Genomic DNA, 1,031,841 nt, shown 5'->3' on the forward strand with positions numbered 1-1,031,841 from the left:
GTCCTGCAGAAAGGCATCTGTCGCCTTCGCCAATGGATCCGGCCTCCGGCTGAAGAACTGGGGAATTTGATAAGCGAGTCTGGAGGCAAAGAGAACCGTCTGGAATGCACCCCAAATCTTCTGAAGCCATTGAAAGACTTCGGGATGCACCTTCCAGTTGCTGGTATCCCTGAGGTGTCTGGAATTCCAATCCGCCACCTGATTGGATCGGCCCAGGATGTATTCTGCCATCACCGAGATCTGATTCGTGAGACAATAATGCCAAAAATCTGTGGCTATCTGCCGCCAAACTTGTTGATGTACCTCACCGCTGACACATTGTCCATGCGGAGGAGGATGCAACATGAGGTCTCCTTCGGGGATAGTGTCCGAATTGCGAACGACCCTGCGAGCAGTTCTAAGCAATTTATGTGCAATGAAAGTTCTTGCGGAGACCACCTGCCGCCCGTGGAGATGTCCCCGCAGCGTGCGCCCCAGCCCCATCGGCTGGCGTCTGACTCTATTATCACCTCTGGCTGATATCCGAAAATTGCTCTGCCGTTCCAGGCATCCACATGGCCTAGCCACCACTGTAGCTCTGACCTGACTTCCTGAGACAGTGGAATGATGTCCCTTCTGAAGGTGTCCTATCTTTAGGCGTTGAAGGGCCCTGTAATGAAGAGGGCCCGGGAATATCGCTTGTATGGATGAGCATATCCCCACTACTCTTGCAATCGCCCTGTGTGTGACTGTTTGACTGCTCAATAACTTTAGGATCTCCCTCTTGAGGTCCTTTAATTTCGTCTTTGGAAGGCATAGTTGGGCCGACTGTGAGTCTATCGTGAATCCGAGGAAGTCTATCACTTGAGTCGGAATAATCACTGATTTCTTCGGATTGATAACAAAACCTAGGTTCTGAAGCAGCATTGTCGTAAGGACGAGGTGCTGCCTGAGTTGTTCCTGAGTTTGCGCCATGATCAAGATGTCGCCGAGGTATATTATGAGCCTTATACCCCTTTCTCTGAGGTGGGCCACCACTGGTTTCATCACCTTGGTGAAGCACCAAGGAGCTGAGGAGAGACCGAAAGGAAGAGCCAAATATTCGTAGTATCGGCCGTTCCAGCTGAACTGGAGGAACCTGCGATGCGGCGGGAAGATTGGAATGGATAGGTATGCGTCTTTGAGGTCTAACCTGACCATCCAATCTCCTTCCTGCAGCAAATCCGCTAGAAGATGGATACCCTCCATCTTGAAATGGTTGTACGTTAGGAACTGATTGAAATCTTTGAGATTCAGAACTAGCCTGTTCCCACCTCCTTTCTTCTGTACAATAAAGATTTTGCTGCAGAAGCCGTGAGGCCCCCTGGAAGGTGCTATCACGTGCTTCTGTAGCAACTCTGCAATCTCCTCGTCTATAACATTGTGATCTTGTCAGGAAAAATGGAGATTTGCTGGAGGACCTGACTGTAAAGGCGAGAGTAAAACTCTAACTGAAAACCCTGCACGGTTTGCAACACCCTAGGAGTCTGGAGTTAGCTCTTGCCTCTGACGAAGACAGTGTTGAGTGCGACCCCTCAAAGGAAGAAAGGAAAGGTCTACAACGCTCACCTGTGGGCTGCTGGGCCTTGAAGTTCGCCCTGTTGTTGCCGGACTGGAAACGCCCTCGGTTGAACCTCCTGTGGGATGGGTAAAAGGTACCGCGAGTGGAATCATAGTCGTTTCTTCCGCTACCAAAGTCGCCTCTCTGGGAACCTTGATATCCTCCACGGCCTGACGAGCGGCCCCCGCCTAGTCTGGCCCGATTAAAAACACCCTGGTTGAACACTCTTTTTATCCCCAACTGCGCTTTGTCCAGTGTAGTAAACGTACCAACATACTTTGCCACGTCCTTAACGAAGCGCTCCCCAAAGAGCTGCCCCGCCGCAAGGGGACCGGGTTCTGCATCTGCCAGCTCCGTAACATTGCTGTCCATCCTTATCAGGAGTGACTTCCGCTTTTCTGAAGAAATAGCGCAATTCGTGTTGCCAATGAGGCATATGGCCCGTTGGGTCCAACCTGCCAAAATATCAGGGTCAACCGGGATGGAGGACTCCTAGGCCTCCAAGGCCATTTCCAGGATTTTGGCCAACGGACCCACAGCATCCAGCATTTTATCCTGGCATCCCCGTCAGGCGCGGTCGATGCTGCGTTTGGGGTCCTTCGAGAACTTCCGCAGGAATGTTAACAGGCTTGCGTCGATTTCGTGCGTCTCCGCCACCTTGTCCGGCAGCTCGGGGCGCGGACATTCAGATTTCAGGCGATTGCGTTAGAAGAGCCCTGGTCGGATGTGGAAGCATCTGACTTATTCTTCTGCGGCTTTTTGTCGTAGCCGTGCCTCTTGGCGAAGCCCTCAAGCTGTTTCCTGATAGGGCGCAGCCTGTTGAACAGTCTGGGGGACCGTCATCTCCATAGCCCTGTTCACAGAGGACTGGACCGAGGCGCCCAATGCATTCACTAGGTTGTCCTCCAAAACAGCTTCCTGCTTTTGGTCATAAGTCTCCTCCTCAGCATATTCTTCAGGATATTGCTCCCACTCAGCCATTTGTAGGGTGGCGTGAAGCTAACAATTGATATATCCCTACAATGCAATTGAAAGTCTATGAGTCCTTCACAGCCACAAGGAGGGTAATGGGGGGGGGGTCAGCCCACCAGCACACAAAATATCACACTTCACGACCCCCTCAGCAAAGCTGTAGTCAGAAGGGTCAGAGACCCAGGCCAATATTACAATCAACAGAGCGTGTGCTCACTCTCTTGGCCAGGATTTTACTACCTGCAACAGGCGATAACTAAGGCAGAGCGATGATCGTTCTGAAAACACGTTTAAATTCTGGGGATTTTCGCGCTGCTAGCGCGCCACCCAAACGCGATCAAAAATAGCCCAAAACAAGCCCAATTCAGCGCGTTGAGGAGCGCGTTGCCGCCGAGAGCCACCCGGTGCCTACAGCATCATAGGGCAATAAGGGTAGTCCTTGCGCATGCGCGAGGAGCGCGCTCGTAACGGGGAATGTATACAACCGGGAACCAGGCTCATTAAACGAAAGAAGCGGTATCGGTCTGCTCCGGTCAACGACCGTCACATCTACATGCCCGAAACCGGCGTGAATCTAGCCACAAGGAATGCGATTGACAGCGGGTGAAAGCGACGCGCTAGCAATAACGCGCTCGCCCACTAAGGCACAAATTCCCTCAAATGTATTCAAAAACACACCAGGCATATATCGGATTAACCTGACATTATCAAATAATTGTAATCATCATTTTAAACAGAAATTTCGCAATATATACACAACATGCAAAACAGCAGATGGAGGGAACAAAGTGCACTTATCTCGCTGTGAGCAGAAAAGAAAGAGGAAGATGGCAGCACGCTAAGGGTTCTTATGGACTGTGGGGGCGTGCCTATACATATGTGCACCATGGGAAATGTAGTTTTGTTATACTGTTATTATGAAAATATGCATTTTCATTGGCTGCTGTGTTTTTGCCGTAAAGATTGAGAAGCATAATCTGAAGCCTCCGGTCCTGTAATAGAATTGGTGCTCTGTGTCGGCGCTCTACATGGGCGCCATGTTGTTTGTCGGCCTTATAGGCCAGCGAGAGGGACTACAGACTCCAGTAGTGAGCGCATCTCATCTAAGCTATGTAATTGAAAGCGCCATATGGGAGGATATGGCAGTTTCTGAAATCACACCTGTAACGTAAATTACTATAACTAATGTTCAATTGTAACTCAAAGTGTAATCCTAATGTTAGTTGGGGACTGCTGTGGTGATGTATCGTCTAAGCAGAACATTCAAAACATCATATTTGAGGTTTAACTCTTATAGAAAATACAGTGTCTGAATACACACCCCAAAGAGCAATTGCTAAGAATAGTATTAAATTACGACAAATTATGTTGTCCTGATAATAATAGAACAGATACGAGGCCCGCTCAGTATACTCTGTCAATGTTACGTAACGTGTCCACACCCTTTATTAAAGTGTCATAGTATCAGCATTGAGTCGACTACCGTTCACTAATGGTAAAAACGAGGGAGTCTATATGTTAGAGGTTGCCAAAGTGAAAAGGTCCTCTATAGCTTCGTAATGTCCCGTGGCTATCTAAATCAAATTTAAATCCAAATCAATGAGTGTTTAACAAATTTACAAATGTGTGTAAATATACACCCTTATCTAACTTTTTTTTGTATTTACATTTTTTATTTATAGATTTGCATCATACAGTAACATGAACATGTACAGGGCATCACATAATTGCAGTGAAACAGGAGCATGTGAACAGGCTGGTACATTCACTTTTCAGCAGCAGGCATTTATGCATGACAATAAAACACATTGTAAAATTGTAGGCAGTATAATCCTGATCCAAATTCTTAATCCTAGCATACATGTAATGAATTTACCCAAGGGAGCGTGTGCATTTCCATATGTCGGGTCACCTACGGGGCTCAATCCCAGTGTCTGGGTGTGGTAAAGTTCTTTAGATGTGTTACCCTGCTCTCCATGGGCTCAGAGGTACAGTCAAGGTCTGGAGAGAGGCGACAAAGACTGTGAGGTTGCTGTTGTCGCTGTGCGGGTCCCAGCCCATATCACAAACGGGGCGCATATGTACTTGAGTCGTGACGCCATGGGCATTAGGTCCCAATTTGCTGTCAGCATCTCCTGACAATATGTGATATTATGTACCCAGGTGTCGGCTTTGGGTGCCCTGGATGATCTCCAAAGTATCGCAATGCGACGTTTGGCGAGGAGTAACATCATGGCCGATAGTCGTCTCACTTCCAGAGGTGCTTCGGCTACATGCCCAAAGAGGCCATTAAGGAATTGCGATCCAAGCGAAATCCCATCACTTCATCAATAATATCAAATACCTTGTCCCGGAATTGTGATCTGATTGGGAAGGTCCACGCTAGGTGAAGAAAGGAGGACTGTGTGTCCGCGCATTTCCAGCATTTGGTGTCAGGTCGCAGCCCCATTTTGTGGAGTTGTATTGGCATACAATATAACTTGTGAATGCACTTAAAATTAATAAGCCTCAGCTTGTAGTTGGGGGAGAGGTGCAGAAGCTGTGCTCAGCAGAAAGCCCATTGTTTTGCAGTGGGGAGGGTCAAGGTCATTGCACCACTGCTCAAGTGCTTTGGGTGTTGTAACTGGCGCGGTAAGCTGCATGGAGTTATATATGCCTGTGATTAGGCTCCTGTGCGACGGGTTTGCCAATATATTCTCCAATACAGCCAGCTACGGCGGTGCAGTGGGAAAGTATGTGAGGATCTTTTTGCAGCCCGCCTTTAGCTGGTAGTAGAGAAACAGTTCAAGAATAGGTGTCTGGTCGTTGTCAGAGCTTAGTGGACTGGCAAGGAACACATTTCCTGGGTAGAGGTCAACAAAGGTAACTAGCCCCATCCGATTCGCACATTGAATGGAGCCAGCATCATGCATAGAAGGGAATCTGTGGTGATACGCAATTTGCATTGATGGTGCAAACAGTAATGGAGCATTTGCGTGCCTTTGGAGGCCCTCCCATGCCCAGCGCAGGGCCTCTACAGTATTTATTTCTTAATTTGTTCTTTTATATGCGTGAAAGATAGTGGCCGGTAGTGGGGCGGGGAAGGAAACCTCCTTTTCCACCGCAACATGGGGTTGGAAGGGAATGGGATAGGTCCAATAGTAAAGATATTGGGCCTATGCACTTAACACATAGAGCTCTAAGTCTGGTGCTCCAAGTCCACCTTGCGCAAGTGGCAATGTCAGCACATCCCAAGCAATGCATGGCTGTCTACCCGCCCAGACATGGAATATTAAATGAAGCGTAGCTGCTCGAAGAATGCCTGCGTGAGAGGGTGGGGAATATTGACAAAAAGGTACAGGAACTTAGGCAGGATCTCCATTTTCACAACGGCTATTCTGCCAGCCAGAGATAATGGCAGTTTGGTCCCAATAGCTATTTTACTCTCCTACCAAGTGACTAGCCGGCCTTAGTTCATACGCCAAATCTCCTGTGTTTCTCTGCTGAGCCATATCTCCAGGTATTTAACCGCACCATGGGCCCAGGTCAGTGGGAAGTCCTAGTCTAACGCTATTGGGGCCGGTGTCATGGCTAGAAGCATCGATTTAGTCCAGTACCTGTATGCCAGATATGCCTCCAAACAGGAGGACCTCCCGTAACACAGGGTTAGGTTTGTCTCGGGTTCGCGTATGTACAAAGTGATATCGTCAGCATACATGGATATTATCAGCCCTCTATCCGATAGGCCAAGCCCTCAGGCCGTATGATGCTGCCTCAATCTAGCTGCCAGTGGTTCCATCGCTATTGCAAATAACAAGGGCGAGAGGGGGCAACCCTGTCTGGTGCCACGCAATATGTGAAACATTCCGATATCAGCTCATTAACCCAAAGCCTAGCGGATATATGACGTTACATCGCATACATTCATAAAGCATACCATTACAACGAAAGTTTTACAACGCAGAATCCATTACAACGCATGCCATTACAACGCATGCCATTACAACGTAAGTATGGGTAAGTATTTTTTAGTGTAAGTATTGGATAGTGTAGGGGTTAAAATTACTATTCTAACTCCAGGGGGGCGTAACAGTAGAGAAAGTGTTGGATGGTATAAGGGTTAAAATTTAATTAAATACTTACCCATACTTACCTAATCTTGTGCCTGATTAGGTAGGCGAGAACCAGTTTCGCCTTCCTATGATCGTTTATACCACATATATATATTCCACGTTAAGAATTTAACTGACATCATTTGCAGTGGTCAGAGTCATCATGTGTAAGCCAATACAGCGCTGCTGCTGTGTGTCAATCTTCAGCAAGGGAATGTCGCAACAGCGGCAGCAATGACCTGTCAACCTATGTGCCCTAACATTCTGCGTGCATACTAGGATAGTTAGTTTAAACTTCTGAACAATAGCCCCCACCCCTTTTCTAACTCTGTAGTCACCCTACCCTTCCCGCCACCCAACCAATCCCCCAATTAGGTTGTGTTAGCCCTACCCACCCTCCCCCAAAGAAACCAATGAGAAAAACAAGATTTGAGCCCAAGGGAGAGCTCCCTTTAGTCCATGAGTAGCCGGCGAACTGTCCTGCTCAGGTAGCAAGATGGCCGGGTTGTTAAGTGTAACGGGGTGTTTAAACCAGTAAAAGTGCAAGCACCATTTGACAAAGATAGCATGAGCGGATCTGCAGCCGGTAGACAGCCAAGGTCAAACTACGGTTGTGCCGGCAGGGCATCTCAACGAGCAGCAGCAGCACGCCTCCGGTTTTGCTAATCATTGTCACTGAGTCCTTGTTCTGATTTGGCCTGCTCGGAAGAGCGGGACAGATGTTTTTTGGGACAGATGTGCTTGGCAAACTTGAGAGCTGATTTGGTGTTGGTGAAGAAGTGTGTCTGGCCCTCCTGTGGAATTTTCAGTTTCACCGGGTAAAGCATTGCATATTGAATTTTGGTTCGCTGAAGGAGGTGTTTAGTGGGGAGAAATTCTTTCCTTGCAGCTTGGACCAGGGGGGGTAAAGTCCGGAAATATGGAAATGGTATTACCCTGATGATTAAATGGACTGTGTTCTCTAGCTGCTTTTAATATGGAGTACCTGTCACAGTAGTTTAGGAGACGTGCAATAATGAGTCGAGGAGTGCCGCCAACGGGCGGTTTCGGTCCCAGGGATCTGTGGTCATGCCCCACCATACACACCGCAGAGAGAGCTATTGGGAACAGTTCACGTTGCAGATATTCGACATACGGTTCCATCTTGGAAAAAGCAGTGGTTTCCAGTATTCTGGCGATGGATAGGTTGTTGCACTGGGAGCTCGCCTCCATATTTTCATTCTTTGCCTTGATGACCCTTTAGTCTCTTTCCATGTTTAGGAGGTGCGCTTTGGATTCCACTTGGTATTCATGCGCTTCTGAAGCACGGTTTTCTAAAGCGTTGAGCCTGGTTTCATGGGTACCAACCTGACGTTTCACTGAACCCAATTAGGTAGTTAGTGCATCTAATTTGGTATCCATGGATTTAAGATTTGAGCGGACCTCCAACATGATTGTACACAGATCTTCTTCCTGCTTGTCTCCATAGGGATTAGGCTCTGTTGCATGTTCCGAGCCGGGATCCCTATTACGAGTGTGCCGCTTGTTTTCAAAAGGAACCTTAGTTTGCTTAGGATCGTTCTTCCCCATGGTGCCAGTGAAAGGGTATGCTCGTGTTCGAGGACTGCGGGTGTCATGCAGTGCTTGGCGTCCGTTAATTGCTGATAGAAGCGGGAGTGACTGTGCACCAGCCCACAGGAGCACACAGGGCTGCTCGGGGGGGGGCAGGGACTGACACCAGATGCCAAACAAGAGGGAAGCTCAGCCGCGCTACAGCCCCAGCACCCGCAGCAATGCAGGTTTACTGGGAGCTGTGAGCCCCACGCCAACCCCACCCAGAGTCCGTGCCTGCCCCCACGTAGCAACCTGCAGCCCACAGGACAACCAACCCTGCACTTAGCAGGCAGGGAAAGGCCAAATAGCCTAGGCCTAGAGAAAGTGGCAGCCCCCCTGCCCTCGCGCAGATCAGCTGCACCCCAGGGCCCAAGGTCTACTCACGTGGTTGATGGCAGACCATCCTAGGCTCCCCCTTTTACGGTCAGCCGAGCTGTGCAGGCGCAGCCAGCCAGGCCTCTCTCCACGCTGTCAGGCACTTCAGTACTCATATACTGGCATATACACATTCTAAGCCTCGTCTTCGGGCCCCGCTGCCACAGGTTTTTATTGCTACTTGCCTTGGGGACCTCTAGGCGACCACAACCGGGCCTCCCGTCACCTATGAGCAGGAGGGTCCGCCGTGGGCAGGTGCAAGCCCGTCACCTCTCGGCCTGAGCGGCTTCCCACCTCACCACCGCAGTTCTTTCTGGATCAACAAGTGTCCTCACGACACCCACCGCCCAACGGGGCAGATATGTCTGTGGCCGGCAGCACGACAGGCGGCGGGCTCGGGCTCCTCCTCGCGCACACTACGGATGTTGCAGTCTCAAACAGACCCCGCTGCATGCTGCCTCAGGGGGTCCAGCGGCCGCTGCAGTCCTCACAGCTAGTGTCGCGCCTCAAAGAAGGTTCCGCTCGAGTTGTAGCCAACGCAGAATGCATTAATTGGAGGCACAATCACCCTGTATTAGGCAGGATATTGCAGGATAATGGGCCCGGCTGGCAGAGCCTCCCTAGCAGGCGGCCATCTTGCTGCTCGGGTCAGCCACGCCCCCCCTCCACCGTTATCTAACCTTCAAAGGACCAGTGACCTCGCAATAAATTGCTGAATCCTTATACTCTCAGATACATTATATACAGTCATCTGTTAGGTATTTTGCATCTGTAGCAGATGTTAACATCAAGTAAGTTGAACATTTTCTTTGGAGTTTGGGAAGAGGGGAGGGGAGGGAAAGCGGGCGGTGGGTGGTGTAATAATATCATAAATCATTGGAGGTAGGATCACTTGTCCTGCATAACCGGGGTATACAGGAGACGTTTATGTCAGTCCCAATAAAAAACCCTCATGCACGTGTGAAGTGGATCGGAGTAGTGGTATATATTGGTTCTCCGCTGTTCATACACGTTACTGCATAATCATAGGGTTAGTTGTTATGCAACCTCCACCTGGAGGTATATACCCTTGGTTAAAAGCAGTAGTGAGCAGTGATAAGTGAAAAGTGTCTAAAAAGCTTGGACAGCCAGATTTCTATTTTATTTTTCCAGATTTGAGCAAGTTATCTAAAATTGTTAAGCAGTGCATAAGTTGAATTTCAAGGATTCATATGCACTCGATTTTCGTGAAAAAGAAGATCAAAATGTTTCAGCCCTTGGTTGTCAATTCGATCAGGTGGGCTTTCTTCAGGACCGGGTGACGTGTATTAAAATACCATCAACAAGATTTGCTTATTATGGTAAAGGGGTGTTGTAAAGTGACGTATTAGCCCTCTACTTCAGAGAGGTCTTGTAGTACCTGTAAAGTAACATATCACAATTAACTAAGGGGAGGGGGTTGTGGAATATGGGACAGTGATAACACTATGGTTACCACAATTTTAATATCACAACTGGAAAATGGCAATACTTTATCGAACACACACTTAATCGGTAAACGTCACCCACTCATTTCTGGCCTCAACCTTATGGTGACTGATTGATGGTACCTATAGTTGGCAAGTTTTCCCTGCTCATTTGTATTTATAGGAGAGCAATATGTAGGTTACATAATATTTTGTTCGTTAAAATTGTAAAATGCTCTTTTGATTCATGAGGTGTCTAAACGCCAAATTATATTGCGCTATTGCATTAGGATCTTGTCAGATATTAATTCGAAACTCCTGACTAGTTGTAGCATACCGCTGAATGTTAGTGCCTCGTGGTATAACTTGCAACATTCGACTAATTAGGTAATCATTTCTTAAGATAGCATTGTTCACAGCATATTTGATTAAATGCATGAAGCCTCATTCACACTTGTCAAAATTCGGGTCTGTTTTTTTATATTATAAAGCCATGCATTTGCGGGTTTAAGACATTATTTCTCTCTGGTTATTGTTATCTGGCATAGCGTCTCGACGTTGCATGCTTTGAGGGGATTGTGAGAAGAATTCTTAGTGGGTATCTCTATACGTACCTTGAGTACACATACCTCTGTAGCGTTTGCTTCACGCTTCAACGGGTGCCAGGGGGTCAGGGAGCCTACTGTGGAAAATAACAATATGTAAAGCATTGTAAAAGGATTTATACGTTACGGTTTTGTTGTGCTCTGTAATCGCGTCCATGCTACCTGCGGCGTATTTCTCCGGCACTACTTGTGCTGACACTGCCACCTTAGGACCTGGATGTGGAAACTCTTTCCGGGTCGCGTTCTTATGGCAATTTTTTTCTTTTTTGTGCCGTGAAACATAAAGAAAGACTACTATATGAGTATTCTTTCTGTGAAGGCAGATTTCCCCAATTAATCCGAAAGTTCAATAAATTACAGTGTATTCATCAATACTCGATCTTCTGTCATTTTTAAATTAAGGTGAAATTAATTGGATACTCATTGTCTCATCAATTAATTTTAGATTGATGACGATATTTCACTGCAAATAGTGGATAAAATGATGGATGAGGAATGAAAAAAGAGAGGTTGCGGGGTGAATCCAAGAATGGTGATCTATCACATAAAGATTAGTTCTGGTTTTAAGTTTTCACAATTGTGCCGGATTCATATACCTGGCAACCCTCTTACGCAATTCACGATTATGCTGGATTCATATACCTGGTAACCCTCTTACACTGTTCATAATGATAGGTCCAGATTATCTATTCAGGCTTACCCACGGAATGTTATCGTTCAATCCTGTTTGGTCTGTCTTTAGTCTGTGTACCCATCTTTGTTCTTTTTCGAACAAGGTGCGTTCTGCATTGTGATCTTTGTGAAGCAGTGTTTCCAGGACAATCCATTTGAGGTTGTCTACTGTGTGGCCTGCCTCCAAGTAGTGATTGGACATTTTTGTAGTGATTTTTTTACATTTAACATTGATTCAATGCTCGCAGATTCTCTGTTTTACCTTTCTGCAAGTCATGCCTATGTAATGCATGTTACATGGGCAGGTTATCATGTAAATTACATGGCTGGTATTGCAGTTAGTGTGGCTTTTGATTGACCATTTTAGGTTTGGTAAGAGTTGTATCTCTTTTGTTGTCTTTGTTAGTTTGCAAACTGATCATGTGCCGCAAGGGAAGTGTCCTGTCACTGGTGGGTGATGCCATAATCCAACATTTTGTTTTTGCTTTGCTGGTGGAGGTCTGGTGTGAACAAGTAAGTCTTTCAGGTTGCGACTTCTCTTATTCGCAAATCTGGGTTTAGGCCAGGTGATTGAAGCAGACGTTAGGATCCACCAGTTTTTATTCACAATTTTCTTTATGTTGTTTGATGCAGCGTTGTAGGTAGTCACACAAGTTACCAGGTCTTCCTCAGGTGCTCTTATCGTTGCCTCTAGAAGGCTTTCTTGATTCTGATTCCTGGCTCTTTTTTTGCATTTACTAATCACTTTCTTTTGGTAATCGCGATCTTTCCGTTTTTTGCACAGTTCATCGGCCTGGGTCTTATATTCAGCTGTTTTACTGCAATTTCTTCGCAGTCTTAAAAACTGGCTGTATGGAAGATTTTCCCGAAGTGGGCGAGAATGGAAGCTGTTGAAGGATAGTAAGCTGTTTTAGCAGTAGGTTTAAAGAATGTCCTGGTGTGTAAGGTATTATCCTCCACATAGATGGTTATATCTAAAATATCAAGACTTTGTTTGCTGGCTGTATATGTAAACTTGAGCCAGTCGTCCCTGGTATTGATCCATTTGTGGAAATCCATCAGATTTTCCAAATCTCCTTCCCGTACGAGGAGAATGTCATCTATGTAGCGTTTCCAAAAGTATATTTGATGTTGGAAAGGGTTGCTTATGTTGTTAATATGGGTCTCTTCAAAGCTACTGACGTAAAGACCTGCCACGCTCGGGGCAAATGTACTACCCATAGATGTTCCGTGGCATTGTTTATATAGAGTATCATTGTACAGAAAAAAAATTTCAGTGAGGGCAAGTCTGCAGCATTCAAGAACAAAATGTCTTAGGGTTTTATGGTTCCAATTTATACTAAAGATCAGGGTCTCTAGAGTGTCCAAAGTTTTTTGTTGTGGCAAACTGGTGTAGAGGCTCTCTACATCTAATCCCACCAGAATCATATTTTGTTCTAAGTAGACCACTTTTTGTAGATGGTTAAGGAGATCTCTCGTGTCTTTTAGGTAGGTAGGAGTTTGCATTGTCAGTGGTTTCAGATATTGGTCAGCGAATTGTAAGAGGGGTTCCAGGACTGACCCAATGCCAGAGACAATTGGTCTTCCTGGTGGTGGAGTTCGTGCTTTATGAGTATTAGGCAAAGAGTAAAAATATGGTATCCTTGGTGTTTTAGTCTCTAAAAATTCTGCCTCTTTTTTGGACATCCAATTATTGGTTTCCGCTTCTTATACCATGAAAGCAATTGTTCTTTGTAATCTAGGTGTGGGATCCGTTGTTATAATTTTGTAGAATTTCTGATCTGACAAGAGGTCCATACATTGGTTATGATCTCCTTCTTTGCTCAGAAGGACTATCCTCCCACCTTTGTCAGCCGGTTTGATGACAATTTGTTCATCATTTTTCAGTTCGGACTGTTGTTCTTACTTGTTCTTTTTTTATTTCAGTTAATTCGTCCCATTCATTGGTGTTAGGCAGAGTTTGAGTGAGGTCATTGTCCAAAAGGAGCGGAAGCTAAAACTCAAAGCTTTCTTCAAAAATCAGGAAACTCCAATGGAAGAAGGAGACACTTGCTCCCCAAACACTGCTGCAGCTACAGGAATAGAACAAAGTGAGGTCTATGCTACAAACAACAACATCTGTCCAATAAATATCCATTTTCATCATAGTGAAATTATTAAAGCAATCAAGACATCGAAATCAGGCAAGGCTCTGGGTCCTGACGGAGTGCCAATGGACATCTTCCTCCACAATGTTGAGTTATGGTCACCGATAATCACCCAGGTCCTGGCAGCAGTAACATCGGCTGGGCTTTTTCAATCTTGGTCAACGTCAATCTTACTTCCCATTTTTAAAAAAGGCGACCGTAATGACCCAGCCTGCTACAGGCCAATTTCCCTTCTGGACTCCATGGGTAAAATTGCAGGCCGAGTGCTCCTGGACCGTTTACAATCTTGTGCCCAGGAAAATAACATCATGACCGACCTGCAATACGGTTTCCAGAAGGGGCTTGGGACCGTGGAGCAGGCCCTGAACCTTGCCCTCTTGACTGGGAAATATGTTGGCGCCAAAGGAGGTAACATCTTCCTCGTCTACGTCGACCTCAGTGCGGCATTTGACTGCGTCCAGCATGAAAAACTCTGGAAAATACTTAGTGACCTCGGAGTGGACCCCCCTTTAATAGTTTTCCTCCGTGAACTATATTCCAATGCTTCAGGGCGAGTCAGATTCGGCATAAATGGTGAGCTGTCTCGCTCCTTCCCAATAACAAAAGGAGTAAGACAGGGCTGCGTACTGGCTCCCTTCCTGTTTAATCTCTACACCAACGGCTTAGAGCAGGCAATGCTGGAAGGGAGCCAGGATCTACCTCAGATAAACCATCGCTCAATACCGACACTGCTTTACGCAGATGACTCAGTCATCTTGGCCCTCACACTAAACCAACTTCAAAAACAAATCAATAAATATAGCAACTTTATGGACTCACTTGGCCTGAAAATTAACATAAAAAAGACTTTTACTATGCACATCGGCCCTAGGGTCAAAAACCCTAAACCAATACTCGTGGATAATACAAAGCTGGAAAAAACCTCTGTCTATCCATATCTGGGAATCCTCGTGGATGACGCGCTGAACTGGCGTCAAGCCACGGCCACCAGAAACCTCCTTTTCCGACGTGCAACATCGGCCTTGACCTCTTTTTCGAGAAAATTGGGAAAACCTGCGGCATCTGAACTCCTGAAAGTCTACTATGCCAAATGCCACAGTGTGGCCACCTATGGAGCAGGCGTTTGGGGGCATGGCCATATAGATTACCTACAGGTAACAGAGAACACCTTCATCAAATATGTGCTAGCCCTCCCACAGAGCGCCCCAATCTTCGCTTCCCACAGTGAGCTTGGCATGGAATATATCACAGACACCATTCGCTCACAACCAATCTTACTGTGGCAACGTGTATGGTCCAAACCTGAGTGTCACTTAACACGATCTTTGATTACGGACTGTCTAACCTTAACTAATTGGCATAAGATCCCATGGTTGGTCTACATACGGAACTTTTTTAATGACCTTGGACATAAATCCTATTTTGATGATCCACCCAGTATTGAATATATATCTAGAAAACAGCTAAAGATGATGTGCTTGGCTCATCTGAGAGAGCTGCGAAACCAGACAGAGATTACAAAACCATTGAATAGTCAAATTTGTGCAATACAACCTGTCAAAGGTATCCAACTGTACCTGTCCTACTTTTTATCAAACCAGGAGAAATACCTACTAACAAGATTTCCCTTTAGTACCTTTTTTCGTTTAGTCTCATTTCCTGAAACTCACAATTGGTCCCGCATGCTCATGAACTGTCCGTGCGATGGAACATCCTTACAATCAACGATTCACATTATCTTTTTTTGTAAATATTACATAACTCCTCGTAAATCATGGATTCTCCCACTTCTTCGATCAAATGGTCATAGACAATGTTACTCTGCATTTTCCTTTCTGCAATGTCTGGATTCGCCACATGTAGCGAAATCTATAGCGACTTTTCTAAAAGCCATCATCAAAATACGTCAAAATTTACAAACTGAATAGAACCTTTTAAATCAGAGTTTTCTTCAAAGTATGACTTTTCCTATGTATCTTTTTAATTTTTCTTTTTCTTATTTTTTAATTAATTTTTTAATATGTTAATGATGAACTGATTTGTTTTTCTATGTACTTTTTATGATTACATAAGTGGCAATCGAATAAAAGTTATTGAAACTTGTCTACGGAACAAATCTAAATTTTGCACTATGAATTCACAGGTACCAGTAGAAATACTAACCTTCGAACAAGCCATTATGAAAGAGCTGGATGATCTAAATGAAAGGACCATTAAACCTTTTCACAATGTAACAAAAGCTGAACAACAAGCATTGAACGAACTGAAAAAAGATGGGCAAATTGTCATCAAACCGGCTGACAAAGGTGGGGGGATAGTCCTTCTGAGCAAAGAAGGATATCATAACCAATGTATGGAACTCTTGTCAGAACAGAAATTCTACAAAATTATAACAACGGATCCCACAACTAGATTTCAAAGAACAATTGCTCTCATTTTAGAAGAAACGGAAACCAATAATTGGATTTCCAAAAAAGAGGCTGAATTTTTAGAGACTAAAACACCAAGGATACCATATTTTTACTCTTTGCCTAAGACTCATAAAGCACAAACTCCACCACCAGGAAGACCAATTGTCTCAGGCATTGGGCCAGTCCTGGAACCCCTCTCACAATTTACTGACCAATATCGGAAACCACTGACACAGCAAACTCCTACCTACCTAAAAGACACAAGAGATCTCCTTAACCATCTACAAAAAGTGGTCTACTCAGAACAAAATATGAGCCTCTACACCAGCTTGCCACAACAAAAAACTTTGGACACTCTAGAGACACTGATCTTTAGTATAAATTGGAAACATAAAACCCCAAGACATTTTGTTATAGAATGCTGCAGACTTGCCCTCACTGAATTTTTTTTTCAGTACAATGATACCCTATATAACAGTGCCACAGAACATCTATGGGTAGTACATTTTCCCAGAGCGTGGCAGGTCTTTACTGTCAGTAGCTTTGAAGAGACCCATATTAACAACGTAAGCAACTCTTTCCAATATCAAATATACTTATGGAAACGCTACATAGACTACATTCTCCTCATATGGGAAGGAGATTTGGAAAGTCTGATGGATTTCCACAAATGGATCAATACCAGGGACGACTGGCTCAAGTTTACATATACCTCCAGAAAACAAAGCCTTGATTTTTAGATATAACCATCTATGTGGAGGATAATACCTTACACACCAGGACATTCTTTAAACCTACTGCTAAAAACAGCTTACTATCCTTCAACAGCTTCCTCGCGTCTTCGTCAATTCAGGACGAAGACGCAAGGATTCTTAGAATAGTGACCACAACCTTCTCCCTCTAAGAGGTGCCGGACGGTGCACATAGAGAAGTAAAACCTCAAGCGTCGTCCCCCAGGTCCACCATTGGAATTAGCGAGCCTGATACATACAGACAACTAACAAAGCCCTGATGAGGGTTCGAAAACTCGTTACTCGAACCTGAAACGCGTCGGCATATCTACAAGAGCCAATCATATCATTAAGTGACTTTGTCAAAAAGAATACACAGTTTGTGCTCTTGTCTTTCACGTTGCTTTGGTTGTCTTAAAACCGTAATTGATTTGTTAACATTGATAAAATGAATATTTTAATGTGTAATGTTCTGTGTTGATCCGATGTTTCTTTTTTGATTAATTTGCAGTCATTATTGTTCAGTTATTGTGATAGTATAAAAGTATATCTATTTCTGTCTTAAAAAGTAATCCTAACAAAAAGTATAAAATATGAGTGATGGGTATAAATAAAAGTACCTCACCAGGTTTCATTAATTTGCACTTGGTCTTTTTCAAATAATTGCCATTTCAAGAATTGAGGGTTCGGGCACTCCTTCTTTGTCTGAATAGTACTACGGTCCAGCCCCTCCCTCAGTCCCGCCAAGGACCTAACTCCTTTTGTTTTTCCAGGTATATGAATCCGGCACAATTGTGAAAACTTAAAACCAGAACTAATCCTTATGTGATAGATCACCATTCTTGGATTCACCCCACAACCTCTCTTTTTTCATTCCTCTTTTTTCATTCCTCATCCATCATTTTATCCACTATTTGCAGTGAAATATCGTCATCAATCTAAAATTAATTGACGAGACAATGAGTATCCACTTAATTTCACCTTAATTTAAAAATGACAGAAGATCGAGTATTGATGAATACACTGTAATTTTTTGAACTTTCGGATTAATTGGGGAAATCTGCCTTCACAGAAAGAAAACTCATATAGTAGTCTTTCTTTATGTTTCACGGCACGAAAAAGAACAAGCATTTACAATGCAATGGTTTTGCCTTTGTTAAAGTTAGAGCTATTGGCATTGCTCTTGACATTATTTTTATTTATGTTTTTTTTAACATAAATGGCATTGTCATTTACAATAGCAAATTCAACCACTCATCTAACCCATCTGAACACCCAGACACTGATCCACCCGCTCATCTATCTACGCATGCGCTTGCCAATCTCTTCATTCACCCACCCAGCTGCCCACTTGTCCATTCCGGTACCCACTCATCTATCAAAGCAGGCGCCCGCCGACCTCATCATACATCCGCTCCCTCGTCCCTCCCTCCAGCTGCCCACCTACTCATCCATCCACTCATCCTTCCACCTATTCATTCATCCGCTCACACATCCATCCGCCCACTCATCACCTACTCATCCATCCACTCATCCTTCCACCCACCCATCCGCCCGCTCATCCTCCCACCTACTCATCCATCCACTCATCCTTCCACCTACTCATCCATCCATCCACCCACTCATCCATCCGCTCATCCTTCCACCTACTCATCCATCCGCCCACACAGATCACCGCAGCAGGTGCATTAGCCAGCAGCATGTTCACCTACAAAGAGCCTCTTGTTGGGGAAGCGGCTAAGTGTGAGGTGTTGGCCCTAGCCGGGGGCGCTAGCCTAGTAAGAGGCACCTTCCGGGACTCTGGTTTCCAGGAGGGGACAGCCAGGTATTGTCCGTGGAACACAATACCTTTGTTTTCCTGGAGAGGGAACCTCCTGTAGGGCGGGTTCTTTCTATGCACTGGAGCTGAGGGGGGTGTGTTTGTTGGTGTGGGGTAGGGGGGTCGTTGGAGGGGGTCTGAGGCAACGGTAACCACTGTCATGTCACCCAGGGAGGGGCTGACCCTCATCCTCGCCTCCTTTCTGATTTTTTTATCGATCGCTTTTCACTTTCTTTATTGTGTCTCTATCTCTCTGGCGTCTTGACTCGCTTTCGCTAATACTGCTCTCTTCTCTGCCCAGCAGTCCTTCTCTCTGCCCCCACTTTTCGTTTTCCTCAATCTCTCCTTAGGCTAGCTACCTCCTTGCTTCATTCCACTCATGTTTCATCTTCTGCCCGCTTCTCATTCTTCCTCCCCCACCTCCAGTCCCTCTTTCCTCCCTCATTCCCTCTTCCGCCATCCCTTCCCGCCGCCCCTCGTTCCTGTCTTCTGCCCCTCACAAATCCCCCCAGTTCTTGTTTATGCGTGAGGTGAGGACCCCTTTAGAGGTGGTGAGCACGGCCGGACTGACTCACTGAGGGAAGGGGGAAGGGGGCAGTGCCACAAGATGACTTTTTCATACACCCCTCTAGGGGCGTGGCCTATGCAGAGTTGCCCAGGTGAGGCTGGTCAGGTACTACCTGATTGGGCATGTGCTGGTTGCAGGTGTACCCTGGCACGCCCCGAGGATCCAGGGAGGGCCCCCTCTCTTATAACGCCCCCCTCTCTTATAACGCCAGGCCAGCATCAGGAAACAAGCGGGAGGGGGCGGGAGGGGGCGGGAGGGGGCGGGAAAGGGGGAGGAGAGACGCAGAGCAGTAAAATACGCCACCAGCACGTCACAAAAAGTGATGTACGTGTGGCGCAGGGAGCTAGTACATCCGCCCCTGTTGTGTCTAAATATACCTACATTACCCCACGATGGGAAATCGCCGTGTTCACTGTTAAAGCTTTCTAAACCTTTAAAACAAGGAGACAGCTTTACTCTGTAGTACCGTGTTGTCCAGTATGGTCTGCACTAGGACGCTGCCTGCTCTGTCCTTGGTGCTGAATTTTTTTTCTTTTTCGCGAGGCAAAACCTAAAAAGGGAGTAAGAACCCCCTTGTGAAGACTCCAAGATGGGAAATAAACAAGCCTGGAAGGGAGCTTGGGGTAGGGGGTTGAGTGAGGGGGGCCAAAGGCAGAGCTCCTACATGGTGTGCGGGGAACACATGGACTCAAATGTAAGGCAGTTTGCAGCCAGAGCTTTCAAGTTACCCTGTGACATGCATGAAACCTGGAAACAAACCAACAGTTCTTGCTGTTGGTTTACAGAGTTACACCACACAAGAGAAAAATAAGGCTCACAGGCTAGCTGGCATAAAATTCTTAAAATGCAAAGGTTATTGTACAAAACGGATTCATCAACACTCTGTGAGAAACATATTTAAATCATACGGCAAAGTTATTTTCCCCAGCGATGGGTGTGTTTCAGGCCGGCAGTGCAGTTTTCCTGGATATTATGGGAGTGTTCAGTAAAAAAAAGCCTACACAGCATCCCCACTGTGCCTTTGCAGTCTATCAAACAATCATGTAGTTGTCTTTCCCCAGTTGTCAATACCCACTTCAAATTACTTCATATTTTGTTGGCTTAAAGGTCTGGGTGGTGGAAGGTACAATACGTTATCAGTGTGCCTCTCATCAACCAGGCCCAGCAAATGGGGCATTCTCAGCTGGAACGTGAGAAGACATGATTAACCCACCGGGCCCACACACTGTCGGAAGAAAGGACGATTTGTGTGTGTGTGTGGGGGGGCGGGGGGATGTTAATATTTGGTCGAGGGCACTAACTTTTCAAATGGGTCTGAGATTTCCTTCACAGAGTGGCGAGTGAATAAGTGGCGTTAAACGAGTCATATTGGTTACTTACTTCTGAGACCAGCCCTTCCACTTCACCAGGTACTCCATCCGCCCCTAGAAAAGGATAACAAATGTACAGGATGCATAACGTGCAACACATAATCCCTCAGAGCATCCACGCAAGCTGGTTCCTTAATGCAATGACCCACCCAGAAAACCCCAGCACACACAACCAACCTCAAGGCATGCATTAAAGTTCGGTTCTCTGGTGTTTGTATATACGACGTAACAATGTATACAGTATAGCCTCCTATTTAAGTTTTCCAGGCCATACCGCCAATATCTCCTCTTCAGTAAATGCATCCTCTCGACACATCCAAGGGCTGGATCAATCTTTTCCCACACAGTATAGCTGTATATAATATCAATGTTCACCATAACACCTCCAGACCACTGCACAATTACCAGTGCACGAAATCAATTTCGCTCTTATAGAGAAATTCAGTAAATGCACGCAGTCTCGCGCTCCGTTTGCGTGTGCCAACCCTGTCACCTTGCTGTTTGCTCTCTGCCTTGTTCTCACCTCCCAACGTTGGCCCCTCGGTAAATAGAACCATTTTCGCCTCTTCATTACGCTTCTTGCTAATCCAAGTTCACTGATCTTAACTTTCCCAGTTCATTGCTACCCATCCTTCAACCTGCATACTAGAACCTTCTTCAATAGGCACATGACCCAAACAGTCCCAATTCGCAGTCCTGTGGTTTGACCGGACCAGCCCTTACCACTGCATGCATGTTCGACTCAATACACTAACCCTAAAAGCCTCATCTCAGAGACCCCTTCTGAATGCATCACCATGACACCGCCAGTGCATGCGAAGGAACCAGAAATAAACCTGACAAAAATGCTCAAACTATCACCACTCCATTCTTCTCCTCAAGCTATCGATTTCGCCCAACCATCTTCTTTCTCTGGTCTCTTATTCTCTCTCCCTTGAACTCTATGTGGCTCTTGAGAATTATATCGGGGATTTGGGGAAAGTGGCAGTGGCACAACCAGCGCCTCTGTCCACCGGCGAAATGCTCCGTGGGATTAAAGGCCAGTTCCTGTGCATGCACAAGTCCATTCCATTCATCTCAGCGACACCTTTGGTCCATAATCCTCACGACACTTAAAGATCGTGAACCTCAAGAACTTCATGCGAACAGCATTCTTTGCGTGTACCAAATACCTCGTACCACCGCCCCTACGTCGTCCGTACCTTCAGCGCATGCATCCAATAAGTTCCGTCTGAAGACCGTGAAGCCCATACCCTCCGTACACGCACAGGCACCCCAATATCTCAATACATCGCATGTGTGTGCAACCACCATCGCTCATAAATGCACACGCGTCTGACAGTTCTGCAGCATGTCCCTCCCCCAGAACCACCTCTTACTGACAACTTCGATATTAAGACTACCTTGTACTGACAGACCTTTAGTATACACTGGCCCTACCTTACTGGTCCTCTCCTATTACCCATATACCTTTCGCTCACCTTCCGCATCCGACGCTTGAGCAGTGCCTCCGCTGCAAACACTCGCTCCCCAACAGCCGAGAGCTCCATGTCCGTCCCGTTCCCTACACCCGTCAGTGGCCCAGGCAGCCCATAATACTCTCGTGACGTAACTGTCGTTGCCAGCGCCGTTGCTAAGGACTGAGCTCCGTGGAATATTCCGCTGCACCTCCATTGGCTGCAACGCCAGTACCGCCCCTCCCCTGTCCCAGAGTGTTGCTACGTGACCTGCACAGGAGAAACGGCACTGCGGGAACAGGGCGGCCCAGGCAGCGGTAGGGGGGCGGGAACGGGAGCCGAGGCAGCGGTAGGGGGCGGGAACAGGGCCGGGGAGACACGGAGAGCGGGAGAGGGGGTGGGAACCGGCAAACATTTCGCTCACCTTCCGCACCCGACGCTTGAGCAGTGCCTCCGCTGCAAACACTCGCTCCCCAACAGCCGAGAGCTCCATGTCCGTCCCGTTCCCTACAGTGCCGGCAATGCCGGACCAGACTCGGGGGCGTTCCCGGCGTCGCGTGACGTCGGCAAAAGCCAAAGAATGTCGGGAACGCCCCCGTGTCTGGTCCGGCATTGACGGACAGGCCCCTCGTCCAATGGCAAGGCTCCATTTACGGAGCCAGCCAATGAATGACGAGGGCCGACCCAAAGCACACTACAGTTCTCATCAGGTTTTCGCCTGCGCGAAAAAGCTGCGCAGAGCGCAGCTTTCGCCAGGCAAAACCTAAAAAAATTGCCATAAGAACGCGACCCGGAAAGAGTTTCCACATCCGGGTCCTAAGGAGGCAGTGTCAGCACAAGTAGTGCCGGAGAAATACGCCGCAGGTAGCATGGACGCGATTACAGAGCACAACAAAACCGTAAAGTATAAATCCTTTTACCATGTTTTACATATCGTTATTTTCCACAGTAGGCTCCCTGACCCCCTGGCACACGTTGAAGCATGAAGCAAACGCTACAGAGGTATGTGTACTCAATGTACGTATAGAGATACCCACTAAGAATTCTTCTCACAATCCCCTCAAAGCATGCAATGTTGAGACGCTATGCCATATAACAATAACCAAAGAGAAATAATGTCTTAAACCCGCAAATGCATGGCTTTATAATATAATAAAACCGACCTAGCCAATGGGAGGTTTGACGCTGAGAAAGGAAGGAGGACCTTACCAAAAGAGTGGCGAGGGGACACCTGTACTGGACTTTAATTGAATTGCTTGATCATTTGTTGTGCCCTCCGGGCTGTTTCTTCCCATGATGTCACGTTGAAAAATCAATAAAAATCTGTTTACAGAAAAGAAATTAAGTAATTTGAAATTACATGAGTAATGGTGATTACCATATGTACACTTATCCTCCAGCTAACACAGGTAAAGTAAACAAAAGGAGATGATGGACGGAGCGCTGAACTTTTCAGACACTCACCCCCAGTCACAGATCTGGGTTGTGAATCCATCATCATTCTTTGGCTCACTTTGCCACCTCAGTTCAGACCCAGCTATATGCAAATCAGTCTTGACCCTGTCTCTCATGGGAACAGTCCAGCCCGAACTGCTAAGCAAGGCCTTTCCTGTACCAGAAAAAGGTGTCCTGAGACCGGTTTCTAGGTAACACCCTTCATCAGCCAGGCTAGTTTGAATCCAGTGGCAAAGTGAGCAGGGAACCCACGTCTGGGCATACCCTGCCAACTTAGGGCGAAGAAAGCAAACAAAAGCAGATGATGGACGGAGCGCTGAACTTTTCAGAGACTCATCCCCAGTCAAAGATCGGAGTTGAATCCATAATCATTCTTTACCTCACTTTGCCACCTCAATTCAGACTCAGCTATATGCAATTCAGTCTTGACCCTGTGCCTCATGGGAACAGTCCAGCCTAAACTGCCAAGCCAGATCTTCCCTCAACCAGAAACAAGCATCCCGGGACTGCTTTCTGGGTAACATCCTTCATCAGTCAGGATAGCTTGAATCCAGTGGCAGAATGAGCAAGGGACCTACATCTGGGCATACCCTGCCATTTTAGGGCGAACAAAGCAAACTAAAGGAGATGATGGACGGAGTGCTGAACTTTTCAGACACTCATAGATCTGGGTTGAATCCATCATCATTCTTTAGCTCACTTTGCCATCTCAGTTCAGACCCAGCTGTATGCAAATCAGTTTTGACCCTGTGCCTCATGGGAACAGTCCAGCTCGAAATGCCAAGTAACAGGAGGTAAAGTTACACATCACTCGCCCAAAAAATAATGTAGTTCATGATCGATACTAAGCCCATTTTCCACGGACCATAATTGTAATATCCACATAGCCTCTCTACGTCTCAGGTGAAGTTCTCTATTTCCCCATCGGGGATCTCTAATCACATGTTCTATGCCACAGAGTCTAAAACTCTTATGTTCCTTCTGTGCTGGGCATTCCATGGCGTGGGTTGCAATGGCGTATTTTGCATCATTAGATTTAACAGCTCTCATGTGCTCACTCACCCTATCTTTGAGGCACCTGATAGTGCTACCGACATATGTCTGGTCACACTTTCAAAAAATTATGTACACAACATATTTGGTATTACACGTTATGTTCTGTAATATATCAAAGGTCCCCACATCTTTGACATCAAATTGCTTGGTATCATTCATTGTCTATCTGCACATTCCACAGTGCCCACATTTGTAGGAACCTGGCATATGTCTTATCAGACAATTCTCTTTCTATTTGTTCTTGGGGTAACAAGGACTAAGAAGATTCCTAAGTTTCCGCCCCTTATGAAAAGTAATGTCTGGTCTCTCTGAGATGTGGCTTCTACGAAGCTGGTCAGTAGTTAATAAGTGCCAGTGTTTCTGTAGATACTTTCTAAAGGTAATGGGGCAATATGCCACACATTAGCCTACTCCTGCATGTGGTTGTAAGTTATTACTCTGTATCCCGCAATTAGGATGTTACCTTTAATTACTGTGACCTCGCGACTTGCACTTTACTTTTACTTAACTCTATGCATATGCTATATTGACTATACGTATTGTATCTAATCGCTGGCTACATGTTGCGGTAAACAGCATAAGGCAATTTTCCCTCTGTTCCTGTCCGTATTGATGCAACTTACTGGATACATATTATTATTTACTTAGACAAAAAAGAGTGATGTTCTAGTTTAAAATTTTGTTTGCATGCATGCTCATTTATACCATTGCATGTCTCCTATTATGTATGGAGGACGCATGTAAAACATGCAAGCTAACGACTGCTGGTGGGGCATAGCCTAAAGTATGGCATAACGTTACGTTGGGAATGTCAACCCATTTATTTCTTATTAATCAGTGTAGCCCTGATGAAGTCGATACAGTCAACGAAACACGTGTTGGCTACTGGGAAGAATTTGATGTTTTGAACATTGAAAATGATCTACAATAAATGATCTCTGGAGTCCAAAATTTGGAACATCAAACCTTTGTGTGAAGGTGGAATTACTCAACAGTGCATTTTTGACTAACATAAAATGCTGGAAACTTCAACATATTATCTGTACAAAGTGTGTACCAAAGGGTTTTGTATTGCTTTCTATTCCAGCTTAGCTGATATTACTGCTCCCTACATTTTGGAAGCTTCCTACTTTATCCTGCTGGGTGACCTCAGTCACTATCTTGATAATTCAGGAGGTCCTCTCTTTTTAAAGAGTTGACTCTTTTAGGTCGGTCCCCTGTAAAACTCAGCCAAAACATAATGCAACCCTCCTATGAGACCTTATCTTCCCCAACCCTCACATCCTTTGCAACACCTATCCCACTGACTTGGACAGACCATTATGTGGTACCTTTCAAACTCATTCTCTACAACTCTTGCTCTGTCATTTTGACTCAGGTGTAGCCTGTAACTGGTTTAAACTCACAACAGAAGTGATGAAAACATAGCTTATCACTACAGCCTCTGCTACTTCTGAAGACATCTCCATCTCTGAATACAATTTTAAGAACTGGATAAAGGACAGCCATAATCACATCAACTCTGTGGATAAATTGCATGGATTCAGGAAGTACCCCATCCACTCCATGGATACACAAAAATACTGTGGCAACGTATCTTCCTTCTTTGCTGAACAAATTAACAATATGTATAGTCATTACGAGGATCACTTTCTGATCATCTTTATTAAGTTCGACAGCAAGACTTTAAGTACTGATAATGTGGCTTCACTGATTTCATTACCCAACAGAATCTGAGACTTTTTCTGCCTATCAAATCTGGATTGCTAGAAGATCCCTGTTATCCCAGTATCCACACACAGCCATGTAAATGTATGTTTACTTGTAAAGCGCACTGTTACCTCATCACTCGTGGCATCCTGGCGCTGTATACCGCTGGGGAACCTGTCCTGGCTTTCCCTGTGAGAGGGCACCCCAAAGGTGAAGCCAGGCATTCCTGGCGCTGCTAGGGCCGTTGTGGAGATTAAGCAAGCTATTGCCCAGAGTTGCAGAGTGGGACCCATGGTTAGCGTAGGCACCTAGGCGAGAATTATCGAGTCCGCGGACATTGACCCAAGACCCTGCCACGTTGGGAATTGAACCCTGGTCCCGGGCCGACCTCTGCTTCAGGGTCTGCCGCTTCTAACCAGTGAGCCACACTTCTCCACAATCCTATTCATGTCCTATTCATGCCTCATCTTGCAGCCCTTCTATAATGTCAGACAGGGGCCAGGACTGTCGGAAACGTGCAGATGTTCTTCTCTTACTAGAGAAATATCCAGCGGATCCCCAGATTCATGCTAGTTACAGACCTATTTCCCTCCTCTGCATGCTGGCTAAAATCTTAGAGAAACATATCAATAATTTCTCAAGTATGCACAATACTGGCATGCCTGCAAAGCAGGCAGGTTGGGGGGCCTGGACCTGCCCAAACGTGACCCTTTGGAGGGAAGGTTGCTACTTGATGAGCTGGTGCAGATGCCCATCTCTCTCACCTATAAGACGCTAAACAACAGTATGCCAGACACACTGACTAAGTTGAGGGCCAGATGGGAGGTGGACATGGGCAAATTAGAAGTTGTGAACTGTGAGGCGGCCCTGATGCACTCAAGAGAAGTGGCTATAAAGTCACAGTCGAGCCTGATCCAGCTTAAGTTATTGCATTGGGTTTATTATGACTGGGATCGCCTATATCGCATGGGGGGGGGGGTGGCATCTCTGGACTGCTTCCGCTGTGGATATGCTACAGGTACCTTTATACAGATGATTTGAGATTGCTCAGTGATTCAGGTCTATTTTCACGGGTGGTGCAGGAGCTTAGTCAGGTGTTGGGCACAGCCATCCCACTTGACCCTAAATACACCTTGCTGGGGTTTCCGAGAGATTTGGATGTTCCTCAAATGCAGCTTCTTTTCTGCAACCTGGAGCTGGTGGTGGCTAAACGAGGTGAAACGTGCCGCTGGGGTACACGAGAGGCCCCTAACATGACCAACTGGAAATCAAGGATGGATCTCTATATGGCTGCTGAAAAAATCCTATACAAAGTAGGGGTTGCCCTCGTAAATTCTTCAAGTTTTGAGGAGGGTGAATTAAGACCTACAATTTGTGCCCTCTGGACTATGCGCCAGCTAACTCACTATGATCCTGCTTCTTGGTGCACACTGTGATGTCGGTCTCACTTCATAGTGTGGGTTATTCGTCTTGACACTCTTGTTTCCAGATACTTGCTATATGACCTTACTTCCTCTGTTTATTTTACTATCTTTTGAGTGTGGGCTCGTGCCCTTAATTGTTGTTTATTGCCATATACAGCCCTGCCAAGTACTACGCATCAGCTTGAGACTAACACATTTTAGTGTGGTGTCCCGCTTCATGGCACTGAAATGACAATTCATGCATAATAGCGCCACCTTAGCTATCAAGCAGTAGCACTAGTAATCATGCACCATAAGCACTAAAACTAGAGAGTTCAAATGGCAGCACCCTGTGTGCACTGCCCCCAGTGGGGGGCCTGGCTCAGAATATGCAGCTCTAGTAGCTACTGGTATACATTAACAATTAACAATGTAACAATTTGGATTAACATAACATAACTTGTATTTGTAAAGCGCACGTTCACCACTACGGGTATCTTGGCGCTGAATAACAGATTTCCGGGATTCACCCAACACCACCGGCCACGCGGCTTGTTTGATACATTCATGACTGACGTGAAAGTCAGTATCTAATGAGAGACCTAGGGTCAGGTCAGGATGAGTTTTATGACACACACTAGGTGGGATGTCCTGCTGCCACCTCACGGACCACGCACACAACCTCGGAATCATCCTGGACTCTGAACTCAAAATGGACTGCCAAATCAACAATGTCACCTCCTCCTGCTATTACACACTCCGTCTCCTATGACAGACCTTCAACCGTATTCCCCTTGAATACAGGAAAACCGTCACCCACGCCCTCAACAGCAGCAGACTAGACTACGGCAATGCAAACTACACCGGGATCAACAAGAACCTTACCCGCAAACTCCAGAACTGCCAGACTAGTACTAGTACTCAACCGACTGCGCCACTGCCACATCAGCCAACACGTACGGACACTACACTGGCTCCCTGTCGAAAAGAGAATCACCTTCAAGCTTCTCACCCACGCCCACAAGCCGTCCACAACACCGGACCCGCCTACATGAACCACCGCCTCTTGCTCCACGCACCCCAATGATCCCTCCGCTCAGCCCAGCTCTCCTTTGTGACGGTGCTGTGCATCAAGAAGGCAAAAACATGAGGTCGCTACTTCTCCTTCCTCTCGGCCAAGGCATGGAACACCCTCCCTCTCCATCTCCGGCAGACACCTTCTTTAAGGATCTCAAGACAAATCACCGTAAATAACCAGGATCTGGACCCCCCCCCCCAGCGCTTTGAGACCCATTCGGGTGAGTAGTTGCTCTTAATCAAACCCTGATTGATTGATGAAGTTTTGGCAGGCTGCAGTGCGAATGGCAGCACTGCTCGCACTACGTTGTGCTGCGGTAAAAAATTATCTAAAAATTATTGATCCATCCGCAACCGGAGCCATCCCACACCACCACCGGTGCCTGAGTGCACCCCACGGTGCAGTGGCACCACTAGATTGGTTCAGCAGCCCAGGGCTGCACACCAGTCAGCACTGTGTAGCCTGCTGAGCCTCAGATTCATGAGTGCCACTGTTTGCTGTGGGTGTCGTTGCGGCCATGAGGACGAGGCTGCCCCTACAAATTGCTGCTTGCCTCCAGCAAAGTAGGTGAGTTCCTAGAGTGAACTCTCACTTTACTTGTTGACCTTCAAATATTTGCTTAAATTATTTGCACCAGCTGCAGCGCGTGGTCACACCTGAGTGGACTGGTGGAGCTGGTCCAACAAATTACTTTCAGCCCGTACAGCGGCATCACTTAACAGCAGAGCCTGGTGCAGTAGTTCTGTGACAGCCTGCTGCTGTGATCTAGTGCTACTGTCTGCAGATCTTGGCAGGGGTAGTGGCATAGCCCCGCACTGAATGGGCAGACACCGCTTATCTGAGCTGCTCGGTAAATAATCTTTATTAGAGTTTGGAGCAGTTACAAGTAGTTCCAAATCTTTGAAACAAATACATTGTCCTAGCTGACTGTATGTGTGCAACTTCTTCTCTTGAGGCTTGCCAATACCTACGCTCACTGCTGTCTGCGGCTCACGAGTCAGCTGACTGCTCTACTAAATTATAGTTAGGCAGCAGAGAAGATCTGTGTTGTTGGTGTCATGTAGTTCCTATAAAACCTATATAGGATCTGCACGTTCAGACAACATAGACTGTGGGATTGGTGTCCAGACTGATTCCAGATACCCCCACCGGATATGTTTGCCTGCATATCTGCTACCTCACAGTGCCACTGTAAACTCCTCTTACCAAGAAGAGAATTGTTCTTGGCAACTATCGAACATGACAACCCTGTTCCATCAGTGATCATGGAAACAGTACAATACTTTTTGTTCAGTTACTCGTGCTAACTTTGACTCGGAGAGATACACAGAATAAAGGGTGGGAACGTATTCAATAAGTATTTATTGAACCACCGTCATTCTAGTGTAAAATAGGTGTGCTGAAACAACCATGAGACAGAAACAGATATAAATGATTATAATCACCAATAGAATAAAAGGATGGTAGATTCCTAACATAGTGCCAAAACATAGAATACAGGCAAGTATAGAACCACATGACAGTAATAAATGCGTACTCCTACAATGCAACCCTAACTAGATGTACTTATGTGTACCTAGCATGTATGTAGGTGTAGAGCCAAGAATCCCCCTAGGCTGAAGCCAACCCCATTACCTTAAGTAAGAGACTGTGGGACCCCGTCTTGGTCTCAAGATGGACACCCCGTGAGGGATGTCAGATCACTGGGAGCTGCAGTCTCTGTTTGCAGGAACCTCGGCGTCTTGCATCAGTGTGTCTTTCTTCTCTCCCTGCCCGGGCAAAGATGTGGTGTATATATACCCAAAAGGTACCCTCTGGGGCTTCTACCTTGCTGTGTCATGTCGGCTGAGGTTGACGGAAGGGAAGCATTTCTAGAGCGCATGGTAACCTGTAGGTATCTCAGCACCGATGCAGAAGATGGTAATCCTGCTGTGATTCTGAGAATCTTCATACATAATTAATGAGGCTAGTTTTCAGGAAAAACGACACAACATTTTATGCAGCGATTAACTAGGTAAAAGGTCAATGCCAAAAACCTGTTATGTAGTGTAATGGTACGGCAAATGTAGGTGAGAGGTTAGAAGAATGCTCGGGTCTAAATTGGTGTACCCTATGAAAAATAACATTGGGGCCTCACAACTGAGGCACAGGATCAAGACTGCTTTGCATATAGCTGGGTCTGAACTGAGGTGGCAAAGTGAACTAAAGAACGATGATGGATTCCACCCAGATCTGTGACTCGGGTGAGTGTCGGAAACGTTTTAGTGCTCCGTCCATCATCTCTTTGTATTTGCATTGTTTGCCCTTAATTGGCAGGGCATGCCAATACGTGTGTCCCGTGCTCACTTTGCCACTGGATTCAAGCTAGCCTGGCTGATGAGGGGTGTTACTCGAAAACCGGTCCGAAGATGCTTGTCTCCGGTTCAGGGAAGACCTGGCTTGGCAGTTCGGGCTGGACTGTTCCCATTAGGCACAGGGTCATATAGCTGGGTCTGACCTGAGGTGGAGAAGTGAGCTAAAGAACGATGTTGGACACAACCCAGATCTGTGATTGGGGGTGAGTGTCTGAAAAGTTTCAGTACTCCATCTATTATCTCTTTATGTTTCTCTCACATCCTGGCACAAACTCTGGCCTCTTCCCATTTGGGACATAGAGAGCGGCCTGAAGCCTAATGCTTGATTGATTACCAGGGTCCCAGTAAGTCGGCAAAGGCTGGCTATGCCATAATCTGTTCATTGTTTTTCTGCCGGCAACAGAGGTGTCTTGCGGCACGGAGTTTGGCTGCACTCCAACAATGTCAAGTTAGCACGGGGATCGACGGCTAATGTTTAATATCATCAATAATACTTCAGTATTTTTCCTAAAATCCATTCTTTCACTGTGGCAACAACAGTTGTTTACAAGAGTGGGGGTGACAGGGGCCACAGAAACACACGAAGTCTTCCTAAATGATAAATGGGTTTTTGAAGACCTGCAATATGTTTCGAATGAGGCTGAGTCTGAGGCATCAACCCCTGCCTGGCCCCAGCCCATGACAGCTCATGAACTGCTTGTCTTCCTTAAAGCTTAAGCTGCACAGAAAGGGCTAAGGCACTTGAGGAGAGGTGGACTAAATATTTTTCAGCCCAGTGGGCATTGAGCCTCTGGCAGCATCACATTACAAAGCAGGGGTCATTAGTGTGTCTGCTTTTCACACTTAATAATAAAATCGCAGCTTTGTGGAAATTGCCTGCAGGGGAGCCCACCTATGTTACATTTGTAAAACAGGGTGATCAGGTCACAAGGGCACTACTAGCTTGAATTTTATTTTTAAGTTAAATGTTTTTATTTCTTTTTAAATATAACATTTCTAAAAAAAATTTAAATTCATGATTGTTGATTTTGTGTATGATTTTTTTTATTGTTTAAAAATGGTAGTAAATATCTTGAAATATATATTACTTTTTAATAGTAATTAAAATAGCAATGTTATTTTAAATATGTATATACAGGTTTGTAGTTTGGATTGGTGTCGTTACAACGCAGGCTATTACAACGCCTGCTGTTACAACGCGGTTTTTACATCGCATACCATTACAACGCATAGTGCTTTTAAGCGCTGGATAGTGAATTATTTAATTTACTATTCCAACTCCAGTCCCCGTGGATAGTAGGGAAGGTGTTGGATAGTAAATTAAATATATTACCTATCCTAGAGCGCCCCCCAGCGCAATGCGTTGTAATGGTTTGCGTTGTAATGGTTGCGTTGTAATGGTAGTGCGTTGTTATAAATGCATTGTAAGTGATGTTTCCCTTGTAGTTTAGATAAGAGTGTTTTTAAAGAACATTTTAGTAAATGTTATATTACAAAAATGATGTAAGAATATGGAGCATTGATTGTGTTTGTAATATTTTTATTTTGCAATAAGTTATGTAAAATGTTTTATTTTGAAGTGGATAGTGTACATTTCAACTCTTTAGTGTCCAACACATTCCCCAGAATGGTAGATTGGAGTGGGAAAAGCAAATGTCACCCCTTTAGTATCCAATACCTTCCCCAAATTGTTATAGATTGGATTGGAAATAGTAAATGTCCCATTTTAGTGCCACCTTCCCTCTACTATGGTTGGATTAGAGTAGGAATAGTAAATGTCATGGCTCTAGGGCTCAACACCTTCCTCTAATTGGGGTAGCTGGGATTGGGAAAAGTAAATGTCAACCCTTTATTGTCCAACACCTTCTCTGAATTGGCTTAGATTGGAGTGGTAATAGTAAATTTCACCCTTTTTCTGTTCAACGGCTTCCTCGAATTGGTTTAGATTGGAGTGGGAATAGTAAAGGTCGCCCCTTTAGTGTCCAACACCTTCACCCCCTATGATTAGATTGGAGAGGGAATAGTAAATGATAACTCTTTAGTATCCAACACTTTCATCAGATCGGTTTAGATTAGAGTGGGAATAGTAAATGTCACCCCTTTAGTGTCTAAAATCATCACATTTTATATAATAAAGACATGCCACACATTTTTCTATTTTTATTTATTTGCAATTTCTAATTTATAAATTAATTGCAATTTCCTTGAGATTCTAGATTGCTTCCTGCCAATCTTTGTCCTCTATCAAGCTCAGGTCAGTCTCCCAATCTGCCCTCAGGGAGGCGAAAGGGTCTGGACGGGTTATTCATAATTTTCTTATACGCTAGAGATGTTACCTTGTCTACCATAGGATAAAGTAGAAGTCGGTCCTCAAGGGGGGGAGTATTCCGGTACAGATTCTCCTTCCGCTATGTGATGACGTATGGCGTGTCGCAGCTGTATTTAGTGGAAGTGTTCTGTGTCGGACAGTTGATAGTTGTGTTTAAGTTCTGTGAAGTTCAGCATTTTCCCACCCTGCCACACATCCCAAAGAGTGTCCAGACCTATCATGCTCCATTTACAGAATCCCTGCAGGTGACCCACATCTTCCAACCCATTGCTGCTCCAAAGTTGTGTCTGCTGGGTTAGCCTTGAGTTCCACCCCAGTAGCCTGTTCGTGGTCAGCCATGCTCTAACAACCTTGTATGTGTGTGGTGGCAATTGATTCCCTCGCTGTTTCCGATAGAGGGCCACTTAGTGTCCAACGCTTCCCATCATATATCTGTCAATCCTGTATGCAGGCTCTGTCTGTGGCTCAAAGACCCACCCATTAATGTTTATCAATTGAGAAGCTAGGTAATAGCTCTGAATGTCCTGGACCGCTAAGCTACTGTTGTATACTCTGTGCTGTAATTTGCGCAGTGCTATTTGGGGTCTGCCACCCTCCTTTAGGAGAGTGCGCTGTTCCCTAAAAGGAATGTGGAACTTTGTACGGGGTGTTTTGTAGAACATAGAGCCATCATCTTGAATAATGTTGCTCTTCTCATTAGGGAAATCGGTAAGTTACGCCAGTGTTTTATGTCACAGCGCAGCTTTGTTAGCTGTGGATACAGGTTTAAGTTTAGGAAGTCTTCAGCCATTTTTGTGATCCACATACCCAGGTATTTAAATTGGTCTTGAATCGTTAGAGCTCCACACTCTGTCATGAGTGGTGGGAGAGCACCCGCAAGCCCGAAGATGAGGGACTTATCCCAATTTATCCGATACCCCGAGTAGGTACCAAAGGTGCGGAGTATATTTATTATTCTGTGGAACGTTTGTCTGAGATCATGTGCATAGAGCAGTACATCGTCAGCATACAGTGATATGCTCTCTTCCCATCCCCCTCCAACATCTATGCCCCTGATCACGGGGTCTTGCCGGAATCATGCTGCCAGTGGCCCAGCGCCAGGGCAAAAAGCGTTGGAGAGAGCGGACAGCCTTGATGCATGTCCCGGTGGAGTGCAAATATTCACGATACCGAGCCATTAATGCATACCTGAGCTTTTAGGAACTGGTATATCAATCGAACCCAGGCACAGAAGCGTGGTCCACGGCCCAGTTTAAGGAGCACTGCGTTCAGGTACGTCCATTCGATACTATCGAACGCTGTGTGTGCATCCAATGACATAAGAGCGGCTGGTATATCCGAGCGTGCCATCGTGGCGTAGATAACCCCCTATAATCGCCTAAGATTGAGTCAGGTACTTCTATAGGGCATGATTCCAGACTGATCCAGGTGTATTAACGTGGAAAATATAGGTAGGAGTCGGCTGGCCAGTACTTTTACGAGTACCTTGGTTCCATAATTAAGAAGGGATATGGGTCGATGCGAGCCGCATGCATCCGCAGGTTTGCCTTTTTTAGGGATGACTACGATTGTAGCCAGATGCAAGTCTTCAGGCAGACATCCCTCCTGCCTCTCCGTCTGGAACATGTCAAGCATCGGCTTTGCCACCTTTGTGGCTATGCATTTAAAGAATTCTGCGGGTATTCTGTTTGGTCCAGCCCCCTTTCTGGATTGTATATCTTTTATGGCCCATTCCACCTCCTCCTTTTTAGGGTCAACAGAGATTGACGCCCTATCTTCTGCAGCAATCAAAGGGAGAGAAATGTCTTTAAGAGACTCTCTGCCCTCATCTTTGGATGCGTCTGTCCTGGATTGAAAGAGTGATTAGTTTTTTTTTTAAAAAAAAGACATTTATTCAACACTTTTACAATATTTACAATATTTCCTATTCATTTCTATGGGGAGATAGTATTTTTAGTTTAATTTAGCAGCCATTGTGTTTTACTGTTACCTTCTATTTTGTAATCTATTTGTATTATTTTTAGTCTATTTTCCTAGAACCAAGTTGCGGTAAGGTGAGACTGCCTTCTATTTTTTAATCTTTTTGTGTTATTTTTTGTCTATTTTCCAGAACCTGACCGTGGTAAGGTGCTGCTGTTCGTCGGAACAGGTCAGTCCGTTTTTTAAAGAGTTTTAAGGATTTTGAGGGTAGAAGGATTTATGAGGGAGGTTTAAAAGTTAGTTATAGTGTTTGTGGGTGTTTGATATATTTAGATCTATTGCTGTTAGTGTTTTACACTAGTTTGTAATTTTGCATTTTTCTACACTGATTTCATAATGTATTATTATGCTATGTTAAGTTGTGTGATGTTAGTTATATTATGATGATAAACTGTTATGTATATGCATTCTTGGGAATACCATGTGTTTTGCAGGTGGGTTTTTAAAGTTTTCTTTACAGATTTTTGTCTATGAATATGTTCTATGGGTATTTGGAGTTTACATTTTTTTTCTTTAATGGAAATCAGTTTTGGTTTATGATAAACCAATGGTTTTTATTATGATTTCCTTCTTTTTTCCGGGATTCATTTATCTTCGTGTTGGTGGATTACTAATTTTTATTATGTGGAGACAGAGAAAAATCTGCAGCTAATAAACACTATGTTTTATTTATTTAATGAAACAGTAACAGTAATTTTATATTTTTTTATTTATTTTTGCTGAAAAATGTGATATTATATGGTTTATATCAGATATATGTGAAGTTATGTGGAATTATTTGGATTATGTGTTTAAAATAATGATTGAGTTTTAATTTATCTATTTTGGTTGTTGTAAGTATATATTTTTTAGTATTATCTATATATTTTTTATTATATCTGTCTTTATTAACATTGTGATCTTAAATAATTGTTTGACTGACCTCATAAAATAGTCTAGTTATTCTTGAAACAAAAGTAGACTTGAGGTGTTGGTTTTGAGTTGTCTTATGTTTTTTTTTGTTTGTCTTTTTTTCTGAGGACTTTGGTAGGTTAACATTTATTTTATAATCTGCCTTTGGGTATCGGTCAAACAGGCAGTCAAAACCACTTTATTTGGTTAATAAAAACCACAAAAGTACATTACATACAACATATAACACAGCAATAATAATTCATTTTAAAATAGATTTCATCAACAAACTTGGGCGGTATAAAACCTTTCGAGACCAAATTTCATAGATATACAAATAAGACAAGTTATCAACAATTTATATAGAGCAACATGCAGCCAAAATATAGCTTATTTGACAGAAACTCAGATAAGAGGACAGACATTAGGGCAATATTCATTTGATCATTCAAGAACAGTCAAATTACATGTCAAAGAATACAGTTTTCTCCTATGCCTCACAGCAGCGACTAAATAGCTCGCAATATTAAAGATCTCTCAGGTATCATTCAGCATTTGTAAGTATAGTAAAGCCGGTCTAACCTGTATAAAGCCTTATCCCCTTAAAATAGGGATTAAAAACCTGCTACGAATGCCGCTATAATGATCACAAAACATTATAAAGTGCAAGATATCCTGGGTTGAAAAATTGTCGCATGTGCATGGGCCTAAATCGCTCACCCTGCTCCAACCTTGTGAACCGGCTAGTAAACAGTGAATAAGATTTAAACAAAATCTAGTTAAAAGAAGGCGAGGGAAAGGATTAGTAACAATTGTCAAATAGGGTTCTATCTGTGCTGAGGTTTTTGGCAGAAGGTATGCTTTTACTGTAGGTTTCATTATCTCAGTCTCATCTCTCTCTAAAAACAGTTAAAAAAATTAGTTTTAACCCACGCCAGGTCCTCTTTTCTTATTTTTTCTGGGGAGTCAAAGAGTTCTGGGTGCCCTGGTTCGTTTAAAACTGACTTATCATATTGTAGCCATGGAATACTACTTGCTCTCTTCATTGAGATGCAATCCATGGCAATCTCTTGGTACAGCGCTAATTCTGGGTTAGTCCGGGTCGTTTGCCAACATACCCCCGGGGCCAGCCTTATCAAATCAGAAACATAGCCAATGCCTAATACTTGGTGTATGACATAGGTGGGGGATAGATTGAGGGACCGACAAGAGGAACCTTAAAACATGTTTTCAGCTATCTGAAACCCCTCCACCGGTTTGTATCCCCAGATTGCAGACCCATACCTCACATTGGCTATGCTTTTGGACCTATAAATATTAAGCATGCTGCGATTTGCTTGGCCCCAAGTCGCTGAGAAAAACTGTGGACAGGGGCTGTAGATCTTTTGATGGCATATGTTTTTGCTTTCAGTTGGGGGACCCACAAACCCCTCTCATCGAACAATACCCCCAAGTGAGTTTTGAAATTTTTTGGTCTCTGTCCAGTGGTCATCATGTGTGATTTAGCTATATTAACAATTACATTCAGTGATTGCATAAAGGCCCCAAATGAATCCAGAAGTTCTGGAGCCCTACAGCTGTACGAACCAACAATACCGTGTCATCTGCGTATCGGACGGCTGGGATTGCTCTATCCCCTACATGTGGAATATCTAGACTAGCAGAGCATAGAGAGTTGCCTAAGTTATTAATATATAAGGTAAAAAGCAGGGGAGGTAAAATGCAGCCCTGATGGACTCCACTACTGTTGCTAAAGTGCTTTGTGCATTTGCCATCTTGGCAAACTCTCACCTTCGCAAAAAAATCCCTATGTCGGTTGGCCAGGAAATGAACTAAACAGTGATCCACTCTCATATCAATCAATATGGACCATAGCTTCGATCTATTTACCAGATCGAATGCTGAGGATAGATCCATAAAGGCCAACTGTAATGTCCCAGCCTTAGCCACTGTATATTTCTTTGCTAATAAGTGCAGATTTAAACACTGGTCTAGTGTGCTCCTTCCTTTTCTGGAGCCATATTGGAGATTTAATTTCTGAGTAATCTACTCCTTTATAATTTATGAAGAGTTTTAGCTTGTTTGCTAAGCTTAGGGCCAATTTGCCATCAGATTGCTCCATTCGTAGTTGTTGGTAGCTTTGCTCTTTTTTAATGCTTCTATAAATTTGTATAGTGTAGGTTTTCTGCCTAGTGTGGATTGGAAGCCGTTGTGCCATCGCCCCACAGCGCTGTTTGTTTTGGCTTCCTGTGCCAAGGTGCTGTTATAGACATTCCACCATGGTATTTGGAATTTGGTTTGAAGTCTGTGAGCGGAGCGATGCAGTCTGCCAACCCAAGTGTCTATGAGATAGTCCAATAGGGGACTACATTTGTCTTCATTTTGTTGGTAGAAAGGGGTTGCAATTAGTTAATTGTAGTGATTGGTTGCCTCTGTGAAAAGGGCAAAGGCTAGTGCTATCATTTATTTAATTTCAAAGGCTAATTGGCTGTTTGTGGAGTATTCTACACTGAGGGCCTAATTACAAGTAATCTTGCATGCATACCCAGGATGAGGGAGCATAGGGGGCCCTCCCCAGCAGTTCCCTGGTAGAGCCGGGGATCCAATTATGGGTCGACCACCCATGTCCTAATAGAGCGGGTGGACCGCAGGGTCAGCGGTGGCTGGACCACCACCACCACGCCACCAATATATCAATATAGCAGAGAACCAATGGGCCACAAGGGTCGCCTCTCAGTTCAATCCTCTTCCACATCTACATGACACCATTAGTAGATATCGTCAGAACCCACAACATCAAATCATCTGTGTGATAACACCCAGCTCGTCCTCTCGTCTCTCAGCTGATGCCACCACCACGAAGTCCAACTTCCACAACTGCATGAAGAACGTCTCAACCTGGATAAAGGACAACTGCCTGAAGCTCAACACTGACAAAACGGAAGCTACCGCCTGGCCCCGGCGGTTTGTCACCAGCACCACCCCTTACACAAGTGCGGTAGTCATTGGCATGGAGACATGGGAAGATGGAGGTGGGCATGCTCTGCCACCCTACTCGCAGTAGCTACCGCCTGCCCCCAGAGGTGTGTCACCAGCACCACCCCTTACACAAGTGCGGTAGTCATTGGCATGGAGACATGGGCCAAATGGCGGTGGGCATACTCTGCCACCCTACTCGTGGTAGCTACCGCCTGGCCCCGGCGGTGTGTCACCAGCACCACTCTTTACACAAGTGTGGCAGTCATTGGCATGGAGACATGCCCAAATGGCGGTGGGCATGCTCTGCCACCCTACTCGCGGTATCTACCGCCTGGCCCCGGGTGTCACCAGCACCACCCCTTACACAAGTGCGGTAGTCATTGGCATGGAGACATGGGAAGATGGCGGTGGGCATGCTCCACCACCCTACTCACTGTAGCGCACTCCGGGCCCCCACGGTGCATTACCGCCAAGGAGCATTGCCTACAGCCAATGGGAGCGACGATTGCGGTGGCATGATGCAGTTTTGAAAATCGCGGAAGGCATGCTCCACCACCGTGGAGGCGGTCATTGGATGCTTTTGAAAGATGCACCATTGCGGTAGCGCACCCGGGCCCCTGCGGTGCATCACTGCCATGGAGCATTGCCTGCAGCCAATGGGAGCGATGATTGCAGTGGCATGATGCAGTTTTGAAAATCGCAGAAGGCGTGCTCCGCGGAGGCGGTCATTGGATGCTTTTGAAAGAGGCAGACCTGGACAACCAATTGTTGCAGCTTAGCACCTAAGAAACGACCCCAGGGGGCTATAAATCTGTGGGAGTGAGCCTCACATTTACACTGCTCACAGAGCCTGCTGCCTGGTACCCTCATCTGCTGCTGCCTCCAGAGCCTGCTGTCAGAGATCCTCATCTGCTGCTGCCTCCAGAGCCTGCTGCCAGAGACCCTCATCTGCTGCTGCCTAAAGAGCCTTATCTGCTGCTGCCTAAAGAGCCTTGCCTAAAGAGCCTGCTGCTGCCTCTAGAGCCTGCTGCCTGGGACCCTCATATGCTGCTTCCTCCAGAGCCTGCTGCCTGGGACCCCTCACCACCCACTTCCACCACAGGTGTTCCATGTGCACAGGGATGGCAAGGACAGAGAAGATCCGTGCCAGTCCATTCACAAGCGAGGAGCTGGAGGTCCTGGTGGACGAGATGCTTGCACAGTACCCAAGGCTGTATGGTGCCTCCAATGTTGTGGTAAGTCATCTTAAAGGGAGGTGTAGGGCAGGGGGTTAGACATGTAGTTGTAATGCTGCAGTATATGCCCGAGGGTGTGGGGTTGTGTCATACACTGACAAACATGCTGTCTCCAGGGGGAAGGAGTGTGTGTGTGTCCCAATGTCACGGTTTTCCCTGCCTGCAGTTGTATGTCTGAGTGGAGTGTGTTACATTGTCAGCCATACAGAGCCACAGGATGTTGGACATGAAGGTGCCAGGACAGTAATTGCTCGGCTGATTGTCTCAGTGTGCCCCTGTTGTCCGACTCAGTGTGAACACAGAGGCTATGCCCAGTGCCCGCACACCAAAACGAGATCACATCACTGCACTTACTGTGCCCTTACTCTTGTTCATTCACACTGATATAAAAATATGCACCATCTCAGCCCTGTATATTTGCACACGACCACTTGTGTAGATGGATATTTTGTTGGTGAGTCCATGTACCCTGATACCACACACATTACATACAGATATGTTCACAGGACATGCTCATTGAATGCTGCCCAGTCATGCACACAGTGATTCTACGCACAGACACAGGTCGACATGTGATGTATGTAGTGGCCAGACATGCATAGGACTGGAGATGTGTGCAAGCCACAGATGGGGTTCAGTACAGTCATCCTGCATGTGTGTGAGATTATCAGGTACCTTGTACGCCCTCATAAATGCATGCAATCACATCTGCTTGGCCCATGCAGAGTGCCCTCTTGTGAGGTGTACCCCAGTTTGGGATGGAGGGAGTTTACATTTGGTAATGATCTGTGTCTTGCTACTGTACAGATAGATGTTGGTACATGACACTGTGTCACTGATCATTTCCCCTTCTTTTCTCCCATGCCTGCAGCTCAAGGTACACCAGTGTAAGGCATGTGGAGGGCCATTGCAGCAAAGGTGCGAGCCCTGGGGGTATCTAACCGACGACGCACCCACTGCCACAAGAGGTGGGACGACATCAGCCGGCTGGCAAAGAACGTGGCATAGATGACCTTGGGGCTGCTACCATGCACTGGGCGTTTGGCACGGCGCAGCATGACACCACTGATGGGCCGCATATTGGCAGTGACTCATCCTGAGCTGGATGCATATCTGAAGGAGCATCAGCAGCAATGCAGGGGTGAGTATTTGGGGAGGGTGACTTTGGCTGGGAGCGGATGCATGTATACAGGACTTGTGGCAGTGGTGGCCCATGTGATGTTCGTGAGGTGGTCCTGTGCTGTAAATGTGAGTGGCTGCTGGGATGGGTGCCCAAGTCATGCATTGGCCCAAACTGGCATTACAAAATTGATCCACCATGCTGTGGTTTCCCATAGCCAGATGTGTTAGTATCTACATGGTCATTCAGCATTGGGATAGTGTGGGGAATCTATTCGGGGGGGAACAGCAGTGTCCACAATCTGAGTGTGACTTCATGTATGCCTACTTTCCATGCACCTTGTTCGTCGAGGCCCACACATCTGACAACAATGTGCCCCAGAGTACCACATGGTGTTTGGTATGGGCTACTTGCCATTGTGGACTGTCATGTCCTAATAGGTGTGTGTGTTGTCCCCTCCTGTTCCCTCAAGGTCTGTCAGTGGTAATAAGTGGTGTCCCCACATCATGACCCTAGGTGTGGGTAGAGCAAGTTGTGTGTCTGCTACACTTCATCCACGGGCAGGGTGTTGTACTGTGTGGCCTTAACATGGCTCAGTCATGGTAAATATTCAGGGTTACAGGCACTGTTGAGGTTTATGTAGTGCGTTGCAGCAATGTGATTGCAGGGTGTGGTGCTCACCATGTTGATTTGGGCATCTCCTGCACTGCATTGATTGAATTGCTTTGTCCTGCTGATGACACTAACACAACTCTGCATCTCTCTCTCATGCAGAATCACCAGTGGACAAGGAGGAACAGGAGCCTGAAACCAGTGGTAGCGAGAGTAGCACTACAGCTGCACCGGAGCCCAGTGACACAGCTCACCAGCGCATCTGAGGGAGACCGTAGTATGCAGGAGGAATCCCCACCTGAGACACAAAGTACTACATCATCTGATGCCAGTAGTGATGCATCCATGTTGGCAGGCACAGGGAATGGGGACTCTGCATCATCTTCTACCACACAGCGGCCAGTGGCCAGCCTCCCATCCACTTCCTCTGGTGCTGCTTCCTGTCCGTGTCAGTAAGAGGGGACGAGTTAGATTCACACCTGGCACCGCTGAGCCTGCACCTGTCCCCCCTGCTGCCCTCAGTGATGAGTCTGTAGAGCTCCTGCACCAGCTTTGCGTGGGCCAGACAGCCCTGCTCAATGCCTACAGTGACCATGACAAAAAATTAGGCCAAGTGGTTGCCTACATGGAGTGCATACACTCTGACATGGGTGGGCTACACCGTACAGTCCAGGCTTTGTCGCCACAGTGACGTCTGCCCTTCAACATGCACATACTACCATTACTGCTCCAGTGCCTTTGTCCACCCCCCAGTCAGTTGCCACATCGGATGATAGTAACCATGGTTCCCATGCGTCATAGTCACGATACAGCACAAGAAGCGCCCAGCAGAAACAACCCAAGCGGGCCCACCCACAGACACCATCCCCACAGAAGAGTAGAGCCATCCCAGAATGCAAAGACAAGAGCCCGTCAGGGAAGAGCAAGGCCGAAAAAAGCAATGAAGCAGACATCAAGCTCAGATGCCTCAGAGGCATCACCAGCGAAGGACTCTCCTGTCCCTAAAACTTAATGCAGAGCTAGGCGTGCAGTGTCTATGCCCACTGAGGAGGTGTTGTATGGCAAGGAAGGGCTCAGGGCCACATTCCCCCACCACATCAACTCCAATTCCAAGCCCAGTGAAGCAGGTGAAGTAGGGCACTGTAGGGACTACCCCTGGCAAACAGGCAATGGAGGGCACTGTAGGGGGGACACCTGGCAAACAGGCAAAGGAGGGCACTGTAGGGGGGACACCTGACAAACAGGCAAAGGAAGGCACTGTAGGGCGGACACCTGGCAAACAGGGGAAGGTGGTCCAGAGGCGTAGCCAGACAAAGCGTTCCGCAGCATCCAGCACATCACCAGAGGGAGTGCCAGTGTCTTCACCTGATGCAGGTCTGTTGGTGTGTGTGCCTGTTGTGTCATCACCAGTTCCCATTGACCACAGTACAGGGAAGACATTTTGAATTCCCAAGAAGTGGAAAGGCATCCCTCAAACCTCTCCCACCCACACTGTGTCACAAGTCTGCATGACTCCACCTCCACGTGCCACTAGACCACCTGGTCCAAACAGCCCTCCCTCTTGCCAAGCCACTGATAGCCCTACATCACCTGGGCCTATCTCTCCCCAGTCAAGTGGTCCAGCTGTCCCCGACACACAGATAGCTCTAAGTCAGCCTGCCAGCCAAGAGTGAGTGGTAGTCCCCCTCATACACCTGTCTCTCATACAGGTGTGCTAGTCCTGCCCATTGTTTACCACCTGGGTGTGTTGCTGGCCATGAAAGGGTACAGTCAAACACACTCACTGTGCAGCTTCTCATGTACTCACTCTGCACTTTGCCATGTCCACTGGCCTTGTCATTCCCTGCTGTTCTGCCCTTGCCTGTGCAGCTTCTCATGTCCTGACTCTGCACTTTGCCATGCCCACTGACCTTGTCATTCCCTGCTGTTCTGCCCTTGCCTGTGCAGCTTCTCATGTATTCACTCTTCACTTTGCCATGCCCACTGGCCTTGTCATTCCACGCTGTTCTGCCCTTGCCTGTGCAGCTTCTCATGTATTGACTCTGCACTTTGCCATGCCCACAGGCCTTGCCATTCACTGCTGCTCTGCCCTTGCCTGTGCAGTGTCTCGTGTCCTGACTCTGCACTTTGCCATGCCCACTGGCCTTGTCATTCACTGCTGCTCTGCCCTTGCCTGTGCAGCTTCTCATATACTGACTCTGCACTTTGCTATGCCCACAGGCCTTGCCATTCACTGCTGCTCTGCCCTTGTCTGTGCAGCTTCTCATGTTCTGACTCTGCACTTTGCCATGCCCACTGGCCTTGTCATTCACTGCTGCTCTGCCCTTGCCTGTGCAGCTTCTCATGTACTCACTCTGCACTTTGCCATACCCACTGGCCTTGTCATTCCCTGCTGTTCTGCCCTTGCCTGTGCAGATTCTCATGTCCTGACTCTGCACTTTGCTATGCCCACTGGCCTTGTCATTCACTGCTGTTCTGCCCTTGCCTGTGCCGCTTCTCATGTCCTGACTCTGCACTTTGCCATGCCCACTGGCCTTATCATTTACTGCTTTTCTGCCCTTGCCTGTGCAGCTTTTCATGTCCTGACTCTGCACTTGCCATACCCACTGGCCCTGTTGCTCTGCTGTGTTGTACTCTCACCTGTTTTTTAGGGAGACAAGGGGGACCCAAAAGGTAGCTAAGGACCAAGGGCATAAGTCAGTTTTAAGGAAACAAAGGTCCTAAGCACATTCAGAAATATAAGCAAAAGACATATAGACCACAATAGGCTGCTATATATTATTCCATGTCCAGCCGGACAAGGAATTTATTTTTAAATGGATTAAAAAATTATTAAGACTGAATACAAAAGCAACAATTCTTAAAGTAGGGCACAGTCCTATACCGTACTAGTGAAGGAAACACAGTGGGAGGAAAGAGATAGTACAGTAAGAGAAAGGAATTTTTACAGGCAAAGAAAGTGAGCAGTCTGGACACTTTTTAAATCAGTGTTGGAAGTGTTCGCCAGAGTAGTACATACAAAATAATACACAATGGTTGAATGTATGTCTACTTAAAAGAGTCGACGTTTCGATCACGTGCTCTAATTACAAAGGGATCATTATCAGGACTAAACAGCGTTATTTTGCCTGGCGATAGGCGATTAACAGCGTTTCCTTGGTGAGGCGTTTGGCAACCCGGTATGGTAATACTCAGTGCTGCGGGCGGTCTTTAAAATGGAGGATCCGCAAGGCTATGAACGATGTCAGAGATTGCAGGCTGGAAGGAGCGTGGATTCGCTGCTGTTCTCTTGCTGCAAGATTAGCCTCGCGGATCCTCCATTTTAAAGACCGCCCGCAGCACTGAGTATTACCATACCGGGTTGCCAAATGCCTCACCAAGGAAACGCTGTTAATCGCCTATCGCCATGCGCAATTCTCCATAAAGCGCACTGTGACTCCTAACATTGAGTCCCCCTAATCGAGGCTAGCATTGCACGCTCCCACAAGCGTTGCTTATCCTACTCCTCACAGGGAACCCTCCGAGCCGAGGCGTATTATTATTTATACCAGGCAAAATAACGCTGTGTAGTCCTGATGATGATCCCTTTGTAATTTGAGCACGGGATCGAAACGTCGACTCTTTTAAGTAGACATACATTCAACCATTGTGTATTATTTTGTATGTACTACTCTGGCGAACACTTCCAACACTGATTTAAAAAGTGTCCAGACTGCTCACTTTCTTTGCCTGTAAAAATTCCTTTCTCTTACTGTACTATCTCTTTCCTCCCACTGTGTTTCCTTCACTAGTATGGTACAGGACTGTGCCCTACTTTGAGAATTGTTGCTTTTGTATTCAGTCTTAATAATTTTTGATTCCATTTAAAAATAAATTCTTTGTCCGAGTGGACATGGAAAATTATATAGCAGCCTATTGTGGCCTATATGTCATTTACTTATATTTCTGAATGTGCTTTGGACCTTTGTTTCCTTAAAACATACTCTCACCCGTGCAATGGACACTGGCCCTGTTGCTCTGCTGTGTTAGAGTCTCCCCTGTGCAGCCTCTCATGAACTTGCTGTGCCACCTGCCATGGACACTGGCCCTGTTGCTCTGCTGTGTTGGACTCTAGCCTGTGCAGCCTCTCACGTACTTGCTGTGCCACCTGCCATGGACACTGGCCCTTTTGCTCTGCTGTGTTGTACTCTCACCTGTGAAGGGGGCAGTATGTTGCCCCAACCGACCGCACTATTGCATGGCCCCTGTCTGGCAAACTTTTTCTTCGTTTTAAGTGTTTCAATCCAATATTTTTCTTCTTTAACCATTTTTAGTCTGTTTATCTAAAGTTTTCATCCTATGTATTCATCCACGAACGGGATATTCATGCCATTTTTCAAGTTTCTAGTGAGAATGCTATGCCCATCCGGGCCTTTTGCATAAACATGACAGATGCGAGGGTTCTTCCAAAACAGCGTTTATTTAAAACCAATGCATTTCGAGCATCTAGTGCTCTTCGTCAGGGTACGCTGTTCTAGGCGTTTCAGTCGTTCTTAGTCAGCCAGATTCATATCACTGTCATGTTTATGCAAAAGGCCCGGATGGGCATAGCATTCTCACTAGAAACTTGAAAAATGGCATGAATATCCCGTTCGTGGATGAATACATAGGATGAAAACTTTAGATAAACAGACTAAAAATGGTTAAAGAAGAAAAATATTGGATTGAAACACTTAAAACGAAGAAAAAGTTTGCCAGACAGGGGCCATGCAATAGTGCGGTCGGTTGGGGCAACATACTGCCCCCTTCACGGACTTATTCACAGGTGCCATAGGGTTTTGGCACTAATCCTACCAGCACGCAAATGAGAAATTAAGTAAAATGGATGGAACTATTTGAGCATGTTAAGTATTGGAGTGCTCCCCACACCCCCTAATTTTCGGTACTCTCACCTGTACCATGGCCACTGGCCCTGTTGCTCTGCTGTGTTGGAGTCTCCCCTGTGCAGCCTCTCACGTACTTGCTGTGCCACCTGCCATGGACACTGGCCCGGTTGCTCTGCTGTGTCGGAGTCCCTCCTCTGCAATGGACACTGGCCCTGTTGCTCCGCTGTGTTGTACTCTCACCTGTGCCATGGACACTGGCCCTGTTGCTCTGCTGTGTTGTACTCTCACCTGTGCCATGGACACTGGCACTGTTGCTCTGCTGTGTTGGAGTCTCCCCTGTGCTGCCTCTCATGTACTTGCTGTGCCACCTGCCATGGATACTGGCCTTCCTGTTTGGAGTTTGCCTGTGCAGATTATCTTGCAGATGAACAGCATTTTGTGCCTTGCTCTTGTCTACTGTTATTCTAGTATCACATCCATGCAATATGTGAATAAAGACAGTTACTCCTGTTGTCTTTTTTGTCAGTGTCCTTGCTGATTAAAGTTCTTTTGGTGTGTGCATTTGGTTGCCTGTGCCTCATGCTCTATGTGTCACTTAAACATTGCCAAGCTCTTTGGCCGCATCACATTTTTAAACAAGGGTGACAGGGTCTTCAGTCCATTCAGACACTGATAATGGTGTTATCTGTGATGGCTATTTTACCTGTCATGCAGTTCTCTTTTTAGTGGTTTGCTATTGTTGGATACATTGTTCTCATGTCAGGTTGAGGGACCCTGCCAGCAGAGGGTGCGATGCTCTGCACAGGTTTGCATGCAGACTGGGCAATGTCATGATATATGGGTGTCATCCTTTATGTGTGCCCAGCTATGTATGTGTATGGTCATCTTGTGTTGGCCCTTAGTCCTGGTCCCATGGCCTTCAGGCGATGTGTGCTCTTGGGTAGTCAAGAGTTGTGCAGTGTGAAGGGTGTGACTTTGTAGGGGGTGTGGATGTGTGTGTGCCCCTGGATTGTCAAACACACACATGTGTCACCCAGGAGTTGTGTGCCTGTTGTTTGGATTGTTCTGCCCTGGGGATATGGTTGTATGCACATGTGTGAGTTGTCTGTTGTGCACTGTGCAGCGTGTTGGTGTGTCCCTAGTGTTCTGTCTGACTCCTCCTTGTTGTTTTAGTCACTTATGTGTGTGACTTGCACATCACTGTTGTGTTTGTTTGATCATCCATGTGTCTTGAGTATGTTTGTGTAGACTGTGTAGCCCTGCTGCTCCACACTGCCATTGTGGTTGTGTTTCTCATGCATTGCAGGTACATGGTGCCTTTTATCCTCCTTTATGGCATGGTGTGTGTGGTGTTATGCCATCCCCTATCTGTGCCACTTATGCCTACCCATTGTGGGTCTGCACTCCCTCTATTTGTGTATGGTACACCCCTTACATGTCTACTACTGACATGCAAGTCAGTTCATTTTGATGTCAGCTGTCCCTTTGGTTTACATGTGTGCATGCCTCCCCATCACTTCATTTGTGACACTGTGCTTTGTGGTGCAGTTCTTGGGCCAACAGTGATGTTCCACTCTGGACATTACCCCAATGGTTTATGTGTGGTGTTCTTGTGCTATCAACCAGTGAGGATTGCTCATGTGCACTTCAGCTGTGTGTGCTGCCCAGTGCTCTGGTCAAGACGGTTCTGCTCTTGTATCCCAAAGTGGTGCATCTTTTGTTATTGTGTTGGATGTATTTGTGTTGGCTGTGGTATTGCTTCACTTCCTGGGTGTGCTGTTGTGTGTGTGCTGTGCTGATTTGTGTTGTGTGTGTTGATGTTGTGTTAGTCATGTCTGTGTGTGACTGTTCTGCTTGGTGTGCACACACTGCTTGTTGTGCATACAGTGCTGTGTGTATGTGGCCTTGGCATTGCCTGATGTGCACCTCCTGATGTCCTTCAGTGTTTGTTCAGTTTTGTTTTCATGTGCATCTGTGGTTGGTTTCATGTGGCAGTGTTGTTCTGTGATGGTGCACTTCATGTGTGATTTGTGGTATGTTGTTTGTGTTTTGTTCCTGAGTGATGGGGTTGTGCACTTCTGTTGTGTCTATGCTCCCATTGCCTTTCCACAGTTTGGCTGACAGGGTATGTCTGTTCCTGATGGGGTTCTGTGTGTGTTTATGTAGTGTGCGTGTGTTTCTTTTGGGCAGTCATCTGTTCAGGCATCCCTGTGTGTGTGTGTGTGTGTTTTATGTTTGTGGCTACACCCAGGGTGTGTGTTTGTTTGTGTGTGTATGTACTGGCAAGTATTGGCAGCCTTCAGTATGTGTGGCACTGGTGTTGTGTGTTCCTTGTCAGCCACTCCTGAAGTGACTGTCTCCCTGGTTGTTTATTGTGTGGTGCAGGGTGTGGATTGTGCTTGCTTGTTGCTGTGCTTGTTGCTTGTTGGTGTGCATGGGGGTGCACAGGATGGGCACCTGGCCTGTGACTTGATGGGGTGTGTTGATGTGTGGTTGGAGGGGGTGTGTCCTTGTGGTCTCTGTGCCCTGCCCATGCCTTGGATTGGCCCAGCCTTCTGCATTGTGCGCATGTGTTGACGGCTGGGGTGACGTGACTGGGACGTTGCTGCAAGTTCGCGGTTGATGTGTGTCCAGCATGCAGTGGGGTGAATTGGTGGCAGGTGGGTCATGTGTGGGTGCCCTTGTGGAGGTGTTGTTGCCCCCGGCAGGGTGTCTGTTGTGGATTTGGACCCTGTGTCAGCCCGTGTGTTGTATTTGTGTAGTTGCGTACCTGCGGCGTCGTCCGAGGCGGCCCATTAGATGATAGTGCTGTAGCAGGTACAGCACCGGATACACATATAGAACTGAGTCCATGGTGGTCGTGACCGGGTGGTGTGGACCGGGTCTCTGCTGTCAAGCTCGGCTGTCGAGTTTCCGCAGTCTCTGGTTGGGCGGTGTCTCCGCTGCAGTGCGTCTGCCTGTTTGGGCCATCCTAATTTGTGGAGCAGGGTGGTCGTCATTCCGCACGGCGGAGAGTCTCCATTGGCTCCCACCGCCGCGGTAGGGGGTGCACTTTGATGGCGGTGCCCGTCGCTCCGCGGCGGACAGGATTTGACCTATGTTTTGCTATACTAAAATGGCGGATGTGTTTCCCACTGCTCGCGGGTGGAAAAAGGCATTTTTCCGCCCCGCCAGCACCGTGGTGGTGCCACCGCCCACCATTCTAATGGACCCCTAGGTGTTACCTAACAACTTGCAGTCAGCCTCGAGGCATCGGCACCAGGTGTTTCTTGGTCCTCCTCCACAGTGGGCTTCAGCAGTTCTACAATACTGTCACCGAACAGATTTCTGTCGCCAGACTGCCTGCTGGCCAAGACATTGGCACGCAGAGACCTTCTATCAAAACAATCCTGCTTTGAAAAAAAGACGGACATTCCTAAAAGTGATGTTTACTCAATGCTTCAAATGAGCACAAATGACAAGTAACCCATCAGTACCTATCATCAACCAATCTGACAAGAAATGAAACTGTAAATGAATATTTATTGCATGGTTAATTAAAACTGGTGCAAAAGGTGAATGTGATAGTTCATATGCACTACAATGTGCAAAACAATGATAAGTTTAAAAAGATTAAAATGTGCAAATATATTAATTTACCAATTTACCATATAAATAGATGTTAGTTCGTGACTCTGTTAAGATAGTCGTGTGCAAGGCTTAGTTTATAGAGGCCACTTTTGCTAACATGGCTAGAACTCCATTAACAAAAACAAAAACAATGGTCAATTAGATGTCTGTCGAGTTAAAACACTCCTTTAGTAAAAGTGAGCAAGTTTAACTTCTGAAATATAGAATTAAAAATCTAAACTGCTCAGTTAAAAAAAGTCACAACAGCTTAAGTGGGTCAGAGATTCCTTCCAACAGGGACAAAAGTGGGCGCTCGTGGAGTAATGAGTGTATTTCCATTTTCGCATTGTTAACATAACACCTTTTTTTTCCTTGTACAGCCATGGTGCCATAATGATATTTTTTGTGAATTCAAAATGGTCACTGAGTGGTCTCCATTTCTCTATTTGTAGCATTGGCGCTGCAGACATCTTGTGGGATTCTGCTGCTGGGGTCTTGCCTCTTGGGTTTGGGCCAAAAAGGGAGGTACCGAGTCCAAGACCATGCGCAGCACATGGTGCCAATTCCAAAAGGCAAGTTGTAGACTTCTGTAGGATCCTGGACATCATCAGAATTGCCCCCGAGCTCCTCTTTCCATGCCACAATCCCTCGCTCCTTCTGTGTACCTGGAGAAGAGCAAAGAAGCAGGAACAGATTAATGCCAATCAAATCTAGGATGAGTTTTGCCACTTGCTAAGAGATGTTCACAGCTGACCACAGTAAGAAAGCTGCAAGGTACCAAGGACATTTGTCCCATTTAACTTTATTTAGCTATATCATGTCACCCATGCTATTTCTTTCATTCTTAATTCATCGTAGCTGCTGGTAACAGAAATGACTTTCTGCTTTTAAACAACGGAGGCCCTGATTATGAGTTAGGCATAGTGGTAATTTTTGCAGCCATGGTAAAATAGCACGATACTTTAACAAATCACCTGATCACAAGTTAAAAACTGCATGTGATATTTAGGACATGTGATATTTCCTACATAAATAACACCCAATCAAAGTATGAGAGCTCATTAAAAACTGGTGGAAAATAGCACTTTAAAATACCTACATACAAACAAATTACGATCAGCACAATACGCAAAAAACTAAATTTAGTGCACAGATTGAGCTAAAAACAATAAAATCTCACACAGTCCTACACACAGGACCAGGCCTTCATAAGCAGGGTGCAGAGACAGAATGAAAGTACAAAATATCAAGTTGCACAAATATTGAGTCATTAATATTGTGGGTTCGAAATATCGACAGCAAGAACATTGTGGTCAAGAATATCGATTTAAGGTAAGTAATATTGATTTTAAAAATATCAAAATGTTTAATATCGTTTGCAAAAATATAGTTGTTAAGAATGTCATTTTTTTATTATGTACGTGAGTATATATTTTAAATGTATGTGATGTTTGTTTTCATGTATAAGAATTGTTTGTATTTTTAATTAGTCTGTTAAATTTTTTGTATTTTTTTTTATTTGAATATTGCACTTTTAGTTCCATTGCCGGTTGTGGGTTTATAGGGGAATAGGGTGGGATGTAATTAAATTATATTAAATATTTTTTTATTTAAAACTTGCGTTTTTAGTTCTGTAGCGGGTTGTGGCTTTATAGGGGAAGAGGGTGGGAAGTAATTTAATTATATTAAATTTATTGATTTATTTTTATGTATTACTATTTGTTTAATTGATATGTTATAGTATTAAATGTGTAATGTAATTTATTATTAATTAATTAATATTTATTTATTTATTATTTTTAATTAATTCATTGGTAAATTATAATGGCAATTGTGTAATTATTTTAGGTGTGTGTTATGGTGTTTATAGGTTTGGGAAGTAATTTATTTTTAACTTATGAATTAATAATTGGTTTTTAATTCATTTTAATTAATTCATTGGTTATACATTTTTAAGTAAAATTGTAATTAATGTTAGATGTATGTTGTGTTTATAGGTGTAAAGGGTGGGAAGTAATTTATTTTTAATTGATGAATTAACAATTTGTTGTTAATTGATTTTAATAAATTAATTGGTAATTCATTATGGTAATTGTGTAATTAATTTTAGGTGTGTGTTGTGGTTTTTATAGGAGTGAAGGGTGGGAAGTAATTTGTGTTTAATGAATTATATTTAGTTGTTCATTAATGTTAATTATTTGATATTTATTTTGAGTAATTATTTTCTGTGTGTTATATTTAGTTGTAAAGGGGTAAAGGGTGAGTATTAAATTAATTTTAATGATTTAATTATTTATTAGTTGCTAATAGTAATAGTTTTTCTTTTAAAATTATATTTATTTGTGTTTTATTATTGTATAGTTTTATTTAGATGTGTGTTGTGGATATTATAGTGTTAAAGCATGTGTACTCAGTGAATATTTATTAATTGTCTTTATTAATAAGATTTTTTAAATTGATTATTAATTAAGGAAATACAATTATAAAAACGTCGAAGTGTTTTGTTATTGGTGTGGTGTTATAGGGTAGGAACTAAAATGAATATATTTATGTTTAAATATTTCTTTTGTTTGTTAATATTTGCTACTTTTAAATAATTATTGTTTATAAATGTATTTATTCATTCATTTGATACATTATTTGTAGGTTTTTGTTACATGCAATTAACAATATATTATGGGGTCGATTTCGATTCGGGAAACGAATCCATACAATGATTCGTATTCGTAGCCCTTTCCGTACGAATCGTATGAATCCGTCGGAATCGCATAGTACAATTCGTTGCAAGAAAATACGTCTGAATCATTGCGAACCGTACGAAAATGAAGGGTAAGTCCGTACGACATCGACCAGCACAGTGAACAGTACGATTCGTAAAAATGCCAAGTATGATCTAGACCGGGGAATCAGTACGCGATTCGTACGGTAAACGTCATGAACAATTCGTATGGAGGGCAACACTATCACATACGCACCATACCCCTAAAATTTAGGGGTGTACACATGGGGTGTACGTACCGTACACCTATGAACTTGGGGTGTACGAACCATACCCCTACGGTCTGTACACCTACGATCATGGGGTGTACGCATGGGGATATACGCACCGTACCCCTGAAATCCAGGGGTGAACGCACCTTACCCCGATGCACTGTATCCCTGCAGTCATGGGGTGTACGCACCGTACCCGGGGGGGTCCGTTTCGTACGCATTTCTAGGTGAAATCTGCTTTTACAGACGTTTTAAGCTCCCGTAGAAAAAGAGTTGTACGGAGTGTTGTCAATATGATTCGTACTTGCTGGGTCGCAAAATGCAGCTTCGATCCATACGGACATCGCGTACTGCGTGTTCTGAATGCGATTCGTATGGATGAGTTGTACGGTCTTCGGTACGAATCATACGGACAACTGTTTTGGGTACACATCGTACTACATCGTACGTATGGGTACGGTTCTGCATACAATTCGGATGGAAAAAAATTATCTGTATGGCTATTCAGAGGGCATTTCACCGAATCGGAATCGGCCCCTATGTGTCCTTTTTATATGCTTAATATATTTAATTTATTTTTACAATATTCTTTCTTTATTTCTATGATTTTAAAATTTGTGGAATATTTTTTGTTTTTTTTCAAGTTTTTGTGTTCTTAGTAATTTTTGTTTCTCTGCTATCCAGCACTTTCCCTACTGTTGCACTCACTGGAGTGGGTATAGTATTTTTTACCCCTCTGCTATCCAACACTATTCCTACTGTTGCACTTACTGGAGCGGGAAAAGTAATTTTTACCCCTCCACTATCCAACATTTTCCCTACTGTTGCTCTCACTGTAGTTGGAATAGTAGATTTAATTCGTCCATTATCCAACACTTACCCTACTTTTGCAGTCACTGCTTGGGGAATAGTAATTCTTACCCTTGTGCTATCCCACACTTTCCCTACTGTTGCACTCTTTGGAGTGGGAATAATAATTAGTGCCCCTCTGCTATCAAGCACTTTCCCTACTGTTGCACTCACTCGAATGGGAATAGTAATTTTTACACCTCCGCTATCGAACACTTTCCCTATTGTTGCACTCACTGGAGTGGGAAGAGTAATATTTGCCCGTCCAATATTCAACACTTTCCCTACTGTTGCACTCACTGGAGTAGGTATAGTAATTTTTATCCCTCCACTATCCAACATTTTCTCTACTGTTGCATTCACTGGAGTTGGAATAATAAATGTAATTACTCCGCTATCCAACACTTACCCTAGTTTTGCACTCACTACAGAGGGATTAGTAATTTTTACCCCTCCGCTAAACAACACTGTTCCTATTGTTGCACTCACTGGAGTGGGAATAGTAATTTTTGCCTCTCCGCTATCCAACACTTACCCTTCTGTTGCACTCACTACAGTGGGAATAGTAATTTTTACCCCTCCTCTATCCAACACTTTCCCTACTGTTGCACTCACTGGAGTTGGAATAGTAAATTTAATTATTCCGCTATCCAACACTTTCCCTACTGTTGTACTTTTTGTATTGGGAAATGAAGGTTTAATTCATCTGAATTGTTTAATGTTTTATTTTATTATAGAACAATTGTTTTTATTTTAAATTATTGATATATATATATATATATCTATTATAATTTTCAAGTTTAAAAAATAAATAAAGATAATAGGTAAATTATTTTTAAGTAAATATATGTATATGTATAAACTATTATGTTTGTGTGTTTATATTTTTTATTATCTTTATCTGTTATATTTAGTTACAATGTATATTAAATGTAATTTATTTTGTTTACAATATATTAATATTTAATATATTTACTATATATTATTTTATTTTATATATTTTTTTATCAATATTTTTTACATCTAGATTTTTACCTCAATATTTTAATTCAATATTTTTGTACTTTCCTTTTAAGGTATTGAAGTTGATATTTTTGCAGTCAACATTTTTGCAGTCACTATTTAGAACATCAATGTTTGTTACATCGATATTCTACCAGTGAACCCATAAGCAGCAACAGACAGGTGAACCCCTCACAGGTAGATTGCCGTAGCTCACTCTTCCATTCTGCAGCTCAGCACCATGGATGCAGCACTGCTAGGTCTCTATATAATGCTATGCCAGAACCATGGTCTGCTATAACAAACCATGCAGCATGAGTATGGTAACCAGGCCACCAACAAATGACCTCAAATGGCGCATCAACACAGGATGAGAGTCAGGATTGATAGAATAAGGCTGTAACCCATAAATATAAAATGGGGGACCTGTACAGGGACAAACGAGTTACTGTCGTTCGAAGAGTTCAGAACAGAGTTTGATCTACCTCAGGGACATTTCTTGTTACACAGCGCTGTCACAGCGGCCATCCGTAGGCACTGGAGAACGGGATCCGTAGAGCCTCCGCCGCACAGGACCTGTTATTACATGGCCATATTGGCGGGAGTCATTAAGGCAATATCCTGCCTACACACTGCACATTACATCACTGCACTCTACTATCCACCACTCTATGGCACTGCACTCTACCCCACTGCACTCTACCCCACTGCACTCTACCCTACACCACTGCACTCTACGCCACTCTGTGCCACAGCACTCTACATTACTCTAAGAGACTGCACTCTACACCACTGCAATCTTCTCCGCAACAATCTGAGCCACTCCATTGTTCTCTGTACCACTGTACTCTACACCACTGTACTTTAAGCCACTGCACTCAATGCCACTGCACTCTACTCTGCACCACTCTAATCTACACTACTGAAGTCTTCACATGTACCCTCTACTCACCGCCATTCCACGGTACACTATGCCACTCCACTCTATGGCACTCTACTCTACGCTACTCTACTGTGTGCCACCACACTCCATTTAGTGCCACTCCACACCACTCTACCCCACTCCATTCAACTACATGCCTTTCTATGCCATTCAAGTCTATGCCACTCTACTATCTACCACTCTACTCTGCCCCACACTGCTCTACCCCACTTCACTCTGCCCCACTTTACTCTACGTCACTGCACATTACATCACTGCACTCTACTATACATCGATCTATGCCACTGCACTCTACCCTACACAACTGAACTCTACGCCACTCTACTGTGTGCCATTACCCTCTAAGCCACTCTCCTCTGTGCTACTGCACTCTACACCACAGCAATCTACTACGTAACACTCTACACCACTCCACTGTACCCTGCACCACTGTCCTCTAGGCCACTGCACTCTCTGACACTACACTCTACTTTGCACCACTCTACTCTATGCCAATGCATTCCACTTTTCACCACTGCACTCTACTCTGTACAACTGCATCTATACCACTGCACTCTATGCCAATCTACTCTGCACCACTGTACTCTGTGCCACTGCCATGTACATTGTTGCACCACTCTATGCAATGCCACTGCACTCTACACCACTCTACTCCTCTCTGCACCAGTCCACTGTATGCCACTCTACTCTGAACAACTGCACTTTACACCACTCTTCTCTACACCACTCTGTACCACTGCACTTCACTCTGCAACACTCTAAGCCACTGCACGCTATGCCACCTTTTTGTACTTTGCACTAATGTACACTATGACACTACTCTGTACACCACTCTGCTCTGTGCTACTGCAGCGTTTGCCACGCTAATCTACTCTGCACCACTGCACTCTGTGCCACTGCACTCCATGCCAGTGCACTCTAAGCCTCTGAACTCTACTCTGCACCACTGTATTTTGTACCACAGCATTCTACTCTGCACCACTCTACTCTATACCACTGTACTCTACTCTGCACTACTCTACTCGCTGCCACTGAACTCTAAGCCACTGCTCTCTACTCTGCACCACTGCATGCTATGTCACTCTACTCTGCACCACTGCACTCTAAGCCACTGCAGTCTATGCCATAACAATCTACACCACTGCATTCTACACCACTCTACTCTACGTCACTTTACTCTACGACACTGCACTCTATGCCACTGTACTCTTCTCTATGCAACTGCACTCCACTCTGCACCTCTGCACTCTACGCCCCTCTAAACCACTGCACTCTATGCCACTGCAGTATATTCCACTCTAATCTACACTGCACCACTTTACGCGACTGTACTTTGCGGCACTGTACTCTATGCTACTACACTTTATCCCACTCTAATCTACTCTGCATCACTCTACACCACTCTGCTCTTCTCTACACTACTCTGCAGCACTGCTCCATAGGCCACTCTAATCTACTCCACTCTATGCCACTGCAGTCTACGTCACTGTACTCCATGCCACTGCTTTCTGCTCTGCAACACACACTCTGTGCCACTGCACTTTACTCTACACCACTGCACCCTATTCCACACCACTGAACTATGCACCACTCTAATCTACACCACTGCACTCTATGCCACTACACTATGCATCACTTCAATGTATGCCTGTGGGGAGGAGGAGCGGCAGCAGCACCCTTCTGCCGACGAGGAGGAGGAGCGGCAGGGGCACCCTTTCGCCGACGAGGAGGAGCGGCAGGGGCAGCCTTTCACCGACGAGGAGGAGGAACAGCACCCCACTTCCTGGTTGCCAAAAATCCTGAACCAGGAAGACTGCAGCAGCGCTCTAGAGGTTGAGCGGCGAAAAGGGGAGGTGTCGCGTCATCGAGCGGAAGCAGGAAGAATAAGAGGCGCGGGATTAGAACGGACGGTGTGCAAGGACGGAGAGGAGTTAGCGGAGCACCTGGTAGCAGAGGACTGAAGAGAGGAGAACGTGAGAGTAGCAGAGGACCGAAGAGAGGAGAGAGTGCTAAGAGCAGCCGAGGACTGAAGAGAGGAGAGCGTGCTAAGAGCAGCGGAGGACCGAAGAGAGGAGAGCGTGTTGGGAGCAGCAGAGACCAACGATCCAGACACTGTTTCCAAACCCGGCGGGCTGAAGGGAGAAGAAGCCACGGGTCCTGCTGCTGTGGTCCGAGAGACGGGCCGGAGCCCAAGGCAAGTGTTGTTGAAAGGGGCATTCTGGTGGGGTGTGTGGGGAGAAGGGAGATAGTACGTTTGGGGTGGCGGGAGGTAGGGCACGTCCGGAGATGAGCCTTGCATAGAAAACCCCCCCTTGGTAACGGTAGCACGACCACTTAAAGCTAAGCAGAACAATAATCCCCGGTTGTTTTCTTTTCCCTGAGGCTCCAAGAACCGGGATATACATTCAGACAAAACCCCTGAGGCTCCAAGAACCGAGAAAACCCCAAAGTAGAAAAAAATGAAGACCGGAACAATCCTGACCTGTATTGTGGTGCTAAAAACAATTGGGCTTCATATTAAAAGTGAAACTTAGAACAAAGTCACTACTCTGGTCTCGTGCTCTGTACACCACTAGCTCCTGGCAATGCCACTCTATTCTGCGCCGCTGCACTGTATGCCACAGCACTCTATGCCACTATACTCTGCAGCACTCTACACTATTCCACTGCACTCTTTGCCACTCTGCTCTACTCTGCACCACTATAATCTACACCATTGCATTCTGTGTCACTCCACTCTACTCCGCACCACTCCACTCTAAGCCACTCTACTCTGCACCACTGTACTCTTTCTCACTGCATTCTACGCAACTCCACGCCACTCCGCACCACTGTAGGTCATGCCACTCCAGTCTACGCCACTCCACAAGAAATTATCAGTAAAGAACTGTGGTACTAATGAAATGTAAATCTATAAATCAATTAATACCAAAATAAAGAGCATTATGTGATTACACACCAACTTTTAAAAAAAACATAAACACTGAATAAAATAAACAAAGGTTGAGGATAAATTATAAATAGGAAAACTTAAGTTATTATTTGTATACCAAACCAACATAAACTACTACACAAACCGTAGAAATTCAACATTTCTAGTTATAACTAAAATTATAATTTGTGCCCTCCCAAGGGTACAGAGTTAGAATATCGATGTATAAATATACATATACAGAAATATCGAGGTAGAAATATTGTAGGATAGAAATATTGATGAAAAAATATCGTGGTCAGGAATATTGATTGTTAGGTAAGTAATATCAATTGCAAAAATATCGAAGTGTTATATATCGTTTACAAAAATATAGTTGCTAAAAATATCGAATTATTATTAATGTTATGTATATTAGTATTTTGTATGAGAATTGTTGGCCATTTTAATATATATGTTAAAATTTTAGTAGTTAATATATTTTTTTTTTAAATACAATTTTGCATTTTTAGTTCGTAGCAGGTTTTGGGTATATAGGGGAATAGGGTGGGAAGAAATTACATTTTATAGATTTTATCTATTACTTATAGAAGTTAATAAAAAATAAAATAAATTAATTTTGCGTTTTTAGTTCTGTAGTGGGATGTGGGTTTATAGGGGAATTGGGTGGAAAGTAATTTATTTATATGAAATGTATTTAGTAATTTATAATAATTCAGAATTGTATAGTTGTGATGTTATTGAGTTCAATGTGTACATGAATGTATTAATTATTGTTTTATATTCGTTGTTAATTAATTTAAAATAATTAATTATTAATTCATTATGGTAATTGTTTAATTAATTTTAGGTGTGTGTTGTGGTGTTTATAGGTGTACATGGTGGGAAGGGTGGGAAGTTATTTTTTTCATTGATGAATTCTTAATTATTTGTAGTAATTATTAATTGTAATTGTGTAATTAATTTTAGGTGTGTGTTGTGAAAATTATAGTGTTAAACAATGTGTAATTAATTAATGTTTATTATCTTTTTTAATAATAATATTTTAATTTAAATATTATTTATGTTAATAATGGAAATTAAATTTAATAAAACTCTTGGGGGGTCACATCCTCCTGTGGAATGGGACCGCCCACCATAGGTGCGGGGGACCCCATGCTGACATTAGGATGCGTCCTTCATTCCTGACATTGCGGTGGGCATGTCGTGCACTTCCATGCACAGCACCCCCACCTCCCAGTGGGAGGGGTTGGGGGAGGCCACAACCCTTTTCCACCACTCTGCACACGTGCATCTCGCTGCACTGCTGGTGGGGTGATGAGGTCCCCTTGCCTCCTGAGGACCTCAGGACTAAAATGGACTTTATCCCCCAAGCAGCAGTGTGCCAGGAGTTGTTTTTGCAGAGTGGTGGAGAAAGGGGGCATGGGCTCCGACCACCTCTCTGCAATCCCACAGTGTGGGGTGTACTGGAGGTAACAGGTGGGCAACATGGCCCCTAAGGACCCTTAGCAGCAAAGATCCCGAACCTGTCCCCGAACCAAGAGTGCGCCAGGAGGCGCATTTGCAGAGTGGTGGAGAAAGGGGCGTGGCCTGCTATCTGAACTCAGCAATCCTGCTGTATGGGACTTACTGGAGGTTAATAGGAGGGGTAGTTGACCCCAAGCACGCCCTTGGGGGCCAACTACCCCTCCTGTTACCTTCAGTAAGTCCCACACAGCAGGATTGCTGAGAAGTTGTCAGAGGCCAAGACCCCTTTCTCCACCACTCTGCAAACGTGCCTCCTGGCACACTACTAGTTGGGGGATAAAGTCCCCTTGGTTCAAGAGGGACCTTGCTGGCCAAGAAGCCCTCCTGGTACCTCCTGTTAGTCATACGCAGTGGAATTTCTGGTCAGAGGCCCAGTCCCCTTTCTCCACCACTATACAAACTCGACTGCTAGTTAAACAAACTGAAGACGTTTATTTAAAAAACAAGGGTTACAAGGACATTATAGTTAGGGTCTGATTTGACTTCTACTAAACTGGAGAAATTCAGCCATTTAGTTACCTGAGTTAACTATAACTCGTGCCCCGCAATGCACTGCTTATGGCCTCACATATTACATCACTTATGACATGGTCAAAGACATCACTGATGACATATCAAAGGACATCACTAATGGCATCATCCACATCATCTCTGATTCACCCACTCACACCCCTAAAGAATGTTTTATACAGCCACTGCCACTCCCACACAAGCATTCACAAAAACAGTCACAGAGCCATACCAGTAGTTACACACCCATTCACTGATTCATAGATCTACACACACATCCACTCGCTCACCCATACATCCACTTATACACCCACTCACTAATATAGCCATTGACATATCCACTCATATATCCATACAAATACTCATACATTGAGTGAGTCACCTACAGAACTACTCACACACCTAGACAGTCGCGGCTGGTGACATTTGAAAGTGGTGGGGCGATTGTGTGAACGTGCGTACTGTGATGGCTGGCGAGGCTAAATGGTGGACAGCGAAACTGGCAGTGTGTGCTGGCTTTGTTGTATAGAGACAACAAAATAGAAGTATAAGGGGTTTATATGAAGACATAACGGGGCTCTATTAATCCAACAACATGGTGTGAGCGCGTGTGCCTCCATCTCTCTCTCTCCTGTACTGCAATTGAGAGATATGCTATTGTCCGCTCCAAAACATTCCCGCTTCGTTGGGGAAAAAGGGCAGCTGGTCCATTTTCTTTCAACCCGTGGCTTTTGACACCATTATTATTTAACGACCACCATGAAGTATGTTTCCATTCACAAATAATTGGATTCCTTGTGTTACAACAGTCAGGGTGTCCACATTGATAGCCCGAGCCGAGAACTTTATCTGTCTCCGGCAGCCAGGCTCTTTGCTTGGCCCCACATAGAACAGTCAAACCCCGGTTTGAACATCAGCAGTCTCGGACACTAAGCACCGATATCCGCCCCATGGAAATCACCCGTCATTCAGACCTAGTGCTTCGAGTATTATAAAACGCACAATTGAAATATAAAGACTGACTGCCTCATAATAATAAAAATACATGTAAAAAAAACTTACCTTGGCTTGGCTTGGCTTCCCGCTCTGGCTCTCGAGTCGAGTCCTGTCCCGAGGGCCGAGACTGCAGACTCCCGCGCCATCCTGGATTTTTTTGAATCCCTCGTCACCAGTGTCATCACTGAAGGCTGCAGGCAGCCTCCCTCCCCTCCATGGCAGCCGGCGCTGATTGGTTCGGCCGGCTGCCCTAAATACGTCATGTCTCCTGGTCTGCATGCTGCAGAACGGAGAGTGGGAGGAGGCTTGGGGGAGCGGCTTGCCCACTGTTGCTAATACTGTCTGTTTGGACAGCCTCTCAGGCTGTCCAAACAGTCCATATTCACAACAGTGGGCAAGCCACTTCCCCAAGCCACTCCCCCCGGCCCTGAGGCTCGACTCGTAAACAGGAAGTAAGTTTGCTGACTGCGTTCTCGCCGTGCGAGAAGGGCAGGCAGAAACAAATGGTAGTTATAAATAAATAACTACCATTTGTTTCTGCCTTCTTCTCGCACGGCGAGAAAACAGGGGGGGCGGCGCCCAAACGCCCTCATGGTAAAACCGCCACTGCACCTAGACACTCACCCATATAGTCAATCACACAGCCACTTACTGCCCTGAACAGTTACACACACACAGCCTCTTACTTACTCATGCAAATAGTAATACGTAGTCACTCACTTATACAGTCACTGACAGAAGCATGCACTCATTCATATAGCCACCCTCACATTCACTCACTCCCAGAAACAGTCACTCATATACCCAGTAACACACCTATACTGCCTTTCACATACCCAGTTACTCACCCATACTGACACAAGCACTCAATCAGCGACACAGCTAAACAGACACTCACTCGCCCATACAGCTTCTTTCACATGCACTCACTACCCCATGCAGCCACTGACTCACCCACTCACTTATCCATACAGGCTGCCACACCCCTTCTCACCCACACACACAGACACCCAGACAATCATAGAGATATTCCGACAACCAACCAATCACCCATGTAGCCATTCATGTACCCACTAACATACTCATACACCCACTCGGACATCAACTGACAGACAGATACACACATTTACACAAGCAGTCACTCACTCATACATTCATTGAGACACATATTCACTCACTTATACAATCAGTCACACACCCACTCAGTCATTCATACAGTCACTCATACACCCACTAATTCACCAGTACACCTAGGTATTTATATTTAACACTCAAACTTTTTGAAAACACTCACATTCACTGGATGATTTCATCAGTGATGTCATTTGAGATGTCATCAGTGATGTCATGAATGATGTCACTTACGATGTCATGAGTGATGTAATATGTGAGGTCAGAAGCAGTGCATTGCGCAGGCGCGAGTTATAGGTAATTCAGGTAACTATATCAGCTGAATTTCTCTGGTTTTGTATGAGTGAAACCTGACCCTAACTTTAACGTCCCTGTAACCTTTGGTTTAAATGAATTTTTTAATGTTTTTTTTAATTTATTTGACTAATTATAACATCCTTGTAACCTTTGTTTTTTTCAGTGAATTTCTAAGGTTTTTTAAATGCTAATTCCTAACTATAACGTCTCTGTAACCTTTGTTATTTTTTGTGAATATATATATATATATATATATATATATATATATATATATATATATATATATATATATAATATCAAAACAATACCCTTTCAGGCATAGAGTGATGCATGCATTATGCAAAAAGAAGCAGTGAACTCTGAGTAGTTCTCAGGTTTAGGTGGAAAGCAGCTCTTGTCAAGATTTCTAGATCATTTTCTATTTGAATCGATTTTAAAGTTGACATCATACATAAAAGACACAGTTGGTAACTGAGGTGCGCGCAGAGGGAACCTTTCTCATCATAACCTCCACAGCTGCTATTAACATTTTAGTTTTAAGTATTTGCACTAGTGTTTGTGATTAAAAAAAAAAAACAAGCCCAATTTAAGTGTGCGGCCTTTAGAATTCCATTATTGTCTTCTACTGCATTTCCGCCGTAAGCCTTATCTGCCCCCTACTCTTTGGTCCGCCCCGGGTGATCCCATTTGTGCGGAGGGAGATTTGGGCTAAAAAAACTCTGATATCGGCGTGGACGCTATTTTGGGAGTGAAGGGTTAGCGGTATAGTCGCTCGCTCCACTTAGGGAAACAGCATAAAAGCAATGATGGCCCGGACGCGCTGCAGTTGGTAACTGCGGTGCGCACAGAGGGAACCTTGCTCATCGTAACTTGCACAGCTGCTAGTAGCATTTTAGTTTGAAGTATTTGCACTACTGTTTGCGATTTTTTATTTTTGCGCAATTTAACTGTGCGGCCTTTAGAATTCCATTACTGTCATCTACTGCATTTCTGCCATAAGCCTTACCTGTCCCCTATTCCCTGGTCCGCCGTGGGTGATCCGATTTTTGCGGAGGGAGATTCAGGCTAAAAAACTCTGATATCGGCGTGGACGCCATTTTGGGAGGGAAGGGTTAGCGGTAGAGTCGCCGCTCCACTTAGGGAAACAGCATAAAAGCAATGATGGCTCGGACGCACTGCAGTTAGTAACTGAGGTGCGCGCAGAGGGAACCTTGCTCATCGTAACTTGCACAGCTGCTATTAGCATTCTAGTTTTAAGTATTTGCACTACTGTTTGTGATTTTTTTTTAAAAAGCGCAATTTAACTGTGCCGTCTTTAGAATTCCATTATTGTCATCTACTGCATTTCCGCCATAAGCCTTACCTACCCCCTACTCCCTGGTCTGCCACGGGTGATCCCATTTGTGCGGAGGGAGAGTCGGGCTAAAAAACTCTGATATCGGCGTGGACGCCATTTTGGGAGTGAAGTGTTAGCGGTATAGTCGCTCGCTCCACTTAGGAAAACAGCATAAAAGCAATGATGGCTCGGACGCGCTGCAGTTGGTAACTGAGGTGCGCGCAGAGGGAACCTTGCTCATCGTAACTTGCACAGCTGATAATAGCATTTTAGTTTTAAGTATTTGCACTACTGTTTGTGTTTTCTTTTTTTAAAGCGCAATTTAACTGTGCGGCCTTTAAGAATTCCATTACTGTCATCTACTGCATTTCTGCCATAAGCCTTACTTGCCCCCCACTCCCTGGTCCGCCGTGGGTGATCCCGTTTGTGCGGAGAGAGATTCAGGCTAAAAAACTGATATCGGCGTGGACGCCATTTTGGGAGTGAAGGGTTAGCGGCATAGTTGCTCGCTCAACTTAGGGAAACAGCATAAAAACAATGATGGCCCGGACGCGCTGCAGTTGTAAACTGAGTTGCGCGCAGAGGGAACCTTGCTCATCGTAACTTGCACAGATGCTATTAGCATTCTAGTTTTAAGTATTTGCACTACTGTTTGTGAATTTAGACTTTAGAATTCCATTATTGTCATCTGCTGCATTTCCGCTGTAAGCCTTACCTGCCCCCTACTCCCAGGTCCGCCGCGGGGATCCCGTTTGTGCAGAGGGAGATTCGGGCAAAAAAACTCTGATATCGGCGTGGACGCTATTTTGGGAGTGAAGGGTTAGTGGTATAGCCGCTCGCTCCACTTAGGGAAGCAGCATAAAAGCAAAGAAGGCCCGGACGTTCAGCGGGGCTCGCCCCTTTGGCACGCCAAAAGGCAAACCCGTCTGTGCCCGTCCGCGACCGGCTGGGGCCAGGGGCCACAGACCCTGCCCCTCGCACTAGCCAGCGGATACAGTACAGCTCGGACGAACTACGCTGCCTAGCAGGTGCAATGAGGGGTACATGCAAACAGTCCATTTCACTCTCGAATGATCCACTTAAATGCTCACACTGCAGTTTCCACCTAACTTTAGACCATCAACCCCCTTTAATTAACCCACAGAGAAACAAAATGTTTTTATTGAACTGTAGATCACTGCCTAGATATACAGTTGAAATCTCCATTCTTCTAGAAGAAGAATCGCCTGAGGTTTTGTTTCTTACAGAGACATGGCTTACCCCTAGCTCCGATCCTGATCTCGTCCAGGCCCTGCCCAGCGGCTACTCCATCACTAGGCTGGAACATCCTGTATCTACAAACACGGTCTAACCTGCCGAATGATGGTCAGCCCTGTCCCAGATTGTGAGAACGCCGCTTTCTCTATTGAGTTCTCCCCAGACCTCACTTTCTTGGGTATTCTATTATACCGAACCACAGGTCCCTCAGTGGATTTCTGTAAATCACTGCCAGACCTGGCCACAAACTTAGCTAGCTCTTCAGCTAACTTCTCCATATTGGGGGATTTTAACCTGCATTTCGATGACCCCCTACAGACATCGGCAACTGAACTCACCAAGGACTTAGCTGTCTTCCAACTTCTACAAAAAATCTGTGAACCCACCCATGCAAAGGGTCATTTATTAGACCCTATCTTTTCAAATTTGGATCCCCTAGTAGGGTGGAAACCTATACGTGTTCCATGTTCAGACCATTTTCTAATACCTTTCACATGGTCACCACCCCTCAGTACAACTTGTAAAACCCCCTCCTATTCTAAAACAAGGCCCTGGTCCAATATCTCAATGGAACAGTGGACCACAGTTTTGGAAGAAACTAAACCGGCCTCTTCCGTAGATGTGGTCACGGCCAATGACAACTTTAATAATTGGCTTAAAAAATCGTTAGATGCTCTTGTCCCCATAAAATGTATGACAATTAAAACAGGAAACACTTAAAAACCTTGGTACTCAGCGGTGCTACGAGGCCTGAAGGAGAACTGCAAAAAAATGTAGAGAATCTGGAGGAAGAGTTTATAGAGAAAGTATCCACCTCTACAAAGCTGATATCAGAGCACGACAGGCAGCCTATTATGAAAATAAAATCCTAGCTGCACCTAATTCCACTTGTGAGATCTTCAGCATTGTTAAAACTCTCTCAAAAATACCCCCCTCCCACCCGTCACTCTTGATACCTCAGGAGCACAGTGTGACAAATTAGAAGAATTCTTCTCAACTAAAATTGAAACTATCTTCTCCTCATTTCCCTCTGATAAATGACTCCCCAGCCCCTCCACTTGGTAAAAATCATCCCATCTTGGATACAATTCCGGCAATGGAAATGCCAGTATTAGAAAGTCTCTTTTCCAAGGTAAAAAGTGGATCACCCAAAGTCCCTGCCCCGCTATAGATACTGAGACAGGTGGTAGGAGTGGTTTCCCCTGTGAGTTTAGATAAATCAACACCTCACTCTCCTCAGGGGTGGTTCCCCCCGCATGGAAGGAAGCCATGGTAAAGGCTCGGCTGAAGAAACCCAGCCTTGATCCTTCCACTCTAATTACTGCCCTATCTCCCTGCTTCCAGGGGTAAGCAAAATAACAGAAAAATATTTTAACTCAATACTATCCTCATTTTTAGAAAGCCATAATCTCCCCCATCAGACACAGACAGGTTTCCACCCACTACAGGGTACATAAACAGCCCTGCTCTCAGTATTGGAAGAATCAAGGAAACGTTCGACACCGTAAACCACCGGATCTTAATCCATAGGCTCAATAAATTAGGTATCACTGGAACTGCCCTGGCCTGGCTCCATTCTTTCCTAGATAATAGATCCTTACAAGTGTTTAAAAATGAGGTGATTTCCAAAATGACACCCCTTTGCTGTGGAGTGCCTCAGGGATCGTCCCTGAGTTCTACTTTATTTAATGTGTACACCTGCACTCTTGCAGAGGCAGTTCTTCCCTTTGGAATACACATAGTCACCTATGCGGATGACACGCAGTTGGTGATTGGGCTCAATAGAGCAGAAAGCTCCTCTCCCTGTCTGCGTTCCTGCTTGGAAGATATTGCGACTTGGATGAGCAACTCCTTTCTTAAACTAAACGGGGAAAAGAGTGAAATCATGATCCTGGATAAACGCTCTCCACTTGACCTAAAAGAAATATAGCCCACCTCCTTAGGCCTGGCTCCCACTCCCAAGACCCAGCTAAGGAGTCTGGGTGTTTGGATAGACCAAGACCTTTAATTCAAAACCCAGGCAGGGAAGTCGGCTGCCTCGTGCTATGGTGTCCTGCAAATGATTCGTAAAATTCTTCCTGTCCTGCAGTTTCAGGCTAGGAAAATCATGGTCCAGGCCCTCGTCCTGTCCTGGCTGGACTACGCGAATGCGCTCTATCTGGGGGCCCCTGTCGCCACCCTTTCTATGCTACAAACCATCCAGAATCGGGCCGCAAGATTTTTACTGGGCACCCCCAAACATCAGTCGACCAAACCTGCTCTGAAGTCGCTCCACTGGCTTCCTGTCCAAGAGAGAGTCAAGTTCAAATCCTTATGTATCGCCCATAAATCTCTATTCAAAACAGGCCCCCCCTTCTTCACAACATTATCCAGTCCTTGGAACCCAACAGAGGTCTTTAATCTAAAACCCTGAACCTGGCCACTGTCCCTAGGATCAGGAAGGTGAGAAGTGGAGGTCGACAATTCTCGCTCAATGCCGCCAGACTCTGGAATTCCCTTCCTCACCATCTGCGAGCAGAACCCAATCATCTCTACTTTCGCAGATCCCTAAAAACACTACTGTTTCCCTAATCTGGCTTGACACCTCATTGCTGTTACTTCAAGCGCTGGGATGCCTCCGGGTAGCTATGCGCTATATAAATGTTACTCAATTTCAATTTCAACCGATTTTATCCAACACATTGAGATGATCAAGTGGGATCCATCTTACTGCTTGATTATGCTGGACATAACAAGTCTTTATACTTGTATAAACCACTCGCAAGGACTCAGGGCGGTAGAATTAATAGAATTGCGTTTGTTCAACAACATTTTTCTCTTCCAGGGAGACCGCTACAGGCAGGTATCAGGGACTGCGATGGGCACCTGCTTCGCCCCCAGTTACTCGTGGGCTGGTGGGAGGAGCAGGTGGCCTGGTCCGCGGCCAATGCCGAATAGACAAGGGAGATAGTGTCATGTCATCGATACATCAATGATCTCTTTTAATATGGAAGGGTTCAGTCAACAAAGCTGAAGAATATATTAAACATCTGAACAGGAACGAGGTTAACTTACATTTCTCGGGGGAGAATAGTTTAGTGGCAGTAAACTATCTTGACCTCAGAGTGGAAGTTAAAGAAGGCGAATTAACTACAGATCTTTATAGGAAGTCGACGGCGGGCAACAGCACACTGCACGCCTCCATTAGCCACCCGGAGAGGTTAAAAACAGTATGCCTTAGACTAAAACAAAATTGTTCGAGACAATGTGATTTCGATCATGCAGCAAAGGAAAGCCTGAGTCGGTTTTTAGCAAGAGGTTATGATAATGATCTTTTAGTGAATACTCTGAGAAGAGTAAAACAGCTACCTAGAAAGGAGATTTTGAAGCAAAAACAGATAAATACATCAAATGAGGGCCAATTCCAGATGATAACCTTCTCCGAAGATGCCTCTAGCCTAAGAAAAATAATTTCTTTTAAATGGCATGTATTGAAAACAGATCCAGTCATTGGATATGATATTCCACTGGTCCCCATGATCACATTAAGGCAAGCATGTTTGCTGAAAGATAGCCTGGTCCATAGTCATCTAGACCCAATTCCATCCAAGAAGGGCACCTTGAAAGAGATGAAAGGATTCTATCCTTGTGGCAAATGCAAGGCCTGTGCTTTTAGTAAAAGGATACTAACCTATAATGTGAAAGGTTTAAAAAGAGGGAAGACCAATAATAAATTCTTGACCTGCCACACTTCCCATGCTGTCTACTGTTTGAAATGTCCATGTGGACTCATGTATGTGGGCAGCTGGATTCATAATGTCAAGATCAGAATTCTAGAATACATGCGTGCTATAGCTAAAAAAGATTTCAACTATCCAGTGGCACGTCATTTTGACATTAAGCACAAAAGTGACAGAGATCTTTTACACTTTTTTGCTATTGACTGTGTTCCAGTACATGTCAGAGGGTGGGATAGAGTGTCAAGACTTAGACAACTGGAATATAATCGACCTCCAGACAAAACCCCCAAATGGGCTAAATTCTGCTTTAGAGTTAACAGTACACATAGGGATCTAGAAGAGTACAAAACACATTACAGTAACCATTTTTGCATGAAAATGAAATTTATATTTTTGTAAATGTAATGCAACATTGCCTTTTTAGGGAAAAGACTATCTGCTAATTTATATTTCTTCTCTTTTTTAAACATGATCTGCTTCTGAGTAAGAGGGCCGATACACGGCCGAAAAACACATTGAAACATATGAGGAGGGGCTAGCAACCTCCATATAGAGGTTGCCAAATGCCGATCCACGGCGTGATTTTAGTTAAGCAGAATGGGTCACTGTATTTAATGTGAGGGAACGTATTGATTACAATTTCCCGTTGTCGAAACCCATGGTGCTATGTATTGTATATAACATTGATAAAATGCGATGAATTTCTCATTTAAAGATGGCGCTAGCTGTCATCCCTCCTTTGTTTCTAATGCTTTGCAGCGATCATGTGTATAAAAAATGACTCCTTGCAATGCAATATGTGAACAACAACGAGGAAGAACTAGCTCCGAAACGCGTCTGTTGTACCTGCCAAAATAAATCAGACTGATAAACTACCCCCACGAGTGCTGTGGATTCTTTGTAAGCAACTAAGAGGAATTTGGGAGCGAGAATTTATATTGCGGGGCACCGCCGCATTTAAAGCACCCGCCTTAAGGGGGTGCTGCATGCTTCCTAAACGCCGGTGGTGCCGGAAATTAAACGTCCGCCACGTTTCCAAATATCAAAATACGATTACTGCGGTTCCACAGAAATCATCCAGCACTCCAAGAGGATAAAATCACTCAATTTTTATTATGATGATGATTAAATCGACGTGTTTCAGCTGCCTTGTTCACGATGAACAAGGCAGCGTGAGGCTGTTGAAACACGTTGATGTGATCATCACCATAATAAAATTGAGTGATCTTATCCTCTTGGAGTGCTGGATGATTTCTGTGGCAATCGTATATATATATACACACATGTATCTTTGCTCATCTGAAAATGATGTCAAAAGTAACAATAGTAATGTTTGCAAATTCATAAAAATCTGGGATCTGCACCAGTGCAATGCACATTTCTGTTTTAGAAATCTTGTTGTTCTCGTTTGTCCTTTAATCTGACATTCATCAATTTAGATACAATTTATATAATCATAGTTGTATCAAGACTATCTATGGTTAACATGTGGCTAAAACATGGCTAATGAATAATGTCCATGATTGATCTTTGTTTTGGCATGCACTTGACTCGGTAATTTTCCCCGCCATTTTATCAGTTCCAGATCAGCCTTTTGTATCTGGAATTAACCAAAGTGCTGCGACAACAATAGTTACCTGGAATGGTGTTGTCTAGAACAAAACCGAGGACTCCTCCCACTAACATGCCAGAAGACAGTAGCACCTGGATCACTTGGTCGAGCTGGGATATCCCTGCAAAGCACAGAAAGGGAAGAGCATCAATTGAGCATCATGTCTTTATGATTTGAATTCTTCATATAGATCTTCTATTGCACTCTTAGGGCCCGATTCACAGAACTAACTTAAGACAAAATCCTAAACTTACTTCTTTTGGTATTTACAGAAGTTAGGATTTTGTCTTAACTTTGTCTTAAAACAGACTTAAAATAGACTTAAGTAAGGATTTCATCTTAAATCTGTCTTAAGTCTGTCTTAAGACAAACTTAATACAAAATCCTAACTTTTGTGAACACTAAAAGTAGTAAGTTAGGATTTTGTCTTAAGTTAGTTCTGTGAATCGGCCCCATAGCTTTCGCTTCAAATCGTATAGTTGTACAGTGTGGCTTTGCCCTTAAAGAATGTAAATGTAACAAAGGGACCAAGGATAAAATCACAGAAATGCAGTTAGCATGAGCGCCTATTGTGTCCCCCTCCCTGGGGGTACTTACATATTGCAGAAAATGCTTAATCCAGAATACCTCTGTCTAACGTGTATAAAATGTCTTTCAATTTCACCAACCTATGATCTAGAATCAATTTCTAAAATGTAGGCATATTATTTCCTGAAAAGTTCTTGACATATTGTGTGGAGGTTCCTTGCAATTCACATTTGCAAGGTAATTTACACTGCTATTGTGCATATGCACCCCGTTTCTTTGCATTTAGAATTTTCAATTACCAGTTGGTAAAAACTGCGATTGAATGTCTGTTAAAATGGGAACTAACACAATTGGCACTCTACTCTTACTAAGCCACCCTTCACAACATGGGGAGGGGCATGTAACAGCAGCCCAACACCAGCCCGAATACCAGACCCTCTCCAGACTCCCCCTCTCCCATAGCGACCACCAGTGGCATAACCCCAAATGGGGCCCCACTCCAGAGGCGCAACTAGAGACAAATTTCGGGGGAGTGGGACTATAAAAATTTCGACGGAGGGGGCTAATTCTTCCAGCAATAGGCAGAGTAGAGATATAGGGGCTCTAAGAAGGGCTGAAAAAACAACAAAGCCTGTTAACAAGTAAATTGTCTACAAATCTCCAGGAGAACACGGTTTTCCTGCAGAATTTTATAAATGGACTGGGACAGAAACTGTTGATACTTTATTTACTGCCTTACAACAAATCTCCAGGAGAAGACAGTTTTCCTAAGGAATTTTAGAAATGGACTGGGACAGAGATTGTTGATATTTTATTTATTGCCTTTCAATAGGTGGTTCAAACACAGTCACTTGGTCCTATTTCTAGCAGAGCGTTGATTGCGGTTATTCCCAAGCCCAGTAAAGACCCACTTGTCTATAGCAGTTACTGACCTATCTCCCTCATAAACAGTGATGTAAAGATTTTAGCTACCGGTAGTATTTTTGCGGCACATTTAAGTAAAGTCATTCCCTCACTCATACACCAGTCACAGGTTGGTTTTGTCCCATGCCGTTCTTCCAGGAACCATCTCCGTGCCCTGGCTTATACTTTATGGTCTGCAAATAAGATGACGGAGATTCTGCATCCAATGATAGAGCTTTGGCTCTCTCATTGGATGCAGAAAAAGCATTCAACCGCATTGACTGGAAATATATTTTTGCAACCATGAAACGTTTTGGCCTAGGTGACCAATTTATCTCTAAAGTTCGTCTCTTATAGCCCAAGTCAACTGTGGTGGATTTTTATCAATCCCTTTCCCATTAAGCGAGGTACCCGACAAGGTTGCCCTCTTTCCCCCCTTTTATTCTTACTAGCAATTGAACCAATTGTTTCCCTCGTTCGGCATTCACCTCATGTGCAAGGTATACATATAGCAGGAGGCACTTCTAAATTATACTTGTATGCTGAAGATATTCTGCTCCTGTTAAAAGATCTCCCTCACTCTCTGCCAGCTTTATTTAAGATCATTGATGGTTTTGCAACTCATTCTGGTTACAAAGTGAACTGGGATAAAAGTGAGGCTCTGCCGATTTGTCCTGATACCACTAATGCATCAATTAATGGTTTCCCCTTTTGTTGGAAATCCTCCCAATTAAAATATTTGGAAACTGACTTTGCAAAATGGTCTCTTATGGGTCTCTCTATGTGGGGAAGGGTACAAGCAGTGAGGATAGTTACCTTACCGCGCTTTAGCTATATACTTGGTATGCTCACACTTCTTGTTCCCTTGTCTACACTACGCAGAGTGTATGCCGAATTCGATCTTTTGTTTGGGTATCTACAAAGCCTCGTCTAGCTGCTTCTAATTTATTGGCTCATTTGGGATTACCATCCTTAGAACATTATTCTTTAGCTTTTTAGCTTTACATCTTTCACAGCTAGTTTACTTACTTCTGGCTGCAACAGATCCTTCATAGTGGATCACAACAGAACATTCTATACTTGATCGAAGTAATGGTCTAGATTTCCTTAACCCCTTCGATGCTCATGACGAGCTCAGCTCGTCATGAGGCACGGTTGAGCTGTGCTGATGATGAGCTGAGCTCGTCATGAACACACCCATAATCATTGACCCTCAGCACAGGAGGGAAAAACCATTAGCAGCGATAGTGTTAATGGACTAAATTGATACTTGTATAGCGCACTACTCACCCGCAAGGGTCTCAAGGCGCTTGTACGAATACCGCTGTGGAACCCGTCCTGGCTTTCCCTGTGAGGCGTCCACTCCTGGGCACCCACAGGGTGAAGGCCAGGCATCCTTAGCGTTGTGGGGGCCGTTGTGGAGATTAAGCAAGCTATTGCCCAGAGTTGCAGAGTGGGACTCCATGATTAGAATAGGCACAGAGGCGAGAATTATCAGGTCCGTGGAATTTTTGAGCCCAAGACCCGCTGAGGCGGGGAATTGAACCTTGGTCCCGGGCTAGACCTCTGCATCAGGGTCTGCCGCTCTAACCATTGAGCCACACTTCTCCACTATGTCTTCCACGTTCCTATCCCCCGCATCCAATAATGCAAGCTACTTATCAAACATGGCAACATGCACATTGTATCCTCCTAGTTGGTCACCGATTACACCTCAAAGCCCCACCCTAGGGTAATGAAAGTATTTGTATAAGTGGTTGTGCACTCCAATGGTCAAGTTGGAAATCAAGAGTAATACACACAATTGATCAAGTTATCCTAAATGGAGAACTAAAATCTTTTGTTTCACTTAGTGAAGAGTTTGATCTCCCGCCGCATCAGCTCACACGTTACTTATAACTGCAGTGCTGTCTTAAAGGATATCTTCGTTCTTCTCCCTGGTCTCTGAATTCTTCACCCATCTTAGACTACATTCTTACTTGGGGTCGACATAAAGGGGTATTTTCAGCACTGTATGGTGTCTTGATTCACCACCTATATTCACAACCACTTCTTAAAGCTCTTCAAGAGAAATGGCAAGACCGTCTACAAATTATTATTGAAGACGGTGACTAGTCAGATATGATAGAAGCCCTAGAAAAGGGTACCCGAGAGGCTCATTTGAAGTTCTGCCTTTTTAAGATCCTACATGATTGGCATTGGACACCTCTTAAATTACAAATAGCAGGACTTCTACCTCACTCTAAATGTTGGAGGTGTACTGGAGTTAACTGTGAATTTCCCAATATACTTTGTGACTGCCCTTCATGCAGAATTTTTGGGCATATATTGGGAAAACACTAAAGGATTTGGGTCCATATGTAGCAAGGCTTTTTCTCGTTTGCAAATGGGCGGATTCTCAGAATCGTCCAGTTTGCGAATTGGAAAAAGCCTTTTGAGCTTTGCAAAATTGAATTGCAAAGCTCAGAATTGAAAAATTTGCGATTCTCTATTTTGCGAATGCAATTATGGAATTGCAAATTACGATTCCTTAAATGTAATTCTGAAAGCACCAGAAATTTGCTATTTGGCCTTAAGGAATGGCAAATTACCACCAACTTCAAGTTGGCGGTAATTTGCGATTTTCTTTAAAAAATCACGTTTTTAAAAAAAATTTAAAGAGCTATATGTCGCACATACATGCCCTTAGGGCATTTATGTGCGCAAAATGTGCACACATACATATTTCAGGGGTGCAACAGGGTGCCCTTTTGGCACCCTTGCAACCTTGAAATTGCATTCTTAATTTGCGATTCTCTAATTGGTAATTGCAAATTGCGAATGTCTTCCCATTCATTCCTATGGGCCTCCTAGCTCATAGGAATGAATGGCAAGGTATTCCATATTTGCGAATCTCAATTTACGATTCGCAAATAAGGAATATGTAGGATTTGCACATTTTTTAGCAAATCCTACATACATTGCATTATGCGATTCTCTAATTGCGATTCGCTAAAAATCGCAATTTGAGAATCGCAAAACTCTTTTTTATACATATGGCCCATGATCCCTTCTCTTCACACTCCTCTTATCTCTTGTATTATTTTATTACATGATTTTAGAAGTCTGTCTTGACAGGCTTTTTGGCCCTAGTTGGCAGTGATATAGACTTTAATCTTGCTCACATCTAGGATATGTATTCCTAGCTTGTGTTGGCCCTTTTAGGCCCTTTCTTTCAGACATAGAAGAGGCCATCTATTGCCTATTGGCTTTGGCCTGTCATTTTTGCTTATAGTAGAGGTTGGATCCTGTGGTCCTGACTTTATATTACACATTGGTATGGTTTATGTAGGTACTCTGACAGAGCTAAGGGTTATTTCATTCTTCTTAGGCCTACAAGGTCCAGAACTAGACAGACTCCATTTTGATGGAGCTGAGAGGCTTCAGGGGAAAAGGTAATATTTTGGTTTTGAGCTGTTGTTTGCCCTAAGCGAACCGGAGAGAACCGGCCAGAGCTGAATCTAATCAGGAAGTGTCTCTGGGCTCAGGTCTCTAGACGAAACAAGCAGCTGGTCACTGTGGGAGCGTCTAGCGCAAGGAGCCTGGTGCATGGGATCGGTGGGAGGAAGCTGCTGGCTGGAACTTTCCATGAGGAGACAGCATTCTATATTAGTGAAGTGCAGAGGCGGAGTCAGTGAGTTGAATTGGAGGAGCAGAGACTATTGGTGGAGTTGGAGGAATGGAATTGCAGGAGGAGAAGAGACAGAAAATGCTTGGAACAGAGAGAAGACAAACAGACAGTCAGTGAGCTGGAACTGAAGGAAGCAGTCAGAAGCAGTTACTTATCAGGAGGAGTTGTGAATAGCTGGAGTCTGAAGTAATGCCTTTTAGAAGAGACTGAAGTTATATCGTGGATTAACCTGTGGGAGCAGCTGGAGTTAATTGGACATTGGCACAGAAACATTGAAACAGAGTGAACAAGCTAGTGGAATGAACAGTTATCAGAGCGGCAGAAACCATTAGATTGAAGTTGGAAGGTGGAGAGAGTCCGTGGGGGAGAGAAATCCAGTGCAAAGTGATCAGCGCAGATGTTTATCCAAGAGTGCAGGAGAGAGAGAGTCTGAGATGAGCCAAGACACAGACGAGAGAGGAGCCCAGATGACAGCTAGAGCAAGACTTCATTCTCCCAAGGTGACCTCGTTCTTTTACACTTACCCCTTAATCTTGTCCTTATTCCCTAGGCTATTGTATGTCTAATCCTTTTCTTTCAGCGGTGTGTTAAAGTTCCTGCTAGTTATAGAGACCCCGCTGATCTGTGTATGTGTATTTTATCATTGTTAAAACAAAAGAGACTCCAGTTCTTAGTGAACTAGTGTGGTGTATATCTTTTGTCCCCATACAGTGGAGGTAACCTTGTCTCCTAGTCAGGTATTACTGTTTGAACAGATGTTACCCCTGATCAGGTAAGTGATAGTTGAATAATTAGGGAGATAGGAGACCTGCAACTAAGGGATAAAGTTTATGCCAAATAATTTGGCCATCCCATAATATTATTGTAGTAGCGAACCCTTAGTGAATAGTGAGAGAGACTTCCCAACATAGAGAGACAGAGAGCTGAAGGTATTCATAGGAAAGTGGTCGTCATTGGTAAGTGGCGTTAATGAGAACACTGGGAAGGAGACCAGTGTCTAGATCTGCCGGATTGTAGATCGTGTGTAAATGAGAGCACTGGGAAGGAGACCAGTGTCTAGATCTGCCGGATTGCAGATCGGATTGTAAGTGAGTGAGCACCAGGTAGGAGACTGGTGTGTAAGTCCCGCTGGATTGGGGACATAATAGAAAGAGAGTGAGCACTGAGGCTGCAGCTCAGTGTGTATGACACGCCAGATTGCGTGTCGAGTGAGCACTGAGGAGAATCAGTGTGTAATGGTAGATAATCAGAACTGCCCCAGGGTAGATTAGTCTGGACCCATGTGGTCGCGAGACTATGAGGTATGAGTGTGGTGTAGGGCATGGATGTCCTTAGTAATCAGTGAGTATTCTTAGTATCCCTATAGATTTAGTGGTGTTTCTGATGATATGAGCTTGTATATTGCGAGTTCCCCATCCTCAGGTAGGTACCCAGGTGCCTGGATAGATGGTCCTGAGGAGGGAGGTGATTACGTTCCGGCTGGGTTAGAGAGGCTCTCAGGAGCTGATCCCACCTGGTCCGAAAATCCAGTCGCTACAAAGTCTTATTACTATTACACTTTTGCAACATCGTCTTTTACATACTGCACTCTCCACAGCTAAAAACGGTATCCTGCAGGGCACATAATATTACTCCTTTGATCACAAGTCTAAATATTGAAACGACAATATGGTCTTATTACTATTACACTTTTGCAACATCGTCTTTTACATACTGCACTCTCCACAGCTAAAAACGGTATCCTGCAGGGCACATAATATTACTCCTTTGATCACAAGTCTAAATATTGAAACGACAATATGGTCTTCCACTGTCACTGTCTGGGCAATCGAGCATTTTTAAGATGGTGTCTCTGCCTGAATTCTATACAGACTACAAAATTTCCCCTATGCCATCCCACGATCCTGGTTTGCGCAAGTAAATGCCATACAAAATAAATTTCTTTGGATCGGAGGAGCGATAAGGGTCACACTCCACACCTGCGCACACTCTATGTATTGTGGGGGTATTGCTGCAGTGGATATATATTCCTATTATGTGAACTCCCACACAACCCCCGACTCTTCCTCCTACACAGTACAGAAGACATTGGGGGAAATAAATACAACCAACATTTATTGTTCTTAGCCCTCACTATTGCCAAGCGCGATATTGCCCAGCGTGGAAGGGGACTTCTCTCCCAACTATAGGCAAATGGAAGACCGAACTAGACAGATGTATGGGGGCAGAAATTGCTGTGTTTTTAGCTCGTGACTGCCCCCAAAAACATAGGAAACTCTGGACCCAATGGGCGATGTATCGAGGGATAGATCTCCCACCCCCCCTGCCATCCTCGGACCCCTGATAAGAGCAATTAGCTATGCATAGTTTCACTGATCGGACCACTCCCTATTATATATTTGATAGCCCATCACACTATTGACGTATCATATGTACAATTACCGAAATCCCGTACAGTCTGCATTTTGTTTATGTTATGAAACCTGCATGTTTCACAGGCCTTGCAATCGTTCAAAAAGTTGGCTACTCCTGCTGTATCTTATTTCCTACAGGTCTTTGTAGGGCTGCAGCCCAAACTGCAATGGAACAACCAAATAAAATGTGTTATCCTGCAACATTGAAAATCATCTAGTCCCCCTACGCAGGAAGAATGGATGGTAGCAATGATTCAAACTGCTTCTCATGAACGTTTTATTTATAAATTACAGGATCAAGAGGACATTTTTCAGCAAGTTTAGGCTCACTTTCTTCACAAACCTTGAATTATTTTCTTTCCACTCTTATCATACGATATAGCCTTATATTCTAATACTTATTTAATTTATATATATTTTCATATATTTATACTTTATTATTTATCAAATGTTTGTGTATTCATTTAGGTTCTCTTTGTTACCTTTTCCTTTTTCTACTCTACAAAACTTATATTATTTATTTTCTAATATATATACTAAAATTATTTTCTTCCTTTGCTCTATAATTTTATATAACTTATCTATTACTTATTGTTAATTATTATATATGGTTTATTGTTACTTTCAATCAAAACATTTGTAGAGCGCGCTACTCACCCGTGAGGGTCTCAAGGCTCTGTAGGGAAAGGGGGGGGGGTGCCGCTATTGCTCGAATAACCAGGTCTTGAGGTGTTTCCTGAAGGTGAGCTGGTCCTGGGTCAGTCGTAGGTGTACGGGGAGGGAGTTCCATGTCTTGGCTGCCAGGTAGGAGAACGATCTTCCTCCGGTGGTGGTTCTGCGAATCCGTGGGACGGTGGCGAGGGTGAGGCTGGTGGAGCGGAGCTGGCGAGTGGGGGTGTAGAACAAGAGGCGGTTGATGAGGTATTCGGAGACCATGTTGTGGAGCGCTTTGTGTGCATGGGTGAGCAGCCTGAAAGTGATCCTCTTGCTGACGGGGAGCCAGGGCAGGTTTCTCAGGTGGGCGGATATATGGCTTTGGTGAGGGATGTCGAAGATGAGTCGTGCAGAGGCGTTCTGTATGCGCTGAAGGCGCTTCTGAAGTTTGGCTGTGGTTCCTGCATATAGGGCGTTCCTGTAGTACAGTCGGCTAGTGACGAGGGCCTGGGTGACCGTCTTTCTGGTTTCTGTGGGGATCCACCGGAAGATCTTTCGGAGCATGCGCAGGGTGTTGAAACATGAGGACGAGACTGCGTTGACTTGCTTGGTCATTGTGAGGGAGGAGTCCAGGATGAATCCAAGGTTGTGTGAGTGGTCCGTGGGTGTCGGTGCGGGCCACCAGGAGTCGTCCCAGGCGGATGGGGATTGTCCGAGGATGAGAACCTCTGTCTTGTCCGAGATGAGCATCAGACGGCTGTGAATCATCCATTCTGCGACCTCTTTCATTCCATCCTGGAAGTTGGTTTGGCGGTGAATGGGTCTTTGGTGAGGGAGAGTATCAGTTGGGTGTCGTCGGCGTAGGAGATGATGTTGATGTTGTGTTTGTGTGCGATGGTGGCGAGGGGGCTCTTACGTCGATATTGAAGAGGGTTGGGCTGAGTGAGGAGCCTTGGGGTACGCTGCAGATGATCTTGGTGGCCTCGGAGCGGAAGGGAGGGAGGCAGACTCTCTGGGTTCTGTCCGAGAGGAATGATGTGATCCAGTCTAGGGCCTTTCCTTGGATCCCGGTGTTGTAGAGGCGGGTTATTAGGGTGCGATGGCAGACGGTATCAAAGGCTGCCAAGAGGTCCAGGAAGATGAGAGCGTCTGTCTCTCCGTTGTCCATCAGGGTCCTGATGTCATCGGTGGCTGCGATGAGGGCGGTCTCAGTGCTGTGGTTGTCTCGAAATCCGGACTGGGATGGGTCGAGCGAGTTGTTTGCTTCGAGGAATGCAGTCAGCTGTTTATTGACGGTCTTCTCGATGACTTTAGCCGGGAAGGGGGGAAGAGAGATGGGGCGGAAGTTCTTGAGGTCTTTAGGGTCCGCTGTTGGTTTCTTCAGAAGGGCATTGATTTCTGCGTGTTTCCAGCTTTCAGGGAAGGTGGCTGACGTGAAGAAGCAGTTGATGACGTTCCGGAGGTGGGGTGCGATGATGGTGTCAGCTTTGTTGAAGATATGATAAGGGCATGGGTCGGAGGGGGAGCCAGAGTGATGGTGTTCATGACGTGGGTGGTGTCTTCAGTGCTGATGGGGGTCCATGCGCTGAGGCTGGTGGTGGGGGTCGTTGGTTTGGTGGTTGGAGGCCGAGTCTGGGGTCCGAAGCTGTCTTGCATATCTGCGATCTTGCGGTGGAAGAATGTGGCGAGGGAGTTGCAGAGGTCTTGCGACGGTGTGAAGTCGTTGTTGCTGGCGCTGGGGTTGGAGAGCTCTTTGACTATGCTGAAGAGTTCCTTGCTGTTGTGGGTGTTGTTGTCCAGCCGCTCGATGTCCTTTTGGTGGTGCGGATCATCTGGTTGTATTCACGGGTGGCGCTCTTGAGGGCTGTCATGTTTTCTGATGTCCTATTGTGGCGCCAAGCTTTTTCGAGGGTTAGGCATGATTTCTTTGCGATTTTGAGAGCGTCTGTGAACCATGAGGTTTTTCTGTTGCTAGTCTTGCCTGGGGGTTTCTTCAGTGTAGGGAGGTTGTCGGCGCAGTTGGTAATCCACTGTGCGAGATTGTGTGCTGCGTCGTTGGTGTCAGGGGTGTCGACAGGTGGTTTCTGGCTCAGCGATGTGGTCAGCTGGTCTGTGGTGACTTTGCTCCAGCATCTGCGGGGGATCTGTAGCGTGTGGTCGTGGGATGTGCTTTTCTTGAAGGTGAGTGGATGCAGCTGTGGTCGGTCCAGTGTAGTTCGGTGGAGTGGCTGAAGGTTGCTGGCGTAGAAGACGGGGTCGAGCGTGTGGCCAGCGAGGTGGGTGGGCGTGTCCACCAGTTGCTTGAGCCCGAGGTTGTCGAGGTTGTCGAGCAGGGTGGAGGTGTTGGTGTCGCTGTTTTTCTCCAGGTGCCCTAGGAGGATGTACTCTGGTGAGGCTAGGGAATGCGGGCTGATGAAGTCAGCGATGGTTTCCCTGAATTGTGTCCATGGGCCCGGGGGTCTATAGATGAGCGTTCCTCTGTGGGTGGTCTGGGGGTCGGAGTGGATCTGGAAGTGTAGGTTTTCGGCGGCAGTGAGTGTGTCTTCGGCGTTGGTCGTGACACTGATGGTGTTCCTGTAGATGATGGCGATTCCTCCTCCAGTTTTGTTGACGCGGTCCTACCGGGTGATTTTGTAGCCATCTGGGATGGCTTTGATGATGTCGGGGGCCGAGGAGGTGTTCATCCAGGTTTCCGTGAGGAAGGCGACGTCTGGTGCTGTTGTATTAAGGAGTTCCCAGAGTTCGATGGCGTGTTTGTGGATGGAGCGGATGTTGAGACGATGCACTTGAGGTGGTTGTTGTTATTGTTGCTGTGTTCTGTGGGCGGGGTGCAGGTTCGGAGGCAGGTGAATTTGCAGGCATGGCAGGTGAAGGGTCCGTGGTTGTGCCTCGGGGTGGCTCGGTGGCAGGCGGCGGGTCGTCCGGTGTTGAGTGCGATGAGGGTGGTGGTCTTGTATCTCAGTCGGGAGCCCTGGCATCGGCTGGGGCCAGGGTTCTAGCGCTGGGTGTGGTCCAGGCGCGGAGGGGCGCAGGTGGGCTTGCCTTTGGCGTGCCTTTGGCACACCAGCGGCGCGCCCGCTTTGAGCGTCCGCTGCGCAGCCTCCATAAGAGGCGAAATGGGAGGGAGGGGGGCAGCTGAGAGGCGGGATCGGGAGGCCAATGGTTGGGCAGGGGTACAGAAGGAAAAAGGGGGCGGGGCTGCGGGGGAGCAGAGGCAGGAAGCGGGGAGTGGGGGGGGGCCCAGAGGGGCAGGGGCGCACAGGGAGCGCCAAGACTCCAAAAAATAAGAAACAGTAAAGATAGACAAATACAGGGGCAACAACAAGTTACTGAGAGGAATGCGAAACTCGGGGCACACCAGCGGCGAACCTCATCAGCCCTCGGGTCCCAGAGGAGTTGAGCGGCGTGGGGAGTGACCTGGGGTCAGGTCACGCTCACCTGCGCCGCGCGACCTCCATGAGAGGCCAAGTGGGAGGGAGGGGCAGCTGGGAGGCGGGAGCGGGGCGGCCAATGGGCGGGGTAAAGAAGGAAAAAGGGGGCAGGCCGCGGGGGAGCAGCGGCGGGAAGCGGGGAGCGGGGGGCACAGAGGGGCAGGGGCGCACAGGGAGCACCAAGACTCCAAAAAATAAGATCAGTAAAGATAGACAAATACAGGGGCAACAACAAGTTACTGAGAGGAATGTGAAACCCGGGGCACACCAGCGGCGAACCTCGTCAGCCCTCCGGTCCCAGAGGGGTCGAGCGGCGTGGGGAGTGACCTGGGGTCATATATGGGGAATATTGTATACATATTCTTGTTTCTATGTATTGTTAAGTTCTTTTTCTCAATAAATAAATATGAAAAAAACAAGTAAATGGTCTTTTAAAGACCTGTGAAATACTCGGATGCGTCTGCAATAAGACGGACGCCAGACCAGCCAGCCCCCAGCAGCTCAAAAACTGTCTGTGTGTGCACCCCGGAATCTGTTTCTGCCCGGGCTGACACACATGACAGGGGGTTGAGGGGTAGGGGACCTGAAGCCCTTTGAGCCCTATGGGCATTGCGCGCCTACCTCACCCCCGCAATATGCGACTAGGGGCTGATGAGTCTTCTATATCTTACAGACATAATACCTGCCAACTCAGACAATGCCACTGTGTGACACACAATATCGGCTCCCATTACACTGTCTTAGGGGCGGCTCCTTCATTAGGGCAGAGGAGCGTCGCCGCACCGCATTATCGTAGTGCGAGAAGCAGAAAGAAACATAAAATTGTATTTTAAATACCATTTTATTGTTTTGCTTCTCGCTATGCGAGAAAGCGGAAGGCAGAGTATGCCTGGTTGGGGGCTGGCAGGAGGGTATGCCTGGTTGATGCGGGAGAAGTGGCTTGCCCACTGTTGTGGGTCCTGACTGCTTGGTTGGCCCTCTGGGGCCGTCCAAAACATTCTTGAGCACCCTACATTTTCTCTATTTAGGCTGCATGCATCATACATAGAGGAAGTTTCCTCCCTACAAGCGCCCAGCTGGGCGCTGTATGCACCAATCACGACGCTGCCATTGCAGCAATATGATTGGCTTAGGGGAGGGTAAGGAGGATGCATGCTTCCTGTTCCAGGAAAATGCGTGCGCGGAACCCGGAACGGAGGCAGCGCGGGACCCGGTAAGGTAAGTTTTTCGTATTTATTATTCTCATGTTGTGATGCAAATCCCAGTTAGTTCCTTACAAAGTGTTCCTCCGGGGTATAATTGTGAGGTACTGTTTTTAGATTGCGCACTGCGCAGGTACTACAAAGAAGTCAAGGGAACCTTTACTTTGGATGTGTGGATACACAATGAAACCTGTAAGATTCAATTAAACACGAATAAAAAAGCCGAAGATGCAGCAGAAATCAAACGGGATCGGCTGAGTATCTGCCCAAAAATGTATACCCGCCAGCTGATGAATAGTAAAGATAGTAATGCTGTTAATTTTAACTAGTGCTTCATGCTAGAGCCTGCCAGCTTCCAGGCAATACAGGTGATACTATTTCCCCACACAATAATGCTGAGTTTAAAAATAACAGAATATTGTCATTATTTTTATTATTAATTTAATTTTCACTATGACTATTTTATACTCACCAGTCTCCATGACCCGCGCGTTTTCATTCACCCAGTTGGGGACAGTAAGTCCAGAGAAAATGGCAAATCCAACTATAAATATATTTCTCGAGGAATTCATATCTGCAAACTGGGACAGAGAAACAATGAGCATGAAAACCTCAAAACAATGCTTGCAGCACAGGAACAGGCACATGCATCTGTCTACAATCATCCATCTATCAATAAATTGACAGAAATGCTCCTGCATCTGTACACATATACAGAGACAGGAGTATGAACATACAAAAAAAAATTGATTGAGTTACTCCGACAGAGAGTATTATGTTACACACATGCAAATAAATAGGCACTCCCTAATATATCTAAACGTACGTTGAGAGCATTGGGACAAAAAAGCCCACACAACTCAAATGTTAACAATTCTTCCATTCGTTGATTGCTCATTAAATACTTATGCACTGAGGGCTGGTGGTGTGTGTGCCTGGTGAAAGAGTGCACTGGCGGCTGGTGGTGTGTGTGCCTGGTGGAAGCGTGCACTGACGGCTGGTGGTGTGTGTGCCTGGTAAAAGCGTGCACTGACGGCTGGTGGTGTGTGTGCCTGGTGGAAGTGTGCACTGACGGTTGGTGGTGTGTGTGCCTGGTGGAAGCGTGCATTCATTGATTGCTCATTAAATACTTATGTACTGATGGCTGGTGGTGTGTGTGCCTGGTTAAAGCATGCACTGACGGCTGGTGGTGTGTGTGCCTGTTAGAAGCGTGCACTGACAGCTGGTGGTGTGTGTGCCTGGTGAAAGCGTGCGATGACAGCTGGTGGTGCGTGTGCCCGGTGAAAGAGAGCACTGACGGCTGGTGGTGTGGGCCTGGTGGAAACGTGCACCGAAGGCTGGTAGTGTGTGACGGTTGGTAGGGTGTGTGCCTGGTGAAAGTGTGCACTGACGGCTGGTGGTGTGTGTGCCTGATGGAAGCGTGCACTGATGTCTGATTGTGCGTGTGCCAGGTGGAAGCGTGCACTGATGTCTGATTGTGTGTGTGCCTGGTGGAAGCGTGCACTGACACCTGGTAGTGTGTGTGCCTGGTGGAAGCGTGCACCGAAGGCTGGTGGTGTGTGCCTGGTAGAAGCATGCACTGACGGCTGGTGGTGTGTGTGCCTGGTAGAAGCGTGCACTGTTGGCTGATGGTGTGTGGGCCTGGTGAAAGCGTGCACTGACGGCTGGTGGTGTGTGTGCCTGGTGGAAGCGTGCACTGACGGCTGGTAGTGTGTGTGCCTGGTGAAAGCGTGCACTGATGGCTGGTGGTGTGTGTGCCTGGTGGAAGCGTGCACTGACGGCTGGTAGTGTGTGTGCCTAGTGGAAGCGTGCACTGACAGCTGGTGGTGTGTATGCCCAGTGAAAGCATGCACCAACGGCTGGTGGTGTGTGTGCCTGGTGGAAGCGTGCACTGACGGCTGGTAGTGTGTGTGCCTGGTGAAAGTGTGCACTGACGGCTGGTAATGTGTGTGCCTGATGGAAGCCTGCACTGATGGCTGGTTGTGTGTGTGCCTGGTGGGAGGATGTACCGACGGCTGGTGGTGTGTGCCTGATGGAAGCATGCACTGACGGCTGATGGTGTGTGTGCCTGGTGGAAGCGTGTACTGATGGCTGGTGGTGTGTGTGCCTGGTGGAAGTGTGCACTGACGGCTGGTGGTGTGTGTGCCCGGTGGAAGCGCACACTGACGGCTGGTGGTGTGTATGCCCGGTGGAAGCGTGCACTGACGGCTAGTGATGTGTGTGCCTGGTGGAAGCGTGCACTGACAGCTGGTGGTGTGTTTGCCTGGTGGAAGCGTGGACTGACGGCTGGTGGTGTGAGTGCCTGGTGAAAGCGTGCGATGACAGCTGTTAGTGCGTGTGCCCGGAGAAAGCGTGCACTGACTGCTGGTGGTGTGTGTATGCTTGGTGGAAGCGTGCACTGACGGCTGGTGGTGTGTGTGCCTGGTGGAAGTGTGCACTGACGGTTGGTGGTGTGTGTGCCTGGTGGAAGCGTGCATTCATTGATTGCTCATTAAATACTTATGTACTGATGGCTGGTGGTGTGTGTGCCTGGTTAAAGCATGCACTGACGGCTGGTGGTGTGTGTGCCTGTTAGAAGCGTGCACTGACAGCTGGTGGTGTGTGTGCCTGGTGAAAGCGTGCGATGACAGCTGGTGGTGCATGTGCCCGGTGAAAGAGAGCACTGACGGCTGGTGGTGTGGGCCTGGTGGAAACGTGCACCGAAGGCTGGTAGTGTGTGACGGTTGGTAGGGTGTGTGCCTGGTGAAAGTGTGCACTGACGGCTGGTGGTGTGTGTGCCTGATGGAAGCGTGCACTGATGTCTGATTGTGCGTGTGCCAGGTGGAAGCGTGCACTGATGTCTGATTGTGTGTGTGCCTGGTGGAAGCGTGCACTGACACCTGGTAGTGTGTGTGCCTGGTGGAAGCGTGCACCGAAGGCTGGTGGTGTGTGCCTGGTAGAAGCATGCACTGACGGCTGGTGGTGTGTGTGCCTGGTAGAAGCGTGCACTGTTGGCTGATGGTGTGTGGGCCTGGTGAAAGCGTGCACTGACGGCTGGTGGTGTGTGTGCCTGGTGGAAGCGTGCACTGACGGCTGGTAGTGTGTGTGCCTGGTGAAAGCGTGCACTGATGGCTGGTGGTGTGTGTGCCTGGTGGAAGCGTGCACTGACGGCTGGTAGTGTGTGTGCCTAGTGGAAGCGTGCACTGACAGCTGGTGGTGTGTATGCCCAGTGAAAGCATGCACCGACGGCTGGTGGTGTGTGTGCCTGATGGAAGCCTGCACTGATGGCTGGTTGTGTGTGTGCCTGGTGGAAGGATGTACCGACGGCTGGTGGTGTGTGCCTGATGGAAGCATGCACTGACGGCTGATGGTGTGTGTGCCTGGTGGAAGCGTGTACTGATGGCTGGTGGTGTGTGTGCCTGGTGGAAGTGTGCACTGACGGCTGGTGGTGTGTGTGCCCGGTGGAAGCGCACACTGACGGCTGGTGGTGTGTATGCCCGGTGGAAGCGTGCACTGACGGCTAGTGATGTGTGTGCCAGGTGGAAGCGTGCACTGACAGCTGGTGGTGTGTTTGCCTGGTGGAAGCGTGGACTGACGGCTGGTGGTGTGAGTGCCTGGTGAAAGCGTGCAATGACAGCTGTTAGTGCGTGTGCCCGGAGAAAGCGTGCACTGACTGCTGGTGGTGTGTGTATGCTTGGTGGAAGCATGCACTGACGGCTGGTGGTGTGTGTGCCTGGTGGAAGCAGGAGCATTCACAGTGATAGAAGACACAAATGAAACTGATGAGGAGGAGGGGAGAAGGGAGGGGGAGTGCGAGCAGAGGAGCATGATTCAAAGCTAGAAGACACAAATGTAGCTGAATAGGAGGGAGGGGGAAAAGGGAGGTGAGCAGTGCAAGCAGAGGAGTCTGATTACAGCAATAAAAACACAGATGGCAGCTGTGCACGTGCACAAGCTCGCTAACGCAAGCTGTAGGCCAGCAAAAGCCTCTGGTGGCACTTTTAAAAACCACTTACTACATGTCTCGAAGAGACAGTGCCTGCGCTGTCTCAGGTAAGACCTAAAAAGGTGAATCACTGGAAAAACAGGGTATCATTTGCAAGCATGAATGCTAATACTTCCCTGACTGAAACACCAGTCCTCGATGCCCGTGCTGTTCTCTTAGCCAGTAGGCCAGGAGCTCAATGGCTACCACACACAACAGAGCGGGCATCCCTGCCTACTCTCATTGGAACTGGGAAGAGGGTCCGATATAAAAGAGGACTGTGGTTCTGGCTAAAGGATCCTTAAGTTACAGGTAAATCAATCTCAGCAATCTCAGCATGTGTGCCCCCACATTAACATGCCGAAGGACCACTATAAAATAAGGCCACTCCAAGGAATCAAAGGCTTTCTTGGCATATAAAAAGACCTGGGCTCTGCTTTGGCTTCCATCTGCATCATGATCTCTTTTTCAATTATCTTAGCTAGCATTTTTCTATTGATGTTTATTAGATGAAGAGGCCTGTAGGACTGGTATCTCGCAGCATCCTAGCCAGGCTTGGGCAATGTTTTCATATTTGTTTCCCTAAGCAGTGGTGGAAGTATCCCCTTTTCAGTGGTGCTTCACTGTAGGGCAGAACGCTAGAATATTACAAAAAGATCTATAAAACTCTATCATTAGGCTGTCTGTTCCTGGGGCTTTGCTGTCAGCCAGATTATTGAAGGTGGCAATAATCCCCGCTCTGATCGTGTACTAGCTCTCCATGATGATCTTCTAATGAAGCAATAACAATCCCCTCAAGGTGTTATTGTAGTTGTATGCAAGCGTGGTCCCGCTTAAGGCATAAAAATGTACATACAATGCTGTGAAAACACCCAGTACATCACAACTGTCTATAGCCAGGCCTTCATTTCCCTAGCCTGTAATGCACTTATTTCAGCTAAACATCATAGGCCTTTCATTTAGCCTGTTGCTCTTCTTATTGCTTAACTTCAATTCCTTCTAGGTCTGTCTGTAGGTCCTCAAGTATCCTCCCCAGCTTGGATATTGTCACTTCTTTAATATAAGTTTTAAATGGTTCCCAAAGCTTTAGAAATTTAGAGATTTATGCTGGGGCCAGAATGCTTGCAGTTTTTGGCTAGAAGTAACGATCCAAATTACTTCAAAAGGGTGAGGTTTAAGACTGCAAAGGACATAATTAGCATCTGGAGGATACTTATGAATCAGAACAAGCTAACCTTCTATCACCCACTCTTAAGTCTTTGGAACAACCCAGGCTTACCTAGTATTTTTCTGATTCTGGGTGTAAAATATGGGAGAGACTAGGAATATCGAAACTTGGGGATCTTTACGGTTCCTCAGGCTTTTTGGAGTTTGAAACATTAAGGTTATTGTACAAACTACCAGAGCATACTTACTTTAAATATACACAAATTCGTGATTTTTTTGTAAGAAAATTAAAAATGAAAGGGATTTTGGATTCGGATTTTTGGCAATGTTTGTACAAAGGAGATGAAAATCAAACAGTAACCATTAGTGAGGGATACAAATGTCTTACTGAAAATAAACCAGACGAGTGTCCAAAAATAGCAGAGAAATGGGCCCTTTGCTTTCCAACAGGTATTACTTCGAATTAAATATCTTACTCCTTAAAGAAAATTGATACGCTGGTTCATTCTTCAAGCTTAAAACTGCAAGCATATAAAACAATCTGCCAACTTTACTACACTCCTCTGCAAATAAGTAAATGGTCCTTGAATAATGCTTCTAACGATCGAACCAAATGCCCCAAATGTCATTTACAAGCGGCAGATCTAGAACACATGTTGGTTCTATGCCCTGCGCTAGCTTCCTTTTGGAATAGTATAGGGAAGATATTGAGATTGAAATTGCTAATTGATGCACCTTTAACATCCAAAATGATACTGCTAGGTATACAGACTAACCCTACACGTTTTCAAGATTTAATTTTTATTGTGCTGGCATGTGCAAGGTTAGTTTTGGCCAGAGCTTGGATAGCTGATCAAGCACCTAATGTGAATGAATGGTGGTGCTTGGTTAAAGAGATACATCATATGGAGCTATCTTTAGCTAGGAAAAGAGGATTGAAAGCAATGATTAAAGTAAAGAGAATATGGGGAGGCATGTTTTATATACCCGACACTAACTAACCTGTTTTGAAGTCGTGCTTAATTCAAATTCAGATAAGATTGTATTTATTTTTGTAAACCCTTTTTTCTTTTTTTTTTTACAAATATTTTTCATTTGTCTGTCGGAGAATTGACTATTACTTATTAGCTATGGTAAACTGCCTTTTGTAATAATCTTTAAAGACATTGGAAATTATGTACAATAAAAATTTGATTGTTCTGTTTAATTCTGCCTGTGATATCCATTAATAAAAAGGATTTAAAAAAAAAAAGAAATTTAGAGACTGAAGCAAAGCAATCTAGGATAGCCTTTCACATCTCAGCACAAGACACCAGTCGAGTAGGGCATCCAAAGGGATGGGAATATCCAATATCATTTTCACTGGGGAATAGTCAGAAAGTGTATGTCACAGCACTGCTTGTGATACCAGCCAGTAGTTTCTGTGTGAGAGGGAATCATGGACAATAGAATAAAAGGAATACCCTCTATCTTCATCATGTTTTAGCAGTCAGACAGCCTCTAGTTTCAGCAGTTTCAGTGCCTGCCCTATTCCTACCTCATACCTCTTTATTCGGTCACTCCCTGGCTTTGCCGGTCTCATACTAGTTCCTGTGTCCATCTACCTTCTCAGGGAGTGTGTATGGTTAGTCTGTTGTGTCAGTACTGGGTGGGGCCTTACATATCAATCAGGGTGACTGGGTTTCTAGGAGGTGCCTGAAATCACTAAATAACTACCCTCTGGGTCAGCATATTTCTCAGTAAATATGATGCCAAGCATTTTGCAGATTAGCATTAACACCCCTCTGGAATAGGAGCTAAAAGATACAAATAACCTGTCCAATCCCCATTTTGCATCAAAGGTCGTCTGTTTCTTGGGTCTAGCTGCACAGTCTGTAGCATCACCAGGTCTATACAAGGCTTATCTACTTATGTTAGCCCCTTTCTGGCCTTTTGTGAATTAGAGAACACGAGGACTTTGTGTCAAAATTGAGCTCCTCCTCTTAACCATTAACGACTATACAGTCACTCTTTCACCATACAAAACATCCAGCCATTTGTAAAGTTTTTTATTAGCATTTCCAAGTGCAAATTACTATCAACATAAACCAGACGGTGGTCTCCACTGTCCGTACATAAGTTACATTAATAAAACATATTTAGAATACTGCACCTTGTAGCATAACTTTGAGCCCCTTCCGACAACCGATCAAGGTCATGCATCTCCCACTTACCCAGCCCCCAACTTATCCCCACAGATGCTACTCTCAAGGAGCTTGTAAACGGTCCATACAACCTATTAGTTCCACGTCATTCACTTACAAACAAAACAGCCAGACATGATATCAGATACCAGTATGTCTGATGAATGTCTAGGTGGGATGTATGCATTGCCTTGAACAAAAACATAGCAACAAATCACTCCCATTCGCACCCACACTGATATCCCCAACTTACTGGGAAACTAACTCCAAGAACTTGTAACAGAAACCACATCTCAAAATGAATTGTGTGTGATGTACACATGTGGGCTTACAGTGCTGGCCACCACTATCTCTATAAATTTGTTTTACTCACGTAAATGCATAATGTTTAAAGAAAGTGACTAACTAATTCAGCTAGGCAAGACATATGGTTCATCCAGGCCATCAACGTCTGAGGACACCGCCACAAGGAAAGGATCAAAACAATTCCACCTTAGATGGAGGCGAGCATCTTTGTAACCTCCTACCGGGCCACTCGGGTATCCTTTACTCCAGCATCACTCCACATCACTGGTGTTAAGTGTCGGCTTGTCTGCATGTTGACCCTTCATGGGCGTACCAGAGGGTGTTGTGCTGCTCTGCAGTTCGTCTTGTTTCTTGATGAATTTGGGAGCTTCCTTCACATCTGTGATTGTGTGTGTCTTATCATACCATTTAAAATGTTGTTCGGTTGGGTAGAATATGAAGTGTTTCACTTTCTTAGTTCTCCAAAATCTTTACACATCCAGGATTTTACCTCAGGCCTCTTGGACCACTGTAGAAAAGTACAGATGTATATTTATCATGGATCCTTGAAATTGGAGGGGATCCTTCTTCCTGGCATGTTGGAGAACAGTATCTCTATCACAATAATTTAATAGGGGTGCTAATATTGGCCCTGGAGGGGCTACCGGTGGCAGCCTCATTGGCTATGAGAAATGTGCTCTTTCAACCAGGCTTTGTGAGGGGGTAAGAAGCGAGGTGGATGGCATCTAAGAGATGAAGGATAGAGCAGGTGACAGGCTTTTGAGTGCTGCGCTCTGAACAGAGACTGTGCACTGATTAGATTCTATGGGATTTGACAGTCATTGTTTTTGTGCCAGTGACTGTTTTTGTGCCAGTGACCTCCTTGGTTGTGCCCCCGATCTCGTCTGCCATTATTTTGTTGTGCCCGTCTCTCCACCCCGCTCCCCGCTCCCTGCACTGCTCCCCCGCGGCCCCACCCCCGTTCCCTCCAGCATCTCCGGACCAATCCCCTCCCCACTCGCCATTCCGCTCCCGCCTCCCAGCTGCTCCTCCCTCCCACTAACAACATAAGGCAAGACCCGAGAGGAGCTGTGACCGACCTGACCTGGTCAGAACCGGTCGCTCCACCCCCGCGCGGCCCTCCTTAGTATGCCTTGTGGTGCCTGGTATCGTATCTGCTTTGCATCTCCTGCATTTCATTGTTTTTGTGCCAGTGACCTCCTCCGTTGTGCACCCGATCTCGTCTGTGCCAGCAATAATTGAAATTCATTGTTTTTGTGCCAGTAACTGTTTTTGTGTCAGTGACCTCCTCCGTTGTGCCCCCGATCTCGTCTGTGCCAGCAGTAATTGAATTTCATTGTTTTTGTGCCAGTGACTGTTTTTGTGCCAGTGACCTCCTTGGTTGTGCCCCCGATCCCGTCTGCCATTATTTTGTTGTGCCCGTCTCTCCACCTCGCTCCCCGCTCCCTGCCGCTGCTCCCCTGTGGCCCCACCCCCGTTCCCTCCAGCATCTCCAGACCGATCCCCTCCCCACTCGCCACCCCGCTCCCGCCTCCCAGCTGTTCCTCCCTCCCACTAACAACATAAGGCAAGACCCGCGAGGCGAGGAGCTGTGACCGACCTGACCTGGTCAGAACCGGTCGCTCCACCCGCCACACGGCCCTCCTTAGTGTGCCTTGTGGTGCCTGGTATCGTATCTGCTTTGCATTGCCTGCATTTCATTGTTTTTGTGCCAGTGACCTCCTCCGTTGTGCCCCCGATCTCGTCTGTGCCAGCAATAATTGAATTTCATTGTTTTTGTGCCAGTGACTGTTTTTGTGCCAGTGACCTCCTTGGTTGTGCCCCCGATCCCGTCTGCCATTATTTTGTTGTGCCCGTCTCTCCACCTCGCTCCCCGCTCCCTGCCGCTGCTCCCCTGTGGCCCCACCCCCGTTCCCTCCAGCATCTCCAGACCGATCCCCTCCCCACTCGCCACCCCGCTCCCGCCTCCCAGCTGTTCCTCCCTCCCACTAACAACATAAGGCAAGACCCGCGAGGCGAGGAGCTGTGACCGACCTGACCTGGTCAGAACCGGTCGCTCCACCCGCCACACGGCCCTCCTTAGTGTGCCTTGTGGTGCCTGGTATCGTATCTGCTTTGCATTGCCTGCATTTCATTGTTTTTGTGCCAGTGACCTCCTCCGTTGTGCCCCCGATCTCGTCTGTGCCAGCAATAATTGAATTTCATTGTTTTTGTGCCAGTGACTGTTTTTGTGCCAGTGACCTCCTTGGTTGTGCCCCCGATCTCGTCTGCCATTATTTTGTTGTGCCCGTCTCTCCACCCCGCTCCCCGCTCCCTGCCGCTGCTCCCCCGCGGCCCCACCCCCGTTCCCTCCAGCATCTCCGGACCGATCCCCTCCCCACTCGCCACCCCGCTCCCGCCTCCCAGCTGCTCCTCCCTCCCACTAACAACATAAGGCAAGACCCGCGAGGCGAGGAGCTGTGACCGACCTGACCTGGTCAGAACCGGTCGCTCCACCCGCCACGCAGCCCTCCTTAGTGGGCCTTGTGGTGCCTGGTATTGTATCTGCTTTGCATCGCCTGCATTTCATTGTTTTTGTGCCAGTGACCTCCTCCGTTGTTCCCCCCGATCTCGTCTGTGCCAGCATTAATTGAAATTCATTGTTTTTGTGCCAGTGACTGTTTTTGTGCCAGTGACCTCCTCCGTTGTGCCCCGATCTCGTCTGTGCCAGCAATAATTGAATTTCATTGTTTTTGTGCCAGTGACCTCCTTGGTTGTGCCCCCGATCTCGTCTGCCATTATTTAGTTGTGCCCATCTCTCCACCCCGCTCCCTGCCGCTGCTCCCATGCGGCACCACCCCCGTTCCCTCCAGCATCTCCGGACCAATCCCCTCCCCACTCGCCACCCTGCTCCCGCCTCCCAGCTGCTCCTCCCTCGCTCTGCCCCCCTCCACTCCACACCTATGGCAGAGTCGCGTACGCGCAAAGGTAAGCCCGTCTGTGCCCGTTCGCGCCTGGACGGCGCCCAGCGTCAGACCCCCTGGACCCCGCAGAAACCATCCCACCCGCCAAACATACGACGCCGCCACCCTCACTGCCCTCAACACCGGCCGACTCCCCGACTGCAACCGAGCCGTCCCAGGATGCACCCACGGACCCTTCACCTGCCAATCCTGCAAGTTCTGCTGCATCAGGACCTACACCGCATCCACACATGCCAAGCAGAGCTCCAACAACAACCACCTGAAGTGCATCCTGCTCAACACCTGCTCGGTCCACAGACACGCCATTGAACTATGGAACCTACTCGACACCACAACTCCGGACGTCGCCTTCCACGCGGAAATATCGCCATAGCCATCCCGGACGGATACAAGATCATCCGAAGGGACCGCATCAACCAAACAGGAGGAGGCATCGCCATCGTCCACAAGAACACCATCCGCATCACGACCAGCCCCGATGACACCCTCACAGCCGCCGAACACCTTCACTTCCAGATACACACCGACCCCAAGCCCACACTCAGAGGCACCCTCATTTACAGACCCCTTGGACCCCGCACACAATTCAGCGAAGACATCGCTGACTTTGTCAGCCCACACGCTCTCCCCTCCGATGATTATATTCTCCTAGAGGACCTCAACTTCCACCTGGAGAATAACAACGACAACAACACCACCACCCTGCTGGACAACCTCGCCAATCTCGGACTCAAACAACTGGTGAACACCCCCACCCACTACGCCGGACACACGTGCGACCCAATCTTCTCCTCCAGCAAGCACATCTCCTTCAACCACTCCACGGCACTCCAATGGACAGACCACAGCTGCGTCCAATTCAGCTTCAGAAAGACCATGACCCACCACCACCCACAACAGGTCCCCGCAGATGCTGGAACAAAATTACCACCGACCAGATCACCACATCACTGAACCAGAACCCCCTGCCAGATCAACGAACCTTAATCAAGCAGCCAACAACCTCGCACAGTGGATCACCAACTTTGCTGACGACCTAGCACCCCTGAAAAACCGTACCAACAAGCCAGGTAGCAAAAAAGCCTCCTGGTTCAACGACGACCTCAAGAACTCCAAGAAGAACTGCCAAACCCTCGAGAAAGCCTGGCGAAGAAACCCAACCACAGACAACATGACTGCTCTCAAGCACGCCACCCGCAAACACCACCAACTGATCCGCACCACCAAGAAATCAGCATTCAAGGATCGACTAGACAACAATGCCCACAACAGCAAGGAACTCTTCAGCATCGTCAAAGAGCTCACCAACCCCAGCGCCGGCAACAACGACATCACTCCCTCACAAGACCTCTGCGACTCCCTCGCCTCGTTCTTCCACAGCAAGATCGCAGACATACACAACAGCTTTGGCGATCAGACCACTCCCCCAACCACAGAACCGAAACCTCCCACCACCACCCTCCGTGCCTGGACCCCGATCAGCACCGAAGACACCATCCGCACGATGAACACCATCCACTCTGGATCGCCAACGGACCCATACTCCCACCACATCTTCAACAAGGCCGACTCTGTCATCGCACCCCAACTCCGGGACATCATCAACTGCTCCTTCAACACCGCTACCTTCCCGGAAAGCTGGAAGCATGCCGAGCTCAGCGCCCTTCTGAAGAAACCTTCAGCAGACCCCACCGAACTTAAGAACTATCGCCCCATTTCGCTCCTCCCATTCCCCGCAAAAGTCATAGAGAAGACCGTCAACAGTCAGCCCGCCGCCTTCCTCGAGTCTAGCGGTTCCCTCGACCCCCTCACAGTCCGGCTTCCGAGCCAACCACAGCACCGAAACCGCCCTCATCCCAGCCACAGACGACATCCGAACCCTGCTCGACAATGGGGAAACAGCGGCCCTCATCCTCCTGGACCTCTCCACAGCGTTCGACACAGTCTGCCACCGCACCCTAGTACAACGCCTCAACAACGTCTGGATACAAGATAAAGCATTGGAGTGGATCATCTCGTTCCTCGCCGGAAGAACACAGAGAGTCCACCTCCCCCGTTCAGATCAGAGGCCACCGAAGTCATCAGCGGCGTACCACAAGGATCATCGCTCAGCCCCACCCTCTTCAACGTCTACATGAGCCCCCTCACATCCATCGCACGCCAACACAACCTCAACATCATCTTCTACGCCGACGACACCCAGTTGATCCTCTCCCTCACCAAAGACCCAACCACCGCCAGAACCAACCTACACGAAGGGATGAAAGTAGTAGCCGAGTGGATGAAGAACAGCCGCCTAAAACTGAACTCAGACAAGATGGAAGTCCTCATCCTGGGATCATCCCCCTCTGCCTGGGAAGACTTTTGGTGGCCCCCGGACCATGCACGCAACATGGGCTTCATCCTAGACTCCTCCCTCTCGATGTCCAAACAAGTCAACGCCGTCTCGTCATCTTGTTTTAACATCCTACGCATGCTCCGGAAGATCTTCAGATGGATCGACCATTGAAACAAGGAAGACGGTCATCCAAGCACTTGTCACCAGCTGACTGGACTACGGAAACACCCTCCCACACCGGAACCACAGCCAAACTGCATTCAGAACGCCTCCGCACGACTCATCCTGGACATACCTCGACACAACCACATAACCGGACACCTGAGAGACCTGCACTGGCTACCCCATCAGCAAGAGAATCACGTTCCGTCTCCTCACTCACGCACACAAGGCCCTCCACAACCTAGGGCCCAGATACCTTAACAGCCGCCTGACCTTCTACACCCCCACCCGCCAACTGGGATCTTCCACCCAAGCCATAGCCGCGATTCCACGCATCCGAAGAGCCACCATGGGGGGAAGATCCTTCTCCTACCTGGCAACCTGGAATTCCCTCCCCACCCACCTCTGTCGTACCCAGAACCACCTCACCTTCAGGAAGCAACTCAAGACCTGGTTATTCGATCAGTAGCGAACTCCTCTCCCCTAAGCGCATTGAGACCCTCTGGGTGAGTAGCGCGCTATACAAATTTCTGATTGGATTGGATTGGATTGGAAGAGAGGAAAGACATTCATGAGATGTGACTGTAATTGGACCTTCATGAATTTGCAATTGGAAATTAGTCACACCGTTCCTGGCCAGGAACTCTGCAGCTGTAATGAAGAAAATAGTGTGCACAACATGAACAGCAATTTTAAATGAAAGAGTTAGGGATGTAACATAGGCCCCTGCAGCCTCTGTGATGTGGGGGGGCCCTAACCTGTAGTGTAGTTCCTATATTCCCAATAGGCTCTGCGCATTGGAATAACATATACTATAGTTTAGACATAGGACGGAGGTCGACTAGGTCTCTATCGTATATATTAGACTTAATAGTGAGTGGCAGCTAGCTCAGAGGTCACTAGAAACTTTCTCGAATTCACAAGAAGGTATTAGTTTCTGACAACCACATAAACATGACAACTTTGTTTCCAAAGAATCATGCATGCTTCGTTTCACCAGAGGTGCTGAGAAAATAGAGAGACAGGCGTTTTCAATAAAAAGCATATATTGAACAGTCTTATTTCTCAAGCATAAGAAATGTACTGCTACAATCGTAATACTGGTTATAAAGTACAAGGTATATAATACGAAAAGTATTATAAAGTAGTACTGTAAAAGCATGATATGGTCGATGGGCAGCACCTTTGCGCCGTCGTTGGCATGTCTATATATGGCCGATTTTGAGGACAAACATATCCACCACGAATCCAACCCATTTTCAGCAAACATCATTTTGTGGAAGCGTTTCATTGACGATATCCTGATCCTTTGGTCGGGTCGTCCCAACTCACACGAGGCATTCTTCGTATGGGTTAACTCACTGAATCCATATCTTCGGTTCACAATGTCTTCCTCGTCTGAAGATATTGCTTTTCTCGACCTCACTATACAAATGAGAGAGGGTGGACTCCAGACAACAATGTTTAGGAAACCAACAGACCGTAACAGCCTCCTACATTTTGAGAGCCACCACCCAAGAGCCTTGAGGAACAAACTACCCTTTGGGCAATTCCTGCGTATCAGGCGGAATTGTAGTAACATTGCTGATTACAAGAAGGAATCAACCATCCTCTCTAGAAACCTACTAGACAGAGGTTACCCCAGAGGAGAGGTCACAAGAGCACAAAAGCGAGCAAGAAACAACAACAGAGAGGCAATCCTTGAGAGAAGGGAAAAACCACCCGTTGAAAATCAACCTATCACTTGTGTGACGACATTTACCCCGTTATCAACCAAGATAAAAAACACCATAAAACGTCACTGGGGAATCCTTAATACCGGGGATATACCCTTTGAACAACCTAGGTTTGCTTTCAAGAGGACACAGAATGTGAAGGACATATTGATCCACACGAGACCGAAGATTACTAATAAAAAAAGTTCCCAGCAGACATTGTGGAACATGCCACCTGTCACCGGTCACTACCCATGCGGTAATTGTGGGGTTTGCAAATACACCACTCCCCAAAAGACAATACAGCTCACCGACACTTTCAAGTGGGTTATCCAGGGGCACACAAACTGCAATACCACTCACTGCATCTATATGCTAACTTGCCCGTGTGGTCTTAAGTATATCGGGATGACCACACGCACAATTAAAACAAGGATCACCGAACACCGCAGTAACTTTCGGTGCAAAAAGTCACACACCAAGATGTGCAAACACTTCCTTGAGAAACAACATAGCGCCGACTGCATACAATGGGTGATCCTTGAGGCGAGTCCAAATTGCCCTAAAAACGCCCTGTTCCGTAAAGAACAAAGGTGGGTACACCGCCTTTCAACAGACAGACAGGGTCTGAACGAGGATATCCCCTGGCATTCATTGTGAACATACCATGCTTTACCAATGGATTTAACCCATACCTGCTTAAACACTGAGTACACCACTCCATCATGGCCGCTTTTACCCTGGTTACCACGTGACCTACACCTAGGGCGTGACCTGACGCCTACTCATGACGAGTCTACCTATAAATAACTCACACCCTGTTTGTTCATTACCTATTCGAGCTCGGTGGTGATGGGTAGGTGACTCAGTACGGACACGGATAACCAGAGGTAAGTTTTGACAATCCCAGAGTTGCCGAACATGGTAGAACTTGACACCCTGAACTTCCCTAACCTTAGTTCTCCCTCTCTAGCCTGATCTAGAGGCAACCTCTGTTGTTCCGACCCGCCGAGTACTCAGGTGGTTAATAATCCAAGACCTTTAGGTGAGTCTGATATCCATCACGTCAATAATTGCCTTCCCTGATTAGAGTTCTCTCTTAGAGATAGCAGTTGTGTTTTTAACCACTGGTTTTTACCATTGTTTTAAACATCACGGACATAGGCATGAGAGTGTTCACTACACTACACACTCTCACTACACCACAGGCATGATCGTATGTGTAACTTCACACACACCACCTTCACTTCACTGCACTGAGATGCTTAGATTGGCTGTTACCGTTTATAAAAGTTGTTGACATTTGTAACGATACCTGCATTAATGTCTCTTTTTATATTTCCATACTTCAGGCACAGGATTCCCCTGAGGTAACACACTAGGTTCATGACACTAGCATGTCCTCGTTTTAAAACTCTCACTCACACTTTCACTAGGTCCTGAAGAATCGCGGGAAGAACCCAAGCGAGAAACATGTTGACCGACCATCACAGCAGTTTAGTTTGAAACGCGGCACGTAACTCTCCGTGACCTTACAAACTAAACTTCACCTTCTTAATGATAGTAGGAGGACCTCCAGAATAAAGTTGTTTCCGGGACCCTCTACTATCTTTTAAACTTACTTTTTTAGGATACTATTGCCCTAGCCCACATACCCACACTTCATCAACAGGCAAGTGGACAAAAAGATCTCCGCTAAAGAGCCCCTCTTTGAGGTGAGCCCGTCGGGGATTGCACCGCCTCCCCGACGAGGAGCAACCGCCGATGATGAAGCATGACATCCTTCGGGGTGTGTGAGGCAAACATGTCCAACCTAATGGATGCCCAAGGGTGATATTATACCCCTATGGTACAGCCCATTCTCCTTCCCTCTCCTCTTTTTAGGAACGGTTCAGCAACCCCGCTTGTTGTTTGAGTACACTACACACGGGCACACGCTGTAACTGGACCTTCCACCTCCCTTTTGAGGTGGTAATCGGTGCCCGGTTGATCCATTGATCACACTCCCTCTTTGTTGACGACGATTCCTGCACGGTGCAAACCGTGGGAGCTATACAACGGTGGGTGAGATTGTTCATATCCCCCAACTAGTAACTCACACAACGGTGTTTTACTCGGTTTACCCATCCAGGGTAACCTTTTCTTTCTTTGTTTCTCTTTACCGGCTCCACCTGACTAGTACATAATGGAAGGTCAGGGGCTCAGCTTTGGTGAAGAAGACGCAGCTGCTATTATGAGAACTCCATCACTTTTTGGCATAGACGTCGAAACCGCTTCTGGGAGTAACACCACCGAGTGGCAAACTTTATCAGACCTGAAACGAGAATGGATCAGGATCACAATACACGGAGCTATGATGGCACAATACTTTAAAGCCAAAATAGCCCCAAATGGCCTAATAGTGAAGAACTTCCCAAGAATATTCTGGGAGGATGGACAGTTCAAGATTGAGTGGTCCCAGGTAGCATGGAAATGCACCCACGATCTCTTGATTCTGATTGTCAACACATCCAAAAGACTGGCAGATGCACTACTAGTCCGTATTCAGGAAGCTGAGGCCGCACTTAAGACCGCGGGCCAGAACACAGGCTTCAAAACTAAATTGGCCGAATTAAATAAGGAAATGGCAGAACACAAGGAGTACTTGATGAATCAGAAAGTGGCTAAGCTCCAGAAGGATATTAAAAGATTTTCCAAGGAGAAAGTCTACCCGTACCTAAAGGACGATTACGTCCCGCCGGGAACCAACTATAACTCGGACTCCAGCACGACCTCATCCAGACGAGGTTCGAACAGTGGTTCCGAAAGTGGTGATGACAATGATACTACCAATATTCCACCAAGGGCTAAAAGAGGTAGAGGACGGGGACAACAGAACCCCCATAATTACCAGAACTATCCAAACCAAGGGCAACCAATGGGTCCCCCGTTTTGGCAATACCCTCACTTCCAGCCGTTTCAGCCACCATTTGCACCACAACATCCCCCTTTCTTTGCGCCCCAAGGGTCAGCACGCCCCCCTTTTTTAGGCAGAGGCTGGGGCAGAGGGCGCGGACGAAAGCGAGGCAACACCACCGAGAAGAAAGTGCAGTGGGAGGACACACGCCCCCACGGAATGGACACCCGGAACACGAACAGGTCAGGGCCTAAATGAGCCTGGTGGTCAATCTCTCGGATCGCATACTGACCAAGAACGAGGAACAGGTTCTTCAAAAAGGACTGGGCTTTGTCCCAACACCGAAAATCGACCTGTTCAATCAGACCAGGGAATTGCAATCCTTCTTCAGAAAGGTCAGACTCAAGGCCTTTTTCGAAGGTAAACCCCAAGAACCTGCACAAGACTCAGGTTTACATAACCCGTCGACATTCACACCCCACAATGGGATGGTTCCTAATGAAGTCCTGACCTTTGAACAGGCGGTATTGAAAGACATCGAGACCCTTGACAGGAAAAAGACCTACTCCAACATTTCTCGGAAAGACATGGAGGTACTAAAAACATTGGCAGACGATCCTCTCATCACTATAAAACAAGCTGATAAGGGCGGGGCCACTGTTTTAATGAACACCAAAGACTACGAGCTCGAGTGCCTTAGGCAACTTAACGACAATCGGTACTACACCCCCATTCCTTGTGATCCGACCCCTCGCCTGCAAACAACCATCGCAGGCCTGGTGGAAACCGCTGAATGTGAACTTTGGATCAGCAAGAAGGAGGCAGAATTTCTGAAACAGAAGAACCCGAGGGTTCCCTACTTCTATGCCCTTCCAAAGATTCATAAAGGGACAAGACCAGTCCCGGGGAGACCGATAGTTTCTGGTATCGATTCGGTATTAGAACCATTGTCGAAGTTTTGTGACCATTTTCTCCAGCCGATGGTTAAACACATCCCCTCCGACATTCAGGACACTGCCGACACCCTACGGCATCTCAACTCAATCGGCAACGTCAACCGAGTTGATCTTTTGATTACCCTAGATGTTGAAGCCCTCTATACCAACATCCCACAGAGGGCTACTCTAGAGGTAATCGAATCACGCCTGAGGATGGAGGAATGGGATTCTGTTACACCAGTGTCATTTATTATGGAATGTGCAACCCTTGCACTCACTGAGAACTTCTTTGAGTTCAAGGGTCAATTCTTCCACCAGACCCAAGGCACTTCGATGGGCAGCACCTTTGCGCCGTCGTTGGCATGTCTATATATGGCCGATTTTGAGGACAAACATATCCACCACGAATCCAACCCATTTTCAGCAAACATCATTTTGTGGACGCGTTTCATTGACGATATCCTGATCCTTTGGTCGGGTCGTCCCAACTCACACGAGGCATTCTTCGTATGGGTTAACTCACTGAATCCATATCTTCGGTTCACAATGTCTTCCTCGTCTGAAGATATTGCTTTTCTCGACCTCACTATACAAATGAGAGAGGGTGGACTCCAGACAACAATGTTTAGGAAACCAACAGACCGTAACAGCCTCCTACATTTTGAGAGCCACCACCCAAGAGCCTTGAGGAACAATCTACCCTTTGGGCAATTCCTGCGTATCAGGCGGAATTGTAGTAACATTGCTGATTACAAGAAGGAATCAACCATCCTCTCTAGAAACCTACTAGACAGAGGTTACCCCAGAGGAGAGGTCACAAGAGCACAAAAGCGAGCAAGAAACAACAACAGAGAGGCAATCCTTGAGAGAAGGGAAAAACCACCCGTTGAAAATCAACCTATCACTTGTGTGACGACATTTACCCCGTTATCAACCAAGATAAAAAACACCATAAAACGTCACTGGGGAATCCTTAATACCGGGGATATACCCTTTGAACAACCTAGGTTTGCTTTCAAGAGGACACAGAATGTGAAGGACATATTGATCCACACGAGACCGAAGATTACTAATAAAAAAAGTTCCCAGCAGACATTGTGGAACATGCCACCTGTCACCGGTCACTACCCATGCGGTAATTGTGGGGTTTGCAAATACACCACTCCCCAAAAGACAATACAGCTCACCGACACTTTCAAGTGGGTTATCCAGGGGCACACAAACTGCAATACCACTCACTGCATCTATATGCTAACTTGCCCGTGTGGTCTTAAGTATATCGGGATGACCACACGCACAATTAAAACAAGGATCACCGAACACCGCAGTAACTTTCGGTGCAAAAAGTCACACACCAAGATGTGCAAACACTTCCTTGAGAAACAACATAGCGCCGACTGCATACAATGGGTGATCCTTGAGGCGAGTCCAAATTGCCCTAAAAACGCCCTGTTCCGTAAAGAACAAAGGTGGGTACACCGCCTTTCAACAGACAGACAGGGTCTGAACGAGGATATCCCCTGGCATTCATTGTGAACATACCATGCTTTACCAATGGATTTAACCCATACCTGCTTAAACACTGAGTACACCACTCCATCATGGCCGCTTTTACCCTGGTTACCACGTGACCTACACCTAGGGCGTGACCTGACGCCTACTCATGACGAGTCTACCTATAAATAACTCACACCCTGTTTGTTCATTACCTATTCGAGCTCGGTGGTGATGGGTAGGTGACTCAGTACGGACACGGATAACCAGAGGTAAGTTTTGACAATCCCAGAGTTGCCGAACATGGTAGAACTTGACACCCTGAACTTCCCTAACCTTAGTTCTCCCTCTCTAGCCTGATCTAGAGGCAACCTCTGTTGTTCCGACCCGCCGAGTACTCAGGTGGTTAATAATCCAAGACCTTTAGGTGAGTCTGATATCCATCACGTCAATAATTGCCTTCCCTGATTAGAGTTCTCTCTTAGAGATAGCAGTTGTGTTTTTAACCACTGGTTTTTACCATTGTTTTAAACACCACGGACATAGGCATGAGAGTGTTCACTACACTACACACTCTCACTACACCACAGGCATGATCGTATGTGTAACTTCACACACACCACCTTCACTTCACTGCACTGAGATGCTTAGATTGGCTGTTACCGTTTATAAAAGTTGTTGACATTTGTAACGATACCTGCATTAATGTCTCTTTTTATATTTCCATACTTCAGGCACAGGATTCCCCTGAGGTAACACACTAGGTTCATGACACTAGCATGTCCTCGTTTTAAAACTCTCACTCACACTTTCACTAGGTCCTGAAGAATCGCGGGAAGAACCCAAGCGAGAAACATGTTGACCGACCATCACAACAGTTTAGTTTGAAACGCGGCACGTAACTCTCCGTGACCTTACAAACTAAACTTCACCTTCTTAATGATAGTAGGAGGACCTCCAGAATAAAGTTGTTTCCGGGACCCTCTACTATCTTTTAAACTTACTTTTTTAGGATACTATTGCCCTAGCCCACATACCCACACTTCATCAACAGGCAAGTGGACAAAAAGATCTCCGCTAAAGAGCCCCTCTTTGAGGTGAGCCCGTCGGGGATTGCACCGCCTCCCCGACGAGGAGCAACCGCCGATGATGAAGCATGACATCCTTCGGGGTGTGTGAGGCAAACATGTCCAACCTAATGGATGCCCAAGGGTGATATTATACCCCTATGGTACAGCCCATTCTCCTTCCCTCTCCTCTTTTTAGGAACGGTTCAGCAACCCCGCTTGTTGTTTGAGTACACTTAATAGTGAGTGGCAGCTAGCTCAGAGGTCACTAGAAACTTTCTCGAATTCACAAGAAGGTATTAGTTTCTGACAACCACATAAACATGACAACTTTGTTTCCAAAGAATCATGCATGCTTCGTTTCACCAGAGGTGCTGAGAAAATAGAGAGACAGGCGTTTTCAATAAAAAGCATATATTGAACAGTCTTATTTCTCAAGCATAAGAAATGTACTGCTACAATCGTAATACTGGTTATAAAGTACAAGGTATATAATACGAAAAGTATTATAAAGTAGTACTGTAAAAGCATGATATGGTTTCTAAGCCATAAATTGCCTTAAAACATATCAAATACATACAGTGATAAAATAATGACTAAAAGTACTCAACTGGTGCTTCTAACATATGCCTATCCCGGTGTACCTAACCTAAGCACACGGGAAGAAGTAAGTGAGGAGTAGCTTAAGTTTAGTATTGCCAAGTCTCTGCCAAGAATCTATCCAAGATTTCTCTAAGGGTCTAATCAGCTCCGTACCTTGGTTTAGAATGAAGGCGGTCTTATATCTCTCTCTCAGGACTCGATTTCCCAGCAACCCACAAGGGTAGCCTGGAAACACTGGACCTGGATTTCTCGGCTGGAGAAAAGACAGAGTCTCTCAGTGCGTCTGCTGGAGAGTCGAATTCCTTCGGCACTTGCTGTTGCAAGGCACGTCGGGCAAGTAGATAGTTGAACTGCTCCAAACCACTGTGTGTTTGTCTGGGCAAATGTAGGCATATTTATACGTTGAAGGTGTCGAGTTTGACGTATGAATGGACTTTATAACGTCATCAAAGACTCAGTTCTTCGAAAACTCCATGATTTCCTTGATAAATTAGTATTCGGGTAAGGGGATGTCCGTAGCTTCTGACGGCGGGTTTTTCTAAGAAATTGTTGTTTATTCTCGGAACTTAGTGGAAGTAGCCATGCCGTATTTGGGCTGCATAGGCTCGGTCTAAATATGGTAATGATTTCTATGCCTATTTAAGGATCTGGGAATTTATACCTATATAAGGGCATGAATCAGGAAATTTACACTAGGGTCCTAGATTCATTTACAACAAACCCTCCAGGGGACCACCAATCATTGAAGAGAGGACCTACTCAGTCCAAGGTCAATGTATATATGTGAGATATGGGTGACTCGGGTGCCCCTCAATATATTCTGAATTGGGGGACCACCATTTTGTGTTGCACCACTTGCTACGCCCATATAACATGACACCCTCGTCTACTGCTTTGTGGAGCCCCACTCCAATATTCGTCTTGTCCCTATGGAGGGGATAAGGAAGACAAAGGAGACTGTGGATATCCAGAACTCTGGTGATTGAGATAAATGATGCGCAGATCGCTGAAAGGAGAACCTGGTAACAGTGTTAAAAAGAGGTGACAGTAGCAATAACGTAATTAGTTTTCAGGGTTGAACAGAGGAATAAGTATAGGAGAATAACATTTTTCTGTAAATGATGTCTGAATAGAGCTTTTTATTAGATGTGTTAAGGTGTGTTTTTTGCATGGAAGTACAAAAGTTTGAATATTTGACAGTCATTTTGATCCGAGATAGCATATACGGTTAGGCATCAAAAGTCACAGGAACAGTTTTCATTCAGTAATGCAACAGATGAGAGTGTTTTTGCAATATCATTTATATTTTAAATTGTTAATATATACTCCAAGTAATTTTTGTTTCTGTTGGTTGAGTGTTATAGTTTATAATAGTCTTGTCTGTGTACTTAGTATTCATTATCATATTTTATGTTCTGTATGTATATGCTTATTGGCTGTGCAGGTTTAAAACACATTTTGTTGAGATACATGGGATAAATATGCATACTACATTCCCTTGTAGATGGGGCAGAACTATGTATTTAAGCAAGAATTTTTTAATGCACTCTTGTTTTTTAATTGCTTTTGCATTTAGGTTTTCATTTTTGTAGGTGCAAGGTACACCTTGGCATACACCCAAGACTTTTGCTGAAGTATAATTTTGTTCTCCTCCTTTTTCTTTTTAGTTCGAGCTTCAAGACCTGTTGTATTTACTTTGTGGGGTTACAGCCCACCCATTAGTTTTCATGTGTTTATTTATGTGTACTTTAAAAATCCTTGATTCCAAATTGTTAATCTTTCCTATTTATCCCACCTTTTGTAAGTTGCTCACTCCCAAAAAAGCACCACCCCTTTACTTATAACTGTCCATGTGTGTGTGCATTTAGGCTTCTTTCTGGCACTATTTATTTATTTTGTTTCTGCCCGGTGACATGGGAAAGTTCTCCGTTTGCACTGTTGCTACCCCTGCCTTTTGATTTTGAGCGCGATTGAAAACAGGTCGGTAAATCTTGTCACCCTTATTCAGCATGGCACCCACTTTCATGTTAATTTATCAGCATGGGCCCCCACAGCTGGTCATTGACACTTCAAAGACTCCAGTATGTAAAGCATTTAGACACCTCGACATTGAACTGCAAGTGCGTGTCTTTTTCCAGGCTGAAGTTCTTTGAGTGAAAAAGTGAAGGCAGCTTGTTTATGCATTCTTGCCTAGCCAATCTGTTTTCAGCATTTGCTGTTAATTTTTCTGAAACTTTACTGAATCAGAAAATGCAGCTTAAAAGGTCCAACTTTATACCCTTGTTGAAATGTTCCTAACTAGGCTTTTTAAAACGCTCTTCAAAGAGAGAGGCAGTTTTATTTATTTATCACAAGGAGTGTCTGGGCTTTGTTACTGCTACTGACGATCCTAAAGTTTAAACAGCCTTCCCTGTTGTAGCCAACAGACCTCCAGACTCTTTTGCCTGCTTCCCTGCTCAATAGATTAATTTAGGTATTTCACGCTACGCACCCTAGTTGTGTCTTGTGTGTGCTCTTGGGCCAAATGCAAAGTAATTTAAAGCGGACACACTGTTACTTGTGGCTTATGTGAGTTGCTACATAATCTTGTGTCATGCTAGCCACATCGTTATGTTGAGCCCCTGCTTCCATAGCTACAGTAACCTAAGATTTTAACAACCTACCGTAGGTTTTTTCCTACGTTTCTTATGATCAAATCACGGCACATTCAACTCCGAATAATGTTTGATTTACGTACCTTAATGTCTGTGTTACCCAGTACTTCCGCGCTTGCAGCACATGAGAACTGCTACCGTATTTTTGGTTTGGAAGGTTCTAAGGAAATTCTTCACTGCTGTTTTGTTGTGGGAGCAGTGACACATGACTCCCCCTTCCTGCTTGTGCCCTTAGGCCATTCAATTTAATTTACAGACTCATGGGTTGTGGAAAGGAAGTATAATTAAAAAGCCTTTACTGCTCTTTTATGGCAGCTCCCCATCTGTCAATATGTAGTAACCGTGTGCGCGGAGGCAATCACCTCAAAGCTTGTTTTTCTTCAAAGGCAATGTGCTATCTTTTGTATGTATGTGACTTTGTATCTTGTTGGTTTGAGCATTCCACGGAGTGCTTGTGTTTTTGCTTTCAGTCCCTCCACCCTCCGTCGCCACTTTCCTCCCTCCCAATCAACCCGTCAGATCACCATCACATACAAACATGCGTTGTTTAAACACTCTACAGAGTGCATCTTTTCACTCCCCCACCTCACAAACCTACATGCACTTCTCCTTTCAGTCCCTTTTATTTTTGCATTTCTATATAGTGCAAAGGAAGGTATCAAAGCATTTTACATGAGTATTAGTTCTTTCTCAGAAACTTGTCCAGAAAAACCGGATTTAAAGCTTCCACTGAAACTCGAAACCAGATCCCGAGGTGTAAAGTCATGGCACTAGCTGTTACTCCACATCCTCTCTCCTGTCTTTTGTTTTTGCCATTCTGTCGGTCACTCTTTTATGCTGGCAACTTCGAGAGACATGAACAGTGGATTCAGGGCCTATACCTTCATTCCAACTACATAAAAATGCAAAAATAAGAAGGAATGATCTGGTGAAGGTACATCGGCCTACTTAAAGTATCTACTGCCTAAAAGCTTCTATCTAGGCGCATTCTAAGCTAAGCCGGTCACAAATAGGGATATGTTCTCCCCTGAGAAGATTTCAGTCACACATTTACACACTCCTGCATGTTTCAGGAAGGCGACAAGGGTTGCAGTTGCAGAAAATACGTATTTGGGAGCATTGGGATGACATCACTAAGTACATTAATTTGAGCAAGCTTTTAAACGAGCAACAGTGAAGGAAACCAAAGAGATTCCCCAACAGCTTTTTAGCCACCATTAGCTTATTTGTGGTAAATAATGTTTTTAGTGGCAACGCCATGTCGTGTAGTTCCTATAAGCCTATATAGGATCTGCGCATTTAGACAACATAGATGGTGGGATTGGTTTTTAGTCTTATTCCAGACACCCCCTCCGAGTATGTTCGCCTGTATACCAGATAGCTCACTTTACCATTAGAAACCCCTCTTACTATGTTAACCCAAATCAATACTACATTACATCGTCTCGATCATCTACACCTATCATTATATGGTAGGCTCAACATTTTGAAAATGCTGATCCTACCAAAGGTGCTGTATCTATATCGCACTATACCTTTGGAATTTCATTCTTCCTGTTTTAAAAATTTAGAAAGGGCTACTTCTAGGTTCCTTTGGGGCTATAAACGGCATCGCAAAGCCCTCAAAAAAATGATTCTGAGTAAAGAGTGTGGGGGATGGAATGTCCCTTATTTTCTGTTTTACTATCTGGCGGGAGCACTCCAGTATATTAGCCCTCTTATAATTGGAGACAGAGTAAATATCCCTGTTTGTCAAACTCCATTGATTTTTGAAATGACTATGGGAGAGAGAGTGAAAGCTAGCTTCCTTAAGGTAGTTGAGCCCAGCTACCATAAAAAAACAAAGTACAAGACGTTGAAGGCAGCTTTTATAGTCTGGCAAAAAGTACGGAAGCTTTTGGGCTTGTCTAAACTGAATGTCTATACTCCCTTAGCTTCGCCTGGTCTCTTGCCATCTGTGATTTTTTGTGATTTAACCACTCGCAAGTGGGAGCAGAAAGGAATACGATATTTGGGTGACTTATTTATGAATGGTGAAATGGTTTCATTTCAGGAATTAGAAAATAATTTTTCCTTGGCAAGAAGTGATTTTTTCAAATTTCTTCAGATCCGTAGTTTCTTACAGAGCTCTTCGGCTATTAAATCAGCCAGCATGATTAGAATTTATTTGTTTGAACTTTTACAGAAAAAAGCCCCTATTGGCTTGTTGTATTTAAGTTTGGTTCAAGAATGTGGGGATGATATGGATCAGTGCCAATTGAAATGGGCTAACAAACTGGGGGTGTCGGGAGTTGATGTCTTGTCTTCTGTTAAATTAGCAGCTGATTGTTTAATCACAGGGATGATGAAATCACAGCATTTTATGTGTCTACATGACCTTTATTACACTCCCAGCAAGGTCGTTAAGTGGAGCACGACTACTGGAACGAATTGTAGTCGGTGTGGGCTATATGCAGCTAACGATGTCCATATGTTTTTTCAATGCCCTAAACTCCGGGATTTCTTTCAAAAAATTGAAAACTTTTTGACGGTTGTTCTAAGCTGTGAAATTATAATAACTGCAGAGTTGGTGCTTTTGGGCTTAGAGTCCGCCATCTCAAGAACTAAACCAATAAGGTGCTTTTTATTTATATGTATGGCAGTACCCAGGGCATGCATTACTGGGGAATGGATTAATCCAGATACCCCTTCTTTCTTTACTTGGCGCGAGAAGTTACTTTTTATGTATAATTTAGAGTCCGCTATTTATAAGCTAAGAGGGGTCAAAAGAAGAGCTCTGGGGGAGAAGATCTGGGCACCCATTGCTGACTGGATTTAATGATTTTGCTTACATTTGCAAATGTTTTTGTTCTTATTATGTATACAGTCGGAATTCTGTTACTATCTACTGCTGTATTTCCTTGCAAGAAAACAATTAAAAAATAATTTAAAAAAAATAAAAAGAAACCCCTCTTACTAAGGATAGAATAGTTTTTGGCAACTATCGAACATGACAACTCTGCCCCATCAGGGATCGTGAAAATAGTACAGTACTTTTTGCTCAGTCACTCGTGCTCACTTTGTCTCAGAGAGATACACAGAATAAACGGTGGAGATGTTTTCAATAAGCATTTATTGAACCAGCGTCATTCTAGTGTAAAATAGGTGTGCTGCAACAACCATTAAACAGAAACAGATATAAATGACTAAAAGCACCCACAGAGTAAAAGGATGGTAGATGTCTACCATAATGCTAAAACAATGAATACAGGTAGGTATAAAAACATGACAATAAAATGTGTACTCCTACAATGCGACCCTAACTACAAGTACCTAAGTGAACCTAGCATGTATGTAGGTGTAAAGCCAAAAATCCCTCTAGGAAAGTCAACCCCATTATCTTAAGTGAGAGACTCTGGGACCCTGTCTTGGTCTTGAGATGGACACCCCACAAGGGATGTCAGACCACTGCGAGCTGAAGTGTCTGGGTGCAGGAACCTCAGCGCCTTGAGTCAGTGTGTCAGCATGGAAGTCTCTTTTCTCCTCTTCCTGCCTCAGTCAAAGATATGCCCCCACATGCATCATTGTTGGTATTTGCGATTCCTAAATTGCGAAAATGAAGGAATCGCAATTTAGAAATCGCAAATACCTATGCATTAAAAATTCGCATTTATTTTTGCGATTTCTTATTTTTCCTTATTTGCGATTCCCAATTTTGCGAATCGCAAATAAGGAATCCCTTTACATTGATTCCTATGGGCCTGGAGGCCCATAGGAATCAATGGGAAGGCATTCTCATTTTGCGATTCGCAATTAAGGAATCGCAAAATGAGAATGCAATTCCTAGGGTGCAGGGGGGGGTCCTGAAATGTAACATACAGTCCATTTTATTTTTCACACATACATGCCCAAGGGCATGTGTGAGTGTAAAATGAAAGTGTCACAAATGCACTTTTGTGCATTTTTGACACTTTTCTAAAATTACCATGAACGTTGACTTCATGCTAAATTAACACTTCTAATCTGCGAATTCACAATTTTTTTAAGATGATGCATTGCATTTAAGAAATGCAATTGCAATTTAAGAATTCGCAAATAAATAGCGATTTCTTAAATTGCGAAAAAGCCAAAAAGGTTAATGCATCCCAAAACAATGAATTGCATTCGTAAACGGCCGAATTTTGCGATTCGCACCGTTTGCGAATGCAATTCAGTTTGATGCATGTGGGCAATGGTGTATATATACCCAAAGTGGTACCCTCAGGGGTTCTACCTTGCTGTGTCATGTCAGACTTAGGATGACGGAAGGAATGACACTTATACATAGTTATTATGCAGGATATGGTAGTCCTGCTGAGTTTCCAAGAATCCTCATACATAATGGATGAGGGTAGTTTTCAGGGAAAACCCCACTTCCTGTAAGCAGCACTGTAACTAGGTAAAATGTAAGTCCCAAGAACCGTTATGTAGTGTAATGGTAGGGGAGAATATTTGTGAAAGGTTTGGTGACTACCAGAGCCTATATTGGGGTACCTGTATGAAACATATCAAATATCCACACCCTTTTTTAAGAGATGCCTCATGTTCACACTCTGCTCAGCAAAATTCCTTACAAATTTCGAGTAGTATTTGGGGCTCTCCGGGTACCCCGGAGTGCTTGAGCTATCAACTAAGTCAGCCTTTGGGGTATTTGTTATTGGACAGACCTTGAGGTGGGCATACATTTGATGAGTTGGGAAGCATTGTGTACTTGCACTAATGGTTTGTTCACAAGGTTTAAATGCTATCTACTGAGTTCCTGGTAGGTAACACAAGACTGGGCGGAGGAGGAGGAATCCAAATTTGATCAAGTTATGAGTACCGGTCAATATAAAAAGGAAACATCTATTTTGGTATGGGTTTTCTTGGAGATGAGTGTGATGATCGAGACAGAAATTAAAAAAATGTGGGGTGAAGAGTTCATTGATGAGGATTTGACGCAAATGTGGAGTGACTCTTATAGTATATTACGACAAGTAGTAAAACCGGCACCACTTGAACGGAACCACCTATTTACCACCTGTAGAGTTTATTGGTCTTCTGCAAAGCTCTTCAAAATCACTGGTAATACCTATATCTGTCCTAGGTGTATGTTAGTAGCAGCTGACGATATGCATTTGTGTATGTCAAGTCAAAAAATAGTACCATTTTGGAACTCGATATGTGACTTTGTGGGAGAAATAATTGGGATACAAATTAAAGTGAGCCCTAGGTAATTTTCTTTGGATTAATTTCAGATCATGAAGTGCAAATCACAACGGTTGAATCAAAGTTCTTGTTTTATGTAGTGCTGCTGGTGAGGCGTGAGATTTGCAGGTTATGGAAATCTGAAAATCCTCTGTCCTTTTCTGAGTGTCTTAGGAATATTATTTATACATCTGAATTGGACATGGCATGCGATTTAAGAAGTAGAGAGAAAATGTGGGCTCCATTGGTCAGGTGGAGAGAGAATGAAACGCGAGTCCTATGATTATGCCACCTACATTGTCGGCCATGTTATCTCATATCCTTGGGCAGTATTGTAAAGGAGATGGAATTGGAAACAGTAGTATACTTGTGGGCCACTACTCTTTCTTTTCCTCTTATGGTCTACAGTCTGGTTTACTCTTGTAAGACATAGAGGGACTACAGTATAACCCAGCAAGAAATTTGGCAAAATGAGGACAACATTTTTTGATAATTTTGAGTAGTATTCTACTATTCCAAAAACGTAATCAATTCCTCCTTGGATGAAGGAGGGCTCATCACCTGAATGGTGGATACAAGATCAAGCTTAGGTTTGTTGTGACCAAGGTAGTTGAATGAGTAAGAACGAAATTTACATTGTTTAACCTTGATCATGAGGTTACATGCATACAATGTCCCGAGAACATCTCTCAGACGTGCACTATGTTCAGACTCATCCTTACTAAAGATTAGGATGTCATACTGATAAACACATACTCCTCCTAAGCCTTTCAGCATCTTCTGCTTGGCATGCTGAGCGCAGCAAAATGAGCATGCACATCACCAATAACGGCCCACAATGGAAGTGGGCACCAGTAAGGATGAGCTTTAACCCAAATTATTCAAGCCCCTGGGACTCCAAAGTAAGGGGCCGATCAGGATGGAGGATTTTCCGCCTCCTCCGGGCCGGCGGAAGCCACCTCCGGCCCGGAGGAGGCGGAAAATCCTCTGCGGAGTCACCAAAGACCCACCGCCAAATTAGGATGGCTGGTGGGTCTGGAATTCCGTCCGCCGCTTTTCCGCCGCGGTCGGCTTCCGACCGCGGCGGAAAAGCTATAACATGGCAGGCGGTGTCTATGAGACACCGTCCGCCATATTATGATGTTTGTGTAAAACTGCTTTTCCACGGCGGCTTTTCCGCCATGGAAAAGCATACGGACATTCACTTTGGGCGCCCTTGCGAGCCCCCTGGGTGAATGTGGGGTGGGGGGTGCACATGGGGGGTACCTATGGTACCCCCCTGCATTTGCGTGCACAAAGCGGCAGGCACCGTGCGGTCCCTGCCGCTTTGTGCATGTAAATGTAACACATGCTATTTTAACATTGCGACGGGTGCAGCTTGAAGCTGCACCCGCCGCAATGTTAAATATTGAGGATGTGACCGCCACCCTGGCGGTCACATCCTAATCAGGACGGAGGGAACGCCGCAGCCCCTGCGGACGTTCCCTCCTCCTCAAGGGTGGCGGACGGACGCAAGTCCGTCCGCCATCCTGATCGGCCCCTAAATGTGCACATCAGTGAACAAACATGCAACAATGGATTGCAGAAATAGCTTTGTGGGAACTGAGAGTCACATGAAATTTTCACTTAAAGAAAGTGTGCATACCACTGTACAACAAGTATGACTCACACCCAAAAAAGTGTGCGAGTCACTGGATAGACATACAACTGGAGAAGAAAATGAAATGATGGTCCTTTAAATGCTTGTTGGCCTTTAAATTATTATTAAAGTAACAGTGTGTGCATCACTGACAGACAAGCACACGTTGAGAGAGAAAGACACTGAGCCAACCAGGACTCAGTTACACCAACCAATCACCAAGCAGATCCACGGACCAATAAAATCAACAGTCCGTGTAGGATACGCCAGAACACCAGCGCGAACAATATGAAGAAAGCACTAAGGGGACTTGAATGCAGAGGGCTGAATATGGAGGGTAAATCCGCCTGTACGCTCCCGCTACGCTCAAACAGCCTCGCCAGTGGGCACACGAGTGCGAGAACGCAGCAACTCAATACCATGGAATGTAACACGTCTAGTATCCGGCTGGATACGTTCTAGTGTTTCAGCATGTTGTAACACACACTGAACACTCACCCACCACAGGCGTCATCAGTCAGATAACCCTGACAATAAAAGGGGCCAGTTATCTACCCCAAGTACTGTGTCTGTGTATTCCTTATCAGAGTATGTGGGCCTAGCGCCCACCAAACTTTCCATTGGCAACGAGAGGGCTGTGCCTGTGTGAGCAGCAGCCCAGCAGATGGAGGAAAAGGGGGAGAGAGCTGCCGGGTGAAAGGTACCCCCTCCCGCCCCCCAGGAAGTGCGCCGCCTGCCGAAAGGCCCGCGGGGCGTGTGAAGAGCCCCGGGCCTGCATGAAGGTGATCGGGAGCCCACCCCGCACCTAGCATGCCTACACCCCTGGGAGAAGGAGTCCAACGCACACGATAGCCCACGGGGCGGGAGAAAGCCGCGTGGGAGCCCACCCCAAGTTGGAAGAACCGCAGAGTGCAGTGGCAAGCAGGAGTGCCCCGAATAGCAGAAGGTCTGCGGGAGTCCACTCCTCATCTGAGGTCTGAAGGTGAGCCCGCTGCGAAGCCGACGGAGAGTGGAGTACCTGCCCACTCCTCCACCCCCCTGCGAGCAAGAGTGACTGTGCAGGGTGTTGAAACAGGATGACGAGTCGGCGTTGACTTGCTTGGTCATTGTGAGGGAGGAGTCCAGGATGAAACCCAGGTTGCGTGCGTGGTCAGTTGGCTTGAGGGCAGTGCCCAGGGCCGAGGGCCACCAGGAGTCGTCCCAGGCAGAGGGGGATGGTCCTAGGATGAGGACTCCCGTCTTGTCCAAGTTCAGTTTCAAACAGCTGAGCTTCATCCATTCCGCGACGTCTTTCATTACTTCGAGAAGGCTTGTTCTGGCAGTGGCGGGGTCATTGGAGAGGCAGAGGATTAGCTGAGTGTCGTCGCGTATGAGATGATGTTTAGGTTGTGTTGGCATGCGATGGCTGCAAGGGGGCTCATGTAGACGTTGAAGAGGGTGGGGCTGAGCGAGGATCCTTGCGGCACGCCGCAGATGACTTTTGTGGCCGTGGATCGATAGGGGGGGGAGGCGGGATCTCTGGGTTCTTCCGGCGAGGAACGAGATGATCCACTCAAGGGCCTTCCCTTGGATTCCAGTGTTGCTGAGGCGCTGTATTAGTGTGCAGTGGCATACGGTGTTGAATGCTGCTGAGAGGTCCAGGAGGTCCAGGAGGATGAGGGCAGCTGTTTCCCCTTTGTCGAGCAGGGACCTGATGTCGTCGGTGGCTGCGATGAGGGCGGTCTCGGTGCTGTGGTTTGCTCGGAAGCCGGACTGCGAGGGGTCGAGGGATCCGTTAGACTCGAGGAAGGTGGAGAGTTGTTTGTTGACGGTCTTCTCGATGACTTTGGCAGGAAAAGGGAGGAGCGAGATGGGGCGGAAGTTCTTGTGGTCCGTGCCTGCGCTGGGTTTCTTCAGGAGGGCGCTGAGCTCGGCATGTTTCCAACTCTCCGGGAAGGTGGCGGATGCGAAGGAGTTGTTGATTATGTCCCGGAGTTGGGTTGCGATGATGGAGTCGGCTTTGTTGAAGATGTGGTGTGGGCAGGGGTCGGTTGGGGAGCCGGAGTGATGGTGTTCATCATGCGGGTGGTGTCTTCGGTGCTGACCGGGTCCAGGTGCACAGGGTGGCTGTGGGGGGCGCTGGTTCGGTGGTCTGGTGCGTGGTCTGTGCGCGGAAGCTGTTCTGTATGTCGGCAACAAAGACACTGCAAGTTATTTTAGTGACTATATCTAGCTCGACTGGTGAACACATTGTCATTTCTGACATCCGCAACACAAATAGGTATGTGTTACATTCTTCATTGAGTTTGTCGGACGGAGGGAGAAATTGTGTGTTACAATATAGGCAGCCGGGCAGTATTTACCATTTACGATTTCCCGTTTTGTTTATATCTATAGCGTTTTTTATCAAAGAGACCACGAGTTTCGTTATCAGCAACATCGAGTTCGATTTTTTGAAACCCTGTTATTTTCGATATCTAAAACACAAATAGGTATGTAATACCCACTATATTATGTTCTCACTACAATACTAAGGATAACTGTGCATAAACTTTTTAGGTACTAAGTCACGATGGTGAAGATGATCTACACGTATTTTAATTCCTTTTAGCTTTGCCTTGACTGCCATTGAAGTCTCGTTTAGAGACAGAGTACCGGTTTGCCTCAATAATCACCGCTATCTATAGGTGAACAACATTCCCATACATGTATAAGGTTTTCTGCATTAAGGTATAGTTTTTTATAAAATAGCAGTTAGGTATCAAGTTATAGTATATTTTTCCTGCGATCCATCATTACATTATATTATTCTGTCAGCCTCGTGCTGAGATAAAGTCAACCATTATGTCTTAAAGAGAGCTATGTTTGGATTTAATATTCGGAACATGGCCATTAAACATAGTTTGTACCTATCAGGACGATGACAATATGAAATTACGATAAAATGGAATTGTAGCTGACTATGTCAGTCAAACAGTTTTATTATTTTTAAATAAATTCCATGTTTGCAGATAAAGAGGAGGCTTCTAAGAGGAGAACTTAATAAGTATTGGGAAAATCCATTGAGTCCACAATCCCATATCATTACAGAGGGATTTTTTAGTAAGTGCTGCTTATTCAGTATCACGGGTGAAATGTATAGTTATTGTGTGACAATAAATAACAATATTACCCTGATATAAATGTCCACATGTTTCTACATTACAGGAATAACTCTTTTATCAAATATAGAAACCAAGAAATAGAATCAAAGACATTTTAAATATTCCACGAGTTACGAAGTAAGTAGCTCTACTTTCCTTATTTCATATACATAACATAGAATATACCCATTGCTTCAATATCATGAATCTAAAGCTTGGGCTTTCCCCTTCATACCATCATTTTTTCTTTGCAAGTAATAAAAATGTGAGTGCTCTAAAATGAGACAAAGCCATGAACATAAATATAAGCATTGTCTTTTTTTTGATTAATGGAATGGTATCAGAATAGTACTTTTTATAGGTTGACATATTGATCAATACACATGGTGTTTAGTGTACATTTTATTTGTGCTGTAAAATGTATGGAGTCGTACAGTGGATTATCATAGACTAAGATAATCAATTGCTAAGAGGATTTACATTATGTTTTTTTGTAAGTGTTTTTAATATTTTATAAACAAATTTTCTTGTAGGTATTGTGGTAATTTCCTGTAGAAGTCGTTTGATACGCCGAAACACGCGTCGAAAAAATTACTACTTGAATGACAATTTGCCTATTATTATACTAATTATAATTGTGTATTGAGAAACATTTTTATGTATGTAACCTTTATCGTTATTGTAATGAGAATTGCAAATAATATGAGTGCTGTAGTTATGAAATGACTTCATGTAATCGTTTTTAATTAGCCATGTACTTTTATTATTGAATAAAAAACACAACAATTGTTTTAGATACTTTATTGCAGTATTTTTGTTATACCCTCCGCATATTTACATATGTATTCATTTATGATTGCCTAGGAATTGTTTTCCACATACAGAGCAAAGTGAAGACAGTGTCCTAGTGCTTGGACAAGACCAGGGGGAAACGTGTGTAGTGTACGCTACACGGAGAAGCCTGGTTAGAGCGAACAGGCATGAGAGAAGATCCGAACGCATCGCGAAAGAAATCGAAGACAGAACTTGAGGGGCAAGACGCCATGGCGAAAGATGAAAAGGAGAGAAGAGCAGAGAGGTGTTTGTGACAGATCAACACACACACCAGAAGGGGAACACCTGAAGAAGAAAGTGCAAAGGTGCAAGAACATCGGAACACAGTGCCTGGAAAACATCCATATCACTGAAAGTACACATCTACTTCTACTTGCGAATCCCAAGATCACCCGTTGATGACAGAGGCGAGCAAGCCGGTCCATTGATAACAACCACCTCTGGGATGGAATGGACACAGTACCGCGGAAATCCAAGGGGCAGAGACCTGGGAGAACAAAGGTAGCATGCAAAGGAACAAGTGTTAACAACACCCTTTTCAGGTGGAGCTTCGGACATGGAGAGAGGACCCGTAGTGACTCCTCCAACGCGGTTGGAGCGACAAGGCATCAGCCCACCGGTCCAGTGGAAGCCTGGCAGCAAAGGGCCTCCGGGTCCTCCAGTGAGAGGGGACACCCATGACGTCCTGCAACTGCAAATCCCGTTGGATGATGTGAATCACCAGATGGAGAAAGTACTTCATCCAGGACTGTACAGTGGAAATAACACATACGTGATACACCATCATTCCATCTGCACTTTCACTGGATGTGGAACAGGAAGAGAGAGACTGTAGATTACACCTCCAGGTTACAAGTCCAAGAAAAAACTACATCCACAGAGCACCCTGACATCGTGCCAAGAAGAACTAGTGGTCCTGGTGGCAAGGACACCATCGTCAGTGGTTGACCAGCAGCAAAAGAGACTATGTGGGAGTCGTCATTATTGTGTTATGGTTTTGTTTGCAAATTGTATTCTCTCCCACAGGTTCAACCTTCATTTGTCTGGACCTTCATTAAAGTTTGGGAGGGATGTAGTATCCGTATGGATACGTTCTAGTGTTTCAGCATGTTGTAACACACACTGAACACCCGCCCACTACAGGCGGCATCAGTTAGACGACCCTGACAATAAAATGGGACCGAGCGCACGTGCTCTGGGCCAGTTATCTACCCAAAGCACTGTGTCTGTGTATTCCTTATCAGAGTATGGGGGCCTAGCGCCTGCCAGACTCTACAACGCGGTGAATCGATTCATGTGAACGCCTCACAAGGGCTATTCATAGCGTCGCACGGCTCCTCCCACTTCCAACAGCTCACAAGCTCAACAGTTCCGAAAGCTACCCACACCTCGCACAACAGTTTTATGTGCTCGAACCAGGTTTTGTAAGTGCCTAAATACACTGACACTTCGCCACAACTTTAAATGCATTTCAAGGCCCGTATTAATGATCTCTCAGGCTCTCAGCCAGTCCCTGCACCTCTTAAACTCCCGACCAAACAGCTTCATGCGCTTACATAGGCGTGATCTGCTCTTCCTGAGGACACAGTCAAACTTATGAATTAACATGAGAGGCCCATAATAACTGAAACTGTAACAATGAAGTTAGAAAGTCAAATTCCTTAAGAACGGATATTTCCCACCAGGAAATTGCCCCACCTAGCAGTTAACTTCAGTGAAGGCACCTTGTGTTGAGATATTCTGCAGCTGCTGACTACGCCAGTGTCGCATTTCAAGGAATGAATCCTCCTCAGCCAAATTAGATTAAAGATATAGGTTTATTTCCAGCAGAAGACCTCAACCATCATAGCCAGTAAAGAAATCAACTGTTATCCATCCACAACCCTCAATACATCACAATGTAACATCACCTGCTTCCAATTACATATACAACATTCCACATGCCAGTGGAAAGGAGATGACATCCCACAACCACTATAAACAAGCAGAGGCAAGTGTCCAGCTGGTGACATGCTTGTTAGCATACCACACCCTATCTACTATTTACAATTATTTTTAGATGGTGTTAAAAAGAAGAAATGTTTTCATTTCTCTCAACTTTTGTAACTTTGTATGTGTGTTGCACTGTACAGATATTTAAATTGGGAAAAGTTTTAAAGTTTAGCTAAGCTTAGTGTTTTTTACTGGAAGGGTACACTTCCAATATAAAACCAATGCAGGACATCATGCAGACACCTTTGCTATGATGCAAAGATGTCTGTATGGCCCTATGCAGTGCTGATTTTGTGCCAGAGCTAGCGAAGAGAACAGGACCACCATATATTAGTAGATATGGCGATGTCCTGCTCTGCCCCTCGCACGCAATGCTAAGTGCCGCATCGCGTGACAATTTCGTAATAGTTGAGCATAGGATGTAGCATTCACCTTCTCATTAAGGATGCTTGTTGAAATGTGAGAATGGGCATTTCAACTGCTGCCAGAACTTTCTCCAGACTGCTCTTTTCCCCAGCATTTCTTTGGCCAACAGTCGTTTTGGAGGATGCCACTGGATTGACTTTTGCCCGTATCTCATACCACGGTGCCGCTTTCTTCTTACATGCAATTCTTGAATTGACAAAGTTTCTCCTTGTGTTTGTTTATCTCATGGATGAGGATTTTCAACTTCTGATCAGTGAGCCCCCTTTTCATATTCTTCCATATTAATGTCTTCTGCTTAATTAGTACTGTGGTGCTCTTGACTCTCCCAGATCCCAGACTGAGGGCCCGATTCACAGAATTAACTTAAGACTCAATCCTAAACTTACTACTATTTTGGTATTCATAGAATGCACTTGCTACTTTTGGCATTCACAGAATGAACTTACTACTTTTGGTATTCACAGAAGTTAGGATTTTGTCTTAAGTTTGTTTTAAGACAGTCTTAAGACAGACTTAAAATAGACTTAAGACAAAATCCTAACTTCTGTGAATACCAAAAGTATTAAGTACATTCTGTGAATACCAAAATAGTAGTAAGTTTAGGATTGAGTCTTAAGTTCATTCTGTGAATCGGGCCCTATGATCTTATCTGGGCACTGTCCCTCTAACAGGTCATCTTCCAGTAGATTTCTACATTTAACTTCCACTTTTGAAGTTTTCACTGCGAAACAACACTATGGGCCCGATTCACAGAACCAACTTAAGACAAAATCCTAAACTTACTACTTTTGGTATTCACAGAAGTTAGGATTTTGTCTTAAGTTTGTCTTAAGACAGACTTAAGACAGACTTAAGTTAGGATTTTGTTTTAAGTCAGTCTTAAGTCTGTCTTAAGACAAACTTAAGACAAAATCCTAACTTCTGTGAATAGCATAAGTAGTAAGTTTAGGATTTTGTCTTAAGTTAGTTCTGTGAATCGGGCCCTATCTGGAGTGCATCATTTTAGCGCTGCATGCTGGGGGCCTTGCAGCCCACCAGTCAGGCACACACTCTTAGAGCTCTGTGTAATTGCTTACATCGTAATCTCCATAATCGTACACTAGCGACTACACTCCAATCCAACAACTCAGATCACCTAATTTCAGACCGACTCTGACACCCAGGTGCTATGCGCCGCCTCTATGCCTTGAAGGAGGAAATGCCCAGGAGTGACTGGTGGCCTGGTACGGTGTCTACTATCAATCGAAGGCATGGTTGTAGACCCAACTATTGGAGTGAAGGTTAGGGCCCCGCAGAAGACACGTGACAGTGTGGAGTCGGTGCAGGAGAGGACATTGTAGCTGCTTGGAGCCCCTGGAGAACTCGGCGAGGAGACTCCCTAGTGGAGAGGCTGCAGTGAGCTGTGCTGGATCTGTAAGGGCCGAGGCAGCAATAGATTGCCAGTGAACCTGCTGGAAGCACCAAGGCCTGTCTGCATGACCTGCCTGCGCTAGGCTAGAGTGCGCTGGAGCCGTCGCGACCCTGCCGCCTCTGGGCTTTTCCATTTCCCGTTTTGCCTGCCGAGACCAACTGGGACCTAATCCTTGTGGCAATACCTAAATACGTTTCACGTTTAATTTATTAAGTTTGATTTAAAAAATACAAAAATCTAATTTACAATATTTGCACATTCATCCATTTAAATGAAAAACAGAAATAACAATACTTCTTTGACTTTTCTCCATATCCTGCTCAACACATACTGCTAACAATCCACCTCAAATATTCCAATTTCATGGCAACTTAAAAGTAATTTTTTTTCTTTACATTCTTACCTAAAACACTGTAACCCCTCTACCATAATTATAAAACTGGTAATGATTTGAATGTGTAGGCCTTTTGGTCACCAAAGGAAAGATTAATACACAGAAAGGATTCCCTTTTGATAAAAACCCCTCCAAGAGATACATAAGTTAACTGACAAAAATCAAATAAATTAAGGTATATTCTAGCACCATACCAGAACGATTCTAAACTCCAAGTATTCCAAACGATATATTGTGTGCACAAGGGAGCAAACCAAAAGGCTCCTAGCTCCAAAGTGCATCAGTGGTCCATAAACATGACATAGCAAATCCAAACTTTGAGTGCATTAATGGTACCTCTTAGCATCGATTCATACCACCATCATTTCGGTCCACAGCTATAAGCCTTTATATTATTTTATCTAAAAATTGACCTAGTCTGCAACACAGCTTTATATTTTCTCATTTCATTACTATGCTATGCAAAAAGGCTGGGGCCTAACCCTCAGAGCTTTAAAAACTAGTAGTGATATATTCCTTCTCTGTTCAAAGAATCTATAATGGTTTTTAAAATTGAGGTTCCAGCTGAAAGGCATGCCTAAATATTGATACTCTTGCATAAACTCAACATTTCGGCCATTTAACAACAATTTATGCTTTAGGTTTTTGAACCGTTTAGACACAAAAGACAATGTTTTAGTTTTTGTCAAATTAATTACCAGATTATTTATAAAACAGTAGTCTGCAAAACCCCAGCAACCTCTGAAATCCCACTATTATTAGGTCCATAATAATCGCATCATGCGCATAGAAACGATACAGTATTTCTGCCTGTTTCAAGTTTGGCGGGAAAGACCTCAATTTCGTCAAGTAGTCAGGTATATCCTTACTGTAACCCACTTGGAGTTTCAGTTTTCCAAGAGACGGCTCCATTACTACCCAACTCTATTTGTGTCCGTGAGCTCTCATACAACGTCATTATTAGAGCAAGTTAGCCCTCTGGGATCCCCCAATCTGCCATCTTTTTCCACAACCTTTGCCAGTTTATGGTATCAAAGGCAGATGGCATTGATAGATCAATGAATGCCACATTTAACCCCTGGTGCTTAAATCAAGAATATTTCTCTGCTACCAGCTTTCAACTAAGACATCAATTGATTGTAGACTGAAACTACCTAAACCCAATATGCATAATAGACAGGATATTCTTCTCCTCAACCCAATCCTCTAAATGCCTCAACAGCAATTTAGCATAGCTCTTGGTATATCCAGCAACAAGATAATTCTATAATTTTGTGGGAGATCTCGTAGGCCCTTTTTATGTATTGGTACTCTGATACTTCCACACTAGGACTCTTGGATTCTATTTTCTTTTATTACAACCATATATATATTGAGCCCATAACCATCACATCAGTAAGACTGTTTGATGTGGGCAGTGAGGGATTTGTTTTTTGTGCTATAACTGGGACTGTTGAAAGATCTAGTTTACATGTTGCTCTTGAAAGCCTTGCTCCTACTATGCGAATTGATGGGCCACCTGGTCACCTGGATTTACTCTGGGGCCCGCTGTATCTGATTGCCTGCCAGAAGCAATTTTGCATGCTAACGACCTGGTTCCTAGGGCGACCCAGGTGGAGTTGCCCAGTCGAGGCAGGGGCCATGTTGCAGCGGTTCAACAGAAATGGTCTTCTAGGACCTACTGTGAACCTCAAATCTTTACTCCGATATGGGAAAGGACAAGGGACAAGGAGACCCAGTGCAGGGCAAGTTTGATAAGTACACTAGGACATCTGTCACCTTGTTGGTCCACTGATTGAATGTTTTGGTGCCTCCAATGGGTGACCTTAACAGAGAAGTATCTTTGTTAATGATCCTACAAGCCACCCAGGAACCTAGGTAGGTGCTGGAACTTCAGATATCAGGAGTGGGAACAGAGTCTCGCTCCTCAGACAAGATCTCTGGAACCTGGTGGATTGTACCACTGAGGCAGACATGTGCATCTCTAATGGTTGAGGATGAAGTCCAGTCATTCTTAAAAGAGGTGTGACACCTTCATGGGGTTCTGGCTAATCTTGAGAGAAGAGTCAAGGATGCGAAAGGCTGCTGTTGGTGCAACAACTCGAGACTGAGTGGGGTACTTAAGTAGGCTGAGGGCACTAAACTGGAATGATTTTTCCTGGACTGGTTCAAATCTTGGGTCCCTAATTCCACTCTTTCCCTCATTTATCCTGGAGAGGGCTGACTCCGAGGCCTCCTCCGGTGGCTCCTCTGCAGCCAGTAATTATGCGAATACTGAATTAGGTGGACAGGGATGTTATCCGAAGATCGGCGAGTCGGACCCTAGAGCTCCAGACTAAATGGCACGAGTGCAACAGCTGCGCAATTTCTTTGCCAGGGTCAAGCAGAAACAAAGGGCCATGCAGGTTAAATATGTGCTACTGTTCCTAGCTAAATTCAAAGTCCTAAATGCTATGAAATCATTCTCTTTTGAAACCCAAAGAGTGCCTGGGAATGAGTGGAAGAACATAAAGTCAGCCAACGATTAGTGTCCCTGGTCAAAGATGGGGGAGGTATCAGCACACCAAATCCAGAAAGTAAGGCATAATCCCAGATGAAGAGGCAACATCCCCAAGCACCAGTGAAGAAGATACTCTATGTATCCGGACCACGTGACGACTCGGATCCCTAATAACAAACGTCCGGTTTATGGGCGAATCAAGGTAATGGGGGAGGTTACGGGACGATGATGATGACAATGGTACCACTGAAGAGTGCTGCGTGATGCATTATTGGTGTGTGCGGCTGATGACGCCATCGACACATGACGCAAAGTAAAAATCATGCTGTGGAAGGTTTTTGTGTTGAAACAACACAATACAGCTGCAATATGCATTACACATTGCCAATCTTGATACATTTCTCTCTTTATTTGAAACCTATTAATAGCGTCTTTAGGTTTTTTTTTTAGAAAGCAGAATCTATCCTGTGGTCATTTCTTTTCTTAATACCTCTCCTGTTTGCAGTCTGTTTTCTGTTTTTGTTCTCTATGTTATGACTCGTCTTGCCTTGTCAGTGAATTATCTAGCATAAAGGGGATTCATTAAATTTGAAGTTTTGCTATGGCGGCGCTATGTGCTGCACAACTACACATTACCTCAGACCTGTTATTCCCCAGTACAGATCCAAGGGCATAAAAGCATATTTACACATACTAGTTAAAATCTACTTACACATAGAAATATCCGACCAAATACAGATGATATATTCACATAGAACCCATCACTAAGAGGTACACCTAACATTGAGCAAAGAAATTTCCTGTGGTTAATACCTTTACCCTATGGTAGTAGTTTTTCCCACAGATATTTTTGTGCCCAAGTTTCCGAGGTAAGTAGCAGGAAAATCAGTGAAAGGTGCAGTATCTGCCTCTGTGACTGGTAAACCACATAGTTTTCCACTTTGCATACTGTGTTGGCCATACAAATTAACGTCCAACATTACCACAAAACTCACATTGAGCTGTCAAACTGGAAGTATGAAGTCCCAAACTAGAGTAGCGTCTGTGAGACAAAGACGTATATACACACTTAAACAAATAACAACAAAGAAGCAAACATATTCAAACTGCAGTCACAGCCTAACAAACACAAAAAGGTTCAAGGCGATACACATTCTCAACAGAACAAACAAGCAGAGACATACCCAAAAATTACAAAGGTAAAGACTTATTCAGAAGGAGACAAGGTAAATTGACAACAGCAGAAAGGGGACATCTAACACCCATACGTGAACTACTCACACGTGCAAAGGAACAGGTAACAAGCCACTGTCATTAGGTTGGTCTTAAAAAGGTAAACACATTACCTGCAAGTTGGAAATTCCGACTGCAGTGAGGATCCCGAACATCACCATGAAAAGTCCTCCAATCACAGGTGTTGGGATGGTGGCAAACACAGCTCCCACCTTGCTAAATACGCCCACCAGAACCAAGAGTATTCCTGCAGCAATAATGACCATTCGACTTCCCACCTGTTCAGTAATAGGGAAATTAAAAAGGAGAACAGGAGTTAACAAGACAAGAAGAAATTCTAGGGAGGCATGACATCAAGGGCATTATCGCCGCTTTAGCGGCACTTTTTGCTGCTAACGCAGCGATAATTTTAACGCCGTATGAACAAGGCGGCGCTAGCGCATGTTAGTTGCCGAATTCCCAAAGCTGAATATAAAAATGGCAATGCCTGTTATACAGTTCTTGAAAAATATAACTTAATTTATAGAAAAGACACCACTGATTGTCCTTTCCCGACCTAGAATTATGGTCAAGAGTTAAATCACAATTGAATTGAAAAACTTTGTTCCTATATAAGAAAAATACCAAATTAATCACTCTGAAAGAAGTTATCAAAGCTATTTATTTTTTGTTGTTAAGCTTATTCTTTTTTCTCTTATTTTTTTAAAACACTTATTTTTGAACACACATATATATATACACAATTGTACACAATTACACACAGGCTATACAATACAATCTAAGGTAATTTTAAAAAAAAAGAACCAATTTGCTGGTCCAAAAAGCCCACAAATACTTCAATAGACGGACGTTGACTTATAATTATGTCACAACATTCCCTATATAGGGTCACCAACAATAAGTATGAAGGAGCTACAAAGGGTCCAATCCTTTCTGCCTCCAAATTATACCATGCTCCTTATTTTTAATGTTATATACTGTATCACGATTGTCTTATGTTGATGCCTTTATACATGCAGTCGACACGTTTTCAGCCTTTCTTTTAATTCAGGCCTCTTCAGGACTTTGGGGCAATTCAACCAATTCAATCCTAGGATCCATCTCTCCTGGCATATAATTTATCAATATCCATAAATTGTCAAGTCTTCACAACACTCAAGACGTTAGGGGGGATCCTCAACCCAACCTGTATCCACCTCTCCTTTTTAAGGGGTCAAGGCTCCCATTTCTTAAAGGGCGGCTACAGCATAGTCTTCAAGCCACAATCAGTGTGCGTGATAAGGGACCAAATCACCATCAACTCCTGCGACCGAGAAAACGCCCAGCGTTCTCGATGGGCAACATTTATAGCTGGTCCTTTTGTTTTGAAGATACGCTGTGTGTTGTCCACATAGGAGTAAAAAGTCGAGAACCATTCATATATTGTACCTGTAATGTCAGAATGCTTTACATTCTTTATCAGCAAGTCCATTGCGTCAGAAGCTGCTGATAAATCTAAATGTATCAAGACCAAAGTAGAAGTGATATCAGCCGCTTTCAACAAAGCATCTTGAACTATAAAAGCAGAATCTTTGCCTATATGTGTGCAGAAGCCCACATGTGTGTCATGCAAGATGCAGTGGTTCTCTTCCCTATTTTAGCAAGGGCTGTCAACAAGGTACATGGGCAGTAATTAGCTACATCATATGTGCTGGACTTGGCTCTGTAGGGCCGAAACTTTTTGCCTTCACCCTCTTGTTTTCTGAACACATTTATGTTGGCTTTCAGAAACTCCACACAATTTACCACTGCTCACCGGTGCTAAAATGCTTGTGCTCTTCCCTTTAAACATGGTAAAATTGGCTTACACCCATTTAACACATTTAATTTACTTGTAAGTCCCTAGTAAAGCGGCACTACATGTAACCAGGGCCTGTAAATCAAATACTAAAAGTCGGGCTGCAACACTGTTTTTCCCACCCACTTAAGTAGCCCTTTAAAACAAGTCTCAGGCTTTCGCATGCAGCTTGTGTGGGCAACCTAAACTGTCATTTAGACTTGGAAAAATTAAATCATTGCCAGGCCTAGACCTTCCTTTTTAATACATATAAGTCACCCCAACAGTAGGCCCTAAGCAGCCCATACTTCAGGGTGAAGTGTATTTAAAAAGTTATATATGTCCTTTAACTTTTAAATATCCTGGTAGTGAAAATCACATACACTTGTTTTTCACTACTGCAAGGACTACCTTTGCAATAGTTTAACATTGGGTAAACTTGTTACATCTAATAAGTAGTAATTTTCAATTGGAAGCAGGTAGGATTGACAAGTTTGGTGTCTAAAGAATTTGAATTTAAAGCCATTTTTAAAGGTAAAACCGGATTTTAAGTCATAATTGTGAAAATGCCACTTTTAGAAAGATATATCAAAGGAACAGTGGTTCTTATTAAAATACATATGGATACACAATGTAGAGAAAATCTCAATGGCAGAATACGTTTGTACTATTCGATGCAGGAAGAAAAAAGAAGTAGTCATATATGTCGACGACGTTTCAACCCACATTTTTAATGTGCCGTATCATCAGTACCAACAGATTGTGGGGACACCTTGGAAATAGAAACATGGAATGACCACTCCATGCTGGGAAAATAAAGATAGTGTGTCAAATTGAGTACTCTTTGGCACCATACCTGATAGAATCTTTTTTTTTTAAATTCAAATCATTTTTATTTCAAATCAGAAACAAAACAAGTACAAGACAATACAGTACAATAAGCGAATGAAGCGAATGAAGCGATACCGGCCCTACTCACGACGATTGATGAATTCTCTAAAGTATCCGGCTACAAACTAAACAAAGACAAGACAGAAGTCAAGTCGCTCAATAATCTGGGAACTAAGGACATGATAGGAGATTCGGGACTCACATGGCAGCCGGGCTGCTTTAAATACCTGGGGTTAGACTTTGAGAGCGATCTAATCTCTACAGTCCGCACTAATGAGAAATCCGTGCTAAACAAAATAAACAAGCTCTTAGATGGCTGGTCCCCTAAATATTTATCCTGGTGGGGCAGGGCTGAAACCCTGAAGATGATGGTAACCCCCTTAGTTAATTACATAGCATGTATGCTCCCAATGACTTTCTCTGATGACTTTATCCACAGGGTAGAGAAGCTGTTTGGTACGTTTCTGTGGCAAGGGAAGAAACCAAGGATATCAATGAAAAAGCTACAATTAGCTAAAGATAAAGGCGGCCTGGGTCTCCCGACCTTCAGACACTACCAAACAGCGTTCTTATGTAAACAAGGAGCTTTATGGTTAATCAAAGATTCAGACTATACTCCGCTGTGGATAGACATTGAAAAAGCGATATTGGGCAGTATCCCACTTGTGGCCCTACTCACCATGGACCTTACACATATACACCACTCCAAATATATTTTTTTGAACACAAGAAGGGCTCTCCTGAAACTTGACCAAGTAAACCACAAAGGCCTAAAGATCAAAAAATCCACATCAATTGCTCTCTGGTACAACCCATTACTGAAAATCAACGGAACACCGCTACAGTGGGCTCACTGGTCCGCGAAGGGTATTAACTTAGCAAGTGATCTTTTCAAGGGAACTGACCCCCTCCCATTCTCGTCCCTACACGCCACACATGCCCTCACACCATTAGATTTTTATGACTTCCTGAAGCTAAAGGCAATACTCTCTGCACGCTCCTTGTCCTCATCTGTTCCATGGCTGTGGGACTCTGTTCCACGCATCTATAAAACTGGGCATTTCGTTTCGAAGGTCTATAAAATGCTCCTCCCACTTCCGCAGAAGCTAACAGGAAGAATGAGACGAGATGGGAAACAGAATCGAACACGACGGGTATGAGCTTTGATTGGGAGATAATACACACTACTGCATTTAGAAACAAGATTTCGCCTATTCTGTCACAGACTAAATTCATGTTAATTAACAGAACGTATTGGACACCTGAAAGACTCTTTAAGACAAACCTAAGGGAATCCCCAACTTGCTGGAACTGTGATGCAGGAGTGGGGGACTTGGCTCACATGTTATTTAATTGCCCTTTACTGAAGGACTACTGGAACAGAATATTTGACTGTATTACGCACATCTTTGGTTTCAATCCACCTAGAGAGTTTGCATATGTTCTACTGGGGGTTCAAGAGCCACATCTGGTAAATCCGGTGGATCGTCAACTCCTTGATCTCCTCCTCACCTTGGCATGCAAGGTTGTTCTGTGTAAGTGGAAGAACCCTTCAGAGGTGACATTCAAAATGTGGCAAGATTAGCTGTCCTTCCTAAGAGGTGCAGATAACCCTGCATTACACTCTTCAACGAGCCGCATCTCCCATAAAAAACTCTGGAAGGCCCTGGATGCTTCCTCCTTTTCGTTTGATCCCCCTTAGAGTATTGATCTAGCCTCTAGTCATCCTGTTCTAACCAGCAACCCTCCGAGTAAAGGCTTGTCCCTAAAACGCGCCATCGGATGGTTTCGCAACTGAGATTGTATTCATGTATGTATAATTTGTATGTCACAACATGACCACTGCTGATGTCTCTTTTTGTTTATTTAGGTTTGTCCATGTCACTAATGAGTAAATGATACCTGATAGAATCTCAATGGTGCAGCACTACATGAACCAACTTTGGTGAAATACTACTACTGATATCCAAAGAAGCACTATTTGTGAACAGCATTCACCATAATGCAAAGGGGTGAACTCTGCTGGTATGTAAGGCAGTGTGCTCTCATCCCGCTTCTGATTAATATCACTCATTTTGACTACTTTCAACTGATGTGACAGTACAGATATAGTTACATTCAAAGTGATGACAAGCTTATAAATAAATCAGCCTATATACAACAGGCGAGAAGAACCGGAAAACTGTTGCAAGTGTAAGGCATACTTCTAATGGAATTCTTTGAGGACAGCATGCCACACAAAGCATTTCAAAAGTGCATCTTTTTGTTACATGCATTGAAAGGAAAAATGAAAGCCCTTATCATGGCTGTGATGAAATCGAAGATGAGGTCAGACTCAATTTGGTCCAAGTTTGGCCATGCACAGGAAAATACAGTTTGCAGGGAGCAGTGTTTTTTTGTTTTAAGGGCAAACTGTTCACAGTGTTAAAAACACATTTCTAAATGATCAGAAAACATCAAAATATCTCTTTTATCATTGTGAAAGATTTCACATCTCCAGCAGCAAGCTTCACCTCTGCACCAACAAGATCACCAGCATCTATGACAACTTCAAATCCCAGCAAGACCCCTAAGGCTCACAGCGTTTCTACCAGTCACCTCCAACACCAAAATACCCACTCTGACAGCCTGGCCCTAAATCACCCCAGAGGAAACCACAACCACCATACAGCCTATCCTTTCCAGAGTTCCCTCTAACCCATGCCCCACCACATCTTCAGCAAAGGGCTAGACCCCATCAGCCCAATCTTGAATACCTTTAACTACACGGCCATCGACCCAGATGCATGGAAATATGCCATACTGCTTCCTCTCTTCAAAAAAACCCTCAGCAGACCCGATGACAGCAACCAACTAAAGGCCCATCTCCCTGCTATTCTACCCAGCATAAATCCTAGAAAAAAAAGATGATTAACACACTCCTAGCCACCTACCTCAACACTCAATCCAGTTTCAGACCCAACCATAAAAACCAAAACAGCCCTCATTACCACCAAAGACGCCATCCAAATTAATATGGACAGATGAGATAGGGCAGTTCTGATCCTCATATACCTCTCCTCAGTCTTCAACACTGTCTCCCATACTATCCTTACCCATTGACTACACAAATTCTTCATCCAAGGGCCCTCACTTTGATGGATCTGCTCCTACCTGACAGGCTGCACCCAGTTGGTCAACTTTCCTCCTTTCTGCTCAGATGCCCTCAAACTCATCTGTGGAGATACCCAAGGATTGTCGTGCCAAGGCCCTCTTCAAGAGGCCAGTGAAGCCTATAACACCCATTGCCCCTGCTAGTGCTATCAATGACAGTACCAAACCTGCATCTAACCATCACACACCTCAAAGCGTGACAATTAAAACTATTCCAGGCCCCCAAAGCCAACAGGTAGTAGTCATTTTTAATGTATATTTAATTAGTAAACAACTGTTGCTGTGCTCACTGTAAATCAGACAGACAGTGCCAATATGTGTCAGACTGTCATAAGTGCTAGTGCTGCCAATTAAGTGTCAGTGCTGAGTACCGGAAACCACTGGCTCAAATTAAGCACTGCATAGAGACCGTGGTCTTATTCAATGAACCAAATAATCCAAAGTCTGTGAGTGTGTATTAACACTTTTAATCTTCAACTAGTGAATATTCAAGCATATTCAGCTATATATCAACCACTGCAAAGTCTGTCATTCAAGCATGGTAATCCATTAACACAAAATCCCCGATGCATTTCGGGCATAAGCCCTTTTTCAAGGGAATGCTCTACAAGAAAAACAAACATAACCAAAATGAATAAAGTGTAATCTGAGTCAAAACACGATCGAATTCAGTGAAACATCAGCCGTCTTTTAAGTGGCTAAACAGAAGGTGACGCAAATGCAAACTTAAATCCGAGTGATAAATAGTAACAAATAGCGGTGTCTAAAGGAATGAAACCCGGGGTCCCAAAAGAGGTAACCATGTGACTTGAAGAAATGGTGAGGGGGATATAGCGTCTAGAACCCTCGTGAACTTAAATTAAAGTCAAAAGACACGCGAGCGTGCCACAGTGCCAAGGAAGGTGCTCCCGAAATAACTCACGTGAAACGGTTTCCCGGGTGCCTCACGGCGTGCCAGAGTGTTGATACAATGAAAGAGGAGGTCTGACATAGATATACAAACAAGTCACCAAGACAAACGAAGGACTCAGTGTGGAAGAATAGTAAAAAGTGTAGAAGGACTACGATGTGAAAAACGAACTAGAGGAAAATCAGTGAAAAAGGTCGCCATATTGAAGTTAGTAGTACCTTTGGCTCTTAGCACATACGTATCCTGCGATGATGCATGGTCGGGGGGGCACAGTAATTGAAGTAATGTCTTTTGTCGATTGAATTCTGCATGAATTCCATTTAAAAGTGATAGTATGCCTGATTGCTGACATAAAACTGTTCACTCTTCTTTGCGATGATTTATGGTGTACTGAGTTAGTAGTATCTTTGGCGCTGAGCTTGTATGTGCCCTGTAATAATGAGTGGTCAGGGGGGGGCCTCATTCAGACCAATGTCTTTTTTCTATTTAATTCTGCCTGAATACGGACATATGGCGATGAATTATGGTGCAGTGAGTTACTGGTACCTTTGGCACTGAGCGTGTACGTAACCTGCGTGGTTCGGGCAGGCCGCACCAGGAGCAATGTTTTTTGCCTAGTGAATTCTGCCTTAACAAGGCCACGTGGAGATGACTTATGGTGCAGTGAGTTAGTGGTACCTGAAGAACTCAGCGTGTGCGCACCCTGCAATATTTCGTAGTTCGGGTGGTTTCGCACTGGTTTCAATTTCTCGTGTCTATTGGAATGCGACATGTGCAATCGACATTCTACCTGAATCGCGAGCCCTCACAATGTAGATCGAAGGCAATTGTCAGCACAGATATCGGCGAATGATTTTTGTCACTTATGTAAAAAAAATCTGAACACATACAGTAGAATTGTCTCTGCATTGCATAAATCAAGGGGTAATTCCCTACTGTCCGTAGTGTAGATGGAAAGCTGAATTCAAGTTGTGAACCTTGCTGTCCACAGAGTACATTCATGGCAGTTGTCCATAGAAACATGGACGAATGCTTTTTTGTCACATACGTTAACAAAATCTGACGACACAGTAGAATTGTCTCTGCCTTAAATAAATCGAGAATGAATTAATATTGTCTGTGGAGCTGATGCGCTTCTGGTATCAAAAAGTGAACTCTCTTGATCGCAGTGTACAGTTGAAGGCAGTACTTTGTACAGACATTGAGGAATGTTTTTTGTGGCATCCATTAACAAAAATGTCTCTGCCTTACATAAATCAAGCCTAACTTGAATGCTGTCCATAGTGTAGATGGAAAGCTGAATTAAAGTTGTGAACTCTGTTGTACACAGTGTAGATTGCAGTCAGTTGTTGACACAGACATGGACGAATGCTTTTTGTCACTTACGTAAACAAAATCTGAAGACATATAGTACAATTGTCACTGCATTAAATAAATGAAGGCTGAATTTCCTACTGTTCAAACTTTAACAAAATCTGAGGACATAGTATAATTGTCTTTGCTTAAAATAAATCGAGACTGAATTCAATTTTTTCTGTAGTGCTGAAGCACAACTGGTATCAAGTTGTCAATTCTACTGACCGTAGTGTAGATTGAAGGCAGTACTCAGCACAGATACCAACGAAAAATTTAGATCCAAAGTTGAATTCAAGTGGTAAACTCTGATGTGCGCAGTGTGGTTTGAAGACAGTAGTCGATACAGACATAAGTCTGAAGTGCTGTGGCGCTGAGTTCACAATGGGCCTGTATCAAGAAGAAACGTGGTCATGGCGGCAGCCACGTGGCAGGGTGCGGACCTTCGCTGCGGCGCAGTCTCTTCTCTTTACAGAAGTGAACCACACCCAAGGCATAGCTGAATTATTTCTAGTCTTACATTGACATTGTGTACGTTGGACTAGCCCACTCCGCTTCTGTTTCAAAGGGGGGGTGAACACAGCTACATGACAGAAATATTCCCCAGTGTCCGAGATAATATGGTTGCGTCCACTATTCAGTACACTACATGTATCAATGGTATATCTACACACAGAAAAGTTTTGGGTTTGTATAGTGAATTGTGTATAGTATTTTACCGGTAGTCTTAGCGTTTTGTACATTATTGTTGATGTTCGAGTTCTTTCCTTATACATACTTGGTTGCCACATTTCTGTACATTGAGCTAGTGTGCTGTTGAGGGGATATATTATTTTGGAAAGGTCCGTTGTCCTGTTTTGCGCTGCCTCTGAGGTAGTAGGGGTCCGGGTGGGTGGTTATGGTGGTGTGGCACTGGGTATTGTGATTTTGTTTGGTGTCGGAAGTGTATAATTAGAGCCTCTATCAGATATTGCTCTTTAAATATGGGTGTGAGTTGGATGCAGTACATAGCCGATGTTTTTACATTAGTTAAATGTTGATGCTAATTTGTTAGTGGTAAGTGGAACTATTGCCTGATTTTTAGGTGGCTTTACAGATTTGGTTTCTTGTTGAAAATATGGGGAAGTGTTAAACATTATAAAAAACATTTAAAAAACCTTTGAAATTCACTGAAAAAACATCGGTTTCAGGTAGGTTTATAGTTAATAATTATCATTTAAAAAACCTTTGAAATTCAGAAAAAAAAATAGGTTTCAAGCAGGATTTTGTTAGGGAATTATAACTTTAAAAACCTTAGAAATTAATTGAAAAAACCATAGGTGTCAGTTGAGATGCCATCAGTGCTGTTATCAGTGATGTCACTGACCATGTCATGAATGATTTAATATGTGACCTCATCCACCAGTGGATTGCGGGAGCGAGAGTTACAGTTAGTACAACTAACTATAACAGAGGAATTTCAATGGTTTTGTATGAGTGAAATGTCCAGCTAACTATAACACCCCTGAAACCTATGGTTTTTTCAATGAATATATATATATCAGTGAGCAAGGACGCATGTCCGAAACGCGTCTGATGACTGGCACCACCACCTCCATTTCATGGAATAAATAATTTTCAATTTGAAGACTGGCTTGCGGTGATTATTGCTTGGAGTCTGTGTACCTGTACGCTGGCTGACGGTTGCTGCCAGCGACTCGTTGGAGTTTTATATATATATATATATATATATATATATATATATATATATATATATATATATATATATATATATATATATATATATATATATATATCTGCCCTTCAACTTTCCAATATAAGTTATTCAAACAGAACAGACATTTAGTACATCACCACAATAGGGAGCACAAGAACAAGGATATTGGATATCAACGGCATAAAGGCTATTTCCTCAGACTCCATCAGAGAGTACAAAGTCACAAGGCAAACATCTCAAAGAAATTTAACGTCTTTGATGTCAAAATGAGTCGCATTTTTGGTTCCTTCCACACATTTATGCTCAGGACTGAGCGAGGGTCGGTATTTGTTTAAACAGGTATTTGGTCAAATCAATATTGCTTAAGTCCAAAGAGGAAATCTTCCTTGTATAACTGTTGGTCGTTTTTGAAAAACAGCTGCTATTCCTTGCATATTCCAGCATTTGTAGTGGAAAAGTAACATGTAGCTTCATAGAACAAATGGCGTTTTACTCCAAACTCGTCTCCTGGGTATCTAAAAAACAAATAGGTACATGGGGCACGCTGCACCACATTTTTCCTAGACATGCAATCCTGCAGAAGGGTTTGCAGGCTGTTTCCCTCTCTCTCAGACATGCTTCCAGATGCTACAGAGCATGTACATAGTTCATGCTCTGCTCTTGCAGAAATTAATGGGATTCCGGTGATGTCCCCTCCCTCAGGGAATTCGGCTATCAACCAGATACCAGTTTTGGTCAAACAGCAGTTCTGTGAGTACTCTGTGGACCAATTCCTTCCTTGGCCAAAAAGAACCTGGGACTGGAACAAGTGGGGCCATGGGGTACACTTGTTGCTGTACACCAAGATCAAATAGGAGATGTGTACCCACAGGCAGCAGCTTCAGAACCTTTTTGTGGTAGTCCTGTTTTCAAGTTTCCTTTCCAGACTGCTCTCCAGACACAGACTTGGTGGTACAGTGATGCTTCTCACAGCAGGATAATCTCCTGCCTTGAGCACCTATAAGAAAGGCTTGATGTTATGTGAGGTTTCTGCACATAGCTGTCAGCCAACTGAAAGTGTAATCAGGGAGGAACAAAATAGGAAGCCTCACCTAAAGGTTCCCCTCATCTTTCACAATGAAGGCTGCAGTCCCAACCTTCACTCCTGTTATCTACAAAAAATAGCAGTCTTCATGAACACTAATTAGCAGCTCCTTGTTAAGCAAAAGCCTTATCAAATTGTTAAAGGATCCCTTACCTCGCTGTCCTCCCTTCAAGAGTGTCAGGAATACAATTTCACTATCTAGGAAAACAACCTCACTTCCACTTTATACAAAAGGCAGGGATGGGGTATCCAAAATAGATCCACAGGCATCATTCTGGTTCTCCCGAACACCTTGCATGTACCAACACAAACATACGCTTACACTTGGAATGGTAGCTCTAGGAGTCAGGTTATAAGATAAAAAAGGAACTTTACACAAGTGGGCGAGTAGGCCTCCACTCCAGTGACACAGACAAAAAAACCCAGGGGCATATTACCAAGCAATATCGATAATTATCGCTATTGCTTGGTTAGAGACAAAAATTTACCGCTGAGCTTCGGCGATTTTTACTGCAAATAAACCTTGGTATTACCAAGGTTTATGGTAAATGCGATAAAAATCGCCGCAATGCATGAATATTGCTGAAAAGTCAGCGATATTCATGCATTACCGAGCTAATGCTCTTAGCCATGTTATCCACCTCCCATTGGATAACATGGCTAAGAACTGCTCAGGGCAGGTGTTAGCTTTTGGAGATATTCGCGCTTAGCGCGAATATCTCCAAAAGTTGGTAATAGGAGATAGCGATGTTAGCGACTGTTTTCAGTCTCTAACATCTTGGCACGCCCACTTTGCATGTCATTAGTGATAAATATCACTGAAATGCAAAGTGGGGCCCAAGATGGTCGCTATCTCCTACTAGCTGTCGCTAACTGGTGCTAGCGACAGCTAGGTAATAGAGAGATAATTTTATCTCCGCTTTCTTGGCTTTTAAAGCCAAAAAAGCGGAGATAAACCCCCTTGATAATATGCCCTAAAAGTCTTTACTACGGAGTCACATGAAAACAGTGATTTTCCACCACCACTCTATGTGCTAAACCTATGGAGTCAATAGTCCACTGTCAGTAAATGAGGTGCACTCGCTATTGTAGCTAGACTCTGGACATCGAGAAAACCTTGATGGTCGCATCATGCCAGAGGATATCGCCCAGGTCAATCCGAGCCCACGAGGCGACAGGGCCCCTGACTTACAAGGGATAATGCCAGCATTCTATAAGGATTACACTCCAATACTCATCCAGCACATAATAGAGATGTACTACAATTCCCTGACCTTGGGACGGCTCCCTGCATCTCCCAAAGAGGCAGTTGTACTGACCATATTAATACCAGACAAACCAGATGAGCTCTGGGATTCTTACCACGCGTTGTCCCTAATAAATATTTATAATAGGATACACCCAAAAATATTGGGAAGAGGTGTGGTGCAGTGGCCAGTGTGCCTGACTCCGGACAACAGGGTTCACGGTTCGATCCCCGGTGCCGGCGGCAGGTCAGCCCAGCACCATGTGACTCTGGGCAAAAGCTCGCTTAATCTTCCAGAGGGCCCCCAGCGCCGGGAAACCACTTCGAAGGTAGCTGTGCGCTTTACAAATTCAAGGTTATTATTATTATTCACGAATTGCTTGTTGTCCCTTATGTCACTGATCTTAAGACCGGACCAGTCAGGCTTTAAACCCGGACGTACCACATCACACACTCTCCGCACCAATTTTACTGGGATTCCTCACATACACCCTTCAATGCCAGCAGTGGCCGTTCTGCCAGAAGTCAGCAAGCGTTTCATTCTCTTGAGTGGACATTTATTTTTCCATTGCTTTGATACCTGGGGCTTATCCCCAACTTTATTCATAAAATAAAAAAATTATATTCCCTCCCCATGTGTTGTGTCAGGTAGAACGGACACATTTCGGAACTAACAGCAATCATGTGGGGCACCAGACAGGGATGCTCTTTGTCCTCGCTCCTATTTGCCATTGCTATGGAGCCAATGGCGGCTAGATTGCGTCATCACCATGCTGAGTGTGGCATTGATTTCACTACACGTGGACTAGTCGTGTCCATGTATGCTGGCTATATTACTCTTTACATACTTGTGCCGCGGGTATATCTAGAGCCAATGATGTGGGAGGTTGTCCGCTACGGGAGACATTCAGGAATTTAGATAAATTAGAACAAACAATCCTGTTTTTGCTAATGGAGTTTTCTGCAGTTAATCTGCAGGTTGCACAGGAGGTTTTTATTAATTCTTTTGAGGACGTTCCTCAGTCAAAAATTAATTTGATCTGAGAAAATGTAAACGTGCAGGAAGATAAACAAACCAGCCTGTTAGAATTAGCGATCGCTGGTTGCAGTTATGAATCAGACATGTCAGTGAATGACAAACCTTGCTTCATATGGAGAGATGCTACTTTGAAAAAAGAAAGGAGGCAATGTGCTTTTGAATTTGCACAACAGACCGTGCAGTGTGTTTTAAACGTGTGGTCAATACAGGCAGCTGACATTACATGTTGCGTGCCAGTTCAGGGGCAGTGTGCTACTTTTAATAATTGTGAGAAACAAAGAAAGAAGATTATGCTTTTAGAGTTGTGGACTGAACATTTTCAAATGCTGGAGAATATTTTGCTTGCACTGTGGCAGACACTGGGCAGATGACAATAAGACATAATGTGATTTTGACTTTAGAATTTTCTCAAATGCAATGGGAAGAAGCAAATGAGATTAAGTGGCACATAAAGACAGAAACTGCAGTTTTGCATGGGCAGTTGGTGCAGGTCCCAAAAGAAAGTTCAGGGGTGGTGCTTGAGGTGTCTGAGACACAAGATTCTCCAGAGAAGTGGCAAATGTTACTGCAAAGCGCAGTTAAAGTGTATGCTCATTGTCCTATACATTCAATAGACAGAACCTTTAATTCCCTTACAGATGAAAGTGCTAAAATGTTGGAGAAAGAGGAGGTGAAACACGATTCTGATTTGGTGTGCATGACTAAGTGCGAGCACATACGAGAGAAAGACCATTCAAACAGGTGGGCAGATAATGTAGGGATGCATATTTCCCTAGACTTACTTAGAACTGTGATTGCTATGTGTCAATATGCACAGCGCAGACCAGTACCACAGAAGGTGAGGGACGAGTTGAAGAAATGAAAATTACCAGAGCAGACAGAGCAGATGGATTGCCTTGGGCTTATGCCAAATCATACAGGGTACACCTATTCTGCAGTGAGTGGAGAAATAGTCAGAAAGGAGACTACCCCAGATATTCTTACTGTGCAGGGAAAAGGAGAGTTTCACTCCAATACCAAGAATTCAGAGGCCATAGTGTGGGTAGACTTCTCAGATAATTTCCCAGAGCCAGTAGAGGACTGTGCAGACAGAATTGATAATATTGTGCCTTCAGACTGAAAACAGAGAAAGGAAAATATGTGCTTTTTGAAAAATATTTTTTACAAGAAGAGTGATGCTTGTTTCTTTTCCAGGTCAAACTGCGACAAGTTGGTGTACCTGATTTCCCTGTCCTGCGAGTGGGTGCCCATGTCTGAGTGTGCCCCCAACCTTGGAGTGATCACTGGACGGTGAAAGCTGACATCCTTTGGCTGAACAAACCAGATGAACTAACCAAATGACTGACCATCAACTGATATCGTAAACCCACACGGTTCTAATTTTAAAAGCAAGAAGGCATTCAGGCACATGCATCAATGTTGGCTTTTGCGATTCCTTAATTGCGATTTTTAAGGAATTGCAAAAGCCTAAGCATGTATAAATAGCTTAAAAAATAGCGATGTCTAAACATTCCTTAATTGCGACTCGCAAATTGCGAATCGCAATTGAGGAATACCTCCCCTATAGGCCCATAGGAATGAATGGGAAGATATTCTAAATTTGTGATTCTCAATTAGAGAATCGCAAATTGAGAATGCAATGTCAAGGGTGCCAGGGTGTCAAAAGGACACCCTGTTGCACCCCTGAAATTGATCTGTGCACATATGTTTTGCACATACATGCCCTAAGGGCATGTGTGCGCGCAACATGAAACTTTGAAAAATGCACAAAAGTGCATTTTTCAAAGTTTTTGCAAATTTCCATGAAGTTCAACTTCATGGTAATTTTCTACTCCTATTAGCGAAATCGCTAATTTTTTTACTTTGATGCATTGCATTTAAGGATTCTCAATTTGGGATTCCTGAAATGCAATTGCAATTTAAGGAATCTAAATTTAGAAATTCCTTAGATTGCGATTTTTGCATTTGGGATGATGCAGCCAAAATGCAAAAATACTGGTCGTAAAGGGGCAGATTCTGAGTATCTGCCTGTTTGCGACCAGTTTGTATTTTGATGCATGTGGCTGTATGTGTCTTTCACACAGAAGGACATTATTTGTTCTGCAAATGCTGGTCAAATTGAAGAGAAAAAAACCCCAAAATATTGAAGATGTTTTTCAGTTTAAAGAGATGATGTTGCCTTAATTTTTCAAGCACAACATATATAAGTTTGACTGCTTCAACAGTGGAAGTTCCAATATCAGCTATTTTTGATGTTAGGAGCATTTCTGAGTTCATATGCTTGATTCCTTTTGTGCATTCGTTTTGTGTATCCATCAAGCCTTTACTCTTGTTGATTATTCAGATATGCATGAGCTATTTTACATGCTTTAAAAAGATTATTACATGCTTTTATGATTTCACTGTTTTAATGTGTGTTTCAATTATATTTGTGCTTTCAGTTTAGCACATGAGTCTATAATGTCACTGTTTCAACATGTGCTTCATTTATAGTTGAAATTTTAGTTAAGAAACTCAGTTTTGTGGTAAATGATAGTCAAAGGTCATGGGGTGGAATGTAGTGCTAGAGGCACTCTTGTGGTCTGACACCTTGTGATGACCTTTGACTATCATTATTTTAATTGACTTTGGTGTGTTATTTTATCTTAGCCTGAATGTACAACATCCTGCATATGCCTTGCTTCTCTTAAACGTTTCTTTCTTGTAATTTTGCAGTCTTTCGGTGGGAGCTTTCACGGAGTAGAACAGCGTTGCCAAGAACAGAACGTGCAGGATGTGCATTTGAAAGCATGAGTGAGAGAGAGGTGTGCAATATACTTTTTGGTCTCGAAGTGCAGTGTTATGAGCACTGGTGCACAAATGTGCACTGTGTTGTACATTGAGAGATGAAGTATGTGATGCTATAAGCAGTGGTGCACAAATGTGCATTGTGCTGTACATTGTTAAGTATTATGAAGTTCTTGCCATTAGGGTTGACATGGCTGCATGTCATCCTGTATTCTAACTCTGCCTGGCTTGAGCTTTATCTGCTTGCACAGCCACGCTTGCAAGTTGTTTGGGTAAATGACGTTCAAGGATTGTTTTGTGAGGGATTGTTTAACCTGTTCCATGCTCATGCCGAGCTCAGCTCGTCATGCTGTAGACTGCTCGTGTGCTCATGACGAGCTGAGCTCGTCATAAACAATGGAATTCAAGGAAGTTCAGCATGCAGGGAGGATTGCAGCAGCACTGATGGTGTTAATGTACCCTGGAAGGCTCTCGTGAGCTTCTTCAAAATAAAGACTGGAACATGCTAGACTGTAGAGGAAACGTGGAAACTCATTCCTGTCATGGCCAGTCCTGGTAAGATTCCTTTGGCGCAGGGGGAAGGTTTCTCATACATTCTAGTATGTATTTTGAGATTATAAAGCTGAGGGTTGTTGACTTAGAAACCAAGGTTTTGGAATCTGAATGGGGACAGACACGTCTACTTCGGTACTGCAGAACCCTGGTTGCTGAGGCTCTTAACCCCGGCTGTTTAATCCCCCGGGGAGGAGTGGGCTAAGATGCAGTGTTTGCACCAGGTGAAGTGTTGAGTTTTGAATATTGCCATTGTGATGTGTGGTCAGTGGCTTTGATCATTTGAAGTGTTTGAGTTTTGATTATTGCCATTGTGAAGTGTGGCCAGTAGCTTTGGTCATTTGAGGTGTTTTCTGTGTGATGTGTGACTGAGTGAGGTGCACATCCAAAGTAATTATTTGATATATCCAGTGTATATATATATATATATATATTCACTGAAAAAACCATAGGTTTCAGCCACGTTATAGTTAGGAATTAGCATTTAAAAAACCTTGCAAATTCACTGAAAAAACCATAGGTTTCACACATGTTATAGTTAGCTGGACATTTCACTCATACAAAAACCATTGAAATTCCCCCGTTATAGTTAGTTCAGCTAACTATAACTTGCGCGCCCGCAATGCACTGCTGATGACATCACATATTACATCACTCATGACATGATCATCACACCTATTACACCTACTGGTGTAATTTCTGACAGGACATCTCATTATATTTGCTTGTGTCTTATCTCATATTATTTGCTGCTTGTTTATTCATTGTATTATTCATGCATTCAACTGTTGCATTTACTTAGTGTGTTAATATTGCTTGCATATAAATATATATATGCTTAGAGAGCTTTGTGTAAAATAAAACCCCAAGCCTTATTCTAAAAAGAGAGTATTTGCATTTTGTAAAATAAATACCCTTTTCTAAAAGTGTTGTTTGTTTTGTGTTATGTCTCCTGCTTTGCCGCATGTGTGTTGTATTATCTGAAAGGTGAAGTAAGATAGGCACGAAATAGGTCTATTGCTGCAACCAATCTGTGAGACTGTCCTGCAACTACAGGCTAAGACTAATTACACGCAACACATCGCACCCCATCACAACTCCACAGAATGGGACTGGTTATTGACTCACGCTGTGTCTATGCTGTTGTGAGCCACAGACTACATTCTTACACTTGTCCTGGACATGCCCGGGGGTTGCGGGTATCTGGGCTGAGGTCTGTATAGTACGTGCCATTGTAGAGGCCCCATTTCCACTTGATCCCATGGTGTGTTTACTTGGGTGTGTCACGGATTCTCCAGACAGATACCCATGCCTCATTGCGATGCTACTCCTGCTGGCTAAACGCAGAATGGCGATACACTGGGGGAGGAAGCTGAGTCCTGCGAGCTGAGCCTGGCTGAATGACCTCTCCTAGTGCCAGGAGCAATTCAAGCATACTGGGACCTAATGCCGGTTACAACCTGCTCAAAAAAGATCTGGTACCCCTTTGTCACTTATCGACCCCTCTTTGTGCACACACTGTTTCTCCATGACAGACCACTGCTGAATCGGGATACTTTGCAATTGAGATTGAAATACACCACTTTGTATTGCTCAGCAGGATGCTAGCTGTCATACTAGATTCACATTGAAGATATATGTGCTTTGTGAGAGTGGCATTTACTGTGCTATGATCTACTGTGTATTGGAACACTGTGTTGCAGATCCGTGTATGGGGAGTTCTTTTTCCGATTTGTACCTCTTGTTAAAATCAGAAAACGACAATTAAATGTTTAGTGTTTTTGTAAATGAGATGCACTCTTCCAGGTCACAGGACGGGTCCAGAACCTTACCCATGTCTAGGAACATGTCTAGGACACGGTAGATTAGCTTGACTCTAACACCAAAAATCAGTGTGTGAGATACATGAAGAAGGGCACAGGATATGTTAACACTTCTGTCCAAACAGTCAATAATACTCATTCATATCTGCCCAAACCCTTACAATGCCCCACATACAGATACAGTCCCATTATAGAATTGATTATTTTCCCCAATCCACATGAAGGAAGACTCTGTAAACTTGCACCAACATCTAAGAGAAATCAACAATGAGATTGGGGCTGTCCGGCTGCTACTTTGGCCGGTTCTTCGTCTGAATGACTAAATCACAAAAAGAAAGTACGACCAGAACTGAACATGAGGAGTGAGCCCAAACCTATGAACGTACTGTCTTGGAATGTGGCTGGCCTTGAAAATATCTTAACTGATCCAGATGCAAAGTCTTTTTTATTATCACATGATATTATGTGCATCCGGGAATCTTGGTGTGAAGAAAAGACTCCTGTTGAAGGCTACCATGAGCTCTTCACTCCAGCCACTCGACAATCTACAATGGGCAGCTTATCCACTTATCTATCCCTCCGCTGAACCTTTGATGCCTCTCTTCAACTCAACAGTAATCACAACTGTTCATGCGTTGTAATCAAAAACTGAGGTCGGGACCCGCCGCATTCAGTCTAATAATAATAAACATACATATACATCCAACAGCTTGCGAAAAGAAGGCCAATATCAAGGCTCTGGAGTTTCTAATTGCAGATATCAAACTAACGTATTCAAATGATCATTTACTGCTGACTGGAGAGTTTAATTCAAATTTAATATATAACCTGTACCGTAATTCCTCCCCAGCTTTAGTTGACTCACTGTAGGTAATAGACTCTCAGATCCATCCACCTCAAAGGTCTCATTCTTTAGGTCAAGTTCTGCTAGCCGCACTAGAGGGCTTGAATTTGTGCATGTTAAACGGACGCTATCTGTACAATCAGCCAGCACATTATTCACACCTTAGATGAAACAGCCAGTTTATCCTGGATTATATGTTTTGCTCCATTCCATTGATAAACCACATCAAAACCTTAGCAATTATAACACGCTACAAAAGTGTTCACATGCCCCAGTGGCTGTCCATAGATCATCTGATCAGGGCACTGGAGAAATTAGAGATATTTGGTTTGAGGAATCCACATCAAAACTGGAAACGTCTCAAATGGTCTGCGGTCATTGTTACGAAATATTCATTATGGAAAACTGCACTTCACAGTCAGATTATTGTACAAGTCCACACAACCAAAGCTTGGGAAACATTCTTGTATGAACTTCTCCAAACTCTTACTTACACTGAGCGGTCCGGGCGGCCCTGTAAGATCTATTGCAACACAGCCATGGTTCACAAAAGACCTTAAAATCCAGAAGAGTATCTTACAAACGAAGATCATGCGGATAAAAATTTAATCAAATACTCACTTCTCAGATGAAATTAACACCTTGTTTGGGATATACAAACGATCTCTTTGGCATGCAAAAAAAGAGTCATAAAGAAGCAATACAACTAGAGTTGTTGGGGCCTGTCGAACAAAAAACTATGAAGCTTTTTGCATCAATATTAATCGACTAAACAATGAAAAGGCTTCTTCCTGACAAAACGGTAACAAACTTAGGGAAGAGGATGTAGCTTTACGGCTAGAGCGGTAACCCTCGAAGCTGGGGAACTGGGTTCAAGTCTCGGCAGTGACGCTCACCATCCTGTGATTCTGGGCAAATCACTTATTCTTCCCGTGCCCAACAAAAACAAGCATTTGCAATGCAATAGGTCTCGCAGCATTCAAGTTTGAGTTATTGCTATTGTATATGTGTTGCATGAATTTTTTACAATCTCTGTATTGGCGCATGAAGATGATTTGCAAGTGCCTATTTTGTTGTTTGTAAATAAATATGTAAACTTTGTATATTTGTTTAGTCAAAGTTTAATGTTATGATGGTCATGTAAGGGCCTGGATAGGATTGTTATAGTGTTATAGTGAACAAGAACAATTATAGCACGTTATTGGCGAGAGAGAGAATGTATGCTGTCTCATTGTTAACACCAGGCAGCACATAGTGAGATCACCAGACTGGAAGAGAGTGCGCATTTTTTATAAATACGTGTTTGTGCCTGAAAGGTAGTAAGAAATGTGCAGTGGCCTCAGTGCCCAATGGGGAGCCAGTGGCATTGAATCAGGATTTACATTTCATGGAGTTACTTGCCCAATAATGTACCTTGAATTACTTAACCATAATGGGCAAATCCCCTCTCGCCCCCATCAGCTCATCAGCTTATGACGAGAGAATACCTAGCCTCCTTTCACCTTAGAGGCACCAGAACCACCTTCGAGGGAGAAGAGTCACCACCCCCCTCAGATTTTTCTCCAATGAGGATTAAGCATCCTACTCCTCTGATCTTACCACTGAGGAAAAACCCCTCCTAGATTTTCATCTGTGAGGAAGAGGGAAATCCCTTACCGCCTCAATTCTGCAACTTTGAGGTTCCTCATACCCAGTGACTGACATACAGTGGGCTGCGGTCCACACATACACGATCCGTGCCCAGGCGACCCCTCTCGGAGTCCATCATCCCGCCCGAGTCCCTTCAGCCCCCATGTCACTCGTCCAACACTCACCCCAGCTCTGCGCCTCCTATTCACCTCCTCTCCGCCTGCAGCACCCAGCTTATTACTCCCGGCACGCAGCAATTCTCTTGCCCATCCCCGAATTACCATAATCCTTCACCCTATACATTTTCCCAAATCCCCACTTTAGCCACCAAACTTGGACATTCAATTCCTCTTCAGCACACTCACTCACCCCTGTACCTTCCAGCACTCAACCCCTTTCCGCTGCCCCATCCTTTCAAACTTCCCCCTCCCAGTCCCCAACCGCTGCCTCTCATCACCTTCACAGATCCCATCCCATACACTCACTCCGCGGCCCCCGGTGTCGGACACTCACTCCGTGCTTGGCCTCCTCCTCCGCCTTCTTCCTCTGCAGGCCCCGGTCCGCCAGGGTCATCAGGTAGGCCCACACCTCGCTCCTCAGCCAGGGGGACCCGAACGGGCCCTGAGGGGCATGGAGCGGCCCGGGAGAGGTCCAGTCGGAGGCGCTGTGTCCCGGCCACCTCCATGGGGCGGTGTCCAGGCTCATCCTCGGCCGGCCCTCGCAGGCGACAGCTGTGCCCCCTCCTCCTCGGGGTTGGGGGAGGAGCAAAAGAGCTTTGATCACGCTCGCCAGCTGACTAGGGGGAAGGTAGGGCCCTCGGGGGCAAGGAATGCCCCCTAGGAATGAGGGATCCGACTCCGGGAGCAGCCCGGGGCCAGTGTCTAGCTGGTGGCATAGTTCAGTCGGTTGACACGTCAGCTGCAGAGATATCTATGTGTGTGACCTGCACGTCGTAGGTTTCAGTCTGACCAACATAGCTTAGCGGGTTGATCGTCCCGATCCGGAGTTCTGTGTGAACCTTGAGCGCTCCCGCCCCAGTAGGTAGTCACACGATCCGCACTTCCCTGAGGTACGGGCCCGCTCACCACCAGTCACCCTCCCAGCCACTCTCGTCACCGTCCATATGCCACACACCCACACCTGCTGGTGACCGGGCTATAAAATGTGTTCTCCACTTTGAACCCTGTGGTGTTACCGCTCAAACAGGGGGCCACATCATAGGAGCCAGCACCAGGGAGGCCGTCTGTCATTCCCAGCTGAACCTCGAATACTGCGAGAACTAAAAGTAGACAAAACTAGGAAGGGAAACTGAAAGTGCGCGGCACACTGAGCATGCGTGCTGCCACCTTGCCTGGGACATGGGCGGGGATGGAGTGCGTGGCAGTCCGGGTCAGTCTGGGTCTCCTGTGAGCTGAGGGAGCCCCACGTGGAGCGCACCCTGCAGAGGAGGCTGAAGAAGTCCGGAGTGGCGGTGAGTGGGGCTTAGTTGTAGAGGGAGGGGGGTGGCGGGGGGGTCTCAGTGCGCTCGTGTGTGTCTGTGCGCGCGTGTGTGTATGTGTGCGGCGGCGGAGGGGTGTCTCTGTGCGTGTATGTGCGCTTGTGTGTGTGTCTCTGTGTGTGTGCATGTGTGAGCAGGGGGAGGTGTGGCTGTGTGCGTTAGAGTTTCCCAGGAGACAAGAGATGTGCACACGTGTGCGCGGCCCGCTCCGATCCGATTATGCGCGTGGCCTTTCCTTGTCTCCTGGGAAGCTGAGCCGGTGACAATAGGTCTCTGGCGAGACCGCGCTTTCGCGCGGTAATCGCCACGAGACCTAAAAAATGTGTCTATCTGTAACAAAACTCTAATACTCGATGTCTCTGGTCTAGTTTGCGATATATAAAAATCTATTAAAAAAAAGAGAAAGCAGGTTACTGCAAATTGCTGGTCTCAATACATTGGCACTTTGTACCAAACAAATTCCAATCATCCAAATTGGCAAGTTCCATACCGTACAATGGTCTAAATTTCTAAAACCAAATAGGACGTCAATGAACAAACACACCTCCTTGCAACAACCATCACAGCTAAAAGGACAGCTGTTTTAATTTAAAAAAAGAAGAGCGGACGGCACCCCCGGCCCAAATGGGATCCCTACCTCGTTCTATAAACATGATACTGAATTTTGGTCACAACTGCTTGAAAGGCTTTTCAGAACCAGCCTTACCATAAACACCATCCCGTCCTCTTGGCAGGGCTCAGTCTTGCAACCAATTTACAAAAAGGCTAACTGGTGAACCCGGAAAGCTACTGACTCAATGCCCTCTTAGATTTTGCAACTAAATACTTTGCTTCCTTACTACAGGAGGACCTAGAAGAATGGGCAAGCTCAATTTATTTGCTCTCACTAAATCAAATAGGTTTTAGGCTCATGCTGGCTACCACGGATAATCTAGTGGTAATTAGGATGCTAGACTCTAAACAGATACGGAAAAATCAACTCCTTTTCAGCTGTTTTGTAGACCTTAGTAAGGTTTTGACCACGGATCACTGACACAACATCGGCAGTCAAAATATCGAGAGGACAAAATATCGAAGTAAAAATATCGACTGCAAAAATATCGACTTCCTATCTTCAAACAGGTAAGTACAAAAACATCGACTCCAAAATATCGAGTGTGAAAAATATAGACTGTCAAAATATCGATTTTTTTAAATGTCTTAAAAGTAAATTAAACGTAATATAATAATAAATTAAATAAATGTAAACATATTTAAAATACTTAAATAAACGTAAAATTCAGAAATAATTAATGTAACTAAAAAAATATATATATTTTAAATACATATTACCTACTGGCTATCGCCAGTAGGTATATATAGTTAGGATTAATTCCCTATGGGATTTCTGAAAATTCTATGTCTAATAACTTTTGCGTTTGTGGACGGATTCGGCTGAAATTTTCAGGAAAATGGCACATTTTGTTTCTGAGCAGCCCCTGAAAATTTGGTGGGGTTTCGTCAAGGGGGGGCTGAGAAAAAAGGGGGGTCCCAAAACGCGTTTTTTGCATTGAGTTTTCCATAGGGCGGTTGGACTCACTTTTAGCTCGAACGGCTGAATGGATTTGCACGAAACTTGGCAAAATTGTAGGGACTGTTAGCCCGATGTGCCTTTGCTAGGTCTCAATATATGTGCTTCAGTGGATTTTGAGAAATTAACGTTTAAATCAAGATATATATCTGTAACAGCGCTCCGGGCAGCGATCCGGTCCGCTTACTTTTCGCTTATCGGAACTTTGCGCGCAGAAAGCTGATTGGCTCTCCGGTGTCTGTCAACATTCTAAACAGTCCGGAGCGGCCGCCATCTTGTCTCTCGGTAGGATCGAGAGAGAAGAAGAGGTGAAAAACGAAAGGGGAATTTAATGAAAGGGGGCAAGGTATCCCCCTCTTGACCCCCTAGGAATGTTGTTGGGGTTATTAAAGGGTCCCGTGGGGAAAATAAAAAAAAAATGATTTTTCACGGTAGAAGCGCTTCACGGGCCGCGAACTGGGCCGCAAACTGGTAGCGAAACGGGAATTCGCCATTTTGTGCTTCGTTAATTAAATTATTAGGTATAAGGGGGTGCGGGAGACGTATCCTAATCCCCTATGTTTCCTGAGGGTGGCTGAGGAGGCTGATATATGTTGATACATCTCTTCCAGCGGCTGTGCGTGAGCTTTTTTTTTTTTTGCTGCGTGACAGTCCGGAGCGGCCGCCATCTTGTCTCTCGGTAGGATCGAGAGAGAAGAGGTAAAAAACGAAAGGGGAATTTAATGAAAGGGGGCAAGGTATCCCCCTCTTGACCCCCTAGGAATGTTGTTGGGGTTATTAAAGGGTCCCGTGGGGAAAATAAAAAAAAAATGATTTTTCACGGTAGAAGCGCTTCACGGGCCGCGAACTGGGCCGCAAACTGGTAGCGAAACGGGAATTCGCCATTTTGTGCTTCGTTAATTAAATTACTAGGTATAAGTGGGTGCGGGAGACGTATCCTAATCCCCTATGTTTCCTGAGGGTGGCTGAGGAGGCTGATATATGTTGATACATCTCTTCCAGCGGCTGCGCCATCTTGCCTTTTTTCCAATGCCACAATTTTGTCGTGCACGGCAGCCATTTTAGATGCCAGGCTGGTCCCAGGCTATCACCTACCCCTGCGGATGTAGTTTATGGCCCCAGCTGTAGAGAATTCAGACATGCCAACCCTCCCGATTCAGGCGTGTGACTACTGATTTCAGTGCTAGTCTCCCGCCTCCCGATTTCTGCAAGCAAAAACACGGGGGCATATTACGAACAACTAGCGATAATTTTTGTCTCTAACTTGTTTAGAGACAAAAATTATCGCCGCACATCGGCGATTTTTATCGCAGATAAACCTTGCTATTATTGCAGAAAAGTCAGCGATATTCATGTATTATCGAGCAAATGCTCTTAGCCATGTTATCCACCTCCCATTGGATAACATGGCTAAGAACTGCTCAGGGCAGGTGTTAGATTTTGGAGATATTCGCGCTTAGCGCGAATATCTCCAAAAGTTGGTAATAGAAGGTAGCGATGTTAGGGACTGTTTCCAGTCGCTAACATCTTGGCATGCCACTTAGCATGTCATTAGTGATAAGTATCACTGACATGCAAAGCGGGGCCCAAGATGGTCGCTATCTCCTTTTAGCTGTCACTAACTGGTGTTAGCGACAGCTTGGTAATAGGGAGATAATTTTATCTCTGCTTTGAAGGCTTTTAAAGCCAAAAAAGCGGAGATAAACCCCCTTGATAATATGCCCCACGATTCCTTGGGGGTTTCAGCTGACAGGGCTTGGTATTGTGTTACATGGTAATTTTTCCAGGAAACGTCAGAGGGTCGATGCAGGGGTTCTAGAAGAGGTGATAAACCATTTAAGCCTCATGAACAAGCGCATGGTCTTTTAAAGATTTGTGAAGTACTCGGAGCGGCGGTGTGTGTGTGTGCCCTCTTTCAGGAGCGGGCGGGGGGGCACTGCCAGCAACTTGCCAGGTCAGGTAGTGTTCAACACGTGCATCACCCTTTCTCTGCTTGCTATTGCGCTCCATGCTTCGGAAAGGTAAGAAAAAGAACGTGCATTTGAGTTTGAAATGTCCGATCCTGCAGCAGCACACTTCCAAAGCCCACACATGACAATAACCCGATTCAAGGCCCCATTCACCCGTTTTAAAAAAAATAGATAACACTCCAACAAAGTAAGGTTATAAAACTTTATTAACTATTAACTTTAACGAACGGAACAAAAACTAAAAACATTTAAACATTTCTCAACACAAAAAGCAACAATGGTTAGAAGCTGTCTTTTGTGCGAATAGTCCCAAGGCAGCACAACGTGCAGAGTTCTGGACGGCACCCAGGTGATGTCGCCTGGGTGCCGCACTGGTTTAGGGATCCTACAATGCAGCACAGAAAAACAGCGTGGGGCGTCCCGGGTGGTGCGGGGGGAGGCCTCGTCAGTAGCGGTCTGTGTCCAGTGTCACATGGCTGACACAACATGTACGACAGGCACCCAGGTGATGTCCAGTAAACTGCCGCACTGGTTTTGGTATCCTACAATGCTGCTCCGAAAATTGGCGTGCGGCGGCCCGGGGGGGGGGCGTGGGGGAGGCGGCGTGAACGGGCCTCCCCAGGTGGCGGCCATCTAGCTGAGTTGCGCCCGCTCTTGCGGCTACAGCGTCTCGCTCACCATGTTGTTGAGTTGCTCCCACTCTTGCAGTGCAGCGATAGGCGGCTGCCACATGGCTCTTAAAATGGCGGACGGCTCCTCGGTTTTAGGCCTGGTCCACTGAAATGGCCCTGGGACACTTTGGAACTCGGACGCTTGCCTGCTAGGGCTTGGGCTCCATTCTCGAAAAGCGTCCCCTCAGCCGTGAAGATTGTACAAAAGTCTTGGGGGCCCCCGACTCCCGCAGGCTTCCGGTGGGGAGCGGCTGCCATGATTGCTCGCGAAATGACCACGACGGAGCCACGAGATGGTGGTGCTCTCATGCTGACGCCAGCTTCAGTCTGAATGATCCAGAAACAAGGTGGGGCTTTCATCGTTTGGGAAAAAAAAATGTTCTAAACCAATGAAAAGTGTTATTTTTAGGTCATATGACCAAGCCTTCCATCTTTAGGAAACCAAAAGTAAAATGAACCAATGAAAAGTTTTATAAACAAGTCACATGACCTGTTATGCGGCATAGGGCTACAAAAAGTGTAGAAAATCCGTTGGCACGTGAGGCGGCGTCAGTAGCGGACCGATGTGCGAATAGGCCGAAGGCACCATAACGGGCCGAGATCCGGATGGTACCGAGGTGGTGTCCAGCAAATTGCCGCACTGGTGTGGCCATCCTACAATGCTGCGCCGAAAGACGGCGTGTCCAGCTGAGTTGCGGTCACTGTTGCGGTACAGTGACTCGAACGCGCCGAGATCCGGATGGCACCGAGGTGGTGTCCAGCAAATTGCCGCACTGGTGTGGCCATCCTACAATGCTGCGCCGAAAGACGGCGTGTCCAGCTGAGTTGCGGTCACTGTTGCGGTACAGTGACTCGAACGCGCCGAGATCCGGATGGCACCGAGGTGGTGTCCAGCAAATTGCCGCACTGGTGTGGCCATCCTACAATGCTGCGCCGAAAGACGGCGTGTCCAGCTGAATTGCGGTCACTGTTGCGGTACAGTGACTCGAACGCGCCGAGATCCGGATGGCACCGAGGTGGTGTCCAGCAAATTGCCGCACTGGTGTGGCCATCCTACAATGCTGCGCCGAAAGACGGCGTGTCCAGCTGAGTTGCGGTCACTGTTGCGGTACAGTGAGTCGAACGCGCCGAGATCTGGATGGCCCCGATGTTGTGTCCAGCAAGTTGCCGCACTGGTGTGGCCATCCTACAATGCTGCGCCGAAAGTCGGCGTGGGGTGCCCCGTTGGCTTATGAGGTGATGTCAGTAGTGGACCGATGTGTGAATAGGTCGGAACCAGCACAAGGCGCCAAGATCCGAATGGCAAGTCCTGGATATTGAGTGCCTCAGTTGAGAGTTCTGAGCAGTGCTTGCAAGACTGTCTGAAGCTTATTTGCACCTGCTGCAGCTTCACTAGGTCCGGCGGAACTTTTTGCCTTTTCCTTTCTGCTTCTTTTCCTACAATGCGTTTCATCTGAAGACACGACCAGGTCCCTGAATGTGTGCAGGGGGACGCTATTGATTGAATGAAAATGGCGGCTTGACACAAAGCTGACTCAAGCGTTACTGTTGGTGCTATACAGACAAAAATTGGTTTTCAGTTTGTACATTCTTCAGGTTTTTTTTTTCCATCCAAGTCTGATTGAGAGTTTGTAGAAAAATGGCTTCAGATTTTCCACATACTACTCTTCAACATTCTTCCTAAATGTAACAATGTGAAACTCACTAGGAGAACGGCTGTTTCTGTTTCCTTTCAAAATGCTGCCAACAATATTTTCTGAATGGAAGACACCATCTTGTAGCATAAAGGGCCGAAAGGGGTTCTGGTCTGGCCGATGGTTGGTGGAGACATTTTGACTATATCTTGGACCTGCCCGGCCTCGCCCAAAATGGCGCCGGTATAAATGGGACTCGTAACTCCTTGCCCGCAAATGTATATCTAGAAAATGTTATTGTAAGTGGCCCTGTTCTATTTTAATTACAAAATGTATGTCCACCGATTCCGCAACTGTTAGACACCTTAGTTCTTGCAACCTAATGGCCCGCTCGTTACGTTCCTCTACAGTGTAAATGTCTCCTCATCATATACGATTTCAGTTTGCTCCGTGGCCGGCCCACGTGGTTATAGGCCCGTATTTGTATACTGACATTTTCACAATAAAGGTTTTTAAAACAAAACACGGTAGTAGTATTTACATTGGTAAAGTTTTTACTTTTAGTCACTGTTTTCGAATCAGTAAAAGGCAAGTGAAATAAAGCAGTCCAATTACATGACGGATAAAAGGTATAATATGTAGGAACGCAGTAAAGATAAATGGTCAAGGGCAGTTGTGTTTTTCATGTCTGCAACATAAAGTGATCGATAAGAATCTGATAATCAGGCGTATCGGCGACTAAGACAGCAGGCCGAATCTCTTTTACTCAACGGCTCCGTCATGGAAGGAAGAAACGCCCTTTTTCTCGAAAAAGGAATATATTTTACTTGCAAGACAGTTGTAAATTTTCCGGGAAAGTACATTAGCCTGGAATATTATAACATATGTTTGAAAAAAAAATATTGTTCGAAAACAATAAAAAGCGTAATTTTTAGGTCATATGACCAAGCTTTTCATCATTAAATTAACAAAAGTAAAATGAACCAATGAAAAGTTTTATTAACAAGTCACATGACCTGTTATGCTTACGTTACGCGCTGCGCGCCGCGCCTCGGATCACTTCCGGGTGCGCTAACGCGGCGTGTCATAAAACGCATTACGCGACAACGTAGGTCAAGAATATAGTCTAAATGTCTCCACCAACCAGCGTTCAGAACACAACCCCTTTCAGCAGTCCAAAAAGTTCTGTTAAATGACAACAGAAGGGACAGGCAACAAGAACCATCAGTCAAAGAGGGGAGGGCAAGTTCTTCTCTTCCGGGTCATGTTGGGGCGCTACCGGAACTGATCGAATTGGTAGTCTATAGTGTTTCTGGATGTTTCAGACTAAAGCTGGCGTCAGCATGAGACCACTACCATCTCGTAGCTCCGTCGTGGCCATTCCACGAGCAATCATGGCAGTCGCTCCCCACCAGAAGCCTGCGGGAGTCGGAGGTCCCCAAGACTTTTGTAGAATCTTCACGGCTGAGGGGACGCTTTTCGAGAATGGGACCCAAGCCCTATCAGGGAAGCGTCCGAGTTCCAAGGTGTCCCAGGGCCATTTTAGTGGGCCAGGCCCAAAACCGAAGAGCCGGCCGCCATTTTGAGAGTCGTGTGGCAGCCGCCTATCGCTGCACCGCAAGAGCGGGCGCAACTCAACTACATGGTGAGCGAGACGCTGTAGTCGCAAGAGCGGGCGGTAAACAGCTGAATGGCGGAAGAGGCACAGTGTAGCAAAAGCGGGCGGAATGGCAACTAAAATGATAAAGGGGCGCCCCACTACAGCTTGTCTTCAGGTCAAACGGATTGTGGGACAAGGTCCAGAATTGAAGAGTCATCAAAAGGCAAAAAGTTCCGCCGGACCCCGGGAGCCGGCCGCCTATGTCGGGGGCGATCTCAGGCTACACCAGTGCTATAAGACTTGGGGAGGGTGTCGGAGCCAAGCGTCTTCTCCGAGTCCATGGCCATCACACCGCCCCTCAGGGGCCTCCGTCAAGCTGTTTAGGAAGGTAACATATCACATTGTTTTCTAATGCAGTCAGGTCCACAAACGACACTAACTTACTTTGAGAATAGTGAAGCTGCAGTAGGTGGAAATAAGCTTCAGACAGTGTTACAAGCACTGCTCAGAACTCTTAACTATGGCACCCAACATCCAGAACTTATGCTATTTGAGAATGGCAGTGACATCGAAGCATCTCAGGGACCAAAACCATTAACGTACTTTCACGTATGAAAATCTTACTTGGGGAGGGGGCAGGAGCGAAGCGCCCCCTCCCAGTCAGCGCCACCACACCGTATGTTGAAAATCTGAAGCCATCGTTCTACAAAGTCAACCAAACTTGGATTGAAAAATCTAGAAAAATGTACAAACTGAAAACCAGTTTTGGTCTGCATAGCATCAGTAGCAACGCTTGAGTCAGCTTTGTGTCAAGCCGCCATTTTGATTCAACAAAGCACAGGCATTGAAAAAGGCTGAAATTCAGAACTCTAAACTATGGCACCCAACATCCAGGAGCTTGCCATCCGGATCTTGGAGCCTTGTGCTGTTTTCGATCTATTCACACATCGGTCCACTACTGACATCATCTTATAAACCAACGTTATGTAAATAGTTTTTTAATAAAATGTTTTACCCTGTTTCTTTGCTGGTGTGTTGTCTATATTTTTAATATTTGCATAGGGTTTGTCGTTATTTTGGGCGGGATGGGTGACGGAGCCGAGCTGTCTTGCAGCCCTCATGGTGTGGAGCTCAGTTCATCTCACTATTTTCGTATTTCTCATGAAGGGTTGTTCCTAATATTTCTATTTTAGCGAGGTCAAAAAGAGATCCAATTAGTGGCCTACTGATTTTGCTCGATTACTTTTATTTTTTTTACACGATTTTTCACTATCTGCAAAGACTAAACAGAGTATTGCGACTTTGTGCTTGTTTGTAAATAGAGAATGATCCAAAGAGAACCAATTCTAAAACAGTAAATGCTTGGACAACAATCAATCAAATGGAGAGACAAGCAGGCACGACGGATTACAACGGGGGCAAAGGCTTGCGTTAACTACCGTTCACTATCTGCAAAGAGAGAGTACTACTAAGACAAAAGAGGGGAGGGGGGGGTGCAGCGTTCAAAGCACATCAGCGTGCATAAATACGAAAATGTTTTTATCTATCACGTACTTGACATTTTAAAGCTTTTCATATTTGCTATTAAAAAACCAATGAAATTCACAGAAAAAACCATAGGTTATAGTGGATATATAGTTAGGAATTTGCATTTACAAAACCTTGAAAATTCAATGAAAAAACCATTGGTTTTAGGCCATATATAGTTAGGGATTTGCATTTACAAAACCTTATTTTACTCGCATAAAACCATTGAAATTCCATATATAGTTATAAGCGCTAACTATATATCGCGCACCCGCAATCCACTGCTGATGATGTCACATATTACATCATTCATGACATGGTTAGTGACATCACTGATGACATCACTGATGACATCTCAAATGACATCACTGATGACATCACTGAAAACATCTCATTTGACATGACTGATAACATCACTGATGATATCATTCATGTGATAATACGATGAACCTCTTCAGACTCTAATATAACCTTAGATACAATCAGTGTAAACAGACACTCACAGACTGTCACTCATCCATGGAGTTACTCACACACCTAGTCAGTCATGCAAAGAATCAATCACACCTCCATTTCCTCAACTATACAGTTATACAAACTTTACTTATTCAAACATATACTAACACATATTTACTCTATTATACAATCCCTGATACAAGTTCACAATGATCCATACAGCCACTCACACATTCACTGGCTCTTATGCACAGTTATTTATATATGTCAACTCTCACATGTACTGTGTTTTACATATGTACTTACTTTGACATGTAGCACTGAGATATCCATTCACTCACCAATACACTCATGCACACAGTCAACCGCCCATACAGCTGTTTGCACATGCACTTTTGAATCTATACATATAGTGAATTAACTACTCACACATCTATGTACAGAGTCACACACCTCCCAGCCACCCATACACACACACTCAGTCTCCCATACAAATACTTGGACAACCAATCAATAACCCATACAGTTACTCATATAGCTACGAATCAACATATGCAGCAGTTTGTAGAACAACAGATATAATGATGCACAAATTAAAACAGTTTAGTCACTAACCCATGCACTCAGTGAGACACATTTAATCACTCACTCAATCAGTCAGTCATGCACCTAGTAAATCCTTCATCCAGACACTTATACATCCACTCATTCTTCAATATGTAAAACATATTTTAACTTTACAGAAACATACAGTCACTGGATGTTGTCATCAGTGATGTCATCAGTGATGTCATTTGAGATGTCATCAGTGATGTCATCAGTGATGTCACTAACCATGTCATGAATGATGTAATATGTGACATCATCAGCAGTGGATTGCGGGTGCGCGATATATAGTTAGCGCTTATAACTATATATGGAATTTCAATGGTTTTATGCGAGTAAAATAAGGTTTTGTAAATGCAAATCCCTAACTATATATGGCCTAAAACCAATGGTTTTTTCATTGAATATATATATACATATTATTTACAAAACATATACAATATTTTTACCGTAGGATAGCAAAAGGGTTAAATTTACTGTAACGACTCCAGTGAGTGCAACAGTAGGGAAAGCGTTGGATAGCGTAGGGGTAAAAATTACTATTCCCACTCCAGAGAGTGCAACTGTAGGGAAAGCGTTGGATAGCGTAGGGGTAACAATTACTATTCCCACTCCAGAGAGTGCAACAGTAGGTAAAGTGTTGGATAGCGTAGGGGTAAAAATTACTATTCCCACTCCAGAGAGTGCAACAGTAGCTAAAGTGTTGGATAGCGTAGTTGTAAAAATTACTATTCCCACTCCAGGAGTGCAACAGTAGGGAAAGCATTGGATAGCGTAGGGGTAAAAATGACTATTCCTACTCCGAAGAGTGCAACAGTAGGGAAAGCGTTGGATAGCGTAGGAATAAAAATTACTATTCCCACTCCAGTGAGTGCAACAGTAGGGAATGCTTTGGATATCGTAGGGGTTAAAATTACTATTCCAACTACAGTGAGTGCAACAGTAGGGAAAGCGTTGGATAGCGTAGGGGTAAAAATTACTATTCCAACTCCAGAGAGTGCAACAGTAGGGAAAACGTTGGATAGCGTAGGGGTAAAAATCACTATTCTCACTCCAGAGAGTGCAACAGTAGGGAAAGCGTTAGATAGCGTAGAGGTAAAAATTACTATTCCCACTCCAGAGAGTACAAAAGTAGGGAAAACGTTGGATAGCGTAGGGGTAAAAATTACTATTCCCACTCCAGCGAGTGCAACAGTAGGGAAAACATTGGATAGCGTGGGGGTAAAAATAACTATTACCACTCCAGAGAGTGCAACAGTAGAGAAAGCGTTGGATAGCGTAGGGGTAAAAATTACTATTCCCACTCCAGCGAGTGCAACAGTAGGGAAAACATCGGATAGCGTAGGGGTAAACATTACTATTACCACTCCAGAGAGTGCAACAGTAGGGAAAGCGATGGATAGCGTAGTGGTAAAAATTACTATTCCCACTCCAGAGAGTGCAACTGTAGGGAAAGCGTTGGATAGCGTAGGGGTAACAATTACTATTCCCACTCCAGAGAGTGCAACAGTAGGTAAAGTGTTGGATAGCGTAGGGGTAAAAATTACTATTCCCACTCCAGAGAGTGCAACAGTAGCTAAAGTGTTGGATAGCGTAGTTGTAAAAATTACTATTCCCACTCCAGGAGTGCAACAGTAGGGAAAGCATTGGATAGCGTAGGGGTAAAAATGACTATTCCTACTCCGAAGAGTGCAACAGTAGGGAAAGCGTTGGATAGCGTAGGAATAAAAATTACTATTCCCACTCCAGTGAGTGCAACAGTAGGGAATGCTTTGGATATCGTAGGGGTTAAAATTACTATTCCAACTACAGTGAGTGCAACAGTAGGGAAAGCGTTGGATAGCGTAGGGGTAAAAATTACTATTCCAACTCCAGAGAGTGCAACAGTAGGGAAAACGTTGGATAGCGTAGGGGTAAAAATCACTATTCTCACTCCAGAGAGTGCAACAGTAGGGAAAGCGTTAGATAGCGTAGAGGTAAAAATTACTATTCCCACTCCAGAGAGTACAAAAGTAGGGAAAACGTTGGATAGCGTAGGGGTAAAAATTACTATTCCCACTCCAGCGAGTGCAACAGTAGGGAAAACATTGGATAGCGTGGGGGTAAAAATAACTATTACCACTCCAGAGAGTGCAACAGTAGAGAAAGCGTTGGATAGCGTAGGGGTAAAAATTACTATTCCCACTCCAGCGAGTGCAACAGTAGGGAAAACATCGGATAGCGTAGGGGTAAACATTACTATTACCACTCCAGAGAGTGCAACAGTAGGGAAAGCGATGGATAGCGTAGTGGTAAAAATGACTAATCCCACTCCAGTGAGTGCAACAGTAGGGAAAGCGTTGGATACCGTAGGGGTTTAAATTACTATTCCATCTCCAGTGAGTGAACAGTAGGGTAAATGTTGGATAGCGTAGGGATAAAAATTACTATTCCACCTCCAGAGAGTGCAACAGTAGGGAAAACATTCAATAGTGTAGGGGTAAAAATTACTATTACTACTCCAGAGAGTGCAACAGTAGGGAAAGCGTTGGATAGCGTAGGGGTAAAAATTACTATTCCCACTCCAGTGAGTGCAACAGTAGGGAAAGTGTTGGATAGCGTAGGGGTTTAAATTACTATTCCAACTACAGTGAGTGTAACAGTAGGGTAAGCGTTGGATAGCGTAGGGGTAAAAATTACTATTCCCACTCCAGAGAGTGGAACAGTAGGGAAAGCGTTGGATAGCGTAGGGGTAAAAATTACTATTCCCACTCTAGTGAGTGCAACAGTAGGGAAAGCGTTGGATAGTGTAGGGGTAAAAATTACTATTCCAACTCCAGTGAGTGCAACAATAGGGAAAGCGTTGGATAGCGTAGGGGTAAAATTACTATTCCAACTACAGTGAGTGCAATAGTAGGGCAAGTAAATACTTCTTATTTAAATATAAATAATATAAATAGTAACACCAATTACAAATTAATTAAAATATACAATTGTGTTAAATATATTAAATAATCAATTTAAAATAAAATAAAAATTATTTAATAATAAAGATTACCTACTAATACTAATTATTTACCTATTAATAATAGCATAATTAACAATTTAAAAGTATTTTGAAAAATTAACTCAATACATTTTTTATTCAAAAATGTAATTACTTACAATTAAATTACTTCACAAGCTATTCCCCTAAAAACACACAACCCACTACAGAAATTAATTTAATAAAAGTAACATAATTATCAATGAATCAATTACAATAAATTACAAAATATATTTTAATTAATTACAAATTAATAATTAATTTACAAATAATTCTAAGTAAATACCAATAATTAAAATAACATATTTAATTAATTATAATGAAATTACTTCCCACCCTATTCCCCTATAAACCCACAACCCGCTACAGAAAAGAAATTACTAAAATTAAAATATTTATCAATTATTCAATTACATTTAATTACCAATTATATTTTAATTAATTGCCAATCAATTATTAATCATCAATTAAGTCTAAATAAATAGCCACAAATTCATTTACATATTTAATTAATTATATAAAAATTACTTCCCACCCTATTACCCTACAAACCCACAACCCTCTACACAAAAAAATTAATAACATTAACATATTTATCAATTAATCAATAAAAATTAATTACCAATTATATTTTAATTATTTGCCAATTTTTAATTAATTAACAAATAATTCTAAATAAATACCAATAACTAAAATAATGTATTTAATTTATTATAATTAAATTACTTCTCACTCTATTCCCCTATAAACCCACAACCCGCTACAAAAAATAACTTACTAAAAATAAAATATTTATCAATTAATCAATTAAAATTAATTAGCAATTATATTTTAATTAATTACCAATTAATAATAATTTAACAATTAATTGTAAATAAATACCAATAAATAAAATAACATATTTAATTAATTATAATTAAATTACTTTCCACCCTATTCTCCTATAAACCCAAAACCCGCTACAATAAATAAATTAATAAAAATAAAACATTTATCAATTAATCAATTTAAATTAATTAGCAATTATATTTTAATGAATTACCAATTAATAATAATTTAACAATTAATACTAAATAAATACCAATAAATAAAATAACATATTAAATTAATTATAATTAAATTACTTCCCACCCTATTGCCCTATAAACCCACAACCCGCTACAGAATTATATTACACAAAATTAAATATTAATATTAACTTACCTTAAATTCAATATTTTTGTTGTCTATATTCTGTCTAGTCGATATTATTTCCATTCTATATTTTTGATTCGATATTATAGCTATTCTAGTCGATATTAATTTTTTCTAGTCGATATGTTTGTAGTCTTTATTATGTCTAGTCGATATTATGTCTATTCTATATTTTTAACTCAATATTATGTCTAGTCGAAATTAAAAACTCGATATTTTGACTAATTGCCTTTGACCACATCCGGTGGGAATTTCTCTGGCAAAAACTAAAACACTCCAGTATCCAGGAGCCTTTACACCGAGGCATTTACTTGCTCTATTCTGAAACATGGGCTAGAGTCAAACTAGATAATAACTCAACAGTTTAAAACAAGATCAGGATTGAACAAGCAGTCAAACAAGGTTGTTTTCTGGCACCAGACATCATCAACATCTTTTTGAGTTTTCTGGTCCCGGCTCTTGTCAGCGAATCACCAAAGCTGGAGCATAAACACATTACTTGCTTACTTTACACGGACAATGTTGTTCTTCTGAGCCAGACAGCAAGGGGACTGCAAAGGCTGCTCGATGCCTTATCTGCACACACCACTACAAACGGCTTGACAGTAAATCTCGAGAAGAGCAATGTTGTGATATTTAGTCAGAAAAGGAAAAAACCCAGAACGTGGTACCTTAAGAACCACAGACTGTCAAGAGCCCCCAGCTATAAGTACTTGGATGTTGGTTCGACGACAAGGTTGGGAATTAACCCATGAGACTGCCCTTAACCCAAAGGTTGCAGCGCTACAATTTGCTTTTCAACCCATCTTTAATCACATGAAGAATCCCACTGTAGAACCATTGCTGAAGATAGTAAAAAACAAATCAATCCCCTAACTCGCTTATGGCTCGGAAGCCTTCCCCTGCAAGCTGGCTTCCTTTCTGCTCAAATCCCAGAGACAAGTTTTAGGACATTGCTATACTGTCAAATTACTCTGCAGCCCAACGAATTCGACTAGAATTCAAGTTACACGATCAAGTTCTGGCACAAAAGGCCTGTATTCCTAAATATTCACATGCCACGGGCGCTGCCAAAGATAGAACCTTGAAAATTTTAATCTGGCAAGAGATATCCAGTCTTCCAAATCCTTTGGTCTGTTGCCTTGCATGAAGCACGAAAACTGAAAACAGCCTCTGCACTACGGACTAAAAATCTTTTACACCAAAAGGAGTTAAACGGAGCAATTGTAAAAGCCTCATTTCTGCAAGACCACTGGTCCCTGATGACTAGAAAGCATTTCTGTCTTATTCAGAGAAGTTATAACAAAAACAAGATGCACAAATACCTCACTGACACTTTCGTAGGGCATTTCAAAATCAAGTACTGCCACATCTGGATGGAAATCTTCTCATCTCGGGACCTTTTACCATCCTGGTTCCTGCGTCCAGCGTCAGATGAGTATCGGCTATGTGGCAAATTACGAGAAAGTTTAGGTCATCTACTCTGCATCTGCCCAGTTTTAACTGGCGATCGCCGGAAACTTCTCCAACAAGTATGGATCAAACAAGGGATCCGCACAATTCACATAGCTGTAGACTTTTTTCCTCCTGGTTAAACTTTTGAGCGGTTAACGAAATTTTAAGAGCCACCACTCCACCAGACATCTCAGAACTTAAAATTTCTTTATTAGATCCCTGTATATGATAAGGTATTAGAACATTGGAATGTTGGGAGCTCCATTGCAGACAATGGAGTGCTCCATGCTTCTACGGGCCGGTAAAGGCCCGCAGAGCAACATTCCAATGTTCTACAAAGGCTTCTCGAAGCTCGAGGGGATTTATATCCCCTCGAGCTTCGAGAACCCTTTGTTTAATTTGTTAGAACATTCTGCCCTCTAGTGGTAGAATGTTCTAATAGCCTTATAGCCCTTCGTAGCAGGGCTATACCGGCAATTAAAGTCCCGCTGTCTCCGTGCTTTAACGATTCAGCGGGCCTTTAATAGCCGGTATAGCCCGCTATGGTGGGCTAAAAGGCTATATTAATGCCCGAAGCATTGCCCTATTCGTAATACCATTGTGTGCCCACTAAAAGTGCGATTTATCATCTGAAGGCTCAAAATGTGTCCTCACCTAGGGTAAAACTGTTTCTGTACGGAATGACCTTAAGGGTCAATGCACCTGCACTTAAAACTGTCCAAATAATGGAAGAAATGGTTAAAAGTGTTTTAAAAAGCACGAAATAATTACTAGCAGCCCATCTTACTACAGTGACTGAAAACGTTTGGGGTAACACATTGACCAAAGTCTGTCTGAACTATTTTTAATAATGAAGAAGTTGTCATGCCGATAGACTCATAAGTATGCCATGGAAGCATTTACTACCTTTTTATTTATTAATCACTGCCTTGTAACTAGTATTTTATAATTCAACTGAATATTCTTTAACCGCCTGGCTACTAGACCTAAGTTGTTTGCTTCCGCTCCCACTTTGAATGTTTTTATAATTATTTTTTTTTTTGCAACGGTTTTTAGCACAAACTTGCAATGGCTTTTATTAGCTGTTCATGAATAAAATAAACTTGAAACTTGAGTTCCCAACAGCCAGTTCCCGCCCACACACCCTTATCACAATAATGTGGTGATGGTGTGTCATAGGCCTTAGGCTGGCCAAATTGTCGCCCAGTCGCGTGCGCAGGGGACAGGGCGCGCAGCAGGCAGCGACTCAGGCTCACACCTCGGGTCAGTCGGAAGTGACGTGCACGAGCGCACGCCCCCCATTTATTCAACCCCGCAGGCCACGCCTGGCCTGCGGATGTGTGGGTGCGTGTACGTGCAACAACTAGAATGTGTACAGCACTACATCCCTATCCAACTATATAAATTTTTGCACAGAGTCCAAACGTTCAGCACAACAGTGTTTAGTTCACAATATGTCACTCTGTACTTGCGTGTCCCTTGGTGGTTGCTTCAGGGTCTCAGCTGACAGGCATAGTCTTTTAATTTCTGACTTGGAGGTGGATTTGGTCGCAGGTTGTATCTCGGGCCGTAGCCTCGACCGCGTTCCATTGTGCGAGACAGGTCCCTGATGGGGGTTGACGTGGCTGCCAATCCGCACCCTGGCTCAGGCTCCATCTCCCGGGTGCCTACGGATGAGTCGCTCTCAATCTCGGGTGGTGTGGCTCTAGGCAACTCACTGTCGCCCTCGGTGGCTTCTAGATTTTGTCTCGGTCCCGGGGAAACCACCTTGAACCAGGATGTGTTCCTTGATACTTCCTCTCCCTCTTTTCTTGCAGTCACCATAGTGCCTTTCGTGGCAGTCACGGTCCATGGGCCTGGTTCGTAGTAGGTCTGGAACTTCCCTCCAGGGCGTCGGTTTCGTATGACCACCTGAGCTCCTGGCCGCAGCCTCCTTGGTGTGGCCCTCCTGCGCCGGCTCGCTCGTTGATTGTTTTGTCGCCTCCGTTCCTGGGCATCATCCATGTTGCTCGCCTCCGGCACCATTCCTGGCGCGGCGGGAAGGAGGTCTCGGCGTTGGCCTTGGAACATGAGGGCCCACGGGCTCCGCTGGGTGGTGCAGTGGGGGGTCCCGCGATACTCCCGTAGGAACTCATGTAGTCTCTGTTCAGGGTCGGCTTGCTCGACCACTGCTATCCGGAACATCTTATTGAGGGTTCGCATAAACCGTTCTGCCTCCCCATTGGCTTGTGGCCATTGGGGTGTGATGCGACGGTGCGTGATGCCTCGGGTCTTTAGGAATGTGGCGAACTCCGCGCCTTGGAACGGTGGTCCGTTGTCGCTCCGTAGCTCCTCGGGGTATCCGAACATGGAGAACATCTTTTCTAGCGCCGGCCCCACGTGCATGAAGGCCGTGGAGGTGACTCTCTCGACCAGCGGATATTTGGAGTATGAATCGATGGCCACCAGAGTGTGTCCTTCCCCCGGGAAGCTCCCGAAGTCTACGCTGACTTTTGTCCATGGGGCCATGCACGCTTCTTTTGTGATTATCGGGGCCGGTCGCTCGGGATCACTCGTTAATTGGCAGGACATGCAGTTCTTCACGTACTCTTCCACCATTGTCTCTAGTTCAGGAAACCACACCTTCTCCCGCATGCGCGCTTTCATCTTCGTGGCGCCTTGGTGGCCACCATGAGCAAGTTGAGTGGCCCGGTGTTTGAGGCTCTGCGGTATCACCAGGCGTGACCCCCTCAACAGCACACCATCCTCGGTGGCACTAAGTTCATGCCGGACATGCCAGATCTTCGTGAGGGCCTCTTTATCCGCTGCATTCCAGGTGTTGGGGGGTGTAAGTAGTTGGCCCAGGATCCTTCCTGGACAGCCTGCAGTGACCTCATGTAGATGTTGTCCTCCGCGGCTGCTTCCTTGATCTCGTCGATCGTCATGCATTGCGGACAGGAGGTCACCGCCACCCATCGGGCGAACTCCTCACAGTCGTCATCCGAGGACACCCGTTCGGGGGGTAACGGGTGTCGCGACAAATAGTCGGCAGAGTTTTTGGCCCCTGGTCGTTATACCACCTCCATTCCATACGACTGGAGTTGTATCACCCATCTCTCAATACGTGGTGGCGGATGCGGGGCAGTTCCTTTGAAGAGGGGTACCAACGGCTGGTGGTCTGTGACCATAACAAATGAATGCCCTTGTAGATATAGGTGGAAGTGGCTGCATGCCCACTTGATTGCCAGAGCCTCCCGCTCAATTTGGGCGTACCTGGTCTCTGTTGGGGTCAGGGCTTTGCTGGCAAAAGCCAGGGCTGTCCATTGTCCGGGCTCGTGCTCTTGAGTCAAAACGGCTCCCAGACCCACCGGGCTGGCGTCCACGATCACTTCGGTGCGTTTGGCAGGGTCAAAGTAGGATAGTGTCGCATTCTCCAGCAGAGCATCCTTAATTCCCTGGAATGCTTCATTTTCCTTCGGGCCCCATTGCCACGTGGCGTCCGTTTTGGTTAGTGCCCGTAGAGGTTCACTTCGGGTGGCCAGGCCCGGTATGAACCGGCCACAGTAGGTTGCCATCCCGAGGAAGCTTCTCACCTCCGTTGGTGATCGTGGTGCTGGGGCGTCCTTTATGGACCTAGACTTTCTCGGGTAGATCTGGATTCCTTCCTGGTTAAACACATACCCAAAGAATTCAATAGATGATTGAAAGAATTGACATTTGTCTTTGTGGAGTGTCGCTCCATATGTGCTTAGTCTTTTCAGGACGTCCCTGAGATGTTTGTAGTGCTCAGACGCGGTGGCGGAGTGAAGTAGAATGTCGTAGCTGACATTTATCACCCCCGGCAGACCAGACAGGAGTTCTCTGATCGTATTTTGGAACACCTCTGCCGCTGAGGAGATACCAAAATTAAGGCGTTTGTAGCGCCGCAGTCCCAGATGAGTGCTGAATGTCGTAATGAAACGGCTTTCCTCTGCAAGGGGTAGTTGATGATATCCAGCGTTGAGATCAATTTTTGAGAACCATTTCGATCCGTTTACGTCAGCCACTATATCATCCATTGTGGGTGTTAAATGTCTTTCCCTCCTGATGGCCGTGTTTGGCAATCGCATGTCAATACATAGGCGAATTTCGCCCGGTTGCTTGGGCTTTTCTACGATGACCATGGGCGAGACCCACGGTGTGGGTCCCGTCACCTTTTCGATAACCCCAAGGTTCTCTAGTTTTTCAAGTTCCTTCTCCACCAGCGGGCGGAGGTGGAAGGGTATCCTGCGGTGGCGCAGTGCTGTGGGGGAGACAGACTTATCAATGTGGAGTTTGATAGGTTCGCATTTTATGCACCCTAGTCCTTTGAACAGTTCAGGAAACCTCTCCAGCAGTTCATCCACTTGGTGGGCACGGATGCGATTAGCGAATGCTATCAATTTTAAGTCTTCCGCTGTGTGGCTGCTTAGTAGGGTGTCGGCTTCCCGGTCGATTATGTGTACTGTTGCCATGATTTCCGACTCATCCGCCCTGATAGGTATTATTATTTTCCCTTTTAGGGGTAGCGGAGTATCTGCCCCACAGGCAAAGATTCTTGTTTTGGAGCTTAGGACCTCCGGCTGTGGGCGCAGTTTATTGAACTGTTGTAGTCCCATGACGTTGACGGTGGCGCCCGTGTCAATGATAGCCTTCACTTCATTCTGCCCCATCTTTACCACACACGTTGGTTGTGGCCGTCGTCTTTGCTTAAGTTCTCTGGCGAATGATATGACATATGCTTCCTCATCTTCCGAGTCCGAATCATCGTAGATCGTGGGTAAGTGCCTTTCCGTCTTCTCCGGGAGTGGATCAGTTAGTGACAACTGGCGGACAGCTTTGGTAGGTGTCCACACCTTTTTGGTGTTCTTGGGTTGACTTCTCCTGCGGCAAACCGATGCGAAGTGGTTTGGGATCCCACAATTCGCTCATGTCTGTCCCTGGGCCGGGCAGTCCTTGGCCGCATGGGGTTAATGGCCTCAGTACCCACAGCGGGCTTGAGGTGAGCTTCTCCGGTATCCCTTCTGTGCCTGGCCACGTGGCCGGGGTCGCACGGCGTCTGCGCGTTCCACTTTGACGGTTTCCGTCTTCACGGGGGCTTTATGTAAAGCCTATTCCATGGCCGGAGGTCTGACGTTTGAGAGTTCGTGGGATGTGGCCAGGATAAGGATGTCTTCAAGAGAGATCCCTGGTTTGCGTAGGATGTGTCCTCTTAGCGTCTTATCCCTGTAGGAGTTGTTTCCTTATGGCCCTCGGTTGGTCTTCATCCGTGGAACTGGCCAACTCCCTGACGCGGGTGTGGAACTGGTCCATTGACTCTCCGTCGCGCTGACGTGCTTGCCCCAACTTGAATACCTCAAAGTCTACATTTAACTGGGGATCAAAATGTCCGTTGAGGGCGGCAACGGCCGCCGTGTAGCTACCGGCCGCTCCCGTGTTAGGAAGGTGTTTGAAAAGTCTGAAGATCTCATCCCCTGCATAGTGAAGTAGTAATGACCTTTTCACAGCTTCATCCATTTCCCGCGTAACCAAAAAATAGTTCTCCAGTCTTTCAAGCTAGATCTTCAAACGTGGCGAGGCCGTGGACGGGTCTATGGCTTCGCTAAAGGGCGGCAACACCCCGGCTGCAGCATGTTGGAATGGGATATTGATGACAGGCGTAGGTGCGTCGGCGTCCCCCATGGCGAGAACCTTCTAGAAGTGGAGGGTCTTTAGTTGGACTAGTCCCCTCCCAGGCAGCAGCAGCGCGTGTACCTTGGTCAATAGGATATCTTCCTTCTTCCTTCCTTTTGCGGCACCCCCGTGGCTGCAGCGCGGTATTGTGCACCTGCTCCAGTGGAATTCGGCCAGTCAGCGATGGGGAGGAGTGTGGCCTTTCCTTGATCACCTGCCAGCTCACTTGTGCTTCAGTAGATGCCCCTCCAGCAGAGGGAGGGAGCCTCCAGGCCTCAGCAGGCCGAGAAAACGCGTTGCACGCGAGATGCGTGAGACTTGGCAGGGCCTTTCCCCTTCCGCGCACGCGAGATGCATGTAAAACGGCAAGGCGTCGCAGCTGCGTGCGCCCGCGGGATGCGGGACAAACGGCACTTCGTCGCTGTAGCCGGTGAAAAGGAGGCGGCGGTGCAGGCAAACCCCCGCAGGTCAGCAGTGGGGGAAGACCCAGGCCCCAGCCGGGGTCCAACGATGCGGAGCACACCGGCCCCGATAGCACAGGAGCAGCACCCAGGGCACACGCGGTATGCACCGCAGAGGAGAGCAGGCAGCTCCCTTGATTCACTGGTGTGCGGGCGAGGGTTGGGCCCCCTCCGCTCGTCGCCAATGTGGTGATGGTGTGTCACAGGCCTTAGGCTGGCCAAATTGTCGCCCAGTCGCGTGCGCAGGGGACAGGGCGCGCAGCAGGCAGCGACTCAGGCTCACACCTCGGGTCAGTCGGAAGTGACGTGCACGAGCGCACGCCCCCCATTTATTCAACCCCGCAGGCCACGCCTGGCCTGCGGATGTGTGGGTGCGTGTACGTGCAACAACTAGAATGTGTACAGCACTACAAATAACATGGTTGCATAAACAATAAAATTACAAAACAAACTAAAAAACTGGAATAAACTCGACATTTCCCCCCAAAATAGTATACAGTTTTACTTACGCAACAACTTACCCATGAAAAGTGGGTGCGGTGTGAAGATATCACCACAACTACATTACAGGTAAACGACGGTGGAGCAAAAACGCACAAAATACAACCACTAGTATATTGGACAATCCTTGGAGCAGAATAAGCGCAAAATACAACTCCTGGTATATTGTATAATCCTTAAACCTTGCAGGGCTCCTTTTTTGTTCTACACAAAAACCTTCAATGAAAATGTTCCTTCCTAATTCAGCGTTTTCCTTATTGCTGGTTTACACTCCCATCTTCACACGTACATACTCAGACTTCGACTCGGGTACAATTGATACAAAGTACTTGTTTCACACCTTCCCATTCTCCAGCACAACCACATATTCATTTAACTCTTTCACTTGAATAGGTACTGAAAAACATGTAAAATCATTTACGGATGTGACCAAGTTTCTTGATCCTAACCTGATCCCCAAACCGGACATCCACTCCCTATTCAACTGGGACCCAGCAACTCTGCCTCTAGATAGAGTGAATAGTGCTAATGTGAGGGTTTGTCCTCATAGCACATGTTTTAGCATAGTGAAGAACTACCCCTTATCATTAAAGCTATTGACATTCCAGGATATCACTTTGATATCAGTGCTAGACAGTACATTAGTCATTGTAGAAGTAGCGGTTATTATAGAGGTTATTATAGGTTAACGCTTTTGCTGGTAAACTCCTGCAAATAAAACAACAAACAAGATGTCCCCACCCTGTGACTACCCTTACCCATACTTCCCACATAAAGCATCTGTTGCCCTGAACTTTCAACATTTAAGCTTCCAGTGTGGGAGCACCCTTCCGACCATAAATCAACACCACAAGCACGTTCCTATATGTCCCGGTTGTATGTAATGATGGGGTTCCCCTCCCAGGTCCTGGCTCATGAATGCATTGCCACCGGTGACAGGTACTTGAGGCTGTAGAGGGGTCGACTGCCCAGCCCTGGGACAAACCGGCCATCAGGGCCTCCTCTTTGCTCGACACACTGGAGGCTGGGGTGTCTCTCCAGCCCCTCCCTCTGCATGAGTTTTGCAGAGTGTGTCCCTTGCTCTAAGGCTTAGCTGTTCAATGGGCATGTGTCTTGTCTTCCACCCACTGAGACATTTCTGCGACGAATTGTGGGGCCCGAGGTGCACCTATACCTCCATCTATTCTCAGGCTTGTTCCGGGGCATCAAAAAAGAATGCATTCTCTTGGTACAATACTGTAAGTCCAGCAGGGTACAGCAGCAGATATCATAGTTCCATGGCCCTGAACTTTTGCTTAACGCCTTGAAAGGATTTCCTGGACTGCTGACCTCTCATGGTGTAGTCTGGGAAGATTGACACTTTGAAAGATTTGCATCTTAGTTTTTCCTTTTCTCGTTCTGAACGAAGGATAAAGTTCCGATCGGCACAGACCAGTATTTTAATTATCAGTGGTCAAGGAGGGCCCCCAAGATAGAGCCTGAGGATGAGTGATCTGTGTACTCGTTCTAGAAAATACCAGGGTGACAACTGTCCTTCTAACACCCATGACTTGAACCCTGCCTGTAGAAAAAGTGCCAGGTTGGACCTTTCTTTTCCCTAAGGGACTTCCACCAGGCGTAAATTGTTGCGGCGAGATCTCCACTCACATCCTCATTTTTTTGGGAGTTGTTTTGATGTCTCCACAAGAGCTCGTCCACAGCTGCAGAAATACAAGTTTCTGCTTCTCTCGTGCATCCGGCCAGATTTATCACATCTTGATGGAGTAACAAGAGTTTGGCCCCAGTTCCTCCAATCTTCTTCTCCATTGTCTTTTGGGAGGTCTGGATGGCCTGTAAGAACCTTTCCGGAATGACGATTGAGGTGTGGGGATTGGGGCAGGGTTGATCCGTTTGTCGGCCGAGAGTCCAAAACTGCTCAAGGGCCTTCACCTGGCATCAGCTGCCTTCTGCAGCTCTGAGACTTCTCTGCCGAGTGAACCAATCCGTGTGCATTTCATGGTGATGCTGCAGTCCCTCCGATCCGTAGTCCATATGGCAGACCCTGCTGTGCAGTCATGTGCAATGTCCTCCTCGCGGCATCTACACTCAATTTCACAAGGGGGCCTCTGATGCCGAGTTGCTCAAGGCCTCATGTTCACCACTGCTATTTCTAAGCCTTCACTGCAGTATTCACAGATTGAGCGAGGTTTTTGGCCCTGGACCCACCTTGCCAGGGCCTCGAACCCTAGAGCACTATCCTGCCCCCCGGAGTCTAGGCACTCTCGCTCCAGTGTGTGCTGTGAGATCCGCCCTGGGATGCGCCTTGTCCTCCGCCCGCGAGCCAGCAGTAGATTCCGGTGGGCCCTTCTCAGCAGCCCGCCTAAAGCGACTCCAGATGGGCTCTAGGGAAATCAAACCGCCCATCCAAGTGCAGAGAGGTAATATTGATATGCAGGGACATCCTATTGGATAGTACTGGGCAGGATGACGCAGGATTTTCAGTGTCCGGTGAAATTGGATCGGAAGATCTACCCCGTGGTCGCCATCTTGTGATGATGAAGTCTGGAATTGAGGATGCGATGGGGTACCCTAGATTATGAATGTGATTGAGGTCTAATCTCTAGGGGCATACCAGGAGGAGGCTTAGTATCATCTTTCTCAAGCATGCATTTTCCTATTTACAAATCAGCAATGATGTGGGTGTGTGTCTTAGATGCTCCACTTAGATAGTCTTGATCTTGATAACCAGAAATGGTGTGGTGTTGGAACTGCCTGCCTTACAGATGAAATGATGCAGCAGGTTTTGATAAAATCTGCAGGATCCAGCAGACTTCTCTGAGTAATTTAGTGATTCTATCACATTTGCAGAGGCTTCTGAAGAGATGGGCCGCTGCATGCAGTATGCTCATCAATGGTGTCAAGTCATTCTCCAGAATGCTGGCCATTACAACAATACCCCCATAAATGGGAAACAGTCACAGCACCTGGACAAAAATTATGACTTCTGCTTCTGAATGATAGGATGTCACTCTGATGTGGCCCTGAGTTTATATTGTGCTCTATGTGGAAGCCCAGCAGTTTGGCAGTATTGACAAGTTGTGGAAGGAAGCTGTGCGGGGTCATCCTTGGGAGACATTTTTCAATTTTTTGTGTTAACAGCCATCATGATAAGAAAAAAACATGGTGCAGTGGTGCGCAGGTTAAGGTGGGCTTTGATCATCCACTGCTGCATGCCTATTACTGTTGAATACTCTCAACAGGGGTCGACATTGTCAGACATCTTAAAAGCCACTGACCAGTCACCTGCTTCATTGTGGTCTGCATTGAGGTTGGCACTACCACAGTAGAACTGACCAACAATTTTTTTCATGGCTAACTACATAATTGAAAGGTAAGTTTAAAAAACCTACAAAACTGGGCAGTCTGCAAGAGAACTGGGTAGACTCAGAGCCTGATCTCACCTCCACAGCAAACGACCGCCCAACATTTTACGAGACCACCCTCTGCTTGGTGGGACTCATTGTGACGAAAGGGCTGCCACCAGTACAGCAGAGGCACCAGCCACTCACCATATTGTTAAAGCCCAGTCACCATTTTGTTTCTCATTCAGAAATAACCCCCAAGGCTGAGGTTTGTTTCTAAGACAGACAAACAGGCAATGGCCCTGATACACAGTCTGCCAGTGTTGATTTTCCCTACTCAGGTCCTCCAGGTAGGCCAGGAGGACCTGCTTTGAAAGAATCTCCCTAAATATGGCAGATATCCTGATGTGCTGGAGACGTGGCAGACGGATGCCACCAAGAACAGACACAGCAAACACTCCACCAGTGTATAATCAACTCTAAATTGGGTGGGGTAACAGCGAGTTTCGCAAGGCGGTAACCCCACTGGTTTACATTAGGGCAAAATCTCTGTCAAACTGTAAATAAACCATTTATGACATCCACTATTATTGTCATAATATTATTGACAGAATACAAAGAGCGTTGAGCCCCAACCGAGATCCATAAGGACGAGCTGCCACTTTGTTCCTGGCACTGATATTCCCACGCCTGAAGCCAGAGGTAGCAAGGGGGCTAGCCAGGGGTCGCAGCTGCGACCCTTAAATGATGTCAATGATACAACTGTAGCCTCATTTTAGGAGTACTCTCAAAAAAAAGCTTACCCTTTTCAGAATTTTGAGGGAAACAAATGGAAATTTGGTTCGAAAAATCACTGCTAAAGTGAAATAGGAGGGAACTGGCAGTCACCTTGCATGCTTGCAGCACGCTTCTAAATATTTTATCTTGTTTGTCCTTCTACTAACGTTGATAAATCACTTTCGGTTTAAAATAAGGAAACATATATGAGGCCTGGTTTACATCATAATGTGGGTTAGGTCTCGCCTAACATGCTATATTATTTGCACTAAGGGACACTGTAAATTTACAGTTCATGTATCTACAACCTTATAAAATACTCAGGAAATTAAGAGGAAATTTAGCAACACTCTTTGCCGGGTTTGCAAGGATGTCTGCATTGGCGCATGGCAGCCAAAAGTGTGAGAGAAAAACAGTGCTATATCCTTGTAGATTTGGTATTGTATTTTGTCTTTTCCAATCATGCAACACAAAACAGCAACTTTGACTGCTGGGCTACACAAATTTAGTAAATCTGCCCCTTCTGTTTGAAGCATTAAAGGAAGTGTGGTAGAGGCCATAAACTGACAGGCAAGGACAGGAAGCAAAAGAAGAAAGGACTGGGGGCCTCATTTATGAGGCTGTGCGTCACTGTTATGCCGCCGGTGCGTCACTTTTTGTGACGCACCAGTGGTGTAAAAAATGCGCCTTGTTGCACCATATTTACAAAGTGATGCATCTAGGTAGATGCGTCACTTTGTAAACCCCTGCGCCACATTATACCTGCGCCAGGTATAATGTATTCAAGGGAAGCGTATTGACGCAAGGAAGGGTCGTAGAAGTGACGCAGTGAAATCTATGAGATTTCACTGTGTCACTTTTAGGACGCTGTTGCGTCAAAATCTTGCGCCTGCCTCACAGCAGGCGTAAGACTGACGCAGGCCCTTTCACATGGGGCTTGCCCCATGTGAAAGGAAGCATTGCTGGAGTTGCGTCACTTTTGTGACACACTCCAGCAATGCGTCACTTTTGCGCTTACGGATACGTCAGAAAAACTGACGTATCTGTAACTTCTTGCGACATGATGCGTCATACATTAAATATGACGCATCAGGAATGTCGCAAGGAGTGCGTCATTTATCATAAATGAGGCCCTGGATGTACTAATCCCTATTTGCACATATGAATGTGCAGATGGCACCCAGTCTGGTTTGCGAATAGGAATGCAGTTTTCAATACATTACAAATTGTGCACTTGTAAGGGGTTGTTAAATGACCCGCCAAATGAATATTTATTAGAGATACTGCAATTTGTAACACCCTGTCATTGGATACAAATGCAGGGATGGATGGCTACAAAGCAGATTTCCATACTTGCATTTGCATTTCCAAATAGGAATCACTTTTTTTCAAAGCAGCCTACACCCTTTGAAGGGGCAGGTGCTTTTTGAACATGAGAATGCCTTTGTGAAGATATCAGTGGCATGTCTGAAACCCCCGAGGCTGCTCTATAAGATTTAAAAGGAAAAGCTGTCACGCATTTCCTTTGCGAATCAGACTCAACCTTGCACTCTGGTGTCAATTTCAATTTCAGATCAATAGTTTGCAACCACAAAATTGCAGCTGCAAACTGATACATTCCATTGTGCTGACTATTAGGAGGTGACGCCCCTTTCATGCCCCTCCTAATAAGGATTGCGAATGGGTTGCAGAATCCTTTTTGTGAATCAGAAAGGCTTTACCGAAACACAATTAGTTTAGAACATTTGTAAACAAACGCTTTTTCAGTTGCAAACCTATTGGTTTTTGCGAATTGTACGGTTTGCGACTCCAATAGAGCTTCCTACCAGTGGCGGCTAGTGACATTTGAAAGTGGTGGGCGTAAGATTATTGGTGGACCACACTGCGCGAGCGAGCACAGCGAGCGAGCCCGAACCACCTAGGGAGGGTTCTGGGGGGTTTCCCCCCCCGAGAAAATTTTGAAAATTTAGTAGGCAAATGGTGGATTTTCATGACTTTCGGAAGCCACAGTGCTTAACAGAAACAGGCCACTGCCTCCCATCAAACTATCATCAGTTCCAAGGCCTCATGAATAAATCATTCTAAATTGCAATAAACCACAATTATTTTAACAATGTTGCTTAAATAGGTTGGATCTGTCTACTGAGCCAGTGCCTATGTGAGATAAAGTGTCATTCAAGATGGCCCATTAGAGTAAAATGCCTACCTTTTCCACATAGAATTGAAAATCATATTGGCTAGTGTTCATAACCTTACAGAGATAAAATATATACATGCAACAGATAAAATGTTTTCCCTACCTGTGCTTGTCTGGTTACTTTATGAATCATTTGTTCAAAGCCAAGTACACAGGAGGTGAATGAAATCTTCATATGATATAATTGGCTACAGATAGAAATATTCATTTGAAGAAAAAAATAATTCAATCTTATAGACTGTCAACCAAACTTTGAGCCGGATAGCTTTACAGTTGAAATACGAAACGTAAACGTAAAAATCCATCACCCCAAAGCCAATTGTTCAAACAGTAATGTAAAATGCTTTATATAGATTTAAATTAAAACAATCAAGTATGGTAAAATCCTTTCAAAAATTATTACTTAGGAGCAGGAAGATGACCTAATTATTTGTGTAGAGAAGGTTTAATAGTACAAGAAGTATGTTTAATATACTTTAAATTTAAATACTTTGTACATCACTGCTAAAATGTCTGGTTAACCAGTACTTTAGAAAACTTGTATAAATAATTACATGAAATATGTATTGGTGCATAGAAGAAACATAACTTTGCAGTGGTTTGCCTACCCCTTACTTGTCCATCTATCCAATTTGGAGTGGTGATTAATTTAATCGTGTGTTGTGACTTGAACTACGTTTATAGCACTGACTACATTTCAGTATTTTCAAGCCAGAGAACGAGAGGTTAGTGTGTGGGGAGGAGCTGAAGTGATAACCAACTCTGCCTGGTGTCAATAACATTGAAATGACTCTACACAACATTTCATAGCAGTTAATCTGATCTCCAGTTAAGTATTTATAATTGTAATTGCATTTATATAGTGCTTACTACCCCTAAATGTCTCACAGGAAGAATGACTTAGATTGCTTTCAAGTACATAAAGACACTAAAGAAAACCCTTTCTTATGCAGAAGATGCATCTTTAACTCTGGATCAATATCTGCTCACTACCTCATTGCTAATTTTTAAAATAAACAATTTAATTGTGCTTTAGTGTTACACGCCCCTGAAGAATAGGTTAGAGTTGCTCGTGCATTTGTGTTGATTGAGTTACATTAGGTTTTAAGTAACTCATCCCCTAGACTAGATAGCTCAAGATATGACTGATTGATTGCTTTATAAATAAATGTTTATTTCCATTATTTAAAGTTGTGTTTTATATTTGCTGACGGGTACTTTGTTAAGTGATATGAGCTTTACTACTACACTGCTAAAGGAAAGGTCTGGCCAGAATGTACATCCTACCTAATTACACTTTTGCATGCATGACTGGGTAGTAAAAAAATAATTAGGCCAACAGGTCCCACGTGTAATGAGGCAAACATTCCACCATACAAGATAACTTCCAAAGCTGAAGGGAAGTGATCATTGCCCCATTCCTTGTTGTCCTTTTAGCTGCTCCAAATTGTGAATTACACGTCAAGTAAGCACTGGATGGAGGAGGTATGCCACTGACAAGTGGAGGTATTGGAGGAGTTTTTGCAGACAAAGGAAAGGGTGTGCCTGAAATAAAACTTCTATCAGAGAATGGGGTAACTATTAACCACCCTCTTGTATTGAATGGCCAAATCAAATTAATTTTCTCTACTACCTTATTCTTGTTTGCAGCTCAAATGTGAGCACTTCTATATTTACGATTGACAGGTCGCTCACAGTGTATACAGGAGGATAAAAGATTTTTTTTTCCGCCAGGCATTTAGCAGAGGAGCCAACAACACCACGCTCGAGTGCAACATGCGTAGGAGGGAACATCAATTAATTTCAAAAGATAGTCTATTTTAAAACACATTTCTATGTTAAACATTACATGCCAACGTCTCTGCATCTTTAATGTGGACTGATTTGTCAAGTTCTTAATGATTTTGATTTGAAAATAAACTTTTAAATGCAACTCAGCTCCCAAGTATTCATAAGGCAACGTGTAGCACGACACAAACGTTACAACTAGATAAATAAATAATTAAAGGTACAAATGTTCTACGAAGTCAAATGTGGTGGAATCTTTCAAAAGAAGGCAGTAGAACAGAAGCAATGTAAAACTGATTTAGAACGTTTGCATCCTATGAATAAATTATGCTTTACACGTCACAACAATAACTTCTAACCTTTGCTCTGGAGTGTTACATCAAACCTCACAAGCTGATCGACGCTAATAATAATATTTTACTGCAAGGTGAATTATGCCTCCGAAGTACACAGGGTTATCCACCACATCAGAGAATAAATAAAAGTAACACACTAAAAGACACTGCATAAGTAAGACATGCTGCTCCACAACAACAGCCAGTGCAACATATTTTGTAGTCAGGCGAACACGTTTTTAAGGAAGCTAGCAGGGTCTAGTCACTAGTGCAATCAAGTCCTGTCTTTCACATCTCTCAAGACTCAACCACATCTCTCTGAAATCGAAGGAGGTTCTGTGGCTCCCGCCTAAGGCACATGTCATCTTCAAGACAATCTGTATCCCTTATAACCTCCAAGCAAACCTTTGTGAGAAACTTGCCTCCTCCAGTCACCAACACCACTCAAGGAGCCACTAGCAGTATGCACCCACCCAGTGGCTTCGCTTCAACTCGAGAACTACAGAGAGAGATGTGGGTAGTACACCATCAAAGAACCGAAACTGGCAGCAACCAGGTATTTCATTTAACATAACACATAACCTTTACAGCAGAAATATACTAAAAGACACAGGAGGCTACATCCCCTGGCCGCAAGCCCACGGCAAACTGGAGAATTTGAAAGGGAGGGAGAAAGGGTATACAAACATGCTCACTTCACCTTGATGCTGCCACCCCGTGTTTTATAAAAGGGTAAAAATGTTCAGTCTTTTCGGGAAGTTGTGAGTGACAGCAGTCATGGGCAGGCGGAGGGAAAGAGATGAAAGGTGTGACTGTTGGTACTGTAGCACTCCTGCAAGAGAGATTCACAGGGAGGCAGTAATGGCACAGTCATGCCGGTGCCTTCTCTCAGTCCGGGAGAGGGAGAGGACCACCCAACCCCATGAAAGGGAAGAGGTGGCTGGCTGTGAAACCCTCTGCAGAGCGGGGGACTCTCGACGATACCAGGAGAGTCACCACCCCTCTGATGCAAACATTTGGCATTACAGCGCTTAATCTGACCATTCCCTGCATCCCACCCAATGCAGTCCCTCCATCTTGAGGTTCTCACAGGAAGCTCGAGGCTCCGCAGCCCCGCGTAGCGGTGTTCCCCAGTCAGCAGATTTGCATCTTTATCAAATTATCAGGACATTTGCAGACTGACTGGCTGCCCCAAACACAGCTCGTTTCATTTATGGGGCCAAAAGAAGCGACCACATCACACCGATGTTATCCACCCTCTGCTGGCTTCCCGTCGAGGCTAAAGCTAGCTACAAGACTGCCTGTATCACCCACAAAGCATTGAACTACTCCTCTCCTCGCTACCTGGCGAATAGACTGAAACTCTCTGGAGGCTCTAGACCATCACGTAATGCGGAAAATCTACTGCTTGAACCTCCCACTTTCAAGAAGGAAAGATCGATGGCCCAATCCTTTTCAGGCAACGCGGTGAGAATCTGGAACTCCCTTCCGCCTCAGCTCCGGACCACCACCTCCTCCCAGGCCTTCAAAACGGACCTCAAAGTTCTCCTCCTCCAAAGACACCTCCAAAAGTAATTCACGCCCTCTCTATTATCTAAAGGAAGACCTCCAATTATTGAAAATCCTATTCTCCATGACTATGAAAGTGCCTTCCCAGTGTGTTCTTGTATGTATGTATGTATGTATGTATAGGCATTTATATAGCGCACTACTTACCCGGAGGGTCCCAAGGCGCTTCGACCGCTGCAACACCCTTCCTGGCTTCCCTGAGAGATAATTAATGGATATCTCCAGGGTGAGACCAGGCATCCCCGGCGGTCTGGTGGGGCCGTTAGTGAGGATGAGGCAAGCTAATGCCCAGAGTTGCCGAGTGTGATCGCTGATCAGAGTGGGCACCGAGGCGAGAGAATTATCGAGTCCGCTGACCCTGGTTACAGAAACCTGCCCCGCCGGGAATTGAACCCTGGTCCCGGGCCGTCCTCTACTCTCGGGTCTCTACCTGTGTTTGGTACTCTTCTGTAACATGCACATGCCAGTTTTCTCTTGTAACACACTGTTTGCTACCTCTCACATTTTGTTGGCTTTTGATACTTGCACAAGTGCCACCATTGTCTACGTAACGTTTGTTCTTGTGCCTGAGTGTCAGGCATATATTGCAGTATTATACCTCTAATTGTACTTTGTTTTCTCTTGTAACCTGCACACTTCTCACTTTTTCCTCCTGTAATGCACTGTTTGCTACCTCATGTATTTTGTTTGCTCACAATTGTCACTTTTACCTCATGTAACTTAACGTCTGCTTTTGTAATATGCCCACTTGTAATTCTCTCCTCATGTATCATTACTGTTCCTATTGTGAAGCGCTCTGACACCTTCGGGTAAAGTCCGCGCAATATAAAAACGCATAAATAAATATGCGCCCGTGCCCCAGGGCTGCAAAAGCGCAGAGTCATGAATTCCTGGAAAGCAGGGCAAGGATTGTGAGAGCTTAGATTTTCGGAATTTTGTCGTAAAGTCTTTCCTTTAGGACACTTTAACAACCTACCCTGAGCATGTGTTTATCCCATAGGTTGCGCAGGGCAGCAGCGACTTGGCCAGGAAATCATTCTAATCTTCAGGTCTCGGCTCTGCACACTGGGATGGATGGGTTATTATGAGCAGGCAGGCAGCAGGCAGACAAAGGACTTCACTGAGGACTCTCTAGGCCACGAAGCAAAGAATGAATTATAGGGAGGATATGGCCTAGCAGCTCGAGCTGTTGCACTTGCAATGTGGGGACTCGGGAGCCAGGTTCAAGTCCCAGCCCCAGCGCTAGACTCAACATTGTGTGAGGGGGATTCTTGAGAGCTCTGCTCATCAGAGACAGCTCCTCTGAGTTGCAAAGACAGACTCGGCAGGTATGCTTCACCTTACCTGTCTAACCGGCCACATTTTCCTCTTTCCCTTTTCCTTTCCTCGTTTACACATCAATATAGCTCTTTCTCCCCATCCTTTCTGTCTCACCTGGGACAGCTAATGGTACATTGACATTTTTGCGGTTTTGTTCATTTAGAGAATGTGGGTGGGTGAAGAGAAGAGTTTCCTTGAACTCCCTTTAAGTTCCCAGCAGGAGGTACTTATCATGTTTATGAGATGGTGCCAGTAAGATACTTCAACACATGCAGTGAGTTTAGGCACATGTCTGGCTCTCAGTGCGTACTGGTTTCACTCTTGGCTACTGTATTTAATGTAATTCACGGTTTTTAGAGTTGTCAGACTGGCAGCTAGGGAGTTACTGTGAGAGAAGGATCAGGGCAGGGTCAGTTAGAAGCTCCTTCTTTCTCTAATGTGAATGTATTAATTTACATGCACCGCACACACTACAGCAAACTATTCCACAGATCCATAAAGTGATTTGGCAAAGATCACACCGTTAGACTAACTTGGGAATAATGGATTCAAACCCGGAGATTTTTAGTGTCTGAAGGCCTCATTAATAGTGTGGTCGATCCGGGAAACATGTAAAAAAATACAAATATCATCTGTGCTAACTTTCACCATATAGAAGAAAAGGAGTTGCGGGATTTTACTTGTCAAGAGCAAAGCTTCCTGTCCGGTGGAAACTCTTAAAATGATGGTCCATCCGCTAATGAGCTACCAAGTCACAGTGATTATCGGCCCGTCCTTATTCATAGTGGTAAGACTGTCACTTGATTTCCCAGGGAAAACAAACAATGGTTCTGTGTGGCCATTGCGGTCAATCCAGCTGATAGACTGATGCCAATTATAAGGTGAAAGGAAGGGGTCGAAGACCAACACAAATAAATCAAAATAAATTGTGATTTATATACAATAAACTCAGAAAGCAAAGCTATTGGATGCAAATGAATTTAATTCGGATTTGCATGCACATCATTTTCAATGATTGTAACTCATAATACATTTTGTTATAAACATCACAGGATTAAATGTACGTGCCCACATACACAACAGGAGGGAAAAGAGGGGGATTGAGTGAGGGAAGTGTCAAGAAAAGGGTAGGGGTAATCTGTGTCATTCAGTGACAAGTCATCATTCTTAATTCACAAGACTGTGTACAAGTGGTCCTTATTGATAGAAGGCCACATACGAGGCTCAAAAGAGTCCTAAAGTATTATTCATGAACAAAGGCCTGACTCCGCTAGAGCTGTTAGTGTCTTGTTTGGGATCGGAGTAGGTCAAGGGTAACGTGGTCAACGTTTCGACCCGGAATAGCCGTAGGAAAATGTTCCTTACAAGTCTGGTCTTCTTCAGGACGGAGAAGGTTGTGGGTGGGCGCCTCCAAGGGAATAGTTAAGGAACAAAATTCGAACAAACCCAACCTGTCATTTAATTACAAGGAGGGTGGATAAATGAAGAGCATTTCATCAATTAAAAAACGTGTTGTCAAGTCGTGCCTAAAGCACATACTTAGACGTTAAAGATTTAACAGAGTCCAAACTTAGGCTCACCTATCGCAAGAGATGAGAGAGGTAGAAAGTTGATAAGTCGTCAGATCAAAGATGAGCCTCTCAAGCAATCCAGTAGTAAATTGATAGAAGTGGTGGAAAGATTACCTAAATTAATCAGACAAGGTATTAACCTATGATTAAGGTATTGTTTACATGATGATTCTGATAAACATAAGTAGTTTTTATCCGAAGCCTCACCACTTGTGCTCTATAGAATTCAAGTCGGTCGGACTGGAGGAGTTCATTAGTTGGTTCTTAAAAACTGGTTGAATGCTGTCACCTTAATTAAGGAGACAAGATATTATCATTCTAGGTATTACATGTTAGTTCTGGGTGTCAAAAAACATAATCTAGGTCTGTGAACTCACCATTAATACTATTATTAGAAAAACAATGGAGAGTGGATTCTTCACATATAGCACAAAAATTGTGCTGTAACCATAGGGTTCTTGATAAGTTCTAGCAAAAAATGCCTGCACATGAAGGACAAAAAACAGAAACAAATTGAAATAGGATTGGACAGATTTCTATATATTGTCCGTAATTAGTAAAGTCAAAGACAGCTTACCAGTCAACCTTTTACTTGATTACCTCTCAAAAAAGGAGTGGGCTATTTGTAGAGGAGGTTTGAAAGTTCAGCCTAAAAAAAAAAAATATATATATATATATGTATATATATATATATATATATATATATATATATATATATATATATATATATATATATATATATATAAGGGAGGCAAGTAACCAAGTCGTGTTTTAATCAAAAGAAAAGAGGTTAATGTTAAAAACATCTTACCAGTCAACATTTTACTCGATTATCTTAGCACAAAAGGAGTTTTATCAGCAGTAGGCGTTGTAGAGGAAGTAATGCGAAAAATAGCCTACAAAAAGTAAGGGAGGCATTTGTCAGCATCCGTGTCGTGTTACCTACAAAATAAGGGGGATAAGACCGACTGTGTCGGGTGCTTACCTTCATAAGCAGACATTCTTACAACGTTCCTATGCGGGTACGACTGCCTCCTGTAAAACAGTCAGGCGACCGAAAATTAGATTCAGGCGCCACAATCGTGCCGCGCTCCGTGCGATTTGACCAGGGTTAATGGAAATATTGTCTTAGTTTACCTTGATGAGTACAACCGTCGCGGAATCAATCCAAAAGGTTCACGGTGCAGAGAGTGTTGACGCCGACCACATCAAACTCTGTAACTTCCTGGTTTGTATTTAAGGGTGGGCGGGGCTGAGTGACCGAAGCATCGAACTAGAAAAAAGACTAGTTTGTCTTTGTAAGACGATAATGCGGATTATCAAATCTGCGAGTAATCGAAACAGCGCAATTGAATGGTGACTAGCTAAATTAACAGGGACATTATTTTATAGGTGCAGAACTATCGTGGTATTTTATAAATCCATATCGGTAATTCAAATTGGTTTGTATTATCACACTTCTCAACGAAGTGTAGTGAGATCTAAACATTTTTTTTTAAAAAACATACCAAGTCATGTGAACAGAGTGCACTTATCTCGTAGGATAGTGTAAACTCTAACAGTTAATTTTCAATACCATCGGAAATTATGTAAAGATACTTTAAGGTCATTGTATATTTCAGAAGAATAAGAGTGCACTTGTCTCGTAGGATAGTGTAGACTCAAACATTTGATTTCCAATCTGGTTGTGAAATAAGAGACAATATCATGTCAGATTTCATAATGCAAAAGGTTCATCATTTTGTATTAGAATTGAGATCACAGATTGGCTAGTTGCTCAAAGCTATTCTCGGATTCATTTAGGCCATCGACTGTAGAATTAAAGATGTGAATCCATTTTAGCTCTCTGATATTCAGAATGTTGGGTAGATCCCCACCCCTAGCACCAAGTGTTACATGTTCCAAGACAACCCATCTTAGGGATTCAGGCAAATGATTATGTCTGTCACAGTGTTCAACAAGGGGTGCCCCAGATACCTTGCATCTGATGCGGCTGCAATGTGATAGAAAACGAGCTTTGACACGTTGTTGGGTCTGACCTACATAAATGAGGTCGCATGGGCAGATTATACCATAAATTACATTCTTAGTATTACAATTGGTGTGACTTTTATATGTGTGTCTGTGGTTTTTGAACACAAAGTCTTTGCATTGTATGGTTGAAGGACAAGCTTTACAGTTTCCACATTTAAAATGTTCTGTTATTGGTGGTTGGTTCCAGCATGAGGCAAGGGTTGGTTCTGGTGGGCATTCCAGAAAGGAAGAGACTACGTAGTCTTTCACATTTCTCGCCTTTTTGAAAGCGTGCATGGGTACCTGTGTGATTCCTAGATCGTTTGCAATAAGATCCCAATGTTTAATTATTGCTTTTTTGATCAGATGGCTCTTCCTTGAAAAAGTGGTTACGCAGATCATGCGTTCGTCTGATTGACGTTGTCGTGTAGAAGGTTCCAAGAGTATTTCGCGGTGGCAGAACCACGCCCTCTTCCTCGAGCGTTTGATCAGTCGTTTGGGGTAGCCTCTTGCTATTAGACGTGTCATCAAGATATCCGATTGTGACATGTAATCGTCTTTTTTGCTACAGTTCCTTCGGACTCGAAGGAACTGGCCAAACGGTAAGTTGTCACGAAGGCTTCGTGGGTGGTGGCTCGAGTACTGTAATAACGAGTTACGTTCCGCAGGTTTTCGGAAGAGGTTGGTGTATAGTGTACCCTCCTCTGCTATTATGGAAATGTCAAGAAAATCAATCTTTTTATTACTGGCTTATATAGTAAATTGGATGTCCGCTGAACGTTGATTAAGCCAAATATGGAAATCCTGTAGTTCATTATCATTGCCCTTCCAGATTGCCAACACGTCATCTATATAGCGGACCCAAAGTTGTATTCAGTGTCGAAAAGGGTTCTGATCACAGATGACAAAAGTCTTTTCAAAGAAGGCCATAAATAATATTGCCAAGTCCGGGGCAAAGGCTGCCCCCATTGCCACGCCCTTCGTTTGTAAATAGAAGACATTTTGGAACATGAAAAAGTTCCTCATCATGGCGATCTTCAATAGGAGGATTATGAATGAGGTGGGTACCTGTACCGGAGCTTCGCGACTGTCCAGGGCTACCGTAGCCACCATCAGGGCCTCATCTTGAGGGATGCTGGTATAGAGCGGCACAATGTCGCAAGTCACTAGTAGTTCCTCATCGGGATTGAAGAGTTTACCATCTATCAGAGTAATGGTGTGTGTCGTATCTCAGATATGTAGGGGTTGCTTCCGCTAAAGGTTTTAAAAAGAAGTCCACATATCTGCATAGAGGCTCAAGAATGGATCCACAACCAGACACGATGGGTCGTCCTGGGGGATTACGTAGATCTTTGTGGACCTTGGGTAACATGTATATGGTAGGTATGCAAGGGTGGCTTTGATTGAGGTACTGGTATTCATGATCCGTGAGGAAACCTTGTTGAACACCATCCTGAGTCACCCTCTGGATTTCAGCAGCCAGGTCTTTAGTAGGGTCCGATGTTAGTCTTTTGTAACTCACTCCATCATTTAATTGACGCCAGATCTCTTTCTTGTATTTTGATGTATCTTGGATTATGATCGCTCCACCTTTATCGGCTGGCTTCACTACCACATCGTGATTGGATTTGAGAGTGTCATGGGCTGTTCTCTCGGTCTTTTGGTTGTTGTATTTTACATAGGTCTTCTCACTCAAAATTTGATTGACCTCTTCAGAAATGATGCTTTCGTATGCCAGAATTCGGTGGCTCATTTCATTGGATGGAGGTACAAATCTTGAAGGGGCCCTGAATCCGGTTACAGATGTGTTTTTAGGAGGTGGTCTGTTCTTGAAAAAGAATCGTAATCTTATCTTACGGAAGAATTTGGAAAGTTCCATAAGTGTATTGAAGCGATTCGGAGGAGTTGTTGGCACAAATGATAAACCTTTGCTCAGAACCCTAAGTTCATCCGCGTTAAGCTTGTGTGATGACAAGTTAATGATTGGTGTATTAGTTGTTTTTACCACCTGTAGTTCTTGCGTCTTGTCAAGCGTTCGCCGTGTTCTTCCGGTTGGAACCGAACCTGTTTCGTCCCACGGCCTCTCCCACCTTCGTTGTCCCACTGCATCGGGGGGCCTTGCTGACCGCGCCCAGTCCCTCGGTTCCAGTTGTTGCCTCGTCCACGGGGCGGTCTCCATGATCCCTGTTCTAAAAAAGAGTTGGATTTGTATTGTGGGCGATATGTGTCTTGGTAACCGTAAGAGTTGCTGGCGCCTGCTTGTTCAGAATCTTCTCCCGAACTGTAAGATGAATCAGAGAATGTGGTGAAGCGTCCTCTCGATCTGCCCCCTCTGTAGCCTCGATTGGTAAATCTTCCCTGTTGGTCCTGTCGAAAGTAGTCGTCAGACAGGTAGGGATATGTCTTCTTTTTGTCGTAAAACTTGAGGTCCCTGGCTAGTTTGTCAAGCTTTTTCTTGATGGTCGTAGTTTCGAAGTCTTGAAGGGTTGCAACAAGTTTGGATAATGCCTCTTTGGAGTTAGTGAGGGTATTGTCGCCTGTGATGCTCGCCTTTAATTCAGCTATTTGTTTATTAAGGATCACAACTTGTTCTGCAGCTGTCTCGATTCCCAACACCATCCAGTGTCGGGAACAGTAATTTGCAACAAAGCTGAATCCCTCTCGGAATTTGGGAATATCCACAAACATGGCTGGTTCGACTCTGACTTGTAGCCTTGATGGTATTATATTGTTTTGAAGACACTGTGCGAGAAAGTGACCGTGTAATTTAGTGCGAATCAGTTTTTATCCGAAGCCTCACCACTTGTGCTCTATAGAATTCAAGTCGGTCGGACTGGAGGAGTTCATTAGTTGGTTCTTAAAAACTGGTTGAATGCTGTCACCTTAATTAAGGAGACAGGATATTATCATTCTAGGTATTACATGTTAGTTCTGGGTGTCAAAAAACATAATCTAGGTCTTGGATAAAAACTACTTATGTTTATCAGAATCATCATGTAAACAATACCTTAATCATAGGTTAATACCTTGTCTGATTAATTTAGGTAATCTTTCCACCACTTCTATCAATTTACTACTGGATTGCTTGAGAAGCTCATCTTTGATCTGACGACTTATCAACTTTCTACCTCTCTCATCCCTTGCGATAGGTGAGCCTAAGTTTGGACTCTGTTAAATCTTTAACGTCTAAGTATGTGCTTTAGGCACGACTTGACAACACGTTTTTTAATTGATGAAATGCTCTTCATTTATCCACCCTCCTTGTAATTAAATGACAGGTTGGGTTTGTTCTAATTTGGTTCCTTAACTATTCCCTAGGAGGCGCCCACCCACAACCTTCTTCGTCCTGAAGAAGACCCGACTTGTAAGGAACATTTTCCTACGGCTATTCCGGGTCGAAAAGTTGACCACGTTACCCTTGACCTACTCCGATCCCAAACAAGAAACTAACAGCTCTAGCGGAGTCAGGCCTTTGTTCATGAATAATACTTTAGGACTCTTTTGAGCCTCGTATGTGGCCTTCTATCAATAAGGACCACTTGTACACAGTCTTGTGAATTAAGAATGATGACTTGTCACTGAATGACACAGATTACCCCTACCCTTTTCTTGACACTTCCCTCACTCAATCCCCCTCTTTTCCCTCCTGTTGTGTATGTGGGCACGTACATTTAATCCTGTGATGTTTATAACAAAATGTATTATGAGTTACAATCATTGAAAATGGTGTGCATGCAAATTCGAATTAAATTCATTTGCATCCAATAGCTTTGCTTTCTGAGTTTATTGTATATAAATCACAATTTATTTTGATTTATTTGTGTTGGTCTTGGACCCCTTCCTTTCATACCAATAAATTACCCAGGTCCTATTGACTATAGTGGGTTGAACCCTGTTTTTCTTTAACGCCAATTATAATGTGTCATGGGGAACGGCCGTGCCCAGCTATGCACAACTGTGCAAACAAAGGTGCGGGGGGCCACCTGGGCCGCTGCAGCCGGGGGCCAACCTATGGCCATCCATCAGTCTCTGGAGCCTTCCGGGCACGACGACCTGAGCTGCACCAGGCGCCAGTGCCCGCAGCTGACAGATCCGACCACCAGGAACAGGCACCTTTATCAAAGGCCGGCCGGGGACTTCAAAAGTCAAAAACAATAGTTTGCACCCAAAACTCAGCAGACAACAGATGCGAACAACAGATGCAGCAGCACCGTGTCTGTGTTTACAATGCCACATGCCGTACCCCAAAGACTTCTCTCGCCCTGAGCTCGCACTAAAAGTGCTGTATTGAAGCGAAGCTTAGCTAGCCAACTCGCAGCGGGACCGAAAATTAAGTTAAAAAGAGCCCGCCTGGGCCTTACCTGGCTGGTGATGGTGAACTGATCGAGTGGAGTTCACAGTCCTTCCTCCGAGTCCTTCTACTGATTCTTCGGGACAGTCAACAGTAGTCCTGCCTCCTTGGCTCACCGACGGTAATGCAGTCTGCCTGGAGTGTAATGGCTGCCACAAATGCTGTTACACGCGCACGGGAAGCAGTCACATCTGCGCCATGGAGCCTGACCCTGAGTCTGCGCAGACGGTCACGACTCGACTCCCCTTCGCTGACACACCCATTCCCACACGTCACAGGGTGGGTCCCTGGGTCCCTCCCACCACGCCCTGTGAGAGGAGTGGGAAAGGGGTGTGGTGACACAGTGACGAGCATTCCTCCACTCTCTGATGGACGTGGAGAGTTAGCGATCCCGGGCTTGCATTTTAAACGCCCTGGGCTAACTTAAGCTCCACGCCATCAGGGGGTGGAGACTGGGCCTTCCAGCTATGTCTTTGACGTGCCGATGACGTCACAGCCTTCAGGGCTGTGAGGTCTCGGCCCGGCAAACACATAGCAGGTTTTTTTGGGCCCGGCTGACAGGCAGCAAAGGAGCAATTAGTCACGTGACGTGACAGCGGACCGGAGTGCTGAAGTAATGGTTGGTGAGAGTGGGGGTAGACTGCTGCTGACCCAGGCAGTGCCCCGTGTTCGTTTTTGGGGAATATTTGATGCTTCTTTATTAAAATAAATGTTTTCTCTAATCCCTTCTGAAATGTAAAAAATGTAGCCCCGACGCCCCAATAGAGAAACCGCCACTGCTTACTACAACATCAGACCCTATGATTCCTGTTTCGATGCTCCAGAAGGAGTTAAGGAAGACTGTATTTTTACACAAGAGACTTGCCAGGTTGGTGAAAAGTTAGCAGAATACCAACTTGCATATACATGAAATCAGTCATTATCTTTATTTATTTCTCCATAATACTTTTGAAATCTAAAGTGATACTTCCTTCTAATGCACAGTAATAAAAAGAGCCATAGGATGTAAGCCCAAAGATTTTCATCACATGATTTGCAAACCTGAAAATCATTAAAAAAACAAATTGCATTAGAGAACCCTCATAGAATACCTGCATATTCTTCATGTACTGCCTCCCAAGCTTCCTTATTTAAAAAATGTTTTTGTAGTGTAGTTCCTATATTCCGAATAGGTTCTGAGCATTGGAATAATATATCATATAGATGTGACGTAGGACTTATATCTACTAGGTCTCTATCGAATATATTATACTTAATAGTGAGTGCCAGCTAGCTCAGAGATCACTAGAAACTTTTTTGAATAAACAAGAAGGGATTAGTTTCTGACAACCGCATAAACATGACAACTTTGTTTCCCCAAGATAAAACGTATCTTCAGAGTCGTGGAAACAATAGATAGATATTTTACTCAGTCAATCGTGCATGCTTCGTTTCATCAGAGGTGCAGAGAAATAGAGAGACAGGCGTTTTCAATAAAAGATATTTATTGAACAGTCTTCTTTCTCATGCAGAAGAAATTAACTGCTACAATCGTAAGACGGGCTGTAAAGTATAATGCGTACAGCAAGAAGAGTATTATAAAATAATAATGTAACAGCATGGTATGGTTTCTAAGCCATAAAATACATACATTAATAAATAAAGACTAAAAGTACTCAACTGGTGCTTCTAAAATACGCCTACCCCGATATACCTAACCTAGGTCTAGTACGAGGGAAGAAGTAAGTGTGGTGTAGCATAAGTTTAGTTTCTTTTTGCCAAGAATCTATCCAAGATTTCTCTTAGGGTCTAATCAGCTCGGAACCTTGGTTTAGAATGAAGGAGGTCTGGTATCTCTCTGTCTCAGGACTCATTTTCCCAACACCCAGCAAGGGGAGCTTGGAAACACTGGAGCAGGATTTCTCTGTAAGAGAAAAGACAGCGTCTCTCTCAGTGTGTCTGCTGGAGGGTCGGCTTCCTTCAGCACTTGCTGCAGCAGGATGCATTGGGCAAGTAGATAGTCAAACTACTCCAAACCACCGTGTGTTCGCTAGGGTAAGTGTCGGCATATTTATACCTTGAAGGTGCCGAGTTTGACGTACAGTTGGACATAATAACATCAAAGATTCTCAGTTCTTTGAAAACTCCATGAGTTCTTGGATAAATCAATATTCAAGCAAGGGGACGTCCCTAACTGCTGAAGCCGAGTTTTCCAAGAAATCGTTGTGGATTTTCGGAACTAGTGGAAGTAGCCATGCCATATTTGGACTGCATGAGCTATGTCAAAATATGGTTATGATTTCTATGCCTATATAAGGATAGGGTGATTTATACCTATATAAGTGCATGAATCGGGAAAATTACTCTAGGGTCCTAAAATGCTATACAACAGTTTTAAATATATTACTACTGGAGGGAAAATATAAACCAACTCATTAAAATGCTTTGCAGGATTTATTGATAAGGTTCACAGAGCTAAAGGATCCTCTGCTCCCTAGAAATAACCATTCGAAGTCCTAAACTCTATCAATACAGACAGGCATTTCAGAAGGTTTCTTGTGGCCTGGGTCAGCAAATTGAAGTATTGGGTGAGGATCTGTTTTAAAGTTTACAAAAAAAATATCTTGCAGGGAAAGTGAAACCAGGCCCACTCTAATGTCTGAGAAGAACCAATTGCAGTAACTGGGTGCGCAATCTTGTAGGAGTGAGACGTCAATTCCAGAAGCTGATTCCCTTAGCCACCTAGAGCCCGGCAACCACGAGAACATTTAGGAAAGAACTCCAAGTGATAACAGCACCCAGGAGAAAGGGGAAGCAGAGAAAACACGAGAATGGCCCTCCAGGTTCCCTTCAAGGTAACTGCATCCTTCCATGACACAAGAGAATACATATGTTTAGGGTCTGCACCTCTAAATGCATGAATAACTCCCAGTAACGTGATGACTGAGAGTGTGTGTCTCTTACCTAAAACCTCCCTCTCCCCACTTGTATCTATTAGCAGGAACCCAATAAATGAAGTGCAATCCTGACAGAGGGAAGTAATACCGGATACTAAATTAATATGAATTCCAAATGATCAAAATCTACTACCCCCAATATTATACGTAAAAGATGGGACTTTTGAGAGGGCGACAGAGGACCGAAATTACTTAATTCCTTCAAAGTCTCTCAAAACGAATCCTCAATCCTTCAGTGCTTAAAGTACCCAGAAATTGCTCAAACGAAAGTCTTAAAAAACAAGGGCCCGATTCACAAAAGTAATCTGAGACAAAACCCTAACTTTACGACTTTCGGAATTCACAAAAGTCATTTAGGAGTAATAAAGTTAGGATTTCTAATTTTACTACTCCTGTATGCCTTTTGTGAATACCGAAATTTGTAAATTTAGGATTTTGTCTCAGTTTAGGAGTAGTAAATAAAGTTAGGAATCCTAACTCTAGTGCTCCTAAATGCCTTTTGTGAATACCGAAAGTCGTAAAGTTAGGATTTTGTCTCAGGTTTCTTTTGTGAATCGAGCCCTAAATAATTAACTTTCATTCTTAATCATTGTATTCAGCAGAAAAAATATCCATTAATAGTATTTTCTGTTTTTTGTAGAATCAAAATGTCTACTTCCATTAAACTCAGGGGATCCGAATGCAAGATGGTGAGTAAATATGCAAAATTATTTGTGTACATGCATCTCATCAAATTATATCAGTCAGCTATTGGTAAATGCTTTGGTGTCTTTGTTTCCACATGCCTATGAAGAATGAAAAAACCTCTCCAAACAGCAGAGGCACCCAGTACCACAGAACAGCACAGGAGCAGGCAGCGAAGATGTTTAGGGAAACCCTCCATTGGTCGCAGGACAGACAGCAGAGTGACCAGAGCAGAAGGGAAGTCAACAACAGGAATGTAAGTGCGTGTCCGAAAAACAATTACGGACACCAACAGGTTCCCGAGTGCGGCTTTTAAGCTGCCGCACTCAGAACCCAAACACAACCAATGTGGCTTCTGGAAGGTGGGCTGACGCAGAGGAGCTCAAGAAGACTAGCTCCTTATTTCTGGGTTGACTGTTGCACCGCACACCCGAAACAGGGACACACAGCTGCAATCATGACACCATCCATCATCTCATGCCTCCTACTAGTATTAGACAAGTTAGCCTCATAATTGATAGATAGAGCACCTTTGTTGTATAATCTATCATTCAAGATGGCAGCACAAAGGCATGGTCGTGATAACTACATCAGGGAAAAAACACATTTCACAATAATGGTCTTTCCAAGGGCAGAACCCATGAAAAATACATCCATAGTTTGGTACTAGTGCAGCATTTATTTCATCTGTTAAAACAAAATGCAGGGACATCAAAATGATTTTTATGTTAGTCTAAAAGGTTTTGCAAAGGTGCAGATGTTACAGTGACTGTTTTGTTCATCTACAGCCATGTAAGCTTATTCACTTATCTTTTTTGTAACAAACTAACCCTACATGCACCCTTCCCCAACTCGGACACATCTGCAATCTGCAAACTCACAGAGCAAGCATTCCCTGAAAATGCCCTGACAACTTAGAAAATATACTGTCTGCACCTTTCACCTCATCTCAGAAAGCATGAAGAAAAGGATCAGGACAGATTTGCACATGGCTGGGTCTGAACTGAGGTGGCGAAGTGAGCTAAAGAACGATGATGGATTCAATCCAGATCTAATATTGACTGGGGATGAGTGTCTGAAAACTTTCAGCGCTCAGTCCATCTTATCTTTGTGTTTGCTTTGTTCGCCCTAAGTTGGCAGGGTAGGCCTAGACGTGGGTTCCTTGCTCTCTTTGCCACTGGATTCAAGCTAGCCATGCTGATGAGGGGCATTGCCACGAAACCGGTCCCAGTGTGCTTGTTTCTGGTTCCGGGAATACCTGACTTGGCAGTTTGGGCTGGACTGTTGCCGTGAGGAAAGGGGTAAAAACTGGGGTGGCAAAGTGAGCTTAATAACAGTAATGGATTCAATCCAGATCTAATAGTGACTGGGGGTTAGTGTCTGAAAAGTTTTAGCGCTCTGTCCATTATCTCTTTTACCTTCTGGTCCTGGACCCAAATAGTAGAACAGGATAACACTGCCTACAAAGTCATCTCCTGACACTGCATCATGGCAACTTTGCTTTATACATACTTTAGAAAAGGATCTCCTTTTGTAAGATCCCACCCCCCACAAATGTTTGGACTGATGCTGCGTTTTTTTGACGCTGTAGTGCACTGGGCCCTGCTGTCCAGGCCTGAGTGCATGTGCTCTGACCCCCAAAGTACATGTACAGTTGGCTAATACCCGACTGGCTTATTTAACTTACTTATAAGTGCCTAGTATATTGTAAAAGAGGTAGCCAGGGCTAGTTAAAAAAATGTCACAAGTGAAGTACAGCACTTAGTTGCGCCCCAACTACAATGACAAGGGAAAATGTGAATCTAGGACTTGCCTTTTAAGCGTAGTCGGAGAGATTTAAACCTGCCATAGCAACATGACAAAATAAACTTTTTTGCCAGGTTAAATCCTTCCTTTGTAATCTTAATAAAACACCCCTGGGGAAGGCCTTGGTAGCCAACCAGGCAGAATGGGGTTTGGGAGCACACTGCCTCACAGGCCCAGCACAGTTCGCCCTTTTGCATCCTGGTAAATGCAGTACACAGTTCAAACGTACTTCAAAATTAGATGGAGTTTTTCACCAAAGTTGGTGCAGATATATCTCTAGACACATGTTTCTGGGTTGAGCCCATCTTCAATAGAGAGCAGCAGTATTAGAAAGCAAAACAAAATCATCTGGGGTTGCTGGAAATGATGCCAAGTTTCTCTCAGGTCACAGTACCACTCACAGGCACACAGGTGCATCTCCAAAGCTCGTCAGCTTGCTGGCTCAAGGGAGCCTTTTAAACGGAATGGGGGTTGGGAGCACACTGCTTTACAGTCCCAGCACAGTTCGCTCCTTTGCATCCTGGTAAATGCAGTACACAGTTCAAACTTACTTCAAAATTAGCTGGAGTTTTTCACCAAAGTTGGTGCATACAATGCTGTATATCTCTAGACATGTGTTTCTGGGTTGAGCCCGTCTTCAGTAGAGAGCAGCAGTGTCAGGGGTATCTACATGGCCTACTGGGAAGAGGGAGTGCTGTATAGTGAGACAATGAACCTGAGTACTGGGCAACTAACCCATGACAGCACTCTGGCTGGACATCTGGGGCAGACTAAAACCTGAGACAGGTTAGTTTACCATCTCTATTGGCCTCTGATGTCAGATAAAGTCAAGGAGTTCTGTTGCTTCTATGTCTTCTGTCAAGTCAGTGGCAAGGACAACCAAGGGGTCCCTTAATGCATATACCTGTAGATGGGACCCCTTTTGAGAGGGTCGAGATTTGGCATTGTTGGTGCTCTAGACTCTCCAACTGCCTCTGGAAACAAATGTTTCTCGTTGGTAGTAGACTATCCCACCAGATACCAGCTATCAGGAAACCATTTCCCCTAGGATAGTCACTACCTCTGCAGTTGCTAGAGCCATACTTAACATCTTCTCTATGCTATGGTTCCCTACGAGGGTCAATTCTGATAGGGCTGCCAATTTAACGTCTGCATATCTAAACGCTATGTGGAACGACTGTGGTGTTACTTACAAGTTCACCACCCCATCACTCCCAGTTAAATGATTTACTTGAGAGATTCACCAAAACCATGAAAGGCATTATCATGGGTTTGCCTGACAAACTCAGGAGGAGATGGCATGTTCTCCTTTCATGGTTATTACTTCCCTACAGGGAGGTTCCACAAAAGGGAGTGGGCTTCAGTACCTTTGAGCTTTTCTATGTACACCCTGTGGTCGGTCCCTTGAACTTGGTTAGAGAGGGTTGAGAGAAACCCCTCAAAGACCTCAAGTAATATGTAGTGGACTATATACTAGGCTTGTGGTCCTGCATGGCACAGTACATGAAGAAGACAAATAAAAGTCTAGAGGCAAGCCGGGAGCTTCTGAAACAGTGGTATGATCAGACGTCCTCCATGGATGAGTACCAACCAGGTCAGAAGGTGTAGGTGTTATAGCCTGAGCCTTTTAGGGCCATCCAGGGCAAGTGAACTGGGCCTTACCCCGTAGTGGAAAAGAAATGGGAGGTCACCTAACTATTGGACCTAGGCACCCCCAGAAACCACACATGGTGATTCATGTTAACCAGTTAAGACAACACCATGAAAGACCATCATGGTGACCAATGGGGTAGAGTAAATTGAGCCTTCTGTCAAAGAATGCCAAAGATGGTTCAGTGGATGGAGTTATACTCTCCTCCACCCCGACTGAACGGCAGTTGAAGGACTTTTGCAAGCTGCTGGGACAGTTTGCTGGACTGTGTTTTTCTCACACCAACTCAGACCAAGTAGTGTGTCCATGATATAGACACAGGTGACAGTTTACTTATCAAAAGTAAAATGCATAGTTTGTCTGACCAAGTAACGACTAGCATTAAAGCTGAGGTTGCAAAAATGATGCTAGATTTGAGGGTGATTGAGCCCTCCAAATGTCATTGGGCTAATTTAATGGTGCTGGTACCATACTCAACCCAATAGGAGGGAAGTATAGATGATATTCTGTGTGGACTACAGTGGATTTAATCCAGTACCAAGACTGACGCTTACCACATCTCAAAAGCTGATGAGCTTATTGACAGGTTGGGGGCTGCTAAATACCTAGTCACTTTTGATCTGACTTCAGGTTACTGGAAGATAACTTTCACCCAGGGAGCAAAGGAGAGGTCTGCTTTTTTAACACCAGAGAGCCACTTTCAGTTTAAAGTGCTGCCCTTTGGCCTGAAATACGCACTTGCCACCATCCAAAGTTCGGTGAACAGTATTCTGTATGGGTTGGAAGCTTTCAGTGCAGCATATCTGGGTGATATGGCTGTATTCAGCTCCACCTGAGAAGACTACCTTTCCTATCTGAAGGAAGTGCTTCAGGCCCTGTAACAGGCAGGCCTGACTATTAGATCAAGTAAATACCAAATAGAGCAGGGGTCCGTCATGTACGTAGGCCACCATGTAGAAGGCGGCAATGTACAGCCTCACCAGCCCAAGATCCAGACAATTCTGGCTTGGGATCATCACAAGACTCAAACCCAGGAAAGAACCTTTTTGGGTCTGAGTGAGTGTTACAGGAGGTTTGTGAAGGGGTATGGCACTAGTGTTCCCCCTCTGAAAAAGTTAACCTCTAAGGAGCAGGCAAAGAAAGTCATTTGGTCTGCAGAGAGTAAGAAGGTCTTTAACACCCTAAAGGAAGCAATATGCACTGCACCTGTTCCACAAGCACCCGGCTACAGCAGAGAGTTTATTGTCCAGACATATGCTTCAGAACATGGGATTTGGTAAGAAGTACTGTCAGAGGTAAATGATGAGAGGCAGGAAAAAACAGTTGCCTTTATTAATAGGTGACTCCTCCCCAGATCGCAATGTTGAAGTGCCATTGAAAAGGAAGCCTTTGCAGTGGTCTAATCCCTAATTAAGGCCATACTTGTAAGACACTTACGTCAAAGTTCAAACCAACCACAGGTTCTCAGGCGCCTCATGCAGCTGAGAAGAGACAATCCCAAACTGTTGAGGTGTTCCATTTCCCTACAGGGAATGAACTATACAGTGGCACCCCGACCATGCCAATGCCAATGCAGATGGCCTTTACAGGCAAGGGTTAGTTGCTTATCACCTCTCATCTAGAGGAGGGCCATGTAGGAAAGGACGTTTTGAGCCTGGCCGTCTCTGCAGTCACCAGCAAATGTTTCTGAATTCATTTTGTTGACCTTAGGTCTCTGTGCACTTTACCACTGCTAACTGGTTCAAAAGTGCTTTTGCTCACTCCGTAAAACATGCTAAGATTGGATTACATCTAATAGGCATATTTAATTTAGTTATAAGTCCCTAGTACAGTGGTATACCATATACCCAGTGCCTGTAAATTCAATGTTACTAGTGGACCTGCAATACTCCTTGTGCCACCCCCTTAAATGGCCCTCTCAAACATGTCTCAGGGCTGCCATTGCAGCCTGCAGGAAGTTTAAACTGCCACTTGGATTGGCAATATAATCTCCTTGCCAAGTTTAAAACTCCCTTTTTATTACATATAAGTCTCCCGTAAGGTAGGCCCTAAATAGTCTGTTGGGCAGAGTGCATTGTATTTAAAAAGTTGGACATGTACTTTTAAGTTTTACATGTCTTGGCAGTGAAAAGCTCACAACTGTTTTTTCTCTACTTTGAGTCCTACCTCTTCTATAGGATTACATTGGGTCAACATACTATATTTAATAAGTGCAAACCATGGACTGGGGCAGGTAGGAAATTCAAGTTTGGTGTCTGAGGAATTGTGATTTAAAATCCTCTTTAATGGTAAAGTCGGATTTTATGTCACAATTCATAAATGCCACTCTTAGAAAGTTGGCATTTTCTTGTCCTAACCATTTAGGCCTGCAGCCCGTTCGAGTGACACATGACTAGGTGAAGTTGGCATATGGCCTTTGTGTATTCCTTCCAGAGAGCATCACATTAGAGTGTCTGGGTGTTGGCAGGATGGGCCCTTAATGGGGGAAGAGTTGTCACCTACCACACTTACACTTCAAAGACACTGGCTCAGCTCACATACAAAGGATGTTACACTGGCCTATTCTGCCCCCAGACAGATGGGGCAAAAACAACAGTTCATGGACATAATGCAGAACAATGTCATACATTCATCCCAGTACAGAGATTTGGGCCTAAATCCATCATTTTTTTGCACTCCACACCACCCCAGTTCAGACATGGCCATATGCAAATCAGCCTTGACCCTATGCCTCATGGGAACAGTTGAGCCCAAACTGCCAAGCCATGTCTTCCTTGGACCGGAATCAAGCATCCTAGGACCGGTTTCTGGCTATAAGCCGTCATCAGCCAGGATAGCTTGACTCCAGTTGTGTGGAGAGCACGGGACTCACGTCTGAGCATGCCCGTCCCACTCGGGGTGACAAATGCAAAAACAACAGTTGATGGACAGAATGCAGAACAATGTCATACATTAACCCCAGTACAGAGATCTGGGCCTGAATCCATCGTTTGTTTGCACTCCACACCATCCCAGTTCAGACATGGCCATATGCAAATCAGCCTTGACCCTGTGCCTCATGGGAACAGTCCAGCCCGAACTGCCAAGCCATGTCTTCCCTGGACCGGAATCAAGCATCCTAGGACCGGTTTCTGGCTATCAGCCGTCATCAGGCAGGATAGCTTGACTCCAGTGGTGTGGAGAGCACGGGACTCACGTCTGAGCATACCCGTCCCACTCGGGGTGACAAATGCAAAAACAACAGTTGATGGACAGAATGTAGAACAATGTCATACATTCACCCAAGTAGAGAGATCTGGGCCTAAATCCATCCTTTTTTTTGCACTCCACATCACCCCAGTTCAGACATGACCATATGCAAATCAGCCTTGACCCTGTGCCTCATGGGAACAGTCCAGCTCGAACTGCCAAGCCATGTTTTCCCTGGACCGGAATCAAGCATCCTAGGACCGGTTTCTGGCTATCAGCCGTCATCAGCCAGGATAGCTTGACTCCAGTGGTGTGGAGAGCACAGGACTCACGTCTGAGCATACCAGTCCCACTGGGGGTGACAAATGCAAAAACAACAGTTGATGGACAGAATGCAGAACAATGTGATACATTCACCCCGGTAAAGAGATCGGGGCCTAAATCCATCATTTTTTTGCACTCTACACCACCCCAGTTCAGACATGGCCATATGCAAATCAGCCAGGACAGGGAGTCTGTAAATTCCAGACACCTCTGTAGGGGGAAACTTCACAAGCTTCTTCCACTTTAATGTGGGCACCAGGTATACATATTTGGCTGTAGACTCACTCTTCAGATCAATTCTAGACCTGTAGAAGACTCCTGCAAGGACTGCTCTGCTTCCCTGCTGCCTGAGCAAGGCGGACTAGGCCTGCACCTTGAACCCGGGACCACCAGAGTGGCTTCAAGGGCTAGTTGGCTAGCCCCCCGATCAGAGCCTCAGGGACAGAAAAGGCTCCAACCATCTTGGACCTGCAACTTGACTCTGTCTGTTGTGAGTCCTAACTCTCCAAGTGGTGCGACTCCACTCCTGAAAGTGGGGATAAAGGTGCTCTGTCAGCCCAGCTGCAGTCCCCATCAGAACCAATGCAGTGCAATGCAACCTGACGCAGCCATCACAGCTCCTCATTAGAACTGATGCAGGAGGCACAACTCGACCCAGGACTCCACATCGCTCCTCGGAGCGGCCTCTGCGCAACGCAATGCCCTGCATCAAGCACATAAGGTACAATTCTCAGCGGGCCTAACCATGTCCATGTATCAGGCCCAATCTCCATCACAGTCAGCCTGAACTTGTATCTCTGTACCGGTCCTGCACGCCCAGATAAGCACAGTTGGCGCTGTGTGCTTTTAAGCACTATTTTTACCTTAATCTTTAAAATTGCATATCTCCAGTTGTACTGATTGGATTTTTAAAATAATTTATTAAAATATATTCTATTTTTCTAACATGGTGTGGTATTTTTCTTAAGTTGTGTTTTCACTTCATTACTTTTTTGTGCTGCATAAATATTTTACATATTGCCTATAAGTTAGGCCTGACTGCTTTTGTGCCAAGCTGCCAGAGGGTTAAGCATAGAATAATTTAGTCACTTTTTTGTACTTCACCCTGACAAGGAATGTGACACTTTGCCTAAGCAGGGTTACAGTCCACTCAACCAATAATCAATTGTCTCACAGAACCTCTTTTCTTACAAATATTTGGACTGCAGCTGCTGGTTTTCCAACTCTGCTGTGCTCTTTGTCCTGATGTCCAGACCCCAGTGCAGGTGCTTGGATCCCAAAGTATGTGTGAAATTGGCTAATAACCAATCAAATGTGTACAAGAGTTTCCAGGGCTAGTGAATTAAACGTCACTACTTAAGTGCAGCACTCAGTTGTGCCACCATTACAATGACAAGGGAAAACTTGACGCTAAGCCTGCACATAACGTATTCTTTCTACAGTTTTGGATGCAAACTCGAAAACCCTCCACAATAATCCAAAATCTAATGCATGAAAACTGACTTTGAATTACAACTTCCGAATGCCAACACTATTTTCCCTTTCAAATGACTTAGACACATTCCATCATCTGCATGCCTCCTTTGTCTGAGCACTACTCTAGGTCTCATGTCGGTTTGCCTTAATCATTATTATTGTACCTGTGCAAATTGCCCACACCTAATTCCAAAGATCACAATCTCTTATTTGAAAGTCAGACCCCTTTATGTAAACAATACCTAATCTCCTGTACTTCATCTATTGAAAATGCCGACCAGTGCATAAATTCACATACCCGTACCTACACTAAATATCTCAGAAAAGGCTTAATAATTTAATCTACCTCGTAGAATCTGGGGTAAATGCAGGGTATGGCTCCACATCTGGAGATCCAAAATAGCTATATATTATGATACATTCTTGACACCTCACAATGACAATTAGATATGAGATGATTGTAACAAAGTCCATCCCAGCAGATCTCTCTGCCACTTCTCCCTTTAACTTATGCCTCCTCTGGACCATAAACTTTAAATAAAATAACCAGCGAAGTGAACTATGATCATAAGACCATCAGGGGCAGAGCTTCTCAAAGCTGCCAGCTTACTGAAAGCCATAAACTGTGTGCCTGTCTCTCACACCTTTTCATTCGTTACACTGTGAAGCGACGCGTCCTATTACATGATCGTCCATCACCACCTCCTTTTGTACCGCTTTTGGCCGCCATAAGTGTGGCAGTGTATGCTCAGACGTGAGTCCCTTGCTCACTTTGCCACTGAATTCAAGCAAGCCGGGCTGAAGGCGGCTGGAATGCCAGAAACCGGTCCTCGGAAGCTTGTTTCCGGTCCAGGGAAGACATGGCTTGGCAGTTCGGGCTGGACTGTTCCCATGAGGCACAGGATCAGACTGATTTGCATATAGCCATGTCTGAACTGGGGTGGCAGAGTGGGCTAAAGAACGGTGATGGATTAAACCCAGATCTTTTGACTGGGTGTGAGTGTTTGATTGATTCAGATGCTCCGTCCACCACCACCCCCTTTTGTACCGCTTTTGGCTGCCATAAGTGTGGCAGGGTATGCTCAGACGTGAGTCCCTTGCTCACTTTGCCACTGGATTTAAGCAAGCCGGGCTGAAGACGGCTGGAATGCCAGAAGCTTGTTTCCGGTCCAGGGAAGACATGGTTTGCAGTTCGGGCTGGACTGTTCCCATGAGGCACAGGGTCAGACTGATTTGCATATAGCCATGTCTGAACTGGGGTGGCAGAGTGGGCTAAAGAACGGTGATGGATTAAACCCAGATCTTTTGACTGGGTGTGAGTGTTTGATTGATTCAGATGCTCCGTCCATCACCACCCCCTTTTGTACCGCTTTTGGCTGCCATAAGTGTGGCAGGATATGCTCAGACGTGAGAAACTTGCTCACTTTGCCACTGGATTCAAGCAAGCCGGTCTGAAGACGGCTGGAATGCCAGAAACCGGTCCTCGGAAGCTTGTTTCCGGTCCAGGGAAGACATGGCTTGGCAGTTCGGGCTGGACTGTTCCCATGAGGCACAGGGTCAGACTGATTTGCATATAGCCATATCTGAACTGGGGTGGCAGAGTGGGCTAAAGAACGGTGATGGATTAAACCCAGATCTTTTGACTGGGTGTGAGTGTTTGATTGATTCAGATGCTCCGTCCATCACCACCCCCTTTTGTACCGCTTTTGGCCGCCATAAGTATGGCAGGGTATGCTCAGACGTGAGTCCCTTGCTCACTTTGCCACTGGATTCAAGCAAGCCGGGCTGAAGATGGCTGGAATGCCAGAAACCAGTCTTCGGAAGCTTGTTTCGGGTCCAGGGAAGACATTGCTTGGCAGTTCGGGCTGGACTGTTCCCATGAGGCACAGGGTCAGACTGATTTGCATATAGCCATGTCTGAACTGGGGTGGCAGAGTGGGCTAAAGAACGGTGATGGATTAAACCCAGATCTTTTGACTAGGTGTGAGTGTTTGATTGATTCAGATGCTCCGTCCATCACCACCCCTTTTGTACCGCTTTTGGCCGCCATAAGTGTGGCAGGGTATGCTCAGACGTGAGTCCCTTGCTCACTTTGCCACTGAATTCAAGCAAGCCGGGCTGAGGACGGCTGGAATGCCAGAAACCGGCCCTCGGAAGCTTGTTTCCGGTCCAGGGAAGACATGGCTTGGCAGTTCGGGCTGGACTGTTCCCATGAGGCACAGGGTCAGACTGACTTGCATATAGCCATGTCTGAACTGGGGTGGCAGAGTGGGCTAAAGAACGGTGATGGATTAAATCAAGATCTTTTGACTGGGTGTGATGAAAGCATAGACAACACACTTCCAACCACACACCCTACAAGGTATAGCTTGCTACCCATGTAGGCAAGCATTTACACACCTCACATAGGGATAGTAAGCTCTATTTACATATTCAATGTATTACAATATCTGCCACACATCCCCTGGTATTGGCACCTACCATACAGCAACCAACACAGAGGACCAGATGCTGCCCACCAAAGAGCACAAAAGGTTTCACACATCATATCACAGTACACCACCCAAACAACCGCTGCTAATCAGCCTACCAGTCACACCAAGAACGATCCATAATGATCCACTTAAAATCATGGAGGGTGAATGGGAGAGGAACAAAAAACACATAAACACCAGCATAAAATGTTGAACCAATAAGACCAAACCACAGCACCACCAAACAAAACCATAGAACCAAACTCCAGCTTCATTAAAATTTCACGCAAAACTGCACTCGCTTGCCATTTCCAAACCAGGGCCCTTATTTATGAGGCCTTGCGTCAGTTTTGCGCCGCCGGTGTGTCACTTTTTGTGATGCACCAGCGGCGTAAAATATGCGCCTTGTTGCGCCATATTTAAAAAGTGACGCATCTAGGTAGATGCGTCACTTTTTAAACCCCTGCGCCACATTATACCTGCGTCAGGTACAATGTATGCAGAGGGGGCGTTCCCCCGCAAAAAGCCTTGTAATAGTGACGCAGTGAAATCTATGAGATTTCACTGCGTCACTTTTAGGATGCTGTTGCGTCAAAATCTTACGCCTGCGTCACAGCAGGCGTAAGACTGACGCAAGCCCTTTCACATGGGGCTTTTCCCATGTGAAAGGACGCATTGCTGGAGTTGCGTCACTTTTGTGACACACTCCAGCAATGCGTCACTTTTGCGCTTACAGATACGTCAGAAATACTGACGTATCTGTAAGTCCTTGCGACATGATGCGTCATACATTAAATATGACGCATCATTGGTGTCGCAAGGAGTGCGCAGTGAAAAGTGACGCATCGCTGTTTTCACGCAGCGATGTGTCATTTCTCACAAATGAGGCCCCAGAAATTACCCTGTGCCAAGGTCCTTAACAATTTCTCTCACTGCCTCCCAGTTCCATATTTAACAGAAAAACCTCCATCGCACCCTCTTCTGTGCCCGAACATGGGCTCCAGAGACCAGGCAAGACTCCTTTATAGCTCCTCCTTTTTCTGGATGGCAAGGACGTATGAAAATGTCTGTCTGCCCAGGTGGTGACCCTGGTCCAATTGCACCCTTAAGCCCCATTTCAGATACATAATCTTTCTTACACAGTCACTTGCCTGTAATCAGTGGCTTCCATGAGCTTATGAGCCTCATCTGCTTCAATGGCTTAATCTGTTCTATAAGGAGTTTTGAACCCAATGCAATTCAATTAATTCAATGTATTTATTATGATTTGGAACTCCCAAGTGTTCCACATAAAAATACATTTTCAGATCAACATTACACTCCATAAAAATTGACAGCGAAGTACTAAATTCATCATAACGTATCATATAAAAACACAAATAAACATATTAGTAGAAGCCATTTTATAAACTTTCAAGTGCCAAGAGGAGTGAACCATAAAAAACTAGATTACCATAGATGGACTGATGCGAAGTTTGTAATCTGATACTATCATAAAACTTTAAAAATTAAAAACTTATTATAAAATGCGGGAATTTGACAATTTGCTATACAGTACTGCATAATAAGCGGCATAATCAAGTAGTGAAAAACTGTAATTTGTCTATTCACTATACAGTACAATATAACCAGCAGCATAATAACAGTGCAAGAGTATTTAAAAACTTTACAGAGCCATTTTCGGCATGAAACACACGATAATTAGCAGCAAAACAAGGACTGGTAAGGTGCAAGTGTTCAATGAGTACAAAGTACTTCCGCATACAGGACACGTAAACTAGCAGCAAAAAAGGTTGTAAAAGTGTATGTGCTCATTTGCGTACATAGTAAATCAGCCTCTTTTGTTCCTTATACTTAGGGATGAAAAGTCGAAAAAGTGCAAGTGCTCAGAACATACATAATATTTCGATCAGTACTGCTCTAATATATATTTAAAAATTGTTTAAAAAAGTTAAACATTTTAAAACACCGAAGTTCAGATGGGGATGCCAGCAGACAGATCCGGGCCTCTTCTGCTGTGTCAATATTATACTTTAAAAAAACAATTCCTTAGGTATCTGCAACGTACTGTTTGTAATGTGGGACAAAGAAATAGGACATGACTTAGGTCTTGTATACAGGAATTACATAAATGACAAAGTCTTTAATATCTAGCGATCCCTCCCAAACTCCTGTTGCAATTCTTAGAGGAAGTAAATTCAGTCTAAGCAACAGAATCAACCTACGCACTCCATGTTTAAGATTCAATAGAAAATAAGGTTGTGTTTTTTTGCAAATACTACTCCCCACAATACAGTCATTATTGCTATTTTCTGTGCACATTTTAATGTCTCGTTCACAAGAAACCCCATAGATTGTTTTCTTAATTCTGATTTTCAAAGCCCTTTTACAGAGTTCTGTCGCACCATCCTAAGCGCTGCAATAAGTGCAACGCCATTTAAATTACATAATTGGTGCCAGATCTGCCCTTCCACTTTCTCAAATTTATCCCACTCTTGTGCGTTTATTGTTTCGGTGGCATAGCTCAGTGTGGGTGGAGTCTTTATTTTATAGACTGATATGATATGTGAGAAGTGCCTTTTCCCGCAGTGTGTGTACAAATGGTTAATTACAAAGGCTTGTGAAATTGCTTTGCCTTTACAGTGGTCCATATGATTGCTAGCTGAGCACCTGTTTGTAAATATTTTTCCTAGATATGGGTCCAACTTTACTACTTCCAGTTTCTCTTTTCCCAAAACCAATGCATGTTTTTTCTGACCTTACATCCTTGATAACTAAAAATCATGACTTTGCTCTTTAAAATATTCATTTTTAAATAATACTCTTCTGTATACCTGATCAACTCTGCAATTCGTCTTTGTAGTCCGATTGGGGTTAAATCCATTATTATGGCGTCATCTGCATATAGCTGACAGCTCAGCTTTAAATGTCCTAATTTCCCTTTACTGAGCCCCACTCTTCTTGGCAGATCTTTGATATAAATAGAAAAAAGTAAAGGGGCCAAAAGGCACCCCTGCTTCAACCCGTTATTAGTTACTATTTTTCTTGAGAGGCCTTGTGTTCCCCCTGATAAAACCTGAGTCTAAGTGGAGGTGTGAAGAGCAATAACTAAGCATAAAAGATTCCCTGGTATCCCCATGGGGACCAATTTTCTCCACATCCTCCCCCTATGTACCCTGTCGAATGCTGTAGAGAAATCTATAAAAGCCGCTTATAATGGCATTCCTCGACTCACCGGTTATTTTTCGGGAAAGGTTTGCACGACAGTGATATTATCCAAGGTGCCACTATTTTTGCGAAATCCTGTTCGTTCTAAAGGAATAAAATATTTCCGAATGCCCAATCTTGCAGATGAGTGAGAATGCTCTTTGCCAATAATTTCCCAGTTGCATCCAGGAGAGAGATCTGTCTAAAGCTAGCAGGTGAATTATTTGGACCCTTTTTGTATAGTGGAACAATTATACTTCCCTTTCAGGATTGTGGGATCTCACCATGGGTATACCAATGGACAAATAACGGATGCAGAAATTTCGCCCTTTGTAGTCTGGTAGAGTTAGCCTCATCTCAATTAAGCCTATATTATCAGATGGGTTTGTCACACACCCTCAGTCCTGTTGAATCACTGATAAACAAATCCGCTCCAGCTTTGCCTATGTTTCTTAACCAGAGCCCCAGATTCCTGTGAATAAGAGGCCGATACCCTCCACGGCAATCCTTCTGTTTCTCATCCTAATCCAACTCATAGCTCTGCCAATGCAGCTCTTGTATCTGCAGCACTCCTGCTATTCATGTGCCCCACACACAGCTCTCCCATGGTACATCTGTTGAACCACCTATCATTCTGATACCCGAATCTGAAAAACTCTTGCCCATTAAATGTCAACCCTCACCCTGCTATGCCATCACAAGAAATCAGACTGCTCTGTCTGTGTACTTCACCACCCATGATACTGTATTTAGACAATCCATAAGAAATTAGGTTTTAAGTTGTGCAGGAAGTGAGGCCTGTGCAAATAATAAGTCCACAGTCTCCCCTTACAGGGAACCAAACACCCCATTGTAGCGCTTGACTCTCTCAGGGCAGCAAAGCAGAGTAGTCCAACGCCTTCTTAGGGGAGGTGGTAGGGGCTTGTAATCACCATTTACTGCCACACAATAATAACAGTCAATAATGATTGTCCAGTCGAACAAGTTACTTACCTCCAGTAATGATATATCTGTAAGAAACATTAGTTAGTATTACATTCCTTACCTTAGAATATCCCCAGGCGTCAGTCTGGATCCGGAAACTTTTGCGTAGCAGTACCCCTGCGCGTCGGTAGGCGTCGTCTGCAGGCGTCCCCTGCGGCTCCGCGTCCGTCGTTGGCGTCGTGCGCCGTGATGACGTCGCTGGAGTATATAGACGCCGCCTCCGCGCGCTGACGTCAGTTCTTTGCACACAGCTTTTCCGCGCCAGAACACGCAGAGCCATGTGAGAACCAACACTGGTGCCATTTGAAACTAGGGCCCTGAAAGGGATGTCCTTAACCCTAGGTATCAGTTCGCAGAACGGGGAGGATGGGTGGGGCGGTAAGGAATCTAATACTAACTAATGTTTCTTACAGATATATCATTACCGAAGGTAAGTAACTTGTTCATCTGAAAGAAACACGTTAGTATTAGATTCCTTACCTTAGAATAGATACCCCAGCAATACCAACCCCCGTGGTGGGTCTGCGAACCAATACAATCCTACACCAGAAAGTCCTGGAGGACAGAACGGCCAAAGAAGCCATCCCTCCGGACTTGACAGTCCAGGCAGAAGTGCTTCGCAAAGGTGTGCAGCGAGGCCCACGTAGCCGCCTGGCAAATGTCCTGCAAGGGGACTCTCCGGCCCAGGGCAGTAGTAACCTCCGTGGCCCGAGTGGAATGGGCCCTCAGCCCAACAGGAGGCTCCTTCCGAGCCAAAGAGTAGCACGCTTTGATACACAGAACGACCCACCGAGAGATGGTCCGTTTATGTACCGCCCGTCCCTTCTTCGCACCCACGTAGCCAACAAACAGTTGGTCATCCACCCGGAACTGGCGTGCGCGATCCATATAAAATGAAAGCGCACGTTTTGGGTCCAGACGATGGAGCCGCTCTTCATCCTTTGAAGGATGCGGAGGCGGGAAGAAGGAAGGGAGGGTGATGGACTGCCCGATGTGAAAAGCAGAGACAACCTTGGGCAGGAAAGAAGGTCTAGTTCTCAGAACCACCTTATCTGGATGAATGGACATGAAAGGAGGTTTGACAGAAAGAGCCTGGAGCTCACTCACCCTCCTGGCAGAGGTGATGGCAACCAGGAAGGCCGTCTTTAAAGTCAGGAGACGGAGAGGACAAGAATGAAGTGGCTCAAAGGGAGCACACATCAAGAAGGTCAGAACCAGGTTCAAGTCCCACTGAGGCATCACAAACGGAACAGGTGGATACATGTGTGTGATGCCCTTCAAGAATCTTGTTACAATGGGGGACTTGAAGAAAGAAGGTTGATCAGGCAGCCTCAGAAAGGCTGAAAGGGCAGAAAGGTAGCCCTTGATAGTGCCCAGAGCAGAGCCCTGCTGGGCAAGAGAAAGAAGGAAGAGAAGAACCTCAAAAAGAGGGGGAGAAAGAGGATCCACAGCCTTTGCTGTGCACCATGCCACAAACTTGTTCCACCGACAGGCGTATACCGATTTCGTGGAGGAACGCCTGGCTGCCAGAATTACATCACAGACTTCAGGAGGCAAGTCAAATGGCCTCAACTGCCGCCGCTCAATCTCCACGCATGGAGGTGGAGGCTGGACAGGTTTGGGTGGAGGACCGTCCCCTGCTGCTGCGACAGAAGGTCCTCCTGAAGGGGCAGGCGGATCGGGGGACCGACTGACATGCTGAGTAGCTCGGGATACCAGTACCTTCGAGCCCAGTCCGGAGCCATAAGGATGACTTGGGCCCGGTCGCGCCTGATCTTCTTCAGCACTCTGGGCAGAAGTGGTATAGGCGGAAAGGCGTATAACAGACCGCAACTCCACTCGTGCCGAAAGGCGTCGCCGTGCGAGTGCCTTCTTGGAAACTCCAACGTGCAGAACTGATGACATTGCGCGTTCTCTTCTGTGGCGAATAGATCTAACCAAGGCTCTCCCCATTGCCGAAAGAGGCCTTGCGCCACGTCCGAGTTCAGACGCCATTCGTGATCCATCGAGCACCGACGGCTGAGTTTGTCTGCCCTGGCGTTCAGAGAACCTGCCAGGTGTTGAACCGTCAGAGTCACACCCTGACGTTCCAGCCATTGCCAGAGGCGCAGAGCCTCCTGGCAAAGGGTCCACGACCTCACCCCGCCCTGCTTGTTGCAGTACCACATGGCGGTGGTGGTGTCCGTGAACACCTGCACTACACTCCCGTTGACAAAGGGGAGGAATGCTTTCAGTGCCAAACGAATCACCCGGAGCTCCAACAAGTTTATATGGAGCCGGGACTCCGCCGGAGACCAGATGCCTCTGATCTCTGCCTCTCCCAGGTGGCCTCCCCAGCCCTGGAGGGACGCGTCCGTCACAACAACATGCTCCGGTTGGGGAAGGGAGAGGGATCTGCCTCTGACCCAATCGCGGTCCGTAAGCCACCACTGCAGTTGTCTTGCAGTGCCCTCCGAGATCAAGACATGGTCGGACAGATTGCCCTGATGCTGGGCCCACTGAAACTTCAGGTCCCATTGCAAAGCCCGCATCCGCCACCGGGCGTGATGCACCAGAAGGATGCAGGAAGCCATCAGCCCCAGCAGCCGCAGCGTCAACCTGACCGAAACCCGGGATAACGGCTGAAAGATCTGAATCAAAGCCTGTATATCCTGGACTCGCCGTTCCGGAGGATAGACCCGAAACTGCGCCGAGTCGAGAACCGCTCCGATGAAAAGGAGCTTCTGAGAGGGACACAGGTGTGATTTCGGCACGTTGATGGAGAACCCCAGCCCGTGCAGGAGGTCTGCCGTCATCTGAAGGTGGCGGACGACTGTCTGGGGCGAGCCCGCCTTCAACAACCAGTCGTCTAGATAGGGGAAGACTGAGACCCCCAATCTGCGCAGATGAGCTGCGACCACCGCCATCACCTTGGTGAACACCCGTGGGGCGCTGGTAAGGCCGAAGGGGAGCACGATAAACTGAAAATGCTCCAGGCCTACCGTGAACCGCAGGTAACGCCGGTGGGCCGGCAGGACGGGGATGTGAAAATATGCATCCTGCAAGTCCAACGCTACCATCCAGTCTTGCGGGTCGAGAGCAGCCAAGACGTGAGCTAAAGTCAACATCTTGAACTTCTCCTTCCGGAGGAAGCTGTTGACGTTCCTTAGATCCAAGATAGGACGTAGGCCCCCTTTGTTCTTCTTGGGTACCAGAAGGTAGTGGGAATAGCAACCATGTCCTACTTCTGGCCCAGGAACGCGCTCGATGACCCCCTTGGCCAAGAGGGCCGTAACTTCCTCCCTCAGAAGTGCCAAGTGGTCCCCCGACACACGGTGGTTCTGCGGTGGCATGGCTGGAGGAGTTGTCTCGAAGGGGAGGGAGTAGCCCCTTCGGACGAGCTGCAGCACCCACCTGTCCGATGTTATTGTGCGCCAGTGGGAGAGGTGATGGCGAACCCTGCCTCCCACCGGTGTCACATGGGCCTGAAAGCTCGGACTAGGAGGATTTAGTGGCAGATGCTGCGGGGGGAGGTGTGGCCTGACCTCACCGCTGTCCCCGACCGCCGCCACAGCGGTTTCCACGGCCGCCACCGCGTTGATAAGTCTGTTGAGGTGCGTGGCTGGCAGCACGTGTGGGACCGCCCCTTCCTTGGCCACGAAAGGAGCGAAACGAACCCGTTTGCTGGCGCTGGGTCGAAAGACCTAAGGACTTGGCCGTGACCCTGGAGTCCTTGAAGCGCTCCAGCGCGTGGTCCGCTTTGTCGCCAAACAGGCGACTGCCATCAAACGGCATGTCCATTAACGCATTCTGGACATCAGCCGAGAAGTTGGCGGATCTCAGCCAGGCGTGGCGACGAATCGCCACCATCGTGGACATCGCTCTGCCCAGCGAGTCGGTCGTATCAAGACCACACCTGATGGAGTATCTTGCTGCGTCTCGGCCTTCAATCATAGCCTTGCCGAGCTTAGCCCGTACCTCCGGCGGGCATTCAGGCAGCAGGTCCGCGACCGTATCCCACAGAGAGTGGGTGTAGCGGCCCAAGAGGCACGCGGTGTTGCAAGACCGCAGTCCCAGACTCAGGGACGAGAAGACCTTTTTGCCATACTGGTCGTACCTCTTTGATTCCCTGTTGGGCGGGGCCGACGGGAATGCGGTCTGGGAGGTGGAGGCCCGGATCACCAGACTCTCAGGGGTGGGGTTGGTGGACAGAAACTTGGGGTCGTCCGAACACGGACGGTGGCGTCTGGCCACGTTCCTATCAACAGGCGAAACTGAATTGGGCCTGGACCACGTGCCCAAAAGAACGTCCGTTAAGGCCTCGTTGAACGGCAGCAGTGGCTCCTGTGGGCATGACTGCGGTTTGAGTACCTCAGTGAGGATGTTAGTCCTCACGGCCGCGACGGGGAGCACAAGGTTTAAGGCCTTCGCAGCCCTCATCAACACCACTGAATAGGCAGCCCCCTTCTCCGTAGCCACGGTAGGAGGCGAGACAAAGCCAGGGTTGGGGGAGTCATCCAGACAACTGGCGTCACCCAAGTCACCTGTCCAGTCCATGTCGTACTGACACTCGCGTGTCAGAGGGTCCTCAGACCCCTCCCACCCCTCTCCGTATTCTACATCCTCACCATACTCGGAATCAACAATGTAGACCGGCTCCTCGGGGTTCACAGGCCCCATCGGCGTCGAGCCCGGTGTCGATCGACGCCGGTCGGACTCCGCGTCCGGATTCGGAGAGGGAATGGGGACGGCGCCGCCCGGAGCCGGCGCCGGAGCACCGGCGCCGGCTGGAGCCGGCGCGGGGGCGGCGCCAGGGGTTGCCCCGATGGAATCGGCGCCGGAGAGGCCGGTTGACCAGCCGGCGTCAACCCCGAGGGCCCCTGCGGCGCCGGGATCGGAGCCGTCGGCGGCGCCAGGGCCGGAGCACCCGACGGCGTCGAGGCAGGGTCACCCGAGCTGCTAGGGCCACCGGACACGTTCACAGGGCCCGAAGGCGCAGCAGAACCCGCCGGAGGAGAAAGAGCCCTCATGGCCACGAGGAACGCCTCTATCTCCTCGGGCGACGCGCCTTGCCCAGGGACCGCAGGGTATGGAGCAGGCCGCGTCGGCAACTCACGCGGAGCCGCGGGGGTGGGGCCACCCGAACCCCCGGCCGCATCGCGGGAGCGTCGGGGGGAGTCGGGGGTACGATGACGACGCCCTGACCTTTTGTGCTTCCTACCTGAGGAACCAGATGAATGGTGACGACTCCCGGAGCGCCCGTGACGGCTCCGCGACCGCTCCCTCGATCGCTCCCTTGACCTCCGGCCGGACCGGGACCGCTCTCGACGCGGGGCCGACACCCGGAGCTCGAGCAGCTTGCGGGACCGCTCCCGCCTAGCTTTATTCGTCAAGGCCCGGCAATCGACGCAGGCGTCCACGTCGTGGTCGGGGCCCAGGCACCGGAGGCAGAGTCGGTGATGATCCGTGACCGACATCGTCCGTTCACAGTCGTCACAGTTCTTAAAACCGGGCATCCTACCGGCACTGTAGAAAATTCAGAGATCAAAAAAGATCAAAAAACTTGGTCAAAAGACCAGAGTACTGCTCTTCGGATCTGCGCTAACTGGCGCGGAAAAAAGAAGAACTGACCTCAGTGCGCGGAGGCGGCGTCTATATACTCCAGCGACGTCATCACGGCGCACGACGCCAACGACGGACGCGGAGCCGCAGTGGACGCCTGCAGACGACGCCTACCGACGCGCAGGGGTACTGCTACGCAAAAGTTTCCGGATCCCGACTGACGCCTGGGGATATTCTAAGGTAAGGAATCTAATACTAACGTGTTTCTTTCAGATAGTGCATTTTCTTTCAAAAAGGAAAAGTATGTTTGTTACTGAATACTATGCATTAATCAGCAAATAAGCAACATTGGGGGGTGGTACATGCCCTGGAAAATGGTTTAACTAAGGTAGGCTTAGTCAGTTAGATTCACAGACCTGTCACTGACCCAAAGTATGCTGAAGAAGAATTTCGAGAGCAGGGTGCTAGTCGAACACTCTGACAGAAGAATTGGGAGTTTTACTGAGGGAGAAGAATCGATATACCCAGTCGGGGTCCGAGAGTCGCCATAGAGAGGGGTGCAACGCTGGCGTTGCACTTAGGGGAGTTTGCCTGTCCTGTCATGCACCTGTCCTATCCTGTTGGCACCTGATTAGTCGGGAGCCCTTTCCTTGTCCCAGCCCGTGGCCAGGGTTGGTCCTCGCACCATTCTAGGTAAATATAATCTGTGCGGAATGTCCTTGTACTGTTTCCCTTTTCCATCCTTCCCAGGTACCAATGTCTAAAAGCACTTTCTTAAAATTCAGCACAAATTATGTTTTAATAATTGTTTTCTTACTTGCAAAGTCCTCAATTTCACTACTGTGGCACCTGACTCATAACATATTGCATATATAAAGTGTTTAAAACTTTTCCGATTCTGTGGTTATTTTATAAAGGTAAATGTTATTTCTCTACCTATTATTTGAATCTATGACAGAATTTCGACAGACAGAATTTCGACCTACACAAATATCGGCGTACTTATATCGATAGCAAAAATATGGACGCCCTATGTACAACATGGTAAGTACCAAAATATCGAAAAAATAATATCGATGTCAAAAATATCGTTGTCAAATATATCGATTTTTTGGGGATTTAAAATTACATAAAAAATACTGTAAATAATACTTATTAATTACTTAAACATATTTAAATATATGTAATAATGTTAAAAAAAATAATAATACATATTTAATAAAAAAAATAATATTTAAAAATCATATATAATATATACTTACTTAACAATAATTACTATTCCCACTCCAGTGGGTGCAACAGTAGGGAAAACTGGCCCTGAACCCTAAAAATACCCCTTTACCCAAAAACCTAAAACTGACCCTGAACCCTAAAAATACCCCTTTACCCAAAAACTGAAAACTGACCCTGAACCCAAAAAATACCCCTTTACCCAAGAACTGAAAACTGACCCTGAACGCTAAAAATACCCCTTTACCCAAAAACTGAAAACTGACCCTGAACCCTAAAAATACCCCTTTACCCAAAAACTGAAAACTGACCCTGAACCCTAAAAATACCCCTTTACCCAAAAACTGAAAACTGACCCTGAACCCTAAAAATACCCCTTTACCCAAAAACTGAAAACTGACCCTGAACCCTAAAAATACCCCTTTACCCAAAAACTGAAAACTGACCCTGAACCCAAAAAATACCCCTTTACCCAAAAACTGAAAACTGACCCTGAACCCTAAAAACACCCCTTTACCCAAAAACTGAAAACTGACCCTGAACCCTAAAAATACCCCTTTACCCAAAAACTGAAAACTGACCCTGAATCCTAAAAATACCCCTTTACCCCAAAAACCAAAACTGACCCAGAACCCTAAAAAAAACCCTTTACCCAAAAACCCAAAACTGACCCTGAACCCTAAAAATACTCCTTTACCCAAAATTAATTAATATTACAATTAAATTACTTCCCACCCTATTCCCCTATAAACCCACAACCCGCTCCAGTAGTAAAACATATAATATAGTTAAAAATATACATAAATTATCAATTAATTATTCAATTAATCAATTAAAATAATTCATTGCCAATTAATATTTAATAGCAAAATAAATTAATCATTAAAATAATTATTTAATTACAAATAAATTACTTCCCACCCTATTCCCCTATAAACCCACAACCCGCTCCAGTAGTAAAACATATAATTTACTTAAAAATATACATAAATTATCAATTAATTAATCAATTAATCAATTAAAATAATCCATTGCCAATTAATATTTAATTTCAAAATAAATTAATCAATAAAAAATAATTATTTAATTACAAATAAATTACTTCCCACCCTATTCCCCTAAAAACCCGCAACCCGCTCTGGTAGTATAACATATTATTTACTTTTATATATTTTTTATTTATAAAAACATATTAAACACATATTATAACAATTAATTTAAATACTTAACAAAAATTTCTAACACATATTAGTAAATCGAAATTACTTACATCGATATATATGCTATCGATATAAGTAATTTCGATATTACTTACCTTAGGGTCGATATTCTGGCCATCGATATTCTGGACATCGATATTCTGTCCCATCGATATTAGCAACTCGATATAAGTGTAAGTCGAAATTAAAAATTCGATATTTTGACTGTGTACCCTATTATTCTAACTCTCTGATCTTTAGATTTAGGCCTCAGAGTACAAGTCACAAGGATTTGGTAAGTCATGGTGAACAGGTATAAGTCCTAAAGTGAAATAAAATTCTGATAGGCAGGAATTTAAGTTGAATTACTGGTTCAAAGTGTGAATGTTTATGGGCCCAGGTGAGTATGATAAATTGTCCTGGCAATCCCGCGCCATCAGTATCCTCACAAGTGGCAGGTATGTACTTACTGCTTTTGATGCAGCCTTAAGAACACTCGTTGGTGTTCAAACGGTCAGGTCCCCGAGTAATAAAGTGCAAACCAGGGGTTGCAGCTGCAACCCCTGCTGACCCCCAAATGACGTACAGGTGTAACATGTAAGTTATGCCATACATCAGGGCCATCAGTGCCACCCTCGCTCAGGACACTTTCTCAGTTTCTCAGTCCCCATAAAAACTAGCCAAATCCTCAAGCTTTTAAAACAACCTCACCTCAAAGCAGACGTACTCGTAAGTACCAGTGTTTCCATCCTCTGAAATGTAAGATAGAGATGGATTTCAAACTCTGAACATGTCTAGACAAATACCACCTCCATCAAGCCTACATTTTCGAACTGACGTTATTGCGCAACAAAGAGACAGTCACAAATCAAGCAAAGGATGATTTAACACGCGTGCATGTATCAAGTATACCCCTATGTGCTCATCCTGCCTAACCTCTTCATCGTCTTCGCCACAGTGGGGGCTAAGGGAAGTGTGCTAGCCTAGTTATGTTCCTTCCTGCCTCAAGGACGACCACAAGGGCATCCCAGTGGGCATATTCAGATCCTGCTCCCTCCTAGTCATGTAGAGGCCATGAAAGTAGCCATCCTTCTAGATGGCAGACAGTCTGGGCCCGATTCACAAAGGTAAACCTAGATTTAAGTGTAAGCTTACTAATTTTTGGTATTCAGAAAGTTTATCTATGTGAATTCAGCACTCAATGACTGTATCATGCAGAATTAATCTGGTATTAGTTATACAGGATGCCTTTCTTCCATGGAGGCAAGTAGCAGGCTGACCTTTCTGGTCCCTGTTCCTTTTCATCTAGTTATGTCATTTACCTATGCTGTTTAATCAATATGATACATGTACGAATAACAAGCAGAGACAAATTCATAAAAACAATGAAATGATCTGATTGTTATAACTGTTCTTCCCCATACTGTTCTTCTTGCATTAATATTTAGCTTCATGCTCTTTTTAAACTAGTTACTCTTGATTTGTAAGTTAGACGTAACGCCTCCTGATACCTCTATGGACTGCTGCAAAATATAAAAAAGGCAAATTAACCTAAATAAAAAGTAAAGAAAAACTTTACTTTTCTGTAGTTAAGTGCGCAGGAGTAACAATGGATCCTTTCCTGGTAAGTGAAGACCTGGAGAAAGCCAGTGCAGGTTCGACATCAGCTACATGGGTGATTGCCTGAGCCTCCTGTCCTGAAAACATGCTACCATGACACTACACGTTTTAACTAGGTAACCACTAGAATGTGTGCTAGAATATTGATTGCATTATGTGCTTTAATGCATTGTAAATGTTCTTTAAGTGATATGCAAGAACCTTTTCTGTAGTGAGAGCTTCTTCTGATCAGTGAAATGATTGGGAGCTCTTGAAGACTTAGCAGCTCGTGCATTGTTACCAGACACCTTATTTATTTATTTATTTTGGAATTTTGTAAAGCGCTTGGTTACGCGCTCCGGCGTGTCCCCGCGCTGAGAGAAAACCTGTGTGAGGGTCAGAAAGTTACAGCAGTGCTAGGCGGAAAAGATGGGTTTTGAGGGCTTTGCGAAATTTGGTCTCAGAAGGTTCGAGGCGCAATTCAGTGGGGAGCAGATTCCAATTCTTGGCTGCAAGGAGCCTGAAAGATCTGCCCCCCATCCGAGCTTTACGGATTTTGGGGACAACAGCCAGACCCATGCCAGAGGATCTAAGCATCCGCTCTGGTCTATAGGGGGTGATGAGGCTGTTCAGAGGGCCGGGTGCTCTACCTCCAAAGATGCGATGGCACATGCATAAAGCTTTGAAGGTAATCCTTTCACGGAACGGAAGCCAGTGAAGGGACCTCAAGGTGGCTTTAGAGGGTGCTCTCCTAGGAAGCCTCAGCACCAGCCGGGCTGTGGCGTTTTGCAATACTTGGAGACGGTTGAGACTTTTGGCCGTAATAGCCAGATATAATAGGTTGGTGTAATCGAGTCTCGATGTAACCAAGGCATGCACAAGAGTTTGTCTGGCACCAACAGGCAGCAGGTCAAGGACCTTTCGTAGGCTCTTAAGTATCCCGAAGCACATTCCAACCACCCGATTTACCTGCGGAGCAAAAGACAAATCAGAGTCGAATAGAACCCCAAGATTTTTCGCCTGTTGACACGGCACGGGGGTTGAGCCCAGACAGTCAGGCCACCATGCCGAAGACCACACAGACGGGCCCCCCCCCCATCACGAGCACTTCCATTTTGGACCCATTCAACTTCAGGCAGTTGTTAGACATCCAGGAGGCAAGCTCCTGCATGCAAGCACTGAAGTTGAATGCCGCGGTTTCGGGTGCCCATGACAGAGAGATCCCCAGCTGTGTGTCGTCAGCGTACGATACCAGTTGAATGCCATACCTTTCCACAATGGTGGCAACGGGGGAGGCGTAAAGGTTAAACAGGGTGGGGCTGAGGGCAGAGCCCTGGGGAACCCCTTGATCGAGATTGAACACACGAGAATAGTGTTCTCCCTGTCTAACCTGAAAGCCCCTCTCAGTCAGAAATGGACTGCATCCAACTGAGTGCCACCCCATTTACTCCACCATTGTTAAGACACTGTAGCAGGGTGGAGTGTGCTACAGTGTCAAATGCGGCACTTAAGTCGAGTAAGATGAGAGCCATGGTATGCCCCTCATCTACCCCTTGCCTAATGGTCTCGGTGGCCAGGAGCATCGCAGACTCCGTAGAGTGACGTGCGCGAAATCCAAACTGGGTAGGATGGAGAAGGTTGGCTTCCTCTACAAAAGTCATAAGTTGGAGATTGACCACCTTCTCTTCCACTTTTGCCATATAGGGAAGAAGGGAAATAGGCCGAAGATTGTCTAGCCTATCCCAACTGAGATGAGGTTTTTTTTGGAGCGGGAGCACAATCACTTGCTTCCACTTTTTGGGTACGGTGCCGGTCTTGAAAGAAAGATCCAGAACATCTCTGATGTAAGGCTCAAGAGCTTCCATACTCCCTCCAAGAAGTTTTGGTGAGGCCGGATCATGGGGGGAACCTGACTTAATCGAGCCGCAGATTTGCTGAAGCTCATTAGATGGTGGAGTGATAAATTTGCCTAGCCTATTTACGCCCTCATCTAATGGTGAGTTTTCACTGAACTCTATTGCCTTCTCCTTTCCCCCTGTGAAGGCGAAATAGATAGTGGCCACTTTATCAAAGAAGTAGGTGGCAATGCGGTTACAAGATTCCACTGAAACCAAGGAAGGATCAACAGATGAGCTGCACAGAGAAATTTCTTTATAGATTTTAAATAGCTCCTTAGTGGAGTTATGAGCTTCTCCAATACTACCTGAGAAATAGTTAGTTTTGGCGCGCCTAATTAGATTGGGATATTCCCTGCGTTTGCCTATGTATCTCAATTTAGCTTGATCGAGGTAGGCCACCCTCCATTGACTTTCTAATTGCTTACATTCAGTTTTGGCTAGGCGATGTTCAGCATTAAACCAAGGGGCAGATTTGAGAGGTCTACTCCCGGGTATCTTATGGCAGAGAGGGGCTATGCTGTCCAAGGCATTGGTAATGCGCTCATCAAGTCTATCAGATGCTGTGGCAGCATCCGCCCTTCCTGGGCTGCCACCGTTGGTGAGGGCGGAATCGAACCCAGCCTTAGAGAACGCAGTCCATTTGTGACTCAGGTATTTAGTGTTGGAAAACTTTTGGGCATTGCCGGCAGGAATAGTTATTATAAAAGGTACTAAAAAGTGGTCGGACCAGGGGAGAGGAACTGGAGCCTGGACTTCTACACCTGCCCAGTTGGCAAAGATGGGATCCAGCAAATGACCCTTGAGATGGGTAGGAGCTTTTGATCCAATAGATAATTGGAGGGATTGAAGTTGCTGGTAGAAATCAGTAATACCTTTGCCTGCTAGATTGTCCAGATGGATGTTAAGATCACCCAAAAGCAGAAACTTATCCCTACGCAGGGCTGTCTCCGTAATGCCTTCAGTCAGGCTGGTGATAAACTGGGTGGAGGGGCCAGGTGGGCGATATATCAATAAGCCATTCACCGTATTCTCCGTGTTACCCTTAATGGAGAAAGCTCCTATCTCGCTGTCAGCAATAGCGAGAGGTTCTATTTGACAGCTCAATGGCTGTTTAGATATTATCCCTATCTCCCCACCTCTACCTAAAGGTCTGTTCAGATGAACCAGAGTGTAGTCAGCAGGAAGAGAGGCAACTATGTCTGGCTCTGAATTGGAATCAAGCCACGTCTCCGTGAGAAACAGTAGATCGAGTTTCATGTCAGCAAGCAGATCATAAATATCAAGACTATGTTTCCTCATGGATCTGGTGTTAAGTAGCCCACACGTAAGCCTAGTATGTTCAGCCCTGGCAGGAGGTCTAATCTGCCAGTTGTACTGACACACCTTACAGCTGATGGTATCTTCAACGTTCAGACTGTGGAGACAGGCTTGGGCATAATCGGGACATAGGTCATGGAGTTGTTGAGCGCTCCAACATATCAAAGTCCCATTTTGGCCAGGGGTTATGGCCCCTGGTCCCGTGCGGTCGCGGACGGTCGCAGACGGGCTTGCCTTTGGCGCGCCTTCGGCACACCACCGGCGCGCCCGCTGCGCCCGTCTGCTGCGCCTCCGGTGTAAAAGCTCCATTTTGTACAGGCGAGGGCGTGAGGTGGGGAGGGGCTTAGCACTAATCTGCTAGCCCTCACCTTGCTCCTCACCCAAGATGGCGGGACCCTCACCAGCGCTTACTCGGCTGGAAGGGGGAGGTCCTGGCAAGACTCACGATCAAGTGGGTGGGCCTGAGTCTGCAGCAAGGGAGGAGACACGCTATGTCTAGCGACCGGCAGCAAGTGAATTAAAAGGTTTTTAAAAGCGATTTCAGCGCTGCATAAGATACAATTATAATGAAGTTAACTCAAGATACACAGTTACAAATAAAAAGATCTCGCACAGTAAGTCCCGGCTTTTCGCCTCAGGACGTGAACAAACACATACCTCTCACAATAGTACTCATTGGGGGGGCATGCGCTGTAGGGTTTTTGTACAGGCCAGGGCGTGAGGTGGGGAGGGGCTTAGCACTAATCTGCTAGCCCTCACCTTGCTCCTCACCCAAGATGGCAGGACCCTAACCAGCGCTTACTCGGCTGGAAGGGGGAGGTCCTGGCAAGACTCACGATCAAGTGGGCGGGCCTGAGTCTGCAGCAAGGGAGGAGACACGCTATGTCTAGCGACCGGCAGCAAGTGAATTAAAAGGTTTTTAAAAGCGATTTCAGCGCTGCATAAGATACAATTATAATGAAGTTAACTCAAGATACACAGTTACAAATAAAAAGATCTCGCACAGCAAGTCCCGGCTTTTCACCTCAGGACGTGAACAAACACATACCTCTCACAATAGTACTCCACACCCAGCTCCATTGTTTGAAGCCTAATGTCAATAGAACTATATACTATAGTTTGAACAAGGTACTTTGATTAGGGGGTCTATGACAGGACTGCCATGTGTATCAGCCAGAGTGTGGTATTAGGGGATGTATGAACATGTGTGTGTATGAATGGGATAAATGTGTATGGGTGACTGAGAGCCTATGTCATATGTACTTAGGCACTGCAATAACTTTCATCATATGTTACAAGTATAATGCAACATATAACCATTTTTTTATATTGGGAACATTTTAAAGTGCAGAAAACGTTCTGCAAAAATGTTCATTATTAGGAACATTTTTCGGCACTTTGAATTTCTCCATCTTAAAAAAATGGATGCATTTTTCAGTTATAAATATGGCACCTTGTCTGCCAGCCACTGGGAGCAAGATGCCTTCTGTGTGTAAAAGCAAAACACTATGAAATGGGAGAAAATTAAAATGAAGCATTATCTTTATATGGATATCACAAAACCCATCATTTAAATGTAATCCCCTTTCCAAGTGTCACATTTACAAACACCAGGCATCCTGTTCCCAGTGGCCTGTAGTAAGATCCTATTTTTATAACAGAAAAATACAGTAATTTGCTTAATTGGGAAGAATTTAAAGTGAACAAACCTGCTTCATAAAACTTTAAGGTGTAATTGGCTTAATTGAAATTTGAGAAAAACATTGACTTAATGTTTCATAAAAATGTTTTTCTTCAGTTTAAATTTCCCCCATTCAAAAACTAGGACTGTATTTTTCAGTTAAATATGGCACATTGCCTACTGGGAGAAGGACGCCTGCTGTTAGTAAATGTGACACTTTGAAATGGGAGAAAATTACAAAGAAGAGTTGACTTAATCATTAAGGTCACTTCTCATTTAAATTTTCTATCATTTAAAAGCATTCAGAAAGATTACATTGTTCTCACACTCCCATATCCAGCTGACAATGATCTGTATTTAAAAGTTAAATACCTCAGTACTTCAGTTCTTCACCTCTGTACCCTGGATTATAAATCTGACTGAGTACTGCTCATTATCAGGCCCTGATGAAAATAAAGTAAAATAAACACAGACTTCCCTTAACCTTAAAAGAAAAATGTGACCCTGTGCTTTAAAAATCAACTTAAGGCTGTGAGATACTCTGAAGGTGTCATGGAACAATTGGGAGCTCAACTGGTTGGAGATACTTGTAGGATTCACAGACAGATCATACATTTCTCACCTTGGTAATGCCCAAAGCACCAATATTTGCCCCTAATGAGGCGGTGCCGTTTCCAGAGCCCCAGATTCCTGTGAATAAGAGGCCGATACCCTCCACGGCAATCCCTCGGTTAACGGCCTGCCTTGGAGGGGGTGGAGCCCCAGCCAGCCGCGCACAGGAGTGATAGTCGCCTATGGAATCCACAGTGGATGCAATCACTCCAGCCAACATGCCAAATATTCCACCCACGTTGATGGTGGGTCTTCCCCACTGGCCTAGAAAAGAAGATTGTAAAATATAGATCAAAGATTTGCAAAGCAACAGGTTCTCTTGCCCAGTGCTACCAGCTTAAATAATGGATACACAGAGTGCACAGACTCGGAAAACTTTACAAAAGTTTAATGTTTAGCATTGCTTCATAAAAATGCAGTTTTAAATAATTTTACAGCGCACAGTACAGCTTCAAACATATGAGAACAGAATCACTTGACGGTAAGTGATGCATACTACTTTAAATCTTAATAGGTTGTCCTTAAGAAGATGTATGAGACAGCCTTGTACCTCCTGGAAAACGAGAGCAGGCAAGTTTTGTTCTGTATCTGGAGAGTGCGTCTAGTCGCATACTCTCATGTTAGGATAAACTGGATTGTGAGGCTTTATCACATGTACAGGGATTAGATCAAATCTGGACATTCCAGGCCTTGAGCAAGTTTGATTGAATCAGGTTAGGCTAAGAAAGCTAGCAACAGAAAAGAGCTTCGGTTTAATAGTGGAAAAGGTACTGTGAGGTCTCTTTAGTAATATCGAATGGCAAGCTGCTAAAACAGTGGCATCCATTTTAAATAGGCAATACCCTGCTTTACATGGAAACATGTTCTTTACCAAGCTTCTGCTTGACCTGCTGCATGGCCCTCCTATGGAGCAAAGGCTGGGCCAGTCTATTGCTCAAGGGAAGACATTAATACAGACCTACAACATACACTTCATTCTATCCCGTAGGAGGTCCTATGGATTCTCTCTGGTGCTGAGAAACCCTTGCCATGCTAGAGAGTCCTCAGGCACAGAACCAAACAATTGGAGCAAGAACACTTATAAGACTTTACTAAGTTGACCTCTCCACGCATCCATTGTTGGGGACCCATGAAGACTGATGCAGTCAGGGTATGCTCTGGTACTCAGGGGTAACCTCAGCCACCTCCCAAAAATTGCAGAGGCACACCTTCAGGCACTAAAAGAGCATCAGGGGGCATAAGCACTCAACGTGTTCGGTACAATTTAGATAATCTTGTGTAGCATGGCCAACTGGGGCAGGAGCCTGAGATGTAGCTCCTGCTGCATGCAGTACAGATTTTTGCAACATGGTTTTGGATTGGAAAAATGATTTAGTACAGTTGACAATATTTCAATGCCAATGTGTTCTGGATGTTCTAGCACGATCAGATTTTTAGAAAAACAAGAATGATGCTGCAGGATGACAGCACAACATTCTGTGTCAATTGAATGAGAAGGTTCACAAGACAAACTGTTGCTGCAAATAGTTCAGAGACAACACTTGTAAAAGGGCATCATCAGGAGTACCTACCTGAACAAAATATACGAGTGCCTAATTTTCAGCGGATATAAAATGCACAATTGGCAAGTCTGATTTTTTTGCAGTTTCATAATTAGATTTTTTGTTTCTCCTCAATGAAAATATTTACTCTCTGTATAAACTTTTTCTCCTACACCTCATCTACAATTTGTGGTGTTTCCTCCCCACTTCCACTACGAAACTAGCTTATTCCTGCCCTTGTGAGGAGTATATTTACAAGCTTTTCCATTGTGGTAAAGCAGCTGCAAACCATAAGTGAAAATCTACATTGTATCAATATGCACCCACTTTTGCTGGAAGCACCTCCCTGGAGCACCTAGGAAATACCCAACCTTAAAATTATGATTGTGTACATTACACAATACTGGCGGAATTTTCATACTTTAGATGGCATTTCCAAAGCTGAAGTACCCACAATCCTCCTTTTGTGATTCATGATGGCATTTTGCCCTCACCAATAGAATCGGAGTGTCCCAATGGCTTTAGAAATCGTCCCTTCAATGTTTTCTACTAAGCTCTATTGGAAAACGTTTTCCAATATATCAATTTGGCACTATAGAGATTCACCATTTGCATTATATAATATACTATTGTTTTTTTTCTTCCGGAGTTTTATATAGCGCAAAGTTGACCCAAAGGCATCGGGTATCAATCAATCAATTAGTACATTTGTAAAGCGCACTACTCACCAATGAGAGTCTCAAGGTGCTGGGGGGGCAGGGGGGAGTGCTGCTACTGCTTGAACTGCCAGGTCTTGAGAAAGCCTCCTGAAGGTTAATAGGTCCTGGGTCTGCCGTAGGAGGATGGGGAGGGCGTTCCATGTCTTGGTGGCGAGGTGGGAGAACGATCTACCGCCGGTGGTCGCTCCTCGGATGGGGGCGAGGTTGAGGTCGGCGGAGCGGAGCTGTTGGTTAGGGGTGTAGACGGTGAGTCGTCTGTTGAGGTATGCCGGTCCGGGTTGTGGAGAGCCTTGTGTGCGTGGGTGAGGAACTTGAAGGTGATCCTCTAGTTGTCGGGAAGCCAGTGAAGGTCTCTCAGGTGTGGTGTGATGTGGCTGTGGCACGGGATGTTGAGGATCAGGTGAGCAGAGGCGTTCTGTATGCGTTGCAGTCGTTTCAGGAATTTGGCCGCGGCTCCTGCATAGAGGGCGTTTCCGTAGTCCAGCCTGCTGCTGACGAGGGCCTGGGTGACCGTTTATCTTGTTTTGGTGGGGATCATCTGTAGATCTTGCGGAGCATGCAAAGGGTGTTGAAGCAGGAGGACGAGACAGCGTTGACTTGCTTGGTCATGGAGAGTGTAGAATCGAGTATAAACCCAAGGTTGTGTGCGTGGTTGGTCGGTGTTGATGCTGCTCCCAGTGCGGACGGCCACCAGGAGTTGTCCCAGGCTGAGGGGGTGGAGCCGAGGATGAGGACCTCTGTCTTGTCCGAGTTCAGCCTCAGACGGCTGTTCTTCATCCATTTGGCGACGGCTTTCATTCCTTCCTGGAGGTTGGTTTTGGTGATGAGGGGGTCCTTGGTGAGGGAGAAGATCAGCTAGGTGTCGTCGGTGTAGGAGATGATGTTGAGCTAATGCAGTCCGGCAACGTGAGTGAGCCATGCCATGTAGATGTTGAACAATGTTGGGCTGGGGGATGATCCTTGGGGTACGCCACATATGATCTTGGATGCTTCGGAGCGGAAAGGGGGGAGGCGGATGCTCTGGGTTCTGCCAGAAAGGAAGGAGGTGGTCCATTCCAGAGCCTTGTCTTGGATCCCTGAGTTGTGGAGGCCTGTGTGTAGGGTGCGGTTGCAGACAGTGTCGAAGGTGGCTGATAGGGCCAGGAAGATGAGGGCTGCGGTTTCACCGTAGTCCAGCAGGGCTCTGATGTCATCGGTGGTGGCGATGAGGGCAGTCTCGGTACTGTGGTTGCTGCGGAACCCTGACTGGGATGGGTCCAGGATGTTTTTCTCCTCAAGGTAGCGGGTCAGTTGTCTGTTAATGGTCTTCTAGATGACCTTTGCTGGGAACGGGAGCAGGGAGATGGGCCTAAAGTTCTTGAGGTCCCTCCGATCCGACTTGGATTTCTTCAGTAAGGCATTGATTTCGGAGTGCTTCCAGCTCTCTGGGAAGGTCGCGGTCTTGAACGAGATGTTGATGGCCTTGCGGAGTTGGGGTGCAATGGTGGCGCTAGCTTTGTTGAAGATGTGGTGTGGGAATGGGTCTGACGGAGAGCCAGAGTGGATGGTGTTCATGATTTTGATGGTGTCGTCGTCATTTATGTTGGTTCAGGTGAGTAGGGGATCGATGTGGGTGGTGGCCCCGGGGTCTGAGATGTCAGTGGTTGTTGGGGTAGTCAGGTTGTTGAAGCTGTCGCGGATGTCTGCGATCTTGGATGGAAGAAGGTGGTGAGGGAGTCACACAGGTCTTGTGATGGTGGGATGTAGTTGGTGTTGGAGCTGGGGTTGGAGAGTTCCTTCACGGTATTGAAACGCTCTTTGCTATTGCACACGTTGTTGTCGAGTCGGTCCTTAAAGGAGGCCCTGTTGGCGGACCTGATAAGGTGATGGTGTCAGCGGATGGCGTTTTTGTGGGCTGCATAGCTGTCTTGTGTCTGTTCGCGGTGCCATTTCATCTCTGGTGTATGGCAGGTTTGCTTGGAGGCCTGGAGGTCTGCTGTGAACCAGCTGGCTTTCTTGTTAGTGTGTCTGTTACAGGGTTTCTTGATCAGAGCGAGAGTGTTGGCACAGTTGTCGATCCAATGTCGAAGGTTGTGGGCGGCGGTGTAGGCGTCGGTGGGGTCGGCGGGTGGGCTTAGGGCGAGGGTGTTGTTTAGCTGGTCTTCGGTGATTTTACTCCAGCTGCAGCGGGGGATCTGTTGTTTGCGGTGGTGCGTGGTGGGTTTCCGGAAGGTGAAGTGGATGCAGCGATGGTCGGTCCAGTGGAGTTCGGTGGTGTGGCTGAAGGTGACGTTCAGCGTCAGAAGATGGGATCCAGTGTGTGGCCGGTGGAGTGGGTGGGCGTTGTGACAAGCTGTCTGAGTTCAAGATTGGCGAGATTGTCAATCAGGGTGGTGGAGTTGGTGTCGTTGTTGTTCTTGAGGTGGAAGTTCAGGTCTCCGTGGAGGATGTACTCTGAGGAGGCAAGGCGTGCGTGCTGACGAAGTTGGTGATGGAGTAGCTGAACTGAGGCTGGGGGTCTGTAGACGAGAGTTCCTCTGCGGGTGGTGTTGGGATAGGTGTGGATCTGGAAGTGCAGGTGTTCGTGGTGCTGATCGAGACCCTGAGGGTGTTGTTGTGGATGATGGCGATTACACCGCCTACTATGTTGGTGTGATCCCTGCGGGTGATTTTGTAGCCGTCCGGGATGGCTATGGCGATGTTGGGTACCAAGGAGGCATTCATCCAGGTCTCTGTCAGGAAGGCGACCTCCGGGGAGGCTGTGTCGAGCAGATCCCAGAGTTCGATGGCGTGTTTACGTGCGGAGCGGGTGTTCAGTAGTATGCATCTGAGGTGGTTTCGTCCTGTCACGGTGGGTGGTTTGGCGGCACAGAGGCTGGTGAAGCTGCAGCTCCGGCAGGAGAAGGGTCCTTTGGGGTGCTTCGGGGCGGCCAGGAAGCAGGTGTGTGGTCGTCCGGTGTTGAGTGCGTGGAGGGTGTTGGCGTCGTAGTGGCATGGGAAGTCGTGGCATTCGCGGGGGCCAGGGGGTCTGGCGCTGGGCGAGTTCCAGGTGCGGATAGCCGCAGACGGGCTTGCCAGCGGTGCGGCCGCCATAAAAGAGGAGGTGGGAGGCAGGAGCAGCTTGGAGGCGGGAGCGGGGCCGCAGGGGGCTGAGCAGCGGGAAAAACTGGAGGTTAGAACGGGCATAAAAACAGAAGGGCACAGTCCCTCTTACTCAGGTCTACCCTCCCAAACTCTCCAAAGCTTCCTCAAAGACCTTCAAGCACTCCACCCTGAAGAGTCACCCTGAGACATTGGTTTTGGACCTACTTTACCGCACAGACAATGGCACAGTCATCAATGACCTAATCTTCTACTCCAGAAGAACCCCCTACTGGCGTAAAACCTTTGTGCACCTCCTCAAAATACGTGCAACCAGGAACATTCCACATGGCACTAAGCTCACAATAGCACCCTCCGCAACCCTGCAAGCTGACCTCACAATCACTTTCTACAAAAGCAGCATTGTCTTGATCCAAGCCTCATCCAGGAACCTTGACAAATTTGCAAGAATTTTCTCAAACCTCAGCAACCATGTGAGCGAAACTAACAGAGTATCTACCACTTGCCCCGACGACTTTCTGACCAGCCTGACTAGTGCACCTAGACACCCTCCAACCAGCCCTCCTTGGGCTCCCAACACAAATCATCCCATCCCCTCTTGCACGGCTCCTGACCGTACCAGGAGAATCATCCCTGCACTTTTGATCTCCTCCCCTTCATATCCCCACCCTAACTGTGAGCCTGATACACCTCCAAAAACCTGCGACACAGATCGAACCTGCCCGCCCAGCCCACAAACCACCTCTCCAAGAGTCTCTACCACCGCTCTCCCCAACATTGCTAACTCATCTCCTGCCTTGCCAATAGACTTCTCTCCAGACCTTTGGTCTACTCCCTGCCAGTCCCACACGCCGACCATGACACAGGTCAGTCGCTGGAAACCCACAATACACCCAATACTAGGGCTCTAGATCTACTACCTTCCTGCCCTCTAACTCCTCCCCTTTACAGTGAGTTCAATAGTACTGTCCCAGAGCCAATACCACTCTGCCCGCTAACGTCTCCCTCCTATAGGGATTTCGAAACACTGCACTCCAGAGCTGCCAAACTAACTCAGAGTATCCACATCTCCATACTAGATCTAATGACCCTCCTTCACCTCGCTGAACTCTCCCTCGCCAACATCAAAACCCAGTGGAACTCTACCCCCACACCACAGAGTTCCCCAAACACCCTCTACCACTACCTTTGACACACCTTCGCCCTCGCAAGCAACCATGCCACCTCTCAGAGGAAGAAACCCTAGCTCTTGCCCTCTCCTACAACTCTACATAAGCCACCTCTAATCCGCTAGACCTCACTGAAGAGGAAAACCTTGCCATCCTCAGCGACTACAACTAAGCCCCAACTACCCTCTGCCCGCTAGGCATGAGAGCCAAACATGCCATCTGCACAGTCTCTATCAACACCAACATGTCGGCTACTAGCCGCAACGGAAATGTGGTCCAGAGCAACCTAGCACCTGAACACTTATCCACCCTGACTCCCGACACCCCCGCTGATTCCTCTCTGTCTGGCCTTTTAATCAACTGCCGATCGGCCTTTAAGCATGCCGTTGACATTGCTGCACTCATCCTGAACAAAAACTTCGACTTAGCTATTCTAACAGAATCATGGCTCAATGATTCCTCATCTCCTTGCCTGGACCTCTTAGTCCCTCCCGGCTATAACATTGCCAGGCAATCTAGCAAGAAAGGAGGGGGCATCGCCTGCATCTACTGTTCTAACCTCAGTGTCACAGAACCTTTGGCTGATTCCACCGACTCTTGCGAATACCTCGCACTCTCCATTTGTAGCAGCTCCACCCTATTGTGCAACTTACACATCATCTATCATCCCCCTGGCATGAACAACTCCTTCACTGACCACCTCATGGAACTTATTACTGCTAAGTTCTCCTCCAATTCCAAAGATATCTTCCTGGGTGATTTCAACCTGCATTGGAATGACCCCAAGGACCCTCATATTAACGCCATCAAAGACCTCCTGTCCGATCAAGCCCTGACCCAAGCCTGCTCTCTCCCAACACACTCAAAAGGGGCCATCCTTGACTGGATCATCTCCAAGGAATCAATAGTCAAACTTATCTCCATAGACCCGTGTGACTGGTCTGACCACCTAGCCATTGCATTCCTGCTACCTGGCACCCACAAGATAAGGGCTCCTTAACCAGTGATTCCCAAACGCTGGATTAGCGACACTAGAAACATGGACCACAATGAACTGGAGGCTCGCTGCAAGTCTGACCTCCCCCCCTTGCATTGCTCAACGTTCAATGAACTCAATAACCACTACCCTGCAACTATCTCGAACATTATGGATGACCTAGCCCCACTAAAGATAAAAAGAACCCAAACCAAAAACAGGAACCCCTGATTCACTGGACCGCTCAACAATGAGAGGAGATGCCTCTGGCAATCCGAAAGAATCTTGAGACAGGACCCCTCCGCCACACATCTAAATCTTCTCCGCCAGGCCAGAAATGCCTACAACAAGAACATCCTGAACTCAAAAAAAAAATTTTTCAGATCCAAACTTGAGAACGCCAGGAACAGACCTCTTAAGCTCTCTGATCTGGTCAAACACCAATCCAAGAAACCCCCAAGGCTTTAATATCATCTGAGGAATTCTCCACCTTTTTCGCGGACAAAGTCGCAGCCTTAGAAAATGAACTTGGTGCCACCACATACTCTCTATCCCTTCCTGGCTTGCCCCCTCCTCCTGTGATGCCCCCACAGACTTCACCAAAAAATCAAGCACTTTGGACTGACTTCAACCTCTATGATGAAGACTCTGCATCTAAAATCTTATCGTCCCTACCCGAATAACCATTTCAACGACCCCCTCCCCTCCAACTGCCTAGCGGCTGTAGTCCATCCATTATTCCTAGCTGGACTGCAATAATTAATGCCTCACTCCAGCAGGGTTCCGTCCCCGACTCTCTGAAAGCCCACCAAGTCCTCCCCATTTTGAAGAAACCGTCGCTGGGTGCAGCCATCCCCGACAATTTCAGACCGATCTCCAACATCCCCCTCTTAGCCAAAGTGTTAGAGAAGTGTGTACAACAGCAACTAAGTCAACACATCAAAAACTTCCACCTTCTCGATGACTTCCAATCTGTATTCAGACCTGGGCACAGCACTAAAACAACCATGCTCCACATTGTTGACGATACCCTCCAAGCCCTGGACCAAGGGAAAACTTGCCTTCTAATCCTCTTAGATCTATCCTCGGCCTTCGACACGGTCAACCACGAAAAGCTAATCGAACGCCTCAAACTCAGGATGGGTTTTGACGGCTCTGTTCTAGAATGGTTTAGATCCTTCCTCCAAAACCGATCGCAGCGATTCCTAATCACCGGCAACCTATCTGCTCCCTCTCCGGTCAAGGTCAGAGTCCCTCAAGGATCAACCCTGTCCCCTACACTTCAACCTTTACCTTGAACCACTTGCCGAAGTACTACGCACAGTGAATTTCTCTTACCATATGTATGCTGACGACACTCAGCTCTACATAAAAGCCTCCTCTCTGGAGGATATTCTCTCCCTGAATGAGGCCCTGAAATCAGCGGTCCATTGGCTCACCTCCAATCAACTTAAACTTAACACCAAGAAAACAGAATTTCTCCTAATTTCCCCTCCAAACAGCAATCCCGAGAAAAAGATATGGATCAAGGCTATCACAGCCTTAGATTGCCCACCGACCATCGTGGACTCAGCAAAATCTCTGGGAATAACCCTTGACTGCAATTTGAACATGCAAGACCACATCAACTTGATGGCCAAATCAGCCAGATTCCACCTGAGCTACCTCTGGAAACTGAAACCCTTCCTTGACACTACCAACCTAAAAAGTGCAGTCCAAGCGCTAGTAATCTCTAGGCTGGAATATGGCTGTTCTACTCTCTCAGGCTTACTCAAGATCTCCCTGGCACCCCTAAAAGCCTGCCTTAATTCCTCCTCCAGACTTCTTACAATCTCAACAAAATTTGACCATATCTCTCCACACCTGATAGTTTTGAACTGGCTTCCTTTCGAGGCCAGAATACAACTCAAACTGGCTTGCATCACACACAAAGCTTTATACTCAAACTCTCCTGCTTACCTTGCACAGAAACTTGTGGTATCCGGCGGAAGCAGAAACTCCCGTTCCGCCAGTGACCTTTTACCTCAACCTGCAGGGTTCTGGAAAAAAAACCTTATAACCGGGCTTTCTCTGGATCCGCTCCAAGAATATGAAACTCTCTCCCGCCCGCCATCAGAAGAATCCCTTCTTTGGCACATTTCAAAAAGGAGGCCAAAACCTTCCTTATGTGTAAATTCCTCTCCTAAATGCTGCCTCCTACCAATACACAGACCTTGACCAATACATAGACCTTGACCAAATATGGACTAGCGCCTCCCTTCGGAATACCGAGCTACCTCTTCAAGAAATCTTGGCCTTATCTGGAGTTACTTATATGTAAACTGTTCATACGTGTCCACTACCCTATTGTGAATCCTAGCCCATTGTACACTGCTATGTTCCCCTGTAAAGCACTCTGATACCCGACGGGTCAAGTTCGCGCTCTATAAAACAATAAAATAAATAAATAAAAATACAATACAAGGGAAATAAAGGGGGAAAAATAGAATAAAATAGAATACAACACAATAACAGAATCAAAACAGAATACAACATAGTAACAGAAAGCAAAATGACATCAAGGCAGACAGGCAAGAAGGGGGCAGAGTGAGCGCACAGAACCTACTGCCTACCACTGGCCACCAGGGATGAGGCGCAGGTGGTAGCCTAAGGGTAGAGGTGGGCCTCGAACTTCTAGCAAGCAGCAGCAGCGGGCTCAGGGGCACAGGCACACAGGTACTGCGGTGCGGCGTGGGGAGCTACCTGCTTGAAGAACAGGGTCAAGGGTCGCACTCCTCACCACGCAGCAGCTGCCATATAAGGGGAGGTGGGAGGGAGGAGTAGCTGGGAGGCGGGAGAGAGGCTACGAACGGGCGAGCAGGTGGGCAGACCGCAGGGGATGCAGCGGTGGGAAAAACGAGAGGTAAGAACGGGCGGAAAAACAGAAGGGCACAGTACATTGCAAGAGGAATAAAGGGGGAAAAACAGAATAAAATAGAATACAACACAATAACAGAATCAAAACAGAATACAACACAGTAACAGAAAGCAAAATCACATCAAGGCAGACAGGCAAAAAGGGGTCAGAGCGAGCGCACAGTATCTACTGCCTACCACTGGCCACCAGGAATGAGGCGCAGATGGTAGCCTGGAGGCGGGCTTTGAACTTCTAGCAAGCGGCAGCAGCGGGCTCAGGGGCACGGGCACACAGGTGGTGCTGTCCGGCGTGGGGAGCGACCTGCCTGAAGAACAGGGTCATGGGTCGCTCTCCTCACCGCGAAGCGGCCGCCATATAAGGGGAGGTGAGAGGGAGGAGCACCTGGGAGGCGGGAGTGGGCGGGGAATGGGCGAGCAGTGGGGCGGGGTGGCAGGGGACACAGCAGCTGGAAAAACGTGAGTTTAAAATGGGCATAAAAACAGAAGGGCACAGTACAATGCAAGAGGAATAAAGAGGGAAAACTGAAAAAAATAGAGCACAACACAATAACAGAATCAAAACAGAATACAACACAGTAACAGAAAGCAAAATCACATCAAGGCAGAAAGGCAAGAAGGGGGTAGAGTGAGCGCACAGAACCTAAGGCCTACCACTGGCCACCAGGGATGAGGCGCAGGTGGTAGCCTGCGGGTGGAGGCGGTCCTCGAACTTCTAGCAAACGGCAGCCGCAGGCTCAGGGGGACGGACACACAAGTGGTGCTGTGCGGCGTGGGGTGCGACCTGCTTGGAGAACAGGGTCAAGGGTAGCTCTCCTCACCGCGCAGCGGCCGCCATATAAGGGGAGGTGGGAGGGAGGAGCAGCTGGGAGGGAGGATCAGTTGAGAGGCGGGAGCAGGGTGGCAAATGGGCGAGCAGGGGGGTGGGCTACAGGAGATGCAGCGGCGGGGAAAACGGGAGGTTAAAACGGGCAAAAAAACAGAAGGGCACAGTACAATGCAAGAGGTACAAAGGGGGAAAAAACAGAAAAAAATAGAATGCAACACAATAACAGTATCAAAACAGAATACAACACAGTAACAAAAAGCAAAATCGCATCAAGACAGACAGGCAAAAAGGGGACAGAGCAAGCGCACAGAACCTACGGCCTACCACTGAACACCAGGGATGAGGCGCAAGTGGTAGCCTGCAGGTGGAGGCGGGCCTCGAACTTCTAGCAAGCGGCAGCAGCGAGCTCAGGGGCACAAACACACAGGTGGTGGTGTGCAGCGTGGGGAGTGACCTGCCTGAAGAACAGGGTCAATGGTCGCTCCCTCTCAGAGCGATTTACTGAGCACCAGTTGCTTATACAAGGACACATTCATTTTTGCTAGGCACGGGGAGATTAAGTGAGGTGCCCATAATCACAGGATGTTGATGGTCATTGCAAGACTCAAACCCTGTTCCCCAGATTTGAGATCGACTGCCCCAGCTGTTAGGCTACATCCCCAGCCAAGCATCTTTTAGAGCAATTTTGTGCCAACTCGAGTAGTGGGAATCCCTATAGGAGCCATATGTTTTTCCAAACATCTTAAAACATGTTCCATCCCATGACAGACTTCCAGTTAGCTGACATGCAATCTTTAAAAAATAAGACATTTTAATATTTAGACCTGGAGGATCTGCGACAGCAGACTGTACCTGGGTAAGGGAAGCGGAACCATGGCGCCTCAGAGACAGCTTTCCCCTTCACATCCGTCCGAGCCAAGTAGCCATAGCTCTTGGGGTCTGAAGGAAACACATTGGTCACTGTCAAGATGTAGCACACGAGCCAAGAGATGCAGATCCCCAAAAGCATCTGTCCAATCAGAAATAAGAAACATATGAGTACAACCACTCAAGCTCTGAGCACTAGTCTAATAACGTCTAGGCTGATTGATTGCATCCAAGAAAGATCTTTTCCAAAGACAAGAAGGGGTTGGGGACGGATATCTCTCCCTCATCACTTCTAGAGAGTGGCCATCAAGACTGATTAATTAATCAATTAATTAATGTGTTTCTTTTACAGAGCACAAACCTCACACCTAAGGGAGTTTAAAAGATTAAATGTGAGACAGTATAAGTGGAGAACACCCATGAAGAGGACCATTGATTCTGCACAAAAGAAGCTTTAAAACATACTTTACAGATGTTTGCAAAGTTTTATGGTATCAAAATAAATGCACAAATATCTTACAGTTAGTATGAATTCAGAACATATTTGGAAAGTTGCACTAGTGTGTACGATTCCAACAGTGTTGTTGGTGAATGAAGAGGAGAGAGGGGACCATTCGCCCACATCATCAGGCACTGTCATGAAAAGAGGAAGGACATGGGGGGCTTCTTAGGCTACCTTCAGACAGAGAGAAAGAGAAAGAAAGAGCGAGAGCCTGTGTGAGTGAGTAAGTGGAATAAGGAGACAGAGAGAGGAAAAAAGAGAGATGGGAGAAATAGAGAATGGATGGAAAGTGAAACAGAGAGAGAAAACTGAGGATGAGAGACAACGTAGCCAACAGATCAGACCGTGTACCACCCCATCCCAACACACTTATTACAATATACCACATTACACTTCTGAGCATCACACTGCACCATAGAAAACTCTCATCATACCACATACTACTACAGTTCACCATACCCTGCAACATCATTGTTCCATAAAACATTGTTTCCATACACCATGCACCATGCACTCTATCATCACACCAAACATAGCCACCACATCATCCAACACATCACATCAGAAGACCACATGAGCACATTTTCCTTGGAGTATAGGTAGGACCACCAGTCATGAACCATGAAGGAAGACATACCAATCACTTTCAACACCACACCTGATAAGTGAGAGCACTCGTAAGAAAAAACAAAGTCATTGACACAAACATTCCATCCTTTGGCACAACATTCATTCCACAGCCAAACACAAAAGTGCAAACTAGAGCCAGCGGTAACAAGCTTAGGATTTGTATCTGAGGCAGGTCTTTTAAAATAAATTCATAGGTGCAGAGAACAGCAGGAGAGTCAAACATATATGATGTGTGCATTTTGGGTACAGAACTCATGTTACACATAGGTATATCAGGTGATCTGCTTGAACTATTGCTTGTAAAGTCCATGAGGCCAGATGTCATCTTGAGCAGGCTGAGCTTCCATTTTCTTTATTTTTGAAGAATCATCATCATGTCTACCTTTGACGTAGATGTTGTCTGTCCTTATCTTTCCAAGAAACTGTGAAATTATCAAATCCCTCAGACAATGACAGCAATAGGAACACCTGACGTGACATCAGCCTGGGACAAGTGCCTTGTTATCTCTATCTCAAAGTCAGACAAGAACAATGACAAACACAGTGTAGTACCTTTTTTGTTTATAAGAATGCGTCTAAGACTCCCATCTTGATGCACATAGGATATGTCAGACATTCCTATGGTTATGTCAGAAAGTACCATCTTGGATAAAATACACTATAAAAGAGCTGCCACTCGACCACTTGTCAGAAGAGATTCTTCACCCCGGATTATTGTGCAAGATACTGACAAAGAAGAGCTTGACCTCCAGAATGCAGAGAAGCTGCTGCATCACGCTTTATGCTGAAAGCTATTTCCGAGAAAGCTACCATTAAGGAGTGGAAGACTGCATCACATGAAATGGCTGTCTTATTAGCGTTTAATTGTAACATTAATCAAAGTGCCTAATTTAAGCAACCAAGAAAACATGTGTCTGCTGGGTAAGAAGGGTATATTAACTTGCACCAGAATTGTTGGGAAACTAGTGTTGCAGATTTTGCCATAAGTGACTCCTTACACTACTGTTTTAAAGGGAGTTCCAAAGTTGCGACCAGGTTAAGGGAAGGAGAAGGACATGATCAACTTGTTAATAAGGTCGCACATTGGTTTAAAAACAGACTTGTAGATTAGAAGACCTTAAATGCGTATATTAATATGCTTAGGAGAATGGTATGCGTTGGTAATGACCACAAGTGTGACACCCAATGGCTGGGTTGTTCGTTTTCGGCATGAGATGACTTTTAGATCCCTTTTCTTGAGGCTCAATCATATTCGGTGAGAGTTTTGAAGGATAGAAGCTGTCCCATTGGGCTTTTTGTTTACAATCTAAGACTAAAAGAAAGACAGCATTATCATTATGGAAGTGCCTCAGAATTTCTCCATCCCAACCTCAAATAAAACTGCAGCCCTGGCCCAATATGATGTAACAAACTGAAAATCGCATTCCTCATCCTCATGGCCTGATTCAGAAACTATGGTAACAGGTGTGGAGCTATCTTCATGTTGTAGTGGGCATGTATTTAATTCTGACACTCCACGTGTTTCCACCAGCTCCCCAAGACATGAAGCAATTGATACTAGTGCCACAACGGTAAGTACATGCAAACGCAGTTTACTTAAATTTCTTGGACAAATTGATAAGTGGAACCTAAACTGATAATGTAGAATGGCTTTAGTTTTTATACATGCATGACATTATCTGTAGCCAGGAAACGTGGGCTTTATAGCTATATTATGTGAAGGGTTATGCAACTTTTTTCACTCCTGCTGTCTAGGCCAAGTCTGGAAGAGTTCAAGGAGTTTTGATAACTTTTGTGTCAGCATTGTGTTCCATGGGGAAAAAAAATACACGGATTTTTATAATAACAATTTTAATGCTAACACACTTTATAGGTAGCTTAAGAGTTATGATAGTAAATGTAATAACCATGGTTCCATCGTTTGGATGGAGGACTTCAACACTCGACTGGAACCATTCAGGTAGTGTTGTATGTGGTTTAACTAATCATAGTAAGGAGGCATTCATGCATTTTGTACATACCTTTTATGGGGCGATACTTAGTCAATTAATCTTAAAATATGATTTCCAGTTTGCGCCTAATTAATTTTCTTTTTTTTAAATAATCTTTTTATTTAACATAAAACAAGTCGACACTTCAGAGTGCTCAGAGGGAGCCATACATTTCAATTCTGCTGCTGTACTGGACACAAGTTACACATTTATCTCATATTCGTTTACGACAGGTAGGGTGTGGGCGGATCATCTGTTGTGGAAACAGCTGGCGGGATACAGATATGGCCCTGGTAGGCATTTCATTTATTCCATATGGAGGACCACTTACGGGACATCCCCGCAAGATATAAACGGTCTTCTCCCTGAACATGCACCAGTCCATGTCTTTCTTCCATGATCCAATTTTGGGTGGCTCTCCCACTCCCCACAACTGTGTGATGTTTCTTTTTGCCACCATTACCCCAGTGTGACCCAGATCTTATTTTTACTGTTGAGGTCTCTAGGCTCCCATGCATTCAATAGACACCTCTTAGATTCTGGCTGTTAAGTGACCCCGAGCACCCATCTCATACACTTGTGTATTTTCAACCAGTAGGACTGTACAAGCAAACATTCCCATATTATATGCAGAAAGGATCCCAGCAGGCCACATCCCTGTTTACAATTACCCTCTTCCACTTTTCCCATTTTGACAAGAGCAGGTCCAGTGATATACACTCTATGGAAGATTTTCAACTGAACCAGACGCAACCTAGAAGAGATCGCCACCTCCCGCGGAGACACAATTGCCTCCTGCCTCCTGCCAATCCTCATCGTCTAGCTCAAGCTCATCTCCCTCCCAGCGCTGCCTCAAGAGTGTCAGGGGGTCTGAGGTGTTGTTGATCAACTTTTTGTAAGTCAGTGAGATTGCTTTATCCGGCAGATAACCATCAAGTAGCCTGTCCTCTATCGGCAAGGAGTCAGGAAAGGAGGTGCCCCTGGCCAGAGTAGACTGGAAAGCGTGTCTGATTTGTAGATATCGAAAATCTTCCTTGTCAGCGAGTTTGTGGCTCTGGCGTAATGAAACCACTTCTCCTCTGTTAAGTAGAGTCGAAGACACCATAGAAGAAATTTAGTTTATTCTTCAAATAAACAGCATCACGAACAACCATCCGTCAGCGCAGCCACAGGTTTGTAACTGACCAGAGAACAGACATGGCACGGACTCGGACTCTAGAACATCAGGAAAGAACCGAGGTCCGTGCCATGACCACATTGAAAGTAAACAACTACATCCATGACAATACTAGTGAATACCAACATAACATCCTCCCCTCCAGAAGTCCCCGATTGTCGAGATCCCGATTAGGCCCCACTTATCAAACCCCCTTGTGTTGCCCAGGGTGCCCAGCTGTTCTGCATCCCAGAGTGGGGTGGCCCTCATGAGCTTCCTATCCCATCCCAAACTTTTATTTGCTGTGTGCCAGATCTGCACTGAGTGTCTGGTAGGGCCCGTCAAAGGGAACCTATGTGGTCTTGAGTACAAGGCCCTGCTTAAAGTGTCCCCCCCACAGCAGCCATTTATCCATTCTATAGGCAGGGTCATCGTGTTGGCGGTCGGTGCAGTGATTGATTGACGCTAGATGTGAGGCCCAGTAGTACCTCCTGATAGCAGGCAGTGCGAAGCCCCGTCATACCAACTCAGGCTTAATTTCCCGCCCACCCTCCACATATGCACTCTGGTGAAGTATACCCTGTGTAAATATTTGAACTGCTCCAGCCGGAGGCACATCGCTATTGCCGAACCCCGCGGGGTTGCTAGGGTCTCAGTCCAATCCTCCTCCTCCAATGCACCCACGTCTTCCTCCCAAGCACTCCGAAGCCTCTGTAGCATGGGAGAGAAATGAGTGACCAGCGATTGTTATATTCAGGAAATTTTGCGATCAGGGAGATCCCCATGAAGACCATCGCCTCTATGGGACCAAATTCAGGTAGTGACTCTAGACCCTCCAAGCTAGGGGATAGGGCGTGCCGAATTTGCAGGTAGCGGTAAAACTGGGAACGGGGCATTGAATATTCCTTCTTCAGGTCCTGAAAGGATTTAAGCATCTGGTCCCTCATGACATCTCCAAGAACTGAGATGCCTATTGCATCCCATCCCCGAAAGACCTGTAAGGCTGCTAGTTGAGGTAGATGCCCGTTTTCCCAAAGGGGAGTCTCACGGGTCAAAGTGTTCCACCACCCCATCCGGCGCAGAGCTTGCCTCCAGATCAGAAACACCACCCATGTGACTGTTGGCAGCGACTTCCGCAGTGGCACTGAATATAATATTGTATGTAAGGAATGGCATTCCATAAGCTGTTGCTCAACTGCATATGCCGGGTCTCCCCTGTCGCCATACCACCACTCATTGAGGACTAGTAAGTGTGAAGCTTGATAGTACGAGAGGACATCTGAGGAAGCAAGCCCCCCACAATAGGTGGACAGGAAACATGTGCGTAGGGCCCCCCTCACATTTTCCCGCCACACAGGAACTGACCCAGTGCTGCGTTCACTTGCCTAAACCATCGGGGTGAGATCTGGTACGGATGATCCTGCAATTGGTAGAGGATTCGGGGAAGCGCCACCATCTTAAAAATCGCCGATCTGCCATATAGGGACAGAGGCATGCGGGCCCTGACTTAAAATCTTCCCAGGTGCGTTCCCACACCGGGCCAGATTGCGTTCCCAAGACACCGCCGGTATATCTGACAGGAAGACACCCAGGTATTTCAACCCCCCCCCACCGCCAGCTAAACCGAAGACACCCATGCTCCCACTCCTGCTCTAACCACCAGGGCCCACAATGTAGATTTACGTGACTTCATATATAGTCTCGACATTTCCCTAAAGATCTGTAGGATACGCATCAGCCGCGGTCACGTCCTGTCTACAGCTGTGAGAAAGAAAAGGACATCATCTGCATGTAGGGCAATCCTATCAGACAATGATTTACAAAAAGGGGGGTGGTGATGAACAGAGTGTCTGAGTTAAACAGACCACTCTTACCCAGTCCAAAGATCAGGGCTTGATCCATCACCGTTATTTATCTCACTGCCCCATCCCAGCTCAGAACCTGGCTATATGCAAATCAGTCTGTCCCTGGCCCAGTGCATCATGGGAACAGGGCAGACTAAACTACCAAGCCAATTCTTCACCAGAAAGGAGACAAGCTACCGGGGACCGGTTTCTGGCATTTCAGCCTTCTTCGGCCCGGCTTGCTTGAATCCTGATGGAGCAGTGAGAAAGGGACTCATGTCTGAGTATACCCTGCCACACCTATAGTGGCCAAAAACGATTTACAAAAAGGGGGTGGTGATGAACAGAGTGTCTGAGTTAAACAGACCACTCTTACCCAGTCCAAAGATCAGGGCTTGATCCATCACCGTTATTTATCTCACTGCCCCATCCCAGCTCAGAACCTGGCTATATGCAAATCAGTCTGTCCCTGGCCCAGTGCATCATGGGAACAGGGCAGACTAAACTACCAAGCCAATTCTTCACCAGAAAGGAGACAAGCTACCGGGGACCGGTTTCTGGCATTTCAGCCTTCTTCGGCCCGGCTTGCTTGAATCCTGATGGAGCAGTGAGAAAGGGACTCATGTCTGAGTATACCCTGCCACACCTATAGTGGCCAAAAACGATTTACAAAAAGGGGGTGGTGATGAACAGAGTGTCTGAGTTAAACAGACCACTCTTACCCAGTCCAAAGATCAGGGCTTGATCCATCACCGTTATTTATCTCACTGCCCCATCCCAGCTCAGAACCTGGCTATATGCAAATCAGTCTGTCCCTGGCCCAGTGCATCATGGGAACAGGGCAGACTAAACTACCAAGCCAATTCTTCACCAGAAAGGAGACAAGCTACCGGGGACCGGTTTCTGGCATTTCAGCCTTCTTCGGCCCGGCTTGCTTGAATCCTGATGGAGCAGTGAGAAAGGGACTCATGTCTGAGTATACCCTGCCACACCTATAGTGGCCAAAAACGATTTACAAAAAGGGGGTGGTGATGAACAGAGTGTCTGAGTTAAACAGACCACTCTTACCCAGTCCAAAGATCAGGGCTTGATCCATCACCGTTATTTATCTCACTGCCCCATCCCAGCTCAGAACCTGGCTATATGCAAATCAGTCTGTCCCTGGCCCAGTGCATCATGGGAACAGGGCAGACTAAACTACCAAGCCAATTCTTCACCAGAAAGGAGACAAGCTACCGGGGACCGGTTTCTGGCATTTCAGCCTTCTTCGGCCCGGCTTGCTTGAATCCTGATGGAGCAGTGAGAAAGGGACTCATGTCTGAGTATACCCTGCCACACCTATAGTGGCCAAAAACGATTTACACAAAGGGGGTGGTGATGAACAGAGTGTCTGAGTTAAACAGACCACTCTTACCCAGTCCAAAGATCAGGGCTTGATCTTTGCATACAGCCAGGTTCTGAAACTGGGATGGTGCAGTGAGCTAAAAAACGGTGTTGGATCTAGCCCTGATCTCTTGACTGGGTGAGAGCTTTCTGCTTATTTCAGAGACTCTGTCCCTCACCACCCCTTGTTGTAAATATTTTTGTCCACCCTAAGCGTGGAAGGGTATTCTCAGATGTGAGACCCTTGCTCATTGCACCATCAGGATTCAAGCAAACCGGGCCGAAGACGGCTGTAATGCCAGAAACCGGTCCCCGGGAGCTTGTTTCCTTCCCAGTGTAAGAATTGGCTTTTGTAGTTTGGTTTGCCCTGTTCCCATCATGCACTGGGACAGGAACAGACTAATTTGCATACAGCCAGGTTCTGAAACTGGGATGGTGCAGTGAGCTAAAAAACGGTGTTGGATCTAGCCCTGATCTCTTGACTGGGTGAGAGCTTTCTGCTTATTTCAGAGACTCTGTCCCTCACCACCCCTTGTTGTAAATATTTTTGTCCACCCTAAGCGTGGAAGGGTATTCTCAGATGTGAGACCCTTGCTCATTGCACCATCAGGATTCAAGCAAACCGGGCCGAAGACGGCTGTAATGCTAGAAACCGGTCCCCGGGAGCTTGTTTCCTTCCCAGTGTAAGAATTGGCTTTTGTAGTTTGGTTTGCCCTGTTCCCATCATGCACTGGGACAGGAACAGACTAATTTGCATACAGCCAGGTTCTGAAACTGGGATGGTGCAGTGAGCTAAAAAACGGTGTTGGATCTAGCCCTGATCTCTTGACTGGGTGAGAGCTTTCTGCTTATTTCAGAGACTCTGTCCCTCACCACCCCTTGTTGTAAATATTTTTGTCCACCCTAAGCGTGGAAGGGTATTCTCAGATGTGAGACCCTTGCTCATTGCACCATCAGGATTCAAGCAAACCGGGCCGAAGACGGCTGTAATGCCAGAAACCGGTCCCCGGGAGCTTGTTTCCTTCCCAGTGTAAGAATTGGCTTTTGTAGTTTGGTTTGCCCTGTTCCCATCATGCACTGGGACAGGAACAGACTAATTTGCATACAGCCAGGTTCTGAAACTGGGATGGTGCAGTGAGCTAAAAAACGGTGTTGGATCTAGCCCTGATCTCTTGACTGGGTGAGAGCTTTCTGCTTATTTCAGAGACTCTGTCCCTCACCACCCCTTGTTGTAAATATTTTTGTCCACCCTAAGCGTGGAAGGGTATTCTCAGATGTGAGACCCTTGCTCATTGCACCATCAGGATTCAAGCAAACCGGGCCGAAGACGGCTGTAATGCCAGAAACCGGTCCCCGGGAGCTTGTTTCCTTCCCAGTGTAAGAATTGGCTTTTGTAGTTTGGTTTGCCCTGTTCCCATCATGCACTGGGACAGGAACAGACTAATTTGCATACAGCCAGGTTCTGAAACTGGGATGGTGCAGTGAGCTAAAAAACGGTGTTGGATCTAGCCCTGATCTCTTGACTGGGTGAGAGCTTTCTGCTTATTTCAGAGACTCTGTCCCTCACCACCCCTTGTTGTAAATATTTTTGTCCACCCTAAGCGTGGAAGGGTATTCTCAGATGTGAGACCCTTGCTCATTGCACCATCAGGATTCAAGCAAACCGGGCCGAAGACGGCTGTAATGCCAGAAACCGGTCCCCGGGAGCTTGTTTCCTTCCCAGTGTAAGAATTGGCTTTTGTAGTTTGGTTTGCCCTGTTCCCATCATGCACTGGGACAGGAACAGACTAATTTGCATACAGCCAGGTTCTGAAACTGGGATGGTGCAGTGAGCTAAAAAACGGTGTTGGATCTAGCCCTGATCTCTTGACTGGGTGAGAGCTTTCTGCTTATTTCAGAGACTCTGTCCCTCACCACCCCTTGTTGTAAATAATCCTATCAGACAGGCCCGGTACCCACTCAAATCCCCGGATCTGAGCATCAATGCGCACCCAGGCCGCCAGCGGGTCCATAGCGAGTGCAAATAAATATGGGGAAAGGGAGCAACCCTGCAGCGTTCCGCGCTGAATAGAGTAGGGCTTAGAGAGCGCCCCTGCCTCCCACACTGACGGCGTCAGGTCTGTGTATAGTAGCATTAGGTAGGAAAGAAAGCGTGGGCTGAAGTTGAGCCTCCACAGCAAGGCAAAAAGGTACACCCAGCTCAGGAAGTCGAACGCCTTGTCCATGTTGGCCAACAGTAGCGCCACCGGCTCCCCCAATTGCCCGCTGGCCGCTTCCGCCACATGTGCCTGCCTGATATTATGTCTGGTCACCCTCTGGGGAATAAAGCTAACCTTGTTGGGGTGCACCAGAGTGGAAATGTGTGGTAGAAGCCGGTTGGCCAACGCCTTGGCCAAGACCTTCGCCTCCACATTCAAGAGGGAGATGGGACAGTACAACGCGTGCTGCTCCGGAGGCCTGCCTGGTTTGGGGAATATTATCACCTCCACGTGCCTCCAGTCCGGGGGCAGTGAGCCGCGTTCCCATGCCTCGTCCATCACCAGCCTAAAGTACGGGGTCAGCTCTACAACAATTTTTTGAAAAAAATTAACTGGGTAATCCGCTTGGTCCTGGAGCCTTCCCAGGATTCAGTTCACCCAGTGCAGTGCCCAACTCCCCATCCGTCAGCAGCCGCTCCAGCTGGTCCCGCACCTCATCAGACACCACCTTAGGCGGTAAATGATCAATGAATTTATAGATGACGGCGGCTGCGAGGCATTCTTTTGGAGAGTATATGTCTGCATAGTATACAGCAAAGATTTCTGCAATAGCCGAGGGTTCGGTAAGCGGTGCCCCCGCCGGGCCCAGAACTCTCAGTAGGGCCTGGGAAGGAAAGGTACCCTGGCATAGTCGATGCAGCATCTTGCTGGATTTGTACCCCCATTGATACACCCTGCTACGCATTGCCAGCCATGCTTGGCAGGCTTCATCCATTAAAAGGGGCGCATACTTTTGTTGTGCCAATATTAATTGCCGTCTGACAGGGCCTCCACTTCCGCCTCTGCTCGCAATAGTTCCTTCATAGGGGAGCTTAAGGTCTCGCAGGCGGGCCTTCACCACAAGAAATGATTGTCGCTGCTGCTGCACCTGTTGTGTGTAATCCAGGAATATAAGGATGCGTGCATTGTTATAGATAAGAGGTTCCTTGGCTCGGGCCTTCTTCAAGATAGTGTTGCGGTCTAAGTAGTTTAAGAGTTTTGCTATAATTGGCCACGGCCGAGCCTCCTGTGGAGGCTTCTGCATGAGTGCCCTGTGGGCCCGCTCCACAACAAAGCAGCGGGAGACTACAACCGGGGGAAGCCTTCCCTCCAGCCACTGTGTCAAGAAACGTTCCACGTTGTCCCCCTCGCATCCCTCCGGAAACCCAACGAAGCGGAGGTTGTTGCGCCGGGCTCGCTCTTCAGCATCCTCTACCCCTATGGCCAGTCCCTTCTGAACTGTTTCAATGGCAGCGACCTTTTCTTCAGTATAGTTACATCGTCCTCTACTCCAGACAAGCGGGTTTCGGTCTCCGTAATGCGCGCCACTGCATTACGCAGATCTTGTCTCAGCAGCATGACATCCGAGCCGACCGCACCGATTTTGGTGTCGAGCATATCCCTCGACTGGGTGATGGCCACCAGGAGTGATGCATTGTCCGGTCTCGTCCCCTGCTGTCCCGATGACCCAGCCGCCACTCCTGCACCAGTGAATTTATCAATAGGACCCTACTTGGTTTGTCCTCCACCGCCCTTATCTCGCGTCATGTCTGCCAACAGGGCTCTACAATCAGGCACCAGAGGGCATCAGATGAGATGCACACCAGCAGGCAATTGCGGTCAGATCTCGCCACCACGCAGCTCACCCCCAGGAGGAGGCGGTAATATGTGGAATGCGCTTGAGCGCCCCACACCTGCATGCACACACTGACCCCACGTCTGCTACAAGAACCTGCAGAGCTCCCAGCACCACAGGGAGTCTCACTCGTGACCAGGACTGTAGTGTAGTTCCTATATTCCCAATAGGCTCTGCGCATTGGAATAACATATCCTATAGATTTGACGTAGGACTTAGGTCGAATAGGTCTCTATCGAATATATTAGACTTAATTGTGAGTGCCAGCTAGCTCAGCGGTCACTAGAAACTTTCTCGAATAACAAGAAGGGATTCGTTTCTGACAACCGCATAAACATGACAACTTTAATTCCCAAGAATAAGAAGTATCTCTAGAGTCCTGGAAACAATAGATAGATATTTCACTCAGTCAATCGTGCATGCTTCGTTTCAACAGAGGTGCAGAGAAATAGAGAGACAGACGTTTTCAATAAATATATTTATTGAACAGTCTTCTTTATCATGCAGAAGAAATGAACTGCTACAATCGTAATACTGGCTGTAAAGTATAATGCGTACAATAAGAAGAGTATTATAAAATAATACTGTAAAAGCATGGTATGGTTTCTAAGCTATACAATACATACATAAATAACAAAGACTACCCCAATGTACTAAGTCTAGTACGAGGGAAGAAGTAAGTATGGTGTAGCATAGGTTTAGTATTCTTTGCCAAGAATCTATCCAAGTTTCCTCTTAGGGTCTAATCAGCTCCGTACCTTGGTTTTAGAATGAAGGAGGTCAGGTATCTCTGTCTCGGAACTTGATTTCCCAACACCCCGCAAGAGCAGCTTGGAAACACTGGAGATGGATTCTCAGCGAGAGAAAGGCAGCCTCTCTGTCAGTTCACCAGCTGGAGGGTCGGCTTCCTTCGGCACTTGCTGTAGCGAGCTGCGTCGGGCAAGTAGATAGTTGAACTGCTTCAGACCACAGTGTGTTTTCTAGGGTAAGTGTGGACATATTTATACCTTGAAGGTGCCTGGTTTGACGAAAAGTCGGACATAATAACGTCACCAAAGAACCCCAAGGGAATGGTAGTTCTTTGAAAATGCAGTGATTTCTAGGACAATCAATATTCAAGAAAGGGGATATCCCTGACTGCTGAAGCCGAGTTTTCCAAGAAATCGTTGTGGCTTTTCGGAACTAATGGAAGTATCCATGCCAATATTTGGACTGCATGGGCTATGTCCAAATATGGCTATGATTTATATGCCTACATAAGGGTAGTGTGAATTATACCTATATAAGGTCATGAATCGGGAAAATTACTGTTAGAACTGGGATTTCTGGTTGGCTAAGGCTTGCGCCAAAGCCAGGCAGAAACCCCCACTCTAGTCAGGGCAAGGGAGTTACACGCCAAAGATAACCCATGCTCACCCCCTTGGTAGCTTGGCACGAGCAGAGAGGTTTATCCCACAGGCAATGTGTAAAGCATTTGCGCACGCACACAGCAACAACATCCCAGGCACACCACAAAAGGAACTCCACACAAGGTTATATAAAAATAACTTTTGTATTCTCAAAACACATCAGATAGTAATCACACAATATACATTGTGCCAACTGGCACGGGCAACATTCACAAGGGATTATTTACACAGGGCAGGGCCACATGGGCCACTGTCACGGTCAACACTTAGCATAAATTGGTACAAGTAAAAATAGATCCTAAACCTACAACCAGTAACTACTGGTAGTCACTATACTCCACCTCAACCTGTAACATAAACTACATTATGTACAGTCACATCAGGCGCGAATTACACCCTGTGCTAATCTCACTAGTCTAAACACATTAGACCTACCTAAGTATAACTCATATTAGGGGCGTAAATTACAGTGAAGTACAATCTCACTAACACAAACCTCCATAGATAAAACCATCTCTAGAGGTATCAAACACAGGGGGTGTAAAACATACTAAATGCATTACATTTCCTAGCACCACATTTACTTCAGCACATAAATCACATTAGGGCCTTGCACCCTATCCATATACCAGCCCCCTGGCCAACTGGCCATCCAAGAAGGGGCTCAAATGCCCTGTGTCCAGAATGTCAGGGCGTGCTGCCAATGCAGTGTAAATGTAAATGTAAATGTATTTGAGCTTGTAAAGCGCACTGCTACCCGTAGGTTTCCTGGCGCTGTATAACGCTGGGGAACACGTCCTGGCTTTCCCTGTAAGATGGTCCCTACTGGGCACCCCCAAGGTGAAGCCAGGCATCCCCGATGTTGATGGGGCCGTTTGTGGAGATTAAGCAAGCTATTGCCCAGAGTTGCTGAGTGGGACCCATGGTTAGAGTGGCACCGAAGGCAAGAATTATCGAGCCCGCTGACATTGGCCCAACACCCTGTCGCGTCGGAAATTGAACCCTGGTCCCGGGCCGACCTCTGCTTCTGGGTCTGCCGCCTCTAACCAGTGAGCCACACTACTCCACGCAGTGCCAGTCAAGGATGTGCCGTCTGCGGAAACCTAAACGTTGCAGCTGCCCACTACTTGCTGGGCAGCTGAGAACAAGAACAGGGCCTAAAAGCTGCAGCTGGCACTAAGTGCTGCGCAGCTGTGAAAGGCCTGGCACCTCTGTGCCACATCTGTCCCTCTCAAGGACTCTCACTGGAACTGCGCCTAAACGGTGCAGCTGCCCACTACTAGCTGGGCAGCTGTGAAAGTCATAAGTATGGCATTGGCTCTCAGTAGCCCTTTAGAACAAAACTGCACCCAAACGGGCCTTTTAAACAACATTGCCCCCTCGTTGGAGCCACGGAGGCTCTCGAGATAATCTAAATGTTGGGGCGGCCCACTGCCATCCGGGGCCACCCTAAATGCCCCCCTAGCACAATCAAGCACCCATGGGGTGCTTTGGGGGCCTCTTCCCCACAAAGAAGGAAGCCCTCACTCCGGCACTACAACACACGCCCGGAGCTTCCCCCCAGCACATTAACACTCACCGGGCTGTTGTGTGGGCGGGGGCTCCTCTGGACTCCTCCTCGCTGGGGGACTACGACAGCACCACTCCTCATATGCGGGGGCAGGCACCGGCAATGTGCCTCGGGCCCTCTCCGCTGCCGTAACCATACCTGCAGGGCTCTCTCTGGCTCACCGGATCCCCGCACCACCACCTCCTCACTTCTGGGCAGAACAGGGCATTGGACAGCTTCCCCGGGTATGGGAAAGCGGAAGTGACACACTCCAGGCCCCGCCCCAGTCAGGCTGCGCGGGCCTGGCTTCCAGTTTTGCCGCGTCAGTGGGGGCGGTATCTCTTTTTGGGGGCAAAAACGAGGGGTAGGCTCCCTTGAGGTCAAAAGTAAATGTAGGAGCGGGGTGGGCACCCGTGCTGGACGCTAATAAGCGGGTTGGGCACCCACATAAAAATATCACTTAAAGAGGCAAATAAGCGGGGTGGGCACCCGCGCAGCAATAATAAATGCAGTAATGAGGGGTAGGCTCCCTCAATACCAGGGCAATTTAAAATAAAGTGCTTACGAGGCACTGGGGGCACAGCAACCACAAAGCCCCCAAAGAAGGACCCCCTAGAGCAAAGGGTCCCAGCAACAAGCAGGGAAACGCAGGAAAAGGTTTCCAGGGCCAGGAGAAAGTCTTCCAGCCTCAGGCCAGGCAGAAGGGGCCCCAGAAAGAAGTTCTCCAGCATCCAGGGGCTGGGCAGGGCCCAGGGAGGCAAGCCTTCCCCTGGGCCCCAGCAGCAGCATGCCCCTGGTAGATTCTAGTCAAAGAACAAGAACATTTTACATGAGGTCACAGCCCCTTTCTATAGACACAAATCCTTTGTTTCCAAAGGTGCAGGCAAAGGGGCGAACCAGATGCAACTGGTTCTGGAGCACTTTGTTTTGCTCAGCCCCTCTGCCTATTCACAGGATGGAAGCTATAAATAGGGGGGTTGTACCCAGAAAGAGTTACGGGGACCTGGGTTATCAATTGAAGTATGGGAAGGGGTCCCAGTAAACATGAAAAATAATAACAAGGAAAGTATAAACAATCAAAGAGACCAATCATATTCAAATGGAGTTACATATTAATGTACCCAGAAAAAGCCGTTCACTGCTCCCTTTGCGAGCAGTGAACGGCTTCGGATTGATTCCCTATACCGTCCTGCCACGGACTCGATGCCACAGCGCGAGTGCCTGCTACCCCACGCCGAATGTCGATGAAATACGGCTGTCGGAGCTATTGCCCTTTTTGATGCCTTATCGGACCCCTGACCATTAATTCGCAAGGCGTTTCCGAGTGATACCTCGATCTACTGTCGATATCTACCCTCTACCCAACGGGTCCAGTTGCACACCACCCTTGTGGTCACGTGCCCCCATCTCCCCAGTCCTGAGGAAGACCCCACGGCAAGATCAAAACACACATCTGCGAACGAGGGTCGAAACGTCGACAACACTTTGTTTTTTGCTGTCAACTCCACACCCTATTGTTCTCATTAGCTGTACATTTGGAGTATGATTTTTGCAAAACAATTTATATGAACCTATTGGTCTTTTTCTGGGTACATTAATATGTAACTCCATTGAATTTGTCCTATTCGCCGATTTTACTGTCACTGCAAACCCTTTTTCCTTCACCTATTACCTACACGTATCACAAACCCCCCCCTCCTTTCCCAACCTTTGGGGCACTGTAAAATAGTCACTGATCAATGTATGTTTAAAAGTGACGTATATACATGATACTAGCACATTGTGAATAAAACAATGTGTCTTTATGATTGGTCTCTTTGATTGTTTATACTTTCCTTGTTATTATTTTTCATGTTTACTGGGACCCCTTCCCATACTTCTATTCACAGGATGGGTCAGGGACATCAGACACACCACAGGGAGTGGAGCCAGCATTGTGGAGGGAAGGCCCAGCCCTATTCAGGTCCCAGGTGCACTCCTCCCTCCCATCAACATGCAGATCTCTCTATTCACCACCGGGGCAGACCCATCTGACTCCTGGAGCCAGGCACACCAGCCAGCTCCATCCAATCACAAGCCAGACAGTCAATTCGCATTCACTGTACACATGCCAACTTCTAGAAGTGGCACTTCCACACTAGACACATTAAATCCGCGCACATCATCGTGCAGCATTTAATCTCACAAGTTCGCACATACCAAACTCGAACCTGCACTCCCCACACATCAGGAACTACCATGGACACACATATTCCCCATGCATTCCTATGGGAGGGCAGGTCAGTCTCACCCCACATACACATAGAGTGCACGCACGTTACACTGGACCACAGTGAAAAAGTGTGCAGAGGCCTAAAATCACCAACACCAGGTTACAGAAACAGGCTAGGAAAATGCAAAAAGTTTCAGGGTAAACCTGCCAAAAGGGCCAAGTCCAACAATTACACTAGGGTCCTAAAACGCTATACAACAGGACCAGCAGGCACTCCTCCAATGCCGCAGCAGCGACCCAATATGGCGGCCCTTACCCCCAGCAATGTTCCACCTTCAGGTCCTGCAGGTGCTCACCGGCCAAAGCCACACAAGGGGAATGGCGCTGGAGCTGGGCCCAGCACCAGGACAGGCCTCAGGCACTGTGTTGCCCTCTCCAACAAACTCTAGGGACCTCGTCCCTATCAAGCGGTCCCACACTCCAGGTCACCTCCCCTTCCCCCGGCGGCACGACACGGCTGCCGAGTATCACCGCCTGTATGGCGCTCAGTATATCGAATGATGGGGGGGAGTTATAGCCACAGCGGGCTCACATTCATCAACGTACGGGACCCCAGGCATCACAGCGGGCTTCTCTCACCCTCGAGAGCCAGCGGGCCACCTCCGGGCCGCACAGTATGGCCGCCGGCTCGTTGCTTCGCCCACTGCAGCAGTCTCCTACCTCTGTGGCCCGAGCCGGCCACCGATGCGCACCACAGCCTCTCCAGTCCCCCTCCGTGCACAGGACTCTTGGCCTCCACACGCGGGCTCCACTCTGCTGAACAGCCGCAGAAGTCGGAGAGGGCCCCTCAGCCAGCCCGCCAGCCGCTCCACCACCAGAGCCACGCTTCTTTTATTTAACAACAAGGGGTGGTGATGGACAGAGTTTCTGAATTAAGCAGAATACTCTCACCCAGTCAAAAGATCAGGGCTGGATCCAACACCGTTATTTAGTTCACTGCACCATCCCAGCTCAGAACCTGGCTATATGCAAATTAGTCTGTTCCTGTCCCAGTGCATGATGGGAACAGGGCAAACCAAACTACCAAGCCAATTCTTACACTGGGAAGGAAACAAGCTACCGGGGACCGGTTTCTGGCATTTCAGCCGTCGTCGGCCCGGCTTGCTTGAATCCTGATGGTGCAATGAGCAAGGGACTCACATCTGAGTATACCCTTCCACGCTTAGGGTGGACAAAATATTTAACAACAAGGGGTGGTGATGGACAAAGTTTCTGAATTAAGCAGAATACTCTCACCCAGTCAAAAGATCAGGGCTAGATCCAACACTGTTTTTTAGCTCACTGCACCATCCCAGCTCAGAACCTGGATATATGCAAATTAGTCTGTTCCTGTCCCAGTGCATGATGGGAACAGGGCAAACCAAACTACCAAGCCAATTCTTACACTGGGAAGGAAACAAGCTACCGGGGACCGGTTTTCTGGCATTTCAGCCGTCGTCGGCCCGGCTTGCTTGAATCCTGATGGTGCAATGAGCAAGCCACGCTTCTGGCGCCAAGCCAATGGCAGGAGATTCCCGGATTCGCTCAGGGCACCTCCCCTACAGGCCACAGCTTCCTTCGGCGATTGTATCTCCGCCGCCGCACCTTCCACAACTTCAAGACTTGCCCGCGGGGATGTCGCCGCATCTCTGACTGCGGTACAGCTTTTTTAATACCGACACCGAGTCGGATAGGCAGGATCAGTGTACAGGATTATGCGGGGTCGGCCAAGCCACGCCCGCACTAATTGCATTTTAATGCGGAAAAATATTTATAAAAGTGAAATACTGTTTTATTTAATTTTATCTGTTTTTAAATTTGATTGTGGTTGTCTTTTATAATAACTTTTATGACCTACATGTGGCCGAATAAAGTTCCTTTGACTGACCGACTATGCAATTTGCAATAAATTTGGCTTGAATGCGAATACCTCTGTTTATTTCGGAAACTTCAATTATGTCACAACAACTTACAACACAAAACGTCAAGGAATATTTTATAAAAATTGGGAGCACCAGTGAATCATCTAATTAAAAAATAAATAATTAATATATAACACGGGATTCTGCAAACCCTGTATGAAATACCTGCACCCAGCCATCTATTATAAAGAAATTACATGGCCCCTTACGTTTAACAACTTATACAGTTGAGTTTTGATGTCAAAATCCCTGCTACCAGAGCCAGCAGCCGAGAGGAAAGATAGGTCAGGGCACAGAGCATAATTAAAGCCACTGTTTAAATAACATGAAACGAAACACAGCTTTTCTTTCTTCTGCTCTGTTTTTCTTGCTATACAGTAACAAGCAGGAAGGAGATAATTATGGCAAAATCTTGATTTTGTGCACTTTGTAGGTAATTATAACAAAAATTATTTTCTTAAAACAAACTTGTATCAATCCAATTCTAATATCTTTTGCAACAAATGTTTAACATAATTTTGCAAAAGAGATTCTATTTTTATTTTTCATGTTTACAAACATGTTCTTGCTTTCATATGACAGAGCTGCACACCAAGGATATAAATGGCTTATGGGAAAGGTGATGGTGTGATCAGGAATTACAAGGAATAAAGTGCCCCCTGTGGTACATGATAAGGATATTGCAAGTCATCTCAGAGTCCATATCCTTATAAAGGAAGTAGGCCTTAGGCGGTGTTCCTCTCTATGGGCATGGAAGTCCTCAGTAACTTGTAATATCCTTATATTGTATGAGGAGGCACTTTATCCCATATATAATTATTTATATAATTATTTTATATAGAAAGGTTCTGTAGAAAATACAAAGCAGTCAAGATATTCAGCATTTTGAATTCATAAATGTCATAAGCATGTGATCTAACATGCCATAGAATTTTCTTCTTTTACTAATTTATGAACGATGAATTGCAAGAAAAGTAGAACATGCCATAGCCATGCTCGTATAGTCCCTCTCGCCACCCATGAACCTAATTGAGACTCAGTTGCATCGTGGAAATAAAAGAATAATCTGATGAGATATCCGATATTAAAGCATACAATAAAATAATTAAATGTTCAGCAAAAAAGGGCTGAAGTGCGAGAAAGGATTGTATGTGTTCTAGAGGGGTCTGAATTTATAGTGATGCCTACTTGTGAGACTGTCACCGGAGAAAAATGTCTCAATTTGTTAAAAATCTTTGTTGGAGCTGAGAGACATATGCTTCAAGCATTTATAAGTACACAAAACAGTGGTTCACTGTAGACTTATTTGTAACAATACACTTCCTCGAACATGCCTTGCAAATTTTCCTAATTACATTTTCCTTATTTTCATGAGCAGTATCCTGATTAAGTTATCTGATTTCCCTTTACAAAAATAAATTGTATTACATACTTTTTTCTTTTTGGTTGATTTTTGCAATTATGTTGATTTCTATTTTCTTTGCAACAGTAAGTTTAATATGTTTCGTAGTAGAAGCAATTTGCCTCCCATGATATAAATACGCCTACAGTGAACCACTTTTGTGTTATTTACTTCCTTCCTTCCTGCCTGGTTTAAGCCTGAAGTCTGACCCTGGTCCAGCTTGAGGTCCCATTAGGACCTGTAGCTCATGAAGGGAAAGCTTCCATGTGGGTTTTGCCTGCCGCCCTCGCTCTACCTTAATGCACAAAGAGGTAAAAACAAAGCACTAACATTCAAGGTAAAAAGAAAAGACAAAAAGGTACTCGTATAGGGGCTGGTTTGCCTGGATTACTTGCTGCTTCCTGGCTTAACCAAATTGTGTGATCGTAGGCAAATATATTCTTTAACCAATCCTCCTTTTTCTTCATTATCGACTGCGAAAGCACTTTAAAAAAATGCCTTCAAACTACTAACTGTACTAAAACCAATTGCGTTTGATTTAATACACTATACTGTTGCTCTATCTATAGGAATTAGGCCCAGTGCAGGGTTCACAAGACAACTGTCTTGCCTCTTAGTTCATTAATGGCACTTTCACCCTGGTGGCGGTGGGGGCAGGAATCGCTCTAAATTCATGCTTACAATCTATCACTTTTAATAATTTCCTCTCAGTGGCGTGCTGTACTGTGACGTTTTAACGTCAAATATTCTACATGTTAAAGAAATAAACGTAATCATATTTTACGTGATGTTTGTTGAATGAATTACATGGCAAACATTTTCAGGGGTCGGCTTTGCGCAGGCTGCTAGAGCTCAGCCAGACCCTTGGCTCGTTAATTTGTTGGCTCGCCCACCTCGACTGTAAGGTAGTGTATTTAGAATTTAGCACTTCAGAATAATACACCCAAATTTACGAAGCGAAGAACACATATAGGCAGGTTGTGTGAAGTTCTGCGCTAGCAGGAGACAATATGAAACATGTATCCAGTAATGTGTTTTAATTAGAGATAACACAAATACAAGACTGACAAACAGCAGTCGATTGTAGGATGGGTTTTTAAAACAAGGGCATTAGGTATGAAAAAATGAGAATTATATGTACAAGACATTGGTAAACGTGCATGAAATCTGCAGTGTATAGGTCAAATATATATGCATGTAAAATACAAAAGAAGTCACTTCTTCATATTCTACATGCATACATATTTGAAGTGCCTGTCCTAAGATTACCCATTTAAAGTGCATTTTATTACATAAGGGAGAAATAAGCCGGAGTCTCTGATTACAGATTCAGCAGTTTGTACAGTGATGGGGCAAAATATTTAGGCCAAAATATTGGAACACATAAATATCGGAAAACAATACTGTGATGAAAAAAATATTGTGGTATAGAATATCATTGTGGGGTGGAGCAACCCCTAGTTGTCCAGTTGCGCAGGCTACACTGTAATACTATGGTGGAAATACGTTATGGCAACAATGGTGAGAGAACAGAACCGATTGTTCCGAGGACGGGGGTTCGCCACGGCTGTATATTGGCCCCTTTTTTTTTATTTCTTGTTTATACTAACAGCTTGGAGGCCTATCTATCGAAAAAGGGAAAAGGGTCTAGACTTCCCAAAAATTATCCAAAACTTTGTCTCAACATTACTTTATGCCGACGGCGCTGTCCGTCTTGCAAGGGCAGCCAAGACCCTGGAGAGACCATAGATGTGTTTGTAAACTTTGTCTTTATGTCTTCTCTAGACATAAAGTGAAACACAAAAAGTTGTTTGTTATGGTGTGTGGCCCCAAGTCGACAAAGTCGAGATCCTTCACTGTACAAGGCAATCGGGTCAAGAAAGTTCAGAATTTTCATTTCCTAGGGACTCTTTTTAACACCCAGTTCTAATGGGACTCCTTGCCGGACCTTAGGGTGCAGCAATCAACTGGAGGCACTGTTTCATTTTGCCGCCAAAGTAGGTCACAAGCCTATTAAAGAAATGATCACTCTCTATAAAACTAAATGCCTCTTAATTGCTACTTATGGGGCTGGAGTTGGGATTTCAGCAATTATGTTTTACTGGTAGTTTTGTTAGAAATCTTTTGATGGTCCATGAGAGTGCATCAATTATTTTTGCGACTCAGAACTGGGCAATGAGTACATCATGGAGCACAATGGACTTGCCCATTTGTTATTATGGGTGAAAATCTGGTGAACTCCGGAACTGGATTCTTCAAGATCCATTATCATGGACTGCCTTTTCTTGGCTCGGTTATCTGAAATGGGCATTCAGCAAATTTGGTGCAATAGAATTTTTCAATAAACTGATAATATCCCAACTCATGCTAAGTCTATTATAAAGTCTTTATATGGTTTTAGGTAGGTTACATGCCATAACCAGCAAATAAACCTGCAAAGAATCCCGAGGAGGGGCATGATAGCTTTTCCACTATAAAGATGCAACCCTACATATATCCTTTTCTGAAACCTCAACACAGATTTTATCTAACCAGATTCCTCTTAAGCACTTTGCACTTTTTTGGTAGCCTTTTCTAAGCAAGGTGTTTGGCACGACTACCTTCCGCCCTGCCCATGTAATAACGTGGCAAAACAATTTACCCGTCACTTAGTTTTGTTCTGTGTATTGTACAGACATTTTAGATACACATTTTTGCTTACTATACTGAGGCTGTGCCGCTCTTGTTCTTATAGAGAAGGTTTTAGTCACTTATAGTCGCTCTACTCCGTTGATATCTGCATTGCGATCTTACATTTTATAAGAGAAGCCCTCATAATACCAAAACGATAAGGATAACTGAGTGCATCAATTCATAGTGTATGCTATAGCGCTTTTTCTTCCTTCCTTTTGCATATGCACCTCATCTTTCTCGTAGGAGGGAAATGGGATTCTGTTGAGGTTATGCCAGATTTGCCAAGAAATGTACATTTGAATAATCCTATTGAGTTGCCATTTTGCTTTTTATCTTATTTGTTTTTAATCTCCATGGTTTTGTAGAATTTAGTAACCGTTTAATGACTTTGAGTATTTCACCTATATTGTGAATTTTTTACTTCAAGACATGTTTTATATTGGATGTACTGTCATTTATGTGCTTTTATGATTTGCTTGCCAACTTGAATAAAGTTTATGATTGATTGATTGATTGAATGTCACTGTCAAGCATATGGGTTTTTTGGTAAGTAATATCATTTTGATTCCCACAGCTGTTGGAGATGTACCAATAAGTCTGGTCTATTGTTCATTAATTTACGGTAGGTGAGCGATGTGGCTTTGCGGGTTAGGGGGTCTGTTAAAAGTCTGTCTTCCAGTGGGGAGGCCTCAGGTAGAGCCTCACAACTCGCCACAACAGTAGTTAGGGCATGGCGAATTAGTAAGTAGAAGAACATTTCAGACCCTGCCAGCTGGTACTCTGCCTGTAGGTCATGAAATGAGATCCTCTCATTCTGTTTCCATAGGTCCCCCACTGAGGAGATGCCAATTAAGTACCATTTATCGAAACCCAGGCACCTACTCAAGGTACCGAGCTGCTCCTATTTCCACGAGGAAGTGATCAATGTAAGTTTCTTTTGCCACCCCAATGTTTTTGTCACGTGGTGCCAAAGTGCAACAGTTTGTCCCGTGGCGCCGGTGAGTTGCTGTAATTTGGGGTTGGAATAGAGTGTACGCCATTATCTATTTGTCCGTGCGGTATGCTGGTTCAGACGATAAGCCAAAAACCCATTGATTGACCACTGCAAGCTGGGAGGCCCAGTAGTATTGTTTTAGATCAGGCAACACAAATCCTCTGTCATTCCATCCCCTGGTCAGTTTGTGCATTGCAATGCATGGGTTTTTCCCATCCCATAGAAGAATTCTGACCTTGCTCTCTACACTGGTAGACAAAATAGGCGTCTAGAACACTATTGTGGGTGTTTTACAGCATATATAAAAAAAATCAAGGCAACACGAGCATTTTGAACAGTGCTGCCCTATCGAGCAGAGCGAGGGGTAGAGACCGCCAGTGGAGCACGTCGTTGTGCAGCCTGGTCAGTGGGGCCTTGAGATTAATGTCACAACATCGGGCCGGGTGTGGGGTGACATAGATAGCAAGGTAGCGGAAATCCCTCAGTGGCCACTGTAAAATTGGTGCCCTTAGCCATCCGTGGCACAGATCCCTTAAGCATAAACAGAACAGATTTTGTCCAGTTAATAGTATTACCCGTGTGGGCACTAAATATTGCAAAAATGTGGAGGATCCGGTGGATCGAGGCAAGACGAGCCCCTACAAATAAAGGACGTCATCAGCATAAAGGGAGATTCTGTCCTTGTGTTGATCTGTCCATTTCAGCCACCTGATCATGGGGTCACCAATGACCCAGGTCACCAAAGGCTCCAGTATCAGGGCAAACATGAGGGGCAACAGGGGGCAGCCTTCTCTGGTCCCCCTCTCGTGACCGAATTGTTGAGAAGGGTGTTGATTAACTACTTCATGGGCCGTTGGTGCTATATACAACAATTTCACCTATTTCATAAAGTTTGGCCCGAATATCATACGTCCGAGGAGGGCAAATAGGTAAGGCCATTTGATAGTTTCGAATGCCATTTTTGCGTCCAGCTGCAACAATGCTGCATCCCCTTGAATAGTGCGGATTCTCCCCATCACCCCATGTAATCTTCAGAGATTGAGGGCCGTGTTATGGCCAGGCATGAAGCCTGACTGGTCTGGGTGGATACGTTTATATATGACGGGGAATAAGCAATTGGCCAATACCTTGGCAAGAATTTTGACTTCGGCAGTTAAGGGGATTGTGTTATTGGTTATGAGTGTCGTAATACTCCTTTGAATGCATAGAGTTAGAAATAAAATACTTAATTTTAATATAAAAATAAGTATTTGATTGGACATTGATTTATTGATATTGCTGTGCACTCTTTGACCTATGGGTCGTGTTCACTAACATCTATATACACTTCCTCCATGAGGGAGTCTTGGATAGCTTGGCTAAAGCTACTACTAAGAATCAAGTGTGGAATGGATACTTTTTTATGTTATTTTTCTATTGAGTTTTTTACAGTATCATACAGAATAGACACATTCCAATAAAACAATGCAGTGACACTCTTGGTGTAGAAAACAGCATAACAATAAAAAACAAGAAGCAAACAATAACAGGTACCTTCTAGTGATCAACATATAGCATACATGCACATGTCTTTTACTGGCCTTACCACATAGATGTATAGTCTGGGTATTTTGAGTCTTTAGGAAGCACCCTTCACAGTAGTGATTTATTCAGAATCCACTTCGCTTTGCGTCAAAAAATATTCTCTCAGGGGATTCCAGATATCTGTGCGTCTAGAGGTTGCCGGCAGTTCCTCAGCATATAATTCCAGCTGTTCATGGCAGTATACCATAACCTTGACCCACATATCAACTTTTGGACTTAGCTCACATTTTTCCACGTAAAAAAGACTCGCCTCTTTACCAATAGCAGAGCCACTCTCACAAACTTTCCCAATGTGACCTTTCTTTGGGGGACATATCCTAGGAGGCACTCCAGTGGCGTGCATTGTAACACCTGACCTGTCATAGTTTGTAGAAGAGTAATGACATTTTCCCAATATTTGAACACCGGCTTACACTGCCAGGCTAGATGTAAGAAGTCCGCCCGCCCTGACCACATCTCTTGCAAGTGTCTGAATCTCTAAGACCCAGTTTATATAACTTATTTACACTTGATGCAAAACCTAAAATAAATAATTCTCAAATTACTGTTCGATGTCAAGCGCCCTGTCAGCGTGCAAATCTGTTCCCACTCACTGTCAGTGATTGGGGGAGCCAGCAGAGCATTCCATTGTGCCAGACTCCTATCCGGTCTAGGGAGGTTTCCCCTGAACCGCTTTGTATAGCTTAGTGACCAGCTTTTTCCTAGTTGGGGCTACTATCAAGAATTGCAATGACTTAAGTGATTCCGGCTCCTCAGGAAAGGTACTGCAATGGTCTTGTACTGCCCGCTTCAATCTGGAATAACGGGGTGGGATTTTGTATGTAATTTAAATCATCGTCTGTGAGGTACTGTCCCTCTGGGTACAGATCACACATATGCGTGATTCTGGCCTCCCTGAGAGCAGCTATAGGCCCATGTTCTCGTGTAACAGATAGTGCTGTGTGCCCAGCGAGTGGCAGTGCTGGTGCGTATAAGGGTAGTTTGTGCGCCCATCTTCCGATCGCCTGCCAAGCCGCAACAGTGGCATCTATGGTGTTGATCTCAATCTTGGGCATCTGCCTATTGGTGTGCGTGAAAACACTTAACAAAGGCACAGGATGAGTGTCTCAGTCTTCTACAGCCACATGTGGAATAAATTCATGGGGCTTAAACCAGAAATACCCGAACTGGGCCTGCCGCCTGGGCGCATAGATGGTATACATAAAAGTCCGGAGCAGTGAACCCCCTCTCTCGTACGACAGTGTAAGCTAGCTAATTCTCGGTTGTTCATTTCTCCATACTAACCTCAGTAGCTGGGTTTGGACTGTTTTAAAAAAATGTTTTGTCAACAGGATTGGGATATTGGAAAATAGATATAAAAACTTAGGGAGTATGACCATTTTTATTACAGCTATACGATCTGCCAAGGACAATGGTAAGCGAGACCACCAGTCAATCTGCTGTACTAAGGTGGTATATGCCCGACCGTAATTTTCTTTAGTCACGACATCAGGGTCTCGATGCACACCCCTAAAAACTTGACTGGAGCGACAGACCATACCAATAGAAATTCCACTTGGGGTGCAGCAGTGGCTAGCGTTAAGGGAATGACAACAGATTTTTCCCAATTGATGTGAAGTCCTGAAAATAGGCCGAATTTAATATATTCTTGTATAATCGGGGATAAGTGATGCTGCGGCTCGCGTACAAATAGGACCATGTCATCCATGTATAGGGAGATCCCGACCGGCCTGTTATTAAAATTGAGCGCAGCAGCCCTATGACATTGCCGGATTTTGCACGCTAGAGGCTCCAAAACAAGGGCCAAAAGAAGAGGGGACAGTCTTGCCTGGTGCCACGTTCTATAGGAAATGGTTCTGACGTGAGTCCACCCACCCGAACTCTTGCTGAGGCATCAGTGTAGAGGACCTGCATCCAGCGAGTCAAGATAGAGGGGAATCCCATTCTATGTAAAATATGCATCATGTATCTCCACTTTATGGAGTCGAACACTTTTGCAGCGTCCAATAGGACTGCGACAGCCGGCAAGTCAGGGTTAAGCACATGGAACAAGGTGAAAATAGTGCACAAATTGTGGGAGGTAGAACGTTCAGGAAAAAACCGGGATTGGTCTGGAAGTACCAAAAGTGAGATTAGGGGCTGTATTTTAGTGGCCAAAATTTTTGCTAAGATTTTTGCATCCAAATTAATCAATGAAAGTGGGCGATACGAGTCGCATCATGCAGGAAGTTTATCTTTCTTAAGGAGGGTAACAATTAGAGCTTGACGCAGAGAAGGAGGGAGAGTCCCCCACTCATGAGCCTCTGCATACATCTCTAGCAAATGTGGTATATGAAGGTCTGCATAAGCTTCATAAAACTCCATTGTAAGGCCATCCGGCCCGGGGGCTTTGTTGTTTGGAAGAGATAGAATAGCTTCCCTGAAAACGTCTTCATCTATGGGCTGGCTTAAATATTTTCTGTGCACGTCTGAGAACCATGCACAGTCCGTGTCCTCCAGGTATTCGTTCATCACTGCCTAAATGATACCACAGTGCAGGGTATAATGTGCCGTCCCATCTGAATCAATGAGGTGATCTATTGGGGGGCTGTCGATCCTAGCGCGCAGTCTGTCAGCTAAATTTCTGCCCGGCCTTCCCCCTTCCCCATAGGCCCTGCCAACATGGCTTTTAGATAAATACTTCACTTCTGTATCTGCTAGGGTCTTGTATTCCTCTACTTACTCATGCATTTGGGCTAATATGTTCTTATTTGGTGCATCCTGGTATTGCTTCTCTATGGTCTCCAAGGTTTTCTCAATCTTGTTTAATTGACTCCTATAATTGTCACCCTAAAGGCTTTCCATAGGGTCACCTGGCTTTCCACAGAGCCCACATTAAATTCAAACCATTGTATGAGAGCATTTCTAATAACCTCTTTGTAGATCGGATCTAGCAGTGCGTCTGCCCTGAATCTCCACGTGAAGGGGTGGTGTGGATTAGTAGGAATGGAAATATCGAGGACAACAGGGTTGTGGTCAGATAATGTCAGCGGGAGCGTGTGAACTCCCTCTACCCACCCATTGGCCTCATCATTTATCAGCCAGTAGCCAAACGAGACCAGCATTTAAACGCTGGGGTTATGTGTGTACCTTCCAGTATCCCCTCATTTTGCATGCGCCAGACGTCTAGCAGACCCATTTCTAGCATGATATCTCTTATACACTGTGCAACTTTAATCATGCCTGCACCCGCCGGGTTACATTTATCTACTTGTGGGTTGAGATAGGTATTGATGTCGCCAACCCAAATGATCGCAGCCTCTAACCATGAGCATAATACATTAAACATTCATAAAAAAAAGGCGTTGTTTCATCCACCACAGGACCATATATATTTATCATTGTCACCAGCGCCATCCCCAGCTTGCCCTGCACCATAGCCCAACGACCCTCAGTGTCTACACAGGTCTGAAAAGGCTGGAACGGCACTCCCTTTTTAATGAGAATTAGGACCCACCTCGCGTAGGTAGAGTATGATGAGGCCAGCCGGTAGGCCGCCAATCTGCACGCCACCTTGCCCTCTGTGTGTTTACTCAAGTGGGACTCCTGCAAGAGAGCAATCTTCACATCATGTCTATCCAACTGTGCTAGCACTTGCCTAGTCTTTTTAGGTGTATTCAGACCATGGACATTCCAGGTTATACATTTATACGTTTCTCCCTTTATCTACAACAGTATTCGAGGCAGCAGATACAGCTTGACAATCCATATAGCAGGCACATATATCCACATAAATCACAAGTATCACTGTAGTTCTAATAGGGTTACCTCCAACGTGTGCAATTAAAACATCTCCCCCATCCCCCACCCACTTCAGCAACCCCAATTTGCCAAAGACCAGACCCTCATGTAACTTCCACCCCAGCAAAAAAAAACAAGAAACATGTCAAATGGGGAATGCCCATTGGGTGTTGTAGCGGCGAGGTCCACTCCCTGATCTAGTAGAGAGGGGGCCGCCGATGAACTATTGTGCTCTACTACCTGTAGCCAAATCTCTATACACGTGTTAGAAGGCAGAATGGAGAACACAGCATGTAGCTCTCGTGTCAATACCTCAAACGTGATAAGGCATAGCTCAGCCAATCTATATCGAGACTCACCAAGCCACCAACGCCTCTTCACCCAGCAATGATACGTATACAGTCCTAAGTACAACAATCATACAGTTATCAGAATAGGCGCCTCTCCTCAAATATGCTGTGTGTAAGCAACACTGTTCACAACTTTGGTAATTGATACATACAAAATGACACCAAGCTTTATCTTAACTCACATAGGTGCAGGCCTGTATATGTACATACACAGAACCTAGGGCTCCTTACTGCTCAGTCGTCAATGTCCGATGAGTGGGCTGAAGAACTCCGCTTCTGCCGTAAGGTTCTGGCATACTCCATTGCCAGTTTGGGATTTGTAAAGATCTTGGCATTATCTGACTCTCCTATTCACAACCGCGCTGGATAAAGCATAGCATAAGTGACCTGCTCTTTTATCAGCACCTTCTTCACATTTTGAAACTCCTTCCGGACCGCCTGCACCGCTGCTGTAAATTCTGGGTAAAATGATAAAACATTGTCCTGATGATTTATGGTGCCCTTATGAAGTGTGATACGCAGCATTGTATCTCGGTCTCTGAAATTCAGCAGCCAGGCAAAGATCGGTTTCGGGGGAGTGCCAGGCGGGGGCGCGCTGCCAAGGATCTATGTGCCTGCTCCACAGCAAACATAGGTGAGAGATTGTTAGTGCCACATAAATCATGCAGCAGCGTCTCCATATAGTCCTCCAGGCGCCCCACATTGGTTGATTCTGGAAGGCCCAAAACGCGTATGTTGTTGCGCCTGGACCACGTTTCAATGTCCTGATTTTTCGCTTGGGTGACAGCTAAGAGTTTCGTTATGTCAGACATTTTCGCAGCAACCTGTTGTAGTCCATCTTCAGCATCCGAGATGTGCTGTTCTGCCTCCCCTATCCGCGCTACCTGTTTATCCAGTTTTGCAGAAAAATGTTCCATCCTACCGTTACGGGCTTCGATTTTGCCATCTATGGCTTGAAGACTTGCTTGAATGGCCGCAAGCCATTTCTCGAGTGCTGTAGGGGCCTGGGACGATGAATCCAGCTCCTAGTCTCAGGCCGCATTTTGCACGGACTTGCCGCCCTTACGCAGTTAGAATGTAAGTCATGGCGGTTTCTCTGGTTTACCCATATTGCACGCTACAGCTCGGGGGCACTGTAAAGGCAGAACACCACGTTGCATGTTGCGTAGCGAGGTATGCACCACCACCTAATCAACGCACAATGACAATCTCTGAGCATACTCCTGAACTCCATCCTGACAGCGGAGTCCGAGTCCCATGTCCGAACCCCGGGGGAGCTGCTCTGTTCAGTGATTGAGGAGATCGGCCTTGGTTCATCCTTTGACCGTCACCTACCCAGACGGAATTTGGGCACAGTTTATCTCCCTGTCTCCCTGTCTCGCCCACCCCCATCATATTTCTGTTACTCTGCTTTTTCCTTGTCTCCTATCTATCTATCTGTTCCCATTCAGCACTCTTTCGTTCTTTGTCTACTTCCTTTGCTCCTATCCCCTCTCACCTGAAACTTATCCTTGCCTGCTACACCGCCTAGCCCCCTGTCATTTTGTATCATTTGACTTAGCACTCCTTCTCCCCTTGTTGGGGAAAGATCCAAGATATATACGCTTGAGTCTCAGCGAACCCGCTGAGAAAGTCCACAGCACCAAGGGAGCCACTCACAATTGAGGTATGGTATGGCACCCCTTGCCAAAGCACTCCCACTCCCCTTTTTGGGGAAGGATCCAGTAAGTAGGCCTTGGAGTCTCAAAGATCCCTCTGAGAGAGTCCACTGCGCTTAGGAAGCCTCTCGCAACAGAGATGGGAAATGATGCCACTCCCCCTGGGATCACAACTTACTGGACTTTGGGCGCAGCTTTGACTCGTCTACCGGTTTGTGTCTCCGTCACCTTCCCCGCTTGCCATGCTGTGTCTCTAACCCTCCCCTCCTTGTTCCATCGTCCATTCTCTGTCTACTTCCCCTGCTCCTACCCCCCTCCCCGGAATATCTCCCCTTGCCTGCTTTTTCCCTTACCTAAAAGTTCCTTTTTGTTTGTCTCAACCTTACTTGTCATTACGTTGCCATGCTCTAATACCTGTGTAACCTTTGTAAAGATGTAACCTGCAACTATTGTCTGATACTCATGTAAAACGCTCTGATACCTCCCGGTCTAGCAAGCGCTATATAAAACCTTTAAAATAAAAATCTAAACTGTTGATGATTCAATAGGAACTCAGCGCACAGTTTTATCCTATTATGTCTCTCGGTGGCATATTCTCCAATTGGCCAGTAGTGGCTATGCCCAATAGAAAGTTTGGAGGTAGTCCGGGCTCTTAAGCCTCAATGCGCAGCAATGGAGCCAACTCGTCGTGCAAGTGTCTCCCAGTAGCACAGACCAAGAAAGTATCGTACCAGTGGCATCCACAGCTACAACGGGGTCTCAACAATGGTGGGGGCGTGCAACCGGGCAGCCACGCAAGGTGCAGGAATGTAGGTACTCCTAGCTCTGTTGCATTGTGATTCTGGGCCCAAACGAGACGCAGCAGCAGCACAACAGAGCGTCCCTCAACCACGCAGCAGCACTTTGTACCGTAAGCCCACCCGGGCCTCCAGCGGTGTCTTCTCCGCGCAGCGCGCTGTAAATAGGTCACTCGCTCACGGCGCATGCAACTCCGTAGGGCCTTGAGGTTGTCTGCAGGGGGAATCCCAGCGGTGTTGGTCTTCCTCTCGGGTTGGCCCCGCTATGATCCTTCCTCAGCTTCTCGGGCTATGGCCGGCCCACCCGCCGGGCCAGGAGCGGCCGCTCACATAGTGGGGGGTCCCGGTCGCACTTTGTGGGCCCCCGCTAACTTACTGTATCGACTGGTGCGGGTTCCCCCTGTCTTCAGGTCTCGCTTGGTGTTGCCGCCGTGCAAAGCGCCACGCAAGCCGCTCTCCGGTCTGCCGCAGACGCCTCCGCTCAGCTGGTCTCTCCTGCACCGTTCGGGAGCTCGGGAGTCGACTGCTCCGAGCTCACGCGGCTGCTATCACCGCAAGGCCAGAGTGCGCCGATGGCTTTCCGCTACCTTCTGGAGGAGCTACGCTGGGAAGAAGCACATCACCAGTGCACCCATGAAGTCAGTAGTGAGCCTCCCGCGGGTATTGCTGTTAATAGCTCGGTAGAGGCAGGATTGTCAAAAGATATTATTTGGCTGCCGGCAGAACAACACTACTGTGCGGCCATCTTGCCAAACGCCAGGCCACAGCCCCCAAGTGTGGAGTGGATACTTGGCCCATTTCCTCAGGGTCCATTGTAGGTCGGGCCCAAGTGCCGAAGCAGTAAAAAGCCTCAATCTCCACTGTTGGGTCCAGTAACCCCTGTGCGGCCCATGGCCTTCTAAAAGGAGTTCTGGCAATATGCAAACGAGTACCAGGCGAGAACAATTGAGCACTCTGTGATATAGCACATATATGCCCTCTTTATCTATAAAAGAGGCTAGTAGCTTACGCGGAACACCAGCTCTGATCCAAATAAGGAAGTGGGACTAAAGTGACTCTAATTAATTGGAACCTCATGTCTCTCACAGCACCAGCCTGCCCACCTGTAGGAGATGTTGGAATATCCATCCCTTCCTGAAAAACTAGGAAGATGAAACTGCGAAGGACAGAGAGCAACCGGCTCTCTGTCCGAACTGGGAGCCCTGGAAGGAGAACCTTCCATCAAGGCGGGGTGTTCCTAATTTCTCCAGCAATGCAGCACTGTGTAGAGCCTTAAGAAGTCAAAGCACAGTGGCAACCACCTAGTTAAAAATATGAACCCGTAAATGTAATTAAAAGCCAGTGTGTAAATGAGAACAAGCGGGTTTGAGGTGGGCTCCCTCAGCACACCGAGCTACAAATAAAAGTGAAGGGAGGGATTGCCTAACAGAAGGGCAGCACCACGTGGCATGTCTGGGCCCAGGAGGCATATGATGAGAGTGTGTGTCAAATGCGCCAAGTCACAGCAGAGGGGGGCGAAGCAACACCAGCACAGCAGAGGTGCAGTCAAGGAGCAGCAACAGTGGTAAACAATTCAAAGCAGTTTGTTTACTGTCTGAGGTGTGATATTTAGAAGCTGCCCCCCTGCCCTTACCCTCAGCTATCATCAGCACCCTAAGGGAGATAGAGTCTGCTTCACTGAGGGGATCATGTGATCCACGTCCAGTGCCCCGGAGCTGGTGCAAAATGTTGCCACACTTTCTAGTGCCGAGCGGGGTCTTCCCCCTCTATGAGAAAATATCGAAGGGGCTCTGGTGATATTGAACTCATCTTACTACCAAACAACGGTCAGAGAACATATAGAGGACCAACAACTATACATGGAGATAGAACATAATCCAACTGAGGATATTCAGATATCCCTACAAGTGATCATTCAAAGAGCAGAGGAAAGAGGAATCATCACTGAAAAGACCCAAAAATACCTCACACAAGAAAGTCCCATGAGTCCAACGTTATACATGGTACTTAAGGTACATAAGGACTTGCATAAACCTCCATGCCGCCCAATTGTGTCCACCAAACGAAGCCTCCACGAACCAGTAGGAAAATTCCTTGATAAGTACTTACAACCTTTGGTACTAAAATCATTATCTTACATTAAAGATACCACAGACTTTTTGAACAAACTTCGTCATTTACACACCGAAGAAAACATTGTGATGGCAACTATTGATGTTAAGGCATTTTATAAGTCGATACCCCACCAAGAGGGATTGGAAGCGATAGAACAAGCCCTATTGAACAGCACATACTCACAAGACTTACACATTTTTCTGATGGAGTTAATGGAATTTACCCTCATGAACAGTTACTTCACATACAACAACAGATGGTTCATTCAACTGAGTGGAACTTCTATGGGCAATTGCGCTGCCCCAGCGTATGCTAACCTGTACATTACATCATTCGAAGAGCAATATATTTACAATAACTAAGAATGGGCATCACAACTCCTCATGTATGTAAGATTCATTGATGACATTTTCATTGTATGGAAAGGTGAGACTGAATCTTTGACTAATCAGTTGGAAGTACGTAACCAGAGAAATGACCGCATAAGCTTCACATGGCAAATCAGTCAGAAGAACATTCAATTCCTAGATGTGGAAATAACCAGGATGGGTTATACATTCCATACGAACCTGTACCGAAAGACAACAGATAGGAACAACCTGTTGTAATTTGATAGTCATCACCCCCAATCACTCAAAACTCTTCTGCGTAACTCCCAGTTTCTCAGGGTCAGGAGAGTGATCTCGGACAAACAAGAATGACACAAACAATTGGAATACATGGAACGTAGATTCCTGGCTAGGGGATACCCCAGCACCACGGTCAAGACAGCGCTAATAAGAGCCTCACAGAAACCACGAGAAGAATTACTAACAGGCAAACCTAAACAAACAGAAAACAGAATCACGTGCGTAAGCAAATTCTCTAATGTGAGCTTTCTTTTCAAAAAATTCATAAAGAGACATTGGCAGATGTCAAAACTGGATATTGATCTCAAAGGAATATTTGATAAGAAACCATTGTTTGCCCATACAAGAGGCCGCAACTTGGGAGAAATGCTGAAACACACGAAAAAAGCAGCGGTATTGAACTCCTACAGAGGAACTATCCCATGCATGAATTGCAGCAATTGCCACAATATAATAAAGGGAAACACAATCCCTCATCCCATGAACGGACATAAAATTCCACTAAAAGTCAATGCCACATGTGACACAATGAATATTATCTACATATTGAAGTGCCCATGTGGGTCAGTGTACGTGGGCCAAACAGAGAGAAAGCTCAAAATTAGACTAAATGAGCACAAGAGCAATATAAGGACTGGTTCCCTCAAATCTACAGTGGCGACACACTTCATGGAAAAACGACACCATATCAGCCAATTACAAGCTTGCATTCTAGAAGTGGTTCCAAAAACGGAGGGTTCATTAAATCGAAAGAACTTGCTCAAGCGAGAAAACTATTGGATATACCATCTGAACAGCTACAAGCCCAATGGGCTCAATGACCGTGTTGAACTTACATGTTATTTATAATGTTTAAATGCAGTATATCGACATATCCTAATCATTATTAATGTTTGATAATATCACTGAAATATTTCACACAGGTACTGACTATAGCACTTATACGAAAGGTCCCGATGCTTGCAATGCACATAGCAGTCAATCAATAAAGTTAGAACGGAGAAAAAAATTTGCCACTCCCAGAACCCAAGTGCGTAACGCGTGTAACGTAAATACCCGACCTGAGCGGACGGCTGTAAACCGCATTAACACGGAGATGGAATGATAGAACACGAACTTCACCCGTGAGGTAAGAGCGACCACGGTCGAGATAAGCGTACACATAGTACCAATTCGCAAGCACACACGGCAGCGTATTTAGCTATCTAACAACTTAAGCAATAAACCCGCTCACGCAACGCTCACACGCAACCCGTTTTTTAGTATTGAGGCATTACATGAGAGCAGTTTATACTTATACGAACCACGGGTTCAACCATCAAGCGCAAGCTTTCACAGCAAAACAAAGAGCTAAATCAGGGAATCACAGAGCATGGGTACGAGTGTAATATGATTGCAACATTGTAAAATTGAAAATGGCCACGATTGTTTTTCCTTTCATACTGAGTTTGTTTATTTGTGTGTTCTAGATTTTGCCCTGATGAAGGTGCTGGATGCACCGAAATGCATTGGATTATTTGAAATTGGAATTGTTTAAATAAGGAATAGAAAGTGTGATGAAAATGCACATGGATTAAAATCATGAAACTGAAATATGAAATAAAAATGTGAATTGGACTAAGGAAATTTCTCACATGAATTTTTGCTGAATGTGATTCAGCCACCACAGCAGTGCCGCGGGTGAGAGACCTATGACGCAATAGGTCTGCCACACTTAGGCATCTTCACTGTAAAATTTGCCATTACACTCATTCACCACACAGCTACATCCACACTTCTTAACACCACATCTACTAAAGGTGTTGCGACGGCAGCTCAACAGCAGCAACTGTCAGAACACTTCTAGGAAAAGAAGCTTCACATCCCACACAACAGAGCAGAGTCCTCAAAGTAAGGTGAAAACTGAAGACGGCCAACTTCACAACTTCAGTTGTTAACAACATAGCTCTGCTTGTGGTATCCTTTGACTCAGTCACATTGGGGCATATTTACATGTTCTGGCACATCTGTGCAAATCAGCAGGAATGCGCCAGAACAGATGCGTCATGCAATCTCCTCCTTCCGCCACCACAGATGCGCCATCTTGTGGCGTATGGGCGGCACATTGCTGGAGTCACGTCGCAAGCGCAACGCAACTCCTGCAATGCACAGGGGCCACCCATACTCAACGTGGTGCGTCACTCCCTACGCCTGCTTCAAGCAGGCTTAAGGATTTGACGCAGCAGCGTCGGAAAACTGACTCAGTGAAATCTTGTAGATTTCACTGCGTCAGTTTTACGGGGCTGGAGGAGGGAAGTCCGGGAGGACGCCGGAGGAGCCTGTGGGTTCGGATACGTTCGGCACTCGCGCAGCTGCAGCTCCGGGGCCCGATTTGTGAGAGAGTCTGCCATGTTTCCTCGTTTGATGCGGTATTAGAGCAAACACAGGTGGTAAGGTGCTGTGGAGAGGGGTCAGCGCTGAAGCACGATTATATGGAGCTTGATCTAGGAATTGATGCCCCGGTTGAACCCACAAGCGAGCAATACCGAGAGCAGCGCCAAGAGCGCGTTACGAGGCAGAGGCCAATTGAGAACCCCCCCTCCCCTCCCCCCAGCTGGTTCTGATTCTGATTTGGCTTCTATACCAGCTGCTGCACTGGTTACCAAAGGACTAAGTTGGAAGCAAGGCCAGCATCTGGTTACATCCCTTTTCCCGCCTGGGAGACAAAGGAACAGATACCAGCTCAGATCACAGTAGGCGGAGTGTTAGACCCTGTAGAAAGAGAGCGGCCTATGCCATTAACCCCCTGTAAGGGGAGGAAAAAGGCAGGTAGTATCAAAAGAGCTAAGGGGTCTAAAACTGTGCAATTGCCCCTTAAAAAAAATCTCCTTCCCTTAAGACTTATTTTAAAATAATGGAGCAGGCTGCTGGTCTAGATATACAGACAGAGACCAACCTTACTACACAGGGCACTGAGGCTCCCGTCCTCCCTTTAGAGAACCATTTTGCCCCCTTGGCGGGTTTGTCTGATGCTGGGAGTGGGATACAGCCGGAACTGACGGAGGTCGAGGTGGTCGAGGTGGTGGTCGGAGGTACAGGTTTAGAGCCCCGGGCTGACCAGTTAGTATTAAGTTCCTCTCCCCCTCTTTCCCCTCCTCCCTCTCATAGTTGTCAAGTCCTGGAAGCCTCATATGGGTCCCAGGTCCCTCTAATAATGGCAGTCCCCCCGCCAAAATGTGTGGTTATAACTCAGGGAAAGAATTTGGCTCAGGGTCAGGGTCTGGGTTTGGTTCAGGCACAGGGGGGTTGGAGGGAATCAGAGAGTTTGGATGGGGACAGGTTGGGTTCCCTTTTTCAGTCCTTAAGGGGGGACTTGATGACTAAATTTGAGATCTCGGAGGGTAATCAAAAGGCGATCCCTGACAGGTTTGATCTACTGGAGTCTAAATTAGACGACGTTATTACCCGGACCAGGAAACTGGAAGTGGAAGTTGTAGCCCTAACTAAATCAGTCCAAGGGAATTCAAAGGATATTGGCTCTTTGAAAGTACAGAATAGATCTTTGGCTACAGACTTGGAGAGGCTGGAAACCCAAGCTCGAAGAAACAACCTGAGAATTCTAAAGATACCAGAGGGAGAGGAGCTGGACGACATTAAGGGATTTGTCTGTAATCTTTTAAGGGACGGGGTCCTAAAAGAACGCCCTGATATTGACTTAGAGGCTGAAATACAACGAGTGCATAGGGACCCCATCAAGTTACATGCAGACAGGAAGGCGCCAAGGAAGATCTTGGTGAATTTTCAGTCCTTCAGTATCAAAGAGTTAATCTTGGGGAGATGTCTCTCTAAGTCGGACCTCCACTATCGGGCAATTCCATATCTTATTAGATCTGATATAGGAGGGAGAACAGCCCAGAGGCAGTGGGAGTTGGGCACCAGAATGCCAGAATTAAGATCGTTTGGAGCCTAAGTACAAATGAAGTTCTCCGCCCTTTTAAAGATTATGTGGAAGAATACAATGTATAATTGTAGTCAGCCTGCGGATGTGGATGACCTTCTAGCTTTGATGAGACAGAAATGAGATGAAAAAAAAAAACTTTGGTCAAGAAGGAAAATCAGATAGAGGGAGAGGGAGGCTTGGAATGAGGAAGGTATGAAATATTGGAGGTAGATTAGGACACATAGGGATATATAGGGACACATAGGGACACATGGGGTCCACGTAAAGCAATAGGAAAAATGGGGAAAAGAAAGGAGTAGTAAAAAAAAACCAATAATAAAAAAACAAACAAAAAAAACGATAATAGAAATTTATTCACTTAAGCGCTATTTTTTCTTATAGTTGGTGACATAATAAACATTTAGGGGTCCTAAAGGCGGTTTCCTCGTCAGGTATGTCGGGGGGTTCCTCAGGGGTGGGGGTAAAAAAAAGTTAAAAAGTCCGCATATGTAGAAAAAAGATTTCATAAGCTCAGGATGGGAGGAAAGGTAGAGTTTGGCTATGAGTAGGTCAATAAGTATTAAAACCCTCTCCTGGAATGTGAATGGTATGGGTGAAGGGTGAAAGCAATCTCGGGTCTGCGAAATTTTAAGAAACACAGATGCCCATCTTATGTTATTACAAGAAACACACCTTGAGCTGAACGCATGTAAGGCTCTTTTTGAGAAACTGGGGTGGGTGCAGGAAATCGTGTGTTCCAGACAGAGGAGAGCAACTAGGGGGGTTGCGATAATTGTCAGGGTAAATAGGAGGATAAGGCAGATAAGGTGTGAAACGGACCAGACAGGCAGATGGATTATGGCGGCCCGCTCCATTTACAGTATTCGCTATACTTGTGCAGTGTATTATGGCCCCAATGATGACAATCCTGGTCCTCTTTTGAAATTAGCGGCAGGTCTACTTGAGACCTCGGGTCCTGTGATCTTGGGGGGCAATTTTAATTTGGTTTTTAATTATACCTTGAATAGGCCCTCTAAGGCTAAGTACCATGCTCCTACTAAATCACTTTCTGCCCTGGGATCTGGGATGAAATATTTTAACTTGTTGGATGTTTGGAGAGTTAAATATGGCTCTACTAGGGGGTGTACATTTTATAGTAAGAAATATAAACACTATTCGTGAATAGACTACTTCCTGGTGGATCAACATCTGCTTGCAGACATTACATCCCTTTCCCATATTCCGGTGGGAATATCAGATCATGCTGTTGCCGAATTGTTTTTTTCATTAAGCTCCAGACCCTTAGATATCAGATGGACACTAGAGAGGACATTGCTTCTAGATGACCGGGTAAAAGCAGAAGTGAGAGAAAAAGCCATTGAATTTCTCACTATCAACATCGGCTCCTCCACTGTCCAGATTGTGTGGGAATCCTATAAGACTTTTCTACGAGGTGTGCTGAGCTCTTTAATGGCCCATAAGAGGAAGACTATTAAAAAAAAGCTTGATGATTTGAAAGCAATTATTGAAAAAGATTCCGAACTACAGGTGGCTATTGTTTCAGACAGAGAGAGGATTCCGGAATTGGAGAAGGAGCTCTTTGATCTACAACTCTCTCTTAAAGTCAGTGATGAAAAGATCATTAGAGAAAAGTGGGAGACCAGTAAATTGAAAAATTTCGAGTATGGGGAAAATTGTGGGGCCCTTCTCGCTTGGAAATCTAGAGAAGAAAGATCCAGGAATAATATCAAAGTCCTAACGCAAAGAGAGACAGGCATATCAATCATGGAGGATGGGGGGATTAGGGAGGAAGCTGGGGGGTTTATGCAAGGCTTATATACGGAAGATAAGAGTTTCGGGATGGAGGAGGCCCAGACTTGGCTGAGTCAGAGAAATCTGCCCCAAATTTCAGAAACAGATACGAGGTATTTGGAGAGTGAGATCATGGAAGGGGAAGTAACAGATCAACTCAAGAAAATGAAGCGGGGTAAAGCTGCTGGCCCGGATGGGCTACCAAGTGAGGTTTATATTGATTATTCAGAGTCATTGGTACCCGTGCTCACCACACTTTTTAATCATCTACTGATTCATAGCCACAGCATCCCCTCCACATGGGCTGAAGCCACGATCACTCTCATCGCGAAGCCTAACAAAGACCCCCAAAAAATCGAATCCTACAGGCCTATCTCTCTCCTGGATTCAGCTCTGAAGCTTTACTCGGGGATTTTGGCAACTAGACTTGCCAAAATTATAAAATCTATAATTCACCCGGACCAAAGAGGGTTTGTCCCTGGGAGGCAGCTGAATGAGCTAACTTTTCAGGTGATTGGAGCCATAGACTATGCAGTGGATAGAGGGCTGCCGCTAGCTTTAATTGCGATAGATGCGGCCAAAGCTTTTGACCAGGTAAACTGGAATTACTTGTGGGCCACTATGGCTGGGTTTGGGTTCCCCCCAATCTTTATAGAGGGCATTAAATCTTTGTATCAGAATCCACGAGCAAAAGTCCTGGTTAATGGTGGCCTGTCTGACTGGTTTAAAATCTCCCGTGGCACAAGGCAGGGCTGCCCCTTATCCCCCCTTCTGTTCGCTATTTATATTGAACCTTTTGTTTGTTGTATCAGGGCGGATTATGTAATTCAACCTTTTAGAATAGCAGATATAGAGCTTAAGGCCGCATTGTATGCAGATGACCTTCTCCTATACACCTCCAATCATGTGGATGCCATACCTAGGTTATTTTATCTAGCCGAGGAATTTGGAAGGCTTTCGGGATATCAAATAAATAGGGAGAAGACAGAAATAATGGGGCCCATTCAGGGTGCAAAACATAAAATGAGGCACTTGGGAATTTATTTGACTCAAGAACTAAAGAATATACCGAAAATTAGTTGGCAGATAGTAGTGAAAGAAAATATCAAAACATTAACAAGATGGGGTAGTATGCCATTAAATATATACGGATGAGTTAATCTCCTTAAAATGTCTATACTCCCTAAACTAACGTTTCTTTATAACTCCATCCCTTTATCTTTCCCACAGAAAGAGATTATGAGCCTTCAAGGCAAGATTGGTTCCTTTATCTGGGCTTGTAAATCTCCCAGGAAAGCCTGGAAAAAGTTAAGGAGGGGGGTAAAAATCGGGGGGTTGGCCCTACCAGACTTACTCATATATTGCCATGCCTTTCATCTTAAAAACTTTAGGTTATTGGCTAACAAATTGGACTCAACTTCGCAGGGCCGCTTATTCCAGGCATTTGCTGTATGATCTACCACAGGGCCAGGAGTTTTTTTTTTTTTTTTTGAAAACCTTTATTAAGCTCTTTGTACAGTACAAATACGGGCCCACAACCATCCGGCCGGCCACAACACTTCTGGAGCTTGGTAGCAAAGTATACGTCCGCTCGGTGGCACGGCAGCACAGAAAAGCATACGACCCATGGTACAACAAATCTACATGCACCGAGTGGCAGGAGACATTAAGGTTAATTTTAAAATAATTTTGTATATAAGGAGATACAGAAGCAGTACGGATCAGTGTACAGTACAGACGATCATATGATAAATGGGTAACAGCCAACAGGAGAGTCCATTAACAGTAAACACATCTAAAATGGCGGCACGATACTGTAACATCAGGATATAAATACGCAGCGAGATGTGCCTCCCAACCACTACCCTACTAACACCAGTCCCCACCACTGACCCTGGAAAGACATAAGAAAAAGGACGGAGAAAGAAAAAGAAGGCCCATAGAAATAAAAACTTACTGAAGAAGACCCCCCACCCTACACGCATGCCGAGGCTATGGCCTACCCCCCCCCCCTAGCTACGTGTCTGTCGCCCCAGAAGAACCCGAAATGTAGAAGTAAGAAAAGAGAAAGGAAAAAGGACCATAAGATCACGATTGAACCCAGGGAGAAAGAAAGAGTGCACTACCCTACTACTCCCAGGAAAAAGAAAAGCGGGGAGGAGCCCACCCAACAATCGAACTCCCGGACTCCCACGCCGCCCATACATCCTGCGCCAAGCACAATACAGTATCAAAGGACCCCCGTGAACCCGGTGGTCCCGATTCAATACCACCCAACACCTCAGCACTTCACAAGTCCTCGACCCAACAGAAAAAGGAAACAGGAGATGAGATCACAGCGACATGTAGCAAAACACAGGATATCAAAAAACTACTCAGCCAATATTGCAAAACGTGTGTCAGTCCAAGTCCCCGCCAGCCAGTCCAATCAAAGCGACAACGATCATGCCATCACCCCTGTCCGGACCGGCAGATGTGGTTCAGGCCCGTCCATTGCTGCGAGTCTCCTTCAGCCAGGACAAAGAGGCAAGATGGCCGCTCTCGAGGAAAGGGGACAATGAAAACGTTTCGCTCCGCGGGGCCCCAAACACAACAGTAACATACCACAGAAGTTCCACCAGTAGGTGCAGCTAAGGTAACATCGGGCAAGTGACGTGGAAAGTCAGGTCTCGACAGGTAGCTCAGAGGCAAAATCACAGCATTCAAAACGAAGGGTGTCTCCGCAACTGTATCCGTGTCGATGGGTTGACGCGATACAATGTAGCCAAGAGGACTCCGCACCACCATCCCTCCGCTCTGCAACAGTGTTTCACCTCCAGAAGAATGCATGGGCGGCGGGGGATCCTCCAGCTGGGGACGTCCCGTTGCAGACAGTGCCTCATCGAGTCTCCGGGTCAGCGCCCGGCCAGTACTCTGCATCTCCACTTTTAAAGCCACGAGGGCGGCCAACACATCCCCACAGGTCGGGTCTCTCAGTGCCGAGCTACGATCCGCACGTTCCCTCTGCTCCCTCGATGCGGCAATCAGCTCCGAGGCACAAGGGCGCGCAGGCACTGCGAAACCAGGGACAGTCCGCGTCTCAGCATGATGAGCAGGCGCCATTGTCATCTCCGATGCGGGCGAAGAATGGCGAGTGAAGAAACCATGTATTCCGGAGACACTAGAACGCAGTCCCCAAAAAAGCTCCGTGCGCCACTCGGAAAATGCACAGGGCGAGAGCGCCCCACGGTTACATGAAAGCCAGCAGTTCACCGCAAAGGACACCTCAAAATGGAGTCCGCTCGATTCTCGTCAGGGTGGCGGAGGAGAGCTATTGTTAGAGGGCTCCAGCGTCGTCTATGCCACCGTCAGCACGAGGGGGGTCCGACCCGGGTGGAAGGGTACGATAACAGTCGCACAGCCAGCGCTTTCACCCCGGCGATCACCCACAGTACTTCAGCCCAGCGCACCGTCCACAGCCCTCGGCATCCGGTGGCGACCATCTACGCGGGGACCAGGGGAAGCGTCGGAGGTCGAGGTGAACACCGAGTCTGCTACCAATCCAGCCGACAAAGGTGTCAGGAGAACGCCGGTCGCTTCAGTGCCGGAAATCCGCGGTAATAGAGCGGCGCAGGACAGGAGAATTGTTCAGGATTGTCGAAGAAAGCCGGACGGTCCACGGAGCCGGGAGCTCAAACGTCCGTCCCGGCCGCCATCTTGGCTCCTCCCCGCCAGGAGTTTTTTTAATTCAAATTTGGTGACCAGAAATTTTTATAAAAAAGTCTGTCTTAAGATCCTGCAGACGGCACTTAGGAACTGGGTATATGTCCGGAGAGCTCTGGGAATTCCATATTACCACACTAATGCCCCAGTTTGGGACTCCCCGGGCACTCCGGAGTGCCTTCAGGACCAGTTGCCCCAGCCTTTAAAAGCAGCAGGTGTGAGGAGATGGGGAATCTCTGGGTCAACTCTGGTCTTATGGACTGGGACTCTTTAGTGTCACTGACAAATGGGTCTTTAACGAGATTCAAGTTTTACCAACTCTCCGCCTGGTGGTCAAGGCAGTCGTTGCAGCGGGAAAGGGATGCTGGGATCCTTGATTCCGTCTGCAGGGGAGGAGGGTGGAAACGAGAGGTCTCGTTTTGGTACAGGGCACTAACGGGGGTAACAGAAATGTTAAACTGTGAGCTGGCGAGTCTTTGGGGTAATGTGATATCAGATAACCCCGAAGAAACCAGGAATATCTGGACAGATTCTTTCTCCATGTCCCAGAGTTTAATAAAACCAGCTAATTTGAGGAGAAATCATTTGTTCACGGTCTATCGGGTGTATTGGACCCCGGCTAAACTGTCCAGGGTTACACTGGAGAATTATTGTTGCCCCCGCTGTAAATTCCCGGCAGCTGATGATATACATATATTTCTAGAATGTCCAGAGATTCTTGAATACTGGAAGGCGATTGCGGATTTCCTGGGGAAGGTTTTAACAACCACTATTATATGCTCTCCGAGGTTAGTTTTCTTTGGTTTACCACCTGGTTACAATATTAACAACTATTCCTCACAATTTATATTCTATGTGAAGGTTATAGCAAGGAGAGAGATTTGTAAAGAATGGAAATCAGTGGCCCCTCCCAGGTTCACGGACTGTTTACGAAATATTATGGAAGTCAGTAAGATGGACATAGCGTGCCGAGCAGAGAGCTCAGAGAATGTGTGGTCGGAACTGGTGGCCTGGTCAAAGAGGTAACGGTCCTATAATTATGCCAGAGGTTTGTGTCGGTCCTGTCCTCCCTAGGTCCGAGGTATTCCATCAGAGGACAGGGGAGTCGGACAAGGAAACAGCCTACCTCTGGGTGACCCCTGATTGCCGCACATTGAGTCCATGGCGGTATCAAGTTTGACAGTGTGAAAGGCTTTAGGGGTTCCCATCTAGAGCATTTACTGGTGGCATATATGAGGACAAAAAAAAAAGCCCCAATGATGCAACAAAACATGGCTAACCAAGGGAACAATTCTAATCCATACATAAGGTTCAGCAGAACCCTTTCATGACTACCGATAATCTACGTTGAACAAAGGAGAGTGCTGAACTGTTCCTAAAGAAAATGAAACAGACTGGCGTGACCGTAGGTGTGTGTGTTACACCTTTGGGCATCCATTTTGTTGGACGTCCAACAAAATGGATGCCCAAAGGTGTAACACACACACCTACGGTCACGCCAGTCTGTTTCATTTTCTTTAGGAACAGTTCAGCACTCTCCTTTGTTCAACGTGTAATTCACACGGGCACAAGCTGACACTGGACCTTCCCCCTCCTTGGGTGGTAATTGGTGCCCGTCTGATCGATTGATCACTCTCCCTCCTCCTTGACGACTACCGATAGTCTACAACAGTTCCGGTTTTTGACAGCTGCATTGGATTGGACCTTGATCAATGACTGTGCCTGAGGGATAAATGGATTGCATAATTGGCACAGTTCTAAACGTATACCAGAATGGGCCACATGTAAATGGAGAGGTAAATGACCACCCCATATCATGTGTGAATGATACTGCAGCTCCCCGCACTACTTTGAGACCGGTGGAAGTCCCAAACCTACCATTTCAGAAAAACAAGACTACATTATAGGCATTTCAATCAGCAGGGTACGGACACTATTTTTGCTAAAGCCACTGTAAAATGGGGTCTCTTGAAGGACAATCAATTTGTAATACGTGGTTTAATTCTTGCCAGTCTATTGGGCAGGGATTTACTTCACAAGTTAAACTGTGTGAACTATTGCATACCGGATGGTGTGGAAACCCTGATACACAATAAGGATGTCATATTTTAGTTCACATCATGAGAGACAGCAGTTTGGTTGTTCCTTGTACTAACAAGAGAAGACTTACCTCCCAATTTAAGATGTACGATAAAAGAGGAAGTCTGGGACTTTACAGGCAAAGACATCCATTGGATTACAAATGTTGAACCAGTGAGAATCACAGTGAAGCCTAATGCAGAATTTCACTGAGCATCTCAAGATAACCTCACAACTGAGGCAGTGGCTAGAATTACACCTGTCATTGAATCCATGTTAGAACAGGACATCCTAAAATAAATGTTAGGGAGCTCCTGCAACTCCCCTGTGGTGGGTTTGCAGAGCACCAAATAAAAAATGAAGAATAGTTATAGACCTGAGAAAAGTGAATCAACTTATAATCCCTTGTTGTTCTGTGATACCGTATCCTGTTGTGAGACTTTTCCAAATTCCATGTGATGCTGAGTGGCTCTCTGCCATTAATCTGTGTCAGTCATACTTTGCAAAATTCGAACTGCAGCAGCAGCAAAGGGGGCTTGCTGTTACTGGAAACAGCTGACCAATGGGCCCAACAAGCACAAATGGAGTCAAGCTATCCTGGCTGATGAGGGGTGAAACCCCGAAACCGGTCCTTGGGTGCTTGTTTTGCAGTCCATAGAGGACCTGGCCTGGCAGTTCGGGCCGGACTGTTCCCATTAGGCACAGGGTCAAGAGAGATTTGCATATGGCTGGTTTCAAACTGAAATGGCATGGTGAGCAAAACAACTATGGATTAAGGCCCAAATCTCTGTACTGGGGTGAACGTATGACATTTTTCTGCATTCTGTCCATCAATTGTTCTTTTTGAATTTGTCACGCAGAGTGGGATGGGTGTGCCCAGATTTCGGACCTGTGCTCTCCATGCCACTGGGGTCAAGCTATCCTGGCTGATATGGGGTGAAACCCCGAAACCGTTCCTAGGATGCTTGTTTCCCGTCCAGGGAGAGCCTGGCCTGGCAGTTCGGGCTGGACTGTTTCCATTGGCACAGGGTCAAGACTGATTTGCATATGGCTGGTTCCAAACTGGAATGGTATGGTGAGCAAAAAAGGATGGATTTAGTACCAGGCCTCTGTACTGGGGTGAATGTATGACATTGTTCTGCATTCTGTCCATCAATTGTTGTTTTTGCATTTGTCAACCCTAGTGGGACGGGTATGCCCAGAAGTGGGTCCCGTGCTCTCCATGCTATTGGAGTCAAGCTATCCTGGCTGATGTGGGGTGAAACCCCGAAACCGGTCCTAGGATACTTGTTTCCAGTCAAGGGAGGACCTCGCATGGCAGTTAGGGCTGGACTGTTCCTATTGGGCACAGGGTCAACACTTATTTGCATATGGCTTGGTTCAAACTGAAATGGCATGGTGAGCAAAAAAACGATGGATTTAGGCCCAGATCTCTGTACTGGGTGAATGTATGACATTGCTCTGCATTCTGTCCCTCAATTGTTTTTACAAAGAAATTTAAACACACTAAATTACTATGCAAAAGAAAACTTTCTAGTCCTAAATACATCAAAACACAAAATGTACCTTTTGGGGAAAAAGCGATCTTACTCCTCCAATTTGTCATTGGTAGTCTCTTAAAGAATATACCTATCTGGGGTGAATCTTCTCCCAAACAGTTCAAAATTCCTCCCACTTACAACACATAGGGCGAAAGGCAGATGCCCATGTAGGGGCATTGCTGAGGCTATACTCTTCTTCCGGGAACAGGCATTTCCAACCTTTGCTTTGGTTTATCGTATGAAAATCCCTCCCATTTTAGCATATGCCCTCAAATATATACACATTAAAACTTGGCAATTTGTAAAACTGAGAGAAGGGAATCTATTACGCAAATTGCTATATGGCCGAGATACCCGCCACCCCCTCTCAACACAATCCCCAAGAATTGGGAAACCGGAAACAGTTCTTGAGCTTTTGGAAGGCGGGAAGGGAGTCACCCTTCCCGGCCGTATTTATTAAAATATGAAACAAAAGAAAACATTAAAATAACAGTTTCATATAATGTACAATTTCATTTCCACATTACGATGTTTGGCTAACCTTAACAGATCTCTAATACAAAGGTTCTCCTAGCCGAACTAACATCCTACAAAACATTTGACTTGAAATTGTACATCCTAACGTTAAGGGCCAACGGCAAGGTCGTAACCGGTGTCAGATCCCTAAACCAGAAATACCCCCCTCACTTGTGAGAGGAGCGACCGCACAGAGGCGTACCTCAAGTGCATCTACCAATTTCCCTTTGTACTTGACGGGGGCCCCAATAAACTCGACGCCATTTAACGGTCGTTCGAGGACTCGTGTGAGGTGTCTAAAAAGGTAGCGTAAACCCCCTCCCGCACCCCACACAACTTACCCATCTGCCGTCGCAGATGTCCTGGCCCCGGGAAATTCCCCAGGAGGGGCCGTAGCCCCTCCTATCCAGGAAGGGGCCTTGACCACCTTTCCTTTCCTTCCGGCGGCCTCTCCTTAGACAGGACCGCCTCCCCGTTGAGGGGCCAATTGGCCACCTCCCCCGCGCGCTCCCATCCGTAATGGGTGACGCCCCCTCATAGGGATCTTCGAATTACTGCTCACCGATCATGACCTTACCGCCCGACCAAAATAAATACGACAGTTCTACCTACGTTACTAAGATTTACAAAGCAAAACAATATTTATTATCAAGCGTAAATACTGATCAATCCTTGTTCAAAATTACTTTTATTTGCAAAACATACTGAAAAATAACCAATCTTTATTGCATCTTTAAGAAATTTCACGACAATCATCACAACCTGTAAGAAAACAGAGAAAACAAAAAGATACTATATCAACTGTATTCACAACGAATCGCTGTCCTCAGGGGCTGGTGGGTGGGTCAAAATTGCTCTTCGTTCCGTCTCGAGCTCACGTGCAGCGGGGAGGTGCAGCTTCAGAGCACAGGAACAAGAGGATGCTTTCTTGGCTTCCGCTCCTTTTATCCGTCTTCAGGGTGGGCGTGAACCCGCCCCCGCCTGCCTCCGAGGGCGTGGCCGGCCGCGTTGGTGTCTAGGCCAGCCCACTCTAGGGCGGGAAAAAGGCGCGCCCCGGCTACGCCACTTCGGGCATACCAGCCGAGACTCGCCCCCCGCCCAAGATGGCTTCCCGGGGGGATCGTGGTACTCCACCATACGTTCGGGGGGACCGATTGGTCGCCCCTTTCCATATGGCCGAGATACCCGCCACCCCCTCTCAACACAATCCCCAAGAATTGGGAAACCGGAAACAGTTCTTGAGCTTTTGGAAGGCGGGAAGGGAGTCACCCTTCCCGGCCGTATTTATTAAAATATGAAACAAAAGAAAACATTAAAATAACAGTTTCATATAATGTACAATTTCATTTCCACATTACGATGTTTGGCTAACCTTAACAGATCTCTAATACAAAGGTTCTCCTAGCCGAACTAACATCCTACAAAACATTTGACTTGAAATTGTACATCCTAACGTTAAGGGCCAACGGCAAGGTCGTAACCGGTGTCAGATCCCTAAACCAGAAATACCCCCCTCACTTGTGAGAGGAGCGACCGCACAGAGGCGTACCTCAAGTGCATCTACCAATTTCCCTTTGTACTTGACGGGGGCCCCAATAAACTCGACGCCATTTAACGGTCGTTCGAGGACTCGTGTGAGGTGTCTAAAAAGGCAGCGTAAACCCCCTCCCGCACCCCACACAACTTACCCATCTGCCGTCGCAGATGTCCTGGCCCCGGGAAATTCCCCAGGAGGGGCCGTAGCCCCTCCTATCCAGGAAGGGGCCTTGACCACCTTTCCTTTCCTTCCGGCGGCCTCTCCTTAGACAGGACCGCCTCCCCGTTGAGGGGCCAATTGGCCACCTCCCCCGCGCGCTCCCATCCGTAATGGGTGACGCCCCCTCATAGGGATCTTCGAATTACTGCTCACCGATCATGACCTTACCGCCACAGGCCGGATAGTTGACCGGCTATCCGGACCCCCCACAACACTCCTGCCTAAAGGTCATTTCATAAAGTCTTTAGCCAGGCTATCAGGTCTCCTATGAGTAACTCGTTCCCCATCCAGGACAAATGAACACCATCCCCCGAATACATACTGTCCCCTTTAATACAACCATGCGAAATAGAATGCAGTGTACTTGAACGGAACAGTCTACTCACTTTATTATTAATTTTCCTTACTGAATGATTCAAAGCAGAAACAGAAATAGCCCCCCGCCACACTTTCCGTGGGATCATATGGGACCATGCAATTGTGCACCCTGGAACTCTTCTCGCCAACCAACTCACCGTGGAAAGCATCGCCTCAAGAAGAAGTCATCTACCAGTGGTCACCAAATCATTGCCCCCAAGATGTACTATGACTACAGACGGCGGTGACCTTGTCCGCCCTAACAAACCCTCAATAAATGATTGAAACTGGTCAATACAGAGCCCGCCCTTTCCGTAGAAGGACACCCTGTACCCGTATTCCCCAGCCACGTGAATCATGTCACCTGCTTTGAATACGTCCGCGGCACGCCTCACGTATGAGTGGCCCACGACCCACACCTCCTTTTTCACAGCCGGTAATGTCTGACCGCTGGCCCCCCGGTGTCGGGTCGACTGGACAGTCCGCCCCGCCTCGTAGGCTTGCGCAACTGAAAACCAAACAAAAACAAGAAGCGTGAGTACATCGTTACAGCTTCACAACATGTGCAACCGCACATACCTCTTATAACAGTTCGAGGACCAACGCCCCACACGTTTTACTTGTTCAACATTCAGACCCCTGGGTGTAGCTTCCGTAGCAGCCCCTATCCGAAAGGAATGGGTCCCAAAGTCGCCGGGGTTCAAGCCCGCGGCAGAAATCGACATCGCAAGCACCCGCTGAAACTGAAACCTCGTCAGTGGGGTGGCGTCAGCGTGTCTTAACAAGGTCCCCCCCCATGCTGCCACCCTCTGCGCTAAATATGCTTCTACGCACCCGACAGGGCACATGGCAGACCCGGGGATCCTCTGGATGATTACGCAGTCCCCGATTGCATCCTGATCGGATTTGGACTTGACAAACGAGACCGTCATCGTCTCCTCCCTCACCTGAATGTGCTCCCGGCACAGTCCCCCCATCGTATCCTGCTTGTTCTTTGCCACCAATTCGCTTACCCGCATAGCCCCATGGAATGCTAATGCAAATGCGGCTCGGAACAACACTGCTTCGTACTGGGATGAACATGTTACCGGTAGCACGGATAATAACAGGGCCAACCTATCCAGACCTATCGGGTGCCTATCGTCTACTCTGCGACCCTCAAGGCGTTGCCACCCACGTAGCGCTTTCTGCACAACGAAAGACGCTGTCGGGTCCTGGATCCCATGAGCCCTTGCCATGAAGGAAATGGCGGCCCGATGCCTCTGGGCCGTAGCTACTGACTTGCCTGCGTGACGTAAAGAGAGCAGGAATCTCACTACACACTCTTCCAGACCCCAAAGCTCCCTCCCGGCAGTACCCAAAAATGCCCAATAGGAACGTAACGCCCCTTCATATGCCTTCCTCGTCCTGGGTGCTAAACTCTCTCCCACGAGGTCTTGTAGTTCGGGGCACCGAGAGACCAGAGAGCTTCGGGAAAGGGTGCCGCCACCGGGTCCGCTGTGGGCAGAAAACCCCAGAAGGCCTGCATACGGAAACGAGAGAGCGCATCAGCCGCTTGGTTCATCACCCCCGGCACGTGTCGCGCCCTAAACAGTACATTTAGTTGCATGCACAACAACACAATTTCCTTGAGCAGTCTCAGAATCAATTTGCAACGTGCTGCCTGACTATTGATACACTCAACCACGGTCATGTTATCAGACCAGAACACCACAGAGTGACCCCTAAACCCTTCTGGCCATGTTTTCAAGGCCACCAGAATAGGGAACAGTTCGAGAAAAGCAATGTTACTCGTCAACCCGCACTCATGCCACCATGACGGCCATTTTTGAGCCGACCATTGTGTACCCAATATGGCGCCAAAACCCACACTCCCCGCCGAGTCTGTCCATAGCCCCAACTCCTCGGAAGACACTGCTGGTTTATTCCAGACAATTCGACCATTGAAATCCGCCAGGAATGCAATCCAAATGCGCATGTCCTGGCGAACCTCTGCTGAGAGTCTCGTACGATGATGTCCTTCCTTCAAGCCGACCATGGACTGTGCAATCGAGCGGGAAAAGGGGCGTGCCATCGGAATTACTCTTAGGGCAAAATTCAACTGACCAACCACCTGTTGCAATTGATGCAAGTTCACTTTCGTTGCACGAATACATGTCTCAAGGGATAACCTGAATTTTAACACTTTTTCTTTAGGTAAACGAAAACAACCTTCCACCGAGTCGAGCTCGATCCCCAGAAACTCGATCAAGGTCGAGGGACCCACCGTCTTACCTGGCGCCAATGGCACACCGAATTGATTCATTAGGACACAAAATTCATGTAAGGCCTGTCCACACTCAGAATCCCCGGCTGCCCCCAGAAACAGAAAGTCATCGAGATAGTGCATAACATGTTGAAAACCTGTCTTCCTCGTGAATACCCACTGCAGAAAACAACTGAATTTCTCGAAATAGGCACATGAAATCGAGCATCCCATTGGCATACATTTATCCATGTAATAGCGACCCTGAAACTGAAAACCAAGGAGACGCTGATCGTCTGGGTGTACCGGGAGCAACCGGAACGCTGACTCGATGTCCGATTTGGCCATCAGCGTCCCGGGCCCCAGGCGATTCAACATGGCAACGGCCTCATCGAAAGATGCGTACCGCACCGAACATACTTCCGGGTCTATCGCGTCATTCACGGAAAGACCATGTGGGGCTGACAAATTGTGTATCAGCCGAAACTCACCCGGGTCCTTCTTGGGGACCACCCCTAGAGGAGAACACACAAAATTAGCAACTGGTGGCAAATCGAATGGACCGGCGACACGACCTCGAGTCACCTCTTTCCCAATCTTTACCTGTACCACTGCCGTGTGCTGTAAGACCGACATTTGATTCTTACAGTCCGGTACCCCCTGAAAATCCCCCACTGGGATGCGGAAACCATATGAAAACCCGTTCCGTAACACCCCAGCGGAAGCATGATCTGGGTATTCGCTGAGCCAAGGAATCATTGCCATGGTATCAATCGGGGTCGGTAAAGGCGCCCCTCGGACTATATTAGACCTGTTTGGCGCCTCCCTTACCACCGTTATCACCCGTTTTGGCTCTGCACATGGACTCAGGATGGGATGGCTGCCCGCACCCCCCACACTCATGTCTGAATTTGCATGACCCCTGGGGCCTGGTACATTTGCCCCTGTTAAAATTCCAACAGATCCCCCTTTTACCTGTGTTGCCACTCGGCTTCGTGTGGAACTCGTTACCTGTACCCGTCCGAAAGGGCGTCCTAGAGTTTTGGCGGGAGGATTCCCCCCGTTACTCCCTACTAATGGCACCTTCAACATCCCTGTACTCTCCATTTTTTGCCAAGACACAGAGTCGTAACAATCCCAAGACAACAACGGGTTGTGTTCTTTAGCTTTTCTAAACAGATTATCATAGCAGAACCACTGATTGCCCCCATATGCCACAGAATACTCCATAATACGTGACTGATAAATGGGTAACTCGGTCAACAACTCAGGTCTGCGCTCCCCCATGATGGAAGTAAAAATTCCCCACGCTCTGCCCCAAGTACCAATGGTCTCGTCGACCTTAAAGGCGGCCATTTTTGCGCGCCAAACACTCGGATGCATGAGCTCCTTTTGACTCTTTACATGCTCGATCTCGTAATGGTCGGTAAGCAATGAAAACATGTTTACATATTTATCCGCCCAAATCAATTCCTTGACTTCTAGTGGGACGTGCTGGGCAATCTTCTCCTTTCGAGAAGGTGCAGACTCCCCCCCCGCAATCGGCAATGGCCGCTTACCTGAAGTAGACCCCACGCTTGTCGCCGAACTTGGGCCTGCTGTACTTCCAACCGCCGGGACCTGTGGGGGAACAGAAGATGGCGTCTTCGCAGCCTCCCTAGATTCCCGCAGTTGCCTCATCACTGCCCGGGCGTCGTCAGCCGTGGCGCCCTCGCTATCGTTTCCCAACCACGCTGCCAATTGCGCCGCTAACTCGGGGGGCATATCCTCCCTGTTCGTAGGGGTGACCACCACAGGGATTGGATTCCCCTCCTTTGGCGCCGGGGTTGGCTCCTCTCGTGGCGCTTCGGGAACCGGGGTCTCCCCCCCAAGTGCTCCCCTTCTGGGCCTCTTGCTCTTTCCACCGGGAATTGTTCCCTGTAAAGGCCGTTTCGGTCCTCCCTCCCCGCCCTTAGCCTCAACCTTTCTCTTTAGATCGGCTATCTCCTTCATGATTATGCGGAGCATCTCCTCGGTACCGACCCGCCTTCCGACCTTCTTGGGCATTCTTAGACGGGATATCTGTAAGACAAAAAGAGGGATTACAACGCTCAAAATTGCTCTTCGTTCCGTCTCGAGCTCACGTGCAGCGGGGAGGTGCAGCTTCAGAGCACAGGAACAAGAGGATGCTTTCTTGGCTTCCGCTCCTATTATCCGTCTTCAGGGTGGGCGTGAACCCGCCCCCGCCTGCCTCCGAGGGCGTGGCCGGCCGCGTTGGTGTCTAGGCCAGCCCACTCTAGGGCGGGAAAAAGGCGCGCCCCGGCTACGCCGCTTCGGGCATACCAGCTGAGACTCGCCCCCCGCCCAAGATGGCTTCCCGGGGGGATCGTGGTACTCCACCATACGTTCGGGGGGACCGATTGGTCGCCCCTTTCCAAAAGTTGATCAAGCTGTCCCGGTCCAAGAGCTTTGCCTCGAGCTTTTCCTGGCTAGTATATACGCTAGGGTATTTCCAACATAATAAGATGGGCATATCACCTTTTACATGCTGATCCTGGCTCTCTAAGGACATTTTAAAATTGGAGACTTTTAGAGATGAGTTGTCGCAATATACTTTTAACAAGAATCTTAATATAGGTCTTAACCTGTCTCACTGCACAGTAGCACTTTTACAAACTTGAAGCTCTTTTTGAAGAACTTGACACCAAGAATATTCGAACTGGAAGTAGAACATTGTTCCCAATTAAAACACTGCGTACAATATTTAAAAAGCATAGAATATAAGTCCCCAGAGCAATACACATATAGTTCATTTGAACATAGGGTACGGTGCGGTATTCTTTTACTACGGTTGGAAATCCCCCATTTGAAAGTATACACATAACCAAATGGGATAACTCAGAAAAGTAATCAGGATTTTGTTATTTGTGTACTGGAGGAATCGAAGATCTACCTCACGTATTGACAGTCAGCCGAAATCCGATCTTGGTAGAAGCACCGCGCTGGTATTTAAAGCCCATTTGTCTTAGATATAATGGGGCCCATTAGCAAGGCGGGCGGATGGCCACCACCCGACCGGCGGTGGCGATGCACGCGGAAAAAAACACCCTGCTGGACGGCCATTAACCCCCACCACATTAGCATGGCGGGGTTACCACAGCGGACGGAAAGACCGTCTGCCGCTTTTCTGCTTGTAGACAATCGTCACAATTGCCTGCCGGGCGGAAAAGGCCCATAATATGGTGGCAGTGCCTTGCAGGCACCACCATCCATATTATGATATGTGCGAAGAAATGCCTTTCCATGGCGGAGACTCCACCATGGAAAGGCATGCAGTGTTTACTTTGGGGACCCGTTGTAGGCCCCCGGGGAGGTTGACGGTGGGGGGCTGCACTTGGGGGGTACCCATGGTACCCCCCTACATGGGCATTCACAAGGTGGCAGGCACCGCGCCGTGCCTGTCACGTTGTGCATGCCAATGCACAACATGCATTTTCAACATTGTGGTGGGTGCGGCTTACAGCATCGCCCGCCACAATGTTGAATATGCGGGATGCAACCGCGAGGGTGGCGGTCGCATAATAATTGGTAGTGCGGGAATGCCGCACCACTGTTGGCCGGTCCCAGCACCGCTAGGGTGGCGTGCAGACTTACCCGCCATCCTAAATGGGGCCAATGTCTTTTCTACACAAAGTCTACTTAAGTTATGTAAATCACCACCTGATGAATGGTGCACAGTCAGAATATCGAGTTTTAAATATCAACATACACAAATATGGAGTTTGAAATATTGTGATACAGAAAGATCGACAACAAGAACATTGTGGTCAAGAATATCGACTTTAAGGTAAGAAATATAGTTTTAGAAAATATCAAAGTTAGTAATAGCTTATGCAAAAATATATTTGTTTAAAATATCGATTTTTAAATTATTGTTATGTGCTTTAGTTAGTGATCTATTTTTTAGGGATAAGTATTGCTTTTGTTTTTTAATATATGTGTTAACATTTGTAGTAGTTATTAATTGTATGTTAATTAAATTTAGTGTTTTTTTCAGTTCTGTAGCTGATTGTGGGTTTATAGGGGAATAGGGTGGGACGTAATGTAATTATGATAAATTAATTAATATTTGGTATTTATTAGTATTTATTTAATTTAGATTTTATTATTAATTAATTATTAATGGGTTGTTAATTTTTATTAATTAACTAATTGGTAATTATGTTAATTGCGTTATTGTTTTAGGAGAGGGTTGTGGGTTTATAGGGGAATAGGGTGGGAAGTTATTTAATTATAACGAAATTATTAATATTTTAGATTTATTAATATTTATTTAATGTATATTTTATAATGATAATTGTGGAAATTAAATAATTAATAAATAATTGGTTGTTAATTATCAGTTAGTTGGTAATTATGTTAATTATATCATTTTTGTAGGAGCGTGTTGTGAGTTTATAGGGGAATAGAGTGGGAAGTAATTTAATTTTAATACATGTATTAATATTTTTATATATTAATATTTATTCAATTTATAATTTATAGTGTAAATTGTCGGAATTAATTTATGAACAACCATTTATCAATGGCTAGTGAATTATTATTAATTGATTATTCAATTGACAGTTCTTTTTGTTAATTGTGCCATGTTTTAGAAATGGGTAATTGGGTTTATAGGGGAATAAGTTGGAAGTAATTTATTTTTAATTAATTAATAATTAATTGTTAAATAATTAATTAAACATTAAATATGGCAATTGTGTAATTGTTGTGAGGTTTATAGTGGTAAAGGGTGGAAAGTATTTTAGGTGTCATTAATTAATAATTAGTTGCTCGTTACTATTCATTCCATAATTGTTTAACATTTATTGTAATTGTTTATTTTTATTTTGTGTGTGTATTTTACTTTTATAGGAGTAACGTTTAGTGAGTAAATTTATTGTTATCTCTTTTAATTCTTTTTTTAATTTATGTTTGTTTATGTGATGATTAATTATGTTAGTTATGGAGGTACACTTTAGAAAAAAATGTAAATGTGTGTTGTGAATTGTGCGGTGTTATTGGGAAGGAAATAAAAAATATTAAATTTATGTAGCAATGTTTTTGATTATAATTAATTTCTATTAAAATATAGTTAAACTTATTTGTAAAATATTTTTTACATTTTTATAAAACAATCGTTGTAGGTAATTTTTAGATTATTTTAACATTATAATATGTTTCTATCTTTAGTAATTTTTTATATTTTTATATATGTTTTCTTTTTTGTTTTTTAACACCTTTTGTATTGTTGATATTTTGTTTATTTTTAATTTTGAATTGACTTCAGTTGGAATAGTTATTTTTCCCACTTTGCTATCCAGCACTTTCCCGACTATTGCACTCACTGCAGTGGGAATAGTAATTTTTACCTCTCCACAATCCAACGCTTTCCCTTCTGTTGCCCTCATTGGAGGGGGAATAGTAATTTCCACCCCTTTGCTATCCAACACTTTCCCTACTGTTGCACTCATTGGAGCAGGAATAGTAATTTGTACCCCTCCGCTATCTAAAACTTACCCTACTATAGCACTCACTGGAGTGGGACTTGTAATGTTTACCTCTTTGCTAGCCAACACGTTCCCTGCTGTAGCACTCACTGGAGTGGGAATAGTTATTTTTCCCATCCGCTATCCAACACTTTCCCTACTGTTGCATTCACTGGAGTGGGAATAGTCATTTTTTCCCCTCCGCTATCACACACTTTCCCTACCGTTGCACTCACTGGAGTGGGAATAGTATGTTTTTACCCCTCCGCTATCCAATACTTTCCCTACTGCTGCACTGAAGGGAGTGCAAAATGTAAATTAAAAAATTATTTAATATTTTAATGTTTTAATTTATAATATATGTATTTTATTAGATGTTATATTATAGGTGTGTATATATATATATATTAATTAAAAAAACAGTTTGCTGGTCTCTCTGCCGCTTTGTCAGTGACGAGCTCAAGCGAGGTAGCGATCCTCTATCAAATTGAAAAAAGTACTTTTCATGTATTCAAAAATGCAGTCTTGAGCCCAACTCCATAAGCGTGAGTTATTTAGTTACAAATTAGCAAACGAACGCCCAACGCGTTTTGCTGCAGCCGCCGCACCTTGGTCACGGGTAGCTAGCAGTTTGTAAACAGTGCAAACACATAGTGCTTGTTTATAACAAGAAAGGTAGGACTACCTGCCCCAACACAATATCGAAGATAACAAAAACATGGCATCCATTTTGAAACGATCTTATGTACAATTTTTAGTGGTTATATGACTCCTTGTCAAAGATATAACCATGTCTTCTCTTTCAGAGAATTATACAAAACTCTTCCATTGAGTGTTATTTTCTCTAAACACAATACATTGTGTTTTTGCCAAAAAAGATAATGTTGCAATATGTATAATATATACAATAAATTTACATCCATTATTCCGCTCCAGTGGGCATAATTCCTGCAACTATCATTCCCTATTCAAGAAAATTCTTCCCTAGCGGGCCTTTGAATTCCAGACAATTAATGGAAATTCACTCTAAATATTCATTCCTTCTCTGAAAGTATAACATATTCATACAAATCGATCAGAATAACACTGTGCCCTTGTTTGTAGTTCTTCCTCATCGTACGCTGACAGTTTTGTCTCCTACAAAAAATACAAAAAGTGCCATCACTATATTACATGTGAATTTTAAACAAATATTGGTTTATTTCTTTAGCACACTTGATCTAGTGTCTGCACCGATTCTTGGATGCCTTAAGGTAGTAGCTGGAATGGGTGCTAGTATCCAACATAGGGTCCCACCCGCCACCCTAGCGGTGCTGGGACCCGCCGCCAGTGGAGCGGCGGTCTCGCACCGGTGATTAGGATGCCAATGCGACATCCTCCATTCCCAGCATTGTGACTGGCCAATGTTTGAGTGTCTTCTGAGTTTTCCAACCGATGGGAAGCCCTGCCATGAGCAAGTACGCTGGCAGTCTGTGTTGGCTTCTGGCGTGTACCTGGTTCCGGATCCCATTGTGTGAAAAGGAATAAGTTTGCCTCCCAATACAGCACAGGCAAGCCACAATCCAACCACGATTTATGTTGGATGTTGAAGTATCAATAATGTAATCTTTTGGAAAACTCAGAATAAATATAGAACAACAAGAAACCTATTCATGGAACTTTATTGAGAGTCTTATTTGAAACACTTGAACTCTCATGGACTAATCATAAGCATGTGCATAGGATCTTTTGTTTACAGTTTTGTGCAGGATTCGTTCCTCCACACATTTAGGGGTCTTAGGGTATTTCCCCTACCTTTTGCACCACACGAAGCAGAACTCCACCCAATTATACACAAATCAGATAGGTGCCACCACTTCCTATACCCACAACACCCCACCCCAAAGTATCTATTGATTGTCTCACCAAGCTTGGTGGATTTCCAGTAGTTTTAATGCTATCATTTACATTGACAGTCAAAATGGTTTTGATGTGGTCCACGATTTTGGTCAGCTGTGATCATAGAGGGGTTTCTTGACTTCCTCTGGTTTCTCTATAGGAAACAGGAAATATGTCATGAATTTGATAGAAGTGTTGCAAGTCCTTAGTGAAGTATCTGTTGTAAAATGTGCAGCACACAGGAGCAGGTGGGATTTTGTCCCAGCTGGAAACCTCAATGTGAACAAAATGGCAAAGTATTGCACTCTTGAATCTTGCACATTCGGTCTAGAAGGACCATGTGAATCTGACACTGGCTCTGTTTCAAATATGTTGTTGAGTACAATAAACACTGGGGAAGAACCAGTGACCGAGAAGGAAATATGGGTAAGGTCTGGATGTGGAAGGAATCAGGATAAGGTTTGAGTTTCTATAGATAGAAGACCTGTTTTACCTGATGTTAAAGTTTCACATATGGCTAGGCCTTTCTGAGGTGCTGTCAAATGGACACATTCGGATCGAGTGAGAACACCATCATTTTGCATGTTCACGTTAAATTGACATCCTTTCTTGAATACTGTACATGGACATCTGACACACATTTCCTTGCTTTCCTGAGCAGGATAATATTCTCTGACACTGCTTTTACTTACATTTCCACTTCAAAGGCATACCGTCACACCACCTTGAACATTGTGTACAGAGGCCAGGTACACTACACCTAGTCCACTTGGCGATAGAGCAATCAGAATAGAATAAACAATAGTAGCCTGAACGGGGCTTCAGCATGGCAGCCAGCATGTGTGTTGTTTGTTATATTAGCATCATTACTTCCTTATTCAGCGGAGCATTTCACTGACACTGTGAGGTCACTGCATGCTGGAATTCCAGCCCAGCCGATTCCTTTTTACCTCTACGACGGATGCGCAGATCTCCACCAAGACGGGCAGCCTGATGACACTTACCAGCAGGTAATGGGAATTTAGATCATCCTGCAGGGATTTGGCAGATCACTCACCTTAGTCATACTAGGTTAATTAGCGGTAGGTAGGAGAATAACATATTACAGTACTTATATGCCAGCATAAATTCACTGTTATAGCACAATGGTGGAGTTATTAATTTTCTTCACTATTCTCATAATGCTAATTATGCTATTCTGTTCCTTCTATTGATTATTACAGGGAATGTCTTCTATACAAGAACCACAATGCTTCAATAAATACTGAAACGCTTTGCTGAGTATTTCTTAGGTATCTCTTTTGGTGTGCATGAGCAACCAAACAAAAAAGTTCTAGATCTGTTACCAAAGCGGTACAAAAGGGGGTGGTGATGGACGGAGCATCTGAACCAATCAAACACTCACACCGTCAACAGATCTGGGATTAATCCATCACCGTTCTTTAGCCCACTCTGCCACCCCAGTTCAGACATGGCTGTATGCAAATCAGTATGACCCTGTGTCTCATGGAAACAGTCCAGCCCGAACTGCCAAGCCATGCCTTCCCTGGACCGGAAACAAGCTTCCGAGGACCGGTTTCTGGCATTCTAGCCGTCTTCAGCCTGGCTTGCTTGAATCCTGTGGCAAAGTGAGCAAGGGACTCACGTCTGAGCATACCCTGCCAACTTATGGCGAACAAAGCAGTACAAAAGGGGGTGGTGATGGACAGAGCATCTGAACCAATCAAACACTCACACCCAGTCAACAGATCTGGGTTTAATCCATCACCGTTCTTTAGCCCACTCTGCCACTCCAGTTCAGACATGGCCGTATGAAAATCAGTCAGACCCTGTGCCTCATGGGAACAGTCCAGCCCCTGGATTGGGCGCAGGGGACCGGCTCTTCAGTCGGGGTGGCCCTGTTGGACGCCGAAAAAGCGTTCAACAGGGTTACCTGGGCTTTTTTGTGGGCGGCGGTGGAGAAGATGGGGATTCCCGGGGAGTTTAATAAGGCAATAAGAACACTTTATTCTCAACCGACTGCGGTCATTCGGATTTCAGGTTCTCTGTCGGGGTTGGTGCGGATAGCAAGGGGGACGAGACAGGGTTGCCCCTGCTCCCCCTTGCTGTTCGCTTTATATATTGATCCTTTTATCGGAAATCTGGAAAGGAATCCCGCAATTAAACCAGTACAGCTAAATGGTTGGGAATTAAAAGTCTGCGCTTACGCCGACGATATTGCCGTGGTAACAGCGCAACTTAATACGGCTTTACCTAATATTGTAAAATTAGCGGAGGAATTTGGTTGCTTTTCTGGTTATACGTTGAATATTGATAAAACCCAGCTTATACACTCTGTGGTAGGACGTCCAGAGAATATGAAGATAGATAAAGAGGCCATATACCTTGGGATTAAAATCACCGCCAACATTGAGGATATTATTCCTATTAATTTAGATCCTGTAATAGCATCCTCCAATAGAATTTTTGAAAGGGTTAATAATTTGAAACTTTCGCTACTAGGTTGAAGCAATCTGATAAAAATGCTCATCTTCCCAAAATGTTTATATATATTTCGAGCCATACCGTTGTTAATACCGTCAGGATATTTTGCCCGTTTAGAGAGAATGTGCTCTAGATTTTTATGGGGGTACCGCCGGGCCAGGAGAGTGCTGAAAAGCTGTGAGTTATCTCGAGATAGAGGGGGATGGGGTATTCCAAACTTTCAATGGTATCATTGGATGGCAATAATGCAATACATGGGTGTACTTTTATTGCCGGAAAATTATATAGAGGATTTTTTGACCCCATCGATCTATGAAATGCTCCTGGGTACGGAGGCGAAACAGTGCTTAAACTGGATTATAGAGCCGAGCTATTATAAAAAGACTACATTTAAGATATTTGATACAGCCTTTTTTATTTGGCGATCTATTAAAAGAAAATTTCGGCTTAGCATTAACTTAACAAAGTATACTCCTTTGCAGAATTGTTCTTTTTTGCCAGCGATATTCCAGGATGGGGTAATGCATAGGTGGAATAATTTAGGCGTTAAGAATTTGGGGGATCTATTTATAGAGAAGGATTTTGTACCATTTGATTATTTAATGAACACTTATCATATACCTCGCTCTGATTTTTTAAAATACCTTCAGGTACGTAGCTTTTGTTTACAGAAGATGTCACAATATTTAATCTTTCTGGGGAACATTGAAATTTTAGAAGCGATTAAGCAGCGGCGAAGAATTGGGCCTCTGTATCAGCTAATCTTGGAAAAGAGGGAGGATGATCTAGAGGCTGTAGCGATCAAATGGCAGAATAAATTGAATATTCAATGTGTAAATATAGAGAGAAGTTTAGCAATTGCTAGAAATGTTTTGATGAATGGATCACTCATTAGTCAGCATTTTATGTCTGTCTTCGGGCTTTACTATACACCAGGGAAGATAGCTAAATGGAGTGCAGGGCGTGGGACAAGTTGTAGCCGTTGTAATCTATATGGGGTCGATGCTGTAAACATGTTTTTTGACTATCCGAAACTGGCAAGATTTATTGTTGATGGAGAGCATTTTTTTATAGCTGAGCTGTCCATCTCAGTCAAATTAACAGCATCTCTGGTTTTGTTCGGTTGCGAAGAAAATGCGGTTAAGTTGACCTCGGACACAGATATTGGATTTGTGTTTATATGCATGTCTGCTTTTCGCTTTTGCAGAACATCAGGCTGGCTTGATGAAGAACCACCGAATTTCATTTTGTGGCAAAATAAGCTTTTATCCATGTACTATCTTGAAACCGCATGATATAAACTGAAGGGTATAAGTAAGAGGACATTTGGTCGCAACTTATGGTCTCCAATTGCTAATTGAATAGGAAATTGAGATGTATTTTGCTTTTAGCTTTCATCTGTGTTGTGCTCTTTTCTTCTCTTCTTTTTTTCTTTTTCATGGTTTACATCAATTGATCTACTGTTCTGTCAACTTTGTGATATTATGGATCTGAAATGTATTACTGCTATTTTTTTTGTCTCTTAATGCTGTTCTGTTTTTTTTCCGCTACTGCTCGAACAACCAGGTCTTGAGTTGATTCCTGAAGGCGAGGTGGTCCTGGGTCAGGCGGAGGTGGGTGGGGAGGGAGTTCCATGTCTTGGCGGCGAGGTAGGAGAAGGACCGTCCCCCTGTGGTGGCTCTGCGGATGCGGGGGACGGCGGCGAGGGCGTGGCTGGTCGAACGGAGCTGGTGTTTGGGAGCGTAGAAGTTGAGGCGGCTGTTGAGGTATCCTGGGCCTTGGCTGTGTAGGGCTTTGTGTGCGTGGGTGAGGATACGGAAGGTGATTTTCTTGTTGACCGGGAGCCAATGCAGATCTCTCAGGTGTCCGGAGATGTGGCTGCGACGGGGGATGTCCAGGATGAGTCGTGCTGAGGCGTTCTGGATCCGCTGGAGTCTCTTCTGGAGTTTGGCGGTGGTTCCGGCGTAGAGGGTGTTGCCATAGTCCAGACGGCTGGTGACGAGGGCCTGGGTGACCGTCTTCCTGGTCTCGGTGGGGATCCACCGGAAGATCTTACGTAGCATGCGCAGGATATTGAAGCATGACGAGGAGACGGCGTTGACTTGTCTGGTCATGGAGAGGGAGGAGTCCAGGATGAAGCCCAGGTTGCGTGCGTGGTCTGTTGGTTTGGGTGCGCTGCCTAGGGCGGGGGGCCACCAGGAGTCGTCCCAGACGGAGGGTGAGGATCCCATGATGAGGACTTCCGTCTTGTCCGAGTTCAATTTCAGGCGGCTGTTCTTCATCCATTCGGCTACCTCTTTCATCCCTTCGTGAAGGTTGGCTCTGGCGGTGGCGGGGTCGTTGGTAAGGGAGAGGATCAGCTGGGTGTCGGCGTAGGAGATGATGTTGAGGTTGTGCTGGCATGCGATGTCTGCGAGGGGGCTCATGTAGATGTTGAAGAGGGTTGGGCTGAGTGAGGAGCCTTGTGGGACGCCGCAGATGACTTCGGTGGCTTCAGATCTGAACGGGGGGAGGCGGACTCTCTGTGTTCTTCCGGCGAGGAAGGAGATGATCCACTCCAGTGCCTTCTCCTGGACTCCCACGTTGCTGAGGCGTTGTGCTAGGGTGCGATGGCAAACAATGTCGAAGGCCGCAGAGAGGTCGAAGAGGATGAGTGCCGCTGTTTCTCCGTTGTCGAGCAGCGCTCGGATGTCATCTGTGACTGCGATCAGGGCGGTCTCGGTGCTGTGGTTGGCCCGGAACCCAGACTTTGAGGGGTCGAGGGATTAGTTCGTCTCGAGGAAGGCGGCCAGCTGCTTGTTGACGGTCTTCTCGATGACTTTTGCAGGAAATGGGAGCAGTGAGATGGGGCGGTAGTTCTTGTTGGTCGGTGGGGTCAGCCGATGGCTTCTTTAGTAGAGCGCTGAGTTCGGCGTGCTTCCAGCTCTCCGGGAAGGTAGCGGTGTCGAAGGAGGTGTTGATGATGTCCCGCAGGTGGGGTGCGATGATAGCGTCGGCCTTGTTGAAGACGTGGTGGGGGCAAGGGTCGGTCGGAGATCCGGAGTGGATGGAGTTTATTGTGCGGATGGTGTCTTCGGTGCTGATCGGAGTCCAGGCGCGGAGGGTGGTGGTGGGGGGCGGTGGTTCGGTCGTGGTGCTCGTCGGTTGAGTGCTGAAGCTGTTGTGTATGTCCGCGATCTTGTTGTGGAAGTAGGAGGCGAGGGAGTTGCAGAGGTCTTGCGAAGGGGTGATGTCGTTGTTTCCGGCGTTGGGGTTGGAGAACTCTTTGACGATGTTGAAGAGTTCTTTACTGTTGTGTGCGTTGTTGTCCAGTCGTTCCTGGAATGCAGTTTTCTTGGTGGCGCGGATGAGTTGGTGGTGTTTCCGGGTGGCGAGCTTAAGGGCAGTCATGTTGTCCGGTGTTGGGTCTCTGCGCCAGGTTCTCTCGAGGGCTCTGCAGTTCTTCTTGGAGCTCTTGAGTTCGTCGGTGAACCATGGGGCTTTCTTGCTGCCGGGTCTGCGGGGCGGGGTCCTCATGGGGGCGAGCTCATCTGCGCAGTCGTTGATCCACTTCATGAGGTTGGTGGCCGCCTGGCTGGGGTTTGTTGTGCTGGTGGGAGGGTTCGTGCTCAGGGAGGACGCCAGCTGGTCGGCTGTGATGTTATTCCAGTTCCTGCGTGCCGCCTGTTGCTGGTGGTGGTGGTGGATCGTGGTCCTTGCGAAGCTGAAGTGGACGCAGCTGTGGTCCGTCCAGTGGAGTCCGGTGGCGTGGCTGAAGGCGATGTCCTTGCTGCATGAGAAGACGGGGTCGAGTGTGTGTCCGGCGTAGTGGGTGGGGGTGGTCACCAGTTGCTTGAGTCCCAGGTTGGCGAGGTTGTCCAGCAGGGTGGTGGTGTTTCGGTCGTTGTTGTTCTCCAGGTGGAAGTTGAGGTCCCCTAGGAGGATGTAGTCCGCGGAGCAGAGGGCGTGCGGGCTGATGAAGTCGGCGATGTCTTCGCTGAATTGTGTGCGTTGTCCCGGGGGTCTGTAGATGAGGGTGCCTCTGAGGGTGGTCTTGGGGTTGATGTGGACTTGGAAGTGCAGGTGCTCAGCTGTAGAGAGGGTGTCATCGGTGTCGGTCGTGATGCGGATGGTGTTCCTGTGGATGATGGCGATGCCTCCCCCGGTGTGATTGATGCTGTCCCTACGGATGATCTTGTAGCCGTCTGGGATGGCGATGGCGATGTCAGGCGCGGAGGAGGCGTTCATCCAGGTTTCCGTGAAGAAGGCGACGTCTGGGGCTGTGGTGTCGAGCAGGTTCCAGATCCCGATGGCGTGCCTGTGGACGGAGCGGGTGTTCAGCAGGATGCATCTCAGGTGGCTGCTGCTGTTGCTCGTCAAGGTCTTGGGTACTGCTGGAGTGGTGCAGGTCCGGATGCAGGTAAACTTGCAGGCGTTGCAGCAGAAGGGTCCGTGGGTGCGTCTCAGGGTGGCTCAGTAGCATCCCGGGAATCGGCCGGCGTTGAGTGCGTTGAGGGTGGCGGCGTCGTATGTCCGGTGGGTGGTTCAGGGGTCTGCGGGGGCCAGGGGTTCCGGCACTGGGCGTGGTCCAGGCGCGGACAGGTGTAGACGGGCTTACCTTTGGTGCACAATCGGCGCTCCCGCTGCGCGTGACTGCTGCGCGTTCGCACGGTCGCCATATATGGCGAAGTGCGAGGGAGGGCGGAGCAGCTGGGAGGCGGGAGCGGGGAGGGCACAGAAAGAAAAGAGGGCGTGGTTATCTACAGAGGCGGGAAGCGGGGAGCGGGGCGGGAGGAAACCGGGGAGCGAGAGCAGGGGGACAGGCGATAAAAATACAAGGAAAACAAAAGATAAACACAGCAGCAGCAAAGGGGCACAGAGCAAGGACAAACGGGGCACAGGAGCCTACAAACTCAGTGAACACAGCACTAGACCGCAGGAGACCACGCCGCTCAGTGGCAGGGGGCGTGGTCAGACGGCGGCAGGGTCAGCGAGGCAGGCGGGTGGCGGGAGGCGGGAGGCACTCGCAGCAGCTGGTGGCCGTGCGGCGCGGGGGTGTCCTAAACTAGGTCACACTCAACTGCGTTGCACGGTCGCCATATATGGCCAAGTGCGAGGGAGGGCGGAGCAGCTGGGAGCAGTGGCAAAGTGAGCAAGGGACTCATGTCTGAGCATACCCTGCCAACTTATGGCGAACAAAGCGGTACAAAAGAGGGTGGTGATGGACAGAGCATCTGAACCAATCAAACACTCACACCCAGTCAACAGATCTGGGTTTAATCCATCACCGTTCTTTCGCCCACTCTGCCACCCCAGTTCAGACATAGCCATTGCAAATCAGTCTGACCCTGTGCCTCATGGTAACAGTCCAGCCCGAACTGCCAAGCCTTCCCTGGACCGGAAACAAGCTTCCGAGGACCGGTTTCTGGCATTTCAGCCGTCTTCAGTCCGGCTTGCTTGAATCCAGTGGCAAAGTGAGCAAGGGGCTCACGTCTGAGCATACCCTGCCTACTTATGGAGAACAAAGCGGTACAAAAGGGGGTGGTGATGGACGGAGCATCTGAACAAATCAAACACTCACACCCAGTCAACAGCTCTGGGTTTAATCCATCACTGTTCTTTAGCTCACTCTGCCACCCCATTTCAGACATGGCCATATGCAAATCAGTCTGACCCTGTGTCTCATGGGAACAGTCCTGCCCGAACTGCCAAGCCATGCCTTCCCTGGACCGGAAACCAGCTTCCGAGGATTGGTTTCTGGCATTTCAGCCGTCTTCAGCCCGGCTTGCTTGAATCCAGTGGCAAAGTGAGCAGGGGACTCACGTCTGAGCATACCCTGCCAACTAGATCTGTTACCACCATTCTTTGGAGAGTCAGGGTTGGCATGTTCTGTGGTTTCATAATTCATTTGTTACCTTTCCAGATTAAGGGTACAGATGCTGCACTGTGAGATAGCAGAACTTAGGCCAACATATCCTTAAGGTGTGCTCAGAATCAGTCTCACACAATCCTGACTTTGTGTCATCTGACAAACACACAGCTTTACTTGGGAACGTATAAGCCATATGACAGTCCTACCCATATAGGGTGAAATGCTAGGATCCGTCTTTTGAGCAATTTTTTTAATACTCCCCATTTCTGTGTCATTGCTAAGAGTCTGTGTTTTGTGTGCTACTTGCCAGCAGTTGAATGCTGGCAGAAGGACAGTTGTGGTCATGAGTCACATAGGAAGATCTGGCCATCTGCAATTGACTTGGCTATATCCTTGTGGTAGTCTGTTTATTCTGTTGCTGGGAAGAAGTATACCTAATCAAAAGGAGTGACAGCCTTACTGTGGTCAAACTATTCCTGAGAGAAATGATTCCCTGGTTCGTCCTACTGTTACTCTTGAGTCAGATCATGGGACATACTTCAGAAATTAAGTGATAATGTTAATGTGTTTAGCACTACTGATGGATTAGAGATTTCACTGCAGTTACAAGGCCGATGATTTTGGTATTGTGGAACAGATCAACAGCACTCTAAAATCCTGAATGGCCAATGTGTGTGCATCTGCTTCTCAGAAATCACCTGATGTTCTTTCTCTGGTCTTGATGAGCCTTCAAAGCACTCTAGATCAGAGGACGGGGCTCTACCTCCTTTAAATCTTGATGGGGAGAGCTATGAGAGTCTCATCAGTGCCTGCCACTGTGCTTGTGAATATAACAGATGAATTGGTTCTTCGATATTGTAAAAGATTGGCTGCTGTGTTTCATTCTATCTCTCATCAAGTTGACTTGGTGACATCGCTTCCAAGACAAGAACTATGTCATGATTTAGGTCCAGGAAACGGAATCATAGTAAGGAAAAACATCAGAAAGACTTGCCTGGAGCCCCGTTGATGAGGACCTTTCTAAGTCATTCTAATGACTAACACTATTGTGAAGTGCGTAGGTCTGCCAAACTGGATTGATGCCTCTCAAACTCAAGACAGTGAGATAAACTGATGAAGTAGTGGTAACAACAGTCACTGATTCGTAGAGTCAATCTCTAGCACAGAATAAACGTTCAGGGGGAGAAAAAGACGGCACACGGGTCTCAATATCAAGTCTGAGTGAATGAGCAAACAGTAACAACAAGAAATCATGCAGCTGAAAATGTGAGTGTAAGCACTTTGGCTTGGTAGAGTGCAGAGGAAAGAGAAATGTCTGAAAAAAGATGAGAGACTGAGAACTGTTGTATCAAAATAATGCATCCCAGAAATGATTAGAGAAGAAATACAGCCAATTGAACTAAGTCCTAGTGACAGCGAACAATCTGGTGTAAACATTTAACATTTAATAAACTTTTATGGTTTGAACACTTAACCACCCTCTGTCTTCCTTGTAGAGCCTAATGTGCTTTAGGTTATTTAAATGTATTGTTTTGTTGAACAGTCTCAGTTTCGAATTTCGATTTATCAAGTGGCACTTTATGGGCTTCGAAATGTGTACAAGGCAAAGCGCTAACACAGGTTTTCATATTAATATAAGGACATTTGTGCACTTTTTAAGTTGTTGAGAGAAAAAAATGATCATAAACATCTATCCAGTTTTAAAGTAATGAGTAAAATGCTTTGCTGGTGGTTAATGCGTTGGACTATTAACTCTGTATAAGACTTATTGGTTATTCTATCCTGTACATTGTTGACTTTTTAGTCTTATAAGTTTAGAGTACATGACTGACTCTTTGTTTTTCTTTGTTTAGACCTCCAGGTTTCTTTGTAGTTTCAGTATGTCAATTAGGGGATGATAGCCTGGGTAGGTCTTAAAACTCCCTTAGACCCTCCACCCCTCGTTTATGTAAGTATAAAATGGAGTTAACCCACAGGAAAAAGGGACATCAACTTAAAGCACATTCACTCGACGGAATATAGGTATACAGACAAATTATCGAGTACAAAATATCGAATTACACAAATATCGACTTCAAAACATAGAATGGACAAAATATCGAATAGACAGAATATAGTCATCAAAAATATCGTTTTTAAGGTAAGTAATGTAATATCGAATTTTATAAATATAGAAAGTCAAAATATCGAAGTATATAATATAGGTTATTAAAATTATCGAATGTTTCATAATATCGAATTTTTTATAGTGTTTTGTATGTTAGTATGTGTGTGAAAAGTGTATATTTATGTTATAATTTATTTTAAGTAATGAATTTTATGTTATTTAATTTTTGCGTAATTTAATTCTGTAGCGGGTTGTGGGTTTATAGGGGAATAGGGTGGGAAGTAATTTAATTATATTTAATAAAATATTAAAATGTATTTATTGATATTTATTTTTAATTAATTGTTAATCAATGTTTATTTGGTAATTATTTAAATTTTAATTGGCAATTAATTTTACTTAATTGATTAGTTGATAAATATGTTAATTTTACTAATGTATTTTCCGTAGTGGGTTGTGGGTTTATAGGGGAATAGTGTGGGAAGTTATTTAATTATAACTAATTAAATAATTTAATTTATTTATGGATACTTATATTTAATCAATTGTTAATTAATTTTTAATTGCTAATTAATTAATTGCTAATTTGTAATACATTTGTGCTAATAGGTAATTAATTGTAAGAATTAATTTTTATTTGTATTTTTAATTGATTAATTATTATATTATATTAAATTGGTAATTACTTTTAATTAATTTATTATAGATATCAATATATATATATTTTTAAATAATATATGAAGTATTTACTTTCCCTACTGTTGCACTCACTGGAGAGGGAATAGTAATTTTTATCCCTACGCTATCCAACGCTTTCCCTACTGTTGCACTCACTGGAGTGGGAATAGTAATTTTTACCCCTATGCTATCCATTGCTTTCCCTACTGTTGCACTCTCTGGAGTAGGAATAGTAATTTTTACCCCTACGCTATCCAACGCTTTCCCTACTGTTGCACTCACTGGAGTGGGAATAGTAATTTTTACCCCTACGCTATCCAACGCTTTCCCTACTGTTGCACTCACTGGAGTTTGAATAGTAATTTTTACCCCTACGCTATCCAAAGCTTTCCCTACTGTTGCACTCACTGGAGTGGGAATAGTAATTTTTACCTCTACGCTATCCAACGCTTTCCCTACTGTTGCACTCACTGGAGTGGGAATAGTTTTTATTACCTCTACGCTATAAAACGCTATCCCTACTGTTGCACTCACTGGAGTGGGAATAGTAATTTTTACCCCTACACTATCCAATGCTTCCCTACTGTTGCACTCACTGGATTGGGAATAGTAATTTTTACCCCTACGCTATCCAACGCTTTCCCTACTGTTGCACTCACTGGAGTGGGAATAATAATTATTACCTCTACGCTATCCAACGCTTTCCCTACTGTTGCACTCATTGGAGTGGGAATAGTCATTTTTACCCCTACGCTATCCAACGCTTTCCCTACTGTTGCACTTACTGGAGTGGGAATAGTAATTTTTACCCCTACGCTATCCAACGCTTCCCTACTGTTGCACTCACTGGAGTGGGAATAGTAATTCTTCCCCCTACGCTATCCAACGCTTTCCCTACTGTTGCACTCACTGGAGTGGGAATAGTAATTATCACCTCTACGCTATCCAACGCTTTCCCTACTGTTGCACTCACTGGAGTGGGAATAGTAATTTTTACCCCTACGCTATCCAAAGCTTTCCCTACTGTTGCCCTTCCTGGAGTGGGAATAGTAATTTTGACCCCTACTCTGTCCAACGCTTTCCCTACTGTTGCACTCACTGGAGTGGGAATAGTAATTATTACCTCTACGCTATCCAACACTTTCCCTACTGTTGCACTTACTGGAGTGGGAATAGTAATTTTTACCCCTACGCTATCCAACGCTTTCCCTACGTTTGCCCTTCCTGGAGTGGGAATAGTAATTTTGACCCCTACGCTATCCAACGCTTTCCCTACTGTTGCACTCTTTGGAGTGGGAATAGTAATTCTTACCCCTACGCTATCCAACGCTTTCCGTACTGTTGCACTCTCTAGAGTGGGAATAGTAATTTTTACCCCTATGCTATCCAACGCTTTACCTACTGTTGGACTCATTGGAGTGGGATTAGTAATTTTTACCCCTACGCTATCCAACGCTTTCCCTACTGTTGCACTCAATGGAGTGGGAATAGTCATTTTCACCCCTACGCTATCCAACACTTTCCCTACTGTTGCACTCACTGGAGTGTGAATAGTAATGTTTACCCCTACGCTATCCTACAGTAAAAATATTGTGTTTTTTTAATTAATATCATGTGAATATATCTATTTATGTTTTAAAAAGTATCATTGTTTTTTTTAACTTAAATTAATTATTTTATAATTTTAAGGTTATTTAAGTATTTTTAAGTATGTTTTAGTTAAATATTTTTAATATTTAATTTATTTTAAATTACTTTTAAGACATTAACAAAAATTCGATATTTTCACTAACTATATTATTTTTAAACGATATTTTTGATTCAATATTTTTGTACTTACCTGTTTGTAGATAGGATTTCGATATTTTGGTAGTCGATATTTTAAACTCGATATTTTTAATGCCTATATTTTTGTACTCAATATTATGTCAGTAATCCCGAAATATCACCAGCTTGCAAATAAAAGCTATGCAGGTACACAGACGTATGAAAAGAGAGGAACTTTGCACACTACAGGTAAGCAAATAATTAGGAACTCCAAACGACTTTGCTTGCACGTGAATGTCTTTACAAACCCTTAGCTACCAGCCAACCTAGACACCTGTAGAGGTTGGAGCAATTGATGTTTTAGTGAACAACATGCCCTTGCATGTGTCTTGCATATGATGACGTAGTGGCAGCATGCAGGAGAACTATGCGCATTGCCATTGCACTTCTATTGGGAACTGGAATGCTGCTCCTGGAGTTCCAGACTCAAGTAGTGGGCGCTACTTGCCAAACTGAACACACCCACACACTACAGCTGCAGTACTCAAGAGTCAGGGATAGAGCATCAAAAAATATTAGCAAATAGACCTTTCCTCCTGTGACCCACAGGGAAGAACGAATTAAACTGAGATGTCCTTGTTCCTCACATACCAAGGCTCAGCTTAGCCTAATTGTAGGAGGTGATTTGGACCGCTATGCACTTGTTTAACCTGGTCCATAATCATCACCTCACAAACACAACTTAGGAGAGAATCTGCAAAAAGACCACTGAAAAACAATATTTAAATTGAGCTTAACGTTTCAAACGTAAAACAAACCTCCCACCTATTGCCAGTCAGGTCACTGGTGATGTCAGTTTATCATTTCGAGGCTGATCAGGGACTCACCGAGAAAAGCTGGAAGAAGTTGATCCTGGAGACATGGCATTTCCTGGCTTTACTGTACTTTGGAAATGGCACTGGCACCTTGCGGAGGTACTGGGAGAAAAGGATGATGAGACAAAAGGTCCTGCAACAGAGAACAATGCATCAAAACAAAGACGGGTGCAAGTTTAGCACTCATCATCTCCACACTGGAACTGGAAGTAGGCCACACTGGAAATGGGTGCTTCATCACCTGCTAAATCACGTTTTAAACCTTCTCACCCACCCCACCAATAATGGGATACCTTGGGAGTGGGTGAGGAATTCTATCTTTAACGTTACACTCCCCTAAACAACCTTCTTCAGAAGAGTTCCCTGAAATATGGTCATGCCCAACCTGACCTTTAGGAGTCAGTGTGAACAAAATGGTGCTGCATGCCACTACCAGAGTTGGTGAGGGTTCCATAAAGAAAAGGGTATTTTCCCTTTCCTACTCTAATACGAGTTTTGTATAGGTGTGTCACATCACAGATCCCACACAGTCAGCTATGGAGGTGTTGCCTCTCCAAAAGGGGTACCCTTAGGTTTGCAGTATTTGACAGGCGGGTGTATCCCTTCATCCTCACTCCAGAGGACCTTACTACCCTCTACCTTCTTTCGGACCTTCAACCTCTTTTGTTTTTGCATGTTACATCACCTGACCTGAGTGGCTGTATGACACAGTAATGACTATGGGCCAGATGTAGGAGCCAAAATACCGGTCGGTAACGACCGACCGGTATTAAGTATTTGGCATGTAGGGGCCCTATTTTACCGATTCGGTAAATTTACCGAATCGGTAAAATACCGAATCGGTATTTTTACCGATTCGGTAATTTGCAGATGTAGGTGGGACTCTTCTGAGTCCCACAGGCCTTACCGAATCGGTATTTTACCACCCAATCTAATTGGGTGGTAAAATACCGATTCCAGGTGTGCATGCACATGTGTGCATGCACACCTATGCCATGTGACAGACAGACATGCCCTTAGGGCATGTCTGTGTGCCACATGTCACACGTGCCTGAATTCGGGGTGCTAGAGGGTGTTAAAGTGACACCCCCTGCACCCTTGCAACATTCGGTATTTACAGAATCGGTAAATACCGATTCGGTAATGCTAATTGATTCCTATGGGCTTCAATGCCCATAGGAATCAACGGGCATTACCGAATCCGTATTTACCGAATCGGTAATTCAATTACCGATTCTACCTAGATCTCCCCCCTTCTATTTTACCGATTCATAAATACCGAATCGGTAAAATTCAGTATTTATGAATCGGTAAAATATACTTACCTACATCTGGCCCTATAAGTGTACACAGTTGTGAAGTCCAAAAGAACAGTTTCAAGACCTTTTGTTTCAATAAAAATGTATGTACTATAAATACTAACTGGGGATTTCAGTCAACCCTCTTCCTTCATTGATCCGCTGTACTGGAATTCATATTTTGCTTCCGCCCACCACAGTATACAGCAAGGGAGACCCAGTAAGCCCATTTCACCACCTGTTTACTTGACAGTGAGTTATGGCATTCTGTTCTTGTATGATGTGCATATCTGCACAATAAGTCGTCTCCTTCAGCTCCAGGAACTACTGGGGCACTGTGTGCTTTTATTTATAAAAAAATATGCAGTTTAGCTTTTAGACAATGCTTATTTTACTGAGACAATAGGCGGACTGCTCCCCCAGCATTGCTACCAGGCTCCTCCTGTGCCACTTGCCATCATGAAAAAACTAGTCAGAATAAAATAGGCATTTGCAAAGCTGAAAGGTCAGAAGCTAATGTCGAGCATATTGCCTTTGCCAATGATTGTTAAGTATGCTGGTATTTTTTATTTTTAAAAGGGAGTGAAAAAGAAGCTGTGCCAAAGAAACAGGGATGTTTTCCCACTCATGGGTTGACTTGTGAGTTTGGAGAATGGATGGTACAAAGATTTATAGGAAAGGAGCCATTATCCAACCATATTTAAAGGAGGTAGGAGAGCCAATCCCAAAAATTATAAGATGATAGCTCTCCTGGACGTCGAATCCAAACATTACGCCAGTCTGTTGCTTGAAGAGCTGTTGTCCTGGGCACATGAAAACCATTGTCTACCTTTTAATCAGACCGGATTTGTGGCCATATCAAGAAACAACCAGTGATCTGCTCGCTTTATCTGTTTTGACGGAGAAAGCAACAGTTCTAAGAATGCTACTCCATTGTGGCTACGTCAACTGCAAAGCAGCCTTGCACCGGGTGCCCAGGGGTCTGCTACGGCATAAACTGCAGAAATGGGGAATCCCTCTTGCCCTCTTAAATGCAGTAATCCAACTCCACTCAAATACTTGGCTTCGTATAAAGCTGGGAGAGTGAGCTCATGTCTCAAGAAAAATACAAGCCTGCTGCGGTGTTAAAGAAGGATGTGTACTGGCTCCCCTCTTTTTTAACCTTTTTGTTTCTGAGTTATCACAGCTACTGGAGAATGTCAACTCACGCTCTCCTCAACTAGGCGGATCCTGCATAATCTGCTATATGCAGACTACCTTATTTCACTCAGCCACACAAGGGTCGGTCTACAGAGGCTTCTCGATCAGCTGCTTCCCTACACAAAAGGTAATTAAACTTATCGAAAACAAAGACAATTTTTTTTACGGGAAACAGAAGCAGCAGAGTGGTGGGTGGCTTTTTAATGGCAAAAGCATTGAAACTGTGACATTCTATCAATATTCGGGGGTCTATATGACTTGAGTTCGGCCTATTAGATCATCAAGGGGTTGGGGCTGGCACCTTCATCAAGAATGGAACAAACTCGGGGTCAGATCGTGCCGAAAATCCATCATAACAGCTATGAATACAGAAAACACGATGCTTAACATCTAGTTCACCAAATTCGTTACAAGAGCAGCCAAAAATGTTACTGCAAGTAAGTCCGCTCCAGCCTGTACATTCTTGACAATACCCGAGACTACATTGAATTTTCGAATCTCTAGAGACAATCGCCAAGTTTACCTTCCTTTTTCTTCTTTTTTGGTCTGTTTGGCCTGTTCCCCCTTTTTAACAATGAAGTTTTAGTCCATGCTGGATCACACCCTTCATTAGATAAATTACGAGGCTGGAAAATTGTGCACATTTAACTTCCTGGATACTATTCCTCAACGAAACTTAGGAACATTATTGCTTTTTAACTTTTGTATAAAAGGTTCACCTTTTTAAAGTTCTTTTCATACAAAGGAAGTATTTTCTAATTGTAATGGTCCTAAATAATCAAAAAATAAAGTTGAATTCTAATTCTAAATTCTAATTCAGATTTATAGCTTTTGTAGGTCTGTCCATGCTGCAATCCAGGGCTAAGGGCAGTCCTGCGTGGTATAGAAAAAAACTCCTCCCACTAAGCAGATTCCGACTGATGTAGCGCAAGTTTTTTTTTCATTTGTAGGGGTGCATCATAATCACAGATAATCCACATATATTCTTTCGTGGTATTATCATGCAATCTTAGAAGGTGTACCTAAATAATGTGAACTGTGATGTGTTTAGGACAATTCAATGTAAATGTGAAGAAATCAACGTAGAAAACAGATGTAACTAGCTGGAACCATTAACATGTAGATTTTGTGTATACAGCTGACAATCATTCATGTATTCAATGTGTTTATAGAACGTGTTGATTTAAATTTACGTAGCAGTATTAAGTGAATGTATTCATAATATATGTATTATCGTAAATTCTACGTGCCATCTTTCTTACATTAGCTGAATTTCTGTAGGACTGAAATGTATTCTCCTTGGGAGTTAATAATTGAATTTAATGTACACGTTAAGTATTCTATTTCTCGCGCTTGTGTTGCAGGTGGAAGAATCATCCTTGTTAGTTGAAATAATGCCTTTGTTTTAGAAGTTAGGCAAGGAAGGGAGAGGAGAGGATACATTGACCTATAAAGAGAACTGTTGTACTTTCTCACCGGAGAACGCTTGGGAATCAAGGTCATCTAGCCACCGCTCGGTGAGCATTGCTGCCCAATGGAAATGTAACTAGGAGGATGTGGCCTGGTCAGATGCCGTAACCGTTTGGGCATCATGTGACGCCACCTGGGCTATTGATGTATCATAGCTAGGGAAAGAGCACCAGGACTTCTACTTTGCCTTTGAAGAGAGAGCATCTTATCAGCTTCATTCTGCATGACCCAACTGAAGTGGGGAGACTTCTAAGGAAGACACCTCACGATGACACCTTAACCGATCCTGCCCCGCAATATGCTTAATTAGGGATGTCAGTTTAGTAGTAGTGTAGTGATAGATTGATCTTCATTCTGCAGAATTTTCAATGCAGGGTAATATGGATTCCTGCGCCTTGCTTTTCTGTATCCTGATTCTCAAATGTTATCATTTTGTGCATGCTGCACTGACTTAACTTCACCTGTAGGTTTGGCTTTGTATTAGTTCCGATGCATTTCTGCACTCTCATCTTGAGGTGTCTGTATGTTCAGTTATTCTTGGCTTTGTAATAAACTGACTAACTTCATTTAGTAGTCTGCGATTCTTACTGACCTTAGTGAATTGCGTCTGAACTGATTGACCTGCTAATGATTTCTCTCCCCCCATGCTCTCATGCTGAGAAAAAGTACCATTGACTCGAGGGTCTAGAGCAGATCAAGAAAATGAGATCTTAGCTCCTTCACCATAAGAGGCGGAACCCCCAGTTGCAGGGAATCAGGTCTGGTGATACTAATCATCACCAAGCTATTTTCAAAGGGCCAAGGTTTTAACTTTGCTTACCACCCGAATAATAAATAATAAGGCCATATTGAGTTATCACTTTTAAAATGAGCCTTTATTTTCAGCTGCAACCTCTAAAAAAGAACAAGCAGCACAAACATAAAACAAAAGTTCCATCAACTGCTGGGGATGAGGTGGGACGGCAATCTGTTTTATGGTGAGTGCAGTTAGATATTACAATTCAAATAACCCTTTCTTTGAAGGACAATGTTATGGTTTGGGGGAAAGATCTGTGACTATGGGAGTTGTAGGCTATCACTGAAAACCTATGGGTCTCAGCTTTTTAACAATAATTTTGTTTTTGTTCCTGGTCAGTGAAATAAAAGTGCCAGAGTTCTACAATGTTTCCAGAATACTTGCAAACATCCGCCTTTTGCCCATTATTCTCCTCTGCTCTAGAAGAAAGCTGGGGGGCAAGTCAATAGATATCGACCCAGGTACCTGAGAATCTGACAAATTGTCTCAAACCCAAAAAAGGTTTTAAACATTCAGAAAAACTAAGCCGTAAAACATTTAATGGAATTCTCACCCACAGGAAAGTTCAAAAGTATGGAGATGGCCTGGTTAGAAAGCTGTTTAATGGAAGTGCTAGATGGGGGCAAGGTGATAGTGGTGATTTGGCTAACCTCTTCCCTTTCTTTGAAACCTTAGACCATGGGGTTGCCCAGGTACAGTATCTGCACTATGACGAGGGTATTAAATGAAGCTCTGAAGAGGTTTGCCTCCTACTCGAAGCGAGAAACGCAATGGGCTTTTTTGGTCTGGTTTATTGTGATGTGGAGTTCTGCCATAAATATTGTGATCTAAATATCTTTTACAAAAATATCGTCCCAATGGTGCAAATGACAGAGAATTGGACAAGAATTTTTTCAACAATTTTCCGCCATAGTTTTTCTTTCAGGCAATATTTCTGAGCATGCTATTCTGACATACAACCACTATCAGGGCAGATGTTTCTATTGGCAATGCCAGCTGAGGCTATGCTGCAAGAGATGTAGCAATTCCTCCACCATTGAAAGAGGCTGGGGATCCACCAATTTGACAGTGCAGCAACTCCACTGATTTACAAACAGTCTCCAACTCTCCAAAAGTCTTAATGACCTGTATGTTGGGTACTCATGATAGGTCTGAGACCCTAAATATTAACAGCTCACTGTGCTAATGCTGATATGTTTCTGGAATAGTGCTAAAAAGCAAATATAAAAAATAAAATGTTTAAACTTACAGGGCGGATATTCCCCAGTGTGAGCCTGCGTCCTTGCCCGCTGATTTGAATAGCGGCAGAGAGATGAGACAAATAGTTGGGGCAATCGTCAATGGTCCAATAAAGCGCATGAGGAATCCAATCAGACCAGAGAAGCCCATCAGAATTTGGAAACAGGAAGCAATTATTATAGCTCCTTGAATCTGTGAAGAGAGTAGAGACAGGAGTGGTGTGGAGTAGTACATGAAAAAGGGGGGTGGAATTTGAAATCAGCAAACAAAAAATACCTTGGAGTTAAAAATGAGATTAAAGACAGAAAATAAAAAAGTTAATTTTCAAGATACAGAGGGTGAAAATATAGGGTAGAATAAACATCAAGGAAAGAAAATGTCACAAAAGGAGTGATTTAATGTGAAATAAAGCTAAACAAAGCAGTAGAGGGAAATAAATAAGAAAGGTGTGGGAAAATGTGGCTGAGATGGCAGGATAAGAAAGAGTAATGTGAAAGAAAGGAGAATATAATTTGAGCACTGTGATCAAGTAGTGCTTAGGGAAAGGATAGTATAAACACGCTAGGAAGATGAAATGCAGTAAGATAAAGTTAATTTAGTTGGAGGGTAAGAAGGAAGCAATGATTAATGGTCACAGGGGATATATAGAAACTAGAAATGGAGGTGACAATAAAATAGAAGTAGGATTGCGGCATTAGAAAGAAAGAAGAGAGAGAATACAGGTACTATAGTGACCAAGTGAAGGTCAAGGAAGAGCGAAATAAAATAGGAGCAAAAGAAAACTGCAAATTATTAAATATAAAAGAGAAGGTATAAGAAGAATGAGTTAATTAGGGTAGGATTTGATGACAAACAAATTAAAGTAGAAGAAAGTGACAGAGAAAAGTTTATTGTTACAGGGAAAGGGGAGTAGATAATACTAGACATAAAAAGATGAATGGGAGTAGATGAGAGAACAAGGAGAGAAAGAGAAGGTATGTATGCAAGTGAGAGAGAACATGATGTAATAGAAAACATAAATATTTAGATAACATCAGTAAGTAATGCATAATATATTATTGTTCTTGACAGTTTAAAATATAGTAAAGTCATGAGTGACTTGAGAGGATGCCTGTCAAGTCTAGTCAAAAACAAATGTGATAAGGCTATTCATATTGACTCGAGAGGGAGATCAGGTTTCGGAAGGAGACCAAACTAAGGGGCCTATTATGATGTTGACGTTAGCTGGATGGAATCCGTCCTTCTATTAGATTGGCTGCGACAGCCCCATGGGTGGTAGGAAACAGACATTTTTCCATTGCAGCTTGTGCAGCGGGCGAAAATGGGGCCGCAGCACAAGCTGCAATAGGGACATTGAGGGTTTTTCAAACAAATAACAATAGTACACATTTATTGTTTGATAATTAAATATTTAATCATTACTTAGTATTACTAAACATCAATTCAATCAATCAGTAGATTTGTGGAGTGCTTCTTGTCACCCTTGAGGGTATCCAGGTGCTGGCAGGGTCCAGTTGATTAGCCGAATAGCCAGGTCTTCAAGGACTTTTGGAACTATATAACTACAGGGAGGTCAGGAGATGAAAGGGTATGGGTTGATGGAAGTTAACCCTTTCGATGCTCATGACGAGCTCAGCTCGTCATGAGGCACGGTTGAGCTGTGCTGATGACGAGCTGAGCTCGTCATGAACAATGGTAAATCTGAGAACCCAGCACAGGAGGAAAATATCGCTAGCAGCCAAGGTGTTAAGGCAGTGGTTTAAGTAGGCAGGTCCTGAATTTTTAGGGCATTGTATGGATGGGTCAGAAGCTTGAAATTGCATCTTTTCTGTACATCGAGCCAGTGGAGTTCCCTTAGGTAGGGGGTGAGGTGGGTTCATCTAGTGATGTCCATTACGAGTCTGGCTGCATCCTTCTGTATGGTCTGTAATCGTAGGAGTAGGTGAGCTGTGATCTCTGCGTAGAGAACGTTGCAGTCGTCCAGTTGGCTGGAGATGAGGGCCTGGGTGATGGTGCGTCTTGAGCTTTGGAGTAGCCATTTGAATATCTTACGAGGCATGCTGAGGATAAAGGAGCATAAGAAGGAGGCGGAGTTATCCTGAATCATCATAGTTAGCTTGTTGTCCAGAATGTTGCCTAGGTTCAGTGTGGTCAGTGGGGATAGGAGTAGGTCTGACTTCTGAGGGCCACAAGATTGTGTCGCATGGGGAGCATTTGTGTCTGAAGATCAGTACTTCTGTCTTGTCCATGCTGAGCTTCAGGCAGTTGTCCTTCATCCAGTTGGTGATGTCTGTCATGCAGTTGTGGAAGTTGGTATTGGTGGTATCTTTGGTGAGCGAGAGGACGAGTTGTGTGTTGACAGTGTACAAAATGACATTGAGTCATTGGGTTTTTATGACCAGAGGTGTCATATAAAGTTTGAAGGGGCTTAGCGAGGATCCTTGGGGTACTCCAAAGATGATTTCCTAGGGTTTGGAGGTGAAGGGAGAAGGTAGACTTTTTGAGTTCTTCCGTTGAGGAAGGAGGCGATCCATCTGAGAGCAGCTCCTCGATGCCTGTGTTGTGCAGCCTTGCGATCAGTTTGTGGTGGAAGAACGTATCAAAAGCTGCTGAGAGATCTAGGAGGATCAAAGCTGCAGTCTCTCCTTGGTTGAGTAGGGCTTGAATGCCATCCGTAGCTGCTATAAGGACTGTCTCGATGCAGTTGAGTATGAGGTTCCGTTCCAGGTGTGAAGAGAGGTGTTGGTTGCTGTATTTTTCTGATACTTTGGTCAGGAATGGGTGCAGAGAGATAGGTCATTAGTTGTTGAGTTTGCTGGGGTCTGCCAATGGTTTCTTTAATAAGGCGTTGACTTCTGTGTGTTTCCAGTCCTTGGGGAAGGTGGCTGTGGCAATTGAGGTGTTGAACAAGGTGGTGAGTACATGGCTAATTCTGGCTTTGTTGAAGATGTGGTAAGGTCATAGGCCAGTTGGGGCCTGTGAGTGGACCGACCTCATGATAGAGAAGGGGTCCTGTGGGGCGAGCTGAGGCCATTCGGTTAGTCATGTGTCTGTAATGGTAGCAGGGCTGGTCTGATGCGTGAAGAAGTCAGGGACCTTGGGCTGGGGTTCGACATTTCTGTAGATGTTTGCAATCTTGTTGAAAAAGTTTCCAAGGAAGAATTTACCAGCTAGCTTGCTTGGTGGACCTTCTGTTGGTGTTGTTGCAGATGGGAGCTAGGCGGCTGGCCGAGTTGGTGATCCAATTGTTGAAGTTTCTGACATTCAAGTCTAGATTGTTGGAGGAGATGGGGTGGGAGATTTTGAGGGCACTGATCCATGTGACCTTTGAGACTTTGCTACAGCTGCGTTTGGGGGGGTGGGCAGACTGGGGGCAGAGGTCTGTGAGCTGGTGATGCTTAAGTGCATGATGGAGTGGTCATTCCAGGAGAGATCCATGGTGTGGCTGTTCCTGATGAAATCACTGGAGGTAAAGATGGGGGTCGAACCTGTGGCCTGCGGTGTGCTCGGAGTTGTGATGAGTTGGGTGAGTTGTTCATGCTGTTGAGGAGGTTAGTAGTGTTGATGTCACTACGGTGGTCGAGAAGGTAGTTGAGGTCACCGTGGAAAATTTCGTTGTTGGAGTCCATGGCGAGGTGGGCAAAGAAGTCAGCGATAAGGCTGAAGAAGGCTGGATGTGCTCCAGGAGAACAGTAAGGAAGGGTGCTCCTGATGGGGGTTTTGATGTCTGTTTGGAGTCTGAAGTTGAGGTGCTCCATGGCTGGGGTAATGTCGTCATTTGTGGTGGTGCATGGGATGGATTCCTTTTGTATGATGGCGATCCCTCCGCCAGGCTTGTTGATGTGGTCATAGTGGGTGATTTTGTATCCTTTGGGTTTTGCAGTGGCGATGTTGGGTGCGGAAGTGGGGTTTGTTCTAGGTCTGAGTGTGGATGAGGACGTTGGGTGTGGGCAGAGAAGAGGTCTCATATCTTGATGGTGTGTTAGCATACTGAACTTGTGTTGAGAAAGGCGCGTGGTGCTGGTGTTTTTGTTCAGGTGGTGTCTGTGGTGTGTTCGGGGTGGGCTGGTACGTGGGCTGGTGTGTGTGCTGTGGCACATGAAGTGGCAGTTGGTGCAGGCGAAAGGTCCTATATGGAGCGTGGCACAGAGCTGTGGCAGTGTTTGATGCCGCCTTTGGGGTCGAGGAGATGTTGTATCAGTGAGAGGCTCTCTAATAAAAGAGAGAGGGACCCCAAAACCAAAGGGATAGGGTTCCACAATTGACGTTAGTCAGAAAGAAATTCCCTTTGGGCAGATTTACAATAGTACATAAGTACTCACGGACATACAAAAAAACTACCAAACACCCCACATATCACACGGAAGCAATGTAAACAGGTGAAACTTACAGTATATGTGAAAACACTCTGAAAGTAATTCAAATTATTAAAACAATTTATTAAAGTTACATTACATCAAATAAAAACTGAAGATTGGGAAACACATAAGGACGGTACAATAATCAATAAAAACAACATTCAAGTAAAAAAGGAGTTTACAGGGAGAAAGGATTAAACTCAAACGGAAACCATTGATTTTGAATTTCTCCTTAATTTGTATTCCCAGATTTGCTCCTTAGTCGTCGACGCGTTTCGGCGGTGCAATCAATTTAATCCGCCTTCATCAGGACAGTATATAAATAATGTTTCCCAAATAATTTCTCAGACAGGAGATAAGTCTAGAAATGTATCATAAGGGGTGTTCAGCCTCCTTATCATCAAGTAGAAATATTCGTCCAGCGAATACTTTTCTCTATGTATTCAAACACTATTTAAAAGTTAATGGCATAAGGCGTAAATACGTCTTTCAAAGTCATGATGATCTCCAGCAAACTGACTGGAAGAAAAAGTTAAAAAGCTAGTACGTAAGCACGCAGTAACAATAGGTTCCGACTTCCGCTTCTTAATCAAGCATTTTCATGAATTGGTCATATTATAGGTTCAGGGTTTAGAGTTCTGGTCCAAGGATACTCGCTGTACGAGGTAATTTCCTCTTAGTCAGCCCTTAAGCGTGTAGATCACGGATGTCCTGCTAGCCGGGAAGACGAAGAGAAGCACGCAGGACGTCCGTGATCTACACGCTTAAGGGCTGACTAAGAGGAAATTACCTCGTACAGCGAGTATCCTTGGACCAGAACTCTAAACCCTGAACCTATAATATGACCAATTCATGAAAATGCTTGATTAAGAAGCGGAAGTCGGAACCTATTGTTACTGCGTGCTTACGTACTAGCTTTTTAACTTTTTCTTCCAGTCAGTTTGCTGGAGATCATCATGACTTTTAAAGACGCATTTACGCCTTATGCCATTAACTTTTAAATAGTGTTTGAATACATAGAGAAAAGTATTCGCTGGACGAATATTTCTACTTGATGATAAGGAGGCTGAACACCCCTTATGATACATTTCTAGACTTATCTCCTGTCTGAGAAATTATTTGGGAAACATTATTTATATACTGTCCTGATGAAGGCGGATTAAATTGATTGCACCGCCGAAACACGTCGACGCCTAAGGAGCAAATCTGGGAATACAAATTAAGGAGAAATTCAAAATCAATGGTTTCCGTTTGAGTTTAATTCTTTCTCCCTGTAAACTCCTTTTTTACTTGAATGTTGTTTTTATTGATTATTGTACCATCCTTATGTGTTTCCCAATCTTCAGTTTTTATTTGATGTAATGTAACTTTAATAAATTGTTTTAATAATTTGAATTACTTTCAGAGTGTTTTCACATATACTGTAAGTTTCACCTGTTTACATTGCTTCCGTGTGATATGTGGGGTGTTTGGTAGTTTTTTTGTATGTCCGTGAGTACTTATGTACTATTGTAAATCTGCCCAAAGGGAATTTCTTTCTGACTAGTATCAGTGAGAGGGCCAGGGCTTGTGATACTAAGTATGGACCATGCACTGATGGTCACAGATGGGTTTGCGATTGGCACACCTCTGGCACACCAGTGGGCCCAACAACGCGGTCGCACTGTGGCCTGCATTATGTAGGTTCTAGGGTGGGCAGGGCTTCTGTTGGCAGGAAGAACAGTGAGTGGGAAACCTAGGTGGGAAAACACAGGCAGCAGGGGTGTCACTCGGTCAAAAAGAGACAACTAGATCAGGCTGGAACAAGCAGAACCTGGAGGCCACAGGCAAGTGGCAGGCTAAGTGCCCAGATGCCTATAAGTGTGATTGTGCTGCTGCCTGCATTAAGTAGGTCCCGGGGTTGGCGGGGCTTCTGTTGGTGGGAAAAATGATGAGCGGGAAACCCCAGGTGGGAAAACCCAGGCAGCAGCAGTGACACTTGATCAAACAGAAGCAATTGGAGCGGTTGGAACATCAGGGACTGGCGGGCACTTGTTTGGTTGCAGTAATTGATAATAAATAAATCCAAGAAGGGAGATATATTCACGCTCTCAAAAGAATTGCATGTTCATCATCACTTAGATTCCCCGCAACTCCATTTGTTACTGATGTTTCACTTTTTTTAGTGATTTTATTTTGTAAGCTTTATTTGCTCATGGTTACAGCATGCTATTTTGAGCTTTTACATAGATGACATTGATATTAATATTCATATTGATATCATTATTCATTATTGTTTTATTCAGGATTATTTTACCCTCTTGCAATAACCTAATGAGTGGTTCATGCATGTCATTTACAGTTTCTCTGTATAACAAGTACATTCAAAGTAAGAGTTTCCCCCTGGTCATGTATTTTATAGTAAAAGTACAATGGACAATGACTTACAGCAAGCATCCCTTTGTCTTACTTGTTTGTTAAACGGTTCCTACTATCATAATTGGACTGTGTATTAGGATGACATAACTTCAGAATCTGGGGGGCTGAGTCCTTTCACACCATCAGAAACCACTGGCCCAATTCCTGGCTAGCTCACAGTGCCTCTACTAAACTCCCAACCCTGACGTGATGAAAGGTGACCGTGGCAACCTGAACATGACACACTGACTCCTCAGGGACGTCGTGGAAACAGATCTCACCGTTTCGTTGGATTACTCATGCATGCCCAAGCAAAACACAAGAGAAGTACAAAGTACGTTTTCCATACATTTTTTGTAATAATCTTAATCTTGCATAGAGAGAATGAGCTGCAATAATTAGGCAGATGAAACAAAGCAACGTTATCAGCATTATAAACGGTAAAGATAATGAACAGTCCAACCATGATAAATGAGTTCTAGAGGCTCTCGAGGTTCGCACATGGCCCTAAGACTATACTGAGAGCATAGCCGGTGTACCCTTCTGCCTACCCAATTTATAGGGTTAGCCTTAGCCCCATACCTGGAACAGAGCCAGGAATCAGCCTGTAGTGTGAATGGCAATCCTTTCATTTCAGCACATGTAGAGCTGGGAGATGGAGTAACTAGATCGTTCTTATTTTACTTCACATTTCACAGTGTTTAACTTACAATTTTATATTTTTTACCCTTTTCAAACGAAGAGGTTATTTGACTAACTGTGCCTTTTGTCCTGATAAAACCAATGGACCTTTGGCAATAGGACTTCAAAATCAAATTGTACCCGAATGAACAGATTACTCATAAATCTGACAGTGTGCCCATTGATTAATAGTATACCCAAAGCAGGTGCAACACTCAAATATGTTTCAAAAAAGGACAAGAAAGAACAGAGATATCAACACCCCCAAGCGGCTTACCTCTCGTATCCTCGACTGCCACACCTCTTTGAACTCTAGTGACGTAGTATTTACCAGGCTAGAATTTTGTGTCCAGGCAGGGCATTTCCACTTGGGGAGGGACATCATGGTAAGGGCAGGAGTGAGAAATGAAGCGCTTGAACCTTGTACGATGGGGAGTCTAGTATCATAAATGGAAATATTTATGAGTTTTTTGCAAATTGGTGAATAAACGCTTGCGTACATCCCATGCATGAAAATACGTAAATGTAATACATGGTACAGCAATCTCTGCATGCTTTCCATGTAAATAAGGATACAGTGCACATTTATTAAATTACATTGAATTGACAGAAACAGCTAAAAACTAAACTTTAATTCATCTATATATATAAAATGCAGCTGTGTTTATACAGAGAGATGTGCTTCTTAGTGTCCCTACTGAACAACTGATTGAGAACTGTGCTACAATCCAGCCCCGATCAAAAATTGGTCTTTAAAACAAATCTAACCCTTTTTATTAAATATGAACAAGGTCCTCAGGATGATGAGTCTCTCCATATATCAGGCACTGACCATTGTGTGTGTCTCCTCACAGCTGCATTCCTTCAGCAAATCTGTACAGCATGGATATGCAGTGGAGGATAGTAAGCTGGGTGTTGTACCGGGGAGAGAATGAACGAAGAACACCTCCATTAGCATAAAGGTCACATTCTATAACGTGTTATTACAGTGGTTGTATTTCAATATACTATCAATTTGCACCGACTCCAGAATAACGACTACCAGCATATCGTTACCATAAGAATAGAGTATTCATTTGCTATTCTTATATTCCACATCTTCTTATCTAGATGAATGTTGGTAGTCAATGTGGTGGAGTTGATGTAATGTCTTTCGGTAGAACATAATTACTGCTCTTTATACTTTCCAGCGGTTAACACAATGAACACACTTAGAGAATGGCAATCCTTCAGTTACTATGCAGAGAGAATGTTGATTTTATTAACCCCTTCCGTGCTCATGACGGCTCCACGCTATCATGAGTCACGGTAGGTGTGTGCTCATGACGGTGTGGAGCCGTCATGCCGTTGCCGCTCCTTCCACGCGGCACTAATTCCCCGCCAGTGCGGGTGAATTATTGAGTGGCCGGGGTTGTGACGGAACCACGCCGCCATGAGTACACGCCGCTCAAGAGGCATGACGGCGTGGAGCCGTCATGAGCGCCGAAGCGCTGCACCAACGCCCTAGCCCCCCCTGCGCCGCGGTGGAATTTGTGGCGCAGGGAAGGGGTTAAAGACACAAAGGCTAGCATTATGCATGCATAAGCCAAAAGTGCATGGTGTCTCCTAAAACAATCAATCACTGTGCCAGGACACTCCAGAGCATTAGTGTGCGATACAAATTCTTAATAACATATAACATAACATAACTGTGGCCTGCTCCTTAGTGCTCACCAGGCGCGCTACGTGTGTTGTTATAGAAACCTCATATACATGCTAATCATGTGGCATGCTTCATCATCAGGTTTTCGCCTGGTGAGGTACTCACCACCGAGTGGGTTAAATTTTAGAGTTGGAGGGAGTACTTTGATAGTCTCTATGTTCTTAATGTGATCTTAGGACAGAAAACACAAAAAATATCTTCAGAGAACCCAAACCTAATTCTTTAATAAGAGGAGCTCTGTGATATGTTAAAAAATATATCATGACACAAAGAGGGATTTGCTGAGACAGTGAGTCTGTTCTAGGTAGACATGTTTCATCTGCTTCACAAGATGCACAGATTTCATCAGGTCCCCTAAGACCCTTGTGCTTTGAACCTATTCTGAGCTGGAGTTATGCATCCACAGGCATTCCATCCAACTCTTCGACACAGGGTGAGTTGATTGAAAACTGGATATATTATCCAGTTCAACAATCTATACTACTATAATAAAGGAATAACTTTGCACCTTTGAGGCGGGTAAACTCGGGAACCACAGCGCCAATCCACAGACCCGATACATCATTGTAATCGTCAGGGTGTGTAGATGGACATAGGCTATATAAATTTAAAAAAATATGCGTTTTTTAAAAAATTGACGATAAAAAAAAAGTAGTCCCTTGCAAGTAGCGCCGGCCGCGACCTGCGTGGTGACATCAGGAGCGCAGGGAGGAGCGGCGCGCAGGAGCGGAAGAGGAGTGGCGGACATTGTGCGGGGGAGGAGCAGTGACGAACGGCGGAATGGAGGTGAGGACCGGAGGACAGGCGGGAGGAGCGGTAAGCGGCGTGGAGCGGTAAAATGAGGAGCGCGGGGGAGGAGCGGCGGCTGAGGTAAGGCTCCGGGCAGGCGGGGGTTGGGGCAGGTGGGGGACGGGGCGGGCAGGGGCCGAGCTGCTTGACAATGTCAGGGCGGGTGGGGGGCCGTGCTGCTGCACAATGTCGGGGCGGGCGGGGGTCCGGGAAGCTTGATTGCTCGCAGGGGACGGGAGGGGCAGGGGGCCGAACTGCTTAACAATGTCAGGGCGGGTGGGGGGCCGGGCTGCTGCACAATGTCGGGGCGGACGGTCGTCTGGGAAGCCTGATTGCTCCCAGACAAGGTCGGGATGGGCTGCTAGTCCTAAAATAGAAGAAGGAACATAGAAACCAAAATATAATGTGTATTACAATATCAGTAGTTTGCATTGCACTACACACTTTAAAATAGTGAGATCTCCAACCTTAGAGATATCAAAATCTAAAAGCCAGAATAAGTCACCTGAAGTGACTTAAGGTACCTATTAAAAATAGTGTTCAAAAGACCATACATTCTCAATATACAAGTGTATTCGCACAGTCCATCACATATCCATATACAAAAAGTAGAGTGAATAAATGAATGTAAGACCGTCAGGCTCCTATGGGCCAGATTCACAGAATTAACTTAAGACTCAATCCTAAACTTACTACTATTTTGGTATTCACAGAATGCATTTACTACTTTTGGCATTCACAGAATGAACTTACTACTTTTGGTATTCACAGAAGTTAGGATTTTGTCTTAAGTTTGTCTTAAGACAAACTTAAGACAGACTTAAGCAGACTTAAGACAGACATAAGACAAAATCCTAACTTCTGTGAATACCAAAAGTAGTAAGTTCATTCTGTGAATGCCAAAAGTAGTAAATGCATTCTGTGAATACCAAAATAGTAGTAAGTTTAGGATTGAGTCTTAAGTTCATTCTGTGAATCGGGCCCGAGTGTTTTAGGTGGGAGATTACGTGGCAACGGAAACTATCCAGGAGTCATGGGAGTAAATACAGGGGCTTGTTGGGATCAAAAGTCACATTCTTGTCATCGAAAATAGATGGGAATAGGCTAATAAGGGGGATGCCAACTCAATGTGTCCCTAGGACCATTATTGATAGGTAAGGGTTCACACTGTATACACACAGAGGACCAGGGGGACATATCAGAGACACATGGACATTCCATTGGCACAGGGGCTCACATTCCTAATTGTATTTTTTAACTTTTTCCCGGGGGGACACTGTCTGCATACACAAAGGAGTGGGCACGCGTAGGTGTGCGCCATTTGCTTCACTAAGGCAGTAGCCTCTTTGAAGCTGGGCCATCTGTGGCCACTGCCTGGTAGTCATCCTGCTCGAGGGGGTCACACCTCTTCTCTTCAGCAAATGCCTTTGTTATCCGTTTCTAGGAGTGCTTCATACTTCCTGGGGGGGCAGCATATTGTCTTGTGTATCAAATACTGCAGATCGACAGGTGTTGAAAGTGAGCCCATAATTCTATCGATGCCCAGGCTGCTGGCGCAAACCGCCTCTTAGTTTCCATTCTGAATAATTTACCAAATAAAGAGACGGGCGCTGGGAGCAGGAATCAAGAACAGAGTTTATTTCTCATGAGGAGAGCCAGTCATTTCGGACACGAAACACAGTGTCTTTCGGGAGGTGCTCTAACAAGTGAGCGCGAGACTCCGGCTTTTATACATTTGCAGAACATTTGATGATACAATCAGGTCAGTGTGTCGCAAAAGGAAAACATTCCTATAATCCTCGTGATGATCCTACTCCAAATACATTCACAATGGGGACCCTTGACCTGCTGATAAGAGGGAAGGGCGATCGTGCAACTGAGTGTGTCGTAGGATGTGTGCGCCTGATCATGGCCCAGGGGGTGGGGTGGCTAGGCATACAATAAGGGCAGTAAATGGTATCTCCTGGCTTAGGCGACGGCCTCGGACATGTGTGGTCAGCCGAACTCGGGGGAAGGGGTCATCAAAGGAGTGGTATTCATGCCTGCGTGGACAATCGAGCGCGGAGGGAGGGCTCGTCAATAGAGGGGCATTCATGGAAGGGAATGAGGTGCTGGTCAGGCGCGGCCGTGACTCTCAAGGACAGGGCTTTGCGAAAGGAGAGGGTTTATGACTTGCTCATATGAGGAGAAGGAGGGGGGGGGGGGTCAGGGTGCATGCAGGGCCAGAGTCGCGCAGAGAGAGAGAGAGAGAGAGAGAGATCTTATGACCTGTATATGAGAGAACAGGGGCAGTCAGATACAACTGGGGGGCTATGTCAGCTGAGGCGAAGGATGCCTCTTCAAGAGGGAAATGGGGGGGGGGGTGCCTGGGTCAAGCAGGAGGGTTGCCTTTCATAGCAGGGTCGCGCAGAGTGCTGGGTTTCATGGTCTAAGTATGTGAGAGTGGGAGAGGAGGGGGTGCTCAAATGCGCGCAGGAGGGAAGCCAGTGATTCTAATGAGTGGGCAAGAGGCCAAGGTGCCTAAAATGGCTGTCATGTACACATGGGTACAGGCCTTTGCGGGCTGAGGGATGCAGTCAATGCTTTACAATATTCATGGTGCGTGCAGGGAGGGGAGTGGGAAAAGGGAAATGAACGTTGCCTATGTACATCAATACTTCTTATTTTCTACAGTCGCCCCTTTTTACATAGCAAAGTTCATTTTTTGCAGTCGATGAAGGTACATATAAACAGGTGCGATCGAAGAATTTGCATTTGTCAATACTAACATATGTCATATAATCATGGACAGTTGATGTATTTGGCAGAACGCAGCACATAGGGGATGGCATTTGTCGAGTTCCTATCATTTCAAATCACTACATAGCATAAATGCTTCTGACTTAAAAAATGTGACCAATGAACATTTTGACCAAGTAGTCAAAGGAGGAATTCAGTTCAATACGCAAGATCTCTTCGTCACAGTGTCTTTTATCAGTGAGCCATCACTGGTAGGCTCTAGTCCGTGTCCTTTCGTTGGCGCTGTTGAGCACCCGCGGTGGAGCTATAGGTCCAGCTCGGTTCTATCCTTACGCGTTGCAGGGTGCGGTCAGTCCTCTGCTGTTAGACCACAGTCTAGATGCTGTTCTTCCTTTCAGCAGAGAGTCGCATGGAAAAGAGGGTGTGCGGTTTCGTTAGTCGATGGGAGTGAGAGGGCGGAGTGGGGGCACATTTTCCCGGGACACACCAAAGGGACCAAGGGAGCAATGGGTAACAAGCAAGCAGGCCCATCAATCGGGCTTGAAAAGAGGGACGGAGGCTCCAGGCACACGTGGGTTGGCGGACAGAGAGCTTCAGGACAGCCCTTCATTCTTTCTTTTACCACCTTTGAGAGTGCTGCCTCGTCCCGTTTCTTGTTGTCCTGCGGCTCCACCTTTGGTTGAGGTCGCATGTGTCTCATGATCTGCAGCCACGCTGTGCGTCACGTCCGGCCCTTCTCCTCCGGTGATTGAGTATCTTTAAATGGGTAAAAACAAGTTTTAGAGAACTGGCAGGAGAAGAGATTTTTACATATGAATTCCATTCGCAATCCTAGCACCTGGCGTTATGCTCATTGGTCATAGTCAGAAGTCTATTACCATGAAGTAAGTAGGTGGGTATTTCTACTGCGTTCGCACCTGTTCTAATCGGCGTTCGTTCATGACATATATGGACAGAGGTCGGACTCTTATCACCTGCGTATTTCAACAAAAACCCCAAGATTGACAACATTCAGGAGAGACTCGTCCTTCTAATTCGAGCCTTAACAGTCTTACATTTCCCTTTAGAGCTGGCTAACTCTTTAAAAACAAGCGGGGGTGCAATCATTGAAAGACAGAGTCAAACATTTTTTTCTCGAGGGGCGGCAGTTACTCATGGTCATCACATATATATATCGGGGACAGTAGCTGGGGTCGATCAAGTGGGGCGGGGACGTTTCGGGCATTCGTGCTTGGGTGCAAAGGGGTGGGGCAATCTGGGCATTGGGGGTCAATCTGGACCTTGGCGCTTGTCTCTTAACAATAAAAATTAGGATGCCATTGGCATATAGTTCCCCTATAAAAGGCCAAATTGGGGGACCTTAGCCGTCTTACCTGTCCTTTCCTTCTCAGCCAATTCAAGTTCATTCATTTTGCAGAAAGGAGAGGCAGTAACATGGCGAGATACAGTCATTTTAGTTTCGGTCAATTTCGCTGAACACCTTCGTGTTCAATATGTATCAAATCAGACTGGTGCCGGTGGGGCACAATTTTACCAAAAAGAGGGAGAGAGAATAGAGAGACTCTCATAGAGAGTGAGAGTCGTCCGCAATCTAAACGAGCCATTCGGTACACGTATGACATGTAGATAGAGAGAAAAAGGGTGGAGAGAGAGAGAGACGTGTACGAAAATAGGTCATTTAGTGCGCTCACAACACAGAACAGCAAAGGTCGGGTATCATGCAGATATAGACAGAGGGGAGACGTATATTCGTACGTTACACACACACAAACTCAGACAGGGAAGACGGCACATGTATTACACATATACAAGACATTCACAACAAGACAGGAAACAATTGTTAGTCTACAACATCTGTTTTTATATATATCCTACGTATCTTTACTATCCTATTTATCTATGTGCTTAGCTCTTTCTGCCCTTCCCCCCTTTCTCGTTTGTCACGCCTGCGAGCGTTCCCAATTACCAATACTCACACCTCGGTTGGTTGATCGGAAATTAACCTGGTCGCGCTAGTTACCCATGGTTGGATCTTAAACCATTTTTCTGTTCCCTCCTTTGGTGGGAAGTTCTCCAGGCTGAGGCAACGGCAAGTATTGATCGGGAAAACAGTCGGACAGCTTGGCTATATCTGTAAGAGTGTGAGAAAGGGGGCAGTGCATTTTGAACATCGGCAACATTTCTAGCTTCCTAGGCGGGTGGTGCCGTGGCAACCCTTACCCGTACAATTTTTCTTTGTCCTTTCCCTACCTAGTCAAAACGTCCAGTTACATTATTTAACGCGTCGTTTCTAGTCAATTTTTTGTCATTCAGTACTTGTCCAGTCTCTATGTCAGTCCATCCTTCCGTTGCTATGTTCTAAGGAGGAACAGTCATGTTTAAGTCTACGTCTTTTTAAAAACTTTTATTTGTCCTAAGGACCATGCTCACATTCCCCTTTTTCCCCTCTCATCGGCGGTTCGGTCGTCGTCCATCCATACATCAGCCAGTGTTCCGACGTGACCTGCAGAAGGGAGGAAAAAGAAGGGGTGGGGGGCAACATTCAAAACCCTCATCAACGTGCAGTAATCTGGAAATGCTTTACCTACCACATACTCGACCTATTTTCACGTAGTGCATTTCCCTACCATCACGGCGTTTAAGCCCAGATGGACCAGAAAGGTCAGACAGATAGTCATTGACGATCTGTGCGACATGAGCTACTTGGTCGTAACCCCTTTTGATCGGGTACAAGGGTGGCGGTCAGGTGGCATTTCTGTGGTGTCGTTTTAGGGCTTCTAAAGCACCTTTCCGGCTGCCTGTCACACATAGTGTGGCTGCTAAATATCGGGTCCTTTTTAACCTTTAGCCTTCATCATACTTTCTCGTTGCTCATAGTAGTAATACATTCAAAACTCATTAATGCAATCCGCTACAACTATGCTTTCGTTTCCAAAATACCTTTAATAAAGAGGGTTGACACATAAATACAGGCCTACAACCCGGTGGGCTAGCCACGGAGCAGATTGGAACTGTACATGGGAAGAACGAAGCTGGTGGCAGTTCATTGCATAAAGTGCGGCAGTGCAATAAAATCATATTAAACTCCCCTACAGAGCAAGCATGATGCATGTCAGTAATTCATCTTTAATACATTCATAAATACATCATCCAATAATCATTCATTACCTTAAATTACACCAATTCATTTTCCAACTCATAATCAGTACCCACCCTAAGTCAATTCATTGTCCAAGCACATGCTCAATATCCTTCATATCTACTTTCATTATCCAAACGTTATATATATCTCGGGGCAAAAAGCTTGCGCAATCAGGGTGCAACAAAGTTCATTAAAAACATCTCATTTTGTGTCGGCGCCATTTTGGGTGGGGTCAGGCAAGTTCCAGCACAGTCAGAGTGTCTCTAGTCTCACATGGTTGGCTCAGACTTTCCGTTGGCAGTTCAAAAAGTCTCGTGCTATGTGGTTAACAGTCTAACAATATGGACCATGAGTCAAAGAGTGGGAAGGGCGGCAACAATTTTCCTACCGGGTCATTCTGGTGTTCCTCCGGAACTGAACAAGCCTGTGCCGTGGCGGCATCTTAGCCATTTCCGATCCGAGTCTGGTGCCGGCAGGAGTAGCACCGATGTCGTGGTTCCCAGTGAAGGGGGCGGGGGCACCCATGCAGAGGGTCGGGGGCCCCCCGGCTCTTATAGAATCTTCAAGGTCGAGGAGAGGCGATATGGAGCGTGTGCCCGTCCTGGGCAGAAGACCTCTTTTTGATGTTGACCCTCTTTAAGCGAAGAGTGTTGGGGTGTCGCTGGAAGCCTCCACCTGAAGGGAGGTGGGGGAGGGTCGTTCGCGGCACCTCCCCCTTCCAGCGACTCCGCGCCGTTCCCCGGCTCCATCGTTTTCGACATTGGCTGTGCCAGCCATTGATGATGGGGGGGGGGTGGTCGGCGGCTGAGGCAAGACAGCCCCCCCCTCCCTTGGCGACATGTGGCGGGACTACCTTCAACTCTCCAGGGAGCGTGGAATGTGGCGGGACTGCCTGCACCTATGCAGGCAGGCGGCGAATTTGGCATCTGGCGGGACTATTTGATTTGCCGCCGTTCTTGCCTTGGCTTCGGTTCTGGACCAGCAGGCGATGGCATGCGGCGAATTTGAAATGTGGCGGGACTACTTGATTCGCCGCCGTTCTCGCCTTGGCGTCGGCCTTTGGCAAAAGCCGGATCGGGTGAGAGAGAGGGGTGGTCGGTGGCCAAGGCAAGACAGCCCCCTCTCTCCCCGCGGCCTGCAGGGCGGCAGAAGGGAGAAGACGGAGAGGTCCTTTGTCATCCTTTGGACCGCCTGCCCAACGTCATCTCCTCCTGACCGTGGCCAGGCGAGTCCCTCGTGCCTCCAGGCCTCGCCTTCCGGATGGGCGTAACCGCGGACCTGTTGCACTTCGGGAGCTTCCGGAATGGGGGTAGGTACCTATTGAGTTGTTTCTATTTCATGTGACCGTTATTTGGGCGGGGCGGGCAATGAGGCAGACATGTTGGGAACAGGAACAGGCAGTGAAGCCTAGCTACCTCGTGGCTATGTTCTGATATCGAATCTTTTCGCCATTTTACATTTCTTATTACGAATTATTTCTAATGTTTCTTATTTTTGGTGAAGTCAAAAGCTCATCAGGGGGTTACTGACTTAGCCTGATTTCTTTTTATTTTTCTTTCTCTTCCTTAGCGTGTTTCGAGCTAAAGCTTTCTGTTAGTAGGGAACGGTGATCACTTCATATTTTTATGTGTCCTTTTCACTAGGGGGGGGTACATCTGGACGGACCAGACGAGTCCCCTCCAATAAATGGTCCGGGGTGGAACGAGATTATCGATCAAAAGGGGAACATATATTCCTTCATTAGCGTATCATCCTGGACAGACCGAGCGATGTACTTCCACTTACTAGGGTAGCCTCCTGGACGGACCAGTCGGTCTATTTCTATTAAATGGCCCATGAGTAGAGAGCATATGTCCTCCATAAGAGTAGTCTCCTGGGCGGACCATGCGAGCTACCCCACAATAACCAACCAGTGGGGAGTGGGTAGGACTGACGAATTCACAAAGGGGCATAACCTACCCTTTTCTACTTGCAAAGACTAGACAGAGTGTTTCTATTTCACGTTGTTTGCAAATAGAAAATACCTCAAACGAAACAATTCCTGGAACAACAATGTCCAGGCAACCAACCAATCAGTGGGGAGAAAAACAGGCATGACGGATTACAACGGGGACAAATGTCTGCATTACCTGCCCTTCGCTATCCAAAAAGGAAGACAGAATATTTCTACTCGTCTCAGTTTGTAGACAGGGAAGATCTCAAAGAGCAACAATCGATTATTAATCGACTTCAAACAATCAGTGGGGAGAAAAGTAGGCATGACGGATTACAACGGGGACAAAAGTCTGCATTACCTACCCTTCTCTATCTGCAAAGAGGGACGACGTTCCTATTCGCCGCTGTTTGCAAACAGAGAATGTCTCGTTCTCAAAAGAGAACCAATATGTCAAGTAGCCCTCAAAGCTAAATGAACCAATACCAACCAATACAATATCAGTATACAAATACCGATTTCAATACAATCAATTCAATCAATCAGGTGGATAGAACCACCCTACCAATCAGGCGTAAAAACACCCTACTTAATCTTACCCGGACCGGACCATACGGACAGTTCTTCGACTCCCTCCTCCAGCGCCCGATCGTTCTCTTACTCCATGTAGCATTCCTGTGGGATTCCAGTCAGGACAAAAGGTCACTCAAGAGAGGTCCGTTCAGAATTGGTGAAGTTCTGTCGATCGGCAGCCGGGCTAGGGCCCTCTCAAGGCAGGTATACTCCGATCATTTTAGACGTTCACTTCTTCGTCTGGATCTCTCTTACCGAACCCTATGTCACTGATGGACCCCGCGTTGGGACGCCAATTGTTGAAAGTGAGCCCATAATTCTATCGATGCCCAGGCTGCTGGCGCAAACCGCCTCTTAGTTTCCATTCTGAATAATTTACCAAATAAAGAGACGGGCGCTGGGAGCAGGAATCAAGAACAGAGTTTATTTCTCATGAGGAGAGCCAGTCATTTCGGACACGAAACACAGTGTCTTTCGGGAGGTGCTCTAACAAGTGAGCGTGAGACTCCGGCTTTTATACATTTGCAGAACATTTGATGATACAATCAGGTCAGTGTGTCGCAAAAGGAAAACATTCCTATAATCCTCGTGATGATCCTACTCCAAATACATTCACAATGGGGACCCTTGACCTGCTGATAAGAGGGAAGGGCGATCGTGCAACTGAGTGTGTCGTAGGATGTGTGCGCCTGATCATGGCCCAGGGGGTGGGGTGGCTAGGCATACAATAAGGGCAGTAAATGGTATCTCCTGGCTTAGGCGACGGCCTCGGACATGTGTGGTCAGCCGAACTCGGGGGAAGGGGTCATCAAAGGAGTGGTATTCATGCCTGCGTGGACAATCGAGCGCGGAGGGAGGGCTCGTCAATAGAGGGGCATTCATGGAAGGGAATGAGGTGCTGGTCAGGCGCGGCCGTGACTCTCAAGGACAGGGCTTTGCGAAAGGAGAGGGTTTATGACTTGCTCATATGAGGAGAAGGAGGGGGGGGGTCAGGGTGCATGCAGGGCCAGAGTCGCGCATAGAGAGAGAGAGAGAGAGAGAGATCTTATGACCTGTATATGAGAGAACAGGGGCAGTCAGATACAACTGGGGGGCTATGTCAGCTGAGGCGAAGGATGCCTCTTCAAGGGGGAAATGGGGGGGGGGGGTGCCTGGGTCAAGCAGGAGGGTTGCCTTTCATAGCAGGGTCGCGCAGAGTGCTGGGTTTCATGGTCTAAGTATGTGAGAGTGGGAGAGGAGGGGGTGCTCAAATGCGCGCAGGAGGGAAGCCAGTGATTCTAATGAGTGGGCAAGAGGCCAAAGTGCCTAAAATGGCTGTCATGTACACATGGGTACAGGCCTTTGCGGGCTGAGGGATGCAGTCAATGCTTTACAATATTCATGGTGCGTGCAGGGAGGGGAGTGGGAAAAGGGAAATGAACGTTGCCTATGTACATCAATACTTCTTATTTTCTACACAGGAAAGACTTTCTAACTGTCCTATATATTAAAAGGTACCTTAAATTTAAACTGAGCAAGGCGGTTTAATTTAAAACTTCATATGATACCTTGAAGAAGTAAAGTGGCATTAAATAGAAGTTAACACTTAGCGTTGTGGCAAGGAAACGCCATGTTAGTTAATGGGACCTCTAGCCTTGCTACAGTGAAAATTACATATTTGTGTTGTCACTGTATGGGCATTCTTAGCACAAAAGGAACATGCCCTTCTCTTTAAAATTAAGCACGCGGCCTGGTTGATTACCAAGGCCTTCCCTAGAGGGGGCTTATTCATATTACAGAAGGATTTCAACTGCAAAAAGGGTTTATGTTGCCACATTGAGTCTACAAGTTTAGAGCCGCTTGACCAGGCTGCAGTGGAAGGCCTCGAGTCACTTTTCCACCTTGTCACTGTAGTATTGGCATAATTAAGTGCTGCAGGCCACTAGTTACATTTAACTTGCTAGCCCTGGATACCTCTTGTATTATATACCAGAGACTTATAAGTTAAATGAGTCAATCTTGTACTTGCCAATTGTTTTTGGGGTCAGAGCAAATTCACTGGGGCCTGAACAGCAGAGACCAGTGCACTGCAGAGCAGGGACAGCTCCTCCCCTAAGGCGGAGGAGCATCGCCCCACTGCCTGAACTGCAAGCTGAACACAAAAAATAAAATGATAATAACGTTCATTATTAATTTGTTTTCTTTGTTCAGCTAGCAGCTGAAGCCAGGGCAGAGGGGCATGGTTTCCCAAAATACAGGGAGAGGTGTTGTGGCGGCACCTAAAGTGTGCATGATGGTTTGGCCGGCCGTCTTGGCCCTGCCAAAGCGTCATGCGCACTCTGCAAGTTCTCCACCCAAGCTGTAATACAGCCTCCGTAGAGAACATGCACTGCCTGCAAGCGCATGTCTGAGCGCCAAACCATGGTGCTCAGACCAATCACAATAATGCTAAGGCAGCGTTGTGATTGGCCAGGGGATTCTGGGAGGCTTAGTGCTTCCTTGGAAGGAGGACGGAAAAAGAAGAGGCAGCGGTCGGCAGTACAGTTAAGTGCTTTTTTAAAAACATTTATTGCCCCCTCCCTCTAATACCCCCCTCATTACCACCCCTGTTTGGTAGCAGCCGCTACTGCTGCAGAGTTGAAAAAAGCAGCAGCATCAGTTCAAAAACATGGGTGGGGGTGATGATCATAGAAAAAGAGGTCCTTTCCACACTTGTTTATTGTCATTGTCCTTGGCAAATAACAGGAACTGGTGAGGTTGAGCTTCAGGCTCTATTCATATATTCATGATTTTTGTATATAGTTGTAAGCACTTTAGATCCAAATTACATAAGTATAGTCTTTACTTCTGTTGGGTATTATTCTTCAAAACGTTGGAATTTCTTTTCAAAATATTCTTTATCATTATCCAGTTATCAATCATTTTTTGACAAACCGAGCCAATGCATTTCATCCCTTGTAGAGACTTATCAGGACGAAAAAGCTTTTTTACAACTCATTTTAGAAATTTCAATTCAGTTCTCAGCAATTTCAATCCGTTACAAACACCTCAGCAAGTTCACATGTCAGGCAAACGCACGTTTCTGCTTCTGAGTCAATCAGTGGATGATGTCTGAAGCAGAGAATCTCAGGTAGAGACGTGTATCATCTACATATTGTAGAATCATGATGCTGTTATTTGTGAGTAGTGTTCCATGTTTCTTTACTTTTGGCACCTTGTTCCGATAATCCCCTATTCTCTGTTTTACCTTGCAGGTCAAATGCATAAGCACTGTAACTCTTAATTGAGACCCTGCATGCAACGTGTCCGTACACCATTCTCTGCATCCATGGCTGTCTATTAACACGCTACACGTTAAGTCCAGCCTCCATACTGGCTAGGCAGACTCATCTTCGAAAGCTTACCAAGAGTAAGACAACTTTCACATTGCCTCAATTTCTTTAATTTTCAGCTTGGCATGTTGCCACTCAACCTAATATCTGCCAGTTTATGCTCCACATTTCTCAATTGAGACCTTGCATGCGTCGCATATGTCTCTTTCCATTGGTAATTGTTGCCATTCTACATTATGGTTAGCCCAGCCTTGTCTCAGTGTGTTTTGATCGCACACATGGCTTTCCTTGGAATCTTGATGCCCTGGACATTGCCTTTTGCTTTATTTTAGATTGGCATTACCAGTAATGTATCTAATTGCAGCCAGATTATCATTCACTTCAAGTCAACTTGATACTCACCTCTTTTTAGGTGCGAGCACCTCCCCTTTTCATACACTGATCTCCCTGATTAAATAGAGAACTATAATATATTCAATTTTCAGTTTGATCCACTGTGCCACCATAGATAGGGCTCCCCTCCTTTCTTGGAATCAAACTACCCAGTTGGGTGTTCTTCCACTTCCTTGGGCTCTTAAGGGTGAGCTGCCGGCTGGGGCTGATCGTGTCTTTCGCGGGCTCCCAGCGGCAGCGGGCGCCATCTTGGCTTGGTCTTCGCTTTCCACAACAGCCCTGCCCCTCCCCCGCCTCTCCGCCCCTACTTAAACAGGCACTATGAGGCAGCGCAGCGGACGAGCGCAGCGGGCGCGACGGAGGCGCGCCGGAGTTGCGCCTGAGTTAAGCCCGTCTGCGCCCGTCCGCGGCTGGCTGGGGCTAGGGGCACGGGACGCTGCTGGTTATTTCTCCTACACCCCGTCCCAGTTATGCCTCTTATGGTCCCCCGGCAGTATCAACTCCTCTCTCACTACCGATCTTCAACACCTTGGCCTATATAGTTCCCCTTCATCCTCCCCCCTGGGTTAGTATCACTTCTTGCTTCACCTGCCCTTACATCTTCCCCTGTTCCCCCCTCACCCCCAGCCCCCTCTGCCCAGTTGTTCTCTACGTCGGCTACCCTTCTAAATACCAGGTCCGCCGTAAACCACCAATACGAGCTATTTGACTATCTCGACTCTAATGAACCAGATCTCCTGTTTTTAACCGAGACCTGGTTCAAGACCGACTCCCTACCCAACGTGCTTGCCGCCTTACCATCAACATATTCCGCCATTCGTGCGGATCGCCCTGAAGGCAAGCGGGGTGGTGGAGTGGCCTTAATAGCTCGCACTGATTTCAATTTTCAAATCCTTCCTTCCCCACCTATCACCAATGTCGATCTCCTCGTAGCCCGTTCTATCTCCCACCAAGTCCCCCTCACTTTTGTTCTTATCTACCGCCCTCCCCAGTCCACCCCTTCATTTCTCCCCGATATTCAGACTCTTCTGGCCACTTTGGTAGTTAATAATTCCTCTGTATTAGTGTTAGGGGACCTTAATTTCTGGCCCAATGACCCTGCCGAAAGCCCCCAATCCAAGGAATTCACCAGCCTTATGAAAAATTTGAATTTTGTACCGCTCATCCACAGTCCTACCCACCTACATGGCCACATGCTAGATCAAATTTGGACACTGAATGTTCCATCCACTTCTCCTATTATTTTCCCTTGCCCATGGTCAGATCACTCCACCATCACGTTCTCCCTTGCCCTAGCACCCCCGGTTAAACCCCCCCTTCCCAAAAACACCTGGGTTCGGAAATGGGGTAAGGTAAACATGCCCTCCTTCTGTTCGGCCCTGGCCAAGACCTATCCGGATCTTACCGGTCTGACAGCCGCCCCTCAGCTGGCCTCAATTAACAATTGGCTCACGGTGGCAGGTGACGAATTCGCCCCCCTCAAGCGTCTTTCAGTCAAACGGGCCCATGCAGCCAATCGTTGGTTTACCTCCGACCTTAAAGAGAAAAAACTTGCTGCAAGAAGGGCTGAACGAGTCTGGAGAAGAACTTACGACCCAGCCCAAAAAACAATCTACCTGGCCGCTCTGCAAATCTATAAAAAGAGCATCCTGGAAGCAAAAGCTGAATACTACACCCACAGGATAATGGTCGCTGAGTCACAATCGAAAGAAATCTTCTCCACCGTCCATGAGCTTGCCTCATCCACCAGAGCCACAGCAACCATTCCCCCGTCCCAATCCCTCTGTGACTCGCTCAACGAGTTCTTTATAGACAAAGTCGTAAAAATTAAACACAACATTCCTCTGCCTTCCTCCACCTTTGTTGACCCCTCCCCCCTCTACTGTTAAACTGACCAACTTCCCACTCCTAACCATTGACACTATCCGTCCTCTGCTTCAACGGGTCAAATCAGGCTCACCCCAGGACTTCGCCCCTGCCTGCATACTCAGGGAAGTCTACTCAGCCTGCCCCACCCCCCCTTTGACCCTCCTTAACGACTCACTTACTCATGGTCATGTTCCCATGTCACACAAATCGGCGACTGTCATCCCAATCTTAAAAAAATTGGACGCCGATCCCTCCTCCCCTTCCAATTACCGCCCAATTTCACTCCTCCCCTACCTTGCTAAGGTTCTGGAAACCCACATCACTTCCACTTTGAGCACTCACATTGAGGCAAACCATTGCCTCTCCCCTTGCCAAGCCGGTTTCCGTCCCCTGCATTCTACTGAAAAAGTGGTCATCTCAGTCATGGACAAGCTGCGTGAAGGCATCGACATCAACCTTCCGCAAGACCTGATTCTCCTTGACTTATCCGCCGCTTTTGACACGGTGGACCATACCATCCTCCTCAACCGTGTCAAGGCGGCGGGTGTAGAGGGCCTAGCCTTTTCTTGGCTGGAGTCCTTTCTTTTTGGGAGAACACAAGGAGTCCATTTGGCTGGCTTTGCGGCGGCCTCTCGTAAGGTAGAATGCGGGGTCCCTCAGGGTTCTTCACTTTCCCCTCTTTTGTTCAACCTTTATATTTTCCCCCTTATTTTTATGTTACAGCAACTGGAGGTCACCGTGTTCAATTACGCGGATGACCTCCAGTTAATCTTCAATCTATCCCACTCACCTTCATCTGCCCTGAACGTCAAAACCACCATGACCCTCATTCAAGATTGGATGAACTGCAGCCACCTCAAACTCAATCCGGACAAGACCGAGCTGGTCCTGACCGGAGGTGGCTGCAGCCCCTGGTCCCCTTCCTTCTGGCCCCCCTCCCTTGGTGCCCCTCCACTCCCGGTGTCCAAAGTGAAAACTCTGGGAATCTTTCTTAATCCCCAGCTCACTGTTCACCCACAAGTCAACTCCGTGGTTTCTTCATGTTTCTTTTCCCTCAGAGTAATTAGGAAAGTTTCTCGTTTTTTTTCCCCTTCAGCCTTAAAAATCATCATGTTGGCCATGGTACTGTCCCGTATAGACTACGGTAATATAGTCTATAATGGAGCCCCTGCATACATGATCCATCGACTACAACTGGTGCAGAATCAGGCGGCCCGCCTGATCCATGGCCTCCCTAGATATCACCGGGTCACCCCACTACTCAAAACACTGCATTGGCTCCCTGTAAGAGAGCGTGCCCTGTTTAAACTCGGCTGCCTTACATATCAAGCCAGAGCGGGCACTGCTCCCGAGTTCATTTGCTCTCTCATCAAACCTTACTGCCCAGGCAGAGAACTTCGCTCGGCCCATTTGGCTCTCCTTACCATCCCTCGCTTTAAAAAGCAGAGGTCGGGCGGAGCGAGATTCGCTGTCCTGGCTCCAACTTTTTGGAGCTCCCTCCCGGTTACTCTGCGCACCTCACTTTCCTACCCCTTGTTCCGGAAAAACCTCAAAACTTTTCTGTTCACACAAGCCTACCCTTAATCTTTCTGCTGCTGCCATCCACTGATCACCACTAGCGCCATGAAACCGCTGGGTATGCGAGCGCTGTACAAATGTTTTTAAATTCAAATTCAAATTCAAATTCCATAGGTTAGTCACTCTCTTTATTTTGTAATTAATGTCTAAACTAGTCCCGTTATTAGGAATCACATCACCCTCCCTAGCATGTTTCTTCATTGCTAGTGCGAATTTGATCATCAGCGTGTTGCACTTTTGGTTGATACCTGGTTATGTATGTGCATGTATTGACTGAGTGTCCTCATGGCTTGACATAATCATTAACAACCAACTTTGTCTTCCTTTTTTTGTTGGTTGCTCGACCCTTCTCCTATCTTCTTCTCTTTTTTAATATCCCCTACAGGCATTTTCATCTCAGGCATAATCCATTATGTCCTGATGATAGTCCCATATTTTATGGTGGGATGACAAAGTCGTTGACAAACAGTACCATGACTACCTAAATTGTTATGTGAATGATGTGAGCATAGGTACTTCAGATTATATGTGAAATAATGTGCTTAATATTTTTACTACAAAAACAACAGTTGATGGACAGAATGCAGAACAATCTAATACATTCACCCCAGTAGAGATCTGGGCCTAAATCCATAGTTTTTTTTGCACTCCACACACCCCAGTTCAGACATGGCCATGTGCAAATCAGCCTTGACCCTGTGCCTCATGGGAACAGTCCAGCCCAAACTGCCAAGCCATGTCTTTCCTAGACCGGAATCAAGCATCCTAGGACCGGTTTCTGGCGATCAGCCGTCTTCAGCCAGGATAGCTTGACTGCAGTGGTGTGGAGAGCATGGTACTCACGTCTGAGCATACCCATCCAACGCGGGGTGACAAATGCAAAAGCAACAGTTGATGGACAGAATGCAGAGCAATGTAATACATTCACCCCAGTACAGAGAGCTGGGCCTAAATGCATTGTTTTTTTGCACTCCACACTACTCCAGTTCAGACATGGCCATAGCAAATCAGCCTTGATCCTGTGCCTCATGGGAACAGTCCAGCCCGAACTGCCAAGCCATGTCTTTGCTGGACGGAATGTATGACATTGTTCTGCATTCTGTCCATCAATTGTTGTTTTTGCATTAATATTCCTACAACAACAACTAAATGTCTGAGCCTTGAACTTCTTTCCTTTTTGCTGTTGCTCCCCACTTCATTTTAAGGGTTATATGTTTAAATAAATACTTTTAATCAATTAAGACTTTGGACATAGTATAATATTTCTATGTGTTATGTTTTGTGGTCTCCTACAGTAAGGGACCCAGTGTTCCTTTGTAATAAGCGTTATTTGTGAGCAGAGCAGCAAGTTGCTCTGTGTATAGGTTGAACAGGAGAGAATTTGGAGCCCTGGGGAGACTACACAGTTGATAGAAATCTAAAGTGACCTGGACGTGCCGATGTGAACAAACTAGTGTGAATTGATAAGGTGGGAGGTGTCAATCGGCTTGTACCTCACTGGTAAAACTGTGGGTTTGGCGGACAACATAAACTCCAGGATTGTGCCAGACTGATTCCAATCACACCCTTAGGCCTGTAGTCCTGCTAGCACACAGTGCACTATCAACATCCATAACCTTACAGAATGTAAAATGTGTGTCCAACCCTAGAACATGACAACCCTGATCCTCCAAGCAAATTGTAGTAACAGATCTAGAGCCTTTTTGTTTGAACTCTAATGCATACCCAAGGCAATGCACAACAAATGCTCTGGAAGGCAGCTCAATACTTATTGAAGCATTATGATTCTTGTATAAAATACGTGTGCTGTAATAATTAGTTGGATGAAACAGATCAGCATAATTAGCAATAATAAGAGCAGTGAAGAGGATGAACAATTCCTCGATTGTGCTAAGATAGTGAATATATGCAGCATATAAGTGCTGTTTATAGTGTGCTAGTACCTAGTACTCCCTTACCTAGTCTTGCCTAGGGTGAGTATCTGCTAAATCCCTGTCATACTAGTACTCCCTTACCTAGTCTTGCCTAGGGTGAGTATCTGTTAAATCCCTGTCGGGTGGACTAACTTCCCATTACCTGCGGGTAAGTGTCATCAGGCTCCCGTCTTGGTGTAGAGCGGGACATTCCTCATGTTGGTAAACAGGAATCAGCTGAGCGGGAATTCCCATATGCAGTGATGTCGCAGTGTCAGCTGAAGGCTCCTTTCCTTAAACAAGGAAGTGGTTCTGTTTATATAATAAGCAGCACCCATGTGGCCATATCGCAACACTTGTCACGCTGCAATTGTTTATTCTAGTTGGATAGCCTTTTCTCCTACCGTTCAATAACAATAACAACATTTGTGCAGTGAACTTTCTCCTTTGTACTGAATGTTTAAGGTGTTGTTATAGTGTGACTACGTAGCAGAAATGTAAGCAATGCCGATTCAGAGAATGTCATTCTACATTGTCACACACGCAAATGTATGTCAAAAGTCATTGTGTGTAAAGAGAAGGCAATTTAAGAAACATGGGCATGTAAATGGTGGAGTTTCTTACCCGGCCTATCCTGACCACATGACACATACTCTTGGGACGTGAGTCAACAAAAGCTATCCCTAGACTAATTCTAACAAATGAGGGTCAATGACTAGAAAACCCCCACTAAATTCTAAAACAAAGCATCACACATTTTTAATTACAAAGAGGATAGTGAAAGCCACTTCATAATAAAAAAAAGTATACACTGAATTAAACCAAATTTAAAAAGCAATTTAGTATAAAAAGAAAATAGAATTCAAAACAGTTCCATGGCTAAAAACTGCCAGATTCTTCATGTGTTCAGAGAGGTAGACAAAATACTGCTGTCTCAGCAACCGCAGACGATGGTCCCACAGGCACCCATTGGATCCGATCCATGGAGCAAACATTTTCCCATCCATTCCCCTAAGCGGGTGCCAAAGGAGGAGAAGCAAGTGTGAGATCCGCCAAAGCGGAGCCAAGATCCAGATCATTAGGACCTCAAACATTCCAGTAGGGCTCATAAAATGCATTCAGAAGAAACAGCAAGCACAAAGGACAACATACAAGTAGATCGTTAATGGGCTCACCAGAAAGTCAATGTCCAGAGACCAAAACAGCATTCCTAGGCACACTCACAAATGCACAGAAGACAGTGGAATATGGGCTGCAAGCAGTGTAGTTACACAGGCCGACAGGACAAGAATCAGTGTTCATTTAGTTCCTGAAGCAAGAGTGCGCCAAACCACAGCCTCATGCCTCATGCGTTCATGACACAGGAGCACATGTGGAAGTAGCAGATCCATTTGGCCTCTTGATGGGACATCCAGTGCAGAGCAGAAAAAGTAAAACAAAGTCTAGGCAATCGGGAACAGGACCAGCAGGAGACCTCCAAAAATGCTTCCTAGCACCGAGTGTATGAATGATGGAATAACTCAGAAGACTGTCTAGAATGCATTACCCAAGCCAGAGCCTATTTTCTTTAAAAAGTGCGGTACTTCAGCAGTATTATACATGTTAAAAATGCGATGCACAAGTTCGCCAAAATGTAACTTGAAATCAGTGCGAAATAGCAACTGTATTTCAGAAGAAGACCTTGCAACTTGAAGATCAAACATCTCATAGACCAATGAAGGACATTGCCAGTGACTCACTGGATGAAAACCCTTTTCTATCTTCTTCACTAGAAAAAGGAAATTACAACACCTCTGAGATTGTTTTCTGCCCAAACAATTTAAGCCTTCTTCAACATCTGCTTGACTTCCAAATCCACAAGAATCATGCACTCCAATCAATACTAAGTCAGTTGGTTCCAGTTCTTGTACAGGAACATCTATAAGCTCTATTTTATAGCCCTTTACCATCTCCAAAACCCAAAGTTCTTGTGAGGATCTGCTATCTCAAAGAAGTGCTTCAATCTAGTCCCCATCTTACCTTGGGAAAAACTAGTGAACAACTCCATATATACCCTGGATTCCACTGTTAACTTGGCCTCCTCCTCTATCATTTCTGTTTCTTCCTTTACTGGGCAATAACATGATTGTTACTTTGGATCCTTTTCCAATGCCTCATTACTAATGCCTCGCCCAGTCCCCTTCTATGATCCCTTCCAAACCTGCAATTACCAAAAACACACCATATTATTTTGATCCTATTCCAATGCAGTAAAGGTTAAAACATATATGTTAATGCTATTTACTAAATCAACTCCAAATACTGAACCTTTGGCCGCTTCAATTGCTTCCTCGGAAGCCACACTACCCAATTTGAATTAATCTTCATTAATATTGCCTTTCTTCTCTCTGCAGTTAATCCTGCATTCACAGTTCCTATTCGCTCCAACTAGTAGACCAAACACGTACATCAACTCCTTCCAAATGCACCTCCTCCGCATTAAATAAAATGCAGGTCAGAAGCGGCAAAACGTCCAATAGCCTGTCTTGGCACTTTGTTACAGAATACCAGAATACTTGAGACCCTTTCTCAGGTATTCACCCAATTTAATTACATAACAAAAATCAATTCTAAGTCAAAATTTGGATTTGCATACATCATCTCCTCTATGACAGGCATTGAGCAGACTTTGGACCTCGCGTTTTAAAGGGTTTCTTACACATTATTTCATAAAACATGCCATTCATTGGCAACCAGGAGTTACTTCACACATGCCTCAGATTTTAAGAGCTAAATATCTCCTAACCTTGAGGATCTTTCAAACCACTCTTACTTGAAGGACCCTGTAAGTCTTCGCACAAAATATCTGGAACTCCTGACTCATCTTGGAGGTCAAAACATACTCAATATTCTCCATGGCATCATAATGTTTCACCCTCTTCAAAATTATGCCCCCTCTAGTTACCATCCTTACTTCAAATTCCCTTGATAAAGATCAATATTCTCCTCCGAATGATCTTCTTTTCCCTTCTTACCCCCACACTGCCTGAGAAGTCTCATAATACTCGTTTTGAATATATAAAATATCTTTACCAAGGCATGTGTCTTATCCAATACAGACCCTTCTCTCTCAACCTTTGGTCTTCATAAGAAAACAATCCTTTTTACTTTCTAAATTGTATTATTCCCTTATTCAAATGTACAGCAATTTCCCAGAAAAAAAGCAAAATGATCTCTGTATTGTCTTGTAATAAAGAGCTCTGGAACTGTTTTGGTTCCCATGTACACCATGGGCTTGTGAAAAAAGCTTTGGAGGAATGAGTTGAAGGCAAACTTAGAATGTTGAGTTCTGACTTACACACAGTGGAATAAAGACATGTAAAATCACTCTCAGTATGTGGCATAATTACTGGCGAGTACTTGGGCTGGTAGGACACTTCAACTGGTGACAACGATGGGATACAAAGCCTGTACAATGAAAGCTCTCTTCCATTCATTTTGCCATGATACAGCAAACTGCTTATGCTTTCAACGTTTACCACATTAGAAGCGCAGAATTGAGGCTGGCACCGGTGGGGTATCAGCACATCGCCAGCATGTGTAAAACGCAAAAAGATAAAGAAAGCGACATTGAAAGTCTACATGTTGGTGGCCAGGAACTGAATGAATTGGCCGTCAATAAATGGTACGGCACCATTATACAAATGAATGCCATACACTATACGAAATAAAAACACCAAAGGAGTGTAGCTCACAGCAATAGCTCAGTACAGATTAAACTGAAATTCATGTGCTATGAAACAGAGATTAACCCAGTGATTGTGAAGAAACATTTAAGCGCAAAGCCGACAGAATATGGACCTCTCCAAATGAACCCACATCGCCCCCCACCTTACTGACCTCCACAGGCCCCCTATTTAGAAAAGATGCCAGTTTAAGATCCTTACACAAGGCTACAATGCCGTTCACTAATTAGGACCTGCTTACCTCAGCCATCAACTGACATTCCACCAAGACACTAGACACCTATGCTCCTTTTCACTCGCCCTCGCACATTCCCCTTGTATCCGCCATACCCACAGCGGCGGCTGCTCCTTCTCCTACATTGCAGCCAAGATGTGGAACGACCTTCCCTTCCAGCTCTGTATGGTCCCCTTGTTCGCAGACTTCAGAAAGAAACTCAAGACCTGGTTCTTTGACGGAGACACAGTGCCCAGATATTTGCGTTTACAAATGGGGATTGATTGAAATATCATAGCGTATTCTGCTTTCACAGACTAATAGTATACAAGGTTTATCTACTTACCGAAACCATCAACGAATCGTCATGCCACAACGTGCTGTAAAGCAGCCGCAGAAGGAGGGTCAGGGGGTTGTGCTGGCAGAGTTGTCCCCGAACAAAGCGACCTACCACAACAGGTGCTGTGCAAAGGCTCAGAACAACTTCCTCGACTGCCATCAAACAAAGAGCTCCGGTGTAGAGTCAGGGCAAGGCCCAAGCACCTCAAGTTACTAAGGCTGGCCCTGAAGCCAGCACGTCACAAGGCCACTAAAGAAGCTATGTTTAAACAAGTTTCACAAGAAGCGCCTGAGAGAGCATTACTGTCCACCAAAGCATATACGGATGCTGCATTTTTAAAACCGTCATCAGCATTTGATACTGCCACAAAAATCCAATATTAGCCATGGATGGACTGCATGGATAGAGACTTTTGAAGATTTCATAAATGCAATAGATGAAAAGGAGGGTAAAAAGATTATAAAGTATCTGAGGAACATGGCTGGTGAAGGAGTGAAGGAAGCCATAAAACAGATACCACAAGAAGGTGATGCAACGTACGATCATATCAAAATTGCCTTGAATGTCAAGCTTAATTCAGTCCCAAATATAGATTACGAAAGATAGATATTCAGTCAAAAACGCCTGAGAGCAGGTGAAACTATCGATGAATTTGTAGAGAGGCTGAATGGTCAGGTAAAGCACTGTAGACTCAATGAATTTAATAATGAGGCATTTACCTGCCTATCAATGGATGTCTGTCAGGTTCCTTTCAACAACAAATGCTGAAGGAAACTCTGAGCTTAGAACAAGTCCTCAAAGCTGCTTGCACTGTAGAGCGTGCTGACTGTCAAGTGACTGACATGGAGGCTGGAGGTGCCCAAAGCGCGTCAGTCATGAGCATGAAAAGTAAGCCAAAGTACAAGGCTTGGGGGTACAAAGTGATGTGTCCATAAAAAAAGAAAATGTGTAACAGATGTGGACTGCCATTTCTACATGAAGGTAAATGTCCTGTCATTGGACAGATACGCATTGGCTGTGGTAAAGCAAACCATTTTGTGAAGACTTGCAAGGCAAAGAGAAAAGTAAGTGCGTCACAGTGTGAATACAAAATGGTAGACCGAACGCTACCTCAGCGGCATTCTTTGCGCTCCCATAAGGCCAAGTAGTCAAATCAACACCAAACAAAGTCGACCATCATCTAAATCATCGACAAAGAGTTCCTCAGTATTAGTTTCCAGTGAAAGTGACAATGACAATTGTGTAATGTCAATGTTTACTTCAGAAAGACATGCACCTGCAGGACTAGTCGAATGTGAGGAACACTTCAAAGGGACAAAAATTCTGAATGAAAAAGCACCAAAGACATTCAAACATTGTCCAAAGATCAGCCTAAAGGTAAATGGGTGTTCGATACCATTCATAATTCACGGCGGTGTGTCAATAAATATCATGTCTGTGGAGAAGTATCAAGAATTGTCTCCATTACCACAACTCGCTAAGTCAAAAACTAAAGTATATACATGGGCTGCCTCAACATCCCTAAAAAGTGAAGGTTAGTTTGTAGCCATGATGAAACACATGAAACTACAATATGAATGCTCATCATTACATTTTACGTACATTTCCTTCATTATCTCAGGGGTTAGGAAAACTCAAAACAATGAAAGTAAAATTGCATTTTAATGAGGATGTTTGTCCTGTTCCTCAAAGACACAGTAGTGTCTAATAGAGACAGTGAAGGAGCTGTATTCATATGCGTTCGTTGACTTGCATTAGGCCAACAAGGCGATTTGCGAGACAGAAATCCTGGCCCACACATTGCTGATATGATAGCTCAATTGAAAGGTGCAAAGTTTTCACTTAACTAGACTTAAATAAAGGATATCAACAATTTGAACTTGAAGAAAAATCCAAGTACATTACAACCTTTTCTACTCATATTGGTCTTTTTCGCTATAAGCGATCGAGATTTGGTGTATCCTCTGCTGCAGAATGTTTCCAAGATGTCATTCTACGTATCCTACAGCCTTTAGTAAATGCATTTAAATATAGAGATGACATATCAGCTTCCGAAGCCACTCTGAAAGAGCAATACAGAGCTCTCATGCAAGTATGTATTTTACCCAGTGGTGCAGGTTTAACTCTGAATGCTGACAAATGAGTATTCCACAAGAAAAGCTTGAAATTCTTTGGCCGTGTCTTTTCTGACGGGGTATGGAACCTGATCAACTAAAGTGCAAGTGTTATCTACTGCAAATCAGCCACAGGACATTTCTTAGTTAGGATCATTCTTTGGAATGGTCAATTACTGTTCTAGATACATATGAGACTTTGCTATGTTACAAGAACTAATTAAAAATAATGTGCCATTTCGTTGGTCACATGAATGTGAGAAGAGCTTCCAGAAAATAAGCAAGCCATCATAAATGCCACTGAAATGGCCAACTTTGATCCCAAACTCCACACAGAGGTGGCAGTGATGTTAGCCCTGTTGGGTTAGGAACAGTACTTATGCAGCACAACAGACAGCCAAATGCTCTGTGGTATATCATGGAATATGCCAGTAAAAGCATCTCCCAAATGGAACTTGCTTACTTGCAACCTGAGGGAGAAAGATTAGAAGTGGTCTGGGCTAGTGAATATTTCCATGTATTCATATATAGAAAGCTGTTCACAGTAGTGAGTAATCATCAAGCACTGTTGACGATATTTGGCTATCCCAAAGTCAAAATGCCTCCACAAATTGAAAGTTGGGGTTTGAGGTTACAAGAATACAATTATACAATTCATCATTGATCAGAATCCTGCTGATTATTTTTCAAGAGTACCAATGCAGTGCCCTGGTATCCCATCTAAGACAGCAGAGGCCTACATACATTATATTGTAAAATCAAACACACCAGCTACCATGTCTTTAAAATACATTGTCACTGCCACGTGCCAAAATAGTGACATGTTGGAGTTAAAAGACATTATTGTTCATCAATCGTGGAACCAGTACTAGACCTCTCACTAATGAGAATGAGTATTTAAAGTTAAAAAAAATGGATGAGATGAACTTTCAGTGACCCAAGAAGTCCTCATCCTGCGAGGTACACAATTGTTATTCCAGAGAGTCTATGACAGTGATCAACTTCACCCATGAGGGACTTCGAGGAATAGTTGCCACAAAGAGAGCTCTCTGTGACCGACTTTGGTCTACTTATCTTGACGAAAGGGTTGACAAAGAGTTAAAGGCCTGCCATGTATGCAACTGGCTTTCATCTAAAGTTATTCAGCATGCATTAAACAAGTCAGAATTGTTACATCACGCCTGGGAGAGAATTGCTTTTGATTACGTTGGTCTTAATGGGAATGGGCATTATCTTTTAGTCATTGTTGATAAATAAGCCTGTTTTCCATTGGTAGACCTTTCATTTACTACCAATGAAAAGTTTATTCAAAGATGGCTTCTTTGTCTCCAGGCCAATGGCCTGGTAGAATGGTTTATGAGTACTTTAAAGACAGCTGTTCAGCAAGGGGCATTGAAGAAACTTAAACTTAAAGTTCTTTTGAACACTACTCTTCGATCTTACTGTTCGACCTCTCACTCAGCGACAGGGGAAAGCGCTGCAAATCTAATGTTTAGAAGAGCCATGACGACTAAGCTCTCCTAATGGACCAACCTCAGATCCAAGACTGAGGAAGACAGTCATACTATGGACTTTGGTTGCAAACGAAAGATGAAATGATATGCTGACAAACAACATCAAATAAAAGATGTCACCTTTATAAGAGGCGATCGAATGCTTATCAGACAATCCAGAAAAAGAAAGTCTGATGCTCCTTTTGAGGCTCAGTCATTTACTGTAACTAACACAAAAGGACACAGTGACTTCCCAGCGTCCTGGGAAGCCCCTCACTTTCCACGCACCAAAAACCACTGCCTATGTAGAGACTGGGTCCAGACAGACTGGTAATCCCTCTGTGTCTGCTGATGATTTCACCTCACCTGTGCAGATCACTGACCCTTCGACTGTCATCTCCTGGTGCCCAATGACCCAATCAAGATGTGTGAATCGAGGCGATGACAATTAATTGAAGAATTATTGTTGTATATATATCTGGGATCATCTGTGTATTTAGTCACGTGTACATTTGTGTAGTTATTAATATATTTTGAAAAGTTGTAACTTTTAATTTAATAAAGCAGGAGATGTAGGGTCTTGTAAATTAAGAATGCTGGAACTGTTTTAGTTCACATTGTACACCATAGGTCTGTGACATACGCATTGGAGGGATGAGTTGAAGGCAGGCTTAGAATGTTGAGTTCTGTCTTCCACTAAAGACGTGAAAAATTGCTCTCTGCATGTGGCATAGTTACTGGCGAGTGCCTGGGCTGGTAGGACGCTACAATTATTTTTCTCTGATTCAAATGTACAGTAACGTCCTAGAAAAACAAACAATATGATCTCAATCATCGCAATCGTGTACTTTCGAAAATCACCTTAGCCAATTTCAAAGAGCAGTGGGTGTGCCCCGAGCAAACTGATCTACAACAACACGCCTGATGCTATATTGCAATGGCATGTGTCCTTTCCAATATGGCAGCAAAATCTTGAAGGAGATGAACATACACATCTGCCTCCTTGCGAACCAGTGGCAACTGAAATGTCACGTGGTCACTGTGGACTCCCACAGATGCAGCTCTGCTTGCACTACAGCGGGAGCCAACCACCCGTGCCTGGCGGAAAAACCAGTGGCCATCTAAATTAAAAGTAAACTAAAACTGTTTTTAATTAATGAATTAACAACTCCTCTGACCGTAACGTTTTTCACTTCTCCCCTTGCTTTTTTAATTACCTGACAACAGCAATCGAATTTAACCTAACAGACTTAAACACACTTTACATTCTACTTGCTTCCATAAATTAGAAGCACAGACCCACACACAAAATCCCAGAAACTAATGTACTTATAAATGCTCATTCCCAAACAAGCATAGTAAACAACTGAATATGTATCACTCAGGAAGCAGCATGTAAATAGGAAGACCATGTTGGCTCACAGGTTGAAGTCATTTTTGGCTAGTGAAACCTTTTTTTGTTTTAAAGTTCTTTATCTTTGTGAGGCAGTTGTATTCTTTAAAGAGGCAGCAGTAGTGGCAATAAAAGGTTGTTATGCATAATCTTCAGATTTATAATAACATCTGAATTGCACTAACTATATTCAGGCAAAGACACAGAGATGTTATCCTGTCTTTGAACGAACTGCATATTCTATGTGCAAGATTCAGATTTTATTGTCAGCTAAACTGCTTTTTTCTCAGATACATTTCAGTGCTAATTTGAATCATCGCCAATAGACATCGTCATGCGCAATGTATTATTATATTTGGCCAGTAGGACTCCCTTTACTATTTGCTCGAATATAGCTGCAATGGGTTTTCCTAAAATGGCAATGATCTGACTGAACCAAAAAGAGACCGCACTTTGATGAACTAATGGCTCTCTCATATTTGCCTTAACGCAGGTGGACTAGAGGACTAATCCGGTAGAAGGACTCATAATCAAGACTGGATAAATAGAGCGGGGTCTTAAAAACATGCCCATAAGGACCAAAGGAAAGTGATATAGCTTTGCCTCATTCAAGGTTACTGTTGGATATGTGCCTTTTCTGCAGGATTTGTTTTTGCCTTTTTGCTTAACCCTATTTTTGCTGGCTATAGAACTATGCACTATACCCCTTTTAATCAGAGGTAAAGTGCTTGTGCTCCACCTTTCTACATGGGAAAATTGATATACACCTGGTTGGCTTATTTGCCAATATGACCCTAGTACATGGAACCAAGTGTACCTAGGAACTTCAAATTAAATGCTACCAGTGCACTGCGACACTCATTGTGCCACCCACCGCAGCAGCACTGTAAAGCATGCCTTCTTCAGTCCTATCATTGTAGCCTGGCTGTGTAGTTTTATACTGCAAATTCAACCCTTCACAATAACCCCCTTTGACAGGCATAAACCTTCCATTGAAATATTAATAGGTCACCCCTATGTGGGCCTTATTGCCCATGGTATTTAAAAGGGGAGCGTACATGTTTAATGCTTAACATGTCCCTGCAATGCCTCAAAGCACCTCAAAGCTTATTTTCACTGTAGTAAAGCTGACTGTTTCATAGGAAAACACAATGATGCACTATTAAATACTAATGCTGTATATTAGGAATGGGAGTAGCTAGAAAAACAACAATTTTAATAGCTATTTAAAATCGAATGTATTGGTGAATTTAGATTCTTTCTAACTATTTTGGAAAGGGGACCATTAAAACATTACCTTTGCCTTACCTGAAGTTCCCTAGAAGCTAAACATGCATTTTGCTCTCCCACTACTACCATCCAGTAATTCGTTATATAAGTAGGCAGAAATGAGGTCTATATTTGCTCCCCGGAAAAATCAATAGACTGGTTTGAATGGGCAGAGATTACCTATTTGAACCTGACAGTATTTGCATAGTGGGAATGGGAAAATCCTTATTTACATTAAGGTGCCAAGTCCTGCTTGAATGACACATCTTTCTTGGCAGGTCATCTGGGATGTTTGTTACACTTGGCCAGGGTCCTTTTCTTGTCCTCCAGCCAGATATGCCCTATCACAGTGGATGTTTTTTTTTTACATTAAAGTGTTAAAGTCTGTTTTATGGGTCTTCTGGGTTTACATATAATAGTTGGGGCACACTTTAAATGAGAGAAACAGGATTACGAAAAATGCATGTGCATCTACATTCTGGATTCTGAAAACTCAGCCTTTATTCTACTAGACATCTGTCTCTGAGGTTGTTGTGGGTACAGGACCTGCTTCAAACTGGGCTTTAGTGTTAGATGTGGGAGGATCCTAGGATTACTATAGTACACTCCCCACAAAACCAAATCCAAAAAACCCAAGTTTAGTGTGGCAAAAGACTTCGACAATCTTGGAGATGTCAAAGTGGGTACATGTAGACCAACGAACCTTTAACCCATTGGTTAGGGCATCCCCAAGGCTCATTCCTGCCCACTAGCTCATACCAGCCATTAATGTGGCATCCCCAGGCACCCACTTCTGAAGACTCCTAGACCTGAGGAAGATCAGAAGATGACTGAACCCGGTGTCTGCAACCTGAGAAGGACTGGACCTGCACCCCATCCTGTACCAAGAACAAAGGAGTGGACTCCAATGACCATAAGAACGACATTTGTCAAGCATTATCATTAGAGATGTCACCTCTGTCACTTACCTGACTCCAAAAATGACTTGTATTATGGTACAGATCCCTGAGACGAAGAAGGTAGTACTGATGAGGTGGCTTTGAGTCACAGGGTCATGCATCAGGCAAAGCTCTTTGGATAGGATCAATGGGATGGACAAATTGCTTCCTAGTGCTGTAAGATAGTGCTGGAAATATAAATCAGAAGTACAGGTATGAGATAGGAACAACCTTTATTACAAAATTAATGTCACACATGTTCTATTCTTGAACAATTCACTTGGAAATCAACAGCTAAGACATGTGTATGTCCCGTAGTATTAACATCCAAAGCAAGTATATTTTGGTGTACAGAGTACAGGTAGTAGACCACACCTTAAGATAGTTTAAGCCTAAGCAGACAATATGTTCAACACTCCCATTAGAATGTGTCTTGCATGTAAATAACCACAAATGGTACAGCATATATGAACAGTCACACACTATATATTCCATCACATTTAGTACATAATATATGTGCATCATTGCACAAAAACTCAAATCAGCACGCCTATGGTTCTACTGCTGCATATGAATCCACAATCGTTTTCCATCAAAACACAGACTTCTTCCCAGAATTCAGTTTCAGTCATATATAAGACACTAAGAAATTTCTAAATGAAGTTTTTTTCAAATAGGTCAAAACCCACCCATTACCTAAAGCCGACCCTCCCCAATTTAATAAGAGTCGCATACGATGTCACAAGTGCTGTAGACAACTGGCAAATGAAAACAATAGAGTATCTTACAGACAACACATTCACTGGCATTTGCACACACAAAACCAACTGGCACACTGACAGCATGCACAAATGTGCTACCTGTGGAGTGCATATAAGCAGTTGTCTGAGTCTCTACCGCATGCACAACAAGAAATTGGCACACCGTATTGGCTGCGTTTATGTTCTCTGTGCATCCATAACTGATGACTTTTGTAATGGTTGTTATACCAATCTTTACCTTCACATATGCTCTCCATTATATTTTTTACATTTTAGTTTGATCTTGGAAAGGAGAATTCTTCAGTTGAATATGCCTTCTAGCTGATTGCGATGGTATCTTGTTTCTCTATAACCCACTTCCTTACTGTGGTTGCAGGAAAGCCTTCCTTGTGGCATCACTGAGCCATATTATCTTTGAAATAAAGGTTTGGAAAAGAGCAGGAGGTCGCGTCAATGAGGCTCAACTTGTTGTGTAGCTCACATTTAGTTCCCATTTTAGTTTTTGTCTTAGCTTCTTTTTCCAATGGTGGTTTGCGCATGTTTTCCCAAATGCAAGAATGTGCTATGTATGCATTTGTTTCTGATCGACAATGTCGCCCTGTAGTCTATGCATTTAGTACCAGGGTTGCACAACTTAGAACACGATGCCCTGTTTTATTTTAGATTACTTTTGCTCCTATGAGAGAGTTTCTCCCAGACTAATTAAAGACGCTGTTTTGCATCTCTGGCACAGAGTGATAAGCTTGATTTTGTTTTATTAAACAGCATCTATGCTGAAGTCAGTGAGAGGTTCACTTACTGCCAGTCATCATGCAAAGCTGCTGTGACTGAGCTCCATGCTGTAATTAAAGGTAGCCGTGTAAGGGGAGTGCATGCACACACCGACAGGAGTGCATGTGCACGTGGTATATGGGTAACTGGGTATGTGAAAGGCAGCATACATGAGTGATGAGGCATGTGTGTAAATTTATGGGTGAGTTAGTGAATGTGAGAGTGGCTGTATGGTTGAGTGAGTGCTTGTGTCAGTGACTGTATAGATAAGTGAATATGTGTTAGTATCTGTATGAGTAAGTGTGTGTGTAACTGTTTGGGTGAGTAAGTGGCTGTGTGATTGACAGTATGGGTTAGTGAGTAGGTGTGTGAGTAGTTCTATAGGTGACTGACTCAGTGAATGAGTGGTTATATGGGCATATGAGTGGACATGTCAGTTGCTGTATTAGTGAGTGAGTGTGTGAGTGGCTGTATAGGTGAGTGAGTGGATGTATGTGTGTTAATATATGAATCAGTGTGTGGCTGTGTAAATACTGGTATGGGTATGTGAATGGGTTTTGAGAATGGCTAATGTGGAAATTGGAGGTGGGTGTATGAAAGGTTATATGGGGAGTGAGTGGATGCGTCAGAGTTTCTGTGAATGATGTCATCAGTGATGTCAGTTGAGATGTCATCAGTAATATCACTGACCATGTCATCAATGATGTAATATGTGTGGTCATAAGCAGTGCATTGCAGGGACGCGAGTTATAGTTAGCTCAACTAGCCATAACAGACAAATTTCACTGGTTTTGAACAACTGAAATGTCCAACTAACTATAACGTCCCTAAAACCTGTGTTTTTTTCAGTGAATTTCAAAGGTTTTTCAAATGCTAATTTCTAACTATAACGTCCCTGAAACCAATGTTTTTTCTGTGAATTCCAAAGGTTTTTTAAATGCTCATTTCTAAAAATAACATCCCTGAAACCTGAGTTTTTTTCTGTGAATTTCTAGGGTTTTTTCAAATACTAATTACTAACTATAACGTTCCTGAAACCTATGATTTTTTCAGTGAATATCAAAGGATTTTTAAATGCTAATTTCTAACTATGCCTACGGAGGTAGGACATGTGCAGAAAGAGGAAAAAGGCACAGAAAGAAGTAAGAGAAATGCAGCAAGATGCAACAAAGGTCCAGAAAGATGAAGAACTGTGCAAAAAGAAGCAAAAGATATACAGAAAGAACCAACAGTAAGAGGCCTTGATGCAAAGTCATCCGGTGCACCCAACATTTTGCTGACTGGTACTGGTGGTAACTGACTCTGACTTACCAGGCCCGGAGCCAGTGCTATACTGAAAGACACTTAGAATACAGTGAAAACACCTACATACATTAGGGTACACTATGGGTTGGGGTACGACTGTGATTGCCATGACCTCCCCTGTAAGGCTCTAGTACATTATAGTGCAGGGGGATTAAAACTATCTCTAAGTCAGAGGTGCAGTCAGCGGTGCAGAAAGAGGCATGCGAAGTACAGAATGACGCAAGAGAGGTGCAGAAACAAGCAAGAAAAGTGCAGAAAGAGGCAAGAGAATTGCTGACAGAAGCAACAGAGGTATAGAAAGAAGCAAGAGAAGTGCAGAAAGGGTCAAGAGAATTGCTGAAAGAAGCAACAGAGGTATAGAAAGAAGCAAGAGAAGTGCAGAAAGAACCAACAGAGGTCCAAAAAGAGGCAAGAGGGGTACAGAAAGAGGTAGGAGAGTTATACAAAGAGGGAAGAGAGTTATAGAAAGAGCCAGGAGGGGTGCAGAAAGAAGGAAGAGAAGTGTAGAAAGAGGTAAGAGAATTGCTTTAGGAAGCAACAGAGGTTTAGAAAGAAAGAAGAGAGTTTCAGAAAGAGGCAAGGGGTGCAGAAAGAAACAAGAGCAGTGCAGAAAGAACCAAGAGAGGTGCAAAAAGAGGCAAGACGGGTGCAGAAAGAGGTAGGAGAGGAGCACAAAGAGGCAAGAGAGGTACAGAAAGAGGCAGGAGTGGTACAGAAAGAAGAAGGAGAAGTACTGACAGAGGCAAGAGAATTGCTTAAAGAAGCAACAGAGGGGTAGAAAAGAAGCAAGAGAAGTACAGAAAGAGGCAAGTGAGGTGCAGAAAGAAGCAAGAACAGTGCAGAAAGAACCAACAGAGGTACAAAAAGAGGCAAAAGGGGTAGAAAAAGGTAGGAGAGGTGCACAAAGAGGCAATAGAGGTACAGAAAGAGACAGGAGGGATGAAGAAAGAAGCAAGAGAAATGCAGAAAGGGACAAGTGAGGTGCAGAAAGATGCAAGAGAGATCCAGAAAATGGCAAAAGAACTGCAGGAAGAGGCAAGAGGGATGCAAGAAAGGGAAGAAGGGTGCAAGAGAGGTACAGAAAGAGGCAAGTGAAGTGTAGAAAGTAGCAAGAGAGGTACAGATTGAGGCAAGAGATGTGCAGAAAAAGGAAGTAGGGTGCAGAAAGAAATAAGAGAAGTACAGAAAGAGGCAAGTGAGGTACAGAAGGAGGCAAGAGAACTGCAGAAAAAGGCAAGAGAGTTGCAGAAACAGGCAAAAGGGATACAGAAAGAGGGAACAGGTGTGCCAACAAAGGCAAGAGAGGTGCAGAAAGAGGGAAGAGGGGTAAAGAAAGAGGCAAAAGGGATGCAGAAAGTTGCAACAGAGGTGCAAAAAGAAGCAAGAGCATTGCAGAAAGAATCAACAGAGGTGCAGAAAGAGGCAAGCAGGGTACAGAAAGAACCAACAGAGGTGCAAAAAGAGGCAAGACGGGTGCTGAAAGAGGTAGGAGAGGAGCACAAAGAGGCAAGAGAGGTACAGAAAGAGGCAGGAGTGGTGCAGAAAGAAGAAGGAGAAGTACTGACAGAGGCAAGAGAATTGCTGAAAGAAGCAACAGAGGGGTAGAAAAGAAGCAAGAGAAGTACAGAAAGAGGCAAGTGAGGTACAGAAAGAAGCAAGAACAGTGCAGAAAGAACCAACAGAGGTACAAAAAGAGGCAAAAGGGGGTAGAAAAAGGTAGGAGAGGTGCACAAAGAGGCAAGAGAGGTGCAGAAAGAGGCAGGAGGGATGCAGAAAGAAGCAAGAGAAATGCAGAAAGGGACAAGTGAGGTGCAGAAAGATGCAAGAGAGATCCAGAAAATGGCAAAAGAACTGCAGGAAGAGGCAAGAGGGATGCAAGAAAGGGAAGAAGGGTGCAAGAGAGGTGCAGAAAGAGGCAAGTGAAGTGTAGAAAGTAGCAAGAGAGGTACAGATTGAGGCAAGAGATGTGCAGAAAAAGGAAGTAGGGTGCAGAAAGAAATAAGAGAAGTACAGAAAGAGGCAAGTGAGGTACAGAAGGAGGCAAGAGAACTGCAGAAAAAGGCAAGAGAGTTGCAGAAACAGGCAAAAGGGATACAGAAAGAGGGAACAGGTGTGTCAACAAAGGCAAGAGAGGTGCAGAAAGAGGGAAGAGGGGTAAAGAAAGAGGCAAAAGGGATGCAGAAAGTTGTAACAGAGGTGCAAAAAGAAGCAAGAGCATTGCAGAAAGAATCAACAGAGGTGCAGAAAGAGGCAAGCAGGGTACAGAAAGAAGCAAGAAAAGTGCAGTAAGAAGAAAAGGAGGTGCAGAAAGAGGCAAGAGTACTACACAAAAAGGCAAGAGAGGTGCAGAAAGAATCAGGAGATGTGCACAAAGAGGCAACGGTGATAAAGAAAAAGGCAAGAGGGGTGTAGAAAGAAGCAAGCGAAGTACAGAAAGAAGGAACAGAGATGCCTAAAAGGGGTAAGAGGGGTACAGAAAGAGGCAAGAGAGAGGTGCAGAAACAGGCAATAAAGGTACAGAAAGATTGAACAGGGGAGCAGGAAGAAGTAAGAGGGTTAAAGAAAGAGAGGTACAAAAACAGGCAGGAAAGGTGCAGGAAGAGGGAACAGGGGTGCAAATAAAGGCAACAGAGGTGCAGAAAGAGGGGAGAGGCGTGCAGAAAGAGGCAAGAGGGGTGCAGAAACAAGCAAGTGAGGTACAGAAAGAAGCAACAGAGGTGCAGAAACAGGCAGGAAAAGTGCAGAAAGAGGGAACAGGGGTGCAGAAAGAGACAAGAGGGATACAGAAATTTGCAAATGAGGTACAAAAAGAAGCAAGAGCAGTGCAGAAAGAAGCAAGAGGGGTACAGAAAGAGGCAAGAGAAGTGCAGAAGAGGCAAAAGAGGTGCAGAAAGAGGCAAGATAACTGCAGAAAAAGGCAAGAGAGCTGCAGAAACAAGCAAGCGGTGTGCAGAAAGAGGCAACAGAGGTGCTGAAAGACACAAGAGAGGTGCAGAAACAAGCAGGAGAAGTGCAGAAAGAGGCAAGAGAATTGCTGAAAGAAGCAACAGAGGTACAGAACAAGGCAAGAGAGGTACAGAAACAGGCAGGAAAAGTGCAGAAAGAGGGAACAGGGGTACAGAAAGAGGCACGAGGGGTACAGAAATAGGCAATAAAAGTACAGAAATAAGCAAGGGAATTGCAGAAAGAGGCAAGAGTACTGCAGAAAAAGGCAAGAGAGGTACAGAAAGAACCAACAGAGGTGCAGAAAGAGGCAAGAGGGGTACAGAAAGAGGCAATAAAAGTACAGAAACTAGCAAAGGAGGTGCTGAAAGAGGCAAGAGTCCTGCAGAAAAAGGCAAGAGAGGTACAGAAACAAGCAAAGGAGGTGCTGAAAGAGGCAACAGAACTGCAGTAAAAGGCAAGAGAGATACAGAAAGAGGAAGGAGAGGTGCACAAAGAGTCAAGAGTGGTACAGAAAGAGGCAACAGGGGTGCAGGAGAAGTGCAGAAAGTAGCAACAAAGGTGCTGAAAGAGGCAAAGAGGTGCAGAAACAGGCAAGAAAGGTGCAGAAAGAAGAAACGGGTGCAGAAAGAGGCTAGAGTGATACAGATCTTTGCAAAAGTGGTGCAGAAAGAGGCAAGAGGGGTGCAGAAAGAGGTAGGAGAGTTGCATAAAGAAGCAAGAGGGGTGCAGAAAGAGGCAAGAGGCATTCAGAAAGAAGCAACAGAGTTGCAAAAAGAGGCAATAGAGGTGTGGAAAGAAGCAAGAGAGATGCAGAAAGAAGCAAGTGCGGTGTAGAAAGAGGCAAGAGAGGCACAGAAAGAGGCAAGAGAGGTGCAGAAAGAAGACAGTGAGGTTCAGAAAGAGGGAAGAGAAGAGCAGAAAGTGATACGTTGGGTGCTGAAAGAGGCAAGAGAGGTATAGAAAGAGGCAAGATAAGTGTAGAAATAGGCAAGAGAAGTGCAGAAAGAGGGACTTGAGGTTCAGAAAATTGCAAGAGAGGTGCAGAAACAAGCAAGAAAAGTGCAGAAAGAGGCAAGAGAGTTGCTGAAAGAGGCAACAGAGGTGAAGAAAGAGGCAAGAGAAGTACAGAAACAGACAGGAAAGGTGCAGAAAGAGGGAACTGGAGTGCAGAAAGAGGCAAAAGGTATAAAGAAATTTGCAAATGAGGCGCAGAAAGAAGCAAGAGCACTGTAGAAAGAACCAACAAAGGTGCAGAAAGAGGCAAGATGGGTACAGAAAGAGGCAACCGAAGTACAGAAAGAAGCAAAAGAGGTGCGGAAAGAGGCAAGAGAACTGCAGAAAAAGGCAAGAGAGGTGCAGATAGAGGAAGGTAAATTTACATTTACAATGCCAAAATCTCTAACTCTTGCAAATGCAAAACCTATTGCATTGCAAACACGTTTAACTAGTAGACGCATTTGCAGAGTGGTGGAGAAAGGGTGCTGGGCCTCCGACCAGCGCTCAGGAATTCCGCTGGTAGGACTTACAGGGGGTACCAGGAGGGCTTCTTGGCCCCTAAAGTCACTCAGGAGTAAAGTGGACTTCATCCCCATCCCATTGTCTGTTAGGAGATGCACTTACAGAGTGGTGGAGAAAGGGGAGTGTGGCCTCCAAAGACGTCTTAGCACTTCCACTGTGTGGGGGTTATTGGAGGTAACAGGAGGGGTAGTTGGCCCCCAAGCACAACCTTGGGGGAAACTACCCCCCCCTATTACCTCCAGTAAGTCCCACACAGCAGGACTGCTAAGTTATCATAGGAGGCCTTGCCCCCGTTGCCAACCACTCTGCGAACGCGCTCCCTGGTGTGCTCTTAGATGGGGACTGAAGTCCCCTTTGCTGCTGGGGGTCCTTTAGAGGCCAACTACCCTACCGCTTACCACCGGTAAGCCACACATAGTGGGGTTGCTGAGAGGCGGACACAGGTCACCCCCCCTTTCTCCACCAATCTGCAAACGCACCTCCTGGTGCGTTCTAAATTGGGGTATTATGCCCCTTCATTCCTGAGGGTCTCTAGGGCCCAAATAGCACACCAGGTACTTTGAGTAAGCAAAACACACCTGATTTGCTCAGAGTGGTCAGAGACCACACTCCCTTTTTACACCACTCTACAAATGCAGCTCCTGATGCACTGCTGTTTGGGGGATGAAGTCCAATTGTGTCCTGAGCTGTGTGGTACTTACTGTAGGTACCTGGTGGGCTAGTTGGCCCACAGGGGCCCTCAGTGTTCAAGTGGACTTATTACCCCAACTTCGAATGCACCAGGGGGCGCGTTTGCAGAGTGGTGCAGGGATGGGTTGGGCCTCGGCGAGATGTTGGCTTTTCTTTAAATATCTTTTTTAGAAGGGGTCTGAACCCCTTTTTTTTTTAAACGGGAAGGGGGCCACGCTGCCACCCTCCCAAAGCTAATTTCGGCCCGGGGTCCCCATCCCCCAGGGACATGGCCTCCTTTTTTAAATGTATTTATTGGGAAGGGAGGGCGCATGGCCCCTCTTCCTTAGGCCACTATTGTCCCCGGAGACCTCATCACCAGGGCCACCCTTCTGTTTAAAAAAATGTTTTTTTAATCAAATGGGAGGGGGCCGAGTAGCCCTACTCCAGCGCCACTAGAGGTCCCAGGGACCCCATGCCCCAGGCCTTGGCCATACATTGGGGACCATGGGCGTTGCCCCAATGCCCCCACGGTAGCTGCTGGCTCCCCTCCTCCTGCCAGCCAGCATTGCTTTTGGGCATGGGGAGCTGCTGAAATGCAGTGTGGGGGGAGCAGGAGCCCCCCACACATGTTTATTTTTATTTAAGCCCCGGGGAGGTGGCGGTCTCCGGCCTGCTATATAATTCTGCATTGCCCCCGGAATCAGGCCACCCAGGGACTTATACAAAACGAAGCGAGGGAGCCCGCGCGTAAGTTTTTTTGTTTGTTTTTCTCTGCCGGATTTGCTCAGCCGGCGCGAATTTGGCTGAATTTTATTTTCTTTTAATTCATTTTTTTGGCCCTAACGTCCCTGTGGGACCCCCTGAGCATGGCCAGGGGGTCATGGTGTTTTTACCTGCACCCTTTTCTTGTTTTTAAACCTTTTTACCACTGTTTTCGTGTGACTCGGTTATCGAGTCACAAGATGGCTGCCAACACATTCTGGTTTGGAGTGTTGGAAGTCAATTAGAATTGAGCTTGTGCTCTGGAGGGTTTGCAAACCCTCTTCGGTGCTCAGAAATCAATATTTAAATTTTTTAAATTTTTCAGCAACTACTATGCGGATGTACACCATTTAAAAAAGGTCGCTGTCTGGACCAAGACCTACATTTTTGCCAAATTTGGTGTAATTCCGTTCAGCAGTTTGGGCTGTAGCCCAAAAGTTTCCTATGGAAATTTACATGGGGAAAGCGTTTTTTGATTTGCCAATATCTTTGGCGCCGTTTGAAAAATCTTCTTGAAATGTTCAAAACTTATGGGGTGCTCCAGTCAGCTCCTGTCTTGAAGGTTTTGGGGTGATTTATCAAGCGCCCCCTTTTCCTCGGCGGGGGACGAGAAAAAGGGGGGCCCCAAAATGCGTTTTCACCATGTTAATTTCTATAGGAAACTTTAGACAAAGCTACAGCCCGAAATACTGAATGGAATTACACCACATTTGGCAAAAGGGTAGTTCTTAGTTAAGAAAGTGTGGTTTTATTAAATGGTGTAAATCCGTCCAGTGGTTCCTGAGAAATTCAAAAATAAAAAATATCAGTACCTGGTGGCCGTGGAGGATTCGGGAACCCTCCCGAGCACGAACTGCATTTTAATTGGCTGTCAACACTCCAAACCAAGAAGTGTTGGCAGCAATCTTGTGACTCTGTAAAACCGGATTACAAGAAAAAAGGAGAAAAACCAAGAAAATAGGGCATGGTAGAAACACCCTGACCCCCACGTCTACTTAGTATGGGAGTATGTGTTATGGAGAGTAATTATGTGGTATGGTAGTCTGTGTTGTGGAGTGGTAACCTCAGGTTTAGTCTTCCTTGTTTCCATAGAAGGCAAACTATGAACTCAATGAGACAAAACAAAGAAGGAGTCAGATGTATGAGCATGGCCACTGGAATTATGCGACTGTTTGGCTGCACTGACTGTCGCACAATTATGCATTTTCCGCATTAGCCACATAATCCATCATCTTCTGCCTAATCTACATATTTGAACAAAAAAAGCCTTGTTTCTAGATCAAAAGGCTCAAACATTACCAAAAATGCAGCAACAAGTTTTACAGCACGGTGGAAGGTCCTTTGCAAACCTAGAATGGTCACCTGTTACTTATTGCTAAATATGGGTGTTAAATTGGTACCAAAGGTGTACAAGTCAGTCTTGCTTCTTTCTGCGCCTCTCTTGCATCTTTCTGCATTTCTGTTGCTTCTTTCTGTACCTTTCTTTCTTTTTCTGCACCTCTCTTGCTTCTTTCTGTAACCATCTTGCCTTTCTCCACCCCTCTTCCCCCTTTTATCATCTCTTTTATTTATTTCTGCATGTTGCTTGCCCCTTTATCTGCCCCTCATCTGTATTTCTGCACCTCTATTTTTTCTTTCTGCACTTCTCTTGCTTATTTCTGTACCTCTATTGTTTCTTTCTGCACCCCTCATGCCTCTTTCTGCACCCCTCTTCCCTCTTTCTGCACACCTCATACCTCTGTCTGCACCCCTGTTCCTTCTTTATGTGCTTCTTTTGTTTCTTTCTGCACCTCTCATGCTTCTTTTTGCACCCCTTTTATCTCTTTCTGTACCCCTCCTGCTTCTTTTTGCACCCCTCGTGCCTCTTTCTGCACATCTGTTCCTTCTTTCTTCACTTCTTTTTTTTCTCTCTGTAGCTCTCATGCTTCTTTCTGCAGCCCCTTGACTCTTTCTCCACCCCACTTCCCTCTTTCTGTGCCCCTTTTAACTCCTTATTCACCTCTGTTCCTTCTTTCTGTACTTCTTTTGTTTCTTTCTGCACCCCTGTTCTTTCTTTTTGTACCCCTCCTACCTCTTTCTGCACCGTTCCTTCTGTCTGAACTTATTTTGTTTTGTTTCTGCACATCTCTTGCTGCTTTCTGTACTACTCATGCTTCTTTCTGCACCCCTCTACCCTCTTCCTCTACCCCTCTTGCCTCTTCCTGCCCCTCTGTTCTTTTGTTTCTTTCTGCACCTCCCTTTTCTTCTTTCTGCACCCCTCTTGCCACTTTGCCCATCCCTGTTCCCTGTTTTTTGCATCTCTGTTGCTTCTTTCTGTACTTCTTTTGCCTCTTTCTCACCCCTCATCCCTCTTTCTGCACCTCCGTTGATTCTTTCTGCACTTCTCTTCCTTCTCTCTGCACTTCTGTCCCTTCTTTCTGCACCTCTCTTCTCTTTCTGTACCCCTCTTGCCTCTTTCTGCACCTCTGTTACTTTTTCTGCATTTTGTTTGTTTCTTTCTGCAACTCTCTCGCTTCTTTCTGCATCCCTCTTGCTTCTGTCTGGACCTCTCGTGCCTCTTTCACACCCCTCTTCCCTCTTTCGGCATCCCTCTTGTCTCTCTTTTCACCTCTGTTGCTTCTTTCTGCACTTCTTTTGTTTCTTTCTGCACCTCTTGTGCTTCTTTTCTGCACCTCTTGTGCTTCTTTCTGCACCCCTATTGCCTCTTTCTCCACCCCACTCCCACCTTTTTCGTCTCTGTTGCTTCTTTCTGCATTTCACTTGCCTCTTTCTCCACCCTCGTCCATTTTTCTCTTCTCTTTCTTATTTCTGCACCTCTCTTGCTTCTTTCTGCACCCCTCCTCCTGCTTGCTGCATTCCTCATGCCTCTTTCTACACCTCTGTTGCTTCTGTCTGTACTTCTTTTGTTTCTTCCTGCATCCCTCTTACCTCTCTCTTCATCTCGGTTCCTTCTTTCTGTACTTCTTTTGTTTCTTTCTGCACCTCTTCCTCCTTTCTGCACCCCTTATGAGGCAGAGAGTGGCTTTTAAGGCGCTATGCATTGCGCACCGGGCCTTCTGGAAAACAGGACCAGCAATCTTTGACAACTTTGTCATCCCCTACCATCCAAACAGGAACCTCCGGTCCACGGAGGCTTTCCTAGCAGTTGTTCCTAGAGTAAAGCGAGCCAGGACCGGGGGTAGGCTATTCTCCTGGAACACTGCTAAGCTTTGGAACGCTCTCCCCCTTCCACTTCGGTCCAACCCAGATCTGCTCTCGTTCCGAAAAAAGCTGAAAACGTTACTGTTTGCCAAATCCTTTGAGTGCTAACTCTTCTGCTCCGTCTCTTCTCTGCTTGAACTCAGCGCTTGGACGCCCGTGGGCAGCAACCGCGCTTAATAAATCTATTTACATTACATTACATTACATTACATTACATTATGCCTCTTTCTGCATCCTTCTTGCCTAATTCTTTACCACTGTTACTTCTTTCTGCACTTCTTTTGTTTCTTGCTGCACATCTCTTGCTTCTTCCTTCTCCTCCTGTGCCTCTTTCTGCACCCCTATTTTTGCAACCCTCTTGCTTCTTTCTGCACCTCTGTTGCTTCTTTTTACACTACTCTTCTTTCTGCACCTCTTTTGCTTCTTTTTGCACCACTCATGCTTCTTTCCGCATCCCTATTGCCTCTTTCTGCACTTTTGTTCCTTCTTTCAGCTCTTCTTTTGTTTCTTTCTGCACCTGCCTTGCTTCTTTCTGCACCCCTCATGCCACTTTCTCCACCCCTGTTCCCCATTTTTGCATCTCTGTTGCTTCTTTCTGCACTTCTCTTTCTTATTTCTGCACTTCTCTTGCTTCTTTCTGCACCCCTCGTGCCTTTGTCTGCACTCCTCTTCCCACCTTCTGCACCCCTCATCCCGCTTTCTTCACTTCTCTTGCCTCTTTCTGCCCCTCTGTTGCTTCTTTCTGCACTTCTTTTGTTTCTTTCTGCATTCCTTTTACCTCTTTCCACCTCTCTATTCCTTCTATCTGTACTTCTTTTGTTTCTTTCTGCACCTTTCGCTCCTATCTGCACCCCTTATGCCTCTTTCTGTACTCCTCTTGCCTCTTTCTACACCTCTGTTCCTTCTTTCTGCACTTATTTTGTTTCTTGCTGCACATCTCTTGCTTCTTTCTGCACCTCCTGTCTCTTTTTGCACCCCTTACCTCTTTCTGCACCTCTCTTACTTCTTTCTACACTACTTTTGCTTCTTTCTGCACCTCTCTTGCTTCTTTCTGCACCAATCATGCTTCTTTCTGCACCCCTCTTCCCTCTTTCCGCACCCCTCTTGCCACTTTCTGCACTTTTGTTCCTTCTTTTGGCTCTTCTTTTGTTTCTTTCTGCACCCCTCTTCCCTCTTTTTGCACCACTCTTGACTCTTTCTTCACCTCTGTTGCTTCTTTCTACACTACTCTTACTTATTTTATGTACCTCTCATGCTTCTTTCCGCACCCCCTTGCCTCTTTCTCCACTTTCATTCCTTCTTTCGGCTCTTCTTTTCTTTCTTTCTGCACCTCTCTTGCTTCTTTCTGCACCCCTCATGCCACTTTCTCTACCCCTGTTTCCCATGTTTTCATCTATGTTGCTTATTTCTTTACTTCTCTTGTCTCTTTCTGAACCCCTCATCCCTCTTTCTGCACCTCTGTCCCTTCTTTCTGCAACCCTTGTGCCTCTTTCTGCACCTCTTTCCCCTCTTTATGCTCCCATCCTGCATCTTTCTGCACCTCTGTTGCTTCTCCCTGCACTTCTTTTGTTTCTTTCTGCAATTCTCTTGCTTCTTTCTGTATTTATTTATTTATTTGAGTATTTTGTAAAGCGCGCAGCGGCCCCAACGGGGCGTCCCGGCGCTGAGAACTCTGAAAAATAGAGGACAGGGGTCAGAATTCCACTGTTTAAGAGGAGAATAGATGTGTTTTCAGGGATTTACGGAAGGCTGATTCTGACTGACAAGTGCGTAAGGCTAGTGGGAGCTTGTTCCAGCGCTGAGAGGTACAGACCTCAAAGGTTTTTCCACCTGCCCGAGAGCGTTTAAATCGGGGAGTTTCCAAGAAGTGGAGGGTATTGGATCGTAAAGTCCTGGAGTTGGCATAGGGTCGCAGAGTGTTTTTCAGGTGTGCCGATCCACTGCCTTTTGATGCTCGGTAGGCCAATGTCATGGCCTTGAACACACATCTTTTGGCTATGGGCAGCCAATGGAGTTTGCGGAGGTGTGGAGTGATATGGTGTCTAGCAGGAATGCTCTCCACCAGCCGGGCGGCGGCATTTTGGACCGTCTGAAGTTTATGGCAGAGGCCTGCTGTGATACCAAGGTAGAGGGCATTGGCATAATCGAGGTGTGATATGATCAATGCCTGGATCACAGTTTTACGGCAGTCCGCCGGCAAGAAATTAATGAGGCGTTTTATGGTGCGGATCTTAGCAAAGCAGGAGGATGCAACTGTTTGCACCTGATTGTTAAAGCTAAGTTGATTGTCCCAGCGAACTCCGAGATTTCTCACCGAATCTTTGGGGGTGGGGCCTAGGCTCAGGTCTTCTGGCCACCATATACTGGAGTCCAGAGGGGATGGTGTGTTGAAAAAGAGGATCTCTGTTTTTCCAGCATTGAGTCGGAGGGAATTAGCATCCATCCAGCTCGAAATGTCCCTAAGGCAGGATTTAAGTGGATCAAAAGCTGAGGCGGAGGGGGAGTCAAAGGTGAAAAGAAGCTGGATGTCATCAGCGTAGGAGGTAGATTTAATCCCCGTCTGTGCAATCAGCTTGGCCAGGGGGGTGAAATACACATTAAAAAGGAGCGGGCTTAGGGAAGAACCCTGAGGGACTCCCCATTTGAGTGGTCTGTCAGAAGAGGTGAATGGAGGAGTGAAGACCTGCTGTGTGCGGTCTGAAAGGTAAGATGAGAGCCATTTCAGAACAGCGCCACCCAGCCCAAGGTCCTCCAGTCTTTCCAGCAGGATTTTATGAGAGACGGTGTCGAATGCTGCCGAGAGATCCAGCAGCACCAACACCGCCCTCGATCCTTGGTCAAGCGTCCATCTCACCGAGTCAGCCATTTCAATTAGGGCCGACTCGGTGCTGTGGCCCGACCTGAAACCGTGCTGGGAGTCATGGAGAAGCCCATTGGTTTCAATGTAATTCGACAACTGCGAGTGTACCAGTTTTTCCAGGATCTTGGCTGGAGCAGGCAGGAGAGAAATAGGCCTGTAGTTACTGGGGTTGTCTGGATCCAAGTTGGGTTTTTTAAGGATGGGGACTAAGGAGGCATGTTTCCATTTGGCAGGGAAACAGCCCGTTCTGAGGGAGTTATTCCAGATAGAGTTGAGGTGGGGGTTGAGGAGGGATGCAAGATTTTTATATTGCTTGGCAGGCCAAGGGTCTTTGGGTGAGCCTGATTTGCATTTGATAAGTTCAGCCATGGAATCTGTTTCTGATATGGATGCAAATTCGAGTAGGATAGGCTGCGGAAGCGGGGAAGTCACGAGTTCCTGTTGTCGCCCTTCTGTGTTAGGGATAGGGAAGGAAGAGTAGATGGCTTGGATTTTATCCTCAAAAAATTGTGAAAGTTTGTCGCAAAGCGACAGAGAGGCGGGCTGAGTACGAGTCAGCGCATTGGGGTTTGTAAAGGATCTTACTATATTAAAAATTTCCCTAGCGCCATTGCTGGCAAGTTTGATTCTGGAGGCTAGAAAATCTTGTTTGTGTTTTTCGATCATTCTCCGGTATTCTTTAAGGGCAGATTTATAAATGGTTTTGCTGTTCAAGGAGTAGTTTTGTCTCCAGAGGCGTTCAAGGGATTTACAGGAGGCCTTTTTCTGCCGGAGCTCATCTGAGTACCATGGTGCGGAGGGTGCCGCCCTGTAGGTTTTAGTGGGTTTAATGGGAGCCAGGGCGTCTATGGCCTGGCTAATCCATGCTAATCCATGTATCCCTCTTGCCTCTTTCTCCACCCCATTCTTCCCTTTCTGCATCTCTGTTGCTTCTTTATAAACCTATCTTGCTTCTTTCTGCACCCCTCATGCCTCTTCCTGCACCCCTCTTCCTTCATTCTGCATTCCTCTTGCCTCCTTCTGCCCCTCTGTTGCTTCATTCTGCACTTCCTTAGTTTCTTTCTGCCTCTATCTTTCTTCTTTTTGCACCCCTCTTGCCTCTTTCGTCACCCCTTCCACTTTTTTCATCTCTGTTGCTGCTTTCTGCACTTTGCTTGCCTCTTTCTCCACCTCTCATCTGTCTTTCTGCACCTCGGTTGCTTTTTCTGTACTTCTCTTGTTTATTTCTGCACCTCCCTTTCTCCTTTCTGCACCCCTTGTGCCTCTTTCTTTAGTCCTTTTCGCTCTTTTTGTACCCCTAATGCCTCATTATGGACCTCTGTTCCTTCTTTCTGTACTTCTTTTGTTTCTTTCTGTACCACTCTTACCTCTTTCTGCACCTCTGTTCCTTCTTTATGCACTTTGTTTGTTTCTTTCTGCACCTCTTGCTACTTTCTGCACCCTATATGCCTCTTTCTCCATCCCTCTTCCCTCTTTCTCCACCCCTGTTGCCTCTTTCTGCACTTCTGTTCCTTCTTTCTAGACTTCGTTTGTATCGGACTGCACATTACTTGCTTGTTTTGGTACCCCTCTTCCTTCTTTTTTTACCCCTCTTGCCTCTTTCTGCACCTCTGTTGCTTCTTTCTCCACTACTCGTGCTTCTTTCTGCAACTCTCTTGATTCTTTCTGCACCACTTGTGCTTCTTCCTGCACCCTTCTTCCCTCTTTCTGCATCTATGTTGCTTCTTTCTGCACTTCTCTTGCTTCTTTTTGCACCTCTCGTGCTTCTTTCTGCACTTCTTTTGTTTCTTTCTGCAACTCTCTTGCTTCTTTCTGCACCCCTCTTGCCACTTTCTCCATCCATTTTCCCCATTTCTGTTGCTTCTTTGTGTACTTCTCTTGCCTCTTTCTCCAACCCTCAACCCTCTTTCTGCACCTCTGTTGATTCTTTCTGCACTTCTCTTGCTTCTTTCTGCACATCTGTCCCTTCTTTCTGTACCCCTCTTCAGTCTTTCTGCACCTGTTACTTTTTCTGAAATTCTTTTGTTTCTTTCTACAACTATCTTGTATCTTTCTGCACCCCTCTTGCTTCTTTATGTACCCTTCTTCCCTCTTTCTGCATCTCTGTTGTTTCTTTCAGAACCCCTCTTCCTTCTTTCTGTACTACTTGTGCCTCTTTCGGCAACCCCTGTTGCTTTTTTTCTGCACTATTCTTACTTCTTTCTGCATCTCCCATGCTTCTTTCTGCACCACTCCTGCTTCTTTCTGCACCCTTCTTCCCTCTTTCTGCATCTCTGTTGCTTCTTTCTCCACTACTCTTACTTCTTTCTGTACCTCTCTTGCTTCTTTCTGCACCCCTCTTGCCTCTTTCTCTACTTTCATTCCTTCTTTCGGCTCTTCCTTTGTTTCTTTCTGCATCTCTCTTGCTTGTTTCTGCACCCCTAATGCCACTTTCTCCACCCCTGTTTCCCATTTTATCATCTATGTTTCTTATTTCTCTTGCCTCTTTCTGTACCCCTCATCCCTCTTTCTGCACCTCTGTCCCTTCTTTCTGCAATCCCTGTGCCTCTTTCTACACCCTTTTTCCCTCTTTATGCTCCCATACTGTCTCTTTCTGCACCTCCATTGCTGTCCCTGCACTTCTTTTGTTTCTTTCTGCATCTCTGTGGTTTCTTTCTGCACCCCTCTTCCTTCTTTTTGCTCCCCTATTGCCTCTTTCTGCACCTTTGTTCCTTCTTTGTGGTACTTTTCTTTTTTTTCTGCAGCTCTCTTGCTTGCTTCTTTCTGCAGCCTCTAACCTCTTTCTCCACCACTCGCGCCTTTTTCTGCACATCTGTTGCTTCTTTCTGCACTTCCCGTGCCTCTTTCTGCACCCCTCTTGCATATGAGCATATCTGTTTCTTCTTTCTGTACTTATCTTGTTTCTTTTTACACTCCTCTTGCCTGTTTCTGCACTCTTCTTCCCTCTTTCTGCAACTCCCTTGTCTCTTTCTGCACCCCGTTTTCCTTTTTCTGCACCTCTCTTGCCTGTTTCTGCAACTCTCTTAACACTTTCTGCCGTTCTCTTATCTCCTTCTGCACTTCTGTTGCTTCTTTCTGCACTTCTCTTGCCTCTTTATGTACCCCTCTTGCCTCCTACTGCACCTCTGTTGTCTCTTTCTGCACAGCTCTTGCTTCTTTCTGCACCTCTTTTACAAATGTCTGCACCCCTCTTGCCTCCTCCTGTACCTCTCTTCCCTCTTTCTGCACCTCTCTTGCCTCTGTCTGCACCCTGTTCCCTCTTTCTGCACGTCTTTTTCCTATTTCTGAAACTTTCCTGCTTCTTTCTGAACTTCTCTAACCTCTTTCTGTACCCAAATGGGAAATGCAAGCGTTCAGGTTTAATGGTCCCTGTGCTTTCGTGTCTGATGTATGTCTACTTATATCTGTATTCTTACATGTGATATGCATCTGAAGATGGTAGCTTAAAAAGCGGGTAACTTCTACTATAGGTGACCAAATCTTCTCAGTTTTGCTCTGTCATTCGCTTGCACAGGCAGACATGTCTTATGTATATATGTGTTAGATAACCCCTTAAATGTACTATTTGTAGGAAGAAAGGATCTGACTGCATGGTTACCCCCACTTTTTGCCTAGTGTTTTGCTAGTTTTAGACTAGTCTGACTGGGATCCTGCTAATCAGGACCCCAGTCTATCTGCTTTCTCCCTAAAATGTTACGCCATGTACTTAGGTACACTACAGATTAGTTACTGTGGTACCCTTTTCAGTCCCTAGTTTATGGTATACATGTACCCAGGACATATGTACCCCAGAGGCCTCCCATGGACAGAAACATGTATTATGCCACTCACGAGAGGCCATGCAAAATGGAACTACAGGCCTGCCATTGCAGCCTGTGTAGGACGGTGCATGCACCACTTACTGTAGATATAGGTTTACTATATCTATAGGTCACTACACTTAAAACCTATAAGTCACCCCTATAGCAGGCCTTGACAATCCTGAATGCAGGGTGCTGGGTTTAATGTTAGTGGGTGCCCTGCATGAGCAGAGCACCTCTGCAGCCTTCGGAAACCATTCTCCCGGGTTGTCGATGACACAGCCAGACATACAGTTAGAGGTGCATTATATACTTGCGTAAAATGCTATCTCGAAAACGGCTGCAACAAATCATGTTGTGTTTGGTACAAACACCTTGGAATCATACCTCCACACCAGTTACTGGTATGAGGGAGGTATAATTCCAACCTTCAGAAGCAAGCTTCGTGGTGCCCCTGGTCTTCCCGGTACCAGCCTTCTCGACCCATTCAGAACAAAACGGTTGCTGCCGACCAGAGACACATTTCTGTTCTCCTGCTGCTGAGCCAAGCTCTAGCCAAGGAAGGCAGTACAATAGGCCTCCTGTCACAGGGAGATGTGACCACCTCCCAGACAAGATTCAATGTATTGGGACTTCCAAAGAGCCTGAAAGACTTCACCAGGGGTACATTTAGTGTTCCTGTGCATAGTCCAGTTCAAACTAGTCCTGGGAGCTGTTGGCTCATGCTCTGGTGCGAAACTGGACAAAGGATATTGGAGTAACCTACCCACTGTCCTGACCCTCCCCTTGGAGGGTACCCTAAATCTGTCCAACCCTCTCCCGTAGGTACAAAAAGGCTTACCTGGATGTAGGACCCTAGGTTCAACATGGACAAGATTCTGATCAAGAAACTACTGACCTTCGACCGCCTGGACACTCTGGACTTTGCTGGACTTCGACTGGGCCTGACTTTGTCTCCCTCTCCGTTCAAAGCATCGTCTGTGCCCATGCACTATACAGGCTCCATGTAGGACATGTGGAGCATCAAGGACAACTGAAGTATCTCCCTTGGGGTGAAGGAGTCACTCACCTGCATTTGCAGGCACCGTAACACAACTGACCGGTCTGCTGATCCTGAGCTCCTGCGGTCTCTAAAGGCTCCAGCAACATAGGAGGTGGGTTCTTACATTCCTTGAGGTCGAGGTGCCCTCACTCTGAGTTTAAGGCCAGTATTCATCGTGGAGACCACGTAACCCAAACTCCTGTGCACCTTGTATTTTTGCAAGTGCACGTGCTTGTTGGCATTCCCCAACTAAGTGCATTGGGCTATTGATTAACCGTGGGCGGAGCCCTCCACTCCGCCGGCGGAGTTTTTCCTACTCTGCGCTCCGCAAAGTAGGAGGAGTAGGCAAAGCTCTGCACACTCCACAATGAATCGGAATTGGCCAACCCCCACCTCCATCCCGCCCTATTAACAGGTAAGCTGTTTTCCTTACTTTTTAAATGTTTTTAAATCTTGTAATTTAATTGTTAATAGGGCGGGAGGGAGGCGGGTGGCGCATAGTGAGGTTACGGGAAGTGTGCAGAGTTTGTTTTTCACTCTGTGGCACTCCGCGTCGCCCTACTATGCACACTACACCCACCCTTACTATTGCTAACCTTGAGAAACGATGCTGCCGCATGCTGCATGCCCTATTTCTTATTGAAACTGTGATTTGCACACAGTGCTTGTTTTGCACATAGATTTGGTTTTGAATATGATTGGGCTTTTAAAATTTTAACCCGTTCCTGTTGTTCTCCAGTCCATCGCTGAGTGTGCAGTTTGTGTGGAGGGAACGCTGCAGGGTTACCGAGCTTTGGGAAGGGGATAGCACAAAGCTGTTCCATTTTAATGTCTAGATGCTCCAAGGAGGTTGAAGGGGAGGGTATTTAAGGAAACACGAGAGCGGACGCGTGCGCGCGCGCCTAAGACAAGCCCGTCTGCGCCCGTCCGTATATAGATAAATATGCCCAGGACCTAAACTTGGGGGTCAACTGGTTAAGGGGGCCCAACGATGCCCGAACTGTTGTCTGACATTGACAAATCTAAAATGCTGTATTAGCTCTCAGGTCTGGCCACCTGCACCCCAAAGAAGGACTCCCCAGTCTCTTGATTCGTGAGACCTATTGTCTGGTGGAGTCCTACATGGTTATAGCTCCCCACCGGAACTAGCCTGTGTCTTATTAAATGCCAGATCGATGATTAAACACAAGTTTGAGCTAAATTAATTAATTTGCTCATTTGCCTCTGATGTGATTTTTGTCATTGAAACCTGGGCGGACGATGCTTCCGGCCCAGATATGGCAATTGCTGTCCCTCCAGGCTATGGGATTGCCAGGAGAGATAGAATGGGCAAAAAAGGAGGGGGACTAGCGATCATCAATAAACAACATCTTAGAGCTTCCTTTAAGGACTCCTCCTGTGATTCAGAGGCCAAGGCCCTTGCCTTTAAAATCACCATCAACCACACTTACTCCTTCAATGGGTTACTAATTTATAGAGCTCCGGGATCGCGATCTAAATTTCTTAACACACTTGGACATTTTCTTGAAGCTAAGGTTTTAGCTCAAGGTTTTACCATCCTAGGAGACTTTACTTATCACTGATATATCTCGAAAGAAAAAGACTCACTGGCCCTATTAGACCTGTTGTCAGGGGCAGGTGTGGAATAAAAAGTACAGGGATCCACTCATTTAGCTGGTCATTTATTAGACGCAGTTTTTACTGATTCCCCCCGGCTTGAATTCAGGAAACTATTGTATCTTCACTGGTCTGATCATCGGGCAGTATCCTTTGGCCTATCACGACCCCCGAGCCCAGGAAACACAATAAGGTGTATGCTTCCAGCTGTTATTCCTGGCACCAAGTGGACAGGGAGTTATTTCTTTCCCATTTATTGACCACCACTCCCTGTTGGGCTAGCGACCCTGGAACTGCCTCATCTCAATACCAAGTTTGGCTAACAAATGCTGTACAGCTGGCAGTTCCCCACCTACTGAACCTTGGTTCTCGGTAGAACTCAGAGCCTCTAGAAGGCACTGCCGTATAGCGGAAAGGTGCTGGCATAAATTTTATAAACACAGCTATAGAGAATCCTACAAAAATGTCTGGCCGAGTATAAAGACCTGATCAAAAGCACTAAATCTGAGTACTTCATGGAAAGGATATATCAGACAAAAAATGATTCAAAAGAATTATTTGCTACTGTGCTCAAATTAAGTAATACCCCGAATATTGAGGATAATTCAATAGATCAGTCCTTCTGTAACCAACTGGCCTCGGCCTTCCGCATGAAAGTGTCTGATATCTTTAATACCTTCTCCAGCCAAGGATTATCTGACCCTCAAAAATTAAGCATAGCTTCCTCCACCACACAGCCTTCTCTTATTCAATGTTTTAATCACATTAATTGTGACCCTATTTTTAACGAACTCCCGGCACCTATAATTTGTTAACCACCATCAAATCTGGCTCCCCTCTGGATCCCTGTCCCCCCCCTAAGGTGACAGGCCTAGTTGCCGATTTAGTATGACAGCAATTGACACCTGTTGTTAATATGGCTTTGGAGCAAGGCGTGTTTCCCTTAGCCTGGGAACAGACCTCAGTCTTGCCTCTACTAAAAAAGTCTAATCTGGACAAATCAGACGTAAGTAACTACCGCCCAATTGCTCGGCTTCCTCTAGCTGCCAAGGAACTTAAAAAATGTATGAACTCTCATTTATCTTTATATCTTGAGAGATACCAGAAACTGGACACCACTCAATTTGGTTTTAGAGCATCTCGCAGTACCGAGTTGGTTCTTATTACTGCCACTGAGGATGTTAGGAAGGCGGTCGACTCAGGAGGGACAGCTGTTCTGATCCTTCTCGATTTGTCAGCCGCCTTCGACACGGTGGAACATAATCTCTTGATCTACCGCCTCCAAGCAGTAGGAGTAGGAGGAACTGCCCTTGCTCTGCTGACGTCCTTTTTAACCACAGGATTCAGTTTGTGGAAGTAGGAGGGTTCAAGTCTGAAGAATTTAGGCTTCCCTGTGGGGTTCCTCAAGGCTCCTCCTTGAGCCCCACTCTTTTTAATGCCTATGTAGCTCCTCTGGCTAATCTTATAAGAAGCTATGGTTTTAATCGAGTTTCTTATGCTGACGACACACAGATTATTGTGTCTATTTCTAGTAATATCCCTGACACAGCCTCCAATTTTCAAAACTGTATGAGTGACGTCAGCAAGTGGATGGATATGAACTGTCTAAAGTTAAATTCCACTAAAACCGAGGTATTAGTGTTCAGTAGGGCTGTTTCATTGTGGTCCGCTAATTGGTGGCCCACTGAGCTTGGACCCATCCCCCTTCCTGTAGTAAAGGCCAAAAACCTTGGCGTCATTATTGACACCTCTCTCGGCTATTCTCAACATATAATTATGCTGACATCTTCCACCTATTACACTCTTCGCATTCTCCGCAAAATCTTTCCATATATTCCAGTCGACCAACAAAGAACAGTCATGGCAGCTTTGGTTATGTTCAAATTGGACTATTGTAACGGGTTGCTGGTGGGTTCAAGAAAGTTCGTTATAGCCAAGCTGCAGGTTCTTCAAAATTCTGCGGCACGCCTGTTGTTTGGGCTAACCAGTTTTTCTTCGGCAAAACATGCCCTAAATGAACTACATTGGCTGCCTATTGTAAAGCAAATTCGCTTTAAAGCTTTATGTATTACCTTTAAAGCTTTACACAGGAGCGGCCCGAAGGACCTGCAGAATCTTTTCCAATGGTTTATACCCTCCCGGACGTTACGTTCCTCTTCAGCCAACAACGTAAAGGTTCCCACCTTCCGCCTACAGAGATGGGGGGGGGGAAAGCTTCCACTACACCACAGCAAGGTGGTGGAATGCACTCCCCACCCACCTGAAATCAGTCCATGACCTTCTAGTGATTAGAAAGGATTTAAAAACCTGGCTTTATACCATCTAACTGTTTCGTTTTCTCAGTGGGGGAGGTAGCTGGTGACTCGTTTTTCTCTGTTAGCGCCTAGGTCATAGTGCTCTATATAAATAAATAAATAAATAAAAAATAACCCCAACCTATACACACATTTTGCATAAAGGACTTCAGCCTACTCACATTCTGTGCCCTGCAAGCTGTGACTTTGTGAAACTGCTAGAGGTACCCTCTCAACTCCTGTGCCTTGTGCCTGTGGGTCCACTTTTGAATCAAAACTGCACATGCGCAGGCCCGTGCATGCGCAGTTTTGATGAAGAAGTCGCGATGAAGGAAGAAGAGGGAATCCCAGGATGCTGCAGCCAAGGTAAACCGTTTTCCTTACTTTTAAATTGTTTTTAAAGCTTGTAATTGAATTGTTAATAGGGCGGAAGGGAGGTGGGTGGCGTGTAGTGGGGCTACGCGGAGTGTGCAGAGTTTGTTTTCCACTCCATGGCACTCCGTGTAGCCCCACTATGCACACTATGCCCACCCTTACTATTGCTAAACCTACGCACAATTTGTACAAAGGACTCCAGCCTACTCACACTCTGTTCCCTGAAAGCTGTGGCTTTGTGAAACGGCTAGAGGTCCCCTCTCGACTCCTGTGCCTTCGGCCTGTGGGTCCACTTGAGGGACAACACTGCTTTTCTTGGGCTCTTCTAGTTGCTCCAGGCCTGCCCTGAGTCCCCTTGCTGTATTGAGTCCCCTGGTTCTTGCTGGGCCAGACCTTAATGTTCTTTGACCTTCTTCCTGGGTTGCCACTGCCAAGGCTTGTTGGTGCTCCCACCAGACATCGACCCCTCAGCACTTGACATCCTTTGTGGGACAAGTCATATGCAGCTCCTTGTTGTCCTCAACATCTTCTGGTCCCTGCAGCTGTAGAGTCAAGATCTCCATCTTCACACCTGAAGCACCCATCAGTGGGCATTTCTTATACATAGCCCCTGAGTCACTTCTGAGTGACTCAGACTCTATCCCCTCTGCTTTCAGGTTCCTTCCATCAAGAATCCACCTGTGGTTTCCACTGGACACTTTTCTTATTTGCAGCAGTGGCATTTCTTTGAAGACTCCCATTGAGAACGACAGCGGTTTCCGACGCTACTTCAACCCTATGCACCCAGCTTCCCTGGGATAGGTAACTCTAGTACTTCAGTATCCACGGGTGGGGTGGCTCTCCAACCTTGTATGTTCCAAAGGGTTTTCTCGTAATCTACTGGCAAGGGTCCATAAAATTTAAAACTGCGACTCTCCTATTGAATTGTATGTAGCACATGGTCGTGTCCTAACAATGTACCTGTCCTCAGTGGGGTCCCGACTTACTCACCTTGGGTGGTTCCTTGGGCTCCTAGCAATTCTACACCCACTAAACACTGTCTTGACTCGAGTCATGGTTCTTATATAGGCATGGGTGGATTTTGCGGATTGGCAATCCGCAAATTTGCGGATTTGCGAATTTGCGGATTGCCAAAATCCGCAAAATCCGCGACTCCTCGCGGATTTTTTTTTTGTGTTCGCACGGGTTTTTGCAAGTTCGTGAGGGTTTTGTACAATTTCGCAAATTGCGAAATTGTACAAAACGCTCGCGAACTTGCAGAAACCTGTGCGTACACAATGTGCCTGCTAGCTGCCAGCGCCGTTGTAAAATAGTTACAAAGTTAGTTTGCACAGGAAGCACTTAGATAAAATAAAGCAGCACCTGCTTCGTTTTATCTAGTGGTTCCTGTGCAAGCTAACTTTGTAACTATTTTACAACGGCGCTGGCAGCTTGCTGGCGCCATTGTAAAATAGTTACATGAGTGGGGGTTCAACTTTTGAACCCGTTACGTCCGCGGATTTTTTTTTGCGGATTTTGCGGGAAATCCGCAAAATTCGCGGATTGCGGATTTCCCAAAAATCCGCAAAATCCGCGGGCATAACGGATTTCCCGCTCATGCCTATTCTTATACCACTATTTCAGTATATGGTTTGGTCTCCCCCTGGAGCCCACTGCATATTAGTGTTACTTACGATTGTTTCTGTGCCACAATATTGTGTGTGTTGTGTTTATCTGTGTGTAGCAGATACTGGGCCCGATTCACAGAACTAACTTAAGACAAAATCCTAAACTTACTACCATTTTGGTATTCACAGAAGGCACTTACTCATTTTGGTATTCACAGAAGACACTTACACATTTCGGTATTCACAGAAGTTAGGACTCCTAAATGCCTTCTGTGAATACCAAAAGTCTTAAAATTAGGATTTTTCTCAGTTTAGTAGTAGTAAAGTTAGGAGTCCTAACTTTACTACTACTAAATAGAGAAAAATCCTAATTTTAAGACTTTCGGTATTCACAGAAGGCATTTAGGAGTTCTAAAGTTAGGAGTCCTAACTTTACTACAACTAAACTGAGAATAATCCTAATTTTAAGACTTTCGGTATTCACAGAAGGCATTTAGGAGTCCGAAAGTTAGGGGTCCTAACTTTACTACTACTAAATTTAGAAAAATCCTAATTTTAAGACTTTTGGTATTCACAGAAGGCATTTAGGAGTCCTAATGTTAGGAGTCTTAACTTTACTACTACTAAATTGAGAAAAATCCTAACTTTAAGACTTTCGGTATTCACAGAAGGCATTTAGGAGTCCTAAAGTTAGGACTCCTAACTTCTGTGAATACCGAAATGAGTAAGTGCCTTCTGTGAATACCAAAATGAGTAAGTGCTTTCTGTGAATACCAAAATGGTAGTAAGTTTAGGATTTTGTCTTAAGTTAGTTCTGTGAATCCGGCCCACTGTGAGGTATTTAAGGTGTGTTATAACAATAAATGTTACAACAAACAAATGATGGATGGAATGATGACAATGCAAACATTCTCTCCCAGTTAAAAGATCAGGGTTAAATCCCTCGTTCTTTTGCCCACTACGCCACCCCAGTTTGGACCCAGCCCTATGCAAATCAGTCTTGACCCTGTGCCCCATGGGAACAGTCCAGATCGAACTGCCAGGCCAGGTCCTCCCTGGACCAGAAACAAGCATTCTGGGACCGGTTTCAGGGTATGTCACCCTTCTTCAGCCAGGCTAGCTTGAATCCAGTGGCACAGTGAGCAAGGGACCCACGTCTGCGCATACCCATCCCCCTTAGGGCGAAAAGTGTTACAACAGAATGCTGACAATGCAAACATTCTTCCCCAGTCATAAGGTCTGGGTTAAATCCATTGTTCTTTTGTCCACTACGCCACCCCTGTTTGGACCCAGCCATATGCAAATCAGTTATGACCCTGTGCCCCATGGGAAAAGTCCAGACCGAACTTCCAGGCCAGGTCCTCCCTGGACCAGAAACAAGCCTCCTGGGACCGGTTTCAGGGTATAACAATAAATACATATTTTTATAACTGCTGTGTGGTTCTCCTTTCATTTAACTAATACTATAAGGTTGCGTTCTGGTAAAACAAACTGCTTAACATTCCTTCAAGACTATGCCTGAAGGCTGCACTCCACAGCTACCACTTGGATAGCTTTCTAAGGTTATCTTTGAACTCTTAAATCATCATAAGGTATGTTTGGACTGGTGCAAGATGCCCACTTTAATTAGTGGACATCATTTACCAGGCCAACTTCTCACACTATGGAATCCCCATGTGCCCTTTATTGTGGCCAGAAAGAAATGCATACATCTTTTTTTTTACAGAAATGTACAGAGTGTGCTGTTTGAAACAACAGTTTTCAAGCGTTTGTATGTTTATTTTCATTTAACATGTCACTCCGTAAAAGCATAGACAGGCATCTATACCTTCACAAACTTGGTCAGACTTACAACAGTTATATGTTTAGGATTGCTATTTTATATTTGTTAGGCCTAACATTCTGAGCAGTCGATTAATAGTGAACTTTCCAGAGAACAGTGAGGCATAAGACATCTTCGGAGAAGGATTAGTGATTAGGATACTTTGTATGAGTCTGTTGTAAGGTAAAGTCAAAGTAGGCCTCTTTCTGCATCTCTCTTGCCTCTTTCTGCACTTCTCTTGCTTCTTTCTGCACTTCTCTTGCTTCTTTCTGCGTCTTTCTTCCTCTTTCTGCACATGTCCTACCTATGTAGGCATAGTTAGAAATTAGCATTTAAAAAACTTTAGAAATTCACTGAAAATAACCACAGGTTTCAGATACATTATAGTTGGGGATTAGAATTTCAAAAACCTTAGAAATTCACTGATAAACCACAGGTTTCAGGGACATTATAGTTGGGATTTAGCATTTAAAAACTTTAGACATTCACTGAAAAAACCACAGGTTTCAGGGACGTTATAGTTAGTTGAACATTTTACTCATATAAAACCAGAGAAATTTGGCTGTTATAATAATTAGTAGAGCTAACCATAACTCGGGCCCTCGCAATGCACTGCTGATGAAGTCACAAATTACATCACTCATGCCATGGTCAGTGACATCACTGATGACATCACTGATGACATCTCAAATGACATCACTGATGGCATCTTCCAGTGACTGAGTGTTTCTAAAAAGTTCAACAATCTTATATATATATATATATATATATATATATATATATATATATCTGGAACACTCCAAACTTTCTCATCCAAGTAAGGCACTGACTCCGTGAAATTTAGTTGATTCCAAATAAGTTTATTCTCTCATCTAGGCTGCTTTATATATATATATATATATATATATATATATATATATATATATATATATATATATATATATATATATATATATATATATATATATATATATATATATATATATATATATATATATATATATATATATATATATATATATATATATATATATATATATATTACCTACTGGCAGTCGCCAGTAGGTAGTTATAGTTAGGATTTTTTTCAATGTTAAATCTCAAAATTCTATTTGGAATAACTTTTGCGCCGGTTGACGAATCTGCCTGAAAATTTTCTGAAAATGGCCTCGCGGCGTTTCGGTCCTTCCCTGAAAGTTTCGGGGGGATTCGTCAAGCGGGGGCCGAGATAAAAGGGGGGTCCCAAAATGTGTTTTCCCCATGTTAATTTCCATAGGGCGGTCGATTTCACTTTTAGCTCGAACGGCTGAATGGATTTCCACCAAACTTGGCAAAATTGTAGGGACTGGTAGCCCGATGTGCCTTTGCTATGTCTCAAGATATGTGCTCCAGTGGATTTTGAGTAATTTAGGTTCAAAAAAATATATATATCTGTAGCCGCGCTCCGGTACGCGCACCGGGGAGCGCACCGGGCGCGCCACGCGACTTGCGCGCAGAAAGCTGATTGGCTCTCAGTTGTCTGTAAACATTCTAAACAGTCCGGAGCGGCCGCCATCTTGTGTCTCGGTAGGATTGAGACATGAGAGGTGGCCAAAACAAAGGGGTAAAAGACCATAAGGGGGCAGAGTAGACACCCCCTGTACCCATAGGTTTGATGTGGGGGCCATTAAAGGACCCTGCGGGGTCTCAACATTTTTTTTTTTTTCGATTTTTTGCGGGGGAAGCGCCCGGTACGCGCACCGGGGAGCGCACCGGGGAGCGCACCGGGGAGCGCTCCAAGGAGGGTACTATGGAAAAATAATCACTTTAAAAAATTGTATGTTTATTAATTGTTTTTTTTATTTTATGTAAGTACCTACATGTAGGTACCAATGCAGAGACTTTAATTTAATGTACACCATCTCCTCTGTAGATATCTTGCATGTTGTTATTGTATTTCTTGTGGTATATGGAAATCATAACATAGTCTGTCTGGAAAGCAGAAACAGATCTTTTAAGCACTCCCTGAGAATTTCTAGGGGATCATGAGTAGTCTATCCTGCTCCCTTATGAAAAAGAGGTATAAAATATACATAGGAGATAATATAGTGGGAGAAAGGTAGTAACTATGAGTAAACTTACTATGTAACAGAAAAATAATTGAACAGTATACTATAAGTCTCACTTTATATTTTAAACATTTTTGGTAATACTTTATGAATTACATATAAAAATGAATATTGTCTCAAACAATTTGAAATTATTAAATATAAATTTATTCCTCTGATTCTTTTTCATAATTTAATAAAATTTCTAACATAATATTGTCCGGAATTTCCTCATAATTATAAGTACATGATTCCATTTGTTCCAAACATTCTATTAACTGTTCATCCAAAGAGTCATCCATGAAATCTACTTCATCTTTTTGCTCTTCTGGTTTTTCCACCTTTATTTTGATAGAAGTATCATTTGCTTGATTTTCTCCTTCCATTTTCTTTCTGAAAATTGCATACAAATTAACTATATTAGTAGAGTTAGGGTACTGTATACCAGAGAAGCCTAACTCAATCCATAACTATTACAGAGAAGTCTATCTCTATCTATAACTATTACAGAGGGATAGCATATAACTAACAGAATATTTTTTCAGAAATTAACTTAAAGTGTACAATATACTTCCATAATAACAACTTACCTTGGAGAAATCAGTTGAAGTTGTCAGTGTTATTTGTTTTCAAATGTACTTCTGGAAGCAGTAGTCAAAATGGCTGTGTTTCCCTCTCTTCTTTATATATATTCTTGTACTTAACCAATCAAACGTCAGGAAATAATCGTAGAAAATGAAAGAAACTTTTTAATTGGTTGTAAATTCTAACATTTCATATGTGTTTTTGTCATGTAATTTACCTCAGGATATTTAGACAGGCCTGTAGCCTAAATGTCTCAATGGAATTTCACCAAATTTGGGCAAATGGTAGGGACTGCTATGTAGTAGGGCTTATTCTATATTTGAAGAAAGTGTCTCCATTGGGTTTTCCGTAAATTACTTTCCCACCTTTTTTTATTGTGCGCTTACCGGTGCGCGCTCCGGTACGTGCACCGGCTGCGTAACGGGAGGCTTCCATTTTGTGTTTCGGAACAATCGAGACACAAGATGGAGGGCAACCAATGTTCGGTATGGCTAGAAGGGGGCACAGTAGAGACTTCTTGACCCTCTAGGTTTTCTGAGGGGGTCTTAGGAGGCTCATAAAGGTAAAAACAAAAAAAAATTGTAATATTTTCCGCAGGGGGAGCGCCCGGTACGCGCACCGGTAAGCGTCCCGGGAAGCGTACTTTGGTGAAAAATAGTGAAAAAAGTTAGAAAAAAATAAACTTTTGATTGATCAGAGGTAGGGTAGCTCTGAAAAGAGCTTTTGGGTTCTGTGGTTGATTTAGGTACCTACAAGTAGGTTCCAATACACATTCTTAAATTCAGGAGGAATATTCTTTTTCCCTCATCTGAGAAGTGCACACCATCTCCTCTGTAGATGTCTTGCATGTTGTAACGCAAGTTATTATTGTATATTGAACCCATTCCATAGTCTCTCATGTAAGCAGAAACAGATTTAATCACATGTTTCCGTGCTTATGGTTACTCCTTCATTATTTTTTTTGTTAGTGCGCTGGGAGCGCACTAGAGTCAAATATAAAAAAAAAATACTATTTTAAAATATACATTATAGTGTTCATTTTTAGAAAAACATTCCTTTTTCAGCTAAAGACATTTGTGAAAAAATAAGCTGAGAAATTTACTAAAAAGTACATAGGTATAAAGCCCTACAAAAAGTTAAAAATTAGCATTAAAAAAACCTATGAAATTCACTGAAAAAACCATAGGTTTCACACCAGTTATAGTTAGGAATTAGCATTTAAAAAACCTATTAAATTCACTGAAAAAACCATAGGTTTCACACCAGTTATAGTTAGCTGGAAATTTTACTGTCATAAAACCATTGAAATTCCCACGTTATAGTTAGTCGGACTCACTATAACTTGCGCGTACAATGCACTGCTGATGACATCACATATTACATCACTCATGACATGGTCAGTGACATCACTCATGACATCACTGATGACACCATCCTTGTGACACAGTGACAGACCTCCTTTCAGTGTAATGTAACCCTTGAAACACATATTCAAAAATAGAAACTAATATTTTCAAAAAAGTGGATATACCCATACCAGTTACAACAACCAATTCAGTAATTTCACCATCTATATACAAATTCACACATTCACCAACAGTTTTATGTATTCACTCATACATATACTCACTCATCATATGTAGTGATACCCCTATTCATCCTGTTACACACCGACAGTCATCAAAAAGTTACTCACACACATACTCACACATGCAAATAAACTAATAAACATCCATTTATTTGCATATACAGATTTACACACACTACCACCTTACTTCTAAGGAAACTTACACATATTTACCCTCTTAAACAATCACTTATAGAAACACAGACTTATTTAAACAGGAATTCTTTCAATCTCTCACTGGAGAAGTGTGGCTCACTGGTTAGAGCAGGCAGACCCTGAAGCAGAGGTCAGACCCGGGACCAGGGTTCAATTCCCGACATTGCAGGGTCTTGAACTCAAAATGTCCATGGACTCGATAATTCTCGCTTCGGTGCCTGACCTAATCATGGGTTCACACTCTGCAACTCTGGGCATTAAGCTTGCTTAATCTCCACAACGGCCCCCGCGGCGGGATGCCTGGCTTTCACCTTGGGGATGCCCTGTAGGGGCTATCTCACAGGGAAAAGCCAGGACGGGTTCCCAAGGCAAGCGCGGAGATACCCCTTCGGGGGTCGATTCAGGCGCTATATAAGAAACATAATAATAATAATAATAATAATAACATATACTTACTTATATACATTAATGCTCATATATACAAGTTTAAAACATATGTAGTTACTCATAAAGACACTAGTGAGACAGGCATTCACTCACTAACACACACATATACACACTCATCCACCCATACAGTCCTGCACATATGCTGTCTTCAAAACACATACAAACAGTAAGTCAGTCATCAACCCATGCAGCCACTTATACACAAAGTGAAACACTGATACATATATTACAAAATTAAAAAATTACTCGTTAATATATGTATTCACTAAGATACAGTTAATAAGGCAGTTAACAAATCAATTCTTTTAAAAAAACATCCATTTACACACTTATTTAACCATTTATTCTTCCATCGTCCTTTACAAATACATATATAAAACATATTTATTTTTCAAAAAGACACACATTCACTGGATGGTGTCATCAGTGATGTCATGAGTGATGTCACTGACCATGTCATGAGTGATGTAATATGTGATGTCATCAGCAGTGCATTGTACGCGCAAGTTATAGTGAGTCCGACTAACTATAACGTGGGAATTTCAATGGTTTTATGACAGTAAAATTTCCAGCTAACTATAACTGGTGTGAAACCTATGGTTTTTTCAGTGAATTTAATAGGTTTTTTAAATGCTAATTCCTAACTATAACTGGTGTGAAACCTATGGTTTTTTCAGTGAATATATATATATATATGTATGTCAAGGTGCATTGAAGAATGAGTGGGTGTATGAGTGTCTGAATGGATGATTTAGTGGGGCGAGACTGACTGTATAAGTGAGTGATTAAACATGTCTTAGTGAATATCTTTCCTTGTGCTTCATTCACAGCAAGGAAAAAGTGGCACAACAAATTGCAGGTTTTTACCATATCTACGCCCGTCCGCGCCTGGACTGCGCCCAGCGCCAGACCCCCTGGCCCTCGCAGACCCCAGCCCACACGCCGGACGTAGGACGCCACCACCCTCAACGCACTCAACACCGGCCGACTCCCGGAATGCCACCAATCCACCCCGAGATGCACCTACGGACCCTTCAGCTGCCGCTCATGCGAGTTCACCTGCATCCGGAGCTGCCCTACACCCGCACCCACCAAGACCAAGACGAGCAACAACAGCAGCCACCTGAAGTGCATCCTGCTCAACACCCGCTCCGTCCACAGACACGCCGTCGAGCTCTTGAACCTGCTCGACACCACTTCACCAGACGTCGCCTTCCTCACAGAAACCTGGATGAACGCCTCCTCAGCGCCCGACATCGCCATCGCCATCCCAGACGGCCAAAAGATCATCCGAAGGGACCGCATCAACCAGACCGGAGGAGGCATCGCCATCTTCCACAGGAACACCATCCGCATCACGACCAACGCCGACGACACCCTGACAACCGCCGAACACCTGCACTTCCAGGTCCACATCAACCCCAAGACCACCCTCAGAGGCACCCTCATCTACAGACCCCCGGGACCACGCACACAATTCAGCGAAGACATCGCCGACTTCATCAGCCCGCACGCCCTCCTCTCCGCAGACTACATCCTCCTCGGGGACCTCAACTTCCACCTGGAGAACAACAACGACCGCAACACCACCACCCTGCTGGACAACCTCGCTAACCTCGGACTCAAGCAGCTGGTGACCACCCCCACCCACTACGCCGGACACACACTCGACCCCGTCTTCTCATCCAGCAAGGACATCACCTTCAGCCACGCCACCGGACTCCACTGGACGGACCACAGCTGCGTCCACTTCAGCTTCAGAAGGACCACGATCCACCACTACCAGCAACAGGCTGCACGCAGAAGCTGGAACAAGATCACAGCCGACCAGCTCGCGACTTCCCTGAGCAAGAACCCACCCACCAGCGCAACGAACCCTAGCCAAGCGGCCACCAACCTCACGAAGTGGATCAGCGACTGCGCTGACGACCTCGCCCCCCTGAGGACCCCGCACAGCAGACCCGGCAGCAAGAAAGCCCCATGGTTCACCGAAGAACTCAAGAGCTCCAAGAAGAACTGCAGAGCCCTCGAGAGAACTTGGAGCAGAGACCCAACACCGGACAACATGACTGCCCTCAAGCTCGCCACCCGAAAACACCACCAACTCATCCACGCAACCAAGAAAACCGCATTCAAGGAACGACTCGACATCAACGCACACAACAGCAAGGAACTCTTTAAAATCGTTAAAGAGCTCTCCAACCCCAAGGCCGGAAACAACGACATCACCCCTTCGCAAGACCTCTGCAACTCCCTCGCCTCCTACTTCCACAACAAGATCGCGGACATACACAACAGCTTCAGCACTCAACCGACGCACGCCACGACCGAACCAGCGCCCCTCACCACCACCCTCCGCGCCTGGACCCAGATCAGCACCGAAGACACCGTCCGCACAATGAACTCCATCCACTCCTGATCTCCGAACGACCCATGCCTTTACCACGTCTTTAACAAGACCGATGCTGTCATCACACCCCACCTGCGGGACATCATCAACACCTCCTTCAACACCGCTGCCTTCCCGGAAAGCTGGAAGCACGCCGAACTCAGCGCTCTACTAAAGAAGCCATCAGCCGACCCCACCGACCTCAAGAACCACCGCCCCATCTCGCTACTCCCGTTCCCTGCAAAAGTCATCGAGAAGACCGTCAACAAGCAGCTGGCCGCCTTCCTCGAGACGAACGGATCCCTAGACCTCTCGCAGTCCGGCTTCCGGGCCAACCACAGCACCGAGACCGCCCTGATCGCAGCCACCGAGCCCTTCTCGACAACGGAGAAACAGCGGCCCTCATCCTCCTGGACCTCTCGCGGCCTTCGACACTGTCTGCCACCGTACCTTAGTGCAGCGCCTCAGCAATGTCGGAATCAAGGAAAAGGCACTGGAGTGGATCATCTCCTTCCTCGCCGGAAGGACACAGAGAGTCCGCCTCCCCCCGTTCAGATCGGAGGCCACCAAAGTCATCTGCGGCGTTCCTCAAGGCTCCTCGCTCAGCCCAACACTCTTCAACGTCTACATGAGCCCCCTCGCCGCCATCGCACGCCAGCACAATCTCAACATCATCTCCTACGCCGACGACACCCAGCTGATCCTCTCCCTCACCAACGACCCCGCCACCGCCAGAGCCAACCTCCACGAAGGGATGAAAGAGGTAGCCGAATGGATGAAGAACAGTCACCTGAAACTGAAGTCTGACAAGACGGAAGTCCTCATCCTGGGATCCTCACCCTCCGCCTGGGACGACTCATGGTGGCCCCCCGCCCTAGGCAGCGCACCCAAACCAACAGACCAAGCACGCAACCTAGGCTTCATTCTGGACTCCTCCCTCTCCATGACCAGACAAGTCAACTCCGTCTCCTCGTCGTGCTTCAACATCCTGCGCATGCTACGCAAGATCTTCCGGTGGATCCCCACCGAGACCAGGAAGATGGTCACCCAGGCCCTCGTCACCAGCCGTCTGGACTACGGCAACTCCCTCTACGCAGGAACCACCACCAAACTCCAGAAGAGACTTCAGCGGATCCAGAACGCCTCAGCACGACTCATCCTGGACATCCCCCGCCGCAGCCACATCTCCGAACACCTGAGAGACCTGCACTGGCTCCCGGTCAACAAGAGAATCACCTTCCGTCTCCTCACCCACGCCCACAAAGCCCTACACAACCAAGGACCAGGATACCTCAACAGCCGCCTCAACTTCTACGCTCCTAAACGCCAGCTTCGATCGACCGCCCACGCCCTCGCCGCCATCCCCCGAATCCGAAGAGCCACCACAGGAGGACGGTCCTTCTCCTACCTCGCCGCCAAGACTTGGAACTCCCACCTGACCCTCCTCCGCCTGACCCAGGACCACCTGGCCTTCAGGAAGCAGCTCAAGACCTGGCTGTTTGAGCAGTAGCGGACCCCCCTCCCCAGCGCCTTGAGACCCTCTGGGTGTGTAGTGCGCTATATAAATGCTTGATTGATTGATTGATTAATCTTTATTTCAAAGCTCACCAGTGCCAAAACTGGAGAAAAAGATGAGTGACGCGTTTCGGCTTGTTGCCTTTGACTGGACCATAGAGTCCCACGCCTAAACAGTCTATTTAAAGTGCCAGCACCAAAAATGTTCCTACATCACTGTTTAGTTAACAAAGCAACAAGAATGTGTATAGTAATGCAACGTGAAGCACAGTCAAGTAAACATAACCATTTTACCTTTTGACTTTAGAATATTTACATTCCTGTAAAATACACAAAGTATACAACTTGTTAATTAAATAGTCATCATTATCACAGAAACAAGTTCAGACATGGATTTCACTATAGGCAGACAGATTAATTTTCAAAAAGAAAAACATTTATCAGAGGAGTCGTGGCAGGGTTCCCACATTACTTCTTATGTGGGGACATGAGGTGTATAGTATTATTTGTGGGTAATGAGAGTGGCTGTTACGCAGAATGAGGAAGAAGCACAAGGTGGTTTGACCTGTAAAGGTTTGTAGGGGAATTAAAGTGCTAATACTTTTCTTGTTTTGGCAAGAGTGGGATCAGAGCTAAGTGAATTATTTACCATCTTCATCCAATGACACGATTCAATTACATATCTTGTCACCTATACAGTATGTGCCCACTAAGTGCTATTAGTTTATAAGTAGAAGCCTTTAAAGATGTCTAATTCATATGGGGAAGTTTATGTATTTCTAATGCTGTTGATCAATTAAAGTGCTCATGCTGGCAAGATAATTCATAAAAGTATTTATGCAAGTAAAATAATTCCAATATAGCATCATGTATTCCAGTTTACAGTGCAAGTGCATCTATAAACCTTTATGGTATGATTCTAAAGTAACAAGGCGTACATGCTGGGGAACCTAAAGTGCAATTCATTTAGTACTTTATGTCGTTCAAGTATTCAATTCGTATATGGAGGATCTTAAAGTGCTTGCAGTTTTTGGATGGTCTATGAAGTGCTTTATGTTTATAAACACCGGACCCTGATGGGCTTCCTGTCCTTTTCTACCAACTATTTCTACCTTACCTGCTTAGCAAGTTTAACTCCTTCACACAGACTACGGCCTCACGACAACTATGGCCGCCGTAGAAATATACCTTATACCGAAGCCAGGTAAATTCCCCACTCTTTGTTGCGCTAATCGCCCCATAGCCCTCCTCAAAACTGCGATCTCCCAGAACTCATTGACCATGACCAGGTGGGGTTTATTCGAAATCAGCAGGGGGTGGATAATGTGCCCTGAGTAGCCCACCTTGATGAAAAGTCCCACTGCATCAATATCCTTGCATGCCTTCTCTCGCTAGATGCAGAGAAGGCCTTTGATAGAATTAATTGGTCTTTTCTCAGAGCGATTTTGGGGTAAGGTGGGCGTAGGACCAGGGATGATAAATAAGATTAAGGCCTCTCATCATGCGCCAATGACTACCATCGGGATCATTGGGTGACCTACGGCACCTATTCCTCCGTAGGGGTACACGACAGGGCTGTCTACTATCGCCCCTGTTGTTTGCTTTCATAGTGAAACCTCTAGCCATTACCATTCGTCGTAATGAGGTCATTGTAGGCATCCTGTTTGGGTGCCAGGAGCATAAGCATAGCCTGTTTGCAATGACCTCTTGCTCTTTGTTTCTCAGCCTGCCACCTCCTTGCTAGCCATTGTTCCCCGATCTTGCTGCATTTGAGGAAGTATCAGGCTTCAAAATTAATATGTCTAAATCCTGAGTGCTAAATCTATCTATACCACAGTCAGATCTTCCCACTCTGTGTGGATTAGCTCTATTTCAGTGGTCCTCTGAGGCAATCAGATACCTGGGACTCAATCTGACATCTAATCTGTTATCCTGGACACAGGCTGATTTGCTGCAGCTGTGCAGGAGCACTTTGGCGGATCTCCAGAGATGGAAGCCCCTCCCATATCTTGGATGGGCCATATTAATGTTGTGGAAATTAATGTCCTCCCACTGGCCCTTTACCTCTTCTGAATCCTACCTACTACTACACCTAGGATGATATCCTTCCTCTGCAATGGGCGTCCGTTCCTATATTCAGAATGGGCACAGATTCCAAACTCCCTACTGATATTACTGTGGAATTGGGGAGGCCTAGCCTGCCTTAACCTCCTCCAACATTATTGGGCAGCTCACATTCTCTATATCTCAGAATCTGTGGTTTTGGTGAGTGAGAAACACTGGTTCTAAATGGACCGGGTGGTGGCCTGCTGACCTCTCGGGACTTAGCCTGGTTGCATAGACATGATGCACAGCGCCTGCTTAGTTACCCCCATCAAAACCGCGCTTGAAATAACATAACATAACATGTGTATTTGTAAAGCACACATTCACCCTGAGGCATCTTGGCGCTGAATAACTGATGTTTATTGTTACCCAACTCAATGGGACTCATTTTATTGACCTCAGATGCTTGAAACGCTGAGTGGACCCGCCGAGATTTGACCCTGTGACCATGAGGTCGAACACAGCCCCCTGCAGTGGACGCATTAGTCCACTGAGCCACCAGACCCAGCTCAGGACAGGGTGGCGACTCGGAGGGAACTCATTACATTCCCGTCCCCAAAACGCCTATTGTGAGTAATCCTGACATTACCCCAGTTCTCCTACCTCACTCCTTTCCTAGCTGGAAGGCGGGGGAGTGTTGGACGTTGCGAGAACTTTTTTCAGGTCTAACCATCAAATCCTTTGAACAATGCAAGGCTGATCACCACCTCCCTGAAACAGCTAGGCTGCAATACTGTTAATTGTAGCATTGGGGACTAGATGCTTCCATTTATCCCGGTGCAATTAGGCTCTACACCCCCTTTGAAAAGTGGGTGAGGGCATACAATGACTCCCGGGGCTTATATCTAACACATACTGCATGCTGCAGCATTATACACCCCCTTGTACACACCCATAGCAAACGATGTGGCAATCTGCCACCAAATGATGGCATTTCCCCTAAACAATGGGAAACTCTTTGGCGAGACATACCGGAAACTTAACAAAGTCTGTCTCTCTTTGGGAGACAATTTCAAAAACAACAATTGATGGACAGAATGCTGAACAATGTCAAACTTTCACTCCTGTGGGGCCTAAATCCATCGTTTTTTTGCTCCCTATTCCAGTTTCGACACAGCAATATGCAAATCAGTCTTGGCCCTACTCCCCATGGGAAGTGTCCAGCCAAAACGGCCGGTCCATGTCCTCCCTGGACCAGAAACAAGCATCCTTGGACCGGTTTAGGGGTATCACCCCTCATTAGCCAGGCTAGCTTGACTCCAGTGGCATGGTGTGCACGGGATCCACGTCTGGCCATAACTGTCCCACTAATGGTGACAAATGCAAAAACAACAATTAATGGACAGAATCCTGAACAATACCAAACATTTGCCTCCAGTACAGATATGAGCCTAAATCCATTGTTTTTTTCCCACCATGCCATTCCAAATTGGACCCAGCCATATGCAAATCAGATCCTCATGGGAACAGTACAGCCTGAATTGTCAGGCCAGGACCTCCCTGCCCCGGAAACAAGCATCTTGGGACCGGTTTCGGGGTATCACCCATAATCAACCAGGTGAGCACCGGACCCATGTCTGGGCATACCCGTCCCACTCGGGGTGACAAATGCAAACACAGTAATTGATAGACCAAATGCTAAACAAGTATCTGCTCTGTTGTGTGACGTTGTCAAACTTTTCCAACTGCGTCATGAAGACTTCGACCAGGAGTTGTTATATTTTTTGTTACTGTTTCTCTTCTGTACTTTGTGACCTGACATATTGGGGACAACCACGTCGCGCTATTATCTAATGCATGCACTATTCTTTGTTTCCTTGCAATCCAATATTGCTCGTATGCTATGCAATATTGCTGTATATCTAATGGTCTCCTGATACACTATGCTGGTTTATGGCGATCAAGTCGTCTTATGTCATACTAGTTTTGAAAAATATTTAGTAAAAAGATTATGAGCAAAAAAATTAATCAAGGAAGCTTACTTTCTCCGCCTACAGGAAACATGGGCCCTGTTCCCGGTTATGATAGCAGGCCTTTATGGTCAACATAAACTGGTTACTAAAATGCATTATTTTAGGTGGGAGGTTGGAGAACCGTAGCCTTAAGGCCCGGCGGCGCAGGGTACGCCTGAAATCCCTGGAATTCACCTGCCTTGTCAAATAAAGAGACACGGACTCTTCGTCTGGCGTAGAAGATTGTATTTATTAGCTGCAGCTAGTACAGTTGTCTTAGAAGTCGTTGATATAACGAGGTTCAAAAGAGACTGCCACTTAACTCCGTGGCGCACAGGTTTATATACGGTACAATACAATGCAAAATACAAACACACAAGAGCATGAGGCATAGGCAAATGTTACCGACAATGCTTTAAGTCTTAAATAACCCAAATTCCCGTGGTTATATTTGTCACTCGACCCCTTAAGTAAATTACAAGCGAATCCACACAATTCAGTTTACGAGTAGAGAAAACACAGTCGTATGCGCTAGAAGGACAGTTGTGAAACAGGCGAATGCATGAGACATGTAGCGAAGGACAGCAGATAAGATAACCTACAGGAAAGAATGGTGCGAACCAACAAATAGTTCGGACGGGGATTAATCAGCTCAGACAGGAATTAGTGTACTCGGCCAGACCCTGACACTAGTTAGTAAACAAGGGCGAAGAAGCCACTTGGCACGTAAATGCAGAAACGACAAGAACATCGCCCTCGCCATGCTGCCTAAGTGAGGGCAACACAAAATTGCGGCGGTCACAAAATGGAGGCTGAGCACGAACGAATTCGCAATTTACAGAACCTCAGACCCTCCTTTTGCCATTACTCAGGCAAAGACAAACCAACTCATGCTAATCTGAGTCGGAATCAACGTCAATATTCATAAAATCCTCAAGCTGTTGCTGCACCATCATCCTAATATTCTCTGTCTTTGGAGTTACTGACTGTGGAACACATAAAGTAGCCAGTAGGCCACAAACTGCAGGACCACATTGAATACACAAACAACAAAAGAATATGATGGCCAAAATTGCTCCAAGGAAGGTTAGGATCTTCTATCCCCAAGTTGACAATATTCCCCAAAATCATTCCATAAGAGACCAATCTCCTTCGTCCTGATGAATCGACTCGGAGACGGTATGCAATCTGGAAATGTCCTGGTATATTGTCGGAGCATCATCTGGAATATAAATGCAGCACTAGATCCGATCAATCTACAGGCACCTCCTCGGTCTGCTAAGATCACGTCTAGTGCAATTCGATTCTGCAACGTCATAAGACGGTCAGCCTGAAGCTCTGCCGTAATATTACTCAGCGCACCTGCAGTAACATTGATGGTGGTCTCAACCACGCGAACCAATTGCCTGATGTGTCTGCTGTTGGCCATTGGACCCCAAAAGGGGAGGAATCCTTTAAGAAAGTCTCCTCTCTCTTGTTCTGCCTTGTCTTTGGCATCAAATATACCTAGGTTATATCTAATTCTGTGATGGTCTGACCGAGCCGTATATGTAGGGGGAAGGAGAAAAGCTATATAACAAATTCCAGAAAAGTTTGAAGACAGCCACATATAAGCTCTGTCATTACAGACAAAATATGTTCCTTGAGATGGAACCAACGGAGGGAAATCAGGAGACGAGAAAATGTAAGTATAGAGACAACTCTGTTTGCTGTCAGTCTTTTTGCCATTAACTTGGAGACAAAAATTACCTTGATGTGGTAGGGTCCATACTGAAGAAGACCCACCCTGTCTATTTTTGTCGCCAATTCTAGAAACATAATGGGTAACATTCCATCCCTCATAAGCTCTCTTCTCATCTAATGGAATTTTGTTCTTCTCTACGATCTTAACCATCACCACTATACCCTTAATCAAAGAGCTGTGGCTAAAATCCAATCCATTCCCAAAAGTTTTAACAGAACTTCTAAGTCTGTTGTGGTATGCGGCCGAAAACATAGCCAGGTAGGCCCAAGCTGAACCCTCATATTATGTGTATTGTGTGGCATAAGTCCGCACACCCAACAATCAATCATATTAACAGCCAACTGAAGCTGGTGTAACAGTTGGACAAACATATTGTTCATATATTCGGCTCTCCTTATCTGCTCATCCGGAGGTAGAGTATGCATTTTATGCAAAAGGACAGAAAGATGAGTAGCCAAAGAAGTCGTAGAATTAACAACTTTTTTCTGCTGCAGAACATGTACGATCCAACCTGTGCTAGCTAATAAAATACATAAAACCATAAAAACACACAAAGTTACGCCAAAACGACTATGCAATAATTTACAATACTTCGATCTCATTTCATACTTTCTATTTTCCCTACCTACAATTATTGTACCATCCATCTTTATCTAAACAAAATGTTGCTCACGGCAATCTTCCTCAATCACTCAGCTACTAACTTCTGTATATCCTGAGGCACTAGCCACTTACTAAAAGAACAAAAACCGGGTTACAGTCTGAGTCTCCTACCGTGACCCTGCGACGGAGACGGATGGCATATCTAATACTAAATATCACATAAGAAACACAGGGAAAAAAGATCAAAAAGAAATGTCTTTGGAAAAAGGGAAGAAAGAAAATGTCAAAAAGTGTTCAATTCTTCTGGCCAACTTTCGACATCAGATTGTAGCGTGTTTTGCTCGGCACAGTCCACAAACAAGGTATCTGGATTGGTAGTGTCTATTCGAAGATGCGCAGGCACAGCAGCTTGAAGAATGTCGTCGTCAACTTTCTCAGACTGGGTTCCATAAATTTGAGCGTCACTGAAAGGAAAAAAGCAAGGAATCGCTGAAGATTCAGATTCTCTTATGCCACTGCGGATCCACTGATCAAAGGGTAATGGCAGAGGCACCTTCTTACAGTGCATGCCATGAACCCAATTTTTCTTGCCGACCACTTTCACAGCTGTGCGAGTGACGAGCAGAACTTGTCTAGGCGTTGACCAGCGAGGCTCCAAATTCTTAGTCCGCTAAAAATTCTTGACGCAGACCCAGTCGCTGGGCAAGATGGTGTGACCTGGGTCTGTGGAAGCCTCTGGCAAAGCACTTTGCACCTGTTGGCGAATAACACTCAGTTTAGCAGTCAAGTCATGCAAGTAGTCAATTAACAAAGGATATGGTACGTCCGAGTATTTCCTGGGACCAGGGACACCCCAAACATTAGCTGGGCGTCCGAATACCACTTCATATGGGCTAAGTCCCATGCGAGAGTGCACAGTAGTTCTGGTTGACAAAAGAGCTAGGGGCAAGGCATCAGGCCAGGCAAGACCTGTGCTAGCTTGAATCTTAGCTAGTTTAAGCTTGAGTGTAAACCAAAACCGCTGACTGTGGATGGTTGCCGCATGAAACTTCTGTCTGATACCAAGACCAGTACACACTTTCTGCATAATGTGACCCACAAATTCACTTCCATTGTCACTCCAGACAATTCGCGGCAAACCAAATCTAGGAAAGAACTCTTTAAGGTAGCACCTTAGCAGTAGACAAAGCAGTGTTATCTTTCAAGGAGTAGGCCTCTATCCAACGGGAAAAGGCACATACCACCATCAGAACATACTTAAGGTTGTTGCATCGATCCATATGAATGTAATCGATCTGCAATACCTCAAAAGGATTTGACGGGGAGCAAAATGACCTGCCGGAGTTGGGGTACCCTATCCTGGGTTATGCATTAAACAAACAATGCAATGCTTAACCACATTCTCCGCACATTTCGGAATTCCTTCATTCTGCCACACCGGAGCCAAAAGCTTACATATGTCTTTCGCACTAATGTGAGCTGGACCATGAGCCATAGTCACAACCGGCAAAACGTAAGCGTCCGGCAATAACCATCGCTGATGTTCCGACAACTCCGTCCAACAACCCATCGAATCTAACATTCCCGTACTTTCTTTCCACGTATTCAATTCCTTCTCAGTAGCCTCTCCCTGAATCGTTTTCACACTCTCAATCGTGTCTTCACACATTCCAATTTCCCTAACCCAATTCGCAGGACCTGCACATACATTCGACTAGTAGTGTCTCTATCTGTAGTTTTTGCTACCTCATCTGCAAACGCATTTCCACGACCAACGTCATCTATAACTTTCTTATGTGCACTGCACTTTATGATCGCTATCTGTGTAGGTAAAGTGAGTGACTCAAGAAGATCAGTCACCAATTGACCATGCTGAACCTTTGTCCCGTGAGAGGTAAAGAATCCTCTCTCCCTCCATAATCTACCGAAACTATGGGCAACGCCAAAAGCATATTGGCTATCTATGTATACATTCACTCTCTTTCCCTTTGACAACACACACGCTCTAGTCAAGGCTATTAATTCAGCTGCTTCGGCTGAATTATGTCCGACACGTGCCGTTTCAACAATTGTGCATAATGTACTGATAGCATAGGCAGAAGCAGTTTCCCCATTTGGAAGCTTGAAACAAGAACCGTCCACCCATAGGATTCCATCTGGGTCCTTGAGCGGAGTATCCTTCAAATCAATCCTACCCTGTGTTTCTTCTTCCGTACGAAGAAAACAATCATGCTTTTCCTGAACGTCTTTCTCATCTGGGAGTGGCAACAGTGTGGCCAGATTTAATGTATTACATCTTTTGATATATACATGACTCGCTAAAAGTGTCAGCTCGTATCCAGACAAACGAGCACTCGTGAGATGCTGTGTTTTTCTTCTATTCAACAGAGTATCCACTGAATGTGGGCCCATAACAATGAGTGTGTTATCTAACACTAATCCAGCAGACTGTCTGATAGAAACCGCCGCAGCTGCTGTAGCTCTGAGACAACTGGGCAAAGCTTTAGCTACTGGATCTAATGTAGCGGAGAAATAGGCGCATGGCCTCTGCTTATCTCCAAATTGCTGTGTCAAGACTGACAATGCGCAACCCTCTCTCTCGTGAACGTACAGTGTAAAGGACTTACTATAATCTGGGGTACCCAACACCAGAGCAGAACACAAAGCAGTACGTAGGTCAACAAACCTTTTCTGACATTCATCCGTCCAAGGGAGCGGATGGGGCGTATCTTTCAACGTAAGAGCCAACAATGGTTTGGCCAAAAGTGAAAAGTTAGGAATCCATTGTCTACAGTAGGAAGTGATACCCAAAAAGGCACGTACTTCTCTTTGTGTAGTAGGTACAGACATCTGAGAAATAGTCTGAATACGTTCTGGGGTCAATCGCCTTCCCTCCTTCGACAAGAGATGACCTAAATAGGTAACCTCTTGGCAGGCATATTGCAACTTAGAGGGCGACACCTTATGATTTAAAGGAGACAAATGATGCAACAATGCAACAGTAACACTCTTACAGACGTCTTCCGTATCAGCAGCCACCAACAAATCATCCACATACTGAATGAGCGTAGCGCCTGGAGGCAAGGAAAAAGCATCAAGTTGTGACTTAAGAGCCTTGCTATAGATGGAGGGACTTTCAGAATAACCTTGAGGTGCTCTTTTGAATCGAAAACTTCGACCACCTAGTGAAAAACCAAAAATATCCCTACTTTCTTCAGCAATAGGAATACTAAAGAAAGCAATTTTGAGGTCTATCACCGAAAACCAAGCTGCCGAAGAAGGAATCATCGTCAATAATGCTGTAATGTCTGGAACAACAGGAAACTGTGGCACAACAATTTTATTGACTTCTCTATCAATAACAAATCGATAAACAGGGGGCTGAGAAGGATCAGTTCTCTTAAGAATTGGGAGAACAGGACTATTACAAACATTGCCTCTTGTTTCTTCGACCACGCCCTTCTTAATAAAGTCATCAACAATAGCCAAAAGCGCTCTCTCACCATCGCTAGAAATACGGTACTGGGGAATGCGTGGCATTCTAACGTTTTCTTTAACTGTGACAACATACGGTGGGATCGCAAGACGACCCACATCATTCGGACCCATAGCCCAAAGACTTTCAGGATGAGAGAGCAACTCAGGTGGAAACTGATCTCAGGATAAATACATAGAATATGTCAATTTCTTTCCTAACGTAAGATGCACACCAGAAGGAGAACAATACAATGTTGCATGTAGCCTTTTCAACAAATCCAGACCCAATAAATTCTCACCACAACCAGTCATCAGAATAAGGGAAGCATCCAATTCATAGGGACCAATCGAAACAGGCAAGGGACAAGAAACTGGATTACGAACTAGGGCGCCAGACAATCCTACAGAAGTATTTATTAAGCCGGACAAAGGTGCCCCAGGGAGTTTAGAATGAATAATAGAACTTCTCATCGCACCAGTATCCAAAAGAAATGGCTCTGAAACACCCATAGCATTGACAGTAACATACGGTCCTTTTTGATCTACTGGAATCAACACAACTTCCTTACTTCATCTTTGGCTGTCCTATTCAGTATGGAAATCTTCAATCCTATCTTCGACACGATAATCATCATTATAATACTGCGCAGACTGGACTCTCTGCTGATCAAAGAAATTCGTAGCAGATGGAGGGAAAGAACGCTGCTCCTGAGAGGACACACCTCGTCCTCTACCTCTAGACCCTGACTGAAAATTACCACGACCTCGTGGATCAGATATCCCATTATTACGCTGCAATAAAACCGGACAATTACTTTTAAAATGTCCTTCTTCCTTACAATACGCACATTGATTAGGACCTACCAAAGATCGCGGTACAAAAGACTCAGGCTTCTGGAACACCTTCTGAAACTGTGGAGGTTGAGAAAACTGAGACTGTGCAGGACGTGGAGGATAAGCCTGCTGCAAAAGAACCTTCGTTTTCAGATCTTTATTTTTCTTCTCTTGTTTATCTTTCTCCTCCTTATCTCTATTCTCATAATACTGTGCGGTAGTCAATATTTTGGCGGGGGAAGAAACAGCCCATGCACTTTCAGAACTTTTTAATTTATTTGATAATTCGGGAAGCAAGTTATATACAAACTTATCCACAAACAATCGCTGACCACCCTCTACACTCAGATCCTGACCACTATGGTCAATAAACGTCTCTTCAAAACGAGTGAAGAAATCCGAAACGCTTTCATCTTTCTTCTGCTTGCAGGCGGCCAGCTTATCCCAATTTACTCGCACCGCAGGCATCATTGTCTTCATCAATTCAATTATTCTGCCAGGTTAGGCAGTAATCAGGTCATCGGGCTTCGCACCACCCACTTGACCTGCATCGGCGGCTCTTATAGCAGCCCAATCACCACCTAATTCAGCAACATGATTTTCTCTACGAATTCGTGCCCATAATGCTTGCGGAACAACATTCCCAAATAACATATCAATATCAGACAAATTCATAATACAAGCCTCAACTGTTTGAGACAATTCTTTATAATACCCAGCAGGATTTTTATGGGGGTCCGGAAGAGTCTGTTTAAGTGCCAATATTTCAGACCTTTCCCAGGGTTCGTGGACCCATATACGCTGGAAATGGGCAGGTATCTGTGGTGGACCAGCTACCTCTTCTCTCAATACAGAAGGAACTTCAGGCATCGGATAATTCTCAATACCCTGTCTATTAACAGAATCAGTCTCAGAGTCAGGGGCAGAAACATGGCCCGAAACGCAACGAGTTTATTCACTGCGTCTGCAACGTGCGGTCCCACAATAAAACCTTTATCAAAATCAGCTTGTAACTTCAGTAGCTCCGAAGGAACTGAATCTAGCTCCATATCTTCCTATCCTTTAATAAGAGTTTGACACATTACGTTAAAAACATATCTCTGAGTGTGATCCACCCACTGATGAAAAGAACTCATAATGTCCTCTGTACTATATTCTAGTCCATTCTCAATCCATTTACGAGCAAGAGATCCCAAAACTACTTTCTCGTCCGTAAGAGGAAGTTGACAACGAGATTGTCGTCTAGAGAAAGCTGGAGACAGATTCAAAGACCCAAGAAGAGGAGAAAAGACATTCCAGATAGCATCTGCTATTCTCCTCTGTGATGTAGGAGAATCCCTTAAGAGAATTGGAGGCATTACAGATGAAGAAGACAACGGAGACTGAAACGTAGCCGAATGAGGAACAGGAGCAGGGGATTGTAGAGAAGGTTGGGGCTGAATTACAGAATTTGAAGACGGAGCAGAGGCAGGCAAAAAAGCATTAGTAGGTTGAGCCAGTTGCTGAACAACCGTAAATAGAGCAACCACTTGTTGAGCAACAGGAGGCGGTAATGGAGGTGCATTAGGAGTTTGGGCATAGGGCGGAGGTGAATTTAATAAACAAGACATTAAGGAATCTTCTTTCAATTCCTTACTTTTATCTGGGGAGGAAATAGGCAACATCGGATAGCATCTATCTATCGCCATACGATGTTGTCTCTCCAATATTTTATTCGCACCATCTACTTCATTATTTTTAAACTGCTTGCCTGTATAATTGACATGTCTTGTGCTTTCTTATCTTTTTTCGCTTGCTTAATTTCTTTCAGTTTGGCTTCCTTACGCCAAAGGCGAAAAGAGCCAAACATTGCCGGCCGGGCTTTCCTTCTAAACAGAATCGCTTCCAAATTATCTAATATGGCGGGGTCAAAACTACCATTTTGGGGCCATCTTAAAACTCCACTATTTTTCGTGTATTGGACCCATGTCTCGTTAAAGGTAATGGGACTAATACCATGTTTCAAATAGAGCTCATAAGTGGGAGTTCCAACTGGAGGAATCGGACATGAATCCTCTAACTGGGAATCCCTAGTACAACCTAAACAACAAATTCTTTTAAACTTACTCAGTCCAGGCATCGTTACTTCTCTAGACTGCTCACAAACAACAAGGGGTATGAATTAATAAAACAGCACAAACGTACTCACCCCTTGGCTTCAGGTATTGCAACAACTGAATAAAAAACAAAAAACAAAACAAAACAAAGTTTGTGGGAGCGACCCACCAAATACTTAACTAAGAATCGTCCTACACCAGCGAAGGTCCGTCTATCGTTTCGCTTTACCAAACATCATCAAAGGGTCCAAGGCAGGGCGACAGTCAGGGCAGCAGTCGTCGGCAGCCGTCAGAAAGGAGTAGCCGCCATCTAAAAGACCTTCGGTCCACTTTCGACATACAGGGGTCGATCACGTGGTGAGCTTCCTCCGGAATTTTCTTGCGGGGCTGCACACGACCCTCGGGTTCAACTGCTACCACTGAAGTCGCCCCACATTGGGTGCCAGTTGGAGAACCGTACCCTTAAGGCCCGGTGGCGCAGGGTACGCCTGAAATCCCCGGAATTTACCTGCCTTGTCAAATACAGAGACACAGACTCTTCGTCTGGCGTAGAAGATTGTATTTATTAGCTGCAGCTAGTACAGTGGTCTTAGAAGTCGTTGATATAACGAGGTTCAAAAGAGACTGCCACTTAACTCCGTGGCCAACAGGTTTATATACGGTACAATATAATGCAAAATACAAACACACAAGAGCATGAGGCATAGGCAAATGTTACAGACAATGCTTTAAGTCTTAAATAACCCAAGTTCCCGTGGTTATGTTTGTCACTCGACCCCTTAAGTAAATTACAAACAAATCCACACAATTCAGTTTACGAGTAGAGAAAATACAGTCGTATGCTCTAGTAGGACAGTCGTGAAACAGGAGAATGCATGAGACATGTTGCGAAGGACAGCAGATAAGATAACCTTCAGGAAAGAATGGTGCGAACCAACAAGTAGTCCGGACGGGGAATAATCAGCTCAGACAGGAATTAGTGTACTCGGCCAGACCCTGAAACTCGTTAGTAAACAAGGGTGAAGAAGCCACCTGACACGTAAATGCAGAAACGACAAGAACATCGCGCTCGCCGTGCTGCCTGAGTGAGGGCAACACAAAATGGCGGCGGTTACAAAATGGAGGCTGAGCACAAATGAATTAGCAATTTACAGTACCTCATAGTGGCCTCGCAACTTAAATAGCCACAACTGTTAACCCCCACGCAACTGCAGCTAAAACAGATTGTCCATCAATCTTAGCAGCCACCCTCAAAGGATGGAATTTCAATTTCGAGGACGGTCTTAATTCTGTTAATCAATGTGTATTTAAACCTTCATAAAAGTAGCAGAAATGCAAAGACTTCATCCCTCAACTTGGAACCTTCCGACTTACAGCCCGATTCTGATGCAGTTTGGAAAGCTTCCCAACCGAATGGGTTTGGGAATATTTTCCAATCGAATCGGATCGGGAGAGTCCAACCAACCGAGTACAATGCATCCGGATGCTTCCAGATATGCTTTGGTTGGGCTCCCATTGACTTTAATGGGAGTCTTTGTTCCTACTGAATGCATAGGCTCCCATTGAAGAAAGGGGTGGCTCGGGACAACCGGGCCCCCGGTAACAGGCACCCCCTAGTGCCTACCACACTGTGCATGGCTGGTAAGGGAAGGTCCATGGGTACCCCCATGGGCCCGATTGGGAAGGCTCCATGTGCAGGGGGCTCACTAAGGGTCCCCAAAGTGTGATTCCGACTGCCGATTCAACGTCGGATGGCATGATTCAGAAAGGCTGTCCAAATCCAGCCTTGTACTCAGTCGCTTGGAGGTGTGGGCTGAGAGACGTACAATTCTGCTCCGTACGGCTTGGTCATTCCAAATGCTGCCAGGTTTGGATTGGGATATTCCTAACGCCTAACTCGCATCATACTCGGTCAGTTGGAAACCTTTCTGAGTTGGTTGGAAAGACACATTCCCGATTCGATTTGGACGGAACAAATGCCGTTAGGAGGGCCTTCCTAACCGCATCAGAATCAGGCCCTTAGTCTGCAGATTTCCCACATATGAGATTAAAATAACAGGTGATTTCAGCATTCACAATCTAGACAGCACCACAGAACTGCACAACACTACTAGCTCTTCCTCATTAATAGACTTTTCAGCCTGGCTAGAATCTTATCTCATGAGCTGATGTTTTTATGTCATAAACAAGTCGGCAAACAACTATTAACAGACCTGTATATTCCTTTAGAAGCATGTCCATGCTAGATGCGAGTGCATGGTTGCTGGCTGAATGCAAATCTTACACCGGAATGGAACACAATGAAAGTGATCACTACCCAGCGATTATACAGTCCAACCTGGAACTCCCAACCTGCCAATCATTAAATATATTAGGCAAGCCCATAGGTTTGGAAATAACCTCACTGTTCATATGATTACAGTGGGGAAAGATGCAGCTGGATACATTCAATAGGTGATGAAAGTGCCAACCATGTTTGACAGCTCGGGGAATTTACAACACGATTGGGACCTAATCACTGACTCAGGATCAGATAATGGTGATTACCCTCTGCATCATGAAAGAGATCTGGAAATACGGGTAGATGGACTAAAAGATCCCAAGAAAGTTCCGGAAGAACTGGATGCCAGACATGCGATCTCCAGACTGGGGTCACTACCACCAGGTCCGCCTGTTGTCTCCGCACCTGGATGGAAAGATGCTTGATCATGGTGAATGGGGGAAACTCGTACCCCATCTCGTGATGCCAATCCGGAAGAAAAGCATTGACCGCTGTCCCACCGGGGTCTGGTCTTCAGCAGAAGTATCTGGGTAAGTGGTGATTCAGGCGGTACGCGAAAAGGTCTATAGAGAATGAGCCCCATCTGGACTGAAGTTCCTGGAAGACTGCTGAGTTCAGTTTCCAAAGGCTTCCGTCCTGACGAGGAAGGGAGTACCAATTGGCTACTTGGTCTAATTTCCCCTGGAGGTATCTGCTGTTACAGAAACTTGGTGCTCGAGGCAATAGTCCTAGAAAGTCCTTGCCATGTCCAAGAGAGCTTTCAATCTCATGCCCCTCAAATGGTTGCTATAGTGCACTACTGCAATGCTGTCGATTTTCAGAAGGACGCAGCCTCCCCGGCATCTAACCAGTGGGCGACATTGAGATAGGCGTGGGACGCCAAGGGCGAGAGCCTATATCAGGATCTCCATTGGAGCCAGAGTGGGAAGTTAATCCTGTCTAGGGTAGTAGGTGGTCTAGGAGGAGGTCGGTATCAGTAGGTTGAGGTTTTGAGGGGCCGGATGAGGGCAGCAGTATAGGGTAAGCAGGCAGAGGCTGGAAATAATCTTTAAATGTGCATTTTAATCATGTAAATACGTCCAGGTCAATGCTGGGAGTCTGGTCCCGTTCGCTCTTCTTATCCAGTGTCGGCCCAAGAGGTAACAGGAGCAAGGTCCCCAAAGTGTCTTCCCTCGAAAGTAGGGGTTTAAAGTAGTGGTCCACCGTACTCAATAGTTTCCGCTCATGGGGTGCTACCGCCTGCAACACCGCATGGAGAATAGAGGCATCCATCACCTCACAAAAGTGATCATCGTTGGGGCGGTAGGTCATTCTGTACTCATCCATATATGAATTCTCAACGTCACTCATGTTGCTTACTGAGTACTAAGGGGAATATCTTATTGGGGGCCACCCAATGAAAGTAAAGGGCTCTGGGTTAACCAACCTATATGCGAGGGCAATTGCATTTTGGGGATCTCCCAATTGGATTGTAAAGCATGTGAGGCCAGTGAGGCACAGAGTTATGCCTTTTGGAACTCCACATACACCCAATAATCTGAAGGGTAGAGGGGGTGCCTGGGCCTATGTCCGAGAGAACAAGTGGATGTTTTCCTTTACGTAACGCTCTGTAATGGAGTTCTGAGCATGCTGGTGGTCGGTAGAAGCAATGAGCGAGACGTGCGCCTGCTGATCATGTGGCACCCTCTTGTGGCCGGGGACTACAGGTGTATGTCCCTCACAACCCAGCACCAATTAAATGAGAAAAGAGACAGCAGAGGAGTGACAAGCATTCCCGCGGCACGCTAGAATGAAACTAGCAAGTTAAAAGCAGAAATACTTCACAATGCTGACAATATAGAGTAGAAACACACAATAATGTGGCACAGAGGCTGAAGGTACTTATCTTGGCTGCTGGAGCGGCGAGGAAAGAGGAGGCAGTGAAAGGAACATTGGACTATAATTGGGTCCTTGGTTATTGATTGGACAGTTTATTGTTTGACATTTCCCAAGGTTTCATGATAAATGAAGCCTTGTTATATGGTTCAAAAAATGGCAGTTGAATAATAAAGTGAAGAAAGTTAAGGCATAATCCTCGCCTCTGGTCCTGACATAGAATTGGAATGTACTCATTTATTCTCCCTATTGTCTAGTAAAAAACAGGAAAATCTTTGGCTCTACATTAACACATTAAATACCAAATCTGTTATCAGTTAAATGGTGTTCCAGCAACAAAATGGGTCAAATTTGTACGGAACCTGAATGTAGACCATTCATCCACAGTTTATCATAGTGTACTTGATACGAGGAAGAGATTAGACCTGGAAAGAGGTGTAAACTGGGTTCATGATATTAAATTGTGACTCTGTGTCCAAAGACATTAAGGCCATGAGAACCAGTGGGGCCCCGGGTTCTAACGGGCTCCCTTGTGCATTCTTTAAGTCCGACATAGATTTCTGGCCAGACCCCCCTCACTTCCCTGTACGTAGATTGTTTTCAAAGTGCAAAAGTCTCCCAATCTTGGAAAGGGTCCCATCCTTAATCCAAGTCAGGTGCAATGCCAATCCAGGGAACTAGAGGCTAATTGCGCCAAAGGTAAGCCCGTCTGCGCCCGTCCGCGCCTGGACCGTGCCCAGCGCCAGGACCCCTGGCCCTCGCAGACCCCTGCCCACCCGCCGGACGTACGACGCCGCCACCCTCAACGCACTCAACTCCGGCCGAACCCCTGGATGCTACCGAGCCACCCCGAGACGCACCCACGGACCCTTCACCTGCCAGTCCTGCAAGTTCTCCTGCATCCGGACCTGCACTGCACCAGCGCCCACCAAGCCGAACACCAGCAGCAACCTCCTGAAGTGCATCCTGCTCAACACCCGCTCTGTCCACAGACACGCCGTCCAGCTCTGGAACCTCCTCGACACCACAGCTCCTGACGTTGCCTTCCTCACGGAAACCTGGATGAATGCCTCCTCAGCGCCCGACATCGCCATCGCCATCCCAGAGGGCTACAAGATCATCCGGAGAGACCGCGACAAGCAGACTGGAGGAGGCATCGCCATCATCCACAGGAACAGCATCCGCATCTCGACCAACACCGACGACACCCTGACAACCGCCGAACACCTGCACTTCCAGATCCACACCGACCCCAAGACCACCCTCAGGGGCACCCTGATCTACCGACCCCCGGGACCACGCACTCAATTCAGCGAAGACATCGCTGACTTCATCAGCCCGCACGCCCTCCCCTCCGCTGACTACATCCTCCTCGGGGACATCAACTTCCACCTGGAGAACAACAACGACCGCAACACCACCACCCTGCTTGACAACCTCGCCACCCTCGGACTCAAGCAGCTGGTGACCACCCCCACCCACCTCGCCGGACACACACTCAACGCCGTCTTCTCGTCCAGCAAAGACATCGCCTTCAGCCACGCCACTGGACTCCACTGGACGGACCACAGCTGCATCCACTTCACCTTCAGAAGGACCACGGTCCACCACCACCAGCAACAGGCTGCACGAAGAAGCTGGAACAAGATCACAGCCGACCAACTCACCGCATCCCTAAGCCAGCACCCTCCCGCCAGCTCAGCGAACCCCAGCCAAGCCGCCGACAACCTCACGAAATGGATCTGCACCTGCGCGGACGAACTCGCCCCTCTGAGGACCCCGCCCAGCAGACCCGGAAGCAAGAAGGCCACGAGGTTCACAGACGAACTCAAGAGCTCCAAGAAGAACTGCCGTGCCCTCGAGAAAGCCTGGAGAAAAGACCCTACACCGGACAACATGACTACCCTCAAGCACGCCACCCGAAAGCACCACCAACTGATCCACGCCACCAAGAAAACAGCATTCAAGGACCGGCTGGACAACAACGCACACAACAGCAAGGAACTCTTCAACATCGTGAGAGAGCTCTCAAACCCCAACGCCGGAACCAACGACATCACCCCATCGCAAGACCTCTGCAACTCCCTCGCCTCATACTTCCACAACAAGATCGCTGACATACACAACAGCTTCAGCACACAAACAACGCTCCCCACGACCACACCAACGCCCCCCACCACCACCCTCAACGCCTGGACACCGATCAACCTCGAAGACACCATCAGCACGATGAACTCCATCCACTCCGGATCTCCAACCGACCCCTGCCCTCAACACGTCTTCAACAAGGCCGACGCTGTCATCGCACCCCACCTGCGGGACATCATCAACACCTCCTTCGACACCGCCACCTTCCCTGAGAGCTGGAAGCACGCCGAACCAACGGCGGACCCCACCGAACTCAAGAACTACCGCCCCATCTCGCTCCTCCCGTTTCCAGCCAAAGTCATCGAGAAGACCGTCAACAAGCAACTGGCAGCCTTCCTCGAGATGACTGGATCCCTCGACCCATCTCAGTCAGGCATCCGGGCCAACCACAGCACCGAGACCGCCCTCATCGCTGCCACTGACGACATCCGAACCCTGCTGGACAACGGAGAAACAGCGGCCCTCATCCTCCTGGACCTCTCCGCGGCATTCGACACTGTCTGCCACCGCACCCTAGTGCAGCGCCTCAGCAACGTCGGAATCAAGGAGAAGGCACTGGAATGGATCATCTCCTTCCTCGCCGGAAGGACACAGAGAGTCCGCCTCCCCCCGTTCAGATCAGAAGCCACGGAAGTCATCTGCGGCGTCCCTCAGGGCTCCTCGCTCAGCCCCACCCTCTTCAATGTCTACATGAGCCCCCTTGCGGCCATCGCACGCCAACACAACCTGAACATCATCTCCTACGCCGATGACACCCAGCTGATCCTCTCCCTGACCAACGACCCCGCCACCGCCAGAGCCAACCTACACGAAGGGATGAAAGACGTGGCCGAGTGGATGACGACCAGCCGCCTGAAACTGAACACAGACAAGACGGAAGTCCTCATCCTGGGATCCTCACCCTCCGCCTGGGACGACTCCTGGTGGCCCCCCGCCCTGGGCAATGCACCCAAACCGACAGACCACGCACGCAACCTGGGCTTCATCCTGGACTCCTCCCTCTCCATGACCAGACAAGTCAACGCCGTCTTCTCGTCCTGTTTCAACATCCTGCGCATGCTACGTAAGATCTTCCGGTGGATCCCCACCGAGACCAGGAAGACGGTCACCCAGGCCCTCGTCACCAGCCGTCTGGACTACGGCAACGCCCTCTACGCCGGAACCACCGCCAAGCTCCAGAAGAGACTCCAGCGTATCCAGAACGCCTCGGCGAGACTCATCCTCGACGTCCCCAGACGAAGCCACATCTCCAGACACCTGAGAGACCTGCACTGGCTCCCGATCAACAAAAGAATCACCTTCCGGCTCCTCACCCACGCACACAAAGCCCTACACAACCAAGGCCCGACTTACCTCAACAGCCGCCTCAACTTCTACGCTCCCAAACGCCATCTCCGCTCGACCAGTCACGCCCTCGCCGCCGTCCCCCGCATCCGCAGAGCGACAACAGGAGGAAGGTCCTTCTCCCACCTGGCCGCCACGACTTGGAACTCCCTCCCTCCCGACATACGCCTGACCCAAGACCACCTCTCCTTCAGGAAGAAGCTCAAGACCTGGCTGTTCGAGCAGTGCGGACCCCCCCCCCCCCAAGCGCCTTGAGACCCTCCGGGTGAGTAGTGCGCGGTATAAATGCCTATGATTGATTGATTGATTGATTGATTGCATTACTGGATGTAGAGGCTAAAACATACACTAACATTTGACTCTGTAAACTTGAGACATGAGTGCTCAAAACTAACATCATACCCTTCTACCAAACTAGTTTCAATCAGCATACTTCAAACCATTGAAGACATATTCGCCCTGTCATATCTGGCATACAGTTCTTTCATTCCATCACGGCAGCTGCTGTTTGCATGCTTTGTGAATTATTCCGCTATTTCCGACAGTGTTGACCTCAATCTTCTTTGGGTAGAGCTGTCAGACTGACGCATACCTGCCAGACTGCTTAGAGCTATTATTGCATTGCACTCAGACACATCACTCCGTATCAAGTCTGGCACAGACAACTCAGGGACTCAGTAAATTTTGACCCACAGGGCCTAAAGCAAGGGTGCATTCTGGCTCCTATGTTGTTTAACCTAGGCACCACAGACATAGGTCGCAATGGCAAGCTCAGTCCCATCAAAGATCGGCTCCTTTAGGCTCCCAATGATTCAATTTGTGACCAATCTGCTTATACTAGGTCAAACAAAAATTGGTCTGCACTCTGCAGCATGCTTTCAACAAGCTTAATTTCTACAAACCAGTGAACAAACTGATGGCGAACCCAGATAAAACAAAGGTGATGATTTTCGGCAGGTATAAGAATAAGAGAAACCTAAGATGAAGGCTTGGCAACCAATGGATTACTCAATACAACTACCTTGATGTCTGGTCATGGATACAGGCAAACCGACTCTGCACCTCAAACATATTAGAACTCAGACACATATGCCTTATGCTTATTATATCACCAGCTATGCTCCCAACAGCAGAGGCTATTCTAATGGCCATTCAGGGTTTAGATGGCTCTAACAGGAGAAATGGGCTGGTGCAAGCTGCCTCCTGATGAGAGCCCCGGTGCTTAATTTTTTTTAAATAAATTAACCACTGGGTGCAAGTTCCTGGCCTACTGCTGTAGCTAAGGGGAGTCAAGAGTATTTCTACGGTACGCCAAACCCCTACGTATCTGTACAACTGCATGTTATATCCTTGCAGACAATGGCCAATGATGCGTGCACACATGCAGATAATTATTGCATCATGCCCTTCACAAGGGAGGAGAGACTTTCTCAGGTATACTTCACTGTAAACTACAGGATCTCCTTCAAATGCTGCTGGCAACTGTACGCAAATGAAATTTGCTGGAGATGAGCCATATTGTCCTAGGTGCTGTAGACAGAGAGGGTTTTTCTTCTGGGATGGTCTACCAGTTAGCTTGTTAGCAGTGAAAAGACTCAGATACACAGTGCGTCCTTAAGGCAGTCTTTATTTGAGTATCTTTGTTCATGTAGGCTCTCCAGGATAGATGCAACCAATGCTTAAATTAAGGGGTGACAGAGGTGCACCCATTTTGGGGGGACCAGCACTTATTTTTCCCTCAACAGATTTTGATCCTGAGCAATAGAGAGCAAAAACAAACAGGGTAAAGGAGGATGAAGAGAAATACAGAAAAATAGGGACAAATGGAGAAAGCAGAGATGAAGATGTACCTGCAAGGTAAACTACTGAAGAGGGTCTGGTGGTGGATCAAAGAGGTATGAGGTAGAATCAAGACTATGCAGCCTCGGTATTCAGCAAACCAACCCTTGATACCACTTTCTGCGAGCTTCTGAGTGAGGCTTTGGACCCCTGCTGTTATTCATTTACAAATTAAAACATATTACCACATCTGATAGCATAACATTCCACATTCCTTGATCGACTTGACAAAAACCCAACACACTTATATATCAGAAAATGCAGTTCTTTGAAGTAAATGGAGTGACAGACAGGGACCTGGTTTTCCAGTGGGGAGCAACACAGAACTTAGTCAGTAGGTCCATACAGAATTTCAGCAATGACCAGATATAAACTTTGGGTTATATAACTGAGACCAACATGGCAGGGGAAATCATGACTAGATGCAAACCATTTAAACGCCTCATGCCCAAACTGTTTTCACAAGAACACGCCTGAGATGTACAAGCACCATAGTGACCCATTAGAAACTGAAGGTTCATATTGAAGTTGCACTTCTTGCATATGCAATATGTTTGCCAAGCCACCTTCTATCTCTTATCTTCCCTTAAAACACTGGCACACCTGCAAATACTAAGCTGAAATACATGTCTCATTTTCTTCTGGAACTGGCCCACGTCCTATCATACCCTCTTCCCCACCTTACCTGAATGCCAAGGAAGATGCACAGGTACCATGGTGGTATTTCAGTCACTGTGTATATCATCTTGTTCCCATCAGTGTCATGGTGTGATTCTTTCTCGTCAGTTTCAGCCTCCTCGTTGCAAGCACCACTGTATTCTGTGACTACAAAGTTGTACTCTCCATCTTCAACCTGTGATGTAAAAAAAGGTGAATCAGGGAGGGATGAAACTTGGTAGACTTAATGGATTCCTGAGACCCATTGTTTCTGTAAGAGGAGCAACCAATATAGTAGGGAGTAGGGGTACAAGCCTAGTATTGACAGCATATGAGTACACCTAATATGAGTTCAGAGGGTACCGGGTATATTCAGTCTATAATTCTAGGAAACCTAAGCCCTCTATAGAGAGAACACATTTACTGCAGTTCCAGAAGGCATATAGATCAGACTTCATACATATCCAAACGAATCTTCCACCAAGACTTAATATATTACATCAATGTTTCAAGCATTTGAACTCCCCTGGACTACAAAAGCCACCACAGACACTCCACCATTGATCAACCGTGTTCCTGTGTTACATCCCTGCAGCCAGAGACCACAGAGTCTGACTCTTTCTTTGCCAATAGTACCATAGCCTCTCCAGGTACTGTGGACTGGGGATGAAGCTGTCTGTCAAGTCTCTGAGGCAGTCAAATTAAGTCACTCCTAAGAGTCATTGATACATATATACTTAACGCTATAATGTCTCATATAAGATTGTCTAACATTGTGCTGCAGCTCTACGATAGACCTTTAAACTGCAGCATACCATGGTTTGGATCCTTCTATGTGATAACCCCCTATAATCATAAAGACTCTTACAGCTACCTACCCCGGATGCAAATTAAAAGAATCATTTAATTTAAAGCCTTCTGTTTAATCCACAACTTGTTCTGTGCAATGGTCCAGCATTTCTGACATAAAATGAATCCATAAATAGTTTGCTTGAAGTGTAGGGACAGAAATTCTCGTCTTTTCCTAGATCAGCTCCAGCAGGTTGAAGTACATGCCTTTGTGATGCTTGGTATGCAGCACAACATCTTATATTGTTACATGACGTAACACAATATGACATAAAATAACACAGTACGGCCAGTATCCATATGCCATGCCAGTGAAAAATGAATGTTGCCAATAAAACATGTTATTTGGAATTCATACAAAGGCCAAATTCCATGCAACCCTGGCACAAGCTACACATGTGGATGCTCTAACAGCATCCATTTTAGGGCATCCTCGCTCCTCATCCCTACTTCTCAACCATCATCCCTACTTCTCTTCCAGCATCCATAAATTTCATCCTCACCCAGGGCTTCTCCTCCCTACTTCTCATCCGTCATCACTACTTCTCATCTGTCATCCCTGCTTCTCTTACATCATCTCAACTTCTCTTCTCATCCCTATTTCTCATCCATCATCCTTACTTCTCATCCTTAATCCTTACTTGTCATCCATCATCCTTGCTTCTTATTACTACTTCTAATCAATTGTGCCTACTTGTCATCCCCGCTAATCATCCATCATCCCTACTTCTCATCCCTGCTTCCCATTCATTACCCCTACTTCTCATCCATCTTCTCTAGTTTTCATCCATCATTTTTGCTACACATCTCTTCTTCTCATCCTTCATCTCTACTTCTCATCCATCATCCCTACTTCTCTTCAATCACCCCTACTTCTCTTGCATAAACCCTACTTCACATGCCTCATCCCTACTTCTAATCCATAATCCCTACTTCTCATCCATCACACATCATCCCAACTTCTCATCCATCATCCCTATGTCTCATCCCTACTTCTCATCGTCTTTCTTCTCATGCATAATCTGTGATTCCTACTTCTCACATATCATTCATCATACCTACTTCTCATCTATCATTCCTATTTCTCATCCATCTTCCTCAATACTCATCCATCATCCATACATCTCATGCCTACTACGCATACATCATCCCTATTTCTTATCCCTACTTCTCATGAATCATCCATCATCCCTACTTCACATCCCTACTTGTAATACTTCATCCCAACTTCTCATTCTTCAGTCATACCAACACACTTTCAGTGTTGAGAATACACCTTCACACTGATTGAGTGGCAACTGCTAATCAGTGTTATGGGCGATGGCTGCATTCACTTTGTCTAGCCACTGATAAAACAGCATTCTAACTGCAAACTGTGCAGTTTGCTTTCAGTGAATCAAAGGCTGTACATCATTTCATTTTATTTGAGTGCTTTCTTTTTACACAGACCAAATCAGAGAGCTCTGATGGTTTGATAGAGTCAAATGTCCTCAGGATGGTCGATAAATCAACACCTGGGTACAGGGGTATATACAGGTCATCAGAAACATTGTCTGGTTCCGGTTTAATATTGTAACAAAGTGTTTAAAATAAAATAATGGATACAGGGTAATATGGTTCAACATAAATCTTTTCTGGTTTCAGTTGTATTTGTAACAAAGAAAATGTGTCAGTCTGAGGCTGCCTTTAGCTCTGAAAGCTTTGTGTTTTTTTCTTTCCTTGCAATTTGCAGATTTTAGGGCCTGGGCATCAGTTGTGTAGGATTCTAGGAAGAGCAAGGCCTTGACAGAGCTGTTAGTATCAAACTGAAACCAGAAAATGTTTTTGAATTGCATCACCCTCTCCAACTGTTAATTTAAGGCTCTGTGTATGTGTCACCGTATTATTGTCGGCAAAGCACCGAGGCCGCTACAGAGCCTTATTACCCAGTACAGGCCAGCCCGATCACTTAGATCCTCTGGTTGTAGCCTATTAGCGATCCCCAAAATTAAAAAGGCCCGTATGGGGGGCAGGTCCTTCTGGCTCCTTGCAGCAAGGAGTTGGAATAAACTCCCGCTGGAGCTCCGCCTGGAGCCATCAGAGACAAGGTTCAGGGGAAAGCTCAAGACCCATCTGTTTGTGCAGTAGCTAAGTTGCAGTGAGCAGAGTTGAGGGCATGCTGTTTCCACTTACTACAGCGTGGTAACACGCTGGTGTGCGTAACCAGGCCCTTTATAAGCTTCCCTATTATTATTATTATTTGGCTCAGGTAGGAGGCCCTTTGTCTTTCCCCAAACTATCAGTGCTTTCCACAGAGGCCTGTGTAAACAGAAAATCACTCACTTAAAAAAAATGAAATACTGCGCAGACTTAGATCTACTAGAAGCAAACACTACTTGTATTTCCCCTTGTCTGTCAACAACCAGCATGTGCAAGGAGAAGGGTATTTTTTTCACTGGCTAGACAAATAAAATACAGCCCTCTTTCTTAACTGTGATTGGCTGTTGCCAATCAATGAGTATGAAGGCCTGTTTCTCCACATTGAAAGTGTGTTGTTATGATTGAGGAACGAGAAATGTAAAGTAGGGATGATGAATGAGGAGTAGAAATAAGAAGTAGGGATGATGATAAGAAGTAAGGATGATGGATGAGAAGGAGGGGTGATGGATGCGAAGTGGGAAGTAGGGCTGCTGATGTTGGGTGAGAAATAGGGATGAGAATTAGGGATGATGGATGAGAAGTAGAGATGATGAATACAAAGATAGGATGATGTATGAGAAGTAGGAATGAGAAGCACGGATGATGGATGAGAAGCTTGGATGAGAAGTAGGGATGACGGATGAGAATTCGAAGTGTGAAGTAACGATAATGGATGAAAGTAGGGATGAGAAGCAGGGCTGCGGGATGAGAATTAGGGATGATGGAAGAGAAGCAGGCATTCTGGATGAGAAGTAAGGATGATGGATGAGAAGTAGGGATGAGAAGTAAAAATTATGGATGAGAAGTAGGGATGAGAAATAGGGCTGATGGATAAGAAGTCAGAACAGTGGATGAGAAGTAGGGATGAGAAACAGGGATGAGGGATGGGAAGTAGGGATGATGGAAGAAAAGTAAGGGTGATGGATAGAAGTTAGGGATGAAAAGTAGCAATGCTGGATGAGTAGTAGGGATGAGAAGCAGAGGTGAGGAATGAGAAGTAGGGATAATGGAAGAGATGTAAGGACAATGGATGAGAAGTTGGGATGAGCAACAGGATGATGGATGAGAGGTAAAGATAATGGAAGGGAAGTAGGGAGGGTGGATGAGATGTAGGGATGATGGATACAAATTAGGGATGATGAAAAAGGAGGATTGATTGATTAGCAGTAGCAATGAGTAGTAGAGATGTTGGAAGAAAAGTAGGGAGGATGGATGAGAAGTAGGGATGAGGGATGGGAAGTAGCGATGATGGAAAAGAAGAAGGGATGATGGAATACCAGTAGGGATGAGTACTAGAGATGATGGAAGAGAAGTAGGGATGACGGATGAGAATATCCTAAAATGGGTGCTGTATAGGACCTTGTTTAGAGTTTGGCAGGTATGGTTAATCCACCCAAAAGTGGAGAATTTCCTGTCCGCTGTATTAGGTATGCATTTATATCAGGGGGACTTTCAATAGAGAGGACCGATCATCTGCCACTTTATGGCGGATTTCCTGATGTGCCACGCTCTAAATAAGGCCCCACACTTTATAACTAATACATGTGAAAGAGCTGCATGGCATACAAAAGGGCATACAAATGGCAATACAGTCCCATACAAATAGCTGCAAACATAGCATATAGGCAGGACCGAAAGAGTTAGTTTTACCTCGGGCTTTGCATCGCTCAAGTCAGGACCCCTAACCACACTCCACAATAGTAATAAATAGCCTATGACACCCTTCACATCTGCATATTTATTATAAATCGATGGATACATACATCATTTTTTAAAAGTTAGAGGGGTGCTCAGAGGGACCTGTGTGTCAATAGAAGCTATAGCAGAAAAACTATAAAGGCAAAAGGTAGTCACTTAAACTTCTCCACAAGCCCTCCATACTCCTGTAACCTTAACTTGCATCCACCGTTTCTTGTGGATGCCGGGTCTGGTGACTTAGTGGATTAATGTGTCCACTGTAGAGGCCTGTGTTTGCCTCATGGGCACAAGTTTAACTCAAAGTGGGTTCATTCAGCCTTTCATCCTTCTGAGGTCGATAAAATAAGTACCATTGAATTGGATAGCAATAAACATCTTGGTGAATGTGCGCTCTACAAAAAAACACGTTCTGTTAGGTGAGGTATGGATGAGAAGCAGATTGAGTATATTGATAATTATGTGATTACTTGATTGATTATGTGGCTGAAATAATTGGTTTATTACTTGAGAGGGGAGAGAGCGCAATCAAATAATATACACAATCTTTTTCAGGGCGAATCACAAACATCACTAAATAAACATGTGATTAACCCCCTGCTAGCTTGGTACAAAATTAGTCAGGCTTATTTTAGAGGCCATAGGTAAAGTATTTATGCAGTACTCAAACAGTAATAAAGTCAAAACAACATAAGAAAAATCCCAAATTAATTTAATAAAATACAGTACATATTTATAAGTAAAATTATGCCTAAATGATAAAAATATAATGAGTAGAACCTGGATTTATGAATTTTTAAAGCTTCAGGTGAAAATAGCGCCATCAGCAAAAATCGCCAATCACACTTATCTGGTTGTGCTGGACAAGGTCAAAGTCATGAGTTCAAGCTGACAGCGATACAGCGTGGGTCAGATACAGGGCCCAAGTTCTTCCAGGTGAAGAGTTTACCTTCTACTTAGTCCAGTTGTATGCAAGGGGCTTCAGCTAGAGCTTCGCATTGGTGAGGACCACAAGAAGATGGCATGAAGAGAAGGTCACCTTGTGAGCTTCGCACTGACAAGAGACACAGGTGGTTGCAGTTGATGCGAAGAGAAGGTTGCAGTCAGAGCTTTACCTTGATGGGAGATGTGGGCTGTGGTTACTGACTTGAAGAGTCCCCTTGCAGTCATGAAGAGCTCAAAATATCTGGATTTTCACCTGTAGTTCAGTGTTTGCAGGTTTTGAGGAGTACACGCGGAAGCCAGCCAAGAGTCCATGGCACCTCTTGGGGATCAGGACTCACTCCAGCAGAGGCCAGCAGCAGGGCTCAGGCAGGTCCAGTTGGTGCCCCTTTGCTGATGTTTATGACTCTGAAAGTGCACTGGAGCCTGCTAAGCCGGCCCCTGTGCCAGTGCTTTCTCCCTAAAACTAGTATTCAGACAGAATATTGAGTTGGGAATGTCGACTTACACAAAAATTGAGTTGTAAATATAATTTTTAATCATTTTTAACCCAGTGAGGTGTGAGGACTCGGGTCCTGCTCATTTCAAATAAACCCCCCAACTTCTAGCACACCGTACATACACTGGTTATATACAACATCATAACAAGTCAGGTATCTGCACCATCTGGATCAGATCCATCCTGTGTGGGCTCCTCAAGTTCCAGTCCCTCTCTATATTTACACCATGGTGACCATATTTTCTCCCACTTTTTAACACACCCCCTGCTTCTATATATCATTTTTCGGCTCTTTGGCACCAATCAAGGTCGCGTTCCCACTCTTGCAGAGATGGAGGCGAGGGTGTCCCCCATCTCCTTGCATTGTTCAATTTGGCAATCCCTGCTGCAAGAGCGAGCCATATTCCCGTACACCTAGGCCAATCCAGATCACCTGTAACCATCAATAGAAGCCATTTGGCATTCATAGGGACTGTCACTCCAGAGACTCTAGACATTATGTTGTTGACTCCTTGCCAATATCTTGCTATCACCAACATTCCCATAAAATGTGAAAAAGTTACTCTCCTTCTGGCATCCTCTGACACAAAGTGCTATGTGCACCCTGCCCCAGGTATGTAAAAGCATGCGCGGGTAGTAGGTACTATGTAGTATTTTAAGTTGTACCAATCTGAACCTCATCCGAACTGCAATTTCTCTAGGGCTCTTTATTGCCTCCTGCCAGTCTGCATCATCCAGGTTTCCTAGATCGTCTATCCATATTGATCGCAAGGTCACCAATGGGTCTGGAATGTTATTAATTAGCTTAAGGCATATTGTGGAGAATGTTTTTTTGGGAGTAGGGTTGAGGAGCAGTCTGTTCTCAAGAGGTGAATAGTATGGTAAGGCCCTGTTGGACGTAGCCCCGCAGGGCATGCGCCAGTCTGAGATGGTGATATCTTTGCGTGTCGTGTAAGGCATAGTCCTGCAGCAAGCCTTCAAATGCAAGTGGAGCCTCCCCTCTCCAGATATCACCCAGATGTTCGATGCCTATCAATTTCCAGTGTCCAAAGCCCTTAAAGGTCACCGTATCTCTCAGGAGATTCCCCTCCCACAGTGGGGCCCAACTGGTTAACTTCCCAGCCCAGCCCAGCATTGGCCTCTCTCCAGCACTCCACATCCACTCATGTGTGCTCTGGGCACTCCAGACGCCTCCTTCCTGAGTACAAGAGTTGCACCCATTGGCCCTTGGGCATCGTAGCTCTATCTACTCTATACGCAGGTTCATTGTGTTCAGCATACGCACAATCATTTATGACCAGCAGCTGCGAGGCCCAATAGTACAGCCTAATATCTGGGACTTCCAATCCCCCAACGTACACCCCCTGTTGCAGTTTGTGTAACGCTATCCTTGGGTGCCTCCCTGCCACAGCAGTATTCAGACCTCATGAGATATTCTTTTAAAGATTGTTGGGGCACTCGGTAGGGGGTGTTTTGGAGAGCGTAAAGGAGACGCTGCAGGGCCATCATTGTGAACAGGGCCCCTCTGCCCATTAGAGACAGCGGGAGGGTGCGCCAATGCTGTATGTCAGCACAGAGGCGTTCCATCTGGGGCTCAAGGTTGCTCCGCATAAAAGCCTCGGAATTCTGTGCAATGTGTATGTCTGAATATTTAAACCCCTCTCTCACCACTGGGGCCTCACATCCCGCCGCTACCCTGCGGGGTGGGGCCCCAAAAGCAGAAACACCATCGATTTAGACCAATTAATGTTGTAGCCGGAGTAGCTTCCGAAGAGCTAAAAGATTTGCTCATATTACTCGATGGCGAGAGTGGGGCACTCTCGACATCGAGTAATATTGCCTTGCCAGGTAGAGGAGGATATCGTCTACATAGAGCGAAATATTCTCCTCTCATCCTCCCGGGGTCCCTATTCCCCAATTCATCTGATTTCTTCAGACCCAATGCACCAATGGCTAGAGTGCGAGGGCAAATAGCAATATGGATAGAGGGCAGCCCTGTCTGGTACCTCTTTACAGCTGGAACGATCTGGACGTCATCTCATTGACTCACACCTGGGCCCTAAGACTAGTACAATAGCCTCACCCACACACAGAACTTGGGGCCAAAACCCATTTTTCAAAGTACCATTAATAAATAAGGCCATTCTATATTGTCAAACGCATTGGCATCAAATGACACGAGGTGACATAATTAACATGAAAGGGTATTACATTCACCAAAAGGAGAAATCCTACGGAATGCATGACAGACAAGAGAAATTTGTGAAATACAACAATGAATGTGTTGTATTAAAAATAGCAATCTCGTAAGAACGGAACGCATACCTGACATACATGAGGCTGTGTGGCCACAGAAGGAGAGACCATCATGGGTTTTCACGGTGGTGACTCGTGATGCCAGATGTGCTGTGTGGGCCAGTGCCCGGTGCAGATCATGTAAATACAAAGGTCTGGCACAACCTTTTTGAAGCCCAAGAATGTAATCCAAGCTCGAAAAATGTGAAAATAACAGGCAAGTGCCCATGTGGTCCTGTGTGGGTAAAGTGACCGTGGTCTGCCATGACTAAAATAACCCAGTTAACGGGCTTGCGTCCAAATGTCTCACGCAACTCATGCTCTCAGTGCCCATCAGTCAGCAGTGATTGGTGAATGTAATACCATTTCATGTTAATAATGTCACCTTGTGTCATTTGATGCCAATCATTTGTACTCGTCTGAGAACACATGGAGGCACAGCCACTCATGGTTACTCTTCGAACATGTCTGCCACATTTGCACTTTATGTTCTGACTGTTACGTCTGCTACCGATGTCCCTCTTCCATGTTCACAGCTGGATGCTTTAACAGTCATATATTTGTGCATAATATTTCACGTGAACAAGGCTTCGCAGTAAGCCGAAACGCGTAGTGAATAAACACCCTTGAAACCTTGAATTATCGCGGAGTCTGTTTTACTGAGAGCGCACGTTATAGACAGTGTTTGTTGGATTAATTAACCGTCGCACTCCGCCGGCGTGCGTGCCACTTCCCTTAGCAGTCAGAAGGAGCATTTTCCTGCAAAAACACACACACACATATATATATATATATATATATATATATATATATATATATATATATATATATATATATATATATATATATATATATATATATTCACTGAAAAAACCGCAGGTTTCAGGGCTGTTATGGTTAGCTGGATATTTCACTCATACAAAACCATTGAAATTCCACAGTTATAGTTAGTTGTACTAACTGTAACTCTCGCACCCGCAATCCACTGGTGATGATGTCACATATTACATCATTCATGACATGGTCAGTGACATCACTGATGACATCTCAAATGACATCAGTGAATGTGGTTTGGTTTGTTATTTAAATATGTATTATATATACACCAATCTGCAATAAAGAATCAGTGGATATATAAATATCTGGATAGAGGATTTCATAGCAGTGTGATTGATTGTTTGCTTGAGTAATTTATAACGTCTCACTAAATATATTGGATAGTGACTAAACTGTGTGAATATCTGTTTTACTTGGTCAGTTATTGTGTAAACTGCTGCACCAGTTGGTTACTAGCTATGAGAAATTCTATATTAGCTATTGATTAGTTAACTGATTATTTGTATGGCAGAGTGAATGTGTGTGTGGTTCGGTGGGGGGGGGCTGACTGCCCAAAGATGTGTGAATAGTTGATTCAGTAGGTATATAAAGTTAAGACTACATGTTATAACAGTTGTTTGGATGACTAAATATCTTTTTGGATATGGTGATCAGCAAATATATCTTTCAATGGTACATGTCCAACAAACTAGAAAAATAAAATGCAGTGTATGTGACATTTGTTGTATATAAATAAGTAGTTCAACAAAAAATGGTTCTGTTGGGTAAGACAGGTTATTTGTACAATGCTCATAAATGCAAGTAAGCACAAATCAGCTCTCTGATACAAGGAATAGTGTTTAGTGAGATATCAATTGCTCAAAACACGGAGGAACGCAGTTATCTGTTCAAAAGTCTTATATTATACACATTAATACATGTTAGCTTCTTTACAAAACTGAATTACTTCATTCGTAAATTAATTCATCAATACATAGCAAGACCGTGATAAACAATTTTGTGACTTTTTGTGAATGAGTGCTCAGTGAACAGAATAATATGTACAGTGCGGTAAATAAATCTATACAGATGTATATACAGGTAGGATTGGGGCTTGGTCAGATGATGGTTTGTTCTCAACCAAGGATTCCTTTAGTTACTGTGGGAATCCTGGTGATTCTGAACCTATGGATTCGTCGACGTTCCCCTCTGTCTTGAGAAAGACCCGCCGTGACCACCTACAGGGTCGAAACGTCGACGAATCCATAGGTTCAGAATCACTAGGATTCCCACAGTAACTAAAGGACCCATTATTCCGCAACTTTCTTTCCGCATACCATCACTCCGTCTACTTTCATTACGAATGTACCATGACTCCGCAATGCCATTATAACGCATGGCATTACATTTGATATGCTTTTACCATGCATACATTTACAACAAAATTCGTTGTAAATGCATGAATGGTAAAAACATGTTTTTTTTTAATGTTTGGATAAGGTAAGTATGGGTATAGGGGTATATCTTTTGGGGGGTACTGAGGTATATGTTTTGGGGTGTTTGGGTATTTTCAGGGTTCAGATATAGTTTTGGGTTATGGGGTACAGGGGTAGTTTTAGGGTTTAGGGTTAGGTATGGGTTTTGGGGTACAGGGGTATTTTTAGGGTTCAGGGCTAGGTTTGGTTTTTTGGGGTATAGGGATATTTTTAGGGTTTAGGGATAGGTTTGGGTTTTGGGGAACAGGGTATATTTATAGGGTTAAGATGGGTTAGTGTTCAAGGGTGAAAGGGTATTTTATGAAGTAAGGGTGGGTTATGATTATGGGGTGCAGGGGTATTTAAAGGGAGCAGGGTGGACACCCGGAGCTGGAATGTACAGAACCTGGGAAGAAAAAACAATGAAATATTGGGCACAACGCTCGCTTATTTTTCCCGTAATTCAGCGCCCCACACACGCCCACACCCCCAGCACATGCCCACAGCTCTCAATATGAGACATGGCATGAAGGGCGGAACGTACCACACGCCCCCAGCGTTTGTCACGCCCCAGCACACGCCCACAGCACAACACAGACACGCCCACAAGGGACTACTTTACTGGTGCGGTTTTTTACCTTTTAAATGTATATGGTGGGCGTCTGCATAGCCCATGTCCTTCTGCTGCAACTGCCCTTTCCAACGCTGTATTGGGTGTTGTGATTGGTGCTGTGGTTCCTGAGATTACCCGCCTCAAAGGTTTGGACTCTCTCTTTATTATATTAGTATGGATAAGTACATTTGATAGTTTTATATTGAATATTGACAACATGTATGAGTGAATCTATAGGTAAGTGATTAGATGTGTGTGTGTAGATCTAGGAATCACTGAGTGGGTTTTTAGAAACTTGTATTGCTGTGTCAATGGATTCAGTGAGTGATGAAAGGTTATACTAGTGTATGATGAGGTGTATTTGATTGTCACGCGGATGATGTCATCAGTGATGTCATTTGAGATGTTATCATTGATGTCACTGACCATATTATGTGACATCATCACCAATGGATTGCGGGCGCGAGAGTTATAGTTAGTTGTACTGAGGAATTTCAATGGTTTTGTATGAGTGAAATATTCAGCTAACTATAACACCCCTGAAATCTATGTTTTCTTCTGTGAATTTCTAAGGTTTTTTAAATGATAATTCCTAACTATAACTTGCTTGAAACCTATGGTCTTTTCAGTGAATTCCAAAGGTTTTTTAAATGATAGTTCCTAACTATAACCTACCTGAAACCTATGGTTTTTTCAGTGAATTGCAAAGGTTTTTTAAATGACAATTCCTAATTATAGTTCCACTTACCACTAACAAATTAACATTAACATTTAACTAGTGTAAGGACGTCAACTATGTACTGCGTGAATTACATCCAACTCACACCCATATTTAAAGAGCAATATGTGATAGAGGTACTCATTTTACACTTTCGACACCCAACAAAATCACAATACCCAGCGCCACTACCACTACAACCACCCCTCCTGACCCCTCCCTCTCTACTCCCTCAGAGGCAGCGCAAAACAGGTCAACGGACCTTCCCAAAATAAAAAATCCCCTCAACAGCACACTAGCTCAATGATCAGAGATGTGGCAACAAACTATGTATAAGGGAAGGAACTCGCACATCAATAATAATTTACACATTGCCAAGACTACCGGTGAAATGCTATACACATCTCACTATAGAAACCCAAAACTTTTCTGTGTGTAGATATACCATTGATACATGTGTACTGCACAGTGGATGCAACCATATTATCTCAGACTCTGGGGAATATCTCGGTCAGGTTGCTGTGTTGTCTCCCCCCCTTGAAGCAGAACTGAAGTGGGCTGATCCAACGTATGCAAGGTAAGTGTATTAATAATTAGCCTACGCCTTGGGCGTGGTTTACTTCTGCAAAGAGAAAAGACTCACAGTGAAAGTCCTCACCCTGCCATGTCGCTGCCACCATGACCACGTGCCTCCTCGATACAGGCCGATTGTGAACTCAGCGCCACAGCACCGCAGACTTATGTCTGTATCGACTACTGCCTTCGATCTACACTGAGGACAGCAGGGTTCACAACTTGAATTCAGCTTTGGATCTACACTACGCACAGCATTGAAGCTATCCTTCATTTATGTAAGGCAGAGACAATTCTAGTCTATGTCCTCAGACTTTGTTAAAATAAGTGATACAACTTTGTTGTCTGTGCCTGTGCTGAGTACTTCCTTCGACCTACAGTGCGGTCAGTAGAGTTCACAACTTGATACCAGTAGTTCTTAAGCACTACAGAAAACATTGAATTCAGACTCGATTTATTTAAAGCAAAGACCATTGTACTATGTCTTCAGATTTTGTTAACTCCATGGCTGCAAAGGGTTTTCCCCCCCCGGTGCTGGGATCCCACATTTACCATTGTTCATGACGAGCTCAGCTCGTTATGAGTGTATGGAGGTGTACATCATGACGAGCTGAGCTCGTCATGAGCGTCCAAGGGGTTAAAGTATGAACATCAGGAAATTCAGCCTTAATTTATTTAATGCAGAGACAATTCTAGTGTATGTCTTCAGATTTTGTTTAAATAATTGACAAAGAATTCCTCCATGTCTGTGTCTACTACTGCCTTCGATCTACACTGCGGACAGCAAGGTTCACAACTTGAATTCAGCTTTTTATGTACACTAAGGACAGCATTGAAGTTAGCCTTGATTTATATAAGGCAGAGACAATTTTGTTAAATGATGCAACAAAAAATATTTTTCAATGTCTGTACTGAGTACTGCCTTCAAATGTACACTGCGTTCAACAGAGTTCACTACTTGATACCAGAAGCGCATCAGCACTACAGACAACATTAAATTCATTCTCGATTTATTTAAGGCAGAGACAATTGTACTGTGTCCTCAGATTTTGTTAACTGTGACAAAATAGCATTCATCGATGTTTGTGTTGACTACTGCCTTCGATCTACACTGGGGACAGCAGGGTTCACAACTTCAATTCAGCTTTCCATCTACACTACGGACAGCATTCAAGTTATCCTTGATTTATGTAAGGCAAAGACTATTTTGTTAAAGGATTCCACAAAAACCATTCCTCAATGACTGTACTGAGTTCTGTTTTCAAATGTACACTACAATCAAACAAGTTTACCACTTGATACCAGGGATGCAAAAGCACTACAGACAACATAAAATGTAGTCTTGATTTATTTAAGGCAGAAAAATAATACTGTGTCCTCAGATTTTCTTAAAGTATGTGACAAAAAAAGCATTCCACGATGTCTGTGTCAACTTCTGCCTTCGATGTACTCTGCGGACAGCAGGGTTCACAACATGAAGTCAACTTTGCATGTATACTACGGACAGTAAGGAATTCAACCTTGATTAACTTAATGCAGAGACAATTGTACTGTATGTGTTCTGATTTTGTTATAATAAGTGACAAAAATCATTCGTTGATATCTCTGATGACTACTGCCTTCGATTTACAGTGCGGACAGCAGGGTTCACATCTTGAATTCAGCTTTGAATCTATACTACGAACAGCATGACATTTAACCTTGTTTTTTTTAAAGGTAGAGTTAATTGTACTTTATGTCCTCAGATTTTGTTAAAAGATAAGACAAAAAAGAATTCTTGATGTCAGTGATGACTACTGCCTTCGATCTACATTGTGAGGACTCACCATTCAGATATAATGACGATTGTACATGAGCATTCCAGTAGACAAGAGACATTATACCACTGCCACCCCCCAAACCACGAATCATCACAAGGTACGCACCCACTGAGTTCTTTCGGTACCCTAACTCACTGCACCACAAGTCATTTCCCCGTAGCCTTATTAAAGCAGAATTCACTAGGTAAAAAATATTGCTCCCAATACAGTCCCCCTGTATTATGCATTATCGCAGGATACATACAAACTCAGCGCTAAAGATACTACTAACTCAGTGCACCATAAATCATCAGAAAGAGGAGTGAACAGTTTTATGTCAGAAATGGCGCATACTATCACTTTTAAGTGGAATTCATGCAGAATCCAATCGACAAAAGACATTAGTCAAATTACTGTGCCCCTCTCCCCCCAGACCACACATCATCGCAGGATATGTACACGCTAAGGACCAAAGGTACTAGTAACTCAGTGCACCAAAAATGATTATCACATGGCCTTACTAAAGCAGCATTCACAACACAAAAAAGCATTACTATCAGTACGGCCTGCCTGGACCACGCATCATCGAAGGCTCCACAGAACCTTGTTGTTTTTGATACCACTAACTCGGTGCAAACCAAAATAAGTATAACACCTATCAAACCTACACAAAATCCCTTTATTATGCTTCCTTCAAAAACTTCTTTTATATCACTTATAGATTTAGTTGAATAATAAGATTTACGCTACATACATGTTATATCTTTCATTTCAATCATGATTGCAGATAATGCCGTCCACCCTAAGATCTACTCTGCGGACAGCAGGGTTTACAACTTGAATTCAGCTTTGGATCTACTCTACAGACAGTAGAGAAGTTAGCCTTGATTTATTTAAGGGACAGACAAAAATACTCCTGTGACACTGCTAGTATGCGCAAGCCCCTTTAATCCCTACATCGTGTGAACTATGTTTACAAAAAATGTAGGATACAGCGCCAAAATGTACCGCCAGCACCAGAAATACCAAGTACCTTTAGGGTATCACCGTCAACATCGCCACCAGACATACGTCCCCATTTTGAGAAAGATAGAATGCACTGCGTGAAATGCAATTGTTTAATTTATTATGGGGAGCAGTCAGTAGATCTAGTTTGCAGAGCAATTGATAACCATTGATGGTAGTTTTTTTTTAACCTCAAAGTTCATGCAGACCAGTATGCAACACTCAATATTTTGAGTGCAGACCACTAGAACCACGCATTATCACAGGGTAAGCACACGCTGAGCACCACACGAACCACTAACTCAGTGCTCTATAAATAATTGCCAGATGGCCTTAATAAGACAAAATTCAGTTGCCAAAAGACATTTTTACCAGTGCGTTCTGCTTGGACCACACATCATCTCAGGCTCTAGACAAACCACCCCTACCTCAGCGTACCACAACTCATAACCCCTTTACAATAGAATCTTCAGTGTATTATTTCACATATAATGCTCCTACCTTCGTACGGCAGAATTTATAAACCGTTTATGATTGAATATCTGTGTATGATATCATGATTACTATTCTATTTCTTACCAACAGAAACGTATTAAAATGGAGCAGAGTACACGAGCCCGTACCCACATTAACTATATATCTGTGTCAGTGTATTTATTATGTTTGTAAAATGATGCTCCTGTGCCCTACCACATGATATTGTGCTGTAAACAGCGTATGCAACTATCTTACCTCTGCCAATAACAAAAACTTAGATTTTAAAACTTTCTCTTGATCATTCTACAAATACGAACATACAAAATGGGTCATTACAATATTGCAAAGAAACTGTATAGTCAATTTATAAATGTGTTCTATTTATTTATTTATTTTTTTAAGCATATTTATATAGTGCAAAGTCAACCCAAAACAATATCAACACTTTACATGACCACCGTATTTACAGTACATTTTCAGGCATGCGTAGATTAAGTCATTACTCTACAATAACAGGATGCTGACGCAACTCCGAGCCTCGAACACTGATTTCCAGCACCAAGTTCAACAGTATATCTGAATGACCACATACATATATATAATATCTGCCTTTCATGTGACAAAAACTGCAACTTAAACCTTTCACAGCCCTGTATCACTACAGCTACAACGCTCCACTGAATGTACAACAGACATTCATAATGGCAGAAATGCGTCATGTCCACCATCTTTTATATGCAACTATGAATGAATATAGAGTCAGTGATACCCTGTACCTTTGATGTTGGCCATGTTGTGGAACTTTACAGATATTATGACACATTTGCGTTTAAGACCCGGGTGACATCAGCACTACAAGACAGACACCAAAATCACTTGATTTCTCATATAGCTCACGACGGAACCACACCCATAGCTCTGGAATCATGGTTCAGAGCCTTGCGCAGCACTGGCATACGTCAGTGAAGCCCACTCCGCTTATGCTTCCAGGAAAAAACAAAACGCAAAATTGCCCAGATTTCCATTGTGCTGATTTCTTAGTTCCAGGTCTAGTTGTCAGAACGGCACACACACACACTCCTCATGGCTGGTATAAACCCACACCACACCAATCCAGCACACGCGTCACTACACACGTGACCCTACCAATAAAAAAGACGCGGCACCCGTGCTCTAAGCCATTTTAGAGTTGCTCCCATCACAAGCGCTGTGATGGCCCGTCCAAGTGGTTCAGACGTCTCATGTAGGTCCAAACCATCGAGTACAACGGTCCACCACTACGTGTGTTGCCTCTTATGTCACTGAGTTAGTGGTACAGCAAGGACTGAGCGGGTGAGGAACCTGCGATGAAGATAGGTGCACGAGTATGTCCTTTCCCATAACGATATCAAGACTCAGCACCATATGTCAGACTTCTTGGTGGCAGAGAGAGACTGCATGATGTAGAAGGTGTCCTGTCCACGAAAAGGTGGGCAATGAGGCCTGGGTGCGCATCGAAGGGAGTCGATGGGGTGCAGCAGACTGGATACAAAAAGGCGATGCATCGATTTAGGCGTACGTAGTCCTATATACCTTATCTTATTGCATTTATATATTTTTTTCCAATAGCAGGAACGTTTTTATAATCGGTCAAATGTCCGACGCTCATGATGATCAAAACCACGTGTATCACTTCGCACCACTTGTTTTCACAACCGAATAAAAAGATTACTACTATAGAAATTTTTCAAATATCGAAGCCTATTTAACAAGTTGGAACTGTACAAATAGTTGTTTTTAAATGCGGGAGGGAAGGTGTGTGAAAGGGCGATGTAATTCTACTCCACATTAAGATAGTAACAATTACCAATCATCAACACATACAAGATGATGGACGGAATGTTGCACAATGGCAAAACATTCACCCCCAGTCACAGATCTGGGTTTACTCCATCGTTAATTTGCTCACCAAGACACCCCAGTTAGCCTAGGAAGCTTGTACCCGGTCCAGGGAAGGCATGGCTTGGCAGTTCCAGCTGGACTGTTCCTATGAGGCACAGGGTCAGACTGATTTGATTTTGGCCTTGTCTTAACTGGGGTGGCAGAGTGGGCTAAAGAACGGTGATGGATTAAACCCAGATCTGTTGACTGGGTGTGAGTGTTTGGTTGGTTCAGATGCTCCGTCCATCACCACCCCATTTTGTACCACAATTACCAATCATAACATCTTTCTTTTACTATCTTTTACTATCTTTTAGATGTAGAGTTTCAGGGTGCATTATTTCCCGGCACGTGGTGAAAAATACACAGTTGACGGAAAGGTGAGCTGTGAATATTCTTTTCAGTCACTCTCTAACTTGCTCTCTCCTTTGATAAAGAAATGACGCACAATGTTAACTTCCTCTTTATCTTACAGGTTGTGTTTCACAAATTGGCGTCCCCCATCAATGTTTGTGCATTCTGCGATGATGCGTGGTCATCGTAACAACATCTGAGAAGGCTGCTTTGACACGTGCTTCGACACGTGGTGCACCCTCTTTGAATCACGCCAATGGCACAAGGTGAGCAAAAAAGCTTGTTTCTGAAACAACAACAAATCATCTGTGGACGGAAAGAGTGGGTAGTGTGCAGCAGCTTGACTGCGTAGGAATGTACAATTACCTCCGAGCAGTGAGAATAGTTAGGTTACAACAGTCTCAGGGGCAGATTTACAAGCCCCTTGTGCCACTTTTGTGCCACTTTTAACATGGGAAAAGTGGCCCAAGGAGCTTGTAAATCTGCCCCTGAGTGCGCAAGAAAAAGCACTCACCTCCGGACTCTGGGAGTCAATGGGGTTCAACAGTCTGGGTACGCAGTACTGAAAATTCACCGCTATGCAGTGGGAGTGCATGGGATTTAGTACTTTGGAAGAAAAACAGCGCACAGACACCTCCTTACAGCGGAAGTTGATAAAATACAGTATCCTGAGTGTACACAGAAATAAAACAAAAATATACTTGTGCAGTTGTATGTACTATGTTATTACTAACTCTATACACTATCTTTCAGATCACTTAGTTAGAGGGTGCACTATGAACCGGCACGTGCTTGGACACACAAAGGAGGCAAAAAGGTGAGCTACGAAGATTTTCTCCAGTAACTTTCCATCTATAACTTTCTTTCTCTCACAGTTTTAACGTTGTTTTTTCTCTCTTTCTCTCTCTCTCACTCTCTCTCCCACGTTGTTTCTCTTTCTCTTTTAAAGTTATGGATGCTGCTGTCCTCGCTGCCGAGGCTGAATGTAAGACAGTCTGCAGTGTACAACCAAAGCTGAGTTCAAGTTGTGAGCTCTGTAGGCCACAGTGTTTACAGAAGGTAAGCAGAGCGGCCTAGAGACACAGTTCCTCCGATTAAATACGTTAGAAATAAAGGGACTTATTTACAAGCCCCTTGCACCACTTTTGCGTCACTTTTAACATGGGAAAAGTAACTTAAAAGTGACGCAAGAGGCTTGTAAATAAGCCCCAAAGAATATTGTCCTGCATAATGACTTCATCTCTCACCTAATTCTATCTCATCTCTGAATCACTTTAAAGACCAGTTAGTCCATACTGTAAATCTGACACAGTATGTACTTCCGTACAGACACCTCTTGAACGCGGCCTATAAGAGAGGTGGAATGTATCAGGCACACTGCAGACCTGCAAATTAAGAAATATTGCCAAGTATTACCTTAACTTGTTATCCTTGACCACCTTCAGTCACATCGATCTAATTTTAAACACTTATTTTAATTTTTGTTTTGCAGATTACCTATCCTACTTCTATTGAAGTCCATATCACATTTTGTTCATTATATTGTTATGTTAAAGTTATGTTTCTAGTTATTTATTATATTGTTATCTTAAAGTTACGTTTCTGGTTCTTTATTGTTATTTTAATAAAAGTTAATTTTAAAAAAGTATATACGTCTTCTTTTTCTGACAACATTTCACTATTATTTACTGTGATATTCATATAGTTAGAAAACATTTAAAAATAGAACTTATATTTATAACTAGAAGTATAATACTGAGGCTAACTCTTTACCAGCTCTTTACCATAGTCTATAGCTATGACTAACGGTTCCTATGGAAAACGTATACAAATCCAGCACAGTAACTGTTTCGATTAGCAACATTCTGTGGTGAACTTCTAACCTCTGTGCTCACGTAAATGTTCCATGAACTGTTACTATGGTAACAGGCAGCAAGCTGTTTGTGGGTAGGGTTGAAAGGTACTGGCTGTACAGAAACCGTTATATTTACCCAGGATCTTCTACATGACAGAAAGGAAAGCAAAGTAAGACAGCACTGTGTAGCAGATTTACAAGCCCCTTGGGCCACTTCCGCATCACTTTTCCCATCTTAAAAGTGGTGCAATAGTAACGCAATGAACTTTTAAATCTGACCCTATGCACATTACAAGCAAAAGAAGTACACAACTCTTTCAATCCTTTATCAATCACAATTAGACAGTGTTGCTACACGATTCACAATGTTCTTTAATAACTATTTTGTGCCTATTTAAATGGGAGACGGGATTGTCGACATTACAAAACTTAGGGGCTTATTTACAAAGACAGTGTTAAAATTGTCGCCGCATTAGCGGCAGCAAACTACAACAAAAACAGTGAAAATGGACTTCAAAATCCTTTGTTATCTCACCGGAAGATTTTTTAAACAGTGCTGTTTGCTATGCAAGAGTGAGAGCCACCCCCCGGGGCTATAAAATAAATGGTTAGGGTGGGGCTCCAAGGCCCCCCCTCCGCCAAATTAGAGGTGGGGGGCTTGAACGACCTCCCCCAAGCCCCAGGGACCACCACCCCTGGGGCTTTCTTTATTGTGGAAAAGAGGCTGTGTGGCCCCCGCCTAGAGCCCTTGAGCGCCCTGGAGACCGCAACCCCCCCAGGTCCAGCTCCTGCAGTGTTCCGAAGTACCCACCCCCAGGACACTGCTGTTTGCTATGAGAGGATGTGAGTCTCGCGGCTCCCTCCCTCCCATAGCAAACTTGGTTTGGATTTTGAAAGAGAGAGCAGAGGGGGTGGGGCCCCCCATACATTTTTAAAATTTGCCCAGTGGGCTATTTATCAAAGAAGCCCCATTGGAAAACACCTGCCAAGTTTAAAAAAAAACAAAAAACAATTTTGAGCCCTTGGGGTCCCCTAAACAGATCTAGGGGATCAGGATATTTCTATCCTGCTCCCTTTCTACGTTTTCAACACTTGTTCCACTAACGTCTTCAGCCTCGCCTCTACCGAGGCACAAAATGGCTGCCAACAGTTCCTCGTTTCGAATGTTGACAACCACTTGACAGCCAATTAGCTTTCAGATCGTGATCGGAAGGGTGCGCTCACAGTCCTCGGATCCACCACACCCATAGATATATATATGCTTTTAACTGTAATTTTCTTAGGAACTACTGAACAGATTGACACCATTTAAGAAAAAAGCACAAGTCTGAGCTGAGGTCTACATCTCTGCCAAATTTGGCGTAATTCCGTTATTTCGGGCTGTAGCTGCGGCTAAAGGTCCTATGGAAAATTGCATGGGAAAACATGTTTTGAGAACCCCTTTTTTCTAGGCCCCCGCTTGACAAATCACCCCCAACCTTTAAGGAAAGGAGCAGGACAGAGCTGGCAATTAATTTTGAAAATTTCGCAAAGTTTCATCAACCAGCGCCAAAGTTATTTCCAAATAGAATGTTGCAAATTTCCTATGGAAAATAGGTCCTAACTATAACAACCTACTGGCGACCGCCAGTGGGTAATATATTTTTTTCCGATATTTTTGTACTCACTTGTTTAAGTATAGGGAGTCGATTTTTTTGCATTCTAAATTTTTTCATCTATATTTTTTACTTCTATATTTTTTACATCAATATTCTGTCATTGAACCCCTAAAACTGATGCATGTTAATTGGTAACCTCGACTGGCAATGATTTTAACCTGTAATAAATCCCTGTTAAAGGGAAACGGTGGTACCCTGGGCATGGGAGTTAAAAGGGTCACCAGGGTCTGAAACACTGTTTCTGCCACCCCAATTGACCCAGGTAAGCAGATGACAGAATCCTGCAATTGCAGACTGCATCAGCAGTGCAAACTGCTTGAACTCGACTTTGTCCTCACCATGTGTGGCAAGGTCAAAGCATTATTTTTAATATATACCAATAACACCCTAAGGTAGGCCTCCGAAGCCCAGGGAGGCAGAGTGCATTATATTATAGGTGTGGGCATATTTTTATTATATACGTGGACATATAAGTGCAAGCTTATATGTCCCTATTGTAGCCTCTTTCCATAAACGCCTACCTTAAGTTATCAGGGAGCCATAGGAGCACATGAGCTGAAACCCGGGCACCACCGCGGTTTCTAGCTTCATTATGGTCCCACTGAAATATGTCATGTTTGCTGTCAATCAACTTGTCTCATCACCCCGGACATGATTCCAGTGCCAGGTTTGACGTGGCATGCACCCAGGTGGTTACCTTAGATGTTTCCCACCTGGTTGCCTACATCTGCTGCCGTCAAGACAGGAATCCGACCCCCTGCCAGGAGGTGTGAACACGCCAGCGTCAGAAATCAAGGACATGAGGGGGCAGGAGGGGGTCTGGTGGGAGTGGGTCAGTTAGGCCGATACCTGCATAGGGAGGATTTCACGATGAATTTGCTGTTATGATTTCTTTTACCTCTCTTGTCTATTGGTACTGTATGTATTAAGTCTTCAGCAATTGGTTGTTTTCAGTACCTCTAACTTTCCTTATGGATGTAATTGATTGTTCTCAGCTTCGAATAGGCTGGGGGACGGGGATGGGAGTTTTGGATTGTATGTTAAAATCTGCAATAAAGAAATTAAAAAAAATAAAGATAAAAAAACCAAGGCCTGGCCAGGAAGTGGTGACAACTCCCTCACTGACAGGGTGAAACAGACATCCACCTACTGCCAGGCACATTTTGCACCCAGGCAGGTGGGAAATTAATGTAGTCAGGTGGTATACACCGCCGGATGGCTAGCCACACCACTAGGGTGTGATACCTGGTCTGTACAGGAGACGAAGGGTCCTGTCATTTTTAAAAGTGTCACAATAGAGGGTTATGGGTAGCAAACGTTGCACACTCCACCTGATGTGGTCACCTCTGGGCTAGTAGTCCATTGACTACATGCACCCATACCCCGAACACCACTAAATCTAGGATTTATGGGGTGCCCTGGCATCAAAACTTCAATCCTGCTTCGAACTACAACACAGGAGAAAGAAGAGACCTGAGTCTGCAACCTCTGTACCTGCACAAAACAAAGGCATGATGCTCTCCACCTGTGGCAACCACCCTGCAACTGCACAACTGCGACTCATCCTGGACCAAAGTACTGGCTCCCCCAAACAAAAGGACCCCTTTGAGAGCCAAAGGCAGCTCCAGCCTCCCTTGGACTAGTGGCACTAGTCACCTGCAGCCCACAAGTGAAAGCACCCTCCTGGAGATAAAGAATTGCTGGTCATCGGGCCCTCCCAGGAATCACCCAAAAGTAGAGTGTCCAGTGCATTGTGGAAATGTAGTCCTGACCTCCAGCCCAGCAAGTTTCAAGTGGCTACCTTTTTCCCTGGACCTCCGGACATCGAAATATCCCCATGCTGACCTTACTGCTGCCAACACATAATGATGACCAGTTGGACTTCCACTACCTTCTGTTGACGCTGCAACACAAGGGAACTTAGCAGCAGCTTCAACCTATCACCTCAGTGGCCCCATTGTCGACTTTTTACATCTGTTTCCTCATCACCATCTAAGGAGTAAAGCCAGCTCCCCATGGCTCCCATTCAGTATTAGGGATAGCCAGAGCAACTCCACACCTATGAGTCTTGTAAAATTCAACTGACTGTTGTGGCCTGATCCTGAGACCCGTATCACCGTACCCCCCAGTTGGTTCAACGTGATTTGACCTGCAAGTGACCGATTGTCACTAGTACTTTTTACCATTGACGACAATGTGAAAGTTTTGCAGTATTGATTTGCACTGATTTATTTTTCCTTCTGAAATCCATAACGCCAGACATATTTATCCAATTGACTTCGTTTTGGAGTCAACATTTATATAAAAAGCTGCTTTATTTTTGTAAATTGGTGTCGGAACTCTTTCGAGTCATGTCAACTACTCATCGTCCATGTTGGTACTCTGAAAAGCTCAACACATGTTCCTCTAGTAAAGTTTGACTGCTCTGTGCCATACTACCTGTACTGAGCTAGGGATTTATTAGTGTGAATCCAAAGGACCTATTTTGGAGCATTGCGTGAGTATTTCATAGTGAAGCCTAACCAGCCTCATTGCATAACCACTTACCTACATTGGTGTTAGAGCTGTGGGATCCTGAACTTGTGTTTCGCTGTACCACTTAGTCATAAGTGATTTTTCTACACAAAATCCTCTATTAACTTTAGACTCAAAAATAATTTTTTGTAAATGTTTTCAACATTTTTTAAATTGGAATTTCAGGGCACCCTTGTATACTGCCATTCCAACCATAGAGTAAAAGACTTGTTAAGAAAGGTTTGTAAAGTTTGAAAAAGTTCTCAAATTTCAGGTAGTTAGTCACAATAGAGGCAGACAAGAACAACTTGTCTTTCATCCCAGCTCTGAAGATCAGTAATCTAGCAGTTCTGTACAAAGCTAGTGGTATTACCTACAGAGTAACAGCTAAACGGGAGGACCTAGAGAAGGCCACCAGCTCCTATGAGAAAAAGAAACTAGAAAGGGAAGGCTGTTGCTCAGAAGGGAACCCTGAAAACTCTCCATCCTTTCCCAGACCATCTTCACCAGCAGGAAGTGACAGAAGTCACTTCACCGCACTTCCTACTGATAAGGTGGTAGTAAACCTTGAGGAAGAGCTCGATCTCCTCTCAATAGAGGAGGAAAAGATTGAACATGAGGGAAGGCGAATAACCCTTGGAGAAAGAAGGGTCAAGTTAGGATTAAAGCCAAAAGATAATGGTGGCAGCAATTTTAAAGAAGAAACTGTTGACCCTAGGATCCCCAAAGGGATTGTCCCAAAGTGTAATTTGGGGATGATATTGACAAATGGTTTGCAGCCTTTGAGATGCCTGAAAAATGAGGAGATTTGGTCACCAGCACCCGGGCTCTCTATTGTGGAGGTTATTGTTATATTCCATATAGGTACCCTTTATAGGCGTAGGTATCATTACAACCTTTCACCTATATCCTTCCCAACATTACATACATAACAGTTCTCGACTGACCTTTTACCCAGATATGACACTGCATTCAGAACGCGGGTTTTCCCTAGTTCCATTCTCATGCAGTATGCATGAAGCTTCTTGGCAGCACAGCAGGACTAACAGCAGGATTACCATCTCCTGTATCATATCTCTTTATAAATGTCAGGCCCAACGTCATCCTTTAGGCCGACACAGTAACACAAGGGTAGGACCCCTGGGGAGACCTATGGGTATAGATACATCACATCTTGCTTCGGAAGCTAGAGGAGACCGTGACTTCCCAGCTGACACACTGACCAGAGACGCTGAGGTTCCTGCATGCAGACGCTCCAGGTAGCAGTTGTCTAACATCCCTCGCGGGGTGTCCAACTCGAGACCAGCACGGGGTCCCATATTCTCTCATTCTCAGGTAATGGAGTTGACTAAATCATAGAGGGATTCTTGGCATTTATTTATTTATTTATTTATTTATTTATAATTACATTTGTACAGCGCGACAGCTACCCGAAGGTTTCCAGGCGCTAAGAACGCAGAGGGTGAGAAGACAGATGTATCAATCTAGAAGATGGGTCTATTGATTAAAAAGCTAAGTTTTTAGATTTTTGCAACATTTATGATAATGTAGTTGAGTACATAAATGAATAGGCAAAGAGTTCCAGAGTGTTGGAGCCAAATAAGAAGAGGAGCGTCCACCCATTCTGGCTCTGTTGATCCTAGGAATTTGTAATTTATGCTGATTAGAAGATCGGAGAAGGCGAGACGGGCAATATTGATGTACTAAGGTCTTTAAATATTGGGGTGCTACCCCAGAGTAGATCCTATGCATGTAACACAGGGCTTTAAATTTAACACGGTTTTCAATCTTGAACCAGTGAAGGTCACGTAATGAGGCTGAGATGGACGTTTTATTTGGAAGATTACAGAGCAGTCTTGCGGCAGAGTTTTGTACCATCTGTAACCTGTGCAGCACTTCCGTCCCTGATCCTAAATACAATACATTTCCATAATCCAGTCTGGATGTTACGAGAGCTTGGATTACAGTTCTTTGGGTAGGCGGTGGAAGCATACACAGGATTTTTTTCAGCCACTTCAAGATGACAAAACAGGTAGATGCTACCTTACCAGCTTGTTGCCTCATGGTTAGTTGATCACCGACCATGAAGCCGAGATTCCGGGGGGATTGCGCAGGAGACGGAGGGGGTCCCATCTGTGTGGGCAAGTGTTGAGGGCCCCAGAGGGTTTTGTTGTTACCGAAAAGAAGAAGCTCGGTTTCCCCCCTTAAGTTTTAGTTTGTTGGTGTGCATCCAATCTGCGATGTTTGTCAACCCAGATCTAAGCAATGAGGCGTTATTGTTGGATTTGGTCGAGAGTGAAAAGATAAGCTGGGTGTCATCGGCATAAGAGTATACCGTGATCCCGGCTTGTTCAGCAATAGTGGCTAAAGGGCTAACATAAATATTAAAGAACAGAGGGCTCAATATGGAACCCTGAGGAACTCCATATTGAGACGGATGAACTTCAGATTTAGAAATAGAGGAAAAGACCTGAAAGGTCCTGTTCGTCAAAAAGCTAGATAACCACTCAAGTGCCGAACCCGTGATGCCACATGATTGAAGGGTGTTCCAGAGAATAGAGTGAGAGACAGTATCGAACGCAGCACTTACGTCAAGGAGAATAAGTGCCACTGCTTCACCTCTATCCACTTGAAGACGGATGTTATCAGTGACACCTAGTAATGTGGACTCCGTAGAGAAACCCGTTCTAAAGCCAGATTGGGAGGTGTGAAGAAGATTATGTGTCTCAATGAAGTTAGCAAGCTGGATATAAATATGCTTCTCCAGGATTTTAGAAAAAATTGGGAGAAGGTAGATGGGACGGAAATTAGATGGTACTTCTGGGTACGAATTTGGTTTCTTCAAGAGAGGCACAATCATGGCATGTTTCCAGACTGCAGGAACTTTAGCTTCCAGTAAGGAAGTATTAAGTAATTCCATGATTAGGTTAAGTGTGGAGAAATTTAAGGTTTGGAAGACTGAGGGCGGAAAAGGATCATTGGGGGAACCAGATTTAATACTACTCAAGATGTTTCGGCATAACACCTACACATATGTCAGGTAAATTTAGGTACATCTAGTTAGGGAGACATCGTAGGAGTATGCAATTTTTACCAGGTTCTTTATATTATGGTAGAGCTATACCATCCATATACTTTCTTAGTGCTTCTCATCATATATCATATATCTCAGCTACTGTCTGATGGGTGTTGCAGCTCCTCTATTCTACACTAGAATACCACTGTTCAATAAATACCTATTGAAACGCTCGGTATGTTTATTCGTGAGCACGGGTGACTGAGCGAAAAGTAGTACATTGTAGCTGATACAAAACAGGCTAACATATAAGGTGGGGGTGTACAGAATCAGTCTGCCACCAATCCCACAGTTTATGTTATCCAAACACGCAGATCCTGTATAGGGTATATAGGAACTACACAGCATTATTCTCAGTGAAGGGCACAGATAGACTTCTGATCTTAATGAGAATGCTGCTGAGTCCTATCAACATATGAAGGAGACCTTGATAGAAGGATTTGGACTCACCACAGAAGAGTACAGAGTGCAGTTTAGGGACACCCATAAACATCAAAACTAGACATGGGCAGAATTTGCAGACTCCATAGTCAACATCAGAAGGGTGAATAAAAGGCAATGAGGTGGACACTTATAATGGGCTATATATTTTGATTATGAAAGAGCATATTTTGACTAAGTGTAACACGGAGAAATTGTATCAGCATTTGGTGACAAATGGGTCAGAAACAGGGTGTCCAGAAAGACCGATGGTGGGAGTGACCAGAAAAAAGGTGCTCATACTTCCGGCAGGGGAAAGATGTGAGTAATAACAAAGATAAAAAGGAGTTCTCAAAAGATCCCCAAAGTTCTTGTCAGGAGGGTGGGCCCAAGACTCTTACCAGCCCAAAGGTAGGGGCTATTAAGGTAAGAATTGGGACCCTGTAAAGACTCCTGGGATATGTCATGACTGTCATCAGCCTGGACATAATAAAGGAGATACAGCATGCCCCAAAATGTCCCTCAAGGGATTGGCTAGCATAGTGGGGATGGCAGTATACTTTGGATAGGCCAGAGGTTGCATTAAGGCTACTTTAGTTTCCCTGGGTGGGATAAATATTGAAGCCCTGGCTGCTTTACCTCTGAGTATGAAGAGGTATAGACAAAGCTGCGGCATTTGTCTATTCCTCTTCAAACTCAATGGGGCTAAAGTAGAGGCTCTGAGGGATACATGTACCAGTGTAACTGTGGTAGCAGCTAGACTGGTTTCCCCAGATCAAATGAGTCACCAGGTAACCAATGCAGACAATAAGACTAAGCTCCAACAAATGGCCTTGGTAAGCTTAGAGTGGGGTGAGGTTTCTGGCTCAAAGAAGATGGTTGTGTCCCCTGTCATCCTAGTGGACTGTTTGTTGAGAAGTGATCTGAAAACCAAACCTCTGCTTGGGCAGAAGTGGAAAGGAAGGCTGATGCAGAAATTTTTGGTCTCCCTGAGCGTATCTGTGTGACAAGAGAATAAGCAGCACAACTGGGACATAATGGGAGCTTGAAGCCTGAAATAATGGACCAAGCTCTGAACACAAGAGAAAGGGCTAAAAATATGTTAAGACAGCTTAAAGAGGTCACAGGAACAGGTGGAGAGTTCTCGTGAGGGGGAAATCTTGGTGCCTAAGGAGGGACCTGCAGCTGAAGGAGCCTGGCTTGGCCTGACCTGGCAGAGATCCTAAGTGCAGGGAGACCCTCCAGGGAGGACCTATGTCAAGGGTAAATGTCATGCACAACTCTTGAAGGCCTTAGGCAGCAAGCTGCAAGGCAAGAAGAGGGAGATGTCAGTGGTACCCACAGGGCCTACTGTGAAGAAAGGCTTTGGTAAACTGAGGCCAGGGACTCCAAACCAGGGTCAGCTAAGAGAGTGGTGGCCCCCCACGTCCATGGAGAGTTAATTTTGACCTTAGCACATGACATCCCTTAGCTGGACATCTGAGATAAACCAGAATCTGGGACAGATTGGTTACCCATTTTTACTGGCCCCAGATGTGTGAAAAAGTGAAGGAGTTTTGTTGCTCCTGTGTCACCTACCAGTCCATTGGCAAGACACAAGGACAACCAAAGGCTCCCTTAATGTTACTTCCAGTGAATGGGACTCCCTTTCAGAGGGTAGGGATTGACATTGTTGGTCCCCTTGACCCTCAAACTGCGTCCGGGACCAGATTCATTCCAGTGGTAGTAAACCATGCCACTAGGTACCCAGAGGCAATTTCCCTCAGGACTGTTACTGCCCCTGCAATAACAAAGGCCATTCTTGGTATCTTTACTAGAATGGAGTTACCTAACGAGATGGACACATTTCATGTCTGCATTCCTAACAGCTATGTAGGATGAATGTGGTGTGAGCTACAAGCCCCTGTCATGCCCAGACAGTTGAGAGATTCGACAAAACCATGACAGGCATGATTATGGGCCTTCCTGAAAGGCTTAGAAGTAGATCGGGTGTCCTGTTACCTTGCCTTTTGTTTGCATACTTAGAGATGCCACAAAAGGGGGTTGGCTTCAGCCCCTTTGAACTTCTTTTTGGCAATCGCATAAGGGGTCCCCTAAGTTTGAGAAGTTTCTCCTAGCCTTCCTTCACCAAAGAGCCAAAACTGCACACAGTGGACTATGAACTGGGCCTGCATTCACGCATGGATGAGTACATGAAAAGGGCAAATAAGCATAGGGAGGCCAGCCAGGAGCTTTCAAGCACTGGTATGACCAAACGGCAGCACTGGTTGAATACCAACCAGGTCAGTTGGTGTGGGTGTGGGTGTTGGAGCCTGTAGGTCCTGTGGCCCTCCAGGACAAGTGGAATGGCCCCTATGCCATTTTGGAGAAGAAAGGGGAAGTCACCTACTTAGTAGACTTAGGCATCCCTAAGAGTCCCCACAGCGTTCTCCATGTAAATCGCCTAAAGCCACACTAGATCAGAGCTAACATGACCATGCTCATGGTCACTGATGTAGTTCAAGAGGAGGAAAGTGAACCCTTTCCCTGACCCACTGTCAAACAACCCAAAAGATGAGGGTGTGGCCAAGCCGCCGATCGTGAAGGCCGCATAGGCTTAGAGCTCCGCCAGCAGACTCCCCCTGTAGAAGTCGTCATGGCGGCATTGCTATCAATCGGATGCTCAGAGGCACCGTTTACGGTGTAGGAGACTTGGTGCGGCACAAATTGTGGGCAAATGGCTGGATGGCGGCTTGTGGAAGGGATCGGCGCCAACTTATGGGTGCGGGAGTGGTGAGGCCTAACCCCAGGAGTGAAAACGGGGCCTCAAGAGGCGGACCTGGCTGGAGTGAGGAATTGCGTGACTGGAGGAGCCTGTGACCGGAAGACTGCTGCGACAAGGTGAGTATTTGTGGGGGGCGGATTGGGGGGCTTGCTCAGTAGATAGCGGGACACAGACATTCCCGGAAGACCCACGATGACAGGGGCCATAGGCGGGCTTGGGGATCGGCCATGCGCTGTGCTCTTGCTGATATCCGCATGTATGCCCCCATCTGCTTGGCTCCGGTCTCGATCCTGCACGGAGGCGGGGGAGTCCGCCTCCCCTCCCCTCTTCCCCCGCTGGATATGCCACGCCATTGGGGCCGCATTTTGGCGATTGAACAGTGTGGGCTGAGGATGCAATGGCCCATCCTCACTTTATGGGGCACTTTGTACATGCTGGCCACACTCTAATTTGAAGCTGACCTCGCTCTCAGTGCTGGGCTGCATGATCGAGGTGCCGATGGGGATAGCAGCCACACAATGGGCCGCTGGTTGGATCTGGCTGCCTGCGGCAGCACATTTGATGAGAAACGGGTTGTTGTGATTGGGGCCGGCTGCTGAATCAGAAGAGATTTGTGTGTTCAGTGGCCACACCTGTTGGAGTTACTGAACCGGCACCTGCTTTACATCATGTTGCAGCATACCTACTTTGCGTAAGGGGCCTATTCGCTTTCATTCCCTGGGCCTACCGCTAAGGGGTGCAGGTGAGACAGGGACTGTGATAAGTTTAATCCTTGGGGGATGGGGCGCAAGGACCCCAAACAAAGTACTCTGCCTTTGAAGCCCTCAGGCACCAGCACTTCCACACAGTAATCTAACATGGCAGAGTGTGGTGACACGTCAGCAGCTGTGGGGCCCAGACCCGATGATTTATTGTCAGAACTGCAAGCTGGATTCAAGGCCTTAGATACCTGTTTCAATGCAATCAATAGAAGATTGGATTCCATGGGGGCACGGCTGGACTCACATGAAGGGCGTCTAACGGAGCGAAGGGTATCTGATTTGGAGGATGCACATTTGATGAGAAGCAGGTTGTTGTGATTGGGGCCGGCAGCTAAATCAGAAGAGATTTGTGTGTTCAGTGGCCACACCTGTTGGAGTTACTAAACCGGCACCTGCTTTACATCATGTTGCAGCATACCTACTTTGCGTAAGGGGCCTATTCGCTTTCGTTCCCTGGGCCTACCGCTAAGGGGTGCAGGTGAGACAGGGACCGCGATAAGTTTAATCCTTGGGGGATGGGGCGCAAGGACCCCAAACAAAGTATTCTGCCTTTCAAGCCCTCAGGCACCAGCACTTTCGCACAGCAATCTATCATGGCAGAGTGTGGTGACACGTCGGCAGTTGTGGGGCCCAGACCCGATGATTTATTGGCAGAACTGCAAGCTGGATTCAAGGCCTTAGATACCTGTTTCAATGCAATCAATAGAAGATTGGATTCCATGGGGGCACGGCTGGACTCACATGAAGGGCGTCTAACGGAGCGGAGGGTAGAATATCTGATTTGGAGGATGGCTCATACGGCAAAGAGATATGGGAGGATGGAATAAACCCTTAAGTCTGTGGTCATAAAGATTGAAGAATTGGAAGCTCTGGTGGAGGAACAATATTCGTATAATCGCTGTGCCCGACTCCACCAACATGGGACGACTGGAACGCTTTGTGGAGACGCTCCTAACGGATATGCTTGGCTGTGAGTCCTTTACTACCACCTTTGTCATTGAGTGGGCGCAACGCTTTTTAGGTCCATGACCCAACCCAGGGTGCCCACCGAGACCGATCATAGCCCGTCTCTTAAATTTTAGGGATTTTAGGGATAGGGATACAGCTCTACGACTGGCATGTGAATAAGGCCAACTAGTATGGCAGGGCTCGAATATATCCCTGTGTAGTGTAGTTCCTAGTTTCCCACTAGGCCCTGCGCATTGGAATAACATAAACAGTAGTATCGACGTGGAACTGGCTATATTCCAGGCCTCCACTGACTATGCTAAACTTAATTGGGTTGTGTTACCAACTAGCTCAGAGGTCACTGGAAACTTTCTTCTCTGCATAGGAAGTGATCAGCTTCCCTGGCACAGACAAGAAGGGATTCAGTTTTCCAACAACCGTGCAACATGACAACTTTGCTCCTCAGATCAAGAGTCGATCTCTAGGGTCGTGTGAAACAATAGACATAGATTTCAGTCAGTCTGGTGCAGTTTACTTTCACAATATGTAGAGAATAGAGAGACGGGCGTTTATCAATAAAGGTTAACATTTATTGAACAGTCTTTCTTCTCGTACAAGAGAAATGTATTGCCACAATTGCAATAACTGTTATTATAAAAAGTACGTACAGTAAGATAAGAATTGCGAAATAGAACTGTAAAAGCATTGATATGGTTTCTTAGCCATACAATGGTTTAAAAGTAATAAAACATATATACAGTCATATATACATTAGGCTAACATACTCAACTGGTGCTTCTAACTAAGCCTACCCCAGTGTGCCTGACCTAAGCCTAACACGTGAGAAGGGGGAGTAAGTAAGTAGCTTAAGTTAAGTTGGTTTTGCCAAGGTTTGTTTCAAGAATTCTCTTCTAAGGGTTTAGTCAACACCATACCTCTGAATAGAATGATGGAGGATTGGTATCTCCTTCAGGGGTCTCTCTCGATATCCCAGTCACCTGCGAGGGTAAACCGGAAGCGCCGGGACTGGATTTCTCTGCACGAGAAAGGCAGCGGCTTCTTCAGCGCGTCGAGGAAGGAGGGGTGACAGCGTCCGCGGGCAGCTGGGCTGGATGTCTTCGCAGAGGACGGCTGCACGGCTCCTCAAGCGTACTGAACCACAGTTCGCGCTGTAGCGGCGATAATGGTAATCAGTAGCTTCACCACCACAGGATAGCAGGCTGCAGCGACAGAGTGCTAGTTTTTACCAACACTGGTCATGCAGGCAGCTGGCATTAGCAACAGGCAACGCTCATTGCTTGAGGCAACGTTGGTAATATTTATACCTGACAGGTGCCGGGTTTGACGCAAGTTTGCTGGACATAAGACGTCAATTAAAGATGTCACTAGGAAGTGGCAGTTATCAGTTGCTCATTAGAGTTCTATTACTAATCAAAACATAGCAAGCGGGGATTTCCAGGTTTGCTAAGTTTTTATCTTGTTGAAGAACTCGGAGTGTTATCTAGGAATATCAGATAGTGACTGCTGCTCTGTCATTGCACTAATTGGTCGCAAAGGAAGTAGCAGAGAGTCATGCTGGAATGTGGCTCTGTGGCTCTGCTCGTGTGAGGCCAGAGATGACTTTTCAGAAAAATCGCACTTGAACGGTTATGCCAATATAGGGAATAAAGGGCTTTATAGCCGAATAGGGGCATAAGGTCACAGTATCGATCAGGAACCTAGATAAGCACATGACACCCACTCCACGTATTCATGTCCATCAAAATTACTAAAACTAAGCAATTAGATGCATGTGTAACATTGTGTAACATAGCCCACCCCAAAATACATAAATGCATTCGAAATAGGCGTACTTGTAATACATGGAATTCAGGTACTGTACGTTTTTTTAAAAGCATAGTAATCATTCAAAAATTATTGCACATAAGATCAATGAACGATTATGCAAAAAGATTTACACATGAAGTATCTCTGACAGAAGAAATGCGAGATAAATCATCACATAAAAATGCATTGTAATAACATGTGTGCTAGAGGCTGGTGTAATGTTGTTATGTCTCTAGATGTGTTTAGAAATAGAAGTGTGAAGCGTCTGTTCTCTAAGAATAGTTTTTACGTTAAGCAAAGAATTGTTCGTGCCAAAAAGAAGAAAAAGGTCAATATTTTAAAAATTGTCCAATTCAAAGAAAAATCAGTTTACCAAAGCTCCTGGCAGTTTTTTGTTGATCAAAACTGAAGGCCGAATCCAGAGTTCATAGGAACGCTGTGTGTCGGAAAGCTTTTCAAAAGTTATTGTTTCTCTATGGGTGAGAACATCGTATCAGACAGGCTCGCAAAGAATTGGTCTACAAAATCAGGTGATAGTTCAACCAAATTAGATAGCGCTGTAACTTGGCAGGTGTGAGAATGATTGCTGTCATCATAGTCGGGACCAGCAATGCTCACAGCACGTTGTACCTGGATGATGTTGCTTTTGTCACTCGCTCCACTGTTACCACTTGGCTGTAGTACAGGAGTCTCCACAAATGCCGTCATCAGGATTGGTAGCCGCTGGGGACAACACAATGCGTGAGCCGTTATTGGACTTAGCAAAGTATCGACGTCCATTGGTACTGCTGATGGAAGTGAAAGACAGATGTCCAACACGCATTCCTCGCCGCAAAGCATACACCGTAACACAGGTAAAATGCAATTTTGCCATATTGGTCTGAATGAAAGGAACCAGGTCATGTTTAGATCTCTCAGCCTGGCCAATCCGAGGACGTTAGTTATCCTGTCCCTGTAGCGCATTGCTAGGATTGTCTCTTCCATTCCCATGGGAGCTATGTCTGAGCCGAGGCTTGCCATAACGTAGCAGGATGGTCAAAAATAGAATCCCTGCGATGAGTCCCAAAAATAGTGGAATACCACCAAAAATGGAGTGCACAAAATTAGGAAAGATTCCCAAAATTGCCTGGAAGGGTGTTAGCAGTCCCGTAAAGACTGTCTTAAATATGCCTGGGATGCTTGTAGCACTAGACATGTTAAGGAGTTGGTCGAGCATTTGTACGAAATGCACGGGGCAATTTGTTGAAAAAAGGTCATGGACCTCAGTAGCCGTCCTTGCGACTAGAAGATCATACGTCTCTTTAGATGACGTTATAGGCACTGTTGTCTGTAAAAGCACAGATTTCATTTTGCTTAATGTATCAATTCGTATAGAATAGAGATTCAGACGAGGCCAGATGGGAGTCACTATGTCTGGAGGCCCGCTCGGGAACAATGCTTGCATACAGCATTTGACCATGGACGTTACTTCTACTAGATAACTTAGTCCGGGCGCGAGGCCACAGCACCTGTGATCCGTTCTAAGAATGTAACTCCCGTTCGAAAGTTGCATAAAGAAGGGCTCTATCTGAGTTGCAGGTGTGACTAGCTGGTGGCATGAAAGGTTGTTTGAATTTCCATCACATGCTCCGTGTAAATTAATACCCTGACACAAAAGTATACCGCTTAGTGAGTGTTTACAGTTGTCACCACTAAGAAATACATTTTTGTCGCTGTCACTATAGCAAGAATGAGTGTATGGTAATTTCCATTCGGATTTAATATATCCCTTACCCAATTGTTCATATTGGCCAGCAGGTATGTACTCAAGGCATTTATGAAATCGGAAAGTTGTTATCGGAATTGTGATAATTCCGTGTATTATCCATTCAATGACAGGGCTCTCTGACATTGTCAATAGTAATCTCTCGAGTTTCTCGATGCTCAAGATTGTATAGTCTGCTCCTTTCTGTGCCAAACTGATCTGTTTATCAGTAAGGTTAAAAATGGAAAACAATGACGTTGTGTTGATTAAACGCCAAGGCACATAGCCTGAACGAAGGTTTTGCAGCGTCCAGCCTAATTCTATAATAGAGCGTAATTGAGACTGGCCATGTTGTAACATTAGCAAATCTCTGTCTATCACATCAAAGGCAGAGGATACAATATTGTCCAAAGAATATATTCTGGAAGACAGAGTCATTAACCCATTGTCTACCACAGAAAGTGATTTCTCCAAATTAATACGATCAATTTCTCGTATTTTTTCAGCAGTTTCAATTTGCTTTACTTTCCAAGCCTCGTTGTAAGCAGCATAGATACTGGTCGCTATGAAACGCTTTTGACGCTGTTTGCGTGGTCCAAGAATGAAATCGCGCAAATCAGCACCATCTTTTAATAAAGACAAGTGTTGCTTAATTTCAGCCAGTGTGGATGTAGTTAGCCATTCTAGGCAGAGTTTCCCTACACTGTATGTTGTTATTATTCCTGGATGTTGTCTCTGGGAATATCTTGAGTCTAATCTGGTCATTTTTAAACCCTGTGTTTTATTCAGGAACCTATCTTGACAGCTATTTGTGTCTGTAGGCCAGATTAACCACTTTTTCCAATCAGGATGTGTTCTGTTGAAATGTAAAATGTGTGACACGTCTAACTCATTATCTGCAGTTGCATTCTCAGCTATTGGCTTTGGTATAGACGGTGTTTTCATTTCTTTGTTCTTAGCTAGGCCAAGACAGGATGTTTGGTGTACAGTGTCATTTAAAAATAACATTTGTTCTGGTATCATGCAGGTTCTAAATAGTGCTTCTATGCCTTGCACCTGCCAATCTTTTGTACCCCAAATTGTTTTCGTTTCAATATTATTTTTCCAATAATCAAAACCAAATGTCATCATTTTGTCATAAAATGCTTCTGAATATATCAATTTAGAATTTGTCAGCATTGTTTTCATTCCTGTTTTATCTAACAGTTTATAATAAAACGTTTCTGCATCACTTGTGTTAAACCCTGAGAAGTATTTGAATCTCTCAAAGAATGCTTTAGAACTGCTTTTAGGTGGTGTAGAACAATGTTCCCATTGATTATACATAAAAACATTTCTAGGCTGTGCAGATTTATGCAAGTAATGATCTCCATAGTGGGTGTAACAGAATAACTGCTCATAACTAGATGAACCTTGTAAATAATCATGATCTGTGAATCTAGCTGACATTACTAAATCAGACATCATGTCATTAATACTGTTAAAGTCCCAATCATCAGAGAATGTACTTGGTGTAACAAAGTCACTTAAGGAAACCTTTAGTTGATGAGGATACTTCAGGATTTCGACCGGACCATAGATCTCATAGTCTGTTTTCTCCCATACTACCCCACCAGGTATTGGAATTGCTGTGACATTTACTGTTGACAGTTCTCTTTTCTTCACGTGGGATGATCTGTGTGGTTTCAGGACTAAGTTGATGTTCTGACTTGCTGTGTCCATTCAATTGTAATAAACTTTCCTAAAATTAAAACTAAAATTAGGCATAGTAGGAGTATGAATACCCCTGAAATAATCCAATGCTCAATCAACGGTGAATCCAGATATAATTCTTTGATTTGTTGAAGGAGTCTTGTTGTATTTTCTTTAGAATACTTTTTTATTTCTGGCATCACTTCGGGGTCATTTAAATCTTCAGAGAAGTTGTCGAAGTTGATGAAATAACCAGAGGCAGTTCTGTCAATTGAAGGGATTGTTCTTTCAATCTGTCTTTCGGTAGCACTTTCTGATGCCACATTAGTGTAGACTGGTGTTTCTTGACGAACTTTTTCAATTTGTGTTTCAAGAGGCACGAGTTCCATGGCATTATTGCATAGTCCTTCATTGTGCACTGCAGGCTGATCGAATGTGATGAGTCTTTCAGTTTGAACCTCTTGGATTGTTGCAAGTTTTGGGTATTCTGTTGTTTCTTGGGAGTCCACTGGGCCTACTGTTGATTATAGGCCACATGCTTGTGGTTTTACCAGATCGATGGACACGATTCTGTTCTCCTTTTTACCAGCAAGGGGCGGTAGCACAACTGATCTTGTTCCGGTGACTGCCAAGACAGGTACTGCTTTTCTGTAAGAAGGCCCAAATTCCTTCTTCACCGCGATCTTTTCTCTGACTAGATCCCCAATCTTTGGAATCCAGACAGGCCTTGCTGGGGCTGTTGCGGGTGGTGCCTCGTCAGTGGTACTTGGCTGTTGCTTTAATTTTATGTTGCTTAATGATTTTCTTGTTTTATTCAGTTCCTGTAAAACAGCCAAACGGTCTTTTACTTCAAACTGCTTTGTTTCTTTTTGTACCACTGACATCTGACTATCGAGGTCCTGAACATTCATTCTAATTCCGAGCAATAGTTCGTATGGGCTGAAACCTTTTTAGAGAATTTCTTGGCATGTTGTTAAGACTAGTCTGGACACTTATTAAATGTTTGACCCACCCAGCGCCTGAACCTAATACCTTCGCTGTTATAGATTGCTTTATGTCCCGGTTTTTTCTTTCTACCACACTTGTGCGACGGACAAGAATACCGCAACCCAATTCCCATGCTAGCCATGGTCCCCCCATAAGCTCGAGAGCTGAAAGCAAGACCCTGGTCAGAATAGAATGTGGCAATCGCGTATATGCCGATATGGACTCGCTAATCTTTTATAACCGTTCTAGCGTCAGCCGAGTGCTGGGGGCCTCATTTTTTTTTAAGTGCTTTTCGTCTTAATGGTGTACACTGGGACGCGCTTCTCTTCTTTGATTGCGCAGATAGACCGCCTTATGCTGTCTAGAAGGGATCCTGAAACTACACTGGCCTGTTCATTACTGCGATCTCTGTTGCAGTTTTCACAATTTTGAGCAAAACATTGAATATCTATACTCATTCCTGGCCACCAGTACTCTGATTGTAATTCTTTCAGAGAGGCTTTGATTGTTTGGTGTTTCAGACCCAACCCCATGTGTGCTTCCAGTAGGAGGAAGCCCCTCCTGCTCCTGTTTGGAATTACTCTATCCCCCACTCCAGGGATTCGAGCAAAAGGAACGGAGTTTGCATCGATTATGTATGCATAATTGAGTGGATAGTTTACGGGTAGTGTTGCGCAGTCGCCTTTTACGGTCGTTTTTACTGCTAGCATGGTTTCCCCGTCTATGTACTTATCTGTACGCTTTTTTGTGGCTACGGAAGCCGGTTTAGTTGCTTCCGCTTTGGCTGTATTAGCCAATGAATTCCCTGCAACGTGAACGCCATCACGTTGAAGACTCTGTGCGTGAATCACGTGAGTCTTTTGTAGTTCTTTGTGTAAAAGAGCTACTTGTTCCCAAAGCAATTTATGCTTTATTGTGGCACCTGTGTCATCTTTGTAGTCGTTTTCGATCCAAGTCTGCAGCTTATTGTTGTAAGAGTTGACGCAAAAATGAGAATCGCACACTATAAGTGTGGGGAATTCGCGTTCTGCATTTTCGAGCGCCATCTTTAAAGATCTGATTTCAGTTCTTTGAACCGAACAGTACTTTACTGATTCAGTTTTTGTTACTTTCGGTCTGAATTTACCGCACAGCCAACGACCTTTAATGATCGCACATGCTGCATCGTAGGATTTTCTCTCTACGTTGAAATGCTGTACAAAGCTATCTGTGTAGATTATACAGGCGTATTGTGGGAGAGGCAGGATTTCGATTGGCAGAGGATATTCTTCTTCATATTCTAAATCATTCAGTTCTGCGTATTGCGGGGCGAAATAGTATTTCACATCTTCCGCTCCTAGAGAATCTATGCACTGTATCCATTTTGGATCCAGTGACACTGTAGGCAGGTTTACTGGGCTGAATAGCGCTTCGAAGGCGGATTCCGCTGTAAGGATATTAATCCGTTTGCCGTGTGCTAGTTCTCTTTCATTTGCTAATGCGATTTGTACTGCGTTCACAGTTCTTTCTGTCTGACTGAATGTTTTTTCTGCTTGTGTGTACAAGTGAGATTTAATTGAAATTGGTACCTTTTCTCCCTCATTAGAGGTTAGGTACGTAAATCCGCATCTTCCTGGGATGACTCGGATTACCAGATCGCGTGTGTTGTCACGTGTATCTAATTTTGTTTTTGCTAACATGTCTGTTTGCAGTGATCTCAAAATTTCTGTGTGTTTTTGAGTCCAATTGATTTGTTTTAAATCAGGTTTAATTAGTTCGTAGAGAGGTTTAACCCTCTCTGCGTAATTTAGGATGTAAGTTCTTCCGAAATTCAGAAAACCTAGTATTGATTGTAAATTCTTCAGCGTTTTTGGAGCTTGGAGTACAGCGCACTTCTCTAAGAAGTTGTCCGCTAGGCTTTTCCCTTCACTTGATAATTCGTACCCTAAAAATAGTACTGTCAGATGGGCAATTCGGGACTTTTTAAAGTTGAATTTGTAACCCTCTGCTGCGAACACAAGTATAATGGTGTTCACTCTTTTCAAGTGAGTATCCAAGTCGTCGTCTGTGAGATAAATATCATCTACGTAAGATAATGCTTCATCATCATAGATTTGTAGTAACTCTGTTACCCTAGCTGAGAATAGTCCTGGGCTGTTCTTGAACCCCTGTGGGAGTCGACAGAATTTTTTCTGCGACCCAAATGCGGAGAAAGCTGTCAAGTATCTGCTTTCTGATGCAATGTTTTGACAAAAGAAACCATTAGAAATGTCTAATGTCGTTTTATATTTTTTCCTAACTATATTATTCATTAGGGCTGCACTATGCGAGTTTTGTACTGCAAAAGTTTTGCAACACGTATTTAAGGTGTCTGTAGTCCAAAACTAGACGATATGAATTGTCTGGCTTGGAGACAGGAAACAAAGGATTGTTCATTTGAGAGGTGCATGTTTCAATCACCCCCTGGTATTCAAGTTGATCTAAGATCTCCCTGACTTGTTTTTTAGCTTCTTGCTTTATGGGATACTGCCGTTGGGCAGTTGGTTCACTTTTTAGCTGGATTTTGTGAGGTGGTGAATCCTCATCCCATCCTACATGATTTTTATACAATGCAGGTGCCTGGGCTACTGCCCATTTCCTTGCATATGTATATTTTTTGTGAATCGGAATGTGATTCGAGAAGGCTGGCATAATCACTTCTTCGCCACGAGGGCACTCCCTGACAAACTCCGGGGGCCAATCTTTTTCAGCTAACAGAATATCATAGCCTTTTGAGAGCTTATCCCAAAATAGACCCTTAATTTTCCTAGTCTTATCACCCTCCATACGCAATGTTATTTCGTATATTTTATGGGGCTCGCTAAGTCTGGCGTCGGCAGTTTCAACCTGAATGTATTCATTCGTGTCCACTGTCTCCAGATGACTCATCAAGTTCTTGCGCGCTATACTGATCTCTGCTGCACTGTCCAACATTGTCAATGCCCACTCCCCGTTTTTCAACTGTGTCCTCAGTATTCTCGGCATGATTGATTACTCTAATACTGGCTACCTTCTTTTTCTGAAATTGAGATTTCTTATTTTGAGCAGGTTCCTTGTCTTTGGACTTGGTGTGCTCTCCTGGGTCTGACCGTCCTCTTCTTTCCGAATTCTGTGGAAAAGATCGAGAGGGACGTGTATCAATACTTTGATATCTATCAGGTTTTTTTATATTATCCCTATTTCTAAGGTTATATCTTTTCTCAGAGGGCTCCCTCTGGGGAGACTGGCGTTCTCGAGTCGGAGTTCTTTCCCTCCGTCGAGGAGACCTTCCTCTGGACTGGAAAACATTTTCCTTGGGAGTGGATTGTTTATTTCCATCCCAGCTCTTTTTAGGAGTATTTAAATTATTTTTAATAAATAATTTTTCAGGATTTTCGAGCAGTTGGGGTTTAACTGGTTTTCCACCCAAGCTGTCTCTACCTAATTCTTCATAGCATTTTTCTATGATTTTTGCAAGCTCAACAGGATCTTTTATATCTGTTTCCCTCAACTTCTGGCGAATCGCCACAGATGCTGCTTCTCCCTTTACATTGGCTAATAATATAGCCGTAACCTGCTTGAAGTCTTTCAGTAATTTCATACCTAGATTTAAAGCGGGCTCTGGACCGAATTCATTTTGAATCTGTTTTAGCACGTCTGGTATTACCGCCATAGACGGAACACCGTGTGTTTTTGTGTAAATGGAAGCAAAGACTGTACCCCAAGTGTCGCAGTCCTCCACGTGTGGTGCGATTCCCATAGGAAGGCAGATGGTCAAGATTCTGTGTTTCTCAATAGGGGTAGTATCAGGAAATACTGCCTCTATTTGAGTGATTTTCTGGGCTAACCAGAAAGGAATTTGTTCCCGTTTTACGGGTGTTTTACCAAGACATGACTGTATGTTCTGTGGTGTAATTTTATTTGTGTTCCCCTGATGAGGGGTCAGCTGTGGAGTATTAACAGCTGGCTGGACTGTTGCAGTCCGTATTACATATTGGACTAATTGCCTATGTATTTTTATTAATGTGTTTAGCTGTGCTAACAGCTCTTCCTTAGACATTTTATGATGTCAGGATGTGGTGTGTAGCTGGCTAGAACCGGCCACGTGGCTCCTGGTCTGCCTAGAGGACCGAGCCTAGTTATGTGATTATTGTGTTTTAGGGCGCCATTAAACCAGAGCAGGTGCTCTTGAAATTTAAGTGGAATTTCAACCTCCTCGAAAGGGGCGTACTCATCCGGAGGTTCCTCTATTTTGTAATAGTGAAACTCTTGTGTTATAGCGTTTACCGCTGGAAAGTTTATCCATGAATAGAATACCTCTGTCTGCCGATACTCGTGAGCCTCTATCACGAAAATTACTGTACCACCTTGAGGTGGCAGTCCGTTTTCTATAAGTTTTAAAGTTATAGATCTTCTTAACTGGACCGGGATGATGATAGCACCCGGGTCTGTTTCTTCGGGACCTTGCTGAGTCGCATCTACTGCGGCCCCAGAGGTTCCGTTTTCTACTGACATTTCAAAAAATGCAGGTTTGCAGAGTAGGTCTCCAAGGAGACAAAGATTAGATGCACAATATTTTGGAACACTGTATCCTTCAACGTTGAATAAACCAGAGCTTTACATAGGAATCTCTTCCTACTAAGGTCGGGCGGATTTTAACCTTTCACCCACTCCAGACGTCTATTGGAGTATTTACGGGTGAAAGGGGTGTGAAATATGCACGACTGAGTTACTCTACAAGTCTTACGTTAGTTTATCGCCTTACCAAACGTTAGGGCGCCATGTAGTGTAGTTCCTAGTTTCCCACTAGGCCCTGCGCATTGGAATAACATAAACAGTAGTATCGACGTGGAACTGGCTATATTCCAGGCCTCCACTGACTATGCTAAACTTAATTGGGTTGTGTTACCAACTAGCTCAGAGGTCACTGGAAACTTTCTTCTCTGCATAGGAAGTGATCAGCTTCCCTGGCACAGACAAGAAGGGATTCAGTTTTCCAACAACCGTGCAACATGACAACTTTGCTCCTCAGATCAAGAGTCGATCTCTAGGGTCGTGTGAAACAATAGACATAGATTTCACTCAGTCAGTCTGGTGCAGTTTACTTTCACAATATGTAGAGAATAGAGAGACGGGCGTTTATCAATAAAGGTTAACATTTATTGAACAGTCTTTCTTCTCGTACAAGAGAAATGTATTGCCACAATTGCAATAACTGTTATTATAAAAAGTACGTACAGTAAGATAAGAATTGCGAAATAGAACTGTAAAAGCATTGATATGGTTTCTTAGCCATACAATGGTTTAAAAGTAATAAAACATATATACAGTCATATATACATTAGGCTAACATACTCAACTGGTGCTTCTAACTAAGCCTACCCCAGTGTGCCTGACCTAAGCCTAACACGTGAGAAGGGGGAGTAAGTAAGTAGCTTAAGTTAAGTTGGTTTTGCCAAGGTTTGTTTCAAGAATTCTCTTCTAAGGGTTTAGTCAACACCATACCTCTGAATAGAATGATGGAGGATTGGTATCTCCTTCAGGGGTCTCTCTCGATATCCCAGTCACCTGCGAGGGTAAACCGGAAGCGCCGGGACTGGATTTCTCTGCACGAGAAAGGCAGCGGCTTCTTCAGCGCGTCGAGGAAGGAGGGGTGACAGCGTCCGCGGGCAGCTGGGCTGGATGTCTTCGCAGAGGACGGCTGCACGGCTCCTCAAGCGTACTGAACCACAGTTCGCGCTGTAGCGGCGATAATGGTAATCAGTAGCTTCACCACCACAGGATAGCAGGCTGCAGCGACAGAGTGCTAGTTTTTACCAACACTGGTCATGCAGGCAGCTGGCATCAGCAACAGGCAACGCTCATTGCTTAAGGCAACGTTGGTAATATTTATACCTGACAGGTGCCGGGTTTGACGCAAGTTTGCTGGACATAAGACGTCAATTAAAGATGTCACTAGGAAGTGGCAGTTATCAGTTGCTCATTAGAGTTCTATTACTAATCAAAACATAGCAAGCGGGGATTTCCAGGTTTGCTAAGTTTTTATCTTGTTGAAGAACTCGGAGTGTTATCTAGGAATATCAGATAGTGACTGCTGCTCTGTCATTGCACTAATTGGTCGCAAAGGAAGTAGCAGAGAGTCATGCTGGAATGTGGCTCTGTGGCTCTGCTCGTGTGAGGCCAGAGATGACTTTTCAGAAAAATCGCACTTGAACGGTTATGCCAATATAGGGAATAAAGGGCTTTATAGCCGAATAGGGGCATAAGGTCACAGTATCGATCAGGAACCTAGATAAGCACATGACACCTGTACCCGGATTTCGCCGCCAGGAGGCCCGCAGAAAATACGCAGGAGTGAAAGCGGCCTTACGTAAGTTGGGCCTATGATACAGGAAGTTGTATCCAGCACGGCTGAAGGTTGACATTGACGGTCGGTCCTGTGTGTTTGATTCCCCTCTCGATGCTCAAGAGTTCTGCCAGAAGTACTCTAACGCTGCTAAGAAGAAAGGCAGGTCATTACCGCAGCACACGCAGGATATGCCAGACTGTGCAAGTGCGAACCTCTTTTCTACCTCCTAGTCTAGCCACATTTGCTTCAATGTAGTAATCCTGGATTGCAGCAGAGTGGTGGCTCGCGGCCTCCTCCGGGTCAACAGTGACAGCGCCAGCATTGGGCACATCTTTGGAGCTGCAGCTGTTGAAGCTGGGCAAAAAGACAGTGCTGAGGATTCGCCGCAGAACCCAGCCTCCCTCACAGTCTCCCACATAGTTTCCTACACTGCTTCTCATAGTTTGGAGTCCTTTTCCTCACTTGGAAAGGCCGACGCTCAAGTGGATCAGAGCCTTCAGGTCCTTTCACACAGTCAAGATGGTCAAGACGGTGAGGTTGGTGAGCGTAGGCTTCCAGGGAAACAAGGTAACTTTATTGCTAAACTAAATGAGAGGCAAGGTGAGAAAGAGTGTGACTGGAAAAAAAGGGCACCTAAAGGAAAGGGAGAAGTGAGGCGGGAGCCCCAGGATCAGTTAGTGGGGGAGCGAGGTTTTGGAACCATTACCACAGCAACTAGCCCTGGTATATCTAATACTTCCAGCCTCTCTTGTGATAATTCAGCTTTTCAAAAGTACCAGGTTAAAGGCAGGAGTATAAAAAGAGGGAAAATAAGTCTGTATCCAATATAGTGAGGGCAACCCCCTCATTAGGGTCGTTTTTTAGGCTGCAACCAGAGGTTTTAGTCATTACAAAGCAGGGAGCAGAACATAAAGACAGCGACGTTATTGGCTCATCGGAGTTTCGGAGCACTACAGACTCGATGCAGGCTGGGATTGAATCTATAGGATCGTCAGGGGCTGAGTCTGAGCTACCTATTATTGCTATTGTCCCTGTCACTCACACGGATAGAACCACTGAAATCACCACTACCCCGCCATTTTAACTGATGCTGCCACCACTGTCGCTGGGTCGGTAACAGGATTAGGTTCGGGCTCTTTAGAGCAGATTGCCCCCCCCCCATTTTCACTCCCACTTTCAATGGAAGCCCTATTTACATCCTTAAAAGATTATATTAAGCAAGGATTGGCCGTATCAGCTGTCAATCAAGGGGAGTTTAGGGGTATTGTACGAGATCCTAGAAAGGAAAGTAGACCTCCTAAACGCTAGAACAGAATCTATTGAGCATTCGGTAGAGGAGTTAAAGTCTATTTTAGGCCTGTCCGGAAAGGAGGTGACACATCCATCCCTGACAGGATGGCTAGTGAAGTGGCACATCAAATCAGTGAGCTTTAATGCTTACACCACTTCTGATATGCATCCAGGCTGAATCCCAAAGGAGGAAACAGACACTCACCTGCCCCCAGGCACATTTGCACCTGGTCAGATGGGAAAATGATGTAGTCTGGAGGTGTCTACTCCCAGAAGGCTACCCACTAGGGTGGGCTGCAAGGTCTGTACAGCCAAAGGAAGTTTCTCCCATGAAACATGGCCATGGCTACCAATAAACCACCTTCTAACAGTGAACAAAACCAAAGTTGTGGTCTTTGGAAAGTACCCAAAGAAGAGGCTCACTAAATGGTGGCTGGGGCAGCTAAGGTTGGACTGAATGCAATACTGCAATTATCTTGGTGCCTGAAAAAGTGAAACTGGGGCATCGACCCTGCACTTAAACTAAATGAAAAATAAGACAAGAATGGTCACATACTTTCTGTGTAAAGTAAAGGTCATCCTTGACAGTCCAATGACCACAGCCATACAGAGGGTAGTGTCCACCAAGCTGCTCCCCACACTTAATTATGCACAGCAAGCATTTCCAGGTAAGTTGGCAACTGCTTTAAAAAAGATCCAGTGCACAGCCTACAAAAAAAGTATTCCATCTCCCAAAGTACACAGGAAACACCTTGATCATGCTAGAATTCAGGCTAGTGCAGCAAAACCTAGAAAACCTGGCAGCCCTGGTAAAGTATTACTTCCAGGAAACAGCTGATAACTCCATGAAATCATCAATAAAACCAATTTTCATAAGCGCCAACAATCCTTGGTCTACGAATTTAGCACCAGCAATGGAATGCTTGCAAACTGAAGTGGAAAATTGGGACACAAACATGATCAGCTACTCCTTCATCAAAACTGTAATAAGGAAACAAGTGTACCAACACTCCTGCAAACTGGACATGGTACCCCTGGTAAGTACAACCCCTTATGAGCCTCTAACAGCTCCCAAACTGAATACCCCAGGCAAACTCCTTCTACACCCTGCTGTGGATAAACACGCACTAAGTTTAATTTTTTCAGGAAGAATAGTACCGCTCCCATTCAGGGGATTGAATCCAACCTGGAAAGCACTTGAGAACTCTATCGGCTGCTGATTGTGCAACTATAGAAGAGAATCCTTAGGGCACTTATTGCTTGTAAATTGTAGGTTGGCCCATGCTTTGGCAACAAATGACTCATTCAGCTAAATAGGCTGTTCTACTTCTATACTCTTTGGAATCTGTGACTGAGGTGGCCAAATTTGTGAAATTCATCTCACTTGCACTCAACCAGCTAAGGAACAGGACTAACCAACTGCCATAGCAGCCAAGCCGTCTACCAGCACAAGCAGGGTCCGACAGAGCGGCCTGTCTCACTGGAATCATTGTATTTCCAAAATCTGTAGTTCCGAACAATTGCACACCTCGCACAAGAGCGCCATATTAGTCGCTTTTTGCACACCAGTAGACTATCTGCACCTTAAGCACCACACTTTATCTAGGACTGTAGCTCGCAATTGATTTATTTATTTATTTATTTATAGTGTTTTGTATAGCGCGAACAAGACCTGTGGGTATCAGAGCGCTTAACATAGAGGGTAGATTACAGATTGACAATATAATAGCAATTATAAAAACACACAGATATGAGGTAGAAGGAGATATGGCTGTGAGGGGGTGAATAAATATATATATTCCTAACGCCTGTGCAATTAGCATTAAGAGGTGAATAAGGCTTAGCTTATGTCATGGTCCATATAGACAAACAAAGGTGAGGTAGAGGTTATATAGTTTTGGCTGTGAGATACAGTTATAAGATCACATAGACATGAGGTAGCGATAAGGGTACAGCCGAGGCTTGTACGTGGAGTCAGTCATTAGTCAGTTAATATTCTTCATAATATTCATGACGAGGACCATCATTCTACTGACGTAAATGTTCATACCAGCGATCAGTAGGCTTCCCTATGCAGGGTATTTACTCATCATGTGGCTCCTCAATTCCCGTTTGAATGTTACAATATTTTGAATCTTCCTAATGCTTGGAGGGAGTGAGTTCCAGACTCTGGGGGCGGCTCCAGAGAACGCTCGGTCATAGGTCTTTTTCTTTCGGAAAAAAGGCTGGCCGCAATAGCAGCTCCTTGGCGCTTCTAGTTGGTCTGTTACCTCCCGATAGCTTAATTTTCTTGACTAGGTATCTAGGCGTGTTATAGTGAACCGCTTTGTGGGTAATACATGCCATCTTCATTTGAATTCTGGCCTCGTAAGGTAGCCAGTTTAGTGCTTTCAGGTGAGGAGATATGTGATCAAATTTCTTCGATCCAGTGATAAGTCTTGCCGCTGCGTTGAGACAAGCTTTTAGTGGTGCTGTGGATGTTTTAGGTAGGCCAGCTAACGTGGTGCAACCATATATATTCGATCCTAGAGATAACTAAGGATTGGATAGCCAGTTTTAGATCCGCCTCTGAGATGAATGGCTTCAGTTTTCTTAAGTAGTTCAGGTGGAAACGGGCGCTCTTAGCCATTGACTTAATGTGGGCCTTCATGTCGAGGTTCTAATCTAAAGTGATTCCTAGTGATTTAGCTGAGTTGACTAGGGTTGGGGTGCAATTTAGCGCAGTCACCAATTTGGTCCATTCCTTTACTTCGGAATGGCTCCTTGGAGGTGAAATAAGCAGGAATTCTGTTTTATGGGCATTTAGTTTCAGATGATTAGTCATTAACCATTGCAAAGCCCTCTTTCGTGTCTCATTCATTAGATCAATGTCATCAAGGGAGGCGATCAGTGGGCCCGATTCACAGAACTAACTTAAGACAAAATCCTAAAGTTACAACTTTTGGTATTCAAATAAGTTAGGATTTTGTTTTAAGTTTGTATTAAGACAGACTTAAGACAGACTTAAAACAGACTTAAGTTAGGATTTTGTCTTAAGTCTGTCTTAAGTCAGTCTTAAGACAAACTTAAGACAAAATCCTAACTTCTGTGAATACCAAAAGTCGTAAGTTTAGGATTTTGTCTTAAGTTAGTTCTGTGAATCGGGCCCTTTATGTATATTTGCGTGTCGTCTGCATACATGTGATAGGATATCTGTGATTTTCGAAGAATATCAGTGAAAGGTTCTACATACAAGTTAAATAGATCTGGGGATAACGTTGAACCTTGCGGGACCCCGATTGCGTTAGGGCAAGTGGGTGAGATTGTTTGGTTGACCAGGAATCGTTGAGTTCTGTTCTGTAGGAAAGAATTGAACCATTTCAGAACGTTTCCGGACAATCCCAACCTGTCTTGTAGCCTGGTCAATAGTGCTTTGTGATTTACCGTGTCAAATGCCGATGACAGGTTTAACCATTTAATTGTGCGATCATGAGCCACCCTATTAATCCCAGAGCAGCACTTATATCAATGACAATCACTGCGGCATCATGGGCACTCTGCTTAGTGCCTCCACTTTAACATCCTTATACATGGCCGGTAATTGCACCTTTCACCTTAACTGCATGTACCAGCATGGCCAGGTGGTACCAACCCTAGGCTCAAAGTTCAGTGCGCACCTCTACCATTTTTCTTTCAGCATCTTCATTTAATTCCCTTTGCACCTCCTTATTACCTCCTAGGTCCCCTCCTCCTTTTTGTCATGGGCAACACGTGTATATGTTTGTAATATATTGGATACACATTTTTTATGTCCATTTTAAAGTATAAGGCATTTGTGCTGACAGCCTTATACTTGTTTGTGTTTTACAATGATTTTAAGTAACACACAATAAACATTATACTGCTGTCCCCCTGCCCCAAGAGGGCAATAAATATGCAAAAGGCCTGTGATGGGCTCTCTCTGTCAAAGGCTGCTGCAGCCCCGGCTCTGAACATCTCTTGTGTGGATGTGAAAACAAGAATAATTGGAACCTACAGATATTTGTTTTGCTCATATGTGCCCTCACTCCGGTGCTGCGTCTCTTAAAATATGTGGCTTGTGTTTACACCTCTGGCATGTGGGCACATTCATGAGTCTATGACTGTGCTCAGTCAGCATTAGGTATGCGTGCTTGCAACAAGTGTAATAAGTGCACATTTAGTAAGAATGTTATGTTATGTTAACTGGGATTTGTAGAGCGCATAATCACCGTAAGGTCTCTTAGCGCTTCGAGAGAGTGGCTAAATCCCACCGCAGTCAACAGATACAATACTCGGAGGGGCTTTATGCTGTGTACAGAGCCTCCTTAAATGTATGTGTATTTGTGCACCCCCTGATATGTGGCCATTTCTGTGGAAGTTGTATGCAGGTATAACTGCAGAGAGCAGGCATTGGGTGAAGGTGTGTGTCTGTAACATTTTGTTTTTGTGGTCTTCAGGGAACCCAACAAATCAGAGCACAAAGGCTACTGGTTACGCATGTCTTTCTTTAGGGTGAAGCAACAATAAGTCCCGTTAGGTTTCCTTCTGTCTTTGCCTGTCCTGTGCTGCTGCTTTCACTGTCAAGAGGAGGTGCGTCCATTAAGGCGCTGGGGCGTTGACCCACAAGTCGCGCCTGTCCAAGGCAGTCATTTAGCAGAGGCTCAGCTTTCTCAGCGGCTCTGTCTGAAGGGGTGGGCGGGGCAGCCAGCAGGTTGACTCCCACCCGGCGTCATGCTGACTGACTTCTCATTGTCAGACTCAGCAGGCGCACACTCAGGTGGCGCGGAGTGCACAGCAGGCAGCAGTGCACATGTTGGGTTTGGGTCGAAGAACTTTTATGACCAGCCCAGTCATGTGCACTAGTGTTTGCTGTGGCTGGTGGCTGCGCATTAGGAGAGCGAGGGTTGATCAATGCCGCAGCCCTCGGTCTCCTAATGGGCGGTGAGTATCCCTGATAAGCCAATCCTGGCGCTGCCGGAGCTGCGTCTGTATTGGCTGAGGGAGGTTGCCATACTCACGCCAGCGCCAGCAGCATCAGGATTGGTGTATGGTTGCCACCGGCAGGCGAAACAAGTACACATCACTGGGCCGGGACCGCAGCATGCATTAAGGTGGCAGGCAGCGCTGGTGCATAAATATCAAGGCTGGTTGACATGGAGCCTTTGGGTCAAAAGAAAGGACTTGGTTCCCCATAAATTCCTTTATCGTTGTGAGCCCGAGTGTCTCGACGGGGGTTTGGAGTTTCTGACGGACCTGATTCCAAGGTGATGGGGCATTTCTATATAAACGCTGTCAGCTGCGACCATTATGCTAACACCCTTGTCAGGCAGGCAGCAGGGTGAGTCCAGGAGCTTCAGGTACCCTGCTGACAAAAGCGACTTAAAAGCTTGGTTCTGCATATCCCTGCTACATGGGGGGAGGCGCAGTCTGTGCACCTCTCTCGTTAGGTGCGTTTATACTTGCTCTGAGGTCATTAAGCACCTTGAAACCAGACCCTTCGCAAGGAAACAAGCATTATTTGAATAAATGCGGCTAAAACCTCTTGTAAATTTCTTTTGTGAGTGAAAAATGCTAAATTCTAGAGAATCTAACATTACAGGACATGCGCGGAGCTGTCAAATAAATGAGGCCTTTGAATATCTAATCAAGTCCACTGCTTCTGGCAGGCCAGCAGCTCTTTTCAATCCCGACCGCCACTCACTGACCTCTCCTCGAATCCAGGGAACAGAGTGATATGGTGCGGCCTTCTGAAGCCCGTTGTGACCCACAAAGCCCCAAATCTGTTTTCCTTTCTATCTTTTCTGCCCTTTCGGTTATTTTAGCTGTCTGTAATGTCAGCCTCGTCGACAGGTGCTGATGGCGTGGCTTTCTTTTTTTTTCTTTTAGTTCAAAATATTTTTTGGAAATTATTTCATAATAAATAAACAAGCAAGACATACAAACAAGAGTAATAATCCGAAACAATCTATTAAAATTACCTAAAATACATTAGAACATTGGAATGTTGGGAGCTCCATTGAAAACAATGGAGTGCTCTGGGCTTATAGGGCTGGTATAAGCCTGGAGCTCCAACATTCCAATGTTTCTTTGTTCACAGCTCTGGCTGTGAACAAAGGCTTCAGGGAACCTGAGGGGATTCCAATCCCCTCGCGCTCCCAAAAGGTTTTTTTTTTTTGTTAGAACATTCTGTCCACTAGTGACGGAATGTTCTAATAGCCTTATAGCCCTTCGTAGATGGGCTATACCGCTATTAAAGTCCCTCTCCCTTGTTAAAGGCCCTCGCCTTCGGCTCGGGGCCTTTAACGCTGGAGAGGGCCTTTAATAGTCGGTATAGCCCTCTACGGTGGGCTATAAGGCTATAATATTTGCTTCAACATTTTAATAGCTATAATGAAAAACGTATTCACAGAAAAACTAAAAAGGAAGAGGGAGGGAGAGAAACATTAAAATAGCAAATTGATAATAAAATACAAATAAAGTTACTAATCAATATCAATGAATACAATAAAAGACTAACAAATGGGGAACAAGCAATAAATATATTAATAATTTGATAGATAAATATCAACAGGAATCCAGAATGAATTTTAAGCAATAGAATTATGACAAACCCCAGACATAGATAACTGAGCACCTCTTCTTGTAAAAATAACCCATGACCACCAAGCATGAACTGATAACTTTGAAACATCTTTCCAACAAAATGTAATGGATTTTAACGCAGCTGAGATTAAGAAATTAAAGAGTTTACATTCAAGAGCACTTAAATCCAGCAATAAAATGACAGCTTTTCATATCAACATTTTATATGAAATATCTTCCTGAATATTTAGAATCTTTTTAATAATAACCCAAACTTCATCCCAGAATTTGTAGATTAAAGGACAAGAAAAAAGCATATGTTGAAGCGAGCCAGATTGTAAATTACAATGTCAACAAGTATCAGATTGAAGAAGTTTAGCCTTAAATAAACGCAATGGGGTCCATAAACAATTAAGTAGAATATAAGAATTAGTTTGGAAAAGCGAAACAGGTAACCATCCAGATATATTACTAAGCCAAATCTTTTCCCATGTATTATCAGATAAGGAAAGCGATAGCTCATCATTCCAGAACGTAGCAATCATATTTATATTTCTTCCTAGATTATTAGACAATTTCATATATAGAATAGAGACACCATGATGATTCGTTGACACAGTTTGGATTTATATGGATAAATCAGCTTGAGTATTAGAAGGAATAGTTTGCTCAAAAGAATCTAAGTTCGAATTACATAAATAGTCATATTTTATAAGATCAGAATTAGCCAAACCAAATTTAGGGCCCGATTCACAGAATGAACTTAAGACTCAATCCTAAACTTACTACTATTTTGGTATTCACTACTATTTTGGTATTCACAGAATGCACTTACTACTTTTGGCATTCACAGAATGAAGGTACTACTTTTGGTATTCACAGAAGTTAGGATTTTGACAAACTTAAGACAGACTTAAGACCGACTTAAGACAGACTTAAGAAAAAATCCTAACTTCTATGAATACCAAAAGTAGTAAGTGCATTCTGTGAATACCAAAATAGTAGTAAGTTTAGGATTGAGTCTTAAGTTCATTCTGTGAATCAGGCACTTAGTTTGCAAATCCTCAAATGGTATAAAAGTGGTGTTAAAATAAGGTAAGAAATTCAAGCTTTCATTCAAGAAAACCAAAAATTAATGCTTATATTTAATTTAATAACATTGCTATACCATAAAAATAATTCATCAGTACTACACATGGGATATTGAATAATTGAATCCAATTCATTGAAAATCATTTTAGTGGATTTAAGGATAAGAGATTTATGAAAAAGTGAAGATTTGTTAGACATTGTTAACAGATTTGGAAGTGGAAAGGGTTTCAAATAGATTTTTCAATGTGGAACCATGCAGATGGATTAAGTAAAAAGGATTGATTAAACCATATGGCACTTTGTTTTAAAATAAACGCTTTATGATAAAATCTGGGAGACCAAATCCAGCATTACCTTTAGACATTTTAAATTTTTTATAGCTAATACGTGTGCTTTGTTATTCCAGAGAAATTTGGAAAGAAGTTTATCAACATCTTTATAAAGATTTTATGGGAATTGAATGGGGATCATAGCAAGGGTGTAAAAGATTTTAGGAGCAATATTCGTTTTAATAGATTCCAATCTACCCCACCATGACAAATGTAATGAACACCATTTAGAAGTTTTACTTTAATATAATCTAACACAAAGTTACTGTTTAAAGTTAATGTTGATTTTATAGAGGAAGATAAAAAAATACCCAGATATTTTAATGTATTCTTTTGCCAAATAATTTCATTCATAGAAATCATATCAGGAGTACAGTAAACATTTAAAGGAAAAAATTATGTTTTGTTAGTATTTATTTATATCCAGAAACCATAGAATACTTTGTTATTATTTCAATTAAGGAAGGAAATTAGGACAGAGGATCACTGATAAATAAAAGTACAACATTGGCATATGCTAGGGTTTTAATAATAACATCTTTAACATTGATTCCTTTAGTTTTTCACATTTCCTTATAATTGCAAGAAGGGTTCAATACCAATTAAAAACAACAGTGGGGAAAGAGGACACCCCGAACGAGTACCCCTAAAAAGGGAAAATTGATTAGAAATGTGGCCATTAATAAATAAACATGCAGTAGGTGCAAAATATAAAGGGGGCAAAATGTGGATAAAAGTATTACCAAAATTAAAAGATGATAAGGTACGAAATAGAAATTGCCAATGACTTTTATCAAAGGCTTTTTCAGCATCCAAGCCATGATTTCTGAAGGACTAGCCCACAAATGACCTTGTTCAATGACATGTAACAAAGTTCTTGTATTATTAGCTGAATATCTATTCTTCATAAACCCAGATTGATCTGAATGTATGATAGAATCCAATATAGGGAATAAACGTGTGGCCAATATTATAGCATATAATTTACAATCTTGATTAATTAAAGAAATTGGGCAGTAATTAGAAACTAGAGTGGGGTCTTTATCCGGTTTAGGAAGAACAATAATTAAAGCCTCAGTAAAAGACTGTGAGAAGGTGACCTGCGGGAGACAGCCAAGCACGAGACTACCACAACCAGAGTTCCCCGCGCTGAGAGGACGGGACTATGTGGGCAGGAACACACACCCACAATGAGAAATTCAAACACCTATCTTTCCTTTCTCTCTGCAGCACGACCCAGTCGAAGAGGGAGGAGCTAACCCCAGAAGCACTCCCGTTGAGCCAATGAAAACGGGACCCAACAAGGAAGGGACGTCTTGGACCAGCGAGAGGAAGGAGGGAGGGGCTGAAGACGAGAAGCGTGGAGCCGGACAGCATGAGTAAGGATCACGACAAGGAACAGCGAGACGAGAAGAGAGACAAAGGTCGGCGCAACGAGGAGGAGTAAGAAACCAACAACCACTGGACAGAAGAGTGGTGGTGCCCACCGGAGGTTGCTGTGGAGCGGCCGTAACTCAGGAGAGTTACGGCGGGGCCATGTGAGTACACCGGGTTCTGGGGAAAGCGGGCTGGTAATACAGTGGGAGGAGGGAGGAGAAGGAACACGGGTGCATGGGCAAGCGGGAGCACAAAGCACTGAATGTGAATCGTACTCCATGAAAGTCTCACCAGATTGCAACTAGTCACAGACCTGTGATATCCTGACCCCTCTTTAAGTTTTCTCCTGCGTATTTCAAACCCCTCCCTAGTTTCTTTTGCTCATGACAATTTCCTATCCAACCTACCTATTTTCCTATTCCCTCACAGTCAGACTATTTACTAAGCACTACCGAGTGTAGGTGAAGGGTAAAACCTGTGTCTCAGTACACTGACAGGCTCCCTTTTTCTCTCCCTTTGGCGAGCCTCCGGGTGAAGTTGACACCACAGACGAATTAGACTTCCATTCCCTCTATCTCCAATCGGAAGAGGAAGGTCCAGCAGTGACTCATACGACCATCCACCCTGTGAGTGAAAAGACCCAACGAGAGGAAGAGTCTTTTGATACTGGTGCCAAACCCAAAATTGTGATAACTGAGAATAAAGTACCATCCATTCGACAATATATTTAGCCTCCGCGTCTGTATATCCGCCCTGCACTCCCACAAAGACCCAGATGAACTTCCTGATGAACTAAACACTGTGAAGAGTTGAAGTAATAAAGGTGAGAGATGGGCTTGAAATTCTTTATAAAATTCTGCAGGTATACCATCAGGACTGGGAGATTGATTTAATTTGAGAGATTTTATTGCATATAGAATTTCATCCTTAGTAATGGGTAAATCAAGTCCGAGTTTATCTGATTGTGAAATCTTAGGTACAGCACATGAGGAAAGGAAAGAATCTACCAAAGATCAGGTTTATTATATAATTATATAATTATTATATAATTTTGAGTCAAATTCCAAAAATTCATTAACGATATCTTTATGAGATAAAGCAATTTTACCATTAGGGCCATGAATAGAAATGATTTGAGTTTTATCTTTTTTAATAGAGAGATAGTTTGCTAAAAGTTTTACGTATTTATTTGCATTGATACTAAATTTAGCTTTGGCATTAGAAATCTGAATACCAGCGCTCTTACCAAGAATTGTATTGAAATCATAACAGAACTTTTGTAACTTATCCCTATATTGTGGATCATTGGACGTAATAAAGAGATGTTCATACTTTGCAATATTAGCATTGAAAGTCTTATTTTCGTGAGCCATAATATAGATGGTAGCTCCTCGAACATAAGCCTTAAAAGCATCCCATCTATTTACCATAGAAGTAGAACCTTCAGGATTCAGTTGAAAATATTCAGTAATGGCAGATAAAGGTTTTGGCTTGTTACGGTCATTGAGGGCTCTGCCAGAATTTATTCTCCATCTAGGTTGTCTGGTGAAGGATGTATTTAGATTTAAAATACAAGAAATCATAGCATGATCAGAAACCTCAATATAACCAATCGTAGGGGTCTTGATAGAATTAATAAGTTGTCTTGTGACTAAGATATAATCAATTCTAGAATGGGAATTGTGTAGATTAGAAAAGAATGTAAACATTTTTTCTGTAGGAAAACGGAGACGCCAGATATCAACCAATTTAGTCTTAAAAGCAAAATAAACTTTAGGGGATAAAGATAGTCTATCTAATAAAGGATCATAAATAACATGAAAATCATCAGCAACAATTAAAGGGACATTCCAAATTTTTAACACCTCTGTTGCAAGATTATTCCAAAACCAGATTCATCCGCCATGGGTCCATACTTATTTAATAAAAATATAATAGAGTCATGAACTTTAACTTTAACAATTAAATATCTCCCATCTGTATCTGTAATTTTACTCAAAATTTGGCACTGAGATTTCTTTGAAAAACGTATAGCTACCCCATTTTTCTACCCATTAGCAGGAGAAGAAACAGTACTGTCAACCCATGTTCTATTCATATAATTTAAGACTTTATCATCAACATGAGTTTCTTGCAGAAAACAAAAATCCGCTTTGGAACTGCCTAAATAATCTAAAATTTTAGGATGCTTAACTGGATGGTGCAAACCTTTAACATTTAAAGAAATGATTTTAATATTAGCCATACTAGAAGAAGAAGAGAAAAAAAGGAAAGAAGAGGGTAGTCAGAAAAAGCAAATATAATAAGAAGTAAAAAAGAGAAATGAGTAACTCCAGAATAAGTAAAGGGACAGGAAAAGGTGAAACAAGGAAAAAACTACGAACAATATACACAAATATCAAGAAAGAAACGCACACACGCCTTACAAGCATGACCTGAACAGTTGGAGCCCTACAGAATAATAAAAGTTAAGTAATTCAGAACAAATGCAGCCAGATGTATTCAACTATTAGAGTCATGAGTATCCATGGAATGCTGTGAATGACGATCCAAAAACTGCTGCAGCTCATCCGGACGGTGAAAAGATTTTGAAAGATTGTCTTTCCAGATAAGCATTGTTGACGAATCAAAAAGGCCATATTTGAATCCAAGACCACGTAGTTGAGGACGAATAGCAGTGAATTCTTTCCGAATTGCGACTGTCTCTTTAGCAAAATCCTGGTGAATAAAGATTTTATTCCCATTGACCATCAAAGAAGGGATTTCTTGAGCAGCTTTTCTTATCAGAACTAGGTGATGATGACGAAAAACTTTGAATATAATTTGTCAGGGTTTAGTATGTTGAGGATTTCGATGAGAAGGTATCCTGTGTGCCTTATCAATCTCTAATGTTTCTGGAAATTTGCAGAAGGCCAGGAAGAAGATTTTCCAAATATAATTTGCAATTGCCACCCTCAACATCCTCTGGTAAATTAAAAATGCATAAATTGTATTGCCTGTTGCGATTTTCCATATCTAAAAGCTGCGCAGACATAGGTGATATTTTTGCAACAAGCGGTGTAAAAGATTCAAGCTTTGTCTTATTAGCCTGTATTTTAATGGCATTATCAGATATCTTCATTGATAAACTTGCCATTTCCTTTCGCACATTTTTAATCTCTGAGGCAATAGAATCAGTATTGAGACGAAGTGCTTGAATTTCTTCTAAAATTAAGGCTAGGGAGGGTTCTGGTGACTCAACCGCTTTTGATTTGATAGGTGGAGGTGAAACTTGCTGCCTCCTTTTTGAGTGAAGATTATTTTTATTCTCCATTTTAGTAGATATGAGTGTCAATAAAACATAAAAAGCAGAAGGAATGGCAAAAAATACAGATAGCAGTGAAAAAAGCTTTATAAGAGCAGGTGCAGCAGCTAAAATGGGCTATGGGAGTGGCTAGGCCCAAGCCAGGCCCTTTCCTAGAAGATTGCTCCGCCCACCTGACTAACAAGGCTGGCTGTGAAGGCAGAGCTGGGGCAGAGGCTGCAGGGCTAAAAACGCTGCTTTCCTTGAAGAAATTCACCCAGAATCACAGCAAAACACAGGTAAAGGCTGCAACAATACAGCAACCTTATTTGCACCGCATATGTGTCCAAAAATCGGTGTCTGTGAAGAAAAAAGGGTGAGAAAACATCGGAGCTCACTCAGGAGCGCCCATCTTGTTTCACGCGCTCACGCGAATCCCTGATGGCGCGGCTTTCATTCCAGGGCAAAGTCTGCTGGTTATTGAGCGCGCGCGTTGGCGGGGGAAGTTAATTTTTGACATATTAATTGAAGGATCTGTCTGTTTTGCTCTTTCTCACCAAGTTATGTGCGCCTTTCTGTCAATGCATTATGCTTGACTGTATTCCATAACGCTTTCACAAACATAGTGCCTAGAAGGGCCCATATATTGCGTTGTATGCCTCCGTCAAAATGCTTGTGTGCCTAGCATGATACTTTTCTATGGCCAGGGTCACTTAATTGTTCTACAGAAGTGCTATACATTGGTGTTAATTAGTTTAGGCCAACCCTCACCTCGTTTTTGACTGTGAAGAGTAAAGTGCATGTGTTCTCAAATTTTCTTGAAATGCACCATATGCCCACCCATTTTTCAAAATTTTCTCTGGGGGAAATCCCCCCTAAACCCTCCTAGACCGTTCAGGGTTGCACGCTACACTCGCTTGTTGTGGTATGCTTCCCCCACAAATTGTACGCTCACCACTTTCAAATCTCACCAGCCGCCACTGATGTAGTGTGTGTGCTGGTGTTTGAGTGTGTACTCATAGCCAGTGTATTTCGTGTTAAAAAAAAAAACCAAAAAAGTAGTAAATTAGTAGAGAGAAATATTTGCTATCTAGTGGCTGAATTGCATAATGTGAAACCAAGAAACCTGTTCTCAATCCAACTTCCCAGCGTGAACAATCTATATGACCATAGGTGATTACTTTTTAAGCATGCCTTATTTTTGTTTATCACATTTAAGATCACCTTAAAATACATCATTTCAGAATGGGCCGGGTCTTATATTGCCATTTTAATTTATCCCAAGTGAGACATGACATCAAGAGATGATTGCGGTCAGAGTTCATGTTAAAAACAGCCCTCAGCAGACATGCTTTGCAAAAGAGAGACCAAACTGCTTATAGAAAGGAAAGCTTCATGCTTTCATTTAGCGGCTGCACAAAGAATAAAATAAAGCACACTGCCTAAAATCTGTGGGGCATACTTACAAGCCCCTATCGTCACAGGAACGTCACTTTTTACGACGTTCCCGTGGCATTATACCCTTGCCTTTTTTACAAGGTGGCATTAAGCCACTTAATGTGGCTTAATGCCGCCTTGTAAATAGGATCCCCTTTCACGCTCCACTTAGCATGAAGGGGGAATGCAATGGATGTTGAAGTGGGCATTGCACCGCAACACTGATTGATTTTGATGCTGCCCCCTATTTATTTTTTTATTTATTTATTTTTTTAAGTAGTTTGTACAGCGCGCAGCTACCCCCGGAGGGGTGTCCCGGCACTAGAAACGGAACCTCAGAGAAGGAGGAGTGGAACAAGCTTACAAGGGTGGAGTAAGCAGGAGGCAGCGCCAAAATTAAGACCAGGGAAAACCTGGGTTCAACATGGCGAGACATGGAGAAATGCTTAATTTCTAATCGTTTTTGCGGTTTCTATGTCTGTTGCATTGTGCAGCACACATACACACAGCAGATCGCCATGAATGATTGTTCATATGCAGGAAGGTGTCCCTTTCTGCACGTAAACAATCATTCATTTCATAAGATGGATGTGCAGCAGAGTGAGGTGTGGATTACCTTGTTCTGTGGAAGCCTGCAGATTCTAGAGGGACCCTGAGCACTGGGGAAAGGTAGGTTGCGCATGCACGCCCAATTCTGGGACCTTAAGTTGCATTCTTTCTGTTGTTATTATTAATGTTCTATTCTATCTCATGCTGAAATATCTGCTTCTTCACTTTTCCAATTTGTTAAAATAATACTTACAGCCTGACTACTTAATGATTAGTGACTTTAACCTGACTACATAGTATTAATAAACCCTTTTAAACTTATTACTATTCTCTTAGCTGTGGAGTCCCATTGGTCTGCACTGTTTATGGGGATGTACGCAATGATTGCTTCTCACTCTCCATAAAAAAGGATCACTTGGCCAGTGGCAGGGTGTTTATGATGATTACACACGATGTTTAAGATTCAAGAATCTCTGCTGCAGCACATACCAACAGTTTTGATACTGACTATGAGCCCCAAGTGTCATATCAAATAAGTGAAAACTTCTTCTTTTGGAGCCAGATGTACGAAATCACATGTTTGCGATTTCTTAATATCTAATTTTAGCGATTCACTATCAGAAAATTGTAAACTGTGGCGTACAACATTGTGTTTTAGCGATCCGCAGAGGGTCGCAAATGGACCTGTACATTTTCAATTTTAAGAGAAGTCAGTGGTCTGTGGGACTACAGCCTACTCTTGAAAAATGTCGGCGCCCATACTCACAAAGGGGCCCCTTGTGGACCCTTTCCCGTTTGCGAATGGGTTACTAACATCTTGAAGTTGGTGGTAAATGCGAATGCTTTGCAACTGCATTCCTGGTTGCAAAACCTTCCTACATACCAATATGAACCGCTGTTAGGAAGGGAAGCCTTTAAAACGCCCCTTCATAATAGTGACTCGCAAACCCTATTTTGTGAGTCAGTAATAGGTTACCAACTCTCAAAATATGGTTGGTACATGCAAAAAAAATTTGAACTGGTCACAAAAGGCCATATGGGCCTTCTGCGAGCAGTAAACTGCTTCAAACATCTGGCCCTAAGAGTGGAAAAGACGAGAAGCACTTCTTAAAATGTGAAAGGGTTATCTGGGCACAGTGTAAACAATAATTGTGCTGTGAGTGATTATCTATTTCACAATGGAAATACGAAATAGCCCCCGACGAGCCCAACTCAAGAGTCCTGAGAGCCAACTATCAACTGTACAACGTATATGTAAGTGGTATGTGCCACCCTAAACCCCTGTAAAGCAACACCTCTGATTGAAACTGTTACGTACCAGTCTCAATGAATGATAATTAAGTTGCTGTGACCACCCCCAAAAGAGGGTAAAAACATGCTGTGACTGTTAGGGTTGCCTGAAAACCCTGTGCGATGTTCCATTCTTGGCATTTAACACATCAAATAATTCTGGGAATTGTAGTCCATGTTCACCTTGATTGGACTAAGATTCTAGACTACAAAGTTGCGTTGAAAAATGTATTAGAACTTACAAAGGTGTCTCTTGAGTTGTGCAGAATTGGGGATTGCTGCACATTTGTTAGAGCTGTTGATTTTTCCTGCTTAGATTTTAAGCTGCCCCATGTCAGATGCCAAGCTGGAAACTGGCCTTTATAAAGGGTGGCTTTTTCCTGCACCTCTTGTTTCAATGGACAGCTCTTCACTTGTAGGGACCTACAGTTTCCCATTTCAGATTAGAAGAAATGGCATGTGGGACCCCTCCTGACTGAAGTTGTTGGCTAAGCTACCTAGGATAGCAGTCGGTTAACTGCATGATGTGCCCAATTGACGACAATGCCTCTGTCTCTTGGGGTTTATAGTTTTGCTATACGTCAAATTAATGTAGCAAACCAGGGGGCATATTTACTTGGGAAGTGGCAGAGCGTGGCATTTGCCTCCTTGGCTTAACGTCACGCTCCACCACGTCTGAAACACAGGGCTGCACCATATTTACATCAATATGGTGCAGCCCTGTGTTTCCCCTTGAACTGGAGCTAAATTTAGCAACCTATCGCCAATGCAGGCCCCTTGCACCACAGTGAAAGGGGGTCTGCGTTGAGGGGAAGATTGTTTATGTGCAGGAAGGGCTCTCTTTATGCACATATACAATCTTTAAATGGTGTTTGGTCACTTCTATGTGTGCTGCTTAATGCAGCACACATAGAAGTCACAAAAGCCATTTTTTTATTGTTTAGGTGCAGGAAGGGTCACCCTCCTGAACATGAAAAATGAATGGCCTTTTTGCTGTTTTCCAGCACACATGGAAAAATCTAAAATGAGAAGAAATAAACCATGTCTCCTAGTCTCGCCTGTTTAAGGCCAGGTTTTCCCAGGTCTTAATTTTGGTGATACTTCCTATTTACGCTGCACTTGTAAATAGGGGGCAGCATCAAAATCAATGAGTGTTGTGATGGAACGCCCACCGCAACACCCATTGCCCTCCCCTTTCATGATAAGTACAGCATGAAAGGGTGCCTAATTTACAAGGCAGCTTTAAGCCACGTTAAGTGGCTTAATACTGCCTTGTAAATAAGGCAAAGAACATATCGCCACAGGAACGTCACTAAAAGTGATGTTCCTGTGGCGATAGGGGTTTGTAAATATGCCCCCAGGTGTCTCAAACCAATCCATCACGAGCTACCAGGAGCTCCTAGACATCTTCAAAGTAACTCACAGCCTTGAGTTCATTTTTAAATAAGCACAGGTTCACATTTGTTAAGGGAAGGCTGTATTTAATGTACATTATTGTCATCAGGCTGCAGATAGTGGGGCCTGATAATGAGCAGTGCTCACTCACATTTATAGGACTGGCTGGGTAACAGAACTGAAGCACCTAAGTATTTAACTCTTACATAAAAGTCCTTGTCGACTCAATATTAGAGTGTGCGAACCAAATAATGTTTCTGAATGTTGTTAAATAGAAAAAAATTAAAATAAAGTTACCTTAATGATTAACTCTTTGTTTAAATGTTCTCCCATTTCAAAGTGTTGCATTTACAAGCAGCAGGCCTTTTGCTCTCAGTGACCAGTAGACAGGTGACATCTTTATATTTGAAAAATAGCAATTTTTCCAAATTGGAGAAATTTAAAGTGAAGAAAACGTTTTCAAAGAAACATTAAGTATTAACATCTTTCTCCACTTTCAATTAAGCCAAATACCTCTTAATGTCTTATAAACCATGTAAATTACCAAAAAATCGTCCCATTTAAACAAATGTATTTTTCTGTTATACATCTGGCACCATGTCTAAAGGACATTTGGAGGAAGATGCTTGGTGTTTGTACATGTGACAGTTGGAAAAGAGAGAAATTCACAAAAACAAAGTTAACTCCTCAGTTACAGTTTCTTGGTACAGTGCCATATTTATAAGAGAAAAATACAGCCATTATTTTAAGTTGGAGAAATTTTAAGTGCAGAAAAATAATCCATACTCTGAACATTATTGCAGAACATTTTCCTGAACTTTAAATTTCTACCATTTGTGTTATACTTGTATCCCACACTTAAGATAGGACATACTTGTAATGGTGCCACATATGCCGAAAGGTATGTCCTGTGCCACAAGTACATACGACAGTCTCTCAGTCACCCATCCACACACATATCCCATTCATATGCGCACATGTTCATATATCCTTGGCTATCACTGAAACATGTGGCAGTCCTGTCATAGTGCCCCTAAGTCAATGTATTTTGATCAAACAATAGCATTTGGCTCTGTGAATATTTGGTTTAAAGCCAATTAAGCTAGGTGTGGGGGTATCTGGTAACAATGCACCTGTTGCTTATCCTTTAGTAGCTCACAATGATTTTCACTTATCAGAAGAAGCTCTTACTACAGTTAAAAGTTGGAGATCCCTTTAGTAAACAAACCAGTTCTGAGCAGGCTATGGTAAAACTTACCACACTCTTCCTGAGAACTTATGTTACAGTGTATTTAGAGGTACGTTGGTGCTCCCAAAATGCTCCATGTATTCCAAATGCTGTATTTTCAGTCATGGACTTTTATTTGACAGCTTGGTGTGTTCTGGGATTTATAGTCTTGGTTTGCTTCCATTCAACCAAGTGAACTGCTAAAAGGTGAAGCCAATGATTTGTAAAGGGACAGCCCAGTTTCTGCCAGTTTCAGAAGTGAAACGTATCTAGCAAAGAGCTGTAAGTGGCTGTGTGAACAGTGGCTTTTCATGGAGAATATATATTTTTGAGCACAGTACTGTAGTGTAGTTCCTATTTTCTCAATAGGCTCTGCGCATTGGAATAACATAAACGATAGTTTAGAAGTAGGCCTGAGGTCAACTAGGTCTCTATTGAATATGTTAGACTTAATTTAGGTTTGCCAGCTAGCTCAGAGGTCGCTAGAAAGTTTATTGAATGAACAGGGAGGAGTGAACTTCCCTGATTAGACAAGAAGGGATTCAGCTTCTGACAACCGCATAAACATGACAACTTTGCTCCCCCAGAATAAGGAGTGAATCTCCAGAGTCGTGTGAAAATAATAGATAGCTATTTCACTCAGTCAGTTGTGCATACTTAGTTTCACCAGAGTGCAGAGAAATAGAGAGACGGGCGTTTTCAATAAAAGGTGTTATTTATTGAGCAGTCTTCTTTCTCATGCAAGAGAAAAGAATTGCCACAATTGCAATACTTGTAATGAAGTAAATTGCGTACAGTAAAAGGAGTATTATGAAATAATACTGTAAAAGCATTGATATGGTTTCTGAGCCATATGATACTTAAAAGGTATAAAATATATACAGTTACATACAATGATAAAAGTTTGACTAAACGTACTCAACTGGTGCTTCTAAGAAACGCCTACCCCTGTGTACCTAACCTAAGCCTAGTACTTGGGAAGGGGTAAATGAGCTGCAGTTTAAGTTAGGTTAGTTTTGGCCAAGATTCTCACTCAAGAATTCTCAGCGGGTCTAATCAGCTCCGTACCTTGGCTTTGGAATGAAGGAGGTCTTGTATCTCGCTCTCAGGACTCGATCTCCCAGTACCCCGAAAGGGAAACTGGAAACACCGGAGCTGGATTTTCTCGGCAGGAGAAAAAGACAGCGTCTTTCTCAGTGCGTCAAGTGGGAGGGACGTCTTCCTTCGACACTCGCATCAGCTGGGCTTCGGATAAGTAGATAGCCGCTCTGCTCCACACCACTGTGTGTTGCTTAAGGCAAACACTGGTATATTTATACCTGGAAGGTGCCGTGTTTGACGTAAGGTTGGACATAAGACGTCAATTAAAAGATGTCACTAAGGACTGACCGTTCTTTCAGTGCTCGCAGCAGTTCTAGGACAAATCAAAACAAAAGCACGGGGAATTCCCAGGTTGCTGGAGGTTTGGTATGTTGTAAGAACTTGTTGTGCTTTCTAGGAGTCTAAGGAAGCAGCCTTGCCACATTTGATTTGCATTGGCTATTGCTAAATATGAAATATTTAATTAGGGTCCTAGATAAAATCACAACACCCACTCCACGTATAATGTCCAATATTACTAAACACTAAGCAATATATAAACATATAGGTAAGCATGTGTTTTTCCATCCCACCCCAAAATACATTAAATGCATTTGAAACGGTATATATGCACGAAAATGAGTATTATACTGTACGCATTCAAGCAGTGGTATCATTCAGAAAGTGCGAATGTGACAGCTGAATGAATAGCAGAATTACATTTATGAAATGGCTCTTAATACAGAAGAGAAGGTCAAGACCATTTCATCACATATTTATACAAGATTGTAAGTGTGCTCGAGGCTGATTCAAAATATTGTCTCTAGAGTCTCTAGGAATAGAAGCTCTGTTCTCTAAGAATAGTTATACTCTAAGCAGAGTACCTTGTGCTGAAAAAAGGTAAATATTTTTGGAAGCTGGGAAAAAATAATTTTCTTTCAAGGAGAAACGAGAGAGAAAAAAAATATAGTTCAAAATCTTCTGTTTATAAAATTTGAAGGCCGAATTCAGAGTTCAGGGAACGCTGTGTGCCCGCTATTTCAATTGTTATTCTCGTTGTTAGGAGAGAACATTACCTCAGCTAGACCAGCAAAAAATTTGTCTACAACAGTAGGTGAAAGTTGGGCCAACGCTGAAAAATCAGAAATAGTGCATACATGCGATGCATTGCCATCATCGGTGTTCGGATCAGCAATGTTCACAGAGGGTTGTACCTGTGTGGTGCCGCTTTCATCTCGTACTTCACCGCCACCTACTCGTAATGGTGAAGTCTCAACGAATGCCGTCATCAGAATCGGTAGCCACTGGGGACAACACGTTGCATGAGTCATTACCGGACAAAGCAAAGCGTCGATATCCATTGGTACTGTTGATGGTAGTGTAAGACATACATCCAACACGCATTCTTCTCCGCAAAGCAGACATCGAAGCACAGATAAGATGCAATTTTGCCAGATCGGTCTGAATGAAAGAAACCATGTTGTATTCAGATCTCTTAGCCGGGACAATCCGAGGACCTTAGTGATACGGTCTCGGTATCCTATTGCTAGGATCGTTTCTTTCATCGAAGCCTGAGTTTTGTTTGCGACTTGGCTTGCCATATCGGAGCAGAAGGAACAAAAATAAAATTCCTGCTGCGAGTCCCAAAATAAGAGGTAGGCCACCAAAAAAGAGAGTGCACAAAGTTCGGGAAGATACCCAGGACTGTCTCAAAGGGTGCTAACAGTCCCGAAAAAATTATCTTAAATACATATGTGATGCCACTGATATCTGACATGTTTAAAATTTGGCTTACTATTTTTCTGAAATGCACGGGGCAATTTGTCGATAAAAGGGTATGTATCTCTGCCGCTGTCCTTGCAGCTTGCAGGTCATATGTCTCTTTGGACGAGGTTAAAGGCACAGTTGTCTGTAAAAGAATAGACTTCATTCTGCTTAAAGTATCAATTCGTATAGAAGAGATATTCACAGAAGGCCATAATGCCGCCTCCATGTCTGGATTGCTACTAGGATACAATACTTGCATACAACAAATGACCCTGGAAGTAACGCTTACGAGATAGGGTTTTCCTGGCATCATGCCACAACAGCTGTGGTCACTCAATATAACGTAGCTACCGTTGGAAAGATGTCTGAAAAATGGCTCTATCTTTGTAGCTGGGGTACCGTGCAGATGGCATGAAAGGTTGTTTGATGAACCTTTGCACGAACCATGCAGGTTTATACCTTCGCATAGAAGTGTACCGCTCAGTGATGTTTTACAATTAGTACCACTAAGAAAAACCTCTTTCCTGCCCCCACTCCAACATCTATGTGTAAAAGGTAGATTCCAGGTTGATATGATGTATCCTTTACCCAACCTTTCATACAGGCCTGCTGATATATACTTTTGGCAGTATTGAAACTGGAAAGTCGTTATCGGGATTGTAATGGTGCCATGTATTATCCATTCAATGACAGGTCTTTCTGACATTGTCAATGGTAATCTCTCAAGTTTTTCAATGCTTAGCACCGTATAGTCTGCTCCTTTCTGTGCCAACGAGATTTGTCTATCAGTAAGGTTGAAGATAGAAAATAGTGACGTTATGTTGATTAGACGCCATGGCACGTGGCCTGAACGGATGTTTTGTAACGTACAGCCTAGCTGTACAATAGAACGCAATTGGGACTGACCATGTTGTAACATTATCATATCCTGTTCTATTATATCAATAGCAGATGATACAATGCTATCCAGTGAATAGATTCTGGAGGACAGAGTCGTTAACCCATTGTCCACTACAGAAAGTGTTTTTTGCAAATTAATACGATCAATTTCTCGTATCTTTTCAGCAGTTTCAATTTGATTTAATTTCCAAGCTTCATTGTATGCTGCGTATATACCGGCATATAAGAAACGTTTTTGACGCTGTTTGCGAGGTCCCAGTATGAAATCTCGCAAGTCAGCACCTTCTTAAAACATCGGGGTTGCGGTAGGAATTTCAGCGATGTGCTGAACATTCCAATTGCGGTTGTGGTCATGACGGAACGGTTCCGTCATCAACACAGCTCGACCGAGGCTCATGACGGAACCGTTCCGTCATGAGCATCGAAGGGTTTAAGTAAAGTTAAGTGTTGCTTAATTTCGGGAAGTGTGGATCTCTGTAGCCACTCGAGGCATAGTTTTCCTACACTGTATGTTGTAACTATCCCTGGATGTTGTCTTTGGGAATATCTTGGGTCTGGCCTGTTCTGTTTGAACCCCTGTATTTTGTTCAGAAATCTATCATGACAGGTATTAGTGTCTGTGGGCCAGATCAACCATTTTTTCCAATCAGGAAGTGTTCTGTTTTGTTTTAAAATATAGGTCACGTCTAACCCCTCCTCTGTAGTGGTGTTTCTATCAGGCATTGGCTTTGGTATAGTCGGGTTGTTTAAATCTTTTATCTTGGCTAGACCAAGACAGGTTGTTTGCTGAATTGTGTCATTCAGGAACATTATTTGTTCTGGGATCATGCAGGCTCTGAACAATGCTTCTAAACCTTGTACCTGCCATTCTTTTGTTCCCCAAATGGTTTTTGTCTCAATGTTCTTTTTCCAAAATTCAAAACCAAATGTAGACATTTTCTCATAAAATGTTTCAGAATAAATCAGTTTAGTATTTGACAACATGTTTTTTACCCATGTCTTATTTAACATTTTAAAATAGAATGTTTCAGGATCAGTGATATTAAACCCTGAAAAGTATGGGAATTTCCCAAGAAATGTCTTTGAGCTGCCTTTCGGCGGGGTTGGACAATGTTCCCATTGATTATAACTGAGAGTATTTCTAGGATTTGCAGATTTATGCAGATAATGATGCCCAAAGTGGTTGTAAGAGTACATTTCCTCATAACTCGACGAACCCTGTAAATAATCATGTGCAGTAAATTTTGCTGACATTTCTAAATCTGACATCATATTATTAATATTTTCAAAGTCGCAATCATCAGAGAAACTACTAAGTGATACAAAGTCACTTAACAAAATTTTAAATTGGTGTGGAAATTTCAAGAGCTCAACCGGGCCATAGATTTCATAGTCCGTTTTGTCCCATGCTATACCACCAGGTATATGGATGGCTGTGATGTTCACTGATGATAGTTCTCGTTTTTCAATGTATGATAATCTGTGTGGCTTCAGGACCAAGTTGATGTTCTGACTTGCTGTGTCCATTGCACTATATTTTCCATCAATAAATCTACCCAAACTTTGAACCAAGATGAGCCAAAGAAGGAGGAAAAGTACACCTAACACAATCCATAGTTTAATCCATTGAGAAGTTAGATATGTTTCTTTGAGCTTGAAAAAGAGTTCTGTGAATTTTTCTTTGAATGTTTTTGTTGCTGGCTGTTCTCAATGTTCACTTGGATCATCGGAAAAGTCATCAAAGTTGATAAAGTAGCCAGATGCAGTTCTGTCAATTGGTCGGATTGCTTCCGGATTTCCATTGATCTTTGCATTTTCTTTTGTTACATTTGTATAGTCCAAGGCTACATCGTTGTAGACTGGTGTTTCTTGTTGAATTGTTGCAATTTGTTTTTCAAGAGGCACAAGTTCCATGGTTTTGTTGCATAGTCCTTTTTTAATCACTGCTTGTTTGTCAAATGTGATTAGTCTCTCAGTTTGAACCTCTTGGATTGTAGGAAGATTCGGTCTTCTGCTATTTCTCGGGAGTCCACTAGGCCTACTACTTATTATTGGCCACATGGTTGTGGTTTCACCAGGTCGATTGATACAACTCTGTTCTCTTTTTTACCAGCAAGAGGCGGTAGTACAACTGATCTTGTTCCGCTGACAGCTAAGACAGGTATGGCTTTTCTGTAAGAAGGCCCGAATTCCTTCTTTACCGCGTTCTTTTCTCTGACCAGATCCCCAATCTTTGGGATCCAGACTGGTCTTGCTGGGACTGGTGGTTTTTCTTCTGTGGTAGTTGGCTTTAATTTTTCGTTACTCAGACTTTTTCTTTTTTCATTTAAGTCCTATAAAACAGCCAAACGATCTTTGATATCAAAGGCTTTTTGTTGCACCACTGAAGTTTGACTATCTAAATCCTGAATAATGATTCTAGTACCAAATAAAAGTTCATACGGGCTGATTCCTCCCAGAGAATTTCTTGGCATATTATTAAGACTACGTTTGACACTTATTAGATGTTTGACCCACCCATCACCCGAACCTAATACCCTCGCTGTTATAGATTGCTTTATGTCCCGGTTTTTTCTCTCCACTACCACATTTCCCTTGGGATGAAATGGACTAGAATACCGCAATGCAATGCCCATGCTGGTCATGGCCTCCTTGTAAGCCCGAGAGCTAAACGCAGGACCCTGGTCAGAATGTAGCATGCCAATTGCGTATGTGCCGATAAAGACTCGCAAATCTTTTATAACAGTTCTGGCGTCAGACGAGCGCTGGGGCCACATCCAAATGAGTCTCGTCTTGATATTTATGGGACAGCATTTGTTCGGTCGGACTTCTGCGCATAAATAGCCTAATGTTGTCTAATAGTGGTGTCTGGGCTAGTGTCTGGTCCGGTTCACAACTGCGATCTCTGTTGCAGTCCTCACAATTCATTGCAAGTTTATAAAGGTCTACGCTCATCCCCGGCCACCAGTATTGAGATTGTAATTCTATTAGAGATTTTAGGATCTCTTGGTGCCTCAGACCCAATCCCATGTGTGCTTCTTGTATCAAGAAGACTCTCCGGCTCGTGTTTGGAATTACTCTATCCCCCACTCCAGAGATTTGAGCGAACGGAACGGAGTTTGCATCAATTATGTATGTAATATCGAGTGGATAGTTTAGAGGTAACGCCGCATAATTGCCTTCCATTGAAGCTTTTACTGCAAGCAGCGTTTCGCCATCTATATGTTTTTTTGTATGCTTTATTGTAGCTACGGAAGCCGAGGGATCAGCTGCCGTTGTGGCTTTGTCAGCCAATGAATTCCCTGCAACGTGAACGCCATCACGTTGAAGACTCTGCGTATGTATCACGTGAGTCTTTTGTAGTTCTTTCTGTAAAAGAACTACTCGTTCCCATAGCGTTGTATGCTTTATTGTGGCACCTGTCTCATCTTTGTAGCCGTTTTTTATCCAGGTCTGCATGGAATTATTGTAAGATCGGACGCAGTAATGCGAATCTCACACTATTAGTGTCGGGAATTCGCGATCGGCATTTTCAAGCGCCATCTTTAGAGATCTTATTTCAGCTCTCTGAGCTGTACAGTTTCTGAGAGATTCAGTTTTAGTGACCATTGGTCTGAATTTACCTAAGCGCCAGCGACCTTTAACAATCGCGCAGCTGCATTGTAAATCTGTTCTTCCACAACGTAGTGTTGTGCAAATCTGTCCGTGTAGATTACACAGGTGTACTGTTCGAGAGGCAGAATTTTGATCGGCAGAGGATATTCATTTTCATATTCCAGATATTCCAATTTTTTCATTTTTGGATCGAATGCGTGTGTCACGCCTCCTGTAGGAAGAGAAGTTTCCCTTTTTATCCATTTGGGATCTAAAACTTTAGCATTGGTATTGCCTTAAGGGCCGATACAGCCGTTAGGACAGTTATCCTCTTTCCTTGGGCTTGGGCTCTTTCTTTTGCTACAGCAGTTTGAACCGCAGTTAGAATTTTTTCAGTTGATCTGAATTTCATCTCAGCTTGTCTGTACAAATGTGATTTGTAAGCTATTGGTACCGTTTCTCCCTCATTAGAGGTCAGGTATGTGAATCTGCATCTTCCTGGGATGACTCGGATAACAAGGTTGGGTTCGTTTGCGCGTGTTTGCAGTTTTGTTTTGGATAACATGTCTGTCTGTAATGATCTTAAAATCTCTGTGTGTTTTTGAGTCCAATTAATTTGTTTAAAATCAGGTTTTATTAGTTCGTAGAGAGGTGTAACCCTCTCTGCATAATTCAGAATATATGTTCTTCCGAAATTCAGGCAGCCTAGTATTGATTGTAAGTTTTTCAGCGTTTTTGGAGCTTGGAGTACAGCACACTTCTCTAAAAAGTTGTCTGCTAGGCTTTTGCCTTCACTTGATAATTCATACCCTAAGAATAGGACAGTTAGATGGGTAATTCTTGATTTTTTAAAGTTGAATTTGTACCCTTCAGCTGCGAACTCAAGTATTATGGTGTTCACTCTTTTCAAGTGAGTCTCCAGGTCATCATCTGTAAGATAGATGCCATCGACATAGGATAATGCCTCATCATCATAAATCTGTAGTAACTCTGTTACCCTTGCTGAAAATAATCCTGGGCTGTTCTTGAATCCCTGTGGGAGACGACAAAATTGTTTTTTGGGCCCCATACTGGAGACAGTGGTCAAATATCTGCTTTCAGGTGCAATGTTTTGACAGAAGAAACCATTTGAAATATCTAATGTCGTTTTATATTTCTTGTGCATGATGTTATTCATTAGTGCTGCACTGTGTGAATTTTGTACTGCAAATGTTTTACAGCAGGAGTTTAGATGTCTGTAGTACAAAACTAGACGATATGAATTGTCTGGTTTGGAGACAGGAAACAAAGGATTGTTCATTTGTGAGGTGCATGTTTCAATCACCCCCTGATATTCAAGTTGATCTAGAGTTTCTTTTACTTGTTTTTTAGCTTCTTGCTTCACCGGATACTGCCTCTGTGCAGTAGGTTGATTTTTTAACTGGATTTTATGGTGAGGAGAACCCTCATCCCATCCTACATGATTTTTATATAATGCAGGGGCTTGGGCCACTGCCCATTTCCTAGCAAGTGTGTATTTTTTATGTATTGGAATGTGATTCGAGAAGGCAGGCATAATCATTTCTTCGCCATGTGGGCACTCCCTGACAAACTCTGATGGCCAGTCTTTTTCTGCTAGAAGGATGTCATAGCCTTTAGATAGATTCTCTCAAAAGAGACCTTTTATTTTCCTAGTTTTATCTCCCGAAATACGCAATGTTATTTCATATAGTTTATGGGGCACGCTCACTCGGGTGTCTGCAGTTTCCACTTGAATGTATTCATTCGTGTCCACTGTCTCCAGAAGATTCATCAGGATGTTGCGAACTATGCTCACTTCTGCTGCGCTGTCTAGCATTGTCTGGGCCCACTCTCCGTTTTTCAGTTGTGTCCCAGGATTCTCTGCATGTTTTATTTTAATACTCGCTACCTTCTTTTTTGGAAATTGTAATTTTTTACTCTGATGAGCAGGTTCCTTGTCTTTAGACTTGACGTGCTCTTCTCTATGTTCTGACCGTCCTCTTCTTTCCGATTTCTTTGAGGAAGTCTGAAAAGATCGAGAGGAACGTGTATCAATATCTTGATATCTGTCAGGTTTTCTCAAATTGTCCCTATTTCTAAGGTTGTATCTTTTTTCAGAGGGTTCCCTTTGGGGAGACTTGCCCTCCCCATCTGGAGATCTATTTCTCCGTTGGGGGACCTTCCTCTGGACTGGAATTGTTTTTCCCTGGGAGTAGTTTGTTTGTTACCCTCCCACTTCTTTTTTTGAGAATTTAGATTATTTTTAATATAAGTTTTTTCAGGATTTTCAATTAGTTGGGGTTTTACTCGGTATGTTGTACCGTCTAATGTTAATTGAACTAAATCCCTATATGCTCTTGTTAACTCTTTTATTTTAACTAAGAGTTATTCATTTGACATTTTATCAATGTCCGGATGTGGTGTGTAGCTGGCTAGAACCGGCCACGTGGCTCCTGGTCTACCTAGTGGACCAAGCCTGGTAATGTGATTTTAATGTTTTAGGGCACCATTAAACCAGAGCAGATGCTCTTGGTATGTTAGTGGAATTTCAACTTCCTCGAAAGGAGAGTATTCCTCTGGAGCTTCCGCTATTTTGTAGTAGTGGAACTCATGTGTTACAGCGTGTGCTGCTGGAAAATGTATCCAGGAATGGAATACCTCTGTCTGACGAAATTCATGTGCCTCTACCACAAATATGACTGTACCACCTCTCGATGTTACTCCATTTTCTATAAGTTTTATAGTTATGGTTTTTCTTATATTGACCGGGATAAGTATTGCATCCGGGTCGTTATCTTGGACAAGTGTGTCGTCCGCTACGAGTTGAGCTGCCAAAGTAGCTCTCTCCCTTTCGTCATCACTCTGTGCCATTTTATTGACTGAAAGTTGGTGGATCAAGTTTCAAGGGAACAAAGATTAGGTGCACAATATTTTGGAACAATGTATCCTTCAACGTTGACTATACCGTAAACTAATACATAGGATTCTCATCTTACTAAGTTTCGGCGGATATTTTAACCTTTCACCCACTCCAGACGTCTATTGGAGTTTTTACTGGAAAAAAAGGGGTCTGTATGAAAAAGCACGACTGAGTTACTCTAGTATCTTGCGTTAGATTATCGCCTTAACAAACGTTGGGCGCCATGTAGTGTAGTTCCTATTTTCCCAATAGGTTCTGCGCATTGGAATAACATAAACGATAGTTTAGACGTAGGACTGAGGTCAATTAGGTCTCTATTGAATATGTTAGACTTAATTTAGGTTTGCCAGCTAGCTCAGAGGTCGCTAAAAACTTTCTCGAATGAACAGGGAGGAGTGAACTTCCCTGATTAGACAAGAAGGGATTCAGCTTCTGACACCCGCATAAACATGACAACTTTGCTCCCCCAGAATAAGGAGTGAATCTCCAGAGTCGTGTGAAAACAATAGATAGCTATTTCACTCAGTCAGTTGTGCATACTTAGTTTCACCAGAGTGAAGCGAAATAGAGAGACAGGCGTTTTCAATAGAAGGTGTTATTTATTGAGCAGTCTTCTTTCTCATGCAAGATAAATGAATTGCCACAATTGCAATACTTGTTATGAAGTAAAGTGTGTACAGTAAAAGGAGTATTATGAAATAATACTGTAAAAGCATTGATATGGTTTCTGAGCCATTTGATACTTAAAAGGTATAAAATATATACAGTTACATACAATGATAAAAGTTTGACTAAACGTACTCAACTAGTGCTTCTAAGATTCGCCTACCCCGGTGTACCTAACCTAAGCCTAGTACTTGGGAAGGGGTAAATGAGCTGCAGTTTAATTTAAGTTAGTTTTGGCCAAGATTCTGACTCAAGAATTGTCTGCGGGTCTATCTAATCAGCTCCGTACCTTGGTTTTAGAATGGAGGAGGTCTTGTATCTCGCTCTCAGGACTCGATCTCCCAGTACCCTGCAAGGGAAACTGGAAACACCGGAGCTGGATTTTCTCGGCAGGAGAAAAAGACAGCGTCTTTCTCAGTGCGTCAAGTGGGAGGGACGGCTTCCTTCGGCACTCGCATCAGCTGGTCTTCGGATAAGTAGATAGCCGCTCTGCTCCACACCACCGTGTGTTGCTTAAGGCAAACTCTGGTATATTTATACCTGGAAGGTGCCGTGTTTGACGTAAGGTTGGACATAGGACGTCAATTAAAAGATGTGACTAAGGACTGACCGTTCTTTCAGTGCTCGCAGGAGTTCTAGGACAAATCAAAACAAAAGCACAGGGAATTCCCACGTTGCTGGAGGTTTGGTATATTGTAAGAACTCGTTGTGCTTTCTAGGAGTCTAAGGAAGTAGCCTTGCCGCATTTGGTTTGCATTGGCTATTGCTAAATATGAAATATTTAATTAGGGTCCTAGATAAAATCACAACAGTACAGCGGATAGGCCCTGCGCATATTGTTTGGTGTGTACTTATTTAATGCCTGTCACGCCGACTAACATGTAGGGCAGTGTTTGGTGTGTAGCTGTCTGAAATGTAGGTATGAAATATAGCATAAATTACCTATAGTCACTAAACGGAAGCCATGATGGCCCATTGAGACTGGTGTGCACAGAGACGTTATAAGGTATGGGCAAAGTGGGCTATTGCCCAGGGACCCCACCTTCCAAGGGGCCCCTTAGGAAAGTACATTTTCTCTCTAACTAGCTCACCTCTATTTCCATATTCTCCCTGCCTATATGTACCTCTACCTCTGAGTCGGTTTCTCTTTGCCCATTGGCATATATAGGATTTTTGGGGGACCTGGAAAGACATATCTTTTGTGTGGAGACTGTTTCTGAAAGGATGTTTGGCATCATGTGGGCTTCAATTAGCAGAAACTTCCAAATTGTTATGAACATGGGGCTCCTAAATATGTCTTGCCCAGAGCTCCAAAATTCCTTAAAACCAACAGTGGGAATGCATCCACCTTGATGTGGCTAAATATGACGTTCTCTGTGCACTGCCCATGTGCTGTATATTGAGCGTACCCCTCTCCCCCACAGGCATAACAAACTGAGCTTTGCATTGGAATTGTACCACCCTTTTCTGAAGCTGCATATGGAATGTAACATATCTAATCATCCATTCTGACTTGAATGCATAGGAACTATGTATTCTTATTACCAATGCATATGGCATTACATAGGTGTTATATAGGGTGAAACTGGCTATATAGAGAGCTCCACACCACAGTTCATAGTGCTCATGCATCACATAAGGGTGTCTGCCATCCTGTCCTTGCAGCGCCCACTCCATTGCTTGGAACATGTGCACTGCATTGTACATACGAGATACTTCCATACAGACGGCTGCAGACAATGCACTGGACATGTGCCCTTCGTAGGGTTGTCGGTCATGCGTAGGGTGGTCCGAATTTTCTCATCCCCATCACCTGCAGCGCAAGGCATGGTACATATGCACTTCAAGGTGTGTTTGGCATACTTCCAAAGAGAAAGCTATCACATTTGTTTTTTATCATCAGTTCAGGCAGCAGGGATATCAGAGTGTGGCGTTCTTTCCAGTTGCATTTTTTAAGCTATATCTAAAAACCCCTTAATTGTCTTGTGGAGTGTACAACTTCACTTCAAAGAGAGAGGAACAAAACATCATCTTCCTTCATCCATTGGTTGTTACAAAAGTCATTCACATTCTGATCAGCTCACACCACAATCACTGGTGTTGTAATGTGTTCCTTATGCCACGTGGAACATTGCCTCCTCTCTGGCCATTTCATTTGCACACTAGGTGTACGGGTTTGCAAAGAGAGAGGCACATTCTTTCATTCCTCACTAAATTGAAATCATCGAGAGGGCTGTTCGGAGAAAAAGTAAAAGACACACAATTGATGGACGGAATGCAGAACAAATCAAAACATTCACCCCAGTCAAGAGATCTTCAAAACTGTGACATTTCAAAACTTATACACCTAATGTCCCAATTCAATCTCCATATTACAGTGATAAGGGAATAATCCAAATGCCATGAATGACAGCCATGCCCAACAATGATGCAACATGAGCACTTGTATGTGTGAATGACACCTACATTACCCAGTGGCTGAAAAAGCTTCGCCTATTAGCATTGCATTGTGTCATAAGGGAAGTTGGTGATAGTTACCAAATGCTGGAGCTTGACTCTGGTGTCGGAACCCTGGCTTCTGGTCAGAAAATCATTGTACACTGACTGGAAGTTTCTACTTCATCTTTACACCCAAATTGCAGACAGTCCTTGTGTTTCAAGCAATTCAGTCTGTGACAGGTTCTGGGCACTTCTGCTTTTGTGTTACTTCCATGCACACTGATCCAAGTATGGTCTTTGTCACAAGTGTGATCAGGAGGTAGTTGGGAGCCTCCTTTCAGGAGCATCCCAAAACAAGAGCACAAAACCAAAGGAGGCTGCCCACTCAGGTACCTGCCCTACACCTCACAAAACGCCTACGGGGTAGTGCTTAAAGAGGACAGTGGGCCATGAAAGAGCAGGGGGAAACCCACTAGGTTCAAATAGGGTTCTCTGTCTCTTTTCCTTAACACTCCACCATTTGCCTTGAAATTGGGGCACTGCCAGGCTCATACCCTTAAAGTACCAATGAAACAGCCACATGCTGGTGGCCCCACAACTCAATCTCGAAGTTCATAGCTTCAAGATAAGGGGAAATCTAATATGAGGGGACAACATAGCAGGAGATACCACCCATTCAATAATTGAAAAATGTTAGACTAAGGGAGGCAATAGGCAATCAGCTCAATCTTTTCTCCAAAGCCTCTCAATTGTTGGACTACAGTAACGCCGTTTACCTCGGTGCACCTGAATTTACCCTGGCCAAACTCCAACGGACCCAAAACGCTGCGGCGAGGCTCATTATGAACCTCCCCCCCAGAGCCTCTGCCAAGCCTGCCCTTAGAGCCCTGCATTGGCTCCCTGTCCGCCAGCGTGTAGAGTTCAAAGCCCTGTGCACCACCCATAAACTTATCAACGGTGTCGGTCCAGCAGCCTTGAAAGACATGGTCATCCCCTACAAGCCACCCAGACCCCTCCGCTCTGACAGCGAACATCTGGCCACAGTTCCTAGGTTCAAGAAGGCTCGCTCCGGCGGCCGATGTTTCTCTGTCAAAGCCTCTGCAGGATGGAATTCTCTTCCTCGCAATCTGCGCCTGGAACCTTGTCACGCCCTTTTCCGTAAAAAATTAAAAACCTTCTTGTTCCCCAATTAGTTCCCTCGGTCGCCCTCTCTTGGTTCTCACAAATCTATAGCGCGGGAAGGCCTACGGGTCACCAGGCGCTTTATAAATCGCAAAATAAATAAATAAATAAAATTGTTCAGTCTCAAATGATAGTCGAATGAGGAGAGGGACAATCTCAAACTGAAGAGCTGTAAAATATTTACTATGTCCTACATACTTTGAGCATCTGCAGGACCATATCTGAATTAAACCCTTATCCCCAAAAGGTAGAGTCATATGGGTTGAGGGCATGTAAACAGAATTTACAAAGGGGCAATGCTTACATTTGAAACTGAATTTGTTAAAAATTTGTCCATAAATGAAAGATTAAATGTGATCTAATTTAACTGATTTTACAGTTTGGTGATTCTGCCCTTTCTATGTGGTAGTATTTGGTGTCTTTTATTTTATAATGCTTACATTTAGATTTTTTGACCATTGTAATCTGTAATTTCTTTTTTAGAACAAATTATATTAATTTTCTGCATGTTAGCCAATAGTACAATTATTCAGCAGGAGTATACAAGTAATCATACAAGCGAAAGAAAGTGGTAATTACATTACAACATATCTGTAATATACTATTCAGTCTGTATTACTCAGTATAATGCTCGTCCGTACACTACCCGTAATAACAGTTATTGTTGGTCCTGCTGATTCAGCGACAGGCTTACAGTGCATAAAAGTTTACTGATACTTTCAACCTTTCACCCCACCCTCCCCGCTGACGGCTCCATGATTGTGAATAGAAGAGAGGTAAGCCACCATAGGAAGGGGATAAATTGACATGATTGCTACTGAGATATTCAATACTATATATTGATTCTTGTTGCGGGTTACTATATAGATTCATATGGGATTCTCGGATGCCTATACTTTCCAAAAGTGTTAAGTACTAGGATCTAGTAGGCCTATTAATTTACAGAGGTGAGGGCATCATTTTAATCTGTAATTTGATGGTGCATTTAATGGAACTATGCTAATTGATTTGCATTATTATGTGACTAATTTGTTAATAAAACGGCTAAGGTTGAAATCTGATTCTCTATGTTATTTCTGTGGATACACAGTAATTGGAAATGTATTCAAATGCTAGCTCCAAATATTCTCTTCATGTCAACTAAAAGAAAGGTCCATACGACCAGTGGGGGAGTCTATTAGATGAATATGCCGGGAGATTGAGAATCAAACACCCCAGCTCCACCAGAAGACAAGAAAAATAAGATAGATAGCACAATTAAAGACATAGAAAACCTAGAAAAATCTTGCACTAAACCATATTGTGTAGTGAAAACCTAGCTATGAAAATAAACCGACATGTGACAACACCACCAACAAACAGGTTACAATGATGATACCAGTAACAATAACACGTTTAACCCCTTGAGTGAGGCCATTGGCCAATGGCCGATGGAGGCACTCCCTCCCCAGATTGTCTGACGGCCATTGGGTGACACTGGGGAGTATTATCAAAGCCCCTTGTCATTCATATATTTTTTTTCAACAGGCTGCTGGTAAAGAGCTTCCCAAGCAGCCTGAGTGTTGTTTTTTGTTTTATTTAATGTAATGATGATCAGCTTGCAGGGCATGCTGACGTAACTGCAGTAAAAGTGAAAGTAAAACGAGCCTATGGGCTTATTTTACTTGGGCATATCTCAACCGCCCGAGTACTGATTCTCCTAAGAGAGGTATCGTTCGAAAGGGGCAAAACTCCCCTTTCCAATGGTAACTCTGCTAAGTACATCCCTGCTTGGGGATTGCCACAGGAGAGCAATCCTCAAGCATGGATGTACCGACTAGTCACCAAGGACAGGGGAAACAGCACTTTGGGCAAGGCCTTGTGCTCTGCCCAGACAAATGTATTATTTCGGACTTTATGTCCTTCAGGGGGGCAGATCGGGGAAATTACCCCCAATCTTTCCCACATTTCTGTGAGGAAAACTTCTGGAATCTACAGGGAATAACAAATTACCTACCACAGAGCATTCCCCCAAGTCTCCTGATAAATATTGTACCTCACTTTTTTGGTTGGCTAATAGACTTTGACCCAAAAGGCCCTAGTACCCCATGAAGAGATCAGCAATAGGGGTAGCTGTTGGATTTGGGGCCATGTTGCAATAAACCTAGAAACTTGATTACCCTGGGCCCGATTCACAGAATTATTTTAAGACTCAATCCGAAACCTACTACAATTTTGTATTCACAGAATGCACTTAGTACTTTTGGCATTCACAGAATGAACTTACTACTTTTGGTATTCACAGAAGTTAGGATTTTGTCTTAAGTCTGTCTTAAGTCTGTCTTAAGTTTGTCTTAAGACAACATCCTAACTTCTGTGAATACCAAAAGTAGTAAGTGCATTCTGTGAATACCAAAATAGTAGTAAGTTTAGGATTAAGTCTTAAGTTCATTCTGTGAATTGGGCCCACAGTTTGGAAACACAACAGACTCTTTATCGAAAAGTACAACACCCAAATGAATAACCTACTATAAATAACAGAACTGGATAGTATAAATGAGTGCAGTGCACAAGGAACTGTTCCAGGTCATTCTTAACTTGAATACACCTACTCCAAGTCAACTATACTGAACACACCGAACAGCAATGAACGGCCTAGGATAAGTCTCTGCTCTTGAACTATGGACACAATTTCACAGGGTCACCATCAAAGAAGAAAGTATGCATAACATTAGAGCTGACTCTTAGTTGATGTTTAAAGACTACAATGACTACATGATTTCTTGGTGGACATACTACACAAGGCACCCACTTTGATGCGATAATTATTATGCTTAGTGGCCGCCACCAAGAAGGTCTGATTGCTAATGGCCGTACCTGGTAATGTTCTATTTATTCTCATAACAGGGAGAAAATTGAATCCATTGTATCCAGCAAGAGTATTTGACACCTTTCCTCGCACCAAATTGGGTCAAGGTTAGTAAGTAAACTCGGGTTAATTTTAGGCTCACATATTTGTGTATCTTTCACACATTGACACCCAGCAAATTAGGTAGTTTCACTGGGGGTTAGGTTGACCACCCGTCCATATATTTTACAAGCCAGCTCGAACTTCTTTGGACTGAAAAGGCTTCAGCAAGCAAAAACCGTGACCTCACAAAGACTGTCAACTGGTCCATTGCCATTCTGCGGCCCATTCTAAAATATAGTCTAATTTATGAACAGTGTTTCATCCCTGCGGGAACCAGCAATCCAACACTTTTCAGTGAGCCCTCCTTGCGACACCTTGGATGGGCCATATATACTGTACAGCGCACCATGTCGCAAAGATTGACAGATACTTCAGGAATCCTGACGTATCTGTAGGAACAAAAATGACGCATTGAGGGTGTGTGTCTGAAAACAGCCGCAACTCCAGCAATGTGTGCTGTCACATGGGGCAAGCCTTACCCTTACGCTTGTTGTGAGGAAGGCGTTAGGCTTTGACGCACGGTCGTCCTAGAACTGACGCATTAAAATCTGATAGATTTCACTATGCCACTTCTACAAGGTTTTCTTGTGGGGGAACGCCCACACTGCACTCATTATATCTGACGCAGGTATAATGTAGCGCAGGGATTTAAAAAGTAACACATATGCCTAGATGTGACACTTTGTAAATATGGCGCAATGTGACACATTATTTACGCCGCCTGTGAGTGAACATAGTGACAGACCGGCGGCTTGAAAGTGCTGCAAGGGGCTCATAAATAAGCCCCAGAGTGACAATGTGTCATACAGCAGCTACAGCATGAGTGCATCTACTCCAGCATCGGCCTAGGAAACGGCATTCTGTTTTTGTTGAGGGGGCCAGTACCACTGAAACAGGCGCCATGCTTGGGGGATTTGTATTGGGGAAGTGGATCCGGGTTTGCTGCATTTTGAAACAACTGAGAGGGCTAAAGGCAAAGACGTCTGAGTTCTTTGCATGTCTGCAGTTTTCAAGCCATCATAAAATGTCAATTTATTTCTGGTGATTAATGTAGCTCTTGGAGAGATATCTGAGTTTTGCTTGACCACAGTTTTGACTCATGATAAAGTTGAGCAAAGGGATAATGAGCCTCTTGCAAAGGACAATGTGTAACATGCCAATCAAAGAATAGTTTTTATGTATATAGTTCAGTGCGTTCCTTTGGGTATTAATAAATATCTATTGGAAAGGACAACCCCAACCTCTGTTGTGTTTCAATTAATCTCTGAGTTTGTATTTCTCCCCTACAAGCACTCTTATTTAGGGCCACTCGAATTATACTCTTTTTCGGCCACAGTTTTTTCTGCATGATTATTATTTTGCGCAATTTGACACATAGTTTGTCATCTGTTGCGTAATCTGTAGAATTTAACAAAAAATGATTTTGTTTCTAGCTCAAATGGATCAAAAGTTACTAAAAAACAGGTAATGTGCTCACGCGCAGTGGATGGCATTTCACAAAGATCAACTGGTCATCTTTCAGTTGCTTATTTTTGTATTCTGTTAAACTGGTAGTAAGGTGACATATTTGCCCAGACTGTATTACTATGTATTAAAATAAAAAAACAATGAAGTTATACTATTAGAAAATGTGCTGCATTATGCCACATAATTTGCCTTTTCTTTCGCCATGATTTAGTCAACCCCTCCGTATAGGTTGGTGCTCCCCTGCGGCAGAATTCCAGCTTCACAAATATCATGCCTACCAGTTTGGATAACATGTAATTCCTACTCCTTGCAGCCCGCATTATCTTAAGTAACATTTTCTATATATTGACTTGCACACTTATATGCGGCATAGTCTCTGAATATATGTGTGATGTAAAGCTCTTGTGACACATTGGGATGAGTAGCACTATAAAAGAAATTAAATACATATGGGAGAGGGTCTATGGAGAGATGAGGGGCACTGTTGAATGGTGGTCCTGAGGGAATCAGGTCTTTGTGGGAGAGGTGTCAACAAAGATTGTCACACCAGATGGAACCAGTATTAAATCCAGCCCTGCTATGGGTGTAGCTATCATTCCTGCAGTCTATGCAGTGCCCCAGACCCTAAGGCAATAGCATTTAATGAGCTCTTTGTGGGATGGACTGGTAGGAAAGCATAGCCAATGAATGGAGGGGTTACATGTTATTGTAACCCTGTTTTTGTAAAGTTTTTATTTCTATTGTTATAGTTGATGTAGAACGAAGACCAAAATTAGAAATGTCTACCATAGCAAGAACTGTGTGCACTAATCCCAAAATCTTGTAGTGCCACACTATCACCTGCCAGACAAATGCGTGAGCTTAAGCCTGCATTGGATTTTCCCTCATTCGTTAAAAAATACCCTTTTCTTAATGAACAGTCTCTATGTATGAATATGTTATGCTATAGAATGAACCTAGTCAAAAGGCAGCAAAGTGCTGTACGAGGTCCAAGACAAAATCTGGAAATATGTGGCAAACTATTGAGGGGAATATTTACTAACACTTCATGCAACACAGTGTAGTACGTGAAGTTGCTGTGCTGCGTTGCATTGCGTGAAATGGAAAGAACACAGCAGAATTATATATTCAAAGTTATGGTGCTGTTCTGCTCTCTCCAATACTGGCAGGCTTATGGCTACCTAGTGCACAAACACTGTGGTCAGGTAAGGTTTTTTTTTTATTTTTTTAAAACAAATTTTATTATGTTAAAAGTCATATACAGAGCAGTGCTCCTTAACCCAGGAAACATCTGCCACATCTAGCATTGCAGGTCATTGTCTTTGACAGTTAATTTATACATTATTATCATCAAAATGAAAAAGTACAATATAACAGAAACATTTTAACCCCCCCCCCCCAAGTTGCACTAGCACAGCGCAGCATTTCAGTTGTCACCATATCTCCCATCTCAGCGAAACCATCCCTCCACTACCTTCCCAGTGCCTTACCCTAGTGGCCCACAGATCAAGCCAGATACAGATGCATCTACCGGGGGCACTGGGTCTAATTCCAAGCCTCGGTAGTCTGCCCATCGTTTCCAGATTTTTGGGTGTTTTTGCGGGCAGCCCCAGGCCTTAAATATTGGGATCTCTAACCTCATGCTAAAATCCAACCCATTCTTCCATGCCAAGAGAGAGGGCGGGCCATCGCCTTCCACAGCCTTGCTATATCTCTCTTGGCCAGGGTCAACCCCAGTAGCAGTAGGTGCCTCTTGTATATGTTACCTCCTATACCGTCCATGATATGCAGAATTGTCAATCTCTGTGAGGAGGGGAGCTTCCATTCTAACACCTCCGCCAAGCAGGCCAACACCCTTCTCTCTAAAATTTCGTAAGTGCTGTACAGTGCCAAATGGTATGAAGTAGGGACCCCTCTTCTCGTCCGCATCGCAGGCACGTCGGGGATGCCACTAGACCTGCCCTCCACAGCCTGACCCTAGTGAAATAAACCCTGTGGAGAATTTGAATTTAATGAAATGCAGTCTCATCGATATCGCTGCTCTTCTAGGGGAGGCCAGAGCGTCCATCCAGTCATCTCCATCCAGTTTGCCCACATCCCCGGCCCAAGCTCTCTGAGTTTATCTAGCATATTGGAGCTATAGGTCACCAAGGATTGATAAATCTTTGATATCTTATGATCTTGTAAATCTCCCATGAAAATCTTGCCCCCAATTGGACTGAATTCAGGGAGATCCTCTAATCCTGAGATTCTCGGATAGATAGCATGCCGATACTCGAGGTATTTAGAGAACTGAGTTTTTGGCATGAGGTACTTTTGCTGAAGATCTTGAAAAGATTTGAGCCCCACGCCTCGTATTACATCCCCTAATGTGGAGATTACTATGTTATCCCATCCTTTGAATCCATCTAGCACCTCCAGCTGTGGTAGACAGCCATTATGTCACAGTGGGGTCTCCCTAGTTAGCTTACTCCACCAACCCATCCTATGGAGGGACTGTTTCCACACTCGAAACTCCAACTGAGTGGCAGACGGTAAACAATTGCGTAGCGACACAGAGTACAGAATGGTATGCAAGGTGGATTCACTCAAACACCGCCGCTCCACCGCGTATGCGGGGTCCTCTTGGTTACCATACCTCCATTCATTTGGTACCAGGAGATGTGAGGCCACGTAGTACGATTGCATATCTGAAGTGGCCAGCCCCCCCAATATGTTGACTGAAAGCAGGCCCACAGCGCCAACCTGGAAGCCCTCCCTGCTCACTGGAACTGCCTCAACACCGCATTAACCTGACGAAACCCAGAAGGGGGCACTGGGTAGGGATGGTTCTGCAATTGATAGAGCAGGCGCGGCAAGGACACCATTTTAAAAATTGACAATCTACCATATATGGAAAGGGGCATGTGGGACCAGGTTTTCATTTCCTCCCTTATTCATGTCCAAATTGGAACTATATTTCTGTTCCACACAACTCTCTGCAAATCTAATAGAAAGACTCCCAGATATTTCACAACCTCTGTTGATGCCAGCACTGCCGTGGCCCAGGACCCCAATTCTATTGTTCCCCCTAGCACCCACAATGTGGATTTACTCGGGTTCATATACAGTCTCGATGATTCACCAAAAATTGGCATAATGCGGAGTAGCCTTAGCCCCATCCTATTTATGTTTGTTAAAAAAAAGGAAATTGTCCGCATACAAAGCAATCCGAGAGCCCATGATCCCACTCAAACCCCGCTACCTGCGCGTCCATTCGCACCCACGACGCAAATGGCTCCATTGCTAGCGCAAAGAGATACCGCGACAGAGGACACCCCTGACGAGTGCCCCTGCCTACGAAAAACGTAGAAGATACGGATCCCGCCAACTGCACCGACGCCGTTAGGTCCGTATATAGCAGATTTAGGTATGCCAGGAATTTAGGACCTATATTAAGACGATCAAGGAGAGCAAATAGGTATACCCAACTGAGGGAATCAAACGCCCTATCCATGTCCGCAGCAGAAGGGCAGCAGGCACTCCTCTTCCCTGGATGGCAGCTATTGGCTTATGAGCCCGCTGGATGCTGTGGCGCTTGGCCCGCTGAGACATGAAACCCACCTGATCTGGATGAATCATTGTAGTTATGTGGGATTGCAGACGACTGGGCAATATTTGGCCAGAATTTACGCCTCAACATTTAAAAGTGAAATGGGGTGATAGGAGGCGTGTTGTTCCAGAGGTCGGCCTGGCTTGTTAAATACCTCTACTTCTGTATGCCTCCAGTCACGTGGCAGACATCCTCAGTCTCTAGCTTCTTCGATAACTTGGAGGCAGTGCTATCCTATCAGGGAGATGTTTTTCTTAAACAATTCGCATGGGAACCCATTCGGGCCCAGCCCTTTTCCTGAATTCAATTCTCCCCATGCTGTGCAAATCTCCTCCTCAGTAAACGGTACTTCCAAATCTGCTTGCATGTCATCAGGAAGGGTGTGGGAGGTAGATCATCTATAAAGTGATGGATCACATCTTCCTGCAGGAGCTCTCTAGGGGTTAGAGTTCTGCAAAATACAGTGAAAAACTCTCAGCTATAAGGGAGGGGTCGCTCAGAACCCGCCCTTCAGGACCTGGTATACTAGGTAGAACCTGGGGCTGCAAGGTCCCTTGGCATAGTCTATGCAGTGATTTAATGGACTTATCACCCGATTGATAAATTCTGCTTCAGGACGACGCAGAGGCGGGCCTCATCCATTAGGGTATTTGAATAGGTTTGTCGCGCCAGCACCAGCTGTCGGTGCACCAAATTCCCCCCCTCCCCCTCCTACTCTGCTCTAGTTGCATGGGCCTTTGAACGCAGCAGAGCATCACACCAGTTGCATTGTGCTGCCGCGCAGAAGATGTCCACTCCCAACAGAGTGGGTTTTATGGCCTCCCCGACCGTCCCCACAATTGTATCTAGATATTGTCAATTGCCTGTCCCATTTGTTCCCGCTATTTCTCATCCTGGAGGTGGCCATCGAAAGGGGGGGTCTCTCAGGACCCAGCTGCACCATCAGAACCACTGGGGAATGGTTGGATAGCCCCTTGGGAGCATCTCCACTGCCCTCACCCTCCTGACTGCTCTTAAAGGCACAGAGAAATAATCAAGATGGGAGTGCGAGTCATGGGAGGTCGAAACATATGTGGAGCCTAGTTCCATTTCATGCAACCGCCGCCAAACATCCACCCATCCCAGTCCCGTCGCTAAGGAGCTCAGTTTAGTACTGTGGTGGACGGCAGCATATCTCCCTGATCTCCATCTGTCTGCAGCCGAGTCCATTACATCATTCCAATCTCTCTCTATTATTGCTAACTCCTCTGGCGTGTCAGCCCAAGGAGTTGTGAGACGCTCAACCAAAGCCTATTGTAGAGGCGGGGGGTCATACACACAACCCAAAACCACCTGTTCCTCGTATATGGTACCCTCCAGAAATACGTAGCTCCCCTGTGGATCCATCTGTGTCTTAAAATGTTTTTACGGGACTCTAGTATGCAACAAATTTAGAAACATTCAAGCCCATGACCACATAAATATTCTGCATTGACAAGTAAGTGAGTGCTCTCTGTTACTGAGGACCTTTGATGTTTTGGTCTATTTTTGACTACCCTTAGCCCCTAATGTTAGATGAGCATATATTTACCTATATGTTTTTTCAGCCACATTTCAACGACCTCTCCTGACATCGGAGCCTGAGGGCCGATCTACTTTCTACTTACCACTATATGACCCATACCTCAAACTGTAATTCTTTCATTTAATGTTTCACCACCTGTACCTGTAATGGAGGTCCCTTAACTATTCTTAGGTGTCCGATGGGTGGTCCTGATGAAGACTCTTCCGTAAGAACTCCAGTTGTCTACCTTCATCCCCCAGGGTAGAAACGTCGATGACTATACATTGTATTTACCATTGTGGACAACAGTGATAGGTCCTTCATGTGTCCATACTCTAAGGTGTTGTAAATATATTGGCCATATATTATAGGCCAGATTGTAATTTTGCACGATTTGAATGCAAATATTGCTCACTGCCCTCCCAACCCCACTTACCCTCACTTTTGCACAACGCTGCACTTAGCTTTCCTTTCCCATTGGGGCACCTTTTTTGAATTTTTTTAATGTGTACCTTTGTTGTATTTTCAGTGGCCATGAGAATCTGTGTTCCATATGAATAAATGTACTGAATTTATTGCAAAATTGTTTTGAATTAATTCCACAGGTGATGTTAAAATATTTGTTTTAAACATTATGTCCTCTAGGGCCATTTGTTTAATGTACCCTACTTTACCCAGGTCCTAGTGATTTGTCTGGGGTTACGCCCTTGCTTTATAACTCAGGTATAGGGTAAGACACTTATAGTTATATATTTCGATACTGTACGAAATCTGGTTATTACTTGAAAAGGGTAAGAGGCGAACTCAGGTAATAAACACAATCCTTGTCAGGGTGAACCACAAAAACACAAAATAAAGCTGTGCTTAACCTCTGGTAGATTGGCTCAAATGCAGTCAAGTCTAACTTAGAGGCAATATGTAAAGTATTTATGCATCAATAAACAGTAATCAAGTGAAAACACAAGAAAAATCCCAAACCAATTTAGAAAAAAGAAAATACTTTACTGAATTAAATGACACCAAAATGACAACAATCAAATCGTTTAAACTAGAGTTATGACTTTTTTAATGTTTCATGAGAAAATAGCGCCAAAAAGCACAAAGTGCAGGCGCAATTTTGTATTCGTTCTGGACTGTGGTAAAGTCACAAGTTCAGGCTGACCCCGATAGAGCACAGGTCAGATACAGGGACCAGGTTAATCCCACTGAAAAGTTTACTTTCTCATATCGAAGTCCACGTGAGGGGTTGCAGATGGAGGTTAGGTTTGGTGGTGGCTGCAAGGAGGTCATTGTCAGCGTGAGGCATAAATCGTGTGTCGCAGGCGGTTGCTGTTCTCGTAAGAAGAGGCATCGTCACGGGAGCTTTGTGTTGGCAGTTGACACAGACTGCTGCTGTTGACACAGAATGTTGTGGCTGACGCGAAGAGCAGTCGTTGCTGGAGATTCTTGTTGGCGGGTGTCACAGACGATCGCAGTTTGGTGTGAAGGGTCTGCTTTGTATTCTTTTGGATTTTCACCTTTCATTATGGAGGAGTACCCTCTGATACCAGCCAATGTTACAGGACATGGGGGCACCTTTTGGGGAGCAGAACTAACTCCAGCAGAGGCAGCAGCAGGACTTGGGCAGGTGATGCTGGTGCTGGTCAGCTGCAGGGAGGCCTCTGGCAGCTTATGTGCACATCTTACCATACATTAGGGGTGCCTTAAAAGTATTAAAAGGGAAGGTTTAGACCTGGCAAAAGGTTTATATTGCAGGTTGAAATTGCTTTTTAAAACTGCACTATAGGGTGAGGTGGCAGGACTCAACACGTTTTACAAACTACTTTAGTGGGTGGCACAATGAGCTCTGCAGCCCACTTGTACCATTTAATTTACAGGCCCTGGGTATATGTAGAACCATTAACTAGGGACTTGTAAAGTAAATGTACCATTAAAGTAGGCCAACTTTACCATGTTTTCAAGGGAAAGCAAACTGGTTTTATCACTAATTTTAAGAAGTAAAGTGCACAGATTCCTAAAAGCCAACAAAAAGGGTTCAGCAAGGAAAGGAAAATTCCGGGCTGATCCTGCAGAAAGGGCTTGGTCAAACATGTACATGCATGTGCAAAAAGGTTTTAAATTAATAAAGATAGAATGCTTTATACAGGGATAGATCATCATGCACTGTGTTTCTTGTAACTGAGTCTAGCGATGTTGATGTAGAACTATTAGATCACTCTATAAATTATGCACATGGTAAATGCAGGTTATGGAAGTTCTTAGAAAGTGGTATAGAGGCACTAAGGGAGATATTTACAAGGAATTGGTAGAGAGAGGCCTTAGCCTTCCTGGCTTAACGCCTCTCTACGCAACTTCTGAAACACAAGGCTGCACCATGTTTACAACAATATGGTTCCGGCTTGCATTTCCCCCTGCGATGGTGCTACATTTAGCAGTGTAGCACCAACCCAGGCACGCCTGCACCATAGTGCGAGCTGGGGAGGATTGTTTATGTGTAGGATGGTGTCCCTTCCTACAAATAAACAATCCTGAAATGCCATTTTGTCACTTCTACGCAGCACACATGAAAGTCACAAAATGGCATTTTTTAAAAGACTGTTTATGTACAGGAAGGGGGACCTTTCTGTACATAAACAGTCCATGGCATTTTGCTTTTTCCATGTGTGCTGCACAAGGCAGCACACATGGAAAAGCAAAAACGAGGAGAAATAATTGCATTTATCCCTGTTTCACCAACTTAAGTCCAGGTTTTCCCTGCCTCCTTTGCTATGTACGCCACCCTAGAACATAGGGGGCAGCATCAAAATCAATGGGTGTTGCAGTGGAACGCCCTCCGCAACACCCACTGCCCACCCCTTTCACACTAACCATAGCATGAAAAGGGGCCTTATTTACAAGGCAGCATTAAGCCACGTAAAGAGGCTTAATGCTCTCTTGTAAATAAGGCTAAGCCCCTTATCACCACCAAATCGTGATGTTGTGGCAGCTTTAGGGGCTTGTACATATTCCCCTAAGTTTGTTGACAATGTAACCAACTGAGAAAAGAATGGTATTATATACCTGGTTGTCAGTAAACAGCGCATCACATTTGGTTTCTCTAAGGTAAACAGATTTGCAAAGACTTAGAGCCTGAATTAGATCTTGGCAGAGGGGACTTCTCCGTCACAAACGAGACGGATATCCTGTCCACCTCATTACAATCTCCATAGGATAGACTGTAATCATAAAACGGCAGATGGGATATCCGTCATGTTTCTGACAGAGTATTCCCCTCCACCACTGTCTAAATCAGGCCCTTGGTCTGAAGACATCAAAGAATGAATCTCCCTCTCCTGTTACAATTAGACTACACTAGGAATAGGTAGATATTAACCACTCTTGCACAGGGACAAATTATATTGTTTTCATTCATATACAGAGGGGATGGAGATGGGCCTTAGAAATATTAGGATTTGCTACACAGGTGGAGTCTGCAAGGAGATGAAGCACACTCTGGTCGTACAGGAGCGACCTAAGGTCTCGTGCATGCAAGGCAGTGGGCAACAAGGAGCATTCTACAAGTGTTCTTAAACATAGGCTCACTATGGGACAAAAAAAATAAAAATAACATTTGAGTACTAGCCTGTATCTTTCTTTAAGCTGTTCGATCGGGTAGGATCAAGATGCGATCCAAGAAGGGAATTCTCCATGGCACCCAAACACTGTCACCACCCGAATCCTGTCTAAAGATTCAAGCTGTGCCAGTCGTCAGGGGAACAGGGTAGTGTTTTTTTGGGGGGAGTTTTATATAGCGTGAGCTCGACCTGAAAGTATCGGAGTGCTTTACATGAGCATCAGTTGCGTTACGGACGGACACGTTCATTTTTTTTTTTTGTTAGGCGCATAGAGATTAAGTGATTTGCCTAGAATTACAGGATGTTGAGCATCCCTGCCGAGACTCAAACCCGGCTCCTCAGCTCCGAGGTTGGTAACATCCTCTCCTCGATCCTCTCCTCCAACATCCTCCATTCAGCTTGGTCCCTCCCAGCACAGGTACTTCATACTGTTTCATTCTTAGGACACTAATGGAAATGTGTATACATGTGAGTAACAAAACATGAGATTGTATAATCTATAGGATATTTCTAACACAAAATCCTTTTTGAATAACATCAACTCCCAATCTTCAATTTACCTAAATCTCCTCCCTTTCCCAACTAAGGTTCTGGCTAGGGGAAATCAACTTGGGGCTTCAGTAACTTCTAGAGGAAAAAACAAATAATGCAACCATGTGAGACTTTCTAGCGTCAGACTAGTCTGTCTATAAGTAATCACTCTTTAAGAACCCCCCTGATTTATCACCCAGGGAGGTTATAAACAATAATCTAGGCTGAGAATTACATAACCATTCTCATGAACACTTTTGGCATTTGAGGCCAAAAACAGACTAGGTCAAAGGAAACCTAAATTAAAGTCTTAAAAATCCAAGTAGTAACTTAAAGCAATAGTCTCTGGATAATGCACTTTTTCCATCAATTAAGACTGTAACGTATTGTATTGATGTGTATCGTCAAGAACCATGGACTCAACATCGGCACCCAGATGAACCTTTTCCTCAACAACGAACCCACAGCCGCCAGAAACAACTTCCACATCGGGGTGAAGTTTGTTGCCAAGTGGATGAAAGCCAATTACCTCAAATTCAACTCGGACAAGACCGAAGTCCTCATCCTGGGACCCATCTCCTCAGCTTGGGATGAATCCAGGTGGCCCGCTGATTGGCCCTCCCCCCGACAGACCATGCACTACACCTCAGCATCATACTGGACTCCTTTCAAGGAGCTGCAGACCAAACACAACCTAGCATCGGGGGAAATCTTTCGATACTTGCAGATCAGGCACTCACTCCAGACCAATATCCCTGACATGTCCTCCATACCAGACTCTTCTCCTCTAGAGGACTGTCTACTCTCCTAACAAAAGCTGTATCTTGTACATATCGCAAGCTCTGTTTTAACTTACCGGATTTCTTCCAGACCCTCCGGGACCAATGGCAAAGGGACATAGGGCCCATAGACGATGAGGACTGGCAAACCGTACTGATGTTCCCTAGGTAGACTGCGATAAATCATCGCTTTCGTCTTATCCAACGAAAGTCGTACATCGCTCATACCTCTCAGGGGTACTTCTAGCCGGGGAACATCCATTACCAGGCGGTTTTTACACTGCACTACCATTACAACGCGGGCTTTACAATGCAAGTCGTTACCACGACTTGCCCTGGAGGGCGCTCTAGGCTAAGGAATAGTAGATTTACTATTCAACACCTTCCCTACTGTAGGTAGGCTGGTGTTGGAATAGTAAATCTTACTATTCCTAAGTCCAGTACCCTACAACGCAAGACGTGGTAACCACTTGCGTTGTAAAGGCAGCGTTGTAATGGCACGCGGGGGTAAAAGCCCGCGTTGTGTTGACATACACCCTTCTAGCCAAGATAGGTAGCAGGGCAACCGCACTATGTCTTAGAAATTGTGGTCAAGATAGCACCTTTTACCATATTCTCTGGGACTGCCCCGAAATACGCCCCTTATGGAATAATGCGACCAAAAAAAATGAGAGACACGTTAGGTAAACAAGTCAATCTGACACCTTGCTTGGGAATCCTGAGCGTATGGGAGGACACTGATTTGACAGAAATAGAACAACAATGGGTGGCACTGGGATACCTATTAGTAAAGAGAGCTATTGCTCAACTCTGGGGTTCCAATACACAGCATTTGACAGTGGGATGGGTGGCAGAAATGGACCGATGCATGATAGCAGAGAATGAGGTCTACAAAATGCGTTGCTGCCCTAAGAAATGGGATCAGAAATGGGGGGGATAGAGCGTCTTTAGGGCAATATTTGTACATCACCAACAGATGATATGGCAATGCACAGGAGAACCGTACAGTAACACCACTGATTGCTTAGAATGTGTAACATGCAAATGTGTATGCACTGTAACTCTTTATTGACATGTACTATGATTTATAATGATGATTCTCTGACTTGATTTAATAAAAAGGTTTTTTTTTAAATACTGGACTCCTTGATCACAATGAACCGCTAGATCAATGATGTATCCTCATCATTCTCCCACAGAATCCAGAAAGACAGTCACCCATGCACTCGTCAGCAGCAAACTCGACTATGGCAATGCACTCTATGCTGGAGTCACCCGGAAATTCCTCAGGAAACAACAAAACGTTCAAAATGCCGCAGCCAGACTGGTCCTCAACATCCCCCGCTGCAGGTACATCACTGGACACCTTTGAGATCTCCACTGGGCCCCAGTCAACAAAAGAATCACCTTGCAGCTCCTCACACACACCTACATAGCCCTCCACAACGCAAGACCAGCATATCTGAACCACTGCCTCTCATTCCCCACCAGGTAGCTCCGCTCTGCCCAGCTGGCCCTGGCCACCATTCCACAGATCACAACACTAGAACCAGAGGAAGATCCTTCTTATACCTCACAGCCAAGACTTGGAATTCCTTGCCTCTCCACCTCAAGCAATCCCAGTCACTGACCCAATTCAAGAGGGATCGCAAGACCTGGCTTTTAGACTGAACCCGAGCGCCAAGACAAATCAGCACCCCCCCCCCCCCCCTTCCCCTCAGCGCCTTGCGACTCTCACGGGTGAGTAGATGCGCTATACAGACCCCTGATAGATTGATATTCATTGTTCGCTCCACATACCCCAACACCCTGGACGACACTGCATTGACTTTTGTGGCAATCGCAGCACGCCACGCTTTAGCTTTAAACATCTAAAGCCTGGCATGCTGCCTTTGCTACAAAAGTAAATATATAACAAAACAAAGGCTGGCAGACGCCGCATTTTTTTTCCTTTAATTTCCTTTTATAGCAATGGCGGCATGCCGCACTTTAGCTTTAAACATCTAAAACTGTAGAGCGAAGTGCCGCGATTGCTACAATAGTAAATAAATGAAAACATACAGCGGGCACACACATTTTTATTTATTTATTTGTGGCAACGGCGGCTCGCCGTGCTCTATCTTTAAACATCTAAAGCTAAACCGTGGCATGCGGCCATTGGTACAAAAGTCAATAAATAAAAAAACAAAGGCTGGCATATGCCGCATTTCTTTTCCATTTATTTACTTTCATAGCAATGGCAGCACGCCCCACTTTAGCTTTAAACTTCTAAAGTTAAAGTGTGGCGTGACGTGGTTGCTACAATGGTAAATAAACAGAGAAAAAAAACTGCAGCCGCACAATTTTCTTTTCCTATTTATTCACTTTTGTAGCAATGGCGGCGCACAGTGCTTTAGCTTTCAACATCTAAAGCTAAAGCACGGCGTGCTGCCATTGCTACAAAAGTCAAAAAATTAAAAAACAAAGGCAGGCGACGCAGCATTTCTTTTCCATTGGCACAGTCAATAGCTTGACATTTAACTAATGAGAGACCTATTGCATTGCAAATGCTTGGTTTATTTTACAGTCTTGGGCGTCTTCCTAAAGGGCAGAAATGCAGCTGAAAAAGCAGTCATCGGTGGAATTTCGCAGACACCAAGACTCCAGGATGCGTCAAGAAGAAGAACTGGAGCCAGGAAATCAGTTATTTGAAAGTAGGTCCACAGGTAGTTTTTATTATCAAACACAAGATGATGGACAGAGTGCTGAAACGTTTCAACCACTCACCCCCAGTCAAGAGATCTCTGTTAAATATACTGTTCTTTTGCTCACCATGCCACCTCAGTTTAGACCCAGCCGTATGCAAATCTGTCTTGAAACTGCCAGGCGAGCTCCTCCCTGGACTGTAAACAAGCATCCTTGGACTGGTTTCAGGGCATCACCCCTCATCGGCCAGGCTATCTTGAAACCAGTGGCACAGCAAGCAAGGGACCTATGTCTGGGCATATTATTGGCCACTTTGGGCGTATATAGCAAACACAACAAGATTATGGATGGAGTGTAGAAACTTTTCAATTACTCACCCCCAGTCAATAGATCTAGGTTCAATCTATTGTTCTTTTGCTCACCATGCCATCCAAGTTTAGACCCAGCCATGTGCAAATCAGTGGGAAGGGTATGCACAGAAGTGGGCCCAGTGCTCGCTACATCACCAGAGTCAAGCTATCCTGGCTGATGATGGGTAAAACCCCAAAACTAGTCCTAAGATGCTGGTCCAGGGAGGACCTGGTCTGGCTGTTCCGGCTGGAATGTTCCCCTGGGCAAGAGGGTGAAGACTGATTTGCATATGGCTGGGTCTAAACTGGAATGGTGTGGCGTGTGAAAAAATGATGGATTTAACCCAGATCTGTCACTGGGGATGAATGTTCGATTGATTCAGCATTCTGTCCATCATCTGTTCTTTTTGCAAGGGGATGCCCAGACGTGGGTCCTTTGCTTGCAACAGCACCAGATTCAATGTATCGTGGCTGATGTGGGGTGAATCCACAAAACCAGTCCTAGGATGCTTGTTTTTGGTACAGGAAAGACCTGGCTGGCAGTTCAAGCTGGACTGTTCCCATGGGGAACAGGGTTAAAACTGATTTGCATATGGCAGGGTCTAAAATGGATAGGTGTGGCGTCCAAAATAATGATGGATTTAACGCAGATCTTATGACTGTGGGGGAAAATGTTCGATTGATTCAGCATTCCGTCCATCATCTGTTTGTTTTGTATTAAACCTTGGTAGGCCAGCATGCTGGGAGGGGTAGGAACATGGGGAGAATAATAATTTAAGTGAACTTACCTGTCACTCCGGGATGCCTCCTCGATGTTTCTCTTCTGCAGCTGCCTTGATGCTCCTCTGCTCCCCTCCACACCAAATCCAGATAATGCTCTCATGCATGAGATAAGCGCTGGAATTGGTGTGAACTGGCTAAAATGCCGCTCAGTTAGGGACAAGGAGCCTGTGCCTTTTCTTCCACCCTGCTCTGCAAGACAGGTGGGTTGGAAGAATTTAAGTGCGCATGTCAGTTTGTCCATCGTAAGACGGTTGGCCAAACTAACATCACACTTACAACGAACCTACCACTCCTCCTCCCTGGGCCTGGCTGCCACCGAAGCAGATCAAGGCACGTCCCTTCCTAAACTCGGGGACTTGGCCGAGTCGGAGTAAGTGAAAAATAAAAATGATAATAAAATAGTTTTATTATCATTTTATTTTTCATTTGCTGCCTTTCAGCAGTGGTGCAGCGCTCCGTAAGGGAGGAGCCGCCCCCGATACAAATGCCTCTGTCACTAGTTTGCTATGAGACTGTGGCCTTGGTTCAGTTGCTCAAGGAAATGTCTTCTCTTCGGTCACCCTGCTTGTAGTGGAATGAAAGTCTCCCTCCCTCCCTGAGAGGACTGTGAACAAACTATTTACATCATTCAACCTGTTTATTTTGGAATTAATAAACCTTGTGAGCCATGATTTGAGCAGGGATAAGGTAAGTGAGAATTGGCTTGCAAATTCATGTTAGAGCCTTAAACTAATATACCTTTTCCTAAGCATTAACTATTTAAATAAATATAGGAACTGGGAACATACTAGCAAAATGTGCAATAAGTGTAACACACATTGGTACATGTTAATGACCGTAAATACGGCAACTATTGCATGCAAATAATGATATATATGGCCAGAGATATAAGCAATTCACGTGCTAGGGTCCTGCCTTTCCCTTTCAAGGTACAGGAGGGTGGGTCATATCACATTGTTGTGAAATCACAGGGAATGCCACATTACACAGCTGGAAGGCTTGTGCTTTGGAGCTGTTTCAGCAAGCACTAAGAATAAACTTTGAACCAACTTAAAGACCTTCCTCTACTGCTCACAAATGCATGGCGACTTGATGCGCAAGGCAAACACACCCCATTCAATCGAGGGTTGTCTGGGAAGGTTGTCTGGGAGGAAGCGGAGAGTGGTGCACTTCCATGGGAGAAGACTAGCGGCTTGAGAAAGCACCTCCTCTCACATGGATAAGAAGCATTGCTCTCTGCCTTCCAGGCTCGCCCCACAAACAACATCCACCCACCCTGAGCACGTTACTCCACATAGAACTTCACTGGCCTTTCTGGCTGTCTTCGACTATGGGGACTCTTCAGAGACGCATGTGACCTGTGCACTGCATAAATGCCCCAGGATTTATGGATCACAGAACAGGTGGTCAGTGACCATAATAGCATTTCCCTAGCCCTGCTATGCTGGGGAAATAAACAGGTAAATACATCCAGTTGTATAACCGATATTTTCCCCATAAACGGTATGAATGGGCATTGTTGACCCAAATAAAATACAAAAGGAAGTTATTATCCACTGTAAAAAAGAAATAGATTATTGTTTAGGCGAGGAGGTGGACCCTAGCTCCCTGATTTTTCACTTCCAAAGGATTAATGAATTCATAGAACAACTTCTCACCCAAAAATATAAAGCCAGAAAACAGGAACATATAGGATGGTTTAACAAAAGCTGCACTGATGCCCTGCATGCTTTAAAGCTTGAATTGGGCATAAAACCCCATAATAAGGAGAATATTAGAGCGCTACACCTTAACTATAAACACATCATCGGGGCCCGTAAAAAAGAATTACAACACGAGGCATGGGACAATTTTAGTTTGGCGGCAGCAACCAAAAATAGTAAGCAATTTTGGGAGACGGTCAACTGTCCCTTTTTAAAAGATGATAGCCGACCGGAATTAACTTCATATATAAATAGTGACAATTGGATCGAACATTTTACATCAATTTTTAACCCAGATAATGCTGACACAAATCAAATAACTATTTCTACCTGGCCTATACTACCTTTAATGATAAAAATAGACGAAGTCCATGAAGGACTATTCAACAGTAAAGGGGAGAAGGCACCAGGGCCCGATGGCGTGCCCATTGACCTATATAAAAGCGAGGAGGACCTATGGGCACCTATTTTAACTGTAATTTTTAACGCAGCAGTTGATGGCCAAATCCCCATCACATGGGTTCAATCATTAATTATCCCCCTTTTCTAAAAAGGTTCCAAATCTGTGCCCAGCAACTATAGTCCGATATCGTTGCTGGACTCGTCACTCAAAGTAATGAGTAGGGTCATGCTGAAAAGACTAGACACATGGGCTGAGGACAATAACATTCTTTCACCAGCCTAATATGGGTTTAGAAAAGGCATTGGCACACTGTAACAGTGCGTTAATTTGGGCCTTCTCATAAATAAATACACTATGGCAAAAGGAGGTAAATTATTTTTATGTTTCGCGGACCTAAGCAGCGCTTTCGATCTGGTGGATCACCTAATATTGTGGCACATACTTCTGGATACCAGCGCTCCCAAGGAAATTGTTTATTTTTTAGCAAGGGTGTACGAGAAGTTGTCCAACAAAGTGCGCTATGGTCCTGCAGGAGAGTGTATCCACCTGTTTAGTGTGAAAAGGGGCATCCGCCAGGGATGTGTACTTGCGCCATTTTTGTTTTCACTGCTTATCAATCATGTGGACAGTACACTAAAACAAATCCCTGCTGATGCACCCTCTATTGAGGGTAAGGCTGTCCCTACTTTACTATATGCAGACGATGCAGTTTTAATTTCACGTACCCTGATTGGCCTTCAACGTCTTATAGATAATTTTACCCTTTTTATCAAAGGCAGGAAACTCCAAATTAATAAAACAAAGACTTTTGTTATGTCATGTGGGACATCTATGAATAAACCGGGAAAGGCCTTTTTTCTAGAAGGAATAAAAATGCAATCTGTTAAATCCTTCTGTTACCTTGGGGTTACTTTTTCGGGAAACGGGAAGTGGTTACAAGAATATGCTAACATCCGCCTGAAAATGAGCAGGAATGTGAATGGCATTTTCCGTTTCTGCGCAAAAGTTGGTACATGAAGAATCAAAGACATGGTAACTATATACAATGCCAAATGTGTTTCATCTGCGCTTTATGGTGCCGGAATTTGGGACCACCACTCTGAACAGTCTTTACAGCAGGATGAAAACACATTTATTAAACGCCTGCTGTGCGCCCCACCTTCAGCCTCAACAGTATACACCAGGAAGTGGGTCTAAAACATATTTCAGATTTGGCCGGCCTTCGTCCCCTTTTATTATGGCGCTCCATTTGGGCTAAACCTGAAACAGCTTTTACTCAAAGTATAATAAGAGATTGTATTAAACTCGACCACAATTCTCACATTCCGTGGCTGAGATATATTTGTCACTGGTACAGTCTCTTATTTAAACGTGACATCTTCATTGATCCTGAGTATGCAGCTTCCATTTCCCAAAAAGATCTCAAAGAAGCGTTTTCAGCCCACAAAAATGAGAATAGGGGAAACTTAACCAGGTCTCAGCCCACTGTTGTATTTTATAAAGATCTTAACCTTACACTTGGCTTTCAGACATATTTGAATGAAGTAACCATTCCTTCCCACCGATTCGTCTTAACACGTTTGCGGTTAGGGATTGCACATCATTTGGTGGCCTTCCCGGAAATGAAGAAAAGTACGAGCTTAGTATGCCCATGCGACAATACATGTATACAAAGTTCCTGCCACTTTTTATTGTTCTGTAAATTTTACCATTTCTTAAGGAAATTTTATTTGAAACCATTGTTTTTAAAACATAACGTTCGATCCACCAAAAATGCTATGAGGCTGTTATCCCTGCTTGAAAGCCCCGATATCTTTTTTTTTACTTCGTCCTATATTTTAAAATGTATCTCTGCTAGGAAATCAATTGTACTGTAAATATATATATTTGGGAAGGACTTGTTTTAATGAACATGCATTTTATTTTGCACCAAATGTAACTAAGAATATAGACGGCGATTAGTGGCGCTTTCTGGAACATTTATATATAAGACCAATAGTCGCAAATGTAATTATGCACTGTTTGCAGTACTCACCTTATACTTGACACTTTAGCGTATTTCGCACATGTTTTATATACTCAATAACCACTATGCTGCTACTGTTAGGTTGATTACTTAAAATTGACTTTCTTGCCATACTAAAACTCTGATAAAGAAGAATCATATGTACAAACGTATTGACTAAGCATATTGCATGCTATAAGCACAAGTCGCTTTTTGTATATATTGTACTGCAACTGCACTTTGATATCTTAATCGTTCTGGCTTCGTTGTTCAGCCCATTATGCAGTATGTAATAGAAAATGTAATTCATGTTTTATGTATGCTTATATGGATGTTTTATACTCCGAATAAACCTTTGAAATGATTGCCCCTGTATTATAGGTTGTCACATGCACACGCACATTTCAAATGCATGATGCAAGCTGTCCTCCCTGTCCCCTACTGAACTAACCAACCATTGACAATAGTCCACCACCACCCACTGTTCCTTGTTAACCTTTCACACGTTTTGTTTTGTGTATTCCTCACCCTCTGTTAAATGGTGCCCGACTTGTCAGATCTCTGCAGGCAAACATTTATAACGAACAGAACTCTATTGGGGTACCTGCGACCAGGTTAACAGGCTAGACACACGTTTATGTACTCATCATAAAAGATGATGCATGTGTTATGTGTTGCTTACATTATACATCACTGAAGGGTTTATTTCCACCCACAGTGTGTTGCTGAAAAGTCACTTTTTTGATCTTCAAGCGCTGCACAATGCAGACCCATATCTTTGAGGCCATGGAAAACCAATGTGCGTGGCTATTCATGGTTTCGAATATATGGTGTAAGGCAACGCAGCGCAAGTAACTGCGTGCCTCATACTGCCTCGGGGAGGCGTGCCATGGGTGTTGCGGTGGGTGTTCCCACTCTACACCCATGGTTTTTGACACATTCCCAGATGTACAATAAAGGGCTTAATTACGATGTAGGGTGGAAACTTTCTGCCCGACACGTCTCGGATTCAGGAACCCACCAACTTGTGGTCTGAGGTTCCGACGATCAATTACGATACGACTGAATACTGTTTGGACGGAGTCCTATTTTTCCCTATGTGAGCCCGTGTTCTGCCTGACCACACAGGCTCCGCTGGGGAAATGGTGGTGTATGCACAACCATGCACCCTGTTGCAGCACCCCTCACTGCCAGCCACACAGTGCAGGGTTTTACAGGGGGGTCTCTTAGTTACCCCCTCGGCCACAAACCGGTTTTCTTCACATGACGTTTAATTGTCCGAAGTTGGATGAATACTGCGTTAGGGTGCTATGCGCACTCTGTGAGGTCCGCTATTGCCTGCTCTGACTTTTGTCACTCCCCAAAGAATGAAGAAAAATGGGATATCGATACGCATTGCTGCAGCTAGTATTGGCCCGGAGACGCATAGCAATACATTGGATAGCTGCTACTACAGTGGTGAGTTTTGTTAATGGGATGGGGCACCAACCTCTTGGTGTGGGCTCTGCGGGACATCTCATGTTGAGTAGAAGCTGGCCAACTCCTTGTGTTTAGATTTGCTGCAATGTTTTGCTGTATTGGCAATTTATGTCTTATGTGTAGGAAATACTATTAAAGACGAGTTTATAAAACAACTTGATTGCATACAGTGGGGATATTATACGTTCAGTCTTTTTGTTACCATTAAATTAGTTGCCAATTGAGCCATGTGTGAATACATCAGTTCACAAAATAAGGATTCGGAATGGGGTGCAATCTGACTTACCTCAATAATATTCATGGTAATTTGGAAATTGCAATTCATTCCATTCACAAACCCCTTCCTAATAGCAAGTGGGTTAACACCCCAATTCAGCAGTCAGTATTGTCTCAATGTTTTGCAACCAGATTACGGATTACATTGATGCCCAGCTTTCAGTTATTATCATGTTATGTTTCCTTTGCAGGGCAGGGGCAGAGTGTTTTGCCCACTCAAGTGCATAATGGTGGTTTGGTCAGCCCTCTCGGGCTTCCCAAAGCAGTCATGCCCACTTCTCTGTTCTGGTCTCCATGCAGGCTGCAATACAGCCTGCATGGAGCACATGCCCACCCCAACAGCCCCGGGTTGAATAACGTGCCACGGTGCTCAGACCAATCACAACACTCCAGCGTTGTGATTGGCTTAGGGGAGGGAGCATGGCTTCCTGTTCCTGTAAGTGGACTCAGGAGAGCAGGATCACAGAAGACGCGGGACAAGGCTTTTTTATTGTTAAACCCTGCTCCCCCTTCCGTGCGAAACCCCCTGCAACCTCCCCTGCGACACCCCAGTGGCCCCTGCAGCCCCTGCACCCACCCCAACCCGCAAGCCATTCCGGCTGCCCCTGTGACCCAACTCATGCCATGTTGATAATTAGATCTTCTCTATAGAGACACTTGTTGAGTTAAACCAGTACTTTCCTTTTTGTCGGTGGTAGTGTTCACAGTGCCTAGACATGCTTGTGAAACAGTGCACCACACAGCATCATCCACATTGTCAACTCAAAACATTTATTGCTACAGGTAATTCAAATGTACAAGCATTACTCTTTATAAGCTGGGTCAGGTGGCTTAGTAGACTAATGTGTCTATCCACTGTAGGGGCCTGTGTTCAACCTCGTGATCACAGGTTCAAATTACAGCGGGTCCTTCATCCTTTCATCCTTTTGAGGTCGATAAAATGAGTACCATTGTGTTGGGTAACAATAAAAATCTGATCTGTTATTCAGCGCCATTTCTGCACTGAAGACATCCTTCACATTTCTGATAGAACTGCTTACAAAAGATTATCTTGTCAAATCCGTATGCTCCCGAAAGAACATATTTATCAGGGTCCAAATCACAATTTCATTTTCCACGATTTGCTTTAGTTACGTCTATTAACACACATTTATCATCTTTATGCTTGTTTGTATACATGCAAATAGGAGTCACACATATGTTTGTACTGCCAACAATATGTGTATATGTATAAGGGATTCACATTCTTTGCAGACAGTTCCCTATCTTACCATTTGCATACTGAAGGTTATGAATGCAATATGTGTGCATATAGGTTTAGATCGTACTGCCAAATTGATTTGATTTCTCACATCTTCCCTCGAACAATATCACCCTTTCCAGTTGGACGCCCCACTTTCAGCACAATTTACGGCAGATCCATTTGTGTGCAAATCAGATGCCATGAAATGACTTATGTAAACTTGTGTAATTACACACGAGAGTGTTAAATTGGGCGTGTTCACAAATTTACATTGCATTTATACTCACATAAAATATAATTAATTAGAAGGTTAATTTTCAGATTAGTTGCGTGACTCATTAGTTGAGCACGCATGCTTAGTTTGCAACCTTTCACGGGCATATATTGAAATTATACCTTTAAACATCAGTGATTTCAGAAGAAGTGTTTTCACTGGATATTGCATGCATGAAATAAAAAAAAGGGTACGTAACAAAAATAATGACTTTTCATATCGCGCGTCATGCTACACTTTTGCCTTTTCTAAGCACTATAAATAACAGGTGTTACTGTTACCCGTTTCAACCATGCTCATTAATGTTTTGCAATGTGTGCATATTGCTGGAAGGTAGGAGGATCCTGACTGTTCCCAGTTCCAGTACCTATATGTGTCCCCGACTAGAATCTGATCAACCCAGGAAAATATGCTGAACTTGTCGTGATATCATTTTCTGACACCGGGACATAATGCAGCAGCACCCGTAGGTTTTCTGCATTCATTCAGAGAAGCAACCTGCAGGCAGTGAGAGGGCTTTCTTATTTTCACTTCCAACTGGGCCCAAAACAAAGGCCTGATTTAAAGGGTCATCAGCCCTCCGTTGAGTTTTGCCCTAGCTGGGAGCTTATCTGAAACCCATTGCCTATATGCCAATGTGATTGAAGGAAAAAAAAGCACAAGCTTATCACTTCACAAGTACTTCATAGAAACTCTAGCTTGGAGATAGGTTTATTACTTTGTTCAACCCCCTATGTAAAAGATGTGAATGCACTGTAGGAATGCAATATTTTTCTGTGTGTGAGTAAACACACAATCAATCAAAATGAGCTTTATTTGATTTCAAGTAATAAAATCATAAAAGCATACATGGAAGAAAAATAATTCATCAATTAATAGCACATAAAATGCAACTATATACGACGATCCAGTTAATTATACTAACAGGTTCATAAAAGTAGTTATAGACATATAATGCTTCCTTTAAAAGTTTCTAATAGGCTCCTCCCCGGATTCACTGATTAGTAACTTTTCTAGTCCTTATTACACTCTTTAAGAATCCGACCATGGAACCAATGCAATAAAAACCATCCAATATCTGTAAATATGTAAAAGCAGGGCGACATTGCCTCCAACCTCCCTGTTTGAGTAGCGGCTTTAACCATCTGATCCTTTCAGTGGAGTAGAACTTGCAAAATAAAACCACATGTATCATGCTTTGTTGTGATGCACCGTCGCAAGGGCATCGAGATAATAATCTCAACCAGTCATTGATATTTGGGTACGAAATTAGATGATGGAAAGTCCCAAATCTAAATCTGGTCAGGAGGAATCTATCATATCTGCTCAAAACGTATTGCAGGTATGGTTGGATGTTACATGTGGTTATTATTAGTTGGTGATGGATCACCGTAGGTTTATTCATAACAAGTGCTAATCTGTTTTCTTCTAAGTGGGCCATGATGACTCCTTTAAACTCTTTGTGTTTGTTTGCATTCAGGCTATTGGGGAGGTTAAAGTATTCAGGATGGCCAATGTCCTGCATAAAATTCTCCACATATTTCAGCCATTGGATTTTGCGGGTGTTATCTAATTTCATGGCATCCCTCATTATATCCCTATTAAGTGCGGCACTCTCTGTGTTCCAAATTCTGTGCCATAAAAGAACTGGTTGGGCCCTGATCAGGTCAGAAATATGCATAACTCCCAGCTCTGAATGGCAATAAAAAAACGATGTGCTGTTCGGAACACTTAAGAGGGACCTTAAAAAAGTGTTTTCCGCATGCTGGATTAGCGTACAATCTTGGAATCCCCAGACTCCCGCCCCATAAAGATCTATGCTTACGCATTTTGCTCGATATATCTTTAGCATGATTTCTAAAGGCCTTTTACCCAGTTTTTTAGAAAAATTAAAAAGAGCCGCTATAGATTTAAAAAAAAGCAAATACCTGGCCTTGACCGCCGGTGCCCAGGAACCTGTCCTGTCGAAGAGCACATCCAAATAGCTAAATGAGTCAGTGGTTTCACCCGTTGCTTCCCCTCGCCTGAAATTTTCCTATCTTGTTTTTAGTTGACTCACAAGACATCACAAAACTTTTTTAGCATGCAATCTCAGGCCAAGCCTACCCATGAAAATAGAATAGAAAGAAAGGGCCTCTGTAAACCGACTTGGGTACGGGCCATAAGAACAGCATCATCGGAGTAAACACACAAATAATGATTTAAATGGCACCTAATATTGTTTTATTTAAATTTTGTACAGTGCTACTCATCCCAGTATAGAGTGTCTGAGTGCTTTTGTTACACACAGAGCTACAATAAATCATACAAGTGTGTAAATCAAAGTACAGGAAAAGTTATGTAAGACAATGAGGGTTATAAGGGGTAGGAATCACATATTGGCCATACTTGTAGACATTATGGGCCAGATATATCAAGGCTTTTACGACTCGCAAAGGCCGAAATTTGCAGAATTTCGGCCTTTGCGACTCGCAAACGGCCTTTTAGCATTATTTGGAATGTAACAAAAAATCGCAATTTAAGGAATCGCAAAAGTGCGATTCCTTATTTTGCCATAGCATTTAAGGAATCGCAATTTTTGCAATTCCTTAAATGATATGTATGTAACTTTTAGAAATTGCGAATTTGTGTTAAGAAATCGCACATTACCACCAACTTGTAGTTGGTGGTAATTTGCGATTTCTTTTAAAAATGCCCTATTTGGCATTTGTGAGGGTGGCATGTGACACACATACATGCCCATAGGGCATGTATGTGTGCCACATGCACACACATGTAAATGTCAGGGGTGCAAAAGGGTGTCTTTGAGACACCCCTGCACCCTTGAAATAATTCTCAAATTGCGATTAGCAAATTGCGAATTCGCAATTTGAGAATTATTGCACTATCATTCCTATGGGCCTCCTGACCCATAGGAATGCATTGGAAATTATTCCTTATTTGCGAATTCGCAAAAAGCGAATTCGCAAATAAAGAATATTAAGGAATCGCTAAAAAATAGCGATTTTGTACATACATTCCTTTTTGCGAATTCTAAATAGCGATTCGTAAAAAATCGCTATTTAGAATTCGCAAATCGGAATCTTGATACATCTGCCCCTGAATGTTTAGCTCAATGGTCGGGAGAAACAAATAGTCATGATATAAAATGTAACTCAGTGAGTGTGGTTGTCTGTGCTAACAGGCCTTTATTAGTTCACAAAGGATCCATTCTTTGCAACCTTACAATGACAACAGGTTTGGGAAAAAATAGTTATCTAAACCCATACTACAATTTGCATGCAGCTCCGTGATGCAGGTAAATAGATCACTGTGCTATGTTAGAAGGACTCTAACTTATTCACTGGAAGTAACAAAATGATATCAGTGTCAAAAGCAGTAGCCCACTTACCGATCAATATAAAATACAAATCTGTGATCTACATGTTCCATGATGTGCTTTGCAGCAAGCATGTTAACCTTCTATGTAACTTTATGAGTCAAAAGTGTGACTGGCCAAAGCACAGAACTCTCTAAGGACTGTGTTAACCACTAGAGTTATCAGATCACTTTTATATCCCTCTTACAATTGCTGTGCACACAAATATCTCTGTAGCAGGTGTCTCAACCCTGTAAGATATGCAGGCTATGTGTGGCCAATTCAGTAAGTTGGAACAGATTTGCTGTCACATGTCTCCTTGCCAATTTCTTTACAGTAGATTTTAAATGTGCAAGTTGACTTCAAGGCTCTGCTTTTCAAGCTCCGCCCGCGGGACTCCACCCCTTTTTCTCTGCCAAACCTTGGGGGTGTAAAGTGAATTAATTTTACTTGTGACACCTCTGAGTTAGCGCTCAGAACCAGTGAGCAAGCTTTACCTCTTTCTGTTTCTGAGCTGTGCTGCCTGAAAATAAAGCAATAAAGCACCTACGAAGTCAAATATTGTGTCCATTGAATTCACTTTACTCACTGCATAAAATGCGCCTCCAAGATTCGGATAGAATGATGCACTATGCTCGTAGTAGGTGATCTCTTGCTTCCTAAATCTGTTGAACAGCTGTCCTTCAAAATGGATGCCTGTATTTTACGTGTACTCCTCTTATTGGAGCAGTGATGAAAGGTGGGTCCACTCGGATTCTTGTTCATGGGGACTTGGAGCTCTAAAAGCCACTAGCTATTCCAGTTGCAATTATTTCAATGATATTTCCTAAGCGACTCTGAAACAGGGGTCTCTAAACGCGGTCCTGGAAGGCCGGATCCATACCAGATTTTTAAGATAACTACATTTATCTAAATAGGGATGTTCTATTGGATCAGGACCGACTTTGGAGACCCCTGCTCTAATATTGGCCCTCAGTAGAAGTACTGCAGCTTGACCGCTGTACGGTGGGTCAGCAGAGAGACAAAGCTTCTGACAGCGCAGCTTGCGACTGGCCCATGGCTATGGTTGTCTGCCATACAGGCAGGCTTTTCTTCTTCCACGCAGGTCCTAAGCTACGTCAGCCTCCATGGGTAAAAAGTCACGTCAATAAGTGCACCATATTATAGCGGCATAATAGACAGTCTCTTAAACAGGCGTCCATCTTGGTAAAAACAAAAAACAGTGCACCAGGCATGGGGTTTTTTGTACAGCTTTCGTATTCAGAGCAGTCATAGTATACATGGCGTACCCAGAAAGGAAAAAAAGATGATATAAGACCCTTCCCATCTTTTTTATAATGATACAAGCCACTGAGGATTCTACCATCGGAGAACTAACATCCCCGTCAATAGAAAGGCGGTGGAGGATGCAAGAAGTGGGACGATGGGACAGCTGCTATTTTTGCCATTGTCCATTACTGTCCACCTATAAATGGGGCTCATTGCCCTAAAACTGACTATGTAACCCGTGAACTCATATCCATTGCATTCGAAGCAATACTCAAAGTTTTTTTGCAAAATATAATATCACTCAATGCAGAAAACTGATGTAATCAATAAGAAGCTGGATCTTCCTTGTTGATTAAGCAAGTTACTTTATTGAATTAAGATGATAAGTAATAAGATATAATGTTAACCCCATCAGGAGCAGCTGTTACCCCATCAGGAGTAGCTGTCCTGCTGCTCAGCCCTCACCCAACTGACATTCATAACAAACTAACATTCCATACATCCAGCATTCCACATCTCATGCATACAAGCTGAGCAGCAGGAAGATACAAGATACAACAAAAACCTATTAGACCGCCACTCTCACCCTCCATCTTACTGAAGATATGGCTCATTTGAATTCGTTCTCCTGCAGTTTTGTCTCTGGGCCTAAAATGATTTGCACTTCAAGTGCATGAATATTCATTTGCGGTATTCGAAAGTTGTGCTTGCCACTAACCAAGGCTTGGCTTTTGGCACCACTGCTTTGCTAATCATATTTTATGGGGTCATGAAATTAGTGAAAGGAACAGAAAGTAATGTGGTCTATAACAGCCTCCTCTGCATTTCATAATTTACTCATCCTGAGCGTCAAGCCCCTCAGAAACAAGTAGGAGACTTTTAGAGGCTGGAGCGTTGAACAAGAGGCCATCTCAAGGTCATCAGGGGGTCACTTCCGGTACCCATGGTCATGATGAATCAGGAGCCATGATTAAATGGAGCACAGGTCAGAATCCAACAGGCACTCACCGTAAAAGTAGGGTTCTCCAGGCCGTTGCAGCCCTGGTCCTTGCTTGGAGACGGCATGGCTTCGATAGGACTCATCGCCTCGGGATCAAAACTAAGAAATATCTCGAGCTAAACTCAGCCTTCCGCCGCCCCTTCTGTGTGGGAACGGGAAATGTAATTTTGCAGAGACGTCACTTATATAAGGCACCGGTTATTCCAGTATTTATAATCCTATCTCGTTGAATGATGTGACGAACATGAAGAAAAACGTTGCATGAAATTGAGCTGCTGCTGACCAACCACTGGGCAAGGGTCCTCCGGGGCGAGAATAGTGCCCGTCACCCCGCGCGCAGACATGAATCAGGAGCCGCGATCTGAGGATGGAGCCCTGACCTCGGACGCCGGAGCCCCAGCGCTGCTGCTTTGTCTGGGCGAAAGTTGTTTATTGGTGCCCAGCCAGGCGTGAGAGGAGTGCACCTGAAGTTGGCTTATAATTAGGTGATGTAACTGTTTAAACACTACGTTATAGCAATAATTACCCACTTATGTGCTAAAAGCCTCACCTACCTACTATTTTCTGACCATATTTTTTGCATAAAATATAACATAGAGGGTGGATTTTGTTCCAAGAAAATATCGTTTTATAAATTTTTAACACGACAGTCGCATCTCAAACATAACGTTCTGCACAAAAACAGTCTGGAATGTGTTAACTGGATGAGATCAGACCGCTAAGAAGACTTGAAGAGGCAGAGACGCCAGAATGTGTAATTAGCACTGCATAAGACAGACACTTCTCTGTTTTTACATATTTACAAGTTGAGACACAGGGAGATAACAACAATAATCAGTTGACAAAGAGAAAAGTAAAACTACGTCATGGGGGTCCATGGTGGACAGCTGGGCAGCTAAACAACGTCAAATGTTATCTGAATGCCATAATTACAGAGAGAAATAATGTGCTGGGCATCTGCATGTATTCCTGTCTCCGTTTTCTACTTAAATAAAAAAATATTTATTCCTTTTACACATAAGAGAAATAAAAACGCTACAGTATACAGTGAAACAATTGTATTGTAGCATTTCTATAGCGATCTACCCCTATTTTGGGGCCTCAAAGTGCATTACAGCGGTCAGGTAAATAGTCGCTATTTCTGTAGTAAATTGGAAAAATAGTGTATGTTGGGGTGCCAATTTTTAGATCTGGCATCAGCCTAGACCCTTTCATGAAAAAAAAATGAAAAAATATTATATATATATATATATATATATATATATATATATATATATATATATATATATATATATATATATATATATATATATATATATATATATATATATTTATATATATATATATATATATATATATTCACTGAAAAAACCATAGGTTTCAGACCAGTTATAGTTAGGAATTAGCATTTAAAAAACCTATTAAATTCACTGAAAAAAACATAGGTTTCACACCAGTTATAGTTAGCTGGACATTTTACTGACATAAAACCATTGAAATTCCCACGTTATAGTTAGTTGGACTCACTATAACTTGCGCGCCTGCAATGCACTGCAGATGACGTCACATATTACATCACTCATAACATGGTCAGTGACATCACTCATGACATCACTCATGACACCATCCAGTGAATGTGTCTTTCTGAAAAATAAATATGTTTTATATATGTATATGTAAAGGTCGATGGAAAAATAAATGTTTAAATAAGTGTCTTAATGGATGCTTTAAAAAAAAAAAATTGATTAGTTAACTGGCTTATTAAGTGTATCTTAGTGAATACATATATTAGCGAGTATTGTTTAAATATTTAAATGTTTGTATCAGTGTTTCACTTTTTTTTTTTTTTTGTCCTCATATTCGCCCTTGGTGACCATATGGTAACGAGAAGATATGGGAGAGGATAGAAACACTGACACAGATTTACTGGTAGGGGATTATACTGGTATAAGCCGGAATATCCCGCAGTGCACTACATCAACCCTTTAATCGTCACTTGGTACCATCTAGGCTAACGTTCTGCAGTATAATACCCACTTTCGTAGCCGAAGCCGCCCTTGTAGGGTATGTATAGCAAAAAGGGGCCAAACAGAGATGCCCCTCCAAGCAGCGTAATCATAGGACATGGGGGAAAAAAAAAAAAAACTAAAAAAAAAAAAACCCCATGATGGTCTGATCCATGATTACCAATTCAATAGTAGCCAAAATCTTCTCTTGTTTTGGTTCCCAGCCCTAATCATGTCCAATTTTGACGTCTGTAGCATCGAAGCACGCCACTCTGTAAAGAGAGGAGGTGTCTTATCTTTCCAACGTTTGCAAATTTCTCTTCTAGCCAGCAAACAACCATAGAAGACCAATTTTTTTTTCCTATGCCACATAATTCTGGTAGAATACCAAAAAATACTAGCACAGGGCATGGGTTGATTTGGGATCCTACCGCTAGAGAAAGGGAGACGCAGACCTCATTCCAAAATGATGTTAAAGATGAACATTCAAAAAACATATGAACATCTGATGCAGCTATCAAACCACATCTGGGACAGGCAGCCAGAGCGTTATAGGGAATTTAGATAAACGTAATGGGGAATAGTAAGCCCTGTGCAATGTGAACAGATGGTTACGGCGAAGCCACGAAGGTTTCACAGTGTCCCCCAAAATTTTAAATGATTCTAGCCACAAACTTTCCACATCCATGTTGTTAATATACGTTTCCCAGAGCGAGTGGGGGAGCAAAAATTCACCATCAGTCTCGTCTATCATAAGGTTGTACCAAAAGGTGATCTCTTTTTTGAAAGGTGGTTTATCTATCAGGTGGGTTACCAGAATACTCTCCCCTCCTATTTTGAATCTGCCCCTAACCTGACTATAAGCCTGCGCCCAACTTTGAATTTGAAGGTATTTAAATCTTGAGAAACGGGTTCCTATTGTTGAACTCAGAGCCTCCCATGTAAATGTAAATGTAAATGTAGTGTATCTTGTATAGCGCACAGCTGCCCCAACGGGGCGTCCCGGCGCTTGATTAGGGAACCCGTCCTGGTATTCCCCTGTGAGATACCCAGCAGGGCATCCGCAAGGTGAAAGCCAGGCATCCCGCCGCGAGGGGCCGTTGTGGAGATTAAGCAAGCTATTGCCCAGAGTCGCAGAGTGTGAACCCGTGGTTCGAGTAGGCACCGGAGTGAGAATTGTCGAGTCCGTGGACATTTTTGGACTCAAGACCCAGCCGAGCCGGGAATTGAACCCTGGTCCCGGGCTGACCTCTGCTTCCAGACACCCTCAGCAAACAGGTCACCCCAAGATAAGAGTCCGGCCTCTCTTACTGATAGAGCTAAACAATCTAAGAGCCAGGATGGGGATCCTGGAGAGTCCCAAAGTGGAGCCCTGCTATGATAATAGTCCATTTTGAGTCCACGTCTAAAATTACCCCATGTTCTAGCTAGGTCCTTCAGTATCTTTAACTTGACCTTCTTGAAGTATTTAGGGTCACTAAACTTTAATAAGAAATTCGCCGGTCTAACTTTTTCCCCCTTAAGAAGTGCTGAGAATAGTTTCCCACAGCCCGTACCATTAGGGGTCTTTAAAAGCATCCTAACGTGGGAAAATTGAAAGGCCCAACCGTAATATTGGAGATCTGGTGCTGCTAGGCCCCCTTTTTCTCGGCGACGTCTTATCTTCTTCCAGGCCAGTCTGGGTGTATGACTATTCCATATAAATGTGTTTATTTCAGCTTGAAATTTTGCAATCATGTGTGAATCAAAGAAAAGAGGAATAGTATTAAATAAACACATAAACTTGGGTAAAATAGTCATTTTAACCAAGTTGGACCTACCTATCAAGGAAATTGGGAGAGCTGACCATGTTCTCATCAATCTGCGAGCCTCTTTGGCCACATGGGCAAAGTTTAAAGGGGCAATCTTATTGATATCCGTGTAGATATTTAAACCCAGGTATCTCAAAATAGAGCTAGGTTGTGCCTCTGCCACTGGCACCGCATGATTCCAAACCATGATATCGGTCTTAGAAGCATTAACTTCATAACCGGATATTGACCCAAACTCTTCTGCAATGGCTATTACAGTGGGAAATGCCGAGCTCAACTCGGACGAATAGATGAGAACATCATCGGCATATAATGCGACTTTTCGCTCCCACCCTTCAAAAATAAAAGGTTTAATATTAGGGTTGTCACGAATTAATTGGGCAAAAGGTTCAATATATAAATCAAACAAAAGGGGGGAGAGGGGACAGCCTTGGCGGGTTCCACGGGTAATGCTAAATGGCTCAGTAAGTTCGCCATTAATCAATAATGAGGCGGAAGGGTCTTTGTATAATAATTTTACAGCCCGCCTAAAGTTATCACCTAAGTTAAACTTTTTCAAAACCTCCCCTAGGTAAACCCAATTAACCCTATCAAAGGCCTTTGTGGCATCAAGCGTGAGAACTGCTAAGGGAAGAGATGCGAACGTGGCCATGTCTACTGCACCAATGAGATCATAGGTCAGCTCGTAGAGCTGCCGGTTTTTTACGAATCCCTTCTGATCAAGATGCAGGATGTTATTGGCCACCCCTCCCAATCTATTCGCAAGAACTGACGCGAACATTTTGTAATCTGTGTTGAGGATTGAAATCGGCCTATATGACCCACAGTTAGTTGCCGATTTGCCCGGTTTTAAGATCAGGGTTATAGAGGCCCTATCCCATGAGGTGGGGGGCGAAGCACCTTCCAGTAGAATGGTATTAAACAGGTTTGTTAAATAGGGAAGAGTTGATAAACAGATTACTTTATATATTTCAGATGGTAACCCGTCAGGTCCTGCAGCCCTGCCTTTTTTGCTTTTGAAAATAGCAGAGCGTACTTCATCCTCTGTGACAGGGCCCTCCAGAGCATTCCTTTGTTCCAATTGTAAGGTCGGAAGAGAAATCCCCGATAGCCATTCCATTGCTTGAATGGGTTGTATATTCTTATCCTCACGATATATTTCGCTGAAGAAGCACTTAAAAGCTCCACTAATTCCCTCATCTGTAGAGTGGGTCATTCCATCCTTGTCAATAGAACTAATATTATTTCTGACCCTGTCTGTCTTCGCCTTCCAGGCCAAAAGCTTACCCGCTCCTTCTCCGTATTCAAAATGGGCCAGTTTGCTAGACTCCCATCTCTCCAGGACCCGTGCATTCAGGACTGAGGAAAGATTTCCTTTTATAGCTGTCAACTTGTCCTGTAAGTCCTCTAATGAGGCCCCTGATGTTGCTGGGTACCTATCAATCTCTGCTTGGATATCCACAATCTCCAATTCGAGCGAGGCTACAGATTCCCTGTGCATCTTGTTTTTATATGCAGTTTTGTTAGTTAGATAACCTATCTTAGTGAATACATATATTAGCGAGTATTGTTTAAATATTTAAATGTTTGTATCAGTGTTTCACTTTGTGTATAAGTGGCTGCATGGGTTGGTGAGTAGCTACATGTGTGTGTATATGGGTTATTAGATTTTTTTTTAGTATCAGTATGAGTGTCTGCATGGTTTGGTGGGGGTGTTACTTAGCACATAGATGCATCAATGACTGACTCACTGTTTGTATGTGTTTTGAAGACAGCATATGTGCAGGACTGTATGGGTGTATGAGTGTGTATATGTGTGTGTTAGTGAGTGAATGACTGTCTCACTAGTGTCTTTATCAGTAATGACATACGTTTTAATCTAGTATATGTGAGTATTGATGTATATTAGTGAGTATATGTGAGAATGAGAGATTGAAAGAGTTCTTGTTTAAATAAGTATGTTTTCTATAAGTGATTGTTTAAGAGAGTAATTATGTGTAAGTTTCCTTAGAAGTAAGGTGGTAGTGTGTGTATAGTTGTATATGCAAATAAATGGATGTTCAATAGTTTATTTGCATGTGTGAGTATGTGTGTGAGTAACTTTTGGATGACTGTCGGTGTGTAACAGGATGTATAGGTGTATCACTAGATATGATGAGTGAGTATATGTATGAGTGACTATATAGAACTGTTGGTGAATGAGTGGATGTGTATATAGATGGTGGAATTACTGATTTGGTTGTTGTAACTGGTATGGGTATGTCCATTTTTTTTAAAATGTTTGTTTCTCTTTTTGAATATGTGTTTCAAGGGTTACATTACACTGAAAGGATGTCTGTCACTTTCTCACAAGGATGGTGTCATCAGTGATGTCATGAGTGATGTCACTGACCATGTCATGAGTGATGTAATATGTGACGTCATCTGCAGTGCATTGCAGGCGCGCAAGTTATAGTGAGTCCAACTAACTATAACGTGGGAATTTCAATGGTTTTATGTCAGTAAAATTTCCAGCTAACTATAACTGGTGTGAAACCTATGGTCTTTTCAGTGAATTTAATAGGTTTTTTAAATGCTAATTCCTAACTATAACTGGTCAGAAACCTATGGTTTTTTCAGTGAATTTCATAGGTTTTTTTAAATGCTAATTTCTAACTAAAACTGGTGTGAAACTTATGGTTTTTTCAGTGTATTTCATAGGTTTTTTAAATGCTAATTCCTAACTATATATAAGGCCCCAAACCTATGTTTTTTTCAGTGAATTTCAAAGTTTTTTTAATAGCAAATGTCTATAGCTATGAAATGTAATATTTTTGAAAATGAATCCTATATTATATATTTATGTTAAAAATTTTTTTTTTGTATATTGGTTTTTTTTTGCCCTGGATCGCTCCCGGTGCGCGCCCCGGTGAGCGGCCCAGAAAGCGTAGTCTTTTGAAGCGCCCCGGTGCACGCATCGGGGAGCGTCCCGTTAGTGCCAATGCCGCGGCCGAAAACATCATTGTGACATACCGCGTAGCCGCGTCCGCGTGATACGCACGGCGTAAACGCACCCGGAAGCACTCAAGCGCATACGATCGCGCTACGTAAGCATCCGACGCGCTTACGCGACGCGCCCCTGGGCGCGCCCCAGGGCGCGTAGCGTAAGCGCGTTGGGTCATGTGACCTGAAAATAACACTTTTCATTGGTTCATAACAGTTTTGGTTTCATAATGATGAAACCCCTGGTCTTGTGACCTGAAAATAACACTTTTCATTGGTTCAGGACATTTTTTTTTCCAAATGATGAAAGACCCCACCTTTTTTCCTTATTCTGACTTTGTCCTTTGGCTGAGGAAGACCTGTTTTGAGATCTTTGTGGTATATTTTGTACTTTAAAATGGCTACAGTAGCAGCAGCAGCTGGAGCATCTGCACCACCACCACCACCACCACCACCAAGAGGACCACCACAACATCACATTGGTGGTCAAGAAGAAGAGGAGGAGGAGGAGGAAGAGGAGGAGGGGAGGAGGGGAGGAGGAGGAGGTGGCTGGCAGAAGACAATACCCCATACAAACCCAAGCAGCACATTGTATGGGAGTTTTTTTCCATCCCTGAGGGAAAGAAGAAAGTGAATGCGCCACAGGTGACTTGCCTTATCTGTGAAATGGAACTTTCAAGGGGGAACCCTAATAAAAAATATTCTTTCGGTAATAATACCATGCAGCGCAAGCATCCGAACAACTATGCTGCCGCAGAGATGAGAGAACTGGCCAGCAACCTTCCCCAATCTACACCCAGCACCTCCAAACAAAAACAACCCACTCCATCGGGACCAGAGACAAGGGAGACAATCCCTTGCATACAACCACGGTTCGGTGAATTCCGGATCACATGTATTTTTTGTGGTAAGACCATCTCCTATGGTGAGCAGAGCATAAAGCTCATCCTCCTTGCTGGTGACAACCACAATTGCCCCAAAAAACCCTAATTTTTTCCTGGTTTTTTTTGCTCCAGTTGAGCCATTTTTAATTCCCTGTTTTTTGTTTCTCCCCATAAAAACAAAAAAAATATATAAAATAGTTCATAAAAGCCAAAAAAAGTACAAAGGGCCAGATGTAGGTAATTCATATTTACCGACTCTTAAATACCGAATTTTACCGATTTGGTATTTAAGAGTCTGTAAATATGAAGGGGGGAGATGTAGGTATTACAGATTCTGTAAATACCGAATCGTTAAGATTCGGTATTTACCGAATCTGTAAATACCGAATCGGTATTGCCCATTGATTCCTATGGGCCTTAAAGCCCATAGGAATCAATGGGCAATACCGATTCTGTAATTACAGAATCGGTAAATACCGAATTTTGCAAGGGTGCAGGGGGTGTCACTTTGACACCCTCTGGCATCCCAAAAATAGGCATGTGCACCATGTGGCACACAGACATGCCCTAAGGGCATGTCTGTCTGTCACATGGCTAGGTGTGCATGCACACATGTGCATGCACACCTGAATTCGGTATTTTAACACCCAATTGGATTGGGTGGTAAAATACCGAATTTGTAGGGCCTTTGGGACTCAGAAGAGTCCCACCTAGATCTGGGAATTACCGAATCGGTAAAAATACCGATTCAGTATTTTACAGATTCTGTAAATTTACCGATTCGGTAAATTTACAGAATCTGTAAAATCTGGCCCCCTACATCTCAAGATGCCAAATACCGGTCGGAAACGGCCGAATTCGGCCGTTTGCGACCGGTATTTGCCACCTACATCGGGCCCAAAATGTTCTAAAAAACAATAAAAAAAATATAAAACAACAAAAAGAATAAAAAAAACAGATCTTTTTAGAACTACCTCCAATTTATAAAAGAAGGCTAAATTTTTTGAAAACTCTATCATTCTTTTTTCCCCATGGTACGCTCCCCGGTCCGCTCCCCGCGTACTGGGCGCTCCCCCCGCGCAAATAGAAAAAAAAATGTTTTTTCCCCCGCGGGGCCCTTTTATGGCCCTAACATCAAACCTAGGGGGTCAGGGGGGTCTACCCTGCCCCCTTTTGGTCATTTTCCCCTATGTTTTTGCCACCTCTTGTGTCTCAATCCTACCGAGACACAAGATGGCGGCCGCTCCGGACTGTTTCGAATGTTTACAGACACCCGAGAGCCAATCAGCTTTCCGTGCGCAGATCACGTGGCGCGCCCGGTGCGCTCCCCGGTGCGCTTTCCGGGGCGCGGCCATAGATATATATATTTTTTTGAACCTAAATTACTCAAAATCCACTGGAGCACATATCTTGAGACATAGCAAAGGCAAATCCGGCTACCATTCCCTACAATTTTGCCAAGTTTGGTGGAAATCCATTCAGCCGTTCGGGCTAAAAGTGATTAAATATAATTTGTTTTTCACTGGAAAAAACAAAGGTTACAGGGACGTTATAGTTAGGCTTACATTTCACTCGTACAAAATTCAGCAGTTATAGTTAGCTGAGCTAACTATAACTTACGCTCCCACAATGCACTGCTTAAATCCTTACATTTTACATCCCTCATGACATGGTCATTGACATCACTAATGAGATCTCTAATGACATCACTGAGGACATCTCAAATGACATTGTTTTCTAAAAGGAAATGAGTGCTAAACATATATACTAAGGTAAGTGACTGTGGAAGTGCCTGTATGGGTGAGTGGGTGTTTAAGCAGTGAATAGAAGAGTGAGTGGGTATGTGAGAGACTGTATACATGAAAGAGTGGGTGTGTGAGCTTTTTTTGGGAGGAGCGAGTGGGTATGTCAGCGAGTTTAGGAGTGAGTGGCTGTGTGCGTATCTGTATAGGTGAGTGAGTGTGTTAGTGGCTGTAAATGGTGAATGAGAGGGTGCTTGAGTGACTGGGTGACTGTCAGTGTTTGTATGAGTTAATAAGAGAGTACATGAATGATTGTATGGGTATATAAGTGGCTCTATGGGTGAGTGAATGGGTGTGTGAGAGACTGTATGGGTGAGTAAGTGAGTGTGAAGGATGTTGTATGGGCGAGTGTATGCTTGTCTCGGTGACTGAATAGATGAGTGATACATGAGCTAGCTTATCTATGAAGAAGTGAGTGGATGTCTGAGTGACGATATGGGTTATAATACTGTTGAGCTTCTCCTTTAGTGTTAGTGTCATTTTGCACCATCGATCCCCAATAAGAATTGACAGACCTGCTGCTGGCGATTGATCAAGTCTGGACGCGCTGTGACGTCTCTCCAAGCTCCCGCTGCATTTGCGTGGAGCCGCGGGTGTGGCGGTGGAGATAAGCAGAGGCAAGCGGTGGAGGCAAGCGCCGGTGGCAGGCAGAGAAAAGACAGGAAGGGGTCGGAGACGATGAGACGCTGGAACCGACCGCGACCAAGAGCCTTCCGGGAGCACTAGAAGACCATCACTTGGCTACACGGCCCCAATCTTTCATCTCACATCTACACAGGGCATACTCTAGCAGCCTCAGCAATGGAGGTGTGTCGCTTGCACTTAAGACAGTGAGCTGTTGTGCCTGGTATGCCTGGTGCCTGGAGGTGGTGTAAGACTAAAAATAAGGGGTGATCCTGGTGCCCGACAGATCATACCCCTCACCTTATTTTCTTACTGTTGTCTGGCACAGGATAGTTCAAGCTTAAAGGTCAACCCATCGGCAGCACTTGGGGCAACGGCAAAGTTTCGGAGATTTTCAGCAATATGCAGTGAGAGACTAAGTGGGAGACTGTGTAGGAATGTACCCATAGCCTAAGCGCTGCAGCTTTTAGCAGCTGTCGCCGAGTGGGAGCCTAGTACCCTTCACATGCGGCCCAGCTAGGTTTGGGTGCGGTTTGTGTGGGCTCTGGCGAGCTCCAGCTTGGGTGGTAGCTTGCTCCTCCCCAGCTCCTGAAGCTCCTCAACTCTCCCTACCCACGTGATTCTGCTCCCGTTACAACTTCACGACTCCCAGGCCTCGGGAAGGTACGCGGGGGAATACCTGGCAGTAGGTTTGCAGCCTAGCTTGTAGCCTGCCAGTCACTTATTTCCCCAACCCTATGAACCTATATCAACTTTACCAATTCGGTCAGGTGAGGAAAGCATAAACAATCCTGCAGGCTAGCAGGCGGTGCTACCAGGCTAGGGAGTCAACTTGCAACTGTAGCTGTCCAGAAGAAAGCTGCATTACTTCTCGAGGTTAAGTAATCACGAGAAAAGGGTGCTAATTTATTGGAAAAGGCACCTGAGTATATTTCTTGGAGCATCTATTTGTGAAGTCAACATAGCTAGGCAACAGCCACGATTTGTTTTGACACCGCTAGCCCGAAACCAACAAGAAGTCTAACAAGGATTAGACCGGTTAAGGTGTGATGTAAGTTACAAGTCCCAATTAAAAGGAAGTGAAAAAGAGACACCACTTTGGGAAACCTTACTGCAAAAAGGAAACCACAAATCCAATTGAGGGGGTCTGTTGTCAATGATCCCCTTGTTCTGAGGAAATTTAGTGCCACTTATGACTCGGCCCCAGACTCAGACCTGGACTTGGAGCTACATTTAGTAGGTAACCCCAAGGTTTCAACCACTTTAGACTGTAGTGCAGGCTTGAGATCAGGCCAGTTCACTGAAAAAGACAAAGAAGACATAAAATCGTTGGATCAGCATAACCTGTCAAAAATAACAGATCACTTCCGGCCATCAAGCAAACATGATGCTATTCAACAACTTAATATGAATGATACATTTCAACCAGAAAAAATGATAGACGCTATAAGCCATGTTTATACCTCCCCACTTCCTAACTCAGTATCTCTACTAAGCGGGTCACTCGTGTATGTCCCTGAAGATGTGATGTTTACGGATACAGCAACAGCAACAGCAGAGGGGTGGGCACCCAAAAGGAGCACCTTAATTTTTCGTATGTCCTGAATTTAAATTAAACAATAACGAGGATCCTCCTCTGCTAGTCCCCGAGGAGGGGGCTAATACAATCATCCAGGGAGCAACCATAGAGGAGGATTAACCAAAAGAGCACGGACGGTGATACCCGGAGAAAATTGCACTAATCTGTGGTCTGCTATATTAAACTCAATGCAAGCAACAGTACTGGCCCTAACTCACCACTCTAACAAAATTGATATCCAGGTGGACTTACTTAATACCATGGCAATTTTTGTGTCTGGAATCAACGAGAAACTTGAAAAACTAAACACATTAGTCACAAGGGCCCAATTAAACCATTTAAATGACTTTAAGGTTTGCTCCTGCAAGGAAGTAGTTGATAAATTAGTGCAACTCCTGGCAATCATGCAAGCAATACTGGGTGAAGTAATAAACAACACAGGCCAGAGTCTCGGCCCGGTACAACATTGAAAGAGGAAATATGCAGTCCAAAGATGGCAACTCTATGGAGTCAATTAGTCCCTAATAATAGACCGGCAGAGGAAGACTCTGTGGAAATAGTGGATGATAACCTCAAAACTCCTTCCAGGGTCCACTATGAATCTCCTGCTGATGGGAGCACAATACCTAACGCACCTGTGCTACCCCAACAAACCAAAAGGGAAAGGAAATGAGCCAGGAAAAGAAGGAATTAAACCCACCTGGGTAACTTGGAGATCATTTACCCCGTCTAATTTCTCAACAGGAAGGCCAGGATTGTCCAGGGATGGCTCAAATGGACCCGCACGCACATGTTCCACTGTGACTCCATTTCACGACATTGCCCACAACAAGATAGTATCCTAAAAGACTGGGGCATTGAAGTAATTACCTACCACTGGGATAGATATCCTCATGTGCTCCTAGTAGAACCACCAATAGATGAATCACGGGTTTCCAACCGGTCTGCACTAAGAGGAGCCAGCGGAAGGTCTCCTCCTGCCGCCCATCACAAATCTGATTCAGATCTCACTGAGATGCAAATAAAAAGTAACCAACGAAACAGTCCCCGGCCAGCCACGAAGACTGGTAACAACTAATGAGCAACAAACCACCTGGGGCTGATTACCACAAGCCCTGTCTCGAATTAGGAGCATTCAAGATTGACGCAAGGGAAGGCAACCAGAAAAGGTTCCGGGTGGCCTGTGGAACCTCCTGGAACATCAATGGTCTACAGATAAAATGCTCGGATCCAGAATTCATAGGATTTCTGAGATACTTTGACATCCGAATGTTCCAGGAAACCTGGGCAGACTAGTATCCCTCTCATTGGCTGCAAAGAATACACGAAACAGGCCGAAAGAAAGATCGCCTATGGAAGGGCGAAAGGGGGCTTGGCAATTTACATAAATACCAATATAACAAATGAAACCGTGGAAGTGTTTGTGGACGACCCAAACATGCTGGTATTAAAAGTCGATGGTTGGGCTAATAATTCAAAAGATCAAATTATCGTCATCAACCTATAAATTAATCCAAGGCAAAAAGCGGCATCATTCAGAAGAATGGCAAGTCACTTATCTCAGTTGAAAGACAGCTATAATAAGTCACATTGGCTAGTTTCCGGATACTTCAACCTCAACCGTTTTCACTGTTCCTCGGAGGATCACACACACGCAGTTGGGCTCCTCTCTGATCAAGCAATGCCAATGAAAACACGGAGGGACAAATTAGGAGAAGAGCTCATAAAGGCCTGCAAACTGTTGGGCTGGTGCACTAAATGGTCAAAAAACATCTGATATTCCACCTGCCTGATCAATGGTCGGGGTAACGCGGTTTCAATCATAGATTACACAATAGTATATGCCATTTTGTGGAGAGCGACCACAATCCTCAGGTCATATTGGTGAACGCATCCCTGTGCAAACCTGTGGCCTTTTGTACATTGTCGGAAAAAACGCACAAAGCAAATCTGAAACGTCTGAAGTGGACTTCCAGCTCCATTAACTTAATAGCAGAGGATGCAGTTTCTAGTTTACAGGTCTTGTTCAAATAGATCCCACTCCAATAGTGACATTGGAGACTCTCGCCAATAATATGATTAAAAAAAGGGATCTCGACTTGACCATTCCAAACCATCAATTATGCCCGCCCACATTTGGAACATAAAAATTGAAACAGGCAAACGTTTTTGGCAAACACGTCAACACCCAGGAGATCCGGATCTACTACAACAACTCCACAATGAGAGACGTCGGGTAAAAAAAGAGATCTAGATATATAAACAATCCAAACAAGAAACCCTGTGGGCCCAGTTACTATAGGACTCTAAAAAACACAAGTCAAAAAGATTCTGGCAGATAATCAACAGGAATGAGAAAGGTCCAGCAGCTGCAAATAACGCAAATATTAGCGAGACAGAAAGGGTACATTATATAAAGTCACACTTCAAAAGCGGTTTGACACTTACAACTAGCTCTTACTGTCCTAATAAAACCTCAGTGGCACAGTGGATAATCACAGCAACCAAGGCAGAGAAGGTCATCGAAAAGTCCCAGGCAGACTGCGCCACCGGCCCAAATGGGCTGCCACAGGCATTATTTAAATACCTCCCTCCACAATGAGCGGGCTTTCTAGCGTCAATATTTAACTTTGTACTGGAAAACAAAGTTATTTCTTACACCTGAGGGGCTCAATACACCACACCATATTTAAAAAAGGCTTGGCATGCTACCCCAGCATCTATATATTGATAGTACTGATGGATGTTGAGTTAAAATATTTTTCAACATTATTATTGCATGCTTTGGATCCTGGTTGTGCGACAAAGGAAGACCCCTTAAATCAAACTGGCTTTTTAAGGGGCCAAGGCACTTTAACTCTGAGCCTAATTAGGAAGAGAGCAAAAGCAACTGGGACACCTCTTTATATGTGCTTTGTTGACTTTAAGGCAGCTTTTGATGGTGTCCCTCAGGACGAACTATGGGCCAAACTCCAGTGATGGGGTATCCCACCCAATATCTTATCAGCAAGTAAGCTGAAATACTCAGATACTTGGGTCAAGATCAAAATTGGAAATGGCTCGTGCATATCAAAGAAGGTGCAAATAACATCTGGTGTAAAACAGGGCTGTGTCCTAGCCCCATTCTTTTTAATTTATTTTTGGCAGATCTCTCTACAGAGCTCGACGAGCAGAAGGCTCATGAACTGAGCGTTGGAGGACAACAAATGTTGCATATCCTCTATGCTGAGGACCTGGTACTGTTTAGCAACACTCAAATAGGCCTTCAAAGGCTGCTTAATACTCTTGGAGCTTATACCGAAAAGAACAGCCTAGAAATAAATCTTTCGTAAACAAATGAGATGGTATCTATTCGTTCTTCTAAGAAAAATCAACAAGCATTTGCAATGCAATAGGTCTCGCATTTGCAAGAGTTTAAGCTATTGGCATTGTAAATGACAATGTCTTTTATTTATATGTTTTGATATTTAACCCATAAATAAATGGCATTGTCTTTTGCAATCCCAATAGCACAAACTCTTGTAAATGCAAGACCTATTTCATTTCAAAGAAGCAGCCGTCATTGTCCCGGGCTGCTTGGAAAGTGAAAGCGTGCATGCCGCACTGAATGTTGCAGGAAAGCATGTTGTGCCTGCAGTAGGAGAAACTCATTAAAGAAAAGAGTGCTTAAAACATACCGTGTAACAACAGAAGTAAAAGTTCCAGCAAGGTTACAAATGAAAACAAGGCAGTACTAAGGAGGGACAAACAAGTCTATTAATGATTCAAAAGCCAGCATTTACAAAGGACAATTACAAGAACCAATGAAAAATATTGGGGGAGCTTCTAGTCTATACTCGAATACAGCATGCCTCGCAGAGCATGAGCTGCCCTGGCTCGACCTCAAATGGATTAATAACTGTGCATACAACATTAACGCTAAAGACTCCCAAAAATATATGATCAATGGTATACAACGTATATTGCAACACTCATCAGTGCAGTTTTTCTCACACTCGCATGTGATCAAACTTTTTGCAAGTATTACATTTCAGGATTTAATACTTTGTACCATGTAAAACACTTGTAGGATATCTGGGAAGCAGGTGTGTGGTTAGTAAAAATCCCATCAATAACAATCTTAAATATCTGGATCCCATCCTCTTCCATCAAGCATGACTCTCCTACTAATTGGGGGAAAAATCACTCTAAACCTTTCTAGATGGCAGGGTGGGAAACAGCAGTCCACAACCTGTCAGTCATTTAGATTAAGACTAAACCAGGAAATCGTGCAGAAATGATATGAAAATGAAAGGTTCGGGGTATTTCATTTACCTTAAAGTTTATTTAACCTCAAAGCTCGTCAGCTGCATAGCAATGGTGCAGCTGAAAGTAATAATCTAAGATTCATCAACTTTTATGAAAGAGGTCAGTCTTCAGTTAAAGTCATGTTCGAATACACACGAGCTTCGGACTAAATGTGGAAAAAGATCTGTAGAGCATAACACCACAAACTGATAATGGACCTCTTCTGTACAACTATAGTGCTACACTGCATTTTCTACAGCCATTTTTAGGTCTCGCCTGGCGATAGCAGCGCATGCGCTGCTATTGCCATGCGAGGGCTTTTTGCAATCGATTCTCTGAAAGCCTTACATGCACGCGTAGGGATGGAAAAAGATGGCTGCTCTCGCTATTTGTCCGAACCTAACAGCATGCGCATTTACGTACGGACAGTGGACAGTCCGACGCTATCTTGTGCTAAGCTTTCCATTGTCATTGCAACTAAGCTGCCGCTTTGCGTATGCAGCTTGCCGGAGTTCACTGTACCACCTTGAGGCAATTCAACATGTGCACGCATAGAGAGGGACAAAAAATGCATGTGCATGTGGACAGCCCAACGCCATCTTTGTTTACTTTAATTAGCATAGGGATGTCCACACGCGCACACATGAAAGCGTGCTTTCGCTTTCTTTCCCTCCCTCCTGTAAGTTTACTTTAATTAGTGATGGGATGTCTATAGGCGCGTGTGTGTGGCGTGCTATCGCTTTCCCCCACTCCCCCGTATGCCTCCAGACAAGTAAGGGACAGAAGCACGGTGCACCCATGCCCAGCAGCTAGCACTGCCACTGGTTCTGACTCCCTCTCAGCTGTAGGCCTATCGGGGGTCCCTGCGCTCCCGGTCTGACCTGCTACTGTTACTTCCTACTCCGCTCTGTTGTCACTCTGGGTGTGCTACCCCTCTCCGGGGGTCGCGGAGCCCACTGCACGTGTGAGAGTCTCCGGGGCTGCTGTTGTTTTTCGAGGTGCGGCTGCAGGGGCAGTGGCACGGTGTCTTCTCGGTTAGTGCAGAGCAGCTTCATGGAATTTTGGCCCAAAGACTAGTAAACAAAAAGTGAGAATGATGTGAGTGAGAGATTATGGTTTGGATTAAGTTGGACCTGCTGCAATTCTATTTCTTGTTGTCTCTTTGAAAGCTAAAAGAATGTCTGTAAAACAGACATACTAGTTTTGGCATTGCATTTATTTGATCTCTTAACTATTCTAAACTGTTATCCGTAGGTAGCCCTACTTCCTGCTTGGTCACGCCTTACCAGCTCACCAAACTACATCAAGGGTGATGGCGCTCTTAGGAGAAATGTTCTCACATTTGTCAATAGCTGGATTTAAGTGTTGCAGAATGTTAGGTTCCCTGCAGAGAAGCCCCGCTTGTTATTCCACCAACTTCTGGCCAGTGACTTCCTCTGACAGATTGCCTTTTAAAGAGCCTTCATATGGGAATGCGGTTCATTATGTACCATTCGGAGCAATTAAAAAGTACATCTTGGGGTTTAACTTATTGGATACCAATTGCTTCTGGCACTATTTATAATACATGTTTACAGACGAGCCTCAACTCTTATTAGAGACGAGGGAGAAACATTTCCCTCTAGGACCTCAGGGATACTGCACTCAAATCGTTCTCCATCGGTCTTATTCCAGCTCGTTTCACTCTAGAATTAGGTTTACTTTTCTGTGCGCATTTCCAATTAATCAAATGTTCTTTTTAGAGTACTTAATCTCCACGTGAATTGTTTGTATTGGGTCAAAGCTGTATTGACTAAGCTTCAGCGCATTTCCCTCGGCAAAAATCCCCATGGTGAAGTGAGGCGGGAGCAGGCAATGTACTCATTTCAAACACTTGTATGTGCCGATCCTCTGTGCTGCTCTGGAAGAAACCCGCAGGCATTGAAAGGTGAAGACAGTCTGTGCAAGATACACAAACACGCGCTCACTGCATGCCGGAACACAGATTAGACGCTTCACTGGTGACGATGGATTGAATGAATGTACTTCTGATTTCACTCGCGGCTCGTCACATCCCTGCTTCCCATCTGTGACACTGACATCCACCCACCTGCCTGACTTCCTGGTCTGGCTACTCCCTCATTAGCTTCACCCTCCCTACAACTCCCAAACTCTACTGCCACAGGCGCCACCGTTGAAAATACAGCCTAGCACCCGTAGGCCGCTGAAATCTCGATGTTGGTGACATTCCAAAATGAGAAAACCCTTACCCTCTAAAGAATGGATTAAAACAAACTGGACAATGCAACTCGGGGTGACAACACAAGAAAAGAAGTAAGGAGAAAAGAGGGAGGAAGTAATGGCAAGAGGAAGGGAAATAGGAACAGTACCATAGGTGCTGGTATATGGAAGTGGTACTGTGGTATAGGTAGGTTTAGAGGTTCTATGGAATAGATAGGGTGAAGGTACTGGGTAGAGAGAGGGTAGTAGTAGAGGAACTAGGGCACATGTAAGCAGGGTTAAAGATACGTGGGTCTGGGGAAGGGGACGTGGTATGAAGGTATAGGAACCAAGATCTTGCTACAGGCAGAGATACTAGTGTCTATGTATAACACGGTTTGGTAGAGGTATTAGTATAAAGGCCCTATGCTAAAGGTAGAGGTAAAAGGTTAGTGGTAGGAGTAGAAAACAAGCATTAAAAATGCAATTGATCTCGCCTTTCATTAAGTTAAAGCCATTTCATTAAGTTAGCCCCATGCGCGCTACGCGTTTTCCCGCTGTGCGCTGAGTTTTTAAAAAACCCGCGTTCATGACGACTTACACTCGGTCAGGGCATGAGCACCAGGACACAGCTTGTGCCATACTGCAAAGACCGCGGAAGCCTGTCCCTTGCAGCAGAAGGGCTGCCTGACTGAAGGGCCTTCAGCCTTTCCCCCCTGTGAGGTTGATAAGATCGAATGCCAGTTTCAATAGGTAATAATTACTGCACCTACATAATGAGCGTGGAGGTCTCAGTAACAGGGCCACGAAACAATGAATACATTAAAAGCCAATAAACAGGTAGCCTGTGGATGAATGATAGTAATATTTATATAGCATAAGACTGTTATACAGTTGTTTTTTGTTTATGCCCACTTCCTTTAAAGACAAATCTACACTAGTGAGAGCATAAACAAGTTTTATAGCCGGCGTAATAAAAATTTTTAAATGGGAATTATGGTCCAGTTTTGGGCACCCGTGAATGCGGCACATTTAATCTCTAATGAACTAATGTGTTGGGTGCCCCTTTACAAGGGAGAGTGTAGTAGGGCACTGCTGGTTCTCATATGCCCTCTGCAAGCGTTTACTGCTCAATTGTTCATGGGTGAAAGAGTTGCAGTGCTGGCGATTATACATTTCAAGCACCCTTACTAGTGTAAGTCTGAAAAGGGACAGACCCTTGGCCACCTGTAGCAGCGGGATCGGCTTGAGTGGGCTGGGTGAAGGACCTATGACCGTGTCTACATGCTATACGCACTTACGGTGATTGTTGTTTGGCACCTTTTTATTGGGCACAGCAGATGTCAGCAGCGAGCCGTCAACTCGTCCGAGCATTCGAGCCCGTGAAAGTGACTTTAATTTCTGAAGTTTTATGTCAAGCAGGGGCACTATTGTTTCTAGTGACAACGAAACGAGACAGGCCATCTCCTTCAAGTTGTCTTACACATCTGCTTTCAGCCGTTTTCATTTCAATAACGCTTGTACCTTACCGTATGCAATGTACGTTCTAGCAGGCAATAATATTCAGCGCCTGTAAGTGGCATTTGAGCGCTATAAAAACAACTTCTTCAATGTATGAATGAACCAGAGTATTTACAGTTGGAGGTGGGTCAGCTAAAATTGTGCTCAGATGAGTATATTCATCTTTTTTTAATAATTACATGATCTTAAAAATGGCAAAACGTGTACAGCGTTCCTCGCATTCCAGCTAGATTTCTTCCAGGGGAATACTATTAAGTACATGATACGTACATTACTGGTGATACCTAAAGTCCTTAGAAGCCTCCACCAGCATGTGAAACACTATATTAGTGAATGCACTAAAGTTCCTGGACACCAGATCTCTGCTGTAGGTAAGGGTGAAAGGGGTTAAGGCTAAGCCAAGGGCAGGGTTCCCACCCACTCAAGTACCAGAGTCGTGTTGTTAATGGGGTAAAAGCATGACAGAGATGAGACTGGCACATCACTTTTTAAAGGTTGATTCACTTCAGTGATGTGATGGTCTTGATTCACTCCACAATGAAAAATCTGAATTTGGTTCACTTCTAATTTGATTACTCACCTGAGTGTCTCTCCCAACTTCTATCAAGTATTCTATATTAGCTGCTTTTCCAAGAGCGGTTACTGTAGCATAAACCATACCTTGGTTTTGTCATAATACACTTTTTGTGTCATGACGGGTAAAATAACAAGCATTGGCATAGCCAATAGGTCTCGCCTTTGGGACCTCATAAGTGTTTCGCCATGCAACAGTTGATGTTGTTAAACCAAGGATATTGTGCTGGATAACCAAACACTTATAAGGTCCCAAATGCTTGTTATGTCCAGTGTGTCTCGAGACACTATTTTGAAATCTCTCTCCGAATACTGCAGGCTGGCTATGGCTACGCAATACGTAAATCATAGGCAGGCCCACTGGAATAATAAGATTCTATGGCCACGCTTTTTCCCTCATAATTATGTTTCTGCCACATAATCCATTTCCTGCTTAACTAGTCAGGTTCAACAAAGAAAACCTAGTTGTAGCGCAAGCAGATCGAAGTTACTTAAAAAGAGAAAAAAAAAACACATGTGGTGATGCACCATAGCAAACACTTTGCCAGGGGTACCTTGTCCCCTTTTAATTGATGGCTGTGGTGTTAAACTGGTATTTATACTATGAAATTGAGGCCCAAATAGAATGAAGGCATCTTCTTAAATTGACAAAATAGTGAACTAATATTGTCAGAGTGCCTCATAAGTATTCTTTTCTTGCACTGTAAATCAGTCAACTCGGCAACATAACTTGGACTTTCATTGCCACGTAATTTCAGTGGTCCTCAGCGAAAAGTTGTATGTAATTTCTCGCATACCACACATGCGCTTTAAGGGGAGGGCGGGTGCATGTCCAATGAAGAGGTTTAGTATAGTTCCTGCTGCTGCCGTACTTCGGATTTCTTAACGCATACCATCCCGGAAGAGCTGACTGTTGACACAAAGCATGTCAACACCTTTCTACCTGGAATAGCAGGCAAGCTACCTGTGTTACCAGCAAAAGAGCTTTACGAAATGTGGGGTGGTCCTGCGTGCCAAGCCTTTATTACCCGTGCCAAAGTCACAGTTTACAGAAGGGACAGGAAATGGTGGAGAACAAAGAGGCAAGTGTAAGATTCATTCATAAGTTAAGGTCAAGCGCAGCTCAGCCAATGAAAACACCGTCACATAGAATTCTCCTCAAAATTAAACATTCCAGGCCAGTGGCCCGAGGACAGCACCAAAGTAAGAACATAAAAACCGATAACATGACTGCCATCCAATAGACACACTATACAAAGATGACAAAACGGATAATAAGGCAAGCCCCCCATTCCCTTTAATCACAGAGAGACAACAAGGAATGCAAATGGATACATAGCTAAACCATTTGCATCAAAAACAAATAACCAGTTTTCCTCTAAATTAAAAGCACTGTAAACTGAGTGGTCCGCGGACTCATGTTGAATAACCAAGGCTAATGGAAATATGAGAGTTGAAGGCGGATTTCCAAATAATTATGGTTTTGCCACATGATCTGTCATCTTCTAGGTTTTATTCTAATTAAAACAAATTATTAATGTCTTTAAATGCTGCTACCAGTGTTGCTGCTCAGTGTCACATTTCAGTTGCTCATTGCTGTATTTAGATGTTAACCCTGTTAACTTAATGCTAATGAGGTGAAACATTTGCCCAGGAAGTGTCAACATTGTGAAAAATCACAAAACAGTGATACCACCACAAAATGTGCAGCATACATTTCGCTCTTCTTGCAGCATAATTCTGCCTTCCCCTACCATATTATTCCAGTGATTCTGTGCATTATCTACGACCAACACACCAGTTACAACTAGCTCTACAAAGTAACTCTGGGCTCCAGAGAGTTGCAAGTAGTCTGTTAGCACAGCACTTGAATGCCTTGTCTGGGGTAGTGTTATGTAAATCTGCAACTGATTACCATAACGAAAACGATCAAGGTGAACGGGCAGCAAATGCTGGGCTCTTCGTTTATGAGGCATAGGTCAGATATGTGGAAACCTGGCACCACACAATGTCAACTGACAGATTTAATAGTAGCCCTTCTGGAGGAAAGAAAGGAATGCTCACACGTCGTTCAGACAACTTCCACCAGTCCATCGCCCCTCATCTACCAACTCCCTGGATCCCGCAGACTGTTCGCCAACTCCTTCATGAATATCATCTCCGCACATGCCATCGCATCCACCAACTACACCCTGCTGGGAGACCTCAACTTCCACCTCGACAACCAACTGGACCCCAACACCACATCCCTCCTGGACAACCTTCACAACATTTGACTCCACCAAATTGTGACCGAACCCACGCACTCAGCAGGACACACCCTCAACCCCCTGTTCACAACAGGAAACGCTATCACCTTCAGCCACACCACCGAACTCCCATGGACTGACCACCGATGCACCCACTTCACCATCAGAACACCCACCATCCACAGGCACCAGCACCTGCTCCAACGATGAAGAAACTGAACCAGAATCCCAGACGGCCAGCTCACTTCCTCACTCAGCAACTCCACCCCAATCATCGTGGAAAAGGACGAACCCATCCCCGCAGCCCAAACCCTGCACAGACGGATCTCTGACAGCTCCAACACCATAGCCCCCTTCAAGAAAAACAACATCACCCACGCCAAGAATGCCAGATGGTTTACCACCGAACTTCGAGAGTTTAGACCCACTTGCCACCGCCATAAAAGGCCTGGAGGAACTCCAAATCCACAGAAGCACACAACAACTTCAGAGCCGCTACCAACGCCCACCACCAACTCATCAGAAAAAAGAGGAAAAAAGCGATTGAAGACAGAATCTTCACACATGCACACAACAGCAAAGAACTCTTCAACATCATCAAGGAGTTCACCCAACCCACCAGTGAGTCGACTGACATCCCGCCCTCACAAGACCTCTGCGACAAACTCAGCACCTTCTTTCACCACAAAATCAAGAGCATCTACGACAACTTTGAAGATTACAACCAACACACTGAACCCCCACCAACCACCTGACACCTTGAAGCTAGCAATTGACAACTGGACAGCCCTCACCACCGAAGACACACTGAAGACAATAAAGTCAATCCACTCCGGGGCCCCCACGTACCCCTGCCCCCACCACATCTTCAACAGAGCCGCCAACACCATCGCACCCATGCCCCGCCACAGCATCAACTGCTCCCTGGCGACCGCCTCATTCCCCGTTGACTGGAAACACGCTGATGTCAACCCCTTACTGAAGAAACCCTCGGCGGACCCCTCCAACCTAAAAAACTATAGACCCATCTCCCTGCTCCCATTCCCAGCAAAAGTAATTGAGAAAGCCATCAACAGACAACTCGCCACCTTCATCGAAGAGCACAACATCCTCGACTCCTCCCAATAGGGCTTCAGAAAAAATCACAGTACGGAACCAGTCCTCCTCACCGCTTCGGACGACATCCGCAACCTACTGGACAAAGGAGAAACAGTAGTCCTCTCAGCGGCGTTCGACACAGTCTCTCACTGCACCCTAAGACTCCACAACGCAGGGATCCAGGACAAGGCCCTTGACTGGATCCGCTCCTTCCTCTCCGGTAGAACGCAGTGGGTCAGACTCCCCCCTTTCCTCTCGGACACTACACCAACCATCTGCGGAGTCCCCCAGGGGTCCTCCCTCAGCCCTACGCTCTTCAATGTCTACATGGCTCCTCTCGCCCCCATCGTCAGAACCTACAGACTCAACATTGTATCATACGCAGACGACACCCAACGCATCCTCTCCCTTTCCAACGAACCCAACACCGGCAGACACAACTTTCGAGAAGGCATGGAAGCTGTCACCAAATGGATGAAAAACAGCTGCCTACAACTAAACACCAACAAGACAGAAGTACTCATCATTGGCCCAAACTCCGATGCCTGGAATAACACCTGGCAGCCCCCGCCCTCGGAAACCCGCCCACCCCCACAGACCACGCACGCAACCTGGCAATCATCCAAGCTTAAAATGGACCGCCAGATCAACTCTGTCTAATCCACCTGCTTCCACACCCCAGGCTTCTACGTAAGACCTTCAAATTGATCCCCCTCGAACACAGAAAGACTGTCACTCACGCCCTGGTCACCAGCAGACTCGACTACGGCAACGCACTATACACCGGAATAAACAAAAACCTCACCCATAAGCTACAGAACATCCAGAACGCCGCCGCAAGACTGGTCCTCAACCTGCCAAGACACTGCCACATCTCCCAGCACCTGCGCACACTCTACTGGCTCCCCATTGAGGCTAGAGTCACCTTCAAAATGCTCACCATGCACACAAGGCCCTCCATGACACCGGATCAGCATACCTGAACAGCCGACTCAAATTCCATGCAGCCCAAAGTGCCCTACGATCAGCCCAGCTCTCCTACGCCGTGGTCCCCCGCACCAGAAAGACCAGATCGGGAGGGCGTTCTTTCTCCTTCCCTGTTGCCAGAGCCTGGAACGCCCGTCCGCTCCACCTCAGACAGACAACATCGCTCCCCATCTTCGCGAGAAACCTCAAAAGCTGGCCCTTCGACAGACCCCATCCTTGATTGACTGGTACCTGCGCCCACCCCACCTCCAGCATCGTCCTGAGACTTTACTTGGTTCAATCCGGGTTATTCAATTTATAGAAGACACCACATTAATTTGGCGACGGAGGTGGGATCAGTTCCACTCACCTCAACATCAAGTTCGAGCTGCCTGTTTCTCTTAGTGTCGTCCTGCAGAGAAGTTGAGTTGTGGCACTTCTCCAGCGACTGTCTATTGGTGCAGATGAGTGGTGGAGCAACGATTCTCCATCGGCAGTTTTGCTCATGGACATCTTTGCCGTTGTAATAAAATGTGTTGTTAGCCAGTGAGAAGCTTTGCGGGAGGGGCAGGCGGTGAAAGGGCAGGCATTCAAGCCTCATTTTCAGCTCAGTGAAAAGACCTTTGCATTCCACAGTGACGCTTCTTTCGCCAGACGTGCGCGGCGAAAGGCGGGAGATATTCAAGCCTCAGTCACATCTCTGGCAAAGGTTATTTGCATTCCACGGTGACGCTTGTTTCATCGGACATGCATAGGCACGCATGGGCGCCATCTTGAGTTGGGCAAAAAAATAGTATTCGCGAAGAAACTAACGGAGCTTAGTGGAGCTCATTGCCAAGTTTCAAGACATACATGCCATCAACAAGTTTCTTGTACATGAGCATATGAGGCAACATTAAGCTCTGTTTTTTAAGGAAAGGAGAACTGATATTTCTTTTCAGTTTTCCAGTTTAATGAGTTGCCGATCTACTGTGATTGGCACACCTATGTCATAATTCCTGCATTTTGTTTTGGTGTGCTATGTGTTTATTGAAAATGGTCATTAGCACATCTGGGTTATACCACAAAATAAAAAATAATATATAGGATAGGAGGTAATATATTTTGTGTAACTAGATGTAAATACTCATTTATTTTTTCAATAATGAAACTTTATTAGAAAGGAAAAAGTAAGTTAGTCATATAACAGTTCAACTTACTAGAAGGTAATAACATACAGTTATAAGGTGATATGTTTTGTTATATATTGTTACTGGTAGTTATGCAGAACGTAACTGCACCGCCATTTTTCTTGAGCAGCCCTGATGAACCAGTAATAATGTGGCAAAAATGGAAAAAGATCTTTGCGAACTACGCTAGAGTGTGTGGAACAAATTTAAGTGCAGAACACAAAAATTCTTTGTTATTACATTGCCTGGGAGGAGAAGGTCAGGAAGTACTGGAGAACTTACCTGAACTAAGTGTGGCGGATCAGAGAAGATTGAATGAGTATGAAATATGCATCTTACAGTTAGATCGTCATTATCTTCCACGTGTCAGCACTATAATTCGAGATATTATTTTGGGTTACGTGAACAGAAGAAAGCCGAGTCAATTGAAGAATTTGTCACCGGATTAAGGAAACTAGCTGCAAGCTGTAAATTTGGTGGAGCGGTAGAGGAAAGAATAAGAGATCAATTTGTACTTAAGTGTACACATGATAAAATTAGAGAAGAGCTATGGTTAAAAGATGAACCTCCATTGGATGAGGTTTTAGAAATTGCCAAACGGGTTGAACACATGATGAAATGTGTAGAGGAGTTAAGTAATGCAAAAAACAAATCTAATGCTTCTTCTAATGTTGAGGAGGTAGTCTGTCAAGTTAAGAATAAAACGTCAGTGGAAGTAGATAATGTAAAATTGTTTTGTGGTGCTGTAAGTACCAGCACGCATGATAATAAGTCTGTCTGTTTTAGATGTGGCCGGACAGGTCATAGGGCGAAAGCCTCATTTTGTCCAGCTTTACAAGTTATTTGCAGTGCATGTGGTAGGAAAGGTCATTTTGCCAAATATTGTAAGAGCAAGGTTAAAAGAACAGAGCAACCACAAGTTAAAGAAATTATGCATCAAATTAATGATGGCTAAGCAAAACATCCTTCTCATGTTGTCATAGTGGAAAGTGTTGAACTTCAAATGAAGTTTGATTCATGTTCGCATCTCACCATTATTAACAAGAAGATATTTGATAGTCATTTCAGAGATCGTGTTTCTCTTAAAAAAAACAGATGTTTCTCCTGTTGGTTATGGAGTATTGCGGATAAACTTGCTGGGTTATTTTATGACTTGTATTGAGCTGAGTGGTAGAATGACTGAAGGCAAAGTATATGGTTCTAAGAGATGGGATGCATTGTTAGGTTGATCTCATCAACGACTTCTTGGAATACTACTTAATCCCAATGCTGATCCGCAAGTTAATTTAGTTGACAATCCTGTAGCTGTTCTAAGTGAACAGTTTGCTGATGTTTTTCAAGACAAGCTGGGTTGTCTCAAGGGGTATAGACATCACATAAAACTTAAAGAGGGTGTTGTCTCAGTTGTTGCCAAAGTTAGAAGGGTACCTTTGAATGAGCAAGTCAGTGTACAAAAGGAGATTGAACGTTTGGTGTATATGGGTGTCATTGAGTCAGTTGAGGCTACTGAGTGGTTGGCCCCCATTGTTGTTGCGAAGAAAGCCAATGGCGAAATTCGTCTTTGCATAGATTTACGCTCTCTCAATAAAGAAGTGGTGGTTGATAGATTTCCATTACCCAACATTGATTAGATAATTGGCACTTTAGCGGGTGCCAAGTTTTGCACCACACTTGATTTAGCATCTGCCTACCATCAGGTGCCATTAGATAAAATGTCGCAAGGGAATTCCACAGTTGCGCCGCCTTGACCTTAAACGAATGGCCACCCGCTCTGGCTCTTTGGAAGCGAGGAGTACAGACTGAGCCAGAGTTGGCAGAACACAAAGGGCGATTTGACACATATCGGACCAGAAGATCCGCTAGGATCGGTGGACCTTTATGTGTCAAGATTTTATGGGCTACGCACAGTGTCTTAAAATGAACTCTTTTAGCTATCGGCAGCCAGTGGAGTGGAGGCAGGAGGTTTGTGACTGAGCAAGATTTGGGCAATGCAAACAGAGCACGAGCTGCTGCATTTTGGATTCTTTGGAGACGAGAGATGCAGGATTTGTTAGCACCTAAATAGAGCACGTTCCCATAATCCAGTCTCGATAGTATTGTCGCTTGAAGAATAGTTTGACGCACCTTAGGGGAGAAGTAATCAAGAAGCGGTTTCAGCCTTCTCAAGAGACCGAAACATGAACCGGCTAAGGCTTTAGACTGCACGTCAAATGAGAGATCGCTATCGATCCAGGATCCCAGGTTCTTTACTGCCTTCTTTAACAAGAGTGCAGGTTGTAATTTATCAGGCCACCACTTTTCTGACCAGAGGGCCCAGTCTCTGACCATCACCACAATTTCCGACTTGGCGGCATTCAGCTGTAAGCAGGTTACCTAGAAGAATGTCATGGGAGACCGTGTCGAAGGCGGCACTTAAATCTAACAGAATCAAGGCCGCCGAGTTCCCAACATCTTGGCAGGTACGAATATACTCCGTCACTGCCAACAATGCTGATTCCGTACTATGACGTGGCCGGAACCCATTTTGCGAAGGGTCCAGCGTATTATTATGCTCCAACAATTCCGCCAACACTGTGTTGACATATCGCTCAGTAACCTTCGCTAAGAAAGGGAGCTGGGAAAACGGCCGAAAATTGCTCGGGTCCGATGGCTCCAGAGATGGCTTCTTTAAAAGAGGTACCACTTTTGCGTGCTTCCAGGCTGCCGGAAGTAACGCAGAGGACAGAGACAAATTCACCAATTCCCTTATAGCTGGTGAGATTGAGTTGAAAACTTGACAAAGCTGATCTGGTCTCAGGGGGTCAGCTGGCGAGCCTGATTTAATTTTGAAGCACAGAGCTTCAATCTCAGGAAGCGAAAGTGGGGGAAAGTAGCACAGAGTTGTTATAGGGACGTTTGGCCTGTCCTCCAGCTCAACAGGGTGATTGATAGACGAGCCGATTACTGGAGGAGAGACAGTTGTAAGTTGTTATAAATGATCTCAACCTTCCGCACAAAAAAATCAGCTAGTTCATCACACTGAGTGTTGGAAGAAATCGGGGAATCAGCTTTTTCGTGCGAGTGTTGCATCTTTTTTAGTAGGGAAAAAATCATTTTGGGAGGATTATTACTCTCCAAGATTTTAGCCGCAATATAATCTGCTCTGGTTTTCCGGATCAACCTATGATATGATTTAATAGAAGCCCGATATTTGTTTTTGGTCTCAGTGTCATAGGTATGCCTCCACAATTGCTCTAATTGTCTACAAGCCTTTCTAGCCTTAGCCAGGGTTTTGTTAAACCATGGGTTCGAAGGGCCCAATTTCTTCCTAGACCAGCATTTTTTGGGGATACATGTGTCTAGGGCTTGTAACATCCAATCCCAGAAAAGGGAGTCTGATGCTTCTAAATTCAACGAAAATTGTGGCTTAGATTTTAACAACATATCGGAGAATAGACTGGCATCCCATCTATGCCATGGACGTTTTTTCATCGTTCGTGCAGGGATTGAGACAATTTTCCCTGGCCAACAAAGGGAGAAGGAGACCAGAAAATGGTCTGTCCAAACCAAAGGGACCGATGGAGACACAGTTATAGTATTTTAATTCTAAAATATAGGGTCAATATGTTTGCTATCTACCACCCGTTGTGTCAATTGACAGGCCTCCAGATCAGCCAGAAACCAGGCAATATCAGATTTATCACTGTCTTCTAAATGGAGGTTTAGTAAAGTTTGCTTTTTTACACACAAGTATAGAAACCTTATTCAGTAGGGGTTCTCTCCATGTTTTAGATGGCCCTGGAGGGCGGGAGATGAGCAACCCAGAAATTGTAAAATTACAGCTCAAGGTGATTTGAAAACAGGCACTTTCACAATCTGGAATCTCCTCCCTCCTGAAGCAACATGTAAACAGCTCTTTAAGAATTATAGCAAAACCGCCACCTTGCTTTATCTGGTGGCTAAATTGATACATAGTGTAGCCCGCTGGGAGTGCCAACCAGGACACTGCGCCTGAGTCCTGAGTTAACCGTGTCTCAGTTAGAAATAAGCCGTCCGGTCATTCCTCCATTAAAAGGTCACATATTTCGGCATGATGTTTAACAAGGGACCAGCAATTTAGGCTAAAAAATCTAACCCTGGTTGTCTCAAGAGAAGAGATCCCACTACTGATCATTTTATACAATTGAATCGCCATAATACCCCCTGAAGCACTCAGCGGTGCATACGCTGTAGCGCTACCTAGCACAACAAAGCGGCCGCCATTAGAGCAGGCGCGCTCGCCGGACACGCCCACCAGAGGCCACGCCCCCTTGATTATAAAACGCTGCTCCACAGCGCAACGACAGACCAGCTGACCCAGTCCTGAGGCGGAAGCCGGGGCTGGAGGTACGAAAACGAAGAACACTTGGCTAATCCAAGATTTTAAACCTGTGTGGTGTCACCTGTAAATCTGTGATTTTAAAAACAATTGAATCGCCATAATACCCCCTGAAGCACTCAGCGGTGCATACGCTGTAGCGCTACCTAGCACAACAAAGCGGCCGCCATTAGAGCAGGCGCGCTCGCCGGACACGCCCACCAGAGGCCACGCCCCCTTGATTATAAAACGCTGCTCCACAGCGCAACGACAGACCAGCTGACCCAGTCCTGAGGCGGAAGCCGGGGCTGGAGGTACGAAAACGAAGAACACTTGGCTAATCCAAGATTTTAAACCTGTGTGGTGTCACCTGTAAATCTGTGATTTTAAAAACAATTGAATCGCCATAATACCCCCTGAAGCACTCAGCGGTGCATACGCTGTAGCGCTACCTAGCACAACAAAGCGGCCGCCATTAGAGCAGGCGCGCTCGCCGGACACGCCCACCAGAGGCCACACCCCATCGCTCTACAAATGTGCATCTACAGGAAGCTCAGCGGACGAGCGCAGCGGGAGCGCCGTTTGCGCGCCGAAGGCGCGCCTAAGGCAAGCCCGTCTGCGCCCGTCCGCGACCAGCCGGGACCCAGGGCCATAACCCCTGGCCCCTTCCTTACTCAGAGCAGGACTTACAGCTCGGCGACCCTACACAAAATAGGTAGGAATTGTACTCCCCATTGCCCTCATATATATACCCCCACCGAACTACCCGGCTCATGTCAGGGTTGCAAGCACCCCTTCCGCAATACTCCGTCGGCAAAGGCACAAGTATTCCATATGCTTGCACTAAATTGCCGTTCGCTACCGAAACACCACACGGAGATAGCCATATTGCTCGAGGAGAAAAAACCTGATGCAATCTTCCTGACAGAAACATGGCTCACTGCACACTCCGACCCAGACGTGGTGCGAGCACTTCCTACAGGCTACCACATTCTTAGAGTGGATAGACCGGTCGGCAGAGGCGGAGGTCTGGCGATAATCCTGAAAAACCAGTACCAATGCCGTTTTTCAGCAGACAACATCCCTGACTGTGAAAGCGCAGCTTTCTGCTTAGAGTTCGATGCAAACAACTCCTTCTCAGGTACCCTGATCTATCGCCCCCCGGAACCTATAAAACTGTTCCACAGGTCCCTGCCAGAAATCATTGCACAAAGAATCCTCACATCAGCCAACCACACGATTTTGGGGGACCTCAATCTTCATTTTAATTCCTCTGCTGATCACATCGCTCGGGACCTACTAGAAGATCTGGAGGCCCTCCAACTCACCCAGCTAGTGGCGGCCCCGACCCACGAAAAAGGCAATTTGCTAGACCCCATTTTTAGTAATTGCCTGGACCTAACTGTTGATCATCCTTCTCCCCTTCCGTGGTCAGACCACTTTCTGATCCCCTTCTCGTGGGCCATTCATAAAAATACCCAAGCACCCCCCCAAGTGACCATCAAGAGGAACTGGTCAAAACTCCCGCTGGAATCCTGGCTGTCCCAACTAGACTCAACCCGCCCCACACCCTGCCCGGATCCCAATGTGGGAAATGACATCTACAGAGACTGGATCACCCGCTCACTAGACTCCACTCTACCGATGCGTAAATCCTCCTCCAAGAGACTTCACGGATCTGCCCCCTGGTTTTCTGACTCTCTAAAACAACTTAAACGCACTTGCAGACAAAGAGAGAGAGCCTGGCGCCTAGATTTCCTCCCAGAAAAGAAGACCTCTTACAAAGAGGCCATTAAGATATATAAAGAAGGGATTAGAGCAGCCCAGGCCACCTATTTCTCTGAGAAAATAATGGAAGCGAAGTCAAAACCCAGGGAAATCTTCCAAATCATAAAACAATGCTCCAACGCCACCACGGCCCCCCCCCTATCAAATCCCAGGAGCAATGCAATGAGCTTGCAGACTTTTTCTATAACAAAGTTTTAAAAATCTATTCCACCTTCCCTTCTGTAGCCACTCCCCCGGAAGCGTGCAAACCCAGTGGCGGCTGGTGGATTTTGAAAGTGGTGGGACGAAAATGTTTTATCCTAATGTAATAAGTGAACGAGCGAAGCGAGCGAGCCTGAACTGCAAAAGCAGGGTGCGGGGGATTCACCCCGCAAGAAAATTGAGAAAATGGATTCAAATGGTGGGTTTTACACCACATATTTACTGCAAATTGTTGAGAAAATGGGGATCCAATATAGCATTTTGAAGCACAAGTGTGAAGAAAACATTATAATCAAATCAGAAATGTGCCCAATCCTCAAACTAGTCTGCTTGCAAAAGGACCCCCAAGCCAGGCACATACAACCAACGGAAACAGGCCCTCTAAGTGTTTCCCACCTGTAACACATCTCTGAACCACCTGTTTTCATTGTATATAATAATGAAAATGCTGCAGTTTATTCTTATTTATCTTATGCAACTTACAACCATTGACAAAGCCTGTCGCCCTGGTTGGTTGTGGGCTTAATGTCACTTGTATTATATATCTGGAGGCAATGACAGAAGAAGCACAATACCAGTGAGGCGCAAACTATGCTAATTACAGATTTTTAGCTTGACAGTTTTAAGCCATGCTCATAATTACATTTGCTTCCCCTACGAGCAACCCCCCCCTCCCAGTTTTTTCATCCAACTTAAAGCCCTGCACACAAAGAAGTGTGAGTGTGTTTCTTTTGTATATGGAGGGAGGCATGGTGGAAACAAAACGAAAGGCCGTGCATGGTTTGAGGTGGGCAGGGTTCAGTGATTAGTCGTCATTTGTTCTTCATCATGGCAACTAAGTGAATATCTGCTACAGCTACTAGGGCTTCATTGAAATAATGACGTTTGGCATGGCGCTTGCATGGCCGGTGGGGTAGGAGGCAGCCAAATGTAAATTGCGTAATGGCTTTGAGCAAGCAGTGGATTAGAGCAATGCTGCAGGGGTGTATGAATGTTATTCGGAAGCATGACTGCAGAGACAAATGTATCGAGGGATGAAAAAGATAACTGGATTCATCTGTGAATTAAAGGGCTGGTTGAGGAAGCATGAAGATGTAAAATGCCATGATTACATTAAATATCCAGCTGATGTGCATTGAGAAAAATTAACATTGAAGTTGTTTCATCTACATTGCTGTGCAATACGCTGACATGAATTAAACAAAATCAAAATACTGGCAGTTCTTAGTAGAAGAATGATCATACGTCACACCTAGTGATGTAAACCCACATAGTGCTCAATATAAGCGTAGTAACCACTCAAGCAGTCGCAAGTTCCACCTAAACTATCAACGAAGCCCTGTGCAACTCTGTGGTACCCAGAGGGGCCCCCACCATGTCTGTTTGCAGGAACAGCAGTGCACACAGACCTAATATATCGCCCTCTCTGCAGCCATCCTCCTGGATCACGGCAATCTCTGACTCCTTAAGGCAGATTCAGCTATGCATCCAGAAAAAAAGAAATCAATAAGTACCAAAATCTGAGTCCAAAAATAGGAATATCTGCCCCCTTCATCCAGTCGGCCTCTGCGCACCAAAATAGACTCATTTGTGTAATGCCAACAATGCTGCAGGCACTTTCATGCCCAAACAGGGTGTGGGTAACTGTAAACAAGGGCTCACCCCCTCAAACACTCCCCCAGCTCCTATTATTACTTCTGACACTTTTTCTCCACGGGGCTCCTACTAAAGCGCAGAAATTCTGCCTCAGTGCCTTCTCAGCGCTTCAGATTTATTGGGGGCCTCAAGAGGTCGTAGACAGAGGGACACGCGATGGAGCAGGGAATCTGTAGGCTAAACTTGCCAGGGGTTTGGGTCTGTGGACATGTGAATTGCAGAAGAAGAGACCATGTCACATAAAAAACACGATTAAAAAGAGCTGGATTAGAACAATTAGAGCTTCTGGGATCGAGGGTACAAAAGTCACGAAGGAAAAGAAAAAGTACAAATAAAAACTGTGCTTTTCCTATTTCTAATCCTTTTTTTAAACAAAAAAGATGTCAATAAATATCAATCCAAATCACTCTTATAGTGTCAACACATTTACTTGCAGCAGCTTCAGGGCACTCTGAGACGATCAGAGAGAACTGCAACAATTTCAGGATTATTAAGACATTTCTGAGACCACTACTAAACATGGCCCGTGGGCCCTTTAAAATATTTTACGGTTTTCTTTGTTATTTTAGATGAGGCGTTTGAACATTTTTCCGGACCTGAAGAATCAGGGGCCATGTGGCTTTCTTTCCGGCTCTGCATGAAACCGGCACCTGCCTTGACAGCCTTCTACGAGAGTGTACTGTTAAAACACATTCGTGAGGCAGGGAAAATGGAAGGCTGAGCTGATCTGGCCCTCCTAATGTTGGGAGCTGTTTTTGAAGCACAGCGCAAAGACAATAAAATGCCACCTGTTTGCTATAAATGCAACGAAGGCACTTATGAAAAGCTACTAGTTAACTCTCCTAATAACTATACCAGCTGCCCGACAGCACAAAATTAAGGCTGACAATGAAAGAATGCAAGGCCTCTTTTTTGCGAATGATAGCGAGGCAGGGGTGGGTAAATCCCGGCGTACCAAGGGTGCCATGGGTCCCAGTGGAAACAAGCAAAAAATGAGACCTCATGTCACCAATTAAACAGTAAAGCGCAGCTACGATTGGTGTCAGAGAGCACCGCATAGGCGCATGCTGTCGCACACATACAAAGACCTACTGGATCTGGGAGCGTGCTAAGCCATGATAAATATACACAGTTAGTTTCCTCCTCCACCTGCACTCAAGGCGAACATTCAAACAAACTCATGCAGAACTGCATTGTAAAATAAGCACTTGTTTTTCGAGGCTGCTTTCCTTCCAGGGTCCCTGTTGCCTTTGTCTGTGCCTGCTCAAGGTTCATAAGCATGCTCTTGACACCTATGATCCTAGCACTGATACCACTTCAGAGGCCTACGGCAAGCACGGTTTGCATATAATTAAATACCCTCTACGATCATGGCACACGCACATGGGTTCAAGCAGTCACCATCTCACCAACATACACATATGTGAATGAAAGGGTACCCCGCCCCCGATCTTCCTGCGGTAGGTACAAGCACATGGAAGAGAGTGGGCACTAGTGCACATGACACCATGCTTGTGGACTCGTTCTTTAAGTGCCAGTCCTGACCGCAGGGATTTGAGCATCTGTGTAAGTGTACCCAGCTGTTATTTGCGCACATGAAAGTGCGCACCCGCCCTGTGCTCCTAGAATCAGATTCTAAACACAATGGTTGGTGTGGACTTCTGTGCTAGTTCTTCCAGTGCCACGCCAAACCAGAAATGTGCCGTGCGGTGCCTCTGCACCAGTGAGGCCCGCTCTAAGTACAAACCACAAGAAAGACCGTTTTAATTATAACGAAGCATATGTTCCCTTGCACAAGTACTCCCCGCAGCAGCCGCACGTTTAAGAAAAAGTGCATTTGCATTAGTGCAAGTTCTGACCGCAAGGAAATGTGCTACTGTACTAGTGCTCAGGTCATGCATTGCAATCACACGCATATGTAGAGAAAGACCCCACGCACACCGACGCACTTCTGTAGTGAATAATAGTGATTGTTGTACACAAAAAACTTACGTTTTATGTGGAATTGTGTGACTCACTCGACTGACTGCAGACACGATGAAGAGACACTCACTGACTGCTGCAGGCACGCACGAGTCACGAGGGTCTACTACACACTCTCCTCGTGACTCTCTCTGACTGTTGATGTAAGGGCACGCCAGGCGCGGTGACGTGCACATACAGCATGGGGAAATGGCCAATCACCACTCAATGGCTTAACATAAGCCACATGTGATTGGCCACACTTAGAAAACATCCACCACCCAAGCGCGACACCAGTGCTGAAGTCTCCGCGGTGTCTCAGCCAATCCTGGTGCAGCGCTACCAGCACCACTGCGCCAGGATTGGCTAAAGTGCAGGCTTAATACTGCCCATTGTGAGACCCGGGGGACCCGGGTCCCTGCCTGTTTAAGTGCTGTAGGGAGAAGGAGGAGGAAAGGTACTACTGGGTGTGCGCATGCGTGGGCCAGTCGTGAAAATGACTAGTTCGAAATGCGCACACACAAGTGCCTGCTGCGCGCAGCGCTACCTATTTCTGCTCAGATGGCCACACTCACTGTCACTCATTGCCGAAGCCCCGCCCCCACACCTTCCGCGATTCCGATGCTGTCGGGCTTGTCCCAGCACAGCTGGCTCTCTCTGCCGCAAACTGCAAGTGCGCTCAGGATAATTTATTTTTTAAGCTATTTTACTTCCTAATTGCAGCGTGTTGTCCATGGCTAAGTGGGGCAACGCCCCAACGCCCCTAATGGACGCACCGCCACTGTGCAAACCGTCTCTCCTCAGACCACCTCCCCGTCCAGGCCAACCGTCGCTCGAGCACTTTCTCCCTCTCGACCTCGACACCTTAAGCAAAGTGGCCCGTACGGTCAAATCAGGATCTCCCCGTGACCCCGCCCCTCCAGACATCCTGATGCAGGCAAGCAAAGCCACCTTGCCTGTAATCTTGGACCTCTTGAACTCGTCCATCTCTGCATGCTCGGTCCCCACAGCTTGGAAGCAGGCCATGGTACGGGCACTGCTAAAGAAACCTAGCCTAGACCCAAACGACCTGTCAAGTTACCGTCCCATCTCACTCCTTCCCTGGACGAGCAAGGTGCTAGAGAAGCACATAAATGCACAGCTGGTACAGTTCCTGGAGGATCACTCGCTGTTGCACACATCCCAGACTGGTTTTAGACCACAACATGGGACTGAAACCGCCTTATTAGCAGTCACCGAAGACACGAGAAAGATTCTGGACCAAGGAGGATCAGTGGCAGTGATCCTCCTTGATCTAAGTGCCGCATTCGATACGGTCAGCTACGCCACCTTGCTAGACCGTCTCCATAACATCGGAGTTTCAGGTGACGCTTTAAGGTGGTTTGGATCCTTCCTGTCTGGGAGGTCGTTCCAGATCTTCGACGGTGCAACAGTATCCTCCAGCAAACCCCTGAGCTGCGGAGTTCCACAGGGCTCCTCCCTGAGCCCTGTGCTGTTTAACGTCTACATGAGGCCGCTGGCAAGTGTCGTCGAACCGTATGGCATTAAAATCGTGTCATACGCCGACGACACTCAGTTGGTGGTCTCGCTGGCCACCGAGAACAGCAAGTGCTCCCCAGCCGATCTGTTACACTGCCTAGAGGACATAAAGGGATGGATGACCAACTCCTCCCTCAAATTAAATGGAGACAAAACGGAGCTCATGCTCCTAGGCCCACCCTCTCCAATACCATTCACCTCTCTGTGGCCCAATGCACTGGGTCCCCCCCCCTACCCCAAAGGAAAGCGTGAAGAGCCTGGGAGTGTGGTTGGATAACAAACTCTCCTTTTCCATCCAGGCTACTAAACTATCTGCCACATGCTTCGGCCTTCTAAGAACCTTGAGGAAGGTTCTTCCGCTGCTGCCGCTAGAAGCCAAAAAAGTTGCGGTCCAAGGGCTAATTCAGTCTCGCCTTGATTCGAACAACGCCCTGTACATGGGGGCACCTGAGTTTACACTTCGAAAACTTCAGGTTGTCCAAAACTGTGCAGCGCGTGCCTTGCTAGAAATTCCGCGCACTCAGTCTGCTAAACCTGCCCTAAAAACTCTCCACTGGTTGCCAGTGAGGCAGAGGATAGCTTTCAAGGCACTATGCCTAGCGCACCGCACCTTTTGGAACACAAGCCCAGCGATCAACAGAAACCTTGTCACCCCCTACCATCCCAACAGGAACCTACGATCTAAGGAGGCCTTCCTTGCCGTCATTCCGAGAATAAAGCGAGCCAGAGCAGGGGGAAGAATGTTCTCGCTGAATACCGCCAGACTCTGGAACGACCTTCCCCTTTCTCTCCGGTCCAACTCAAATCTCCTTTCATTCCGTAAAAACTTAAAAACATGGTTGTTTGACAAACCCACTGTACCATAGCACCTCTTCCGTCACTTTCTGGTCAGCTCAGCGCTTGGACGCCCACGGGCAGCAATCGCGCTCTACAAATACCGTTACAATACAATACAATACAATATACGCTAAGCCACAAGAATCACACTGAAAGGATTCCACAGGCAAGACCCAGGCATGTTTTGAACAACTCGAACACACAGTATCAACAGATAGCAGCTCCGAGCGCGTTTAGAGAAACCTTTCGTCTTGACTCTGGGCAGAGTGACTGGCAGCTGGCTGCGGCCCTACGGGTGCAGGCGGGCTTGCCATTGGTGCGCCTGCTGAGCGCGCCCGCTGCGCGTGTCCGCTGCGTGGACACATTAGATGGAATTTAAATAGCTAGTAGGCAACGTCCTGTCACGTCTTATTGGCCCTTGGCCAGCCAATCATCGCAAAACGCCGCCGAGATGCGAAAGCACAGGATTCACACAAAAATACAAATAAAACTCTTAAAGAGAGTATTAAATTAGCTAGAGCGAGTAATCTTTGTTGGAAAACTGTCCTACAGAACAGAATCACTGCATATCGTATGTCTCCTCATTCGACCACTGGAAGAACTTCCTTTGAGTTTTTCAAGGGGAGGGCTTCAAATTCTATGTTGTGTCCAGGTTGGATGGTTTTGAATGAAGGTCAGAGGAACAATGATATTGGTGAATAGAGATGTAGAGAGCTTGATAAACAGAGGGCAGGGAAAATGTGTTTTGATGAAAAGAAATGTGCACAAACCTGTGATGTGTCTGTGGGTGACTTTGTAAAAATAAAGGCACCTGTTGGTTGTCAACCGTGGTCTAAGTATACCAAAGTAAGGAACGTTGTTAAAATGTCCATGAATGCTGTGAAAACTGAAGATGGTAGGATCTGGAATAAAAAGCAGGGTTGTTGTTGTCAGAACTAATGCAAATCCAGTTTTTATGGAAGAGGGTTTGGGACACAAATTGTCATCCTCAAAAGGTGTATTGTTTTCTAATACGAATTTTAGTTCTCTTCCTGTCAATAGTAGAACTACGAGTCAGAGGATGCGCAAACAACCTTTGTTTTTAAGAGACTATGGGCCAGATGTAGGTAGCTAAATACTGGTCGTAACGGCCGAAAATCTGTGATTTTCCCGTTACCAACCGGTATTTAGCCCTTTCAAATGTAGGAGGCTGGTTTTAAGGATTAGGTAATTTACAGATTCCTTATTTTAAGGAATCAGTAAAATACTGATTCCTTATTTTAAGGAATCTGTTAATTACCGAATCCTTAACCCCTATGTAGGTCGCACTCAAATAAGTGCATTTTTGCTTTAAGGATTCGTTATTTACCACCAACTACAAGTTGGTGGTAAATACGGAATACCTTTAAAAAAGCAATAATTTGCTTTTTTCAAGGTGCCATGTGGCAGACACACATGCTCCCACTATTACAGTTTATCTTATATATTGTATGCAACTGTGTCTATGTGGGTAGGCCGGATTTTTTCCTAAGGGAGACCATTACAACCTATGTAGGTTCCCTATCTTTGTAAATATTTTAAAAATCTCCAATGCTACTACAATTCCTTTTTCTTTTCCGTTTATTCTTGCACCTGAGCACCAACTTTTCACATATCTCCTTCTCTCTGATGATAACCGTGTGGATATAACATTGTACATCAAAATAACCAAAGTGTGTTTCTTCAAAATAACTGAATGGTTGAATGAATAAATTCAAGTGATCAGCCATTTTTGGAAGTGGCGTTTCTCTTTTTCTATGTGTGCCTATGATCCTATGTGCCAAAACGCTTATACTCATGATGATGTCTTGAATTTCAAGTTATAATAGTCTAGGACCACTGTTTTTCTGTACAGACTGTGGACAGGCCCATTGTCATTCTGACTGTGGCTGATTTTTTACATTTAGAATGACAATGGGTCAAAGGTGTATAAAGCACCTGCTAGGTGGGGGTGTGACAGGGTCAGATAAAAGTGTTTCATGGCACTTCCTAACTTTGATCTGTGGCTCGCAGGTCAGGACAAGACAGGCGAAGAACCTAATAAACAAAACGAGAATAATCACCATGATGAAGCTTTGGGGAGGGGGCCAAAGTAGGCAAAAGCGGTGACAGAAATATAAATGACTACAATGGTAATTCAAAAAGAAGTATGACACAAATAGAATGGAAATATGGAATATGGAACTAAGAAATGAATATGAAATATGAATTTAAAGAATAGAGAGAAAAGAATGATACATAAATAAATTATGATCAAAATGAAATATCGCAAAAAGGCCTGCACAGTTGCCCAAAGCTGCGTGCAGACTGTAAAACCTTATACTTATGTTGATTGCCAATTTACTTACGCATATACTATTGCGCAACCTCCTCTGGTGTGTCTGTAAAACATACCATTTGCCCAAATGTTTGTCCTGAATTTTGACATTCTAACATGAATTTTTGTCCTGAATTTTGACCCTTTGTCCTGAATTTTCACACCCAACATCCTGAATTTGCACCCATGCCAGTTGGTCACCCTAGTAGGTATCCCTTACGCATGCATGTGCTTTCCACTTCTTATTTGAGTGACTAGGTGTTGTAGGTATGGGAACTGAGGGCCTGATTCACAGAATGAACTTAAGACTCAATCCTAAACTTACTACTATTTTGGTATTCACAGAAAGCACTTACTACTTTTGGCATTCACAGAAGGAACTAAATACTTTTGGTATTCACAGAAGTTAGGATTTTGTCTTAAATCTGTCTTAAGTCTGTCTTAAGTTTGGTGACGTAGGACCAAAAGCAGACCTCTGGGGGCACGTCCAAACACCCTTCATTCAAACGACCGCAACAGGGCTTCGCCCATAGACAGTATTCCAACCCATCGTCGTTATGTTCAGTTTCAGGCTAAGCAACACTTTACACGCGGCTGGCCCGTTTCCACCTGTGCCAAAAGCAGATTTAAAAACAGGAACGGAGGCCCTGAGTCCAGCCTCGGCAATGCCAGGTGAGCGAGCTCCAGCAAGGCACCAAACACCACAAACACAGAAATGTACCCAGTCTCCTGTCCACCCTGTATGCCCGAACCCAACCCCGAGCACAGACAGCAGAACAAACACGACTCTTTCACTGGCGGAGTATAAACACCACTTTTCATACATTTGCACACAGCATAGGTAGGCGGATTTGCTAAACAAATTGCTAAATAATGACACCAGGCAAAGCAAACACTTAAAATAAATCTCAGGGCTGATTCCTACCAGAAAAAAACAAGCATTTGCAATGGCGGGAGGGGGGCACAGAAGAAATAGTGATCACAATCTAAATAAAACATACTGTGCAGCACTCGAAGTAAAGGGGCCAGAAGCCATGGAAGGATACAACCAACGACATGGTCATCATAAGAAGGGACTAACAAGCCTAAAACCAATCGGAAGGCAGCATTTAGGAACGACAAAGACACAAGTCAATGAAAAAGATGGGCGGAGAGTGGGCAGAGCTTCCACAGAGCTACCACTCTGCACTGAATACTGCATTCCTCGTAAAAAGAGCAGCGTATACGCACTTCCGCTATAGGCTCGACCTAAAAAGAAGTTCCAGCTCATAAAACTCCCCAACACTCCAGACTCTTTTGCTTTTGTTTGCTGCTTTTGAGCAGATAAGTATGTAAATTGTGTAAATGGTTGGTATAACCCCTTCACAGCGGGCAAATTCCCCTGCTGTGCTGGGGGGGCGCGCACAGCGCCCCGTGCTCATGACAAGCTCAGATCGTCATGAGCCACGGTGGTCGTGTGCTCATGATGAGCTGAGCTCATCATGACCACACCCGTTTCTTTAGAACGCTCGCACAGCAGCGGAATTAGCCCAGCTCAGCTCGTCATGAGCACACGAGCACCGTGGCTCAGACTCGAAGGTGTTAAGTAGGTTGTTGAAATGAATAGATGTTTATTTATTTTAAGAAAGGATATGCAGGGAGAACCCAATTATGTTTCCAATTACGTAAACTTTGGTTACAGAGAGTTTAATATTTCTCAAGTCATTCAGATGTAGATTTGTATGGTTAACAAACAAACTACTTTTTTCTGCTTGTAAGTGGTGAATAAAATGATTTATGCTTTATGCTAGCCTCCTTGTCTTTAATAAAATCACAATTTTCTAATCACTAAACTCATGAGAATTGGCATTCTCTGTCAGTCAGATGAAATTCCCACTATACATCTGGAGCATATTCACAATGAATTGACAGAGCGCTGCGTTAGCCTTGTGTTCTTTCCTGCACATAAACAATTAATGGCATTTTCCTGTTTCTATGTGTGTTGCACAATCCAGCACACATAAAAACAACAAAAACTAGGAGAAATAAAGCATTTCTCTCCGTTTCACCAGGGGAAGACCAGTGTTTTTTTGGTCATAATATTGGTGCGGCCCCATATTTACGCCACCCTTGTAAATATAGGGCAGCTTCAAAATCAATGGGTGTTGCAGTGGAACGCCCACTGCAGCAGCCATTGCCCACCCCTTTCACGCTAAGTATAGCATGATAGGGTGCCTTATTTACAAGGCAGCGTTAAGCCACGTTAAGTGGCTATACGCTGCCTTGTAAATAAGGCGAAGCCCTATCACCGCCACAACATCACTTAAAGTGGTAATAGGGGCTTATAATCACTATTGATCACTACTTTAACAAGAACCCTTCCAATTTCTGGCTTATTGTGCATCTTAGGTCGGTGCCTATCTTTGGTACCACTCAGGATGGAATGGAATTAAAATCCCTTGCCCAAATTATCAGTGTGTCTACATAAGTTTTTATTTCTTCCAAAAGGACCCAATAAACGTTTTTGTGCATTTTCCTTAATAAGACAAATGTATAGCCTATATACTAAGACATATTTCTCTTCCACATCTGCTTTTAAGGAACAGTGCTTAAGTGGAACCCCTGGATCATCCATATTACCACTTCCATGTGTAAGTAGGTTATGTACAGGAGTATATAATTGACCTCTCTGTTTTTTCCTGAATTTACCCTCCTCGGATTCAGTCAAATGTGTCTCCTGTAGGAAAGCAATATTCACAGCATGTCGCTTCAGGTATGTGACGGCCCTTTATCTTTCCACATAATGATTCATGCCTCTCACATTCCAATTTGTTTCTCCTATAGTTCTAACCATTCTTGTTATGTTTTCTTTCTGGTGGGCATTTGTCTGCTAACCAAAATCATCTCCCTGGTTCCCATCACGTGTGGGTCATGCTGCCATACTGTAAAGCAGATAACAATTTGTTTATAGTACTCTTCTCCCAACTCTCCTTAATAACTCATGTCATAGCATGTTCATAACAAGAGCTCAGCCGTCACTCACCCAGGTTAAACACTCTGAATTCAACAACTGGTGTGTTCTTATTTTGGCAGTTTGCGAACGTGCATTACTCGGTCACTTCAAACCCTCATATCCCACTCCCAAGCTGATTTCAAATTTCAATTCAAAGTAGTTCTAGTAACTGAATGCAGAGGTTGCATCTCCCCACTTCTGGCCTGCACCTGAAAGGGTCTTCTGACCACCATCAATTGAGAGTCCTAATTTACCTCATGTACATCCTAGCCTTGGAGGGCATATCTACTGTTGTATAACAGTGTTGTGTCACGTTACTGGAGTACAATTGTTTTGACTTCTCAAATCCCTCAACTAAGTACCATTCTTCAAAGGGACTTCAGTTCCCCCTCACTCCCAAATAACCAATGAAGGGCACCCCCCCTCATTTTATTTACAAACCCACATTCCAGATTAATTCTCTTTAGACAGTGCTACTCATAGTCCAATAGTGTCTCTTATCGGTTATGTTGTAAAAAATCTTAAGGTCATGGGAGTTTCTACACTGCACCTGTGGTCAACTTTTGGTTGACTCGGAGAGACTAGCTACCCCCTATTGCTTCCCTATGATTCAACTGGACCCTCCGTTCTTGCATAATCCATTTGTTCTGTTCTGCAGGCATTTCCAGTCTGATCATGCTATCCTATTGGACTAATATTTTGGTGCCATTCTGAATGTACCTATCAGACTATGAACATCTCTCCAAAGTCTTCTGACGAGATTGATATTTTCAGCATATTTTTACCTCTTTCCCATGCACTGCTGCCAAGTCCGTTTTAACCCTCACTTTCCCTCATTCTCATGCTTCTTTGGGTTTAATAAAGAAGTCAGATTAGCCATTATGCATGATCCCCAGCTTAGCAACGAATAGCAATGTGTAGTTTAGACTCACTGTCCTCAGTTTAAGCTTGACTGTGTTGAAGCTTCTGATGTTTTTGTGTGTATTCCAGAAAAATACAGATTATCCGGTCCTCATATATTTTACCACCTCTCTCCTAACAAGTGAAAAGATAAGTTATTTATCTTTGAAATTTGAAATCCTGGCAATCATAGCTCTGCTGTATTCTGGGAAGCGTCTAAGGGACCAGTGCCATGCAGGCCATTTCTACCACACATCTTTCTAAAAGACCTGCAAGTTGTAATGTCTCCTGTATCCAACACTCAAACAATTGCCCCGGGGGTGTTATCCTCTGCTCTCTCTGGGAACCAAACAAATCACACATTGTTAAAGCGGATCTAGACTTCACATCTCCTTGTCATTTGACAAGGAGTTGTGTTAATTCTGAGAGGGTCCAGACTGTAGACTTAAGGCTGCCCACCTCTGCCCTGAAAGATTTAACTGTTTTGTCTATCTCCAATGTCCACTTTGCGAAGATCTACCCACAGAAGGTTCACTTTACTTGACAACGAGTCTATTTTGCTTTCAATGGTTTATCTGGATTGCTCAATGGATGCCAGAATCTGAGCACCTTTTGGATCTGATGTCATTAATTTATCTCCAGAAAAAACAAAGAAAGTTTGCCTGTATGTCAAGAAATGACTATCCTTCCAGTAGTTGCTTCTTGTTTGTCAAGTAAAACAATGAGTTTTCTTAAAATCACCCTTAGTGGAATGCTTCATCATTGTGTTCTTCCCATCCCGCTGCGGGACGGGACATGCTACGACCAACAGAAACATGAGAACACTTTTGTGAAGTGATTACTATGTAATATTGTGAGAGTGGAAGGGTCAAGGAAAGTTGTCAGTTAAAAAATACCTGGCTACGTGGAACCTGGACTTTATTACTTCCTGTGGCTGGAATTATTAAAAAAAGGGGAGAGGAGAATTGTACACTATAATGAGTGGTTGTCTCCCTGGTCTACATGTTCCAAGCCTTCCCCAAGGTTTTTCTTCAGGACCAAAGTGATTGATCCCTTTCACCACTCATTAATAACATATTTGGTCTTCCTGATAGCTATCAAGGTAGAATGTGTATATAGACATACATAAATACAATAACTAATCAGTATATTCCTTCTAAGAAATATGCTGGGTCCCTAACAAAGGTCCCATGAGCTTTTTATGGGAGTAGAGGGGAGCTTATAGTCACGCAGTTGTCAAAGCTGCACCCTCACACTTACATGCTGACCCGTGGCTCCGAGGAGTATATTTTGCTTTCAATGGTTTATGTGGATTGTTCTATGGCTGCCAGAATCTGAGTCCCTTTTGGGTCAGATGTCAATAATTATCCCCCTCTGCGTCTTCTGTTCCTTTTCCATTAAGACCCCCCTCTGACATTTTGCGATGTTTTAGGCGCTCTGTCATTCCCCATTGTCTGCTACCCCGGGATTAATTAATTTTTAGGTCTCGCCTAGCAGCGCATATATTAGGCTGTTATATCCCTCCCTGTCCTGATGAAGACCCACAACAGATGCTTATGAGGGATGGAGAGAGGAGGGGGGGGGAGGTTGTGAGTGCCTTTGAAGCTATTTGTGCCAGAGTAGAAAAAGAGCTCAGAGCTAAACCAAGGAGGGGTTCTGCCCCAGTGTTTAGGTGGTTTGACCACACTTGCTCGCAGGCACACTCGGCTTTGCTGAAAGCCCTTAAACAATCTCCTAGAGATAGGTCTTTGGTGGCACAGTTGAGAAGAAAATATGTTTTGGCCGTTAAATTACGGAAAAAAGCCATTAAAGATGAAGCATGGGATTCTTTAATGGATCCTACAACCCTTAAACATAGCTCCAAATTTTGGGCCATAATAAATAATCCTTTGTTTTCCCATACTAACAACATGGATCTTGAAATAAATATCCCTGAAGCAGACTGGATTAACCATGTTTCCAATATATATGGCTCAAATGTAATAGTCGAGGCGTTTGCAATACCCCACTCCCCACCCTCCCCACTAAGTTAAATTTCAGCAAATCAGAAGTAGAGCTGGCAATTTTAGGCTCTGCTGCAAATAAAGCCCCGGGACCAGATGGGGTACCCCTGGACCTCTACAAACTTAATTCTGAGATGTGGGCTGAGATTTTAGCTAATGTTTTTAATTGTGTGTATGAGGGGGGTTTGCCAAAAACTTGGGCATGTTCTATTATAGTACCCATTTTTAAAAAGGGCCAAAGAAGTGACCCTAAGTGTTTTCGACCAATTTCGTTATTGGATTCTTCTATGAAGATTTTGGGCAAAGTCTTGCTAGCTAGAATTAACAACTGGTCCCTAGACAATGATATTCCAGTAGATGCCCAGTATGGGTTCTGTGCTGGTAGAGGGACTGAGGACCAATGCTTAAATCTTCATTTGTTAATTTCGAAATACACTACTGCCAAAAAAGGGTCAATTTTTGTTGCTTTTATGGACCTGTCCACGGCCTTTGATTTGGTTAATAGAGCCCGGCTGTGGACCATGCTGTTAAAATTGGGTCTTGATCCTCCCCTTGTATATTTTTTGGCAGAACTACATAAGGACTTAAAAGCCTCAATTAGAATGGACCAAGACGGTAATCGTACTGCTTGGTTCAAATCAAGTAGGGGCGTGCGGCAGGGCTGCATCCTTGCTCCCATGCTGTTCACTTTGTATATAAATTCACTTGAGGAGACTCTTTTAACTGCTACCTTGGACACTCCGCGTGCAGGGGACACTCGTATTCCTGTTCTCCTGTACGCGGATGACGCAGCTTTGATAGCTCGGACCCCCATAGGTTTGCAAAAACTCTTGAACGCTTTTAATGATTTCATGTCATCACTTGACTTAGTGATAAACAACTCCAAATCTCACGTCATGGCTTTTGGGGCTGTCAAAAATAATTCTAAACAGTTCTATTGCAATGGTGACGTGATCACTAATGTCAAAATTTGTACTTACCTGGGTGTAATCTTTGACACCAAGGGGAGCTGGGCTCCTCAAATTGTAGCTAAAACTAAAGCGGTTAGGAGCTCGGCCAATGCTATTTTAAGTTTTTCCAGGAGACTGGGCGGGAAGCCAACTGGTGCTTTACTAAATTTGTACAGGGCGAAATCTGTAGCAATAGCCAGGTATGGCTCAGGTTTGTGGGGCTATGTAAATAGTGAACCGGTTCAAAGTGAAGAAAATAAGTTCCTCCGTTCCAATTTAGGGCTCCCCCAATCTACAGCCACGTTCTCAGTTCACCAGGAACTTGGTCTTGGGTACATATCTGACATCCTTCTAATGGCTCCCATCTTGCTATGGATAAGGATCTGGACCAATAACAATCTAGGTCTGAATCATAAAATATTGGTGGACTGTTTAAAACTGGACAATTTCAAAAATATTGCTTGGCTATCATACATACAAAAGTGTTCTTTGGACCTGGGACGTCCTGATATTTTTTCGGTCCCTCAGGGTCTAAAGAAATCTGATTTAGATTGGGTGAAGGTCAACTTTATTAAATTGAAAAATGTGGAGAGGGAGGAACGCCAATTGCTTAAGCCCACGGTCAGAGCCCACTACTTGACCATTACCCGCCTTACTATACAACCGTACCTTACCATCGTCAACATCCCCTTTCATAGGTGGCTTCTGGTTAAACTTCGGTTTAATCAGATATACACAGTCCTTTGTGATAGTCAAGGCTGGTATAAGGAGGAGGACGCCCCTGTCTGTAATTGCGATAACTTTTCAACGCAAGATAATATGCACTTTATGTTGTTTTGTAATTTTTTTACTGCGCCCAGACAGAAATACCTGGTTCCATTACTGAAGGACAAAGCCTTCCACGAGGCAAAACCTGCCCTCCTGTATCTCCAATTACTGGACTCTGCTTTGGCTATGTTTAGCGTGGCCAATTATCTTGTTGCTGCTGTTAGGATCAGGAGGAGAAGACTTAAAAATGTAACATAAGGGTTTTGTACAGAAGGTTGAAATGGAAATGTTGTTTATATTCAAAAAAATTTTTTACTGAGTATTTACTCTTTTTTAAGCTGTATTTTTATACTGTAAATTTATTAATTACTATTGATGTTTTTTAATCATCTTTTTATACTGTGAATATGTAAATATTATTGATCGATTGATCTCTGTAATTCCCCATGAATTTGTATTGCCCTTTCTTTTTGTGATTGTAGAATGCTTTTATGATTTTTAACTAAATCGAATAAAGTGGTTTTGACTTGACTTGACTTATGAATAAGCACTACATCTTAGGGTTGAAACGTCGACGTTGGTAGTTCAAATTGTCCACGCAACTCCTCAACTAGAATAAGGAAATATTATATCCTGTTGTGGCTTATGCATTTAAATGGTGGACACTTGTGTAAAATTCCGTCCATATGTGATATGTATTATCTATGTTATTTTTGTACAGCACCATGTCACTAATCACGACCAACCACTAATTGTTTCACAGTCCATGTGCTCTATTGTAGTGTACAGCCAGATATTTACTTATTTATCTAAAGAGTAAAAAAGAACTCATCCTCTGAACCTAGTTGAGTGTTGTGTGTTTGTGTTCCCTTAATTTGATGTTCAATATAATATCCATGAAATGTATTAAGTACAGTGAAACAAAGTATACGTGACTCCCAACAGAACCATTGTTTTTGTTTTGTTGCTTTCAATGGCAATGCATGCACGTTTGGCGATTTCCTTGCGGGAGAGAGCTTTGACACCATATGTTTGTAATTAACTTGCAAACATATGTTGCCCCTAGCTCGCTCCCGCAAGGGAAGCGCTTTGTGTGCTCTGAGCCACACTCCCCCCCCACCCCTCCCACTTTTAGTGCAAGCCTTGTTTATATAAAAAATTTATGAAAGCCTTAATTAAAAGCATTGCCCTGCAGGCACAAGCGGCTATGCTCCATTTGCCTACTAGATGACGTTCCTGAGCTGAAGTAGCTCTGCCAGAAAACAACAGATAAAGTATTTGCGGCTTATACTTGTCTACATATGGGATGTTTGATATTATTTTCTGTTTTAGTGTTGCTTTTAAACTAAGAGCCTGTCTGTCTTATTTCAATATATAGACCATGTTCATCCCCAGAGGCCTCCTACTACTCAAAACGTTCTTTTAATCAGATTATTGGTATTTGTAGCGCTCTGCCTGCCGTTGATGTTACCTCATACCTCTATTCAGTCATTAAGCCATTTCCAAGTAAAATGAGTGCAATTTTAGCACCGTAAAAAGTTAACTGGAAGCTGGCATTCGGGAGAGAGGCCAGGGTTTTATCATTATCGGTCCCGCTTGTCCCCGGATGTACACCCATTGTCCCCCTCATGTGAGGTCTTCCTAGAATGACTCTCAGTTCTGGTCACTCTGTGGTGACCATGCGTCCCGGGTTCACCGGGACTGACCCAGTTTCCCGCCACCTGTCCTGGCCAATTCCACAGAGGGTCGACTGATCACGGGGCGGGGGCCGGGATACCTTTTTTATGTACTCAGGGGCACAATTCGTTAACAGCCACTAGGAGAAAGCAATTTAGTTAACTGGGCTGAAACACTGGATGTAAAAGATGCAGTGAATCCACCATAGGGCGTTGTTGCCTGTGCTTTATATGTTGGCGAGCGCTACCAACCATGTCATTGTGTGATCTGCAGCTGATGCAGGATTGTAGTTCTATGTCTCTTTTTTAACCATGTGCTAGTTTTTGTTTTTCAAAATCCGTTGACCCTAGATATATCAGGTACCAATGCGGTCAATTGCCTACTCACCCTTTGCTGATCATTTGTTTTTGCTAGCACCACCACCACCATCACACACCCTCCGCGGAACAGCCCCAAAACCATACCTTTCATGTGGGCAGTAAAAGAAACTGAAAACACTCAAAAGCATGGCACCTCGCTCCGCCCAACACCGCTTGTGAACAAGAGGAGGAGGCGTCCCCTTTAAAACATTGGCAGACAACCCGACCCCCCCCGCTGCTCCATTGTTACTGGTTGACTGTGGCAGACAATAAGATGAGTTTGCTATCTGCACCCCACCGAGATAAAACTCAATCATGTGATACCCGCTTCTTTGGCCTCACTGTATGCAAAGGACAAGAAGAGCTGAAGGCAAACACCCCAAGAGAATGAGTCAGAGGGGCCGAGTCAGAGTCAACACCACAGGCCAAGCCAACCCTGACCCTGGCATGGATGGGCAGAGGGCTGAGCAGCACTCGTGCCCCGTGCTCAGCCCACAGAAGTCTACAGGGGTATGCCCACCACCCAGACCCACTGCTGCGCACCATGTTGGCACAGGCCTAGTCTCAGGCTAGCGATGTCTGTGACCTCTTGACCTTCACACACCAGTACTGTGGTTGCCTCCTGCTTTACCATGGACATCCACTACTCCCTGGACCGCTGTCGCTGCTGAGAACTGCTCGGTTCCTTCTAATCTGAAGCCACATCTGTAATGCAAAGCTCAGCGTGTTGGGAGGCGCCATCTCCCAGAATTGCGAGAGTGAAGTGTTTTGAGTGACACTTCTCTCAGGGTCTCAACCATAAACAAATGTTAAAGACATCTGTTCATTGGTTTATATTTATTTCTGCATTTTTATCCTGTAGAGGGACGGACCTGCTCTCAATGCTGCTGCCTGTTCCGGGGAGCTGGACAGGAATGATGGGGTTGGGAAAACGTCAACACTGTGACTCTCTCATGCCAGGTATTCCACTGATGACAGGTACCTAGAGGGATCCTCCTTTGTCCATCTTTTTAAAACAGCGCTTTGTGTTTTCTGGGAGGGGTTATGGAAGGGGCCCATAACTGACCACAACTTCTCTCAAATCTGGTATATACCCAACTTTCTGCACGCTGTATCCAAGTACCTGAACTGCATCAAGAGGGGAGGGTGACCTTGTAATTCCTGCTTCTATGCTCCTTCTTAAGTTATAATATGAGGCCCGGATACCTAGGTCAACATTGGGCCTCCCACCCCATCCTACCCACTGACCACTTTTCGGTCTTTATTCCTGTCCTCTCCGATTGACAACATAAATGCATATATAGTTTCTGGGCCTGAGGTAAACATCTGGCACGGAGCTCTTACTCAACCTTTGTGGACATTCTCAAGACCTTCAAATGCAAGTTTCAGGCTGCAGACCTCATCCTAACTCTCAGAGGGGAGTCATCCTCACAGGAGGCAAAGTTCCCTCAATCCTTTCATCAAGTACTTTATAACAAGAACACACTTGTTCTTAAGAAAGAGCAAAGAACCTGTAGGTGGTCTAGTTCACAGTGTAGATTTCGCTAACATATTTCATTGTGCATTCAATTTTTTACTTCTCCATACAATGGAAGCACCAAAGAGAAGGTCAAATACGACTTGTGGGAGCAATCCCTGTTAGACACGATACAGGATGACCACGTGGACAATACTGTCAAAGTCTCATGCTCTGCTGTGACAAGAACACTGACACGACCCAGAATAAACTCTCTCAAGAGAGTAGTTCATTTCAGTGTCTCCTCACTTCTCTCAACCGGTTTTCGACAAGTTTTGGAGTTAGCATACTCACAATGAGATTGTTTAAACTCTCTTTAATGGAGACATGTTCTTGTTGGCCCTGCCATAGACACAACCTTCAAAGCTGACAAAGCCATGAGCAAGCACTGGAACTTTAAAAGAATTTTAACTTGCTAGACCAAACTACCCCACAACACTAGCAAAGAATCAAGGAAACCTGAAGATCCTTCAGAAAGAAACTCTTGGGAATTACTCCTTCGGCACAGTTTTGATTATTCTTTTGACATTTGGTTTCACAGCTCTTGTGTTTAGGCAAGGCAGGTATAAACCTGTCCACGCAACGTGCCTCGCACTGTCCCCTTGGTGCGTGCCCTCACCCAGAGTACTATGACGTCCTCCTGTTCTTTTGTAGAACCTTGGTCGAGGTTGGCGGTTGGAGGACAGTTGGAGTAGGATTTCTGTTAGGACTAGATGCCTATTGGTGTCAGGGTATTAATCTTAATAACGACAGCTTCGCTTACCTCTGCTTCATCGTGTTGTCTTTACAAATTTGGTGACGAGGCGCCCTGGCACCATGACGAACCTGCGGGTGTGTTCCTGAGCACCTTTGTCTTCCTTCGGATATTCATTGTCAGGATCGGAGTTCTTCTGGAGTCAACTGCTCCAACTTCACAGCTGCTGTTATTACATCCTGTTGTTCCGGATAGTGTGAAGTGCAATCTCCAATGCACGGCGAGATCTACGCTGTGTGGCTGCTTTGCCTGCTTAGCTTTGTCCTGTGAGGAACTTTTGCCTTCAATGCTGTTTTCTCATTGGGAGCGTCGAGAGCTTTTGTGTTCCTTAACACACTATTTCATGGTATTTGGGCTATGCGTGGAAGTGTTGCTCCTTGGTCATTGCCACTTGGTCTTGGGGGCGCGTCCGATTGCTGCTGCACTTCCGCTTTGCCTCAGACTGCATTGGGGCACACCAGTAGGTGGGGGGGGGAAGCACTCACAAGGACACCAACTTAGTGTGATAAAGGCCGCTTTATTTGGAATCAGGTGCACCTACATAAACCCACCTGGCCTGTGCCGAACAAAACTAAAACTCGCTAAATAGCAACTGCCTAATGCCCCCCCACCCCTAACTGTATCCCCAACATTGCAACAAAGTGTCCACATCCTCTCAGCAACCTACCCCCAACTGCAATGACCTCATTGACCATCCTGACCTCCGCTTCCCCATCTGCCCATACAGCCGCAGGCCTCCTGTGACTTCCCCCCTTTCTTTAGGAAAACACGCCACCCATCCCAGCACCTGTTCCAGCGACAACACGACTCCAGACCCTCACCTCAGATGCACCATCGACCAAGAAAGCCCCTCAAGCCCCTGGACCTCCCAGACTCGAGATGGCCAACCCCTAAACCCCCCACCAACCCACGGGTAAACAGGGAGGGAGGGCGGGACAACGAGCTAGGTCACCACTCCGGCTGCCGTCTCACTGCACATGAAATGGTGCCTTCCCTACAAAATGTCCGGTTTTAAGCAAAACAGCCCAAGGGGACCAAAAAGGAGCCCAACCAGCCCAAAACCGCCCAACGCTACCAAACTATGGGAGCCCTCAGTGCTCACCTTTCCCCCCCCCCACCCCTGCTGCCCCAAATTTCCCCGGGTGGGCAAGCCTCCCGCTAGTCGGCTGCCCCCCCAAATCCCCATTGGAGCACACCAGTAGGTGGTGGGGGGGAAGCATTGACAAGGAAACCAACTTAGTGTGATAAAGGCCGCTTTATTTGGAATCAGGTGCACCTACATAAACCCACCTGGCCTGTGCCGAACAAAACTAAAACTCGCTAAATAGCAACTGCCTAACGCCCCCCCCCACCCCCACCCCTAACTGTATCCCCAACATTGCAACAAAGTGTCCACATCCGCTCAGCAACCTACCCCCAACTGCAATGACGTCATTGACCTTCCTGACCTCCGCTTCCCCATCTGCCCATACAGCCCCAGGCCTCCTGTGACTACCCCCCAAACGCCACACGGAAGCCGATTACAACTTCCGACCCCCCCCTTAGGACTCCTGCCTCCTGGGATACCTGAGCACCCCCAAAGCCCCGTCCAGCGCCTCCTTCAACTGCACTATGTACAGTTCCATGCCATACCTGGAGAGATGGACCCCATCCTCCCTGAAAAAATACACCGCCCCATAGCGTAACTCCGGGTGAACCACTCTCCCTACCCCTTCTCTTGCACAGAAATCCCCCATCTCTCGGTTAATCTTGCCCCGTGCCCTGTCAATCGCCCCCGGGCGCTCAGCTCCTCTCCACACCCGCCTGGGAATCAGCTCGGACCAGATCACATGACACCCCGCCCATTGCTTCTTGACCTCCCTCAGGTCCCTCTTCATTTGTTTGACCAAAGCCAACCCTTTGCACTGCACCAGGTCGTTTTCACCTAAATGAATCACCACCACATCCGGACACACATCCCCCCCTGACTACTGTATTCAACAACGGCAACAATTCATGCCAACGCATGCCCCCTTTGCCCCTCCAATGACAACGATATAATTCTCCATCCAATCCCAAATTGAGTGCACGATGCTTTTCCCACTCCGCCTGTTCGGCCCGCTTGACAAATGAGTGTCCCACCAAATACAAATTCAACACAGCCACCTCTGGCCCCGCCACAGCACCTGGAAAGAGACACATATCAGAATTCGAAATTACAGTAACGACACCCCCTCAACCTCTCGCAGCCTCACATACGTCCGGTAGCAGTCCGACTTCTACCGTCCCAGCCTCTGTATCTCCTCTTTCCCCCAACCTCTACGCGCCGCCTCTGTCGCTGCCCCAATCCTGAACGAGTCATTCCCGAAAGCTAAGGGGTCCTCACCCAAGCCCCGCAGGGTGCGCCGCAGCACCCACAAAGCCTGTGCCGCCGTCACCCCACCCCCACCGCCCCGGCCAAACACCTCCCCTACTCCCTCCAGCCGGACAGCCATCATCCTCCTACCCCACGCCGTGGGACACACTCCCTCCCGCACCGCCGGGCCCAGGACCACCCAGGTTCCGACCCCCCTCTGATCAGTCTTCGAGCGCCGCAGCCGCACCGCCACTTCACGTGACCGCAAGTCCACATCCTCCCACAACACGCCTGGTGCCCCGTTCGTGCCCAAAAGCTCAGACACTCAAAACGCTCCATAAAACAGCCAAGACATCAAGGTCGCGAATCGCACCGTCTCACCTTCATCCCTGCACACCGCTGCCAGCGCGCCAATGATGTCCTCCAACAGAGCCACTGAGATCGGATGCCGCAAGCGAGCCGCCGCGCCCCTCTCCCTTGCCCACCCCTCCAGCAGCCGGGACCCCAACTCCCCCGCCGACGGTGAGAAACCCCACCACAACTTCCCCATGAACGCCACCGCCGACAACTTGCCCGCAATAGTGACCCGTGACAATCCCTTGTCCATGAGTGCCAGCATAAACTGCACCACCTGCTCCTCGCGCTGCCACCGGTCCCCTCGCCTTACCACGCCTGCTCGTAGGACTTCCACGTGGATACTGCAACGGACGTCTTCACCAGCTGAAGGACCCGGGCTCGCCCACCGACCACATCTCTACCGGCTCCTGCGTCCTGACCTCGTCCGCCGCCGTGGCTAGCCCATGGAACCTCTCCCACTGGGAACGAGACAAAGCATCCGCAATGTCATTGTCCACCCCCGGAACGTGGCGCGCCTGAAACAGGATGTCGTTCTCTAAGCAGTGCAGCACAAAAACCCTCATCAACTTCAACACCTGCGGGTCCCTGGCTGACTGCCTATTCACCACCTGCACCACCGCCATGTTGTCCACCCGGAACAACACGCGCTTGTGAGCCAGCTCCCCGGCCCATATCGTGACCGCCACCACCAACGGGAGCAATTCCAAAAACGCTATGCTCCGGCCCCCCGCCTGCCAATGCGCCGGCCACTGTTCTGCACACCATCTGCCATCCCAGTACAAACCGAAGCCGCCTACGCCCGCCGCATCCGAATACATGGTGACATCCCACTCCCAATCCTCCGCCGGCGCCATGGGCACTCCGTTGAACCGCTCCAAGAACGCCCGCCACATGCGTAGATCCTCCTTCATTCCCACCGACAGCCGCACATGGTGGTGAGGCAACGACAACCCGGACAACGACACTCTCAGCCGCCGGCAGAAAGTCCGACCCGCCCGCACCACTCTACAAGCAAAGTTCAGGTGCCCCAACAACACCTGCACCTCCCGCACCATCACTTTCCTTTTAGCCCGCATGTCCGCCACCAGCCCCAGCATCGCTGATTTCTTATCGTCCGGTAGGCGTGCTTCCATGGCGACCGAGTCGAGCTCAATACCGAGAAAGGACAACACCGGACTGGGACCGTACGTCTTCTCTGGCGCGAGGGGAACACCAAACTCCCCCATCAACCCGGCCAAACCGTCCAGCTGCCGCTGGCAGTCCGCCGTACCGGGCCGCCCCACCAGGAAAAAGTCATCCAGGTAGTGCGTCACTGACTCCGAGCCTGTGCGCCTGGAAAAGACCCACTGCAGGAAGGAACTGAAATGCTCAAAGAGCGAGCACGAGATGGAACACCCCATCGGCAGTGCCTTGTCCACAAAGATGAGGCCCTCAAATTGAATCCCCAGCAGCTGGTGATCCGCCGGGTGTACCGGAAGGAGCCGGAAAGCCGACTTGACATCGCATTTCGCCATCAAAGCACCCCTCCCTGCCGCCGTAACTAGCCTTCGCGCCACGTCCACCGACGAGTAGGTTACCGACGCCAGGTCCGCCGCAATGTAGGCATCGACCGACTCCCCCTCCGGCCATGACAGATGTTGTATCAACCGGAACTGCCCCTCCTCCTTCTTGGGCACCACCCCAATGGGGCCCGCCATCCTCCCTTCACTGACCTCTTTGAACAACTTCTCCCGCACGATACCTTTGTGCGTGTTCACCGACTTCAGATTGTCCGCCAAGCGAGCAATCCGGGGGCCCTCATAGCCCAGTCGAAACCCCTCCCGAAAACCGCGACGCAGCACCTCAGCATCCTCCGCCCGCGGATACGCCGCCAACCAGGGCTCCATCTGGTCCAACCTAACCGGCGTACGAGCCTTTGCCCAGAGCGCCTGCTCCCCCCCCCTCTGACACCGCCCCTCCCTCCCCCCTGTCCCCCCCCTCCCTGGGGACCTCCATGCCCGGACTGCTGGCCCGGCGGGCCCCCGGGTCCCCAGCACTGCAGCGCTGGGTGCCGCCTTCCGCACGTCGAGCACTCATGCCTAAAACGGCACGCCGCCCGTCCCCACGAACCTCTATTGAAGTCCCAACAGGCCCCGACCGTGGCTTGGCTGTTGGACTCTCCCCACCCCACCCCCCCTCGGGTGGGGCGCGCGGCAAAGGGGGGCGGCCCAAGCGGCAAACCGCTGGCCGTATAGATGGTGTGGCCAAACTTGGCCCCGCCCATCGTCTGCTGGTACAAGTCCGCATCCAGCTCACCCCACACCGCCTCCGGGTCAGCCGCCATGCGTGCCCGGAACTCCTCGTCCTAGTGTGACCACGCGAAACAGCAGTATGTCACCTGCGCCCTCCGCACCACATCCATGTATTTGAAGAGCGCTACGGAACCGTCAGGGAACTTCTCGCAGTACACACTCGCGTATATAAGAAAGGCCGCTGACCAGTTGTCCAGCGTCAATGGCACTTTCGGGCGCCTGGCCAACTCCTGCTCTTCCTCCTTTGACCCTTCTTTGGACGTCAACTCCCTGTGGAGAAGCTTCAATATGTCTATATACTCCCCCTTCCATATCTTTTCTTTCGTCGCCAACGACAGGTGCGCGCCCAGCGGCTTTGACAGCCCCATGTATGGTAACTTACGCACCAGCACCACGCAGCTCTCCTTCCCCCCACCGGCCGCGCTTTTACCGGCGATCGCCTCCGACCCCGCCTGCGCGCCCGCCGCAGCATCCGCCGTGCCGTCCGTGCCCACTCCCGCGTCCTGCACGTACCACCCAGGCACCAGCCGCCAGCCGTCTCCCCGTCGCCCCCCGTCCCCACCGAGACCTGCACACAGCGCCGTTTGCCACTCCCCGCTCCGTCACCCGCCTTACCTGGCGTCAAGGTTGGCGTCCTTGCTGGATCCCGCCGCCTAACCAGTGAAGCTGGGGGGGGCGTCACTCTAGGCACATCCTGCCTCGCCGGCACCTGAAAAACACTGCCAGCAACAAGACCCTGCCTCCCGTCCTCCCGAATCTCCCCCTCCTCCGCAGACTCTCCATCCGCCCCCTCCACACAATCCCGTACCCCTCCTGGGGATCCATCCGGCTCAAACCCGCACTGTCCCGACACCTCCTCATCAATTCACCCAAATCCACACTCCCACGCCTTCCACCTGCACACGCATCCGACTCATAAGTATGTGCATCCATCCTCGTTCCCCTGCCCCTGGCGGCCGTGTCAACCCTTCGGGGAGGGGTCGGCGGAGATGACTCCTGCCGCCAGCTGCCGCGCTCCAGTGCTAGGTCCCTCATGGGAGCTCGACCGCCCGTACAAGACAGAGCCGGCCCATCCTCTCGGTGGTGTGGAGCCGCATGCTGCTCACCGGAGCGCCTTGCAAACAGCTCCTGCCAAGGAAAAAAGGTGGAATCCAGCATACCGGGGTGAAAAATTCCGCCATCTCCTCCCCACTGACCCCCCCAACCCCTCGCCCCCCCACTCCCCCACCCCACTGGCGCCCCCGCCCCACCCCGCCGAGTGACCGCCACGACGCGAGGGGACCCCTCCGCCCCCCCATGCTCCAACCACCCTCCAAGTCCCATCCCCCCGGTCCCCCCCACCCGCTCGACCCCCAACCAGGCCCCGCCCCTCCTCTGTGCCCCCCCCCAGACCCCCGCCGCGCCAAACCCGCCACTGTCACCCCCGCCTCTGCCCACTGCCCCCCCGCCCCCCCCCCCACCCCGAAGCCCCACCGTGCCCTTTCTCGCCCCCACCCCTCCCGCCCGCCACGCCACCCCTGTCCGTGGCACCCTGCCCCCCCCCCCGTCTCACACGCCCACACGGCTGCCGCGGCGCCATTGGCAGCGCGCCGCGGCGGCCTCACCTGAATTTCCGGCCGAAGGATATCCAGACGGCCTGCCTCCCCTAGAAGCCGCAACGCTTCCGCCACTCTGGGGTCCCGCTCCGCAGCCATCCCGACGCTCACAGTAAGCCTCGCTAACGTCCTCCGCTCGCGCCGCCAGACACCTTCCGCCACAACACGAAAGCCTATCGGAATAACCCCCACACTCCCGACACGACAACGAGCTACGTCACCACTCCGGCTGCCGTGTCACTGCACCTGAAATGGTGCCTTCCCTACAAAATGTCCGGTTTTAAGCAAAACCGCCCAAGGGGACCAAAAAGGAGCCCAACCAGCCCAAAACCGCCCAACGCTACCAAACTACGGGAGCCCTCAGTGCTCACCTTTACCCCCCCCCCTCTCCCCCCCTCTGCTGCCCCAAATTTCCCTGGGTGGGCAATGGGTAAGCCTCCCGCTGGTCGGCTGCCCCCCCAAATCCCCATTGTGAAGCTCCACTGCGCACTTATTACATCACTGGAACACATAGAAGCAGCAGCTATTTTACATTTGGCTACACGTTCTACATACAGCGGCCATTTTAGCAGTGAAGCGCACACGTCCATCACTTAGCACAGTGTGTTCAAGTTACAACAGCAATTTTGCCCTACAATGATGCCCACACTTTCTTCTATTTTACAAAGTGCGTTTCAAATAAGACAGCGTTTGTAATAGCTGTTCTACTGTGATGCGCACACATTCGTCTGATTTATACTCTATACCCCAAATTCGGCACAGCAAGCATTACGTGATTGTACTTCAGTGATGCACACACTGCTTTGTGCATCTTTCAAATACTTATTCTGACATTATATCCTTCATATTAGCTTCAGTGATGCACACACTTTCTTCTATTTCATAAAGTGTGTTTCAAATACGACAGCGATTGAAACTCTGTCACTTATCGCTGTTCTTTCTTCAATTTTCACTTTTTCTCTTACTCTACTTTCTCTTCCTTATTTTGTCACTCCGTCTATATTCACTATTTATCCTTCATTCCTTTCCCTTTCTTTTCTAACCATGGCATCAGGTAACGTTTGGAACCTCTCACCTCCCTAACCTTTCATCCCTGCGCCTGGTGATTCATCTATTAAATGGGAAGACTGGCGCAAGTACTTCGAAAACTACATCTCGACTTTTAAGAGAAAGAAGAAAATGTAACTAAACTGCTTAGGGGCACAAACTATGAAAATGTATGAGCGCATCAATCAAAAACCCAGACCTGCAGATCAAGATCATGTTTACGCTAATGTCCTAGAGGGCCTGACGAATTATTTTAAACCCACTGTCTGCGTGTCAGTCCATAGATACAAATTCTTCCATCGCAAACAGAATTCAGGAGAACCCATTGAAGACTTTGTCTCTGCACTTAAAAACTTAGCATTGTCCTGTACATTTGGTGAGTTACATGACAAATTTATTTGCGACCAGATAGTTATGCGATCTGCCAATCGCGAAATACAAGAAAATCTATGGGCTAAAAGTGAGGCTCCCATCCAACAAATCATTGACATTGTCAAAAGGGCAGAACTGACTGGTCGGTGTGCTAAGGCTCTCCTTTCTGAAGACAAACACAAGCCAGTGGGAGCAGTACAACCCATTGTAGCCAGAGTAAAAAACTTTAGAAGCACAACTCAAAAATCTTCTCATGATTCTAGTCCAAGAAAGGAGTTTTCTCCCAAAGCCATGTTAACTGGAAACAGGAAATGTTTTAGATGCGGAAGCAGATTAAGTTTATCTAACGAGAAAACTTGCCCTGCCCTCAAGCAGAAATGCACCAAATGTGGAATTATTGGCCATTTTGTTAAACAATGTCTTAGCAGACAAAGAAAGTACTCTAACATAAAAATGGTTGTGCATGAAGAATATGATGAATTGGATTCCTCAGATGATGAAGACTTGAACCTCTTCGTACTACTTGTTGATGATGACGTCCCCCAAAACGTTTACAAGGAAACCCATTGATGTTTTAGGCTACAAAAAACTGGATTTTCTGTTTAAATACCGTCAGACAATAACCAAGTTGTATGTATCTGCCATCGGTCGGTCCTTCAGTACTAGGGTGGATGTACCAGGGAAAGCTTGGAATCATCCTAGATCCTAACAGCCCGGACCCTGTATTATATTTGCAATCTGAGGATGAGTATAACAGAATTATTAAAAACAAATTTCCCCAGGTATTTTCTGAAAAAATAGGGAAATTAAAGGGATTCCATCATAAAATTGAACTAAAAAAGGATGCGATCCCTTGCATACACCAATCCAGAAATATCCCTTTCTCTATCAGAGAAGAAGTTAAGTCAGAACTCATTAAACTACAGAAAGCTGGTATCATTGAACACATGGAGTCTGCGAAATGGGTCGCACCTTTGGGTTGCGCCCAAAAATCCAATGGAAAACTCCGCTTGTGTGTGGACCTCCGGGACCTTAACAAAAATATTCTCATTGACTAGTACCCTTCGACAAAAATCAGCGAGATGTTGTATCATACAAATGGCATAAATGGTTTTCTACCATCGACTTAACTGCAGCGTACCATCAGGTTGCATTACACCCCGACAGCAGAAACCTCACACTACATTTGTGACACCCTTTGGGTGTTTTAGGTTTAAAAGAGTTCCTTTTGGTCTGGCCTCAGCTGTTTCAAAGATTTGATCAAATACATTTTTAAAGAGGAGCCCAAACTGTTGATTTTTCAAGATGACATTATGATCATGTGAGTCAGCAGGGAAGAGCATGATGCCAATCTAAACAGAGTTCTACGGACTTTGGAAAACTACAGTCTCACCGCTGATATTCAAAAGTGTAAATTTGCTGAGATGCTGAGACCAGCATCACCTACTTAGGACATGAGGTTTGTGGAGAAGGCATCAAACCCAAAAATGAGTTGTTATCTGCTATAAGAGAAGCACTTTCCCCCAAAAAATAAAGAAGAAGTAAAGGCTTTTCTGGGGTTATCGGAATTTCACGCAAAAATTGTTCAAGGCTTCTCTTCCAAAACGTCGCCTCTCAGACAGCTTGTGAAGCAGGGGTGCAAATTCTTGTGGTCTGACGAATGTGAGAAACCATTTACTAACATAAAAGATGACATTTGCAAAGCCCCACCCTTGCAAGGTTTAAATCCCTCTCTACACAGTATAATCACTACTGATGCTAGCGGTAGGGCGTTGGGAGCTGTTTTGAGCCAGATTGACAATTTGGGCAATGAAAAGACTGTCGCCTTAGCCTCACGCTCTATTACACCTACAGAGGAGAGATACTCTGTTATAGAGCGTGAGGCTTTGGCATGTGCATGGGGCTTAGAGCACTTTAGGCAGCATATATGGGGATTTAACATTACCTTAAGAAGTTACCACAAACCCCTGGTTAAAGTTCTAACCACTAAAGGTTTGCAGAGTGCCACTGCCATCTCTTCCGCCTTGCACGAATTTCAGTAAGGATGTTATATTACAATTACAATTAATTAATATATGTTCCTGGGTCCAAGAATGTTGTTGCAGACTGTTTAAGTTGATTGCCCTTACTGTGTGCCAGTGATTCCATTGTAGACATTGAATCCTTCGGTGTGGCTAACATTTTGGATGAAATATCTTGCATTTCACAACGTGATTGGTTGTCAGCCCAAGAAATAGATACCACTTTGTGCGAGGTTGGAAAGTATATTGTAGATGGTTGGACAATTAAAAAGACTTACCTCACCATTTACGCACTTTCTTGGAATTAAAGCACGAATTATCCTCAGAATGTGGTCTTATCCTCAGAAATGGCAAAGTTATAACCCCCACTTCGTTCCGAACCAAACTGCTTGACATTTGCCATGAAGGGCATCTTGAAATCAGAAAAACAAAAAGTAGAGTTAAAAACTCATACTGGTGGCCAGGGTTGGACCTAGAAATAGAAAGGAAGGTGAGGAACTGCCTAGCTTGCGAGAACTCAGACAAGTCCCAGCGGACTTTAAGACCACCACTTCAACCACTAACTAATACATGTATGCCATGGACTAGATTGGGAATAGACATTTGTGGCCCCATTTGGGAAAATGGTGAGCAGGTTTACCTTATTGCTCTAGTAGACCATTTCTCCAAATGGCCAGAGGTTGAAATTGTACACAGTGCTGATGCTAAGGCTATCATCAAGTTCTTAAAAATGTGGGGCATATTAGCAACAAATAGCGATATTTATCACTAAATGCACTTAGCGCATTTTATTTTATCGCTGTCTATCACCGAATATTATCTTTATTTTTTTTTTTTTTGTCCTCATTTTCGCCCTTGGTGATCAACTAGTAGCATGTGGAAACGATCTTACTGTCTCAGATATACTGGAAGGAGCTCCAGGGAGTGCAGCTCTAATTGCTCCACAGTAAGTAGTATCGTAGTCCAAAAAAGCCACATTGAAATAACCATATGGGACACATGCTGCGTTCATATACCCATCGTGTTGGAATATATTGGGTATAGTCAAGCGGAAAAAAAAGAGGATGCCAAGCAGCGTAATCATTGGACCTTGGGGGGGGAAAAAAAACCCCAAGATCAACCATAGCTCTTTACCAATTTAGCAGACTCCAGAATTTTCTCTTGCTTTGATTTCCTGATCTTAAAAGGTCCATCTTTGATGTTTGTAGAACTGACCTTTGCCAATCCAGCAAGATTGGAGGTGATGGATCTTTCCATTTTTTACATATTTCCCTCCTTGCCAACAATATACAGAAGAAAAGTACATTTTTTGCTGGACCATGAAACTCTGGAGAAATTCCAAAAATAACAAGAGCAGGTGTCAAAGTTAGTAGAGATCCCAAAGAGGTGGATATTGAACTCGAGACAGAGTCCCAGAATGGTGTTAGCAGTGGGCATTCCAAGAACATGTGTAAGTCCGAGGCCTCTGCCAGACCACATTTAGGGCATAAAACCTGCGTGTTGTCTGTAAACTTTGACAGGCGTTGGGGCGGATAGTAGGCCCTATGTAATGTGAACAGATGATTTTGGCATAACCACTATGGTTTTACTATGTTCCACATGATTTTAAATGATTCATGCCACATATTCTCAACACTAATACCAGTCATATGTATAGACCATAACTGATCTGGTAATAGGAACTCACCCTCTGCTTCATCTAGTAACATGTTATACCATAATGAGACTTCTTTCTGAAATGGGAGTCTATCCGTTAGTAGTGACACTAATGTGCTATCCCCTCCTATCTGAAATCTACCTTTAACACGGGACCTTGCATTTGCCCAACCTTGGATTTGGAGATATTTGAACCTAGAAAACCTAGGCCCCACTTTTGAACTTAATATCTCCCATGGTAGTAAACTTCCTTCAACAAAGATGTCCCCCCAAATTATCATGCCCGCCTCACGTAATGGTGTTGCAAGACTATCCAGAAGCCAGCTTGGAGAGCCAGGAGAGTTCCAAAGTGGGGCTTTAGCAGAATAGTAGTCAATTTTAAGGGTACACCTAAGTTTAGTCCATGTTCTACATGCATCCCTAAGCACCTTTAGTTTTATTTTCTTAAAAAACTTAGGGTCCCCAAATTTAAACAAAAATTCATGGTCTGCCACTTTTTCTCCTCTAAGTAATGCAGCAAACATGTGTCCACAGGCCAAGTTTATAGGGGATTTTAACAGCAGTCTGACATGGGACATTTGAAAAGCCCACCCATAAAGTTGTAAATCAGGAGCAGCCAAACCTCCCTTCTCTCTACGATGCCTGATCTTCTTCCACGAGATTCTTGGGCTATGGTTATTCCAAATAAAAGAACATATATCACTTTGTAGTTTGGTTATCATTTTGGAATCAAAAAAAAGGGGAATTGTATTAAATAAAAATGTGATCTTAGGTAAGATCGTCATTTTCACTAGATTAGATCTACCCAATAAAGATAGCGGTAGGGTGGACCATGATTTCATTTGCCTACGACATTCTTTAGATATAAGCGAAAAATTAGCTAGAGCAATCTCGTCTATGTTCTTGTATATATTCAAACCCAAGTATCGAAGGACTGAACTTATCTGGGCTCCCGCTACAGGCACAGGGTCATTCCAGACCATAATGTCTGTCTTGGCTGCATTAACCTCATATCCTGATGCTGCTCCAAACTCTTTAGCCAACGTAATTAGTGTTGTAAATTCTGATCTTAACTCGGGTGTGAAAATGAGAAGGTCATCCGCATATAAAGCGACCTTCCTCTCCCACCCTTCAAACACAAAAGACTTGATATTACTATTGTCTCGAAATTTTTGTGCAAAAGGCTCTCTATAAAGATCAAATAGGAGGGGGGAGCGGGGGCATCCTTGTCGGGTTCCCCGAGTGATATTAAAAGGGTCCGATAGTTCACCATTAACAAGTAAAGATGCTGATGGGCTCTTATATAAGAATTTGATTGTGCGTCTAAATTTGCTACCTAAATTGAATTTTTCCAGTACCTCTGATAGATAAACCTAATTAACTCTATCAAATGCCTTAGTGGCATCCAAGGTCATTACAGCTAGAGGAAGTGATGTCACCGTCGCCATATCAATAGCACCTATAAGGTCATATGTCAGTTCATATAACTGACGCCCCCTTACAAATCCCTTTTGATCTGTGTGCAAGATGTTTGTTGCAGCTGCACCCGACCTATTCGCAAATACAGAAGTAAAGATTTTATAGTCTGTATTTAGAATGGAAATTGGTCTATAAGACCCACAGTTCAGCGCTGATTTGCCTGGTTTTAATATCAATGTAATTGATGCACTATCCCATGATTTAGGGGGGCATCCCTTCAAGGAGGATTTTATTGAAAAGCTCAGTCAAAAAAGGAATAATGACTGAAGATAGGGCTTTATAAATTTCAGATGGCAAACCATCAGGGCCTGATGCTTTACCCTTTTTACTACTGGCCACAACTCGCTTAACTTCCTCTTGTGAGATCGGGTCATCTAGTTTATTGCTTTGTTCTGATGTCAGAGCAGGGAGAGAAACTTCCGCTAGCCAATCTTCAACCTGCTTTGGCTCCACCTGAATATCCTCACAATAGATGTTACTAAAAAAGTCACGGAGCGTTCTCCTAATATCCACATCAGTAGAAACTGTGATGCCGTCAGTCATGATAGAGTTAATGTTATTACGGAGTAGCTCGGTCTTTGATTTCCATGCGAGCAATTTACTGGCACCTTCGCCATATTCGAAGTGTGCCAGTTTACTGGCTTCCCATCTCTCTTGAACCCTAGTGTTTAATATTGAGCTTAATTCTCCTTTCAAGATGGTCCTTTTATTCTGCTTTTCCTGAGCCATAGGAGAGCTGGGATAAGAGTGTCTTGTTATATCTGCTTGAAGATTAGCTAACTCTGATTCCAATGAGTTTACTGCTTCTCTATAGATTTTGTTCTTATAGGATACTTTGTTCTTTATCTGGCCCCTTAAGAACGCCTTAAGTGCATCCCATATAACGTCTGGAGAGGCTGATCTTATATTATCATCCAGAAAAAACTGGACCTCAATCTTAAGGGCGTCAATGATATTAGATGATGACAGCAGTGAGCGGTCAAACGACCAATTGCTTGATCGCTTCTTTGGAAATCCTTCCAGGTCTAAGAGAATTGCTGCATGATCTGAAAGATGAAAGGGTAAATGGGATACTGATTTAACCTGGTGCACTAAAGACTGACTGATCAGGATAAAATCGATACGAGATTGGTGATGAAACCTATAATTCCGAAAAGTGACTCCTCTTTGTAGACCATGCATGGTTCTCCAGATATCATTATAACCTAGCTGCTTCATATTGTCCTGCAAGTATGCCCTTGTTTTGGACAAGACTTTGGCTCTGTTGGATGGAGATTTATCCATTACAGGATCTAGAACTATATTAAAGTCTCCTGCTAGGATAACTGGATCAGGGTAGGAATATAGATGTGAAAAAAGAACTTTCAGTGCCATCCTGGGTCATCCTGATTAGGACCATAGAATCCTGTAATAGTTATTGGAGCACCATATATTATGGCTGACACTATTGCCCATCGTCCTCCTGGGTCTACAAGTTTCGAGATCAGTCTTGCTTTAATAGATTTTCTAAATAGGATTGCTACACCTCTAGTGTGTGTTGTTTGTGTAGTGTTTATACAGGCATCAATCCATCTATTTCTCTTAACCATTATCTGTATTTCTGGATCGGTCAAATGTGTCTCCTGAAGTACCATGATCTGTGCGGTTGAATCTCGAAGATATTGCATGATGTTATTTTTCCTGGGGCAAGTCCGTAAACCATTGGTATTCCAGGAGAGAATAGATAGTTTACTCATAATTACTCATTAATATAATGATTCCATTTCTTCAATCTTACCGCTCCCCCCCAAAAAGAAGGCTCTGTAGTCCATATACCCCTACTAGAGACCGTTATAGCTAAGACAGCTCTTACCAGTGACCATGTTAAACAAAAAACCAAAATACCGCGAAAAAAAGGACTCTTTTTTGATTTTCTCCCCTGCAATCCCTCCACCCCCCCCGGGGCACCTGACTACCTCCCCCCACCCCCTGGGAAACCCTTGTTTTATGTATCTGGAAAACCAGAAGACAGCACTCTGTTGTGAACTCCCTGTCTAGTGATGGTCGAAGGAAAAAAAAAAAAAACAATAAGATGGATAGAATGGATAGAATAGTCACCCCTAAGGAATATGTTAAAACTAACATATGTGCTCTTTACCTAAACCTTTCGTTATATTCATATGTGTAGTGCATTACTTTATTATGTGTTTTGGTAACTAACCTTGATTTTTTTTTCATATACTCCTTATAATAGCTTATAAACATTTAAAAAAAAGAAAATTTGGGGGGGAATGATTTCTTTATTTGTGTGTATAGACATTTTTTTTTTACCTCCCTCTTTTCTTGACTTTTTCATGTCTAGTTGAGATTTCTTTTTTCTGTTATCCTACCTCTAATTTCTTGCTCCCCTTTCTCCTTTTTCTCTACCTATAGTGAGCAGTAGCTCATCCGCTGCTTGCACTGATCTTATATTGTGCATAGTATTATTATACATTACTCTCAGTGCAGCGGGAAAAACCAATGGAGCAGTTGCACCATAGCTTCTGAAAGCCTCCAGCCTTTTTCCAAACTCCCATTGTTTGTCTAATGTGGTTCTAGACAGGTCAGATCTTACTTGAAAATTGAACCCTTTTGCCGTGACAGTTTTCTGTTTTAAGGCCAGATTAAGAATAGTTTCTTTAAGGGAGTATGTAAGGAAATTGACCAGAATTTTTCAGGGCTTGGTTCTTTGAGGGTTTTTCTTAAAAGTATGTATGCGCTGAATATCTAACGTTAATTCTTCTTCAGATTGATCAAGTCTTAGCGCCTCCTTCAGTAGCGAGATAACATACTGCTTGATGTCTGAGCCTTCTTTATCCTCTGGAATATTCATTAGACGAAGGTTATTTCTGCAAGCATTATTCTCAAGCGTCTCCATCCGCTCTGAAAGAATTTGATCTTCTTTTCTAAGCGTGACGATATTGGATTTAGCTTCATCTAAATGTATGGACAGGCCTGTCACCCTGTCCTCCAATGTCTCTGTTCTCATTGATAGGTCGCTTAATTTCTTGTCTAAGCTTTCACAAAAACACCTAATGTCTGCTTGGTTAGCTGCTGAGGCTTCAAATCCCTTTTTAATATCCACTGATAGAGAGGTAAACATCTCCTGAAAAGACGCCTGCAAAGTAGTGATCAACTCTGCATTAGTAGCTGTAATTCCTTGTGTGGAATCCTGTAGACCTGTGGAATCCTGTAGACTTAAGCCAGCTAATGAGGTCAGCGCAAGAGGAGGAGCCAATGGGGGTGCCAAAACCAAAGCCAGAGGTGGCAATTGTCTTGATGAATTCTCTAAATTACTGCCATCTACCACACCTGCTCCAGGGTTCGTAGACATATCAGACCCCCCCGTCGCCATCTCTAATGGAGAGTCGTTTCTATTAACTCCATGGCTGCTAGGCGTTTTCCCCTCCTGTGCTGGGAATTGCTGTTTTACTTTATTTCATGACGAGCTGGGCTCGTCATCAGTGTACGAGGAGGCTACACCATGACGAGCCCAGCTCGTCATGAGTGTCGAAGGGGTTAATCAATTCCTCGGAATTTATTGGACCCTTAAATTCCATCTTGCCTTCCGGGATCTTTTCTGACCTGTCTGACAATAGTACTACTTGTGGTACTACTTTAAAATAAGACCTCAATGATGGTGTAATTCTAGAAACTGAGGTAGCGTTCTGACTCTTAGATGCTTTCGACCCTTTGGCTGATTTGCGCGTGTATACATGTTTTGCTTTAACCTGCCCGGTTAGATATGAGGAGGGCTCTTTTTTGTCACTAGGAAAATGACCTACAGTAAAACTGTCCTTTCTCTCAGGTTCCACTGTTTTAATTACCGGTTCACCATCCCATCCTAAACCGGCTACAAGATCCACTGTAGGTAAGCTCGAGTCATCACTCGATGGAGCAATGGTATCCCGCGACCGAGTTATTTTATTTTTATTTTTGCTTTTACATTTAATTAATGCTCCCTTGCTGACCTTGCTGACCTTGTTTTTGCACAGATCGCCTCTCGAGTGATCAGCTGTTATCCTCTCGGCATCGCTATCACTGCCTCCGCCTTCCCTCTGCTCCCTCTGCTCCTGGAGCAACAATGATTCCCCTACCTTCGTCGTCTCCTCATCCGGTAATATGGCCGTCTCCACTTCTGTGACTGCAACTATCCCCCGGCGTCCGGGAAGCAAGCCACAAATTCGGCGCCCCCGTCTAAGCTCCAGGGCGGCCAAGCTCCACAGCAGGTCGCTTCTCGCGGTAGGGTACGCCCACAGCATGCGGAGACTAGCTTCTTGTTACAAACCAGGTGAGCCGGGTGAGCGTTCTACACCGCCACAGCACTCGCACTCGCATTTGCGAAAGAACACGCCCTCTCAATTCCCATCGGGCAAGTAATATGTATAACGCCGATTCCACTCACAAATTTTCACCATTCAGCTACCGCACCATTATAGTGCAGGGGTGTCGGGGGTCCGTAGTTTAGGTGTACCACCTAAAAAACCGCATCAAAAGCCGACCAGAATCAGTGCAAAACGCATCAAACCGGGAGAGCACACACAGAGCGCTGCAGCTGCTCAAGCAGGCGCCACCATGTTTCTATCACCGAATATTATCACAGAGATAACATGCTATTAGCAACGTTTATCTCGAATGCGATAAAATATCCGGCGATAGAAGCTCAATGCATGAATATCGCTGGAAATCCAGCGATATTCAGGCATTAACGCTAATGGGGACTAAACCTGAACATCCACCTCCGATTGGATATACAGGTTAAGTCATGGTCTGAGCAGACGTTAGGTTCTGGCGATAATTGCGCTTAGAGCAACTTTTTTAATCGCACAGCCAGCCTTGCTAATAGGCGATAGCTGTATTAGCAACAGTGTTCAGTCGCTAACAGGTTGGGTACGCCCACTTTGCATGTCATTAGCGATAAATATCGCTGACATGCAAAGTGGGCCCCAAACCGGTCGCTATCGCCTAAAAGCTGTCACTAACTGCTTTTAGCGACAGCTTGCTAATAGGGCGATAAAATTATCGCTGCTTTAGCGGGAAAAAGTCCAGCTAAAGCGGCGATAGTGCCCTTGCTAATATACCCCTGTGTTCTTAAGGAAAAGTTTGCCCAAATGTATTGTTACTGACAACGGCCCACAATTCATTTCCGATACTTAAAAAAAAATTATCAACGACAATGGCATTTCCCACAAAACTACCTCCCTGTACCACTCAGCTGGTAATGGTGCAGTAGAGAGATTTAATTGCGTTGTGGAAGGAATTGTACAACTAGCTAATCATAACAACCTCTCTTGTAGAAAGGAAATAACTCACAACTTATGTGCTTTCCATGTCACACCCTATGAATCTACTGGTTCTAGTCCATTTGTATTTTTAAGAGGCAGACACCTATCACCAAAGGCACCATTGGGTGGTTAACTCCTAAGAAGGTGGACTGGTCCATTGAAACAGTCAATAGCAAGATTTCACATGCTCAACAAACATGTAAAAATTATTATGACTCCAAACACTCCTGCAAACATGTCAACATTCACGTAGGCGAGTGGGTTAGAGTCGAAAGTAGTGGCTTTGTTAGAAAAGGACTGAGCCCTTATTCCCAACCCCTTATGGTAAAGGAAATCTTTTGCAATTCCACACTTTTAAGTGACGGAAAGGTATGGCACCTTTCGTCCTTATCATTGTGCTGGGGAGATGGCATCTCGCCCTCGCAGCACTCTGGTCAAGAGCGCAGGAGTACCTTCTCCTCCTCTAAATTGGATTCTTGATGATGACACCAATCAGGGCTCTTACCCTTAAGCAGGTGAGGCCACTCCCTCAAATGATCTGGTGGAGGGCACTAGTGGTATCCCCAACCTGGAAGAGAGTTTCACCAGACTCAGTTACCCTAATGTATTTCCCAAAGACGACCTCACTCCTGATGGGGAAACTATTGTTAGCACTCCACGTGACTCCATCACTTGTAGTGCTGATGATACTCTCAAAGCTTGAATCTCTGACATTACACAAGATGGTTCACCTCCTCAGGGTTTCCATGTTGGCGGAACTATGATCAAGGAACCCACCACGAGTATACATGGCAGAGAAATAATTCTACCAAAATAAATTACAAGATTTGTATGTGATTAACTTGTTTTTCTCCTCTAGCATATTCGGCATATACAGTTATAGATTTTCTTTACTCGTGATTAACTTGTTTCCCCCTTGCTCCTTCACCTTTCCCCTCCTCCCTTTCTATTGCATATTTTACAAATTTCTGTAAATGAGGAATGTGTTGTGTTTATTATTATACCTGTTCACGCGACTTGCCTCGCACTGTGCCCTTGCCGCGCACCCTCGCCCAGGGTACTATGATGTCCTCCTGTTCTATTGTAGAACCTTGGGCGAGGGTGGCGATTGGAGGACAGTTGGAGTAGGATTTCTGTTAGGACTAGATGCCTATTGGTGTCAGGATATTATTCTTAATAAAGACTGCTTCGCTTACCTCTTCTTCATCATGTCGTCTTTACAACAGTCACGCACGGACATCCCGAGTTTGGGTTATTTACACCCATAGCTCGTCAACATGTACCATCACCTTTTCAACACCACAGAGGTCTACCCCATGCTTGCTAATAACTGCATTCCCCTTGGTCATCACTTTTCCCACAGCCTTAGGAACTGAAGTCATTCTCCAGACAGATCTTCAGTGCAGTGTCTCTTCATGAGTCAGTCTCTCTGAGACGGACAACCCATGTGTTGCAGCAACAAGGATCGGTTTTAATCAAGCAGAGGAGGCTATTGATTTTGTAGCCTTTATTCCAGATCAACAGCATCTGCTGAGATCTTCCTCTGTATCACTATTTAGACACTTTACTTTAATAGTCACTCTGATCCACAGCCAACTGTCCCACGACAGTTTAATATAATCTTATTCCCTCCTCTGAAGCTTGGGAGAAATGCTTATAAAGGAGATGCTTCTCAGCAATGGGCTTTTTCTCTTCCTATTTCAAAGGGCAAAGACACCAACTTACTTCAAGGTATTCTGGATGATTTCTTTATACCCAAATATACTCTAAGGGAGCATTGTCAGATTCTCCTTAAAGGAAAGGGAAATGATCAGCTTTTCCTGGTTCAATGGGACACCAGGTGATGTATAGTCAAATGGATGTCCTCGCAATCATCCCTTGATCCAGCGCTCCTACTAAAATTCTGCATAAATGATGTCACTATCTACCACCAAACTTACCAATCAATACCAGGCCCATAAAATAACAGAGCAGCTGAATCATGAGGCGAATGGATCTGATATGTTGTTTAAACTATCTACAATAAACAAGACCAGCTTGTCATTTTAAAAGTTTATTCAAACATATTCAGGAAAACTTTTTTGGAACTTTATTAAGCAAGCATTTTAAAAAGTCATAAAGAAAGTTTATTCAGCATTTATGAAGAGAGCTTAATTCAAGAAAATATTATTCATTAGCAGAAATAAGTGAAAAAGAGCATTTCCAAATCCTAACTAATTCTCTGTCTCTACCCTCATCGCCTGAAAACAAAGTCTTTTAAAAGTCACCTTTCCTTACGTGTAATCGTCGGTCAGCAGAACACGTCCCTCTGGAATCAAGAAGCGTAAGCCAAAAATCTGCTCCTAGAGCCTATTCGTATACCCTAAAACTATGGCTAAACTAACTAATATCACATACCATCAGCTGAATTCTGGCTCCCCATTGGCTGAACAACCTCACGCCACAGTAAATTGTGACATATTCCACCTCAAGTCCAGGCTTTTATACAAAGCCATTGTTCATGCACAGAGTCCTGGCAGCACTTCCTTAGGCTGCTACATTTTGTAGCAAAGATTGTTCATGTAGTGCACAAAAATGCCGCGACTCACATCCTGGCCTTGAGCCTGTCCGTTCTGAGCTTCTCGTGGCACATTAGCAAACCTCTCCACAGAGTGCCTTTTGCAGTTCTTTTCAAAAACTTTTCACAATAAAAGTTCATAGGCTTCTCATCCTTTTCAAAATAAGTTTTTCTCATGTGGCTTTTCATCAGCAGGCCTCTTTTCAGAAAGCGTCAATTTTCTGCGCCACTTTTGCTTGCGTCACTGCGCCACTTTTAGCTTGCGTCACTTTTTCAGAAAACTATTATTTAAACAAATACAAAACAAAAATGAATTCAGGTAATGAAAGTCATTCTGTTTCCAACCTACATAGCTAATGTTAACCCATTAGTATAAGTCACCTAGCAGGAGCACACAAATAAAGCAGCACATTTAATATCTACCATTCTTCATAGAGTCCAGCTGGATTCTTCATATATCTGAAAGAGTAAAAAGATAGACAAACACAACATGGATAAACAGACACAACATAGACAAACACATAAGCACACATAATAAAAGCACATGCCATTAATTAATCAGCCGCATTAATGCAGACTGCGCAGTGGTACACAGAAGAGCTAAAAATACAGAAACAATTAACGAGAAACAGGGAAAGGTACTGGCGACGAACTTATGACAGTTTAAGTAAGAATAAATATAAAGAAGCTCTAGCCGCCTATAAAATTATGATCACGGCAGCAAAGAAGCGCTTTTTCTCTCTGCACATAGAACAAGCTAAAAATTCCAGCAAACAGCTGTATAACATAGCTAAAACCCTATCGGGTAACACACCAGACTTAAACCCCCCCCCCCATCACAATCACTATGCGATGCCCTGTCTGAGTTCTTCTTCACGAAGGTGAATAATATATACCAAGCTTTCACCTTGGAACCTAATACTAACGTTGCCCTCCCCTCTCAGACAGTCCTGAGTAATACCATGACGAGTTTCAAACCTTTAACGACCGATCAAACAAAAACCATACTGAGGTACATTAAATCAGGCTCTGCCTTGGACCCTTGCCCCACATCGGTGTTAGCCATGGTTTCAGACATAATTATTCCCATTATCACTCACGTCTGCAATATAATATTGAGCTCTGGGACTTATCCAGACTCCTTAAAAAACACGTTGATTAAGCCTTTGCTTAAAAAACCAAATCTTGACAGAAAAGATCTGAAAAACTACCGGCCTATAGCAAGTCTCCCTTTTTTAGCCAAAGTGACAGAGAAAACCATGAACCAGCAGCTGTCGGAACACATAGAGAGAAACAATCTGCTTGATGATACCCAGTTTGGGTTCCGTAAATACCACGGAACCGAAACTGCTCTCATCAAAGCAGCGGATGATATTAGACTCATCCGAGATCAAGGAGGGACAGCCTTGCTGGTACTCTTAGACCTCTCTGCAGCATTCGACGCGGTTGACCATAAGACCTTGGTCGACCGTGTCGAAAAAATGGGTATCCAGTCCACTGCGAGAAACCTGCTTGCCTCCTTCTTGGCTAATAGAACTCAGGCGGTCACTCTTGGACCATTCCAATCTGCCAAATTGTCGTTACCGTGTGGGGTTCCTCAAGGCTCATCCCTTAGTCCGACACTATTTAACATCTATGTGTCGGACCTTGCTAGTGTCATCAAAGTACATGGGATGAGCCTAACCTCATACGCAGATGACACACAGTTGGTGTTGGCCATTAAGGGTGACGGACAGGAGGTGGCAGAACGGTTCCAAAGAGGCATGACAGCTATCGGTGAGTGGATGGCAGGAAACTGCCTGAAGCTCAATTCCGAGAAAACGGAGGTTGTCATTTTTGGCAATCTCTCGCCATCCTGGCCGACAACTTGGTGGCCATCAGTATTTGGCACTCCACCTTGTCCTACCCCCAAGGTGAGAAATCTAGGAGTTACCTTTGACAACCAGCTCAACTTTATGGCTCATGCCAATAAGGTAGCGTCCACGGCCCATTTTAAACTCAGAATGATAAGGAAAATCCTGCCTTTTCTGCCTGACACGGCCGCTAAGACCCTGGTCACGTCATTGGTTTTAAGTTCACTAGATTACTGCAACGGACTCTTCCTGAATGCACAATCCAGAGTCACAAAAAAGTTGCAGACGGTACAGAATGCGGCCGCACGCCTGCTGTCTAAAAAACCAAAATTCGCACCCATCTCAGATACTCTGAGGACCTACCACTGGCTGTCTATCTAAAACAGGATAAAGTTTAAAGCTATGTGTATAGTCTATAAGGTAATGCAGGATCAGGGGCCTCGTTTCCTTAAAGATCATCTAATACCTTACAGTCCAGCAAGAAAGCTACGATCCTCATCACTTAATCAATTAGTGGTCCCACGTAGCAGAACAGTCACATGGGGTGACCGCCGCTTCCTAGTTGCGGCCCCCAAAATCTGGAATACCCTACCATACCACGTCAAAGCCAGCCCATCACTCTTACAGTTTAGAAAAAACTTGAAGACGTGGTTATTCAACCAATAATACAGTACACCCACCTTATACCTCACCTCTAAGGATGACATTACTGCAGTCTAGCGCCGAGACACCCAAGGGTAATCATTCGCGCTCTATAAGTGTCAGTAAATAAATAAATAAATAAATGTTGACAAAGTCAATAGGACAGACAAAACAACATTAGTTATTTATTATAAAACATACTTGCAAATGCAACATAAAGCACATTAATCCTGTATAATGATGAGGAATTTTACTCTAAATTGGTTTAATACAACAAACCATGCAATAACTCATTAATATGTTAATTCAAGTTATGAGAGTTTTATATCACGAGCCAGAATAAAATAATTTCTGAAGCTCGCTCCATCAACTCCCTAATCTGGTGATTTCAAAATCACCAAACAAAATCCAAACATTTTTCTTAAAATTTTTATCTATTAAACATGTTTCAGGCTTACCCAGGATTAGTATTTAAACTCTAATTTCATCTATATTTCTGCAACTCTCATAATGAGTATTAAGTCTTACAGCCTACTAATTCTATATCCTTTACCCTTTCTTTATTCAGCTAAGTTGGATCCTTTCCACCTTTGAATCCCCAACCCCCAATGAATTCATAGGTAACTAAGTTTTAAATTGCATAACTACTTTTTGAATTGCACCAACAAAACAAATATCAATCTGAGTATTATAAAACAAAACAAAAAACAAAAAGTAAATTTTTGAAAATGTTTTGAAAAATTAGTATATAGTTTAGTATACAGTATACACCCCCTCTTTTTTTTTTTCAAATTCTAAAACATGTTTTCTTCGACCTTGCGTCTTACATAAAAGTGTTTCCAGCTAACACAATTTCTTCGACCTTGTGTCACCCTAACACAATTTCTTCAGCCTTATGCCAAAAATAAACCTCAACTTAAAAAAAACTAAACCTAGTCATTGTCACCATTTTCTTCCAAGTCCGCCTGACTGCTACTGCGCTCCTCAACTACTGGAGCAATATTTATGTAGGCCCATTCTGGAGACTTGTATTTTTCATTTGCTCTCAATGGTCTTTTGCTTTTCCTGGTAATCATTTCAATTTTCTCTCCAGCTTGCTCTTTTTTGTCTGAATCACTCTTCTGACTTGACACTTAATTGACTTGTTCTTTCAATTTATTCATGAATTTGAACTTCAAATCTTCTTTAGGCCAGACATCACCTTTTCTCAAGAGTTTCTTCTTAGGCTTGATTTCAATATATTTAGCTTTCCAAGTTCTTTTTCTGAATTTTCTTATTTCAGATTCTTCATCACTTTCATCATAGTCAGTTTCAGAGATTTCAATACTGTATCTAGGTACTTCTTTTCTCGGCAGCTTCACTCCGTTAGGAACAACATCTCTGTAGCTGGTACTTGGCAATTTGTCCTTCTCTTCCGGACTTGCTACTAGCTTCCCAGTTCCAGAATTTCTGTTCCTGATTTCAGAGCTTTCAATCTGCTTTTCAATACTCTCCTGATCTTGAATCTCCTCAGTCTCGGACTCTTTTTCTGCTTCTTTTTCTAGCAGATCTTCATGATTTTCTGAATCTAGAATCACAATCTCTAGATCTTTTTCATTCAATGTTTCATTCACATTGACATCATCATCCAGATGTCGACCACCTTGTCGATCTTCAAGATCTGGATTTTCTTTAGAACTTTCTTCTTCAGAGTCTGAATCAGTTGCAGTGTCTTCACTATCTTCATCAGGGTTATCAGGTGCAGGTACACAAAAGGTATTATTTGCATGCACCCACCTTTTCAGACCCCTGCACTTTACAGAATTTGTTGTGACTGAAATCACTTGCCTTGCTTTCTGCCACCTGGGTACCAACGCAGCGCGCAACTCGCCACAGGTATCAGCTGTAACACGCTTCGCTTTTACACATTAGCGCAGCTAGAAAGAATTGAAAACAACTCGGCAGCTCCAGCCAATCACAGCGTGATTTTGCTGTGACGCTCCGGACGCCCCAGCCAATCGGAGCGCGGCGGCTATGACGCACACAGCCGCTGCGGCTCCTAGCTCTCTCCTCGCGCTCCAAGCAGAAGCAGCCCCTCCTTTACAATATGTGCTCTTAATACAGCGTGCTCGCCACATGCATCAGCCTTAACAAGCTTCTTCTTTTTAAACAACAGCGCGATTGTAGCGAGGGAAATCAAACCTGGGACTTATTTGCATATTCGAGTGTGTTTGTTCTGAATCACTTTATGCAAACAGCAAATCTATTGCTCTTTAATAAGGAATAAACTCGAGGACACTTGGTAAATATAAAAATCTCGGCAGTCAGTGGTGACGCGCATCGGCCAATCACGCGCAACCACTTCCTAACACTGAAATGCCTTTCAGCGAATCACAGTGCTGCTTAAACACGACGCCTCAGCCAATCAGAGCGCGGCTTTGCCGAGACACTCCGAACTCCTGAACCAATCAGAGCGCGGCCCTGCTATGACGCTGCGGCACCCTGACCAATGAGAGCGCGACGGCTGTGACGTAGACAGCCGCTGCAGCTGGCAGCTCTCCCCTTACGCTCCTCACTCGGTAAAACAGCCCCTCCCTTCCCAAATACGATCGGAAGGCTTTTAACTATTCGCAAACTACGGGGAACAATTTATAATGTATTTAAATAGCTGAAAGCACTTTTCAATGCTTTTACTTTACCCTGAAGGCTTTAAAACGCTTTACAATCACCTTTTTAAACACAATTAGTAACTACATAAAACAAACCATTTGCCTGCTTCTCTAAACAAAGAGATAGTTTTATACATTCGTTCAAGTATTCTCAGCGTGGAGTAGACGACGCTATTCTCACAGAATAGTCTCAATCGCCCATGGAGCAATTCTTACCCTACCCTTCTAACAGATAATAACCAATTGTGTTTCTAATTGAATGCAGGTACATTTAGCAATTCAAAGTTTAACTCAATTGATATTACAAATGATTCACGCACTTTCAAACGGAAAACCCTGATCTTGCACACACAAATTCTTGGCAGGACATGAACCAACCACAGAAATCGTCAAACGTTAATAAGAATAGATGACGCTATCTTACCCTTCACTCAAGCTTGGATAAATCCTATTACTCTCTTCACAAAAAGTTTTAAAACAGGCTCACCAGGTCCCTATGCTTAATGCTACAATTTCATAGGCAATCCTCACTGTTACATTCAACCAGTCACATCTAAGGTCCCTAAACTTGTGCTGTACGTCCACAACATGTGATATGCGGCGATATCACATTTTGAAGCAGAACAAATGCACTGTGTAACTTTTCTAGTCACACTACTCTTGCCATGGCAAACCAGGAATTTTTCCCACTGCTGGAAAAACCCTTAAAACTACATATAACAATCTGACAAAATCAAAAACTCAACATTAATCCTATGTATATACCAACATATATGTATCATGTATGTAGCATGTATGTCAAAAACAACATATAACCGTACGAATGCTACCAAAAACTGATCCAGCGCTCCTACTAAAATTCTGCATAAATGATGTCACTATCTACCACCAAACTTACCAATCAATACCAGGCCCATAAAATAACAGAGCAGCTGAATCATGAGGCGAATGGATCTGATATGTTGTTTAAACTATCTACAATAAATAAGACCAGCTTGTCATTTTAAAAGTTTATTCAAACATATTCAGGAAAACTTAGGTTTTGGAACTTTATTAAGCAAGCATTTTAAAAAGTCTTAAAGAAAGTTTATTCAGCATTTATAAAGAGAGCTTAATTCAAGAAAATATTATTCATTAGCAGAAATAAGTGAAAAAGAGCATTTCCAATCCTAACTAATTCTCTGTCTCTACCCTCATCGCCTGAAAACAAAGTCTTTTAAAAGTCACCTTTCCTTACGTGTAATCGTCGGTCAGCAGAACACGTCCCTCTGGAATCAAGAAGCGTAAGCCAAAAATCTGCTCCTAGAGCCTATTCTTATACCCTAAAACTATGGCTAAACTAACTAATTTCACATACCATCAGCTGAATTCTGGCTCCCCATTGGCTGAACAACCTCACGCCACAGTAAATTGTGACATCTTCCACCTCAAGTCCAGGCTTTTACACAAAGCCATTGTTCATGCACAGAGTCCTGGCAGCACTTCCTTAGGCTGCTACATTTTGTAGCAAAGATTGTTCATGTAGTGCACAAAAATGCCGCGACTCACATCCTGGCCTTGAGCCTGTCCGTTCTGAGCTTCTCGTGGCACATTAGCAAACCTCTCCACAGAGTGCCTTGCAGTTCTTTTCAAAAACTTTTCACAATAAAAGTTCATAGGCTTCTCATCCTTTTCAAAATAAGTTTTTCTCATGTGGCTTTTCATCAGCAGGCCTCTTTTCAGAAAGCGTCAATTTTCTGCGCCACTTTTGCTTGCGTCACTTCGCCACTTTTAGCTTGCGCCACTTTTTCAGAAAACTATTATTTAAACAAACACAAAACAATAATTAATTCAGGTAATGAAAGTCATTCTGTTTCCAACCTACATAGCTAATGTTAACCCATTAGTATAAGTCACCTAGCAGAAGCACACAAATAAAGCAGCACATTTAATATCTACCATTCTTCATAGAGTCCAGCTGGATTCTTCATATATCTGAAAGAGTAAAAAGATAGACAAACACAACATGGATAAACAGATACAACATAGTCAAACACATAAGCACACATAATAAAAGCACATGCCATTAATTAATCAGCCGCAATAATGTTGACAAAGTCAATAGGACAGACAAAACAACATTAGTTATTTATTATAAAACATACTTGCAAATGCAACATAAAGCACATTAATCCTGTATAATGATGAGGAATTTTACTATAAATTGGTTTAATACAACAAACCATGCAATAACTCATTAATATGTTAATTCAAGTTATGAGAGTTTTATATCACGAGCCAGAATACAATCATTTCTGAAGCTCGCTCCATCACCCTCAACAGGGGACTGCAAGACATTTACTGAAACAGAGTACAAGATATAGTCACCTACTGGCTAATTTGTTCTGGTCTCTTGCTGGAATCTTTCCAGGGCCCTTTATTCAAGTACCAGATTAGAGTAATTCAACGTTAATATTAGATGCATTTAGTGATTTCACACTGACCAAGTAGTGGAGTGTGTGACACGTTTATGGGACATGCTGCAGGTAGGTATGCCTCTTGCATTCATTGTCATTGTACTGTGTCCTCTTCTCTTGCTTTAGCGAGCAGGAGGGCTTTACCTCTGAAAGGGAGTAATGCCTATGCTTCAGGGTACAGACAGATTATGTGCTCTTCCAGTCACTCATTACCCTTCTGAGATATGGTATGACAACCTCAGTGTGCGTCAGGCATGCATTGATAGATCTTGTTTAGCAGCATGGCACCTGATGCAATTCATTTCATGGTTCTTTGGTATGTCTCACTATATTTTCTCTAAAACAATGTATCTTTATTTGGGTAGGCAACCCTGAAAAGTTATGAATGTGTAATTATCCCCTGTGCTCTCTACCTGGTAAGGATTGCAAATTTTTGGGAACGGAAGGTGGTTGGGCAAAAAAGTAAGTACAATTTAGTGACCCCACAGCAACTAATACACTTCAGTCCATTATGACCTCTTGCCTTTGGTGCTGCCCGTCTACCTTGCCTGACCTAGCTGGGGCTATTAGTAACTTGCTTACATCATATTCCCAGTATATCGAGCCAGCAGATAGAATCTAAAGACAGAGATGTGAAACAGTGTGTTGTTTTTCCTGAAATGCATAGGCCAATTATTTATCTGACTATCTTTCCTCTGTAGGCTTCTGTTGCTGTTTTTGCCCCAATACAGCAGGGGTCTCTTAGAAATCACCAATCTCCTAGTACTAGGCATAACTTAAAAATCCAGACCACAGTAACGTGCAAGAACTCCACTTCAAAGAACTTCCAGCAGAATCAAGCTAGAACCCCGCAAGTTGAATTATCATCACCAAGGGAGATTCCAAAGTTTGTGTCTCATAGGTTTTATGGGCAGAATTCAGGGGGGGGGGAGTAGAAACTGACACCCACAGGTTTACAACCTTGCACTGGTGCAGATTTTCGAATTTCTGGAATTTACTAAGGTTTCCCAGAGTACACCAGAAAAGCTGCAACAGTCTCAGGATTCAATGCACAATCCTGGAAACCGCAGTGAATTCTGGAATATGAGCATGCAGATGCGTTTGTAAGTGAATAACTGTAAATAGTGTACAATGGCATATGGTGAAATGCCTCCTGTGCGCGAAGCCGCACCTTTTCAACTCCTCCTCTACATGGGAAATATTTTTTCACTTAGAGAAGCCCATTCGCACCCACCAGTTTTTACGGTGTTCTTTTCCACATGAACGAATCGTGAAACTGTTTTACTCCTACCCTTGAGAGAAGGAAGTTTTATAAGTCAGGTTCATATAATGGAGGTTTTGACTGTTGCCTGAGAAGTCAAGAGATCTGAAACAGGCAGTTACATAGAGGGAAGAAACCTTAACTTTCCCTTTAACCATTATTGGTAGAATTGAAAAAAGTGGCTACGGTGAGCAAATTCCCCAGTGAGGGTGTTTCTACTCCAAACCCTTTTTCTCATCACACCTCCAAATCTCACTTTCAAAGTCTATAACGATGAAGACTAAGAAGATACCACATGCAGGTTGAAGTAGTTCCAAAACCTGAAACGAACGCTTGGAACAACACCTGGGGTACTGTAATCTGGGGTGCAGGTGGTAAAACGCATCCAGTGCAGGTCAATCAAAATGGTAACATTTACATGTCTTAAATCCAGTTACCAACTTAGGCAGCACTTCAAGGACCATGTTCAGGTTTTAAAGGAGTGATGAGGGTTTCCCCAGAATGTCCCATGATAGACCTTTAGATGACCCCATGTTTAGTGTGTGTTGGTGAGCACATATCAACACTCAGCAGCAATTAAAATATTCTTAGAAAACATTACTTTCTCTGGTGGCATAACCAAAATGTATCTCTGTCTGTCCCTAAGTTACACAAAACGGGGAGTTAAACAATACTGCACCTGCATAATACAAAGTTCAACTGGCCCTAGAATATTGGTGCAATACACAGCCAGGAAGGAAAGAAGCCTTACCTACCAGGTTGGTAAATGCACCAATCCCATATGAAGATGCTCCTACGGAGGAGGCCTCTATTAACTCCTTTAGAAGTGATAATTAAAATACTAGGGCACCTGAATAGTTTGTTATGTTGGGAATTGGAGAAATCAGCCATCCAGACTGAGGGGCTCATTTGCAATATTTTGCGGAAGGGCAGCGCCAAAAGCCTTCCTGCTACGCTTCTTAGGGCAAAAGAAAAGGGCAGCAATGACCACAGAAGAACAGTACCAGAAAATAGCTTATTCTTCCTAAACAATACTACAAGACTCCAGTGACTCAAAGTTAACCAGTACCAGAAAATGACAGACCCTTCCAAAACAAAACTTTAATACTCCAGTACCAGAACATCAGGCACTATTCCAAAACAAGACTGCAAGACTCCAGTACCAGAAAATAACACACTCTTACAAAACAAGACTGCAAGAACAAAACTACAAAACTCCAGTACCAGAAAATACCACACTCTTCCAATACAAGACTGCAAGAACAAGGCTGCAATACTCTAGTACCAGCAAATAGCAAATTCTTCCAAAACAAGAATGTAAGAACAAGACTGCAAGACTCGAGTACCAGAAAATACCACACTCTTCCAAAACAAGACTGCTAGACTCCAGTACCAGAAAAAAGCACACTCTTCCAAAACAAGACTGCAAGAACAAGACTACACTACTCCAGTACCAGAAATTACCACACTCTTCCAAAACAAGACTGTAAGAACAAGACTGCAAGACTTGAGTACCAGAAAATACCACACTCTTCCAAAACAAGACGCAAGACTCCAGAACCAGAAAATAGCACACTCTTCCAAAACAAGACTGCTAGAACAAGAAAACAAGACTCCAGTACCAGAAAATACCACACTCTTCCAAAACAAGACTGTAAGAACAAGACTGCAAGACTCAAGTACCAGAAAATACCACACTCTTCCAAAACAAGATTGCAAGACTCCAGTACCAGAAAATAGCACACTCTTCCAAAACAAGATTGCTAGAAGAAGACTATAAGACTCCAGTACCAGAAAATACCACACTCTTCCAAAACAAGATTGCAAGAACAAGACTACAAGACTCAAGTACCAGAAATTACCACACTCTTCCAAAACAAAACTGTAAGAACAAGACTGCACGACTCGAGTACCAGAAAATACCACACTCTTTCAAAACAAGACTGCTAGACTCCAGTACCAGATAAAAGCACACTCTTCCAAAACAAGACTGCTAGAACAAGAAAACAAGACTCCAGTACCAGAAAATACCACACTCTTCCAAAACAAGACTTTAAGAACAAGACTGCCAGACTCAAGTACCAGAAAATACCACACTCTTCCAAAACAAGATTGCTAGAACAAGACTATAACACTCCAGTACCAGAAAATACCACACTCTTCCAAAACAAGACTGTAAGAACAAGACTACAAGAATACAGTACCAGAAATTACCACACTCTTCCAAAACAAGACTGTAAGAACAAGACTGCAAGACTCGAGTACCAGAAAATACCACACTCTTCCAAAACAAGACTGTAAGAACAAGACTGCAAGACTCAAGTACCAGAAAATACCACACTCTTCCAAAACAAGATTGCAAGACTCCAGTACCAGAAAATAGCACACTCTTCCAAAACAAGATTGCTAGAAGAAGACTATAAGACTCCAGTACCAGAAAATACCACACTCTTCCAAAACAAGATTGCAAGAACAAGACTACAAGACTCAAGTACCAGAAATTACCACACTCTTCCAAAACAAAACTGTAAGAACAAGACTGCACGACTCGAGTACCAGAAAATACCACACTCTTTCAAAACAAGACTGCTAGACTCCAGTACCAGATAAAAGCACACTCTTCCAAAACAAGACTGCTAGAACAAGAAAACAAGACTCCAGTACCAGAAAATACCACACTCTTCCAAAACAAGACTTTAAGAACAAGACTGCCAGACTCAAGTACCAGAAAATACCACACTCTTCCAAAACAAGATTGCTAGAACAAGACTATAACACTCCAGTACCAGAAAATACCACACTCTTCCAAAACAAGACTGTAAGAACAAGACTACAAGAATACAGTACCAGAAATTACCACACTCTTCCAAAACAAGACTGTAAGAACAAGACTGCAAGACTCGAGTACCAGAAAATACCACACTCTTCCAAAACAAGACTGTAAGAACAAGACTACAAGAATACAGTACCAGAAATTACCACACTCTTCCAAAACAAGACTGTAAGAACAAGACTGCAAGACTCGAGTACCAGAAAATACCACACTCTTCCAAAACAAGACTGTAAGAACAAGACTGCAAGACTCAAATACCAGAAAATACCACACTCTTCCAAAACAAGATTGCAAGACTCCAGTACCAGAAAATAGCACACTCTTCCAAAACAAGATTGCTAGAAGAAGACTATAAGACTCCAGTACCAGAAAATACCACACTCTTCCAAAACAAGATTGCAAGAACAAGACTACAAGACTCAAGTACCAGAAATTACCACACTCTTCCAAAACAAAACTGTAAGAACAAGAATGCACGACTCGAGTACCAGAAAATACCACACTCTTTCAAAACAAGACTGCTAGACTCCAGTACCAGATAAAAGCACGCTCTTCCAAAACAAGACTGCTAGAACAAGAAAACAATACTCCAGTACCAGAAAATACCACACTCTTCCAAAACAAGACTTTAAGAACAAGACTGCCAGACTCAAGTACCAGAAAATACCACACTCTTCCAAAACAAGATTGCTAGAACAAGACTATAACACTCCAGTACCAGAAAATACCACACTCTTCCAAAACAAGACTGTAAGAACAAGACTACAAGAATACAGTACCAGAAATTACCACACTCTTCCAAAACAAGACTGTAAGAACAAGACTGCAAGACTCGAGTACCAGAAAATACCACCTCTTCCAAAACAAGACTGCTAGAACAAGAAAACAAGACTCCGTTACCAGAAAATAGCATACTCTTCCAATACAAGACTGCAAGACTAAGACTGTAAGACTCCAGTACCAGGAAATAGCACATTCTTCTAAAACAAGACTCTAAAAACAAGACTCCAAGACTTCTGTACCAGAAAATACCACACTCGTCCAAAACAAGACTGCAAGACTCCAGTACCAGATAATAGAACACTCTTCCAAAACAAGAGTACAAGACTCCAGTACCAGAAAATACCACTCTCTTCCAAAACAAGACTGTAAGAACAAGACTGCAAGACTCGAGTACAAGAAAATAGCACACTCTTCCAAAACAAGACAGCAAGAACAAGATTACAAATCTCCAGTACCAGAAAATGACCGACCCTTCCAAAACAAAACTTTAATACTCCAGTACCAGAACATAAGGGACTATTCCAAAACAAGACTGCAAGACTCTAGTACCAGAAAATGCCATACTCTTCCAAAACAAGACTGCAAGACTCCAGTACCAGAAAATAGCACCCTCTTCAAAAACAAGACTGCAAGAACAAGACTACAAAAAACTCCAGTACCAGAAAATACCACACTCTTCTAATACAAGACTGCAAGACTCCAGTGCCAGGAAAAAGCACACTCTTTCAAAACAAGACTGTAAGAACAAGACTGCAAGACTCCAGAATCAGAAAATGGCATACCCTTCCGAAACAAGACTGCTAGACTCGAGAACCAGAAAATAACACATTCTTCCAAAACAAGACTGCACGACTTGAGTAACAGAAAATAGCACACTCTTCCAAAATAAAACTGCAAGAACAAGACTACAAGTCTCCAGTACCAGAAAATAGCACACTCTTCCAAAACAGGACTGCAAGACTCCAGTGCCTCAAAGGGAACCAGTAGCAGAAAATGACTGACTCTGCGAAGGCAACATTACAATACTCCAGTAACAGAAAGTAAGGCAGTCTTCCAAAACAAGACTCCAAGACTGCATTATCAGAAACTGTATCAGAAAAAGACAAACTCGTCCAAAATGAGTTGCAACCGTGAGCATCTAGCTGAAACAATAAAGCCAGAGGAGATCAAGTAGGTCAGAATCCATAGCATTTTTTAGATTTTTTTTTAAAGAAAATTAGACATTTGATGGTTCCAGCCTTGTCACTTATTATTTTAATTTTATTTGATAAGTAACACGAGTGAGCGAGTCAGTAGATGGCCTTAGGTGCAGTAAACATGGGGAGTTCACGGACATGATTGTCAGAGCACCGTGATTCTTTTCACAATGATGCTATCTTTGTTTATTAGGTTAGCTCCAGAGAGGAAAGCAATAATTGTGCCTATTTTTAGATTGAAGCTGGTTTGTTTCAGTTTGATCTTGAGACCCACTCAGATCACTGGACTCATTCAGATCACGGGACATTCTCAAAAAAAGATCCAGACATTTCAAATGATGTACAATACTGCTCAGCAAGGTGAAAATAGGAAACAGGAGATTCAATTTCTAGAACCATCGGCTGCTTGTGTTTCTTATTTGGTGCTCCATTTTGCATGTAAAGGTCTCCCCGTTATCAGTCTTCGGGGTAGCGCTTGTATTTTACTACCAAATTTGCGATAGATTACCAAACAGATATCAGGGGCCATAATATCAATCAGCGCACTTTCCCTGTTTGCGCCACGGTGTAGCTTTCAAAAGATGTGCCAAGTGCAAACATGGACAGTGCACCGTATTACAAAGAATGTGCTGCCCCCCGGGCAGCAGCAAACTGGTGCTGCCTGGAGGCAGTGCATTCTAGTGAAATACAGAGCCGCTGCTTCAAAGCCCCTTTGTGTTCTACAGTGCAGACAGCATGTTGCCTGCACTTTGAAGAGGGGGGAGAGACCCTCTTACAGGCAGGTGCACTTAGTGACTTCACCCGCCTGAATTAGGGATGTCTGGGTGTCCAGGCGTCTCACTTTCTCGCCTCCAATGGGCTGCCTTTAGGTGGCGCCCTGAAAGTGTGCCACCTTTTTGAGGTGCACTTTCAATGTGCCTCCTAAGGACATGTTTGTCTCGGGGGCCCTCGTCCATAAAACAGCGTGGGTGCCGAGACAAAGTAATTCCCTCATTTGCATGGGGCCATGCTCCCATGCAAATGAAGGGGTGCCCTCTCGTGATAGAGCTGGCACTACATGTGCACCAGCGATATCAGTATTACAGAAGGGGGAGCACAAGTGTCTATGTCCCCTTCTTTAATACCATTGTGCCCTGGTGCATATGTCATCAAGGCACTGTGTAAGTTAAAACGTATGAATACAAAACTGAAGACACTACATTGGCTCCATTGTATGCTCACATGATCTTCAAGATAATTAGGTGCATCACATAAAAGGTAACCAGAGCACACACCCCTCCCTACCTGGAAGAGAAATTAACTATCTTAGTTGGGCAGCACCACACTTTTCCAGACTGGAAATAAAAAACAAGCATTTGCAATGCAATCTGTCTCGTCTTTGGGACCTTATAAGAATTTAGCTATGCTCCACATTTTTTCACCTTACTGCAAAAAGGCTGCTTTTGTTCGTGCTTGCTGACTGCTAATAAGGATTATTAATGAAGGCATCTCCAGCTGTGACAACGCTACATGTTGGCCTGGTACCTATATATTAATAATCTCTAAAGTCAGGTATGTTCATGTGATATCAATTTCGGGGAAGTCATAATTAATTTGCTAGCCTGCATGAACAAACCTCTTTTGGGGCACAAATGTTGCAACTATGTGTATTTAAGCAACAAACCATTAGAAGGACTACCATCGTAATAGAAATTGCATTTTAACCCTAATGGTTTTTTTCACTTCCAGAATAATTATTTTTGCTGCATGGTTGAGAAGACACCACGTATCGGGGTTCTCATTATTCTTAGTACCCTATGTAAAAAATATTGCTGTTACCGAAGCAAACCTACAACATTCAGGTTACCTGGCCAAGTATAATGGGATTTCAGCAGTATGCCGGAATCCTAAGTATCCGGGCCTCAAGCGTCCAATTTTCGGTCTGTAGATGACAACGTACTTAAAAAGAGGCCAAGCACACCCTCACATAAACAAACACTTAAATCAGGGTGAACAAACAAACCAACCAGCAAATCAGCAAAACACACAGCTCTACATACACATACTTGCAAACACTTTCAGCAAAGCAGACACACAGAGGCAGACAAATAGACACATACAGCAGAAAATAGGGAGGTAAACAAACACAATCAGAAAACCAGTGAAACGCAAATAACAAATGTAGAAACATCAACAAACGGAAGAACACATACACACAACAGTTTCTCACTCTCTCTCTCAAACACACCCAGATACACAGGCTAGCGCACGTAAGTAGACCCACGGCAACTTTGTGTTTCCCACACACACACACACACACACACGCACACACACACACACAGACAGAAGGCCACAAACAGGAAGAAATACAAACAGTTACAAAAGTACAGATCAGCATAGAAAATGATTCAAACACTGCCACCTGTAGATGAGTAGCGACAAACAAGGATACGCACATACACTAACTCAAACACACTAACACATCAAACATGCAATTTGCGCACCAACAAAACCCAACAAATAGACAGCAGAACACACACACCAACGCTATAGGCAGCAAATAAATGCTGACAAATGCAGATGTTGCCACAACTAACTACACACACACACCAAGAGAAACATGGACACCACCATACTTCGAGGAAAATGAAAATCTGTGTAATAAAATTAGAAACACCCAAACACACACAGAAATGTACAAACGCACTTCACACAGAAAGCTCACCACATAAGTTGATGGACACTTAGTTAACAATGTATCAATTAATTCATCCCCATAATCATTATTTATGTGAAGCTTTTTGTCATCATTAATTCCTTTCTCCTGTATCTGGTGCTTTACCTTTTTATCCTCACTTGCTTTGTCTCTTGCTGCTTTTTCCAACATGCTTAAAGCTTCAAATTGTGCAGCTCTAGATGGTATCTGTATTTCACATAATACCTACCTTAATTTGTCAATGATTTGCAATTCATGAGTTCCATCTTTTGGAAACCTCAAAAGACCCTCTCTTTCAGTAGTCTTGCACCATTGGTGAACACTCATACATGAATTTTGTCCAAAATTGGTAGACATAAAATGCACGGGTGTTCCTTCAGGAGCATCACCAATTAAAAAATATTTTTTCACTTTACCTCCCAATAGTTTCTTTAAACCTTCAAAAAATTTAATTTCTGCAATAGTTCAATGCAATTTCTTTTCTATAATGCTGTCAATTTCAGTCAGTTTAACTCATACTACTGACCCTCTCAACTGCAATATGTTTATGAGTTTTTCTTAATCAAAATTTTGTTAGTAACAACATAAAAACAGCGCTACTCAGTCTGCTCCACTATAAAAGGATCGATTTTCAACTTATTCCAGAATAAGAATTACCTCTTTTTGCTATGAGTAAAAACCCCTGTTTACCCTTCTTTCAAGCTCGGGGAGTAGCCGTTTCTACTTCAGCGATACCCCTTTTTGGAAATAAGGCCTAAGTCCCTCTGGTAACACCCTCTGCTATCATTCGCACTCTACTTTTACACAATTTAGGGCTAGATGTAGGCAATCCAAAAATACCGATTCTAAAATACCGGATTTTACCGATTCGGTATTTTTAGAATCGGTATTTGGGATGTAGCTCAAAATTCGGTAATTTTTACCAATTCGGCAAAATTCGGTATCTGTCATTCGGAATTTACCGAATCGGTATTTACCGATTCGGTATTTCCCATTCATTCCTATGGGCCTTTTGGCCCATAGGAATGAATGGGAAATACTAAATCGGTAAATACCGAATTGGTAAATACCGAATCTCAAAGGGAAGAAAGTGAAACCTATGAGTCAGCCAATCAGGTGCTACCACCCACCTCTTCCCAACCAGGAAGTGGCCAAATCCAGGCAGCTGGAAGCAATTAGAAGCTTCTGGAGAGGGAGAGCAAGCAGAGCTGAGTCACTGAGCCACAGGAAAACTTTGTTTGTGCTTTCAAACTTTGAAAATGGGAAGCAGCAGTGAAAAGGAACATCCAGCGAGGAAGAGAAAAATTTAATTTAGCACCATGGAGCTGCAGGTCCTTGTGGAGGAGGTGGTGAAAGAACACCAGAAATTGTTTGGAAAGCAGTCCCTGACTGTGGCGGAATCTGCAAAAAGAGAGATTTGGCTGGAAATACAGACAAAGGTGAATGCTGTAGGAGTGACTGCAAGGGACATAGACGACCTGAAAAAGAGGTGGTATGACCTCAGGAGCATAACCAAGAAGACAATAGCAGAGCTCCACAAAGAGGCAAATAAAGTTGGAGGAGGGAAGAACCGTGCACCTACCCTGACTGAGCTGGAGGAGTTGGTGGGATCCACCATTGAACCAGAGAGCGTCTGTGGACTGGGAGATGCAGACAGCTCAGCCAGAGCTGCTGCCAGAAAAGGTAAGGCGCATGCACAGCAATCACCCCCACCCCATTACCTTCCCTTTTCCCTATGTGGCAAAGTTTACCCCACTGCAGTAGTATTAGACGGGAGCAATGCATTATGGGACATGTAGTATTTGAAAGACCTACCATGTCATACAGCACAGCAATGAAGATGTTAGGCTAAACATATCAGTCAGAATGAGGCTGAGGCAATATGTACAGTGTTTGAGTGAAATTTATTAATTGTAGAATTGTAGAATCAGTGAGACAGGAGCACAGAACTAATGTACGCTTTTTTGTCCACAGGCGAGACATCTCACAGGCGAACCAGGGAAAAGGAAGGCACAGCATCACAGAGGGATGACAGCCAGGAGGCAGGCACAAGTGCAGAGAATGTCACAGAGGACACTGGTGCACAAACACCACTGCCACCATCCCAAGACCTTGAAATGTCTCCACATCTGCAGGCGTCCCCAGAATGTTCAGGATCCCCTCTGCTACTGTCCTCACCATCACTGCCGCAAACAACACCTGCACCTCAAAAGAGCAGAAGGCATGCACTGGCTTCACTGGTAGAAATGGAGACTTCAGCAGGTGAAATGGAGGGTGAAGACACTCAGGGCCCGAATCACAGAATTTGTTTTTCACAGAAGTTAGGATTTTGTCTTAAGTCTGTCTTAAGTTTGTCTTAAGACAAACTTAAGACAAAATCCTAACTTCTGCAAATACCAAAAGTAGTAAGTGCATTCTGTGAATACCAAAATAGTAGTAAGTTTAGGATTGAGTCTTAAGTTCATTCTGTGAATCGGGCCCTCAAACCTTGGCTGGGGAAGGAAGCACTGCCACACAGCAGCCCAGTGCAGAGGTTGGTCGTATAGGTATCAGACGCTGCAGGCCCAGAGATAGCAGTGCTGCATAACATGTGGAGGGTCCCAGTGTCTTCCGTGGGCTGGAGGGTAGCATGGTTAAGATCCAAAGAATGCAGGGGAAGGCCATCCAGTCTGTGCAACGCCAGGTGAGGACCCTAAATACACATATGGAAAACATGGGGAAGGGCATCAGTGCACTGATAGATGAGAATAAAGACATGGCATCAGGTATGAGGGAGATGGCTGCAGGGATGCGGGAAATGACATAATCAGTGTAGCTCCTGTGCAGTAAACTGGACCAGTACAGGTTGGCAAAGCGCAAGGACAGACAACATGCGCAGCAACAAACTAAGGCTATGAACCACCTGGCCACAGCCACTTCCCTTCTATGCAGACGATGCATCAACATGTAAGAGGGACTAACACACAGCAGCAATGAGGTGTCTAGGGGCCTTGCAAGGGTGACCAGTGCTGTAGAGGTGCTGCTCAATGCCCAGACAACACAAACTGCTGCTCTGGATGTACCGGAAAGTGAGGAAAGCACCAGTAGGAGCAGCATGACAAGCCCCTCTGTAGTTGAGACACGGAGGAGCAGCAGGCGCCATGGTGAGCCAACACCCCAAACACCCAGTGAGGACAGCCAGCCACTGTCATCTGGCACTGGTAGGCATGGCCGTAAATTACTCATACAGCCCACTCTCCATGAACTTAAATGGGGAAGTGAAACAGGACTACCATTATTGAATGGATGAAATTTTTGTTGCACATTTGTGCTTTTCAGTACCTGCGTAGTGCCAAATATTAAACTACGTTGGGTGCATACTCCACCGGTCTGTGTGTATTTACTTACTCAAAAAAAGTTCTGTGTGATTTCTGCCCATCTCTGTCTGCCATCGGTTGGTGGCGCAACTCCTGCTGTGTTTGGTTCAGGCAGCGCATGTTCATCATCGCTGTCTTCAAAGTTGCTCAAATCCACCTCTGTGCCCCTCTTTGTAGCAAGGTTGTGTAACATTGCACAAGTTGCAATCATCTTACAGCTGATTACTGCCGTGCCCCTCCACTCTTGTGGAGGCAGCTAAACCTGCTTTTTAACAAGCCAAAGGTGCGCTCCAGAACGTTCCTGGTGGATTTGTGTGCCACGTTGTATCGCCTCTGGCTGCGGGATGAAGGGTTGAGGTAGGGTGTCAGGATGAATGAGCGAACAGCATATGCTCTATCCCCTATATGTAAATGAGAAAACCATTACTCATATGCACACTTACACATACATCTGCTATATCTATCAGGGTGTGTTACAGTGTTTTACCTAGCAGGTATCCTTCGCCAAATACCCCTGCTGTCAGGCGTGTGTAGATCGCACTGTTCTGAAAGATGTTGGAGTCATGGGAACTTCCTGGGAACTTGGCCACATTGTCTGTGATGATGTTGGCAACACAGATTACTTGTACATTGATGGAGTGGGTTGACTTCCTGTTTCTGTATATGTACTCTGTGGCAGCAGGTGGGCATATAAGGATGTGGGTGCCATCAACACAGCTGATGACGTGTGGGAAATGTGCAATTTGATAAAAATCAGTCTTGGTCTTCAGCAGTTCTGCATGTGTGTCAGGGAAGCAGATGTAATGATACCTCCTCTGCATTATGGCCTCTAGAAACTTCCTGATGAAACGTGAAAAGGCAGCTCTGAGAAACCCCGCCTGCCACAGCAATGACCCCCGGGTAACTTCCATATGCAAGCAGGTGTAGGCTACAGAGCACCTGCAATTGGGGTGGAATGGCATGCGCCCTTGGGGTTGGGTGCTCCAATAGTGGGTGCAGGTCCCTGATCAAGTTCAGGATGGTTTCGGGTGTAATCTGTACCTTTGTAATATCTCTGGTTCTGTTAGCTGGAACAGCATAATCCTCTGCCTGTAGACTTGCTCCTCCCTCATCCAGACCCTCTCTCCTGCTGCCTGTAGCCTTAACCGCCTTGCTATCACGTAGAATGCCGCCATTCTGGTCACAATGTTGCCTTTTGGGTCCTTTTTTATAGCCTGCACCTGGTTACCACCTGCTTTCAATCCATAGTAAATGCCGACTCTTAAATACCGAATTTCATGAAATTCGGTATTTTAGAAGTTTGCTACATCTCAAAACTCATTTTTTTCCATTTCTTATTTACCGATTCGGTAAATAAGAATTCGGTAAATACCTAATTGGTAGATTCCGATTCGGTAAATACCAATTCGGTAAATTCCGATTCTGTAAATTACCGACTCGTATTTACAGAATCAGACTTTTTGGGGCCTCTACATCTCAATATCCAAATACCGGTCGGTAACGGACGAAATCCGGTATTTTCGGCCGTTACCGACCGGTATTTGGCAACCTACATCTGGCTCATAGTCCCTAATATAATACTGCCAGCCCTCGTAGCTTCTCAGTATTATGATAACAGATGAGTAACCTTCTGAAGTATGACTTCACTTGTCACTCTCTATTCAGTTTTCCAGGGATTTCCAGGTATCCTCTGTACCTGTACTTCCAAGACTACATAAAAACGTGACACTGACTCACTTTACATGAAGAGTTAAAACAGAAATCAATAATCAATAATTCTGTCCTAAGAAATTACCAATATATTTAATAAAAACACCACGTCAAAATGATCAAAAATTCACCAACAGTCAAAACCCTTACTATTTTTTCAACACTTAAAAAAAAAACAACATACCTTCTAGGACATTAACAACATTTCACAACCCTATTGATACTCACACCACTCCAGCAATTGCCTTCTTGCATTACCTTCCAGTACTGTTTTGCCAGTCTTCAGGTTCTGAGCATTGGAATCAGGAATCAGGACTTTTGGAGAATCTGGACATTTATCTAACTTGGGCAATTATTTTCTAGCACTATTTAGGCATTAGACGACTAAACTATGCTACTTTTGGTGATGGGGTTAACCATTCTCTGCTACCAAAACGTATCCAGCTGTAATTTCACTGCAATTTCTCAATGTAAAACATCATTTACTTCTAGTTTACTGCTTTAAAGGTGATGGACCCTGGCCACTGTTTCTCACCCTCAGGAGACTTTACATAAACATGACAAACCAAATACAATTAAAATGTAAGGCAATAATGAGAGTAGTTTTAATAGGTCTTTAGTTTGTAGTCAAAAGTTAAGAGTCTCTAATTCTTTATTCATTAATCGATTTTCAATCAGGTGACAGAATTGAAAAAGAGGAAAAATAGAATTAATACAGAACATATTATAGATTGCATACAAAGCACTTCATAAAGGAAAGGAATAAAGCATTAAATGTCAGTCAGAACTCTTTAAAGAGTTTCAGGAAAAATATAATTCAAAAGTGAGTTTTGCAAGGCTAATCAATCATTAATAATTGACACAAATCTCCCATAAAGATAAAATAAATGCATAATGCATATAAATCATTTCAAAGCCAGTTAGTCAAAAGCATAAAACTAAAAGTTTTAGCATCAAAATCTGTCCTGATCTCTCAGCTGCTCTTTCTCTGCGCTCGTCTGCTCATCTCTGCTCCTCTGTGTCTGACACAAGCTGCTCCTTGGATGGCGCTCCCTTCCCAAGACCACAGAAGCTGTAATCTGCAAAAAAGCAAGGCCAGCCTACACCTCCCTAAAAAATGTGAACAAAGCCCCCTCCTCCCTCTGTGTCTCCTCTGACACAATCTCCACTCAGTTTGCACCCGCGACGTTCACGTACCTAACCTGAATGATGTCTGGTCAGAGCTGCTTCTTACACGCCCCTTAAGAGGTCATTATTTATACCCTAATTCTTGGCTGATTATACTAACAATATTGCAGTTTTGTAGAAACTCGCACTGGGATTGGTGGGCACAGGTGACATAGGGATCTTAGCATCCTGTTCTCATCACAAGTCCAACACATACTGGTTCTGACAATAGGGGCTTAATGCTAAGAACAATGTACATAACATGTTTCAATAAGAACATCTCCTGCAACATCTTGAGTGACAAAGTATCAATGAATTTCCGTCTTGCTTTCACATCGCACACAGGAATGACACTCTCCCACAAACACTGGTACGTTGGCACAGTGACAGGAGTGTGCAGATCATTGTGGCCTCAACCTATGTGTTTTCACTTGAGCCACTTGGCAGTTTGTGGAGCTGGTTCTGCGCTTACGTCTCCCATACAGCACACTGCCACAATTCTCAGCCATGCTGGATTCCTAGGCAGCCATTTTATTGTGGGCCCAATGTATACTGAAACAAAACAAACACAAAAGAATAATCATTTATGAAGTAAAACCCATTATGTTCACCTTCCACCATTCTAATACCCTGTATTAATGATTACCTAGCGAAAGCTTTTTATTTAAAGCAGCTTTTCTATTATTTGTACACAACATGCAAAATGTGCAATGTACAACATAGCATAACCATACACTAGTGCAGATTTTCAAAGCACAAACAGTTCATACATGCTCATAGCAACATGCTCTAATGTTTTAGATAGCTTTTCATGCAAAGTGCATTTGCCCCACGTTAGTGTTGGTGCATAGTTGATTAGTTAATACATATTATAAGAAAGATGTGTTATGAACTGAATATGCATTGTCTAAATATGCAACAAAGCCAAGGTCCCTTGAGATGGGAACAGAGGAACAAAGGTCTTTCATGGAGAGGAGACAGGAGTAAACATTACATTCCTTATCTCAAGGGTAGAGAGGCCACAGTGAGACTTCCAAAGGAAACTGAAATCACAAGTTTTTTCTACACTGCAAAATGCCTGTTATTTCAGCACAATTATGTGCTCTTTGAAAGTTCATATCACATTTTCTAAATTAGATGTACATTCTATAGTGAGGTTAAATGAAAAAAAATAAACACAATTAAACATCCATGATGAATTAATTGAACATGGTTTTACATGATTTCATTTGCAGGCCTCTTTCATGTTTTTCACTTTGCATGTACCAAACGTGCCACTTTTAAAAAGCATTTGACCAGGCCTCATTTCAAATTTTTCACTTCGCATGCACCAAAAGTGCCACTTTTAAAAAACATTTGACTCTGCCTCATGTCATGTTTTTCACTTTCCATGTGTTTTCACTTGCACCAAAATCTGCGTGCCATTTTTAAAATGCAGTCTATCTGAAACACAAAAACCAAGCATTGCCTGAGTGTAGGTGAAATCTGAGCTACATCACAGCCACACACTTAAGGACACAATATACGTAAACTCGGACAAGTCTGCAGCCGCAATAGCAAATACCTGTATGTGCAAACATTTACTGAGATCCACACGGAAGGAAACAAAAATAACTTTGGCCCTCCCTCCCATGTAAACACAAACACCTACACATAAGTCATCCTGAGTGCAACGGAGGAACCTTACAAAATGAGAGCGAGAATGGGACTAAGAGTAAGGGAGAGCCAGACTAAACATGGGCTAGAACAGGGACTGGAGAAAGGGCGAGGGAGAGAAAGGATGACCAACAGAGTATAACATGGCCCAAGAAGAGGGAGAAGAAAAGGGGGAACTGAGCAGTGAGAGCAAAACGAGAGAACAGAATGTATGTATGTATGTATAACACACTTGTAAAGCGCTTCTGTCCCCCAACGGGCATCCTGGCGCTGAGATCAAACAGATCCTGAAGCGCGGTCAATGAGGAGTCAACAAAAAGAAACTACCCTGACCTAGGGAACAGGTGAGTTTTTAATTCTTTTTTAAAAGAAAGAAGGTCTCCTGAACATCTGAGCGACAGTGGCAGATCATTCCACAACTTAGATGCCGTGAAGCCAAAAGAGCGGCCACCCATTCGCTTTATGCGAATCTTAGGAACAACAGCCAAATAGGCAGAGGCAGATCGGAGAGATCTAGTGGGGGTGTACCAGGAGAACATCTCCTGTAAGGGCAGCGGTCCCGATCCATGCAAAGCCCGGAAAACCAGGCATAAAGCCTTGAACTCGATCCGCTGAGGGATGGGAAGCCAATGTAAGTCTCTAAGAGCTGAGGAAGACGAGTCAAAACGACGATGGGAAAGTGCTAACTTAGCCGCGAAATTCTGCACTCGTTGTAGCTTGCCTATCGCCGTGACAGGTGCCCCCAGAAGCAGTGCATTGCAGTAATCGAGTCTGCTTAAAATGATACTGCGCACTACTTCTGGTCTAGCATGGGCGGGGAGCAGAGGGAGAATCTTCCGTAGGGAACGCAGCAAACCCATACAGGTAGACACTGTTTTGTCAATGAAACCGTCCAGTTGAAGATTAGGTTCCATTGTCTCTCCCAGGTTCCGAACCGAGGTAGCTGCTGCTGCCGTGCCCTGAAAGGAGGGGGGCCAGAAGTCCTGTGGTAGAGGGCGAGGGACCCTGTCCACTGAGTAATGCAACACCTCAGTCTTGGAGCTGTTAAATTGCAGCGAGTTGTTACTCAGCCATGTTGCCGTGGTGACCATACAGTGGTGAAAGGTCTCCTGAGACACTGCATTCTCCCCTTCGAAGGAGAAAATGAGCTGGGTGTCATCAGCGTAGTTGGTGACTGAAATGCCAAAAGATTTAATCTAGCTTGACCAGGGGGTGGAGGTAGAGATTAAAAAGAATGGGGCTGATGGCCAAGCCCTGGGGTACTCCCTGACCGACCCTTTTGATGGTAGACTTAAAGGGGGGCAGGGCAACCACCTGATGTCTGTTGGCCAAGTATGATACAAGCCAATCCCGGGCCAGGCCTGTCACACCAGCCTCCTCCAGTCTCCTGGTCAGGATGGCATGACTGACCGTATCGAACGCTGCCGACATGTCGAGCAGCTCTAGAAAGGCTGTTCGTCCATAGTCGGCACGCGAACAAAGGTCACTCAAGACAGTCACCAAAGCTGATTCGGTTCCATGCGCTGGTCTGAAACCAAACTGTGCCGCATCCAGACAGTCATTAACTTCCAAAAAACTGGACAGATGTTTCGTGACCAGTTTTTCCAGAATCTTAATCGGAAAGGGAAGTAATGAAATGGGTCTGTAGTTAGCGGGCATAAGGGGTCCAGTGATTCTTTCTTTAGCAATGGAGAAACAACCGCTAGTTTCCAACTGTCCGGGACCTGGGCAGAGCCAAGAGATTGGCAGCAAATTGCGTGGAGAGGAGGGAACAGCTCAGAGGGGACTGAGGAGAGGATGAGTGAAAATAGGGCAACTGAGAAGGCATGGGGAGGGGGGATGAGAGAGATGAAAGGAGAGAATGAGAGTAAAAGGAATGTGGGAGTAAAACATAAAGGGAGAAAAAAAGTGTAATAGACAAGAAGACAAAGAAGATGAGAAAAAAGATGAAGAGCGATTGAAGAGAGGTTGAGAAAAGAAAAAAGAGGAAGGTGGAGTGGGGGAAAATGAAATACGGAGCAATAACGGAGAGAAGACAGACTAAGGAGAGAGATAGGGTTGTGGGGTGAAAGTGACAAGGGATAAAGACAACCTGAAACATGTGAGGGAGGGTATAGAGAGGGGGAAAGAGAGAGGGGGCGGAATAAAAGATAAAGAAAATTAGCATAACATTGCAGCAGAGAGAGGATAGACAGAGTACTAGAAACAATCACCCTGACTGCGATGGGAGGCAGGACAAACCAAGTATGCGTCAGAGATGAAGAGAGTTGGAGAAACTGACTAAAAAAGATCAGGCATGTTAGGACAGATGAAAAAGCATGGGAGTAGAAAGAGGGTTACACGTGGAGGGAAAACTGTAACGCTGTGACGCAATAGCGAGAAATAAACTGAGGTGGCCCTGGAAAGGGTGCGATGAATTGAGCGGTGGTAGTGAACCCATCAGGTGCCACTGTGCTCACTTTCCAGACTGCAGCGATCTCACTGCTCGACTCTCACATGCATCCCTCCAATTTCTCTTCCCCGACCCTATCTCCTTCATGTTTATCCTCCAGCGCAGCTCTGGCTTGCACAGGCTATAGTCTCTCACAAGTGCCGCTTCTTTCTCTGGTGGCTGCTCCTCCAAGAGACTACCGGAAGCTGCCCCTCCTTTACCTGCAGCTTAGCGCAGGTCCACAGGCCTCTTGGCTGAGAGTGCCTGCAGAAGGTGGCAAGCCGGATTCCCTCTCAGAAGCACTACTGAGCAGAGCCGTGTGGTGTGTGAGGGCTCGGCCTCACACGTGGACACTCAGCACGCTAAAGGATGACAAAGCACACTCAGTGAAGGTGAGCCGGAAAGACCCCGAGCGATCTTCCGCTTGTTTATTATATACCCAGGAGCGAGCCTGCCCCGGGGGTGTGTGGATGCGTGCCCAAGTGGATACAAAGTATGTGTGAGGCCGGGTGGTTCTCTACATCCCTCCTTCAATTTAGTTAGTCCTTAGGGTTACTCTCTCACTATGGTGAGGTCCAGGCAAAGTCTCTTAGTCTCTGGCTCGGACCTGGATTGGGCCTCAGATGGTATCGGTGGCTTAGTTTAAAACCATATTGCCTGCATCTGTGAAAACATCGACCTAAATTGCGTTTTGTATATGTCTTTCTATGTATTTTTTCTTTGTCTCTGTAATATTTATGTATGTCGATAAAAGTTTTTATTAAAAAAAATTCTTTTATGAAATAAGAAAAGAAAAAGAAGGAAAACATTTCTATTAATTAAATAATAACTTTTCTACTCTATAACAATCAATAAAAATAAACAATATATCAATAATCCTTGCTATCTATTATGTGGTTTATTTTGAAAGTTAATCACTTCAAGTGCAAATGATATGTAGATTATATTAGGGCAGTATGTATTCCTTGTTTGCTAATCTAGTTCTTTTCATACTTGTCCGGTATCGGTGGCTTCTGCATGCAGGGGAGCCGGCAACCCCAGCCTGGGTCACCCCGCCACTCCGCGCTGGAGACGGGGGTCCTGTCAGGGTGTTCTAGGACGTGTCAGCTTGGCTGGCACCTTTGTCAGGCCCTCCTCGGCTCGGTCGCGGGGCTGAGGCCTCAGCCCAGGGCCCGTCTTCGTCTTGATTGTCAGCCTCCTCAGATGATCCTTCGATGATGTTTTCGGGATCGCCAGCCGGCTCCCCCGCCTTCTTAAAGCAGGATTTGTTCCGGGTGACTACCTGACTGCCTCTGCGTGCCGTCACCATGGTCCCTTGAATTCTCTCCACTGTCCATCTCTCTGGTTCATAAGGGGCCCTGAATTGCCACCCCGGATGACGTTCCTGGACCACCACGGTGTCTCCTTCTCTTATGCCCGGTTGTTGGGCACGCCGAGGCACTCTTGCCTTCCGGTTGGTTGTTAGCCTCCGTGATTGAATGGCTTCACTGTCTATTGTCTCGGGTGTCCAGGTAGGTGCAGTCGGTATATTGCCTTGGGGTGCCTTTTTGAATAGCACGTGCGCTGGCGCACATTTCGCTGTGCTATGTGGGGTCTGTCTGTAAGCACTTAGAAATTGTTCCAGCGCAGCTTCCGGATCATTTCTGCTGTCTACAGCAATCCTGAGGGCTCTGTTGAGAGTTCTCATGAGTCTCTCTACTTCCCCATTGGCTTGGGACCATAGCGGTGTAATCTTTCTGTGTCGTATTCAGAGGTTTTCCAGGTAAGTTTGAAATTCTCTGCCTTGAAATGGTGGCCCGTTGTCAGATTTTATCTCTTCAGGGAGTCCCATTGTTGCAAAAACATGATCAAGGGCTTTTCTGACTTGAGGGAATGCCACCAACGGGATGACCTCCACCACAGGTAATTTCAAAAACGAGTCTACCAACATGAGCGTGTGTCTGCCATCAGGGAAGCTTCCGAAGTCGATGCTAAGGTTAGTCCAGGGGGTTCGAGGTGCGTCTTCCGTGATGATCGGAGCTGGCGCCGGGTCTCCTCCTGTTATTGTGCAGGCGTGGCAGGATCGCGCCATTTCATCCACCATGCTGTCCATGGCTGGGAACCAGACCTTGTTTCTTAGCCTGACTTTGGTCTTGGCCATTCCTTGGTGGCCCACGTGGGCGATGGTTAGCATGTGTCGCCGGAGGCTCTCGGGCACTACGATGAGATGACCTGTGAGCACAACCCCCTCATCACCTACGCTCAATTCAATTTGGATTTGCCAGATTTGCTGTCGGGCATGGCTCACTTCCAGCCTTAGGCTCTAAAACCCGTCGAGGAATCGCGTCCATCGATTTTCTTCGAGGGCATGCTTTACTCGAATTAGAGTCTCATCGGTGGCGGTGGCCTCACCTATCTCCTGTAATGTCAAGGTGTCCGGGCAGGCGGCTTGGTACACCATGTGGACGAACTCTTCCACCACTTGTCCATCAGCGAGTGGGAGCGCCTTCTTCATCACATCTGGATGCCGGGACAGATAGTCAGCCGGGTTGTGTGCCCCCGGTCGGAATACCAAGTTGAAATTGTAGCCTTGCAGTTGGACAGCGCAGCGCTCAATTCGGGGAGGTGCAAGCCTAGATGATCCTGTGAAGAGGGGCAGTAGTGGTTTATGATCCGTCACTATGGTAAACTCCTGCCCGCACAGATACAAATGAAAGTGTTGGCACGCCCACTTTATGGCAAGGGTCTCCCGCTCAATCTGAGCATATCGAGTTTCAGTGTCTGTTAGAGCCTTGCTCGCATATGCAATGGGTTTCCACTCGTCTCCGCCATACTCTTGCAGCAGCACGGCTCCAAGGCTTACGGGGCTGGCGTCCACAATTAGTTCTGTCTTCCGGCATGGTTGAAAATAGGCCATTACTGCCTTGTCAAGAAGGCTCGCTTTGATGTCCTGTAAGGCCTGATTTGCTGAGCATGTCCATTCCCATTCTTGATCTTGACGTGTGAGTGCTCTCAGGGGTTCTGCAAGGGCTGCAAGAATGGGGATGAATCGGCCACAGTAGGTGGCCATTCTGAGGAAACTTTGCACCTCGGAGGGATACCGTGGGGTGCTCGCAGTCCGAATCGCTTCCGCCTTCTTCGGGTCCACTTTGAGTCCTTCTCTTGTAAATGTGTATCCAAAGAAGTTGACAGCTTCTTGGTAGAATGAGCATTTCGACCTATGCAGGGTCAGTCCGTGCTCCACCAGCCTTTGCAGCGTGGCTCTCAAATGGGTGTAGTGTTCCTCCAGAGTGTTAGAGTAGATGAGTATATCGTCGCTCAGGTTTATTACTCCATTCAACCCCGACAATACCTCCCTTATCGCGTTCTAGAACACTTCTGCGGCGGACGATACGCCGAAGCTCAGCCTCTTGTATCGACGGAGCCCAACGTGAGTCGAAAAAGTTGTTATATATCGACTTTCGGGTTCTAACTCCAGTTGGTGATACCCCGCGTTGAGGTTTAGCTTGGAGAACCATTTCGCTCCATTTAGGTCAGCGACGATATCGTCCATCGTCGGGGTGATATGGCGCTCTCTCTTCACGGCGGCATTGGGGAGCCTCATGTCAACGCACAGTCTGATGGCGCCAGGCTGTTTGGGTTTGGGCGCCACGATCAGCGCTGACACCCAAGGAGTCAGTCCTGACACCTTCTCAATGATTGCGAGATCTTCCAGTCTCTTGAGCTCGACTTCCACTTGTGGTCGGAGGTTGAACGGTACTCTCCGGTGCCTGAGGGCGACCGGGCACACGGAGGTGTCGATGTGTAGCCGCACTTTCTTTCCTTTGAGTTTCCCCAAGCCCCTGAATAGTGCTGGGAACTCCTGTAGCATGTTGTCCGCATGTGATTGATGGACTTGGTTTGCGAAGAACACTAGCCCCAGATCTTCGGCTGTATGACAGCTTAGGAGTGTGCCCTTCTTTCCTTCTGTAATGTGGAATCGAGCTTCCGGCGAGTATTCGCCATTTATGATAGTGGTGCTGATGACTCCTCGCAGTGGCAGCGGGTCAGTGCCTCTATACGTGTTGATACGTGCGCTCGATGGTGCCAGTGTAGGCTTGGGTGACATTTGCTCGTATTGTTCGGAGTCCATAACGTTCACAGACATTCCTGTGTCTATGAGTGCTCGCATTTCGGTACCTTCGACGGAGACAGTGCACATGGGTGGTGGTCTTCTCTTTGTGGACACACTGCTGACGTATGATATCACGTACACTTCGTCATCATCGTCGTCTTCATAGCGCGGTCTTCTTTCTTGGGCTTGACTATCCGGGGGCGGGAGTTCAGGCTCCAGTGAGAGTCATCTGACTCGTTGTGTTAACGATTTGGGTCCATACCCTCCACGGGGTCTCGGGGCGTTGGGCCTGTATCTCCCTCCTTGACATACCGCTGCAAAGTGGTTCAGCTTACCGCACTTTAAGCAGGTTGCTGTGGATATATGACGGTACAACGCGTACCGTCACAACGCATACCTTTACAACGCGGCCGTGACAACGCAAGTCGTTACCACGACTTGCGTTGGGGGGGCGCGGATTTCGAATAGTTTAATTTACTATTCTAACACCAGTCCCCGTGGACCCTAGGGAAGGTGTTAGGATAGTAAATTAACTATTTTTAGACCTTGAGCGCCCTACAGCGCAAGTCGTGGTAACGACTTGCGTTGTCACAGCTGCGGTGTAAAGGTACCGCGTTGTGAAAACATCGTTGTAAACGATGTTCACCGGTTGCTGTCGTCGGGTGATCTTCACCGCAGTAGGCGCACTGGGTGCCTCGGGATTGCCATTGTCGCAGACGGTTGGCCTGTGGTCTTCTCTGCAACGCGTCCACCCGTTCTTCCTTGATTGGTGCCATTTTGGATACTGCCGGCAGTGCCATTGGTGAGCGCAGCGCCATTTCCATTTCATCGGCCCGTGCGTCCGACAGTTCGTGGGACAGGGCGAGGACGAGTATCTCATCTAGGGTGATCCCAGGCTGTCTGAGGATGAGTTTTCTTAACAACTTTGAACGACACCCCACGATTATTTGGTCTCTGATCTCTTCTAGTGGATTAGCGAATGGGCAGCTACTGGCCAATCGGCGTAGTCTGGCGTAATACATGTCCATCGATTCCACTTCTGTTTGCCATGCCCTTTTGAACTTAAACTTCTCAAAATCATTGTTCAGTTGGGGGTCGAAATGAGCGTTGAGGGCGTCATAGTCGTCTTCTCCTCCAGTGTCGGGAAGAGTCTCAAACAGGTCATATATTTCAGGGCCTCCATATAGAATGAGGAGGGACCTTTTGACTGTCCCGTCTGTTTCGCGAGTTCCTTTAAAGTATAGATTGAGGCGACCTAGACACGCTTTCCATCGCGGCGCTGCTGTCGCGGGGTCCGTTGCTTCGCTGAATGGGGGAAGAGGTGCGACTCCTGTATGCGCGTGGCTGACCATCTGGGGTCTTGTGGCAAGGTTCTGCACCGGCCCTGCGGGGCCGGGTGGAGCTGGTCCTGTCGCTGCTGCCTCTTGCGCAGCGTCGGTCATCGTGTTCCCCTAGGTGAGAGGTGCTGCGGCTCCCCGGGAAGTTATAGGCCAGGTACTGTTTCCTCCCACCGTTGAGTCCACCCCACACTCCTATGATTGGCGGTCTGCGGGCGTATGTGGCACCAGGGGAAGAGCAGGCATTGGGAAAGAGGCTATTCCCTTCCACAACGTGGTGACCGAGCTGTCCAGTGGACACTAGTGAGTGCTGTTCAACAACTTGTTGCAGTGGCCAATGCTTGTTGGGCTGTGTTCCAAGCACACGATAAATGTGTGGTTTGCCAATGCTTGAAGGCACTCTTGGGTGAGGCAGGCAGGGCTGCGGAAGGTCTTCCCACGCTGAGCGAGGATGGAGGGCAGAGCCGACGTGCAGCGTCGCTCTTCTTCACCCCTTCCCCTACAGGGCTGCGTGCGTGATAAGTGTGCCGGGGGGGGGGGGGGGGGGGGGGCTATTGATCCCAAGGGAGGATTGCCGTGTGACAGGCCGTGCAGGCCGTGTGTGCGCAGCGTGGGCGGGGCCGCAGGCAGAACACTCACCCCCGGTAGCTCGTGCGCGGCGAGTCCCGCCTGCTGAAGGCGCTCCTGCGAAGGAGGCGCGTGGGCGGGTCTCGAGCCGTCGCGCTGGCAGGTCGACGGTCAAAGCGGGTGGGCTCCGCGTAACTCTCCAGCAGGCCAGGCTGCGCACCGACAAGCAGGTTGACACACGAGGCGGATGGCAGGGCACACGCAGGTTCGGAACCGGCCTCGTCGCCAATGTGGTGTGTGAGGGCTGGGCCTCACACGTGGACACTCGGCACGCTAAAGGACGACAAAGCACACTCAGTGAAGGTGAGCCGGAAAGACCCAGAGCGGTCTTCCGCTTGTTTATTATATACCCAGGAGCGAGCCCGTCCCGGGGGTGTGTGGATGCGTGTCCAAGTGGATACAAAGTATGTGTGAGGCCGGGTGGCTCTCTACATCCGGACTGCAAGCTGAAAGCTGCCCTGGCAAATTTTGCCAGACCAGCCTCTGTCTGGCAGGTAGCGAGCGTAGCGGTGAGGCCGACCACTACTAGAGGGCTTTGGAGGGTAGGGGTTCTCCCCAAGACATTTTTGAGAAAAGACAGACCAAAATGGTGCATTTTACAGCACATTTTTCAATACATATTGGCTGAACTGGCTTTGCCAAGATTCGTTCCTCAGATATAAGCCTTGTGGGCTTTTCTAGCCGAGACACATTGTGGCTTCTCGCTTCTCCTTCCTCAGTCATTCATTCTCTTACTGCCATCTTTCCCTTGTTCTTCTCTTCCGTTGTTGTTCCCTCCCTTTCTCACTGGTTTCCTCCACTTGTGTCAGTCTTCATTCCCTAGCAAACTCCCTTTCTTTCGTCTGTCCTAAGCAGTTTTCTAGCTCTTCTCTCAGTGCCTATTCTTCCTTTCTTCTCTCCCATCCCCTACTCCTGTCATCCCTCCGGACAATCCCTTGCCCTTCACTCTCATGCTTCATTTATCTTTCTCTTCTAGAAGTCTTTCCCCGTGTTCTCTCTCCCTCCTTCTTTACTTATCCCTTTCTTCCACCTTCATCTCTTCATCCATTCCATCTTTCCCTCCCTCCCTGCAATTATTGCTGGTGTCTCCACTGCCCCTTTGCCTTAACACGACTACGGCGGTGAGGAGATGATTGCCAGCACCCAATCAGAGTTTGACCCGGGGGCGGTGGGGTGCTGGCAATCATCTCCTCACGGTTGTCCCACTGTGCAGCGCAGATGTAGAACTTGGCCCGGGCCGGGGGGCGGGAAACGTTGAAACTGAGTTCAGCAGTCTGTTTGCCTCAACATTCCATTAATGTTGTCCTCCAAACATGGCGGTGGCTTCGATGAAACAAAAAAACAATTTACAGTATAATAAATATTTCCTTTAACCAGCCGACCGTACGTAAGAAATAAACTAAACACAATTAAGCATCCCAGCCACAGGTAATAAATTACAAGGAACGCCTGCCAAAACCTCGCGTTCTGCAGGAAAAATATAGATGACGGCCACACCTTATGAAGGGGAAATTATCTTCCCTAAAATGCCATCTGACTCAGAAAAAGTAACACATTTTTATATTATTTGCAGTTCACACCACAGGCAGCCAACTGCGCCATGTTCAATTTAAAGTGACACATGGTTTGGTTCTGGTTAAACGTTAGTGTTCCAAGCCACAATAAGCAATCTGCTTTAAAATATACGTTATCGGTCACATGTGTATTGTTGTCCAATAATGACATATTTTTACATATACGAACGGTAAGGCCGAAATTAAGACACTTCTTTGGCTTTACACTGTATGTAGGTTTATATTGCAGCTATAGAAGCACTGCCGGATGTGCAATACCAATAGATGCAAACATGTGATGCCTACACACACGCACGTAAGGCCTGCAGGCCGAAGCACAGATCGGCAGATACTCAGACACAGAGGTTCCCCAGACTCGGTTAACGCCGCGCAGAGCCCTGTGTAGATGGAACACATTTTTCAGAAAAATACGTTTTGGGTCCCCCAAATGTGACCGGATTATGGCGCTGCCGCACGCAGTGGGACTGTAGACAGTGGGAAGTCCTAAGTATCTTGCTACAACAAATAACTGGCTTTGCAGTCCTCTGGGGCTCTGTGTCACCGTCACTCAGCACACTGAGGCTGTCCGTGGCACAAAGACGCAGACAGTTTCTATGCAGGGAGCTCCTGCTCGCCACCCCCTGTCTGGACAGACAGACACTCACCTGCGCCCGCGCGGTGCCTCCAGGCCTTCTTGGGTGCAGAGAGTGGACTTGAAGACGTCTGCGCGCTGAGCACCAGCACTATTAGCCTGCCGTTTTATATCATCATTACCCATACCCGCCTTCCTCTGCCTGCTCCGGGTGCACAGTGCTCTGTCCTGACCCCAATGGCAGATGTGCTTTTTCCCCACATGGAGCGGAGCGTAGCGTAGGTCAGACAGACAGGCTACTGACTCATGGACCAAAAATCGGCCCCAGCTAAACCGGCCCTCTCTAAAAAAAACGTCCCCCACCCCATCTGGTCTCCCGGGGAATTGCCCGGTGTCCAGAGTCACCAGCAGTGGCGTAACAAAACTTGAGGGGGCCCCCCTGCAAACTACATGTAGGGCCCCTCCATTCTGCGTGCCATTCCAGAGCTCTCAGGCCAGCAACCCGCCATACTGCAGGGGATGCGGGGCTATTGTTACGCCACTGTCACCAATACAGCCGTTATAAGTAACACTGGATGGTGGAGTTAAAGGTTGGGCTTAGTCTGCCAGCAGGCTATCATAGGTGGTCGTCCATTCATTACAGGGTCCCTGCCATCAGTAGGCCAGGGAAGTTTGCCCAATTTTAGGTGGGTTTCCTGATGCAGACTCCTGTCATGATATACAACATGGGGCCCACTCATCATTCAGTTTTGACAAAAGTGCATCAACTGCTCCTTCTCGTTTTCGTTTTAAAACATTAGACAATGCGACAATGCAGTATTTCAAAAGCAGATGTAACTACAAAGAGCACATTTTGCTAATACATTTTTATACGTAGACAACAGCAATCTTAAGAGGCATTGCAAAGCTTCATACACACTTTGACCCCAATTCCATCACCGTCTCTCTCTCTCTCTCTCTCTCTCTCTCTCTCTCTCTCTCTCTCAGTCCGCCTGTCTCTCTCTCTCTCTGTTAGTCAGTCTATCTCTCTCTGTCATTCAGTCTCTCTCAGTCAGTCAGTCTCTCAGTCAGTCTGTCAGTCAGTCAGTCAGTCTCTCTCTCTCTCTCTCTGTCAGTCTGTCGGTCTCTCTTTGTCAGTCTTTCTCAGTCAGTCCCTCTCTCTGTCAGTCTCTCTGTCAGTCTCTCTCTCTCAGTTAGTCTCTCTCCCTGTCAGTCCCTCTGTCTGTCAGTCTCTCTCTTAGTCTCTCTCTCTGTCAGTCTGTTAGTCAGTTGGTCTCTCTCTCTCTGTCAGTCTCTCTATCTCTCTCTTTCTGTCAGTCTCTCTCAGTCAGTCAGTCTCTCTCTCAGTCAGTCTCTCTTTCTGTCAGTCAGTCTCTCCCTTTCTGTCAGTCAGTCTCTCACATTCTCTCTCTGTTAGTTTCTCTCAGTCAGTCAGTCTCTGTCTCTCAGTCAGCCAGTCTCTCTCTTTCAGTCAGTCTCTCTCTCTCTCTCTCTCTCTGTCAGTCAGACTCTCTCTGTCAGTCTCTTTCTCTTTCTGTCAGTCTGTCAGTCAGTCGGTCTCTCTCTGTCATTCTCTCTCTGTCAATCCCTCTCTCTGTCAGTCTCTCTCTCAGTCTATTCTCTCTGTCAGTCTCTCTCCCTGTCAGTCCCTCTGTCTGTCAGTCTCTCTCTCAGTCTCTCTCTCTCTGTCAGTCTGTTAGTCAGTCGGTCTCTCTCTCTCTCTCAGTCTTTCTATCTCTCTCTTTCTGTCAGTCTCTCTCAGTCAGTCAATCACTCTCTCAGTCAGTCTCTCTTTCTGTCAGTCAGTCTCTCCCTTTCTGTCAGTCAGTCTCTCACAGTCTCTCTCTGTCAGTTTTGTCTCAGTCAGTCAGTCTCTCTCTCTCAGTCAGCCAGTCTCTCTCTCTCTCTCTGTCAGTCTCTCTCTCTCTCTCTCTCTCTGTCAGTCAGTCTCTCTCTGTCAGTCAGTCTCTCTCTGTCAGTCTCTCTCTCTTATTCTCTCTCTCTCTTAGTCAGTCTCTCTCTCTATCAGTCAGCCTCTCTGTCAGAGTCCCAGTCTCTCTCTCTCTCAGTCAGTCTCTCTCTCAATCAGTCTCTCTCTCAATCAGTCTCTCTCAGTCAGTCAGTCTCTCTCTCTCTTAGTCAGTCATTCTCTCTCTTAGTCAGTCTCTCTCCCTGTCAATCCCTTTCTCTGTCAGTCTCTCTCTCAGTCTCTCTCTCAGTCAGTCTCTCTCCCTGTCAGTCCCTCTCTCTGTCCGTCTCTCTGTCAGTCTCTCTCTGTCAGCCACTCTCTCTCAGTCAGTCAGACTTCCAGACAGTCCGTCTCTCCCTTTCTGTCAGTCAGTCTCTCACAGTCTCTCTCTGTCAGTTTCTCTTAGTCAGTCAGTCTCCTCTCTCTCAGTCAGCCAGTCTCTCACTATCAGTCTCTCTCTCTCTCTCTCTCTCTCTCTCTGTCAATCAGTCTCTCTCTTATTCTCTCTCTCTTTGTCAGTCTCTCTCTCTTTAAGAGTTTCAGTCTCTCTCTCTCCCTCTCTTTGTCAGTCTCTCTCTGTCAGTCAGTCTCCCGCTCAGTCAGTGTCTCTCTGTCAGTCTCTCTCTCAATCAGTCTCTCTCTCAATCAGTCTCTCTCAGTCAGTCAGTCAGTCTCTCTCTCTTAGTCAGTCAGTCTGTCTCTCAGTCAGTCTCTCTCTCAGTCAGTCTCTCTCCCTGTCAGTCTCTCTCCCTGTCAGTCCCTCTCTCTGTCAGTCTCTCTCAAACTCTCTCTCAGTCTCTCTCTCTCAGTCAGTCAGTCTTCCAGACAGTCTCTCTCTCCCTCTGTCAGTCTCTCTCAGTCAGTCATTCTCTCTCTCAGTCAGTGACTCTCTCTGTCAGTCTCTCTCTCTGCCAGTCAGTCTCTCTCTGTGAGTCTCTCTCTCTCAGTCAGTCTCTCTCTGTCAGACAGTCTCTCTGTCAGTCAGTCTCTCTTTCTCTGTCAGTCTCTCAGTCTCTCTCTGTCAGTCTCTGTTAATCAGTCTCTCTCTCAGTCAGTCGCTCTCTCTGTGTCAGTCTTTCTCTCAGCCAGTCAGTCTCTCAGTCTCTCTCTCTCTCTTACTCTCTCTCTCTCTCTCAGTCAGTCTCTCCCTCTCCCAATCAGTCTCTCTCTCTCCCAGTCTCTCTCAGTCAGTCATTCTCTCTCTACCTTAGTCAATCTCTCTCTCTGTCTCTCTCTCTCTGTCAGTCAGTCTTTCTCTCAGTCCGTCTTTCTCAGTTGGTCAGTCTCTCGCGCAGTCAGTCAGTATCTCTCTACCCCAGTCAGTCAGTCTCTGCCAGTCAGCCAGTCTCTCTCTCTGTCAGTCAGTCTCACCCTCAATCAGTCTCTCTCTGTCAGTCAGTCACTCTCTCAGTCAGCCAGTCTCTCTCTCTCTCTCTTAGTCAGTTTCTCAGTAAGTCAGTCTCTAGGTCAGTCATTATTCAGTCTCTGAGTCAGTCAGTCAATCTCTACTTTCTCACCACTCTCTCTCTCTCTCTCCATTCTCTCTCTCAACTCTGTACACTCTATCCCTCTCCACTTTCTCTCTCTCTTCTCTCTCTCCACTCTCTCATTCTCTCTCTCCACTCTCTCTCCACTGTCTCCCTCCACTCTCTCTCTACTCTCTCTCCACTCTCTCTCTGCACTCTCTCTCTCCACCCTCTCTCCCTTCTCTCTCTCTCTAATCTCTCTCTCCACTGTCTCTCTCCACTCTCTCTCTCTCCACTCTCTCTCCCCTCTCTCACTCTCTCTCCACTCTCTCTCTACCCTCTCTCCACTCTCTCTCCACCCTCTCTCTACTCTCTCTCCACCCTCTCTCTCCACTCTCTCCCTCTCCACTCTCTCTCCATTCTCTCGCCACTTTCTCCACTCTCCATCTCCACTGTCTCCCTCCACTCTCTCTCTACTCTTTCTCCACTCTCTCTCCACTCTCTCACCACTCTCTCTCTTTCCACTCTCTCTCTCTTCTCTCTCTCTCTCTACTTTCTCTCCACTCTCTCTCTCCAATCTCTCCACTCTCTCCACTCTCTCTCTCTCCACTCTCTCTCTCTACTCTCTCTCCACTCTCTCTCTCTACTCTCTCTCCACTCTGTCTCTCTACTGTCTCTCTCCACTCTCTCTCTATCTCCACTCTCTCTGTCAGTCTCTCTCAGTCAGCCAGTCTCTCGTGCAGTCAGTCACTATCTCTCTACCCCAGACAGTCAGTCTCTGTCAGTCAGCCAGTCTCTCTCTCTGTCAGTCAGTCTCACTGTCAATCAGTCTCTCTCTCTCTGTCAGTCAGTCACTCTCTCAGTCAGCCAGTCTCTCTCTCTCTCTCAGTCAGTTTCTCAGCAAGTCAGTCTCTAGGCCAGTCAGTATTCAGTCTCTGAGTCAGTCAGTCAGTCTCTACTCTCTCACCACTCTCTCTCTCTCTCTCTCTCTCTCTCTCTCTCTCTCTCTCTCTCTCTCTCCATTCTCTCTCTCAACTCTGTCCACTCTATCTCCACTGTCTCTCTCTCCACTGTCTCTCTCTCTCCACTTTCTCTCTCTCTACTCTCTCTCCACTCTCTCACTCTCTCTCCACTCTCTCTCCACTGTCGCCCCACTGTCTCCCTCCTCTCTCTCTCTACTCCACTCTCTCTCTCCACTCTCTCTCTCTCCACCCTCTCTCCCTTCTCTCTCTCACTACTCTCTCTCTCTCTACTGTCTCTCTCCACTCTCTCTCTCTCCACTCTCTCTCCACTCTCTCACTCTCTCTCTACCCTCTCTCCACTCTCTCTCCACCCTCTCTCTACTCTCTCTCCACCCTCTCTCTCCACTCTCTCCCAATTCTCTCTCCACTCTCTCCACTCTCTATCTCTACTGTCTCCCTCCACTCTTTCTCTACTCTTTCTACTCTCTCTCTCTCTCATTCCATTCTCTCTCTCTTCACTCTCTCTCTATTTTCTCTCCACTATCTCTCTCCAATCTCTCCACTCTCTCCACTCTCTCTCTCTCCACTCTTTCTCCACTCTCTCCACTCTCTCTCTCTCTCCACTCTCTCTCTGTCCACTCTCTCTTGCTCACTCTCTCCACTGTCTCTCCACGCTCTCTCCTCTCTCTCTCTCTCTCTCCACTGTCTATCTCCACTCTCTCTCTCTACTGTCTCTCTCCACTCTCTCCACTCTCTCTCTCTCGCCACTCTCTCTCTCTCCACTCTCTCCACTCCCTCTCTCCACTCTCTCCCCACTCTCTCTCTCCACTCTCTCTCTACTCTCTTTCCACTCTCTCTCCACTCTCTCCACTGTCTCTCTCTCCACTCTCACTCTACTCTCTCTCCACTCTCTCTCCACTGTCTCTCTCTCCACTCTCTCTCTACTCTCTCTCTCTCCCAACTCTCTCCACACTCTCTCTCCACTGTCTCCCTCCACACTCTCTCTCCACTCTCTCTCCACTGTCTCTCTCTCCACACTCTCTCTCTCCACCCTTTCTCTCTACTCTCTCTCTCTCTCCACTCTCCCTCCACTCTCTCCCACTCTCTCACACAAAGTAGCGAGCGTTCCATGGGCGTCCGCAGAAATGTTTCCAGAAGGGGGCACATTTTTAACTTCATCACCAACCCCCTTGCACCCTTCTCCCCTCTGCCTTGCACCCTTCGCGCCTTCCCCCTTGCACCCTTCTCCCCTTCCCCCTTGAATCCTTCTTCCCCTCCCCCTTGTACCCTACTGCACCTCCGCCTTGCACCCTGTTCTACCTTGCACCATTCTCCCCTCTGCCTTGCATCATTCTCCCCTCTGCCTTCCACCATTGTCCCCTCTGCCTTGCACCCTTCTCCCCTCTGCCTTGCACCCTTCTGCTCTCTGCCTTGCACCTTTCTCCCCACTCTCTCCACCCTCTCTCTCCACTTTCTCCCTCCACTCTCTCTCTCCACTCTCTCTCCACTGTCTCTCTCTCCACTCTCTCTCTCTCTCTCTCCACCCTTTCTCTCTACTTTCTCTCTCTCTCCACTGTCTCTCTCCACTGTCTCTCTCCACTCTCTCTCTCTCCACTCTCCACTCTCTCTCTCTCTCTCTCTCTCTCTCTCTCCACTCTCTCCCTCACAAAGTAGCAAGCGTTTCATGGGCATCCGCAGAAATGTTTCCAGGGGGGCACATTTTCAACTTGTTCACCATCCCCCTTGCACCCTTCTCCCCTCTGCCTTGCACCCTTCGCGCCTTGCCCCTTGCACCTTGCACCCTTCTCCCCTTCCCCCTTGCACCCTTCTCCCCCTCCCCCTTGTACCCTACAGCACCTCCGCCTTGCACCCTGTTCTACCTTGCACCATTCTCCCCTCTGCCTTGCATCATTCTCCCCTCTGCCTTGAACCCTTGTCCCCCCTGCCTTGCACCCTTCTCCCTTCTGCCATGCACCCTTCTCCCCTCTGTCTTGCACCCTTCTCCCTTCCGCCTTGCATCCTTCTCCCCTCCCATTGCGCCATTCTCCCCTCTGCCTTGCACCCTCCTCCTCTCCTCCTTGCACCCTTCTCCCCTCCACCTTGCACCCTTCTTGCCCTCCCCGTTGCACCATTCTCCCCTCTGCCTTGCACCCTTCTCCCCTATGCTTTGCACCCTTCCCCCCCTGACTTGCACCCTTCTCCCCTCTGCTTTGCACCCTTCTTCCCCCTGCCTTACACCCTTCTACTCTCTGGCTTGCACCCTTCTCCCCTCTGCCTTGCACCCTTCTCCCCTCTGCCTTGCACACTTCTCCCCTCTGCCTTGCACCCTTCTCTCACTCCCCGTTGCACCCTTCTCCCCTCCACCTTGCACCCTTTTCTACCTTGCACCCTTCTCCTCTCTGCCTTGCGCCCTTCTCCCTCTGCCTTGCACCCTTCTCCCCTCCACCTTCCACCCTTCTCTACTTTGCACCCTTCTCCTCCCTGCCTTGCGCCCTTCTCCTCTCTGCCTTGCATCCTTCTCCAATCTGCCTTGCACCCTTCTCCCCCTCCCAGTTGCACCCTTCTTCCCTCTACCTTGCACCCTTCTCCCCTCCGCCTTGCACCCTTCTCTACCTTGCACCCTTCTCCTCTCTGCCTTGGACCCTTCTCCTCTCTGCCTTGCACCCTTCTCCTGTCTGCCTTGCACCCTTCTCCTCTCTGCCTTGCACCCTTCTCCCCTCTGCCTTGCACCCTTCTCCCCTCCCCTTTGCACCCTTCTCCCCTCTGCCTTGCACCTTTCTCCCCTCCGCCTTGCACCCTTCTCCCCTCTGCCTTGCACCCTTCTCCCCTCCCCAGTGCAACCTTCTCCCCTCTGCCTTGCACCTTTCTCCCCTCCGCCTTGCACCCTTCTCCCCTCCCCGTTGCACCCTTCTCCCCTCTGCCTTGCACCCTCCTCCTCTCCTCCTTGCACCCTTCTCCCCTCCACCTTGCACCTTTCTCCCCCTCCCCGTTGCACCATTCTACCCTCTGCCTTGCACCCTTCTCCCCTTTGCTTTGCACCCTTCTCCCCTCTGCTTTGCATCCTTCTCCCCTCTGCCTTTCACCCTTCTCCCCTCTGCCTTGCACACTTCTCCCCTCTGCCTTGCACCCTTCTCCCCTCTGCCTTGCACCCTTCTCTCACTCCCCGTTGCACCCTTCTCCCCTCTGCCTTGCACCCTTCTCCCCTCCGCCTTGCACCCTTCTCCCCTCCGCCTTGCACCCTTCTCTACCTTGCACCCTTCTCCCCTCTGCCTTACACCCTTCTTCCCTCCGCCTTGCACCCTTCTCTACCCTGCACCCTTCTCCTCTCTGCCTTGCGCACTTCTCCCCTCTGCCTTGCACCCTTCTCCCCTCCGCCTTGCACCCTTCTCTATCTTGCACCCTTCTCCTCTCTGCCTTGCGCCCTTCTCCTCTCTGCCTTGCACCCTTCTCCAATCTGCCTTGCACCCTTCTCCCGTCTGCCTTGCACCCTTCTCCCCCTCCCCGTTGCACCCTTCTTCCCTCTGCCTTGCACCCTTCTCCCCTCCGCCTTGCACCCTTCTCTACCTTGCACCCTTCTCCCCTCTGCCATGCACCATTCTCCCCTCTGCCTTACACCCTTCTCCCCTCATCCTTGCACCCTTCTCCCCTCCGCCTTGCACCCTTCGTTTCTCTGCCTTGCATCCTTCTCCTCTCTAACTTGCACCCTTCTCCGCTCTGCCTTGCACCCTTCTCGGACACCCCCTTGCACCCTTCCCACCCAATGGAGGGGGCTGCCACCTGGAACAATGACACCATTTCAAAAGCATGATGGACTAGGGCCGGCCCTGACTGGGCCCACACCAGAAGCACTGGTGATCCAAGGGGGGCAAGTGCCCCCCCTTGCTCCCTCTGCAGACACCCATGGTGTGTTCTAACAAGAGTGCTTACCTAAGGGCACCCTTTTGCTGCCTCATCCCTTCTCATATGAGCATTGCCCTGGAGAATGCTGTCTCTGTGGGGCCCCCACCTCATTCGTGTCCTTGTTGTGAGGCCCTAGGGGCCGAGCTAGGCCTGCAGCGCTGCGCCGCGTGTTGAGCGCAATAACTTGACACACACACACCGTTACTGCTCTGGTGTGGACCGGAAGTGCCGTGCCATTTCGGTCCCTTTATTTAAAGCTTTCTGGCCACGCCTGGCCAGAAAGTGATACATTGTGCGGAGTGCTTCCGGGGGCTCAACCTGAGACCCTCGGAGCACTAGAGCGCTACATCCCTTCCCAACTTGGATTTTTCAAAACAACTATAACAGTCAGTTCAACATGCGAAATCTGCCAGTCTGTGATTGGGCCGTGGTTGGATCTAAGATTATATTGCCACTTGCCTCTCGGAGGGATCTGGTCTCGAGGAGGTCCCGGTGATGGCAGGGATGGTTGTTCTGCAGTGTCCGGGGGCAGGCACGAATTATCGTTCGTGGCTGTACTCTCTCCCTCTTCCCTCGTTACAGGTATGCCACCACTTGAGCTCTGTCCTTTCGGGGCGGGTATCTGCTTGAACCACGATACGTTGCGAGTCACCTCTTCTCCGTTTCGGCTGACTGTGACTGCTGTTCCGTGGGTTTCCTTGATGATCCAGGGTTCCGGTTCGAATGGAGTCTTGAATTTTCCTCCTGGCCTCCGTGTTCGGATTAGTACAGTCTCTCCCGGATTCAGGGTTTTTGTTCGGGCCCTCCTCTTGCAACTTGCCTTCTCGTTTGTCCTTCTTCTCCTTTCCTGGGTGTCTGCTGGTGAGTACGGTGCGGGAGTCCAACTGTCAGCCATGGGTAATAAGTCTCTCCAAGGTCCGGCTAGCATCAACGCCCATGGCGACTGCATGGTGGTGCTGTGTGGTGTGCTGCGGTACTCCCTTAAGAATGCTTGCAGTGCTTCTTCCGGGTCACTCCCTTCCGCGGAAGATATCCGCAGTACTTTGTTTATTGTCCTCATAAAGCGTTCAACCTCACAGTTGGCTTGTGGCCATTGCGGGGTGATTCGGTGATGTTTTATTCCAAGGTTGTTCAGAAACTCTTTGAACTCACTCCCCTGGAACGGGGGCCCATTGTCCGTCTTGATGATCATCGGGATGCCGAACAAAGCAAAGGTTTTGCTGAGGATGGGGCGAACGTTCGCGAAGCTGGTTGATGCTGCCGTTTCCACTATGGGGTATTTAGAGTAGTTGTCCACTAGTACTACCGTGACTCTCCTGTCTGGGAAGCTGCCAAAGTCCAGGCTTAGCCATGCCCATGGCGATGGGGCGTGTTCCTCCGTGATTATTGGGGCTGGTACTTCGGGGCTGCTTGTGATTTGGCATGCCCGACACTCTCGCACACAGGCTTCGATGTCCTCCTCCATGTTGGGGAACCATATCTTCTCTCGCATCCTCGCTTTCATTCTGCGGGTGCCTTGGTGTCCTTCGTGTGCCAGGGTGGTTGCTCTCTCTTGCAACGCTTTGGGGATGACCACGCGGGTTCCTCTCAGTAGGAGGCCATTGTCAGCGCAGCTGAGGTCATCGTGAACCTTCCAGTACTGTTGCAGGCGTGTCCTGTCTGCTTCGTTCCACCCATTGGTATCCTTCAGGAAGTTTACCCACGTTCCGGATTGTATTGCTTCCTTTACTCTCTTGACGACTGCATCGCTGTCATAGTGGGAGATGATGACGTTGGCGGTCAGCGCGCAGGGGCATGCGCCTTTTGCTAGCATGTTGATGAACTCTTCGGTCTGGACTTCCGGATCTGCATTGCTGGACTCTCCCACGGGGGGATGGCGAGACAGGAAGTCCGCCGGGTTTTTCGCCCCCGGTCGGTACACTAGGTCCATTTGGTACTGTTGAACTTGGATCGCCCAGCGTTCAATCCTTGGCGGTGGGTGTGGAGCGGTACCACGGAATAAGGGAATTAGCGGTTGGTGGTCTGTCACCATTCTGAATGGGTGACCAGATATGTAGAGATGAAAATGGGCGCACGCCCATTTTACTGCCAGCGCCTCTCTCTCAATTTGCGAGTACCGCGACTCTGTCGCTGTCAGGGCCTTGCTTGCGAATGCCAATGGGGCCCACACCCCTGGTTCAGATTCTTGCGACAGGAGAGCTCCTAGGCCCACTGGGCTGGCATCCACTAGTACTTCGGTGGGTCTTGCAGTGTTGAAGTATGCCATTGTTGTGCTGTCCAGTAGTGCCTCTTTGATTCGGTGGAATGCTTTGTCCTCTGTTGCCGTCCATTTCCACGAGCTGTCTTTCTTCGTCAGGTTTCTTAGAGGTTCTGCGATTGTGGCGAGATTGGGTATGAATCTGGCACAGTATTGTGCCATTCCTAAGAAACTCCTTACTTCGGATGCGGTTGACGGTGCTGGAGCGTTCTTGATGGCGTGTGATTTGCGGGGGTCTACCTTCACTCCGTCTGAGTCAAATACGTATCCGAAGAACTCTATTGATTTCCTGAAGAACTGGCATTTGTCTTTGTGGAGAGTGACGCCATACTGTGCGAGTCTCTGTAGGGTGGCCTTCAGTCTTCGGTGGTGTTCTTCACTTGTTTTGGAGTGAATTAAGATATCATCTCTGACATTCAGCACTCCGTCTAGTCCTGTTAAGATCTCTTTAATTGTATTTTGGAAGATTTCGGCTGCGGATGAGATGCCAAAATTTAGTCGCTTGTATCGCCTCAGCCCCAGGTGTGTTGAGAATGTTGTGATGTAGCGGCTCTCCTCCGCTAGCCTGAGCTGGTGATATCCTGCATTAGGGTCCAACTTAGAGAACCATTGGGCCCCGTTCAGGTCCGTCAGGATGTCATCTACTGTTGGGGTGAGGTGCCGCTCCCGACGAATGGCTTTGTTGGGGACCCTCATGTCTATGCAGATGCGGATTTTGCCTGGCTGGCGCGGTTTCTCGGCTATCACCATTGGGGATACCCACGGTGTCGGCCCGATACTTTCTCAATTACCCCTTGTTCTTCAAGTTGGTTCAGTTCCTTTTCCACGGCTGCGCGCAAGTGAAAGGGTATCCTTCTGTGCCTCAGGGCTATTGGCTGGATGGCGGGGTCGATGTGCAGTTTGATCGGTGGTCGTTTGATTGTGCCGAGGCCCTCGAATAGTGTGGGGAACATTTCCAGGATGTCTTCTGTTTGTAGCGCTTTGACGGCGTTTGCAAACGCAATGAGGTGGAGGTCTTCCGCTGTGTTGCTGCCTACAAGCAGGTCTGCTTCCTTGTTTATTACGTGGAATGTTGTCGTCACCTCATTGTCTTCTGCCTTTACCTGGACCGTCATTTTCCCTCGTAGTGGGAGAGGTTCCTGGCTGCCGTATGTTAGTATGCGCGCCTTCGAGGGGACTAGCTTGGGTCTTGGCTTCAGTGCTTTATAGTGCTGGATTCCCATGACGTTCACGGTGGCTCCCGTATCGATGACGCCAGTCGCTGGGGATCCGTCGATGTGTATTTGGCATTTTGGCTGTGGTCTCCGCCGCTTCTTTAGTTCACTTACGAATGACACATAGAAGCATTCGTCTTCATCCTCTGTGGAGGACTCGTCGAATTGAGATTGCCTCGGCGATTTGTGGGAGCGGGACGACGTTGCGTCGTCTAGCGATAGCTGTTTCACCGCTCCTGTGATTGGTTTTCTCCCGGACGCCCCTCTTCCACGGGAGCCACCCCTGCACACGCTTGCGAAATGGTTGGGTATTCCGCATTTTGAGCATGTCTTGCCACGTGCTGGGCAGCCATCTTGGTTGTGTTCGTCTCGGCCACAGTATCCGCATGATGCTCGGCGCGGCGTCCTGGTCGGCCATCTTCCTCTACTTCCCCGACTGGTGTTACGGATTGCATCCACCCTTTCCGTCTTCACCACGGTTCCTGCCTCTGCCCGCGGGTTCAGGGCTGCTTCCATTGCTGTTGCACGTGCATCTGATAGTTCGTGGGATCTGGCCAGGATCAATATTTCTTCAAGTGTGATGCGCGGTTGCCTTAGAATGAGCGTTCTTAGGTGTTTGTTGCGGCAACCTTGAATGAGCTGTGCGGTCACTTCTTTCTTTTCGTCATCATCCGCGCACGTGCTTATGAGATCCCTCAATCGCGCATGGAATGCATCCATGGTTTCTCCTTCCCTCTGTCTAGATTGGCGAAACTTGAATCGCTCATAGTGCGGGTTCAGCTGGGGGTGGAAATGTGCGTTCAGCGCATTGACTGCAGCGTTATAGTCATCGTCATCTCCTGTGTCTGGGAGATGCTTGAATAGCTTGTATAGTTCTGTGCCCCCAAAGTGTAACAGCAGGGATCTCTTTACTTCGTTATCTTTCTCCCTGGTGGCAGTGAAGTAGTTGTTGAGTTGTCCTAACCACACAGCCCATCTGGGGGCTGCTGTCCCGGGGTCTATCAGTTCGCTGAAAGGTGGTAGTGCCTGGATCTGTGAGTGGGCTGACGGCATTGGTGGCTGTGTTCCGAGATTTACTGCTGGCGCTGGTGGCGCTACTTGCTGAGCTTGGCCGGCTCCCCCAGATGCTCCTCCTGGGTTTGTGGTCATCTTGGTGCTGGGCGGTGGCTGGGCGCTTGCCTTTTGGGCGTCTTTTTAGTGTATCCCTGGTTGCACTTGCTCGTGCTTGTTGGTGCCTGTTCAGTAACGGTGTGCAACAGATGGCTGTTTGTCTTTGCTTGTGCTTGTTTTTTTGTGATGGTGCGCTGCCTGCGCTCGCTTGGGTGTGGCTGTGTCGCCTCGTGGTGTGGTTGGCCTCGCCGGGTCTTCCTCGTGTCTACGGGGCCTCGCGCTCGATTTGTCCGAGGCGCCTTCCCGGCCTCGCGCTCTCCCCGGGTTCTTTCCTCTGGTGACGGCGCCTCGCCTTCTGCGCATGCGCGCACCGCTGGGCCTGCCGCCGGGTCGCTTCCTTCGGCGCGCGTCTCTGTCTTGGGCCTTCCTGCTGTCGCTGCCGCCGGTGCCACACGCAGCTCCTCGCTCACGCTGCTTACCGGTGTGTGTAGCTTCTGGGATGTAGCTTCCGCTTTCGGTGGTGGCCGCCGTCGCTGATGTTCTTCTCCGGTGCCGCAGCTGGGCGATCGGATCAGCTGGTGATTAGGCAGGTAAATGCCGCTGGCTGGCGCCGTTTAACTTACGGGCATCCCACCCTCGACGCCAGTGTGAGGCCCTAGGGGCTGAGCTAGGCCTGCAGCGCTGCGCCGCGTGTTGAGCGCAATAACTTGACACACACACACCGTTACTGCTCTGGTGTGGACCGGAAGTGCCGTGCCACTTCGGTCCCTTTATTTAAAGCTTTCTGGCCACGCCTGGCCAGAAAGTGATACATTGTGCGGAGTGCTTCCGGGGGCTCAACCTGAGATCCTCGGAGCACTAGAGCGCTACACTTGTCTCTTCTCAGAGGAGCAGAACCCTGTGGGGAATGCTGTCTCTGTGCCCCCATCCCATCCTTCTTCCGGCCCCGGCCGGTCTCTGACTGAAGAGAAACAATGTAAGTTGTTACATTGTTTCTCTTCAGTCAGGGGAGGGGCTCAGAGCAGGCTGCAGACAGCCTGCAACTGCTTTAGAGGGAGAGAGGCTTGCTTTAGCGCAAGCCTCTCTCACAGCTCTCACTGAAGAGCTGACCGAGGCCCCCTTCATTTACTGAAGAGAGTGGGGCCCCGCACTGCGGGGGCTGCAGGGGCGTTTGCCCACCAGTCCGGCCCTGCTGCTGAGACAGCCGTGCTTCTGAAAGTTGCTATGTAGTTTTTTTTTACCTTATCCCCACCCCACCTCCCAAAACGAACTGCACTGTATACTGTGATCTGCTTTTTGGAAATGCCCTTGGGATAGGTATGTTGTACAAAGATCTTTATGACAAGGACACTAGCCTATTGAGCGCTTTTCATGTGCTTGCAACTGTGACCCGAGGATTAAAAACATATGTCAGTAGCAGGCACACCGACCGTTTGAGCTACCTTCCAGTGTCGGAACTGTTGGCCTGTGTTACCTCCACACATACATACAGCTCAGTCTTAAGCACTTAAACCCGCTGTGCTATGTTCTAGTGATTGGAACTTGAGGCCCAAGGGTTACACATACATTCTAACTACCCGAGATTTAGACACATACCTCAGCAGCAGGCACATGGACCTCCTAGACTATCGTGATGGGAAAAATGCCAGGGGTCCATCATGGACTTCATCAACATCCAAAACCATACAGCTGAACAGTCTCGCATGTGGAGGGTCGGACCCTCGATGTCACTCGGATGTCCCCTGCTTGTAAGTGACAACCTTTCAATTGTGACCTTCGGTGTACTCAAACAGATTCGAGGTAAGACTGGGTCAGTATGTTTATGTCCAAGAATACCTCAGCATAGATCGGGGGCTCCACAGCCCAAGACTAACGTGGACTCCGAGAGTGTAAGGGGTGGTGACCTGGTCTAACGGCTACAGCTACCCCCGTTAGGACTGCTCCAATCTCTGCTCTGCACTTGGGCTAAAACGATGTGATTTGTGGCAAATCCTTCAGGTTCTGCATGTCTAAATAGTTAATGTAATGAAGCTCCGCATATTAGTTGTGATTGTCTAATTCAAATGAGATGATGGACATCACTCGGTATGCCCTCAGAACTCCTTCTTAATTTGAAAGGCAGACAATGAGCCAGAGTTCTAATCCTGACTTTCTACACTTGGTAAAAATGGGTGGTCATCATGTGACCATGTTTAAACAGGCAATAGGGGCGTTGTCAAAGTTTTTGGAGACATTTTGCACTGTGGAAGTACATGTAGCGGGCACTGCCACGGGGGTGGGGGAGAGACTGTGACACAAGGACCCGCGGAGCTGGCAGTGCATGCGGCAGCCACGGCGCCGTCTCTTATCTCCTCATCCAGCGTTGCCCAGGGCTCCTCGGGGATCGCTGCTTTTATGGTGCTCCTGTGTAGCGGCATAACACAAGCTCCCGCATCTCCCACGGTGCGGAGGGGCCCAGCTGCAGGAGGCCCCCTCTGCACGGTAATCAAGCCTGAGAGTTCCAGATTCAATTCGGGGTGGGGACCCCTCCATGTACCTTGCAGGGGGCCCCCTTCAGCTTTTGTTATGCCAGTGCTCCGGTGATCATAAATGCAGGGAGCGGGCAGCTCCCCTGGCAGGCTCATAGCAACCCTGTGTCCCGACATGGCCGCCATTGTCTGTGGAAGCGGACGTGGCCCGCCAAATGTAAGCAAAGCACGTCCTGTCTAACTAGAAAAATCTCAATAAATAAATAGAACACGTACGTGTAACAACCAATTAAAGGGGCTGCAGCCATGGGAGGATACAAATTACGACATGGCCGTACTAAGGAGGGACTAACAAGCCTTATAATGAATCAGTGGCCAGCATTTACGAAGGACAAACACACAAGCCAATGAAAAGTATGGGCGGGGCTTCTCTCCCGAACTGAACTACCCCAGATCTTCCCTAGAAGAGCCCTTTTGCGCTGACTCTAGGCTCGACCTAAAAATGAGAAAATATTGAAGTAATACTATCAGAGCATGTGCCTTATTACATCACATAATTTGCCTTTTCTTGTTGCATTATTTAGTCAACCGCGCCACATATTCAGGTCCTTCCAAGCTGCATAATTCCCACGTCCCTGATGTTTGAATACAGTTTTTGAGCTTTATTACTTTTAGTGGCTGGTTGTTTTTGCCTTTTGCCAATCACTTTTCATCAACAGACTGCAACCTGGATTTTTTAACAGAGGATTTAAAAATTACAATAGCTGCTCAAAGTGGACCAAAGATCATGTTCTGTCATTACTGTGACGCTATTACAAGCTTTCAAATGGTGTAGGGGTGTTACTTCTGGTAACCCACCATTTATGGGAAGAACACAACATGCAACAAGTGATCTTTAAAGATACATTCTGCTCAGGCTTGTTAAAAATGATTTCCAACACAGTCTTGGTACAAAACCCATACCTCCGTTTGTTCATAAGTTACTCAGCTCAGAATGTACTTCTCAACTTAATGTCAACATTTTATATTATTTCTGGTATTTTATTTTAACCAATATGATAAGGTGCAGAAAACAAAAAAATGAAAAAAAACAGCTACGTAGAGTCTGCCTGTATTTCATACATGTTTAAGCAGGGAAATATAGAAACATGAAACATGTATTCACTGAGTTGTAAAAATGGGCAGAGTCTTCCTTGTTATCTGACGCTCCTGCACAAATAAAGCTGTCACAGATACTGTAAGCGTGCTTTTTGTGATTCGACGGAGTCACGAGCCGCCGTGATCTGATAATATTGGTCTCTGCAGACATCCTGAGAGCTCGTGACGGGGGCTGCCCCGAGGGCTCTGCAACATCTGGGCTCCGTGTCAGACGGGTTCTTGGCACGGTTACACAGCATTGCTTCCGTTAGAGGGCCTCTGCTCGGAGTGCAGCACACACATAGATGTGTCAGGGGCTCCTGCTGGGAGTGCCCTTATGTGCTTCCAAGCAAGGGATCCTGCTCACGGTGCAGTGCACGCATGTATGTGCTAGAAACCAGAGACTCCTGCTGGGAGTGCAGAACAGCATGCACATGTATGTGCTTCCATGCGAGGGATACTGCTCGGATTGCAGCACACACATGTATGTGCCAGCACCTGGTTAGGGGGCAGATCACACATGTATGTGCCTTTAGGCATGGGTTCCAGTGAGGAGTGTAGCACACACATGTATGTGCCTCCAGGCATAGGGTTCAGTCCAGAGTATATTGTAATTGCCTTTATATAGCGCTTACTACCCCTGACGAGGTGTCAACACGCTTTTTCGGTGATTAGCATGCTACTCCGGGACCCATAGTGTAGGTTACATATGTATGTGCCTCCAGACATATGATCCTAATATGAGTGTAATACACACGTGTATGCACATTCAGGCATGGGCTTCTATCCGGAGTGCAATGAACACATGTATGCGCCTCCAGGCATGGGCTCCTGTCCAGAGTGCAGTGCACACATGTATGTGCCTCCAGGCATGGGCTCCTGTCAGGAGTGCAGTGCACACATGTATGTGCCTCCAGGAGTAGGGTCTGGTCAGAAGCGTAGTGCACACTTGTATGTGCCTCCATGCATAGGATCTTGTCAGAAGTGTTGTGTACACATGTATGTTCCTCCAGGCAAGGGCTCATGTCCGAAGTGTAGTACTCACATGTATGTGCCTCTGGGCATGTGCTCCAGTCCGGAGTGCAGTGCACACATGTATGTGCCTCCAGGCATGGGCTTCTGAGGCAGTACACACGTGCCTGCAGGCAAGGGTTCCTTTTGGCTCCAGTGCACATATGCATGTGGCTCTGGCTTGGGTTTGGTGCTAGTAGCACCACATGCCTGTGTCAAGGGGATCTGCTAGCACGATATGTGTACGCCTCCAGTCAATGGCTCGTGTAATGTGTTCAGCACACACACCTGAGGGCTCCTGCTGCTAGTGGAGATCAGCCTACAACCAGGGTCTGCTGGGAGTGCAGCTCACATATGTATGTCGCTCTAGCGAGGGCCCCTAGCTATGACCTTGTCATCTATGTGCCACCAGCCGATGGCCGCTGCCAGGTGTGCAGCACATGTGTGCATAGCTGGGAGTGCAGTGCAGAGATGTTGGCAGTGAAGCTCACTGGTGTATGCACCTCCAGCTGATGGCTCATGGTGGGGTGCAGCACACTCATGCATGTGCCTCCTGCGTAGGCCTCCAGCTAAAAAGTGACGCATGCTCCAGCTACCTGCATCAGCTTCATTCGCTCTCCTATGAGTAAAAGGATTATTATAATGTAGCTTGTCCTTCACAAAAAGGTGCTTTGAAATTGGACCTAAATTTCTCGTAAAGAATTTCAAGAAATAAATGCCTTAGAGGAATCAGATTACAAACTAAAGCCAGGTGTATAATCCCTTCAGAAAAATAAGACGGCAGGAGAGGGGGGCGAAAGCGTTGGGGGTACAAAGCGCTCAATTGTGGAATTATCTGTCTCTTGAAATGCACCTATAACCTTCTTCATATAAATTTGGAAAGGCTATTAAAACATGGCTCTACTCTAAGGTAGTGTGGCTCACTGGTTAGAGGCGGCAGACCCGAGAGCAGCGGACGGCCCGGGACCAGGGTTCGATTCCCGGCACGGCAGGTTTCTGGACCAGGGTCAGCGGACTCGATAATTCTCTCGCCTCGGTGCCCACTCTGATCAGCGATCACACTCGGCAACTCTGGGCATTAGCTTGCCTCATCTTCACTAACGGCCCCACCAGACCGCCGGGGATGCCTGGTCTCACCCTGGAGATACCCATTAACACCTTAGCTGCGTGTAAACATTTCTCCCCAGTGCTGCGCTGTCCATTAGAACTAGTGCTGAATGGACGTTCAATGGTCGTGCGCAGCACTGGGGAGGTAGCGCTGCTGACGACCATTGGCCGTCAGCAGCACTTAAGGGGTTAAGGGACCATCTCTCAGGGAAGCCAGGAAGGGTTTCGCAGCGGTCGAAGCGCCTTGGGACCCTCCGGGTAAGTAGTGCGCTATATAAATGCCTATACATTAACAAGGGGAATATTCACAAGAACGTGTGATAACTACCGCAAGAGTGGCGTAACGCAACTTTCAACATTGCAGCCTATCGCTGGAAAATAACCCAGTGTCAACGTGGAATTGACAACGCGGCGGTAGAATGCAATAGTCTGCCGAAACCGCGGACAATGTCCGCGATACAACCACCTCGATGGAGACAAAAACACAAACCACAACACCAAAAAAACAGCGATGGGCCAAAGCGTGATGAGGAAATCAGCGATAAGCAGCGCCAGGCCTGCAACACACACCTGGCAGGTGGGAAAAATCACCATAAAAGTAGAAAAACACCCAAACACAAACTGACCAACACCCAAGCACCATGGAGGCAGCCGGATCAGGCGCAGTGGACGAGCGCAAACCTACAAGCACCCCGAATGACCAGCCCGGGACCTCGGGGACAGGGAAGGGCAAGGACAAGAAGAAGAGGAAGACGAAGTTCAGTCCGCAGGTGAACAGGTTTATAGTCACATAGGTGATGGAACACCATCAACAACTGTTCGTCACCTCCAACGTGTCATTGGGCACCAAAAATGGAATATGGCGGGAGATCATGAACAAGGCGAATGTCGCCGGGAAGCACAAGAGGACAATGGACACGGTCAAGAGGCGATGGAATGACATCAAGTGGAGGACCAAGGAAAAACACTCCGCCAACCAGAAGGCAGCAACGCAGACTGGAGGTGGGGGCCCAGCACCACAGCCCGAGCAGGATGACATGGAGGAGCTGGTGTCGACAGTCATCAGTGTGGAGACTGTGGCCGGAGTCGGGGGATCGGACACTGCTCAACAGGACACAACACAACCACAACAGGGTAAGTGACCACCAGGTACTGGGGGGATGGGTGGAGATGGGCACAATGGCACACATGCACAATCAAGCAGAGCACAGTGCACACCCACAATGACTCTGGGTCCTCGCCCAGATCTACAGACTGTCACAATGTACAATGCCATGCTGTCTGAATGTCAACATGTACCATGTGGCTACATACATGTGGACACGTCGCAGGGGCACCGTCAACACCTCCTGCAGAGCATTCCCAACCACTCTTCACTGATGACGAGGAGGACAACACTAGCATCGACACCCAAACCATCTAAGACATCATTGACCTCATCTGCTACTCACCTCCAGGATCAGGGCAGCCCAGCTACACCGAGGAGACCCCACCCACTACCCAAAGCACCCAGCAGGAAGCCCCCACAGCCCCGGCACTCCCCCAAGACCCCCAGGAACAGCTCATGGCCTTCCAATGCCATGTGTGCTGGAGTGCCAGAGGGAGACCGCAGAGCATGCCCTTTGGGCTTCGCCATCATTACATCCAAACTTGACGCCATCCTTGGGTGTGTAGGCCCGCTCCATGGTCTCCTACTAGCCCTGACTGACATCGCTGGAGTCATGACTCAGAGAGAAGAACAACTGTCCACTCAGAGTGGCTCCAGCGCTACCAGCCGTGAGCTGGCACATATGCGGAGGCTCATGGAGGACATGGTGCGGATGGAGGCGAAAAGGATGGCAGCCACCACTGCACATCAGCAGAATGTAGCTGGGATCTACCATGCCCGCAGATCCTCATCATGGCATTGCTGCCACAAGGTTTGGCAATGATGAATGCTGCTATGGCTGGCTCTCCACTCGCCCATATTGTGTAGTGTGCTCGGCATTGCCCTGTACCGCTCCAGATGCAGAATTGCACTGGATTTGCAATAAACATCTAGTAATGCACTGCTATGTCATGTCTTTCATCATTCATGTATGTCTGTATGGATGAATGTAGGGTCATTGATTTCCCTTGCGTCAATGATGCTCATCCTGTGGGATACCAGTCAGAGAGTGCTACATAGCAATTTGTGTAATGGGTCCCGTGTACACTACAACAGGGACACACGCATCAGCCACTTTCTTGTTCGGACATTGACTGAACCACGCACAGTGCCCATGCGTCAATTTTGCAAGCCCTGCGCTGTTCCGGTGTACGGCAGGCCAGACCACTCCACTAACACTCCGAGGGGGGTGCCTCATTGCTACCCATCTCAGGCATACTCGCTGGTGGTGTGCAGGTCACTGGTCTAGTTGTCAGCATGTCACAGCCACTCCCTAAGGGCAGGTTTGCACGGACACCACATCCATCCGGCATAGGCGTCACAGGCTATGTGACCCCACAAATATAAGGGGCCGATGACGTCACATACCCCTCTGCCTATGGTGACTGGTTGAAGGACCCAAACACTTGAGGCCGGCAAGGGCCTACCGCCATGTGGCACTGACTGGGATTGAATAGGGTTTGTGGCACATGGTGCATTATGGCCGGCACAGGCACCCCGCCATGGGACGGTGACTGGGGTTTAACAGGGTTTGTGGCACACGGTGCATTGCGGCCAGCACAGGCACCCCGCCACAGGACGGTCACTGGAGTTGAACAGGGTTTGTGGCACACAGTGCATTGCGGCCAGCACACGCACCCCACCACGGGACGGTGATTTTGGGTGCACTGAGTCATTGGCACCTTAATCTGCTGAGCGGGTGTGCAGCCTGCAATGATGCCCCGTCCCTGCGGGCCAGACTGCTCAGGATGTGCGCCCAGCTGGACCGCAGTGTAGGCCGAGCCAGCGGGCAGCGCAGGCCTACTGCCACGTGCCCTCGCTTCCAGGATCACAGAGTTAGTGGCACCCATTGGGCTGAGCGGGTCTGCAGCCTGCGATGGTGCCTGATGCACTGGTATGTCTAATGCCATGGAGTAATCAAGACCCAGCACCAGACGTGAAACCTGGTGGCCTGCGTAGAAAGGCTGCATGGTGTTGAGGGTTCCTAGTTCGCTGACCCCTGGCTTGTGGCTTGCAGCATCACGTGGTGGGACCTCCGGTCTACACGCTGGTGGCGGAAGGTGAGCAGTTAGGCCCGGCTGTGCATGGGCAGGCATGCTCCGATGGGCAGCGGGAGGGGCTGGGGTGCCTCTACCTGGGTATGCATGGGCCGGCGGGCGATGTTGTCTTGTGCAAGTATGTGCATGTATCTGGACTCTGTTTCAGATGACGGCTCTGACTCTGATGTGTGACCTGGTGTACTGCTATACATACCGGCAAGTGGTTGGAGACACACCGGTGGCAGCAGGTGGGCAGTGTGGCCTGGGTGCGCAGGGGTGGCACTCTCTCTCTCTCTCCCCCCTCTCTTCTTCTCTCTCTCTCTCCTCATCTATTCTTCTCTCTCTCCCCCCTCTCTTCTTCTCTCTCTCTGTCACCCTCTCTTCTACTCTCTCTCTCCTTAGCTCTCTCTCTCTGTCCTTTGATGTGTGCAGGACACACCTTCTAATCCTGTTTTTTGTCTTGCAGGCTGTGACCTACGGATTGTCCCGAGAAGAGCCGCCATGTGTCTTCATTTGATTTCAGTGTTCTTTCAATAAAGTTTCATTGGTTGCTTCGAAAGTAAATGTGTGATGCTCATTTCTGTGACGACACATGCAAGTCACCGGTTTTGATTGTGCGACATCAGGTGGATTATTTCGTACATGTTTAGGTGTAACTGATGTGGCATGTCTTTGGTCGTGGGGGTGCCATGGAGGGGTGGCCCTGAGTGTGGTGTTGGTGGGCGTTGTGGCCCTCTTGGGTGTCCATGCTGCTTGTTCAGTTGCTCCAGGGCAACTGTTTGTCTTCAGGTGTGGCTCTGGGCTGTGCTCCCTTTTGTGGTGCAGGCTATGGTCCGCCTTTACAGCAGGTCAAGCAGGTGTTCATTTTCTGCTGCTAATGCATCTTATTGCGTGTTTTGTGTTTTTATCGCCGATCTGGATGGTCGTTGAGAATGTTGAGGTGTCATGTTGTCGCAGCTTTTTGCACGGGAACGCCTACTCTGCATCTCATTAGCTATAGTTGTGGGGGTCCACTGTGGCAATGTTTTTTTGCAGCTGCTAATGTGGGTAAACCGGTGCCGTGGGCTTTTAACACCAGCTTGTGAACGGGAAAATGTATCACAACTTTGGCTGTGTTAAAGTGCCGTTAATTCAGTGATAGCTCCTTGTGAATCTGCCCCTAAATACCATAACAGCACAGAGACCCTTCTTAAAGTGACAGTTGTGCTTTAAAATTCCCTTTAAATAAACAGGAGGAGACTGCCTGTAGTGGGAGAATTATGGGCAGTATTAGCCCACTCCTTATAGAGGGAGACATGAGAAATGGTGTTATGGTAGTAGGGAAGGCATACGTCTTGTGTGCGAGAAGCAGGTACGCTTTGCTAAGGGCAGTAAGACAAGTAGCAGAAGCTGTAGTGCCATCTCTTATCTGCTCATGCAGCGTCGCCCAGGGCTGCTCGGGGGCTCGCTGCTTTTATGGTTTTTATGCCTTTATGGTGCTCCTGCGGTCATAAATGCAGGGAGCAGGCAGCTCCCCCATGAGGCTCCCTGTAGCCCTGTGTCACGCCACAGCCGTCATTGTCCAGGCCGCTTCCTGCTTTGAAAGTGGAAGCGGGAATGGCCCACCAAATGTAAATAAGCACCTCCTACCTAACTAGAAAAAAACTTAATAAATATATAGTGCAGGTACTGTAACAACCAAGTAAAGGGGGCAGTAGCCTTGGGAGGAATCAAATGACCACATGGCCGAACCTAGGAGGGACTAACAAGCCTCATAATGAATCAGAGGCCAGCATTTACGAAGAATAAACACACAAGCCAATGAAAAGTATGGGCAGGGTAGTGGGAGGGGCTTCCCTCCCGTACTGAAGTACCAAAGATCTTCCCTAGAGCAGCGCTTGTGCACCTACTCTAGGCTCTACCTAAAAAACTGCAGAAAAGAAAAAAACAAAACACATCCCTGTTCGCAATTCTAAAGATACCTTCAATTTTTTCATGCATTTTCCCCCTACATAGCACGTCAAGATACTATACTCGACTTCAACCCCATAGACGCTAAGATCTTTATGGGAAAAATGTGTGAACTCAAAATGTCAACAATATATCGCACTTTAGTGACCAATGGTTCCACCACACTTAACAAAACATGGCATGCCTGGCAGGAGGATCTTGGACCTATTGATGAAGATGACTGGGTTGAGGCACTAGAGTCGCCACGCGGTGCAGCCTTAGCAGCACGCCTCCGCCTTGTACAATTCAAATATCTCCACCTGGTATACTTCACCTTTCATAGGCTCTGGTTGGCGGGAATGATTGATTTCCCTCTTTGCCTGCCCTGCAAAGCCACGGAGGGCACTCTCCTACATACGGTTTGGCAATGCATGGCACTGTTGAGGTTTTGACTTGGGGTGATAACCTGCCTCTCAGAGGTTTGGGGTTGGGACATTCCACAATCACCACGCTTCGCTATGCTTCATATCACAGAGGGGATTGGGAGCAATAGGTATAAATTCCATTTGTTATTCCTTGGACTTACGTTGGCAAAGCAAGACATTGCCAGGACATGGAAGGATGCCTCTCTGCCATCTGTGGGGGCTTGGAAACGGGGTCTCGACTTCTGGGGCTGGAAATACCAATCTTCAAGGCTAGGGGTGCCTCCAGAAACACCCAAACATATGGAAGAGGTGGACAGACTATCAAGGTCTTTACTATAGCCCATTTCCCCCCTGCATTACATAACGAGGACCTGACATGTTGATCAGATGAAGAGCGACAATCCAGATTATAACTATGCTAGTATTCAACTGGGGTGGCTGGAGGCTTTTTATGTCGGTCTACATATTAGAACTATGGCACTGGTGTTTATTGTTTTCGTTTTAATCCAGATATCCTTACATTCCAAGTTGCCATATTTGGCTACTGTAAATATTGACATCACTATTACTACTATGTCTGTTGTGCTATCGGTAACCCCAGTTTCTCCAGGGCTGTTGTGTCTGCCGACAATAATATTTTGTTGTGAAAAAAAAACACAGGTACTTGAACAACATGTACATCAGCAAAAGGACTGCCCCGCCCCTTCTGCATTTCAGTAAGGAAATTAAGTCACACCTCTTCAGAAAAAACATGCATCTTACACAATAGGAGTCACCACCCACAAAAAGTGGACTCATTGTAAACTATTGTGAATCCTAATTCAGGGCCGCCAGACTCATTCAGCAGTTAGTTGCTCTTTAGTTAGGTTGGTGCTGCCAAAGAAGCAGATAAAGGCGGTTATATTCATAGTGTGTACTAAGCAAATGTTCAACTACTATATAAACAAAACCCTAAGGTGTTCCAGCCTGGATATCTTGGTAACAGGAGACAACACAACATTCCTTTAGAATGCACAGTATTGTGTGAAAAACAGAGACGTTAGAGATATTATTGACTCTATACTGGCAGTATTAAGAAGAAAACCAATCTTGTTCGGTCCTTCCAATGCCACAAAATGCTTTTTCCTTGGACGAATATATTTATTACATTAGTCTCCCAATACCCTTTTCCTGTGCTCTATGGCGGTTCACACGTTCCAGAATGTTTGGTCCCAAACTGTAGAACCCCTTGTTTTCTGAAGTTCTTCTGTCCCCAACTTCTTTGCCAGTCTTTAATTTGTATGGTGTCTACCAGTGTGACAAAGGGATTCTTTTAAAAAATGATGCTCCAACGTGGTTTTGAGTATTAATGCTAAGAATCATATGAAGCCTTTTGGGTAAAGGTGCTTTAAACATTTTAACACATGACATGCCTGTTGGAATACTGCCATAGGTAAATCATTGTCCATAAGTTTGCATAATCAAGTCATAGAGAATTTGCACCAAGTGCTGAGAAAAGACTAAGGGGTCAATATTAATTCATGTCTAGTCCAATATGTTAAGAAGTAAAGTTCAACAAAAGCATTAAAAAGGGAAGCAATAGTAACCCCGCCCCCTCCTACAACCAGAGAGGAAACCTCCCCTATAATAGTAGACACCACCTATTAGGGACAAGAAAACCAAAATCCATGGAAATGTCCCCGGAAAAGGACAGTTAAAGGGACATGGTGGGTGCATCATACACAGCAGCGGCAGGGCCCGCAGGGGGAAGAGGGGCAAGTAAAGAGACAGTGAAGTCACCTCCCTCTAGCCTCCACAGCAATTTTGGCATCTCTGACTGTGAGAGAGACCAATGCACTCTGGGTGTTGGAGTCTCACGTGCTTCCATTGAACTGATTTGGGGAAGGAAGAGCCAGGGGAAGAGTTGAAGAAGGAAGAAAAGAGTGAAGGAAGCATGAGGCGCGTGAAGAAAGGGCGGGCAAAAGGTGTTAGAAATAAGGGAGAGGAAAGAGAACAGGCATTAAAAATGCAATAGGTCTCGCCTTTTATTAAGTTAAAGCCAATTGCTTTGCTATACAATACCATTAGCAAAGCAAAGAGCTTTAACTTAGTTAAAGGCGAGACCTATTGCATTTTCAATACTTGTTTTAGAAAGGAAGTGCTGGAGATGGATCGATAGTTGGGATGAAGACTTAGGAGTCCATTAAGATGGCGGGCGGATGGCCGCCGCCGGGCTGGCGGAAGCACCCACCGGACCGGTGGCAGACATCTGCCCGCGATCGAAACACTGAAAACCACCGGTCTGATTAGCATTGCGGTCATGACTGCAGCGGTGTGATTTTCCGCCTGCCACTTTTCCACCGATTGCAATCCGCCCGTTTGCCTGGCATGCGGAGCTGGACCGCTACAATTGTGGCGGATCAGGGCCAAAGCTCTGCCGGCACGATTATGATGCCGGCGGTAGCCAGCCTTCTGCGGCGCTGGGACCGCCATGGAAAGGCATGCGGAGATTGTCTCCGGGGGTCCATAGCGGACCCCCAATGTGTTGGGGAGGGTGTGGGTGCACTGGGGGGGTACCATGCACTGTGCAGTGCCTGCCACACAGTGCAGGGGCATGCAGGACATGCTTTTTTGGACATTGCGGCGGTGCTTCTGGCAGCAGCAATCGCCGCAATGTTAACTGCCAGATTCTGACCGCTGCGGTCGGTTTTCGACTGCGGAGCATACTAATTGGACCAGCGGTTTTCCCGCGGTCCTTGCGGCGGTGTTTTCCGGCTACCATGGCGGTCGGAGTGATTTTCTGACCGCCATCCTAATAGACCCCTAGGTTTCCTATTTTGTTGTTCGATCACCAAAGATTGCAAATCAGGTGGGTCTTAGCCAGTGCCAGGAGAGATTGACAAAATAGATTCTTGTGTTTTTTAGATTTCTATGGCTGTGTTGTATCTTTTGAGTCAGGCCTATTTGTTAAAACCCTTGGTTTATATCAGAGGAAATGAAATTCTCTATTTTCATGAGATTACCTGATGAGATATCTTTCTCATATCTTATATTAACATCCTGTAATGCTTGACCTTAAAAGATATTTAACAGAGAAAACACTAAGGAAGGCAACATACTGCATTATTTGTGTATACAAAACGCAATTTAATCCTCCTCTGATCCATTGTCATTTATAAAACCATCTTCACCTGGCTATGGGTCATTCACAACTTTCCAGTTTCTTTGGACACAGTATGCAAGAACCCATTTTAACAGCAAACCCAGATGAACTTCTGTTGAAAAGGAGCTATTCGGAGGTCTGGTTATCAGCCTAGCTCATTTCTTTTCAAAAGCTCATCATACAAATATTTCAGGATCTGTTTAGTCAGTGCTAGATATCAGTGCAGTCTACTTCATTATTGACATTAGGAGAATAACTGAGCCATCGCACACATGGAGTCGGTAACCTCAATCCTGGATAGAATCCAGTTTTGTGTTTGGTCAACTGTTGTGTCGGATGCATTCAATACAGCATCTCAGAGATAAATTCTGTCTGTTGGGTTGATGGTCATTGTTGATGCCCTGTGAGTCAGTTCTTGGTCTCTATTTCTTTGTCTTTTGATTTGTCTTGGCTGTACTCATGCTGAATGCTGCTACTGGGGTCTTGCTTCTTGGGTTTGTGACAAAATGGGAGGTACCGAGTCCAAGATCCTGTGCAGAACCTGGTGCCAATGCCAAAGGGAAGGTTGTAGATTTCCTCAGTAGCTAGGATATCAGTCGACTCATCCTCCTGGGCCTGCTTCCACGCCAGAATCCCTCGCTCCTCTTGTGTGCCTAATAGAGGGCAAACATAAATGAGCATATTAATATCAAAGTACTAGCTGAATGAAATTGCATAAAAGTCACCTTTGGTTTCCCATTTGTGCCAGTTAACAATCATAAAGGCAGCGTCAATGTAGGCTTCAATTAATTAAGTCACCATACCATGGTACATCTTTGCAAGAGTCAAAATAGTTAGATATAGTTCTGTTAAAGGCTTCATTACATCATGACACCCTAGAGCAAGTACATCAGAAATCCGCTGAGAAGAGACACTTCTTGCCACACCATTTTAAGAAACAATACTGAGCGAAAACTCTCTTCCACCTCCACCCTTAAAGGGTTTCTTACAGTTTAAAGTGTGTGTCAAATTAATATAAATAATCACATATTGTGGGTGGATAATGTGTATTGTATTACACACACAGAAGAGCTTATCATATTTCCTCATATCACTAACATGCGCTATGTATATTTCCTTCATGTAAGGAGAAAACACCTCCAAAGTTCCTCTTATCTTAGGTTGGAGATGTCATGTTTTATATTATGGAAGGGCTCCTATTCTGTTATGGTCCACCTAATATCAATCATAATTCTACCATGCACAAGGCAGCATCATAATTGGTAAGACCAGGACCTGTGGGCTGTGGACCAAAACATACATATCAACCCCCTTCATCTACCATTGTTGAGAATATGAACTTCATACATGAGAATTTCACCTCCTCTCAAACTATACATCCTGAGTTATGGAATGCATGTCTAAAATGTATTATGACAAGTTCAAGTTCAAAACAACTTTATTTCGATTAATAACAAATCATAAAAAGCACACAGACACAAATACATAATCAAGGGAATACAGATACGTTGAATTGATGTCACTATTAAAATTGAGCAATTAAAAAATTTACAAATTTTAAAAAGTAAAACAGTTTTTCAGTAATTTCATAGGTTATCGCTAGTGATGTTATGTTGTCTGTTTCCGGTACGTTTTTTAAGGCGAAAAGCAGCCACCAAAAAATTTGCGACACTAAACATTATTAGAGGGGAGTCTAGCCTTTTTAAATAAAGGAGAGCTGGTTTGGCTTGGACAAACCCCTTATTTTTAAGCAACGGAATAATATATTTTTTCGTAGGCAAGGCATAAATACTACAAAAAAACATGAAATGTAAAGTATCCTGCAAGGAATAACTATCACAATTGCAGACGGGTAAATCCTCAGGCTTAGCCCACACCGTAGAATCATTTAACAGGAGATGAATCTGGTTAAGTCTTAGTTTGGTTAGTAACCAGCGGTGTAACGGGATTGACACAACCGTTAAATAATGTTCAATGGCCATGGTTGTCTTGGAAATGTAGTGCTCCCTCACTGTGGGTTTCACGAGCTCGCTGCTCTCCCGCTCTAATTCTCTTTATTTGGTAAAAGTCGTTTTGAACCATTTCAGGTCAGCTCTAACGATACATTCCGGTTTGCAGAATAAATCAGGGTGGCCCAGGGAGCTTAGGGTATTTTTAATGTATGCAAGCCACGGGATATTTTTCATGCTGTCCATGCGTAAGCAGTCCCTTAAGATTGTATGATTCAAGGTTAAGTTAGGGTTTAACCACGTTCTTAGCCACATCAGAATTGGGGACTGTTTAATAATGTCACTTATGTACCCCTGGCCTAGTTCCGTATGAACGGAGAAGGTAGCCGTGGATTGTGGCAAACCTAAAAGCATACGTAGAAATCTGTTTTCTTCTACCTGGATCGCTTCTGCGTTGTTGGTGTAGCCCCAAATGGACGCCCCGTACCTTGCTACTGCAACAGATTTAGCTCTGTAGAGTGCTAGCATTGCTTCTGTAGGTTTGCCGCCCAGTCGTTTCGCAAAACCGGCGATAGCAGCTGCAGATCTTTTCATGGCATTAACTTTTACCGTTATTTGGGGTACCCAGGTGCCATTGTCGTCGTAAACCACCCCCAAATAGGTAAAAGTTTTTACACTGGAAATTGGTGTATTGGCACAAAAAAAAGGACTTCAGGTTTTTGTTCTTTCTCCCGCCCACTGACATAACGTGTGACTTGTCTGTATTAATTTTTAGATCAAGGGAGGTCATAAAGGCGTCAAAGGCCGCCAATAATCTTTGTAGCCCAAGGGGAGTACGTGCCACAAGCACGGCGTCATTCGCGTAAAGGAGGACCGGGGTGGACAGTCCTCCAAAACGCGGGACGTCTAATGTCGCCAGATCCAGTGTGGATTCAAGATGGTTTATATATAGTGTAAATAACACTGGGGCGAGGATGCACCCCTGTCGCACCCCTCTGGTGGACTTGAAACCAGCAGTGCAAGCTCCCCCCTGTGTCATCCTAATAGAGGCTTCCAGGTCCCGGTGTGCTTCAGCCAGAAAATGTACCAAGGAATGGTCCATCCCCAGGTCCAGGAGAATTTCCCACAGCCTGGACCTGTTGACCAGGTCGAAGGCTGTGGACAAATCCATGAACCCTAAGTAGATTGATCCACTGGATGCCACTGTATATTTACCTAGGATCAGGTGTAGGTTGAGGCACTGATCCTCAGTCCCTCTTCCCCTTCGAAACCCATATTGGGCGTTGGATAAAATATTGTTGTTAGCAGCCCACTCATCAATTCGTGCCAATATCACTTTCCCCAGAATTTTAAAGGAAGAGTCGATGAGTGAAATGGGGCGGTAACACCTCGGGTCTCCCCGTTGGCCTTTCTTAAAAATAGGTATAATGGTAGCGTGTGACCAGGAAGCAGGCAAACTGTGATTGGTGGCAGCGTTAAAAACATTAGTCAAGATGTTGGCCCAAAAGGAGGTGTTGGCCTTGTACATGTCAGCTCGGACGCCATCCGGGCCTGGGGCTTTTTTCCCTTCGGTGTTAATTATGGCCTTTTCTACTTCTTCCACGGAGAATGAGAGTGCCGACTTGGGGAAGTTAGTTGTGAGAAGAGTGGGAGTATCACATACGTGATCGCTCCCATAGATGATTTTAAAGTGTGCTAACCAGTCTTCCTCACTAATATTAGCCTCCAAGTTGTCATTAGCCTCACCGGAAAAAAGTGCCAGAGAAGGAAACCTAATAAAAAGAATTTCCTAACAGCGCAAATGGCCATTTTATAAGTACAGTGTAAATTTTCATGGCTGGAATGTTAACAAAGTCAAATGCCTATATTTTCAAGGAAAGTGGGAATTTACTATGAAACAAATGAATTCTACTAATTACCACTGCTCTTTGGAGATTATAAATTGTTCCATTCATTGAATGCCATAAGGATGTATTGGTCTCCATGCGACATGAGTATTTTGGGATCTGCTAGTCCACCATTCCTTTTAGACAAAATGACGTTTCCTCATGTACTCTAAAGTCTGTTTGCCCTCCAAAAAATATACACTACATGAGCTTATTTATTAGCCAATGAATTTTGTATATTGCTGCGTGTTGCCTCTCACCAAATTCAAGGCCCTGCTGGTAATCAAATTCTGCTTGAAGTTAGTATATGTCCGGCTGGGATCAGTGGCCATTTCTGATTTTCTTCATAAATACCTTTGCATGTTGATTTTAATCAAAGACAAGTCTGAAAACTTTCATTTCAGGGGCCTCAAATACCTCATATGGTACATTTGATTATTTTTCTTGGAATCCTGGCTAAAAGGGATTCACAGGAAGGACATAATGTAGAATGTGGTTTCGATAAATTTAATAAAAACTCTACTCATTTCATAAATCCATGTGTCAAGCAGACTCCAAAATATGTTTTTCAAGGTAGTTTACCAATGAGAACTAATGAGCATTGAGTCAATATTATTCTTGAAATCTAATAAATATGTACAGATTACTTTCTAATTTTTACTTCGACATTACTAGTTCATTAAAGGCCTCATTATTCCTAAAACAGGATGCAAGGCACTTAATTCATTCAAATTGAAACCTAACCTTGAACGGCCATTTCTTAACATATCTTAATTTGGCTAGGAGACAAGCAATGTCCTAGGATTCAAACTTTTAATTAGGCAGTATAAAAACAGCATAATTAATTAGGAAAATAGAACCAATTTTCCCGAATTAGTTTCCCAATTCTGAAAAATATCTCAGATCCTTTGTTGGCCATCTTGGCTTATGGTTACATTGCCATATTGTGAGCAGGCTTGGCATCATGGTCACTATCCCTCATTTAAGCGTGAACCAAGCGTTTTGCAATCATATCTGGCATGCAGTGGCCATCCCAGGTATAGCCATGACTTTTCCTGGTAGAATGATAGCTAGCCTTAGCTAAATTATGCCTATGAATTTATTGGCCAACTCTACATATTGTGTCAAATTTGGCTTGAGATGGCGCCCTTCACATAAGGAAGGCAAACCTACATTGCCTACATTGACACATTGGTATGTGTTGGTGATAATTGGACATTTGAAGCAGAATCTCGCGATGAGTGGCTGTAGTACATGTCAGTATAGAAAATACAACCTGATGTGTGCAGACCAATAAAGTATCTACTAAAAATGAAAGCTGCTATTTGGTGGTAAAATCTTTATTTACAAGCAATGCTAAGCGCAAAGTTACAAGAAGCTGTTTACAAACATATAAACTAATAAAATTCTTTATATTATTGGTTTGTTTTATACAGATAGAATTTAGCTATTTGTTTCCTTTTTATTTATTTTATTTTCTTGTAAGTCATCCCCCCCAAAAAAATATTAGATTGGTCTAGTATTAGAATGTTAATTTTGAACAAAATGTTAGAGTTAAAGGGAATGTGTCTGGCTGGATGCTGCAACATTATACAATAATCGCTGTCTGTTGTACGTGGCCCTTTCTGCAGGGTTCCCCCCAGTCTTTTGCCATTTGTTGCTGAACCCATTTGTGTTGGTACTAGGACTCTGTGACCTGCTAACCAGTGCTAAAACAGTGCTAAAGTGCTTGTGCTCTCTCCTTAAAACATGGTACAATTCGCATCTAGCTGATAGGTACATTTAATTTACCTGTAAATCCCAAGTACATGGCACTACCAGTATTCAGGGCCTGTAAATCAAATGATACTAGTGGGCAGCAGCACTCATTATGCCACTGACTAAAAGTAGCACTGTAAAACATGACTGAGACCTTCCTGCAGCCAGTGTGGGCAGGTTTAAACTGCCATTTCGACCTTGCAAAACCAACGTTCTCCCAGGCCTAAACGTTCCTTGCTAATACCTATATGTCACTCCTCAGGTAGGCCTTAAGGCTCCTAGGGCAGGCTGCATTGTATTTAAAAATAGGACATGGGGACTTACTTTTTACATGACTTAGCAGAGGAAAACTCGTAAAGTAATTTTTCCCTGTTGTAAAGCCTATCTCGTATTGGCTAAAAAGGCACAAAGGTATCCCCCTGATGCTTTCAGGCCCAAGAGGAGGGGGGAAAAAGAATCAATATATTCCAAAGAACCTCTTATCTGGCCTGTCTAATTTACAACTCGGTAGTGACTCTAATAAAATATTTTCACACAGCAATAGAATCTTAGCACACAAATGACTTTTCTTTCTTATGTTTGTTTATTTATCAAAGATTTTGTACAGTTATTTTTATTTTCAAACATATTTATGATTCAATTGTATAAGCATCACAGTTATTACATCAAGTGAAATCATTATATTATTCAAGCAAAAAAAGAACGAAACATTTTTTCACAACAATGACACCCAAAATAAACTCATCACACTTCAATTCACTCCTATCACTCTACTCATAGATACCAACTACCATACCACACAAATAAATACATAACAAAAAGACATCTGAGAAAAAATCCTGTTTGCTAATGCAAGAATATTGTAATACTCATTTCCACTTTTTGAACAAACAGCATAAGTCGACCAGTTTTGATTTAGGTTATTTCTTCTGTTTTGGTTTGATCTTGGATAAGGGTCTCGGGTGCTTGTCATGGCCTACGTACGTTTCGGTGAAACCAAAGAGTCTGTCACCTTCATCAGGACCAAGAAAAACATATGTTTCCTTCTATCAGAGAGGTCAGGGGGTCTATAGGGTGCAAGAGGTATTTTAAATTCCCGGCCCCTATGGCCCCCACCCTACGCTACATCACTGGTTTAAGTGCAAACTTAGGTAACTATTGTGACCATGTTTTGTATTCACTGTTTGTCTGACACTAAACCAGACCTTTGCACAATACCTCATTTACTTTGAATTATGTTCACCAACCAGGTTGCTTATGGCTTTAGATGTATTTGTAAAGGGTATGTTTGTCCCTCAGGGCACCTTAGCAGTGAATGGATGTTTTGTGCCCCACTCAAAAGAAAGAAAGGTGTTGGAGTGCTTTATTAGTGTTTATAGCTCGTATCATTTGTAACTCTCACTTCACACTTTGTGTCTGTGTCATTTACAAAACTTACACATCTTCTTCACTGCACTATTTATCACTACTTTGAATATGTCACAGGCCAGTCTCTTCCTCTGATATTGACAATCTAACAAGCAGTCGAGAAGGCCCTTTATTGCAATGCAATAGATATCGCATTTGCGAGAGTTGAAGCTAATAGTATTGTAAATGAGAATGCCTTTTATTTATGATTTCAAACATAAATAAAAGGCATTATCATTTACAATGCCAATAGCTCAAACTCATGTGAATGCGAGACCACAGCATTGCAAATGCTTATTTTTTATTTAAGTGATGCACTGCACCCCATGAATGCATGTCACAGATGTGAAACTTAAAGCAGCTGGAGACCAAAAAGTCCAGGTGCTTTAAGTTTGATTGGTATTCACGGGAACTGCTCAGTTCCCCAAACACAGAGCTCAGTGGGAAAGATATACATGGAAAAGTGATATTCTTCCCTATCTGCAGGATGGCGAACCCTCAGCAGTTTTTCAGATATGCCTAAGGTGGGGAGTTCTCTTGGAGTGATTTTCACGCCCCTCCAATGCATATTTAACTGTTTTTCCTTCCTGCACCAAGGACCCCAAAAGCCTTTCTGCCTCACCTTGGGATGAGTAGATGGGTGGATTTAGCTCCACCACAGGGGCATACACAGTATCTCTGAATCCCTTGTGGTAAGGACATTTTGGGTTTTACCCATGTTTTCTTCCAGCATGCCCCGCCAATGTCAACGATTCATTAGAGATGACAGTAATTTTTGGGTCTGGAGTCAGCCAACACCCATGAAACCCATCCAAATGTGAGCATTTCTGTACACCAGTAAACCAAGGAAAACCAGACTGCTGTGGCTTGCATGGATTCCATGATATTTTCATAAGCAGAATTCCTTGCAAAAGCCAGGTTCAAATTATGGAATTGTTCCATATGTATGTGACAGAAATCTCAGAACCATCCTGCATTCCCACAAATTCTGTGGTGAAAAACAGTACCTCAAATGTGTAGGTGGGCCTAATGCACGTGACGGATGGAGGAAAACATTTTATCAGGAGAAGTGTGGTACAATTGATGGTAGGTCTTTTAGCGATCTCTGCACATATTGGAACTTTCTCTCTCAGAAATGTGAGAAAAATCAATTTATTTTTCTCTAAAGGTTGATATTTGCAGGGATCCATATAATCTACACCAATATTGACTCCCCTCTTTAGTTATCAGACCTGTCTGAGGTCGGTACGCAGCTTTGGGTACCGGCTCATCTCAGGCACAAATACCACTACAACCCTCAGTTAAAGAAATACCGTAGTTCAAAGAAAAAATCTTCTGTTTCCATGTTTCATTATTCCTGTAATCTCCGGTGTAACAAGCCCTCTCATAATTATGGGTTACAATTTTTATTGGCAGAAGTGTGGACATGTTTTATTTATTTATTTTTTATTTTTTTTTTAAAACCTTTATTTATGAATGCACAATACACAGCGTCTGCCTACAACCCCGCAGGGCCGGCCGCTATGACATAAACAGGATGATTAAAAAGTAAATTAGGAGACAGTACGTTGTTAAGGCAATCTCTCTTTAGTCTACATTATCGGATAGAACATAGCGCCATATAAATAGGATAAGAAAGGTTTAATTTTATGTTTTTGTCGAAAAGAACAACAACACACAAACACATGGTATCATAGTGGCAAGGGTCGCTGGAGGGGGGGGAAGGGGGGAAGAAGGTTAATAAATAAAGAAACACTTATGGCGAGGGGGGGGCGAGCACGAGAAAGAAAACAAAGCGTGTGATGGAAATTGGAAAAGGAACGTAAATCATGGAGAAGAGGGGAGAGGAACCTCACAGTCCAGCGGAGGAGAGCAAATGTCTCCGCGGTACGAATTCCACTGAGCCCAGACCCTGGACCATTTCTTAGGACGCCCACGCGCCTCATACACAGTTTTTTCTCGGAACATGCACCAGTCCATGTTCTCTTTCCAGGCACTGAGCAATGGTAATCTAGGGGAGCCCCAGAGCTGCGCTATATCTCTCTTTGCGACCATGTTGCCCAGAGTGACCCAAAGTGTCTGGGCAGCATTACAATCAGACGGTTCCCACACATTGAGCAGACAACGTCGTGCTTCGGGAAGGAGTGGGATCCCGGTGACACGACCCATAACATCATGCACTCTGGACCAGAAAGCTGCAATCATCGGGCATTCCCACAGAACATGAAGGAAGGTACCATCCATACCACACCCATGCCTGCATCGTCCATCCGAAACCAAACCCATTCGCACCAGACCCATTCCAGTCAGATACACACGGTGGAGGATTTTCAACTGGACAAAGCGAAGCCGAGCCGGAATAGCCACCTCCTTAGGGGAGGATACAGCTGATTGCCAGTCCTCGTCGTCGAGTTCGAGCCCGTCAGCCGTCCAGGAAGCACGAAGCTTCTCAAGTTGGTCAGCCCTGTTGTTGACAAGCTTTTTGTATATCAAGGAAATAGTGCTATCGGGGACGTGGCCGTCTAGAACACGATCCTCCAAAGGGGAGGACTGCGGGATATCGGTACCAGATGGAAAGACGGAGGACAAGGCATGTCGAACCTGCATATACCGGAAGTGCTCTCTATCATCGAGCCGGTATTCCAGTTTCAATACCTCGAAGGATTTAACAGCGCCCCGTGCCCATAGATCCTCCACCGTACTGATCCCAATCATGTCCCACTTCTCAAATCCTTTCGTCTTCCACAGATTGCCCAACCGATCCGAGTCATACAATGGCGTCCTATGTGTTAGCCTACCACCCCAGCCCGTGGCCACAGTAGCATCTCTCCATGCCCGCACTGCACATTTCGTCGGGCCCGTAAGGAGTCGAAAGGGTGCTTTTGAGTACAGAGCCCTATTAAAGTTGCCACCGGGTAATAATAGTTTATCCAAAGCAAAGGCGGGAGCGGGTTCCGGTGCGAGGCCCAGTAATAGCGTCTAATATCCGGCAGCGCAATACCACCATCATACCATGAGAGGGTGAGCTTGGACAAGGCAATACGAGCACGGCCATCCCAAATCAGTTGTGGCTGTAAACTCTCAACCTCACGGAAGTAGCGAGCAGGGACAGGATCGAAAAAATTCTGCAGGGCGTAAAGAAATCGGGGGAGCGACATAATTTTAAAGAGTGCCGCTCGGCCCAATGGGGATAAGGGCAATTCACGCCACCGTCGGACGTCTTGCTTGAGTCTACGGAGCGGAGCATACAAGTTCCGCTCATAGCGGACCGAAGAGACCATAGAGACATAGATCCCCAAATACTTGAAGCCGTCGGTCGCTACCAGTATGGGAAACCTGCGAGGCAGAGGCGGCAGAGCCCCGGCTATGACGTAAACACAGGACTTAGTCCAGTTGATGACTAGTCCCGAGTTCTTACCAAAGGATGTGAGAACGTCGAAGAGGACGTTAAGCGACTTTTGAGGGGAAGTAAGATAAAGAAGGATATCATCCGCGTACAAGGAGACGCGATCCTCAAGATCTGGAGACCATCTGATCCCCTTAATAGAGGGTTCCCACCGAAGCCACGCAGCAAGGGGCTCAAGCGCTAATACGAATAGAAGCGGGAAGAGCGGACAGCACTGACGAGTGCCACGGCCTAAAGGGAAGGGGTCAGAGCATCTACCATTTACCACAACCTGAGCCAATGGCCGTTCGTAAAGGAGCCTGACCCATGCGATGAAATTAGGGCCAAAGCCAAACTTAGCGAGAGTCGCCCAGAGGTAGGGCCATTCGATAGTGTCGAAAGCCATAGTGGCGTCTAAGGAGGCGACCACTGCCGGCTCGGCGAGAATTGGAGCTCTCGCGAGAACACTGTGGAGTCTACGCAGATTAAGGGCCGTGTTCCTGTGCGGGATGAAACGGGATTGATCCGGATGGATCAGGTCGCAAATCACCTTAAGCAACCGATTGGCCAGAACCTTGGCCAGGATTTTGGGTTCCGCGTTTAGGAGAGAGATGGGGCGGTATGAAGCGCAGCGGTCACGAGGCTTGCCATCCTTATAAATGACCACTATGGTGGCAAGGCGCTGCTCGAGGGGGAGGCTCCCAGCCTCAACCGCCTCGAGAAACATGTTGCGCAGATGGGCGGCCATCTTGTCCGGACAAAGTTTGTAAAGTTCAATGGGCAGTCCATTTGGGCCCATCGCCTTTCCCGAGCGCAAAGATCGGATAGCAAGGGCAATCTCATCAACAGTGAAAGGGGCCTCTAAGACAAGACCATCATCATCTGAAACAGTAGGCAGGGCAATATCTCGCAATAGCAGCCTGGAATCAGCCTCATCTCGATCACTAACAGGCGTATAAACCTTCCGGAAGTGGTCCACAAAGCAATCAACAATTTCACCAGGATCGGAGACACTCTCACCGGATTCGCGAACGATGACAGGCACAACACGACTCGCTCGTTCAGCCTTATCCAGCCATGCCAGGAGCTTACTAGCCTTGTCACCCACATCATACAGTCGGCCCAGTTGATTCGCTCGCATCAATTTAGCAGCATCAGTGACACAAGCTTTATAATCAGCTTGTTTTAGTTCCAGAGTGTGCAGCAATGCAGGCGTGTCATCCCCACCCAACTCACTTTCAAGCGCAGTGATCTCAGTTTCAAGAGCCAGAACAGCCTCCCTCTTTACCCTACACTCTGCAGCAATGAGTGATAGGGCGGAACCCCTGATAACCGTCTTGAAGGCCTCCCAAAGAACAGTAGGGGAGGTGACCGAGCCCACATTCTCATCAAAGTAGCAATCAATTGCCTTAACCAAATCTGAGCGGAGCCGGGGGCTTCGGAAATGCCAGGGAGGGACCGGGGGGACCCTGTTACCAAGGAGACCACCCACAGAAATCCTAATCAGCAAAGGGGAATGGTCCGAGATACCCCGGGGAAGATATCGTACCTCCCGGACGGTGGACAGAGTGGAAGCTAACAGAAAGAAATAATCGATACGGGAGAGGCTGCCATGCGCACCAGAGTGAAAAGTATACTGCTGGAGTGTGGGGTGTAATGAGCGCCAAACATCCACTAGGCCAAAAGTATCAGCCATCTCATTGAGCCACATCTGGGACGGCAGCAAGACTCTAGGGGGAAGTCGATCACATTCACCAGACATAACAGAATTGAAGTCCCCGCCCAAGATTAACAATCCATCAGGAAGGCCAAGGAGAGTCCTGCCAAGGTCGGCATAGGTGGTAGCCTGCAGCCCCGGGGGAATATAGACAACAACCAACACAATCTGTTTACCCTCCCACCTCCCAGAGACAGCAGCATACCACCCACGGTCGTCAAGGATAACCTCGTCAATAGCGAGAGCAAGGGAAGACTTCACCATGATACCCACACCCCGGGACCCAGAAGTGAAACCAGCGTGTGCGACCAGGCGATAACCCCGGCGGTCGAGGGCTTTACAAGCATTTCCAATTAAGTGGGTCTCCTGAAGGAACACAACATCGGGGGCATGGCGCCTCAAAAATTGTAGCACAATGCCCCGCTTGATCCTGTCACCCAACCCGTTTACGTTCCAAGAAAGAACCCGCATTTCACCCCCCACCCATTGCGACAAAGGCATTCCACCCCAGTCCCCCTCCACAACCCCAAGTTCGGAATAATTGCAATCTGTGAAATACCATGAAAAAAGAGACATAACAAACTAAACGAAACACAACCAGTCCCCAGGAACCAACCCCCAAACAGAAACCCGTTACAACACCCCCCTCCCTGCACCCCTGCTGACTAAAAAGCCACCCCCAACTGCAGTGTGCCCGTCGCCCCATCTTATCTACACAAAGAACCCCCCGAGGAGGAAGGGAGAAATCACCTGGTCCCGCACCGCCACGGGCAGAATCATAGAGCACACAGTTGATTCACTCAGTTCAATACGTAGTCTCAATCTGGACCTCCGGGGCCCCATGTTACTCCTGGGCCGTTGCACCACCTTCCGCACCACCAGGGCCTCCACTCCCAGAGTCATCTGTCGGCAACGAGTCCAACCAGTCGGCAGCACGCTCCGGCTGATCAAAAAAGTAGGCACGTTCTCTAAATTCAATCCGCAGTCGGGCTGGAAACAACATGGGGTACTTCAGTCCCCGATCTCTCAGGCGACGCTTCACTCCGAGGAACCCAGATCGTTGTCGCTGCACTTGGGGAGTGAAATCAGGATAGATGGAGATAGAGTTATTGTCATAGTTCAACGGGCCGTGTTTACGGGCGGCCTGGAGGATAGCGTCTCTATCTCGATAGTGAAATAGTCTTGCAATGATAGGCCTCGGCGGGCCTCCTGGTTGCACTTGTCCTCCTGGAAAACGATAGGCGCGCTCTACGGCAAAGAACTTACTGAGTCCAACCGGAGCAAGTTTAGCAACAATAAGTTCCTCGACCAATAAGTCGATCGAGGCAGCACCATCACTTTCCGGCACTCCAACTAGGCGTATGTTATTCCGCCTGGCCCTGTTGTCGTAGTCCTCCATGCGCTTGAGCAGCAGATCATGTGAGGCACGCAGATTTCCAATCTCAGACTGCGCCTCCGCCATGTCCGTTACCAGGCTTGACGCCTTAAGATCTAGTGCCTTCACCCTCTCATTCGTTTTGGCAAGATCGGCCCGAATAAGAGTAACATCCACAGCCACCGTGTCTATCTTGGACACGATGGCTTCGTATTGCTGACTCATATCGGCCTTAAGTCCAGAAATGGCAGCCAACAGGTCTTGGAGCGATACTTCCGAAGAAGACGGCATATCCGTTTGAGGTCCTTCAGCGCCCACGCTTGTGACACCGGGGGAGCCTCTCGGCTGGGTGTAGCGTTCGATCATATTGGACTGGATCGACCCCCCCCCCGGGTTACAGTCTTCCTGTGTTTTTCGGCCTCAGGTTTTGTCGCCATATTGCATTCAATGGCGGCCGAGTACCCAGGGGAAGCAGTGAGACGGAGAAAAATCCAGAAACTCCGAAGTGCAGTTCGAAGAGGGAGTACCGCAGGCCTCCTTGCCAGTCCAATGATGGAAAGTGTGCACCGTGAGGGCAGCAGGTGAAGACAGATAGGAGGAGACAGAGACAATGAGGCAGGAAACCGAAAGTGAAAGTGGTGCACCTCCGGTGGGCCAGATGCCAGGCAGCCGTTGTTGTTGAATTACAGGTCGGCCACAGTAGGCAGCCGAGTCCCCGGTCGCGTCCGTGGGCAGGCCAAAAGGTTGAAGACGACAGAAAAATGGTCCCCAGGGTCCGATTTCGACCAAAAAAGGATCGTCAGCATCAGTGAGAGTAGTACTTCAAAAGCCAGTCGAAATGATCAGGATAAGTGCAGGATAGTAAAAGAAGGGCGGCGCGGGTCTCGGGAGCTCTCTGCTCACGCGACCATCTTGGATGCCCGCGTAGCTCCTCCTCGTGGACATGTTTTTATCTATCAATTTTCTGTGCCTTTCTGACTTTCAACTATAAGTCAGAGAACACATTTGGTAAAATAAACTCAACTTGTTTTTCCTTTATTTGATTTCACCTTATTAAGTGATTCATGGGAGACCCACAATTAATTTGTCATGGTTTTTGGTTTTTGTGCATAATCTCCTGTACTGCTTGGCCCTTGCCGTATACCAATTCTCGCTCTTTTTAATATTCTGCTGGTTCTCTCTGCTGGTTTTCTCTTTTAGCACTGACCTGTCGCTCTGCTGATCATGTACTGTACTGATTATTGTATATAACTCTGCCTTTTTGTCCTAATGTAGTCAATTTCCTAATACCCATCCTTGTGTTTTGCCTGTGCCTAACCTGTACGTAACATGTTATCCCTGTAAAGAACTTTGATAGACTAACGGGTCACGTTCGTGCTCTATAAAACCTCAAATAAATAAATAAATAAAATTAAAAATTATAATTCGTAGCTCTGTTGATGGCTCTGGGCATCATATGTTTTAGGACAACCAACACAAACTATATATTTCTGCAACTGGAAGAGTTTGCCCATTACCATTAGTGCTTGATTTGTAAAAGTGGCAGGGCCCTTGTCAGGAGACCACTGAAGCTTGCACCACCCAAAGCCACATCTAGCGCTGCAGTTGACAGTACGAACACACTAACTAACCATCACACTCTTACAAGTGTGACACTTCAGACTATTCCAGGTCCTCAAAGATGTAAGAACGGCTTGGGGGACAGGTATTAATCATTTTTAATGTATATTGAATTCATAAAAAACTGTTGTGCTAATCTCTACATGAAACAAACAGCGCCACCATGTGGCAGAGTGTCTTAAGTGCTGGTGTTAGCAATTAAGTGCTGGTGACCAGCACCAGAAACCACTGGCACTGATTAAGCACTGACTACCACTTATTTAGATTTTTTTCCTACTTAAGTTAATTGTTTTTATTTCAGTAATTGGTTTATTTCGTAAAACCATGTGCAATCTACACAAATGACCTCTTGCTGAATTCAGAATTGTGCCTAGTTTTTAGAAATATGCACCTTTCCAGCTCATCTCATTCACAACACATTGACATTACAGTTATCAGATTTCTAAAATAATTAGAAAGCAGCACACAGTTTTCAAAAGGCCAGCTAGCATATAAGCAAATACCTCCTGACTTGGAATTCAGTTTCAGGCGCAAATAGAATTTCTCTTTTAAAATGAAATTAGCCCCCTAGCTGTCATCTAAACCTAACTGTGAGACTGTTCAAAGAATCATTTCCAAACACGAGGAAATCATCCTTATCTGTAAATACAGCTTCTCCTGCACAGATACATTTATTAGTTCATCCAAAACCCCTTTCCTTCCCTTTGTCTGATCAGTCGCTGGTACTGCAGTTTCAACATAAAAATTGATGAGGTTGTTTCTAGACTTTATGATCCAGAGCGGCAAATGGATCTGGCATTTGCCAGCCAATGCAGCAAGAATATTTCACAGAAAGAGCCATTGTTTTCAGATAATTCTACAAGTGCAAATGGTGGAGAAAGCCTTTGGAATTTTTAAATTAAGAATGATGATGCACTAAATTACCTGGAATGGTGTTGTCCAGAATAAAGCCGAGGAGCCCGCCTACAAACATTCCAGTAGTGAGTAGCACGAGGATCACTTGGTCAAGCTGGACAATACCTATTAAACATGTAAATGAAAAGTAGTTAAATAGCTCATGAGATGTCCCATTGCTAAATCTAACGAACATCTATATTGTCATTGTTATTCATATCAGTAAATAACGTTTAGGAGTAATCATCACTCAGATTTTGTACTTCTTGTTGTGGACCTGTACTGCAGACATTTAGAGGTCTATTGGTAAATGTAAATTTACACGTGAGCAAATCCATACTTGTAAATGTACTCTTACAGTTTGTTGTGAATTTACTATTATTGGCTATTCATCATTTCTGTGTGTAAATATACTGCAAAGTGTAGACTTACGTGTCTCCACCCCCTGGAACAGGGAGTGAAGCCAAATTTATGAGTATTAAGTTACTACACCTAAAAAGCACACTGGAGATCAAATAATGGTAAAATAAATTCATGTAGTTCAACTTTGTAAAAATGTCTTTACATTTAATTTAATGTTAAGCAAATTATATATTGGTCAAAAATAAATATTTGATGGTAAATTTCAATAACTTTTTTAAATGCAAAACTGAATGTAACTTTGAGTTAAAAAAATAGTGTAACTAATTCTATACATAACGTTTTGTAATTCTTTATTCATAGGTCATATAATAGGTCAATAGAAACATTTTACTTCGGGTGGGACAGTTTTTAATACTTCTCTAAAACTTTGATTTAATATATTTAGATAGTTAAATATTAGGTTAAGTTAACAGTGTAAAGGTAGTATCAGTAACTTTTCAGATGTAGACAGAACCCTCCCCCACTGGGGCAGAAATTTCTTTATGGTAAAGCATAGGGGGAATTTAAATAGGTTATTAATTTAATTAACATTATTTTTGTGCCAAATATTAATGTAAATTAGTTCTATTTATTCAAATGTAATAATTTACAACATCCCACTTACCATAGTGATCAAAGTAGAAAAGAGCAGGGTTGATGGTTTAGAAAATGAGCAGGACTAGTTATATGATGTTTGTTATCTGGTATTAACTAATAGAACCTTTGTTTAATGTTAAACTTGTTTTATGTGTACCTCTGGCTAGATGTTCATTCCATAAATATAGCATTAAGAATATTTGTACTCACCAGTTTCTATGCGTTGTGTATTCTTGTTCACCCAATTAGGAATAGTAAGTCCAGAAAAAATGGAAAATCCAATAATAAATATGTTTCTTGAGGAATTCATATCTGCAAACTGGGGATGGAAAACAGATTGTTTCCAAAATAAGCATGCCTTTAAAAACACAAAGACATTCTGACAATCATCCACAATTAAAGTTAAAGACAGACCGCCTAGGTAATATGTAGGTGATGTCAGAAAGTTGTCCTACTGCACTATTCTGCCTCATTGTGTCCTTATTTTTCTTTTTTGTCGCACTCTCCACCGCCCATGTCTCTCGAAATGGTGGTAGCCGATTTGGCTTTGCCAATGCCAGAGGATTTTTAAATCTCGTAGCATTGAGCAGAGTACAGCTATATTAAAAATATATTTTTAAAAATCTATACTTTCATAGGGCCAACACTTTGCGTGTTTGAATGTGATTGTATCTGTTGTTCCACCACACTAAGAAGCAGAAGTGGACGTACCACCAACCTCTCCACAGTGAGTTTCGGCATGATAATGGTGGGAAATGAGATGTCGGGCACGGTGCTTTAAATGGAAAAAAATAAGTGCAGGTATTCACCAAAAGGAGCGGTGGACTGGGGAGTGGGGTGTGGGGTGGGACTAAGGGCAGAGCCAGGGGCGGGGATAGGTTTTCAACCTTTCCAAACTTTATATGCAATAAATCCAACTGCAAAGTAAAACAATCGGAAGTATCTGTCCTATGGTTATGGCCCTAATAATAATAAGGGTATGTTCAAAACCATCTCTGAATTTTGCAATCAAAGCTTTGCATGCTGGACATTTTAGAAACCCCTACTTATAATGAGAAAGGAGAACTACGAGTCCCAGTAATGCAAAAGCATTACCAGCTAAAATCTATAACTTTCAGAAAGTCTAAAGCATTCAATGGAGCTGCCTGTCGCATTTGGGTCAAACATGGTTTCCCATATGAATCAAGCGGTTAAAATGCATCAAACCCAAAAAAATAGTGTTGCCTTTAAAGTGTTTTTTTGTTTGAGGGTAATCGTAAAATTGGTGGCAAGGGCAGGGATTTACATTCAAGTAAATGTTTTTAATTTAGATTGCTTATGAACTAACATTTACAGTCATTTAAAACAATGGCATGCTAAAAAGCTGTTCTGCGCCCCAAGCCCTCGTCCATTAGTTTTATAGTGGATGTCAACTCGTACTGTGCAGGATCAAAGGGTAAACAAACCACTGCCGCTACACCCCTGCAGGAAGAGTTGCAGAGAAGCACAAGACTGCTGTGTCCTGGTGACAAGAGCTGCTGTTCCGGCGCTCCCGTGGGATCTCACATCAGGATTGCAGAATCAGGGCGTGTCGTGTAAAAAGTGCTGCAGAGGCACGAGAAAATGAGGAGCGCCACCTTTGTCTAGGCCAGGTCCCCATGAGTACCGGTACTCTCCTTGTCTTAGGAGAAGTTCCGGTACTCAAGGGGCGAAAAATAAAAAGTGCTGGTGAGTACCGGCCCATTTAAAGCACTGGTTGGGCAGACAAAAAAGTGTCCTGACTATTCCGCTGGCAATACACTGAAGCTACAACAAATCACCTGTGCATCACTTCTAGAGTTACACCAACCACACCGTAAGTAATGTATAAACTGGTGTCTATTTTCAATTACTTCCGGTGTACCCACAGAATTTGTCAGATACTGTGTATTAGTGCAGTGAAAATTGTTTTCCACACAGCTAAGTATCACTCATAGTTTTTGTGGGTCAGAGCTGTTAAAACAGAGTTTGTTACATGGTTATGGAGATTAACATAATATACTTTACCCGGCCAAAAGCAAATTAAGAGTTAATCTCTTCTTTTGACTCAAGGGAGAACTAATTAAGTTATGCTAATGGGCCTGCCAGTGTCAGTCTACCCCTCTCAGCTTCAAACATTTCCTGAACAACAGAGGGATTAAGGTGATAGCTCCTCTGACTTGCCAGATACTTCTGTCAGTATTACATTACATTGCTGACAGCTTGAGAAGGACTCAAGGGACAGCTTGGAATTACTATTGACATACTAACTGGCACCATTGAAAAACCTAGGCAGAGCACCCTACTCCTTCAATGTTGCCTAGAAAGGAAGAGAAGATGATGGAGAAAATGCCTGCTTGCAGAGAACATGAAGAATAACTTTTTTTCTGGAGTAGGAAAGACCGGAGGAGTTGAATTTTTTCTCAGCCTGAATCTGTGCCTGATCAGGTCTTTTCACAGGACTGTGAAAACAGTTTCCTGGTCGGAGGCCTGTAGTCTGCTGTGGAGTGGCCCATCATCTGAAGTCCCTGGTGTTCAGTGGCCATACAGAAGAGAATGTTTGGTGCCAAATAATTGGTACAGGAATGGGAACACCTTTTAAAATGTCAATTTTGGGGATAAGACTGTACAACTTTCTGAAGTGGATTTGATTTACTGGAACTCCTCCGGAAGAAACCAGGAGTCAAAAATGTCGGTGACTTTTATTCTGTGAAAGTTTTCCTTGCTGCTCAGACCAAGTTATCAAATGTCAGTCTTTTTGTAGGAGAAAAACTAGTTTTTACTTGAGGATTCTTCTATTTAGGCAGTGTGTTTGTTTTGTTGTTTTGTTTGACCAAGTTATCAAATGTCAGTCTTTTTGTAGGAGAAAAACTAGTTTCCCCTTGAGGATTCTTCTATTTAGGCAGTGTGGGAGGTCAGTCACAGCTCACATCAACAATGTGTCACTTCACCCACATGGCCTGCGAGTTGGAATACATTGAGATGAGACAGGAGAGTTATTTCTCTGCATCAGTCATGTAATTGGATACTGGAAGCTTTAGGGGCTGGATAGCTTGTGGATACAGCAGCCTACTTAGCCTATAAAGCAGTTCACTTTCCTGTAGCCTACTGGCATGTTTCCATTTTTCTCTCTGTGGACATCCAAGCTAGGTACTTGCCTCAAGATGTATTATATTTCCGAAAGAAGCAAAGGCATCAGGGTTAATGAGCTACATTACACGTATAAATACCTTCACACAATTCATTGAAGGGCACAATGCATCCATTGTAGTAATAATCAGTGAGTAAGCTGTGGATAATCCAGGACAATAGTATGTCTATGATGATCTCTTGGTAAACACTGCTGCAAAGCATATTTCTCCATCTTCAAAGGTTTAACAAATTAATTTTTGCATACATAGGACTTTAAGACGAATATTATATAAACCTCTGTCAATTGCTGTATTAATTAGAGCTTTGTATGCTTAGTTCGGTTAGTAATGTTATCTCCTAAAACCCAGAATGCAGCAGGTACCAATGAAATAAATAAAATCTTACAAGAGATCCATAGCCTCACTGGCTGGTTTAGGAGCTCCACAGAAACTTTAAATAGTAGGCTTGATATACAATTGCGTTTTATAAAACTTTCCTTTGTGCCGGTGTTCAAAACAAAACCAATTCATGTTGAAAAACGTTCTCAAATGATAACTAATCATCTGGATACAAATTCTGCTTCAGTTCATATGTTTTTCCATTGTCAAAGGCTGAAGACGAATTCATTGCATACACAGAAATCATAGTAGATTTTCTGTCAGTGAGTTACACTATGAAAGACTTGTTGCCCATCAGCCAGTATCTTGTCAGAGAGGGTATTTAGTACAGCTGTACCCATTGCCAATGATAAACAGACACTCTTGTAACCCACAAATATAGAGAAATTGGCAATCATTAAAGTTGATTTATACTCATAACAACACCCCAATTCAGCTACCAATGGTTTACACTGATTTAAATTAGGAATACGCTTAAGTAGAAAAGACACTATAGATTCGAACCAGGATTAGGAAGGTGCATTGCCAACTTGGAAAAACTAATGTACTTTATTGGTGTCAGCTCACTGCAGACTGCTTTGAATTGTAGATTCATGCTGGTTCCTGCCTGTGGTCTGGTGATAAGCAAGGGCAACTACCAATGCTCTGACCTTGATAAGGGTTCTTCACTTTCTCTCCATCTTTGTTTCTGTTCAGGGAATGATTGCTCCCCTCAAACCTTGAAATGGTGTAATATGGTGGTTTACTTCAGAGGTAGCAAGACAGGTAAGTGGCCAAGGACGTCCAGCACTGATTCAGTTTAAGGTAAGCTTTTCTGAATAAAGTGGCCCTATTTCCAGAAAAACAACGATTTAACTATCTCGACTTTGCTTGAATAAAAACATAACAGCTAGCATTGACTGTCAGAGTGTTCCGGTTTTATTCTGTCTTGAGGCTGGAAATGGGACACAGCAAAGCTTTGTGGGACACAGAAAGAAAGATTGTTTCATAGTTTGCCTTTGGATTACTAACTTCAGGACCTTCTTTACTTTAGTTGTATGGTAAAGTATGAGATGAAGGAAAGAGAAATGTGACTTACACTCTGCCTTAACACCCTCAACACTTTATGGGAAGGGTGGGGTTACTTTTTAAAATAATGCCAGAATCCACAAGCGGCTACTGAGTTATCTTATGGACACGTCATAGACTATGTCCTTGTTTGCAAGATAATCCTGTGCTAATTATATCTTTTTTGAAAGTACATACATCCAAGCGTATGCTTCCACAAGGGCTATGTAAGGTTTCAAATGCACCCTTTTGTTTTTATTTATTTGAAATTGGGGAGCTATTGAAGTATACTCATATTTCCAAATATATCCATTCACTCACTTTGTCATCTGCCACAGACAGATACTGGCCTACAATATAATATTCCTATAAGCTGGTAAGCATAGGCACAGCACAGTAATACAAGAGATGCCACTGTTCACACAAAGAAATGTGAACCCCCACATGGTAGCCACAGGTTAAACACAAGTCAATCAGAGGGGAAAATATGTCACTCACACTTGTACACATAACAGGGTTCAGTGAGCTGGTAGGAAGATGTGGTTATAACATGAGAGAACTACCTGGATTAATTGGGTTAGTGTGCCTGGACGAGTGAGGCAGTGGTAATAGGAACAAGTGGAAAGAACAGGCATGACCATAAGTGATTTTCACCTCAGGACTCACACCTCTGTGAGGGCACCAACAGTTCTAAATGGATTGTTTAATCATTATCATGGCAGCTCTTACGATGGTGATGGCTTGGCGCTGTTGTAGAGAGCAGCGGACCTCGGAGCTTCTCCATGGCCTCCCTTCATGAATACTTTCTTATTTTGGATACCGGAAAAATTATTTACCCAACTTAATAGTATTATTACGGGACTCTTATGGGGCTCTGGGAGGCAGAGGGTTGCGCTCACCACCATGTTGAGACCTAGGAGGGAGGGGGGATTAGCAGTGCCCGACTTCGAGGCCTATTACCATGATGCCGTCCAGCTACAGTGATTTACAAAATGGATGTTGGGGAGACTTCGTAATGGGGAAGCCCACGGGGCCATGGAGCCGGACCTAAGACAGCTCTCTCGAGTACTACTCAGGCTCCCCTTGAGTGAAAGAGAGGCTCCGAGGGATCTGTGGATGATGCGTCAATGTTGGAACTGAGCTAGTAAAAGGGCAAAACAGGGGCCCGTATATGCACCCGAGATTCTGTTGCTGGTTTGCGAGGTATTGCCGCATGGGGGAGACGGGCAGGGACAACGGGACTAGGAAGAGGCAGGAATATCCACTATTGGGGACTTATATGAGGACAATAGCCTACTACCCTTTAATGATCTGCTAGAGAGATATGAACTTCCTAGGCGGGACTTCCTCTTACATGCCGCACTGACGGCAGCCATCCGTAAGCATTGGAAGAAAGGGATAGCAGAACCACCAACTTCTTTACCATGCCAATATGTAGTATAAGCGGCCGGGATGATCAAGTCAGTCACCTGCTTATACAGGCGGCTCACCCAAGAGATCAGGCGCCCCTTGGAGAGCCTACATGTCAAATGGGAATCCAACCTTGGGATACCTGTGGATGAAAAGCCGTGGAAAATTATGGTAGAAAGGGCATGGAAGTGTTCCAGAAATGCAAGATTCAAGCAAATCCAATTCTTTGTCCTCCACAGAGCATATCTCACTCCACACAAAATGTACTAATATTTTGGGACCCGTACAGCCTGCCTGCGATTTTTTGCATATGTACTGAGAGTGTCCACTTTTGCAGGGGTTCTGGAGAGCAGCAACAACTAAACTAGGAGAAATAACGGATAGAGACAGCTCACTGACCCCGGATTATTGCTTATTACATTGATTTCCTCATACTGCCAGCAATAAAGTTACCAGCAAATGTATTGACCTTGGCTTAGTCCTGGCTAAGCAAGAAATTACCAGTCACTGGAAGGCGGCCAGCGCACCTAATATCTCACAGTGGCAGCAAGAATTCACAAAATGGGATGACTGTGAGAGGATTTTTAGATTACAGAGGGTAATGAAAAAATAATGAAAAAATGCTAGCGATGGCGAGAGTATGGGTGGCGTTGGTGGACCTACTCAAGCACCCAAATGATGATACCGACCCACCCCTAGAGTGAGGACAATTGTGTGTGGGGATTGAAACATGGCATTACCTAAGCAGGTAGCTTGAAGGTTGGCACGCATCTACTATATAGTGGCTCCCTCTTTGCGGACACCCCCCTTCTTGAATTATGGAGCTAGATATCTAACATGGCTAGATACTATGGTACACTGGGAACTAAATGATGGAGCGACATACATGACGGGGGTGGGGGCAGGGGATGGGGGGGGAGAGTTTTGTTATTCTACTGGTTATTGAGATAGTTATGAGTGAGGATTGGAACGGACAACTGAGATGCTGATCCCCCGGCATAGGGAAATAGAACGCAGCTCTACTGTGGACTCTGATAGGAACGATGAACACAGTTGCCCTTTGAGGCGACAACCACATGTGGCGAGAAGCCATGAGCAGTAATAAATTACTATAAATATGATTGTAGATAACTGCTGTCTGTAACATGATGGAAACTCATTTATCCCTTTGTATTGATTCTACTTGGTATGCCGAAATTGAATAAAAATCTGTTTACAAAAAAACATGGCAGCTTTTACAATTTGAGGTGGGAACTACAGTGTAAGGTTTTTATCCCATAAATAATACTTATTTTGTAGCTTAGCGCTATTAATTGTTTAGTTATAACAAACACTATTATTCACTTATTTTGTGGACAAGACCTGGTTAATCCAAGCATATAGAAAATAACTCTATACACATTGAACATAGTATGTTCTAGTCTATGGGGCCCTCTTACCCAGAATATTCAGAATATTCAGGTTTATGGAATTGCAGATGGGGCCTTTGTGGGAGGAAAAGTGTTTTGGCAGCTTGACATTTTTAATGGAACACTACACAGGGGTTTTGGGTGAAGATGAAGCCGCCCATTGGTAGGCGACCATCTTTAGGTTGGTTTGGGTGGTAGAGATGGAAAGGAGAGGCAGGTAGGCAACCACAAACTGATGGAGAAAAGCTGCAACCACAGTTCTGGCATCAGGAGGAAATCTGAAGTTGAAGGAAATTCATACTTACAGTTTAAATGACTAGCAAGTCTTTTAACACATTTCTAGGTTAAAATCACTATTCAGGAGTCAGTGGGTCTATTGAGAGAGAGGTAAATCAGTCCCTGTCTATAGCAAGCAGAAGAAATTAGGGAATGTTATCAAGTCTCTTACCCAGGACCAAACCTGCAGCACATGCTGTATAGAGAAATTCAGCTGACTCAATGTTTCCTGGTTAAGGATGCAGTAGTACTGCAATCCCCGGGTGGTCAATCCTCTTAAGCAAATCTTCAAGATTTTGGAGTAACAGTACAAGGTAAGAAAAGAGTCACATGGAATTAAAAGGTCCACACACTTCCTATTCACTTGGTGGCTTCCAATGGTGAGAGCCAGCCTCCAAGAAAACAAGTGAAACTTTGCCCAGTGAAGATGGCCCTCATTTCAGGAAGCACTATCTTGGTACCAAGGGTGTTCTACTGAAGTGTGAGAGACATCCCAACAACAGGGACAATTAGAAAAGGGTGCTTTATTTCCATGTACATTTTTGGATGGCTATCCAGATGTGCCAGACAGTTAATTCTCTTACCAAACCCTCACATCAACACAGGCATTCAACTTTAATTTTCTGATTGCGGCAACTGGAACAAAGAGTGTCCCTCTTCTGGTGCGTGGGTTGACATTAGGAAAGCACTTAGCCGTTGCCAGTGTCATAGAGGAATAAAGATAATGGTGGTTCATCTCCCGCCAGCCCCACTGGTTAGGGACACAATTTAGTCTGGATGGTGAAAAATCAGTATGGAACCATCAGCGGCACACTATAATTTGTGCCTGTGTACGCGTGCACACACACACCCACACCCACACCCCTACACCCACACACTCCTCTACAAGCCAGAAAAACTCTTTACATTTTTATTGATTGCTTTTGAAATCCTAAACCCAATGATGTACCTGCAGATTAGAAATTCCAACAGCAGCAATGACGCCGAACATCACCAGAAACATTCCTCCAATCACAGGTGTTGGAATTGTGGCAAATACTGCGCCAATCTTACTGAAGACGCCCATTAGAATCATCAGTAGCCCTCCAGCGATTATTACCATCCGACTTCCCACCTGTTTGAATGGGTGGAAAAACATAAATTGAGAACAGTTTGTGTTAATGTTTTAAACAAAGCCCACTCTTAATCTATATTGGGTAGAATAGGTCTGTTTTCCAACAGACAAGTGAAGCTATCTGTAGGCAAAACCTAAAAATGAGAAGCAGACAACTAAAATTGGGGGTTGGGAGGAATCAGTATGTCCTCCTATGCATATACAAATAATGACTGCAATACACACAGTGCAGTTAGTCTTTTTCATTCATTTATGAATTTGTAGACAATAACATCCCTTTATAGTTTGTTATCTTGTGCTCTTCATATACGGTCCAGATGTATATAATTTGGCAAACAGAACACAAAACATAAACTTTAACACATCAATCAGACACCTATGTCTATATCAAAGTTTCAGTTTTTCCTGCATGAGCAGAGCAAGAAAAGGGAATAGCTCCTTCAGTACTATGTACTCATGCTTTTAGGTACCACTTTTCTCCAAACACATGAATCTGCTCAACAAAGACAAACACAAATGTGGATTTTATTAATAAAAAATCATTTATTTATTTATAGATATATAAGGAGTTATATATTCCGTGGACATTTACAGTCATACATAGATGGGAAAAGAGAAAAACAAATGACAATCAAAGAGGGAAAATCATGGATTTACACATATACATTACATCATTAGGCACATCATTTCCAAGATCCACAGGAGTCCACCCAATGCTAGCCAAGCTGAAGAAGGATCTAGGGCTAGATGTAGGTAAATTAGATTTACTGATTCATAAATACCGAATTTTACCGATTCGGTATTTATGAATCCGTAAATCTAATGTAGGTAATTATTCGGTAATAAATACCGCATCGGTAGGATTCGGTATTTACCGATTCGGTAATTACCGAATCGGTATTTGCCATTGATTCCTATGGGACTTGAAGCCCATAGGAATCAATGGCAAATGCTGATTCGGTAATTACCGAATCGGTAAAATTACCGAATTGCCAAGGGGGACAGGGTGTCACTTTGACACCCTGTTGCACCCCTGTTTCTGGCTTGTGTGCCATGTGGCACACATACATGCCCTAAGGGCATGTATATGCCCTTAGGGCATCTATGTGTGTCACATGGCACAGGTGTAAATGCACAGATGTGCATGTACACAGGAATTCGTTATTTACCACCAAATAGTATTAGGTGGTAAATAACAAATTCTAAAGGGCCTGTGGCGCTGTTTTCAGTGCCATCTACATCTGGATTTACAGAATCAGTAAATTTACCGATTCGGTATGTTACCGATTCGGTAAATTTACCGATTCTGTAATTTTAAGGCCCCCTACATGTCAAAACCCATCATCTGGCCCCTAGTCTCTTAGAGAAGGAATATATGCGTCAACAGCTTTTTAGCTTCTTTTTTTTAATGAGGAAATTGAGGGATGTGTCCTGATTTCAGGTGGTAAGATGTTTCAAATTCTTGGCATAAGCCCAGAGAAGGAGCAGTTGTAGGTTTTCAATTTTTTTTAACTTCTTTGGTTTCAACAATAGCGAGTCAGTGCTTCTTAAGGAGCAACTACCAGCTGATAACTCAGCTTTTTCTGCCAAGTGGACAGGAGTAATATGGTGGAGTGCCTTGCTCAAAATGCATGCAGTCTTCAATTGGAATGTAGCTTTATAAGGGAGCCGTTTTAGATGTTTTCTTTCTGGAGTACTGTGGTTGATTCTCCTGGAACCTGTTATGAGTGTGGCAGCTGATTTCAGTGTGGCCTTTAAAGAAGATATTTATGGTAACTGAAAATCCATAGGGAGCAAGAAGTGTTTGACTTTCTTTAGGATATTAATTTGGAGATTGGCTCCAGTGACGGTTGCACTAATATCATCTTGCAAATAAAGATGTTTGTCCAAAGTTATGCCTAGAGATCCAGTGGAGTCAATAATGTGGGTGGAGCAGTTGAGAGCTGAGAGCTGTTTGATGCAATCCTCTGTAGGGGTTGAAAGATGATGAGGGGCTGAGAGATGGTGAGGGGTGACCAAAATGGATGCAGTTTTGAGTATTTTGAGAATTAGGTGATTCTGGGTTGTTGGGTTTTCAACATAGTGCAATTGAGAATTTTGATAACTTCAGGTGAGGAGATTTTCAAATACAATTGTGCATCGTCAGCGTATATGTGGTAATGATTGTCTGAGATCTTCAAAATGTCAGGAAAAGGTTCCATCAACAAATTGAATAACGTAGGTGCGGGTGTGGAACCTTGAGGTACTCTAATAGTTACTGGGGTAATGTGTGATAGGGATTGGTTTATTTCTATTCTCTGACTTCTGTTGTGAAGGAATGAAGCAAACCAGTTTCAAACAGGACCAAATAATCCCTTTCTATTTTCGAGGAGCTCAATCAAGTTCTTATGTTTGACAGTATCAAACGCCGAGGAGAGATCAAGAAGTTAGATTCATTCTGATCAAGCAATCTCAGGGCATCATCAACAATATGAGTCAAAGCCATTTCAGTGATATAACCAGTTCTAAAGCCAGACTGGTACTGATCCAGAACTTGAAATTGTGGTTGGAGAGTTGTAGGTGTACACAATTCTCCAGATGTTTTGATAGAGTCAGAATGTTGGAGGTTGGGCAAAAATTGTTGGGGTCGGACTGGTCAGCATTAGGTTTTTTTTTAATTGGGGTAACCTGTCTTACCTTTAGGCTATCAGGAAACATGCCCTGAGAGGGAAACATTTTGATAAACTTTGTCAACAAAGTGAGTGTGGAAGCTCTAGGCTCTTTGACAAGCTTAGCAGGCAGAGGATCATTAAAATGGTTAGAGGGTTTGATTAATGCCTATTTTGTCAGGGATTTAGGACTATTTGGCCTTATTTTTGTTGTATATTGACTTCGAGAAGAACTGTCCAGAAGCTGCACTGGCAAGAGACAAGGTTGGCCCAGGCTGAGCAGACACTGAGAGGTGAGTTGCATTTCAAGTTCGACCTTCCTTGTCTTATCGACGAAATGTACGGAGAACTGCTCACAATTATGTAGCCATTATGTAGTGTCCAACATATGTCCTTGTCTGCCGGGTATTGTTTAAAATGGCAAGTTGCTTGTTGTTTGATGATTTCAAAAAGTTTTTGGGATCTGTTTTTGGCATTATCTAGTAGCAACCTCAACTATTCTGCTTTTGACCATCGTTTGTGTTTCCTGTAGGAGCTTCTTAGTGCCCTCAGGTGCTCGAATTGAGAGGCAGATGGAGAGATTCCGCCTGATTTTTCAGCAAGCCTTAGAATGTGCCTTTCCCCATTCAAATGGCCATCAAACCCAGGTTTGGACTGTCTGCTAGGTATTCTTTTAAGCTGCTTTGGAGCAATCGTGTTCAATATGTCTGTCATGAATTGGGTATAATGATTGGCAAGGTCATTCGCATTTATCATGTTTGTGGGAGGAGGTAGAATTTTGTTGCTAATAGCAATTAGCTTAGTGGGATTAATATTTCTTAGGTCTCTAGACTATTTTCTGGGTTTACGTAATTGACCCTTTCTAGATACCTTTTCCAGGATATGGAAGAAGATTAAGTAATGATCAGACCAGTCGCAGGGTGTTATTGATTCAAGTTGCATTAAGTTATCCTAGGCAATGATTAAATCAAGTGTGGAGCCTCTATCTTGTGTTTGGCCATTGCAAGATTGGGTGAGGTTGAGGTCCGTAAGGAAGGATTTGAAGGTGTTAAGAATTAGGTCATTTAAGTAAATCCAATGGATGTTGAAATCCCCAAGGAAAATCTGATTAGTGTGTTGGTCTGCGTTAGAGGAGATGGTCTCTATCATTTGTTCAATAAAAGGTAAGTTCTTACCCAGGGGTGGTAAATTGTGTGTAGTTTACAGGCAAGTAAGGTATTGCTCCATATTTCTATACCTTGGTATTCACACAATGTCATTGTAACTGTTTGTGATTGCTTTAGGGTGAGCATAGAGCAGTAAATGCAGGCTATGCCAACCCCAGAGCTTCCGGATCTCTCCATTCTGATGATGTCGTAGTTTGGTGGTACTAGAATGTCAAAAGTGGGAAGGGATGAATATTTGAACACCGTTTCAGTTTCAGTTAAGATAAGGAGGTCATGGTCTTGAGCAAGAATGAGATCAGTGATGTCAGTTGGGTGATTTAGCGCTGATCTGCAATTAAGGAGCAAAGATTTGAGATGAGATTTGGTAACTAATGTATCATTGTGTTTTGTGCGGAGTTGTAGCAGATTATGCTTGTTCATTTATCTATTGTTGAGACTGGGATCTCTATGTGGGTAGGAGGGAATAGCCTGGCTGGTGCTCTGCAGGGTGTTGAATCTGTATGTGTATTGGTATATGACAGCAGAAGTGAGTGTATGTCAGCATCAGATAGGTGTTTTGCAACCCTCTGGGTCTGGAGGTAGGATTGGAGTTGGGTCGATATTTCATGAGCAAGTTCCTTGAATTCTCCTTAATCATTCAAACAGGATGCAAGAAGTTAGGTCACAGAATAGAGAGTGGAGCGAATAGATTAATTAGTGTAAGAGATTCCATTATCCCAAGAGGTCAAGTTCAGATTTAAGTGCTTATTGAGCATTGAAGTATGGTATATAAGGTTCTGGAGGTTGGCTTTAACTAACTGAAGGCGTTGACTAAGGTCCAAAAGTGTGTCCTCAAAGTAAGAGGGTTCATCACTGTGGAGCCGAATGTAGTATGGCCTGGGGGCGGGGGAATGTGTGCTCACTGGGGTGTAGGGGGAGGTACGCAACCCAGAAGGAACATCACTGGTGGGGTAAGGCAAGGCTGGCAGTGGAGGGCTAGGAGAGGGACTGCCGAGTATAATGGAAAGATGAGGAAAAGGAAGAGAACTAATAGATGTGACATCAACGGACATAATCTACTCTCCGGAGTACCATTCTAGTGATTCAGAGGTCAGAGTGCTCAATAAGATCTTTGCAAACTCCGGGTTGAGGCTATTGACCAATGTCAGGCAATGGCTAAGGGCCTTCACCTCTCCAATAAGTGGATAATGGAGGAAGAGCAGGAATCATCCTTAGGAGAAAGAGATCTTGAATCCATCAGTGATGGTTCCTGTCTTACAAAGACAGAAGGGGGCAGGAGGTAGCATAGGAGATAAGATAGAGGAGAGTTGGGATGATGTCTGTGTTTCAGTCCCTGAGTGGGAGGAGGGACCTTGACTTTGAGAGAAGATGGGGGTAAAGTTAGGTGTTGTGTTTTGATCTTCATGAAAAGGTTGTGAAACCTCTCTAGACTACAATCAAAAGAGTGGATAAGAACGTTTCCATTTATGCAAAGGGTGATGGTTGCCGCAGCATTAAAAACCACAGAAGGTGTTATGGTGATATGAAACCCATGTGGTGTTTTCTTTGATGCATTGATCTGGATCATTTCAGCAATAGCTCTCCTCCATTTTGCTCTTCTATAGGTAAGAGAGATTATGTCTGTAACCACAGCTCCTTTATTAGCACAATAATAGGCAATTTATCACAATGTCCAGGACTCTACAGAAATGTGAAAATGATCTATTCCTATATGGTATGATAACCAAGAAAAAAACAATAGTCTTTATGGATGGACACCATATAGTCGCAGCATTCCATTCATTCAATCCAGGTAAGTTAAGAATCTTCAATGGATGAGTAGTAAGATCTTTATTTGGTTCAAAAAAGCATGGATTCTATCTTCATAAAAACAATGTTGTAGCCGGTGCCTACGCGTTTTGTCCAAAAGGACTTCTTCAGGGCAGGTAAGTCACTGTCTTTATTTAAGTAGGATTTATCTGTTTCTTCATCTAAGGAGTTGTTTGCGAGTTACTTCCTCAGTATGTTTTCACAAGCATTGTGGTAAATATCTTGTAATTGGTAAATATTGTTTTGTCGTTGGGGGTCCCGTGTCTGTGAAAGGTGTCTCGTACTGTCTTTAGTGAAGGTCTCTACTAAGCCGGATTCTCATAGATCCAACTCATTGTTTAAGATGTAAATCTCGGACTTCATGGCATTGTAACCGCATCAGCTTAGCGGTTACGATGCCATGAAGTCCGAGATTTACATCTTACATGTTTGCCAATGCGGGGAGATCTGAGACGTCTGTGCTGATAATCGAGGATCTACTGAGGATTCCGGGGATTGAACTGAATGCTCTTCTCTTGTTGGCTGTTACCTACCCAACAAGGTTGAGCGGCCTGCGAACTCTGATACTATAAGACATTGTTTTTCAAAATGTTGTTGAAGAGTCATCTCCGACAGAAATTGCTGCATTCAGAGCTTATTTGTTGCAACGCATAATAGATGAACTTGGCACAGAACGTATTAGGGATTTTACATGAACTTTCATGAACTGTGTCAAAAGTATTTAAGGAAGATTTCCTAGGCCCGAGTGGGCAATAAATACATTTGGGGTTACACGTAGAAGAAGATAAGCAGGGCTAAGGAAGCTTTATGAACTGTGCAAATAATTGTAGAAAAATAAAGGGAAGAGAACACTGCTTGAAGCTGCTTAAGAGACTTTTTATATTTCCTGCTTTGCACAAGTGGAGACTAACAAAGAAAAGAGACTCTGTGGCTGCTATTTATCTACTCAAAATCTGGTCTGAATTAAATTCAGAATGGTCTGGAAATCTAAAAAATAGAAGTAAGTGTATTATAGTGACACTTATAACCATTGTAGTGATAGTAATGATAGTTTTAAGTGTAGAATACATTTTTATAGATCCTAGGATGCGAAGACACATAAGGTTAGCACACCCGAAGTATTTACACCTATGTATGTGTTTTCAAAGACAGAGATTCTTGAATCTGAGAAGGCATTAGTTGCTCAAGGGGAACAACATCTCAATGTAGATTTGTCCAAAGGGGACTACACATTAAATGCCTATGCTAGGCTTTTATGTGAGTATGTAGACACCATGGAAGCTAGAAATTGCTATGTTTGCATGCAGTTACCTGCACCACTGGGGAAGGTACTACATACTACTGCTTACCTGTGGCATATGGCATTAGTTGTAGTTTTCTTCTTAGTATGTTTTATAAGAAGAATCATTATAAGTATTATTTTTATAACTATGGTGTAGTACTTTCTGAAGTACCAATATACAAACACCTGAATAAATACAACATAAAGAAAACAGTTGAATGATAGGGAATTATTTTGCACCTACTGCAACACTAGATACTGCCTGCGCAAATAGATACAATTTAATATGTACACTGACTAACATCGAGAAGACTTTCATAGATCAGGTAGAGGATAGATTTAGAGGTATACTTAGTGAGGGAAATAAACTATATAAATCCCCTGATTGGACGACCGAATAACTAGGTCATCATGCTTCAGGAAGTTCAGGACCATTAGCTTTGGATTGGCAACACAAGGAGAGACTATGTATTCGCCAAACTGAGAGTGGATATAGCTATGTGTTTGTGAGAAAGAGCGAGTGTGATCATACATTCTTGGTCCAAGGACCGTGGAAGATATTTTTAGATTACACTGCACATATTATACCAGGAGATTACTGTGAGTAGAAAGAAGGCATATTTGAGGCTGCCTACCAAATGCTATGGTGCATGTTACATAGTAGTGGGGTTTCCTAAAATATACACATGGAGAATTGGGAAGACCATGGAGAGGAAGTGAATGTCAGGGAGAAACGTGGATTGAGGGCTGGAGAAGTTGTAGGGGATGTTTGTGGAGCAATGATACCATGTCTAGGAGTAGTCCTGAATGACATCAAGATCAGAAAGTTGTCTACCATAGTTGATACGCTGCCTACAAATAGTTATAGATCTCTGTTGCTTATAGATGGTGAAATGGTATTTATTAGGGCTATGGTCATTGAGAATAGACTTGCTTTCGGTGTTTTGCTTGCAAAAGAAGGTGGAATCTGTCAGATGCTGAAGTTACAACCGTGTTATACTTCTATTCCTGACAGGAGTAAAGATGTACAGAAGTATATTAGCAACATTACGGAGTTACACCATGAATTGAGAGAGCTGTCTACTGATGGTTTGTGGGATAAAATTGGACAAGGATTTGGTACAGTTGAAAAGTGGTTTGCCAACTTAGGGAGTGGATTGTTTGGTTATTTTGTGAAACTGATATTGATAGTTGTCATCCATATCATTGTTTTGATTGGAATGGTGAGGGTATATAAATGCTATAAAGCAAGACAGAGGGAATGAGTTCAGAGGGAAAAGGACAGGAAGATAGAAAAGTTTCAAGACAATTACTGCAACAATCTGAAGAATATGGAGGTGTTTAGAGAAAGAAAATTGGTAGCAAAAGTAGTTCAGAACAGTCCATCTGATTTAGATTACCTAAATGATCATCCGATAGGCTTATCTGATGAGATAGAGTGATTATTGTGATGATGTAACGTCATCAGAGGGGGGACTGATAGTGTGGAATATTTTTACCCTGTTACGGGTGATACATAATCACTTTAGTACGCACCCACATTTTTCTCATTGTTTCTGGTGAATTAGATGTTAAAAAAATGTGTACAAATTATTCGTGCTATTGTGAAAATTAGCACAATACGCTTAATGAGTGATTCATAGATTTGTATTGGAAACATATAATGGATATGACACATTTGTATGGAGCTCCTTAGTGATGTGAAGCACTGACACATTAATCGTATTTTGGATGTTAGGCAATTATGCAATTGAAATAGATGTATTAATGTAGTCTAGAGAAAGTGTGCATTGCAAATATTAATGATTCATGAAAACACTATAATAAGTAACCTGATGCATTTATTATTTTAGCTTACATTGTAAGCCAGAATACACAGCACATTTTGAATGTTCTTGTCTCTGAAGTTATTACTTGGATTCCCATGAAAATTTTGAGAACGTTGTTTGTTTTCACGTTTTTGTATTGTATGTGACGTACATTTGCTAGGGAATAGCGAGGTTACTGTTTCTTTACCTAGTTGAGGAATAAATAAGTTACAGTTAGTTTGGCCTGTTGAAGATAAGGAAGAAGGAGGTGTGTACACACAGGAGAAGAGGGGACCAAGGACGAATTGTTGCACTGGGGGTATATGGGGAAGACTGTGAAGGGAATCAACGTCATGGAAAAATCTGCGGCTGAACATACTATGGAGTATGTGTGAGAAAAGCATTATGTGACATTTGTTCAATATGATGTTGAATATATGATTCGTTGAAGAGAGGGACAGAGGCCCCACTTTGATCTTGCCTTGCGAGGGACAACACCTGAGCGCGAGCTTGCTATCTTCTTGCATGTGGCTTTATGCTATTTGACCCATCCAATGGTGGAATATCTTCTTTGGAAGACTCCAACCACCGACAGCTTTCTTCTTTTGAACTTTAGCTTAAAATTTAATTAGGGATGCCATATCTAGAGTTAGAGTAGGGAAAGATAGAATCTAGGGGCAGATTTATGTCGGACTTGCGCCGCCGTTGCGTCACGCAACGGCGGCGTAAACGTGGCTCATCCCTGCGACCCATTTACAACGTGACGCATCTAGACAGATGCGTCACGTTGTAAAGCCCTGCGCCACACGTGGGCGTTCCGGCGCAGGGTGGGCGTTCCGATGCAGGTGCGCCTCGCAAAAGTGGCTGTGTGAAATCTACAAGATTTCACTCAGTCACGTTTAGGCCAATGCTGCGTCAAAACCCTGCACCTGCTTGAAGCAGGCGTAAGGCTTGACGCAGCATTGGACAGATGGGGCAACCCGAGCCTTGCTGGAGCTGCGTCGTGCTTGCGATGCAACTCCAGCAATGCGTCACCTTTACGGCACAGATGCGTCACGCATCTGTGCCGTTTTTTGCCCCATGGTGCGCTGGATTGTAAATGCGGCGCACCATGGGGGGCGGAGCTGCAGCGCACAATAACTGGCGCATCCTTGTGGATGCCCCAGTTATTGTAAATCTGCCCCTAAATGTTTTTCTCCAACGATGCGCACATGCAAGGAAACTTGGACTCTTACCTTCTGATTTCCTGCATAATAATCTTAGAACTTATAGTTCTCTTTTTGCTGCAATAAGTGAACCTCTTTAGGAGATTCTTATTTCTTCTGTTTCCTTTTTATTTCTATACTCTGATGCTGAGATGTGTATATGTTCAACTATTTCTGAGTTTTTAATAACTTTGACTAACCTTCAATTGGTTGAGTTATTGAGTAACAATAATGAGTTATACTATATACTAAATTGATTAACAAAACTTTTGCTCCCCTTTACACTTTCATGCTGCTAAAAAGAACCATTGAAGAATTTACTGCTGAGGAATACTGAATAAATGGGCCCGGGACCCTTCACTGTGTAATTTTGTAACGTGTTTTATTATTTTGAGTCATGCTGTGTTTTTTAATTCGTTTGTTTTGGTATTCCATGCCTTGTAGTCCTGTGATGTGTATGTTAGGGTATGTTATGCTAGGTCATTCATTGCTTAGGTTGTTAGATGTTGTATGCACTCTTCTATGCTGTGGATAGTTGGATATGTTACCTTTTGTTGTAATATGCTGTGTTATGTTATTGGTGTTGTGTCTTAGATTATATAATTGCGAAGTAAATCTCAAAGAACAAACAGTGGCTCTCCATTACAAGTTTCACATCATGTTGTTTCTGCATTGTACCCAAAACACTACTTGAGAACCCCTTCCTCAGAACTTAATGGGAAGCCAAATTAGACAATGAAACAATCCTGAAACTGCCATGGGTTTGATGGACATCCCATCCAAGCTATGGCAAAGCCTGAAAGCCACAAGTAAGCCAAGTCTGACATGAAGTCCCCCTCTTGGTCAAAACGTCTTCTTATTGTACTGTAAAAAAAATAGGATATAAGGCCTTCCCAATACAAAAATATGGCTTAGCTACAACTATACATGGCAATTCCAGGAAGGCACCAGAACCTCTGCACAAGCCATTGCTGAAGCTGCATGGTGAACCCAGCAGGCAGATATTTGCCCCACAAATCCTTGCTGTGCTCGTATACAAGCATAACAACACCAAGATGCATTTGATAATCCGCTTTAGTGATGGTGGTCTCATGTTTCTCAGTGAAGAGGTAAAAATAGCATAGAGTTGGAGTTTTAAAGCAGTGGTCAAAGTGTCTCTCTAGCAGATTGAGTGAGTGATTTGAATAGGTTTGTGTTGCTGCAATTTCATTTTTTCCAATAGTGGCATTAGAAAAAAGCAAACATTAATTGTGCTGCTCACTTTATGAATTTCAGGACTTTGTATTATTTGAGCATTTAAATATTCGGTTGGTAGTATAGAAGACTACCCAGATACTATGACAGATAATTGTTCTCTTACCTTGGTGATGCCAAGAGCGCCAATGTTCTCGCTGTAAGAGCCAGTCCCGTTTCCAGTGCCCCAGGCTCCAGCTATAAGGCACCCAATACCTTCTATACCTATTCCTCGGTTAATTGCTTGCTTCGGAGGGGGCGGAGCCCCAGAAAGCCTGGCACAGGCATGATAATCCCCCACAGATTCCACCATGGATGAAATCACTCCAGCCAAAATGCCAAAGACACCAGCAAGGCTGATGGTGGGTACCCCCCACTGGCCTAGAAACAGAAAAAAGGAAAGGATTTTTGTTAGGTGGCTGACTGCACCCATTGCAAGGGCATGGACATCACATTATAGGAAGCAGATCAGGAAAGGGTCAAAATCAGGACTTCCAATGCAGTAGATGAATGTGTACTTTTGTTGTGATTTTCCTTTCCAGGTATTGTCGATTCCACACATTGGGAAGATGGTGCCCAGAGATCTAAATACACATTAGTGAAAGCTTTAATGTTGGCCATGTCATACAGATACACATTTCCAGCGCCTTGAGACCCTCGCGGGTAAGTAGTGCCCTTACAATCCCTTGATTGATTTATTAAAACAAGCAAGGTGTGTCTATAACTGCATCTTCTCTCACTGGTGAATTTAAAGAGTTTAAATGTACTCGGAGTCTCATCATTGCACTCATGCATATTTGCATTCACCCACGGATTCATTCTTGCATTCACCCACTTATTCAACCACAACAAAACATGCACAAAGGTTAAAAAAACATATGCAAGTTAAATTAGAAAAATAGTGCAGAAAAAAGAAAACTTACTGCCACCTAATTGGTATGCTTGCAATAAAAACATAAAATCAATTTAGCAGCAGGCGGTCTCCATTCAAAGTCAAAGTCAAAAACTTTATTCGGAAACATGTAAATCATGTCCATAAAAGTACATACATACAATACATGGTAAAAGAAAAAGTACATTTGACAATCGCAATCCGCTAAAAATACAGTAAGATACATACAACATGTCAGATAGCACACTTTTGTTTAAAAAAGATTTCAATAAATAAATTACTTAAAAATTGTTAGCTTAAAAAATCATGCTTTTCCTAGAGCTGATGGCCCTGAGTATATAACTAGCCGTATAAAAACAGATGTCAGGGTGATGCAAATTAAAAAGTAACTTCATTGCCGCTTTGATGGTTCTCGCTCCAAATTTGATAAATAGAGGTTTTAAAAAGAATTTACGATATTCACTGTACAGGTTACATACAAGTAGAAAGTGCTCTGTGCTTTGTTCTGAAAAGTTGTCGCACCGACATGGACCTATAGGGCGCATCTTAATCTCAGGGAATGCAACCAATAGGGGGACCGTACCCATCCTCATCCTGGTGAGGACAAACCGATGTTGCCCTTTAGTCACCTGGGTGAGGTAGGGATGTATGCCCACGAATTCGTTCAATTGATTATAACGTATACAGGTGGAAAGTTTGAGATCATCCGTAGCTCGTCTTTCTGCACAATGATTTAAAAAGATTGATTTTAAACTCTCTTTAGAGAGATCCGAGGCAGAACAGTGATCTAGTATAACGTTTAACCCAAACACACTAGAAAAGGATTCAATTGTGTATTTGATCCATGGGATTTTGAGAAAAAAGTCTAGACGTAGACAATCCTCAATGATAGCCCTGTTAAATGAGGTTTCGTCTTTCATCCAGACCGAGCGCCATAACATCAGAGGTCTCAACAATAATAGATCATTTAGATGTTGTAGTCCTAATTCTTTGTGGACCAGACTATTAGCAGTGGATGTCGGGAGACACAATAATGTTTTCAAAAAGCTATTCTCTTCTACCTGTAAAGGTTCTACCCTGGATACCCCCCAAACCCCTGCTCCGTAGAGAGCAGCCGAGAGACACCTGGCTTCAAAGATCTTAAGCATTACCTTAGGCCTTCTGCTTCCTAATTTACTTGCGAAAGCAAATATTCCATTGGCACTCCTGATCATTTTATCTCGCACCACCTTGTGCTCGACATCCCAGCGCCCATTCTTGGAAAAGGTAACCCCCAGGTAACAGAAATTTTCCACACACTGCACCACTTGCCCATCAATGTGATACCTATAGGGCCTTTTAGTTTTAACATTACTAGCTCCACACTCCATCACATATGTTTTGCTCTTGTTAATGACCAGCTTTCTTTTTTCTATAAAGGCCACAAATTTATCCATCAAGAGCTGTAGACCCCGGGGGGTCCTGGAGAGCAACACAGCGTCATCCGCATAGAGTAACACAGGTATAGTACTTGAGTTTACTCTAGGGGCGTCCGCTGGTGCATTCTTAAGGATCGAGTCTACTTCATTAATGAAAAGAGTGAAAAGCAAGGGTGCCAAAACGCACCCTTGTCTAATACCTCTCCTGACCCTGAATTTATCTGTACATTCGCCCGAAGGCCCATACCGGACACTCGAACTGAGTCTCTCGTACAGGCGGGCCAGGAAATATATAATTTCCCTAGGTGCTCCCATTTCTAACAAGGTAGTCCATAGTATGGCGTGGTCCACCAGGTCGAAAGCGCTGCTCAAATCAGCGAAACAAAGGTAAAGTGACCCATTTTTTGCACGGGTGTATTTCCCTATCAGGAGTTCCAGGTTTAAACATTGTTCAATGCAACCTCTTCCTTTCCTGAACCCGTATTGGCAGTCTGTCATTATCTGATTAGACTCTGCCCACTCTTCTAGTCGGGCGAGGAGTACACGGCTCATAATCTTGACAGACGAGTCCAACAATGAGATTGGCCGGTAGTTTTTAACATTTCCTCGGTCCCCTTTCTTATGAATCGGAACTATTATTGATTCAGACCAAGTGCAAGGAATGGTACAGTGAACAGCAGCGTTAAAAACTTTGACTAGTACTGGCCCCCAAGTCTCAGGTGCAAATTTGTATACATCAACTGGGACACCGTCGGGTCCCTGGGCCTTTCCGCCCTTACTAGCCTGGATACTACTAAGGACCTCCTGTAAGGTGATATCTATATTAAGTACTGGCCAAGAGCAACTTATCGGCAACACAGTTTTAGAATTAAAAATGCCAGAAAAATGCTGTACCCATGATTCCTTACCAACGTTTGAGGTCAACACGGGGAGTTTGTCATCTTTTAAGAAGGGGCTGTTAACTGCTGCCCAAAAAAGAGTACAGTTATTTGAAACAGCCGCTTGGTCAAAACGCTCCCATGCTTCCTCACGTAATTCAGCTTTCCTTTGCTTAAGTGCTGAATTATAGTCAAGTCTAAGCTTGGCTACAACTGTTTTATCTCTAGGTTTAATGGATAATGCCTTTTTTAGAGTCTTCAGTGCCACAGTACAGGCATTATTGAACCATCCCCTAGCTTTGTTTGTAGAATTTCCAGCAGCCCTGGTAAACTTATCACTAATAAAAACATTGATTTTTGTAAAGTGAAAAATACAGGCCTTCATATTTGAATTCTCGTCAGTGATTGATAAAATGTCGTTTAAACAGCCAGAGATAATACAATTTGAATTTACTTCAGCCTTATCCCCAGCCCACCTTATTCTGAATCCATTCGGCCTATGTACCTCAATGTTTGTAATAGGGCTACTATCTGGGGTTATACAAGCATCCCAAAACCTAGTTTCAATAACAAGACAGTTATGATCGCTAACCATGTGGTCTACAACCTTGACACCAGAACTAAAAATAGCTAGTTCGGAAGACATGCAGATAAAATCAATTACAGTGTTCGCCCCTCTCCCTACAAAAGTTGGCAGGCTATCACCCTTCTCGTCCTGCTCAATCTCTATGATCTCCATGTCGTGGGCCAGTAGGAAAGAGTTCAGGGTTTCTCCATATATATTGTGTTGGAAATGTATGGTTGGCTCTCCAACACGGTTCAATGTGCCACACAACTTTTGATTAGAGAGTGGACAAACAGAAATGTTAAAATCTCCAACATATATGAACTCAAAAACTGTATTAGAAGCTTTCATCAATTGTTTGATTGCGACGTCTAATTCTAAAATGACTGTATATCTACTAGCATCAAAAACATTATTATACATATTTATCAACAGAATGTTTTTGTCTGCCACATCCACTAGCCACAGCAGTTGAGAGTTATTGCCCACGGTGATATGCTCCTTCACCTTAATTCGCATTTTCACTGAAATCAAAGTCAGCAAACCACCTTTGGCCCTCCCTGAAGTTGTTGCTACTGCTGGTAGCTCATATGCTACAAAACCATCAAGTCCCTTGAAATTTAAACACCAGGTCTCTTGTAAACAAAGAATGTCGAATGTTCTAATTAATTCTAACCATCCTAGTACTTCAAATTTAGAAACCAATCCTGCTATATTCCAACTAGCAATGTGGCAAGATATTGATGCCCCCTTTACAGTATTACAGATAGCACCCACAGATTTAGGCAATGTACCACCTATAGAATTTGGGGGCTGATATAAGTCTACTCCTGCGAACTCTTCGGCAATCTCGTGACTAACCTCTTGTCAATCGCAGTTATTAAGACCAGACAGGGCATCAAATCTGTTATGTAATAGCAGGCTTGGTACTAGGGGAGAAGCCCAGCGGTTATGTATATTTAAGTTGTTGTCCCATCCTAGTGCTGGCGTTTTAGGCAGGGTTACATTATGATGTTCCCCGTAAAAGAATTTTAATGTTAGGGGAACAACCGAACCTCTTCTACGCTGAGGTGGTAGAATATGTGTTAAGACATTCGGAAGTACATCGGGGTGTGCAAATGTTACCACCACACAATCCCCTTTAAATCTTTTGGGACGATTCCCTATCCAAGGGACACGTTTAACTGTTTTAATATCATGCGACAGTTGCTGTGACCCTCCAGGTGCTAACCTCATATTGCCTGAGAGCCAATAGAGGGCCTTACTACTCAAGGAGCTAGATGACTCGGTGATGCCGTCATCCAAAGGAGGTACATTGGCCAGCACCAGTACAACGGGTGAGGCTTCCTCAATAAACTGCAGTGGGTCTGTACCGTGAACTTGTGCTTGTGGTAAATTTACTGTTAACGGACGCCCTTCTGCTGTTGTTACAGGTTGATTAACTTTCGGGGCCGGCATGTGTACTGGATTACTCAGCACACCAGATGACCCTTCTCCCACTAGGTTAATCCCTTCGGTACTGCTTCTCGTTGTTAATAAAGTATTAAGGTTGCCTATTTCCTCCGTCAGTTTAATTTGCACACCACCAAGTCTTTTCACCTCAGCCTGTAATTTGTCGATTTTAGAGATCAGAGGTTTAACAATTTCAATAAGTTTGCCCTCTACAACCTCAAGCAATTTACTCAACATTTCATCATCTCCTCTGTTTCTTAAAGACCCTTCCCCAACAATCTTTTGGGGAACTCTCGAAGGACCTGGGGATAATGTTCTTTTCCTTTTCACTCTTGGCCTTGGGCCGCCCTGCTTCCGCTGATTCTTCACACAGGTGCGCACAGGCCGGGGTGTGTGCTCAATCGATGGTAAATCAACCTCCACAAGACCAGTTTCGATTTCTGGGTCTGAATCTAAAACATTTTCTGAGTCACCGTCCAGGATGACAGGGGATGGTAACATGGTCGATGGCTGGCTGCTAGACTCAGTTATTAGTGGAGCAATTGGTGAGACCCTGGTTTCCACCAACACAAAAGGGCTATCATCAGTAGACAGAGGTAAGTTAGGGCTTAGTCTACACAAGTCTGGTGACTGGCTTAGCCCAAGTGATTCCCTCCTCTGTTCATTAATTTTCTTGACTGTTTGTACAACATAGTTGTCCATGGTATTTGTGGCCAAAGCAGCAGGTTTCTTTTTGGACATGATCTATGTATAAAATGCTATAGACGATTAACACAGGGACAACAACAGAGTCTTACTTGTTGGCGCGTCTCTGATGGAACAGGGGGTCGAGCCCTGCCCCTGCCTCCTCCTGCCGATGAGGGCCGTAGAGGGCCCGCCCTTTACCCGGGCTTAGCCCCGGGCGCTCCCGCGCGCGACTCGCGAGGGCGAGGGGGGGGGGTCAGCCTTTTACCAGCGCCTCCGGGCGCTCCTAGCGCGTCACGGGCGCGCTGGTGTCCCAGGGGCTGCTGGGGATTGTGGTCCGGGCGTCCGGTGCCTCCCGCGTTGTTCCTGCCGTTTCCCTCACGGCTCTGCACTGCCCGTTGGCGGTTTCGGTAATGGCAAGATAAGGTAGGTTCTGGTGTCCCCCCTGGTCTCGTGGGGGTCAGCCTTTTACCAGCGCCTCCGGGCGCTCCTAGCGCGTCACGGGCGCGCTGGTGTCCCAGGGGCTGCTGGGGATTGTGGTCCGGGCGTCCGGTGCCTCCCGCGTTGTTCCTGCCGTTTCCCTCACGGCTCTGCACTGCCCGTTGGCGGTTTCGGTAATGGCAAGATAAGGTAGGTTCTGGTGTCCATTCAATGCGAGTGTGTCATTGATTTGTATGTCCAAAATGGCCATCACATTTAAGAGCAACAGAGTGGCCATCTTAGAACGTTAAACACTGGTATACTATGGACAATTCCATCCCAAGATGGCTGCTGGCTTTAGTAGCAGAGGCTGTGCGCCCTGTGATGCATTGCAGACTAAATTTAGTAGCTTGCGAGGGGGGACAAGAGCACTGTCTAGCTGTGGCCTGCTAATGAGCCTCCACTTTCCTACTTGGAAACATCAGGGCACATATCGGAGCCTAAGATGGACTCTAACAGTGCAGATCTTCTACCACAGGGTTTGTCAAGGAGGGTAACCCACACCAGGATCTTTGCATAGTAAAGTGATCTATGAGTTCCATGTTACAAAATACTTGCCTCTTTAATAGAGAGCAATACTAACCCACTGTTAAACAGGCTTTAACAAATATTTTTCACAATAAATTAGTTAGTCCTACAGCCTTTTTAATAACTTTTCATTTCATAATGTACATATCAGACATAACTTTTATCAGTGAACCAACTCCGCTATTAGCCTTGTCAATGGCTCGTCACATAAGTAGCTCAGGCCTACTATATTGTGTATAAACGCTCTCACAAGGCAACCAGCAGACATACTGTCACAAAATTAAGCATTTTGGAATTTGCCATGGACAAAATATCATACACCCCTTCTAAGAGGGGTTAGTAAGGGTTATCAAAGTGAAAATCATCTATTTCCATGTTTTGTCAGTGGGGTTTGTCAATAACAAAACACTCAGGTACCATGGTAATCTTAGATACCATGTTACCAAATACATATCTATGGCAGTTAACGCCCCCTTATAGACCTATTAGCTGTAACAAGTACTTTTTACAATAGATTAGCTAGGCCTACTTAGTCATTACTTTTTATATTATTGCAGAGCTTTTCATAATATTGAGAAATTTAGGATCAAGCTTGTGGCATTTAACATAACTTTCTCATTGAGAAATCTGAGGTCTTGGCTTGTCACCATAACCATATCAAGCCAATTGTATTGGGCACAAACTTTCAAAAGGCAACCATTAGGCCTCCTATGGGACCTTAACATGTACACAAACTGAGTAAATCTTCAAGCCGCAGGGTTTGCCAAAGGGAGAAACCAGCACAGTATCCTTGCCTAGTAGGGTGACTTGTTAACTTTCTTATCTCCAAATGCCCGTCCATGGTCTTTAGCACAATGCAGTAGTGATTGGCTTTAACAAATGGCTTTCACATTAAAAAAGTCAGTCCTACTGCCCTTGTCATAAGGTTTCATAAAATACATATCAGACTTGTGGCATATGACAGCTTTTCTCAGTGAACCAATTAAACTGTTAGTCTTTATCATTGGCTTATCATTTTAAACTGCTCGGGCCTACTGTAAATTCCATAAACTGGCAACCATCAGGCATACAGTCTTTTTATGTACAAAATTACTGTGGGTAAAACAATATGCAGCCCTCTCAAATTAACCGAACAAGGATTATCACAATATCAAAATGCAAGTCTGTCAGAGTGGGTGACCAACACCGAAACCTTTGTCTAGAAGGGGGATCTGTTAGATTACATGCAGCAAAATATCTGTTTACAGCCTTTAACACAGTGAAACAACAACCCACCCTTAAAACTGCTTTGCTTTAACATTTGTTTTTTGTTCTTTTTTTCTATTCTCTTGTCATTATGTCGTGATGTTCAAAGTAAAACAATTAGGTTATCGTAGTATGAAATATAACATGCATTATTCAAGTCCTGTGTCAAAGAAATCACACTATAGAGAATCAGCAGAGTCTCTATGATATATTATAGTTCTGTGTCACGTTCAAGAAACATACGCTTTGCAGAGGGAAGAAAGGAAATCTAAATAGAACGTAGGTACATAATAAGTGAACCATCAAAGATTAATAGTATGGATGTAGGCCTAAATATTTCAACAGAATGTAGTCACCCTAGGTGAAAGACTTTAATGAGCAAACAGCAAAGCAGAGTCTATTGTTGAAGGAGTCCTCTGTACCCTTTCAGGGACTAACATATATTTTTCAAAATAAACAGGCCAATCCTAGTGCATTTGTCGTAACATTTCATAGTAAACAGATCGGACCTGTGGCTTCTGACATAGCTTTTCCCAATATGGCTGAGATACCCGCCACCCCCTCTCAACACACTCCCCAAGGATGGGAAACCGGAAACCGTTCTTGAACTTTTGGAAGTCGGGAAGGGAGTTACCCTTCCCGGCCGTATTTATTAAAATATGAAACAAAATTAAAACATTAAATTAACAGTTTCATAATATGTACAATTTCATTACCACATTGCGATGTTTGGCTAACCTTAACATATCCTCTAATACAAAGGTTCTCCTAGCCGAACTAACATCCTACAAAACATTTACTTGAAATTTTGAAATTGTACATCCTAACGTTTAAGGGCCAACGGCAAGGTCGTAACCGGTGTCAAGATCCCTAACCCAGACATATCCCCCTCCCTTGTGAGGGGCGGCACGGAGGCATACCTCCAGTGCAAATACCAATTTCCCTTGTCTTGACGGGGGCCCCAGTAAAACTCGACGCCACTTAAAGGTCGTACGAGGCTCGTGTGAGGTATCTAGAAGGTAGCGTAGACCCCCCCCCACACCCCACACAACTTACCACATCTGCCGTCGCAGACGTCCTGGCCCCGGGAAATTCCCCAGGAGGGGGCTGTAACCCCTCCTACCCATGAAGGGGCCTTGACCGCCTTCCCTTTCCTTTCGGCGACCCATCCTTAGAAGGGACCGCCTCCCCGTTGAGGGGCCAATGGCCACCTCCCCCGAGCGCCCCCATCCGTAATGGGTAACGCCCACTCATAGGGATCTTCCAATTAGTGCTCACCGATCATGACCTTACCGCCCGACCAAAATAAATACGACAATGCTAACTAAATACTAAATGACTATATCTAACCAACAGTAGTAACAACAACTTTATTAAAACACATGCGTACTGATGAACTCTAAAGCAGAATCACTTTATTTGCAAAACATAACACAAATCGACCATTCTTTATTGCATACTCAAAATCTTCACGATAATACCACAACCTGTAAACTAAATTCACAGTTATCCATCAAACTTTATTAAAACCACTCGCTGTCTTCAGGGGCTGGTGGGTGGGTCAAAATTGGCTCTTCGTTCCGTCTCGAGCTCACGTGCAGCGAGGAGGTGCAGCTTCAGAGCACAGGAACAAGAGGATGCCTTCTGGTCTTGTTTCTCCTTTTATCCGTCTTCAGGGCGGGCGTAAACCCGCCCCTGCCTGCCCCAAGGGCGTGGCCAGCCGCGTTAGTGTCTAGGCCAACCCACTCGAGGGCGGGAAAAGGCGCGCCCCGGCTACGCCGCTTCGGGCATACCAGCCGAGACTCGCCTCCCGCCCAAGATGGCTTCCCGGGGGGATCGTGGTACTCTGCCATACGTTCGGGGGGACCGATTGGTCGCCCCTTTCCATATGGCTGAGATACCCGCCACCCCCTCTCAACACACTCCCCAAGGATGGGAAACCGGAAACCGTTCTTGAACTTTTGGAAGTCGGGAAGGGAGTTACCCTTCCCGGCCGTATTTATTAAAATATGAAACAAAATTAAAACATTAAATTAACAGTTTCATAATATGTACAATTTCATTACCACATTGCGATGTTTGGCTAACCTTAACATATCCTCTAATACAAAGGTTCTCCTAGCCGAACTAACATCCTACAAAACATTTACTTGAAATTTTGAAATTGTACATCCTAACGTTTAAGGGCCAACGGCAAGGTCGTAACCGGTGTCAAGATCCCTAACCCAGACATATCCCCCTCCCTTGTGAGGGGCGGCACGGAGGCATACCTCCAGTGCAAATACCAATTTCCCTTGTCTTGACGGGGGCCCCAGTAAAACTCGACGCCACTTAAAGGTCGTACGAGGCTCGTGTGAGGTATCTAGAAGGTAGCGTAGACCCCCCCCCACACCCCACACAACTTACCACATCTGCCGTCGCAGACGTCCTGGCCCCGGGAAATTCCCCAGGAGGGGGCTGTAACCCCTCCTACCCATGAAGGGGCCTTGACCGCCTTCCCTTTCCTTTCGGCGACCCATCCTTAGAAGGGACCGCCTCCCCGTTGAGGGGCCAATGGCCACCTCCCCCGAGCGCCCCCATCCGTAATGGGTAACGCCCACTCATAGGGATCTTCCAATTAGTGCTCACCGATCATGACCTTACCGCCACAGGTCCGGATAGTTGACCGGCTATCCGGACCCCCCACCAAACTCCTATCTAAAGGTCATGTTTCAACATCTTTAGCCAAGCTATGAAGTCTCCTATGAGTAACTCATTCCCCACCCGAGACAAATGAACACCGTCCCCCAAATACATACTGTCATTATTAATACACCCATGCGAAATAGAATGCAGTGCATTGGACCGGAACAACCTACTCACTTTGTTATTAATTTTTCTCACCGAGTGATTTAAAGCAGAAACAGAAATAGCCCCCCGCCACACTTTTCGTGGGATCATATGGGACCACGCAATTGTGCACCCCGGAACTCTCCTCGCTAACCAACTTACAGTGGAAAGCATCGCCTCCAGGAGAAGTCGTCTACCAGTGGTGACCAAATCATTGCCCCCAAGATGTACTATGACTACAGACGGCGGTGACCTCGTCCGCCCTAGCAAACCCTCGAAAAATGATTTAAACTGGTCAATACAGAGACCGCCCTTTCCGTAGAAGGACACACTGTACCCGTATTCCCCAGCCATGTGCACCATGTCACCTGCTTTGAATACGTCCGCGGCACGCCTCACGTATGAGTGGCCCACGACCCACACCTCCTTTTTCACAGCCGGTGATGTCTGACCGCTGTCCCGGTGTTGGGTCGACTGCATAGTCCGCCCCGCCTCGTAGGCTTGCGTAACTGAAAACCAAACAAAAACAAGAAGCGTGAGTACATCATTACAGCTTCACAACATGTGCAAACGCACATACCTTCTATAACAATTGGAGGACCAACGCCCCACACGTTTGACTTGTTCTACATTCAGACCCCTGGCTGTAGCCTCTGTAGCAGCCCCTATCCGAAAGGAATGGGTCCCAAACTCGCCCGGGTTCAAGCCCGCAGCTGTAATTGACATCGCAAGCACCCGCTGAAACTGAAACCTTGTCAGTGGGGTGGCGTCCGCGTGTCTCAACAAGGTCCCCCCCCATGATGCCACCCTTCGTGTCAAATAATCCTCTAAACACTTCACTGGGCACATGGACGACCCGGGAATCCTGTGTATAATTATGCAGTCGCCCATCCCGCTTTGATCGGTCTTGGACCTTACAAACGAGACAGTCATCGTCTCCCCTCTGATTTGAACGTGCTCTGCGCACAACCCTCCAGTAACATCCTGCTTGTTCCTTGCCACTAATTCGCTTACCCGCATAGCTCCATGAAATGCCAGCGTAAAAGCGGCTCGGAATAACACTGTCTCAAAGTGAGATGAACATGTTGTAGGGAGTCTGGATAATAACTGGGCCAACCTGTCCAAACCTATCGGGCGCCTCTCGTCTACTCTGCGACCCTCAAGGCGTTGCCACCCTCGTAGCGCTTTTTGCACAGTGAAAGACGCTGTCGGGTCCTGTATCCCATGAGCCCTAGCAACAAAGGAAATGGCAGCCCGATGCCTCTGGGCCGTGGCCACCGATTTTCCCGCCCGATGTAAAGACATCAGAAAGTTCACTACCCATTCCTCTTGCCCCCAAAGCTCATTCCTAGCAGTCCCCAAAAAGGCTAAATAGGAAAGGAACTCCCCTTCATATGCCTTCCTCGTCCTGGGTGCTAAACTCTCTCCCACGAGGTTACGAAGTTCGGGGCACCGAGAGACCAGAGAGCTTCGGGAAAGGGTGCTGGCTCCGGGTCCGCTGTGGGAAGAAAACCCCAGAAAGCCTGCATACGAAGACGAGAAAGGGCATCAGCCGCCTGGTTCATTATCCCCGGGACGTGTCTTGCTTTGAAAAGCACATTCAATTGCATACATAATAATACAATTTCCTTGAGCAGTCTCAAAATCCATTTGCATCGTGCTGCCTGGCTATTGATACACTCAACCACGGTCATATTGTCAGACCAGAATACTACAGAGTGATCTCTGAACCCTTCAGGCCACGTTCTCAGGGCCACCAAAATGGGGAAGAGTTCCAGGAAGGCAATGTTACTTGTCAGCCCACTGTCTTGCCACCATGCCGGCCATTTTTGTGCAGACCATCGAGTACCGAAAATGGCACCAAAACCTATACTCCCTGCCGAATCTGTCCATAGCCCCAGTTCCTCAGAGGACACGGCCGGTTTGTTCCAGACGACTCGACCATTGAAATCCGCCAGAAATGCCAACCAAATGCGCATGTCCTGGCGGACCTCGGCCGAGAGCCTTGTGCGATGATGGCCCTCCTTCAGTCCGACCATGGCTTGAGCGATCGAACGGGAAAAGGGGCGGGCCATTGGTATAACTCTTAGGGCAAAATTCAACTGCCCCACTAACTGCTGTAATTGATGCAGCTTAACCTTAGCTTCACTCATACACATTTGCAGGGATGCCCTGAACTTTAACACTTTATCACCTGGTAAACGGAAACAACCTTCTCCGGAGTCTAACTCGATCCCCAGAAACTCGAGGCAAGTCGAAGGACCCACCGTCTTACCTGGTGCCAATGGCACGCCAAACTGATTCATTAAAACACAAAATGCAGCCAAAGCTTGCCCACATTCCGGATCCCCGGCTGCCCCCAGGAACAAAAAATCATCGAGATAATGCATCACATGTTGGAAACCCGTCTTCTTAGTAAAGACCCATTGTAGGAAACTACTGAATTTCTCGAAATAGGCACAAGAAATAGAGCATCCCATCGGCATACACCTATCCATGTAAAACTGACCCTGAAACATGAAACCCAGTAGACGCTGATCGTCTGGATGTACCGGGAGCAACCGGAACGCTGACTCGATATCAGATTTTGCCATCAGCGCCCCGGGCCCCAGGCGATTCAAAATGGCCACGGCCTCATCGAAAGATGCGTACCGTACCGAACACATTTCCGGGTCTATCGCTTCGTTTACAGAAAGACCACGTGGGGCTGACAAATTATGTATCAGCCGAAACTCACCCGGGTCCTTCTTGGGGACCACTCCTAACGGCGAACAAACAAAGTTAGCCACCGGGGGTACACTAAACGGACCGGCGACTCGACCTCGAGTAACCTCCTTCCGGATCTTTTCCTGTACCACGGTCGTATGCTGCAAGACCGATATCTGATTTTTGCATTTTTCCACACCCTGAAAGTCCCCTACTGGGATGCGGAAACCATATGAAAACCCGTTCCGCAACACCCCAGCAGAAGTACGATCCGGGTATTCACTGAGCCAGGGAATCATTGCCAAGGTATCAATCGGGGTAGGTAAAGGCGCCCCTCGGACTATGTTAGACCTGTTTGGCACCTCCTCTACCCCCGTTATCACCCGTTTTGGCTCTGCACGTGGACTCAGGATGGGATGATTGCCCACACCCACTACATTTGTGTCTAAATTTGCACGATCCCTGGGGCCTAGTACATTTACCCCTGTTAAAGTTCCAACAAACCCCTTTTTTACCTGCATTACCGGTAGGCCTCGAGTGATTGTCGGTACCCGTACTTGATCGAAAGGGCGTCCCCGCATACTGACGGGAGGATTCGCCCACGTTACTCCCTACTAATGGCACTTTCAACATACCAGTATCCTTCATTTTGGACCAGGACACAGAATCATAACAATCCCACGTTAAGTTTTTATCATGTTCTTTCGCTTTTCTGAAAAGATTATCATAGCAAAACCAATGATTACCCTCATGTGATACCGAATACCCCATGATCCGTGACTGATAACTCGGCAATTCGGGTAGCAATTCGGGCCTCCGTTCTCCCAAGATTGATGTGAAAATCCCCCACGCCTTGCCCCAATTGCCAATATTTTCATTAACCTTAAAGGCGGCCATCTTTGCGCGCCAAACACTCGGATGCATGAGGTCCTTCTGACTTTTAACATGCTCCATCTCATAATGATCAGTAAGCAACGAGAAGATGTTTACATATTCCCCTGCCCATATCTTTTCTTTAATAGCTAAAGGAACATGCTGACCCAACCTCTCCCTTCGAGAGGGTGCCGACTCTTCCCTCGCAATCGGCAATGGCCGCTTACCTGAACCGGACGCGGTCTCTGCGACTAAAACCGTCCCCTGTGGCTTCTCTACGGCCGCAGCCGGCGTGGATACCTTCGCTGCTTCCCGTGTTTCACGCAGTCGCTTCATCAACACCTGCGCGTCGCCAGCCGTGGCGCCCTCGCTACCTTTACCCAACCACGCTGCTAATTGTGCTGCCAGCTCGGGCGGCATATCTTCCCCGGACACGGGGGTGACCACAACGGGAATCGGATTCCCTTCCTCCGGCACAGGAGTGGGTGCTTCGAGCGGGACACTGGGACCCGGGGTATCTCCCCCAGCTGCTCCCCTCCTGGGCCTCTTGCCTTTTCCTCCCGCGGCCGTTCCCTCCAAAGGACGTTTCGGGCCCCCTTCCTCATTTTTATCCATTCGCTTCTTCAGGTCGGTCACCTCCTTCATGAGAACACGCAGCATCTGGTCGGTAGTCATTCGCTTTCCCGCCTTCTTCGGCATTCTCCAACAGATTATCTAGAAAACAAACAAGAGAATTACAACGCTCAAAATTGGCTCTTCGTTCCGTCTCGAGCTCACGTGCAGCGAGGAGGTGCAGCTTCAGAGCACAGGAACAAGAGGATGCCTTCTGGTCTTGTTTCTCCTTTTATCCGTCTTCAGGGCGGGCGTAAACCCGCCCCTGCCTGCCCCAAGGGCGTGGCCAGCCGCGTTAGTGTCTAGGCCAACCCACTCGAGGGCGGGAAAAGGCGTGCCCCGGCTACGCCGCTTCGGGCATACCAGCCGAGACTCGCCTCCCGCCCAAGATGGCTTCCCGGGGGGATCGTGGTACTCTGCCATACGTTCGGGGGGACCGATTGGTCGCCCCTTTCCATGAACCCTTTAACATTAGCTATTCACATAAGCTGCTCAGGCCTACAGTATTGAGCAAAACCTGGAAACCATCAGATTGAGTGAAAACATAAAAAATACAACATTGTAGCTGACAAAACAAAATATACTTAGTCTAAAATGAGTTAACAAGGAGTATTGCAGTGAAAGACTTCTAGCCCAGTATTTGTCAGTGGGGGTTGCCAGCAGCAAAACCCGTCTCCACCTCACTAATCTGTGAGATTCTTTGAACAAAATACCTGTCTAATGCCTCTAACACAGTGGTATCATAACAGCCCACCCTTACAGATCCTATTGACTCATCTTTTGGAATAAAAGTATATTTACAAAAGTGGTAGGCTTCTTACACAAGGGCTTTTAAGGTCATCAAGGAAAAAATCCATTGCATCAAGCATTGCTTCTGAAAATAAACAGGAGGAATTCTGCTGTGATTTACAGTGCACATGACTTCATGCTCTGGTTCTTTATTTTTAAAGAGTTACATGTTTTTCATGATTTCTAACGGAGATGCCTGGTCACATCTCAATGTTGTTTTCACAGAACGCATGTCAAAATATCTTTTCTCACCATGTCAAAGGAATTCACCTTACATGAAATACTCAGTTTTGATCATTTTTGTGGTATACTTCACTGAATGTTGTGACCACCATTCCTCAGACTTCAAAGTTAAATCTGGACGTTTCTGTTGTTATCAGCGGTAGCCCATGCTACATAAAGAAATAACATTTAAGAGGCTTGACCTAATGTAATGTGTTGTGACTTGCTGTGGCTTCATGGTGTAGTTCATTAAAGCAGTATGTGGAAAACCTTTTTTTCTTTTTGAGCTGTACCAAGTGAATTTTAGGTCATCAGACGCTCTGTGCTACATAATCTGCATGTGTATGTGAATATGTTTTTTTTGTGTATATGTGAATATGTTTTGGCTGCAACACAGAAGGAAGTTATTTGATTGAAATACTTTTCTGAGCCTGCTGATGTACACATGTATAGAAAAGTAACAATGGTACTGTTGGGTGAGAAAATTCCTTAAACATTTGCACAGGAATTGTTCAATTGCAATTGTTTAAGGAATTTTCTCACCCGACAGAACCATTGTTACTTTTGTATACTATTGCCCAGGTTCTGAGGGATACTGGGTTACCCCATTGTTACTAAGCTGATGTACTCATGTACTGAGGTGCTTTCTTTAATTTGGTTTTAGCTAGTAGCTCACTCAGATCATTATTTCCTATGCCATTCCTGAAGTAAATGTTCTTCTTTTTATTTTGGAAGGCTTGTGTCCTCTCTAGCAAAACCTACCTACCTTAAACATTTTGCCATTATATACATGGTTGATTATGTCTTTGCGTGCATAGTAGATCTCTCTAAGATTGATATTTATCTATATGAACAAAATGCTTACTCATATATAGTATAAAGTCATAAAAGCTTTCCTTAAATCTAATCATATCAAGTTAAATGTATAAATATGATGCGATGCATGCATGTTTTTTATGAATTGCACTTGGGGGTTCTAAATACAAATTTTAACTGGGGAATTTTACAGGCACACTGACACCTCTCTCTCACGCTGAATTTTCTTCTCCCTGCCTCGCCCAGCCGTCTTTTGTAAATTGCTGTTGGCGGCGGCGGGCGCCATCTTAGGTAGGGCTGGGGGTGCGCTCTAGTCGCGCCGCCCTCCCGCCCTCCCAGGCTATTTAGAGCTGCTATTGGAAACCCTCGCTGCCCGTTTTAGAGCTCTCCCTAGCGAGAGGCAATAGGGCTGCGAGCGCTTTTATCTGGATTCAACTGCTGGCATATTCAACTGGTGAAATCGTGTTTTTAAGCTGCTAATATAGCGTTTTTTATGAATTGCACTTGGGGGTTCTAAATACAAATTTTAACTGGGGAATTTTACAGGCACACTGACACCTCTCTCTCACGCTGAATTTTCTTCTCCCTGACTCGCCCAGCCGTCTTTTGTAAATTGCTGTTGGCGGCGGCGGGCGCCATCTTAGGTAGGGCTGGGGGTCTGCTCTAGTCGCGCCGCCCTCCCACCCTCCTCACACCCTATAAAATGTGCATCCCGGCCAGACGGCGCAGCGGGCTGGCGCAGCGGGCGCGCCTGATGCGCGCCGAAGCCGCGCCTAAGTCAAGCCCGTCTGCGCCCGTCCGCGACCGGACACGGCCCAGGGCCCCAACCCCTGGCCCGGCTTGTAGACTCACCTGGAGCAGGAGTGAACTAGTAAGTTGTGCTACAAATGTGTGCACCCCTGGGCTCCACAGCGTAAGAGTAGGGGAGAACGAAGGGTGTCGTCACTGCCAATTCCGCTTCAGCATAGCGAAAGTTGACAACAAGATTAGCAACCTTTCACTGTCTTGTGGCCTCATCAATGTTAGATCGCTGAGCTGTCACAAACACGATGTATATGACCTTCTCACTGATAAACACCCTGATCTGCTGTTCATTACAGAAACTTGGCTTGATACCAACTCTGAGCCCGATATCATACAGGCCTTACCAGATGACTATCAGATGGTGCGCCTGGACAGAACGTCAGGCAGAGGAGGCGGAATCGCGATCGCCTTTAAACAACAATGGGCTTGCAAACTAGAACCAATTAGTTTGACAAATTGTGAGGCGGGCTTTTTCACCATAACAATTGACGGAAGCATGACTATAAAAGGTTTGCTTGTTTATCGCCAACCTGGACCCATGTCCAGATTTAAAGGCAACCTTCTAGAGTGCGTCACTGAAACAGCGATAAGAAGAGACAAGTTTCTGTTGCTGGGAGACTTAAACGCACATCTGGAAGATTCACTAGACAAAGGAGCGATGGAGTTCCGGGAAGAACTTCACACCCTACAGCTAGAGCTCAAGGGCCAGCTCCCAACACACAACCGTGGGCATCTGTTAGATCCCATATTTGCCAATTGGGAGGATGTTTTGGTTGCTTCCCCAGAGCAACAAGAAACACTACGGTGGGGGAGGACCTAGGGGGAATTTATAGACCAAGCTCTGATACGATCCCCAACAAACCTATAACCAACAAAAATGTATCGGAGGGTCTCAAAACAAGTAATGCCCAGAGGTGTACAGAAGTTGTCCAGACACCCACCACTCAACAAATGATTCGGCACCAAAAGCTCTCAAAAGGTGAGGAGAATACCCATCAGTCACCATTCGGATCCGCCCTTCATCATTTGGGATTTTATCCGGACCACCCGTCTGAGAAAATCAATGCCACAATCAAAGGTCGACCCGGTGGTAGGGGGTCCCTTAAGTGGTGTTTACGATAACAGTATGGTCTACCACTCGATGTTAATGAGTGGACAAAAGGATGGGACTGGGGTGTGCAGTGCAAGAAAAAGTGAGTGAGAAGAAACCAAGACAAAATCGTGTGTTAAAATTGGTTAGGAAAAGCACTGAGAGTAGTTTATTCTATGTGTGCTTCAAATACCAAGATTAAAATAGGTGGGACCTTCGGTAGTCTGATTATGTAGACTGCCTGAGGTAGGGGTGGTCAACATGTTTCTGCATTATAGGGACTATTGCGTCCTTGCTTTCATCAGGACCAAAAACTGAACAAGTAGGAGCTACTGCACAGCGTGAAATAAGTAATAAGTGAAATGGGAAAGTGACATAAGGAGATAAAAAAACAAGTGCGTAAGGTCACCTGAGTAATCCTAATGCCCTTACAGTCTGTGTCGATCACTGTAAAAAGAAGAGAGATGTAGGTGTCAGGTAGAAACTATTAGTTACCTCTGGGCTATGGAAAACACAATTACACTCAAAGAGTCGATCTACAAGCCCTTATTAATGATAGAGCCTGTTTTCTTTTAATTAGAAAGAGATATCGTAAGCCAAATTTCATCCAGATCTTACCTGGATCTGTAAGGTGACTGGCCTCACCCCACCTGGCAGCGGCTCAGGGGAAGATGAAGCACCGCTCTAAGGAAACATGTGAAACACATGTCAATCACAGCGTGCACAAATAAATACAGAACACTGTCCAATTCTCGATGGCCGAATGAGAATGGAACTTGCATCTCTAGTTAAAAAAGACGTTCTCAAGAGAAGCTGAGAAAAGGCTCCGCCGAGTCATATAGACTCGTGCGGGAATCGGGCAGCAAAGCGAGGGAAGACGGGGAGCGTCCTACCTTTCCGTCGGTACTTCCGGGCCGGCATCCGAGCCGACTGGGGAGGTACCGGAAAGCAAACGCGAAGCTGTTCTTAACCGCGCTGCCATTGGAGCAACTGATCACGTGGGGCGCGCACTCGCGCGTTGTCATAGGTTGTGACCGTCTCCCTAATGTAACAAGCTCATACATTGGCTCGCCAGCCTAAGACTGGGGCAGGTATTGGACGCTTGTTGAGCTTGTAGTAGGAGGACCCACGTGGGTGAAAGTAAACATGGAAAGTGACGAATACATCACGAGCGAGGCCGAATAAGGGGCTTAGTGTTTGGGAAATTATCGGAAAGCATTGCCAATATTACCCGATTAATGCCACACAATTAATGAATAGAGAGCGCCACCGTCCTGATTTAATTAAGAATCCTTTCAAGATAAGACTTCTTACACAGTGCGCTCATAAATCACTGTAAGCATGCAAAAGGGCAGATTTGAAACATAATCATCAAGGTGTAGCAATAGATGTCACTAAATTACATGAAGTCTATCTATGTTGATGGACAGCACCAAATTTACACTTCGTATAGGTGCAAGCGATAGACCCGAAAAAGTGTGTCATGTAGGGCCAGTATGTTAGTGTAAAACATGAACGGATATAAATAACCTGCTGCTAGATTGGCATGTCAGCGACAGTAGATTATTATAATCACCAGACCTCAAAAATAGTGACCGATGATATCACAAACGACACTATAGTGTTGACCAAGGGATATCATCATTCAAACCCTCTTTATGTGTCTTAAGTTTTAGTACCCATCTTTGTTCTTTATTCATAAGGTACTTGGTCACATCCGTTGTGTGTGTTGGAATGTATGGTTGTTCTAAGACAGTCCACTGAAAATCAGTAGGTAGATGTTTAGCCTCCAAGAAGTGAGAGGTCAATTTGGTGGCCTGCCTAGAACAGCGGATGGTGCTCTTGTGTTCAGATATGCGTATGCGGACCTTACGTGTAGTCATGCCCACATACTTATACCCGCAGGGGCAGGTAATCAAGTAGATCACATGATCGCTGTTGCAGTTGGTAAATCTTGTCTGCTTCCAGGGTCTTGAGGTTCCGATATCAATTTCCATTGATTTAGTTGTCTGTGCACATACCTGACAATTGCCACAAGGGTGGTGTCCCTGGACAGGGGGGAGGTTCCACAGTGAACCTATGGCTCTTGGTGGGTCTTGACGTGGTCTCGTATGCACCAGTCTATCTCTGAGGTTCGGACCCCTCTTGAATGAGACTAGGGGCCGGGGGAGAGTTAAACGCCCGAGTTGAGAATTGGCCAATGCTTCCTCACCATGCTTTGGATACTGTTAGAAAGGTTACCGAAAGTGTGTACAAAGGTAAGGCGATCTAAAGGGGCCTTGGGAGGCCTGGGTTCAAGCAGGGCCTCTCGAATATTGTTCATCGCCCTCTTCATGGACCGTTGGACTAGTCTAGGTGGATATTTACGGGCGATCAACTGTGTACTCAACACACTGAAGTGTCTCTTGAAGGCTGCTTTAGTTGAGCAGTTCCTCTGAACACGTAAGAATTGGCTGAAGGGAAGACTCTCCTTCAGGGATTTCGGGTGGTTGCTGTTGAAAAGTAACAGAGAGTTCCTAGCAGTCGGCTTCTTATAGAGCTCAGTTTGTAGGCCCTCTGGACTAGCGGTGATTAATAGGTCCAGGAAGGCCAGTTTATGCAGACCTATTTCGATGGTAAACTAAAGGTGATTATTTCTGCTGTTTAGCCAACCCAAAAATTCCAAACATCTTTATCTAGACCCTCTCCACACTACAAAAATATCATCGATATACCTTTTCCAGGTCTTAAGGTTATCGATGAAACGATTTTGGTCATTCAATACGTGGTTTTGTTCAAATGAATGGACGTACAGATTTGCTAAGCTGGGAGCGTAAACGCTCCCCATGCTGGTACCAGATGTTTGTAAATAAACCTGCTCTTCAAATTGAAAAAAATTATGTTTCATGGCCAATGTAGCGCAGGCCATTATGAATTGGACAGGAGTGATGCTGTTAATTTCTCTAGAATCCAATAATTGGTGCACAACGTCCAATGTCTCATCCTGGGGGATGGAGGTGTAAAGTGCCTCCATGTCAAAAGAGACTAAGAGGTCAGTATCCATATTAAATTCAATATCAGGTATTAATCTCAGCAAATCCGATGTATCTTTAAGGTAAGTGGGCATCTCCTGCACCATCGGTCTTAAAAAATGATCCACGAAGGTGGAGAGGGGTTCCAAGGCTGATCCTATCCCTGAGATTATAGGGCGTCCTGGGGGCGGACGTTGCTCTTTGTGAACCTTTGGTAAGGTATAGAAGTATGGCATTTTCGGGTATTCTGTGCGCAAGTATTTAGCCTCGGCTGGTGTAATCCATCCCTCAGAGGAGGCTTCTTCCACCAATATCTTGATGTTACGTTTTAGTTCTTCAGTTGGGTCATGGCTCAACGGAGAGTAAGCATTTCTCATGTTTAGTTGTCTGAGACACTCGGTACGATAGATATCTGTATCTAGTATTACAATCGAACCGCCCTTGTCAGCTGGTTTTATTGTTAAGTCCTTGTTCTCAGTAAGGGATTTGAGTGCCAGATGGTGTGATTTCGGCAAGTTGTAAAAAACCTTATGTTCAGCAGCAAAGAGGTCATCCATCTCTTTCTCAAGTGCCTGTTCATAGGCCAAGACCTGAGGAGGCATTAAATGGGTAGGCGGAGTGAAGGTCGACTTGCATTTCAATCCTGTGTTGACGTCGTCTTCGCTTTGCAGGGGGGCTTCTTTGTCAGCGAAGAAGAAATGTAGTCTTATCTTTCTCAGGAACCTCGCAAGTTCCAAGCGGGTCTCAAACTCATCATTACGGTGGGTGGGTACAAAGCCCAGCCCTTTACTTAGGGCTTCTTCTTCAATGGGAGTCAAAGTATATTTGCTCAAGTTCATCACTATACTGGGGCAGCACTGCTCTGTCCGGCTTCCTTGTTCTTGGACGTGTTGCTTCTCAGTACTCTCCCTTCCGCTGAAGTTGATGGGGGGCTGAAGTGAACCTGAGGTTGTGTCTTCCCTCTTCTTCTCCCACGTGATCTGCCCGGCCAAACCCTAAAAAAGGCTGCCCATTAAAGTTGTTTGTTGGAAAATTTCCAGGGAAGTGGTCATGTTGGGTCCCATTGGCTGTTGAAAGGGACCTGGTTGTTGTTGTGGAAAGAAAGGATGCATACCACCAAACTGCCAAGGGTTGGGTGACCACCATTGTTGTGACTGGTTGCCCCTCCAGTTGTTTCTGAAGTTTCTTTTGCCCCGTCCACGGCCTCGTGAGTTGGAATACTCACTGCTGGTGTCACTCCCTGTGGAGTTATCATCGGAACTCGATGTGCCATACGATGAGCCCATCCTGCGGCCGGTGGTACTAAAGTCTGGAGGGGTGTAGGTATCACTCGAGTATGGATACACTTTATCAAATTTGAACTTTTCAAGGTCTTTCCTAAATTTGTCCATTTTAACCGATAGTGTATGCTCTCTAAAGTCCCTGTTGTTTTTGTTGGAGTCATCTAAGTTTTTATTGAAGACTTTGGGAGCTATAGTGGTCTTTATTTTAGATTCAAGAACTTGTATCTCTATAAGCATGGTGTCAGCTATGCGTTTGGAGGTTTGGATGATGAGAATCAACCAATCTCTGGTGCACCTCCAGGCTATAAGAGCCCAATTTTTCAAAAACTCCTTGTCATTTAGAAACAACCTGGGTGCATTAGTCACTATTAATCCAGTTGGAGCACAATCATTGCGCAAATATTGGGCCATGATCGTGCCGTGTAGGGCTGTCCTAGTTTAGGATTTCTTCAAACCCAACAGTTTACCCCATTCGTCCTCGTTCATGGTGACGACAGAAACAGAGGATTCTGTCAAATCGGGATGTTCAGCAAGAGCTGCCAAAAGGTCTTCGTCGGAAAACGATAGTCCATGATTTTCGGCCATGATAACAGGGAGTGTCCTGAAAGGAGTGCACACTGTAGAAAAAGTAACGTGAAAGTTCAAATCACTATTGCGTGATGAACTATTCCTACAAAATACTCAATTTGTAGGGAGGAAAGGTCCGCAGTTGAAAAACTGCACTTAAACAACAAGAAACACTACGGTGGGGGAGGACCTAGGGGGAATTTATAGACCAAGCTCTGATACGATCCCCAACGAACCTATAACCAACAAAAATGTATCAGAGGGTCTCAAAACAAGTAATGCCCAGAGGGAGTGACACTAGCAGTGAGTATTCCAACTCACGAGGCCGTGGACGGGGCAAAAGAAACTTCAGAAACAATTGGAGGGGCAACCAGTCACAACAATGGTGGTCACCCAACCCTTGGCAGTTTGGTGGTATGCATCCTTTCTTTCCACAACAACAACCAGGTCCCTTTCAACAGCCAATGGGACCCAACATGACCAACTTCCCTGGAAATTTTCCAATAAACAACTTTAATGGGCAGCCTTTTTTAGGGTTTGGCCGGGGCAGATCACGTGGGAGAAGAAGAGGGAAGACACAACCTCAGGTTCACTTCAGCCCCCCATCAACTTCAGCGGAAGGGAGAGTACTGAGAAGCAACACGTCCAAGAACAAGGAAGCCGGACAGAGCAGTGCTGCCCCAGTATAGTGATGAACTTGAGCAAATATACTTTGACTCCCATTGAAGAAGAAGCCCTAAGTAAAGGGCTGGGCTTTGTACCCACCCACCGTAATGATGAGTTTGAGACCCGCTTGGAACTTGCGAGGTTCCTGAGAAAGGTAAGACTACATTTCTTCTTCGCTGACAAAGAAGCCCCCCTGCAAAGCGCCCCCCCTGCAAAGCGAAGACGACGTCAACACAGGATTGAAATGCAAGTCGACCTTTACTCCGCCTACCCATTTAATGCCTCCTCAGGTCTTGGCCTATGAACAGGCACTTGAGAAAGAGATGGATGACCTCTTTGCTGCTGAACATAAGGTTTTTTACAACTTGCCGAAATCACACCATCTGGCACTCAAATCCCTTACTGAGAACAAGGACTTAACAATAAAACCAGCTGACAAGGGCGGTTCGATTGTAATACTAGATACAGATATCTATCGTACCGAGTGTCTCAGACAACTAAACATGAGAAATGCTTACTCTCCGTTGAGCCATGACCCAACTGAAGAACTAAAACGTAACATCAAGATATTGGTGGAAGAAGCCTCCTCTGAGGGATGGATTACACCAGCCGAGGCTAAATACTTGTGCACAGAATACCCGAAAATGCCATACTTCTATACCTTACCAAAGGTTCACAAAGAGCAACGTCCGCCCCCAGGACGCCCTATAATCTCAGGGATAGGATCAGCCTTGGAACCCCTCTTCACCTTCGTGGATCATTTTTTAAGACCGATGGTGCAGGAGATGCCCACTTACCTTAAAGATACATCGGATTTGCTGAGATTAATACCTGATATTGAATTTAATATGGATACTGACCTCTTAGTCTCTTTTGACGTGGAGGCACTTTACACCTCCATCCCCCAGGATGAGACATTGGACGTTGTGCACCAATTATTGGATTCTAGAGAAATTAACAGCATCACTCCTGTCCAATTCATAATGGCCTGCGCTACATTGGCCATGAAACATAATTTTTTTCAATTTGAAGAGCAGGTTTATTTACAAACATCTGGTACCAGCATGGGGAGCGTTTACGCTCCCAGCTTAGCAAATCTGTACGTCCATTCATTTGAACAAAACCACGTATTGAATGACCAAAATCCTTTCATCAATAACCTTAAGACCTGGAAAAGGTATATCGATGATATTTTTGTAGTGTGGAGAGGGTCTAGCGAAAGATGTTTGGAATTTTTGGGTTGGCTAAACAGCAGAAATAATCACCTTAAGTTTACCATCGAAATAGGTCTGCATAAACTGGCCTTCCTGGACCTTTTAATCACCGCTAGTCCAGAGGGCCTACAAACTGAGCTCTATAAGAAGCCGACTGCTAGGAACTCTCTGTTACTTTTCAACAGCAACCACCCGAAATCCCTGAAGGAGAGTCTTCCCTTCAGCCAATTCTTACGTGTTCAGAGGAACTGCTCAACTAAAGCAGCCTTCAAGAGACACTCCAGTGTGTTGAGTACACAGTTGATCACCCGTAAATATCCACCTAGACTAGTCCAACGGTCCATGAAGAGGGCGATGAACAATAATCGAGAGGCCCTGCTTGAACCCAGGCCTCCCAAGGCCCCTTTAGATCGCCTTACCTTTGTACACACTTTTGGTAACCTTTCTAACAGTATCCAAAGCATGGTGAGGAAGCATTGGCCAATTCTCAACTCGGGGCGTTTAACTCTCCCCCGCCCCCTAGTCTCATTCAAGAGGGGTCCGAACCTCAGAGATAGACTGGTGCATACGAGACCACGTCAAGACCCACCAAGAGCCATAGGTTCACTGTGGAACCTCCCCCCTGTCCAGGGACACCACCCTTGTGGCAATTGTCAGGTATGTGCACAGACAACTAAATCAATGGAAATTGATATCGGAACCTCAAGACCCTGGAAGCAGACAAGATTTACCAACTGCAACAGCGATCATGTGATCTACTTGATTACCTGCCCCCGCGGGTATAAGTATGTGGGCATGACTACACGTAAGGTCCGCATACGCATATCTGAACACAAGAGCACCATCCGCTGTTCTAGGCAGGCCACCAAATTGACCTCTCACTTCTTGGAGGCTAAACATCTAGCTACTGATTTTCAGTGGACTGTCTTAGAACAACCATACATTCCAACACACACAACGGATGTGACCAAGTACCTTATGAATAAAGAACAAAGATGGGTACTAAAACATAAGACACATAAAGAGGGTTTGAATGATGATATCCCTTGGTCAACACTATAGTGTCGTTTGTGATATCATCGGTCACTATTTTTGAGGTCTGGTGATTATAATAATCTACTGTCGCTGACATGCCAATCTAGCAGCAGGTTATTTATATCCGTTCATGTTTTACACTAACATACTGGCCCTACATGACACACTTTTTCGGGTCTATCGCTTGCACCTATACGAAGTGTAAATTTGGTGCTGTCCATCAACATAGATAGACTTCATGTAATTTAGTGACATCTATTGCTACACCTTGATGATTATGTTTCAAATCTGCCCTTTTGCATGCTTACACTGATTTATGAGCGCACTGTGTAAGAAGTCTTATCTTGAAAAGATTCTTAATTAAATCAGGACGGTGGCGCTCTCTATTCATTAATTGTGTGGCATTAATCGGGTAATATTGGCAATGCTTTCCGATAATTTCCCAAACACTAAGCCCCTTATTCGGCCTCGCTCGTGATGTATTCGTCACTTTCCATGTTTACTTTCACCCACGTGGGTCCTCCTACTACAAGCTCGACAAGCGTCCAATACCTGCCCCAGTCTTAGGCTGGCGAGCCAATGTATGAGCTTGTTACATTAGTGACACGGTCACAACCTATGACAACGCGCGTGTGCGCGCCCCACGTGATCAGTTGCTCCAATGGCAGCGCGGTTAAGAACAGCTTCGCGTTTGCTTTCCGGTACCTCCCCAGTCGGCTCGGATGCCGGCCCGGAAGTACCGACGGAAAGGTAGGACGCTCCCCGTCTTCCCTCGCTTTGCTGCCCGATTCCCGCACGAGTCTATATGACTCGGCGGAGCCGTTTCTCAGCTTCTCTTGAGAACGTCTTTTTTAACTAGAGATGCAAGTTCCATTCTCATTCGGCCATCGAGAATTGGACAGTGTTCTGTATTTATTTGTGCACGCTGGGATTGACATGTGTTTCACATGTTTCCTTAGAGCGGTGCTTCATCTTCCCCTGAGCCGCTGCCAGGTGGGGTGAGGCCAGTCACCTTACAGATCCAGGTAAGATCTGGATGAAATTTGGCTTGCGATATCTCTTTCTAATTAAAAGAAAACAGGCTCTATCATTAATAAGGGCTTGTAGATCGACTCTTTGAGTGTAATTGTGTTTTCCATAGCCCAGAGGTAAATAATAGTTTCTACCTGACACCTACATCTCTCTTCTTTTTACAGTGATCGACACAGACTGTAAGGGCATTAGGATTACTCAGGTGACCTTACGCACTTGTTTTTTATCTCCTTATGTCACTTTCCCATTTCACTTATTACTTTTTATACGCTGTGCAGTAGCTCCTACTTGTTCAGTTTTTGGTCCTGATGAAAGCAAGGACGCAATAGTCCCTATAATGCAGAAACATGTTGACCACCCCTACCTCAGGCAGTCTACATAATCAGACTACCTAAGGTCCCACCTATTTTAATCTTGGTATTTGAAGCACACATAGAATAAACTACTCTCAGTGCTTTTCCTAACCAATTTTAACACACTATTTTGTCTTGGTTTATTCTCACTCACTTTTTCTTGCACTGCACACCCCAGTCCCATCCTTTTGTCCACTCATTAACATCGAGTGGTAGACCATACTGTTATCGTAAACACCACTTAAGGGACCCCCTTCCACCGGGTCGACCTTTGATTGTGGCATTGATTTTCTCAGACGGGTGGTCCGGATAAAATCCCAAATGATGAAGGGCGGATCCGAATGGTGACTGATGGGTATTCTCCTCACCTTTTGAGAGCTTTTGGTGCCGAATCATTTGTTGAGTGGTGGGTGTCTGGACAACTTCTGTACACCTCTGGGCATTACTTGTTTTGAGACCCTCTGATACATTTTTGTTGGTTATTGCTTCCCCAGAGCCCCTACCCTGGACAGATCACTTTTTTGTCCCATTCGTTATACACCTGCCTAAGCATAAAGTTATTGCTCCCGCCCCTCTCAACTACCCCCGTCGCAGGTGGGCAAGATTCTCCTTGCCAGAGTTTAACAAGGCTCTCATCGTGGATGGGCCCCCAGGAGGCAATGATGTGGCAACGGCAAATAAATTACTTAATGACCGCATCACCGCTGCTCTGGACTGCACAGCCCCATTAGGCCGGCCAACAAAAGGTGTCCACAGACAAAGAACTGCTCCCTGGTTCAGCGAGGCGCTGCGCTGCGCCAAAAGGGAATGCAAACGAGCAGAGAGACAATGGAGAGTGGCATATGACGACCGGATGAAAGAGGCCTATCTCATTAAGAGACGCACCTATCATAATAAAATCCGGATAGAGAAAGCCACATATTATGCAGACAGAATTCAGGGGGCAGAGAACTCTGCCAGGGAACTGTTCAGCATATATAAATCCCTAGCCACCCCTAAAACCTCTACTCAAGATGAAGATTACTCAGTAGCAGCATGCAACCGCATTGCTAACTACTTTGGAGATAAAGTGTCCAAAATTTACTCTGCTTTTCCCGAAATCCCTCCTGCAGCGGAAGAGCCTGCAGACCTAGTAGCTAAGGAAGATGATCAAAATCTGCTACTCAATTTTACCATCCCCTCACCGGAAGAGCTAGTCAAAATCTGCAGATCTGTTAAATCTGGCTCCCCCCGAGATCCTGCATCCCCAAAAAGGTTGAGTGACAGTCTGGAGACCCTTGAACCCTATATCAGGCACGTGCTAGATGTCTCCTTTCGATCCAGCTCTATACCTGAGGATTGGAAACAGGCTGTGGTGCTTCCCCTCCGCAAAAAGCCCAACATTAGCTTTGAGAAGTTGGACAACCTACGCCCCATCTCTCTGCTGCCTTATTTTTCTAAGGTAGCGGAGAAGGTGGTAAACAAACAGCTAATGAAGTATGTGGAGGAGGGCAACATTCTTCACCCTACACAATTCGGGTTTCGGCCCCGTCATTCTACGGAGTCTGCCCTTCTTAGGGCCACCGAATCCCTCAGGCAGGGTGCAGACGAGGGACAAACCATGGCTCTAATCCTATTGGACCTCAGCGCTGCGTTCGACACTGTAGCACATTCCATCTTGCTACAGTGTCTGAACGAAGGAGGGGTGAGAGGGGCAGCGTTGAAATGGATTTATTCATTTCTTACTGGCCGAGGCTTCCAAGTGAGGCAGGGTGACCACTACTCTGAGCGAATTTCTTTGGACCAGGGGGTGCCGCAGGGCTCGTCCCTGAGTCCAACACTTTTCAACCTTTATGTCGCTCCTATTGCCACCTTAGTAGAGAGTCACGGCCTCCGTTTGGTGTCGTATGCTGACGACACGCAGTTGGTTATCTCCCTGTCGCGTGCACCCAGTCTCTCGGCGGACATCTTCAGAGCTTGCATGCAAGATCTAGCTGCCTGGATGTCCGCCAACTGCCTCAAGCTCAACGGAGGCAAGACCGAGGTGCTGGTCGTGGGGGGCTGCCAATCAGCGTGGACGTCGGCATGGCGGCCATCCTGTCTAGGTCCAACACCCACTCCGTGCCAGAAAGCCAAGAACTTGGGCATCTGGTTTGATACTGACCTTACCTTCGGCCCCCAGATCAATCAGGTTGTCGGATCATGTTTTGGGACCCTCAAAAGTCTCAGGAAGACTTTGAAGTTTTTACCTGTGAGAGCCCGACAAACCTTGGTGCATGCACTAGTCACATCAAAGATGGACTATGGCAATCTTCTCTATTTAGGGACCTTGGAGAAGAATCTCAACCGCCTACAGGTCCTACAGAATGCCGCTGCCCGACTAGTGCTTAGACTACCCAGAAGAGCCGCATCTGCAGCGGCCCTCCGGTCTCTGCATTGGCTCCCGGTCAGAAGCAGGGTAGAATTCAAAGCTCTATGCACGTGCCATCGGATCATCAATGGGAGATCTCCTCTCCCTCTGCAAGGACTTCTGACGTCTTACGAGCCATCCCGCTCGTTGAGATCCTCCGGCTCTGGACTCCTGGCTGTTCCCAAGGTGTCTCGAGCATGGATGGGCGGAAGATCCTTCAGGTACCTTGCAGCCTCAAGATGGAACAAACTACCCATGGCATTGAGATTAGAGCAATCAGAATCAATTTTTAGAGCCAAACTTAAAACTGCACTATTCGCTCAATAAGGTATGCCGCTTCTATAGGTTCCAGTAAGAGTCGCTCCTCAGCGCGGGGACACGCTGTTGTGCGTCACCATGCGCTTTACAAAACCCCCTAAATAGAAATAGAAATGCTACTTTGTGCTCATTTGTATCTCTACCTCCATATGGTAATACACTCATATTTGGTCAACTTTAGATACATCCATACTAATATTTTGTCTGCTTTTAGTAATTCTTTAATTTTGAATGTGATATTATATCAGAAGACATAGCTTCTTTAATGCAAGCACAACTTTGTGTACTACCAAGCTAGCTATGATGTTAAGTCTGGACTGTCCACTTATATTTTACTATAACTAATATTGATTGTCTAGTTTATGCATTGTAGTATATTTCTTATAGACCCAAATATTCTGAAACAATATGTTTTATATGTTTTAAGCTTGTGTGCAGATCCAAGAGCATCACTTCAAAACAAAGGAAGAAAAGGAGGAACAGCAATGCTTCACCCGCAAGGCCATCTAAGCATATGGAATGGTCCTGACACTCAGGTGCAAAGTAAAAAAAAAAGTCAAAAATAATCCTTTGTCAAAAACGTCACAGGTCTTCAACCTTTAAGGAGCACCTCCAATTAAAAGCTGCAACAGATTGAAGATAAGTGGGTGGATATGGATAAACCTATTGTGGATGTTGAACAAAAGATTAGTGATGTACATGATGTACCCAATATGAAAAACAAAAAAACAGGATGTATCCAATATAATCACTAATCTTGAATCTGATGCTGCTACATTGGAAAAGCAGGTAGAACGAATATAAGATAGAAAGTGATGCAATAATCTATGGCTTTAGGGTCTCCCAAAGTCCCTTTGATCTTTATTAAATAACTTTTCCAAGCTCTAATACCTTGTGCATTTTATATATATATTGGGTATTTTTCATTTATATATTTCCATAGGCAGTACTCGGTGCTGTCATCATGTATATAAATGTATTCCTCTATTGCTACTATGTTTAAGGTAGTGATTTGGAATGTAAGAGGTTTAGATAACCCTATAATAAGAGAAAAGGTTTTAACATATTTATCCAAACTAAATGCACCAATAGCACTCTTGCAAGAGTCGTGTTGTAATATTATTCAATCTCTTAAACTAAAGAAGCTATGGGAACACAACGGTCTTAATCATCAACGATTAGTCACAATGATGGTTTGTAATTGTTTGTCACAAATCCATTCAGTAATATCGTAATATCACATGAACCTGACGATGGTTGTAGATGGTTCCCTGAAGATTCCCTTCTTAAAAAAGGGTTATTTAACCATTTTAAATCTATATGTACAAGTATAAAAGGATCCCAGTTTCTGTAATAATAAAATTAAAAGTGGCCTTTGTTGACAATGAACATTTTGTATCGCTGGTGATTGCAATCACATTGTTGACCCTTTATTGATAAGAAATGCTATACATTTCTCACAGACACACACAGTGTTTACAAATGCCACTATCTTTTGAGCTTTGATCCCTACATGTTTTTTTGGACAGATTGATTAAATCTATATTTTTTATATGAATAAACCTAAAAACATATCCTTATCTATTAATAGGAATGCAAATAAAGCTGAATTAAAAGTGTTTTTTGTTTAATCTAAAATATTGGTCTATTTCAAATGCCTTTTACATATCCTTGTTAAATGAAGCTACATTTTATAGCATTTGTATTTTATATCAAAATCCTCTAAGATGATGTCCAACCTATTTACTATAAAGTTTAAATTAACCATAATCACTACATTAGGCATCAGTGATATTCATTTTGTCGAAGCTAAATATTTTGGGGGCAAAATCAGTTTGGTTTACAAATAATTTGAAAATTAAAAAAGAATGCAAGCCCATCAAAAGTGCATTAAATAAAATTGATAAAACTGTTTCTGTCTCTGATAAGCACATCTGTAAAGTATATGAGCAATATTATAAAATCCTTGCATATGGAAGATACTCATCCATTCCAACATGTATTTGAAAATTACTTTTCAAACATTTATAACTAAACAAATGTAAACTTAATTATATAATCCTTAGAGGCCAACATTACTTTACAGGACATCAAAATCACCATCTCCTCCCTAAACAAAACGAAAGCACCTGGGGCCACATGTGCAAATTATAGGAACAGTGATGACCTAATTGCAATTTTCTGCTAATCGCAATTTGGAAATTCCTATTCCTAATTGATGTGGGTAGCAAATCGACCTACCGTATGAATGTTAATTAGGTAAGTTGCAGTTTGCCACTCATTAAGAATGATGGCAATCACAGGGATGGTGGCCTGCTGGAATCAGCAGATCAACATGTCTGTGATTGCTTTTTAATCAAGCACTTTAAAAACAAATGTAGCCCGTTTTCCTAAAAAAAACCTAAATGAGTTTAAATAGAAAGCATTGAACGTTTAAGTTTCATTTTTCAAGAGTAGACAGTGATCTGACCACTGTCCGCTCTCTAAAAATATGTGTATCAACATTCACAAAGGTGAAGGGGATCCCCTGGGGACCCTTCCCATTTGCGAATAGTTACCACCTCCTCTGAGGTGTTGGTAAAAAATTAATATTTTGTAACCGTAATTTGGTCGAAAAACATTCATACAAATCACTGTAAATTGATATTAGGAAGGGACGCCATAAACGTGCCCCTTTGAAATACCGATTGGCAAACCCAATTTGGCTTTTATACATTTAAAAAATCTTTTTTGCGTTTGGGACATTTGCCACCTTAAAAAAGGTTTTGGATATATGCCCTCTTGTTCTAATATACTTTCCAGAGATTTCATTTCAAATTTTCTAATAGGTCAGTTAGCCTTATAGCCCATAAAGCAAGGAGCATGGTATTTAAAAGTAGGATAAGTAGAAAGTTAATGTTAAACATGTCCTTTAAGTGACTGACACCTAAACATTGTTTTCACTGTGATAGGGCTGGGTGTTCCTTAGAGAAACACGGGGATGCACTATTACATTTAATAATGCTATTTTTGGATAGAAACACGTAGAAACAGCATTCAATAGCTCATTGTAATTTTTATTGAAGGCACAATTCACAGGTGTAGTTGTAGTTTTAGAAAGTTTCCATTTTTCCTGCCTAAAGCCTCTGGGGATAATTTGCATTAGCAGTCCTCTGAGTGCTCAAGCCCTGAATTGGGTGTGAAAACTGCTCCTAGAGCAGCCACACAGCCCAGGGTTCTTTGTTCCTCTGGAAGGATGATTGTTTGGGCTGTGCTCAGGAACCTAATTTACTTCAATATGGATGCCTTTGTCACAGGCTGATGGTAGATGACAACTGGACAGCATCCTTCTTTTGTTCCCCCAGTCAGCTAGGCTGTAATCCCATTGGGGAAGGAGCTGCTTCGAGAAATTATTTGGAGGGATCAAAAAAGGTTTGCTAATTTTCCTGGCCACTCCTCTTGCGTATGCACACTGGCTTTGAATGAGGGGAGAAGGGTTTCACCAACTTAGATTTAGGTAGAGAGAGGTATTTGCAGTGGATGTATGTCAGTACAATGCGATCTTTTAGATCGCAGTACTTGACATCGCAGGTTTTACAACGCAAGTCGTTATAACGACTTGCGTTGGAGGGCGCGGATTTCGGAATTTTTAAATTTTATATTCCAACACCAGTCCCCGTAACAGTAGGGAAGGTGTTGGACTATAAAATTAAAACATTCCTTATCCCACAGCGCCATCCAGCGCAAGTCATAATAACGACTTGCGTTGTAACAGCTGCAGGGAAAAGGTCGTGCGGTGTAAACACCGCGTTGTAAACGACGTTCCCCATTTGCAGTAGGGCACACAGGAATTGCTGCAGAAGTGATTAAAGTAAACCCTGTGAATATTTACCCCATTGCTAAGGGAGGAACCAGGAGCCACCCCCTCATCCCACCCACAAGCTAGTGCCAGGCATAAATGTGGCATCCCCAGTACCCTCCTCAGATAACTACTGGACCTGAAGAAGACCAGAAGCGGACTGAACGACTGGAATTGCTCTCTCTCATGTACCCAGGACAAAGGAATGGACTGACTCCAAGTGTCATTCGGCAGGCCTCCTCCATAAGCTACAGGCAGACACCAAGCAACAAGAGGACTTTCCTGCAACTGCTCAGCTGACCAGTTCCAAATGGATCTGCCCTGCAGTTCTCCTCTGCTAGAGTTAGTCTTGACTCCCTAGTGCTGTCCTTGAGGTCATGGAAACCTTGGCTGTGTCTGGCTGGACATCTCCTACCACCAATGAAAACCTGGGACTTGGTCACTCTTTGGCTACCGAGTCCTCTGGAAGACCAGGACAAGCTGACCTGACAAAGGTGCGTTGCAGCTGTGTTGAAGATTCAGGTTTCCCCTGCTTGGAGCTTTTTTTGCAATGGCAAATCCTGTTCAGTGGCACCTTGCAAACTCAGTATGCAGCTGCATGGAGTGCTCTTTGGCAGCAGCCTGCAGCCTTGCCTGCTGGAAAAATCTAAGCTCTAAACAAATGACTAGGTGACATCAAAGAAATCTTGGCAGGACGAAGGCCCTAAATGTATCTGGTCAGCGAAGGGACCTTTCCTGGGCATGGAATTAGAATTTCTCCTACTTTGAGCTTTCCTGACACAAACCAACATTTTCACAGGGAACTCATTCCATGGCTATCTGGCCTCTTGGAGTCCTCTTCAGCTACAGCCTGCTTCCTTGCACCAGTGAAGATGTTTGATATCCATGTTTGTTGAGTCCCAAGGTAAAACCTTTGACTGGGTTAAACCTGGCAGATGTATCTAACCTGCGCTCCATCGCTGTCAGCCTCAAATTGCACCTAAGTTCCAGTATACTGTGAACAGCTGACTGTGGCATGATGCTTAACGCTTTTTGAAGCTATTTTTAATTCTACATTGGTTTAGGATTTTCCTTGCGCTGTGTTTGACGATATTACTGTTTTAGAATTGCATGAATGCTTCCTATTTTGTCTCTAAGTTAAGTTGTCTGCTCTGTGCCATAGCTATCAAGGGGTTGAGCTCAGGGTAATTTAGTGGCTTTAGTGGTTTACTCTGACAAGGATTGAGTTTATTTCCTTCAGGTGGGTAGGCATCCACCTTAACTAATGAGCCACTTTCTGAGAACCATAACATATACACATGTGACTACCCCGCAAAACCTCATCAAAAGAGATCTCTTTAAGATGGCATTGAGCAATTCTTTTCAAGAAAATCTATCTGTATTTACTCCTCTTTTTCTACAGAAGACGTTTTTGAAGCTCCATTAAATACTACATTGTACTGTCATTTTTCTACTAACATTTCGTATAATTGTTTTATTCTTTTTTTCATTCTTTCCCAAATAAATATGTATAAAAAACTCTTTATATTTGATACTGCTTCCTCTTTTTTCTTTTTTCCAGCCTTTCTCTTTTTTCCACTTTTATTATGTTTTCTTCCACAGCATCTTTTTCCATTAATGTTATAAACTTTTCATGTTGCATATTTGAATTATTTAAGTTACAAAAACCTTGCAAATATTTTTGATATACATATTTAATATTCATTTATATGTGAAAACTAGAACTGCCAACTGAATTTTTTGTATTATCATTATTATCTTTTAATTGTATTAACCTCATTCATGCTGTAAATCATTTGAAACCCTTAATAAAATTGATAAACAAAATAAGAAGTGGAAAGTTAAATCATGTATGCATACATTTTTCCAGGATTCCAGGGACAATTCAGAGTATTTATGGCTGGGACTGCAGAGGACTTTGAGAAAGTGCTTGCCTTTTCAGTTACTTAGGCCGGCAAGGACTAAACTTTAATTTTGTATTGGGCACCACGGTAATTGAATGACTCCTTATAGACAAGGGGTAGAGGGCAAGAGAAAATTGAGCTGCAGAATGTGAGGACACTGGTCCAGGATTGGGTTATTAGGAAGATGAATGAATTTCTAAATTAAAACCGTAAAGCTTTGTCTTGCCCTCAATGGAAGAAAAAGGCTGTGCTCTGCTTTGGACCAAGCACTCTGGAGAGCAGGCTACAGAAACAAACTTGAATATGTCTCTTTGGTTTTTCTTCTCCTCAGCCAGGCAGCATTTCCAAAGGATATGTGAGAAACTCTGTAAAAAGCATCCCAATCTCTGAATGATTCAATCCCTATATTTAACTACAATACATTTTCTGGCATTATTCAGTACCGAAATTGTAAAAAAAAAAGGTCCAGGGCTTGCATCAGAAGGCTACTGCAGCTTCCACCACAAATTGGCCCTGCCATGCTGCCAATGAAAGTAACAACACAACTACTAACCATAACACTCCTACAAGTGTGACAATTTGGACTAGTCCAGCCCCCCAGAGCTATTAGAATGGCTTGTGTGGCAGGTAACAGTCATTTTAGTGCATATTGAGTTAATAATTGATTGTTCATGTTGGCATCTCTAAATTAACCTGACAGCGCCACCTTATGGCAGACTGTCCAAGCACCGGTGTTGACAATTAAGGGCCGGTACTGAGCACCGGAAACCACTGGCACAAATTAAGCACTGGTATTATTCAATGTCTCGAAAATCTCTCCTATTGCTCATATGAACTCCACTATCCAATGAATATGAAGACGCTAATTGAGTACAAAATGTGAAAGGCTGCACAGGCAATCATTTAGAGAATAGACCCAAATAACACATTTAGACAGACTGATTCTGTACCTGGGTATGGAAAACGAAACCAGGGAGCTTCAGACAGGACATTTCCCTTTGCATCTGTTCGAGCCAAGTACCCATAACTTTGTGGGTTTGAAGGAAGAGCATTGGTAACAGTCAGGATAAAGCATACCAGCCAAGAGATGCCGATGCCGAAAAGGACCTGTTCAATCAGAAGAAAAAATCAATGGGCGCAGTATATTCCATACCTTGATAAGTAATTCAGCATACAGGTAAATATGTTTGTTCACATCTTATTGACTCAGCAACAGCCATCAGCAATTGTCATAGTTTTGTATTGTGGCAAATTGTAATAGTTCTTTGAAAATTCGGACTGAACAGGGACAATCTCACAGCAATGCAAGCAGAATCTGGCCTAACCGCAGAAAGCAGTATCTTTAGATGACAACGCTGGGCACAGACATAGAAATCTTGATAGAGGATGTATGACGGAACCATGCATGCCTTTACCGTGCATGACTTTAAAACACAGGTAATGTTTCAAATGTGTTGTTACCACACGTTCTTTTAGTAAACAACTTGTTACAATTACGTGCCTTAGGGAAGCGCTGGACTTTGGAGTAGTATCATTTACTATTCTTAATCCAGTCTGTGACATAGTAGGGAAGGTGTTGGACTTAAAATCCAACACCTTTCCAACAATGTGTTCCCTAAAGCAAGTTGTTGTACCAACGTGTGTGCTTAAGGAACGCCTAGTAATGACGCGTTTATTGTAGTGCCGATGTTGTAAAGGCACTACGTGGTTCCAACTGCATGGTAAAGGGTGCTTCCCCTTGCAAGGCAGTCAGACCTTGAAAGAGGTAAGGGACTCTACTGGCATAAATGCTACAGTCTCTCTCATTTACTATGTATTTATGTATTTATGTATGTATGTATCTATGTATGTAGGTGGTATTTCTGTAGCGCAGGTTTAACCAAAAGGAAACGGAATGCTCATACATACAATTCAAGAATGTTTTATGCAAATGGTTTGGTAAAATTTACGGAATAGTCATACATATTTAAGATGAAGGAACATAACAATTATACACACAATTCTCATATAAAAAACAGCAACAACTATACCAGCCAATTAAATTCACACTTAGGCAGTATCTCACTAATCCTTTATCAGCTGTGTCCTCTCTAAAGAGATGCCAAGTATAAATGTGAACAAAGATTAAGAGGCATATTTATGCCATTAATGGCGCAGTGCCACGCAGTGCAGTAAGTTACCTTGCTGCAATGCCCTGCTCCACAGGGAAAGGGCAAAATTGAGCCAAATTGTATCCAATACAGCCCCTTCCTGTCCTTCCCATTGCACTGGTGCCATTTGGGCAACCTAAAGCCAATGCAGGGACCCTTGTACACAATGCTTCGACATCCCAACATACATGCGAGTGAAAGCCTGATGTGTTGACTGCCGGGGGATGTATGACATTACAACGCAGGCTATTACAAGGCCTGCCTCTACAACGCGGTTTTTGCATCGCAATCCATTACAACGCATAGCGGTTTGGGGTGCTGGATAGTGGAAAGTTTAATTTACTATTCCAACACCAGTCCCCGTGGACACTAGGGAAGGTGTTGGATAGTAAATTAAACGTATTCCCTATCCTAGAGAGCCCCCCAGCGCAATGCGTTGTAATGGTTTGCGTTGTAATGACCGCGTTGTAATGGTAGTGCTTTGTAAAAGTTTTGTTCTAAAGGTTGTTCACCACTGCCGGGTACTGTTAATGCCTGGAATTTGTACACTATTAGGTAGTTCCAGCCCATCGCAGGTATACTGACACATTAGATTTGACTTCATTGTGTTACTATTGAACCAATTCGAAATAAGAATATGTATCCTGTGACACAAGATGCATTCCATTCATGCACTCCTTTCCAAACTTTCATAAATTTTCATACAATTTTTGAATGTTCATTAATTCATTTATTCATAGCGAAGTTCTTTGCAACAGTTCATTATTTTCATGAATGTTCAAAACATTTCATATTCGTTTTTTAGAATGCCGCAAATTGCATTTCTAATGGTGCAAGGAACCTGATAGCTCAGAGAATTTAAGATACAATCTGTTTATTGTAGGTTCCGCACTCCTGGTAAGTAATTTTAACCTAGGTTGATTTAGAATAGTAATACTGTCGTTGGTGCACTGAATGGTAATCTTGCTGGGCTTCCAAGATTAGAGTATTTCGAAATAAGAATATGTATCCTGTGACACAAGATGCATTCCATTCATGCACTCCTTTCCAAACTTTCATAAATTTTCATTCAATTTTTGAATGTTCATTAATTCATTTATTCATAGCGAAGTTCTTTGCAACAGTTCATTATTTTCATGAATGTTCAAAACATTTGATATTCGTTTTTTAGAATGCCGCAAATTGCATTTCTAATGGTGCAAGGAACCTGATAGTTCAGAGAATTTAAGATACAATCTGTTTATTGTAGGTTCCGCACTCCTGGTAAGTAATTTTAACCTAGGTTGATTTAGAATAGTAATACTGTCGTTGGTGCACTGAATGGTAATCTTGCTGGGCTTCCAAGATTAGAGTATTTCGAAATACGAATATGTATCCTGTGACACAAGATGCATTCCATTCATGCACTCCTTTCCAAACTTTCATAAATTTTCATACAAATTATACAAATTACTTACCAGGAGTGCGGAACCTACAATAAACAGATTGTATCTTAAATTCTCTGAGCTATCAGGTTCCTTGCACCATTAGAAATGCAATTTGCGGCATTCTAAAAAACGAATATCAAATGTTTTGAACATTCATGAAAATAATGAACTGTTGCAAAGAACTTCGCTATGAATAAATGAATTAATGAACATTCAAAAATTGTATGAAAATGTATGAAAGTTTGGAAAGGAGTGCATGAATGGAATGCATCTTGTGTCACAGGATACATATTCTTATTTCGAAATACTCTAATCTTGGAAGCCCAGCAAGATTACCATTCAGTGCACCAACGACAGTATTACTATTCTAAATCAACCTAGGTTAAAATTACTTACCAGGAGTGCGGAACCTACAATAAACAGATTGTATCTTAAATTCTCTGAGCTATCAGGTTCATTGCACCATTAGAAATGCAATTTGCGGCATTCTAAAAAACGAATATCAAATGTTTTGAACATTCATGAAAATAATGAACTGTTGCAAAGAACTTCGCTATGAATAAATGAATTAATGAACATTCAAAAATTGTATGAAAATTTATGAAAGTTTGGAAAGGAGTGCATGAATGGAATGCATCTTGTGTCACAGGATACATATTCTTATTTCAAAATACTCTAATCTTGGAAGCCCAGCAAGATTACCATTCAGTGCACCAACGACAGTATTACTATTCTAAATCAACCTAGGTTAAAATTACTTACCAGGAGTGCGGAACCTACAATAAACAGATTGTATCTTAAATTCTCTGAGCTATCAGGTTCCTTGCACCATTAGAAATGCAATTTGCGGCATTCTAAAAAACTAATATCAAATGTTTTGAACATTCATGAAAATAATGAACTGTTGCAAAGAACTTCGCTATGAATAAATGAATTAATGAACATTCAAAAATTGTATGAAAATTTATGAAAGTTTGGAAAGGAGTGCATGAATGGAATGCATCTTGTGTCACAGTATACCTATTCTTATTTCGAAATACTCTAATCTTGGAAGCCCAGCAAGATTACCATTCAGTGCACCAACGACAGTATTACTATTCTAAATCAACCTAGGTTAAAATTACTTACCAGGAGTGCGGAACCTACAATAAACAGATTGTATCTTAAATTCTCTGAGCTATCAGGTTCCTTGCACCATTAGAAATGCAATTTGCGGCATTCTAAAAAACGAATATCAAATGTTTTGAACATTCATGAAAATAATGAACTGTTGCAAAGAACTTCGCTATGAATAAATGAATTAATGAACATTCAAAAATTGTATGAAAATTTATGAAAGTTTGGAAAGGAGTGCATGAATGGGATGCATCTTGTGTCACAGGATACATATTCTTATTTCGAAATACTCTAATCTTGGAAGCCCAGCAAGATTACCATTCAGTGCACCAACGACAGTATTACTATTCTAAATCAACCTAGGTTAAAATTACTTACCAGGAGTGCGGAACCTACAATAAACAGATTGTATCTTAAATTCTCTGAGCTATCAGGTTCCTTGCACCATTAGAAATGCAATTTGCGGCATTCTAAAAAACGAATATCAAATGTTTTGAACATTCATGAAAATAATGAACTGTTGCAAAGAACTTCGCTATGAATAAATGAATTAATGAACATTCAAAAATTGTATGAAAATTTATGAAAGTTTGGAAAGGAGTGCATGAATGGAATGCATCTTGTGTCACAGGATACATATTCTTATTTCGAAATACTCTAATCTTGGAAGCCCAGCAAGATTACCATTCAGTGCACCAACGACAGTATTACTATTCTAAATCAACCTAGGTTAAAATTACTTACCAGGAGTGCGGAACCTACAATAAACAGATTGTAACTATTGAACCAATTGACATATAAACTATTCGCTCAGTGTAGATAGTTCCTTTCCGTATGGTCCTGAAGAATTGCGAGTTCACTGACATTCACGCGAGAAACATGTTGACTGTTACTACTAGTTTTCACTAACTGACACATAAATAAGAGACATTATACTTTAACTAGTGTCGGTTTCATTGCTTTTAATTGAGGCAGGAGACCCCCAGAATAAAGACAATTTCAAGTACTCCCAGACCCATTTTATATTCACCACCACGTCTACACTATCTCGGCCTCAGACCCGCACTTCACAATACGGCTGTTGGATAAAAGATCTCTGATAAAGTGCCCCTCTTTGAGGGGAGCCCGTTGGGCATTGCACTACCGACCCAACGATGAGCAGCCCAGATGATGAAGCATGACACCTGAAAGGGTGTTTGAGGGCATTAAAATCCAACAAATGGATTTCCCTCTGTAGATCTTTGTGAGACAGTGGGCTCCAGCGTCCGTGTGACTTTCTACCAATCCTCCCTGAGGAACAGCACAGCATTTCTACTTTGACGTCTTACTGGGGCACAATTTGTGCTGGACCTCCCACTCCTGATGAGTGGAAATAGCCCCCCACTTCCCATCCCCCCTTTTTGAATAGACTACAGTGGATACTGCCTTAGGCTTTAATGACAATGATTTATTATGAACAGCTTTTGAACAGTAAGCCCTGCGTCGTGTGTCACAGTTCAGAAGGTTGATTTACTGCCTGGCTTCCAGCTTGTGCTTCAGAGTGAGGTGGAGCAGGCAGCTCGGGACACACAGCCCAGACTTAAATACATTGATTTGTTTAGAGATATGATATTATGTCTAAATAAATCGATCTATTTAATATTTGTACCAGAAGGTGAAGGAAATATTTTCAGGGGGGTGCAGTCCCAAAGCCCTAATGGAGAATCCACCCCTACCAGTGAGATCAATGGAAGGGATGAGGATAGGTAGAGGAGATTATGTTCAATTTGGAATATTTAAGGTGATATTGCCTTTAGGAAGGAGAACAATGCCAATGTATATTGAAGAGACATTGAAAATCAAGTATGGATCAATTCTTGAGTATGACCAATGCAGTTTATTGTTTTCCAATTTCAATACTTGGGACACAGATTGAGATAGATGAAGCACAAAGACTTTGCATAGATTGAATAACCTGAAACATTTTGCTCCACAAGAGGATTACTGAAACTATTTTTAGTATGTAATTGGCAATTACAATTTTCAGAAAAAAAATGAAATCTAAAAGATGAACGATAGTAGGTAAAATAAATAATCAGCTTAATTAATGTACATACTTAAACCTACTCATGCCCATCACTGCTATAGTAACAAACATCAGCTTACATATTCCACATTTGTACTTTACTATTATTTTATGCTTCATGCCACCATGATGCTATTCTTAATCCTTAAACCAGATCACAGATTTAGCAGGTTTGTATCTCTTTCAATTGCCTCAGCCACTCTCTAACTCCTCCCTGTTCAATATTCCCACAAATGGTGTAGGCTGGAAGCACTGAATCCTGAACATCGATGGGACAGAATATTGTTACAACAATATCGAGAGACAAAATATTGAAAGGTAAGTTTCTATATATTTTCTATATCTTACTCCATATATATATATCTTGGTGATATATATCTTTAAGGTACAAAGATGTGAAGTTAAGACGAGTAAATCCTTACCTAACTCTGTGCACTAACATTTGGATATTTTGCCCTTGATATTGTTGTAACGATATTCTGTCTCACTAATATTCAAGATACAATATTCCTTACTATAATCTGCTCAGCTTTAAATATGGCTCAAAGTCTTTAAAGTTGCCTGGAACTATTTACACTTTTTTTCAAATTCAGCATGCTGATTCTAACTAACACACTCAGCTGTAGTAGTATGTCCTTATAACATATTAGAAATACTGACATGACCTGCAAAATTATTGCATTCAGTATACTGCCTAACACTACATTGCCAATTTAAGTATGTAAGTGCTATTCTTAACATCTACTAGACTTACCTTGAACAGGGAGTGTACATGAACATCATTGGTCCTTATTTAGAGTTTGGTGGAGGGGACACTGTCATTATTGTGGCGGACATCCCATCCACTGTATTACAAGCCTTGTCATATATAATGAGCTTGCAATACAGAGGACTGGATATCTGTGACATTTTTTGATGGAGTATCCAATCCTCCAAACTCTAAATCGAGTCCATATGCTTTGGTCCTTAAACCTATTTGGTTATATAGGGATATAAACAAACATTTTAATAACATATTGTAAGCTATGTAGCTGTTGTCCCAACAATGGTGTATGTTAACTCAAAGTGCACTCACAGGGAATATCTGAAAGAGGTTGATCATCGAGAAGTGGAATTTCTTAGTTTTGCCATATGTCGGAATGGGCACTGGAACATTGCGTAAATACTGAGAGAACAAGATGATTAGAAAGGTGGTCCTGAAAGAGAAAAACAACACAGATGGAAGCAGTGCAGAGACACCCAGTATTAAGGGCTAAACAGGTTGAACTGTTTCATTCTGTTTGAATTTACTAGTTCATTCATTTTCAGTAACATCTAGGTAACATTAAATTGGACATGAATAGCTTTGATCAATTAGTAGTCTCTGAGATGAGTTTCCAGGCATATTCAGACCAGCATAATGTAAATCTAGCTTTTTACAGTGTTCTTTCATTTCTTCATTTCATTGCTGTGTACATCTGATATTTCTTTTTCTTGTGCAGAGATTGTGTCCTGCTAAACATGCCTCAGATGTTTTGTTTGAATGGTTAACCCTATTTATTTCTCAGTTGCCTGTGACTCTGAAAAGTCAACAATCAGTGTGCAGGTCATCTACATTATTGTACAAAGTAAAGCTGCAGTGTGTAGGAGAGAAGGGCATGTTTCTCCCACCTTTACCTAGAATATATAGTTTTTTCATAACATCCAAAGGACACGATTCCTGTGTGCTAAGTTTTAAACATTAAATATGAAACAAGACCCCTTTTCTGTAAAATATGTGTCCTTAGTAGCTTTCTCTTTGAGGTGTTTTGCACTTTAAAGCTTTTGGGTAGAAGGTTTGAGGCTACAGTACCTGAGCATGCAGAGTTCTGTCCAACAACAGTTTCCAATCTAAGTTTCTATGCCTCAAAAAATTTAAACATCTGAAGGGAAAAAATCAGTGGGACCAACTGGCTAGCAATGAGTAGCCAGGAAATCCTCACAAAAAGTGTTTGTTGGAGTTTGTGGGAGATCATGTAATAGCTCACATTGAGATGGTGGTCTCTCCCACCTAGTTTAACAATCCTCACAATTGGTATCACAGATAGGATGCATACCATGGCAAGATAATTAGGAAATATGCAATGGCAATTGCATGCAAGTATTCTTATACCAAATAGCAGTTCATCTTGATATATTTAATCAGAGAGTTCAATCATGTTGATTTTCTAGTGTGGTGTTGCATGTCTAACAACCAACATGCTCCAAAGGCTACATCATAAACCTTGTCTTCTCAACACCACCAACAATTCCCTGCAAACTACCTACACTTTCAGACTGAACCAACTACTTAACCTTGCCACCCTTATTTTACTGCTCAATGTCCTATCCACAAACCAAGATCAACATAAAAGACAAGGCCAAACCTTTAGATCCTTTCAAGACTTGTCTATAGACAAAATTGGAGCCTAACCTCATCTCTCACCCTATCAACTCCACTTCTGATGCCAACACCATTCTAATCTACTTCCACATATTATGAAAAACTATGTGAACAACCACACCCCATTGAAAAAATTGAGATTTTAGACAAAGCCTTCAACACTCAAAGGCCTTGCTGACAATAAACAGTCCATCCACAGACAGAAAAGAGAATGGAAGAAAAACAAAAGGATCATTTGACTGCATGATACTGAAGTCCCTCCATGCTACACGCAGAGAGCTCATCGCATTATCCTAAGTACTATACCAACATCATCAACTAAGCCACTTAAAGAAGCAAAGCATTTTTAAGACAGTCAAGCACTGCATCAACCCATTGCCTGACCCACCTATTCCTCACTCAAAATTAAAGGGCAATGTATCTTATGAAGATAATGTCTTACCCTTGACCTCTCACACACCTATTCATCATTGTCAATGCCTTTACCATTCAAGGCATCTGACCTGAAGTTCTCAAGGGAAGCCAGATTGTCACACTCTTAAAGCAACCTGCACCAGACACTGATGACCTCACCCTATACCAGCCCATCACTCACCTACCATTCATAGGCAAGATCTTTGAAAAAGCAGTCAATCTTCAATTCCACAATCGCATTAATGCTAACCATACACTGCACGACTACCAGTCTGACTTCAGATTATACTGTATAACAGAGATTACTACAATGATCATGCCCTCCTAACCACAGTGGAAGACGGCCCCTGCTTCCTGATATTGCTGGACCTCTCAACTGTCTTTAGCACTGTCGACCATTCCCCCGTGATATGCACCCTGGAGCCTCAAATGGAATTCCCCCGCAACATCCATCAATGGTTCTCTTGCTACTTTTCTAGTTGACACCAGTTCGTTCACATGGGCACTGCAAGGTCCCAAAAGATCCATCTCACTGCAGAGTCCCCCAGGGTTCTATGCTGTCTCCTGTCATCTTCAACAACTACATGGAGCCACTTGGTGCTCTGTTCACAAATAACAGCATTAAGGTTCATCATTATGCAGATGATAACAACTCTACTGATAATCTTCTCTGCTTAAGACATCAAATGTTTTAAACACTCCCTGCACATTTGAGCCCATGGTTTACGGTGCACGGCACCCGCATTTAACTGTCAACATGGGTGCTTGTGAAAGTCTACAACAAGGTGGTGCGCTCCAGCTAATTTGGAGATGATCACAACAACAGTTAATTATTCATTTAGTATATATTAAACATTACTATTACCTGCCACCCACGCCATTCTTATAGCTTTGGGGGCCTGAAATAAGCTGAATTGCCACACTTGCAGGAGTTGGAAGGTTAGTAGTTGTATTGTTACGATCATCGGTAACATTGCAAGGGCAATGTGTGGTGGAAGCTGCAGTGCCCTCCTGATGAGAGCCCTGGCACTTATTTACAAATTAGGCACTGCTGTACATCATCCAAACATGAGTGTTCAGCATCTACCTGAAGCTCATCCCAAACAAGACAGCATTCCTGTAACTTACCAAGACTAACAAACAGTGCAAACCAGGCCCAATGCCATGAACCCGGCAGCTAGGAATGGCAACTTTCAGTGAATGCCAAATCACTTGGCTTCACCCTAGACTCCATCCTCACCTCACCTGCTCTTAGAACATATTTCTAAGAAAAAAGACTGCCTTGTAGTAGATCTCGCTTCTAAAGACAGTGAAATCACTTCTTCCAGAAAGCAACTACAGAACTGCTGTACAAGTCCTCATACTCTCACATCTGGAGGGTGGTAATGTCCTGCTCCATGGTCGTCCAAAATCCGCACTGACATCCGTTTAGGACATCCTACACACCGCAAAATGTTACATCCAGTGCCTGTAGAAATAGTATCACATCACTCCAATTCTAATGGAACGCCTTTGACTTCTCTTGCCGGCCCACACCATCTTCAAAACCATCCACATCATTTACAAAACCATTACAGCAAGCACCTCAACTTGTCTTGCAGACAAGCTCACCATCTCTAGTAGTTCTCAGCACAACAGCAAGCCAGAACACCATCAGACTAGACTGTAGAAGTGTAAAGAACAAAGCGGTAGGCCTTCTCCATCTTTGCACTCAATTTCGAGCTATTGAGATAGTAGGATGGCTACCTTCTGTAATTCTTTTAAAAAACATACACATTACTGCCTTTTGCAATGAAAGAAATGGCCACCTCATTTAGTGTCACTTGTGGCAGTATGACAGTGGAAACTGAGTTCAGGCCCTTGCCCATTGATTTCACTCAGAACCTCTTGGTAAAAAATATCCCACATATTCAATGTTACCCAACTCTATTTCAATACATTATTACAAGCACAAATGAACCCTTATTATGGTAACCTTGTTAGACTTTGATTCGATCTACCTCTTTTATATTCCCGGCATAGGCCCATGTAGCGAAGCAGCTCATTTCTTACACTGTTCTATTTTTCAGCAGTAACTTTTTGCACATAATGCATGCTCAACAATGTTAGATTAGTTTCTCCGAAAATAAACTTGTTTACACATCTAGCTTCGCACAACATTATCACAATGCCCTACACATCATGTACAAGGTCTCTTTTTGCACTATGTACAAATGTGGTCTCTATCTTCATCCAGAGGCGATAGGGCTATCTACATTTCCAAAACATCACTAATCTATATGCACATTGCAAGGCTGCTTTCTATTATAAAAAGATGAGCATCCCAATAGATTAGTAGAGGAGGCACTTCAGCTGACACTGACGGTCCCTGCATGCTGAGTCAGTGGTCTGACAGCTCCTGAGTGGTGTCCAGTTTGTGACCAAGACGGGGTCCTTCATTCACTTCCATCAGGTAATGGGTTAGATTGTCCCTTAGGGGTATTCTTGGCTCCACACCTACACACACTCGAGGTACACTCTGAGTAGGGTTTGCATAGTAGGAGTACGTGTGATTACTGCCTTGTTTTAAATGCCTGCATATATACACTGTTTTACCACCAATGAAGCACTATATATACTATTTACACTTTTGGTGCTTGTAACCAATTTTACCTGCTTGCTTCTGTATATTAATCATTGCAGCACACATATTTTATACAAAAATAACGTTGGTTCAATAAACATATTGAAAACGTCCTACTGCGTATTCTCTGTATACTTCCCTGAGAATAAGTGAGCCTGACAGACTGAACGAAAAGTTATGTACTGTTTCCACAAGTCCTTAGGGGTCAGGGTTGTCATGTTCAGTGGTTGCCAGAAACCATTCTCTCCCTGATAAGGTTAGGGGGGCTTACAGTGGCAGTGTTAGCTAGCTGGTCTCTAGGCTAACATATCTTGCAGGAGTGTCCTGAATCAGTCTAGACACCAAGCCCTTAGTTTATGTTGTCCAACAAAAGCGCATATTCTACTGATTATTATGAACTGCACAACATGGCGCCACCAACGTTGGTTGGGTTCCTATTAAATGGTCAGTCCGAGTAGTTCAGTCGTGCTTCCTCAGAGACTCCTACTCACATTTAAAATGGAGATGTATCAAATGGTAAGGGAAATAAATCTGCGTCAGCTGAGTAGGTATACCCTGTGTGTTGGCTGTAGATTATTCAAGCTTGGAGCATTAATAGCTTCCAGCGTTGTGCATACCATATCTCCATAAATTCATTTGATTAATTACCTTTTTCTTTAACAATGACCGATCAAGTTGAGGACATTGAGGAGCAGGAAGTTGCTCTAAACATTACAAAATTGCAGACAGGCTGTTACTATGAAATTATTACAACATGGACTCCGAGTAATGGGTGGAGATGTTTTGTGGTTGAGGAACACAAAGCATTCAGAACAGAGGCATTCTACTCATGGGTTAACTTCCTGCCTGCAGATGCACACACAGTTCTTTCACACTTACATTGAAGATGAACCTCCTGAGGAATACTTTCCATATGTGGACATATAAATTATGTTAACTTACCAAGAACATATTTATTGGTTTAAAGGCCACCCACCCCATACCACAGAAAATATGAGATTCAATGTCAGCAATGCGTATACTGTATAGAAATTTAGTAAAAATGTATGGAAATCTTAGACAGTTCATAATGCGAACACTGACCGTTCATACCTACAAGGGATGCTCAGGCTGCACGACCTCAGTTGGCTTCTGCGGGTATCAGCCCCCAAATGCTGAATGCTGTTATGGGAAAGATTCCCACCAACCGGGAGCAAATCCCGTACTGGATAGCACAGTAAACATCTCAGCTTGAAGCAGTTGTTCCCTATATGGGCCCGCAGCAAAAACACAGAATACTAACAATTTGCTTGATAATGGGGATGACTCCCCCCAATAGAAGATTGTGCCACTCAGGGTACAGTCTTCGCTGCTGTTGATACCAGAACTCAGTTTTACCCGATGTACTAAAACAAATACAGAATCAGTTCGGGGCAGAGCCTGCCCTGGACCTGGGAATGAAATTAATAGGCAATTTTGCCTGAGTATCTGCCATTATGTTAAGTAACATAAAAGGGAAGGCAGCCACAGTGGCTAGACACCAACACCTGAGGGAATTTACTCTTGCACAACAGGAGCAAGAATTTCCTAGGAGTATTGAGGAAATGGGCATCACTGGATACAGATAATATGGGAGCCAGACCTGTGAAACCAATAGTTAAGAGCACGTCTGAAAAGGATAACTCTAAGCAAGCACCTGATTCTTCCAAAAAGAAATGGGATAACAAAAAAACAAAAAAAAAGAAAAACGGTCACAGATTGGGTCTCCTCAACAGGAACACACCAATTACAATTTGAGGAACCATGATAATATTACAAAGCCTGGCAGGTATCAATATACTGATACAAGTTCCTCTTGTTCCTTTCAGGAGTCGTTCAGAGATACAGACGGTCAGAGCACAGATCGGAGGAGCGAGTCAAGCTGAAAAGGGAGACACATCACACTTCAGACTACATCATTAAACAGAAAGACAAACAAAAGACTCCTATCCCTCAATTTAAAAAGAGGAAGGTAGCCGGGATCAAAATAAAAAAATGTCCAGGCTACTGAGAACTCTGCTTCTGAATGGGTAATAAACAGTGACGATGCTGGATAGCGGGGCAGAAGTCACAAAAGCTTGCTGGAACCTGATGGATTATCAGGCATCAGTAGCACTGAGTGAGCATATCATGGTGGAAACACTTGATACAAGGGGTAAGTGCCCCACATCGTTTATACAAAATAATGCTCCAAATGCAGGGGAACATACCCAGGCAAGTGAAGGTCTATTTTGGGAGAACCTGACATAGGGTTACGATATTCTTTTGGCTGATAAGGATTGGCCACCTGAGTTCATAATGGAGTGCCCAATGGGGGGAGATGTAATTTACCTTCCTTCTCCAACCTCGTACCAGAATCAGTTGAAAATTCATATGCGTAGGAGTAGGCATTAGCTCTAGCTCCTGCACTTTATCACAATCATGTTGTTTATGACAATGAGTCACCTCATCACGAAATCCCATTAAAAATCATTTCCTCAACTACAGAGACAATACCCAATAAAACATTAAGTAAGTCAGGAAGATCTTACATCAACTTAAGTACCAGGGTGTAATAGAGAATTGCCCCTCATACATGAATTGTTTCCCATAATGAAACCCGATAATTTAGCACTGCTCTAATGAATAACATTGTGCAGAAAAAAATACAAAACAACCATAGATATCTCAAATGGATTTTTCTGCCAAAATAAAGCGCCTGGGAGCTCTCACTCTCTCAGGCTCCCCATCATATGTAAATGTAAAAATATAAATGTACAGGAATTTATATCGCGCAAATCACCAAGCGGTTTCTAAGCACTTGCTTAGGGAACCCGTCCTGGTATTCCCCTGTGAGATAACCCCGGCAGGGGTTATACACAAGGTGAAAGCCAGGCATCCCGCCTCGAGGGGCCGTAGTGGAGATTAACCAAGCTATTGCCCAGAGTCACAGAGTGTGAACCCGTGAATCGAGTAGGCACCGGAGCGAGAATTGTCGAGTCCATGGACATTTTAGGACTCAAGACCCCGCCAAAACAGGAATTGAACCCTGGTCCCGGGCTGATCTCTGCTTCCAGGTCTGCCTCCTCTAACCAGTGAGCCACACTTCTACACATATGTGAGAAGGAGTTCAGTATCATATGCATAAGAAAGTATCTTTATATTACAGGATTCCACCAAATAAGCAAAGGGAGAGATGTAAATATAAAAGAGTGTAGGACTAAGGAAGGAGCCTTATGGCACCCTCCATTACAACTCATTACCTTCCAAGGCGTATGATTTCATCCAACCCACCTAATCACACCCATCAAGGAAAGAGCCCAATCGACTCAGCGCGGGGCCCACTACTCGCAGCTGTTTTAATCTGTGTGATGATCAACCCTATCAAAAGCTGCAGCAGGTCCAACAGCACCAGCGCCACGTTGCAGCCAGAGCCCAGATTGAACTTCATGTGGACCCAGACCTCCAGCAGTGTGGTCTCGATTAGGCCTAGGCGGAGCTTGCAGAGTGCAGAAAACTCCACTCCGCGTCGTGCAGCAGTTTTTTCCCTGCTCGTGAATGGTAAGTTTGCAAGTGCGAGCTACCGCTCAGGTAGAATTTCAACCCGAGTAGCAGGAAGACCAGTGCAAACGGCAGTTCGCACTGAACTCCAACACTTGCAGAACTTCACTGAGATTTTATGTCACTTCGCAGAGTTGCGCGAAGAGAAACTCAGCAAACTACGCCCAGGCCTGGTCTCGATGCTGTGGATGGCTCTGAACCCTGATTGTGAGGGGTGGAGCAAGTTATTTTCACCTAAGAAGGTGGTAAGTTGCCGATTTACCACCTTCTTTAACACCTTAGAAGCTGCTTGCAGCAGCGAGACTGGGCTGAAATTTTCTAAGCAATCAGGGTTAGCATTGGCCTTTTTTAAAAAACAGAATCACCCTGGCCTTTTTCCAGTCATTGGGCACTAAGTCTGAGTCAAGGGAACGAGCAAATAGCATCTGATGCACAGAGGCAATAATGTCCAAAATTGACTTACAAATGTGGGGGGTATCGTATCCACTGGGGACCATTTGCATTAACGGAACATCAGAGATCCGGACGACACATACTGGCATCTTAAAACTTTGCTTTATCCTGGCCCTTGGGCCCCTCAACCTTCGGCGGTTGGACTATAGCATTCCAGGAGAGCTCTATCTGTGATATTTCATTAAACCATGAGCCCTTCATTCTTTGGCTGCTGAAATATAGCAATATAGGACAGCTTTTAAAGCTTAGTGTCTCCTCTCTTTATGAAAATATTTACAGCATTACCATGAAGGTCAGATTCCACTTTTCGCGTTTCATATCTGTATTGTGCTACCTTCTCCATTGAGTCCATAGTTGCCTGCTCTTGAGGACCCCTGGACCACCTATGTGTCTAACTTATTGTAGTGTAGTTCCTATATTCCCAATAGGCTCTGCGCATTGGAATAATATATACTATAGATTTGACGTAGGACTGAGGTCTACTAGGTCTCTATCGAATATATTAGACTTAATTGTGAGTGCCAGCTAGCTCAGAGGTCACTAGAAACTTTCTCGAATAAACAAGAAGGGATTCGTTTCTGACACCCGCATAAACATGACAACTTTGTTTCCCAAGAATAAGAAATGTATCCCTACAGTCGCGGAAACAAATGATAGTTATTTTACTCAGTCAATCGTGCATGCTTCGTTTCACCAGAGGTGCAGAGAAATAGAGAGATGGGCGTTTTCAATAAAAGGTATTTATTGAACAGTATTCTTTCTCATGCAGAAGAAATTAACTGCTACAATCGTAATACTGGTTGTAAAGTACAATGCGTACAATACGAATAGTATTATAAAATAATACTGTAAAAGCATGATATGGTTTCTAAGCCATAAAATACATATAATACATACATTAATAAAGACTAAAAGTACTCAACTGGTGCTTCTAAAATATGCATACCCCGGTGTACCTAACCTAGATCTAGTACAAGGGAAGAAGTAAGTGAGGTGTAGCTTAGTTTCAGTATTCTTGTGCCAAGAATCTATCCAAGAATTCTCTAAGGGTCTAATCAGCTCCGTACCTTGGTTTAGAATGAAGGAGGTCTGGTATCTCTCTCTCAGGACTCGATTTCCCAATAACCCGAAAGGGTAGCTTGAAAACACTGGAGCTGGATTTCTCGGCAAGAGAAAAGACAGCGCCTCTCTCAGTGCGTCTGCTGGAGGGAAGGCTTCCTTCGGTACTTGCTTCGGCGAGCTGTGTCGTGTAGGTAGATAGTCGTACTGCTCCAAACCACTGTGTGTTTGCCTGGGCAAGTGTGGGTATATTTATACCTTGAAGGTGCCGAGTTTGACGTAAGGTTGGACATAATAACGTCATCAAAGACTCAGTTCTTTGAAAACTCCATGATTTCTTGGTTAAATTAATATTCAAGCAAGGGGAAGTCCCTGACTGCTGAAGGCAGGTGTTTCCAAGAAATAGTTGTGGATTTTCAGAACTAGTGGAAGTAGCATGCCGTATTTGGACTGCATAGGCTAAGTCTAAATATGGTTCTGATTCCTATGCCTATATAAGGATAGGGTGATTTATACCTATATATGGGCATGAATTGGGAAAATTACACTAAGGTCCTAAAATCATATACAACATTATGACTATATGAAAATCAGTCTTTGCAGCCTAGCGACATCCGTTGGCTTTCTGGGTTGACTAGTGATACAGCTCCTGTGCTCCGGGACTCTCTATCTTCTTTATAGGCCGTGCTGTGCAGATTTGGAAGCTTTGGACAACTTGTACTTTACATTGTTCAGAACCCTGGTGTACTAAGATATATGGATACAGCATAAGAATCACAGATGGCCTTTTGACCACTGCATAATCTATGAATTTGGCGCCCTGATGAAGGAGTGTTTAAGTAACTGGTACTTCCGAAACACGCGTCGGCGCATTTCTCTTGTGTCTTTTGTACAATGTATGAAAAGTTGTTTATATGTTCACTGTAGCCCGGTGAATTATTGTATTGTTTTTTCACTATATGTCTCTGTTTGTGTTTGGTATTTTGAAGATATGTACAATTATTGTATGATTTATTATCATGTGTTTGGGGCTCCTTCTTTATTTATATACAATGTTGTTGATTGTTCAGTATATGCAGTATGTCTGAATATGTAACTTTTATAAAAGTTTTGTAAAATCTTAACAAAAAGAATGATATATATTTTTTGATAGTAAATTATTTAAATTACATGTTTTGTGGGACATATTATTCTGGATATATTACCGAATATTAAGAATATCTAGTGGGGGAAATGTTTGTGCTGATTATCCTTTGGGGGCCTTGAACTGCAGTTCAATAATGCAGCTGTGATATATTCTACTGAGGGCCCCAAGAAGGTAACCAGTGGGGGATGTTGTAGTTGCTCCACTGGTTCTTCTAACGTCGGACCGGTCAGAATGTTAATATCCTCTGCCATAATCCTATGATTTTCTCCTAAAGAAATTACTCATATGGGAGCAAAGGGACTGACTGGGTTCCAATGGTGGGGAGGTAACTTTAGAATCAGTCAAATTAGATTACATTTTGAAGCTCTCCCTCCATCGTTATCGTCCTTTATAATGCAATGGGAGTAGAAAAGGCTATAAGTTCTCTTGATATTTTTATGATAGGATTTAAGGGCCAGTTTATAAGTGGCCTTATCAGAGTCCAAATAGGCATGCAGCCACAATCTTTCTAGTTTCTTACAAGCTGCTCTTTCCAGAGCTAGTTGCTTTGTGAACCAGCGAGCTGAAAGCATCATTGTATTCTTTCTAGAGTTACATGAGTACTCCTTCACTCATCAAGGGCACTCATCAAGGGCAACCCTGCTCAAGCATCTATTTTCATAATGCTCAATGCAGGGCGGGGATTTTTTTACCTTTTCCAGTTTCCAAGAGAAAGGCAAAAGGAAGTGGTGTGACCAAGGCACTGGTCGGGAGGATCCCCTTTTAGATTTGTGCTAGAGAATATACCATTAATCGTATGACCAGCACTATGGGTAGGCCCAGTAGTCGTTTTCAATAAATTAAAAAGGGGCTAGAGATTCCACTAAATGCTTAGCTAATAGTTCCTCTGCCAACTCTAAGTGGATGTTAAAATCCAAATTCAAATGAAATTGGGGAATGGAATGCATTTAGGGGCTAGTACTTGATCCATGGAAGAGATAACGTCTACTGCATATTCTGGGTGACAATAGACTAAAATCTAAGATAGGCAGTGCTGCCCATCAATGGAAAAGCTAAAGCCCAAGGATTCTGCTTCTGTTATCCCCTCAGGCTTAAAACTCTTACATTCATATATTCTTTTAAAAACTATCGCCATTCCGCCTCCTCTAACTCCCACCCTGTCTGAATGCACACAGACATTGTATATTATACAATCCCTGAGAGGTCAGGGTTGTCATGTTCAGTTGCCAGAAAGCATTCGCTCTCTGATGAGGATAGGGAGGCTTACGGTGGCACTGTGAGCTAGCTGGTCTCTAGGCCAACATATCCTGCGAGAGTGTCCAGAATCAGTCCAGACACCAAGCACTTAGTATATGTTGTCCAACAAATGCACAGATCCTACAGATTAGAACTACATGAGACCTCTTGATAATAACATTTAAAATTTGAAAATTCTTCCCCCTATTTGGTAGCATCCTACATTAGAACTCCTTAGCCTCTGGAGTCGTCATGCTGGGGGGATTAAATAGTCAGTGGCACTGATTTTACTTCTCTTTAGTCAATGACATGCTTAACATGTTTGATGTTGGATTGAAGGAATAGCCACTGTTTAGGGTTTGGACAGGAGGAATCGGTTTGAAAAAAAAAGATTTATTGAGCAATATTTTCCACCATAACACACACTTTTAAAGCATTTCTAGAAGGTAAAATTTAGAAACAGGATTCAACTCTTGAATCTCGAAAGAATTGATAAGTAGGAAGAGATCAAACTTACATGGCTGATATCCCCCAGTGTGAACCAGCATCATTGCCTGCAGACTCGAAGAGAGGCAAAGCAATGAGACAGATGGTTGGGGTGATTGTCAATGGTCCAATGAAGCGCATGAGGAGTCCAACCAGACCAGTGAATCCCACGAAGATTTGGAAACAGGAAGCAACCATGACGGCACCTTGAATCTGGAAAAGATGCGCAAGTGGGAAGAATGCAAGAGAGGAAATGGTGAGAGAGGGATTGAAGGGAACAAGACAAAGGAATAGAGAAAAAAACAAAGCGGAGAGGAAGAGAAAGAAAAACATGAGGCATAAGAAGGAATAAACAAACAATGTACATACGGTAAAGTTAGCATGATGGAGGGCCCCATTCATTGAAAGTCAGGAGGAGTACATAAATGAAGATTAGTTTTCAGAATGGTGTGGGGAAGTATATTATTGAATAAAGAAGAAGAGAGAAAAAGGAGGGAAGAGGAAAGGGAGGGTTGGCTCACATGAAAGGGAAGAGGAAAAGAAAAAGAATTGATTGATTAAGTAGGAAGATAATTTTAGGAAAAGGAATAGAGCCAATGGGAGCGGTTATGAGATTATGAAGTGGTATAAGTGGTATAAGTGGGGCATAATAAAAAAAGTTGGAAAAGGTACAAAGATTTCAAATTACAAATCAAAACAATTTCATCACATTTATGCTCTCTGTTAATACAGAAGGTAAATTTTAGTCCGACCATTGTGACTCCTGAAAACCCTTGCACTACATGTAGCTCTAATTGTTAACATGCAGTCTCTGGCCTTTCTGTTAACTCATTCCCCAACTGAAGCCCCTGGTTATCCTCTACCTAGACCATATGTCATTGAGTTCTAATTAACACTCAATTTGTTTAATTCTTCCCATTCAATTCAGTCCTCTCCTGCAGATTCTGGTGATTTATATAATCAACCCATTTTAATATTCACTTCATACTCTACATGTACTTTAGAAGTGTCACCTTTCTATTCTTTCTTCACCTTTCTATTCTTTTCTCATCATTCTATACTTTTGCTCTTGTATTCTTGTGTCACAATAAGATGTGCAAACTATAGCCACCTGTCACTTCTAATTTGTATTTACTTTCCATCTATGCTTCAGTCATTTGAGAAAATAAATATGTTTATTGATTTATGTTGTTCTAATTACATTATGCAACACAAAACTGCAGTGAAACCGAGATAAAATGTAGTGAAGTTCACACAGAAGAATAGTCACACTACATTTCTGAAGAGTGAGATCAGCAGTTATGGACATAACCTTTCCACTTATTGCAACTATAGCAACACAAAAAGATGATGGATGGGATGCTGAACACTGTCAAACATTCACCCCAGTCAGTGGGTTAAATCCATCGATTTTTGGTTCACCATGCAACCCCGGTTTTAGGCCCTGCTATACGCAAATCAATCTTGACCCTACTCCCCATGGGAACAGTCCAACCTGAACTGCCAAGCAGGGTCCTCCCTGGACTGGAAACAAGCATCCTGAGACCGGTTCTGGGGTATCACCCATCACCAGCCAGGCTAGCTTTAATCTAGTGGCACAATGAACATAGAACTTATGTCTCGGCATACCCTCACCAGTGAGGGAGACTATAGCAACACAAAAAAAGACCGAAGGAATGCTGAAAATTGTAGAACATTCACCCCAATCACAGATAAATCTGACTTTTTCTTTGCTCACCATGCCATGGAATATAAAAATGTGTCTAAAATGTATACATATGCAAAATTTTATTTAAAATGTAAAACATGGGGGGCGTGGCCAAGATGGCAGCGGAGTAGGACGTGCTTTCTAGTCCCTCCGGCGCCGTGAATCTCATAGCTTTGTATTTTTGCCCTGAAAGGTGCCTTCCTTGGCCAAACGATGGTGTCCTGTGCCCTGGAGTTGGTCAGCGGTGGTTTGTAACCCTGACTTTCGACTGGGGGCCGGCAGCGGAGCTGAGATGCGGTGCGGCCTAGGAGAGTGGGGCACCCTGGAAGCCTCGTGGTCGGCCGGGAGCGGAATCCAGTGAGCCCCTGCTCAGAGCGGGCTGTCCTGCGGCAGTGGAGTGACCGAAAGAGGCGTTCAAGGTGCTCCAGGTACTCTGGGTGCGGCGGTTGGGTGTCCCGTGCCCGGAGCAGAGGGGGCAACACTAGCACCTGCGAGCAGCGGGGAGGCCCCGCTAGGCACCCGCGGCAGGAGCGGAGGTGATCGGAGGTCCTGGAAATCGAGCCCGGCCGCCGGAGCTGGCTGCCGCCCGTCAGAGACGCTGCATACCTCGTGACAGGAGGTGAGGTGCGAGACGGAGACTGCCGGGGCGGCCAGTAGATCGGTCCGTAGACCGGCGGACAACACCAGAGGTTGGTGGGCGGCCGGCACTGTGGAGTGGAGCGGTGAGCCTGGCCTAGAGGGGAGCAGTGCAGCCTGAGCTGGCGTGTGCACCCGTGCCTGCAGTCTGGGGGCCTCAGTAGGCCTACGTCCTAAGGAGCATTGAGGAGGCCTGGTGGGCACGGCAAGGCCCCATTCCCCAGTTCTAGCACTAAGCGCGGCGGAGTAGAGAGCCCGGAGGGAGGACAGCAGACCCTCGCATCACCTTCCTTACAACCCGTGCTGCAAGAGGTGAGGTGGTGGCAGGAGACTGCCTGAGCAGCCAGTAGATCGGTTCGCAGATCGGCGGACAACACCAGAGGTTGGTGGTCGACAGGCGCTGTGGAGTGGGGCGGTGAGCCTGGCCCGGAGGAGAGAAGTGCGGCCTGGTTTGGCGTGTGCGCCCGTGACTGCAGCCTGAGGGCCTCAGTAGGCCTACATCCCGGGGAGCATTGCGGAGGCCTGGTGGTCCTGGCAAGGCCCTATTTCCCGCATTGGCGCCGAACGCAGAGGAGCGGAGCATGGAGCCTGGAGGGGGGGGGTGGCAGGCCCTCGATACCTCCTTCCTTGCAACCCTCATTACTGCCTCCCGCCTTGATCCTCGGCTTTCCTCCCGGAGGGTGCAAGGACGATTGTGCTGGTCTTCCCGTGCTGGGGGTCGGTTGAAGTGATTGAGGAGAGAGTGTTGGGCAGGCCGCTGCTGCCGTGGTGGTCCATTTACGAGACGGTAGGGCGACGACCGGAGTGGGCCGTCTGTACCTGTTGAGACCTGCGAGGTGGGGGCCGCAAAAGCGCAGAGATCCCTGGCTGGTCCCTTGCACCAGAAGAATCCGATTGACCGGGTGTGGCACGAATACGCTGGCCGCTGTGTGTGGACTGAAGTAGTGCGCCATCCACGACGACGGACTTGACAGGGGTGCTTGGACATTGGCTGGAGCTCCCTCCATTGTTGCTCTACCTGTGAGCTCCCTCTGGCGTCAAAATGGCGGCGAACAGGATCAAGAAGGACAAACTGCCGAAGGAGAGCGTTCAGAAAGCTGCTCTACAGCCTGCCTCGCGGACCGCCGACAAGTACCCACAGCAGGATGACACCGAAGTGCCTGCAACTAAAGCTTTCGTGTTAGAATTATTTGCCGCTATTAAGGAAGACATTACTGAACTGCGCTCCCAGCTGGCGTCTGATCTGAGAGAGATGCGGCGAGATGTGGATGACGTGGGGGAGCGAGTCGCAACATTGGAGGAGCATGATCTGGGGACGGCGGACGACATACATCGGCTTCAGCAGGACGTAATGCGGCTTACGGAGCAGAACCTGGACCTGCAGGACCGTACAGAGGACTTAGAGAATTGATCTAGGCGCAATAACATCCGGATCAGGGCGGTCCTATGGAAAGGAGAGGGAGCGGACCTGCGGGAATATGTAGAAGCTCTCTTTCGGCACATCTTGGGCGAGGAGGACCTGCAGGAGCTTTGAATGGACCGAGTGCACCGTGTTGGCCAGCCACGGGGACCCAAGGCCCCTCCACCTGATATATTGGTGTGTGTGCACGATTTTCAGCTCAAAGAACAAATTCTCCAAAAGGCACGCGACCACGCTCCCTTCAATTTCGAGATCACCACTCCATGCTGTTTCAGGACCTTGCAGCCTCTACTCCGGTCAAACTGAGAAATTTCAAACCTGTCACTATCTAAGGGAGCAGGGTGTCCTCTGCTCGTGGGGGCATCCATTCAGGCTTATCTTCAAATGGAAGGCCAAGCTGATCCAAGTCCGGTCTCTGGAGGCGGCCCTCGACATTTTGGGTATGGATCGGCCCACTACCCCGACTGAGCCCAGCGGCTCACCCAACAGACGACAGTGGGGTTCCATGGAGTGGCAGAGAGTTGGCAAGCCGGCATCATCGACAAAACCTGACCTGTCAGTAAGCCTGTGGGAGATAGGAGCGGCGGTGGCTTCTGTGGCGTTGGTGACGGACGCTCCGGGGGGCACATGAAAATCGGACCCTTCGCTCGGCCCTTACAGGGCCTACAGCTGGCGCTGGAGGAGACTGCTTACAGATGAGTAATATTTTCGTTTCTTTATGTGGGGAGGTGTCCTGTATCAGGAACTGGGTGGAAGGTGGGTTGGAGCCCTGTTCCCCTGCAGTTGGGCCCTGTTTAACAGACTTTTGTTCATTCCTCTTGCTTACACTGTTGGGTCCTGTGTTTCTGGGGTTTTCTTTGTTTTGGGGTAAGGGGGTGTTGTGGGCGGGGGAGTCTGAGGTGGGTTGGGGGGCTCCACATCAGCTAAGGGGTATTCTGAGTAGGCCCTGGAGGGTCCCACGTCCAGATGCAGGGGGCCTGAGGGGGGTTCTTTGGAGGATTGTAATGTTTTGGCTATGCAGTGCTGGTCTAGGCGCAGTACTAGGGGTTAGCGCTGCTCCTCTGATGAATGTAGAATGACCATGACTTTGAAAGTGGTGAGTCTCAATGTTCTGGGACTCAATAGCCCAGTGAAGCGGGCTGCGATCCTATCCCTTTTAGAGGGTGCAGATAGTGATGTGTGCCTCTTACTAAGGATGTCCGGCGCATGCGAGATAAGCGCTTCCCTCTGCAGCTTTGGTCCTCTGGCCCGAATAAGAAACATGGGGTTGCGTTACCGTTTAGTGCCGGTATGCATTGTAAAGTGCTTTCCCAGATAGTTGACATCAGAGGGAGGTTCCTGGCTGTGCGGGTGCACTGGGGACGAACGATCTTTACAATAGGGTCTATTTATGCCCCTAATGTCCAACAAGAATCCTTTCTGCGTTCAGCCCTCGCCCAGGTACTGGCGTCCCCAGATGCATTGATTTTGGTGGGTGGTGACCTCAACCTTGTGATGGAGGGGGGAATAGATAGGTCGGGCAGCGGTCATGCCAAACAGGCGCTTGGTCGCAGGACGGGAAGCAGTGGCTTTCAGAGGGGGGACTGCATGATGTGTCGCGCGCCCAGCATCCCCAAGAGCGCGATTACACCTACTACTCTGCTGCTCACCAGACCTATGCGTACCTGGATCACTTCTTAGCTTCATCCCCCTTCTTGCCTCACTTGTCCGCTGCAGATATCACACCACGCTCCGTCTCCAATTATGCGCTCATATCCGTAGAGGTAGCGTTTAATGGCCCCGGCCGCCTTCGGCTGGCTGGCGCTTTCGAGACTCCATGCTACACTCCGACTCTGTGGTGACGAAGATTCGTGACACTATTACTCACTATCTGGCAGAAAATAGGGTGGAGGACACTCCGCTGGCCTCGATCTGGGAAGCGCTGAAATTAGTGGTAAGGGGAGATTTTATAGCGCTTTCAGCAACATACGCTAGGCTGTGCAGGCGCAGGGAGAAGCGAGCGGAGCTAGAGGGGGATGTGCATGGCCTGGAGGCAATACACAAGAGAACCGGGGTGCCTCGGGTATGGAGAGAGATCGAGACGAAAAGACGTATGCTCAAACACCTGGATCTTGACGGGGCGGCACATGCACTACTGCGCTTGCTGCACAAGTTTTTCCTCTGCGGGGATAAGGGGGGTAAGATGCTTGCACTTAGGCTCCGGGCGCAGGCGCACACAATTCAAGCAATCAGAGATCATCAAGTGTGGACCCACACCACTGACGCTGATATTGTTAACACCTTTCGCCACTTTTACCAAGCGCTCTACCAGAAGGAGGGAACGGCACCTGAGACCATACAGGAGTATCTTGCATCCTCGGGTATTACGCCTTTGTATTGAGACTCGGCTGAGGCGCTGGACGCTGAGATACGAGTGGAGGAGGTTATCTCGGCCATTGCGCGGCTGAAGCTGGCCAAATCGCCCAGGCCAGACGGGTTCTCAGCTATCTTTTACAAAATGTATTGTAAAGAGCTGGCTCCTATCCTGACTCGCCTCTTCAATTCTTTCCTCGACACCGGGGTGGTCACTCCCTCCATGACTGAAACGGCCATAACGGTCATTCCCAAACCAGGGAAGGATCCTACGGAATGCGGCTCTTATAGGCCGATCTCACTCCTCAACATTGACGCTAAATTATTTGCGGGTGTGTTGGCTGCGAGGCTTAGCCCTTTGATGAATGGAGTGATCGACCCTGATCAAGCCGGGTTTATACCAACTAGACAGGGGGGTGATAACACTAAGAGGTTGCTCCACCTACTAGACCTGATACACCGCTCCATGTCGCAAGCCTTCTTCCTTTCTATCGATGCGGAGAAAGCATTCGACCTACACGTTCGAGGTACCACGGGCTTTTGGGATGCGGCTCCTGCAGCGGTGGTGCAGGTGAATAGGTGTCGGTCTGCCGCCTTCTCTATCACTAGGGGAGCGCGACAGGGGTGCCCCCTATCCCCGCTGCTCTTTGCACTCTATATGGAGCCTTTCGCCCAGCGCGTGCGCTCCCACGCTGATATTTTGGGGATCCGTTTCGGGGCTGATGTTCACAAAGTCAGTCTGTATGTGGACGACGCCATCTTAGCCCTAACTAACCCCCACCCTTCCCTGCCATGCCTATCCACGGAACTTCTGGCCTTCCAAAACGCAGCAGGATTTAAAGTCAATTTTTCTAAATCACAAATTCTCAATGTCTCGGTTCCAGACGCTGATGTGGTAGACCTGCAGAGAGACTCCCCCTTCCAATGGCTTCAATCGGACATCACGTACTTGGGTATACGGCTGGCCCTACACTTCCCAAGGCCCTCTCCTTGAATTATTCTATATTGGCTGAACAGGTCACCAAGACCCTGGCCGAATGGTCCCGCCTTAAGTTGGCCTGGTTCGGGAGGTTGGCTGCTATCAAAATGACGGTGCTGCCCGCATTCTTTATCTTTTTCAGATGTTGCCTCTGAGCCCACCGCCGGGCATGCTGCGGAGAATTCAGGGCCACAAGAGGCTTCGCTTTGCGTTTGCTGTGACAACTGCTCCGAAGGCCACTGGTGGGCTGGGTTTTCCGCTGCTTGCTGCATACTTCCAGGCATCCTGTCTAAGGTACATAGTCGAATGGAATAGGCCTTTGTCCAGTAAGCACTGGAACTTTATGGACCAGTCGGTAGCTGGATGTAACATTTGGCGGGAGCTATGGCTACCGAGCAAGCGTAGGGCATGGGGTTTGTATTCCTCACCGGTGACTTTGCCAACACTCAAAGCCTGGGATCAGCTGGCACTGCATAAGGGATGGACATCCTTCCCCTCCCCAATGACACGCAGAGTAGATAACCCTGACTTTCCGCCGGGTTGTGCATCACCGGTCTTCCATCGCTGGCGAGAGGAGGGCTGCAAACGGGTGGGTTCGCTCTTCGATCTCTACGGGCTGATTCCGTTTCCCACATTGCGCTCGGAATATTTTCAGTTGCACAAGGAGGACGCGTTCTACCACGCATAAGTGGCACATTGGGTGACCCAACCGGCCAATGTAGCACTCATGTCGCGGCCACTCACAACCTTTGAAAGTTGGCTGTAATGCAAAAAAGATGACTGGAGTCTTATCTCAGAGCTTTATGCAATGATACTACTCTGCCCGCAGAAGCAACGTACCAAAGCGCAGGTCTGCTGGGAGGTGGAGTTAGGGCGTCCTCTGTCAACCAAAGAATGGGAGCACGTGTTCTACAGAGTGCACCACACGACATCTAACACTGCTGGGACTGAATCGGTCTACAAAACAGCAACCTACTAGTACTACACGCCTTCGCGCATTAAGATGTGGGACAAAGCAAAGTCAGGCTTTTGCTGGAGGGGTTGTGGGATGTTCAGGACCTTGACCCATTATGGCGATGCCCGAAGCTGAAACGCTATTGGGTTACAGTCCTTGACGAGCTAGATTCTGCTTTTCAGATTACACTTCCTCGGCTACCTGAACATACGCTGCTGGGGTTACCCCATTCTTAATTTTTCCCTTTACGCTCTCTTAGGGGCAGACAGATTGCATTGCTAGCTCCGCGACAGGTCCTTTTGGCTCAGTGGGGTTCTTCGGCGATACCTGATTCTCGGGATTGGATCCAACGATTGTGGCACACCCTTGCAATGGAACGACTCTCCTTGGGTATAGATGGGAAGGGCTCGGAGTATGCCAGGCTCTCGGGGCCTTTTCTACAACTCCTGTCCAAAGACCTGCGGGACGTGACATGCCCGAAGTACTTGCAAATCTTACAACTTATACCCCTGGAACCCGTGGGGGCCACACCGGGCACTTGAAAGGTCATTGCATGCAGTCAGACTGAGTGGATGGATCCGCGGGGATAGTTACGGTGTAGAGAAGCTGATGCGGAGTGGGTCTGGGAGGTGGGGGGATGGGGGAGGGGAAGAGGGAGGTTTCAGGCGAGTTCAGGGTTAGGGAGGGGGTAGGGCTTTGTTTTTCCTGTTTCCTTCTGTTTGTTCCTTATAAAATGGTGGCTATGAATCAGGTGGGGCGGTGGAATTTCTCCATTTACGCGGGGTCGACCTCCGGGGTGTAGACCCAGACGCTGTGTCTTTCATCTGTGTTTCCACCCTGCCGGCAGGTTGATGTAGGCAGCTGGGCTGTGTCCTGAGATAATAAAAATGATTGATTCTAAAATGTAAAACATGTTATCAAAAGTATGTACCATATATGTAAACTGTAAAATAAATAATACTATCAAAAACAATAGTATTATTTAAAAAGTTTTTAAAAAGTGTTAAAATGCATCTCTAAAAATGTATGCGAAACAACTTTGTTAACGTAAAAATAAAAAAATTAAAATTAAAAAGAATGTTAAACAATCTACTAGTCTACAACACTATTTATATATTATTTACATTTTTTGTTATTCAAAAAGTAATGATTTATTATTAAAAAAATACTTAAAAGTTTGTACTAAAGGTAAAAATGTGTATGCAATAAAAAATGTATTCATAGACGCAAAATAAAAAAGTTAAAAATGCTTGTTACATACCTTTTTTTTAATAATAACAGGTATAAACTGTAACCATTTATATAAAAAATAAAATGCAACTCCAATCTACAGCACTTTGGGAAAGGTGTTGCACACTTAAGGGGTTACATTTACTACTCCCACACCTATCAGCAACATTTTGTAGAAGGTGTTTACCAGTGAAACTCTTCAAATTATTATACTTATTGTCAAGAAATAAATATATATTGCTGGGTGCAACAAGAAACCTGTTGTCTTAGAACAACTAAACGCCCACTTAGTCCTGTTGCCAACTAATGCCATGAAAATTATGGGGGTGATTTCAATTGCCAATTCAAACTGTTGAGCTCAGAGTTTTCGTTTCTCTAAACAGATGAAGATGACTTATGTTCAGTCCCAGCTCTTGAGATTCCCTTCATTAAGAAATGGACACCTACTGTAATACAAATTAACACACTTACTCTAAACCAAGGTTCACAAGACCTTAAAGGCAGAACCAACTTTTAGGACAGGGTCTCACACGTTTACCCACATCAACTCCACTATCCTAATTGATTATATTTCAAGTTATAGCCATACCTGGAGGACAAGACAGTTATTCCACACCAAAATAGCGATCACAACACTTTGGCTCTCAAGCTCAACTTAAAATATTAAAGGGCAATCTTATATCTCAAGAGAGCTGCTAGATAAGGCAGAGTAACAAGCAATAGATGCAGCGTTAAATGGACCAGTATAGGGAACTCATAGAAGATCAAAAGCCATACCAATAGCTTGGTAGCTGTTGTAATGGAGGAAGTAGCGACTCTGACTCCAAAAGGGGCTCCTGGAGTACGGCAGGGGCTATTCTCTGTCATCCTGGCACAACAAACACTGTAGGGAACGCCAAGATCAATTTGGTAGCAGTGATAAAAAAACAAGACAGGGCCCTCATTCAGGTAACAATAGGCACCCATAAAAAGGGTTTCTCAGTTGCTAAAAAGGAGTGGGAGCGGGGAAGGTGGGAGAGTATCCTAGAAGCTGCTAAGTGAAAAGACCACCATGCCTTTTGGAATTTGGTGTTCCCAGGCACCAGGGAAGGGCTCAGTTCTATTGAAACCAATATTACAGCCAGTGACTGGGTAGCCCACTTCTCCAGCCAATATGTGCAGGCTGGCGAACTGACCACTGTTCTTAGCGATCCAATGGCCCTGGGACTATTAACTAAGAATGTTAGGGAGGTGGAAGAAACATCGAGGAGGCCTTGACTGAAACCCCTGCTCCTGGGCACGGTCCCATAGGTCATGATATTTCAGCCCAGGAAATACCTAGCCATTAAGAGTAAGAGTATAAGAGTTGAGACTGGACAAAATTCCAAGGGATTTATTCCAGAGCGAGATTGATATATGTACCACTTATTTTTCACCCTTGTGTACTGCTTTATTAAATGGGGCGCCATTGCCCTTGATGTGGACCAAACTGAAATCATATACATATATGCCATATAAGAGCCTCAAGGCTCCTCCCTAAGCCCCACCCTCTTCAGCACATCCATGATCCCCCTGGCCAAAATCATCAAAAGCCATGGACTCCACATCATCTCCTATGCCGACGACACCTAACTCATCCTCTCTCTGACTAACAATTCAAGAACCATCAAAGACACGTTCCAAAAATGCATGAAAGAGGTTGCCCATGGGATGAAAAACAACTGCCTTAAACTCAATAGCAACAAGACAGAAGTGCTCCTCTTTGGGAAAGTCAGGACACACACTGAAATAACAAACCATGGCTCCCAGAGGTGGGCCCAATCATGAAACCCACTGATCACGCCCCAAACCTTGGCATCATCCTCAACAGGCAGCTATCCATGAGGAAGCAAATCTGCGTCGCCTCCACTGCCTGCTTCCTTACTCTCCAAATGGCTGCTGACCAACACCTAGCAAGCTATCACGTAGGTTCTTGTCACCAACAGACTCGACTAACACAAACACCCCTGCGTAGAAATATCAGCCCAACTCATGAAGAAACTCCAGACAATCAAGAACACAGCGGCCAGGCTCATACTTGAGCTCCCAGATAGATGCCTAGAACCCCTCATTTTAGAAGGAAACTCCACTGGCTACCAGGCATGAAAGATATCAGTACAAGGTACTCACCCATGCAAATGCAAATGTAAATGTACAGGAATTTATATAGCGCAAATCACAGAGCGGCTTCTAAGCGCTTGCTTAGGGAACCCGTCCTGGTATTCCCCTGTGAGATAACCCCGGCAGGGTATCCGCAAGGTGAAAGCCAGGCATTCCGCCACAAGGGGCTGTTGTGGAGATTAAGCAAGCTATTGCCCAGAGTCACAGAGTGTGAACCCGTGAATCGAGTAGGCACCGGAGCGAGAATTGTCGAGTCCATGGACATTTTAGGACTCAAGACCCCGCCGAGCCGGGAATTGAACCTTGGTCTCGGGCTGACCTCTGCTTCCAGGTCTACCTCCTCTAACCAGTGAGCCACACTTCTCCACATGCATACAAGGCAATGCACAATAAAGGACCTGCATACGTCAACAAATGCATGATTTTTTACCAGGAAACTCAGATCAGGAATCCTCAGCCTAGCTGCCACCCGTTGCATCAGCCGCTCCTTCACCCACCTGATGACCAAGACCTGGAACAACCTCCCCCTATACCTCATACCCTCACCATTGCTCCAGCAATTCAGGAAGAACCGCAAGACCTGGATGTTCAACCAATAGGAGAACAAGCAGCATGATCCAACAGCACCAAGAGATCCTCACGGGTGAGCAGCCGCGCTCTCTAAGTCCAGATTGATTGATATATAAAAAGGGCTCCCGTGAAATGCCAGTTAATTATATACCTATTAGTCTAATCGATAGCTCATGAAGCTTTTTAGCAAGTTATACTTGGCAGATTACAGGAATAGCTGGCTGAAAATGATATTATGTCTCTGTTACAGGCAGGATTTATGGGAAGCCACAGCCTGAATGACCAGGTGTTCGGGCTCTTGATGTTACATTGGAAAGTGGTCACTCTGGGGGGTGGTCGCCTGCATGTCGTATTTGTGGGCATTTGCTCCACCTTTGATTTAATACCTATGCGGACCCTCTGGTGGGTTCTGTAAGAGATGGGGGTACCCAACTATTTACAAGATATTATTGAGAGGTTGCATGATAACAACTAACTAATAACAACAGGTGTGGCCAGGCTTGCGACTTGACAGAGCTATTACCTGTGAGCAAAGGAGGTAGGGCAGGGGTGTGTACTTGCTCCTACATTATTCTCACACTTTATCAACAATCTTATTACTTTTTAGAACAGAGTGATAATAATGCCTCTAAGTTGACAAAGATTTGGATGCCAGCCCTCATGTTTGCCAATGACACTCTCCTCCTCTCTAAGTCTCCCATAGGCCTCCAACATTTCTTGAATCTGTATGGTGTGGGCCTAGATATAAATTTGGGCAAGGCTAAATACATGATACTGAATACAGGGCACTTGATTAGGGCCTACCTGATATTAGCAGGGACTCCTCTTGAGAGAGTGCACACTTTTACATGTCTGGGCATCGCATTAACTGAACACCTGGGTGGCAGGTACACATTGCGCAGTGCAGGCGAAAACTAGAGCAAGTCGAAGGAGGTATAATCAAGCTGACACATAGCTCACAGTTTCGCCGCACAGCCCGCACTGCAGGTATATCAACATCAAGCCTTGTGGACAGTTTCCTATAGAGCAGAGCTGTGGGGTCATTGTCGATGTATCTGCATAACAATTAAGGTGTCTACTTGTAGGCATTCCCATTAGCACTCCCCTATTACCTCATAGACTCAATCTTGGGTTAAGAGCACTATCAGATAAAACAGGTCTATGCCCAATGGTGCCTGGCACACGCTGCATGGATGTGCACAAGGTGCTTTTTTCTAGTGCAGCTGCTGTGGACCTTTTCCTAGGCCGCAGCACAAGCTGCACTACAAAAAAGCACTTTTCAACTGTCACCATGGTGTTTTTATTATAATAGTGTGGGTAGAACCACTGACTCATTGTCGGACTGTCTCCTGCCCGATACGATGGCGGTCGGCGGTCTGACCATCCACCAGCGTAATGACGCCCTTAGTTTTGTGGTCTCCTGTAATATACCCTGGTTCAAGTATATGAAAGCCATATTGCGAGAGATTGGGTTCACAACTTTGTGGAGTGCCCATGAAGGGGCAAATATGATATCCAAGACTAACATAAAACTAGTCTACTGGCAGTACAGCTTTTCCTTAATACACTCCTAGGTAATCCGAGGCTCTTTGACTGACGTCTTTCTCACAGTCCTAGACTACTTTATCAGAGATGAAGTCCTGGATGAAATAGAGCCTACCCTCACTAGGAGGCTGTATTTGCTCTACCAATATGGGATCTTACCTCTCCACTAGTCACCCACAAAGTGGGCCAAAGACCCTAGGGCAGAAGATTGAATTTGCCGAACTGTAGAGTACTTTCTGAGACCTTAGAACACATAATGTTTTTTTGACCAGCCAATATGATCAGTAGGCATTGCTAGTTTCTCCCTGCAATGGGTTGAGTCCGATGTCATTCAGGAAGCATTCCTACCGAATCGGTTCCTGAATGCTTTCCGGACTACTCAGATTGGGGCAGTCAGACCAAGCGATTTGGTTGTATCCGGATGCTTCCGGATAAGATTCTATCGGACTCCCTTTGACTTCATTGGGAGCCTGTCTTCCGAAGGAGAACACAGGCTTCCACTGAAGAAATCGGTGGTTGGGGGAAACCTTGCACCCTGTGGAGCTCTCCCCATGGTGCCTGCTATAATGTGCATGGTTAGAAAGCCCGTTGGGGTCCCTTGGGTACCCCAACGGGCTTAATTGGGAAGGCCCCTCATGAAGAGGGGCCTGCTATGGCCCCCAAAGACAGATTCCAGCAGCCGATTTGTTTCAGAGAAACTAATTCTGAAGGCTGTCAGAATTGAATATCATACTCGCTAGCTCCGAAACCGATTTGGCTCTGAAAGACGCATCCTGTCCCAGTGCCCTTCAGAACCGATTCAGACAGCCCTACAGGTTTCCAGGCATTGTACTCGGTAATTGGAAAGTGTGTACGATTCGGTCGGAAACAAGGGTTCCAGATCGTATTAGTCAAACACGAATCCAATTCGGAGCCCTTCCAAAGGACATCGAAATCGATCCCTAGGTCGGAATTTTAGCATCATGGAGTATAAAGTTAACCTACAGATATTAAAAAACGATTCCGGCAAGCCACCGATTTATGCATTTACCCGATTTTTGCAGGCCATGTGGAGAGCTAGGGCAAACATGTGTGACTTCCCTGAGAAGCAAACCGGTGCTGCTGTTCTCAGATGTGATACATAATTAAATTATTATGTGTAATCATATCCAGCTCGATTATAGGTGCGTTAGAATCTGGTTGAATTTTTCCATCTTTCTTTGTGAGTTCCCCAATTTTACTGACTAAATGCAATCATATTTTTGAAGTTTTAATAGCAACATTGCACATAATTCTGTCTTTTTCAAGGTCTGTTTCAATTATGTGTTTTGGTACCATGGTTTTACTATTACATATACAATGTGTTTCATCTACATTTTATTGTTTTCTATGTGCTTTTATGGACTTTGTGCCAAAATAAAAGTCTATCAACTAAACTGAAAATCTTGCTCTACAAAATATATTTTTATTAATAAATTAAATATTTAAAACATCTAATAGATTAATTATTTATATTTACCCCTAAAAAGTCTCTATAAATACTATGCGTTTGCAAAATAACAACTTAAAAGTATAATTTCAAAAACCTTAAATATTAATATAAGTTATCAACTATATACTTATTTAATAACAAATAATATATTTGTATATTACCAAATCAACCTACACATATTATAATACATAAAACAATTACAATATATAATTGAATAATTTATAGAAATAGCTGTAAACAATGTATTTCTATATTAAAAATAGTTATTATAAAACAGTAATACATTGGACATGTGTATGAATATATACAAATGTATAAAAGTTTAAAATATCAAAAGTCAAAAATAATTAATACTAACAATATGTATACTTTTTTTAATTAATGTTGAGGTTATTTATTTAAAAAAGTACATACTATGATATATAAACACAATTAAACAATTATTTTAAATTAAATTAAATACATGGCATATACATTAAAAAATTATATTACAAAATATTAAAAGAAATTATGCAATATTTCAACAAATAAAACTTATTAAATGTATAAACAATTATTAAACAAATACAACTTCATTTATAAATAATATTTTAAATCAAAACATAAACATATTTTAAAATGTACATATTTAAAAATAATCTGCCTGCCCCTTTCCCCTAAAACCCAAAGACCCTGCTCCTAGATTTTAAATAGATATATTATTATCGAAATTTATTTCAAATTTCAAATGAAATATTAAAATTTTTTACTAATTCACTATACAAATTCACTAAACACAACCCAAAAATTAACAGAAAAATTAAATAGAACAGTTTAAAAGAAATATCAATTAATACCTAAAAATGATATTTTCTACAAGGCTAGTTAAATGAACAATATTTTTAACAACAATATAAACAAGCATTGGCATAGCCAATAGGTCTCGCCTTTGGGACCTTATGTGTTTAGCCAGAACTTTTGGCTATGTTGTAGAGCATTGTGGCTGCTGTGCATTATGTTGAAAACTTATAATAAAAAGTGTTAAGCATTTTTGTTACCTTTATACAAACAAAGGCAACATTATATGCAACTTAAAACCTGATTACATTTTAACATAAAAATTGTCTTCTACTTTTTTTGTGCCTGCACTGCTGCCAACTACTTCCTGCCTGTTCTCATGCTTGTTTGTTATGGGGGAGCGGGACATAAATAACGGGGGAGTGGATGTTTGAAAACAGTAATTTAATTAGAACACGAGCAGTGGACAGACATTAGGGGAGAATCAACAGATGCCAGATTCCAAGGGCAGGCTGACGTGATGCTTTGGTGGTGCGTTGATGCAAAATGGTGGTGGTGAATGATGTTTGGTGCTCAGATGGTGACACTATATAGTATGGATTGGAGAAACATTGTGGATTGTGGAGTTTTGGTGTTGAAATATGTTGTCTGGTGTGTAATTATGCGGTGTGCATTGGAAATGTGTGGAGTTAAATTGTGTGGCCTGTAACTGTGGTGTTCTGTGAAATTATGCTTAGTGAAATTGTGTCATGGTGTGAAGTGCATTTTGCACTAAGTGCAGTGTAATTGTGTAGCATATAATTATGTGCCACTGAGTGGTATTGTGTGGAGTGTATGTTGCATTCAATAGAGTGTAATTATGTGGTGTGTAATTATGTGGCTCTGGGTGGTACTTGGAGCGTATCTTACATTGAGTGCAGTGTAATTATGTAGCATATAAGTATGTGGCACTGTATGGTATTATGTGGAATGTATTTATGTTGCATTGAGTAGAGTGTAAGTATGAGGTGTGTAATTATGTGGCACAGAGTGGTATTATGCGGAGTGTAATTATGTTGCATTGAGTAGAGTATAATTATGTGGCATGTAATTATGTAGTACTGAGTGGTATTGTATGGAGTGTATGTTGCATTCAGTAGAGTGTAATGATATGGCTCCAAATGGAACTTGGAGTGTATCTTACATTGAGTGCAGTGTAATTATGTAGCATATAAGTATGTGGTACTGTGTGGTATTATGTGGAATGTATTTATGTTGCATTGACTAGAGAGTAAGTATGAGGTGTGTAATTATATGGCACTGAGTGGTATTATGAGGAGTGTATTTATTTTGCATTGAGTAGAGTATAATTATGTGGCATGTAATTATGTGCACTGAGTGGTATTATGGGGAGTGTATGTTGTATTCAGTAGAGTGTAATTATGTGGCGTATAATTATGTGGCACTGAGTGGTATTACTTGGAGTGTATGTTGCATTAAGAGCAGTGTAATTATGTAGCATATAATTATGTGACACTTTGTGGTATTTGGAGTGTATATTGCATTGAGTGCAGTGTAATTATGTGGCGTGTAATTATTTGGCACTGAGTGGTATTTGGAGTGCATGTTGCATTGTGCGCAGTGTAATTGTGTGGCATGTAATTATGTGGCACTGAGTTGTCTTGTTTGGAATGTATGTTGCATTGAGTGCAGTGTAAATATGTAGCATATAATTATGTAGCACTGAGTGGTATTGTGTGGAGTGTGTGTTGCATTGAGTAGAGTGTAATTATGTGGCATGTAATTATGTGGCACTGAGTGGTTTTTGGAGTGTATTGTGCATTTAGTGCAGTGTGATTATGCGGCATGTAATTATGTGGCACTGAGTGGTATTTGGAGTATATGTTGCATTGAGGGCTGTGAAATTATGTGGCGTGTAACTTTGTGGCGCTGAGTGGGATTTGGAGTGTATGTTGCATTGAGTGCAGTGTCATTATATGGCGGGTAATTATGTGGCACTGAGGGTATTTGGAGTGTATAATGCATTGAATGCAGTGTAATTATGTGGCATTTAATTATGTGGCACTAATTGGTATTGTGTGGAGTGTATGTTGTATTCAGTAGAGTGTAATTGTGTGGCTTGTATTTAAGTGGCACCGAGTGGTATTGTTTGGAGTGTATGTTGCATTGAGTGCAGTGTAATTATGTAGCATATAATTATGTGGCACTGAGTGGTATTGTGTGGAGTGTTTGTTGCATTCAGTAGAGTGTTAGTATGTGGCGTGTAATTATGTGGCACTGAGTGGTATTTGGAGTGTATGTTTCATTGAGTGCAGTGTAATTATCTGGCGTATAATTATGTGGCACTGAGTGGTATTTGGAGTGTATGTTGCATTGAGTGCAGTGTAATTATGTTGCGTGTAACTATGTGGCACTGAGTGGTATTTGGAGTGTATGTTGCATTGAGTGCAGTGTAATTATGTGGCGTGTAATTGTGTGGCCCTGGGTGGCATTGTTTGGAGTGTATGTTGCATTGAGAGAATTGTAATTATGTTGCATATCATTATGTGGCACTGAGTGGTATTGTGTGGAATGTGTGTTTCATTCAGTAGATTGTAATTATGTGGCGTATAATTATGTGGCACTGAGTGGTATTTGGACTGTATGTTGCATTGAGTGCAGTGTAATTAAGAGGCGTGTAATTATGTGGCACTGAGTGGTATTTGGAGTGTATGTTGCAGTGAGTGCAGTGTAATGATGTGGCATGTAACAATGTGGCACTGAGTGGTATTTGGAGTGTGTGTTGCATTGAGCGCAGTGTAATTATGTGGCGTGTAATTATGTGACACTGAGTGACATTTTTAGTGTATGTTGCGTTGAGCGCTGTGTAATTATGTAGAATATAATTATGTGGCACTAAGTGGTATTGTGTGGAATGTATGTTGTATTGAGTAGAGTTTAATTAAGTGGCGTGTAATCATGTGGCACTGAGTGGTATTTGGAGTGTATGTTGCATTGAGCGCAGTGTAATTATGTAGCATAGAATTATGTGGCTCTGAGTGGTATTGTATGGAAGTATGTTGTATTCAGTAGAGTTTATTTATGTGGCATGTCATTATGTGGCACTGAGTGGTATTCATTGGATTGTATGTTGCATGAAGTGCAGTGTAATTATGTAGCACATACTTATGTGGCACTGTGTGGTATTCGGAATGTATGTTGCATTGAGTGCAGTGTAAATATGTGGCATATAATTATGTGGCACTGAGTGGTATTCAGAGTGTATGTTGCGTTGTGCGCATTATAATTATGTAGCATATAATTATGTGGCACTGAGTGGTATTGTGTGGAGTGTATGTTGTGTTCAGTAGAGTGCAATTGTGTGGTGTGTATGTTGTATTCAGTAGAGTGTAATTGTGTGGCGTGTAATTATGTGGCACTGAGTGGTATTGTTTTTAGTGTATGTTGCATTGAGTGCAGTGTAATTATGTAACATATAATTATGTAGCACTGAGTGGTATTGTGTGGAGTGTGTTGCATTCAGTAGAGTGTAATTATGTGGCATGTAATTATGTGGCACTGAGTGGTATTTGTAGAGTATATTATATTGAGTGCAGTGTAATTATGTTACATGTAATTATGTGGAACTAAGTGGTATTTGCAGAGTATGTTATCTTGAGTGCAGTGTAATTATGTGGCATGTAACTATGTTGCACTGAGTGGTATTTGGAGTGTATGTTGCATTGAGTGCAGTGTAATTATGTGGGGTGTAACTGTGTGGCACTGAGTGGTATTTGGAGTGTATGTTGCATTGAGTGCAGTGTAATTATGTGGCGTGTAATTAAGTGGCACTGAGTGGTATTTGGAGTGTAAATTGCATTGAGTGCAGTGTAATTATGTGGCATGTAATTATGTGGCACTGAGTGACATTTGGAGTGTATGTTGCGTTGAGCCCTGTGTAATTATGTAGAACATAATTATGTGGCACTGAGTGGTATTGTGTGGAATGTATGTTGTATTGAGTAGAGTGTAATTATGTGGCATGTAATTATGTAGCACTGAGTGGTATTATTTGGCGTCTATGTTGCATGAAGTGCTGTGTAATTATGTAGCATATAATTATGTGGCACTGTGTGGTATTTGGAATGTAGGTTGCATTGAGCGCAGTGTAATTATGTAGCATATAATTATGTGGCACTGAGTGGCATTGTGTGGAGTGTATGTTGTATTCAGTAGAGTGTAATTGTGTGGCGTGTAATTATGTGGTACTGAGTGGTATTGTTTTTAGTGTATGTTGCATTGAGTGCAGTGTAATTATGAAACATATAATTATGTAGCACTGAGTGGTATTGTGTGGAGTGTGTTGCATTCAGTAGAGTGTAATTATGTGGCATGTAATTATGTGGCACTGAGTGGTATTTGTAGAGTATGTTATATTGAGTGCAGTGTAATTATGTTACGTGTAATTATGTGGAACTAAGTGGTATTTGCAGAGTATGTTATCTTGAGTGCAGTGTAATTATGTGGCATGTAACTATGTTGCACTGAGTGGTATTTGGAGTGTATGTTGCATTGAGTGCAGTGTAATTATGTGGGGTGTAACTGTGTGGCACTGAGTGGTATTTGGAGTGTATGTTGCATTGAGTGCAGTGTAATTATGTGGTGTGTAATTACATGGCACTGAGTGGTATTTGGAGTGTAAATTGCATTGAGTGCAGTGTAATCATATGGCGTGTAATTATGTGGCACTGAGTGACATTTGGAGTGTATGTTGCGTTGAGCCCTGTGTAATTATGTAGAACATAATTATGTGGCACTGAGTGGTATTGTGTGGAATGTATGTTGTATTGAGTAGAGTGTAATTATGTGGCATGTAATTATGTAGCACTGAGGGGTATTTGGAGTATATGTTGCATTGAACACAGTGTAATTATGTAGCATATAATTATGTGGCACTGAGTGGTATTGTGTGGAGTGTATGTTGTATTCAGTAGAGTTTAATTATGTGGCGTATAATTATGTGGCACGGAGTGGTAATATTTGGGGTGTATGTTGAATGAACTGCAGTGTAATTATGTAGCATATAATTATGTGGCACTGTGTGGTATTTGGAATGTATGTTGCATTGAGTGCAGTGTAATTATGTGGCGTATAATTATGTGGCACTGAGTGGTATTTGGAGTGTATGTTGCGTTGTGCGCAGTATAATTATGTAGCATATAATTATGTGGCACTAAGTGGTATTGTGTGGAGTGTATGTTGTGTTCAGTAGAGTGTAATTGTGTGGCGTGTAATTATGTGGCACTGAAAGGTATTGTTTAGAATGTATGTTGCATGGAGTGCAGTGTAATTATGTAGCATATAATTATGTGCCACTGTGTGGTATTTGGAGTGTATCTTGCATTGAGTGCAGTGTAATTATGTGGCGTGTAATTATGTGGCACGGAGTGGTATTTGGAGAGTATGTTGCATTGTGCGCAGTGTAATCAGGTAGCATATAATTATGTGGCACTGAGTAGTATTGTGTGGAGTGAATGTTGTGTTCAGTAGCGTGTAATTGTGTGGTGTGTAATTATGTGGCACTGAGTTGTATTTGGAGTGTATGCTGCATTGAGTGCAGTTTAATTATGTGGCATGTAATTATGTGGCACTTGGTGGTATTTGGAGTGTATGTTGCATTGTGGGCTGTGAAATTATGTGGCGTGTAACTTTGACACACTGAGAGGGATTTGGAGTGTATGTTGCATTGAGTGCAGTGTAATTATCTGGCGTGTAATTATGTGGCACTGTGTGGTATTTGGAGTGTATGTTGCATTGAGTGCAGTGTAATTATGTGGCGTGTAATTATGTGGCACTGAGTGGTATTTGGAGTGTATGTTGCATTGAGTGCAGTGTAATTATGTGGTGTGTAATTATGTGGCACTGAGTGGTGTTTGGAGTGGATGTTGCATTGAGTGCAGTGTAATTATGTGGCACATAACTATGTGCCACTGAGTGGTATTTGGAGTGTATGTTGCTTGAGTGCAGTGTAATTATGTAGCATATAATTATGTGGCACTAATTGGTATTGTGTGGAGTGTATGTTGTATTAAGTAGAGTATAATTGTGTGGCATATAATTAAGTGGCACAGAGTGGTATTGTTTGGAGTGTATGTTGAATAGAGTGCAGTGTAATTATGTAGCATATATTTATGTGGCACTGAGTGGTATTGTGTGGAGTGTGTGTTGCATTCAGTAGAGTGTAATTATGTGGCGTGTAATTATGTGGCACTGAGTGGTATTTGGAGTGGATGTTATATGGGTGCAATTTAAATATCTGGCGTGTAAGTATGTGGCACTGAGTGGTATTTGGAGTGTATGTTGCACTGAGTGCAGTGTAATTATGTCGCATTTAATTATGTGACACTGAGTGGTATTTGGAGTATATGTTGCATTGAGTGCAGTGTAAGTATGTGGCACTGAGTGGTATTTGGAGTGGATGTTGCATTGAGTGCAGTGGGATTATGTGGCATGTAACTATGTGGCACTGAGTGGTATTTGGAGTGTATATTGCATTGAGAGCAGTGTAATTATGTGACCTGTAACTATGTGGCACTTAGTGGTATATGGTGTGTATGTTGCATTGAGTGCAGTGTAATTATGTGCATGTAAATATGTGACACTGAGTGGTATTTGGAGTGTATGTTGCATTGAGTGCAGTGTGATTATGCGGCATGTAATTATGTGGCACTGAGTGGTATTTGGAGTATATGTTGCATTGAGGGCTGTGAAATTATGTGGCGTGTAACTTTGTGGCGCTGAGTGGGATTTGGAGTGTATGTTGCATTGAGTGCAGTGTCATTATATGGCGGGTAATTATGTGGCACTGAGGGTATTTGGAGTGTATAATGCATTGAATGCAGTGTAATTATGTGGCATTTAATTATGTGGCACTAATTGGTATTGTGTGGAGTGTATGTTGTATTCAGTAGAGTGTAATTGTGTGGCTTGTATTTAAGTGGCACCGAGTGGTATTGTTTGGAGTGTATGTTGCATTGAGTGCAGTGTAATTATGTAGCATATAATTATGTGGCACTGAGTGGTATTGTGTGGAGTGTTTGTTGCATTCAGTAGAGTGTTAGTATGTGGCGTGTAATTATGTGGCACTGAGTGGTTTTTGGAGTGTATTGTTCATTTAGTGCAGTGTGATTATGCGGCATGTAATTATGTGGCACTGAGTGGTATTTGGAGTATATGTTGCATTGAGGGCTGTGAAATTATGTGGCATGTAACTTTGTGGCGCTGAGTGGGATTTGGAGTGTATGTTGCATTGAGTGCAGTGTCATTATATGGCGGGTAATTATGTGGCACTGAGGGTATTTGGAGTGTATAATACATTGAATGCAGTGTAATTATGTGGCATTTAATTATGTGGCACTAATTGGTATTGTGTGGAGTGTATGTTGTATTCAGTAGAGTGTAATTGTGTGGCTTGTATTTAAGTGGCACCGAGTGGTATTGTTTGGAGTGTATGTTGCATTGAGTGCAGTGTAATTATGTAGCATATAAGTATGTGGCACTGTATGGTATTATGTGGAATGTATTTATGTTGCATTGAGTAGAGTGTAAGTATGAGGTGTGTAATTATGTGGCACAGAGTGGTATTATGCGGAGTGTAATTATGTTGCATTGAGTAGAGTATAATTATGTGGCATGTAATTATGTAGTACTGAGTGGTATTGTATGGAGTGTATGTTGCATTCAGTAGAGTGTAATGATATGGCTCCAAATGGAACTTGGAGTGTATCTTACATTGAGTGCAGTGTAATTATGTAGCATATAAGTATGTGGTACTGTGTGGTATTATGTGGAATGTATTTATGTTGCATTGACTAGAGAGTAAGTATGAGGTGTGTAATTATATGGCACTGAGTGGTATTATGAGGAGTGTATTTATTTTGCATTGAGTAGAGTATAATTATGTGGCATGTAATTATGTGCACTGAGTGGTATTATGGGGAGTGTATGTTGTATTCAGTAGAGTGTAATTATGTGGCGTATAATTATGTGGCACTGAGTGGTATTACTTGGAGTGTATGTTGCATTAAGAGCAGTGTAATTATGTAGCATATAATTATGTGACACTTTGTGGTATTTGGAGTGTATATTGCATTGAGTGCAGTGTAATTATGTGGCGTGTAATTATTTGGCTCTGAGTGGTATTTGGAGTGCATGTTGCATTGTGCGCAGTGTAATTGTGTGGCATGTAATTATGTGGCACTGAGTTGTCTTGTTTGGAATGTATGTTGCATTGAGTGCAGTGTAAATATGTAGCATATAATTATGTAGCACTGAGTGGTATTGTGTGGAGTGTGTGTTGCATTGAGTAGAGTGTAATTATGTGGCATGTAATTATGTGGCACTGAGTGGTTTTTGGAGTGTATTGTGCATTTAGTGCAGTGTGATTATGCGGCATGTAATTATGTGGCACTGAGTGGTATTTGGAGTATATGTTGCATTGAGGGCTGTGAAATTATGTGGCGTGTAACTTTGTGGCGCTGAGTGGGATTTGGAGTGTATGTTGCATTGAGTGCAGTGTCATTATATGGCGGGTAATTATGTGGCACTGAGGGTATTTGGAGTGTATAATGCATTGAATGCAGTGTAATTATGTGGCATTTAATTATGTGGCACTAATTGGTATTGTGTGGAGTGTATGTTGTATTCAGTAGAGTGTAATTGTGTGGCTTGTATTTAAGTGGCACCGAGTGGTATTGTTTGGAGTGTATGTTGCATTGAGTGCAGTGTAATTATGTAGCATATAATTATGTGGCACTGAGTGGTATTGTGTGGAGTGTTTGTTGCATTCAGTAGAGTGTTAGTATGTGGCGTGTAATTATGTGGCACTGAGTGGTATTTGGAGTGTATGTTTCATTGAGTGCAGTGTAATTATCTGGCGTATAATTATGTGGCACTGAGTGGTATTTGGAGTGTATGTTGCATTGAGTGCAGTGTAATTATGTTGCGTGTAACTATGTGGCACTGAGTGGTATTTGGAGTGTATGTTGCATTGAGTGCAGTGTAATTATGTGGCGTGTAATTGTGTGGCCCTGGGTGGCATTGTTTGGAGTGTATGTTGCATTGAGAGAATTGTAATTATGTTGCATATCATTATGTGGCACTGAGTGGTATTGTGTGGAATGTGTGTTTCATTCAGTAGATTGTAATTATGTGGCGTATAATTATGTGGCACTGAGTGGTATTTGGACTGTATGTTGCATTGAGTGCAGTGTAATTAAGAGGCGTGTAATTATGTGGCACTGAGTGGTATTTGGAGTGTATGTTGCAGTGAGTGCAGTGTAATGATGTGGCATGTAACAATGTGGCACTGAGTGGTATTTGGAGTGTGTGTTGCATTGAGCGCAGTGTAATTATGTGGCGTGTAATTATGTGACACTGAGTGACATTTTTAGTGTATGTTGCGTTGAGCGCTGTGTAATTATGTAGAATATAATTATGTGGCACTAAGTGGTATTGTGTGGAATGTATGTTGTATTGAGTAGAGTTTAATTAAGTGGCGTGTAATCATGTGGCACTGAGTGGTATTTGGAGTGTATGTTGCATTGAGCGCAGTGTAATTATGTAGCATAGAATTATGTGGCTCTGAGTGGTATTGTATGGAAGTATGTTGTATTCAGTAGAGTTTATTTATGTGGCATGTCATTATGTGGCACTGAGTGGTATTCATTGGATTGTATGTTGCATGAAGTGCAGTGTAATTATGTAGCACATACTTATGTGGCACTGTGTGGTATTCGGAATGTATGTTGCATTGAGTGCAGTGTAAATATGTGGCATATAATTATGTGGCACTGAGTGGTATTCAGAGTGTATGTTGCGTTGTGCGCATTATAATTATGTAGCATATAATTATGTGGCACTGAGTGGTATTGTGTGGAGTGTATGTTGTGTTCAGTAGAGTGCAATTGTGTGGTGTGTATGTTGTATTCAGTAGAGTGTAATTGTGTGGCGTGTAATTATGTGGCACTGAGTGGTATTGTTTTTAGTGTATGTTGCATTGAGTGCAGTGTAATTATGTAACATATAATTATGTAGCACTGAGTGGTATTGTGTGGAGTGTGTTGCATTCAGTAGAGTGTAATTATGTGGCATGTAATTATGTGGCACTGAGTGGTATTTGTAGAGTATATTATATTGAGTGCAGTGTAATTATGTTACGTGTAATTATGTGGAACTAAGTGGTATTTGCAGAGTATGTTATCTTGAGTGCAGTGTAATTATGTGGCATGTAACTATGTTGCACTGAGTGGTATTTGGAGTGTATGTTGCATTGAGTGCAGTGTAATTATGTGGGGTGTAACTGTGTGGCACTGAGTGGTATTTGGAGTGTATGTTGCATTGAGTGCAGTGTAATTATGTGGCGTGTAATTAAGTGGCACTGAGTGGTATTTGGAGTGTAAATTGCATTGAGTGCAGTGTAATTATGTGGCATGTAATTATGTGGCACTGAGTGACATTTGGAGTGTATGTTGCGTTGAGCCCTGTGTAATTATGTAGAACATAATTATGTGGCACTGAGTGGTATTGTGTGGAATGTATGTTGTATTGAGTAGAGTGTAATTATGTGGCATTTAATTATGTAGCACTGAGGGGTATTTGGAGTATATGTTGCATTGAGCACAGTGTAATTATGTAGCATATAATTATGTGGCACTGAGTGGTATTGTGTGGAGTGTATGTTGTATTCAGTAGAGTTTAATTATGTGGCGTGTAATTATGTGGCACGGAGTGGTATTATTTGGCGTCTATGTTGCATGAAGTGCTGTGTAATTATGTAGCATATAATTATGTGGCACTGTGTGGTATTTGGAATGTAGGTTGCATTGAGCGCAGTGTAATTATGTAGCATATAATTATGTGGCACTGAGTGGCATTGTGTGGAGTGTATGTTGTATTCAGTAGAGTGTAATTGTGTGGCGTGTAATTATGTGGTACTGAGTGGTATTGTTTTTAGTGTATGTTGCATTGAGTGCAGTGTAATTATGAAACATATAATTATGTAGCACTGAGTGGTATTGTGTGGAGTGTGTTGCATTCAGTAGAGTGTAATTATGTGGCATGTAATTATGTGGCACTGAGTGGTATTTGTAGAGTATGTTATATTGAGTGCAGTGTAATTATGTTACGTGTAATTATGTGGAACTAAGTGGTATTTGCAGAGTATGTTATCTTGAGTGCAGTGTAATTATGTGGCATGTAACTATGTTGCACTGAGTGGTATTTGGAGTGTATGTTGCATTGAGTGCAGTGTAATTATGTGGGGTGTAACTGTGTGGCACTGAGTGGTATTTGGAGTGTATGTTGCATTGAGTGCAGTGTAATTATGTGGTGTGTAATTACATGGCACTGAGTGGTATTTGGAGTGTAAATTGCATTGAGTGCAGTGTAATCATATGGCGTGTAATTATGTGGCACTGAGTGACATTTGGAGTGTATGTTGCGTTGAGCCCTGTGTAATTATGTAGAACATAATTATGTGGCACTGAGTGGTATTGTGTGGAATGTATGTTGTATTGAGTAGAGTGTAATTATGTGGCATGTAATTATGTAGCACTGAGGGGTATTTGGAGTATATGTTGCATTGAACACAGTGTAATTATGTAGCATATAATTATGTGGCACTGAGTGGTATTGTGTGGAGTGTATGTTGTATTCAGTAGAGTTTAATTATGTGGCGTATAATTATGTGGCACGGAGTGGTAATATTTGGGGTGTATGTTGAATGAACTGCAGTGTAATTATGTAGCATATAATTATGTGGCACTGTGTGGTATTTGGAATGTATGTTGCATTGAGTGCAGTGTAATTATGTGGCGTATAATTATGTGGCACTGAGTGGTATTTGGAGTGTATGTTGCGTTGTGCGCAGTATAATTATGTAGCATATAATTATGTGGCACTAAGTGGTATTGTGTGGAGTGTATGTTGTGTTCAGTAGAGTGTAATTGTGTGGCGTGTAATTATGTGGCACTGAAAGGTATTGTTTAGAATGTATGTTGCATGGAGTGCAGTGTAATTATGTAGCATATAATTATGTGCCACTGTGTGGTATTTGGAGTGTATCTTGCATTGAGTGCAGTGTAATTATGTGGCGTGTAATTATGTGGCACGGAGTGGTATTTGGAGAGTATGTTGCATTGTGCGCAGTGTAATCAGGTAGCATATAATTATGTGGCACTGAGTAGTATTGTGTGGAGTGAATGTTGTGTTCAGTAGCGTGTAATTTTGTGGTGTGTAATTATGTGGCACTGAGTTGTATTTGGAGTGTATGCTGCATTGAGTGCAGTTTAATTATGTGGCATGTAATTATGTGGCACTGGGTGGTATTTGGAGTGTATGTTGCATTGTGGGCTGTGAAATTATGTGGCGTGTAACTTTGACACACTGAGAGGGATTTGGAGTGTATGTTGCATTGAGTGCAGTGTAATTATCTGGCGTGTAATTATGTGGCACTGTGTGGTATTTGGAGTGTATGTTGCATTGAGTGCAGTGTAATTATGTGGCGTGTAATTATGTGGCACTGAGTGGTATTTGGAGTGTATGTTGCATTGAGTGCAGTGTAATTATGTGGTGTGTAATTATGTGGCACTGAGTGGTGTTTGGAGTGGATGTTGCATTGAGTGCAGTGTAATTATGTGGCACATAACTATGTGCCACTGAGTGGTATTTGGAGTGTATGTTGCTTGAGTGCAGTGTAATTATGTAGCATATAATTATGTGGCACTAATTGGTATTGTGTGGAGTGTATGTTGTATTAAGTAGAGTATAATTGTGTGGCATATAATTAAGTGGCACAGAGTGGTATTGTTTGGAGTGTATGTTGAATAGAGTGCAGTGTAATTATGTAGCATATATTTATGTGGCACTGAGTGGTATTGTGTGGAGTGTGTGTTGCATTCAGTAGAGTGTAATTATGTGGCGTGTAATTATGTGGCACTGAGTGGTATTTGGAGTGGATGTTATATGGGTGCAATTTAAATATCTGGCGTGTAAGTATGTGGCACTGAGTGGTATTTGGAGTGTATGTTGCACTGAGTGCAGTGTAATTATGTCGCATTTAATTATGTGACACTGAGTGGTATTAGGAGTATATGTTGCATTGAGTGCAGTGTAAGTATGTGGCACTGAGTGGTATTTGGAGTGGATGTTGCATTGAGTGCAGTGGGATTATGTGGCATGTAACTATGTGGCACTGAGTGGTATTTGGAGTGTATATTGCATTGAGAGCAGTGTAATTATGTGACCTGTAACTATGTGGCACTTAGTGGTATATGGTGTGTATGTTGCATTGAGTGCAGTGTAATTATGTGCATGTAAATATGTGACACTGAGTGGTATTTGGAGTGTATGTTGCATTGAGTGCAGTGTGATTATGCGGCATGTAATTATGTGGCACTGAGTGGTATTTGGAGTATATGTTGCATTGAGGGCTGTGAAATTATGTGGCGTGTAACTTTGTGGCGCTGAGTGGGATTTGGAGTGTATGTTGCATTGAGTGCAGTGTCATTATATGGCGGGTAATTATGTGGCACTGAGGGTATTTGGAGTGTATAATGCATTGAATGCAGTGTAATTATGTGGCATTTAATTATGTGGCACTAATTGGTATTGTGTGGAGTGTATGTTGTATTCAGTAGAGTGTAATTGTGTGGCTTGTATTTAAGTGGCACCGAGTGGTATTGTTTGGAGTGTATGTTGCATTGAGTGCAGTGTAATTATGTAGCATATAATTATGTGGCACTGAGTGGTATTGTGTGGAGTGTTTGTTGCATTCAGTAGAGTGTTAGTATGTGGCGTGTAATTATGTGGCACTGAGTGGTTTTTGGAGTGTATTGTTCATTTAGTGCAGTGTGATTATGCGGCATGTAATTATGTGGCACTGAGTGGTATTTGGAGTATATGTTGCATTGAGGGCTGTGAAATTATGTGGCATGTAACTTTGTGGCGCTGAGTGGGATTTGGAGTGTATGTTGCATTGAGTGCAGTGTCATTATATGGCGGGTAATTATGTGGCACTGAGGGTATTTGGAGTGTATAATACATTGAATGCAGTGTAATTATGTGGCATTTAATTATGTGGCACTAATTGGTATTGTGTGGAGTGTATGTTGTATTCAGTAGAGTGTAATTGTGTGGCTTGTATTTAAGTGGCACCGAGTGGTATTGTTTGGAGTGTATGTTGCATTGAGTGCAGTGTAATTATGTAGCATATAATTATGTGGCACTGAGTGGTATTGTGTGGAGTGTTTGTTGCATTCAGTAGAGTGTTAGTATGTGGTGTGTAATTATGTGGCACTGAGTGGTATTTGGAGTGTATGTTTCATTGAGTGCAGTGTAATTATCTGGCGTATAATTATGTGGCACTGAGTGGTATTTGGAGTGTATGTTGCATTGAGTGCAGTGTAATTATGTGGCATGTAACTATGTGGCACTGAGTGGTATTTGGAGTGTATGTTGCATTGAGTGCAGTGTAATTATGTGGCGTGTAATTGTGTGGCCCTGGGTGGCATTGTTTGGAGTGTATGTTGCATTGAGAGAATTGTAATTATGTTGCATATCATTATGTAGCACTGAGTGGTATTGTGTGGAATGTGTGTTTCATTCAGTAGATTGTAATTATGTGGCGTATAATTATGTGGCACTGAGTGGTATTAGGACTGTATGTTGCATTTAGTGCAGTGTAATTATGTGGCATGTAACCATGTGGCACTGAGTGGTATTTGGAGTGTATGTTGCAGTGAGTGCAGTGTAATGATGTGGCATTTAACAATGTGGCACTGAGTGGTATTTGGAGTGTGTGTTGCATTGAGCGCAGTGTAATTATGTGGCGTGTAATTATGTGACACTGAGTGACATTTTTAGTGTATGTTGCGTTGAGCGCTGTGTAATTATGTAGAATATAATTATGTGGCACTAAGTGGTATTGTGTGGAATGTATGTTGTATTGAGTAGAGTTTAATTAAGTGGCGTGTAATCATGTGGCACTGAGTGGTATTTGGAGTGTATGTTGCATTGAGCGCAGTGTAATTATGTAGCATAGAATTATGTGGCTCTGAGTGGTATTGTATGGAAGTATGTTGTATTCAGTAGAGTTTATTTATGTGGCATGTCATTATGTGGCACTGAGTGGTATTAATTGGATTGTATGTTGCATGAAGTGCAGTGTAATTATGTAGCACATACTTATGTGGCACTGTGTGGTATTCGGAATGTATGTTGCATTGAGTGCAGTGTAAATATGTGGCATATAATTATGTGGCACTGAGTGGTATTCAGAGTGTATGTTGCGTTGTGCGCATTATAATTATGTAGCATATAATTATGTGGCACTGAGTGGTATTGTGTGGAGTGTATGTTGTGTTCAGTAGAGTGCAATTGTGTGGTGTGTATGTTGTATTCAGTAGAGTGTAATTGTGTGGCGTGTAATTATGTGGCACTGAGTGGTATTGTTTTTAGTGTATGTTGCATTGAGTGCAGTGTAATTATGTAACATATAATTATGTAGCACTGAGTGGTATTGTGTGGAGTGTGTTGCATTCAGTAGAGTGTAATTATGTGGCATGTAATTATGTGGCACTGAGTGGTATTTGTAGAGTATATTATATTGAGTGCAGTGTAATTATGTTACGTGTACTTATGTGGAACTAAGTGGTATTTGCAGAGTATGTTATCTTGAGTGCAGTGTAATTATGTGGCATGTAACTATGTTGCACTGAGTGGTATTTGGAGTGTATGTTGCATTGAGTGCAGTGTAATTATGTGGGGTGTAACTGTGTGGCACTGAGTGGTATTTGGAGTGTATGTTGCATTGAGTGCAGTGTAATTATGTGGCGTGTAATTAAGTGGCACTGAGTGGTATTTGGAGTGTAAATTGCATTGAGTGCAGTGTAATTATGTGGCATGTAATTATGTGGCACTGAGTGACATTTGGAGTGTATGTTGCGTTGAGCCCTGTGTAACTATGTAGAACATAATTATGTGGCACTGAGTGGTATTGTGTGGAATGTATGTTGTATTGAGTAGAGTGTAATTATGTGGCATGTAATTATGTAGCACTGAGGGGTATTTGGAGTATAGGTTGCATTGAGCACAGTGTAATTATGTAGCATATAATTATGTGGCACTGAGTGGTATTGTGTGGAGTGTATGTTGTATTCAGTAGAGTTTAATTATGTGGCGTGTAATTATGTGGCACGGAGTGGTATTATTTGGGGTCTATGTTGCATGAAGTGCTGTGTAATTATGTAGCATATAATTATGTGGCACTGTGTGGTATTTGGAATGTAGGTTGCATTGAGCGCAGTGTAATTATGTAGCATATAATTATGTGGCACTGAGTGGCATTGTGTGGAGTGTATGTTGTATTCAGTAGAGTGTAATTGTGTGGCGTGTAATTATGTGGTACTGAGTGGTATTGTTTTTAGTGTATGTTGCATTGAGTGCAGTGTAATTATGAAACATATAATTATGTAGCACTGAGTGGTATTGTGTGGAGTGTGTTGCATTCAGTAGAGTGTAATTATGTGGCATGTAATTATGTGGCACTGAGTGGTATTTGTAGAGTATGTTATATTGAGTGCAGTGTAATTATGTTACGTGTAATTATGTGGAACTAAGTGGTATTTGCAGAGTATGTTATCTTGAGTGCAGTGTAATTATGTGGCATGTAACTATGTTGCACTGAGTGGTATTTGGAGTGTATGTTGCATTGAGTGCAGTGTAATTATGTGGGGTGTAACTGTGTGGCACTGAGTGGTATTTGGAGTGTATGTTGCATTGAGTGCAGTGTAATTATGTGGTGTGTAATTACATGGCACTGAGTGGTATTTGGAGTGTAAATTGCATTGAGTGCAGTGCAATTATATGGCGTGTAATTATGTGGCACTGAGTGACATTTGGAGTGTATGTTGCGTTGAGCCCTGTGTAATTATGTAGAACATAATTATGTGGCACTGAGTGGTATTGTGTGGAATGTATGTTGTATTGAGTAGAGTGTAATTATGTGGCATGTAATTATGTAGCACTGAGGGGTATTTGGAGTATATGTTGCATTGAGCACAGTGTAATTATGTAGCATATAATTATGTGGCACTGAGTGGTATTGTGTGGAGTGTATGTTGTATTCAGTAGAGTTTAATTATGTGGCGTGTAATTATGTGGCACGGAGTGGAAATATTTGGGGTGTATGTTGAATGAACTGCAGTGTAATTATGTAGCATATAATTATGTGGCACTGTGTGGTATTTGGAATGTATGTTGCATTGAGTGCAGTGTAATTATGTGGCGTATAATTATGTGGCACTGAGTGGTATTTGGAGTGTATGTTGCGTTGTGCGCAGTATAATTATGTAGCATATAATTATGTGGCACTAAGTGGTATTGTGTGGAGTGTATGTTGTGTTCAGTAGAGTGTAATTGTGTGGCGTGTAATTATGTGGCACTGAAAGGTATTGTTTAGAATGTATGTTGCATGGAGTGCAGTGTAATTATGTAGCATATAATTATGTGCCACTGTGTGGTATTTGGAGTGTATCTTGCATTGAGTGCAGTGTAATTATGTGGCGTGTAATTATGTGGCACGGAGTGGTATTTGGAGAGTATGTTGCGTTGTGCGCAGTGTAATCAGGTAGCATATAATTATGTGGCACTGAGTAGTATTGTGTGGAGTGAATGTTGTGTTCAGTAGCGTGTAATTGTGTGGTGTGTAATTATGTGGCACTGAGTTGTATTTGGAGTGTATGCTGCATTGAGTGCAGTTTAATTATGTGGCATGTAATTATGTGGCACTGGGTGGTATTTGGAGTGTATGTTGCATTGTGGGCTGTGAAATTATGTGGCGTGTAACTTTGACACACTGAGAGGGATTTGGAGTGTATGTTGCATTGAGTGCAGTGTAATTATCTGGCGTGTAATTATGTGGCACTGTGTGGTATTTGGAGTGTATGTTGCATTGAGTGCAGTGTAATTATGTGGCGTGTAATTATGTGGCACTGAGTGGTATTTGGAGTGTATGTTGCATTGAGTGCAGTGTAATTATGTGGTGTGTAATTATGTGGCACTGAGTGGTGTTTGGAGTGGATGTTGCATTGAGTGCAGTGTAATTATGTGGCACATAACTATGTGCCACTGAGTGGTATTTGGAGTGTATGTTGCTTGAGTGCAGTGTAATTATGTAGCATATAATTATGTGGCACTAATTGGTATTGTGTGGAGTGTATGTTGTATTAAGTAGAGTATAATTGTGTGGCATGTAATTAAGTGGCACAGAGTGGTATTGTTTGGAGTGTATGTTGAATACAGTGCAGTGTAATTATGTAGCATATATTTATGTGGCACTGAGTGGTATTGTGTGGAGTGTGTGTTGCATTCAGTCGAGTGTAATTATGTGGCGTGTAATTATGTGGCACTGAGTGGTATTTGGAGTGGATGTTATATGGGTGCAATTTAAATATCTGGCGTGTAAGTATGTGGCACTGAGTGGTATTTGGAGTGTATGTTGCACTGAGTGCAGTGTAATTATGTCGCATTTAATTATGTGACACTGAGTGGTATTTGGAGTATATGTTGCATTGAGTGCAGTGTAAGTATGTGGCACTGAGTGGTATTTGGAGTGGATGTTGCATTGAGTGCAGTGGGATTATGTGGCATGTAACTATGTGGCACTGAGTGGTATTTGGAGTGTATATTGCATTGAGAGCAGTGTAATTATGTGACCTGTAACTATGTGGCACTTAGTGGTATATGGCGTGTATGTTGCATTGAGTGCAGTGTAATTATGTGCATGTAAATATGTGACACTGAGTGGTATTTGGAGTGTATTTTGCGTTGAGCGCAGTGTAATTATGTAGCATATTATTATGTGGCACTGAGTGGTATTGTGTGGAGTGTGTGTTGCATTCAGTAGAGTGTAATTATGTGGCATGTAGTTATGTGGCACTGAGTGGTATTTTGAGTGTATGTTGCATTGAGTTCAGTGTAATTATGTGGTGTGTAATTATGTGGCACTGAGTGGTATTTGGAGTGTATGTTGCATTGAGTGCAGTGCAATTATGTAGCATATAATTATGTGGCACTGAGTGGTATTGTGTGGAGTGTATGTTGTATTCAGTAGAGTGTAATTGTGTGGTGTGTATTTATGTGGCACTGAGTGGTATTGTTTGGAGTGTATGTTGCATTGAGTGCAGTGTAATTAGCATATAATTATGTGGCACTGAGTGGTATTGTGTGGAGTGTGTGTTGTATTCAGTAGAGTTTAATTATGTGGCGTGTAATTATGTGGCACGGAGTGGTAATATTTGGAGTGTATGTTGCATGAAGTGCAGTGTAATTATGTAGCATATAATTATGTGGCACTGTGTGGTATTTGGAATGTATGTTGCATTGAGTGCAGTGTAATTATATGGCGTATAATTATGTGGCACTGAGTGGTATTTGGAGTGTATGTTGCGTTGTGCGCAGTATAAATATGTAGCATATAATTATGTGGCGCTGAGTGGTATTGTGTGGAGTGTATGTTGTGTTCAGTAGAGTGTAATTGTGTAATTATGTTGGCACTGAGTGGTATTGTTTAGAATGTATGTTGCATGGAGTGCAGTGTAATTATGTAGCATATAATTATGTGCCACTGTGTGGTATTTGGAGTGTATGTTGCATTGAGTGCAGTGTAATTATGTGGCGTGTAATTATGTGGCACTGAGTGGTATTTGAAGTGTATGTTGCGTTGTGCGCAGTGTAATCAGGTAGCATATAATTATGTGGCACTGAGTGGTATTGTGTGGAGTGAATGTTTTGTTCAGTAGAGTGTAATTGTGTGGTGTGTAATTATGTGGCACTGAGTGGTATTTGGAGTGTATGTTGCATTGAGTTCAGTGTAATTATGTGGCATGTAATTATGTGGCACTGAGAGGTATTTGGAGTGTATGTTGCATTGTGGGCTGTGAAATTATGTGGCGTGTAACTTTGTGGCACTGAGTGGGATTTGGAGTGCATGTTGCATTGAGTGCAGTGTAATTATGTGGCATGTAATTATGTACGTGCTGCCAATAACTTAACTGCCTTATTTTTGGCTAAACATCAGAGTTGAAACAAATGTTTATATTGACCACAGGGTGTCGTGTATTTATTTAATTTCAAACTGGGTTTATTTATTCATTTTTATCTCAAAGACATCAGATTTTTTAAGTTCATTATTTAAGACCTTATGTACAACATAAACAACAAAATGGCATATATTCAAAATAAACAATTTTTTACAAATAAAGAGATTAGAACACTTTGGACAACACAGATCACACACTATCAGTCATACAACTTTCACACCACACTATTTACACTATATATACAAACACATCAACAAGAAACAATATGAATTATTTCAACAATGTAATCACTTAGATTACAATAAAGCCAAAAACATTCGTATTTTGTCAGAACCGTTTGTCAATTTTTTCACAGTTTTGATTTTTCAGTTTAGGCTTATAAAGTCTACGCATTTCGAACTCAAAAAGTGATGAGTTCTCATCAGGACTGAGGTCTGTAAAAGAGAAAGGGGAGAAACTTATTGGTGTGCTATTCAACTATACTGCTACACTGCCTTTTTCTACTACCAGCTAAAGCCTCTTACCTCTCAGTGAATCGGAAACCAGAAAAGACTGTGGGCTTGTCCGGGAAATCAACCATCTATCATAAGAAACATATCACACCATTACCTACTAAACCATGTCTATTTTTCAAAACACATGCAGGCAAACACCTCTCAATTATGCTTACATGGTTAAAGAGAGTCTAAATCCACGACTATTTGTCGAGTCCGCCTGGTGGGTGCTGTCAATCTGTTGAGAAAAAGGGCAGTCGGTAAGCTTACGCAGCGGTGGTGGAGCGTGAGCAAACAAGTGAGCTGGGCGGGTGTGTCTCACCTTGGAAACGGAGAATCAATCTATGTGTCCAGGGTTAACAATCAGCGCCTGTATTTCTGAAAAATAGATGGGAAAGTACTGTCAAAGCTGGGACCGCGATGTTTCTGTCGTTAGATTTCCCAGTGTGTGCTAAAGTTTGCAGTGTAGCGATTCTTACCTCAAGTCAGTCGCGTCAGCGCGGAGCAGAATTTCGTTGCCTCTGCCGGGCGGCCTCGCTGTGCAATACTTCCGGGTCCGCGAGGATCCTGGGAGTCGTAGTAGCAACATAATATTCCACGCTTTAAATATCTTAACTTTGAATGCTCCCGATGAGTGAATTCACTCGATAGAATCACCATTTATTTGACAATTAAGTTGGACATCGTATCTCCGGAGTATTTTAGGGCAGCTCTCTGGATTTTTGGCACCTATATGCAGAGAATTTTCGGGAGCTCGATAAAAAATGCTCACTTTAATATATGGTGGATTGTGGGAATTGTGGTGTACCCATGTTTGATGCGGCGTCATGTGATGACAGACGTATTTTAATGCTCTTTATAGTTGTGTAATGACGGGGGTTCGATGGAAAAGACTTGATTTAATCTGCAGTAATTGGTGGTGTGCATGCTTGATGAGACAACAGTTTGTGGCTCGCAGAACCAATGATGTATACAACGAGCAGGTCACAATCGTTGTACGGTATCGTTCAGCTTATTTGCATTGGCCAGGGGAGGACCACCTGGTATCAGTGTGTGCGTTCCCTTAAATTAGATGTGCGACAGAAATGATCAGAGGAAGGACCAAGTATCCTTTATTATGTTCAATGATGTAAATTCAGAGTTTGAACATTTCTGACATTTCATTTAATCCGGAAAATGCTGTATTGAATTTGACAATTAACATCGCTTCCATTTTTGGTAATTTCGCATCTAAGTTTCCAACTCTGGCTTCATTTTCAACCTTTGCAATGACTGTCCAGATTAAATCCGTGTCTTTGTGTTGTTTTTCATTCCAGTGATTAACTAGAGGTGCTGTGGCCACATTATTCCAAATTCTTGATTTGTGTTGCTGTATTCGGAGTCGGACTTTTTGGATTGTTTTTCCAATATATGCCAGGTTGCAGGGGCATAAAATTCCGTATACCACATAACGCGATTTGCAGTTGGAAAATTTGTCATGTTTCCAACTAATTTGATTGTATGTGAAAACTGTTCCTTCTACCGTGGTATCACAACATGTGCATGTCCCACATTTGTGGTGTCCCTGGATTGGTGGTAAGTTTAACATAGTCCGTAAATCTGGGTTTATCTTTTTGGGCAAAGCAGCTCTGATCAATTGGTTGGCGACACTGTGATTCTTTTTGAAGGCGAAAAGGGGTTCTTTTTTGAAGGTTTGATCCAAATTGCGTAGCAGATGCCAGTTTTGTTTTACTACTTTTTTCAAAGCATTTGAGTTGGGACAAAACGTGGATACAAAGACTAACCTGTCTGTTTCTTTTTTTGCTCTTCTTTCCAAGAGGGTATCACGTGGAGTCCACCATGCTCTTTTTGCCGACTTCCTTAGTAGTTTTTTCGGGTAACCACGTATGAGTAAATTAGCTGTAAGATTGTTTGCATGTTTCCATTATTCTTCCTTGCATTGGCAATTTCGTCTTATCCGTAGATATTGCCCATATGGGAGGTTGTCTTTTAGGCTACGCGGATGATTGCTATGGAAATGGAGCGCCCTGTTGCGATCAGTAGATTTTTTATGCAGTGTTGTTATCAACTCACCTTCACAGGGGTACACTTCTACGTCAAGAAACGGCATTTTTTCTGTTGAATGTTCCATGCTGAATTTAATTGTTGGTACCCTATTGTTGATCCAATCATGGAATCTTTGGAGTTCCTCTTTTGATTCAGACCAGATGAAAAAAATGTCGTCTATATAACGATACCAATGGGATATACATTGTACGTAGGGATTATTGTTATAGACGAATGCCTCCTCATATTTTGCCATAAATAAAACAGCTAATTCAGGGGCAAATGGGCATCCCAATGCCACGCCACCGACTTGGAAGTAGAATTCTCCATCAAAGTTGAAATAATTCTTTTTCAACGCGAATTCTGCAAGTTTTAAAATGAATTCGGTTGGTATTGGGTGTGGTCTAGGTCTTTCCTCTAAAAATGCTTCAAGGACATAAATGCCTTCATCTTGTGGGATTTGAGTATAAAGTGAAGTTATGTCCATTGTAACCATTAGTTGGGAATTTTTATCAAAGTTGATTGTCATGAGCTTGTTGATGAAGTCCGTGGTATCTTGGATGTGAGATTTGACTTCCGATAGGAATGGTTTGAGAAAGAAATCTACAAACTTGGAGATAGGCTCCAGTAAGGATTCACTACCAGACACTATTTGGCGTCCTGGGGGTGTTTTTTCATTTTTATGTATTTTAGGCAATATGTAAAATAAGGGTGTCCTGGGATGTTTTATTTTTAAATACTCGTACTCTTTTTGCCTAAAAAACCTTGTTCGAAGCAGTCATCGATGATTTTATGTAATTCGTTTTTCAATTCCAGAGTAGAATCTTTATTGACCTTCAGATAGCATGTTTCTTCATTTAGTTGTCTTTTGACTTCCTTCATATACAATTCTTTGTCCCAAATGACAATAGAACCACCTTTGTCGGCCTGCTTTATAATAACCGAGGTGTCTGTTTTTAAGTTGTTTAAGGCCTGTGACTCTGCTTTTGATAAATTGAATTTAATGTGTTTATTCTTTTTCTCCATTTCCATGACTGCTGATAGAATAGTCCGTTCAAAGGTCACTACTTCCTTTGGTATTTTACTTGTTGGTGGGCAGAACGATGATTTGTTCCGTAGTCCTGTTATTTCGAGCCTAGGTTGATAGGGCTGTTCTGTGAAGAATGTTTTGAGTCTTATCTTTCTACAGAATTCAATGACCTCGGTCTTGAGTTTCACGAAATCTGTATGTTTAGTTGGGACAAATGTTAAGCCTTTTGTTAGAATCCTCTCTTCTTCACATGTCAAGGTTTTGTTTGACAGGTTGAATATTGGTGACGGGACTAATTTTTGTAATTGTGTCGTCTTGTTGACATCTCCCATGGTTGGGGGGCAAAACGAGTTTTTCCACGCGGTTTGGTTTGACCCCTGCCTAAAAAAGCTCCTTGTTGCTGCTGTTGGAATCCTTGATTTTGTTGGAATCCTCCTCTCCTGTTGTTGTTTCTCCTTGGTGTGGGATCGTCACCTTCACTCCCACTTCCAGAAAGGAAAAACTCGTTTTGACCCCCAACCATGGGAGATGTCAACAAGACGACACAATTACAAAAATTAGTCCTGTCACCAATATTCAACCTGTCAAACAAAACCTTGACATGTGAAGAAGAGAGGATTCTAACAAAAGGCTTAACATTTGTCCCAACTAAACATACAGATTTCGTGAAACTCAAGACCGAGGTAATTGAATTCTGTAGAAAGATAAGACTCAAAACATACTTCACAGAACAGCCCTACCAACCTAGGCTCGAAATAACAGGACTACGGAACAAATCATCATTCTGCCCACCAACAAGTAAAATACCAAAGGAAGTAGTGACCTTTGAACGGACTATTCTATCAGCAGTCATGGAAATGGAGAAAAAGAATAAACACATTAAATTCAATTTATCAAAAGCAGAGTCACAGGCCTTAAACAACTTAAAAACAGACACCTCAGTTATTATAAAGCAGGCCGACAAAGGTGGTTCTATTGTCATTTGGGACAAAGAATTGCATATGAAGGAAGTCAAAAGACAACTAAATGAAGAAACAAAAACAAAGACAACTAAATGAAGAAGGTCAATAAAGATCCTACTCTGGAATTGAAAAACGAATTACATAAAATCATCGATGACGGCTTCGAACAAGGTTTTTTAGGCAAAAAAGAGTACGAGTATTTAAAAATAAAACATCCCAGGACACCCTTATTTTACGTATTGCCTAAAATACATAAAAATGAAAAAACACCCCCAGGACGCCGAATAGTATCCGGTTGTGAATCCTTATTGGAGCCTATCTCCAAGTTTGTAGATTTCTATCTCAAACCATTCCTATCGGAAGTCAAATCCCACATCCAAGATACCACGGACTTCATCAACAAGCTCATGACAATCAAGTTTGATAAAAATTCCCAGCTAATGGTTACAATGGACATAACTTCACTTTATACTCAAATCCCACCAGATGAAGGCATTTATGTCCTTGAAGCATTTTTAGAGGAAAGACCAAGACCACACCCAATACCAACCGAATTCATTTTAAAACTTGCAGAATTCGCGTTGAAAAAGAATTATTTCAACTTTGATTGAGAATTCTACTTCCAAGTCGGTGGCGTGGCAATGGGATGCCCATTTGCCCCTGAATTAGCTGTTTTATTTATGGCAAAATATGAGGAGGCATTCGTCTATAACAATAATCCCTACGTACAATGGATATCCCATTAGTATCGTTATATAGACAACATTTTTTTCATCTGGTCTGGATCAAAAGAGGAACTCCAAAGATTCCATGATTGGATCAACAATAGGGTACCAACAATTAAATTCAGCACGGAACATTCGACGGAAAAAATGCCGTTTCTTGACGTAGAAGTGTACCCCTGTGAAGGTGAGTTGATAACAACACTCCATAAAAAATCTATTGATCGCAACAGGGCGCTCCATTTCCATAGCAATCATCCACGTAGCCTAAAAGACAACCTCCCATATGGGCAATATCTACGGATAAGACGAAATTGCCAATGCAAGGAGGAATACTGGAAACATGCAAACAATCTTAAAGCTAATTTACTCATACGTGGTTACCTGAAAAAACTACTAAGGAAGTCAGCAAAAAGAGCATGGTGGACTCCACGTGATACCCTCTTGGAAAGAAGAGCAAAAAAAGAAACAGACAGGTTAGTCTTTGTATCCACGTTTTGTCCCAACTCAAATGCTTTGAAAAAAGTAGTAAAACAAAACTGGCATCTGCTACGCAATTCGGATCAAACCTTCAAAAAATAACCCCTTTTTGCCTTCAAAAAGAATCACAGTGTCGCCAACCAATTGATCAGAGCTGCTTTGCCCAAAAAGATAAACCCAGATTTACGGACTTTGTTAAACTTACCACCAATCCAGGCACACAACAAATGTGGGACATGCACATGTTGTGATACCACGGTAGAAGGAACAGTTTTCACATACAATCAAATTAGTTGGAAACATGACAAATTTTCCAACTGCAAATCGCGTTATGTGGTATACGGAATTTTATGCCCCTGCAACCTGGCATATATTGGAAAAACAAACCAAGAAGTCCGCCTCCGAATACAGCAACACAAATCAAGAATTCGGAATAATGTGGCCACAGCACCTCTAGTTAATCATTGGAATGAAAAACAACACAAAGACACGGATTTAATCTGGACAGTCATTGCAAAGGTTGAAAATGATGCCAGAGGTGGAAACTTAGACGCGAAATTAACAAAAATGGAAGCGATGTTAATTGTCAAATTCAATACAGCATTTTCCAGATTAAATGAAATGTCAGAAATGTTCAAACTCTGAATTTACATCATTGAACATAATAAAGGATACTTGGTCCTTCCTCTGATCATTTCTGTCGCACATCTAATTTAAGGGAACGCACACACTGATACTAGGTGGTCCTCCCCTGGCCAATGCAAATAAGCTGAACGATACCGTACAACGATTGTGACCTGCTCGTTGTATACATCATTGGTTTTGCGAGCCACAAACTGTTGTCTCATCAAGCATGCACACCACCAATTACTGCAGATTAAATCAAGTCTTTTCCATCGAACCCCCGTCATTACACAACTATAAAGAGCATTAAAATACGTCTGTCATCACATGACGCCGCATCAAACATGGATACACCACAACTCCCACAATCCACCATATATTAAAGTGAGCATTTTTTAACGAGCCCCGAAAATTCTCTGCATATAGGTGCCAAAAATCCAGAGCGCTGCCCTAAAATACTCCGGAGATACGATGTCCAACTTAATTGTCAAATAAATGGTGATTCTATCGAGCGAATTCACTCATCGGGGAGCATTCAAAGTTAAGATATTTAAAGCGTGGAATATTATGTTGCTACTACGACTCCCAGGATCCTCGCGGACCCGGAAGTATTGCACAGCGAGGCCGCCCGGCAGAGGCAACGAAATTCTGCTCCGCGCTGACGCGACTGACTTGAGGTAAGAATCGCTACACCGCAAACTTTAGCACACACTGGGAAATCTAACGACGGAGACATCGCGGTTCCAGCTTTGACAGTACTTTCCCATCTATTTTTCAGAAATACCGGCGCTGATTGTTAACCCGGACACATAGATTGATTCTCCGTTTCCAAGGTGAGACACACCCGCCCAGCTCACTTGTTTGCTCACGCTCCACCACCGCCGCGTAAGCTTACCGGCTCCCCTTTTTCTCAACAGATTGACAGCACCCACCAGGCGGACTCGACAAATAGTCGTGGATTTAGACTCTCTTTAACCATGTAAGCATAATTGAGAGGTGTTTGCCTGCATGTGTTTTGAAAAATAGACATGGTTTAGTAGGTAATGGTGTGATATGTTTCTTATGATAGATGGTTGATTTCCTGGACAAGCCCACAGTCTTTTCTGGTTTCCGATTCACTGAGAGGTAAGAGGCTTTAGCTGGTAGTAGAAAAAGGCAGTGTAGCAGTATAGTTGAATAGCACACCAATACGTTTCTCCCCTTTCTCTTTTACAGACCTCAGTCCTGATGAGAACTCATCACTTTTTGAGTTCGAAACGCGTAGACTTTATAAACCTAAACTGAAAAATCAAAACTGAAAAAATTGACAAACGGTTCTGACAAAATACGAATGTTTTTGGCTTTATTGTAATCTAAGTGATTACATTGTTGAAATAATTCATATTGTTTCTTGTTGATGTGTTTGTATATATAGTGTAAATAGTGTGGTGTGAAAGTTGTATGACTGATAGTGTGTGATCCGTCCAAAGTGTTCTAATCTCTTTATTTGTAAAAAATTGTTCATTTTGAATATATGCCATTTTGTTGTTTATGTTGTACATAAGGTCTTAAATAATGAACTTAAAAAATCTGATGTCTTTGAGATAAAAATGAATAAATAAATCCAATTTGAAATTAAATAAATACACGACACCCTGTGGTCAATATAAACATTTGTTTCAACTCTGATGTTTAGCCAAAAATAAGGCAGTCAAGTTATTGGCAGCACGTGCATCTTCTGTTGTTTGGTATTAGCTTGTGGCAAGCGGTGCTGTTGGGAGCCCAAACCCAGTAGTTTTTGTTTAAGGTGTAATTATGTGGCACTGAGTGGTATTTGGAGTGTATGTTGCATTGAGTGCAGTTTAATTATGTGGCGTGTAATAAGTATGGGCGGAAAATCCGTTCCGCTTGCGGATTTTGCGGATTTTTGGTAAATTCGCAATCCGCGAGATTCGTGAATTTCCCGCAAAATCCGCAAATCCGCGAGCAGCGGATTTTATGGCTTGCTCGCACTGTTCGCGTGAGTTCGCGGCTTCCCAGTTCAACTTCGCGCACCGCGAATAAGCGCTAAATTGCAGAAATACGATCTTAGCAAAACTGAAACTACTTACCAGGTTCAAAAGTTCAAGCTCATCATTAGTAGCCATTTCCTGTAGTGCTTCCTGAGGGGCCCCTCCAGAGTTCAGTTGCCTACTTGCAACTATTATGTGACCCTCAGAATAGTTACACATATGCCACAAAGGTTCTGAATTACAGCTAAGGGAGACAAGCAGGAGCCAGGCTGGAAGTTCAAATCCAGTGACACATTAATCAGCCCCTAATTCATTATTGTCAGTTGGGGCAGGGCAGGTGTTGTAACTAATTTTGCAACAATGAAAGCACTTAGCAAGTGCAAAAGATCACTAATCAGGAAGCACTAAGGAAGCAGGTGCCAGCTAAAAAAATATTCTGTGACACATTAATCAGCCCCAAATTAATTCAGGTCACTTGAGGCAGGGAAGGTGTGCTTTGCTTTGCCACAATAATGTACACTGGACAACCAGAGGGTGCTGTGATGAAACAGAGGGTGGCATGTGTGGGCCAGAGGGTGGCATGAGTAGTCAGAGAGTGGCAGTGGTGACAGAGAGTGGCAGTGATGAAGAAGAGTGTCCCAAACAGGCTGGACACGTAGAAACAACAAGTTCGCAAAACTTGCGACCCGACAGGTAAGTTCGCGTTTGCAAAATTGTACAAAACCCTCGCGAACTGGCAGAAACTCGCGCGAACACACAAAAAAAAATCTGCAAATTCGCGAGAATTCGCGGATTTTGCGGATTGCGAGTTCGCAAATCCGCAAAATTCGCGAACGCGAGATTCGCAAAATTCACCCATGCTTAGCGTGTAATTATGTGGCACTGAGTGGTATTTGGAGTGGATGTTGCATTGAGTGCAGTGTAATTATGTGGTGTGTATTTATGTGGCACTGATTGGTATTTGGAGTGGATGTTGCATTGAGTGCAATGTAATTATGTGGCACGTAACTATGTGTCACTGAGTGATATTTGGAGTGTATGTTGCTTGAGTGCAGTGTAATTATGTAGCATATAATTATGTGGCACTAATTGGTATTGTGTGGACTGTATGTTGTATTAGGTAGAGTATATTGTGAGGAATGTAATTAAGTGGCACTGAGTGGTATTGTTTGGAGCGCATGTTGAATTGAGTGCAGTGTAATTATGTAGCATATAATAATGTGGCACTGAGTGGTATTGTGTGGAGTGTGTGTTGCATTCTGTAGAGTGTAATTATGTGGTGTGTAATTATGTGGCACTGAGTGGTATTTGGAGTGGATGTTGTATGGGTGCAGTGTAAATATCTGGTGTGTAATTATGTGGCATTGAGTGGTATTTGGAGTGTATGTTGCATTGAGTGCAGTGTAATTATGTGGCACTGAGTGGTATGTGGAGTGGATGTTGCATTGAGTGCAGTGTGATTATGTGGCATGTAACTATATGGCACTGAGTGGTATTTGGAGTGTATATTGCATTGAGAGCAGTGTAATTATGTGACGTGTAACTATGTGGCACTAAGTGGTATATGGCGTGTATGTTGCATTGAGTGCAGTGCAAATATGTCGCGTGTAATTATGTGGCACTGAGTGGTATTAGGAGTGTATGTCGCATTGAGTGCAGTGTAATTATGTGCGTGTAATTATGTGGCACTGAGTGGTATTTGGAGTGTATGTTGCGTTGAGCGCAGTGTAATTATGTAGCATATTAATATGTGGCACTGAGTGGTATTGTGTGGAGTGTGTGTTGCATTCAGTAGAGTGTAATTATGTGGCGTGTAGTTATGTGGCACTGAGTGGAATTTTGAGTGTATGTTGCATTGAGTTCAGTGTAATTATGTGATGTGTAATTCTGTGGCACTGAGTGGTATTTGGAGTGTATGTTGCATTTAGTGCAGTGTAATTATGTAGCATATAATTATGTGGCACTGAGTGGTATTGTGTGGAGTGTATGTTGTATTCAGTAGAGTGTAATTGTGTGGCGTGTAATTATGTGGCACCGAGTGGTATTGTTTGAAGTGTATGTTGCATTGAGTGCAGTGTAATTATGTAGCACATAATTATATGGCACTGAGTGGAATTGTATGGAGTGTGTGTTGCATTCAGTATAGTGTAATTATGTGGCGTGTAAATATGTGGCACTGAGTTGTATTTGGAGTGTATGTTGCATTAAGTTCAGTGTAATTATGTGGTGTGTAATTATGTGGCACTGAGTGGTATTGTGTTGAGTGTATGTGGTATTCAGTAGAGTGTAATTGTGTGGCGTGTAATTATGTGGCACCGAGTGGTATTGTTTGAAGTGTATGTTGCATTGAGTGCAGTGTAATTATGTAGCACATAATTATGTGGCACTGAGTGGAATTGTATGGAGTGTGTGTTGCATTCAGTATAGTGTAATTATGTGGCGTGTAAATATGTGGCACTGAGTTGTATTTGGAGTGCATGTTGCATTAAGTGCAGTGTAATTATGTAGAATATAATTATGTGGCACTGAGTGGTATTGTGTGGAGTGTATGTTGTGTTCAGTAGAATGTAATTGTGTGGTGTGTAATTATGTGGCACTGAGTGGTATTTGTAGTGTATGTTGCATTGAGTGGAGTGTAATTATGTGGCATGTGATTATGTGGCACTGAGTGGTATTTGGAGTGTATGTTGCATTGTGGGCTGTGAAATTATGTGGTGTGTAACGTTGTGGCACTGAGTGGGATTTGGAGTGTGTGTTGCATTGAGTGCAGTGTAATTATGTGGCGTGTAATTATGTGGCACTGAGTGGTATTTGGAGGGTATGTTGCATTGAGTGCAGTGTAATTATATGGCGTGTAATTATGTGGCACTGACTGGTATTCGGAGTGTATGTTGCATTGAGTGCAGTATAATTATGTGGTATGTAATTATGTGGCACTGAGTGTTATTTGGAGTGCATAATGCATTGAGTGCAGTGTAATTATGTGGCATGTTACTATGTGCCACTGAGTGGTATTTGGAGTGTATGTTGCTTGAGTGCAGTGTAATTATGTAGCATATAATTATGTGGCACTAATTGGTATTGTGTGGAGTGTATGTTGTATTAGGTAGAGTGTAATTGTGTGGCATGTAATTAAGTGGCACTGTGTGGTTTTGTTTGGAGTGTATGTTGCATTGAGTGCAGTGTAATTATGTAGCATATAATTATGTGGCACTTAGTGGTATTGTGTGGAGTGTATGTTGTATTAAGTAGAGTGTTATTGTGTGGCATGTAATTAAGTGGCACTGAGTGGTATTGTTTGGAGTGTATGTTGCATTGAGTGCAGTGTAATTATGTAGCATATAATTATGTGTTACTGAGTGGTATTGTGTGTAGTGTTTGTTGCATTCAGTAGAGTGTAATTATGTGGCGTGTAATTATGTGGCACTGAGTGGTATTTGGAGTGGATGTTGTATGGGTGCAGTGTACATTTCTGGCGTGAAATTACGAAGCACTGAGTGGTATTTGGAGTGTATGTTGCGTTGAGTGCAGATTTATTATGTGGCATGTAATTATCTGGCACTGAGTGGTATTTGGAGTGTATGTTGCATTGAGTGCTGTGTAATTATGTGGCATGTAACTATAGGGCACTTAGTGGGATTTGGAGTATATGTTGCATTAACTGCAGTGTAATTATGTGGTGTGTAACTATTTGGCACTGAGTGGCATTTGGAGTGTATGTTGCATTGAGTGCAGTGCAAGTTTGTGGTGTGTAATTATGTGGCACTGAGTGGTATTTGGAGTGTATGTTGCTTTGATTGCAGTGTATTTATGTGGCGTGTAATTATGTGGCGCTGAGTGGTATTTGGAGTGTATGTTGCATTGAGTGCAGTGTAATTATGTGGAGTGTAATTATGTGGCACTAAGTGGTATTTGGAGTGTATGTTGCATTGAGCGCAGTTTAATTATGTAGCATATAATTATGTGGCACTGAGTGGTATTGTGTGGAGTGTGTGTTGCATTCAGTAGAGTGTAATTATGTGGCATGTAATTATGTGGCACTGAGTGGTATTTGGAGAGTATGTTGCATTGAGTGTACTGTAATTATGTTACGTGTAATTATATGGAACTGAGTGGTATTTGCAGAGTATGTTACCTTGAGTGCAGTGTAATTATGTGGCATGTAACTATGTTGCATTGAGTGGTATTTGGAGTGTATGTTGCATTGACTGCAGTCTAATTATGTAGCGTGTAACTGTGTGGCACTGAGTGGTATTTGAAGTGTATGTTGCATTGAGTGCAGTGTAATAATGTGGCATGTAATTATGTGGCACTGAGTGGTATTTGGAGTGTAAATTGCATTGAGTGCAGTGTAATTATGTGGTGTGTAATTATGTGGCACTGAGTGGTATTTCGAGTGTATGTTGCGTTGAGTGCAGTGTAATTATGTAGCATATAAATATGTGGCACTGAGTGGTATTGTCTGGAGTGTATGTTGTATTCAGTAGAGTGTAATTGTGTGGCGTGTAATTATGTGGCACTGAGTGGTATTGTGTGGAGTGAGTGTGGCATTCAGTAGAGTTTAATTATGTGGCGTGTAATTATGTGGCACTGAGTGGTATTTGGAGTGTATGTTGCATTGAGTGCAGTGTAATTATGTGGCATGTAATTATGTGACACTGAGTGGTATTTAGAGTGTGTGTTGCATTGAGTGCATTGTAATTATGTGCTGTGTAATTATGTGGCACTGAGTGGTATTTGGAGTGTATGCTGCATTGAGTGCAGTGTAATTTTTAGCGTGTAATTATGTGGCACTGAGTGGTATTCAGAGTGTATATTGCATTGAGCACAGTGTAATCATGTAGCATATAATTATGTGGCACTGAGTGGTATTGTGTGGAGTGTATGTTGCATTCAGTAGAGTGTAATTGTGTGGCGTGTAATTATGTGGCACTAAGTGGTATTGTTTGGAGTGTATGTTGCATTGAGTGCAGTGTAATTATGTAGCATAAAATTATTTAGCACTGAGTGGTATTGTGTGGAGTGTGTGTTGCATTCAGTAGAGTGTAATTATGTGGCGTGTAATTATGTGGCACTGAGCGGTATTTGGAGTGTATGTTGCATTGAGTGCAGTGTAATTATGTGGCATGTAACTATGTGGCAATGAGTGGTATTTGGAGTGTATGTTGCATTGATTGCAGTGTAAGCAATAGTTTACTTTCTTTCATCTGTTTGTCTCCCGAAGAAGGCAGGCTTCCTCTTTGCACCCGGTTCTGGCCACATCCTGGCTCAAGGGTTTTAAGTACCTTGAACTCATAAAGGCAACTGCAACAAAAATAGCACATTCAGTCTTCACTCAAAAGTAAAATGTCACAAACTACCTTTTAGAGATGACGAAATAAAAGTGTAAACGCTACTTTCCTCTCTGTAAAGGCTGTTACCAGTTTGTCCAGCGACGTGTTAACACTCAATCTATGACAACAATGAGCAACTGCCCAAGTCCATATTACACATGTTGTCGAAGGTCTCTGTCAAAGTAAAGTCACCCAAAGGTTAATGTTGGCACCACTTTATCCAAAGTAGGGATATAACAAGGTGGCGCGGCAGCAGGTACGCACCTCGCAGCAGGAGTAGGGGAGAGAGTAGGGGGCCTGCGTGATTCACTCGCGGAAGGGAGGGAGCGGCTGGCGTGGCGATAATTTCTGCCATATGCCAGCCGCTGGCTCCCGCGAGGAAATTGCCAAACATGCGCGAGTTGCAATAGAAAACAATGCAACGCGTGCATGTTTTTGGGGAGAAAAGCTCATCGACGACAGGAGGTCCTATTCTATGCAACGCATGCGCGCTGCGTAGGCGAGACCTAAAAACAACATTTGAAACGATATTCTTACCTTCCATATTTCTTTCGATTATATTTTTACAACACCATATTTATGTTACACAATATTTTTCTATTGTATATTAAGTCAAAACACTATGGACCAGATTCTGATGCGGTTAGGAAAGCATTCCCACCTAGGGCCTGATTCTGATGCGGTTAGGAAGGCCTCCTAATGGAATATGCTTCTTCCAAATCGGATCGGGAACGTGTCTTCCCGACCCAGGGCCCAAGTATGATGCGATTAGGAACATATGCCCCCATTGAAGTCAATGGGAGTCCAACTAAATCGTATCTGGAAGCATCCGGATGCATTGTAGTCCGGCTGTCGGACTCTCCCGATCCGAGTGGGTCGGAAACCATTTCCAAACCGATTTGGTCGGGAAGCTTTCCAACCCGCATCAGAATCAGGCCCCAAGTAGCGTTATTGCTACGGATGTCTGAGCCCTCAGTCTTTAAAACTAGTGGAACCTGGTTGCATCTATCAATCCACACACTCATCGACTTGCCCAACCATTTGTCCATGCAATCACTTATTCAACTATTTTCACATGAATTCATTTTAAATGCATACTACCACTAATCTATCCATGCAATCACTCATCTATCCATTCATAGATGCATTCTCACATTCACCAATCTTTATCCCCATAATTGCCAATTAATAAATAATCCCTTTCACTTATAGAACAACCACACCTATTACTTTTGCCAGTTCATATTGTAATTGCTTGCAAGGGTTTTCTTAATTTTCTCATAAATTCTTTGCTAATGTTTCCTGTTTCTAACTTATTTCTGTTTAATATGTATTTAAATTAATATCTGATTTACCCTCAAGACGACTGAGGTACTATTATACATTTTTAAACAATCTGTACAATAAGCAGTGCCAGCTTCCCAGGCCACCTTTGACACAGTAACTAACAACGGAGCATTTGGCTGAGTGAAAATTGGACTAAAACTGAGTGCTTGTGTTTTAGGTGTTTGATATCAATGGCATAGAGGTTGCTGATGTCATGGCCGAACTTTAAGAAATATGGTGCAAATACAGCTTTAGATGGATCAGCTGGGTGTACATGTGTAAACACTCTATCTATATGTCTAAACCTAAGCTACAGTGTCCGTCCAATATCGCGCTAGCTCAGAACCATATCTTGAGACTTAAAGGGTGGATGTAGACGTTCTCTAATCCCTTTCTTAAGAAAATGTTAGAAAGGGATAAGTGTGGAAGTTTAGCAGAGATCACTTTTAGCATGAGCTGAGCCATTTTGTTTTTGGGCAGCCATTTTGGTTGACCATGTGCTCGCCATGTGTTTTTTCCGTCTTCGCTGTTGCCTACCCTTGTGCTTTACTAGAATGACTGTCTATACTTAGCTCCTGTAAGACTGAGCATGCTCAGAAAAGTCTGTAGCTGCTCATGCACCTGTCTTAGTCTGTAAACGTCAGACTGTTCTAACATATCAGCAACTTCATTACTCCTCCTACTTTGTTGACTGAGCATTTTCTGTATGTCTATATATGTGAATAGCTAGTCTTGTGTGTACTTGTACCGCTTCCTTTTGAGCTCTTGAGTGGGTATAAAAGACCCACAGTTTCTGTACTCCTTGTGCTACCTCATACCCTGCCTGATGGTTTTGTATAGAAGTAGTTCCACTCATGAGGTTTAATAAATTGTTTTTTTTCTTATTCCAGCTTCCATGCCAATCTCTATTTGTTGGTCTGAGGACTAGTGCGCAAAGAAGGGCGAACCCCTAGCACCAGTAGGCCTTGGTGAGGTCTACTTCTACAAAAGCAATCACTGACATTAACAATGAGCTTTAATGTAACTGGGTACTGTAGCTGTGTATATTTGATTTCTGCTTGTGCCCCTTCTCAGATAATGCTGAAATAGTGTACTTAGTCTTAGGGAGTGTGGAATTTTTAACTCTGCATATGAAGCTTGATCATTTGGGAGGTGGTCTTTCAGGGAATCCTATTGTACAGTATTGACAACATCCTTAAAAACCCGAATTCATTTCAAAGGCTCACTAAAATCAATAAAGACAAAAAAATCATGACACATATTACCTCTCGTATTCTTGACTGCCACTCTTCAACAAACTCTGGTGATGAGGCGTTTACAAGGCTAGCATTTTTTGTCCATTCCGGGCATTGCCACTTCGGGAGGGAGAGCATGGCAAGGGTGGGAGTCAAGAAGGCAAAGGTGCCACCTTGGAGAATAGGGAGTCTGAAAAACATTAAGGCGAATAGTTATGGACCAGGGCCAGCTGCAGTAGTAGGTGAATGAATGTTGGTAACAAAGCAATTCCTTGTCAGGAATCACCAAATGCTGGACAGATCATTACAATCAATCAGTCTTCACTCTTGGCCCCATTAGGATGGTGGGCGGACTTCAGTCCGCCCGCCATCCTAGCGGTGCTGGGACAAGCCGCCAGGGGTGCGTCAGTTCCGCACCGCCAATTAGGATGCGAATGCCTCCCTGAAGGTCCCATCCTGCATCTTTGACGTTGCGGCAGGTGCTGCTGTAAGCAGCACTCGCAGCAATGTCAAAGAGACATGTTGTGCATTGCCATGCACAATGTGACAGGCATTGCGTGGTGCCTGCTACCTTGAGCATGGCAATGTAGGGGAGTAACATCGGTACCCCCCAAGTGCAGCCCCCCATCGCGCGGGGCCCGCAATGGGCCCCCAAAGCATTTACCACCAGCCTTTCCATTATGGCATCGCCGCCACGGAAAGGCCTTTGTGTAAACCCATGCTAATATGGATGGCGGTGCCTGGTAGGCACCGCCACCATATTCGTGCCTCAGTCCGCCCGGCCGGCAATCGTAACGATTGCCAACCGTCGGAAAAGCGGCAGACGCATTTTGCGTCTACCGAGAAACCCCCTCCATTGTAATATGGAGAGGGGTTTCAATCATTACAATGTCGTGCTGGTGGCCACCGCCAGCTCGGCGGTGGGGAACGTCATGACATCCTAATAAGCCCCTAAATGTTTTTTCCCAATGTATGTTTTTAACAGTTTTTATTGGCATTTCTGATATATTTGCTCAATACAAAACGAAATCATGTGTATTATATCATATTTCACTGACTAAAATGCCAAAAGGACTTCAAATATATACCGCAATTAACACCTTTTAGTCTAAAGACATACATATTAGTATGCCTGTCTTTCCATGGCGGATACTCCGCCATGGAAAGGCATGCGGAAATGGGCATTGGGGTCCCGTTGTGAGGCCCCAGAAGGGGTGGGGTTGATTGCACTAGGGGTACCTATGGTACCCCCAACATTGACATGGACAAGGTGGCAGGCACCACGCAGTGCCTGTCACGTTGTGCATGCCAATGCACAACATGCATATATTGCATTGTGGCGGGTGCTGCTTACAGCACTGCCCGCCACAATGTAATGTATGCGGGATGCCACCACCACGTGGCAGTGGCATCTCAATTGCCATTGCGGGACCACCGCACCTCTTGCGGGCTGTCCCATTTGCCGTTGCGGTGGCATCGTAATGATGCCCTTGGTGTGGGATCCTTTTTGTGTTGTGTCTTTACTTTGTAGGAAACACAGGTAAATGGATGGAGTGCTGACACTTTTCAGAAACTCTACCCCAGTCACAGATCTGGCTTGAACCCATCATTGTTCTCGGCACCCGAGTTCAGACCCAACTATATGCAATTCAGTCTTGATCCTATTCCTCATGCGGAAAGTCTAGCTCGAACTGCCCTGTCATGTCTTTCTTGTACTGGAAACAAGCATTCTGGGAAAAGTTTTGGGGTAATACCCCTCATCAGCCAGGCTAGGTTGAATCCAGTGGCAAAGTGAGCAAAGGACCCATATTTGGGCATTCCCTGCCAACTTAAAGCAAACAAAGCAAACACACATTTTTACTCTGATACTGTTTGAAGTGTTTCACAAATATTTTACACATTGCTTCTAAGTTAAGCCTGATGGTTCTGTGCCAAGTTACCATAGGCAGTGGAGTAATGAAATTTGGAGTCCCCTCAGCAAAGTACATAGATGGACCCCTCTCTGAATTCACTCAGGATCTCTCAGCGCAGGGTACTGTGCAGAGAGGGCCGCCTTGAGCACAGGCCCCCATGCACTGCAGGGGCTGTAGTGGCCTTTGTTACACGAGTGACCGGTCTTTGTGTGACCTGTATTTTAAATGCCAAAGTGTCTGTGGTTCAGAACTAGATCATTAAAAAACATGACTACAAGATTGGGATCTATCCAGAAGAAGGTCCAATTTTAAAGAATGGGTATAGGTGAGAGGATTAAGACTGTCAAGTAAATGGTCTATATGTTGGCAGTCTAGATTAAAACAAGCATCTTAATTCCAACAGTTCAAAGCTTCACTAACCTGACTCCGAAAATGACTTGAAGCAGGGTACAGATTCCGGAGACGAAGAAGATGGTGCTGATGAGGTGGCTTTGAGTCAGTGGGTCATGTGTCAGGCACAGCCCTTTGGACAGGATCAATGGGATGGCCACAATACCACCCAAGGCAGTCAGGTAATGCTGGTGATCAGAGATAAAACACACAGTATGAGACGGGACAATCCCCACTTTTAAAAGATCATTAAAACAGTTTACAATTCAGTTCTCTGGTGACCCAAGTACACCCTCCTACAAACCCTCAATGCTTGCAGTGAAAAAGCTTGATGGTGGGCAGGCATGGTTGCCTATCTCCCAATTTGCTGAAGACAAGGCCAGAGGAAGAACTGGTGTCTCAGAGTGTATGCTAGCCAGGTGAATGAGTGTCTGAAGGCTATGGGAAGGCTCTTAGAAGCACTGAAGGCTGGCTGAGATTTCAACAAGGGTCTTTTGAGTGGGTACCAGAGGTGATTGAGTGCAGGTCGAGGGTCTGCAAGGATGGCTGTTGGGGGGCGAGTACTGCTAGGACATGACTGAAGACAGGCTAAGGATATCTTGAGGCCATGCTGGCTGTATCCGAGAGCATACCATGGGTCTCTGTGGACCGCCTGTGAGTGTTTTAAGTACCATTTGAGATGAGGCCAGCCTGGGGTTCTTTGACAGCACATTGCAGAATTCTCAAACAATGATAGAAAGGTCTGAGGGCACACCCAGGTTACTATAAAGCAGCTTGAGGTTATACACAACCTTGCTGTACAGTCTGAAGGTAAAGGGAGAGGCAGGTGGATGTGCCAAACAAGGGTCAAGTGGAAATGTCAAAGGAGTAAGCCGAGATACTGATGAAGGTCCTTGTGGGTCAGTCTTGGGTGACTAAGAATGGGCGGGGGTCTCTGGAAGTAGAGGGAGGGTTCTGGAATCAGGTTAAGGGACACTAGGGGTCTGCATGGGATGTCTCGAGGCAGGCTAAGTACCCCCAATGGCTCTTTCTAATACACCATTACCATGGAGACAATCCATGCTTGTGTTGGCCAGACTTTGCATGCCCCATTTTCTGCCTCATGTCCGTCACAAAGAGAGGGAAAGGAGAGAGAATTATAACCCAGGATGCACATTTTTCAGGGCCCCTTCTCTTCTACAGCAAAATTAATGTATGAATTTTAATTCAAAGTAAGTATGCCATTGTTCATAAGAATAGGGTAGTTTTCTTTGCCATACTACTAAATGGTGCCAGATGCTATAACCTTCAGTGTTCTCTTTCCCTGGAGGAATAGTTTCTATACCCATAGTAAAATGGAAAAGAGAACCCACATCACGTTTTGACCCATGCCTCCGACAAATAATCCAGATAATAATACGTCTGTCCCGTTGATTGTCTATTTACACCGACCCTCACCTCCTGCCTCATACCCTTCTTACCTGGATACCAAGAAGAAGGCACAAGTACCACGGTGGTACGTCAGTGACACAGTAGGCAAGTTTGTTTGAATAATTGCTTTTGGGAGAGGGTATGTTGCCATTTTTGATTGTCTTATCATTTTTTGTCTTGCTGTCTGTGACTACAGCGAAAAGGCTTCCATTATCAATCTGTTAGGAAAAAAGGAAAAGTCCTGTCAGGTATTGGAGAATTGAATAGTAAAATACTTTATTTAGAAAACCAAGTCTATAAAAGTGCCAAGTACAAGAAACAAGGAGTTGTACAAACATAAATAGGTTGAAATGACAATTGTGCAAATAAGCAGCTTCTTATGGTGTACTATGTTTAAAATTCAACTTCTGGGATAAAAGATAATGGCATTTCATTACAATTAATGCACCTACATGAAAAACAGATAAGTCAAGACCCTAGGGCTGTAGCTAAAAGGCAACATTGTAAAGTGCTAGTATCTAAAGATATAAAAGTACTGAGTGTCCTTTAGAGATGTAGTGTAGACTATGTCACAAGTTGTCTCTGAGACATATGTTTCAGATTTGACAGGAGGAGTACTGGTTTGAGCTAGAGTCGACTTATACAATAGTGTGCCTATATAATTAGAAGCCTGCCGTTTCATTCTGATTATTTCTAGGGATTTACAGTGGCAGCCCCCGGTATTGGTCTGACCTCGCGTAGGAGCCGGACGGCTTCCGAAAAGAACTTGCCAAACTGAGCTAATTCCTTGGCTATCACTGGTGTGCAGATTAGCTTTAGTGTCTCTGTGCATGCACTTGTCCTGTTCTACAAGAGGATTGGCCTTACATACGTTCACCTCAGTTGTAACAGGCCTGCACAGCAACATGCAATGTGAGCAGCTGATTCAGGGGGGATTGACACAGCCTACATTGCCTCAAGTTCTTCCAGTGCACCCAGTATTCCCATATGGGCATTGTTGAGAGCTTAAATGCTAGTATGTTCTTGAAGGCTTGTTTTCCAATGGCTGATCTCAAGTGTGATTGAAACTGTATGGCGTTGTGTGATGCTGAGAACCCCTCTGCTCCTCTAATGTTTCTGACCAGTTTTAAGGAATCGATTGTTACTGTATGGCAACAGATGAAAGCGATGCATTCATTGTACACCTCAATTCCAGCAACTGGCTGCTTAGACTTGGAACATTCTTTTTAACATCCTGAAGAAACCATGTGGACAGCCAAATAAGGCAATATTACACTAGTATAACACTTCAAAAATATTATTTCTAAAATAAGTACTTTGAAAAAGAAACACTGCCCTCGGTGCTTGCTTCCAAGATATATTGAAGTAAGGCTGTGTCAAACGGTGGAAGGGACTACAAGTTAGAGGTGAATGGTATAAGGTTTAAGATATAGGGATTTAGGGCCAAAAGTATAAGCTAAGATCTGCATTTATAGGAATAAAAGTTTGGGTTAGGGTAAAGGCTTTAGTATGTGGGGTGAGGTGCGTAGGGTAAGATTGGGGTTAAGGGTTTGGGTTATAACGCTTGTGGTATCGGTTTGAGGGGTAAAACATTAGGGCTATGGAGCTCAGGGGTTAAGTGTTAGAGGTAATGGGTTTAGGGTTAAGGGTATGTGTAGGAAAGTCAGTTATTAGTAGGTTCAGGTATGTCTACCTGCAGCTAGTAATAATACTGCAATCACTAATAAGGTCCAGTCAAGTCTAAAAAAATGAAACCTTGTTCAACCCTTAGTAGCTTGGCAGATGAGCAGTCAGGTTTATCTTATGAGACAGGTGTATAAAGCATTTATTTTCAACAAAACAGTAATTAAGTAAAAGACACCACACAACTACAATCCAACACCAATTTATACACATATAATTGTACATGTAAAATGACACCAAGACAACAAAATTCCATGTAGAGAACCGAAGATATGAATTTTTAAACTTTCAATTAAAAAATGTACTTTATAACTCCAAAAAGTGTAACACAACAACCGTGGCTATCTGGTCACACTGGCCCGTGACAAATTCAATGTTTTAGGCTGACCCCAATGGAGCACGCGTCAGATATGATGAACGGTTGGACCTGTCAAGTTTTTAACTTGTGAATTATTCACTTTTTTGTAGCTTTCGTCTCAACGTCAAGGAATCAGGTCTTTGGGACTGGAGTTTGGGTCCACTGTGACGGCCTACTGCAGCACAATGCCTTGGTGAGCCCTGGTGGTCTTTGTCTTCGTTGTTGACGTCAAGGAGCTCAGTAGCTTTCAGCAGGGCAAACCAGCTTGGTCAGACCCATTCATGGTCGACCGACGTCACAGGCTTGACTCTTGTCACTGATGTAGGTCTTTCTCTGGAGCTTTTTCACAAAACTTGGCAAAAAAGATCCCAAAGTTTAAAATCTTCTTCTGAAATGTTCCTTGAGGATCAGGAATGGTTCAACAGCACCAGCCAATGGCTCAGAAGCTCCAGTTTGCCTTTTGGGGTCTGGGACTCCAACTCCCACAGTGCACTTGGTCAGTCCAGGGAAATCCAGGTGAAGCTGGACAGCCGGAGTTGTCCTTTCAATGGATGCTGCAGGTGACTTCTTCCAGCACTTCTCTACTTGTTGCTGCTCAGAGAGTCTACTCCATATCCTTTAAGACTGTCACAGTTCTTCTTATGTGGAGCCTTTAGAGTGCAGCAGGTGTAGTCCTTTTAATTGCATCCCTCTGTGGCACAGTCCAAGTATCCAGCAAGGCAGTCCTTCTTCTTCAGATTTTTCAGGCAGGGCTTTGAGGGGCTCCTGCAAAATAACGATGGATTAAATCCAGATCTGTGACTGGGGGTGAATGTTTTGCCCTTGTGCAACATTCCGTCCATCATCTTGTGTGTTTTGCTGTTCGCCCTATGTAGGAAGGGTATGCCCAGACGTGGCTCCTGTGCTCACTATGCCACTGGAGTCAAGCTATCCTGGCTGAAGGCGGCTGATAGCCAGAAACCGGGCCTAGGATGGTTGGTTTTGGTCCAGGGAAGAAATGGCTTAGCAGTTCGGTCTGGACTGTTCCCTTGAGGCACTGGGGCAAGACTGATTTGCATATGGCCATGTCTGAACTGGGCTGGCTTGGTGAGCAAAATAACAACGGATTAAACCCAGATCTGTGACTGGGGTGAATGTTTTGCCACTGTGCAACATTCCGTCCATCATCTTGTGTGTTTTGCTGTTCACCCTATGTGGGAAGGGAATGCTCAGACGTGGGTCCCATGCTCACTACGCCACTGGAGTCAAGCTATCCTGGCTGAAGACGGCTGATAGCCAGAAACCGGGCCTAGGATGCTTGATTTCGGTCCAGGGAAGACGTGGCTTGGCAGTTTGGTCTGGACTGTTTCCTTGAGGCACAGGGTCAAGACTGATTTGCATATGGCCATGTCTGAACTGAGGTGGCTTGGTGAGCAAAATAACGATGGATTAAACCCAGATCTGTGACTGGGGGTGAATGTTTTGCCATTGTGCAACATTCCGTCCATCATCTTGTGTGTTTTGCTCCTGCAGATCTCCCATATTTATTCCCCATTCTGGGCTGGTAAGAGGCGGGGAGGGGGCACCTCAATGAATGGGCTAAAGGTTGCCACCCGCTGCTATGATTACTTCCTGGGAAGTGTGGCATATGTTTGCCCCAGAATGCACATTTCACCAAAAATCAAAATGGAAAAATTATCTTCTTGGAATGTAGGTCTGGCTAACCCAACTCACAGGTGAGAATAACCTTTCCCTACACCCCTATTCCAGCACTTTCCTATCTAATTAATGGGGGGTGGGTGTGGGTCCCATCTGGATGGTATCAAGGAAATGGGTGCCGGCCTGGGTCCTGTCACTACTGTGTTTCCACCTTTGATGTTCACTTTATCTCCCCAACCCCCTTCCTGCCCCTGGCTTCTCCAGAAAGAAAATCTCCTCCCACCCAGTGGCTGTATTGTTTCAACCCCAGGCCTCTTCACTCCTACTCAGGGAGCAGCATGGCTCAGGCTGCCAGAGGTTGGCCAATCTGAAGAGGCTGCTATAGGGCTGTATTGGTAACTTCAAGAGACTAAGTTCTAAAAGAACTTTCCTGCAATAGTTATAACACTTTTGACCATGGCAAGTTGTTGGATTTAATGGAACTATTATTTTGATACTTTGAATCATGTTGCTGGCTTACTCCAATCAAAGGTTAGATTTTATTAAAGTTTAATATTACCTTCCCATGTTAGCCTATGGAGCTAGCAACACTGCAATGGGGGAAAACGACTTTGTCCATTTTTTCCTCACCAGGCCGTATAAAACATATTTTATAATGTCCCTGCTATTCATAACAAGGCACCCTACTCTTTGTACACCTAGGACAGTCCTTAGTGGTGAGTTATATGTAGTAAAAAAGTCGTTTGGGGCTTTGGAGGTACTTTTAGTTCCAAAATCGAATTTGTACACAGTTTTATTTTACAACCACCAAGCAAGGCAGAGCTGGCTTTAAAATGAGACCATACACCACAGCAATGCGTACTTAAGTGCATCAATTCCACTACGGTCTCTAAGCCTACATGCCCTACCATGTACCAGGAACCTACAGGTAGGCTGTGTTAGCCGATTGTAACTACACCAATCACCTTATACCTTTTAAGGACAGAGAACGGGCCATGGTCTAGTTAGCAGAGCCCATGGCACTTTCAGCAAAGTCAGTAACCACCAGCATCAGTCAAAATAATCAGGGAAATCAGGCCATAATGGTTTTAGGGGTATAGAGAGGAGTTAGGGCATAGTGTTAAAGGTATTGCTTTAAGTGTGTAGGACATAGGGTATATAGGCTTAGGATATGGGGGAATGGGTTTGGTTGGGATTGGGTATATGGGTAAGGCGATAGCGTTAAAGTTTAATGTACAGGGTTAAGGGTTTGGAACACAGGAGTTAAGGGTATATGGTTAAGGGTGTACTGATAAGTTGTAAGGTTATGGTTAAGGTTAAGGAATGTTGCATACATCCAGTTAAGGGACTGGGGGAATATGGTAAAGGGGTTGGAGTTATTGGTACTGGATTCACTTCTTTAATTGCATTTGTGTACTGTTACCCTTGGAAATGTGTTTAATTCATGTTGATTAATGTTATTCTTATGTGTTAGTTAAGCTGTTAGAAATTAACAAACAAAAATCATTGTTGTGTTGCTTTTCAGTAACATTTCACATATTTCTTTTTGGGGAGGGATGGAACACAGTGCAATTTCTATGTGATGCAATGATGGTGGTAAAAACGAGCTTATGCTAGTTCTCAACACCAAAATCAAATAAATAAGACACAACACAGGCGCACATTACCAGGTTACATTGATAAACACCTATGTGCAGCATGATTTATGGCAGAATTCAATGTAAGTGACTAAGAATGTATTTGTTTTGTGGAATTTTAATTGTTCTGGTCACATCTACTTAACCCCTTCGAATCTCATGACGAGCTCAGCTCGTCATGAGCCACGGTGCTCGTGTGCTCATGAAGAGCTGAGCTCGTCATGACCTTTAGAACGCTCGCATGCTGGGCTAATTCCCCTGCTGTGCGAACGTTCTAAAGAAACAGGTGTGGTCATGACGAGCTCAGCTCGTCATGAGCACACGACCAGCCTGGCTCATGACGAGCTGACCTCGTCATGAGCACTGGGCGCTGTGCGCGCCCCCCTCCCGCCCCCCAGCACAGCATGGGAATTTGCCCAGCTGCGAAGGTTAAAAACCTTGAGTTGTTAGGAAATGTATGTTGCACTCATCCCTAGTGAAACTGTAAAAATGGTTCAGCATAAAGTATTCCTCAGAGATAGGTTTTGGCTCCAGTTTCACAAGGGGTGCAAATTGTGCACCTGGTAAATTCGTACTGAAAATACTTTGGTACTAATCACTGTGCAATATACGATCCATTCGGCTTTACTTGCTAGGGGATGGGGTGTAACATGCTAGTAGCATATGTTGTTTCCCATTCAGATGCTTGCAAACAGCACACCTGTTGCATTTGCCAGCCTGATTAGCGTCCCTGTTAGACCCTAGCAAAAAGCAGTGGGTACAAAAATGTATCAAACACAAATAGCACCTGGATTTAATACAAATTTCAAGTGCAAACAGAAGTGTGTCCCAGAACCTGAATTTGCACCCTGCTTGAAATAGGGGCATGATTTTTTGATTCCACAATTATTTAATGTATAGAAATGATCAGCGATAGGTAAACTTGCAAAGAAAAAAATCTGCACATGGGCAGATATAAACGACTTTAAAGGGATTCGAGATTTTACATCTAAGGCAGTGAGAGTTAATGAGTTGCATCGGGTAGCCAAAGTGACATCACCAGCCCTATGACCTCCTTTTTCACACCCATATTTACACATACACACAAATTCACACATACACACTCTTTCACACATAAACACACTCTCACCCGCAAGCATGCACACAACATACATTTAAAAGCATTTTGTACTTACCTCAGCTGCCATGGAAGGGCATATTCCAGTTTATTGTTCTCCATTTTTATTACACTGTTAGTGAATAATATATTGTATTTATTCACTATTCGTGTAATAAAAAAATGACAGAAAATAAAGAGAGTGGAGCCCCAGCTGTCCCTGTGTTCCTAGCACTGAATTTACCACATCTGAGCCCAGGCGTCACAAAGGCAGTGCTAGGGGTAGCAAAGGGCAAGCGAGGGGGTCACAGCAAAGAACCCTAAATGACGTCCATGGCTAATTACTCCCTCACATGCCTATAACTAGAACAGGGTGAAATAGTGTCATGTTATGCCCTTCCCTCACTGTAGCTTCACCTGTACTTCTCTACTCGAAAGATCACAGTGGTCTAACACAGGCACTATGATCAGCTCCACACAACAACCGCTGGCGAGAGAAAAGGATATGGAGGCTTACACCAAAGAGTTCACATTTTTTCATCTTAACTGTAGATCCCTCACTATGCATAAGAAAGATATCTCGGACCTTTTACAAAACTCATATGGCCGAGATACCCGCCACCCCCTCTCAACACAATCCCCAAAGGAGGAAAACCGGAAACAGTTCTTGAAGTTTTTGGAAGTGGGATGGAGTGACCATCCCGGCCGTATTTATTAAAACAAAATTAAAACATTAAACGTTTCATGTTATGTACAATTTCATTACCATATTGCGATGTTTGGCTAACTTTAACAGATTCTCTAATACAGAGGTTCTCCTAGCCGAACTAGCATCCTACAAAACATTTCTTGACATATTGAAATTGTACAACCTAACGTTTAAGGGCCAACGGCAAGGTCATAACCGGTGTCAAGATCCCTAACCAGACTTACCCCTCCCACTTGGGCTGGGCGACAGCACGGAGGCGTACCTCAAGTGCAACTATTACCAATTTCCCTTGACTTGACGGGGGCACCTAAAGACTCGACGCCAGTTAAAGGTCGTTCGAATACTCGTGTGAGGTATCTAGAAGGTACCGTAGACCTTATCCCAACCCCACACAACTTACCGCATCTGCCGTCGCAGATGTCACTGGCCCCGGGAAATTCCCCAGGAGGGGGCTGTAACCCCTCCTACAAAGGAAGGGGCCTTGACCGCCTTTCCTTTACTTCCGGCGACCCATCCTTAGAAGGGACCGCCTCCCCATTGAGGGGCCAATGGCCACCTCTCCCGAGCGCTCCCATCCGTGTTGGGTGACGCCCACTCATAGGGATCTACTAATTAGTGCTCACCGATCATGACCTTACCGCCTACCAAAATAAATACGACAGTGCAAATTAACGAATACATTGGCCACTATGACCGGAAGAGCATGCATAAAAATTCAACACTAAACTGAATATCTTTAATGGCAAACATACTCAAAACGACCATTCTTTATTAACTCATCAACATGGCACTACGACCTGTATACGAAAACCGAAGCAAAATTAATCAACTTTATTATACACAACTGGCTGTCTTCAGGGGCTGGTGGGTGGGTCAAAATTGGCTCTTCGTTCTGTCCCGAGCTCACGTGCAGCGAGGAGGTGCAGCTTCAGAGCACAAGAACAAGAGGATGTCTTCTGGTCTTGCGTCCCTTTTTATCCGTCTTCAGGGCGGGCGTATACCCGCCCCTGCCTGCCCCGAGGGCGTGGCTGGCTGCGTCGGTGTCTAGGCCAGCCCACTCTAGGGCGGGAACGAGCGCGCCCCAGCTACGCCGCTTCGGGCATACCAGCTGAGACGCGCCTCCCGCCCAAAAAATGGCTTCCCGGGGGGATCGAGGCACTCGGCCATACGTTCGGGGGGACCGAGTTGGTCGCCCCTTTCCATATGGCCGAGATACCCGCCACCCCCTCTCAACACAATCCCCAAAGGAGGAAAACCGGAAACAGTTCTTGAAGTTTTTGGAAGTGGGATGGAGTGACCATCCCGGCCGTATTTATTAAAACAAAATTAAAACATTAAACGTTTCATGTTATGTACAATTTCATTACCATATTGCGATGTTTGGCTAACTTTAACAGATTCTCTAATACAGAGGTTCTCCTAGCCGAACTAGCATCCTACAAAACATTTCTTGACATATTGAAATTGTACAACCTAACGTTTAAGGGCCAACGGCAAGGTCATAACCGGTGTCAAGATCCCTAACCAGACTTACCCCTCCCACTTGGGCTGGGCGACAGCACGGAGGCGTACCTCAAGTGCAACTATTACCAATTTCCCTTGACTTGACGGGGGCACCTAAAGACTCGACGCCAGTTAAAGGTCGTTCGAATACTCGTGTGAGGTATCTAGAAGGTACCGTAGACCTTATCCCAACCCCACACAACTTACCGCATCTGCCGTCGCAGATGTCACTGGCCCCGGGAAATTCCCCAGGAGGGGGCTGTAACCCCTCCTACAAAGGAAGGGGCCTTGACCGCCTTTCCTTTACTTCCGGCGACCCATCCTTAGAAGGGACCGCCTCCCCATTGAGGGGCCAATGGCCACCTCTCCCGAGCGCTCCCATCCGTGTTGGGTGACGCCCACTCATAGGGATCTACTAATTAGTGCTCACCGATCATGACCTTACCGCCACAGGCCCGGATAGTTGACCGGCTATCCGGGCCCCCCACAAAACTCCTAGCTAAAGGTCATGTTTCAACGTCTTTAACCATGCTAAGAAGTCTCCTATGAGTAACTCATTTCCCACCCGAGACAAATGCACACCATCCCCTAGATACATACTGTCATCATTAATACAACCGTGCGAGATAGAATGCAATGTCCTGGAACGAAACAACCTACTCACTTTGTTATTAAGTTTTCTAACAGAATGGTTCAAAGCAGGGATCGAAACAGCGCCCCGCCACACTTTTCGTGGGATCATATGAGACCACGCAATTATGCACCCCGGAACTTTCCTCGCCAACCAACTTACAGTGGAAAGCATTGCCTCCAGGAGAAGTCGTCTACCGGTGGTGACCAAATCATTGCCCCCTAAATGTACTATGACTATAGACGGCGGTGACCTCGTCCGCCCTAACAAACCCTCAAAGAATGCCTGAAACTGGTCAATACAGAGACCGCCCCTTCCGTAGAAGGACATTCTGTACCCGTATTCCCCAGCTACGTGAATCATGTCACCTGCTTCGAATACGTCCGCGGCACGCCTCACGTATGAGTGGCCCACGACCCACACCTCCTTTCTCACAGCCGGTGATGTCTGACCGCTGGCCTGGTGTTGGGTCGACTGCATAGTCCGCCCCGCCTCGAAGGCTTGCGTAACTGAAAACCAAACAAAAGACAAGAAGCGTGAGTACATTATGACAGCTTCACAACTTGTGCAACCGCACATACCTCTTATAACAATTGGAGGACCAACGCCCCACTCGTTTTACTTGTTCCACATTAAGACCCCTGGCTGTAGCTTCAGTGGCAGCCCCTATCCGAAAGGAATGGGTCCCAAACTCACCCGGGTCCAAGCCCGCTGCGGTAATTGACATCGCGAGCACCCGCTGAAACTGAAACTTCGTCAGTGGGGTGGCGTCCGCGTGTCTCAACAATGTCCCCCCCCATGATGCCACCCTTCGTGCTAGGTAATCTTCTAAACACTTCACCGGACACATGGAAGACCCTGAAATCCTGCGAATGACTATGCAGTCTCCCACCCCGCCTTGATCGGTTTTTGACTTGACAAAGGATACAGTCATCGTCTCACCCCTGATCTGCACGTGTTCCCGGCACAAACCCCCCACCACATCCCGCTTGTTCCTTGCTACCAGCTCACTTATCCTCATTGCCCCGTGAAATGCAAGCGTAAAAGCAGCTCGGAACAAACAGGCCTCGAACTGAGACGAGCATGTGGCGGGGAGTGTGGCCAGCAACTGGGACAACCTATCCAGCCCAATCGGGCGCCTCTCATCTACTTTGCGACCCTCAAGCCGTTGCCACCCACGCAGCGCTTTCTGTACCACAAAAGACGCTGTCGGGTCCTGGATATTATGTGCCCTGGCAACAAAGGAAATGGCAGCACGATGCCTCTGGGCTGTAGCCACCGACTTCCCAGCCTTACGCAAGGACATCAGAAAATGTACTACCCAATCCTCCTGCCCCCAAAGCCCCTCTCCCTCAGTCCCCAAAAAGGCTAAATAAGCCCGAAACGCCCCTTCGTATGCCTTCCTCGTCCTTGGTGCTAGACTCTCTCCCACGAGGTAACGAAGTTCGGGGCACCGAGAGACCAGAGAGCTTCGGGAAAGGGTGCTGGCTCTGGGTCCGCTGAGGGAAGGAAACCCAAGAAAGCCTGCATTTGAAAACGAGACAGTGCATCAGCAGCTTGATTCATCACCCCTGGGACATGTTTTGCTCTGAATACCACATTCAGTTGCATACACAGTAAGACAATTTCCTTAAGCAGCCTTAAAATCATTTTACAACGTGCTGCCTGATTATTGATGCATTCTACAACGGTCATATTGTCAGACCAAAATATGACAGAGTGATTTTTGAATCCGTCGGGCCATGTTCTGAGGGCCACCAAAATGGGAAAGAGTTCAAGGAAAGCAATATTACTCGTCAGCCCCCCTTCATGCCACCATGTTGGCCACCTTTGTGCCGACCATTTTGTGCCGAAGATGGCGCCGAAACCCATGCTTCCCGCTGAATCCGTCCATAGACCCAGCTCTTCCGAGGACAAGGCCGGTTTGTTCCAGACGACTCGACCATTGAAATCCGCCAAAAATGCTAACCAAATGCGCATGTCTTGGCGGACCTCGGCCGATAATCTCGTGCGATGATGACCCTCTTTTAGGCCGACCATCGCCTGGGCAATTGAACGTGAGAAGGGGCGGGCCATCGGGATCACCCTTAGTGCAAAATTCAACTTCCCAACCAATTGCTGCAATTGATGCAGCGTAACTTTAGATGCAATAATACACATTTGCAGGGCTGCCCTGAATTTCAACACTTTGGCAGCTGGTAAACGAAAACAACCCTCACTAGAGTCCAACTCGATCCCGAGAAACTCGAGGCAAGTCGTGGGACCCACAGTTTTACCTGGTGCCAATGGCACGCCAAATTGATTCATTAAAACACAAAATTCAGTCAAGGCCCGAGCACATTCATCATCCCCCGCGGCCCCAAGGAACAGAAAGTCATCGAGGTAATGCATCACATTTCGAAAACCCGTTTTCTTCGTGTAAACCCATTGTAGAAAACTACTGAATTTCTCGAAATATGCACAAGATATAGAGCACCCCATCGGCATACACCTATCCATGTAATACGAACCTTGGAACATGAATCCCAAAAGACGTTGGTCTTCCGGGTATACCGGGAGCAAACGGAACGCTGACTCAATATCTGATTTCGCCATCAGCGTCCCGGGCCCCAGGCGATTCAAAATGGCTACGGCCTCATCGAATGATGCGTACCGCACCGAACATATCTCTGGATCAATTGCGTCGTTTACGGAAAGGCCATGAGGCGCTGATAAATTGTGAATCAATCGAAACTCACCTGGGTCCTTCTTGGGGACCACCCCTAAAGGTGAACAAACAAAATTCTTTACCGGGGGAACACTAAACGGGCCGGCAACCCGACCTCGGGTAATCTCTTTCTGGATCTTATCCTGCACTACAGTGGTATGCTGCAAGACGGAAAGTTGGTTTTTGCACGTCCCGACACCCTGAAAGTTCCCCACCGGGATGCGGAAACCATATGAAAAACCGTTTCGTAGCACCCCAGCAGAAGTACGATCCGGGTATTCGCTGAGCCAAGGAATCATTGCCAGGGTATCAATCGGGGTTGGTAAAGGCGCCCCTCGGACTATATTAGACCTGTTTGGCGCCCCCTCTACCCCCATTTTCACCCGATTTGGCTCTGCACGAGGACTCAGGATGGGATGCTCCACAACCACTACATTCGTGTTTGAATTTACAAGATCCCGGGGGCCTAGTACATTTACTTTTGTTGAAATTGAAACAGAAACCCCTCTTCCCTGTATTGCCGGCGGGTCTCGGGTAATCGTCTGTACCCGTGCCCGACCGAAAGGGGGTCCCCCCATTTTGGCGGGAGGACTCACCAACAGTACTCCCCACCAACGGCACTTTCAACATCCCCGACTCTTTCATTTTATTCCATGTCAAAGAATCGTAACAGTCCCAGGTTAAACTTTTGTTATGCTCCATCGCTTTCCTGAAAAGGTTGTCATAACAGAACCATTGGTTACCTTGGTGCGATGTCGAGTACCCCATAATTCGTGACTGATATACTGGAAATTCAGGGAGCAATTCAGGCCTACGTTCCCCCAAAATTGACGTAAAAATTCCCCAAGCATTACCCCAGTTGCCAATATTCTCATTCACTTTAAAGGCGGCCATTTTTGCGCGCCAAACACTTGGATGCATCAGATCCTTTTGGCCTTTAACAGTTTCAACCTCATAATGATCAACGAGCAAGGAGAAAATGTTTACGTATTCCCCCGCCCAAATCTTTTCCTTTATTGCCAAAGGAACATGTTGCCCCAACCTTTCTCTACGAGAGGGTGTTGACTCATCCCTTGCAATCGGCAATGGCCGCTTACCTGCACCGGACGCTGCCTCCGCCACTCGTGGCTTGTCTATCACCGCATCCGACGCGGGCACCTTGGCTGCATCACGTTTCTCGCGCAACTGTTTAATGAGTGCTTGCGCCTCGGCAGCCGTGGCGCCCTCGCTACTGTCCCCCAACCACGCCGCTAACTGTGCCGCCAACTCGGGAGGCATATCTTCAGCGGATGTCGGGGTGACTACTACGGGGATCGGATTCCCCTCCTTTGGTACCGGGGCCGGTACCGGGGCTGGCGCCTCGAGCGGGGAACAGGGAACCGGGACGTCTCCCCCGACCGGCCCCCTTCTCGGCCTCTTTGGCTTCCCTCCGGCCGGTGGACGCCCCGATCCCTCCTCGCCATCTCGCTCCGCCAACCGTTTCTTAATTTCGGACATGTCCTTCATGAGGGCCCGAACCAACTGCTCAGTCGACATTCTCTTCGCGCCTTTCTTGGGCATCTTTTCAGACGAAGTATCTAGAAGACAAAAAGAGAGATTAAAACGCTCAAAATTGGCTCTTCGTTCTGTCCCGAGCTCACGTGCAGCGAGGAGGTGCAGCTTCAGAGCACAAGAACAAGAGGATGTCTTCTGGTCTTGCGTCCCTTTTTATCCGTCTTCAGGGCGGGCGTATACCCGCCCCTGCCTGCCCCGAGGGCGTGGCTGGCTGCGTCGGTGTCTAGGCCAGCCCACTCTAGGGCGGGAACGAGCGCGCCCCAGCTACGCCGCTTCAGGCATACCAGCTGAGACGCGCCTCCCGCCCAAAAAATGGCTTCCCGGGGGGATCGAGGCACTCGGCCATACGTTCGGGGGGACCGAGTTGGTCGCCCCTTTCCACAAACCGACGCGATTTTCCTTATGGAAACTTGGCTACATGAGGGTTCGGGCCCGATATTGCAGTGGCCCTACTTCCTAATTATACAATTGTTAAAAGGGACAGTGAAGGAAAAATTGGGGGTGGCATCGCAATCATTTTTTTAAAAGACTTCTTGCGCAATTGGGTAAATCTACCCTGTGAAGGTTGTGAAGTCGGCTTTTTAGGCTCCTCTTAGCTCTCCAAATCAGGTTTTCAGGTTTATTGGTGTACCGTCCACCTGGCCCTGCGGGACCATGGGCAGTTAGATTTCCTACAATTATTGCTCCGTTTGCACTGGATACTGCAAATTGTTCTATTATGGGGGACCTTAACATTCATCTCAATGATCCTGTATGTAAGGTTGGCGCCACTTTGGTCACTGATCTAGAAGCCTTGAATATGTCACTCTGTAATTCTGGTCCCACTCATAGGGCCGGCCATCTGTTGGATCCTATCTTCTCCAACCTGCCTAACATTTCTTGTCAAATGGCCCTCCCCTTACTCTGGTCTGCCCATTTCCTGGTCAGCTTTAAAGTGGTAATTGATTTGCGGCTGAACAGTCCTCTTTCCTCCATATCCGATCTTAAGCACAGAGACTGGAAGAAGTTAGATGTTGATTTTCTCAACTTCCATCTTGCTAGAAATATTCCGGAGATTTCTTCCATAAGAATCTCAGATGTATATACTATCATCACTTGGATCACGATATCAGTGGATGCCTGTCTCCCAATATCTTGAAAGAAATTAAATAATCATCATCCTCCTGCTCCTTGGTTTACAGAAAAGCTGAAAGTCGAAAAAACCAAGTGCAAGGCCTTGGAAAGATATTGGCAGAGAGATTACGCTCCTTATTCCAAGCAGAGTTATAAACTTGCGAAGAGAGAATACAGATGCTTGTGCTGAACACGTGAGCAATACTATTGTATTGGCACATAATAAATCTAAAGTATTGTTCAAAATAGTTAAGGAGCTCTCTGGAGCATCCTCTCAAACGACGCCCCCGTTATTAAATGAAACACACTGTGAAAATGTGGCGAAGTTCTTTACTGAGAAAGTTGAGAACTTTTATGCTGACTTAAGTACAACTACAGGTAACATCGAACAGCTATTAACCAACTCCTTGTCCTCGTCTGGCTGTATCACGCCACACAAGTCTCCTGATTCTGCGTATAGTCTCAGTATCACTAATTGGCAGCCATTAGACCCTCTGTCTTTTAATTCCATTCTAAATAATCTTAAATCAGGCTCCCCCCAATGGCCCGCATCCTGTCCATATTTTTAAAAAATTAGAACCCACTTTTTTGGAACTTATTATGGATTTTCTTAATGCATCACTGAGAGAGGCCACCTACCACCTGAATGGAAACACGCAATGGTTCTTCCACTACTGAAAAAACCGAATGCCAACTCGGCTGAACTGTATAAATTCTGTCCGATTTTCTTGCTACCCGTTTTTTCTAAAATTGTGGAAAAACATGTGAATCAACAGCTTTCGCAGTATGTGGAAACCCATAACATCTTACATGTGTCACAATCAGGCTTTAGGGCTGAGTATTCCACAGAGTCAACACTCCTAGGAGTTACAGAAAAACTTCGGCAGCATGTGGACAAAAGGGCAACAATGGCACTCATTTTATTGGATTTGAGTGGCGCTTTTTATACGGTGTCCCACCTAGTTCATTTAAAGTCACTCCAGTCCATTGGGATAAGTGGCCCAGCTTTATAATGGATTAAAAATGTTCTAATTGGAAGAACATTTCAGTTTTTTTTGCTGATGGCCAGATCCAAGACTTATACGTCTTTGTATGGAGTACCACAGGGCTAAATCCTTAGCCGTTATTCAATCTTTTTGTCAGTTCTCTAGCTAGTATTGGGGAAGAAGCTGGACTGTCTATCTTCTCTAATGCAGATGATACCCAGCTTCTCTTTTCGCTTTCTTCCAACAAACCCTCCACTGTGTCATCTTTACAGATAGGGCTGCAAAAAGTAGCTAGTTGGATGCATACAAACTGGCTTAAGTTGAATGCTGAAAAGACTAAGGTTCCGATCCTGGGGAAAAATAAAAAGCTCTGGGGCACAGTTCGTTGGCCGCAAGAAATGGGCAAACTACCCCAACCAAGCAATTTAGGCGTGATGCTCGACGATCAGCTGTCTATGAGACAGCAAGTAATCAAGACGGCATCTACTTGCTTTACCATCTTAAAATAGCTCCGTAAAATACTCTGGATGTTGCCTGGTCCCACCCAAAAAAACATAATTGAAGCCTTGATTATGTCTAGGCTGGACTATGGTAACGTCCTGTAGGAGCCAACAAAGAGACAGCTTTCGGAAGAAGTTAAAAACTGTGCTCTTCCAACAAGCTTGGGTGGGGCTGTAAATTCTCGAATGGCCCTCTGAATGTCTGCTGTGCGTACCTGAAAAAGCGCTTAGAGACCCCTGGGTTATAACTCGCTATACAAATCGAAATAAATAAATAATCTACAAGTGATACAGAACGTGGCGGCTAGAATGCTTTCCCATGTGCCTAAATTATCGCCCACTTCAGGTGCTTTCCGGGATCTTCACTGGTTTAGGATTGAGAACCGGACCAAATTTAAGGCCCTATGCTATATGCATAAAATTAAACAAGGCACAGCACCCCTGTATCTATGCTCCCTAGCCCAGTCTTATCTTCCGACTTGTGCGCTTTGCTCCTCATCACAAGCCACATTTCAAGTCCCAGGGTTCAAACTATCACGCATGGGCGGATGTTCCTTCTCATATTTGGCACCAGTATTGTGGAACTCGCTACCCTCATTTCTTGGGCATGAAACCAGCCACAAAGATCTTTTGTAAAGGCCTAAAAACCTGGCTATTTAATCAGTAGACGTGGCTCCTTCTGTTGCGTGTGGTCCTTTGGCGCCGGGAAACCTCCGGGTGGCTGTGCGCCTTGTACATTTAATATAATAATAATAATAATCTGGTATTTAAACTTGTTAAGTGCACAAATATCTTGAGTTGTCTTGGCGCTGAAAAACACAACTGGATCACGGCCTAATTCTGTTCAAACCAGGTTTTAATACTTGTTTTAAAAGATGATAAAGAATTTGCACATCTGATACGCATCAGGAGAGAATTCCAACGTTTCGCGGTTCCATAACTCAGGCTTGTACCACTTGAAAATATTTTTTAAGAAGGTAGTTCCTGTGTTGTTCAATGCTTTGTAAGCCAAGCACAAGGTCTTGAACTTAAAGCGGCTCGCTACCGGAAGCCAATTAAGTTTCCGAATTTCTTTAGTGATAGATTGGAATTCGGGCAGATTCAGTAGGATTCTTGCGGCTGCCTTTTGTATCATCTGAAACTTTTTTAGGTGTTGCCTTTGCATGTTTTTATACAAACCGTTAGTAATCCAATTTAGATAATATTAGTGCAGTCACAACTGTCCTCCTAGAGTTAATTGAGATATAAGGAAGAATTTTCTTTAATTTCTTAATTGAATAGAAGGAGGCAGAAACAATAGCATTTATTTGATGAGAATAGGACAATTTGTTATCAAGGACAACTCAAAAGTTTTTAGCTGTGGATACCGGTTTAGGCAATTCTCCTAACTCTGCAGGCCACCAGGAGGCATCCCAAGTAGGTTGGAGATTGCCAAAGATCACTATCTTGGTTTTGTCAGAGGTAAGCTTCAAACAATGCTTGCTCATCCAGCTGTTAATTTCTAGTATACAGTGTTGACACCGACATGAGGAGGAGGGTTCATTGTTATAGGCAGCCACCACAATCTGTGTGTTGTCTGCGTAGGATGCCAAACTAAACCCACGTTGTTGGATCAAGGGAGCTTACTCCCACACATAAATGTTGTTGGAACTGGCCCTTCTTGCAGGATCATCCCCAAACTTGTTGCTTCTTCCTCCCTCATTTTTCCTGACCTGTGGCTGTTGGCAATAGGACGTTGCGCACTTTACCACTGCTGATCAGTGCTAAAGTGCATATGCTCTCTGTGTACATTGTTATTCTGATTGGATATACATGATTGGCATATTTGTATTACCAAGAAGTCCCTAGTAAAGTGCACTGAGTGTGCCAGGGCTGGTGAAGACAAATGCTACTAGTGGGCCTGCAGCACTGATTGCGCCACCCACAGGAGTAGCCCCAAAATGGTGTCTCAGGCCTGCCACTGTAGTGCCTGTGTGCAGTCTGTGAACTGCCATGTCTTCCAGGTCAGTGTCCCCACTGACCAGGCCTAACCCTTCCCTTTTTGTGCACATTGGTCACCCCTATGGAAGGCCCAAGGTACCCCCTTGGGCAGGGTGCAGTGTATGTGAAAGGTAGAGCATGTACTTGTGCAGATGACATGCTCTGGTAGTAAATTACAGCCATTTTCGTTTTTCACTGCTGCACGGCTATCTTGCTCCATAGGCTAACATGGGGGCTGCTGGCTACAGTGGTTACGAGCATTTCTTCCCATAGGAACAAGATAGGACATAAGAGTCTAGTATCCCTGGACTCAGAATTTAATAACACATCTTTTAGGAAAGGTTGTTTTTAAATCCTGTGTTTGAGAACAGCACTTTTAGAAAGTTGCTGTTCTCTTGTCTGACCCTTCTGTGTGCCTTGGCCTGTTTGTTTATTAACTGTCTAGTTTGAGAGTGACAGGGGTTGGGGATTCCCCAGGAGGCTGGCTGAGTCAGCCCTAGGCTGAATGACTGCATTTGCAACTGGAGTGGTGGGAGGAGATAGCACCTGGGCCTGAATAGGGCTGTGCCTGCCTTCCACAATGCTGGCTCCACCTCCTGCTGGGCGGCTGACGACCCTGCCCCTCACTCTGAAAGGAAAGGAGAAGCCAGGACAACAAAGTGCTCAAGAAACACCCAGAACTGGTTCAGACCGGGCTCAGGGCCTACTTGCACAAAGAGAATAAAGACTTTTAGGGGTATAAGTACAGGACCCCTGACAACAGAAAATTAGATCATCCTGGAACCAAGAAGGAAACTCTGCCAAGGAGAAAGCTGAAACTGAAGAAGGAAGATTGTCCAGCTGTTGCTCTGCTGGATTGCCCTGCTGTTGCTTTGCTGCCAAGGAGAGGGGAAGGACTTTGCTTTGTGCTGTGTCCCCTTGCTTGAAGGAGTCTCCAGGGGCCTGAGAAGAGCTGGATCCCTGTTCTGAAGTCCCAGGAACAAAAGGATTTCACCCCCAGCTTCCCCTGAGCTCTACTGAGAGAGTTCTGTCCTTCCTGGAGTGAGTGGCTCATGTGTGGTGCCTCTGGAAGTTGTACATGTGCTGGGAAGCTAGAAATCAAGATTTAAAGAACTTTTCTACAGAAAAGTTATCGCATCGCTCGCTGCGGAGCACATCCCCGACAGTGCGAGGAAATCCCCGCTGCTACGAAGGTCAAGATCATCGCAGCGCCTGTTGCCGCTGTCAGAGCCGTCGCATCCTTCCTTTGCGGGACGCACCCGATCGGTGCGGGAAGTCTAACATCGCTGCGAGTGTTGTCGCAGAGCCTGTCGTCGCTGGGTGAGATCGCCGCACCGCCTGCTTGCGGACCGCATCACGTCGCTGCGAGAGTCATCGCCGAAGCCAACGCATCGAGGAGCTGCGAGAGAGAAGATCACCACTGGTCCGCACATCGTCGCCCCGGAGATCGTCGCAACTCCAAAGATCGTCGCATCGTGCATTTGCGAGAACAAACTTCCTATGGAACCTACGCACCAGAATCCATACAAGTGGCCTTCCTCGCCATACAGACCGGATTCGTCGCAACACGCCCGCTGCTGCAGCAGGGCTGTCGCAAACGCCTCCCCAGGGTCTCAGGAGCAAAGCATCGCTTGTTTTCCACCGCACCTGCTTCTGCTTTTGGAACTTTCTCGCAACTAAAGGTACTGTGAGCTAAACGTGTCACAACTGTAAACTTTTCACGCAACTGTGGATTATTTTATCGCAACCTAAAGAACTTTTATCGCAACCTTAAGAACTCTTTTGAAACCATATTCTTGAACTGTGTATGTTGGATTTTTGTGGTTTTCGTCTTGTGTAGTTTAGATTAAATACCTTGATTTTTCTAAACTGTTGTGGAGTCAGTTTGTGGTGTTTTCACTGTGTTACTGTGAGTGTTGGTACAAATACTTTACATATTGCCTTCTGATTAGCCTTGACTGCTCGTGCCAAGCTACCTAGAGGGTGAGCAGGGGTTATCTCAGAGGGTTTCCTCCTTACCTTGACTAGAAGCAAGGGTCTCTATTTGGACAGTGGTACCTACCTCTGCCAACAAGAGACCCCCATTTCTAACATTGTTGGTCAGCGGTTGGATTTGAGCTTGTATTTGTACTAGCCCCACAGTGATTGGTGTACATCACTAGTGAGTGCAGACCACTACGCCACCACATATTGTTTGTTTTTCCCGGTGTCCTCCTGGAAGCATTTTTTGGATATTGAGACTCTGGCTAGTGTAGCACCTGTAAATTCCTGCCAAAATGGAAGTCAACGTTTTCCACCTGTGCATCTACACAGAAGAGGAGATAAAAGCCTTTTGCAAGGAGAGGGGGCTGCCCGTGGAGAAAGGTTTCACTAGGAGGGATCTTGAGGCTTGCCTGTATTCCCATGAGGCCAGAATTTGGGAAGCAACATTAGCAGATGATTCTGAGGAGGAGGACTTCTCTGACAGTGAGGAAGAGAAAGATGAGTGGCTTCTTGCTGCTGAGCAAAGGTGCAGAGAATTAGACCGGCTAAGCAAGGAAGGTATGATCCGGTGGGCCTTAGCCCAGAAAGAAAAATGGGACGCTCAAGGAAGACGCTTTGCTGAGTTGGAGGTGGAGTCCAGCTCAGATAGTGGCAGCATGATTAATGATATCTATTGCGGAGAGAGAGGTACAAACACCCAGAGATGTGGCGCCTGACTTGAGGGAGGCGGTCGACATACACCAGGGGATTCAGGTTTATGATGTAGTTCCAGTGGAGTGCAGTGTCCCTGAAGTAGATTGGGGGACTGGCACAGGGGACCATATTCTTAGTGATGGGAGGGACACTCTACTGGCTCTAGATGAAAGGTACAGGGAGAGGGGTTCCCCCATGGGAGAAACTTTAGCGTGTGTGTGTGAAGACCAGCCAGAAGAGTGTGGGTTGTGTGACCGAGACAGTCAGATACTGTCTTGCCAGTCTCAGGAGAGTGGTGTGGGGTACTTGTGTGAGGCACTGTAGGGTGAGGCAAAGGGTAGCTTGGTTAACAACTGTGGGGGGCTATGTGATTAATTTGTTGGAGAGCATATTTTAAGTCCTTGTTTTCCAGAGCTATGCCAACACCCGGTGGAGTATGAGTTTTCTGATCCCAGAGAGCTAGCATTGGATGCAGACCTCTTAGTGAATTCCAGAGAGTCTGAGGAGGCATTGGGGAGTGATCCAAAAAGGAGTGGCTTAGATATCTTCCAGACCTGTGAGGTGGAAGAGGTTCAGTGTAGCCCGGTTAGGCCCCAGTGTAGTGGGAGGGGTGTAGGGGCTCATGTCTGGTCTCAGTGGAGAAGGAATGAGTGTGGGACGGTGTGTCTCATGGTGCCCGAAATCCAGTCTCAGGGCCTGGAGGGTTCCTTAAGGGAATACCAGGTTGAAGACCTATACTATACTTGTAGGCCATTTGAGGAGGATCCCCTAGTGTCTGTTGAACGGGGAGTGCCTGTAACCAGGCCTCCATCAGTTCTGGTGTCTGGCAATGCCACTCCAGTTGGGAGGGTGCAGAAGTCCAGACTGAGGGGTGAGAGGGGGAAGGAGTCCCCAGTGGGAGAACCAGTGGGTCAGGGACCAGTCAGAAGGGCTGAGTCTCCCAGGAGTGACCATGGTGACACCACTTCTGTCCTGGGGGATCTTCGCGCACTGTCAGGTGGACAGGAGTCGGGAGATCTGCGCCAGGCAGACTCTCACAGGACACATGAGTTGATTGTCACCCTCAAGGGGATACTATGTGAGTCCCCAGAAGTCCTGGCGTGCCAGGCAAATGCACAACCGCCGGTTTTGGTCCCTGGGTTGGGAGACCAGGTTCAGGATCTGCCTGACCTGAAAGGAAGGACGTCTGTAACCAGTGTCCTGACCAATATGGTTCCCAGGGGTACCCCGGTGCAACCTGAGGGCTTAAACCCTAGGTTGGAAGACCAGTTGCTGGAGGGAGGTCCTGCACTGGTAGGAGAGTTGTGCTCTTGGTTGTCTTGGTGGACAGGGTTGCCCCTGGAAGGGGGGCAGGAGTTTCACCCTGGGGGTGGACTTGGCCATACCGTTGTGTTGGCCAGGTGGGTACTGTCTACCAGTATGGGCACATCAGTGAGTGAAGACCTGGTGCGCAAGGCAAGAGTTCCACCGCAGGGGTTGGTCCCTGGGTGGGGAAGCCAGGTTCTGGTGTTGTCTGACCTGGAGGCTTTGAAGCCTAGGTTTGAGGGCCAGGTCCGGGGTGTCCCCCCTGACCTGGAATACCAGTTGCAGGATAGAACCCCTGAACTGGTGGATGAATGGTGGATGAATGGTGCAGGATACCTGCCACAGGTGCCCTGACTATTCTAGAAGGGAGTACCGCTCCCGGTGGGAGGGTACAGATCCCCCAAGGAAGAGGAGGACCGGGTGTGGAGAAGCCCACCTCAGCCTCCTGTCCAGCCCCCGGATACAGGTCCGGGACTGGTGGATCAGTGCCAGGATGTTAGACCTGACCTTACAGGTGGGAGAGTGGACAAAGGGTGTCAAGCACCTGGGGCTACTGCCCCCCACCCTCTGATGCCACAGGGCTTGAGAGCCATGAGAGACATGAGGCCTGGGTCTCATCCCTGATCACTGTTGGTGGTCACTGTGGCTTGCTGTCTGTCTGTTGGGACACACCTGTGAGTACATTAGAGTTAGGTGCTGCACAGGTGGTGTCCACAGGTAAGGAGAAGGGTTCCACATGGATAGGCATGGTGGACCCTGAGAGTATGGATAGAGTGATCCAACTAGGTTCAGGTCGGCGTAGAACAGGAATTGAGCCCTGCTCTTTGGGTCAGTTTCCGTGTTCTATTGCCTTAAGCGGGGAATCCTATCGAGGTATCGTTTGGTCTACCCTGGCTTTAGGCTGGAAGGGGGTTGTGTTGGAACTGGCCCTTCTTGCAGGGTCATCCCCAAACTTTTTGCTTATTCCTCCCTCATTTTTCCTGACCTGTGGCTGTTGGCAATAGGTCTCTGCGCACTTTACCACTGCTGATCAGTGCTAAAGTGCATATGCTCTCAGTGTAAATTGTTATTGTGATTGGATATACTGGCATATTTGTATTACCAAGAAGTCCCTAGTAAAGTGCACTGAGTGTGCCAGGGCTGGTGAAGACAAATGCTACTAGTGGGCCTGCAGCACTGATTGTGCCACCCACAGGAGTAGCCCCAAAATGTTGTCTCAGGCCTGCCACTGCAGTGCCTGTGTGTAGTCTGTGAACTGCCATGTCCTCCTGGTCAGTGTCCCCACTGACCAGGCCTAATCCTTCCCTTTTTGTGCACATTGGTCACCTCTATGGAAGGACCAAGGTACCCCCTTGGTCAGGGTGCAGTGTATGTGAAAGGTAGAGCATGTACTTGTGCAGGTGACATGCTCTGGTAGTGAATTACAACCATTTTCGTTTTTCACTGCTGCAAGGCTATCTTGCTCCATAGGCTAACTTGGGTGATGCTGGCTACAGTGGCCACCAGCATTTCTTCCCATAGGAACAAGATAGGACATAAGAGTCTAGTATCTCTGAACTCAGAATTTAATAACACATCTTTTAGGAAAGGGTGTTTTTAAATCCTGTGTTTGGGAACAGCACTTTTAGAAAGTTGCTGTTCTCTTGTCTGACCCTTCTGTGTGCCTTGGCCTGTTTGTGTATTGACTGTCTGGTTTGAGAGTGACAGGGGATGGGGATTCCCCAGGAGGCTGTCTGAGTCAGCCCTAGGCTAAATGACTGCATTTGCAACTTGAGTGGTGGGAAGACTTAGCACCTGGGCCTGAATAGGGCTGTGCCTGCCTTCCACAATGCTGGCTCCACCTCCTGCTGGGCGGCTGACGACCCTGCCCTTCACTCTGAAAGGAAAGGAGAAGCCAGGAAAACAAAGTGCTCAAGAAACACCCAGAACTGGTTCAGACCGGGCTCAGGGCCCACTTGCACAAAGAGAACAAAGACTTTTAGGGGTATAAGTACAGGACCCCTGACAACAGAAAATTAGATCATCCTGGAACCAAGAAGGAACCTCTGCCAAGGAGAAAGCTGAAACTATAGAAAGGAAGATTGTCCAGCTGTTGCTCTGCTGGATTGAACTGCTGTTGCTTTGCTGCCAAGGAGAGGGGAAGGACTTTGCTTTATGCTGTGTCCCCTTGCTTGAATGAGTCTCCAAGGGCCTGAGAAGAGCTGGCTCCCTGTTCTGAAGTCCCAGGAAGAAAAGGACTTCACCCCAGCTTCCCCTGAGCTCTACTGAGAGAGTTCTGTCCTTCCTGGAGTGCGTGGCCCATGTGTGGTGCCTCTGGAAGTTGTACCCGTCCTGGGAAGCTGGAAATCAAGATTTAAAGAATTTTGCTACAGAAAAGTTATCGCATCGCTCGCTGAGGAGCGCATTCCCGACAGTGGGAGGAAATTCCCGCTGCTACGAAGGTCGAGATTGTCACAGCGCCTGTTGCCGCTGTCAGAGCCGTCGCATCCTTCGTTTGCGGGACTTACCCGATCAGTGCGGGAAGTCTAACATCGCTGCGAGTGTCGTCGCAGAGCCTGTCGTCGCTGGGTGAGATCGCCGCACCGCCTGCTTGCGGACCGCATCACGCCGCTGCGAGGAGCTGCGAGAGAGAAGATCACCGCTGGTCCGTGCATCGTAGCCCTGGAGATCGTCGCAACTCCAAAGATCGTCGCATCGTGCATTTGCGAGAACAATCTTCCTATGGAACCTACGCACCAGAATCCATGCAAGTGTCCTTCCTCCCCATACAGACCGGATTCGTCGCAACACGGCCGCTGCTGCAGCGGGGCTGTCGCAAACGCCTCCCCAGGGTCTCAGCAGCAACGCATCGCTTGTTTTCCACCACACCAGCTCCTGCTTTTGGAACTTTGTCGCAACTAAAGGTACTGTGAGCTAAACGTGTCACAACTGTGATCTTTTCACGCAACTGTGGATTATTTTATCGCAACCTAAAGAACTTTTATCTCAACCTTAAGAACTCTTTTGAAACCATATTCTTGAACTGTGTATGTTGGATTTTTGTGGTTTTGTTCTTGTGTAGTTTAGATTAAATACCTTTATTTTTCTAAACTGTTGTGGAGTCAGTTTGTGGTGTTTTCACTGTGTTACTGTGAGTGTTGGTACAAATACTTTACACATTGCCTTCTGATTAGCCTTGACTGCTCGTGCCAAGCTACCTAGAGGGTGAGCAGGGGTTATCTCAGAGGGTTTCCTCCTTACCCTGACTAGAAGCAAGGGTCTCTATTTGGACAGTGGTACCTACCTCTGCCAACTAGAGACCCCCATTTCTAACAAATGTTAAAAAGTGATGGGTTTAAAGATGAACCTTGTGGAACTCCACAAGGCGACACATAAGGTGCCAATTTAAAATGGCCTAGTGTAATTGTCTTGTGTCCGTCAAAAAGGAAGATAGCAGGGAGAGTGCAGAATATTTTACACCCAGTTTTATTAGGCATAGTTTCAACAAGTTATGATCTACAGTATCAACTGCTGCTAATAAATTGAGGAGAAAAAGGGCAGCAGCTCCACCTTTGCCCATCACTTCCCTAATCTCCTCTGTAGCTTTGATTAAATGCAATCTCTGTGCTGTGTTCCGGGCGGAATCCAAATTGAGAGAAACCAAGCAAGTCATTGTCATGGATGAATTGAGCTAGCTGGAAGTTCATAACTTTCTCAACTATTTTGGCAGGCAGAGGCAGCATGGAGACGGGACGATAGTTGCTTGTATTGGACTAGTCCAAATTAGGTTTTTTATTTAATTAAAGGGAGGACAGATGCGTCCTTCTATAAAGTGGGAAAAACTCCAGATTTAAACATGGCGTTTAAAATGTCTGCAAGAATGGAAAATACATTACTGGCTATGCTTCTCAGCACTGAGGGGGGAGGGGGGAGGGATCCAATGGGGATCCTGATCTAGCTACCAAAATGAGCTTTTCTACTTGCTCACTTGATACCGATGTAAAACCTGAAAACACATTTTGACCTGAGCTGATATTAGATAGTTTCTCACTCAGCTCGTAACAAGTGCTGGCCTAAAATTAATCTGTGTTAAGCTGCGTTAAGCCACTCTGTATATTCTCTAACTGCCAACTCTGGGTTTGTGTTGATAGTAGGTTGGGAGTTGTTAAGCTGGATCAAGAAGTTCCCAAAATCAATTTTATTCCAATCTAAATAGACTATCTGATGTGACCTAGAGTGTACCACTACGGGTACTTTAGGTGATTTAAGGTAAAACTAAATAATAGAGTGGTCTGTCCTAGATAAAGGATGGGCCTATTTTACTGTAAATGTTGGTTCAGAGGTGACAATACCATCTAGCATATGCCCTGCTTCATGAGTGGGTTTGTGCACCATCTGTGCTAGTCTTAAAGTCCCTAGTGTATCTAAAAGGGCTACTGTGTCATTATCTGACTCATCTTCTAAATTAAAATTAAAATCACCCAAAATAGTGAACTTATTTGAGCTTAGCACGGATTCTAAAAGTGAGTGGATATTACTACTGAAGCTACTTTGTGACCCCAGGGAGCAATATAAAAGAATGCCATTAAAAATGTTTTCGAATTGATTTCTAAAGCAAAATAAACCGCTTCACAGTGAGGTTTCAAGGCTGATATGAATTTAGCTCCGAGTTTTTCTCTGTAAATGATGGCCAGGCCTACTACCCTCTTGAGGGGTCTATCAAGCCTAAATGATAGAAATCCAGGAGGTGCTGCTGTCATGAAGCCTGTGTCGGGCGCTGCGTCAGCCTAAGTTTCAGTGCGGAATAACACGTCCAATTTATAATTTGAAATAAGTTCTGCTATTTCATATTTATGTTTAGCAAGGGATCTAATATTAATGAGACCACGGTTATAGCATTTTATGTTTTCCACTGCTGTTTGTGTTGCTCACAATGCTTAGCATAGTCATCCCCTTTCTGCCGGTAGCAGCTCTTAAGGAGGCGGCCCAGGTGCCTATCTGACTATCTGAACTCTCTTTTTGTTCAAATATCTGCTCAGCTCCTTCAGTGAGAAAAAATCATGAAAAACAATGTCAACCGGCTCATACTCATTCTAAACCGTTGTGCCTCTATCAAAAGCCACTTAAAAGAGTTTCACTCGTTTCCCATTTGAAAACATGTCTCTTCTACGTAAATTGTTTTTATTGGGTCATTACAAACAATCAACAGTATTACAGAAATAATCAGCAAAACAAAAATTAATGTTTTAAGAATAAAAGCTCATCTTTAAATATGAATACACTGCACCAAATGGTTCTTAATAGATCCTTAGCATTTAATACTCGCTACCAGAGAGACAAAACTATTTTCCGGATCATCCCAGGCTATCCGCTTGGCCCCAGATTATTTTCCAATCGACCTGATCCCTGGACATGTTTTGGGACCCTGGAGTTCTAACACTCTGGTGTTGCTATTAAATTCCCCTTACACAACCTGTATGTCGACCAGTGCCAATCATGAAGACGTTTTAGAAATCTGAATTTTAGTTGGGCCTCAAGAAGGCATTTCTTCATAGGTAGCTAAAATGTGAAGAAAGCCAACCATCCCTCTTTTAATGTGGAGCTGCCATTAACCTCAAAGGTATATAGCAGTTGGCTTGGAAGAGAGGTCCTTGATCAGTATGCCATTGAGGCCAGAGACCAGTTTTTTGTGGTTGCCCCATTTCTCCCAATGAGAGGGAAGAATACAGCTTGAAATAGCTGCTAAGTTAATGCCTACCACTTTGTTAAGGCAATGTTTTTTCATTGAAGGTAGTGTAGGATTTGCTTGAAGTTCAGAAGGAATTCCTCACAATGGTTCTTAAACAATTTAAAATAACTTGGGGGCATATAGAAGCCCAGGTTCTGGTGTGAACATGGGCTTCTATGGGAATACTCAAGAGCATATTATCAAGCCCATTATCGCCGCTTTAGCAGCAGTTTTCTGCCGCTTAAGCAGCAAAAATGTTAATGCCGTTCTTGGTAATATGCCCCCCGGTTCACTACTATTATGCCTTTGGGAATCCAGGATGGTCAGTTTAAGGGCTGCCCCTCCCGACAAATTATAGCGATGTTAAACAAAGGTGCCTGCATATTAAGAGAGCTCTTTTGTCGAAGGAGCTTTTGGGCAGTATTCTATCTCTATAAGTTTCACAATGGGATTGTCTTTGTCTGTTGATAGTAACTGCTGCAGGTGTATGCAGATATATTGTTACCCTGAAGTTTATACCTGGCCAATCTCGGCATGTCGGTTTGCCAAATATATTGTTTGATGAGAGTGTCTGAGTTGATCTCATGATCTTTGAATTGGTAACATGCTGAAAACATAATTGTAAAGAGGGGCTATTACCATCGACATTGTTTGAATACAGCCCCATAAGGACAGGTGTAGTTTACTACAGTTTCTAAAGTCTCTGTGTGTTTGTTCCATGGGTACTGCCAAATTCTCTTTGATCTTGAAAATTGTTGCTATTCCATATCCTCAAGTACCTCAGGATGTTAGATAGGCATCCATCTAATGGGTGGGCACTGATTGAGGGAACCTCCAGATGAGGTGCCATGGGTAGAGCTCCACTTTTCACCAGTCTACTTTGTAACAAGCAAACTGTAGAAAGTCATATATAAGAGAAGGTTGCACTGGTATTGAATGTTCTGGAAAGGCCAGTGTGATGAGGATGGCATCAGCATATGGCATGATTTATGATTTTCTACAGGGCTGACAATGCCCAAAATGTCACCAGATTGGAGTATACAACTGCCAGTGTTTTAAGAAAGGTAAAGGCAGCGGTTAGCACTCTTTGTCTGGTATAACTATTTAGACATAACTATAAAGTTTGGACCAATGCCCATTCTAGTCATTGTGTCACCTGCTCAAAACCTTTTTCTATGTCAAGGGAGAGGGCCACTCTTCCATCATCTGCATTGCTAGAAGTCCATAATAAATGTGAAAGAGTCAGCATATAGTTCTGGGAAGAATGGCCATGAATAAACCCGAAATGTGATTTGTGAACTAGTAGGGGAATAACTTTTTTCAATCTTTGACCCAAGACCATGGACAGTATTTTGACAGTTCATTTCATTAACCCCTCCCTTGCTCATGACGGAGCTGCTCCGTCATGAGCATCGGCTGAGCTGTGCTCATGACGGAGCGGTTCCGTCATGGCCCTGCCGCCGCGCCTGCGCGGCGCGTTCTATTGAGCTGGCGGGGCCATGACGGAACCGCTCCATCACGAGCACAGTTCAACCGCGGCTCGTGACGGAGCGGCTCCGTCACGAGCATGCGAGCGCCGCTCGCCCCCCGTAGCGCTGCAGCGGAATTGCCGCCGCAGCGAAGAGGTTAAAGAGGTTGGTAAGTCATTGCCACAATATAATGTGTCTTTTACCATTTTGGGAATGAGGGAAAATTTTATTATGTGTGTAGACTTTCCAGGTGCATTTTCCCAAGAAGTGGAATTGAGTATTTGACTTTTATCTGATAGTATTCCAATAGGAAGTCATCTTAACCTGGCACCTTCCTGGTGCACATCAACATTATCGCTTCTGCGATTTCCTCATCCAACATGTCACCAGCAGCCAGTTCTACCTGTACACCTGGGGTGTGCCAGAAATTGGGAACCCGTTCACTTCCGTGGCATCTAATGCCAGGGCTTCCAACGTGCATAATGAGGTGTAGAAGATAGCAAATGCCACTACAGGCATGGCTCCGGAGTTTGGCATTTTGCAACGTAAATTGTGAAGAATACTCCACTCTGATCCCTAGCTCGTCACGACCAATAGACATTTGGGGCCCGTATAGGGATTACATAGCCAAGATACAACCACATCAAAACTCACAGATTGCAAGCGGTATTGATCCCGAGGGGGTTGGCTAGCCGCGAGTTTTGGGGTAAACTGTTTGTATGGTCGATCAACCTGTGCTGGCTGCTGATTTCAGTGTGATGTTATCTGTGTGGCTTTTTTTACTATGGAGAATATTCATGTCTACATGTACTGAGAATCACTTTATTGATTGCTTTGGGGGTATTTCCTTGTCTTCTCGCCCATACTGCACCGTCCATTCACATCAATATTCGTAAACATCTTGCATTTAAACTGATATGTATGTTATTTATTGCTGCCTATGCTACACTCTGCAATGTAATGATTATTTTATTCCTGTATGCTAAAAAATTGAAAAATAAAGTAAAAAAATAAATTAAGAAAATAAAAAAAAGAAGATGGCAAATGCTTTGGTAATATCTTGAGGATAGGTGTGCAAAGTAGCATACTTATCCTTGATTGCTGATTTACCCTCTCCTTGCTTCAGCTGCAGTTTTAAGGGGAGCCAATTTTTCACCTTGCTCATAATGGCTCACAAAGTACAAAGTTCAACTCATATTTCTTCCTTGTCAGCATTTTCAAATTCCCATCCATCGAGCCAGAGTGGTACAGCCTATAAAGTCTGGGAATTTCTAGCTCCAATGACAATTTATTTTCTAACTGTTTTTAGGCTCATCAATAGGCCTTGCACAGACAATCTTCCTGCTGCCCAGATAGTTTTGCAGAGATGATACTGATTTTGTATTAAAATCTAGAAAAACCTTAATTTATAGGAAATAATCTGTGCCATGCATGCAAGACAAGAAATTATAATCTGTAGAATGAAGAAATCGTAATGGATCAAAGACAGCATGACCTGACATTAGGTCCTGGAATAGTCTTCTGTCTGTATTGTTTTGAAAGTCTAGTTGCACTGACCGATCTCTTATTGGGTCCATTGTTGAGTTCCAGTCACTTCCGATCACAACTTGCCCATGGCCCATTACTGTTAGGACCCTTTTCAAGCGGTTCAAGCGATGAAGGCGTCTTTACAACGCGTGCATTTACGCTGCAAGTCATTACAACAACTTGCCTTAAGGGGAAGCATTGTTGTATTGATATTGGACTTTAAGTCCATCACTTTCCCTACTGTTGCACAGACTGGAGTTGGAATAGTAAATGATATTGTCCAAACTCTAATGCTGTCCCTACGGCAAGTAGTCAAATGACTTGCGGCGAAATGGAACGCATTGTAAAGACGCGTTCGGGGTTTTGGACCATGTTGTAAAGGCACGCAGAAAAATGCCTGCGTGGTTCCGACATACATCTGTAATGAAAACCATTGGCACAGCAGAGGAATAACATATCTGGCAATATCTTGTGGTGGATTGGCAGGAAATCGGATATCAATTCTTCAGCGGGATCTGGATTTTTCTCTATTCTGAGAGTGGGCATCTTCTTGAAGAAATTCTCTGTGAATGTGTCTTAGCTGGAATGAGGTTGGTGCTGACTTGGAAACTTCCAGAGTATGTTGGAGCAGAGCCATCAAGGAATCACTCCCTCTGTGTGTGGATGGCGAACTTCCATCGAATGTTGGTCCATCATTTCCAGAAAGGCATCGAGCTCCTAAGGGTTGAAAAATTTCTGTGTTCTTTGGTCTACTTTCACTTGTATTACTGTGGGATCTAGAAGGCCAGAGTTAATTCCTTGTTGACTTATCGATGGTGATAGGGCTAGGAATTTTCTCTGGAGTACACTGGTACCATAGGAACACTCAGCAGCAAAGGAACACACAACTTCCTGTGCGCCTTGAGGAAAGGCACCTAAATCAAACACCACTCTAAAAGATTCAGCCCATAAATAGCCCATATATGCCCCCACCCAAAACAAATACAATCTCCCAATACAATCTCCCTGAAAAGAAACTGAAAACAAATGCACTGATGTTTGCTGACGACACTCTTCTTCTATCAAAAACACTGATGGGCATCCATAGTTTGTTGGACAGCTTTGCCACATTTTGTAGTACTAGGGGTTTGGCGATCAACACCACAAAAACCAAATTTATGATTGTCAACCCTCCCACGTCCCAACCCACAACTGAATGGTTCATGTCTGGGAAGGGTGTCTGTCTTTGAATATCTTGGTGTAACCCTGTCAGAAGATATGCAGTGGGTGCCTCAAATAGCCAAGGCCAAGCTCAAGCTATCACAGATTGCCGGGAGTATAGACAAATTAGCTAGGGAATCACCCTTTAAACCCATTGGTCCCGCGCTAGAAATGTATAGGGCTCAAGCGCATGGAGCCTCTCTTTATGGGGCAGAACTATGGGAGCACTGTTCGTCTTCTACCTTAGCTGTAGTTGAGAACAGACTCCTAAGACAAATAACGGGTTTAACAATGGGCACCCCTCTAATACCTCTAAGATTAGATTTGGGTATCCCGCCAATCGAAGATGAGATTGCCCTGAAAACATTAACCTTCTGACGACGACTCTGGGCAACTCCTGAATTAGCAGCATATCAGGTAGAGACCAAAGAGCTTTTATCCTATCCGGGTTTGCTGAAAAGGGTCCCCTGGTTAGTTCATGTGAAACATGAGTGCGAAAAGCTTGGCCAACCTTCCCTGTGGAGTACTCCAGACATTACTAGTACCCTAGCCCCCCGAGCCCTAATACCTAAGACTTACCGCACCCTAAAGCTCGAAACTATACAGACAAACCCGAAATTGGGTTCCCTCACGACACAGTTCCTTAAAGTTAAGGACAACTATGAGCTAGAAATCTTCCTGGATGATATCCTGCCTCTGGTTGCAAAAAAAATATAACTACAGTTTAGATATAGTACATTGCCAGTACGTGTGGTCACCAACAAATGGGCCGGGCAGAAAGTGCAGGGGTGCCATGTATGCATTACACAAGATGAAACAGAAATGCATATTTTATTTTTCTGCCTTGGTCACCAGCAAGTGAGGCGATACTGGCTTTGCCGTAATTTGGGTTTTAACCACTGTAGAGAGGCTTTTCCGGTTTTAAAATATGATACATCCAAACCCATTGTGTTTGCTGTCTTAAGATATTTAAACACTATTTGGCGAAGGAGATGGGCTTTTATTCAAAAGGAAATAAAGCCATAAAACGTGCATCTGTAGAACAATTGTGTATTTGATTTCTAGAGTGCCGTTCAAGATATTGGTTTTTAGTTCTATATTACTTTGTACATAGATTTACCTTTGATGAATTGGATTTTATTCTAAATAGTGTAAATTTTCTTTTAAATCATGTATATAAATATTGCTGCTATTTCTCTAGATATCCGCCGATTGCACACGTTAACTGATACATTCCATCACCGTTTTTCTAACTCCTTGCCTCCTTAATCACCTCCAAATTGTTAGGCAAACTTCCTGTATACGATTTAAAATTTGTATCCGCTTTTTCTGTGGAGTGTTTTTCCTGTTTTAATGATGCATTTATCGATTCAATATGTATGTTGTTTTATTATCTTGTCTACTTTTTATGGTCCTAGTGACCGAAATACAAGTTCTTGAAACAACAAAGAAAACAAAAGAGGCCAGAATTAGTGAGGCACCCTCTGTAAAAAAAAGAATAATCGGGGACCCGGATCTTAAATTTCAAGATGGCTATGCAAAAAACTAGCATTGCCAACTCAGACTTATTTTAGCTCTGCTTGCACATTAGTGTAAAGAATGTAGGGGCTGGAACATAAAAAGAAAGGAGAGAGTAATGATTACTCTTGTAAACATAAAAAGAGGATTCAAAATGTTCATGATCACTGAAACTTAAATTGGAGACAAATTCTGCATCAGAAACGCTTGCATGAAGTATGATCTGGTAAATATGTAAATACACAATAATACTTTGCATGTATTGTAATAATGTCATATTTTGTATTTTTCATTTAGCACCCCTGAGCACCAAAATATGATTTTGTTGAAAAAAAAGACCCAGCAAACATAATTATGTATGCTGCTGTTAGTGTGGAGAGGCTTGCAATTTCCCCGCCACCCAACAGCATGATATTTAGATGGAAATACTTGTAATATGTCAGATGTCACATGAATGACACAGTTGTAAGGCAATAACTGAAGGATGCTGACCCAAAGTCTACTCCCCTTATTTGTTCAAAACAAAGGTATTGGCTATCATAGGGCTGTCCCAGGTATAAAGTTAGTAATTCTTTGCACATTTTGAACACCAATTGTTTGAAAGTACTGATTCTACTGTAATGCTTGCCCAGACATAGGGTGATAATTCTTGGCATTAAGGCAGCAATTCTATGGAAATTGTGGAACACTCATGGTTTTATGGTGTCCGCATTTGGCATAAGCGTGACGTGGCATAACAGTGCTAGTTGTAAGCATATTCTGTTCATCTACAGCATGATGATACCATTTCCTATCATAATAGTAGACCTAACATAATGCTGGCTATTCTTGGTAGGCCTGGGCGGTGAACTCCACTCCGTTCTCGAAATTTGTGTAGATTGTCACACTATGCGGTACTCGCAGAGTTCCAAAAAACTCAGTGGAGCGGAGTAGAGTTTTTTCCTTGCTCGCGCTCTCCAATGGTAAATTGACAAGCACGAGTGAAGAAAATCCAACACTAGACCACTTCCCAGCGTGATTTCTGAAAACGGGCAGTCACGGATGGTTTGCATTGAGGAAGCTTCCGCTCGAGTAGAACTTCTACTCGAGCAGCAAAAAGAAGCAGCGCCCTTTCGCACTGTGTGAAATGCAGTTCACACTGATTTTACAGCTCAGGACTAACCTTCCACATAGCTTAGCTGAGTGTTTTTTGTCACTTAGTGGAATTCCGCATAGCAGAACTCCGCGAACTCCACCCAGGCTTAATTCTTGGCATTTAGTGAATAAATATGGCTTGAGAGTACCCATTTCTGATATAATGCAGGCCTTCAGTTTGTCGTGGTAGGAGCTTGGCATAAAGGTGATCCTTTATTGAATGTTGTGTAGATCAGCACATTAGATGAAGGCAAATGCTATCTATTCATTCTGCTTGGCCCGTTAGCTGCGTTTGAATGATCTATCGTTCTTAACTTCAAAGAAATTGATGGGAATCAGCAGCATTATACAAGGATGTTTTGAATCTTATTTGAGTTACCCCCCTCTTAGTTCTTAGTCTCCCTTCAATTCACACAATAGTGGTCTCCGCGGCAAACAAGGACAATATTACGAGTGCTCAGCTTCACAGCTGCATAAAAGAAATTTGTACCTGAATGGACAGGCATTACCTCAAGATGAATTCAGAGAAGACTGAAGTGATGTTCTTCTGAAATGACCCTTGCTTTTGGACTCCCGACTGCTGACCACCAGAGAAGGGCCCACTTACTACTCCATCTACCAAGGTTAAAAGCCTGGAAGTGATTCTGGACGACAAACTTAATCTCAGTAACCAAGTTAATTCTATCATATTCACCTCCTATAAAATCTTTAGAATCGTAAGATAGATTCTTCCTTATATTCCAGTTAGGGTGAGAAAAACTGTTATGACCTATCTCATTTTATCGAAAATTGACCATTGTAATGGCCATATTAGATCGTCCTCTCTGCTGACTTTGAGAAGGCTTCTCAAAACCTGCCTTTTTAACTTGTAAATTATCCTTCACATCATGCTCCCGGACTATGCTTAGCTATTAGCGCCAAGACACCCTCGGGTTGACGTAGCGATATGTACGTTTATTTAACATAACAAATTGCTCCCTGGAGCACCTCAGGTCTCTAATGAGACACTCTAACAAGTCTTTCCACTTCTGTACTAATGATACTCAGCCCTAATTATAATTATAATTAAAGGGCTAAAATCTGATCCCTTTCCAAGCAAGTATTTATGTGATAATAATTATCACACCCTCGCAGATTTCCTATGATAAATTCCAGCAGGTCAAACCTGTTGATGTTTATTAGAAGAAATGCCCAGAAAAAAAAGATTAAACATGCAGAATGTAGTGGGTGAAAAGCAATTCTGCATTTTGTGCCCCAATTTTAAGTCAAAAACTACTAAAAGCAGGTATTTACTCCTCAAGGCAAATGCCTCATGCTGAGTTGATGCTGCTTACCACGTGTGGTAAATACCAAACCCTCTTCTGTCCAACTTGTAATGAGGTTGTAGGAAATTTGGCTTTTTGTGTAGCCCCCCACAATTTTCACCTTTTGCTTGTTCCTATATTTGTGTTGGCTTTAGCTTCTGGGCTCTTTACGCCTGCTAACCAGTGGTAAAGTGCCTGTGCTGCCCTTTTAACACAGTCGAATTGGCATACTCCTAATTGGCATATTCAACTTGCCTATAGGTCCCTTACATACAGTGAAAATGTACCCGGTGCCTGGAAATTAAATGCCACTAGTGGACCGCAGCACCTACTGTGCCATCCAGTATAGTGGCAGAGTAAACATGACTTCTGGTGTAACATTGCAACCTGACTGTAAGAGTGCAAAACGTGCACCACAACCATACAAAATGAACCCTTTTGACAAGTAGAAACTTTCCTTTAAAATATTCAAAAGTCCTCTGTGTGTATGCCTTACACCCCACAAGGCTGGGTACATGGTAAAAGTGTGACATGTAGAAAAAGTAATGCTACTTTTTCCCAACAGTGATGATATTTTCATTGTGGCAGGCTTGGCTGACCTATCTGAAAAACCATAGTGTATATTAAAATACTAAAACTGTATTTCAGGAATGTAACCACCTAGAAAAAAAGTTAAAGATCTATTTTATTAGTTATTAAACATAAAATTCAATGGTGAAGTTCCTGTTGGCCAATTTGCATTGGCTCTCCAGCTTCTCCCAACCAGTGAATAGGCGTGAGTAATATGGAGCAAACATTAGATTGACTTGAATAGGCAGAGATGACTCCTGTGAACTACACAAAAGTTGCAGGGTGGGGTCTGTGGGCATCATTTTGGAGACTAAAGTGCCGAAACCTGCTTGATTGTCAAATCCTGTTTGACAGGTCTGCTAGGTTCACATATAAAATTTGAGGCACACTTGTAAGGGAGAGAACGGGGTGCCTAGACAATCTTTGTGTATTCACTGTCTGTTTGCTTAAGGACCCTTCTTTCTCCCTACTAGACTTTGGTATCTTGATTTGTTGAGAGTACAGTATCTGCTTAAAACTTTATTTTAGGGTTAGATGCAGGAGAACACTAATATTGCTATAGCACACTCGCTACACACAACCTCAACCTTCACAGCCCAGGTGTGTGGCCATGGCTTTGTCACCTTGAAAATGCCCCGGCACATTACATTTTGGGCCTGTTTGCAGTAAAGTGCACAAGAATTACTAGAGAGGAAGGTAGGCTTTTTCCCATGGATTTTTACCCTGTGCTAAGGAAGTGGCCAGGAATCATCCCACCTGCTAGCTTGTTCCAGGAATAACTGTGGCACATCCAGGCGCCCACGGCAGAACATTTTTGGACCTGCAGAAGATGAGCAGAAAACTGGACCCGCTGTCTGTGACATAGAGGAGCTCTGAAGCCCGGGACACGCTCCTTCTTGTACCCAGGACAGAGAAGTGAGCTCCAAGGATCAGTTAGCTGACCTCCTGTGTAGATGCAAGGAGAAATAAAGGCAGGGGCAGCTCCTCCGTAACGGTGACGGAGCATAGCCCCACTCATCAGTCAGTCTCAGAAAAAAAAAGATAATAAAACAATATAATTTTATTTTTCTGTGACTGGCTCTTGCTTAGGCATGTGTATAGGGCGGGGCCGGGCCATGAAAAATAGACATGCACACTTCTATACCAGAGACTGCAGGGAGAGCACTAAAGCAGGTGTCAGGGGCAGCACCAGCGAAAGGTAAATTTTTTAAATTATTAATTTTTCCTAAATTCCTCATCCCTCCCCTGACTTTCGTTTGTGGCAGACACCACTGCATCAAGCTGCAATAGTGCTACAAACCTCCTTTTCCTGGAAGTACCCAACTGACCAGTGGTAACCTACCTGAACTGGGCCCTGCGGTTGGCCTCTGTCTGACACACATTGAGCCTCTAAGTGCCTCCCTTGAAGTCATGGGTGCTTTAGAAGTATAAGCCTGTGTTGGATTGGAACTTAAAGGACTTAAGTCAGAAGGTAAAAGATTTTGACCCGGAAAAACTTAATGAGGTTTGTGTACTTTTTCAAATCTTTTAATCCAGAGTTAGCACAAAAAGTATCTGACTGGCAAACAGTGCTGAATTGATTTTCAGGCCTGTTCCACAAGGACGAGAGATTTTTTTCTTCAGAAAAATGACAGGGTCTGTTTGTAGATTGAAAGTTAGAAACTGTGTACAAACTTCCCTAATTTCAGGCCCTAGTGGGTCTAACCAACTTATTGTATCTGGCCCACACTTCATCGCTGTCAGCCTCAAATTGTGCCTGGGTTCCTCATTTACCACAACCATTAACTATCGTCTCTGTGTTTTTAGGCGCTCCTTCTACTTAAAGCTTTCAAATTTTGTTTACTATATTTAGTGTGGCTCTGTGTTTTGTCTTTTCTGCCCTGAAGCATCTCTGTTAGAACTGAACAAAATACAATCTAGCTCACCCGTCCATCCATGTCCGGCCAGGATTTTCAAGCTGCTGGCCCCTTGGCTCAATCATCTATTAAACTATATCTGGAATTCTTCTGTGCAAACTGGCATGGAAAATTGCATATGTCCTGCCGATCCTCAAGAAAGAGGATGCAGACCCGGCTGAGCGCAAGAATTTTAGGCCTATGTCTCTCCTGCCAGTACCGGCCAAAATTCTTGAGAAGGAAGTTCGGAAACAACTATCGGATTTCCTGGAGTCCAACAACTATCTCCATGACTCCCAATCAGGCTTTATATCAGGTTACAGCACAGAAACAGCCCTGCTTGAAGTGGCGGAAACTATCAGGAATCTCTAGACCAGGGTAGCTGTGCAATACTACTGCTGCGGGGCAGCTTTCGACAATTTTAAGCACTGACTGATTAACATCACGACTTGGATGACGGACAACTGTTTGAAACTGAATACTGATAAGACGGAGGATCTGTTCTTTAATCAAACTTCTCCACCATGATCCGAACTCTGGTGGCCGTCGGAGCTTAACCCTTCTCTTTTCCCAGTTACTTCTGCTAGGAATCTTGGGTTTAAATTTGTTTCTAACCTCTCCGGCAGGGCCCAAATTTGCCACGTTTCCTCGTCTTCTTCCGGAAACGGAAAGCCTTGCGGAGATTCCTTCATCTCTTGCCATTAGATTGCAGGAAAACTGTGGTCCACGCATTAGTTATCTCTCAACTTGACTATGCCAATAGCTTGTACTTGGATCAGGAAACTACAAACTATTCAAAATGCGGCATTTGGGATTATTAGAAACGTGCAACTCTGCCACCACATCTCCCCCCATCTGCGTAGGCTACATTGGTTGCCTGTCAAAAGGAGGATAGAGTTCAAGGCCCTGACCTTGGCTTATAGAGCAACTAGAGACATTGGCCCACAATACCTGAAGCAGAGACTTCAGAAATACCTCCAGTCCAGGGCTTTGAGATCTAATCAACAGGAATTACTTAGGGTTCCTCGTTTTGTGAAAGCCAGGATTGGCGGTCGAGCTTTCTCAGTGAGAACTGCTTCTCTCTGGAACTCCCTGCCTGATCACATAAGGAAGGCCAAGTCTGAACCCATATTTAGGAAGGATCTGAAAAACCTATCTTTTTCGGCCTACCTTAGTGCCCCACCTAGCCCCTTTCTGCTGTACCCGCTTCTAGCGCTGGGACACCTCTGTTGGAAGTAGCTGTGCGCTGTATAAATTGCAATAATAATAATAATAATAATAATTTGACTCTATTGACCTAAATCAGTTTGGGTTTGTTATTGTTTTGTATTTTTCAATCATCACTATTTTGGTTCAGGCAGAAAAGCTTTACACATTGTCCAACATTAATCCTGCCTACTATGTGCCATTGCTACCGGAGGGTTGAGTTCAGGCAAGTTTTGTGACTTTCAGGGTTCATCTTGACAAGTGTTGTTATTATTCCTTAAGGTAGGTATTCATCCACCCCAAATAGCAATGCAATTTCTTACAAAGGTCTACATGTCTTATTGTTTGCCGCTGTGTGTTTCTGGCATTTCTTCTGTGCATTACAAATAATAAATATGAACATTCAAATATTCATCAACGTATTGATTGATGTGTGCATGCTAGCTTTCATCCAGCAATCCACACACTTGCCCATTCAAGCCTCCACAACTCTATGCTGCATCTACCCATGCACTTTCATACATGCATCACTGCATCCATCCACACACTCATCAAACCATTAATTCTTCCACCTAGCCGGGGCATTAATTTAATATAATGCGGAGGGCTGCACTACCTCCTGCAGCTCTGGGGACCACTACCTCTAGAAGTCAAATTTGAAGAAAGTAGGTGGACATTAAGGCCCCCTCTTAGAACCATAGATGGCCCTGGGGCCCACTCCCCAGTGCTGGCTCCCACTATATCCCAAGGTGCCCATCCCCAGACATAGCTGTTTGCTATGGTTTGACTAGAGCTTTCCCCCTCCCGTCAAGCCATAGCAAACTGTGCACTGCTTCTAGCAAGCGAGAGCACAAAAAATGTGCTGTCTTCCTAGAAACGGAGCACAATTGCTTTTACACACAGGGAGCTGCATGTTTAGCAGCTCCCTATGTAAAAGCAATCCCTGAGAAGTCTTCTGATGAAATGTTTGTTGATTCCGGCATAGTGATAGTTCCGTAGTCTAGCCTGCTGGTGATGAGGGTGTGGCTGATGCTTTTTCTGGCGCTATTCGGGAGCCATTTGAAGATCTTCAGCAGGGTGTGAAAGCAGAATGCGGAGTTGACATTGATCTGGGCAGTCATGCCTAGCTTGTAGACACTAATGATCCCTGCTGGGGTTGCTGGCTTGTGTGCTGGGGTGGGAGTTCTGATACCAGCAGCCCACCTGGTAGAGTCCCAAGAAAAAGTGTTCTTCAGAAGATCACTACTTCTATGGACCTCAAAGTCTATATTTCATTAAAAAGCGCAGGTCCTGCCACCTGGGATTGGGAGTATTTTCATGAAATATCATTAGTCAAATATAAACTTCCCCTCAACGCATGAGCTGCGGGCACAAAGCAACCTCCGCCGCTCACTCTTACTGAGATTTTCTGTCTAAAAAATGTACTGATGAGGTGAAAGTTTGATATATACACTCTGAACAGTGCAGTTGTATAAAATAAAGCGTACAGCTGTGCACGTAGCGCCCATATCCATGCCTGCCATGCTCTATGGGTCCTTGCCAGGGGATAGCAGGCTATCTCTCTTGCCCGCTCCCTTCTCGATGGAACAATATTTAGTTGCAGCGCAAAACAGCCCCATCCCCCCCCCCCCCCCCCCCCCCCCCCCCACCTGCAAAATCAGACCGACAACCTCGTGCGCGGATCCGCCCTGAGTCCTGACAGCCGTATCCACTGTGGTATCACTGCGGAGGAGGAAACGGGCAGGCGTAATTATATTACAGAATTAGGACACGTGCTGCATGTGCAGCAAGGGTGGACTTCCGGACGCCTCGCGGGATCTCGCGCTGGTTCATTTTCGGTCGTAGAGGGAAGAATGCACCCACTGTCCTGACGGTGCTAGAGCTGCCCGTCGCCCCATGCTTCCGTTGACCTCACTTAACCTTAGTTCTGCCCGGTATTTTGCATTGGAATAACAGCCGTTTTCACAGTGGGGAATGCATAACGTTAATATGTTTTTGGTGCAGTTTTTCTATGGCGCGAACTTGACCCGTTGGTATTGGTGAGAGGCAGGTACATTACACAACATAGGATTCAATTATTTGGGCACAGGTAGATTAAGGGACTTGCCCATAATCACAGGATGTTGAACTGACGCAGAGAATAGAACCCCACACCCTAAACCATTTTTGGATGTTTTGTATTTCCAGTGGAGCAGCTATAAATCGTACAGCAGGTGCTGTGATACCGGGCACATCAAACCCTTGTTATTCCAATGCCAGTGGCCAGACAGGAACACCGTTCCAGTGATGGCACAGGGTAAAAATATTCCAGTTTGCAAAGATGGCTAAACTAGCCTTTTGCCAATGAACATCATATTAGCAATCATTGACAAATCAGTGCTTTTTCATTGGTTGTTGAGTGAGTGAGACAGAAAGTGTGTGCGTCTTATTTTTCTGTGGACCTGTTCTAACAGACTTAGCAAGCCTATGAGCAAGAGAAGCTGGGGAGCACTCCGTCGCCTGACATTCTTAAACCAGGTTGCCTGCATTAGCCACATTCCATCCATTTACCAAGGGTTCTTAACGTATGCTTGAAAATTGACGCTGACGCTTGGCTTGTAAATGTTTTATACTTTTTCAAGACTAGCTTGACTATCTCACTAAATGTTGGTTTCTGGTCTACTGTTTGTTACATCCTCATACTGAGGGCAGGTAGCAACGTGGAAGCTTGGTGTCCCATAAATTCTCAAAAGATGGCGTCTTCCTTGGTATTCAATGTATGGGGCTCATCCATCCGTCATGAAGGGGCTGCAAAAAATCCTATGGATGCTGCCCTTTGCCAGCCAAAAGACCGTAGTCAACGCACTGATTACATCGCGTCTTGACTACGGCAACATTCTTTATCTCAGCTCAAACCAGGCAGTCATCAAACGATTACAGCTTGTGCAAAATTCAGCTGCGAGACTCCTGTGCAGAATTCCAAAAACGGCCAGGGTGTCAAAACATCTGAACGACCTGCATTGGCTCAGGGTGGAGAACCGCATCAGTTTTAAAGCCCTGAGCTACATGTTCAGGATCAAAGCAGGAACGGCACTGGAATACCTGCAACCACTAGTCACTCCCTACCTACCAGCAAGAAATCTGCGCTCCCAAACAGCAGCAAACTTCGCGGTCCCCAGGTTCAGACTGACAAGAATGGGAGGAAGATCCTTCTCTGTCAGAGGGCCTATTCTTTGGAACACACTTCCACCCTACATCCGTAAAGAAGAAAACTACGCCAGGTTCAGAAAGAACATAAAGACTTGGCTCTTCCAGAAACAATTATGCAAAATCATGCTCATCTTATACTTCAGCTCAACCACATGCCATCGGCGCCGGGAAACCCTTCTTGAGTAGCTGCGCGCCATACAAGTGTAAAAAATAAATAAAATAAATCCTTGCTTCGCTTGCTTGCAAGGAGACAGTGTTGGACTGATCCATAGGGCAAGCAGGCAGGGCCTGATGGGCTGGTCTAACAGGTCAGTGGTGGGCCGGTGTGTTAGCTGTTTGTGGGCTTGTTTTATGGTCCGCTGCCGATCCTGTTTTTACGGTTAATGTATCTGATAGTGAAACAAACATTGCCAGCAGCAAGCTGAAATCATGCAGTCTTCCAAACATTGCACTACACTTACACAGCATGTCTTTAGAAGTGCACAACATCCCCATTTTGCAAACATGGGCCTCCTTTTTAGCTATTTAATTCTCTAATGGTGGCAGCTTTTATTTTGTTCCCCCACATATTCCAGGATGCTCCAGTATCTTTTACCTGGAATATTTTGGGGAAAGTTATACATTCCTCAAGTATTTTTAGGAATGGTTTAAAAATAGTAATTTTAGATCAGCAGAAAGTGCTGCCCTGAGGGTACTGCTAAGGACAAAAACTAGGAATACCATTTTATTTTGTGTTGCAGTCCGACTCCGCTGGGAGGGTTCGGATAGGAACCCGTAAGTCCCCTAAAGGTGTCCAGAAGTGAATCCTTTCCCTGTGACCTCCTAATTAACTGCACTTCACTGTCTGACCCCAAAGCTCCGAAGCACACAGAGAGCTCTCAGACCCTGGACACATGACTACCAGGACTATAGCAAAACCCTGCTACCATCTTTAGAACGCGGTCCTTCTTTAAATAGATAATAGAGCGCTAATCATGTAATGGACAGGACCATCAGAAATAGACTCTGCTATATAGGTCCTCCTAACCGCTAGGGATGCATGAATGCTTCATTGTACAAAACTGATAGATTCATTTCACATGCTCCAGTAGTAACAGCCAAACTCCTGTAGCACATGAGGTTACTCAGCTCACACAGAGGCAACACGAGATGTAAGAAATTAAGAAGCACACGGACGCATGTGCTTGCTGTTTAAGGACTTTTCATGGGTAATTCCATTCTAAATTGCTTGTGTCTTTAAAAAAAAGCAACATTCAGACATTGAAGTCCTCATCATAAACTAGCCTTCGCCCCAAAGCGTAGGCCCCCCACACACTCTGCTTATTTTGTGGGTGCTTGTGGAGCATGCTGCTATAGGGTCAGAATTCACGTGGAAAGTGAGGTGGCTTTGTGAGGCATTAGTGGCCAGTAGGAATAATTATAGGCTTTTCTATACGACTTATTCCACATCAGGCTAGACTATAAAAGGGTTTCCCCTTCTGACCACTGTTATTAATGCTAGCTCCTGAGCTCTCAGCAGCGATCCTTCAGAATGGTGAAATAAAAGGGATCAGGACAGCAGCTAGCCAACAGAAACTGTTCCTATATGCAGATGATATTCTAGCCATGGTAGGGTGGATACTCACTCAAGATAACCCCTGCACAACCCCTTGGTAGCTTGGCACGAGCAGACAGGCTTATCCCAAAGGCAATGTGTAAAGTATTTGTACTAGAATAAAGTGAAAACACCGCAAATGAACACCACACCAGTTTAGGTATCTTTATCTAAACCAAACAAGACCATAACGACAAAAATCCAGCATACATGTAGTAAAATAGCACTTCAAAACAGTTATTTCCAAAACAGAGCTTGCAGAAAACAAATAGCTCCACCTGGGGCTATTACGATGTTGTAACAGCCATAATTCCAAATTATGGCACTAACGGCGAGGTGCATGGCGTCAGGCATGGAGTCACACGGACACCCAAACAAACACTACCTTTGAAAACAAAGTCTATGGCGCTGCACAGCTTAGTGGAGGTGAGGCGTCGGTACCGAGGTCGAGGCCGGCTCCCTGGCTGACATCTAACAGCCCCTCACCATCAATTCGAGAGAGTAATCGTTAGAATGAAATCCTTTCCTCTGGGTTCCAAAGAACTCGAAATATCTCTATATATTGGTTAAATAGGGATTGAAAGGCTTACGTCATGATAACATAAAACCTCTACTGAAAAAACAACTGCTTTCTTTCTGCGATGAGAACTCCTGGGGCTGTCACTCCTTTAATTCCACCATCCTGACGCATGGCTGCTTTCAGAAGCTCAAGTGATCGCAGGAATGCTTTAGGACATTGGACTTGGATTATTCATTGTTTTGGGGCAATGACTTGCACTATAGATAGTTTTACACCGCTCCCTGCCACCAACACTTCATATTAAATTGTGTGTGAAAAGAAGGTGGATAAAAGCACGGCCAAAGGTCCAGGTAACCTCTATGACATCTTTGAATGCACAGGAAGAACCACGTACAGTTTTATAAAGATCTCCTGATAGTGCTCTGCCGGCTCTCTATGTGTGCTTGGAAGACAAGGACCATACTGCTGTTTGTATCTCCTCATGACTGTGTCCTTTACTTTAGAATATTTGGGAAGTAGCAGGACACTGTGAGCATGCTGTAGCTCCCTAGACTCTACACACCTCTTTACTGATATCCCTGCTCTGAATCAAAGATGTTGCAGGGAATGTGTTTGTTCTCTGGTCCCTCTTTGATCTGGTTTTCCTTTGCCCCAGTTCTTCACCACTTTAGTAGCTTCACCTGCTTGCCCACTTTACTTCCTTTTCCGTAAACAAGCCCAGCCCTGAACCTCCAATTATTCTCTCTGCTTCCATTGGGTGAGGCACTTATTGTGGAGAAGGGTTGCACAAGATGAGAGAGGCAACCCTCTTGATCACTTCCAGCAATCTTCTGATGCGCCTAAGAGTGCCCCTGGTAGAAGGGTGATACCTGATCTGGCAACACAACACTCTGTGGCTCCTGGTCAGACACAGATCCCATTAGAAAGCCAGTATGTACACCCTGTCTTCAATGTGAAGGATGGGGGGCCGCTAAGCAGGCTTACCCTGACACAGGATCTTCGTTGAATCCTTATGCAGCGTTCACGGTGTCTTCTCAGCGGTTTAAGCTAGAATTTTTGTTGTTGGAATCTATAGATTATGCCGAAGATGGTTATTGTGTGGCACATGTGTAACTAATTGAACACTACAGCAGCATTTCATAATTTCCGTGACCCTTCCTTTAACTGATAAAGTTATATATCATGATGACCCTGTTGCATGCTCGCCAATTTCAACAAACCTAGGATGGCCACCTTAAGACAATTGCTGCTTTTATCCAAAAGAACTAAGAACCATCCTCATATGAGATCAACTTGATGGCCATGTGTCGGATGCATTCTATAACATACAAAGTATGGATGTGCATCTGTAATGAACAAAACTGTGGCTAATGTGGTAGAACAATAAAATAATGATAAGAGCTCCTGGACCATCGCAGCATCCCCATGAGTGATTCCTTTCCTGAAGGCAGAATGTTAGATTTGGGGGTCTCTGGTTGGCACAGGTAAGGGCTTGCGACAAGCAGGGACCCTCTCCTCTAGTCAGGATAAGGGGATTAGCCTCTAAAATAACCCCTGCTCACCCTCTAGGCAGTGTGGCCCGAGCAGACAAGGCTTATCTCAGAGCGTTATAGGTTAAGCATTTGTGAACACATACAGTAACTCAGTGACACCACACATGGACACCACACCAGGGTTTGTATAAAAATAAGTATTCTTTACATAAGGGCTTAGCACAAGACCAAATAACGTAAAGATAGGCCACAATACTGTTAAGAATGCAGTTCTTGTTTAAAAATGCGTAGTTTTCAGTTCTGTGCACTTCGCGCTGTCTATGCGGCTCTTACGGGGATGAAACGTACTTAGGTAGAGTCAAGTAGGCGCCGCGGACACAGCCACAGTGCGAGGTATACAGTTACCTTGGATCGATGCGGACGATGCGCTGTAGAAGTGGAGGTGAACCAGGAGCGTTGTCTGCCTTGCTGCGGTGCAAACCCCGGCTCTCTTTAGGTGTCTCTGTGCGAGGCGTTGAGCGGGGCCATGGGGAGCGAGGCAGACGGTCTTGATCTTCCGGCGTCCACGTACAGTGCGGCGTGCGAGTCGCACCTGCAGAGCGAGGATGCCATTTAGTTCCCAGCAGTGCGGTACAAGGCGGCCGGTACTCAGCCTTGCGGTGCGCTTGGACTCAAAGGCCAGAGGCAGGGATGCGGCGAGCAATGCGGCTCGAAGGGGGAGGGTGAAGTGGTGTGTGGGTGGCCCTTCTTCTTACGGTGCTAGCTACGGCTCGTAGAGAGAGCGGAGTCACACAATGCGGGGCGGCCACGGGCACGGGTTTCAAGGCGGTCAGGTCTTCGAGGCGCAGTTCGATCGCAGCTCCAGCGGCACGGGAATTTGGCAATTTCCAGCAGCTCTTGTGAAGGCGTTGGGAGTCCAATAGTCCTGAGACTCCGTTCAGGGGGCAAGCTCACCCAGAAGCCCTTGGAGATCTTTTTAAAAGCACAAGTTGAACAAAGTCTTTCCAGTCTTTTCCTCTCCTCTCGCAGCAAGGCAGCCACTGCAGGCCAATCCCCCAGGTCAGGGACAGTACTCCTCCTTGCAGCTTTCCTAGTTCCTTCTCGTCGGGCAGAGGTTCTTCTTGCTTCAGCGGGATCTGATTTCTTGGGAGCAGAGGCCCAATATTTATACCACAATTTTTGTGTTCTTTGAGGCTAGGGGGCCTTTGCCTAGTTCAGTCCAGTTCTTGAGCACTTTGTTGATATGACTCTGGCTTGTCTTTTCAGTGTGCAGGGAGAGACATCAGATGCTCCACAGGAGGTGGAGCCAGCATTGTGGTGGCATAGCACAGCCCTATTCAGAGTTCAGGTGCACTCCTCCCACCCAGCTGGCTGTAATCTTCCTATTCACCACCTGGCTGCCCCAGCCTGTCTCCTGGAATTCCCCAGCCCTGTCACTCACAGAAACCAGACAGCAGATACACATCCTAGCAGAGGCGGGCTGAAAAGGTTAGGCAATCAAATACCAACTTTCTGAAAGTGGTATTTGCAAACCCAGAATATTAAAACAACCTTTACTAAAATATGTATTTTATTATTCTGAGTACAGGCATACCAAATTCAAATTTCCACCATGTTCCCCGAGTCTGTTAGAAATGTAGATTGTAACAATTCTAACAGCCCATTCTGGCCTATGAGAACAGGTAGCCTTGCAATAGTGAAAAACGAAAATGGTTGTAACTCACTATCAGGACATGCTACACACATCAGGGCTTGTCCTACCTTATACTTACAATGCACCCTGCCCTTGGGCCTACCATAGGGGTGACTAATATGAATTTATGGGAAGGTTTGGAGACTGGCAAGTAGGTGTACTTGCCCAGTCAGCATGACAGTACCAGACTGCACGCAGGTTCTGCAATGGCAGACCGTAGACACATTTTGCCAGGCTTCTTCTGTGGGTGGCACAGCCGGTGCTGCAAGCCCACTAGCAGCATTTGGATTTACAAGCCCTGGGCACTCCTGGTGCATTTTACTGGGGTCTAACAGTAAACCAAATAAGCCAATCATGGAAGCCAATCAATGTATACATTTTATACAGGGAGCACTTGCACTGTGGCACTGAATGGCAGTGGCACAGTGCTCTGAGCAGCGAACACCAGCAAAACACATGAGGCACAGTAACCAAAAGCTCGTCTCAAATTCGCAATATCTGAATGTATGATTATTAGGTCAAAAACCCTCTGGCAGTATATGTGATAGCATTTTTATTAATTTACAAACCCCTTACAAATCTGTTTGTTCCCTTAGGTTCTCGTGCCTTTCCGCAGTTCCTCGCTCCTAAAATGAGGATAACCCAAAAGGAGGCAAGGAGGAAAGTTGGGAGTGTGATTGTTACATTACACAGATGAAAAAATGAGAATCAAGTGGCCTTGACAAAGGTCTCAAAAGCCATCGTTTTTACGCAAGTTCAATCGTGTATTCTCACAAAAGATGTGATTTGCGATGTCATAACCATTATTGTGAGTACTATCATTGTAGTCTGGCTACCGAGTTGATTACACTGTGCATGATTTATGATAATTTGAAGGCATTAGGCAAATTATAAATTAAAGGTATAAGGGTACAATTTTTTATTTTTGTGTACTTTAAGTTTGATTTGCAGTTAAAAATAAATTTTTTGAAAGGTGGTGCTTAATCTATATAATTGAAGGTATAACTATAACTTTAGAATTGGTAATGCTTGTGTATTTTAAGTATGGATTGTATAGAAAGAATAGGTAACGTTTTACCTAACTTCAACAAATCAATCAATCAGGGGTTTGTAAAGCGCGCTACTCACCTGCGAGAGTCTCAAAGCGCAGGGGGCAGCTCTGGATTAGTTGAAGAGCCAACTCTTGAGGTCCTTCCTGAATGTATGCAGGATAGGGGAGCGTCTGATGTTCACAGGTAGCTCGTTCCAGGTCTTGGCTGCGATGTGGGAGAAGGCTCTCTCGCCTGTTCTGTTTCTGCGGATACGGGGGACCTCAGCCAGGGCGAGGTCGGCGGAGCGTAGGTTCCTCTTGGGTACGTGGTATGAAACTCTCTCGTTGAGGTATTTGGATCCAATGTTGTAAAGGGATTTGTAGGCATGGGGGAGAAGTTTGAACGTGACCCTTTTCTCGATGGGGAGCCAGTGGAAGTTTCGCAGTTGTTGGGTCATGTGTTCGTGGCGAGGTGTTCCGAGGATCAGTCTGGCCGCGGCGTTCTGGATGGTTTGAAGTCTGTGTAGTAGAGTTCTGTTGATTCCGGCATATAGGGTGTTGCGATAGTCCAGTCTGCTGGTTATGAGTGCGTGGGTGACGGTCTTTCTGCAGTCGGGGGGATCCACTTGAAGGTCTTGCGGAGGATGCGCAGGCAGTTGAAGCTGGTGGAGGCGACGGCGTTGATCTGGCGGTTCATTGAGAAGGAGGAGTCGAGGATGATGCTGAGGTTTCATGCGTGGTCTGTCGGAGTGGGTGGTTTCCGAGGGTGGGGGGCCACCAGGTGTCGTCCTAGGTGGAGGTGTGGGGTTTGAGGATGATGACCTTGGTCTTCTCTGAGTAGAGCTTCAAGCAGCTGTCCTTCATCCAGGCTGCCACATCCTACTTCCTTCCTGGAAAAAGAGTCTGGTGTCTTTGGGGATCTTTGTGAGTGGGAGGATGAGCTGGGTGTCATCGGCGTAGGATACATTGCTGGGTCCATGCTGTCTGACGATGGAGGCGAGGGGGGCCATGTAGATGTTGAAGAACATGGGGCTGAGTGATGATACCTGGGGTACTCCGCAGTTGAGGTTGGTGGGTGTGGAGAGGAAAGGAGTAAGTCTGATCTTCTGGGTTCTACCGGAGAGAAAGGATTGGATCCAATCCAGGCGGCTCCTTGTATGCCCGAGTTGTGAAGTCTGGCTGCGAGAGTGCTATGTGAAATGGTGTCGAGGCTGCGGAGAGGTCTAGAAGGATGAGGGCTGCAGTGTGTCCCAGGTCTAGTAGCCTGCGGATGTCATCCGTTGTGGCGAGGAGGGCGGTGTAACCTTCGTTTTTTCTTTGAATTTTTACATTTTTTTTATTTAATAAAAATGTGTTCCAAATCATCGAGTTTAGTCGTGTCGAGTGGAGTGTCATTAATTGGAATGTGGTACAGTAGAGCGAAGGAGAGTGATATACAGTATACTGTCGTAGAGTGTACTTTTGTAAAGTGGAGTAGAGTGGATTGTGTTACAGTGGTGTGGTGTGTAGTGGAATAGCGTATAGTGGAGTTGCCTAGAGTGGAGCAGCATAGAGTGAAGTGTTGTCAAATTGTTTGGGGTACACTGGAGTGGGTTCAAGTTAAGTAGAGGGAAGTGCCACACAGTAGAGCGGGATAGAGTGGAGTGGAGAAGTGTACACTGGAGTAAATTGTCATATAGTGCAGTGGTATGTTGTATATTACAGTGGCATGGAGTGCACTAGACTGGACAGGTCTAGTGTAGAGTTGAGAAAAGTGTTATGAATTGGAATGGCGTTTTGTACAGTATAGTGGAGTGGTTATTGTAGAGTGTTGAAAGTGTTGAAGAGTAGAGAAGAACGTTGCAGCACCCATCCCCAGGCCAATTTTGGCCCTAGTGGGGCCAACCCCTAGGCCCTGGCCAATAAATGGTGGGTGCCCTAGAGCCCACCTAGGGCACCCACTGCGTGTTTGTTGCAGGTCGCAGGGGGAGCCCCAATGCCCCAGTGGCCCCAATCAGATCCCCGGCTCGAGTGGGAGATAATAAAAACAACAATTCCCTTGAGCAAGGTCATATGCATAAACACCATGAATGGAAAAAGCAATAACTATTACAAAAAGATAATACAAAGTAAAAGGCTGGCAAAATTTATTGTGTACAGAAAAGTTAAAAAAGCAGAAACAAGGTAAACTGCTTAACACATGTTAAAATAATTGTAAAAATATAATAACAATCATACATTCAATATTGACCAGCAATATCGCTAAGAACAGACAGAAAAACAGTAAGACATACAGTTTGTACAATACAAGGTGTGTGTTCTGATATTCTTTTTAAGGCACCGGTGTTATGCACTCTAAGACCATAATGTGTCAGCATCGGTGTCTGAACCATGAATCACACTGTACTAAGGCGTCGACGCGTTTCGGTGGTTTGTTGAGATTCTATCCACCTTTATCAAGACAAAGAATCACTTTCTGTCGTAGTATAGATACATACGTTCCTCTTAAGTGCAAAGGAACGATTTATAGTGGTTGTGCGGTCGTTCTCTATAGTAGCGATTTATGTTCAACCCGAGTGTTTACTAATCGTCAATTTTCGGACTTGGCCTGTGTTAATGGTCCTTATCCATAGATTGTTGGAAGTTCTCAACTGAATGAGTCGAGTTAGGTATCACATTTGGTTCCTTCTGTTGCTTCTGTCGTGGCTTCTATTTATGCCTTGCCAAAAAATGTACCTGTTAGGTTAATTATATTCGGGTGGCAATATGGTGCCAAACTGTCTGAGTCCACAGCGCTTTTCTTTCAGTCGCGTTGTGTGGGACCGGAGGCGCCTAAGTCATGCCCCATAAACGTGAGTCTCCGTTCCCTCTACGTTTGCCGGTGGCTGCCTGCTTCTCCGGTCACCAAGATTCAATGCAAAAAAGTGGGAGCTGCCATTGCTCCTGCCTGCAGGAAACAGCTCAAAATGCTGCTCATTGTAGGTGGGATCAGTTTTTTCATCTGTTTTCCTGCCCTCTTCACAATGGGCAGGGAAACATGAAAATTCTTCTCCCAGTGGAAAGGAGCATTTTTCGTGCTTTCTGCTGCTGAGAGTAGACTTACTGTTTGCTTTCACTTGGCGGGAACTTTAAAATTGCTCCCACCAAGCGAGAGGTTCACCTGCCCGCACCAGTGCTGGCAAGGTAACTGCTACGTCCCGGGGGTGGGCACCCTGGGACATAGCGGAGCTGGCCCTGGGGATCCCCCAGGGCCATTTGAACAGCGGAGTCTTTCTTTTGGGTAGTGATGTGTAGAAGTATTTAAACTGCACTTAATGGCCGGGCGTTATGTGAACAAGGTCACTGTGTTGACCGAAACACATAACGGCAGAGTGGTAAAATAAAGTTCCTTTTGGAAGAATCGTGGTATGTGACTGGTGGATTTATATATATATATATATATATATATATATATATATATATATATATATATATATATATATATATATATATATATATATATATATAATGTTATGTTATGTTAAAAGGATTTTTACCGCCAGACGGTTTCATGGCGCTCATAGACAAAGCAGGGAGGATAGGCAGTGAGGTTATTCATAGGCTAGCTGGAAGAGATTAAACATAAACACACAACACTGAATTGCAGCATCTTCCTGTCCTGAGTCTTGGCAAATCTCTGGATGGACGTTCTCATCAGGTAGCTTGGGGGCGTAATGCAAGCCCCTCCGACCCAAGATAAATGAATATCTCTGACATATGGGAGACTCTGGGCCCATCTTAACATTCTGGTGGGAGTACCCATCATTTTGCATTACGGAGCCTAAGTAGCACCTTTTTATGCATACCTCTTCAGCCAATTCTAACTTTTTAGCACTTTCCATTCTGGGAACTGTAGTTCTCTAGTGTTACTTCCCCCCCTCCCCTCCTCTTCCACTGTAAGTGCCTTGGCAAAAAAGGCAGGACAGAATGACTGTATCAAACATAGCATAGGACAATTTTTGTATCTATGCCTGGGGCTGGGGCTGGTACAAGGTCCCTCCTAGTATCCATTCATGGACCTCGTGCATCCGGCCACGGTAATAACCATAAGTAAATAACTGAGGAGACGCATTAACAACACTCGTGCCTTGTACATCTCTGCTCCCAAAATAGTCAGGTGCTGCAGTTCAACAGGACTCTCATTCTGTAACTAATATTTGTCCCAAATACATCTGAGAGAGCCTTTAGAGATTCAAGGCTTCGCGCAGCGTCGAAATAAACAAAAAAAGAGTCCACTTGAAGCCTAAAGACATGTTTGTTTTGCATGCTCCTTTACGTTTACATTCTTGCGTCTGAGGTAACGTCATCGCCTCTGCGCAGGGCTCTCGAATGACCCCATTCAGCCTTTTCACACAACTGCACTTTTTACGCAACGTCACCTGTTTTTTTAACCTATTTAAAATCCCTGTGCGCCAAGTGGTGTTGGCTAAAAGGCTACTCTGGCAGCACGTGTCACTCCTGGAACGGCGCCACTCGTTAGCCAATGAGCAGAGCTGAGGCACCGGCGCGCGCCAAAGAGCTGTGGTGGCACCTCGAAGCACAGGCGTGGAACAGCCTTCATGTACACTTTCAAAGGAGGGACGCCATCTCGTATCATGCTTATTCATCGCCACACCCTCAGCACAGGCGTTAATTAAAGTAATGAATGGCTTCATGTGGTCATTAACATACCATTCACACCAAAGTGTCTGGCAGATCAAGCGTCTCGTATTCTTATGCTGTCATTGTACAAATTAAAGTCGTTCCTTTTTACAACACTTATTAGATAATTAAAACATGTTTCCTTAGTGAATATGTTTTGCGGTCCTTGCAATTAAATTTCTGTTGCAATATATTCCGCTTAACTGAAAAAAAAGGAAAGATCAAAAACAAGCTATGGCAATGCCAATAAGTCTGGCTTTAAAGGAATTTTACATAGTAATGTGAAGCATTTCAAGTAAATAGCAGGTTAATGGATATGTATTTGTGTGGAAGCAAAGAACTGTAGGCAGGTGACTAGGATCAGCCCCCTACCCACTTACCTGTGCAGCGGCGGCTCCTCTGGCAGAAGAGCATCATCCCCCCCCCCCCCAGCTCCCAACTCCCCCCCCCAGCTCCCAACTCCCCACCCACTCCCCGACAGCAACCAAAAAAATGAAGGAAAAAAAACAAATAATTAACAAGTGTTTATTATCATTTTATTTTTTTGGCTGTTGGAGGTGAGGCTTGGGGGCGGGGCCAGAGATGACAGGCTGACGGAAGAGTGTTTTGTACTGTAATGGGTGCGCATGACAGTTTGGCTGGTCATCTCAGGACAGCCAAACTCTCATGCGCACTGAAGCTCTTTCCAACCCTAGCTGCGTTGCTGGGTTGGAGAGAGCAGGCACAGGCTCCCAGTCTATGTGAGAGCGCAAATCCACTGTACTGAGGCCAATCCTGACGCTGCTTTTGTGCAGCATTAGGATTGGCTGCAGGGGATTCAGGGAGCCTGTGCCTGCAGTGCACGGAGCCAGATCAGAGTGTCAGAGCCAGATCAGAGCATGGATTCAAGTGAGTTATTTTCTATTTTTATTTTGTTGGCTGGCCCTGGTTCAACCCTCTCCCGCCCCTCCTTTTTGCCCAGATACCGGCCCCAACTGTACCTGTGACTGGTCTCTCCCACTTTTAGCTTCTGCCAAGCTGTTTTTCCTTCAGCTCCTCCTCTCTCTTTTGTCTCACTTGTGACTGCTCTCATCTCACTACTCCTTTCACTTTTTGCCTCTCAACCTCTTTTTCCTCCAGTTTTCTCTGCCCCCTCCGGGACTCTTTTGACTTTTTCCACCCCTGCCTTTTATCTGCCATTCACCCTGTGAAATTACTCCTTCACCAGCATATCTAGCCTCAGCTGAGGCACATCCCAGAAACAGACTGACTCAACGTACCCAAGCATGGATCAGGCAAACCTAATAACGTAACTAAACTTAAGGGGAATCACCCTGCAAAGTTCATAGAGGGGGGACCCCCCACACTCCGTACGCAGTCATGGACTATAAGGCAGGGGTGCCACCGCCTGTGCACAGTGCCAGAGGGGTCTACCTGGAGCTCCGGGACCCCTGCACCATGGGGGCTATTGTTACGCCACTGACCAAACCCCACAGAAACCCTACAAGGAAATCACCAATGTAAAAGACTGGATGAAGAACTGCCTGGACTCACTCTCACCTGTCAAACACTACAAGCAAAGAAGATCCAACAAGTAGACCTGTCGATACACAGAGCACATGTGAGACACCAAACGGCACAGTAAACAGCTAGGGTTCGATTCACAGAATGAACTTAAGACTCAATCCTAAACTTACTACTATTTTGGTATTCACAGAATGCACTTATTACTTTTGGCATTCACAGAATGAACTTACTACTTTTGGTATTCACAGAATGAACTTACTACTTTTGGTATTCACAGAAGTTAGGATTTTGTCTTAAGTCTGTCTTAAGTCTGTCTTAAGTTTGTCCTAAGACAAACGTAAGACACAATCCTAACTTCTGTGAATACCAAAAGTAGTAAATTCATTCTGTGAATACCAAAAGTAGTAAGTGCATTCTGTGAATATCAAAATACTAGTAAGTTTAGGATTGAGTCTTAAGTTCATTCTGTGAATCGAGCCCCTAGAAAGGAAATAGAGAGCCAGCCACAAAACGATTGATAGAACCACCTACAAGGACTCACTGTCATAAATGAAGATTCTGTATTGGTTGTTTTAAGGAATGTTTTGCAAAAAGCTTCCTAAGACTCATCTATTGTTTTAGTTAAGATAATTTCCTCAATGAAACTTTTCAGCAAAAAAACGAATTCTTAAATACCAGTTCAGGGATTGCTTTTGGAGAAGTAGTCAACACGTAATTAAAAACAATTGCAGCACTGTACTGCGGAACAGTTTCAAGTGCCATATTGAAGTTCTTTTAGAAATTGTGGTCTGGTCTTTGATAATACAATGATGCTGTAAATAGGATGCACTTCCACACTAGTTAGCAAATCATTTTTTGTTTAATAAGATAATACATACATCCAGTACATCAGACTCCATCCATCAGCGGTCAGGGTTACATTGCTTCTAAGCTACACCCTTCCACTCACTTAAAAACGTAGTATTCCTACCTGGAGCATTGCCTACAGTCTAAACCTAAGCACATAGCAACATAACAACTAGTACAGCATACCACATAGCTCCTCCCTAATACAACAAACATGTTACCCACATTGATTAACTACAGCTCGAAAGTTAAGCCACACTAGTAACATCAATTATATACAGATTTATACATATTGAAAGAGAACATGTGATCACACAAAGTCCTTAAGTCTGGCAGGTATGTAGTTTACACACAACTCTTCCTTTTCATATTCTGAATTTCATCACCAACCCCAGATCCATCAGCACAGGTCTTTTGATCTTCTTGCCTATTCTTGGTAACAGAAACATGATGTTCAGGCGCATGATATTCACCTCAGAATTCACTTGATGAGTACGCTTCCACGAGTCAACCCAACATAAATTCCAAACTCGTCTAAATCGCATTTTTGAAAAGTTTAATAACTCTCAGGGGTTGAGAAAACCTATCCATCAGCACTTCTTTTTTGGAGTTAATCTTTACCCAATCCTTAACACTGACCTTGGTGTTCTTCACAACCATTAGCCTATCAACATTTTTTTTTAACTTTTCTTATGATTTTCCCTTCCTTATCTAATCTAAACTCTTCACTCTCAGAACCCCTTTTTGTGTCACTCAACCTCATTTTATTCACCCATGCAGGACCGACCATGTCATTGGGAGATCTCTTGCTAAACAAATGAAAAGGTGTGACACCAGTTGATGAATGAGAAGTTAATCTATACATACAAAACTTCCTCCTAAGTTCCTCCATTTAATTCAAGTCATCCGGCACCGCAGGCTGTTTACACTCTTTGACCACGCATTGAAGTGGTCATTCATTCCAGTGGCCGCTAGATAATGCAAAGATGTTTTTATATGCTTGATATCCCTTTCAACCAAAAACTTCTCCATCAATTTAGAAGTTAGTTGCACCCAATTACCCTTCAACAAATAGACAGGAAAACCTTCACGTCCAAATATTCCCTCCAGAAATAAAACCGCATCATGAGTTTCCACTGTATTTACTACCTTTAATTCAGACCAGCGAGAAAACATGTCTATACAAGTGGTATTGATAACTTCTTCATCACTAGTATAGACCTGTTTTCTCGCAGGTTCGAATTGAAGACAGTAAATACAGTGGAAATTGGTGATGTGATTTTATTAAACGCAACTTCAATCCAAGGACCGGGTATGCTTTCCCTAATCATCATAGGTTGAGTTTGCATGTTAATATTTTGCAGCTATTTCTACATTCAATGCAATCCCGCATTTTCATCTCTATTAAAATGTCCATGCCTGGCCACTAGTAACTCATCCTTACTCTCTCCTTATTTTTGGATATCTGAGGAAGACTCTTGTGTGCATTATCCACCAATCTCATCCTCAATTTAACAGGCGGAACCAATCTTCCACCTCTCATTATTAACCCATACTCTAATGAGGGTTCATCATTCACCTGCCAAAATCCTTTCACATCCTCATGAGTCTCATCCTCAACAGACCACCTCTCCTTCACTGTACACCCTACCTCCTGTAGCTGCACATCATTCTCCTGTTCCTTCCTCCATTCATCCTCCTGAACTCTGACACTGCACAAATCATAACACCCTTGTCTCCAAATGTATCTTCCAAGGCTTCATTTTCATCCTCACTTGTGCTGTGCCCAACACACATAACCTAGAACAACAATCCGCAACAAGCCTCAGTCTTCACAGCCACCGTGCAGCAGGATGTAGAACTCAACACAGGACAATGGACTCTAAGACCACCCCAGGACAATGGGCACACAGCTCCTACGCACTCAAAGACTCAAGGGGAAGAGCTGTTAAAACCCTGAGGTAAGATGCGCGTTATATGATGCGTTCGAGCCCCCAAATCCCTAAAACATGGCAATGGCCCCGCACAAGTGTAAGAGCATCACTCCTACCACATCACACTGACAAAACAGCAGGGAAGCGCTGAGCAGCGCATCAACATTTCTTACTGTTAAGAAGACGTCCGGAAGCAGTGAGTATTAACATATACCTTTTTATTCAGGTTCTATGAACAACACACCATATACAGGAGTAGCAGTGTGGAAGGCTATAAGCAATATGACATGTGACAGTTGTAATACTCAAGTACTGAAAGACAGAGAAATCCAAGAAACTCGAAACGTCATTGATGTTTGGGTCCATAGCGTAGGTTGACGTTTACCCTTGTCGCCAATGTAGAAAGGATGCACTTCCACACAAGTTAACAAATCCTTCTTCATTTCTTAAGATAATACGTTCAGTACATCAGACCTCATCCATCAGTGGACAGGGCTACATTGTTTCTAAGCTCCAACATCCCACTCACTTCAAAACATTGTATTCCTATCTGGAGCATTGCCTGCATTCTGAGCACTAAGGGCCATATGTATCAACATCCAGATTTGCGAATCTCAAATAGCGCTTTTTTAGAAATCGCTATTTGAGATTTGCAAATTGGTATGTATGTAGAAAATCACATTTTTTTTGCGATTTCTTAAAATTCCTTAATTGCGATTTGCAAATTGCGAATCGCAATTAAGGAATAATTTCCCATTCATTACTATGGGCCAGGAGGCCCATAGGAATGAATAGGAAGGTATTCTCAATTTGTGATTCGCTATTTGAGAATCGCAAATTGAGAATAATTTCAAGGGTGCAGGGGTGTCCAAAGGACAACCTGTTGCCCCACTGAAATTAGCATGGGTGCGTATGTGGCGCACATACATGCCCCAAGGGCACGTATGTGCTTCACATTGCACTTTGAACAATGCAAAAAAGTGCATTTTTCAAGGAATTCGCAAATTACCACCAACTTGAAGTTGGTGGTATTTTGCGATTCCTTAAGGCCTATTTGCTTTTTTTTTTTAAATGCTTCTTACATTGCATTTAAGGAATCGCAAAATTTGCGATTCCTCAAATTCAATCGCAAAATATGTTAATTTTGTGATTCCTTATTTTGCACTCAATTTTGCTACATACATACCATTTAGCGAAAATTAGTTTGCAAACGCCGAAATTCTGCGAACCCATTTGAGCTTCATATATAAGGCCCATTGCAGCATAAGCGCAGTTCAACATAACCACAAGTACAGCATCCCGCTGACGCATCACGTTAAATGCTCGTCTCCAAAGAGTTTGTTGGGATTTATGAGTTTCTGCTGCTTGACTTGAGGAGTTCACAAAGGTCTAGTTTGAAGACTTTCAACTGTGTTATTCAGGAGCTGGTAATGTGACATGGAAAAATAACTTTGAAAGTTTTGTTTTCTTCTTCATCAAATGGAAACTATTCTAGAACATATACTTTACTTTTGAGATTATTAAAAAGCATGGCTCCATTAGTTTGAAAGTGACTACAACCTGGGATGGGTTTGATTTCCTGTATCTATATTTTGTGAATGCCTGGCAAGTCACTGAACTATATTACTGTTGGACTTCTAAATCCATCTCCCATCTGTGCTGCTGTGAGAGAGAAACACCAAAGATGTTCTAGCCATCTAAGACAGTTCAATAGCTTTAGAATGTCATGTGTCCTGTGTGCTTCATTAAATTTCAAGCTCTGGCAGCTGGATAAATGAACAAAATGATAAGACCTCTGTGTAGGGCAAGTACTTTTTTTGTGGAAGCACTGTACATCTTCACAATCAGGTACTCTTGGCCCCCACATGTGTGCGGAGTCAAAGCCCCTCTCTAGTTTTCCTCACACATTTGTCTGGTGACAGCTGTGCTGTCAAGACAGACCATAAAAAGGAAATCAAAGACAGTTTCCTCTATCATCTAGGGGCATGGTTGAGGCTAACATGATCACCCCTCTATAGCTGCTTGCAGTCCATGTGATATATTCAATCTGATTACAGTGCATTTTAATAGTAGAAATAATACAGTTTCCCTAGTTTAAGCAGATGTTTGTGCTTGACTTGTACGCAGTTAATGTAAAGAAAAGAGAAAAAACAAGCACTTGCAAAGTTTAAAGGTCAGCCTTGCATTTTCAGTTATAGCCCAGACCTATTTGGTTTACTCTGTTTCGTGTACACGTGTTTCAATTATGAAGAAAAAGGTGTTTAAAGGAACTGCCAAAGTGTTTGTGAATAATATTTTTGAGAGATGAAGTAGATTACAAGCCTACAGATAAACGATATTGTTGATTATGTTTTATCTTTTTTGGTCTGGCACCAGCCAAGACCTTTTCTTTTTGCTAATAAAATATGTATAAGGCTATATATGTTAAGGCTTTCAGCCGGCTCTCTTTAACCATTGACCTGTTGGTGTGTGATTCATTCACATTTTTCTTGCATCCTCTATATCATACAGCACGGGCAATGGGTCAGCCCACCTCAGCCATTGGCTAATTTGCCTGTGAGTGAAGGCATTCTGCTCTCTCTCGAGGAGCACACCCACCCACCAATCAATTCCCTTCTGTGCCAAATGAAAATATGTGCTTTTTTGAGACAATAAAATATTATGTTTTTAGTCAATCTTTTTATTTTCTTTGGCAAAGGTCAGGAATCTCCCCAAATAATAAAGTTTTACAAAAATCATGAGAAAAACAAACAAGCATTGACAAATCCAAAACGCTGACAGTCAACGCCAGCTGTTTAGGCTTCCCCAATACATGCTTCATTTGTCATCTGCATTATCTTCTACAAAGATTTGTGTCACCATGGTATATTATTTAATCATGCCAATGACCGAATGTGCACTTCTAAACACTGCTAGGCAATCAATACATATAACTTTGAGGAAAGTCTTTCCAGTGTATGTAATAATATGTGGAGCAATAAAAAGTGAACCAGTTTTATTTTATTTTTTTAGTCAGACACCTTTATTTAATTAGCCCGAAATGTGGCTTTGACAGTCTTACCGGGTTGCAGAATTTGAACCTGTGTGATTTGTATGTGTTATCCGGGTGTGTGCCAGTATGCATGAATGTGTGTCAGGATGTGAGGTATGTGCTGCATCTGTGTCCGGCTGAGAGATGTTTTGGGATGCAAGGTGTGTGAGAGGTCAGGCAGAGGTGTCTGTCTGGGTGTGAGGCTTGTCTCTTGCTCTGAGGTTGATGTCTCTATGCAGGGTCTACGGCTGGGTCTGAGAGGGTCTGTTCCATTGTACAAGGATGTACCCCAGGGTTTAGGGGACATGCATGTGTGCTGGGCTATGTCTTAAAATGAGATCTGTGTGCAGATGCAAGGTCTATGCCTTGTTTCAGGGTCTGGGCATGGTTCTGGGTTCAAAGGGTGCAGTAAGAGTGTATGTTCATATGTGTTTTGTGGTGTGTTCTGCTGTGACATGCTAAAGCAAATGCTGTCTGTAGCCGGACATAAAAGTGACTCACTCATTCTCTACTTGCCTAAGGATGTCGATGGATGAATAAAGTGCTTTGCAAGTGATCTTTTTATGGGAAACCTCTGAAGCAAAGGGTCCAAAACACCAATTAACTCTACAGTTTCAAATACCACTGTGAATACCGATACAGCTCTAATGCCTGGGCGTGAGCAGTGTAAGAATGAACTTGCGTCCCATTTCCCTACTTCCAGCTTTCTGCAAACTTACTGAGAAAGCTGTTAATAAACAACTCACTGCTTTCTTGGAAGCCAACAACAACTGGCATCCCAACCAAACAGGTTTCAGATCCCAACATTCTACAGAATCAGCCCTAATCTTCTCCTCCGAAACCCTCCGTGCAGCACTAGATCAGGGAAAGAAAGCAGTCCTGGTTTTGTTAGACCTGTCCTCGGCGTTTGACACGGTGTCCCATACCATTCTGTTGGACCGTCTAGCCGTGGCAGGAATTGTCAGAACCGCACTGAGCTGGATAAAAAGCTTCCTTGTAAATAGGAGACAAGTGGTGGTTTTAGGATAGTTCAGGTCAGAAGAAAAGTTAGTAGGCTCCGGAGTCCCTCAAGGCTCTTGCCGGAGCCCCACACTTTTCAATATATATATAGCCCCACTAATCACCCTCATCTCATCTTTTGGTATAGATACCATTGCATACGCAGACGACACGCAGCTCATTCTGGTGCTGGAGAATGACACCTGTGAAGCCGAGACAAAGCTCCAAAACTGCCTTACCGCCACGTTCAGATGGATGAACCTAAATCATCTCAAGTGCAATACTGGAAAAACTGAAATTCTACCTTTCGGCAAAGGAAATACCTTCAACCCCTCATCGTGGTGGCCTGAGGACGCCATTGCCTCCCCAAGTACTGCCTCCTCAGTCCGTAACCTAGGGATCAAATTTGACCCCTCCCTGAGCTTCAAACAGCAAGCCACAGCTGTAACAGGGACCTGCTTCGGAATTATTAAAGGGCTCAGGAAATTTTACGACCTAATTCCCATCTCCGCAAGGAAAACGGTCGAAGTAGCCCTCATCTCCTCCCGCATCGACTACTGTAATAGTCTATATGCAGGGACCAACAGAGAAGTCTGCCACAAATTACAAATGGTACAGCATGCTGCAGCCAGACTAGTGTTAGGATGGAAAAAGAGAACCTCAGCTACAGCAGCAATGAACATCCTACACTGGCTGCCCATCTACAAAAGGGTGCTCTTTAAAATTCTACTGATGACTTTCAGGGCTTTCAATGGAAAGGGACCCAACTACATACTGAAAATGTTCAAGCACTACAGCCCCACGCGATGCCTCAGGTCTCAAGGGGCCAATCTTCTCACCATTCCCAAATTCAGACTCAAGACTAAAGGAGGAAAATCCCTGGCGGGTCTAGGCTCCAAGGCCTGGAACCTTCTTCCCTCTCATCTCCGTCAAATCCCTACAGAAGCAATTTTCAGAAAGGCCCTCAAAACTTGGATCTTCACTCTCTCCGAACAGCAATGTAAAAACCTAGTCTAGATACCTCCCCCCTTCCCCTCCAGATCTACTAGGGTTCTTAAATCTCTTCTACAGCGCAAAGATGCTCCTTGGAGTGCAACCTGCACTTTATAAAAAACCCCATCACATCACAATGAAGTCACACAGGCTGCTAATTAGTGCCGTGTGGGCTACAGCTCACCTTTTGCGACTACTAAGTAGAGGTTCTGTCAAGAGATACAAATACATTCCTTAGCTTGCCTAAAAACAAACAGCACGTAGGAGGCACTATGTAAAACTGTGTTTTTGGGGATTAAAATGGAACTACAGCACTCCTTTCAATCTTGCCTTGTGGGAGTGGCTAACTGGATGAAGTGCAGGTGTCTAAAACGTGGCTCGGCTAAAACTGATGCAAAAACAACAGTTGATGGACAGAATGCAGAACAATGTCATACATTCACCCAGGACAGAGATCTGGGCCTAAATCCATTGTTTTTTGCACTCCACACCACCCCAGTTCAGGCATGGCCATATGCAAATCAGCCTTGACCCTGTGCCTCATGGGAACAGTCCAGCCCGAACTGCCAAGCCATGTCTCCCCTGGACGGGAATCAAGCATCCTAGCACTGGTTTCTGGCTATCAGCAAGGATAGCTTGACCCCAGTGGTGTGGAGAGCACGGGACTCACGCCGGAGCATACCCGTCCCACTCGGGGTGACAAATGCAAAAACAACAGTTGATGGAAAGAATGCAGAACAATGTCATACATTCACCCCAGTACAGAGATCTGGGCCTAAATCCATCGTTTTTTGCACCCCACACCACCCCAGTTCAGACATGGCCATATGCAAATCAGCCTTGACCCTGTGCCTCATGGGAACAGTCCTTCCCGAACTGCCAAGCCATGTCTTCCCTGGACTGGAATCAAGCATCTTAGGACCGGTTTCTGGCTATCAGCCGTCATCAGTCAGGATAGCTTGACTCCAGTGGTGTGGAGAGCACAGGACTCACGTCTGAGCATACTCGTCCCACTCGTGGTGACAAATGCAAAAACAACAGTTGATGGACAGAATGCAGAACAATGTCATACATTCACCCTAGTACAGAGATCTGGGCCTAAATCCATCGTTTTTTGCACTCCACGCAACCCCAGTTCAGACATGGCCATATGCAAATCAGCCTTGACCCTGTGCCTCATGGGAACAGTCCAGCCCGAACTGCCAAGCCATGTCTTTTCTGGACCAGAATCAAGCATCCTAGGACCGGTTTCTGGCTATCATCCGTCATCAGCTAGGATAGCTTGACTCCATTGGTGTGGAGAGCACGGGACTCACGTCTGAGCATTACCGTCCCACTCGGGGTGACAAATGCAAAAACAACAGTTGATGGACCATCTCGAAATAGCTAAGAACTTTACACTGGCTTCCATTGGAACTACATAGTCACCCTAAATGTCTTCTTATTACGTTCAGGGCAGTTCTCTACAGAGGCCTACTCTGGAAGTTGTCCCTTCCTGCACATAAAAAATTGCCCCTGCAGTGCAGTCACCCTAGACAAATGGTGTTAGGCTACCTGTGCTGGCACTAGGCAACATTTTTTAGCACCAGCGCTAGGGGAAATGCAGGGGTACACCGAATTCTTTTGAATAAAGCACATCCCTGCGTTTTGAAACTGTTGGACCACAGCATTAGCAATTGTGGCGTAACACCACGATCCACCTGTTTCTTGTATATATGCCCCCGATGTTGAACTTACTTCCTGAATGTTTGTGAATACCCTTAAAGTTACTACTTCTGGGCTGTTCCAATAATAGACTTTTCAAGTCCTTGGCTACTCCTCTCATACTTTCATGGGTGTACCCACTTCCCACACATATGTAGAAGCCCTGTGTGTGCAATGTACGCCTGCCGTGCTGCATGTTAAGCTATATTACTCCATCTGTTTACAACTAGCAGTTTTCAAAGCAGAGCTGCATCTGACATTCATTGGGCCACAAGAGGGAATACTTTTCTCTCCTAAAGAATTTACAGGCGTAAACCTACGTTCACGGCCAAAAATATCTTTGTGAATAGGGCCTGCAAGCCAGACGAATTCACGCTCCATATATTTGAGGGCTGGGTTAATTCCCAATTCTCACTCCGGTCTCAGATTGTTTGTACAGTGAGTATCTCCACATGCTACCCTTACTACAATGAGACCACTTTTTGCAGCGGGCATGTTGTCTGAGAGTAGGGTACCAGAGGCCTCCAAGTGAGTGGGTTCACCGGCCAGAACATCTGCCAAACCAGCGCTGAAACTGCTGCACTGGCTCCCAATAAGAGAAAGGATAACATTTAAATCCCTTTGTTTGTCACATAAATTTCTACAGGACAAGGGCCCCCCATCCTCAAAAACGTAGTCACGCCCTACAGAGCCAAAAGGCCCCTCCGCTCGGATCATGAACACCTTATCACAGTGCACAGAGTAGAAAAGGCACGCACAGGAGGTCGGCGATTCTCGGTGAACACGGCTAGACTGTGGAACGCCCTACCTCTCAAACTCAGGAGCGAACCCTGTCATCTCCGCTTCAGAAAACTCTTGAAAACCCACCTCTTCCCCTGAACCCCTTTTCTCTTGGTCACCACCTCTGAATCTGCTGTCTTGGTCTTAGCGCTGGGATGCTTCCGGGTTACTACGCGCTCTATAAAACCCACATTCATTCATTCATTCATTCATTCAATCATTCATTCTGACCCTGTGCTTTCCTTTTACCACACATTGTAATCTGTAATGCCAGTCAAACTGAAGCAAACCAAGACTACAAGTCCCATAAAGCTTTGGGTGAGTAATTAAATAAAGCACAGTGTAAAGAATAATGTAGACGCTGCTGGTTTTGAAGATATTATCGTTAAAATCCCCTGCCACAGCACGCAGTAAAATACATACATTTACAAGCTGCCCCTGCCATCAACAGCTCTGCGTGGAATCCACAAGCACAACGTTCCACATAACAACTCTCTAAAGTTTTGTAATAAGTACAGCGTGTCTACAGAACAATTTAGCTAACTGAGCAACACAGCACCCAGGAAAGGAAACGTTGTGGCCACTGCTGACTGCTGCATCTCAAAGCCACTGTAAAGGTCAAAATCCTGAAGGAGTAAAGTTATGAAGTTTTTCTCTCAGGAACTTTGGTTAATTTTCCCAAATACAAAAATGACTACCCATAGTTTGTAAAATTTTCAGTATATGAATTTTCAAGCGCAAAAAATTTGCATTTTCACGCTCCTTTAAGTTAAGGGGGGAAAAGCTGAGGGACAACAATATAGTTTTGAAGTCATGAGGAAGAGTATTTTGAAGTTAATTAATGATAAAACTGCAATTCCATTTTCAGCAGTAATTAAGTGATCATACAGCCGTCTGAAATATTGCAGATTGTCCTTTTAAGGACGAAAGCTTCACCCATTAGTCTGGTTGCTTCTTCATCATCAGGCTCCTCGTTGCGCCCAACAGCGTGAGCTACAACTCTGCTGAACAGTTTTTGGGTATATTTTTATATGTTTGTGAGACTTGTACCCCTCTGTGGTACTCAATAGCCCCCCTTGAAACTGTACATCAATTTTCAACACCAACTAGAAGTCACAACTAAATATTGCCAGTTTTGTAGGGGAGATCTACACCAGAGCGTACATTTGTAAAGCAGGAAAGTCCTCAAACTACGCATAGTCTTACATCAGGCACTAATAAAAACTTTGCACACCCCTTTTTAGGTCGAGCAGTCGAGACCTCTTGTATATACTTTAGTATATACTTTTATACTTTAGTATATACTTATATGTGTATGTACTTTGTGGGCTCAGGAGATCACCCCTAGGACTTGTCTGCTTTCTCTTAAGGACTTTCTGTTCACCTGTGTCTATTTAACTGTCTTGATAGAAAACGACCAGCAGAGGTCAGTAAAATACCAGAAATGCTTTTTGCTGAGGGACTTTCTTTGTTTAATTTTTCTAGCAACTGCCTAGATTTAGCTTTTTTGATTGAAAACGACCAGCAGAGGTCAGAAAAATACCTGAATCACTTTAGCATTCTCTAGATCCCAGTCCAAAGAAATTGTCTTCCATTAACACCTGTAGACAATATTTTTTTCAAATCTTGTATTTCCAGTAATATGACCACCGAAGGCCCTGATTTTATATTAAAAACAACTTTGAACTATACTGTTTCCCGCTGAAAGGCAATATTTCTCTCCATGTGTTCCCATACCTGGCGTGTCACGCAGTTTGGTGCTTACTTTCCCTCCATGCTAAAGAACAGTAGATGTTTCAGCACCAAGGCTAATGTGCAGCATAGCTAAATACATATAAGGTCCCAAAGGCAAGACCGATTGCATTACAAATGCTTGTTCTATCTCCCACCTCTTGCTTCTGCTTCTTTCAGTGCAACACTGCTGCAGGTCCCTGGATATGGTGACTCTGTCTCTTGTTCTCCACTGCCAACAACCAACCCCTGATTTCCTCAATCTTCATCCACTGTTAATTTTTAGCTCATTTGGCAGTCCTGTTTTGCTCGTAAACCTGTTATCTAATTGTGTTGAGAGAGTGTTTATGTGGACCCAAATTATATAGAGTTAATTGGCTGCTTTGCCTCTTTTCTCCCAAAATCTCAAGGTGTCTGTGATGCATTTCTGTCCACCTTATGGGCCCATGTCACGAGGGTCAATATTGGGATCGAATCCCATGAATTACGGGTTGTGCTCTCTTGAGTAGTCCCCTTGAAGTTCTCCGAACTCATAACCACTTTGCATTCTGGTACCTGTAGTTTATTTTGCCATTATAAAAGCTTGGCTTACTACCTTAGCTCTCGAGTTCCATGCTTCTATGGCCGGATAGCTCATCCAGTCCAGGTTGTTTCTCCTTAGGATTCACAAGTTGTGTTCCTGAACTTATAATGGAGACACTGGACTGCATATACCAGCATTCCAAGAAAAATTAACCTGCCTGAGGAGCTGTTCATACATGGAATTTGGAAATTCAAGAGATCTGGCATGTATTTGTAAAGTATCAAGCGATAAAGAGCCAAAGCTGTAGGGACAGATGTTTGACACTTTCAGATAGTCCTGCATGTATAGCTTTACAGCCAAGAGCACTTTAAATGCTTGGATTTTTGAGTCCCTCTTTACAATGCAGAAATTGATACTACAAGTCCCAGCATGCAATGTGCTGTTGGCTAAAAGCCCAGGACTGGCTCACAGTGTCATATGAGACATGATATTAAGGAGCATCTTTGATGCGGGCAACATCTCACAGCCGACATTAGACAACATGCGGCCTCTACGTGCATTCTGGAAGTGTCCCTAACCTTCAAATAACAATATGCCATCCACTCTTTACAGTAATATTATAGTATTTTAATGCCTGCCTTTCAATATACTATTTACAGTAATATTATAATCCTTGCATTTCAAATCATTCCCAGTGCTTTCTGGCAAATGTAGTTGGTGATCCCCTGGTCTCTTCAACACCCAAAAACCTGAATACATGCGTCCTCACCTTTCATTCAGTGCACCACTCTCAGAAACATCACTTTGTATGCCGGGATTTGTAGTTTTGCTGTTCCCACTATGTGGGTCTGCAAGTCTTAGGATGCAAAGCCATAGCTGCCAAGTTTCCCAGACCCCTGAGTGGCTAATTAGGACAGTCACCGTAGAATTCTGGGACTTGCAATCTTATTTAACCCAGTATAAACCAGGGTTATAAATCCTACAATCTAAGCAAACACGGGGAATGGCCAATCCACTCACAGTATTGATCAGGGAAACTCGGCAAATATGCAACGTGCTGCTGACTAAAAAAGACAGGAGCTGGTAAAGATGCTACGAACTGATGTCACGTGATCAATTTACATTGTACCATGGAAGTGCCCCCCTCACTCCCCCCCCCCCCCCCCCTTCCTCTTTGTGCGGCTCCCTGAAGCCCTCGCAAGGCAGATGCCAGCAGACCACTCACCGTAAACGTGGGGTTGTCCATCCCGTTGCAGCGGTGGTCCTTGCTTGGAAGGGGTATGCCCTCCTCTGTGCCCCTCATGGCAGAGTGGCAGGTGGCTGAGGTGGTGCCGTCTCAAAGGGGGTAACAGCGTCTTCGCTCGGTGCCCGGCACTGCCGTGCTCTGCCTCCTCCTGCTGCCGGGACCTCTTTCTGGCGGTGGCGAGCGAGAGGCCACCTCTCTCATAGACCCAAATCTAATCAGTTGCCTCATGTGAAACGCATTACTGGAGACTTCCTTTCATTTAGTGGTTGAAGAAGTTGTTGTCTCTGATTAAGCCTCTCTGAAGAGCTTAACAGGGGAAACAAATCATGGCAGCGTAAAGAAATAAACGTAGATAGCTAACCCGGGGAGGCGGAGGCTGGCACTGCCCCTTTAAATATTGTACCCTGCCCAGGTTTGGACTTTGGGTGAGTGACACAATGGGGTTTTGTCAGAGAGATCCTCCGCGCTTTGGCCCCCAGTCACAGGTATGCACTTGAAGGGGTAAATCCTGGTTGTTCTGGGCATTGCACGGGTAGGGAAGCAAATTCTAGGCAGTGCCTGTAAAAACCCAGGGCAAAGGGTCAAAATTCAGGACAGAAATTCAGGGTAAAAAGTCAGTTATAGGGACACATCTTCGTATTTCAAGCAGTGAAATGAAAGTAAGTAGATGTACGGCTGAATGAAATACAGGTCAAATGAGGCTTTTGTTCTTATTGTACAAACATCCATATGTTACTGAACTTGTTTAAAGCTTATAAGAATTAGCAAACATATTGGCACTTAGTTGAAAATAGGGACATTGTCACACACAACTCTGTCCCTTTACCATGAATGGGAGTACCAAAAGCAGTGCTCTGTTGATGAGCGTGGACATGAGACAGAGAGAGTGTTATTATCTTTCTGATTCTGCAGGTTGTACCAATAGAGCCCCAACAGGGTGTGAAACCATCATCCTGTCATTGTGTTCCCCTGCAAGCATGCTAATCCAGCCTGTGAGCTGTGGCCTGAGCCTGTCCAGGGAAATGCTAAGGTTCAGAAACAGGTCTGTGAGCTAGAGCGGTGCACCCATTGGGTTATGCATCAGCCACGGCCCGTGCAGGTAACAGCGGTGGGGCGGTGGAGCCAGGTTGGTGGAGGGGATTTCGACAAACGATGACAAGAGAAAATTAATTATTTCTTTTCCCCTCGACATCGTCTGTCGAAAAACCCCCCTCCCACTTTGCCCCTCTGCTCCTATCTGCAAGGGCCGTGGCTGGTTATGCTCTCGACTCCACAGAGGACTATTGTGAAGTGTGCCGGGTTAATCACACAAAGCAGGGGAGGCAGAGTACTGAGCATTCCCCGTCAAGCTCACATTTCCGGTCACCTGAAAGACCTCCACTGGCTCCCAGTCAACAGCAGAATAACGTTCCGTCTCCTCACCCATGCACACAAGGCCCTCTACGACCTAGGACCCGAATGCCTCAACACAAGACTGTCATTCTACACACCCACCCGCCAACTACGATCATCCAATCAAGCCCTCGTCGCAATTCCGCGCATCCACAGATCCACCATGGGAGGAAGATCCTTCTCCTACTTAGCGGCCAAAACCTGGAATTCTCTCCCCACTCACCTCCGCCTTACACAGAACCACCTCTCCTTCAGAAAGCAGCTAAAAACCTGGCTTTTCGATAAGTAATTCACCCTCCCTCCCTCAAGCGCCTTGAGACCCTCTGGGTGAGTAGTGCGCTATATAAATTCTTGAACTTGAACTTGAACTTGAACTTGTAAATTAGTAGCCCTTATCAGACCTTTTTCCCTGTGTCTACAGACCAAATTTCCACTTTTTTGACCCGTAGACCCTCGCACTGACATTCCATATACTTGTTGAGTGCTTGTGTATTTAGTGTATGTGTGGCTCATAGACGATGTGTCTGTGTGCATTGTGAGTATGAGTGCTGAGGCCAATAAATGCATGTTGGATGACCCTGGCTTCGGAGGGCACAAGATGGAAGTGGGTACAGCTTCCTCCCACGGTGGAAGTTCATTGACTGTATTCTACTAGATGGAAGGTGGAGACCCAGACACTGAAGTGAGGGAGGATGAAAACAGGGCTACCCTTAGAAATTCAATAAACTCCTTTAAGCAAGGGGCTGCTGATTATATTTTCATGAGCAGTGCCATTTGGTGGATGGCAGGGGAGCGAGACGAGTCCGCATATTCTGTTGTTAAAGGTGAGGAAGTTCCTAGTCAGGGCCTGTGTTTTGCCTTCCCTTGACTGACGATAACCAGGTGTGTAGTCTTCACATTTCATTGTGCCCATGTTTCATCAGTATCTGCTGTAAGAGCCATCACTTTGCACAAATATGTATCTTTACAACATACAAAAAATACACTATAAAGGGAACCACACTAAACTGGTTCCAGGGCCTTAGACAGTGGATGTACACCAGTTGCATGGAAAATGAGACTGAGAGTCCAAATCACCCCATATTTTTCCAGTTCCAAGTTCTCTTTGATCAAGGAACGAGTGCTCCACTGAGCTAACCAAGGCTCTCCCCACCGCTGAAACAGACCTTGCACCGCCTCTGAGTGGAGACACGATTCGTGATCTACCAGGCACCGACGGCTGAGTTTGTGGCATTCAGAGAGCCTGGCAAGTGTTGAACCACCAGGGTCATGCCCTGATGTGCCAGCCATGTACAGAGGCGAAGAGCCTCTTGACACAGGATCCTCGACCCCAACCTGCCCTGTTTGTTGCAGTACCCCATGGCAGTGGCATTGTCTGTGAACACCTTCACCAGCTTCCCTTTGGGAGAGGGAATGAATGCTTTCAGTGCCAGGCAGATCGCCTGGATCTCCAGCAGGTTGATATAGAGCCCAAACTCCCCTTGGGACCAGACGCCTCTGTTCTCTGCCTCTCTCAGATGGCCTCCCCACCCCAGGATTGACCACCCCTGTTAGGTCTGGTTGGGGAAGGGAGGGGTATATGCCTCTGACCCAAGCTTGGTTTGTTAGCCACCACTGCAATTGCTGTGCAGTTCCCTCAGAGACCTGGATGTAGACAGAAACATTCCACTGGAACTTCAGGTCCCACTGCAGAGCCCGCATATGCCATCTGGAATGATCCACCAGCAGTATGCAGGAAGCCAAAAGCCCAGGCAGCCTCAGGGTCATTCTCACCAAAATCAAGGATAGAGGCTGAAACATGGGTATCATAGCCCGAATATCCCAGACAAGCTACTCGGGAGGATATGCCTGAAACTACACTGTGTCCAGAACAGCTCAGATAATGGAGAGCATCTGAGAGGGAATCAGATGTGACTTTGGCATGATGATAGTAAACCCCAACGAGTGCCGAAGGTCCGCTGTAGTCTGGAGGTGGGAGACGACAGCCTGGGGCGAGCTCGACTTTAACAGCCAGTCGTCGAGATAGCAGAAGACTGGAACCCCTGATCTGCACAGAAGAGCTGCAACCACTGCCATCACTTTTGTGAACATGCGAGGGGCACTGGTAAGGCCAAGGGGTAGCATGGTGAACTAAAAATGCTTGTGGCCTATCGTGAACCAAAGGTAACATCTGTGGGCTCCACCCCCAGCTCCGTCGGAGCACGAGGCAACGACGGATAGAGCGGGCCCTATTGACCTGAGTTAGTGCCAGGCGAGGTGAGGTCCAGTCCTCGTACCAGACGGATGTCCTATACATCTCGCTGATACGAAGGATCAGTATTTGACTATCAGAGGTTGTATCGATTTCCAACCGGTATGTAAAAATCTTGATTCTTATTTTCTTATCACTTTTGTACACAACTTGGTTCTTTGCAGTAGCAATTAAACTCATAAACAGGTCCTGAAGAAAGCCGTGGACTGATTGTCCAGTAGGCTGAAACATGACAACCTCTTTTTGAAAGCAGTAATTTTTTGAAACTGCTTTTTTTGCACTGTTTTTAACTGAGATTGCAATAGATATCCTAATAAATACAGTTTTTCTCTCTTGCAACTCCTATTTTAATCACACACACTCTCTTTTTGCACTGCACTTCGTTATTCCCATACATATTTTTGGGATTTTCCTTCTAGTTGGATGAAATCCAAATTTCTGTCTGTCCTTCTGTCTGCTCTGTATGACCCTTTGGAGGACACAACCCACCTATTACCCCTCTATGATCAAGAGGTTAAGTGGTAGGTTGGCCGGAAATCCAAATGATGATAAGTGAGTGATGGGAATCCAATCAATAAGGGCCTTTTCACTCTTTAATTCTCTGTTTTCATTTTGGCCTTACTCTTTTTGACATGGGTGTCCATTTTCTTCTTCTCCTTTATTAGGCAGCTGGCATAACAGACCCCGGATTATATGTTTTTTTGAATATCTGTGGGCAGGCAGGATGGGAATATGAAAATAGGCGTCCTGCAAGTCCAGTGCCACCACCAGTCTCCAGGGTCGAGGGCAGACAGGACCTGACTTTGACATTCTCCTTTTGTAGGAAGTTTTTGAGGGTCCGGAGGTTCCTTTGTCCTTCTTTCGCACCAGAAAGTAGCGGAAATAGCAACAACTAACTATTTCAGGAGCAGGGACCCTCTCGATAGCCCCCTTGGCCAGGAGAGCTGAGACTTCCTGGTGGAGAAGTGCAAAAAGATCCTCCGACATGCGATCGAAAGGGAGAGGTAGCCTTGAAGGGGAGCGAGTAGGCCCTTTGGACTATTTGCAAAACCCATCTGTCCCAAGTGATGGATTGCCATTGGAGGAGGTGATGGCGAATCCTACCGCCCATTGGCCATTGATGGCCCTGACAGGTCGGACTACGAGGGTTTGGAGGCTGTGGCAGGGAGGAGAAAGTGAGGACTGGTCCACACGCTGGCTCCAGGACCCGCAAGGTCTCTGGGTACTAGGCCCAAGTCCATGCAGAGGCTGGGCAGCTTGCATGAACCGGTGGCTAGGCAAGGCCAATGTGGCTGGACACCCAAGAGAGGAGGTCAAAGAGAGCACAATCCTGAGACACATGTACAAGAGAGACTAGTGGGTCAAATAGTATCAACAATATTTAAGCTGTGTATATTCTGTAATTTCAATTTTAGGACAAGACAAAGGAGCAGATAAAGTTCATGTTCATATTATCATTTTCTTTATTTGAAGATCCATGAAATTTAGAGTTGATAAAAAACAGCCGACACGTGTTTCGTCAGTACTATCAATCAATACTCAGACTTTTTCAAGGCTATAGAAACAGAATATCCTGGCGCATGTAACCTCTTGTCATATGCATATGACAATAACAGTAAGACTCAGGAAGGGTCCATAACATCCACTAAGATCATCCGCAATATAATAGTGTAGAATATGGCAGATCAGAGTACCAACTTGAGTTCAGCGAATGATAAACAGTCACCTCATATGTTTAGAGGTATTTTCAATAAAAGTGAACAATTCAGGCTCCCTGTAAAAAGTGTACGAGTAAAATTCCACAGTTGGTCGAATGGCCAAGTCCTGAATCGGGATATTTCTAGCAAATGAAGCACAGCACAAGCGTGATAGTAGACTGCTGTAGTGTGGGCTCGAAAAGGTTAGAGAGGATAATTTTACAGTTGGCACCACCTGATAATGACGCCTAGAAAGCCTGGTGGCTGGACACCCCTTCAGTAGCCACAAAAGGGGCACTAGCAGACTGGAGTGGTCAGGAAGGCGCAGCGAGGCCCAAAGATCTGGCTGTAGCCCAAGAATCTTTAAAGCACTCCAGGGCTGAGTCTTTGTTGTCACCAAACAGACAACGGCCATCAAATAGCTTGTCCAGCAAAGTTGACTGGACATCCCCTGAAAAGCCGGATCTCCTCAACGAATATGTGATGTTACAACGCGATAAAAATGATCGCGGTATGTAACATCGCAGTTTTTACATGCTGGAGGGCGCTGGACTTAGGAGTAGTAAGATTTACTATTCCAACATCAGTATATGTACAGTAGGGAAGGTGTTGGAATAGTACTATTCCTTAGGTTAGAGCACCCTCCAGTGCAAGTCGATGTAATGCTTGCGTTGTAATGGCAACGTTCTAAATGCACCGCAGTGCAATCACTGCGATGTAAAGGATGTTTCCCGTCCTCAACCAGGCATAGCACGAAAATAAGTTAGAGGTGGCAGACATACCACATGATCTGCCGCTAGCAGGACACGATACAGCGCTTCCACTTACGGGTTACTGGTGCGACACGTAAGGCTGATGACGGAAGTCTGACACAGAGGCGGGGCGACACAGATAAGAGGCGGGGCAAAATTGATCCGTTTTGTTTGCTGGACAGTGAGGACATTGAGAATGGCCCCTCTACTCCATTAAAAAAATAGACCTGTGGCCCGTCTTTTTGATTTTTTTTCCTGCAGATGTTTCAGGACTTTTGTGACTTCCCTTCCCCTTGAGATATTGGTGATAAGCAGGTCAGCGGAGGGCCAGACCTGAGTGAGTACTGCTTGCTGGAATACCATTTGCTCATCATTTTGTTGATTTTTCTCATTCTTTTCCCTCTCTGAGAATGCTGCAAATACAAAGCTGGTTAGCATCTCCTATAATCTCCTGGGATATACTTATCGGTACAGCTACTGCTATCCAGCTGTTACTTGATGCGCTTAGGCTGACAAAAGGTGATTGACTCGAGGGAGCTCCTGGGAAAGGGCTTCTCGCTGTATATTTAAAATTGTCTTGCAATGCGCATATGAGCTATCCCCAAAAGCAGGAAACCAATCAAAGAATAGGAATCAGCTCAACATGGCACTGCTGAACTGCAGATCCATGCCAATTCACGCCACTGAAATCTCATTAATGTTACAGGACACTGCACTCGATGTACTATTCCTTACGGAAACATGGCTAGGACCCAACTCCGACCCTGATGTGGTCCAAGCACTACCCCCGGGATATCTAATCCAGCGCATTGACAGAACAGGCAGGAAAGGGGGAGGGATCGCTATTCTCTATAAAGACCACCTTGTTTGCCGCATCCTGGGTAGCCCCCTCTCAGACTGTGAAAATGCCCATTTTTCCATTACCCTCACCCCCTCAACTACATTTGCTGGCATTCTCTTATATCGCCCCCTAGGAGCCCTGGGACAATTTTGCAACTCACTGCTTGAAGCGGTAGTAAACTTAGCAAGAACCACATCCAATTTTAATCTTCTGGGTGACTTCAATTTGCACTTTGACAACCCCCAGGACACAACAGCCAATGATCTTGCCCACGACCTTGCAGCATGTGAAATGCTCTCAAAGATCCATCAAGCGACTCACACCAAAGGGCACCTCCTCGACCCTATCTTTTCAAACATTGCAGAACTTAAAGGAAAGGAACCTATCCCCCTCCCCTGGTCGGACCATCTTCAAATCCCTTTTGCATGGCAGTTATCCTCTCCTGCTCGACTGCGTCAACCTCACGCACTAAAGCCTGCCACTGGCCAAAATTAAATATAGAGGAATAGACAAAGGAACTCAACTCTACCACACCTCTATATCATCCTAATACTGTAATAGCCAGTATCAAGTTCCACTCATGGATCGAGAACTCATTAGACACAGTAATCCCCAGAAGATCCATTATTCAAAAAGCCGGCTCAAACAACACTTCATGGTTCACACCTGAACTCCGCAAACATAAACGGAGGTGCAAGAGACTCAAAAGAGGAAAGACTTTTCAGCTGATAAAAAATCCAACTACAGGGCATCCATCAACTCCTACAAAAGCTCACTCAAATCAGCGCAGGAAGCTTATTATGAGGAAAAAATATAATACTCCTCCAAGGCACCCAAAGAAATATTTAGGATAGTCAAAAAACTTATGAAAGTCCCAAACCCCCCCATGACCCCAGATTCTACGGGCCAGTGTTGTGAGGAGCTAGCAGCTTTCTTCTCCACCACAACTCAGCGCATACTCAACCTCCTTCCATTGGTTAACAATGATTACCTCCCCACGCATCCTGAAACGCAATCCCAGAATAACCTCCCAAAGCTTGAATCCTTTATCCCACTTAATGAGGAACTTCTTCCCCATATCCTCAATACCATGAAGAGTGGTTCTCCCCTGGACCCGGCTCCCTTTAACATCCTAAAATCCTCCCTGCCTATCATTATCGCTCCTTTCGTCAATCTGGTTAATGCCTCCCTAGAATCTGGCTCAGTCCCCCAGGACTGGAAGATTGCTATGGTAAAAGCATTACTGAAAAAACCCCATCTGGATCCCAGAGAGTTGTCCAATTTCCGCCCTATCTCTCTTCTCCCGGGCATTAGTAAAGTTGCCGAAAAATATGTAAACCGCCAACTCTCCACACACCTTGAAACCTTCAAACTACTTCACTTCTCCCAGACAGGCTTTTGCCCAGGTCAGGGCACGGAGACTGCACTAGTGGCAGTGGTGGAAGAGTCCAGAAAGATCTTGGACTCTGGAGGATCCGTAGCCATCATCCTCCTAGACCTTAGTGCAGCCTTCGATACGGTGAATCACCGTACCCTCATACACTGGCTAAAAAACTGGGAGTGACAGGTAGGGCCCTCTCCTGGCCGGAGTCATTCCTTGAAGGAAGATACTTCCAGATATTTGAAGGTAACACCCACTCGCGTCCTCTACCTCTGCAGTGCGGGGTCCCTCAGGGCTCCTGCCTGAGCCCCACACTTTTTAATGTGTATATGTCCCCTGTGGCAGAGATAGTTGCACCCTTTGGAATTCAACTTATCAGCTATGCGGACGATACACAGCTCATAGTGGCAATGAACCAGGTAGAGCAGGCCCCCACAAACCTTAGCTCCTGTCTTAAAGAAGTCGCCAGCTGGATGAATCAGTCCCATCTCAAACTCAATAGTGACAAGACGGAGCTCATGCTGCTGGGTAATCAATCAACTTTTAACCCACACACACTGTGGACATCATGTATGGGACCAGCCCCCACTCCTAAAAAGGAAATAAAGACTCTGGGCCTCTGGCTTGATCACGAGCTCACTTTTAAAGCCCAAGCCAGAAAGACAGTGGCTACTTGTTTTGGCCTGTTGAGATCCACACGAATAATACTGCCCCTCCTACCCAAGAACTCAAAAAAAATTCTAATTCAAGCCTTCATTCTATCGAGGCTGGACTACGGCAACGCCCTTTACTTAGGAGCCCCAACTTCTGTTATCCACAAACTCCAGGTAGCCCAGAACTCAGCAGCAAGACTCCTCATGGGCACTAATAACCGTTTCTCACCTAAACCGTCCCTAAAAACTCTCCACTGGCTCCCGAAATAAGAGCGAATACATTTCAAAGCTCTCTGCATCGCTCACAAAAATCTGCAGGGCAAAGGACCCCCTATCTTCACCAAACTTATCAAACCCTACAAAGCAAGCAGGAACATTCGCTCAAATAACCTACTTCTAGCTGAGGACCCAAGAATCAGGAAGTTCCGCACTGGTGGGCGCCTTTTTTCGTACAATGCATCTAGACTATGGAACTCCCTGCCCTTCCCCATTCGTCAGGAAACCAACCACCTAGTGTTCCGTAGACAATTGAAGACTTGGCTTTTTCCTTTAAAAAATTCCATCTGCTCCGTAATGCACGTCCGCAGCGCTGGGATACTTTCGGTTAGCCATTTGCTATACAAGAGCATATTCTATTCTATTCTATTCTACTTGATTCGCTATTTAAAAACTGCCTCTAATTTTTTTTTACTGCCAGCAGGATTTTGCCCAATGAAGTGCAAAAGGGGCTAACAGGGGGTACAGTGAGAAAGAAGGGGGTCCTCCAGGTTTCATGCCATTGGTAGATGCCTAAAGAGTTTGGGGAGGGTGCTGGTAGTAGGGTCGCTGGGTTAGTCCCCCCATTTCAACTCTAGTAAGGAGTCTCAGGGAGGTGAAGAGAAAAGGAAAGAGAGAGGAGAGACATAATAAAACAAAGCATAACGGAAGCCTGATATGATTGGGAAGCACTTAACATTTTTCAACATGATAGCTCATGTTGACACTACTGTTGGACTCAAAACCAAAACACAAACAGCTCACATGAAGGCAGTGTCAGCTGAGCGCTCCCTGAAATCACGTCCAGGGTCGCTGCAATCTCATGCCCCATGAGCTCAGAAGAGGATATAGTGGGACATGGATTAGAGGTTAGAGCAGGGGGTACAGTCATGGAAAGTATTCCGCAAGGATGGTCGGAAGAAGATGCTGGCCCTGAGGGGGAGTCTGCTACTCAAACGGGAGAACTGAAAATGTTTAACGAAGGCAGCTAGCCAATAAAAAACAAAGACGAGGGGCTGAACGGAGGAAAACTCAAGGGAGGGGAAAAAAATCATCCCCCCCAAGAGGAAATAAATGAAGGCGCTATCAGTCCAACCCAAGAAAAATCTAAGGAGTATCCACTATTTACAAAAATATGAACAACATGAACTACAGCAACTACAGCATAAGGGACTGTCGTGCATATGCAATCTGGACTGCCACGAAGCGACCAGTCTCCCACTTTACCTCAGATTTTATCAGAAGAAGAAAAGGGGGGGGGTCATTGATCTTTAGTAAAACAGAGTAGTGCCTCCACCTTCCATCACAGGTGAAGCTTCAGATGCAGGCAGCAAGAACAGGCAGGGAAGTATCAAAAGGATCTTTAGAAAACCAGGCGCTAGAAAAGCTGCAAGAAAGAGGGGGTGTCACCCAATGTGATATTAAAAAGATGCTAAATCTCATTTTGGACAAAATATGAGCGCTTAAGGTAAAAGAAGCAAGTGAGACAGCGTCCTTACATCACTGTCTATCGAAAATCAAAGAAGCAGTCTGTAGTTTCCCGGCCAGAATGCAAGAGACCGAATCTCGGATTTCCCAGCTCGAAGACCAGATAAATGGGATGCAGCAGCAGGCTACTTTGGCAAGAAAGCAGAAAACCTCATTAGGAAGCAAACTTGAACTGGAAAATCATTCACGACGCTCCAACCTGCGGATGGTTGGGGTTCCAGAAGGATGCAAAGCCTCTTAAGTACTTCAATGGGTCAAGAAAGGTATTAAAAATAATTTACTACTGGAGTTTTCTCACAATCACAAGAGTACTTAGGGTGCCAGTGCAGCCAGACCCGAATTCAAAGATGCCTCGAACAATCCCAGTCAACTTTGCAGATTTTCGATGTCAAAGAACAGAAACTTACTAGAGCCTTTCAGTAGAAACTATTTTCTACTAATGTAGTAGCCAGCTGCCGTATTTTCTCCAACATGTCAGTAGTTGCTTCATGTCGTCGAAAGGAATTAGTTAAACCTTTGTAATTGTTCAAGGCACAGGGTGTACAAGCAGCACTTGCTCAGTAATCCAAGTTACAGGTTTTGGTGAAAGGGAAGTTTCATATGTTCGCAAATCTTGATGAAGCCCAGGAGCTGCTACAAAATATTACCACCGTGAAGTAGATAAGGAGTGGTAAAATGGAGGCAGGTTTTTCAGTAATGTTTTTGAATAATAATGTGGCTCCCTTTAACATCCTAAAATCCTCCCTGCCTATCATTATCGCTCCTTTCGTCAATCTGGTTAATGCCTCCCTAGAATCTGGCTCAGTCCCCCAGGACTGGAAGATTGCTATGGTAAAAGCATTACTGAAAAAACCCCATCTGGATCCCAGAGAGTTGTCCAATTTCCGCCCTATCTCTCTTCTCCCGGGCATTAGTAAAGTTGCCGAAAAATATGTAAACCGCCAACTCTCCACACACCTTGAAACCTTCAAACTACTTCACTTCTCCCAGACAGGCTTTTGCCCAGGTCAGGGCACGGAGACTGCACTAGTGGCAGTGGTGGAAGAGTCCAGAAAGATCTTGGACTCTGGAGGATCCGTAGCCATCATCCTCCTAGACCTTAGTGCAGCCTTCGATACGGTGAATCACCGTACCCTCATACACTGGCTAAAAAACTGGGAGTGACAGGTAGGGCCCTCTCCTGGCCGGAGTCATTCCTTGAAGGAAGATACTTCCAGATATTTGAAGGTAACACCCACTCACGTCCTCTACCTCTGCAGTGCGGGGTCCCTCAGGGCTCCTGCCTGAGCCCCACACTTTTTAATGTGTATATGTCCCCTGTGGCAGAGATAGTTGCACCCTTTGGAATTCAACTTATCAGCTATGCGGACGATACACAGCTCATAGTGGCAATGAACCAGGTAGAGCAGGCCCCCACAAACCTTAGCTCCTGTCTTAAAGAAGTCGCCAGCTGGATGAATCAGTCCCATCTCAAACTCAATAGTGACAAGACGGAGCTCATGCTGCTGGGTAATCAATCAACTTTTAACCCACACACACTGTGGACATCATGTATGGGACCAGCCCCCACTCCTAAAAAGGAAATAAAGACTCTGGGCCTCTGGCTTGATCACGAGCTCACTTTTAAAGCCCAAGCCAGAAAGACAGTGGCTACTTGTTTTGGCCTGTTGAGATCCACACGAATAATACTGCCCCTCCTACCCAAGAACTCAAAAAAAATTCTAATTCAAGCCTTCATTCTATCGAGGCTGGACTACGGCAACGCCCTTTACTTAGGAGCCCCAACTTCTGTTATCCACAAACTCCAGGTAGCCCAGAACTCAGCAGCAAGACTCCTCATGGGCACTAATAACCGTTTCTCACCTAAACCGTCCCTAAAAACTCTCCACTGGCTCCCGAAATAAGAGCGAATACATTTCAAAGCTCTCTGCATCGCTCACAAAAATCTGCAGGGCAAAGGACCCCCTATCTTCACCAAACTTATCAAACCCTACAAAGCAAGCAGGAACATTCGCTCAAATAACCTACTTCTAGCTGAGGACCCAAGAATCAGGAAGTTCCGCACTGGTGGGCGCCTTTTTTCGTACAATGCATCTAGACTATGGAACTCCCTGCCCTTCCCCATTCGTCAGGAAACCAACCACCTAGTGTTCCGTAGACAATTGAAGACTTGGCTTTTTCCTTTAAAAAATTCCATCTGCTCCGTAATGCACGTCCGCAGCGCTGGGATACTTTCGGTTAGCCATTTGCTATACAAGAGCATATTCTATTCTATTCTATTCTACTTGATTCGCTATTTAAAAACTGCCTCTAATTTTTTTTTACTGCCAGCAGGATTTTGCCCAATGAAGTGCAAAAGGGGCTAACAGGGGGTACAGTGAGAAAGAAGGGGGTCCTCCAGGTTTCATGCCATTGGTAGATGCCTAAAGAGTTTGGGGAGGGTGCTGGTAGTAGGGTCGCTGGGTTAGTCCCCCCATTTCAACTCTAGTAAGGAGTCTCAGGGAGGTGAAGAGAAAAGGAAAGAGAGAGGAGAGACATAATAAAACAAAGCATAACGGAAGCCTGATATGATTGGGAAGCACTTAACATTTTTCAACATGATAGCTCATGTTGACACTACTGTTGGACTCAAAACCAAAACACAAACAGCTCACATGAAGGCAGTGTCAGCTGAGCGCTCCCTGAAATCACGTCCAGGGTCGCTGCAATCTCATGCCCCATGAGCTCAGAAGAGGATATAGTGGGACATGGATTAGAGGTTAGAGCAGGGGGTACAGTCATGGAAAGTATTCCGCAAGGATGGTCGGAAGAAGATGCTGGCCCTGAGGGGGAGTCTGCTACTCAAACGGGAGAACTGAAAATGTTTAACGAAGGCAGCTAGCCAATAAAAAACAAAGACGAGGGGCTGAACGGAGGAAAACTCAAGGGAGGGGAAAAAAATCATCCCCCCCAAGAGGAAATAAATGAAGGCGCTATCAGTCCAACCCAAGAAAAATCTAAGGAGTATCCACTATTTACAAAAATATGAACAACATGAACTACAGCAACTACAGCATAAGGGACTGTCGTGCATATGCAATCTGGACTGCCACGAAGCGACCAGTCTCCCACTTTACCTCAGATTTTATCAGAAGAAGAAAAGGGGGGGGGTCATTGATCTTTAGTAAAACAGAGTAGTGCCTCCACCTTCCATCACAGGTGAAGCTTCAGATGCAGGCAGCAAGAACAGGCAGGGAAGTATCAAAAGGATCTTTAGAAAACCAGGCGCTAGAAAAGCTGCAAGAAAGAGGGGGTGTCACCCAATGTGATATTAAAAAGATGCTAAATCTCATTTTGGACAAAATATGAGCGCTTAAGGTAAAAGAAGCAAGTGAGACAGCGTCCTTACATCACTGTCTATCGAAAATCAAAGAAGCAGTCTGTAGTTTCCCGGCCAGAATGCAAGAGACCGAATCTCGGATTTCCCAGCTCGAAGACCAGATAAATGGGATGCAGCAGCAGGCTACTTTGGCAAGAAAGCAGAAAACCTCATTAGGAAGCAAACTTGAACTGGAAAATCATTCACGACGCTCCAACCTGCGGATGGTTGGGGTTCCAGAAGGATGCAAAGCCTCTTAAGTACTTCAATGGGTCAAGAAAGGTATTAAAAATAATTTACTACTGGAGTTTTCTCACAATCACAAGAGTACTTAGGGTGCCAGTGCAGCCAGACCCGAATTCAAAGATGCCTCGAACAATCCCAGTCAACTTTGCAGATTTTCGATGTCAAAGAACAGAAACTTACTAGAGCCTTTCAGTAGAAACTATTTTCTACTAATGTAGTAGCCAGCTGCCGTATTTTCTCCAACATGTCAGTAGTTGCTTCATGTCGTCGAAAGGAATTAGTTAAACCTTTGTAATTGTTCAAGGCACAGGGTGTACAAGCAGCACTTGCTCAGTAATCCAAGTTACAGGTTTTGGTGAAAGGGAAGTTTCATATGTTCGCAAATCTTGATGAAGCCCAGGAGCTGCTACAAAATATTACCACCGTGAAGTAGATAAGGAGTGGTAAAATGGAGGCAGGTTTTTCAGTAATGTTTTTGAATAATAATGTGACAAGGGGGATGGGGCAGTTCACCCAGGGTGCAACACCATGTCACCCAGCTTGGGCATATACCAGAGGAGGGAGGCAATGGGTGCAGTGGGCAATTCCCTAACGGCCAGGATTTGGGAGGATGAGGGGAACCACGGTGGGAGGCATGGGGTAGTGCCGGCAATCCCTCTTCTCCTAGAGATTGGGGGGTTGAGGGAGAGCACAGGGTGGGGGCACAAATAGAAAACAAAAAAAAGCAGAATCATAGAGGGAAAGGATGTCTTTTGAATGGAATAGGGTCAATGCAGAAAAGAATTTTGGGGAGAATGGGAGTGCAAGTACGTCAAATATTGGTTAATGTTAATGGAGTGTCCAATAGCAAAAAATATGGTGGTCTAAGAAGATGGTTGACCTCCTTCTCTCCTCAAATATTGTTTCTTCAGGAAACTCATTCAAAAACAAAAGCGCCTAACCTCCTTATTCCTCAATCCTATTCTAAGGTTTGCTTTGCCTCCGCCAGGATAGCACTAAGGGTGGTAGCCATCTATCTCGGGCAAGGGATCGATTGGGAGATTACTCTAGTCAGGAGGGACCCACACGGCAGATGGATATGGGTCACAGTGGTGATAAATGGTAATTATGTTTAGTTTTGTGACTTACTATGCACCAATTATAGATGACCCCAAAGCTATTATGAAGATCAATGATTTACCAGGAGGAACTGTGAGTCCCATAATTTTAAGGGGGCTTTAATTATATCCAAGACTTGGCAAGGGATACTTTGTGTAGGACAATAAAACAATTGAAGCCTAAAATAAAAAAATCATTGGATGTAATGAAACAAGACTACAAATTAATTGATCCATGGAGCAGGGCCCATTTGGAAGTCACCCAGTATACTTGTTATTCTCGTCAATTTTTGTCTCCATCTCGTATTGATTTCTTGCTAATCTCCTGCTCTCTTAAGTGTCTTAATTCAGAAGTTAGGGCCAATTCATTCTCTGATCATACGCTAGTGAAAATCTAAATTGAAATAGATGCGAAAAGACAGGAAAAGTCCGGGTGACAGATGGATCGTCTCCTTCTTTCTAATCAACAAAGGATACCTAGAATAAAAAAATGGATAAGAGTTTTTTCAGGCAAATAAGGGCACTGCAACACTCTTCTATGGTTGGGGGACCTTTAAGGCTATAATACAGGGACACATGGTGGCTTACTGAGTTACAGATATTAGGGTCATTGCACTTATAGAGCATCACACTGTTTTTATCCCAGCTAAATAACCTTAATAATAAACAAGAATTAGGATCCTGAAGGCTTTTTTAACTTGCACTTAGGTTTTATTAGGAGCTCTGCTTACAAACTGCATTGAGCCCACTCACTCATTCTAGGTGCAGTGGGTGAGGATCCAATGATGAAGCATGCCACTGGTGGTACTAGTGGGTGAGGATTCTACTAATTTATCCATGTGATGCAAGGGTCGCACCAATTCACATGGGTGCAGATTCCTTTCCACTTAGATATATATTGAGACCAGTTAATTTGACCTCTAAAAACGTTCGGAGTTCATCAGTGGTGAGGCTTTCCCTCTCTTGTGTATCGCTTATATGGACGAACAATCCAAAATTCGGTGGACATGTACAGCCGAACTACAGCTGGCAGTGGACACAGCTCTATTGCAATAGAATAAGTATTTAGGGGTGGACGCTTTAGCAAAGGAGCAATTAACCAAAGCTAAACAGGAGTTAAGGGAATTGTTCATCATAGGGGAAATAAATAGGTCACAGATGTTCAACCAGCACGTATATGAGGAAAGTCAGATGGTAGGCAAACTGCTAGCATGGTCGACAAGGGTAAAGCAGGTAGCATCAATAATTATAGAACTGCAGATACCAGGGACTAGGGCCCCGGTTATCTAAAAGGATAAGATCACTAAAATCTTTTTGGATCTTTATTGCAAGTTGTAAGGAACCAAATATATGGTTTCAAAGGATGTAATTTATCAACATTTTCAGAATATCAAGCTTTTGCAGCTATCAAGTACAGAGGGATTGGTAGCTGATATTACAATAGTAAAGAACCAGTAGGCCCGTGCCTCAATGTCCAGCAGGAAGGCTTGCAGCTGCGATGGCATTCCGAATCAACCATCATTAGTTTTGTTAAGAAGGGTAAGAATCTTCGAGATATTAATCCATATAGGCTGATCACTCTTTTAAAATCTGACTATAAAATGTTATGAAAATATGGGTAAATTGATTCACCACAGTTGTACATAAGGATCAGACAGGGTTTGTGGCTGGAAGGTCAATGTCATCCAATACTGAATTTCTAGTACAAGCACTTGACTTTTTAATCAAACATCTGCACTTATGATGATGATCGACGCTGAGAAAGCTTTGGATCTCGTTAACTGGGAGGATCATTTTTACGGCCTTAGAAGGGTGGGGTTCACTTCTCAAATTATTAACATGCTATGGAATATTTATCAAGGGGCACATGCTCAGGTCTTCATAAGCTCCAATTTAACAGGGACAATTGACATAAATCAGGGAACCCGACAGGGCTGTCTCCCATCCCCCGTGTTGTTCACTTTCTTTATTGAACCATGGATTAGGGCAAATTCGGGGATAGAAGCACCAATAGTGGGGATGTCCAAACTGAAATTGTTTGCAGACAATGTAATCCTTTATCTTAGACCTGAAAAGCAGAATACTGAGACATCGTTAACAGAATTTGCGCAGTGTGAATGAATTGGGGTATATAAAATGAATCACAATAAGAGAGAAATTCTGTTGTTTAATGCCGCTTGTGATGTTCTCCTGTGTAATCTTCCACTGCAAGGTCTCTCCCCAGCCCAATTTGATATCTGGGGATATATGTTACTAAAAGGTATGTGGAAATATATAAATTAAATTACAAGGTAATGTTGAAAAGAAATAAAGACCTGCTAGATAGATGGACACTTCTTCCTCTTATATTGATTGGCCGTGTAGCTCTCATAAAAATGTCTATTTTACCTTTATTGATTTTTCTTTTTACGAATGTTCCAATTAAAATGAACACAATACATTTTGAAGAACTGGAAGTCATTTTTAGAAAGATCATTTGGAATAAGAAAGCTTCCAGGGTAAAATGTCCAGTGCTTCAACTGTATATTGAAAAAGGGGGATTGGCACTCCATCAGGTTCGTGCGTATTATGAAGACTCTTTTTAAGATATTATAGCAGGACCGGCTCCAGGAATTTTTATTTAGGTGGGCCAAGGGTGCATTTGGGTGGGCCACTGCGGGCTCGATTTGTCGGATATATGTCTAGGCAGACCTGCTTCAGGGCCCTCCTTTATCTCTTCTTAGTCTTACAAGGCCCAGTAAAACGCACTCTTTTCCAAATCTCTTTCTAAATATTATCACTCTCAAAAGTGTTTTTTCCATGTAATGTTCCTTTAATGGGAAGAGGTGGTTTCTGAGGTGGGAGTATCAGGCAAGTGACACTTCACAGACTTCCTCTGTGGGAGCCTTCGGGGAGAATCCCTCTTCATACCTACCTCTACCTGACCCTGGACTCTGCAACGCACTCCCTTACAGGCTTGATTATACCCACTCCTCACCAATGCACCTTATCTCACAGCTGACCTTGGGCCCCAACCCTATATCAGGCACCATCGGGCTCCACTTTTATTTTTCTCGGTAAAAACATTAGTAAAATCACCTTCAAACTTAAAACATTGAATATAGCAGTAAATATAATTAGCACGCACTTTAAAGTATGTTCCACAGTATTTATTTATGCGATTTTCTATAGCGCGAACTTTACCCGACGGTGTCAGAGCGCTTTACATAAGCACCAGTTGAGAAACATAAGGACTTAGGATTACATGTGTTACAAAAAGGATACACACGGAAAAAAATTGCAAATGTACAAGATGTAAAGTCACACAAGGAGGCAATACACGTGGATATACTCTAAGATGGTATAAAGGTCTACTGCATATACTAGTGATTACTCTATATACATAGGGAAGGGATAGACATGGATATACTCTAGGAGTCGCATAGAAATGGAAGAGAGCACAGCGGTCTACTGCATATACTAGTGATTAGAGTTATCTCTATATACATAGGGAAGGGATATGACTGGATATACTCAAGGGTCACATAGGAACGGTAGATGGTACAAAGATCTACTGCAAATACCAGTGATAAGAGTTATCCCTATAAACAAAAATAAGCACACATAGTAGAAATACTCAGGCAGAGTTCCCCTAAGTGGGGTTGTAGGGGGGCGAAGTCACAACACCAAGGGAGGGTGGGAGGGAATCAAGGGTAGGGAGAGAAGGCAATGCATAAAAGGGAGGAAACATTTGAGGAACATCAAGGGGGAAACAAGGGAAAAGGGTAAAAGACGAAGGAATGGGCAAGAGGACAAGCCGGGGACAAGAGAAAAACGGCCGAGAGCAGCAGCAAAATGGCAAGCAGGAAAAGTGAGGAAGTCCATGAGAGTCTGTGGTCCACAAATACAGTGCCTCAAGTGTTTCCCGTACCAGGGTGAATAGTAAGGTCATCCGACACTCAGATGCATCTTATAGGAGTGCCCCTGGCCAAAATGAAAGAGCCCTGTTCGGCCTGATGCCTGCTTGTAGACAGAGACGGTTGGTATGAAATATTGTCCTGCAAGGCTTCGATATTCCCTACCACAGTCGTGGTGCAAGCATGTGGTATTCCTCAGCACGCTGTGTGGTAGGCTGGCGCGCGACACCACCATGAGCAGGTCCGTGGAAATCCAGATCAGTCTTGCGTGACCCCGGGGCAGTCTGGTGATGTCGACAGCCTCGGCGCTCCAAGTGGAGGAATGCAGCAATTCTTAAGATCAGGGGCAGCTTTTGGTGTGTGAGGGCAGTGAGAGTTGGGTTCAGAAGCTCAACAGGGGGAGCCAATCACCAGTTGCAGGTCGCCGCCAGCCGCCATTTTAAGGTCAGGCATGCGCGGGAAGGAATATCGTTATGAGGACCGCCTCCAGTGAAATGCCGCTAATGAAGCACCTGGGTTTTGTAAAGCTTGTGTCAGCCTCTGTGCTGCGACCTTCAACCGTACCTCCTGTTGGGGATTGCAGCTGTTGGCGCTCTCGGCAAGGTTGCGCCCCCATAGCTCCTCCCCTTCATGACCTCCTCCTCGGATTCCCTCACTACCACCCTCCAACAGTGCCCCTCATCTCTCCCTAGCTCCCCCTCCACCCATGACCTCTTCCACAGATTCCCTCACTGCCACCCTCCAACAGTGCCCCTCATCCCTCCATGCCCCCCCCTATTGACCTCCTCCTTGGATTCCCTCACTACCACCCTTCACCAGTACCCCTCATCACTCTGTAGCCCCTCCCCCTAATGACCTCCTCCTCAGACTCCCTCACTACCACCAGTGCCCCTCATCTCCCCCTAGCTCCCCCCTCCACCCCATGACCTCTTCCACGGATTCTCTCACTGCCAACTCCACCAGTGCTCCTCATCTCTCTGTAGCCCCTCCCCCTCATGCACCTCCTCCTCATACTCCCTCACTACCACCCTCTACCAGTGCCCCTCATCTCTCCGCCCCCCCCCATGGATCTCCTCCACTGAATCCCTCACTGCCACCCTCCTCCAGTGCCCTCATCTCTACGTAGCCACTCTCTCATATGCATTTCATTTGTTATATAGCGCTACTCATATCAGTGTAGTGTGTCAGTACTTTACACCACTCACACATTATACAGAGACAATGAATCATACAAGTATGTAAATCAGTCTACAGGGAATGTCACATTTGCCCTTGAGGATTGCAAGGTGTAGGAATCACGTCATCCATACTGGTGGGCAGTATATTTTAAAAGGGTTTGGTCTGGGAAAACACAACCTTAGGATTTAAAAAGAATTCCACGGGGGTCAGCTTCACTGATAAAAATGTATATCAGCCAAAACATACTCATTTTAGGAACATTAGAATAATGAAAGACTGAGGAAGTTCTAACTATATCACAAACAAAAAAACAAAGTTCTAACTATACCATTCATGTTTGTATGCAGTTCTTTGGTGACAATTCATTGGTCACTTTCCTATGTTAGGATTGTAACTTCTGAATTGCAAGTAGCACAAGGATCTCTGTGACAGAGGCAGTAATCCACTGAGCTTGCACATAAAATACAGTTCATCTGCATTTAAAAACTACTAACAGACAAATGATTGCTCTCCAGCAGAATCGTTAATCACCAGTGTTATCTGGGCATTTTGTATTGTCTAATTGTTGTCCTGCATCAGCCATGATAATGATAAAAACTGTTTAAATGAAGTGCACATGAAGTATGTGTGGTTCTGGGCCAGTGCAGATTTTTAAAAGAAAAACAAATAGTTACACATTATCTTACCTACTACTCCATTAGTCAAACTTTTTGTCACAGACAGCCTGATGTGATAAGCAGCTGCAGGGGTCAGGAAAGGTGAATAGGAATAAACAAACTTTTCTCCTGCCCTGCATTGAAAAATATCCACAGAACAGTAGGCAAAGGTTACCATTGTCAAAGAAAGGATTTGTCGCCTTTCACCATGTGGAGATGAAGGGGTGAAAAAATATTAAAGCCTCGTTTATATGTAAATGGTCTTTTAAAGACCTGTGAAGTACTCGGGTGCGGCTGCGATAATCTCACAAACTGGGGGCCTCATTTATGAAAAGTGACGCATCGCTGCGTAAAAACAGCGATGCGTCACTTTTCACTGCGCACTCCTTGCGACACCAATGATGCGTCATATTTAATGTATGACGCATCATGTCGCAAGGAGTTACAGATGCGTCAGTATTTCTGACGCATCTGTAAGCGCAAAAGTGACGCATTGCTGGAGTGTGTCACAAAAGTGACGCAACTCCAGCAATGTGTCCTTTCACATGGGGAAAGCCCCATGTGAAAGGGCTTGCGTCAGTCTTACGCCTGCTGTGAGGCAGGCGCAAGATTTTGACGCAACCGCATCCTAAAAGTGACGCAGTGAAATCTCATAGATTTCACTGCGTCACTATTACGAGGCTTTTTGCGGGGGAACGCCCCCCCTGCATACATTATACCTGACGCAGGTATAATGTGGCGCAGGGGTTTAAAAAGTGACGCATCTACCTAGATGCGTCACTTTTTAAATATGGCGCAACAAGGCGCATGTTTTACGCTGCCGGTGCGTCACAAAAAGTGACGCATCCGCAGCGCAAAACTGACGCAAGGCCTCATAAATGAGGCCCTGGGTGTCTTTGCACGCCTGGGAAGCTGTCTCAGCCCGGGCGCACACACACACACACACACACAAACAGACAGTCCAATGCCATTGCGCGCCTGCCTTCAAGCCCTCACTGCGAGGGCCAAGGCTCCTGTTTGGGTGGGCCAGGCTCATGTTTGGGTGGGCCCGCCTGCTAGAACCGGGCCTGTATTATAGTCTGTTTAATCGATTGAATTCCAAAAGACCAAGGCAGCAGACCGGGTCAAGCACTCAAGATTCTATAGTTCACAATTTAGGGTGGTGCAAACTACTTCCTACACCTGCTACCAATAGGTGTATAGATCAGAAATATGCAAACAGAAAATGGAAGGTGCACACAATTAGAGTCAAAAAAGGCAGTAATATGTTAGATATCTTCTTTATTTAGTGGTATTCATTAGACATAGGCACAGCCAACGCGTTTCGTTCCATTTGCCTTTAAGGAACTTCGTCAGGGCTGTAAAAAGTGACAAACATATATATACATAAATATACATTGATATAGACACAAAAAACAGAAGTTATTAATTTCACACTAGACCATAAAAAACCACAGGCCCAAATACACATATTTACAACACTTATTTTTAGAGAAAAAAGGAGACAAAAGACCGTCTTTTGTCTCCTTTTTTCTCTAAAAATAATATGTTTGTTTAATCGATTGTAAGGGATCTTTGGATAGTTCCTTCCTAGATAAGATGATACAACAAGCCGGATTTTAGGTTCCGTTTTTCATAAAGATAGCTAAACTCTCCTAAAAACTAGACATAAGACACTACAGCAATGCTGTACTAGAATCCAGCCATTTTATTCCACAGAGGCTCAGCAGGGTATGCGTACCTGCAACTCACAGAAAGTAAAAGCATATCCAAAATAGTCAATTAAGGTTCTGGAAAGCACGTGGTTTCAAAGAGCTGGGACATTTCAAAGTGGGAGGGAGATGTATTAATTGGCAGGCGATTCATACTAGGTGTGGAAATCTGTGCAAGCTCTTCTTTGTGGGATATCTTCAGATTGTGCATATATTGAAAAAATATTGTCTCCCATCTGGTATAGGCCCAACATCCACAGTTGACGCTTTTTGTAGAATAAAGCTGAGAGGGGTGGAAAACTGGTGTAGAATTTTAGGTAGTTCGGGGGAGTGCCCCTAGTAAAACCTTTTTTAGGCAATATTACTCAGGTGATGCAATGTACTTACATTGGGCACGATTAGCAGGCGATCTCGCTAATTGGTAACAGCATTAAGAGCGGCATATTTTAAAAGATTGTCATTTTTGTTATGCTGGATGGCATACTATGATCCCAAAGCACTCCATAAAATGTACCCAGAAGTTGAGGTTAAATGTTTCGTTGGCAGCAACTGAGAGAAGGAGGCTGGCTTCATACTCTTTTACTTGCCCAATGTTAACACCGTTTTCGGAGAGAGATTTCTCTGTTCTTGGCCTATACCTGCAGAGAAGACTTGAACCAGAGATCCATTAATGTGTAAAGGGGAGAAAACATTCATAGCAATTTCCTTTTTACTGGCACGATCCTAGATCTTTCAGAATTAGAAGACAAAAAAGTACCAGCCTACTTAGAATGGTATAGTAAAATAATTTAAACAAAAACATTTGAAGAGGCCTACGCTATAAGAGCTGGTGCTAAGAAATATTTACTGCTATATGGAAATATATGGACGAAGTAGAAAGCCTACAAACGTGAAAACAAGGTAAACAAGCATTTGCAATGCAATAGGTCTCGTACTATTAAAGTTTGAGCTATTGGCATTGCTAAATAATGCAACACCAATAGCTCGGGGACAGACACGAAAACAGAGACACACAGACAAAGACACACACACAGTGAGAAACACAGACACACTGACAGACACACAGACAGAGACACGCGGACAGAGACACATGAACAGAGACGCACAGACAGACAGTAAGTGAGACACACAGAGACATACAGAGACACACAGACAGAGACAAACAGACAGAGACACAGACAAAGACATAGAGGCACACAGACAGAGACACACAGACAGACAGACAGAGATACACAGAGACACACAGAGACAGAGACACACAGACAGAGACAGAGACACAGAGACACATACAGTGACACATATAGAGACACTCATACAGAGACACACATACAGAGGCTCACATACAGACACACACAGAGACACGCAGACAGAGACACACAGATACAGACACACAGACACAAAGACAGACGGACACACAGACAGAGACACACAGACACACAGACAGAGACACACAGACACAGAGACACACAGACAGAGACACACAGAGACACACTGACAATGACACACAGAAAGAGACACACAGACAGACAGAGACACACAGATTGAGACACACAGACAGACAGAGACACACAGGGGCCTGTGTACAACCTCTTGGTCACAGGTTTGTTTTGCTCTAGCCCCGCCCCCACCGGTGCCGCCCTTGGCCACAAACCACCCTGTAAATTTGCCCCACCGAGAGAAAGTTTGTGAGTACCCATGCGCCTAACAGGATGCTGACAGAGCCACACAGACAGAGACAAACAGAGACACACAGACAGAGACACACAGACAGAGACACCCAGACACAGAGACACACAGAGACACATAGACAGAGACATAGAGACACACAGACAGAGACACAGAGACACCCAGACAGAGACACACAGCCAGAGACATAGAGACTCACAGACAGAGACACAGAGACAGACACAGAGACACACAGACAGAGACCCACAGACAGACAGAGATACACAGACAGAGACATAGAGACACACAGACAGAGACACAGAGACCCATAGGCAGAGACACACAGACAGACAGAGGCACAGAGACACACAGACTCAGACACACAGACACAGATAGACAGACAGACAGACATGTGTATGCTGGGTCTGGTGGCTCAGTAGACTAATGCTCCAATGCAGGTGCCTGTGTTCAACACTCTTGGTCACAGGTTTTTTATCTCTAGCCCCGCCCCTGACTTCTTCTCCACCGGTGCGACCCTTGGCCACAAACCACCCTGTAAATTTGCCCCCCCCGAGAGAAAGTTTGTGAGTACTGACACGCCTAACGGAATGCCGCCAGAAACACACAGACAGAGACACACAAATGCACAGACAGAGACCCACAGACAGAGACATAGAGACACACAGGCAGAGACACACAGGCAGAGACACACAGTCAGAGGCACACAGACAGAGACACGCGGACAGAGACACATGGACAGAGACACACAGACAGACAGACAGTGAGACACACAGACAGAGACACACAGACAGAGACAAACAGACACAGATAGACAGACAGACAGACGTGTGTATGCTGGGTCTGGTGGCTCGGTAGATTAATGCTCCAATGCAGGGGCCTGTATTCAACCTCTTGGTCACAGGTTTTTTTGCTCTAGCCCCGCCCCCGACCTCTTCTCCAACAGTGCGACCCTTGGCCACAAACCACCCTGTAAATATGCTCCCCCTCCCCCGAGAGAAAGTTTGTGAGTACTGATGCGCCTAACGGAATGCCGACAGAAACACACAGACAGAGACACACAAATGCACAGACAGAAACCCACAGACAGAAACATAGAGACACACAGGCAGAGACACACAGACAGAGACACACAGACAGAGACACGCGGACAGAGACACATGGACAGAGACACACAGACAGACAGAAAGTGAGACACACAGACAGAGACAAACAGACACAGATAGACAGACAGACAGACGTGTGTATGCTGGGTCTGGTGGCTCAGTAGATTAATGCTCCAATGCAGGGGCCTGTATTCAACCTCTTGGTCACAGGTTTTTTTGCTCTAGCCCCGCCCCCGACCTCTTCTCCACCGGTGCGACCCTTGGCCACAAACCACCCTGTAAATTTGCCTCCCCCCCCCCGAGAGAAAGTTTGTGAGTACTGATGCGCCTAACGGAATGCCGACAGAAACACACAGACAGAGACACACAAATGCACAGACAGAAACCCACAGACAGAAACATAGAGACACACAGGCAGAGACACACAGACAGAGACAGACAGACAGAGACAAACAGACAAGGACACAGACAAAGACATAGAGGCACACAGACAGAGACACACAGACAGACAGACAGAGGTACACAGAGACACATGGAGACAGAGACACACAGACAGGCACAGAGACAGAGACACATACAGTGACCCATATAGAGACACTCACATAGAGACACACATACAGAGGCACACTTACAGAGACACACAGACAGAGACACGCAAATAGAGACGCACCGATAGAGACACACAGACACAAAGACAGACGGACACACAGAAGAGACACACAGACACAGAGACACACAGATTGAGACACACAGACAGAAAGAGACACATAGATTGAGACACACAGACAGACAGAGACACACAGGGGCCTGTGTTCAACCTCTTGGTCACAGGTTTTTTTGCTCTAGCCCCGCCCCCCTGACCCCGCCCCCACCGGTGCCGCCCTTGGCCACAAACCACCCTGTAAATTTCCCCCCGAGAGAAAGTTTGTGAGTACCCATGCGCCTAACGGGATGCTGACCGAGACACACAGACAGAGACAAACAGACAGAGACACACAGACAGACACACAGACAGACACACAGACAGAGACACACAGACACAGAGACACACAGACAGAGACATAGAGACACACAGACAGAGACACAGAGACACACAGGCAGAGACACACAGACAGACACAGAGATAGACACAGAGATACACAGACAGAGACACACAGACAGACAGAGGCACAGAGACACACAGACAGAGACACACCGCGCCCTCCCATCCCTGCTCCTCGATGCAGCCGTCGCTTGGTGGCAAATGCAGGAACCGCCCTGGGCGGTGTAAGGTTTAGCTACACCACTGACTCTTGGTTAAAGCCAGTTCTAAAAAGCAGGTGCTGAGACGGGTCCCCATCGGGCTTTCCATTTCTGCCCTCCCCCTCAGCATGAAAAAATTAAATCTACACTCTGCAGCAGTACCACCCATCACTGCCTTTGATGTAACTTCAAAGAGACTCCTTATAGTTCTTTCCCAGTCTCATAATTTCAGAACTGAAGCCTTTTCAATATGCTATACAACTCAGCCATAGTTTTTGTTTATTTATCCTATGCAACCAACAACTATTGACAAAGCCAATAGTACTAGATTGTTATAGGTGTAACATTGCTTGTATATATAGGTGGAAAAGGGCCATTGTTCTCCCTCTCCAGAAGAAGCTGAACATCAGCCCATACATATTGGAAAACCTACGACCTATCTCGCTTCTGCCATACATGACCAAAATAGAAGAGAAGGTGATCAATCTGATGACCTATGCTGAGGAATCTAGCCTCTTGCACCCGTCCCAATCGGGTTTCCAGGCTCTTCATTCTACGGAGTCTGCATTACTCCGGGCCACGGAATCCATCAGACAGGGGGCAGACGCTGGGCACACTATGGCCCTGGTTATGCTAGACCTTAGCGCTGCCTTTGACACTGTGGCACATTACACCTTGCTGCAGTGTCTGAATAAAGGCAGTGTCTCTGGCCCGGCTCCGAAATGGCTGAAATAATTTTGGTAGAGCAGAGCTTTCAGGTCAGACAGGGGGCACATTATTCCAAGGATGTCAAGCTGGAACAGGGTGTGCCTCAGGGCTCTGCCCTGAGCCCACCCTGTTCAATTTGTATGTCACTCCTTTGGCTGAGATAGGGCAGGGTTTTGGAGTAGAGGTTGTCTCATACGCTGACGACACACAGCTGGGGATCTCCCTATCTCGGGCGCCGGAAGTTGCTGCCTTTAACTTCAGGGCATGCATGCAGGAGCTGGCCTCCTGGATGGCGAAGAACAGCCTGAAGTTGAATGGCAGCAAGACGGAGGTGCTCGTGGTGGGGGGAAATGCATCAGGCTGGACGTCGGCGTGGTGGCCTCCAAGTATGGGCCCTACTCCAGTTCGATTTACCCTGGCTAAAAATCTTGGAGTCTGGCTGGACCCCACTCTCTCCTATGAAACACACATCAGACGTGTAGTGGGGAAATGCTTCAGAGTCCTTAAAAATGTACAGAAAACAATGGATCTCCTTCGTATAGAAGCGAGGAAGATGTTGGTGCACGCCCTCAGTACATCTCGCCTAGACTATGGCAATATCCTCTATCTGGGTGCTACTGCTAAATGCCTGGGAAGATTGCAGGTAGTGCAGAACGCCGCTGCGAGACTGGTACTGGCGAAGCCTAGGAGGGCTGCTTCCAAAAGAGCTCTTGATACTTTGCATTGGTTGCCAGTTAGGAAGCGAGTGATGTTTAAAGCACTGTGCACATGCCATTACCCAAGACATAGGCCCCTCGTATCTGAAGGACCTTGTCACCAGCTATGTGCCTGGAAGGTCCCTGAGATCCAGTGGGATGGGCCTATTGATGGTGCCTAAAGTGAGGAAGGCCAGATTGGGAGGTAGAACATTCGGGTCTTGGCAGCTCAGAACTGGAATAAACTTCCTATTAATCTCCGGATGGAGACCTCTGAAGTTAGGTTTAGGAAGGCGCTTAAAACCCACCTGTTCTCTAGCTAAGTTAGGCAGAGGCCTTGGAGCCGGGTCCTGCCACTTTATCTCACCCTAGCGAGGGGACACGCCGAGATGGCGTAACCATGCGCTTTATAAATGTCTTTATTATTATTATATATGCAAAGCATTAAAGCATTTTCTCAACCCCCATCAGAGGTCGGTGTGCTTTTCTGGAAGTAAGGAAGGCGTCAGGTGGATATATTTGCAGGTTGCTCCAGTCCCGCTACACTGACCCACCCTGCAAGGCCTGTGGCTCAATTATCAGAGCACTTCTGTGGTGTTTGAATTTCAGTGAGCCCGCGGCCCGCCTCGCAACCCCAACAATAAAAAACAGACATTGATCTACATGAAAATCGCAGGTGAAAAGGCAAGGGGAGCGAAAGGGATTTTTCCACTGGCGGATGGAAGGTGTGGTGGAAATGAAATGCGAGGAGAACAGTTGTACTTATTACATGTTTAAAAACGAACTTTCATCTGCACACTGTTTTCATTTTAAACATCAAAGCAGCAACTTTGTGAGTATTGATAAAGTTCACCATGCTACTGTTTACTTTGGAGGAAAAAAAAGGAACTCACCTGTGTGCATTTGAACTCTGGGAGAAGGCTTAAGTGCAGTGTAATTCACGCAGGCAGCCATAGGCAGAGACTTTTACACCCGTGATCAAGCCTCGCAGGAGGAGAAATGCGTTAGGTGCTCTTTACCTGTTCATCTTTATGCAAAGAATTAAAGCATTTTCTCAACCCCCATCAGAGGTCGGTGTGCTTTTCTGGCATTAAGGAAGGCGTCAGGTGGATATATGTGTGTATATATATATTTTCTTTTTTTTCTTCCAGAGTTTTTATAGCACAAACTTGGCCTGAAGGTATCGTGTATCAGAGCGCTTTACATGAGCACCAGTTGCATTACACAAGGACACATTAATTTTTGTTGGGCATGGGGAGATTACCTGATTTGCTCAGAATCACAGGATGTTGAGAGTAATTGACGAGATTCAAAACCGGTTGCCCAGAATCGAGGGCGACCACACTAGCCGCTGGGCTACATCCTTTCCTATGTATGAGTGTATATATAACTGTATATCTATATCTTTATTTATATAGATAGATAGATAGATAGATAGATAGATAGATAGATAGATAGATAGATAGATAGATAGATAGATAGATAGATAGATAGATAGATAGATAGACAGACAGATAGTTATAGCTTGCTGAGTTCCACAAATACTGCACTGCCAGTTCAGGGGAATTATGTTATGTTATCATTTCTTATAAAAGCACGAGAATTACCCGAAGGTGTCCTAGCGCTGAACCACCAATTCTCTGAGATCAGGACAAGTGATCAGGGTTAGTGAGTAAAAATCCAGATTTTAAGGTCTCTCCGAAAGGTGAGTAGGTCCGTGGCATTTCTCAAAAAGGAGGGAAGCTCATTCCAAGCTTTGGCTGCGCATAAGCTAAAGCTTCTACCTCCCCATGTGGACTTTTTGACGAGTGGCCCAGTCACCAGCCTGGCTCCTCCGGAGCGCAGAGTTCTACCCAATGTGTGCCATTGCATTTTCTGTTTTAGGAAATCTGGGCCTATCCCGTTGATATACCGATGTGACTTGGTGCACATTCCCAAAATTTGATATTGACACAGTGTATGTTGATGTGATCGCATCCTGTATCAGGCGGACCACTCTTAAATAAGAAGCATGTAATTACAAAAAGAATAAGCAAAAGTGCCTTAAATTAGTACATCAAAACACACAAGATGATGGATGGAATGTTGCACAATGGCAAAACATTCACCCCCAGTCACAGATCTGGGTTTAATCCATCGTTATTTTACTCACCAAGCCACCCCAGTTCAGACATGGCCATATGCAAATCAGTTTTGGCCCTGTGCCTCATGGGAACAGTCCAGCCCAAACTGTCAAGCCATGTCTTCTCTGGACCAGAATCAAGCATCCTCGGACTGGTTTCTGGCTATCAGCCGTCTTCAGCCAGGATAGCTTGACTCTAGTGGAATAGTGAGCACGGGGCCCATGTCTTGGCATACCCTTCCCACATAGGGTGAACAGCAAAACACACAAGATGATGGACGGAATGTTGCACAATGGCAAAACATTCACCCCCAGTCACAGATCTGGGTTTAATCAATCATTTTTTTGCTCACCAAGCCACCCCAGTTCAGACATGGCCATATACAAATCAGTCTCATCCCCTTTTGTATCGTTAAATTAGTACATGGTCATGCTGTAATGAAGCAATGTATTCACATCATTTAAATGGTCACATGTGAGGCACTGGCCCTCATTCAGTTTCATTTGCATTCTTCATATTACTGTGTATTCTTGAAAGGACGTGTGGGACGTAAATAGGCACCACTCTCATGCTTTGACCTCAGTTCCTTACTTTACACACCATCAGACTTGGTTCCTGAGCTCCCTTTGTGTCTCTCTTAGGCATTGTACCAAAAAAATCACTCACTACACCGGCCTGCTATGGGATTTCACTCCTCTTTTAAAAGTGCAGGCGGGTGGCCCCCTGCAAAGGGAAACAGCTGCTCTGTATTACTCTTGAATGCGCTGTGCTAGTGGGTGGAACAAGTTTGTGGCTGCCCCGAGGGCAGTGCATTCTTCCTGATAGGGTGCACTTTTTATGTTTGCAACCGGCACACCTCCTTTAAGGTGAAAAATGGAAGGTACGCCTTATCTGTAATAGGGGCCCAGGTGAGCAGAAGGCTATCTTGTGGCCAGGCTCGTTAAATGACCACTTGAAAACTTGGGCAACAGAGTAGCAAGTTTCTAAAAGTTGCATGTGGCAACAGGTTACATTCATTTTGACATGGGCATTGAGTCTGGCTTAATATAACAAGTTGTTTGATACCCTGAAGTACCCACTTCGGCAGTCCCATTCAGAAGTTTGCCACAGCTGAGATGTCAGCATGTAACTCTGTACTGCCCAGTAGGGCTACCAATCTTTCTTGCAGCAAAAATGACAAATTTGGGTTTTTGCAGCTGGAAAATGTTAAACAAATTGGAGTTTATAGGCCTGCTGTAGGTGTGACTCACATACATTGAAAAGGGAGTTTGGGCTACAATTAACAGTGTTAATCTGCCTTTCCAGTCTGCCTTAGAGCCATATTTTACCTTGTCTCTCTCAGGGTGGCACAACACGTTTATGTGCATGTACTTTATGTAATCTTTTACTCTGACATTTCGACTGATATTTGAAACAGTTGTTAACAAATACAATAAGATCACACAAATCTCTGAATATTGAAACACTGTGAAGCCCATCCAGAAAATAAAAGCTTAAGAGAAGAGACTTCATTCATATTCAATGACGTTAGCACTGTTTGACTATCTATCACTGAAAGAAATGGGGTTTTTGATACACCAGGGTATACACCGAAGCCAGGCAGAACCCGCCACTCTAGGCAGGACAATGGAGTTACACACCCAAGATAAACCCTCCTCACCCCCTTGGTAGCTTGGCAGAGCCATCAGGCTTATCCCTGAGGCAATGTGTGGCACGTACAAACTTGTCTCTGGCCTTCCTCAGAGAAGGGGGAACCCAATGGGGTAGGGGGTTCACGTTAGCCGTCCCCTGAAAACAACCTCTTTTCAGGCAGGAGGTGGCCGATTGGAACCTGCGAGGCTCCAGTTCTCTTCAGCGTTGGCGCTGCTCGGGCCATGCAGAGGAACTCCTGGCTGGGGGTCCTCTCTCACTATGCCTTACTACTTGGCAGCCCGGAGCCATGTAGCAGTGACCAGGCTGCAGGCCACCATAAACAATTGCAGGCAATATGGTAGAGAGAAAGAGCGCTTTGTTCCTCTCAGCTCTCCCCTCCCGTTGTTCAAGCCCCAGAGAGGAGTGCAGCGCTGTCCATGCTGTGGGGCAAGAAAAATGTGCTCCTCTCCGGGGGTAGTGCATAGTGAGCCCACTCCTTGGGCAACAGACTTGAAAGCACAAACTCCAGAGTACTCACCACGCGCTGTTTAAATCACCCAGGTCAAGTCACACAGCCCTGGGAGATTACTGGGGGCCTGAGCAGGAAGAAGGCTCAGGCCAGCACACTAGCAAAGTCCAGATGGCGATTCCCTGGCAGCACACCAGTCCCACAGAGTCTCTTTCTTTTTACACGTCCCCAAAACATGAGCTCACAGCCCATTTACTTATAGGAGAAAAGGAGAAGGAGCAGCTGGGTCATAGATGACTGCACCACCAGAACTAGTCACTTAGTTGTCAATAGTATTGCCCACCTCAAATGGCCTGCTGCTTGAAGACCATGAAGATAGATATGTTAATTAGGGGGGAACACCAGGCTTACCTGACTTACCTGCCAACGGGCTTTGCTGTGAGGGGAACGGCGGGAAAAGCGACAGCGGAGGCACACGCCGGGAGGCGAGGGAGGCGTCCCGAGAGACCGGACCACACTCCCCAGCATTCCCTCCGCCTGCAGCGCGCCCGTGACGCGCAGTGAGCGCCGGAGGCGCCGGATAAAGGCTGACCCCCCGGGAGCCCAGTGGGGGAACACCAGGCTTACCTGACTTACCTGCCAACGGGCTTTGCCGTGAGGGGAACGGCGGGAAAAGCGACAGCGGAGGCACACGCCGGGAGGCGAGGGAGGCGTCCCGAGAGACCGGACCACACTCCCCAGCATTCCCTCCGCCTGCAGCGCGCCCGTGACGCGCAGTGAGCGCCGGATAAAGGCTGACACCCCCTCTCGCCCAGAAGAGGCCAGGCTGGGCCACCCCCCTTGGCACGAACTGTGAGTACCATTGTAGGACATCCCGTGGAAAAGTCACCTGTTACCCCTTGTATTTTTAACCTAAGTTTTACAGATACTGTCATAGAAATGCCAGAAATGTCAGTCCAAAGTACATTGCCGGATAACTACTTACTGAAAGTGGTGTCTAAAATCAACAGCGACAGGAGGAAGTCACTGGGAAAAAGTACTATTGCAGATCCTCCTTTGACTTTGTCCGTCGACGCAAATAATCATGTAAACCTTGTAAATCTTAATAATACTGTTAACGAGATGGTCACCCCTGTGGAACTCGATAATAGCACAATCAGCATTAATGTCGAAGCGACTAAGGCCTTAGACCAGTCAATAATGGGGGAAGAAGACCAAGGTAATAATGTTGAGGGGACACCTCAGTAATCTGGGAGGGCCTCCAAATTTATGCGCGCTTGTAGAAAACCAATCCCCAAGCGTGGTAGTCATATCTCTAGAAGGAAAAAAGATACGACCCAACTGGAACATACTGATGACTTAGTAACCCCGAACCTAGATAAATATGTTTCCTTGAAGCCTGACCAAATTGACTCACTAACGAGTGCAATTCTTAGTAAACTTAGTATGGTGGTAGAGCCATTGTTAACTAAGATAGGAGATCTCCAGGAGGAAGTAGTCAGGTTAAGGGGCTTGGTGGATAAGCATGCAAACAACTTGGAAAAGTCCTTAGCTGACATTAAAAAGTCAACTGGTCCTGTTACTGCTCCTACCAGGGATAAGGAACAGTCACAAGCCTCTACTAGTGCCCCTCCCACCATTACCAGGAAACACTCCTCTAAAGATCAGCTGAAACCACAGAAACCATCACCCACATCGTCCCAGGAGGGAGGAAGATCCCCAAATCCATCTAACTATGGGGTTACAGGTAATCCACCGGGTGTTAAATCATCAGCCCCCATGCAAGCCCCTACTCAAGTATCAGCACCTACGGTGACAGTCCCAACCGATACGACGGGAGGATTTAATGGGGAGCCCACTAGGATCTGTAGACGCCCTGTTGATCTACCACCCGCCTGTGTACCTTACGTGGTGGTTTTAACTAACGTCCCCATTCTCACTCAGCCCCCAAGTGAATATGAGACACCTGATTCTTTGAGAAATAAAACCATTTCCTGGCTAAACCGTCATGGTGGCTATCCAGTCGGCTATGCTGACCAAATTATCTCCATCAGAAGAGTAAATTGGATAGGTAACACCAAAAAAATCGGTAGGGGGGACTGTGTGATAATAAACTTCAAACACCCACAACATGTGGCAACGGTTTTGCTTAGAGCGGCCTCAATTACGCAGTCGGAGACTGAAGTAGTTGCTAGGCCGTTGGGCTATTTTTATAACCATCTCGGTGGGCAACCCCCATCTAATTGTAAGGAGAAGGCTCTGAGCAATCCCACCTATCCTCATATGGTAAATAGACCATTGATGCCTAACTTCTTCTTTGGCCCACAACATGGTCCATTCATTCCATCGCTGCATATGGGGAATCCTATGTTCGGGGGGAATGCCCCCTTAATGCACACCCCCAACCCATTTGTACCATTTGGCAACACCCCTCTGTATGATAATGGAATGGTTTACCAGGTCCCTACCCAGAACAGGTTTCAGTCCCTGAGTCACTTAGATCAGAACGATTGACATGAGATTGAACTCCCTAGAGATCTAGAGTTTAGTACTCCTAATGAAGAGGCCGTTTTGTTAACTGAGGAAACGGGTAATGTATGTTTGAACTGTACGTTGAATGGGGGAGACACCCTAAACCTTATACCTAACATAGAGCTTTTTAATATAGAGAATAACATGCCCATATCTAGTGTTGAACTGCCAAATGCTAGCAAAGAAAGAGAGAATATAACTTGTCATATTGCTAGCTGGAATATTGCGGGAATTGTGGCCAAGGAGGATGCCTTAGGCTGGATTGATTTTGTGCATTTGTTTGACATCCTGTGTTTTCAGGAAACATGGAGTAAAAAATTCAAAGGCATTGAGGGGTATGTGTCTTATGAGCTCCCAGCACTGCCCTCATCTCATGGTAGAGCTAAAGGCGGTTTGTTGGTGTTAATTTCTGTCAAATTACCCATCCTTGTGAAAAAATGTGTTAATGTGGGGGCGCATTCGCAAATCTTATGGCTTACACAAGAATCTGGCAGAAACATTCTATTGATAAATTTCTATAACAATGTATTCGACAACACTAGACATTTAGCAATTAATGAATTAGATACGGCAGTGAATAATTTCGTGAGGAATTTTAACAATGCATTTGGATTTATTTTTGTGGGGGATTTTAATGTACCCGTGTGCCCATTATCCACCCAGAAAGTTTGTGGTGTGTATAACCGACAGGGGGAAGCTGAAGTCCATTTCCCCCATCACACCTACGGGGAAACTTTGAATAAATGTATGATTCATTACGACTTGGAAATCATGGATAATGCTAAAAATGACACGGGTGGAAATATTCCAACTTTTAAAGGAAGGGGCGCTAATACCGTTATTGATTTTATATGTATGTCATCAACTATTGCCCCGTTATGCCCGATGCCCAATGTGATAGATATTATGTTGAGTGACCATAACTGTTTGACTACTGAATTAACCTTTTGGGAAAAAAATCATGTCTGTGAAAATGGTATTATCAATAATATTGAACCCCATAGACAGAATGGTTATAGACTGAGGTGGAAAGGAGAAAAAGCCGCTATAACATCGGATTCAATAATATCTAGTTGTCTGATAGATATCACGGCTATTTTAGAACGTGAAGACACCTTGTCTGACAGTATTGATCACTTTAACAATATTAATTCCATTATTAACAAAAAGTTTACTAAAAAGGCGGGGTCTAAAGCAAGGTGTCCAAGGGGCTGGTTTGATCATGCTTGTTCCAATGCCCGGAAAGAACTCAAAGAGGCCCTTGCAGCTAAACCAAGGGACAAAGTTTTGGTGGTCCAACTTAGACAGGGATTTAATACGACCCTGAAACGTAGAAAAGCTGAATTACAGCAAGAGGCCTGGGATAATCTCACCCAAGCAGCGGACACGAATAATTGTACCCTGTTCTGGTCCACGGTGAACAGCCCATTCCTAAAAGATGACAAGGTTCCTGAACTCACTTCTAACGTGAGCATGGATTCATGGATCCAACATTTTTCTAATATCTTTGATTCTTGTAATTTAATAGATACCAATGGGGATAGATGGCCCATCCTTGCCTTAGATATAACCATCAGTGAAACTATGGCTAGTATAAGAGCTAGCAAAGGAGGTAAGGCCCAGGGGCCAGATGGCGTTCCCATAGACGTGTACAAGACCGCCCCAGATATTTGGGGCCCATTGCTTACCAAAATTTTTAATACAGCTATTTGTGGTAATATACCGTCTACCTGGGAAGAGTCAATAATCATCCCTATTTTCAAGAAAGGAGATCGGGGGGATGCAAAAAATTATAGACCTATATCCTTATTGGATTCATCAGTTAAAATTATGAGTAGGGTCCTCCTTGTATGATTAGAAGAGTGGGCAGAATCTAACGAGATTTTAAGTAACTGCCAGTTTGGCTTTAGAAAAGGCCGTGGTACTATAGAACAGTGTCTGAATTTAGAGCTATTGGTGGGAAAATATACCCAGGCAAAAAACGGGTCGCTCTACCTTTGTTTCGCCGACCTTAGTAGTGCCTTTGATCTGGTAGACCACGCAATACTATGGGCCAAATTACTGGAAATGGGTGCCCCAGAAGGAATTATTTATTTCTTAGCCCGATTGTATGAAAAACTTCGCACCAGCGTCCGCTATGGACCCAACGGGGAATGTACCACTAAGTTTGGGATAGGAAGGGGCATCAGACAGGGGGTGCGTTCTTGCGCCCCTGCTTTTTACCCTTTTTATTAATGAGGTTGAATCTGCCCTGCAGGCAGTCGCTGCAGATGCCCCTAGAGTTAATAACTTTAACATACCAGTATTACTCTATGCGGATGACGCAGTGTTACTGTCTAGGACACACTTGGGCCTCCAACGCTTAATGGATTGTTTTGTATCCTTCATTAAGAATAGGAAACTGGTGATTAATAAGGCTAAGACTTATGTTATGGAATGCTGTTCTGGAAAAGATAAAAGAAAAGGGAAAACCCACTATGGTATTGATGGTGAACCAGTGAAAAAAGTTGATAACTTTTGTTATTTGGGAATTACCTTTTCTAATAATGGGAGCTGGGCCACGGAACATAAGGTGGTCAGAACTAAGATGATCAGGAGCGCCAATGGGGTCTTTCTGTTTGCCAAGAAACTGGGGAATAGACGTATTAAAGACATGTTAAATATTTACCAAGCAAAATGTCTCTCTGCTGCCCTTTACGGGGCAGGAGTTTGGGGGGTGTCATCTGCCAAGAGCTTACAGGTAGAGGAGAACCTCTTCCTGAAAAAGCTCCTATGCTTACCCAAGTCTACTTCCAATTCCTTGGTTCACAATGAAACAGGGATCCAAGCCCTAAATGATCTGATCATGTTAAGGCCCATACACTGTGGCGCTCGATCTGGCTCAGTGATGGTACCACACTGAATAGAGCAATTATTAAGGACTGCCTTTTACTGGACCAACACTTGAAGATCCCCTGGATCAAATACATTATTGATTGTGTACAAAATTTATTTGGAATCAATGTGTTAATGGACCCCTATAGGCTATCGGAAATCCCCAAATCTGATGTGAAAACAATATTTTTAAATCATTGTAATGAAAGGCATCTCTTAGAGGATTCTAAATTAACTACTTGTGTACTATACAATAGCATGAATGAATTTACTGGTTTTAGACCATATCTATCACAGGTGACAAGAACCTCGCACCAGTTTGTACTGACCAGAATGAGGATGGGCATAGTACATTATCTGGTCGCGTGCCCTAACATTAAAATGCACCCTGTTGGTCCCTGTAAATGTGACAATAAGACTGAACAAAGCACTAAGCACTTTTTGTTAACATGTGATTTGTACATTGAGTTACGGAAATTCTACTTGAAGCCATTATTCATTAGATTTGGAGTGAGAGACATTACAGAGGCTATGAAATTGATTTTTAATCTGAACCATCCGGACATTTGCTTTTTTACTGCATCTTTTTTACTCAAAGCGATTAGCGCCAGGAAAAGTATGTGTTTTAAAAAATTTTTGCACATTTTAAATATTTATTCCATCCCCCTCTGGATATTTTGTAATATGTGTACTTCTTTTTTCTTTGATCGATAATGCATATATATTGTCTGTAATCGATAATTCAATATTTTTATTTTCTGTGTTTTCTTCGAAATTGTATGAAATGTCTGTATTATTTGTGCTTTTATGGACATGTTCTTCAAATGCTCCGAATAAAGCTTTATGAAATGAAATGAATTAGTTAGATAAGAGGCAATATATGCATACAAGCAATTTAGTAATCACAAAAACAGCAAAAAAAAGCATGTGCATGTAAACGTTTTCTGGTATTTTTATTATTAGATGTGCTTGATACAATAGAACCAGCCAACGCGTTTTGCCCAAACATGGATTTCATCAGGGCTGTAATGGCATACAATGTGAGTAGATTAAAGGAAGAGATGATAGAGAGGAAAGGAAAAGAAAAGGGCAAGAGACAAACCAAGAGAGGGGGAGGAGAAAAAATTGTGCCAAAAGATCGCGTTCTGACGAGATATCAGAAAAGCCATTTGAACAAACGTTAGACGAGAATAATCGTGAAAATGTGGCCAAAATGGCAGCAATTTCCAGTGATGAAAATGTGGTCGTTAACATGTCAGATTATCCTTTAAATGTACATGAAATCAATGTATTAAACAAAGCACTTGGATATTGTCCAGTGTATGGGGGTCTGTTCACTGATCTACATGTTGATTTACACAAGTTTGTTAGACATGCAAAACTCAAATGTCATTTTGCTCTCAATATCTATGATTACCCTAGACCCTGAGTCTCTACACCACAGATTGATGTCACTGTATCACATGTCAGGAATGTAGCCATGCTTCTATCATTAGACACTGACAATGAATGTTCTTATGAACATGTGCTGGAAAGCATGAACATTGTACAAGATTACTCCTGTGATAGTGGTCTCCATAGCAGCAGCAAATTCATGCCCCAGGGTGCACACCTCAACACTCTTGATGTATTTCATGACCCGGTAACAAAATAACTGTACAGCTTAGAGGATGAGCACCTTACTAGACCAAAGAGGCATATCATAGACAACCTCACACCACTTGAGAGAGTGGCTATCCTTAACCTTCGCTGCAATGGTGACATCATAATATGAGAGGCCTGCAAAGGGGCCAATGTTGTCGTCATGAACAGGACTGATTATGAAAATGAGTAGTAAGACAGCTGAGCAACAATGCACTGTACACCAAGCTCACCTATAACCCTTGCACTGCTGCTACCATTAAAATCAGCGCACAACTGACACACTGGAAGGATCTGGGCTTCTTATCTGACACTGAATACAAATTCATTGCCATTAGCAACCCCAGGTACCCTTGCATTTACCTTCTCCCCAAGGTGCAAGAGAAAATGCCATTCCCACCGGGACGACCGATCATTTCGGGCATTGGTTCAACGACGGAGGCCCTTGCCAAGTTTGTTGATACCTTCCTACAACCGCTAGTTACCAACTTACCCTCGTACATCAGGGATAGCACTGACTTACTCAACAAGTTCTCAGACCTGGAATAGGATGACGACATGTGGCTTGCCACCCTGGATGTTGAATCCTTATACACTTGCATCAAACGAGAACTTGGAGAGAGAAAGCTGTTGACTTTTACCTTTCCACCAGACATGCAAGCTTTTACGACCACAACCAAATGCTATTAGAGATGATGGATCTCCTCCTGGACAATAATTTCTTTGGGCCCGATTCACAGAACTAACTTAAGACAAAATCCTAAATGTACTACTTTTGGTATTCACAGAAGTTAGGATTTTGTCTTAAAACAGACTTAAAACAGACTTAAGACAGACTTAAGACAGAATTAAGTTAGGATTCTGTCTTAAGTCTGTCTTAAGACAAAATCCTAACTTCTGTGAATACCAAAAGTAGTAAGTTTAGGAATTTGTCTTAAGTTAGTTCTGTGAATCAGGCCATTTATGTTTAACAACACGTGGTACAAACAAGAGCAGGAAACCGCTATGGGCTCTAAATTTGCACCTTCCTATGCCAACCTCTTTATGAGGTGGGTAGAGCGCACCCATGCATGGGCCAGAGCGGCCTTAGAATGGACCGAAAACACATCCAATTCTGGGGACGCTATATTGATGATATTATCATCATCTGGACTGGGTCTGGCACTGAATTGAAGGAATACTACAACTTAATGACAACACTCTCAATGCCTCCTTTACCCGCAAAATGTCTCAAAATAAAATATTTTTCTAGACTTAGAACTGTATGTCAAAGAAGGTACCATTTACAGCAGTCTGCACAGGAAGGATACAGCTGTTAATAGCATCCTATATTACACTAGCTCACATTCTCCCTCCACCAAGAAATCTATCCCTTATGGTGAACTTCTGCGTATCCGCAGAAACTGCAGCGAGGCTGCCAACTTTGCTCAACATTCCAGTATGGCTTTGGACAGACTCAAGAAAAAGAGGCTACGACTGACACATACTTAACACTGCTAGCACCAAGGTCCAAACCATTCAGAGAGAGGACAGGTTGAAAAACAACAAAAAGAGATGCACCCAGGAATCTCAGAGACTTTCTTCCATTACCACCTACTCTGCACTAAACCATAGGGTATTCAAGTCCCTAGGCAAACACTGGGCTTACTGAAAGGGGTACCTGGAATCAACCACATGATCACTGAAAGACCATCAATGGCATTCAGGAGAAGCAAGACCATTAGGGATGTTCTATGCCCAAGTTACACCATACAGCACAAGAGTGTAGAGTTGGGGTTGACCGGGCTGGCTTCCGATTTCATGGCATAGACACTGTTACCAGTGATACACAAGGCGGGTACAGGGCTCTCCTGCTGAGGCAACTAGAAGCCAGATCGATTTGCACACTACGTTACTCAAGCCTAGGCCTTAATACAGACAGGGAGTTACACTACTTTCTTCAAATGGTATGGCCTATTGTTTTCTATGGCCTACTTATATATGTATCTCAACTTTGTTACAAAGGAACGACTGATCGCTCAGTCCACATATTCCGTTTTCTGCCCTCCCCTTTTGCTCTCCTTTCTGTACCATCCTATGTAACAAAAAGTGTCAGATGTTCTTATTTGTTGTCTGTATGGTTCTATTTCATATCTGAAACAATGTGATTACATAAGCTGTGCCTCTCAACTTGCCTAATGTACAAATTCACCCTTGTATCACACTCCAGGGACAATTATTTGTTTTCTCCTGTTTTCCTATCATACCGCATTGACTTTGTTCTGGCATTTAACCAAATAATGTATAATGTTTGGGTCATATCCTAGTGGGACCCTATGTCCTTTTAGCCTTTACTCATGTGGGCATTGTAACCATACTGCCGCGCGTATTCGAAACCAATGTTGTGCATATATAAACACGTGCTAATGTTGCAAAGTGAACCAACTCCTCCCCCCTCCCTCCACCCACTTCCCGGTCTGCCATCCTGACACCAACTGTCCATCCTAATCTATTTAGACTGTTGTCTCTATGCGTACTTTCTTAATGTTGCAAAGTGAACCAACTCCTCCCCCCTCCCTCCAACCACTTCCCGGTCTGCCATCCTGACACCAACTGTCCATCCTAATATATGTAGACTATTGTCTATATGCGTCCCTTGTATTTGTTGCGCAGCAACCAAATCGATAGGGTCTGTTTGTGTTGCAATGTGAACCAACTCCTCCCCCCTCCCTCCACCCACTTCCCGGTCTGCCATCCTGACACCAAATGTCCATCCTATTATATGTAGACTATTGTCTATATGTGTCCCTTGTATTTGTTGCGCAGCAACCAAATCAATAGGGTCTGTTCGGCCTTTCGATTGAAAACACACGCGTATTGGACACGCACGTATTCGAAACCAAGGTTGTGTATATATAAAAACGTGCCCATTGTTGCAAAGTGAACAACTCCTCCCCCTCCCTCCACCTACTTCCTGGTCTGCCATCCTGACACCAACTGCCCATCCTAATATATGTAGACTATTGTCTCTATGCGTCCTGTCCTAATGTTGCCAAGTGAACCAACTCCTCCCCCCTCCCTCCACCCACTTCCCGGTCTGCCATCCTGACACCAACTGTCCATCCTAATATATGTAGACTATTGTCTACGCGTCTATTGTAGTTGTTGCGCAGCAACCCAATCAATAGGGTCTGTTGGTCCTTTAGATTAAAAACACGTGCATATTTGACACATGTATTGACACGCGCGTATTCTGATCCAACGTTGTGTATATATAAACACTTGCGTATTCGAAAGCAATGTTGCGTCAAAATTTCAAAGCAATCGGTGAAGAACTTCTGAGATTTGAGATGTTGAACAAACGAACAGTTACATTTTTATTTATATAGATGGAACAAACGTTTTAATCAATTAATCAAAAGAGTTTGTGGACACCATACGTGCTTAACTCACATATTTGAAAGTGCTTTCATGTGTGATATTGACAAAAAGGCGAGTCAGTAAATGAAAATACTTGCCTAGTATCAGATAATTTAAGAGTTGAGAGCAGTTTATGGGTGAAACCATTATAGTTGGGTCAAGTTGATGATTCTAGTCACTCAACCTACAGGTTTCGTAAAATTATTATGATTTTCCTAGGCCTGCGATGAAAGAGCAATGTAAATATTGACCATTTTATTCTCAGTTGCTTCCCCGTCCATTCTAGTCTGGTTAGGTGGGGACTTGTGTGTGAGAAAGAATTTGGCTGAAACTGGGAGCGGGATGTTCACAAATAGATTCATGCAATTTAGGGAGTATTACTTTTTCATCATCAGTATGTGGCCAGTCAATGATAGCAGACGTGTTAACTATCTTGTAATCTGCTCAGAAATGTTGGTGGTTGTCACCCCATAATTCTCCCCAATATCAACACTGCAACCGTGGTTAATCAATATACCTAAGTATTTTAAAGATTCAGTGCACCTCTTCAAGGGGAACCCAGGAGTGAACTGGATGGTGCTGTCCTTGATGGGGAACATTTGTGGCTTGGACCAGTTTATGTGTACTCCTGATGGCGCCCCAATTTTAATAGATTCTCTCATGAGTCGATCGAGTTAATCCTTCAGATTCCAAACATACAAAGTCATGTCATCAGCATGTAAGGAGATAAGTACCTGTCTGTTGGTATAGTGCAGTCCATGTTCTTTTTAAGTCATGCAGCCAAGGGCTCCTATGCCAGCGCAAATATCAGGGGTGATATCGGGCATCCTTGGTGTGTGCCTCTAATTAAGTGCATGGGTAGAGAAAGCCCCATTAATTAGCACCTGTACTACCAGTTCTGTATATCATAAGACGATCCAGTCCAGGAAGGGGTGTGGCAGCCACTTCCTAGTCAGTAGGACAAAAAGGTAGTCCCATTCCAGGGAATCATGGGGCATATTATCAAGGGGGTTTATCTCTGCTTTTTTGGCTTTAAAAGCCAAGAAAGCGTAGATAAAATGATCTCCCTATTACCTAGCTGTCGCTAACACCAGTTAGCGACAGCTTGTAGGAGATAGCGACCATCTTGGGCCCCACTTTGCATGTCAGTGATATTTATCACTAATGACATGCAAAGTGGGCGTGCCAAGATGTTAGCGACTGGAAACAGTCGCTAACATCGCTATCTCCTATTACCAACTTTTGGAGATATTCGCGATAAGCGCGAATATCTCCAAAAGCTAACACCTGCCCTGAGCAGTTCTTAGCCATGTTATCCAATGGGAGGTGGATAACATGGCTAAGAGCATTAGCTCGCTAATGCATGAATATCGCTGACTTTTCAGCGATATTCATGCATTGCGGGCGTTTTTTATCTCATTTGCGATAAACCTTGGTAATACCAAGGTTTATCTGCGATAAAAATCGCCGCAGCTCTGCGGTAAATTTTTGTCTCTAACCAAGCAATAGCGATAATTATCGCTATTGCTTGGTAATATGCCCCCAAATGCCTTAGCAGCATCTAGAAACACAGCTGCAGCATCTATCCCGGGGTCATGGTCTTGCAGGAGAGTGAACAGGGTTTGTAGATTGTTCACAGTCTAGCATACCGGCAAAAAGTCAAACTAGTCAGGTAGCCTAAGATTTGACATCAGGGGCATTAGGCGATTGGAAATGACCTTAGAGAGTATTTTAGCATCACAATGTAGACAGAGGCAGATAAGAGTCACAGCTTGTGAGTGGCTTATCCGGTTTAACCGCTTAACTGTGGCGTGAATTCCGCCACGGTGCTGACGGAATAATGAGTGGGCGGGGTTCGTACGGCCCCCGGCCATCCTCCGCACACGCCCACCATGACGTCGGATGGCCAAAGGCCGTCGATGCATGGAAGGGGTTAAGCAGCTAAATCAGTACTGCCTTTTGCCATTACAGGGGGTGCAGTCGTCACTCTTGTGTTTCTTCGTATGCCCTAAGCAGGTCAGCAGTTTTTTTTATAGAATTCGTTAGGCAGGCCGCGCTTTGCCAGTGGGTAGACTACTGAGAACAGTCAAGGTCTTCTCTACTATTAAGGGTTGTACTAATAATAAACGGTGTACATTGCTAATCCAGCCCAGCGCAACATCATCCAGATTGTCCTCAGCCTGCTCGTGAGAAGTGGAGCTCCTGGATGTGTTATAATAAGACATGGAGACTTGTAGAATCTGCTGGGTAGTGCATCAGAGCTCGCCTCTTCAATCTCTAGGATGTCACTGGACACCCACAAGGGAGCCTAATCATGTTGCTAGTATCCTGCCTGGTGGTACCCCATCTCCATCAATATACTTAAGCTCTCGCTCACGTCTGGCCAGGTGGCCTCTGAGAGACCTAAGGAAGCTACTAGTCTTTGCCTTTGAAGGGGCCTTAAAGGCCTCCCACGCCGCCCCCATATGTTGAACTGTGCCTGTGTTTCGTGTGTAGTACTCCATTATTTCAGTGCATAATTCACCCTCCAAGACCATCTCCAACAGGGTTTCAGGCTTTAGGCACCAGCCGACACCAACAGGTGTGTCATCGAATGCCTCCAATGTCAGGTTTACTGGGACGTGGTCAGAGCGAGGGCCAAATGTGAGACATCCTTAACCCGAGGGCCCAGGTCCTGTATTACCAACCAATAGTCCAAACTGGACCACAGTGGATGCCCTGCCGTGTAACATGTGCCTTTCTGTCTTCGATGGATTCCTCAGTCTCCACACCTCCATCAGTTTATGGTTGTCCATAATAGCAATAATGTGGTCAACAGCAAGTAATCGAGGCACATTCGCAGAGCTTAATCTGTTGAGGTGAGGCTGGAGAGTACAGTTAAAGTCAACTCCCATAGCAGCGATTGCAGCTCAGTGCCAAGAATCTCACCCCACAAGTGGTCAAAAAATTCTGGGTTGTCCACATTGGGCCTGTAGCAATTGACGATTATTAGCCTGCTGGTGCCAAATCCACCCCAGAGAATGATATATCTGCCATAGTCGTCTGCAAATGAGCCCTTGAAGGTGAAGCATGTGCCCCTTTTGATAAGGACAGCCACCCCACAAGAATAGGAAGAGTACAAGAGCGTAACATATTGAGATACACACCTGGATACAAAACTGTGCCCCATATGCGAATCAAAATATTTTTGGGGGAGTAATGTCTGTGCCTGTCCAGGTGTGTCAGAACCTGTCTGGTCATACCAGGGTTGCGAATGCCTCTCATTATTCCACGTCATGCATTTCAGTGACTGAGGGCTCCTAATACTAGCCATGGGCTGAGATCATATATATCAGTTGCTGTCCGCGTATGTAAACCAGTATAACAACTCCCACCCAATCTTGTCAGGACTGGAGGCGAGGATCATGTTTATCTTTGTCTCTTTATTTTGACTCCAGCAGCTTCGACATTTAACAAAAAACTATCTTTCCCATGAACCACCAGGAATTGAAGTCGAAAACAACTTCAACTAATCAGAACCCATAATGTCCCAAAATGTCCCAGAATAGTCCTTGTATCTCTCTTGCCCCAGCAGAGCACAGACCAGTCTCTTAGTTAACTAATCTGGCGGACGCCCTGCAAATATTTGTGCTCATTCTTCTGCATTGCTTCATGTTAATGTTATGCCTAGGTTGAGGTTGGTCTGTTTGTTTTCTGGATTTCACTGCGGGAACGCACTTCAGCTCTATCTGCGCGATGTATACGCGTGAGTGCGGTATTGACATACGCCCGCTAGAGGGCAATCTAGGGCCATAAATAACACTGCGAGCGCGCGAGGAGCGTCTCATTGCTCCCGATCGGCGCCCTGGGCCGAACGAGTTCCAGGGCTGCCTCGGAGCGCCGACCCTGCCTTCTCACGTCTGACCTGTCCTGGAAGCCTTTACATCCCGCCCCCCCCCCCGGGTCTGTTATTGAATAAAAGCAAGCGGCGCCGACGGCCCACGCGAGCGGGTCAGCAGTCCCTAAGTATCTGTTTCTTTTAACCGGTCTATTGTCTGTGGCCAATCCTTTTCTTCGGGTTTGGCGCCGCAGCAGGGCAAGGCCCAGGCCTATTATCCTAATATATATTTCTATTGAGGATGCACTGTCCCAGGGCTTGACCCACCCAATGTCAAGAGGCGCAGCGGCCAGCATAGCTGCCAAGGTTTCAGATTGCTTATGTGTGACATTTTGATATTTTCAATGTAATTATGAGTGACATTCAACAACTACGACTGACACTTTCTTGCGAGTTAAAATCAAGCAATAAAGATGAGGGAAGCATATATATATATATATCAGAAATTACAGAATTTTCTGTAACAAGAAACTCTACAAAGATCTTAAAACTATTTCAAAGCACCTGAAATGGAAGGGTACTATCTGACATGAAACACATAGCTGCCACGTTTTATGAGTGCTTATGTGTGACATTTTCAAGGTTTCAGGGTACTTATGAATGACATTCAACTACTAAATGTATGACACTAAGTGGCATATTACCAAGCAATAGCGATAATTATCGCTATTGCTTGGTTAGAGACAAAAATGTACAGCTGAGCTGCGGCGATTTTTACCGAAAATAAACCTTGGTATTACCAAGGTTTATCGCAAATGCGATAAAAATCGCCGCAATGCATGGATATCGCTGAAAAGTCCGTGATATTCATGCATTACCGAGCTAATGCTCTTAGCCATGTTATCCACCTCCCATTGGATAACATGGCTAAGAACTGCTCAGGGCAGGTGTTAGCTTTTGGAGATATTCGCGCTTAGCGCGAATATCTCCAAAAGTTGGTAATAGGAGATAGCGATGTTAGCGACTGTTTTCATGTCATTAGTGATAAATATCACTGACATGCAAAGTGGGGCCCAAGAGGTATACAACGTTTAGCACGCATTTTTTACCACGCACTACCATTACAACGCAGGCATTACCACGCATACCATTACAACGCATTGCGCTGGGGGGCGCTCTAGGATAGGGAATAAGTTTAATTTTATATCAAACACCTTCCCTAGTGTCCACGGGGACTGGAGTTGGAATATAAAATTATACTTACCACTATCCAGCACCTCAAAGCGCTATGCGTTGTAACGGTATTCGTTGTAAATACCGCGTTGTAAAGGTATGCGTGGTAATAGTATGCGTGCTAACGTCATACATCCGCCCAAGATGGTCGCTATCTCCTACTAGCTGTCGCTAACTGGTGTTAGCGACAGCTAGGTAATAGGGAGATAATTTTATCTCCGCTTCTAGGCTTTTAAAGCCAAAAAAGCGGAGATAAACCCCCTTGATAATATGCCCCTATGTTTCGAGCAAAATCAAGAAATTAAGTACATGGAAACAGATAAACGTAAAAAAATAATTTCACTCATTTGAGTAAGGACAAGTTATGAAAAGAACTTGAAACTGCTGCAAAACACCTGATCCTTCTGTAAAGCGATTACATATCCACAATGTACTCACATCTTACATGATTTTACACTTGTAATCATTACTGCTTCTTGCAAAGCCACAGACACATTGCATTTGACAGTGTAAAATTGCCTGATAATGTTTGGCTACGGAACACCTTATCGCACTTAGTTCAGCAATCCAACTCATTTTCTTATTGCAATCTGAACCTTATTGCGTGCTCTTTTCCTCAACACAAACATCACTGACTGATTGTAGTGCTTGCTCCGTAGTGTAACAATCCACTTACCAATAGGAAAATCCTACCTGGCACTGTAGTTTCCTTGCTACAGTAAGGAACTCACTGCTGACAGCTGCTCAGCTCAGAGCTGCTCACAGACAGTGCTGTGCTCAAGTCTGTGGGACAGTCCATACACCACAGTGCTCTGACCGGGGCTGAAAGGGCAAATGCTCTCAGCAGCAGAAAGAACTTAGAATGCAGTGTGCACAGTGGGTGTCTTTTAAAAACTACGCTCACCATGGGCCCGATTCACAGAATGAACTTAAGACTCAATCCTAAACTTCCTACTATTTTGGTATTCACAGAATGCACTTACTACTTTTGGCATTCACAGAATGAACTTACTACTTTTGGTATTCACAGAAGTTAGGATTTTGTCTAAGTCTGTCTTAAGTCTGTCCTAAGTCTGTCTTAAGTTTGTCTTATGGGCAGTGATTTTCTTGGAGAATGCAAACTGCGTCCTGTCAATGGAAAGAGGCCGCTCTCTCCTTATCAAATTGGATCCCAAGTGATGGGATCTGGCATCTTCGGTTTCGTGCAGAGTGGCACAAGGATGCTTGTTTGGAGAGCTGTTTGGAGAGCTGTTTGTAATGTAATATAACCAGGATTTCTAAAGCGCACTGTCACCCCATGGTTATCCTGTCGCTGAAAATGACAGAGGTTCCCCTAGATGCACTTATTTACCCACCGATGGATATCCTGCACGACATCCTAGGGAAGAGATACGTTTTGAGCTTTTTCCTAAACTGGAGGAACTCTTCTATTTGTCTGATATTGGACGGGAGATTGTTCCACAGGTGGGCGGCCGCACAGCTAAATGCTCTCCCTCCAAACCTAAAGGTTCTTATTCTGGTGTTACAAACCAGATGAGCAGTGGAAGAACAAAGGTTTCTTGTTGGAGAATGCCAGACAAACTTTTTCTGCATTGGCAAAGGTCCAATTCCATGAAGGGCCTTTAAGACAATGCATAATGATTTGAACTGAATTCGCTGAGCTCGAGGGAGCCAGTGGAGATCATTAAGAGCCGCAGAGGCTCTTAATGATAACTTAGCGTCTATTGTCTGTATTCTTTGCAGTTTCATAATGAGGAAATAAGTTGCACCAAGGAGCAGGGTATTGCAGTAGTCCAACTGGCTCAGAATAACACTTCTTACTACTAGAGCCCTGGCTGACAAAGGTAACATAGGGAGAATTGCCCGCAGTGCTTTAATGAGGGAGAAGCAAGTTCCAACTGTTTTGTTCACCTTTTATTTCCAGACTCAACTTGTTGTCAAAGCCTACCCCAGATTACGCACTGCTACTGCTGGTGTGGGAGGCGTGTCTGCCTGAATGGGCCAGAAGTTGGGTGGAAGCAGGCGGGGGATTTTCTTAACCATTCAGTGTATGATTTCCGGTTTCCCCTGTTAATCTACAGGGAGTTATCCGTGAGCCATCTAGCAGTCTTCTGCATGAATTCATGAAAGTTACTGAGAGACATTGACTCTCTGCCTTCAAGAGACAGAATGAGCTGCGTATCGTCTGCCACCAGCTTGATGTTATAGGATTTAATGATGGGGATCAGTGGTCTCAGGTAAATATTAAAGAGGATCGGACTAATAGACGAAGGTTGGGGGACCCCCTGCTGAACCGTTCTAAATTTAGATACAAAAGGGGGAGGGCCACAGCTTCTTGCCTATTCTCCAGATAGGACTGAAGCCAATTCAGAGCCAGGCCCTCCAGCCCTAATTCAGCAAGCTGCCTCAATAATATTTTGTGGTTGACCTTGTCAAATGCGGCAGACATATCCAGTAGAATCAGAATGGTTGACTGACCGCTGTCTGCCCCCATTCTGAGTACGTCCAAGACCATTACTAGTGCATTCCATGTCCGGTGACCTGGTCGAAAACCAAATTGCACAACTTCAAGTCCCAGGTTGGTTTCCAAGAATTGTGAGAGAGTTTTGCTGACCAGAGGTTCAAGAACTTTTACTGGGTATGGAATAAGAGAGATAGGACGGTAGTTATTCGGACACTAAGGGTCATGAGTGGCATTTTTCAGCAGAGGTGTCACCATAGCCTGTTTCCAGCACGGAGGGACTATCCCACTGCTCAGGAATTGGCTGCAGATCTGATGGAGCTGTGGTAATGGTTCCCTACCATACTCCTTCCATACCTTGTGGAGGAGGGGGTCCATAGGGGATCCAGAATTGGTGCTCATTGCAAGCTTGTGAAACTCTTCTTCCATGGGTGTTTTGAACTGGTTTAGAGGTACTAGTTTATTCTCGCCTGCCCCTTCCTCTATTTGATGGGCTAGTGGCTGTGTCCATACCTCAGATACAGAGTCACATAGATGTTCCTGGTTCCCTGTTAGAGCAGATTTTCTCCTAAAAAAAAATAGCAAGGCTTTTGCTTAGTTCTTGAGTTGCGATAGTCTTATTTTTTATGCAGTCAGGATTGGACAATTCATTGACTATTTTAAAGACCCTAAGGGCTTTATTGGGTACCTCTAGAATTGAGTTGGCAAAATACTCAGCTTTTGCTTTAGTGATTTCACTTTTATAGTTACTTAGTGTGGCCTTCAGAGTTGCTTCATCAGCTTCATCATAGCTCTTCCTCCATTTTCTTTCTACCAGTTTACAGCCCTTTCTACGGTTTTTAGGTTCTCATTAAACCATTGGGCAGAAAATGTGCACTTATTCTTCAGTATTTTACCAGAATAGTCGGATCAAGTGCCTTAGTGATCTGTTTGCAGAAATTCCAAATCATTTGTTTTCACAGGTTTGTTTACGTCAAACACATTAATACCAGTGAACACAGGCGCTTGTTTGGCTATGTTAGGCAGTTTGTTCCATTCCCTGCCTCTGCGGTAGTTAGGCGTGGGAGCAGAGTCAGGGCTCTTAGTGGGGACTGCCACCGCTAAAGTAACAAGGAAATGGTCAGTCCAGCAAAGAGGCGAGATTGCCTTCACTTTGGCCGTGTTTTCCTCAGCGAAAATCAGATCCAAGATGTGACCACCCTAGTGAGTTGGGTCCCTTACCAATTTTTTTATCTTAACATTTTTAAATGATTGAAAGAGGTCCTTATGTGCCGACCCTGTATTCCCATTGGCCCAGAGATTAGAATCTCCTACAATAACCATACAGGAATGAGTGAGAGCCATATTATAAAGAGTATTGATAAAGTTCTGGAATTGAAGGTTGACTACACCGGTGGGACAATAGCATACCATGCCCAACAGCATGTGTCCACTGGGACCAATCAGGGAAAATCCCATGAGCTCCCTGCCCTCGGTATCGTCAATGGAGAGTTGCACAAAATTCCAAATATCTTTAAAGATCAGACCAATCCCCCCTCCTCTCCCAGTCAACCGTGGTTTGTGAAGCACCTTACAACATGCTGGACACGCCATTCCTAGTTCAACCTCAGAGTCAGGGCGAGTCCAGGTTTCTGTAAGAAATAGTGCATCTAGGTGAAGGGATTCAATCAAAATATAAATCTCCTAGTGGTGCTTTACAAGGGATCTAGTGTTAATCAGACCACAGTTGAGACTACCCAGCTTACTTTTCTCAAGTGGTGCTTTCACCTGCAGGGAAAAGGTGTGGAGAGGGTCATCACCCCTACCTTCCCTTATCCTTAGGAGTTGTTCCCTTGAATACATCTGGCGTATACTCCCCCTGAGTTGTGGATCGAAACTGGCAGCATGGCTGGCGCTGTGCACTGTCGTTGCACGGACAGGCGCAGACAGGCTTGCCTTTGGCCCCCGTCAGTGAGCATCTAGGTCGCTGACCGGTTGTTCCCACCCCAAGAGTACTTCCGGCGCTCACCGGAAGGGGAGTAATCTAAAATCACTAGGTTCCTCCCCCAAGAAAAATGCGCGTTCTGGCGCAGATGCTGCTTCCACGCCGGTAAGCATGTGTTTTGTCAATTAATTAAAAGACAGTACAATTGTGCAGTAAAGTTTTATGAGTGAGTGGCAGTAATACCAATTAGGACGGGCAATTGCGATTTCTAATTCAGTTCAGTGCAACAATGCAATAGTGCAATTAGAGTTTAAAAAACACAGTTAAAAGCATTTAATTAATGGCTAAAATACTGGTTACAACAGGTTACAACAGCGCAGCACAGTAAAATCAATGCGTCTAAGTATGACCGATTCGGGGAGTGTCTGTCCTTGTCAAAGTAGTGAGGAAATTTGTCTCCACCTTCACTTCCCAAGAAGAAAATCTTCCATCCTAAGATTTTTGCAAAGGCCGGCCATGGGAGAGGTTGCTTAACCGGTCTAGTTCTCTACCTTCGAGAGGTCAAGATCCCCAGCATGAACACTGGCAGGATCAGTCCAGGTTTGGGGGCTTCTTCCCCTCCAGACATTCCCAGAAGTACACAAGCACAAGAGGTGGCTCACAAGGACAATTCAAAGTGAATCATTAAGGTAAGAGTTCACATTTCTTTCCAATCAGGGGTGAGGGGTCACTCGGCTCTCTTTGCTCATGACCTTGGACGCATGGGTTCTGCAGACCATCCAGGGCTTCCATATTGAGTTCTATGGGTCTCTGATTCATCAATGGGGGCCACGTCCGTTCATTTGGATCGAGACGGAGTGTTCTCTTATCGATCAAGAGGTTTTGGATCTGCTACAGAACAATGCCATCACCCCTACTCATCTTCACCAGTCCGGCTTTCTCAGCAATATTTTTCTGGTGGACAAGACGACATAGGTCAACATGCTGTCATAAATCTACGAGAGTTCAAACACTGGTTGATGTGCCCCCACCTCAAAATGAAGGATATCCATCTTTTGAGAGACCTCTTGAGCACAGACGACGGGATGCGTAGTTGGATCTTAAAGATGCTTACCTCACAAAGCCTATCTAGGCTCCTCACCGCAGATTCCTCCAGTTCCAATGGAGAGACCAAGGGGCATATTTACTAGAACATGACTCAGCACGGCGCTGCAAGCCATCTTCCTTCACCGAGCTGTATCATTAGGAAAGTGCAGGGATACATCATTTTTACTTGTAATACGACACATCCCTGTTTGTTCCTTTGTGCTGGCACACAATTGGCTGCTTAGTGCCAACACATCACACAGAAGGAGCAAAAAATGTGGAGAAATAATTGTATTTCTCCTTGTTGCGCCACTTTCACACCTCCCCTGCATTTTCAGGTTTACAAAACCTTGTAACTCTGGGAATGCGTCAGAATCCATGGGTGATTTGTGGGGAACACCCACAGCAACACCCTTGGAATGCCCCTTTCATGCAGAGTAATGAAGGGTGGCACATTCATGTGAAAAACGGAAAAACGGAGCAGCTACTTTAAAGCAGCTCTGTGTTTTCACAGTACAGGCAGCAACACGCCTGCACTTCTGAAAGGGATTATAGATCTCATTGCAGGTGGGTACAGGTGGGACCCTCTTCCCCCACCAGAGGGCTGCTCTCAGGGGGCACATTGACAGCTAAAATGTTGTGCACTGTCTGTGTGCCTCCGGAGGGCTTCTTTGCCTCTGTGCCCTTGTCTGTAATATGGTCCAGGTGCAGAGGTAAAGAAATGTCTTCAAAGGAGGGAAGCACCCCCTGAAGATAGTACTGTCACTTTATGAGTGCCAGAGCCATTGGCACAAGCGAGCTGCCCCTTCTGTGATACCAAAGTGCCCCAGCGGCACGCAAAGCAGGCGCAGATGCCCGATGTGCCCCCAGGGCACCGTGTGTAAATCTGCCCCTGGTGTTTGAGGTAAAAACCTTTGCCCTTTAGCCTCCCTTCGGGACCATGGTGCTTCACGAAGGTGTTGAAGCCAGTAGGGGAATACCTATGTGCCCAAGGCTTTAACCTTATTAGTTATCTCAAGAACATCCTGTTAATGGATCAGTGTCCCAAAGCGCTGTCGGAAAACACCTCCAGATAATGGTGCAACTGCTCGAGACCCTGGGCTTCTTTATAAAGAAGAAGAAGTCACTGTTGATTCAGGCTAGACAGAGGACCTTTCAAGGTTTTGTAATCAACTCGTTGCAAATGAAATTGAGCCTCGCTGAAGCTGTTAAAATCACTAGGTAGTGGGACTCCTATCCTCAATACAGGGAATTTTTCCAGGTCTGCTCCATTATAGATCCCTTCAGAGACTCAAACTTTTTCATCAGTGCATGGTTCTAAAATACTCGGAAGAGGTGCCTCTAACAGACATGGGGCCTTATTTATGAAGGCCTTGCGCCACCAGTGCGTCACTTTTAACATGGGAAAAAGTGACGCACCGGTGGCGCAAGGCCTTCATAAATAAGGCCCCAGGTAAGAGGGGAAATTGGCCAGTGGCTCACTCATATGGAGGCATGGAACTGAAGAGTGATTTTTGGTTCAGAATTTTCATTGAATCCGATGCCAGCAAATCCAGCTGGGGTTCGGCAGTGCGGGGACTCGTTTACAGGAGGTAAATGGTCTGCACAAAAACAATAACTTCACATAAATTGTTTGGAACTAATGGCTGGATTCTTCACCCTTCAGTGCAGCACCAAAGAGAACATACAATGTTGTGTTCTCCTAAAGATGGACAACATCTCAGCTGTGCGGTATGTCAATCATTCAGGGGGATCCAGATAGAAGGTTCTTGCAGAATTTGCAACAGCTCCCTATATCCATTAGGACATTTTTCAAAGAGGTATCCTCTCCTGCCATTGCTACGTAGGTGCAATGGACATTGCAAGAGAAAGATATTGATTTGTATCCATGTGGAGCCCATTCTGTGAACGGGGCCATGGTATCCAAAGCCTTCTCTTTAGGAGCAAGGCTGAAGGAAATAATCAATGCAGTGGCAGACTGGTCTTCAGATTCTGTTTAATCCTTGCCTCCGGTACTGACTTAGAATGTAAAATTTCCTAGCTTTCATAATGGAAAGTTTCATTTCTATTTAGGCACAGAGGCGAGGATTATTCCTATCCAGGTTTTTCTTGGTTACCATTCCCTGCCCTTAATTTTACTGGGATATTTTAAAGTTCATTATGAAGTGAATATTCAGATATCTCCGTCTGGTATAAGTATTTGTTCTTGTTTACCAAGCGAGCGTTTGACTTCCTAGAAGTTAAGGTTGTGTATATTTCTTTGTTGCAATACAATTTTGACTCAAGTTGGCGGGTGATGTACCTTTTTCTTGTCCTGTTTTAGGTTCAGTGGAAGTCAAGATGGAGTAAAAACATTGGATTTTGGGACCAATCTCACCTGAAGAAAGAGGGAGCATGGATGAGAGACAAGGACTATTATGGGACATTATGAGGCGTATGTACAAATGGACTGCGCCACCTGAGCGTCACTTTTTTTCGATGTTCCGGAGGTGCAATGCCCTGCACTATATTTACAAAGCGGCGTTAAGCCACTTTACATGGCTTAACACCACTTTGTAAATATGGTGCCCTTTCACGCTGGTATCAGAGTGAAAGGGGTGTGCAGTGGGTGTTGCTGTGGGTATTCCACCGCAATACCCATTGCTTTTTGATGCTACACCAGATGTACAAGGATGTGTAAATCTGAGGAGCACCAAAAAAACTAATGCCATGCAAAAGCAGGCATTAGTTTGGCTCAACTAGGAGAAATACTTTTATTTCTCCACATTCTTGCTTTTTTTAATGTGTGCTGCAATCTGCAGCACAAATAGACAAAGCGCCATTAATGATTGTTTTTGTGCAGGAAGGTGTCCCTTCCGGCACAAAAACACTTATTAAATAATAGCGATTTGCTACATAATGCAGCACACATAGAAGTACCAAATCACCATTATTGATTGTTTATGTGCAGGAAGGGAAGCCACAACCCCCCCCCCCCCCCCCCCCCCGGAAGCCATCTGCGGGTGATTCTGTGCCCTATCTGTAGGATGGTGTTGGATTATGGTAACCGGCAACACCACCTCTCAGACACCGTGTATTGCAGTTCATTTAAAGCATTGGCACTGTGAAACAATTTAGTGATGATAATGTACGGATGGACACTGAAGTTTCAGATGGTCTGAAAATGGCTAGTAGTGCTCTTTTCTCAAAAAAGAGAAACAGAATGAATTAAATGATTCCTGGTAAATAAATATGGGCACACCCAGTAAACACTGTCACTAAACGAGCAAACCTGTGTTCGGATTTATCACCTCTGCAAGCAAGACTGTAAAAAACTTTCTAATTTGGGCCACTTGATGGAGCGTTTGCTTATGGGAATGACAGTTCACAGCATATGACAGTGTAAACAGACATATCAGCTGCTCTCCCTGTCAACTTCCTACTCATTTAACTCACTTATCGATCGCTTTATCAATCGAGCAAATCAGACCAGCTATTGTAGCACAATGAAATAAATGCTCAGTGGAGGCAAGATGATTGGAGAAGCCTTTTCCCATATGTAAGAAAGCCCACGACGTAGCACCGATGCGGATCCCAACAGCTAACTGCTTGCTGTCCAGTAGTCCTCAGCATCAGTTCATGAAGCACGTGTGGTAGAATAAAACATAACAACGCATGCGTACCCACACATGTAGACAATACAACCCTAACATGGCTAATACATTTAAACAATGAAGGTGATACATTCATCACATCACTTTCCCCCCCTTTAAAACTGAAAACAAAAATAAAACTGATAAAAACAATAAGACTAAAGGAATGCACAGTATATATCACAGTAAGACATCTCCAGAATAATTACACTTTGCATAATGAATAACAAGTAAAAAGGCATTAAAGCTATTGGGAACCCTTCTAGTGCGGGAACCAGCAGAACTCATACCCACACGTTCGCTGGGTAATTCAACATGCGCATGGTCATCTTCTACACAGGTGCCTGAATCTAGCTGATCACTTATAGGTTGTAACCATTGTGCCCAATCAGCATTGTGAACAGATACTTTCCTCTTGCTCATGATGCTTACCTGCTCTGGCGTAAGCTTCACTAACTGCCTCTTGTTCCACCAACCTTTTCTCATAATAAGTGCAACATCTTTGCTGACTTTGTCCACTCGTACAGGCGCAGAGAACTTGGACTCATCTTTTCTAGCTCTGATGGGGTTATTAATGATTACTCAGCCGCCTACCACTAGATCTGCCCCTACTTGACCATGTGTCTTAAGCAAATGCTGCTTTATGTAAGATTACTTCAGCAACACCTTTGAGGTTGTCTCATCTTTGGACAGGCAACACTCACACTCGTGAATTCTTTCATTCAACTATGAGGAAGATGATGACGTGTGCACCTCTCTGCCCTTTAGTAATGAGAAAGGGGTTATTCCTGTGGTGTAAAGTGGGGACATATTATAACCCCAATCTTTCTTAGTAACAATTGTGCCTCCATCTAATCCGGAAGCCCAAAGCAGTCTGTACACTTTCCTTATTGATTCTATTGCCACGCTCAAGCAAACAATCAAATAAAGGTGAATATAGAGCTACTTTTAGTTGTTTAATATCCATGCTATCTCCTCTTACGGCCAGACACAAAGTGTGTACTGTTGTCCATAACCACAATTTTAGGAACGTCTTCCAGAACAAAAATATGCTTCAAGAATTTGATAGCTGTCTCAGTGTCAGGCAATTCTACAAATGAATAATACATCCACTTCGAGAAATAATCAATGAGAAGCAGTGTACCTCATATTGTCTTGTAATGTGGAGTGAAGGCCTTAAACATCTAATCCTACTGTTTCCCAAGCACCCTCAGGAAGGTGTAGCTGTGTATGCCTGTTCTTCCAGTGCTTGTCAGATAGTAGACACTCAGGACACCTGTCAATGTTGAGCTTTACTTAACTATTCAAAGCAGGTCACCAATAGTGTTGCCTAATCTTCATGCATGTCTTGGTGCTCCCCAGATGACCTAAATGCACCTGGGATGTCATATTGCACAGTTTTGTGGGTGGAACACAACAATCAACTCCATTGACCACAGACAAATCATCAGCAACCTGAGAAAAGGTTTTCAAGTCTCCATCTAAACACCTCCGCTCTGGCCAACCATGCACAATATACTCAATATCCTTTCCCAATATGCAATCTTTTGCAGAAGCATTTGTCCAGTCTTGCTCACTCATAACCTACTGATACTGATACTGATACTCAGCCGCTGCATCTTATAGCGCCACACACTCCACATCATCCAGTACAAGATCATCATCATCTTGGGCCATGCGGGGCAAACAGTCTGTGTGAAAATTCTTTCCACCTGCAATATGTTTGGCCGTTTCCCGTGCATCACCAATAAATGATACTCGAACATCACCAACCACTGCAGGGTTGTCAGAACCTGGGACTGCATATAAATCATTTAGCCAGGTCCTGCCACCCTATAATATTTCTGCCCTTAACAGCAACATAAACTTTGGTGTACTCCATGACAAGAGACTTTGGAATTAAAATAGTATAGCATTTTAGTGTCCTACTCTCCAAGCTCCTTAGGATAACATCTGTGGGAGACAAAGCGCAATTAGTGCCCCAAAATTTATAAAATATGGTATCTATCAGAAAGGTTATATGAGAACTGGAGTCAGACCTAACCAATAGTGACACTTTACCAATGAGAGCCTCACACATAGGGCCTTTAACTGGCGCGGTTTGACTGGTAAACACGAAGGTGAGGACATTATTGTATAATAATGCGGCACAGAAAACCACATACACATTTCCAATTTTCACTTGGTATTTAACACTCTGATACACCGCCTTAAAGTGTCCCAATTTGTTTTAAAATAGACACCTTTTGCCGACAGTTGGACAGCTGGCAAAATTGCTAAGGTGATGTTTAGAACCACATCTGTAGCAAGAGCCAAAGCTTTTCTAGCCAGTGTTTCTAAACACCTTCCCTTTAGAGTTAACAGCACATAAGGATTCCAAGTGATCCTTGTTGGACACTACCGCGCTGACAGCAGGATCAGGATGAAGACTTTTCGAGGAATCAGCAATCTCTCAATGCTGTTGGCTAGGTCAGCAACTTCAACCAATGTTGGACTCCTACAACTAAAAACTCTCTCCTGAACCTTCCTTGATGAACAGTTAAACACAACCTGGTACCCAATGTAAGTGACAAGGTTGGGGTCAAACTCGCAAGTTGTAACTAACACTTTAAGAGCTGAAACGTATTGCTCCACATTCTCCGCTGCTTGTTGTTGATGCTTTGCAGAAATTATGACGCTCAATCATTACGTTTGGCTCATCAGAGAACTGTTTGCACAGCCGAGAAATTGCCTTCAGATAAACATTCCATTGGCCATCTCCAAAGGGTGTGGGTACAGATAGTAGACTGTCAAAAATGTGTTGGGCTGCGTGATCAAGACTACCAAATAATAAGGCAAACTTGTGCATAGGACTAACCTTTAGCATCTAACGCAACAAGATGCTTTCGAATAATTTAAACCACTAGATCCATTGTATAGTTGGCTCACCAGGTTGACTTAAGAATGGAAGTGGTTGTGTGATTTGGTGTCGAGTGGCCATAATGACACACGCAGCAGCAGAAAACCAACAATATACAGTACAATGACCGGAGTCCCAGCTGTCAACTGTGAGCAAATGTAGTGCAGGTTGACTGGAATCACAAACTAAGTCAGAATAAAACAATGTTTGAAAACTACCTTCAACGTGTTGCTGCGCTTTACTGTGCAATGCACTGCCAACGGATTGGAGCGCTTGGAAACCATGCATGAAATTGGGACATGCCCCGAACACCTTTGCCATGTTAATATGCTGTGGAGACATGTGAATCAATTATGGCTGCCACGTAATAATGCAGTGACATTGCTACCTCAAAAGTGAAATCGTTGATGCCCAATTTAAGATGGCTGCCACCTTACAATTCGATTGGGCATGAGGCTAGATGTGATACACGTGGCCCAATAGAACAAAGTGCTACAAGCATGCGCTGTTAGACACCCAGCTAAATACCTTGTCATTGGCCCAAATTCAATCTTCACACGCTCACAGATAAAGCAGTGCTCCTCCTGATGTCTGGAGACTGTCATAGCAGTTCCACAGTGGCTAGAGAAATGTTATGAGCTTCTTCTGCCATGTCAATTATTCTGGTGAGGGGTCCTAAAATATAAAGAAGGCCGTTCTGGCAAGCCTTAAGGGATATTTCCAACCCTTTCCTAAGATACCTTCCAAACTTAAATAAGAAAGTAATACGTTCTGGATCCAGAAGAGATGTCAAACAAACTTTCTCCTGGATCACTGGTCTATAGCATTCAGCTCTCAAGATATTAGGTGCCTCTTTCTTTATGGGATTTCTTATCCACCTTCTAAAGTATTTCCCTGCATTATCTTGAAGCCACCATTTGGCACTTCTTGGGTGCCTGATATTATGAGGAGAACATCTCGTTGACCTAAGGGACCCATGATTATACCCTTAGAGGATGATTGTGAGAGGCTGGGTTTCTGTTGCAATAACCCCCACCCCCCACTTTTTGGCAGACTACTGATGCACTTTGACTTGATGTACCCTGGGTCCCTGCCAATCAGGTTCCCAGGGCCTGTGTTCTTTCCCCCAAACTGTACCTTGTACACCCAATTGGCACTCTCTGCCCACAGGTCAGTCCCTGGTAAATGGTACCACAGGTTCCCAGGGCACTGTGATCAGGGAAGGGCTCTAAGGGCTGCAGCATTTATTGTGCCACCCTTGGAAGTCCTGTACCTTTACACACACACACTGCCTTTGCACAGTGCGTGTTTTGGTGCAGAACAAAGTGATGAGTCGATATAACACACACCCCTGTGTGCCAAGCCTACAACCCCCTGCACTGGCATGGATCAGTCACCCCTCTAGCTGGGGCACTATACCAATGGTGAGGGTACAGCTAGAGCGGTGACTGATCCATGCCAGTGCTGGGGCACTATACCAGTGGTGAGGGTACAGGTGCAGGAGCCCTGTACCCCCACAGTGTCTAAGTCAATTCTTAGACATTGTGAGGGCAGTGCTCTCATTAAGAGTATATGGTGCTGGAAGTTTGTCATTAAGAACTCCACAGAACCATAATGGCTGCACTGAAAACTGAGAAGTTTGGTATCCAACTTTTCAGCACATTGAACCCACACTGATGTCAGTGTGGGATTTAGTAAAAAAATGCATCATAGAGATGCCCCCTGAAAAACGACCAGCCTCTGGTGGGTTCCCTGACTGGTACACACCAGCCTGCCACCACAAGACATGTTTCTGGACCCAAGGGTTGGGTGCCTACGCTCCCCGAGCCCAGAAACAAAGCCTTTCCTGGAAGGAGGTAGTCACACCTCCCCCAGACCAGGAAGAGCCATCTGTGGCAGGGGAGCTTCAAAGGCCTTGCAGCCTTTGTAATGCGATCCCCAGCCTCTCCTGCTGTCAGGAGCAGGCCCTCTTCCTGTCTCCCCTCCTTTTCGGCGGGAACTAGCCAGCCCAGAAGGTGTGCCTTGCTTTGCCAACCCCACCCCTCAGGAGGGGGCGGAGAGGTGAAGTCCACTCTGGCAGGCATCTCCAATCAGGATTAGGGCTTGTGCTCACTCCCCCACGTGGGGTGAGCACACTACACCTACTCACTACTTGTTTTTAATCTTAGTACCAGGTAGCAATAATAAACTGTGTCAGGCTAACCTTGTAGCTAGCTTTAACCACTGTTTATCTAGCACTGCACTCCCTCCATCACACACTACGTTTCCATTGGGTTTTATGACCATCTCTAGTATCAAAAAGCATCCCTGAGCTCCTCCCTCACAGTGAGGGGGTTGTAGCTTGTGTCACAACAAGGTTCGTGATGCAAGGAGGTATCCAAATGATGAAGCATGACACCTCTGATCTGTGAGGGAAACCGTCCTTAGTAGGGACTGTCCCCTCCCTCCTCCTAGCTTAGTTGTTTCTGCACAGGGACTCACTCAGTGTGACCCCGGACCCGAGGGCTATTTGAGTATTTGAACACCAGGGCATACCCATATGAGAACTAGGGGTGGGCGGAATTTGGGGAATGGACTATCGCGGAGAGGCACTGGGATTGACCAAATCTCTGTGCCTTAATGCGATATTTCCATTTTGCAGAGCCCGCCGGCCTCCCGCTTCCCACCTGCCTGCCTATTAATTATATTTTAAAGCTGGAAATAAAGTTAAAAGAAAACTTACCTTATTAAGTCCCGCGGGAGCCTGCGCATGCGCATTCCTGGCGAGTTTCAAAGAAGCCGGACCGGAAAGTTTGCGGCGCAATAATAAGGTAAGTTTTCTTTTAACTTTATTTCCAGCTTTAAAATATAATTAATAAGGCGGGTGGGAAGGCGGGCGGGAAGCGGGAGGCCAATTTCCGTTCTGCTCTGGATTGTGTAGAAATTTGCACCGTTTTTCCGCCTTCTTTGCGGAAGGCGGAAAGTGCAAAAAATCGCACATTCCGTGGGTGGAACGGAAATGTCCGCCCACCCCTAATGAGAACCCCCCGTGCACATGCCAAAAACGTGGTATGGTAAATTTGGCTGTGCCAGCGCTTGTAGAGTGCCAGTCCCTCAGCAGCAGTTAGATGGGTTTCCTGCAAGAGGGCAATATAAACTTAACAAAAACAGCACGGTAGGTAGGGGCCTAAGGGACAAGCATAGACACAATCCCTATATACTTAATAATACACACATGAGTATCTACAGGTCTAAAAAGAAGAAGAACTATGTAATGCAACAGAGACTACCCAACCCAGATGTAAGACTAAAGACCTAGGAAAGTGAAATTGACTAATCCTGACCTATCCTGATCGAGTAAGGATACCCATCAGTCACCACTCGGTACCGCCCTTCATCATTTTGGACTCCTTAAGGACCATGTACCATACATGCTTTAGGTGATGTATGAGGACAGAATGGAATATCCTTCATCAACCAAATAGCCCGCAGCGCTGTCCTCATGTTGGTAATTAGTTAAGTTCTACTAGTGGGTGATGGGATTGCAGTGCATGTGAAAGTGAAAGAAAGTGTGTTAAAATTGGGTGACAGAGCAACAAATATTTTATTTTGGTTTCTGCTCAATCCTCCAATGTTAAAAACAGAATAGCAAAAGGCAGTTTTCAGCTAATAACCGCCTAGATGGTACAGGTCGACATGTTTCGGCAAAGATGGAACAAGTGGTCCTTGCCTTCCTAAGGGCCTCTATAGTAGTGCTACTACAAAGTGCTCAAGTGGAAAAAATCCATAATGAACGGAAAGATAAAAAAAGGAAAGTGATCACCTGTGATCCTAGGTGTCTGTATCTTCCCTACACATGGCTCGATTTACCACTAGAGGGAGAATAATAATAATAATAATTATCCACATTTGTAAAGCATGAACGCTGGGGGCCATCGGGAAGATTAAGCAAGCTATTGCCCAGAGTCACATGGTGCTGGACTAATCTGCCGCCGGCCCCGGGGATCGAACAGTGATCCCCAAATTCCGGAGTCAGTCACCCTGGCCACAGTCATTATTTAACATCAGAAAAAGGCATTAAGAAAGGAAAATGCCTACTTGTAATTTGTTCTATGTTATCCAAAATAATGAAACGGTATTTCTAACTTTTAAAACAGCAGTCTGAAATGCAGGGTTTTACACCGTGTTTGCACTGACTTAAGATTTAGTTGACTTCAGCATTCTTTTCTGTGGCAATGCGAACAAAAATAGCCACGTGCTATTTATACAGCAGGCGTCAAATTCCCACGCCTTTCTAAGGAGAAAATATTATTTTTCTGTATTTCTAATGTCTTGACAAAGTGTAATCTCCATTGGTTGTGTCAGACAGCTTTTCTCAGTGAGACAGTTAAAACGCAACTGTTGGAAAGCTTCTTTCTATGGTGCTGAAAGTAAGCTTGTCACAATCTATTTAAAAACTGAGGCATTTGAATGCAGTTAAATCCATCAGTCTATAATGTTTGTTTAGTTCAGCGAGAACCAAATTCACTCAGATGATGTGATTGCCTGTTAATATCTAATACAATGTATCTAAGGAAAATGCTGTAACATTTTATATGTTGGTTATAATCATTGCAAAATACACAATTTCGTTTTTGAGGCTTATTTTATTCCTATTGAATGTGAATTCTAATTTTATCTTTAGCATTGTGACAATTTGCACACATGTATAGTGTCTTACTCTGTCAATGTAATAGTAACATACAGCTATTTAGCATATGTTATATATTTTATTTCGGGATTTTTATTTAATATTAAATGACATTTTGCATAACAGAATGATGCCAGCAAAAAAAAAAACATTGAGCTCATTCCAGACATTTACAGAAGGGGGGTCATACACTCAGAACACATAATTCAACATGCTTAAGGCTAGCGATTCTTACACAAAGAGCGGAATCGCTATTCACTCACACAAGTATCACCAATATCAAACCACATAGACATTTAAACACACGATTAACCCACAAATCAACACTTAGGACATAAACAAAAGACAGCTCACAGACTGTACCATTTGTAAATACTAGTTGTAAGTCATATTTACAAGAAGTGCTTCTCTATAGTAGCCCAAAAGACTGCACAAAAAACAGCTCAACAGACTGTTCCATTTTCAAGAAGCCAAAATACACCAAATTCACTAGCTTTGGCTGGCAGAACACCAAAAATCGCCAAGTTCTGAATGACCAAATGGTCATTTTTAGAATACTCACGCCAAACATGTTCTCAGTCAGGAGCGGTAAACATTTGGAGGATCAAAGCAGGAAGACCAGAAATATGCTGGGCTGCAGAGACAGAGAATCCCCAGAATCTCCATGCACAGAATATCTCCTTAGTAGAGTCCTGTCCTCCTCAGTAGATTCCTTTCTCCTATCAAGATCACTCCATTGGATAGCTGCTTCTCTGATGAGGTCCACGTTGAGCGCCATTTGAAGAAAATAGAAAACTTCTCAGGGGTCTCACTGATACACCTCCAACAAAGAAGAGATTGGCATAGAAGCTGTAATATCAAAAAACATATTTTAATAAACTCAGATGTGGGAGACTACGTCACACAGTACCCTCAGGAAACTGTATGAGGCAGTCTAAGGAGTACAGAGAACAGGAGCCTTGTATATGCTTAGGTTACATTAGTCAGCATAAAACCAAGGGGAGTTCCTGGCACATGTAAGCATGCAAAATGACTAATATGCGCATACAAGATTTGCTTGCTCAACAAAGTGGGAGGAGAGTCATTCTCCTTACATCAGAAAGAATAGCCTGACAATTATAACATAAGAGCAGGTGCATTCTACTGGCTAGGCCCCTCTGAGCATGTGCAAGGCTCTGGAAGAGGGAAACAGCACATGGGCTAACTAAAATGGCTGCCAAGTACAAAATGGCTTTCAGCTCATGCTAACAGATCCCTGCAAGCTTTAACACACTGACTATATCCTGAGTCACTGACCCTTGTGTCTTTTTTTTTTGTTTCGAATTTTTTTTTATTTGCAGACATACAGATGATGCAATCGGCATTGACACAGTTCCATAGACATTAGGATGTAAGCATCAAGATCATTGTTCGTATTACAATGGCCATCATACCTTGTACTTCTACAGCCCTCAGCGGGTCTCATCCCGTGGATCACAGTAAGAGTCAATCATAAGTAGTTCTGCAGTATAAAAAACATGATCCCTTTTCCGGCCATTCTGATATCTGCAGCATTTTCTCTTTTTTTTGTTTTTAAACCCCTCTCCTTCCAACAGTTCCCATTTCCAACTATCAACGCCTCCCCCCTCCCCCCACCCTACAAGAACTCAGGTAAGTGGCTTGGAACTGCCACTCCTACTGTAACTTAACTGTGCAGTCATATAGCAGTGTTTCCGTGTGTCCTTCCTTCACCTCCCTCCTTCCCCCCCTTCCCGGGGCCCCCCCCCAGTGTGGTAACAGTAGCCGGTGAATTGTGCATCATGCTCCTTCCTTCCCCTTCCATTATCTCACATAGTCACCCCTGTTCCTCCCTCTTCAACAGTGCTGGGTGATCTCAACGTGCCCCCTCCCAGGCCCCCGTCTAGTCCGTGTTAGTACCTCCACTTTGCCCATACTCTTTTAAACTTCCTGGGGCAGCCTCTCGCCTTGTACGTCACCCTTTCGGCAGCCATGTAAATGTCCAGTCCCCTCCTCCATTCCTCTATCTCAGGTATGTTCTCCGCCCCCCAATAACGTGCAATATCGCGCTTACTGACCCTTGTGTCTTAATACATTTATTTATTTATTATTTATATTTATTTATTAATAATATTTATAGAGCGCAAACAAATGCCCATGGGCGTCTCGGCGCTGGAATATCTGCATGTACTTACTCCTGATGGAAGAGGGGAACCAAATTTACTGATTAAACAGCCAGGTCTTTAACTGCTTGCGGAATGACCAGAGTGGGGGGCTTGTTTTTATTGACTGGGGCAAGGTGTTCCATAGTATCGGGGCTGATACCAGGAACCTTCTGTCCCCCCAAGAGACCTTTTTGGTACGGGGAACCGTTAGGTCATTTAGGGTAGAAGAGCGTAGCGATCTGGGTGGACAGTAAGGAATCAAGTTTTGTGTGAGAAATGCAGGTCCTTGATTGTGCAGAGGGCAGAGCCTTATACACAATGCAGAGGGTCTTGAACTTGATCCTATTTCTGATGGGCAGCCAGTGTAGGTATCTAATAGTTTCTGTAGCGGATTTAGGAATTCTGCCCAGGAGTCTAGCTGCTGAATTCTGGATAACTTGCATTTTATTGATGACCCTTGCTTGGGCATTTGTGAACAAAGTGTTACAGTAGTCCAAAGTGGACAGCACTATAGAAGTCACCAAGGTTTTGCCGGCCGTTTCAGGGAGAAAGGGGATGATTTTCTTTATAAGTCGCAGTTTATGGAAGGCGGAAGAGGTAATTTGATTGGCATGTGGGAGAAAATTGAGGCGGTCATCGAAGATCACTCCCAAGTTCCTCACTTTACTGGCAGGTTTGGGGGGGTTTCCGAAAGACGTGGGCCACCAAACAGAGGACCATTCTGGTGTTTATTGTCCAAAGATGACGACTTCCGTTTTGTCGGAATTAAGTTTTAGGCAATTGGTGGCCATCCAGTCCCCAATTGCCATCATGCCCTCTTTGAAGTCTTCTGCTATTTTATGGCCATTGTTTTTAATGGCCAGGACCAACTGCGTGTCGTCCGCATAAGAGGTAAGGCTCATCCCATGTGCTCGAATGATGTTAGCTAGGTCCGACACATAAATGTTAAAAAGTGTCGGACTTAGGGATGAGCCTTGAGGTACCCCACATGGCAGAGACAGGTTGGACGATTGAAAGGGGCCCAGTGTGACAGCCTGAGTCCTATCAGCCAGAAAAGATGCTAGCAGCTTCTTGGCTGTGTGTTGGAAGCCCATATTTTCGACACGGTCGATCCGAATCGAGTGATCGACCGTGTCGAAAGCAGCCGACAAGTCTAGCAGTATCAATACTGCTGTTCCACCAAGATCTCGGATGGATCTGATGACGTCTGCGGCTTTAATTAGAGCCGTGAAATCGGCGAAAGCCAAATTGGGTCTCGTCGAGTAGATGGTGTTCCTCTAAAAAAGCAGACAGTTGTTGGTTCATTACTTTTTCGGCAATTTTTGCCAAGAAGGGAAGGCTTGCAATTGGGCAGTAATTTTTCAATTCGTCCTTATCTAGGTGTGGCTTCTTTAGTAACGGTTTGAGAAGCGTTTTTTTGAGGGCATCTGGGTAAATACCCGTTCTGAACATGGAATTGCAGATTAAGGGGATGGCAGGCAAAAGTACGTCAATAATGGGTGGAAGTATTTTAAAAGGACAAGGATCGAGGGCAGAGCCTGTTCTGATCGTGGAAAGGATTTCCGCCGTTTGGGTGTTAGTGATGTCTGCAAACTGGGTGAAGGTAGGGCCAGGATGGATCGAAGTGGTAATTGTAGAGGGGGAATTGGTATTGTTTGAAAAAGCCGAAAAGATATCATTGACCTTAGTGAAAAAGAAAGTGGCCAAGGCGTCACAAAGGGATTGGGAGGGGGGTGGGGTCAGATCGAAGGAATAACCAGCTAGCTGCTTGGTAGTATCGTAAAGTTCCTTAGTGGAATTTTTGGCTAATTCTATCCTTTCGGTAAAAAACTTTTTCTTGGCCTCGCTAATCATAATTTTGTATCTAGCCAGCGACTCCTTATAGCACGTTTTGGGGGAACATCACTTACAACGCATTTTTTACAACGCACTACCATTACATCGCAACCATTACAACGCATACCATTACAACGCATTGCGCTGGGGGGCGCTCTAGGATAGGGAATATATTTAATTTACTATCCAACACCTTCCCTGCTATCCACGGGGACTGGAGTTGGAATAGTAAATTAAATAATTCACCATCCAGCGCCTAAAAGCATTATGCGTTGTAATGGACTGCGTGGTAAAAACCGCGTTGTAAAGGCATGCGATGTAAAAGCATGCGTTGTAGTGACACCAATCCCACGTTTTGACATCTTCGGTGTAAGCCTTCCGCCAGTGCCTCTCCTTATTCCTGCAAAGTTGTTTCTGAGTTCTTAACTCCTCAGTAAACCAGGGGGCCGAAGGGGAGAGCCTGTTACGGGTCAGTTGTTTGACAGGGACCAGTGAGGTGGCGGCATAACCCAACCAGTCATGAAATTGTATTGTGGCGGTGTTGGGGTTAGGGGAGAAAGCAGGGTTGGAGTTAATCAGGAGCGTTTTCAAACTGGAACTATCAATATCATTCCAAGCAAGGAACGGTTGACGGGGGTTAGAAGATAATGTGGGGGAACCAGAGTCGTGAACAAACAATGAAGCCAAGATAGCCTAGTGATCCGACCAGGTAAGGGGGAGGATTTGGGTTATGTGTATTTCATCAAGATTGGAAAAGATGCCGTCCAATGTGTGACCCCCTTCGTGCGTAGGCGAGTTGACCAGAAGGGGGAGACCAAAGGTTGTCATATCCGCTATAAGGGACGCAGTGTCCCTGTCCTCTGTTTTATCTAGGTGAAAATTAAAGTCACCAAGGACTGTTAAAGAGTTTTCAAGGGCCAATGATTTCAGTATGGAGCTAAGGTCGGGGATAAAACCTGCTCGTGGTCCAGGTGGTCGGTACAAGAGGATCCCTCTAAAATTATAAGAGGGGGATAACTTGATTGTGAATTGTAGGGCTTCACAAGAGGGTAGAGGGATGGCGTTAGTTCTTACGATGAATGAGTCACGAGCGATAATTGCTACTCCGCCCCCTTTTTTACGCTGTCTGTCAAGTCTGTGAATGGAAAAACCTCTTGGGACTGCTATAACTAAACCTGGGTCGGATGAATTGTCCATCCAGGTTTCGGTCATAAATAGTATATCTAATTTTCTTTCATCTATAAAATCTGCTATGTCCTGTCGGTGTTTACCGAGCGAGCGGACATTGGAGAGGGCTATTGAAATAGTACTAAATGAGTTATTCTTGGTACTGGGGGGTGTTTTAATAACAAAGGGCATTGATGTCTTACACTGGGAACAGAACTGGGCAGAGTTACCCGGAAGAGATACTGGATCAATTTTTTGGCATGCCTGATGATTGTGAGGACGCAGCTCTAAGAGCTTGGTCGTAGAGTAAGTTAGTCGTAATGCTAGATCTCGGGGGCCAGGGGTGGGGGCCCTAGGCCAAGGTCTGGCTTCGGCGCGCCGCCAGCGCGCCTGCTGCGCCTGACCGCTGCGCGGACGGGGAGGTCTAGTCTTTTTATAAATGTGTGAGGGGAGGAAGGAGGAGGGTGGGAGGGGTCCAACAACTACACCGCAAGCCTTACCCTCAGCAAGATGGCGGCTGAGGTGGGTCGAGTGCGGTGTCAGCGCCTGGTAACAGCAGCGCTGTGGCAGGGCGAGTTGTTAAACAGCGTCGGAGCGACGCTAGTCTCGCGCCGAGTTAGGGGCGATGTTTAAAAAAGTGCTAGTTAAAATTTTTACACTTCTAAAAAGTACGCTATTATTTAATCAATAACGTGCAAGGAGTCCACTTTAAAGGTAGAGCACAGAGTAGAGTAGAGATCCCCCGGCTTCCGCCTCAGGGGAGAAAATACGCAAATATCCCTCAGACCACAAAGCTTGATGCCACTCTGTGCAGCAACACTGCTAAGTGTCCCCTTCTGATATGTGACACTTTTAGCCAGTTCTATCTAGTTAGCTAAAAGGACATTAACATTGTATAAGCTAAAATACCAAATTAGGTGGTCATTACGATGGCTGGCGGACTACAATCCGCCCACCATCCTACAATTTAACAATGGGGCGGGTGCTGCTGACTGTTAACAAGCATTTGCAATGTAATAGGTCTTGCAGTTGCCAGAGTTAGAGCCAAAGGCGTTGTAAGTGACAATGTATTTTATGTATGTGTTTTTGTTTGGAGTGGAGTGGAGTGGATGTTTGCGGTGTGGAGTGAAATTATGTGGTTCAAATTGGAACTGTTAGTTGTGAAATTGTGTCGGTTGGAATTGTGTGGTGTGTAGTGTATTTGTGTAGTAGAATTATGCAGCATGGGGAATAGATAGGGAAAAGCGGTGCACAGAATAGATATAAACCAAAATAGAGAGGGATAGGTAATTTGCGCACGAAGCAGTCAAAGAACTCAAGATAGAGGAGCAGAAAGGATGGTGAGAAGAGAGAAAGAAGGGGAGGGCAGGCTATAGATGCATTAAGAGGAAGCTCCTGTGTAAACAGAAAACAACCTAAGAAGAGAAGGAGCATTTGGGTTTGTGGAATGGAAATCTTGAAAAGGCATGGGAAAGAAACTGTGATCGAAGACCCCAAGTAAACCACATGAGAGAGGTGGAAAGAGTGCGTGAGAGAGAGATATGAGAGAGAGTACGAGAGAGAGGGATGAGTGAAAGGGGAATACGGAGAGATGGAAAAGTGCACAGAATGAGGAGGTTTAGGAAAGCAGAACGTGGGAGCATGCAGTATAGAGAGGAGACAGGGAGTGTGAGGGAGGGATGAGAGGGTTGCAGTGGAATTGCGAAATAAAAGGGGTAGTGGTAGCGTGAGGGAGAGGGAAAGTGGATCTGAGGGAGAAAGATGACAGAGTTGGTGCAAGTGTGAGATAGAGATGGGTTGTTTTTTAATTGTTTGTTGTGGTATATCGTGTTGTGGAATTGGATGGTTTGGTGTGAAGTTGTGTAGTGGAAATATGTAGCCTGGTGTGCTTTGGAATTATGTGGATAGTAATTAAATGGTATTAGCTGTCATACAAATATGTAAAGTGAGATTGCTTGTGGTAGACTTAATTATTTGGAATGGTATTGGGGAGTGGTGGGGGGTAGAGAGGAAAGGTTCAGTGTAGATGGGAGTGATGCAGGGTAGAGTGCAGAGGTGTAGAGTGCAGTGGGGTGGTGTGCAGTGAATCAGAATAAATTAGAGTACCGTAGAGTGGAGTGATACAGAGTAGAGTGGCGTACAGTGCAGTAGAGTGGTGTAGAGTTTAATGCAGTGGCGATAGTGCAGTGGTGATGTGGCACAGAGTGCATAGTAGAGTGGGGTGGAGTGTCCTGGCATAGTAGAGTGGTAAACAGTAGATTTGAGTGGCTTACAGTAGAATGGTGCACAGAGTATAGTGGTGCAGAGTGCAGTTGTGCATAGTGCATTGATATAGAGTTCACTAGCATAGAGTGAAGTGGCATGAAGTGGTCCAGAGTAGAGTGCAGTGGCGCAGAGCAGAGTGACACAGAGCAAAGTAGTGCAGAGCAGAGTGGAGCTGAGTGGTGTAGAGTGCATTGTAGCAGAGTGCAGTGGTGTAGACTGGTGCAGAGAAAAGTGACGTTGAAGGGGCGTGGCTACGTCATGGAGCGTGATGGCCGCGATGTGAAGGAGCTTCGCTAAAGCCTCGATTTTCACCATAAATCCGCCACATGTATCCACTTCCTACATGCTGGGGGGCATCGGAACTCTTCACCTGGCCATCTGTGACAGGATCCGGGGTCCGGGGTCTCCTTGAGGCGTGGCGCGGACTGTACTGCCAAGGGGCCTGGTGAGTGTGTTGAACCGGGGCCTGGCGTGAAGCAGGGGGCGGTGGCACCCTGGCAGCTACATCTAAAGCACGCAAAGCTGTGGCTGGAGGCCTGTGTTACCGGGTTGCTCGAAGTCCGCAACGCGAGGCTGAAAGGGCCTGGCTTGGCTAACACAACTATTGGGGAGCGGGGCTGTTGCCCGCTGCTGGGATCATCGGTAGTCCGACCCGGGCTGAGTATCCAGAGGGTGAGAGTGGCTTCCCCTGGGAGCTCAGGCCCCACTGTAAGTAATCTGGAGTGGGCCTGCAGACTGTGCAAAGGTGCAGCGCCCAAGTTCTGTTGAGCTGCGGCGTCACGTTCCTTTCTGGGGCTCACGGTGAAGATGGACGTGGCTGTGACCCGGGGGCTGACACCACACGCATACTGAGAACGGTCAGGCGGGAACACCATCTTTCATGACTCTTTGTGGTTGACGGGGGTCGCCCCGGGACTATCCTAGAAGCCCTCCCACCTGTCATGGAGGTGTTAGGGGCAGGGAAATACCCGACCACCATATCTGGAGCCTAGCTGTCCGGCACAATACGAGTGGACTGGGACGGCGCTCTGGGGTTGGTGCCTGGTCACCTACTGAGATACGGGGAATGGGCCAGCAGTTGCAGACCGGACAGAGTCGAAGACCTCATTTCCCCTGCTTGGCAGCTCCTCCACCCGCCTCTGTATAGCTTTCCAGGACTTGTGGGCCACCAGCCTGACTTCCATCTGGGCAGCTGCAGCCTGGCGGCCTCGGCGGACGACTCACCTTCCGAACACGAAGCTTCGCAGTTAGTGGTACAGATGATCTGAGGCCGATTGTGAAACACTGAGACCCCAGCAGTGCTGAATGGAAGCACCAGAGACTTGCCGGACTGTGCTCTCTGGCCATTTGGGCGGCAGCCCACACTTGTGGCTCTGTTTTTAGTGGCGGGTAGCTTGGGGTGCGGAGCGATCAAAGATACCAAACAGCATATATGTCTGGCCCCAAGGGCTCAAAGGCGACCCAACGGACCCGATTGGACAAGTATACCATGCCAAAGACTGTGGTCCCTGAGTCCCACCCGAAGGGCGGTGTAGTCGCCGGGGCTGACCCTGAACACACTGAACTGACCCAACAAGATGTGCTGGAAGCGATATCAGGAGTGCGTACTTCTCTCGAACAGCGTATGGACACAATTTCCACCGATGTAAGCCTAATCAGGGCGGACATATCCAAGATTAGTGGAAAGATAAAGCAAATGGAGATTGTCACTTCCAGCCTCCAAGGTGACACCGTGCAATTGCAGCAGGACGTCAAGGAGCTCCAGGAGTTTCGGAAGTATGCAGAGGACAAGCTTGACGACTACAAATGTTGCTCCAGAAGGAACAATGTCCACATAATTGGAGTGCCCAAAAAGGCGGAGGGGCCGGTGGCAGACCTCTTTGTAGAGGACCTCATTCTCAAGCACATGCAGCACAAGGGCCTCTCAAAGTTCTTTGTGGAGGAAAGGGCACATAGGTTACCGGGAGCTCCGCCTCTGCCCATCCCGGCCAGACTACTTAACTTTAGAGACAGAGACATCATACTTCAGACCGCAAGGGTGGCCCCACCTCTTCGCTATCAGAAGGCAGAAATCCTCCTCTTTCCTGACTTCACCCTGTGAGTGCAGAAACAACGGAGGCCATTTTGTGAGGTGACCAGGGAGCTACGTGACAGAGGGGTAAAATACTCCAAGCTGAGAGTGGAGGTGGAGGGGAAGGCATGGATTTTTTAATGTCCTGAGGAGGCGGAGGAAGGCTGGAGAGGTGCAAAGGAACATAACGCCAGATGAATGATGTCCAAGGCTAGGTTTAAAAATTGTTTACTTCTGGGAGGTGGGGGTCTTTTGCTGGACTTGTTTAATTCAATTGTATGTATATTTTATATGGCAGGGATGTAGGGCAGTGATCTTCCTGTGTGGGCGCTCTGCTGCAGTACAGGTTATCCAATAGTGTCCTTGATTACCGGGGATCGAAGTGGCAGAGCCTTTACCCCCACAGTTTACTTGTTTTAGTTAAATGCATGGGTGACAGGCACTCTGCATTGTTTGTTTGCTGGGCAGTTCAAGACTCGGAGTGCAGTGAAGCAGGGAGGAGGGATTTCGGGTTGGGGGGTGTTATTGGTAGTTCAATGTTCAAAGATGACGGCACTGACTCTTAATAGACAGGTACAAGAAATCGCTAGTCCACAGGTATGCAACAGCCCACACACTGGGATAAGGGCCACAGGCTTCTAAGCTGGAACGTCAATGGTCTGGGGGATAAAGTGAAGTGTTGTACTGTCTTGGAACATATTAAGAGGCATTTCCAGACTTAGTATTCCTTCAGGAGACACAACTGGTGGATAACTCTTGTCAGGCCATGAACAGGTGGGTGTACAAGCTGATGGCGCACTCAGAGTTTACTTCTGGCTCCAGAGGGGGTGTGAATCATGCTCAAAAAGTATTTCCCACTCTCAATTAAGCATGGGCGAATTTTGCGAATTCGCAATTCACGAATTTGCGGATTTGCGAATTTGCGATCCGCAATATTCGCAAATTTGTGGGAATTTGCAGATTTTTCTTTTTTGGCGTGTTCGCGGGTCGATTTGCGTGTTCGCGGGGCGCTTTGCGTGTTCGTGGGGTGCTTTGTGTGTTCGTGGGGTGCTTTGTGTGTTCGCAGGGTTTTTTTGCGAGACCGCTCGTTGTTGTGCCCTTATGCCCTCTGCCCCACTCGCTTTTGTGCCATTCTGCCCTCTGCCCCACGCGTTTTTGTGCCCTTCTGCCCTCTTCCCCACTCGTGTTTGTGCCATTCTGCCCTCTGCCCCACTCGTTTTTGTGCCCTTCTGCCCTCTGCCACACTCGTCTTTGTGACCATCTGCCCTCTGCCCCTATCCTGTTTTATTTTAGAATGGCGCCGGCAAGCTGCCAGCGCCATTCTAAAATAGTTACTAAGTTAGCTTCATCAGGAAGCACTAATAGATAAAATAAAGCAGGTGCTCGAATTCAGTTAAACTCGAGCACCTGTTTCTATTAGTGCTTCCTGTTGAAGCTAACTTAGTAACTATTTTAGAATGGCGCTGGCAGCTTGTTGGCGCCATTCTAAAATAGTTACAAGCTTGAAGCTTGAACTTTTGCCCCCCGGATCCGTTCCGCTCGCGGATTCGCAGATTTTCAGCAAATTCGCGGGAGTTCGCGGATTGGGAATTTGCCGAAAATCCGCAAAATCCGCGAGCGGAACGGATTTTGCGCCCATGCTTACTCTCAATACAACACACATGGATGGACACCTTGGGCAGGTACATGGCTATATCCGGGCAGTGGGAGGGCAGGACACTATCACTGATGACTATACGTCCCACCAGGCCTACAGAGGCGTACCTACAAGGACTTAGGGGCAATTCTGGACGGTCATCTCATAGCGGGGGGAGACTTCAATTGAGTGTTGTCGGGCACGACAGACCGCTGACCCCCACGTGACATCGGTCCCTCGCAAAGATGGCTCCCAGAGTTTATGGAAGCGCTGGGCCTGTCAGATTTCTGGCGGGCATTTTACCCCACCACTTCCCAATACACTTTCCACTCCGGAGCACACAACGGTCTCTTCCATATCGACTACCTTCTTGTGCCGGCTCCCCAGATTAGCTGTGTTAGAGAGGTACGGCATTTAGCGAGGGGTATCTCGGATCATTACCCCATCTGGGCGGAATTTGTCTTCCATGAAAAATGGGTGGGCAAGATTGGGCCCATTAACCCTTGGTATCTGCAAAATCCGGTGGTTAGAGGTGCTCTCCTCCGGGTCATATGTTATGTTATGTTATGTTATATGGTTGCTTGTAACGCGCACTGTTAGTCAAGACTGTCCTGGCGCGAGAGAGGATTCAGATGTCAGCTAGAATAAAAGCAGATGGTCTACACGGGTTGCCTAAATAGGTAAGTTTTTAGGTGTTTTTTGAAATATGTGAGGTTTGTCGTGTGTCTGAGGGGGTCAGGGAGATTGTTCCACAGCTGAGCAGCTCTGACCACCAAGGATTTTCCCCCTAGATGAACTCTCTTGAATCTGGGGGTAACCAAATGTCTCAGGGTGGCAGATCCCAGTTGACGCGGAGGATGGTAGAAAGCAAATCTGTCCCTTAAGTAGGACGGACATGGGCCATGTAAGGCTTTAAAAGCCAGTGTCAGGATCTTGAAGCGTACTCTGAGAGTTACTGGAAGCCAATGTAACTCTGAGAGCTGCTTGCGCACACTGAGACTCCTAGGAATGTTGGACAGGAGCCTTACTGTCGCGTTCTGGACCACTTGCAATTTGTGAAGCAAAAAGTCAGGTGCGCCTATATAGAGGGTGTTGGCGTAATCCAGACGCGAGAGGATAAGTGCTCTGGCTACTGTTTCTTTTGCCTCTTGGGGGAGAAGGGGAAAAAACTTCCGGAGAGTGGTTAGGGTCCCATAACAGGTTCCCGCCAATCTAGACCAATACTAATCAGAAAATACAGGGTCGGTTATATCGGCCAAAACTCTCTGGGAGGCTTTTAGGACGGTACTAAGAGGTCAGGCCCTTTCGCTCATAGCAGGTGTTCGGAAAGAAAAAGTGAAAGATCTGGTCTAAGTGGAAGCAGACATCCTCTGGCTGGTGGAAGAGTGGGACGAAGAGGCCACAGACGCCAAGCAGCATGACTTAAACTCAAAAGGGAGGAATATAGGGCCATAGCCACAGACGTGGCCAAAACTCTAGGCAAAGAAAAGGAGTGCAGAGACTACGACTTAGGTGATAAAGCAGGCAAGCTACTTGCCTGGCTTGACAGAAGAGAATTAGGTAGCGGCCTGGTGCCAGAGCTTGTAGACGAGCAGGGGGGAATTTTAAAGATCAGCAGGCGGTTGTAAATGAGTTTTCCAACCACTACCACTGAGTGTACCGTTCGAGCACTGACTTGACAGAAACAGACTCGGAGGTACTGCTCGCAGACATACTGCTTTCTGACCTGTCAGTCGAAGAAGGAGAATCTTTAGATGGTGCTTTCAGGAAAGACGAGGTCGCGCAGGTGATAAGAAACCTTCAATTCGGTAAAACACTGGGCCCAAATGGTTTGCAGATCACACTCTACAAGCTAAAGCCTGACTCCATTGCTCCACACCTGCGAGCGATGTTCGAGGAAAGTAGGGAGAGGGGGAGCCTTCCTTAAGATCAGCTGTTAGCCACGCTAGTGATCATCTACAAGCCAAGGGGCAGGTGCTCGTTGTATAGACCTGATCCAGCGAGCCAAAGGAAATTCAGTCTCATATATACAACTGTACACCACGATACTCACCATAATTTATAAATCTAACACTAGGCCCATAGGTGTCTTGAGACAAGAATTGACCAACTGAATCATATGACCTAATTAATCAAAACACTTTCATAAACATTTAATTAAGTCAAAATCCTAGGCAATGGATTAACTAATGGTAACTTATAAGAAACAAACAAGACCAGCTTGTCATTTCAAAATATATTTTATAAACTTTATTATCAAGCAAAGAGCATTTTATGAATTAAATTCTTTTATTTGCATTTTTATTAAGCAGCATTATTTTATTAGAAAGGCACATTAGACTGTCAGTTTAAATCAAAAATCAGCATGAGAAAATGTTTAAACATTTAGGAACTCATTCCCTAAATCCTATTTCCCTAACTAAACTAAGTGAACCTAAGAGGAAAAAGTTAAGTATGGAAATTCTTACGTGAGAGGAAAGTCTGTTAGCATCTCTCGAGCACAGGAACAAGCCAACAGTGCTCTTTCCAAGGGGGCAATTTTTATACCTTTTTCTCTATCTAAGACTAACTTAAAGAATACAAATATCCGACCAACACGAAGCATGATTGGTATTGAAATGTCACTCCATGAAGTCATTCGCCTCTCACATTGCAAAAATCACGTTCCTAAAGACCGGCATTGTCCTTTGACTACGTGTGTCACAGGCTCTTCCGAAGCTTGCAACATTTAATAAAATCGTCCTTTGCCTTTGCTTCCTCCGTCCAAGCTTTTCCGCCGCTACACATCCTGTCCCTGGCAATGAAAGTTTGTTCAATGATTATCTCAACGTTCTGCACAGCCTAGCTTGCTCGTGTGTTTTTCAAAGAATTATGAAGAAAATGTTTTTCTTTCATTCACTGCTGTGCAAGGCCCAACTCGACAGGACTTCGGACATCCATTTTAGAAATAGGCCACAGGCCTCTTTTAGCATGACTCTAGTATGCAAGGAAACACAAGACAATAATTAATTCGAGAAATGATAATTATTCTGTTACCCACCCCCTTTGCTAATGTTAACCCATTAATCTATGTTACCTATTTTTATACACAAAAGACGAACAAAACACAATCACATAAATGACACGACAAAAACAAAAGCACATTTAAAAGAATGCACATGCTATTATTTGAAACAGCCGCAATTAATGTTTGACCAAACAAAAGACAAAGTTTGACAAGATTGATGGCCCTGGGACGGGACCCGTAACTCCAACCGTAGTACGTCGCGCACAGCACCACCACCACTATGTGGTGCGGTGCGCTGCAGGCAGCATTTACAAGCGCAGGTGGGCTTGCACTTAACACGGGGGCCGTGCAGCACTGGCGGCCCGATGCGGTGTACTCCTTCCATGCAGTGCCTGACGCTTCTCACAGTGCCCATGTATCCCAAATTATAACAGTCTGTTAGCCACACACAGCCCCATTCTCATAATGACTCCACTGACCTTGCAGTGGTCTCAATTTTTCTCTTTCTATGTACTAGCCTCTGCTTCTGGTGCGGTGTGCTGCAGCCAGCATTTACAAGCGCAGGTGCGCTTGAACTTAAAACAGGGGCCGCGGCACTGGCGGCTCATTGCGGCATCCTTTATAATTGTTGGGGACACAGACTCCACTGATGTGTCTGACAGTAGTGTCCGTGAGTGTCCAAATAAATTATGAAGACCGCCGCCACGGGCCACCAGTGCCGCGCGGCCGCTGCCCACAAAATAGTGCCGTCTGGGGTGGACCGCCCCCCCCCCCCGCCCCCCTAGCTAACCTGCTGGTTTCATGTGGGTGGGGATCTGTAACTGGTTGGGACTATTGCTGTTTATTCAAGACTGCCTGCTGTTATTAGCTCGTCTTATGTTGCAAATGGTTATGCATACATTCATGGAGATGTGATCAAGGTCACCGTGTAGTGACCGAAACGCGTCATGCTGGCGATTTCGTGTGAATAAACCACTTTAATTTCACTTTTGGGCTGTGGAGTGGTCTGTACCTGTGGGTTTCGTTGATGCAGATTGGATCTTGGTCCTTTTGCTGATGCAGCAGAGCGGGACTGTGAAGCGACATTCATGGAGATATTTATGTTGTGACTGTATCTCTTTGGTGCTACCATTATTTCATGGTAATTTGTAGGTGGCTACATTAAATGAAGTAACATAGCGCCCCATTCAAAATGCTTTGCTGTGGTAGTTCAAACAAAAATAATGCTGCAAAACATTGCGTTTTTAATGGTAATGGACATTGCAGTTTCTCTATATTAGCCACCTCGATCATCCACTGATTGGCATGGTTCCCCTCTCCATTTCCCAGGCCTGCTTCAGGTGTACACGCATCTCGACTGCTCATGCCTGCTTCCATTATCCAGACCAGGTGGCATTTCTGACACAACTGCAATGCCACTATTTCTCTTCAAGGGGCAGCACCTCTGTTCACACTGCACAGTGCAGGTGTCAACATCTCTGCATGAGTTCTGATTCAAGAAGCAAACCTTGGATTTTTGTCAGGGCTCTATTTTTTGTGTTCTTGTTCAGTGTGACTTTGGACTGATAGGCATAAAATTCTATGTAGATGCACCACACAACACCATTTTGGGAACAAATGTACCTTGGGAGAGGTGCAGGGTTCATGGTTTGATTTCTGGTGACAGCAGGCGGCTCAGCTCAGCATTATGTGACTCTGGGTAATAGTGCACTAAGGGCCATATGTAGGAGGACCAATACTGGTCGGTAATGGCCGAAATTACCGAATTTCATCCGTTACCGACCGGTATTGGGCATTCGAGATGTAGGGGCTAAATTTAAGGATTCTGTAATTTACTGAATCAGTAATTTAAGGAATCAGTAAATTACTGATTCCTTAAAATACAGATTCGCTAAATTACCGAATCCTTAATGTAGGGAGCACTCAAGTAAGTGCATTTCTGAGTTAAGGATTGGGTATTTACCACCAACTAAAAGTTGGTGGTAAATATTGAAAACCTTAGAAAAAGCAAATTTGTGCTTTTCCAAGAGTGCCATGTGGCAGAACATGCCCTTTGGGCATGTATGTGTGACACATTTGCACCCATGCACTATTCAGGGGTGCCACAGGGTGTCAATGTGACACCCTGCCACCCTTGTAAGTCTTCCCCCTGTTACTGATTCGGTATTTACCGAATCAGTAATTCCCATTCATTCCTAAGGGCGTCCAGGCCCATAGGAATGAATGGTAATTACCGAATCGGTAAATACCGAATCGGTAATTACCAAATTTTCCCGATTCTGTAGAATTTACTGAATTATTATCTGCATCCCATTTACCGATTCTAAAATACCGAATCAATAAAGTTCGGTATTTTAGAATCTGTAAAAATGGATCACCTACATATGGCCCTTAATCTCCTCGATGACCCTCAGCGCATTGAAATCCCTAAGGGGTGATATGCTCGAGCTTTAGAAATAGGAATTATTACTATTATTATCTGAGGTATAAAAATGACACAATTAGTTGAACATCTACAGTCGATATCTCTGGACATTCTAAAGTTTAGAGATTGCAAGTATGACACTTTTTTTAGTAGTAACACACCATTTACAGCATTAGCTATTGCATTATTCAACACTGTAAAAAATTATTATTGGAATCCCCTTTAACAGAACTGCATGTTCCACAATTCATGAAGTCAGTGCACCTGTTGCAGGCCTCTGGGAATCCTAGATTGTCAGCTGGCAGAGTTTGAGAGCACCAAAATATGTAACACTTAAGTTCTTGGAGTGAAAATGTAGAGCACTTCGGAATAAAACCTTGCGTGCATGTTTTGAATGAGTAGCCCAAAGGAGAGTATGTTCTGAGATGTATTAAATATAGAATTCAATAACTCTCTAAGTTGAACTCACGTTTAAGACAAAAATAACCACTTCTAGACCCAGCCCATTGCTAAATGTATACATGCTAAGTGCCGTTGAACACCTTGGTTGTTTTTCAGTGGTCCCGTTTGTAGCAGTGCGTGATTTCATTATAGGTCTGCCTATAAGTGCCTCCTATGCACAAGTTAGAGCAGTAGGCAGCGTGTAATCATAGTAACTGCCAGAAGGTTCCTCGAGAGACCTTATCGTGATTTATTGTCTAATGTGCCAAATGTCTTTCCTCTAAGGCCTGCTGGGAGCTTGACAGAGCCTGGAGCTGCTGAAGGTGACATCCTTTGACTGCCGGGCCCGTGCACGCAGCAGAGCTGTCCTGAAACAAAACCAAATGTTGCTGCATCTGTTTGGCCAGAGCACGATTCAAATGGGTTTTCAAAGGAAACAAGTAGAACAAGCATTTGCAATGCAATAGGTCTCGCATTTATGCAGTTTGAGCTATTTGCATTGTTAATGACAATGCCCTTTTTTATGTTTTGGCTTTCTTAAACATTGCTTGTTCAAACCTTGGGGTTGAACGTCGTAGCCGTTGGGCCTGTGAGCTAGAGAAGCCACATGACCAATTAACGCCAGCACTCACACCGCATGCAGTTTATGGTTTAAATCTTTTATTGATTTTTCGCAAAGAACAAGACAATAGGGCCATATTCCGTTAGGCAAGGTTAGCAAGGCAAATGTCAATGTAAAGGCCATAAGTACATCCAGTGCCTGCCAAAGCGGGCAGCAATGTAGGCCGTCTATATCTGTAAACCCTGCCATATATAGCGTGTGAGCTCGTACTGCATCTGTTGGATCCAGCCGCGCGGTGGTCGCAGGGGGAGGGTTTGGAACAGATAGAGAATCTGTGGTAGCAGGGTCATTTTGGTGGCGGCTATCCTCCCCAACCAGGAGAGGGAGTGTAGTTTCCATCTCAGTACTTCTTCACGGAGTTGCGTGCGAAGTTTGTTATAGTTCGCTTCTATCGTAGTGGGAATGGTGGGGCCCAGAAGGACCCCCAAGTAGGGGACTGTAGAGTCGGACCACTGCACATCGTGTTCTGCTCGCACTTCGGAGAGGGTGTCAGGCGATAAAGAGATATTTAGGGCGATCAATTTTTCCGTGTTGATTTTAAACCCGGAGGCAAGCGCAAAGCTATGGAACTCAATGAAAAGCGCCCGAAGTGATTGCACAGGCTCGGTAAGGGAGAGCAAGACGTCATCTGCCTAGAGACTAATTTTGTGGATGTCACCTCCAAATTTAATGCCCTTGGTGAGGCTGTGCTGCCTAACCCTTTGCACCAGTGGCTCCATGTAGAGGGCAAACAAGATGGGGGTAAGGGGGCAGCCCTGTCTGGTCCCTCTTCCGATCGGGAAGCGAGAGGTGGTATGCCCATTGACGCGGACCGTGGCGTTAGGTTGTCTATAGCAGTTCAGAATGCGGTTGCAGAGGACTTCCCCGAAGCCAAAATGGTACAGGACTTTTTCCAGGTAGGGCCAGTGCACCCTATCGAACGCTTTTTCAGCGTCGATTGTGAGAAGCATACAATCTGGGCGTGCGCGAGAACCGGCCTCGATGAGGTGGCAAACCCCATGTTTTTGGCGTTGTTCCCGTAACTTGTTCGCTAAGAGCCGGCCGCATCGGTCACCACCTGAGTAATACGCCTGCTTCAGGCGTAGAGCTGCATACTCCGCAGCGTCTTGATCTAGCGCGGCCAGCCTCTTCCTCTCGGTGCATAGTTGCCGCCAGGCCAGTGCAGCCCCCATGCGCTGGTGCATTTGCTCCAGCTCTTACACTCGTTGCGAGATTTCGGCCCTCTTTTGCGCCCTGTCTTTGGTATTGGCTGTGGCTATGGATATAAACTCGCCACGCAGGACCGCTTTCAGGGTTGCCCACTAAGTGGCTCTCGAGGTGCCTGTATTGCGATTGTGGGTCAGGAATTGCGCTTTTGATCCGCTCCACTGTGGAGGGAGTATGCAGGAGGGTCTCTCGGAGGCGCCAATGTCGGCGCGGAGTCGGTGTCGCTGGCATGAGGAATGTGGCCACCACTGGAGAGTGGTCTGAGAGCGAGGCTGGCAAGATGTCAACCTCCTGTGCCTACGCTACCAGTGGGGAGGTGCATAGGAAGTAGTCCAGCTTGGCGTATGATTTATGGGCCCCCGAATGATAGGTGTAGGCGGTGCTGCGTGGGTGGAAATGCCTCCAGAGGTCAAGGTCGTGCAGGTAAGCTTGGCTGGCACTGGAGAGGGCCCCTACCTGCCCCCACCGCTGATCTTGTGTGTTATGAAAGACTAAGTTGAGGTCTCCCCCCAGTAGGAGCTGGCGCTCTGTGTTTGCTGTGGCTGCTGCTAGTGCTGTCTTGAGAAATGTTTCCTGCCCCTCATTAGGTGTATATATGGAGCCCACCATTAACGTCTGCCCTGCCAGGAGGAAGCGGTGTTCCAGCAATCTCCCCTTGATTTCTGCCTCCCGCTGCAGAATCTTGCCTGACTTGGACACTAAGATCGCTATCCCTGCTGTTTTCTTGGAGGATGAGGAAAAAAGCTGTGTAGGGAAGGCTCGGGATCTAAGACGGTGCTAGTCTTTGGGTAGGAGGTGTGTCTCCTGTAAATGGCAAATGTTGGCTGCAGTGTGCTCTAAGAGGGACAAGACTGCCCGGCGTTTAATGAGATTATTAAGGCCCGCACATTCAGGGAGAGCACTTTAAGCTTGGTGTGGGACATCAGTCAACCGGGTGCTTCTGGGGCTGTGAAGGGTGTGCAAGAAACAAAAGGACAAGAGCTCCTCTGGGAAGTGTCTGAAATAGGTGGACAAGGGGTACCCCTGCAGCAACCAACCCCCCAACCCCGACCCCAAAAACTCCCCTCCCCCCAACCTCAACCGTCTCCCTCTTCTCCAAGCTCCACCCCCCTTCCCCCTCCCCCCTCTCTATACTCTCCCCCAACAACCCCTAACTGACCTGCCACCCCTCCCCACCCCCCCCCCAACTGGAGTCCCAAACATGGAATCATAGTCCCAGGCCCGGGCAAAGTCAGTTCAGGCGCGTAGAGTCTCAAAATGGAGGAGAGTGTGGCAGTGGCGACCCCCGTGGCCCGCCCGCCATCACGATTGCATAGCTATGAAAGCAAACCCCCACACATTAGTACTTCAGGGTGGAGTTGTTGTGTCCTTGACCACCTCTTGAATGGCCGCCGCATGCTCCAAGGCTACTGTCGCCGGGTCCGGTCTCAGGTTCTTTTTGGGAGAGCGTTGCCTCCGAACTTGTTGCCAACCCTCCCAGGTACTCGGTGATGCTCGATTGTGCTTGGGTCGCGGGGAGATGTCCCCCGCTCGCTCATCCTCTGGCAGTTCAAGCCCCAGCAAGTCGCATGTGTCCTGGAGCGAGCGAAGCCAGTGGAGGATCCCTTCCCATTTGAAAATCAGTCAGAATGGGTGACCTCAGGAGTAGGGCACTCCCTTCTCTCTCAGAAATGGTGTGGCCACCCGGAAGGATCGTCGTTTTTGAAGCGTGATCGCGGAGAGGTCCTGAAATAACGCTACAGGGTGATCTCGGAAGCGTAGAGGTTGTTTCCGACGGGCTTCATTCAAAATTCTTTCTTTCAAAGGGAAGTCCAGGAGATAGGCCAGTATGTCCCGGGGGGGGGGGGGTATATAGCCGACGCACGCCGTGCCAGGTCAACTCTGTGTGCTCTGTCTATGCGAATGGCGAAGTCGGCAGGTTCACCAAGAATCTCCCTGAATAGGTCCTGTAGGTAGCTGATAATGCTTTTCCCCTCGGCTTTCAGTGGCACCCCCCAGACCCGTATGTTGTTCCGCCGGGAGCGGTTTTCAAGATCCTCAGCATGTGCTTGAAGGTCCACCTGTTGGTCGCGGAGGACCTCCTGCTGCAGAGACTCCAGCTCTTCGCAACGGGCTTGGCCTAATTCCTCCATTTCCGCTACCCGCTCCCCAAGGCCGTCCACATCACGATGGAGTTCTCGTTGCTCGCCTGCCAAGTCCTGTTTCAACGTCTGGAGGTCCTCCCGCAAAGTGTTGAATAGTGTCTCTAAGAAGGCTTTGGTGATGGGAGCCTCCCCGCTCCCTGTCTCCGGGGTGGCCCCCGATATAGATGGCGACTCGGTCGTCTGGGTCTTCTCCCCTTTCGTCGCGGTTTTCGCCAGCATGGCATTGATAGTGCGAACTCCCCTGCGGTTCGGGTTGGCCATGGTGCCCCCGCCGGGCGTCCCCGATCAGGGGTGCAGCTCCAGGTGGCAGGGCAGCCCGACAGGAGCGGGGTTGAGGCCGAGTCTGTAGGGCGTGCAGTTCCCGGGGGGGTCCCCGCTGTGGGGAGCGTGCTGGAGGTAGTCCTGCGGGGTCCCGGGTGTGGTCAGCCACGTCGTCCGGTGTTGTTTGGTGGGATGTTTCGGCTCCCAGCTGGATAGGAACAATGACACAGGAGGCTGTTCACTCCGCACCCGCTGGGCAGGTATGGACCTCCCGGGTCCGTGGGGGCTGGTGGTGCTCGGGCGGATGCAGGATCCTGGATTGAGCAAAGCCGCAGCCGGGTCTGCTTACTGCGTCGCAAAATCCGCGCGCTGGTTCCAAGGATCGCTGCTAGTTCCTGCCTCTCTGCCTCGCCTAGGCCCGAAGCCGGGGCCTCGAGTTCTGTGGCGGCGAGCGGCGCGTGGTCAGGTGTGGGGTCCCCGAGCGGGGCAGCGCTGTGGCAGGGACTGCTCGCCAAACGTCCGGTGGTAGCTATGCTGCAAGGCTCACTGCCATGGCTCTGATGAAGCAGGGCTTCCGCTGGGCTCCGTTCCTCCGCGCCGTGCAGGCCCAAAGCCGGGCCTCGAGTTTCGCGGCAGCCCACCAAGGTGCTCCAGGGCCGACTGTTTCCAGCTCCGGCAGGACAGGCACTTTGCCGGGGCCGCGTGAGTGCGGGAGGTCTCTGGTGGCGTCGGTTGTCGCGGACAGCCCTGCGTCCGTGTGTTGACGGCGGCAGACCCCCAGGGCCTCCACGGGAGTCCTCCCAGGCAGCGTGGGCCGGCGGCCGGCGCCGTCGTCTCCTCGCGGCCCAGCGGCCGTGGCAGGCGGTTGCTGCGATTTCGCCGGTTGTTGCAGTCGCCAGAAACGCCGCTGGTCAGCGCTAGTCAGCAGGGCAAAGCGCTGCCGATTTTGGGGGTTTGCGAGTCAATAGTAGAGCAGATCGGGGTTCAGGGCCGGGGAGCCGAGCGGAACACGTCCTAGCAGGTTGCCATCTTGGCCACACCCCCCACCGCATGCAGTTTAGAGTTTCATGAAATCACCCCCAGCCATCCTTCCGACAAACTGAGTGTGATGAGCGAGCACCCGAGAGCAGCGGGAGGTACAGCGCCCAGGGCTTACGAGAAACGCACCTGGGCCGCCACCACCGGGGTGCAGCGCGGCAACCTCATGCTGAAAACGGAAGACGGGGAGCCTTATCAGCCCGATGAGGAGGCGCCCTGCAGAACACAGCAGAGAGGTACTCTGCCCCACAGGACTTCTGTAGCACTGCAAAACTGCACATAAACTGCTAACATATATACACGCCCGCATGACCTTCTGTGAAATAACTGCACTGATTTTGTGCCGACTGTGACGAAATCAGTAGTAAGATCGCTGCCTCTGGGTGTGAAGATGTTATGCTGTTCACCACCAAGTGATGAATCACTGCCCCCCTCCCCTCACACACACACACCTCAGTCAAAACAGCGGACGATAAACAGCTCCTCTTCAATCCTATTAAGCACTTTACTCCTTCAGTCCGGCAGTATGTTCAGTGTGGAGTATTGTTACAAAGAAGAGACAAACAAGTGTAAATGTAAATGTAAATGTATAGGCATTTATATAGCGCACTACTTACCCGGAGGGTCCCAAGGCGCTTCGACCGCTGCGAAACCCTTCCTGGCTTCCCTGAGAGATGGTCCCTTAATGGGTATCTCCAGGGTGAGACCAGGCATCCCCGGCGGTCTGGTGGGGCCGTTAGTGAAGATGAGGCAAGCTAATGCCCAGAGTTGCCGAGTGTGATCACTGATCAGAGTGGGCACCGAGGCGAGAGAATTATCGAGTCCGCTGACCCTGGTCCAGAAACCTGCCGCGCCGGGAATCGAACCCTGGTTCCGGGCCCACAGTTTCCAGTCAGCTGGAGTCAGCTATGGAATGTTCATGCATGCCAGGCGGGCCTGTACCAAGGGGAAGGAGGGGGGGTGTACCAAGTTTAGATTACAACCCATCTCCTTACATAGGGAGAAGGAGAGAAGGAAAAGGGGGTAGCAGGGAAAGAAGCAAGCTTACAAAACATCAATGATGTCTGCCAAGGTAGGCATAGAACAGAATGCATTGCGGTATTAACATACAGGTGTAAGTAAAACAGTAATCTCTCGCCCATGTGGGCGCAGTCGTAGGTCTTGCTGATCTCCTACGGGCTACATTAGCATTGCCTCCAATGAGAGTGTTGCCCCATGGCATAGGTGCTTCCCTGTGTGGGACTATTCTTTCCATACTCCAGGTTTGCCCGTTAGTTAGCGTAACTACATTCCTTCCCACTTTGATTACTTTCATGGGTTCTGAGAACCTTGTGGCCTCCCTCCTGCGTTGTTTAGGGAGATCTACACTGACCCAATCCCCTTCCTTAACCGTGCTGGTTCTTGTGTGTCTATCTGCCCTTGTACTTGGCTTGATAACTGACAATACGTTCCCTAATCTTGTCACGATTTACAGTGCAGGTGCACTCTCTTGTAAGGGGAGGAGAGAGTCTGCTTTTGGGAATTCTGCTCTTTAGGGAACTGAAGGGGGGATACCCCTGTGAACAAGTTAGGGGTAGTGCGATAGGCTCACATTGTGTCTTGCAAGGTGTCCTCAGCATAAATTGTGGAATTTTAGTTTACGAGCTGAACATCATCTGCGCCAGCTTGTCACCCACGTACAACGTACACGACAGCCATTTTAGGTATCATGGTGTCCCTGTCCACGATCGATCGCCAGCGCGCTCCCCTGACCCTGCAGGCATCCTCCGCGCACCCTGGCTCCCCCCTCCCTCCCTCACATGAGCATAACCCTTCTCCTCCTGCATGACCCTGTCCTTGGGAGTCACGCCCGCGCCTGACCAGCACCTCCTCTCCTTCCATGAATACCCCTCTATTGATAAGCCATCCCTCCGCGTTCAATTGTCCACGCGGCATGAATACCACTCCTTTGATGACCCCTTCCCCCGAGTCCGACTGTCCACACAGGTCCGAGGCCATCGCCTAAGCCGGGAGATACCATTTACTGCCCCTTATTGTATGGAGTCGCTCCTCTTCAAAGGACCCACTATTGATCATGGCCTCCCCACCCCATGGGATACGATCAGGCGCACACATCCTAAGAATCGGCGGAACACTCAGCCGCGTGATAGCCCCCTCCTGTTATCAGCAGGGTGAGGACCTCTATTGTGGATGTATGTGGGGGTGGGCTTGACACGAGGATTATGGGGACGTTATTTCATAAGTTTAAAGAGTCTCTTATGCAATAAAGAATGCTCACATGTCATAAACCAGGGTATAAGAGGCCAGGCCTCAGAGAGGCTGTTAGAGCACCTCGAGACGATACCTTGTTGTCTGATCTGATGTGTTCTGCTCCGTCGGAATAAACTTCTGTTTCCTGCCTTCTGGTCTCCGGCGCCTGCCTCATTGCTTGGTAATTTGAATGGTACAAAGGCGGTTAGCGCCGGGCAAATCTTGAAGAAGGTCATAGCCCTACCCTTTTTCTCACAATTGGCATCCCAAAGCGTGGGGCCCATCAACGACACGTGGATCCAGTGGGAGAGGTCCCGACGACAGAGTGAACGACTGCAACGATCGGAAGAGCTTGTGTCCGATAGACCCTCGTCTGACAGCCGATCATCCGACCTTCACTAGTTCCGAACAGACCTCTCTCGAGTGATCTACGGTCCTGACTGGGAACCATCAGGAGTGCCACGAACATCGCGAAGAATAGAGGACGATCGGGCGCTGGATTCAGAAAACAGGAAACCGTCCATGCGGTCCGGGTAAGGTCGTGTAAACACGACAAACTGAGAAATGATTGTTTGATTTGGATAATACTAGTATTACGCTTTGTTGATCCCTCTGGAGATTCACCGTCTGCAAACGGAGAAACAACAGGCTCTCTCTTTGCAAACAGTGAAGGATAGGTAACGCAGACTTTTGTCCCCGTTGTAATCCGTCGTGCCTATCTTCCTCCCCCACTGTTTTCCCGAACTGTCGTTCGTGGATTGTTGTCTGGAGATTCTCTGTCTGCAAACAGGGAAGAACAAGGTCTCTCTTTGCAGGTAGAGAAAGAGTGGGTAACGCAAAACTTTAACACGTCGTACCCACTTATTCTCCCCATTGATTGTTTGATTGACCGTACATTAAGTGTTCGGTATTGGTTCTTTTGAGGTATTCACCGCCTGCAAACAACGGAGAATAGAAATATTCTGTCTAGTCTTTGCCCGCCGTGATAAGATAGGTAGTGCAGACCTTTGTCCCCGTTGTAACCCGTCATGCCTATCTTCTCCCCACTGATTGGTAGCCTGTACAGCCCGGACCGCTTATTAGAGATGAACCATCCAGCTCCACTGGAGGGCACCCCTAATAAGGACATGTTCACTAAGCATGGACTAGTCGCTATAGCTTATACTAAGCTATGGCATAAATACACCAAGAAGAACCCCGAAAGTCAGTGGCCACTGATAGGTTCCTTTGATGAGCATAAAATAAAAACATTAGAAATAGCGCTCCAGAAAAATAAGACTACGCCCACTATGCTCGATAGTATCGGCATGTGGCGCAAAGAAACGGAACAACGAAGAAAAAGAGAAGAAGCAAAAATAGGGAAAGAATTACGGAAGGCAGCCGACCTAGCCGCTAAGCAATTAGAAGAAGAAAGAAAGGAAAGAAAGGAAGCTACACAAAACCAAGAATCAGGGTCAACAGGTCAATGTCCTGTTAGGACCCCCTCTGCGCTCTACCCTGAATTGCCCTCCAAACAACGGGCGAACGATGAGTTACTGCTAGGTCCTCCAATCATCTACATGCCCCCTCCATATGCCTCCTGCCAACAACACCTGCAGGCCCTGAGTGTGAATGAGAACGGCCTTAGCGCTAGTGAACCAGCCCTCACGGCCTCCGCACCAGCCACATTAGCAACACCACCAGATGCCCCCGAGGTTGGCGAGCACCCACCAGCCAGACCAAACAGGTTGAGCAAAGATGAGCGGGATGGGATTGACAAAATAGCAAAGACACTAGTGGAATGAAGGGAGAGCGAAGAATACACAATGAACATGTATAACTCGCATGCCGACAGCCACAGACGGCATTTCATTTTGCGATTCAGCTACCACACCCTGAACGCATATGAGGATAGGTATCGAAGTAAGGGCCCCGCTAAACTGACAACGCTGTATAGGAAGATTGATGTTGGAGATGGGACTGAATGTGAGGCGACGGAGCTCTTCATGCAGACGCTTGAGGTCTTCCGCCACCTCACGGAACAAAAACCAGAAGCCAAGGTTACAGTCCCTGAAACGACCTCCGTAGAAATAGCCAACACTATGATGCCCATCAGAGAAGCGGCCCCTTACTGGATCCCGCCGCGTGGTCTGGCAACAAACGATGATATTAATCACGCAGATGCAAAAGGGAGGGTTGTGTACAATTGGGTTTACCAACCATGGGACCGACAAGATATCCTAACTTTTAGACAAACTCTGCCCGATTTAAGAAAGAACCCGACAGCATTCTATACCGAATTAGGCACAGCCTTGGGTTCGACGATAATGACTTTAGCGGACATTGACTTGTTTTTCGGGTTATGCCTGCCAGCTGACGTGTGGAAGCAAATCCGGAAAACTGACCACACAGATCTGTTTGGACATACCTGGAACCAACTCAGTGAACTAGATAGACAGCGAGAGCCTGGAAGGAAACCAGTAAAGGACATATTAGAACTCCCAGACAAATTAGTTCAGAAGTTAAAGACGCTGATCCCAGAGAAAAAGGTAGATTGGTCGATAGTCACGGCCTGTCGTCAGAAACCCCAAGAAGATGTATCAGAGTACTTCTCCCGATTCGAGACAGTGTTCTCCGACTACAGTGGCCAAGACATGACCACCGCAACCGGACAACACCTGTTTGCACAAAACTATGTGAAGGGCCTCTCACAGGAGGTCTCCCAAAAACTGCAGACGAGTGAGAGTAGTTGGGGGGCCTCCAAACCCGCAGCTATCCTTCAGATGGCTCAGTATTACGAGCACCAGAAGAATGAGAATGATAGGGCGTCCGAGAAAAAGAAGAACGATTTGAAAGAAAGGGTGATGATAGCCCAGATACAAGGTATAGCGGTCGGACGGGAACCCCAAAGGGGGAACTACCAATCGACCATCCCTAGAAATCCACCTCCTAAAGATCACACCCCAACACCCCACACTGGACGTAGACATTAGTGATGACCAATGTGCCTTCTGCAAAGGGTTCGGCCATTGGAAATCCCAGTGTCCGGTTTTGCTAGAGATGAACAGAAATAGGGACCCCAAGGATATAGCAGGTGGACCGAGAAATAGGGGATAAGGACGAGGGCACACAAACGATACCAACAATGACAGATCAGGGAGATCGAACACCTTTGACCGTCCCCGACAGAACCAGTATCAACTATCCGACGGTGAGAATGCCCCCGACTTTGCATAGGACTGCCCGGGGCAAGGGAGGGATCCAGTCGAGCTCTGTGTTGACCAGCAAGGTCCTTATGTCACTGCTAAGGTCCTGGGTACAGAGTCTCCATTTTTGGTAGACACTGGGGCGACACGTAGTGTGTTATCAAAACGACTGATTCCAAGGGCACCCTTGTCTGGCTCACACATTACATCGATAGGTTTCGATGGGACGCCCTCCACTAACCCCCTGTCCGTGCCTATCACTTTTGACCTAGAAAGCAACACCACTGACACAACATTTCTGCTCTCCTCCAACTCCCCTGACGCCATTATGGGCATTGGCTTACTGAAGCATTTTCGAGCTACCATTAGGTGTTCCCCAGATGGAATCCGAGTCATCCTGTACGACAACCCAGGCATGCCCAAATCCTGCCCTTCACGACACATGTGCTCCATAACTGACGCTGACCTGTCCTTGCTTGACACCCTGCCTCCGTACCTATGGGCCAAAAATGACTCTGATGTGGGACGAATGATGATTGACCCTATTCATATAACTGTAAGACAGGACGCTATGCTCCCGAAACTCCCACAATATCGGATATCGCCCGAGGGCGAGAAGGCACTGGTAGCGATCATTCAGTCCCTGGTAGATGCAGGAGTGGTTGAAGAGGTGGTTAGCAACGTCTGCAACAGCCCAATCCTACCTATTGTTAAGAAGCAAGGCGAAGGAGATGAGAAAGCGTACCGCTGCATCATCGACCTGCGAGAGATTAACAAAGTGGTTGTACCCCAATACCCCGTAGTCTCAGATATCACCACCATTCTGACCCTCATCCCGTCCACTGCCACCACCTTCACTGTTATCGACCTTAAGAATGCGTTCTTCTCTATCCCCATCCATCCAGACAGCCGTTATCTCTTCGGCTTCACCCTGAAATCCCGCTCGTACCGATTTTGTAGAGCTCCCCAGGGGTACACTGAAAGTCCCAGTATTTACAGCCAGGCCCTTAAAAGACAGCTGGACGCCATCCAGCTACCGGATGGAGTGGTGTTAATCCAGTATGTCGATGATATCCTTTTGGCGGCCGACACCACCCCACTTGCAATCACAGCCACTGTTCAACTCCTACACTTTCTTGCAGAAAACGGCCACAAAGTTTCCAAAAAGAAATTGCAGTTCTGCCAGCCACAAGTGACATACCTAGGCCATCTCCTGTCCAAAGATGGGAGGAAACTCACACCCGACCGAATCCAAACCATCCTAGACACCCCCGTCCCAAAAACACAAAAGCAAGTCCGCTCTTTGGTTGGCCTAACCTCTTTTTGCAGACAATGGTTACCCAATTTCAGCCTCATTGTAAAACCCCTACTTGCCCTGTTGGCCAAAGATGCCCCCTTCCCGCTCCCTTGGACCCCAGAGTGTCAAGCATCCTTTAAGGAATTACGAGATGCCCTCTGTTCAGCGCCCGTCCTGGGAACCCCGGATTACTCCAAACCCTTCTCCCTCTTCACCCACGAAAGGGAGGGGTGTGCATTGTCTGTCCTGACTCAGTCTATAGGTCCAAAGCAGCGCCCTTGTGCCTACTTCTCCGCCACTCTCGATCCTGTAGCCAGAGCTTTGCCTGCCTGCCTTCGAGCAGTAGCTGCCGCTGCTGTCTCTATCCGTCAGAGCGAGGGAATCGTACTTTCCAACTCCCTCACTGTGTTAGTACCCCATGCAGTCGATACCCTTCTGAACAAAACCAAGACTCAACATCTGACTAGCGCACGACTGACAGGGTACGAATTGACGCTACTTGCACCCCACATCACACTAAAGAGATGCACGACTTTGAACCCTGCCACATTGTTGCCCCTGCCTGAAAATGACCCCGACGTTCCTCCCATACACGACTGTGTGACCCTCACGGACGAACAAACTAGGAGTAGAGTTGACCTCCGAGACACTGCTTTCACTGACCCCGATGGAGAGCTATGGGTAGACGGCTCATGCATCAAACTCCCAGATGGTACCACTTCAGCTGCCTATGCAGTAACGACAGCCTGGACAGTGGTTGAGACAGCCTGCATCACACAACGATCTGCCCAGGCAGCAGAACTGATAGCCCTCACACGAGCATGCATTATAGCCACGGGGACCACCGCGAACGTATATACAGACAGCCAGTATGCCTTCGGGGTGGTTCACCATTTTGGGCTCCTGTGGAGGGAAAGGGGATTCTTGACGTCCCACGGCACCCCCATCCTTCACGGAGAACTGGTTTCTGCCCTGATTGAAGCGGTTCTTCTCCCCAAACGACTAGCAGTGATAAAATGCCAGGCACACAAGAAGGTGACAGACTTAGTCGGACAAGGGAATGCACTGGCCGACATCACTACACGAACCACAGCTGAGAATAGGACGATGACACGCATGTATGTGACCAGGTCACAAGCAGAGAAATGGACTGATGCAAGAGAAATGATTAGAGACATCCAGTCGGCCAGCACCCCTCACGAACTGACTAAGTGGGCAGGGGTGGGTTTGAAGGATGATGAGGGCTGCTGGCGAACAAAAGATGCCAACAAATGGTTGCTGCCTGACTCATACCTGATCCCCATACTGACGATGGCTCATTCCCCCGCACACATAGGACCTGCACCCATGATCGAACTCATTTCCAAAGTCTGGCACAAAGACAAAATCCCCGACTCAGCCAGACGCCTAGTCCAGCAGTGCCTTGTCTGTCTGCAACACAACCCCGGGAAAGGAACTGTGGTACCCCGGGGAGGGTTTGGGACCCCCAACCACCCCTTTGAGATTCTCCAGATGGATTACATCCAGCTGGAGAGATGTCAGGGCTTGAAGTATGTACTAGTCATTGTATGTGCCTTCAGCAAATGGGTAGAGGCCTATCCAACCCGTGACAACACTGCCATGACTACTGCCAAAGTACTACTGAAAGAATTCTTTCCTCACTATGGCCTTTGTCAAATTTTATGGAGCGACAATGGCCCCCACTTCATAGCTGAGGTTATCCAACTAATCCTAAAGGGATTGGGGGTGAAACAGAGATTTCACGCAGTCTTTCACCCCCAGTCCGCCGGCCTGGTGGAATGCCATAATGCCACACTGAAGTTGGAATTGTCAAAAATAGTGGCCACCACCGGACTTAATTGGCCAGACGCTCTCCCACTGGCCTTGCTATCGATGCGCTCTACTCCCACCAAACACCATTTGACCCCCTACGAGGTTGTATTCGGGCGACCGATGAACCTCTGGACTGCTCCCAAACCAACCTCCATTCATGACGTCCCGGACGTCCTACTGTCTGATTATTTGTGCAAGTTAACTAAAACATTGTCTGTCATTCATCAACAGGTGCAGCAGGCCATCCCCGATGTTTCCAGGGGCCCAGGCCACGACATCCAACCGGGGGACTTCGTTCTAGTCCGCAACTTCCAACGGACCAAGAGCCTGGAACCCCGGTGGACGGGCCCCTGGCAAGTGCTGATCACCACACGGACGGCGCTTCGAGTGGAGGGGAAGAGGCACTGGCTGCACGCACACCACTGCCGGAAGGTCTCCGCGACCCTGGCCACGACAGAAAACGTCAACACCCAAGAAGAGCTCCTGAACAAAGATCGACCAACATTGAACTGTTATCCCGATACTGAGGCACTTGAACTTGCAAAATTCTCTGATCCCACTGTGCCAAACAGAGAAGGGTATTTCCTGCGTCGAAAGGAGGGAGCTTCGGCTAAGTAGGCCACGGACTAAGTTGAATCTCAGAACGGTGACCTAAACACAACCAAGGGTTACCGGGAGAGAAGCTAAACGAAGTCTATGGTTCTGCCCGCTACCGAGCACCTTGAAGATGATGGAAGCGCCAGATAAGAAGATGATGGAAGCGCCAGATAAGAAGATGATGGAAACAACAGGAAATTCCCACTATAGGAACCCAAAGACTGACAATTTGCACAAATCGAAGACAATCGCCCTCTTTATTGTCTTCCTCTTTTGCCTCCTCCTCATGACCTCCTTCTGGATCCTGGAGGAAAGTACACCGGCTCATCAAGCATTGCTGCCCACTGCACGACCAACCCCCATGAAAGAGCACCACCTGATCTCCCTGTCACCTCAGCTCCGAGAGAGACGCAGGGAGTTCTGGAACAATTCCTTCGTGCAACTGTTGCACCAACACAACCTTGCTGCAAATGCCACGAACTGCTGGATCTGCGGGTTGCTCCCGCATGCCACTGGACACTCCATTCCCTTCAACCCTTCTCCTTTCTCAGTTCACGGCTCCTGCCTCGCCTGGTTGATCCTCATGCAAGAAAGCCACAAGGATAACGCCACTTCCAGTCGGACAGTGTCGCACTTCTACTCTGGGGTCTGGCTGAACAAAACCGGAAAGACCTCTGCTCCCCTGTGTCCTGCGCTCACAGGCGCCACCTTCCTTAAAGACATCCCAGCCAAAGAACGTATCGAAGTACAGGTGCTCCACAATCCAGCTAGATCAACCTTCTCTCATCTGCGAAAACAAACTACCGCCACTCTGACTGTGGCTCTGTCTGTTATCAATGTCACAGGTCTTGTGTGTCTCGAAGGCCAGGGAACACAGCTGGTGGGTCGCAGTTCCTGCCGAATCATCAGAACATTGGACTCAGTTGATCCCCCTTCCTTTGTTGCTTCTCCAAACATGTACTTTGTGTGTGGCACAAAAGCTTACACCTGGCTCCCGAAAGGTTGGAAGGGTATCTGCTACATTGCCTTCGTTCTTCCCCCAACGTATGTAGCCCCTGCTACCCATCACAGGCAGAGGCGTGCAGATGACATTGGACAAGCCGACTCCACTGGAGCACAGTTCCTGGATGCAGCAAAGGGACTCGTTCCCCTGTGGGGCCCAATGGCAAACAGCCGCGCTATCCGACACCTGACCCAGGCAATAGAAACAACGATCAACATCACGGCTGGCATCCTCGCTAACAACACGGCTGAGCTTCAGGCAGTCCGCCTTGTGGCCCTTCAAAACCGCCTTGTTCTAGATGTGGTTCTAGCCGATCGAGGAGGAGCGTGCCGCATCATCGGATCTAGCTGCTGCACCTACGTGCCAGATAACTCGCCTTCAGTCTACAAAGCAATTGAACACCTCCACAGACTTTCCTCAGAGGTTCACCAAGAACAAGAAGGATGGTCGCTTGGGAGCTGGTTTTGGGACACTTTGAAGGACTGGGGTTGGAGGTTGTTTTCCTTCGTACTGATACCTGTTGTGATATTATGTGGGTGTTGTTGTCCAATGTCTGCCATCTTTGTGCAGCTTCGTTTCTAACTGTATGTGCCCAAAGACTTTGGACTTCCGAAATGAGCACATGAGCCCCCTCTATGAAGTAGAAATACGTGGCCTTATGGGGATAAATCCGAACTGACAAGTTGGCGAGACATGTTAAAAGGGAGGACTGTGGAATTTTAGTTTACGAGCTGAACATCATCTGCGCCAGCTTGTCACCCACGTACAACGTACACGACAGCCATTTTAGGTATCATGGTGTCCCTGTCCACGATCGATCGCCAGCGCGCTCCCCTGACCCTGCAGGCATCCTCCGCGCACCCTGGCTCCCCCCTCCCTCCCTCACATGAGCATAACCCTTCTCCTCCTGCATGACCCTGTCCTTGGGAGTCACGCCCGCGCCTGACCAGCACCTCCTCTCCTTCCATGAATACCCCTCTGTTGATAAGCCATCCCTCCGCGTTCAATTGTCCACGCGGCATGAATACCACTCCTTTGATGACCCCTTCCCCCGAGTCCGACTGTCCACACAGGTCCGAGGCCATCGCCTAAGCCGGGAGATACCATTTACTGCCCCTTATTGTATGGAGTCGCTCCTCTTCAAAGGACCCACTATTGATCATGGCCTCCCCACCCCATGGGATACGATCAGGCGCACACATCCTAAGAATCGGCGGAACACTCAGCCGCGTGATAGCCCCCTCCTGTTATCAGCAGGGTGAGGACCTCTATTGTGGATGTATGTGGGGGTGGGCTTGACACGAGGATTATGGGGACGTCATTTCATAAGTTTAAAGAGTCTCTTATGCAATAAAGAATGCTCACATGTCATAAACCAGGGTATAAGAGGCCAGGCCTCAGAGAGGCTGTTAGAGCACCTCGAGACGATACCTTGTTGTCTGATCTGATGTGTTCTGCTCCGTCGGAATAAACTTCTGTTTCCTGCCTTCTGGTCTCCGGCGCCTGCCTCATTGCTTGGTAATTTGAATGGTACAAAGGCGGTTAGCGCCGGGCAAATCTTGAAGAAGGTCATAGCCCTACCCTTTTTCTCACAAAATGTCTAAGATCTCTGCACGTTGTAAACACTCTTTTATCATGCGATCCATGCGTTCCACCAACCCTTTGGCGCGGGGGAAATATACGGCCGTCTTGTGGTGGGTGATGCCCATTTCGGAGAGGAATTTGGTCATGTTCTCCGAAGTAAACTGTACCCCATTGTTGGTTACCAAGGTATCTGGGATTCCTTCCTCAAAGAAGACCATTTTTTAGGAACTATATCAATGCTTTAGTGTCAATCTGGTGCACACCCTTGTAGACAACCCACTTAGTGTGGTAATCCACCATGACTAGCAAGAACTGTTCCTTCAATGATTTAAAGTTCAGGGGCCCAATGATGTCCAGCGCTAGTTTGGACCATGGTTTATCTGGTACCATTACTGGCGACAGGAGGGGTTTCCTAATTTGTTGTATTTTGTCGGAACGGCTAAATTTTAGACAATCCCTTACTGTTCTCTCCGCCATGGTATCCATCCACGGCCACCAGTAGTCCAATCTTGCATTGTTTTTAGTGAGGCGGCGCCCCAGGTAACCAATATTGGCAAGATCCACAATTTTCTGTCTGAGTGCTACAGGTGGAACAATTTTCTCTCCCCTACAAACTGTCCCCTCTTGTATATTTAGTTCTAGTCTTACATCCCAGAACCCACTCAAAAAAGTAGGAACTTTACTTTTCTCATTGGACCACCCTTCGACAATCATTTGTTTGAGAATTTTCATTTCCTCATCATTGCGTACACATTCTTCCCATTCTTCTTTTTTTAGACACGATACCTTCAAGATCACATCATCAGTTTCAACATGAGATGAATTGTCATCAACATTAATAGGTGAACGAGATAGAAAGTCCTCCACCACATTTTTTGAACCTGCCATGTACTTAACATTCGAATTGTACCCTTCTAGACCCAAGATCCACCTTGCTATCCTGGGTGTAGTTTTCTCAGACCCCTTAGTGGTGAACACATACATGAGGGGTTTGTGGTCTGTTTTCACAGTGAAGGGAATACCCCACAAAAAGAAGTGGAAGTGTTTGATGGCCCATGCACATGCAAGAGCTTCTTTCTCGATTACAGAGTAATTAGCTTCTGCTCCTTTAAGGGCGCAAGAAGCGAACGCCACAACTTGTTCTTTCCCGTTGACTATTTGGATGAGACTGGCACCTAGCCCTTTATTACTCGCATCTGTGTATAAGACCGTGGGCTTGGTGGGGTCGAATCTGCCCAATGATGGGGTGGTAGCAATGCTCTCCTTCACTGTGAAGAACGCCGTTTGGCAATCTTCGCTCCATACAAAAGGTTTTCTAGCTTTGAGTAAGGCCCTAATGCTTCAACAATACAAGCATAATTTCTGACAAATTTGGCATAGTATTCTGCTAACCCCAAGAACGACTTTAGCTCCTCAACACACCCCGCAGCAGCTGTTCCTTGAATGGCTTCTACAAGGTCAATGTTAGGTTTAATTCCCTCCTGGGAGATGGTATGGCCTAGGTACCCTACAGACCCAACTCCAATGCGACACTTGTCTCTCTTTAAGGTTAAACCTGCCGCCCCAGTTTGGTCAGCACCTCCCTCAAAATGGTATTATGTTTATCCAGGTCTTTTCCGTAAATGAGGATGTCGTCCTGAAAGCACATGGTGCACTGAATGTCTTTGAGCACGTGTTGCATGATCCTTTGGAAGGCAGCGGCTGCCGATGCCAATCCAAAGGGCATGTGCTTGTACTGGAAAGCTTCCAGCGGGGTTATGAAGGAGCTTAAGTAACGTGAGTTTGGGTGTAGCTCTGCCTGGTGGTAGGCGGAGGAGAGGTCTAGCACACTGAAACTGCTCGCATCCTTGATTAGGGTGAGGACCTCGTGAATGCGTGGCAAGGGATGTCTATCCACCCATATGTTACTATTAAGGTCCCACAGGTCCACACACACACTGATCTCTTTGCTGGATGCTTTTGTCGTACGAACAATGGGGGCCAACCACTGCGAGCTTTCTATGGGCTCAATGACCCCTTGAGTCAGGAGTTTGTCTAATTCTGCTTTGCGGGGTCTTTGCATCATGTGTGGTATGAGCCTAACCTTGTGGGCTACTGGTCTTGCCTTGGCTTTAAGTTGAATAGAGTGTTGATAGTTCCTCAGTAGACCCAGTTTGTCACTGAAAACCTCAGGAAATTCGTTGCAAACCTCCATTTCCCCCCATTGACTGGTCTACTGGAAGGACTTGGTTAAGCCTGTTGGGATCTAATTTGATGCCCAGTTCCCTCTGGTGTTTCCACCCCAACAAGTTGGATCCCTTCTGTGTACTGTAGACTTTACCCACCGTATTCCTTCCTTTGAACCCAATGTTCATGGTTGTCATGCCTTATCAGGGGTATGGGGTCCCCGTTGTAATCCCCTGGGTGTATTTCTGGGGGTTGCATACCCTGTTGCCATGCGGGAAATAACTTAGTAAATGCCTCAGCTTCCACTAGAGTATAGGGTGAGCATGAATCCGCGAAGACTTTCACCTCTCTTTTGTCCAAGGTGATGGTATAGGATGGAAATTCATTAGGCTCTTCACTGTCTAAGTTGGAAGACTAGTTTATTATCCTGTGGAGGTTCTTGCTCTATGGCAAATACGGATTTGGGTTGGTGATCCATACACATCCTGCCAAGTGACCTCCTCTTCTGCCCTCATGGGAGGTAACGGATCTGGCTTGACACCCTGTAAAATTTGCTAAATGAGTAGGGCTACCGCTCCTATAACACTTGAGTTTGGTGCCTGTGGGTAAAACACTGGGACCTTTGTTCCTGTTGGCTTTAGTGACTTCTTGTTTGCTTATGGCATGCACATCTGCATTTTTATCCCCGTCCCCTTTCATTGCTACCATACAATCAGCAGTGTGCTCAATCCCCACCGCTATGTCGATGGCTTGTTTGAGGTCAGGGGTAGCAACTAGGAGCCTTTCCTGAATTTTGGTGTTGTTGGTGCACCTTACCAACTGGTCCCCAATGAGTGAGTCTTGCAGGGTCTCAAACTTGCATGTATTAGCCAGACCTTTAAGGGCTGCAATATATGTTTTCACTTTCTCATTCTTCCCTTGAAAAGAACTTGTGCCTTTCCAATGCCACATTTATAGTGTACCAAGTATAGATTACAAGTATGCAATTATATTTATATAGCGCTTACTACCCTGTCGAAGCGCTTTTCCGCAAGTAGTAAAGGATTAGAGGTGAATTCTCTGTTAAAGCGCGCACATTTATTTCCAGCCACATCTGCAATTGGGTCTAATAATAATAATAAGGCATTTGTAAAGCGCATGGCTACACAACTGTGTATCCCCGCGCTAACTGCTAACAAAAAAACTCCCAACAGCCCACCGGAAAAGAAGTGCAGAAAAGAATTATTGGGGAAAAAGATGAGTTTTTAGTTTAGCTCTGAAAAGAGTTTCTGACGGCTCCATTCTCAAATGAACAGGGAGGGCGTTCCAGTGCCTTTAAAGTCATTCTTGACGCCAAATGCACTTGTAAGTTATGTCTTTCAAACTGCAAAATACCAGAAACTCTTGCGGCTCCACACACAGAAACCAGCCCCGGAAGGACTTACTGTGGGTGTCATATTTCATTATAGCTCAGGCCACTGAATAATGGACCGGAACGTGTGATGTTTCGGCAGACAACCTGCCACGCATGTACCTTGGAAAAAGGCGTGCAAGTTCATCCATGTACCAACTTAGGACAGCGAAAACAGAAGCGCCTAAAATACAAACTCTAGCAGAAGATTTAAGAACACCAGAGACGCCACAGAAGTCACAGAAAACAAGCGTAGTGTGCCCTTAAGCTACAGTGCCCGGACAGCTAGTGACAAAGCATTTTCTCTCCAACTTAAAACAATGTGCAATGCGAACGTCTACTGCTCCCGAAAAATTGCAGTCATGATGGGTTTTGCCTAGTCCTTTGCCTTTTACAAGTTGTACAGCAGATATATTTTAAAAACAACACGGCACATGCAGCATCTGTAACAAATGGTGCAGAGAATCGAAGCGAGGAGGTGGCTCAACATATAACGCTGCCGACTTTGGAGCTGGAGAACAGGGTTCGAGCCTATTTACATATAAATAAACGGAGATCTCGGAGGTGAGAGGGGAGAGACAAATAAAACAAGGGGGTGGGTCATAAAGAGCGCATTATCACTGCATCACGCAGCTCCTTTGACAAAGAGTGCATAATGGAGGGCTCCTCTGCAGGGTATTGCCATTGTTCTAATACAAGAAAAAAGTGTTAAGCGGCTAATTAAGAGACACTGTGTCACGCCATGAGTAAAAGATTCCTTCCGGTTGGGCGGGGCCAAAAAGAGACAGGGCAGTAACAAGAAGGGACTAAAAAGCTTCACTAACAATGGAAAGCCAGGGTTTAGCATGCACGATAACACAAGCCAATGGAATAGACTCCACAACAGGCCCCCGAAACCAATCCCCGCCAGCCTGTGCCGTACACCGGCCACCGCCGTACACCGGCTGTCGGGGATGCAGCATTGCAATTTGGCAGACGGTGCCTGCTAGGCACCACCACCATTTTACGGATGCTGACCACTCCGCCAGGCAATCGGACTGGTTGCCTGTGGCGGATCCGTGGCGGGTGGTCTTTATGCCTGCCACGGTTGTTGTCAGATTCCCCCGCCATCCTAATTTGGCGGTGGAAAATCACGATCTGATGGAAGAAGGCAGGCCACCACATGGATGGCGGTGCCGGGCCTTCCGCCATCATAATGATCGCCTTAGTTACTGTTGGTAATGCTCTTTTGGGTGCATATTAAAACCACAGATTTCTCACTTTGTGAATTCCTCCAGACTTCAGCCTGGGTATGGAGATTTTCGATGAATAGCTCCGATGCTGTTGTAGGTGATGTCATGCAGTTCTGCTCTGGCTTCTTCCTGCCTTGAAGTGACACCAGAGCCACAAATAAGTGCCACTTTCGAGGACTGAAATCAGTTTCTTTCCATATTCTGGCGCTTATTTATAAGCCCCTTGCGATGCCGGTTCAGATATGACTGGGTAGGGATCTCTGTTCTGGAATATTTTTATTGATGGTGAAAAGAGTCCATTCCATAGAACAAGGATGACGGAGGGCGGTGAGGAACCCTTGGTTAGATAGAGCATCCACCAGAAAGAGCTTTACCAAAGGTAAGTAACTTGTTCTTCTGATGGATACTTTTATACGCAGATTCCTGCCCTTGTGAAAAGATACCAAAGCAGTACCTCCCCAGGTGGTGGGTCATAGCCTGACAGATAACCAGAATAGGCACTAAACATGCTGGCACAGTGGTAGCAGCCTTAGCCCTGGTCAAATGAGTGCTCAGACCTTCTGGAGACTGCTTTCTGGGAAATGTGTAGCAGAACTTTATACTGAGGACTACCCACTCTGATATGGTCCTTTTCTGTACTGCCTTACTATAAGGAATTGGGTTACTGGTTGAGGGGTATGAAACCCTTCTCAAGCATCAACCTTAATTCTCCTCACGGTGAAGCCACAAGAAAACCCTAAATGAACCTGTGCTTACCCCACAGGTAGCTTGGCACAGAACAGTCAGACTTAACTCGGAGGCATTGCATAAAGTAGTTGTGCAGAAATACAAACAGTAGCACAGTGGCAAACACCACAAAAGGATCCCATGCCATCTTAGAAAAATATAATAATTTTTATTAAATAAAACAATACCAAAATTACAAACCTTTAATCAATAGAACAGGATATATGCTGGTTTAAAGGTTTTGGCAAAATAGAGCGAAAAGGCTGGTGTATGTGTGGCATATAATGGGGCTCCTGAGGGGATTCTGGGGAAGGGGCCCTTATCAATGGAAACGAAGTGATGGTTCAGGAGAGCAGATCATCATTTCCTATCACTTGACAAATGTGTATACCGTTCCACATATTGAAATTGTTTTGGTGTATCTGTGAGGAAGCAAGATCTCACCTGACCACAGGGTGCTAGTACTACAAGAAGAAATGGGGTACTGACCAAGTTAGGCAGTATGCAAATGACATCATGACGCATTCCATCAAAGCACATGACGTTAGGACGCGTGACATTCCACGTGGCACCACAGCAAGTGACCTCACTGGAAGTGACATCAGATACTAAGATCTCACACATATGTTTATCAGGTGCATCATGAGTACATTTAAATGCATTATGATATTAAACAAATGAGATTTGGAGTCAGGTTTGTGCCAAAAAAGCTGTGCAATCCTGACCCAAAATCTGGACAAATACATTTTTTTTAAACCCTGCCACAAAGAAATTGGTAACAAGGAATAGCCTGGTAGTAGATCTGTTCTGCTAAATTGGTTGCAAAGTCTGCATTTTAAAAACATTTTATGGAGTGAAGGCATCTGCTGCAGAGGTGCCCAGTAAATCTCAGAGAATAATAATAATGGTAAGATAACTTTGGAGCTTAACACATTTGTTAGAGAGACCTGTGTTTTGTGTAGTCCCAAATTTAAATCAAAGTAGTATTGAAGAATAGGTTGTTTCCTGCAAAATAATAATCATCCACTTTTCATTGTGGGTGGGGTGGGACGTTTGGGGATTGTTGAACTTCTATTTTGTTGCCACCTTCTTCGGGTTTGGTATTCATGATATTGCAACACGCATGGTGTACATCCTATACAATGTTGTGACCATAAATGTACCACTTAATTGTGCAATAGTGCTCTGATATGTTTATATTATAAAATATGCCAACTGAAAATGCAATAAAATATGTTTTAAAAAAAGTTGTCTCCTGCAAAGCATATCATGTAACATTCAGATTACAGATTTAAATTTATGTAGATACGTAAGTAGATTACTGCTTTGAACACAAAGATACTTTTGTTACTTGCAGTTAATAAATTCTATTCCTTCTAGTAGACCACAGTGAGCTATGAAGGGTATTTGACTCCTACATCTTGTAACCCTGACTGTCTCATCTATACTACTATTATAAAGAGAGAACACAAACCTTTGAGCCAGGTAAACTCGAAAAGTACACCACCAATCAAAACACCCAAGACATCTTTGAAAACCTCAGGGCAAGCAGAAGGACATAGGCTATTAAAAATAAAAAAGATACGTTGTTTAAAAAATTTTGAAAGAAAAATAAAGTAGGTCCTTGCAAGTAGCGCCGGCCGCGATGTCTGCGTGATGACATCATTTGCGTGCACTTACCTGAACCAACATCAGTCCTGGCCGCATTCTGCGGGAAACCACGTGGCTGAGACCTGCGTCAGGGATTTCCTTTCCTGGCCTCGCAGCACGCTGCAGACCTCCAGCCGGAGCAGGAGAGAGACACGCAAGGGGCCCGCCTTGGCTGATCTTGGGCTGTGGGGTGTTGAAGAGGTGGCAGCCGGCTGCAGACAAGCGTGCTGGGGAGGGCTGGAGCGAGACTGCAGTCAGACTTGGTGGGGTGGCACCTACCGCTGCAGACGAGGGGACTTGCAGCCACCTGACTAGGCAGACATAACAGCGTGGGCCCCTGGAGCTGCAGGTAAGCCTGCTGGGAGTGCCGGAGAATCTGGGGCGCCTGGCTCCAGCATGCACAGCAAGGCTGGGTGCAGTGTTTGGCCTCGCACTCTGACGGTCCTCGTGGCAGCATGGGTCCGTACTGGCCGAGCAGACAGTGTAGCGTGGTGGCGTTGCTCACTCCCCATCTCCTCCGGTGTGTGACACAACAACAACTTGCACACAAAGATTCTCTGCCGGCAAAGACCCTGTGCAGCCTTACACGCCATTAACCCACTGTGGAATGTAACGTCATTGATAATAAAGCAGTTTACTTTAATTTATGTGATTGGATTAGCCATTCGTGGGGGGGGGTGTCACTGGCAGAGGCAGGGTTCTTGCGCCACCCAGGCCCATGCACGAGTAGCTGGTCCAGTCCACGTTTTCTCTTTGCATTTTAGGACATGTAATAGTCCAATTTTACAACGAGATCGCTAGGGCTACAATTCTGATAATGCAGGAACTGGGTGAACAGCTCGCACCTGGACCTAGGACATTTTAGAACGACCAGTTGGTAAAATTAAATTAAAGACAAAGTTGGCTAATATTGCCATTGTATCGCTGCATTGCTTCAGATACTGGGCAGACAGTTTGTGCTTTCTATTTCTAAATCGCTTTTATCTGGGTGTCTTATTCCAGTGAGTTCATTTGAAAAACATTTCTCCAGAAAATGCCGAAGGGCACATGTTTGTAAAGGCAAGTCCCATGAATGGATATATAGCACGGCAGATATTTTTTCCTTCCTTACTCATTTTCATACATGGAAGTCTGCGACAGCGACTCTGGAGAACAATTAATTTTGGGGGGGAAATACAGCAAATGCATGGGTAAGGGGGTCCATAGAAGTTAACTTTATTAAACTGTGTTCTTTACATGTTAGATTTCGTTACTGAGACTTTTAGAATTCAATTTGTGTATTGTTTAGCAGTACCAATCAATGTCTGGCACATTATGTCAAATTCCTTCCCTTCCGTATTAGAGCCCCCCTTAATGACTTTAGATACATTTGGCCATAAGTATAATGTCACCTGGAGGGTTGGGATCTGTAAATAGAAGGCAGAAAGCTGGGCAGAAGTGTCCACGTGCACAATGCAGCACCCTTGGCCATGGTGGTTGTGCTTTGCAGGGCTGACAGCATGGAATGTGTGTGGTGGTGCTGTGGCTGGCAAATGTATTTCCTTCCGTGGTGACAGAAAACGAATGCTTTGTTCTGTTTTGCCCTTTGCGTCTAATGTATGTAACCCCCAACCAATGTTATGTTTGTTCACAACTTTCAAAAAACCTGCAAGTTCCAGAACAAGTAACTTGCGCAAACGTGTAGCCCTCTTGGGCGGCCGATAAATTGTTAACTGCTGCTGAAAGCGCCTCTTAGCGCTCGCAGGTGTGAAGGTCGCTATCGGAATTAGTACCCGCTTAGAAAAGAAACTGGTGGAGTCTCCGAGTGAAAAGAAATGGTTTCCCATCAGTCTTGATGTCACGCATTTCAACCTTCAAATAGCCAAAGTGTTACAGTAGACCTCAGAGTCACCTGCAGATGATTGGTGATCGATTCGTGTGAATAGGTATGTAAGTAAGTTACGGGCCAGGGGACCCATAACAAAAACACGCAGATTGACCCCCCCTTGGGAGCGGGCGGGCACGTACAGTGCGGGTGCCAGAAACTCCGACGGCTCTCTTGGGATGTGTAAATGTATTACATTGCATCGAAGGGGCGTGTATGAAAGTTTCTTCTTCACAGCTTTTGAGCAGGGGGGATGGCGTCCACCCGGTAAAATAAGTGGGGGGACGCCGTCCACCCTCGTGGTGCCCCTACTCGAGCCCTGCACCTACCGCGGCAGACGAGGGGACTTGCAGCCACCAGACTAGGCAGACATAACAGCGTGGGCTCCAGGAGCTGCAGGTAAGCCTGCTGGGAGTGCCGGAGAATCTGGGGCGCCTGGCTCCAGCATGCACGGCAAGGCTGGTGCAGTGTTGGGCCTCGCACTCTGACGGTCCTCGTGGCAGCATGAGTCCGTACTGGCCTCGCTGACAGTGTAGCGGGGTGGCTTTGCTCACTCCCCATCTCTGCTGCACAGGCCTCCCGTGTGTGACACAACAACAACAACTTGCACACAAAGATTCTCTGCTGGCAAAAACCCTGTGCAGCCTTACACCCCTTTATTTATATCCTCAGACTGCGCCTGCCCAGAGGAGTGCTACAGGTGACAACAGTGTGATATAGAGGCTGGATGGCTCTCTACAGATGCTATATGTTCTCCTCCTCCCTTTCCAGCTCCACAACTTGAACCCACTCCTGTGACAAATCTGGCTTTCTTGAAGTCTTATCGACATAGGTGACTTACCACAGGTTGTAATTTAAATTGGGAGCATGCAATGTTGTCGTGAATGTGCGTCATCCCGATGCACTCCGCTGACACTTTCCAGTGTGCTTAATCTCAGAAAGTGCCAACATTGCTAGGGGAAGCCCTACTGGAGCCTCCAACTACTCGATTAGATTGCAAGCTCAACACTCCACAGAGCCTATTCATGCAACAGTAACTGATCCAGTCCAGGTTTTTGCTTTGCATTCTGTGACTGGTAGATTTTATCTATATCTTCTATACTACTATTATAAAGAGAGAACACAAACCTTTGAGCCAGGTAAACTCAAAAAGTACACCACCAATCAAAACACCCAAGACATCTTTGAAAACCTCAGGGCAAGCACAAGGACATAGGCTATTAAAAATAAAAAATATACGTTGTTTAAAAAATGTTGAAATAAAAATAAAGTAGTCCCTTGCAAATAGCGCCGGCCGCAACGTCTGCGTGATGACATCATTTGCGTTTGCGCTCCCTGGCAACACTTCCGGAAATGGCGCCGAAGATCGCGACCTGCTGGGAGGACTGCCGCGGCCCTGCTTGCTGCTGGGCGAAGTTGCGGCCTGTGCAGGCGGGGCGCATGGAGAGTGGCGGCCTGTGCGGGCAGGGCGCCTCGAGTGGCGGCCTGTGCGGGCAGGGCGCCTCGAGAGTGGCGGCCTGTGCGGGCAGGGCGCCTCGAGAGTGGCGGCCTGTGCGGGCAGGGCGCCTCGAGAGTGGCGGCCTGTGCGGGCGGGGCACCTGGAGAGTGGCGGCCTGTGCGAGCGGGGCCCCTGGTGAGTGGCGGCCTGTGCGGGTGGGGCGCCTGGAGAGTGGTGGCCTGTGCGGGCGGGGCGCCTGGTGAGTGGCGGCCTGTGCGGGCGGGGCGCCTGGAGCGGGACCGGCGGCTCAGGTAAGGATCAGGCTCTCCGGGACACGGGCGGGAGGGGGCCGGGATGGGAGGGGGCCGGGCCGGGCCGGGAGGGGGCGGGAGGGGGCCGGGGGCAGAAGTGCACGCAAGCCTCAAATGCTGCCCCCAGCCCCTTTCTGCCCCAGGCAACGCTGGGGCGGGCTGCTAGTATAATATATCGTGTACATTGAGATACACACTTACAGGATTTATTTGGAATGGATATTGTGTATGTTATGTAAAGGTCTCTAACACTCTGCATTGGGATGAGCAGCGCTATAAAAGAAATACAATAATGCTATTTAAATTGTTATTTGTGTAAATACTGGGACCCATCTGACATTCTTACAGTGCATGCACTTATATACAACAAAGTAATAAGCATGCCTCTCTTAAGTACCTGTGAAGAAATAGCAAGCTGTGTGCTTTTGTTTCCTCGCCGGTGCATTTATGAGGTTCCAGGACGCTTCCGGTATGATTCTATGGCAGGACCGGAGGCTTCTGATTATGCTTTCTCATTTCTTTACTGCACAAACAGCAGCCAATGAAAATAAAGTACAATGATAAAAAAACAACATTTCAGATGAGGCTTTGAACCACGCCTCTCATAACAATAGCCAATCACAATAGTACAAAGCATATAAAGTACAGAGACACTAAATTGGCTTCCTCTTTCTTTGCTGCTCCGCAGCCCAGATAAGTGCTCTTTATCTTTGTTACTCTTACTACTGCATTTGCTAGTAGCATGCGTTGTTTTTGCCGCCTTTGGCAGATATTTATATTTGATTATCATTATTGATATTGTATGTGGATTTTACATTGTATTTCTACCCTTGTGTATGGACGTATGCATATTCCGCTAAGTGGTTCCAGCTTCCACGACAACTTGGTTTTTCTTTCCCTCCCGACTCCGGAGCTGGGCCTCTTCGGACCACTCCGTGTCCCCTCTTTAGTTTTTGGAGCGCGTGTTGCGCCAGTAGGCCCCGTTCTCTCCCCTTTTGCTGCTTGGCCCGCGACCGCCTGAAGAGTGGTCCGCGGTTATGAGGGACTTGGCCCCCCCCTTAGGGAAGGAGGTGCCTGCGGAGCCCTTTGGGGCCCAACGCACGCCTTCAGGGAACGTGTGCGCGTCCGTTTACGCCCGCGGTCCCCTTTAGTGCCTACACGACGCTCTGCCCCAGGCTGAAGTGGGGTATCACGCAGTTGGCCAGGAGCTGAGGGGCTGTTTCTTATACCAAGCAGCAGTTTCCCGTTCACATCAGAGCCTCGAGACTTGAGCCTTGCTTCACAGCGACTGTCGAAGAGTCGAAATTATTCCCTCAAACGGTCCAAGAATTGGACTTTTGACAGACTTGTTTCAGTATTCCCAGCTCCTGCGCCTGGCACTTCCCCTGACTGACGCCCTTTTCCTGGGCTAGACACTTCGCTTCCCTCTGGGGATTTGAGCGGAATCTAGAGATTCTTTCGATCATGGCAGAGACGGAATTCTGCGAAGAGGAGGGCACTGCGTGTAGTTATCAGGGCAATGAGGAGTACTAAGAGGAAGAGTCCATGGAGGACCTCATTGATAAGAGACTGGACACTAAGCTTGATAAGGCCCTCTCCTCCGCCCTGCTCCCGCTCGCCAAGAAACTAGAGCTTTTGGTCCCTGGGAAGCCCCTTGCTCTCCCTAATCAGGATCGGATCCGCTCCCCCCCCAAGAAAATTGCTTCAGACTCCACCTGGCCACATTCCCAATCCTACGACAAGATTTATAATTCCAAGGAGTCAGCAGGCGACAAGACCTTGCTGTCCCGTCCCCCCCTTACTCCCCCCCTCAGACTACCACCACGGACACTGGCACTGATACGGACTCTTCTGACGCTGCTCCGCTCAAGCGCACCAAGAAACTGAAGCATGCTTCACCTGTCCACCCCTCCCCCTTCTCCTTTGACCCTTCCGACATTGTTCATCCAAGATCCTTGGACTGGGTCCCCCCCCCCTGCAGTGGCGGAGTACCTGCAGGCTCACCTCCGTAAGAGCTTCGACGAAGAGGTGAGGGCCCGCCTTAAATCCGAATGTCCCCGACCTGACCTGGCCCACTAGGTAGCTGTTACCCCGGACATTGACACTTCCATGACGAATTTTCTTAAAAAGTATAAGAAAGACCCCAAAAAAGGCATTGATCGCGCGCTCAGAGCGTGCCAGGATAAGGTCCTTGACCTGTCAGGGTCGTTGGCCAAAATATTGGAATTGGCCCTCCAGGCCCAAGAAACGGGGGATGCCATCCACCCCGAAGTCCTAGCGGGCTGGGCGCAACGGGCCATTTGCATGCTGGGGAATGCCAATTGTGCACTAGCCTCCGAAAGGCGGAAATCAGTCTTGCTTCGGATCGACCCTCAGCTGGTCGAGTTGGCTTCATCGGAGCCGGGTCCTCTGGCGACAGCTTTGTGAAGGATATTGCTAAATTTGTCAGCACATTCGCCTCCCTGGACAAATCCCAAGCCTCCTTAAAGAGAGTCTTACACCAGGTCTCTTATAGGGCCGGCCGTGGCAGAGGACGGCCGCTATGCCAACACCAGTCCTCAACGAGGATACGCCCCTAGACGTGGCAGAGGGTACATGCAAGAACCGGACCAGGCCGGTTTCTATCCTTCCAGATCCCGCGGTTTCAGAGGCCGCTATAATCGGGGTGTCAACAGGGGCTACAAGAAATTCGACAACCAATTATCTGGTAAGTCCTATATGTCCCTTGGCCCCTTTAGGGGGCAGGGTATGCCATTTCACTACAATCACCTCATTCCTCTTTCCCCCGAAGCCCGAGAGGAGCTTCAATGGTGGCTGGATCACATGTCAGCCTGGAATGGCCGTGCGATCTTCGGCGCAGCCCCAGATCATAGAATCGGATGCCAGTTAATGGGGCTGGGGCGCTCGATGTGGGGAGTTTACCACAGGAGGTTGGTGGTCAGCAGACGAACTATCTCTACACATAAACTGCCTGGAGTTGCTGGCAGGGTCCTTTGCCATCAGGTCTGTCTCTCCGCTGAAGAGCAATTGTTGTATACTCCTGCGTATGGACAATGTCTCAGCGGTGAGATACATCAATCGGTTAGGGGGGGGACGAAGTCCCGTATGTTGGTTCATATTGTGAAGGAATTCTGGCACTTTTGCCTGGATCGCAAGATCTCTGTAGTGGCAGAATACCTTCCGGGGAAGCTCAATCAGGTAGCGGACTGGAACTCCCGTTTCCTCCGAGACTTCAGCGACTGGAGGCTGCACCCGGCGCTGTTTGCCCAGATCATGACTATGCGAGGCCCGTGTCAGATGGACCTTTTTGCCTCTCGCCTCAATGCCCATCTTCCCCTCTTTTACAGTTGGAGACCGGATCCGATGGCGATGGGAACGGATGCGTTCCTTCACCATTGGAGGCACCGGAGGAATTATGCTTTTCCTCCGTTTGTGATGATCCCGAGGGTGGCGGCCCTGGTGCGCCGTCAGAGAGCGACAGTAGTGTTGGTGACTCCTGTTGGTCGACACAGTCGTGGTTTCCCATGCTACTGGAGTTGACTGTAGACTTTCCCTTCCGGCTCCCAGTGTTCCTGACGCTTCTGCAGGACCCAGTGGGCGCTTGTCACCCCCTAGTCCTGCAGAACCAGTTGACCTTAATGGTGTGGACGCTCTCCGGAGACATGAATGCCTTACAGGCCTTTCACGAGAAGCTTCCAGTTTTATGCAACATGCTTGGGCTCCTTCCACCAGGAAACGATACTCTGCATCTTGGAAGAAATGGGTGGGTTGGTGCCATCCAAAACAGGTGGATCCCGTGGGATCAAATGTGACTGATGTGTTGAATTTTCTGTCTGAATGTGCCGCTTCAGGGCTCGCTTACAGGTCAGTTAACAATTTCAGGTCGGCGATCTCTGCCGGACACGATCACATTGATGGTAAGCCTGTGGGGATGCATCCCTTGGTTTGTAAGTTGCTCAAAGGTGTGCGTGTGGCGAACCCTCCTCGACCCAGGTATTCCACACTTTGGGATGTGACTAAAGTTCTTTCACTGTTGGAATCCTGGCCCGATAATGGGAATTTATCCTTGAAACAGCTCTCTGCTAAGCTTACTATGTTGCTGTGTCTCATATCATGTCGTACAGTTTCCGATGTTAGAGCTTTAGATTTAGCTGGTAGAATGTTTTCTCCTCAAGGTGTCTCCTTTGTTATCACTCGACGGACTAAGACCATGTCACGCTCAGTGGAGTATCCTGCTTTTCCACATAATAACAAACTGTGTGTGTTGCAATGTCTCAAATGTTATGAAGAACGTACTAGGGCACACAGGGCTGATCCTTTAGGCCAGTTATTGATCTCTGTTCAGAAACCCTTCAAGCCAGTTGCTGCGGCTACTTTAGCCAGATGGGTTAGATGGATTATGTCAGAAGCTGGCATCGATATATCTGCGTATGGTGCTCATTCTGCGAGGGGTGCGATGGCTTCTAAAGCCTACTTACTTGCTTCTCGTTTAGAGGACATCCTAAAGGCAGCTGATTGGTCTTCAGATTCAATGTTTAAAGTGTTTTATTATAAACCTATTCCTCATGTTTCTGATGCTGTGATTGATGAGCTTTGAACCAGCATAATCAGAAGCCTCCGGTCCTGCCATAGAATAAAACATTTTCTAGCTATCGCGACAAGAATTTTAGATTCTACTAAGGACACGGAGGCAAGGATTATCCCACCCATTGGGACAGTTAGATAACTGTAAAGTTGTTTGAAATTATGTTGTTTAACAACTTTTACCCACCCTATGAGAATTTAGTTGGTGGTCCTCTTTTTCTCAAACTTCTTTTTTCTGTTTCAGGAAACGATTCCAACAAGAGTTAAGTGCCTTCCTTAGATTGTATCGCTGACCCTTCCTGGCGGAGGATGTTCTTCGTGGGTCTGGATTATTCTCCGTTGAGAATTCTTAAAGGAACTGTTCTCTCCGTTGAGAGTTAAAAAGACTTTTTCACTATACTAAGACTGTTCGCGCAAAGAAAGAGGAGGCCAATTTAGTGTCTCTGTACTTTATATGCTTTGTACTATTGTGATTGGCTATTGTTATGAGAGGCGTGGTTCAAAGCCTCATGGGAAATGTTGTTTTTTATCATCGTACTTTATTTTCATTGGCTGCTGTTTGTGCAGTAAAGAAATGAGAAAGCATAATCCTCACCTCCGTGTCCTTAATAGAATCTAAAATTCTTGTCGAGATAGCTAGAAAATTTTGTATTCTTGATCAAAAGGAGGCCTGATGGCCCCTTAACTTCTGTTTTTATCTCTGCCCAGCTGAAGGTGAAAAAAATAGGCTCCCTCGCTGCCTCCACGTTGCTGCTGGGAATGCAAAGCAGACAACGTGTAGGACCTGGTCTGACAGTAAATGCAGCTCTTTGTAAAATCATGTGTCTAACCTGTAGTTGAATTTGTTTTGTTTAGTTTTATCATTCTACTAGCAGCCCGTCCCAGCGTTACCTGGGCAGAAGGGGGCTGTGGGCAGCATTTCAGGCTTGCATGCACTCCCGCCCCGGCCCCCGCCCGCCACGACATTGTCCGTGTCCTGGAGCCTGACCCTTACCTAGGCCGCCGTTGTTCAGGGCCAACCTCCCGCCCCCCTCCTGCCCCGGCCCCGGCCCCCCTCGCCCATGTCCCGGAGAGCCTGAGCCTTACCTCAGCCACCGGTCCCGCTCCAGGCGATTTTCCTTCTGTTGCTACCTCCCGCTCCCTGCGCATGAAGCAGCGCCAGTCACTCCAGGACTCACCCCCGTCCGCGCTGTAAGGATTGTCCGGTCCCCCTCCAGGCGCCCGCCCGCACAGGCCGCCACTTCGCCCAGCAGCAAGCAGGGCCGCGGCAGTCCTCCCAGCAGGTCGTGATCTTCCGTCAATGGGCACGATCCGCAGAGCTGCACAGCTTCGGACACCCCGGGTAGCACGATTCGCCGCCATTTCACGAAGTGTTGCCAGGGAGCGCAAATTATGTCATCACACAGACATCGCAGCCGGCGCTACTTGCAAGGGACTACTTTATTTTTATTTCTAAATTTTTTAAACAACGTATATTTTTTATTTTTAATAGCCTATGTCCTTCTGCTTGCCCTGAGGTTTTCAAAGATGTCTTGGGTGTTTGGATTGGTGGTGTACTTTTCGAGTTTACCTGGCTTGAGGACACAGTTCTCTCTTTATAATAGTAGAATAGATAGACCCAGCCAGAAAATCAAATGAATCAACAGCAACACCTCCACTCACTGTGGAATCAGAGTTTTCAGATAAGTAAAGCAGTTTAGAGAATCAGAGCTTAATTTAATCCTACCGTCAGTACCCCAAGAGATGAGGATTCTTTTTGTAACTTGAATATCCTCTTTCGCGTCTGTTACAGTCACAGAGCGAGAGGTGACGAACTGCAGGCTCGAGGAACAGAAAGGATTTGCAGGGAAGCGGTACCAGACAAGAACCGAGGAAGGAGAAAGCCACCACCCGGAAGAGGAAATCCCGAACATCCAGAGGAACATGATGGAAATTCCCGAGGTGCGGAAATGGAACAGAGCCAACTGCAGAAGTTGTGGCTTGTAAGAGGGGAATTAAGTTAAACAGTCACGGCAAGGCAGAATCATAACTGAACGCTAAGCGCGTTCTAGTCACAAACCATCCTCTTTATCTGTGCTGGTCTCCGCAACCGGTGTTCCCTTCACTCACCTACTGTCACAAACTTGCTACACATGGCTTGGGTGGGACTATGTCCCCCAGCTCTCTGCGCCCAGGTGAGCAGGCCCGTAGTCAGGAATATTTGTTTGGAGGCGCATGGCCTGAGCAATGACAGAAACATAAGAGTGGTTCAGTGGCACTGAGGTTGGCACGGGTCGGAGGCAGAGGGGTGGTGGCGGGAGGGGGGACGCAGGAGGTAGGGGGAGGAAGTGTGAGGGGGCAGATGCAGGGGTAGCATCTATAAAAAAATGAATACAAAATAAAAAAGTAACTTTTCACCACTTCCTCGCCGCGTCTCTCCTCCGTAGTTCTTCTCTCGCACGGTCACAGGAAGCACATCCAGGCTTCCAGTCAGCTAATCACAATGCTTCCTTAGCAGTGTTGTGATTGGTCTGAGCACCGAATTTTGGCGCACAGATGCTGGCTGGAGGCCTGTGCATGTTCTCTACGCAGGCTGTAATGCAGCCTGCATGGAGAACATGCAAAGTGCGCAAGACTGTTTTGGGCGGCCCAGGAGGGCTGTCAAAGCAGTCATTGTGCACTTTAGGAGGGTGCTCCCATTCTTCCCCAGCCCCTGCCCCCTCACACAAAGCTGTGGGAGGAAGTAGGGGAAAATAAAATGATAATGACAGGAGTTATTATCATTTTATTTTCTCTGTGTTTCACTGCAAAAAAGCAGTGGGGCGATGCTCCTCCACCTTAGCAGAGGAGCCGCCACTGTTCAGTGGAAGGAAAAACCAGCTTTCTCGTTGAATTATTTTAAAATTGTTAACATTTTGATAAGATTGTAAAGACTGCTGGAAGCAGAACATGCACTGAGAGTAGGTGTATACATTTTGGGATAGAGTGAAGGGCTCACATTAGGTTTTTGGTTTGGTTAGTGTACACAAGGACCTTATCTTTGTTAACCATCACAGAAACAATAGATTGCCAAGCACTCCCTTGCAAATTCATACAATGGGTTTAGAAAAGCATACCGAATCGAAATGTGGAAGGGGCGTGTACGGCATCCCTACTAAATTGCATTTCAAAATGCTATGTAACAATTGTTTGCGACCATAATTTGGGTCGCAAACCTTTCTTACATTACCAACTCCACAAAGGTGGCTCTAACCCATTCACAAAGGCGAAGTATTCATCTTAAGACACTTTCCCTGTTGTGAATATAAAATAAATGTTTTGAGTGGGAAGTGGTCCAGTGGAACTTTAAAAAAAACGTTTAAATGCTGCACTGTGTCCTACAAGACAAAAGAGCTGTATTTAAAACAAAAAAATATTGAAAAAGAGATCACAGACATGGTGATCTGCTGACAGCAGGCCACCATTCCTCTAATGGCCATCCATTAGAGTAAGTCACAATTTGCTACCTAATTCACGAAGAGTAATGGACTCACTCCAACTCCTTATTGTACGAACTGACCTATTAATACAAATAATTTAGCTGCCACAAAAATATATGTTGCAAATTATGTACATCAGGCCCTAAGTTTCTGTTATGATTTGCTAATAATAATCGCATAGTAAATGTCCTTTGCAGAGGGTTATACAGATAACATATTTCTATTATTATCACTTTTCTTTTATTATTGGCTCGAAGAGATAGGGAAACTGTTCCTTCCCCCCTTAGATCTTAATGGAACATAAGAAAGAGCATGGGCAGGGTATTTTACACTGCTGTTCATTGGGAGTCTCTCTTCCTGGGGGTAAATTTGTATAATTCCGACAGCAGAAAACAAATAGGCCTGATGCAATGGCCTAATGTCTGCAGCTCAGTGAGGAGGTGGTCGGGACTGCCTACTGGCCCCAAAATGTGGGGCTGACTTCCTTCAGTTGTGTCTTTTTAGCCAACATCTTTTTGGTATTCTGGGATTTGCAGACTCTTTTTTTCAAACAATGTAGGAGTTGCAGATTGTAAAGAGGTGTTGGCTAAAAGGTGGTCTGACTAAAGTGTCCAGCCTTCTGCAGAGGGCAAAGGATGCTCTGGCTCTCAGTGCAGTTATCTTCATCTTTAGACCCTCACAGAACCCCCAGATGTGCACCTATCCCACCCCTGCCCTATGAGAAGGAGAGAGTCTGGAAATGTCTGCACAGGTTTCTACTAAGGAAACCAACCTTGAATGCACAAATGATCAAGAATAATGACAGTAATCGTGCAAATCATATTTAGGAAAAGATTTGCTTAGAGACTGAGGAACCTGAACATAAACTGAAAGATCCTGGAAGAGTCAGTCCAGAGCAATTCAGTGGATGCAAGAGTCTGAGCTGTGCACCTCCACGCAACAGGACTAAGAAACGACCTCTAGAAAATTAGGCAACAACACTGATAAACCACTTCCTGTATAAAAAGACGTCAAACACCATCTCTGATCATGTGTTTGGTATGAAGTGGATACAGCATTGCTCTGCTTCCTGTAAGGATGGAAGATCACAACTTATCACGCTAGGTGTATTGTAAACACTTTCTGGCCAAACCACAGGAGCAAGAGAAAAGCACAAGGGAGTGGAGCCAGACAACTGAAGAGTAAAGGAAAAAGAGGGTGTCTAATCTACAACAGACTTTCCCAATTTGCTACGACCAGAAGGAAGACCAATCTTCACTCATAAACATGCAAAACCATTCTACAATCTAAAGACATAACCACCTACAAAGAAGCTTTACTTGCCACAATTATAATATATGTAGTTGGTGAGTGCTTTATTAACCATGTTAGCTCCTCAGGAAACGCAGTCACGAAATACAGACAACTATAAACCTGACCCAGAGACACTAACCAAGAAAGAAGAATAAAACACAAGCAACAAGAGCTTTAGTTTGTCATCACTACTAATGAGCCATCAGCAAACACACACAGGAGAAGCATTGTGCAATTGCAATGAATGATCATCACCAAACACCAATGGGGGGAAAACCATACCAATGCACTGAATGTGTGAAGGCATTCAGTCAGTTATCAAATCTTAAAAGCCATCAGCGAACACACACAGGAGAAAAACCATACCATTGCAGTGAATGTGTGAAGAGCTTCAGTCAGTTATCAAATCTACAAACACACCAACGAAAACACACTGGGGAAAAACCATACCTTTGCAATGAATGTGTGAAGAGCTCTAGTCTGTTATCACAACTCCAAACACATCAGCGAACACATACTGGGGAAAGACCATACCATTGCAATGAATGTGTGAAGAGCTTTAGTCTGTTATCACAACTCCAAACACATCAGCGAACACATACTGGGGAAAAACCTTACCATTGCACTGAATGTGTGAAGAGCTTTAGTGTGTTATCACAACTCCAAACACATCAGTGAACACATACTGGGGAAAAACCATACCATTGCAATGAATGTGTGAAGAGCTTCAGTCGGTTATCACACCTACAAGGACATCAGCGAACACATACTGGGGAAAGACCATACCATTGCAATGAATGTGTGAAGAGCTTTAGTCTGTTATCACAACTCCAAACACATCAGCGAACACATACTGGGGAAAAACCTTACAATTGAACTGAATGTGTGAAGAGCTTTAGTGTGTTATCACTACTCCAAACACATCAGCGAACACACACAGGGGTAAAACCATACAATTGCACTGAATGTGTGAAGAGCTTCAGTCAGTTATCACACCTACAAGGACATCAACGAACACATACTGGGGAAAAACCATACTATTACAATGATTGTGGAAGTAGTTTTAGTGATTCCTCAAATCTCAGGAGTCATCAGCGAACACACACGGGGGAAAAGCCATTACAGTGCGGTGAATGTGTGAAGAGCTTCAGTCGGTTATCACAACTCCAAACACATCAGCGAACACATACTGGGGAAAAACCATACTATTGCATTAAATGTGTGAAGAGATTCAGTGTGTTATCAAATCTTCGAAGACATCAGCGAACACACACAGGAGAAAACCATAGCATTGCAGTGAATGCGTGAAGAGCTTCAGTCGGTTATTGGACCTACAAAAACATAAACAAACACACTCTGGGGAAAATCCATACAATTGCTATGAATGTGGAAGTACTTCTAGTGATTCTTCAAATCTCAGAAATCATCAGCGAACACACACAGGGGAAAAGTCATTCCAGTGCAGTGAATGTATCAAGAGCTTTAGTCTGTTATCAATTCTGTAGACACATCAGCGAACACAGGCAGGGGAAAAACAATCTGATTGCAAAGAATGTGGAAATAGTTTTAGTCGTTCCTCAAAATTAAGGAATCATCAACGAACACACACAGGGGAAAAAATTTTCATGTGCAGTGAGTGTGTTAAGTGCTTTAGTCAATTCTCAGCAATACAAAGACATCAGCATACACACACAGTTGAAAACCCTACCATTGCCGTGAATGTGAAAGTAGTTTTAGTGCCCCTTCAACATTAAGAAATCATCAGCGCAACCCACTTAGGGGGAAAAGCCATTCAAGTGCACTATACAAACACAAACAGGGGAGAAACCATACTTTTGTGGTGGATATGGAAGTGTTGTGGAAAGTATTTTCAGCTAACTACAGGGATTAGTGATGAAACCTATAAACACAACACACTTGAATAAGTTTAACAAGCACAGACTGGAGAATATTTCTAGCTCATTTTGGTGTTTGGTCATTTGGTGCAATAACTGGTTCAATGTCAGCTGCTAGAGAAGAAGAACAACGTCCAAAGGCACAATAAGTCGTAGGAAATTCTGACCTGTAACTCGGAGAATTAATGTTTGCAGTGCACAACATTTACCTCTGAAGCCCAGACGCAGGAGAAATTATGTCCTCAAGATAGCCACCACCCTTGTGTTTTAACCTTAACACAAGTCCTCTATGTGATCTGGTGTTGGAGGCGGAATCAACTTAGAGCACACAATCAAATAACTTTCCCCCATGAGAATGGAATCTTCTAATTGACCTCTGACTATGCCTCATGGGCGGATTCTAAAAGTGTTTTACCAAGCAATACACCATTATCCTTAAAGTTACCACCGAGGTGTGTGCCCTTCACCAAAGCACTCTTTTTTCCCTTGTTGGTAAGGGATCCAACATTTATATTTATCAAAAAACAGGGAGAAGGGCTGATCGTTTGATCAACGGACACCAATTACCACTCAGGGTGGTGGAAGGTCCAGTATCAGCTTGTGTCCGTATCTGGTACAAGGAATGCAAGAGGGGGAATGCTGTACTGTTCCTATGTAGGATCAAGGGAGGTTTAGCTGGCATGACCAAAGGTGTACAAGTGGCACCTTGGGGCATCCATTGTGTTGGATGTATTTGCCTCACACACCCCGAGGGGTGTCATGCTTCATCATCGGCGTTTGCTCCTCGTCGGGGAGGCGGTGCAATCCCCGACGGGCTCACCTCAAGAGGGGCTCTTTGGCGGAGATCTTTTATCCAACAGCCTTATGGTGAAGTGGGGGTGTGTGGGCAAGAAGATGTAAAGTGATAAGCTGAGAGCTAAAATATAACTAAGGGTACCGGAATTCACTTTATTCTGGGGGTCCCCTAGTTACAATTAAAAGGTGGAACTAGCTTACTAGGTGTCAACACAATTAAGTTGAGTGACGCTGGTAAAGGCTAGAGGTCATAAGTGGTCGACATGTTTCTCGCAGTGGGGTAGATTACCCGCGATTCTTCAGGACCATATAACAAGTGAAATGTGTGTCAAAAAAGAGGGAACATGCTTGTGTCATGTATGTAAAGTTTGTTACCTCTGTGGAGTATCCTATGCCTAAACATAGGGAAAAGGAACAACACTGATTAAAACATTATTGCAACAGTCATAAATGAATATCAAGTCAATGCCAGTAGGTGGGAAATGAGTGGCATGCAGGCGGTGTTGTAAACTATTGAGCACAACATTAGCATGCCTGAGGACATTGAGTGAGTAGCGTGTATTTGCCAGGTACACTCAAAGTCTGTGTGAAGGGGGAGAAAACAGTGTTTCAAGGTGAAGTTTAAAAGCAGTAATTAAAAACAGCAAAACATGAGGACAGTGGTTACAACAGCACAAAATATAGGAGGGGTGTAATGCCCTGTCAAACTTCATGCATTTTGTAGGCACCCTTAAGAACCTGTGAGTGCTGTAAAAACGTTTCTTATGGTGAGTAACAGACAGGGAATAATACATAAACTCAATAATAAACACTGGTGTCTTTCTAGCGCTGTGCACACAGAAATTATTATGCTCCCAACTCACCATTAGGTTGGGGACTACTAGCCACATGAGGGTCGGCGGGAAAAGATATCAGGGAGGGCCTTTAGATGAGGCTAGAGGGAGATATTGAAGGTAAATACAGGTAAATAGAGTGGTGGCGCCGTTTTTCTGAAAGCGCTATAGCGCTAATGCTGCCTCGTTAAAAGAATGTAAACGCGGGAACTGGGATCGTTCCGCTCGTTGTATCACTCACCTCATCCTGCCTGTATCCAAGTCAATTGACCTACCCGTCCCCGCCGAGCTCGAGTAGATGATAGAGCTCGGCGGTCGGGATTATTTAACCAAACGCGATGATCGGCGAGTATGCCGCGTCATCGCCCAGGGGGTAGGTCACATGATAATCGCCGAAAGGGTGGCGGCCATTTTGTAATGGTAAAATCCCTGCTTACGCGCTGTTAGAGAGCAGAGATGTTGTGGCTTATGTCGTGTGGTGACAGTTCCAAAGCGTCGATTGTTCGTGTTTATACGATATTACCAGATATTAACAGCAGTACTGGTGTGTGTAAATAATGTGTGTGCAAGGAGGAGTCACTAGGTTGTGGACAATTGCAAGTAAAACCATGGCGGCCATGATGTAATGGGCAGGATATGGTTAGTGAGGGCAATTGCTCACAGACCCCTGCGTTAGAAATTCACACATAGGTGGAAGATGGAATCATTTTTCTAGGGTGTAAAGACCAACAGGGCAGGTGTTAATAGGGGGTGTTTCAGATAAGCAGACTTAGGTCAAATGTGCTGTATGACCGGTATTAGAGTGAATGCCAGGGAATTTCTTCATTTAGGCCATATTTATCAGAGGACAGGCGATGTATCCATCTCTGCTCTTTGTGGAAGAGGGCGTTTTTAGGGCAATTAGGGCTAGATTCTAGTACCACCCATTTCATAGAGTCTTCATTGTGGTTGTTGTCCACATAATGTTTGCACATTTTCGTATGGGTCTTCTTGCAGCGCAAATTACTGCGGTGTTCGGTAATGCGCACTTTGATAGCCCGGGTAGTCATACCGATGTATTGCAGGCCACATGGGCAGGTTATCAGGTAAATGCAATTGGATGTATTGCAATTTGTGTGGTGTCTGAGTTCCCAATTAAAGGTCTCAGAAAGCTGGATATTCTTAAGTGTCTGGGTATATTTACAAACCCCACACATGCCACAAGGGTAGTGGCCTGTCACAGGAGGTAGATGCCATAGGGTTTGTTGGGTTTCTTTTCTGGCCACCTTAGGTCTGGTACTGATTAGGATGTCCTTTAGGTTCTGAGACCTTTTGAACGCGAATCTCGGTTCTTCTAGCGTAAGGTCGCCTGTGTTTAAAATGCCCCAGTGATGTTTGATCGTATTCCTGATCTGGTTGGAGAGTGGGGTAAAAGTGGTTACGCAGGTCATAGGTTGGTTTTCGACCGGAACTCTTTCCCGTCGTTCTAGGAGGGCATCCCTGTTGTTGTTCCTGGCCCGTTTTCTAGCTTTAAAGACTTCGCTTTTCGGGTAACCTCTGTCTAGTAGGTTCCTCGATAGAACTGTGGACTCCTTTTTATAGTCAGTTATGGCACTACAATTGCGTCTAATCCGTAGGAATTGGCCAAAGGGCAAATTGTTACGTAAGGACCTTGGGTGATGGCTTTGGTAGTGTAGGAGACTATTCCTGTCTGTAGGTTTCCTGTACAGAGTAGTGCTAATGGATCCTGTTTCCAGTTTTATTGTTAGATCAAGAAAAGGGATCTCGTTTGGTGATGAGGTCATGGTGAAGTTTAGGTAGGGGTTCAGTTGGTTTACCCAAACGAGGAAAGCTTCTTGGGTGGCTGTGGAGCCTTTCCATAGAATTATGATGTCGTCGATGAAGCGTTTCCAAAGTTTGATATTTTCTCGGAAAGGGTTCGACTCATGGTGTATATGTGTACCCTCGAAGTCCGCCATGTACAGACAGGCTACCGAGGGGGCAAAAGTGCTGCCCATTGAGGTCCCCTGGGTCTGGTGATAGTACTTGCCTCTGTACTCAAAATAATTCTCGGTAAGAGCCAGTGTGGCGCATTCCATGACAAAGGCCTGTGGGGTGCTTGAGTTCCAGGGCTCTAGGCCTAGTCTTTCCTCAATGACGTCAAGGGTGGCCCTCTGAGGAATGTTTGTGTAGAGGGCCTCTACGTCAAGGGTCATTAATAGATCTATCTCTCCTATGTCCGGGATGGTATCAAGAATCCGTAGTACATCCGTGGTGTCTTGGACGTAAGAGGGTATGGCCTTCACAAGAGGTTGTAGAAAATGGTCACAGAATTGTGACAGAGGCTCCAATACGGAGTCTATCCCTGACACAATGGGTCTCCCTGGTACAGGTCTGGTGGCTTTGTGGATCTTAGGCAGTATATAAAAATACGGTACCCTCGGGTCCTTTTTCATTAAGAAGTCTGCCTCCTTTCTGGTGATCCATTGCTCCTATATTTTGTGCTGTTGTAACCACTGTCCTCATGTTTTGCTGTTTTTAATTACTGCTTTTAAACTTCACCTTGAAACACTGTTTTCTCCCCCTTCACACAGACTTTGAGTGTACCTGGCAAATACACGCTACTCACTCAATGTCCTCAGGCATGCTAATGTTGTGCTCAATAGTTTACAACACCGCCTGCATGCCACTCATTTCCCACCTACTGGCATTGACTTGATATTCATTTATGACTGTTGCAATAATGTTTTAATCAGTGTTGTTCCTTTTCCCTATGTTTAGGCATAGGATACTCCACAGAGGTAACACACTTTACATACATGACACAAGCATGTTCCCTCTTTTTTGACACACATTTCACTTGTTATATGGTCCTGAAGAATCGCGGGTAATCTACCCCACTGCGAGAAACATGTCGACCACTTATGACCTCTAGCCTTTACCAGCGTCACTCAACTTAATTGTGTTGACACCTAGTAAGCTAGTTCCACCTTTTAATTGTAACTAGGGGACCCCCAGAATAAAGTGAATTCCGGTACCCTTAGTTATATTTTAGCTCTCAGCTTATCACTTTACATCTTCTTGCCCACACACCCCCACTTCACCATAAGGCTGTTGGATAAAAGATCTCCGCCAAAGAGCCCCTCTTGAGGTGAGCCCGTCGGGGATTGCACCGCCTCCCCGATGAGGAGCAAACGCCGATGATGAAGCATGACACCCCTCGGGGTGTGTGAGGCAAATACATCCAACACAATGGATGCCCCAAGGTACCACGTGTACACCTTTGGTCATGCCAGCTAAACCTCCCTTGATCCTACATAGGAACAGTACAGCATTCCCCCTCTTGCATTCCTTGTACCAGATACGGACACAAGCTGATACTGGACCTTCCACCACCCTGAGTGGTAATTGGTGTCCGTTGATCAAACGATCAGCCCTTCTCCCTGTTTTTTGATAAATACTTCAGCACGGTGCCACACCGTGGGAGTCTCTTCTCGGCGGGTTAGTTTTTCAAATCCCCCACCATTCAAGCCCAAACCATTGTACTGGGCTCCACTGTGTCCACACCTGACTCAGGTTTAGGACATTCCTTCCCTCCCCCTTCTTTCCTTCTCTGCCTTCTGTGAAGGACCCTACTCACCAGGACAAAAAAACCCTTTGGGCCACATCATCATGGAGGGCCCAGGTTTGAGTTTTGGCGAGGAGGATGCAGCAGCAATCATGAGGACACCCTCCCTATTTGGTATTAACATCGAACCTGCAACAGGCAGTAACACACCCGAGTGGCAATCCCTTTCCGACCTCAAACGAGAATGGATAAGGGTAACTATCCACGGGACCATGATGGCAGAATATTTTAAAGCTAAGATTGCACCCAATGGCTTAATTGTGAAAAATTTCCCCAGAATCTTTTGGGAGGATGGACAATTTAAAATCGAATGGTCACAAGTGTCATGGAAGTGCACCCACGACCTCCTCATCCTGATCGTCAATACAGCTAAACGTTTAGCAGATGCTCTTCTAGTTAAGATTCATGCAGCAGAGGCAGCCTTAAAGACGGCAGTACAAAACCCGGGCTTTAAAACAAAACTGGCTGAAATTAATAAAGAAATGGCAGAACATCAAGAATATCTAATGGAGCAGAAACTTGCTAAACTTCAAAAAGACATAAAGAAGTTCTCAAAGGAAAAGGTCTACCCCTATTTAAGGGAAGATTACACCCCCCCTGGCACGAGCTCTAATTCTGACTCGAGCACGACCTCATCTAGGAGGGGTTCCAACAGTGGGCCGGACAGTAGCGGGGAAAATAACCCTGCTCAGTTGCCACCGAGGGCCAAAAGAGGCAGGGGACGGGGACAACATAACTTCCCGCACTACCCCAACCAGGGGCAACCAATTGGTCCCCCTTTTTGGCAATACCCACAATTCCCCCACTTTCAACCACCCTTTGTCCAACATTATCCTCCACTCTACAACCCCCCCCAAAACCCTACACACCCTCCTTTTTTAGGCAGAGGTTGGGGCAGAGGGCGAGGGCGAAAAAGAGGGAACGGGACAGAGAAGAGGGTGCAATGGGAGGACACACACCCCCAAGGAATGAACACCAGGAGCACCAACCGATCAGGACCAAAATAAGCCTGGTGGTCAATCTATCTGACCGGCTCCTCACAGAGCGAGAGGAGGAGGTACTGCAAAAAGGTTTAGGCTTTGTACCTACCCCCAGGATCGATTTGTTCCAACAAACCAGGGAACTTAAATCATTCTTCAGAAAAATACGACTCAAAACCTTCTTCGAAGGTAAGCCTTGTGAACCATTGACAGACTCAGGGTTACACAATCCTTCAACCTTCACACCCCACAATGGAATGGTCCCAAACGAAGTATTGACTTTTGAGCAGGCAGTACTAAAAGACATCAGCAAACTGGAGCGAAGATCCTCTCACTCCAATATCTCTAAGAATGAGTTGGACATATTGAGGTCACTGGCAGAAGACCCACTGTTAACCATCAAACAAGCTGACAAAGGGGGCGCCACGGTCCTAATGAATACTGTGGATTATGAGCTTGAATGCAATAGACAACTGAATGACCAAAGATATTACACACCCATTCCCAATGACCCTACCAAACGCCTACAGACCATGATCTGTAGCTTGGTCACCAGTGCAGAATGTGAGCAATGGATCACCAGAAAGGAGGCAGACTTCTTAATGAAAAAGGACCCGAGGGTACCGTATTTTTATATACTGCCTAAGATCCACAAAGCCACCAGACCTGTACCAGGGAGACCCATTGTGTCAGGGATAGACTCCGTATTGGAGCCTCTGTCACAATTCTGTGACCATTTTCTACAACCTCTTGTGAAGGCCATACCCTCTTACGTCCAAGACACCACGGATGTACTACGGATTCTTGATACCATCCCGGACATAGGAGAGATAGATCTAATAATGACCCTTGACGTAGAGGCCCTCTACACAAACATTCCTCAGAGGGCCACCCTTGACGTCATTGAGGAAAGACTAGGCCTAGAGCCCTGGAACTCAAGCACCCCACAGGCCTTTGTCATGGAATGCGCCACACTGGCTCTTACCGAGAATTATTTTGAGTACAGAGGCAAGTACTATCACCAGACCCAGGGGACCTCAATGGGCAGCACTTTTGCCCCCTCGGTAGCCTGTCTGTACATGGCGGACTTCGAGGGTACACATATACACCATGAGTCGAACCCTTTCCGAGAAAATATCAAACTTTGGAAACGCTTCATCGACGACATCATAATTCTATGGAAAGGCTCCACAGCCACCCAAGAAGCTTTCCTCGTTTGGGTAAACCAACTGAACCCCTACCTAAACTTCACCATGACCTCATCACCAAACGAGATCCCTTTTCTTGATCTAACAATAAAACTGGAAACAGGATCCATTAGCACTACTCTGTACAGGAAACCTACAGACAGGAATAGTCTCCTACACTACCAAAGCCATCACCCAAGGTCCTTACGTAACAATTTGCCCTTTGGCCAATTCCTACGGATTAGACGCAATTGTAGTGCCATAACTGACTATAAAAAGGAGTCCACAGTTCTATCGAGGAACCTACTAGACAGAGGTTACCCGAAAAGCGAAGTCTTTAAAGCTAGAAAACGGGCCAGGAACAACAACAGGGATGCCCTCCTAGAACGACGGGAAAGAGTTCCGGTCGAAAACCAACCTATGACCTGCGTAACCACTTTTACCCCACTCTCCAACCAGATCAGGAATACGATCAAACATCACTGGGGCATTTTAAACACAGGCGACCTTACGCTAGAAGAACCGAGATTCGCGTTCAAAAGGTCTCAGAACCTAAAGGACATCCTAATCAGTACCAGACCTAAGGTGGCCAGAAAAGAAACCCAACAAACCCTATGGCATCTACCTCCTGTGACAGGCCACTACCCTTGTGGCATGTGTGGGGTTTGTAAATATACCCAGACACTTAAGAATATCCAGCTTTCTGAGACCTTTAATTGGGAACTCAGACACCACACAAATTGCAATACATCCAATTGCATTTACCTGATAACCTGCCCATGTGGCCTGCAATACATCGGTATGACTACCCGGGCTATCAAAGTGCGCATTACCGAACACCGCAGTAATTTGCGCTGCAAGAAGACCCATACGAAAATGTGCAAACATTATGTGGACAACAACCACAATGAAGACTCTATGAAATGGGTGGTACTAGAATCTAGCCCTAATTGCCCTAAAAACGCCCTCTTCCACAAAGAGCAGAGATGGATACATCGCCTGTCCTCTGATAAATATGGCCTAAATGAAGAAATTCCCTGGCATTCACTCTAATACCGGTCATACAGCACATTTGACCTAAGTCTGCTTATCTGAAACACCCCCTATTAACACCTGCCCTGTTGGTCTTTACACCCTAGAAAAATGATTCCATCTTCCACCTATGTGTGAATTTCTAACGCAGGGGTCTGTGAGCAATTGCCCTCACTAACCATATCCTGCCCATTACATCATGGCCGCCATGGTTTTACTTGCAATTGTCCACAACCTAGTGACTCCTCCTTGCACACACATTATTTACACACACCAGTACTGCTGTTAATATCTGGTAATATCGTATAAACACGAACAATCGACGCTTTGGAACTGTCACCACACGACATAAGCCACAACATCTCTGCTCTCTAACAGCGCGTAAGCAGGGATTTTACCATTACAAAATGGCCGCCACCCTTTCGGCGATTATCATGTGACCTACCCCCTGGGCGATGACGCGGCATACTCGCCGATCATCGCGTTTGGTTAAATAATCCCGACCGCCGAGCTCTATCATCTACTCGAGCTCGGCGGGGACGGGTAGGTCAATTGACTTGGATACAGGCAGGATGAGGTGAGTGATACAACGAGCGGAACGATCCCAGTTCCCGCGTTTACATTCTTTTAACGAGGCAGCATTAGCGCTATAGCGCTTTCAGAAAAACGGCGCCACCACTCTATTTACCTGTATTTACCTTCAATATCTCCCTCTAGCCTCATCTAAAGGCCCTCCCTGATATCTTTTCCCGCCGACCCTCATGTGGCTAGTAGTCCCCAACCTAATGGTGAGTTGGGAGCATAATAATTTCTGTGTGCACAGCGCTAGAAAGACACCAGTGTTTATTATTGAGTTTATGTATTATTCCCTGTCTGTTACTCACCATAAGAAACGTTTTTACAGCACTCACAGGTTCTTAAGGGTGCCTACAAAATGCATGAAGTTTGACAGGGCATTACACCCCTCCTATATTTTGTGCTGTTGTAACCACTGTCCTCATGTTTTGCTGTTTTTAATTACTGCTTTTAAACTTCACCTTGAAACACTGTTTTCTCCCCCTTCACACAGACTTTGAGTGTACCTGGCAAATACACGCTACTCACTCAATGTCCTCAGGCATGCTAATGTTGTGCTCAATAGTTTACAACACCGCCTGCATGCCACTCATTTCCCACCTACTGGCATTGACTTGATATTCATTTATGACTGTTGCAATAATGTTTTAATCAGTGTTGTTCCTTTTCCCTATGTTTAGGCATAGGATACTCCACAGAGGTAACACACTTTACATACATGACACAAGCATGTTCCCTCTTTTTTGACACACATTTCACTTGTTATATGGTCCTGAAGAATCGCGGGTAATCTACCCCACTGCGAGAAACATGTCGACCACTTATGACCTCTAGCCTTTACCAGCGTCACTCAACTTAATTGTGTTGACACCTAGTAAGCTAGTTCCACCTTTTAATTGTAACTAGGGGACCCCCAGAATAAAGTGAATTCCGGTACCCTTAGTTATATTTTAGCTCTCAGCTTATCACTTTACATCTTCTTGCCCACACACCCCCACTTCACCATAAGGCTGTTGGATAAAAGATCTCCGCCAAAGAGCCCCTCTTGAGGTGAGCCCGTCGGGGATTGCACCGCCTCCCCGACGAGGAGCAAACGCCGATGATGAAGCATGACACCCCTCGGGGTGTGTGAGGCAAATACATCCAACACAATGGATGCCCCAAGGTGCCACGTGTACACCTTTGGTCATGCCAGCTAAACCTCCCTTGATCCTACATAGGAACATCCAACATTTATACCCTGGAATCTCAAAGACCCCCCTGAGAGAGTCCACAGTATCAAGGGAGCCACGACAGCAGAGGTGTGGAAATGGCGCCCCTTGCCAAAGCACTCCCTCTCCCCTTGTTGGGGAGTGGTACAGTATTTATGCCCTGGAGTCTCAGAGACCCCTCTGAGAGAATCCACAGCGTAAAGGGAGCCACACACAGCAGAGGTGTGGGAATGACATCATTTCCATGTTTTTTCCTCCTCTCCTGGTTATGTTTCCTTCACCCTTCCCCACCTCTTTCCCTCTTTCATTCTTTGTCTACCTCCACTGCTTCTAACCTGTCCCCTGAATCTCTACCCTTGCCTGCTTTTTCCCTTACATATTTGTTTTTAACGCTTGTAACTACGCTTCAGCAATTTGTAACTATGCTCTGAAACTGTGTAACTTGTAACTATGTAACTCGTAATTATGCTCTGAAACAATGCTCTTCCTCGTGTAAAGCGCTCTGATACCTCTGGGTCTAGCCAGCGCTATATAAAACTTTTCAAATAAATAAATGTCAACTGTGACAGTTGACAGATATTTGAGAGTACATGTGAAATAGATAGGCTACCTTATTCCAATTAGACAACTTCTATCCATGTGATGAACTAATCTCATAGATGTCTCAGGTTTAACTTTTGACTTGTGCACTCCTGGTGTTATGTGTGAGTGGTATTAGGTACCCCACCTATGTACGAGATAGTCAGAATGTTTCAAGTCATCCAATGGTTGTGATTGTGAATCCACAGTAGTTTAAGTTTAACATGGTTCCTACTCTTCTTTGTGTTGTTTTTCCTCTCATGTGTCTAGCATTGTGTTCAAATTATAGGGCCATGTTCATACCCTGCAGTCCCTTGCTTCCTCCCTACCTTAAGCTGACTACCTTCACCTCAATGGCTGGTCTCTTAATGTCTCTATTGACCTGCAGGGGCTGTAGTTGAGCCTGCTGCAGACCAGCCCCTCCTTCCTCCCACTGGTAAATGTTGCTCAGCTCACTTATTTTAACTATCCCATCAACGTGTCCATCTCAGGCATCCAACTAAAAGGAAGACGGATAAAAGTGTTTGTGCCTGACAGATGTGAGTGCTTGAGCCAAAGTTTGGTGACCTTCCATCTCTATTCTCTTATTCTCTAAGCCCTTGCACACTCCACCCTGGGTGAACTCCATGTAGTACTGTTTTGGTGGTTGATTCTATGTCACACATAGATAGACTCCTTTGTAGATTAACAAACCCTCCAATGGATTCCTCCTTTGTTTCTCCTGAGTGAACATTATACATCACTCTTTTAATGTTTTAACAGCAACTCCTATCAGTTGTTTCTCCCTGATACTTCTAGACAGACTCCACATAACAAGATGAAACCTCCAAACCCTATATAAAAGCCCATGCCTAATTTCTTTATAACTGTTGAGTTGGTACGCATCTAGTCATCTATAATAAAGAAACAACATAGCTGCTCTACTATAATAATTTGCTACAGTTGAGTTCAGACATCCGAATGGCTGCTGCCAGCAGCCACGATGAAAGTCAGTTTAGCCAATTAAAATGGGAGTTAGCTACTCTTTTTGATATAGTTTTCTAAAAAGAAAAGCTGAACAGCAATGAAGAGATATTCATGCCAAGGTGTTTATTTTTTTCCACACTGTTGGTAATTGCAATAAAGTTAGAATCCCTGCACAGTGTGATCCACAGCCTTTTTAACCCAACTTGCATTTATCTGATTCTATTATGTTTTTGAAAAACTTTGTATGTGCATTTGTTGTGCTTAATTTCACCCTACGCATTCTGCTCTTATACTTCTTATATGTAATGAACATGAAAGAGGAAGACACCAAGGCCCACATAACCAAACATTTTGTGCTGCTTTTGTGTCATAAAGTGACACAACCCTTTGCGATTGTTTTTTTAATTTACTCTCCAGCCCAAAACTTGTCTTCCCTCAAAGAAACGCAAAGAAGCCTTGAGCTTTGCATAACTCTTCAAAGTGCTGCACTGCAAAGGGGCCATTACATGGGTTGTATTTGTGCATTCTCATGCAACCACCAATATATTTTGATGTAAAAACCCTACCATTAATAATAGTAGGCAGGGTTTTGTGTAAAAATAATGCCACTTTTTAACAGGTGTTAAAAATGAAAAATGCTTTTATTTCTCCTAATGTTTCTCACTTTGCACGTGTGCTGCACTGCACAGCATACATCCAAAGTGGGAAATGTTTTAAAGTTAGTCTAAGCCTAGTGGAAAGGTGCCCTTCCAGTACACAAGATGTACAAGACTAATGCAGACACCCCTGCACAATGGTGCAAATGTCAGTGCATGGCACTCAGCAGCCTGATGGTGTGTTGGAGCTAGGGAGAGAGGAGGACAGCCCCATATCTCTGTAGATTTGGCACTTTTCTCCTCTTTCCTTGTCACGTGACACAGCGCAACAACTTTGGTTGCTGTGCTGCATCTTGTAACATTTTTGATTATCTGGGCCCAGGGTTTTAAGATGTTTGGAGGAAGGGGGAAGTTCTACTGGTCCTTCGACTTTGCTCCTCTATATGGTTTGGGTACACCTTTGTGACTTGCAATATCCTTATAATGTACATCAGTGGAAACGTTATCCCATTTATAATACTATTTGGTGATTTAACAATGCCTCTAAAATACATATGGTCTCCTGAGGCACATCAAAAGTGGAATTCATCTACAGTGCATGCAGGTGCGGCTGAGTCTCTCACACCCTCTGCAACACTTATGTTGCGCTACACTCCATGTGACATCTGCCCACTATGTCATCACATTTTAATTGATTTTTTTTATATTCTTAATTTTTTTTAGTTTTATATCTTGCAAACTTAACCCAGAGGCAATTGGGTGTTTGACATGAGCACCAGATGCATTAAACAATGACACATTTATTTATTTTAGACACAGAGAGATTAAGTGATTTGCCAGGAATCAAGGGATGTTGAGCCGATGCTGAGACTTGGGTGTCAGCACATCCTCTCCTATCATACCTCATTCTCTTCACCTAACATGTCCAATAAAGGTCAAACCACACAACAATCCTTTCAACCGTGAACAAAGCAGTTCATAGAAATTACGTGCTTCAATATTCTTGTCACTAGTTTGAAGCTGTATATCAGTCGCGGCTGGTGACCTTCGAAGTGGTGAGGTGTAAAACCATAGCCTGACTGCAATGTTTCGAGCGAGGAGGCGTTCAGGAGGGTTCTCCCCCCCGAGAAAACTTTGAGAAAAGAGTGGGCAAATGGTGCATTTTCAAGCAAATTTGAGATAGCAGGAAGGTTAATAAAGCACTTGTGAGTTTGTTCCAACAAAGACAGTGAATGGCTCAGCTCTGGTCGAGCTCTTCCTTTTATTTGCTAACTTGCCCAGATATAGTGTCATACATTCCCAGTACCATCACTATCTTTTGTCTCCATCTATTCACCTTTCTTGCCATCCGTCCATCAATCTTTCTCTCCATCACCCATCCATCTTTTCATCTCTCCTTTTCTCCCGTCCTTCCTTCTATCTCTCTTTTTTTCCCTTCCTTCTTTCCACTGCAAGAGATTGTATTTATGAGCTCCAGGGAGACCGGACTGAAAGGAGCTTCAAACTAGGTAAATATCTCCTGTTACACAGGATTGTCCGGTGACCTCCACCCCGCTCAAGCTGTTATGGTGGAGGGTTCCTGACGCCCTCTGTCACGGAAAGTGGCCGCCCTATACAGCACAATATAATACATTTTCCGGGACCAAAACAATTCACAATAAAGAACATTTACTTATTATGAACGTTTCCTCTTCCCAGGCGACTTTCTCAACATGCATTAAGATATTGCAGCACAAGCGGGTTGTCACCGCAAAAAGAATGACGCTCCTCAAGAGGAAATAGACAATGACACAGCCAGGTTGTCGGCTCGGTAGGCTCAACCTAAGCAAGCCGGGAAGGATGCACCTCTGAGAGTGTATTTACGATGCACTGCGTCACACTCCAGTCCCACAGCTCGCACATTGGAAATGCCCCAGTACATACACATGAAGTCAAGTCAAGTCAATTAATTTATATAGCGCGCTACATACCCAGAGGGTCTCAAGGCGCTTGAAGAAGGGTGGGGAATTACTTGTCGAATATCCAGGTTTTAAGTTCCTTTCTGAATGCTAGGTGGTTCTGAGTGAGGTGAAGGTGAGTGGGAAGTGCGTTCCAGGTTTTAGCCGCCAGGTAGGAGAAGGATCTTCCTCCCATGGTGGTTTTGTTGATGCGAAGTACAGCAGCAAGGGCTTGGTTGGAAGAGCGTAGCTGGCGGGAGGGGGTGTAGAAGGAAAGTCGTGTGTTGAGGCATTCGGGTCCAAGTTCCTAAAGTGCTTTGTGTGCGTGGGTTAGGAGGCGGAATGTTATCCTCTTATTGACGGGGAGCCAGTGGAGGTCTTTCAGGTGACCAGAAATGTGGTCTTTACGTGGGATGTCTAGTATGAGTCTGGCTGATGCGTTCTGGATGCGTTGGAGTTTTTTCTGAAGTTTTGCGGTGGTACCGGCGTATAGGGTGTTTCCGTAGTCCAGGCGGCTTGTAACCAGTGCGTGGGTGACCGTTTTTCTAGTTTCGGTGGGGATCCAGCGAAATGTTTTTTTGAGCATGCGAAGAATGTTGAAGCAAGATGATGAAACGGCGTTGACTTGTCTGGTCATCGAGAGTGAGGAGTCCAGGATGACGCCCAGGTTCCGTGCGTGGTCCGTCGGGATGGGTGCTTTTCCAAGGGCCTCTGGCCACCAAGAGTTGTCCCAGGCAGAGGGGGAGGTACCTAAGATAAGGACTTCTGTTTTGTCTGAATTCAGTTTCAGACGTCTGTGCTTCATCCACTCGGCGATTTCTTTCATTCCTTCATGTAGGTTGGTTTTGGCGGTGTTAGGGTCTTTGGTGAGTGAGAGGATCAGTTGAGTGTCATCAGCGTAGGAGATGATGTTGAGGTTGTGTTGGCATGCGATGGCCGCGAGGGGGCTCATGTATACGTTGAAGAGGGTGGGGCTGAGTGAAGATCCTTGTGGCACGCCGCAAATGACTTCAGTGGCCTCTGACTTGAATGGTGGGAGGCGGACTCTCTGAGTTCTTCCGGCAAGGAACGAGGTGATCCATTCCAGTGCTTTTCCTTGGATTCCGATGATTCTGAGGCGTTGTAACAGGGTGCTATGACAGACTGTGTCGAAGGCTGCGGAGAGGTAGAGGAGGATGAGGGCGACTGTGTCTCCATTGTCCAGTAGAGTTCGAATGTCGTCTGTTGCTGCGATGAGTGCGGTCTCAGTGCTGTGTTTGGCTCGGAAGCCGGACTGTGAGGAGTCGAGGGATCTGTTGGTTTCGAGGAAGGTGGCAAGCTGGTTGTTGACAGCTTTCTCGATGACTTTGGCCGGGAATGGAAGGAGCGAGATGGGGCAGTAGTTTTTGAGTTCGGTGGGGTCAGCTGTGGGTTTTTTCAGAAGGGCGCTGAGTTCAGCGTGTTTCCAGCTTTCCGGGAAGGTGGCGGAGTTGAGGGAGCAGTTGATGACATCTCGGAGGTGTGGTGCTATGATGGAATCTGCTTTGTTGAAGATGTGGTGAGGGCATGGGTCTGTGGGGGATGCTGAGTGGATGGAGTTCATCAGGCGGATGGTGTCCTCAGTGGAGATTGGGTTCCAGTCATTAAGGATGTTCAAGGGGGGTAAAGGTTCGGCAGAAGGTTGGGTGGGTTGGTCTCCGGGTTGGTTGTCGAAGCTGATGTGGATGTCTGCGATTTTGTCGTGGAAGAACGAAGCTAGGGAGTCGCAAAGGGTTTGAGAGGGAGTGATGTCGTTTGAGTTGGCAGTGGGGTTGGTAGACTCTTTGACGATGTTGAATAATTCCTTGCTGTTGTGGGCGTTGTTGTCTGGTCGGTCTTTGAATGCGGCTTTCTTGGCAGTCCGGATCAGTTGGTGGTGTATGCGGGTGGTGTTTTTGAAGGCGTCCCTGGTGCTGGTGTTTGGGTCTTTTTTCCAGGCCTTCTCAAGGGAGCGACAGAGTTTCTTGGATTTCTTAAGATCATCAGGGGGCGTTTTTGCTGCCTAGTTTGATTTGACGTTTTTTCAAAGGTGCTAGGTTGTCGGCGCTATTGGTTAGCCATTGAGTGAGGTTAATGGCTGCTTGGTTGGGGTTCGAAGAGTGGGCAGGGGGGTTTTGAAGAAGCGATGAGGAGATCTGGTCGATGGTGATTTTGTTCCAGTTTCTTCGCAGAGTGGGTTGAGGATGGTTGTGGGTTGTGGTCTTTTTGTAGATAAAGTGGACGCAGCTGTGGTCCGTCCAATGGAGAACTGTGGTGTGACTGAAGGAGATATGTTTGCTGGAGGTGAAGATAGGGTCGAGTGTGTGACCTGCGTAGTGAGTGGGGGTATTAACATGTTGTTTGAGTCCGAGGTTGGCGAGATTGTCCAGAAGGGTGGTGGCGTTGCTGTCGTTGCTCTTTTCCAGGTGAAAATTGAGGTCTCCCAGTAGAATGTAGTCTTCGGAGGGGAGGGCGTGTGGGGTGATAAAGTCAGTGATGTCTTCACTGAATTGTGCACGGGGTCCTGGTGGCCTGTAGAGGAGGGTGCCTCTGAGTGTGGTCTTAGGGGTCGGTGTGGATCTGGAAGTAAAGGTGCTCGGCGCTAGCGAGGTAGACGTCTGAGCTGGTTGAGATGCGGATGGAATTCTTATGGACGATAGCGATGCCTCCTCCTGTTTGGTTGGTGCGGTCTTTTCGGATAATCTTGTAGCCTTCCGGGATGCCAATGGTGATGTCTGGGGCTGAGGAGGCGTTCAACCATGTTTCTGTTAGGAAGGCGACGTCCGGAGAGATGGTGCCTAGTAGATTCCAAAGGTCGATGGCGTGTCTGTGGACCGAGCGGGTGTTGAGCAGGATGCATTTTAGGTGGTTGGTGTCGGATCTCTGTTTGGTGTTCGTGGATGAGGAGTTGGTCTTGGTGCCGTCATACTTGCAGGAGTTGCATTTGAAGGGTCCATGGGTGTGTCCAGGAGCGGCTTGGGCGCAGTTGGGGAGTCGACCGGGGTTTAGGGCTAAGAGGGTGGAGGCGTTCTATGTAATGCGGGTGGGGTGGGTGGTACGGGGGCCAGGGGGACTGGCGCTGGGCGCGGGCTTGGCGCGGACGGGCGTAGACGGGCTTACCTTTGGCGCACCTTCGGCGCGCATGTGGCGCAACCGCTGCGCATGAATGCTGCGCGCAAATGCATCTGTCATAAGAGGATGGAGTAAGGGGAGGGGCGCGGGAGGGTCAGCTAGGAGGCGGGAGCGGGGAGGTGCCACGGGCTGGGGGTGGAACCAACAACAACAACAAAATGGCCTCTTAATGGGAAAATGAAACGGGGCACAGCCGAGGACCGGCAAACACAATTAAATCCTAATCAAGAGCAGTCTCAGGCACAGAGCAGCGCAAGCGTCACCAAAAGCGAGCAGCTTCTTCAATAATGAATGAATTCCCAACAGGTTGGCTAAGTGAAATGAAAGTCAATGTAGCGCAGGTAGGGCACTGATAGCGCTTAGCGGTAACGATACCAGGCGCTGAGGGAGTGCGCTCGAACACGGGTCCAGCAGGGTAGCAGGCAGCAATGAGGTAGGCAAGCTGGCAGCAGGCGTGGGAGCGTGGGTGAGCGACCGCTTCGGGACAAACCAAGGTGGTCACAGCGCTAGGAGGGGAGGAGGGACGGTCTTACTCTGTCTGTGGGCGGGAGGGTCAGGTGGGAGGCGGGAGCGGGGAGGAGCCACGGGCTGGGAGTGGAACCAACAACAACAACAAAATGGCCTCTTAATGGGAAAACGAAACGGGGCACAGCCGAGGACCGGTAAACACAATTAAGTCCTAATCAAGAGCAGTCTCAGGCACAGAGCAGCGCAAGCGTCACCAAAAGCGAGCAGCTTCTTCAATAATGAATGAATTCCCGACAGGCTGGTTAAGTGAAATGAAAGTCAATGTAGCGCAGGTAGGGCACTGATAGCGCTTAGCGGTAACAATACCAGGCGCTGAGGGAGTGCGCTCGAACACGGGTCCAGCAGGGTAGCAGGCAGCAATGAGGTAGGCAAGCTGGCAGCAGGCGTGGGAGCGTGGGTGAGCGACCGCTTCGGGACAAGCCCAGGTGGTCACAGCGCTAGGAGGGGAGGAGGGACGGTCTTACTCTGTCTGTGGGCGGGAGGGTCAGGTGGGAGGCGGGAGCGGGGAGGAGCCACGGGCTGGGAGTGGAACCAACAACAACAACAAAATGGCCTCTTAATGGGAAAACTAAACGGGGCACAGCCGAGGACCGGCAAACACAATTAAATCCTAATCAAGAGCAGTCTCAGGCACAGAGCAGCGCAAGCGTCACCAAAAGCGAGCAGCTTCTTCAATAATGAATGAATTCCCAACAGGCTGGCTAAGTGAAATGAAAGTCAATGTAGCGCAGGTAGGGCACTGATAGCGCTTAGCGGTAACGATACCAGGCGCTGAGGGAGTGCGCTCGAACACGGGTCCAGCAGGGTAGCAGGCAGCAATGAGGTAGGCAAGCTGGCAGCCGGCGTGGGAGCGTGGGTGAGCGACCGCTTCGGGACAAGCCCAGGTGGTCACAGCGCTAGGAGGGGAGGAGGGACGGTCTTACTCTGTCTGTGGGCGGGAGGGTCAGCTGGGAGGGGGGAGCGGGGAGGAGCCACGGGCTGGGAGATGGAACCAACAACAACAACAAAATGGCCTCTTAATGGGAAAACGAAACGGGGCACAGCCGAGGACCGGCAAACACAATTAAATCCTAATCAAGAGCAGTCTCAGGCACAGAGCAGCGCAAGCGTCACCAAAAGTGAGCAGCTTCTTCAATAATGAATGAATTCCCAACAGGCTGGCTAAGTGAAATGAAAGTCAATGTAGCCCAGGTAGGGCACTGATAGCGCTTAGCGGTAACGATACCAGGCGCTGAGGGAGTGCGCTCGAACACGGGTCCAGCAGGGTAGCAGGCAGCAATGAGGTAGGAGCACGTAACGTGGTGCACCATTGCAAGTTGTGCTGCACCATTGCAAGCCATGCTACCAAGGCGGATTTGTGTCTTTAGTGAAGAGGAGCCAGCACGTGGGTAAATACAATAACGCACATACATTCAGGTATTGGAACGGAGACATCCAGGCTTGTTTCGATACACACGCACCCCAGCATGCACTAAACATATGTTTATATGTACAAATTACAAATCACCATTCCATGCTGAGAGTAATCTACACCCAATAATAGTGTAAGCTTCGTCATTAATGTCCTATCTTGTTAATAGTTGTAGAACTGAGTGTGACCCACACACAGTAACCTGTAAATACCAATGAAAGTATGTGTGAATAGCTATGTATGTATGACGAACAAACTGAAAAGCTGAAAAGCTGCAGTGAACTGTAATTAACAGTCACGGCTCGCAATACTCGTGGGGGGGTCGGGTGGGGCCCGGGGGAGTTTAAAATTAAAAGAAAAGTAAAAGAAAACTTACTTGTCCGGGTCCGTGCCGCCTCTGCTCCTGGGCCGGGGTCCCGCGTTGGCGCTCTTCAACTTCTGAACAGGAACATCTGCGTCACTGGCAGCCCCTCTCAGCCAATACTGACGCTGCTCCAGCTGCGCCAGGATTGGCTTAGTAGGGCTACTCGCTGCCCTCTCTCTCCTAATGCGCAGCCGCCAGCCAGAGCAAACAGTAGTGCGTATGACTGGGCTGGTCGGAAAAAATCTCCGACCTAAACCAAACATGCGCACTTATGCTGCTGCCTGCTGTTCGCTCCTCGCCACCCACTGGTCTGACAATGCATGTCAGTCAGCATGATGCCGGACCGCCCACTCACTTCAGACTCTGAAGGGGGTGGGTGGTCCGGCGCCATGCTGACTGACATGCATTGTCAGTTCAGACAGAGATGCTGAGGGAGCTGCGGACGCGGCTTGTGAGTCAACGCCCCAGCGCCCTAATGGACGCACCGCCACTGCTGTATATAAATATTGGAACCAGAAAACACAGAAATGTGATTGAGGCCTTGCGAGGGACAGGCTCCTTGCTACGTAAAAAAACAGTACATTTCAGTACAATTGTTTTACAAAGTCTAATCTACATTTTATGAATTCTAACATTGTGTCCCAAACCCTGGTTGCTTTAAGGCTTTAATTTATTTTCTTTCTAGGTCCATTTATATTTATTGTAGCCCTGCATTGCGTTTTTAATTCTAATCTGCAGTTCAGTCATTCCTGAAAGTGATTCCCAGGCATACCTGCATTTCAATTTCCAGCTACAATACCAATATGTACTTCTTACTGTTACTCTAGTCCAGATTGCATGTATATAAATTGTGAATTGTACAGTTCCCAGCCACTTATTGGAACACAAATCATCATGGTTTGAAACAGAAATGGCTAAATGGAAGAGGAAAACTGATTTGTTCATCGTCATAAAAAGAATGCTAAGCTTTTTTCTTAAGAAATATTTAATCATGACTGGTGCACACTTTAGCTTACATTCTGTGTTTCTTCCCAGGCGAAAAATGCCTGGATGGTACGAAGCATTTCTTTAAAACCTCCTTGTCATCTGCCCATTGCCAAGAACGTTTGGTGTGCCAAGCTTCAAGATGGGAGCGCCAGGCCCTGCTGGGCCCCACATTGCAGCAGCCCTGCAGCCAGGCCAATAATTTGCTGGCCGTGTTGCCTAGCTCTTATAAATTAAACTGCTTTGCACAAAAGTGTGTTTGCATCCTCCTCCACTAACTATATGTATTCTTCTCCCATGAACTCAACTTGGTGGGACAGTGCAATTTATTGACCCTTTATGTAGTATGCTTCCCACTGGCCCAGGGGCTGTTCCATCTCCCGCACCATCTTTTTCTTTCTCGACGTCTGCCAGTTAAAATGGCTATACATTTCCCCCAATAGCCACTTTGTATGATTCCCAAAGGGTCACTACTGCTACTGACTCAGAATTCTCTTAAAAGTATTTATCTGTGGTTTGTCCCATTTGGAGCCCAATGTCCCAGCCCATGGCCCTAGCTTCCCCTCAGGACTCCCTTGGATTATTGTGGATTTTAATGTGGTCCTGAGTGGGGAGAGTTTGAAATTCCTCATAGCAGAAAGAAATGTTCCAATTTCTGCTCCCCTGAATTATATTGGTGTAAAATAGTCACAAATCTAGAGAGTAAATGACTGATAGTTGTTACATTTGAGTATTCTTGTGAGTCGGATGAGTGCCCCTCCAGAGATCTAAAAGTCGAAAATCTAGGTCACACTGCATCGTCAGGTTTAACAGGTAGATTCATGAAGCCGAAATCGGCTCGCAAAGGGCCAGATTCTGAGAATCTGGCCCTTTGCGAGCGCAAATTTTGCATTTGGGATTCATCATCCCAAATGCAAAATTTGCTATTATAGAATTCGCAAATCTGCCAGGAATTGCATTTAAGGAATCTCTATTTGAGATTCCTTAAATGCAATTCATAAAACATTTAAAAATTGCGAATTCGCAATATTGGGCCGCTATTTACCGTGAAGTCAAACCTCGTGGTAAATAGCGGAAACTTAGAAAAATGCACTTAAGTGCATTTTTCTAAGTTGTATGTTACACACACACATGTCCTTGGGACATGTGTGTGCGTAACACCAGCATCCAATATCATTTCAGGGGTGCAACAGGTATCCTTTGGACACCCCTGCACCCTTGAAATCGCAAACTCAAAATGCGAATCGCTAATAGTGATTCGCACATTGATATGTCTTCCCATTCATTCCTATGGGTCTTTAGGCCCATAGGAATGAATGGGGAGTTATTCCTTATTTGCGATTAGCAATTAGCTAATCGCAAATAAGGAAGCTGTAGGAATCGCAATAAATATTGCGATTCCTACATGAATCCCGTTTTGTGAGTCTGTAATAGCGATTCCTTATTAATCGCTATTACAGACTCGCAAAACATGCCGATGATGAATCTAGGGGTAAGTCCCCTGCCTTGATCAAGAGCCCTGTGTAGGTCTTGTGGTATCATGTCCCTATTCGCTCCAATAGTACTAATTGTAAGCCTGGAGAACAGTACAAGGGCACCACCACTATGTTTCCCCATTCCACTACCCTATGATTTCTGTGTAACATCCCTCCCTGTCTGTCCAGATCTATTAAAAAAATTACAATTATTTGCCCAAATGGCTCGTATATTACACCCAGCTTTTCTAAATGAGCAAAAGTCAGGCATTTCAAACCAATAGACGCTCAGACTAAAAAAGCTTGACTCATAGTATAATGACAGGCCCGCAAAATAAGTAATAATGGAACAATATTTATGTTTTTATAGGCAATCTGAGTTGTAAATAAATGACTCCAGATACAATTCTATTACTATTAAGGTGTTCAAAATAACTAGGAATAGTTCCGGCAGGAAGACACAGAAGTTGGTTCATTGAAAATCTAAGAGGTCTGTCCCTTAATCCGTGACTACAGAAAGGGAAAAATCCTCTCCAGTTCCATTCTTGAATTCAGAAAATGAACAGAATATGTCAAATAGAAATGTTTTTATTTTAAACAAATGAATAAACTATACAAAAGTATGAAAAAATGGGGGTTTTCAGTTTCTTTTTTCTTGAAGTTTTGTATATGACTATAAACTATGAATGTTTGTAGGAAACCAAACATTTTTTTTAAAAAGATCGGAGAAAATGGGAACATGAACAACAGCTTACATGTTGTGGAGGGTTGGAGAAAACTCAATCGACCTATACATGCCAGAATAGGACTTCAGTCTGTCTGACAGAAATGTGTGGCAACGTGTATTATTATCATTAATATTTTATATAGTGTCCAGCTATCAAAAAAGGGGTTTGCAGTGCTTTGATGGCAGGAAGGGCAGCATGGACACGAACAGCTTAAAATCGCCAAGTTTTCAGGTCCTTGCGGAAAGTGGTTAGAGGTGTACAGCTTTTCAGCGATTTGATTGATCTGTTTGATTTTGGGGACTGTCTGTAGGGAACGATTGCTAGAGCGCAATGTGCGGGAGGAGTGGTAAGGAGCCACCAGGTTTTGCAGGTAACGTGGTCCAGACCTAGAATTGATTTTATACATATGGGAAAGTGCGTTTAACTGGATTTGCTTGTCCATTGTGACAGGTCACAAAGTAAGCCAGACACTGAAACCTGTTTAGGGAGTCAGAACAGACCGTGTGGGCAGAGTTGTGGATCACTTGAAGATGTCTTATCACAGTCTTGCCTGTCCCAAGAAGATACTGTGTGTTTCCATAATCTAACCTTGAAAAGATCACGGCCTGGATGACTGTGCTGTGGGCCGAGAAAGGAAGCGTACACAGGATCTTTTTTTAGCCATTTCATGATAACAAAGCATGTCAAGCTATTTTACACACCTGTTGCTTCATGGACAGGGTGGAATCCAACCCGGAGCCTAGCTTCTTCACCTTATGTGCTGTTTCAGGAAGAGCCCCTAGAGTACCAGGCCAGTGTTTGGAGTCCCCAAGGCTCGAGAGTTTTGCCCAGTGCCATTACCTCAGACTTGTCACAGTTTAGTTTTAAAGAGCTGATATTCATCCAGGAGGAGACAAAACGACCCCCCCCTCAGACCAATAGTGGCATCTATTGACTCTTTGTTGGAGCCACTAAGCCAATATGCAGATAGATTCTTGAAGCCTTTAGTAGCTGAACAAAAATCGTACATCCGAGATACAGCAGATATGATATCCAAAGTGGAAGGGATCCCCTTTAACGAAGAAAATGAACTGTTGGTGACTCTCGACGTAGAGTCACTCTACACCAACATACCACAAAAAGACACCATAGTGGCAGTTAGGAACCTTTTAGAAGAGCCAGACATACGAGGTGGAAATAAAGAGTTCATTGTTCAATGTGTGTCGATGGTCCTACTTAATAACATCTTTCTTTTTAAAAAAGACCTCTACATTCAAAAGAAGGGGACCAGCATGGGCGCAACATGTGCGCCCAGCTTGGCCTGTATATACGTGAGCTTATTTGAAAAGAAGCACGTGTATAATGAAGTGAGTCCTTTTTTCGAAAATATTCGAAATTGGGCTCGCTTCATTGACGACATATTCTTCATCTGGCAGGGAAGTACAGAGCTCCTAGAAGAATTTCTCAGTTGGCTTAATCTAGGGGACCCAAATCTGAGGTTCACAGCAGTACACAGCAGGTCCAAGGTCAATTTCCTGGACATATGTATTAAGAGCCAAGATCAACATTTAAAAGTGGAACTGTACAAAAAGGAGTCCGATAGGAATACAATCCTACATTACTCCAGTTACCACCCCCAGAGCCAGAAGGACTCGATACCATTTGGCGAGTTTCTTCGACTCAGGAGAAATTGTACGGATCTAACAGATTTCCACAAACATGCCCAAGAAATGAAAAAGAAATTTAAGGACCGGGGCTACCCCAAAAAACTGATAAATCATTCTCTCAAAAGAGCACAATGCTACAATAGGGACTGTCTGATCAATAAAACAGACAATAAGAAAACACAAGACAAAATAGTGATGGTGAGCCAACATTCAGTCATAGCCAACCAAATCAAAAATATTATAAACCATAATTGGAAAATTTTAAATAATGGCCCAGACGTGACTCCTCTGGAGCGTCCCCTGTACGCGTACAGGAAGAACAAGAACCTCAGGTCGAACCTTGTGTACACATACAGAGAGGACAAGACAGAAACCCAAACCACCTTGAGTGGACAGAAAGCAACGGGCAACAACAAATGTGGTACCTGTTGCATCTGTGAGCTATGTATAGTGACTAAAACAGTTGAACATAACGGTGCGAAACACACAATCACCACCCTGAACAACTGTAAAACAAAGAATGTAATATATATGATCCTGTGTCCATGCAACCAGGCATATATAGGTGAAACTGGCAGAGAAGTGAGGCTCAGGATAGGGGAACATAAGTCTGCGATAAATAACAATAAAGAAAATGCCCCCCTTGTGGCCCACTGGAAAGAAAAGGGACACAAAATAAAGGACCTCAGATGGGTCATTCTGGAAAGAATTAGGGAACTCACCAGATCAGGAGATAGTACAAAGAGACGAAAGTTACAGGAACAATGGTATATGGTTAAATTTAATACCATCAGAAAAGGTTTAAACTCCAGGGAAGAATGGGAGGCTCTTATTTAGTATGCCGTTCCCATTCAGTGACTACCTCTTCACCACCCTGTACCATAGACAAGTAGCACCTTAAACACTACCTACACTGGAATCCATTTCTGAATCAAGTGAAGGACCCTCCTTCAGACACAAATACTGAGGTTCAAGAACAATGTTATCACCTCTATGAGAACCTGTAACCTTTTCCTGTACCCATATCCGATGGGACAACATTGTAATTAAGCACTCTGACCACCAGTCCAAGATGGCGCCCATAGTCAGGGGTTGATCAGGGCGACCGATTGGTCGGATTAAGAACTACTAGTATTGAACCCAGGACCTTTGAATCTCTACCTAAGAGCATAAATTGGGACAATTAGCAAATAATCGCAGCGCGGGTTATAATAAGAGAGTATTTTGAGTAAAGCGGCAGAAAAGGTTTCTCTATGCCGATTCGACGAGCGAGGGCAACTTTTCATATACTATTGTTGTGCACTGCTTGTACAAATGGGAAATACAATTAGAGACACTTCAAGCCAAGCGCAAACTCAGGAAGACATCAGACGGGCAGGTCCTCTGATACACTAGCAAGCATATTACACCATTCAAAGATGGCGCCCACGTTCACGGCGGTCTTGGCAGCGCGTTAACAGCGCTCCTCTCTTGACAGGTGTGGACAATCAGTCAATTACATGGAGCTATAAAAACACACACCAAACAAACACACTCTAGATCGAGTGAAGGAACGAGGCAGAAGCCAACAAACAGCGCTAACCCGGTAAGTGGAGACCAAACCCCTATGCCCCCCCCCTTTTTTTCTATGTAGTAGGGGAACCATTTATCAGTATAACTTTAAGGACAGTACATTAGGCCCTGTAGGTAACTCAAACAGGGGATACTCTTAGCCCTACAAAGTCTATACTCCATACTGAATACTTGTAGTTAGAGAATCTAACCTGGGCGGGAGGTGGGAAAACTAATCACTTGTACAAAAAAATTTGGCCCATCTAAATAGTAAAACCTAGAGTTAATAAATAGGAATCTGGACATTACGGGTACCAAACAGGTATCTTGGGCACTATGGGTACTGAGCAGGAGATACTGGTAATACCAGGAGCAGGCATTGAAATGAAAAATAGAAAGGTGCTAGTTACATTATAAACTCTTCAACAGAGCTAAGAGCATAATATCTTATAGTACAGAATAGACATATGATGGTGTTATACTTGTCTTTACTCAACAGAACACATCCAGTTCAGGAGTAGACCAACGACTTTATATGCCCGTTCTAAGTACGTTTTAAAAACACTTGAGGTAAGACACTACCATTATAAAACTATGTGATTTAAGAAATAGTACCTTTGAAATAGTAGAGTGAAAAAGTGCAATGTACTCTATCACCACAGATATACGACAAGTGGGCAATCGCCTGATAAACAAAAAACCAAGGAACCCCATCAAAAGGAGCTCCCTTTACAGGAGAGAGGTAAATATAAGAATGAAAAGTCACCCCCCAGTGAGTAGATGATGGGAGATTCTATCTTACACCTAATAAAAGTTTTTTTAATTAACAGAAGGCTCCAAGAACTACATCTGTAGTACCAATAAGTGATACTTCAAATAGACCCCATCTAGGAACGTTTCCTACACGGTCCCGAGGGTGAGAATCTATACTTATCTATTTTCCCGGGCCCCTTGGTTCATTTGTCCCTCTCATACCAGTTGGTCTTCCACAATGAAAAAGACTTGGAGGGCCCATATATCATATGTGAATCACATGTTTGCTACTTGGCGAATGGAATTGTCAAACAGAAAAAGTAGAGGACAAATCACATGCAATTGAACCAATGCATACATCATTGTGTAATTAATTGTATTTTATAATTAAGCGGATTTGTGTCAGGAATTATAAATTGTCAAGAGAACAATGGCAGCTACAATGAATAGTGTAAAGTCAGAGTGGGTATGTGTTAATCTTAGCAATCCAGCCCCTAGAGTAAATGAGACAAAAGGTTTCAATGCACGATATTTGACTGCACACATTTTTCCTAATATATTTACAGATACGGTGTATCCATCCGTTCCCCGAAACCCCAGAAATAAGAAGTCCTGAGGAAGGTGCCACGATATCAAGTGTTAAGCACCGAAACGCGTCGACGCACTGTTTGGTCTAAAAGAATCCAGTTAGGGCCGGGTAAAACTTTAGATGGGTATCAAATCTTTCCACTAAAGCTTTAGAGTAACCAAATTGTCCACGGCCATTGGATCTAGTGAAATACAGTGGCAGAGATATCAAGTGGGCCACTTATACATGAGGGGTTTGTTTTGATTACATTTAGTCTGTTGTTTATTGTGAACATATTTTGATTGTTTTTCCATTTATCGTGTACCGTAATATTGTGTTTGTGTAATACTGTTGAATAATCATTTTTATCCCTCCAAGATACTTAATCTTGGATTTTAATTGTTTCGGAAGAATTGTATGAATTTATCTTGTTTTTAGTGTTTATTTAAATGTAATTTTAATAAATCTAGATTGTAAACAAGACTATTTCTTTGTGGAAACCTATTTTTATGTTTGTCCGAATACCCAAGGCATACTGTGACCTTTCCTTTTACAACAAGAAAGGCCTATAGTGATTAGTAGACTCGTTGACTCCAGGGATTTCCCCTTTGACTAACTGTCTTCCTACCCTGTTCCCTGGTGAAAGTGGGGTACCCTCTCTTTTTTGAAACCAGTTAAGTACAGCCTCGTGCTGGAGAGTCTAGGTTTTTGTGTAGACTATCACAGTTTTTTCCTATCCCAATAAAACCATATAGTCCCTGTCCAATCATACAATGGACACACTGAAGACATTTGGCTTCAGTGAAGAACAATTAAACAAAATCTTAAGCTCGAATAGAGGGAGCAACAACATCACAGTCATCCCTAATGGGGGCGAGAAATGGAACCAACTTATCAATCTGAAAAAGAAGATTATTAGAACAGAATTACACGCGGATTTCATGACACAATATGTGAGGGCAGGGAAAATACCGATAGGTCTTCAAATACGAAATGAGCCAGGCTTATTCGTAGACAATCCAAAGTTCTTGGAAACATGGACTTTCATCTGTAATAGATGCAGTAGGGACCTCATGCTTCTCATTATTGAAACCGCCCAAGCTACAGTATTGATAGAAATTAAAGAGATGGAGGAATTAGAGAAGGCCCTATTAGATAGTAATATTGTAGAGGATGCAAAAAAAAGGCTAGAAGAGATAAATCAAGATATGAAGGGATACTGTGAATATTTGACCAACAGGAAAACTCAAAAACTTAGAAAGGACATTAATAAATTCAGCCAGGAGGTGGTTTATCCATTTCTGAGAAAAGACTATTACACAGACAAGGCTGAGTATAATAGGAATGAGGGACCAAGACCCAGATTTCAAACGAGATTTCAACCCAGGAAACCCAGACATGTACACTTTTCTGGTACATCTGAGAGTAGCATAGAGGAGGAGGAACTGTGTAGAGAAGACGGAGAATATACGGGCCAGAACAGGGAATATGAAACCCCTTTTTTAGACCAGCGCCCACAGAAAAACAGGGGGAGCTTCCGTGGCAGAGGGAGAGGCCAATACCCGAGGAGACCAGCCCCCAGAGAACAGGATCAGGAGTACCAACAGACCCCGGCCCCTCAAGAATACAAGAGAACCAGAAACAAAGTCTATTGGCACTAGAGAGGACTCCCATTATAAATCTTTCCAATAGAACACTCACACACACAGAAAAGCAAGTGTTAGGGATGGGTTTTAATTTTGTTCCAACTACAGGAATTAACAAATTCCAATTGGAAAAGGATCTGAGGTCCTTTTTCCGCAAAATACGACTACGTAGGTTTTTTGAGGACAGACCAGTGAGAGAGCAACCCCAAGATTCGGGTCTTAGGACGAAATCTACCTTTACCCCTAGTTTAGGAATGGTGGACAAAAACCTGGAGACCTTTGAATCAATTGTAAAAATAGAAATAGGTCTCTTGTTAGAGAAAGATCATTTCCAACAGCACAATATTAGTAAAGCTCAGAGAGAGGCCATCAAATCCCTGTCCGAAGATAATAGTATAACTATAAAACCCGCGGATAAGGGGGGAGGAGTAGTAGTTTTTGACACACCTGACTACGAGCAGAGAGCACTCACCCTCCTTACAAATGAACTACACTATTCGAGAGTCTCCCAATCGAGACTAAATAAATTGAAAAAGGACGTAGAGACCCTACTCCATAGAGCCCTGGAGGAGGATAAAATCACTGAGGAAGAGTGGAAATTTCTGAACAATACTAACCCAAAAATCCCCGCATTCTATGGACTACCCAAGGTCCATAAGAATCTAAATGACCCCCCCCTCAGACCAATAGTGGCATCTATTGACTCTTTGTTGGAGCCACTAAGCCAATATGCAGATAGATTCTTGAAGCCTTTAGTAGCTGAACAAAAATCGTACATCCGAGATACAGCAGATATGATATCCAAAGTGGAAGGGATCCCCTTTAACGAAGAAAATGAACTGTTGGTGACTCTCGACGTAGAGTCACTCTACACCAACATACCACAAAAAGACACCATAGTGGCAGTTAGGAACCTTTTAGAAGAGACAGACATACGAGGTGGAAATAAAGAGTTCATTGTTCAATGTGTGTCGATGGTCCTACTTAATAACATCTTTCTTTTTAAAAAAGACCTCTACATTCAAAAGAAGGGGACCAGCATGGGCGCAACATGTGCGCCCAGCTTGGCCTGTATATACGTGAGCTTATTTGAAAAGAAGCACGTGTATAATGAAGTGAGTCCTTTTTTCGAAAATATTCGAAATTGGGCTCGCTTCATTGACGACATATTCTTCATCTGGCAGGGAAGTACAGAGCTCCTAGAAGAATTTCTCAGTTGGCTTAATCTAGGGGACCCAAATCTGAGGTTCACAGCAGTACACAGCAGGTCCAAGGTCAATTTCCTGGACATATGTATTAAGAGCCAAGATCAACATTTAAAAGTGGAACTGTACAAAAAGGAGTCCGATAGGAATACAATCCTACATTACTCCAGTTACCACCCCAAGAGCCAGAAGGACTCGATACCATTTGGCGAGTTTCTTCGACTCAGGAGAAATTGTACGGATCTAACAGATTTCCACAAACATGCCCAAGAAATGAAAAAGAAATTTAAGGACCGGGGCTACCCCAAAAAACTGATAAATCATTCTCTCAAAAGAGCACAATGCTACAATAGGGACTGTCTGATCAATAAAACAGACAATAAGAAAACACAAGACAAAATAGTGATGGTGAGCCAACATTCAGTCATAGCCAACCAAATCAAAAATATTATAAACCATAATTGGAAAATTTTAAATAATGGCCCAGACGTGACTCCTCTGGAGCGTCCCCTGTACGCGTACAGGAAGAACAAGAACCTCAGGTCGAACCTTGTGTACACATACAGAGAGGACAAGACAGAAACCCAAACCACCTTGAGTGGACAGAAAGCAACGGGCAACAACAAATGTGGTACCTGTTGCATCTGTGAGCTATGTATAGTGACTAAAACAGTTGAACATAACGGTGCGAAACACACAATCACCACCCTGAACAACTGTAAAACAAAGAATGTAATATATATGATCCTGTGTCCATGCAACCAGGCATATATAGGTGAAACTGGCAGAGAAGTGAGGCTCAGGATAGGGGAACATAAGTCTGCGATAAATAACAATAAAGAAAATGCCCCCCTTGTGGCCCACTGGAAAGAAAAGGGACACAAAATAAAGGACCTCAGATGGGTCATTCTGGAAAGAATTAGGGAACTCACCAGATCAGGAGATAGTACAAAGAGACGAAAGTTACAGGAACAATGGTATATGGTTAAATTTAATACCATCAGAAAAGGTTTAAACTCCAGGGAAGAATGGGAGGCTCTTATTTAGTATGCCGTTCCCATTCAGTGACTACCTCTTCACCACCCTGTACCATAGACAAGTAGCACCTTAAACACTACCTACACTGGAATCCATTTCTGAATCAAGTGAAGGACCCTCCTTCAGACACAAATACTGAGGTTCAAGAACAATGTTATCACCTCTATGAGAACCTGTAACCTTTTCCTGTACCCATATCCGATGGGACAACATTGTAATTAAGCACTCTGACCACCAGTCCAAGATGGCGCCCATAGTCAGGGGTTG

The 1,031,841-nt window shown here is 45.0% G+C and overlaps 2 protein-coding genes and 1 pseudogene across 2 annotated transcripts; 1 reads left to right on the forward strand and 2 right to left on the reverse strand.

Annotated features, from left to right (window-relative positions):
- Positions 1-50,793: 50,793 nt before the first annotated feature.
- LOC147734707 (solute carrier family 23 member 1-like) lies at positions 50,794-525,722 on the reverse strand. The gene is made up of 12 exons (XM_086953611.1): positions 525,529-525,722; positions 415,045-415,212; positions 355,932-356,089; positions 324,751-324,910; positions 317,048-317,229; positions 311,047-311,167; positions 237,454-237,610; positions 225,384-225,637; positions 127,735-127,899; positions 84,888-84,996; positions 71,639-71,734; positions 50,794-51,176 (listed from the first exon to the last, which is right to left on the reverse strand). The coding sequence occupies exons 1-12, from the start codon at positions 525,601-525,603 to the stop codon at positions 50,932-50,934; spliced, it is 1,890 nt and encodes a 629-aa protein (XP_086809737.1). The 5' UTR covers positions 525,604-525,722; the 3' UTR covers positions 50,794-50,931.
- A 135,272-nt stretch (positions 525,723-660,994) lies between these two features.
- Positions 660,995-879,663, reverse strand: LOC147734708 (solute carrier family 23 member 1-like). Its single transcript, XM_086953612.1, has 12 exons — positions 879,513-879,663; positions 810,507-810,674; positions 809,077-809,234; positions 806,774-806,933; positions 754,612-754,793; positions 742,279-742,399; positions 735,396-735,552; positions 698,080-698,333; positions 686,637-686,801; positions 678,229-678,337; positions 677,050-677,145; positions 660,995-661,681 (listed from the first exon to the last, which is right to left on the reverse strand). Exons 1-12 carry the CDS (start codon positions 879,588-879,590, stop codon positions 661,437-661,439), a joined length of 1,893 nt encoding a protein of 630 aa, XP_086809738.1. The 5' UTR covers positions 879,591-879,663; the 3' UTR covers positions 660,995-661,436.
- Positions 879,664-998,425: 118,762 nt separating this feature from the next.
- LOC147734709 (uncharacterized) lies at positions 998,426-1,000,172 on the forward strand (annotated as a pseudogene).
- Positions 1,000,173-1,031,841: the final 31,669 nt, after the last annotated feature.

This window comes from Lissotriton vulgaris, chromosome 1_2 (genome assembly GCF_964263255.1).
Source record: "Lissotriton vulgaris chromosome 1_2, aLisVul1.2, whole genome shotgun sequence".
NCBI classification, from domain to species: Eukaryota; Metazoa; Chordata; class Amphibia; order Caudata; family Salamandridae; genus Lissotriton; species Lissotriton vulgaris.

What these genes read in the sequence shown, in the direction of transcription:
- LOC147734708 (XM_086953612.1), bottom strand. Translation starts at nt 879,590, where the DNA reads ATGAGGGGCACAGAGGAGGGCATACCCCTTCCAAGCAAGGACCACCGC. An exon ending in TGGACAACCCCACGTTTACG is followed by an intron (nt 810,675 to 879,512) that starts GTGAGTGGTCTG and finishes TTTTCCTAACAG; the next exon opens with ATTGATAATGGAAGCCTTTT. An exon ending in CACTGGGGGATATCAGCCAT is followed by an intron (nt 742,400 to 754,611) that starts GTAAGTTTGATC and finishes TTTCTCTTTCAG; the next exon opens with GACCACCTTTCTAATCATCT.
- LOC147734707 (XM_086953611.1), bottom strand. Translation starts at nt 525,603, where the DNA reads ATGAGTCCTATCGAAGCCATGCCGTCTCCAAGCAAGGACCAGGGCTGC. An exon ending in CGCGCGGGTCATGGAGACTG is followed by an intron (nt 71,735 to 84,887) that starts GTGAGTATAAAA and finishes TGTGCTTTGCAG; the next exon opens with GGATATCCCAGCTCGACCAA. An exon ending in TCTAGACAACACCATTCCAG is followed by an intron (nt 51,177 to 71,638) that starts GTAACTATTGTT and finishes GCTCTTCTCCAG; the next exon opens with GTACACAGAAGGAGCGAGGG.